The sequence below is a fragment of the Lynx canadensis genome, chromosome A2 (genome assembly GCF_007474595.2).
Source record: "Lynx canadensis isolate LIC74 chromosome A2, mLynCan4.pri.v2, whole genome shotgun sequence".
NCBI lineage: Eukaryota > Metazoa > Chordata > Mammalia > Carnivora > Felidae > Lynx > Lynx canadensis.
The window spans coordinates 85,593,666-86,460,604 of NC_044304.2; the positions used below are offsets into that span (position 1 = coordinate 85,593,666).

The 866,939-nt window shown below is 36.9% G+C and overlaps 1 protein-coding gene and 1 non-coding gene across 2 annotated transcripts; both read right to left on the bottom strand.

Annotated features, from left to right (window-relative positions):
* Positions 1–86,878: 86,878 nt before the first annotated feature.
* On the bottom strand, positions 86,879–581,614 carry CACNA2D1 (calcium voltage-gated channel auxiliary subunit alpha2delta 1). The gene is given in 44 exon segments (XM_030307860.1): positions 86,879–90,990; positions 109,020–109,102; positions 110,129–110,238; positions 112,183–112,312; positions 112,619–112,674; positions 114,194–114,246; positions 114,330–114,486; positions 115,530–115,597; positions 117,519–117,551; positions 117,935–118,002; positions 119,432–119,518; positions 120,375–120,478; positions 121,066–121,128; positions 122,285–122,372; positions 125,394–125,415; positions 125,417–125,492; positions 131,928–131,940; positions 131,943–131,987; positions 133,951–133,989; positions 133,992–134,026; positions 137,914–137,959; positions 140,413–140,500; positions 141,830–141,873; positions 141,876–141,900; positions 145,921–145,977; positions 149,023–149,087; positions 149,090–149,096; positions 149,354–149,428; positions 151,455–151,532; positions 155,412–155,501; positions 156,918–156,967; positions 157,852–157,930; positions 173,967–174,071; positions 179,015–179,173; positions 202,630–202,729; positions 205,774–205,824; positions 207,956–208,025; positions 226,803–226,934; positions 259,508–259,637; positions 279,713–279,754; positions 317,571–317,630; positions 474,354–474,470; positions 490,141–490,222; positions 581,432–581,614. Coding segments are annotated over 44 exon segments (3,294 nt in total). The 5' UTR covers positions 581,527–581,614; the 3' UTR covers positions 86,879–90,873.
* LOC115509455 lies at positions 189,010–189,114 on the bottom strand. The gene has a single exon (XR_003967357.1). It is a non-coding gene; the product is annotated as a U6 spliceosomal RNA (small nuclear RNA).
* Positions 581,615–866,939: the final 285,325 nt, after the last annotated feature.

Consider the following 866,939-nt stretch of genomic DNA (forward strand, 5'->3'; position numbering starts at 1 on the left):
TCTCAGATAAAGAAATTCTTATTTATTTTTAGTTGGAATAATTATATTCCAGTTATGTTTTTGTTCAAAGAGTATTTGTCTTTTATTTATTGAACTCTGCATAGATGAAATAATATATCTTAGATTTGCATAAAAATAGAAGCAACAGATGAAATAAAATTAGACATATTGTTGAAATTAGAACATATATACATGGGTTTTATTTTACTAATTCATTCACTTTTGCATATAATTTGAAAGTATGTAATAAAAATACTAAGAATAATTTAATGAACTAGACTTTCCTGTGCCTTAATTCTTTTTGCTACTCTTTGAAAAGTTTGACTCTCAAGTAGGCAGCTGCCTGGACTGGTCATGGGCAACTGCCCATGACTTCAGAGGCTGCGAAAACATAGAAAGATCACTGAAGGGGTTGGTGGGGGGGGCATCCCACTGACCCAAACATGCAAACAAAAGGGATTTTTATGCAAAAAAAGAATATATTATATATAAATAAATTTTCAATAAATATGAATAAGAACAGTACTTTTTTGTGGCTCAAAGATTTAGTAACCTAGTTAATTTAGAAAATGGTAAAGTTGGTGAGACATATTTACATATTGATTAGCCAGCAAGGAATAAGGCAATTTCAGATAAAGTAATATCAGAGTAATCAAAATATGGCAAGTGGTGGCCAAATGACAAATTTACCACAACTATTAAAAAAGGGAATACTTTTCCAAACTTTTATAAATCTGCCCTTGTGGAAAAACTTTTTAAGTAACAGATATGTCACCCGTTGTTAAGTTATTATTGTGCAAAGGAGAATGTTGAGACTTCCAAGGAATTTTGATAAGGAGGTAACTGATATGTTTTAATTAGACCTGCTCTTACAAATGTCCTAAATGAACCTAAAATTTTGGGTTTTATCTTTTACACATACAGGACTTTCTGACAACCAGATACTGGTAATTAAATATAGATCCTGTGTAAAGATGAGAAGCCATAAATCATAGTATGTTTCTTAAAATAACTTAATTTATTGTGTATGTATTTCAGAAAGCCTGGCACATGTTAACTTGCTCAAAACTAAGCAAACAAATCCTGTGATGTTGCACTCGAGGTTTGTAATTATTATTATTATTATTATTATTATTATTGTCATTAAGTGGTTAAAAGAAGCAACAGAGACAAAGCTGTATTTAAAAATAAAACCCATTTGGGAGCGCTTGGGTGGCTCAGTTAAGCATCTGACTCTTGAGTTTGACTCAGGTCATGATCTCGTGGTTCGTGGGATCAAGCCCCAACTCAGGCTCTGTGCTGACAGCAGGGAGCCTGCTTGGGAATCTCTCTCTCCCTCTTTCTCTGACCCTTCCCCACCCATAGAGACACACACACTCTCTCTCTCTCTCTCAAAATAAATAAGTAAATTTTAAAAGATAAATAAAAATTTTTCAAACCCATTTGTTTAACCTCAGAAGAACTTCTTCTGATATTCTCATCCAAATCTAATCATCAGACTATTGAAAAGAGGTCATCTTCTGTAAAAAAGGGAAAGATTAAATTGGATAATATTATTTTTATAAATAATAGTATTACAGAGCATGTTCTTTAAACTGAATTTATTGATACTCATGGGCAGAATCCATGGCAGTTTTCTACCTAAATGGTTGTTTGCATACACTTTGATTTATATGCAAAGAATACATTGAGAAACCATGGAGGAACATCTTTTGTTGTTAACCTTACTTCCTTAGGTTATGGCAGTATAACATCCATGGGTATTTTCTTCTAATTTTAAGTTAATGCTAATGAGTTATGGTGTACAGGGAAAAAGTGCTTGGAGCTTTATCGTCTGGGGGTACATTTTATTTTTCAACCATCCAAAGTCCCTCTTTAGCCCACATGGAATTATTATAGGATGTTACTCACCATTAGTGATAACCCTTGACTTTTGTCATGCTATCAAGTAGTAGGCTGGAAAAACAAGTTAGCCCTAGGTTGGGATATGCTCACAAACTCTTTTCCGCTGCATTTAGATGGTATTAGTGTTAAGTTACATTGCATTCATCATGATGACATGAATACACACGATGCAGTGTAGGAACAGACACCTGACCCAAACTTCTAAACTCAGAGTCCTTCCCCTTCGCATGGGCACTTCTTGATACACTGAATAACAGAACAGTTCTTTCAGTTGGCTGGACAGGCTAATCAAAGCTGAGCACACTATAAATACGTGAGATGTCTCAAACTACACTCCGGACGTTGTGTATTTTGTTTTTTTGCATCGTATTTCATGTCGTATTTCATTAAGCTGCATGTTATTTTTTCTTTGTGCACAAATCTCCTGATAGAGATTGCCCTTTGGAATAGCTCATGAAATGAAGGCATACCCTTATAATAGAAGGCATAACTGGCAAAGAAATAAATATGTCTTGTGTTTGTCATATGCATACTTTAAAGGGAATGGAATCCAAATGTCTTTATTCTATTAGACATAAATTATCAAATTTTTGGAGGACTAGCCCAAGAAATGTTTGCTTCCCACTTGGAAGAAGAGTGTATTAACACATGTACATCAATCTAAATGTCATACATTCTATTTATGAACTGTAAGAAGGATTTAACAAACAGAACACATTTTCTCACCCGCATTCCTTTGTATCTCTCAAAAATCTCCCTCTCTCCCTCCTTCTCTCTCTCTCTCTCTCTCTCACTCAGTGAAGTATATTTTCTAAATTTTATGCAGCTCTCAACGCAGGAAGAAAATCTGTAGTCTGTTCTTCATTTTTTATTCAGATTTAGGAATAATACTGTAAGGAAATTGTGCAAAGAAATTGAACAGGAGTACTATGAGGACTGCAGGAGCCTATGATAACTAGATTACACGAGCAGATAGAAATTCTGTTTGTTTGTTGTTTTATTATTTTTTTTTTATTGAAGTACAGTTGAAGCAGACAAGAGGATCAAGGTGTGTATTGAGAGAACCAACGGACATTCATGGTGGTTCAAAGATTATTGCACAGTTTTTGCAAAATGGTTCACATAAATATTTAGTTTGGGCTTCTAAATTAGTGTGACAGAGGAATGTATTTAATAGATACTAACCATATGAGATGATTAATGGTTTGGTTACTAATTAGAGGTTTGGGGCATTTTTACATTTTCAATCCCTTTCTCACTATTCCTCCAAGGTATTGATAGTTTTTTGGTCCTGATATCTAAAGGCAATAGGTATATCAAACAATCTTTTTCATAAGATGCAAAAATCCCTCTCCAATCTGAAAATGGGTTTTTGGTAAGCTGCTTCCCCAGAGGATGTTTTATAATCCAACCCCTGGTGGAAAATGACCCTCTAGAATGTTGGAGCTTTGAGTTTTTGTTTGTTTGTTTGCTTTTGGTTTAATTTTTTTAATGTTTATTTATTTTTGAGAAAGAGAGAGACGGAGACAGAGCACAAGTTGGGGAGGGGCAGAGAGACAGAGAGACACAGAATCTGAAGCAGGTTCCAGCCTCCAAGCTGTCAACACAGAGCCTGAAGCGGGGCTCAAACTCGTGAACCATAAGATCATGACCTGAGCCGAAGTCGGGCACTTAACCAACTGAGCCACCCAGGCGCTCCTAGAATGATGAGGTTTTTATTAAGGATCAAAAGATCATGAATAGCTATGAACCAAATTGAAAATAAAGAACCATTTCCTTGCTTTAAACATTTAAAATTGTATTAGGAGGCAATTTTTCCATTTGGTACTTAAGTATTTTTAATAACAAAGTAGTATCCAGCATCATGTAATCCTATTGATAATATTGTAGTAGGTTAAATACTGGCACCTGAGAAGATATGCCTGCATCCTAACCCTGGAACCAATGAATGTGATCTTATTTGGAAAAAAAAAAAAAAAAAAGAGTCTTTGCAAATGTGACTAAACTAAGGATCTCAGAATGAGATGATTGTGGATTATCAAAATGGATCCTAAATCCAGTGACAAATGTCCAAGTGCCCGTATAAGAAATACACAAAGGAAAAACAGGGGGATGAGGAAAAGCCAAGTGAACACAGAGTCAGATACTGGAGTTGTACAGCCATAAGCTAAGGAATGCCAGAAGCATCCAGAAGCTGGAAGAGGCATGGCAAGATTGTCCACTAGAGCCCTTGGAGGGAACTTGGTTCTGCTGATACCTTCATTTCAGACTTCTGGTCTCCAAAACTCTAAGGAAATAAACTCTTTGTTATAAGCCCTCACTTTCTGGTAATTGATTATGGTAGCCCTAGCAAACGAATTTAGTGTTCAATGGAATAAATTGAGGAATCTATACCCTTCCATTGTAATTATAGACCATTAGAAAGGCAAAGGCAGAAGCTCTACTTTGGGTCATCACCAGATGCAGTAGGTGCTCAATAAAAATGTGTGATATGTCATCTATCATTTCTTTTAATACCACAATTCATGTAAAGTGGCAAATGTAAAAGACAGAAAGTAAATATTTCAAATCCTGTGGGTTTTCAAAATTGTTTTTAAATATGTAGGATGAGGGAAGCAAATTTTCTGCATTTCTAATGTTAGTGTGGAATCAACAGAAATCAATGAGACTGAAAAAGAACCACATAACTGTCCTTTGTGAAAATATACTCTGTAATACATGTCTTTTCTGTGAAAGGAAATATTCATTTGAAAAGACTATCAATGTACTATAACTTGCTTTTGCCACAAAACCATGAATTGAACAGCACAAGAGTTATATACTGTTTTCATGTAATATGAGATACACACAAGAGAAAAAAACATAAAATGTCTCATATATGTTATGAAGCACAGTAAAAGAGCATTCACTTAAGAATTAGTACATCAGGAATGAGATTTTAGCTTTGTGTCTCTTACTTGGTTTCATGCCCGTTCCTCTTCCACAACCCCGCCCCACCTGTATTGTTTTTCTTTTGTTGCTGAAAAAAAGTAACAAACTTAATGGCTTAAAGCAACAATCATTCATCACCTCAGAGTCTGAGTTGTGTGCCTCGTGAAAAAAATGAAAGAATCATGGAGCTGTGCTTATTAAATACTCCACTGTATTAACAAAAACTTCTGTGTCCCAAAATGCTCGGGCCCAAAATGCTAGTTCCCAAGTCTGTTTCTAAGGTTTCTGGCCCAGCAGGCCCAGGGTATTTGGGACCACTTGAGAAATAGATACTAGAATAAGATGGAACTCTACATTTTCTCTTTATTTCCAGTACAGCTAGATTAGAAAATGAAGTTTGATTACCACAACAACCTCAGATGTCATACTCCCCCTTCTCCTGCAATCAAATGTACCTCCAGCCAAAAAAAGCAAATAAGAAACAGCAGAGCCTACTAACACAAGTTTATCGTGGGGAAGAGAAAGCAGAGAAGAAAGTACACACCATGTAAAAGGCAATTTATTGATTCACACAGGAGCACAGGCTTTTCACATATTAACTCTCCTAAGCAGTGGACAGGATGTTGCAAGTCTGGGCTCCATCACCCAGCCCGTGCAGACCCTGGTGTCTGTACGAGCTGCTGCCTCACCTCAGCCTCTCCCTCCTTCAACCCAGTTTATTGTAATGTCGCCATCCTTCTGCACCTCATCCACCCAACAGGTCCTATCCCTCAAGAGACCATAGAAAACTTTAGCTAGAACATGGAGATTCTCAGAGTATGGTTGGAGACAGGAAGCCACATTGAAATGTGGGAAAAAATGTAATGGCCACCAATGAAGGGGCACTTTCAAATGTCCTTGCAATGAAGGAAGAAGATACTGAAGCATTTATTAATTTGGCACTTTCTTGACATTTGATTGCTTGTATTTCTTGGTTGATTATTAGCACTTTGTTCAAACAGTCACGTACACATCTATTACTCTGACTAGACTGTATGCATCTCATAACAGGGCATTAATCTTGCATTTCTGTTTACAGTACTCAGTGGTAATTGCTGGCTCTATAGGCACTCGGAAACTTTAAGAAATGAAGATGTGTTATCAGCTACGAAACTTTATAAGTGACTTTAAAGAAGGAAGAAAAATCTTAGCTAGAGTGATTAAGAAAAGATGCTGCCAGTTGTATCAAACCAGCTTGGCAGACTGACCTAGAGGAACTCATTGATCAAGATAGATGGCCAGAAGATCCAGTTCTAAAACCTAAAGGGATGAGATCAACATAGATTTGATTTTGACTGGTGTTTATGTCAAAGGTAGCCTGATCTAGTGCAGGCAAACCTGGCAACTAGAATCATCAGGGAATCGCATTATGTTGGGTGGGAGGCAATGCTATCGAGCAGGACAGTGGTTCGTTTTAAACTAGTACCCCAGTCAGCAAATGAAAGTACAGAGAGTACAGGGTATGGTGTTTATCCCTACAAGACAAGAACTTACATTGGCAGTGCAAGTGTGGGCTCTGAGTGCAGTGTTAAATCTAACAAGGGGATTGTAGTGCTAATTAGGAACTGAAACTTATTGCAAGGAATGACTAAAAGGACTAGCATGTGTAAAAGGATAAGAGAAAACTCTGGCTTAGTGGGTTTTCTAGTCCAGAGCTCAAACATAGAAATATCCATACATAAAAGTGCCAACATCAAATATAACAAGCATTTACGGGGCGCCTGGGTGGCGCAGTCGGTTAAGCGTCCGACTTCAGCTAGGTCATGATCTCACGGTCCGTGGGTTCGAGCCCCGCATCGGGCTCTGGGCTGATGGCCCAGAGCCTGGAGCCTGTTTCCGATTCTGTGTCTCCCTCTCTCTCTGCCCCTCCCCCGTTCATGCTCTGTCTCGCTCTGTCCCAAAAATAAAAAAAAAAAAAAAAATTAAAAAAAAAAAAAAAAACGTTGAAAAAGAAATTAAAAAAAATATATATAACAAGCATTTTAATATGAAGCCAGCTTTGGCCAGGAGATTTTGCTTTCAGCTTAAAAGTAGGTGTGTATGAATTTGAAAGATACTCTAGAAGATGAGAGCTGAATACAATGCTAAAACTTTCAAAGAACAAACAATATCAATAATTTGCAGCAATGTAACAGCACTCTAAAGAAATGGTGATATGAAATTATAGTATCCATGCATTCCTTTATAAACCTATATTGCTAAAAGAGAATTATGGTTTTTTTTTCTTCTGCAATCTGTTTTCTTTCCATAAAACCAGGATTCAAAGTGACATGTATTTGGTGTTTTTGTTTTCAAAACATATACTATCTTAATTTCTTGCATTCCTCTCAATGCACGGATTTAAGGAATTTTACTATATTTGACTGTCTTCATCATACGGAGACTGGAAACATATGACATGGAGCTTTATTAGCATCTCCTGGCGGTCTTCCTCACTTCATCTAGCATGGCACAGCGTGATCACGGATATCTACTTCTCTTCCTGGGCATCCAGGGAAAACTGCATTTCCAAGTTCCCCTCAAATTGAGTTGGGGCCATGTGACTGGCTTCACACTGTTAGAATGCGGCCTCTTCTAGGCCTGCGTGTTCATCCTCCCTCCGTGCTATTTCGACAATGATCTCAGACACTGTATATTCAAGATAACAGGGTCACAAGACAGAGGAGCTCGGGCTCCTAGGTCACCACTTGCCCAACCCATTATCTTTTTTTATGCTGTGAACAAGAAATAAACTTTTATTGTGTGAAGCCATTGAATTCACATGGTGTTATACACTACAAACACCAGCATTAGTTAGTTCGGCTACAACATCTAGCCTGAGTTAAAGGCCTTCCATTTCAGTATTGCAAAACCATGTTTACATGTCTCATAACTTTTATCAAAGTAACCTTTTTTCAGTTTACTTCTATTTGGCTTGCAATATAAACACTAGCTAAACCAGCTAAAAGCATTTTAAAAGCATTTGGTAAATATGTGTATTTTTATTATCATAGCAGAAGTTAAAGGAAATTTGAAGCTTCGTTTCACCCCTGAAATGAAGAGAGAATATAAAAGCAAGTGGGAGATTCACTAGTTCGTGCTCTGGGAAGAGGAATTAGGCCTTAATATAGAATCTGGCATCTAGGGAGCTGAAGTTTTAATAACCAACAGCGAGAGAAAACATGGTATTGGGTCTGAATTCAGGGTAGAGTTGGAAATGAGACTTCTAAATAAAGCTGGGGCTCAGAAGGTTTGACCACTCAAAACAAACAAAGTTTCTAAAAAAAAAAAAAATAGTTCTCTGTGTGCCATTGTAATGATAGGGAAATTTTGCCTATGTCAGGGCTTTGGTGGCAAAGAAAAGTCTTCCATGAGAAGTAAAAATTCCAAGGATTCACACAGCTCTGTACACATGGCACTCCTTGGTGGTGGGGTGGAAGCCGGGTTGGGGAACCTCTCGAATAAAAACCGTAAAACCACAGTTAGAACACATCTGCCATAAGGAAGACCCAGGAAACAAGGGGTCTGTCAAAATGGCCTTGTTAGACCCTCAGGCCAATCTGTCAGAGTGGCTGTGCACGACAACAGTTATTCTACCCCAGCATAAGAAAAATGTTTCTCCTCATTAGTATTGAAAGACATACATCATTAAAAGCCCAAATAAAGATGGAATTCTGGAATTCTTTTTGAGGATATTATATTAGCTTCCTAAGACTGCTGGAACAAATTACCACAAACTGGTGGTATTTTCTCACAGTCCTGGAGGCTAGACATCCAAAATCAACTTATTGGCAGGGCCACCCTCTCTTGAATGGCTCTGGGGGAGAATCCTTGCTTGCCTCTCTTGGTTTCGGTGGCTCCCAGCAATCCCTAACAGTCCTCGGTCTGTGTCAGCCTAGCTCCAATCTCTGCCTCTGTCTTCACAGGATCTTTCTCCCTGTGCCTCCTCTAGCATGTATCCAGCTCTGTATCTCTGTGTGTCTCCAAAGTTCCCTCTCCTTATTAAGACATCCGCCACTGGGTTTAGGGTCCACCTTAATCCAGGATGGCATCAAATTAATTATAACTGCAAAGACCCTATTTCTCAGTAAGGTCACATTCACAGATACGTGAGATTAGGACTTCATCATTTCTTTTTTGGGAGACACAGTTCAACTCATGACAGATACATAAATGCTTGTGATAATTCAAAGACATAGGCATTCTCATAACTTGCTGTCAAGGATTTGGCAACTTTTCTGGAAGAAATTCAGGAATAATTATCAAGAGATGTAAAATGTTTCATTTATAATACAAGAATATTTAAAAATACATACTATCTATACGAAAGCCTTTAAATTACATATCAAATAATTTTAATATATAGTAAAAGACTAATGAATACTTTAAAGTAAAAAAATAATTATGGGGCTCCTGGGTGGCTCAGTCGGTTGAGCGTCTGACTTCCGCTCAGGTCATGATCTCATGGTTCATGGGTTCGAGCCCCGCGTCAGGCTCTGTACTGACAGCTCAGAGCCTGGAGCCTGCTTCCGATTCTGTGTCTCCCTCTCTCTCTGCCCCTAACCCACTTGCTTTCTGTCTCTGTCTCTCTCAAAAATAAATAAACATTAAAAAAAATTTAAAAATATAATTATGAACCACAGTTCTTGAAGTGTGATAGTCGTCTGTTAAAAGATATTTGTGTGTGTGTGTGTGTGTGTGTGCCACAATTCTTTATTTTCCTTTTCATATCTTTGTGTATATTTTTTCAAGTTTCCTCTAATGAGCATACACATGTGTCACTTTTATAAATCAGGAAAAAAAATAAAACAATGTTTAAAAATTCACCTATTCTTGGGGTCATTCCAGCTGCAATGACTTCTCAATCTCCAATTATAACAGACTGTATCTCTTCCTCTGCTTTTCTGTCTTTTGTTTTCCTGAATTGTAATCATGTCTTTTCTCAGGCGCTTTTGATCAATCCTGTTATTGTTTTTCATGTCCTACTGAAATAATAATGTACTGTGTGTGATTACAGACTTTCTGAGGTAAATAGAAAATGATTCTGAAAAACAGCTACTGAAAAAAATCCAGAATGCTACAAATATCTCTCAGCCACACATTTTGTGAGTCACATAACAGTCTAAAAGCATTCTGAGAAATTATGCTATTTTACAAATGTGTCAGAGAACCATCAATGAAAGAGTGGCAAAGTGACCGTAGCAAGAAGGAAAAGAATCAAGGAAGATCATAATAACCCACAAATCAGAAACTGAGGAACTAAGTAGTTAAAATACACCGGACTTTTTGGATCATTTCAGTATAATGGAAGACTTCCAAACTTTTTGTGTTATCCTTGTTTCAATACAACAAGGAGCCTAACAAGCAGACTCACTCTCGAATGTAGAAATGAGCACATGCTGATAATGTTTTAATACCCAACGTGTGTTGTGCACTATGGAGACCTATCCAGGCAATCCACTCTATTGGTCTGCAGTGTAGGAATTTACAATCTTGTTGTGAACAACAGCCTGACATTGGCAACCTGGGGCAGGGTAGGGATGGGGGGAGGGAGGGAGGTTAGTTAGATTAACTTTGAAGGTGAATTACTGGAGTATTAAAGTAACATAGAGTGATGAATTAAAAACAGGGAAGTTAGACTTGAGAGCATAAATTTAACACTGAATGAATATTGGAGTCAAGGAAGGCACCAAGAAAAACTGGGGTGCTGGGAAAGCTTGAAGAGAAGCATGAGCTTTGACCCAATCACTGGCTACAGTATCTCTGTTGTGAACATGTGTTCTGATGACTTCAGAGAGGACACTTGGTTGTTAATGAACCTGACATTCAGTAATAGTAAAATGAAACATCCTGAATTCCATTTGCCATGCAGTCTTCCTATAAACACCTCACAGATGAGAAAAGTCTTCAGATGTGTATATATGATTTTTTAATTAACTGAAGTTGTGTATGGAAGTTACAGAGATATGTAATTGCACGGAGATGCCACTACCAAATCTGTCACATACCCGTTCTGACGTGAGACTGTGTTTAACCACAAGCAATTATCAATAAGAAATGTATCTCAAGCAATGGCAGGCTATTTTTCTTATGCCAAATTGTGAACTTTAACAAAAATGACTTTGCTGATTGTTGGCCAATATAGAGAGAAATAATCATTCTCATGTGATTTTGAAGGTCATGTCAATTGGAACAGAATTTCTTGAGCCAAACTGCTATCTCTGTGGACTAGACCACCTTTATTAGGGAACCTTGCTTCTGGGAGTTCATCCCAAGAAGATATAACACAGTATATGAACAGCAGTATATGAACAAATGTCCATTCTAGTCTTGTTTATAAAATTTCTAAAATAGGAAAATAATATTCATGTAACAATTAAAATATAATTACTTTATAATTATATACCTTATAGGAATTCATAGAAAAAAAATTGGGTCACATATTTACTTAATATGGGGAAGTGTCTCTGCTACATGATTTACCAAATGAAATTTTAAAGATTTTAACTATTTAGATTATTAAGAAATGTGTGGTATGACCCTGTTTTTATGTGGAAGATGTGATATGATAGATGCCAAAAAGTTGTTAGTCATGTGTGAGCAATCAAATGTATGTGTATTTTTTGCTTTTCACTTCCTTATAATTTCTAAGATTATACAGTAGCTGTGTAATAATGGCTAGTATCAAAATAAAATAGAGGAGGCAGTATATTCAATTCTTTCAACCATCTGAACTGCTAATTTGGATTGTCCTATATGGTCATCAGTCTTAAAAATCTTAGGGGCGCCTGGGTGGCTCAGTCGGTTGCGTGGCCGACTTTGGCTCAGGTCATGATCTCATGGTTTGTGGGTTCGAGCCCCGCGTCGGGCTCTGTGCTGACAGCTCAGAGCCTGGAACCTGTTTCTGATTCTGTGTCTCCCTCTCTCTGACCCTCCCCCGTTCATGCTCTGTCTCTCTCTGTCTCAAAAATAAATAAAATGTTAAAAAAAAAATCTTAAAGCTAGCTTTTTTTTTTTTTTTTTTTAATGTTCATTCTTGAGAGAGACAGAGTGTGAGTCCAGGAAGGGCAGAGAGCGAGGGAGACACAGAATCCAAAGCAGGCTCCAGGCTCTGAGTTGTCAGCATAGAACCCGAGGTGGGGTTCGAACTCACCAACCATGAGATCATGACCTGAGCTGAAGGTGGATGCTTAACTGACTTAGCCACCCTGGCACCCCAGTACTAGCTTTCTATTAAGTCTTAAAACACCACAGTTAAAACAATAGACAGAATTGTTATAAATTGTTTTAATTTATTGTGAAAACATTTGCCATTTAATATTAGGCTGTAAAATGGTCATAATTACAGCATAGTGTATATGCAGGATCTTCCTTAAGCCTATGGACAATTTTCAAGCACTTAAACTTGAACAGTTTAAGTTATGCCTACAGTAAGAGTTCCATTCCATAAATATTTATGGAGTACCTAGTATGGACCAGGCACTACTCTAGGTACTGGGAATAGAGCCATGAGCAAAACAGGGAAATTTCTGCTGTATGAAGCTCTCATTCTACTGGAGAAGGCAGATCATATCCTAATAAATAAGTAAACTCTATAGTGAAGATGATATGTGATATGGAAGAAAATAAAGCAGAAACGCCTAAGTGGGCAGTGTCAGGTGAAGGGAGTGTTGCAGTTTTTACAGAGGGATCAGAGAGTCAGAGGAAGGGGCTAGTTATTCCCCATTAGCACATGCAGACCTTTCTCTTCCCTTCTCTGCCCTGTCCTGCAGCCCAGGCAAAGGATCTTTACGTACCGCATCATCCACGCTTTCTTGTTCTCTGGATTCTAGCTGAGTTGGATGATGGAAGTTACTAGCAGGAGATAACAAGCAGGAGAGGTCTGGTGATTTATTTCTCCCAACCACCCTCCATGGGTCATGGTTGGGTTGTGGCTCTGGTCCACTTCTCTAGCCACAGTGATTGTTAGGTGACTTCTACATTATGGACAAAACTCTTGCAATTTCTTTCCCTACCCTTGCCTATCAAGTCTAGGGGTTTTCAGGGCTTCCCATCAGTGATTCTTTTTGGGTGCATTGCCATCCCCTGTTGCTTCTCTTTTCTCTGTTCATACCTGTATAAACAGTTCTTACATTAAACTGTTGAAATACTCCTTAACGTGTGCTGTTTCCTGCCTGTACACTTTATGACACTTTAATTTTTACAAACTTTTCCTCCCCCAAATAGACCTTCTACATTGTATTTGGAACTGTGTGTACGTATTTGAAGAATGCAAACGAGGAATCTCCTTGTTGGAATGGATGGGACCCTGCTAATTTGTGGCTTGCATAGGTATTAGGATTACTCACATTACCACCAGTGGTGACATGGGATGGAATGCTGGCAGAGGGTAAGGAGGTTGCGAATCCTGTGGTAGTGACGCTTTTAGTCACTATGGTGATTATAAAAACTGTGGGATGCATTAGCTTTTTCTAAATAACATAAAAGCATGACAAAAGAGAGGCACGCTTAAATTCCAAACTCAAAACATGAGTGGAAAATCAATGGACTCTCAGGCAGTTATGAAAGATTCATCTTATTTAAGCACAGGAAAGACATACCTGATGATCCAGCCCATGGGCCTGATTGCTGAGGTTACAGAATGTCAATTCCAATTAAGTATGTGATGCCTTCAGCCTCTTCTGAGAGAAAGATACAGGTTTAGCAGGAATAAGACCCTGAGATGGGGCATGGAGACATGTGGACAGACACAGACAAGTAGAAAGCACTCAACGCTCAAATCCTCAACAATCCCTAGGAGAGAAAACTGCATCTTCCTCCACTCCCTGCCCCCAGAGAACAAGCCTCCCCTTCTATAAAAACTTACATAACTTCACCAATAACAAGGAGTTACAGATGTTCCTGGTTGTCATGCACACCAATCCCCTCACCTCCAGGCCCCTGGGGAGATTCAGATATCAGCACAGCCCGGATATAAAAGTGAAAACCCTGCTCAAACATAGGACCTTGCCTATTTGCATAGCCAGGAGTTTAGGCAACATAAATGGAAATTATTTACACAAGTATAAGGCCATAGAAGACAAAATACAAGATTGATTTTAACTGAATTTAGGAAACCCACCTGGGATGGAGTTAATGTCAGCTCAAGGACTTGGGAGTACAGTTAGCAATAGCATGGTTCATTAACCGAATGAAAACTGAACTCAGTGGTGAAATACTGTCAATGAAGTTGAAATGACACTTCTTGACATGCTGAAGGAAGGAGTGTGAAGGAACACGTAGGCGATATTGGAGTGGATCTACTATTTTTTTAAGTTTATGTATTTATTTTGAGAGTGAGAAAGCATGCAGGCAGGAGAGGGGCAGAGAGAGAGGGAGAGATAGAGAATCGCAAGCAGGCTCTGCATGGTCAGCACAGAGCCCCATGCAGGGCTCGAACTCATGAACTGTGAGATCATGACCTGAACTGAAACTAAGAGTTGAACACTTAACTGACCGAGCCACCCAGGCACCCCTGGTCTGGATCTGCTTTGTGTAAGTTGCTCAGCCATCTCCTACTCCTTTCCTGGAAAGGCCAAAAGACACTGTCTTCTCCAAAGATTCAGTGAAAGCTCTGGGATGATTCCCGTCTGTTGGCCAGAGATAATGATGGGGGACGATGGATTGGACAAGGGATCTTTGAATTTAAATTTAATAATGAACTCCTGGTCCTATGTGCCAGAAGCAGGCCTAAGCTATAAGATGTAATGTGGCGGTTATACCATTGATCTTTCTCTACATCTTCCCCAAATGGAAGAAGGTGGTAGTAGAATTCTACACCAGAGATGAAAATACACAGACTTACTGGAAAGTTATTAGACCTCCACAGAGGTTCTTCAAAGAGGTTAATCCTTAGAAATCAAACCACCACTAATATCTAGAGATTAAAGTGGAGATTTACTGAAGTACAATGATACATGCCATCTTGATTTGAGTCTGTGCGGTGGTGGAACCAGTAACCCATCCTGTGATTATTTACTCACCCCAAGAATGCACAGTAATAATGTATATAATTAGTAACTGGCAAAACTACCCTTATTAATTACCTGATTGTGGACTAGGGGCTATTATGATAGAAAAATTTCATCTGTAGTGGAAGCCCCTATAAATGCTATGCTCCATCCAAAATAGAACATTCGAGGCAAAACTGCACCGATAGGAGAATTACAGAGATTACCACTGTCATTAACATCCTGACAAATGCAGGGTTTGCAATTCTTACATCCCTGTTTAACTTGTCTCTTTAGCCATTACCAAACCAAATGAGTCTTGAATAATGAGTGAATTTTCTTAAGGATGATCGGTAGCTAGAGCTAATCCCAGATGCTCTCGGTACATTTGTCACAAGTCCTTGGTATTTGATATACAGCTATTGAATAAGAAATCACTCTCTGTTCAGTTCCCATCAACAAATATAAATAGAAGTAATTGAATGGCTCCTAGAAGGGTAGAAGAATTTTGTTCCCTGGATTGGCACAGAGAAACAAGCAAACACATTATGTACATTGTAATAGTCTAGTGTAATGTTCTTGTAATGGACCAGCAATATATCATAGTTCCTCTGGACTATAACAGAGGGAAGATTTGACACAGTCATGAGATAAGGTAGTAAACATACACTGTTGACTTTTCCTGGTGCAATTCAATTACCTCTACTTATCTTTGTCAAGGAGAATAGATCTTTAAAATGGTCAATTTTGTAGCACGTCAAATATTATCTTGGTAGAGCTGATATTAAAAAAAAAAAAAGTAGATTCTGGGAGGGTGGAAGGGATGGGCAATTGTGATTTTTTTTTTTTCCTACCGAATCTGGTCTCTGACTTTCTCTGCTATCATGCCACACTCTCAGAAGCTTTTCTCCCCAGTGTGCATCTTCCAGACTCCTCGATTCTTTGGCCTCTAGTCAGCTGAAGACCTCAGCAGTCAATCACAAGATGGAAAGAGAGAGAAATATCAGAGTATTTATTCCCTGATGAACAATAGTTTATTGGTATTTGTTTCCCTACCTACAGCCATAAGCTTCTGTAAACAGGTAACTTTCCTCTCAATATCACAGCTCCCATTGCACTCAGGTAACAGTGATTTCACTTGTGATTTCACTCTAGGGATGGTAATGGCTTCCAGCTGTTGCTAATCCTTGGGTGCTTTACCATACCTTTCCAGCCTTTATAAATAGTCCCTAATTATCCTTTACGTTACACATTTGAGCATCCAACTCTTCTCCCAGAACCTCGGTGGACGTGGAAGCTCTGACTGAGATGTGAGAAGGTAAGATTTGCAAAAATATTTTATGAAAGAGCAAAAGATATGGACATACGGGGAAAGCTTGCTCTATTCTGACAAAGGAGCAAATGCTAAGGCTTTGAGGCAAGAGTATAACCAACTACCTTGCTTAAGAAGCAGCAGAGAAATTTTGTTGAAGTGGAAAAAGCAAGGGCAAAAATTGTACACAATGAGGTTGGAAAAAGTAGATGTTAGAAAGACTATGAGATCAAGTAGGAACGGCAACGTTGTTGTGGAGACTTTAAGTTTTATGCTGTAAAATAGGAAACCCACTGGGAAGTTTAAATGGAAAAGTTGTTCAACAGAATCACTCTGGCTGCTGTGCTGTCAATAGAATATAGGGGCAAGCTTGGCAGAGATACTTGGAAATGATCTTGCAGTAATTCAGGCTGGAGACGCTGGTGGCTTGGATCAAAGTGATAGCTGTGGAGGTGATGACAAATAGTCACAGTCTCAATACAGTTTGAAAGTAAAACCAACAATATTTTTTGATTGGATAAGAGTGTGAAAGAAATAAGATACAAGAGTGACTACAACTGTTTTGATTAGAGCAGTGGAAAGACTAGATTCACCACGAATTGAGATGGCCTTTTAATGGTTTTGAAAGAAAACCAAATACTCTTTGTTTATCAATAGTTCTTATGATAGCATTGTCTGAATACTATATGTCACAAGTTACAAGAATATATCACCCATTGTTATATTGTTATGTGGTTTTATGAAGTTGTTCTAAATAACCAGTTGAAATTTTCACAACTTAATTTACTCATTTTAAAAGAACATGGGGTTTTTATATGTAATTTTCATAACAGTGTATGGGACTGTATAAACCAAAGAATTGTTTGATAATGACTCCTCTGTCTTTAGAATCATTCATTTTTTTTTCCATATAAATAATACACTGTATTACTTAAGAAAATAGGCTGGGATTCTGAGGATAATAAAACATAGTGTCAAGGGTACTTTTTGAAAAAAAAATTCAAGAAGAATTTACTACATGTGGTTAGGTCACTGACGTCAAAGCAATGATGTCTCTCAAGAACAGATGTAGGTTTTCAAAAATTTCATAAATTAAACACGCTGTTTTCTTAGAAGTGTTTCAGTTTACAATAATTAGAATCTGATGTCTATTTAAAGGAATCTGAAGTTGTTGCTGTAAATGGTCCTACAACAGACATAAGATAAAAATGAGCTATATTGATGAATTGTTAAGACATTGTTTAAGGCTCTATATTTTCTTTTAAAAAGTTTATTGAAACTTTAAAAGAGAACTTTCTTAAATATTCAGACATAATTTAAATGAAGTGTGATTAAACACTTACTGTCTACACATGGGTTCATCAAGGCAAAATCATGAAGTAAGAAAATGTTGCCTTGAATTCCTTTTAATGCAGGCTTTTTTTGCATCCATTTTCTTCTGGATCTTAATCCTTTAGGAAACTATGTAATGATAGCCAACTGAAAGACTAACTTCATCTCGGAAATCTTTATAATTTCAAACATAAGCCTGACAAGGGCAAAGGACATAGAAAGAAACTATCATATCTGAGTGTCAGAGATGATAATAATAGGAATAAAATTTGTCATTTCACAAATCACAATAATGTAATATTTACTGGGCCTTGAGAATTTCAATGACATTTCATTGAAAATGTATTAAATAATTCTTAAATGACCCCATGAAGGTCCATCTAGTTAATTTGTATATATGGTATACCATGATTCAGATTATTAAAATGTATCCATTAAAATTATCAGTCCTTACACTATTCATTCATGCCTCTCTAGGTAGAAAACCAAATAATAGACCAGTTGTGGATGAATCTCCTAAACAAGTTTATCTCACCTGAACTGAACATCTAATGATATTGTCTGTTGGTCATTAACCAATACTTACTTAAAAATGAAATGTTATATCTATCCAACATGCAGTCCCCAATACTTAAGTAGTATCAGCATATACACTCTCATGAATTATAATAGACTAAAACAAGCAATGAGATCTTGCTAACCCACAAAAATATAGAAGGCAGATGTGAAAGCATAAACAATTTAAATTACCATTTTGAGGTAATTGTATTAATTTTGATCAGCATTTGAAAAGAACATTAAGGAGGTGATTAGGTTTATTAAAATATGTACTTAGTATAGTTTGGCATAAAGGTAGCAATTCAGTTTTTTAAACTTCTCTGCCCCGTTTTGTTAATACTATTAATTTGTATTGAAAAATATTCTTAAGAGCCCACCAAATGTCAATTTAAGTCAGACTACTGAACAAATTTTCAGTGTCTAAATTGTTGGAATCTAATTGCCCGAAACAAGAGTTTTGTCCTTACAAATTCCTCTACATTCCTAACCATCCAGTCCCATTCAATAATAGCATTTAAATATCTCTTCAGTGTATACATTTCTTTCCATCTTTATCATCATTGGTGTTATAACATATATGAGACTCTCTAAGAAGCTGACCTCTAGCCTTCACCCCAGTTTTTTTACATCCAATCTCAAATTGCTCTGATTGTCAATACTGCAATGACAAAGATAGCTCTTTGTAATACAAATCTGATCAATTCATGTGTTTAAAGCCCCTTGGGGCTTTCCATTGTTCCAGTCATCATGCCCCAAATAAAAGCCTTAGATAAGCCTATATGATACTTTCCAAAAAAAAAGGCATTTTTCAGTAATTATAAAAAAAGTAAAGTAAAAAAAAACAAAAAACAAAAAAAAAACATGCTAAAGTTCATTCAAAATCCTTCTTGATAAGTTAGATAATGAGACAATGCTACCTGTTGGTATTCCAAAAGGAGTTTAAGCCTTTGGTTGTAAATCTGTTCCTGGTGGTATCAGAAGTTGCCTTGAGCCCAGATACCATTGATATACCACACCATTTGTCTTATGAGTTCACACTCCCCCAAGGATGGACTGAATGCATTATTGCTGGTAGGAGCTGAGAGTAATGGTGGGTTTTTGAGGACGCGGTACCTTTTCTATCTTGCGCTATTGATCGTTCTTTCCATAGTAATCTCTTTGATGGCATTGCCCAAATGTCAAAGTTGATCTGGCTTCAGCTGTAATGGTTACTTAAGTCTCTCTCACTGACCTACACATACCTTTCCTTCTCATCTTCTCCAGCTTCCCAAACTGGGCATATCTCTGTCCTTTGCCTCAGCTGTGCTGACTTACTTGAACATTTCCTGAATTTTCCGCACGCTCCCTTCCTTCCAGTCTTGGCACATGCTCTTCCCTTCACCAGTTAGCTTAAAAGTTCCATCTTTCTATAAGCTTTGTCTTTTTAAAGACTGGCTTAGGTGTTCCTTCTGTCCTACTGTATCATCCCAGTGTACTAATCACTCTGGATCTCCTCATCTAATTGAAAGTTTCTTAAGAGTTTTATGATTTTATTCCCAACACAGAGAGGTTTTCCCATCTAAAAAATAAAATTGATTTGATGCAATCACATTGAAATTTCTTGCAGAGCACTTATTTTTTTTTTTAACCACCAAATAAAAGTTAAAACAGTGCAGAATAGGCAAAAATTAACGTATTAACCATCACAATTGTTGGAATCCCTTGTCTTCACTCTACAGACCTGCTCTCCCAACACAGTAGACACCTAGTGGCCATAGAGAGGATGTGAAAAAAAAAATCAGATTGTTTCATTTTGGACAGTCTATAAAGCCTTACATGATCCAACCCCATCTCCTACTACTCTCAGGCCTCCTCAAGCCTCTGTGGATAACTTGCAGTTTTCCCTGCATGCTAGATCCTTTCTTCAGGCTCCTTATATATGTAACTGTCTCTGCCCTGAGTTACTTGTATGACTCCTTTCTGGATTTAAATCTTAAACAACAACCAAAGGAATAGCTGCCCAAGGTACCTTGTCTAAAATATCCTTTCCTTGGATGCCACTGCTATCTTGCCCCACTCTAGTTTCTCTGTTCCCTAAGTAGCTCTTTTCAACACCTGATTTGTGTGTTTACGCATTTCTTGACTCCCCTAATTAGAATATAAACTCAGTGATAACAGGGCTTTGGTTTATAAACAGGTATATTTCCAGTATGTTCAGTGAATATTTCTAGAAGGAAGGATGGGTTACAATTTTTTAACTGTTGATTTTTTTTAAGCAGTTTATTTAATGCTTTAAACACACCTGAATAGCTGACTTTGTCATACACTCAATACATTGGGTGTTTAGTCCTTGGTCTTTTAATTTCAAATAACAGATGGATTAAATGGTAGATTGGGTGATTGTGTATGAATAATCCTTTCAGAATTACATTATAATATATTGTGAATAAGGTGAAGATCTATAGATTATAAAACTTCAATAAGTAGATTATAGACACAGAATGTTTACTAAGTTTTGGACTTTTTTCTTCAATGTTTATATTTTCACAGAGTTGTCACCATGGTATTAATTCCATAAATATTTGAGGATGGACCATTGCAAAACACTGTGGGACATAGCAGGGATTCTGGCTGGGTCAATAACGATATTTTATTCGGCTATAATTTTATTTACAGTGGTTCTAGTGACGGCAAGGGAACCAACCTGGTCCTTCTGAAAAGCAAAATCATTTGAAAGGATTTTTTAAGCAGTAGAAGTTATCTCTTTTCCTTTTAGCTTCAGAAGTAAGTTTTTGAGTATGGAGCTGCAGGTGGCTATTTTCCCTGCTTGGAAGAGAAGCCCATCTATAGTTCTATAAAGACCACTCACAGAAATAGAAACCAGTGATACACAAAATCTTACAGGCATTTGTGGTGTGGTTTGAGCTGCTCTGACTTTACAGGTGCCTTCTGATACTTAGGTGTTGAGCTTGGCTTCATTTCTTCGTTGTGGGGAAATAGATTCTACTTACATAAATGGGTTAGAAAAAAGCTTCCGGCAGAAAGCAGGGGCAAAAACACCTGAGGTTAGCTAGCAAAATACTGTAATGGGATCACAAGTAAGTTGTTATATCACCTGCAGGAAATTATGTTCCATCTGGCACCAGTGTACCTTGATCACAAACTCCATTTGTCCCCCAGACTCTTTGCTTCTTACACAAGTCAATGATTACTGTCTCATTGTTTTCTCCACATTCACTTGTATAAGAACTTGTTTTCTTCACATGGGTAATACCTTGTGAGCTCAATAAATACAGAGATGAAACCCCTGTTCAGGGCTCTAGTCTCCTCCAAGACATTAGCCTCTCTCATATTTAATTCTGTGTCAGCTCTCTTGCCGGAGAAGAGAGAACTCCAGACTGACAGTCTGAGACACTCGGTGCTACCACAAAACGTGTCCAATGCAGTGCTTGTTATTGATTAAGCTAGTACAAATTGATTTCTGTCTCTGTAACTAAGACTTCTGGTTAACATAAAGATTATTCATAACAGAAGATTTAAAAAAGAAACATATACATGAACTCCATGAAATTTGATGCTGTTAAAGAACAGGGAGATAAATTAGTACTTGGAATTGGCCTCAGGACACTATCTGCACAAATAAAAAATCACATATATCATGAGATACCATTTGGACTAAGGGCTGTGAGTATTTGAGGGAAAGAGGACATCACATAATTTGTTTACAATAGATATTTATATTTTCATTTAAAAAATGTTGAACTATTTAAAAAAGTAGATGATAAAGAATGTTTACTAATTTAAGGGAATTTACACTAGATGGAGAATACTAAAGCTGTGTCTACACTAGTAAACCACGTATGTATATTTGTTAGCTAAAATATTGTCATTGAACAGTAAAATGACAATTTCATTTTGACCATTTTTCAATTGCTGCAAACCTCTCCCCATAGAAAGGCAACTCCAAAGACCTAAGGTCTATGAGATGGAGTCAGAATCTTTATTGAAGTTGTTTAATAGATTACTATACTGCAGGAATTTAACAGTGTGAAACAAGAGATCTATATAACTAAAAGAAAAAAGATTTCTTCGTGTCAACAATTGAGCAAGGAAGCCCAGAGCTAGAGTTACACACAGATTATGTGTAGAGACAAATTTTGGATCCATATGCTTTAAACTGTATTGTAAGGCAGTGAGTGAGGCTATTAGCCCTGGGGCTCACCTGCTCTGTGGTTTCACAACAACTGACACACAATCGAGTAATGGTTGGCACTTTGGGTCTACAGTCTCACAGAAAGGTGATGTGACTTCCCAGCTGTTGCAATGAATTACCTTCCAATAAAAAATGATATTTGTCACTTACCATATCAAACACCGATGCCACATATGTATTACTTGAACCAACTTCTGATTCCACAATGCCCAGATCTTTTCATTAGGTAAAGATCATAATTCACAGTGGAAAAGAGCAGGATCTTTAAACCCAATCTGGGTTTGAAATCCGATTTTACTACCAAGCTTTGGGATTTAGGGAAAATGATTGTTTTATGCATGTTTCCCTAATATGAGAAATAGGTTGCTAATATGAAATATACAGTTAACAAAAATGGTGTAAGGGTTTGTCACATAGTAGTACCTTAATTACAGCCATTAAGGCAGCCATTAAGGCTGTAATCACAGCCATTGTTAACATTATTCAATATCCAGTTCAGTCACACTGAAAGAGCATTGAATAAAAGCCTCTTAATGAACAGTAACAGAATCTCTTAATATTTTTCTATGGAAAGGTAACGTTCACCAAACATACCCATGTATCTTTGTTGTTATTTTAAGAATATAGTTTGCTTACACTATTAAAATGCTCTGCCAAATCTAGTAGAAATATGATAAAATCATTATGACTACAGTAAAAATGAGTGTAAATACTAAACTCTGAGAGATCAGGTCTGTGGAAGAATTATCTAGAATTGTACATCTAAAAGTGATCCTGCTTTCGGGAATGGATCTGAAATCAACTGCCCAAATTTTGCCTGTAAGAATTTACTAAAAGTTGATATTAATGCATACTTTCCTCAATAGCTATAATTAACCTTTAAGAATTTACATGCCTTCAGTAGTCTTTGGAGAATAAAGCTTTTAAGAATAAGGTGACTTAATTGATTAAACAGCAGTACAATAAAATACTGATTCGGGGAGAATCAGGAAATTGTAACCCAGATCTCTCTCAGGTGTTGGCTATAATGTAATCCTAATTACTTGGGTTATAGGATTTTTCAACAACTTCTGTATTTGCATGAACAACAAGGCTACCAAGTAGGATTTCCTTGTAAGTCCAGATGAGGGTATAGTGTCAGTTTCATGAGTGACAGTTGATACTAGAGGATAACAGAACAGATGACAGGCCAATAATGGGAAAATAACAGGGGGCAAATAGAGCTTTCTGTATTAGAAAGCTGTATTACATTAAGACCACACTTAACTCCTGATCCTTGACACTCCAATATTTCAGTAAAAGTTGTCCACTATTTTTTATGTCTTATTAAGAAAATTAATACTGATCCATAAAACATCTGAAGAGCTTAGGATTCATAAGATTTAAATAGCATTCAATAGTTCAACAAATTTTTATTTACAAACTTCAGCAAATATTTCTCCATTCTGTACTAGGCCTTGGCATCCCTGAACAGATTTTCCAGAAATAAACTTGGCCTTTTGCTTCCTCTAACAAACTGAGAGAACTATTTGTACAAGAGGTTTTTTTAGCTACAAGATAACAGAAAAAAAAAATTGAGACTAATCGCTATTCAGAATCCCAATATTTTATTACTATGATACAATATTTTAATTGTGGGGCATATTTTAAATGAATTGTACTACGTGGTATTTTAGGAAAATACAAGGTTGGGTCTCCTCTCCTAAAAAAATAACAATAACAAAACAGTAACAAAATCTAAATTTGTTGAAGATTTAAATATAAAAGAAATTATGAAAATAAGCTAGAAGGAAATATAATTAACACAACATCATAGAAGTTGACCGCATGAAAACTGTATGTATCAAAAGCTTCAGAAATAACTTTGGATCCTGCAATTTTGCTTCTAGGAATTGTGAGTTATCAATAATATATGTATATGCACTTATGTACAGAAAAGTTTGCTGCAAATAGATTGTTATTAGCAAAATATCAAAATTAAAAAAACAAAACCTAAAACTCAATTCCATGTCTAACAACAGAATGACCTGATTTGTTATAGACCTAAAAAGGATAATACATTTTTAAAGAACTTTAAATAAAATGTTAATGATGATTCTGGAGTGGCAGAATTAGGACGATTAATCTCTTAGAGAGAGAGAGAGAGAGAGAGAGAGAGAGAGAGAGAGAGAGAATCAGAAGCTGGCTCCCCAGCTGTCAGTGCAGAGTCCTACACGGGGCTTGAACCCATGAACCATGAGATGATGACCTGAGCCAAAAACCAAGAGTTGGATGCTTACATAACTGAGCCACCCAGGCACCTCTCTTTGGTACATTCTTTATTTTCAGTTTTTAAAAGGTCACATTAATTTCATGTTTAAGTCAAAATAAACATCAAACTAGAAATGTGGTATATATATAAATGGGACTTTCTCTAGTTTCCCTCTATGTGAGGAAGACACTTTACATAGTTGTTCAGTTCATGTTATCTTTTTTAATCTATCAGAGTTTTCATAGGAAAACTAATAGAAAAACAACTGAGAACTTTCTGTAAATGTTCGTTAAGTGAACAATACTAATCAGATTAGTTGTATTTAGCCATGACAGATTTCATTAAGGGATCTGGAACATACATCACATTTTTTTCTCCCATTTTTTTTCCCCTGAAAACAGAGTTTGATACCCTACATGTTCATGGTAGTGTATATGGGACAGTGTTCAAAAACCTTTAAAAAACTTATCAGAACCTCAGCAGGACAATATTCCTTTTAATGGAAACAACACAGAGGAATTGGAATGCCATCTTCCTCCAGAACATCCAGTTGTTACCATCCTGGCTAAAATGATGTTTGGTGTTCTAGATTGAAGCAAGTTAGCGTAACAGTCAACACCATAAAACCATGAGAACATGGTCCAAAATTTAAAATATCTTCTGTTTAAAATATCTTCCCTTGCTCAGAAACTCCATTTTGTCCAAATGTATTCACACTAACCAGATCTTCAATTCACAATTTGATGACTGATTCCTATGTATTCATTTACAAACACATTGTACTAATAGTATATTTAAACCATATGTAAGGGAACCTCAAAACTAATGTCATCTTCGGGGCGCCTGGGTGGCTCAGTCGGTTAAGCGGCCGACTTCGGCTCAGGTCATGATCTTGTGGTCCGTGAGTTCGAGCCCCGCGTCGGCTCTGTGCTGACAGCTTGGAGCCTGGAGCCTGTTTCGGATTCTGTGTCTCCCTCTCTCTGACCCTCCCCCGTTCATGCTCTGTCTCTCTCTGTCTCAAAAATGAATAAACGTTAAAAAAAAAAAAAAACAAAAACTAATGTCATCTTCAATAGTTGAGTACAGTCTATAACCTGATACAACAGAAATGATAAGTGATAAAAGTTGTAGCAGTTACTGGCCTACTTTAAAAATAAGACAACAGGGGCGCCTGGGTGGCGCAGTCGGTTAAGCGTCCGACTTCAGCCAGGTCACGATCTCGCAGTCCGGGAGTTCGAGCCCCGCGTCAGGCTCTGGGCTGATGGCTCAGAGCCTGGAGCCTGTTTCCGATTCTGTGTCTCCCTCTCTCTCTGACCCTCCCCCGTTCATGCTCTGTCTCTCTCTGTCCCAAAAATAAATAAACGTTGAAAAAAATAAAAAAAATAAAAAAATAAAAATAAGACAACAGGTTATCTCCAGGTGCATGTCTTTACGTATGGTTTCTACTCCCAAAATAAGTGTATGAGTTTCTGACATTAGTATCTAATGTCACTTAATATTCTATGAGCCAATGAAGACAATAACCCCTCTAAATGAGGGTTTTATTATGAAAATAAAGAATGGCTTATTTGAGGGGCTATAATCCTCTAGAAAAGTGAAGATAATTAGGATCAGGGATGGTAATACAATGAAAGAAATCAAAGTGATTGATTCATCAGAGTATAAAGATAATACAACTGACTTTCAGAAACACAAACGGTGTAGTAGAAGCAAAGGCACAACCTTGGTTCCAGTTGCTAAGCTATCCCTGCCTACAAGTGTGGCTGTGGGAAAACTAAGAGCCACTTTTTAGTGAGGAGGTGTGGTAGAGGTAGAGTCCTCCCCAAGGAATGTGGTGGAGGCCTCCTCAGAGCAAAAGAAGGCGACATGGACCAGTCAACTCCTATGCATGTATGCATAGCTCTGACATGACTGTAACTTGGACTGTGTCCAATCAGACTATATGTGTCGTCATGTATGGGAGACAAAGAAGCAGAAGTTGTATAAAAGGCTACACCTTGCTGTACTCAGGGCTCAGTTTTTTTCAGGTACGAGCCTACTGAGCCTGTGTGGGCAGGAATAAAGTTGCTTCCTGCTGTCCTGTTTCTCTGTGCAAAAATCCTGCTATAGAGGTACCTTCACAAATGCCATAATGTGATTTTCCTAATCATCAAAAACAGTTGAAAGAAATTATCAGTGCCTGGCATATACTAGGTACTTAATAAGTATTTATTATTTTTATTACTTTTAAATATTTATGTAGGTTAGAAGAGAAAGACTCATGTGACACATAATGATATCAATTTCACCTGCCAAGTCAAACATGAGCAAATGTGTTTTAAACAAGTGTGTTTACCCTAGACAGTTACATCTTAAATGTTCTCTCCAGCTCTAAAAACTGTCTTTTCTTGTAGCATTTCTTGGCCTTGAGCAGTTGTAGGAACATTATCATGGCCTGTCCTTATCTACTTTCTCCCCAGGTGTACAGGGAATGATCACTCCTCTCCCTCAACCACAGGTATTTCTCTTGCTTGGGTCATTTTATGAATCCTCCATCCTCCCAACTCTCACAACAGCTGTTTTTGACTAGTCCTTGTATCACAGGTTAGAAACAGGAAAATATGATCAAGTACAAATTGACCATAATGACAACTTTCATGATTGAACACCCAAGATTTATTGGAAGTCATCAAAGTTACCAAAGATAGTCACAAAGATGATACTCATACTAGCCACAGCATTGTAAAAGATCTCAGTTTTGCAGATTTTTCTCCTGTATGTCCCCATGGAAGCAGAGAACTCCATATTTTAACTATAACCTTATAGGTAAAATTTGAAGCTACAAATATATAAACCTATGGATTTGAACCAATTTGGAACTACATATCTATAGTTTTATAGGGAGAGAAGTTTCCATTTTTATACCACCATTCTGTTTCACATGGTCAAAGCTGTTGATGGGTGTTAACCCCGTCCCCTGGCTTATCTACCGTCTTCCAAGTTTTGCTCACTTAGACTCCACTTTGCTGGTCTTAGGGAAATACTGTTTTTTCCAGGACAAAATACCTGGTCACCCTGGTCTCTGATAGAGTTGATATGGCTATGCTTTCTCCAGCCTGTTCTTAGGATAATCTCCACAGAGTTGGCTTTTGTGATAACTCACTTTAAATTCCTCATATACACTGTTGACATTCACGTATAGTGATGGTCCTCAGGTTTTTCTTCCATATGCCCTTGGTTCAATATTTATTGGTACACTTGGTCATAGCAAATTTTTCAGTTTCTTCTTTGTGTCTTTTTCACTACCATAGTCCTGGGCTATAAATGCCAGCCTGAAGAAGAGGTCAGCCAATATGCAACAAAGCATCATTGCTTCTGAAGAGTAAATCTAGGACTGTAGACAAAGCTCTGTTTGAATCAATATTTTTTTCAATAAATAATTTATTCCCATTTGGGGAGAAAATTGAGGTACAGAAATGTTAAGAATTGCATCTACATGTACTCAAAAAGCAAGAGTAGCACTCTGATGCACTGCCAGATCTTCCTGTCTTTAAAGGCTCATCTCTGCTCAGTCAGCAGCTACCATCAGCAACCAGACGACATTATTGCTTTCTTATACCTGATACCAAATCTGGGGCAGATGCCAGTTGATCATATTACCCTTGCCAGCTGAATCTGAACTTAACTGTACCATAGTCTTTCTCAAAAGAAATGCGCACATCAGCACTAACAATTGGCAAAAGTTGGCAGGCAAATAGAAAGCTGTTTTCTATCACAAAGTTAGAGTGTTTGCGCTCTCTCTCTCTCTCTCTGAAATTTAGCTCTTTGTTTACATATCTGCAGAATGGGAGAATTTGACTAGGAAAGTCTCTACATCCTTTGGTGAGCTTAAAAAAAATGTAATGTGGAAATCTATATATTCCCAGGAAATACATAATTTAGGGATTCCTAGGTATTCTCCATTACAAAATAAATATTTGAATTCAGTATGTTTACAGTATTAAAAGTAGTGTCACCTATGAACTCACATTCATTCTGCATCCCTTCAAACATTTTTCCTCAGGGTGGAAATTTCTCATGCTTGATCACAGCCCAAAGATAATTTGGTCCTGGAAAATACACACACAATATCTGTATTCATCTAGACGTCTTATCCTGTATATGAAGAAAAAGAAAAAAAAAAATGAAGAGCCACACACAGCTGAAATATTCCATGTGTCTTGTCTTTACTGAGGCATAGTCTCCTGAGAATAGCCATTTGAAATATGTTTTACAAATTGAATTTTTAATGGAATATATGTAGTATGAGGTCAGGAGAAATTCTTTAGTTACTTCTTTGAAGTTTAATGTTTTAAAAATAATGCCAATACAGACTGAGGGATCTTTCGAAATTACATAACTGTGGTTTAGTCTTGCTTTTTAACCTAGAGGTATAATCTTCTTCTCTTTGGAAAGACAGCAGCAAGGCACTGCTCTGAGAAACCTCTCTTTCCCACCCCCCACCCCGCCTTTTGGCCAGAATTATGCTCACATCTGCCAGAGCTGAGGAAGTTCCAGCAACCACGTGCAGTCTCTGTGCTTTCAGCCTGCAGCCTGCACAATTACTACCTGTGGGGTCAGATCCTTAGGGCATAACCCTTACGTACCACCAAAGGAAGGACTCCACAAAAGAGAGGGAATGGGAGAGAAAAGGGAGTGGGGAGAGGGAAAGAAAGAAAGAAACCTCTGCCTATTCCACCTAAATACTCATCATCATTTTGAATTTCGTAGCGAGAGTTACAAAGCAGAGAGTTGGGAATGTGTGTTCCCTTACAAATGGAAACAAAGCAAAATACTAGAATACCCTTAACAATATTTAGGAATACGTTTACAACAAAAATAATATATTTACCAGTTGAAAACTCTGTGCCAGAATTTGTTTACTCATTACCTTAAGTCTGTTTACTATACATTATTACTTCCACATTATAGGTGAAGAAACTGAGGCCAAGAGGTATTTAATAAACCGTCCAAAGTTACGATTGGGCTTAAGCAGTGATGCTGGCATTTAACTCCCGGGCCCCTGATTTACAAATGTAGCCCCTGGATTGTGCTGTCCAATTGCTAGAATGGATTTATGCATAACCTATGCATCTTTCTTAGAGCCTTTATAGCACCACAGAAAATAGTGTGTTATAATTATTTTGTAAATCTTAACATGACACAAGTGTGGAAAAATCTTTTTTTAAGCGTCTATTTATTTTGAGGGGGGGAGGTGCAGAGAGAGAGAGAGAGAGGGACAGACCATCTGAAGTGGGCTCTGTACTGACAGCAGTGAGCCTGATGTGGGGCTCAAATTCATGAACCATGAGATGGTGACCTGAGCCGAAGTCAGATGCCCAACCAACTGAGCCACCCAGGTGCCCCGAAAAATCTGTTTTGAGGGCTCCTCACTTGCACACAGCCTTTGGCCTGTAAGCAGATGCTGTTTTAGGAATTCCCTATGTGACTCTCAGCTTTGCAACACCCCAGGACAACCCCTTCCGTCACCCAGTAGGGCGTCATATCACCATTCTGTCACTCTCTTGCATCTAACCAGATGATTTACTATAGCGTGTGGCAGGACAGTGATCTAGAAACTGACGATTGTCTTTCTTAGGGGCCCTGCAGCACTCTACTATCTGTAGTGTATTGGATGGCCGTGTTCCAGGGTTCTGAGAGCTACAGATGCTGGTTAATCACTCCGTGTCATAATCAGTGTTAGCCCCAGAAAACATCCCCTCCGATTTAGTATTCTGTTGGACATAACAAAAATTCTGAGGAATGTAAAAGCAATCTTGTGTTAATCAGATGGGCATGAATATATAATCAACTTAAAGAGGCAGGATGTGTAAATGTTTTCCCATTTTGTAGCACTTAATAGTTTGAGTTTAAATATCTGAATCATCATCAGTAAACCGTAGCCTCACAGGTATCTAAAAATGAATTTGTCTGTCTCAGTCATCATTGAATTCCTCCTCCTCCTTCCCAACACTGGAAGTGTTCAAGCAGAGGGTGGTGGCCCGTGTCCCAGGGCAGTAATAGAAAGAATACCTATACTGGTAGAAAGTTGGAATGAGATAGTTCCAGAGCCCATCTTGTTATAAGCAGTTGTGACTGTGGGATATTGTGTAGTATTGTTGTATTAGGAATAAAAAGAAGAATATAAATCTTAGGAGCTTTAAACTATTTAGAATACAATTTAAACCTAACCTGATTTCTGTATGAGTGGGGGTAAATTGAATTAGTTTTTTTTTTTTAATCTTTTGGCTACATTCCCTGCAGCTAATCTATATGGTTATGCCATGTGGTTGGGACAGGAAACACCTGTCTCCCTGCTTGCTAGCACTCACTTAACATGATCCCTGGCAAAACAGTTTTTTCAGGCCAGTCGAATTCACCAGAGGTCATTTCAATATGGACTATTTCAACTTGTATTACAAACCATCAGTGTTTAACAATTTTCAAGCACTTTCTGGATATGAATCATTACATAGTCACCAGAGGTTTTTAAACTATTGTCCTGAGGTCCTCTGAAAGAGATCATTTGCAAATTTCAAATTCATTGGGATTTCGATACATAAAATACCTTATTTTTACATTTTTATTGTCAGAGAGAGAATATATCTCACCTTACAAAATGGAATGTGTATTTCTAGTTCTTTGTTTTTAAAAAGCATAATAAATAAATCCATTCTAAGAGTTTCAAATGTCAATGCAATACATTTGCCTTAGGGCTTTTAGTTTTTCTTTTTCTTTTTACAGTGCTTGAAAACAGAATCCTCATATTTAATATCCCACTCAAGTTCTGGTTTTGAATTTTGCAATGCGAAGTTTGACTGTTACCACCAATACAGATGCCTCAGATAGGCTAAAAATTTCAGCTTTGGGAATGAGTATCTAGACTTATTTTATTTTTTTAACATTACCAAGGTTTCATAATTGGCAATCTGCCAAGAGTGACCAAGAAAACAATGAGTTTGGGCAATTGCTTTACTACCCCCACTGGTGTGAGTATACTCCTTTCTACTACCCCAACCCCAACTTGGAAGGGTTAAGAGGCAAATATGGACATAAAAATAGCAAATTACAGAATATTTGTTATAAAAAACAATCCACAATTATTGCATTATTTAGTCATCCTGTAGAACTAATTGGTTGCTTGAGAGAGCTGTTGTTACCCCTGATTGAACTACTCTATTCTACCTATCATCATACAAAATGATTTGCTATCCCAAGTAAACAGCATGTGGCTGTCTCTGACTTACTATGACACTATATACCTTACCCCTTAAATTACAGTCTGCTCTATACCATGTTTTACAACCAGTTTAAAAAGGTCAATTTGACAGACATCAATATAACAGCATGTATCTTTAATGGAAACAAAAATAAATTCTATACATAAATTAAAATTTGGTAACCTACCCGTGAATGGTTTGTAGACCATCAACTTGCCTTTGTACACAGGTAGACAACTAGCAGATTAAGCCTAGATTGAGTTGTCAGGCAACAAACTAAATTATAAAACCAATGTTTAAGTAGATAAAATTAGAAACGTTGGCAGACTTGCCCTCACTTTACAAGACAGCCCAGCCTGATGCCACATCCCTCACCTCCAGGACCTGGAGAAGTTTTTGGATAGTCAACTGTTGGAATAATGAGGTTGACCCATGGTGAGGGAGGAGGTGGTTGGAGGAAACCATCTACAGCGTATCAAAAAAAAAGTTGCCGGGCATGATTTCTTTTGGGATCAATGTGCTTATACATGTAGAAATAGGCAGGCACATGTCACATTTTTCAGAAATAAATCCCAATGAATATGTCTGTCTAGACCCAAGTAGTTCTCTACCAGCTCTCAATTTTTTGCATAGTATTAAAAACTATATTACATTTTGGGAATCCTATCCTTATCAAGAGAATTGTGGACTAAAAATAGCTCAGGAGAACAGGAGCAAGGATTTTTCCTTTCAGCAAGAATTTACCAATCTCTACAAAGAAATATTTCATAATTGAAATGAATTGTTAAATTATCCCAGGTTTTATTTACTAATTTATTTTTTTTAATGTTTATTTATTTTTGAGAGAGAGAGCTTGAGCAGGGGAGGGAGAGAGACAGACACACACACACACACACACACACACACAGAATCTGAAGCAGGCTCCAGGCTCTGAGCTGTCAGCACAGAGCCTGATATGGGGCTTGAACTCACAAACCACGAGATCATGACCTAAGCTGAAGTCCGAGGCTTAACTGACTGAGCCACCCAGGCACCCCTATCCCAAGCTTTATTAATCTAATTGGAGGCTTCAAAAAATAAGGAAAATAATAACTTATTAAATAAAAATGATAATGGAAACAGGGACCTACTGTTGCCTCTGAGCCAATGGCCCACACTCAGCTGAGCAAAGCTCATAAAGACCCATTTACTAAAATACCCTCTTCAACTCTCCTCAAAGTTTGAGCCTTATTTTCTTGTCAGCATGACTCAGCACATTGTAGCCAATCAGCAATAATGCAACTAACCAATGAGAATTACCTTCTATACACTTCCTCTCAAGTGATTCATAAACCTTATTGTAACCTTCCTGAAACCAGCTCTTAGTGCTTTTTGGTTTTAAAGTCCTCTCTTTGAGGGCAGTTTGTTTCATACCCAGTAAAATGTCCCTATCAAGTGAAGTGCTCAGATTATTTTTGACACCCTTTACACATAAAATCTGTATTATTTTATTTTTTTTAAGTTCATTTATTTTGACAGAGAAAGAGCACAAGGTGGGGAGGGGCAGAGAAAGAAGGAGAGAGAAAGAATCCCAAGCAGGCTCCATTCAGTTGTTGCACTGATCCTGACAGGGGGTTGAACTCATGAAACAGTGAGATCATGACCTGAGCTGAAATCAATAGTCAGATGCTCAACCGACTGAGCCACCCAGCCACCCACAAAATTTTAGGAAGGGAAGAAAAGAAGGCAAGAGATTCAATAGTACAATTTAGAGGAAGTAAAATTTAAATTTTGACTTTGATTTGCAACCAGTCATGGCCTGAAAAACTTGGGCTGTATTTCCTGGGCAAAGATGCAGTGAGATTTCCCTGCTCTTGAACGTTGTCCATTGCCAGATGATTATGAAGACACAAATAGCTTGTAACCACTTTCCCTCCCAAAACAGGAAGGTGTTTCAGGGGAGGTATTTTGGGCTACTCTGCTCTCCATACTAAAAAGCAACACAAACAAAAAAAACAAAAAGCCGCAAAAGTAGCTTTGCTAATAAAGATACAATTAGATTTCACTCCCCCACCCACCTGAATCCTCACCTCTTCTCTATGCCTCTGCCATCTCCCACTCTGTGTTCACACAAAATGAAACTCTGAGTAAATCTGTTGATTTTCATTTAAGCGGATGTTTCGTAAGTTTGAGAGTCAATTTAAAAAAAACTAATTTCTTTGCGAGGACAAATGACACCTTGCTTGTGGTGATTTCTCCAACAAAGACTGGCAAGTTCAAATCCTTGTTATTTGTATTGAAGCACCTGATGAAATGTTTTGTGTTGGAATTTGAAACCCAGAACAAAGTCTACTGTAGCAAGAGGTCTGGGGGTTTTGTGGAAAATAGTGCATAGTTTAATTTGTGTTAAGTTTACTAAGTTCTTTAAAAAAGGAGGAGACCCCAAAGACATTTGGTATGAAGGCAGAAATGGAACTTGGTTTAAAGAACAAAATCTCACAGCCAAGTTCTAAAATGACTAATTCCAGGGCACCTGGTGGCTCTTGATTTTGGCTCAGGTTATGATGTCATGGTTCGTGGGATCAAGCCCCACCTAGGGCTCTGCTCTGTGTTGACAGCACAGAGACTGCTTGGGAGTCTCTCTCTCCTCTCTCTGTTCCTCTCCTGCTCATGCATACTGTCTCTCTCAAAATAAATAAACATTAAAAAATATATTAAATTGACTAATTCCAAAATAGAATCCTTCAAACAGTAACCACCAAATGCTCTGCCACATGTTAAAGTTCACAGGGGCAAAGGTACACAATTGGAGATAAAATTGACTTGTAATGAATGAAGAAGAGAAATGGGAATAGCCTGAATCTTCAGGTACCTCTCAATCAACTCCTGTGTACAATTTGCCTCAGAGTAGATAGTAACATTCTCACCCCCTCTCCACAATATAAAGTGGGATTCCCTGAATGCAGCCTAGGGGTAGTGGGCATATTAGATCTGTCTCACATTTGAGTAGGGGGAGTAAAAGCTGAGACTGTGGCTTTAATCTGGGAGCAAGGTCTTTTATCACAGGCGTTAAACGCAATGCTTTCTAAATTACCAAGAGTTAAACTGTGTCAAAATACACCAACACTAGTAAACATAGATATGTGATTTCTTACAGGGTTTTCTAGATGCAATAAGACTCTGAATCACGTTTTCTTTTTTTTTTTTTTTTTTTTTATTTTTTTTTTCAACGTTTATTTATTTTTGGGACAGAGAGAGACAGAGCATGAACGGGCGAGGGGCAGAGAGAGAGGGAGACACAGAATCGGAAACAGGCTCCAGGCTCCGAGCCATCAGCCCAGAGCCCGATGCGGGGCTCGAACTCACGGACCGCGAGATCGTGACCTGGCTGAAGTCGGACGCTTAACCGACTGCGCCACCCAGGCGCCCCAATCACGTTTTCTTTTAATCTTCTATCTATTCTAGAGGCTATTGCAGTATGCTTTCCAGCAGAATGGGGTCGTGCTTTACCCTTCCCCATTAAATTACTTAAAACCTGTTTTCTTCTTTCTCTAAAGAACTCTAATTGTCAAAAAATGGAAATAGCCAATTTTCTGGACAGATAGACATCAGAGTTCACTCACCACGAGTTTTTGGTGGGTATTCTTGCCTTGGCCTTATAGGCAATATTATGAAGCCTTGTGAAACATTTAGAAGTTTATTCATGTAAGCTGCCACTCTAGAGGAAGAGATGGGAGATGAGAAATTGACAACATGTGAACTTTTCCAATGCTAGAAATATTTCTGCAGAATGAAGTCAAGAGTTTATATATCAGCTTCACTACAGGGAAGAATCTGAAGACACCTGGGAACCTTGCAGCCTTCTTTTGAAGATGACTTTTACTCAGACAACCTCAGAATTAGAATGTGGACTTCTTATTTCTTGTCTGACAAAGACAACATCAATAACGTATACCTTGCCAAAGATGATGTCAGCCTTGAAAACAGAAAAGATTTGACACGATTTCAAAGAAACGTCTCAGAGAATTCTGAATTTCCTTGACATAAACTGCCCTTATCTGGAGAAGTGGCTATGAAAATTCACTTTGTTTCTGTTTGCTAATGCTTACTTTTATGAATTAGGAGTTTTTTGTACCCTGCTGTTAAATAGAAAAGAGTCAAAATTAATTGTCTGTTAATAATAGCATGTGTATTACCATGTGAAAGGCCACTCACCAATTCAAATTATTATTCATATCCACAACAGCAGCCTTTATGTTGAAAATTACTTCAAGCAGAATTAAATGAATTTGTACAAGTTGAACTTAGTTCCATTTTTAAGGGAAATGGCATTAAGTTTTGCAGCAAAATTCTTAATGAAAGATGTTTAGTTTTTGAAATAGAATTTTTAAGTTTCATTACATAAAGGAAATAAACTTCTAATAAAATACAATGAATTTTAGGTAAACTTTTTGAAGTTTATATATGTTGATATATTAGAATAAACAGAGTTGGAAAAAGTTTGTAGATTTCTTCTGTCTTAAAAAGGTTTGTGGTAACAGTATGGTGCTGGCACAAAAATACACACATAGATCAATGGAACAGAGTGGAGTACCCGTACATAAACTCATGCTTATATGGTCATTTAATCCACAAAGAAGGAGGCAAGAATATACAATGGGATAAAGACTGTCTCTTCAGTAAATGGTATTGTGGAAACAGGACAGTTACGTGCAAAAGAATGAAACTGGATCACTTACTTAGTCTATATACAGAAATAAACTCAAAATGGATGAAAGACCTAAATGTGAGATCTGAAACCATGAAATCTGTAAAAGAATACATAGGCAGTAATATATTAGACATCTGCTTAGCAACACATTTATAGATATGTCTTTTCAGGCAGAGGAAACAAAAGCAAAAATAAACTATTGGGACTACACCAAATAAAAAATGTTTTGCGGGGCAAAAGGAACCATAAAAAAAAAAAAAAGAAACAAACCTAGTAAATGGGAGAATATACTTGGAATTAATGTAAGGAATTAATATCTAAAATATATAAAGAACTTCTACAACCCCAACCCCCAAAGCAACAATCCGATTGAAAAATGGGCAGAGGACCTGAATTGACAAATTTCCAAAGAAGACCTACAGATGGCCAACAGACAGATGAGGAGATGTTCAATATCACTAATCATCAGGGAAATAATAAAACCACAATGAGCTATAACCTCATGCCTGTCCGAGTGGCTAGTATCAAAAATACAAGAGATAATTGTTGGTGAGGATGTTGGCAAAGAAACCCTCGTATACTGTTGATGGGGTTAATTGGCATAAGCACTGTGGAAAACAGTATAGAGTTTCCTCAAAAAATTAAAAGTATTAAATATATTAAAAATAGAACTACCATAGAATCTAGTAATTCCACTACTGGGTATTTACCCAAAGAAAGTGAAAACACTGATTTGAAAAGATACATGCACCCCTGTCCATTGCAGCATTATTTACAATAGCCAAGATATGGATGCATCCCAAGTGTTCATCAATAGATGCGTGAATAAGGGAGATTTTATATATATGTACATACATACATACATGCATACATACATACTGGAATATTTGCTCAGCCATAAAAAGGAATGAGATATTACCATTTGCAAAACATGGATGGACCTAGAGGCTATAATGTTAAGTGAAATAAGTCAGATGAAGGACAAATACCTTATGATTTCATTGATGTGGAGCCTAAGAAACAAAAAAGAGTCATGAGTAAACTAATGATTGTCAGAGCAGGAGGGGTTTGGGGATGGGTGAAATAGGTGAAGAAGATTAAGAGGTACAAACTTCCAGTTATAAAATAAGTCATGGAGATGAAAATGACAGTACAGAAAATATAGTCAGTAATACATAATAAATCAGTGGTTACAAAAGATTGAGTCATTTTCATAAGGTTTACTTTTTTGTTAGATTTTTCAATAGTTGGCCATATATATATATACCCTGCCTGCATTAATAAAATTTTCTTTTTAATATTTTCTGATGACTAATAACAAATCTTCTGATTTTCATAGTATAAAAATAGTTTTATTTTATGAACTCTTAATAACAGAGCCCCATAGATTTCTCTTCTATTGAATATACTTATTTGTAGACCCTGTTTATTAAGCATTATATTTTTATTTTATTTTTTTTCAACGTTTTTATTTATTTTTGGGACAGAGAGAGACAGAGCATGAACGGGGGAGGGGCAGAGAGAGAGGGAGACACAGAAATGGAAACAGGCTCCAGGCTCTGAGCCATCAGCCCAGAGCCCGACGTGGGGCTCGAACTCCCGGACCGCAAGATCGTGACCTGGCTGAAGTCGGACGCTTAACTGACTGCGCCACCCAGGCGCCCCTAGCATTATATTTTTAAATATCCTTAAATTCTTAGAAAAAATTTTATAGTTAGCCCCCACTTTGATATCATATTTATGAAAAGTATTCTGAAGATTCTGTGTTTAAATGTTTCAATATCCAAGTGTTAGTCCTTTTTCTTTTCCTTTTCTTAGATGTATGTTTCAAGGGATGCCTGGGTGGCTCAGTCGGTTGAGCGTCCGACTTCAGCTCAGGTCATGATCTCACAGTCCGTGGGTTCGAGCTTCGCGTCAGGCTCTGTGCTGACAGCTCAGAGCCTGGAGCCTGCTTCAGATTCTGTGTCTCCCTCTTTCTCTGCCCCTCCCCTGCTCATGCTCTCTCTCTGTCTCAAAAATAAGAAAACATTAAAAAAAATTTTTTTTAAAGATATGTTTCTATATATTGAGAAAGCATGTTAAATTTTTCTAAGCTGTTTTCATATCTGAGAAAAACTTACTGTAGTTTTCAAACAAAAAATCATTCTAGCTGCAAATGAAATTCTTACTTTATAAATTTTAACTTTAAAACTGCAGTGATTATGTGATCTGGTGGTGTAGATCACCGTCTTCTGTTCCAGTCTGATTTTTGTTCAATTCTAAATAATTTTTATCCTGCTCTAAAATTTACATTGTAGAATAATATAAAAATCATATTTTATTGTATTGATTTATATATTTTATTTGTATTTTTAAAATTTTCAATATTTATTGATTGATTGAGATACAGAAAGACAGAGCACAAGTGGGAGGGGCAGAGAGAGAGGGAGATATAGAATCTGAAGCAGGGTCCAGGCTCTGAGCTGTCAGTACAGAGCCCGATTGGGGGGGTGGAGGGAGGGGCTTGAAATCCTGAATGGCTAGATCATGACCTGAACCGAAGTTGGAGGCTTAACCAACTGAGCCACCCAGGTGCCCCTTGATTTATAAATCTTTAAATGTATTTACTAAACTCACTATTTTCTCATGGTATGAGAAAAAAGTATAAGGAAAGGAATAGTTGGGTATATAGAGACTTACGATATGGTTTTTATATTAGTGTATTCTTTATTGCTTTTTTGTAATTTTGATATTTTATCAAGAATTACTAATTTTTAAACATTGATTTCTTTTATCTCTCCATAACATAGATTTTTGTTTTCATAAGTATAACCCACTTATTATTTACACTTCATTCCAGTACTGGGTTGAAATAATTTCGTAGATTTGTTGTCTACTGAATTGATTTGATTTCTAGAGTGTCTATTTTATCTACCACCTTAAATACACATTTTTACTCAGCTACCAATATTTTAGTTAAAATCAGTTTAAAAATCTTATCAGGACATCTGGGTGGCTCAGTCTGTTGAGCATCTGACTTTGGCTTGGTCATCATCTCACAGCTTGTGAGTTTGAGCCCTGCATCAGGCTCACTGCTGTCAATGCAGGGCTGGCTATGGGTCCTCTTTCCCCTTCTTTGTCTGCTCCTCCTCCACTTGTGCTCAGTCTCTCTCTCAAAAACAAATTTAAAAATATTAAAAATAAATACATTAATTAAATAAAAATAAATTAAAAATCTTACCAAAGGGCACACTTGGGTGTCTCAGTCAGTGAAGTGTCCAACTCTTGATTTTGGCTCAGGTCATGATCTCCTAGTTTGTGGGATCGAGTCCTATTGTGAGACTGAAATGGCAATGTGGAGCCTGGTTGGTATTCTCTCTCTTCCTTTCTCTGCTATTTGCCTGTTCTTTCTCTCTCTCTCTCTCTATATATATATCAAAATAAATAAACTTTGAAAAAATACTTAAAAAATCTTCTCAATGAGTTTTACATCTTACAAATATACATACACACACACACACACACCTTTATTACTTTTAATTGCCTTATCACACTGTTTAGAACCTGCAGCCCATTGTTGAATGAAATGGTGAGAAAGGATATTCTTATGATGCTCTAATCTTAAAAGGCAATTATTTAGAATTTTACCAATAAGCATATTAGCTTTAGGTTTTTCAGACATGGCCTTTACTGCACTGTGCAAGTTTCCACCTCATTGCTAGTTTTCTGAGAGGTGCTATTGCAAATTGCTGTTGTATATTGTCTTTTTTTCCCTGTTTTTTGTAACTTTTGAACCACTTTCACCCATTTTGTTAAACCCCTGCCTCTGGAAACTACAAATCTGTTCTCTGTATCGATAAATTTAGTTTTTCGATTTCACATATAAGTGACATGATACATTATTTGTCTTTCTCTAACTTATTTTGCTAAGCACAATTTCCTCAAGGTCAATCCATGTTTCACAAGTGCCAAGAGTTGCTTCTTTTTCATGGTTGAATAACAGGCCACTGTGTGTATCACATTTTCTTTATGCAGTCATCCATTCAGGGATACTTACTCGTTTCCATATCTTAACTATAGTAAATAATGATGCATTGAACATGATGGTGCAATTATCTTTTTGAGAGTGATTTTGTTTTCTTCAGATAAATATCCAGAAGCAGGATTGGTGACTCATGTGGTAGTTGTATTTTTAATTTTTTGAGGAATCTCTGTACTGTTTGTAAAGTGGCTGCACTAGTCTACATTGTCACCAACAGTACAAAAGGGGTCCCTCTTCTCTACATCCTTGCCAACATGTTTTATGTCTTGTCTTTTTGAAAATCTGTTGTGACAAGTAAGGGGACATCTTATTATGGTTTTCATTTGCATTTTCCTGACAATTAGTAATACAGGGCACCTTTTCTTATACTTGTTGGTGTACAAGATGTCTTCTTTGGAAAAATTTCATTTCAGTTTTTCTGTCCATTTATTTTAGATTTTTTTTTCTTTTTTGGCTATTGGGTTGTATAAGTTCTTTACATATTTTGATATTAACCCTTTATCACATAAATTGTTTGAAAATATTCTCATTCCCTAGAATAAATTTTCATTGTTTTAATAGTTTCTTTTGCTATACAGAAGCTTTTTGTATGATGTATTCCCTCTTGTTTATTTTTGCTTTTTCGTTGCCTTTGCTTTTTGTGTCAAATCCAAAAAAGCATTGCCAAGACTGAGGTCAAGGAATGTACTCCCTGTGTTTCATCTAGGAGTTTTGTTGTTTCAGGTATTCCATTCACATCTTTAATTCATTTTGAGTTGATATTTGTGTAAAGGGTAGTAAGATAATGGTCCAGTTTAATTCTCTGGCTTATAGCTATCTGGTTTTCCAGGCACTACTTTTTGAAGAAACTGTCCTTTCCCCAATGCGTGTTCTTGCCTCTTTTGTTGGAAAGTAATTGATAATATACGTGTGAGTTTACTTCTGGACTCTCTATTCTGTTTCATGATCTATGTGTCTGTTTTTGATTGCTATAGCTTTGATTGCTATGTGATACTGTTTTGATTGCTATAACTTTGTGGTATAGTTTGAAATCAGAAAGTGTGATACCTCCAGCTTTGTTCTTCCTCAAAATTGCTTTAACTGTTCATGGTCTTGAGTGTTCAATATAAATTATAAGACTGTTATTTCTATTTCTGGGGAAAATACCTTTGGAATCTTGATAAAGATTGCATTGAATCTGTAAAATTCTTTAGGTAATACAGACATTTTAATAGTTCATCCATGAACATGACATATCTTTCCATTTATTTGTATTTTCTTTGATGTATTATCTTTGATTTCTTTCATCAATTTCTTACACTTTTCAGGATACAGGTCTTTCATTCCCTTGGTTACATTTATTCCTAGGTATTTGTATTTTTCTGTTGCAATTGTATACAAGATTATTTTATTAATTTCCTTTTGTGATTGTTCATTAATAATGTATGGAATTGCAACTAATTTTTACATACTGATTTTGTATACTGTGACATTACTAAATTGGTTTATTCTAACAGTTTTTTTTGGGGGGGGGGAATCTTGAGGGTTTTCTTTTTTTTTTTTTTTTTAATTTTTTAGTGTTTATTTTTTTTGAGAGAGAGACAGGGCATGAGCAGGGGAGGAGGAGAGAGAGAGGGAGACACAGAATCTGAAGCAGGCTCCAGGCTCTGAGCTGTCAGCACACAGCCCGACATGGGGTTCGAACTCACACTGTGAGTTCATGACCTGAGCTGAAGTCGGACACTTAACTAACTGAGCCACCCAGGCGTCCTGAGGTTTTTCTATATATAATGTCATGTCATCTGCAAATAGAGACATTTTTACTTCTTTCACTCTGATTTGGACTTTTATTTCTTTTCCTTTCCTAATTTCCCTAGCTAGGATTTCCATTCGTGTATTGAATAAAAGTGGTGAGAATGGGCATCCTTGTCTGGTTCATGATCTTGGAGGAAAAGATTTCAGGTTTTCACTTATGAATATATTAGCTGTGAGCTTGTCATGTATGTCTTCTATAATGTCTGTATAGTAAATAGTTTTTTATTTTTATCACAAGTGGATGTTAAATTTTGCATTTGTGTTAATCAGGAATATTCTGTCATTTTCTTTCTTTGTAGTGTCTATGTCCGGTTTTGGTATGAGAGTGGTGCTGGCCTTGTAAAATAAGTTTTGAAGTGTTCCCTACTCTTTTATTATTTGGAAGAAATTGAAAAGAATTGGTATTAATTATTCTTTGAATGTTCGGTAGATTCACCATAAAGCTATCTTGTCCTGTACTTTTCTTTATTGGGAGGTTTTTGATTATGATTCAATATCTGCACTATTTGTCCTTATTTTATATTTCTTGATGATTCAGGTTTGGAAGATTATACGTTTCTAGAAAATGTACACTGAAGAAATGTATCCATTTCTTCTGGGTTGCCCAATTAGTTGGTACATGGTTATTCATACAAGTCTCTTATGAGTCTTTGCATATCTGTGATATCAGCTGTAATGTCTTTTTCATTTTTTTGAGTCTTCTCTCTTGGTGATTCACGTCAAAGGTTTGTTATTTCGTTTTACTTTTCACAAAAACCTGCTTAGTTCCATTGATCTCTTCTGTTCTCTTTTAACTTCTATTTATTTCTGCTGTGATTTTTTTTCTTTCTTCTGCTAACTTTGGACTTAGTTTGTTCTTCTTTTGCTAGTTCTTAAAATAGAAAAGTATTTTTATTTGAAATATTTCTTGTTTTTCTTACATAGGCATTTCTCACTATGAACTCTTCTTTCTTAGAAGCACTTTTCCTGCATTCCATTTTCATCTGTCTCAGGAAAAATGTTTGATTTTCCTTTAGATTTTCTTTTTTGAGCCACTGGTTGTTCAGGAGCATGTTGCTTAATCTCCATTTTTGTGTGTGTTAATTTTCCAGTTTTCTTGATTTCTAATTTCATACCATTGTGGCCAGAGAAGAAAGATGTTCAGTAGGATTTCAGTCTTCTTGAATTTCTTGACTCATATTGAGGCCTAACAGTGATCTATCTTAAAGAATGTTGCACGTGTATTTGCAAAGAAGATGTATTCTGCTGCTTTTGCATGGAATGTTCTGTAAATGTCTGTTCAATTCATCTGGTCTAGATTTCTTTTCATTTTGTCAGTTTTTTTCTGGATTTTTATAATGCCTTTGTTACTTTCTCCTCTTGCTCTCTGTGATTTGATGCTTTTGTGCAGTGGTATGCTTAGATTCCTGTCTCTTTATCATTTGTGTATCTACCGTAAATTGGTGCTTTGTGGTTACCCTAAGTCTTAGATAAAGCCCTTTACATTTATGTTGTTGTTGTTGTTGTTGTTTTTAACTCCAACTTAGGTTTAAACTCATGCTAAAGCTCTAAAGTTGTATTCTTACTGCTACATTTTATGTTGGTGTGTCAAAATTTGTATTCTTTTATGGTGTGAATCCATTAACAAATGATTGTAGTTATGGTCATTGTTACTACTTTTGTTCTTCAATCTTTATACTAGTTTTATAAGTGATAAGCCTCCACCATTACAACGTTATATAATTCTGAATTTAACTATATATTTACCTTTACCAATAAGATTTATACTTTTATGTGTTTTCCTGTTACTAATTAGCCCTCTATTGCTTCAGCTTTAGAAAGTCCCTCTAACATTTGTTGTCTCACCAGTTTAGTGATGATGAAATCCTTCCACTTTTGTTTGTTGGAAAACTCTTCATCTCTCCTTCAGTTCTGTAGGACAACTTTACCAGGTAGTGTATTTTGGGTTGACATTTTTTTTGTCTTTCAGCACTTTGGATAAATCTTGCAACACCCTTCTATCTGCAACATTTCTGCTGCAAAATTTGCTGAAAGAGTGGTTCCCTTGCATATAACAAGTTATTTTTCTCTTGTTTGTTTTAAGAGTCTCTCCTTGTCTTTATCTTTTGCCAATTTAATTATAAAGTGTCTTAGTGTGGGTCTCTTGGGATTTCTGTTTCTTGGAACTTTGAGATCTTACTAGATCGGGGTGTCTGTTTTCTTCCCCATTTAGAGAAGTTTTCAGCCATTATTTCTTCAAATAAGCTCTACCCCTTTCTGGCTCTCTTCTCCTTCTGGGACCCCTGTAATGCAAATATTTGTGCACTTAACTCTTTCCCAAAGGCCTGTTAGCTATGTTTACTCTTCTCCATTCCTCATTCCACCCCACTGATAGGAAAAAATTCACTGCGCTTCTTGAAGTTTGAAGATCATCTTTTGTTTCATTTAGTCTGCTATTGAACCCCTGTTGTGAATTTTTCATTTCAGTTACTGTAGTCTTCAGTTCTGTGTTTCGGTATTTTCTTCTATTTTCTCTTTCTATGGAAGTTATCACTTTGTTTATGCATTGTTCTTATGATTTTGATAAACATCTTTATGGCCATTAATCTGAGCAACTTATGAGTGAATCGCTCTTGTCTATTTCATTATGGTCATTTTCAGAGGTTTTGTATTATTCTTTTATATGGAACTTCTTCCTCTATTCTTTCATTTTCTTGAGCCTCAAGGCTGGTTTCTATGTCCTTATTAAATAGCTATCATTCCCAGTCTTGAAGGAATGGTCTTCTATAGGAGATGAAACTTATCACTTAACCCTGACCCAGTTCTTAGTTGTTTCCCCAATTTTTGCCATTGTCCAAGCAGGCTTCTTTGTTCTTAGTAGCTCCCAATAGTCGAGAGAATTTTAATTATCAATTAGATGCATGTTGCTTGGAAGCCAGACCATTGGCAGTAGATTTTAAGGTATCCAAGTATACCTCTTTCAGGGGAAGGGTTGGAGATGGGCATTTCTATCTATCTGTCCCCTTTGCACTTTGAGGGGAAGGTTTGGAGATGGGCATTTCTATCTATCCTCTTTGCCCTGAACCCTTGGGGGATAGCCAGTTAAGAACTCTTTCCTTGTTTGCCATCATACCATTGAACCTGTGAACTGAGGACCCCTGGTCAGCAGAGCCAGGCTCTTAAGGGATGTGTTCTCTGTATGGCCACCACAAAGTTTGGGGTGACAAACTTATGCACAAGCTCCTTTCATGGAGACATCAGTGACCTGGATTGGTGCAGAGGGAAAACCTGGAGATAGTACCCACTGGCCCCCTCCAGTCTCTGGAGAGGACTTGTCTCAACCCCTAGATGGTGTTAAATTAGAAACCTGTGTTCCTGCTACCACTTTTAAGATAATGTAGATAGTCCTCTTTCACAGAAAGACTGGACATTTCAGTCTGCTACCTGGGCCCTGGGCCCTGGGGGGATAGCCCTGCTTTGTTCCTGTGAGTCCCTTAAGAACTACTTGTTAGTGCTCCATGTTCTTGTGGGTCTTGTGGATGCAAGCCCTGTTGGGTTTCAAAACTACATGTTTTGGGGACGTATCTCTGAGGGGAAAGTCTAAAAGTTGGGACACCAGATGTGGTTTCCAAATCATTCACTCTTCAGTGAGAAGACAGGAGTTTTTAGTCCCATCCCAACTGTGTGTCACTGCCAAGCATGGAGTTTATGGCAAGAGTGTATCTGAGTCTCTGCTACCTATTTTGATGTAGTTTTTTCTTTACTCTGGAAAGTCACCCAATATGTAGGAGTAGAAAAGCTAGTTTCTGGATATCTTTGAGAAGTGATATTTCTGAGTATAGCTGTATATTTGGTATGTCCATGGGAAGAAATACATTCAGAAGCATCCTATGTCACACTCTTGAACCAGAACTTCCCTTTGCCCTTTATTAAAATTGCATTGTTTGCTTTTGTCATATGGTTGAGTTTCCTATATATTTTTTATATGAACTCCTTTTCAGATAAATATTTTACAAATATTTCAGCCATCACAGAGGTCATCCTTTTACTTTGCTGATACTTTCTTTGCTGTGCAGAAGCCTTTTCTGATGGGTATAATATCATTAGTCTGTTTGTACTTTTGGTGTCATATCCATAAAATCATTGCCCAGACTAATCTAATGTCCGATAGCTTTTGTCTGTTTTTTTAAAATCTAGTATTCTTTTAATGATTTTGGCCTTATATTTATCTCTATCATTCACTGATGTGATTTTTTATGTAACACATGAGATAAAGGTCCAATGTCATTCTTTTGCAGGTGGATACCCAATTTTCCCAGCATCATTTTTTGGGAGAATACTTTTTCTACATTGTGTGTTGTCAGCATCCTATTCAAAGATCAGTTGTATGGATTTATATCTGAGTTCTCTATTCCGCTCTGCTGGTCTATAAGTCTGTTTTTTTCTGCCAGACCATACTGTTTGACTTCTGTAGTTTTGTAATATATTGTGAAATCAGGAAGTGTGATAGCTACAGCTTTTTTCTTCTTTATTAAGATTGGTGTGGCTATGTGGATTCTTTTGTGATTTGCTATGAATTTTAGGATTGTCTCCTTTTCAAAAATTCTGTAAAGAATGAAATTATGGTTTTGATAGTACATCACTTTGGGTGGCATGGACATTTTTACAATATTGATTCTTCCAAACCATGATCATAAGATGTTTTAACATTAAAAAAATTATTTTTAGTGTTTATTTTTGAGAGTGAGAGACTGATCGTGAGCCAGGGAGAAGGGGCCAAGAGAGAGGGAGACACAGAATTTGAAGCAGGCTCTAGGTTCTGAGTTGTCAGCACAGAGTGGTGGTGCAGGGCCCAAACTCACAAACCATAAGAACATGACCTGAGCTGAAGTTGGATGCCCAACTAGCTGAGCCACCCAGACATCCCTTGATGTTTTAGCATTTATTTGTGTCATTAATTTCCCTCATCAGTGTTTTAAAATTTTTAATGTACATTTTTTTTTACCCCTCTGATTACTTTTTGGATGGTTGGTTGTTTGTGAATGGAAACAAAATTAATTTGTGTACATTGATTTTTGTATCCCGCAACTTTACTGAATTTGTTTATTCTAAATTCTATTGAGTGGGGCGCCTGGGTGGCACAGTCGGTTAAGCGTCCGACTTCAGCCAGGTCACGATCTCGCGGTCCTGGAGTTCGAGCCCCGCGTCAGGCTCTGGGCTGATGGCTCAGAGCCTGGAGCCTGTTTCCGATTCTGTGTCTCCCTCTCTCTCTGCCCCTCCCCCGTTCATGCTCTGTCTCTCTCTGTCCCAAAAATAAATAAACGTTGAAAAAAAAAATTAAAAAAAAAATAAAATAAATTCTATTGAGTGTTTTGAGTTTTCTGTGTACATAACCATCTCAAACAGAGATGATTTCATGTGTCCCTTTCAGTGAGGATGTCTTTTACTTATTTTCTTATCTAATTTCACTGGATAGGGTTTCCAGTACCTTGTTCAATATATGTGACAATGATAGTCATCTTGTCTTGTACCACTTATAGGGAAATATTTCAATTTCCCTTACTGATTCTGATGTTATCTGTGAATTTTTCACATATGGCCTTTATTATGTTGAGGTAAGGTCCTTATTTTGCAATTTGGTTGAGAGTTTTAATCATTAACACTTGTCAAGTGCTTTTTTTCCTGCATCTATTGAGAATATGATTTTTTCCTATAATTTTGTTACTGTGTTGTATCACGTTGATTTTTTTATATGTTGAACCATCCTTGCATCCCTGGGATAAATCCTACTTGATCATAGTGTATGATTATTTTAATGTGTTGTTGAATTCAGTTTGTTAGTATTTTATGAAGTATGTTTGCACCTATATTCATCACAGATACTAGCCTGTAATTACTTTTCTTATAGTATTTTTGCTTGGTTTTGTAGTATCGAGAGTGATGCTGTCCTCCTAAAATAATTTTGGAAGTATTCCCTTTTCTATTTTGTTTTCTTTTGAAAAGTTTAGGACAAATCGGCATTGATTCTTTGAATGTTTGTTAGGATTCACCTTTGAAGCCATTGGGTTCTGCATTTTTCCTTAGGAGATTTTTTATTACCGATTCAGTCTCCTTATTTTTATGGATCTATTCATGCTATCTAATTCTTACAAATACAACTTCTTATACATTGAATAATTCTAGAAATTTATTCCTTTGGTTATCCAATTTGTTGGTATATAATTGCTCATAAATATCTTTTATGTTTTTATTTATGAGGTGTTTATTATAATATCTCCTCTTTCATTTCTGATTTTATTTGTTGAGTCCTCTCTTTTTCATAGTCAATAGAGCTAAGAGGCTATCAATTAACTTTTTCAAAAAAACAACTCTTTGATTTTTTTATCCATTTTTTTGGTTCCATATTTGATTTATACTGCTATAATCTTAATTTCCTTCTTTCTGCTAAATTTGGACTTAATTTGTTTTCATTCTACTTTCTTGAATTGTAATATCAGGTTGCTTATTAGAGATTGTTCTTTTTCAGTAAACACATGTAGTGCTGTAAATTTACCTCTTATCTTTGCATTTTCTTTATCCCATAGATTTTGATGTATTTTGTTTTCATTTTTGTTTGTCTGAAAACATTTCAAAATTTTGTACTAAATTGTTATTCAATAAGGTGTTTTTAGTTTCCATGTATCAGTGAATTTTCCTAGGTTTTTACTATTATTAGTTTCTAGTTTCATTCCATTTTTGTTGGAAAAGATACTTGAAATTATAAGTGATCCTTGAACAATACTTGTTTGAATTTTGCAGGTCCACTTACACACAGGTTTTTTTTCAATAAATACAGTGCAGTACTGTAAATGTACTTTCTCTTCCTTAAGAGGATTTGCTTTTCTCTTGATGCTTTAAAATTTTCCCTTGACTTTGGCAATTTGATTATAATATGTCTTAGTCTAGCCTTCTTTGTGTTGTTCCTGTTTGAGAACCTGTAAGTTTTATGAATCTTAGTGTCCACTTGCCTCCCAAAATAAGGAAGTTTTCATCCATTATTTATTTAAGTACTCTGCCCTTTTTCTCTGTTCTCCTTCTGGAACTTCTATGACATACATATTCTCTTGTTGGTGTCCCATAGATTTCTCCATTATTTTTTCTCTTTCTCTTCTGACTGCATAACTTCAAATGACCCATCTATAAGTTTGTAGATTCCTTTTTTCTGCTTGATCAATCTGTTGGGGCTCCTTAAAGTGCTCTTAAAGTTCTCTATTGCATTTTCATTTCATTCATTGTATTCTTCAGTTCCAGTATTTCTGTGTTGTTGTTTTTTTATAGTTTCTCTTTGTCATGTCTCGTGGCTTCCTCATTTTTCTTAAAAAATATTTTGATTTTTGTTTTGTCAGACAATGTGTAGGTCTCCATTTACTTAAGGTCAATTTCTGGAAAAGTATTGTGGTTTTTTTGGTGATGTCATGGTTCTTTGATTTTGTGTGTGTGTGTGTGTGTGTGTGTGTGTGTGTGTGTGTGTTTCATAACCTTTCATTGATGTCTGTTGACTTGAGCAATCAGTCATCTCTTGCAGACTTTATGGACTATCTTCCCTGGGGAAGGACCTTCATCTATGGGTAGATGTAATGATGCCATACAAGTGGGGTATAGCAGCTCTTATTCCAGCAGGGGTGCAGTGGTAATTATGGGTTAAGGGAGGGCACCATGTTGTATCCACCAGCTGAGGTCAGCCTTGGAAGGGTCCTTGGAAGCCAAGGTTGTGTATTGCCATGGTAACAAGGGCTGGTTGTGTCTTTGCTAGCAAAATCTGTTGGGATTTTTCTTCTTTTCCCCTGTGAGGGAAATTATGGCTAAAGGGGTGTCTGGCACTTGGTCCAGTGCACGGAAACAAATGTGGCAGTAGCAGTGCTGGGATCTGGGGAGTATGTGTACTTATGACAGCAGTGGTAATGGTGTCAGGAGTGAAGAAGTACATTGAATGGCCACAGAACTAGAGTCCAGGGTTCAGGGGTCAGAACAACTATGGCACCTGGCCCAGGGTATAGCCTCACTCACTACAATGCATCAGTGTCTGACATGTAGGTATGTATAGAATGGTCACAGAGGTGGGGTCCAAGGCATGTATGAGGTTGCAAGAGAGGAGTGATGGGGAGGTGTACTATGTAGCCATGGATCTGGCTCTAGGAGGTGGGGGGCATGAAACAGAGATGTTCTAGCCCCAGGGTTTGGGATGAGTGTAGCAATAGCAAGTCCTTTCCCCTAGCCTTGGTTCATGAGTTTGGCCAATAAAAGAATTCAAGAGCCAAACTCTTAAATAAAGGAGGGTTTAATAGCAGTTTAAGGACACTCTTAAGTGGGAGGGGCAGGCCAGGCAGGCCCAGAGGTGGCTGGCAGGTGCACCAGGGTTCAGGGCTTCCTTTTCTTTTTTTTCTTTAATTTGGTTGGATTATGGGTCATGGCCTTGTAGATCCTGAATGGGTTGCAGCCAGTCATCTAAGGGAGTCCTCCTACCATTTGAGAGAGGAGGTTTTTGGCCCTATTTGGTCCTTGTCAGATCAGTCATGGCATCCTTCCTCCACTGAGAGGAGGAGGAGGTTAAAACCACATGAAAATGTATTATAAGGAAGCCATAGGTTACTGTAAGGCAGTGGTCATAGGGGAGAGTGTATTCGATGCCCTACGGTATGTCCCAGCCCTTTGGAACTTGGTTTCTGCCCTTTTATCAGTCAGAAAGCACCTATTCCCTGCTCATAGGTGATTAACTGCCTCCTCTTGCAAGTGTAGGAGCAGAACTCCAGGCAGCTTCATCAGCTGTGTTCTGCATCAGTGAAGCCTTTTGTTAGTTGTTTGTTGCTTATTCCTTGTTTTTGTTTTTTACATTGGGGAGGACAAACACTGGGATCTCCTAGTCTGCTATCTTGTCGACTTCACGTGTTAGCTTTTCCTTCTTTATTAACTGTAATGTCCCTCTCCAATAATAAGAAACTTGGTTCCCACAATCCCATTTATCATATATATGTAATTATAAAATATATATAAATATATAAAATATACAAAATAAATAAAATATATAAGTTCCTCATATATATGTGTATGTGTGTATATATACATATATATGTGTGTGTGTATATATATATATATATATATATATATATACACAATAAGTTCCTTTTTGTCTTTAGCCCTACAATTTCCAGTCAAACATTTTCCTAGGTTAATTAGGTCCTTTTTTTCTCCAACTTCCCCCTTCAGTTGTGGTTATATCATATGTTGGTAATGCAATTAATCTCATTTGTCACAGTCTGCATTCCATTGTGGGCATCACTCAACATCCTGGTTGATCATCTTTTTTCTTTTTTCTAATATTGTAAACTTTAATTCTTTGTGGTGTAAAGTTCTATGAGTTTTAACAATGCAGAGTCATATATGCACCATTGTAATAGAACAGTTCCCCCGCATGTCCCGTTTGTAGTTAACCTCGAACTCTACATGAACAACCATTAACAACTCCCGATCTATTTCCCATCTTGATTGTATTGCCTTCTCCAGAAATTTCTATAAATTAAATCATTTAATAGGTAGTTTTTTTCTCTCTTTTTCTACTCAGCAGATTGCATTTAAAATATATTTGTATAGCAGAAAACAATACTTCATTTTATTTCTAAACCATATTATGTTGTTTCTTCAGTCCCTTCTTGGAAGACAAATTATGTTTCTTCTAGTTTTAACTATTAAGAAAAAAAAACTGTAATAAGGTTTGCGTGTGACCCTACGTTTTCAAATAACCTGGGTGAGTATCTAGAAATGTAATTGCTAGATCATATGGTAAGTCTATAATTTTATTAAAAAATGCCAGAGTGCCTGGGTAGCTCAGTCAGTTAAGCGCCTGACTTTGACTCAGGTCATGACCTCACTGAGTTGGAGCCCTGCGTGGGGCTCTGTGCTGACAGCTCAGAGCCTGGAGTCTGCTTCAGATTCTGTGTCTCCCTCTCTCTCTGTCCTTCCCCCACTTGTACTCTCTCTCTCTCAAAACATGAATAAATATTAAAAAATTTAATAAAAATAATTTAAAAATGCCAAAATGTCTTCCAAAGTACCTGAAACATTTTGAATTCTCTAAGCAATAAATGTCTCACATCCAAGCCTACATTTGGTGTGACAGGTTTTTATTTGTTGTTTTTTTACTTAATACGTGTATGGTGGTATCTCATTGTTTTGATTTATGTTTCCCTAATTAAAAATGAAGTTGAGCCTCATTTCATGTATTTTCCAACTGTTTATCTTTGGTAATGATATGTTCAGATCCTTTGTCCATATATTATTGGGTAGTTTGTTTTATTAATATTGAATTGTGAGAATTTTTTTAATATGTTGTAGATCAAGCCTTTTATCAAATATTTGATTTTCAAATATTTTTCCACAGTCTATGATTTACCTTTTTATTCTTTTAGTGTCCACTGAAGAGCTTTTTTTTTTTTTTTTTTAATAATGTCAAACTGACTGGCAATTTCTTTCATGGGTTTTCCTTTCGGTGCTGTCTCTAAAAATTGATCGCCAAAGCCAAAGTGATACCGATTTTCTTCTACATATTCTTAGACATTTTATAATTGTAGATCTTACATTTTGGTCTATGATCCATTTTTTGTATAGAATGTAAGCTAGATGTAGTGTTCCCTTTGATTCTACTATCTGGAAGCAATCATGTAGCTCTAGTACCTATACTATCTAGTTCCACTGTTAAAAATAGCTGGCATTATTCATTTTTAAATATTGAGTAGAATTCACTATTGAAGTCATTTGGTCTTGGAGTCAGTCAAAACCTATCATTTTAAACTACAATTTAATTTCTTTAATAGACTTTAACCACAGTTTGACAGACATAGAAATATTTGGTTTAACTATCTCTTTTTTGATGTTGTGAATTTGTGTCTTTCAAAATACTGCTCCATTTCACATACATTATTGAGTTTATGGACGTAGATGTTTTGGGTAGTGTTTTCTTATTCTTTTAATCAGCAGTGAGAGCACCACTTGATACTGGTAAATTCTTGATAGTGGTAAATTGTATCTTTGTTTCTTTCTCGTTCGGTTAGCTTGTGTAGAGTATAGACTTCAGCTAGGAAAACAACACAACTTAAAAAAATACAAGGAGAAATGGAAATAGCAGGTTAGAAATAAGGAATTTTAATCTCTAATAAAGCAAGTGGATAATTAATAAGGAATATCGTAGGCCAAAATAATATAGTTAAGAAGGTACATCTAACTGATAAACATCCAAGAAATTATCTTCTTTTCCATGATTTATGGATCAGTCACAAAAATTGACCATATATTTCTTCACAAAGGAAACTTCCTAAAAATACAAACTAGTAGCACTACTATATGCTATATTCTCTGATGACACCATCCAAAAAAAATATTAATAACTAGTACCATAAACAATTATGGTACTAAGCCCTATTGATTTAGGCCTTACTGGTTATTAAGCAGTTAACAGAAGCTGGGAGTTTCTGCCTTGTAAAACAAGGCAAAATGAGAGCAACTCAAACTAATTAGGACATATAATTCGTCTTTGAAAAATTACCAACTCAATCAAAATGTTTGAAAAACCACTGACTCAATCAAAATAGATACTGCATGGAACTAACCAGGTATATATAATTTTTGTTTGTTTAAAAAGTTATTTGTATACCTTCTTTGGTTTGTAGAATAAATACCTAATACCTCATTTAAACTTTTTATAGAATATTTTATCAATCTGCACATTATTTCTGAGAATACTTCTAGTTTATTACATACTTTTTATGATGCTCTGAGGTAATTCCAGAAACATTAAGAAGTAATTTTATGTCCTATTTTCCATAGTTTATCCTAAAATTTTCTATGATTTTATTAGTATTAGAATAGGAGAATTTGTACTTACAGTGTTCTTATCCTTCTAATGACATATTTATGATTTTAGATCATGGAGATCCAAGGAGATCCATACTAATTGGAGATCAAACCACTTCTTTAAAGATGTAATAAGTGTATTTAATTCCTTACATTAGAAAATGTGGACTTCTAAATATTATCAAATATTCCAAGTGTAACAACATTTGGAATCAAAAGCTACTTTCCACACATTAAGCTTTTATTACATAGTAGATAATACTGAAGGAAAAATAAATCTCTGAAGCTTGCCAGAATTTTATGTCCAAACAGAATTGATGATAATACATTTATTTCATGTTTAACATACTTCTAGTGAATTTCCATTTTAATTAAGTGGAGTTTTCTTGTTTTTTTGTTTTTCGTTAGTGGATTATTTGACAAGGCTACAAAGAGTATCAGGAATAGATCTGTAGTCCTACTAAGAATATCTATTTGAAATGGGTGATTTAATGATGTGTAGTTATGACAAATAATCAGACACTTTTGTCATTATGATACTGTTAAGATTGGACAAAATATTTTTATAGCAAAATAGAAAGTTAAAGGATTTATATTAATTTCATACAAAAATTAGTGACAATAGTCACCTTATTTACTTTTCCTCAGACTTCCTTAGAGACCATTTTAATTCTACACATTTGTTCAATTCATATGCAAATTTGTTGAGTGTCAAAATGCTTATTTGTTTCAAGAAATGAAACTTAAACCCTACCTTCCCCTATAACTTGATCTTTCTACAATTATTCACTGAAAAACTCATTGGCTCACTAGCAACGTAACATACTTCTAATGCCTTTATCTCAATTCCTGCTTAAATCATTAAGGGTGGTTTCTGTCCTTAACACTTCATTGCAATCACAGTCATTAAGGTCAGTGATTTGCTGTCTAATACCTACTTTGTTTAATCTCATCAACACCATTAACCTAATGGGTCACTCTTAGTCTCCCTCCCCCTTCTTCCTCTGCCCTCCTCCTCCTCCTCCTCCTCCTCCTCCTCCTCTACCTCTTCCTCTTCCTCTTCCCCCTCCCCCTCACTGCCTGAAAGTCTCTCCTTTTTTGTATCTTCCCAATACTGGGTATGATGTAAATCTTCAGTGAAAAAAGTTAAAATAATTATTCCTTCTGCAGGTAAACTGTGTATGTACACATTGGCAAAAAAAAAAAAAAAAAAAAAAAAAAATTCCAGAGTGTGTAAAAAAAAAAATAAACTTTGTAGAGGACTTGAATGTCATTTCTATATTTTAGTTGAAACAATATGCCTCTCCTAAAATATCATGAAATGAACATTAGTGATAAATTAACCATATTGCTCAAAGGGTGTAAAATGAATGACTTCTCCTGAAAAAAAAATGAATACATACAATACAGTTGCTTTGTTAATTTAAGCATTTTAGAGGTCATTTTTCAAACTGTTTCCGTGGCCTAGAGCCAAATTCCATGCTTCAGGTGAACAAAAATCTATCCTTTCTAAATGAACAGTATGGACTGGCAGTTTACTTAGAGGAGAGAACTGTTTAATGTATTTTCTTTGCTATAACTATCAATAATGATATAAACTATAAAATGTAAAAAGAACCTCTTTGTGTAGTATAAGCACATTGCTTCACCTCTCTGTTAAGATAAATGCAGTTTGTACTCACAGAAACACAAGCATTTAAAATGTAGTACCATATCACATCAGTCTTAAAAGGCTTACTTATGTCTCAACCATATGGATGAACATCAGAAAAAAAAATGTCAACTAGATATATGCTTTTAGCAAAAGAAAAAAAATATTTGTGTTTTCATTTTCTGGCTTAAAATATTGCTGTTCTAAATGTTCTTTTGTTTCCTTCCAAAGCACATGAGTATTCCATTCGTCTAAAATAATACCAGTGAGTTATTAAACTAACCTTTTCAGTGTTTCAATAAATTAATAATGGATATGAAATTATGAGATAAATCTACATAGCATCTAGAACACCATTAACTCTTCACAGACTAATAATTTTTAAAACTCTGTAATCAGATTATTTTCCAATAAATCTCATAATGTATACTTCATGATCTGATCTGAAAAGTAAGCTTTAATAAAAAGTGATGTTATCAAGGTTTATTGACTCAGTATGTAAGGACAGGGACAGGATTATATCTTTATAGCAGCAAATATAAAAATTCTTAGTAGTTTCAGTTGCATTAAATAGAATTGATTCAAACAGCACGATTTGTCTTGGAATCTACCACAAGGAAAAGTATTATTTGAAAAACTGTAATTTGTTTTTCTCTATCTGACCTATTTCACTTAGAATAACACCCTCTAAGGTCCATCCATGTTGTTGCAAATGGCAAGATCTCAGTACTTTTTTTTTATGGCTGAATAATATTCGTGTGTGTGTGTGTGTGTGTGTGTGTGTGTATGTGTGAGAGAGAGAGAGAGAGAGAGAGAGAGAGAGAGAGAGAGAGAGAGAGAGAGAGGGAGACCTTCTTTATTCATCTATCTATGGACACTTGGGTTGTTTCCATATCTTGGCTATGTAGATAATGCTGCAATAAACACAGGGGTGCACATATCTTTTTAAATTGCTGTTTTAATTTTCTTTGGTTAAAGGTCCAGTAATTGAATTACTAGATTCGATGGCAGTTGTATTTTTAGTTTTTTGAGGAAACTCCATACTATTTTCTACAGTGGTTGCACCAGCTACATTCCCACCAACAGTGCACAAAGGTTCCCCTTTCTCCAAGTCCTTGACAACACTTATTTTTTGTCTTTTCAATACTAGCCATTCTGACTGGTGTGAGATGATATTTCATTGTGATTTTGACTTGCATTTCTCTGATGAATACTGTTGTTGACCATCTTTTCATGTGTCTGGTGTTTGTCTGTCTTCTTTGGAAAAATGTCTATTTGGGTTCTTTGTTCATGTTCTAATTGGATTATTTGGAGATTTTGGTGTTGAGTTGTTTAAATTCTTTACACATCCCTTCATCAGATACAACATTTGCAAATATATTCTTCCATTCATTAGATTGCTTTTTTGGTTGTTGTTAATGGTTTTCTTTGCTGTGTGAAAGATTTTATTTTGGTGTAGTTCCAATAGTTTATTTTTACTTTTGTTTCCCTTGTCTGGGGAGACATATTCATAAATACGTTAAGGATAATGATTAGTTGAATGTAAAAGATAAAACTAACAGACTCTTTTTTTTAAATGTTTATTTATTTTTGATGGGGCGTGGGGAGAGAGAAAGAGTGAGCAAGCATGAGCAGGGGAGGGGCAGAGAGAGAGAGGAAGACACAGAATCGGAAGCAGGCTCTGAGCTGTCAGCACAGAGCCCAATGTGGGGCTCAAGCTCACAAACTGCAAGATCATGACCTGAGCTGAAGTCAGACGCTCAACCGACTGAGCCACGCAGGTGGCCCTAAAAAACAGACTGAAATACAGAGAACAAACTGGTGGTTGACAATGCAAAGTGGGCAGGGGAGTGGGCAAAATTGATGAAAGGGATTAAGAAGTACCAACTTCGAGTTAGAAAATAGATAAGTCAAAGAGATGAAATACAGCATAGGAAAATAGTCAATAATATTGTAATAATGTTGTATGGTGGCAGATGATAACTACACGTACCATGATGAGCATCAAGCAGTGTACAGAACTGTCAAATCACTATTGTGTACACTTGAAACTAATAAAATATTGTATGTTGATTATACTTCAATTAAAATAAAAGAAAAATCCTGGATGCAAGAAATGAGGCCAAGGTAAGGGTGAACTTTGGGCAGTGAAAGGAAGGCTTCAGAAAAGACTAAAAAATGGAAAATGTGGGTCAGATCAGAAGAATAGAGCAATTATTCTACTGTATTTTAAGGAAGTATAATATTATATCAGGGTTAGTAAACTGAACGAAACTGGTGAATGACCTAAATCCCCCTCTTTCAGATTATCTTTCCAAGTCAACTTTTTATATGTGGATTTCAAAAAAGGAAGTGGAGAAATCAACAACCAAACTACACTAGCCCAGACTCGTATCTGCCTTAATCTGTGATTGAATCACTAGTAATCAATACCATCAACTAGAAAATAATTCCTGCCTGAATAAAAACGACATATTTTTTATAGTCTCCCCAATTCTTTGATGTGTTCTTTGCTATACAACTAAAATATTATTGTTAAGTTGTTTTGCTTTCCTTATCTTAAAAATACTATTTAATATATTCTTTTTCTCATTCATTTCATTTTTTTATCATAAGTGTGCTCTTTAATCGCCATCCCTTATTTCCTCCATCCCTGCACCCACCTCCCCTCTCATAACCATCAGTTTTGTTCTCTATGGTTAAGAGTCTGTTTCTTGGTTTGTCTCTTTTTTTTTTTCCCTTTGCTCATTTGTTGTTTTGTTCCTTAAACGTCCACTTATGAGTGGGATCATATGATATTCATCTTTCTCTGACTTATTTCACTTAGAATGATACTCTCTAGCTCTATCCATGTTGTTGCAAATGGCAAGATTTCCCTTTTTTTATGGCTGAATAATATTCCTCTGTGTGTGTGTGTGTGTGTGTGTGTGTGTACACATAAATATCACATCTTCCTTATCCATCCATCAGGTTGATGGACACATGGGCTGCTTCCATAGTTTGGCTATTGTGAATAATGCTGCAAATAAACATAAAGGTGCATATATCCTTTGAATTATTGTCTTTATTTATAATTATTTATTTATTATTTTTGGTAAATACTCAGTGCAATTCCTGGATCTTTGCATAGTTCTATTTTTAATTTTTTAAGGAAACCACTTTTTTCCATGGTAGCTGCCCCAATTTGCATTCCCACCGATAGTGCAAAAGCATTTATTTTTTCTCCATATCTTCACCGACACTTGTTTCTTGTGTTTCTGATTTTACCCTTTCTGAGAGGTGTGTGGTGGTAACTCATTGTAGTTTTGATTGCATTTCCCTGATAATGCATGATGTTGAACATCTTTTCTTGTGTCTGTTGGTCACCCAGATGTCTTCTTGGGAGAAATCTCTGTCATGTCTCCTGTCCATTTTCAATTGGATTATTTTGTTTTGGGGAATTGAATTGCATCAAGTCTTTATATATTTTGGATACTAACCTTTTATCAGATAGGTCATTTGCAAATATCTTCCCTATTTGTTAGGTTGCCTTTCAGTTTTATTGATTGTTTCCTTCACTGTGCAGAAACTTTTTATTTTGATGTAGTCCTAATAGTTGATTTTTGCCTTTTGTTTCCCTTGCCTCAGGAGACATATCTAGAATATATTGCTACAAGCTGATGTCTAAGAGATTACTGCCTATACTCACTTCAAGGATTTTAGGGTTTCAGGTCTCACATTTAGGTCTTTAATTCATTTTGAGTTTTATCTTTGTGTATTGGTGTAGGAAAGTGGTCCAGTTTCATTCTTTTGCATGTGGCTCTCCAGTTTTCCCATCCCCATTTGTTTAAGAGACGTTTTTTCCATTGCAACTTCTTCCTTCCTTTGTCAAAGGTGAATTGACCATATAATTGTGGGTTGATTCCTGTTCTATTGAATTATATGTCTATTTTTATGCCAGTATCATACTATTTTAATCACTACTGCTTTGTAATATAACTTGAAATCTGGAATTGAATCATCTCCAGTTTTGTTTTTCTTTTTCATATTGCTTTGGCCATTTGAGGTCCTCTGTGGTTCCATACAAATAGTAGGATTGTTTGTTCTAGTTCTGTGAAAAATTTTTTTTGGTATTTTGATAAGGATTGCATTAAATCTGTAGAGTGTTTGGGTAGTGTAGACATTTTAACAATATTTGTTCTTCCAATCCATGAGCATAGAATGTCTTTCCTTTTCTTTCCATGTCTTCAGTTTCTTTCATCAGTGTTTTCTAGTTTTCAGAGTGCACATCTTTAACCTTTGGTTAAATTTATTCCTAACTACTTTATTGCTTTTGGTGAAATTGTTAATGGGATTGTTTTCTTAATTTAACTTTCTACTGCTTATTTATTAGTGAATAGGAATGCAACAAATCAGTACATTGATTTTTATATCTTGCAAACCTTACTTAAATATGTATCCATTCTAGCAGATTTGTGTGTGTGTGTGTGTGTGTGTGTGTGTGTGTGTGCGCGCAGCGGCGTGTGTGGTGTGTGCGGAGTCTTTAGAGTTTTCTGTGTATATTATCATATCATCCGTAAAGAGTGAAAGTTTTGGTTCTTCCTTGCCAATTTGGATGTCCTTTTAATTCTTTATGTTGTCTAATTGCTATGGGTAGGACTTCCAGTACTATGTTGAATAAAATGGTAAGAGTGGACATCCTTGCCTTGTTCTTGACCTTAAGTGAAAAGCTCTCAGTTTTTCACCATTAAGTATAATGTTGGCTGTGGGTTTTTTCATATAAGGCCTTTATTATGTTGAGGTATGTTCCCTTTAGGCTTATTTTGCAGACAATTTTTATCACGAATGGATGTTGTACATTGTCCTAATGCTTTTTCTGTATGTATGTAAAATGATCATACAGTTTTTGTCCTTTCTCTTATTGATGTAACGTATCACATTGTTGTGCAAACGTTGAATCACCCTTACAACTTGGTAATAAATTCAACTAGACCGTGGTGTATGTTTTTTAAATGTATTGTTGGATTCAGTTTGCTAATATGTTGTTGAGGATTTTTGCATCTATATTCATGAAAGATATTGGCCTGCACTTCTCTTTTGTGCGTGTATCTTTATCTGGTTTTGGTATCAGAGTAATGCTGGCCTTATAGAATGAATCTGGAAGTTTTCTTCATTTCCATTTTTTTGCAATGGCTTGAGGATAGTATTAACTCTTCTTTGCCTGTGAATATGCCTGGGAAGCCATCTGTTCCAGGACATTTGTTTGGGGGGAGTGTTTTGAATACTGATTTAATTTCATTGCTGGCAATTGGTCTGTTCAAATTTGTATTTCTATCTGCTTTAGTTTTGGTAGGGTATATGTTTCTAGGAATTTATCCATTTCCTTTAAGTTGTACATTTGCTGAGATGTAAGTTTTCATAATATTTGTTACAATTGTTTGTATTTCTGTGGTTTTGTTGTCATTTCTCCTCTTAATAATTTTGTTTATTTGGGTCCTCTTTGTCTCCCTCTTTTTTTTTAATGAGTCTTGCTAGAGGTTGTCAATTTATTTTTTATATTTTCAAAGAGCCAGTTAATGGTTTCATTGATCAGTTCGTTTGTGGTGGTTGGTTTCTATATTACTATTTCTGTAATATTTATTTATATATCATTTATCTAATCTTTATTATTTTTTTCTTTTTGCTGGGGTGGCTTTTGTTCTTCTTTTTATAGCTCCTTTAGGTATAAATTTAGTTATTTATTTGACATTTTTCTTCTGAGGTAGGTATTTATTGCTATAAACTTCCTCCTAGAACCACTTCTGCATCACAAAGATTTTGGACTGTTGTGTTTTTATTTTCATTTGTTTCATGTAACTTTAGATTTCTTTTTTTGATTTCTTGGTTTCATTGCTTAATAGGATATTATTTAACCTCCATGTATTTGTGCTTTTTCCAGATTTTTTTCTTGTGGTTGATTTCTAGTTTCACAGTGTTGTGGTCAGAAAAGATGCATGGCATCACTTCGATTTATTTGAATTTGTTGAAGCTTGTTTTATGGCCTAATATATATTTTGGAGAATGTTCTGTGCATTTGAAAGAATGGATATTCTGCTGTTTTGGATGGAATGTTCTCAATATATCTGTTAAATCCATCTGGTCCAGTGTGTCATCCAAAGCCACTGTTTCCTTGTTGAATTTTTGTTTGGATGATCTTTCCATCAATGTAAATGGACTGTTAAAGTCCACTACTCTTATTACATGATTGTGGATTATTTCTTTTGTTTGCTATTAATTGTTTTATGAATTAGAGTGCTATCATATTGGGGCCATAAATAATTACAATTGTTATATCCTCTTGTTGGATTGTCCCCTTTTTATTATATAGTGTCCTCTTTGTCTCTTGTTACAGTCTTTGTTTTAAAGTCTATTTTGTCCAATATAAGTACTGCTACTCCAGCTGTCTTTTGGCATGCCTTTGCATGATAAATGTTTCTCCATCCCTTCATTTTAACTCTGCTGGTGTCTTTATGTCTGAAACAAGTATTTTACAGGCAGCATGTAGATGAATCTTATTTTTTTTTTAAGTTTATTTTATTTTTGGGTTGGGGGAGGGGCAGAGAGGGAGGTAGAGAATCCCAAGCAGGCTCTGTGTTGTCAGCACGGAGCCTGATACAGGGCTCAATCTCATGAACCATGAGATCATGACTTGCACCAAAATCAAGAGTCAGACGCTTAACTGACTGAACCACCCAGGAGCCCCTGGATCTTGTTTTGTTGTTGTTGTTTTAATCCACTCTGTCACCCTATGTCTTTTGATAGGAGTGTTTAGTCCATTTACATTCAAAGTAATTGTTAATAATTATGTATTTATTGCCATTTTGCTACTTGTTTTGTGGTTGTTTCTATGGATTTTCTCTGAAATTTCTCTTGATTTAATGGATTGTAGGATTTCCTTTTGGATTCCTTTCTCTTTATTCTTTGTATACCTATTAGTGGCTTTTTATTTGTGGTTACCATTAGGTTTGCATATAGCATCTTCTGCATATAGCAGTATATATTAAGTTGATGGTCACCTAAGTTGAAGCCCATTCTTTACTCTTCACCCCTCCATGTTTTAGGTATATAGTGTCATATTCACATTTTTAAAAATTTTATGAATTCCTTGACTTCTATAGAATATTATTTTGCTACTTTTGTATTCTTTACTTTTTGTACTCTGACCTACAATCTGCCTTTCCACTCAAAGAGTCCCCTTTAGTATTTATTGTAGTGCTGGTTTAATAGTAATGAATTCCTTTCATTTTTGCTTGTCTGAGATCAAACTTTTAATCTCTCCTTCTCTTCTGAATGATAGCCTTGTTGAATAGAGTATTCTTGACTGCAGGTTATCCCTTGGAGCACTTTAAATATATCATACCACTCCTTTCTCGCTTGCAATGTTTTTATACCGAAAAATCGCTGATAGCCTTATACTGTCTTCTTTTCTCTTGATGCTTTTAAAAGTTTTATTTTTTGCTACCTGTTGCCATTTTAATTACTATGTATCTTGGTGTGAACCTCCTTGAGTTGAATTTGGAGGGGGGGGGGATCTCTGTACCTCCTAGATCTGGATATCTGTTTCCTTCCCTAGATTAGAGAAGTTTTAAGTTATTATTTCTTCAAATAAATTTTCTGCCTTCTTATCACTTTCTTCTTATATCTCTATAATGCAGATAGTTTTACACTTGATGGAGTCACTGAGTTCCCTAAGACTATTCTCAATTTGCATTATTTTCTTTTCTCTCCTTTGCTCAGCTTAGTTGCTTTCTGTTACTCTGTCTTCTAGGTCATTAATTGTTTCTCTGCTTTGTCTAGCCTGCGATTTATTCCATAAATATATTTTTAATCTCATTTATTGTGTTCTTGATCTCCGATTTGCTCTTATTATATCTGTATTAAGGATCTCACTGACGTCTTGTACTTTTTTCTCCAGTCCAATGAATATCTTTGTGATCATTACTTTAAAATCTCTATCAGGTATATTTCTTCTATCTATTTCATTTTGGTTTCTTGCTATGGTTTGGTCCTGTTCTTTCATTTGGGAGATGTTTCACTGTTGCCTCATTCTGTCTGACTCTGTGTGTCTGTTTCTCTGTGTTGGGAAGCAGCTACTTCTCTGACTCTTGAGGATAGAAGACTTAAGAAGAAGAGATCCTGTAGTGCCCTGCATTGTCATATCCCCTGTTTCCCAGGGCCTGATGCTTCAAAGAATGTCTGCATTGTGTGTGCTCTGCCGTTTAGTCTTGCCCATTTTTTCCTTCAGTCCAGTTGTCTGCAGAGCCTCTCTTGCCTTTGTGGGCAGGGTCTGGTCCCCAGCAGAGGGTGGGGCATGTTGAACAAGGGGTGAAGTGTTCTTTCTGAGAAACAAGACCTGCTGCTGATGCTGGGGGATGCACTGGTCAGGAGATGTAGTGTTGGCAAGTTGTTTCTTCTGAGGGGGGTGCCCGGCAGTGCTGAGACTAAGAGGAGCATGTCTGAAGGGCAGATCCACAGAATCCGGAGGGGTTGTGAAGTGGGGCTTCGTGCAAGCAAGTTAGGTCAGAAATACAGGCAGTATTGATTTCCACAGGTGGACATTGTTTGTGTTGGGGCAGGGGAGGGAAATGGCATCAGCCAGCTCCTTCCTTCTGGAGGGGACTCCCCATGATCCCTGTCTGTCCGTGCCATGCTTTGAGATGAGGTAAATTATTTTCCCTCCCATCTGCCCCCGCTGTTTTCAAGCTGCTCATTCTAGGCTGTATCTGCAATGGCTGTTAGTAATGCTGTCTCTTAAGGTTGAAAACCTCCACTTCCTAGGCCTCAGGGCTCTCCCACAGTGGAGCCCATTGTTGTTTTTTATTAAATTTGAGACCTTAAGCCTAACTGGTTTTAAGAACTGACAAAATTTGGAAAATAATATGAAGATTCCTGATACAAAAGTCTTTTTTCCTTCTTTTCTCCATACCAATAGCTCCCTCCCCGCTGTGGACAGCCAACATCCGTTTTACTTCCAGACCATGTTTTTGCCCTTCGTGCCTTTAGTTGTGGAGTTTGTTCTGCCAATCTTTGACTTGTTTTCTGGGTTATTTATGCTGATGAGAATGTTACTTAGGTGTATGTATGGGAGGAGGCATACTTAAAATCCTTCAACTCCATCTTCCTAGCTAACTTTATTTTTTCATGTATTTTTTCCCTTATGAGTTTTAAAGTAAACGTGTTTAGTGTTAAAATAAATTTCAATTATTTTTGCTTTCTGTTAATTTAAAAAGTTAATGTAGTGATAATTGGCATCTGTACTATAGATTTTCTAATTAAGCTCAAAGAATGTTGCTCTATTTTAACTTCTTAGAAGTATTTGTTTTAAATTTATTTTTCCACAATTCCTGTTAGCATTTTTTCAAAATATTCTTTTCCTTACTTCTAATTTCCTGTTTATATGAAAGAAGACTCTTGATATTGTATGTTAATTTTGCACCCAAAACTTTACTATATAACTTAGTGTTTATAATGCACTCTAAGCCTTAGCGAGTACTATTCATTAACAAATAATGATAATTTTACTTTCTTCTTTCCAATTTTCTTAACTCATTTATTTTTTTTCTTTCTCATTACACTGTTTACATGCTACCATTCAACATGACTATTGATCTAAAGTGTCATATACCTTTGTTAGGTCATTGTGCAATTTTTTGTGAAAGAGGTATATTTTACAATGTTTTGCAATACTGATGATCAGAAGGAATGAAAATGTAACTATGAGAAGAATGCCTTCTGAGATGTTCTGAAGTGGAGAAGAGGACTGATGTGGATGGTGATTATTCCGAGAAAGGATTCGTCAACCTCATTTTGCTATGGAAGTAACGAAGCCAGTAGTAGCATGTGCCTTTTGGTATATCCCTTGTTTTATCTAAAATTGTTTCGTTGCTGTCTTTCTCCTAATAGGTTTCTGATGCTTATTGGAGTTCTGAAGCTACTCCTGCTGTCACCTCCACTACTCAGTGGTCTGTCTATAGTACTAAGAGCTAGGCATTGAATGTGTAGATAGCTTTGGGTAGTATTGACATTTTAACAATATTCTTCCAATCCATGAGCACGAAATGTTTTTTCCATTTCTTTGTATCTTCTTCAATTTCCTTCATAAGCTTTCTATCGTTTTCAGCATACAGATCTTTTCCATCTTTGCTTAGTTTATTCCTAGGTATTTTATGATTCTTGGTGCAGTTGTGAATGGGATTAGTTTCTTTATTTGCCTTACTGTTGCTTCATTATTCATGTATAAGAATGCAACTGATTTCTGTACATGATTTTGTATCCTGAGACTTTGCTGAATTCATGTATCAGTTCTAGTAGACTTTTGGATGGAGTCTCTCAGGTTTTCCATGTATAATATCATGTCATCTGCAAAAAAGTGAAAGCTTGACTTCATCTTTGCCAATTTTGAGGCCTTTGATTTCCTTTTGTTATCTGATTACTGATGCTAGCACTTCCAACACTATGTTAAACAACAGTGGTGAGAGTGGACATCCCTGTCGTGTTCCTGATCTCAGGGGGAAAGCTCTCAGTTTTTCCCATTGAGGATGATATGAGCTGTGGGCTTTTCATAAATGGCTTTTATGATGTTTAAGTATGTTCCTCTATCCTGACTTTCTCGAACATTCTTCTCAAAGCTAGAACAGCAATCCTAAAATTGTATGGAACCACAAAAGACCCTGAATAGCCAAAGTAATATGAAAGAAGTCCAAAGCAGGAGGCATCACAATCCCAGACTTTAGCCTCCACTACAAAGCTGTAATCATCAAGACAGCATGGTATTGGCACAAAACAGACACATAGACCAATGGAATAGAATACAGATTCCAGAATTGGACCACAAAAGTATGGCCAACTAATCTTTGACAAAGCAGGAAAGAATATCCAATGGAAAAAAGAGAGTCTCTTTAACAAATGGTGCTGGGAGAACTGGACAGGCCACATGCAGAAGAATGAAACTAGACCACTTTCTTACACCATTCACAAAACAAAATGGATAAAGGACCTGAATGTGAGACAGGAAACCATCAGAACCCTAGAGAAGAAAGCAGGAAAAAACCTCTCTAACCTCAGCCACAGCAATTCTTACTTGACACATCCCCAAGGCAAGGGAATTAAAAGCAAAAATGTACTATTGGGGCCTCATGAAGATAAAAAGGCTTTTGCACTGCAAAGGAAACAGTCAACAAAACTAAAAGGGAATCAACAGAATGAGAAAAGATATTTGCAAATGACATATCGAACAAAGGGCTAGTATCCAAAACCTATAAAGAACTCACCAAATTCACATCTGAAAAACAATAATCCAGTGAAGAAATGGGCAGAAGACATGAATAGATAATTCTCTAAAGAAGACATCCAGATGGCCAACAGGCACATGAAAAGATGCTCAACGTCACTCCTCATCAGGGAAATACAAATCAAAACCACACTCAGATATCACCTCACGCAAGTCAGAGTGGCTAAAATGAACAAATCAGGAGACTATAGATGCTGACGAGGATGTGGAGAAACAGGAACCCTCTTGCACTGTTGGTGGGAATGCAAACTGGTGCAGCCGCTCTGGAAAACAGTGTTGAGTTTCCTCAAAAAAATTAAAATCGACCTACCCTATGACCCAGCAGTAGCACTGCTAGGAATTTACCCAAGGGATACAGGAGTACTGACGCATAGGGACACTTGTACCCCAATGTTATAGCAGCACTTTCAACAATAGCCAAATTATGAAAAGAGCCTAAATGTCCATCAACTGATGAATGGATAAAGAAGTTGTGGTTTATATGTACAGTGGAATACTACTTGGCAATGAGAAAGAATGAAATCTGGCCTTTTGTAGCAACATGGATGGAACTGGAGAGTGTTATGCTAAGTGAAATAAGTCATACAGAGAAAGACAGATACCATATATTTTTCACTCTTATGTGGATCCTAAGAAACTTAATAGAAGACCATGGGGGAGGAGAAGGAAAAAAAAAAGAGAGGGAGCCAAACCATAAGAGACTCTTAAAACTGAGAATAAACTGAAGGTTGATGGGGGGGTGGGAGGGAGGGGAAAGGGGTGATGGGTATTGAGGAGTGCACCTGTTGGGATGATCACTGGGTGTTGTATGGAACCCATTTGACAATAATTTTCATACAATAAATAAATAAATAAATAAATAAATAAATAAATAAATAAGAGCTAAGCATGGTGAGCTTCTCAAACGTGTTACCAGGTACATTTGGGAAATACTTTCCACTTGTTCCACGGTCACTAATGTTAATCCTGGAATGATAGCTTTCTTCACTGTGCCTTATTCCCCGTACCAGAGCTTGACTTCCTTGAGGGGACTGAGCCCAATCCAGTATCTTATGATCTGCCAGTTCAAGGGCAAAACTTTTTAAATGACCATGTAACTCACAAGTTTCCAACCTTGACAACATGTAATAATTATCTGGGGAGGCTATAAAAACTTTATGCATGTCTGTTTAAACCCTGCATGTCTGGGTTTCAATTCTCGATATCTAATTTCATTAGTCTAAGGTGGGCTCCACAACTGTGCAGCCTGTTTGAAAACCACTGATCTTACTTAACTCTAAAATACCATCTGCCCCTCTTCTCTATCTTTCTGGCTGACATTCTATCATTATATGGACACCCATGGCTAACTATGGCCTAGATTAGTCTGGGCTTATCAATGTCCTTTGGCCACACTTTTTGTATTATCCTCTTCTAGATCCTCTATTCTGGTTCACCTATCAGCCTATTGAAATCTGGTAGACGTTCCCTCTCTTTATCTTACCTGAGCTGTAAGGACCATGCTTAATTCACACTTGAGACACTGATATGGGTAGTTCCTGGCAAAGCCAAGGCCTAAAACCAGGTGTGCTGACTTGCAGACATCTGTTCTTTGCATTATGCCTGAATACCTTTACTTTAGTTTATTATTTACTTTGCCATGTTCTAGATTCTCCCTCTTTCCTCTCATTTGGGGCTAGTACACTCAATAAATATAAATTGGTGATTATTTTTTTTATTTTTTACACATTTTCTCCCTTTGTACACATATCTCATTTTAGACAATGCTGAAAAGATTATGATTCATTATTCCACGTAATAACTAACAGCTGGAGTCAATTAAAGTGAGTCTAACTCATATACCACATGTGACAGAAGCTGGATGAAGTTTTTATTGAAGCTAGACATTGGTAATGTAATATGTAACATATACAGACTCCTTATCACATTTCATTCCACATGTCCTTGAACTTAGGTGCTATAAGAAGGGCATGATCAGATGATGAGAAATTATAACATCTTCATTTTTTAAATAACTTTTTCTTCTATCTACATCCCCACAACTATGCTTTAAAATAAATTAGAAATGTAAACTATTTTTCATACTATAAGACTAAGAGGATCTTGAAATAGAAAAATGTGACCTAAAGCATTTGATTACCAGTGTTTCTTATAGGAAGTCATTACATTCATTTGTGTGTGTGTGTGTGTGTGTGTGTGTGTGTGTGTGTGTATACTTACATATACTGTCTATGTGTGTGTATATAATGTGTATGTGTGTATATATATAATGTATATGTATGTATATATGTATGTATGTATGTGTTTCCCTTTACGCCATCAAAGAACAAACAAGAGACCTTTTTGCTTTTTGAATTACCATTGATAGCCAGGATTTTCTATTTTAGGATTAGTCTACTAGAAAGAAAAGTTAATCCAAATATGGGGCTAAAAAATAATTTCTTAAAGATCATATTTCTGTAAATTAAGCTGTCATACCAAACTTGAACATCACACTATCTAGTTTAATACTTTGACCACTAAAATATTAAAGAGATATATATTTGGCCTACAACAAATAATGGCGAATATTGTATTATTCAATGTTATATTATCAAATACAGTTGGACCGAGATTTTTTAAAAGTCATAAAATGTTAAAGTATTTCTCTTAACTGTAGGAACTACACTCCCATTGCATTATATGTGAATTTCAGAGACATTCATAGACTTTAAACCTGAAAACAGAGCCTTACATTACATTCTCCATAGATCAGATCACATTAAGGACTAACTCTCATTCTTCTTCACTAATTAGGGCAGTTGTTTAAGCAGTGAAGAGAAAAGTTCACCTACCACATATAATTGATCAATGAGATAGAGATCTTTGGGAAAGGATGAATCTAAAAGTTTTTCCTCAATAGAATGCTGTAGAGGTAGGTTAGTCTTATTTTATGATTTATCTTTATAAGTGAAACTCAATTTTTTTCTCTCATGTAGTCTAGTAAGTGTGTGATAGAAAACTGATTTCTTCCATCTCTAAATCGAGGTTAGCATCTTCACACTACAGTCACACTACATATTACACACTCTTTAGTATGTATCTTCCATGAAATGCATAGTTACAACTTAGTTAAGAGATCCTTGGCTGTCAACAACATGAAAAAGATCAGGAAATTCCTGAATGTGATGCAAAATGTGGTTGAGACTGTGGAATTGGCATGCCTGCTGAGGATTCACAGTAGAATGAGGCAAAGGGACTCTGTAGATGAGACTAGATAGAAGGATGGCCAAGGTGTATTGGGAGATAGCGGAGTCCAGAGCATCACATACATGCAACAAAAAACTAAGGTGAGACCCAAATTGACAGGAGGAGAAACGCCAAGCTGCACTTCAAAAAAAAAAAAAAAGCTATACATTTCCTATGAAAGTAGGTACCTAAATTATTCCATCTGGGAACATAATTATTGCAATGGGGAGACATCTATCAGGTTAAAAACAAAAAATCTTCTGTAACCCCATAGTTATTAAAAAATTTTAAACACTCTATATTCATGCTCATATTATGTTCCCTCCCTGATAAATATTGAGCTTCTTCAAGATAAGAACAAGTTACCCTGTAATTCCACTGCAACATCAAAGCTTAAAATTTCTAAAAAGGAAAATGGAGGCACTGGCTAACATCATAGACCAGACATGGAAGCTTATCAAGGACAGAGTTCAACATTTGGAGCAGACATTGCACACCTAGGTTCCTCCAGTTCCAACTCATTCCTTCTATCAACCAAAGAAGCGAGGGAAGAGAGGTGTTTCAAAGGCCCAAGTCTTAAAATCCTAAGCAGCTGAGTTGCCTTGACTGGCCAGGTAATTATTTCTCCTACCAAACAGAAATTGGGATTCATGAGCTAAAAACAAATTTCAATTAGGAACCAATATAGACACTATAAATGGACACTGTAATTGTGTTCATTTGTAACTGCAATTATTTAATGTGTATATAAATTCTGAATGCAATGCTCTGTCTTCTCATCTTCAGGATTTATCTTTAGAAGTCTGAAAACTACTATAGCCAACATTTTAACAGCTAATAGGTCTAGGTACTATTCTAAGCACTTTAAGGTCTAAATAACTGTAAAAGATAAACGCTATTATTTTCATTTTATAGTTGAGTTAACTGAAGCACAAGTTAAATAAATTGCTGAAGTCACATGATTAGTAAATTGCATTGCCTGACTCTAGACCTGAGGTGCTTAAATAACTACATCTGGCGCTTTTCATGGCAATCATACTTCCTCATTGTTTTTGAATGACTTAAAAAATGTCTTTGGAGGCTTTAATATCTCCTCCTTTATTCTGAAGTTAAATGAAAATATGTCTAAGTGTGAGCTTTTTTCCTTTTAAAAGTGTTTCTTAGGTCAAATCTGTGTTCGTCTCTCCTTGTCTTTTTTCTTTATTTTGTGGGAACTTTCAAATACTGGAATGATAGGGGTTTAATTGTGGGGTACAAATCTCTACAGTAAAAGTCTTAGTTTTCCCATTGTTTATGCAAAATTGTGGAGTAAGTGCATAGGCAGAATAAGAACAGACTAGATTTTCTAAGATAAGTTGGAAAGGAAAAACTTAGTGACTTCAACAACAGTAAAGACTGTTGTGCCCTATGATTGATGAAAAGAGGGTTCTGGAAGGGTAACAGTGAAAAGATCCTTCCTCAAGAAATGTCACATATTTATCTGATAATTCATAGGTCCTAACTATGTTCCTGTACAACCATCAGTGAATTTCCTTAGGAATAAATATGGATTGCTTGTGATTTGTGTTCAGGATTAGGGAAAGATAAATGGGTATCTAATGACAGTTAAATTCTATACTTATACTTTCACTGAATTTCAGCCCTATTTGCATTTCTACACTTAATATTTCCTGACTGTGAGATGAGAGTTTCTTAGGGTTTCTTAGAAAAAAAAAATTGCTGCCAACATCTTTATGGTGTATTTTAGGTTGGAGCTTCTCTACTATCTTTGACAGAAATGTTTATTTTTCTCATTGGTCAACGATGCTCACTCCCCACTCTGTTCCTGATGTTTACTTTAATTCTTGTTTGTAATTCATTCCGTTTATTCCAGTGGCATTTCACAAAATGGGTGTAAACTATGTGTGTTATCTGACACCTTGAGATCACCTTTCAGATCACCTTTTTTCACAAATAAAAAGGATATTGTAGGTATATTCTTACAAGATTCACAAATAAAGACGATATAAAAATGTTAAGTTTTGATGTCACAGTGGGATTATAGAGTTAACTGGTCTTTGTCTTGCAGTTCAAGATATATTGGGGGTGGGAGGTGGAAGATATATACATATACAGTGTTAATTTAAAAAAAAATTAAATGCATAGAAGTAATATTTGAAAGGACATTCTTCCTTTTCTCTACCATCCTTTATTTCGTTTTCCATATTCTAATTTTCTTGCTCAGTCAGTAAGTCCATCTGTACTCTGTTGTGGTACAACAATTGAATGTGGTACACATTTGATTCCTTCATAGGATTTTGAGAAAAATCCTACTCAATATTTAGGGTTTATTTCAAACATGACCTAAGGCCTCAGACATAATTTTATTATTGAACTTACCTAAGAAGCAGGCATTTTATTTTGTGGTGGAGCCCTTTCTTAAGTAATGTGGTGAAAACCTCAAGACAAGGGAGGGGCTATGTGTACATATGCGACATTCCTCATGACTCTGTAATATAGAGCACTCCATCAGACTGTATGTCTGTATGTTACCAAGTATGGGAGACAAAGAAGTAGAAATCATATGAAAGACTGCACCCTGCTGCACTTGCGGTTCAGTTTTTCAGGTACAAACCCTGAGCCCATGTTGGCACAAAGATGCTTCCTGGAAAGAAAAGCCTCAGTGTCACGACTCTCTGTGTGAAACTCAGTCCTGTTACAATTTGGGCACACTCACCTAAATTAATATCTTTCTCAAAAACATGTTATATCCTTTAAAATCTATATTTATGTATTTATTTTTAAACTTTTTAACTTTAAGTACAGAGAGAGGGGTCGGGGGAGAGAGAGAGAGAAAGAGAATATCCCAAGCAGGCTCTGTGCTGTCAGCACAGAGCCCAATGAGGGGCTTGAACTCCGGAATCATGAGCTCATGACCTGAGCCAAAACCCACAGTCAGAAGCTTAAGTGACTGAGCCACCCAGGTTCCCCTAAAAATTGACATTTATAAGAAATTTAAACAAAATTGGTGTAAAAGAAAGTGTAGGGGCCAAAAGATTCATTAGGTTAAATACCCGCCTCCCCCCCACCAACCAAATCTAAACCTATGACTTCAAGTACTATTATTTGGTTCTAAAATCTGCATAATTCCCTCTGAATTTTCCTGCTGAGAGATAGAGAAATATCCTATAGCTACTTTATACCTTGGCAAGCAAACTCATTGTTATTGTTTGCTTCTTATTTAGTGTCCCGATCCCCAATAAGACAATTTGCTTGCTGAAAGTTAAACACATTTACATAAACAAGCTACTGGGTCAACTCATGATAGCTACTAAGAATCTAAATTTGATACAGGTGTTTGAGGTCCCATGGATCTTCACGTTTATAAGACTGAATAGTGGGGGTACTTGCACTGATTGTAGCCTAGAACACAAGGAACTCCCTCCTGCTCAAGACACAAAAGTGGCAATTTTTCAGGCTACTCCACAAATACTTTAAAACAGCACATCTAAAACTTTAGCCCCCAGTGACCAAAGAGGCTATTCAAGCATGTTCTGTTTTTGTGTTCGGGTAGTACTTTTTTTTAATGTTGGATTTTCTACTCTGACCCATATCAGAACTAAATACTAGTGGGATCTTCCTGAACTATAGATTCTGTGCCTTTTTGTGAAGCATTTTGCCACTATTGTCACACTTATTTCTCTGGTCCTTACATTTTTCTGAACTTCAGATGCAGAGTAGGTCATGACAGCAATTGGATTAAGAGAAGAGAGCATATTTCACTAATTATTTTTCAAGTACTCGGCAGAGTTTCTGTATAAAATATGTAAACATTAACAGCTTGTTGATTGGATACATGAGCAAGAATAAGGCAATGGGAATAAAAATATAGTAGGAGCAATATAAGTATGAACTCTTGAAATGGACATGGCCCGGTTCTATGAAACTTGAACAAATGCTTTCCAATGGGTATATTAAAACAAATTATAACCTTATTTGCTGAACTCATTACCTTACTGCTGTTAAGAGTAACGGAATGATTTAATAAAATGCTCTACTTATCCATGATTTGGGATTTAAAGTTACTGAGTTCTTATCTTAGGGTTCTTGTCAAACTCTGATTCTCATGTAAAATGATATTACCTAATTTATGGTATTAATACCTATTTTATCTAGGAAAATACATGGTGGTAGATCATTAATACATGCCCATGTCTCATAGTTTTGAACACCACATTTGAACCACAATATCAGCGAAATTTGAGAATTATTTTCCCACTGAGTCACCACTAAGAACGGGAAGGGATGGACAAGAAGAAACTAAGAGTCAAGTATGTATTTATGTACATCTGGGAATTTTTAAAGAAATTAAACAGTAAGCAAATTCACAGCAGGGGTAATGCCACAAAATGGAAACAATAAACCCAAAATGTGCTCCTGGAATGTGCTTCTGGGAGCAACTAGACTACTTGTTCTTGAATTACAGACATTTAGATAAATTAATATAACTGATATTAGAAAAAAACATTATTTTATAAAACATTTACTTTACTATTATAAGTACATATTACATACTTAAAAATAACAAATGTCCTAAAATTCTGCTATGTGGAATAATATTGGGCAATTATATGCAGTGGAGATGTATAATGTTTGATAGTGAGGACAAAGACAAACTTTGGAGATGTCCACAGTTAATTCTCTTCATTCACTTGTACGAATTCACTTTTCCTGCCATAAAAAGTGACCTAATTAAATTCAGGATCTTGCTAGTGACTGACACTGTAGTACTTACTATATACCAAGTATTAATTTAACATTCACATTTATTAAGCCATTTAATCACAGCTGTAATGTCAGTACTATTATTATGTTGGTACTATTACTCTTTTCAGTTTGTGGAGGCTTAGAAAGGTTAAGTAAGTTGCTTAGAATCACAGTACAAATAATGGGAATAGTTCAGGGAGAGGTGCTGTTCACACTAGGAGGGGTGGTGAGGAAAACGGAGAAAAGTCGACAGACAATGTGATTTAGAAGTAAAATTGCTCAAAGTAAAATATTGGTGAGAGAAAAGGGCATGGACTTCAATAATTCAAGGTTTTGGCTTGAGAACTCTGAGCATGATACTTCCATTTACTAAGCTGAAAGGGGGTACAGCTGTTCCAAGAGAAGGAGGAAACTCAAGGTGGCAGAAGATATATTACAATCAGAGTTGTTTTCCTGCATGACTCTTAGATGTCTATTTTCCTAGGCTGGGTTCTTTGGGAGACTCTGAAACAGATTCTTGGATATAAGTGGTTTATTGGGAAGTGCTCTTAGGAACAACACCTGGGAGGGAAGGGGGAGGGAGGGAAGGAAGGAGAGAAGGAAGAAGAGAAAGAAGGAAGGTATGGAGGAAGGAAGCAGCATTGTGCAGAGGGCTGTGTCATACCGTTCCAACAGAGATTTCAGTCAATGTTATGGAAAGCTCTGCCACTGGGATGGCCCCTCAGAGATGGACTGAAATGAGGTTGATGCTCCAAGTCCTCATAACCTCCTTATCTGCAGGTTGAGTGTGTGTAACTTGAAGGCAAAAGAGCTTCCTTCACCCGAAGGTAATTTGTGCAAATGGGTTTAGTTTGAGCTACAGTCAACTCTCACGGACCAGGCAAAAAAGAATGTATCAGTCATGAACACAGAATCTGGTGGTTGTACCATATCCTCTCCTACATCTTTACCCAGGAAGAGCAGTCCAATTGGCTGTCAACTATATCAAATTGGATATAAGAATCTATTGGCCCTTATAAGAGATAGAGACAGAAAAGACCCGCACAAGAAAAGGTCATGTAAAGACAGAGAAGAAACGAGAAGCTGCCACAAGCCAAGGAATGCCTGGAACAACCAGAAGCTGGATGAGGCAAGGAAGGATTTCCCTCAGAGCCTTTGGAGGGTGTGCGGTGCTGGCACTGATTGCAGACTTCTGACTTCTAAAACTGAGAGAATAAATATCTGTTGTAATTTTCAAGACCTGAGCAACGAATATGATATGTAATCAGCTCTCTATGCCTAAGAGAGGAAATAATAAGAAATGAATATCCTGTGAGAATAGTAACAAAGATTTAGACACTGCGTAAGGAAAGCACAGTAAGACATTCTGTGGTTATTTGTGAGTTCCTTAGATTAAGTTCAGTAATATTACATATTTTTCTCTAATTAAACATATGAAAGCCAGAGCATTAGTGAGTATTTTTCAACAAGTTATTTTTATATAGCACATGAAAGATACACTAATAAATCTTCATAATGCATATTTGAGAATAACCTGGAAGAGAAACACACAAAATGAATGAGAACTGGACTCTGCTTTTGAAGCAGTGATACTAATTTTTGGTAGGCTAGGAGTTCTAGGAGAAATAGAACAGGCTGCAGAGAGTTGATGGAATTTCTCCAGTGAAGACCACAGTCCCTTACTGCAATCAATGGCAATGTAAGAAGAGATTAAGAGTTGTTCTAAATACTCACCTGAATAGAGACAGTGCTTTAAATACCCCATTGTTACTGAACTGTGACTTCTCTGATCTTAGCACCAGCAGGGCAGTGTTTGTGTTTGAAGGGCTCCAGATTCATAGAGTGAATGATTGTGAATTCATAGAGTGAATGAAAGTACAAACTCAAGTTCTCAATATCCCATGAAACAAGTACAGCAAGGTTGGACGCAACTTAGGTCTACACTCCTTCTAGATTAGGGGGAATTACCCACACATGCTCAAATCAGCAGCAAACCAGCCGATGGGGCCATGTTCTAATTTAATAATTTAGTATCACTTACCACCCTAATGGCATACCTTACAGTGGAGTGGCCCTGAGACATCACTGTGAGAGATTATTAAGACATGAACTAGGTGTTGAGAAACACCCAATGTAGTTTTGATAACACAATTTAAATTTTTTTAGATCAGCTTGAAAAAACAGACTTGCAGGTTTAGCTTAATCATTCTCCTGGGTTTTTTATTGATAATTCCCCTCATTTTCAATTTTTGTTTCACAGCATTTGTAATTATTTTTAATTGACAAAGAATGCAGTAAAAAAATATATGCAGACCCCATGTGCAGCATGATATATTAATAGTCACTGTTAGAACAGTAGTTAAGCTATTCTTTCTATCGCTTGCTTTACATATATGTACATATGTGGCATCTAATGTGTACTTACCTTTAACCAATAATGTAAATTTGCTGATTATTTTGCAATTTTGCTGTTTCCTTAAATTTTATGGCATTTGAATATAATAGCATTTCATCACAAAGAGATTGAAATATCAAGACAGTAAATAATTGATTTTTTTTTTGAAGAAATATTTCCCATTACAATTTCTTCAGATTACAGACTATACTGATTTAGAGACAAGTGAAATAACCATAGGATTTGAGATTTCCTCCCCTTGCCTGTGTTGGTCAAACTAATTCTTCTTCTTCTTATAAAATAATAATAATATATTATTATTATTATTGAAGGGCAGTTGACATATGGTATTGTATTAGTTTCAGGTGTAGATAATTGACTCAATCATTCTACACAGTATCACCATCTGCTTCACCATTACATCTATGTCTACTGTGCTCCAGATGTCTAATCATTTTTTTTAATTTGAAACACATTTCACATATAACATTGTGTAAATTTAAGGTTAATTTAAATTTAAGTGAATTGGATACATTTATATATTGTAATATGATTGACCCTATAGCAGTAATTAGCACCTCTATCACATGACATAATTATCTTTTTAGTGGTTGGAATGAAGTTCTAGTCTCTTAGGAAGTTTCAGGATTATAATAAAATAGTCTATTTTCACTAAGTTGTACATCAATCTTTACGAGTTACTTAGTAGTCATTGTAGGTTCGTACTCTTAAAAAACATCTGCCTTACCTCCCTGCCCTCATCTCCTGTAATCACCATTTTATTCTGTTTTTTTTTTTATGAATTTGACATTTTTAGATTCCACATATAAGTAATATCCTACTTCTCTCTCTGACTTACCTCACTTAGAATAATATACTCAAGGTCATCTATGTTGTCATAAATGGCAGGATGTCCTTTTTTCTCACAGAATAATATTTCATTATACATACATTTGACCCTAACATAACATGGGGGGAGGGGCTACTAAGCTCTCAAGCAGTTGAAAATCTGTGTATAACTTTTGATTCCCCAGAGTAGCCTATTGACCCAAAGCCTTACCAATAACACAGCAGATTAACACATATGTTGTAAGTTATATATATTACATTCTGTATTCTTAGAATAAGTAAACTAAATAAAAAATTATTTATTAAGATAATTAAGGAAGAGAAAAGACATGTATAGTACTATTCTGTATTGATATATTTTAAAAAATTTGCTTTAAAGTGGACCTGTATAGTTCCAACTGATGTTATTTAAGGGTCAACTGTATATAATACTTCTTGACTCATCCATTGATGGAAACAGGTTTTTTTTTTCCATATCTTGGTTATTATGAATAATACTATGGGAAATATGGGAGTGCATATACCTCTTAAATGTCCTGTCTTTATTTCTTTTGGGTATCTACCCAGAAATGGAACTGCTAGATCATACAGAAGATGTTTTTAATATTTTGAGGAACCTCCATATTTTTCAGAGTGGCTGCACCAATTTACATTCCACTAACAGTGCACAAGGGTTCCCTTTTCTCCATTTCCTTGCCAACACTTACCTACTGCTTTTTGATAATAGCCATTCTAAAAGGTGTAAGGTATCTCACTGTGATTTTGATTTGCATTTCCCTAATAATAAGTGATGCCAAGCATCTTTTCATGTACCTGTTGGCCATTTGGATGTTGTCTTTGGAAAAGTGTCTATTTAGTTTCTCTGCCCATTTTAAAATCAGATTTAAAAATTGCACTGATTGATTGCTACTGAGTTGTATGAGTTCTTTATATATTTTGAATATTAACCCCTTATCTGATATACAATTTGCAAAAATTTTCTCCCATTCAGTAGGCTGACTTCATTTATTACTCCCCTGCCATACAAAGTGTTTTAAGTTTGATAGGGTTTCATTTGTTCATCTCTGCTTTTGTTTGTGCTTATATTGTTATATCTAACAAATCATTGTTGAGACCAATAGTGAGGATCGTTCTTCCTAAATTTTATTCAATAAATTTTTGGTACCAGGTGATATGTTTAACTCTTTGATTGGATTCAAGTTAATTTCTGTGGGTAGTGTAAGATAGGTGTCTAATTTCATTATTCTGCTCGTATTTGTCCAGTTTTCCCAATATCATTCTTTGAGAAGAAGATCTTTACCCTATTAGGTGTTCTTGGCTCCCTTGTTGAATATTAGTTGACTGTACATGTGTGGATTTAATTCCAGTTTCTCTATGTTGTTCTATTGGTCTATGTGTCTGTTTTTGCACCAGTACCATACTGTTTTTGTAATTGAGTCTAAAATTAGGAAGTGTGATACATCCTACCCTATTCTTTTCCTCAGGATTGTTTAGCAATGTGAGATCTTTGGTGGTTTCATACAAAATTTAGCATTGTTTATCATTTCTATTTATGTGAAGGATGCTATTGTTATTTTGATGGGGATTGTATTGAATCTATAGAAGGCTTTGGGTACTGTGAACATTTTAACGGCATTCTTTTGATCCTTGAACACAGTATGTCTTTCCATTTTTGGTGTGTCTTTAATTTCTTTAAGCAAAGTCTGGTAGTTTTTGTTGTGCAGAAATTTCACTTCCTTGGTGAAAGTTTTTACTGGGTATTTTATTGGTTTTGATGCTATTATGAATGGAATAGTTTACTTAATTTCACTTTTAGATGTCTCACTATTAGTGTATAGAGATGCAATGAATTCTATACGTTAATTTTATATCCTGCAACTTTACCAAAATCATGGATTAATTGCAACAGTTTTTGTGGAGTCGCTGGGGTTTTCTGTGTACAAAATCATATCATCTGAAAATAGAGATATTTTTACGTCTTCCAATTCTGATAGCATTTTTTCTTTATCTTGCTTAATTGCTCTGGCTAGAATTTCTAGTTCTATACTGAGAGGGGACATCCTGTCCTGTTACTCATCTTAGGAGTAAAACCTTTCCATTTTTCTGCATTGAGTATAATATTAGCTGTGGGTTTGTAATTTATGGCTTGTATAATGTTGAGGTTGTTCCTTCTATACCCATTACTTCAAGGTTTTTATCATGGAATACGTTGCATTTTGTCCATTGCCTTTTCTGCATCTATTGAGATGATTATATGAGCTTTATCTTTCATTTTATTAACATGATGTATTATCTTCATTGACTTGGTATGTTGAAGCATTCTTGCATCTCAGGGATAAATCCCACTCGGTTGTGGTGTATAATCATTTTATTTTTTTCTTTTTTCTTGTTATTTCTTTTTATTTGGTAGAGAGAGAGCACACAAGTGGGTGAGGGGTGGAGAGAGTGGATCCCAAGTGGGCTCCGGGCTGTCAGTGCAGAACACCAGGCAGGGCTCGATCTCACAAACCATGAGATCATGACCTGAGCTGAGATCAAGAGTCAGATGCTTATCTGACTGAGCACCAGGTACACCCCATGTATGCTCCTTTTAATATCTTAAGTTCGGTTTGCTAATACTTTAGGAGCTTTTGCATCTATATTTATCAGGGATATTAGTTTGTCTAATTGTTTCTGAGATTTGGATGAAGACACTGAAGACCGTTTGGATCTTCCATTTAAACCCAGTGCAGTTTCCATTAGGCCCTGCTCTCCCCTTTGCCATGGCTTCTGTATTACCAAGGTCTTGGACTGTGAAGTGTTTTTTAGAGTTAGTAATATGTTTATTTACATGATTTTTTTTTAAATGAATTCTCTCGTGCTCTCCTACAGTTTGTGTTGTGTTTGTATTTCACATCATTGTCCTCACTGTATTCGTAGTACCCAGCACAATAACTAATTTGAAGTTCTGGCAATATTCCTCACACCTTAGGAATCTTCTTAATGCTAATTTTTTTCTTTTTATTTTACTTTCTCCTTTTTTTTAATGTTCCACGTTTTATTTAAATTCTAGTTAGTTAACATGTAATGTAATGTTAGTTTCCAGATTAGAATTTAGTGACTCATCACTTACAAAGCACCCAGTGCTCATCACAGGTGCCCTCCTAAATACCCATCATCCATTTAGCCCTTCCCTCCAGCAACCCTTCATTGATGCCAAGTTTTTCTAAACCTGAAATCATCGGCATCAGAATTACTGTGTTTCTCAGGTAAGATATAGAGGGGTGATCAACTATTAGATAGTAACATAGTAACTGTTAGCATTGTGTTTATATACAAATATTTGAGGAATTGGTAGTTTAAATTGGACTGATAAGGAAGAGAAAGAGATAGGATATTACATGCTCTAACTGGGGAGCTAGGATGTGGACCCAGGCAGTCTGACTACAGCCTGGAATCTCTACAATGTATCTCATGGTGTCTTGCCTCAGTCAGAAATTTTTTTTAAGTTTATTTATTTATTTTGAGAGACAGGGAGAGAGAGAGCATGCATGCACAAGCAGGGGAGGGGTAGGAAGAAGGAGAAACAGAATCCCAAGCAGTCTCCATGCCATCAGTACAGAGCCTGATGCGCAGCTCGAACTCACAAACCGTGACATGATGACCTGAGACAGGATCAAGAGTCAGACGCTTAACTGACTGAGTCACCCAGGCACCCTTGTCAGATTTTTTTTTTTTGAGATTCTGTGGATGAAGATGGATAGGCAGTCTGAAATCAAACAGAAATCCTCATCATTCGAGTTTTTTTTTTAAAGGTTTTATTAGCTTTTTAGTAAGGAACAGCCATTATGTACAGAAACCAGATTTTCAAGTAGTGTAATTTCCTTTTCTGTTTTCTAACTTGCAGTATTATTTGCCAAAAGAATGAACCTGATTGGCAAAGTTCTCTAATACTATTTATAGAAAATCTGTGGTTCAACTCTATGAGACATTTGTTATCATTAATATGACTTAAAAGGAACAGAATCTCCTATAGTAGGAATTGTTATTAGTGGGTCCTGATTATCAATCAGAGTCAATGAGAACTTTCTTGATTGTCAGCTATGTGCAGCTATATAATCCGGATCCAAAGAGAAAAATCAACCACTAAAAAGTAAAGCTTCCAAAGATTGTAATTGAGCTAAGATAGTAGGGTGTGCTTCAAATACATGTTCAAAAAAGGAGGGTTTTTTTTTAATTGGAATGAATGACTTGCATCTAAATAGGGTTTCATAAAGTATAATTCAGAAATTACCCACATCAGAATTGTCACACCTGTAGTCTAACATGCCCCCAGTTACGTAATTCTGGCTGCACAGTGAAAACACCTGAAATTCTGAACTAGCGTCATTTCTGGGTTATCAAAGTGTTTAAACCCAATAAAAACAGGTCAAGACAACCGCCAATAAGAGTTTTTAAGTGATTCAGGGGTGAGAATCATTATCTTGGTGTATATATTGTTGGGTGGCAGAGATGCTATATTCTCTTTGCATTGTCAGCATGTACAGATGCTCCTTTACAATATTTCTTACAATATTAACTTAATTCTTAAGTACAGTCTCTCATTTTTCCTCTGGACTTACCCTGTCTATCTCAAACCTGCCCCTAGTACCCCTCCAATGTTCCCCAAACTTGGGGGATTGTGTAACTTCCCACAATTAAACTTCAGAAACAATTAACTTCCCACAATTAAACTTCAGAAACAAAATTCTAAATTTTGTCCTTTATTTCAGTAAAACAACACATGAATCATTAAGTTCTTTCCTTTTTCCCTTCTAAATATTTCTTTTTTTTTTCCCCTCCATTTTTTTTAATTTAAATTCTAGTTAGTTAACATATAGTGTAATACTGGTTTCAGGAGTAGAATTTAGTGATTCATCACTTATATCCAACACCCAGTGCTCATCATAACAAGTGCCTTCCTGAACACCCATCATTCATCCCGCCCATTCCCCACCCACGTCCCTCCATCAATCTTCATATTGGTCTCTATTGTTAAGACTATCTTATGGTTCGCTTCCTTCTCTCTTTTATTTCCTTCTAAATGTTTCTAAATTCCGTCTACTTGAGCTTCCCATGCTAATCAACAAATTTCTCATCTTGAAAATAGTCCTCGATTGGTCTCCTTTGATAGATGTTCTTCTAAGAAACCACATTTCATCCAGAGTGGTTTTTCCGAAATGCAAATCTGATCATACTGTTCTCTGCTTAAAAGTTGCCAGCAGCTTCCAGTTTTCTAATCCCACCCCCCAGCATATGATCTAGGGAAGATTCTGATCTCTGGCCCTTTATCTCCACAGCCTTATCTTCCACTTCATCTCTGGTTACTCATCGCCCACCCCTTAAGCCATCCTGATCGCATATTCAGCTGGGTCCAGTTCCTTGAGTGCACCTGTCAGCATTCACACACTTTGCTCTGTGGATGAGCTACCTTTGCCTCAGCTCAAATCATTGTAGGCTTCTCTGGCCAGCTCATTCTCGCCGGGTTATCGTACTGTCAGTTCCCATAGTACCACGTATTTCTTATATCATGGCACTTACCTCGTGCTATTGTAAATGCTTACTAAGGTTTCAATATTCCCAGCCAGTAGTTCAAGAGAAGGTCTGTTCTTCTTTTGTTTTTTTCATCTGCATATGGTTCTATTTCTCACACTTCAGTGAATAAAAACCAAGTAACGTTTTAAATGGCAAATCATGAAGATAATTAGGGTCTCAAAAGCTCCAGCACCGAATGATGATTATGGAAATCAGGAAGATGACGGTGATAACAATTCATAATACAATGGATAGCATTGTTGAGTGCTCACTCAATGGTGGCCCTTACACTAAGTGCTTTATGGTAATTATTGTATCATTATATCATATTATATCATGATAGTTATCATGGCAACCCTAAAATGTAGTTACTGTTATTCCAGTTTATAGATGAGGAAACTGAGGTTTGGAAACAGTATGTAATTCCTGCATGGTTCCAAAGCTAGTAAGTGGTAAAGTCAGAATCCAAATTGAAGCAACAGATTGCAGTCAGTAGTTGTCTCTACTGTCTTCAAGATAAGGACTAGGGCAGTAGTTACCAGAAATAGGAATTTTACAGATCAGTATAATTTTGTGTGTTTTAATTTTTAATTTTTTTTTTTTTTGAGAGAAAGAGACAGAGCATGAGCAGGGGGTGGGCAGAGACAGCGGGAGAGACAAAACCTGAAGCAGGCTCCAGGCTCTGAGCTGTCAGCACAGAGCCTGATGTGGGGCTCAAATCCACAAACCATGAGATCATGACCTGAGCCAAGTCAGACACTTAATTGGGCCACCCAGGTACCCAGATCAGTATAATTTTGAAATTAAAAAGGGATTGGGGGGCCACCTCGGTGGCTAAGTTTGTTTAGCAACTGATGGATTAACCAACTCTTGATTTCAGCTCCAGTTATGGTCTCAGTTTGTGAGTTTGAAAGCTGGGACGGGCTCTGCACTGATAATGCCATCTCCTTGGGATTTTCTCTCTCTCTCTCTTCCCCTCCTGCCTCCTCTATGCATGTGCGTATGCACACTCTCTATCTCCCAAAATAATAAACTTAAAAAATTAAAAAAATAATAAAGGGAACGGAGCACAAGAAATGACAAGTGATATTAGTTGGTTAACCATTTTGCTTTTTACAATAGTTATCATCAACTATTCATAATTTCATACAAGTTCCTTTTTTTCTTAAACTAAGCAATTAGAGAGACTACCTGGAAAAAAGGCAGTCCTTCCCAGTATAAGAAATTGGCAATCTTACTCAGTTCTAGGTACATACATTGTTCTTATATCACTGAAAATGTTAGATAAACATTTAAAGATACATTAGGATCCTGAGATACTCAAAATCTATGATAATTATGGTAAAGCATTTTGAAAAAAATCTATGAACCTAAAAAAGTCTCAAACTTAGAAATTTTAAGAGCATGCTTTTGGTAAAAATGTTTTTTAATGTATTAAGTATAATTTATAATCTGCTGTTTGAGTCTAGGTTTACACTTTAAACCTTAGTGGCAGAAATTCAAAAACTGCCTAGTCTATCACTATAATAAATGTGTGGAAGAAGTTCTATGTTAAATCTAGCACATTTGACAGTGGTACGTGCTGAGTGATTTTATGGATTTCTTTTCATTATAATAGATATGAACTTGTGGCCTTAACTACTAATTTTGGCAAATTATAGTAGTTTTCCAGTTATGGCAGTAATAATAAATTTCCTTCTTGAATATATTTATCTGAAAAAGTACAGTCCATTTAAAAAATACATTAAAGAGACAGCACTGTTGATTTATTCTAGTTTATAGAAAATGACATACATGCTCCATGAATAACTGTCCTTTAAGATATAAACACTTTAAGCATTAAGAAATACCCAATACCTTGAATTTGTTGGGACCTCATACTGGTACCTAAATTTTTCCAGTGGTAGCCCCAAACTAAAGGTCAGAGATGAGCCTTTCAGATCTAAAATTCTGAGGCCAGGTTGACGACTGAGGGTCAGTTGAGTTACCTTCCAGAAGAGACTGTCACTATGTGTCTGTGGATGTGCAAAGGGATATTTTAATCCTAGGTTTACAACTCTGGGAAGTAATCGGGGTAAGGGATAACAGTGGATGTTTAATTTTGTGTCTGTTTTAAATAGAGGCGTTCTGAATGTGTTTGCCAGCAGAGAGAAGGAAGCCTGCAGAAAGGGGAGACTGAATATGCTTGAGAAAGGAGAATTGATGAAGCAAGGTCCCAAGGGAAGAGGTGGAGAGGGGTTCGAGATGATTGATAGAGGAAATGAGGGTGTCTCTGGGGAGTAAGAGGATTGATTGAGGAGATAAATTGGTACAAAATAAAGCCAGATGTTCAAAAAACAAATGTTATCCACCTTACACTTTCATGTAGGCTTTTTCCTGTTAAAATGCCTTGATCAGAAACTAGAGGTCAGGTTTTCCAGTAATGACCATCGTTGGTGCTCAACATACGGCATTCCTCCCATGCATACTAAGTTTTCTCTCTTAAGAGACTCCCCAGAAAGAAAAGCAGGCTTACTTTACACTAGATTCCACACAGTTTGGGGCTCATTAATTTATGAGGTGAGCATATAGGGGACGTGGTAAACTGGTATAAATGTGAAAGAAGTGTACGGGTATGTTTGTTTTTTTTTAATTCTTTACACTAGCCTTCACTATTTCAGCTGCTGTTTGCTAGGAGAAATATTTAAAAGTCATATGTATAAAACATAGGCACATTTCAGATATTCTAACTTTGTTTCTTTCAAATGGTTTTCCCCCCCAAGGAAATTTTTTTTTTTTTTTTTTTTTTTTACAATTGAAGCCCAAAGTCTGAACTATTACCTTCCCACAGGCCTTGATGATGGCAAAAGCGATAGGAAAAGGGTCACGGCTAGGTAAAGGACTTGCAAGCACATTGTTTGTGAGTTGAGGTTTGTAATAGGAAAAGCACGTTGCTAATCCAAGTTTTATTTTCATTATCTTGCATGCTCCCCACAGGAAGGCTTGATGAAAATACATTTAGGACAAAGACTTGTGTCTCTTTCAGCTGGACGTATATAATTAATCCAAACTGTGGTGACTTTAATGATAAACTTTTATTCTGAATATACTGTTTTGCACAGATTTAACACAACATTTTCTGGGATTATAAATATTTTTATAACAGTATTATACAAATTTTTACAAAATGTGTTTTATCAGGCTAGTTAATTTCCACAAAAGTGTCAAGAGAACATAATAAAGGGGAGAAAAGATCTTTTGTTCACAGAGCCAATTGGCCTTTCGCATGGATGCACACTGAGCATTTCAATAAAAGTATCCTAAACGCACGATCCAACAATCATACAGCACAACAAAAAAGACAGCTTTGTCAGGCCACGCGGTAAACTCAACCGGCATCTATACAAGACAGTATCCCATTAGTCTCCGTGGAATTTCTTTGAGTTAATTATGTGAACTAGAAGTAAGGTAGATGAAACTATCGGTAAGCGTTATCTGAGTCTTTGAAATTCTGGAATTTATTCAACACTCGATACTTACGTTGTATTGATTTGCTGTTTACAGAAAGGTACACGGAATATTAGCAATATTAACATTCGGCTAATGGGAAAACAACCAAGTTCTAGATAACGATGAGATATTTTCAGCTGTGGGCACGTGAACTCATTCTATTCTACACTTAAAAAAGTCACAATGTCCGTTTTGTTTCACAAGGTCAAGCTGTCTACCTCTAGATTTCTTAGTGTCAGCTAACGATCAATGGAATAGTTTAGAGTTTTAAATTAAGACATAGAATTTAAGCTTTGGTGGAGAGAAAGATTAAAATGAGATGTAAAATAGAAGAGAGCATCAAATAAGCAAGTAACACTTGGGTTGCAAAGGTCACTTAAAAGGGATACTGCCTATTTGAACCCAGTAAGGCCAGTTTTAAAGTTAATAAAAGGAATATTATAGGAAAACTTACAAATGGCAGCAACACTGTTTTTGTTGTTTTTCCAAGTTAAGCAGTAACGCCTCAAGCATTAGAAACATGAAAAAAGATCATACTAAAATCTTATAGGCCCAGGACCTAAAAATCTCTTCAATCAACTTGCTAACTATGTCATGTTAAAAACCTGTTACAAATATGGACCACGATTGGTGTTTGGCAGTAATGCTGGTGTTCAAATGAAGAAAATATAAAGAAACCATTAATGCAAAAATCATTCCTGTTAACACCAACGTAAGACTTATTTTGATTTGTTCTAATGGCAAACTACATGAAACTGGATGAGTAGAGCCAAAATTAAATAAACCTAAGAGTCTAAAAGCTTTTTTTCTTGATCTCTTATATTGTTTAGTCTTTGAAAACCAGTATTTATAACAGGCTATTTAAGTTCTGGTCGACAATTAGAACTCACAGAAAAATCCTAAATTAAATATAACAGTGTGATGGAATGAGTGTTACTGTCTTTGAAAAAATGCTAACGTATGAAGGCCAGTATTAGGCATGAGAACAATTTTTAGTCAGAAAGCACGTTCTTACCCAATTTATCACCATGTATGTGGGTCTCATAATATAGGTTTGTTTTATAACAGAAAAAAAAAAAAGGATCATAGCAAGACTCGTGCACGTAAATATATTTGATGGCAAATGGAATCAATAGGACCCTGCCAAGAGATGCCAAGGTTAACTGTGATGGAGGCAACAATAATGCAGTTGATGAAAACATACTATTTCAGTGACATTAGCCATGAAAACATATTTAATAGATTTGAAGGATAATTTTAAGGTAGTTTGTTGTATGCTGGAAGCAATTCAGTTGTTTTAATGTGCATCATATATACACACGAACTAACATAATTTGATATTTTGATATCCCCTTCCCAACACTTTCATGACCTAAAATAGTCTAGCAAAAGTTAACAAGAAGTTTTAAATATTTAATTAACAAACAACATGATTTAAACATAGTGTTACTAGAGTGAGAAGTTCCGTATTTTTTTAAATCACTTTGGTGTTTTCTAAAATGTCAATACCAGTTACAAATGAGACTACAAAATCACAACAATGAGATAGAAATGGTAACTGATGTCAACTCCTAGAACAATAGCTGGCAAAGTGATTCCATTCCCGCCCCCCCCCCCCCATTTATAAATAAAAATAGTTTAAATAAGGAAATATACACAAATGGTACCCAGGGTATACTGGTGGTGAGAGGGAATGACAAATGTATGCAAAGCTAAAAACAAAACAAATGTCTTTTAAGCTATGCTAAGACGTGGTTATGTCTTTGATATGCAGAGCATATTAAAGCATGCTGGATAATGTTAATAAGATTTTGACTTAAAAATGACATATAAGAAATTTCCAGCATATACACACACCAGAATTTGGCATGTTCAAAATAAGAACAAATGCATCTTGCCATAAAAAATATCTGCACACTTCTAGCCTTCGGCAGAATTGCTTACTTTAACTAGAATTACACATTCATTGTTTTTACCCTTTCTTCAAATACTGTTGACTCTTGAAAATTATTTTGAAAAGCATAAATAATAATCTACCATATTACTCTATAATGAAATATCTGATTTACTATACTAATCATTTTCACCAATGAGGCTGTATAAAAACAATTTTGATTATTCACAATCAAGTATTCATGTGTATACATACAGATTCAAGGTTTCCTATTTGTTCAGATTGTTATAAAACCCTCAGCAAACTGCATGGAAATTTTGGTCAAGTGATCATACCGCTTAAAATGGAGGGACAAAAGAAGCAGCAGCAGAAATGTTTGGATTTTATGTGCTACTATTCAAACGAACAAAGAGGAAACCTAGTATGAATCTTCATTGAGAACATATATGTACTCTTCAAAAAATAAATGTGTCAAATCTGATTTATGTACTTAAAATATCTGTACATAGGTTTTCAGGCAAAAGCACGAGTCTGTATAAAATCCATTAATTCCCATTTCACCATTTCCCTAACCCAATCATTCGGCATTGACATTGCACAGTATATTCAGAGTAATTGAACGACATTTGTAAAGATGACTTAAGTGCATTCCACTGCAAGGTTCAGAGTCTTACATAACAATAATGTCACTCAGTTAACTTTTCAAAGGACTATACTCTACAGTAAGAGAAAAACAAAAACCAAAAGTTAAAGTAGCAGCAGCATCATGCAAATACCCTTGGTAACCAAAGTTCATTTATCACGAGAAAAAACGTTTTCCCCTCCCCCCAACAAGTTTCTCTTAGAGCTTTTTGAAATATCTGGCTAGCACTACATAACTTTACTGTGAACAAAAGAAACATTACATCGAAGCATTTATTAAGGGCTTACATTTATGAGGAAATAGGTAACATATTCAAATTGCACCTTCAAGCACCTTTAGTTTAATAGTTTCTTAGTTACTATTTTCAAACACCAATTCATTCTCTCAGCTAAACTTAATTGGTCATCATTTGTGTTATATTTTTGGCAGAGAAGCCATTCTTCATAAGGCATTTTATTTATGGCGAATTTTTTTTTGTAGAAAATTAGCCATTATTTCTATTTCAACAGATTACACCAATCTCTCTGTTTTGTTTTGTTTTTTTTTTTCCAATAGCCATTACTCAAAGCAGGAAAATAATTTTTAACAGAAGAATACGTGAAGGCAAAAATAACTCCATTTTTTCCTCTAGAGATTTTCTTGGTTAAAGAACGAGAATTGCAGCAGGTCAAAATTCCATGTCAAGGTCAAGACAATTTGTATGATTCATAAACAGTATGGGGAGCCCTTTTACATGTAATCACCAACAATGCAACGACAAACTCTCAAATCTTCCAATAGAGCATGTATAGAATTTTGCTTTGATGTTATACATAGATGATGCAGCATTCACCACAAGTTCAAGGATCTGATACCCTGACATGCAGCCAGTGGGTGTCATATGAGTCTGCGCCTTACATTTATGCCATGGTATGGGCCCAGCTAGTGTTCTGCTGATTCCACAGTTGACCCTATTGTAATGCGACCAAGGGCTCATGTTTTGGCAGGGTCTGGAGTTTAATTATGCAGATTTAGTTTTAGAAGGTCACAACTGGCAGTGTCTGCTGCCAGATAAAAGCCAAAGTAGTACAAACTGGACGCCAATGATGGACCACAGGGAGGGATTCAATCCAGAAACACCACCACAGTCAGTATAATCCTCCTGTTGGAAAGAAAAGGAAAAAGAAAAATCCTGAGGAAATACTCAGTATGAATCTTTTGGAGCACCCACGTATAGTCCACTTCTGAACTCACCTTACAAAAGTGCTTTAGTTTGAATCCAAATAAATTACATTACCCTAAACTTTATAGTTCAACGTTCTGAATAAAGCAATTTCTCTAGTACTGTTTCAAAAATGCCTTACATTTTGAGTTGCAGATTCTGATGATTAAGAAAGAAAACACATCAACAAAAACGCTGTTTAGAGTAATATACTCTAGTTGCAATATAATATATTATTATTATATTAGAGTATAATATACTAGTTGTATATAAGTATATATATATTAGAGTAATATACTAGTTGTATATAAGTATATATATATTAGAGTAATATACTAGTTGCAAAAAAAAGGACAACAAACAAAACAAAACAAAACTTCCATAGTACGGATATTCTTCTTATATATTCATGACCATAAGTAAAAATAAAATTTACTAGCAGATTTTATAATTCCCAAGAATTATGATTTTAGCAATGAGGCTCAATAAGGCAAAGTTTGGGACAGGTCAGATCAATTAAGAAACACACTTCTCTATTTTCCATATCCCTTATATCCAATTTCAAGGTGAACATACCATACTGCACATGTAGCATCGGGACCTTCACCAAAATTAAAAACAATAATGTATTTGACCACACCTGAAAGGACACTCTAAGAACATACTCAAAATAAAGAGCTAAGCTAGCAAGAGATGCTTGTCTAGTTTACAGAACCATGAAATACCAACAATTGACATCTGCATGCCCCATGGTCTAGTGATGGCTCATGAAGTCATTAAGTTCCCTACTATTGGAAAAATTATCCTTTATTTTTTATTCCTAGGTTCTGTATTCTGTAACTTTTTTCTATATCCTTAATTCCATTTAATTATTGAATTCATAAAAGATGATTAGGAGAGGGGTGCCTGGATGGTTCAGTCAGTTAAGCATCTGACTCTTGGTTTCAACTCAGGTCATGATCTCATGGTTGGTGGGATGGAGACCCACCTCCACAGCATGGAGCTTGCTTGGGATTCTCTTTGTCCCATTCTTTCTGCCATCCCCCGCATGCCTGCATTCTTTCTCCTCTCAAAATAAATAAATTAAAAAAAAAGATGTTTAGGAAAGTAATTAGATATGATTTTTTTCTTACAGCCTTCACTATGCCAAGGTGCATCTTCCAATAATCAAAAGAATAGGCTACATGAGTAAAGAACTGAGTAAAATGTTCAGAATAATTTCACAGACTCTGAGCTGGTTTGGCTTGTTTTCCTCACTAGGGTTTAATACAGTACTCGCCACCCAATAAATAAAATTTCTTTGAGTTGCATTTTCAGGCAGAATGCTTTTTCTGTTTGTTAAAGAGATGTCTAAAAGAAACAAAATCTATTATGAAAATTTATTTTTCGTAATCAACTAAATATAAGGCAAAACATAAAATAATGATCAATTCTTGGTCCTCATTGTATTTGACTTGTCAGGAGCATTTGGCAATGTAGAATATTCTCCCCTTGCAATATTTCTCATGTATATTTGCCTAACGCTTTTGGCTTCTTCCAAACTTGTTGGGGGTTCATCTTGCTCTCTTTGGCTCAACATGCCTCTCTTCATGCTCTCTACATGACAGACTTTTCCAGGGGTTCTTTTTATTTACACTTTCTTCCTAGGTAATGTAATCTGGTCCTATAGCTTTAAATTCCACACATCTGTTATAACTTCTACTTTTATCCTTTTTAATAGGAAATGATTTTTGCTTTTTTGTGTTATCATTTTTTCTTTAAAGTCTGAGTTTCAGTTTAAATGGACAAACAAAATTGTAAGATATTTCAAGTGTACATTTAGGTGATCTGATATACTTAGACATTGTGAAAAGATAACCCCTTCCCCCATTAAATAACATTTCCATTATCCACATATTTATCATTTTCCCCCTTTGATGACAATATTTAATTTCACAGTGTTATCAACTGTAAGTCATCACATTTTATTAGATCCTCAGAGTGTATTCATAGTATAGCTGAAAGTTTGTACCCTTTTACCAAACTCTTCCTATCTCCCCTTAGGTACTGGCAATTACTTTTCTACTCTTGTTTCTATGAATTTGATTTAAAAAAATGTTAACATTTATTTATTGTTGAGAGAGCGAGAGAGAGCATGAGCACGGGAGGGGCAGAGAGAGAGACACACAGAATCTGAAGCAGGCTCCAGGCTCCAAGCTGTCAGCCCCGAGCCCGACACGGGGTTTGAACTCATAAACCATGCAATCATGACCTGAGCCGAAGTCAAGACGCTCAACTGACTGAGCCACCCAGGTGCCCCTATGATTTGATTTTTTAAAAATAGAATCCATATATAAGTAATGTCATGCAATATTTGTCTTTATCTAGCTTGTTTCATGTAGCATAATGCCCTCAAGGTCCAACCAGGTTGTCACAAATGGCTGGCTGTCCTATATATCTATCTATATAACACTTCTATATCCATTCATCTGTTGACGGACACTTAGGTTGTTTCTATATCTTGGCTATTGAAAAAATGTCTCAGTCAACATAGGAGGGCTTATGACTTTTTCTGGAAAAAAATTTTTAATGTTTGCTTTGAGAGAGAGTGCAAGTGGGGGAGGGGCAGAGAGTGAGAGAGACACAGATCTGAAGCAGGCTCCAAGCTGTCAGCACAGAGCCCAATGTGGGTCTAAACCCAGGAACTGTGAGATCATGACTTGAGCTGAAGTTGGATGCTTAACCGACTGAGCCACCCAGAGGTCCCTATGTCTTTTCTAATTAGTGTTTTTGTTTTCTTCAAGTGAATACTTAGAATTGTCGATTCATACAGTTATATTTTTAATTTTTTGAGGAACCTCCATACCAGTTTTCATAGTGGTCCCTCACACAGGATTCCCATTTTCCACATCCTTGCCATAATGGTGATCTCTTGTCTTTTTGACAATAGCCATTCTAGCATGTGTGAGGTGATATCTCATTGAAGTTAGATTTGCACGTATCTCCTAAGTGATGCTGAGCCTCTTTCACGTATAGACATAAGATGGATATACTGCAGGTTCAGTTCCAATTGTAGATATCGAATAAAGTGAATATCTCAATAAAGCTACTCAGATGAATTTTTGGTTTCCCAGTGCATATAAAAGTTATGTTTATACTATAGTGTAGTCTCTTAAGTGTACAATAGCCTTGTGTCTAAAAAAGTACATACCTTAATTTAAAAAATACTTTGGTGCTAAAAATGCTAATCATCATCTGAGCTTTCAGGGAGTCATAATCCCCCCCCACCCCGGTCAAGGGTCTTGCCACGATTGATGATGGCTGCTGACTGATGAGGGTGGTAGTTGCTGAATGGCTATTGCAATTTCTTAAAATAAGACAACAAAAGTTTGCTGCATTGATGGATGCTTCTTTCAAGAACAATTTCCTTACATTCTGGGATGCTGTTTGGTAGTATTGTGCCCACAATAGAACTTCTTTCAAAATTAAAGTCAATCCTCTCAAATCCTGTTGATGCATAATCAACTAAGTTTACGTAGCATTCCAGCTCCTCTGTTGTCATTTCAAAAATAGCCACAGAATCTTCACCAGGAGTACAACATTCTATTTCCAGAAACTACTTTGGTTCATCCATAAGAATTAAACCTTCATTCATTCAAGTTTTTAAAAAAATTTCTTTAAATTCAAGTTATTTACCATACAGTGTTGTCGTGGTTTCAGGTATAGAACACAGTGATTCATCACTTCCTTGTAACACACAGTGCTCATCCCAACAAGTGCCCTCTTTAATGCCCATCACCCATTTAGCACATTCCCCCAACCCCCGCCTCTCTCCAGCAACACTCAGTTTCTTCTCTGTATTTGAGAGTCTCTTATGGTTTGTCTCCCTGTCTGTTTTTGTCGTATTTTTCTCCCCTTCCCCTATGTTCATCTATTGTGTTCATCTTCTCCATCCACTCAAGTTTTATCATGAGATTGCAGCAATTCAGTTACATCTTCAGCCTCCACTTGTAATTCTAGTCTTCTTGTTGTTTCTACCCCATCTGCACTTACTTCCTCTACGCATTCTTGAACCACTCAGTCATCTATGAGGGTTCAAATCACTTCTTCTAAACTCATGTTCATGTTGATATTTTGGCTTCTCCCTTGAATGTGAATGTTCTTCATAACATCTAGAATGGTGAATCCTTTCCAGAAAGTTTTCAATAAAGTTTGCCCAGATCCATTAGAGGAGTATCTGTGACAGCTATAGGCTTACAAAATGTGTATTTCCTAAATAACAAGACTTGGACAAATGGAAATTACTCCTTGATCCATGGGCTGCAAAATGATGTGTTAGCAGGCATGAACACACATGTATCTCACTATACATCTCTGTCATAGCTCTTGGGTGACCAGGTGCATTCTCAGTAAGTAGTCACATTTTGAAAGGACTTTTTTCTCCTCAGTAGTAGGTCTCAACAGTGGACTTCAAATATTGAGTAAACCGTGTTGTAAACAGATGTGTTGTCATCCAAGCTTTGTGTCCATGGATAGAGAACACAGGCAGAGTAAATCAAGCCTAATTCTTAAGAACCCTAGGATTTTCAGAAGGGTCAATGAGCAGTGACTTCAACTTCAAGCCACCAGCTCATTAGCCCCTAACAAGAGATACGGTCTATCGTTTGAAGATAGGCGTTGACTTCTCGTCTGTAGCTATGAAGGATTTAGATGGCATCTTGTTTTAATAGAAGGCTATTTCTTCTACATTGAAAATCTCTCACTTACTGTAGCCATTTTCATTAATTACCTACTTAGATCTTCTGGATAGCTTGCTGTTTTACCTTACACTGTTATGGTATGGAGCTGGCTTCTTCACTTCAGTCTCATGAACTAACCTCTGCTAGCTTCAAACTTTTCTTTGGCAGCTTCTTCCTCTCTCCCAGCTTTCACAGAAAGGAAGAAAATTAGGGCCTTGATGTGGATTTGGCTTCAGCTTAGGTAATGTTGTGGTTAGATTGATCTCCTATGCAGACCCCTAAAACTTTGCCTTTTTTTTTTTTAACCATTTGTGTGTCACTGAAATAGCACTTTTACTTCTAATTTCCTTTAAGAACTTTTCCTTTACATCCACAACTTGACCAAATGTTTTGCATAAGAGGCCTAGCATTCAGCACGTGTTGGCCTTTGACATAGCTTCCCTCGCTACCTTTTAAGGTAAGAGACATGTGACTCTTCCTTTCACTTGAACACTTAGTGACCAGTGTAGGGTTACTAAGTGGCCTCATTTCAAGATCATTTTGTCTCAGGAAATAGCAAAGCCCAATGAGAGAAAAGGAGCTGGGGAAATGGCTGGTCGGTAGAGCTTTCTGAACACAAATAACATTTCTTAAGTGTGTTGTCTTAAATGGGTGTGGTTTGTGGTGCCCCCAAACAATTAGAATGGTACTATCAAAGACACTGTGAAAACCGTATGTGACACAAAGACACCAGTGAGCAAATGCTGTTGGAAAAAATGGCACAAATACATTTGCTTGAGGCAGAGTTGCCACAAACCTTCAATTTGTTAAAAAAAAAAATGCAGTATCTGTAAATTTCAATAAAAGCAAAGCGCAGTAAAATAAGGTGTGCTTGGACCTGTTGCCCATTCATAGGAATTTGGGAAAAATTCTACTCAGATTCTCTGTCAGCTCTTTAATCAGATTTCTTTTGATATTATCCGACTTGATTTCTTTATACATTTGGGATACTGGTCGCTTATCAGATACATAATTTGCAAACAGTTCCTCCCATTTTGTGTATTGCCTTTCAAGTTTATTGGTTTCCTTTGCTGTGCAGAAACTTTTAATTTTGATGTAGTCCCATGTTGATTTTTGCTTTTCTTGCCTTTGCTGTTGGGATCAAATTAAAAAAAAAAAAAAAAAAAAGAAAATAGTTGTCAAAACCGATGTCAACAGATTGCTTCCTAGGTTTTCTTCTGGGGTTTTATGGTTTCAGGTCTTACATTCAAGTAGTTAATCCATTTTCAGTTGACTTTTGTTGACAGTGTAAGATAGTGGTCCATTTTTATTCTTTTGTGTGTGGGCTTTCAGTTTTCCCAGTACTTTTTTTTTTTTTTTTTTTTTTTTTAATTTTAGAGAGAGGGAGTGTGAACAGGGGAGAACTGCAGAGGGGGAACGAGAGAGAGTCTAAAGCAGACTTCATGCTTAGTGTGAAGCCCAATGCAGGGCTGGCTCCCATGACCCTGGGATAATGACCTGAGCTGAGATCAGGAGTCAGATGCTCAACCTACTGAGCTACCCCGGTGCCCCATCAGCACTATGTAATGAAGAGACTGTTCTTTCCCATTATACATTCTTGGCTCCTTTGTCATAAGTTAATGGAACATACATACGTGGGTTTACTCCTGGGCTGTTTTGTTACATTGATCTGTGTGTCTGTGTGTGCCAGTACCACACTGTTTTGATTAATGTATTTGTATAATATAGTTTCATATCAAGAAGTGTGATGTCTCCAGCTTTGTTCTTCTTTCTCAAGGTTGCTTTGCCTGTTACGGTTTTGTGGTTTCATACATATGTTAGAATCATTGTTGTATTTCAGTGAAAAATGTCATTGAAATTCTGATAGGAATTTCAATGAATCTGTAGATTGCTTTGTATGGTATGCACATTTTAACAATAATCTTTTTTTAAATTTTTTTAATATTTATTTAATTTTGAGACAGAAACAGAGCATGAGTGGGAGAGGGGCAGAGAGAGGGAGTCACAGAAACTGAAGCAGGCTCCAGGCTCTGAGCTGTCAGCACAGAGCCTGACGTGGGGCTTGAACCCACCAACAGTGAGATCATGACCTGAGCCAAAGTCAGATGCCCAACTGACTGAGCCACCCAGGCAACCGCATTTTAACAATATTCTAATTCATGAGAACTAGTATCTTTCCCTTTATTTTTCAAGTTTCTTTTATGTTATAGTTTTTAGTGTTTACCCCCTTGGTTAAATTTACTAAGTATTTGATTTTTTGGCAGAATTATAAATGAAATTATTTTAACAACTTCTGTTAGTGTATAAAATAGAACTCATTTTTTACATTTTTTTTAATCTTGAAATTTTACTAAATTTATTTGAATAAGTGATTTCTTAGGGTTTTCTATATACAATATCATACCATCTGCAAATAGAGATAATTTTTTCTTTGCAGTTTGGATGCCTATTATTTTTCTTGCGTATTTGCTCTGCCTAGAACTTACAGTACTATGTTAAAGAAAGTGGCAAGAATGGGCATCCTTGTCTTATTCATGGCATTAGAGGAGAAGCTGTTAGTTTCTGGTACTTGGCTGTTAGCTTCTTCTAATTTTACCACTGTGGATGATAGCTGTGAGCCTTTATTTTGTTGAAGTACAGCTCATATATACCAACTTTGTTAAGGGTTTTAATCACAGCGGATGTTAAATTTTGCAAGTGCTTTGTCTGCATTTATTGAGATCATAACGATTTTCTTTTCCCCTTCACTTTATTAATATGGTTCACACTGGTTCATTTGTGAATGTGAAACTGTCCTTGCATCCCAGTTAATCATGGTATATGGTTTTGTGTTGCTGGATTCAGCTTGCTAACATTTTCTTGAGGATTTTGCATCTAGGTTCTTCAAAGATACTAGCCTGTAACTTTCTATTCCTGCAGTGTTCTTGTCTGGTTTTGGTATTATGGTAAGGCTGGCTTTGTTAAATGAGCTTGAAAGTGTTCCCTCTTGCTATATTTTTGGAAGAGTTTGAGAGGGATTGGTATTAATTCTTCTTTGAATGTTTGGTTTAACTCACCAGTGAAGCCATCTGGTCTTTGGCTTCTGATTGTTGAGAGGTTTTTGATAGCTGATTCGATCTGCTTACTAGTAATGGATATGTTCAGATTTTCTGTTTCTTCATGAATCACTCTTGATAGGCTCCATATTTTTAAGAATTTATCAATTTCTTTTAGAGTTCCCAATTTTTGCCATGTATTGTTTATAGTAGTTTCTTATCATCTTCTATATTTTGTGATAACAATTTTAATGTCTTTTTTTCATTCCTAGTTTTATTTTAATCCTCTTTTCCTTGGTAAGTCTAACTAAAGTTTTGTTTTTCTTTAAAAAAAAAACAGTTCTTAATTGCAATGTATTGTATTCTCTTTTTGGTTTCTATTTCACTTATTTCTGCCATGATTTTTGTTATTTCCTACCTCCTAGCATTAGGCTTCATTTGCTATTAATCCTTGAGGTGTAAATTTATTTAAGATGTTTGTCTATTCTTAATATAGGTGTTTATCACTATAAACTTTCCTCTTATTTTTTTTTTTTTTTAAATTTTTTTTTTCAACATTTATTTATTTTTGGGACAGAGAGAGACAGAGCATGAACGGGGGAGGGGCAGAGAGAGAGGGAGACACAGAATCGGAAGCAAGCTCCAGGCTCTGAGCCATCCACCCAGAGCCTGACGCGGGGCTCGAACTCACGGACCGCGAGATCGTGACCTGGCTGAAGTCGGACGCTTAGCCGACTGCGCCACCCAGGCGCCCCTAAACTTTCCTCTTAGAACTGCTTTGCTGTTTGCCAATAGTTTTGGTTCAGTGTATTTCCATTTTCATTTGTCTCATTTGTCTGTGTGTGTGTGTGTGTGTGTGTGTGTAATTTCCCTTAAGATTTCTTCTTTGACCCATGACTGTTGAGTGGCGTATTGTTTAATCTCCACATATTTGTGAATTGTCCAGTTTTCTTATATTGTTGAGATCTAGTTTGATACAACTGTGGCCAGAGAAGATGTTTGCTAGGATTTTAATCTTCTCAAATTTATTAAGGCTTTTTTGGTGACTTATGTTCTATCCTGGAAGATGTTCCATGTTCATTTCAGAACAATGTTCTGTAAGTGTCACTTAAATCCATGTGATCTAATGGGTTATTTAATTCCAGTGTTTGCTTATTCATTTTCTGTCTGGATGATCTATCGATGAAAGTGGGCGACTGAAGTCTCCTGTTTAGTATTATTACTATTACTATATTGCTGCCTACTTCTCCTGTCAGGTCTGTTAATACTTGCCTTACTATCTTTAAGCCCCTTTATATCAGGTGCATAAATATTTCTAAATGTTATATCCACTTTTAACTGAACCCTTTATCAATATATAATGATTATGTTTCTTAGTACAGTTTTTGTCTTGAGGTCTCTTGTGTCCAGGTATAGCTACCCCAGCTTTCTTTTGATTTCCATTTGCATGGAATATATTTGTCTATCCATTTACTTTCACATACTTTAAGGTGTGTGTCCTTAAAGCTGAAGTGTGCAGTTTTGATTTGTTTTCCCTAATGACTAGTAATGTTGAACATCTTTCATGTAGCTGTTGGCCATTTTGATGTCATCTTTGAAAACATGTCTATTTAGTTTTCCTGCCCATTTTTTAATTGTTTTTTTTAAACTTTAATGAGTTCTTCAAATATTCTGGATATTAACTCCTTTTCCTATACATGGCTTGCATTTTTTCCCCCATTCTGTAGGTTGCCTTTCATTTGGTTGTTTCTTTGTGGAGAAGCATTCAAAGTTGCCATAGTCCCATTTGTTGATTTCTGCTTTGGTTTTTTTGTGCTTTGGTATTGTATCCAAAAATCATTGACAGGACCAATGTCAAGGAACTTCTTTACTACTTTGTCTTCTAGGATGTTTTTTATATCAGGTCTTATATTAAAGTCTTTGATCTTCTCTGAGTAATTTTTGTGAGTGGTATAAGATAGGGGTCCAGTTTCATTGCCCTGCATGTGTTCAATTTTCCCAGCACCATTTGTTGGTGACTATCCTTTCCCCATGGGGTGTTCTTGGCTTTTGTGCTGAATATTAGTTGACCATATACATGTAAGGGTTTCCTTCTGGGCTCTCTTCTATTCCACTAGCCTATGTGTCTATTTTTGTGCCAGTACTATACTGTTTTGATTACTATAGGTTTATAGTATAATCTAAAATACAGAAATCTGATACCTGCAGCTTTTTTCTTTTTCCTCAGGACGACTATGGGATTTTGAATCTTTTGTGGGTCCATATGAATTTTAGAATTATTTTTTCTATTGCTGTGAATGCTGTTGGCATTTTGATGGGGGCTACATTGAATCCATAGATGTCTTTGGGTGGTACGGACATTTTACAATATTAATATCTATTTATGCTTGTGTTCTTTCTTTCAGCAAAGTCTTGTAGTTTTCACTGTGCAGCTCTTTCACTTCCTGGAAGTTACTCCTAAATACTTTGGTTTGGATGCTGTTGTGAATGGGATAGTTTATTTCTTTTTCAGATGTTTTATTATTAGTGTATAGAAATGCAACTGATACTTGTATGTTGATTTTGTATCCTGCAACTTTACTGAAATTATGGATTGCTGCCAACAGTCTTTTGAGGGAGTCTTTGGGTTTTTCTGTATACAGAACCATCTTTTCTGTCAATACTGGCAGCTTTAATTCTTCCTTCCCTATTTGGACCCCTGTTATTTCTTTGTCTCACCTAAAATTCGAGCTAGGGCTTCCACACTATGTTGAATGAGAGCAGTGCTCATCTCTGATCTGAGAGTTAAAGCTCCACATTTTCTTCCACTGAGTATAATGTTAAGTGTGTTTGTCATATATGGCCTTTATTAGGTTGAAGTATGTTCCTCCATACCCCATTTGACCAAGGTTTTTATCATGAAATGATGTATTTTGTCAAAGGGTCTTTTTTAAATCTATTTATGTCATTTTTATCTCTTATGTTATTACTGTGATTTATTACATTCAGTTCTTTGACTTTTTTGTACTTTTTAATATTTTCTCTTTATTGAAGTTCTCATTTAGCTTTTGCATTTTCCTCCTGACTTTGGTGAGCATCTTTATGACCATTATTTTGAACTCCTTTAGGGCTGTTGGTGGAGTTTTATCTTGTTGTTTTTAAAAGTTTTCTGTTTTCTGTATCTTCGTTTTCCTGGACTCTGTGTTGGTTTCTGTGCATTTGAAAAAACACACCACGATTCACAGGCTTGAAGTGGCTCCCAATAAGTGGGGGGTATGCCTTTAACTGTCTGTGTCCCATTGGGGATGATCTCATTCAGCACCTGGATGCAGGCTGATTGGAGGCAGAACCCTGAGGCAATAGTTTTTGAGGTATGTAAATAGACCCACCCCTTTTAGGGTATGACTAAGAGAAGAACATTTTAGTTGGCCTTCACTGTGCCGAACCCTGGGGGAATTTACAGTTAAGAACTGTGTATTTGCCACTGTCCCCCAATACCCAAGAAGATCAGCTCTACTGGCCACCATGGTCAGTGATAAAGGGAGGTGTTTTTTGGGCAGCAGTCTTAAAAGCCAAATGCCAAATGGATCCACAAGCTCCTTCGGAGACAGACCAGTGACTTGGAGTATGTCACAGGGTCAAAGTGGAGGCATGGCCCACTGCCTTCCTCTGTCTCTAAGGAGGGCCTGCAGTCAGCCTCTAAATGTGTGCTAAATCAGAGAAAGACTGGGCATAGGGCATTGATGTTTGGTCCATCTTCTCTAAGCCTTGGAAGGAAAGCTACAGTGAGTCCTCGGGAGCCTGTTGACAACTGTTTGTTTGCTATGGTCTTGTCTCCCTATTAGACTTTCAGAGATAATTATTGGGGACACTGTACTTTGCATGGAAGCCTTAAAATTCCACTACTTGGTATTCAGACCAAACCCTTCATTCCTCAAGGAAGAGCTAAGAGTTAAAAATTCCCTCCTGCTTACACGCTGCTATGCCAGAGGTAGGGATTATGGGGATAGTGTGTCTTGGCATTTCCTACCTGTTTCAATGTGGTTGTTTTCTCATTCACCCAATATGTATGGGTCATTCACCTCATTTCTCCATTTTTTTTTTTTTCCCAGAGGAAAGTGCTTTGTTTATAGTTACAGGTTTAGCGGGTCTGTGATATAAAGTGAGTTTGGCACTTCCCATGTCACCGTCTTGGACCAGAACTGCAAAAACTCACACTTTGTGTCTTCAGACCTGAATTCTCCTGTGACCTCTGAAGGTATTGAGCTCTGCCGCCTCTCCTCTCTGATGCCTCAGAAAGGCCCCAAACTTGCCCAAAGACACTATTTTTTCTGAACGATACTTCTGGGAGAAGTGGATCAGGGCAAAGACAAGTCATCTGTGATCCCTCCCTGCCCCTCGTTTTCCAATGTAATCCACCAGCACATCCTCTTAACTTAGCTTCCAAATAGATCTCCAAACTTACCACTTCTCACTATCTCATGTCTTAGTCACCATCACTTCTGGCCTAGACTCCTTCAAAAGCTGCCTCTTGTGTCTCATGGCTTCTACTCTTGCTTTTTTTGCAAATTTTTTAACCCAAAAACAGTCTCCTTAAAAGCATAGGTCAAAAATTTTATCACTCTCAGAACAAAACCCAAATGGCTTAGCATGGCCTACAAAGCCTTATGTAGTCCAGAGCTTGGCGGCCTCTCTGTCTTCTAGTATTCCTCTCCCCACCCCTACAACTCACTCGGCTCCAATAACACTGTCTGTCTCTGCAACAGGTCAAGGTGTCTACTGTCCCAGGGACTTCACACTTGGTCTTCTCTTGGTTCTAATAGTTTTCCCTTTAGGTTGGGTAACCACATAAAGAAACAGGATGCTCACTTACATTTGAACTCCAGATTAAAACAATATTTTTTAGTATAAATATATCTCCAATATCTCACACCCAGAAGAATGGTCTAATACACAGGTTGTATGGTACTACTTGATAAATGAATAGTAGGTAGTCAATAAAGCAGCACAGGTACAGCCTAGTTAGAAACACTGCAAACATAAAATAGTAATGTAAAGCTTGGCTCTTGACCAGCTGCTAATTATGTGTTAATGTGATGGAATGGAAAATCAGTATACAAACAAGACCCATTCATGTAGTAAGGATATGTTTTGTCAAAGAAATTCTGGTTAACATAAAACAAATGTGTTATGAAAAGAAAAAAAAATATCTCTAACTCTGATCCATTGTTTATATGTTTATATTCTAGTGTTTTAAAATTTATTTGTTCAGTTGCGTTTCCTGTATGTGATGATGCCTGTTGCAGTCAGGGAGGGGGTAGGTGAGATAAGTTATTTGGAGTCCCTCAAGTCTGCAAGTGATTTCACACAAACAAATCTGCCTCTTCAGTTTCCTGTCATCTTTTCTCATGTGTTTTGCATGGACAACTACATACACCAAGACTTGAAATTATTCTATGAAATAAGAGATACATTCTAAATCACAAATGCACAGATGTGGGAGAAACATTAGCATTTTCTCCGCCTTAAGATAGACCAAAAATCCCACTACCATTATAAGCAAGTAAATCAGTCTGATTTTTAAAGATGGGTACTTTGTTTCAGTTTAACACACTCAGGTAGAAAAATGATACAGTGCTAATGCTATATGTACTTGTTTTTAAAATATGGTAATTTTTTCAATTTTCTTCTAGAGACTTCTCTCAAAAGACTCCTAATAAACATATTAGCAGAGAATTCCTTTTTCATTACTCATTAAAAGAAACAACACCTAAATTGTACTTATATGCATATGACTTTGCCCCAAGGCTCTCTAAGACCATGCATGCTAGTGGCTAAAATATTTTCAATTTTCTCTTGTGAAACATGTAACTTGCCCTTTCTTTCCCCAACCAGAATCACCACGGTGACTAATTGCACATAGTAAGAGCTCAATATTTTCTGAATTATACTCATTATGTTCAAAAGGCAAGTCGCTGGTGAAGACATGCACCAAATAATGGCTGACTTTTTAGTTTAAACTGCTCTGTAGTTAGGTCACCTACAGCAGCTTCAAAGAAAATGTATTTTTAAAATTATTTAGGTAGATGGAACTACACAGCCTAAGACTTTTAATAGGAATAAGTTCTCTAACAAACAATTTGTTCTCCTACACTGCACCATAACACATTCATTTTTCATGTACCCAGTAATCTGCTTTCATAAATTAGGTTTGCAGTTTGCATAAAATAATGAACTTTATCGATGATACATATTACTGGCTGGCTTGCTTTGATAAACCGTGGCTTTATTTTTCTTTTGTTCTCTACCACTTAAATTGCCCCAAAGCTCTTGTCAAAAGGTCTCACTTGGACCCTTGGGTTTTATTGAAGTCCTAGTGGTCTATAATTGATACTCTTTTTGGATTGCACAGGATACAAGAGTCCTATCTTTACACAGTCATTCTATAAATGCTTAGATACCATCCATCAGAAAATGTCAGAGATGACACCAGCATCCCAGCTTTCCTGTGAGCAGAAACTAACCCACCACACATTCCTGGGTAGCTAGACTAGCATTGAAGCTTAGACTTTGACCTCTATTGGTCTTCAGTGTGAGGAACCACGGCCAATTATCCTCAGTATTTTTTGCTAATATTTGTATTATTTTTTCAACTCTGTATTGTTTCAGAGAAAATGATACTTCTTTTGATATTATCATATCAACACTCACATTGCATAGACGAGATTCACTGTTCAGTACTGATAACTGTGTTTCTAAATACTTAAGTCTTATTAATGTAAAGTATATGCCCTCTACATCATCTTCTCAGGACTATTCATTATATATTCCTCAAGGACACAATAATATTAGGAAATCCCTGGTGTGTTCTTTTCATCTTTCAAAAATTATTTCATTAAGATGTACTGATCCCATCCAGCTGAATCCACAATGCTATTTATTTTCTTGGTAAAGTTATAGTTATGGTGAGAAAGAAAAATATCAAAGAAAAATTCAATCATATTTTTGAGGGGAGAGTCTTAGAAGAAAAAAAGTAAATTCATTCTTACCTATAGATTTTTAAGGTAAAGGTAAAAATCTTTTACCTCCCAAGGGAGCTGACCTATAGTTTTGTAGCCTGTAAATCTTACCTAAAAATTCTATGACTGAGAAGTAAACTTCTGAATCAAAGGTGAAAATAGAGTAAATATTTATACTATTCCTCACCTAGAGAATATAATGTGATAATTTTTTACCCTTATGTTTTACTTTCGTTTCTATTATCACAAATAGAGACAGGTATAAAAAAGACAACATGGAACCTATGATTTCACTACACTTTTCATATGTAAATGGTATAATCACAAAACATTACTTCAGAGAGCTACCTCTCTATCAATTGAAAACACAGGTTCATGCAGAGGGATCATTTCATTTTGGTCTTTTAATTGTCCAGGTGAGCTAGGTTTCTTTCACTTGGAATCCTGTGCCATGAAGACTATTATGTTATTAGCCCAGGAAAAAAACTAGTTTTCTGAGACTCCCTCTGATACTCCACTTTTCTCCCCCTCTGATGAGCACACAGCACTCACAGTAATGGCCATATCTCCATCTAGTGGTTTCCTAATCAACGAATACCTGGAGAGCAGTGAAGAAAGAACACTATAAAAGTTGCTCTAGTAACACTAACCATGAGGATCCCAGAGCATCAGAGAAGAAACTGCAAAGCTGTAAGTGAAACCATGAACACAAGCTTGGGGCCTACAACATCTATGCAGTCATACTAATAATATAATTCAGAAATTGGTCACAGGTTAATAAGTGATAATTTTAGCCTAGATACTGTAAGTCATTCTAAGTAAAATGAACTTAGAAATTGGAAGCACTTGTACTAAAATATTTTAATAGCATCAATATTGTGGTAGTAAAAAATATAAAAAGTTGATTAAGTCATATTTGTTTTAAAAAGAAAGGAAAGCATAGAATTATTGACTTAGAAAATAATGTTTGATAAAATTGAAATGGCTCATTAATTTAATGTCAGCATCTTTTGAAAATTGAGATGACCAGCTCTAATAATCATCCTCAGGGTATTTTTCTTTAGTAAAAACCTAGACATCAAGAAACATATAATTTTTCCCGTACTGATTTAATCTTTATACAAAACCTTATAAGAAAATACTGATTTTTAAATAAACATAGGAAAAGGATATGCTGGGTTTGGGATTAGAAACTTAGGCCATATTTGAATTCAGCTATTTACAAAACAATATTAGTACTGGAATTTTAAAAACCTGCTTTCAGGACATTTATTATAATGAATTTAGGGACATGGATTATTTATTAAAATTTCAAGCCAAACACACACAAAAAGAAAAATTAGAGAAAGTGACTGACCATCCACACCACATGAAAACTTGCAGTAAAATGGAGATAGGAGCTGACATCATGGTACAGGCACGACTCGTTGTGCACATAAGTTGATCCTATTAATAACGGGCAAAGTAGCAAGTACAGGAAAAGGAAAGAAAACACAGAAAAGAAGACATACAAGATGAGATTTCATGCAGTTTGCTGGCAGTTAGCAGTTTATGTGAGCCTCCATCCAGAGCAGGGTCACAGTGACCATTGCAAATAAGCATTACCAAAACATTTCACTGCTAAAGGAACACAAGACATTATTAGCAAGTTAAGCTACTGAGCAAGAGCTGTACTTTCATACACAGTAGGATGTATAATTCACAGGAACTTGAATTACTGAAAATTTGTCTCAGTCCAATCTTTCTCGCGCCTTGATGAAAACATACAGTCTCCTAGGTTGAAAACATTTTGGGTAATAGGGTTTTTATGTGATCTTTGAAGTTGATTTGAGTGAATTTAATCTCAGGCTTTGGTGACCAGTGGTTGATGACTGAAGTTTCCCCTAATGAGCACCACTATCCTTGGGCCCACATTCATTCTTAAGGGAATGATTTGACAGGGTCAAACTCCTGAAAATAGAGTAGATAGAACAACAAAAGTCCTCATATCTGGATTTGTGTTGAAGTCTAACCGCATAAAATGGAGAAAAACAACTAGCTGCCACTTGGAATCACTTTCTCCATCAAAGAGGAATGATCAGTAGTCCTTGCAGAGATAACGGGGGTTTCCTGGCTAATACCTCTTGCTTTTTAAGTCTTATTCCTCATTACTGATTTTACTTATTTTTTGTTCCTCTTCTAATCATAGCTAACTGGATAATATTTATGAAAATTCCCTTTTTTTCTGTGTATTTGAGTAAATAAGTACATACTAGACAAGTCTATTCTAAATAAATTACAACCTCTATAAACGTACATTAATAGGTGATCTGACATTTTTTGGGAATAAACAATTCCTAAGATGATTATGTTCTCAGTTTGTATGCTCATTGGAGTATGCAAGCCACTTAATGCAAAGGCACACCTTGAAGAGGCAGAATTGAGAAATGTTGTATTTAAAATTCATTTTTCACATTAGGCAGAATTGTGGTATGGCCTTTACATTTGAGAATCAAGTTTCTTAATTAAAATGGTTTTAAAAACATAAAGCTGATTACATGCATAGTATGTCAGAAGATTGTTCTTGGAGGAAGACAGCTGACCTATAGGAAAAGCAGCAATCATCTTTACATGACATAAGATGTTTTGCAAAATTTTATGAACTTAGCCCTCTGTAACTGACCTGGTCTAATACACGCAAGGTAAAAATGCAATTAAGAGAAATAATACAAATCTATGACAGAGTCAGGAGCCATGTTAAAAAAAAAAAAAAGGAGAATTACAAAATATCAGGAAACTAGCTATGTCACAAATTTTTAAACATACCAAATAAAGACTAAAGAAACACGTAAAAATAAACTTTGTATCTTAAAGATTGGACTATCAATGAAGGGAGGCAAATCACATCATAAATAACATTTACTGTAATTACTATTGATGAGAAAATGTTTCAAATCATCAGATTGGTGACCTAGGATTGTTAGTAAATTGATGGGAATTGTGTTTGAAAGTACAGTTTCTGTTGGAAGGACAGATAGAAGAAGCAACTGTTGAGCTTACACTAACCATGAACAGTATTGAAATGAAAAATCTATCTACCAGCAAGTACATCATGTTAATGAGAAACACTATGATTAAGACATCATGTTTGAGTTAAAAATGTAATTTGTTTCCTTAAGTTCCTGAAGACAATGACTACTGAGTTAGAATATTTTAATACAATAAACCTTTGGTCTTACCAAGACATTGTTATCAAAGCAGACATCGGGTCCTTTTCGGTATCTGGGTTGTTTAACCATATCACAAGGATCTGGACCATCAGCTAAAGAAACTTGTTAAGGAATACGAAATTACTTGTTCTTTCCACACAATTAAAAAAAAATATTTCCCAAAGCAAGGAAAAGACACCTATGCCATTAGTCTAGTCCCACACGACTAGTTCAAGTACTTAGGGATTTAAGGAAGTAAACTGCCACATAAATTCTTTTGTCACACTAGTGGCTATATGAAGAGATCACTGTGGTTTTTATTTTTACTCTACACGGTGTGGCCCTTGGCAGATGCAATTACTCAACAGTTACCTGTAAAGATAGAAGTGGCTGAAATGAGCAAATAAGATGGAGCGATACATGTGAACCCGCACAAGGGAGCACAAGGGTACTCCTATGTAGCAAGACAGAAATATAAACTCATTGGTAACAATAAACCCCAATTTCAAACACAGCTGGGACTATTCCCGCCACCCCCCCGAAACAACATGAATAAATGAAAAAAGGACAGGCGGTCTGGTCTACAATGCTTTAACAGTCACTGGGCTGTCATTTAGCATATTTATAAGCATAAGCAGTTTGGTGTTAACGGCCACTGCAGATACAGCAAACGACGGGACTTCCTTCTTTTTTAAGGCTGAATAATATTTCAGCGTAGATGTACACCATATTCAACTCCATTTTTTGACTATGGAATGTTGACAGCTCTCCAGCCACACAAGTCCCAGCTAGCAAAAACCCAGCACTACTCCCTAATGGCCATAAATTCCCAAGCCAGCTGCCCCTGCCTGCATGCAAGCCGAAATTTCCAGATCTACCTGCAAACCTGCACTGCCTCCTCCACAAAGCCTCATTGTATGAGCAAGAAACTGTTCGCATTCTCTTGGTGCCTGGGTGGCATCATTAGTCTACACCTACGAACCACATTTTGCATGAGAGGTTCATTCTGCCTGTGTGAGGTAATCACGGCATGCTGTGTGATGTTATTCTCTGGATGAGCATTATCAGTGTGACGAGGTTAAAGCAGCATTACTTTAAGATGGCGTTTGATTCCAAGCATTTCTGATGTCAAAGGATACAAGTCTGCTCTGCTTGTATGAGCAGTCGTGTGTCACAGGGACAAGTCCCTTTGCTCTCAACCATAATGAATATTAAGTTGGTGTTCATAAGTTTTTCTACGTGAAAGATTCTGCAAAAGAAATAGTTATAAAAAATCACAGAAAATGAGCATTTTTTTCTTTTGGGCAAAAATTAAAATCTTTCAAAGGTTCTTACATATAATATGACATGTTGAAACACAAAGCATCGCCCACATAAACAGTAAAACAAAATGAGAATAGGTAGAAGGAAAACATCACCATGTTTTATTTATTAGCATGCACAGTGTATTACCTCTCTCGATACTAGAAAACTGCAACACATGTTTTAGGTGTCACCTTTGTTTTTCAATGCAAAATAAGCACTGCTGAGTTGTTGCAACCCGTAGAATAAAGGTTTTATTTGACATGCTTAAGGAACTGTGGTATTTATTACTGAAAATAAACAAAATTACCTTATTTTACACATTAAAAGCTTTGGAGCCCACACTAAGCATCTTGCCCAAGCCAATGGCAAAGTAAATCTAGACTAGTGCTGTTCACCAAACTACTGTGAAGATGGAAATGTTTTCTGCTTTCTCCAATATGGTAAATAGCCACACTAGGCTATCGAGTATTTGAAACGTGACTAATGTGGCTGAGGCACTAATGTGTATTATTAGTTATAATTGAAACAGCCACCAGTGGTTGGTAAGTACTGAACTGGATAACACAGATACAGACAGAATAAGGGATTGAAATTCCATGCAGTATTTTTGCATGTCTTAAACTGCTTCTGCCACCGTTAGCAACCACGAATAGAAATGTTAATCTGTCACTGAAGATTAATTTCTTTATGATGATGTATTTTAAAAAGAAAATGATTATTTTCTTTTTCTCCATTGAACTTGGGGCACAAGGATAAAGCCAATCAAAAGCAACCATGATTCCACTTAATATCCTGATTACTTTAAATTGTAAAGATTTGTAGTCAATTTTTAAAGCACAGATTGCCATCAATGACATCTATTAATCAAAGGCCAAAGGATTACGAAACTGTTTGCTAAAGTGGATAGACTGTCTTGCTACGACACAGAGGTTTGCTAAAGTAAATCATCAAGTCATACGGACCAGGTCTGTTAAAAATTCACACTAGTTTCATTTAACTCCTTCCAGAAAACAGTTCTCTGTTAGAAAAGTCTGGATCTCTTAGCAACTCTTCAAGCCCTTTCACATGCTCAGATAACCTCACCTCCTCACATTTCCTCTTTCCTAGATGAACATTTCTTCGAGAATAACCTGCCCTCCTTCGCTAAAAACAAAGTGCCTCTCCCCCTCATTCTCAGGGATCCTATGACATGGATTATCACTCTCTCTCATGACTTTGAAAAGGCCCACCTTGGCTTTTTCTTCTATCCCTTCTAGCCAAATTAAATTCTCAATCTCTTCCAAAAATGGCTAAACATGTTTATGTCTGCTAGTGACTCACCTTAGCTTTGATTTTAGGAAATGATATTTCTCCTAGTTCTTTTAGTTTCAACTCAAAAATACATGCAATTCTAAACTTCAGTGAAGAGTAGAAGTAAAACACGTCCCTCCCTAGACTATCTTTGTATACACCTATTTAGTAAGTAAATGTAAAATGAAATCCTGTATTTAGCTTAGACTTACTCAAAATGACGATTAATTCTAATCTTACTACAGTTCATATTGTTCTACAACTTTAGAAAAACTTTGAAAGGGGTTCTCTTTTTAGACAAAAAGACATTAAAATATAACCACATTTCTCTTTGTTCTGCCTAAAAGTAGGAAGAATTTCATTCACCCTATTATTATAGTCAAAAGGATTACCACTTACCAGTTAGGATCAATCCTAAAGAATGTAAATTAAAAAAAACAACATTCAGCAAAACTAAAGATCTATTTCCAACTGTAAATGGTTACTCATGTCTCTCTCACACTCTAATAACAGTCTCTGTTATTTTCTGTAATGATTATAAAAGCGAATACAATTTCTTAGTGAAATCAGACTATCCCTAAAAGGAAGAAACAATTACCTGGAACAGTTTCCACAGTCTAACACACCACTGAATGATTTACTATCATTATCGAAGAAATACTGGGTCTGTTCAGTAATGCAGCTCTGCTTTGACAGAGAGGCTGTAAAGTCATCATCTTCCATCTCAACTGTGGAAAAAAACAAAGATCACCAGGAGGGACGCTACAGTCAGTGCCAGGAGCCTTCATTTCCGTGGAGCAAAGCGCATGTATTAAGGGCGGGCCCCCCTGCTCGGCTTATTTATTGTTGTCTGACGTAGTGGCAGTCCCTCATAGGCGCCCATTAAATGTCAAGAGAAGCAATGAATCCAACAGATAAGAGTTACAAAATAGAGGCCGACATGACATAAAAAAGTTTCCAGATCCTTGGGTCAGGGGAACTCAACACATCCCCAAACAAAATTTTATTAGGACAATAGCTGAGTAACTACATACCTGCCTCAAGAAGTCGTGGAAAGGTCAAACTCAGGAGAAACTGCTGTAGAATAGACCTAAATTGCAAATACAAATTATTATTGACAAAAATCTACATATTTCCTTTACAAATAATGCAGTAACAACCCAAATAATCTTGCAGGTACACACACACATTTCTTCCTCATCTGCTTGGAAAAAGTTGAGACCTTGCCAATAGAAAGTTGAGGAGTATTTTATATAATTATTTCTTAAACTTTACAAAACACCGTACATTTGTTTCTGCAAAAGAAGTTGCGAAGTCAGACATGTTAAGGACCGAGTGAGGGACCACTTAAGTGTGAAGAGGCCTAACAAGAAATGAGATCATGGAAAGTGGTACCTAGGAAAAGTGTCAATATTTCATGCCATAGTTTTCTCATTCAGGGTGCTTATTTTAGTTTTAGAACTCTATGGTGGAACAAAGAAAAAGATCAAACAAAAATGATTTTGTGCCATGGGTTTGCAAACCATTTACTTTACAATATAGACTGTATCTGTGAATACATAATGTGACATTCATGAACTAAAATATATACCTGTTAAATATAGGACACTTGGCACATTTCAGTTTTCCAATAAATGACATTTGAACCAAATCTTAGTATAGAATCATCTGGAATTGAATTCAGGAAAAAAATAAAAAAGGGGGGGGTGAAGGAGGTAAATTCTGGCCAGAAAATAGCATAAAGCCAACCATAAAGTAATGAGGATTACTTGAGATTTAAAAAACCTGAGTGAATTAATATTTAAATATCACTATCACAATAGAAAGTGCCATTTTTCACCAAAAATAGGATTTTTAATCTAAAATCTTTCTTACTTTCATAAACTGGTAGACTGATACAATTTTTGCTGGGAAAGCCTCACTATCAAACAAACGTTAAAGTTTACAAGGCATAAAGCTTGGGCAATGATAAAAAAGAAGGGAAAGAAGGAAGACGAGGGATCCCAGACACAAAAGGAGGTTGAGTTACTTGACTGACCAGAGCCCAACAATGATGCATTTGATCTTACAGACTTTCCACAGTGCCTTAAACAGTTTAAATGTATTGTTTTCATAGGTGGTAGGGTGTAGGTGAGGTGTTGAAGGAGGTAGGGAGGTTAAGTCAGTAAAAAGAGAGAATTAGATCTATTTCAGCAACATGATGCCTCTAAAACTCTGCCAGCCTCTGTTGGAATAGGAAAGAGCTGAAAAGATAAGTCATGATGCTTTGAATTTGATGACGCAGACATCTAATTTGGATACTGAAGGCAATTAACTGAAACCTTTAATAGATTGATACACCTAAAACTTAAGGAATTGGGTATAAAGTCTCAACAGATCTTGAGGAGGCTGAAGTCCGCATGAGCATATTGTTTTCATATGAAAAACCAAGTGGGTGTAACAGTGTTAAATTGATCATTTTGTGAAAACTACCAGTATGTCATTTAGGAAACAAACAGAGTAGTTTCTGTAACAATTATTCACGTGTCACAAAATCTGGACTGTCCTCAAATTCTTTACTATTTCACCGCCCCTTTCTCATTACCAGTAAAAACACAATTGTGACTTACCAGGCAGCTGCAGTGGCCCACCAGCCAATGTGTAATATGTCGGCTATTGATGGCTATAAAAATAATGAAAAAGTCGTTATGTTAATCGACACTGAGTGTTCCTGTGAGAGGCATGGACGAGGTGGAAATTACTGACCACGTATGCCGAGCGATGCCCTGCTCCTTGTTTTGGTGCAGCACCAGGTTCACACACTGACTGATAATCGTAAGATTTGTTGAAAGCATAAACCGATATATTAACCAGGTGTCGCATCAGACTTGGGTCAATCTCTCCAAAAAATCTTCCAATCTGGAACAGAGGACAAAAGAATCAAGTTTCAAATTCACTCCACATGTTAACACCCCGACCACTGCTACGAAAAGAAGTAAGACGAACTAGCAACTAAAACTACTGGAGCTTAAAAACCAAAGCAATGAAGCTGCATGGGATATTCCGAAAGAAGTGAGAAGAGCTTAGTTAGGGGTTCGCATTTGCTCCGTGGCTTGGTGTGATGCATGTGGAAGGAATACACACAGTTAACTAAGCATTAAGATCACAAGTGAATTCCTTGTGGGGAAGAGGAAAGCAGCGTGACGGAGAGAAATGGGTGATATTAGAAAAAGAACAGGAACCTAGGAGCAAACCTGAGGCTCATCAACTGCAGTCCATAAACACGGCCAGTTAAGAAAAAGCTCAGTGTTGACCAATTTTATCTTTTCTGTTCCTAGAAGTTTAGTTATTTACTTTGACAGAGAGAGACAGAATTGCAAGCAGTCTCCATGCTGTTAGCGCAGAGCCCAGTCTCACCAACTATGAGATAATAACCTGAGCCAAAAGCAAGAGTTGGACTCTTAACAGACTGAGCTACCCAGGGGCCCCAAGATCCTTTCTTTTTAAAGAGAAACCAGAAATGTAGATTGGGAAATGAAATTAATTGGCAACGAATTCTAATTTGCTTAAAATCCCACTTGAGCCAAATAGCCTATGTGCTGCCAACTTGCAAATTTGGGAATAGAAACTTCATCAGTTCAAAGCAGCCATGTATTAAGTTAGATATTACTAATTAATAAATATTTAATATGCAAACATTTTCTCAATTTCTGAGAGGTCGACAATAATAACTACATGTTTTAATAGTAACTGTTATGACTAGAAAGGAAATTCAACTAATATCAGGAAACTGTGGTTAGAATGTATTCATTAATGGTTTATATTATATTTAGCATTTAAAAATTTATTTTATGACAGAAATATCACAACTCATTAATTTCTATAATGGTTTGAAGGACTTTTGTAATGCCGATTAGGGAAACACACTTTGGAAACTGTACTTTGTCCCACTGTGGTACCTACCTGTTAGTATAATCATCATGATTTGCCATCAGAAGAAACCCACCATCATCTAGAATCACACAATCCATTACCTACAAAATAAAAATAACAATGAACACAATTTGAGGAAGGTTAGGAGGCTTCATTATCAGTACCTTACGTTAGATAGATGATTTTATATATATATTTAGAAAGAACATACATGTATGCACAAGGGAGGAGCAGAGGGAGAGGGACAGAGAGAATCCCAAGCAGTCTCCCTGCTGTCAGTGTGGAGCCCGACACAGGGCTCGATTCCATGACCCTGGGATCATGACCTGAGCTGAAATCAAGAGTCAGACGCTCAAGGGACTGACCCACCCAGGAGCCCCAGTAGATAGTTACGACAACAAAAATAGGAAAAAAACTTCAACTTAAAGATACATACTCCAGAGATTCTGATGAAATAAATTAAGGACGCACACAGATTCAAATTCTCAGGGTTTCATACTGCACCACTACCCATTTAGTTAAAACTGTCAACTGAGTCTGAACAAATCAGAAGGTCAAATCAGAAATAACCTTTTTGCCATTTGGTCATCTAAATGATCCAGGAAATTGGATAAGCCAAAATAATAATATGTAAAAACACACTTAATATTTTGACAAAAAAGATACCTTTAAAAATGCATTGTAGTCACCATGCTTCAGACTAAATTAAAAAGCATGCAGCATAAGGATATTTATAACTACTTCATATTTTCAATCAAAATTGGTTGAGTAATTTGAAATATAAAAGCAGAAAACGAAACAAAAAAAGATCATGACACAAAAGAAATCAATTCCCACCTGGTTTGTATCATGTTTAAATGCATGGATCAGTTTAGTAATTTTTATTGTATAAAATGACAAAAACATTGTTCTCAGAGTTGGGGACATGTGGTAGCAACTTGCTAAAACCTCGACTCTCAAAACAGTCTTTATAGTCTCTATTTACAAAGTCTATGTAAAATGGAGAGAGTATAAAAAATAACATTGCTGGCTTATAATTTCACATGACTAGAAATAAGATGATGTGAACCCACTGTTTGCCTTGGAAATAAACACATACACATAAGAAGATGGGAAGCAAATAGTGGAATTCATCCTTTGTATTCTGGAAATACTTTATGTAGTATCATTCTTAGAACATACTTAACATTAAAAAAAAATTACTTATTTTTGAGAGGCAGAGAGAGAGGGAGAGACAAAATCCAAAGCAGGTTTCAACATATTTAACATTTAGAAAAAATTTTTATTTATTTTTGAGACAGAGAGAGATGGAGCATGAGTGGGGGAGGGGCAGACAGAGAGGGAGAGACAAAATCTGAAGCAGGTTCCAGGCTCGGGGCTGTCAGCACACAGCTCGACGCGGGGCTTGAACTCACAAGCCATGAGATCGTGCCCTGAGCCAAAGTCAGGCACTTAACCAACTGAGCCACCCAGGCGGCCTGAACATATTTAACGTTTGAACAAAGAAATGTCATAATGAAATAGAAGTAACAGGAGACAATGTAAAATCCAATCCATGTAAGTGGAATTTGATAAAAAAAAAAATAATAATGGCAAAATTGAACTCAAAAAGTTTTCTTGTCACTATGAATACTGTGTGAACAAATTCAGAGAAACTATAAAGGACAGGAAAGATTGCCTTGATAACCAGTAAGGCCACTTTAGTTAGAAACTTCCCACTCAGGAACAGAGCTAAAGATACTTAGAAAACTATCTAACACAATTGACATTGAGTACACTTCATACTGAAACAGGCTTTTTAAAATACTTTCCCTTAATATGTGAATATTTTTAATGGTTAGGAATTAAAGGAATTTATTCAACTTCTTACCTATAAATTAGTTCAAAATTTCATAAAATATTTTTTAGCATTTAATGAAAAATTCCTATATCAAATGACTTTCATCAATGACTTTATGATTAAAGTCTTAACAAGAGTAACAAAAAATTACAGTTAAAATTTACAAAATTTTCTTACATCACTGTTTCTTTGCAGTCACAAACTGGACCAGCACACTGAAAGACAAAAATACAATTAACCCCACACATTTTTAATAGAAAAAAGGATTTCCATGACACATTATTATCATGTTAGGAATCTGAGAATAATTTATCCAGTATCAAAGTAAGATTAAATGACAGTCTATCCCATCATAAAAAAAGCAATAGGTTCATCTTTGTAAAATATTAAGAGCTATCTAAACTAATATTTCAAATTATATCAAAATATTTTTCCTCTTAACTAATTTAAAAAAGTCTTTCCAAAAATATTAATTCATAGTTCTGCTTAATTTAGTAGCACTGAAAATTATACATTGACAAGACTTTACTTTGACTTTTCTTATTTACATTTGACATGGAGTGTAGCATAAACGTTAGGAAATATATATATATCTTACCGGATCCCTGATTGATGTTTTGGTGAAATTCTCTATCCAAGAATTTACATCAATTTTAATCCCAACAACTGAAAAATGATGTAAAGAAGAATTGACACATACATAGAAAAAACGTGGCTGTGATTCTTAGTTATCTACTTTTCCTCTTACATTTGAATATTTCTGAGCAAATTTAAATTTCTTGGAATTAAATTAATGTCAGCTATACGTTGAAAAGTGGACTTCATTGAAAAGGTTGCAGTTTTAATGTCCATATAATATTTGGTATATGATAATTTATGTAGTGTAGAAAGTAGCATTAAATTTTGGGTTGAATGTAATGTTTATTACAGAGATTTTATTTCTTTGGGTTTCATTAAAGAGACTGCTAACCTCTCTTAAACTATTAAATAACTTTCGTTTATATTCACAACATACTTTACCTCGTTGGCAACCACCTCACCAATTAACTCATATATACAATAAGCTAAAGGGGAAAAAAAAGGCGGTAGTGTCAGGCATAGTCTTGTAACGTGAGGTCACTCAGGTGGAATGTTTTAAGAGGCTTCGCTAGCCCCACCAATGCATGCATCATGTGCTTGAGAAATGTATGTCCAATAGACAGATAGGTGGGTGGGAGGGTGAGTGAATAAATGAGCCACTGAGTGAATGAAGGAAGCAGTCAATGAGTTAGTATGGAGGTAATATCTAGTTGAACCACTGAGGGGTAAAACAGCCCTCAGGAACAGGAAGGTGATCTATCTACCTTCTCAATCTGGTCTAATGTACACTCTCTTACACATTCAAATACGGAATCATACAATGAAAAAAAAGAAAAAAACAACGCTTCTACTAGATGGCATCCACTTAATGCAGCCTACTTGCATTTCCCATTGATGTTCAGTTTTATGATTTGTTTTGTTTGCTTACTTGATTTTATTTTGGAAAAAAAATCATTTTTCCATTTTACTGTAATTATATATATATATATATGTATGTGTGTGTGTGTATATATATATATATATATATATATATATATATATATAAAGGTTCTTACCTAATTCATTTTATCAGGCACATGGTATATATATGCTATAACTTATTTATCTTTTCCTTAGAGGATGGAAACTTAACTCTTCATGTTTAACTTACTACAAATATTCACACCCTTGGACACGTATCCTTTTGTGTATTTCAAAGTATCTTCTAGGACAGACTTACCGAGTGGAAATGCTGGATCAATCTGGCATGTAGAATTCTGATTTGACTCCATTAATTTGAGCAGCATTGTATACACATACACATCTAGGAAATCCCTCACCTCTATATAGTATCTGTTCTATTTTTCCCCAATCTCCTACATCATTGTATTTTATTTTCAAAACTTTGGGTATCTGTCTTTGACTTATTTTGCTTAAAGGTTTCTGATGGCCTTCCTGGTAAGTACTGCCAGATTTTAATAGAAATATTTGGTCACATTTAATTTTGGCCATGTCCATATACCATATACACGCTTACCTGCAGGTTTAAGAAGCTTTCCTTGGATATAGATTTCCACAGCTTTGCTTACCATAATGCCTGATTCATAAGCACCAGGTCCGCTTTCTGAAAAAAGGAGAAGGCAACAACAAAAAAGGAACACAGGCCTGTCTAGATAAGTCAAATAGTGAATTTCTCTTAAGAGGGATAGGTGGACGGTGTTTTGCTTAAGTATTCTAGTGTAGATAAGTAATGAGGAGGTGGGTTGTCGTCTTTCATCTTCCTCCACTGACCAGACCCATTGGAGTGTCCGTGGGATGTGAATTATTCAGCTTGGCTGCATCCATGTCCACAACATAATGGACGCAGGCCAAATCGCTGCTTCGTGACATTTGCTAACTGAGTGGAGAGGCTGCTGAGGTGGAAAGATTGATCTTAGAACCCCAAACAGCCTTTGCATTTTAGACTTAAGTCCCTGGACAAGATGCCAAAATTCTCTGAACTTTGGTTTCCCCTTTTGTAAAAATGAGGCTGAATAACACCTACCCCCAGAGAAGCCCAGGGATTAAATTAGAAAGGTTTTGGGAAAGAATCCAATAAGATAGTTTAAAATGTGGCCTATTGATAATTTTCATAAATAATATATTTAACTAAAACTGACTAAACTGATTGATGATGTCTTTAAAACTCATTACATGTTCTTTAATAGATTTGCAGTTTGTGAAATGAGGGATTATATACATACGTTTCTATGCATTATGCATACCTGTTGATATGCTATCTCTACATTACTGGATGACTGTTTCCTGTGTGTGCATTTTACCTCAACTAAATGGAAGCTTCTGTCCTTCCAATGTCACATGTATACTATACACTTAATAAGGGCTGTTCTGAGCAATTATGGTTATTGGGGAAAGCAGGAAGTAGTAATTTATCTAAAAAAAAGGAAATTGAGAATGGCTGAATTCTGAGTAATACTTACTGTTAAAGTAGGGAGCAGTAAAAACATAGTTGTCATTATCGAGACTCCTTTTATAGAAGCTATCCTCGTATGTTTCTGGATTTTCTTGCCAGTTTTCTCCAGCCCTAAAGAGGAAATGGCTCATCATTTTTATTCTTGAATCTGCCTGATAACCTACTTTTCTGTGAACATCACAGAATTTTACAGATATGTCTACATCTAATGATACTCATTAATAAGCAATAAATCACCATAGAATAGATAACAAGGGTCAGAAAAAGCTCTTGGTTTTACTCTGCAGGTGATGACATACAAGTCACTTAATAGGTCAATTAATAGTAATAGGCCTCCCCACCCTAGTTGACAGACTATTTTGGAGACAGAGATAAGATCCATTGAAGAACAGTGAAAACAATGAGGTGCTATGAAAATAGTGCCAATAGGCTATAAACTTTACGTTCAGTGTGTATGAACAGAAAAAAAATCTCTTTTACTGTGTCTTAGATTTTGGAATAAATATCCAAAAGGATCACTGAATAATCATATAATAGCATTTTTAAAGAAGTAGGGTATTTTAATAATGTAAGTAATGTTAAATGACTCCATTTTAATCTAATAATCAGTTTCTCTACAGAATGGCTTCCTTATAATGTGCACATCCTCAGAGTAGTTGTGTAACATACTGATTTCTACAGATGTTATTTGAACTTACTCCTTGGGATAAACTCTGGTAATCCCACCATCAGTCACAACGAACCGTGCTTTCACTCCCTTGCTAAAACAGAAGACAGAAGAAGGCAATTTTTTATTTCACTTGGTCTCCATAAGATAATAATTTAGGTGTTGATGACACAAAGAGAAATAAAATGAGTTCCTAACATAAAGGAAGACAAAGTAAATACATCAATACATGCAAACTATGCTTTAATGTTGCAAATATCTAAGAAATAAAGGGAGGATGCTTAACGAGGTCACTTCATAGTAAAGACCAATACAGCTGCGTTTGGAAGATGGAATTAGCAGAGATGACAGAGACAGCAGGAATATCTTACATGTGCAGCCAAGACTATGTTACAGGAAAGCTAGTGAAGAATGTTAAGTATTTGGTGTTATAAAAACAGAAGGCAAGGTGAGAAGCAACAGATAGTAAAGTTTCAAGGACAAGCTTCTTAAGAAGGGTCAGCTCATGAATAATCTTGAAATCCATGCTGGAGAGCTTCACCTTTATCCTGAAACTGGAGCTGCATTAAAAGGAAGGCTGGCAGGGGTGCGTTCTATGGAGGACAGAATAGGGGGTGTGGGTAGAGGAATCGAAGGCCCTGAGTATAGACTGAATATAAGCAGTGCTGTAATTTCTCAGAAATTGGAAATTATGAATTTGGCTGTGAAGAAGACAGGAAAACATTGCCGGAAGAGCTATTTAGCATTTGGTGACTGACTGGACATGGGGTGGAGAAGAGACCGTAAATGAGAATCACAATCAGATTTCTCAGTTTGTTGACTGGGTGAATAGTAGTGTTATTAAAAGGCCACTTGACTAGCATCCCTATTTTATCACAAACATGGAAATTCAGCCTTTTAAATTTGGTTTGTTCCCACTGCAGTGTGTAAGTGTGGAAAGATAAGTACTGGCAGATGTAGATGTTAGTCCTGACACATACCCAACACTGGAAATACAAGCTGTCAACAATTCTAAGATGAAATTGTTATTAAATTAGTAAAATTTAAATTTATGAGCCCTAGTTTCCAAAAATTTCTCACAGAAAAGCTAAATTGAAATGCAGGATATATATATATATATGTTATATATGCATATATTATATATATATGTTATATATGCATATATATATTATATATATGCATATATATATATGTTATATATGCATATATATATATATATATATATATATATTAATAGGAACAATACTTACATGTTTTTCTGCTTACTCCAGTAATTTTGGACAAGTTCATTTGTAAAGCCTGCATCCAGCAAGACTCTATTAATCAAATCCGTATTACCTAATATAGAAAAAGGATAGCCTCAATTACATCCACATAGTTTTTTCATTAGGATAATAATGAAACAAATATATTCTCTGTTTGTTAAAGCAATTTAGAGTGGATAATATTTCTATGAATTAACAACCATATCCAATATTAATTTTCTGCATGTTTTTGTTGTTCATCTTGCCTCACAGTTTTCAGGCTATGGCCAGAATAGAAAAGCCAATTCGAAAAGAAAATTATTTTGTACATTTTTCAAAAAGATATGTGAAGTATGTCAATCAAGAAACATTAAGGAAATAACCTTCCTCTCTCTCTTCTTTTCTATAGGTTAGTATGGCGATTTGAATCTATCATAATTGATGGACAATTTTATACGTAAATATAAAACTACATAATATAGTTTTTCTTCGTTTGCTTTGGTGAAAGAACTGAATAACTTAGCACAGACCAGCACTATTTCAAGACTGACTTTTGGAATCTGTCATTTCTGGAATAACCAGAGAACAAAATAGCCCAAGTTCAAAGGTAATGAAAGGGCAGATGGCAAGGACCAAGGGTCAATTAATACATATTCTTAAACAAAAAAACTTCACCTTCTTTCCTTTCTCTTGGTCCTGTGTTTTAAGCCCATGACACTGTGAATAACCTACAAATACTGAAACTTCACATTTATGAAAAAATTTTATTTTATCCAGGTAAGGAAATATGTGGTCTTACTTAATATCTATTACTGTAAAAGGTGAGGAGTAGACTGGAAGATATTTTAGTTGATATTTTAAATTTAATATAACTTCCAGTTTTAAAGGATCAATGCAATCCACAGTTTAGACTTCATTTTAGGAACTATTTTCATTATATTATGTCAGAAAATTAATCATTTTCACAAACAGTCCATTTGAAAAGTGAATGATGCAATTTAATTGCTGCAAATCGTTTTAGGTAAAAGAAATGAAACGATTATTCTAATTTGTGGTATAAATCACTCTTGCGAGCAATTTCACAATTTCATTCATATTTTAATTACACCGTAATTTTAAAATGTGTCTTGAAATATGGCCCCTGCTGCATATAATACATAAACAGGTTATCAGTACTGAGCTTTGCCATTTTATACACATATAATCTCATTGTTAGAATAGTTCAAAAAAGCGGGAGCCGGGGAGGAGATACGAACACGCTGAAAGACTCTACAGCGTAAACATTTAGGTAATAAATGAACATAAACAGTGAGAATTTTAATTTTAATGCTGGATTAAGTACTTCCATAAGCACAATCAAAATCGCCCAAACCCCTTTAAAGGAAGCCACTGAGATTTCAATCACTGATACTTTTAGTTTTACATATTATTTGATAACATGACCTAAAATATGATTGAGAAAACTGTAGTATGTAAAACTATCAGAGGAAAATATAAATTTTATAGCTGTTACCTTTTTATAATTAAATCTCACACTTCACATGGTTATCTAAGTACCACAAGCATCCTATTGGATCATAGGGGAGGTGGATAAAAAAACATGAAGTGAAATGAAGACACGGGAGAAGAGACAATATGGATATTAGCACTATGATACTGAAAGTACTTTTGTTTCAACATATTTATACTTGCCTAGGAGCTAGAGGTAACCAATTTATATTTTTATTAATTTTTCAATGCTTACTCATTTATTTTGAGAGAGAAAGAGCGTGAGCAGGGGAGGGGCAGAGAGAGAATCTCAATCTGTACTGATAGTGCAGAGCCCAATGTGGAGCTCGAACTCAGGAACCATGAGATCACGACCTGAGCCAAAATCAAGAGTCAAATGCTTAACAGAGTGAGCCACCCAGGTGCCCATAGAGGCATCCAATTAAAGGAATATTCAGTAATATTACACCAGTTCTTTCTTGGGAATCCTGTTATTTACTGAAAGGAAAAGAACAAGAACCATAACAATGGAAAGGCTCTGACTCAGAGTGAGCTGACAAGGAGTAGAAAGATTTGGAAACACTCCTATTCGGTCAGATCAGTGTAGACCTTCTCTACCCTGGCTGGTTTTCAAAGCAGCTAATTCTTGCTCTGGTAGCTAATGTTGATGATGCTAGGAAGTTACTTCTTTTTAGGAGATAAATTTTAATTTGTGAGACGCTTCAGTTCACTTCCTGTAACTGAGCAAGTGCCTTGTTTAACCCTTTCTGATAGAAAGGAAAAGATTTTAAAGAAGAAAGAGAGGGAAGGGAGAAGGAGGAAAGGACAAAAAACTCAGTTATGGTTCCTTTTTTAAAAAAAATATATATTTACTAAGGTAATTTTTGCCAGGCAGTTAATTTTCCTCTCATTTCCCATTTCCGGTACATCTTTTCCTGGTACTACTTTTTTTACAGGATATTTTAGGAGGACAACACAGTTAAGATTTTAAATGCTAAGAAACCATTAATCTCTAAAAAGTCTTCTACTACGAATGATGTAAATTTCTCTGAAAGAAATGTATTGGTTAAACACTAATTGTTAACATTTTTATTTATTCTAACTTATTTTACTTCATAAAGTGAAAAATGACAGAAGCATTTTTTTTACACTATAAAGTTAATGGTGATCAAAACAGAATGTCAGGATGAAAATAAACCATTGACTGACATATTTATACCTTGTTTTTATTCTCTTCATCTTAAAGCTGTTCATATAAATTGGAGGAAAGAGATAAATCTATAAATGCTGTATGTATTTCTCTATATGGCAAGAAAAATGCAACGAAAAACTTTCAAAATATCATAAAAATTAAGTTTCTTAATTTGAAAGGATCAAGGGTAAAGGTGCCCTATTTACACTGAAACATTTGCAGGTATCTAATACTTGGCTTTGAAAATTTGATTTTACTTCACAGTGAAAGAAACATTCTTTAATACATAAAAGGCCAAACTGTTACATTTTACCACTAAAAATTTACAAAGTAAATAAATAAACCAGCATACCAACACACTGATCTGAACCAAGATTTGACCACTTTGGATATAACAATGGTGAAGCAATTATTATAAATTGGGTGTATACTTACAGGATGGGTTGTTTGGCGTTTTTTCTGTCAATAAACTCATTGAAATTTAAAAGAAATTCGGTGTTATTATCTGATATCTTAAGGTCATTGCAGTAATCTCTGAAAAAAAATATTGTAGGATATTAGCTGTGAAAGTCACAACTTTTTAAAAAGTACACAGCCTTTATAGGAAGTAAAAACACTTTCTTTTACTACTTAAGTGACTCTGCAACCTGTTGAACAATACTTTGACTTAAGTAAAGGATGAGTGGTGTACCTAATATTTATTAAGGACTCGCCCTGTGAACAATAGGTACGCAATAAAGGGTTAGCTTTCATTCTTAATCCACTATTCTTGCTTTATGTTGTATATTTGGAGTTTTCATATGGAAATTGAGAAATTAAAAATATTATTCACTAAATATCAAGAAGAAACCCATTATATGTTAACATTTTTATGAGAAATTGTTGTCTTTAAAAAAATAACCTAGTAAACAAAAGTGGCAAATTTCTATTTGCCTATTTGCAAATCTCTTTAATCCCTGACTTAATAGAATATAACTTCAAATGAATCTGACTTTTGGGGGCCCCTGGGTGGCTCAGTCCGTTAAGTGTCAGACTTCAGCTCAGGTCATGATCTCACCGCTTGTGTGTTTGAGCCCCACGATGGGCTCTGTGCTGACAGCTCAGAGCCTGGAGTCTGCTGGATTCTGTGTCTCGATATCTCTCTGCCCCTCCCCCACTCATACTTTGTCTCCTTCTCAAAAACAAACATTAAAAAAAAACGAATCTGATTTTGTAACATCATAAACTGATTATTGGAAATTGGCTGATCTTCCAAATGATGACACATTTCATTATAAAACTGAAAATTTCCATTCAGTAATATCATCGCTGGTCTCGAACTCCTGGGAAACATTAGTTACAGAATCCCCGAATTCTTAATTTTGTTGCAAAGCACAGATTTTGTCATTAGCAACAGTCCATTGTTGTCTTTAAAGTGAAAGCCTTAGGTGATTGATTGACAAATGTTTATCAAATACCCAAGCCATTCTGTCAAATAAAATATTCATGGAAAAAGAGCAAAGAACACCTATTTAGCTCTAATTTGATCACACAAGTACTTTTCTGTAAGACAGCCAAGCACTCGGGTATGCAGAACTTCCATTTTCATGTCACTGAATATAAAATGACATCTACTCAAGGGTAAAGGTTCAATAAAACTAATAATTTTTACTGCTTCCATCAAGGGTATTTTATAGTGAAACGGGCTTTTCCCTCACATGGGTGACTGGCTATAAAGATTATGATGGCTACCAGCACCCTTGAGTGCCCACTGCCTTGATTTGGCTAAGGTATCAGCTCATCACTGCTTATAGTGTCAGTGAAAATGTCAGCATGAAGAAAATGACAAACATCATTTCACAGTGCTACGAAAACACCTTTGACCTGGTGGGTTCTCTGAAAGGGCCTCTGGAACCCATGGGATTCTGAGAACCATACTTGGAGAACTGCTATCCTGGTTTGGAAATCGAGAACAAATATCAAGCAACATAAATGTGAGGCTGCCATTATTATAACGAGGTTCATACAACAGATGAAAAACAGTAAAATGTCAGAACTTCAAAAACAAACAGAAAAAAAACCCACCAAACTTCTCATTTCATGGAAAATTTTAGTTTAGAGGCTTGGTTTAGAAAGGATGCATGACCTTTACTCATTTCATTATCGACAGAGCTAAAATGGACTTCTTCCCACAATTAGCATTTAATTATAGATATCACATAGTATTCTTTTTCATTCTATTTCATCTTTGAAATGCCTCTCTCATTTCTGATAAAGAGCAAAAATATTTCATGTTTTACACTTTTCATCCCTTTTTTCTTAAATTATTTTTAATGTTTATTTTTGAGAGAGGGTGTGAGTGGGGGAGGGGCAGAGAGAGACAAGTAGACACAGAATCTGAAGCAGGCTCCAGGCTCCGAGCTGTTAGCACTGAGCCTGACCCAGGGCTTGAACCCACAAACCGTGAGATCATGACTTGAGCTGAAGTCGATGCTTAACGGACTGAGCCATACTGGCGCCCCTGGACTTTTCATCCCTTTGACTGCATGTCTTTTAAAGATAGGAGGGGAGCCTGGATGGCTCAGTCGGTTAAGCCTCTGACTTCGGCTCAGGTCATGATCTTGCAGTTCGTGAGTTCAAGCCCCGTGACGGGCTCTGTGCTAACAGCTCGGAGCCTGGAGCCTGCTTCAGATTCTGTGTCTCCTCTTCTCTCTGCCTGTCAATAATAAATAAATGTTAAAAAAATAAATTAAAAAAAAATAAAGGTAGGAATAATGCTCCAAGAATTTATATTTTACTGAGAGGTACTGGATAGTCTTCTGAGATTGATCAGCATTTGATAATCAACACACATGCTCAGATGTTGAAAGAGCAAGGAAATTGCCTAATCTGCAAAATGGGATGATACTACTAATTTATTATAGAGTTCACTGGAGCAGTAAATATAATCATTCACGTAAAAGGCTTACTTAACATGTTAGTTGTGGTGGATATTCACTGGTTTGTCCCACAAACTCTAACATTTCTTCCTTCTCTCATATATACTCCATCCCTAAACACACGGGCACATTCTGCTCTTTCAGCCATCCCACAAGAATGGTAACATATGTTAATCCTTGCTGAAGTGAACAATCATTTTGTACAAATTGGGAACCGGAACTAAAAGATATGTTTATCTTCCCTGTGAGTACAGGGACTTCTACCATATTTTCCACATTATCTAACAGTAAAGCTCAGAAAGTCAGTCTGTGTGGCCTCCTAGTTAATATTTGGGAGAGATGAATGAAGAAGCTTCCTAGAGACAAAACACAGAACTGAGATGGAATGAGAGTCTTATCAATATAGCACATCTAATTTCAAACTTTTCTTATTCTGTTCTTTTATATTCTCCTTTCTAGCTAAAACTGGTTTAGCAGTTTAAGACGCTCAGTTACTTATCTTGACAAGTGGTAAGATTGCAGGTATTATTAATAATGATTTTTTAAATATTCTTTACATATTTATAGATTCTACAGGCACCAAATGTATTTATTCAGCACCTACTCTGTGTCAGGCAATGGATGTGATGTTGGGTACTGAATAGTAGATAAGTCAAATAGATTGAGTTGTGGCTTTTTTGGGGGAAAGTAAATAACATTAAATGGGCCAGTAAAGGAAGTATAGTATTCTATAAAGCAGTCAGCAAAGATGTCTGTCTAATCCAGTGAAAATGGGTAAGGAATTCCTAGATCAAGGAGCTTTGAAGTTGGGGTTTGGGAAGGGGTGGGGTGTGTCTAAGTACAGTCCAAAACAGAAGAGAAAATTAGAGGAGAAGAGGAAAAAAAAAACAGCACATGTAGGAACTGAGAGAAGTTTAGTGTGGTTGGGAATTTAAAGCAGAGGTTGGCCAACTGTTTGCTGAAGGGCCAGATAATAAATGATTCAGACTCTATGGGTTATGAGATCTATACCACAACTAATCATTCTGCCTTTGTAGTGAAAGCAGCCACAGACAATTCATCATCCAACAAGTATGGCTGTGTTCTAATCAAACTTTGTATAAAGCAGGCAGTCTATAGGCTGTAATTTGATGGCCCCCGGATTTAGTAGAGTCTAAGGACCACACTGTTAACTGGGACCTAGTAAGAACAGTTTAAAGCTGTGATATAAAGTACAGATTATCACCAGGACACTACTGAGCTATGGTTCATATTTAGCAGACAAGAAACATAATTTTATTCACATTCTAGAAACTCTCTCTAGTTACAGAAATGAGACCAGACTGGAAGGAAAGGGGGATTTGGAGAAGTCGGGAGATTAAGTAGAAGCAGCTGCACCAGTTTAAGTAAAGAGAAAGCACGGGCCTGATGAGACAAAGGCAGCAGAGTTTGGCAGATATACTTGATACTGTAAAATAAATTCTGTTTGACAAGACTTGGTGACTGATTAAAGTTAGACACAAAGGGAAGGAAGCAAAGACAAATGCCTAGGAGACACTGACTTTGAAACACATTGAAGAGATAGTCCTGTTGTCTTCCATAAACAGGAATGTCTCAAATTGTGTAGGTAGACAATGTTTGATCCTATCTTGTAATGTATGCCAATAAACCACATATTATGTCTGTTTTGTTTCTAGGCATCACGGCCATCTTGTGGATTTCAAAGCATTGCCCCAAACTACAGACATCGGATAGATGGGTGGTATGTCTATAGACACAGAATAAGAGACCTTAAGCTAGCACCTTCATGTAAGTGATCTGCAGAAGAAAAGAAGCTCATTAAGAGACTGAATATGCAGCCGAGGGAGGGAGGAAGAAAATCAGAACAGCAAGAGGAGGCAAAGAGTACTCAAGAATTGTGGGATGGGCAGTATCAAACACTGAAGGAAATGCAAGGAGGAGAATCTCATGAAGCCAAGAACATGCTTTATTAACAGAGATGTACCTTATATGTATTCCCCATTTTCAAGAAGGACCAACAATTCAGGTATCCTTAGGATTACATAAAAATTAGTTTGAGGGGTGCCTGGGTGGCTCAGTTGGTTAAGCGTCTGATTTTGGTTCAGGTCATGATCTCATGTTTGTGAGTTCGAGCCCGACGTCAGGCTCTGTGTTGACAGCTCAAAGTATGGAGCCTGCTTCAGATTGTCTCTCTCCCTTTGCTCCTCCCATGTTCTCACTCTGTCTCTCTCTTTCTCTCAAAAATAAGAAACAGTAAAATAAATCTTTAAAATATTAGTCTGAGTTACTCTTTAATTTTATGAGCTGTCCTGTGGGTTCTTACAGTAATTTCTTTAAGAAGTATAAAATGTAAGAAATTAGTAATACACAATTCTGAATCTATGTTCTTCAATAGTTTAGCTTAGATTAATAGAATTATGTTAATTTGAATATTATTTTATGTGCCTGCTACAGAGTGTGAATCAAGAACTAAGGAAGACGAAAAACAAAGCTGGAGGCATCACAATTCTCAACTTCAAGTCATATTATAAACCTGGTAGTAATCAAAACAGTATGGTACTGGCACACAGACAAATAGATCAATAGAAAAGAACAGAAAACACAGAAATAAACCCACAACTATATGGCCAATTAATCTTCAATAGAGCAGGACAGAACATCAAATGGAAACAGACAGTCTCCTCAGCAAATGGCGTTTGGAAAACTGAACCACTTTCTTACACCATACATAAACTAAATTCAAAATGTATGAAAGACCTAAATGTGAGACATGAAACCATCAAAATCCTAGAAGAGAACACAGGCAGTAACCTCTTTAACATGGCCCTAGCAACTTCTTTCTAGATAGGTCTCCTGAAGCAAGGGAAACAAAAGCAAAATAAACTACTGGGACTTCACCAAAATAAAAAGCCTCTGCACAGTGACAGGAGCAATCAACAAAACTAAAAGTACCTACAGAACGGGAGAAGATACAATTACTGATACAATTCAACAACCTCCCAAAATGAATAATCCAGTTAAAAAATGGGCAGAAGACATGAGTAGACATTTTTTCCAAAGAAGACATTCAGATGCCAATAGACACATGAAAGATATTCAATATTACTCATGATCAGGAATGCAAATCAAAACTACAATGGATATGACCTCACACCTGTCAGAATGGCTAAAATCAACAACAAATAAACAACAGATGTTGGTGAGGATGTGGAGAAAGGGAACCTTCTTACACTGTTGGTGGGAAAACAAATTAGTGCAGACATCTGGAAAAGAGTATGAGGTTCCTCAAAATTTAAAATAGAGCTACCCTACAACCCGCAATTGCATTACTATTTACCAAAAGAATTCAAAATACTCAAAGGGATACACTCACCCCAATTTTTACTGCAGCATTATCTACAATAGTCAAATTATAGAAAACAGTTGAAGTGTCCTTCGGCTGATGAATGGATGAAGAAGACGTGGTACATACAGACAAGAGATTAGTCATAAAAAAGAATGAAATCTCATTTGAAACATGGATGGAGCTGAAGAGTATTATGCTAAGCAAAATAAATTCATTAGAGAAAGACAAATACCGTATGATTCATTCATATGTGGAATTTAAGAAACAAAGGATGAAAAAAGAGAGAGAGAAACCCAACCAAGAGACTCTTAAGTATAGAGAAAAAAACTGATGGTTACTAGAAGGGAGATGGGTGGGGGAATGATTCAACAGATGATGGGGATTACAGAGTAATCTACATCATGTACAGTGTGTTTGTGTGTGTACTCACAAATGCAAATACCCAGCTCTTCATTATTGATGGATACACTGTTATTTCTAATAAGAGCAAAGTCTACATCTGTCTTATTCACTAGTGTATGCCTGAATCACAACACTGCTTAGCCTACAGTAGTTGCTTACTGAGCGAATGAATGAATAGAATACCTGTTGCAGTTTTAAATTATTGCTTCCCTTGCTTCATATTGGCATGGGTCTGACTCAGAACTGTTACCAAAGACTTACCTATCCACACAAGGTATAGCAAATATATGAAACAAAACCAACCTTGGTGCTATGATGTGTAGCCAGATTCTTCAAAATTATCCGGCTTCAGTGTTTCTGAATCTGCAAAGATAACATTACAGGATAGATAAGCAAATCCACAATATGCATCCTGAGTTTCTATGATAATATGAAGATAGTAGAATGATTACCTATTAAGGGGGGGGGGAGAGTGGTGTGAAGTACTTATACCCTAAATTGAAACACATCAATGAATGTAAGGGTTCTCAATACTTCATAATATAATTGCAAAATAACATTTTAATTCCATAACACAAATTACACCAGTTATATCAGAAAAAAATGCTGTCTTAAAAGTTCCCATTTACTCACCCTACAGTAACCAATCTTTTATATCAATGTTGCTTCAGAGTCATTTCATTTAAATGTCAACGTAAATTTTTTATCAATATTATGGTAAAGAAAATGATTTCAATAAACTCATCAATGTCTTTAGTGAATTAGTAACATTTTCATATTAGATGTAAATTAGTAAGAGGAAGCATACAAACACACAAGTATTTACGCCTCAGAAAAAAACCTGAATGTGAAATAGGTTGCATATGAAAACACAAGCATATCTTTCCCCCTTTTTTGCCGCTAAGGTTTGAGCGATCATGGAGGAAAATCTAGCAGATGAGAAGCACAGAGGATAATATCCAATAGGAACGGAAATATCAGTGGATATGTCAAGTGTACTAAACAAAGAAATTGAGCAACAAGAAAATACTTGCCCTTCATTTGCCCTTTTTTGCTGTGAAAATCCATCAGAAAGAGAAAGCAGGGAAACAAAAAAAAAAGAGGGTAAAGCAAAGGGGGTCACAAACAATATTTTATTCAATGACTTTCTTGAATAAAAATTTGTGCATAGATCAAAGGTTTATTTATGTACGGCTGTAGTCTGGGAAAAAAAAAAAAAGACATCTTTTGAAGACTGGAAGGTATATCCTGTCAATTACTACTAAAGCATCCTCTCTGTACTGTGGTTATTTCAAGGGTCTAGTTTGCAAAGTGTTTAGCGCGGGTGCAATACCGGTGATGTTACCCTCTATTCAGAAGCATTTACCAAACATCAAAGACCAACTAGTCATCCCGTCATTTATCAAGTGAAGTACTAGCTCATGCAAAGTTGCTGGTTGTCAAAAGACCATCATATCTATCTATCAAGTGAAAGTGTAATATAAAGGTATAAATTAGCATAACGAGGGCGAGGATTGCAGAAAGCAAAAGAGAACTGACAAGGGAATGAAACAAACAGTAGTTTACTTCAGGTCAGATGTAAAAGGTATATATACACATAATGCTTTTTTACTTATCACAACAGCAAATTTAAGTTAGTAGTAGTAAGTGATGTGCAAAGGATATGATGGTCATTTTACTTTACTAAATGTAGTTACCCCAAACAAAGATTATAAGGACTTTAAATATGCACTAATGTTAATAGTTACTCCACATTCCAAATGATACTTTAAAAAAATAATTCATTTGAGCTACTGAGACATTAATTTAGATTATGAGAAGGAAGTTAATTGCCAGCCAAAGACCAATGCAATTTCATTTATTCAAACAAAGTAGATGTGGAGCACATATTATTCTTAGCCAAATGCAAAAAAAAAAAAAAAAAAAAAAAAAGAAAGAAAAAGAAAAAAGGAATATAAAAAAAGATAAAGCCTTATTAGCACAGTGCCATGAGTAGAGACTATGCGATGCGAAACATTTTGCACCAGCTAGCAGACCCTCCAAATGACAGCGACAGAGGACACAGCACGGCAATGATTCTATGAGCACAAAGCAAGGCAGGGTAGGATGGTGGGGATGCCAGTGAGACTGGGTACCTGCTCATATTCTATCCACGTAGAATATTTCTTGTTCCTTGCATGTTTGGAATGGGTTAGAATCATTGCTGTAGATTTGGTAGTAACACCTACTAAAATGTATAGGCCTTGGGCATTCTAAAATCTAGACAGATTTATACATCTGATACTACGAGATAAATAGACTCTGGGGTCGCTTTCATAGTACTTACATCTGGCCTGAGTTATTGTCTCTTCTATTTTGGCTTTATATAGTAAAAACTGTAGGTTGGTAATACCAAGGCCAAACTGCAATAGAAACAAGAGAAGCATAAACACAAACAAACAACTTAAAAAAAAAAAAAAAAGACACATCCAGTTAATGGAAAATCCAAAGATCTTCCTCATGGGAAAGAAGAGACATATTACTGTGACAGGAAAACGCATTCAGTAAGTAGAGTACTCAATTCGGTCTTGCCATCCAGGGTCATCCAGTTCTCTATCTCGCAGGGAATCAGAAGAGACACCAAGGAAAATAAGCTACTAAATGTGCCCATGAATTCACCGAGAAAGAAATGTGATGTGTACTGTATTTTCAGAAAAGTGTACTGAAATACTTCAAGTGTTGAAAAAGAATATTAAGGTTATGTTTAAGAAAATAAATATTACACTAACTGCATACCCTTTCATGAAATATGCATTATGTTAGAGTGCTCTGTAGCAAACATCCACCGTTTAACAATCATAAATGGTATTATCATTTTTACTACGCAATGCATAAACCCACCTGAAATATACCCCTTTGAGGGGTGAAATACTGACCATTTAAGACTCTAGTCTTTAGGCAAATTCCCCAGTGTCTGCTGACAAGAAAATTCAGATTAATTCCTAGCACTAAGAAAGGCTGCCTGCTCATCCTATTGGTTCTTCCTACAGAATATAAAAGGGGTCAGAATATTGCACAGTATGCAGTTGCAAATAACACAACTGCATATGTGTAATTCTTCCACCCCTGAAATGGCTAATATATTTGTGTAGGACATAACTAATTATTCCACATCCACATTTACAGTTGCGAATAACCTTTGCTATGCTTTAGTACAGAAGGAAACTTAAGAACTAAGGGTGCAAAAAAATGAAGGTACAGGTCCCTGACCTAAGTATTTTCAAAAAGTGATGCGTGATTAATGTGACCAAGTGACTCATTTAGCACTCATTTTTAATACTTAATCTAAAATTTAGCAATGCACAGGAAAAGGTGTGCATTTCTAGGCTTCTGAGTATTTACATGTACTTGCAGATCTTAAATCACTAAAGCCGCATGTTTCCCAAGCTTTTGAGAATGTGCAACTATAATCTCATTATCTGCTTTTTTTTTATGGACAGTACAGAAGAGGACAAAATATAAAATTCCAGGTTTTCCTTCTTATGAAAGTATATGTTAAAAATACAAAGGGGAAAAAAAGCAAGGGTTTATTTCCTACAATTTATTTTTGCAGTCAAGATAGCAAAATGAGTGGATGCTTGTTACCTCCAATTCCCAAATCTTTCTCCTTCATTAAGTAATTCATAGACTATCCTTATGGGAAAGGTCAGAGAAATAAAATGTTATGTAGATTTAATGAAAATCTCCCCATTCATTTTATAGGTAACTTCCTTTAAGTGGAGGGAGAGATTAAAATTAAAATAAGCAGTGAAATTAGTCTGAAAGCAAGATGACCTTTCATGATTCACTTGCCATTTATAAAATGTAGAGTAGAATTACTGAGCATTTGAAGATTGTCTCCTACAAATTCCTCTCAAGGGAAATTAGGACATTTTTATTGCTCCATCAGCATTTATTGCTAAGAGAAACTTCTAATTAAAACCGATAACGTTATATCATGTGGCTGCTGCAGTGTCACTCTCTAAGCTTGGGTTACATCTCATGTACCATAAAAATAGTGTTGAAACTCCTGAGGAACACGGGAGAAGTTTTAAAATTGACATATCAAATATACATTTTATTGGCCTGCATGTCTCAGGTTGTTATTAAGAGCTACACCTCATTTTATAGAAAAATAGTTACACTTAATTTATTTCCATCTCAAGGCAACAGTTATTTCTTCAACCTATAGCCGATAAGATCTTTACCAACATTTTGAGTCAATGATGTTGTCATATGCAGTGTTTGCTGTCTCCCTCCATATAAAATAAACAGACCAAGGCTGCTTTATTTTCTCCTAGGGATTAAACCTAATAAAGCCAGCAGCCACCAGGTGGATGATAGAGCCCACGCAATATTTTTGTGACTCACATAAACATGGTTAACAGAGTTAAATGGAATGTAACGTACTTTTCAAGCTCAATCATTTGTCTCTATGAAACTAAATTCATCATTAAAAAAAAAAGCATTCTATTAGAATCATTACTTACTATATTTCAAACTGTAATACCTAAATTACAACAAAGCTTAAGAAGGCATAAATCACTACATGAAATTTGGTACTTCATTCAGTAAATCAAAACATGCCAATTTCCCCCTCCCCCTCTTTATATAGATGTTATATTTTGTTCTCCATCATTGTTTGTGAATTATTTGTACAGCGATTCAAGGGAAGCACTTATAATGAAAATAGACCGAATCTGGCCCAAAGACGTAGATTTGGGCAGCAAATGTTTGGAAAACATGACAAAGTGGGCAAGCTGGGGCCAGAGAACAGTGACTTGCATGAGGAGGGTGGTGAGAGGCATGACAGGCAGGCTGTCTGGGATAGAAACATGAGGTGAGAATATCTGTTTGGAAGTCCAGATTTAAGTTGGAGTAAAATGGCAACAGAATAAATGTTTGTGAACAAGGAGCAACATACTCAGAACTGGGGTATCAATCTGGCCACGTTTGGTCCCATCATGGTTTGTGGGAGGGTAAGGGTATGCATGTAGGGGGCATTTGTGAGACTGTTACAAACACATTTAAAAAATTATAATGACTAAATACCCTCAAAGTATAATTATGACTGCCATCATTGTTGACTCATTGCCAGGGTTAAAGAGATCAAGTTTTTCTAACTTAAAATTTGTTCGTGTAAGAAAAAAGGAAGAGAGCACACTCCCACACAGTGAAGAGGAGATAAACTGAAGGATCAGGTGCTAAAAAAAATCATCTATCTCAACGCTGTTGGAGTGTGCTCCACAGACCTGGCTCATTTGCAAACTATTCCCAGCTCAGGACCAGTTAAGTAGAGAATTGAGAGTAACATTTAGAAAACTTTTCAGTAATTTGACAGACTAATTTTATGTCTGTAAATCTATTAATAAAAACTTCAAGCTTGAATTTTAAAACCTTCTTAAAAGTTGACTTAGTAAATAATTTTTGTTTTGTTCTACATAAGTGTGGGTATGTCAAAATAGCATCAGAAACAGCGATCTATGTGACTGTACAGTGAGCCAGGAATTGAAATCTTATAGGACTGAGAGGAAGATGATGTAAGATTCAGAGAGAGGGATTTAGGGAAGAGGGAAGAGAGAATGAGTAACAAGGAAATATCCATAACAACCTCAGGATTATGAACCTGTAGGATGTAGGACCACAGGGAAAGCCATGACCTCAGAGAAGAGTTACACCAAGAAAGCGAAGGAAATGCTCAGCGAGTCAAGAATGGAGAATTTTCAAGACACTACAGGGTATTAGTCTGTCCAATTTTCCAACGCTCAGTCCATTGGTGTGATCGGGATATTACAGACTTGTCACTAGGGAAGGTAAATTACCAACTGAGCATTTTATATCAGATCATACTATGAGGTGGTTTATTTTTAGGTTAATTTGCAAAAGGTAAGTAATGTAAACTAACTGAATTTAAATGAGGAAATCAGTGGAAGTGATGACTAAAAATGACTAGGGCATTTTGTCAACATGTATTATTGCTAACAGCAATATAGACAAATAAATCAATAGATTTATATCACATATGTGTTCATTTCCCAATTTTATATCCTAGCTTTTTTCCATCTTTTCCACTTTGAAAAATCAGAAGCTCTAATTTTAATACATTTCTGCATTGGAAAAAATAACTTTTCTGCTTTAATTACAATGAAAATGGTTTATGAAATGCAAGGACTTAATATTCATCTATTATGAAAATTGCTACTAAAAATAGGTGAAAGACACAGAACTGAATACTCTGGTATACGATACATATTTAAATCCAGTTAATTACCTGTAATCTGTGCCATTCACAGGAGTCCATGTATATGTCCTGTTCCCTTGTCAATGTATCTCTAGAAAAAAAGTTTGATATGGTTGTTATCACCTTATAAATTCTATGTGAGTTCATATAAAAAGCAGAACGCTAAAATCTATTTATAAATACTGTGGTCATTCCAAACCTTCCTTCACAAATGTCTGCTCTAGTCTACATTTATTTGTTCTGTTATGGGTGTGTTGTGTGTGTGTGTGGTGTGTGTGTGTGTGTAAAGCAAAATTTTAGCACAAACATAAACATCTGCATCATAACTTTTAAAGTCCTTTTAGTGCAAAATATTAGTAATTCATGCTGAATTATAAACCTCAAAACATTGGAAACATTTTCTAAAATACAATTTTAATAATAAAATAGGACTAGGATATGTTAAAGAAGCCTCAGATATTTCCATACTAGACAGCATTTATAAGAACTGGTAATACAGGACGGCAATGTACTGTTGTACATCCAAATGTATGATTAGGATATTACTGTTCTTATTAAGCCATTATTACAGTATTTAGCATAAGAGACAAATTATTTAGTACCACTGAAGGTTAGAAAAAAAATGAAATCCACCAGGGAAAGGAGTACAGAGCAAAATAACTTGATGGATATAGAATCGTTCATAGGTCACTATGGAATACTAGTAAAGAAATTATCATTCTTTCTTCCATTAGGTATAGTGATGGCTATTATGCATCTTTACATTTGTTTAGTTATCTCCAGCTTTATTATCCTCATCAGAACAGTCATATTCACTGAAATGTTACTTCGTGTTCGGCAATACACTAATCACTTTAAATCTCTGTCGAATTTAACTGACCGCTGGACTAAATACTATTGTTTTCTATAATTTATTGATGAAATAAAAGTATCTAAGTCTTAAAACTTAATTTGGGAGAATAAAGTAAATGTATAATGCCAGAATTCATTTTGTAACAACCATTCATGTTGTCTCCATACATCAATATTCCTATGATTTACTGTATGTGTGTAGAGGACAGAGGCAGGAAGAACAGGAATTATGAGGTTTTTAGACTAGTAAAATTCTTAAAAAAAAATAATGTTCACATATTTCATATTACTCATAAAAAAATATGGCAAAAAATATGGCAAACTAGGAAAATATCAAGGTGACCCAAAACAAACAAATTAATGTATACTTGAGGATAGAATGTGTAGGTCAAAGAGTTCTCGTTGGCAGAACAACACGGAAAAGTTGCACATTGTTGAATGGTTTTACATCTTTCCTCGAGGAGTAAACGCGTGAGAGTATGGCTAAAGTCTAAGTAAAGAGAATTGACGTTTCAACAATGACTGCAATTGATATATTACGTCCTCCTGTCTTCTGGTACTGGGGACTCCTAACTGTATTAAGTGAGAAAAGCCACCTGCTAATGAATGATCCCATTTGGATCCTAGCTCCACCCTAGACAAGATCTGCTGAGGAAATTCAAGAAATGTATACATTTAAAAAGGATAACAATGTGAGGAAAAGGATGTAAGTTATATACATACACTTACATTTCCAGGCTCCAAAGCCTCTGGATTCCATATATTTTTATTTATTTATTTTTTTTTCCAACGTTTTTTGTTTTGTTTTGTTTTGTTTTTTAATTTATTTTGGGACAGAGAGAGACAGAGCATGAACGGGGGAGGGGCAGAGAGAGAGGGAGACACAGAATCGGAAACAGGCTCCAGGCTCCGAGCCATCAGCCCAGAGCCTGACGCGGGGCTCGAACTCACGGACCGCGAGATCGTGACCTGGCTGAAGTTGGACGCTTAACCAACTGCGCCACCCAGGCGCCCCGATATGTTTTTAAATACTCAGATATGTGAATGTCTGTGTATTTACTCCACATGTGACTGATAATGGATAGACACACTGCTCATATACATAGTTCCTCCACATCAGTATCAAACAATATGAGTTTATTACTCATTTGTACCAGTGATTTATGGGTGTAGTTGGGTTATCTCTTGATTTAGTTTCAGATTTAAATGCAAGCCAATCATAAAGTGCATAAATAGTGATGGAAGATACACCAAAAAAAAAAAAGTAAATAATTAAAACACCAAACAAAATAATATATGGAACCCAACAATTAGAAGATCTGCATGTAGAAATCATATAACACAGCTATTACATATTTTCTTCAATTCTGCATGATGAAATGGCTAAGAACATGGCACAACATTAAATTGTGTTCTATTTCCTAAGATGATAAAAAAATGGAGACATGAAATATAATTTTCAAGAATATATTGTTATTAATGTAAAACATCAAGAAACATAAAGCAACATGCTTTAGAAAAATTAAAAAGAGTTAAAAATATTATTAAAAATACTCTTCCAGCAAAGACCTTAAAAAATGTTTACTTGAGACATCTCTGTTTTATAAATACTGCTTTAATACAAAAGACAAACTACCAATATAATTATGTATATATACGTTTTGTTTAAGAATGAGCCTGACTTAATCCTTACCTCATCTTGAGATTTACCAGAGTTCTGAATGTTTTCTTCTCCACTTTCTCCATCGATCATTTTATTTCGAATCTAAGGAAGATAAAAGAATCACTTTATTGCAAGTATTCAAGTGACTACCATAATATGATTATTAAAGTATCGATATTTCAAGGTTTATACCTATTTTACAAGAGACTGAATAAATAGGCTGGTTGTACCAGTAGTTGTAGTTTTCTCTGGGAATATTCTTTTAAAAAGTTACCACATTCTTTTAATTACCACGTTACAGTCAGTTTAACACATTTTAAAAATAATAAAGGTAGTCCTTATTATCTTCAGCCACCCCTTAATTTTTAAAATACAACTAATGAAAGAAGAGTCATTACTTTATGAGACTGATTGTGAGATGTAATAGGTTAAATAATATTATTAAAGTCACTCAGCGGCATCAGAGTCCCAACGACCATGCTCTTTATTATTACATGATCCTGTTCTATCACCTGAAAACACTTATTACAAACATTCATTAATCACCTAAGACATCCCAGCACGATGTCTTGGTCTTGGGTAATATAACGAATAATTACATGCGATTGTTCTACAAGCGAGGGAGTCATGTGTAAAACGCGTAAGCAAGTGCCTATTAAAACACACCACGACAAATTCTCAAAGAAATATGGTGGCCTTTGCATATATGAGAGGAGAAGTTAATCCATATAAAAGAATCTTAAAATCTTTGCTCTGAAGCGCAAAAGCCGGATCCAAATGCTGGTCCTGCTACTTACTGGCTGATTAATGAGACAAGCTGTTTAACCTCTCTGGACCTAAAATCTATCCTCAGTTCAACAAATAAAGATAAGATAATAATAGTATCTATTTCAAAGGCTGTTGAGAATCCATGACTGACACATATTATGTACTTAATAAATATTATTATTAGTTATCCTTATTATTAAGGAAGACCCTCTCAGAGGAAATGGCATGCAGTTTTAGGTTTGAAATAAAATAGAAATGTTTCTGGCTTAAGTATACAAAGACAAACATGGCTGCTTTGCCCTTCACATTGCTCACTGGGTGGCTGGATGGTTAGATTCCCTCCAACTTTCTTTTAGGCTCTGTACAATGTCCTCCATCTCTGCGTGTTTATTGCAATTTGTAAGTTATATTTGTATTGAAATACTTAAAATACCTCTAACTATGGGATAGAAAGAAAGAAACTAATGTCACACCCAACTAAAAATACTCATTCCTTTTCATATGATCATTTGCATAAGAGAACCCCTAGAAATTTTAAAGACAAACAACATTCACCATTGTGTGGACAGGAATCTACGAGAGAAGATAACACAATGACGCTGCTCAACAGATACTGTGGAATGAATGAACCCCAGGATCTGACCTGATCAGGCACACACTCACCTCCACCTTAATGTCATTCTCTAATTCTGCATCAAGGAAATCCAAGTTACTGGCTCCTGAGATTTGGGGTTCTACAGAGAAAATAATAATAATTAAGCATATATGACATTGAAACTGATGTTGTATGTAACAGTTCAATGTATATTCAAACACAAAAATAATTACATACAAGTTACTTACCTAAGGTGTATTAAAACGCTGACAAAACAGTTATACAAAGATATATTGTTTTGCATACATGTATTTTAAGATAATAATAGAGTAGGGGCTTGAGCTTTCAGTGAAGCAGAAAATTTTAATTTGCCACCAACTGAAGACAGTCTCATTTCAAGTGGTATGTTAGATACTACATTTATAATTACAAGTTCCGTGTGAATATGACAATCAAAGACCTACTTGAAACTTTTTTTCTTTAAAATAGGATGGGAAAGGAACAAAATGAAGCCACGTGGATACATACTTGGCAATAAAACAAAGGTAACATCTAAGTGATATACGTTTCTTTACCTGTGTTCTATAAAAAGTAAGAAATGAGGGAAAATGTTTTAAAAACTAACTTTGAATTTGCTAAGTAAAACTAGTCTAAACATACTCTTCTTAAGATGCATAAGATGCAAGTTTGCTTTATATATTTGAATCTTAGAAATTTTACATTTGAATTTAATAAATTAAGTAAATTTTATAAGATAAAATACGTGGTCAAGTCATAGGACTTTAATAAAGATTACCTATTGTAATTAAAATCTAACTAGAATATTAATCCTTGGGTTCACTAGATATGGTTTTCTGCTTTAATGTCTGCTACTGCTGCTTCTTGCTGGTGTGAATAAGTAAAATTAACTGTGGAATAAGGCATACTCTTTATTTCTATAACTATGTCAAATAAAACTGTTAGCTTGGCAAGTTTACCTCATATGACATTTAAAATTTCTCAATCATAAAATGAAGACTTATTTAGCTATTGATAAAAAAATACACTGATTATTTTATAACAATGCTAAGAATGTAACGTGCCATAATAGATTATCAAAGTTTGTTTGAATAATCCAAATCATATAGGTGTCGATAATTTTACAACTAAATGATTTTAGAAACTGGATTTTTAATTTGGACTAAAATAATACCACCAAAATGTGATAATTAATTAGATAGAAGTAATAAACACAAATTATGCTGTATTAGTGCAAGGTCACTGGAATTTTAGTGATTTCAGATTCACAGGCTCTTCCAAAATACATTCAGATTATCACTATTTTATTTATTTTTTATTTTTTTGGACCATCAATTGAACGAGATTATCACTATTTTAATTAAACACTGTTTGGACTGACTACCCAAAATAATAACAATAATTCAAATAAGATTAAATAAACACTAACTTCAATGCTGATGACATTATATATGGCATATATTTATTTTATAATTATGACAAAAATGCTTTCTTTCAAGATATAACTCCAGTTAAATGATGACAGTTTATGATTCCTATGGGTTTTGATGAATGGATGTTCTTAAAGGCAAATTAAAACAATAATCTCAACTGTGTCTCATGCTTTTATTTAAAAAATATTCACTACTCATGAGCTTGATGTCTGGAATCAGAAGATTCTAGAATATTACAAATGACTATTAGACTGCTTAATAGGTGATAATACTGACCATTGTTTGGATAGCAATATATTGGCTCAGAAGCAAATATTCATTTGAAATCTAACATAATTCATAAAGATAAAATAAAAATCAATATTGAAAATAATTTCAATCCTTTGTTTAAAAAAATGAACCAAGAATGTCACTAACAAAAGGATACTCTAAATTGACAATATAATTCAGAATCACTTCTTTAAAGTTCCCTGAAATAAATCCTCTTCACACAAACACCATAACAACATTAAAAATTTAACATACTCACTGCAAAACAAAGTCAACATAATCAAAATGATAAATATAAACATAATAAGAATATTATCTTACATGCAATGATAATGCATAGCATGACCAGACCCAAACAGCATGCATGGCGGAGGCATTATCGGGAAGAATTGGCAATATGAAGATCATGTCCCAATCCAACATATAAAGACACAGAGAAGAAAATGAAATCGTAAAAGCAAAATGTCATGCAAAACTTGTACTTTTTAAATGGCAATCTAGCTGACCATTTTTAAAGACCCATCATAGGCACAATGATTGAAAAATTCAAAAGCAGAAATTTATAATAAAAAAGCACCAAGTGAATTTTGAGAACTGGAATCCAGTCCCTTCATTCCTAATGCGTTTGTTTGATATTTTAAATATATAACACTTTTCATGTGTAAAAATTTTAGTATCAGCTGACATAAAGACAACAACATTTGTAGAAACTAAAAGGCAGAATGCCTTTAAACAGATGTTAAATAGAAATAATTAGTGCTTAGGATGATTAAAATATTACATAGTTCAAAAAATATTCCTAAAATTCTAAAGTCTTGTATGGTTGCTAGTTTGCCATTTGAGGTTTCCTTAGAAAGAAAGTAAAAATAAACAAACCATTTTTCAGGTTGTTTATTTTCAAATTATATTATAACATTTACATGCAACATTTGAAAGTACTGTAAAATGAAAATTTGCTAGGATATACATGAATGCAAAAAGTATAATTTAAGATAATACACAAAAGAAGCATGCAAGGAGAGTAACAGGAGACAATTTAATAAATCAAGAAAAGACACTAATTTCATTTTAACCTCTACAGGAGTCATAAAAGATATGAAGACTGATGCAACAACATGAAGTTCAGATTGCACAGAGTTCTAGAGCTAGAAGAAAATTGAAGCTTCTTTTAATCCAGTGGCTCTGCAACTTTAGAACAACCTGGAAAGCTTGAAATACTATTTATTAACTTGGGTCCCGTCCCTGGTCACATTAGTTCAGAATTTTCAGGAGATGGAGCTGTAGATCAATATATATATTTAATTTCCTAGGGGAATATATCACGTAGGTTAAAAAACAATTATTCAGGGGGCCCTGGGTGGCTCAGTCGGTTGGGCGTCCGACTTTGGCTCAAGTCATGATCTCACAGCTCATGGGATCGAGCCCCGCATAGGGCTCTGTGCTGACAGCTCAGAGCCTGGAACCTGCTTTGGATTCTGTGTCTCCCTTTCTCTCTCTGCCCCTCTCCTGCTAATGCTCGGTCTCTCTCTCTCTCTCTCTCTCTCTCAAAAATAAATAAACATTAAAAAAATTAAAAAAACAACAACAACCATTATCAATCCTCCTACTTTCCAATGAAGAAGTTAAAGTAAAATGAGGTTGAATGGGGTAAAATAGTTTAATAATAGCTTCTCAATATCATACTACCTGTCCATATAATGCCACTAACTTTTTTTAGAGCAATGATAGGATTACATATAAAACATTAAATCATACTGAAATTCCTTCGGAATTCTGAAATTCTATAACTGTAACAATTCTCATACTGTACTGTACTAAACTGTAGGAAGTATCCTCTCTACTGATTATTTTTATGTAATTATAGAAATATGCACACATAAAGTAACATTTAAATTTGTTGACAAAAGCGAAAGATTTTGCAATGAACTTGTCAGGCAATAACAATTTACAATATTTATTTGCAATTCTGGGGCATTTTTAATTAGCTTAAGGGAAGTTTCTCTAACCTCTAATCCTAAAACACACTTTAGAAATTCAAGAAATTTTGGCCTGCAATGTATGGTTTACAGAAACGAGCACACCAGAACTGTCTTTTTATTTCCACTTTGAAGTTAATTTTACAAGCACTTGTTAGGAAAACATGGATTGGACACTAATTTCACAATTTTAATAACAAATTTACTTTAGAAGCCATCTCATTATAGTTGTTCTGATTACGACATTACATAATTTGCTAGCAATCTTAAGTTAGCAAATGCATACCCCCTGCCATCATTAATAATGCTTTGCTCCAGTTTGAGAAATGATGCTCATCTCCACTCATGCTCTGGAAGCTTGATGTCAGGAAAGGCAGCATTAATCAGATGCTTTAGGAAGAGAAGCTTAATCTCAACTCTGATTTAGCGTATTTGAAGCCACTGCTAACTTCATTCAGTTACCTGAACATTGGGTCTCCTTTTTCTTAAATTAATTGTTGGTATACCTACACCAATAGGCTGAAGCAACAGAAAGGTGGTAATTCATCATGCTACATTTCAACACAGGTAAGGCTTCTATCCTACAATCAATTTTGATCAGATATTTCCTTGATCAGCAGCAGGTATCACAGAGTTCATGACATGTCAACAAATAAAATGAATGTTTCAAAATACTGGTGGTGTATAAAAAATGTTATGCTAGTAAAAGTATTCAAAAAATTGTTTAGGAGCATATTTTAGTATCTTCCTTTTTCCTAAAAAAGTACATATTTGGAAAGTGAGAAAAGTATTTTGTCTCAGACAACTTTAATGCTGATTCAAAAAAAAAAATCCTGCAGATTTTAGAATTACATGATTCAAATGTGTTAAAATATAATTATTATAAGATATTGAGAAGTGTCAACATTAAGCCCTTAAAATTTGTGGCTTTGTTTCTGAAGTGTTATCAAATGTTGTATCTGTGGAACTAAAGGAGAATTTAATCCTAACACTGTAGATTTATTTTAAATATTGACTTCTAAAGTGTGGATTATGCACAACTTCCTATACAATAAATATTTATTAGATTGACCAAATAAGTATCTTAGAAGTGTACCCAATCTGGTTATTTTTATGAAACAAAAAGTAAGAAATGTAAAATGCATTTTGGAATAAAGCAGGATGCATAATCCAGTACTTGTCAATGTGGTCATGGTGGAGACATGAGGAGATTAGCAATGATTGCTTAGAAAATTAGATATGTAAAAGGTTTATACCTACTTTATTTCCTGAGATTCTAGCCTTTTTGAAGGATACTCATACTGCCTTCTACAAACTACAAAATTGTACTGAAATAACTTAAGATTATAATTTCAGGAAGAAAACACAAGGCATTCAACAAAGAATACTTGCAATAACACTAGACTTTGACCTTATTTAAAAAAAAGGGGGGGGGGTATTATGGAACAGCATTATCTTCCTTTATTTCTACTGGTAAATTTCTGATGAAAGCACTGAGAATAATTTTGTTAGTATACTAGTGGTTACCGTATCTGTCCTTTGTACTTGTCAATTTGTAAAACAAACAAGATGTCTTACACTCTATCATCCTTTATGCAGTTCTTTGGTCTACCTGCAAAGCATGCACCATCACCCACAAAACACAAATAATGTTTAATCTAATGATGAGAATTCACAGCATATTTAATTCACAAGCATAAATTTCAAAGAACACATCAATTGTTCAAACGTATTTTAATGGTTTTGTAAAATAGTATTTTTCAATATCTTTGTTGCACACTTGCTTCTAATAATTTCCTCTGCAAAAATATGAAAAGTTAACATAGTCCTAAAAAAAAATCACCTGGGCTGTAATAATGCTTTCTATAAAATTTATATTTTTGTTGTAATTATATGAGTGTTAGTAAATTATTCCAAATCTGAGACAAATAGATGTTAACATCAAATAGTAGTAAATTTTTTCTATGTAAATAGTGGTTATCAGAAGAATGTATAAAAGGGGGAAAACCTTTTTCAAATTATTGCCTTTAATGATAGATTTATATACATTGTATGTACATTATTCTCATTATTATTCTTTATTATTTTGTCTGTGATATATTTTACTTCCTTTTGGAGAAGGGGTTAAGACCTACAATCATAAAAATGGGGATCCTTCACACCTTTCAACACGTTACATTGTTACTGCTTTTAAATCACTTCAGTTGTGGGAACATAAATTAAAATATATTGGATATACAAAAACCAAACAATGGCATTGCAAATTTTTAAAAAATCTTAAAAATATTTAAAAAGATACAAATTTTCAACTTGACAAAATCATAGAATATTAGGCTAATCATAAATAACTCTATTAAGAGGAACTTAACAGGACATATTTATAAAGGCCTGTGATAGACTAATGATAATGGGGAGAAATGTCTATACCATTTTTATAATAAAATAACCACTTTAAATATAGTGCAGAATGAGAGGCAGCTACATTTGATTAGCTAATATGTAGATCATGATGGAGTTTATATGGAAATAAATTCCCAAGTGAACTTTTAAAATCATCACATTTCCTACAACCACTTAGTACGTTTTTGCATTCAATATCAATGGTTCTTAATTATCATTGATTTGAAAAGTATTTAAATGACTCAACATTAAATGTATGTGTGTTTATGAATATACTTGTGTATGTCCAAAGATATCACTAACATTAACTATTCGTGACCGAGGGAAAGAAGATAGTATGACTAAATCTGGATGTATTTCCCTCTAGCATGGGTTAAAGTATCTTCAGTGTTATCTCCAAAGTTAAGCAACAACTTGAAGATGCTCATAACTTACAATTATGTAATATGATTTTGCCAGTTTTTATTTCCAGATAAATATATTTCATCCTACCTGTGAAGCACTAATGGAAAGTGAAAGAAGCTGGATAAGACATTTAGGAAAATATTTCATATCTTAGCATAGAGATTAGAATAAAAAGTTCATCTATGTGATTTTGTCACTCTCTGATAACTCCCTGATTAATAAACACCTCCCAGTTCTGAAGCTCATCCCATGGAGTTGTACTTATTGAATTTCATTCCTATTTTTTTAAGCATGCTCAAAAGTAGAAAGAAAAAAGCACTTTGGGAGATGAAAAAGAGAGATAATTACTAGAAAAAAGGGTGATGGAAAATATGATCTGTGCATAGAAGAACATTACTTTTATTTATCAGGTTCACACCCATCTGGGGCAATCTCCTCACTACCTTACAGCCTTAATCAAAATCCCAAGGGGATGTGTGAACTCAGGCATGGGGCGATAATGGCTGTCTTTGAGTTGTGAATATTGGTTAAATATTCCATAGGAATATGGGACAACTAAATTGGTAAGAGAAAATGAATAGTGCTTTCACACTTTCATATATTATAAACTGTGGTCTTGTCATGTATTAACATTACAGACCTAATGTTCCTTTATATTTAGTGCTATATAATGAATTTAAAGATGACAAATCTATTAAGAGCATTAACCATTAATTTTACAGAATTGCATTAATCACTGTAAACAAATTATATACATACCTTTGGCTGAAGATTTGGATGTAATAAAACATAACCATTAGGATCAATTGCAAAATAATAGCCTTGGGGCAGAGCTGGAAAAAAAAAAGATTAAAAATCCCTGGGTCACAGTCAGAAATCACATTCTTTAAAGATAAAAAATTCTTAACACATTTTAAAGCATGAAGAAAGACAGCATAGTATCTTTATATTATTTTAAAGACCTTAACATTTAGTTCATTCGGTAAGTTAACTACATGATTTTTGAGGATTACTTAAATGTTTTATAGACAGCTAAATTAGTACAGAGCTCTAAAATAAAAAGATACCCAAAGAGTAAATTTCATCTTACTGTAAAACGTGGTGTTAGTCGCTTAATATCTTCCAAAGATACATCAACCCCCATCACACCAAGAATTAGCTGGTTCTATAATAAAAGATAGCAAAAAGGTAGTCTATTTTGGATTAAAAAAATGCACATATTTCTATACAATTATTATATATGTTCATCCTTTTGCTTGACAATAGTTATATTCCAATCTAGCTTAAACACTTTTAAGGGTGAAACAGCTTTTGATACCAATTTACAATGATTCCCACCTTTGTTTACCCAGGACTTTATCATTGTAAATGAAATCCTGATGACTGTGGCTAAAATAGAAAATGTAGGGTTTTGTTTTGTTTTTTTTTAAGTAGACATAATGCTCAGCATGGAGCCCAACATGGGGCTCAAACTCACAACCCTTAAACCAAGACCTAAGCTGAAATCAAGAGTTGGACACTTAACCTACTGAGCTACCCAGGTGCCCCAGGAAACTTATCTGATGCCCCTTGTACTCATTATCTCTAATATTTAATTGCTACTGTACAGTCAGTTGTAGCTGTATGTGTGTTTGATAGATACCAAACATGGGCATCCAAGCTTTAGTTGCAAGTCAACAAGGGCTATGTGGCAAACTGCTATCATAATCTTCTCAGGGACATTAAAGACGAAAATGGTGTTAAAATTTAGAATCAGGAATTTCAGTTTTAAATAGAATTATATAAACTAAAAAATAAATTAAAATGTTACAACGAAAATTATAAAATCCATTCAATAGTTATCATGAGAACACCATAAATTTTGCGTAGGTGCACAAACAGTGAGAAAGTTATATCAACTATATTCTTTTGTCATGGACCAATTCTGGTCTCAGCAAACCCTCCAAATTAAAGCAATCCCTTAGTCCATCTGAATAGTTACAGAATTACTCCTTTATGGGTTAAATTATTTAGAACCCAGAGATCTTTTAGAATGACAATGGGTTCCTGGGGCCCCTGGGTGGCTCAGTCAGATAAGCATCCAACTCTTGATTTTGGCCCAGGTCATGATCTCACGATTCATGGGTTTGAGCCCCACATACCGCTCGGTGCTGACCATATGGAGCCTGCTTAGAATTCTCTCTCTGCCCTTCCCCTTCCCCCTCAAAATAAAGAAACTTAAAAAAAAAAAAAAAAAAAAACAAAAACCTAACATTTTTGATGGCCACATTATAAAAGTAAAGAGTTCAACTGAAATTTATAATAACTGAACAATAGTAAGTGCAACAGACTTCATTATGCCATAAACTGGAAATAAATTCCCCTCCAGTCTGGAATGTCAAACAAAGCCTAAAATGAATATATAGTGTTTAAAAAAAAAAATTCTTAACTTGTCCCGCAATCTAAAATTCTTTCTGATGCAATTTAAGAAATAGGAATGCAACCCTACTTTAAAATCAAAAGTACTTTAAAAATGAGTGGAATCTAACAAGTAAAATTTTTCAGAATTTTAAGTTGGTAGCATCTCATTGCATTGACAATATTTCCAGTGCTGCAGAAGTCAACATTTTTATGACACTCATGTAGTATTTTCTTCAATCTTTAAAAAACAGAAAACAAAATAGAGCTCTTCATGTTTTAAAAATATTTTTTGAGAGCTATTCATTTATATCAGATGCTTAAGTTACATGATGATTTAAAAACAAAACAAAACAAAAACTACTGTCTGAATGGGAGCTGGAGGAGGAATGTTTCAATAAAAATACATACATACACCAGAGACAAACATTACCATGGTTTGTTCTTTGGATTTTTCTTTCTGAGCTCCATGGATATCTTAGATACATTTAAAAAATGTGGACACAATAGTATTGCCCATCTGTCATGTAATTACTCCCAGGACTGAACTTGTGTTCTCATCAGTTCATAGTTAAAACAGTTATGTTGAATCCTGACTCTGGGGAATCAGAGAACTTGACCTGCATTTCCTTTTTCCCAGGTGGTTATCACATAGGCAGCTGTTGCCTCTTACTTCTGGTCTCACAAGACAGTTACATTCTATGTATTTCCTTATAGAAATATCTTATCCACACTGAGCTTTGACGTCACAGTTTATCATTTATTATTATTAATTTTATCAATTAACTTTTAACCTTTAAGTTTGTCTTATTTTCAACTTGGCCAGTTATGTTGAAGACCGGAAGAGTTCCAGTAATGACAAGTCCTAGTTCCTAAAAATAGATTCAGAAAGAAAAAGGCAAATTAGACTTACAATTTAAACTTTGTCATTCTGAATTAGTCTTTGGTATTTGACACTGCATTTTATGGTTACATTATAAAGAGACACAAATACCTAGTAAATGATTTTGAAAGCTTTTTCACAATGTTTGTCTTTAAAAAATCAATTAAAACATCTGAGAAATAATGAGAGTCTATTAGGCAGCTATTGAAGCCCACAACCTCTACAATAATAGTCTGAGAGAGCACTGCAAATAACTTAAAATTATAAAAACTCAAATTACACTAAATATTTCAGTAACCCTGCCCCTCCACTCTTTTGTTCACAGGGATTCCATGAACAGAGTGATATGAAAATATTGTTATATAATTTGTTTGCCTTCCTTTGTGTAGTTTCATTCTTAATTTTTTCATGCCCTAAGCCAAAGGTTTCATGTTAAATCATAAATGTATAGCAGAATAAAGAGAAGAAACAAGTTATCAATATCACATCTGCAATCATCTGGTAAATACTATGTTGTTCTAAACAAGCAATAATGCTTCTAAACACCCTCTAAGACAAATAGCATTTTTTGACAAAGTCAAATAATGTAGCTAACTGTAAGCATCAAATGCAATAGTCTGGTCATAAAGCAGTTTAGTCTAACAAAAGTAATGACCTAGTGTCAACCAGCATGTTGATCATTTCAAATATTAAATGAATCCATGGAGATTCGTTGAAATAAGGCGATTTTCAAGTCAGAGGGTTTTTGTTTTTGTTTTTTTTATTACTGCTATCTGCAGCCATTATATATATATATATATATATATATATATATATATATATATATACACACACACACACACACACACACACACATATGTATATATTTACCATTATTACCATATATATATTATATATTATTTACCATTATTTCATGTCAAAACTACATTTAAAAAAATCACACTTTAAAATAATTTAAAAGTTATTATTAAAAATTTCAAATTTGCTGAGAAAATATTAGTAATCGTGTGAATAATGACCCCAAATCCAAATCTCATGACCCTTGTTCTAATTCCAGAAACATCCTGGCTTCACAGAGAAATAGTTTATAATTGTACATGTGAGAAACCCCAAAACAATGGGAACTGAATTTAAAGTGGAAGAACAAACAGAGAGAGAGGCTTTCACCAGAACAAGATACCAAACTGTTTGGGACAAATACAATTAAGGAATCAACCACACATAATTGGTGCATGATGATATACATGTGGGCTCTCTGTTCAGTTCTAAGCACGACTATTCAACAATGGAAACATCCTTCAAAATGCAAATTCATATTCACAATGAAAACTTTCTACCTCAATAAAATCAGATTAGAGATAACTCATAAAACTGGACTCCAAAACACAATTCAGTAAATATTCGTTTTGGAGAGATTTCTATTCGTTATAATGCATAGTTTTAAAAAAGCTAGCATGATACACGATAAAGTGTATATGAGGCAATCATTTTCTGCACATCACTTTGCATTTCTACAGAGTATGGTAATGTGCTTCTAAATATGGTAACATGTGCCCTAAAATGAGACACTAGACTTCTAACATAGGAGATGAAATCATCAATGAACTCATTGGTACCCAATTTCCATTTCCTTCTTCATTGATTAAGCAGACAAAAAATTTGTACAAATTCCTAGGGAACAATTTAGAGAAATAAGACAAGATTTCTGCTCTCCTGGAATTTATCTGGTATTTTTATATTTTCTTGATTCCAACTCTTTTCATCTCTTTTTTTTATCCAAAGAATCTCACTTTATCTCCCAAATAAAATGAACCCTCCACAATATTGTTCCAGTCTGCTCCTGTTCTTAACTCCCATTAGCTCTCAAAGTGAGTGAGGTACCGTTTTTCAACATACCCAGCCCTTGCCTAACTCATACTATACCCTCTTTGTGTGGTTTCACTAGTTCCCACCAATTGTAGAAACTTTACCTTGATTCATATGTTCAGCTAAACTGTCATCATCTTTTAAACTCACCCTACACCACCCCCAAATATATGGCTTCTTTCTTCTGAATTTCCAGAGTTCTTTTCATTTTTTTTTCATTATATTTTGTCTTGGAACGTGTTTACATTTTTTTTCTTAATGTAACCAAGATATACTGACCAGCATATATTGCAAATCTGCCACATGCAGCGATTACAGACAAGTAATTAGAAATACAAGACCATCACTTTTCATTCTCAAGATGGTAAAAGAATGCTCTACGTGTCTCCTGACTAGCCAATTCATGTGCCTCTTTTTTTTTTTTTCTTGCTTTACATTTAGTTTCAGCTTATAGAACAGCATGTTTAGAACCAGAATCTCTTCCTAATGTCATCTGTGCTATCAGTGAGAACCTTACCAACAATGTAGACGTGCCGGTTAATGAACTTCTGGTCATAGGAAATCCTACAGGGCATAATTATTGACTCCTCCTATCATACTCTGTCCTGTGATGGATTCGGAAAAATGAAACATTTTGGCCATAGCTTTAGATGACCATGTGACCTTAAATAAATATGTGATGTCAAGAAGGAACACTGGATGGTAATTTTAGCTAGGATTTGAGGTAAGCAAGCTTCACTTTATCTTTCTTAGCATGCAAAGCTGCTGTTAATAGTGCCTATTTTTCTTCCAACTTCCTGTATATGTTTATTTTACAAGAACCAAATGATAAGTAATTGTAAATGGACTGCGTGTTGCCCTTTGGGGTCACGATTGCATTCAGGGAAGTAGTATCAGCATATAACTGTACTCCAAGGAGGAAAAAGGGTTAGTGAATCAGCATTTACTTTTCAGGGCTTAGGATTTTGGTTCTCTGTGGTATGTTACACATTAGTCAAATCATTAATAAAGTCTTCTCATCAAGATTAAGCATATGTATATATCTTAAGCATGATATTTACTATTTGCAACTTTAATACAAGGAAAGTTGGAGTTACATTAGACAAGTTTTCTCAGTTTCAGCTCTAATGATCTTTTGAATAATTCTTTGTTGTACGTTGCATGCATGTGCATGGGGTGAGGGGACTGTCCTGTGTGGCGTATGACATTTAGGAGCCTCCCTGGCCTCTACCCATGACATGTCAGCAGCAACCCCTGCCCATCCCAGTCACGACAACAGAAAATATCCATAGATATATCCAAATGACCTGTGAGTGGCAAAAACTCCTCCAGTTCAGAACCACTGCCTTGAAATATGATAGGATACTTAGATTAAAATTTGAGTTTCACAATGGACAACTTAACATGTTTCTGTTACATCACACCACATGTGATCATTTTAATGGCTTAGTTCCATAAAAATCTGGGGTTGAATCTCAAACAAGAGATGATATATCAAGAGGCTAAAAGGTTCGTGATTATTTCAGAGTAGGGTCAGATTATCTGCCTATTTGATTGCATGTACTTCTGAGCTTTGTTGGGTCTGGCTTGAGTTGTGGAGGCAATACATGCTTCTGCCAACTGAAGTCTATTATTAAAATATTTCAAAATTTTTGCTTAAAGTCTGCAGTAGCAGGGACTCATTCACTTGACTTTAGGTTTTTTTTTTTTTTACATAAAAATTCAGAAAGTTATTGAAATGCCTGTAAATTCAAGATTTGAGTTGTGAAACTCCACACTCTCAACAGATCACCTAAAAAATAAAGTTAACACTTTACATGTATGGTTAGACAAGACGAGGTTTTTATGTATATTATCTAAATTCTAGCAAAGAAGGGTGTGATAGAAGGACTTTCAGACAGGACTTAATGAATTGGAAAAGATAAATGTCACCTAGAAAGATGCAGAAACGAGCTGTGTGGTTTTGTTAGGACACTCTTTGGTTGAAAAGCCAATCTCTTACCAGTGCATCTAGATACACATTTGTCCACTGGACTTGCTTTGCTTTGTCCCCTGCTAAAACCATTGGTCTTCCCAGAACATCCAAGTACTCCTATATTTTAAAGAAAAAAAAAAAAAAAAAAAAAGGTTAGGGGGTTGAAAATAAGAAATGCCGTAGTAAAAACAAAAACAAAAAACTCCACAGAAGAAAATTATCTAGAGTTAAAAATGAATATGGAATCAAAGTTATTAAGGGAGTAAGTGTATAATCATTTAATTGCTATTTTGGGTATACCATAAATGGTACGTCTACATACTTTGAATCAACAGTACTTAACTCATATTATTTATACAGTAGATCTACCCCCGTTTTTTTTCTAATACCAAAACATTCTTTTTCTAAGGTACAGCCAATGATAGGTGAAATACGTTCCTTGTGAATTGTTTTATGTTAATCTAAACTATTTAAGGCTCTGTGATTTACTGGATGGAAGTGCACAAATTTGAAATCATAAAGCAGCCACATACTTGCTTTCATATCACAGACTGTTTGGCTGAAATTCAAAACTACATTTAAACATATCAAAAAATAAATGCAACACTGTGCCAAATAAGACATCAGACTCTAGTGCAGCTGCTGTTTCATTTCAACATAAAACACAGTCAGTATTCAGTTCCACAAATGCCATGTTATTTGTGCTACATCTTGCCTTAGTCTATTTTGTGGATCTTCAGTTATGTTTAAAATTGAGTAATGGTTTTAAATTGTAACTTATGAATGCTTGAAAATAATATATATTTATATTAACTTAGTTGCTTCAATCTATGAAGTTATTTAACAGGCATATTTTCAGTTGAATGGTTGTAGAAAAATTCTCTCCTCGTTGCAATTTTACTATGTTTGAGAGAGCCAGCAGGCTCCATGCTGGGTGTGAAGCCTGACGTAGGGCTCGATCTCACAACTACGAGACTATGAAACGAGGCAAAAGCCCAGAGTCAGGCACTAAACCAAATGAACCACCCAGGCACCTTGTAGGTTTATTTTACATAGGTAGATACATCTGCAGGGGTTATTTAGGAAGTATTTAAATTCTGATTAGAATCTGGTATAATTTGTTCAGATTAATTATTGCTTCCTTTTCTTTGTGGTATCTGCAACTGGAAGAAACTCACTTAAATGATCTGAAATGGGACCAAGTTCAAATTAAATGAAATGAGATTGCTAGTAAATTTTCATTTTACTTATTTTCTGTGATGTTTTTAACATCTGAAAAGAACACATGTAGTTTTTCACCTGAGTTTTGAATATTTGAAAACACTGGGAACCTTGATGTAATAATAATCAATATACATCACCATGATACTCATCCTTTTATTACAAATATTATGGATCATTTTTTCATTTTCACCTATTTTCTCCAATTGAACATATTTAAAACAGAAAAGAAACATCTTATTCTTTGAGAGAATAATTTCAACAAGTTTTAAATACTTTGTGTTTAAAACTTGTAATAACTTGTAATCATACCTGAGTATTGATTCTTATCGCTCCAATGGAAGGAATTTCATAGTAATAACCTGAAACGTATACATATTTTTATATATAGAGAGAACATCACAATAAATGACCACAAAATTTTTTTTCTGGCTTCAGAGGAGAAAAGGCCATGTTTTTTTTCACTTTGAATTCAACAAATACTAATATACCAATATCATAGATGAATGTGGAAAATGTTTCCTTAACGCATATCCCTAACAAATGCACAGGCTTTGTGACAAACTCCGCTACATAACTTAAATTGTATCAAATAACTGTGATTTTTCTATAAAACAGTAGGGAACCTGGCATCATTTAAAATATTTTTATTATTGGAGAAATTATTAAAGATACATGATAATGGTATCTGACAATTATTGTATTCATATAAAATACTTGCCTACACAGGACTTTCCTAATAAACTGAGGTTCTTTTTATTGTTATATGATCAGTTTGTCAAATAACATCTTGTTTTGTTTTGTTTTCTGTGTATATGGGAAATATGGACTCACTACACAAAATCTGAATTACCTAGGAATGTGTAAGAAGACTTTAAAAAAAAACTTAACCACTTAGAAAAAATGTACAAACATGTCACACTTTCTCATATGTAAGTTTTATATAATTCATATATTCTTTCATTCTTATTTGATAAGTATTTACTTGATAAGTAACATTAAGTATCTAATGAAACACTGAATGATATTAATATACCATATCATATACCATATGATCAAATGTCTGAATTTTTATACACTGTCACATGATGTCAATGTTCTCTACAGAAAATTTGTTCAACATCTTAGGCTTGTCTCTCTTCCGATAAACATTAGCTACAACTTTATATTAAATGATAAGATGTAGAACTAGCATCTATCAATTGTTTTTTAGTAATAAATGTGGTGGAGAAAAGAGATCTGTTACCTTTATTTTCACAGGCCATCCACTGAATAGGTCCTCTGTCATAATTATGTTGGCCAACTGAAAATGTGAATACACGTACCTGGTGAAGTGAAAAAGAGGGATCTGTTAGGCTGCATAAAATGGAACCAAATGGCAACACAAAACAGCTCAACCAAAAAATAAAAGCATGCTTTTCAGGTAATTAATGGGACAAGAAAAATGAAGGCCAGTAAATCTTTCAGGAAGTCACCAGACAGAAACCACATAACCTACACTCAACACAGACTTTAGTTACTAAATTTGAGATGGCACTTGGGTGCCCCACACCATGTCCCAATCCTATGTCAGAATCATGACTAAGGTTTCATTAGCAGAAATGGGATATTTTGGGCCCAACCAGCTACACCTGTCTCACCTGGTTAAAACATATCCACATACCTAGCCACTGCAAAAAATAATAAGTAAAAATAGTAATTCCCATTTCATAAATATGTGGGGTTCAAAAAAATTTTTTTAATGTTTGTTTATTTTTGAGAGAGACAGACAGAGCGTGAGCGGGGGAGGGGCAGAGAGAGAGGCAGACACCGAATCTGAAGCAGGCTCCAGGCTCTGAGCTGTCAGCACAGAGCCCGACACGGGGCTCGAACTCATGGACTGTGAGATCATGACCTGAGCCGAAGTCGCCTGCCCGACTGAGCCACCCAGGTGCCCCTCATAAGTATGTGTTTAAAACAACATACAGAGAAAGGAGGTCATTATAATTTTAGTTGCTTAAGGCAATCATACTTAGTGATAGTTTCAACTACCTCCACACCATGAAAATATTTTGTACATACATATAGGATTGTGATATTGGTTATATTACTAACTTTCTACAAAGATGACTAGCATCTATAAATAAGTATGTTAAGCTTCCAGGATTTTTAAAGAGAATCAAAATATTGGCTGTTTCTAATGTGATGCAATACATGTAAATATTTTAAAACTATTCAATTCAACTGAGGTTGATTTTAAATTATAGGAATTTAAATGTTTACTGGAAGCCATTATATTTAATTATAAAATACTCTAATTTTATAATAATCTAGAATAAATTCAATGTCACAAATGCTTAATAAAATGCCCATTTAGCATATATTGATTTTTACCAACTTAGTAATCTAAGAAAACCAGTATTTTAAGGTAAACATTTTAGCCTTTTCTAAAGATAAACATGCAGAAAATCACTTTTCCATGAATTCATGTTCTGGTTTGAACTATGTTAACAGCTTTTCTCTAATTCATGCCGATTGACTGTTTGAACTGACATTTTCTAATTGCTTTGCCTGTTTCATCTTTGCACATGACTGCAGAGCACAAATCTCAAAAGAGACTTCACATCTGTTTTCTGTTCCTCCACTGGTCGTGGCCACACAGAGATCACTTCATAACAATCCTGCCCCAAAATGTACATGGGAGATGTTGCTGTTTCACTTGTAAAGTTTTATGTGAGTCACCCTTAAGCTGCACAGGTTTGCCTCAGCTAGTTATGTGAGAAGCCATTTGGTGGACACATCTGAATTTTAATCATCTCAAATTCTAAGGGCAAGTGACACATTCTAGGTTGACAGAACTCAGTGACACCTATTTACCTCCACTCCCTCAATTCCTCAAAATGTCATAGCTTCATTTTCTTAAATTTTGCACATTTATTTTCTTGGCTCTCTATATAGTTCATATTTCAATATAGTGTCACTTCTTATGTAGCTGAACTTACTCCTAAATGGAAATATTTTTGTAAACAGGTATGCCACCCGACTGATAATTCAATTTAACTGCTATACCTTAAACAATTGTCACATGAATTCAGGGAAAAAACCCAGATGCTCCAGAAGGCACTTGGGAGATCTCCTTCGTAATGAACACTTGAAAGCATGTCTCAAATTTTCAATTTAAAGCACTGCTTTGTCTTGGTGTCTCTCTTACCACAACAGTGTTCGGGTAAAATATTTTCCACTAAGTATTTTCAGATAAAAAAAAATGAGGCTACATGAATTATTATATTTATATCCCTGGAAGGTAAGTATTTCTACTAACATAGGGGTTATACTTAGACACAGCACATAATTCTGACTGATGCTAATTCATCAAACAGTCCAAATAAACACGACTCAGCCAAAAAAACCTACCAGTAAAAACAAAACAAAAACTTCCCCCAAACAACAAAATACTTGTTGCTTTGTTTTACTCCAAAACTTTTGCCTAAGCCCCAGGTTTGCACATAGAAAGATCTGGGAAGTCATCCAAATTAAGAAATTCAGAATTGGAGCTGGGTGTAGAGGTGTAAAATTTTAAAGCACACTAAACATTTTGTGTGTGTGTGTGTGTGTGCCTCTTTTGTGTTCATTTTCCACATATATCCTCAGCCATTTGACTGAAAGTGGCATTAACGGACTGATTTATTCCCATATTACAGATTTATAATCTGTACCCCTTTCCTTAATTTTTATTTGCCTTACTGTAGACTTTGTTAAAGACACCATTGTTCTGAAATTTCCCTCTCAATGGTCACTAAAATCTTAAGAACTACAAATTCAACCTTCTTTTTGTAATTTCTGCAACTGCCTTACCATTACTATATTTCCAAGATCTTTCTAAAATACCTAAGATGCTTATTTTTCTCTTGGTAGATACACACATTGTGCGCACACACACACGCACTGTATATATTTTAATGATTTTATAGAATGCTTAGAATTTTCTAATTTCATAAATATACACCTAGTTGAGAAAAAATTCAATATAAAGCACCCTAGCTTTTAAACTCTTTATATAACAGTGAAAACAAACCAACATAAAAACTATTTCAATCCCAACTGCCACACTCCTGTTGCATTTGTTTTGCTTTACACATTTTGCCAGGTTATGTGAAAAGAATTTTAACTTCACTGATTTCATACACATGTGCAGTATACATGTTACAGTGCATGTTCACGATAAACTCGTGAAACTTAAAAGACTACGTTTGCACCCTAACTTTCCACTTAGAATTTTAAATGGTTTCGTTCTACCTAGTCTATGCTATATTACTGCCACCCTGTGGAACAGTGAATAAAGTAACTCTAAAATTCCTAATGCCAAATCCACAGACATGATGGCTGTCCCTTTATTCCTCTGACATTTTCCACTTCTTCAAAGGTATTGTTCTTGTTTAGTTATAAATTTGGGGAAATCGAACAAGAGTAGTTTCTTGAAATATGCCCAACGTAAGAATTAAATCACATTCTCAAAGATCTCTATTGTTAGGGTTTTTAATTAGTATATTTGCATGGTCCTATTTAAAAACAAGTAAATGACATAGAAAATCACTCAAAATACTTAACGAGTAGTCGCACAAGCTAACTATTTCATCTAAAGTCTCAAGCAAGTTATTTACTTTAAACCATGCCTACCAAGGCAAAGACAACTTTGGTGGAGGAAAAATTTCTTTACTCATGCCTAGTAGTACATTTGTAATCACACTATGAGATTCGTGTAACAAATGCATACTGGAAACTTTCTAAGCGAAATAGTGCTAGAAAATGTGTTAAATGTTCCCTCACTAATCTGGATGATTTTAGTTAAGCTCAAGTTTCAAAATGTTTGCTTCTTTGAGAGTCATATATGACTCAGTCATAAATGGGCTTAAAATTATTTTTCATAATCCTGGAGATCAGAGAAGTAACATGGGAAGATAGTATTGGATAAATACTTGACTGGGCTGGAACAGTACTGTATATATCGTACCTGTTAAAGTGCCATATATAAAAATGAAAATAAATATTAAATGACAAAAAAAAATGAAGAGCTGCTTGAGTGGTTTCAACTCCTTACCATATGGATCGAAGACAGGCTTTGGTGTTATTCAAATTAAATCTGTTTGTTATAACATGGAGCCTAAACTAGGCTAATAGTCAGCTAGCATACTGAAAATGTGGACAGTTTCATTACACTTATATCATGTTAAATCCCTAATCTTTTTATTTTATGTTATGCAGACTTGTTCAGTGAATGTCAGCAAACTTTTTGAGGCAAAATAAAGTATACTTAATACACGTACCTTTTATGTACTCTATTATTCTTAGGGAATGAAAACTTTCTCCTCAGTTTTGTCTCGTGATTAGTTACATAAGCACATTCAAAAAAGTTAGGTATATAATTTTGCCTTCAGTTCCTTTAAAAACCAATTTTTCTCTTAACAGATCACTGTAATTCCAACAGTCTAATGTTGAATGTCAAGCCTGGCCCAGTTGACCAGAGAAAACTTTTAATTAACAACAAATTTGGAATATATTTAAAATATATTATTTTAGTATTAAGTTTGATATTATTTTAAACAAATAAGACATATTATTAATTTTTTTTTCTTATAATACACCACTGTTTTATAACTTTATCCTACAATTTTGAACTTCTGCTAATCTGTTTTGTTTTGTTTTGTTTGTTGAAGACTAAAATACTTGTCTTCAATTAAGATTTTTCCAAAGCCACAGGGTCAACCTATTTTAAAAAGCCATAGGAATTTCTTGTTTCCCAGCAGAACCCAGTTACTGGAAACTGTCACCTCAACAATTATCAGTTACCCAGAGTTCAAGTTTAATTTACAATAGGCAAATCTCCAAGGAATAATGGAAATGAGACTATGAAGAAAAGAGGCCAATAAAACTAAAATAAAAACTTCAGCTATCGAAACATGTTAGAAAAATGATGTCAGAAATGGGTTTTATTAATTTACTGTGTGTACTAAAATTTTTGGCATTAAGCCTATAAAAACACTAGATTGGACTGAATATTTTAGGAGAAATTTCTACAGCGGTTTCCATAATTCACAAGTGTACCAGAATCTGGAGCCTTCGAATAACCCACATCCCTAGTTTTATAGCATTATGAAATAAATAAAAGTGTCCAAATTCACCTTTCACACTTAATTTATTTTATAAAGCCCAACGATCTGAAAGCTACTTGCAGCCTGCAGAGTTTTGATGGCTTAGTTTAATCCATCTTAACCTCTTAACGCTGTGAAAAGCATGTCCCTTAGTGGTCAAGTCCGACTACACAGAAGGCTCTTGGGTGGGCAAATGATGATTGGCACAGCCACAAGGCGGCCCGGGAGAAAGAGACAGATGACCAGCTATGTGCAGTCCGCGAGACGTTATGAAATTCGGATTACAGATCATTTAAATTCTTAACTCTGCCACTTAGTAGCTGTATGACTTTCAACAAGTTATTTAACTTCTCACATTTTGGTTTTTGGATTTCCAAAATGGGGATGATGGTAATGGCAATAAAAATATTTTTATCCTATGATTATTCCCATTGTAAATGAAAGGATACATATAAAGCTCTTATGGTACATGGAAAATTATAAGATCAATCAATATGAACTATGGTAACGAAGATGATGATGATGAAGAGAACTACAACTTCTAGAGTCAAATTATCAGTATTTCACGGGCAACGTTTTCCATCAGTAACACAACAGCATTCCATGCCTCAAAAAGAACTCAAAATCATTCAAAATGACACCTTTCTAGAGGAGCAACTTTGGCTTGCTTTATTACATTTAGCGATAAATTAAAGACAAGACGCCAATATTGTCTAAATGCCACTGTGTCCATATGAGATATGTGTATAGGAAAGTTCCAGTCATCTGACAAAGGCAAGAATTTAGTCAAGGACTGTTGAATTTGTGCAAGCAAATAACAACAAACCACTTTAAAGAGGAAAACAAAATGCATTCGTCATATAGGTTTTGCAGTCGTGACCTTTTTTTTAAATTTTTTTTAATGTTTATTTTATTTATTTTTGAGAGACAGAGAGAGACAGCATGAGCAGGAGAGGGCAGAGAGAGAGACAGGGAGACCCAGAATATGAAGGAGGCTCCAGGCTCCGAGCTGTCAGCACAGAGCCTGACACACGTGAGGCTTGAACCCACGAGCCGTGAGATCGTGACCTGAGCCGAAGTCGGCCGCTCAAAGAACCAAGCGGATTTATCTCTCCCATGTCCTCCATGTTGCATGCATAATGACATAGATACACGCCTTGGGATTATGTTGGTACTTAAAAATTATTAACAACGATTACAATGAATCACCCTCACGTTATCAGGTAATAAGGAAGTGATTTCTAGTTCTCCTACCCTCTGCATACATTTATAGTTCATGATAAAGGAAGAATAAGTGATGGGTACACTGCATTTCCAAGCAATCTGTAGCTTGGCCAAGACTATCATCAGCTGGGAGGTCGGAAAATAAGTGATAGACTGATTTAGTTTAGACATGCTTGGGTAAGGCCAAATACTTCATTGACACTGATAATGAGAACACTCATGAAAAACTGTGTGTCAGACTTATTAGAGTGTATGGAAAGATGCCATCAATACAATCATATTTTATATAAACTTAAACCTCCCTACTTATAAGATGATACATGCAAGAGTGGAACATCAATTCTGCTCCATGTTTGAATTACATGGAAGTAAATATTGATGAGATGATTATCTTTAATTTTTTTTAATCTTTAAGTTTATTTTACTTATCTTTGAGAGAGGGAGAGAGAGAGAGTGCACGAGCAAGGAAGGGGCAGAGAGAGAGGGGAAGAGAGAGAATCCCAAGCAGTCTCTGCACTAACAGGGCGGTGCCAGATGGCAGGCTGGGTCCCACTAACTGTGAGAACATTACGTGAGCCAAAATCAGGAGTCGGCCTCTTAACTGACTGAGCCACCTAGGTGCCCCTAAATGATTATCTTTTAAAAGAAGAACAAAGTTATTGCGTTGTTCTTACATTTTTTTTTATTTTTGTATAGTTTACCTTAGGAGCAGATTGTGTATTTACAGGTATGTCTGCCATATCAGTAAACATTTAGCAACTACTATGCATCCAGCACTGTGCTACCCTCAAAGGATTCAAAAGTACATTTACAAATCAGCATAACCCCTACTTCATAGAGCTTCAAGCTCACCTCATAATGTGATGTTAAGATGATTTATTGTAATTGTCATCAATAAAGGTAAAATACCAACATAATCCCAAGGCATGTATCTATGTTACGTATCCACATGTAAGATGTGACAGGAATATCTGTTCGGTTCTTTAAGATAATATATATAAAACCTACAGGACTATTGCATTTTGCTTTTCTTTTTTTTTTTTTTTTTAATTTTATTTGAGAGAGAGAGACAGACAGACAGACAGACACAGTGGAGGGAGGGACAGAGGGCACAGAGAGAGAATCTCAATTTGAGAAAGAGAATCTGAGAGAGAATCTGCTCAGTGCAGAGCCTGACAAGGGGCTCAATCCCACAAGCCTCGGATTATGACCTGAGCCAAAACTAAGAGTCAGACGCTCAACAGACTGAGTCACCTGGGCCGCCCCTGTTTTTCTTTTTAAAGTTGTTCTGTGTTATTTTTTAGAACAAGTTCCTTCATCGAGAGAAGTTCAAAATAAGAGAGCAGATAAATAATTAATCAAAAATGGTAACCTGAGAGAACGAAAACAGAGGAAAGATGGTGTTGAACACAGAATGATAATGGGGTATGTGGGAAAAGGAGTGCTCTATGCTCTAGGAAGACTGAGCAGATATCTATGGTAACTGGAATGCTTAATCTGAGAAGAAAGCAGCTTCAGAAAAAGCAGAAGGGCGTGCCTCTTTAGGTCCATCGATTTAACAAAAACAAAAGGCCATCCTGATTCTCGGTGATACAATTCTATCCAGAGATTAATTCAAGTGTATTTTCTTTACATTTTCTGTATGTCTTCTTATATACTGTTTGCTTCATGTAACACTCAACTTCCATTTTTCACTAGATTTTAGATAGTAAGGATTCTGTAAAATGTTTGGTAGTAGTATTACACCTGAAGAGAATGTGTCTGATAATATTTTCCTTAGTTCAGGGAATAAAGTATCAACATTAATTTTATACTAAGAGAAACAAGTGTAAATAAATCTGTGAGAGAGGAAGACAGAAAGACACACACACACACACACACACACACACACACACACACACAACTTTGACATGGATAATCTCTCTGCTGAGGGGCCAATGTTACTGTTGATTCCTGTTATCAACTCTACAGTAACTCCAGCATAAATAACACATTTGGTTTTTTTGAACAAAAGCATATTTTCTATTCTAAAGCTGAAAAGTTCTTAGTAACTGCTGCAAGTGGCAAAATGTCTAAAATGAAGCTTTTTAGAAGCAGTGCATTTGTTACCCGGTATTACAATGTTTTACAAATCTCAGCGCAGCATATATTTAAACACTGCTTTCAAAGGCTTCATTCTTGCCCGATGGAGAAGCCAGGCAAAGACAGTAGAGAAGGCAACAAATCACTTTACTTACCATCTGTTGAAAAATTAATTGACAATTTTCACTGTTACTATATAAAACACATACCCAGATTCCATAATTTGTAACTTGGTTTAGATTTTAGTGGGCTACAGATTATTTATTTCTACTATGGATCTGACAAATAGGAAAGACTTTGCTAATCATTTTTTAAATAACTAAAAAAAGTAACAATGCATCTGTCATGCCGTTATAATTTTGGCGACACTTTATTTTGAAATCCATGCATCATATTTTCCATTTGTTCTTATTCAATTTACTGGTTATTTTGAAATTTTCACGTTACAAATTGTTGATGCTTTTGCATTTTTTGATTAATTCTGAGAAGTAAGCTAGGCATCAGAGGACTATTTTCTAACTGGCTAGACAATCTTAAGTGTGTACTGTTAACCAATCTTTTTGCCATTCTACAGAAAATCAAATATCTTTAATTTTGCTAGGCCTGGGAATTATCTTTCAACTCTGTGTCTGGTTTCACTTTCCTTTATTCATTTGTTTGGATTCTGTGATAGAGTTCATTTTAGTTTTGGCACCATTTTTAAGGAAGTGTCGTACACGCGGGTGAACCCTAAGGAACGGGACTGCTGCAGGTAAAGATCGTAACGTGAATGCATTTTAATATGGAACAGCTGTGTGAAGAGATTAACATAGACTCAGTTTTAAAGCCGTACCTATCTATAATCAGGTAGATTAATTCCCAAGAGTAATACACTTCCAAAGAATCCAAACATTTTGTTCTAATTCTTAAACCTTTTGGCCTCATTAAATTGTGCTGTATATCTGCAGCCTCATTCATCAGCTCTCCGGATGCACCTCATCACACTTACCTGGGTTGCTCTGAATGATTTCTAATGTCATCTGGGTGAAAAATGAATGTAAATGAAGCATTCAGCAGCCACGTTTATGCCAAGCAAGAGGCTTGGGGGGAGGGGGGTAGGCAGAATTCAAAGAGTAGTTTTCAGAGTTTTCTGTTAAACCTCATCCAACTTTATGACTTGGTAATTTTGATATTTTTTGAAAACACAAGGGAACTTTGTTTTAAAGGACGTCTTTTAAAATAAAGTTATAATCAAATAGAGAATTTTTAAGAGTATTGAAAGCATTTTACTACATCTATCAAATTTTATTTTTGCACACTGGCCATTTGACGTTTATTTATTTTTGGGACAGAGAGAGACAGAACATGAACGGGGGAGGGGCAGGGAGAGAGGAAGACACAGAATCGGAAACAGGCTCCAGGATCTGAGCCATCAGCCCAGAGCCCGACGCGGGGCTCGAACCCACGGACCGCGAGATCGTGACCTGGCTGAAGTCGGACGCTCAACCGACTGCGCCACCCAGGCGCCCCTGCACACTGGCCATTCGAAAAATAACATGGCTAGGGAAATTCTGAGTAATAGATTATGCAACAAATATTAATTATGCAGGTATGGGATTGGTAATACAGGGTTCTAGATCCTGTCACCATAAACATCTTTGCTGCAAGCAATTTCACTGCAAACATTTTGCGGCGTAAATATTGGCTTTAAGGCAATTTCACCATAAAAGATAAAATCATGAAATATAAAAGAGGGTCATTCATTTAAAAAGACACAACGAAAGATGGAAAATGAGTAACAAGAGATGTAAAGGAATTTATTTTGCGTAATACAAAATATTTGAATTCGTTCCAAACGTATAATGTGGATTCAGAGCGATACTGCAAAATTCACTGCTCTTATTTTGTGGGTTAACCTAAACACTGGTCTTCAAAGTCATTCATTCATTGTGTTATACTTGTTTTGGTTTTTTTGCTTGTTCATTTGTCTCTTCCCTCGGCATTATACTTTTTTTTCCTCCTTTGTTTGCTAAAATCTCTTCCTTTGTTAAGAGAGGTATCAGTTTCCAAATACTAGGATGCATAATTGTCACTCAGTTTGCATTTTTTGTGTGTGCTGTGAAAGCCTTCTACACTGTTGTTTCTTCTTGGCATACTGGCACATATCCATTGATAGACATTCCAAAGTTCTATAGGAAATGTGGGTTTACAACTCTGTGTCACAGTATATACCACTGTGAGGGCTAACAGTTATGTAATACAGAAATACATAGAATAATCACAATTATACAGAATTATACAGTATAATACAGAAATACACACAATAATGCATTGAAGGAGAAAGAAATCTGACTTTCAACCAGTTTGAAAAAACAGAACTGTCAAACCAAACTACCAATCAATTATTATTTTTTTATCTCTTATGGCAAAATTGCCTTATGGCCATTTAGTTATGAGGTGAAAATAATTGCAAAGAAAATCCTTGTGGCAAAGATGTTTATGGGATTTTTGCTTATGGCAAAAACACTGAACATTCTGGGTCATGTACACCCTTACGTGACAAAGGTAGACAATTAATTATCTTCCATATCAGTATCTGTGGGCTGTGACTCTCTCAGACTGAGTGGGTGGGTGGGTGGGAGGTAGGGAATTCTGAATAAGGAGAAGTTAGAAAGGGGTCCTCAAATTCATTCACAGCCATTTGAAGTCATATATGAAGTGCGTATATATATATATATATATATATATATATATATACATACACACACACACTACTTTTGGTGGGTATATATACATACTCTATGCACACATATGCCCTTAGCAAAAGCAATTAACTATACAAAATGATGTCTTGGCCAAAGAAAAATACACTCAAAGGCCCGACTTAAAAGTGATCTTCTGCTATCATCTATTCACTGTTAATTGATATGGAACATGCGAATACCAACAGATGATTTTTTTTGTTTAATAAAGTTTTCCCACATGAGAAAATGCGGGAAGCCATTACACTTCAAGGTAGAGTTCGTAAGAAGGACAAGACAGCAATTTTGCTATAAATAATTACTACTTGTTCAGTTCAGGAAGCTATGATCTGCATCTATCTGTCCCTCCTCTTTCAAGGATCTCTGTCAATTACTTTTCTGTTTTGTATCTATAAGCTTTCCCTGTATGTCTCTTTATGAACCTGTAACACAGAATAATGAATTAGCTCTTCCATCCTTAAAAACAAAGTATGGAGATACACACACACACACACACACACACACACACACTCATACCTGTGTGTGTATCTAAACTATGACCTTGAGTTGATGGTCTTAATTCCCCTGTGATATTTGCAAATATTTTAGACAAAAATGTTTTATATTCAGATTTCCCTTTTCTCACCCCTCGTTTACTTCTCAACCACCAGCTGGCTTTTATTCATACAATTTTATATTAGAAAGCTCATGCCAAAGTAGCACACATGGTCTCTTGTTACTGGAGATACAATGGACAGAGGGGATGCCCATTTAAAATAGATTAGGGGTGCCTGGGTGGCTCAGTCGGTAGGCATCCAGCTTCAGCTCAGGTCATGATCTCACGGTTTGTGAGTTTAAGCCCCACAAGCTGTACTGACAGCTTGGAGCCTGGAACCTGCTTCAGATTCTGTCTCTCTCTCTCTCTCTCTCTCTCTCTCTCTCTCTCTGAAGTAAATAAACTTTAAAATGTTTTCAAAAATAGATATAGGGGCGCCTGGGTGGCTCAGTGGGTTAAGCGTCTGACTTTGGCTCAGGTCATGATCTCACATTTGGTGGGTTCGGGCCCTGCATCGGGCTCTGTGCTGACAGCTCGGAGCCTGGAGCCTGCTTTGGATTCTGTGTCTCCCCCTCTCTTTACCCCTTCTCCACTCGTGCTCTGTTTCTCTCTGTCTCAAAAATAAATAAAAATTAAAAAAAAAATTAAATATGCATAAATTTGTATGTACGGATATATCTGTGTATGTAGGTAAGTATATATGTATAAGTGTGCTTATCACAAAAACTTTGCTACAGCCACTGAAATTAGAATCACAGAAACAATCAAGTATCTAATTCCAAGAACACCTTAATGTTTATGTTAGGTAAAAATAACAATTAAATATTGCAGAAACTAAGCATTAATTTTCAAAGTTGCTTTGGCATTAATACAAGTGTGTGCCCTTAAGAAAAGTGTGTGTCCATAAAGCACAGGAGTCAGTATGTGAGCAAACAGAGAGACTGTTGCATAAGACTGGGTTCATTAGTTTCACAAAAGTGAATGTGATATGAATCGTTTATCATGTGGTTTACTATGTCACAAAATGCTTTGTTTAATAGTTTAGTTCCTATAAAAGATGAAGGGGATGAGAAGCAGTGTTTCAAGATATTAATATTTAGACTGGACTTTTTTAGGATGCATAGAAGGAAAAATGGCTTTAAACCAGTAAATTCTTCATTTATTCAATTAAACAATTTGTGATAGAGGATAAAAACTATTGCTTTCCTGATTACATAAATCCTCTTGTATTAAAACAAGGAAAAAAAAAAAAAACGTTAATGCTATGCCTTCAAGACATGTTATTGTGTTAATCCTGGATGCAAATACAGTTTTCAAGGAGAAAAAAATTACAAATGTAGATGAAAATTACTTCTCTTTTTATACATTTTTTATTAATTTAAATTTGTTAAAGTATATACTCCTTAAAATCAAGATTTGTCTGTGACAAATTCTGACATAATATGTAAAATTCATTGCCACATTAATTTAAGAATTCTTCCATTTTATTTTATTTTTAAAATTTTTTTTAATGTTTATTTATATTTGAGAGACAGAGAGAGACAGAGCCCAAGGAGGAGAGGGAGACACAGAGTCTGAAGCAGGCTCCAGCTCCGAGCTGTCAGCACAGAGCCAGACACGGGGCTCGAACTCACCAATTGCGAGATCATGACATGAGCTGAAGTCGGTCGCTTAACCGACTGAGCCACCCGGGTGCCCCAAGAATCCTTCCATTTTAAAAGAAGAAAAATATCCAGAAGTAAGTGAGATTCCCGGTGGTAGGTTTGGATGATACATTAATAAAATAAAAGATGATTTATCTAAACTTGTATCCGTTTAAAAACAGTGATCTAAATGGTGGGGCTTGTACTTATATACTTCTATCATAAAATCATATTCTTAAAATTATGACTAAATTTAAGGTGCCAAAAGTTCACTTCCAAATGATGAAAGTAAGATTAACTACTAGAATTTTGAGTTACAGTTGAATATTGATTAAATTTGTTTTATTTGAGTTCTTTAAAATATGGTAATGTTAGAATTATTTAGAACATTTAAATAAGCTGAAAATTCCCTGCCCCAAGTTATTTTCATAATTACATGTTTGTCCTATAATAGAAATCCTGCTTCCAACTTTTGTGAGATAGTCTCAATTCATTTACTGTCATGCATTAAAAACTATCTCCAAATCTGAACTCGCTGCTGGATACCTAGAGTTCAGAGGTAAACAAAACACAGGCCCAGTCTTGTGGGATCTAGTAATCCAGAGAGGGGACCAAGGAGAGCTCCCATGGGGAGAGTACAGTGTAAGGGACATGTAGGATCCCATACAGTGTGCTTTGGGATCAGAGCACAAGCATCCAAACAAGCCTGAAGGGGAGGGGGGTGTCAGGGACATCCTCCAGGGGGTGATGATTGCCCTGAATTTTGAAAAATGAGAAGTTACTAAGTAAGGTAATTAAATGTACATTATATCTTAGATTAATGCACCTGGATCTTCCCATTTCTTTTCATTCTGATACTTTTTTGGAAAGAACTATTTATAACATCAAGTTATCATCTGAAAGTATTCGGTCAATGGTTCAATTTATTAACTTTTTCAAAAGAAATGGTTTCTCTATACAATTAAAATCACTAGGTCCTTAGGAAAAAAAGAGAAAAAACCTCAACCTATGGATGAAACTTATGTCATAACATAATTACAGTATATGTAAGTATTCAAAGAGTTGAGTATTAAAAAGATTTATAGTGAATTTGATGTTTGATGTGTGTGTATGTTTTCAATTCTTCGATCATATTGCAATCACATATAGGCTAAAAAGCACCTAGGAGTATTCAAAGTATTCTAAAACATTTCGTCAATACTGTACCCAATTATTATTCACAATACTGTGTCTGCAAAACTATCTAAATATATTAATTCATCTTTTCCCTCTCTCCTTTTAATTCCTAAAATACATATAAAACAATCTACTAGAGCTCATGATGAACTACACCTCTCCAAATGGTGAAAACAGCAATTAAAACCAAAGCGAATTGGCATTTTCTTCAATAGAGAGTTCTTCTGGATCAATGTGTAATATCTGTTGGAATTCTTGAAACACAAGAAACAGCTTATGATTTATCATTACGTTCTTAATGGATCCTTAGCATTTTAGAAAACCGAATTAAGAATCATTCTCTTATCAAATGTGAAGAGTCAGTCAGAAAGTTGAAATAATTAAAAAAAAAAAAAAAAGAAAGTTGAAATAAACTGATGGTAGGATTGCTAGAAAGATAGTTAGTTACAGTTGATATCCTCTGCAGTATCAGCAGGTTTAGGTACATGGATGAACGTTCGAAATAGGTCTCCCAACGATACTTTTTTCTGCAGTTACATAATCACTGAAACAAATATATTACAACCTCAAAATTCCTGTCTTCACATTCCTCATTCCTTATGGAAACAGCATACTTTAAAAATATTATGCATATTAAAGAATTTGTCTAATACATTCTATTGAGTGTGTAAAACTGAATAAAGGAAACTTCCTCGAAAATGGTGTTGGGAAGCCAGAAGGGGAAGGGGGGAGGTCTCAGGCCCTAACACCCCTCATCAGGTGCAGATCCCAATAAGAAGTATTTTGCATTTGCAACAAAAACAGCCTACTTTCCCACTCCAGCAGGAGAAAGAATTTCTCTTTGCCCAGGAACGAGCTCAGCCAATAACAAAATATCTCAACTCAGCCAAGGAGAAACCATCGCCACCCTGAACGCTGGCTTTCCTCCAGTGGGTTTTGGCTCAAGCAGTGGTTTGCAACTCTCTCTTTTTTTTTCCCTGCAGAGTTCCTCTTCTTTGATAAGGATACTTGCCTACCGCTTGCCGTAGCTTACATGTCCTGAGCTGGAATTCTTCTGCTATTCCTGAATAAACCCATTTTGCTGATAAAATAACTGGCTGTTTGTTTTTTTTTTTTTTAATGTTTATTTATTTTTGACAGAGAAAGAGACAGAGCACGAGTGGGGGAGAGGCAGAGAGAGAGGGAGACACAGAATCGGAAGCAGGATCCAGGCTCTGAGCTGTCTGCACAGAGCCCGACGCGGGGATCGAAGTCACAGACCGTGAGATCATGATCTGAGCTGAAGTTGGACACTCAATCGACTGAGCCACCCAGGCGCCCCTGGCTGTTTTACTTTGAAAGTTGACAAAATAAAAATGATTTTCAAATAAGGGTGCAATTTTTGCTGTTATAAATCGCTTCATTTGGAAATCTACAGAACAATGTCTATGAAGATAATTTTTAGACATATGTAGGAAGTTTTAGTATTACTATAATAATTAAATGATCACAAAGTTTTCCTAGAAAAGCTTAAACTGTTCCTATTTTTCCATTCTCTTCTGGTTACTCTCTTCCTATAACATTTTCTCATACAGAATTTATACGTAAGAAACAGATAGGATTCTATAGGTCCAAATTATTTTATTAATAAATTAGATAGAAGGTAATTAAGGATCACATAAAAAGTATTACGCTGAATAATTCTGTAACTGTGTCAGTGGTTTATAATCCATGATCCGTATGACTTTATAATCAGCATGCTAATTTCCCCTCTTAGTGACCCTCCCTCACAACTCTTTAAAAACCACGTACATTGATACCAAAATGAAAGAAAATACTAGAAAATCACTCACTTTTTTATCTTTGTTGTATTTGGCAAATATCTCCTGGGCTCTCTCTTCTCCTCCATCCGTGAACAACATGATAATCTTATTGCAATTGGCTCTAGAAACATTATACTGTAAATAAAATTTAAAAAATGTGTATCATTCACACACAAAAAGGTAAGGAATATGAAGCAATAAGGAAAGAGCACAAACAGACTGCAAGGAAGGGTGTAGTATCTGTTCAGTAAGTATACTCTAAAGAACCAGTTCTCGGGTCAGGCCAGACCCATCTCTACAAGGGACTCTCCTCACCCCCCAGATATCCATGGGTCTCACTTCCTTTCGGTCTTTGATCAAATGTCACCTATCAGTGAAGAATTTGCTGAAAATGGCTTTAAATTGTACTCTCTCTCCCAGGTGGTATTTTTCTTCATAGCATTTTACATTGTTTTATGTATACAGTATGTATTTTATTTGTTTGCATTTTGTTGGCTTCCCCTGATTGAATGTTAAGTGCTGTAAGGGCATGAAGTTTTGTCTTGTCTGATCCTGAAGAGCCTGGCATGTAATAACCTCTCAGTGGTTGATTAATAAATGGATTTTAAATGAATGGTTATGTCAGTTTTATGCCTCTGTAATTGTACCAGAAACAAATAAGTGGTATTAATGAAAAACGTGCATACCCTTCCACATGTATTTTCAATCCATTGACAAACATTTTTGCTCCCTGTCCTCTTCCTTCACCATATTTTATTCACTTTACCGCCCCAAACTGCAAACTTCTAGTTGATCCCTAACACCCAGCACTCTTTTGTATCTTTGTAAAGGCTGATACCTAATCCCAGAATGTCCTCCTATCCTCTCTCAATCTGCCACACATACTCGAATCCTGAAAGACTCAATTCCAAAGATAAATCCTCCCTTAAACCTTCAGGTCCCCAAAGAGTCAGACAGAGGAAAACAGTGATTAGCACCAAAGGGCCACTAAGATGAAGAACTAATTCAGAAAGCTGGAGTTCTCTGAGGTCTGAAATCATCATCTCAAGCTCCTACTGTTGTGAAATGTGTTTGCACAAGTGTTGAGAATAAAAGATTTCACTACTTTACAAACGCTCAGCTTCTCTGAAAATGTCAAGCCTCCAGCTCAGTACTGCTGAATGGAGGTATAATGCAAGCCAAATTTGTCATTTAAAAATTTTAAAAGCCACACTAAAGAATGTCTGAAAAATATCTGAAATTAATTCTACTAATATATTTTATTTAATCTAGTCACCCCCAAAATATTATCAATTGAACATGGAATCCATATGGAAATTATTGAGCTAATATACATTTTTTTTTCTTTCACACTAACTCTTCAAATTCTGGTGTGTATTTTATGTTTATAATGCATTTCAATTCAAACCAGCCGCATTTCAAGTCTCAACAGCCACATGTGATTTTGAGTAACATAAAGGCCATCACTGCCCTGGCCTTAAAATGATTACTATTTTTGAAAGAAATCATTCATTGTCTTGTAGTATTTAGGTTTCTTAAAAAAAAAAAAAAACATATCTCACTTTTCAAAGAAGATAAATCTCATTTCTTGTTGTAAAAGTTAATCAAGATAATATTATGCTCTACTGATGGAAAGATCCCATTTCATATAATGGCATCCCATTGACTAGGCCATTAGAACACTGGCAGGTAAAGCTTTAAACCAAGTATTATGAAAACTCAAATAGTGACTAATATAATTTGTCACATTCAAGCATAGTTCTTTAAAGAAAGCCATCTGAAAATTGGACTTATCAAAAAGTTTCATATTTTATCATCAAAATGCTTTCGTGAAAGGTGTTGAAAATCCCTTAACTAGAATTAATTTCTTTGATGATTTCATTTTATCTACATATATGAGATGGGCAAAATAACACGTACCTAAAAGACTGTTTCATAAAAGTGATTCAAGGTTCTTCATTAGAACTTGGTTCCAATTTTGGAAGTAATGTTGGTATTGTTATTACTCAACACAAATACGAGGGTAGGTAAGGACATTGGGACATGCTGATCATTTGTGTAATTAGAATAGTAATGTTTCCCAAGAAGGATAGATATTAGGACACACAAAAAAGGTGGAATGAAGAAATGTTTTGCTTTCAACAAGATTTTTCCCCAGGAGGAGCCTCCTGAGTAGACACGTGGTCCAGCAAAGTCAGCAACTAGTCAAAGGAAGTGCAACCATCTAAAGAATCACACAATCATAACAATTATATGTTACCGATTTGTAACAAATTAAGAAAAGGAAAGAACTCGACTATTTCAATAAAATGACAGTACAGTTGGTAACTTATTTTGTTATTTCATAACAAATTATATTACATGTCTTCTTGCTTATCCTTGTATTCTGTGTGGCCAGTATACAGCCCAGAATCTATCATACTTATATTTAATTTTTTTTTTTTTTGAAAAATGCATCTCCGTATATTTGTAATATTTTCTGAAATGCAACTGAGGACTAATTCAAATCTTAATTTAAGGCGTACTGTGGGATAAATGATACATTTAATTCTATTTGATACTTGCTTTAGGGATCTTAATAATAGACCTTGCAATGACAAACAAAAAACAGAGAAAGACATTGTGCAATAAGATGACTAGAAGTATTTGGAAGAGGTAACAAAATACCCTTCAACTTTGAATAAGGCAAGGCATGACACGTGGGAAAATTACTTTAAAATGAAGAACTGTAATACGTAAGGGACACGTGGAAAGCAGACCAGATGAGACTGGCTTCAGGAATAACGGAGAACAGATTAAAAATAATTTACAATTGTAGAGGCAGTACGAGAGGCCAATAGGAGTTAAATCATATTTTATCAGCAACTAGTAATGAATCTGGGAGTTAATGTGGCCTCTCTACTGAGACTGGCTCTGAAATAGTACATTAGGCTTGAGACTCCTTATCATTTCACAACTGAAACCTGAATAGGAGGGAACGAAGTGAGGCAAATTAACAATACCAAGAAGAGCAATTAAGATGCCACCAACTTGGTTGACTCAAAAGAAAAAGAACTTCTTTCAAAAAACTCCACAAACTTGTATTTCTTTACTACAGAAAGAATACATCTTAATCTAATGGTCAATTACATTTGAATTTCAAAGTTCTGGGTTTTCATCCTTCTATGAGCCAACATACATCATTTCAGAAGCGTATGCATCTTACCAAATGTAACTCCCCTGGGAACTACAACACTGAACTACTTGGCTTTTCTGTCTCCTTACTTGCTGATCTAATGCTATCTAATAAATATCACCACCGCAAACTCGGTATGTCTGAAACGGAGCTATTACTACCCTCACATACCTCTACTTAGATTCCTGTGTTACCAGCCACCTAGCATTCTAGTCCAGAGAACTATCTGATTATCACCACATCACCCTCCTTAACATTTTTTTTGCCTTTACTCCAACACCAGGATTTCTATAACAGCTAAACTTAGAACACTCGTTAGACCATGTCATTCTCATATTATAAACTTTTCATTTGCTCCTAAACACCTCATTAACGGATACCCCATGGCCTTTTTATTTCCCTTGCAGCTCCCGCATTGCTATGTCCCAGCCATGCCAAACCACCTGCCATTTTTCCAATGTGCCATGTTGTCTTATATGACTGTGGCTTTGTCCATGTTGTTCTTTTTCTCTGAAGTGATTTTCCCCTCTCTGGTGTACCTACCTAAATTCTACTCATTTTTCAAAATCCTGTTTTCAAGGAAATGCCCCCCTTTCCTGACCTCCTTTGGGTAAGTCGAACTCCGCCTCAGTGATGTTCAAATAAACACACTGTGAATGCCCTATAACAGCACTAACACATTGTACTAGGAATGATGATTTACCATGTCATGCTGGACCTTCTTGAGATCAGACAGCCTTGTTTACTTCTGCTATTCTAGCAATAGTAATGTGACAGGAAATTGTGAGGTACACAATAAATACTGGCCGAATGAACAAATGAATGAGGCAACCAATCAGACATCTTGAAAACTATTTTAGAAGCCTTACTTAGGGAACAACCAAGTCCGACTTGCAGACAAGACTGCATTTAAGGGCCTATTCGGTGACTCAGCAAATATGGTTTGAATGATGAGCTGACTCTGTACCAGGCACGTGCTAGTCATTAACTATAGTAATAATGACCATGATTCCAATACCAAGGCAACAACCCACACTCACATGAGGTTTGCTATGTGTCGGGTTCTGTGGACAATCCTGTCTACGGCCCTCTCTGCTGTACATGCCATGGTGTAAGTGAGGAAACCAAGGTATAGAAAGGTTAGGTTCACACTCTCAACCATGGTGATAATAGTGCCTCATGAGAGATAAAAACCTGAATGACGACTCCTGCTCTAGAAGAGCTCAAAATGACAGACAACATGGCCACTTGAAAACACTAGTCCACAGCGTGAGGTACGTGCTATGGTATGGGGCAGGCAGCAAGCATGCCGGAGTCTGAGAGTCTAACTGGAGACGTGGATGGGTGATCTGGTGAGGGAGAGATCTTCACTGAGGAAGAAATTCCTGCTCTGAGACTTATATCCTATTCCCCTTAATGTCTGCCATTTGGACCTTTGTGGACATTAAGTAACAACTTTAAGAACCAAATAGATGTTTGAAACTAAAACATTTCTACCAACCACTGGATGACTGAAAAACACAAGTTTCCACATAAATACGGCAGCAACTAAAATAAGAAAAAAGAAATGATATTCTAAATATGCCAACTAAGTTTGAAGTGCTTATGCAAAATTAAATAATTATCGTATGAATGTTTCTTTTGGAAAGAGAGTTCAAAGAGATGATGGAAGAGAAGATCTAAAAGGAAAAGAATGTCTACACGGTGTATGCCTTTGAGTTCGGGATTTAAAAATAAAAGTAGTTCAAAGATTTCTACTGCCTGGACACATCTGCTTTTTAAATAAAAGAAAAACAACAGTTATGTAACTGAGAGTTACTGGTAGTAGTAACTACCAGCCTACTGAAATTCATATGCTATGATTCAGTAATAAAAGAGAAAAGGGGATGGTATGGATACTTACATTAAGCAGCTGTTCGAAAGCAAAACTAAAGCCTTTCTTATAGTCTGTGATTCCTTTTGCTGTGATGTTATTCACTGCATCTTTCAGCACTTTCTTATTTCTTACGTTGGCTTGGACAAGGTGCTGAAAACAGCTCACATCCTGGGCATTGCTGTTAAACTGTGAAAGACACAAAAGTAAATACACAAATGAACATGAAAATCAATCACACAATTTTAGTTGCATTTGTGACTTCTACGTCCCAATCCTGTTGTGCTTTTTCTTTCATAAAGGAAAATGAGTAAACTGGTAACTGAAGTGCACTGAGGATCAAATAGCAATTTTCATCTAAGCCTCCCTCCTACTGTAACCCTGAGCCTGTGACTCACCTTCATGAAGCTTAGCTTCTCTGATTATGAATTTGGGACTTTAATTATGTAAGATCCCTTTCAGCTCTCAAATATCCGAGCATTTAGAGGGGGGAAAAAAACCCAACAACAACAAACAATGAAATGTATTCAGAATCCAGAAATGATATGGAGCAGGTTCAAGGAGAAACTAGCCATTTGCTTGCCTCTCATAAGGAAAAGCTAGGCGGGAAAATATTACACTTAACGACAGGAATAGAGGGTTAGTAATTTTTCTACCAGGTTTAATGGAGGAAAGTAATATGAAAGAACTAGGAACAATGGGTGGCCTTTCAGAACCATCACTCCACAGCTTATATACAGAATGTTGTGGAATCATGAAGGCAAGGCTAAGGGCAAGCAGGTCCTGGAAGACAGGTTTTGCTCTAAGTGACGAGTCCCTGAACCACAAGGATGCTACAGGAGGAGAGAATGTAAACTTTGATACCTGTCCAAAAGTGAAAATCTAACAATCATCACCAAAGCAGTATCACCAACCCCACAAAACGTGTTCACATAGTTCACTGGGCATTTCCAAAAGAACATAAGAACAAGAGAAGTAATGCAGTGAGATCCAGGGCACTAGAGGTCAGTGGGATCATCCTACCGTTGATCAACTCTGCTATTTGTATGAGCCACTTGGGCTCTTGGGGCCTAGAGTCACATCTGCAAAATGAAGTTAATAATAAAAACATATTTTCTAGAAGGTAGGGGTCTGGCCAGATGAAATGCTGGAGATATTCTTAAAAACATATAATTAAATAATTTTAACAGGTGGATCACAAACCAAAATATAAACTTTGTAACTGATCACATACTTTTATAAATGTAAAACATCATTCCTTTTTTTTTTCCTCTGGAAATCACTGAAGCTTAATTATAAGGTGCACTGCACATTTCATTAATTCAATAAGCAAATGTTTACTATCAGCCTGTCATAGGTCAAAAATTATGGCAGGTGATGGTTTTATGCCTTCAGACATTTAGTAAATTATGCACAAACATATACATACATGTAAGCACATATATGATGTCTGCCTTCTGCTGCATTTATTCTAGAAATATTAATGTTTTCCTCTTTGCAAATATCCTACAAGATAAGTATTATTACTATTCATGAGGAAACTTAGGCACTGGGAGGTTAAATAACTTGCGCATTGTCACAAAGCAAATAAGAGACAGGATCAGATTAGCACTGTGACACAGAGTCTGGGGGATTTTAACTATTCTTATAGAGCCTCTTACTGTATTACAATATATTATGATTCATTCTGTAAAGCAATATAATATTAGTCCCTAGGAGACAATATCATGAGTGGGTTCTAGTTTGTACTGTGAGCAGTCAGGGGGAAATTCCTGTGAGAAATGACATTTCCTGTGATTCTAGAGAAATGTTTCATTTAAGACTATGGAGGAAGGCAAAGAGAACAACAATGTAAAGGGCTATGATGTTAGGGGCAGGGAGAAGACTTTCAGAGAAATATAAAGGAGGAGAGTTTAGCTCACTCACATATGACTGAGGACAATGACATAAAAGGAGTTCAGAGAGGGAAGCAGGGCTAGATCATTCAGGGACTAACAGAAATGCTGAAGAATTGGGATTCACTTTTCTGTCAAATAGTAAGTCACAGATTTTAAGCCACAAACAAAACAATTTAATGTAAAATTTTAAGAGATCATCTGAGCTGCTGTTTGGTAAACAGATTTAAGGTGAGCAATATTTAAAGGAGGGAAAATTATTTGAAGGCTATCGTAGTAACCTAGCTGAACATAATAAGGGGCTCTTGATTTGGAGACGGTCAGAACAGGAGGGGGTACAGATCTATTTTGGAGGAAGAATCCACAGCATATGATGGTGAAGTGGGTGTATAGCTGAGGAAGGCAATAGTGCCCTAAATGCCATGCAGGTGTCTGACATGGGCATCAGGATGGTGGAGGGTAGCAGGAGTGATAGGTTCAGGGGTACTTGGGGAAAAGACCAGGGAAGTGTAGAGCTCAAGGGAGGGTGAGTTTTCATAGCATTCAAAGTGTGAGACTCAAAAAAAATCTTGGCTAAAGGTTAAAAAAAAAAAAAAAAAAAAAGAAGAAGAAGGCTTCAGCATAGAAAGTTGGTTTAAAACCTTGCATGTAACGATTCCAAACCCAGATAAAGACCCCACTAAAAAGGAGTACTATAGACCAATTTCCCTGATGAACATGGATGCAAAAATCCTCAACAAGATACTAGCCAACCAGATCTAACAATACATTAAAAGAATTATTCACCATGATTAAGTGGGATTTGTACCTGGGATGCAGGGCTGGTTCAAAATCAGCAAAACAATCAATGTGATACATCACATCAATAAAAGAAAGGACAAGAACCACACGATCTTCTCAATAGATGCAAAGAAAGCATTTGACAAAATACAGCATCCTTTATTGATAAAACACTCAAGAAAATAGGGACAGAAGGATTATACCTCAAGATCATAAAAGTCATATATGAAAGACCCCCCTCCCTGCTAATATCATCCTCAAAAAAACGTAGAAAAACTGAGAGCTTTACCCCTAATGTCAGGAATATGACAGGGATGTCCACTCTCGCCATTGTTATTCAACATAGTATTGGAAGTCTTAGCCTCAGCAATCAGACAACACAAAGGAATATAAGGCATCCAAATCAGCCAGGAGGAGGTCAAATTTTCAGTCTTCACAGATGAAATTATACTCTATATGGAAAACCCAGAAGATTCCACCAAAAAACTGCTAGAACTGGTCCATGAATTCAGCAAAGTTGCAGGACATAAAATCAATGCACAGAAATCAGTTGCATTTCTATACACCAATAATGATGCAACAGAAAGAGAAATCAAGGAATCGATCCCATTTACAATTGCACCAAAACCCATAAAATACCTAGGAATAAACCTAACCAAAGAGATGAAAAATCTGTACACTGAAAACTATAGAAAGCTTATGAAAGACATTAAAGAAGACAAAAAAAAAAAAAAATGGAAAGGCATTCCATGCTCATGGATTGGAAGAACAAATATTGTTAAACTACTGATACTACCCAAAGCAATCTACATATTCAATGCAATCCCTATCAAAGTAACACCAGATGAACATAAGGGAAGGGAAACAAAAATAATATAAAAACAGGGAGGGGGACAAAACAGAGAGACTCTCAAATATGGAGAACAAACTGAGGGTTACTGGAGGGGTTGTGGGAGGGGGGAGGGGCTAAATGGGTAAGGGGCACTAAGGAATCTACTCCTGAAATCATTGTTGCACTATACACTAACTAATTTGGATGTAAATTTAAAAAAAAAATAAAAAAGTAAAAAAAAAAAGCAAAAAGAAAGTAACACCAGCATTCTTCACACAGCTAGAACAAACAATTATAAAATTTGTATGGAACCAGAAAAGACCCCAAATAGCCAAAGCAATCCTGGAAAAGAAAACCAAAGCTGGAGGCATCACAATCCCAGACTTCAAGCTGTAATCATCAAGACAGTATGGTACTGGCACAAAAACAGACACTCAGATCAGTGGAACAGAATAGACAACCCAAAAATGGACCCACAAATGTATGGCCAACTAACCCTTAACAAAGCAGGAAAGAATATTCAGTGGAAAAATTCTCTTCAGCAAAGGGTGTTGGGAAAACTGGACAGCAACATGCAGAAAACTAAACCTGGACCATTTTCTTACATGATATACAAAATGAAACTCAAAATGGATGAAAGATCTAAACATAAGACAGGAAGCCATCAAAATCCTAGAGGAGAAAGCAAGCAAAATCCTCTTTGACCTCGGCCGCAGCAACTTCTTACTCAACACGTCTCTGGAGGAAAGGGAAAGAAAAGCAAAAATGAACTACTAAGACCTCATTAATATAAAGAGCTTCTGCACAGTGAAGGAAATAATAGCAAAACTAAAAGGCAACCAACGGAATGGGAAAAGGCATTTGCAAATGACATCTCAGATAAAGGGCTAGTAATCCAAAATCTATAAAAAACATCACATTTAACACCCAAAAAACAAATAATCCAGTGAAGAAATGGGCAAAAGACATCAATAGACACTTTTCCAAAGAAGACATACAGATGGCTAACAGACACAGGAAAAAATGCTCAACACCACTCATCATCAGGGAAATACAAATTAAAGCCACAATGAGATACCACCCCACACTACTTGGAATGGCTACATTAACAACTCAGGCAACAACAGATGATGGCAAGGATGTGGAGACAGAGGAACCCTTTTGGACAGCTGGTGGGAATCCAAACTGGTGCAGCCACTCTGGATAACAGTTTGGAAGTTCCTCAAAAAATTAAAAATAGAATTAACCTAGGGCGTAGCAATTGCACTAATAGGAATTTATCCAAAGGATACAGCTGTGCTGTTTCGAAGGGGCACATGCACCCCAGGGTTTACAGCAGCACTATTGACAATAGCCAAAGTATGGAAAGAGTCCAAATATCCATCGACAGATGAATGGATAAAGAAGATGTGGTGTGTATGTGTGTGTGTGTGTATACACACACACACACACACACACACACACACACACACACAACAGAGTATTACTAGGAAATCAAAAAGAAGGAAATCTTTCCATTTGTAAAAACGTGGATGGAACCAGAGTGTATTATGCTAAGTGAAATTAGTCAAAGAAAGACAAATATCCTATGACTTCACTCATATGCGGAATTTAAGATACAAAACAGATTAACACAAAGCAAGGGAAGCAAAAATAATACAAACACAGGGAGATGGACAAAACATAAGAGACTCTTAAATAGAACAAACTGAGGATCGCTGGGGGCGGGGGGTTGTGGGTGGGGGATGGGCTAAAAGGGTAAGGAGGATTAAGGAAGACACTTTTGGGGATGTGCAGTGAATGTTATATTAGGGGATAAATCACTGGAATCTACTCCTGAAATTATTGCACTACATGCTAACTAACTTGGATGTAAATTAAACAAAAATAAAAATAAAACTTTAAATATAAAAGGGAAGTAGAAAAATGAGTCCCTAAGACAACAGTTGAAATAAGTTCGCATGGAGGCAGGAAAAAAATCAGTAGACTGGGCTATTTGGGGTGACAAGAGGGGAAAAAATAGGTCTCAGGAGGAAAAACACTGCAGTTCAGATACAAAGATGGGGAATTCAAAGTGCCCACTGAACTCATCCACATTATACAATGTCAGTGGAAGGGGCAGAGCCCCCCCCCCCCCCACTGAAGCACAATGGGAAGTGGTAGAACGTGCAGAGGCACGTCTTCCACATCTTCAAAGCACTTCGGCTGGGAAGAAAGAAAATGATTGGGGTACCTCTAAGGGTAAGCCTGAGGTCAAGGAAAGTCTTCCCTCAAATGGAGGGTCACTAGAGCAAGAGAGGTTCATATCGAAGAGCAAAGGAAGAAAAGATGCAGGATAGTACAGAGCGAAATACAAAGTTCTTGTGAAGGTGGGAAGGACACTTGCAGCCTATGTGTGGAGGAATGACCCTTGAATGTGCATCGACTTCAATGTTCCAGGTAAAGAGCACGAGCTGAGTACCGATGCTGGGTGTAAGCATAGATTAGGGGTTGAAAAGGTGACAGTCAACATCTGAACAGCAAAGCAATCAATGTAAAGTAAGGGAGGGGGCACCTGGGTGGCTCAGTTGGTTAAATGTCAGACTTCAGCTTAGGTCACGATCTTACGTTTCTTGAGTTCCAGCCCCGAGTTGGACTCTGCGCTGACAGCTTTGAGCCTGGAGCCTGCTTCCGATTCTGTGTCTCCCTCTCCCTCAGTACCCCCCCTCACCGGTTGATGCTCGCTCTCTCTCTCTGTCTCTCTCTCTCCCCGCCTCTCTCAAAAATAAATGAACATAAAAAAATAAAAAGATAAAGGGAGGAGACGGAAGGTTTGGAGAGAGTACAGATAAAACAAGAAGGAAAATGTCCTGCACAGATAATTAATTTGAGTTCTTTCTCATTTTTATTTGAACACTACTTTCAGGTACATCATATATATGAAGAAAAAGCTCCAATACATATTTTTTGCTTTTTCCATAAAATCAAATGTTGAAAACTTAGTATCTTCAGATCTAAATTCCACTGCCTCTTTCATTCCATTCTTTGATAACTTGACACAATCTTATCTTACACATTCTATTTTGAAAACAAAAGAATGTGAGAATTCCCATGTTAGAACGTTTAAAAAAAAAAAAGTTTGCTAGTACATCAACAGTAAAATATCTGACTTTAGAGAATTATTAGAAATGGTTATAGGAGATGTTATTAACTGATTTAAACGATGAATCATGATAAAATTAGAAGTTATGCAGAAAATGAACACTAAATAATGTATTGCCCTGAGTCTTTTGGTTGGCCTTGAACTGCTTTTAACACATAAGAATGAAGCATCTCGTTAAGTCACTTTAACAAACTGATTAAATGTAAATTCAATTCATTAAATACAAATTCAATGGTGTGTAACAGAAATTCTCTGATTATACTCATAATAAAATTCATAAATAATGCAGAGAAACGAATAGCTTACAAAGTGTAAGTCCCCAGAGCGAATCTTACCCTCCTAGGAAAGGGATGAGAAAGTTTAAAAGTTCTAATTTAGGCAAGTGTATATTTCACAGACACCTTACACTCGTCCGCTTTTGGAGTAGACAAAAAGAACAGGTTTATTTTCACAAGCTGAAACTGCAGTCTTTGGTAACATGTGCCTAGATGTCAATTTGTAAACCACATATTTAATACATGAATCATACATATATTAAAAACCTTAAGGCAAAGTTCACTAATATAGTATTACAAAGCTTCGAAATTGTATCCTGTGAACAAAAATTGATTTAAGGAGGCCAGTTTTTGTCATCTACTAAGAAAATGCTTTTAAAAAAAAAGTATATTTAACTAATCCTACAGAGTCAGAAATCCAAACTAACACACTGATTCCTTTCCTGATCCATGAAAATTCAGCTGAGTAGATCCCTTATTAGAACTGCTGAGAAAATCGCTGCTAGCATGCGGAGAGAGAAAGAAGTGTGGGTCAGAGTGAGCATGTGGGGTATAAATCAAGTGGGACTTTGTATCCCTGCTCCAGCAAATGAACATTCTTTCCTCTCCTCCTTCCCTATCACCTGTTCCTCTGCCTACCTGCAACACTTCTCTTCTCTTCTTCACTTGGTTGTTGTCCTTACCTCAACAGTTGTTCTTTACAAAGGGCTTTCCTGACCTTCCCTGACTAGATCCAACCATCCCACTGTAACCTCTCCTAGGCCTAGATGGATCTCTTCTTTACAGAATACAACACAGTTAAAATTTCCTATTTCTTTGTATGATATCCTGATAGATGTCTCCTTTGGATTAGAAGTCCACACAAAGAAAACAGCCATCCCACCATTGCAACCTTAGCAGTTGGCATATAATAGTATGCTATAAATATCTAATGAGTATATGAATGGAGTTCCATTAGAAGACAGTGTGAAATGTTGACCAAAATCAAGTTATAGGAGTGCCTGGGTGGCTCAGTCAGTTAAGTGGCCAACTTCAGCTCAAGTCATGATCTCGTGGTCTGTGAGTTAGAGCCCCACATCAGACTTTCTGCTGTCAGCGTGGAGCCGACTGTGGGTCCTCTGCCTCCCTCATTCTGCCCCTCCCCCGCTTGCACGCTATCTCAAAAATAAATATTAAAAAAATCCAAGTTATAGATTTCTAAATGTAGAAATTATATTTTAGCTCTACAATATGTTCTTAAACTTGTATATTCCTAAATATAAGTGTTCTGTCCAAATAGACACTATTCAAATACCCAAATGAAGATGTACGTAAAACACTTATCATAGAGCCTGACACAAAGTAGATGTTAAGTCAAGTGCAACTCTATCTTTTAAAAAAATAATTTTACTATAAACATTAGTATGCTCAATTCTCAAAACAGAACAGACCCTAGATTAATGATGAACAATATCAGCTTTAGTGGGTTTTAAATAAAGTTCACTAACAGGACGATACAGGTATCCTTCAAACACTAACTTAATGTCTGAAACAGCCTCTGAGATAACTATCAACAATAAATTTCAATGCTTCCAAAGAACCTTCCTGTTAAATATCACAGTCAAATACACCCATCAAATTAAAAGATACTTTCAGAGCCAAAATAAATCACTAACCTTTCAAGTGAATTTAAACTCCTGGTTTTATAAAGACAGTATTTTTGTTCTCATGTACTCTGCTAAGTAAGAAATCATTTCACAAAATACTTCGGACAGACAGAACTCTGTTCATTGAATTCACCTTGGATAAAGATGATGAAATGTTGGCACTGCCTTGATACACACCATAAGTCGAAGTAGCATCAAGTCCTTGGAAAGCAAATTTGTCTACAAATGGCACCCTCATGGGGTGTTCTAACACATCTTCACAGGGCACCAGGTCTACCTTTGAAATGGTTAGCAGGCTCAAGTAGTTTTCCTCTAGAAATAGTAAAAATTAGGGGTGCCTCGGTGGCTTAGTAGGGTAAGCGTCTAAGTCCTGGTTTCAGCTCAGGTTATGACCTCACAGTCATGGGTTCAAGCCCCGCATCAGGCTCCACAATGACCATGGAGCCTGCTTGGGATTCTCTCTCTCTCTCTCTCTCTCTCTCTCTGCCCTCACCCCACTTGTGCTCATTCTCTCATTCTCTCTCTCAAAATAAATAAGTAGGTAAACAACAACAACAAAAAACACCCACCTCAAATCCAGACCTGCCTGCTTTGAAATATGGGTAATTCTTGAAATTACAAAATACAAGTGAACTTATTTACATAATCTAAGTATAACAAATAATTTATGTAACAAATTATATTATGCAGGATTATTTATTTCGACAAATTATCTAAATTAAATAAACTATAATTTTGTGTGTCAAGTCTTTACAATTATGATATGAGAAGCTATCCACACTTTGGACACCAGATGGCGATACAGGAAAATAAAAGCAAAGTGAACAGATGATATGATCTTTAAAATCTTGGTTAAGTTTTATTCCTATTATAAATATTTTTATTTTCTTATTTTTACAAGAAATTTAAAAATGGGAAATATTATAAGGCAACAAAATGGTTATCCTAAAACTCAGAGAAACAGCTGATAACATTTATCCATACACATATGCACATAATCAGTTAAGAATGATTTTTCAAGTTTTTTAGCTATTGCCAAATTAACTTCCAGAAATTGTGTGCCAATTTATAATATATTTGTAACAGTCTCACTCCACTTTCATGAACACGTAACATTTTTATTTGCTAAATCCTAAGTACAAAGATTATTTCAATCTTTTAATTACTTGATGGCTAATGATGTAAAACTTTTTCTCATATATTAATTTTCATATAATCTTGTGAGTTGTCTTATTTTTATTTATAATAAACAAAGATTTAGAATATATTTCTAGAACATTTTTTATTCCTTTACTATTTCTATTATTTCACCGACTTCTTACTATTAATAATAATAATAAAAATACCAGCTAACATATATTGAGAATCACAACAGTGCCAGGCTAAACACTTTACATGCATTGATTCATTTAATCTTCACCAAGCTTACGGTTTTAGTTTTAGTTTTTAAGATTTAAAAATTCGCAATGCTTCACGAATTTGCGCGTCATGTTTGTGCAGGGTCCATGCTAGTCTTCTCTTTATTGTTCCAATTTTAGTATATGTGCTGCCAAAGTGAACATTGGTTTTACTTTTAATAGTTTCCATTATACAATTGATAAAATGAGTCTGACAGTGTTAAGCAAAGTGCCCCAAATCACACAGCAACCAAGAGTCAGAGCCCTACTTCAAACCCAAACAATCTGACACACTTTTCTCTACGGTGTCTCATCATTTCCAACTGATACCAAAAAAAGTAAGCTGACATATCCTGTCATGCTACTTTTCCCACACTTCTGGTTGAACTTTGGAACCTTTTTTTTTTTTTAAATACAATTAAAATTGCATTTACCAATAAATTCTGGACAAACTGACATCTTCACATGAGTCACCTTTTCATTTCAAGAAGTTATTATTCCACATTCATTTCTGTATATCCATTTCAACTCTTCTACTTACACCTCATATTCTTTTCTCTTTTCTACAATGCAGATCCAACATATATTATTAAAAGTATTTCTAGGTAATTCATGATTTTTGCGAACATCGTGAATAGGATTCTAATTTCTATTATTAATCCCTGTCCAGGGAAAACCAGAAGGGGTGGTCACCCTTGCAAGTTAGAGATGCTATAAATATCTTTGTTAATAGCACTATGGGACTTGAACACTCTAGTCCTCAACATGACATGGTTGTTGCCCAACACTGGCTGCTGGTTTATGGTTTCTTTGGCCTGTTGGATAAAAAAAAATTGATTAAAAAAAGTTCTACTTTTCAATCCAACTTAAGAAAGTCAGGTCTAACCCAAGTCCTGCCTCTAGAAAGTATCAATGTCCACAGACAGCTGTTTCAATTATCTCCTTGGAGCTATAAATTGCTTCTTTTTGGAGGGGGGAGCTTTAGCACATCAACTGGAAAGGCCCCCAATTTCTAAAATCTTACATTTAGATAAGATCGTTTTAACTATTAAAAGAATAAAAGGAGTAATGAATTCTGTAAATGTCAAAAGAAAGTCACATTAATAAAATAGTGAAGATATTGACATTATTGACACAAAATTTATGTTTCCCTATAATTATAAAACATGGGCCATCTAAACTTTTGATAAGCATTTTTACTTTTAAACAAATATTTCAATTAACGTGAATCACGATGTGCTGAAAATTCAGTCTGTTGACTTTTTGTTGAAATATTGAGTGAATTTCTGAATAAGCCCCAGTATCTTTTTTAATATATTCTATTCATATTATCATATAGAAAACTCTTAAACAGCTCTAGTTATATGCATTTGGAGTTTCAAAAAATTGAGAGTATTTGTATTTAGCTCCCTGGCTCATCTCTACTTGATATTAATGTTTTCTTTCTCAACTATCATTTTGTCAACCACTGTGCAATCCTGATTCCACAGCACTTGTCCAGCTAGAAATATGGGCAACTTTCTCATTATCAGTCTTAAGATGTAACAAGCATATCAGTAGTATTTCTATCACAATTTTTTTTCATAGCCCTGTGGAAATTTGAAAGCCAGCTCCCAAGGATGAAACTTTAATGAAATGACAAAATGATCATATCTACTCTGATTTTTTCCTCTTTACCAACATTATGATGCAGAATTGACCAATATGCTAAATGTTTGTATGGTACCTGAAGCTGATTACTTGGAACATCTTTCCTAGTTGAAAAAAAGATCAATTGTGAGTTTGGCTGGATTTGCCTGAAAAACTCAGAGAAGGATATACATATCTAAAGTATTTACAGAGAAGAGATGCTAGAGTCAGATAAAATAAGTAAGGATGACTCTAATCATTTAAGAACACAAACATATTTAATCAGTGATTGAAATTTATTATAAAATTCTGACAACTATGTAAGACTCCCCCCTCCACTGTTATGACTAACCAAGAAATAGACTCAATTGAAAAGCACCACTATGCACCTTGCATTTTTTTCTTTTTCAAAAAAAAATTTTTAATGCTTATTTTTGAGAGAGACAGAGACTGAATGCGAGTGGGTTAAGGGCAGAGAGAGAAGGAGACACAGAATCCGAAGCAGATTCCAGGCTCCAAGCTGTCAGCACAGAGCCCGACACGGGGCTTGAACTCACGAGCTGTGAGATCATGACCTGAGCTGAAATCGGACACTCAACCAACTGAGCCACCCAGGCGCCTCTGCATTTTTCTATATACAGTAACATTTCAGTAAAACAGACAGTGTCTCTATAGTCAAAAAAAAAAAAAAAAAAAAAAAAAAAAAAAGCATCCATTGGTGGGGAGGTGGGAGTGCAGGGGTATAGAAAATAAAGAACAAACATATATATATAAAGTATCAGGTGGAGGGGCGCCTGGGTGGCTCAGTCGGTTGAGTGTCCGACTTGAGCTCAGGTCACGATCTCACGGACCGTGAGTTCGAGCCCCGCGTCGGGCTCTGGGGTGATGGCTCAGAGCCTGGAGCCTGCTTCCAGTTCTGTGTCTCCCTCTCTCTCTGCCCCTCCCCCGTTCATGCTCTGTCTCTCTCTGTCTCAAAAATAAGTAAACGTTAAAAAAAAAAAAATTAAGTATCAGGTGGAGAAAAATGCTACGAAGAAAAAGAAAGTGAAGTTAAGTGACTGACAATGATTAAAGAGATAGTATAACCAAAACTGGAATGACACTGGAGATTTGGTAGTCAAGGAGGTCCACTCTATTATGGAAGCACTTGAATGAAAAGAAGCACGCATCTATCTAGACTCGGAAGCATCAAGACTCAGGGTAAATCAGAAGCAATTTCTAATCTGTGCATACCAATAAGATATGCACTTAACAGAAAGAAGAGATCTATTTTTTTTAAGTAAGGTTAGTAACATCACCACCAAGTTCTTTTAGACAGGAAACAGCATTTGGAACCAACAAATAGTTACCAGCGTGACTTGAAGAAATTATATTCAACCTAACTCTGTTCCACTGAAATCAAACATATAAATATACATATATTTTAAAATATATTTCAATATAACAAATATTTGAAAAACTTGAGCATGATTAGGGTATAAACTAATGAAAAAAATTAAATAAAGAAGATACCTATCAACAGAGCATCAGGTTAAAAAGGAGAGAGAGGGGCGCCTGGGTGGCGCAGTCGGTTAAGCGTCCGACTTCAGCCAGGTCACGATCTCGCGGTCCGTGAGTTCGAGCCCCGTGTCGGGCTCTGGGCTGATGGCTCAGAGCCTGGAGCCTGTTTCCGATTCTGTGTCTCCCTCTCTCTCTGCCCCTCCCCCGTTCATGCTCTGTCTCTCTCTGTCCCAAAAATAAATAAAAAACGTTGAAAAAAAAAATTAAAAAAAGAAGCGGTCTTTTAAAAAAAAAAAAAAAAGGAGAGAGAACATGAGGAATGAAAAAAATTTTGGAATACTACATTTTCAAAGTGTATAATCATTGGACAAAATGTTAGAAAGAGGAATTAATTATGGAAAAAGGCAAATGCTAATATTTGATATTTATAAGAGAATTTAACATGCAAACAGTCACTTTATGCCAAAGTCCTTTTCAATGGAAGAAACAACAAAAAGACTTTCATGTCTATTTCATGTTTTCAAGTTCTACCATAGACATTAAGATTCTCAAAATGTTTTCTAGAACCTTAGCAATGTGCTGAAAGGAGATTCTGCTATTCACAAATTAAGGTTAAAATCGATGCATTCTACAAGTCAGTACTTTAATGTAATATCAATTTATATTTTGATTTCTGCTGAATTTACGCCTACTAAGTAATTAGGAACAAATATGAGACCTTAAATAACTGTGAGCAATTTGGCTAAAGTTACAGCTCAGGTCAGCCCCAGTCACTCTCTTGACCTATTGTCATGATTAAATGAATACTTGGATTCTGAATAATCTTACCAAGTCCTGACATGCCTATGGCGCATGGACTCTTTTCCTAGTCCTTCAAGTCCCAGAAAATAAGTTGTAACTTTTATATTATTAAAAACAATAAATTAGTTCAAAAGAAAAGTTCTCCTTCAGCCTCACCTTAAGTATCACATTGTCATTTCTAAAACTGCAAATGAAACTAATTTCTAAGTACCAAAAACTGCCTTTAGTGCACCATGTAATTAATGGAAAAAATATTTATAATGCTTGTCAACACCTTCTTATAAAATTTCCTTATACATGCAAAGCAATTAATTTATCCTCTGGCAATCTTTTTTTTTTTAAAAACTAAATAACCTTGATTATGTGCCCTGTTATTATAAACTCTAAATCTGTCCTTTATTTGATAGTCTTCTCAAATAGAGTCTTCCATAATTTCTTTATGTATCTTTTAAATAGAGTTAAGTTTATAAAGCACCCATCTTTACCTTAAAAAAAAGCATATAAAAAGAGAGAACTAGGGTTCTTTTAATAAATCTAACTCTACTCATCCTGTCTTAATACTCCCCTCCATAAAGCAAATGGCTACAGTATAAAAATATTCATAAACATCCATACTACTAATAATGCTGTGAATTAACCAAGATCTTAAAATCTAAATCAGCAATAAGCATTATAAGTTACAACAAGCTCCAGACAGATGCCTGTTGGACTTTGCTAAATGTACCTCCCTCCAGTACCTTGACTTCCCGATTTCCTCATGGCCTAGGACTCACTGGACAGGCTTTGCTAAATGAAGATTCTGACCCTGAAGTGTGGTGCCTGAGAGTCTGCATTTCTAACCAGCTGTCAGGGGCTGCTCTGCTTTTCAATCATGGGCCCCTCCTTACGTGGCAAGGGTATAAAGCTACAAAATTCTTGATCACTGACACAAAAGAGAGCTGAATCGACATAAAAATGTCTTGAAATCTAGATGATGACTATTTTATAAGACATGAAATGAAATTTCTGTCCTAGACTTCATGGCTCACAAAAATGCACTGGCACACCAATTATCTGTCACTTTATTTGTGCTCTGGCAAAAAGAGGGCCTGTTTTGTAAGGATGAAAAAACTCACTTTTAAATTTAAGTAGTGCAACAACTTACAAATGTGCTCATTATTACAGGCAGAGTAGCAAAGTTCTAAGCTACGAAAACCATGCCCTTGTCTAGGAACACACGAGGCATATTTTAGAAGGAAAACTCAAACTTAAAACACAGGAGAAAACGAGCAATCCAAGCCATGTCTTTCTTGAAGATACAGTGCAATCTCGTATTTAAACAAACCTCCAGTGTGACATTAGTTGGTGTTAGACTGTCAAGTCAAAAACTGGGAAGTACCTGAAATTTTATCCTATTTGCAAGCTAATGAGTCAGCCTCAAAGGTGGTACATTGTTTCTATACAATTCTACCAGCGCATCTAAGAGGCAGAGTCATCTGTGGAGAGTGGGAAGCAGATCACTTAACCAGAGAGTCTTGCTAATGCCACCAGCATGACACTGTGATCATCCCTGTCCAGCCTCCTGCTATGATGACTGTGGCTCCTTAGTCCTCATTCTGCACTTGCATTTAGACACTGTCATTTCCAGAATCGCTGTTTAGTGCCTACTATCCAGACAAAGTGCAGAGCTTACTTCAACTAATATCGGAGATACTATAAGGAAGCGTATTTTGATTATTTCTTTCTCATGAGTATTAAAGGCTACACTTTTTAATTTTTTAAAAATATTTAATTATTTTTGAAAGAGAGAGTGACAGAGCATGAATGGAGAAGGGGCAGAGAGAGAGAGGCAGACACAGAATCCAAAGCAAACTCCAGGCTCTGAGTTGTCAGCACAGAGCCTGACACGGGGCTTGAACTCATGAACCTGAGCTGAAGTCAGACGCTTAATCTATTGAGCCACACAGGCGCCCCCAAAGACTGCACTTTATAATGACCACATATTAGAAAAACTTCCAAGAAAAAAAGGGACCGAAAAATGCTTAATGTCACCAGAACATTTGCATCTAATTCTTAAGCAACAAGATGTGATCTTATTGAAACGCATGGCCATTTTCTTCTGTTGTTAACTTTTCACACACTGTTCATAATCAGCACACATTTCCTTGTCATCTTCCACTGGCTTGCAGTATTTTACTCTTGAAATGTCAAACTCCCTCAGTTTCATAAACAAACTCCACTCATTGTGTCAACAGTTGAAATGATGTCTGTAAATCAGAACATGCTGTGATTGAATTGTTGCTCCTATCATCTACCACTTTCTTCCATCAAAGCATGTAACCAGATTAGTAGGAAAACAGTCGTGTGATGCTTGCATAAGCTTTGCCCAACAGCAGGCTTCCTTTCTGCAACCAACAATGCCCTGGAGACAACAGAATCGCCCTGGAGATAACAAAGAACCTTCTAGGACATGACATTTGGGATGTAGTTCTGACATCTTACACGTGCATTACATGACTTAAGCATAACAATTACTGTTCTTTACAAAATATTAAGAGACTTAGAAATATAAACCTAAAAATGAGAGGCTGTTTTTCTGTACGGTGGGTCTAAGCAATTTTGTCAAGTGTTCCTATCGATTGCATCCTAACACTCTGGATGACTCACGTGATCTTTGGTATGAGGATGAAGAAAACTGCGTGACGGTTGTGGAAAAATTATTGTCAAAATTTGCTGCACAATCACTACCAGGTTTTCTCAGCACCTTATTATAATGCCTCCCTGAAGTTATAAACACTAAAAGTGACATTGTTTCTTTCCTAGACATTCAGTTTCAGAGAAAAAAAAAGAAAGAAAATACATGCACACCTGTATATGCACATGTGAACACACACACATACACACACACCAGCATATTAGATTTTGAAGAGCTTTTTCCTTAGAATTGCCATATCATTAAATTATTAATTTTTTATTTAATGAGAAAGGCCTGGTTAAGGACAAAACATAACTTTGCTTTTCTCTTACCAAAATGTCGCATCATAATCAATTATCTTTAAATGTATCCATTTCAGGGGCGCCTGGGTGGCTCAGTTGGTTAAGCGTCCAACTTCAGCTCAGGTCATGATCTCGCGGTCCATGAGTTCGAGCCCCGCGTCGGGCTCTGTGCTGACCGCTCAGAGCCTGGAGCCTATTTCGGAATCTGTGTCTCCCTCTCTCTCTGACCCTCCCCCATTCATGATCTGTCTCTCTCTGTCTCAAAAATAAATAAACGTTAAAAAAAAATTAAAAAAAATAAATGTATCCATTTCAGGCATTTTATAGCCCCAATATAGCACGCTAACCAATAAAACTGATGAATTTTTGAAATTATGAAGTTAATGTGGTTGATGTTAAATATTATATAAACATGAATAAGAGCATAGGAGCAAGACACATGATAAAGAAGTTAAATAAATATATAAAAAATTATACTACCTAGGCCAAATGTATAACCCAGACATAGTGTTTAAGTATTCATTTGCAATTATAAGATTAATCTAATTCATATGTGCTTTTTCAAGCCAAAATATGGAAAAATTTACTGAAAGAACTTCTCCACCAAAACATAAATAACAGTCTTCTTTAAAAATACATTCAGGGGCGCCTGGGTGGCGCAGTCGGTTAAGCGTCCGACTTCAGCCAGGTCACGATCTTGCAGTCAATGAGTTCGAGCCCCGCGTCAGGCTCTGGGCTGATGGCTCGGAGCCTGGAGCCTGTTTCCGATTCTGTGTCTCCCTCTCTCTCTGCCCCTCCCCCGTTCATGCTCTGTCTCTCTCTATCCCAAAAATAAATAAAAAACATTGAAAAAAAATTAAAAAAAAAAACATTCAGATTTAAAAGGGTTTTCTTTTTGCTTTTACAATCTAATAATATTTCTATCTTAGAATTTCTAACAATTCCAATATTTTGGAGTTTTATTTAAGTATATCAGATTTTAGGTGTTGAGTTTGCTAAGTCCTTTATAGATTTTGGAAGGGGGGGTGAGGGAGAGGGGAAAATGGGTGATGGGCATTGAGGAGGGCACCTGTTGGGATGAGCACTGGGTGTGGTATGCAAGCGAAGAACCACAAGAATCTACCCCAAAAACCAAGAGCACACTTTACACACTGTGTATTAGCCACTTCGACAATACATTATATTAAAAAATAAAATAAATATATCAGATTTCACAAAAAATTAGTAAATATATTTTATATTCTCCTCAAGACTCATAAATGAAGATGGCTGTGCTCCAATCCTGCCTTCTCCCTTAGAAAAGTTACTAGAACTCTGATTCTTTATAAACTTAAGGATGGTAACAGTATCGACCTCACAAGGCAGTTGTGAAGACTGAATGAGTTATGGAAAACACATAGAACAGTTCCTGCCACATAAGCAGTGTCTAAAAAAACCACCTCATGACTTGTGATTACTTGAAGGTTAATACATAAATAAGATCAACAATGAACACATATCTACCTTAGATCTTGCTCATACTGATTTTCTGAAGGGCACATCTATGGTGGGAATAATAAGCTCACTTAAAAACATTCAGTGACTTTTCAATCATGAAAATGTACTCATGATTTTTCTGAAATAATAAAATTAAGCAAAAGTATATAGTTAGTAAAAAAAAAACTCAGGGGCGCCTGGGTGGCGCAGTCGGTTAAGCGTCCGACTTCAGCCAGGTCACGATCTCGCGGGCCGTGAGTTCGAGCCCCGCGTCAGGCTCTGGGCTGATGGCTCAGAGCCTGGAGCCTGTTTCCGATTCGGTGTCTCCCTCTCTCTCTGCTTCCCCCCCCCCCCGTTCATGCTCTGTCTCTCTCTGTCTCAAAAATAAATAAATGTTAAAAAAATTAAAAAAAAAATTCAGAGTTGACAAAAATATCTCTATGGCAAATGAGGGCCACAAAGAAGGAAAGTAAATTTAACTAACTAATCTACACTAAACAAGCCAATATACAGCAGTTGAGACCAGTAATAATTTTCCCTGGAAGTAGAGTGGGAAATCATGATGGTTTCATCTTTCAAATATCTTCCTGCATTATTTGCCTCACAATTTGCTTCCCAATGTCCTTCTTCTTCCCTATTTGTGAATATGTAACTGAGTATTTTCATCATTTTTAACTTGACATATTGAGATACATTATTTCCAGATCAAACACACTCCCAGTTCTTTCCACAAGCAACATATTCCATTTGCCAATAGGCATTTAGCTTACACAATTCAAGGTACATCAAGTGAGGATGCACAAGTAAGGATTTACCAAGAACTGTCAATGAACCAATAAAGTCTGCTGACCAGGCTCACAGAAACCACAGGGAAATATCTTACAATTATGTTTTTTAAGTAGTTAACAATGTTCTTTAAAGCAATACATGTTTAAGAGCCATAATATTATTACGAAAAGCAATGATCTTTAAGACTTGTCAGGCATGAAGAATCCCAATATCAATCCCATCTAAGTGATTTTATTAAGAAAAATTCAGGGCCGCCTGGGTAGCTCAGTCGGTTAAGCATCCGACTGAGGCTCAGGTCATGATCTCACGGTTCATGGGTTTGAGACCTGCATCGGGCTCTGTGTTGACAGCTTGGAGCCTGCTTCAGATTCTGTGTCTCCCTCTCTCTCTGCCCCTCCCCTGCTCATGCTCTGTCTCTAAATAAACATTAAAATAATTTTTAAAAAGAATCATTACTTGCTAGCTAAATGTTGAACACCAAAAAAATTCATTCAAAGCCATTTCTTCTGTTTAATCAGAAATCCTTTTAAAGCATATTTAATAATAGCATTGTTTAGTTTCTAGCTAAGGCAGATGCTGTTGGTGTCCCATCCGTATTTCCATGCGTGCCAACCAAAATTTAACTGGCTGAGATTTCTACAAGCCCTCTGCCTGCGTACATGTTGGCCTGGGAACATCAGAGTATTAACGTTCTTCGTGAGCAATTGTTAACTATAAATACTCCAGCACATTTTCCCCATAGAAGGGTAACTCTAATTCATGTAATGTGTGCTAATTCTCAGAATTGTACAGAGGATTAAACTGTATCGCTCAGAGTGGTAATGTTTGATAATCCATCATTTGTTAGTTCTCTCTCTCTCTCTCTCTTTGGCTTTTCACATTTCTCTAAGCATTTCCTAGAGTCATTTTCTAAAATAAACCATTTGTCCTTGAATCCTTGTCTCAGAGACTCTTTGTGGGGAAACCCAATCTAAACTGATACTAGCAGTGGTCTTAGGAAGCAGATCCGCAGAATGGGATTGCAGAATTAAGTCACTCACCAGTCGTGTGGCAACAAAGACTCCACTAGTAACTGGCTGTACACCAGTCATAACTAGAGTCAGGAAAACCCTTCAAAGGCTGTAGCATCCACCTTGCTTGTGCTAGAATGCAAACTTGTTCTGTGGCCCTTCCAGGCACTGGGGGTCCAGGCCTATCTCCCCCACCTCACCTTCTAGCCTCTCCCAGGCTCACGTGCTCCAATCGCACCAGCTCCTTTCTACCCCTCAGATGCACAGCCGGGCTCCCCTCTTCAGGCCCTCTGCACTGGCTGTTCCCTCCGGCCAGAATGGTCTTCCCTTAGAGTGCTTCAGACAGCCTCCTCCTCGGGCCTCAGCCCGAAGCTTGCCTCCTCGCAGAGCCCAGTTCTTTCTGCCCCAACAGAAGCAGCACCCGCTCTGCTTGGGGTCCCATCACCCACTTGCAGGGAACTTGCCGTTGTCCGAAATCCACCACATCCCTTTGTTTCTCCCCACTGGAGTGTGGGCTGTGTGGAAGCAGGGGACTTAGGATGAGGACATAATCTACTATGACTGCTGTCCATGTAATAATAAGAGGACACACCTGGGGCTACATCTACAGGGATGACTATCTATATAAACAGCAATACAGCAGCCATCTGGCAGCCAAGGAAGGACGCATCAGGAGACACTGACCCTGCCAGTACCTTGATCTTGGGAGTTCCAGCCTACAGAATCATGAGAAAATACATGTGAGCTCCCCAGGGTGTGGTATTCAGTTACGGCAGCCCTGGGCAACTAAAAGACCAGGTTGTACCTTACTGCACCGGAGACACACATGTGGCCCAGATGAAAAGCAGTCTCAAAAAGAGGTTTTCAGAGTTCTTGCCTAGTGGGAATATATAATCTATGAAATATCTCCAATTACCTGGAGCTCTGGTTAACAAGGGGATTACACCTGCTTCCCTGACTACTTCCCCACCCCCCCCCACCCCCACCAGGGATGCCCGTCCAGTGAAAGGAGCTGCTTTAACTTCTCCCTCCCAAGGAGTTTCAGAGACAGATCTGTTCTTCTGTGTTCAATACAAAATGATCTGACCACAAATCCCTCAATTCCGTCTCTATGAATATACCCACTTCAAATGTGAAATTCTATCCACCAGTAAACAGTCATGAAATTTCTTGCCTAAATTCTATTAATTAAAATGAAACGTGGTAACATTCATTTTGTCCTATTTTATTTGCCTCAGAGTTCAACACTCTCTAGCTATGAGTAGGAAGCTCTAATATGGTTCTTGGGAAGTGACACTTTTAAAAAAGCACATTGGTTCTCATGTTAATAAATAATACTTTGAAAATGTAACACACATAATTGTTAATACATTATTATATAACATATTACCAGTGACATTTTCCACCTAACTGGAACAAAATAACACTAAAGTTTGTATGGAACCACAAAAGACCCCAAATAGCCAGAGCAATCTTGAGCAAGAACTTGAGCCAGAGCAATCTTGAGCAAGAAAGCTAGGAATGCCACAATCCAAGATTTCAAGATGGACTAAACGCTGCAGTAATCACAGCAGTATGGTACTGTCACAAAAACAGACACACAGATCAAAGGAACAAAACAGAGAACCCAAAAATAAACCCACACTCATATGGGCAATTAATCAACGACAATATAGGCAAGAATATACAAGGGGAAAAAGAGTCTTCAACAAATGGTGCTGGAAAAACTGGACAGCTGTGAGCAAAAGAATGAAACTGGACCACTTTCTTAACCATACACAAAAAGAAACTCAAAGTGGATTAAAAACCTTAAAGTGAGATCTGAAATAACACAACTCCTAGAAAAAAATATAGGCAGTCATCTCTTTGATATTGGCTTTAGCAACATTTTTCTAGATAGATCTCCTCAGGCAAAGGAAAGCAAAGATAAACTATTGGAACTACATTAAAGTACAAAGCTTTTGCACAACAAAGGAAACCATCAACAAAACGAAAAAAACAACCTACTGAATGGGAGAATATATTTGCAAATGACATATCCAATAAGGGGTTAATATCCAAAATACAGAACTTGTGCAACTCAAAACTCCCCCCCCAAAAAAAACCCCACAAAATACTAAATAACCCAATTAAATAATGGGGAGAGGACCTGAATATATTTTTCCAAAGACATAGAAATGGCCAATAGACACATGAAAAGTTGCTCAACACTACTAATCATCAGGGAATGCATATCAAACCCACAAAAAGATATTGCCTTAGACCTGTCAAAATGGCTAGCATCAAAAAGACAAGAAATTCCAAGGGGTGGTTAGGATGGGGAGAAAAAGAAACCTTCACACACTATTGGTAGGAATATGAATTGATGCAGCCACTGTGGAAAACAACATGGACGTTCCTCAAAAAAAAAAAAAAAAATTAAAAATAGAAATACTGTATGATCCAGTAATTCTACTACTAGGTAACCCAAAGAAAACAAAACACAATTCAAAAAGATACATGCACCCCTATGTTTACTGCAGTATTAAAATAGCCAAGACATGAATATAACCCAAAAGATAAATGTATAAAGAAAACGTGAGTTAACACACACACACACACACACACACACAATGGAATATGACTCAGTCATAAAAAAAATAATGAAGTCTTGACATTTGTGACGACCTAGAAGGTATCATACTAAAAGAAATGTCAAATGGGAAAGAAGAAATACTGTGTGATTTCACTTATATGTAGAATCTAAAAAACAAAACAAATGAACAAGCAGACAAAAACCATTTATTTGTTCTTAAATACAAAGAACAAACATGACTTGCCAAAAGGGAGGTGGTTGGGGGCAATGGGTAAAATAAAGTGGATTGCAAGGTACAAACTTCCAATTATAAAATAAATAGTTCACAGAGATTGAAAGTAGAGTATAGAGAATATAGGCAACAATATTGGAATAACATTGTGACAGATGGTGATTATACTTATCATGATGAGCACTGAGTAATGTATAGAACTGTTGAATCAATACGTTGTATACCTGAAAATAATATAACATTGCATCTTAATTTTACTTCAATTAAAAAAAGCATAATACATTATGGATGTGTCCAGTGTGAAAAATGAGTATTAAAATGGATAGAAAATTGCCATCTAATTATACTATCAAGTTACTACTTATTAGAGTTACATTGATATCAGTGGATACAGGGGTTCATTTCATGTCACCTGTTTCAGCTCCTGTGAGTGAACGAGAATAACTGTAGTGTTTTTTTCTTCATATTACTTCAATTACTTCACTCACAGGGAAAGCCTTAGACATTTGACTTTGGCATGAAAATACAGGAGAATTAGTAACAAGATAGGACAGCTCATAAGATGGTGCTAAAATATAGATCAGAAATATCTCAGCCTATCAATGATAAAACACTATGAAGTATTTAAAACCAGGGGAAGATAGAAATTGCAGAATTAGTTCAGCAAAAATGCAGTCATCTTATACTTACTGAAGCTACATTCACGAAATCGTCATCTGAGAGGGTTTCCAACATTTCGGAGACAGATGTGCGGATCAATTTAAGTGTCAACCCACTAACACTTCCACTCCTATAAAGAAATGGGTGTGTGCGTGTTAATGACCACATATTTAAGCAACACCAGACATCCCGAGGAAAGGAGACTTTGCACTAACTCTAGGTCACCTATATAATATTTAAATTATTTTGCCTGTAAAAATTCGTACTAATGAAAGTCACCTTTTTGATAGAGTAGAAATAAATTATAAAAAAATTTTGTCTTTCTTTCCCATCAGCATCAGAACATATATGTTTCTAACTACAATGCTAAAAATTGTACGTCCAGGGACAATTTTAGGAAACAAGGGATACTCACAGAACATTTACTTATTCAGGAAAAACATACTACCAGCTCTGTCATCCAAGTTAGAAGGGGTTTCATCTTTTATTTTTCTTGTCAGTACACATTCTATGATTCTAGGTGATCTCATCTAATTGTAAGACTCATCTCTAGGCAACTAACTCTTACTTCTACATGTCTAGAGCCCTGGTTTTCCCCACTTTTAGACCTCCGGCTGTTTATTAAACAACTACAGATTCTATGTTCAAAAAGGCAAATTACACCCAGACATACTTTTTTCCTATTAATGTTCTTGGTACCAACCAGGCTGCATTTCAGTCATCCAATTTCCTCCTGTCTTTCAACCCTCCTTTTTCATTCCACTTCACAGTTGCCATGGAAGTGGCTTCCTCTCCATCTTCTCTCCACTCAGCCTCAAGTGCTTCTTACCAGAAGCCCCTGAGCTTGGATAACAGCCACTCTATCCAGCTTAGTCTCTTCTCCTCCCCATGCAATTCTGGCAATATACCTCTACCTAATACTGTTAATAGCTCATAGTTAACTAGTAACTACTCAACAGTCATGTAGCCCTGTATTCAAAAACTTTCACAATCTTTCTCTCTTTCTTCCATCGGCTCAAAAGAGTTCCCCCAGATGTTCTCACCTAGGCCACTTTGCTCATGTCAATTGTTTTACTAGAAATTCCATTCTCTTTCCTCTCCTCTCCGATGCCTACCTAATGAAATCTTAGCTCTAAACATTCTAATTTTATCTCCACAATGAAGTCTTCCCTGACACTTTAAATCAAAGTGTTCTTTCCTATGGACTTCTAGTGCTGTGTCATACTTTGTATCTATTACTTTCTACAATTATTTTAGTTACTTGGGAATAGGGTTTAGTTTCACTAATACACTTGAAGTATCTTTGAGAGACACCTTCATCATATTTGTCTCTATATTATCACATTATATACAGGAGACCTTCCATACCTGTCTGTTGAAACAGTCCTTAAAAATGGTATTTCAACTTCATATGTATTTTTAATTTTGGGATATGCATGTAGGTTCTAAAGATTTTAATATGAAAAATTATTTCTGAAGATTATCATATATCCAATAAGATTAAAATATATTGAATTAGCATTTAGATTTATACTTAGGAAGAATATCAGGATTACCATATGATATAAACTGCATAATAATTTAATTAAGTTCTGATTTAAATATATCATAAGAAATGAAATGAGAATTGACATGTTAGTTACACTTACTAAATTCATTTCACCTTCTCTTTCTCAGGATAGGTGATAGGGTTTTAACTTGTTTACTTCAGATCATTTTTTTTTTTTTTAATTTATTTTTGGGACAGAGAGAGACAGAGCATGAACGGGGGAGGGGCAGAGAGAGAGGGAGACACAGAATCGGAAACAGGCTCCAGGCTCTGAGCCATCAGCCCAGAGCCCGACGCGGGGCTCGAACCCACGGACCGCGAGATCGTGACCTGGCTGAAGTCAGACGCTTAACCGACTGCGCCACCCAGGCGCCCCTCAGATCATTTTTTAAAATGGTTTTAAAATGTTGATACTAGCTTGTAATATGCATTTAGATGCCTACAAAACCTTGGATTCTTTTTTTTCCAGTGTGGCAAAGAACATAAGAAGATACAACTTTTACTCAAGGAAAAAAAAACATTTTATACCCCATGTTTTTAATTTCTTGGCATTGCCCTTAAAAACTAAATATTTGGGGGGCGCCTGGGTGGCGCAGTCGGTTAAGCGTCCGACTTCAGCCAGGTCACGATCTCGCGTGCCGTGAGTTCGAGCCCCACGTCAGGCTCTGGGCTGATGGCTCGGAGCCTGGAGCCTGTTTCCAATTCTGTGTCTTCCTCTCTCTCTGCCCCTCCCCCGTTCATGCTCTGTCTCTCTCTGTCCCAAAAATAAATAAAAACGTTGAAAAAAAAATTAAAAAAAAAACTAAATATTTGGTGCACCTAAGTGGCTCAGTTGGTTAAGCATCCAACTCTTGGTTTCCGCTCAGGCCACAATTTCACAGTTCATGGGTTCAAGCCCTGTGACAGGCTCCGTGCTGTCAGTGTGGATTCTCTTGGGGTTCTCTCTCTCCCGCTTTCTCTGCTCCCCCCTCTCCACTTCAAAATAAATAAACTTAAAAACAATAAAAATTTTCAACATTCCACAATTTTATCTTAAATCTTATTAGAAGATTACACACACAAAGCCCTTAACTTGAAGCAGTGAAAAAAATAAATAAAATGATCAATATAAATACTCCTGGAATTCTTTCCTGTATATCAGCATTCCCCTTGAAAAAGTCACACTATTGGTGCTTAATACATTTAATATTTATCTATTTTGTGTCCAAGTCCCTACAAGTTATTTGAATTATTAATGACTAAGTGTCAACTAAATGGTTCTATTTTGTGTGTGTGTGTGTGTGTGTGTGTAGCAGGAACTGCTAAGTTTTAGCAACCACATACTTTAAAACTTTTTAAGATACAACGCAAAAAATTGGAAGCAAATGAATAATTTTTCAAAAAGCTCAGGCTTGAGGACTATGCCATAATTTTCAATTCCAATATAGATGCTCCCTATTTTCAATAGGAGAATATTTATTTTGTTACTGTCTTAATGTGGCTTCTTTGTCTGGATATAAAAGTCATCCTAATTGTTCTTCATCATTTTTTTGACCCAACCCATTTCTCAGTACCAACATGCTACTGTTATCTACAGATCCTCCCTATATTTTCAGTATATAAATATAAAATGGTTCACTACTCACACATCAACCAGAATAAGCATGTCTTTAGGTGATGCAGCTCCTTGGATGTACCTGAAACAAATACCATAGGAATATTTTCTTCTCTTGAAAAATATTAAATATTAATATGCTTTGATTTGATATTTACTGATTTCTTAGTTGTGCTGGTTTCCAAGCAAGGCCCTACTTCCATCCTATCTGAGTAGACAATGTGCTTGCATTCACAATTCTACAATGTCGACTTTATAAAAGCTATATTTAACATAACAGAGATGTCAGAAGCATAATATTTAAAGTATGTTTTACAGACAGAACAAAAGATAAAGTGATGCGTTCTAATATCAGAAACAAAATAAATAAACTCTTGGATGTGAAAAACCTCTATCTATCTATGCCTCCTAAATTCCATTTTGTTGGCCATGAGTTTGAAAACTCACTCTAAGGAATAAGGTTACATCTTATTTTCAATGCAAAAAATAAACACAGAAATAGCTAAGTGTTCTAGGAATACAAAAAAAGCAACTATCAACGGAAAATAAATACAAAGTAATTCAAGACAGAGTAACATATAATACCATTACCAAGAATTTCAAGTGGTGGCTCTCAAATTTTACAGTGTCTAAGAATCACCTGGAGAGCTAGTTCAAAATGCTGATTCTCACAATGAACCTGAGCCCTACAAATTCACAAGGTCTGCATATTAAAGCAAGTCTAGGAGAGATCTATTCAAAGAGTTCAGTGACTGCAGAGGAATTAACTTAACTGCAAGCAGATGATGTCCAAAGATTATGCTGTCTGGCCCCAGAATGATGAGGAGGGAGAAGGGGACCTGACTTACCAAATAGTAACAGCTGAACCTGAACTCAACCTTTTAGTTACCTCTAAGGCCTCTATGCCCATGACTAAATGTAACTTCTCAGAAGCCTGCTGAAAAACCTGCCAATTCGTTTTCAGAGAACATCCAATATTCAAGACTATGTGTTCATGAAACAGTTTATAACATGTACTCCAGTCTGTTTCTCTGCAAGAAGGTAAAGGGAGCAGGTCTGCCAGGATATTCCAAAGAAAGGCAAATCTAATTCATGTCTAGCATTTTAAACAGTCCTGGCATGCTTCTCATGGGAAGATGAGAAAACAGGATATTGTCTGCCTTTTCAGGTTGGCACCTTGCTTCTAAGTCTCCCCACAAAACAACAGGTTCCTGAACCCACTCTATGTGATGTCATAGTCTCGGCTTTCCTTCAACAACCCATAGATCCACAGCCACCACACCTGGAGAAATATTAACAGGAATATTATATGGATTAATGATAATATCTGGTACTATTACAAATGGTAGGCCTTCATGTAAATTGCTACTGGGATGTTTAACAGGACATTTTAAAAGTCTTAAATGAATTTCTTTGAATCAACTATTGTGCATCTTGGAATTTGTTTAAATGCTAGAAAGAAGTTAGCAATAATCTAAATAACCAATAATAAAGGATTTTTAACAATGTTAAGCATGTCTCTTGTGTGTAAGCACTTATAGGTATTGATATGAAAGATTACGATGCAATTTATTGTATAAAATGTGAACTCACAAAAAAAGATATGTCCACACATTAAATAACACTTTTAAAAAATAGAAATAAGATGCACAAGTTTAATAGTTGTTTCCCAGGGAATGCAATTATGAGTTATTGGGTATTTTTTGAGATACACGTTAGGAGAATGAGTTGCTTTAGTGAGGAACAAAAAAGGCTTCCTTTTGTGAAAATGAAACCTAAGCTATGTGACCATAACTAGGGGCAGCTTTTACCTTGGGACCAGTTCTCATTAGTTCACTGCCAGAAGCAATCTACCTTCTACTCTATCTAGACACTTCGTTAGAGCTCTACTCCAAGTAAGCTGAGTGCTTTTCAATAGAAAATCCCCACCAGCTAAAAGAGATTTAGAGACAACATTGAATGTAAAACTTAAAACTAGTCCATTTGAAATCATTTAAACACTTTTCATTATTGTTGCTCATTTGAACTCATCTTCATTGAGCTTTCACTGTATTTACTTATTAGAAGAGAAAAAAAAAATACACCAGAGCTCTGTAAAACAATTAGACAATATTCATTCATTTTAAAATGGAAAGATTCAACTTTTTCACATGCAACAAGTGTAACCTTCTTTTGTCTAGGTCATCTTTCCATGACTACCTAAAAATCCTTACCATGGTCTTCTGCGTACATCATAAAGATCAATCTTGTTTGGAGTTCTACTGTTATCAACCCATGGAGAAGCTAAAAGAGAGAAATTAAATTAAAAACAGAAAAATTAAATCAAAATATTAGCTATCATCTAAAAGATATTTTGAAAAGTCGCAAAACACCTTTCACACTGTCCACTCTTAAATGTTATGAGCAATGTTAAAATGAGAGATACAATCCTTATGCCCTTAGTCTTTTTTAAAATGGAAAACAACACAGCAATATTAAAGTTAACATGTCAATTTTCCTTTTTCACATTATTTCATAAATAACTTGTAGACAAAGGGATTTCCTGGATGTAACTTACATGTTTACCATGTGTCCAGAGGTTATACATTTTATTTCTCCTCTACTAACACAAAAATTTACCTTAAAAGAAAAATTATTTGCCACAGATGGAACTGTACTTCCAATTATTTGATCTTTATATTTTCATTCAATGCTATACTATCTTGATCTATAAAAGATAGTTGTTTTTCCTGTATTGTTATTTATATAATAGCATAATTTTTTAAATATATTTTTTGATGTTTATTTTATTTTTGAGAGAGAGAGAGAGAGAGAGTGAGCAAACATGAGCGGGACAGAGGCAGAGATAGGGGGAGACACAAATTCTGAAGGTTCCAGGCTCTGAGCTGTCAGCGCAGAGCCCAACACGGAGTTCGAACTCACAAGATCATGACCTGGATTGAAGTCGGACACTTAACCAACTGAGCCACCCAGGCACCCCAAGAGCATAAATTTTTTTTTTTTCAACGTTTATTTATTTTTGGGACAGAGACAGACAGAGCATGAGCGGGGGAGGGGCAGAGAGAGAGGGAGACACAGAATCGGAAACAGGCTCCAGGCTCTGAGCCATCAGCCCAGAGCCTGACGCGGGGCTCGAACTCACGGACCGTGAGATCGTGACCTGGCTGATGTCGGACGCTTAACCGGCTGCGCCACCCAGGCGCCCCAAGAGCATAAATTTTTAACCTTATTACTCACATATTTGATAATGGCCAGAATGTTTGAGATTATAATTAAAAGGTTAAATGAGAATTAAAATAAATCCATGAAAAACTATTTTCCTTAAATTTATTTGATTGATTCAGGTAAAATTCAAGAATCTTCTGCTAGTTTCGGAGACTTTACCATTTTGCAGCTGTCAGAAGAAAAAGAAACATTGTCTAACTGCATTGATTTTTTACCTATAATTAATTTATACTTACTCTAAGTCTGTACTTTAATTAAACTTAAATGCTTTACACACACACAACTTAGACCTAATGGAGAATAATAAACGCTAATAAATCAGATGACAATTTTATGCTGAAGAGGTCCTCTCCTTGAAGACATGACTCTTATGAAAATTTCTATTGTACATGACTTATGCCCTCGAATCTATTTTGCCCTCATCTTTATTTAAAACTATGGAAATTATGACAAACTTGACTGTGAATCAGGTTTATTAGCCAAACAAGATAATATGGCCAATCAGGATATGTAAAAAAAAACAAAACAAGACAAACAAAAAAACATACTTCTCAGTCTTTCCTTGACTAAGAAATTTCTTTCTCCTGGGCGACTATATTAGAAAATGACTTCTATCAATCAGTTTAAATATAGCACTACTCTAACAACCATTTACGATGTAGTCAATGCAACTGAAATGATAAGTTTACTTTCATTCTTGCAATCTGCACTTGCAAAAACTTGAAGCCACTGAGATCACATTTCACTTTGTTTTTCTTTTTGTGGTAGCACTGGAATAAAGCAATAAGCATGCTGGGAGACATGCCAGTTCATTTTCAAGTATTCCTCTATAATATGTGACTCCCCAAGCTGAGGGTCATCGTGGTAACTACAAATTTAAATGAATGATATCCTTTCAGTACAATGCTGTGCTGGTTATACATTTATTGCCTCTCAGATTTAAATTCACCCATTTATCTTACTCTATAAAACCGGATCTGGGCTCTTTAAATATTTTTCTTTTATCAATGAACTCAATTTTAAGCTTTGTCAGCAGAAGATGAAAGAGAGACACTCAATGAGAAAGGGGATTTTGCTTCCTGCTGCTGATTTGTTTCCTCAAAGGCTCTTGGGACCTATGAAGCTCTCCTGATTTCTGGCTCCTGCATGTTCTCCAGCAAACAAGTGGCCAGCAGCACCCCCTGACGATTTCTGTAATGGAGTGCCTTCGATGACACATTTAGAACCATACAGGGTGAATTATCAGCAAACCATTCCAGTGTGACACTGTAGCAACTTTTCGGTCATTTGGTGGGCGGTGACTATGTCTTCTATAAGAAGATCTGGATCTCGGTCCAGAGGCACTGAGACTGAGGTTGCTTCCTTGGGCTCTCTATCCCAAATCTAGGGGTAGCTGTTCTTACATATTACATTAAGTAATACTATACCTGGTATTCCTGTATTATTCAGAGTAATCTCTACTTCTAGCTAATCCCCTATGACTCCAATCCCTGTTATAAGTAACAATTCTTTAAAAATAAATAAATAAATAAATAAATAAATAAATAAATAACTTAAAAAATAAAAAAAAAAACTAACTTTCCCATTCAAAATACTGTTTTCTCTCTCCTGATTGGATTCTGCCTGTTACAAATGATTGGGTGAGAAAACAGAAGGGAGAAAAAGGCCACAACAACCACCATGAGTTGGAAGTGGTTAAATAATGAATTTGATAAGTGACTTAATGAAACGGTATTTGAAAGTCAGGTATAACTTCGACTTCTGAATTCTTTGCCGATGACATCTAGAATTTCTGCTTTCACTGTAACTGCTAATTGAAATTAACTGTGATATGTAATATGTAGTACAATGCTCCATAAAATTGAGATTTTTCTTTAAAGACAGATAAAAGGTTTGCAATTTACAGTATGAGGCAGCCCATTACATTTTAATATGGTCTATATTTAAAAATATTAATAGTATTCTCTTACAAGTCTTCTGAGATATTTACTATTAGGAAATAACCCTTTATTATACCAAATTAGGATATTTATATTATGGTAAAATTAAACATCGTGCTTTTTTCTGTGATATTACTAATTAATTCATTGTAAAATCCATTGTGGCATTTAAGTGGTACATTATTTATAGAGGCTTAGAATTATGGAAGGTCAAATAGTAAAAAGGATAATAACCATATACTGAAATTCCCGGAAATAATCAGTTTCTTAATGATGCATAATGAAAGCCACCTGTTTTGAGAGGAAATTGGAGCTTCTAAAGTCCCTGTAAAAAGCACAATGGTATTCATTTTACATGTCTCTCTTGCTTTCCACTAAAATTTTGGGAAGACAGGAGAAAGGAGTCGAGTCCAAAAAGGGGACATTTTCCTGAATGTCATCATTAATGTTTTCTCCAATCAAAAATGAACTAGGGGATGTCTTTGACAAATCTACTAGACTACAATTCCATTTCACATGATATTTAGAGTGTGTTATGCTGGTTACTGAATCACTGATTTTAAAAGGTATTTAAGTGTACAATTACTCAGAATACTGAAATAAATCTTAGAGAAATATTCCTGAGAAAGTAGAGCCAGTTTCTAGTTAATACACTCCAAAAATAATATGAGAGTGTGGTTTTTCATTTCAGCTGCTAGGAAATAATATAGCCCATAATGATGAATTGAGGGCTAATTCTCTTGGTAGATACACCATTTCAAATGATAGCTAATTGGATTTCCAATTAACAAGTTCAGATGCATTTTTCCAATTCTAACAGATGTCACATTTTCGATCACATGAAATGAAAAAAGTAAACTTCACATACTCAAAAATACCTTTAAACCCACCCTGGTCCTACTGGCTGGATCTAGTTGGTATTATGTGGATCATTATTTTAAGCTTGCCTTAATCACCTTTTATGGATTACTCTCAACGGCTCTAACTTGTAAACTATGATAACAAATTTGGACTGTTTTTAAGCCAGAATTAATTCAGCAAGAGGGAGCTGTGTAGCTCGCAAAATTTCCAAGAATCTGAATGTTGCTGCCCAAATACTACTGTCTTAGAAGGAATCTCCACATTCCCTAATTCATATCATGGCTCTCACATCAAAATCCAGGATGAGTCTCATTATCAGAGTGAGGGTTACTGACCCACACAGAGATGCCAGAGAATCTAGAAAGGCAAATAGCTGGCCTTTCCAGATTCTGAGTTATGAGACATGCTCTGCTCTCCAGTAAAACTTAAAATCTAGGAAATACCCAAAACATGGAAAAAGGATTCTCTCTCAGTTACGGTAACACAAAATAACTTAATGAACATTTCAAATCTTCTGCTTATCGGCACAGTTTATTTCCACTCACATAACAGTCTAAGTAAAGTATTACTAGCCTCAGAGGCAGAGATTCCACTTCAAGATGTTATTCAATGACCTATAGCTGGGGATGCTTTTGCCTTCTTGAGCACTTGGTTTCCAAGTCACTTAGGAAGCGTGGAGAAGGCATGCTCAAGTCACAATCTCAGGCTGTGACTTGCACTCATGTACTGCTGGTGCCGCATAGATACAGAGGAGGTCTGACAAGTAGACTCTCTGGGTAGGCACCCATTTCCAAAAGCAAAATTTCACAATGCAATGCAGGTACCTAACTCTGGTAGGTGGCTGGCAGCCTTGGCCTTTGGTACAGATGGACGACTAAATCAGGAGTAACATCAAATTTTCTGTTTTCAGCAATGTTTCAAGTAAGCCACCTTTAAAATGAGACACAGGAGGAAGGGCTAAATTCAGAACCCCGTAAATCCTTAAAAGATGTTGGACTTAAGAACAATTTCCAGACTAAACCTTAGAACTGGGATTGCTTGTACAAGAAACTCACCGGAATAAAGTGAGTAGAAAACAATTCCATGTTGTTTTTGAGGTTGTTTTTGTTACCAAGGAAATCACAAGCCCAGTCTGCACAAATGTGGTCATTGTTGTGAAGCTGAAAAGTGATTTTGGGGCTCTAAACCTGCTGCATAAACAAGATAGGAAAGCTGTTTAGCCCCAGGCACATCCTTCTTCAGATGTGGCAGAGATGGTTATAGACAGAAGGGTTCCTCCCACAGAATACTACCAGGAGCAAGCAGCTGAGTTAACCAAAAATTTCTCTTTATCCAAGAGTAAGCAATCTTTGTTTCTTACTTGAGGAACTGTAATACATACATACCACAGAGCTGTGAGTGCTCTGTATTTTCTATCTTTCTTCAAATGGCAATTTTTATTCTGGTCATCCAGGAGACAGTATCATTACATTTAAGAAACGTGGGTAATAATGGCAATAGGGCAGAGAAAGTAACTGGTATTCTGCTGTATGACAGTTAAATTAGGAAAAGTCACATAGTCACATCCACGTGATGGAGAGAAATGCACATTATCAGAGATCGTGGATTTTTATCTGGATTTACTAACTTGTTGGGTGGGACTGGATCATGTTCTACACAAAGATGGTGAGTGCGTGCTATGTGTGGGAAAAAAATGTGTGCACAGATACTCGGATTACCCGAGAAACAGCCTGTGACAGGACGTTACGACACTTTTTTTTTTTTCTCCATCCTAATAACAGTACCCCCTAAGTTTTAGGTGATTACCTACTAGAGACTGTATTTCTCAGTCTCTATTGCCACAATGGGGCCACGTGATGAAATTCAACAGCATGTGAGAAGTGACTGATGTACAACGTTTTGGTCAAGCTGTTTGTCTTCCACTAAATTTTCCCTTTTTCATCTGAACCGTGACTATGGTCCTGTTGGTCCAGTTAGGGTCATACAGATGAGGACAATAACTGAAGGAATGGCACACAGATGGAACCACAGTTGCTGAAGACCTCACGGACCCCTAGGGTTGGTTAGGGTAACTTAACCAACTAATCTACCTATTGGGTAAGAGTTTTACCTGAGACAAATATGTATAATCTCTGTCATGTTAGCCATTGTTTAAGTAACTGAATCAATCATGTGACTGGTTAGAACTTTTCCTGGTTACACAGACCTGAGTCAAGTTTTTGTTTTATTTTTAAGAGTATTTATTGATTTATTTATTTAGAGAGATAGGGAGAGAGAGAGAGGTACTGATTGATTCCCAAGCATCCTCCGTGCTGACAGTGCAGACCGTGAACTGAATGAGCCACCCAGGTGCCCCAGATCTCAGTCAAGTTTTAAAGCCCAGAGAACATATGGGAAGTAAAAGCTTCATAGAGTGTTTGAAACTTGCACTGTTTTTTCTTACATTCCTCTATCTTCTTAGGAGAGCATCATTTTGCCTTTGGGGACACTGCTTATAGCTTTATAATATTTATATTACTAGAATCCAGTTAATTCTAGTAATCAGAGGAAGAGTTCATCCTTTTATCTTCTCTTTACAATAGCCTTGGCTGATTGGAAACAGCCTAATGTAGAACTTCACAAATGAGTTTTGCAGCTAGTCTACCTAGATTTTTCACTGGCTAAAGTACTTAACCTGTTGTCAATAAAATGAGAATAATAATTCCTATTTCCCACTTCCAAGGGTTAGAGTTAAGATTCAATGATATACACACACCAACACTTAGAATTGAGTTGGCATGTAATAAGCAATCCATTGTGGATATCAGAAAAACAGTATCACTGAGTCCCTGGACGTGCTTATTATAGAGGGATTTTTAAAACAGATTATTATAGAGGTGCCTGGGTGGCTCAGTTGGTTGAGTGTTTAACTTGTGATTTCAGTTCAGATCATGATCCCAAGGGTCATGGGATTGAGCTCAGCGTGGAGCCTACTTGAGATTCTCCCTCTCTCTCTCTACCTCTCTCTGCTCTCACTCTCTAATAAAAAAAAAAAAAAAAGAACGGACAATCTCTTTTAAAAAATAAAATAGATTATTTTAAGATGTGCTTAGATTTTAACTGCTTACAAACACATTCCTAGCACTAACCCTAGGACTACAGCTCGAAATGTCATACCATTTCCCCATCCTACTCCCTCCCCAATGATGCAGGCTGCTGTCAATAAAATTGCCTGGGAATCTAAAAACTGACTACCTGAGGTCACCCCAGAAACCCTTTATAGAACACTGGCTTAGGTTAAGAGAGTAGGGTGAGAAAGGTGTACAGGCAGGGGCCTGGATAATTGCAACACTATGCTTCTTGCCACTTTCCATCTGTCTCTTGTCTTTGTTTCATTTTATTTAGAAACTAAAGTCTCTTAAGTTCTATTCTGACACTTGTTTTTCAGTCCTAGTACCTGTCCTCTCAACCTGTTTATCCAGCTTAATTTCACAAATACTATTCATGATACACAAGGCTCTGTGTTAGGTGATGTGGGGAGTATACACCTAGCCACACAGCCATCTCTATTACTGGCACCGCAATACCTTTTAAAACATATGCAAAATAAATTCCGAAGTAAGATAAAATTTAATAGCTGTTATAACATAGACAAAAAACAAGTTCTCTGAGAGAACAAAGTAAAGAAAGAGGGCTTTTGGGAAAGCCTTCATGTGAAAGGTGGTGCTTATATTCTGTTTTAAATGATTGATAAGACGCACATGACCAGAGATGAAGTTCTAGCATCAAAGCCCAAAGAGAATGAAGAGGTAGATTGTAGAAACTAAAATAAAGATTAAACACACAAAAGGAGAAAAAAGGGCAACCTAACAGTGCATGATCAAGACTCAACTGCGTAGTAAGTAAAACTGGAGACGGAGATTGGGTTAGCGTCTTTGAATGATCCAGATAACTTGTTGAAAAATTTATCAGCTATCTCTTTGCAATGCATTTTAATTTAACATGTTTATAACTTTCTCTCTCACCTGTGAGGTCCTCCAGAGCAAAATCCACTGTTGTTAGTATGTGAATTCTTGGGATACCTTGTTTCTTCAGAAACAGGACTCTTGCTTGTTCTCACCACGTTTTCCCCTTCCAACCCATACTTGACTGTATTGACTCATTAATGAAACAGTTTAGGATTTTAATTTAGTTTCTGAGCAATGAGACTTGACATTCAGATGGTATCACTATTTTGGCTCCAGTGTGCCTTTGATGTCACCACGGTAATATGCCCAGGACATTTCTCTCACTTAGAGACAGCCAGCAGTAGCTCACATACAGATACAATGTATTATAGCCAAGGATAAGTCACTGCAGTTCTAAAATAAAAGCACTTATTACAAAGTGATTTTTGCTGGTAATTCTACAGATGCCAGGTAACCTACATAAAACATTTTCATTTAACATAAAGGACTATTTGTCAGCAGGAGCAGCAGAGAGCAAGGATAAATTAAGAGGTGGGAGTGGAATATTCAAGAAAGTAAATGGTACACAAAGACTTAATCATTCAGCTGTCCCAACAGTAGTTATTAGCTATAGCTCAGAAATTCGCTCGAAAACAGTAAGTTCTATCGAGAAAAACATCAGGATTTACTGAAAAATGATTTCAGATATGTACTACATACAGAAAAATGTGAACTTGGATGGAGAAAAAGTTTCCCATTTTGTAAGCTTAACAAATCCAATTGGGTAATATTGATATATTCATAAAATAAAAAAAATAAATCGTGATTCTACAAGAACAAGTTGCCTGTTTATGTAAATCAAAAATCTTAATGTTGGTGATGTATTTTAAGCTTTTTTTTTTTTAATTTGGTACACCTAAGAGAAGTGCTTAAAAAAGTATGTGAATTTTTGACAAATATATTAATTTTTATCAATAAAATAGAGTGAACATAAAATGAACTACGTAGCAAAGATGTTTCTATGTGTATGAAAATGGAAGGCATAAGGTATAGAAATTTAAAAGAAAAAGGAACAGAATGAGAGAGATCTTTTAGAAGTTAAAAAGAACTGAAGCTTTTTAGTAATACTTATTCACACATTTCATATGTAGTGTTGTCCACATCCAATCAGTCTCCATTTTCATATTAGCATCCTATTTAACCACTCTTTCCTGTCAACAATAAAACAAATCACTTAATGAATTTAAGCATGACTGGATCCATAGGTGATTACAAAGCGAAAAAGTATTACAACCCGTATCTGTGAAAAATAAGACAGTTTTAGTTACGAGATGAGGTTGTACAAAAGGCAACAAAAATAAGGCTACTGAATCATCTCTATAAATGAGGGTCATTTGAGAATTTCAAAATAGTATTTTTTTTAAGTTTATTTTTATTCATTTTGAGAGAGAGCAGGGAGCATGAGCAGGGGAGGAGCAGAGAGAGAGAGAGAGAGACAGAGAGAGAGAGAATCCAAAGCAGGCTCTGAGCTGTTAGCTGTCAGCAAGGACACAGGCCTCGATCTCATGAAACTGAGATCATGACCTGAGCTGAAATCAAGAGTTGGACCCTTAAAAGACTAAGCCACCTAGGTGCCCCAAGAATTTCACAATATTAGTGTGTGTGTGTGAGCACCTGTATTTTACTGTTCTAAATCAAACTTACCACTGTACTCCCCAAATAAAAATACTTGTGGTATTTTATTTCAGCACCCTGTGCCAATGTTCTCACCTCCACTCAAACTAAAAATTATAGTCAACTTACACCTTATGTTCACCACTAAACTCATTTATTCTTTTTTATTGACATATAATTCAGAGACAACAGTGTGGTAATTTGATACACTTGTATGATGGTGTTATGCTAAGTGAAAAAATTCATACAAAGAAAGACAAATGCTATATGATCTCATTTATATGTGAAGAAGCCAAGCTCACAGAGAGAACTGCCAGAGGCTTGGGAGGGGGGAGTGGCAGGAAAAATGGGGAGATGTTGGTCAAAGGGTCAAATTTCCAATAAGAAGATGAAGAAATTCTGGGGATCTAATGTACAAAATGATGATTATAGATAATAATATATACTTGGAAGTCACTAAGAAACTGCATCTTCAATGTTCTCACCACAAAAAACTGAGTGTTTCTCCTTCCAATCAGAATAAACACTGCTTTACCTATAGTATTCCACTGCTCACAATGTCTCTGCTATTTTCCCACACATTAAATCCCAGACAAACTATTCTGACATTCAGGGCCACATAATTTGCCATTAATAAACCTTTTGATTTAATATCATTCTTCTTCTGTGACAAACTATTAGATTAACTAGGCTTGCTAGCCTCTGACAACACTTGTTCATTTCCTTGTTTTTCACTTTGTGTCTTTTTTCCTTCTAATTAGCCTTTGCCTTGTCTTCTTCAACTTGATTTTTCAGTCCGTAGTTCATAAACCAAACCTAGTCCATAACTCTAGTCAATAATTACCTTGTCTTTTTCCGAACTCCTACAGGCAATCTATTGTTACAGCTGCTCTAATTTATTTGGCATTTAATCATTTAATGATTTGTACTGTAATCGAAATTTCAAGATGTATAAATTTTGACTTCCTAGTTGAATTAAAACTTCCTACAGATCAGAAACGACTCAGTCTTTTAAAACACACATTTGCAAAGAGTAACCGTATCAGAAATGTTTTTGTCCCCAGTACCTTTTCCTTTCTTACCTTGTACAGCTTCTGCTTTTTAGCTGCCTACATGACCATCTTGAAGGTAAGTGTATCCATGAGACCACTGAATTCTGGCCAACGTCCCACAAGGGGAAAGGTTCTATGTAAAGTCCAGCAAGTACAACTAAAAAGAGGGAGGGGGCACCTGGGTGGCTCAGTTAGTTAAGTGTCCAGCTCTTGATTTTGTCTCAGGTCATGATCACACAGTATGTGAGTTTGAGCCCTGCATGGGACCTCTGTGCTGACAGTGTGGAGCCTGCTTGGGGGATTCTCTGTCTCTCTCTAAAAAAAAAAAAAAAAAAAAAAAAAGGAAAAAAAGAAAGAAAGAAAGAAAGAAAGAAAGAAAGAAAGAAAGAAAGAGAAAAAGGAATAAAAAAAACATTAAACATTGTCCCTTAAAAAAGAGCACAATTAACACTGGTGGGCCTGAGGCTGAGGCTGTATTCCGATGACAGAGAATTAAAACAGGAATTTAACAGGAATTAAAACCCCTTATTTGTGAAGCTTCCCTATCAGCCCCCATCTATACAACTGATTGATACTCCCTGACTTAAGTAAAAAAAAAACTTCCATAGTGTAAAATCAAATTTTTTTTTGTAGTTGGTTATATTCCTCATACACTGGATTTTAATAACTATTAGCATGAAAAAAAAATAGTGTAGTCACTTCCATTTAAAATTTGTTTATACAGAGGTGCCTGGGTAGCTCAGTCGGTTAAGCATCCGACTTAGTTCAGTTCATGTTCTCCTGGTTCATGGGCTCCAGTCCCTCATCAGGCTCTGAGCCATCAGCCTGGAGTCTCCTTCGGATTCTGTGTCTCCCTCTCTCTCTGTCCCGCCCCCCACTTGTGCACATGCGGGTGCGCTCTCTCTGTCAAAAATAAATAAACATAGGGGCGCCTGGGTGGCGCAGTCGGTTAAGCGTCCGACTTCAGCCAGGTCACAATCTCGCGGTCCGTGAGTTCGAGCCCCGCGTCAGGCTCTGGGCTGATGGCTCAGAGCCTGGAGCCTGTTTCCGATTCTGTGTCTCCGTCTCTCTCTGCCCCTCCCCCGTTCATGCTCTGTCTCTCTCTGTCCCAAAAATAAATATAAAAAAAAAAAACGTTGAAAAAAAAATAAATAAATAAATAAACATTTAAAGTTTGTTTATATAGTCATCAGCAAACATAATACATTTAGTTAAACCCTACTTCCATTCACAAATATCAAAGTAAAAAAGTAAAAAAAAAAAAAGGAATTTTGAAAAAGATAATTGCTCATGGAAAGCAGGACTTCTATAAATACTATAAATGTCAAGGCTCCAATGCTATCCCATTTTCCTCAAATTGGCCAGAAACCTATCAAATGCCACCTTCATAATTAACCAAAAAGAAAACAAGTATTCTTTGGACTACACTGTCAGCTGCTATTTGATGCTTAAAATATTTTTGAGCTATTTTTCTCAAAGGAGTAAGCAACGCAGGGACAACTGACCATCCATATACTTCATACACAAGTTCTTTTGCATTGCATTCTGGCAAAAATCTACGCAGATATAACAACAAAGAGTCTTCTCCCAGAGGTATGTTTAACACGCACTGAACCTATAATAGGTCCCATTACTGTAATCCCATGGTTTTGCTGTGAACAAATGATGGAGGGAAGAGAAAGAACATGTGTTTAATAAGACATTAAGAAAATGTCATATGAAAATGAGTAGATTTTTTAAAAAAAATTTTAACATTCATTTATTTCTGAGAGAGAGACAGAGAGAGCATGAGTGGGGGGAGGAGCAGAGAGAGAGGGAGAGACAGAATCTGAAGCAGGTTCCAGGCTCTGAGCTGTCAGCACAGAGCCGGATGTGGGGCTCGAACTTGTGAACTGCAAAATCGTGACCTGAGCCAAAGTCGGATGCCCGACTGACTGAGCCACTCAGGCGCCCCCAAATGAGTAGATTTTTAGTTTATCTCTCTCTCTCCCCGGTTTTTTTTTTTTTTTTTTTGCAAATACAACGAATTATCTAAAAAAAAAAAAAAAAGAGTAAGTATTGCCTCCATTGGCATTTCAGTGAGCCACTAACTCCTAATTACAATCCCACTTACATCAGGAATTAGAACAATTTCAGGAGATACTAACAGGTAAATGAATAATTTGTACCTACGTTTTTATGATGGGTAAAAATTCACAATGTTGATAGCTCTTGAAAGCAGTTTATTAGCTTTAAAGTTAATTTATCCAAATCAATTAAGAACTTTTAAAGGAAAGCACTCATGAATTAAGCTGATTTGCCAGTGAGCACATACTCAGTGAAGATGTCACTAGACATGGGTGGCTTCAGCTATGCCAAGAAGCTAGTTGTACGACTAGGTCAAGTCACTCTTTTTACCCCACAGAACAAAGACTGTGGACTTAGCAAATGCCAAAGGCCTCAACAGATAAGGAGATAATGTTAGTGTCTGCACTGGAAATCACCTTCAACCATCCCAAGTAACTGGTGAAGAAATAGGCTCAGAGACGCAACATGACTTAGCCAAAGTACACAACGAGGCTGATGGCACTTTTCACACAAATTGAGTGAGGGAGTGAGATTCACCTAGTATAGTGCTCCTCATATGATTACACAGCTTATCTACCTTCTAAGTTGGAGATATGAAAGAGGAGGAAGGGAGGGGGTGGAGGAGTGAGAGTAGGAGAAGAAAGAGAAGAAAAAGATACACAGAATCATTCTTACAGTTTATTTCCTTACACATCAACCAAATTAGAAAACAGAATTTATGGATATTCAGTTCAAGGACAGATGTCCGAGTTCAACCCTCCACTAATTACTAACCAAACTACTTTTCAGAACTACAGAGGTGCCTTTATATTATGTCAGCTCTAGAAAGTTCTTTATTTGGAGCCAGTAGTTTTTCCATGTCATTTAAATAACCTGATAAGTAGGACTAATGAGACTAGCTGACCATCACTGACTTTCTCCTATATGTAGGCAATTTGCTAAAAAGCATACTTAATTATTTTCCTCTTTTAACAATTCTACAATTTATACTTTATTGTGCTCCTGCCTTTTTGCTGAAGTCTGTGGGTGTTTTGCAAAGGTGACCACCACATCAAGTGATAGAAGTGTTATCCCCTGGCTATATTGGTAGAATGTACTTGCTTAACCCTCTCACACCAAGTAGCTCTGCTCTAAATTACATCTCAATACTGAACAAGAGAATTTTTTTAGACTATATTGTGAATCAGAGGGTCCTAGTATCTGAATTATTTTCAATAATTGCTTTATTTTCAATTACTATTATAATAACACATTATTTCCAATAATTGTGGCAAAAATTTGTAAAAAAAGATAGTTGACACATTTTTTTACAAATATAAAATTTCTACACTTAGATTAATATAGGAAAGGGTGCCTAGGTGGCTCAGTCAGTTAAGCGTCCGACTTTGGCTCAGGTCATGACCTCACGGCTTGTGAGTTTGGGCCCCGCGTCTGGCTCCTTGCTGAAGGCTCGGAGCCTGGACCCTGCTTGGGATTCTGTGTGTCCCTCTCTCTCTGCCCCTCCCCTGCTCGCAATCGTTCTCTCTCTCTCTCTCTCTCCCCAAGGTAAATAAACATTGAAAAAGAGCTAAATATATACATATGAAATAGATCTTGTTTGATCCTCACAATTCTGCAACATAGCGTGGAAGCTGACTTTTTCATCTTACCAGTGTAGAGACTCGAAGCCCGAGACAGAGGGTTGATGGATTTAGTTAAAAAAAATATAGGACACCCAGTTACATCTGAGTTTCAATAAAGATCAGATACGTTTCTAGTGTAAATACTTCCCAAATATTGCACACCTATACTAAAAAATTCTTTGTTGTTTATATGAAATTCAAAATTAACTGGGCAATTTTTATTTTACCTGGAAACCCTACTGAGAAGTGACTTAACTAAGGTCATAGGCTAAACCTTCATTTTCAGACCAATTCCACCATGTGAGGTTCCTGCGAGATACTTTTGTTTAGTCATTTGTTTACAACGCCTTCCATATTTCTATTTCATCTTCCTTGTCAACTCACTGTAATCTCAATCATGTCCTTCAATTTCTCACATGAAGAGAAAAATGAATTTAGGCAAATTATTCTAACTGATATTCAGTCTCATGAAAATGCCTACTGTTTTGTACTTCCAAAGTACTTTACAGTTTATTATCTCATTGACAACAACCTTCAGGGAATAAAATGAGGAGTCGGTGTTCATATTTTTCAGATTTGATGATAAAGGCTGAGAACATTTAGAAGATCCAATCAGTATCTCACAGCTACTAGGGAGATCTAAGTCTGAGGTACAAGTCTTGTTATATAAAAATCCAATTAAGTAAAAGTAACATATATTCTATTTCCTTTCATAGTAAGATAATGAACAATATAAAAGGCTATTTTGACCTTTACTTTAACAGACACTCATCAGGATGAGCCACTCTACATTACCCAGGCCTGTTTCAAAATGGTAAGAGCTAAAATCAGAGAAAAAAGGATGGTTTAATAAGAAATTTTTTAAATCGCTTCACTTAGAAATAGTCTTTACACTCGGAAAAAAGCGTTAAATGTGTTGAAAACATGTCAGCATCAACCGAAATACGTTAGGTTGCTTTTAAGTTATAATATTATCTTGGGGCACCTGGGTGGCTCAGTGAGTTAAGCTTTTGAGTCTTGATTTTGGCTCACGTCATGATCTCTTGAGTCCCGTATCAGGCTCTGTTGACAGCCTGGATTGTCTTTCTGTCCCCCGCCCCCCCCCCCCCCCCACTCACACAGGCTTGTGGACGTGCGTACGCACATGCTCTCTCTCTCTCTCTCTCTCTCTCTCTCAAAATAAATAAATATTTTTAAAAAATAGTGTCTTAATGTGCTTGATAACAGAGACTTGGTTCTATTATACAATTAATATTTAAAAAACGTCATTCAGGCTTTAAAAAAAGAAAAGGAGGGATTCTGCCAGTTGTGACAACACATATGAACCTGAAGGACATTAAACTAAGTGAAATAAGGCAGACACAGAAAGACCAATACTAGATGATACTCTTACATGAGGAATCGAAAAGAGTTAAGCTGTAGAAGGAGAGCAGAATGGTGGTTGCCAGGGGCTGGGGCAAGTGGCAAACGGGAGGTATTAAAAGTTTCAGTTATTTAAAATGAATAAATCCTAGAGATCTTCTGTACAGCATAACATCTATAGTTAAAAATACTATGTTATACACTTAAAAATTTGCCAACCCTCTTATTACAAAAACCGTAATAATAAATAAGGGGGGGACTTCTGGAGATGATGGATAGGTTTATAATATTGATCACAGTGACGATATCAGAGGTGTATACTTATCTCCAGACTCACCAAGATGTACCCATTGTGTGTGTGTGGCTTTTTGTATGCCAACAGATAATAAAAAAGAAAACAAAAAGAACTTAGGAACAGATTCACAAAAGTTTCAGTTAGGTCAAGTGTATTTCATAGTAGGCAACAAAGCAATTTTAAATAACCTCCTCTAACGGGGCGCCTGGGTGGCTTAGTCAGTTGAGCATCCGGCTTCGGCTCAGGTCACGATCTCATGGTTTGTGAGTTTGAGCCCCACATCGGGCTCTGCGCTGACAGCTCAGAGCCTGGAGCCTGTTTCAGATTCTGTGTCTCCCTTTTTGCTCCTACCCCACTCGTGCTCTGTCTCTCTCCCTCTCTCTCTCAAAAATAAACATTAAAAAATTAAAAAAAAAAATAACCTCCTCTAACAGGTAAATGAATTCAATCCATCAGTCAGTGAGTGAACCAACTTGTCTGGCAAACTTTGCTTGAAACTAAGTGCTGCAAGAGATCTGGGGATTCCTTCCATAACTATTATTATGGGGGGAAATCACAAGGATTCAGCTAAATATTCAAAAATATTTTCCAAGGTAAAGCAAACAGATGTCAACACATTTAAAAATGTTTGAATAGGGGTAAGAAAAAATTAAAGCTATTATCCTGGATTACATTTAAAATGAAAGAATGTAGAGGTGCCTACGTGGCTCAGTGGGTTGAGTGACTGACTTTGCCTCAGGTCATGATCTCCCAGTCTGTGAGTTCAAGCCCCATGTCAGGCTCTGTGCTGACAGCTCAGAGCCTGGAGCCTGCTTCAGATTCTGCGTCTCCCTTTCTCTCTGCCCCTTGCCCGCTCACACTCTGTCTCTCGCTCTCTCAAAAATAAATATTTAAAAAATTTTTTTAAACTTGAAAAAAATAATAAAATGAAAGAACGTAGAAGATAATTAGTAAAGTTAAAGGTTAGCCACTACTACAAAAAGAGCCATCTTTGAAAAGTGCTCATAACAAAATATTTTTCCCTCTTCCTCCTCTGGATCCTAGGTTTTCTCTCTCCTTTCTTATGCATTCTCTCCCCGCCCCCCCCCACCCACCCACCCCTGGCCAGTTCCCTTTCCTATTTCTCTTAGAAACTTTGTCTCTTTTTTCCTTCTCAGTATCATCAATTTTCCTCTGGTACCGGGCTCTTGATTTTCCATTATTACGCTCATTTTCTCTCTTTTCCCACCTTTCTCTCCATTGCTCATATATGGAATTTTGTAATGAGGTAATACATTTTAAAAGCTATACGATAAATGTATTCTTATTTTTATGTATTACTGAATAGGTCATCAGGTGTCTCACTACTGTATTTCAAAATAATACTTAAAATGTTTTGTAAGAACTGTTATAACTTTAAGGTTTATTATACCAGGCTTAGTATGCTTATGAGTAGTGCTGCTTTATTTTTATGATCTTATATACTAAAATTTCCAATCTACCGATGCATGATATTTAATGTATGAGTAATTAACTCAAGAGCATTAGGAAGGGTTGTATTACACTGAACATTTCTACAACAAGACAATTCTACTATTCTAACAACCTGTGGGGTAATACTACTAGATATTAATATCATTTTATTAACTCATGATTTTCTTCAACTTTGAAAAAAGAACAAGGACTCTCCTCGTCCATTGGGTTTCTACAAAAGAAATAACTATCACCGAGCTTACCATCTGCCATTTTCATTCGTGCAGAAGTTCTATGTCTACCACATAATTTGAGCGCTATTCAGTCTGAAGATGCCCACATACTTTTATTCGTTGTTATTGCCACACAAAGCTAGAGGTTAGCTAATTTCTATTTCACACCCTTCTCACTGTGGTAACTTTTATTATGAATAATTCTATTTGTTAAAGATATTTAGAAAACTCAAGTCTCAAGAAGTCCTCTATATACTGCAATTGTTTGAAGCCAAATTATCTAGCATGTATTCCACGACAGGCCATGACGTTGAGATAGACAATGCATTTTGTGCTTCTCAGCTTGTTCTAAACAGCAAAGTTAAAAATACCAACAGACATTTCATTTAAAGTCTTTTCAATAGGTTCCCAAGATCTATACTAGTCATCAACTTTTCCTTTTTGTTAAAGGTTTATTTCTCCTCACTGGCCTTTATAAGAATAAAGGATATTAAAAAAAGTTTATTCATTTTAATGTGTAAACTATATCGATCTTCATTGAATATATGTCATCACTAAGATACCTTCAAAAGTAATCCAACTTGACACTTAGAGTAGTTCTATTTTCTTTGAAATTTCATTTTCTTTCCTGTCATACTCATTTTAACAAATCCATACTCACTTATTATCGCAAAGCATCAACACTTCTCATATAAAAACACAAACTTGAGGGGTGCCTGGGTGGCTCAATGGTTTGAGCGTCCAACTTCAGCTCAGGTCACGATCTCATGGTTTGTGAGTTCGAGCCCCACACTGGGCTTGCTGCTGTCAGCCTGTCAGCACAGAGCCAGCTTTGGATCCTCTGTCTCCCCCTCTCTCTGCCCCTCTCCCTGTTCGTGCTCTCACACCCACACACGCTCTCTCTCTCTAAAAAACAAATGAAACACTAAACAAAAGAAAACAAAACACAGACTTGAAATCTGGAAAGAAATATTTCATTCGTTTCTAAAAATTCTATTCCATCCTCTCATGTAATTCAACACCCTGCCCATGCTGAGGGATGGACCCGAATCCCAGAATTATTACAGGATTCATGATAACCTCTTGTTCCAGGTCCACAGACCCTGATCACGGTGTCACTGCAGCCTGGCCTGAGGCCGGGTACCAACCGCTCCAGCTCTTCCTAAGGTGTTGTGGTTTAGGGTGGTTTGGGTAGATACAGAGCCATGCAAGGAAGAACACTCTTTCCTTATAAAAGTAGGGTGGTATCTTTTTCTTACAATACTGGAAAAGGTAACAGAGTGTTCTCAAGAAATATTAAGTCTGGTGCTTATAATTTTATTTGATGTCTCCTGAGTCATTGAGCACTTACCTGGATAATATCGGGCCAGGCCCGTGGCACTGCCAAACACCTGCCACAACAACGAAGGATCTTCTTCTCGATTTTTTTTGAAAACTTCATCTAAGGCACTTGTCCAGTTGAGTTCATTTAGCACAATTGTTGCTAAGAGAAACAAAAAGAAAAAGTCGTATCTATAATAATTGAGTCTGTCTTCATTTATTTGCAAAATAATGCTACATATTTTCATCACTTTACCTCTAAAAGTACTCTAATCCAGTGGCTACCAACAAGTTTAGACATGGAATGATTGCCTGCAACAAATTTTTGTATGATGGAGGCCATATTGACAATTGGGGCTTGGTAATTCTTTGTTGGAAGAATTCTGTTGGAGCTATTCTGTGCTTTGCCCGTTGTTTAGCAGCACCTATGACCTCTACCCAGTAGATGCCAGTATCACCCAGCCCACACCCCCAGTGGTGATAAGCAACAGGCTTCCAGACACTGTCAGAACAGAATACAAACAAAACTGCTCCCTGTTGAGAACCACTGTGATGTATAAAGCAGGCCAGAGCAGCTCTCCTGGAAGAGAAGGGGTGAGAGGCATTCCTCCCCTCGAAGCAGCTCTCAAGAAATCTACACAACACATAAGGGCACAGTTTGATCGCCACCCTCCCCTCAATTCTTGATGAATCTCCATAATAAACGAACATAATTTGATCTGTTACTAAAATTGGAAAGAAAAGATGTTGGTCATTTAGTATAGTTTATTAACTGTATTTATACCATAGCAACAAATGTATAAATTCTGACAAAGAAAAACATTCATTCAGGGACTTGACAATACATCAGTGTTAGAAATAGGGAGTACCTGATGCTTTACTACTACCTTTATGAACAATAGTTCTTTTTTTTCCTGGTTACTTTAATTAAATATCAGAGGATGTTGCTAATAAGGGCCAGGCCATAGATCTTGATTCGTACTTATAACTACGGACTGATCTTGGATAGGTATTAAAAACATCTGCCATTTGGGGTCCCTGGGTGGCTCAGTCGGTTAAGCATCCGACTTTGGCTCAGGTCATGATCTCATGGTTCATGAGTTCGAGTCCCGCATTGGGCTCTGTGCTGACAGCTCAGAGCCTGGAGCCTGCCTCGGATTCTGTGTCTCACTCTCTCTCTGCTCCTCCCCTGCTCACACGCTATCTCTCTCTCTCTCAAAAGTAAATAAAGATTAAAAAAATTTTTTTTAAACATATGCCACTCATATAATGAAAGATAATTATAATGTGAGATTTAGCATATAATTTATAATTATGGGCCTCCATGATCATAGTATCTCATGTCTAACATATTAAACATGTAATTAGCTTTGAATATTACGTTCCCTTTACAGAAAAAGATGACATACATCATCTCATATCCCCCTCCCCCTCCTTTATGTGTAAAATATGTACCACGACCCTAGCAGATCAGGAGATTGCACCACCGTGCATTTGAGAATCTATGGCCAAGCCTAAACAATGGAAATGAGTTTGGGATAAGGACTGGAGATAATGCTTAACTCTTATTCTTCCCTGTGACCACAGCAAATAAAGGAAGCGAATGCAGTCACGGTTAAATCATGCCTGGTATTTTGTAAAGGTAAAAGAAAAAAAAAAAAAGCTTCTATTTAGAAAGATGCACAGCATCTGTGTTTATATTTTAAAGTTTATCATTTACAAAAAAAAAAAAAAAATGAAAACAAGGGTATTGTGAAATTGTTCTGGGACCAGCATCCTAATGCATTTCTCATTATTGAGAACTAACAAGATTTCCATCTTTATGGATGTGATTACTTGCAGAAAGATCAGTTGTGTGTGTGAATATTCATGAGCTGGGTCTGATCCATAGTGCATGTGAGATACTGGTGAATTCATATTCAAAAGCATGATCCAATGAACATTAAGTGGCCTGTTATATAAAAATTTATATTCACATAGATAACCTGAACTAATACTCACTATTCATGAATATTTATAGTTATATACAAAACAGCACAGAAAAAGAGGAACATGGTACTTTTCTTTAAACATTCATGAGTTTTACAGTAATATTCCACTGAACAAATAATCATGTTTATTTATGATCCAGATACACTTCATTAATTGCCAATCTATTCTAACTTATCTCTTCAATTTCCTTGACTCTTTAATTCCCATTAAGCAAGTGATATCTAATTATTATTTTTAATAAAGTTTTATTTGTTTTTAAGGTTGCTAACTTTTTTCTTAGTTTTATTTCACAACAACTACTAAGTACCAGGCTTTGATATGCTGATTGTGAATTACATTTCTATGCATTTACGGGAAAAGTCAAGCTCTGAAATATTCTTATTATGGTATAGGTCTTAAGATTTGTTGTTTATATACCTGAAAATTCTTTTTCAGGTAAGATATTACTGAGGCAGATTTCTAAATATTTTTCTCAAAACTTGTGCATGTGCAAATAAGCTAAGTACAGCAAAACTCTGTATAATAGGTGTTTGAACTGATTTTAAATTTCATTCATATGACAGAAATGACCTCACATGTGCGAGGTTTTATACCAGTTAAAGATACAGATGCTTCCATTTGCCCTTGTACATTTATAAATATTTTTGAGTGCAATCATTATTCTATTACTCATTAACTTTACTTGAACGACCACAGCAAGAAATCAAAATTCAAAGAATCTGTCATGGGATTGAAAAGTTAGTGCAACCTCTTTAAGAGTTTGGCTATAGCTGTCTATCAAAATTCACTTGGTCTTTAATGCAAAAGTTCTACTTCAAGGGATTTTTATACTATGGAGAGAGTATGGATCTCTAGTCTTTAATCAGAAAACGTTAGAGAGACACTCGTTCAATTATACTGTTCAAATGCCTCAAAACACCAAAATCACAAAGTAAATCAACTGTTGCACTAGGAATTAATTGTTTTAACTATATTGAACACATTAAAATGTAAAAAAAAAAAAATATGTAAACCATCAAAGCAAACAAAAAAGTATGAATGCTATTTTAGATTTTTCTTGGTTATTTGGCTATATTTTTCTGATTCACAGTTATTACATTTGACTAAGAAACATATCTTATTTTGGTTTCCTAGTTATCTGCTTAAACTTGTAAAATTCAACAGCTTCTCCAGAATCACTAAGGTGTCTAACATCTCTCCATTTCTACACTATTGGCGTAATTCAGGATAAACAATACTGAAATAACTGGGTAATCTGCAGATGATAGAATGAAACTAATGCAGGATATTGGCCATGCTAAAACAAGTTTATGTCATCTCCTGAATCTTTTATCTTCTCCCTGCTACCTCCATTATAATTACATACACAATTTTTTTTCTTTCTCTTATTTAAATTTATAAGTAGATGTTATTTAGGAAGATGTTTTTAAATAATTCTTCTGGCTACCACTGGGTAGAAAGCCTAGTGCAATCAACAACTTAAAGTTACTATTCGATTTTTCATTTCACATTATCAAAATCTAAACCTTCCACGATGAAGAAAAAAATGAGTCCAAATTCTTCAGAATATTATTTTCAGCAAGTAATACTGTTTAATAAGAATATGAAAGTGTACTGTTCATTCTCATAAAGACTCAATACTCAAAAAGTAACTGGTCTTCTGACTCACTAAAATTCAACAGACTTTCAGTTTCGGTTTGTGACTATATATTACAAAGACGTTTAAAAGCAATTACTTTTCTGTAGGTCATAATCTTTATTTGAATGTCCAGGGCAAGAAATAAAAATGCAAAGACTTTTATTTTAATTGCAGAAATACAGACATGAATTGGCAGCCAAAAAAAAATGTTTCATATAAGAATTTCATAACAAATTATCTTTTTAAAAGAACTCCAAATATTTCTTAGCCAAACATAACTTCATCCTCCTTCCAAGGAACTTAACTAAGTGTCTTATGGCTGCTTGAAGAGTAAAATCAGTCCTCATTCTAAGTCTGCTTTTCAGAAATAAAGACTTTTATCTTTTAGAATATTAGATGTTGCAAAAAATAAGTCTTTTATAATGTGCAAGGCTAAGCTGTTAGAAGCAGTGAATGCTGGAAAAGCAAACCTTGACTCAGGGGCCTCCACTCTGAAAGGTAAGACAGAATTTCCCTGCTAATTGAATCAGAACGCCGAGAATACACATCTCTGTTCTTCTTATACTTAGTTTTCAAAACATGGCCTTGGGGTTCAGCAATTCTCTCTTGTAGAATATCCTATTGTTCAATCTGGCTTCTCGGCGGAACAAAGAAAACTCTAATTTCTAACAGCACAAAAGAAGTACCTTACATTTCCTGCTAATTCTTCCAAGATACACGAGGTAAATCTACATCTTATTTATGACATGGATTACAGAGTCATTGACAAGTTCTGAATGCCATTTTCCTCTGCCAATTTCAACCCACAAAGTGTTGCACTATTGCTCCCTTTTCAATTTGAGTACATTTTCTTGATTTACTCAGGGTTCAGGGCCTCACTGTGCTTGGAAGGCACTACGTGACTATTGGAAAACCTTAAGGTTATTTACAATGCCCATAAATGTCAACCACATCTTCCAAATGAAGCAGAGGGAAGCTATCAAAATAAAAACATAACAGTTACGATTTATTCCAAATATAAAATAATTTTGATAAGTCTGTAGCAAAAATGTGTTTTATATAACACACAATAGTCCTGACAAGTCTTTGATAAGACCTGTAGATATGAAAGGAGTGAAACAAACTAGATACTAAAATTATTTTTAATAGTGCTTGATATGTTATAGTTAAATAAGTAAAACTAGAGAATTGGACAAAATGTTTAATATACTATTTCCATTTAATAAAACTGATCTATTATAGCCTGGCATTTAGATAAAATTGGCATTTTTATTTAAACTACTGCCAAGTGAGTAATATTTATTAAGCCTTTACTGCATGACAGCAGGTGTGTTAACCATTTTCTATGCACCATGTCATTTAACTTTTAAAATGACACCTTGGGTGAGATACTAATATTATTTTCTTTTTAAATGACAAAAAAAAAAAAAAAAAGAAAAACCCAGAAAAGGTATTCAATTTGACAAAAAAATACAGTGAGAGCTGTAAAGACAGCATTCCATTGTGTTAGATTCTAAAATTTATAGTTTCTGAGCAATTGATTTCTAAGCTTTCATTATATGTGGAGCTCTGATTATCTACAATTTCAAATGCGGAACAAATTAAAAAAACAACTATGCCTCTGTAGCACAGTATTTCTCAATCCAGAGTGATACTCCTCCCCAAGGAATATTCAGCTACGCTTAGAGACATTTTGATTGTTGTGACATGTGGGAGGCTACTAGCAGGCAGTAGGGAGAGGCCAGGGAGGCTGCTAATTTCCTACCACACACAAGATAACCCCACCACAAAGAACTACCCAGCCTGAAATGATACCACCACCCAGGGTTAGAAATCTTGCTCAAGTACAACTATAAACACAACACATTCAATGCACTATGTAAAAAGCAATATTCACGATGAACGGTGTCAACAAAAAGCCAAAACAAAATGTCTTCGAACTTGAGAGGTAAGGTAATTTAAAAATAGTATTTCATGATATCAAGTTAATACTTTGGGCTACATTTCGAGACACTTTGAGTTGGACAAGTTTTCATTTTAGTCTCAGAAATTCTAAGTAACGCATGATTCTCACATCTTAAGAAGTGAGGATTTTAAAGTTACCTTTTAATGCCATTAAATATCATCCTTTCCCACCTCCTGTGTTTATACATTCACAGTCAATTACAGTTTTGCTTTGTTTTTCTCTTAATGATTCAACACTTACTATGTGATTCTAAACTCATTGTATCTCTGTCACATTTGTTCATTTTATCCTGTAGTGCATAAGGTAGTCATTACAAGTTATATTTAATAGATGAGCTGAGCCGGTGTCACTAATTTTATTCATCAACTTCATCTCTAAAAAGAAAAATGTTAATAAGAAACCCACTGATCCAATTAAGCACACACACAAAAAGAATCCACTTTAAGGACTAGACAGGGTGCATAAATATTAAAATGGACGAATCTTTTCAGTGGATTTGGCTAATGGAATCTCATCTAATCCCAGTGTAAATGAAAGATTAATAAGGTACAGGGAGATTGGAAGACCAAATCTCCTCTCTCTAAGAGTGTCTCAGGCACTAGAATCCATCTCCCACTGTGGATGGGTCAACAGAAGGCTCTATGGCACACGTAGACCCTGATGAAGAGATAAGCCTTACTCTGAACACAGTGTGTTTGGTACAAATATTAAAAGGCCCTTGTCCTTGTCAGTTCTCTAACGCCCCTATTACTGAGATTTCTGGCCGTGCTCCCTCTCTTCAGTTTCCCATAGATTGAGCACGTGGCTAATGCCCAGAACACAGCTGGAGTCCTTTAATGAAATCTGCACATTGTGGCGGGCCTAGATGGAGCTCAGAAGAATCCACCTGATCATTAGAGAAAATAAGAATAATGCAAGGAAAATGGAAGACCCTAGGATCTAATGTCATGTTTATTAATTGAAGGATTTTAATGTCACTTTCAATAAAACAGTGATTACTTGTAAGATTTTTCTTGCAAGCACCCAGGGATTCTGCTGAAGGAATATCCTAAGTAGAGGAAACAAGGTAAAAACTTTGTTTCATCATTCAAGCATTTTAATTTTTTTTTTCTAATATTATCAAAACCAAATAAACCATTAGTAACTTTGGTAGCCAAGAACCTGTATCACTGGCACAACATGCTACTTACAACTAATCATTTAGCCCCTTATGCTTCTGTTGTTTTCATCTTAAAAAAAAAAAAAAAACAACAACAACAACAAAAAAAAAAACAACTCACAAATGCAGTAAGGATCCTTAGATAATCTGCAGGATTGATGTGATTGTCAAATAAGTTTATGAGTAAAAGGCAATCAGTCAAAAACGGCTAAGATTACAATCCTCTCCTTAGCTGTTTAAAACCTTCTATGGTGTGGGGCACCTGGGAGGCTCAGTCATTTAAGTGTCTGACTTTGGCTCAGGTCATGACCTCACAGTTTGTGGGATGGAGCCCCGCATTGGGGTCTGTGCTGACAGCCTACTTCAGATTCTGTGTCTCCCTCTCCCTGCCCCTCCCCTGCTTGCGCTCTCTCTCAAAAATAAACAAACACCAACAAAAATAAAAACACACAACTTGTATGGTGCTTATGTCTTTTAGCTGCTTTGCACAGATGAAAGCTTTCTTTTACAGCTCAGCTTATTATTTTAGTCTTATCAGTTATTTTCTTTTATTTGAACAGCAACATTTCTTTTACATACAGCAATTAGACTGTAATTCAGTTGATTCCATAATGAAGCCACCTTCCTTCTAATTTATTAAGAAACTCTCAAATGATGAGATACTCTTCATTTGAATCATTTGGTTGAAATATTTTAATTTTAATTTTGGAAACACTGCATTAATTTGTAAATAGAAACCAGGAACTTCAGAGTAATTACCTGAAGAAGACATTCCAATTGTTTTCATTGATATTACGTCACCAAAGGTATTTTTATCATAAACTATTTGTAATTTAAATTGCAAAAAAAAAAAAGTTAAATATTTGTTTCTATGTATTAGTATTATCTTTCAGGAAGCACAGAGCCTGTTAAATTTTGAACACATGAAAATAACTAAAAACGCTCTAAACATCTTTTATTTCAACTTTTAAAAGTGAAACAAAGTATGGGAGTTTTACAAAAAATAAAAATAAACCGAGGCCATTCAAGTGGAGTTGGAAGCCATGTGAGAATTAAAATGCAATTTAGACCAAATTTACAAGACCTCACACTGAGTCGTTTTTTTTTTTTTTTTTTTTAATGCATATAATAGATTTTGTTCCTGGTGGTACCCTTTCCTGAAACTCCCATTTATGAAATGAGTATACAAATGAAGGTAGTGTAGGCACAGGCTATTCCAGCTGACTGTCTTCCCACTCATAGGCCTGATGTTTTGAGGCCAGAAGAAACTACCTGACCTTGGGAAAGTGTTTCCCCCTCTTGCAAACCTCATCTTCCTCACGTGTACAATGTGGATAATCAGCGCATCTGCCTCATGGAGCTGTGTGGAAGATTACATGCACTTAGAACACTGTTTGTCACCTAGTAACTGCACAATAAATATTACCAGCCCTTATCATTAGTATTATCTTATTTAGCTCTTAATATCCAGCATGCAAAAGACATTTTTTGAAAACTATCTTGATGGAACAATTCTGATGGAGCTGTAAGATGCTAGATGAGGAATTAAAACCTGTTATTTTCCCCTTTCCTAAAGGCACGTTTTCTCTTGCCTCGACCCCAAATGAATGGCCAAAGACACTACTTCACTTTCCTGTTGTAAAGTCTCATGAAGAAACCACTGTGTTAACTTTTCCAAAACCACTGGCATTATTAGAAGAGAATACAAACTGAAAAAAAAAAACAAAAAACACAAATCTAATGATATAATTCAGTGTACCATGTGATTTTGGTGAGGAGGTAATTTTTACAATGGGATATTCCCAGTGGTCCCGAAATCAAACCACATTGGTGAATGCAGCTCTGAATATAGCCCAGACACACTAGAATTCTGGTAGAATAAAATACGAAAGACCTAATATACGCACTGGAGGCAAAAATGCACATGTATGTATGGAGTTATGAATACACAGTTCTGTTAAAGCTGAAAGGAAACTCCGGCTGAGAATTACAGACCAAATGAGACATGGGAATTCCCTGGCCTTTGCTCTGAGACTGTCTAACTGCATACACAATTTAATGTCTACCATGTAAATCTGGACTGCTGAATTCACTAAGAAGGATCAAAAAGTATCGAAGCTGAAATAACAAGATACGGTTGAAGAAGAAGGATAACAAGGTTCCTAGGGAATAAGGTGATACCGTCAATGTGGCACATGCTGCCTGGTACCTCAGGTTTGGGTCAACCAGTTTTAGAACAAAGAGCTGCCTGGTGATTTTAAGGTGGAAAGATCAGATGCACTGAAACATAGTATGCAGTACTGGCTGGCTATAATGGAAAAGAGAAATCCCTTGGTTTAAACACCATGCACTGCTTCACAGTGAAAATAAAACAAAACGAAACATATCTAAGACACTAAGCTAGATTGTTACTTACACAGTTGTGAATGAAATCTAAGATCATTTTTAAGACAAGAGATTAACACCCTTGTGTCTGTGGTTGCTCATGATTAGAGAATTGTGCCTATGCGCATACATGCAGAGCATGTAGTACGTATTTTGTTATTTATACAAACAGACATTTATGAAATACATCAACTGCCAGCTTTCAAGATGTTTACAACGTACTGAGCGTGATTGCTTCAGATTTTAATGTACGTGATATACTTATTGACACATGAAATTCATAGTTATCAGCCCTGGCTGCTGTGTTACTCAGCAAAAAATTTAATAATAAATAATTACTGGGGCACCTGGGTGGCTCAGTCGGTTAAGCGGCTGACTTCAGCTCAGGTCATGATCTCGCAGTCCGTGAGTTCGAGCCCCCCATCGGGCTCTGTGCTGACAGCTCAGAGCCTGGAGCCTGTTTCAGTTTCTGTGTCTCCTCTCTGACCCTCCCCCATTCATGCTCTGTCTCTCTCTGTCTCTCAAAAATAAATAAATAAATAAATAAATAAATAAATAAATAAATAAATAAATATTTTTCTATCTTAATAAGTCATGTGTTTTAAGTTTTCATTTATAGCTTAATATCCCACAAGGGTTTAAATTTATCGAAGTCCAGTTGGGGAAGAACCACAAGTTATTCTGACATAGCTATGAAATATAAACGATTCAACACCTAATCAAAACAAATAATTTGCACATAAACTATTAGAAATGGCTTACAGGTTTGAGCTGGTAAATGGAATTCAAAGATAGTAAATGACCAGGTCTTGTTGGTGCTAGCTCTTAGGTATTTCTTAACTTCTCTGACTCTATGACTATACCCACTTAGGACGTTAGCAATAGCTTTCAAATAGTCTCCCTGCTTCCAATTTTAGCTCACTTTAACCCATTCTTCCTACTGTTGCCACAGGGTTCTACTTGGCAAATGCCCGCCCTAATGAAAAGTCTTCAGCTGTTCTCCATAAAAGCTGGTCTTAGATGGTCTTCTTCCCAGCCGCCCGACTTCCCCTCTGATTGCTTTTCTATGTGCCATAAGCCCAAGCTATAATGAGAGTTGTTCCTTTCTCAGAGGAAACAGTGCCGATGCCTCCCTCCCATGTTACTGCACATACTGTCTTCTCTCTCAGGACTTTATCTACCATGGCCACTCATCAACCTTCTTCCTTTTCTCTTAACACAGAGAGCATCACCTTCTCTTTATTGATTTTCCCACCCCACCTCCTTCTCATTTAGCAGAATGTGTATCTCCCCACTCTCCTATAGCTTTTTCTATAGACCTCTATCACATGCTTCCCACATTTCACTATCTTTGTTTATTTTCATGCCTATTATACTGTCCATTACTAGGGTGGACAGTACGTTATTTATTTTTCCTCCAATACCTAGAATACAGTGGTCCCAGTAGGATGGGACCATTTTGTGTTTAATGCACATTTACAGTTTTGCAGGTAGAGGCTGGAGAAAACCACACCTAGGATATCTAGGGTTGTTAGGAAAATGAAAATGATGCTATGTTTAATGCATAATAGGCATTCAGGGACCAGTAATGACTAACATGTTTACTCAAAAATAGTTAGAAATAAATGAAACAGTAAACAAATATGTGTGATTCTCATATGTTAGGTCACCTTTTTAAGTTAGAGGTAATTTTCAGTGAAGGGTAAAACAATTTCAGTTCATCCTTCATTAGGCTACATTCTGAGCAGGTACAAATGATCCAATGATTCCTTTTTCTCCCTTTAACCCCAAGTGGTAGGTGAATGGTATCATCATCTGAACTGGAGGAGTCCAATCATTCTGGTCCTCTTTTTGGCTTCACTTCAAGTTCTGTAATCGATCAACTGCTTTTAACATAGAGGATTTGAAGAGCCAATACCACACCATAGCCCAGTTTTTAGGAAGCCCTTTAAATCAACCAATATTTCTAAGAAGGTTTCTATTAAGTATCTACCAATTTTTCTGCTTCATTTCTTAATCACCTGATTTTCTATCAAACACGCATCTAACAAACACTTAGCGAAATCCTATTCTGCATCAGGCACTAAGTGAAGCTCTTGGGCAGAAGCTGGCAAATTTTCTTCCTGAAGGACCAGATAGGAAATATTTTTAGGTCTATGACCTACACGGTCTCTGTCACAACTACTCACATTCAAACTGTGGGAAAAAGCAATCAGAGCCAACACGTTAACCAATGGATGTGACTGTGTTCCAATAAAACTTAATTTACATGGTTAAAATTAAAAAAAAAGATAAGAAATAACAAGTTTTGAAGAAGATGTGGAGGAAAGGAAGCATTGTATCCGTTGAGAGGAATGTTAAATTGCTACAGGGACTACAGAAAACAATAGGAGACCCCTCAAAAAATTAAAAATAGAAATCCATATGATCCAATAATTCCACTTTTGGATATTTACCTAAAAAAATTAGTAACACTAATTCAAAAAGATACATGCACGCATGTTTATTGCAGCATTACTTATAGTAGCCAAGATATGGAAAAAACCTAAGTGTCCACCAGTAGACAAATGGATAAGATGTGGTGTACACACACACACACACACACACACACACACACACAATAGAGTATTATACAGTTATAAAAAAAAGGATGCAATCTTGCCACTGGAGACAACATGGATGGACCTAAAGGATATTGTGCTAAATGAATTAATTCAGACTGAGAAGGACAAATACCCTATGATTTCACTCAAAAATAGTAGCTAAAAATAAATCAATAAACAAAAAACGTAATCAGACTTATAAATACAGAGAACAAACCAATGGCTCCCAGAAGGGAGGGAGAGGGGTCTGGGAAAATTGGATGAAGGGCAGAGGGAGATACAAGCTCCCAATTATGGAATGAATAAGTCACGGGAATAAAAAAACCCAGTATGATGAATACAGTCAATGAAATTATAACAGTGAGGTATGGAAGAGATGGACGCTACACTAGAGTGAACCTAACGATGTATAAACTGGTCAAATCATTATGTTGTACACCTGAAACTAATTTAATATTGCGTGTCAACTAGACTCAAATAAAAATAGAAAAATAGATGTAACTTTATTTACAAAAATAAGTAGTAGGGCAGTGGGTTATAGTTAGCCAACTCTTTCTTCAGAGCTACAGGGTCATCCAGTCAGGCCTTCTAACATCCTAGGGGAAGCGACACACAGTAAACCTGAATAAGTAATAACCTATCAGTGTTGTTTAGTGCTATTTAAATATTTAAAATGGGGATGTCATAGAGACGGAGTAGGTGGCTACTTTACATCAGGCTTTGAGTAATATTCGGTCTAAAGAAATATTTTAAGCTGAGACATGAAAGACAAAGAACTCTCCATAAAGCATTCTGTGAAAACAATAGATACTAATGATACTGACAAGTTGGAAATTCAGATGGCAATAGAATGGCTTTATGATCTAGTACGATATTTCAAGGAGAAAAACTCACAGTTTCCTGTAACACTAAAATATCCAAACAATTACATAAGGCACAAAGGAATATATGACAGATTAAAAATGATTTGGGCACTTTTATTGTAATAAATGAAATCCTAGAGAGGGGCAGGTCTAATTCCCGCACTGTATTCAATCATTCAAAAAACATTTATTAATAAACCTTGACTGGGCTCTTGGAATTAAAATAAAAAAAATTGTGAAAATTCTTCTCCAGTTGCTCTAAATCTGATAGAGAAGACAGAGAGATAAATCAAAGCATCTTTGATCAAATTTTGCTTCTGCATCACAGACTCTAGCAACAGCCAACTTGCCTATGAAGCTAAGTATATGTTTAGAGACTCAGAGGAGGGTGTGGTGGTCACTCAAGTGTTCCTGGAGCAGGTGGCACACAGATTTTTTTTTTTTTTCTATTTGTTTTGAGAGAGAGAGACAGAGGACGAGCAGGGCAGGGGCAGATAGAGGGGAAGACACAGAATCTGAAGCAGGATCCAGGCCATGAGCTGTCAGCACAGAGCCCGACACAGGGCTAAAACCTGTGAACCGTGAGATCATGACCTGTTGCTTACACGACTGAGCCACCCAGGCACCCCAAGTGGCACACTAGATTTTAAAGAGGAGTGGAGAGGTGGTAGGAAGGCTGGGTGGCTGATTCAGGGAATACCCTGTGAAGGACACAGAAGTCTTGTCTGTTTTTGTTTTTGTTTTATTTTCTTTTTTAAAAAGGCATTCCAGGCGGTGGATGTTATTCAAAATGTTTCAATGAAAGAGGCATGTGGGACAACAGTGGCAGGAATAGGATTAGGGACACACTGCTAGGATGATCTAGAACACTAACAACAAAATATATTTATTCTGAGAATTATAGAGACCTATAAGCTGAAGTGCAAAATAAACATATTGGCACTTAATACTTCCCTCAGAAGCTATTATAAAGACTGTGCATTGGAAGCAAGACAGATGAAAATGGAGAAGATAAGATAGAAAGCTAGTATCATCAAGCCAGTAACAATAGTCTAAAGCAAAAAATGAAAATAAAAATAAATAAAACCAAAAAGTGGTGGACCTGGGGAATTGTAAGGAGATTTAAAAGATGATTAGGAGAAATAATCTGCAGATCAAAGTGACATGATGGGAAAAGGGTAAAAAGGAGTCCTGGCTTTCTGTCTTGGGCCCAAATATCACTATTTACAAAGATATGAATATTAAGTCAGGGGGGATATTGGGGACAAGCATGATGAATTCAATTTTAAGCATAATGGGGGACAGTGCCTGTGAGATACCATTAAAAAGGGTTATTCAGGAGGAAATTAGAGAAACGAATCTGTACCTTAGCTATGATATCTACATGGAAGAATCAGATTGGGGAGTCAGTTTCAATAACAATGAGACCATCAGTTTGAATGAAGTTAGTTATTGACACCAAGAAGCTCTATAGGTCCTTAAGTATCAAAGAAGCTTTACTTAGCAAAGGGAGACTGCCAAAGGAAACAATGTGGACCTAACTCTGATAAACAAGAACATCTTTCCCCATTAAAATAATCAGTGGGCAGAAGGCTTTATTCTCTCTTGTTTTCATTTAACAAAAAAGCAAAATGTGCCTTTCAAGTATGATTTTCACATCTGCATTAAATAAATGCACCAAATACAAATTCGATGTATCAATGAATGCCTCACAGTCCATCAAGAGATAATGTAAAGATACTGAAACCAATAAAAACCTATTATCTTCTAACACAGTTTTTTTTTAAATGTTGCTTTTAAAAATAGTTATTCACTTAAATCAAGTATGCAGGGATACAATGCCTGCACCTCTTGTATGTATAACACTTCAACTAAGACTCGCTGTGCACTTGGAGAAGAAGCAATTTTCCTTCTGCCTCCCTTAGAATGATGAGGTAATCTATTGTGCCTTTACACTTACTGAGCCTCAGGAGACTGAGGCTCGATGATTACATGGGCTTGTACGACCATCAAGTTCTACCACAGGAGTCGTACATGTATTATAAAGACGCTTCAAATTGCGAACATGCTCTTCTCACCATCACTGTGTGGCTCTCTTCCGCAATTCACTCACAACCTTTGACTTCCAGAAATGATGTAAATCTGCATCAGCTGTGAATGCATGAATGCCAACCACCCTTATTCCTCAGAAGGCAAGAGTGGCGGGATTTAATTACTTAGAAACATATCACATTTTTGTTCCAGAAAAGGAAATTTCAATCAAGCTTTCAGTAAAACATCCTATCAGGAGGTAACAAACGGATCAATACTTTTTAAATTTCCATTTCATAAAACCCAAAATTAGGCTCAGGTTAAAAAGTAATAAACTCCATTTGATCTTAAACACACAGTTACCATTCTGATATAGACACTGATGGCTTACTGAAATGTATTTTACCATTCTTCCCGAAATGTATTTTCTATGATATTAATCTTATTCATGTTTTTTAAAAGAAGCCTGTACTTTCTTGTCACTTTGTGTTCCATATCAAACTGATGGAAGCCAGAATCTTTTATATTATTTGTCAGTTTCTCTGGCCTTCCAAATCAATCTGAAGCAAAGGCTTTTCATTTCTTTGATTCAACTGAAATTCTCTTATATTTATTCCATTAAAGTATCAATCTCCCATTTTCTTCCCCTTTCATCTGCTATTCCTAAATGTGACAATGTCAACAACTTGTGTTTAAAAACAAAAGCTTGTGCATAAAAAAATACACAAAGATTATTGGAACAGAAGAGAGAGCCCAGAAATAAACTCAAGCATATATGGTCAATTAATTTATGGTAAAGGGGGTAAAATTTTACAGTGGGGAGTGAATCGCTCTTAAGCAAATACTGTTGGAAATACTAGACAGCTATATGCAAAAACAATAAAACAACCACTATCTTACACAATACACAAAAACTAACTCAAAATATGAATTAAAGACCTGAATGTAAAATTTCAATTAATGAAACTCCTAAAAGAATACACAGGTGGTGAGCTGCTTGATATTGGTCTCAGCCACAATTTTTTGGATCTGACTCCAAAGGCAAGAGCAACAAAAGCAGAAACAAACAGGACTACATCAAACTAAAAAGCTTCTGAACCGTGAAGGAAATCATCAATTTACTGAATGCAAGAACTTATTTGAAAATCATATTTGAAAATAATATCCAAACACTTAAAGCACTCATACCACCCAATAACATCAGAAAGAAAGAAAGAAAGAAAGAAAGAAAGAAAGAAAGAAAGAAAGAAAGAAAGAAAGAAAGAAAGAATCCAGTTAAAATGCAGAGGACCTAAATAGCCATTTTCCAAACAAGACATGCAGATGGCCAAGAGAGCCATGAAAAGATGCTCAACATCGCTACTCATCAGGGAAATTCAAATCAAAACCACAATAAGGCATCACCTCACACTAATCAGAATGTCAAGTATCAAAAAGACAATAAATAAATGTTAGTGAGAAAAGAGAAACTATTTAACACCCTATGAATAAAATATACCTCAATCCCCAGATATGTATTGTTAATTCTACGCATTCCGTTAGAATTGGCTTATGGTAGCAAAATATTTTGTTTATCATTGTATGTTTAGTAAACTCAACTGAACTTCAAAGATTGAAACCTGCAGAACTCTGGAATATATCATTTATTACATAAAAGGAGACTGCAAATTAAAAGCAATGTTCTTCTGTTAAGTTTCTCAGGATCCACATAAGAGTGAAAACATATGGTATCTGTCTTTCTCTGTATCACTTATTTCACTTAGCATAACACTCTCCAGTTCCATCCACGTTGCTACAAAAGGCCATATTTCATTCTTTCTCATTGCCAAATAGTATTCCATTGTGTAAATAAACCACAAGACCATGGGGTAGGGGAAGGAAAAAAAAAAAAAAAAGAGAGGGAGGGAGCCAAACCATAAGAAACTCTTAAAAACTGAGAATAAACTGAGGGTTGATGGGGGATGGGTGGGAGGGGAAAGTGGGTGATGGGCATTGAGGAGGGCATCTGTTGGGATGAGCACTGGGTGTTGTGTGGAAACCAATGTGACGATAAATTTCCTATTGAAAATAAATAAAACAACATTCTTCACAGAGAGGGAGATAAACCATGAGAGACTCTTCAATACAGAGGAAAAAACTGAGGCTTGCTGGTGGGGTGCTAGGTGTGGGGAAGTGCTGAAGGGGTGAGGGGCATTAAGAAGGACACTGGTTGGGATGAGCACTGGGTGTTACATGTAAGTGATGAATCACTAAATTCTATTCCTGAAAAAATTACATAATTTGAAAAGAAAAAAAACAAAAAAAACAATGTTCTTCAAAGAAAATATACTTTCAAAGTTTCAGCTCACAATCTATTCATTAAAATACTAAAACCTATCTCGAAATTTGTTGAAGTTCATGTTCACAAGCTACTCACAATACTGTAATAACTGACCAAAGAGCTATAAAAAGAAACTAATCGATTAATTCTTAGTTCACTGATATTAGAATACTTCTATAATTGATTGTTTTCTTAAATATTAAAACAGTGATTTAACTCAAAAAATGATTGAAAAAGAGGATGTGTATATGTGCTCAATACCATGTTGAAAACTTCTATTGGTGATGGTATTTCCATTAGATTAAGGTTAATATAATATATACCTGTCTTCCTAGGAAAATGAGGGCTGCTGATATAGCAGGATAGTTTTCTTAAGCTTATTTATTTTGAGAGAGAGTGAAAGAGAGAGAGAGAGGGAGACAGGCACCCTGTGCATGAGTGGGGGAGGGACAGAGAGTTAGGGAGAGAGAATCCCAAACAGGCACCATGCCTGAGCACTTGATCTAACCAACTGTGAGATCATGACTTGAGCCAAAAACAAGAATCAGAAATTTAAGTGATGGAGCCATCCAGGCGCCCCAAGATAGATTTTGTTTTAACAAATCATCTAACAATGATCTACTTATTTTATGTGCTCTCTTTTCATTCTCTTAACAGTCCTTTGAGGTAAGTACTATGATATGCTTTATAATATTCTCACAAATGCCAAGTTTATTATATTTGTGTTTAAAGATGGTTTATTTGAACATTAACTAGACTATTGTCCTTTTCCCTTCATAATTTTAAACATTTCCTACCTCTTAATTTTTTCTTTTTGCTATCATCTTCCGTCTCTGTCAAAGGCCCATACGGTGTCCACCACTAGAGGATTTCTTCCTCAATTTTTCTACTTTGGAAATCTTTCAAAATTTTTCATGAGAATAAATACTAGACAATAAATTTAGACTTATATGATTTTAACAGTAGGACTTGGTTTATAAAACAGACTGTAATAGAGTAAAATACAAGTGAGTATGAGCAGTGACTTCACTACAAATGAAATAAATAGCATTCTGCAATAAGATGATTATATACCTAATACCTGAATGGTCTTTAAAATTATAGAGGGCTGTCATTCAATTTTATCAATCAGATACTTGACAAAAGCTTCTATTTCTCAAACATTTTTAAAGATCCTTATCCTGAATAATATTTTAAATTGATGACAAACATTTTGGCCCTTTCAGGAATTATTTTTCAAACAGCTCTAAATCCTTTAGAAATAAGTGTGATGGAAAAATTTGACTGTTTTTTAATATGGTAATTGTATTTTATTCCCTAGACTAGAAAACTTGAATTCAAGCTAAATACAAAAAGGAATTTGAAGATCAAAATACCAGAAATAACTAATATATATGCAAAATTATTGCATAAAAGTTGTTTACATTTAGAAAGAAAGGAGAAAATGTTTTTATAGAAGAAAGATGTTATTTTAAATTTGAGAATACAAAAACTTCAAATAGTAAATGACAAAAACACAGAGAATAAAAGATTTCTTCCATTAACCTTTCTATTAGAAATGGAAAAAGGTGGCGTACATGTACTAAAAAATTATTTAAACACTAGATTTTCTTGTCATTTGTTTCTTCGCTTTAGGGTGGAGCGGGTAAGAAAAAAAAGTCAAAAAATTAGATGATTCTGGAAAGGGGTTGTTCTTCTATGGGTCAAGTATGCCCTCTGATTTACAAAACATAAAAATTCAATAGACAAGTCATTTCAAGTATTAAAGATACAAAATTAGCTTCTTTCATAATAAAGCCTTCCAATGACTTTGTGTAAATCTGGCAGTGGGGGTTGGGGGAGGTCGTAAGTTCTATATCCCCCCTGACCTAATCACTGCTGTTAATTTCCAAATGATAGGCAGTGATTATAAAGCAAGTAGAGAAACAAATGGTCTTCATAGGCTGAAAGGGTAGTAATGAAATATTTCTTCAGTTGTGTTCCAGACTGGGAGAATATGCGACAAAGGACCCCAAGTTTCCATGGGAGCTAATAAGGAACTTCTCAGTTTCCAGTTACTATGATTCACAAGAAACAAAATAAAAACAACTTGTACACAGGAATAAACCAAATAGCAAGAAATTTGCTACTTCCTTTATAATGCTATATACCTTAAGCAATATTTTTCTAAAAGTTTCATATATTATTCATTAAATTAAAATTGTTTATGACTTGGTTTGCTCTACTGACAGTAAGTATTGACTAAATCCAATCTCAATATTTGTGTTGCTCATAGCCCCTTAACTTTTAAAATATCATCTTTGTATCTGGAGACAAAAGAGTCTTGGAATCTTTAATCCATTCAAAATCTTTCTTTTTTAATAGGATTTTAGAAAGATCTTTTAAATGCCTTTTTATATCTAGGGAGAAATCTGCTAAGATTTTATACATGAAGCAAAATGCCAGATGATTAAAAAATTCTCATCTCAAATTCCAGACCTCCATTTTCTCTCCAATTGTCAATCCCTTTTTCATTTGCCGTGAACACTACTGTCAGTCTGTTTGGAAAGCTTTTCTAATTTAAGATTTCATTATCTCTCTTCTTCAACCTTTGAATGGCCTGTCACTGGTTATACCCATCATAAAAAGCTAGCCAAGTACTTCTGATTTCCAGCTATCAAATTTACAGAGGAACTGAATTGTATCCACATCTTTTCATGCCTTCCCTCTATGTTGCTTCTCAAATTTCTTTTTAGAAACAAAGAGACAGTGAATTTTTATTTGCGGTTCCCACTAAACAGTAAGCAAAAGGGGAGCAATAATTGTACACTTTACAATAACTCACAAACTCCTGGATATTCTGTTCATTAATAAACAAAAAATTCACATTATTTTAACAGAGATCACAATAAAATGTGAAAAAACAAATACAAATTAAGGACATTTAACAAATATGTTGTATAATATCTCTCCCTTAAAAAGGGACACTGAGAAATAAACACCAGCTCTGAAAATAAGTTATGGGAAAATCTAGGATATTCCTTAGTGAGGTACATGCATGCTAGACTGAGTGCTGGGATTTACGTGATCTAAACATGGGTGCCAGCCTTATTGGATGGGATACATTAATTCAGTATCAAAATTAACCATGTTTGTTGACAAAAAAAAAATTTTAAACAATTTTCTAAGTACTCAGAGAGAACTTAGAGAACATTATTCATATAGCTCCTAAGAACCACAGGATTTCCATTTGGCCAAATATATACCAACGGGAGAAAAAATTTGTAATGAAATACAGTATAAGAGACATGCGCTACAACATTATGAACTATCCAACACTGTATGCCCAAACTGTGGCTGACTTGGTAACATCTGCTAAGACTGGCATGCATGAAGTATGTAGGATTCTCCTACAGTACCTTAGGTGATTCTGGGGAGGCAAATCTAAAATGCTTCTCAGGGTTATGGAAGCAACTAGCTCTAAGTTTTCTCATTGTATAAAGAGGTGTGTCTACAGAGTCAAAGGAACCCAGGAAGAAATGTCTCAATAACCCATAAAATGTCTTCCCAAAACAGAGTCAGTATAAATTATCTACAAGACCCATTATCTATCCAGCCCTGTCCTAAGCCACCCAGGCCAGAAACAAGCATCTTCCTCTTTCCCTTCCCTTCCTTGTTTGTACCTAGTGGATGTAAAATTCAGAGAGCTGCTAGGAAATGCCCTACCCTCTCAACCCCTTTTCTAGGGTAGGCTTTCATTAGCTGTAATCTAGGGTAAGGAAGAAGAGTTAGTAAATGCTAGGTCAAATTCAGAATTTCGACTATTAGGGCAGAAAACACATTTACATTTCTGAATTGAAAGTTTTAAACCTATTTATGACTTAAAGGGACCAAGGCCACTTTATTATTATAAAGTCACCAAGAAAGCCACCTTTATCCACAGTCATTCACTGAAAAAGGGTAGAAGGCTAACAAAATAAAGTTAGATTTTCACAATAAACTACATGTTACACTTGTACAACAAAATTATTCATACAGAACAAAGTGAGTTATACATCTTATCTGAAGTATTATGCCCACTTGTCATTCATACAAAATTTTCTGGATAAAGAGATTAAGTAAATTAAATGAAATATACACTCGTGAGACACTGATATTATATAGTCATATAAAATGGAAACTAGTGGGTAAAACTACTTAAGTTTTGTTTAGAACATGCCAGAAAAATTCTGCTGGAAATAATGAGTAGTTGTCAATAACACGGTAGGTGATATGGACACAACCACCATTATATAGGTTTATATTAAAGAAGTGAGTGAACCTTGCAATAGAAGCTATCTCGAGAGCGAATTTACAACTTTATTTTTAATGAGATCTAGGAACTTTAAAATTCCAAATATCATTATGGGTTAAAATATCCCTCAAGTTCAATAAAGGGGCTGAGATGCTTTGCAAATTGAACCAAGAACGGAGTGTTCAAAATTTAATCCATTTGTAGTGTGCACAGAATATTATCTTCACAGACTGATAAAAACAAAAACAAAAACAAAGCAATTTGTCAGCAACATCTTGGACACTGGGGACCATGATCAAATGACTAGACAATCAGGTTGTTACAATATTCTCTTTTAAATGTGACAAAACAAAAAGCAAGCAAAACCACACTTCAGTAACCATAAATTTCAACCTTTATATCTACAAAGCCTGCATATCCACTAAATAACTTAGGGAATTCGCCATGATCAATCTAATTGTTGCTAGAGATGCTTAGAATTGCAAATTCATTGTCTTTCCAATCAAGCCTATTTTTCTATGGAGTTCGGTGAACATTAATTGGTTTCCAGAGCATAAGTGTTTCAAGGGGAAGTACAGAAATCACGATTCTGAATTAATATGAAAAAAGGGGGGCCCTGTAAATCCAAATATAGCAGCCAAATATTTCTAAATCATTATATTTCAGTACAAAGTGTGAAGTATCCAACTTAACTTTTTCAAGGCATGTCTTTTATTCTTTTAAGCCCTGAGTAGCTTGTTTTATTTATTCTTTTAAATGCTGAGTTTCAGACAATCACAGTTTTTTCTTGGCAAATAAATTTGTGTTCAAGTCAGCCCTGATGGCCATAACAAAATACCATCCGCTGGGTGGCTTAAATGAGAAATTTATTGTCTCACAGTTTTGGAGGCTGGGAAATCCAAGATCAAGGTGATAGACTTTTTGATTTCTTGTGACAGGATTGTTTCCAAGCTTGTAAACAGCTACCTTCTCTTATGTCCTCACATGACCTTTTCCCTGTGTGTGCATGTAAGAACCTCTTCTTCTAAGGCTACCAATCCTCTAAGATTAGAGCCCCACCCTCTAGAAAAGGCTCATCTTACCTTCATTACCTCCTACCAGCCCCTATCTGATATACAGTCATGTTGGGGGTTAGGATATAAACGTATGAATTTTGGGGTAACACAATTTAGTCCATAGCAATTTAAAAAATCTGTAACTGTTATTACTAATTGTTTTGTTACTCCACAGTCTTAAATGAGTGACAGGATTAGTATTTGTACGATCAGAATACTATAGGCTTGGCCTTTGGGTTTACCTGTGATTTACATTTTGCCAACAGAAAACTGAATACTATATCACTATCTATGAAAGACATGTATTTCAGAAACGCCATGAGAAAAAGGCAATAGAGTACAAACTCTACCTGAAAGGAACTAAGTCTCCTTATGACATACTTATTAAATATGATCAAATTACCCTACCCTGAAATCTACATTTTGTACTTCAGGCATGTCCTCAAAAAGTCTTTTTTTAGGAGTACTTACGATTTCAAAGCTCTACTCCTAATGAAAACCAAGGCTAATTATCTAATCTTTTTTTTTTCTTTTTTACAATGGGTGTTTTCTTTGTTACAAAATGAAATATAGTTTTTAGGGGTATCCTTATCAGATTTCTGATTCCATGACTGAGAAAGAACATTTTAGAAGAAGGAACAAAAGCTACTTATTAATATTATGACCATAGTAACATTTTACTGACCGCTCTTTCAAAACATTTACTTTTGTAGTCTTTCAACACACAACTCTGGAGTATGGAATGATGCAACCTCCAGAATTGCAGGAAAAAATACATTTTACATTAATATACACATTATTATATATATTTATGAATTAGCTAAAACAAAACATAAAATAAACCACATACTACTGCTAAAAACATTCTGTATTATTTTATCTTTACACAAATTTAAATTTGTGATAAATACCACCTCTGAAACAGTAACTCTGAAAAAAACCCCAACAGATTAGAAGTGATGGTAATTTCTCTACAGTCCTTAATCACCGGAGCACTAGGGTGCATTGAGAAATTTCATCTTGGTGGGGACAGTCAAAATGGATGCTCTCAAGTCAGGTCATGGTAGACTAACCAGAAATTTTAACAAGAATGAGTTACCATCCTACAAAATTTAGACTAATTAATTGAAAGCTTGTTTTGATCTCTAATATGTGATTATTGATTCTAACAGTTAAAATATTAACTTAAAATTATTTTTAATCATAAAAACTTAAATCTGATATAGTTTAGAGTAATAACATATGTTAATAATTTGAATCCCTAAAAAAATGATACCTTTTATTCAGCTTTGTATTACTTTGCTCTTTTGGGATATTAAACATAGGAATAAGGAAGCATTTCCTATTTGACAGACTCCTAACATTATTTACCACATATAATTCCCACGATAGCCAAGTGAAGTATATTATTTTGTTTTGAGATGAAGAATTTGAGTAAGTAATTCAATGGTAGGCATCCACTTCTTTTAGTCTCTATTCTTGTCCATGAATCACAACTGAAGCTCAGTGAAATGAATGCTTACTTTACACTTAGCCATGATTACACATAGTGTTTAGAATTCTGGTATTTGAAGATTCAGACCATTTTTTAATGATTTTAATGTTTGTTTGTTTGTTTGTTTGTTTGTTTATTTATTTATTTATTTATTTATTTTGAGAAAGAGAGCGAGAACGAGCGCGCATAAATAGGTGAGGGGCAAACAGGAGACACAGAATCTGTAGCAGGCTCCAGGCTCTGAGCTGTCAGCACAGAGCCTGATTCAGGGCTCAAACTCATGAACCCTAAGATAATGATCTGAGCCAAAATCGGATACTTAACTGAGCCACCCAGGCACCCCCAAACTATTTTTTCTACTAATATAAAATAATTAGATTAAATGAGGATAATCATCAAAATCAGCAATCGTATAAAATCTGAGTCAATTACAATAATCACTAAAAAAATTATGAGCTTGGAAAAAATAATGGGATGTTATAGAAAGTACATTCTTTTTGGAAAGAATATGCTGAAAAATATTCTCACGTTCATTGTCTAGATTTCAGATATAATCTAAAATTTTTAATGGTCTTATATGGAGTATGATAGAGTTCTCATAATATTTTCTTATTATTGCTAATAATCAAGAAATGACTTACTATTATCTATATTATAAATAGCCTTCTTACTAAAATAAGACTTCATTTCCTCACAAGCTTTTAAGTTTCTTCCCTTAAAATTCTTACACAATTCTGAGTGTATACTTCCAGTATTTATAGCTTATCTCCAATTGTTGTCTTATTGAGGTGAGTGCACTCTCCAATGTCATGTTGTATAGCAGCCAAGATGACAGGCATCCATCCCTACTTTATTCTTAACTTAAAAGAGACTAATAATATACTGACGTCTGCTATGACCTTCTAGTTGATAGGTTTCAGAAAATTATGAAAATAACTTCCATGCCTAGTATGGGGAGAATTTTTGGTGCTGGCAGTGGTATTTTGATTACATTTTAATAAAAATAGGCCTAAGGGGCACCTGGGTGGCTCAGGTGGTTGAGCATCCAACTTTGGCTCAGGTTGTCATCTCACCATTTGTGAGTGTGAGCCCCAAGTTGGGCTCACTGCTGTCAGCACAGCGCTTTGGATCTTCTGTCCCCTCATTATCTCTCCCCCATTCGCACTCTTTCAAAATTGTAAACAAATAAATAGATAGATAGATAAACAATTAAGGCCTAAGACTTTATGGAATGCTTAATATGCATCAATTGATATATAACACTATCAGACATCTAAGCCATGTATTTTGTCATCATGGATTATTCTTCATCACTACTTGGTAAATGTTTTCTTTTGAATGTAACATTATTCATGAGACTGTACTATTATCTTTTTTTTTTACTTCTTTTTTGTGCAATTTTTATTTTGTATAAGCAGTCACATGGATTAATACTTTTTTCAGGGGCGCCTGGGTGGCGCAGTCGGTTAAGCGTCCGACTTCAGCCAGGTCACGATCTCGCGGCCTGTGAGTTCGAGCCCCGCGTCGGGCTCTGGGCTGATGGCTCAGAGCCTGGAGCCTGTTTCCGATTCTGTGTCTCCCTCTCTCTCTGCCCCTCCCCAATTCATGCTCTGTCTCTCTCTGTCCCAAAAATAAATAAAAAACGTTGAAAAAAAATTTGTTTAAAAATACTTTTTTCATATATTAATGCATTCTAGTAACCTTTTTTAAACTTCCAAGCATTTATTCCTCAAAAGTTTTATAGAAATGATACAGCCTGAAGTATTATCTTTGGCCAGAAACTTGAATAGGTTTCCAATTTATTCTATAATTAGCCTACCACTGACTCCATGTGGATCACCACCATCCATTTTCTTACACTTTATAATACTTTGTTATAGGGGTGCCTGGATGGCTCATTCATTTAAGTGTCTGACTCAATATTGGCTGAGGTCATGATCTTGCAGTTAGTGAGTTCAAGCCCCACATCAGGCTCTGCACTGATAGTGTGGAGCCTGCTTATAATTCTCTCTCTCCCCCTCTCTCTCTGCCCCTCCCCAGCTCACTCTCTCCCTCTCTTTCAAAACAAATAAGTCAACTTTATTATAAAGTAAAAACTTGGATTGAGAGTAACTTGTTCTATGAGTATTCTGCAAGATGAACAAACATGTATAATAAATTTTAACTTGATGAAAGAGTGATGTCTTGCAATGTATCAATGCAATACGGCAATGTCTTGCCAAACGTTATATGATCACAACTGATTCTCTGTCTCTCTTTCTCTCTCTCTCTCGCTGCAGGATTGTGGGTGATCATCTCTCATGTTCAGGCTGTGGGGGTGTGGCAGAAATCAGTGATGTTTTACAACATTAGAAGGTGCCCACAACTGACCCTAATGTATTTTTTGTCACTTCAAAGCACCTATAGACAGCACTTGGCATTTCCATACCAGAATAAGCTTATGAATGTTTCGCTTCATTCTAGGTCAGGCTGCCTACAGCTAAGAGACCTTTTCCTCTGCTGCCTTATTGCTAGTTACATTGAATACAGTATATGACAAGAGTTCATTAATACCCTACTGTAATCACCATCCATGTGAGCATATACAATGGCCCCCATGCAGAAAAAGATTCCATTGAGCCAAAATATAGCAGTGATTCCATTATAGTGTAAGTCATCCTACAACTTTCCAACAAGCCTCCTCTCTTTTGTTTCCCTCACACCAGCCACGAAGGTTTTCAAAGTAAGTGCAGGTTAATTTATTTTTCTTTTTGTGTTGTATTTTCTTTCTTATTTTATATTATATTACAGTATTATATTCATTTTTCTATGAATATTTTTGGGTTGTGGGATGCATCATCTTTACAACCCTCAGAGCTGTGAAGTCAGACAGCCTTATTTATTCCAAAGATGCCAATCTATTAAAATATTAACTTTCTAAATCTATAAAAGAGTTTAAAACAATGTAAACTATTCAATGTAAACTATTAATCAGCATTCTATAATTACATAATCTCCATATTTGGCAGAGATTAGTTGTCAAGATTTATAAGAGATTGTGAAAAGCTAGCTCTACAATTATCAGCAAAGGGAGGATACCTTTTTCCTCCAATGTTTATATTGGCATCATTTGAGATACTGCAACTATATTTTGAAAGATAAAAGAAATCAACATCAAGATAAATTGCAGGGGAGCGTGTGTCACTCAGTCAGTTAAGTGTCCAACTCTTGATTACGGCACAGGTCATGATCTAACAGTTCATGAGTTCGAGCCCTGCATCTGGCTCTGCACTGATAGTGGGGAGCCTGCTTGAGATTCTCTCTCTCTCTGCCCTTCCCCAACACACACACACACACACACACACACACACACACACACACACACTCACTCTCTCTCTGTCAATATTTAAGAAAAGATACATTATAATGCCAGTATTAGTCATTATAAGCAGTTGAATTTAAAGGAAGTGTAATTAGTAAAGCAGAAGAGACTTTAAAAGGCAACACAATTCCTTAAAATTGTGTCTTCTTTTATCAAAATGGATACTCCTTAGTGATAAAACTTTATTTTTCAATTCCTAAAATGGAAGTAATTTCTTTGCTTACATGACAACGTAAGATTAGGACAAAAGTATGTAGTGCCTGAAAATGTTATGCATCTTGGCGGTTACTATGTTGCCTGTTATTGGATAGTCTCTTAGAACCATAATAATTTTATAAATAAATATGAATTTCTATTGATAAATGACTATCCAGCATCCTACGAAGACATTCCCTATACTTGCATCTAAAATGATTTAAAAAGGGGCGCCTGGGTGGCGCAGTCGGTTAAGCGTCCGACTTCAGCCAGGTCACGATCTCGCGGTCTGTGAGTTCGAGCCCCGCGTCAGGCTCTGGGCTGATGGCTCAGAGCCTGGAGCCTGTTTCCGATTCTGTGTCTCCTTCTCTCTCTGCCCCTCCCCCGTTCATGCTCTGTCTCTCTCTGTCCCAAAAATAAATAAACGTTGAAAAAAAAAAATTTAAAATGATTTAAAAAAATTAATAAATTTTTGTGATTAAAACCACATTGACTAAATGTCTAAAGTCCTTCTTTTCCTAGTTTCTATGTTTGTGTTTTTACCAGCCCAACAGATAAATTAGATCTGAAAATCAAGTATGGTTTCAATGCCCTCTAAAATCTAAGTACTAACCAGTGAAATTCTCAAAAGTGAACACTTTCAGATATGGTTCTAATTAAATGTACCACTCTAAAACTTTAAATATATCAATGAGCAAAGATAATCACATTTCAATTCCTGGGACTTTAAAAAGTAATTGCCTTTGAGAAATTAGAACAGAAGATTCCTTATGAGAATATAGTCACACAACTGTCTTAGTGGAAGAAGAGGCTGTTTCCTTCAGCTAAGCCTTCAATTAAAGTAAGCTTTCACATTTATTAAATTCAGAAACCTAGAACAATCCTGTGAATCTGATAGGTTCTGATGAGCTGCATGAGGAGTCCCAGTAATTATTAAATTTTCAAGATCTTGTTGACATTTCTGATTTTACTCCTGTGTCATTTACTCACACAGTTCATAACATGGGATATGAATTTTAAAAGACTACAGGCCAGGCAAGGTCAGCGTCTTCCTGATGAGATTTCAGCAAAGGAGGAGAAGCCAATATTAAGATAAATGAGACTAACCAAATAATGCAAGACAGAGCTTCTTTTTTTTTTTTTTTAATTATGACATATTCCAAAATAGGTCTTAGGATTTCTGAAAACACCTATTTAAATATTTTATCTTCTTTTCAAAATCAAAGTATGGTTTATTCCCTGAGACTAATTAAAATAATCTTCTACAGATGTGTACAAATAGTTCATTCTAAATGGGAAAGGAAAACATGAATAAAATTAAAACCTCTTTTGTAGAATACTAAAAACAAAACAAAAAAAACGGTGTACCATGTCACGATATTCTTAAAAAAAATTATGGTTAACCTTTGTGTCATTTTTCGTGTCTGTTCCAGCATATAAGAGATGAAGACTTAAACTACGTGACTTCAACTAAAACAAAACAAAACAAAATTTCAAATAGAAGAGTAAGAAAATAAAGATTCTCATGCAAAGCGTATTATCTTAACTCCAATGGACAATTCTGTCTGCCAATTCTTACTCCCAAAGTAACAAAGTTAAAATTAACTCAAAAGTAAAATATCAGGAATTTCAGTTATCATAGTAGTTAAAAATATAAAGATTGGAATTAGACTTTATTTGAAGTCTGATCCCATTCTTAATAATACGACCTTTCATTCAAGAGTGCTTCAGGGTCCCCTTCTTCAAAATTAACAAAGTTATAGTAAATAAATTAGAGAATACATTTTAAAAGGGAAGCATGGAGTCAACCAACTACTAAACTCAAACAAACAAACAAACAAAAAATAGGTTGTTAGTATTTAACCAGGCCAACGCAACTGCGGAGTCCTTGGACCCCTGTTCACAAAATGCATGCATAAGGTAATTTACTAGACAGGTGAATTAAGTGCTAATTATCTATGGAAACATGATAACAATATTTTTCACGTATTTCTTAAAGATCACCTCATTGAAAAACTAAGCAAAGTCACTTTGTTTTTATTTTTCTGGGTAATCTCCTGAAGAGAATGCTTTCTCTTATCTTCAGCCTTCTAATAGTTGAACAAGAGTCTCTAAGTTGAAGAAAAAGCAAGTTGAAAAGAAATGTGGAAAATCTCATTTGGATGATTTGTTTCTTCATTTCAAGGTATTCAATAGGACTATGGCCCCAAACTGTTAATTATGATTGGCCACAAGAGTTGCGAGTGCTGGTGTCTTCCATTTTGTATGTTAAATAAGTATGCTTTATTAAAATTTGCCACCATGGCATACGATCTTTAGAGGGGGGAAAAAAACTGTTTTAAAAATGTATAAAGTACCAATATCCTTGAGTATTTAATGAACAATTTGAGGATTTCTCGATAATCCCTATTAGACCATCTGAACTGCAAGGAAGTTTTCTCCAGAGTGGAAAAAAATGGACTGCTTCATAGGAATATAAGTGGGAGAAAGTATGAAGAGCCTCATTTTATATATATGAAGGGATGACAAATGGGATGAGAAAGCCACTGAGTACTCAGTGGAGTACAGTGAGTCTATGCCATACTGGATCTGAAATGGTATCTCATGCGTCATCCAGAGCAGGAAGTAAGTTCCAGGCCATATAGAGGCATCTCCTGTGCCATGCACATCAGTAAGTATGCTCAAGCCCTCCTCTTCCCAGGTTATACTAGCTCAGGGTGCCCATGTACTGCAAAGAGCTGTGCAACAGACCAGTGGCTCTGGCTACCATACCAAACGTGAGGGGAAGTGGATAGAATCAGCAGTGAGGCAAAGTTCCCCAAAACACGCATCCCACTTCCCCAAACTGCTAGATCCACATGAGATTAAAACCACAATGCTGTTAAGCTTGTTATTTTTCTTTCCTTTGGGAACGGCAGCAATCTATGAACTTGCTCAGAGAAGCCCTCTTGACTACTGAAACTGGACAAAAAGAAGACTTTCCCTTCAAGACCAAAAGGGATTAAGTAGGCAGGGTTCTATTCATGTCATATTTGTTTCAGTCATAGTAGTTTTTGATTTAATTTCTTTCACATGCAAGTTTTTCATTTAATATATATTTTAAAGTGTTACAAAGATTATTAAAAACAAAATCACTGACTTTGAGTATCTTCTTGGTATGGATAATGATTTTCAGGAATAAGGAAGGCAATCCCCAAATAGGAGACAACAAAATAGAAACACAATCAGGAAAGCTTTCTACCAAACTGAAAACACTCAAGTTGGCCTCAAGTTTCTTCAACACAGTAATACAGGTCAAAAAAACCAGTGCCATGATATCCACAGACAACTGACAGAAAAATATTGTGACTCAAAAGTTCTATATCCAGCCAGTGTGTTCTTCTAATGTGAATTCAATAGAAAGATATAATCTTAAAGTAAGATTATTTTGTTGGCATACCCAACAAACAATAGGTGATGAAAAATTTGAAATAAGGTAGATGAAGTAATTTTTTAAAAATGGGAAACACAATCATATAGCTAAGTACTGTCTAATTAGTTGTAGTAGTTACAAAATACAGTCATGGGGCACCTGGGTGGCTCAGTCGGTTAAGTGTCCGACTTTGACTCGGACCAAGATCTCAGGGGTTGTGAGTTCGAGCCCCACATTGGGCTCTGTGCTGACAGCTCAGAGCCTGGAGTCTGCCTTGCATTCTGTGTCTCTCTCTCTCTGCTCTTCCCCACTTCTCAAAAATACAGTAAAACATAAAAAAAATAAAAAATAAAAAAATACAATTGCAAAGATCAAGATATTTCTTTAAAAAGCACACAGTTAGAAAACTATTTTTACAAAGTGCATAATGGTTGAAGTTAAAAAAAAAATATGTGAACCTAAATCCCAGGTAATTCCTAAAAGGACTTGGAATTAATAGTAGTGCTGGATTGTAAGAGAGTCTAATTATGTTTAATTCTCATGTAACAACAGAAACTACCTAGACAAACAATTCTGTTTCTATGATCAATAGAGACAAGTCATACATTTAATATCTTCAAAGAACTGATAGGAACAATATGTACTTTAAAAATTAAAAACCAACAGAGTGAATAATCTGATCAAGTTGGAATTTATGTTACAAAAAGAACCTTACATGCATTTAAAATGCCCTTTTAAACAATAATCTCACAGGAAATCCAAAGTATAAATTATAACTTATATTATTAATCCCTGTACTTAGTTCGCTCTGCTTAAATAAACTTGAATTGTAATAAACAGTAACAAGAAACATTTACATACCACTTACTATATTACTAGGTTGGCACTATTATGAAAACAAGTGTATGAACTTACTTTATCTTCAAATCAGTTTAGTCATTTTACCCTATTTTACAGGTGAGAAAATGCCCTGAAATTTAAAGGATTTACAAAGGAAAAAAAAAAAAAAACAACTGCAAAAATTTAGCTTTGAACTAGGCCATCTGGCCAGAACCCAGAGAGTTCTGGATACCCAATTCAGTCTATAGCCTCTGTAATAAAGGGTAACAGAAGAAACATAGCTTTAAAAATCTCAAATGGTCCTTTCTTCTTACTACTTACTTATGTGGGAAGGCAGAATACAAACTGGTTAGAGAATGGTGAACATGGAGGAACAGAACTAGGAGTGAACAAAGGCCCCGCTTTCTGGGTCATGGGTGGTCCTCAGAGATACAGATTGTACCTGGCAGGATTTGTAGTCAGCATTCTCACTCAGGCTCTGCCCTTGTTAATACATGGTACAAGCGTCCTACCCTGCGTTTCCCTAAGCAACTTACTGCCCTGCCTTTCTCTCAGGGAAGCCTTCTCAAGCAAGTCTTCCATTTCCCGGTTCTCTATTTCATTAGTCTTTCCCTAGCATTTCTTTTCATCTTGAGCCCACCATGCACTGAGAGGGAGATATTTTTTACCTATATCCTAGGGTAAGGGAGACACACACATACACACACACACACACACACACACACACACACACACACACACAGGATGTGATGAGAAGTGCCAGGTCTAAAATGTATCACTATCTCCCTTTACAGTTTGCCTAGGTATATTTGTATTTGTGCACACTTGTGCTATACAGTTTGCATTTTTAAGAAAATAGATTTATTAGTTTTCAGTTTTCATGGCCCCTGGGAAGGCACAATGACCTAGTCAACCAAAGCAGAAGGACACGCCCACTGGATGCATACTCTCCTACAAATATTCACATAGTGCAGCTCTCTGAACGTAAACTGCTAATGGACACCCCATTTCTTCTTTCACACAGAGTTTACCACGGACTCTTCAAAGACATCTCAACAAAATTTGTTCCTTTTCTCCCCCAAACAGGAGATACAAAGGACAGACAAGAGCATGGTATTCCAAGAGTAGTTCAAGTTCTTTTACTTACAGCCCTCATAGATGTCAGTGGGGATATGGACCGCTGCATGTTGATAGGATATCTGTCGTCCAAAATTAGCATCGTCAATAAAAACAGGTTTTATCCTTTGGCTGCCTGGCTCACTCTCATTTTTTTCAGGCTATACCAGAAAAGATAGACAATAAAAAGAATATTAAACTTAAGATAACAAATATTCTCACATTCAGGTCTTCATTTGCCAAAAGTATCATCTTCCAAAAAAAGACATCTACAGGAATATTTCAAAATAGAGTACCATGATGAAATCTAACTCACAGACTTAAATGTTGTACTCATTTTGCAATACATACAAATACAAATAATTGTGTTGTACACCTGAAACTGATACGTTATATGTCAAATACATCACAATAAAAAGAATCCAGCTGGAAAAAAAGGTTGCAAAAGTAAGTAAAACATAGTACCATGCTGACATGAGATACACAAATTATATTCAGGTATTAACATTAGCATTATCTTTATATTATTCACATTAAAATATAAATTCTCTCACTTCCTCAATGTTGGAGTCACTCAGGATTATCCTGAGGGGACGAGGGCTTTTTCACATGCAGTACGTATTAAAATGTGCATTTACAGAACAGAATAAATTCCTTTAAATATAACTGAATTAAAATTACCCATTGATATATAGTTCACGGTCTATGCTACTAAATTTATATCATGCAGTTGAGGATAATTCTTGGTTTGACAACTTATGGTAAACACCTGCAAAAAAGGTAGCAATGAAGGATTCTTTTATATCACGTTTCCTTTATTTTTGCAGGTTTTCCAGTTCAATCAATTTTTGTTTTAAAAATAAAGTATACTAGGAAAGATCTGTTATAACTAAGCACAATTAAATCCTAACTACAACCATTCTGTCTCCTGAGGTAGGAGGTAAAGTCCAATCGATAATGATGCAAGAAAAACCCACAGAAATTTAAGTTTGAAGATTAATTTTCTCTCTACTCAAACTAGGCTTTTGATACTGAATTACCTTATTGCCCTCCCCTGGCAGGAAACTGAGAATTTCACTCATTTATCCAAAATATATCTCTCTAACATTTTTTGTTGCTGTTTTTGTTAATTGTGTTAGATTTTTTTTTCCAGGTCAAATATAGTTGTTTTAGACTCTTCCCCGTTTTTAAATTAAGTTCAGACTTCTATTTTCGACTCAGTAGTAGAGTCTGTATTCCATATTCCAAAGGTAATCTCCTCAAAATGAAAACAAATCACATTTGATTCTTTTTGGCCGCACACTGCAGTGATGCAAAGAATCAACAAAAGACTTAATTGGATGACCAGAAAATTCCCTAAGAAGCCTGGTAGAAAGTACCAACAACATCAAGTCAGCAGGTTTGGAAAGAACTAACTGTATCAAACTTTCCATCCAGGTCTGAACATGTACATGACCAAATAACACATTAGTATGAGATACTTTAACAAACACACATGTAATTTTTTTTCTAAACACTGGAAATATTTAGACATACATATGAACAATATGGTCTTTAAAAAAATTGGGGCCCAAAGCTCCCAGTCCAATCTATCATTAGGTAATGAAATCAATTTCACAAGTACTATAAACCAAAATATTTTTTAAATGAACGTTCAAGTTGGTTAGGACCAACTTTACAACAAAGTGCACATGTGAATACTGTGATGGAGTATTCTGATGGATTTTACAGAAATCTGTCATTGACAAAAATCTGTCATTGACAAAAATATTTGAGAACTCATCACTGTTTTTTATTTACACAAAAGCCATGATTAATAACTACCCCATAAGCAAACGGAATATAAAAAATAAGAGAAGTGCTTCAAGTCTAAAAATTGGCAAAATACTTTCACACAGGAATCACTAATCATACCCTTTTCTACAAGAAGGATAGGTATGTGTAGAATGATGAAAGGAGAGAGAAGAAACATAAGGAAAATAGAAACCACAGAGCAAAGCGAATTCTGAACCTAACATACCAGCCTTCATTGCAATGGTTATAAAGAATGAAAAGGATAACTGGGATTGGGCCTTGGATTCAACCATGGATTTTAACACATTTGAAAATTCACACTCCATTGTCGGCTCCTGAGAGCTACTGACTTGTGAAAGGGGGCACATTAAAACAAATGATTCTCAGTAAGAAGATGAAGGTAAAGAGGACACCAGCGAACAAATGACATGGCTATTTTTCTCCCCTGAAAATATTCTGAGAAATATCAACATTTATTTTAAAGCAATGGTTTCTCAGAATATGGTCCTTGGAGAAGTAGCGGCAATAGCCGCTGAAATTTTTCAAACTGTGTGCTCTCGGGCCCCACCCCAGATGTAATGAGCTGGGAAGGGGCTGAGCAATCTTCAGGGTAACAAACCCTCCAGGTGATTCTGTTACTTGCTAAAATTGGGGCTCCACTGCTTAAAATATCAACAGTTGCAATTAGACATTTTTATTTGGAACCTACTCATGAAAAACTTAGGGTTGATTAGTAACAAGCATATTGACAAACACCTATTTTTTTACCCTCCATGTAGAACACAGTTTCATGAGAGGAATGGAAATGGTAGTATGGGGAGTAATACTTGTCAGAAGACATTTCGAAAGACACCAATCCCTCAAGATACTCTAGGGGTCAGTGCCATGAGGACTTAAGTTAGGGAAATGTTGTTCCATTAAGAGAGTACTAACCTCACTGGCACATCATCAAAGACTCTTGAGAGAGGCCTCACTCCAGAGCTTAACCCAGCGTTCCCAAATGTATGCAACCCTGAGATTTTTTTCCATATAATACCACTTGCAAAGAACATACTTACAAAATGCCATCGAAAAGCCTATTGGGAACCATGGTGGCCTAGAGATTCGGTTCTATTCCGCTTGCATTAACAACCTCTCGGACTTGAGCCACTCACCATGCCTTGGCCTTCAGTTTTCTGACTTCTAAAGAAGTGATGTTGGGCTACAGATGTTGTGCTAATTTCATTGGGCACATCAGAATCACCTCGGGGAAATTCAGGCCCCACCAATAAAGATGTTGATTACATTGAGGAGGATGTCCGTTGAAAGAATCTCTCAGCTGATTCTAATATTCTCTATCTTAAATTCAGATCCCTCAAGCTAAAGAAACTACAGTTATTTTCAGACCTGAAAAAATTATAGTCCCATTTCTATAGTTTTTGAAAATAACACATGATGTTTCATAAGCCTATCTTTCCCAGAAATTTCATTTACATCTATTTCTAGCGAGTTTTACTAGAAATATATGAAGAGTAGAAGGACCAGATGATAGATAATAGATGGATAATGAACTACCTGTGTGAATTAGGGCTGGGAATATATGTGTGCAAGTATTTCATTCAGTCACTTGAGACATATCTGTTGGCAGACTGGAGGAGAGGATTTATTGATATTAGTGTTCATAGAAATGTCATTTAGTATCTAAACTACAAATAAGTTCAATGATCAACAATAGCAAAATGTCATAATAACTGTCACAGATACAATTTTATATTGTTAAGTAATATAAGAGAGTAATTACATTGGGAATACACATATAAAGTGTTCGTTTAAAGATGATTTTACGCTTAAAAAGTAAATGTTAAGAAAAAAGAAGGGAGAAAAGGTCTATTATTTTGAGAGAAAGAGAGGTAGAGGGAGAGATGAATGGATGAGTACATAGTAAATGTTAAAAGCACTTCAGTGGTTTTGTAGTTATGCAATATGACTATATCCATGTTTCTTTTCTCTTGTTTTCTAATAATACAATGAACATGCACTGCATTTGTAATAAAAGAGAACATTAATTTTTGTGTTAAGTCCTTTGTAGAATGCTACTAAGCATTATATGATTATCTTACTGAAGTAAAAGTTGCTTATATTTCTTCTGAATCCTCTCACACTTAAAAATAATAAATTTTAAATACACTTTATGGAGATCCTCGCATGTTAAAATCACCATACACAGAGCTTTTTGGGATAATTTTAAAACAATATGTAGTTCTCAAAAAAAAAAATCATGTACTTTTCAACTTGTATAATCATGCACCTGGATGAGTTTTAATGCACAGTTGCTAAGTACATCAAGAAAAAAAATAATATGGCTGCTCTTCATGGTTCTCCCCTTTATGGTTTCCATAAACTCAAATAATTTCATAAGAATATTAATTTCTAAACGCAACTCATTTATTTCCCTAAAGTTATGATATTACTGTAACTTATGATGATCCCATCATAAGCTATGTTTTTGCCTATCTTGATATATAATGGCATTATATGGTATAATGGAAAATACAGCAAATTTTAGACACAAAAAAAGTGACTGAGGAAAGCAATCTGGAAAAAAGCTACTTAACATGTATTGTTTAATGTGTTAATGAAAAATTTCAAACAAATTTCCCCCCCCCCCAGAATTAAGATTTCCTTGTTTACCAAAACACACAAGAGAAAAAAATAAGAATTTCTCTTTCCAGTATTTTTCCTCCCAAATTCTCCAGACCACCCCATACAAATGTGTACAAGAAACTAACCAGGTCTATTCTAAAGGAATTCGAATGCATTTATTAGAACACATAAGTGAAACATGAGAAGTATGTTTATCATACTAGTCATCTCAATACGATTTCAGTTATTGAATAATAGATTAGATCACTCAGAGACAAAAGTACAGGCAAATGTTGGAGGGGTAGGCCATTCAATTTTACAAGCAGTACATATCGACAAAGTTAATTTAGAAAGTCAAAATGGTAAGTCTAAGAGGCCCTTGAATATTTAGCATATCTCAAATGTACTCATATACTAAAATATCTGTTTTTAATGTTTTGTTAGTAACTGAAAACTTTAAAAATTCTACTGATAGCAAAATGCTCAGAAATTAAAAGTGTATACAGTTTACCTAAACTGCAGTAGAAACTACATGAATCACTTTGTCACAATTCAACTGAACATTCTCAACCAGAAACTTCGTTCACAGTCATAGTGTGGCCAGGTTTAATTCCCCCTGCTCTCAGTTATGTTTTGTGTTCAACAACACTGTGACAAAGTTAGTTGATAGTAAGAATGGTTTACGAGACTGTAGACTTTCTACAGAAGTACCCCGATTGGTATTTCTATCTCACTAATGAAAAGAAACAGTTAAATGAATGGTGTTTGGTGTAATGATACAAACTTTTTTTTATTTTTTTTTAACGTTTATCTATTTTTGAGACAGAGAGAGACAGAGCATGAACGGGGGAGGGGCAGAGAGAGAGGGAGACACAGAATCTGAAACAGGCTCCAGGCTCTGATCGGTCAGCACCGAGCCCGACGCGGGGCTCAAACTCACGGACTGCGAGATCATGACCTGAGCCAAAGTCGGATGCTTAACCGACTGAGCCACCCAGGCGCCCCAACAAATTTTTAATAACTAGAGACTACAGCCTGGTGTATAGTTCTCCAGTATGTATTTTAAAATTTCTGCCTCTAAACACATCCTCTTCTTTTTCACAACTATTTCATAGATATTATTTACACCAGGGTTCTGCAACTTTGACAATGTAGCCGTTACGGATTTCAGATTTTTTTTTTTTTTTTTTTTAAGTTTCACTGGTAATCCCACTCTGATAAAATCTTGGATATACGCCTTTAGGCATGGCATCATCATTCAACATAAATAATGACCATGCATATATTATATTTAAAATAGACTCTCTTGGCCACTACATCTGAAAAGTCTATGTGACCACTAGCTCACCCCTGGAATCTAAGCCTTCTGGGGTGCTGCATTAGTTAAGGCTGGTTACCTGTTCTGACCCTTCAGAGGAAAGCCTCCTTTTTAGTCAATCATTTGCAGCAATTAGAACTGGAGATTCGGCAGAGCAGCTGCCAGCTGAGCATGCCCAATTAATGAATAATGAATAGAGAGAAAAGGTGCCGAGCCTCATCCAGACTTAATTGCTGTGGTCAGGTTGTAAGGTCAGGCTGAATATTAAATAATGAATCCAGTTACAGTGGCTGTAAGAACACTGTTGCGTCTCCTAAGTTAATTGGTTTACATTGTTATTTTTTCCTTGAAGATGATATGATTCAGGGAAGTACTGAGGGGATGCCTAGTATTAGAAAGGAAGTGGGAGTTGGAGGACAGACGCTGAATTACACAGTAGAGACTTCAATTTAATACTGTAACTTTGTTTTACTGAATCCTAACAACAAAAAGAATAAAAATTTTAAATTATGAATTGAATAAACGGCCATATTGTCCTTGCAGAAACAGATGACTTTAGCTTTTCATACTACGTTTGATGAAGAAATGAGAGATTTTTTTAAAGGAATTCAAAAGATTTCTCCAGGTAGTTAAAAAGTCACAGTTCCTTCGCTCTACCGTGCAGAAAGACGATAGCATTAATTCTTCAGGGGTAATTTATTCAATACATTAATAAAGAATGTTATGAAGTTAAAATCAAAAGCAAATTGGTAACATTAGTTGTCAAGAGAACACTAAAGAAACAATTCTAGTTCTTTCTTTTTTTTTTAAGTTTATTTATTTTGCGACAAAGAGAAAACACAAGTCGGGGAGGGACAGAGAGAGGAAGACGGAGAGAATCCTAAGCTGACTTCACACCATCAGTGCAGAGCCCAGTGTGGGACTATCTAGGTATATGCATTTTGTAACTAGGACAGCGAGTCAAAAGCAAGTATGAATGAGAAATGAAACACATAAAAGTGAACTGAATTAACTCAAAAAGGGTTATCGATCACTGCAACAACTTGCTTATTATATGACATTTTAGAAGTTTATTTTATTTGAGGGGGGCGGGTGGAGAGAGAACGCTCCAGTGTGCTGGCAGCATGGAGCCAGATGCAGGGCCGGAACTCATGCATGAACCATGAAATGATCTGAGCCAAAGTCTGATGCTTAATTTACTAAGCCACACAGGTGCCCTCAAATTACACTTTAAACACATTTTTTTAAAGTTTTTATTTATTTCGAGAGAGACAGAGAGAGAGAGAGAGTGAAGGAAGGGCAAAGAGGGAGAGAGAGAGAATCCCAAGCGGGCTCTGCACCACCAGCACAGAGCCCGGTGCGGGGCTCAAACTCACGAACTGTGACATCATGACTCAAGTGGAAACTAGGAGTAGGATGCTCGACAGACTGATCCACCCAGGTGCCCCCCACCACCGCAATTACATTTTAAATGCAAAACTAGGCATTCCTTAGATAAAATGCATTGAGGTTGCTTGCTGATGAAAATTACCGTAACATTCAAAAAAATTTCAAATATAAATCTGAAAACATCCTCAAAACAAGACTGATGCATTTTTAGTTTGCATGAAGGATGAATGCATGTAAACCACCTGTCCCAGGACCTGGCACAAGGAAGAATGAGAGCCATTAGAATCCCAATACAGGTAAGTGTGATCACAAGAAGTGTTGGGGCTGCTTTAAATGCCATGTGTAATATGAAATTTTCAAATCACCAGAATTAGAAAGGCATATAATAAATACTACTGTATATGTATGTATGTATATATTTATATAAAGCGTTTTATCTTAAAAAATATATATTTATATATAAAAATAACAAATTGGGGAAAAGGCTGATAGGGTATTTTTCTCTTCTAAGAGATTATGAAATGGTATCTTACATATGAAGATCACTATGTTTTATGCTGGGTAACTATAAAACGCCCACATCATGCCAGTGAATTTTCCAAACTCAATGAATATCATTGAGTTCTAAACAAATGCACCATGCAATGCTTCTGAAAAGAAAGGACTGGATATGGAATCTGAAAGAGTTATACATGCCACTGCTCCATGAAAACTGAGAAGCGATGTTTAAACTATCCTTGCAAAAGGAGCATATGCCCACCAGCACAAAGCATTAGAAAACTGTCAAAAGAGGGGCGCCTGGGTGGCGCAGTCGGTTAAGCGTCCGACTTCAGCCAGGTTACGATCTCGCGGTCCGTGAGTTCGAGCCCCGCGTCGGGCTCTGGGCTGTTGGCTCAGAGCCTGGAGCCTGTTTCCGATTCTGTGTCTCCCTCTCTCTCTGCCCCTCCCCCGTTCATGCTCTGTCTCTCTCTGTCCCAAAAAATAAATAAACGTTGAAAAAAAAATTTAAAAAAAAAAAAAGAAAACTGTCAAAAGAGATGCAAAAAAATTTTTGAAAGCTTCAAAAACCAAAAGGCAGAATCCTTACAAGAAATGGAACCTAATCTAATCTACATTTTTACCAGATTCACGTTTTTTTCCCCAATGAATCTTAATGTGGCTATATTTCACTCAGTGGTGCATGCATACTTTTAAGGTATCCGAGATAAATATCACTGGGGATCATGGATCAGATCAGTAAAGATTTAGGATGCGAAGTCTACCTATCTTTTCAATCATAGAGGCTTTATTTTACCTACTGCAAATCACCAGAGTTTAACAACTGTCAATGATGAAGCTGGTTGGATAAAATATAAGCTGAATAATTAAATATAGACAAAATAATGAACAGCCACAATAAATTAAAATTTTAAATCAAAACTCTCAAAAAATTTTAGCCTTAAGTCTTGACTTTTAACAGCTGCATCACAGGACTTCTATCCCTTCCAGGTGCCCAGGGTACAGGCAGGATGACACAGCACAGTGACTCACGGGTCTTGCTATGGATCATACCAACAGCGTGACTTTCAATTCTGCGCACGATCAGATACCATGTGTTTGACACAGGGCAAGGGTCTAAAGCTCATTAAACTGTATTTGTCTTAACTGAAAATCATTACAATAATAGTATGTGCCACCATGGACTAATGTGAACTTTAAATGATACATTGTATATAAAGCATTTAGTGCCTAGTATAGAATAAGCATATAGAATAAGCCACTGGGTGGCTCAGAGGGTTGAGCGCCAACTTGGGCTCAGGTCATGATCTCATGGTTCATGAGTTCAAGCCCCGTATCAGGCTCTGTGCTGAGAGCTCAGAGCCTGTGCTGAGTTTGGATCCTGTGTCTCCCCCTCTCTCTGCCCCTCCCCTGCTCATGCTCTGTCGCTCTCTCTCAAAAATAAAATAAACATTAAAAAGTTAAAAAAAAAAAAGAATATGTATATATGAGTATTTTTATAATCCAACATATAGCATCCAAAATATTTAAACCATTTATTTTAGATTCACACACAGAAATGGCAATTCTGATCAAACCAATAACTATACAGAGGCAATTAATATTCTATTTCTATGCCATCACCTATTTGAGGATTCGATGTCATTCATTAACAGAGCCCCATATAAAGGCTGCATATTACATGATAGTGTAAAAAAAGTTAGAAAAGAAACCTAGACTTAGATTCTTTCTTTAATAATCAGAATAGATTTCCTTGCTGTTTAATGCATACCTCTACTAGCTCATTCTAGAATCACATTTATCTGTCTACAATAAAATAAAATCATGCAAGACTGGACTTTTAAAATGACATTTAGATAGGACATTCTGTTGGAATTAATTTTAATGTAGACAAGATTCTAAGAAAATAAATAGCAACATAAATATGCAAGGGAACTCAGGAGACTAGACAAATGTCGCAGACAGGTCAGATTTTTAACATGATCAATACAATGAAATGTAGCAAATAAATCAACTCAATTTGTCGACTTGGGAATTTTGGGTTGAACTTACTTCATTTGGATTTTAGTCAGAAACATAGATCTTGGAATTAGGTTAATAAGGGTTTGTAATGATCTGCCTTCTTTTTACTTGCTCTGGGAATTAAGAAAATTGCAGCTTGCTGGTACAACTCAAGCCTTCCGGAGAATCTGCTGCACTAACCTTCAGGGAATTTAAGAATTTGTTGGGACAGATGTCTCTAAAACCTAAACTAAGAACCTCAATAAATTTCAAATGTAAGGAGAAGATGAATGTGAAATTTCCTAAAAAATTGTTGCATTTGTAGCCTTGTAAAAATATTTTTGACATTTAATTTTCCTTTCAAATCTGGGTGTAACAAACCTACAATGAGATGAAGACAAATTTCTGCACTGTGTTCACATTTTTTAAAGGTTTTTTGAGGGGCACCTGGGTGACCCAGTCAGTTAAGCTTCTGACTCTTGACTTCAGCTCAGGTCATGATGTCAGCTTTGTGAGATCAAACCCCTCACGGGGCTCTCTGGTGAGCATGGAGTGTGCATAAGATTCTTTCCTCCCTCTCCCTCTGCCCCTCCCCCACTTGCATGCAGAAGCATGCTCTCTCTCTCTCTCTCTCGTTCTCTCTCTCTCTCTCTCCAAAAAAATAAAATAAATAAATAAATAAATGTTTTTTGTAAGATTCTATTCTGAATTTTATTTTCTTGTGCACTGTCTTACATATTTTACACAAATACTAGTGAACAAATACATACAGACAAACAGGCTCCACTTAGAGCTACAATCATTTCAAATAAACCTTGACTTTATTATAATCATATTAATAATTATTAGTTTTTAAAAATCCTACTCATTAGCATTCCTGGATTGCCTACTCTAAGACGGGAAAATGCTACATGCTTTGTATGTGTTAACTAACTTTCACAGTAACTGGGTGAAATAGATATTCTATTCCCTTTATTTTACAGGCCAAGAGAGTGAAACACAGAGAGATGATATGACCGCCAATACCACCCAGGTAGAAACTGGCAGAGCTGGGATTCAAATCCAAGAAGTGGCACTCCAGGATCCAACCTCTTACCTACCACACTCTACTATCTCCTCTGTGCATCAGTGTGTACAGTGATTCTACATGTGTCCTTTGTCATCATGAAAAGGGGAGAAAGCAGTTGTAAATGAAGTATCTTGGAGTGAAATGTCATATCTCTAATTTACCATAAAATAGTTAAGCAAATAATAGATGACAATGATTATGGAGGTATTATACTATTCTGTCTTCTATGTATTTATTTTTTTGTTCCTGGTAAAAAGTTGAAAAACAATCCTACATTGAAAAAATACCCACTTTAATGCTATCACCTCTTTGGAAATGAAATTCAAAAACTATTATTTCTCCTAATTATATGCAGAATCAGACAGAACTTTAGTCTGAGAGAGTAAATACAGTAAGCCTGGTTTCACGTTTCACGGAGATTCACAGTCACTTAGCATATCAGATCTGCCCAGACGTGGAACCAAAAATCATGATTCTTATGGCACTTGTAGTAACTGCAAACAAATACTCTAACTCCGCTATTTATTCCCAATGCGAATCAGTTTTCCACATGGGGGAAACTACATTGTGCTGACATTACTCTTAGTCCTCATGACTGTTTCAGGGACCAAGAGAGGAAGGGGCGGATGAGAGAGGATGAGAAAACAATGTCCACAGTCAAGGCCAGCTTTGCCATTCCCCTCTTGTTTCCACCAACCTTGACACAAAACAAACATTTTCACTTCTGCCATGCTTGCGGGAGATTTCTTAACTACTATGCAAATAGAGCACCACTTTAAAAAGTAAACATGTCCTTACAAATGCTATGCAAGTAATAGGAGTATCGAAACACATAAACACCTACCCAAACAAGCATTATCTCAACAATTACTCCAAATTATTACTATTACTAGAGAGAAACTGAATAAGATCCTTACCTCAAGTTACTAAAAGTGTAATTAGAAAAATACTGTCCCTGTATACAAATGCTATAGGGTAAGGTATAAAACCAGATTATGAGTAACAACTTGTTTAGAGCATACACAGGAAGGAAATACCATTTGCTTCCTAGAAAAAGCAAGGAAGTCTTCAAGAGAAAGTAGTACTTGAGTTGGCTTTTAAAGAATAATAAGTATCTGATTAGAAAAATTGTAGGATATCGTCATCAGGTAGATAGAGGAGAGGATATGTTAACATTAGGTAGCACACTGGATACAGGAATGACTGTCTTAAATTTCAAGGAAGGCTATGTGCCTCACATTCTTCCATGGAACTGTGGCTTACCAAATAATTTAGCCCAGTTACACCAGCAATTTTAAGTTTCAATTGGAAAATTTGTTTAAACAACTATAGTCATAATTTTTTATCATACTACACAATCTGAAGGGACGTTAATTTTCCCCTTTACTTCAGCTACTGCTTTAGCTAAATCTGGCTGACACTAAGTATTTATTTTTAAGCCCACCAATGAATATAAATACCACTGATCAAAGTAAAGGAGTATAGAAAGTATAAAATGCCTCTGAGGAATTGTTTCATATCACAGTACTTGAAAAGCTTGGGGCGCCTGAGTGGCTCATTTGGTTAAGTGTCCGACTTCGGCTCAGGTCACGATCTCACATTTCGTGAGTTCGAGCCCCGCGTCGGGCTCTGTGCTGACAGCTCAGAGCCTGGAGACTGCTTCAGATTCTGTGTCTCCCTCTCTCTCTCATCCTCCCCTGCTCACACTCTGTCTCTCTCTCAAAATTAAATAAACATTTTTTAAAAAAAAAGAAAAGAAAAGCTTATAACACAATAGCTCCCCACAAACTGACCAATTCAGATGTAGCCACTTGAAAGGTTGTATTCCAAAGGAATACTTGATCACCTTTGAATGCTTATTTTCCCTTTAACTGAGGCCATGTATCATCATTATAATAAACAAAATCAATAGACTACACTTGAATATATCATTCTATGTATTCAAATCCTAAGTGGTGATAGACCAGAATAATAAATATGGAAGAATAACAGGAAACAGGAGATTTCCAATTTAATCTTGAATCCCAATATACTCAATTGATGGCCTTCTTTGTGTGTTTTATGTATCTTTTGAAAGCTACTCCTTCATTTCCAGCTACTCATACTCTATACTCTCAAACGCTGCCTGCACCTTCCCTTATATGTTGGTACGCTAAGGATTCTACCCTGTACATTTTTATTTTATTTTTTATGTTGTGTACATAGGTAAAACAGGCTGGGATTTAAACAACAGGGGGAAGTGGGACTGTGGCAAACTGGAGAATGTATCACACCCCAAAATATTCAGACTCTCTTTGATTTTAACATTGTGCCAGCATACCGAAACATTCCTGTAGGTGAATCTGGCTTTGTGACACCTGTAGCTTCACACTTGGCTGGGGAAATTTTGGACACTTGTTTTCAAAGTCTACTCATAAGCTAAGCATAAAAGTATTCCAGGCCAACTAAATACTTCGATGCCTACTAGAAATCTTCTCTTGAATATCCCTGTGCCAGTTTTCGGTATAAAAGTTCTTGACTTCTGAAAATCTTGCCTAAATCCTTTAAAAATCTTTGCTAAAAAATATTCCTGGGTCCAGTGTCCTAGCTAATGTTAATATATTCTCTCCTCTAAGGAAAGAAACACTGTAGCCTTTCAAGTCTACAATTACATACAGATCTCTTTGCATACCTGAATACTTACTTCCATTAAACCTTTTTTTATTGTCTCTAATGCATATGCTTTGACTTGATCTATTGGAACACATGACTTAGGATTTACATCTCTGCATACTGTCTTCCATGTGTTATTTTTCCTTCCATAATTTTCTAACCTTTTTGACATTCTGGGAGTGTTGCCTGCTTCCTCTGTGAATCATTGTTGGATAACTTGCATTGTCAAATCTGTTCTTTCTTCCAATGGAATTTTTATTTTAGCAGTTTTGATTCTGATAATTTTATGTCAGTCTATTGGTCACAGTTCACTGGTTCTTTCTTTGGAGACATTAAGCATACATTTAATGTTTTTCTTCCGTGAAGTATCTGAAATATCTCAGAGGAAAAATGTCCTCTGGCTCTCTAACCCTACAGTATTTCTACTGTACTGTTCTTGATCTTTTCCTATTATTCCTCCACTGCCTGGTTTCTATTTTAAATGAAGAAAGACCTTTCTCGTCTCAGGATTAGGAAACAGTAAAATGGTACAGATTTCTTTCCAAGCATTTGCTCTGGCTTCTGTCACAGTTGTAACTTAAAAACAAATAATGACATAGAACGTATGCTATGGTTTCTGGTCAACAGTATGCATTTGTGAAGGGCAAGTGTTTTCTTCAGAGACTTTCAATTCCAGTCCTTCGCATCACAGAGACTCACACAGGTCTTGGCTGAAACCTGGGGTGGTGGTGAAAGGGCATCCTTAAAAATGACATGAAGTATGGAGCACAGAAATAGGAGATGCAGTAAAACCTTGGACTGCAAGTGACCTGTTGTGCGAGTGATCTGCAAGGCGATCAAACATTTATAGTAAATTTTAACTTGAGATACTAGTGATGTCTTGCCATACGAGTACTATGTGACGCAGAACGTTACATGATTGTAACTGAGCCAATGGTTCTTGAAATCCGCTTTGATATACAAGTGCTTTGGGTTACAGGTATGTTTCCAGAAGGAATTATGCTCACAAACCAAGGTTTTACTGTATATAATTATGACTCTGGTATTCTTCATCCAGTTCGTATTTGTGTCAAGTGAAGATTCTGCTAGAACTTTGATTCACCGACTTGTTCAGAAAAATCCCTCACTGAGTGATTACTATGTGCTGGTTACTGTAAGAGCTCTGTCACCTGCTGTGAGTACAAGAGCTGCCCTCCAGGAAGTTACACTCTATGGAGAGACACCAAGGGAATAATTTATAAAAACTGGTTGTGCCTCCAAGAGGAAAGTGCCCACAATTCTTCACAAAATTCATAACGACTTAGGAAAGAACTAGTAAAGCTTCATCTGTGTTGGGGTGCCTGGGTGGCTCGGTTGGTTAAGTGTCAGACTCTTGATGTTAGCTCAGATCATAATCTCATGGTTTGTGGGACTGAGCCCTGTTTTGGGTTCAGTGCTGACAATGCAGAGTCTGCTAAGGATTCTCTCTCCCTCTTTCTGGCCTCTCCCCCACACATGCTCTCTCTCAAAATAAATAAACATTAAAAAAAAAAGTTTCATGAATGTCTTAAATACCAAACAAAGGCAATAATAACTGATGTGAATATCTTGACAATGAGCAGAGAATTAGGGATACAATATTTTAGAAATATTTATATATTAATAATGTGTAATATTATTAAAGGGATATGGATAATTTAGAAGCATAATATAAAATGTAAAACCATTTTTTTTAAATTTTTTTTAAACGTTTATTTATTTTTGGGACAGAGAGAGACAGAGCATGAATGGGGGAGGGGCAGAGAGAGAGGGAGACACAGAATCGGAAACAGGCTCCAGGCTCTGAGCCATCAGCCCAGAGCCTGATGCGGGGCTCGAACTCACGGACCGTGAGATCGTGACCTGGCCGAAGTCGGACGCTTAACTGACTGCGCCACCCAGGCGTCCCTGTAAAACCATTTTAATAGCTCTTAAATGTTTGAGAAAAATGTCTAAAATCATATCATCGTCATGGGCATGGAAACGAAATGATGGATGTGAGTGAAATGATGGTATAAAATGGAGAAAATGACCACCATCCCACTAGGCACGGTGACAGAAAAATAAATCCTCTCCCACTAACGCAGAACCGGAGGAAAAGTTAAAAATAATAACCACAGGCTCAGAATTTAGAATCCTTTAGTCTCCTTCAGGAGGCAGAACATTTAAAAGAGAAACTCTATTTAGCTTTCAAACATTTGTGTTATCATTCAAATAAATGAGGACAAATTTATTTAATGGATAACGTCTCAATATTTACTATTCTAATTAGTTCCTTTGTTCATTAGATATTAGCTGCTGATGTGTGTGATGATAAAACTCACATTCTACAATTTCCAATCACCAGATTTTAATAATGAATGTGGCTTTCTGAGTTTGAGCAATAAAAATACTACACACAATTAAATCAGTACATAAAAAAAAAAAACAGGACAAAGAACAGGGATGGTGAGCCAATTCGAATCAAAACAATGAGATGGCATCATGATTTGTGAACATTTGATATATAAAATATCAAGCACTGTTTGTATAAAGTTGTGAGTATCAGAGTCAATTAAATCCACCTACATTGCAAAACTTTTGGTAAGGTTTGTAAATTATACCATCCAATTTCCACAGATCAGCAAAAATCTTCAAAAAAATGTGTAACTACTAAAAAGCATAAGTGGAATATCAAAGTGCAACATTTGCTTACATTTCTTAACTTCTTTCACTGTAAGATAATAAGTATTTCCCTTACAGAAAACAATTTGATTGTGGTGATCAAAACGCATGCATGCGGGAGGACTAAAAAATAGTACAGCATATCACTTTATATTCATTTTAACTGTAAAAAGAATTTTCTCCTCAGTTCCAAGTTGGAGACTTTGACTATCTTTAAGTGATAGAAGTCACTCAGATAAGTGAGTGGAATTTTGGAATTAACTTCAATTCGTCAAGATGAGCAAACTGAAGGTATGTTCATAAGCTGCTAATTATTTCCCAATTAGTGTTCTCTCTACTCTCTCTTTAGTAATAGAACCCCATATTTTGTTTGGGTGCATGCCTATGTTGGGGGAGGATTCTATTCTACATCCTGATTCAACTCGGCCAGGCTAGTCCCTAAGCTGTGGACATCAGATACAAATAAAAGCGATGTGTACAATTTCCAAACATACCCTTAAAGGCAAAGGGCATGTCCTCTATCGACACTTGCCTCCTTTCTGTTATCTAGAAGGCGAAAATCACTGTATATATATTGAAGCAGCAGCCTTGGATCACAACATGGAAAAGCTACACTGAACTGAAGAGAGAAGAAAACTTGAGAAAAGGACCTGGGGGCCTGGAAGACTGAGACCTGACACATTAGGCCTTACCTCCAGATGTTCACATGAGAGAAGAATGAACTTTTGTCTTCCTGTAGCCACTTTTACTTTAGGTCTCTCTAGAACAGCCAAACCAATACACTAATCATTAAATGTGGTTCATTTTATTCAGTGTCTAAGGGTTTCCAAGAGTAATAATATTCTCATATCTAAAGCACTTTGAAATTCCCCAATAAAAAGTTTTAGTGAAGTATAAAATGAAATTATCCTACAGTTCTTAATAAATTTTCAAACAATTCACATGAAATAGTACAATTCTAGCAAACTTGACCCTGTGGCCAGTATTCCAGGAATACTCTGAACCGTAATGAAATTTGTGGACCACATAATCACCTGTAGCATGTCTTACCCAAGAGGCAAATAGTTGAAGTTTTAATATATTTTAAAGCTGTATGGGTGAGTACAATTTTAGGGGTGGAATGGAGTGTGAATCAAACCCTCTGATTCCTGTTTCAGCCCTCTTTCTACTATACAATTTTCTTTGCAAATTATTCTGGCACTGTCATTATTTATATATAAAGAAGTGAAAATAGTTTCTCGAAATTCTGAGCATCATTTTAATTTTTTTCTGAGCATCATTTTTTTTTTAAGTTTTAAATTTGCAAGTTGATATTTTGCTGTTTAGAGAGTCTTGATTTAACTTGCTAAAGCTCATATCTTGGTTGAAGAAAGAGAATGCATCTTTTTTATAGATACATTTATAACCTATGGTAACAGTATAGACTCTTTGGGATGGGAGAATGCAAAAAACATGATAAGTTTGGGGCGCCTGGGTGGCGCAGTCGGTTAAGCGTCCGACTTCAACCAGGTCACGATTTCGCGGTCCGTGAGTTCGAGCCCCGCGTCGGGCTCTGGGCTGATGGCTCAGAGCCTGGAGCCTGTTTCCGATTCTGTGTCTCCCTCTCTCTCTGCCCCTCCCCCATTCATGCTCTGTCTCTCTCTGTCCCAAAAATAAATAAACGTTGAAAAAAAAAATTTTTTTAAATAAAAATAAAAAAAAAAATAAAAAAAAAAGCATGATAAGTTCAATAGGTTCACTTGTATTAATCCTTGTCTCTCTTACATGGAGTTTTATTTTAATATATGAATAAACATCTCTGTAGGCAAATTATGTAAACCTAAGCACAGAGCACAGCTCAAGTATTACAAGTACACAACCCATGTACTCTGTTCCACTTATCATGGACACATTGCTAACTTAGTAGCATAGTGAAAGCAGACTATGAATTATACTATTGTACTATTCAGTGGGGCAACTTAATATTAACTGGGATGGTACTTACTAAAAAGTTGTATCTACATTTGTTTTTTTTTTTTTTCTAAAATCCTTTTTATTTATTTTTGAGAGATACAGAGTGCAAGAGGGGGAGGAACAGAGAAAGAGAGAGAGAGAGGGAGACACAGAATCCAAAGCAGGCTCCAGGCTCCAAGCTGTCAGCACAGAGCCCAACGCAAGGCACAAACTCATGAACCACAAGATCATGACCTGCGCCAAAGTCGGATGCTTAACTGACTGAGCCACCCAGGAGCCCCAGTTGTATCTACATTTGTGCACATGATTGTTAAAATCTTGAACAAAGAAAACTCACTTTTACTATACAAAATAAAAATATAACTTTCGGGGCGCCTGGGTGGCTCAGTCAGTTAAGCGTCCGACTTCAGCTCAGGTCACGATCTTGCGGTCCATGAGTTCAAGCCCCGCGTCGGGCTCTGGGCTGATGGCTCAGAGCCTAGAGCCTGCTACCGATTCTGTGTCTCCCTCTCTCTCTGCCCCTCCCCCATTCATGCTCTGTCTCTCTCTGTCTCAAAAATAAATAAACGTTAAAAAAAAAAAAACTTTAAATAAAAAAATATAACTTTCTAAATAATAAGAAAACCTGACTTAAATAAAACTATTTTACCTGACATCAAAAATATGACTTAGTTAATTGGTTTAGAGGAAAGAAAAACATATTTGCAGTATCAGTATCATCTTTAGGTAACATTCAGCTTATGCTCATCAGTAACAGTATCATCTTTGTTGACCGGCAGGTTGGATCCAGCATGTGAATCCATTGGCTTTACTTTTTATGAAATCTTTGTTACACTTTTACAAACTAAATGTTTTAAAAAACTGTAACTAGTGCTGTAGTAGCTCTAACTTCCTACCAGGAAAGATAAGGATTTTGCATATATATTTTAATGACTGTACAATTTTTAAATATCAAATACTAATCCCAACAGTGAGACAAAATGTACAAAAATAATGCCCACTTGGATACCAAACAATTAACTATTAAAATGTTTTGTATGAGCCATCAGTTTGTCCTTAATATACCTCCTACATAACTAAAATGACATCATACACATATATAAATATATATATTTCATGTATATATATATACACATGTGAAATCATAATTATATATATTTACCGTAAGAGGATAGTTAGCACTGGCAAAGCACCTATGTCTAGTAAAAAGAAAACACTTTTTAAAACACTCCAAGTTCTTCATTTATTAAATGGAGAAAACAGTCCACTTTCTTCAGTGTTCGATAAACCATGGTGTTGAGTAGTTCAGTTGGTCCTACAACCTGAAAAGGTGGGTGGCATCTCAAACAAACCATATCTATTGTGTGTTTGTTTTTAAATTATTTTCTGGAAGACAATTCTAAATAAAAGCATACAAATGCATTTTTTTGAGTCAGATAAAAAGAGTGTGAAGAACAAATAACAATTATTTGACATTTGTTTGACTTGTTCACTGATACATATCCTAAGCTCTCATAAGAATACTGAAAATATAAGAAGCCCTCAACGCACATTGTTGGATAAATATGTTAAGAGTATAGAGATATTTCTCAAATATATGAGAATTTAAGTGAGTTTAAGGGTCGAATTGTTGGCTATTTTGCAAATGCTTCCACCATAATCATAAGTCAGAAGTAACTTATTTGTGCTAAAATAGTCCATGTTTGAAAATCATTGGACTATGTACATTATAGTCATTTATTTAAAAGGGCTTCCTGAACACCTACTATGCTTCAAAGATTGTCCAGGTAAGGCCAGTTGTTGTACAGCTTCCAGGATGTCAATCACATTGTACGTGAAATAAGTGGCCCCTCTGGTAAGAGCAGTTCAGGTCAGAGGAGACCTGCCTAGTAACCCTGGTAATAAGCGCCAGGCTTACAGAGATGGATGGGATCCAACCTCTGTCTTCCATACCGCTAAGGGATGTAGAATATCACAGTCAGTGCTGTGGGCTGAGGTCTGGACAGGGTGCAATGAGAGCTCAGATCCTGAGAAACACATAGCTTTTCTACCTAGGAAGATGCCAATGATAATTTGTTAGAGATGACTTAAGCACTACAACTCATCATTACCTCATTGGGTCACACCAGTAGTTCTGTTTATGCTATAGATCATTTTCTGAAAAACTCAACGTGCTAGGTCAGCTTGTACTGTAAAGCCAGTCATCCAAGCATAATTCAGTTTACCTTGGAATATAACGTAAAACTTCCAATACTCACATCAAGATCATCCTTTGCATTGTAGTAGACAACTTCATTGCTCTATAAAAAAAAAAGAAAAGAAAAGAAGAGTGCTTTACTGATTTCAGTAAAAATGTAAAAATATACTGGATCAAGTTCTGAATACATTTTGTGCATATTTTAAATAATAAACCCCTCATGGAATTCTTTTCACAATACACTCCACAAAGATGCATAAAGATTAGCCAATATTTTGAAAAACATATTAAAATACTATATCAGTGATATTTAATAGTACATCTTGCATTGAGGATGAAGTATCTCAATAGAGGTGTCAGAACCATTTGTCAAGAAAAAATGAAGAATTCATAAAGCAAAAAAGTTATATATACACCCACACACACCCATAAATCATGAAACTGTAGAGAATAATTCAAAAAAAAAAAATGTAAGAATATGGCTTAATATTTTGCTGACACCATGACTTTTAAAAAATACATATATCACATGTTGAAATGATCAAAGAAAAGCACATCTGCACAATATTGGCAGAAATTTCTTCATGAGGTTCAGAAAAGGGATCAAGAATAATTGAATTCAGATAGCAAAAGCAGGGGCGCCTGGGTGGCTCAGTCAGTTAAGCGTGGAGCTTTGGCTCAGGTCATGATCTCGTGGTTTGCAAGTTTGAGCCCCACATCAGGCTCTGGGCTTGACAGCTCAGAGCCTGGAGCCTGCTTCCAATTCTGTGTCTCCTTCTCTTTCTGCCCCTCCTCCCTCCCTCCCTCCCTTCCACCCTCCTTCCCTCCCTCCCTCTCTCTCTCTCTCTCTCAAAAATAAATAATTAAAAAAAAATACTTAGACAGGCAAAGCATGAGATTGTCTAACAAACTAACACTTTGCTATTGTACCAAAGTGGTGGGTCAGCACTGACTCTTGAAGAATAAATGTATACACCCATTTCTGCCAGCCGTCAATAATGCTGAAATATGCCATAACTATAAATTATGGACATAAATTGCATCAGAGTGAAAATGGAAAGGATAAAAAATGAACAAAATGATTGTCAAGGAATTTAAAAGTTTCATTCCTTGAGGCTTCAAGACTAGTTCTATACAATGTCAGAATACTCCATTTATACTGATTTCCTTTTCCTTTCTTCTCCTGAACTGATTGAAGATAAAAATCCATCTTCCATATGTCTTCAGTAGTAACCTGAGCACTATGTAAAAACACATTTTTCTGTGTCTCTTTAACATTTAAAACATGGATACTCTAAAATTTTATTACAAGAAAACACAATAAGGGGTGCTTGGGTGATTCAGTCAAACATCCCAGTCTTGATTTCAGCTCAGGTCATGATCTCATGGTTTTGTGAGTTCAAGCCCCACATTGGGCTGACAGCAAAGAGCCTGCTTCGGATTCTCTGTCTCCCTCTCTCTCTCTGTCCCTCCCCCACTCACAGTGTCTCTGTCACCCTCAAAATAAACTTTAGGAAAAAAAAAAAAGAAAGAAAAACAATGCACATTTAAAAACAAAGGAAGTTAGTCAAAAATTCAATAAATTAGTGCTTCTTAAAATATATACCCCTTCACCCCACCCCATCTCCAAAATGTTCTATGGTCCTATGACGTTAGAATAAATAATAAAGTTAATTAAAGTCATCTCTTTTTGACTTCAGAGTCTCTGTATATGAATGCACGTTCTAAATCTCCAAGAGTAAAACACATCTTGTTTTGTTTCTCAAATTTATTTAGAGCAAAATCTGCCTCCTTTTTTTGGTTTGAGAAATATATCAAGAGTGCCTTAGTTCTATAAAAGACATCTCTCTGGGACACCTGGGTGACTCAGTCAGTTAAGCACCTGATCCTTGGTTTCAGCTCAGGTCACGATCTCAAAGTTCATGAGTCTGAGCCCTGAGTTGGGCTCTGCGTTGGCAGTGCAGAGCCTTTTTGAGATTCTGTCTCTCTCCACCTCTCTTACCCCCAAAAAAGATTGAATACAGTTAAAAAAAAAAAAATAAGATCTCTCTGAAGATGAAACAAACCAAAGACTATATTAATAAATGATAGAACATATAATTCATAATAGTGAATGAAGCCATGAGTTTGAATTTATTTCATTTACAATTAACAGAACTTTAAAAATTACCCTTTAATTCTTCTAGAAAGATTTAAGTAGCTAAAGAATCTTAACATGCATAAAAGTTCTAATTTCTGAAGCATTTCTTACAGCATAAATTCTGTAACAAAGTTAAAATACAAAATCAGAATTCATCACATACACAACATAAGAGAATCTTTTGAATCCACCCGAGTCCCAGATCTAATTACGAGTTTATTGATCCTTCTTGCAAACTCTATAATTTATACTTCAGAGACAATTTTCAACCTGAAATGTGGATTCCATCCAAAGATAAAATATTGAGTAAGTTTATCTTCATTTTAGACTTTATTTCTGCCAACTCCTTACTTATATTTACAAAATTGAAATCTAGAAAACAAGGTGAAGTTACATTAAATTTCAAGTGAAGAAAATCTAAGTTTATTTGAGAATTTCCAAATGTTTTTCCTTCTGTTATGATACTGTATCTTATATAAAATCTTATTACTTTTCTTTTAGAAACTCTATATTGCTTCTAAAACTTATTGAAAATGTGTATTGCAAAGCTTTTTTTAAAATTTTATGTATCTGCACAAGGCTTTCTAGACTCGGAAGATATGAGATCCCCAAAAATGATTTCTTGTATTCAGTAAACTGAAAAGAAAAACCTTAGTCATAAAATAATACTGTACATACAACAACCATTCTCATTGTAACTGGGTATTTTCTAACCCTACTTTTAAAAAGGTCTTTTATACAATGTTCATTTCTTACAGGGTCAAGATATAAATGCAAAGGAGGAGCACCTGGGTGGCTCAGTTGGTTAAGCATCTGACTCTTGGTTTCAGCTGAGGTCATGAACTCAGCATTCTTGGGTTCTAGCTCTGGGTCGAGCTCTGGGCTGACAGTGCAGAGCCTGCTTGGGATTGTCTCTCTCTCTCCCTCTCTTTCTGCCCCTCCCAATCTCTCTCTCTCTTTCCAAATAAATAAATAAACTTTAAAAAATAAATACATGAAAAGGAAACCAAAGTGTGACTTTTTAATAGAAAAACAACAGAACTTTAAGTACTTAATCAAATGTGTTCTTAGACATTTGTTGTGATTTAGTAAGAGAACAAGACCTTAATGGAATGTGCACCTGATTACACCCCCTGCCTTACAACAAAATTTCTTCTTCACTAACATATGTGATACAGCTTTTGTCTTAGGTGCATTTCTTTTTATAAATACACTTTCCCAAATCCTAAGCTTTGAATTGATAGCAAGCATATTCCATTATTCCCTTATTTTACCTAACAGAAAAGTTCAACTGATCCACTTTAGTAAGCATAAATCTGTGTAGGGTATCAGGATTTGGGGAAACTGTAACTGCATTTAATTTTTCAACCAGCACAACTTATGTGGCACTATGATACTAAAATAAGCGGCAAACATTCACAGAACATTTAATTTGTATAACCATACATAAATATTTTTTTCCACTCTCAGTTCTTCATGCCTTCTTAGAGAAAATTACAGTGATCTGCTTTACCGTGGCTTTTGTTTAGAGTTTCAGAATGGCTCAGGAATCGTTTTCAATATAAGCTAGAGGAAAATCCTAAGCTGGTGGAGTCATAATTCTTTTTCCTATCAGATTCATTTATAGCTATCTCTTCTGCTACGTGAAAATATATAAGATGTGTGTAGCTATGTTACACTAAATCAGGCTGAAATCAGATCAATCTTAAAGGGACTGGGATAAAAGACAATTCTTAGGAATAAAGGACAAGACACGCTAAACCAGCCCACATTTTGTGTTCCGGTGTTCTTTGATAGGAATAAATTTTGGTTAAGGTTAACTCGGTACTAAAAGAAAATTAGGAGGCGTAATTGTATAAAAACAGTTAAATGTTTTTATAATGAGGGGGTCAGAATTAATAAAAAGGAAGTATCAGCTGGATTCCTTCTTCCTTTAGCTGATCAATCAGCTGTCCCCTGCCTCAATCCTACTTCGACTTTGTACAGCAGATTTTTGGGGTCTCCCAACCAACAGAGGGAGCCACACCTCACTCGTTCAACAGTACTTTGGCAACCTTAACTCTGTACCGTGTTGGAGAAATGAAAGTGAAGACTGTCCATATCCTGGCCGTAGGAAGCAAATTCTGGCCCTCCTGACTCCTATGTGGCAAGAGACTGAGGCGCTGAGACACTTCCTCTCGTCTGCTCTAGATGAGGAATATCTCTTAGTATCATTGAATGCCATGACCATCCAAACCAAAACTTTCGCAGGTTTCAAAATAGGAGAGTTAAGAACTTCAGGTAGTTAAAACATTCCTCCTCTGTTTACAATCAGTTCAAGCATGTATGTGTGGGTGTGTGGGTGTGTTTCTGACTCATTCACCTATCCTGTCACTCAAAATTCCCTCAGTCCCTCCTCCAAAAAATATATAGTTGTACCAGTATCTTTTAATATTGTAAAAGTATGGCATACCAGCTAATTATCACAGGCACAGAATGCAAAATTGGGTCATCTGGTTTCTCCATTATCCTTCTGGCTAGATGTTTTCATGCACACTATTAACATCATCTTGGAAGGTATTTGCATTCAAATACAAAGATTCTTAGTGGATTTTAGGGTATTACATGCAGTGTGATAAGATAAAGCCAGCAACAGCCTCAAACTAGATTCACAGATTAGCTAAACCTTTAGAGAGCTATTTTCCATCATTTAAGCACCACCAGATGACAAGCACAAATTGTTTTGTTTCTGATTTTTAACCAAGTAGTTTAGTTATTTATTATCTCCTTGAAACAAATTTACCCAAATGTTCCATGCTAATATACTGCTGCTGCTTACTGAAATTGAAAACATCCCCTAGCAAGTTGAGAGATAAATTACTTCAGTATCCCTTTGTCTACTGGGAGTCAAAATTAAATCTGGACAAAATAGACCATTCCATCTTCAACGTGTATATTGCAAGTGACAGTCCCTTGCATGCCACTTTCCTATAAAAGTTGGCCTCTGATGAATAGAATGAATTTATGTTAAAAATCGGAAGCATAAATACAAAGCTTCCACGTGGAAGATGGTGCCAGCGAAAAGATTTAAATATTGGAACTGAAAATTGAGATTTTATAGCCAACATCTGAAATATATGACACATTGAAAATTCAAATAGAGATTAACTTCGTGTCCTATTTACCAATTCTCTTTTCTTGGCTGTACACTTGACTCTGCACTTGATCCACAGCCTGACATATTCTGAGCAACCATACTGTCTGCTAAAGTTGCTTCTCAAGAAAATCGCAGTCTTAGTATTTATCACTCTTCAGTTCCAAAACTGAAGTCAATCAGATGACTATTAAGGATACTCTTGTTATAAATGAATTGTGTTAATGGTTCCTGCCCACCAAGATCCATACTGTTTAGCCCAAATCAGTTATAATTTATGTTTCTGATCAATATATCTTTATCACAATCTGACCTGGTAAACACACATGCCACTGCCGTTGACTGTGCTCAAGTCAACCATGGTACGTGGGATGTGATAATCTGCACTGTGGCACTGTGTGAATAAAAGAACTTAGGAACCTATGTGTGTATGTGTGATGGCGTGTGCATGCATGTGTGCGTGTGTTGGCGGTGAATGTGAGCAAATATTTCCAACAAGAGTTCAAAGTGGTTAAAGCCGTATATTAAAGACAGTGGTTTTTGTGAAAAAAAAAAAAAAAGTATTTGTGTGTCATTATATTTGTTTGAGGTTTGAACATGTAAGCATGCTGTTGATGAAAATAAAAAGGAAAAATAAAGATGGAGATCAGAGTTGCATCAGGAGATTGGTGGTACCAGCTTACTGGACTGAAGACATGTGATATACCCACATTCACATCATATGACAAGAGATAATAAAAAGGACCTTACGCCTTCATCCTCACACACTCCTGACTGGAGAAACGTCAACTTTAAATTAAACCAAAAGTTTATGCATCTATCCTAACAGCCACACTGTGGCATCTTGCTGGAGAAAATTACATGAACAGCCCTCACATAGAGTAAGTCAGTGGTTCTCATGTTTTAACAACTAGTAAACATGAGGATCTGCTTTGTTTCTTTGTTTGTTTCCGACTCAGAAACCCTACTGTCTTTGGAAAACTGTTTCTTCCAACCACGTGATTCAGTTGGCTAGCAAATTACACTACACTACTCTGACCACAGAAACTAACAGGTGCCTAAATCTATCCAATGATATTATCTCATTTCCCTACTCCCTTCTTAGGAAGATTTCAGGAGTAGCTATGGTTGCAAAAACTGAAAGGTTTAATGAATCGTGGTGTGGCAGAGGCTACTTCTACTAGCTCTCAATTACGGAATTTATTATTTTTTTTCTTATGCTAGTTAGAATGTGTTTCTAAATCTTACAACTGATAGTACTGACACAAACATCACACTCCCTACAGTGTTTTTTTTTTCCTTTTTTCATCCTAATTTCCTGTCACTAACAGTCAATACTATTTGCCAGAACGTCAATTTCTTTTGGTGGCATTATGGGAACATAACTGTTCTAGGCCTAATTCCACTCTCTGTGTCCCAGATGCCAACTCCTCCTGCATCCGTGAAGACCCATTCCTTCCTCATCCCTTTCCCTTTCTGTGTGTCCATTTTCTCTTTATTCACATTCAGGTGGTTTGCAAAAAAGATGTGTGGTATAAAAACTCAGATGTATTCTGGCATAAAGCTTCTTCTCTTTTCTAAAATTTAAAATTCTAGCATATCTAGCAGAAGAAAAAAATCAAAGAGGCCAAAAAAATCACAATTTTCTTAGCTCACATATAAAAAAAATTTGTATTTTTCTAATAGTTCTGATACACTAAAGGTAAAAAAAAATCTGTTATTGCCAACTTAATATTTTATTATTATATTAGCAAGTAGCTAAACTTTTTAAGATGATTTCTATCAATTTCTTTACATCAGCTTCTCATCAGCCTTTAGAAATCAGTTGCATTAGTGGCTCAGTCGGTTAAGTGTCTGACTCCTAATGTCGGATGTATCTCACGTTTCACGAGCCTGTGCCAGGCTCCATGATGTCAGCCCCACATCAGGCTCCGCGCTGATAGCTGGATTCTCTCTCTCAGTCTCTCTTTGCCCCTACCCTGCTCACGAGTGCGCTCTCTCGCTCTCTCTCTCAAACCAAATAAACTTTAAAAAATTAGTGGCATAATAAAAAATGAAATAACTATACAAATATTTATTATATGTTTGAATATAACACCTTCTATTAAAGAAGATTGATATTGCTAAGATGGTTTCAAAGATTATCATAGAAAACTACCAATCATCTATTCTTTCTCTGACTCTCAGCATTCATTCATAAGAAGAAATACATACTGAGATTTATACGCATGCCTAGCCTAAGGCTAGAAATCTAAATACATGTGCTTTTTTGAGACTGGTTGTGAAAAATAAACTAGTACAGGGACGCCTGGTTGGCCCAGTTGGTTAAATGCTGACTCTTGGTTTCAGTTCAGGTTATGATTTCATGGTTCAGAGGTTGGAGCCCCGCATCAGGCTTTGTGCCATCAACCTTGGGATTCTCTCTCTTCTTCTCTTTTCGCCTCTCCCCAGCTCACATTTTCTATCTCAAAATAAATAAATAAACTTAAAAAAAATAAAGTAGTAAGGTATTATCTATCTCAATTTGCGTATTTGAAAGCTAAGAGGAACAGCAGTTGAATTGAATCTAAAACAGGTGTTCTTAATGCCCAGTCAAGTATTAACCCCTCTCATGCACTGTTATCATGAATATATAATAATCAACTTTTTAGAGACATCGAATTCCATAGATACCCTATGAAGTTCATCTAATAATAAAAAGAGTATCCAATAATCTTTGAGACACATTCATTTGTCTTGTCTCTTCTTTTAATGTTGCCTTACAATCTGTTTTAAAATATGAATTTAATTTTTTTTAAGTTTATTTATTTGGGGGGGGCACGAATGGGGCAGGAGCAGAGAAAGAGGGAGAGAGAGAATCTCAAGCAGGCTTCATACTGTCAGCACAGAGCCCAATGCTGGGCTCGAACCCATGAACTGTGAGATCATGACCTGAGCTCAAGGCAAGAGTCAGACATTTAACCAACTGAGCCACACAGGTGCCCCTAAAATGTGAATTTAATTTAATAGTAATTTCTTTAACCTAATTGAAGAAGAAAGACCTGGAAAATAACTTTGGCTTTTTAAAACTTGCTGCTACTTTTCACAAACACATTTTACATGTATTCATTGGGTAATTGCTATTATGTATTTGTAATATTATAGTTGTGGGGTTTTTTTTAAGTTGCCATTATGTTGCTAGCAAACTGAAGTATTCCTTAATAACTGCCCCAGCACATTAACCAATCAATGAGTCAAAGTCATCTAAGACGAGTCTTTACAACAAAAGACACTAGACTCAGGTGTCCTCACTATGTTTAATTACCTAACTACAAAGATGCTCAAATACTCCAACCCCAAGCCACACTATGAGGCTGGTGACAAAATTGGAAATATCATCCTACATGAGAAAAAAATATATGTAATATTCACCAAAGGAAATGTTCACCAGTTCTACATAAAAGAAATCAAAAACTAAGTTGAAAAAAAGGAGGGATAAAATTGTTTTGATTGAGTAGAAACAGCATTCTATTATGTGCCTACTCAGTGGTTATACAAGGACTGCAATGTTGTATGAACTACTATTGAATGGGCAGATAAATGAATAAATGAGTAACATAAGCCTAGAAGGAACTCCTAGAAATTCTAGACTAAAAATAACAGCAAAATACACACAAACATACACGTGTGCACCCATACATCGCATCAGGGTAGAGAAAAAGTACATAGCTCTAAAAAAGTTTGAAGTAAACTATAGACCACTTTCACTCTATAGGAAATCAAAGAGGAATTCCAATTGGACTGTGATTTTAGAGTTTCTTGGTTGTTGAACTTCAAAGATCAATTCCTATTAAACAGTGAGAGCTGTAGCAGTATATTTCTTCATTTGATAAACTTTACTAAGAATCTGCCTGTAAGGTGTTTTTAGTGCTCCAAATGATATTGATAAATATATTATTTAAACTGTAGAAGAAAAGCAAAAGTAGAATATCTGAAGATAAATATATTATTTTCTTTAGCTACCAAATCTCCCAGGAAATTCAGCCTAGAATTGTACAACCACATCCATGATGCTGAGGAACTTTTTTTAATCTCCTTTAATCTATAACTCTAATGTAGCTTTGGGTATAATCATCTAAAACATTAAAATTTAATCCACTAACATATTTTATTTTCTATGTTTCTTCCTATTGACTTTGACAGCCCACAGATTTTCTTGACTCATGATCAAAGTTAACAGTTCTTCGTCAAAACAGTATATGATGTCCTAGTAACAGAGTCGTGTTAATTTTATCCAATTGTAATACTAGCACTGCCTTTTCAAATTAATCATTATAAACTTCAGAAAATTATCATACTAACAACAAAACATAAAGACTCACACTAGGGCCAATGAATTAGTGAGTATAAAATAATCTGGCAAAAATCAGAGCTTCAAAGACTATTAAGCTGGTAAATTAAATCAATTTATCTTTCATTGGACTTAAGGGGCTATAATAGTATCAGAAAGAAGAAGGAGAAGAGATTTTTATATGTGTCCATTATGTGAATGGCATTTACGTGTATTACATCATTAAATGCTAGAAAATTCTCTGAATATATGATAGATATGATCTTCTCGAAAATAATAAATTGATAAAAAACTTAATCAACCTTATATCATGGTAGTTTGCTTGTTGATTTCCTTTCCCTTCCTCCTCTCCATCCCAACCCCCTCTATTGAGACAATTGGTTTCCATCATGAGGTGACAATTTGGGCTAATACATCATTGTTCAGCCTGGATATTTTATTAGGTTTAAGTTCTATCTGGCAATAGTCTTAAAAGCCCACCTTATTAAAGCAGAGAGGAGATTTCTACATTTAAAAAAAAAAAACAGATAACTCTATATACAACAACAAAACTAGAAATTCTAAACAATAAGCTAGAGTTACAACTTAGCATATGGAATAAGGGATGTTCCTTCCCATGAGGAAAGAGTTGCTGAGATTTTCTTGAGTGCGGGTGGAAGAGCAAAGGGAGAGCTAAGAGTAAACTACGTGTGATCTGGCTCCTCTTACAGGTAGAAAACACAGCAAGAAAGAAAAGGTGTTTGGGAGAAATTCTAGAGCAGAGGGGGAAATGCCACCTTTCCTATTCAGGATTTTGGAATAAAGCCTTTTCATGCCTCGTGGATGCTCATGAACCTTTTCATGTTGTGGAAAACTTTTCTAATGTTCCCACTTCAAATCAAAGTTTAGGTACCTCTCATAGGACCTGATTTTTTCCTCCTCTATATATCAGAGAGAAAAACACTAGGTAAGTACCTCACTGGTTTGTTGTGTGGAATTAATGATGCAAAGATCAGCTAAACCCCCTTCCTCAATCCTTGTACTTAACACACTATATTGTGTTCACTCGTCTGAGCCCTGTAAGGCGAGAGACAGTATCTTGATCATCTTTGTCCTCAATGTCTCGTTGGAGGTCCATCAAAAGTTACGTTACAGGGACTACTGAACAAACCTGCCTTCCTCACAGAGCTGTTGAGTTACCAGCTTAATTGTCTTTATCCTCTACAGACAAGGTCTTTGAGAACAAGTTTCTACCACTACCTTTAGTTTGATTCCCCAGAAGCAGACACTTGCTTAAGATTTAAGCACAGATCATCCATGTGAGAGGTGATCCCAGGACACACTAATGGGAGAGTGGAGAAAGGAGACATGGAAACAAATGAATTCAATAGGAGGTGTGTTAAAGACCAGGTGGGCAAGTGCGGCTCACTTCTTCTCAGAACTGCTGTTTCTCAAGGGTAGTATTCACCCACACCAATGGTCACTGCTTGAAGGCGTTCATTTCTGCAAATTTCTGTTCCCACTGAGGGGGTGGGGGGGCAAGCAAAGATTTGCAGATGCTTGAGTAGAAAACTATAGGAGTGTGTATGTGGGCTGAGGAGATGTGGGCAGGGAATGAACATCTATCATAGGCACATGAAGAGTATTGTTGAATTATTTACTGAGCCCTTGGCTAAATCAAAACATGGCTTTAAGCACTGACTAGTTAGCAGTGTGACTTCTTGGGCTTTGGTTCCTCAACTACAAAATGATGAGTCAGTTGATAAATATGGTCTCTATAATCATTCCACCTATACATTTTGATATTTCCTCTAAGTGTTTTGCTTTAGATCACCCAAGAAGACACAGTAGCCGCGTTCATCTATTTCTTTCGGAGAGTCTTTGATTACTTTCTCTCTCATGTGAACACTCAACAGATCTAAAGAGATATCTTTCAATTCTGAAAAACAAAGGCAAAGCTTATTCTTTTTTATTCACTTGCCATTCCTCTGACATATTTCTGTAAAAACATGTACAAGGGTAAGAAGAAGTTCTACATCACCATTTTTCTTTATATCTTGAAAGATCAGGTCAAAGTACATTCATGTATCCCTGAAAAATAGAAACTGTTTTTCTGAGGATGGACATGTTGAAATGGAACTATCCACTAAATGGCTTAAATGAAAGCCATTATAAGACGTAATATGAAAAAAAATCAGCCCCATTAATCCTACCAGATAACAATCTGGCAATCTCTTCATTATTGTATGAATTAGCTGTCCTAATCATGTAGGACAATCAGGTGGATCAACCGCTGCTACCTTTCATTCATGTAACGACATACCATTCATTTGTATTTAACCAAAGGAGAAATCAGTTTTTCTAGGGGACAGATTACCGTTTCATGCTGTACTACGGCTCTGTGAAAATAGTTTTGCTAACACTACAATGGAAAGAAGGCTGATGCAGAAGACATAAATAGAATAATTTCTGGCATTTTAGAAGCCCTCCATTCCATCTGAATAATACATAATTGCTTTGGAAACAAATTCCTAGTAGCCTATACTTCATTAGCCTAGTTTTAGTAACTGTATTTAATTAAGTTGTATTTCAAAGAGCTTTTTTAAATTCTAACTGTTCACTCAGATATAACTTGCCTCTAATTAAAACATGCATAATTGTTAAGTGTTAATGTATGAAAGCCAGAATCCAAAAGATTCTCAAGTAATCCATAAGACTCTCAAAACACTCCTTGTAACGTTGTATACTGCATTTCATCTGCTGTCCCGAATTTTTAAAAAAGAGAAACAGAGTAAGAAAATTCTGTGGACCATGCTTTAGTCCTAAGGCATACTTTTAAACATTATTTGTTTTAATTTTTATAATGTGTAAGTTTTAAATAAAATATAACCTTTGTTCTTAAGAGTATTAAAGATTTTTTTCAATATATTATAGACAGAGTTGTACCAAGCAGCGGCAACATGATGTAATACAAATGACAATTAAAAAAAAAATCTGAATTCTATTCCTTGGTTCAATTATTAGTTTCTTGTGGCAAACAAATTAATCTATCCAAAGTTGTTTGTGTTCTAATTTATCAACTGGGCAAAAAACTTCAAACGGTTGCAGTGATAACTTAATGTTATAATTTAACTGAAAGAATTTTGCAAATTTTGAATACAGATATATAAAATTAATATTATTTTCTAGTATTCAAATTACATTTAGATGGTTTTATACAATTGTAACCAAGGCCATGATTTAAGTATCCAGAAAATATTTGTTTCGGTGATACAATTTTACAAAAAGAACAGAATAAGAGAAAGTTGAAATATCAAATGAAATTTTCCAAAAATTAAAATAAAAGCCATTTACCTTGCCTAAGTGTAAGTAATGACATACACATAGTTTTAAGCAGGAATTTGAGGACAAAGGAAGATTGATCAGCTAAAGAACTTGCCTAAATGAAGTTATTTCAATCACCAGAGGCTGGTGTCACTTCAGTGGAAAGCAAAAATCCTGCAGAGAAGTCAAACCAATTATAGAGTTGTCTACATTTTAAACTACGCTTCCAGATGTGTTACTGAACAAAGGAACACATCAACATACTCCTCTTTTGATCATGTTGACTTATTTCCTAGTGCATAAGAAAATCAGTATGAAAATATTCTACATTTAAAGAATCAAGAAATTTCAAAGTCAATATCCAGGTGAGAAGTGGGAAGAGAGGGTATTAGCAGCCAATTAACCTTCACAGACACAATTTCCTCTCTACAAAATTGGAAGGCTGTGTTTTTTCCTCCCATCTGTGGTATACTTTGGCCACTAACATGGGTTATTTGTTGAGTAAAAATTAAGCGGCTCTAGACACACCCAAGAAAAATGAGTAAATTAAAAGGAGAGCTAGTGAAATTGTCATTTTTATTTTACGTGTTAAAGGTAAAATTTTCAAACTATATGCAACACTGTACATGAGAAACCTAAAAATGATCAAAGCTAATAAATGGTAATATACATAACGTCCTTTCCATTCAGCAAGTTATCACAATAATGCAAAATCACAATAATGCAACTGACCTAGTATTGTTTGCAAACCACTTAAGATTGCTCAGAAAAAGAAATCATATCTTAATAAATATAGAAAGTTGAGGAAAGTTTGAGCTAAGAATTTTTATTATGAACTTTAGAAAATGTTAGTATTTATAGCGCCACAACATAAAATAGAGGACACCAAATTAAATATGAATTTTGAATAGTGAATTTTTCTCAGTAAAAAGTATGTTTCCAATGTATACAAAAGACATATTTGTTGTTTATCTGAAACTCAAATGTAATTGAGTACATTATGTCCTAAATCTAGTAACCCTAATTTGTAAGATACTATCATATCAATGAAATATATTTTATATTATTTCCACTGTATTGTATTTCCAACAATTTAAAAATTCACTAGTGTTGCAGGTATAATTTGGAAGGGAGGAAGATACTGTACCATTGAACACTAGCTTTGAAATTAATCTGAAACAATGATCTCAAAGGACTGACATAAAAATTACAAACTGCTCTAGCCTTTAGGCCTCCTAGAAAGGCAATGGAGTATTTGTTTTGCAAAGTTGGAATAAATCTTTAGTCAAATGCATTGTATGCTTCAATGGTATTTCTAATTTTGCATATAGAATTATCTTGCATTGTTCATTTAATTATCATTTTGAAATATGCGAGGGTATCATCAAAATGATTGCATCTATAATCTAGCAGTGTGTTATTTACCGATTGTTTGAGGAAAGTCACAAAAGAGAAAACTGGCTGTCGTACCTCCCATCCGGCAGATCACCTACGTTGATAGCCATGACCTGAACAGTCAGGTAGTTACTTCAATTCAAACCTTACGTTATGTGATTCTTCTAACTCCACAACTAGGTTAAAAGGTACAACCTTCCCAGACAGAGGTCATTCCTCATGTCAAAGGCACACAAAATGCTGACACCTTGCTAAAACCCACAAATTAAGAATTTTAAGTGACACTTAAGTAAGGTTGTTCCTGTTGCCACCAGTTGTTTTGTTGAGATGATTAAAAGTCTAGCTTCCTCAGGAAATCATGAAAAGGACGCAAGACTATCTGCAATAAAAACTATAGACACTTACAATTTCTAAACTAAAGGCAAACCGGTCATGTATAAAAAAAACAAAGTAGACTGAAAAAATCAGTGATAAATTACATATAATTAAAAAATATGTATTTTCAAGATTTTATTTCCCTAAAAGTTAGTTTAGTCATTGTAGACTTAATCTCCAATTTCCCTAAGTATAAAATAATAGCTCAATCACAGAATTGAAGTTTGATCATTTCACTATTTTTCTCCAAACTTAATTTAAGTGACTCTTGGATCCATAGTAGCATCTAAAAATGGCAAATTATGCAAAAGGACATAATAGACCATCAGCTCTCTACATATATAATACAAATTTATTTGTGATAAAATACCACTTTCACAAATTTGGATGCCTTAAAAATTGTAACAACAGTTTTATTGATGTCTGTATGACCACTTATTGATATTTAATTGACTAGTCATTGACTCATACCTGGATTGGGTGTACGGATATCAAGAAAGTTATATATGAATTGCTCTGATGGAGATTTTTCTGAATTCTTCTCTCCAGCCACCAATGTCCTTTAAGCATTATTGTTTTAAGGTATATGATTCCATTCTTAGAGCAAGCTACAAAACACCTATTCAACAGGCTAGTTAAAATAAATATTGCAGCAACAATAGTTTTCTAAAATTCAGAAGGAGGAGGGGCGCCAAATAGTCTCCCCACCACCTCTGTCTCCATACACCTGTATACAAAGTATTATACGCTTATATACAAAGACAATAGAAAACAATCTAATATCGTTCTTTAAGTTGTTTTTAATCCTTACCCGCACAAAACTTCAAGTGAAACATTTTCAGTAACGTATGAGCTTTGTACATGCACACAGGAAAAAGAGGGCCTAAGATTACCAGCACTCCTTTTTCTTCCCAGAGAGAATACAGCACATGAAACATATATGCATGCTCTCATGAATACTGAAAAAGGCTTGCACTGAACTTGATGAGGTACAGAATAGGATTCAAAAAATAAATGCTGGCTGACCTTTGTAGAGCTGTATTTGTAAAACAAGGTATAAACAACAATAATGATAACACTGTCCATTTATTAATAATTTAGCATACAAAACTATACTATCTCATGTAATACTCTCAATTATCAAGATGTATATTATTATAATCTACAGGTAAGGAAACAGAAGTTCAGGAAGAAAAGCCAATTTCTCAAAAGTTTCTGAGTAGCAAAATACAATCTGAATCTAGATCTATCTAACTTGAAAGCTCGTATAATTTCCTTTAGAGCAACGAATGTCCTCTTCTCATTTAATAATATCAGACTAGTATTCTATGTATTTGTAAATATATTAAATTTAACGATGAACAACACAAGCATCCTTAGCATCGGAATACTAAGTCTTAAATCTCAATTTCTAAATAACAATATTCCCTCCTGGTTGGCTTCTAAAATGCTATTTTCTGCCATTAGTGAAAGAAAATCAGCTCATTGAAGCTAAAACTTTCTCTGAATTGATCTCTGTGCTTCTTTAAATCTCCCTGTTTATTGCCAGCAAGCCCAAGTGTAATGGAATTGACATAAAAGGAACGATGACAATCACAGGGTGTAAGGGTACATAAGGAAGACAAGGTTTCATCTGCTGAGAAAAGGGTGTCAGAAAATACTGTTTCACTACGGTATATTTCCCTAGAGGGCAGCCAAAATAGCTCAAGGATGAGGGAAACACAGTCAAGTGTGTTGGCAAAATACTATCATCTTTGGATAGGAATATATTGAGCATGGCATATTTCCTTAGATAATGTCAAAATTCATGTATTAGTAATAGTTTATTTACCATCTCATCTAATTCTTTGAACATTCAACTTACCAAAAAAACAAAAACAAAACAAAAAACAAAAAAAGTAAACAAAAACGTTTGTAATGTGAATAAAACAGGCACAGAGGCTTTACAAAAAACCAGGTTTAGAACTACAAATGAATTTTTATATCTTTAAAGACTTGGTGTTAATATGTAGGATTTAATATATAAGGGGCAACTGGGTGGCTCAATAGATTCAGCATCTGTCTTCGGCTCAGGTCATGATCTCTCGGTTCACAAGTTCGAGCCCTGCATCAGACTCTGTGCTGACAGCTCGGAGCCTAGAGCCTGCTTCAGATCCTCTGTCTCCCTGTCTCTCTGTCCCTTCCCCACTTATGCTCTCTGTCTCTCAAAACTGAATAAACGTTTAAAAATTTTTAAAATAATAAAATAAAATACTAAACACACACCAAAATGTAATTGCAAAATATGTAATGGAGTGACTTAAAAAAAATAAATTTACACAAAAAATGTTGCCGCACTATGCAGTCAACTTAACTGTCCACACTTCTGCTATAACTCAATAAACCTTGCTTTAAATGTGGTGACAGCACAGATAATGCCTGTTTAATTACCTGTTTTGTGGACTTCTTTTGCTTTCTATGTACTTTTGGTATCAGGTATCCCAGCAGGAAACCCTTTGTAACCAAACTGCTCTGCACAAACAAACCTGCAGGAAGCTTGGGAGCAGTTAAAGTTAAACTCCTGACACACATCAGTTTCTTCAAAGGGAGAAGCTGGAAAATCCATCCGCAAGCAACTCAGAAATCAGCTCTGATTTTTCTATGTAATCGACCTACACTCTATAATCCCACATAATATATTGCTACCCTACTTTTAAAAGAATTATATCTCTCCTCTTACATTAACTGCACCTCTTTAAAAGTATATAAATAATTGAGAAAGAACTATAATTTTAGTATAATAGCAAATAAACTCTCATTTTCTCCCCAAAAAGGAGCTGCTCATATGCACAATCTCAAGTAACAAGTTCATATATAAAATCTCCATAAGCAAAATTATTAATCACTATTAATCATTTACATCTACTTTTTTTTTTTTTGAAGTGGGCTAGAAGGGGAATAGAAATGGTAAGCCAAGTAGATTTCTCTTTTTCACAAAAATATGCTTGGACTTTCTTCCTCAAAGGTTTTTGTAAAATTCTATAACCTATCATGAAAATTTCTTAAATTTTATAGTTTCCACAATACCAAGTTGACTAGCATTAATGTGATTATATCGACTACCTTTCAAACCATGCAACAGATGTTTGATACCCTTTGAAATCAAAGTGTTTTGATGAATTTAATTTGCTCAACAGTAACCTTGAATTTTACATCACCTGAAGAACTTTAAAGCGGTTGGAAGATAGAGCTTTCTTGGCACTCTCAGGCAGAGCTATGAATTATGGTACAACCGCCCGTCTTCGTTCTAAATTCACAAAGCTTTCAACATAGCCAAGCAGGGCTTTTATAGTTAGACCTTGGGTTTTCTTGTCATTGATGTTTCTTTCTGAGAGTCACAAAGCATGAATCAAGACAGTTTATAATCTTCAATGAAATACCCTTGACATTTGAGAGTACTGAGAAAAGGAACAATAGCAAGTAGGTCAAACAAAGCCCCCATGCCAGAGAACCGGATGTTCTAAAGTTCCACAACATTCTGTTGGTGTTTGTTCCACATACATTCAGATAAGAAAATAGAGAGCCTGATAAAAACGGCATTCAATGTGAACATCCATTTTTGGACTAAAATTATTCATGTTTTCTTCCATTGTCACTTGCAGCCACAAACTAATAACTAATTATGCATCAGAATATAGAATTAAAAGCTTGCAAGAAAAAAAGAAAACTCTGATATGAAAATCTAAGTTATCAGATCAAAAAGATGATTTCAAAGGGGCACCTGGGTGGTTCAGTCGGTTAAGGATCCGACAATTGATTTTGGCTCAAGTCATGATCTCACTGTTCATGGGATGGAGCCCCAAACGTCAGGCTCTGCAATGACAGCATGGAGCCTGCTTGTGATTCTCTCTCTCTGTCCCTCCCCGCTTATCTACCTCTCTCTCTCTCTCTCAAAATAAATAAGTAAACATTAAAAACAAAAGATAATTTCATGAACCAGAATTTCAGGGGAAGTTAATGTATAAGACAAACGTGCCAGTTCTCACCACTCCTATTTAACATAGTACCAGAACTCCTAACTAGGGCCATCAGGTGAGAAAAAGAAATGAAAGGTATCACAATTAGAAAGGAAAAAGTAAAACTCTCTATTTGTAGACAACATGATTTTATATATAGAAAATTCTAACCACTCGACCAAAACATTGCTAGATCTAGTCAACGAATTCAATAAAATTGCAGGATGAAAATTAACATACAAGAATCATTAGCTTTTTTATGCACCAAAAACAAAATTTCTGAAAAAGAAATACATTGACTCCACTTACAACAATATCAAAACAATAAAACATTTAGGAATAAACTGAATTACGGAGGTGAAAGATCTCTATGCTGAAAACTACAAGACATTGATGAAAAATCAAAGACATACGTAATGGTAAGGTATCTTGTGTTCATGGATTGCAAAGTTAATATTGTTAAAACAGCAATACTACTGAAAGCCATTTACAGATTCAATGTAATCCATCAAGATTCCAACTGCATTTTTTACAGAAGTTGAAAAAACATTCCTAAAATTTACATGGAACCACAAAAGACCCCAGATAACCAACAAAATTCTGAGAAGGAAGAAGGCAGATGGCATCACAATTTCTGATTTCAAGCTACCCAACAGTAAAGCTAGACCCATCAAAACAGCATGGTACTGGCATAAAAAAAAAAAAAAAAAAAACACAGACCAAGAGAACAAAATGAGAAATAAAAATTCAGAAATAAACCCAAGCATATATGGTCAACTCATATGTGACCAGGGAGCCAAGATACCCGATGGAGAAAAGACAGTCTCTTCAATAAATGCTGCTGAGATAATTGGATAGTCACATGTAAAAGAATGAAACTGGACCTTTATCTTACACCATTTACAAAAAGTAACTTGAAATAGACTAAAAACTTAACGTAAGACCCAAAATCATGAAACTCCTTGAAGAATACATAGGAACAAACTTCCTTGGCATGGGTCAACTGGTACTACAGCCAACTAAAAATTTCTTGCATGGTGAAAGAAAACAAAACCAAAACAAACAAAATGACCAACAAAGTGAAAAGACAACCTAAGGAATGAGAACAAAAATATTTGCAAATCATCTATCTGATAAGGGGTTAATATCCAAAATATATAAAGAATTCATGGAAGTCAATAGCAAAACAACAATGAAACATACACACACACACACACACACACACACACACAGAACCAAATTTAAAAATGGGCAAAGGATCTGATCTCCAAATATGATATATGAAAGGTCAACAGGAAAATGAAAAGATACTCAACATCACTAATCATTAGGAAAATGCAAATTAAAACCACAGCAAGGTATCACCTCATGTCTGTTGGAATAGCCATCACTAAAAAGACCAAACAAACAAACAAACACTGATATGGTGATAGAGAAAAGGGAACTTTTGTGCACCATTGGTAGGATTAAAAGTTGGTACAGCCAGTGTGAAGAACATTATGAAGGATCCTCAAAAAATTAAAAATAGAGCTATTGCACAATCCAGCAATTACACTTCTGGAAATATATCCAAAGGAAATGAAAACACTAATTCAAAAAGGTATCTGTACCCCCATGTTCACAGCAGCATTATGTACAGTACCCAACACATGGATACAACATCAGTGTTTGTCCATGGATAAATGGATAAAGAAGCTGTGGCAAACATGTTCAATGGAATACTATTCGGCCATAAAAATGAGGAAATTCTACCATTTGTGACAACATGGATGGACCCTGAAGGCATAATGCCAAGTGAAGTAAGTCAGAGAAAGACAAATACTGTATGATCTCACTTATATGTGGAAACTTCTAAAAACAGAAACAAAAAACTAATGGAAAAGGAGATCAGACTTGCCTTGTTACTACAGACAGGGGGTGAGGGAAAGGGGAATTGGAGGAAGATGGTCAATAGCTACCTACTTTCAGTTATAAGACAAATAAGCAGAAGGAACGTAATGTACAACATGAGGACGATAGCTAACACAGCTGTAAGGTACAGAAGAAAACTGTTAGGAATGAACCCTAATGCTTGTCATCACTCGGAATTTTTTTTCCTTTATTATTATATCTTTCTTTTACTGTAATTACATGAGAAGACAGATGTCAGCTGAACCTACTATAGCAATCATTTCACAATGTATGTAAATTACCATGCTGTATGTGTTAAACTTATACAATGATGCATGTCAATTATTTGTCAATGAAAATGGGAGAACAAAAATTTCAAAGAAAACCCTATAAAAGCTAGAGAAATATCTGGGGAGCCTAAGGATTAACATCTATGCTATTAAAATAACAGAGACATTGATATTTTCTGTCAGATGGTTTCATTTCCCTTTTAGCCAAAGAAATAGGCTATAGTCATCTTGAATATATCATTTGGTCATTTTTACTCAGCATAAGGATTATGAAAAAAGAATTTAGTAGTTGAACCATCAAACACACATTTTAGATTTATTATAACTTGGATTCTATAATTTGTTCTCTCTCGAGTGTAACTAATACTCTTTATTTATAAAACCAGAAACGCTCAGAACATGAAAACATAAAATACTTAAGATTTTCAAATAAAAGTCTGAAAATGTAAAATTGATTAGATTTTACCGTTTGTGAGCTGTAAGACAATGGGATTCCAACACTGATACAAATACAAACAGCACAGAAATGCTTTCAGGACATTTTAATGGTTTAAAATAGCTATGCTAAAATATACATGTGTGGGTTTCTACTCAAAGCAAGAATATAATTTATCAAAATCAGTATTTTGATTCTGTACTATGCTTGTATTTTTTAACATTTCACAGTTGTGTTTTTTTTTTTTTTTTTGGAAATCTTTAAAAATATGTTTCAAAGGGGAAACAGCACATCTGTAAGCAAAATCAATCTCAATGAATGTAATGATTATATATATGTTTTTGCTGATGGCAGGTTGTTGTATACTTTGCAGATTCTACCTGGAAGCAAGCAGGAGGAACATAAGAAGCGGGGGGGGGGGGGGGGGGGGGGGGGGATGGACTAAATTTGATTGCTAATAAAATTTCAGTTATACTTGTTTAGGCAACATTGAATGTCATCAATTTCTTAATAATCTTAATAATTTCTTAATCATTTATACTTTTTATTTAAAAAAAGTTTTTTGAGAGAGATAGAGAAAGAGAGAGAATGTGAGCGCATATGCATTAGTGGGGAAGGGGCAGAAAGAGAGGGAGAGAGAACATCCCAAGCAGGCTCTTCAATGACAGTGCAGAGCCCAATGCAGGGCTTGATCCCATGAACCAAGAGATCAGGACCTGAGCCAAAATCCAGGGCCAGACACAACAGACTAAGCCACCCAGGTGCCCCTATATTTCCTTTATTGAAGCTTGATTCCACTTCACAAAGACCTGTGTGAAGGCTTCCATGCATTATTTCAATTAAGTATCAAAACAACCATGTGCTATTGGTACCAATATTATTCCCATTTTGTTGATGAAGAAACTGCAGTTTAAGGATTAAATAAATAGCCAAAAATCACACTATATGAAATAATGAAACTCTTTTTGGCGTCTTGGTTGGCAATCCTATTTATCAGAGTATGTCCCTTTTAACTGTAATAATTTTTGACTTAATGGTCCAGAAATAATTTTAGACTTAATATTAAAGTAGATAACCAAATATTCTGTTGAATGAATTGGAATCCGAAGCACACCCTGAATCAATACTTTTCATGTGCAAATGGTACCCCCTTTAGGGGGCTGTTTAAATATCAAATGATTTATTTTCTGCTTTACAGAAAGCACTGGTTTACATTTTATTTTATTTCCTTCACCATGTTCTAATAATTTGTTTAAAAGTAGAACTTATAATATCAAGCTGATATCTAGGCAATAATCAGATATATTTTTGCAGGAACACTTGTGTTGGACATTCCCTATTTTGGCTTTGAAAATGCAATTAATTTTAATACTACCTAATGTTTTCTATTTTTTACCTAATAAATGCTAGCTGTAGAATGTGAAAGGAAATAAATCCTTGTAGGAAAGAGAAATGGCAATCAACATATCACCATAAGAAAAGCCATGACTTACTTGTTTTTAATCGTAAGTCTCATAGACTTCCTGAAGCTTAAAAACAGTTTGGAAATATGCAAAGTATAGAACCTATTTTGGAAGGCCAATGAGACTATTCACCTTAGTGGAAGCCCTAAACTACCTTGGGATTCTCTCTTTTTAATTTTCCCACATCATCTTCCATCAAATCAAGATTCAGGAATCCATGCACAGCCATTTCTTTGGAAAGGTGAAGAAAGAGAGGAAAACTAATAAAAGATAGCGAAACTAAAACAAAATGAAGAATTAAAACCATGGTTCCTCACAGTCTCAGAGAAATTACAGACCTATTCTTTAAAATAAGGGATAGAGAGGGAGAGTGTCAGGAAAATAATGAAAGAAAATAAAAGATAAAAGAGTTTTTAAAGATGAGATTATTTATAAACTGGCAAAGGAGCTGCAGAACAGACAGAAAAGGGGGAGATGCAAAACAGATTATTTAGAGAAGACAGCTACATGAAAACAAGGAAGGCACAGATGCATATGAAAAGACCATCATTCCAGACAGGCTTCAGGAAATCATGCCAAATGGAAGAAAAAAAAAAAAAAAAAAAAAAAAAAAAAGGATGCTTTAAAAAGATTATATCAGGGGCGCCTGGGTGGCGCAGTCGGTTAAGCGTCCGACTTCAGCCAGGTCACGATCTCGCGGTCCGTGAGTTCGAGCCCCGCGTCGGGCTCTGGGCTGATGGCTCAGAGCCTGGAGCCTGTTTCCGATTCTGTGTCTCCCTCTCTCTCTGCCCCTCCCCTGTTCATGCTCTGTCTCTCTCTGTCCCGAAAATAAATAAATGTTGAAAAAAAAAAATTTTTAAAAAGATTATATCAAATACCAATTATGGAAAACAGAAAAGGTGGTCCCATTTATATTAAGTGATATTCCTGATGAAAAGAGCATTAAAAAAAAAACTATACAAAAATATTCAAAAAGATGTTGAAAGTTCACATTTCTGAAACAAAATTAAAACTGGAATACAAAGACACCAAACAACGAACAGTAAGATGTATTATTCCTAGTTCAACCTCAATATTGAAGAACGTATTAGGGAAACAGCAAAAAAAAAAGCCAGTCAATTCAGGATGGGTCCAGGCCCTAGAATCAGACTGGCTTGAGACTTCTTTAGAGCCACTTGTATCAATGACAGAACAATGAAAATTGTTTCAAATTTTGAGGGGGCTGGGGGGAGCATATATAGCCAAAGTTGCTTTCAAATCCAAAATGAAATCTCAGGAATTTGCAATCATGCAACAACTCAGGGATTAGAGCATCCTATGGCTTTTCTTTGTTGAACTACTTGATCAAAAAAATGCATTGAATCAAACTATGAATTAAAAACACAAATAAATAAGTCTGTATAGAGGAGCTATGGTAGAAGTTCTGATGACACCATTTAAGCCATCAAAATATAGAATGAGGATTAAACACTGTGGGAATCATGATTTTAGAGCATAAGTCTTAGATAAAAATAATAATCTTATAAGTTTGGGATGTATGAAGAAGGTGAGAGAAATATTAACATGTTGATATATTCATGGTAGAATGCACTCTCCTATCACAAATTCGTACATTCTGTTCAAATCAGAGAACTGTGATTTTTTTTTTCCGGGTTATGTCATGAAAAAATATGTGAAAAAAAAGAGATAAACAGATAAATTGAATATCATCATGCCCACTAGATGTAAACAAATAATATATCTAGTATTTAAGAGAGATTTTAATTTTTCTTTTGTAGTGACCTATATATCACTTGGATTTTTAAAGTCATGATACTGAAATATTCTTGTAAAAACAATTAAGGTATTACTCTTTCAGAAGGAGAGTGACTGAACAAGCCTGATTATTGTCACTATTGCTGTTTAGGTAATAACTAAACCCAACTAGATTGTTTTGAGCATCCAATTTCTTATTATAATTTTCTTTCTGATATTCAAATCTATTTACCGCTCAATCCCTTGTTTCTAAGCTTTAGAACTGCATTCAGACTGTTTTTATTGTGATAATTAGTAAGTCCTCCAGAAAGTGGTTGCCAAGCTTTCTTCAGTCTTAATACACATGATAGATAGGTTACACCCCATCAGTTACACTGCTCTCTAGAGATGGATTCTGTGTCTTAGCTTCACCCCCATACGAAGTCACTGAGAACTCTCTGGGGAGGACATTAGGGAAGACTTTGAAAAACGACTTCCAGGTGGTTCTTAAAAGATCCCCAGGAGAATTTCCCCCACAGTGGTGAAGCACTATCACAAAGTAAAGCAATTCTTGCAATGCAGCAATTTTATAGTTTTTGGAATCTAATAATTTAATTAACATGTAATATACCCCATAACACACAATACTACAATTCCATGATAACTAATTTCCTATAACATTCAGCAATTACAAGCTCTATTACTTAGATCACAGTATGTCTTCTGATGAAGCAGAAAAAGGCATTTGTAACTGTTATTTTAAACCTGAATTCATATAAAACTTCACATTTTTTTTGTGCCATTAATCGTAACGTAATTTAACAGTAACATTTTGGACTTTTTTTTTTTTTTTTTAAAACTTGTTTTCACTTGTGCTGCCTTGATTTTAATACTGCTGCTACCATATAGGCATATCTTTCATGGGCAGTTTGAGAAAAGCAACACATTGCTTTCTAAATTCAGGTTTGTGTCACCTACACTACTGTGTTCTCATATTTGGTTGTCTTATTGGTTTAAAGATTTTAAACTCCTTCATCTTACTTGATTCGCAAAACATTTGTGCCAGAAGGATATACAAAGCTGTGTCTTCCACTTGCTTATAAAACTGTTGATTAAAGCCTCATGATTATTCTCTGCTGTTTAATTGACAATATAAAATCTTATTTAACTATGTATATAAACCAAATTTGTGGATGCTACAGGGCAGTAGGTACACTCTTTGATTCATAATTTGATTAACAATTTCAAGATTATCTGTCTACAGGCTGGGGTGGGAGATTGGACACAGATGGTGGTAATGGAGATGAAGAGAAATAAATAGGTGCATGATGTATTTGAAATTGACAGAATTTACATATGGATTATATAAGGGGTTATGGCAGAGAAAGAAATTAAGGATTACTCTTTCATTTTGACTAAATTAACTTGGGAGAAGTTGACATTATTTGAGATGGGAAAATCAATAGATGATCAGAATACTAGGGGAGAAAGTAATGGAAACAGCAGTTCATCTGAGCATGTTTGTGACAAGCAGGCAAGATAACTATTAATGGAAACAAGTGGTCAGTTAGATAAATGAGCCTAGAACTCAGAAAAGAGACCTGTGTGGAATTATATTTAAATACAATGAAATGGATGGGGTGTCCTGGGACAAAGCATGGGCAGTAAAGACAAGAGGGCTATGACAGCCCTAAATTTAGACAAGATTAGAGCCACTATAAAGAAACAAGTACTAAAAAGGAAACTGATAAGGAACGGATAGTGAGAAAACAGGAAAATCGGCTAAGTGGGGTTTCCTGAAAACTAATAAAGTGTTTGAAGAAAGGGGTACTTGGAGGTGGTCCATTAAAATGATATCAACAGACCAATTATAAAGATCCACAGAATATGCCCATTAGATTCGATGACATGGAGGTAAATGCGAACTACAAAACAGTTGTGACACAGATGCAGTGTGCACTCAGACTGGACTGGGCTGGCCAGCGGGCAAAGGTGAAAATGGAGACAGTGTGCGGGTGTACATTTCCTTTGAATTTAGCAGTATAAGATAGCAAAGAAGTATGGTGAAGCTAAAAGAGGCAAGATAGATAGACTGATTTAATGACAGAAGATACCAAAACAAGTTTGTATACTGATGAGAAAGTAAAAGGAAAAAAGAAAGTCTTGATTAATTAGAGAGAGGATAGCATGAGGAATAAATCTGTTGACAGGCTGTTTTGGAAAGTTAGAAGATAACAAAAGGCATAAGCTTCCAAGAAACTGGCCATTTTGCACGGATGGGGCAAGTTGGTCATTCCCCTAAAGTCCCATAGTATTTTTCTTATATGTATTCAAATCCAGGGCTAAAGTCTAGCTACATAATTGTTGAAACTTGTAGATGAATATTTTCTAGGTTTCTTTCCATTTTTTTTTAAACTGTCAGCTTTAAATCAGGGATATCGCAAAACTTTCTTCTATCTACTTACAGACTCTTTTTTTTTTTTTAAACTAAAATACACACTCTCAACATTAGCCAAAACCCTGTTTCAGCAGCTTTCTTATATTCTGGACACATAATATCCCTCCAGCTAAACCAGTTCACTAAACCCGAAGTCCTCATGGGCAGCTATCCCAGGCAGCCCCCCAAATCCAAATGTATCCTATTAGTGACAGAACTCCATGACCTACATAAATTGCCTGTTCCTCAAATTTAGGTTCTTTATTTTAAAGTTCCAAGTTTCACCACGGTGGTAACCCGTTAGAAAGAATGCTCTCTAGGCCGATTCTTCAATTCCTGAAGCATTCTCTTTGCCATAGTAATGTGAGCAAAGTAATTAACATAACTCTAACCCCACTAAATTGAAATTATTCCAGCATCTGATGTTATTCTTAAGATAAAAATTATCCCTGGGAAGGGAGTTGTTGCCCCAGGGCCCCAGTCCACAAGGATCTACAGTAAATAAATACAGGTATTAGTGTCTATATCCCCTAACGTTCCCTTCAGATACATTTTTTTTTTTAAATATAGAAAGGTGCACCAGAGCTGTTTTAGGTAGCAAGCACACCAGAACTTCATACACAGATAAAGACAAACATCAAAAATAATTAAAGACTTAATTTGATACCTTCATGCCCTCTGGTCACTTTCAAATGTAGTCATTCTATGCGAATGCAGTCTTACTCCATAAATGAAATGTAAGTTAAGTAGAATTTAAGTCAGTTCAGTCAGTATTCATCTGCCGCCTCTTGTAGACAATGCACATTTTCCTTCTCAAGTTGTAACTAGCTGCACTTAACCACTAAAAAGGAATAGGCCAACTTTTTGGAAGAAATGCATCTAGAAGGAGGTAGTGCCTGCTCTATTAAAATGATCATTTTTGAAGACCTTCCAAAGTGCTACACATATTTACATAAACTATCTCATTTAATTTCAAACAGGTTTTTGGAGATATGAATGTATATAGCAGTGGGGTCCTCCATGCTGAACTTGAACTATGACAATATAGATAGAGAGTTGAAAAAAGGTTTAGGAATCTGTTTTCACACATTCATTTGCTGGAGGTCAACAGGTTGTTTCCTAAAGGAAAAATACATGGACGAGAGTTCAAAGGGACACTGAGGAAGAGGAGGATATGATAAGAAAAAAGTCTCCTCAAAGACTCCTAAAGAAAGGTGTTTATGCCCCCATTGAGAGAAGTATTAAATAAACCATGAATGAACTCTTTACTTCAGGAACTTTATGATACAGGGACTATGAGAACCAGCTTCAGAGCCCTGGTGATTAAAAACCTGTAGGGATGCTATTTTTGTTGTTGGCTTGTATGAGCTCCATATGTGTTTTCAAGATTAACCCCTTACCAGATACATGGTTTGCAAATATTTTCTCTGCAGGTTACCTTTCACTGTACTCATTGTTCCCTTTGTTATTCAGCTTTTTTTCCTTTTGTGAAGTCCCACTTTGTTTTTGTTGCCTGGGCTTTTGGTGTCTTATCCATGAAATCACTGCCAAAAACAATGTCATGAAGCTTTTAGTCTAGGAGTCTTACAGTGTCAGATCTTATGTTTGAGTCTGTAGCTATTAGACAACAATATTGTCGAAGATGGAGAAACTGGAATCCTTGCACACTCTTGGTGGGAATGCAAAATGGTGCAGCCACTAAACAAAACACTATCAAGATCACTCAAAAAAAAAAATAAAATTAGAACTACATATGATCCAGCAGTCCCACTTGTGAGTATATATCCAATAGAATTAAAATCAGGATCTCAGAGATACTAACAGTCCCATGATAGCTAAGATAAGGAAACAATCCAAAAGGCCATCAAGAGATGAACACATCTACAAAGAGAAGGTAGTGAAAATAGCACACATAATATAATTTAGCCCTTAAAACGTAGGAAATTCTGCTACATGGAAACATGGATGAACCTTGAGAACATTATGCCGAGTGAAATAAGCCGGGCACACAAAGACAAGTACTGTATGATTCCACTTACATGAGGTATCTAAAATAGGCAAATTAATAAAATCGAAGACTGAAATGGTGGTTGCCATGGGTTGAAGGGAGGGAGAATTGGCAAGTTATTAATCAACAGGCATATAGTTTCAGTTAAGCAAGGTATATAAGAGCTAAAGATCTGCCAGACAACATTGTACCTACTAAGCAACACTGTATTGTACACATAAACTTTGTGAAGAGGGTAGATATCATGTTCTATTCTTATTGCAATAAACTTTAAGAATTTGATATTTGATTTAATGGAGTTTTGCATTAGCTTCTACTTTTTTCAAATGGTGCATTCAAATATTATTTACCTAGGTTTTAGAAACCCCTCTATGCCCACAATCATGTGAACAACTCATCTTCAACAAGCAGGAAAGAACATCCAATGGAAAAAAGTCTCTTCAACAAATGGTGTTGGAAAACTGGACAGCAACGTGCAGAAAGATGAAACTGGACCACTTTCTTACACCTAACACAAAAGTAAACAAACTCAAAATGGATGACACACCTATATGTGAGACAGGAAACCATCAAAATCCTAGAGGAGAACACAGGCAGCAATGTCTTTGACCTCAGTCGAAGCAACTTCTTACTAGACATGTTGCTGAAGGCAAGGGAAACGAAAGCAAACATGAACTATTGGGACTTCATCAAGATAAAAAGCTTCTGCACAGCAAAGGAAAAAATCAACAACACTAAAAGGCAGTCTACGGATTGAAAGAAGGTATTTACAAATGACATATCGGATAAAGGGTTAGTATCTAAAATCTATAAAGAACTGGGCACCTGGATGGCTCAGTCAGTTAAGCGTCTGACTTGTGCTCAGGTCATGATCTCACAGTTAGTGGGTTCGAGCCCCCACATCAGGGTTCTGTGCTGACAGCTCAGAGCCTGGAGTCCGCTTTGGATTCAGTGTCTCTCTCTCTCTCTCTGCCTCTTTCCCACTTGTACTCTGTCTCTCCCTCTATCTCAAAAATAAATAATAAACATTAAAAAAATTATATAAAAAAATAAAGAACTAATCAAACTCAACACCCAAAAACAAATAATCCAGTGAATAAATGTCCAGAAGACGTGAATAGACACTTTTTCCAAAGAAGACATCCAGATGGCTAACAGACACATGAAAAGATGCTCAAAATCACTCATCATCAGGGAAATACAAATCAAAACCGTAATGAGACACCACTTCACACCTGTCAGAATAGCTAAAATGAAGAATACAAGAAACAACAGATGCCTGCGATGATGCAGAGAAAGAGGAACGCTTTTGCACTGCTGGTAAGAATGCAAACTGGTGCAGCCACTCTGGAAAACAGTGTGGAGGTTCGTCAAAAAATTAAAAATAGAACTACCGTATGATCCAGCAATTATACTGTTAGGTATTTACCCAAAGGATACAAAAATACAGGTTCAAAGGGTCCCATGCACCCTAATGTTTATAGCAGCATTATCAACAACAAACTGTGGAAAGAGCCCAAGTGTCCACCGACTGATGAATGGATAAAGAAGATATGGTATACATATATACGCACAATAGAATATTACTCAGCCGTCAAACAGAATGAAATCTTGCCATTTGCAACAACATGGATGGAGCTAGAATGTATTATGCTAAGCGAAATAAGTTAATCAGACAAAGACAAATACATGATTTCATTCATATGTGGAATTTAAGAAACAAAACACACGAACATATGGGAAGGGGTGTGGAAAGAAAAGAGATACAAACCACAAGAGATTCCTAATGATAGATAACAAACTGGGGGTTGATGGAGGTTAGGTGATCGGGGTGATGGGCTAGATGGATGGTGGGTATAAAGGAGGGCACTTGTAATGAGCACTGGGTGTTATATGTAAGTGATGAATCACTGAAGTCTACTTCTGAAACCAATATTGCACTGTATATTAACTAACTAAAATATTTTTAAAAACCTCTATGGTTGGGAATAGAGCCATTCACTCTGTGTCTACATAGGACACACTCTGACAGCCTGGGATGCACCAGGTGACAGCAAGCTGAGCAGAACTATATTCTTCCATGGGGGCAATGATGGCAAGCAGAAAACAGCAGCAATGGGAGTTAGGAGATGCTCTCTGGCCTACGTGAATAGCCATCCAGGGACTTTTGTCAACCTACTTGGTGAACACATGCACAAGTCATGAGGTTTCTAGAAAACATTTTCCTTGGTGGAGAGAGAGGGTTCATAGGAGCATAGAGAGACTATTATTGAGCAACTAACAGAAATAATTATGCTGGTAGAGACTACAGAAGCAAGCATTTTTACATAAACTGATATTCAAAAGGCTGTTATTTTCAGAAAATTGTATTGCCAGTTAGTGGCAAAGACAAAATTCGAAACAGACTTGCATAATTTCAAGCCCAGTGTTCTAGAACCATGCCACGGCTCTGGACAAATATACTCAGACATAAAAACTGCTGTTCAAATAAATTTTTCACTATATCTCCAGTACAACTGACCATAACGTTTATAGTAAAAATAGATATCTCAAAACTACAACTAGGTAACTTTTAATTTAAAAAATTACATATAGGCTACTGTGGGTTATGCATTGTATACCAGACTACAATTTTCTTAGCAACACATCAGCCATAGTTCTTATCTCCAGAAAGTTTGCATTTCAGTGCTGAAAGAGAGTAGAAAAAGGAAAATTATGCAACGAGTACATATTTGAATAGGAATATATACTGGGTATAAGAGGCCTACAGAAAACAGACAACAAATCCAAGATTAGGGGATCAAAACCGAGAGGAAATTGGAAAGAGCAGATTCCTAGGCAGACATCATCAAAAAGTCTGAAGATGGGGGCTCCTGGGTGGCTCCCTCAGTAAAGTGTCCGGCTCTTGATTTTGGCTCAGGTCGTGATCTCACAGTTTGGTCCATGAGTTCAAGCCCTGAGCAAGACTCTGCACTGAAAGCATGGAGCATGCTTAGGATCCTCTGTCTTTCTCTCTCTGCCCCTTCCTCATGCGCTTGCTCTCTCTCTCAAAATAAATAAATAAAACATTTTTTAAATGTTGGAATGGAGGGCTTCTAAAATGTCAGAAATTATTCTGTTTGTATCTTCGGCATCAACCTTCTTTCCTTTGTACTGTTAGCAAAACTATCTTCACAGGGAGGCAGCATGGCAGTTTTTAAGAAGTCTGAAGATGAAGTAAAGAACATCGCCTTACAGAAACGTCAAGTTTCACTCTGTTTCCGTTTTAGAATTTCAGGATGGTAACAGCTGCTGCAGAGATGGTGCAATAGAAAATTTAGGAAAAGTAAGAGGGTAGCAGACCATGAAGGGCCTGGTCTGCCATTTATGCTAAACGGAGAGTCACTGAAACTTTTTAAATAAGGGGAAAAAAATGGACAGAAGGTTACAGGCCAAACCTTTGCAGACTATGCATTGTGTATAAGTTGCAGTGATCTGTAAGGCTTATACATTTTTCTTCATCTTTTTATTTCTTTTATATAGTAAAAGAAATACATTTTATAAAAATTAATACAGTAAACCCCACCTTAATGCAATTAACTGGTGTCCAAAATTTTTAATAAAATGCAACCTAACTTATAGAGAGGTTAACGAAATAGCTAAGTTTAAGACAGCTCTCTTTTGACAGCTACAAGTGGGCACCAGTAATCAACTCTAGCTTAAATGGCAACGAGGATGATTCTGGGTGCTGTGGATGGCTAGAATCTTTAGAACACGGGCACTATTCCAGGAATCTCCCAATAATTTAGCAACGTTTCCATCAGTTCAAGGTTAGGATACTAAGGCAGCAGACTGGTCTTGAAAATACAGAGATCCACCATCCATCTCCTCATTTCCTAAGTCAGTGATAGCTGTCCTTTGTAACTTCTCCCTCCCTTCCAGAGAGGGGGACAGAAATGAACGAGAAGCATTTACACAGTCCTATTTAGATCTAAGTTTACAATGTCCCAAACATATTATCATGATGTCTTACTTTAGAGGGTTCAATTGTACTGCCATGTACTGTCATATGAGCCTTGCTTTAACAGAAATAATTAGAAAGTGAAGTTAGGAAAATTATTAGTAACAATTTAAAATTATTAAATATGAAACCAATGTTATTATATAGGTAATTGATATATAAATATTTAGCTTCTATTTTTCAGTGTAAAAACAACAGCTAAGGAGTATCACCCGGAATAACTAACAATTTAAAGCCCATGGTTATTATTTTCAACTTTGCTTACTATAATGCTCTAACTATGGACATTCGTATGTATGCAGAAACAAAAAGAGTAAGCACCATAAATATACCTCTTTGCTAGAAATTGGTTGCCTGGAATTTTGGGAGAAATCAGTTTTGTACTGTGGCTCCTTTTGATCTATCTGCATAAAGAGAAGAGATGGACAACACTCTTAAAAGAAAACAGTAGTAAAAAATTGAAAGACATGTAGCAAAAACATTAAAATAGGCAACCTCTTGCTCCCAAAAGGGCAATTCAAGCAAAGGTAGAAACTCAAAAAAGACTAAATCCAGTCAGAGTCTAAAATCATTTTGATAATCTACTAAACTCCTTCATTTATTCATTAATATAGAATGCCACTCCCCCAATTTTTATCCCTAAAAAGTCAGTTCTTTCGTATCTAGAACCTATACCACTGTATAACTTAGAATAGTGTTTATCTTTATACAAGGTAACCAAAATAAATATAGTATGCTTTCACAGTTCACAAACTGATAATTGTTTGTGCCTCAGTCAACAGAACTGATGGATTTCCATGAAATGAATAAGATAGATGAAATAATTAAATACATAAGGCCAGTGCCTATTAATTTAACTCCTATAAACACAAAACTTTAAAAGCAACATTTCAAATTACAATTTGAGCAAAGTGATTTTTTTAAAAAATATATAAAAATAACTCTAAATTAGGAGAACCAAGTTAGCGTGATTGACACTCAATAACGTTCAACTTCACTAGAAAAAAAATTTCACCTTCTAATTTAGCTTCTCTGTAAAGCTGAAGCTAAAAAAAGGCTCCTCAAATGTTTTATTTACTGGCCAATTTCGAGCCGTCTGTACTCAGTCTGCGCAGTAACACGCTGATGCTAATAAGCCATACATAAAGATCCTACTTATTAAAATACAAATTAGGCACCCCTTATGTTTATACATGTGTAAGTACAATTAATATTGCAGGCTTAGTTGGAAACAAAATTGCTTAAGTTAACCAACCATTGCAATGTAATCAAATGAGACTTCAAATGGAATTGGAAAAGATCTGTTTGGTAGAAATAACAGCAATTATTTCATGCAGAACAATTCCTTGTCTAAGCTCTCTTTTTGCTTCTCCCACCTGCCCTTAATAATCTGTCCATCATAAGTGACATGAAATATCACCTTTAACACCCGTAAGTTGCATGGAGACCCGAAAGGCAGCTGGTAGATACAGCTTATTTACAAATATTGGTTTGAACTTGTAAATGCATGACCGCATAAATCTTCATCCATTTAGAGTGTATGCCCTTTGTTACCGCAATTGTACATTCAATTGGGAACTGAGTGGCGCCAAGGGAGAGTGTGAATTACACGAGCCTTTCCTTGTTGCCAGCATTTCAGTGCTTTGCCTTTTGTTCTTGTTGTTCCTGAGATTTCTCTATATTAAAGAGTAGGAAGTGTTAATCAACATTTTGCCTAAGTAATATTAATGAAATTTGCCTACTAATACTTGAGGGAAGAATCAGAATATTGTATCTTTTTGAAATGTTAATGTACCTTTTATGAAATCATTTCTGCCTTCTAAATCATCCCAGTGTTAAATTATTAAAGGGTGGCATTAAAGAACTATCGCGCCGATGCAAATAGTTTTCTATCTTAAGAGATGAAAGGATTATAAAATTTAAAAAGAGGACATTTTGGAATACAGTAGCATTTAGCTCCAAATTAAACATTTTTAAATGTTTGGTTAAAGTACTTATAAAACTTGCAATTATTTTGTGTGCTCTCCTAAAATAAGGGGAAATTTAATGTTGATGGTTAAATCTGATTTGTCTATGGCTTGGAATGATTTGTCTAACCGTGGTACATATAGGAATTGAAGTATCATCTGATTTTCCAGAAAAAAAAAAAAAGAAAAAAAGTGTGTCTCATTTTTGCAATATTTGAATCTGAAGATTAGGCCATCTGAATTCACATTCTATTCTTCAAACATAAAATAACTTACGGCGTTTCAAAGGGCTCTTGAAATAGGAAGGACTACTGTAAAGACCGGGTATGGCTGGCCTGGTAAGATATGGAAAATATCCATTCTCAGGGTACAAACTATGACCAACACATATTCTGTGAACATTGTTGACGGTCCTTCAAGAAGGGTACTCAGGAAATGAGTTGACAGAGCTCTAAAGTGGACTAACCTGTTTTCCTTTTAACAATCTCTTTTTCTGTCAATCAATATGTTCATAGGGTCTAAATAAATTGTGAGGTAATCTAGGGGGAAATTAAGAACAGAATTTGTTCAAGAATTCTCTTACACGGTGGTCACTATTTGCCAAGAACTCCTAACACTCACTGAGAAAACCACTTATTTTCTATTTAACTGTGTACAATTTAGTAATGGCTTCTGTGTCATTATGGGACCGATTCGTCCTCTTGCATGACTTGCGCTAGCAGTGCCACTGTTTGGGGACAGGCACTGAGAAAGGAGACGACAGCGATGACATTTCAAGGTAAATTTTTTCACATTTTAACATCTGACAGATAAGAACACATCTTAACATTGCTTACGCATCATAATTTAATTGGCTTCTTTTTTTCCTTTCCTTAGCAATATATAAATGATTGGGTGCCTTACAAGGGATGATGGCTAGGATTCAGAAAAATATGACAACGGTTAACACACATCGAGAGTTTCTTGGTTCCTCTACAATGTCTGCCCATTACTTCTGCAAGGAGAATTACAGCATTGCCCAAATGTTGAATTAGTGTTAATGATTTTATGATATCAAGGAGTTTGCAATATATCTGGGCAAGAATCTCTTACAACCCGAAAGCGAGAACATAAGAGTTAAATAAAACACCACCAATGATATAAAGGCATTACTACATCCCTGCTTGCCAGTTTATTCTTTACCACATCATTTCTCCCTCGGAAGCTAAAAAAGACATGTAACTAATAGATGACTGAGAAAGATTGCCAAATTCCTTTCATGCAAAGAAAAGTTTACGAACAGCAAGGGAATATATTACAAAAGCTGATCCGCGTGAACTCAATGTTTTTTTGAGTTCTCAGAATTAAAACTAACTCAGAATTTAAACCAAGACAACACCAGTTGTACCATACCAACTCTAAGCAGAATACATGGTCTTGCTCTATACCTGTTATGCCTTTGCATTTCTTTTCCTATACCACCGCTGAGTTGGGAGGAAAAGAGCAATTTCCATTTAATATTAACTAACCAAACAGATGTCTTTGGGGGCAAATTAGTGTGGCTGCTTTTTGTCTATTTGAGAAACAACAACAAAAAATTCAACCTTGTTGTCCTTTCATCTGAAAGAAACTAACAACGTTGTAAAGCCCTTCATTGGATAAGCTTAAAATCTGCCCTCAATACTCAAACTTACGTTTCTAACTTAATCACCATTTTTTTTTCTTTATATATTATGGATGATGAATTGATCTTTGTTAACTTAGCTATGACAAATGATTATGGACTAAGCCTGTATCTACATGACACGAACCTCAATTTTGTGTTCTCTGAAGCACAACTTTCTTCCCTTCAAATTTGAGACTTTTGTTTACAACATTCAAAACCAATTTAATAGTACAATAAAGCTGTCACCCATGCCCTATTTTAAACATGCCCAAAATTAGTTACATGGAATTTTTCTGTGATCAGAAACTATAGAGATTTTCACTATAAATGAAATAATTCAAATATGTAAGATAAATATTTTAACTATTAAGGGCAAACTTTTTCACTGTACCCCTGGCTATAACAAGATAGATAGATCAATAGATAAGATGAGGTCAGTTGAAATACTGAATCCATTCATAGATGTATTAATAGATATACGGATAGATACACAGATATAGAGATAGAAAAAAAGATGATGAAAGGATGGATGAACACATGAAGAGAAGGAAATACAGATGAAAGATAAATAAGCAGACAAAACTGATTACAAGGAAAATTTCTATCTGTATAATTAGCAAAAGTTTATCAAAAACATATATAGAAACACTAATATCAACTGGAATTTCTGAAAGTAGACCACAGTAAAAGAAAGATTGCATCTAGCCAAAGTGGAACCAATTAAATTTTAGAAAGTTTAATTCATTCATTCTCACTTCAATCACACTGCCCACCACCAAGGTGACTGTAATATGCATATCATTCTCACACACTCAAAGTTGTTAAAATGCATCTTGTTTGCCAACTAGTATATTCATATCTGTAAATATGATTCAGACATTATAATTAATTCTCTTTTAATATCATTAATTTTATAAATAACTTTGATTATAGGAGAACATTTCCAAAGACTTGTTTTAATATGGAACATAAGCAAGAACATCATGACTAACTTAATGGCCCTGATTACGCAAAAACAATTTTTTTTAATTTTTTTTTAACATTTATTTATTTTTGAGACAGAGAGAGAGCATGAACAGGGGAGGGTCAGAGAAAGACGGAGACACAGAATCTGAAACAGGCTCCAGGCTCTGAGCTGTCAGCACAGAGCCCGACACGGGGCTCGAACCCATGGACCGCGAGATCATGACCTGAGCCGAAGTCGGGCTTAACCGACTGAGCCACCCAGGCGCCCCAAAAGCAAATTTTTTAAAGAAATAAAATGTGGTTGTGTTTTGGTCTCATATCATCTTAAGATTCTATCACTCAAAAATCTTGATGTAATCATAACAATCAAACACAAAAAGTTACTACTTAAGTGGTTAAAAAGGATCCTTACCGCAAAATCCTCTCTCCACTGGTGGGCTGCTTGAACCTTCTCTGCTTCCAAAGCCAAGCGCTGAAAAGGAAACATTGTATCTTAGAATTTGAATGATCACATGAATACCCACTTGTGAATACACACAGTGCTGAGGTTTTCAAATCAATTATAAGGACGCAAAAAGCAAGAGAAACTCCTTATTTACGATGCATAACTCCTCAATCAGTAATCCAATCTACTAAAGTTGGTATGTGTATATTAACTCTTAAGTAATATAAATAACCTACTATTCTTGAATACCGTTGCTTATTAGCTCTGCAGCAGCAGAGGATACGGGCACCCTGAGTGCTTTCTTTCAATGACTAACATTTCAGTTTTAGAAAAAGCTTTAATGAGTAGAGTATATTCATCTTGGTAGCGCCCTGTCTTTAGAAATACCTTGATAGCATGTATTTCTCTATAAATAGAAAGGAAATGACATTGAGAGATCAATAAATATGTACTAACTACTATAACTAGGCACGTTCTTAATAGCATATTAAGGTTTTTCTGTTTTTGTTTTGTTTTTACAAAAAGCCATAAAAATATAATAGTTTCCTTCTGGAGGAAATGCATTCTTCTTCTCTCAGAGATAACCTGTGAGTACCAAACTATCAGAATCTGCACATCATCTGAAAATGGCCTGATTTCACATTCGCTCTTGTATGTTAGCATAGTTAGAGAATTCTAGCCTGACTTTTACTTTAGCACTTTTAAAATGTTACTCTGTTAAAAGTTCAGCTGGAGATAACATGTCTGTTGTCATTCTGCTAATGACATTTTATAGATAAATTCTATTTTTTTCTTTCTCTAATAGTTTTCAGATTTTTCTCTTTGTATTTCTCAGTCTTACTATTATGCTTTCCATGTGATAAGATTTTACAAGAGACAGTGACATTTAGTGATGAAGAACACAGATCTGAAAGCTGACTGCCGAGGCTTAAACACCAACCTTGCTGCATTCTAGCTGGGCAAACCTGGGAAACGTTAAATCTCTTCCGGTTTCTCGGGTGAAAAATGCCAAAGCTGGCCTCATGGACTGTTGAAAGGATTAAATGAGTTACTACATGTAAAGTGCTTCGAAAGGTGCCTGCCAGGCAGAAAGCAATGTAAATGTTAGCTATCTAGCTTTGAGGGTTAATTATGATTTCATTTTTATGCTGTCTCTTTGAAAAGATAACTTAACGTTGAGTTCACCTGTGGCCTGCCTCCAACAGCTAGAAGACAGTGGCAGAAATAGGAAGAGATTACCAGTAAATACAATAAATATAAATATTAAACTCATTTTTAAGGACAGGAATAATCAGGTTTTAGAAAAGTATAAGTCTCGTAGTGGATTAGTGGTTCAAGATCAGTGGTTTCTGATCTTTCATTATGAACTATGCTTCAATGAGTACTCTTCCAAAGGAAGTTCAGACTGCACTATATAACGGAAACATACGTTTATGTCAGTTTTTATATTACTACTGACTTCAATTCTCAGTTATTCAAAACCATAATCTGTTCACTTTCTGAACTTTTAAGGAGGGATTACTGAGAGCTATAAAATACTGCCTGACAGGAGATCTTATAAACTAAGAATTCCTAAACCGAATTTAAAAGAAAACTCTCCAGTGTGCTTAAAAGGACAATGGTTTCAGTCTATCAGCCACTAGGAAAACATGGATTAGAAGAAGAGCTAGTAAATGTTAGAAATTAGACGAGGAAGAGTAACTGAAGGTTTTCTATCCATTCACAAAAAGAAAAAGCTCAACAAAGCAAAAATCAAGGAAAAAGTGTATACATTTCAGTCATATTGCATTGCAATACTGCTGAAAAGTCAAATTCCGTGTGAAAGTGTAGCAAAAAGTGAATAAAATGGCAAAGTAAATAGAGATGGGAGCAACTTCTTTGTAGGGAAACTTTAGGATGGGAAGATAAAAGACAAAATGAGAAAATAAACAAGAAGCATATTCTTAACAGAATTCAGAATACAAGTCTTCCTTTATTTTTAACAGGCAGTACAAGAACAACTAAATGTTCCTATGTATACGACAAATGATAAACTTAAGCATTTTGTTTTTAAATTTTTTTAATGTTTATTTATTTTTGAAAGACAGAGACAGACAGAGAACAAACACGAGTGGGGAAGGGGCAGAGAGAGAGGGAGACACAGAATCTAAAGCAGGATCCGGGCCCCAAGCTGTAAGCAGAGAGTCTGACACGGGTCTCGAACTCAAGAACCACGAGATTATGATCTGAGCCAAAGTCAGACGCTTAACCGACTGAGCCACCCAGGCACCCCAAGCATTTTGTGAATTTAAACAAAAATATTGGATAAAACATAAATAAGTTAAATAATTTTTTCAATGAAGAAATATTAGAACTTTTCAATGTCTTTATGTCTTGGAGAAGGATGTTAAAATTTTTCCTTGCACAACACACACGAGGAAGATGTCCCACAAAGAACACACTCGGGGACATTCACCCTCAGGGCCAGACATGCTCTTCAAAGCTCCACTCTAACTACCATGCTGTTATCAACCCTGGAAAGCATAACGAAGTACAACTTAACTGATCTGATCCAGAATCACATGGCTTATAATATAAACATAATCCATGTTTAACAAGCCATAATGACATTAATCATCACAGCTAGTTATTTTTAAAAAAAAGTGAAAGAGAGATGAATAAGGGCAACAAACTTCTAAAAGACAATTCTCCCAGGAGGAGAGTTCAAATCACCTTTATTTCTGATTATTATATATATTATATATATACAATATATACATAATAAAAATTATACGTGTAATTTTTAAACACTAATTTTATGAAGTAATGCCATTTACTGCAAGACTTTGAAATGGCTGTAGAAACCTAAAGATAGATAGTTATGTACAAGAAAAAAAATGTGTATTTTAGAGGTTGGTTTGAAGCTTGAAAGTTGCTAAGTTTTATATGCCCAGCTCAGAAATCTATAAATGCATCACCATGAAAGGCACGTCTGTTAACTTCTTTGTTCATTAAAACTTAATGAAATCTGTTTTATCTAGTAAAATTTGTGATAAAACATTCGACTGAACTTTACACTTAAGAAGTCTGTATTAGGAACTAATAGAAACAGCTGCTGATGATGCTCTTTCCTGTGGCAAAAGACCAGCTAGCCACGACTTCTAGAAAACTGACATGTCTTTTGGACACTTCAAGTCCTTAATTAACTTCCATTCTGGTGACATTTTTACTTTTCAAGCCAATTATCTGTTAAATGCCATAAGGCAAATTGCGTTAAGACTGATAAAATTCCTACCTAATAAAATGTGAATATTTGCTCAGTGTATAACTATAGTTATGGCTACAGTAATCATAATTGGCTATATAAGTATATCCTGTAATAATAACTTAATTCAGAATAAAAAACGTGAATTTTTTCTCATTTAATTTATAGTACAGTTTAAGATAGTATCAAACATTAAAATCGAACCAAGTACAGATACAAAAGACCCAACTCGGCACAAGTTCCTCTGAGAGAAAACTGGAACTGAATTCTGCCCTTATTAAGATAAGCCAGACAAATTCATTAAATGGCTTTATTATAAATGAAACAGCAGGGGCGCCTGGGTGGCTCAATAGGTGAAACTCTGACTTTGGCTCAGGTCATGACCTCGGGGTTGGTGAGTTCAAGCCCTGCATCCGGCTGTGTTGACAGCTTAGAGCCTGGAGCCCTGCTTCACATTCTTTGTCTCCCTCTCTCTCTGCCCCTACCCTGGTCACACTCTTCCCTCCCTGTCGCTCAAAAACAAATAAACATTAAAAACAAAACAAAAACAAAAACAAAAAAACTAAAACAGCCTATGTGTATATGAAAATTCACATGTGTATATGAGAATAAGTATATACACAACGTCATAGATGTATTAATAATATACACATCCCTACCTACCTATTGATTTGAGCATTTAAAACAGAAAATCATTTCAAGACTATTTTGAGCACTCACAAGCTTAACAAAATGGACATGGACCTAAGCTTTCTGACTCGGAAGCTTACGCTCATATCACAAAACCAATTTTTAGTCTCCATTAAACTCATCAAAAATGTTAACATCTTCAGTCTTTTAGAAAACATATGAAGACATGGCAGTACCAAAACCAGAAACACTGGTAGAAAAATATTTCAGGCTAATGGAAAATTTCCCAGCAAACGTTTAGAAATTGCTAAAGACGAAAAACACAAACAGCACCATCATATATCAGCTGGGAGGCTATCTTTACATAGGTCTTGCCCTCAGATCCTGAGAGAATAGTCTTTGTCAGAGAAAAAGACTTTGATATGCACTGATCTGTAAGGAGAAAAAACAAAAAAAAGGAGGAGGAAGGAAGGAAGGAAGGAAGGAAGGAAGGAAGGAAGGAAGGAAGGAAGGAAGGAAAAGAAAGAAAGAAAGAAAAAGAAAGAAACAAATAGAGAATGGGAGAGGTTTATCAGATTAAAGAAAGATCAGCTCCCTTGAAGGCCTCTACATTCTCAACCTTCACTTCTTTGTCATAACCTTATCTCTTCCACTAGCATTGAATTCTATCAGGTGATATGAAAGTCTAATAAGAGCAATATAATTATACAGTATACCCTGAAATAATTCTATCATTTTCCTTAACAATACCTGAATACATTTTCTCTTGGAAACTATTTTCCAAACCTGTATATAATATGCTTCCTAGACTGTATGTTAATTGCAGAGGAAAAAATATAAGTTTTCTGAAATATTTGATTGCAAAGAATTTTCTTTAATAGCTTTGAAAGGAAACCTTCAGGGATCATGACAGTTCAGTTAGACCCCAATAATGTTGATACTCATGTTAATATAAAGAATTGACTTAGAAACATCATTCAAGAAACATCTCTAAATCAAAACAATGTCTTTGGCTAGAGAATGTCAACATTTTTCTTTCTAATAAAGAGGTAATAGATATACACAATGGACGAATTCAAGTAAAATATGCATGTTATGTAATTAATGTACAAATAGTTAACACCCAATAAGGATTAGCCATTTATTGTGTTATGCCTATGTTGACAACTTTTTATTACTCTAATGAGTTTTGCCTATCTTCATCAAATGTTCTTAACATATCAAAAGAATCAGGGTAATCATTTGAATGGTCTAACAATACCTTCTGAAAATAGCTGACTTAGGTGACTGAACAGACTTTTATGTTTTGAAGAAAAGTGTACAGGTACAAACAATTACTTTGGAGGTATAATATTATGATGGACACACACTTTTCAATCAAACAGATCGGATTTCAAATTCTGGTGCTATTTGCTAACTACGGGATTTTAGGAAATTCAGTTAACATTTTATAGTATCGAAGATAAATACCTACCTTTATATTTTCTACTTATTTGTATGCTAATAAACTCAGTGGGGTTTGCTATTTGAATCTTACAAATGTGACTTCATAGACTAGGCTATTTTACAACTATAATCACTGATGACCACTTCAACATGTACATACATGACTGAAATCAATGTAAGCACCTTAACGATTCATAATTTGCACTGTATTTTGCCCTACATAAAATCTCTTGCCACCACATGGTGGTCCAAAAGCAATTCAGGGAATATAGTGATTTAATACAGTAAGTAATAAAATGAGCTCAGTTTTATTTTATTTTATTTTTACCATAAAAAGAATGAGAAAAGAGAGCAGATTATTAGTGTTCTGTTTTCTCACCTTATTTTGTGAAATACTGAAAAAAGATAGTGAGGTGTGACATTTCCTTAGCATTTCTTATGCTGACAGGAAGTAGGGAAGACCTCAGGTAGACAACACCTTACTTCCAAATCTAATACTGTTTCATGTAAAAGGTAAAAATATTCTTCTCTTTCCAAAACTATAAGCAAATAATGGCAAATAATGCACAGTGGTTTTTTCTAGCACACATAAAACAATGCATAAGCAATTTTTATTTAAATTCATATAAATATAGAAGCACCTGGATGGCTCACTCAGGTAAGCATCTAACTCTTTGATTTTGGCTCATGTCATGATCTCACTTTTCCTGAGATTGAGCCTGGCATCAGGTTCCATGCTGACAGGGCGGAGCCTGCATGGGATTCCCTCTCTCCCTCTCTCTCTGCCCCTCCCCTGCTCTTTCTCTCTTTCTCTCTCTCAAAATAAATAAACTTTAAAAAATTCATATAAATATATATGCCCAGCAGAATTCTATCAAAGTCTTTGAGCAACTTACTATATCCTGGTGAACAAAGATATTACTATGAAAATCTTAATGTATAGAGAAATTGCTTTATATGTTTTTAAAATCACATCTGTTATACTTACATATTATTTAAAACATTTCTATAAAGAAACAATGGTAGTATGGAAAAGATCTGTTGACTGAAGAAGGCAGGCTGGAAACTGGGATTTGAGATTAAAAAGTTACAAAATTCCAACATGTCAACCAGGATGAGATAAATTTGGCATTTTTCAACACTTGATAACTGTGATCTCTAGGTAAATACACATCCAGACTGGGAGGGAAAAAATCTAGGATAACACATATAGAGACTTTACTTTTACTCAATAAATACTTACTAAATACTTGCTATATAAAAGTGTTGAGTGAATAAAAATATAGGACACAATCCCTGCTTCTAAAGGGTATTTATATACATCGATGTACCATATAAAACTAGCACACACATATACAGACAATACACACAAACACATCATGTGATCAGTGATTGACAGATGATTTTCTAATGGTTACAATATACATGTTTTGCTAATTTTACTTTATTTCAGTGAAATTGTGCCACACAGAGAACAAAATTTTAAAAGTACTGCTTTTATCAAAAATGGAAATATCTCAAAATTAAAGAAGATGAAAGAATCTTTTCTTAAATTTTTTTTAATGTTTATTTTTGAGAGACAGGGTGTGAGCGAGAGAGGGGCAGAGAGAGAGGGAGACATAGAATCTGAGGCAGGGTCCAGGAGCACAGAGCCTATGTGGGGCTAGAACTCAAGCACCAAGAGATCATGACCTGAGCCAAAGTCGGACACTTAACAGAGTGAGGCACCCAGGTGCTCCAAGAAAAGAAAAGATTCTAAAGAGAGTACTGCTAGCCACTGACACTTTTTAGCCACAAGTCTTTTTATTTTTGTGATCTGGGCGGGAGATTAAAAATACTGAAAAGCATAGAAAAAATAGTCTGAAATCCATTACTCAGAATTCACCTTTATCCTTTTTTATGTTTGCTTTAAAACCTTTAATATACAAAATAAAATATTACGAGTAACCTTGAAATTCTCCTTCTTCACCTCCCTTGATCAATTTCCCTACTCAGAGCAATCCCTGTAATGAATTGGTCTGTATCCTTTGGTATGGTTTGGAGTGTATTTTGTTTAACAATGTGAATGTTATCTGATGTTGACCCTGTTGATTCTTCTTTCTAACTGATAGGTTGCATACAGGATGAATGCCAAAGAGAAACTCCACCTGCTTCAAGGGGGGTAGCGATGATATGTCTAAGGAGAAACCACCATCCTTGCAAGTGATGGTTTACACTGAAAATGAGAATCTGGGGTGTCTGGGTGCCTCAGCTGGTTAAGCATCAGACTCCTGGTTTCAGCTTTGGTCCTGATCTCAAGGTTCGTGGTTTGAGCCCCACATCAATCTCCACACTGACAATGCAGAACCTGCTTGGGATTCTCCCTCTCCCCCTTTCTGTCTCCCCTCCGCCACTTGTTCTGTCTTGCAAAGTAAATAAAGTTCAAAAAAAACGAAAGAAAAGAAAATGAGAATTTAATGTCAATGAGTTTTGAGAAATGTTTTGCTGAAGGTTTTGGAAAGTAAAGATAATGTCTAGAAAAGAACTCTCAGGTAGACAAAGCTGGACCTATTTCTAAGGCCACTTTTTAGCACCACATCTCTTTGCATTTAATGTATCTTCATCATTAGAACACACTTATTTCTTCTCTCCATCAAGAGATCATCATTCGTTCTGTGCAGGCATTTTTCATGCAGTTTGAAAGAAGCTAAATCAATACTTAAGCAAAACAACATATCCAAATACATGTCGATTCCCTCTCACTATAGAACTATGGGTTACTAAGACCATGCTTACAAAGATAACTAAATGCTGTTTTTATGTTTTACTTATGCTTGCTTAAAATACGCTTCTGAAGACTTTCTGCTTTTATTTAATGACATGAAACATGAGCACATAATTATAATCATTATCTTTTTTTCAAACTCACTTTTGTTTTTCTAGCAGAGCAATCCCAAATTGACTCCAAGACACAAAAGATATATTTTTAATAAAATCCTATTTTAATGTAGAAAAATATATTCTAGTGATTTGAAAAATTCCAACAGACTCTGATAAAATAACTTAGCACAAGTTCATCTATTTGAGTTTACTGAGGAGAAAAAAAGGAGTTTGCCATCTTGACTATTGTTTATTGAGAGAAACAGAACAGGCGACATAATATATAACATATTTTAATTAAAACTTCATAAATAAACTGACCAAGTGGAATAAAGTATGGAGTCTCATTATTTATATCTGTTCAAATATTTTAACACTCCTGTAAATAGTGAAATCATGACATAAACGAAGATTAAAATTAATAGTAAAACATTAATCTGTGATTATATTAAGCCAAATCACATATAAATCTTATACCATATAAGATGCAAGTAAGGCTACATGTTAATTCTTTTTCATAGCCTATCATTTTATTACAATTGATTTGATTCCAAGCTATGTGAAATAAAAATCTGATAATACAAACTATTTTTCTTTCTAGTGAGAGCTTTGGGGAGTATAATATATGCAAAAACATATAAATAAAAGCTGTTGAAATCAAGCTAGTCTGGAATAAAGAATCAGCATTTATTCTTCTGTTAATGGTCCAGTTAAAAAAATCTTTTGGAACATGGCTTCTGGATCATGTTGTATAGATTTCAGCCTGGATCTGCCATATTCAAGAAATGCTTTTGAAATTAACTACAAAGCTTCAAGTCTAATCTTCAGAGATACAATTAGCTCCAAACAAATTGGCAGACCCTTGGAATACAGAAGCCAAGGTAAAGGAGATATCATCCTATAAGAACAGCAAAACTCCTTTTAGTAGTAATGAAAATAAATAATACACAACTGGTGATTATATTACCTTTTTTATGAGGGGGGGGGTGCTCTACAAGCACCAAACAATAAAAGATTTAAGAAAACATTTTTTTAAGTAGGTTCCATGCCCATTGTGGGGCTTGGCCTCATAACTCTGAGGTCAAGAGTCACATGCTCCAGCAACTGAGTCAGCTAAGAACCCCTTAAAATAAAAGACTGTTCGACTGAATTAATTTCTATATCAACTATACACCTTGACACCTGCAAAGAATCACCAGAAAACCTTGTTCAACATATCTCATACAAACCCACATAACCCAGCACCGTCCAAACATTCTGATTTCTTTTTTCTTTATTTTCCTTTAATGTTTATATATTTTTGAGAAACAGAGAGAGACAGAGTATGAGTGGGAAGGGACAGAGAGAGAGGGAAACACAGAATCCGAAGCAGGCTCCAGGTTCCGAGTTGTCAGCACAGAGCCTGACACAGGTTCGAACCCATAAATTGTGAGATCATGACCTGAGCCGAAGTCAGACGTGCAGTCGACTGAGCCACAGAGACTTCCCAAAAGATTCTGATTTACAGACATGGTGTCATTCCTAGAAATCTACATGTTTAATACAATACACCTTTCCTGGGACTAAATCTTGCAAATCCTTTTCTAGAGGGTAACACTTAAGCTATATTAGACATAGGAATTTAATTACTCTTGGAGAAATGGTATTCTAAATAGAGGCATAATTTAATGGAAATCAATAAAAGTAACCCACTGCCTTTAATTAGTGCCACACAAAACTATACTCACTTCTCTCTTCCCTCTCTCTCTGTCTCCCTTTCTCTTTCTCTCAACAAACCACTAAATGTGAGTTCATTAGGTAGAGGAGGCAGTTATTTCACATCTATACATCTCCAATATCCCACACAATGTGTAGCAAGGGCAGGCGCTCAATTAAATGTGTGTTGAAAATGTGGGAAAAATCATTTCCAAGTATTTTCAAGGTTTTATCCCAGTTGCATCAATATTTATAACAAGATTCGCTAAATTATCATCATTCATTATCATGATACTTTGAGAGGCCACAAAAGCTGTCTTCCTACATGACAAGCATCTTACTAGACTAATACAATCATTATGTAATTCTCAAAACTTCCTGAATTAATTCACTGTCACCTAATCCTTAAAAATACTAGAAAATTTGGCTATGGATGTACCAAGGATCCAGAGTAATCGATGTGATTCCACTCTGGAATTCTAGAATTAATCTATAATCCGTTGCTTTAGTCTCTAAATGTTGAGCACCAGTGCAGACTCAGAAACCCAAGAAAGAATTAGTGTGGAGAAGGAAGAGAATTTGATCAGTGCTCGAGAGGAAAGACAAACAGCAACAAGACAGTTTCTAAAACTAGGGTAGGCCTATTTCTGCTGATAGCCTGCTCCAGAGTCCTACATAGTTAAGCTACAACATCAAACTTTTACATAAGGAAATCATATACTTAGATAATACAAACATATCCTCAGTTGAGAACTGAATTCTTTCGAATACATCATACTAATTCCCAAGGCTTTCAACCACTTTGCCTCCCAACAAATTGCCCACAAATATATCAAATACCAAATCTAAGGCATCCTAACTTGGTCATTTCATATCCTTACATGACCCCACAATTGCACATGTAGCAAATATTCTTCAGTACTTACAACAATAAAAGAGAACAATATAGTGAAAATAGTTCTACCATTTGGTAGGCATGTGACTAATAGTAAGTCAAATAACACCTTTTCACCTCATTTTTTTAAACAATAAAAGGACTTTAGTAGTGCATACATACATCATGTTGTATTATAAGGATCATTGTAAAGTCATCAACAAATCGAAGCTACGATGTATTAAAAACTGAGGTACTAAGAAGTGACTGAAATTATAATGTTAATAAGCTGAAAATGTTGAAGTTGTTATCACCAAGAAATATTACATTACTACATTACTACTACTATTAAATACTGCCTCCAGGGGGAAAATCCAGAATAAAGAAAAGTCATCAACAGGGCATAATTTTATGGAGACTAGAAACATCAGAACTGCTATGACTGTTCCTCTGAACTTGTCCTTCTTCCAATCACTATGTTGAAGACAATTCTCCATAGGTCTTTCGTGTCACGTGAACAGAGGAAAGGCGAGCCTCTGCTTTAGAGTATCTTTTCTAGAATGTATAGCAAACAGCCTTGGAAGACAGAGGGAATAATTCCCTGCAGGGTAGAAAACAGAGATATTTTTTTCACAGTAAAATAAAAATAATCCTGTAGGGCAAAAGTTAGGGAGGTTTTCTGGTAGGGTCCCTTTTAAACAATTGGGGTTTCCTAAGTCAGGGTTCCTCAGGTGTGACAAATCATAGCATATGCAGTGCCCACTTGGGCTACTCAGCATGGCCTCCATTGGACTTGAGTGCCAGGAGTAACTCATATGAACATGGAGCCCATGCTGTCTGTTGTGCTGGGTATCATCAAGGCCATTGTGTCTGACTCAAGGAGTCTTCTGAATCTCTGAAATTGCGGTCAGATAGCTTGTTAGCTTACAAAAAGGTTAAAAATCTCATTTCTTGACCCACCACATCAGGATGAGTAGGCTTCCATAAAAATGTTCATTGACCCATCTCCATTCCTTCAAACTCTCACCACCATTTAACTGATGTCCTATTTATTCTATCCTCAGTTGTTTTGTTTTTTTTTTTTTAATGTTTCTCCTGGTGATTCTAATGTACACTAAAGTTTGAGAAGCACTGCTCTAGAATGAAAATTCATAGTATTGTTCAAACAGAAGTTTGTATTACCTTAACAGCAAGGTCTTACAGCTGTGGGAAATAAAACAACAAACTATTTGTTCTAAAGCCCCTTTTTTGACCAAATAAACCTGGTGAGTCAGACATACTGGAGATGAGTATGTGAGGGTGAAGTCCCTACCTGGATAGATACCAACTCAGAAGTTAATCATGATTTAGAGTTTTACTGCTACTGACTATCATAGCTTCTTAACTTGGAGACAATTAATGTTAATTTCAAAACAGCTAAAATAATAACAGGAAAGATATTTGCCTTTTTTTTTTTCAACGTTTATTTATTTTTGGGACAGAGAGAGACAGAGCATGAACGGGGGAGGGGCAGAGAGAGAGGGAGACACAGAATCGGAAACAGGCTCCAGGCTCCGAGCCGTCAGCCCAGAGCCTGACGCGGGGCTCGAACTCGCGGACCGCGACATCGTGACCTGGCTGAAGTCGGACGCTTAACCGACTGTGCCACCCAGGCGCCCCAGATATTTGTCTTTTTGACAAAATTTGTAAAAAGAATGCATACTATGTTGCAAATGCAATATTAAATGCATACAGAAACTCTAAAACTGTTACTGAATCCTCAAGAAAATGTCCAAAAAATAATGAATTGGCATTAATAAAATTGGACTTTACAACTCACAAAATTTTATCTTCTCTTTTTATATTTCTTCTCTGAAAAGTATCATTGAAACACACTACTTTGTATTTATAGTCTTTATAATTCCTTTCTTCCTCCCACCACCCCGTTCTGGGATACAGGATACTATGTGGGCTCAAACCTTCTTAGTTCTTGGGAGCCCACTACTTAAATTTACAGAACCTTGTGTAGGTTACAGGGTTTTATTTTGTTTTTAATATGGTGATTGCCAAATAAAGCCTAAAGCACAGAAGTTTATACAAGGTAGAAAGAGGAAAATTACTATATCTATAAGAAAATACTCAAATCTTTGTAGGAGTCAGATAATATGAAAGAACTGATAAAGTACACAACCACTTTAAAAAGAAGGAAAAGGCGGGCACCAGGCCAGTTCAGTTGGTGGAGCATGCAACTTTTGATCTCGTGGCTGAGAGTTTGAGCCCCATGTTGGGTGGAGAGATTACTTAAAAATAAATAAATAAATGAAAGAAAAAGATATGGAAAAGCCGCTTTTCACTGTCGGGTACTTCGTGTGAGGCTCTGCCTGCCTTTAAATCTAAAAATGTATCAAAGTTCACATGGATTACATCAGTTTATGAAAATGGCAAAAACACAATTTAGTTGAATATGATGCAAATTGATGTAATAAAAAATGTGTAACAGATGAAAAGTACCTTTGAAATTTATTTTTTGGTACTTTATTTCTACTTTTTTTGTTTTTTTCTTTTTAAGAAAGAACAGAAGGGGAACATAAAGATTCAGCTCTTCAAAGGCCGTAACAAGAGACAAGAGTATATATAAATACATACAACAAAAAAAACCACGTACATTTATAATTTGCCATTAGTTTCATATACACATACATAGAAGTTCATATATGTAACAACAAAGTGAGAAAAAAAAAAGATTAGTAGAAAGGGCAGATAAAGAAGTTTACCAAATTTATTTTGCTATCCTATAGTGGAAACTAATTTAAAAGGTTTATCCTCTTAGTAAAGTATCATTTCCTTTGGCATATATCATTTACGTTTCAACATTTGATAATCCCTAATGTGTTTACCACTGTATTTTCCTTGCCATAATTTAAGAGTTTTGAAACAGATGGATTTATGAACTTTTCAAGTCAACTCAAAGACAGACATCCACTACGCCGCACTGCCCCTGCACTACTCTTTAAACAGATAATTAATGAAGGCCGTGCGTATACTACGCATACATTTCAATGACCTGTAAATGAGATAACATCTTAATGTTACATGATAACTCAAAATATTACATAAAGTGCTCCCTCAGCTATTCTGAATATAATTCTGAAGTCAGTTTTCATTTTTAGTTAAAATCGTGTGCGAGGCTTGTTTAAAAAGAATTCAGGAAGCCATAAAACATGTATTGATGTTTTAAAGTGAGGCACAAATTATTTAATTTCTCTGCTCTTCTGTCCTTCATCTGTAAAACAAGAGATAATAATACCCATCTCACAGAATTGCTTAAGGATTTCATGATTTTGCCAAGCAAACACAGCAGTGACATCTTAGTCAACATTGGCTATTTTTTTTAATGTTTAGAGAGAGAGAGAGAGAGAGAGAGAGAGAGAGATGAGCAGGAGAGGGAGAGAGAGAATCCCGACCAGTCTCCACACTGTCAGTGTAGAGCCCAACACGGGGCTCGATCCCATGAACCATGAGAGCATGACATGAGCCGAAACCAAGAGCCAGATGCTTAAAGGACTGAGCCATCCAGGTGCCCCTCAACATTAGCTATTCTGAATCAAGAAGGGAATAAGGAGTTCCTTTATGATACTGAAGGTTATAATCAAACAGGTGTAAATCACTATGGTCCACATACACGGCAGTGACCCAAGATCCTGTCAGATTATATCGGCTTCAGCTACCTTCCATCCTTTTAATTTTACCACAGTGGTGTGCCCTCTCCAGATCTCTTCCTCCCACTAACCCTCCCTTTGAATCTTCTTATATCAAAGGAGATGCGTTGCCTTTACCTCTGGCGACACTTTGGTTGTAAATAATTGATCATTCTTGCCATGTTATCTTAATTTATTTTCTTTTTTAAATAATTTACCTTTGAGCTTAATTAATTCTCACAGGCTTTCAATTTGGTGAGTGGGTGGGGTTAAAAAATGTGATCTTAGTAGGCAAATTTTCTGTTTTGCTAATGTTGCTATGGAAACACTCTTTCCCCGCCCCCCATTTTTGTTAATACATTGGGAGTGAATGTAGCACACTCTGTGGTGAATAAAGTGTGTGTGCTGTGTGTTCCCTCCTGACTTGTATAATTTTTCCTCCTAAGACTTGGAAAATCACTATGATGTGTAAATCAGTCAATCAAATTGGTAAAATATAAAATTTATTAGCTTATTAAATATCAAACATTACCCACTGCAAATTTGAAAACAATAATGCCATTCCTGATTCCTCCTTTTCTAGAGAATGTGCTTTTTGATTTGCTGTAAAATATCCAATAGTTCCTTAGCTTTCGCTTTAACTTGAGGAATACTGTTATTACTTCTCCATATTCCCGAGTTTTTGTTTGTTTTCTTTTGGATTTTTTTTTGGGGGGGGGGGAGTTGAGAGAGAGACAGCAAGAGTGAGTGTGAGAGGGACAGAGAGAGCAGGAGAGAGAGAATCCCAAGCAGTCTCTGCACTGTCAGTGCAGAGCCTGATGCTGGGCTTGAACCCCTGAAACGTGAGATTGTGACCTGAGCTGAAACCAAGAGTCAGTCACTTAAGTGACTGAACCACCCAGGCACCCCTCTCAAATGGGTCTTTAATGATCTCAGTAAAAAGCTTCCAGTAACTGACATTATCAAAATCCTCTTAATAATTCGCACACTATTATTTCATGACTTTCTGCTCATACTTCATAGATAGGAACTTCCAAGAAGTGACAAAATTTTAAACCCTTGGCTCTCAAGTGGAAAGTTCAAAAGTCTTCTTTTTTTTTTCCTAACAAAAGTTAAAATTGTATAATCATTACACAATGCCCATGATATGCTATTAAGAATAATGATGATTATGGGGCGCCTGGGTGGCGCAGTCGGTTAAGCGTCCGACTTCAGCCAGGTCATGATCTCGCGGTCCACGAGTTCGAGCCCCGCGTCAGGCTCTGGGCTGATGGCTCAGAGCCTGGAGCCTGTTTCCGATTCTGTGTCTCCCTCTCTCTCTGCCCCTCCCCCGTTCATGCTCTGTCTCTCTCTGTCCCAAAAATAAATAAATGTTGAAAAAAAAAATTTTAAAAAGAATAATGATGATTAAAATGTATGTCACTTTTTACAATTTATAAACTTTCTTTTACAGGTGACATTTCAGTTGACCATTATAATGAGATCTAAATAACAGTAAGGGATGACATCTTTTCAATACTTACTCTTTGCCAAGGAACTTAGAGAAATTATCCCATCTCTTTCCTACAAACTGGGTAAACGCTCGTCTTATCGAAGAGTAAACAGACTTCAGAGAGCCAGAAATGTAGGTCTAACTCTCTAAAGTCTGTCCACTCATCTGTAAATGAAGCTAGTGATAGTAGTAAGTTTGTAAGAAAGATAGATGGGATAATTCCTATAAAGGGCATGGCAAAGTGGTGAGGAGCAGGCATTTGAATAGACCTTTTCCAGAGTCCTTGCCCTTATCCCACCGGATGAAAGAAGTTTTACAACTTGCTCTCAACATAGTTTGTCTTCACAGAAGATATACTATAAACAATGAGTAATTATTTTCTTCTGAATCCCTATACAGTGGAGAGAACAGATATGTATTCTTTTAAAAGGTTATTTTTGAGAGAGAGCATGAGTGACGGGGAGAGGCCAAGAGAGGGGGAGAGGGAGGATCCCAAACAGGCTGCATGAAGACAGCAGACAACCAGCCAGAAGCAGGGCTTGAACTCACTAACCCAGAGATCATGACCTGAGCTGAAGTCGGTTGCTTAAGCCAGTGAGCCATCCAAGCGCCCCTAAATCAGATTATGTATTAAACAAACAATTAAGCACTTGATTTTTTTTTGTTCATTTTCTAAATTAGTAGCATCCTTTTACATCTGATTTTATTTTTCTCCCCCCATTCCCTGCACTCCACTGCCTTGCTGTAGCATTCACAGGCTAGGAAAACAGGCCAAATGAGATAAAGCTGTGTAGCTAAAAGTTAGAAACCATTATCCACCCTGAGAACTCAAAAGTGGCTGTCAGTAAAAATGACTATCAACAGTGGAACAAAGAATCAGATCAAAACAAATAAAAAATACTCTGGAGGTAGGACTTTCTCCTCTGAAACTCTACTGGCTCTTAATCCTTCCAGAAAGGTCTATGATACCTATGACTAAGAAGGTAAGGGAAAGGGAAGGACTGTATTTAGTTTGGATACATAAACTGTATGCACCCTGGCAACATTCGTATGGGCAGATGTGATGTTTCTGCAGAATTTATTACCCAAAGTACTTCGGAGTTTTCAGGAATACAATTTATCCTAAAGAAAGGGAAAATAGACAAAAACACATTTGCTGTAAGAAGGGAAGGCTTTATTTGGGAAAGGAGGAAAAGGTTAATACTGAATGAAGCCTCTAACCGATTTTATCACAGACCCCCAGGACTCTGGAAAACAAATACTAAAAATCATTTCACCAAAATCTCTGTAAGAGACTAAAAGCACAAAGCAGTGTAACTTTGATGTACATTAAGAGCAAAGCAAAATGAAGGGTGCAGGGTACTTCCTGTCACTGGTAATACTGAGGTGTCTGCAACCCACAGTAGGTTCAGAAGTTTATTATCAGAGATAGGTTATTATCACACCCATGGGGCGCCTGGGCTCAATAGGTAGAGCATGTAACTACAGACCTCAGGGTCATGAGTTCAAGCCCTACACTGTGTACAGAGATTACTTAAAAATTAAATCTCAGAAAAGATTTCATGAAACCAGCAATACGTATAGATGAGAATCATTTCATGAGAGAAGGTCATCAGAAACCTTCATCAGAGAAGGTCAAAAATAACCTATACATATATAGGTAAACATAATAAGAAAAAAAATGGCAACAGTCAAGATGTCTGAGGAAATAGCTTAGAGCCATCAACAAATTAAAATCGAATTAGTCAACCAAACATAGCAAAGGATTTGCTATGATCACATACTTTCCATGAGTAAAACTTGATTTGAGGAGCTTTGTAGAATGCTGTGATACCTGTAAACTAAATTGCATGCCCAGATCATCGAATATTATCATCTAACAGGAGCAAATGCTAAAAGGCAAAAAGTATAAAACAGAAGAGAAGTATACTCAGAGAATATTAGTTTTGATTAGATGGACTTGTAAAGAAAGAAGGAAGCAAAATAGGAATTTAGCAGAGAGGAAGAAAATGTTATCTGGTGGGTAAAACAGAGAAAACGAAATATGGTGTTCATATTTAAGGCATATTGTTTGGTTTATCGAATGCCAAATAAATTGATACAGCACAAATTTGTCTCAGAAAATAAGATAATATGCTGTTGAAAAGTATCACTGGTAGGAATGTGTTATAGGATCTACTTTCTTAATAACAGTAAAGAAAATTAGGTTTTTAGGAATCCACTGATTTCACCACTATCAAAGAAATATCGGGCCTACAGTGGTCTGGTCTTTTATTTAATATATAAGCCAACTATTAATGAGATTATTTAACGGTTAAGCAGAGTAATAGAGACTCTTGAATGGAACTCCAGAAAGATACGGCAGGCTGTATTTGTGCCTAAATTCTCCCCTGCTGGGCCAAGAGAGCACAAAATTTTCTCCATCCAAGACCCACTAGGTTGGCCCAGACATACACTACCCATTCCAAAAGTGCTTTTAAGTTGAAATATCCTTGGGAAGAATCACCACGAGTTTCCTCGGCATGGAATTAGTACAAATTAATTTATACTAGTTTTAGATAGAAGGATGGATACCAGAAAACAGGAAATGTCACAAAGATTTAAAAGCAAAGGAGAACCAAAGGATTATTTTTGAATAAGAGGTGTCATCGGATTACGGCCTATGTGCTTAAAGGTTCCAAGCAGCGGATCCTGGAGAGTAATGGAAGAATACAGAACCTAACTTGATTCTTACAGAAAAGCATACAAGAGGGAGAACTCAGGCAAAAGAGCCTTCTGTAGCCAAACTTAACTTTCATTCATGGAGTTTTATCGAGCTTCTCTCAGGTTAGCTGCTGGAAATACATACACGAATAAAGAGTAGTAGCTGCATTAGGGCTACCCCGAGGGAGAGACATACGTTTTGCTTTAGGGAGAATTTAAACAATTTTTAAAATCGTGGGTGAATTAAAAGTCTACACTAAATAAGTGGAACAATAGTAGTCACAGACTTTATTACAGATATACTTCAAAGATAAGCAACTTAGAATGAATTTATCATTTGAAATAATTAGCTAACCGTACCTTGCCTAGGGGAAAAAAAAAAAAAAAAATCCCCTCTTGAGTTTGCGATCCAACAGTATAGTGTCCGATCATGGGATATTGCCATTCTGGGGACTCTTTAGGGAATGCTTTTGTACAGTCAGAGAAACAAAATTTTACAACTGAAAGTAACCATGTTAGAAGCCGAGATATTGTTATTCACATCCACAGAATCATCTCCACAGCAAGATTGTACTGCTGTTGTTCTATGCATGAAGAACTTAGTTTACCAATTAGTTTTTCTTTATCCTGAATGTAAGTCAGTGTTTAATTGCTTCATATCCATAATTGCATTAACTGTGAATAAATTGTGTTAAATAAAAAAAATTGTTGTATGGCACAAAGGAGATGAATTACGAAAAGACAGTAGCAATCCTCTGCTCTCAATCAAACATGCAGGAAAGCATGGCCACCTAATGAGGATTCAGCTTCATTAACTTCCCTCCAATCTCATTTGTAATATACAAGACCACCAGATAATCAGTTTTCAGAAAGATAAATTTAATCACCCCAATAGTGTGTGGATTTGTTTACCCCACCGACACTCTCTCTACCTTCCTAAGTGCAATCTCAGGGTCTCCTCAAACCCTAATACCGTCCTTTTAGAACAGTCTCTGATAGGGCTATGGACTGTTTTTTTTTTTTTTAATATTTTCCTTTTTCTTTTTAATTTTTCTAATGTTTATTTATTTTGTGAAAGAGACAGAGAGAGAAAGAGAGAGAGAGAGAGAGTGTGTGTGTGGGGGGGGGGGGGGGGGAAGGGGCAGAGAGACAGGGAGATACAGAATCTGAAGCAGGTTCCAGGCTCTGAGCTATCAGCACAGAGCCCAAAATGGGGCTTGAACCCACAAACTGTGAGATCATGACCTGAGCCGAAGTCGGACACTTAATCAACTGAGCCACCCAAGTGCCGCATGTTTTCAATTGAAAATAAAGGAATTTTCCCAATCACCTTAAATCCACCACCATTTTCTCCAGGCATTATGAAAAAAAAAATATCAAGTCATAAAATTATATGCTGTTAAAAATTAGAGAAGGGACCTTTGAGGTCACAGAGTCTCACTTTGCATAATGACAAAATAGATAATATAAAGGACCAGTCTTTTGGGGCAGTGAAAAGTCAGCAAGGGCAACCCCAAAATATTTTTGTTAGGAAGGAAGGCGTGCTATGGAGTGATACTACGAAATGACAAAATGTATCCCATTGCATTTACATCACATTGCATAAATAATTCACATTTAGTAAGTTCAATGCTAATGAGGGCAAGAATAAACACTATGCTCATTAAGAAGATGAAGGCTTTATGTACAGCCTCAACAAATCTATGATCTATAATGATCTTTTCTTTCTTCTTCCTGATCTCTATACGATCCCATTAATATACAATTATTAAGAATTTGTAAAGGTAAATCTCAGATCTAAGGGGTCATAAAATTATTAATTTGTCTCAATCATTATTAGAAAATATGTACTAGCACCCTTATAGACAGTATATTTTATACTTTTAAGACATATTTTTGCATCTATTCAATGGAGGATTCTCCCATGTATATTTATTTATTTTTATAATTTATTTTCAGTCTGGGAAATAATTTTCCAAAAGCTATTAGTGTAAAAGACTTTCAATATTAGCTTTCTGATAAAAGCTTTGAGAGGTTCTAAAGCAATCTGGATTTATCGAGCTGCTCTTCAGCAAAAAGGTGTTTAATTAGGTTGTCTCACACTTCTCTAAATCTGAAAACCTAATCACCACCTACAAACTCAAAGAACACAGGCAAGTTGCTTTGAATATATAAAACCTTTGGTTTTTCCTTCCACTCAATTCCACCTTCTATCTGGCAAAACTTTGAATATAAAAAGTATTTTGTATTTTTTTAATCAAAGAAAAAGTTATATATAAAAAAGTCAAAGTCACAACATGAAAACACCCAAATAATTTTTTCTTCTCTTATTAAGGAGACATCTGTGTGTGTGTGCCTATGTGCGTGTATGTGTGTGCGTGCGTGTATGTATAATAAACTTCAAGCACAAATGGGTATTTGAAAGCAGCAAATCAAAAGACAGGAACAAAGAAAAGTAAAGAAAATGGAAAAACTGAATTACAGTATTAATGGATATATTTCAAAGGAACAAGCTGTAATATACCAGCTTAGAAATGCTTTTCTCTCAATTAGGACTCACATTCATCTTAAAAATTCAAAGAAAGATCATCACAACGTACTGAGAGTTTAAGCCCCAGGCCCCTAAACAAAAATCTCACCACATACTATGGGTACTATGAGTAACTTCTTTTTTTAAAACATGTTTTTAGGTGCTAGCTTTTAATTGATATATAACATGCAATGCAACATTAGTTTCAGATATACAACATAATGATTCAACGATTCAATATATGACTTAGAGCTCAACACGGCAAGTGTAGTCACCATCACCAAATGTCACTATAATCTCATTGGCTGTATACACTTATTACTTTAGGTAACTTCTTAAAGTCATACTTTCTGAAATGTATGCATTTGAAAAAATATTTGACTCATTTTTTAAAGCTTATTTATTTTAAAAGAGAGAAAAAGAGTGTGAGTATGGGAAGGCCAGAGAGAGAAGAAGAGAGAGAATCCCAAACAGGCTCTGCGCTGTCAGTGTGGAGCTCAAGGTGGGGCTCGATCCCAGCAACCTTGTGATCATGGCCAGAGCCATCATGAGCCGAAATCAAAAGTCATGGATGCCTAACCGATTGAGCCACCCAGGAAACCCAGAAAAAAAGGTTTCACTCTTGACTGTATCTCTCCACTAACCTCTTTAAGCACCAAGATACAGCTCCTGCCCTGAAGAATTTTACAACTTAATGTAGAGAAACAGAGAAGAAAATTTAAAAAAGAGGATGACTAATGCAGTGTCCTAAAGTCACTGAATATTCAAGGGGATTCCAAAGAAGAAAATAAGGGAAATACGCCATTTAACCATGAAGTACTGAGTGCCAAGCATCGTGCTAGGTAATTTCACAATAACCCTATCAACAGGAATTATTATCACTGTATTCAAGGTATAGAAACCCTTTTTATTTTATTTATTTTAATTTTTTTTTAATGTTTATTTCTGAGACAGAGAGGGACAGAGCATGAGTGGGGGAGGGGCAGAGAAAGAGAAGGAGACACAGAATCGGAAGCAGGCTCCAGGCTCTGAGCTGTCAGCACAGAGCCCGACGCGGGGCTTGACCTTACGAACCGTGAGATCATGACCTGAGCCGAAGTCAGTCGCTCAACCGACTGAGCCACCCAGATGCCCCTAGAAACCCTTTTTAGAACTCACCCAAGGTCACCTAGCTAATTAAAACAAGAACTAAATAGGGGCGCCTGGGTGGCTGAGTCGGTTGAGCGTCCGACTTCGGCTCAGGTCATGATCTCACATTCTGTGAGTTCAAGCCCCGCGTTGGGCTCTGTGCTGACAGCTCACAGCCTGGAGACTGTTTCCGATTCTGTGTCTCCCTCTCTCTCTCTGACCCTACCCCGTTCATGCTCTGTCTCTCTCTCTGTCTCAAAAATAAATAAACGTTTAAAAAAAATTAAAGAAAAAAAACAAGACCTAAATAAAGTGAAAAATAAATAAAGTGAATCTCTAAAGATGGAGAAACAATTCAGAATTGAAGGTCTGGGTGGTGTGTGGCCCACAGAAAAGAGAGACTGATAAAGACGTGATTTCAATTTCTCAGTCTAAATGGAATGTGGGGACTGCATAGGGACAAAGCAGAGAAAAGAGAGCTGGCATTGCAGAAAATTATTCCTGCAAATAACGAACTCCTTCTAAGGAGACTAAATCGTGTGAAATAGACGTCCACTGTATTCAGCTGTGCTTCTAGCTGGGTTTACGTTTACCAGCTTGGGAATCAAACTTAGGCACATGGAATCACTCTGCATTAAGGGAAAATGTGATTACCAAAGAGGCAATTCTACAGGGTGTGAGGAAGGGAAGAAAAAAAGGCACTTCAAGGTGTGCTGTGTAACGGAGAATAGACGGAATGAGAACAGTGACAATTACGTAATTTGGGATAGTCAAAAAGACTTTTTAAATAACTGGGAAGCTTAATTCTCAGTTTAGTGTTATTTTTGTAACAGATTTAAATCCCTTTTCTAACTTTTCCCTGAAATCTTTAGTATGACGCTCATGATCACTTTGGGAAATCGAAGAAATGTGTTTAGTTTATTTGAGGCCATCAGGCATGTAAGGAAGAGACTACATTTGTGGAAGCAGAGCACAGTTCAATACAAAAATGACATTGCTATTTTGTAAAAGCACAAAAATACTGAGACCGGGCTTTTTGAGGGAAACATTAAATGTTCAGCTTTGGATTTTGAGGTGCATATAGCAGCTGGGAATCTGGGTAGAGATTTCAATGTTAGCGGATGGGGAACTGGAGCTCAAAAACACCTAAGTTATTGACTTGATAGTCATCTTCTTACGTGTGGAAATTTTAAATGTGATCGTTGAAAGAGAATATAAAGAGAATGGCAAGGAGAATCAAGGCCAATCCTTGAGAAACATATTTGTTAGGCAGAAGGATCAATAAAACCAGTACAGGAAAACAAGAGCAAACATTTAAAATACTTTGGAGTCGGTTCCATAATGCACATGCAATTACATTTTGGATAATAATAGTAGTAATAATAATAATAATAATAATAATAGAGGTAAAAATTACAAAAAATTACAAAATAATAAAAATAATGCAGTTAAGTATTAAATCCATTCCCTTTGGCTGAGAGTCAACGATCTAGTAGATTTTCCTATGCTCTCTATTCAATACTCTCCATTGTTTCTATATTTTCTACGGAGATTTTCAAATGTTAATAACTGGAGCAGTAATCCATTTTTTTTTAATTTATTATAACATCTGCCTTAAATACTATGCACGCACAACACACACCATATATCTGTCTCTATACTTTAGAAATTGGTTCCAGGAAGTATTACTTTCTTATACAGTCGCAACTACCCTGGCCTACACAGAAAACATTAATATTTCAGTCATAATTTCCTTAAAACAACAAAAAGTTGTTTTATCAAGGTCACCTTCAAATCATCAGTTAAACTCTAAGCAGCTTCCATCTGTTCTAATTCCTAATTCCCTTTATCTGATGCTTTTTTCTGCCAAACTATACTGGTGAGCAACATGCTGATCTCAAAGGATGTACAAATACATAATCTAGGGCTTTACAGCTAGATATGTGTAGAAAAATATGTTTTACATGGCCTCGAACCCTTCACAATCCAGAATGGTAAACAAGGTCAAACATTCAAAAGAAATGCTTACAGACTATTAACATTAGACACAGCTGGAAATATTTCTGAAGTAACTTCAAACAGTACACATTAACACATTATCTGGGGTCTTTTTGGATGACTAGCGGCCATATGACAATAGAAAATTAACCTCTTCTACCATGTGTGTCCAAAATGATCCTGGGCAAACTGACAAATATCTGGGATATTTTAGCGGTCTTTGGAATTAACAATAATTGCTTTCGTTGTAGTTTGCCAAATCTTCTGAGATGTGTGTTTGTGGGGGTATTTTTAAGTCTAAAAAGATTTATCGTGCACAAGATAAATGTCTCATTTATGTAGTGTATTAAAAAATCAATCTAAGCAAAACCTGCATGTCTGAGCATGTCTCAATCTTTAGAAGTTCATGCAACATTGAAGTAAGTATAGCAAAGTTAATGCACTGAATTTCATAGAGTTTTCTAAATTGTGGCAATGTTTTGGAAACCTCAAATGCTTGAGGTTTTAATCCTTCCCTGAATTCCACCCAAAATTGAAGGCAGTGTATTATTAAAAGCAAATGTATTTGACAAGCTAGTTAGGAGGCACCTGGGTGGCTTAGTCAGTTAAGTGTCTGACTTCGGCTCAGATCATAATCTCACGGTTCTCAAGTTTGAGCTCCGCTGTGGGCTCTCTGCTGTCAGCACAGAGCCTGCTTTGGATTCTCTGCCTCCCTCCCTCCCCCCGCCACCTAAATAAATAAATAAACCTAAAAAGATTATATATATATATATATATTTTTTTTTTTTTTAAAGGCAAAGTAGCTAGATACGACACTGGATATGTTTTAACTGTATCTTTGATTAGCTGCTCTAAAACCTGAAAATCCATTCGGTGGTCCCAAATGAAATCTAATAACATTTATAAATGCTTTCAAAATATTCCCTTTATCTATTAGGGATATTTTATTTACTTTACAGTGTTTTAAAAAAATATTGTATCTGTATACGGCTTGCGGAGTAGACTGTAATCTGACTAAAACAATTTTGGCATCAAAATCAGAAGATTACATTGTTTTGTCGCAAATCCCCTTAAATGAGGAAGTTTCTGTTAAATTTCTCAAACGTATCAACCTATTAAGATTTCAAGTAGCTGCTAAAAGCCCTCCATATCTCCACATGAGTTGGCACCACACACTGGAACAATCCAGACTGTTCTCTCGGGAGCTGCCCAGTAAAGCTGGGCATTGGTTCCTGTGAACGACCTCCAGCTGAGACAGCCTGCCAGAAGTGGTTCTGGTAGTCATGTCATGGCAAGAGAGCTCCTGTGATTGTCTCAACTCAGTCCTTGAGGATGACCAACTTCATTATGTTCTGCGCCCAAATCACTAATAACAGTAAGCCCCTGTAAGTTCATTCAGGGTTAGGAAAAATAGGTTCCTAGGCGGGAACAGCAGAAACCGAACATTTTCTTCCCTCAATGATTTGTATGGATGGGTATGTATGCATATGAAAGTACCATACAAGGGCTGAGGTATTTACACGGTGGCTCTCACACTCATTTTTCCCTAAATCTTTTTTATGTTCTTTTTGTTTTAATCAATTATAGCCAGTAAGCTAAAGTCAAAGCAGACACATTAGAAATCTTAATGAGAAAAGAGAGCAAACAAAACCACATCGCATTTTTATTTGTATTTATTATGTCTTAATGAAGTATTATTTCTGAGAACATTTGCAGACGTGGGGAAATAGCATCAGTAACAACATTTGGCGAGGATCAGATCTGGGAGAAGAGAGAGTAGAAAGACAGTAAAATTATCTGTAAGGAAGGAAAGCAACATCTCTAATGAAAAGGAACTCTCAAGTGTATTCTATAATGAGATAAGAGAGTGAAAATACTTGGTGGACTAAGGGTGAGCAGTATGGTACTTTTACATCTCTGCAGCACAAGGATACAGTGAGAGAGAGACAGAGACAGCACCTGCTCAAGAGACAGCTTCCAAGTAGTCAAAGGAAGGTAATCAAAATAGACACAGGCAACAATTTGAATTCCACCTTTTGCATAAAGTATTTTATCTGCAATTTTTTAAAGATTTCCCACTAGTAAACTACCCTCAAAGTAGTTTTTTTCACATCTGTATATCTCAGTTTAATGATAACATGCATTATCAATTAATTTTCATTTATAAAATTATTTGAGTCTATTAAAGAAACTGCAACCCGGGTCAGGGATGCAGCTACAAATGGGATTCACATACTCTTGTAAGAAAGATAAATAAGGGCACCAGGTTGATAGGTGATTGGATGGAAGTGAATGGGGTGCCGTAAGAACATATAAGGGAACACGTAATGGAAAATGGGGTGGGGTATGACATTATGGGAAGCTCCATTGGGAACATGATTCCTGAACTGCGTCTTAAGATCAAATAGAAGTCAGTCTAGTCAGGAAGGTGACGAAGGCTGTTCAAAGGATTTTGATAAGGCATAGAGCTTAGGATTGGAGGGCTGGTGATTAAAGATGAAGCTAGATAAATAGAGAAGAAATTTTTAAAGATCTTGCTTGTTACCAGAAATGGATTTTCTTTTTTTAATAAGTCTGTAGGACACTGTAGGTGCCAGTAGCTGCCTTTCTTCCTTGCAATGTCCCATCTCCTTTCCCTGACCCAGGAATGTTATCTCTTCCACATTTTATAATTTTCTCCTCACTTTCTGGAAGGAAGGAAGGAAGGAAGGAAGGAAGGAAGGAAGGAAGGAAGGAAAGAGAAAGAAACAGGGAAGGAGAGGGAGGGAGAAAGAGAAAGAGAAAGAGAAAGAGAAAGAGAAAGAGAAAGAGAAAGAGAAAGAGAAAGAGAAAGAGAAAGAGAAAGAGAAAGAGAAAGAAAAAGAGAAAAGAAAAAAGAAAAAAAGAAAACAAACCTCTGGCCTAATGAAATCTCTGTCAATCGAACTTTTCAATCCTTTTTCTTGTGGATTGTCTTGACTCAGGCATGGAAACTTGCAGAATAACTCACACTGTTTTTTACCAGGCTTTATACCTTCCCTGTCCAACCTGCTACAACCTTTATTAGTTGGCACAGGGGAAGGAGAGATAATGGCACAAAGGATCTTCCTTGGTTGCAAAGGTTACAATCCACTGTCAGTGGGTGTGAAGGAATCCTGTGCTAACTCTACTTCCTGTGAAGCCTTAGCAGTTCCACGGAAATTCTCTCACTGGAGATTTCTAAGTGCAGTCACCTAGAAATGGTGACTCCTTCCCCAGCTAGCCAGTGAACCTATCCATCCAATAGCCTAGCACTTTCAGTTGGGACATCTTGACTCCTACTGGGATCCTCTTTGCTTTTTATTAACTAGCCTCAAGGTGTGAGATTAGCAAAAGTTAAAACTACATTGGGGGGTTATTCTGCAAATCGTACACACACAGTCTAATATCTCTCTTTAGAATAGGGATACTTGGCACTCACAATCCTCTGCTTGGGGCCTAGCCAAAACTTCCAGACAGGAACAGTCTCTTGTTAACAAGAAGTTTAATATGCTATGAAGTTTGGGTTTTATCATAAAGGCCCCTGAAACATTCTATGGTGGATGCTGGAAAGATAGAACAGACATAAGGATTCCTGTTGGATAGTTACAGCACTAATACAAAAAGAATACAATTGTGAGATCCCCCATTCCACCAGGGACATTAGGAATGCTGATGAGAAACAGATTCAAGAAGCAGAAAGGAATTAAATTGTACACCTGAAACGAATATTACACTGTATGGTAACTGGAATTAAGAAAGAAAGAAAGAAAGAAAGGAAGGAAGGAAGGAAGGAAGGAAGGAAGGAAGGAAGGAAGGAAGGAAGGAAGGAAGGAAGGAAAAAGAGAAAGGAAGTAGAATTGAGAATTGGGCCTATATGACCTAATGATAGTGTGTGTGTGTGTGTGTGTGTGTGTGTGTGTGTGCGCGCGCGCCTCATTAGTTGGTCTATTTGTAGATTTGTTTGCCTTCAAGAAAGAGCAAGAGAAAACAGGAGTAGCTGATGGAGGGGAGCAAAGTCACTGAAGAGTGGGGAAAGACATCCAAATAACGAGAAGATTGTTGGACTTGAACAAAGTAGTGTCCAATTTACCTGAGTCAGAAACAAAGGAGATGGATGAAGACGGTTGCTGATGAGAACAGGATGGACAGAGAAATTGAGGAGGTTCCCACCTGACATCCTCTATTGGATCTCTGAATGAGCAGAGGTCAGTTGTTTTCAAGTAAAGAAGGACAGGCAGAGTGGGAAGAAATTAGTACAGTTTTGAAATAATACTTTCTTTGGAGAAGTTAGTGAGGGCATCATATAGGGATAAGTAACATAGATTGTATATTCTTTGATAATTTTTCGAAGAAAAAATCCTTTTCTTATGTGAGTTGAAGAAAAGCAAAGTATTGCATAAAAACAAATCAATGAAAACTGGTGGCTACTTTAAGTATTTAGCTACCATATACATGATTTGGTTATTACAGCACAGAAAAAAAGTTGCTTCGTTAGAGATTAAAATTTACATAAAGATTAATCTTTATTAAAGATTATTTAGTGAAAAACATGGTGTGGCAGGGTACAATAATTGGGGATGCTCAAATAGAATATCTAAAATGTAAAGGTAATCCATTAGATGAATAGAAATGGGATACTTAAATTTTTACCTTATCCATGGTTTCCTAATATATCTGATATTTTAGGGGCTTCAGAATACATTATAAAATAAGCTGATTTTTATAATTCAAGGATATTAGAATGTTTAAAATCATGTATGTGCTACAACTCTGTAAACCATAAATCACAATATAAATGTAGGGCATTCTGCAAAGATTTGACTTTAAAGGCATATAATTTACGAATATATGAGGCAGAATAATGATCTAAAAGTGTTCCTTTTATTGTGTGGTAAAATCACTTTTGATGCACTGTGGTATGTTCCAAGCACTTAAGAAACCTAATGGCTTTGTCAGGCCTGGTCATTCTTCACAAATCCTGTTGTTAACATGGATGTGACATCGACATGAGACAGACAAGTTAGAAACCATTTTTCAGAAGAACGAAACATTCAATTTTAATTACTTTTAACATAATATGCACAAAACTAAGATTTAAGAAGAAAATGAAGTTACCTCTTTTATCCTTCTGATAGTTCTTTAAAAATCTATCTACCTGCTACCGTGTGATTCCAGCTACATTGTAACTTAGCTTGTTATCTTAATGTCACTAAGATCTATGGGGAATTTTATATATAGTATGTAATAAATTGTATAGATATATATGTAAATATGTAATAAGATATAAAAATAAATATATAAATACATATATTTGTAATAAAGGGAAAGCCCTTTTCTCTCACATATTGAAAAAAACTTTGGTTACACATCAGAGTCTACTGAAAGCCACGTACAGAGGGAGGAATCCCAGTCACTGTCCTTAGTGAGCTCACTGCCCTTTGGGCATCTCATTCATTTCCCTGCCCCCCGGTACAAAGCATCAACAAGTGGATATTACATGCTGTATATCAAGCACCATGCTAAGCACTTCAGAGGCCTGACCTTTTGGGACCAGCACAACCACTCCACCAGTAGGTACCAGTAAGACCCCCATTTTACAAATGAGAAAACCAAAACCCAGAGAGGTTAATTACCTAGAGAAGCAGGAAGAGGGGTATGTCAGTGGGGTACAAGAATACTACAGCTAACCTTGGCTCTGCCACAAATACTCTGTGTGAACCTGGTCAAGTCCTTTCCTCCCCCTGGGCATCAGCATTTCCACCCACAAAACAAACACATGTAGCACTACTAGCTAGAAGGCCCTAAGACAGTGGCTCCCAAGTGCCGCTGCTCATTAGAAATACCTGGGAGCTTCCAAATGTCTTCATACCATAGGTAGATCCCAGCCCAGTGAAATGAGAAAGTCTAGAGAGTGGGAACCAGGCAGTGGTGTTATGTAGAACTTTGAACAATTCTGTGTTATGATCTAGCTTGGTATGAGACTGGGAAAAGGAGCTGGTTCCTTCTATTTGCATTCAATTCAATCAAAAAGACATTTGATACTGAAAATATATTAAAAAAAAAAAAAGGCACATTCCCTTGCTCTCTGGATTGCCATCCAGGAAAGAAAATGGATTTTAGAAAGGAAACCTAACAAAAGTTTAATCCTCTGCTGCCCCAGAGAAACAGTTTTTGATCTTCCCTTTTATTCAAAACTAATGACACACAATTTTCATAGGCTTTGCGAGGAGGTTTACTTAATGCCTTGAATTGGGATCAAGATCATTTCTTCTCATTTCTTCATACTCACAAGGAAGAGCTTGGATTTCCCTTGCCTCGGTCTTAATAGAAGTACCAAAATGCAGGGATGCTTGGGTGGTTCAGTCACTTAAGCATCCAACTTTCGCTTAGTCATGATCTCATGGTTTGTTTGTGAGACCTACCAGAAGGGAGGTAGTGAGGGGATGGGCTAATTAGGTAATGGGGATTAAGGAGTGCACTTGTTATCAGAACACTGGATGTTGTATGGAAGTGAGGAATCACTAAATTGTAAACTGAGACTAATAAAAAAAAAAGACAATAAAGCAAAATAAGGTATAAAAATTACTAATGTTTGTATAAACTTCTTTTCCTATAAACCCAACTAGAATTTATATTATGTGTTATTTAACAAAAAGAAAGGTGTAAATATTTTAACCTACCAGATATATCAATATATAAACATTCATATAGATATTCATAAAATATTCATATATTGATGAATCAACAACATTAATAAGAATATACCTTTGGATGTTAAAATAATTACATCTTTCTATTTTTATCCCAAAACCTTCCATATTGTCCTACTTTTCTTTAAATAGATGGCATATGCTTTTATTTAAAAAGAATATTTATATTTTGAAAAAGAATAAACACAACGGTTGAGTTTAGCCTTATTTCTATCTTCTCCGTGATGAACGAAGAACATGATTTTTGTCCATTATTTGCATGGCTTTGAATTCACACCATATAATTTTCTGTGTGTTTCTTGATGAATGTTTCTTTAACGCCTTGACATTGATCCTTCAACATTTTACCTATTGTGTCATAAAATGCTGCTTATTCGTGAATACACCCTAACGATACTATTCCATACTTTTTAATATAATGATCTTGAAAACAGTGTGAATACTGAATATCCAAAAGGCCATTATTGGATGAATGATTTGTATAAAACTAGTGAGTATTTAGGAATGTGAAGCTGTTTAGCTTATGTAACTGAAGCCAAATATCCAATAAAATAGACAATGAGTTATGTAGGTTTTAAGACCAGAAAACCTGCTACAGGGGAATGATGGTGCCTGTCTGTGTACTCGTGCATGTAAGCTAAGCATGGAAACAGATTTATGCACTTTACAAAGGTTTCTTAGCAAAACATAGTTTAATAAGAATCTCAAAGGGTATATGTTTATTAATTATTTATCTCTAAAAATAGGTGGCTCCATTCACATATAGTGTCCCCTGTTCATTCACTCAGCAAATGCATATGAGGGATGAGTAAACACGAGACACTGAAAGAGGTGCTTGTGACCGAGTACAAACATGACAGGGCTTACCTCCACTGTGTAAGAGTGCTATCGACCATGTCCACCTGTGTGTTGAGAATGACAGAGGACAAGGTGAGGGTGTGAGAAAAGGCTAAATGATATGAAGAAAGAGGTGTGTCCGTTAATGACGCTAAAATCTCAGAGAGAATTTCAGTGAACTTGTGCTGTATATATTTCGCTTTTTGGGGGTTAATTCTAATCACATCTTTTCGTCACTACAGAACGTGTATCACAAAGATACTTCAAACAATACGTGTCTGATGATTTGACCAGTATTATAGACTCAGAAAGATTACTTAGCAAATACTGCCAGATTACCAAACATGACATTGATTGATCGGACAATGATGGTGCTTTATCCACCTCCCTTCTGTGGACTTTAGGTGGCCAGGTGCACCCATCCCTCAGCTACAGCGAGTTTTAGCTGCAAACAGTTTAGCTGTTCCAACTGAGTGATCTCTTTGCCTGTGTGGGGGAAATACTGTTGCAATAAAACTCTTCATAATTTACTGTAGCAGGTATGCAATAGTGGATCAAAACCAACTTGTATAGACTAATAAATCTTTTCTACAGCATGCACGTTTTTTAACCTCTTGCTATTATTGCACATTGTTCATTTTTTTCACTCATATGTTAATTTACATCAATCTCTGCTATTGTAGGCCCCCGACTAAGTAATTTATCCTTTAAGGCTGGTCACGATAAAATCCCTTTGTGAGATTCTGATATTAATTTCTGGGAAGTATATTCTCTATATACAATCGCAGCAATAACTAGGACACAATAATTTCAGGCTTCAACAGTAACTACGAGAGCGTACTAGGACTTTCCACTGTTGGGAGATGACAGGGATAAAATAAGGGAGTAACTGTATGGAAAGACTTGGTAAGAAATATCCACTAATTTTTCAGGTAAAAAATGACTACAACCAATGATAATTAGTTACTAGAAGAACATAGATAGTCACGACTATTTATACATTATATGTCACTTCAAATAATAGACTTCCCTATGAAAAGTGTTTTTAAAAACAGATCTACACAAATATAAACTCAACCCATATCATTTGTCATGGTTGGTACTTTGAAGCATTAAAAAGCTTAATGAAAGAAACCTTAGAGCTATGGCACACTCAAATAGTTCCCGTGAAAAGACTCAATCAAGTTCCATTGATTCCCTCCAGCAATTTCAATCTTACTATATATGGAGTTTCTAATTTTTTTTTATGTTGATAGATAGGCAACTTTAATTCTTTATAAAAAAAATCAGCTAAATAAAAGTTAAAGAAAAAATATAAGCACATAGAATGGAGGTTTCGCATTAATGTCTAAAGGATAATTTGTTTCTGAGGTATATGGTACTTCTATTAATTGTAACTTTAAAATATGTAGTTAATAAAATATAATGTGAAGTTCTTTTTTCAACTTACGATTCAATCTTTATTATTTTTGGAAGCATATTTACAAACCCTGTGGGAATCAATTAATTTCACATAGGCCATAAATCTTCTTGTTATTTATGGCAGCTAAGTATATATCTACATATATATACATATACTTTATTCAAAGATTATGCTTTTACGCAGGAAAAAAACTGTTATAAATTTACCTATTTCCTTATCTTCTTTCATGAATGAGAAAGTACAAGAGCTAAGTCTCCAATAACCATGAAATCAAACATTTATTTAATTGTAATCATTCTCGTAAGTAGCAAAATGTATATGTTATTTTTATTCCTTGTCAATGGCAACACTACCACTACTCTTAACATTCCATGAGCCAAATTGGGTACTTAGGAAACAAAAGAGTTAGCAGCTTTCAATTCAAGTATTAAATATATGCAAAAAGATGCAAATTTAATTGCAAAAAAAGAATGTTTGCTGCTGTTTCTTCTGGCAAAGCCTGAGGTCTCTTACCTTTCCCCTTGGTCTCAGAATATCAGGAGTTAACCGTGCGTTTGATGATTTGGTATGACAGCAAGGTACCAAATTTAAAAGAGGGTTAAAAATGATTGCTCCAATAGTGACATTACTAACATGGAATATAACAGCTGAACAAAGTACACTAAGTATATGGAAAACATAGGTATGTTTTTACGTGCCTATGTTATAGCTGAAAGCCAAAACGGGATTGAGGAGTTATAATTATTCATTATTTTACTGGTTCTCCTCACTCTTTAGAGGATAAGCATTTTTTAACCTTATAATCTTATAATTTTGATAAAAATGAAAAGAGGAACCAATGTACTAAGTGGAATTTAAACATGTGTATAAAATGGTAAGAACCCCCTTTCCTGGTATGCATAGGGATTGTGAATGCTTCTCCAAGACAAATTACAGGATTTGGGAGCAGAAAATTCCTGCTGTAAACTATCCCTAGCTGGCCTGTTAACAAGCAAAATACCCTTACACAATTTAAAAATTCTCTTGGTGGGAAAGGGGGTAAGGGATGGTGACCAGAGGGGTGTTATATCAGTTCCTGGTTGAGAACATGATCAAAAGGCTCTAAAGGAGCAGATGGAACTGGGTAAACCTGATCTTATCCTAGTAGCTGTGTGATCTTAGGCAAATTACTGCTCTCTCTGTGCTTCAGTTTCTTTTTCTGTGATGGGAGTTTAATAACAGTTGCCCTCAAGCCTCACAAAACCATCATATGGATCAAATGAGACAGTGGCAATAAAAAAGCCTTGTACAAACGTCTCCCCAAATTATAACACTTTGCTCCATTTAACAGTTATCCTGTGTTGTACTTTTCATGGTTAATTAGGGACAATTTGAGATTTTTTTTTTAATTATGTAGTACTGTCTAATTTGAACACAAGTGTACTAATTTTAAAGTCTCTGATTTCTTTCAGATATCCAAGCCAGAAGCAATTCTAATCCTTGACCCTGTGTTACAGCCTTAATGAGGCTCCAGCCACCTGCTGGTAGCTCCAGTGTCAAAGGAAAAGAAGCTGGTACTTAGCAGGAATTTAATAACCTCTTTAGGGGTTGTTCTGAAAAATCTAGTCTTTTTTAACTGAGAACAACAATATCCTGGTTTTAATTGACTACTATGGATTTAGGAAACTACAGACTTTTCCAGTCCGTGGTTTTTTTTTCCCCTAGTGTTTTTCCAAATATATACAAAAAACACACATAGTGGATTGCCACGGAAACAAGTGTATACATAAATAGAAACCTTCTCTTTTCTTCATTACTGAAGAAAACTTTTGGGCTCATAAAAAGCTTATAAAGCTGTCAAATTGTTAATGGCAAATAGCAACATGTCACATCGACTTGCAGTGAACTTGTACCATATACCTTTAGGGTGAGAAAAGGTAGCTGTCACTTTACAGAAGGAAAAGTGCTTCTATAATAGAGGGACAGAACTCAGTCTAAATGTTATAATGCGAGAATTGCTAAAAAGAAGAGTCAATTTTGGATTTGTTCCCTAAAATTGCTTCTTACTTTTTAAATGTTCAATAAGATATATATGTATATATATGAAGGATAGTACGTAGATTCTATTCTTTTTTCTTTAAGTTTATTTATTTTGAAACAGACAGAGAAACACAAGCCGGGCAGGGGTAGAGAGAGAAGGCCAAGCAGGTTCCCTCCTGTTAGAGCAGAGCCTGATATGGGGCTCGAACTCGGGAAACAGGAGATCATGACCTGAGCCGAAATCAAGAGTCAATTAATGGACTGAGCCACCCAGGTGCCCGTAGATTCTATTATTTGACATAAGCATTCATTTCAGAACATTAATGGCTTAATATCATAAATAATTTATCAAAAACCAACAAAATTTACAGTAGAAATATTATGGGTAATTATTCAAGCTATCACGCTTACTTTTTGCTAGTTTTGTATTATACAAGTTCTATGCAAAGAGCTGAGCCTCAGATATATAATTATAATTAGGTTAACACAGGTAATTTCTCATATTTTTTCCAGTCAAAAATACTTTTTTTGAAGAAAAAAAACAATCTCTTAAAATGAGTGACCCAGTCTTATCCTCCAGCTTTTAAAGCTATTAGTCATTCACTCATCTCAAGTTGCTTTCTTCAAATGTGATTTTCAAAAGATGACTAAAAACGATTTTGAAATCATTGTCAAGCACTTAATCAGGATTTTCACAACCCATTATGATTATCCAATTGTATCAGCTTACATGCATCAAGAAAAAGCCCAACTTAAAAATGATTTTCACGAATTGCTTTACAAAGTCTTATGAACGAGGTCACTGCAAATTCAAACACACATACGTATGTGCACACACACGGGGCTTTAAAGAAAATCCTGTAGAGCACATTTCAACCAAATATATCTGGGGAAAATTAAACTGGGAAATAGAGACCATTCACAGATTCTCAGGACGCCAGCAAACTCTCCCTAGCGCTACTTTTCATTCGTGAAAGCTGTCATAAATCTACGTCCACGGATCCACTTGCATTTGGCACAAGGGTTGGTAGATTATTTATTGAAGGGATTTCTGTCATACTGGGATTAAGATGTCCTAAAAATTCCCAAGTGGGCAATTCATCACAACACAATTTAGAGTGCCACAATAGACCTTGGTAACAAAGTGGAAGTGAGTGATAGGTGAACCAAAACCCCGGGCTGGATCTAAAGAAAGCAGACAACATATACCAATGGTGTCAATCAAACTGCCTCTGGAGCGGCTTCATGAATATGAAATAGGGAACAAACAGATTGGTTTTTCTTTCCTTGTTCCCAACAGTTATAAGAAGATATTCCAACACTAATGAGCTCGTTTCTGTATACGTGCCAGGTAAGGTTCTATCTCTTTCTTACAGCCAAAGAAACAAAAACAGGCATTGTTTCTGAAATAATGGAGACTGTGAAATGTTCTACTGTTGCCAAATTGCTCTCTATATAGCCCGTGCCACATTTTTGCACCGTGAACCAAAAAAAAAAACAGCTCGCCTCTTTGTTTCTAAAAATTAACAAACTAAAGTATATTTTTGGTACTTTCAGACCAACATTTACAACACAGTCTAAAAACATCCTCCATGTAAGTGTGAATGTTAAATCATGTTAATGTTTGCATTTAAAAAAAATTAAAAAGAGCTTCCAACTATAAAGCAAATGGCCTTATGTACCAGAATTCTTCTGAGACCAACAGTCATTAACTTAGTCAAAATCTCTCAACTTAAATATAAAATCAATTTTTTCACAGGTGCTAATATAAATAAAATTATGATCAACAAGAACCCTGCCTAGAAAATAGCATACACTGTACAAATATTGTCATATAAATGAATCAAGAAGATAATTAGTAATGGGGTTATTGTTTTGTTAACGTAAGTTAAAAACAGTTCTCTTTAAAATTATACCAGATTTTCAGTAGTTTGAAGCTTTACCTCTAATTTTATTTGAAGTATTCCTCATCTACTCTATCTACTGCCTTGGACAGATACATTTTTTGCTCATGTTAACATCTATATAATTTGCATGGGGCTTACGATGGATGACAGTCATAGTCTATAGACATTTTTTTAATGCAATATTATCCTATGTCCTACATTCGATGGAATCTCAGCTTTAAAGAACATTAGTGAAATTAATATTTCCCTGACATTACTCTGATCTCCAAGCATGTTAATTGTCTCTAGCATTCACTGTAATACTAACCACTAATTTCCTTGCATTATGGCTTTGCCTGTATGCTTTGTCTTCTCAATGGGACTGTGAGCTTCTCAGAGCAGAGACTAATTCTTCTATTCCTTCATGACCCCTTAATGCCTTACACAATGCTAGCACATACAATGTTCTGTATATGATAAACCAAATAGTGAATGAGACTAGTGTTCAGCATGGAAATTTCCCTTGCCTTTCTTCCCCAGCTTTCTGAGAATTTCTCAGTCTTGGATCACTATATATATATTTATAAATAAATAAATAAATATATATATATATATATATATATATATATATATATATATTGCCTGAATGTTTGTGTCTCCCCAAAATTCATTTTAAAATCCTAATCCTCAATACAATGGTATTTGACTTGGGGCCTTTGGGAGGTAATTAGTTCATGAAGGTGGAACCATCATGAATGGGATTACTGCTCTTACAAACCCCCCTGAGAACTCTCTTGCTTATTTTCCACTTTGTTAAGGAAAACAGAAGTCTGCTGTCAGCAACCTGGAAAAGAGCTCTTACAAGAACCCTACCATGCGGGCATCCCAATCTCAGACTTCCAGGCTTCAGAACTGTGAAAAATAAATTTCTGTTGTTTATTAGCTATGCAGTAGCTGTCCCAACTACAATGATACATTCTCATAGTCAACCGAATTCACATTATTGTTTGCCTCTTAATTCATCAACGTTTGCTACAACTCCACCCCTTCCTCCATCTTAGAGGAAACTTTTCCTCAATTTGGAAGACTCATCTCTCTTCACCTGTGCTCAGAAGCCTCCCTTTGATTATTTTTGTTTGTCTTCTCTTAGTCTACCGACATCTACAGACATTTTCTCCTTAGAATACCGACATCCCCAAGGCTTCCCTAACCTAAAAAAAGAAAATGTGGTGTGCTTTTCCATTGGTAGCAATGGTCATCACCATGCACACAAGAGTTAAATGAGCTAATATTTGGCATATGCTAATAAGTACAATGTCAATCACATCCAAAGCACAGAAGAAATGGACATTATTCCCTTATCCCCAGTTTTAGGTACTAATAATGCACCTTCTCAATATATAATGTGAGGCACTTGGTCAAACAGGACATATTTAATCTTTCATAGAATTATAATGAAAGAAATGGCATACAGTCAAAATAATGACTGTGCCGCACATAGGTTTCCTTTTCTACATAAATGAAGAGTTATTTTGCCACAATATTGGATTTAAAAAGCCTAAATATCAGAGTATGATGGAATTAATTTTCTAAATAATGTATGTATGTATGCATATATGTATCTGTTTATTGTTAATTTTCAAAGAAGTGGACTAATTTCCACTTGTGTGAGTATTTAAGTATTATAGATTGGGGAAAAGATATTGGTAGGACTGAGAGGATTTGTTGATTAAAAGAATATTAGGTTAAGCCAATAACTGTTGTCTAAACTTCAGATATTTACCAACCTACTTCAAAAAGATAAATTTAAATTCCTTTTTAAAGAGAAAAGAGAGGTGCAAAGCACTTCAGGAGATCTTCTTGGCTGGCCTCCTGCATGCACTCAGAATAGACAATCAAGGTATAAATATGCCTCCCTAATGTGGTTCCAGTCAGATCCTCCTTAAGGGTCTTTTTACTTCCAGTTTGATCTTTAACAGACAAAGCTAAACATCAGTACAACGATTCTTCCTTGAGGCTTCTATAAAAATAAATAAATAAATTAAATGACTGCAATCTTAAGTCAATTTTATCTTTGCTTTTCTGAACAAAAGGAACACTGGAGAAAATGATGAGGAGAATAATTCTTTAAACTACATTCTTCATGGAAAGCAAATCAATTTGGTCAGTTGGAATGATTAGAGAGTCTTTTATTGTTCCTCCTCAAACAGTGATTTGAGCACCTTTACAATGCTGGTTTTTCTCTAATATTAGGTTTAGTTTGATAAGGCTTTCCTGAGTAAGATCTTTTATCTACTATTCATTTTATCTACTGTGCGGATTGTCTAGGAGGACTGGTTGACATCAGAAGATTATAGACATACTGGTCGAAATCATCATAAAAGGAATAAATAGCTCTGGAAAAATAGTAATGACATCGAATTTTCAGGTCTCTTGAACAATCTGGAAGATGAGATCTCCTTTGTGTTAGGGTGGAAGTTGAGAATGTCTCTCCTGGTCTATAGAACTAGAGAAGCAATAATTTTTAACCTTCACCTCTGACTTCGGTAGTAAGGGATCAGAGGGACTAGGCATTGGAGAGAGTTTAGATTCTTGGATGGGTCTGTGCAGAGGTTACAGGGAATATGGCTGAGACCCTGGATAGAAGAAAGACAGCCAGCCTCTGTGGTTACAAACATGGATTTCTGCAGAACTATCACTAATAGCCAGCCCAGTATAAATTATCTGGGGACTTAAAATGTCCATTCCCTTGGAGCTAGTAATTTCTCCTGTTCCTAGGAAAAATTCCATTTAGGGAAATAGAAAAGCCTAATGCACGAAAATGTTTAACAGAATTACCTCATCATTCTCCTATTGTTCCCTTTATTCCTATTAAGATCTGAAGACATGAAAATTGAGAAATAACACAGAATTACTAAAATACCTGTTCACTTAATGAACGCTCCGAGCCATTACTTATGTGATAGAATTAGTAGAACAGTAACAGTATGTAGAGTAGAAAACATTTACTGAGCGTTCTATGTGCCAGGCATTGTGCAAAGAGCTTTCAAAGCTTATCCATATGATGCAATATTCACAGAAGTTCTAGTAGATACCATTTTTATACAACATTTTTGTCTATATGCTTCTGTTTTCTCCCGGCACAGCATCTCTTCTTTGATAACAGCACCTCAACATTTGTTGTGGGGCTACTTCTCCCCCTTTCTCAATCCATTTGCTTTGTTTGGGGGAGGGGGGAGGGGGTCAGCTAATAAGGGTTGTAACCAGGCCAAATGGACACTCCACCATTCTGACCAAAGTGATGGGTTCAGGAAAAGACAAGGTCCCCAAGAAGGGTCGCTATCACTAGCAAATAAAAATGCAGGGTAACCGGTTCAACATGAATTTCAGATATACAAATCACTTCTTAGAGTAACTAGTTCCATGCAATGTTTAGGTCACATTTTTTTTTTTTTTTAATGATTCGCTGCTTATTTGAAATTCAAATATATTTGAATTTTATCTGAAAATCCTACAAGGAGAGATGGTAAGACTCAGTCCAGCACTTATAGTGTACTATTAGATGAGAGGCACTTCGTACTTTTTTCAGAATTGCTAAATTTGGAGAACATATGCCTAGAGTTGCTGGGTGCCATCTTTTGTCCAACATGGGGGAAGTCTGCCCAGGAACGAAGCCTTCACAGATTAAAGCAGAGCCAAGGTTCTGATGACATCACTGGAACTCTTGGATCCATTAGGGCCTCTGGATTTGGGATTGGCACAATTCAAAGTTATCGTGCCAATATATTCCATTCTTTTATCTTTCTTTCCTCCTTCCTTCCTTTTTTTGAAACATGAGTTTGGTTTATGTCACATGGAACTGAAACATTCTGACCTGACATGTCCCATGAATAAAACACGGCTATTCTTTTGGTAGATTTAAGGTCTCAGAACAAGTATGTGGCAGAGCTGGGACTTAAAACATGTAAGTCTGGGTGGAAGTGTATTTCTTTCTTTCTTTCTTCCTTTTTTTAAAGTAAGCTCCAGGAAGGCCTGGGTGGCGCAGTCGGTTGGGCGTCGGACTTCAGCCAGGTCACAATCTCGCGGTCCGTGAGTTCGAGCCCTGCGTCAGGTTCTGGGCTGATGGCTCGGAGCCTGGAGCCTGTTTCCGATTCTGTGTCTCCCTCTCTCTCTGCCCCTCCCCCGTTCATGCTCTGTCTCTCTCTGTCCCAAAAATAAAAATGAAAAAAAAGTTGAAAAAAAAAATATATAAAAAAAAATAAAGTAAGCTCCATGACCAATGTGAAGCTTGAACTCGTGACCCCAAGACCCAAATGTGCATGCTCTACTGACTGAGCCAGTCAGCCGACTATCCTAGTTCTTATCTAGACCATTACTAAAAGACAAATAGTGCCTTAGAAAACTGCAAATAGGTTTTTAAAAAATATATATTTACACACACAAACTCAAAGAAAGCCACTCTTAAGGAGCCAGTCCCTTTAAGACTGACAGACTGTTGGGGCGCCTGGGTGGCTCAGTCGATTAAGCGGCCGACTTCGGCTCAGGTCATGATCTCACGGTCCGTGAGTTCGAGCCCTGTGTCGGGCTATGTGCTGACAGCTCAGAGCCTGGAGCCTGTTTCAGATTCTGTGTCTCCCTCTCTCTGACCCTCCCCCGTTCATGCTCTGTCTCTCTCTGTCTCAAAAATAAACGTTAAAAAAAAAAAAAAAAAAAAGACTGACAGACTGTTGAATCCCTTAGGTTTATGCATATGGCTCACATACCTAGGGGCAAATTTATACCTCCAAATAATACAGAAGAAATATCTCTCCGTCCTCAGCTTGTTGTACTTCTGTAAAACTACACTCCTTCACTTCAAACCACTTGGTAGATATGAAATCCAAACTCATTAAAAACCAAAACCAAAGACAAAACCTGTTCACAATTAAAATTATAGAAGAATATACACCCAAAACTTACCCATCTAAAATTTAATCATGTCACTTTCCTGCTTATAGGCCAAGTACACTTTCGCTATGTTGACAAATAAGATTTTTAATTATCTCGCCATGGCCTACTGTTCTCTCCTTATCTTTTGTCATTCTCTAATTGTACCTGCTGATTCATCATGCTGAATTTCTGGCAGTTCTGTACATGACCCATGTTTTTGATTTTTTTTTTTTTTTTAACTTCCAAATGGCCTATGCTGTTCTGTATACCTGGCATAGTCTGCTGGTTTCTTCTTCTCTTCCTTACATTTGAAAGGGAAACTACTGTATCTTCTCTGAGAAAGCCTTTCTTGATCTGTTACCACCAGATCAGTGGTGAGATAATGTTCTCAAGGTTCAACGGATAGGATGCCTCTTTGATGCTGTATTTACCCCCCTCATTACCCAGTTATACAGATTTTTTCCTGGGAGATGATTAGACTTGGGCAAGGTGGCTTTCATGGGCTGTGTGCCATCAACTGTCAATTCTCTTGGCAGCCTGGAGAATAAGAACTTCAGTCCCCAAAGGAGGGCTGTAAGTGGGGGTTAAATGGGGCAAGAGAGCACATAGGGCCCAATCTGAAAGTTAAGGAAGACTGGAATGAAACTATATCATCAGAAGTCAGGCAAAATATTCCATAATTTATAAAAACGAGGGACACCTGACTGGCTCTGTCAGAAGAGCATGTGACTATTGATCTCACTCAGGGTCATGAGTTTGAGGCCTACGTTGGAGATAGAGATTACTTGAAAAAAATCTCAGTATAATAACGGGCATAGGTGACATCCATTTAAAATGAAAAGCAGCACAGGAGCATTTGGGTGGCTCAGTCTGGTTCAGGTCATGATCTCGTGGTTCGTGGGTTCAAGCTCCACATTGAGCTCACTCCTTTCAGCACAGAGCCCTCTTTGAATCCTCTGTCCCCCCCTCTGACCCTCCCCTCCTTGTGGTGTCTCAAAAATAAATAAACATCAAAAAAAAAATAAAATGAAAAACAGCATAAAGGATTGCAGCAAATCCCTTGTATATACAGTGGTTTCTGTTCACAATACATCAGAATTATTCTTCATAGCAAATTAAATATAAAGAAAGTCAATTAACTCTTTAATGTGTTAACAATAACCTAGTAAGCTAGGGGCACCTGGCTGGCTCAGTTGGTAGAGCGTGTGACTCTTGATCTCAGAGTTGTGGGTTCGAGGCTCACACTGAGTGTAGAGATTACTTAAAAATATTAAAGGGGCAACTGGATGGCTCAGTCAGATAAGCGTGGACTCTTGGTTTCAGATCAGGTCATGATCTCATGGCTTGTGGATTCAAGCCCTGCATCAGGGTCTGCACTGGCGGCTCGGAGCCTGTGTATGCTTCTCTCCCTACCCCCCTCAAAATATAAATCAACTTTGAACAACAAAAATAATAATAATAATAATAATAATAATAATAATAATAATAATTGCCCAGTAAGCTAAAAAGCATCTATAACCTTCCAAAGGGTTTAACTGTTATAAAGCAATTTAAACAACAGTAAAAGGAATCTATTATTGAAAGCACCATGCTCACCAGCCAAGCTTACAAACAAAACTCACAAGTGTCCGTACTTGGCCCTAACTCTGTCTTTCTAGGTGATAGTACCCCTCATTCTCAGAAAATAGACGGCAACTACAAAACATATTTTTCTCTAGCCTGACCACAATTCACATCCCAGATGAGCCGCAGACAGAGCCCCTTGAGAAAGCTGCCGTCTCCTGCTGTACCTGGCCAGGAGCCGACCCCCTCCCCACATCCCCCATGGTGGAGCTACAAGCCGCTCACATCCTTACCAACAAACCGTAAAAGGCCCTACTGAACAGAAGCTGGGAGTCGACATCTCTGTTGATGTCTGGCCCCTCTCCTCCCTTGGAGAGTCAATAATCTCTGTCCTGCTTGTCGCGGTACTCTTCCCGAAATTCTTTGCCAACCACATCACCTCACCGGCCACCCTAACAAACAGAATACACAATTCCCGCTTCATCAACATTCTCTTCCTTTCAGGGAAACAACAGAAAAAATTATCACTTAAGTCAGCATTCCAAAGAACAATTACTTTAAAAGAAGCTTGTATAAAAAAGTTAACTGTATATTAGAATCATAGTAGCAAGCAGGGGATCATCTAATTTTGTTCCAAATACATCAAGAATCTGAGGCTTAGCACTTAACATTTCACATTCCGTGAAAAGAAATACTAGTTTCTCAGAATGTTTTAGCAATAAATGATATTATACAATATAAAATATATTTAATGCCTGCTGTAATTCATGAATGATATTTTATAACTATTTTAAAAATTACTGTTAAGTCTTTTCATTTATTCAGTATGTCCTATATAGGAAGCATTTAAAATAATTTTAATTGATTAATACTCCTTTAAAATCCAATGCCATCGTCTTTTAATTACATTATATTACTTCTTTTACTCATTACTCTGCCATGAGTTCTTCTTTTATGTCAAAATCTCTTGGACAGTAATTATTTTCTTAAAGCACTGATATTAAAAATTTCCTTCACCTTAAAATGTTTTTTTGATTAACACTATTGAAATTTTAGCATCTTTCCCTTATAGTCACTTAGGATCCTCTCTCTTTCTCCTTCTCTCTCTGCCCCTGCACCCACGCCCCAAAATAAATAAACTTTAAAAAAACTAGTCAAAAGCCATTTTGCCTCAAATTGAGATTCTTCTGCCTAATAATTAAGACTACTTTTTCACTTTTCACTTTATCACAGGTTTCTTGGCCCTAATTACAAAACTATGGTTCTTGATTCTTTAGTATATAGTGTCCTCAACATGAAGAGCATTACATTGTGGACTTCAAAAGTAGAACTTTCTATGCTACAGAGTTATATAGCCTCAAATATATTTAACCATACCACATAGAGAGACTTGGAAATAGCCACGTACATTTTTAAAAGCATCTCAAATGAGTGCTGTGTAATTTTTCACAAACGGTATGGCAGCCCAGGATCAATTTGAGGAGATGTTCCCAGGTCTAGAATAATCCAATTGAAAGGTCAGAAGGAAACCGCAGTAAAAGTCCACCAAATCAGAGATCAGCAGACCATTTCTTGTCTTCGACACACGCAAGTCTTTGCAAAGCACTGCTGTATTCAATTTGTTCTACTAGAATATTTTGAAAGTAATAGATAGCTTCTCTTTCGTCCCTGTATTCTCCTGACATCCTCACCTCTTTTGTTTCCACATATTCCTTACATTAATTTTCTCAGCACACAAAGCAAATTTTTTAGGCAGACTAATAACAGTAGACTATGAAGCACTTTATCAAAATCAATTGTGTTTGCCACATATTCATGAGATATTTCATTGTAAATATTCGGAACTTTCCTTTCCAAAAATTAAACTACTGATTTATTCATCCTTCTATGAAACATTCTGGAACTTAAAGCCTCACAATAAGACAATTTATTCCTAAGAACGATTTTAACTTTTGTCAAATATTTCAGCTATGCAAAGACCAGACTTCTGGCAAAATCAAGTAAGGAGAGTACAATGAATCCAAAAGTAAACAAAAGGAGGTGATGTCCCAAATAGCTAAAAACATCCTTAAGTAGGCAACTAAAAAACTAGTAAATACATCTAGTGAACAAAAACCAAAACAAAACCAAATAGCTATGGACTCAAAACACTTCCTCTTCAAACTGGCTATAAACCTAAATGACTATCCCTAAACGTATAGATAGTTGAAACACTTGAGGGAGGAAGGAAGGAAGAAGGGGTGAGAAGGAAAAGGGGATGGGGGAGAGAGAGAAGGGCGAAAGAAAGGGGAGGGAAGAAAGGAGAGAGGGAAGAAAGAGAGATAAAGAGAATTCTGAGGAATTCAACAACTATTGTACTTTCTACAAAGATAGTATTGAAGACATTTTAAGTTGCATTGCATGATATCCTTTTTTATGCCACACAAGAAGAGAATTAGCTTATAGCCACTTCCTGTACAAAATGCAATTTCCTTTCTCTTCATGTCTGACATTCTCTATTAACGATAGAAACTCACATTCGTTCATTCCTATCACCCATCTGACTGGCCTAGCTTGTGAGTGATTTTTAATTTATTCCTCTCAACCACCTCCTTTCTGACTCCTTTAAACAATATACTTTGAATTACTAGCACATAACACACATAAGGTGACAGCATTCTGAAGCTGTAAGATCTAAAGTAGGTGGCTAACCACAAGTAGAAATCAAGATTTGTACTTCATGTTACATTTATGTCTCTTATATCTTGATTTCTTGTTTTGTTTTTTAAAGATCAGGGAAAAGACTATGTCTTTGACATAAAGAACTTTCATGGCCAGGTTCAAATAAATTAGATACATTTCGAAATTCAAGTAACAAAATATTTAGAAAAATTAAACAGTCAGGAAATTCCATTTCAGGTATAGATGCAATTTGCAATAGTTTTATAGCAGCTATTATATTACTGCTGCAAGCAAGATCTGGAGAGTTACGGTGAGGTTTTACACACAGACACACACAAAAACAGTACTTTTATCATGAGACCATATGTCCATCTCATTAATTTCAAACAGAAGAAAAGAAAAAAGTAAGTTTTAAAGCTATTAAAATTCAGAATAGTTTCGGGAGCAAAAATATCACTAATCTTTCCCACTCAAAACTTACCCAGTTCTTTCTTTGTCACTGCTGCTGTCATCATCACCAACGTCAACAGAGACAACACGTATTAATTTCATTTTCTCTGTAGCAGCTGGGTAACAGTCATAACACACGTCCAGCTTGGTCTCATACGTACAATGCCTTCTGGTAGAGAGGGATCTATTTTTCTCAAGAAATTTCGAGCAGTTGAAGTGGTTTACGTTATGCCATGATCTGATTAAAATCGCAACAGTACATATTTTTGGCTGGTTTTTTTTTCATGTTTTTATTTATTTTTTTGAGAGAGAGACAGACAGACAGAGTGCGAGTGGGTAAGAGGCAGACAGAGAGGGAGACACAGAACCTGAAGCAGCGTCCAGGCTCTGAGCTGCCAGCACAGAAGCCGCCTCAGGGATCAAACTCACAGACCATGAGATCATGACCTGAGCTGAAGTCAAACACTTAACTGACCAAGCCATCCAGGTACTCCTGACTGCTTTAAAAATAATAATAATAATAATAATAATAATAATAATAATAATAATTTCTATATGACCAACATAAAGAAATCAGCCTATGGATATGAGAAAGGAGCATGGGGAGCTAAGTTTTGCCTCAACGGTTTTCACGGAATTCCTCCATTTCAGGACAGCTTCTTTCTGTGACACGAATCATTAATTGTTAATTGTAAGCATTCATCAAAGAGGTGTTTTTAAAATGTGTTCATTTATAAAAGGACAACGGTATAACCTAAGCAACTTACAACTGTCTGAGGTAGTTGCCTAACAAATATATAAAACGGACAAGTGCTTCAGGAGGGCAGTCTTATAAGACTGAGACCTGTACAGTCTATAATCCTATGGATGAAGGTATTATAGGTCAAATGTTTCCAATTTAGCAATTGATAGCTTTTTTTTTGTTGACAATCATATTACAATATAGCATACTTCACCAAACTATTTTATAGATCTTTTTTAACTTGGAAAATAGCAAAACTGACTGAATATTTGTTAAAAACTACACACAGTTCTAGGTATTTGTTGTCTGATCGCTACAAGGAAGAGTCTGAAAGGAAAATACTTTTGAGAACTTAGTATTACAGGACTGATAGAAATCAATAGAATGACACTAATTACCTTTAAAACTCAAGAAGATACAGATTTTGTATTCAAATATCAACATAATTCTACTATAAAAAATTAGCTGCCTGTTTTAAATGCATCTGATTTTGTATTGTTGAAGTCAATGCACATCTTTATGTCATAGACAACAATTGTTTATACCAGTTACTTTTCAAATGATTTGGTCTCATGACCTCTCTAGATTCTTAAAAAATTATCAAGAACTCAAAAAGGTTTTGTGTATACGGGTTATAGCTATTAACATTTACCATAATTGAACTTAAACTGAGAAATTTTAAATCATTATCGATTCATTCAATAAAAACAATTTCACCACATAATTTAATGGTATACTTGTAATGAAAAATAACTAGTTTTTAAAAGAAAACAATGAGAACGGCAAAGGTATGTAATCTGAAAACAAAGGAATATTTGAATAGCCTTTATTGATAATGGCGGATAATCTTTTGTGATAACTACGCTAAAACTGAACAAGTAGACATTTCTTAGTTTCTTAACGATCAGTGCATTTTGGAATCTGAAACCCTACCAATGAACTTTTCATTTTGTCTTTTACATTAAATCCTTTTGGTCAGTGTTGCACGTGGAATGTATCCTTTACCTGTGCATGATTTATGCCTTGCAGACCCTCTCAAAGGGTTTTGGAGACTTCTAGGTATCTCTGGACCATGCTTTGAGAACCAATGAATTTCAGCATCTTAATATAAACAACTTCTAAAACAGCAACACACTTTACACATATCAAATAAATATTATGCTTTAGGATTGAATATTCAAGGATCCAATCAGAGCTAACATACTGCCTTTGATTGCCAACCTCTGACCGAAGCGCTTAACTGTTGTTAAATCAGTTCCCTGTTACAAAAATATTAGTTTACCACAAATTCCAGTGGTATATCAAAATGGCTTCAAGACAAGTCATAGGATATTTTATATAATGCACTTTTAAAGTAAATAGCCATGATTTTGATATACAGAAAAATTCTGTAGTCTCAAAGCTGAGAAGTTTTAGCTGATGAACAACCTGCCAGAAGCAATAAAAATGAAAATTAGAGGCTCCTTTTAATCTACGTATAATGTCAAGGGTTTTTACCAGTATGTGAGGAATCCCAACCTCCACTCAAAAGTTAAGACCCATTTCTTTAGGTGTTACAAGAGTGATTAAAAAGTCAGCAAAATGAGGACTCTGAAGGAGGATGAGGGAAGAAGACCAATTGCCTGCAAAATCGAAAGCAGCAACTCAAAGATGCAGTTCAAATAAAAGACAACAGAGAGTGGAAGGGCCCATGAGAGTTACCGCCACATGGCAGGGATTCAGACAACAGTCAGGAGTGGGACTTCTCAGAAGGGATATCTAAGAGAATAATGACCAGAAACTAATATGGTCCAGGGCAGGTTGCAAAATGGGTGGCCAGAGAGAGCTATCCAAGACTACAGATAGGTCACATATATACCTGTAACAGCAGTCAGATGTATTTGTGACTGCATTTATATGGATTTCAGTACTGAAGAATGAAGACTTTTACTCCATGGTCAACTGAACTTTTCGACCGTCTCCAACTGTAATAGAAGCAATGATCTATCACAAATGAGTTCTCCTCTCTGAAGACTTCACTGTCATCCTCAAGACACATAACCACTTACTTACCACTTTCTAACTTACAAAAGAACACTTAATCTTTTCCTTTAATATGGGCTATTATCATTTATTATACAGGTAAACTCTTGAGGGCAGGTATCACGTCTTATTTATTGCTTATCCCAAGTGTCTAATATAGTACCTGCCACACACTACATAATTATAATGATTATTTATACAATAAACAAACACCCAATTAAAAGATAAAAGTTATTTAGGACTGTTTTTTTAACTTTTTGGTTTACTATTTGCTTCTAGTGCTTTATCTTAAAATGCTAATTTACCATTCAGCTTGCTCTAAAATAAGTTTTATATTTTCATTTCATTGGATCTCAAAACATTAAAAACTCCAAAACCTCAGCAGAGGGACAAAATGAAGTATAGAAGGGGAGGGAGGGAAAAAAAAGAACAAACAAACCTCTCCGAAACCTGCTTACAACCTCTTGTAGATTGCCCTCAATCTATTACCCTTACAACTTTTTCCCTCGGGGTACCTACGGGGGTTAAATTTATAGAATGTGTGCAAAAAAGATAGCTTAAACTTACCAGATAGTGATTGATGTGCTGTACTTGTAATTTTTCTTTTTCTCTTTCACTTTCAGCTATAGAAAGAGGATCGTGCTATATTTCCACTTCAGTGGCATGACCTTGGGCAAATCATACCTCTAAATGGCAATAATATTTCCAGGATGCCTGGGTGGCTCAGTTGGTTTAGTGTCTGACTTTGGTTCAGGTCATGCTCTCATGGTTTGTGAGTTTAAGCCCCGAATCAGCCGCTGTAAGCACAGTGCTGAGCCTGCTTCAGATGCTCAATCTCCCTCTCTGTCTGCCCCTCCCCTACTTGCAAGCGAGCACGCACTCACATGCTCGCGCTGTCTCTCTCTCTCTCTCTCTCTCTCTCAAAAATTAAAAAAAATAAATAAATAAATGGCAATATATTTCCCTTTTAGGGCATTAGATTAGACAGGCATTAGATTAGATTAGGCAGTGGATTAGACAATATATATGTAGGGCACCTGGCTCATGGTAGGTATTTAATATATAATCAGGTCTTTTTTTACACCCTCACTCGCTATCAGACTAGCCCAAAACACCATCATTTCTAACTTAAACCACTGCAATAGAGCCTGATTCCATGCATGCCCCACATTCTCCACACAGTAACCACAGTGAGGCTTCCTACAATATAAATCAGGCACGTCACTCTGCGGCTCCTTCCAATGGTTTCCCTTCCCTCCGCCTGGTAAGGCAGACACAACAGGCACCACCCCATCCACTGATCTCATCTCTCAATCTGATATTCCTACCTCTGGCCTCCTAGTGGCTCCTTGAACATGCCAAGCACACTCTGGTTTTGAAGCCTTGCTATAGCTGAAAATCTACTGCCTGGAGTGCTCATCTGTTCATTTCTCATACTTCACTTCAATTGTCCGCTCAAACATTCCTTTATCAGTCCACATTAGCATTCTCTCTCGGCCCCGCCCATCGCCTTTTCCTTCCTTGTGATTTGCCCAGGACCTGGAGCAGTGCCTGGTATATAGTGAACCTTCAAAAACATTTGCTGCATAAAATGCATATTGTAATAATTTCTAAAATTCCTAGGTAGCATGCAGAAGTGTAAAATCATGGAAAAACATTTTTCATTACTTTAAATTTGAAAATAAGAACATCTTTTATTAACTGAGTGCTTATTTACTATACACAGGCACCAAGTTAACTAATTTGGTCCTCATGCAAAACGTAAAATACAGGTATAATCATTGTCCCCGTTTGGTGGTTGAAAAAGCTGAGGTGAATTCAGACAGTTATGTAAGTTACCCAAAGGAACGTAGTAAATAACAGAGTCTGGTTTTGGATTCCAGAATTCCGGTTCCAGAGACTTATCTGAATCACACACTAATTTCCAAAAGGAACTTCACAGCAAAAACACTCTGGTCTCCTCACAACATTCATTTTCTGGTAGGGTTCGTAAAATCATTTTGAGCTACTGTTACTATGTGTCGAATGATTTGTTACAATTCGAAGAGCATTTTTTCCTGTCATGTTAGGAAGGCTAAGAAATAAGACGGGACTGATTTCTCAGTCAGCCCACACTTGATAGTTCATATAGGTCTGAGGAAACGTAGCTCCTTGTCTTAACAGAAACTGTGTGAACTGCCCCTGTTCATCAATCACATAGTGGCTGTTTACTTGTCCCCAGGCCACATTTCTCTCCACAAGCCATCGGGGTCTTCCCCTTAGCAAAGCTAAAATGTGCAATGACAGATGAAATTTACGCTTCTATTTGGATATGAAATGCAAAACTGAGCTGGAATATCCCACTGTTGGAAAACAAACTTGGATCACTAATGAGACACAAAATTTATGCTTGATAAAACTGTCCAGTGTAAGACTACATCAACTACTAAGAATCATGATAAAAATTCATACTTAGAATTACACCACAATTGTTCCCGTTCTTAGCTTTTTTTTCCTCTCTCTTTTCTCATTTATACATTATTCTTTGTCTCAGTGGCCTTGTCACTTTGTTGAGAAAATGGGTTAAACGTGGAAAATAAATTGACAGAAATAATGCAAGGAGCAGTAAGAATTACTAGCAGAAGAAGGATGTATGTAACATATAACCCATGCTACAGTCTCTGCTGATTATGGAATTAAGTCACTATGGACCCAGCTAGGAAATAAGGGAAGAAAATACCAAGGAATTAAGATTTTTTTTTTTAACTCCCTGAAAAAAGTAACCAAGTGGCTTATCTACACTGAACTTCAGTAAACTCACTGAAAATTAAACGAATTGCTTAGATCTCCCTTAACTCAAGTTCACTGAAGAACAATGCTGCCTGAGAATCATAAGACACCTATCAGAATTAGATTCAGGGGTTCCATCAATTTCTAAAAATGATTTTGAGAAATTTTGCATATGGACTTACGTATCAACTTTTCTGTGAAAATTTTCATATCTCATGCCAATTTTTCAAGGGAATCCATGACTTAATAGGGGTTTAAATATTATTAAATTAAATACTATTCCATATAATTGTGACAAAATACTTGGTATTTGATATTTGTGTATCTTATATGGACACATATACATATATACATATGGAAGAGCATTATAAGACATGCAATCAAACCTTTCCTTGGGGGAAAAAGCCATCCTACATAAAAGAATGTCAACCCCTCCTCTATCAAGAGGACAGCTTTAAACTGCTGGCTTTATTAATGTGTTTAGTAAACAGACGTGTTCCTTCTGATCTTTATTTTCTTTTAACATGAAGGCATTTCTAAAACGGCTATTTATGACCATTTGGCTATTTTATTATTTCTTTTCACATAAGGGCATTTCAGAATGGCTGTTTAATTGAGCACCTATGCATACTAATTAAGGCTTTCTATGCAAATGCAGACTTTGGGTAGGACTAAAGTCTGTAAAGAAACTGAACGCTATAAAAATTATTATTTATTCATCAATCAAAATAAAACCAATTCTAAAATGTCAAATACATGTTAGGACACCCAACATAATTCTACTTTAATGTTGTTTTAATACCAAATATGAAATTGTTATTTCTTTAATGTGTCCTAGGAGTTAATTTAGTTAGCTTACTAGGCAGTCAGTTCTTTACAGTCTTTTGCAAAGCACAGGTGAATAATCTCATTTATGGCCAAGTAACTTTCTTAAACCGAAGATACATTGATTCTCATTGACTCACAGAGATGCTAATAGCTCAAAACACTATCACCAACATGACCACAGTTGCGTCATTTATTGAGGGCTGACTCACACTCTGCTAGGCATTTCATTTTCTCATTTGTCCTCACAGCAGCCCTTCAAGAGAGACTGAACTGCATTTTAGATGAGGTAAGCAAGTATTACCTAGATTTCCTTTCTGAGATGTAGGCTATTCCTACTGCCCATTCTTTTTGTTGAAAGGGAAGAACTGATTTAACTTCTCAGGCAGGTATGCAGGCTCTGAGACGCTCTGTCACCCGGCTAGCATATTGGCTCTTGAGAGGATCGATTAAAAAGCAATTGAGCTACAGGACCAACAGAGTAGGCTTCCCGAGTACAGATGAGGAAGGAGCTCATTCAATCATCCATTATATTAGAAATTAGAACAGACCCATAGACTAAAAAAAGCAATTGATATCCTAAAGGAAGAAGAAATACAGGACGCAGCAGCTTAATTCCCTGGAAAGTATCTCAGCTGGTTATTCTGTACTCCTCAGTTAAACTCCAAATAGCGTGTTTTTATACAACTCTTTTTTTTTTTTTTTGAGCAAGTAAAAATGTGACAAGTTAGTAAAATGCTGTTCAACTTTGTCTTTTCAGCCTAAAAGAACATGGCGCAGGATGGGAGGAATTGAAAATTAGTCTGCTGAAACTCTTGCCATGGTCTTAGATGACTCACAGAAAACAGCAAAACGCCTTTAAGAGCGGAGATATACAAGTGCAACTGATCTTCTGAAAGGAAAAGAAAATACACTGTATAAATGACAAAGTTGATAGTTTGCTATTGATTCTGGACAAGGCTCCAGGAAGGGTTTGGAGCCCTAAGAAGATGAAGTAAAGTATCAGGTTAGTGAATGGTTTAGCAAGCTACTAAAATCTCTTCCAAGCCTGAAAACAGATGCATCCATGATAGACTAGTTTGAGTTCTTCTGATAAACATGGTCTCAGAACGAAGAAGAAAAATTCACTCAATTAGAACAGCTTCACAAAACTATCACAAGAAAGCAGTGCAGCCTGGTGGTTAAGAGTGAGTCCTCTGGATTTCATTTGACTTACTTCTGTTCTGCTACTTATTCCAGGTCCATAAACCTTCATCTAAAATCTTGAGGCCAGATAGTTTAGAATTTCCTCTTTCTTTCAAATGTTTATTTATTTTTTGAGACAGAGAGAGCCAGCGCAAGAGCAGGGGAGAGGCAGAGACACAGATGGGGACAGAGGATCCGAAGTGGGTTCTGTGCTGACAGGAGAAAGCCGGACCCAGGGCTTGAACTCACAAACTGTGAGATCATGACCTGAGCCGAAGTCGACATTTAACTAAGCCACCCAGGTGCACCCCCCTGCTCTTTTTTAAACTTTAGTAAGGAACCACAATGAATATTCTGTATATTATGTGAATATTTCCAGCACCTGGTAATCAAACACAGTGAACTGCTTAAATATTCATACTAAATGGTTTTTTTAAAAAAGGCTACATATAGCCTGACTTCACTTTAACTCGGTTTCGGTCTCTGTAAATAAGGATTCATGTACCTGTACTTGTGTAACTTTAGGCAAATTATTAAATTGCTCTAAGCAGGTTATTTAATTCCTCTGAGCTTCAGTTTCCTCATCCTTAAAAGCAAGATGGTAATAGCAATTACCTTTCAGGATGCTGTCAATAATTTAATAAGATAGTGTTATGTAAAATACTTCATATAACACCGGGAACAATCACACTGTTAAACTTTATAAATACATTCATTTTACAACTTTTGTCCTAAACCAGTGGATTTCAACATTAACCATATATTGAAATCACAAGGGATCTTTAAAAAAAAAAAAAAAAAAGGAGTGCCTGGGCTCCCCACCCTATCTATTACAATGGATTCTATCTCTGCTGGTAGGGACAGTGCCATGTAGAATGTTCAGTCCGATTAAGAACCACTACTGCAAATATATGGTCACAGAGACTCAAGGTTTTTGTATGTTTGTTTGTTATTTTAATAGCATTTAATGGCTATTTCTGAACAAATTCACCATCAAGAGAGGGAATGTCCAGCTGTTGAACAAGATATGCCTGCCACTTCATATAAATAAATTGTCTTTCCATTATAAATCTCTTAGATCCGTTTAGGAGGTATGGGCTTAGATTAAGTTAGTAGGTATTTTCTCATAGCCTATTACTTTCGGGAAAACTGACAGATCACAAGTCTAGCCCCCAAAATAACAAGCCATCAAGGCTTAGGTCCAACGTATACCAAATATGAGGCTCTGACAGAGCACAGCACTTTCCTTACGCCCTACTGACTCCACGTCCAATGGTGCTTTCTGTGAGGACACCGAATATCCAAACAGACAATGCTCAGACTGTATGAAAACAGAACTCTGACCCACAACTTCAGAAGCAACCAACGTGGAAACCCAAACCATAAATGTGCAGCAACTTGCCCAGAACTAACAGAATCTGGTCAAAGACTGCTAACCCCGCCCCACTTATTTTTTTGGGGGGTGGGGGGGGGTGGGGGGAGCTGGCTTCTAACTCAGAACAAACCAAAGAAAGCCAACTCTGCTCCCCAAACCAATCACATAAGATGCCCCGCTGCTGGCCAGCCCACCTCCAGCTTCCCATGCCAACACCCTCCAATCACAGCACAACTGAAGCCTTCCATGTGTCTCCCTCTATTGCTTTCCCGCTCCCCTCCTCACCTTTGAGCCCTGCCAAATTCAAGGGCTGGTGGCTGCTATAGAAAGCTCTGAATCAACAGCCTCTGTTTGTTTTTGTTGTTGTTGTTGATATGATCTTCATCTATTTCCACAAACAGTATAATAGATGAGGAACATGAATGTTAGGAATACAGCTCCATTTTCTGTTACCTTTCTCCAACTAGCCCCTTACTTTGTTAATTTTCAAACTGTGTGTTGAAGTATAACTTAAAGAAAAGTACGGAAGTGTCAAAATGAGTGAAGTTTCACAAACTACACGTACCTGTGTAATCAGCACCCAAGTGAAGAACCTTCTGTATCTAGCAGCGACCCCCCCCCCCACCAACACTCTCTTTTGCTCTCTTCCAGCACTACAGTCTCCCCCAAAAAGAGCAACCTCTATGCTGTTAATACCATAAAGTAGTTTGGCCTGCTTTGTGCTTTACTGATATGGAATCAGAGAACAGTGTCTATATTTGGCGTCTATCTTCCTTCTATGTCGTGTTTCAGTTTTCCTTAGTACTGCCTGTTCTCACTGCCACGTGATATTGCCTTACAATGCATGTACCATATTCCAGTGTAATAAATGTACCACAATTTATGTTTCCATTTTGCTACCAATGGACAATGGGTCATTTTCATTTTGGAGCTATTAAAAACAATGCTGCTAGAAGGAACATTCTAATGCATGTCTTTTGGCAATTTACCTATTTCTGCCAGGAATGCATCCAGTAGTGGAACTGCTGGATTATACTGTATGCACATGCGCCACTTTTATAGATACAGAAATTACTCTGTAATAATAATAAAACAAAATATCATGGGAGTCACGCACTGGTGCTCCACTAAAGGAAAGAATTTATGTCCAAATAGGCACAGCTCCAACCTTGCATTTTCTAGCATGCTGTTGTTACTTTTAAGAGTCACATTTCTGGGGAGCGCCTGGGTGGCTCAGTCAACGTCAGACCCTTGATTTCAGCTCAGGTCATGATCTCACGGTTCCTGATCTCAAGTCCCACATCAGGCTCCATGCTGGCATTGCAGAGCCTGCTTGGAATTCTCTCTCCCCCTTGCTCTCTGCCCCTCCCCAACTCATGCTTGCTCGCTCTCGCTCTTTGTCTCTCAAAATAAATGAATAAACTCAAAAATTAAAGTCCTATTTTTTTTTTTTTTTACTAAGGGGAAAAAATGCCACAGATATTATGCCAGTTTTACTTCTAGAAATAATAGGCTATGTGAAATGTGATTTACATCTACTGGAAATATATATACATCTGAGAATACCAGTGTAATAAAAGCATCCTTGGCTTCCTTTTTATGTAGTGTAAAAAGAGAAAGAAGCTGCTCGCATTTTAGGGAAGTTAAAATTAAGCAGGACAGACTTCTCACTTATATAAACGGCTTGAGGCAGGGAGCAGGTCAGATTCATCTTCATATCCCCTGTATCTGTACCTCAGGTACATAGGAGGCTCTGGCTGAATGTGGAATAAATGAATCCTCAAAAAGCCATGTCAGCTAATGTTCCCCTTGAAATGTTTTTTTAATGAGCTGGTAGGTTACTTGATAAAATTCATTACATCTGCCTTCCAAGCTCTTCCTTAGTTGTGTGAGTTTCTGGCCCCAGAGCACAGCGCTAAGAACCTGCAGACAAGCCGTGCCCCTCCGTGGGAGGCTGGAAAGAGCCTGAACTAAAAAAGGAAGGAAAGTAAATGTTTACATTTTACTCACTCTTCTTACACAGAGCGCTCACCTATGTATTCACAGAGGTGCCCTCCAACCCTCAGGCCAGATGAAGAGAGATTCTACTCTAATGTGCTTATACCCAGAGTTGAGCACAACAAGGGATGAAAGCAAGACACAGATTAGCCTCCAAACCAGAGAGTTTCCGGAGATCACAGCATATTCATAGTAGCAGCTCCATGACCTGCTCTGGTAAAATAATTTGCATCTACCTTTACATTTCCTAAGACAAGTTTAGGTAAAAGTTCAGTGATCCGCTTTGGAGAGAACAAAACAGAGACAGAACTCCATGGTAAACAACTCAATTTTTTAAGATTTTAATATACTGCCACACACACACAAATCACATTGTACAATAAATAGAAATCAGCATGTCAGGAAAAATGTTCTTGGTCTAATTAAAAAGCAACTGCTCTCATTTTTATTCTGTACTCTCTCTCCACCTCACCTTATTCCAAACGTAAGAAAAAAATTATAACTCTAAAGGAACATTATTGCCCTAAATTCCACCATTGTAGTTCAGAAATATGAACTAATTTTCCTAATTCTTATAAAGTCATTGTTCAATTATATAATTTTCATAAATAATGTAATCAAGATATGCACGATCTTTTTAAGTTTTTACCCCATGGAACAACACTATATACACTGAAATAAACATTTCAAAATATCTGGTTTTGTATAATTTATTTATATATATATATAAATTTATATAATTTATATATTATATAATACTCTACCCAATGGATACATTTGACTTCTAACTATCCCGCCACTGCGTGACCTCTGGACCACAATCTTTTCCTATTGCATGTTTGTGACCTTGCAGACTTTTTTCTACTTTATAAATTATTTCTTGAGGATACATGCCCAGCAACGGGAGTATGAGGCCAAATGGAATGAACACATTTACTGTCTCCAAAATAATTTGGACAGTTTTACAAATTTAATAGTGACAGAATTAAAATGTAAAACTAAGTAGCAGACGAAATTAGGATACCATTGTCAGTTAGCCCATACTCACATCACATTGATAAATGACATCCTCAACATAAAGCTTTTTCATCTGGCTAATGCTCTCATAAAATGGTGCATATTTCAAAGTAACAAATGTTCACTTCTTTGTGTTGCCAACAAGACTGAAAATCCATCCATTTCCAACAGCAGACTGAGGTAAGATCTCCATGGAGGAAAAAGGAAAAAAAAAAAAAAAACCCTAACTTTTACTAAAAACACATCATGTGCCATACCTTATGCTACAGACTTTCTCATGTGTCATCTAATTTAAGGCTGAAAAGTATATAGTAACTACTTCTATTTTTACAAAATTCAGGGTAATGCATAGACCACGTTGTTTCTACTACAACAGCCCAAATACACAAGAAAAGAATTAATAAACCAATTACAAAGATGCTTCAGGACTTCTTTTTAAGCAGAAGTGTTGAAACATGAAAAATCAGTGAGCTAACGTCTATGGCATACGAGCATTTAAGTGATCGTATAGAAGTCAACTTTCTCTTTCCTGACTTTGAGCTAATTATAGGGGAAAAAACACTTTGTAAAATTTATTTTAGGTGAAATAATTAACTCTAAGGCATCTTAGAGTGAATTATGTGTATGAGTATGTTTCAAAGAACATCTTAACACTGGCATATCAGTATTTTCATAACATGACCAATTCCATAATTTTATACAGGTGTTCACAACTTTTCTCCTAGTTTAACTTACTGTTGAAAATAGTATCCATACAGAAAAGTGTATAAATCATGATTTTAACAAGGTACAAGTACTCATATGATGCACTTAGATCTAAAAACCAGAAATTACTAGCATTCCACAAATGTCCCTGTGCTCCAACCTTTAACACCAGAGATTAGTTTTGCCTTCACAGATGTTTTTTTAAATCTAGCAAAGATTTGATAAATTTGTTGTGACCTTTATTGAAGCATTCACTTAATTTCTGCTACCTCTTCTATTTCTTCACTGAAGAGACAAGTTTATCCCATGAGATCAAGTAAAGTGAACCTGATGAAAATAGTAATATCAAATGGGCACTGATAGAGACAGATTTTGAATGTCTATCACTGGCACATACTACACATTATAAGACCCTTTTTTCCTCTCCACTCATACAACCATATCAAAACCAAAAAGAATGTTTCACTAAAACAACTCAGAGAGAGTAGTTATATTTGCATAACATGATTTATTTCTGCTTAGTTCACTACCATCTGTTTTCATATTTTAAGTAGAAAGGTTTATACATCAAACAATCTTATATAACTTTTGCATGCTATTTTAAAGAGAAATTGGCCCAAATCTGGATTATTTTTTTCTATGTATATAAAATTGTTTCTAAAAAGTAGGACGTAAACTCTCCACATCAGTATTTTTTTTTCAGTAGAAATAAATTTAAGGCCTTATCACAACTGTGATGACAACAATTGCTTGTTCCACTTACAATACATTGAAATATGCACAAAGATACATACTTCCTGACATCAACTGTTTTAATCTCTAGGTAAAACATCAAACATATACTGAACATAGGAGAAAAAAAAAAACCTTCAAAAATTTACTTTCATTAATGTTTATTTTCTCTGAAATGGCTCAAGATGTTTTTCCTAATGAAGAGTAAAATAGGATAATGAGAAACTAGATAATTACTTTAATAAAAATGTTAGGATTTAATTACCAAAAGCATATATGTCATATACGCTAGTTCAAATCTTATACTATCTTAATAGGTTTTATACATTAAATGATATTTAGTTAACAAATTCAGCATCATATAAGACATACTTTTTTTAACTGCCTATTAACACATCTAAACTGTCATAGAGGTGGGAGTAGGGAATGTGATGATTTCAAATGTTTTATTTACATAAGCCTGATCATTTATCTACTTACATAAAAAATTAGATATTTGACCGTACATTATCTTCAACCAGCTGATGTCTTTGTTACATATTAGACTATTTTGAGATTTTTGAAATCATAGGCTTAGAATTTCCAACAATATCATTTTAGAAAAAGATAATTTTTCTTCAGTCTTGGGAATTTTGCATTGTTTGACCACCAGGGGGCCATAACTATCTTTGAATATTTTAGACAACCCACCTAGCAGAGAAAACTGAAAATGGAATCAATCACTTCATGAAAATTAACTAGTGAACATAAGAAAACATCTATTAACATAAAAATATGATTTTTGAAAGTGAAGGGAGTATGAATTACCTTGATTTGTCCCATATATGCTATGCACTTGAAGACAGAAAATTTTTCCTACTTCTCATTCCAAAACTGGCATTTACCTATACCTTCTGGACTCAGATCTTCACTTTAAACAGAATGAGTATTAGCTATGATGGTTTATAAGAGTTACTAATAAAGCTGTAATGGCTCAAGTGCCAGAAGTCACAACTTGGCAAATAATCTCTACTCAGTATCTAACTCAGTGACTGGAGGTGAAATGAAAACGAGTAAAATTACCAGGGCACGGTCACCAGGCTAAAGAAGCAAACTGAAAGATTACTTACAAGGGTATGTTTTAATTCTGTTCCTTTATCTTTTAATTAAATGACTCACAAACCAGGTAGAATGGCAAACTATACAAAGCAACTAAACCTTTTGCTCAAATATTCCCTATGGTACAACCAGCAAAATCAACTATTCCCTCTGCAGATAAAAACGTTATAATAATGCTGATCCCCTTAAAGAAACATTCTGAACCAGTGCTAGTGTAAAGTGGGAGTAAACCAATTATTCTGTAATCTTTTAGTCAGTGCCTGAGAAAATGTCATCTGGCACACCAAGGGCAAATGGACTTTCATTGGAGAGGAGGAAGCTTCTCCTGCAGCACTGGCTACATTACGAATTTGCTATATCAAATGATTCTTTAAAGGCCAGTAACCCATTCTATTATCATACTTTAAATTTTGTTATACCAGGTAAGTGAGGTGTTGATGGTGGTGATGACGATGACAACAATGACAACAACAGCTGGAATAACTAAAAATTAGTCATCTTAAGAATATTGATAGAAGATCCAGGTGCCTGGGTGACTCAGCCGGTTAAGCATCCCACTCTTGGTTTCGGCTCAGGTCATGATCTCATGGTTCATGAGATGGAGCCCTGTGTTGGGCTCTGGGCTGGCAGCATGGAGACTGCTTGGGATTTTCTCTCCCTTTCTGCCCCTTCCCCCTCCCTCTCTCAAAATAAATAAACATTAAATTTTTTTTTCTTAAAAAAAGAATATTGATAGACGATCTATTGATGACTGTTCTAACTGTAAACTTTTATCTTCATTCTCATGATTTCACATTGTCTGAATTTAATTTTTCTAGGTTCTTCCTAAAATGTCAAGGAATACTGCCAAACCCCTCTGGTGGGTGGATATTTGAGTCTGGAGCAGGAGAGTTATAACAAGTCAATGGGCCACAGATAGGGGACAAGATTGGCCTGGGGGTATTCCTAAAATGTCACTATTGAGAAGGCCCAATGATGTCTCTGTACCAATTACCGATATTTCCATGCCTCACACTTCTCATCTATGTCATGGAAATATACTCTCCACGTATCCTACTAATGACTGAGAGTATATCGCGAGCTGAGTAAGAGCCTTACAGGGATTAACACTATTAACCGTCCCAAAACCTAAATGAAAGGTTTAGAAGTGAACAGAAAGGAGAGGGCTAACAACATTTGGCAACATTCTCATTCGTGTGGCACCATGCTAACAAAAGATAACTGTTTGTTAAGGGGAACCAGTATTTAAGAAGAAACACACACACACACACACACACACACACACACACACACACACACACGAGAGGAAAACCTTCTTTAGAAACTCCTAACAAGTTCCCAGGTAAATCTCGAATTATGGAAAGTGAAAACCAAGTTTCCAGGCAAGAATGTTATTTTCTACACAGAACTTAAGAGACTTTGTATCCATTCTGTAGCACAGGCTCATTATCCTCAAATGGAAAACAGAAACAATGTGATTCCAAGAGCCAACCTGCATTAAAAACAGTACTAATCAATAGTGTACTCAGCATCTGTATTCCAAACTAGTAGGTGCTCTAGGCATGCATAACTAATGCACAGTCTTTCCTACTTGTTTTTCAAAAGACCTTCAACAAGTTGCACTTGACATTCACAAAAGAGCACATTCTCTATGATGCTATTTCTCTCTTTAGTTTTAAATTAAATGTGACATTCATAATTTACTCTACACTAACCAATTGTGTATCAGAAAAAAATTGACTTAGAGTAAGCATTTTCTTCACTGATTTAAATTAGAATGAGGAAATCAAACAATGCTATTAGAAGTTTTGTCCCTTGCTTTTTAGTAGTGTTTCTTACATTAGGCTTTTTTCTAAAAGTATCTAACTTGATGATCCAACACAAATAGAAGAAAACCCTTACTATTTATGAGTTCTATTTGACTGATATGTTCTTAACAATATTTCCTCACTTACGGCAGTTTCATGCCATAAAACTAATTTACCATCTACTGAAGGTGACTTTTATTCTAAAATTTAAATTTTTACATTGAAGAGGGAAATAAATTAATGAATAATTCCATTAGCAACAACTTGCTAAAGGAAATCTGTTTCCTCAGCAATGGTTGTACCCACTTACATTTCTCCCTGGGTATGCTAGTACAAGTATAAATAAAAATGTTCTTTATTTTAATGGTCCAAGTATATCATATACTAACCACAGTAGAAATAAAAATTATCGCACTAATTCTATGACACTGTGCTTACAGTGAACATATTTTAAAGTGACAATTTCTAATAGCTGGTTACTTACTTATCCAACACTTACATAAATTACACAAAAAACTCAGAAACAGAAAAAAGAATATGTTCTAAGCCCTAAAAACAACTTTTCAAGTTATCGATCTTTTGTTAGTTTTTTTCTACTGTAATTATCTGGTATAAATAGGTTGTCTCAAAGCTTACTCATGTAACTCTTTGTTATTTTACGAGCAAATCATGACCAATCATTAAACTCACATGAACATTTTGATCTCCTAATGGGATTATTTTCTGAATGCAAGGCAACTGGTTCAACTGGTGGGTTACCCAGAAACTAAAGATGTTAGCAACAAAATGAGATACAAAGCACACTTAGCCTCAATGACTTGAAACTGGCCTGAAAATGGACTTGAAAGTGCCTAAGAGTCTGAAATCTCCAAAACTTACATGTACTACAGGCCAGGAACTAGCTAACACCATAGGAGTCTATGAACATATAACTAACAGCCAGGTATGAACACATTAGTGCCTCTTCTGGGTGATTTACACAATCTTTGCTAACTTTTTTTGATCATCTAAATATTTTGGAGTCTGCCCCATTGTACAGCTCTAGATAACTGTGTATTAGGAGAATAAATAACAAAACCTGCTATAAAATCAATAATTCCTTGAAATGATTTTCTTTTTCATTTGTCAGAAAATAACATAGACTCATTTGAAACATGGTGGCACATGTAGGGATGCGTCGTCCATTCTGTCTGTAGCTATCCTATGATGTACACGAGGCACCTCCAATGGTTCAAGGCTTCTAGGCTTTCGCACATATTTCATTTTTTCCCATAGCCTCTCTTCTATAATCTGTTGAAAACTAAGATTACGACACATAATTTTGAGACATCCATTAGATATAAACTAATGGAGCTCTGTATTAAGTTTGATTTAATTGAAAAAAAAATATATATATAGAAACAAATTGAGGAAGTGTCTTCAGTAAGTCCAATATAGCTAAAGATCTTCTCTAACAACCACAGTGAGGGTGACTATAAATTATTTTTACACTTGCCTAACAGGAAATGCCCATGGGAGGGATCCATTTTATGGTCTCCTTATATTCTAAGATCCCAGAAAATTACAGGTAAAGAATTTTGTGGAACAAACAACCTGCCAACTGTCAACAAACAGCCAGTGGCCATGGATCCTTAATACTGGAAGTTCTTGTTAATAAGAAGTGATCTGGCCTCTGGACTTAGCCTCCCCAGTTTATACTCCCAGATCTATAATTTTAAAAATCAGTGTGATCCACTGAATTCTCTCTGTTGCTGCCTGCCATTTTGGGGACAATCCCAAATTCTTTAATGTGGCATTCTTGTTGCTACCAAAAAGACACAGGAAAGAATAATTCTTTCTTCTATAGAGTTTCCCTATTTCTACCAAATTATGTTTTGTTTCCAAACATGTTTTTCATTCATCATTCCCTAGGTCAGGCAGTAACAGTTCTATTCTTACTGCTGGCCCAGGACAAGTAATCACTCCTGTGCTTGTCAGAACCATCCACACAATTCTAACAGCCATAGCCAATATTAACCACAGACTCACATGTCTGTTTGCCAGAAGAGTCTATGGGTTCTTTGACAAGAGGAATCTTGACATAGATACTTTTGTATTTTCAGTGCCATCACTATGTCTGCTATACCACAGACATTCCTTAAATGCTTGTTGAACTGAAACATTAAATAATATCAAACATGTAGTGGGCTCTGACGGATCTTTGCTGATACACTAGATGCCGCTTGAAGTCAAACATGGCAATTGAATTCATTCATCTTATTCTCAAAACTCATTATAATAATATTTGACACATGATAGATGGGCAAACAACATCTCTGTCGAATGATGTATTAGGAAATGGACATTTTGAGATAAATAAAATATTACTAAGTAATAGATTCTTAGGAAGTTCCTTATAATATGTTGGAAGTCAATATATTTAACTGATAGAAAGGAAAGAGCAATCCAAGAGACGCTCTAATAATAACTATTTTTAGTTTATAATAGTATTTCAGTTACACCCATCACTTTTTCCCCTTTTCTCTGAACTAATTTAAGAGAAACACAATGTGAATTTAAAAATACTATTGTGTCAGGAAAACAAAAAAACATTAAAGAGGATGCTGCTAGTAGAAAGGTAGATCTTTTTGCCTCTAAATGAAAATAACAGTCAAAAAAAAAGCTATATGTGGGCCTAATGTGACAAAATTAGAATATGTCCTTTTAAGAGATCAAGCCCACATGAAGGCACCATATGAGAAATAAAATTTTAGCTCCACTCAATCATGATTCAATGAACCAATAATGTGAAATATTCAGCAGACCTTGTTCCTTGCTCCAAAAACTCCACTGCTACAGTTATGCCTCCCTGTTTCTTCCAAGTTTCTTTTCATTAATAATGATACCAGTAGCAGCTAAAAATAACTGTGTTATCTGATATTTCATTTCTTCTAGTAAATATATTGTTCTCTTTGGTGTGCATTTATGTAGTACAAAGCTTTTTCCTTAAAAAAAAGGGGGGGATGGTAAATGTGATGGGCTCTGCATTGAGAGTAGAGGCTGCTTGAGATGCTTTCTTTCTTTCTCCTCTTCCTCTGCCCCTCTCCCCTGCTCATGCTCTCTTTCTCTGTCTAAAATATAAATAAACAAACAGACACACAAACAAATAAATAAAAGATGGTTTTGAGGTGGAGGTGTCTAAATATATAAATAAACAAACAGACACACAAACAAATAAATAAAAGATGGTTTTGAGGTGGAGGTGTTGAAATGCCTCAAGAATAGAGCTGAATTAAGAGTACGCAAACTGAAGGATCCAAATCAGTCCTTAAAACAGCTTTACTTTGGTCTCAGGATAATAATTCCACAAGATGTATGGTAGGACTAGGACTGACAGAACTCACACATATACTGAAATGAACATTTCAGATTTTCTCAGTAGTTATTAATCTGATTATGAAGCAGACATCTTTATAAGCTTTATTAATGGTTTAGACTAACAGATTCTTACTTATAAAAGATAAAACTATGTCTTTGTATTTCAACATTCTGACCTAATTACTCTTCTCTTTTCTGTGTGTTGCTCTGCCCACTGTGAAGAAGTGCTGACCGGGACTACATTTTGCACCAATTCAGGGACTTCAGGAGCTCCAGGGAGCTGCTTAAGGTCAGACCCGCTTAAGGTCAGGCAGCTAAAGAAAAGCCAGTGCCCCACAAAGCAATTTCAAACATCCTGGGAATACTTCCTTTGTTGGATCCATTTGGGGATTCATGACAAAAGGAGTCCCAGGAGACCTACTTGTACCATCACCATCTCATCTTTCATATCTGAATCTCTTAATCATTCTAGAATACTAAAGAGAGACTGAGAGGAAGAATGAACGTGTGTGTCTGTGTGCCTGTGCATGCACTGGTGCTAACAATAGAAGGAAGGGAAGGGAGGGGGAGACAAGCTCAGAAGGGTTAAGGCTGGGCCCAAGCACACATATGTGGAATTAATTTCTAGGTTTGGTGCAAATATGGTTACATCAACAGTATGAATTTAAATATAACAGCAAGTTATCAGCATAAATAAATGCTATTCTCTTTAATTCCTCTAGGAGGAAAAGTGCCTCACTATCCATAGTATTGTTGTATTGAAAACCCTGGTACAGAAGAAAATATAATTTCCTGGGCTGTAAGAGCAGAATTATGAGGACACCTCCTCAAGTGCTTTTAGGCATCAAAATAATATTGTTTCTAAAATAATTCTCCAAAAACCCTCAATTCCTGTATCTTCATAAAGAAGATAAAGCTGTCATCAAAAGGTTACTATGAGGCTTGAATAAGGGGGAAAAAAGGTGAAAACGTCTAGTATAGTGCACGACCTAGATTAGGGATTAACTGACATTATGTGAATTTGAATAACCTTAAAGCAAGGTTAAATGAAAATTTCATTGCCAAGAATGAATAATAATGGATTAATAGTATAGAATAGCATGTAATACACTATACACCCAAATAGTAATGCAAAATGTTTTAATCAATTATCTAACCTGAGACATTATTATCTTCAGCAGACAATATTCTAAGATGTAAAACTTAAGAAATTTAAAACACAGTTAACAGTGGCCATGATACTACAAGCAATTCTCATAATGTTAACTAAACATCTTATTTGTTTCATATTCAACTTCACTGCAACTACTTCATTTTACTGTTAGACAACGAATTCTATTTGTGGGTTTTAAGTAATTTACACTCATTTATCCTAGGAAGATTTTTTGTGTTGTATCTTTTTAAATAAAGACTTTTTTTGCTCATATATTAGCTAGTACTAAGTCATGTATAGCAGTAATCACTGAAAGAACATGCCTCTTTCAAATGCAAAAGATCCTATTCAATAAATCAAATAACACATGAGGGATTTTCATTATATAAAACAAAAAATTTTCCTTCTTCAAATGGACTCACTGTGTTGATTTTTTTTTTCTTGATTTATTTTGTATTATATACATCCACATGTTCCAAATCAGTGTTGAGTCAGGCTCATATTGACTTTATTGCAAAAGAAAAAAAATACTTTGCAAAAGTAATGAAACTGTATTTCATTCACATTTTATTAAAATTAAGAGCGTGCCTTAAAATCATGTAGTATCAAAGTTAGGAAACAGTTTCTTGTACTATAAAAGTCAATCTTGTTTTAAAACCACAAGTTAAATTTTCAAGGAAATCTTTAAATTTTTTAAAAGTTGGATATTCAACTCCGGAAAGTTATGATACTAAAATATTTTGGTATATGTTAAATAGATAAGTGTGATCTCAATATCTATTTAAATTGTGTACCAAAATATTTTAAACTGTGCTGTTCTGGTCATTTTTTTTTTTTTTTTTTTTAATAATAAAACCAAGCCTTTAGGGGCACCTGGGTGCCTCAGTCAGTTAAGTGTCTGACTCTTGTTTTGGCTCAGGTCATGATCTCACCATTGGTGAGTTCAAGCCCCACATCAGGCTCTGTGCTGTCAGCTTGGGATTTCTCTCTCTGCCCCTCCCCAGCTTGCTCTCTATCTCACTCTCAAAAAATAAATAAAAAATTAAAAGAAAAAAAAAAAAAAAAAAAAAAACAAGCCTTTAAATGTGGCATGGGAAACTGAACTGGTTCCCTCCATTTTGTTTCAATATACCCTCCACCATCCCACCTTCCACAAGCACCACTAAAGAAAAAGTTTTATTTATAATACACCTTTCCAAAAGAGAGAAGAAAGAAGAATCCTGGCTGGTTTTCATTATAAAATCATTTAAAAGTCAATTCTGCAGTATACTTCATACCTTGTCAATATTTTTCAGAAGTTTTCAAATATACATATTAGACATACCGTTGGTTCAAATCTTTTGCTGCAATGAGGAAACATTTCCAACTGGAACATATCAGCGACCCAAACATTTTCATTTTATTACCAGGAATTATTATCAATTTATAATTGAAATAGCCCTTACTGAATAACAACCAGTTGCCAAGCAATACGGTGTTTCATACACCGTATGTATCTCTTTGTATGTCTCTTTTAATCCTCACAATAAACCCATGAGCAAGGTGTCATGCTCTGCATCAGAGGTCAGAGGCTGAGGCACTCGAGGCCACGTGACCCACACACCCTCACACAGCACCACCTGGTGCAGCCCAGAAGCGAACACACAGAGTTAGACACCAAATCGCAGACCTTTAACCTTTATTCTATACAACCCCGATGCCAAATCATAGAATTATTTACATTAAGCTCCAGCTTGTGAATTTTTTAAAGTATGGTTCCTAGTTCTTGCATTTAAATGTCAAAATTTCCATTTTCAAAGGTGACCAGAAATCCCATACGGGCTACATAAAGGGAATAAAGACCAAAGACTTTCAAGAATTTTCTAGGCTGAGCTCACTATTTTTTCCACAGACTAATTTAGAGGTATAAAGCCTTTCATATTTCACCTTGATTTGTATCTTAAAATGAGAGGGAATAGAGTTTTTATTCATTAATTAATATGCACATTAATGAGATAATTTGTGGGTTTTATTATTTTTCAAAGGCATTGAGCTTCTCCAGGGAAAATATCTCACAAAGTTCATTCTTGTTATTAAAAATGCCATTTTTATCTCAATGGATAAATATTTCCTGTGTATATTCATTTATTAGGATTTTAATCAGCTTTAAATTCAAATCCTTCATGACACTAAGGGATGAGGTATCCAAACCTTACATACAAATCCTTTTATTTATCAAAGAGGTTTCTCTAATCCCCTAAGACAAAAGGGAGAACGTGAGCTTGAGAAACAAAGAAATCTACTGTAACTGTTAACCATAACTGCATTTCCAAATGGTCTTCACAGACATTTTATGTGCATATTCCATGTGTACAGTTTTACTTTTCCACAGTAGACCAACAGCCCTAACTTAGGTTAAACTAAATCAGAGAAGAACTTCTAAGAGATGTGCTTCCAGCCCACGTGCAAGTAAAATAATAGCATGGCCAAATGTCTTCACATCAGGTGAAATGAAAGGAAAATGAAATTAAACAAGGAACAAAGCCAGAAATAAAACACAGAATGCTCATGATTAAAGAAAGGTAATAGCAACAGAAAAACAAGGTCACATGAAAGAAAATTATTGCCAACACAAAGTTCTTCAATACTTTGGATTTTTTTTTAATTTTTTAAAATTTATTTATTTTGAGAAAGACAGAGAGAGTGAGTGGGGGAGGGGCAGAGAGAGGGAGAGAGAGAATCCCAAGCAGGCTATGTGCTGTCAGCGCGGAGCCCAATGTGGGGCTTGAACTCGCGAACCATAAGATCATGACCTGAGCCACTCTTAACTGAGCCACCCAGGTGCTCCAGGAATTCTGGATGTAGTGCCGACTCTTGCAGATTTCCTCTATGTGTAGTATATTTAAATTTTTACAAGTAACACATGTTATCTTATTTGACTTCATAAGTACATTGTGAGTAGCTTTCATTATATTTCCCCATGCCATTCATGAGTAATTTACTACACAACGTCACATGTGCACATGGGTGGCAGGAGCAGGGCATGTCACCAGTCGTCTTACTAATTTAATGTTTTTGTAGTACACTGAGTTTAAAAATGTGTGTGTGTGTGTGTGTGTGTGTGTGTGTGTGTGTGTGTGTTAAAACTGAAGCCTGATTCTTACCAAGTTACACCTATTCCTTTATATAAGACCTCTCTGGTTTTTTCTCTTCAAAGTTTATTTAGACATCAGCTTATTTCAAATGGGTCTTAAAAATTTATTGAAAAATTTCTGGAGAATCTGGGGGCAAACACATAAAGCTAAACTGAAGCACCAGAGTAATATAAAGAAATCTCAGAAATAAATAAAGAAAATGCAATGCGAGGCAATAGAAAATATTAATGCACAAACACGATTTTATCTGGAGATAGATAACATATATTTCTTACATTAGATGAAGTGCTAAACGAGAGGAGGCGAAGCAGTATTTCAGGAGTCACCCTTAAAAGTTGTGAAGGGTGTAGCTGCATGGTCATAAATGCAGACCACAAGTGTCCCACAAATTCATCGTCAGTAAGGTGCATAAATTGATGGCTTGATAAAGTATACCCTAGAGGTCTGTGTTGAAGAGTAGCTCAAAGATCAAAACACCAAAGCCTCTGAAAAATCTATTTCCGAAATCTTTCCTTAACAGTCCCAGCTTTCCAACTGTAACGCACATAAACACAATTACCAGGATTATTTTAATTGTACAATTTTCACCATGTTCTACAACAGACAATTACAATGTGCTTTCCATCAAAATCATATGAATTATACATGTGAAAAAAATCTTTGATCATTACTGCCTCTCACACTTGGGAAAAGTGTAATAAAATTGAAAATATAGCAACGGCTCAAAGCTGATTTTCTTTTTTTTTTTTTTTTTTTTTCAACGTTTATTTATTTTTGGGACAGAGAGAGACAGAGCATGAACGGGGGAGGGGCAGAGAGAGAGGGAGACACAGAATCGGAAACAGGCTCCAGGCTCTGAGCCATCAGCCCAGAGCCCGACGCGGGGCTCGAACTCACGGGCCACGAGATCGTGACCTGGCTGAAGTCGGACGCTTAACCGACTGCGCCACCCAGGCGCCCCTCAAAGCTGATTTTCTAAGAAAGCATGAAGCATCCTCCAGCATGTCCACTCAAATGTAGGGAGCGGCGCGGAATGCAAGCAAGAGATGAAATGTGTTGCCCGGGCAGCAATTCCATGGCAAACCTCATGTGGGCCATGGAACATGAATGTTTCATAGTATCAATGATTATGGTCTTACTCAAATCACAGTAGTCAGAGTTGAGGCAAAATTCTCTGAATCTCTTTGGGCTTACAGCTTGCTCAGCCCTGCAATGATGCATGATTGTTTTTATCTCAAATAAATCTCTGGATAATTCTCTATTCATGCAAAAGTCTCCACTGTGCAACTGAAATTCACCTCTAAAGGCTTTCAAGGAGAGCAGAACTTTGTGGTTTGGTGTTTCTTTGGTTTGGAGGAAAAGCCCAGTAATAGAATAAATGTATGTAGTAAAATTGGGTGAAGATACTTGTTTTATAAATAATAATGGAACCCCAAATCTTGCTAAAGGGTAAGCATTCTTAAATATTCAGTAATTTGACATGTTGCAAATTCTTTATCAGCTAACCCCCCCCCACACACACATACACGAGTTTAGAAAACCCTTGTTAGTTATGTAAAATTCATTTAAACAAAAGGTGATCAAATCGCCTTTTTCACTTATGAGAAATTAGCAACATTAGAGAATGAAACACATGCTCATGGTTTCTTATAAAAGTCCTGATAACTTCACTCTTTAGCATAGCAGAAACTATATGTTAATATTTGAATATATTTTCTTTGATAGTTTATAAGCATTTTATTTAATGTTACAGATGTGTTCTACACACCTGTATATAAACTTGTGGCCTCACCTTATTAAAAGGTCAGGTGTTTATACTGTCTGTGTATATTGAACCCATTGCATTCAGGGCAAACCTATTTCAGGTTATCCTAGTAATAATAGCCCTTCAGAGCACTAAGCTTCTGTATCTGGGAACCCTCATCAATCACTATGTTTTAAAAAACAAAACAAAACAAAACAAAACACCTTAATGTATTCGTGTATTTTATAAGTGTTTCATGTTCATTATAGAAAAAAACTAGTGGGGTGCATGGGTAGCTCAGTAAGTTAAGGATCCAACTTTGGCTCGGGTCATGATCTCAGGGTTTGTGAGTTCGAGCCCCGCATCAGGCTCTGTTCGGACAGCTCAGAGCCTGCAGCCTGCTTCGGATTCTGTGTCTGCCTCTCTCTCCGCCCCTCCCCTGGCTCGCACTCTGTTTCTCTCAACAATAAATAAACATTTAAAAAAAGAAAAAGAAAAAAACTAGTAACTACTAATAAGCAAAATGAGCAAATACTCTACAGACCACTCATTATCTTAAAGTATGCATTATACATATATATACTTTCACATTTTATGCATATACAGAGCTATTAATTTATACACTTAATTTACAAATATTTTGTCACTTTAAAAACATACCGTGTAACTCTTCTGCTCACATTGTGGCAGCATGTGAATGTATTTTCAGGTCATAAAGAGTGGTACCAGGGCGCCTGACTGGCTCAGTCAGTTAAACATCTGACTTTTGCTCAGATCATGATCTCAGTTTGTGGGTTCGAGCCCCACGTCCAGTTCTGTGCTGACAGCTCAGAGCCTGGAGCCTGCTTCGGAGTCTGTGTCTCCCTCTCTCTCTGCCCCTTCCCTGCTCGCACTGTCTCTCTCTCTCTCTCTCTCTCAAAAATAAATAAACATTAAAAAAAAAAAGAATGGTACCATAAACATACACGATTTTTAATGAACCAAAACACTCTTATTTATACCAAAACATCTAAGAAACATCACAGAATATTTTTTAGCACTGCATGAGAAGAATTTTATTTTAGAAATTATAAGCGTAGGATAAAGTTCCTTCTTTAAGCCTTGTGTGTGTGTGTGTGTGCGCGCACGCGCGCGCGCGCGCGCGCGTGTGTGTGTGTGTGTGTGTGTGTGTAGAATGTTGGATGGGGGCAGGAGGGCTGAAAGAAGAGATTTTTAGCTGACAGAACAGTTGAAATTACCTGTACAAGCTTCTCCAGCTGGATGCTTTCTATAAAAGTATTTAAACTTATTTTGGGGAATATTCAGACAGCTCTGATCTTTATGAAAAGGGCAAACCACCTTTGGCTGGTGATAGAGACACACATACCTATGGGACAGTGAGATAGAATTCCGGTGCCCTTTTGGCTCAATGCTATCAGTTTTGTTTATCAGCAAACTTCACTTGCCCTCCCTTCCCCATAACTGAAGAGAAGACTCCCACACTAGGGTCTTCTTCCAGTTGCCTTGGACCACTGTTTGTCCAGAATTACCAGCTTTGAAAAGACAGGAAGCCACAACGTACTGGACAGAGTACAAGCTGGAGTTTAGGTCTGCTGACCACGTTAGCTTACCTTCTCTTATTGTAGATCTCTTGGAGATTTTTAAAATGGGGATTTGGAGCAATCCCCAAATGAAATAACATTTCAGCAACTAACTAATTTGGAATTAAACTACACTAATCATTTTCAAGCCAGTTTGAGTGTATAACTCTTCAAGTAAAAGTGGAGGGACGAACTGCTCCCCACAGAGCCCCCTGAGCTCGGCCATGCAACATATTCACTCCTGTGTCAGTTGTGTTGGTGCTCGGTCATGGAAATAGGCTCACTTGATTTGATGGCATCAGATAGAAAAAATATATATTTTTTAATTATTAACTGTAAGTAGAGAACCTCCATGACTGTTTTCATCTAATTTGTTAGATTTCCCTGGGACAAATTTAATTAATGTTTTAACATTCTACATTCATTATTCAGTAATCCTGAACTTTGAAAAGGGAATGTACAAAGAACAAATCTGAACTCTATGAAATACATACACACACACACACACGCACACATACATACATACATTCAACTATACAGACAGTAGGAGACAGAGAGAGATGAGACCTAAGCTCTTCAAACAATAAACTTCCTATTTTACAGGAAATGAAAGTAGAAAGTAACACAAATGTGTAAAAAGACCCTGGTATACACAATGGACACCACAGCTTATAATGCACCCAAGCTAACGCTTTAAAATGCTGAGCAGGCCAAGCAAAGAATGTCTGTAGATGTCACACAGGCTCTCTTGTAGATTCTAAGACGCCACAGGTCATGACATGTGTATTAATAATAATAACCACACTGAAATAAGTGATGAAGTACTTCGTGCAGTAGGTTAGTGACGTCCACTTAGGAGTCAGGCATTCACTTTGGCTGCTTTTCCTAAGTTGTTGGCAGATTTCCAAGGATCCATACACACTGCCCATGAGAGTTCTCTTTTCTAATGGCCTTCCTTTCGGAAGACCGATAACCAGGGAAAAGGGCACTTCTGATGACCTGAGAAAACAAGGAAGCTCTCTGGCTCACACAGGAACTAAACCCAGCTAAGACCAGATTTGACTGGTGCTACTTGTTTTCCCAAATACTTTGTTCTCACAATCATTTAAAAGAGGATTTTCATAACTGTGAAAATATAAGAGGGAAGATAAGAATCTATGTTTTGCTATTTATAGGCTAACACTTCAAATAACCAAGTGATTCATTTTCTAAAAATCAAAGGTGACACGGTGAACCCAAGGTAGTAATATTTTTCTTGCACTTGATGCCATTTGAAACATGATTATTTGGATCAGTTTCATAAAATGAGCACAATATTGGGGCGCCTGGGTGGCGCAGTTGGTTAAGCGTCCGACTTCAGCCAGGTCACGATCTCGCGGTCCGGGAGTTCGAGCCCCGCATCGGGCTCTGGGCTGATGGCTCAGAGCCTGGAGCCTGTTTCCAATTCTGTGTCTCCCTCTCTCTCTGCCCCTTCCCCGTTCATGCTCTGTCTCTCTCTGTCCCAAAAATAAATAAACGTTGAAAAAAAAAATTAAAAAAAAAAATAAAATGAGCACAATATCAAAATGTTGCCCAACTCAGTTATGAAAAATAGTATTGGTACAGTCTACCAAAACTCTGCTATAGTGGGGTGCCTGGGTGCCTCAGCCGGTTAAATGACCAGCTATTGGTTTCGGCCCAGTTTGTGATCTTACAGCTTGTGAGCTCAAGCCCCACATCAGGCTCTGTGCTGACAGTGTGGAGCCTGCTTGGGATTCTCTCTCTCCCCCTCTGTCTCTCTGCCCATCCTCACTCGCACTCTCTCTCTCAAAATAAATAAATAAAACTTAAAAAAAAATCTGCTATAGTACTAGCAAGGAGAAAAGGTGGTTCCTTGAACACAATAATGAAAAAACATTTATACTAAGGTTGCTCTTGTGAGAGAGAGGCCAAAAATCCTCACTTAAAATTAAATATAGAGGCTTTCCACTTTCTAAGGTGTCACAGAAGCACAGAGGAGGAACGCCGTAATCAGTAGATGCCAAAGCGGTAAAAGATAGAAGAAATACTTCAAAGAGACAGTGTCTTAGTCCATTCTGGTTGCTATAACAAAAATACCATAAACTGGGTGCCTTATAAAAAACAAACCTTGGGGCGCCTGGGTGGCTCAGTCAGTTGAGCGTCCGACTTCAGCTCAGGTCATGATCTCACGGTTCGTGAGTTCAAGCCCCGTGTCGGGCTCTGTCCTGACACCTCAGAGCCTGGAGCCTGCCTCCAATTCTGTGCCTCCCTCTCTCTGCCCCTTCCCTGCTCACGCTGTGTCTCTCTCTGTCTCTCAAAGATGAATAAACGTTAAAATTTTTTTTTTTTAAAAAACAAACCTTTAAGGACGCCTGGATGGCTCAGTTGGTTGAGAGTCCAACTTCAGCTCAAGTCATGATCTCATGGTTCGTGGGTTGGAGTCCAACATCGTGCCCTGTGCTGACAGCTGAGAACCTGGAGCCTACTTGGGATTCTGTCTCCCTCTCTCTCTGCCCCTCCCCAACTCGCGCACGCTCTCTCTCTCTCTCTGTCTCTCTCTCAAACATAAACAAACATTAAAAAAAAAAAAAACCTTATCTCTTATGGTTATAGAGGCTGAGACATCGAAGACTGTGGTGCCTGGCAAACTGTTTCTTGTGAGGTTGTCTAGGGATGTCTTTTCACTGTAACTTTATATGCAGAAGAAACAAGAGAGCTCTCTTGGGCCTCTTTTATAAGAACACTGATCAAGGGCTACATCTTCATGACGTCATCACCACCCCATCTCACCTTCTGATACCATCATGAGTCATTAGATTTAAGTTTCAACATGGGGCGCCTGGGTGGCTCAGTCAGTTGGGCGTCCGACTTCAGCTCAGGGCATGATCTCACAGTCCGTGAGTTCGGGCCCCACATCGGGCTCTGTGCTGACAGCTCAGAGCCTGGAGCCTGCTTTGGATTCTGTGTCTCCCTCCGTCTCTGCCCCTCCCCTGCTCATGCTCTGTCACTCTCTATCTCAAAAATAAATAAAAACATTAAAAAAAATTTTTTTTTAAGTTTCAACATATAAAATTTGGGAGCTCACGAACATTTAAACGATAGCAGACAGTTACCCTAGGCTTGAGTCATAAATAATATATGGTAGTCAGGCACTCAAGCAGCATGATTAAAGGATTCTAGATAAGGACTTACAGGAGAAAAAAGAATTTGGGAGAAATTAGAGCATGGAACAATCTGGGAATTCTTCACAGGAACACACAGCTGGGTTAAGAGTACAGCAGGGAATTGGGGCGCCTGGGTGGCGCAGTCGGTTAAGCGTCCGACTTCAGCCAGGTCACGATCTCGCGGTCCGTGAGTTCGAGCCCCGCGTCAGGCTCTGGGCTGATGGCTCAGAGCCTGGAGCCTGTTTCTGATTCTGTGTCTCCCTCTCTCTCTGCCCCTCCCCCGTTCATGCTCTGTCTCTCTCTGTCCCCAAAAAAATACATAAATGTTGAAAAAAAAAAATTAAAAAAAAAAAATAAAAAAAAGAGTACAGCAGGGAATAGATTGGAGATGAGGCTGAAAAGGTGTGCAAGAGCCAGATCATGAAAGATCGATTTTGCCATGTTAAAGAAAGAAAAGACATGTCCTTGGCTCTGACCAACTTCATGTGCTGATGTTATATTTAGCACATCATCTTCAGCTTTGCCAACTTCATGGTTGCACAATGGCTAGAAAGAGAGCTGAAATCATCCTTGCTTTTAGCCTGTGGAAGAGTAAGGGTAACATGCTCATAATTATCAAACAATATTCCTGAACTTAACTCTATCATCAAGCAGGAATCCTGTGCTGATTGGTTTTGGCAGATTTTATCTCCAATCCTGAAGTAAGTTGGTTCCAAACCATCAGAACCCACTCATGCAGCTGGACCTAGCATCAATCCAACCGAAATTTTATGATTAGTATGGTAGGGGAGCTTTGAGAAGGGGGTAAGTATGGAATAAGTAGTGAGTAGGCAACCAGCAAAACAATCTCTACACTTTTCCTGTAATAATGAAGCTTGAAAATATGTGCAGAGGTGCCTGGGTGGCCCAGCCAGTTGAGTACCTGACTCTTGGTTTCAACTCAGGTCATGATCTCACAGTTTATGGGTTCAAGCCCCACACTGGGCTCTGTGTTGACAGTGTGAATCCTGCTTAGGATTTTCTCTCTCTGCCTCTCTCTCTCTCTCAAAATAAATAAATAATCTTTAGGGAAAATATTACATGAGGAGAGAAAAAGAGAAGTCAGAGCTGGGCCTATACAAATGAACGCTCATAAGGGGCAGGTGATTTGTTTCTTAAATACCATATAAATAAGACTTACCATTGCCTACTGATATATCCTAAAGATTATTCTCTTCTTTACCTTATCATGTAACTTAGGACAAAGTAATTGTTAGGGCCCCACAGTTAAGAGGGTGATCACTATTACAGAATGAGTCTAAACTTTAACTGTTCTTGCTTAAACAATGACTTAATATGTCACAGATCTCACATTTGCATAAATATCAATTTCTAACAGTACAATAAGACATTTTAACTTAATTTCATATTCAGCATTCTGTTTTCAGTACACAGCATTCTTCTAGGAAATTAAGTATTGGCTTTTTTTGTATATTCTTGTCTTCTTAAAAAGATCTATGGTTCACTGATAATTTCCAATACCTATCATTTGAAATTTTGTTTTCCAGCACTATCATTTTTTTTCCCAAGACTATCATGACAATCAAAAGTCACTTCCCACTTTACCACAAGAATATCTCAGGACTCGATTTGTATCATTTTTAACCATCATTTTCCCAGATATTTTTAAATGTTAAGAAAGTCTGCTACACATATTTATCTACGTCTTGAGACAGGATCAATAAGGAGAAGTCCTAAGAAACATAACAAGTCAGTTATCTCCCTTTGAATTCAAAAATCTTCGGCGCTCACCTTGGCAGCACATACACGGAATTCAAAAATTTTCATTAAGGCATGGGATGTAATAAAGAATGTTGATCTCTCATATTCTTCCATATCTCCCATCTCTCAATGCCATGAGGCAATAAGAAGTTCCCGAACAATATTAAACATAGCCAGAAACACCACCGGCTTGTGCCATCTACAGAATTTCCACATCTTTAAAGGGCTTATATAATAATGGTCAGTGTACTAGCACCTAAAATAGTTGCTGTTGTGATATCAGAAAACAATGAGATTTTAAATCTTTCACTAAGGATAATCAGGAGAGAGGGCACATAGGATTGGCATGCTGGAAAACTGTCTATATCCTCGCACGAGTCTGGGTTACACTGCTGTAAACATCTGTCAAAACTCATTCAGTTTTACATGAAATTTATCTATTTCATTGTACACGAATTATACCTCAAATTAAATACATATGGACATATATGAAATAATCTTAAAAAGTACAATATATCATCACTGTGACATTGCAATTAGATCCCTATAAAGCACTCGATTGAGCCGGAATTCATTCTTCCATTTCCTTCCTAGGCTATGTAAGTGATTTGGTGCTGCTCTGCCCTCTTTTTATTTTCAGAATCATACATTAAAAACACTTTTTCAGCTTTTTATAGGCCACATGTTAGGTTTATTAAAATAACTCCCAGGTTAATTAGGAAATATCCACAGGCCCATTAGTGGTTATACAACTTGGAAGGTGTGGGAGACGGAATGCAAACCTGGACCTGCCTGCTGCTAAACGCCTAGTTTCCTAAGCACAAACATTTTTCTTGTTAATGAACATTGACATTTTTTTGTCGATGAACAGTTATCAGTTGTAGAACTACGAAGTACACGTGAGAGTAAAAAGTCTAGCAAAATCACTTTATGTCTCTGATACATGTACTTTTCACTACCTGAATTTGTGTGCCTTTCAAAATACAAGACTATCAAGTTCTTTATGTCACTTACTATATTTTACTTATTAGATACTACAATAATGACTGTTTTCCAAATATGTTTTACTCTGCTCTTACTTGTAATTGAAAATGAGTACGTGAATATGCTTCAGGAGAGACCGAATAAAGATACTACATACTGTGATTTTAATCAGCTTCCCTCCCTCCTTTGCAATAATAATGTGATACCATTCCTCTGAGCACTGGGGTGCTGGGTGGCTCAGGTGGTTAAGCGTCTGACTTCGGCTCAGGCCGTGATCTCACGGTTTGTGAGTTCCAGCCCCACATCGGGCTCTGTGCTAATAACACAGAGGATTCTCTGACCCCCTCTCTCTCTGCCCCTCCTTGGCAGTCTACCTCTCTGTTAATAAATAAACATTAAGACACACACACACACACACACACACACACAAGCACGCACACAAAACATTCCTCTGAATGCTAATGATATGCAAAGCATTTTGCTGTTTTATGTAGTTCTTACAGCCATGGTCCGAGGTCGTTATTCTTGGAACAGTCATTTTTTCAATCAGGAAAGTAAAGCACAGACAGGTTAAGTAACTCACCTATTAGTAACAGCTGATAATTAAGGGAGCCAGGACTTGAGAACTGGCAGGGCTACCTGGCCTTCTCACAACTACACTTGCCACACTTCCTCTCTTAATTAAGCATGTATTTGATCATTCATTAAATATATATGTACTGAGTGCCCACTGTACAAATCAACGGACACACGGGGTTCCTGGACCCAAGCAGTCACCATCTAGGGGACATCACAGCGCTAAAAATGTCACTGCAATGTGGTAAGAACTAAGCTGTTTCAGCAAAAGAAGCGGCACTTAACCCAGATGCATACTGTGGTAGGTGGAGAGGGTGAGCTGGGAGGGAGAGAAGGGAGACTCAAATCTAGGAAGGTTTTGTGGAGAAAGCCCACTCCTCAGCGTGAGAAATTAAACAGGTGAAGAACAAAACGCATGGTGTTGCAAGGTCAGAACACAGCGTGTGGGCATTCAGAGAATGGCCAGGTGAGTGGCTTCAGAGACAGGAGGAAATGGCCAGGGAAATGGGGCGCATGCCAGAATGCAGGCTCTGTTCCGCTTTCAAAATCATCTGAGTTACATCCAGAAAGGAATGAGAAAAGAGTAAGGAATCTGGGGTAGCGAAATGAATAAGTTTTCAATGTAAAAAAGATGGCTGGCGGTAGTGTGGAAAATCAATCAAATCAAAGGGCAGTCAGAATCTAAAGCAAGGGGACAGTTGCAAAAACAGGTCAGAAATGTTAAGAGCGTGGACTGAGGTAGCGGTGATGGCAGAGCCAAGTGGCACTTCTTAAATTTCCTTCAAAGGGGAATCCACAAAGAGAGTAAGGAACCGTGTAAGCACAGTATTGCTATATTTTATGTATAGTATAAAATCCAAGAACATTAGTTAAGGACATAACAATAACAATTATTGGCTATGGAAAATGATTTCATTCTACAAAGAAAACTGAAAGATACTGGTAAATATCTTAGGACAACCAAGAAGAATCTGGTAAGATGTATGATACGGGGATACAAAATAAATGTACATAAATGTCATATATTAAATCCTTCTGTTATTTTTTATTTGATAAATCTCAGGGTCCTGTACAATGTATTTTTAGCATATGATTTTTACATTACAAATAAAATACACTTAAGGTTTATTATCCAGAAATTTGCAAGGTTTTTATTTTTCATTTTATTTATTTATTTATTTATTTATTTATTTATTTATTTATTTATTTAAAGATAGGGCAGGCAGAGGAGAGGCAGAGAGAGGGAGGGAGAGAGAATGAATCCCAAACAGGTTCTGAGCTAACCAGCACAGATCCCAACGCAGGGCTCGAACTCACAAACCATCAGATCAGGACCTGAGCCAAAATCAAGAGTCACACACTAAATCTACTGAGCCACCCAGATGCCCCAGAAATTTGCAAGGTTTTTGTAAAAGATTCCTTGTAGCTACTAAATCATGAATTTAGTATATTCCCATATGGCTAAGAAACATAGGGTCAAAATACTTTTTAAGTGGCAGGGTTTTTTTTTGGGGGGGGGGGAACCTCTTTTCTTCCTTGACAACTCAGTTTAATGAATACCTTCACCTCCCCCCTGACTCTGTGCTTGGGGAGTGTATCTATTCTGACTTAAAAAAAAAAAAACTAATATCAGGGCACCTGGGTGGCCCAGTTGGTTAAGTGCCTGACTTCAGCTCAGGTCATGATCTCAAGGTTCAAGAGTTCAAGCCCCATGTTGGGCTCTGTGCTGACAGCCCAGAGCCTGGAGCCTGCTTTGGATTCTGTGTCTCCCTCTCTCTGCCATTCACTCGCTCACTCTCTCTCTCTCTCAAAAATAAATACACATTAAAAAAATTAAAAAAAAACTAATATCAAAAGCTGATACCACCAACAGATTATTCATCTAATCTTTATTTTACCTTTAATAAGGAAAATACAAATTATATTTTTGCTCTGCCACATACTGAATAGGGGGGTACTAAAAAGTGGATTACGTATCCTGAAGGGCTTAAAAACATCACATTTCTCTCTTCTCACCTTTTTCCATTTCTGCAATTTAATTTGGTTAATTATTATTCTATCCTTCCAAAATGAGTATCAAACAAACAAAACAAATTAACATCCAGCATAAGTTCTTTAGACATTTTGTATTTTCATAAGAAATGCTTAATAGGAAAAAATTTTAGTATCTCATACACACACACACACACACACACACACACACACATATATATATATAATAGTGGAAAAAGAAAGTCATAACAGTTGCTTCTTTTCAGATATCTTTCACTGGTTCACTTTTCTTCAAATTTTCATTTGTGTAGCCCCATTTCTCCTAGTCTTAATTCTTCATGTGCTTTTTGGTAGACTCCTAGTGGTGGGAGGAAAGAATGTGTTTCTGACCTATAGGAAAATAGCATCATTTCCCATTAGGCTTTGAGTGGTCTCTCTCTGCCCAAATAAGCATAACATTCTGAGTCATATGGGGTCAGACATATGTTTTGAAACAATAATTACCAGAAATATGACATTTTTATGTAACAGTGTTGATCCTGTATAAATGTTATGCTATCCTTCATGTCTTTGCTAGCATATACAGAAGAAATGTACAGGCTCAGGGTGAGAAAAACTGGTCTCTCAGAAGACCTCATCGGGTACAGTTCATTACCGTATTTAAATTTACCACATTCCAGAGTCAAATTCTCAGCTTTAGAGATTTAGAATCCTGGTTTCATTAGTGCCCTTGAAGTAGATCTATCTCTTAAGTATGGATATAAAACTTACCTACTTACTGCATTTAGAAAAAATCCAAACTCAATGATTTATAAAGTTCTACTTAATCTGGCCTCTCCCTACCTCTCCAGCCTCATTGTATCCTATTAGCCTTCTTTATACACTAAAGCTCTAATCTGGTCAGAATATTTGATTTTCTCTGCTTGGAAAACCATTCTCCTTCACTTGCTAAACATATGTTTAGCCTTTTGTTCTGAGTTCAAATATCACCTACTGATTGACTCCATACCTCAAAGTAGTTCTTTCCCTCTCGCTGTTTATTCTGTGTAATATCACATGGTCATGTCTTTTACTGTACTTTTCTCAGTGTCAGTGTATCTTGTTTGTATCACCACTCCAGAATATAAGCTTTCTGAGAACAAGCAATTGGCCTATTTGTTCACAGATTTATCCGAGGGCACATAACAAAGCTGATCCCATTAGTGGGCTCTTGATAAATATTTCAATAATGAAATATTGACCAGTTCATAACTAACTCAGTTCATGAGATATAAGAAATACCACTTTCTGGATTACTATAGTTGGAATAACCTACACATTTTCTCCCTGCAGGCAAAACTTCTCAAAAATCCAAATGATAGCTTTTGAGCATGTGATCAGAATAAGATTCCTTAAAAGAATTACATAGTTAATAGGAATGAGTAGAAGGGAATGGTGATGCATCTCAAGGACAGTCTCTCCAATGGTTCCTAACGATCAAAGATCAACAGCTAAATGTCTCCCTCTAGAGGTAATATTTAATCACTGCCAAAGGTTTTCTCTATGATCTCCCTTGTTCACTTAAACTAAGTAACCAACTGCCCTTCAGCTTAGTACTTTCATCCTTTAAGTAAGTGAATCCATTTAGTCAAATTACTGAAGCATTCATTCTAGATTACTAAAACTCATACTCCAGCGTTCCAATGTGTATATGTGCCCGTGCATATCAATTCAAATTTGATCATCACAGGGGTGTCTGGGTGGCTTAGTCAGTTAAGAATCTGACTCTTGGTTGGGGCGCCTGGGTGGCTCAGTCGGTTAAGCGTCCGACTTCGGCTCAGGTCATGATCTCGCAGTTCGTGGGTTCGAGCCCCGCATCAGGCTCTGTGCTGACAGCTCAGAGCCTGGAGCCTGTTTCATATTCTGTGTCTCCCTCTCTCTCTCTGACCCACCCCTGTTCATGCTCTGTCTCTCTCTGTCTCAAAAATCAATAAACATTAAAAAAAAAACAATTAAAAAAACTCTTGGTTTCGGCTCAGGTCATGATCTCACAGTTCGTGAATCTGAGCCCCGCATTAGGCTCTAGGCTGACAACACAGAGCCTGCTTGGGATTCTCTCTCCCTCTCTCTCTGGCCCTCCCCTGCTCTCTCTCACTCTTTCTAGCTCTCTCTTTCTTTCTCTCTCAATATACATAAATAAGCTTTTTTTTTTTTAATTTGACCATCAGAGTTTGATTTTCTTTCCAAGTTGCTGTGGGATGTTTCAACTCTAGGCTTCCAACTTATGAAAATAATTTATAAAAGTATAAATTTATCCTTTCCTTGTACAACTCACTGTGCTTTCTAATACATTTTGCTAACAATCACATTAAGTTGGACCACGGGAGTAATTCTATGAGTAACTCATAGAGTAATATGTAGAACATGTTATCATTGTATGTATTTATGGGTACAGGAAAATATAGACACACTGGTATTTTACACATATAGCATAGATGTCAAGGAGACAATAAAGATTAGTGATGTAGAATTATAAGCACTGCTTTTAAAGTATATTTGAATTTTCAAAATGAATTTCCTGTCCTATTTAGAAAATGAGTCTTTTATAACCTAACTTACAACTTAATCATAGATGAAAACCTTAATTAAGTCATTCATCAGAAGATACTACGATAGTATTATTTTGAGAAAATAATAGAACTGAAATAACCTGAAACTTTAAGTTATTTAAAATTTGAAGAGCTTTTTAAATAAGATACATTTCATAAGAAAAGGCTTGATTCAGTACTTACTCGGATTACCTTAGCCTCACCGGAAATAATGTACACATCACAACTTTCAAAACTTTAAATTCCTTACCTACAATATGTGCTAAGAATTCATTAGAAATAATGTCAACAATGAAGGTAGTAGTAACAAATCTAACCTAAATGATTATAATTTCGAAGTATTCTGTTTTGCTCCCCAAACTAACCAGAGTATAGTATATTGTCTTTGTTATTTGAATTTGTATCAAATTTTATACTTTTCATTTGGAAGGAAGCAAGGAAGGAAAGGAGGGAGGGAGGGAGGGAGGAAGGAACAAAGGGAGGGAGCGAGGGAGGAAGGAAGAAATAAAGAGATGGTGGGAGAAAGGAAGGAAGGAAAGAAGGGAGGGAGGGAGAGAAGAAGGGAGGGAGGGAGGAAGGGAGCTTCTGTGAGTTTCACTCAAGAAAACAGTTTATCTTTCCCTCCTTCTATGATACTCAGTATGGCATCTTACATAAGGCATTTCAGTTGAGCAAATCAGCTCTAGTCAGCTCCGCTCCTCGAAGGGACTGGCACAGAATACAAGACAGGATTCTGGCCCCAAGCCTACAGCAGTCTATATTTTACCACCAATCATATACATTACCCCTGGCTTGACACTAAAAACACACACTCGGTGCCAGTCATCTATTTTCAGGGAAAATGCATATGCATCTTGGGATAATTTCCATTTACAACTGGCAACTCAATCCACTGAATTAAATCACACTCCCTATTTTGATTTAAAGCCAATGTGGTGATGCCTAAAATATGAATACAGGCGCTGAGTTACAACAACGAGATCACAATAAAGACATGAAGGGATTAATGAGAGTAAGAATGCTACACTCTAGGACTAATAAACCCCAAAACAGGTAGTCAAAACAGAATAACCATAAATATGTCTTTTTTCTCTGTATAATGTGTAATAACCTTCCTTTTAAGAAGTTATTAGGTTTGTTACACTATTAGACTATTTAGACTAGTTGGAACATTAAGAAAAATATACTAGTCCATGAAATGTGAAAATGTGGGGAGCTCTGGTAAAAGTTTGGCCATAAAGTAGAGAAGACACACGTGAGCTAGAGAAAACATAAGCTTTCGACTATTTGTCGAAACGACTATTTGTGTTTGTAGCTTTATCTCAGAAAGATGGGAGAGATGAACACATGCATGAACTTACAAGCTTTGAGGCAGGAGCTGGCAAAATAGAAGAGAGAGATAATAAAATAAGGAAGAGAGATTGTTGGTGAAGGGAGACCCCAATATTGAAAGAGATGGAAGGTAAATGTTTTTGCAAACAGGTAACGCCATTAGCTTCTAGCAGAGGGAAAGACATTTTCTCTGGGACTAAAGAGAAAGACGTTCAAGTGGACACAGATAAAGTTTGATGATATAGACCTGAAAAGGGAAGGAATCCTGGCTCTCACTCTTATAGATAAAGTAAATAGAACATTCTCCATTCCAAAACATATATAATCAGAGTGCCTTTTTATTCCCCATTTCCTTAATCAGTTATAGTCCTCCTGCAGTGCTGTTCTTGCTTACTCCTTCTCGCTATAGAAAAAGGGGGAAATAACACTTCTGTGAGTTTTAGCCAAGGACAGAGTTCTTTGGTTAATCTAAAAACATAGAAGAATATCCAGCTATCCAGCTCAATGGAAAACAATGGTGCACGGTGCTGGCCTTAATAAATTATTACTTTTTTTTTTTTTTTTTTTTTTTTGAGAGAGAGAGAGACAGACAGAGAGAGAGAATTTTAAGTAGGTTCCACACTCGGCGCAGAGCCCGATGCATGGCTTGATCCCACCACCCTGGGATCATGACCTGAGCCCAAATCAAGAATTGGTCGCTCAACCAACTGAGCCACCCAGGCGGCCCAAGAAATTTCTACTTTTGAACATTTCTGACAAGTATACCATTTGAGCCCTCCAGTCTTAGATAAACTTTTCTGAGTCATCAGCATTTACAGAACTAAGGCCCATAATTCATAATCACTAGTGTTCTGAAAAAACATGAATTTCTAGTTTAAAACCTGGAGTGTCACTTGAAACAGTTTAGGATGACAAGATGAAATATATCACCAAGAAAGCTCCTCTGAAGGTATTTAAATATTAATCACACCCCTGTGTGATTTCACTCAATAACCACTCATGTGACTTAACAGAGGAATACATAAGCCAATACTTTTAAAAGTGTGGTTTCTGCTTATTTGAAGAAAACTGTAATTATTTAAGAAAATAAAACCCAATATTTATTCCTAAATAAATACTGGGGTAGAAATGGATAATCAGTAGATGATAATGATGGATGGATGGATGGATAGATAGATAGAAACACAGACAGAAAGATACCCTCAGAGTATTATAAGCTCTTTTGGAATTAAGCGTCACCTTCTATCCATGAAAGGACCATTGTGTAAGGTCTCAATCCAAATCATTTAGGTGGTGGTAAGGTTAAAATGCAAAATGTATTTTTTAATTTCATTTAAAATTATAGATATTCCAGTGTACTTCTGTATGTCTAATATTCACATCATATTTAGTGTTTAGACTATTTGTAAGCAATCTAAAGCCATGATATGAACCTCTCTGTGATATTTCTATGATACATATTTGAGTTATTATGACCACAAACCTGAAATTAAATGTGAACTTAAAGGCCCCTTCTGCCACTTAGTACCATAGGCTCCAAATCTTCTGAGGTGGGCATTAAGGTCCCTCCTTTATCAATGGGAACAATCAGGGACAGAAATGGCAAATGCTTTTTACAAATCTGGAGATTTCAAAAAGCTCTCTGTATATACATGGTTTGATTGTCAAACGGCTAATGAATAGCACTTGAATAAATATTTTAGAGTATTTTTTAAGTTAATTATTTATTTTGAGAGAGACAGTGTAAGTTGGGCAAGGGCAGAGAGAGAGAGGGAGAGGGAGAATCCCAAGTAGGATCCACACTGCCAGTGCACAGCCCAATGTGGGGCTCAAACTCACAAACCAAACCTAGAGATCGACCTCAGCTGAAATCAAGAGTCGAATGCTTAACTGGCTGAGCCACCCAGACACCCTTTATATTTTAGAGTATTTTAGAAAAATTTCACAACGTAAGAGATAAAATTAGTCTTTCTTGGGGCACCTGGGTGGCTCAGTTAGTTAGGCGTCCAACTTCAGCTCAGGTCACGATTTGTGGGTTCGAACCCTGCGTTGGGCTCTGTGCTAACAGCTCAGAGCATGGAGCCTGCTTTGGATTCTGTGTCTCCCTCTCTCTCTGCTCCTCCCCCACTCACACTCTGTCTCTCTCTCTCTCTCAAAAATAAACATTAAAAAAAATTTTTTTTAATTAGTCTTTCTCAATTAAGTACATACTACTTTCAGTCCTAAATGCTAAACAGGTTATAAAGTTGACAGAAAACCTTAATTAATCATAACCATTCAGGAACACTGATATTAGAATGCTAAAGAACTGAGAAATTAGGTTTGCCTGCCGTCATATGCTCACCTAGGTGGAAAGGAGAAATAAGGCCGTTCATGAGGGCCCTTCTTTGTATGTGCAGTGGTTAAAGAGCCCAGACTCTGGAATCCTGTTGCTTGAGTCTGACTAGTAACTCAACCACTTAGTAGCTGTGTAACCTGGAGCTAATTTCTTAACCTCTCTCTGTTCCATTTGTTGCCATTGTTGTTATTGTTGTTGTTGCCGTTGTTTTGGGTGGGATGGTCTATAAAACTGAGATGATTACAGTAGGTATGTTATGGGTTGGTGTAAGGATTAAATGAATTAATAATAAACAAATAATAAATAAAGTACCTAGAATAGTACCTGACACTCATCAAGTGACATTTGTGGTCAGTATTAATGATGTTGTCATTAACATATAGTATGGGGGGCGCCTGGGTGGCTCAGTCGGTTAAGCGTCCGACTTCGGCTCAAGTCACGATCTCGCAGTATGTGGGTTCGAGCCCCGCGTCAGGCCCTGTGCTGACTGCTCAGAGCCTGGAGCCTGTTTCAGATTCTGTGTCTCCTCTCTCTCTGACCCTCCCCCGTTCATGCTCTGTCTCTCTCTGTCTCAAAAATAAATAAACGTTAAAAAAAAAAAATTTAAACATACATTATGGATGTTATGGGTTGGTGTAAGGGTTAAATGAGTTAATATATATAAAGTACTTAGAATGGTACCTGACACTCAGCAAATGTCATTTATGGTCACTATTAATGATACTGTCATCAACATCAACATATTACAATCCCACCACGATCACATGGAATACAAGTACTTTTTCCACAAGAAGTGAAAATAATGTCAAGAAGGCAAAAACAACAAATATTTGCTACAGGAAACGAAAGGCTTCCTTGAGGAGTAATGCTGTGCCCATGAAACAATATGCAAATAATTCAATCAAGACCCAATTACAAAAGCTTAATCCTAAGCAAATATTTGAAATAGGCAAAACAGGGCTTTAAAGATATAATTATCTCAACTTTTTTATTATCAAATGACTATATGATGGAACTTCTCTAAGAGTTCTGAATATATTATGGCTTTCTATCCTCAATACAGTCACGTGAGGAGAAATTATTTGTACCAGTTGACAGGTGAAGAACTGGGCTTCAGAAAGGTTTTCTCAAAGTTGCTTGGTTTGATAGAAGTAGATTTTGTTCTAGGCTTTTTTTTAAATGTTTATTATTTATTTTTGAGAGAGAGATCATGAGCAGGGAAGGGGCAGAGACAGTGAGGGGGTCAGAGGATCTGAAGCAGACTCCATGCTGTTTTTAACAGGTTCTCTACACCTACCCCAGTAGCTTTCAAATTGTACGAAAGTGTGTCTGAGGATACACACACACACACACACACACACACACATACACACACACACATATGTACACAATCTATCTTATGCATGCATACACATACATAATATTCAAATAGTACTATAATGATGTGTTATACATACATATATATTATTATTAGAATATACATAAAACATTAGTCTAAAGAAACTTAGACTTCCTAAATAAAAACCTTACCATGTCTTTTAAATATTCAAGAGTTAGTGAGATCTATGAGGAGAGAGATAGATTATAAAGTATACCCAAAATGTATTGGATCGTGGCCCACTTTTTCGGGAATGTCTCTCATACCTTGGGTGAAGGGGTACACACTTTGGTAAGTCCTACGTTGTGCCACAACCTTTGTTTTCTTAGCAGCATGTATAGGTAGCGCTCAAAGAAACTTATTATCTCCAGATTTCTCTGACCACTCTTTCCGTTTTTTTTCTCACAAGGTCAAGAGTGACTGAAGCCAATCTACTATGTATCCCTTTTATGTATTTGCATTTTAATAAGCCTCCCTTAGGCTGATGAAATGTCATGGCAGGTCTCCATCAATGAAGTGTCATATCACTTATCCCCATCAATGACGGGATATGAATTGGACAGAAAGAACACTAAGTACTCCAAATTATCATGAAGGTAGTAGCTCCACCTCTATGTAAGGACAGTACTCTACTTCATCATTTCCAATCAAATATAAGCCACTGTATGGCAGAGGTTATAAGCATTAAATGGAGAAAAGGGAATGTTAGAAATAGAGATAATATTTTCATTCTAAGTAGAAAAAATGGGGTAAATGCTTTTTGGTGTTGCTAAAGCCCAGGGTCTTACTGGTATTTTTCTTTCTTTCTTTCTTTCTTTCTTTCTTTCTTTCTTTCTTTCTTTCTTTCTTTCTTTCTTTCTATTTTTCTAAATATGGATTTATTTTTGAGAGAGAGACAGAGAAACGGAGGTAGGGAAAGAGAGACAGGGCACGAGTGGGGGAGGGGCAGAGAAAGAAGGAGACACAGAATCTGCAGCAGGTTTCAGGCTCTGAGCTGTCAACGCAGAGCCCAACGCAGAGCCCAGCGCAGAGCTGGAACCCAGGAACCACCAGAACATCACCTGAGCTGAAGTCGGATGCTTAGCCAACTGAGCAACTCAGGCGCCCTAGTACTTTTCTTTCAATGACCTTGGCATTCAAATGTTAGAATGGATTAATCTTTCCCTGTGAATGACTTATTTGGCGATGAATGCCAATTTCAAATGCTAATGAGGAAGCTGACCAATCTGTGCTTTTTTTTTTTTTCTGGAAAAGACAAAGCATGTGATGTTCCCATGCTAACAAGTAACAAGAAGCATTAAGTTTATTATATTTATCATTATTTTTCCTATTGTTATTATTTTATCATGCAACATCCACAGACCTACATGTAAAACTGCTGGAGGAGATTCAGTCACGCATGAGAGAGAAGACAAGAAGAAAGAGAGATATGTTACTGTTTAATAGATAGAGATATAGATAGATATACAGGTACAGGTACAGGTACAGATACAGATACAGATATAGATATAGATATAGATATAGATATAGATATAGATATATCAACATGCTGGGGGAAAAACATCATGCTTCAGTCATTTGGGTCCAGACAAACCGAGGAAACTTTAACCCGAACTGTGCTGACAGCTCAGAGCCTGGAGACTGTTTAGGATTCTGTGTCTCCCTCTTCTCTCTCTCTGCCCCTTCCCTGCTCATTCTCTCTCTCTCTCTCTCTCTCTCTCTCTCTCTCTCTCTCTCTTTCTTTCAACAATGAATAAACATGAAAAACAAATTAAAAAATAAAAAATAACAAACACTGCTACTCCTTCAAAAACAAACATAACAAACAAAAACCACTTTTCTCATTAAAAACAAGAGCAACAACAAAAACCTCATAAGACTGACCCTATATCCAGAGAACGAATTCTGAAATTAGAAATGAATGTAACTGAATAAATATTACACAAAAGTGATTATTTCAATGGAACATTAATATATATACTAGTTAGGGACATCTTAAAAGAAATATATTAAAAATGAAAATAAAGGTATGGATAGATTTAATATTTTTTCAATTGTAATGGGATTAGAATTGTTATCCATCATTGTGGGCCATTTTTTCATGGAGTGGAAGAAAAAAGCTAGGAAAGCAAAGGTATGTTTGATTTTCCTCTAAATGGTATGAACACAGTCACTGGTACGGTAAGCAAAATAAAGAGGTTTGCCTCAATCACTATGCAAAATGAAACGCATCACAATATGCTTCCCCCCACCCCCAAGAATAGGATGAGGCTGTAAAGAAACACATCATACGTTTTATGGGGTTTTTTTCCTCTCTGTTAATTTGGAGAATATTCTAGTTTAACATTATTAGGTAGGCTCTCACTGTTTTCAAAAATTGCATTAGGCTCATAAACTCATTCCAACTGGCAGATTTAAAAAAAATGATGTTTATGTTTACAGATCCTAATGCTTTTGAGAAAACAGACACCCATTTCCATTTCTTTGCTTCTCAACACGTCACGCTGGTGACAGATGTTTCTGAACTGTTTCAATGTCCCTGTCCAAATATAAAATGCGCACTTAATGATACCCTTGTGTGTATATTTATAGTCCTAGTCATATCTTTATATATCTACAAAAAAACTGTTCCCCTTGGTAATTATATTTCTATTCAATATTAATGAATTATTGGCAGAGAAAGATCTTTTATGTATATACGCACACACAAAGACCCGTTTTTGCACATGATAATGATTATGGATACACACTGTGTTTGCTTCAGTTTAAATGGTCACAATGTTTTATATATTTTTCTTGTAAAAGCTTCAATGTCATATGCTTATTTTCAAGGCATGTCGTCAAGGTATCATTTATTGTGATAGAGTAAAAGAAATGCAGCTTAGTGTCAGCTCTGCTGTCTTTGACTAATCTGCAAGCCACCCACTTTAATGGCTCTTCATAAATAATTCAAATTTTAATTATGCTGCCAGCCTCTGACCTGAAGAGAAATGAAGAAAGAAAAGGAAAAGAATGGACAAGGGAAAGCATATCAGTTGAATCAAATTTTGCCTCCAGTAAATGACAGCGTCTCTAAGCTCCACTTTCTTACTCAAGGTGCACCTGCTTCCTCATCTATGATTGTTAAAAATAAAATGTCATCCAAGATACACCATTGATGTTGGAACCATTTACTTCAAAAAGAAGAATTCTGGTCCTTATTTTAAAAAGCTGTATCTCTCTTTATCACATATATATACTCACAAATCAAAATATATACCTATATTAAAGCAGATTCTCCCAACTAGATGTGTCCTGTTTCCAATTTCAGTCTCTATCTTCTTTCCTGAAAAGTCAGTGTGATTCATCCCATTATCAAGCATGTTCATATCACTGCACTGACACATCTGATCTCTGCTATATTAAAAAAGAGACACGCAAGTCTTCTTCCAAACCCAGGTCTTATAAGTTATTGTTGAAGAGACCATGGCCAAATTTGTGGCTGACTGAATAGACTTAGGAAAAACTAATTGCATCTGTCACAAGGAAAGCTGGCCAAGGCAGAGCTGACAGGCGATACATGGCTGAATGATCTCCTCCCACCTAAAAACATCTTTTAATTGCATCAGGTCTCTCAATACACAGTTGAGCATCTGCTCATTAGAACCAAAGCGCTATTCTCAAATTGAAATGCTAAATTTCACTGTATACTTTTTTTCTAAATATTGCCTTACAATTTCCTAAAGCAATGCAAACCTGATCATATTTTTTTTTAAATTTTTTTTTTTTCAACGTTTATTTATTTTTGGGACAGAGAGAGACAGAGCATGAACGGGCGAGGGGCAGAGAGAGAGGGAGACACAGAATCGGAAACAGGCTCCAGGCTCTGAGCCATCAGCCCAGAGCCCGACGCGGGGCTCGAACTCACGGACCGCGAGATCGTGACCTGGCTGAAGTCGGACGCTTAACCGACTGCGCCACCCAGGCGCCCCAAACCTGATCATATTTTGATCTAAGATCTCCAGGGCCACATCTAACTCATGCATATTAATAGGTTTTTTTTTCCTTTCTTTTCTTTTCTTTCTTATTTTGGTGTCTATATAGTTTTGTTCCTCTATTTAACAAAAAAACCCAATGCATTTGGATTTCATTCAAGAAATCCCCAAATCCCATTTGCAATAGGTCCTTTTGGCTTATTTTGGGGACTCACGGTCATATATTCAGAAGTTTATTTAATCTGCTCTGAGTTCCTTTTCTGAATATCTGCCTTTTACTGCAAACCCTTATGAAAGTTTTAGTAAGTCTATTGTGTTTTATGTAAACGTATAATGTTGCTATCTCAAGGATAAATTTATCTTAAAATTATACCTTATTCTTCAACCACCTGCCATTATTTGCAGCCCATTTTCCATTTCCTTATACACTAAACTTTTGATTTTTCAATCATTCTCTTCTTTATTTTCTTTCTCCCTTATCCAGGATTTGATTCTGAGAAGTGAGAGGCAATACAGAATCTTATAACTATATTTTTTGGTTAGCTATTTTTAGTGATTCTAACTCCATCTACAGGACGATAAAACAGTGAAAATATATGTAATTTATTTGGATGGAATATAGACGGAAATATATTTTACCTCCTTAAATCATCTATTTGATCTACAAGATGATTTATTTCTTTGTGTGCATCTAATGCATTATTTTTTATAACATAGAGAGACAGTCTTACAGGAGCCATTCAATTACCTTGAAAAAACCACAAAAGCATTTCTATTCAATAAGCCAATTTGAAAAATGAAAGAAAAATTGCCTGGTCTTTAGATAATAATAAGGTACATCTCCTTTGTCTATTTGAAATCCAGGTTTTGATTTAAGATTTATAAGTGCAGGAGCTACTGGTTATCCCTGGACAGAGCCCTTCATAGGTCTCAGACTGTTGGAATACGCTTGGGCTTCTACGGAATTCAATAAGTATATGCTTCTCCAAATACTCTTAAGTGAGTTCAGAAGAGCATTTGTGAAGATGGTTATACATTTACTATCACTTACTTGTAAAATAAATTGTAACAGCTGTAGAAATCAACTCATAAATAGTATCTTACGGAACCCCAAATAAGGCAGGTAATGCTTAAAAGCCTTCTATCACTGTCTACTGGTGGAAAAGCTCTCTAATTCTTAACAAAATGTGTGTGACCTTTTTTGTTGTCCAGATAAACCATAAGAAGAACTATATTACTCTAAAAAAAAAAGGCTGAATCCAGGAAGTATTTGATTTGTTCTCTATCTACATTTCCATCCCAGTACAAACTACCACTGAAATACATTTTCATCTACCAAATTCAGCACCTGGAATATCCCAAGGAATGGACACAGAATCTAGCCTCCATAAATTGACAAATTAATTTAGATTCAAATAGCTTCAAGGCAAATATCAAAAGCCTCCCCCCAAATCCTTTATAAACAACAAAATTTGTTTTTCAGTGTATATATATTTGCTAAAAAAGGCTACACCGATGTTTCTATCTACATTTCTCTAGGAAGAGGATAAGCATTTTCATATGTTTATTGGTGTGTGTGTGTGTGTGTGTGTGTGTGTGTGTGTATGTGTGTGTGTTTTCCTATACTTTGCTAGCTTTTCATTGGATTGCTAATTTTTGCTTATTGATTTGTTTCAAGTCTGACTTTAATATCGATATTCATGATAGTCCTTAAGTGTCACAACTGTTTACATCACAGCATCAAGTGATATTGAATCCAAACAGGAAAACAGTTCAGAATAATTTGCTTAGTAACTACTCATCTCAAGACATGTGATTACAGCACCTAAACTTATAATATAGTATTAAGGTAGAATGTTATCGGATACTTGTCTGTTTCTCCCATTAGCCCTACATTCCTTGACTACAGGTACAAAAATAGAGTTTTTTGTGTAACCAACATGTCGCACTTATATATACAATATAATACATGATATACAATATACATATACAAATACATACAATATCAATAAATGATTACCTTGCTGAATTGAAGAAATGAAAGGTTTTAAAGCCAACCTCTATAAATCTATAGATTCTATAAGCAGTCTTATTTGGACAACAAAAATCGACAATTCGTTAAGAATTATTTTACTGTTGGGGCGCCTGGGTGGCTCATTCGGTTAAGCATCCGACTTCGGCTCAGGTCATGATCTCGTGGTTCGTGGGTTCGAGCCCCACATGGAGCTCTGTGCTGACGGCTCAGAGCTTGGAGCCTGCTCCAGATTCTGTGTCTCCCTCTCTCTCTCTCTCTGCCCCTCTTCCACTCATGGTCTGTCTCTCTCACTCAAAAATAAATAGACATTAAAAAAATTAAATAGAAAAGAATGACTTTACTATTTTTGGTGAAATCAGTCACTTAAATATTTTTTATAGGCAGAGGAAAAATCTATTTTTGGTGTAAAGTTTTGTTTTTAATATGTTTTTTTTAAAGTTAGTGATATATACAGAGTATGGAAAGATTAAAACTCACCAAAGGAAATACAGTGGTATTATAACTGCACCGAAATTAAAATTTGTCTTTTAAAAAAATTCCATAATAGTGGCTAAGATTTAATGTTTCAGATATTTTTATCTCTATAAATAGTATTTCAATTGAAAATGTTCATATAATATCATAAATATGAAATTAACTTCTAAAGGTTCTTTTACAAAAACAGATGAAACAAACAGTGACCTTGATATAAAACAAATTGGAGGGGCACCTGGGTGGCTCATTAGGTTAAGCATCCGACTTCGGCTCAGGTCATGATCTCACAGTTCGTGGGTTCAAGCCCCACGCCAGGCCCTGTGCTGACAGCTTGGAGCCTGGAGCCTGCTTCAGATTCTGTGTCTCCCTCTTTCTCTGCCCCTCCCCCACTCTCATTCTGTCTCTATCTCTCAAAAATGAATAAACATTAAAAAAAATTTTAAAACAAAATGGGGACACACTGTTTGGGATTTATTTATTTAATACAAAAATATGTTGGTGCAACCCAGTTATTCACTCTCCCTCCAATCACACACTATCTATTCTTATTTCTCTTCCCTTCCTTTTATTCAACACACACCAGACACCCCCAAAAAGAAGAGAGTTAATTACTAGAGTCATAAGGATCATGGCTGGCCAAGGGCTGAGAAAGTAGTTTGGCCACACGAGACAAGGTGCCTGGCGTAATGATTAAACAGATGAAAAGCAAAGATGAGCTTTAGAGAAAATGGGAATAGAAAGAGAAATGGAGAGATACCTGCAACAGAAAATAAGACAATAAAATTAAGGATGGTGAATAGAACACGATGACAAGAAATCCTTACTAAGACAGGAAATCTGAGGAGCCTTTTGAATACCTTAAGAGAGGGAAAAGACAAAAAAGCGTGTCCAGGCGGCTTTAATCCAGAGTCCCGATCTATGAGAGAGGATAGCAAGAGGACACCGAGAGGACAGTGGTTCCTTTGGCGGGCAACGGAGCACAAGCTTACATGGCATGGACAATTGCCAAGAAGCGTAAGCCGTTCACAACAGAAGCCTGATGCTCCCCTTGCACACTGGTCCTTAGTGAAAAAGGCCAGAGGCCATCTGATTATCCAAACCAGAAACCTAAATACCTTCATGTCACTCAATGTTCACATGCAGTGGCTCAGTATGCCCTGTAAGCTCTCCTGTTTCATCTGTCACCTTCTCCCGCATATGCCCTTCAGACTGTCTTCATTTTCCAGGATTTCTGCAGCAGTCTTCACACTGGCCTTCCAATCCGATTGTGCAGTCCTCTAGCCCAGTCCCCGCTAAAGCTGCCAGTGTGAATTTACAATAAATCCACTTCTTATCCTCCTTCTTTAATACCTCTAAGAGCCTCACGGCCATGACAGAGCTACCCTCACTAAAATAACAACCAGCGGGGCTTTACGTTTTTAATTCTCACAACCCTGCAAAGTGAACAGACACCATTTTCCCCATTTTACAGACAAGTCATAAAATTCAAACCCAAATGTGTCCACTCTCAAGAGTGCAGGCTTCTCAGGGCACATGTTATACGAGTCCCTTTATTACCTGGCCTCTACTTCCCTCCCTAGTCTTGTATGTCCCCATTTTCCTTATGAGTCATAACTGCATTGTGCACTACCTGAAATCCCCCCAGGCTTTCTATTCACCTCAGGAGTCAGGAACTCTTCCATAGGCTTCCATGGTAATTGTACATCTCTTAAAACTCTTTGTCTATCTGACAATCCTCACTGCCTGACTATAAGTTATTTAAGGTAAAGACATCATCTTTCAAATGCAGCGTATCCTTCACCCCTATCTCAATGTCTGCAACATAAGAGATACTCAGTAAAAATTTTCTGAGCTAATGACTGAGCACACAGATACTAGGAAGAAAGTGGCAAGAAAGGATCAAGCTCTTCATTTATATTCTCCCCTCCTCCCCATGTCAAGTCTTTCTTTTTTTTTTTTTTTTAAGTTCATTTATTTATTTTGATAGGGAGCAGGGAGAGAAAGAATCCCAAGCAGGCTCTGCACTGTCAGACCAGAGCCCAACGCAGGGCTCGAACCCATAAACCGTAAGATCATGACCTGAGCCGAAATCAAGAGTTGGACGGTTCACTGACTGAGCCACCCAGGTATCCCCCATGTCAAGTCTTTTTTTTTTTTTTTTCATATTTATTTTTGAGAAACAGAGCGAGACAGAGTACAAGCGGGGGAGGGACACAGAGAGGAGGGACATAGAATCTGAAGCGCGTTCCAGGCTCTGAGCTGTCAGGACAGAGCCCAATGTGGGGCTCCAACTCTTGGACCGTAAGATCATGACCTGAGCCGAAGTTGGACACTTAACCGACTGAGCCACCCAGGTGTCCCCCATGTCAAGTCTTGAACTGTGACTTCAAAGAATAAAAACACAGACAAGAGAGACTCTTACACTGATACATAGTTCTACCTTGTTGTTCTTCCTCTCTGGTTTCCATATCTTGAATTACAGATCCATCATTGGCTTTAGGTGATTAAGTCCATAGCTCTTCTTTCCTCAGCTATTTCGGACTTGTCCTGTTATTTATTGATTTTGCTGTTTTAGACTTTATTCCTGCGTCTTCATTCTCATTTGAGTGAGTAGCTACCTCCCTCCTCAGCAACCCACACTCGGGATAACCGCTATTCCGACTTCTGTTAGCACATGTTAGTTTTGCCTGTTCTAGAACTTCATGTATATTGACTTATATAGTAAGTACGCTTTTCTGTCTGACTTCTTTGGCTCTTCACTCCGTGAAATTTATAACTATTGTTGCATGTAGCAGTATTTTGGGGTTTTCTTTTGTTTTTTGTTTTGTTTTTTTTGCTGTGCAATATTCCAGTCTACGAATGTGACACAGTTTATTTATCCAGTCTTTTGTCAAAGTACATTTGAGTTGTTTACAGCTATAAGCCACTGTGAATAATTCTACATGATTTTTGGTAGACAACTGCACTCATTTCTCTTAGGTATATTCTAAGAACCACTGGATCATAGGGTTAGATACTACCAAAGAATTTTCCAAAGTGGTAGCTGTAAAAATGGGCATCCCAATGTCCAATGTCCAATTTAAGTTCTGGATGTTCTACACAATGGCTAACAATGAGCATTGTGAGTCTTTTTAAAAAACTTGGCCACTCTGGTTAATTTGAACTACAAACTCTCTTAATGTTACCATAAATAAACTCCCTGTAACTACTTCTTTAGCTCTCACTCACTGTTTGACTTATTTCATTATGGCCTCTCACTGCTCTAATAATACTCATGACTTCAAACTCCATTGTATTTTCTCCATAAGCATCTTTCTTGAACCGTATCCCCATCTGACCAACTACAAAGTCCTTCCCTTGCTGCAGTGGATGTCATGTTGACGTCATCAGTCCCATGAGACTCTGGCTCCATTCTCCACTTGCATCCTCTGCTCTTGCTTTTTTATGTCAACTGTCACCTCTATAAAACTACATATCTGCTACCCCTCCTCCAACTTCACTTGCCGTTAGGCAGCTACCAGAGAGCCAACCATCAGTTCAGATTCATCATGTAGGAAAGCAAAGCCACCGATTTCTCTAGAACATAGCTGTCCTCTAGAGTTTCCCCTTATTGCTCAAAATACCACAATTCATACATTCAATCTCAAAAGCTGGAGCCATTTATTTTTACTTGTTTCTCCCCTATAGGCAGTAACTGAATAAATGATCTTGATTGTTTCTCACTACATATCCATTCTTTACACCATAAAATATATTTCTTCTATTACAATGGAAATTAGTAATTATAAATTGATATACCTTTTACCATCCATAAGTGAACCTGTTCCAGTGGGCCAAACTTCACACAAGCTTGCTAATTTTCAAATTGCTGATTTTTGTCCTCAGATTATCACGACTACCACCACCACTAACAAAGCAGTAACTAACATGTCATAGCTTTGAATACATAACATTCTTTCCCTTAAGCACCACAACTACCTGTGGATAAGTTTCTTTTATTATCCCTGTTTGGAAGTTGAAATAAACTGAACTTTTAGAAAGACAGTTGGTAATGAGAGCCAAAAAGATAAAAGGATTCAAGTGTAATGGCTGGAACCAAGGAAAACACTAACTAAAATGTAATACTCTAATCAGTGTTTTCTTCTATCCTGAATCTACCTCATTTGAAATAAATAGTATTTACAATCCTAGACAGTAAATGGTAAACAATACAAATGGTCCATACACACAAAAAAATTGCAGATTTATAGAAGTCAAAGCTCATTTAAGCAGAAATCCACAATTACCAATTTATGAAACAGAATCTATGACAACTTTTTCCCTCAATATAAACTTCTAAAAAACAGGTTATCCTATAAAACATGATTATAAGCAAAGCTGGAGCATTCCAAAATTTAAAAAACAACAATTTTGGAAGCAAGGTAGTTGGATCAGATGACAAACATGTAAACAAGCCCCGACTGAGTAACTTTTGTACTCTCGATAGTGAGGTGGTACAGGAGTTGTCCAATAGCAAGAAGAGCTGTACCAACATGCTCAGTGCCCTATTAATATGCCAGGAAGACACTGGTAAAAACTATTCTATGGCTTTCAACTATGTCTACAAATTCTCTGATCTTCCTTGCTTCAAGTGCAAGGCCTGACTTAGTGATTCATTGCTAACAAACTGCATAGGGTAGAAGACACAGTGTGCAATTGAAGAAATGAGTTCATAAAAGATACTGTGAATTCGTCCTCATGCTCTCTTGGATTGTTCACAGTGGGGCTAGACAGCTATGAGAGTCAAGCAGGATATAGAGAAACCTGTGTGATAAGGCAATGATACCTCCTGCAGTAGCCAGGGAATCAACACACCTTGAAAGCAGACCCTCCACCTCTAGTCAAGATATCAGATGACCTTACCCATGTAAAGACATCATCTTTACCCACATAAGCAACTCCTAAATTCTGGACTCCTGGAAACTATGACAAATGTTCGTTGTTTTAAGCCACTATGTTTTGGGTCATGTACTATGCAGATACAGGTAGCTAAAACAGTGACATTATAGTATAGAAAGCTGACTTTGTGTCCTAAACAAAACCACAAAGAAAGATAAAATGAGATGCCGTCTGTCATCTACCAACTCAGATATTTAAGAAATAATAATAACCAGTGTGACAAAGTAAGTAAAGATGAAGACACTCTTATACACTGCTTACAATTTCAGGTGGAAATTTTGGCAAGCTGTATCCACATAATAATGGCTTCTGATATGGCTCCACCTTAGCAATCTCTGTGAAGGAAATCAAAGGTTTTTACATAAAAATGTTTATGGAATTCATATTTGTGATACTAAAAAATTGGAGCTTTTAGAAATGAGCCACAGATCTCCGTATATCCGTATAACTGTTAAAATTATATTTTATATATTATTTATTGTTACACGATATTGTAATATTTTATGTATTATGGAAGACCGTTTTATGTATCATTACATTTGATGACCTTGACAAACACTGATTTCAAAACCAGCCTGGGTGGCTGAGTCAGTTATGCACCTGACTTCAGTGCCATGATCTCATGGTTAATGGGTTGGAGCCCTGTGTCGGGCTCTATGCTGAGAGCTCGGAGTCTGGAGCCTGCTTCAGATTCTGTGTCTCCCTCTTTTTCTGTCCCTCCACCGCTTGCACTCTGCCTCTCCCTCTCTCTCTCAGAAATAAACATTTAAAAAAAATATATATAGAGTATAACTTCAATTTAATAAAAAGTTGCATGTGTACCTGCATGTGTTTGTGCCTCCATGCATGTGCATGTAAGTGGATATGGGCAGAAAGAGAAATAAAAGCACCTCAATGTTATTTATACCCGAGTGAAGAATTAAGAGTATACAGCTTAAACAATATGGGTTTGAACAGTGTGGGTCCACTTATGCATGGATTGTTTACAGTACATTACTGTAAGTGTATTTTTTCTTCTTTATGATTTTTTAATAACATTTTCTTTTCCAGAGCTTACTTTAAGATTATGTTACCTAATACAGGTAATACCTAATACATATAATACACAAAATATGTGTCAATCAACTGTTTATGTTACCAATAAGGCCTCCTACCAGTTAACAGTAAGCTATTAATACTTAAATTTTTAGGGAGTCACAAGGTACATGAGGAATTTGGACTATGTGTTTAGGGGGGCCAGCACCCTTAAACCCCTGTGTTGATCAAAGTCAACCGTATTTTCCTTACTTCTTCTACTTATCTTCTTAATATTGAGAAACCAATTTTTCTAGTGAGGAAAATAAACAGTCATTGCCACACACATTGTGGACGCTCTTCTAGAAGACCATATGTCATCTGAACCTGGTTCCCTCTCTGAACTCTTCTCAGACACTCCCGCACGTGCTCATTAAGCTCTAGTCATATGGGCCCTTCTGATCCTGGGACACAAAAACCTCCCTGGGCTTTAGGGCCTTTGTGCCAACCACTCCCTCTGCCTGGCATGGCACCTCCCCACCTGCACATGGCTGCTTCCTCCGCCACGTTTTCCTCTTCAGTTTAGAGAATCTTTATTAACCATCACATTCAAAGCAGCCTGCCCAGGCAACAGATTAAGAATTATGATCCTCCAGTTACCAATCCTTGGAGCATGCTTTACAAAATCTCGTTTTAAATATTCTTTTAGTTTATTGTGTATCTCCCTTAACTTATACAACAGGAATTACATTTACAACAGGAAATTTATCTGTCTGGGTAACTGCTACATGTCTCATCCCTGGAAAAATGTCTACCAAATAGCAAATATTCAAGAAATGTTTCCTGAAACAATGAGTGCTGGAATAAATGCCTCATCTAATGTTAACTATCACCTATTCTTCCTCCCACCCCACCCCTTCTCGGCTCATAGGTATTGCCCTCCAATTTTTTCTTCTTCATTTCTAATGAGTTCTGCTTCCTCATGCACTGATGTGTCACTGCTGGGTTATCCTTACTAACCCATGACATAGGGTCAAGCAAAGTGGAGAACACTTCACCAACACTGTCTACAATGTGCAGGGGCTCAGATGAATGCAATAACTTCCATGCTGGGGCGCCTGGGTAGCTCAGTCGGTTAAGCGTCCGACTTCGGCTCAGGTCATGACCTCACAGTTCATGGGTTCAAGCCCCGCGTTGGGCTCTGTGCTGACAGCTCAGAGCCTGGAACCTGCTGCTGTGTCTTCCTCTCTCTCTGTGCCTCCCCTCCTCGTGCTCTGTCTCTTCTGCTTCTCAAAAATAATAAATGTTAAAAATTTTAAATAAAATTTATTATTAATTTCAATTAAAAAATTAAATAAATAAATATATACTTCCATGCTCACAGAGTCCTAGAATACAAGCTCGTGGTGGGAGGTGATTATTTCTTGTTTGTTGGTTCTAATCCCTAAATCAATGTCTGATATATATTAGGCACTCGATTAATAAATGTCAAATGAATGTACTTCTGAATGGCTGAATGAGGAACAGCCAATACATTTTGTTCCATGCATCTATAAAGATGATTTAATGTAAGGGAACAGTAAAAAACAGGCCAAATAAAATTGTACACAAGGACAATTAATCTAAAAGCATGTGACAATAAAAATATACTGAATGAAAACCCTTGCTCATGAACCCATCTCAGATGCAAGCATTGAGTGTGATATGAAATGTACACATTGCTGCACAATGCACAGCTTTTTTCCATCAAGCACTATTCTCTGAACTGCCAATGAAATCACAGTGTAAATTTATTACTACAATTAGACATCAACATTTACTCAGGATCTGCAGCAAGATCCTTGGCTCGGCCATGTAGTTCCCTGAAAAGAATCGGAATCAATACCACCTCCGAACTGTTCTCCCAAGTAATCAAAATTTCAATACCACTCCCACTTTTATAACACTTCTTTACATTTAAATGCATCTCAGAGCACGTATCCAGCAGCGTTTGCCCATTATTTAATATTTTCTTTTTAACTTCTCTGATCTTCTTGAATAGACAGCACGGCAATTCACCCAAGGTGAAGGCAGCACCCCCATCAGGTTGTTCTCTGATTCTATCAGTCCGGAAAGCAGCTCTGTCATTATCTCTGGAAGGGGTCTCTTGACAGAGAGCCCATAGTTGGTGTATGTGTTTCATATACTCTTCAGCGTGACAACAACCATCTAGCTGGCTCTACACTGTCATTTCCCCTGAAAACCTGTAATTACTTTCCACAGGCAACACTTCATCCTGCCAACCTGATTAAAGGCGATGTGCACCAGAAGCCAAAGAGCAGCAGGACTCTGACATCAAAGTGTGTACCTTGTAAACAGCAGTGCAGTCGCATGCACACAGTAAGCACTAAATAATTGTTTGTAGAAGACGTTATATTTGCCCTTTGACAGACAGTGTAACTAATGATTTTCTGTTGAAGCATAATAGATTTTTAAAGAGCAAACTGAGCAGACCATAAGAGGCTTTGAACTGTCCTTTATTACAATTATCCCACTGTAGAAGATCTGCCATCCCAAGGTCTCCACTCACATCATCTCATTTACATCTACACCAATTAACTGTTTAACTCTTCCCATTTCTTCACAGATGTAACAATCAGACAAGCAGTTCTACTTTATCACAGTCTCAACCTGAACTGAGTCGGCTGATTAGAGTAATCAGGTAATCCTGAAGTGTCAAGTTATTTTAAGAGAGGAGTGTTTAGAGATACCATCCTCAAGAGGGACTGATAGCACGATTAACTCAACTTTATAGTGGACATTTGTCTCAGTTTTTACTTATCTGTTGCTGGTTATTGTAACATCTCTTTGGTGACTTTTTCAAGATATAAAGTCTGTCGAGAAGTAGTGGCCACATCCAGATTTGATGTTAGAAATCAAAAGCTTGTTATGCTTGCCTTGTTTGCCTCTGGAACATGGCCGACCACTTGGACTCAGCCAATAAGAGGGACCTGTCCTGGATTTTGAATGAGAAGTTCCTGACCCAGAGAAGGAGGGACAGTGACAGACCCATCCTGACTGTAGCAGCAACATCCAGTTTTGGGGGTATCAACAGCAGCTCCAGGTGACCAGTGCTAATGGGAGCTGTATAAGCCACGATGCCAATGCGCAGGGCTCATGGCAAGTGGGTCCTCTCTAGTCTGGCTCTGTATGCAATTTTTTCACTTCTGTGAATTACCCAAGATACTCTTCCAATAAATATGTCTGCTGTTTAAATCGGCATGTCTTTGTTATTTGGAACTGTAAAAAATCTTAACTAGGACAACTTCTGAGTAAAGGATACTTTGATAGGTTACACATTGACACCCTTTTATTTTTTAATTAATTAAGCTCTATGCCCAAGGTGGGGCTTGACCTCATAACCCCAAAATCAAGAGGCACATCTTCTGCCAGATGAGACAGCCAGGCACCCTCCCTTCTTTATTTTTAACATCAACTCCTGTTTGACCATTTAGAGCTGATTCAACTCACTACTCCCTAACAGCCAATGGTTTTATTGGACAGAGTTTTCACATTTATCCGTATAGCAGCAGTGTCAGTATAATTCTGTATTGGAACATTTAATTGCATTTTGTCCTTTTCAGTCTTACATAACCTCTGTAAATTAGAAAAGTAAAATTACTGATACTAAGGATGTAAGCATAAGTATGTTTACGTTAAGAGGTGGGACAATGATAGAAATGTGATCCTCAAAACCAGCCAATCTCTAACCTCAACTGGTTATACATACATCTCCGTGAAATGGTTTGTGTGTGTTTACACAGAGACATACACACATATATATTGAAAAACAATTAAGATCGTGTCATAATAAAGAATAACTAGAAGTTTTTATAAGTTTTAGCTCTCTGATACAGTTCCTTTCCCCCTTAATGTGTACATTAACTTTCATACATACAACTTTTAATAATGTATCACATACAAACCAGATGACCTACACACGCCAACCCATTATCATGTTAATATGATTTTTATGACAGAAGGAAGTTTATATTTTAAACAGCAATACAGTGGCATCAACAAACAAAATTAGACATCTTCCTGACAAAAGAAATTACCATCTTTGGATGATTCAAAAATTTCAAAAATCTTCAAAGCAAGATTCAAAAATGGAACTTTGGTAAAAATTTGTCATGCTGTTTCATGAATACTCTTATTTCTTTGGTGTAAACAAGTCAGATAAAAATTAATGAGGAGCACCTGGGTGGCTCAGTCAGTTGAGCATCTGATTCTTGATTGCCTCTCAGGTCATGATCTCAGGGTCGTGGGGTTGAGCCCTGCTTTGGGCTCCATGGGCAGCATAGAGCCTACTTAGGATTCTCTCTCCCTCTCTCTGTCCCTCCCCCACCTCTCTCTCTCTCTCTCTCACTCTGTAAAAAATAAACAAATATTTTTAAAAAATTAATGATAAACTACAAGATTGCCATTTAATCCACACATTTAAAGTTTTATTAGTTTCATGTATATAGGGCTTCCAAAATTTAAATTAACACTTAATGGCACTGGAGGGGGTAAAGGGCATTAGGACTTAAGAGGCAACCTTAAGCACTCTACCCGGCCACCACAGACACCCCTGTGTAAGGATCAGTAGAAGATATACATTGGTTCTTCATGGATTCAAAGGTTTCCAGGAATCTAGGCAAAACAAACTGACTTACTTTCTAGCTCTTCGTACTCCTACCCTTAGCCATCTAGCCCAACATTTCTAGTCAGAGAAGCTCTGCAGAAAACTCAGCTCCAAATTTTTCTTCTTTCGCCTAAAAATTTCATTGTGTTTTTTGTCAGCCAATGAAAAAAACAGAGTCCACCTTGTTAAGGTGATTCTCTTGTGACTGAGCGGTTTATCTGTTCCAGGGAGTACTTGCATTTTCAAAGAGCAATAATAAACAGAACCGAGTATGTTCTAGAGAAATACGTGAGCACAGGAACCTTTCTGCTCCTCTTTTCCATTCCAGGAAGCAATTTACCCATTTTCTAGCAAGAGACTGCCAATGGAGCAGCCACTGCAGAAAAGGTGTCAATACAAGCTTTAAGAAAATGCGTATTTTGTAAAGTAAGAGGCCATATACAGAATTTGGTTATCCACCAAAGAGTCTTTACTTCTTAGAAGCCAAAATAACTGGCCAATAATGGTCCCTCTGAGATGTTTCCTCATCATTGAATATTAAGGCCTCTAAATCTTGGAAATCACACAGAGATGAAGACCTCTTCTCCAAGTTTATTCCTACCTGAATGCAAGTAAGTGTGTATGAGATGGAACCTAAACTAATTCCTTAACTAACATTCAATCTCCTCTTCTTGCCCAACGTGACATAGCGGCTATCACCCTGGACTGTGGGGTTCTCATCATTAAGTGTTGTCTCTGAAACACTGACCTGTTGTTAAGACCTGGGAATAAATTAAGTTTTCCCAAATAGTTCTTATATAAAATGCTTATTAGTGGTAGCTTGCAGCTTTATAGTTATATATAAAAAGAAAAAAAAAAACCTAAAAAGTTATAAGATTGTATCTTCTGACAAGTCTAAATTTAGTTCCGGTAATTTTCATGCAATCTTGTCTCTGCTCACAGTTTCAATGATCAAAGGTAAATCATACTTGCGTGTCCTTAAAAACAAACAAACAAAAATTATAATAGCCATGACACTTTTCATGTCTTCACTTTTTTTTAACGTTTATTTTTTAAGAGAGAGAGAGAGACAGACAGGGTGCGAGTGGGGGAGGGACAGAGAGAGGTAGACACAGAATCCGAAACAGGCTCCAGGCTCTGAGCTGTCAGCACAGAGCCCGACATAGGGCTCGAACTCACAGACCGCGAGATCATGACCCGAGCCAAAGTCCGACGCTTAACCGACGGAGCCCCTTCATGCTTTCATTTTTAAGCAATATGAAAAAAAAGTCATAGTGATTTAAAAAACAGAAAATCTGGCATTCATTTATTAAAGTAAATCCTGTGAATCGAAAAGAGCAATTAAAAAAATACTGGTTTATGGACACCTGGGTGGCTCAGTAAGTTAAGCGTCCAACTCTGGATTTCAGCTCAGTCATGAATTCACAGTTAGTGAGATCAAGCCCCAAGTCAGGCTCTGTGCTAACAGCTCCCAGATGACAGCTTGGGATTCTCTCTCCTTCTCTCTGCCCCTCCTCTGCTCATGTGCACATAGGCACACTCCCTCTCTCTTAAAATAAATATATAAACTTAAGTGTATATATATATATTTTTTAAATATAAACAATGTAATTTATCATGAACCATAAATGAAAACAAATACTACTTCTAATAATATTTTTGATTGTTAGGTTTTGGCAAGTTTCTATATCAAGGCATTACTGAGAATGTAAAAACTGTGTATTGTGTATTGTGTATGTGTGTGCAACAGAGAAATTATAATTTTCAGAATCTCAGAAATAAAAGACCTCAGAGAAACAAAACTAAAGGCTCACATAGTTAATAAGGAAATTCCGTGGCATTATTTGCTCATGGTAACGTCTACCCAGATGAAACTTTGATGTGCATCACCTTAATGTATGCCAAAGACTGCACAAACCTGTCATCCGACTCTCAAGGTCTGTATTTTGCCACAAGTTCCTGGAGGATGAGTCTAGCTCTGGAACAAGTTAATGATCTTCCTTAAACAAAATACACATATTGGTTTTTGTTTACCCCTGCTTTTAATTTGGAACCCAATTTAGGATCACAAGATTCTATAGTTTTAGACCTACAAGGAGCATTTTATGTCACCTCATTCTACTCCTCTCTAAATAAAAGTAACTTCTTTGTCTCAGGTCAAACTGCAAGTAAATGGAAGAGCTAAGACAAGAATTTAGGTTCCCAATTTGGAATCCAGGTCAGAACTGTATCCACAGCACTGAGTATATAAATCAGGTTTCTTTCATCTGCAAATAACTGGAAACTCAACTCAAACTGACAAGATCAGTAAAGGGTTTATTTGATGATGGAACAGGGAAGTATAGAGGTAAGGTGTAATTCAGTGTTTGCTGACTGGGCACCTCAGCATCATCATCAAGAAATCAAGCGTCCTATGATCCAAAGGCCTTGGTCTTAGGAGAGCCAAGTTCCAGATAAGTGGGTAAAGAGGTTTCCCTTCCTCATACAACTACTTAAGAAGAAATCACCTAAATCGGTCCTTCTAGAGAATGGAAGGTCATGTGTTAATTAACTGAGCCCTAGGGTATTACAAGAACCAATCACCATTTCAAGAGACAGTACGTGTGACCAACTGGTCAGTATCATCCAAATAAAATGGAAGTTACATGAGATGGGTGGACCAGATGTTGAAGAGACAGTCACAGTATCTACCATGTAAGAGAATGTGGAGACATAACTTTTTTCACATGAACAATTATCTACTAGTTGTCATTCCTTAGTGAACATTCTCAATTATATAGAGTTAAACTTCACATAGATAACCAAGCAACACGACACCCAAAATCTTTAAACTTTGTGATGTGCCTTTCGTTTTGTTTATATAAATATTATTACAAAGAAAGCAGGGATAATTAAAAGACTATAAGTATACAGTGAGTATTTTATAATGAGATATGCTATTTTTATTTAGATTTTATATCAATATGACAAATACAATATCAATATACATTAAATGTACATATATGGCAAAATGTTTACTTACAATCTCATAATTCCATTTTAAAATAGCATTACCTCCTATGAATGTAAAGTCATAACTACTGAAACAACTTATAGTGATTTTCTTTTTCTGAGAGTAATCTATAAGATCTTTCATAATATTGTAAATATCAAGAAAACTAAGCAAGCAAATGCCATATACCAAAGCTCAATCTAATCTGTTGTCACAATTATGTTTAGATTTACTGACTGATCTAGGGAAGGTGGAGAATGTCTGAACCAAGAAAGAATACCAAGACTCATGTAGAAAATCTGTGTAGGAACTGAAACTGATGCATCCTGGGTAACCCTTGTAAAACAGGTAAGAGTCGAAGGCAGAAAGGTTAGTGGGACTTACGAGGAAGGCAGGACCTAGCAGGAGGGTATATCTGCTTCTTTCAATAGAGATAGCCCAGCTGATTATCCCATTTTCTGACACTTACAACTAATTCCCATACTGCCAACAAAAAAAAATCATAATTCCATTTTTTAAAAATTTGTCTTAATATTTATTCATTTTTGAGAGACAGAGTGCAAGCGAGGGAGGAGCAGATAGAGAGGGAGACACAGAATCCGAAACAGGCTCCAGGATCCGAGCTGTCAGCACAGAGCCTGACGTGGGGCTCGAACTCACAAACAGCGAGATCATGACCTGAGCTGAAGTCAGCCGCTTAACCGACTGAACCACCCAGGCGCCCCCATAATTCCATTTTATTAAAGAAGGTACAGCATAAATAAAATTGTAAGATGGGAGAAAACTCACAGAGGGTATTCTATAAGGATATCCAACTCAATAAAATGGATTTCAAAGAGGGGCGCCTGGGTGGCTCAGTCAGTTAAGCCTCTGATGTCAGCTCAGGTCATGATCTCACAGTTCGTGGGTTCAAGCCCTGTGTTGGGCTCCATGTTGATAGCTCAGAGCTTAGAGTCTGCTTCAGATTCTGTGTCTCCCTCTCTCTCTGCCCCTCCCCAGCTCACTCACGTTCTCCCTCTCTCTCTCAAAAATTAATAAACATTATCCAAAAAAAAAAAATTAAAAAATGGATTTTGAAGTGAAAACACATTTCTTACACTACTTCTGATACGCTCTCTTTGGATGCAATCTATTCTACATGTGTATCGTAGGGGAGGTGGAGCAACACAGGTACACCATGGAACTTTCTGTAAAATATCATAAATGTAAACACTGCAGGGCGGCTGGGCAGCTCAGCCAGTTAAGTGTCAGACTTCGACTCAGGTCACGATCTCACAGTTTGTGGGTTTGAGGTCCACGTCCAGCTCTGCACTGACAGCTGGGAGCCTGAAGCCTGCTTCAGATCCTGTCTCCCTCTCTCTGCCCCTCCCCTACTTGCTCTCTCCCTCCCTCTCAAAAATAAATAACCATTGAAAAAAATGGAAACATTGCAATTCCTCCAGTGAAAGGCCCTAAGAAACTAAGTGCCATGGCAATGGTGACTGTACTTTCAGAATTTTTCAAGTATCTTTAACTTTATAAGAGAACCTTAAACATCTGAAACAAGACATAGATTTTTGTATCTCACACTTCTTACCAAGTATTACAGAAATCTTTTTCCTACAATTGTGTTTCGACCATATCAGACCTGCCCTGAAGAGTACCAGTCCATCTGCTGCTAGAAAAGAATTGAAGTTAAAAAATATCATTTCAAAAACTAAATAGTATATCAATATTTTCCAGTCTGTACTCCAGAATTCAGCCTGACCTCCCTCAAACTGTTTAATGTTTCATGATACATTTTCAAAGCTACCTGCCCCCAAAGGTCCCTCCTGATGATAGAAGAGGAACATGTAAGGTTTACTCTATACAAGGAGAGGGCAAGGTGAATAAAAAAGATAAGCCAGGAAGGAGCCAGCATCGAAAGAGCCTATGATTTTGGAAAAGGTTAAAATTTACAAAGAGAGAATAGTTATTTATTCAAGTATTATAATATACAATAAAATGTCATTGACACTGGTAGACTGGCTAACAAGCAATTGGATTTAGGGATGAAGACATTAGAGAATTTTAAGAACAATATCTGTGAATATGGGAAGCAAGATTCTATAGAATCAGGGATTAAAGTTATATATTTTTGAGGGATAGGATAATGGAAAGATGCCGATAAAACTATACCCACAATCACTATGAAGAATATTCATTTTTAAGAAATAAACAAGGTTGGGGCGCCTGGGTGGCGCAGTCGGTTAAGCGTCCGACTTCAGCCAGGTCACGATCTCACGGTCCGTGAGTTCAAGCCCCGCGTCCGGCTCTGGGCTGATGGCTCAGAGCCTGGAGCCTGTTTCCGATTCTGTGTCTCCCTCTCTCTCTGCCCCTCCCCCGTTCATGCTCTGTCTCTCTCTGTCCCAAAAATAAATAAACGTTGAAAAAAAAAATTTAAAAAAAAATTTAAAAAAAGAAATAAACAAGGTTATTTTGACTCTCAGATATTAAATTGCATAATACAGGGGGGGAAAAACATCACTGCATGTTACTAGTACAGTAATATAAAAACAGATTAATGGAATTGAACTGAAAATCTAGAAACAGAGGTGTCATTTCAATTGCAGTTTTATGATAAATTCTTTAATAAGTGGAGACATGATGTTGGAATCATTAGTTAACTATTGGGCTAGAAAGAAAAAAAAAAAAAAAAAGGTAAGGTGCTCACTTCACTGCATGTGCCAAAATCCTTTCAAATGGATTAAGAGGTTAAATGCATAGAGAAAAAGGAGGGGGCGGGGCAGTTTACAAAAACAATAAAATAATAAATTAAAGAAAAGGAATAATGTGGGACTTTTTCCTAAACAAAACAGTGAAGACAGAAACTATAAAGAAAAAGATGGATAACTACGCAAATTAAAAAAGGAAAGGCAGAGGCAAGTTGTAGTCAACGTGAACATCATGACTGGGTGTGCACAGCTGTCCAAGCACGGAGCCCTTTCAAGCTACGGCAGACACAGTCCTCCGTGCTCATCAGATCCGACACTCAGCTAACGAGTTTTAAAGGAATGATAAAGCAGCGTGAAATCCTAATATGTAAAAGCTCATACAAATAAGTTACAAAAAATAAACCCATGAAATAAAATTTGGCAAAAGACAGAAATAGGAAATTTACTGAAAAAACGAAAAGCCAACTAACAACAAGAACAACAAAATACAAAATTATTCAGTCACACTGGTCACCAAAACAGGACACAGTAAAGTATCATTTTTTATTTTTTTAACTGAAAATCAGAAAAAAATTTTCAAAAGAAATGTAGATAGTAGGAGTTAAGGGTTGGGAAAGTAGGAACATGGTAGTGAATCTAAGCAAAGCATATCGGAGGCCAGTTTAGCAACATGCATCAAAGACTTGCTTTCATACAGAATGTATGCATTTAAAACACTCTAGAAGAATATCAAGTATTCACAACATAACTACTATAATTCTAGGAAACAGATAAACCTTTATCTTCAAACATATTTATTACAGTGGTTTTTAGAATAAAGTATGAAAAGAACATCAAAATGTAATAAATACCTCCTATTACATCAATCTGGCATGAGGGGGATCTTAAATATTCCAGAAAAAATATGAAATCCTTACAGTATAGTTCTAAGGGAGAAAGAAAACTGCCAAATAGTAACTACAGTATTACATAAAATACTCAAGTGTGTGTATTCTGTCTCCCTTAACTTACATTCACCTGTAGTAGCTCCTACCTCGAACTCTCTCCTTGTCTTTATTTTTCTTAATCTTTAACTCTCCTACATATCTTATTCTCTTTCTCCCCTCTCCTGGGGCAATATCCATGGTGATGAGAAGGAATGTAGCAAAACGTTAACAGTGGTCATCTTCAGGTAAGAAATTAGAAATTACTTGCTTCTATCTTGGAATTTCCCAAAATTGTAATAGAAAAAAAGTGAATGAAAAATGCAGAATATTTTTGAGTTAAGTAAGGATGACGATGCCTGGAAGTCAAAGGAAAAAGGAAAGTGAGACAGAAGCTTGCATTACTTGACAGTTGAGGCAGAGTGCCTGTAGCTGAGTACATTGTCCAATTACAGGTAGGGGTGAATGTGAGAGGGAGGAGAGGCACATGTGAGGAAGTTTGCAGGAAGGGCAATGGCACTCACGGAGGGTTTGTTTGTTTGTTTTAATTAATTTATTTTGAGAGAGAGAATGGGAACATGCAAGTGGGGGAGGGGCAAGATTGAGAGAGAGAGGATCCCAAGCAGGCTCTGCTCTGTCAGTGCAGAGCCCAATATGAGGGGCTTATACTCATGAATCGTGAGATTGTGACCTAAGCTGAAATCAAGAGTCAGATGCTTAATCGACTGAGCCACCCGGGCGCCGCACGGCAGGTTATTTTACAAGGGTGAAACACTGGACTCATGCAAAGGACTATTATTACTACAGTTAGCAGTAGGCTACCGGTCTTGGCCAGACCTAAGCACCCAGCCACTAGCAGGTGCCTGGGGCTGTGCTATAGAGAAGACCCAAGGTACTTAATTAATGTGGATCCTTGGACAAACTCTGAATAAACCTAGCTTTCTAAAAAAGAACCAAAGTTTTCCTTGTCTTGTGGGCTCTGGCTCATAAATGTTGATACAGAGTTTATAATTTTAGACTCTATTCTAGCCTCCACGTCCTTGAAAACAGTCAAGGAGAGCATCCTTTATTAAGAACGGAGAAAAGTTAATATTTGCCATATTATCTATACCATCATATTCATCTTGGCGACAGACCTCTGAGAGAATCCTATGATGTTATAAACCTATTAAGCTTGCTCAGAAGCTGAGTACAGTGTAAGAATAAATATTAATGAAATCGGCATCATAAACGACTACAAATTAACGTGATCCCGTTGTGCGCCATGCTGCAGTGGAAACGTCCGCCTGGACACAGTTCAGAGTTGTGCGAGGAAAGAGGACGAGACTATGATTACACGATGGCAAGGAGTCGGAGACACAGCGGGGGTGGCCTCACTGCTCTATGTTTGGAAAACTGTCATAAAGCCTTAACTGATGAATAAAAAACCACTGGTTTGTCCGGGTATTTGCTACTTTCCCTCTCACTGTGAGGGTAATATAGCATACAAGTTGAATTGACTTTGTTTGGTTGTTTTTTAGGTTTATTTATTTATTTTGAGAAAGAAAGCACAAGTGAAGGAGGGCCAGAGAAAGAGGGAGAGAGAATCCCAAGCAGACTCTGCACTTTGAGCACAGAGCCCGAGGTGGGGCTTGAATCCATAAAATTGTAAAGTGGGACACTTAACCAATTGAGCCACCCAGGCGCCCTTGGGACCCAGAATGGTCCTGTCCTTCATTCACTGGGGTCTGAGAAGATGCAAGGATCAGCTTGTTACATAAAGAAGCCAAGGATGACCCTGGTAATGGGCTCCTAGGCTATTTCTTCTCAGCAGGCTGAGTCCTAGTCGCTCAAAAGCCCACCAGCACCAATCTCAAATTTTACAAACCAACTGTCCTAAAAATAGCCCAAAGGGATGTTTAACCACTGAGCAGCTGCCTCCTTCACATACTCCTGCACACCCCACACGTATGAGTCACAGAAAGCCCTGGGCCATGGAGCCCCCAAGATACTGCTACCATTCACAGCTCTCTGACCCAGGATGCCCTGCAGCACTTAAGCAACACCACCCAGAAAGGGAAGCCCCAGCCTGCTGGCCCTCTCCACCAGGCACTACCACACCCTCCTCCCCTTCAGGATGGTGGCCTCTGTGCCATAAGCTTGTGCATAGTCACCTGTTGTGAGGGAATTGCCCTCTCACTCAACCCTGTCCACACGCTGCCCAATTAAGCTTGTTGCATGTGACTGCCTCTCACGGTCATGTCTTTTCCCTCAATCACTCCCCAGATTCCTACACAGCCCAACCTTGAATACTCTTGCGGGTGCAGCCAGGTATACTTGAAGATTGCAAAGGGTCACAGTATACAGTAGCTACTCTTGAAGTAGTTATTTCCTGATTTACTTGTAACACATAAGGGACTTTAAAGGTTTGTAAACTCTACCTCTTAAATGAACCAAATAACTGTTATAAGAAACCTTAGCTACTGGGTAGGAGTGATAAAAGGTCTCAGAGACAGGACTAACGAGACATATTAGGACAACTGTGGCTTGGAACACATTGGCTGGATCCACTTTGATAAACGGACCGTCTAACATTTTCTCAAAATGGAAGCATTTGCAGAGTAAAAGGGGGTGCTAAATATATAAATACATGGGACAACAGACAAAATTAGAACTTTCCTGGGCAAAAGGAAACATAAAGGTCCTCTAATCATTTTGGCTATAACACATTGAAGAATTAGAGACTAGAGCTCACAGGACTCTCAATGAAGAATATAGGTTATGAAGTGTCTCTCCCACTTGGTGATGGATTGCATTAAATACGGTAGATAGGCACAGTCGACCAAACACAGTTAGGAGTATATATCTGAATGAATAATTAGGTCTGATGTTTGTAGATCGACGATGACAAAGGCACAGACAGAGTCCATGAACTTCTTGAAATATGAGAGTGCTGTCACAGATTATCCAATCGCCGTGTTTCTCCTTCTCCTTTGTCTTTTCTGTCTCCTTCCGTCTCTGCCCACCAGGCCACAGACACTTCCAACTTTTTCCCTTTCTCCTTCTCTCCCTTATCTACCTACATAGCAATTTTGTGCCTATCAATAGCTTCCATGAACATCCATCTGTCATCCAGATAGCATTGTGAAGCTTGTTGCGGGAGATAGACCCCGATGACGGGGAAGCACTCCTTTGTGGGACACGGTGGATGGCATCTCTCAGAAATCTCTGCCCTTTCTATCATCCCGTCTGTGCTGTTGCCCTGCTTCTTTACTCTGCCACTCCCTCTATCCCTTCTCTTGTTAGACTTTTTTTTCATTCAATTTTTTTAAGTAGGCTCCACACACAACGTGAGGCTTGAACTCACGACCCTGAGAGTGAGTTGCATGCTCTACCAACTGAGCCGGCCGAGCGCCCCATCTTCTCCTTACACTTCTGAAGAAGCAATGGATTAACTACTCACAGGAAATTTTTATCCTCAAGTATTTGAACATATACCCACACATAAGTTGTCTATCCAGAAAAAAACAAAAAGCCCTCACTGAAATGAACAGTGGAGGTTTATGTTCAGTAGAGGTTTATGTTCAGTAAGGTTCAGTAGAGCTTTATGAACAGAGAGAGAGAGAGAGAGATAAGAATTCTATAGCTTTTTAAAATCTAAGACATTAAAATGCAACATTACAGATTGATTTCTTCAAAGTCTTTAATTTTCTAGTTTTGCTCTCTTCCCCAAGTTTCCCTACTCTCATATTCTGAGTCACTGACTCTGATTATTGATGTAGCACAGGCTGGTCGGGGGAAGGCAGATTAGATCATGTCTCAGTACCTCATCTGGCCTTAAAAAGCTTTAGTTTATTCTGATAAGAAAGAAGGAAGCAAAAATAAAAATGTTTTATTAAAAAAAAAACTTCCCCTGATGGGTTTTTACTTCCTTAGCCCAAGTTACTTTGTCTTGTTGCCTTTTAAGTGTGTGTGGGTTCTTATTTTTTTCCTTATTTTTACCCCCATTTATAAAGATGAAATGGTCTCCATGAGCTGCTAGGAACATACCTGACTTATCTATAGGTTTCAAAAGCACAGCAGGTCCAGGGCATAGAAAAGACAGGCAGGGGCTCTCTGCCTCCTGTATCATTTAACAAGCACCTATAGATTAAAAGAGCGATTTCTTTTTTAATCATCAGATGATCTAATTTACAGTTCATTTACAATTTATTATCACTCTCCTTTGAACGCTCTTATTTTAATAAAATAGGCCTTCAGCCCAGGGCAGTGACAATTAGCACCAGTGTATTTTCTTTTCTTTTTCAAGGATTTCCAGAAAGTGACTTCAACACCAACTGTCTGCTTACTGACATACAAATCAATTAACACACGGGAGAGCTAGCCTAGACATTTTCCTTCTCCTTTTCCTCAGTGTGTCCCTTGTTTATTTTTATAAAATATTTCCTACTAATTTAAGTCATATTTAGCCAGGCAGTTTAGCAGTAAGGCAGCCTCAAGAATGGATGCTATACTTGGTTGGAATGTTCTGGAGAAAAAGCCATATTGAATTCTATGACATCTCCACCCAATCGCATCCCACTGCATAGTTTTGTTTGTTTTCAGTTTTCCTTCTCATACACAACATCTGTCCTACATGCTTCACTGCACCACCTTTTCAATGAAAAGAAAAAAATGCAGCTGAGAGAGGAAATGAATATCAAATGCAGAACTCCCAGGAGAGCTGACCCAAATTCTCAAAAGATAGCATTAAAATGCACTTTCTACTTTCAGATCTGGGATATCATAATATGATTCCTTAACGATTCAAATGTCATGTATTTGGCAAGCTATATTTGACAAGCCTTTAAAAAATGATGTGGATATTTAAAAAATACCAAGAAAACAAACTATGGCTTTCTCATGCCATAAATATAAAGGGATACAGCTCTGAGAGTCACGAGGACTAATAATAGAACTTTTTTATATTCTTACTCTTACCTTGGTTACAGCCTTTCACACTGTTATGCTTTTCTCTGCTCTTATGTGGAGCAGAGCAGTGGATGCTGGGTGCTTGCTAACGCTGTCTGTCTGCTGTATGGAATATCAGGAATGCTTGAGGTACAATCTTCCCAAGTATTTTATATATAGGTCTTCAAGGGCCACAGAGTAAACATTCTCACAGTTGTCTTCCTGACATTCATTCCAAGATTAGAACTTGTTTTTGTTATTCAATATTTCTATTAAAGATGTTATTTTTTCCTGGCTCCCTCCGGTCCCATCTCTGTCCTCCAAAAGTTATCCTATCAACGATTGAAAGGAAATTGAGGGGAGGCAGGACTGCTTTGGGGTTAAGGATCCTAGGCGAAAGACAGAAGGAGCGCTCATGTCAAAAGCTGGCTTCTTTGGATTCCCTACCTAATAAATAAATACACACACACACACACACAAATACTTAGCCTCTTTATTAAGAATCACTGAATTGATATATTTTGTTAAGTAGTCTAGGCAGATTAAAAATTATTCCTACTTAAATATTTGTATCTCACAAATGCACACTTGTCTCGTTCAGACACTAGTTTAATATTCCATATCTGTAAGGAATCTGATGCTAATTGAGCAGGTTTTCTTCTGGTATTAATTTTAATTATTTAGAGCAGCATGTAGCTCTTCATAATTTCCCACCTGACAACTGGGACCCAAAAGAACAGCTGCCTATGGTTTTATGCTCCTATGAACACACTGGATATCAGAGAGTCAATAAGCTTAGGCATGAATTCTCTGTGTGTTCCATTGAGGTTATGAAAATGAATCCTTTTGGAGGAGTTCAGAGGGATCGCAACTGAGAATGATGTCCAAGCCACTGTGCAAAGTGAGATGACAGTCAGAGATCTCAAAGGAGCTGCAGGAAGAAGGGCTCCCTGCTGAAGTGAACACAGCCCATAGTTAAATAATAAATCACAGTCATGCAGCCAGCCCGTAACAGCCACTACCTATCAGAAAGGCACTATGACCACATAGTGCAAATATTTAGTTCCACACAGTTGTATATCTTGATGGGATACAAGTGAAGTAGTTATCTATTTGTCCTTTCTCAAGAAGATGAACACTATTTGTTGAGAGATGAAATGATATTTGAATTTATCCACTGAAAAAGGTATAATAAAACCTAGTTACATATAGCCCTACATTTAAATATACCCCCTAGCATGACTGTAAGAATCAAATGCCCAACATATACATAATTTAGCACAAACATCTTCTGACACCTCACATATTTTTTTCTTCTCTTGCAAAAGAACAAAAGGCTTCCTGCATGAACACAAGGTAGCATATTTACTCTCAGATATGCCAATTCATTATACAATGAACCATATGAATTATTCATTTTGAAGTTGCAATTGTTTGTGGACAGGAGTGTGCAGAGGCCCAGAATCAAAAGGTAAGTAACAAGAGGAAGAGAAATGGACACAGGGAAAAGGGGCTCAGCATTCCAAAGAATGTAAACCAGCTCTATAATTAATCTCTAACTTCAAAATATGACAAAGAAAAGTCTCTGTTTAAAAACAAACACTAAACATTTTAAGAAATAGTAAATATTATTCTCAGTGAGTAAAGATTTAGAGGGGAAAGAACCACACAGTGTAACCTACCGTGGTCGCAATATAGTTCACTGATCCTGACAGTCTTTTGACAGATACTTGGCCAGCTATTGGCCCAAGCCAACTGAAATTCCAGTCTTCTCTATGAAAACACTAACACTGACAGCATTTCAACGAATGTGACTTAAAAGGGAAGTGGTTGTCTTTTTTTTCTTTTTAAATTTTTTTTTTCAACGTTTATTTATTTTTGGGACAGAGAGAGACAGAGCGTGAACGGGGGAGGGGCAGAGAGAGAGGGAGACACAGAATCGGAAACAGGCTCCAGGCTCTGAGCCATCAGCCCAGAGCCCGACGCGGGGCTCGAACTCACGGACCGCGAGATCGTGACGCCCCACTTTTTTTTCTTTTTAGATAGAAATAGAGTGTGAGAGGGGCGCCTGGGTGGCGCAGTCGGTTAAGCGTCCGACTTCAGCCAGGTCACGATCTCGCGGTCCGTGAGTTCGAGCCCCGCGTCGGGCTCTGGGCTGATGGCTCAGAGCCTGGAGCCTGTTTCCGATTCTGTGTCTCCCTCTCTCTCTGCCCCTCCCCTGTTCACGCTCTGTCTCTCTCTGTCCCAAAAATAAATAAAACGTTGAAAAAAAAAATTAAAAAAAAAGAAATAGAGTGTGAGCAGGAAAGAGGGGCAGAGGGAGGGGGGGAGAGGAGGGGGGGGAGAGGAGGGGGGGGAGAGGGGGGAGGAGGTGAGAGAGAGAGAGAGAGAGAGGGAGAGAGAGGGGGAGAGAGGGGGAGAGGGAGAGAGAGAGAGGGAGAGAGAGAGAGAGAGAGAGAGAGAAATATCTTAAGCAGGCTCCACATCAAGTGCAGAATCTAATGCAGGGTTCGATCCCCGACTCTGGAAACATGACCTGAGCCAAAATCAAGAGCCAGACACTCAACCAGCTGAGCTACCCAGGTGCCCCAGGCATTATCTTTCTAATATCTAGAACTCCAGTAGCTAGTAGAGTGGCTGATATAGACCAGTGATGAGTAAACACTATTGAGTGAATCCACCTTATCACTGTCACCAGGATACTGACGTAATATGCTTTCCTCAAGACAATTATTATCCACTGAAAAGACTTTGCCACATCTGTCCTTCAACTCTTTTTCATTCCCTGAAAGAAGAACTTGCATCACTGCTGTAACTTCTGAAGTTTAACCTGGAAGCACTGTAGAACAAATTGAAGACCAAAGAAACTAGTAGTTGAAATATCATTTCAAAAGTTGTCACTATATTCCAGATGAGAGTACTCTTCTGGACTGAAGTAGTGTCTGTGAAAGAAAGACTAAGGAGAGAGGCCAGCATAACACAGGAAGGATCAAAAGGATGCCTCAAACAGTGACATGCGCGAGGCATAGAAGGACGATCTGTTGCTATTTCAGTCTTATTCAATGCAAAAATAGAGATATCAAGAAGAAAACAGATATACCTTTCAGCAATATTATACTGAATAAAAATAGGCACATAGAAAAGAAGCAAGAGTCCAAACTAAGTCGAGTTAATACATAATTTTATATAAGCAATATAAATGTAGTATATTTCCAAACAGAAACTGCATACAGTATGTTATTGTTAATTAATTTTTACTTTTCCTAAATAGCACAGATAGATGCTTAATTTAAAAGTAAATCAGGATTTCAAGTCATGTAAGAAAAAAAGAAAGCATTATATTTAAAAATTCTGCCACACCCTTTTCCGCTCCCAGCAGATTCCCAGAGCCAATCATTTTTGAAATTAAATTCAGTCATATTCATTCAATCACACCCTCTTTTGTTCATTCAAACCCTCTTTTGTTATATAACTTTATTTTTAAATATAACATGCTAAAACTGCTATATTTTTAAAATTTAGATAATATCCATAGAATGTCTTCAGTGAAAACTATTTAGTTTTCTTATGTTACTCCCCCTTCCCCACTACACACACACATAAACACTTTTTCCCTCCTTCAATTCTTCCATCATAGAGAGTCACAACTTTTAGATAATTCAGTATTCAGAGTGGATATACTAAGATGGCAATGTAAATATTAGTCATAGCTAAGCCATTCAGTGTACCATGGTAACATTTTCTTTCTTTTACAACCTTTTGATTTCCCTGGAGTTATACATTGCCAGGTTCTTAAAAGAAATGGCCAATCCCATTGGTCAACACAATGAACAATCTATCTGCTTTGTGCTTTCCTGGGAGGTATCACTCCAGACCCATCCATCATTCTGCACCTGTTTGGACTAATTGATTCCTGTCCTGCCACTCTGTTGATGTCTAGTAATTTCCTTATCTTTTCAATTTTCAATGCTGTGTTTTTGTTTTGTTTTGTTGAATTCATATACAGTACTGTATTCCTTTTTATTACTTCCCTCCTCATTTTGCTGGAGTCCTCCTACCAGTAGTTTCCTGAGAAAGAGTGCATGGGAGAACAATTTGCTGAGAATTTACTTGCCCTACCTCATGCTTAATTGATAGTTTGACTTGGATATATAATCTAGTTTAGAAATTACCATTCCTCAGAATTTTGAAAGCATCTCCCACTGTTTTTAACTTCCAGCATTATTCTTTACAAGTATATTGCCTTTGATTTTTATTCCAGTGTACTGTCCTTTATTTCTCTCCCCAGAGCTGTAATATCTTCTAACATTCTTAAACCTCTTGTCAATGTCTTTTCTTTCTCAGATTTCAAACTTAGTGATTCCTATCAATCTGGGTTTCATGTCATTTAATTACAGGAAATTATACATTGTATATATAATTGATATATATGTAAATACTTATATGAATACATGAATATGAATTCATGATATATATTAAAATATATAATAGAAAGCACATACATCCATACTTTGTCTTTCACTCATTTGTGTTTCTTTCCCTAGGAAAGTGCTCTCAACTTTATATTCCTTCCCTCTACTTAGTGTTTTTATTTCCCTTATCAATTGTTATATGTTCTCTGAATTATATATAGCACTCTAATCTTATTTTACAAATATAAAATCTCTTAACTAAAGATTTCTTTATAGTTTTTAAAAACTTTTCCTGTTTCCTGAACTGTCTCTGTTGCCTCTGTTCTGTCCTTGTCTTCTTTTTATCCAGTTTGTCATTGTGAGTTTCTCATTATGTTCAAAACTTTCTTCAAATACCCGTAATCTTTGTCTTTCCTTATTTAAGAGTAAGGCATTGAAATGCTGATTAGAAGTTCTTTATTCACAGACTTCCTTTCTGATATGTGGGCTTTATCAAAGGGTGATCAGCTGGTGACCTGGCCATTTTGTTAGTGAATCCCAAAATGTAAGTCTCTGTAAGACTCACCTCTTGGGCCATTATCTACAGAAATTAAAAATCTCCAAACATCTCTCTAATTATGGTAAAGACTTCATTTAACTCTTTGGGTTTTCCTCTTCAGGTTGATGATACCTCTTTTGGAATGATTACACATTTCTCATCTCTTGGTTTCTTTGAGTCCAGAGCTCCCTGAGTTCAAACAAAGGCTGAGATCAGTGAAGATGAGATTGGGAATGGAACTTCTTCCAAACACTCTCAACCAGTCTTTGTCTTCAGTCCTACAATGAACTCAACCTTTCAAAGTCACCTTGTGGCTCTAATTTCTAAACTCTTGCAGAGCTCTGATGCACAAATGGGATTCTTTCTCAATGTAGTATGTATTGATCATATATTATCCCAATGCAAGCACTTAGCTTTTTGTTCTTCTAAGTCAACGATCACTGCTCTCAACTTTTGTTAGCATCCCTTATCTAGCAATATCTTCTCTCTTCTATAATCTTTATCTTCATGGATTTAAGCCTCAATTCTTAATATTACTTTAATGGAGTTTGGGGAGTAACTAAATAAACACTCTTGTTTAGACCATCATGCTTAATCATAACTCTAGTGAACTTTCAAATCATTTTGTTTAACAGTAATGTGAGCTGCGGTAGCTATATTTTGATATGGTTAAATATACTAGGAAATTTACTTCTTACTATTAGAAAGTACTTAAAATTGATAATAAAATACTTTGCGTTTATTATAGAAAATTCAAAGACCTTTATCCCAGGTCTTTTTCTCTTGAATCGAGGAATTCAGAGTTATTCACACTTGGTGTTTCTATACGGTGGCATGACTCATCATTTATTTTTACTGTAACTAGATTTTCTACTGCAACAAAAATATGACTTTTTGTACTTTGAGATGAGGCTATTTTATCCTTAGGAAAAAGAAATGTTTAAACATGAAAAGACTGACTAAAGGTTAATAATAAGTTGTATCATTAACTATCTCCTGACATTAAAAACCTATTTCAGAAGGAGGGAATCTAGCATGCTTAAATAATTACAGTAGAATCCCTTGTAACAAAACAGATGATCACCCAGATGCAGAATAGCTATATCCCTGGAGACCAGCCATGCACAACAAAATTTAATCTAACAGTCTAGAAAGTATCCATTCTATCTTTCTGAAACTTCATCAGGGGGTTACACTAATAAATTTAGAGATGATTTTTTAAATTTACATTTTTGCCTACTTTTTACATTGCTAAAATGATTTTATTTTGTTTTTACAAGATGATATATTCACTTTATAAAAATCTAATTAGCAAAAGCACAAAGAAAAAAATGAAATCAGTCCAAAACATGTCAACTGAAGATAACAAGTTTACAGAGACCTATGGTTATCAATATCTTTACATGCTAAAGTAAACAGGTAACAGGCAGAAGACATGCCATCTAATTATCAGTTGCACAAAATCCTTCCAGGAAGAAAGTAAAATACAAGACATCATTATTTGGGAAGAAAACATGTATTTCTAATATCCCATTTGCCCATTTCCTCAAATATTCTAGAAAGGAAAACAAAAAAAAAACCCTTGTAAGTCAATGTAAAATGGTCCTTCTTACAGTAAGTAGCAAACATCAGAGGAGAAAAGATTCAACCATTCAATCTCAGTAACTAGAGTACCTGCCCCGCCTACTCCTATGCGCATCCAGGAAAAAAAAAAAAAAAAGTTATGTCTCCACTATGCTCTGACTCAGACACTGTACTTGGAGGGGTGGTTTCAAAATTTAGCAGGACAAACTGTTTAGTGTATGAACGTAAATGAGTCACTCTTGCTATAACAGAGGACAACTTTATGACAGCAGAAAGGACTAAAGAATAGGGGAAAATGGGAGATTACTATGTTAACATGTAGATACTGAATAGGAAAAGCTGTTTCAATAAGTGACCCTTTTAAAATGGGGTTAACATCTCAGAGGATTTGTGACATCTGAATCAGTCTGCTCAATGTGTCCAGTGAAATGTTTGCAGCCTTAAGAGCCACAACTGTTACAGGAGATGATGCTTTGAACTACAATTAATTAGGAGGACACATAATTAGGGGCACGTGGGCAGCTGAGTCAGTTAGGCCTCTGACTTCCACTCAGGTTCCTGGGTTAGAGCTCCACCCCCACCTTGAGGCCCTGTGCTGACAGTTCAAGCCCGGAGCCTGCTTCAGATTCTTTTTTCCCTCTCTCTCTGCCCCTAACCTGTCACTCTCTCTTCCTCTCAAAAATAAATATTAAAAAATAAATTAAAAGAACAAAAAAGGAAGACACATAATTAGAAACCTTGTCGGAGTAGCAGGGAAGATTCTGATGAATTTAGAAGAATTTAGGCCTAGGGGCGCCTGGGTGGCGCAGTCGGTTAAGCGTCCGACTTCAGCCAGGTCACGATCTCGCGGTCCGTGAGTTCGAGCCCCGCGTCGGGCTCTGGGCTGATGGCTCAGAGCCTGGAGCCTGTTTCCGATTCTGTGTCTCCCTCTCTCTCTGCCCCTCTCCCTTTCATGCTCTGTCTCTCTCTGTCCCAAAAATAAATAAACGTTGAAAAAAAAAATTTAAAGAAAAAAAAGAATTTAGGCCTAAGAGACTTAACTGCATATTTTTACAAGCATGTCTGTTTTTAAGGCTGCCAAACTCCTGTTCACTTCAGAAGGAATGACTTAAAATGTAGCTATAGCATTCCCTGACCCCATCCCAACCCCAACAAGGTAAATTATTGTCTCCTATGTGTTATCATTGTACCCTGTATGCTCTTCATGGTTTCACGTGTTGTACAGCATCCTGATTAATTATACATAAATATGAATTTAAGTTCTTGTATCTCCATTATCTATGTACCTGGCTAATAGTCTAATAAATAAATAAATAAATAAATAAATAAATAAATTTCTAACCAATAAATAAAATTCTAACACTTGACAGCAAAAGGATTTCTTCATGTAGTTGAAAAATGCCTATTATATGCAAAGATCATTTTATATTTCAGGATCTAGGATACTATGTTTATTCACTTAAAAATATCGTATTGCATGCATCACTCCTTTCAATAGTATGACAACAACCTTGACAATCAACATGACATAAAAGTCTCTGGACAGCTAATACTGAATAAACATACTATGCCCTCCTACCTTAATTTGGGGGGAAGTGTGTTTGAAGGACAATCTACCACTTGCTTTTGACAGGTAACTTTATCTGATTAAAAGTGTATTTCCTCTAATCTTATTGAAAAAAGCTGTAGAATAGAAAGAACATACAGAATTTGGTAGACTGGCAAACCTCAAGCACAGTCAACTTTCATTTTCAAAGAAATTAAAAAATAGAGAAGTTTTAGTGTATTACAGAATAAGAAGCGGCCTTATTAAAAAATATATATAGATTGCTAAGATGGAGTGGCTACATTTATTCCCAAGGTTACCTTTAGCCTTTTTAATCTAGCTGTGGTCTTCACTAATATCTGTGACTTATGGTTTTGTTCAGCTCATTCTATATAGCACCGCCTCTTAGGAATGTATTACATTTAAAGTGCTGGAGGCCAGTAATAAAGAATGTTGCTATATAACACAACGGGTAAAAAGTAATCTTAAAAATTATTATATATTCATTCACCATATACAATCTTATTACCAAATGAGACCCAATCATAATTTTTTCCAATTACTCTTTTGTAAGGATATATCAGAAACAGAATTTAGTGCCAAAGAGTAGTTTTAATTAGACTCAAAAAGAGTATAACTGAGGTTTTAATAAACAAAACAAAAACAACTTTTCCTCTTAAATGCATTTAAAAAATTATGAAACGCATGAGTAATTAGAAAATGTTATTCAAAAACCTTTTGATTCAATACAAAGAAATATTTGCAGCTATTGTAGAACATAAATGTTAATTATAATTACTAAATAACATTTAGTATGAATTATTTAAATGCTGTAATATGTAGTAGCTCTAAAGATCTACATTACATAAATATCTTTTATAAACTGGGAATCCAAGGACAATGTAGACATCCCCATAGAGATACTCCCATGTTTACAGTCCTGTATTTACCAATATATACTAAAGAAAAGGACTGTAAGTACAATTGCCACTAAAAGATAATAATACAGAGTCACATTACAAAGTCCTCTGAGATTCCACTGGTTTCCCCTCTTACTTATCTATTTCAGGTGTTGCCAAAATTCAAGTTTTCCATTCATTTCTATAATACTCTTAATTTCTAAATGACAGTATCTTTGGTCCTTATCTAAGCTTGGAAACTAGAACTTATGAATTGGTTTCCTTTATTTATTTTATTTTATTAATTTTACTTATTTTTTTAAACCTTTATTCATTTTGAGAGACAGAAAGAGACAGTGCATGAGCGGGGAAGGGGCAGAGAGAGGGAGACACAGAATCTGAAACAGGCTCCAGGCTCTGAGCTATCAGCACAGAGCCCGACGCAGGGCTCGAACTCACAAACTACGAGATCCTGACCCAAGCCAAAGTTGGATGCTCAACCAACTGAGCCACCCAGGTGACCCTCCTTTATTTATTTTAAATTTCATATTTATAGTTCAATCACATTAAGGAATTTATTTAACAGGAAGGGTCCCACAAACAGTTTTTATAATGGTGTGAATTAAAGTAGGCACAATTTGATTAATAAGTAAAAATAATAGTAAATGCCAAATCATTTTTGTCCAACTTGGTGAATTAGGAAAATATAATTTCTCTCTAACATATAGACATGGTATTAACACTAAAGGAAAAATATAAAAGTTCATCTTATACCAAAGTATTATCAGTAGTCTTAGTTGTTTTTTGTTTTGTTGTTGTTGTTGTTGTTGTTGTTGTTGTTGTTGAAGGGGTATGTTAAAGTCGGTTCATTTACTTTGTCACTTTTTGGTCTTTTTTGTGTTCTCAGAAACAAGAGCCAAGATTGTTTCATGTAAAACATGAGAATACATGTATATGATTTCAAAGTGTCCTCAGTATTTTTCCAAACTTTCAGTTTTGTTATTATATGAGTAGCAATCAAATAAACATGTTTCAAATTCATTTCTAAAGCCCTAAACGAATTGGATTACAAAAAAAAAAAAAAAAAAAAAAAAGAACTGTTAGACCACTTAAGGAAACAGAAGTATATTTTAATCAGTAAGCAACTTCTCATTCAGTAAACATTTATTAAAAAAATCACAGTGCATCAGGCACTATGTGAGGCACTGCAGACATAAATGAAGAACAAAAACTGAAATGGGCCTTTATGGACATTGATTAGGGAGACAACGAAATAAACAGAAGCTTTAATAATTGTCAATTTGTTGTAATTGCTCTAAAGGTAATATAGGAGCTGTAACTCAGAAAAACAATTGTGGATGGGATGTCTGATTTAAACAATACAGTCAAACATGGCTATTTTCATCAATGGACCTTCACACTGAGATCTAAAGAATGGAGACAAAGAAAGAACTGAGGTGGGAGAGGAAACAATATGCGAATACTCTTACATGAGAATGAGGATAAGAAGGCCCAAGAACTGAAGTATTTTGAGAGGTCAAGAAGAATGAAATGAAGTCAGACAGGAAAAGATAAAATGGATCAGACAAGAGCTGATAGGCCTTGAGAGAAATACAGATTTTATTCTAAATGGATAATATTTTATATAGAAGTAAATGGGAATTCCAAAAGCTCTTCAGTGATTTCACGTACAGATGTCCACATAAAACAAAATTGAAAACACTAATTCATATAAAACTAGAGTTTTATCCAGAATGTGTATTTACAAAAAAGCATCAGTGTTTTGCTTTATTTTGCTATCTTAGGTGTGCAGGAAAGGCAATTTTTTTGCGCTAATTACTTCCATCTCCTTAAGTATGATCACTATCGACTTTTTTTTTCTACAGAGGGCAATTATGATAGTCAACCAAAGGAAGGCTTCTGAAGTCAAAGTACTTAGAAGACTAAAATGAGAGCATTCAGGATAGTGATAATTCATATCTAATCTCTATATATGCCTTCATCAATTAAAATTAAAATATTTAAAACGTTATGATATGAACATATACTTTCTAAACTTAAAATATCCATTATATTCATATAATCTCTCTTTCAAAAAAGAACAAAAATATTTCATAAGGAACTACTATCTGGATTACTGACATTAATGATTATAAAAAAGAGCACATAGATGGCAACTTCCAAACTTAAATTTTACCAACAAAAGTATAAGTTGATAAATAACATCCAAATTTAACTAATTTAACATTGCAATTTATATTTACACACTACAATGTCATTATTATTGCACAGAAGTTGCAAGGGTAGGAAAGTGAATAGCTAAAGGAAGTTATGTTATCCTAATGGAGTGACCTTATGTGATTACTTTGGTGAATATTTTCTAAGTTTAATTAATCTAAATATGCAAATATTTTATATGCACTACAAAGCATTACTTGATGTCCCAGGCATACATAATGAAAAAACAGAGATGCTAAGAACAGCCTAATAGGGCTTCTTTTTATATCCACTGGAAAAAAAAAAAACTGTTATCTAATTTTCATAATTTCATATCCTAATTCTTTTTTTAATAAGTTTTTAAATAAATAAGGAATCTTTGCATTAAACTGTACATTATGTTTGATAAATTATATACTTCTATATAAAATACTTCTGTATTCTACAATAAGAATATATTTAAAATTTCTTTCCAGAAAAAGAATGTTCCATGAACATATAAACTCTATAGAAAACCAAAATCTTCACATAATTGTGCCATTAAAAACTCTAGATTTTCAAAGTTTTGGTAACTCATGCCACATTATAAAGGATATTTTAATTAGGGGCACCTCGGTGGCTCAGTGGGTTGAGCATCTGACTACAGCTCAGGTCACCATCTCAAGGTTCCTGATTTCAAGCCCCACATCAGGCTCGCTGCTGTCAGCACTGAGCGTGCTTCAGATCCTCTGTCCCCCTCTCTCTACCCCTCCCCTGCTTGCACTTGCTCAAAGATAAAATAAACATTAAAAAAAAAATCTTAAGTAATGATAAAATTTTCATTTATGTAGCTGACATAGATTTTCAAATGATAATCTGGAATGCTGGTAAAGTGTGAATAGGTACCCTCAAATAATGGTACAAACTTTGAGAGATCAACTTGAGGATACGTAGTCAAAAGACCTAAAATATGCACACTCCCAGCTCTATGATATCTAATTTGTACAATTTACTCACAGGAGTCATCCAGAATTTGGAAAATACTATGTACAAGAAGATGTAACCCAGCATTACTTACTCATAGAGAAACAGAAGTCAAACCTAATTTTCTACTGAAAGCAGACTGTTAAGTAAATTGTGTTATGTCCAAAAGATAGTTTAGATAACCATAAAAAACATGTTATAAAGGGATACTCAGTAACAGAGCAAACTCTGCAAACTATAGTGATATGTTAGGGAAATGATACAACATAATTTTTAAGATCCAAAGCACCAGCTGTTACCAGTTTCAAATGGTCCCAAGTCTACCGTTAATTTATCTTGTGATTTTGGTATACATATTTATCTGAGTTTCAGATAGCTTCTCTCTAAAATGATAATTACGAAGATTAACTGAGATAATAAATTTGAAATATTTATAGGAGTCTGATCCATGCATGTACATGCACTCAAAATATGTTGGTATACCCTAACTTTTAAAGTAAATATAGTAGAATGATATACATGAAAAATATAAATCATGGCTACCTCCAGATAATAAGATTTTAAGTTTTTCTTATTCTCATTATTTCTTACATCAAACATGTATATTTTATAAATCAAATAAATACATATTACTGTAAAATAAATAAGTACTATATTTAAAAACAAACTATTATATATGGTACCAAAGATTTCTACCAATTGTTTATTTTTTTTCAATATATGAAATTTATTGTCAAATTGGTTTCCATACAACACCCAGTGCTCATCCCAAAAGGTGCCCTCCTCAATACCCATCACCCACCCTCCCCTCCCTCCCACCCCCCATCAACCCTCAGTTTGTTCTCAGTTTTTAACAGTCTCTTATGCTTTAGCTCTCTCCACTCTAACCTCTTTATTTTTTCCTTCCCCTCTCCCATGGGTTTCTGTTAAGTTTCTCAGGATCCACATAAGAGTGAACGCATATGGTATCTGTCTTTCTCTGTATGGCTTATTTCACTTAGCACAACACTCTCCAGTTCCATCCACGTTGCTACAAAAGGCCATATTTCATTCTTTCTCATTGCCACGTAGTACTCCATTGTGTATATAAACCACAATTTCTTTATCCATTCATCAGTTGATGGACATTTAGGCTCTTTCCATAATTTGGCTATTGTTGAGAGTGCTGCTATAAACATTGGGGTACAAGTGCCCCTATTCATCAGTACTCCTGTATCCCTTCTCTACGAATTGTTTAAATATACTGGTTTTTTTTTTACATTGATTTTTTTTTGAAAGAGTGAGACAGAGTGCGAGTGGAAGAGGGGCAGAGAGAGAAGGAGACACAGAATCTGAAGCAAGTTTCCAGGCTCTGAGCAAGTGTTCAGCACAGAGCCCAATGTGGGGCTCAAAGCCATGAACCGTGAGATCATGACAGGAGTCGAAGTCGGACACTTAACCGACTAAGCCACCCAGGCACCCCTAAATATACTTCTAAGAAATATATGTTCTTCTCACCTATTTTTATTTATACCCATGCTTTTATGAAACAATCATGCCATTCTAAAAGAATCAGATGAACAAATAACATTTTAGCCATTACATTTTCAATCTTAATGTTTGATTTCCTTTCTAACTGACTCTCAAAGAGGATCAAAGGTTGCCAGTACAGACAGGTAAATACTTTTGGTGTGCTTGATTACATTTTTCTTCTATTTGTTATATTTGCCATCTTAGCCTAATTAAAAATTAAAGAAAAAAATCAAGTTATATTTGCCTTCATTAATCTTTTAAGGACACAAAAGGAATTATTCTTGTGTTCAAAATGCTGAAAGCATTTACTCTCCCAGTCAGCTGTATGTGTTGGGTCATTAGAGAATGTGAGAAAGCCAGAGAATATTGTTTTCATCCAACTCTTCTGAATACCAAGATAATGAGACCTCTGGCAAAAACAGTCTTCTTAGTTGTTCCCGTAGTCAGCATACCAAATGAATGTACAGACTATCAATGATATGTAGGCAGTATTGCAAGGAAATTTCACATGAGGGAGGTGTGCTAACTTTTGGCAATCTTCCACCTCCAGAGACAAATATTTGGTTCAAACTTCTGCATGCCACGGTCTCATTTAAAAAAATATTAAAACCTTATTTAATTCACTTGATTCAGCTTTGGTTAAGAAATAATCATCTATTTTATGCAGTAATCTTAAACAGCAGGCCTTCTCTCCTGACTCAAATGTCCAATCGCCCTAGCAGCAGTAATAATGGTATTTTAATATGGTAAAGAAATGCAAGAGATAAACTTATCCATCATTACACCCATTATAATATGGAGACTCAAAGCAAATATAAGTGATAACAATGGCTTCAGTGCCCTGCATTCCACCACTCTATCTCATGTAACACTCAGTGGGGGAAAAAAATGACAAATAGCTTTTTCTCTCTCTTGGTCTGGATTTTTAAGTGTATCACCTTCTGATATAAAAGTCAGCTATCTCTGGGTAAGTGGATCTATTAAGATTTGCTTTAATTTGCTAGGGCTGCTATAACAAAGTACCACAGACCATGGGCTTAAACAACAGAAATTTATGTGTTCACTTTCTAGATGCTAGGAGACTGAGTTCAAATCGTCAGCTGGGTTGGTTTCTTCAGAGGCCTCTCTCCTCGACTTATAGATTGCCATATTCCCTTGTAGCTTCAGATGATCCTCCCTTGGGCTCATCTGTGTCTTAACCTCCTCTTCTTATAAGGACACCAGTCATATTGGATGAGGGCCCACCCCAATGATCACCTTTTAACTTAATTACATCTTTAAAGATCCTATCGCCAGATACAGTCACATTCCAACTGGGTCTCTAACAAGTGAGTTCCAGGAAGGACACAAAACAGCCTATAACAAGATCCAAGAGGAAAACAAAATGGTACACAGTGTCTTTTCCCCTGTGGGATAAAACACTTACTGGAAGCTGTACAGACACCTCACATGAAAACAGAAAAGTAGAAGATTTAGGAAAAGATAAAATTTAGCATCTATGTTGCCATCACACTTATCCCAAGTGTGGATGCAGTCCCCTGTGACATTCTTTGACCTCAAAAAGCCAAGATGGATCATTTGTGCAACTTGGGGTGTGTGTGTGTGTGTGTGTGTGTGTGTGTGTGTGTGTGTGTGAGCACCTTAAGGAAATATGGGTGAATATGACACAAGTGCATTTTTTTCCTGATCTTGCAATTTTTGTATAGGTTTGCAATTATTTTAAAGTTATTCTTAAAATAGAAACAACCTGAAAAGAAATACAACAAAGAAATAAGTTGAGTGAAGTTTTCCTTGCTCTAGAGGCTGAGAATGTGCTGGCAGAGTCTAGATAAGAGAACTGACGAACAGCTCTATTACAACATGGGCCCAAAGAACCCTTTGCCCTTCAACTCCTGTGGGATTCTTGCATTAGGTATATTTCAATCGCCAGACCATAAACTCAGGAGAGATAAAAATTATAAGTCCAGAGAGAAGATTATTTAAAATGACCAGGGGTGCCTCGGTGGCTCAGTCGGGTAAGTGTCCCACTTCGGCTCAGGTCATGATCTCATGGTTCGTGGGTTCCAGCTCCACATCAGGCTCTGTGCTAAATGCTTGCTTGGAGCCTGGAGCCTGGAGCCTGGAGCCTGCTTCAGATTCTGTGTCTCCTCTCTCTGCCCCTCTTCCGCTTATGCTCTATCTCATTCTGTATCTCTCAAAAATAAATAAATGTAAATAAAAATTTTTTTAAGTGATGAGAATATACTTTAGTGAAACAGAACATATGAAGGAGAAAGATGAACTCATGAAAAAAAATTAAGCACAGGGAGTAAAATAAAAAAAAAAATTATGAGTTTCCATGAACAAAAAATTAAGCTGATGACTTAAAAGAGGTGGTAATCCTTCTGGAAATCTGAACCAGTAGCCTGAAAGTTCAAGTGCAGGAAGTTCCAAGCAAAGAAAAAAGAGAGAAATGGAAATAAAGGAAAAGCTGACCATCTGTGGAGAAGAGATCTAGGCAACATACTTACAAAAATATTTTTTTTAAAAACATAAACACTATAACTAAACATATACTATAAAGAAGTGCACTTGAGATGGAAAACGACCTGAGTCACCATATCAGAATGGCTCACTGAATTGTAAGATGGCTGGATCAGAAATGACCTTCAGAATTATACCCAGGTAAAATTCTTAAACTTCTCTAAGAAAAACTCTTATAAGTTTTGAGACAGAGTGAACATGCTGCACTCAAAGGAAAAAAACAGACTGGCCTTAGCCATCTCATCTGAAGCATGGAGAACAGAAGACAGTGAGATTAAATCCACAATGTACTGAGAAACAAGGCTGGAGCCCAAGAGAGAAAGATGCACTATGTGGGAATGTAAAATTTAAATGCTTAAAAAATACCCTTGAAAGGGAAACTGAAGAGATACACACACTATCAGGGAAATCCCAATAAGAAAAAATCTGTCTTTTATAGTTGCACCAATAAGACAGAGGAGGATAGCCAAAGTAGGGAAAAAACAGCATCAGTGTGAAGAAACAGCACACCTTATTTGGGTCACTGAAAAAACAAGGGAAGGGAAAGGAGCCATGCATGGATTCAAAAAGCATAACAGAACCTCCGAATCAAATACCAATGGGGAAAACAGAAAGAAAAACGCTTTAAGCAAAGTGGGGGTGGGGACAAGAAAAGAGTAAGAGGCAGCAACCTTCAAAAACAATAAACAGTAACATGCAAGGAATAAAATTGTGTTGTTTAGTCAATAAGCTACATATGAAACAACTGGATTCTCTGAATTAAAAAAAGGTACATTAAATTAAAAAATTAGGAACTCAATATATATTAAAAGGAACACCACTAAAAAAGGTTGAAAATGTTGCAGAGGGGAAGATAAAGATACGCAAAATAAACAAATAAAATAAAGTGAGACAATTATACAAGGACAAGTGAATTTTTAAGAATTCACCAGTTTAATTAAAAAAAATGTCATTCTCTCTTGAAGACATGAAGAAGGTGAGGAAATTAACACTCTAGAAACGAAATCCTGAACAAGACATAACACAATCACCGCATTTCACAACATAGCTAATTTCATATATAAATCCACCAGTGTCCACAAATATCAATTAATTAAAATGTAACTTATTCTCTCATCCTTTTTCTCAATAAGTTGTTTTCTTTCTTGTTTTAAGTAAGCACTATATTCGATGTGGGTCTTGAATTCATGACCCCGAGATCAAGAGTCACATGTTCTACCAACTGAGACAGCCAGGCTCCCCTTACTAAGTTGCAGTTAATCAGTGATGATGCTTTGCAAATATTGGATAATATTAATTTAAAAAAATTTATATCAATGCCACCAGGTGGGAAGCAGTTTTAAAAACACATTGTTTGCTTTGTGGTATAGGAATTACAGGTACAGGAAAACTAAAAGATACTTGCAAAAATCAAAGAGCTAATGTGTATCTTACTTGACACATGACAATATCAGAATCACTAAGCATTACTAAGGAAATAGATATCAAAGTAGGTAGTCTTAATTATTTTATATAATAATTTAACTTCACCATGTAAAATAACTGCTTTAAGCATATATAACGTACTATTCTAATCATTGATAAGGCAGAAAGTTTCATGTTTTGTCTCTCACAGAGTACTGTTTATTTGTGTTTGAGGATAGGTCCTCGGTAACTCCAATTATTTCTTCTCATTCCTGTCTTTATAAACATGAGTTAAACGATTTAGTCTCTGATCAAAACTGGGAAAAAAATAATATCCAAAATCTTCAGCATTGCTGGTTCGTCCTATAATTCTTCTCTCACCACCCCAATTTATCATAGAGAGAAAAATCCATCTCCTTACAAGGAGATATGTCCTTAAGGTTTTTTTTTTCCCCCTCACTGATGAGGAAAACTAAATATACTGGAATAGTTTTGTTATCTGAATATTAAGAAAGGACAAAAGCGACTGATTTGGCAATACTCGAACAGGTAACACCACAAAGCGAATCAGAAAAGCACACACCAGTGTCACTGAGGGTACACGGGGCAAACCCCACCCTTCACTGGTTAGTGTTAGCTAAACATTATCAATTCTTGTTTGAGAGAGAGAGAGAGTGAGAGAAACAGAGGGAGACAGAGGATCTGAAGTAGGCTCTGTGCTGACAGCAGAGAGCTTGATGTGGGGCTCAAACTCACAAACCACCAGACTGTGACCTGAGCCCAAGTTGGACACTTAACCGACTGAGTCAACCAGGCGCCCTAATATTATCCAACTTTTAAACATTAGCTGTACAGTACATATGATCTGGCATTTATATAAGCTATCAAGAATCTTCTGGAGTTCACTGCTTCTCTAAAATGTACACATTATTTTCCTTTTTAAACACTGTCACTAAATAGAGAAGCAGGAAATTACTATTGTCACACAAACACAACCAATACATACCCTGCCGGCTCCCTCTGTAATGGACGCCTACTTATGTGGCAATAAAACACTGGCAGATCATAGGGATAATTCCCATGTGTGTGCGGCTGAGAGGAAAAGTATGGCCTGCCTTGACAGGAACTGCCTTTAAGTCTTTAAGCTGTCCTCCTTCCACTATTTATTCAGTGCACCTTCTATGCAGCTGAGAAATGCTGTGTGCAATCACTGAGCATGTCTGAAATATTTCAGGGAGAGCAGCTGAGGATCTTTGCGGTAACTAAAACATGGTAACTTTTTCCAGGGCAGGCATTAGATGCCAATTGCTGCCTCTGAATATGCTGATTTAGCTTCCAACAGCGATGGGGCAATGGGTGTGAAATGTCAGCTAAGGACTAGAGACTACCATTTGGTGAAGGGAAATTTGATCATGGAAGTGCAGCAACATTAAGCAGCCCTGATTTTCCTGGCCAGAAGACTCGCAGACATTTGACATCATCGAAATTAAAGAGAGAGCTATTCCCCCCTCCAAATTCCCAAAAGATAACATCACTCTCAATATAAAGCTCCAGTAAACAATATGAGGGCAAAAGAGTAACAGTGAATACATTAGACATCTATAACTTATATGAAGCACAAAAATTCTAAGAGAATTGTTGCAAGTTCTTTGTATTCTACTAAAGAAACTCAGCTGGTCTCCAGGTTTGACCTTTCCCACCCACATCATGCCTCTTTCTCTCTTTAACAGAGTAAGAGGTCTTGTCTTTTTTTCTTTTTAATGTTTATTTATTTATTTATTTTGAGAGAGACAGTGCACTCATAGTGCATGCACAAGCAGGGGAGGGGAAGGGGAAGGGGAAGAGAGAGAGAGAGAGAGAGAGAGAGAGAATATCCCAAGCAGGCTCCATGCTCAGTACAGAGATGGATGCGGGGCTCGAACCCACTAACCATGAGATCATGACATGAGCTGAAATCAAGACTTGGATGCTTAACCAACTGAGCTACCCAGGTGCCCCCAAGAGGTCTTGTCTTTTAGTTACATACCATGCCTTGCTTTTCTCCCTCTCTCTCTCTCTCCCTCTTTCTCTCTCTCTCTCACTACTTACTTTAAAGGCAGACTGCCATATGCAATGCCTCTTTTGGATGAGTCTCTGAAGCTCGGGTACCCCAACTACTCAGGTACCCCTGACTGAAGATCGACCCTCCTCTTTCTTGGAAGGTCATCCCCTTTGGCCAAACATGCAACTTCAGGAATGGTGAGGGAGGAAGGGCACACCACCTAACCAACCAGATCAGCCATACCAACCCTGGTGATCAGTGGGGTGACAAACGTGAGGGCCACATCTCCCTCACATCCAGTTTCTCACTACCTGTAAGTAAAAGTTGGTGACTTTAAGGAGACCTTATGTTTAGAACTGCAAGTGATCCACTGAGCTCTGCATCTCTGCTTATGACCAACCAATGCTTTAGGAGCTAGAAAAATTTACTTATTATCTATCTATCTACCTATCAATATTAAAGTTGGTTTCACTGGTTACAGTGACAATAATTATGTGCATGATATTTAAGCACAAGTTTAGAAACAAAAACAATTCTGATTATGTTTTATCTTTTACCATAACGGTATATGGTGTAATATCTAGACCAGAGTTTCCCTAAACCACTTCTGGAATATATTCATTCATGGGCGTAGAAGTCCCAGGACAGTATGTGGCTTGCAGAATGGCTCATTTTCACATATATGCGCAAATAATTACACTGAGCTTAATAAAATGATTTAGGATTCTGTGATCTCTCTCTGCATCAGCAGACACCCACACATTTTTATGAAATGCCTTTCTAAATCCTTTACTAAATGCCTTACAGGAATGGTAAAGCTAGATCCGCTCTTGTTCCCTCCATTCCTTCTTTCTTCTCTTTCAGTCCTTCTCTCCTACACACAGTCATTAAAATTAAAATAAGCAAGCATTACCACTTCTTTTGTATAGCACATCTTATATAAAAGAAAACATAATAATCTTATTTGGAAAGAAAAATACGAAAGTAGAACCACACAACCTCTGAAGATACTTCAAAGTTTCCAGTTCTATACTTCCTCAGCTCAACATATTCTACAAGGAGGAGGAGGAGGAGGAGGAGGAGATAAGGAGTAGGAAAACAAGAGTAGTGAAAGGGGGAGGAGAATGGAAGAGAAAGAGAAGAAATTATTAAATGGAATAATACATGTAAAGTACTCAGCAGAGGATATGACACATAGTAAATCAAGACAGAATGAAGAGAAAAGCTGCTATAAAGCTTGGGAATTAAATGGATCTGGATTGAAATACTTAGGCAAAATATGTCCATAAAATAGAGATATTAATACCAATTGTACAAGTATGTTATAAGGATAAAATAAGCAAATGCAAATAAAGTTTTTAGCCCAGGTCCTAGTATACAGTAGGCACTTAATAAATTATTGTTATTACTGTTATCCTATTTAAGGTATTACATATGTATTTGTTATTTTTAAAACATTGTAATATTTGAACTTACAAAAGTCATCATTCTCTACTGAGAAATGGCAGGGATTAATTTCTTCTCAATGGATATATTTAGTGAATCAAAATATAGTTACTAAATAAAGGCATGAGAAATTATTTACTCTATTAATGTATTTTGATCTCCTAAGTTTAAAAAAAGCCCATTCAAAAGGGGAAAGTTGATGTGTGCAAAGTCATTTAATGAAAACTCAAGAGTCAAACTCATTATGATTAACTACAAGCAAAACTGGCTATTGAACATCCACATAACAAAGAAGTATTCTGAGCACATATCATACTAGATGATTTATTTAATTCTCTTCCTTTTTAAGAGGTTACATTATGTCGTCGTACAGAAGAAACAAATGGCAAAGGCAGTAATACACAGGGCAATAAATTCTCTGTAAACTCTCTTATAGAAAATGAGTCATTATTATTTCTTATTAGACTTTTGAGTCAGCTGACCTAGACTTTCTGAGAAAAGACAGTACAAACAATCAGAAGCGATTGGAATGTCAGGCAACAACAGACCAACATTTATAGGAACAGCTGCAATTGGGAAATAATGAATCCTGGGACTAAGTGAATGAATTAGTCACAGAAGGAGTAGACAGTCTTTTGTAACTAATGCCTCGGCCTCAAGACACAACTTGGTTTTTGCTCTTAACGGAGCCTCGGTGGTGTCCGATGCCCTAGAATACAAGGTCTGCCGGCAGCAGGATCGCTCATACATGGTGTGGCATGTCGGCACGCTGCCTGTGGCTCAGAACGTGCTCACAAGATAGAGCATGTGAGCTAGTATGTATCATCAGTAACTGAAACTCTTATACTGAATATTTTTTTGAATAAATCTAGAAGACAGATGTTTGCTCCAGCTACCCTGTTAATTTTGTACTGATTATGTTGCCAACAACAAAGGCACTAATCTGTAGAGAACAGTATGAGTTTTTGACATGATTATAATAATTAAGCCTATATCTATCATTTAAAATTAAGCCCTGCTTACAGAACCATATTTAACTTACAACAATGGCCAAAGGCAACCTGGTGACTCCCACCTGACTCTATCGGAAGCCCTGCTGTTTAAAAACAAATGTAAAAAAAGAGAAGAAGAAATTAATGGAAATGTTAAAGATTTCTATTTCCTTAATACAAAATGTAAATGCCCCATGTTTTTGACTCAACCATCCCAATTATATGACTTAATTCTAATAAAATAAAAATAAAATAATATCCATATGTAAAGATGTGCTGTGAATAGTATTGCCTATATCAAAATTATAAAAACAGTGTTTCTCAGTAGGAGACAGGAGACTGTTTCAATACATAAAACAATGTATTAATATAATAAAATACTACAAAGCTATTAAAAATGATCATATGCATTATTAGTCTCCAGTGACATAAACATCTCGATGAAATACTGGTAAATAACACACATGAACATGCATGCTCATACACACACGCGCACACGCGCGCGCACACACACACACACACACACACACAGAGCCTTCACGGATAATTACCAAACTGTAAAAAGAAAAAAGTAGTTTTCTCTAGAGGACTCGTAAGAGAATTTTTGTTTTCATCTTACTCTCTATTTTTATATTGACTAAATTATTTACAGCAAGGATGTACTTATAGTTATCAACGTAAGTTTAAAACACATCAGAATCATCTAACATATATATCACTAATGTACAACCCACAGAGAATAAAGAGCAGCTCTTACTGTAACTGGATCACATGCAAATGAAAAATGGTTAACTTGCAGTTATACTGTGATTTTTCAGAGTATTCCCTTACAAATTAGCATATTTAATCCTGGCCTCTGTGTTTTAAGGAAGTTGGAGAATAAATTTAAAAAAAAAATAATTTTAGCGCTCATTTACTTTTGAGAGACAGAAAGAGACAGAGCACAAGTGGGGGAGGGGAAGAGGGAGAGGGAGACACAGAATCTGAAGAGGCTCCAGACTCTGAGCTGTCAGCACACAGCCCGATGCGGGCTCCCACGAAGTGTGAGATCATGACCTGATCCAAAGTCAGATGCCTGACCGACTGAGTCACTCAGATGCCCAAGAATAAATATTTGATAATTTCCAGAATACAGGACAGAATGAAAAAGTAATAGAAAACACATCTATATATATAGGGAAGGAAAAGAATTCAGGGGTCTTTAGGCCACAGAGCTTAGCATATTAGAAACTATAGGCTTTGGGGTACCTGGGTGGTTCAATCAGTTGAGCGTCCGACTCTTGATTTCAGTTCAGGTCATGATCCCAAGGTCATGGGATCAAACTCCATGTCAGGCTGTGCTTTTGGGCATGGAGCCTATTTAAGATTCTCTCTCTCTCTCTGTCTCTGTCTCTGTCTCTCTCTCTCTCTCCCCCTCCCTCCCTCCCCCCAATCTCTCCCTCTGCCCCTTCCCCACTTGTGCTCTCCCTTTTTCTAAAAGTTTAAAAAAAAAAAAAAGCATAGGTCTTAAAGAGTCAGAGATACCTGGGTTTAAAACCACTTCCATTTGATACTCTGAGTTAGATGATTTGGGTTTTGTTTTGGTAATACCTCTAATCTTCAGGCACAATAATGTATCTGCCACATAAGGTTGTTCTGCAGCTTAAATTTGTTGACATATAACAAACTGAACACAATGCCTGGCAATAAGGACTCCTCAGCAAGTGAGAATCATTGTTAGTTGCTAAGAACACTAAGCTATGATGAGTTGATGGTTCTTACCACCCTCAACCCCTGCAACACACACACACAAACACAAAATGAGACATTCTTGTCAGGAGAATGCCACTGAAATTTAATGCACACAGAGAACAGAAAACAAAATAGTTTTAGATTAGACAAAGATGTGGATGTGAGAAATGATTTCTTGAAAATCAAGCTAAGTGGCAATAACCGAGTATTACAATTGTGGCAGTTTCATCACTAAAAATATTTGAGGAAAAAAACAATACCCTCCCTTCACTTTGGTGGTTTAGACATTAACCTGCCTGAAAGGAAAAGGCCAGAAAAATGAATTCCCAAAATTCCTTCAAGATTTATGATTCCATGACACTTTACTTAAATTAACAGGGCTGTCCATCATTCTAATGGTAAATTGTGTCAGGGAATTTTAAGGAAGACACAGCTCATCGTTGCAAATGTAGTTCTTGATTTTATCAACTCTAAAAAGATTATGGAGAACAGATTAAAAAAAAAAAAAAAAAAAAAAAAAACTCCTGTGTATCAAAAAACAAAAAGCTGGGATAGCCCTCTTATAATGGGCTTCTACCTGCAAGTTAGTAAAAGCTAGAAAATGAATTCACCAAAGAAGGTTTTAGAGTTTATATAATTTGTGGTAGGATACTAAGGGGTTAATGGGTAAAAACATGAAGTAAACATCACTGGATTAAGAAAAAACAAAGCTAAAGAGTTTTAGGAATCGAACCACCCCCTGGAAGTTCAACCCCATACATGGCTAAAACAGTGCTTACCCTAAACACTACTTGATCAGATTCTCTCCCAAAGGATGGCATGCTACAAGTTCCAGCTACAGATTTTATGAATCAAAGAGGGCGGCCTTACATTAGCCTGTTTTCTATTGATTTTTACACAAAACACCATACTAACACATTTAAACCAGAGGTTTCTATCTTGCTGCTGGGATGCGTTTGCAATTTTGTAAAACAAAAGTAGAAAGAAAAATGTTTTTCTTTTCTTTTCTTTCTTTTTTTTTTTTTTTTTTGCCTCACTTTGAGATTATCTTTTAACAATCGTCAGAGGTTTCATCAACTCCCAAGTCACCAGGAAAAGATCGAGGACTATCATCATGGGAACAGCACAGGACGAATCCCACGTCCCGATTCAGTTCCGCCACTAATGAATGGATTACCTGTGTGCAAGGGCTGGCCAGCCTCAGAAGTGTGCCACCTGTGCAGTCAGATAGGCCCCACAACTGGTTTATCGCTCCGCTGCTGCCATCTTAAAATTCTTAATCACTTTCAAAGCAGGGCCTCACATGTTCATTTTGCACTGGGCCCACAAATATTGCAGTCTTTTCTACCTATATGAGCTTTGCAGGTCACTTCTTGCATCATATTCCCATTTCTTAAATGTAGTCAACATATCCAACACTCCCTTTCACACTGATTTTTTTCACATGCTATGTTATTAGAGCACATATTTACTTTGGTCAAATTGTCAGTAGAGTAAGGTTCTTACTGATACCTTATTTTTTTTTTAAGTTTTTATTTTTGAGGGGGGTGGAGGGAGAAGGAGAGGGGAAGAGCAGAGGATCTGAAGCGGGCTCTGCACTGACAGCAGAGAGCCCGACGCAGAGCTCGAACTCCCGAACTATGAGATCACGCCCTGAGCCGAAGTCGGACACTTAGCCAACTGAGCCACCCAGGCACCCCTCTTACTGATACTTTAAGTGTTAATTTCAGATCCTATGGAATTAAGTCAATGAAGACTCTGAAAATCACATTTTCAAAGACATTCTTTTACTGCAAAGAGACTATCTGTTGTCCAAAACCTTCCTTGTTTGAACACCTTTCACTAAAACATTAGGTCCACTGTATGTCATTAGTGTTGCTCTGTATCTTAAAGGTGTATTCGGCAACTATCTCTTTTTCAAAAGTGTCTCTTTTTAGATAGTCACTTAGTGCAGACACTACTTCATTGAAAGAGGGAGGGAGAGAATACTCTCTAGCACTGAGCACTTAACGACAGAAGGTACTGCCTCAAAACACTTCACTGCTACCCTTTAAATAATATATTAATGAGAGCAGCGTACAATAAAAATTAAAACACTGAGTGTGGTACAGAATACCAGCACAGTTACAGGTATATGGATCTGTTTCCCTCTTAGTGTAATTTAAGAGGTCCGAAACACAGCACTTAGTGTTTCCCAGCCCAACTGTTTAGCCCCAAATTCCTATCATTGTAATTATATTAGATTTAAAAATCCATAAGGATGCTTCTAAAGAGTGTAATCTGAGAGACGAACTGTGGCGGCATAGCTAGGCATTTCCATTTGGCACGTTATAAAATGGCATCAAGAAATACAGACATCACCCATTGAAGCCAGGAATCTACTTCAGAAAAATCTGTTATTTGGAGTGAAAATTCTGATGGTCTGTCATTTATTACACTAAATGAAAAAACAATACATAACGTATTTGTATCAATCCACGCCCCCAATCAACTTTTTAAAACTTAAGTAAAACAGTACAAATGCACTTATCAAATGCCAAAATGCACTGAAAAATATAAGAAACTCTTAGAGTGTGAGGTGCTGGAAACACCGCTTCCTGATGAAAAGATAAATAAGACTGTTAACAGACAATCAGCCCTACTTGGCCAGTCAATGCCAACAGAAAACACGCACCTCTCCTTGGTTGGCGCCTGGCCTTCTCTTCAAAACATCTACACAAGATTCTGATGTGCTACTAACTGCATTTGGAATGCAAATCAAGACTCTTCCCAGATATCACATTATTTTAAAAATATTGAGTTTGGAGGCTGTAAATATAAACAGTTGCCTTATAGGCATCAGCAAAAAAGAAACCAAGTAACAAAAATATCTTACTGAGAAATCTATCCACTCTGTGAAAATTGGATTTCAAAATTCAAGAGTCATTCTATTGAAAATACATTAACTGGAAAGACATTCTGCAGGTTATGTATGTCTGTATTTTATTTAGTAGATAAATTATACTTTAGGTATGTGTTAGACGCTATAGGGCAAAAAATATATATATACATATGAAGATGCTAACTTTACTGTAGTGAAATCTGAAGGTATCGTGAGTCCCATTAAAGGTAAAATGTCACTTTTAAAGAGAGATCTAAGTTGACTGGAAAAATGACAAATATACTTTGGCTAAGATTACTGAGATGTCACATAGGTGAAAAATATGGTGCATAGAGCTAAAAGCTATATAACCTAAAAACAAGAGGTCAAGCCCATCTCATTCTATTTAAGACTTGGTCAAGACACATATTTATTTATTTACTTACTTACTTATTATTTTTTAAGTAGACTTCACACCTAGCATGGAGCCCAATGCAGGGCTTGAACTCACAACCCTCAGATTAAGACCTGAGCTGAAATCAAGAGTTCAGATACTTAACTGAGCCAGTCAGGTACCCCCAAACCACTAATTTTTCTGAGTTTCAGCTGATGCACTATGAAGGTTAAATGAGTTACTGTATTAGTTCTTAAAATAAGGGGCCCTCAGGAAGCACCAAGCATTTTGTAAATATACTTAAGTGGGTTTGAATTATTTGCCAGCTGTGTAATATTGAACAAATTTTTTTAACTTTATTTATTTTTGAGAAAGAATGAGAGAGCATGCGCACACAACCAGAGTAGGGGCAGAGAGAGAGGGAGACAAAGAACCCAAAGCAGGTTCCAGGATCCAAGCGGTCAGCAAAGAACCTGACACGTGGCTCAAACTCACTAACCTTGAGATCATGACCTGAGCTGAAGTCGGCTGCTTAACCAACTGGGCCATCCAGGCACCCCTAAAACAAAAATTTTAAATTCTCTAAACTTTCACTTTCTCATCTATAAAATGAAGACAATTCTACCAATTCTGCAAAATATAAACTATGCTGGAAATCTATGGGAAGTGCCTACCAAAGTGTTGGGAATGGACCAGAGCAGACATTCAGTAAGTGCTAATTATCAATGTGCTCATCACTATTAAAACTCTAAAAACCTTCACACTTTTCCATCTAAGTACCCTGCTCACTCACACATGCCTCTCAACCTTGTTATCACTACAATTCTCAACTTCTCCAATTGCCACCATTTACCACAATTTCTCATTTCTCTGATGTTCCCTATAAACTTACACTTTATCCACATGAAAATGTCTACTCTCTTGAAGCCATAATTCTTGACCATTACAAGACCCTATGTATTGTAGTTCATGACCTCAAATATTGCAACTACTGTTGACTACTTTTTAAGTAACCTTGATGTTTACAGAATATCTTCTGCCAATCCTCAACCCAAGATGGATTTGACATTTGTTTCATCTACTACCACTCATATTGTGCCAAGCCTTGCTAGAGAAAGCTGATTTGACTGTGCATGTCATCATTATATTGAAGGAGTAGGACTCTACATAAATACATACAAACATACATACATAAATGAAAGCTGTGTTTTGTTCTCTTTTCTCTTCTTCTTTAAAATGAATTTTCTTGGGACATCTGGCTCCATCAGTTGAGCATCCAACTCTTGATTTTGGTTCAGGTCATGATCCCAGGATTATGGGATGGAGCCCCGCATCAGGCTCCACACTGAGTGTACAGCCTGCTTAAGATTCTCTCTCTCTCTCTCTCTCTCTCTCTCTCTCTCCCTCTGCCACTGTCCCTAGCTCATGCGCTCTCTCTCGTTAAAATAAAATGGAAAAAATAAAAAATAATATTAATGTTCTCTAGACATTTTTCCCTAAAACACACACTGAATCTTGAAAAGGTCTTGATGTAGATCCCAGCTGGCTGTATACACATTTTCATTAAGGGTACATGTCTTATTCCCTCTTGCAACCAGGGATTACCAAATGAGATGGACACAGAAATAACAGAATGGGACTTCTGGAATCTCTTGAGCTACCTACATACCGATTTCTTTTTACATGAAAGAAAATAAACCTTCAATCTGTTTAAATCTCCCATTAGTTGGCTTGTCTATTAATCATGTTTGAACATAATTTTAAGCCTTACAGATTCCATAACTTTTCCATTCAGCATTGTATATACAACTTTGATACCTAAAAACAATCTCAGCTATTCAAGTAACATATCTAATCTAGGTTAATAATTAAAAGTCTAAGCTTAAGTTAAAATGTATTTGTGTGTCTATGTATGTGTGTGTATATATGCACACACACACATATATGTGTGTATATATACATACATATATGTGTATATATACGTATACATATAGTGGTATGCTACTCAGGGATCAAAAACAATGAAATCTTGCCATTGGCAACAACATGACTGGAACGAGAGTGAATTATTACGCGAAGTGAAATAAGTCAGTCAGAGAAAGACAAATATCATATGGTTTCACTCATATGGAATTTAAGAAACACAACAGATGAACATAAGGGAAGGGAAGAAAAAATAAGATAAAAACAGAGAGGGAGGCAAACAATAAGAGCCTCTTAAAGACAGAGAACTGAGGGTTGCTGGAGGGGAGGTGGCTGGGGGGATGGGCCAAAGGAGTGATGGCCAATAAGGAGGGATTTGTTGAGGGGCACCTGGGTGGCTCAGTTGGTTAAGCATCCCACTCTTGGTTTCAGCTCAAGTCATGATCTTGTGGTTCATGAGTTCAAGAACCATCAGACCATGTACTGATAGTGTGGATCTCTCTCTCTCTACCACTCCCCTGCTCACTCTGTCTCTACCGAAATAAGCAAATAAACTCATTTTTTTTTAAAGGAGGGTACTTGTTGGGATGAGCACTAGGAGTTATACGGAAGTGATGAATCACTGGGTTCTACTCCTGAAACCAACAATACACTGTATGTTAACTAACTTGAATTTAAATAAATAAAATTTAAGAATAAAAGGGACCATTTATAAATAAAGTCATTAATTATGAAATGAAATGAATTTGTAATCCCGTTACCAGCTTGGTACTAGTTCAGGATGAAAAAACTTTCAGGTTAAGGAGTGTGGGAGATTTCTATTTCCACTCTCTGAGCTATTCCTCCTGATTCCATCTGGACTCCTCCCCCACCCTGCTTACCAGCTCACAGGTGCTAATTTTAGCAACAGCACTAGGAGAAGCTAACAATGGAAGGCCCTTTCTTGACTATAATTATCTGTCCATCCTCTCTGGGAGTTGTAAATGTTCAACACAGACTTGTTCCCCCCTTAGGGTGCTTTCTGCATTGTTTGCAGCAAAGCAGTTCATACAACTGCAATGCCACGCTTCTGTCTGCCATTTACACCCCTATCCCTCAACCTACATTGACCATTTTCCTGTTAAACTGGCTTTGGCCTTGGCAGGAAGCCCTATTGGATCGAGTCACAGACCAGCTCTGTCGTATAACGCCCACCTCTGCTTTAACGTGTGTGTGTAAGCTTGTGCCTAATGAAGACACCTTTCATTGCTTAGCCACCAAGCTGGTGTGCTGAGCTTCAGCGCTTCATTATTAGCATCCAGAAGTATGTATCAAATCCAAATAAATACAAGTCATCTCAACTGTGCAAGACAAATAGTAGACTCCCAGGTCCCTTTACCACTCAGATTCAAAGGGATGTATATAAGCAATCTGAGTAATCCTCTCAAAGACATTTATACTAACACTAAAGAGAAGAGTAAGCACACTTTTCTGCTGGGAACACAGAAACAGCACATTGTGTATGTTTCCAAAGTTAGTTCTCTCGTTCTCCTCAATCTGGATAAATTTATAACCTTAAGATAGATTTTGAACTAATGGTCAACACACACACACACACACACACACACACACACACACACACACACACACACTTTCAGAGAGCTCTTTCAAATTCATATGTAGCTTAGGACCTCATTTTTAGAATACAAAGGTATTTTATACCTTCTGTTCTTTCTCAATGTTAGGAAAGCCCTTGGTTTTATTTATCAGCCATTTAACTTACCCACAGCAGAATCCTTTCACTTTTCCTTACTCTGATGCCCCAAATCTTTAGTATGGTCCTCAAGATTTCCACAGCCCCTTCATTCTTTGCATAAAACATTAACTTCTACTTTACCAACAGACGTAGTCATCCAGTATGACTTTCAGATTTTCTCTATTTGCAAAGTCTCTATTCATATTTAATATCGCTTTGGTCTCAAGTGAAAAATACCAGTATGTTTTCAAAGATAAATTGCATGACTCTGATCTTCTCTGTGCCTGTTTTTCTGGAATCAACCTTCAACATTCACATTTTTTTCCTATTTTGAAATGTCATAGATTCCTTCCCTTCTGTCTATAAACATGTTTTTATGTCCTCCATTCTCAAAAACAAACAGAAAAGAAACACAAAGTCTTTAGTAGTACTCCACGTTTCTCTTTCATTGTCCTACCAAACTTCATGAAAATGCAAATTTCTTGTCAATTTCTCACTTCATAATCTCTTTTTAAAATTGTTGTCTTTGGGGCGCCTGGGTGGCGCAGTCGGTTAAGCGTCCGACTTCAGCCAGGTCACGATCTCGCGGTCCGTGAGTTCGAGCCCCGCGTCGGGCTCTGGGCTGATGGCTCAGAGCCTGGAGCCTGTTTCCGATTCTGTGTCTCCCTCTCTCTCTGCCCCTCCCCTGTTCATGCTCTGTCTCTCTCTGTCCCAAAAATAAATAAACGTTGAAAAAAAAAATTAAAAAAAAAAAAATAATAAAAAAAAAATAAAATTGTTGTCTTTATTCTGTTCCAATACATTCTAATGAATCTGTCATGACAAAAACAAACTAATAAATCCTAATACCCAAATACAACACACTTTTTATTCTTCAAGTCTCTGAAAAATTTCACATGTCTTCCTGAATCTCTTTACCATCAATTTGGACCAATTTTTTTCTGATATTTCTTCCTGTATTTCCAAGTTAAACTCTCTTAAGGTAAAGGCCAGGAATCAGCATTTTCAGCAAACCCTAGAGGCATTGCTGAGAAACATGAAAGAGACAGAAGTATGAGTTCAAAGAAATGAAAACAATTTGATCAAACAACTAGGATCTCATCCTTCCAGAAAAAAAGACCCTACTTTAATAGTCATTGAAAACATTTGCCATTTTGTTCTTTTCATTATCTAATCTCAAAGTCAGTATCAAGGTTGAAAGAAGAGCTGGGCATATTACAGTATTCAAAGTTTTATAATAAATTGGAAGTAGCTTTAATTAAAGTTACCAGGACACCAGAGGGAGACAAGATACGCCCTAATTGGAAAAGTGTCACTACAGAAATTCAATTATCATAACCTTAATCCTATTTGCTTTGAGCAAAATGTCTGGAAACCTTCATTGGTTCAGCAGATGTCCTTGGCCTGGGCAGGATGGTGAACCATGAAACCACTGACTTCATTCACCTCTATGTTTCAGAAGGCACCACTGGAGGTTGGATCATTTTGCTGAAGAGCTTTCTCCCATGGGCTATTCATGTACAGTTGCAGTTTTCAGCCTAGATTAGGCCAAAATAAATGTTGATAACAATGTTAAATGATTCATTGTGGTTTGGTTTGGGTTTTTTTTTTTTTTTTTTGCGGGGGGGGGGGGGGAGTGGAGAGGGGTGGGCGTTACTTGTAAACATTCTTTGACTGGAGACTGTTTAAGAATAATCCAATAATGTTAGCAGGATAATCATCACACAGCCATTTTCTGAGACAGAGATGTAACAAATGTCAGAAAACCAGTCATGTAGTAGATAATCTTAGGAATAAGATGGTTTAAATAACCAGTGTGGGTTTAGAGAGGGGGAAAAAAACCCAACTGTAGTCAGATATCCTCATACTGAATTCCACCACCACCTCATTTTATCTATACAAGCCTTGAACAAGAACGCTGGTCGTGTCTGAGTTTCCTCATTTATAAAATACTTATTGTAGATGTTGAACATGCCTACTTCATAGGATTTCTATAAGAGCCTCATGAACATCAATCATCAGATGCATGTTTCTCTATAGTCACAAAGACAAAACCAAACCAAAACCAACAACTCTTTAAGTGGAAAAGTCTGTTTTGCTATAAGAAAGATAGTTTCAGGGCCAAAGCAACTAAAAATTTTTATATTGGTTTCTCTTTCAGCTCTAAGGTTGGTTGATAGAACAGAGAAAATGACCACAGCTTAAAATGAGTGTGACTAAAAAGTCAAAATCGATGCTGAAACTGAGAAAAAGAAAATACTAGTAGAAGTAGTACAGAGTTTTACATAAACAAATGTGAGAAAAACAAAAAGGAATAAAATATGTTGTAATTCAGTTTTAAATCAACAGTTTGTAACAGAATTTAGAAACTAAGTTAAAAAAACATAAAATCTGTGTACATGTATGCACAGTAAACTTTATCACGGATACTAAAAATTAATCGTTTCACTTAAATAAATAAATAGAGGAAGGAAGGAAGGAAGGAAGGAAGGAAGGAAGGAAGGAAGGAAGGAAGGAAGGGAGGAAAGGAGGGAGGGAGGGAAGGAGGGAGGAAAGATGGACTCCAGCTGCCATTTCCTTTAAAATAAATGCCAAATTATCAACTATAAGCTGTTAGGAAACTTCTTTAGTAGATATGTGAGAAAAAAAAAAACATTTCAATTTACTTCTTTTTCATAGATTTTACATTTATAACATAATCTCAAAGACACCTTATGTTGCTAATCTTGATATGGAAGAAGAATAAAGGTTTAAAATTTTTTTCACATTCAAATAAAAAAGAATTTTTTTTCTTTTTTTAAAAAAAAATTTTTTTTAACATTTATTGATTTTTGAGACAGAGAGAGAAAGAGCATGAGCAGGGGAGGATCAGAGAGAGAGGAAGACACAGAATCTGAAACAGGCTCCAGGCTCTGAGCTGTCAGCCCAGAGCCTGATGCGGGGCTCGAACTCACGGACCGCGAGATCATAACCTGAGCCGAAGTCGGACGCCCAACCGACTGAGCCACCCAGGCGCCCCAAGAAATTTTTTTTTTTCAATACGGTATTATTTTACTTCATTGAGTCAATTTCTGGAGGTGGCTAATTGATCTAGAAGTCACTAAAAAAAAATTCATAGCCTTCCAGAATATTCTACCAACTAAATATCCAATTCCTAGTCAATCTGAATGAACAGTAATTTATAGCATACTCCCTAGCCTTCATTTCTTCCGCTTTATGATTATACACATTTTCCAGGACAAAGGATATACTTATGTGTTAGGTAAGAATGCAGATCTTGAAGTCAGACACACAAGAATTTGAATGCTCTCACATTCTAGCTAACTCAAAGAATAGTTCTTGTACCAGAAACATTAGCACCACCTATGAGCTCATTAGAAATTTAGCATCTCCAGCCAGGTCTCCTGAATAAACAGGTACATTTTAACAAGAGTCACAGGTGAAGTAAATGCTCATTAAAATTTAAGAGGCACTGGCATACATTAGTTATTAGATAAACTTCCTTGAGCAAATTAGAGGATTTCTCAAAGACCCTGTTTTCTCATTGAAAAAATGAGACTAATAATGATGTCTAGAGCTAAGTATTATTATGAGAAATAATTAAATAATGCCACCAGTAAGCACTCATAAGGTCTAACTGGTATTAAATTTTATCATCTCCTTCCAATTTGTATATTCATTATTTTTCCAGTGTATTTACATGTGGAATTATATTGGCAACCCACCCAGATAAATTAAAGAAAGCTCTTTTAGTCAAAAAGTCTGACTATAAGCCTACCATAAAAATAGAAGTTAATTAATAATGCCATCTTGCATTCACTTCCAGTACAATGTAGCACCTGTTTTTCAGTTGGTCGCAAAACATTTCCCTTTGATATAATGTGTTTTCTGTTTTTGTGGAATCAAAACAGTTAAATAAAGAATTTAGTTTGAAAACAAACATGACTCTTTCTCCCTGGCATAAAATCGAACTAATTCCACATTTAATTAGCCATTGTGATTTCTAGATTCTGCCATTCACGCACTTGGGATAGTCACTGATCCCCACAGGACTCAAATAATGTACCAGGTGTCTAGAACTTCAATTCTCAATGACAAAAAGAAAGTCACAATAGGCTCCATTTTAATCCAATTAAGGCAAGATACATCCTATTTCATTCTCTGACCTTTTTTCATAAGACTTTGATATCCAGATTATCTGCTTCTTACATTTGGAGGAAAAATGTAAGCTGATAAAAATCAAGATAATTAGAATCATTTTCAGCTGTCAGAGAGTAAATATTAATCACAAGTGAAAAGTACCTATCTTATTTTTATTAAATAAACTTTTATTGAAAACACCTTTACATGTATAAATGATGCTTAAAAATGGTATCCACATACCCCAAATGGAAGATAATAACACTTTTAATCTTCCAGTAATGAAAGCTTATTTTACCATGGATAACTCACTGATTTATTTCTTAAAAAATTAAATGTTTCAACTTCGGATAATATGGCATTTCAAATATTCCAAAGAGCTCTCCTGTTACATTACAACAGTATCTTGGGTATTTTAAGAAACAAAGATTTATAAGTGCCAAGAAAACAGGCAAAATTTCTGAGTGCCAACATATATATAAAATAAACTAAAGATCTTGATTTTTAGTGATAAGTCAACAGGAAATTCAGAATTGTCCTGGGACAAATACTTGTAACACTGCTGTGATTTATAGTCTACGAGAAACTAAACATAAGCTCGAGCATTATATCTAACAGAAGACGTATAGGAACTTCACAAAGAAATTGTAAAACTCTATTGAACGGAATAAGAACATGCTCAATGGAAACAATAGCATATTTATAAATAAAAAGACAAAATATCATAATGATATCGATCTTCCCAATTTGGTCTGAGTCAATGCAATCAAAATCCCACTAAAGATTTTCTTGGATAATAACATGATGAATCTAAAACTTCGATTAAATGGGAAGCTTCCAGAATACTCCAGATCCTAATGAAGAAGAAAGAATATGGTGAGGGACTGGCTTACCAGGTATCTAGCTTGATGACTGGAGCTCATTAGGGTTATGCAAACTAATAAATGGCCTTGAGAAAATTGGTTAGAAAAAACAGTTAATTTCAAGGGCAAGTGAACATTATATACTGACATTAGTTGGTAGGTGGAATAAATAAATCTGAAAGAACTTTTTAGAATGGGATATAGAACAAATGTTTATAATCTCAGCATAGGGAAAGATTTCTTAAAATATATGCCCTAAAATACGAATAACTTGTTAAAAAGATGACTTTGACTACACTAAAATTAAGAACTTATTTTATCAAGATCTACCATAAGGACAATGAAAAGACAAGTCCCAAGCAAGTCAGAGAAAGGTATTTCGGAAGCCTGAGTGGCTCAGTCGGTTAAGTGTTTCCGACTTCGGTTCAGGTCATGATCTCACAGCTCATGACTTTGAATCCCATGTTGGGCTCTGTGCTGTGCTGACAGCTCAGAAACTGGAGCCTACTTTGGATTCTGTGCCCCTCTCTATCTCTCTGCTCTTCCCCAACTCACACTCTGTCTCAATCTCTCTCTCAAAAATAAACAAATATTAAAAAAATTCCTTAAAAAAAAGATATTTGCATTATATATAACTTAAATGAGTCACTATAAAGAATACATAACCTACAAATTAATTTAAAGAATTAAAATACACAAAAGATCTGAACAGATATTTCACTGAAGAAACAAAACTGGTGAATGAATATAAAACAAAATGTCTGCCTCATTAATAAGAACCAGAGGGGCGCCTGGGTGGCTCAGTCGGTTGAGCAGCCGACTTCAGCTCAGGTCATGATCTCGCGGTCCGTGAGTTCAAGTCCCGCGTCGGGCTCTGTGCTGACAGCTCAGAGCCTGGAGCCTGCTTCAGATTCTGTGTCTCCCTCTCTCTGGCCCTCCCCCTGTTCATGCTCTGTCTCTCTCTGTCTCAAAAATAAACATTAAAAAAAAAAAAAAATTAAAAAAAAAATAAGAACCAGAGGTACCTTTTACACCCATTTGATTGTCTATAATTAAGCAATCTGGGGCACCTGCATGGCTCAGTTGGTTGAGCATCCGACTTTTGGTTTCAGTCAGTTAACGATCTCAGGGTTTTACGAGTTCAAGCCCAACATCAGACTCTATGCTGAAGGCGTGGAGCTTGTTTTGGATTCCCTTTCTCACCCTCTCTCTCTGCTGCTCCCTCATTTTCTCTCTCTCTCTCAAAATAAATAAATAAAACTCAAAAAAAAAGGTTTTTTTGATAAAAAGAGGTATGACATCACCATTTAAAAAGTTGTTTTTTTTTTTTTTAATAAAAAGACATGTGATATCACCTTTTATTGTCCAGAATATGGATCAAAGGAGATTTGTATATAGCTAGTGGATGTCTAAATTGATACAACTATTTCGGAAAACAATTTTCATACTTTTGTAAAAGTGACTTTATGAGTACTCTACACTCTACTAATTTTACTATCATGTATATAACACTCTACAGATATCCCTGCATGTATGAACCAGGAGACTTGTTCAAGAAAATTGAGTAGCACTATTCATAGTAGCACTCATCTGGAGATGATTCAAATAATAATTTACCGACAGAGAGTAAATGAACAAACTGAGATATATACTCATAAAATATGCTCATACTATTTAAATGTGAATAAGAGTGAATGAAAGCTACATGCACACACCCAGATAAATCATACAAACATAACGTTGAGGGAAGACAGCAAGTTGGTAATGACAACACACAGCACAACGTGGTTTTAATAAAGCTGGAAAACAAGCAAACCAATAATCATCCTGTTTCCCAACACATCTATGTGAGGCACATCTATTTTTAAAAAGAAAAGAAATGAGTCATCAGATATTTGTATACTGGCCACCTCTGGCAAGGAGGGAGGGTGATCAGAAAGGAGAATACTACAAAGGCGGTTTTATGAGCGTTGGCAATATTTGTGGCTTTTATGTTGTCTAATAGATTTAAACATTATTATTATGCATCACAACTTACATATGTATAAAGAGATGTCTGGACCAATTAAATATACTGTTCTTATGTAACAGAATCCTCTAAAAAACAAACCAATAATTAGAAATAAGGTTCACAATGAAACCATGATATCTCACCTTTTAGGAACATATTACACGGACACAGTATCCAAGGTAAAGAAAGCATACTGAAGAAAATAAAGTATGAAACATAAACATGTAATGGAAAATAATAAAATGAGCAGGGCCCATTTCAACTCACCACCAGGGCTTTGGATCTGTTGCTGAGAAGTTTCTCAATATCCCTGGCTGCAATTTCCACCAGCTGCCGTGCATTATTTGGTTCCACAGTATACAAATCTTGATACTTCTCATAAATCTGCCGGAAGGGAAAAGATAATTAATAACTGCATATGTGGTTCTTAAATTCACAGAATGTATTGTAAACCATAAACAACCGATTAGAAAGACCCACTCTTTCTTCATTTTGATCTCTTTGGAGTTTGGATGTGTCAAAAGTATCTATGTAAATAAAAATCTGCTGCCAGACCACGCGTTTGCCAAAACAGCAGGTCATGTTAACAGCTGGTAGGAGATCTTGTACCCCAATGATTCGTGTATGAAATTTTGTGACTTGAAATTGTACCTCCCCTAATTCAAAACCTGGTATTAACTGCCAACAGGATGACGATGATGATGATCATCATCATTATTTTAAATCTTGCTGCAAAACACTGGAAGGGAAGCCCAGGAGGTCAAACTTGGAGGATGTGTACAGTGCGCAAAGGTAAGAGGAAGGGGAAAGAAAGAAGTTTTCTAAGGAGACTTCCCACTATTACCGCTGCTCAACGGCTACAACCGTTGAGGTCAAATTGTATGCTGCTGAAGCTCATGCAAAGAGAGAGTCAGAGAGGGAGAGGGAGGAAGAGGAAGACTGAGAGACAGAGCATGAAGCTCATGCTAAGTCTCATCCAGGTAATACACACAGCTTTATTACACAGAAGAGGTGAAGATCACTGAGGCCTACGTTAAAGTTTGGTTAGAACTGTACTAGTGCAAATAATTTTTATTAGCAAACTCAATCCCTGCAGTTTTGTTTAGATCACTGAACCACGCTATGCTAAAAGTAAGCTTAGGCAGGAGCAGCAGACTATAATTTTGCCTCCCATCAGTGTCTGTGCAAGGATTTCCCTAGAGTGGCATAAGAAGCACCTGGTTTGCAGAGCCTGTGCACTCCTGGCAGAGAGAAAGAATTCAAGAAAGGTGGGGGAAGGGAGAAACAGCGGCCATGCTTGAGGCTGCTGGGCTTAGCCGAGGAGGAAATCCCTTATGTGCCCAACAGATGGGCTGCACATGCATGACTAAACCATCTTTGAAAGCCAGGGCCTGGCAGGTTTTTACGGTCTTAGGAGACGTGAATCCAGGCACATGCAGGAACCAGTTCAACCCTGCTTTTGCTGGCAGAACTCCAGCTTTCTGCAATACTACCAACAGGTTCTATAGCCCGGTCCAAGCTGACCACGGATGCCACTGATAGATACTGGTTTCAAATATACACGGATGCATATGCTAACATTTATTACAGAACACATTAGTTTTACATGAAGCCTTCATTTTTTTAAATGATTCAAAATTAATAGTTTTAAAATATTTAAGTGAAACCTTAACTCCTGAACTTTTTTACTTAAACTCTGAGGTTTTTCTAATACTTGAAGTTTTTTTGTTTTTGTTTTTTTTTTAAGTTTATTTATTCTGAGAGAGAGAGAGAGGGAGAAAGACAGAATCCTAAACAGGCCTCACACTGTCAGCATGGAGCCCGATGCAGGGCTTGAATTCACAAAACCGTGAGATCATGACCTGAGCTGAAATCAAGAGTCAGATGCTCAACAGACCAAGCCACCCAGGAACCCCTAATACTCATTTGAACTTTGACCTTGTAGGTTTTTCGTCCCAACTATTCAAGGCACAGTAGTCTACGCATATAAATTCCCCATATTTAGTTTTGTTTGAAATTCCTGCATATTACTGGATTGCTTACACTTTCTTGCTAAGGGGCATATTATTGAGTCTTATTCTACAGACCAGGCTGTCCACAAACAACTCCATCCAACCTAAGCCTCTCTCTTTCATTTTAGCCTAAGATGACATCCAGGAACACGAACTCCTTAATAGATTAATTGATTTGGGAAACAAACAGGTAAGCCTCAACATCGCTGTAATTGATCCAGGACATTTAGTTCTTTGCGGTAAAACCAATAAAGCTAATTGGCGTGAGAGGCAGTTGTGCTTTGTACCATTAATATTGTGTTCGCTTCTGTATGAAGTCTGACCTTCTTCCTATGGTACAGGGACTGCAACAGAAGTCAGAGTTGGGAGAGATTAGTCCCAAATACACAATCTGTACTTCACAGTATGCACCACACACAATGTCACTTAAGTCACTACCTACATCATATGCCAGATATCTTATAGGTTCTTTGAAGGATGAATGGATTATGAATCAGAAGTAAAAATTCAATTCAAGTATACACAAATCCTCTCAAATATATACACAATATTCTCTCAGATGGATTCTATAGTAATTTTTAAATGCTGAAGGGGAAAAAAACAGTATCTAACTTACAAATAAACTTTAAATAAATGAGGTCAAGGAAGCTGAAGTCTACAGCCCCAATATAAATATCCTGTTGTACTTTTTAATGTATAAAACCACATTTGAAATGTTTTCTTGGTGATCAAAATGAATTAAGACCATATAACTGCCCCACCAAAAGAAGTAGTTCTTGTTTCTGGTCTTAAAGAATGTAATATTCTTTGTTGTTTTTGTTAGAGGTACTGCGAAGGCTCTCAAAAACTCTCCTGGTATATGTTTAGCAAACGGTTTTCAGAGGAGAAGAGTTCAGTGGATTTTTAAGATTATATGATATATTGCTATAAAGTACCTACATCTATAATTCTTCCCACCACTAAATAAAACCCTATTTCTACAATATTTAGTATGTTAACAGAGTTGGGTTTTTTTTTGCTTTTGTTTTCTTTTTTAAACAGAACCTTGGGGAACCTGGGTGGCTTAGTTGGTTAAGCATCCGACTTCGGCTCAGGTCATGATCTCATGGTTCAAGAGTTCGAGCCCTGTGTCGGGCTCTGTGCTGACAGCTCAGAGCCTGGAGCCTGCTTCGGATTCTGTGGCTCCTTCTCTCTCTGCTCCTCTCCTGCTCACATTCTGTCTGTCTCTCAAAAATAAATAAACGTTAAAAAAATATATTAAGAAAAAAAAAAAACAGAACCTTAAGTATCTTTTCTTTTTCTCTTCCTGTTCTTTTTATCTTTTTTAAAAAATAATTGTCTGTTTCACCATTTTATCCAAGCTCTTTCCAGGAAATAAATAAATAAATAACTAAATAAATAAAACAAAAGAGCGTAGTATAAATAATTTGGGTTTTGCCACCCAACAGAGGTCCATTAAAATCACATGTCAATTCCTCATATGCTGTATGACACTGGCTTCCATTCCTTCTACTAGAAAGAATATATCACAATAAAGAGAATCCTAGACAGGATGTTTTCCCTCCTGATACACTAAAATACGCTTTAATTTTTCTATAGTTCAAATTCTCTCACTTCCATCCTTGCCACAGATTTTAACAGAAAAATGTACCACCTATACATTCTTGCTTTCTTACAATCTTAATTAACTGGGTTTAAGGAGCATTCACTATTACATTTGGAGACAACAGAGAATATGGTTTCCCTTCCTTTTTTTCACTGGAAACCTCTAAGTGTCTTTGCTCCAAATCCATAGTTTCCACATAATCTCTAGAAGGAGAGTACCTTTAAAAATAACCTCTTGGCACCTGGGTGGCTCAATAGGTTAAGCACTTGATTTCAGCTCAGGTCATGATCTCACAGTTCGTGGGTTCAAGTCCACTTTTGGCTCCCAGGGTTGGAGCCTGCTTGGGATTCTCTCTCTCCCTGTCTCTCTGCCCTTGCCCTGCTTGTGTGCGCTCTCTCAAAAATGAACAAGAAAATAATAATAAAAATAAAAATAACCTCTAATATCTAAAAAGTGACACCACTCAATGATATAATTGCTCACTGAACATACAGAAATGTTTCAGAAATCGTAAGACTTACTACACAGATATCCCAGAGATGCTTACTGAAAGTGAGGTACGTTTCCAGGTTTGCGATGACCTAGAATATTATATTAGCAATCAATTTTAGGCATCTACTCTATAGCACTCTGAGGTGTTTCACATACATTATCATTTACTAACTTTAAGAAACTTAAAAAGTACATTGAATTAACTACCGTGTTAGAATACTGAAATTCAGGCTTTGGAGTTATCAGAGTGGAGACAGCTTGGGTCCCCAATTTCACATCGTGAAGGAGCAAACCGCTGCCCAGAGTAGTAGAAAGGAAAATGGTAACATGGTAGGTTTAGGCAAAGTGAGTCTGCAGTGCCACTCTATACCGGAGATGTCCCTTGGTTTCAGCAGGATGTGGAGAAATAGGAAAGATTGTTGGAATGAATACGAAAGGGAGCTAAGAATTAATCCCTCTGCTAGAAGATGGCCTCAGGGCAGGATCAAGGGAACCCCAATGCAGAAATTGAGGGACAGACAGTGGGAAGCAGAATCCCAGCTGAAGAATGATGGTGCGACGCACCCAGACTCAAGGGCCCTATGCAGGCTAAGGAGCCTGGCCAAGTTCTTAGTAGCACCCATATTCAGTATTTATAACAAGAGAACAGAAAACAGCACATACACTGCACATCTTGTCACAGGTTTCCCCTTGTGCCCAGGTGCCAAGGAGTAAAGTCAAGAACATTAGAGATCATGGGAAGGCAGTTTAAACAAAAGCTTCAAAATGGCAGGACTAAATCTTTTTCCTTTGGGAGAGAGAATGGCAGATCATGAAAAAGTTCTCTAAAAGAAAACAGAAATTCTTGAGTATTAAATCTTAAGTATGTATAATTTTGACCACCCCTTCCCTCAGTACTTGTACATTAACTTTCCTCCCATGGAACTTGTCCGGAATAAGCAACCCAGATTTCTGCCATGCCCATAGCCATCCTTCTGAGAAAAGCTTTCCTTGTGACAGTCCCTAATGAAAGAAGAGTCGTAGGTATTTCCTGACAAATGGGTAACAATATTCTAATGTGTGACCTTGCCTTTGGCCCCTGGCCAATCGCATCAGAACATATCAGATCTAGAAGCTGCTAACTTCTGACTCAATAGCCTGCGAGGAAACAGGTACAAAAGATTTGTACAAGCAGTGACAACATACTGAACCAATCAGATTCTCTCACCACAGGACAACAGTTAGGTCAATCAAAGGCACAAACAGCAGAAGTGAAAAGACTAGTGGAAGGAAAGCAACAGGCACATACCACAGAGTGACACAAGTGATGGCTATGGTAGGTGGAACACTAGCCCCCCCCCCCAAAGGTATCCGCACATATATGTGAATATGTGCTGTTACATGGCAAAGGGGAATGATGTTTGCAGATGGTAATGGCTCAATCGGTTGAGTGTCTGACTCTTGATTTTGGCTTAAGTCACAATCCCAGGGTGGTGGGATCAAGCCCCACATCAGTCTCTACACTGAATGTAGAGCCCACTTGGGACTCTTTCGGATTCTCTCTCCTTCTGCCCCTCTCCCCCATTCACACTCTCTCTCTAAAATAAAAGATAAATATTAGAAAATAAATTAATGCATTAAATTAAATGGAAAAGAAAGAGGTTATCCTGGTTTGTTCTGGAGGGTCCAATATAATCACAAGGGTCCTTGAAAATGGAAGAGAAAGATGGGACTTTACACAGGAAACCAGAGAGATCGCAGCATGAGAAGAAATCATTCCAATGTCGCCAGATTTGAAGACGTTGGAGAGGGGCCATGAGCCAAGGGAAGGACTTCTGACCTACAGGTTGTAAAATAATAAATTTGTGCTTTAAGTCAATAAGTTTTGGGGAATGTGTCACACTAATAATAGAAAACTAAAACAATGAATTAGTTGTGAAGAGCTCCAGCTGAGAGGTAACAATAATAATCAGCCTCTGGATAGTGATTCTATGATAAACTCCCAAGCGAATCATTCTGTCAAAAAATAAAAATGCTAAGACAGACCCCATGCTTTGAAGGTTGTGATTAACATTATTAATTACTACTTTGCACCTTCATTTCACTACTCATTAGATTCATGCCATTCATTTCAATCATTCTGTTGAGAAATGGGTAATATCTGTTCAACTTTACAAAATAATGAAATTATCTCAGGACTCCAACAATGACCTTCACAATAACATGGGATTCTGAGAAGAAATTCTAGAGAGAAAAGCTAAAAATATCAAACTAGATGTGCACACATTGTCCAAAAATATATATGAATTGGATGAATAAATATGATCCTACCTCATAATAATGAGAGGGATGAAAACAAACTGTGACATGACTCCCACGAACATTCTAATTTCACTGCATTTTCTGGCTAAGGGGAGTAAATTCAAACATCTTCAAGGCAAATGCAGGTAGGAAAAGAGATGCCTTGTCACTTCAACTGCTTTAGATACTCACAAAATCAATTTCACTTGCTTTTACTTGAATTTTGCAATGTGGGATGGTTTGGTTATATGGGTTTTTTTCTTCTTTATTAAGTGTTCTGCGGGCTTTTGAACTACTTGTTCCCTAGCAACTAAGAATGTCTTGTTTCTAAAAGATGTATTAGCACAAAAAGAATGATATAATGTTCTTTCGTGGTCACTTTCAAAGATCAAAGTTCCCTTACCTTAAGAAATTGTGCAGTGATTCACAAGTATAACAAAGTCTTTCTTTTTATTTATCATAAGTTACATCATCACAGAAGCGGGCCAATAGAAAGGGATGTTCAGATATGTCAAGAGTCCTTCATGTCAGGTAAAGAGTAGTGACACTAGGTCTGAATTTGTCTTAGAATATATTTTACCAACAACAAAGAAAAATTTTAGAAACCCTACCTTCCTCTGTTAAAAATTAGCTGTTAAAAAAATGAATGTTGCCATAAAAAAAGATGCAATATTTACTAATTAGCTCCTGATCTCTTCAAACACTCCCTACCTACTCTTTAATTAAAACAGTAAATGATGCAATCTCGTAAATAAATGTCAAGTTTTTTTTAAATGTCTCACTCTTTAATACTCTTTAGTACACTGTCAGTTGTGTTTAACACAATTAATAAAAATCGCTTTAAATTATAGCATTTTGTTTCCTTTTCCCTGTAACCTATCTTTCTGAGATAGGCTACCACCTTTGAACTTTTTTATGGCTGGGGATTTTTATTTGACTACTTTTTTTTTTTTCCAAATTGTTATTTAAATTCTAGTCAGTTAAACTACAGTGCAATGTTGGATTCAGGGGTACAATTCAGCGATTCATCATTTACATACAACACCCAGTGTCCATTTTGGCTACTTTCAAGTAATTGCAAACATCATCTAACATTCATAATTTATTAAGCATCACATTTGTTATATATTTCATATTTCCTTTAACCAGAATGTAAATTTCAAGAGGACAGAGATTTTGCTCATTGGTACACCCCAGCACATAAAACATGGTCTGCACATGGCCAGTACTCGTATCTACTGATGGCAGGCAGACAACACCTAAATGGTCATCACATCCTAAAAACAGACTAAATACACAAAAGCAAGGTAATGATCAATGTGAAGATTATTAGTGTTCCACTTAAGAGGGAGAGAAAATTGTGCTGTCAGAATTCAGAGTAAAATAAAATCACATGGATTATAGTAGACAAAAAGATGCAATGACAGCCACACTTTGAGGGAAATATATATTAATATGGGGGGAAAGAAATCAGAATCTGTGTGATACAAGGAATTATTAGAAAATACAGACTGAAAGGCAAAATGAGACACACTATCAAGGAAAGCTATAAAACTCAGGGTACTGGTTTATACCATGGAATATGGTCAACTCCAAGCTCTCTTGCTCAGAACTTCTAGTAAAGTTAATTAGCACACAGCAAGAATTCAAAATATAACATAGGGCTGTTTACTATGAACCTCAACACACACACACACACACACACACACACACACACACACACACACACATATGCTCATGTAATTATATACATATACGCACATATACATATATAATTGATCATGTTTGGGGGCTCCTGGGTGGCTCAGTTGGTTAAGCATCTTGACTTCAGCTCAGGTCATGATCTCTCCATTCATGAGTTCAAGCCCCGCATCAGGCCCTGCGTTGACAGCTCTGACAGAGCCTGGAGCCTGCTTCGGATTCTGTGTCTCCCTCTCTCTCTTCCCCTCCACCACGCTCACTCTCTCTCTCTCAAAAATGAATAAACATTAAAAAAATAAAACAATTGATCATGTTCTTGAATTTATGGTGCATATTTTTCTGATGATAACTATACCAAACCAGCATTCAAATAACAAACACAAGAGTTCAAAATACTTTCCCTACTCCTTCCATATGATACAACTTTTCAGCTGGGACACTATCACATTTAAGATGAGACATTACCTTTAAGAAGCATATTTAGGAAGAATGAAATCAGAATTGGAGAATGTTCCACAGTATATCCTGCTACTTGCCCTAGTTCCTATTAATGAGAATTTAATGGTGACACTTCACAGCTTGCATTAGATTGCAGAAGGACCAGAACAAGTAACAAGCACAAATATGCCTGGGCTTTCTCCAAACTACACATCAGAACAGGAGATAATATTTAACTAGAAGGTTAAATACAAGGGCTCATTCCTGGAACACAGAAACTAACCTATAACAAAGACTAAATTGAGCGAAAGAAAGAGAAAGAGAGAAAGAGAAAAAGAGAGAAAGAAAGAGAAAGAGAGAGAGAGAGAGAGAGGAAGGAAGGAGAAGGAAGGAAGGAAGGAAGGAAGGAAGGAAGGAAGGAAGGAAGGAAGGAAGGAAGGAAGGAAGGAAAGAAAAGAAAAAGAAAACAAGAATTCTTCAGATTTTAGGAGACATTTCATACATAAGGTAAAGAGTAAGTTTATCTTTAAGAAGGCTCAGAATTAGCGGTGCCTAGGTGGCTCAGTCAGTTACGCATCTGACTCCTGATTTTGGCTCAGGTCATGATCTCACCGTTCATGAGATTGAACCCTGCATCAGACTCTGTGCTGACAGCTCAGTACCTGCTTGGGATTTCTCCGTGCCGCTCTCTGCCCCTCCCCCACTTGTGCATGCACGCTCGGGCTCTCTCTCTCTCTCTCTCTCAAAAAGAAATAAACATTAAAAAAAAAGAATATTCAGAATTTTTTTAAAAAAAGAGTATTCAGAATTAAAACAAGAAAAGTGTTAAGATACATATAATAAGAAGCCACCTACTTGGGTTTTTTGTTTGCTAATTCCAGAGATAACATTAACCTAGCCTCTTTCACTTTGCATATCTGGAGCCACATATGAACTGTGTGTGCGTTTTGAGTAACAAATTCATAAGCAATTAAAAGTACAAGAGATCATACTAGATTCTATTAAAACTAAATTAAAAAATAATTAACCATAGGCTGAGTGAGCTGCTTGCTTAATGCCCCTAACCCCAAATGACCCAAATTCGTTTTACTGCCAACAAAATAATTTTTAAAAGCAGCACAGTTTAATTTGCTCTTAACCATTATATTTAACAAATGGCTTTTCTAAAGCAAAACTGCTACCTATCAATGCTGATAGACAACTTTACAAATTTATATTAACACAAAGAATTCCATATGTTGATTCTTGCCTCAAATTTTTCAGTCCTCCTAGAGCTGTTTTCCAACCCGAGAGCTCCTGACAATTTTACCAGATGACTCTTTGTTGTGAGATGGTGTCCTGTGCATTGTGGGATGTATAGCAGCATCCTTGGCCTCTTGACTCTAGATGCCAGGAGCTCCCCACTCCTCCGGTTGTGACCATCACAAATGTTTCCAAGCACTGACAAATGTCTCCTGCCCCTGGCTGAGAACCACGGCTCTAGACATAAAGGCATGAAATGTCTTCAGGAAAAGTAAATAATGAGGAGCTGTATGCTGTACCCTGAGAGTGTGCAGTGACGGTCTTTTTTGCCATTCATCTTCGTGCTAGAGAAGCTGCCGCGTGGCTACATCACATAGGGGTTCTTAGCCTCCATCTTCATTGTGCTGCTCACGGACAAGAAGAGAGCACAGGAGGCATTCTATCATTCCCTCTGTAATCAGTATTACCCAACCATTAGGTTGCTCTTTGGAAAAACAACAAATAATCATATATCCCTTAAATACTAGTACAACGTAAGCAGGTGTTAAGTACTGATTGATAATGGAACGGATTAGTAAAAGAAAAAAAAAACAAACCCTTTTATGAGTCTTTTACTATTCATGTTTGTGAACCCATAGTACTTCATTTAAAAACCAGTTAATAAAATCTTGAAAGTCACCATCACATTAGAAATGCCCTGGAGTTTATTCCATACCTTTAAAAACGAATGTAATTAACCACTGCTCAAAAAAATTAGCGTCTTAATTTAAAACCTCCAGTGGATGGGTGCAGGGAACCCATACTCTCTACTGATAGTACTCTCTGCAGTCAAAATAGACTTCTGGCTACTTAGAGAGAGAAAAAAAAAAGTGGGTTTTTCCCCTAAAATAACTGCAATCTCAAGTTGCCTACGTAATTATGGTAATTGATTTAGTTACAACATTTCCTCATTGAGAGAATAAGGCAAAGCTAAATAAAACCAGTAATTCTGGGTTTGCTTGTTTTTTTATCTCTTTCAAAATATAGTCTTCACAATTGCTTCTTAATATCAATATCCAATAAAGTTATATTTGAAAATTAATTGTATTACTCTTATAAAACAGTAATTATGCTACATTTGTAAAGTAAAATGAAGATAAGGCGACATTTTAAAACATAAAGCTACATTTTAACATGACATAAGCATTTAACATTTTCGTAGCATCTGTGATGACTTTCCCGTTTCATTTCCTATTTCCTTCTTCCCCTATAACATTTCTGCAAGGAAGAGAGAGTGTTAAGATCTATCTCGCTTGACAAGCAGGTAACAGGAAATCTAGTACCACCCAGCTACTTAGCAGCTCTCCCCAGAGTAGAAAAGAAAACCCCAGCCCTTGCTGTTGCCTCAGCATCTTGCTGATTCCTCGTCAGAATCACCCATGATTAATTATGTTCTTCTCTAGAGTATCTTCTTTTGTAAATAAATTAAAATATGAAGCTCTCCACCACCTAGAAAATGAATATTCTATTTACGTAAGTGACGTGACCACAATGTCAAAGTAAAAGCATCAGTCTATTAATACCATGAGTTACTAATGAAATTATTCACTTAAAACATTTATGTAAATACTAACTTAATTAAGAGTACTGAATGCTCAATATTTAGACACATTTCATAGTCACATCTTTGAAAGCATATTGAAATATGTACGCATTGATTTTAATACAATCTTAACTTATGAAATCACAATAGTGAATCAAAAGCCAGAAAATTCTATGATGATACCAATGCAGAATGATTTTACCTCCAAAATTACAATTCCGGGGGAGGGGGGGATTCACCAATTTTCTTAAAAACATTTGCATATTCTAACCTAACATGTTAGAAATGCAGACAGAATCTGCATGTAAGAAGAAAGCCTTAAAGCAAGGTGACACACATTGTGTCAACTCTCTTACAAAGCTAAAGGGATAGAATAATGTCTGTTAACAAAAAGACTGGATTCCCAGAGCATCCTGCATTGTCAGAAAATACAACACAACATTAGAACTGAAACAGAAGGTAAGTGTCAGATATTGCGGGTGAAGATTTCAAAATGTGTACGTTGTTAACACTGTAGGAATCACCCCTGCACCGGAGATAAATACAAGAGGAGTCTGGGAAGCTTACAAATCATCCAAAAAAGCCATAAGAAAGGCTTCATATTATATGTAGGATGGGAAAGGCACAGAAAAGGAAATGTAGCAGAGGCCTCTTGCGATGTCCAGAAAGCTACAAATGTCTCTGCCTCTGGCCACGGGGATACAGAGGGAGTTGGGCCTTTACTGTCCCTGGGCGCCAGGGTTGAGGCACTTAAGTTCCCTCAGGCACAGAATTCCAGGAGTTACTCACTCACTCTGCGGATGGTGCAAGTTTCCAACTCTCCAGAGTGCCTCCTTCAATTCTGCACCCCCTGAAGATCACACGCCTCGCCTCAGTCTAAGTTCAGCTGGTGCCCCGGCCCCATCCGACCCTCACCAGGAAAAGAGACCTATTTGGAATGACCTATTTGAAAAAACTCCACCTCTCTCAAAACATCGTCTTCACACCAGCTTCCTAATATCAAATATGTTCTGCTTAGAAGCGAAGGAGTTACTACAGACTTAAACAAACGTAAATGAGAACCATCAGTCCAATTTTTTTAATGAACAGGAGGCCCCAAGGAAGTCTTGGATTCCTAAAGGAAAAGGGGGAGGTGGAAAAAAAAATCGTCCAAAAGGACAACAAAACTCGCAGATGGTTGTGATTTGCTTACATTATTGTGATTTGCTTTCCACACAGCAGGGTCGGTCAGGGGACCAACTGAGGATCTCAGACCTATTTGCAGAGTTCTGTTTTCTTTTTTTCTTTTTTTCACTTTTTTAAAGAGCTAGGGAGGGGCAGAGAGAGGGAGCAAGAGAGAAAATCCCACAAAAGCTCCACACTGCCAGTGCAGAGCCCCATGCGGGACTCAAACCCACGAACCACAAGATCATGACCTGAGCTGAAATCCTGAGTCAGACACGTTACCAACTGTGTTCTTTTAAAACAACTTTTTGCAGACTTAAAAGTGTCTTTCATTGAAAAACAAACAGTAGTTTGTTTTTATCGATTCATCTTTAAAAAACTTCCTCACAAAGCAAATTATCATTCTTACAGAACCCATTAATTCAGAATATCTGATAATTTAGGTACTGGTTGAAATTTAAGTATATTTGTACATGAAGTATTTTATCAACATATTAAGTGAGAAAATAGTTGCTCAAGAATGTTTTACAAACTTAAAAACTTTGTTTCCAAGAATACTAAGACCACCTTAATTTTTTTAATGTTATCTATTAGTTAATATATGATCATCAGCCTCTCTCTACTTGTCAGCTACAGGAATTCATAGGTCTATGTGTGTATGTTTAAAAGTCATAAAATGGGACTGCTCAAAGATTTCAAAGAAGACACAAACAAATAAAAACAAACAAAACATCCTTTGTTCATGGATCGGAAGAATTAATATACTTCAAACAGCTATACTACCCAAAGTCATAATCCCCATCAAAATACAAATGGCATTTTTCAAAACATAGAAGAAGAAATCCTAAAATCTGCATATGGCTTGTTAAAAACAGAAGATAATATTGTATTATAGGTGTATGTAAGGTGATAAATAACATTACAATGGTACTGCAATATATAAATGTATCAAAGTAACACAATGTACATCTTCCATTAACACAATGTATTAATCATTATCAATCTTCCTGGGCTAGTATTTAATGATGCCATAAAGCAATTTTTATAAAATTAGAAAGTTGCCTTCTTTTAGCTATGTTGCCTCGTCGTAACTGCTTCTGAACCTTCAGGTAACAAGCTAGTTCTGTCCTGTGATGCCAGGAAAAACAGATCCATTAAATAATTAGGGAAGAATCACCATTTCCACAATATTAAATATCACCTAGGAAGCTCCTAAATTCCTCTATTCAACTTTTGATCCTCATCGTGCATCCAATACCCCCAAACTCAGCATAAAGTTCACTCTCGGGGCACCTGGGTGGCTCAGCAGGTTAAGCGTCTGACTTTGGCACAGGTCATGATCTCACGGTATGTGACTTTGAGCCCCGCGTTGGGCTCTGTGCTGGCAACTCAGAGCCTGGAGCCTGCTTTGGAATCTGTATCTCCCTCTCGCTCTCTGTCCCTCCCTTGCGCGCGCACTCTCACTCTCAAAAATAAATATACGTTGAAAAAAGAATAATAAAGTTCACTCTCAAGTCTGGTGTCCTTCAACTCCTCTGAGCTTTAAGTTCCCATGGCCAAAAAGAAATGCAACCCTTTAGCCCCCATTAAGGACCTTTTCTTTCTAGGCAAAAGGATAGGGGCATATGGAATCATTTATCTATGCAAAATAACACTCTTTATGAGCCCCAATACTTAATTTTTTTCCAATAATAGATTCTGCATTCTCTCTCTCTCCCATCCCTTGTTATAATATATAATTATTTGTAATTTTTTTCTGTCACATAGTTAGGTATATGTCTCATAAGCAAAACACTGTGGGGATTTTCTTTCCTCCTGTCCGTTCTATTTTTTTATCCAAATTCAGACTAGGCCATTTATTCATTCATCAATATTTGCAGTATTCTTAGTAACCTGTGCTTGATAAAGCATAATGGAAATCAGGTAAGTTGTTTTTGGTTTTTGTTTTTTTTTTTTTTTTAATGATTCATTGCAAAAGGCAGATTCAGCAAAAGGGTTTACATCTTAACACCAAAAGTAAAAGTGAGGTCAGCCAAGAAAGTGGTTTCTGAGGCTAGAGAAACCCTGGAGTGAAGGACAGCTCCTGAGAGCAGTCTATTCTTAATCTCAAACTGCCAATAAAGAGAGTCATAGAACTTCTAACCAGAATCTGTCAAGTCTCATTTCTTTTTTCTCATTCCACAAACTGTCACTTTCATAGAGGCTCGCCTTATTATCCGACACAATTTCATTTTTTTAACACATCGTCCAATAAGGAATCATTGCAGACCCCAAGCATCACCTTCCAGTAAGTAGCTTTCTGGAACCTTTGCGCCCACAAAATGGAAATTTCTGAGTAGTACAGTGTCAGTCCTCTGAAGAGAGGAACTGCATTTCTGTCAATCATTGGCACCTGAACGGTGCCTGGGACGTACTATGTGCGTAACAAGTGTTGATGAGAATTAAATTTAATCATTGTTATTCACAAGGAAACACTTTTCATTTCCAAATGTATTCCCTATCTCCTCTCACAGATATTTGTTTCTTAAGATACTTTTGCATGTTGAAACTTCCAACTGGTTTATAAAGAGATTCTAGAATAACTTTTTAAAGTATTTGTTAGTAGGTTTCTTTATGAAATTCAAACAATATATAAGGTAACCATATATTCTAGTTTCTGCCTGGGAGGAATATTCACATATAAATATTCTTATCACAAATATTCATATATCATACATATATTTGCTTTTATATCTCACCCCACCAACTCCTCACATTTTTGGAAAACAAAAGGTCTCACTGTAACACTAAGAACACAAGATAAAAGTACTTTCAAATTATTACATTACTTACACTAGTATCAAAGTAGTGAGACTGTAAAGAAATGACATTTAATTTTTTTTAATCTCATGGAAATTACATGTAAATGCTCTTTTCCAAGGAAAATAATCTATATAAGATGCTATACAAATATTTATACGCTGCTATCATTTCCAAGAATCATTTTAGAGTGACTTTCATAGCCATTTCATAAATCAGAAGAAGAAAACATATTTTATAGTGTCTCCTTCTCTTACACAAAAATCTTTATTACCCATCTCAATGACTCACTCTAGTCTCCAGACATGGCTATAAACACTTTCCAGCCATTTTTAAAAATACTATCTACCCTCAAAAAAAGAACATGTGTTCCCACTGAGGATATTCAAAAGAATCCATCAAGGACTTAAAGTCACCACGATGTGAGAGATTCTAAAATATACCCTGAAGAACAGGCATATGAAACCCCACTATGAGTTTTAGGGGAGTCTGCACATCACATGAACTCATCTAAGGTAAGGCTGTGTGTAAAGTGTAAAGCATGGTGAGAACGCGACATTAATTGCCGGGAATGACATTCTTTGCTCACAATAACTAGCAGGTACCAAGGGTCCTTCTCAGAATCTCACTACCCGATGCACATGAAAAATCACATCCTATTCATAATATAGAAACGCAGTTTCCTAGAAGATAAGAGCTGCATTCAAAGATTCACAAATGTCTTGCAGTTGTACTCACATCAACAAGCTGATTGACTCCACTTGCTGTTTTTGCCAGTGTGACAAGGTCTTCTTGCATCTTATCCACCCATGACTTGATACTGCAGAAACCAGAAGAGAATGTTCCATCAGAACTCTGGGAAAGCCAAGTCACACGCATTCGATATTCGTGCTGTACATAATTCATTAAAGCGCCTCGAAATCTCTCCCTCCCCCCAAGTTCCTACTATGTCCACCCTCCCAACCCATTCTCAAATTACAAAACCAATGAACCTTTAGGGTCCACTTCTTAGGATGGTGATACCCCACAAAACATAAAAGAGCAAATGACACAGATGTCTTGTTCAACATAAGGGTATTTCCTTAATTTTTATGAAAATTATATTAATAGTTACTAAATAGATTATTCTAAACACGGAGCACTTGGGTGGCTCAGCAGGTTAAGCACCCAAATCTTGACTTTGGCTCAGGTCATGATCTCATAGTCATGAGATCAAGCCCCATGTAGCTTGGGATTTATTTACTTATTTATTTTCTTTCTTTTCTTTTCTCTTTTTTCTTTTCTTTTCTTTTCTTTCTGTCTTTTTCTTTCTTTCTCTCTTTCTCTCTTGGGTTTTCTTTCTTTCTTTCTTTCTTTCTTTCTTTCTTTCTTTCTCTTTTTCTCTTTCTCTGTCTCTTTCTCTCTCTCTCTCTTTCTTTATCTCTCTCTCTCTCCCCCACCATTCCCACTCTCCCCCTTTCAATATAAATAAATGCACATTAAAAAAAAAAATTAACTAGGGGTGCCTCGGTGGCTCAGTCAATTAAGACTCTGACTTCAGCTCAGGTCATGATCTCACTCACAACTTGTGAGTTCGAGCCCCACGTCAGGTTCTGTGCTAACAGCTCAGAGCTTGGAGCCTGCTTCAGATTCTGAGTCTCCCTCTCTCTGCTCCTCCCCTGTTCGTGCTCTCTTGCCCCTTCAAAAATAAATAAACATTAAAAAATATTTCTTTTTACTTTAACTAAACTTCATCCTTTAGCTTGTAAGTCTTCTTAATATAATACTAAGGAGGTGTTACAGGTAGAATATTTGAAAAAAAAGTAAGAAAATATAAATTCTTTTAAATTTTTCATAATTCTATTAGACAGTGGATAACCACTGTTAATATTTTGATATACTCTCTTCTCGTCTTTTAAAATTCTTTCACATAGTTGAAAGCCTATTATGTAAAATTTGTATCTCTTGGTTTGCTTAGGTCATACAACAAATACTCCCTCATGCCATTATAAATATTTTATAAACATTGTATGTTAATGGCCACTTAATATTCCATTATCTCTACCTGCCATAATATATTTGACCATCCTTTTTGGTTAAAATATAGAGTATCATCAGTTTTAACCACTGTAAATTACACAGCAGCAAATACCTTACTGAGTAAAGTTTAAAACTATTTCATTTCCTAAGCCAGACTTTTAAATTTGGAATTCCTGGATCAAGCCTTAAGTTTTAAAGAAACATGTTGAGCATTAAAATTATGACGGGAAGATTTCAGTTCAAATGCTTTTCATGTATATACTTCAGATTAATGAAATGGAGACCTTAAAATACAAGTTATGGACATCAGGACATTTTAGAAAAGCTTAAATAAATGGTCTTATTTCTTCCTGGCATTAGAGACATTACCAAATAGCACACAATGTTCCCCCTTCAAATCGATATAATTTAATCTGTAATCCCTTCATATATTTTATTTATTCATCCTTATTTATAAAAAGACATAAAATGTGTATTCTTTTCTGCCCATGCAAATATAAGAAAACACTAGTAAGAATGATAAGAAATGATATATTTGAATTTGAACTTCTGTCTACATATATATGACATCTGTATTTATCTTTTCCTTACATATCCTACTTCTTCAAATTTGATTGGTATCTTTAAGAGAGCATATCCAAGAGTGGTTTAGAAAAGTGCTGTTTTGAAAATTAACTATGTGGGCGCCTGGGTGGCTCAGTAAGTTAAGCGTCTGACTCTTGAGTTCATTCAGCTTAAGTCAAGATCTCACGGTTTGTGAGTTCAAGCTCCATGTCAGGCTGTGCTGACAGCAGGAGCCTTCTTGGGATTCTCTCTCTCTGCTCCTCCCGGGCTCATGCTCGCTCACGTTCTATCTCTCTCAAAATAAATAAAAAAGCATTAAAAAAAATTAACCGTGTATTTCATAAGTGTTCAATTATGAGATTTAACCACGTTTGTCTTTCTTTTCCTTGAATAGATAAGAATTCTAATAGAACTACAATGTTACCAACTTTTTGTCAGATAAATTTAAATATAACAGAATAAAAAATTAAATGTGGGGGAAGAAAGCATAATGCAATAAAGGGATCTAAATGAGGTATAGAAGAACATATAAAAAAAAAAAAAAGCTGATAGGGCCGCCTTGAAGGCTCAGTTGAGCATCCAACTCTCAATTGGTCAACCTGAAAGGTCAGGTCGTGATCCCACGGTCGTGGGATCAAGCCCCGTACTGGGGCTCTGCACTGAGTGTGGAACTTGAGTTTTGCTCTCTCTCCCTCTCTCTCTCTCCCCAGCTAGAGTGGGCTCTCTTTCTCTCTCAAAAAGTACATACACACACACATACATACATACATAAGCTGATAAGCTAAAGGGGAAGAAGGAAAACAGAAAGTCACCAAAAAAAGGAAGAAATGCCTTAAAGAAAAACACAGAGAATTGACTTACATGTGAGGCAAACTAATTAATACATAAAAGCTGAGGGTACTTGCACACAAATGAAAATAAGGAAGAATATCTACTGAACCATGCTATACAAATATGATTTTCAAAGGTAAATAAATATCAAGAAACAAAAAATAAATACCTGGGAGGAGGTTATAGAAAGAAAGCTATAGAATCGTTAAAATGAAAGCTACAAACCACATTATTCTAATGCTATGCTTTCTGCTGTTTATAAACTGGTGCATATTGTAGGGGCCAAAGGCAGGCCACCATGATGGACCCAAGAAGCGCCACTTTAGTATGAAAATTATTTTAAATTAAAAGCAATCAAATTCCAGTAGATTTAGGAAAAGCTCTTTAGCCCCTCAACTGTCTGCTTGTATATGGAAGACAGCTATGTATAGAGATTCTTCCTTACCTAAGAAACATATCTACATAATAGGGAACCTCTGTTTTTGAATAATCTCCTTTTACCTTCTTGCTAATGGTCTTTCTCCTCTTTGTAACCTCAGACTCCATTCCTCCCCTTAGCTTCATACAAGCGTCATGTTGCTTCAATGTCTTTGAAATTTCCGTGTCTGTGTGGATTCCCCACAGGTATGCTATTAAATTTGATTTTCTTCTATTAATGTGTCTCATGTCAAGGTGATTCTTAATTCAGCCAGAAAGAGCTTCAATGGCAGAGTGAATTCTTCCTCCCCAATAATACATTTGAAAAACACTATAAATATTCGTACTTATTACTATTATTAGATAAATAACTGTATTAGATACTGTTTATTAGATATGTACCATTATTAGATAAATAAATTGTGCTCCATTTCTACACTAAGAATAATAAATTACAGTAGGGAATGGGCAGGCGCAAAGACCACTGACACCATTTTCTAATTCACATCATACTATTTCAATTCTCCAAACAGTTACTCAACAAGTCCTAAAACCCCAAGTAAATAAGTCACCTCTTCCCAAGGCACCTGGGTGGCCCAGTCGGTCGAGCGATCGACTTCGGCTCAGGTCATGATCTCACAGTTTATGAGTTCGAGCCCTGTGTTGGGCTCTGTGCTGGCAGCTCAGAGCCTAGAACCTGCCTCAAATTGTTAGTCTCTCTCTCTGTCTACCCCTCCCTGCTCACGTTATGTCTCTATCGCTCAAATATAAAATAAACATTATAAATCAATCAATCAATCATCTTTTCCCAAATGTAATTCTCAACATTGACAAATAGAAGTATTATATATCCCCGGGGCTACTGGGTGGCCCAGTCGGTCGAGCGACCGACTTCAGCTCAGGTCATGATCTCACAGTTTATGAGTTCAAGCCCCACGTCGGGCTCTGTGCTGACAGCTCAGAGCCTGGAACCTGCTTCTGATTCTGTGTCTCCCTCTCTCTCTGCCCCTCCCCCACTCATGCTCTGTCTCTGTCTCAGAAATAAACATTAAAAAAAAAAAAGAATTGTTATATATCCATTTCGCTAGGGAACTGAGAGACAAAGACGATATATGTGAAAAAACAAAAACAGAAACAAAAAACCCACAACTCACGCCTGAATTCTGATTTATGCTAAAGTGATCCAAAACGTGCATTCTAACTTGACACTTGAGTGTACTGTCACTGCCAGTGTTCATTGAGATTAACCTGTTTTGGCTGAAAGTAATCGAGGACCTATCCACTCTTCTCACCCCCAATGACAAGCTGTCAAGAACACTTTATAGGAGCAAGGATTATTTTTCATAGATATGAGGTGCTACCTGGTTTTTCTAAAATTCATGAGTACTATGCCTTTCCAACCTGGAATTAGAAGACTATAATGACCAAGAAATAAGCAAAGATCCCATTCATCAAAAAAGGGAAAAATTACACAAGGCAAAACTCATAGCTGCAGATTCTTTCTTGGACTTTCTCTTTCTCAGTAAATTGTCAAGCACATACGTACAATCATTAAGCTCTATTTTACTACCGCCAGAAGGTACCATGGAATTTGAGATTTAGAGAGGATATATCCTTTTCATGTAATAAGAAATGAATACAGCAGTCCACAAGGAAGAATTCATTGTTTGCTCTTTGTTAATCCATTCAACAAGAACTCAAGTCTGCTGGAGATATCAAAAACTGCAGATGCAGAAATGACAAATATATGCCTTATAATCCAAGCTCAATCCTATGACCTGTGCCAAAATCAAGAGTTGGATGCTCAACTGACTAAGCAGCCCAGGCACCCCTACCCTTCTAAGTTGTTAACTTAGATAAAACTTAGACAATAGAAGGCATGTTAACAAAAGACAGGTTTAGAAGGGGAAAGCACACATATTTATTTAATACACGTCTTACATGACACAGGAACCTTCATAAGGAAATGAAGACTCAAAGAAAGGGTTAAACCTGAGTGTGCTTCTGCTAAGTCTGATAAAAACTAGAAAGTCATGGAAAGATATAATAGAGCAAAGAGTATGAACAAAGTGTAGTAAACTAGGGGGAACTTAACAAAGACGATGCATTCACATTCTTTTCTCTGTCCCTTGTCTTCAGAAATAAAGGATGCTCCTTTCCTCTGGGGTTAGGGAAGGCAATTTTCATAGGAAGGGAAGGTCAGGAAGTCCTTGCATGTGACATTTCTCAAACTCCTTCAGCTTAAAATATTCCGTATCATATTTGGGGGTAGTGTGTCCTGAATTCTAGCAGCGGGATACATTTCAGGACCAAGAGATAATCACTTAAAGTTTATCAAGTAGTAATGCCGGGAGATGGATGGAGAAGACTTTCTGGAGTAACAGCTACTTGAAGTGAGATTTGAAAGATGAGTGGAATTTGACAAAATTGAGAAAGCACGTAAATAAGAATGAAGGCAGAAGGAATATAAAAGATGGCCTAAGTCGTCTGAATAGCTGGCTGGTTCGACAAATGACACAGAATGGGAGCAGGCATGGCAGGGACAAAATTGAGGCAGATAGATGGTTCAGACCAAGTGTCTTAAATAACATTCTGAAGCATTCAGAATGACTTCCCCAAATAATGGAGAGATGATGGAAAATGTGAAGTTAGAGAGTAACAAGAGCAATTAAGTATCTATAAACATCATGAAGTAATTTTTCAGACAGCTAAGTGGACAGTGGCTCTGAGGGAAAATGAAAAATGAGAAGGGAGGGTCTAGATAAGAAATGATGGGGATTCAAACCAGCCCAGTAGCAGTAAGAGGAGACAGAAAAATGGAGGAGAGGTCAAGTACGAGAAATTTTCTCAACAAAAATTCTGAAGTATGGACAACAGAATTTCATGTTCTACTGGATATAGACAGAGAATGGAGAAAGGATTTTAGAATGATTCATGGAGTTCTTCAATTAAACAATAATAGGACATTTTGATAGAGAAAGCACAGAAGGAACAATTTAGAGAGGCACTGATGAGTTTTTATTGGTTCAATTAGATATGTTTTGGGGAGATCCATGTGGAGATACTCAGTAGGCAACTGAATGTACTAGGTTTGGAGTTGTCTGAAGTTTAATACAAATATAAAGATTTGATGTTTACGATGTATGTAAAGGACATTAGGTAAATCAACGTATGACTCTCAAAGGACAGTGTATGGAAGGAGGAAGGAAATACACAGTATTAGAACTCTGTAAAATAATGTTTAAAGAACTGGCAGAGGATGTGAGTAGTAGCAAAAGAGAAGAAAATCCAAGAACAACACTATCACAAAGCCCACAGACAGGAAAAGTCTCCAGAGAGGATGTAGGTATAGAGTCATCAAATAAGATGGGAGAAGTCTACTCACCTTATGTGTAAGGAGAATGAGAGAAACACAAATTGAAGCCTAGTAAAGAATGAAGTACAAAGAGTTAGTACTTATCTTTGTTTTTTAACATGAGAGATTGAAGCATGCTTCCATGTGTAAGAACACAGCAAGTAGAGAAGGAAACACTGAAGATTCAAGAGTGAACATGTAATTTGTTGACAGAGCAAGGTCCTTCAGAAGACTCTAGATCAGGCTTCTTCTTGTTCACCCCTTGTACTCCAAATATGAGAGTGGAGATTAAATGAATAAATAAGCATAACACAGGAGACACCCAATCCATGGCTAAAAGGGAGGATACCTCTTCCATGGAGATAGAAAGGAAAATGTAAAAGCTTTTAGGTAAATGGAAACAACCAGAACAACTTGATCAAAAAGTTGAGACATTTCCACTTACTGGTCTCTATTTCCTTTGTAATAAAAGAGACAGAGTCATCTGTTCAGAGATGAGCAGTGGCTATTAAGGTAGGCTTGCAAAGAAAGCTTGGAGGTTTAAAAAACAGCATTAGCTGGAGGGTATTTAAAGATATGCCCTATACTGAAGGTCATCATTTTTTTTCTGGTAGTAATCAGCATAACTGTGTGACTTTCTTCACTATCTCTTGACTGAAGAGGGAAAGAGGAGAGAAAAAAGGCATTCAGATAAATATGGGGCAGGTATCAGCAGGCAGGAAAGGATAAGGAAAAGTGAATTGCAGGACCTAAACATTTCAGGATCACTACTCATTCTAAATAATGAAGACACCAAAAATCCCATTAAAGTGTTATAGTATTATATTCATAAAGAAGGTCTCTTTTCCAAATCTTTTTTCTATGAAATAAAAAATCCTATTAAACTATTTCTTGGGAGATGTGGAAATACTGCCACTGCCGAACTTCAAACCTTTCTCATTTTTTGTTAGCTTTTAGCCTAACAATCTTCTAAAAGAACATGCTTGGAGATGAAACAAAGGAAGTGGCCCGAATACGCATACCCCACTTGACATCACTTAAAACAATATATGCATTTTTACAGGACAAATTCCTAAAGTCACCATAAAATAAAAGGGATTGCTCACAGAAAGTTTAATAGTTTGAACGTTTTCTCTTCGGAATATATATATATATATATATATATATACACACACACACACGCTACAATCTCTGACCAATGCATATTTGATCATACAGATACAACAGAAATTAAGTAACAGGTATACTATTTCCATGAGAAAACACAATGGATTTCAAACAGGAACACACTTACTCTGCTTGGCTCGTTGGAAATGAAACTCCCTGGCTTCGAGACTCAAGTGGTAACAGAGGCTTCACTATTATGATAGCTTTTGAGCGGGATAGGTAGTCAGGAGAGTAACAATGGATGGTGTTTGCAGCAGGAAATCATAGGAAGCTCTCAAGAACTGAAATGTAGTCAATGTACGCATGCAACAGAACATTTCCTACCCCTTCGCTACCCCATTTCCCATTTTTACACTGTCCTCTTGACCCATGGTTCCTTTAACTCCCGGGACCCTATCTCCTACTCTTCCTTCTGGGGGGGTGCACCTGGGTGGCTCAGTTGGTTGAGTGTCCACTTCAGCTCAGGTCACGATCTCATGGTTCATGAGTTCGAGCCCCACACCGGCCTCACTGCTGTCAGCACAGAGCCTGCTGCAGATCCTGTCCCCGCCCCCCCCCCCGTCTGCCCCTCACCCACTCATATGTGTTCTCTCTCTCTCTCTCTCTCTCTCAAAAAAATAAATAAACCTTTTTTTTTTAAGTGTATTTATTTTGAGAGAGAGAGCAAGCACGAGATTGTCAGAGAGATAGCAAGGGAGAGGCATTCCCAAGCAGGCTCCACACCACCAGCACAGAGCCTGCCCCCCAAACTCAGGAACCATAAGACCATGACTTGAGCCAAAATCAAGAGTCAGATGGTTAACCAACTGAGTCACCCAGGCGCCCCTATCTATATTATAGTCTGACTCCTTTTCATCCTCTTAAGATCAAATATTGTTGGTTTCTCAACATCTGTATTTGATCCTTTCCTCCTTTCTCTGTTTTCTTGATTTATACTGCTTCAAACTCTTATGACTTCGAAGTACCTGGGTGGCTCAGTCACTCAAGCAACTAACTCTTAATTGTGGCTCAGTTCATGATCCCGGGTGATAGGAATGAGCCTGTGTCTAGATCCACACTAAGTGTGGAGCCAGCTTGATATTCTTTCCTTCTCTCTCTCTCCCTCCCTCGTTCTATTGCTCTCCCTCCCTCCCTCCTTCCCCCCTCTTCTACCCCCCCGCCCCTGCTCACTCTCTCTCTCCAAAATATATATGTGTTAAAAAAAAAAAAAAAAACACCTCATGACTTCAACTATCACCTCACCTATATAAGCCCAACATCTGAGCTCCAGTTCTATCTTAATGACCATTTGCTAGATCATTCCAACTTGATTTCCACCATCCTTTCTCAAAATACCTTCTAAAACTGAACTGAGTATCTCTCCTCCCCGTGGTACAAACCCTCGTGTATTCCTTCTCCTTGTGGGAGTGTTAATAACAATAATCTTCTTGACCCATGCCACCAATTTTTTCATCATATCCCTACTCCAATCCTTTGTTAAATAACAGCCTTTCAGCATTTCTTCCCAGCACATAGTTGATAGCTAAATGCATTAAAAGCTTATTTTAATACCAAACTCCATGCCAAAGTGATGAACAGTCGCTCTCTCACTCAGTTATCATAAAAACTAGTTGTTTTCCAAAGATGAGAAAAGTTATAGTTGAGAAAAGTTACACAAACCAGCCTTCCAGCATCTTACTTTCTAAGACCTTTCACTTCAACCAGCCTCACGCATTTCCATGCGTGTGGTGGTCCGTTTCTGTGTTCTGCTTTGCTCTATAACCTCTCCCTGAAATTAATCCTCCACCACCACTATGATGGGATAAATTCCACAAATACTCTAGTATCACCTTTCACAACCCTCCAAACTAAAAATTTTCTCCTCTGTCCACTCAGCTCCAAAAGCATTTTAATTGTACTTGGTGCTTATTCCCCTGTACACGTTCAAGATCAGATGGATGCATTTTTATTCTCATTTAATCCTCAATATGTTTATTATAGTACCCTACATACAGGAGGCACACAGGCATTTATAGAACCCATAGAAAAATATGTTGAAATGAAATGTCATTGATTATGCTTTTAAAAAGCACAGTTATGGGGCGCCTGGGTGGCGCAGTCGGTTAAGCGTCCGACTTAGCCAGGTCACGATCTCGCGGTCCGTGAGTTCGAGCCCCGCGTCAGGCTCTGGGCTGATGGCTCAGAGCCTGGAGCCTGCTTCCGATTCTGTGTCTCCCTCTCTCTCTGCCCCTCCCCCGTTCATGCTCTGTCTCTCTCTGTCCCAAAAATAAATAAAACGTTGAAAAAAATTAAAAAAAAAATAATAAAAAAATAAAAAGCACAGTTATATTTATTTTTTTGTTTTGTTTTTCAATATATGAAATTTATTGTCAAATTGGTTTCCATACAACACCCAGAGCTCATCCCAAAAGGTGCCCTCCTCAATACCCATCACCCACCCTCCCCTCCCTCCCACCCCCCATCAACCCTCAGTTTGTTCTCAGTTTTTAACAGTCTCTTATGCTTTGGCTCTCTCCCACTCTAACCTCTTTTTTTTTTTTTCCTTCCCCTCCCCCATGGGTTTCTGTAAGTTTCTCAGGATCCACATAAGAGTGAAAACATATGGTATCTGTCTTTCTCTGTATGGTTTATTTCACTTAGCATCACACTCTCCAGTTCCATCCACGTTGCTACAAAGGGCCATATTTTGTTCTTTCTCATTGCCATGTAGTACTCCATTGTGCATATAAACCACAATTTCTTTATCCATTCATCAGTTGATGGACATTTAGGCTCTTTCCATAATTTGGCTATTGTTGAGAGTGCTGCTATAAACATTGGGGTACAAGTGCCCCTATGCATCAGTACTCCTGTATCCCTTGGGTAAATTCCTAGCAGTGCTATTGCTGGGTCATAGGGTAGGTCTATTTTTAATTTTTTGAGGAACCTCCACACTGCTTTCCAGAGTGGCTGCACCAGTTTGCATTCCCACCAACAGTGAAAGAGGGTTCTCGTTTCTCCACATCCTCTCCAGCATCTATAGTCTCCTGATTTGTTCATTTTGGCCACTCTGACTGGCGTGAGGTGATACCTGAGTGTGGTTTTGATTTGTATTTCCCTGATGAGGAGTGACGTTGAGCATCTTTTCATGTGCCTGTTGGCCATCCGGATGTCTTCTTTAGAGAGGTGTCTATTCATGTTTTCTGCCCATTTCTTCACTGGGTTATTTGTTTTTTGGGTGTGGAATTTGGTGAGCTCTTTATAGATTTTGGATGCTACCCCTTGGTCCGATATGTCATTTGCAAATATCTTTTCCCATTCCGTTGGTTGCCTTTTAGTTTTGTTGGTTGTTTCCTTTGCTGTGCAGAAGCTTTTTATCTTCATAAGGTCCCAGTAATTCATTTTTGCTTTTAATTCCCTTGCCTTTGGGGATGTGTCGAGTAAGAGATTGCTACGGCTGAGGTCAGAGAGGTCTTTTCCTGCTTTCTCCTCTAGGGTTTTGACGGTTTCCTGTCTCACATTCAGGTCCTTTATCCATTTTGAGTTTATTTTTGTGAATGGTGTCAGAAAGTGGTCTAGTTTCAACCTTCTGCATGTTGCTGTCCAGTTCTCCCAGCACCATTTGTTAAAGAGACTGTCTTTTTTCCATTGGATGTTCTTTCCTGCTTTGTCAAAGATGAGTTGGCCATACGTTTGTGGGTCTAGTTCTGGGGTTTCTATTCTATTCCATTGGTCTATGTGTCTGTTTTTAGCACGGTTATATTTATTAAAGTGCTTTGTTTACTAATTTCTTCTTCTTCTCTCCATAATCCACATCAGAAAAAAATGAACTGCAGGACCCATGCATCTAGAAAAATCACACAATTTAAAAAAGTGGCAAATTTTCAAAATATGATTGAATATTATAAGGAGATTATTAAATCTCTAGAGTGAACATTTTATCATTCCAAATCTTTCAAGTGTATAATGAATGCCACAGACGAGAGAAAAAAAATCTTGTAATCCTTCTCCGCCCCTATAGTAACTCAGAGTCAAATAGCAGTCTATGTTTCCAACTGTTTAACGACGTCTGCAGACTCGGGCTAATTTGGAGCATTCACTGTGAAATCTCTCAATTATTTTATGGAATAATTAAGCTAATCTTTTATATCGTGTGCTTCACTTTATTGTACAGAAACAGCCAACATTTTAAAGCAAAGATACAAAAAATTCCGGTTTTCACTAAAAAAGATACTTGCCATACAATAAACACTGTTCCCTTTGAGGTCAGGTTTGCCCATTAAACAGCTTTCAAAAGAGTAACGCACAGCTCGGGAAACTCTTTTTTCAAAAAAAATATATATATAGTAATCCATTTCATTTTGCATGCACTTGAGGAACATCAAATTCAGAACAGCACAAATTACACCCTGTTTAATCTATTGTAAAGTGTAATTCTTGAGTACAAAGAGTCAAGTCTGCATAGTTATCTATTTAATTGTTTTAAATGCTACAGAGAGAATGTACCTCTTTACTAGTTGGAACAATGGAGCTAAAGTGATAGCTGAGAAATGTTATAATGGGTCCTACCAAGACTAACTGTCCTTCCTTGCTGTATTTGATGTGGTAAGTCCTCTAGAAAAGAGAGAGAGGTGCACGAAGCCCCTGCTATCAGTAAGGACAGGGTAGTAAAATAGACATCTTTCTTTCCACACCCTCCTTGAATTACCCCACTAGCAATTAGCATAGAGACTAAAGCAGAAGAGGAACAGGAGACACACAGAGGAAGGTAGGGGGCTGTGAAAGTAAGTCTGCACCCTTTTTATTTATTTATTTTTTAACGTTTATTTATTTTTGAGACAGAGAGAGACAGAGCATGAACGGGGGAGGGGCAGAGAGAGAGGGAGACACAGAATCCGAAGCAGGCTCCAGGCTCTGAGCCATCAGCCCGGAGCCCGACACGGGGCTCGAACTCACAGAACATGAGATCGTGACTTGAGCCGAAGTCGGACGCTTAACCGACTGAGCCACCCAGGTGCCCCAACCCTTTAAAGCTTTTGTCCTAAGCATTCTCTGCCTATACCACTATTCTTAAGAATTAATTTTAGGGGCACCTGGGTGGCTCAGTCGGTTAAGCATCTGACTTCAGCTCAGGTCATGATCTTGCGGTTCAGGGGTTTGAATCCACGTCGGGGTCTGCACTAACAGCTCCGAGCCCGGAGCCTGCTTCAGAGTCTGTGCGTCTCTCTCTCTGCCCCTGCCCCGCTTGCGTGCGCAAGCTCCCTCACTCTCTCTCTCTTTTCAAAAATAAATTTTAAAAATTAAAAAAAATTTTTTTTCAATATATACGTATTTATTTTGGGGAAAGCGCAAGCAGGGAGGGGCAGAGACAGAAGGACAGAGGATCTGAGGTTGGCTCTGCACTGACAGACTGACACAGCAAGCTGGATGTGGGGACTGAACTCACGAACCTGCAAGATCACGACCTTAGCTGAAGTCAGACGCTCAACCAACCTAGCCACTCAGGTGCCCCATAAATAATTTTATTTTTAACCCAAGGAAATAGGAGACATAGTTATATCCTGTGGACCTGGGGAAAAATTTAAATATCACAAGATCTAACAATCCGACCATTTCAGTTATGTTGATATATATATAAAGAGCTTATTCATAAATTTGAAGTAATAAGATCATATATTTCAAAAGTGTTCTACTTGCTATAAATATCCCACCAATGCCACACTGCTTTTTGTTATGTAATAAACCACCCAGAGTGTTCCTGCAGTTGGATAAATATAACATAAGTAAGCCAAAGATGTAGATAGCTTAGACATACTATTTTGCTAAACAGGCATTTCTGATAACATAGATAACTATAGAATTAAATTTTCTTTTGGTGTAAAAAAGAGTGCTTGGTAACTACATTAAATCTAGGATTGTCTGTGAGATGGGTGTTATGCTAGGAATGTGAGTTCCTGAAATTATTCTCAATTGAAACCATTTTCAATAACACTGCTGCTCTGTTTTTAGAAAGCTGTTTAGATCTGTGAAGTGCTTAAGTATTCCGTTTTTATCTAGAGTCAATCCTGTAAGAAATGCAGGGAAGGATGCGAACATGCTAATCAGAGTGAAAAGGTAAAATACTGCAGAGTAAAAAACCAACCAAACAAACAAACAAACAAACAAAAAACAGGCTTTATCACTAAAATCAAATTTTAGGCTGTTCATGTTCCTCTGCCTTCACTTTCTGTGGGTCTTCGGCTGCTCCTGTGTGTGTGTGTGTGTGTGTGTGTGTGTGTGTGTGTGTGTAATCTGTGTTACACACACACATACTCCTAATTCTCAAAAACCAAAGATTCACCATACCTCCTTTACGCACCATCTTGGATTGATCTTTGTTTTATCCAAGCATTTTTTCATTGCCTCTTTAGCTCATATATGTTTTTGCCTCAGCTCCAGCAATTTGCTTCCAGCTTCCAAGAGAACAAATGGGCAATACACTTTAGAGCGGCCATGAATGTAGTTCCATGGATTAGCTGGAAGGGGGAGGGTTCTTGTGTGAGGGTTTGCTCCCTTGAGGCCCCGGGAGCTTTGTTTGCTATCCTTCCCCATCACGGCCAGTTACAACCCGCAGTATCATCCCCTCTAGCCTGCTGCCAGTGGAGGTGCCCCACATGGCCACACAATCTGCTGCTGGGGTTTTTATAAAACAAATGAAATGAATTTCTATGTGCTCGTGACAAAACCTCCTTTCATCTTACTGAAGATCTTCCCTTTCAGTGTTTATCTGTATTTTTTTAGCCATAGTAGATTGTTCCCCAAATTTATTTTGGCCTAATTCAAGCACGTGAATATTATTGAATGCCCTGATAAAAATCTCATTTCCTTTCTTCTATGAATTATTAACTGCGTGTTCATAGCATCTTTGATATTATAAAATACTGAAATGCTTATTATATTTGGATTCTGATCTAAATGGCCAATCCACTTCCCTATACAGATCAATACCTGCAGACAAGCCAATTTCGCTGCTTCACAGTTTTGTCATGTTATTCAGTCATGTTTCCTGGAGTTACCGAAGTCCCTGCAGCTCCGCAAAATCATCTTTCAAGTCTATGCTTCGGATCCTACTTCTGGGCAATCTGAGTCTTCAAACCCTCAGAAATTTTTCTTTCTGAGTTTTTAAGATATATATAGCCTGTCCTACAAAATGTCATACATTTTGGTATATGTATTATGTGACTATTATTTTTCTCCAGCAATACTCAAGTTCAGTGAATGGAGAGTCCACAGCTGATAATTCTGCATTTGGAGACTATCTGGCAGAGTTCTAAGCATACAGTAGACACTCAACAGATAGCAGATAATATCTATTGAGCGCCTACGTGTGAGGAGCTGTTCTAAATACATCCTGTAAGGGCGCCTGGGTGGCTCAGGCAGTTAAGCATCTGACTCTTGATTTTGGCCCATGTCATAATCTCACGGTTCGTGAGTTCAAGCCCCATGTCAGGCTCTGTGCTGACAGCACAAAGCCTGCTTGGGATTCTCTCTCTCTCCCTCTCTCTCTCACCCCCCACCTCTGTCCCTCCCCTGTTTTCTCTCTCTCTCTCTCTCTCAAAATAAATAAATGAATTTAAATAAAAGTAAATAAATAAACATGTCATGTAAACATACTCTAATTCTTACAAAAATCTATCGAGGCAGGTATTATGTTGAGTCTTTCTTTACAGATAAGGAAACTGAGCCATAGAGAGGTTAACTTATTTGCCCAAGATCACAGAGTTAGTAAAATTAAGCAATGTGCCCTAAGAAGCCAACAGAGTAAACTGTCTAATAAATGCTAATCGACAGGGTGGCCTGAAATTCAGCTTAGTTCCCATCATGAAACCACCCACTACGAGTCCTCAACTCTTCTCTCATCAGAATTTACAAATGTCTCATGTCTTCTATTTTACAGACTGTCAGAGTCCTGGGTTCTAAGTCTGCTTCACTGATGTAAGGAGAGAAAATGGCAAAGACAGAAGTCTTTTGTTTACATTGAAGAAAAGTTATAGTTAGGAAATGAGGTTTCGAATAATTGAGAAAACCCAGATTATTTTCTTCCTTAAAAGATCTTTGTGGAAACATGCACAGGATTACTGAAATGCTACAATTTTTCCTCACATTAAGTTTTTAAGTTCTCATTCAGATTATCAAATAAACAAGCACTATTTGTTTTATGGGGGAAAAAACAAAATTCACTGCTTTCGTTAACACAGCATGGTGGTGTCAGTGTTAAGTACAAGGCCAATGACTCTCCTATTATTCACAACATGCACACAGATTTGACATCAAGTAGCAGGTTAGATGTAGAGCCAGCCCTGATGTGTTTCTAAATATAAAATATTCCAAAAGCAACATTAAATCCTTCAAATATGAATGGAAAATATGACTTTCAGCTGGCCTTCATTGTCCTCACAATGCAGGTTCAGATACACAAACAAATGCAAGAATATAAAAGCCTGGGCCCAGACTGACTCATGGGGCACTCCTTTTAAAGATAGCCCGTAGTGTAATTTGTCTGACAGCTGTTCCAGGACAGAGTTTATTTAACAATCAAAAAGCTGTCAATGCAAATGTATTAACTTGCAAATGAGAAAAACAATTAACTCTCTTTCTGAAGACCCTGAGAAAGGAACACGGTAAGGGTAGCCTATCACCAGCATTTTTATTTCTTTAGCATTAAGCACGGGATTCTAGAAAATGGGAATGAAACCATCAAATTGGAAATAGTAAATATCTTTTCAGCTCAGGAACCATATTGCGATTTAATTGCTTTCAACCTTTTTGTCCCCACAGACACGTGGTTCTCTTTGACCCTCTTTGCCTGATCAACACATGCACTGCCCTCGTGCTCCCGTCTGACGATCTGAGCACACAAAGCGTGCCAGGCACAAGATTGCTTCTTGGGGAGGAATTAGAGCCAGCCCTCCTTCCTGACCCGCTCAATATAAACATAGAACTAAACTGGTTGTTTGAGGGGCGCCTGGGTGGCGCAGTCGGTTAAGCGTCCGACTTCAGCCAGGTCACGATCTCGCGGTCCGTGAGTTCGAGCCCCGCGTCGGGCTCTGGGCTGATGGCTCAGAGCCTGGAGCCTGTTTCCGATTCTGTGTCTCCCTCTCTCTCTGCCCCTCCCTTTCTTGCACTCTGTCTCTCTCTCTCTCAAAAATAAATAAACATTAAAAAAACACATTAAAAAATAAATAAATAAATAAACTGGTTGTTTGAACCAAATTGTTGCTCTCCATTAATGCAGTGAAATGAACAATGAGAATTGTATTTAGAAATGAATTTATGCTTATCAAATGGCAAAAAAGTTAACAATTTTTGCACTAGGAAATAACTCCTAGCAAAGAATAGGAAAATTAAGTAAAAGGTCTACATAAGTATCAGAGTAATAGAGGAAAAGAAATGATTTCTGGTTTCTTGGTCGCAATTCGAAACATTTTTATTTGAATGAAGTTTTTCAAATTATGTAATAGTTGGTGATGTTTAAATACCAATAGTATAAAATTACGACCTTTTATGTATTGTACATGAAAAAATAAGTCTTGGGAACTAATTAGAAAAAATTATCAAGGAGAAAAAGCACCTTATGGAGCTAAAACCAATTGAAACTTTTAGGTCACTGTCAGTAAATTTTAAAAAATGCTATGAAGCATGATTCAGTTATGTACAACTACTTAGAAGACCTTTTTAAATCCCCTAAAGATATTATTTTTCTACTTGAAATGAATCCTTAATATCAGATGATTTGCTATTGGCGACAAAAAAGAGGCAATAAAACGATGAGTCTTCGGTATATTTCACTTTTCAGGAACAAATAACATGATGATTTCTGGTATTTAAATTATTTATATAAACTATGAAGTAAACACTTCAAAACACAATGGTTGATGTCCTTATAGAAAGTGTGGTTGTGTATATCTTCCACATTTGAAATAATTCTTGTGCAATTAGAAGGAAAGGCTTAAAAATGGATCTCATTCAGTCATTCAAGAAACAGTGGGAAGCATGTCACAAGCCCTAGTGAAAGGACGGTGCTTTGGTAGGATGGCACGTCCATGCAACCCGTCTTTAGGAAAGACGCAAGAATCACAAAGCAGCCAGTAACATGAATTAAACATCAACATTCAGAATGAATTGTTGCAGAATGCTCATTGTTTTGTTGTTGTTAACAGCCATCCTGTCACTGTTACTGGTGCTCCATTTAGAGTACATCCCAATGTGGATTTCAACAAGCATTTTTTAAATGGACCACCCCTGTATTGTAACGTGAAAAGTCTGAAGATTCCTAAAGCCAGATGTATGAATCATACGTGACTCAGCAGCCTTCCACAGGCTCGACAGCCCATACAGTCTCTCTCCAAATGTTCCCTTCTGTATAAGAGAGGCTGAATGGACTCCTCTTATTGCTGGTCAGAAAATACAAAAGGATTTGAATGTAGGCAACCCGTTAGAATTCACACTATCTGTTTAGGTCACCTGTAGTAATAAAAGGGGGGGGGAAGCCCACTGGAGCATCTCTTGCTATCTGGCAAGCTGTCTTTCCGGCTCTCCACAGTGGATGTCCCCAAGCTCCGGATTATCTCTCCTATCTGTTGATCACATCAGGTAAATGGGAGCCTCATGGGAATTTACATCACCTTTGAACACCTTGCAACTAAATCTCTAACTGAAGTTATGTGTCCAATTAATGCAGGTCATAAACATTATTTTCTGTTCTAGAAAGCGCAGAAGAAGAAAACACCTTGGCCTTGCTATCCAGTTTCCTATTTAATGGAAGCTGCTGGTATACATTACCCATGAAAAATGATCATGCTGATGCTCCTAAATACTTCCTAAGATAGGCATTCATCACCTTACTAACAACCTTGTTGTCTGGGAGCAAAACTGTTAGAAAGTTCTTCTGGATACAAAGGAAATTATGTCATATCTATCTTACAAACTATTAGGCAAGCATCTAAATAAGATATAGTTTTGGGGCACCTAGGTGGCTCAGTCAGTTGGGCGTCCAACTTTGACTCAGGTCATGATCTCGTGGTCTGTGGGTTCAAGCCCCGCATCTGGCTCTGTGCTGACAGCTCGGAACCTGGAGCCTGCTTCAGATTGTGTTTCCCTCTCTCTCTTGCTCCTCCACTTGCATATCCTCTCTCTCTCTCTCTCTCTCTCTCTCTCTCTCTCTCTCTCTCTCTCAAAAATAAACATTAAAAAAATTAAATAAGATCTTGTTTTATATATATTCTATATGGTTTTTAATGGTGATTATTGATTTGTAATTTACAACTAAAATTATTAAAACTTCAGGAAAAAAATTAAAAGTATCTTCAGACATCTAATTCCTAATGCCTAGCCAAAAAAAAAAAAAAAAAAAAAAATGGATACAACTGACTTGATTGTGGCCATATAACTGTTATTTTTATTTGCCTTTATACTTAGATGTAAACAGAATGAAAAGGGGTGAATAAAAATATATGTATATAATGAGCAAAATGAGAATCTGTATCTTCTCCCTGCTATTAAAAGAAAAGCAACAAGCAGCAACTAAGGGCAAAAGAGGTAATAATGATTAATAAACATGCATGTAAGTTTAAGAGAAACATTTTTCTGACCAAGGGCTAAGTTCTAGGACCTGAGTTTGGGGTTTAGGAGTGAACTGCGTCAACCCTCCATCCAGGTTCTTTCAACTCCCTATCTACGGAGGATCCAACAGCTAATGTCCAAAAGCAAATCCGGAGCCAAGAATCAAAGAAGCAGCCCACAGGAACAATGGCTCGAAGGGGCTGGGCTAAAAGAGTGCAGAGCTCTGGGAAGAGAACAGGACTGGAGCAAGGATACAGCAAATTCCAACAAGAGAGTAAGTAACTTCAGAATTACGGATCAAAAAAGCATCCCAAGAATTTCATAAAGTGATTGAGGACCTTTATCAAAAGGACTCTTTATCAAAAGAGTCTCTGCTTTCTTGTCTACCTCTGGTTACAAAGAGAGCGTCTAAAAGCCCAAACAGGTGCAGAGAAGTAGCTATGAAGTGGTGTGTAAAGACCTCTACTCTAGGAGCATCTGGGATGCTCACTCGCTTGAGAACCCAACTTTTGATTCTGGTTGAGATTATGATCCCAGGATCATGGGATTGAGCCCCATGTCAGGTTCCATTCAGAACCCTGAGCATGAAGATTGCTTGCTTGAGATGCTCTGCCTCTCCCTCTGCCCCTCTCCCCGCTTGTGCCAGCTCAATCTCTCTCTCTCTCTCCATCTCTCTAAAAATTAAAAAAAAAAAGTTTAAAGACCTCTACTCTCTATATAATTCCTTCCTCTGAAATTCCAAAGCATGTCATGCAAAATACTACTACAATGTGAAATTAATTTGGTTTTCTTATTTCTTTAAGACAACTGAAGTTAAAGAAGTAATTTCTTAAAGTTAATGCCAGGGCTCAAATTAGAACATTATGAAAACAAGCAAATTTTCCATGGATGAATGGATGGATAAAGAAGTTGTGGTGTATATATAAAACGGAATAGTATCCAGCCATAAAAAATGAAAAAGTTCTGCTATTTGCAAAACATGGATGGATCATGAAGACATTATGCTATGTAAAATAAGCTGGACAGAGAAAGACAGATAGTGTATGTTCTCACTTATATGCAGACATTAAAAACAAGAAAAATGACAACAACAACAAAAAAAAAACCAAACTCACAGAAAAAGAGGTCAGGCTTGTGGGAATGAGAGGAAAAGGCTGAGGGGGAGGGGGAATTGGAGAAAGGTGGCCAAAAGGTACAAAATTCCAGTAATAAGATGACTAAGTACAAGGGATATAACATACACCATGATTAAAGTTAACACTGCTGTATGGCATCTAGATAAATTTTTAGAACAATAGATACTAAGAGTTCTCATCATAGAGAAAATTTTTCCCTCCTTTTCTTTCTTCTCTCTTTCTCGTATCTATAGGACAGGATACATATTAGCTAAACCTATTGTAGTAATCATTTCTCAATATATATAAATCAAACCATCACACAGCATGCCTTAAATATTTACGGTGATACAGGTCAATTATCTCTCAACAAAGTAAGGGGGGAAATTAGAACCGTGTTCCTGAATCTCTCAATCAGTTTGCTCCTGCCAGATTTTTCAGAAAGTCCATGGAAATCACTTTGGATAAATTCAAGTACAGGGTATATACTCTCCACCTGAAGAAAACACCTCTGTCAGGTAAAGGTATTCTAATTTCCATCCAAGGGGGGTTGTGTTCTCTAGGTTTACTCTTCTCATTTAACCAAAGGGGCAGTTTGTGAAATGAATGGGCAGACAAGAGAATTAAAGGAAGAGACTCCATGGTGCCCATCACAATATCTTTCCTTTTCATTAGAGAAATCCAGAGGAGTGAACAGAGCTGGGAAGCCCAGGGGAAATAACGTGTTCCTGATTAACCAACTAACTCTCCCTGAATTTGTAACGCAGCTACCTGGTAGCAGAGAAGATTAAATGAAAGAAAATGAAACTGAAGAAATTGAAAGAGATTCAACGGACCCAAAGGAAAAGAAAGAAATCAAGAGATGGAATGAGGAAGAGGGACACATAGAAGCTGGGAGGAGTAGGGAGGAGAATAGAAAAATAAAAGAGATCAGAAATAAATGCACATTGTAAAAACTGAATGTGAAATTTCTTTTAAAAAGATGAAAATTCCACTTCACATTTCATCACCAAAAACTTTAGACAATGCACTATATATTATTGTTCAAATATTCACTGCAACTTTTAGGATATGCAGTTAACAGTCCTATAGACTAAAATGATATAGCCTTTAATCCAACCATGATGAAACATATGGTTGCTTTGGTCTATTTCACACAGAACTCAGAAGGCAAATCTCTTACAACACTTTTTAATTTGGAAGAATACTTTTTGTTTATGTTTAATTTATTGTTAGGAAAAATAACGTTCATTGATCTTTACAGTTCAAGTACACATCTTTTCAGTGTGGACAAGGAAGTTGAATAACACTGGGTTTCACTATGCAGATCAATAACATATCAATAAATGAATGGTGGTTTGTTTATCACACTCATTAGGGCGGCTCCCTGCAATGGAGTTCATATTTGTGCATCTCTACATTTTAGCCACTCTTATATTTAAACATTTCCATAAAAGACACAATTTCAATTATTTCACTCCACTAAATACTGAATAGCTATAGCATATGCTATTGCTAAACCTTGGGCAGCCATCTTTCACATTCTCTTTAGGAGTTCTATTCAGCTAATAAGGAGGGCTTTAAAGAAGGACTGGTGGTGTATTATTTGATTTGCATGACCCTACAAGTTATTTTCTGTCGAACGTGGTGCATGACAAGAATTGGGTAATCAAGCTACTACAGGGAGAAGTGCTTGGTTGTTCTCTATAATCTTAACTGGGGGTTTCTTGACTCCTTAATACATCAGCTAATGAGCTGGAGAAACTTCAGCACTCAGCCTCAATGGAGGGAAAATAAACCAAATAAGAAATAATTCCTGACCCAACCATTCTCACAGATCACTCATTGTCACGTGCATTCTAACATACAGCCCCATGCACTCACTAACATTTTGGGTAAGAAGAGATTAGGATCTGGATCTTGCCACTCTCTGCAGAATTTGACACCATCAGTAAATAGCATGTTCTTGCTTGCTCTTTCCTCTGTCTACCATGTTTTCCCTCCATGTCTTCTCATTTCTTCTCATCCCTTTAAGCCCCAGGACAATTGACACCACACTCCTAACCACACTAGCTCCACCCATCATTTGGTCCTGCCTCATGTCCTTCACATTGGGCCTTTATGGATTCTTCAGGATACTCACAACCGTGCAATTATTATCATTTACTTGTATTAAGTCTCTTTCCTCTAATACACTGTAAAGAGTACAAGAGAGGGTCTTTCTTAACTGAAACCAGAAGCACTTAACCTTGCCCTGGGATAAAATAGTTGCCCAATAAAATATTAATTAAATAAATAAAAGAACAACTCTTTGGGGGGAAAGCACAGAGAACAGTCAAATGAGATACCTGCATTTATGCATAAGGCATGGTAAACAAGGCTTCCATTGAAGAAGCATGGTCTTATTTCCAATAACTTGTTTGCTTTCTCGAATGGAATGGAAAAGAATGGGCAAAATATTCTTGACTGACATAGAGACCACTACATTTCTGTTAAAGCTGCATGCAAAAAAAGTTACATTTCAAATTATGAGGGGCGCCTGGGTGGCGCAGTCGGTTAAGCGTCCGACTTCAGCCAGGTCACGATCTCGCGGTCCGTGAGTTCGAGCCCCGCGACGGGCTCTGGGCTGATGGCTCAGAGCCTGGAGCCTGTTTCCGGTTCTGTGTCTCCCTCTCTCTCTGCCCCTCCCCCGTTCATGCTCTGTCTCTCTCTGTCCAAAAATAAATAAACGTTGAAAAAAAAATTTGAAAAAAAAAAAACAAATTATGAGTTTTCATACAAAACATCCATTAAATTATCTCAGGTCGTTCTGGAATAAGAAAAACAACAACATTGTTTACCTATAGCAAAAAGAAAATTCAAGAGAGAGGAAGCCAATGCACCACTAACTGCAATAAATCAGAGAGTAACAATTTCTGGGCACCGTCCACCACTACCAGCTTTGATCCAGGGTTACATACCACTAGCAATTCGCTCAGCTACCTAGACCTCAACTGCCAGCATGTGCTTTGATGATGGGAACGCACCCCATCACTTGCAGAAACTCAACCCAAGGGGTTGTACAGGTAGTTCCCTAGAAGCTGAAGTATCAGCACACTAAGGTAAATATTGACATTCTTCAGAGAAAAACAGCTACACAAATTCTGGGGAAATACACAGAGGTTACTCCTTAACCCTGTGTGGCTTTGCCAATTGTTAAAATTACTTTTTAAATCTCATTAAGTTCTGGGAAGCAGGAAAAAAAAAAATGATACCATGGCTGATTTCCCATTCAAAGTCTAAAGGAGATTCTGAAATTACAGTGCAAATACAATATCTCTCTTTCTGCATTTTTAGATTTTAAGCAATTCATTGTACCATTTTACTTTAAATTGTTAGAGACTATTAATTCCAAGAAATGTGTTATTTTACTTCTTTTACATATGATTTAATCTAGCCTCAGTTTTCTAGATAGTTTCTAAGGGCCTCACACTCCCTCTATTAATAAACAATAACAAGAACAAAAACTAAAGCCCTAGGAATATGTTACTCATAATAACTAGAGCCTATCATTTTACTCCCTGTTCAGAAATTTCCAGGTATATCACGTAAGTTACATTTCACCGTTTTATGAGAAGCTTCCAAGAACTAGCATCTCCTGTATTTTCAATCTCATCTCCTATTGAGATTTTCTTTTGCTGGAAATAACAATGATCCTGCATGAATCTTACTCCAGAATTACATGAGTCCATCTTAGGATCATTTTGTATAAAAAGCCAGAAATTTGAAATAATTTGAGTACGGGGTGTCTCTAACAACATCACATACTGGTTTTTTTGTTCCCCCCCCCCCCCCCCATGGTACAAGCTCTCTACTCTGTATTCTCTCTGCTGGAAATATCTCTTACTTGAAATCTTCCACCTAAAAAATGTCCATTCATCCTCTAAAGCTAATTTAAAATATTTTCTTCTCAGTATATCTCTCCAGGATATGGCACAATTTACTTATAATATCAAAAGGGTATTGTATTTCATAGTAACTATGTGTTTGTCAAGGTCTCCATTAAACTTTTAGCATCATGGTGACAATGAGAATGATCAATGTTTGACACACAGGAAGAATTCACTAACTGTTGAATAAATAACATGTCCTCTGCCTCCAGTACTTTCTGCAATTAGTGTTTCAGAGCAAATATAAACACAAGATCTTTTGAAATAACATTAAAGTTTCTTCTGAGCATAAATTAATATGTATACATTAATTACATTTTGAGAAATACAAAAAGTTATCCTATCACCAAAACAAGCCCCCCCCCCCAAAAGACTCTAAACTAATCTCATCTATGGACATAAGCAAAAAATCTATATAAAATACTAACCAAATCAAGACAAAAATTTTTTTAAATGCACCATGACCAAGGAACTTTTATTCTGAGAGAAACAGATATTGCAATATTAGGATATGCCAATACGTGGACATTATTAACTGTGATCGAAAGAATCTAAATAACCTTTCTGTGTCCATTTCTTCATCTTACAAGGTTGGAAAATAAAATTATTTAAGGCAAAAAATTCTACTAGGAACAATCCCTAGAAGATACTGAAGAAACAATTAATGGTTGCTATCTGATTATTTTCAATTTATTTTCAACCTGTAATATAATCCAGCAAATTAAGTGATTAAAAATGAAAATAGACTGATTATTTCAATAAATACCCCCAACATGTCTTTATGAATATTTAATTTTTATTATTGCTAAAAAATAAGTTAGAAAGACAAAGAAACTTTCTTAACTTTATAAATATTATTTACCAGATACATGAAAAAATACTTAAAAGTGAAATACTTAAAACATTCTACTTAAATCAAGAACAAAAGGAAGAAATGTCCATTCTCATTAGTACAAAAATGCTCTAACAGAACTCATAGTGAATTTACTAGGACACGAACAGAAACAGGAGGCATAAATATTGGAAGGGAAGGTGGGGGGGGGGCAGGGGAGAACCTTTATTATGTGCAGACAATATAACTGCCCACAGAACAATCTAAGACAATGAACTGAAAAACTACTAAACTAACACACAGTTTAATTTCCAGTGTGAAATTTTACAAATTATTAATGAAAAGTTGTAAACCATGAAATAGAGTAACACGCAGAGGACTAGAAAATATCAGTAAAAAAAAAAAAAAAAAGATTAAAACTATTAAAAACAGACCCGACCTCATCGATAACCAATTAAACAAGACACACCAAAATATTTTATTACACATGAGAGCAACGAAAATTTTAAAAGATTGACAAACACTGGGAGACATATAGCTAAATTTACTAGATAGATAGAGAGATAGAGACAGAGATAGACATAGAGATATATACTCTCGAGAAGGCAAATAAGGATATCTTTATGAATGTGAAAAATATCCATTCCCTATTCTTCTCTAGTCATCTATCACAAGGAAATACTCCAAGATAGCCACAAAGTGATATATACAAGGATGCTCACTGGGACACTATTAGTAACAGGAAATAAAAGCAACCTAAACATAAAAGGACCCCTTAAGTAATTGAAGATACATCAATACCATGGAGTACGCAACAGTTCAATGACTGAGTGGAAAATGAAGGAAAAACAAAATAATTAATGCAAAGATCTCAAGATCTTCAGTGGAAAAGCAAGTCTTAATGAGGCATACAGTAGAAAGTTGTCCATATGTACTTATAGATAAATAAATATTTTACTCTATAAGCAGGCACACAAGAAGTTACATGAACAGTGAGCCTTATTGGAAAGACACAAATCACACTGGTGACAGTGGAACAGGTAGTTAAAGCAGAGAGAGGAGTCATAAGAAGTGGCCTCTATAGTTTATTTTGTACATATTATCTGTTTAAATCTCTTGCAACATGATATATTATAAGGTAATAATAAGAGAACTCTTAAAGGCTAATTCACAATTCTCCTTAGACAGATACAGTCTATCAATAATGAACAAGAGTTGGAGTATTTCCTTCCTAGTCAGCAGTATGACAGTAACTGTGTTAAGTTCATGGGCTCTTGGTCAGACTTTCCTGGGTTTTAATATGAGTTTGGCTGTTTACTAGATGAGGAAGGATAGTTGCTCTATCATTTTAAAAATGAGACTGGTAATGGTATATAACTCACAGGGTTCTTGTAAGGATTTAAAAAGATCTTACCTACAGAGTGCTGAGAGCAATGCCTGCAGTGTATTAAATCTTCACCACATTGTTTTGGTTGGTCTAAAAAATCTATAACATTAGGAACAGAAACTTAAGGTTGATAAATAAATGTATACCTAATCTATATCCTTTGATTTTCCAAGAAAGGACAGTTATTTACATTGGAATAACTGTGCCTTTTACATAAAACTATACTGAAAAATCACTTATTCCAGATAAGACTTTTTTTTTGAGAGAGAGAGAGAGAACGAACAGCAGGGGAAGGGCAAAGAGAGAGGGAGACAGAGGATCCAAAACGGGGTCTGTGTTGATAACAGAGAGTCCGACATGGGGCTCAAACTCACGAACTGTGAAATCATGACTTGAGCCGAAGTCGTACACTAAACCAACTAGTTGAGCCACCCAGCTGCCCCCAGATAAGACTTGAAAATTAACTTTCAATATAATGAAATTCTCTAAGATGCCTAATGTGCTATTTCACTGCAAGACTACAGGCCTTAATTGTTGTACAACTGTTTGTCATTTTCATGCTTTTATTAAATTTCCCTCTGTATCTTTTCCATATTTAATAAACATTCTATTATTAGAAAAATAAAATCAACTGATCTTTAATTTTATATATTAAATTAAGAAGCTCTAAAACTACAGTTATTTGGCTTATATATCATATTTAATATAAATTCATAAGACAAAAAGTGTGCTCACAGTATTAACATATAACTTCTAACATAATAATGTCCAAAATAAAAATATAGCAAATACTAAGATGAAATAAGCTACAAACTTCAAGATATTGTGTGACATCATTGTAGTACTGTAGTTCCAAAATTATTGGCTAATTGTGGCATAATCGTTATTCAAAAAAATTTGTCAATCCTCTGGAAATTAGTATGAGACTTCTCACTGCATCTAAGATATGCATGAATTAGTTCTCTAAGAAATAGCTTCCAGAACTGGTTAGTACAACAAATAGAAATAAATTTAATAGGGCAAAGTCTTATTCTGTATTAAATTATAGCAGTATGTGTTAAAAAACAGATTTTTATTTTTCTGATCTTACCGAAACCATAAAAGAGAATAATTTGATTTAAATTTAGAATTTAGTTTGCAGAGAAGAATCTTAGTAAGTATTTATAAAATCTTAGATATTGATAAAATTAGGAAGGGCAAGTCCTGCAAAGAATCTACAACAATGGATAACTGAGTACCACTGTGTCAAAAATAAAGAGAATGGCTTACAGCTTTTTTTTGGTATTTTTATATTTTACTATCTTCAGGTATAGCCAGAGACAAAAGACAGATAACTAACACGAACAAGAACAATACCAAACTGAGAAATGAATAGACTTTAGAATTGCCAGATTGCGACAATACTGCCATAAGCCACGTAAGCCCTTTTCTTTTGGAAAGAGGTTTCTAATTCAAGTCACTACGATCAACAGCTCTTTATTGCTTTTTTGAATATAACATTAATGTCCTTTTCCTTTGTTAAGGAAAACCACACAGTCCACAAAAACACTCCAAACGCTTATAGACAAGGTGATTAAACAAGATCAGTCTTCTACTTAAGCAAGCCTCAACCATTATGATTCATTTTTAAGAACTTAATTTTCTGTGCTGTCAATTCCCCCTTTTTAATTGTTACAGGATCTCATACATAATGCATAATTTTATTAAAACACATCGTACTGCCTTGTGACATAGCATGAGTTGTCAAGTAAAACGTAATAATCTTTGGCCTCAACCCACCCATTGACATCAATAAAAATGAAAATTACGCATATGAGCTGGCTAAAAAGGCTTGTATACTGTGGCATTCATAACTCCCTAGCTAATGTAAAGAATACTTAGCTCCTCAGACACTCTCCTCTCTATTACAAATCTTTTCCTGTTCTGTTTTCAAGCGTTGGATTTATAAATACTGCTGGTTCTTTACTGAATGAGTCTATGCATTATTCTATAATTTGCAAACAGGTTCAGTGTGATCATATCACTTAAAAAAATATACAAATGGTGTTTCATTTGCTTATATCTAGATACATCTAGGAAAAAAGCAAGTTATAGTTTTAAACAATATAGCTTTAATTTCATTCAAAGCCATATTTTCTAAAGAAAACCCTCCCAAGAAAAGGCTACTTAACAAAAATTGTATTACCCATGGGAAGCCCTCCTTCTGTTGCCAGCTAAAGGTTGACAAGGGTCACTCCACACGAAACTGGACATGAGTGACATTCAAGGGAAACCAGTTCAATATACCTCACCTCCCAGGGAACATTACACTTCTCCAAGACAGGGTAAATGTTTTAAGGTCAGAAGAACACAATGCCTGTCAAAGTGTTCTGTGTATGTTAAAAAGACAGGTAATTTAGGAAGAGTCTCTGACATTTAAAAGAGAATCATGCTTTCACAGTCTCCCCCTCCTACAACTTGACACGTAATTAACCATCAATACAAAACAATATAATTGAACAGATGTACTAGTCATTAACAGGAATTACCCATTCTCCTATCAAATCAGAATGTACAGAGAGGGCTCTACTTGCAATTGGTTGACTTAATTGCCTGAAAATTCCCCAGAGAAATGTACAAATGGATCAAGACATCTCACACACACACGCACTCACACACGCGCGCACACACCCCACAGCAAACACAGGTGCTCCTTCTAAGCTTTGATCCATGTTTTTGTCATTGTTACATCTATCTTTGCAAATGAGAATTTATGGTGGCTGCAATCAGTGCTAGAAGATCAAATAAATAGATGGTAAAATAAATAAAACTAAATGAAGGGTAACAGAATTCAGATTTAGGAACAGCTTCATAAGAATTTCCTAGATGGCAATGCTTGTCATAAAACAGTTGTTTTAAAAAGAATTTCTTTTAGTAAAAACACGGTACAATAAAAAAAAAAAATTTTCCAAAACAAAAACAAAAATAAACACAACACAAAAACCACACACGCATAGAACAGGGAATTGTATCCTCTGGCAATTTACCGTGCAACATTTGTTTCGTCACAAGGACCTGATTCACAATTACTGCAGCTCTACGGTTTGTTGATTAAATCAGCCTATAGCCATCATTAGGGGAAGCTCAGAAATCCTGAAATGTGCCAAGCAATTCTCCTCACTTCATTACACAAGGCAGAGAATCCAGAAAGTTAACCCAATTACGCTCTTCTGTCCTTTGATTAATGGCCCTCCAGGGTATGTATATAGTATCAGCCAACTGATGACTCAGTTTACCTTCATGAAAATCCCCTTCAACAAAAGCATTTGAAAAGTAGGAAACAAGGAATCTCCATAAAGGGTTAAGGATGTAGGTAAATTGTACAATTTACAATTTAGAAGTCACATTTCAGTTTTCTAATCCTTAACAGACTAAAGTAAGGGCATGAAATTGACACAATATAGGAGATTAATTCCAAAGAATATTATATTGGATCTGAATTTCTGCAAATAACTCATCAAATTCCCTACTGAGGTCAGAGATATATAAAGAAAAAAATGAGGAGCAGAACATATATAAGAACACAACTTTCAAACGGAATGCCTCTAATACACACACACAAAGCTGCACGTGCACGCACACACACGCGCGCGCGCACACACACACACACACACACACACACACACACCAGACATTTAGGTTTGCCACTATTCTATCTGTCCTATCTCATCATGCATAGGGCCTACAGAAATACATAAAAGCCCCTGCCTGATACCCTATCACCCTAAGTCATATTTTAGGCCACTAGAGAATACAAACACACTGGTGGCTGCTTGCCTTTCAGAAGCTAGAAATGATAATGTCAGGCATTGTCCCTGGGCATTTTCAGTGACAAAGATTTCCTACCAAATCATAAAATCTCTCCTATTGAAACTGCACATACCTAAATGCAATTCCAGCCATCTCTATCACAAGAGCACAGACGGACGGAAGGGTGGGAGTGTGTGCCCTGCTCAAGCCTCTTCCTGTGCAAATGTTCCCACTTGCCCTGGTTCCATGGCCTCCCCTCCCCCTCTTCAGACTACATATTATCTACACTGCTTAATCACGTAGTGCTTCCGACACTGCTTACAATTCTGTATTTGTTATTTCGTGTCATAGTGGTTAACAAGCTCCCCATGTGTACTTTCTCCTCCATAAAGATGCAGGGTTTTGTAGCAGGACACACACATATGTGTATTTAGCACAGTGGTTAGCAAATATACACTGTGTCCCCCAAATATTATTGATTTCCTTGTAGACTCTCTTAATTGCCTGCAGCCCCAAACAGTGTGTCTATGAGGTCTCTGGGGTGAAAATCAGTTACTGGCGATTGCCTCAGGCTCTTGTGGCTCCAAAAGCAATCTTAATGACTGCAAACACATTCAGTGGTTGCCCGTTGGTGCAACAGACCACATGTCACTGCGATTCCGTCAGCTAGAGCTGGGGGTACTGAAATTAGGTGTCACAAAAAGGATCTTCAGGGCACTGGGCACTCGACCTCTTACGAAATACAAGAAATCTGTGGGGTTTACCCTCAAAAAAAAAAAAAAAAGTCTGGCTGGTTTTGTGCAATTCACCAGCTTAGGAGGTTGGTTAAAAAAAAAAAAAAAAATTGGTTGGATCCCAAACATCAACAAATTTGGTTTTAAATTCTTAAAATGTATTTTCAAATGACTAGGAGCTTTTAATGGATATTTCCCATCTTGCAAGATGGCTTAAGCAGCTCAATAAATACCTGTCATTCACATGCTAGAAATGAAACAAGCTTTAAGGCACACAGCACCACTCTTTGGGTTCACCCTATTGTTATCATACATATAAAACAGCTGGGAACACGACAATGCCAGCATAACACTCATGATTCTCAGTAGATATTTTCCTTGGTTTACTTCCCTATCACAAGGCTAATGTTCTGTTCAAAGAAAAACGGCCTAGATAGAAAATATAACCTTTGAATATGAACTGTATATTCTTTTCACAGTGAGTACAGGATATTCCAAAGCAGCAGGTATCTTATTAATTCAATACTGTCAGCAATGGTTAAACTTTTCTCATCTGAAAAGAACAGTTCCACACTTCTTTTCCAAATATATACCTCTATATCTAATTTAGAAGAGTTCATGTGATTACACTCTCAATTCTATATATGCATGGAATTTCCATATAGTACCCAGCCCAATTAATTTTTTCCTCACGACTAGCCTTCTCAGATGCTGACAAGTAAAATATTTGGCTTTCAACAGCATTTCAGCTCACTGTTCATGAAAGTAGGTTGTACTGAGCAATGTCAAGTTTATAGTTATAAGAAAATCTCTTAGGCAATGGAGGAAAACAGGAAACCAACCAAGTTTAGAATAAAATGCTGAACAATGAAATAGAGGGTTATTAATTCTCTTGCCACTTGAAGTTTGTTTTCCATCCTTTGGCACGCTGAGATAATTATATACACATGACACTATTATACGTGCTGTTTGCCTACTTCAAAACTGTTCTCCAATGCAAGTATTATTGATTGAAGCTTCTGTGCATTATGTTAAAGTCACAAGAAATTAGCTAATTTCCACTGGAGCTAATCCATTACTCAAATTTTGTCAAGGAAATCCTGGATGTATTGTGCAAAACTGCCAGGTTCCGTTCTTAATAAAAATTGATTGTTTTTTAGCTGGGTCATATAGTCAACTTTAAAAATCTAACACCTCTTCTTTTGCCAAAATCTAACATTCCAGTTATTGATTAAAGCTTCAAAGTTGCTCTGGAAGGTATTAGATTCTCTTTTCTATTTAGGACAGGATTGTTATATTAGATCAATACAATTGTGACCATGTGTTGGATTCAGCTCTTCTCATCAGCTTGTCGCAGCCTATATTTTGTCTACCAAGTTGGTATGACCAGTATGGCTATTATGAAATTTGAGAAAACTGTCAAGAATGAAGGCTGAAAAATCCAATAAAGATTGTAACAGAGGAAACGGTTTTGCTTTCTGCCCATGACTTAAAACACCTGTCTCCTTCCTCCCAAATGGAAGCGCACCTTGTTACCCTCCCCTACCTAAAGGAAGGAATTTATAACCTCATTGGTCTGTACCTGAAATATTCATTGGCCCGTGAATACTCATAAACAGGAGTCACTGTGGCACAAAGGGCAAGAATACTATAAGGGAAAAGATTTCTCTTTCCCTCTCTCTTTCTCTCTTTCTCTCTCGTGCACTTTCTGTTTTTGCCACAGGATTATCACACCTCAGCCTGTATTATTCACGTTTTCTTTTTTAAATTTTTTTTTTCAACGTTTATTTTTATTTTTGGGACAGAGAGAGACAGAGCATGAACGGGCGAGGGGCAGAGAGAGAGGGAAACACAGAATCGGAAACAGGCTCCAGGCTCTGAGCCATCAGCCCAGAGCCTGACGCGGGGCTCGAACTCACGGACCGCGAGATCGTGACCTGGCTGAAGTCAGACGCTTAACCGACTGCGCCACCCAGGCGCCCCATTCACGTTTTCAAACTCCATCCAGTTTTAAGAGTTTGCATGGAGAAGAAAGGACAAATTCCCTTCGTGCACCTAGCTTCCTCTTTCTCTTTTTGTCTTGCTTTAGCTCTTGTTGTTTCCACAAATACAGGAGCATTCTGGCCCCAAATTTTTAGATTCACAAGACATTATTTACAGCTAAGCCATTAGCTCCAAAACACTGCATTAGGCTATCAATCACTTCTGAAGCATCTACAATAGTATTTTATACCCTGAATTATGTACCAGTATATACAATTCCTCTGAAAATCCAAAAACAAGAGCAGCGTTTGGCTGGAATTCCTGAAGTTTAAATTTTTCTTTGTTATAGAGTCAAATTACACCAAAGCATTTTTTTTAATCCCTAGAAAGATCAGCTGTGATTTCTACCTGATGGGAAATACAATTGGCCTTCCTACTCTATACCATTACAACCACGACTGCTAGAAAGTCATGTCAAGTTGGATCCACAGAAGATTAAAGAAAATCATTAAGACCTGTGGTTGACATTAAACACAAAACATAAAAAGCCCCTCGGCGCATCTCACCTGGGAGATGAAGCTATTTAGCAGTACCTTTCTCTTTCAGATATTGTGAAAATAAAATAAATAAAATAAAATAACAGATTAAAAGGATTTAAGAGTATTCAGCACGTAAGTGCTCAATGAATAGCAATGGTTATAGCTATATGGAACACTATGAGTCATGACAAGCTGTCTTCAGAGTTCCATTTTATTTTCATATTTTTAATTGAAAGAAGAAACAGCTTTAAGTCGAGCCATCCTTCCCCATGATTTTCACTCATAGCCCTAAATTTCTGATACTTCCATGTCTACTTCTGTCAAGAATTCTCTGGGCTTTATAAAAATATCAAATTATTACTCTTCCTAGAATAGGATTCCTTGCTACTTTAGCAACCTAGTCTCCTTGAAAGTAATCTAATTTGTCAATAAACTTAACTACGTAAAATTTTGACGCTGAGACCTGAATCCAACATTCAAGTTGTCATCTGACCAGGGTTAAGTTCTGGGTCTCAGTAGGGATGGCAAGTTTTGCTTACAGTCAACTTATAGTGCTGCCGTTGCTCCTGAGTGGGAGTCTGTGTGTGTGTGTGTGTGTGTGTGTGTGTGTGTGTGTGTGTCATTCCCAGGAGCTGCATCCAAACCAGTTTGCAACTCTTATTAAGGAATGTAAACTGAAACTTAAAGGATTTATATTTGTTCCTGTTAACCTGTATTTTTCTTAAAATGAGGATGCGGGGGGGGGGGGGGAGGGGAACGGACTGGAAAGGAAGTACTACTCTTTCTTTTGTGACCTGTACCAGTTACTTTTTTATCCAAAGTTTCTCAATGTGTTTCCCCAACCACATGCGTTAAATAAACTAAATGCTTTTAAAATTACACATTTGCTGGTCCAGCCCCTGGTCTGCTGAATAATGAATTTCAGAGCATGGGTCAAAAGAATTCATGGAAACATAATTCATAAGACTTTTCTTTTTCTCATGAAGCTATTAAAGATTTACTTCTCCCCAGAAAAACATTTCAAAGACAACCTTCATAAATAATAGAAGCACCTACATTTTTAACAATTTAAATTTTGTAAAGCACTTTAACAAATATAAACATTCTTTCATGATTACCCTTATAATAATTACATGCACTTATAAAAATTATCATGTATATCTAATTTATTTACATTTATTTGAACATCTCCAAGAACAGCATTTAGGGAAATGTGTGTATGTAAATATTTGTACTGTCCTCAGACATATTCAAGTATTACTGACTACTCAGAAAATTACCTAAAATTTCAAACTTACTATACTTAATATGTTCACTACCTGTTTAAAAATATAAAAGTAATCCATGGTGTGGAAAGTTCTAAAAAGAAAAGTAAAATTTCCTGTCATATCATGCCCAGTTCTATTCCATGAAGGTATAACCAATTTTTCCAGTTTCTCTTTACATTTCCTGTCTGGCCATGTTCATTCTGGAAATAATTTGTTTTCACCTCCATTTCTTGATTCTGCAGCTATAAAAAGGGCCTACTCACCCCTGTGAAATGTATGGAAAGTAACTCACATGTACCACCTTCCTATCTTCCCCCTATATATCCATCTGTCTTTCTCTCCTCCTTCTTCCAACTTTTCCCAGTTATAATTTTATTTTTAATTTTCTATTATTTTCATCTTAAGAATGAAATCGTACCTTAAGAATCTACTGGACCATCCATAGGCTTTAGGCAATATTTCTCATTCTTAAGTATGAAAAGTAAAAAAAAAAAAAAAAAAAAAAAGGGCCTTGCCCCCCCCCCATCCCTTCATCACTTTCTCTCCCCCATAACCCACCTTTGTCCCATTACACCATTACATTGAAATTGTCAACATTCATACATTTACATTCTATTCGAACTGTAATGGATTTCTGCATTATCCAAGAAGCAGAAAGTTTCTATTTGGCATTAAAGCATGGTTCATTTCAAATCTCACATTTTCTCACCTCCAAAGAAGTTGAAAAAATTTAAATAGAACAATTAGTGTTGTGACTGATTGTAAAGGTATAAAAAAGTCAAATAAGTCTACAACTCCAGTTTATGGCTTTAAGATAATATCAACTTTGCATCAAAACTTCATTTATATCAAAGTCCGTATAGAGAGAAAATATCTCAAGATTATTGGTTGTTTCAAGGATAAATTTGGAGAATTGATCATTTGATTTTTTGTGTATTGGAGTAATCTGGAAGTATTACATAAATAAAATCCCACTGTAACCCTAGATAGTCTCTTAGAACACATTTTCATAGAGAGTTAGGTGGCAGGTAGGAGGGAAAAGTATCTGTTGAATAAGCATTTTGATGAGATATACTGAATTTTCACCAAACTTTCTAACCTACCAACTACTCTTTCACTGTTATTTTATGTAAATATGTCTTTAAGAAGCAAAAAAGACAATCGAGATCCCAGGGACCTAAAAGAATATATTCTCAAGTTATTTGTGACTGCTTTTATCATTAGCCTAAGGAAGAAAAACAATAATAATTGAAGACTGTTGAAAAACATTCCTCTGGAGTCGATTTTATTCGTGGATCAAAGCTATGTTATTCTTGGACCACATGATCTTAAAACCCCACAAAATTATTTTGCCTGAGTTTCGCCTTGCTGTTAAACACTCAACTACAATGGAAAGAAGTTTACAAAATCCAGTCTTCTAGTTATTAATCCTTCAACAACTCATATATTGAAAACCCATAGAAAAATTTTTTTCAGATCTAAGAAAACTAAGTAAAGGATTTGAGCTGCCCTCTAAAATGAGTACATACTTCTACATACAAATTTTATAACAGATTTATTTCCCTTCTTACTTTATCCTCTAGGAAACTCAAGAATGAAATCTACACCCAATTTTTTTTAACAATGCAATATCCTGTGGTTTACATATTTGGGTTTAACCTACTCTAGTCTTGTACTTCCATTTGCCATTTCCTGTCTTTAGCTCATATTATTTTTATATTCTACCTATTATGTTCTTATAAGTGTAAAATATAAGTGTATAATATGATATCAAAAGAGGTACAGTTTTTCCTAATAGACTTACTTGCCCGTATTACATACGAGACTATTTTAAAAACCATACATCAAGGAAATAAATACAGCATCCTAACCTGAAGAATGCATCCTCAATAAAGACAGTTTGAAGCCCAAAGTAATAGAAATGAAGTTCAGGTTGAAGCTGGGTTATATGCATACAGAGTTCTACTAAGAAAACAGACATATGTGTAAATAACTGTATATAGCAATTCTTTTACATTTATGGAAATTTCCTGATTTTCTGGGAGCCAGAGTTTGGTCCTTCACCATGAAAATTCAGTAGAATTAAAGCAAAAGGAGCACAGAAGCAAATAGCCCTTACCCTGGCTTCTGATCCTGGAGCCCTCCTCTGTCAAGTGGGTGATTTAGACCCTAAAGTATTCTTTTGTCTTCTTTGTCTGAAGTCATTCCAAGATTAGTTTGTGACTTGCTTGAACATGTTTCACAGCAGTGATCCTGGGCTATCCCATTCACTTCTGACCCGCACCTGCTCTTTTCAAGTGTTGCACCAAGAGTGGCTGAGGCCTCAACAGAGGCGTGCTGGCCCATTCACTGAGACTATTCAGAGAACTGTCAGGGGAGGGGCAGTGGGCGGGATGGAGGCCCTCCAGAAAAGAAAGCAAAGTGACCCCTTAAATCAGAAAATGACCTTCTATTTGTCGTTGGTTGTCTAAGTAAGTGTAAGAGGACCACCTCCTCCATAATACGCTTTGTGATACCATAAATGTTACACGACCTAAAATGGTGCTTCTGAAAAGATTGGATGAATTATTGGCATTTAACACTAATCAAGTGACATGTTTAGATATACAGAAAGAGTATAAAATCTATTATATGACTGGCATTCATACATATTTATTATTGTTCTAAAAACAAAGCATAAATATATTTAGAGACAATTCTGCAGGAAAACATAAAATGGTAGCATGGGAAGTGCAGATGATGTAATTCTCTCCCTGTCTACAGTTTGGGATTCAGAAGTTCAATTGCTTCTACTGAAACAGTACTGTGATTCTTTTAAACCTTCAGTTCCACAGTAGTAGAAAGAGGACTCACTCTGATACTATATCTAGTAACCTAAAAGTCAACAGAAGATGTAAAATTAATCGCTAGGGATATTTACACATTTGCCATTTAGAATACAGCCTTGATTAGAAAATAGATCATAATTCACATTGGGTACTTTTCTCTACTAGACGAATTTACAGAACTTGTGTTTCAACTTCTTTTACCAAGATTTTTGGGCCACTGATCTATTCCAAAAGAGAAAAATTGGCCCTAAACTACACTTTTCCATCCCAAGGATGTTAGTAGACAAGATTGCCAGCTGTACCACTGCCACTTTGAACTGAAAACTATTTGCCGTTCAATTATTCACATCCAGCCCTTGTTTGGAAGAGAATGCACTAAGGAGAAATAGAGCAGCAAATGCAAAGACTGAAAAGAAAGAGGATTTTTAATAGTTACGATGGAAAGAAGCATCACGGAAGAATGACAATATTTGAACAAAGGACAGAGACAATGTACTCAGGAATTATAATAAAAATGGACAGCATGCTCGGTATTCATATACACAAAATAAATCAGTAGCAAATATGTATGAAAAGTTGGATGAAATGCAGAATGAGCTGAAGCTTTCAGAGTAGGACCAAGCACTGTGTTTATTTCTATTGTTTTACTTCTATCCCTAAGCTCTGCTCTCCCTGGACCCATCTCCAAGGGGACTTTCATCCCTTTGGCCTAAATCCATCTAATTTGAACGAGGTTTATTTGATCTTAATGCTTATTTACTAATATACACATGCTACATTCCTATCTTATTCAAAGTTCTTTTTACCCAAATTAAAATTTCTGACACTGCACTTAATAAATATTTATAGAGTACCTCTTTACACTAAGGCATGTAGGTGACCAAAATTTTACATATTTGAAAAGCCAAATGATTTTTTATTAAACTAAACAAGCCAAAAGCAGCTTCTGGAAAAATCTGCAAGTATTTATGAAGCGTATATGAGCTAAGCATAGCCAAGTGAGTGCTGAAAATATGAAATGGTGGAATAATACAGAAAAACCAGTTCCTTTTCAGCTATATAATTAAATCCTTCACTTACCAAGTTTCACATGACATAAATACTAGATAATTAATGCAACAATTGAAAAAGCTCCAGGGTTTTTGTTTGTTTGTTTTTTATTTAATTTCAATGCTTTGGATTGAATTCTGCGCCCTCCCCCCCAAATCATTTGTTGAAGCCCTTATCCCTAATGTGACTTAGCAGGAAATAGGACCTATAAGGAGATAACTAAAGTCAGATGAGATTATGAGGGTAGGGCCTCCATGATGGAATTAGTGGCTTTATAAAAAGAAAAGATGTTCTTTCTCTGCCCAGTGAGGACACAGTAAAAACGTGGCAGGCAACCTGGGGAAGAGGATTCTCACCAGGAACCAAATCGCCTAGCACCTTAATCTTGAACTCCTCAACCTCTACCACAATGAAAAATAAATGTCTATTATTTAAGCCACACAGTCGATTATCATATTTTGTTATAGCAGCCCAAGCAGACTAATACAATTCATTATAAAATATTTTGAAATTAAAATAATAGATCCTTGCTAGTAAAATGAGGAGAAAAAAAGAAAAAAAATACCCTAGAATTTAGGTTTCACAATACGAAATGAACATAGCATTAAGAGGCTAAAGATAAAAGAATGTAAAGCTTATTTGTTTGCCTTGTACATAATGACAAAAGTAACTGGTTGAGGAAGAGATATTTTTCATATAATTTGAAATCAGTGGAAGTGAGGGCAGAAACCAACCGAAAGTGAATTCCACTGCTGAAAATAGCAAAGATGAAGTTGTTTTTAACTGAATGTTGATGCAAGACACAAGGGAAAATGGGGCATGATGTAAGAATCAATTAATGCACATAGATGGAGCATAAATCACATTAATGTACTGAAATGCTCCCATACTGTTAGCCCCTCCTAAAATCCTGGGCCCAGTGCAAATCTTTCTTCCCTGCCAATAGTTCCCTCCTCCTCGTTGCAACATCTCCTAAGAAACTTCACCACTTCACAAGACAGTGAGTCGAAGGATTCTCTGCCTTCCTTCTGGATGGCAAGCTCCCTCAGGAGTAAGATAACATTTTGCTCAGCTTGTGCTGCGCTTGTCCTTCTCCTTCCAGCCCTGCTACTGGCTACCCAAAGAGGCTGGAGAGCCTCCACTTCCAGCGCTGAAATAAGAAAGATACCTCAGAATTTCAAATTGGAATGGATTGTAACTTACTACAGAAGGAATTAGAGTATCTTTAGAGAAAGGGACTTCTTTATAAATATTTCTTCTGCCCCCACACCTCTATCCTCCACCCCTCATGTCTACAAACGTCTCTCACTGATACCCATAATGAATAAAGGAGCGTGAAAGCCTGGATCTTCAAAATAGAGTTGAAGTTGTTCTATTTTAATGTATCTGGTACATGTGGGCTAAATGGGATTTACAAACAGACCTGGGAACATGTTGTTTGTTAGGATAAAATATACTATTTGTTTTCCAAAGAATTCACTTACAAATACACTTTCAGAACACTACAGAGAAGTATCCCCTATGCTGGATATACTTTTTGATATCGTATTTGTTTGCTTTTTCACTACATAGCATTAATTACATTCTAGCATTAATAGTTAGAGTTGTAAATGCATCTGGAAACAACTGAGCCAGAATTTTTTCAGGTAATTTCCAAATATTTTGGGTTCATGGAATCACTGTGCCTTCTTGGAAGCTTTTGCAAAGTCCCTAGAGACCATCAGCTATCATTAAGTAAGTGGCAGCTTTTGCTTGTACAAACAGCAATAACCACCACCATAAGCACACTCGGCAAGGGAAAAAAAAAAAAAGGAAAACTGTAGTATTGAATACCCTTCCACTTTAATCAACCAGATTCCCAATTCTTATTTTGTACTGCATTCTTCTGGGAAACTTTTATATCAAATGCAATTGCACATCATTACAAAGTGCAAAATATACAGTACGTTAGAGATACATATGCACATGAGATTGAGGGAAGAAATTAGTTCTTGTTTCAAATTACATTTTAACAGAGTCATAACCTTTTGAAGCCAAGGGAGAAATAGCAGAAATATACAATGCCAAGTATGAAGACAGTCCCACACCCACTGAAAGACTCCATATGCCAAAGTACCTGATCTGTTGTTAATCACTTCATTACACAAATATACTATGATAATTTGGCTTTTAACAATCTATTAAAAATTGTTATATCTATCTCAGGCAATTACATTAGCACCCTCCACATACACACACACACACACACACACACACACACACACAGTTAACATATACAGTATAAAGTAGTAGCAATTTAAATATATATCATGTGGTTAAAGAATAGTGGTGATATTTAATTATTAATTATTGCACTTAAGATAGTTGTCTGAAGAAAAAAAAAACATCTCCAATGGCCATATGTCCTTTATAAATCATTAAATGCCGTTACTGTGACAGCTAGTCAAGTAATCCATATTGGTAGTCCTTCCCGGGTTCAATTTTTTTATAAACAACTATGATAGGGAAAGATAGCATAAAATAGAGAGGGAAAGGTTAGGACCTGAGGTCCCTGGGTGGGGAAAACATGTGTTTTGGAACAATGCTGGGAGGTCTCATCACAGCAAACCCTTCGGATGTAAGGTTCCTCTTAAGAACGTACCAGAGGGGCGCCTGGGTGGCGCAGTCGGTTAAGCGTCCGACTTCAGCCAGGTCATGATCTCGCGGTCTGTGAGTTCGAGCCCCGCGTCGGGCTCTGGGCTGATGGCTCAGAGCCTGGAGCCTGTTTCCGATTCTGTGTCTCCCTCTCTCTCTGCCCCTCCCCCGTTCATGTTCTGTCTCTCTCTGTCCCAAAAATAAATAAAAAAAAAAAAAAAAAAAAAAAAAAAAAAGAACGTACCAGATACAACCTACCCTGCCTCAGGTTCCCCTCAGGAATGTATCTAAAAACCTGAGTATGGCCATAGACCACTCCTCATGCAATGGAAACAAGCCAATCAGGAATGGACAGCCCAGTACCTAGAGTTATTAAGCCAATAAGGGTAGGACCTGAGAAGGAATAAGGGGAAAGGGAGTGGGGCGCTGACCCAAACCTTACAAAACAAGGGTCCTTGCCTAGAGTCCACAGGCATTACTTTTGAATGTCCCCTTTCTGTCAAGAGAGCTTTCATACTATTATTCCTTTCTAATCTTCTACTCCAATAAACTTTTGCCTGCTGCTCATTTCGTGTCCACCCCTTCATTCTTTGAAGTGGCGAGACAATGAACCCTGGGGATTAAGGTAAAGAATCCTGCAACACAACCATTAGAAATAATACTAATGAAAACATAAATATTTGCGAAAGAGCTTAGAAATAACTGTAGCATTTGTACACTGCAACATTTAAAGCATTCTTTGCTATTGCAGTCCCCCCCACCACCACTTTAAAAAGGGCACTTTGTTTAATATTATTCTCCACGTGAAACTGAAGATCACTGCTGGATCAGTGAAGTTCAGATCTGAGTCAAAAGCATACGCTTTTAAGCAATATCGTTAGCTTGTTTTGTACTGCCAAAGTTAATGCTTCTTCAAATTCACAAATGTTTTATCATGCTTGGAAGTGCCAAGGGTGGCAAATTTTATTTATGAAGTTATGTTATATCGATATGATGATCCAACAATGAACGTTACCATGAAAATACCAGGTTTCGCTATCCTGAATTGCCTCTTCATTCTCTGAGGAGGCACTCAGATGGCCAGGAGGGATAACTAATAAAAACCTATCTTTCCTACAAGAGTTCAGACATCTTCCATTTCAAAATACCTGAGACCACAGCAGTAAGAATTTTGTTACTTCTTCAGCTAGATGCAAATGCGACGTAGCAAAGAAAACTAAATACATTAGAATCACATAAATTGTTCATGTATACAGTGAAGGTTGCTCAGTTCAAATTTAAATCAGAGTTAATCTCCTCATCTGACTTTCCACTGGCAGAGAAAGAAATACATGAAAACAGGGAAGAAGTACTGACTTTCTCCTTATAAATTCACTTTTCTTCCATGAATTAGAAAATATTCTACAAATTTCACTATATTTGACAATCAAAGGTGGTGGCTACGGTATTGTTTTGGTTTGGCTTCCTTTACCAGGGGTGACATGGAGGTATGACTGGCTAGAGAACAGGTTAGAAAATAAATTCCAGATGTTCTAACCACCGGTACACTGTTCTGAGAGCAAAATGCACAAAACCGCAAGAATCTGTGCAAGTTGGCTGTTCATGTTTTAGAATATTTTCCATCTCACATACGATCCGCGAAGGCCAGAGCATCGATGCTCTGGGCAGCTCTAGGGTAGTCAAGAGAACAGCAGTAGGACGTAGGCGAGGAGGCAAAGAACAGTCAGCAAAATTTAGGGGCGTCAAAGATCACCAAACTTGAGGCTCACTTGCTTCCCCAGGGTGGCATTTTCATCTCAGGAACATAAAAAGCAAAGAAAGACTGGCTTGAAATTAATATGAGGCTCTGTACAGTGTTCACCTTTTGCAGACAAGATGAGAATACATAAATTCACTCTAAAGGTAGTCTGTTCATAATCTTGCCTTAAGAATTGATAATCTAAACTTTGTTCTCCAGAAAAGAATTGTAAGAAATTATGCAATAGAAAACAAAATTTAAGGTAAATCAGACAACAAGAATGGAAGATTTTTTTTCATGTTTATTTGTTTACTTTGAGAGAGTGGGGGAAAGGCAGAGAGAGAGAGAATCCCAAGTAGGCTCTGCGCTGCCAGCATGAAGTCCGACGCGGGCCTCGATTTCACAAACCGTGAGATCATGACCTGTGTGGAATCAAGAATGCAATGCTTAACTGACAGAGCCACCCAGGTGCCCCAAAAGATTATTTTTAAATCCATAGACTATTTGCTTTTATAGACAGCTATCACTTTGGCTGTCATTTGTACCCCAAACATTTTAATGCACACTAGAGATCTGAATCCTCACAATAGGTGTATCGGACAAAAAAATGTATTCCAAATATCACTTATTTATTACATAATACTCTGATTTTTTTATAAAGATTTCCTGATTCTTTACTTCATCTCCATCTTTAAATATTTGTTGCATGATCGGGGCGCCTGGGTGGCACAGTCGGTTAAGCGTCCGACTTCAGCCAGGTCACGATCTCGCGGTCCGTGAGTTCAAGCCCCGCGTCGGGCTCTGGGCTGATGGCTCAGAGCCTGGAGCCTGTTTCCGATTCTGTGTCTCCCTCTCTCTCTGCCCCTCCCCCGTTCATGCTCTGTCTCTCTCTGTCCCAAAAATAAATAAACGTTGAAAAAAAAAATTTTTTAAATAAATAAATAAATAAATAAATAAATAAATAAATATTTGTTGCATGAATAAAGCTGCATTTACGTGCACAGTAATATAAGGTATTGTCTCTACTAGAACAATCTCCCAGTCTCCCTCCCCCACAACCTTCTCATTACGCAGTTGGCCCACTTTGCTGAGAGTTGGGTTTAATGCCTCATTCTCACCTGATGTGGGACCATACAAACTCTAGTTCTTGGTTCCCAGATTTAAAATACAGGTAGCAATACCTAAATTACTGGGTTGTTAGAGGAATTACAGAAACTAGTATATGTAAAACTAGTATATGTAAAACTAGTATATGTAAAAACTAGTATATGTAAAACAGAAACTAGTATATAGTATATAGTATAAGCAAGCAGATAAGTTAAATATATCTCACACGCTATTCTGTATTGTTATTTAAGTTTTCAAAGATGGACATCAGGATCTCAGAGAAGATAGGGGTAGCAGGAATTTCTCTAGGATCTTAAGGGGTTAGGATAGGACAAGCAAAATCAAGATGAACTAACGCTGCAGAAATCTGCCAAGGTTTACAGAGAGAGCTAGGTGGGTGTGACTCATCTGAATGACAATCAGCAGAACATTTTCCTTTTAAATTTCTTTTAATGCTTATTTCTATTTGAGAGAAACAAAGAGCGCGAGCAGGGGAGGGGCAGAGAGAGAAGGAGAATCTGAAGCAGGCTCCAGGCTCTGAGCTGTCAGCACAGAGCTGGAGGCAGGCCTCAAACTCAAGAAAATCCCAAGAGCCAAAGTGGGAGGCTTAACCAACTGAGCCACCTAGGAGCCCCTCAGTAAGACATTTTAATGTCCTCAAAGTCAGTGAAAGAAGCTGCAGAAGAAAGACTGGAGAGACCAATTCTTCTCTTAGGTCTCAACCTGCATTTAACAAGAAGTTAGGTTACTGGTCCTTACCTATGTGCTAACCTTCATATTCTCTTGGAGTACAAGAAAACCCTGTTGGGAAAGATGAATATTCATTCTCCCTGCTTTCAAGCAAGTGTACAAACCTAGAGTTGAAGTAGAGTGGAGAACTGAGAGACTCTTTAGGATTCCTTAAAACAGGTCTTAAGAACTACATCATCGACAAGCAAAAGCCAATTAGCAAAGAACTGAATAGCAAAGAAGCAAAATACTACTTCTAAAAAAAAAAAAAAAAAAGTATTTAGTCATCAGTTACCGTGAACGGGTACAGTTCCAGAGATCTCGGGAAGCCTGACCCCCACCTCCCCTGCACAAACGACTTGAAAGACATCCTTTTTCCCTTGAGGTGCTTTCCGTCCGTTATTGGATGGCACCTCCCCCACACTCATAAGTATAAAAGTATGTACCCAATGTTAATCAATGAATAGAATAACAGTTATAACACTAAAATAAATTTTGTAATGTTAATCATAGCAATTGCTTTCAAAGAAGTATTCTTTTACATGGTGCAGTACCTCTGTATGCGAAGGCTGATTTTATTTAAGGTTGATGCTGTCAGGACATTCACTCTTTTTTCCCACTACAAAAACATAAAAGGACCTTCTTCCAAGGTACACTGTGTAGAAAAGTTGGGGGGGGGGGCCGGAACTGCCAAAAAGCTGTACTTCTAAGCAAGACAACTGGCCCATTAACAAATGTCTCCGTCAGTATTTTACCATCTGCTGTTTGCTCTGTACTTGTCAATATTGAGCATCACTCACAGTTCATATGACCGTATAAACTCTCAGAAAGCAGATTACCAAGGTAAAAAAAAAAAGCAAATTCAAAGATGGTTTTAGAATGTGACAACACATTCACCACGCAAGTGTATAATTAAATGATTAGGAAGTCTACAAGCTTCATGTGTCAGGAGGAAATTCCTCATAATTTCTAACGGTGGATTAAATAGGACTGGCAAGTTATGCAATCCTGTCTCTACTTCTCCCCCTGACTCACCTGACTTTTTACCCACTCATCCAATTCAGAAGCCTCAGCTTACCCACATTAACCTGCTCAAATTCAAAACACAGGGAAATTTTAATTATTGACATCAAAAAGGGAAATCAATATTATGGAAAGCCAGGAGAATGTACAGCACAAAAAATATTATATTTGGCCTTTAAAGACCTTAACTGTTTTCACACAACAGACTTTTTCCCCTTATGTTTTGCTTCTTTGCATAGATTCAAACCAAACAGAAAGCAGGGTTTGTTTGCAGAGATAAAGTTGGTGGTCCTACATGGCAGGATTTAATTTTTTTTAATATTTATTTATTTCTGAGAGAGAGAGAGAGAGAGAGAGAGAGAGAGCAGGGAAGGGGCAGAGAGAGAGGGAGACACAGAAGCCAAAGCAGGCTCCAGGGTCTGAGCTGTCAGCAAAAAGGCTGATGAGGGGCTAAAACTCACAACCATGAGATCATGACCAGAGCCAAAGTAGAACACTTAACCAACTGAGCCACCCAGGTGCCCCCCTATATGATGGGATTTAAAGGGAGCTGGAAAAATCAACTTCCTTCCCACCTGCAATTAGTCATTCCTTGTTTTATACAACTTTTTCTTTCCTGAAATATTGTTTTATTTTAAAATGCCCCTGTGAGGGTTGACAGGTTAAATCACTATCAGTTTAAAATGAATGAATTTATTATGATTGAGAAGATAAAACAATACATGAACAATAACCGACTCGGGAAAACAGGAGAATTATTGCATCCTGTCTCATGTCAATGCACAAATTCTATTTACAGATGTTTCTCCTTGGATTTAAATATTCAAGTGCCTCTGTAAGTCATTAGAAAACAGCAAAGGTAAGAAACAAATATATTAGCCTTTTACCTTGAAAGATAATACTCCCCCTTTCTTAGTAATATTCTGGAAATGGTATCAATTTGATCTTATTATCAATACCATGAGTTTTACAAATGTGAGGTTATAAGTAATCTGTCTTCCAGCTCATTCCTGTAAGATCTGAATATGATAAAATCTCATACCTACACAAAGAAAAAAAGAAAGAGAGAGAAAGAAAGAAAGAAAGGAAAGGAAGGCAGGCAGGCAATATCACTTGAATTACCTTGAAACAGCGTCTGCATGTAAAATTTTTACCTATATACAGACATGTACTATTTTAATGAAGTAATGGAAATGAAGGTCATCTTGCAAACACAACGAACAAATGCTAAGTATGTTCTGAATATAAAGGAAGCAGAATCTGTGCTAAAGGCTACAGAGACACGTTCAAATCAGACAAGGGCTCAAATAATAGTAATGAATCCATATAAAAAAAATACAGACAAATAAAAACACCTAATAAAATATACGTTTAAATTTGTAAGATTAAAAATAATATTTAATCCCTTGGGTATTTTATTCCAATGTAGTAGCAAACAAAAATGTATTTTCTACACATTCTTAAATTATTTTAATGTAATCAAAACTAAGACTTGAAAAAAATTATCCAGCAAGTAAAATCCATTTAGAAGAATATTTGCCAATGACAGCACCCTCTTGGGCATAACTACTAAATGCTGCATTGTATGTAAACTAGAGCTTTCATTTGTGTTTTCATGACATAAAGAATCAGACTTAAAAAAAACTGTGAAAAGAAATATTTATTCTTGATATTCAGAAATGTAAAATCAAATAAACCTGCAAAATAACTAGCCACTTGAGTTGCTGATATATGTACATATATATAATTTATATACAATTTCTTATTTATAGGCAGACATCTTACAGATTCCTAATGAAATATGAATGAGAAAAGAGCAGAAACAACCCTTTATTGAAATAAGAATTGGGGAGCAGTTGAAAGTTTAAGTGAAAAGGACTGAAAAAAAAATGCCAAAGGTCAAAAGTGAAAAACACTTATTGAACCTTTGGTAGGAGGCAAATATACACTGCAAGGAATACTGAGAAAAGATGTTCAATTCCTATTCTCAAATAATAGATAAGAAAAATTTAATAAAATAAAGTACATTAAGCACATCACTAGAGACAAGTACAAGGTCGAATGGGACCCAGAGGAATGTTTGATTAACTCTGGAGCAAAGGGGGAATTGGAGGGGGTCAAGGAGGGCTGCAGGTGGACAGAGTTCTGGACAGTCTATCTGATTTTCAAATCAGAATTCAGAAATTATTTTCATAGTCCTTTGCTCCTCTTTATAAATTTTAAATAGCTTACAAGAAAAGTGACCCAGGAAAAAGAAAAAGAGAAAGAGAGAGGGAAGGAACAAAGAAAGAAGGAAAAAAGAGAGAAGAAGGAAAGGAGAACAGAAGGAGAAGATAGGAAGGGAAGAAGAGAAGAAAGAAATGGGGAAAATACTGAAATTATCATATTAAAATTTATCATAGATAAAATCTGTCATACAAAGATGACAAGTAGGTGGGTGGGTGGGTGGATGGATAGATAGATAAAGTAGGTAGGTAGGTAAGTAGGTACTTAGCAGGTCAGGAAAGAGACAAAAAGAGATTATCAACCTCCAAGATCATTTGCCAATTAGTCTAATGCACAAACATTTTTTGAGAGCAATGTATCTTGCATATAGAACAAAGAATAAGGACCATTCCCAAAGGAGCAACATGTACAAGTTTATTTGGGGGAGATTTTAGGGGCTTGTTTGGTTTTGGTGTCTGGTTTGTTTTCCTAGGATCCTTTCTATTTAAAAAAAAAAAAAAAGATTTCTCAAAAAAAATAACAAACATGTCTGGCTACTATTAACATTGACTATATTATAAAGTTCCTAAGCCCTGATCATATTGGAAGCTCTGAGCTTCCAAATTAGTTTTATGTACTTGGGGTAGATAAATTACACATTAGCCATTACATTTAATTACCTATAGTTATTGCATATAAAACATGAAGAGGTAGAGAAGTAATAAGGAAGAGAAAAACCAAGCCATAGCACCAATGGCTTCAAGTTACTAGCTTCAAATTCAGAATAAACCCAAATATCAGAAGTAAACGAATCAAAGGCCATTTTCCTGTGAAAGGAGGGGAAAAAAAACAAAACAGTAAGTATAACAGGAAAAGAATCAAAGAGGTTTAAAGCCACTTCAAACCTTTATTAGTGAGGAGAACATAAACCTATTACTCCCCTCTCTGTTTTACTAAATAGAACCACCAGATTCTAACACACTTTATCAGAATGGAGTCATTCTGCAAAACAACATCTCTCTTACTTGAAAGAGTTTACATTTTCTTGTCCTTTAAACCTCTCTCACCCTCAACCACAAAAATAGAAACTAACAATGAGAATCAGAATAAGTGACAGTAAAAACTAGCATTTCCCATTTCTCAGAAATTATGGGAAGTGGTCTACCTTTAAAGCACCTGATAGGCAGATAATGCAGGCATTCACTTTGCAGACGTATTTATTGAATGCCTATTACATATGTAGGATATTATTGTAGACATTAGGAATACTATATTGGACGAAAAAGACAAAAATTGCAACTCTGACAGACTCTACCATCTACAGGAGTAAAATGAGCTACAGAGAACTTAAAAGATAACTTGCTTAACATTGCATACTTACTGAGTGATTGACAAGGGCAATGTCAAGCGGTCTAATCCCAGTGCTCTTTCCTTTAACCATGCGCTTTGTTGCTATGGAAGTAAAATCATACTTGCCAGGGCTCGCACACGGCATTCTGCTTTTCAGACTGCAGATTTTTCCACTTAATATTATATTAGTAATTCAGTGTAATACAGTTATAGTTAAAAAAAAATAAACCTCTAAGCACAAAACTCACATTAAGTATGAAAAGCGAAAGCGTTTATTCTAAAAGTGTTTAAGGAAATAAACTGAGTATTATGTTGTTCACTGATATGAACTGTTGGTTACAATAAGTAATTTATTTGAGTACAATTAATAGTCTAAAGGAAGTTAGAATAGCATGCTTGTCTACCTGTACTTACAATACTATAGTTCAAACTTTGCTCAATGTTTAGTAGTAAGTGTATTTTCCTCGGCCTATAAAAATATCTTGTAGCAGAAGAACGTGATAAAGTCAGGCCAACAACTCATTTCAATAGTTTTCAGTCTCCTCCAATGTATGTAAAAAAATAAAGTGAGCAGGGGCGCCTGGGTGGCGCAGTCGGTTAAGCGTCCGACTTCAGCCAGGTCACGATCTCGCGGTCCGTGGGTTCGAGCCCCGCGTCGGGCTCTGGGCTGATGGCTCAGAGCCTGGAGCCTGTTTCCGATTCTGTGTCTCCCTCTCTCTCTGCCCCTCCCCCGTTCATGCTCTGTCTCTCTCTGTCCCAAAAATAAATAAACGTGGAAAAAAAAATTTTTAAAAAATAAAATAAAATAAAGTGAGCATAGGACACATTCCTTTTATTTTATTATTATTATTATTTATTTTTTTTTTTTTTAGAGAGAAGAGATGCCCTCTCTCTATCAAAATATATAAGTAAACTTTAAAAAAGCCTGGGGCACCTGGGTGGCTCAGTCGGTTAAGCATCCAACTCTTGATTTTGGCTCAGGTCATGATGTTGCCGTTCTTGAGTTCTAGTCCCGTGTTGGGCTCTGTGCCAACAGCATGGAGGCTGTTTGGGGTTGTCTCTCTCTCCCTTTCTCTCCCCCTTCATGTGTGCATGAATTCATTCATTCATTCATTCATTCTCTCTCTCTCTCCCTCTCTCCCACCCCCACCTCAAAAGTAAATAAATAAACTTGAAAAAAACAGACGCCCAACCGAGACACCTAGGTGCCCCCCCTTTGGAATTCTTTAGATCCTCTATTTCCTCCTTTCTGAATAGTTATGCACTTTCTGTATTTGTATTTACAACATTTTTAGATTGTGATTATCCTTAACAACATTCATTTTGCCTAAAATTGAGCATTTGAAAAATGCAAACGTCTGTGCTGATACAGCCCACAAACGAGTAGAAAACCTGAAGGTCTATCAGTGATTACAATTTAGTCAGTGTGTTAATGAAGTATTTACACAAAGGAAGAGCAATATTAGCAAAGATGGTGGCATTTCACGGTTTCTGACTACCAAAGTTTTTGAGAATATAGTCATAATAACGAACGTGCTAAGCACATATGACCTCAGTTAATCATCCTTGCCCTGTTTTGTGACAGGCAATGTTATACAAACGAGACACACAGAGGTTAAGCAACTTGCCAAAGTAACACAGTAGTGGAGTCAAGATTCCTATTGCTGACTAAATAAGACTTTCAACTGGGTCTTGAAAGATGAAACAGTTCTTAGTAGATGATAAAAGGGGCAAAAGACAAGCCAGGTGGTGGGAATTATACGACCAACAGCAGAGTGTCATGAGCAGGGGAAGGGACCGGTGAGACCAACCAGTAGGACAGGATTACAAGGTGGACAGAATGGCCAAGGCAAAGCCTTGGAGAGAGTCTGTGTCCAACTGCTCTTTCCCCTAAATATCTAGAGATGAAGTCAGTCCTTACACATCAGGACCGTAGGAGGCTGAGATCAGAGAACAGCCACTTCAGCACAAGAAAGGACTCAAAGACCTTAGAGCCCCTATCCTAACAGGGAGGAGACTCACAGAGGAGGAAACAGCACTTTGCAAGAGAAGGATCATGATTGCTTCAGGATTCTTATTGCAGCGAATCAGCTAACTTACTCTTCCCATATTAAAAACAAATACTCTGTTCAGAGAAGCTTATTTTCAACAATATCATTTTCAAGTCACAAGTTTATGGGTTTTTAAAAATTCTTTATTATTCACTATGTGTTGAATGACATATTTATTACATAAATACCATGTGTACACATGCATGTATATACACACTAATATATCCAGAGAAGTTAAATGCTGCTGTTGGACACATGACAAATAAAATAAACGTCATTTCAGAACCGCTTTCCTCATGTCTGAGTGAAATCTCACTACAAAATCACTGTAATTTTTCCTTCCTTCTTTGCTCCCATTCTCCCTCCCTTCATCTTTCCTTCTTCACCTCTTTCCTTCCTACCTTTTTTTTCCCTTCTCATTCTTTCTTTTAATTATAAATTGAGAGTTCTTTTGATATTGGAACAGAGACCTTTCTACATTGCAGTAATTCAAATCTAACCAAAACAATCACCAATATCGGGCCAGATTCTGATTATTATGAAATCAGGTTTCCAGCTTCAGCAAAGTCACAATCAGCACTGAAATCACTCGTGCTTCCACTCATTTCTTTTTATCTCTGTTGCGATTTAACAAAAACTGTGTGGGTTAACTAGCTATGTAGGAATTGAATTATGCTTACAAGATAGAAAAAGAATTTAGAAAAAATACTGTTCTTGGGTGTCTGGGTGGCTCAGTCGTTGAAGCATGTGACTTCGGCTCAGGTCATGATCTCAGGGTTGTTGCATCCGAGCCCCACACTGGGTGAGCTTGAGGCTTGCTTCAGGTGAGCCCCGCTTCTCTCTCTCTCTTTCCCTCACTCTCTTTCTTTCTGCCTCTCATACGATTGTCTCTCTCCCTCACTCCGCTCATTTTCATGCTCTCTCTCTCTCAAAAAAAAAAAAAAAAAAAAAGTAAAAGAAAAAGTCAAAGGAAAAAAATGTTAACAAGTTTCAGTTTATATTTCCCTTCTATAAACAGAGGGGGAAATTGGTGACAATCCCATGTTACAGGTTCAAATCCCTCTCTGTGTAAATGAGCAAAAAACTAAAAGGCTCCATCTCCCTTCTCACCTTCTTTTCTTTCCATTTTATAACCTCCATTTAAAAAAACATTTAAGCTCCAAAGTGGGGGTGCTTAGGAGAATCACTACAACTCACCTCTATCTTCTCTAGGTTAAACACACCTACAACTAATAGTGAGCATTCTACATTTAAGTCACCAACACACATTCTTCCAATTTTCCGGATTTATAGCACAATTCATTCATTTATTCAGCTATGTTTCTCTGACACCCACCACATGCCAGCTATTGTGTTAGGCATTAGAAATAAAAGATAAGTGGCGCCTAGGTAGCTCAATCAGTTGAGCGCCCGAATTTGGCTCAGGTCATGATCTCAATGTTTATGAGTTCAAGTCCCGCGTCAGTTTAAGAACTGCCAATAAATGTATCTTTGTATTAGTAGGAGTGTTTTTGTTAGCGAGAGACAGAAAACCCAAATTGTTAACTCATTTAATAGAAATTATTTTTGTGAAAGAATCACAGAGGGAAAGAATCAGCTGTAAAAGAGAAGAAGACATGAACAAAAGAGCTGGGCAGGACAGGCAAAGGAACGGTATATGCAAACTCACAGAGCCAGTAGTTCGGCGGTAGCTTCTATTTTTCAGTGTACAACAGCAATCACCATTTAATCCAGAGCCTTCCATGTCCCAGACACCCGCACCTTATTACCCTCACAATATATTTATGGCTATATTAAAGTTGTTCCATTTTTTAAAATGATGAAGTGAGACCAGAATGAAATCTTTCAATCTTAACAAACAGGTCAAGGCCAACGAGTTGAACTTGATCCTGTAAGCAATGCAATCCACTGAAATTCTTCAAATAGAGAAGGAGCATGGTCACATGTTTGTCTTTGCTTGCTTGTTTTTTAAGATACTGGACAGCAATGTGGAGGACAGAATGTGGGATTTGGTGACAATGTTAACATATTATTTTTAATAACAAAATGCCCTAAGAGGTGGAAAAGGCTTCCTCTAAGCCAGGATCACTGGGGACAGAAAATGGGGTAAGGAAAAGATGTGGTAGCCCATTTGGGTACGAGGGGTACAGAAGAGCATAAAAAAGGGAAGTCCTGGTGAGCCTAGGTTTCCTAGCTTAGAACACTGCAAGGGTGATGCCGACAGCCAAGAGAAAAGGAAGACTGGATAAGAAAGGATGGGGTGGAGAGTGCTCTAGTTTTGAACTCGTTAAGTACATTCTTGGTGATACTCAAGGCAAGATAGCCAGATGATAACCAGACCCTGATTGAAGGTCCTAAAGGTAACACGTTTAAGAACTGCCAATAAATGTATCTTTGTATTAGTAGGAGTGTTTTTGTTAGCGAGAGACAGAAAACCCAAATTGCTAACTCATTTAATAGAATTATTTTTAGCTTACTTGTTAAAAATCTCTAAAGATAACAAGGACTTCAAGTGTGCTTTAATTAGGACTCAGTTCTTTCTCTGCAGTTATTTCCACACTGCCTTCTTCCCTGTATCATGTCATGACGTTTTCCATTAGGGTAGCAAGATCATATAACAATCCCCAACTTTACACGTATCCTACAAATTTCAGAAGATAAATTTTCTTTTCTCTACCTATTGAAAAACAACCCTAGACATCCTTCTAAACCAACTTGCATGTAATTCCCACCATTGTCGAGACGGATGGGATTGCACTGATTAGCTTGGAATTGGAACTATATAGATACCATAGTGGGGGGAATGCAGAATAAACGCTGGGGAAGCAATCCCAGTGTCCCCCTCGATTCCAAGGCTGACAGTGGTTTATCATTCCATTACCTTTAGTGAAAAACTTTTTAAATCACAGCTGAGAAAAAAAAAAAAAAAAAAAAAACAAGTATTGTGCTAAGATTTCTTGACTTCTTAAAATTGCCTGAACTTCAAATATCACCCAAGTCCAACCAAACACCTTGCCAGATGTAGTGACAATGGAAATATGGAAGTTATATGACAAAATATATTAGCAATGTAAGCGCTGAATAGTTTTCATGTGAAGGGATAACATCTAGTGCTGTTAACTGAGAATTCACTTTCTTCTCCCTTTCTCTGCTACTCACCCTCTAATCCCTGTACTGAGTCAGTAGTCAAAGGAGGATACCAGAGTACACAAACCAAAGAGGCAAATTCTTGGATGGGAGTTCTCAATAATTTCTTGACACATGGAAGTGGCTGCCAGACACCAGTGACCTGAAGGAACCTCATGGTTGCAATGAGAAGGACACAGAGTGACATGCGCAGGAACATGCATATCTAAGGATCTGCAGTGGGGACAAGGGTCAAACCAGATTAGCTCCCTTTCACAGGATAGTAGATGAACGCTTCATTTCCAAAGTTTAGAAGCTTAATCGCCACCCCTTGTTCAAATGGATTAGGGGAGAATCCTTATAATTGAGTGAGGTTAGTTGTAAGTGTAAATGTAAGCTTCCATTCTCTATGGTCATTCATAAGGCTCATATTTAAAATTTAATTGCAGAGGAATAAATATAGTTAGATGTCTTACATACTTACTTTTATATGCATTACAGAAAAATTACTGAAAGCCACATTCTTTAATTCCACATTTGGCACGATGAGATAACTTTAACAACTAACTCACTTTTCACACCCTCAGTGAATACGAACTTTACTCTGCAGAAAAGAAAACCATGAGACTGTGCTGTATGTATCACGTAGTTCCCCTCCGTGGTCAACAGAAAAAGATATTTGCTGGATCAGTGAAGTCCAGCGAGAGCAGTGATTTGCCAAATATGACCCATCAGGGCACTGGGAATTTCGGATTCGATTTCAGCATTTGTTACTGTCACTCAAGTACTAAATCTATATTTACTTGGGGCAGTGAGTGGAGATTTAAATAGAAGAATCCAAATCATCCAAGAATCTTTCCTTTCCTGAGTTAGCTGATTTTGAGAATTATTCTCATTGAGCTCGAGTGTTTCAAAACTGGTCACATAAAATTCTATTGATACTACAATAATTTTTTTAAGGTAAAATGGGAGGGTTAGCAAAAAATATTGATATTTTCTTTAACGTTTTTTAAATTATCCGATTAATCATTTCAGTCACTGTTCTTAGGGGTTCCTAAATATAAAATATGTCCAAAGGCATAAGTTTCAATATATTGAAAGGCAAGAAGTGCTCTAAATTTGGGACGCCTGGGTGGCTCAGTCAGTTAAGTGTCCGACTCTAGCTCAGGTCACGATCTCACAGTTTGTGAGCTTGAGCCCCACGTCAGGCTCTGTGCTGACAGCTCAGAGCCTGGAGACTGCTTCGGATTCTGGCCTCCCTCTCTCTCTCTCTCTGCCCCTCCCCGGCTCACGCTCTGTCCCTCTTTCTCTCTCTCCCTCTAGAAAATAAACATTAAAAAAAAAGGTTGTTAAAAAAGAAGTGCTCTAAATTTAAAAGTGAAAATGGAGACTCCAGGGTGGCTCAGTTGGTTAAGCAGTTCAAGTCTGAATCTTGATTTTGGCTCAGGTCATGATCTCACAGTCGGTGAGAGCAAGCCCCACATTGGGCTCCATGCTGGGCAAGGAGCCTGCTTTAGATTCTCTCTCTCCCTCTGATCTTCTCCCATTCATGCTCTCTATCTCTCTCTATCTCTCAAAAAATATAAATAAATAAATAAATAAATAAATAAATAAATAAATAAATATTTAACTTAAAAACAAAAAAAGTAAAGATGCATGACTTAAGACAATCACAACATGAAAATAATAGAACATTAACACATTTGTAAATGTGTTTACTAAATGTGCTAGAATTTAGCAGAATCATTTTTAAAAAGACATAAAATTAAGATTTAAAATCAATATGCCAATTAGGATACACAAATAAGTCCAACTGATGCAAACAGAATTCTATTTCCAAAGCCAGGGAAACTACTTCATTTCTAAGTAAAGGCAGGGTAACATTCCTGGGCAAAAACAGAAACAAAAACAATCTAAAACAACTGACTAAAACTACAGGAGCTGATCAACAGGAAAAGGAAGGACAAAGTCTGGGAATTCATACTGGGGCTGAGGGGCCAGGAGCAATGTTGTTGGTGGAATTCAGAAAGGGATCCCAAAGGCTATGGCTCAGTATGTACTTCTGTATTTATATAATGCAAATGATCACGTGTATAACTGGAACTACTTTTCAAATATGGGGATTACGGTTTGAATGCTGTTTGTTGGAAGACATTCCCCAACCTACCATCAAAGAGCATCATAGTCTCAACTCTCTTCACATTTGGGTTCACAGTTTGTATTCTTGTGCTATAATTAAAAGGAAAAAGATGTCACTAATGGGGGAGTTGGTACATGTGTCCAGGCACAGGGTTTATGGGAAATCTTGGTACCACCTTCCTCTCGATTCTGCTGTGAACCTAAAACTACTCTAAAAAATAAAGTCTTCAATTTCTTTTTTCTCACTTTGGAGAAGACTTGGCTCGGAAATCATAGTTTTGATGTTCAATGCACTGCTTTTTTTCTGTAAATCCTTCCTCATCTATTTGAATCTTGGAAGCTTTTTGTTTATTTGTTTTTTGACTCGCTCCTTTGTTATTTTTAAACTTTTTATTTTCTTTTCAGCTTTATCCAGGTAATTAGTATTTTTTAATTCAGTAATTACAATGAATGAACAGTTATACTTAAGTCATTTCAAATGATAGGCCCACATATATAAAAACTAGTCTCCGTAATCAAATGTGCTATTTACTACCCCTCTAAAAATATTATAAAGAGGTCAATCAGGCACATCTGTTAATGGTAAATGTCTTCTGTCCAACTGAAGAATGTGACTGGCACAGACACAGAACTCCAGCCCAGCTCAACCTAACAGCTGCTTGACAGTTGTCTTCAACTCTGTGTTCAAAGGTTTTCTGAGGGATCTGCCTGCCACCTACGTAGTGTGAGCTCACGTTGCCAGAGCTATGAAAATATATTTGAAATTCAAAGAAGCAATAGGTATGACGTCCATATTAGATGACCTGCATGTGGGATAGAGGTTTTCATATCACTAGATAGGTAAAATAATTGTGCACAAAAGTCTCAAATTTTCTGCACCTCTATAAAATGTATACTCCTTGTATCCCCCAACTATTGAAAGAAAGATCACTAATGTTCTAATACACTTATCAACCGCAGTTTACTAATTATCTGCACACTGGCCACAAAAATGATGAAAAGCAAAGCTTGCTAAATTATTTTTAATTGAGATATAACTGACTTCACTACAACACTATGTTAGTTTCAGGTATACAACGTAATGGTTCCACATCGGCATGCACTGTGAAATGATCACAATAAATCTAGTCATCATCCATTACCATAAAAAGTACCAAAAAGGATTTTTTTTTCCCTTGTCATGAGAATTTTCAAGATCCACTCTCCTAGAAAACTGCAAATATATACTACAATTCCACCGACTACAGTGACTAAAATGCAGCACACCATACCCCCGTGACTTATTCATTTCACAACTCGAAGTCTGTATGTCCTGACTCCTACATGCATTTCACCCCCACATACACAACTCTCCCCCCTGGCAACTGCCCCTCTGTTCTCCATACCCACGAGCTTTGTTTCGTTTGTCTGTCTGCTTTGTTTTGTAAATCCAACACACAGGTGAGATCATATGGTATTTGTTGTTCTCTGCCTGACATTTCACTTATCATAATATCCTCCGAGTCCATCCATGTTGTCACAGATGGCTAAATTTTTTTTTTGACGATTCCTTTTAACAAAAAATAAATGAAGTGCATATGTCCAAATATAATTTATTAATAATAATAGCACTGAAATAGAATTAAGAAACAGCAATAATTATCATGAATGAGAGATTCCACGTCTAAGACTTAACATTTGGTGCCCATAAGGCTTTGAAGATTCCTTGAAAACAACTTGATGGCCCTATCCTCTGCTCCATCAAAGCTTGAGGACACACAGACTGGGTCAGAACACGGCAATAAGAAAGCCCAGGAAGAGGTTCTAATGCTTGATGAGGTCAATTATACTCTGTGCCGTAATACTGCACTTAACGGTAGGTAGTTTTTCTTTAAACAGTGTCAGCCATCAAGAAAGTTCAAAAAACATGTTGGTCGAATTTAGTGAATCATTAGACCTTTGCCATAAAGAAGAATAATAACATTGTAATACATAATTTGTTTTTCTCTTGCTTGATATATTCCCTCTTTTATAACCTCTCAAAATGTGAAATCTCTTTACAGCTATAAAGAAACATGCCAACAGTGGTATCTTTCACAGGCTTACATATCAAACATTTCATAAAAAGAATGATGTGTACAATGAGATGAACTGATTTCCACACTTTAAGTAAAAATTAACATTTGAAACACTAGGATGTCACAGCATGCAACATACTAACTCGTGACAGAACTATTTTTAAAAAGTTTATGCGAGGTAAAACATAAAGGTTCAAAGAACACAGACAAAAAGTAGACAGCAGAAAAATATTTTAAATGCTCCCTCCTTTTCCATGTTGGCAGCTTTATGTGAGTGGATGGGGAATTTTAAAATGTCATTCAGACCAACACTTCTGATACTATCTCTGACTGTTCTTTTCTCATATTTTTCATGTAACTAAATTCTGCCCAATCTTCCTATTATTTCTCCTTTCCATCTTCCACTTCCATTTCTTCATCCCCTTAAGTTGAGATCATCAAGGACACTGCAAAAACCTCAGTGATCCCTGGGCAGCCTTCTTCCCCTAGAATCCATCATTGTCTCAGCTGGGCATGCAAAAACACCATTAGGGACCCAACTGAGACAGAGCAGAGACTGGACCTGGGTCCCCTCAACAATGACTGCAAAATCCAGCACTCTTTGGCTGCCTCCATAAGAAAAAAAAAAAAAAGCTAAAACTCTATGCCTCTGGAAGAGCATATCTTGCAGGAATGGAGGAGGACGCTTACTACAAAGACTGGCGAGGACCAGACCAAACCAATCTGTGCCAACGTCGAGTCCGGTGCTGAACTTTCACCAACCTTTCCCCTCATTATGCTAAAAATCACACCCAGACGTGGAGATTAAACATGTAAATGAAACATACGATGTATGAAGAAGCATGTTCTGTCCACTGTACCAGCGCACCCAATTTCCTGTATTTCCCCACTACTACATGTTTAAACATCACCCCTTACCTGCCTCAGCCCCTTTAAAACAGTCTCTGGCCATTGTTCTAAGAGCCAGTCTGATGCTCCAGCCATGACTGGGTATCCCTTCCACCCAATTACAAGCGCTCATTAACACAACTCTAGTCCCAGGGACTAGCTACTGTGTAGAATACGATGTGTCTTCAATAAATAGTTTTTTAATGAATAAGCATTTTTACAAAACTGATATAATCTATACATCTCTGCCATATTAATGTTCCAAAACACCTCAAATACACTCTCCCTTCAAAAATCCTTAATGGCTCCCCACTTCCATCAGAATGAAATCCAAACTTTGGACCCAGCTTTTTTTAATATACTTCCCTTTTGTCTCTTCCCATTATTCCTTTACACCAGGCAGCACAGCAGAGTGTAGAGAACCTTGCTTTTGATACCCCAAGGCTTACGGACTGTGTTGGAATTTTGACTTGATGACTTACTAAAGCATAATATTGTAAACACTTTGGATCTCATTTTTTACTAAATAAAAGTAATACCTGACAGCAGCTGTAAACATGAAATAATAGCAAAAATACACTCAGCAGACAGGGCACACAGAAGACGAATTGTATGAATTCTATCAATGCTGCAATAACCTTCCTTTTTTAATCAGGTATACTCTTTACCTTTGTTTAATACGTTCCTCCTGCTAACCTGAAGTGGGAAAATTCAAAGTACTATAACTGCACCTACATTCTGCTCATTCCGTTAAGGCCATCTCAAAAGCTACCCTGTTTTAAGACAAACACATCATATTCAAGTACCAAGCAGGTACACAAGAAGTAATCAGCTAATAAAGGATGGTCCCAAGACAACGTGATTCCATGAAGAAAATTTATCTACGGGGAAAACCTAAACAAGTCAGAGTTAGAGATGTAACCTCAGCACTTGTAATAAACTACCAACAAAACTTTAAGGAGACTGAAATTTCAAGAGAAATGCCGTGATGGGGAGGATTTCAAACCGACAATCTAGTTAACTTTACAAGCAAAACACCTGCTGTAAAGTCTCCATCACCGCATGTGCCCAGGGACGTCACTTTCTGTGTATGCTCTAGCACTGCTGTATATTGCTGAGAAGCACAAACAGCTTTGGAATATTAATTATTTCTTAAACTCTATTAGTTCCTCCTGACCATACATAAATTCCTTGGGAATAAAGTGGCAAATCCCTTAGTCTCTCCATCAGTCTCCTACATGGTAGATATTAAACAAATATTTGATTGACTCTTACCTGTTCCTTATTTGGTAACGAAAGCCTTGTGGCTTTTTAAATTAATACTAGTATACCTTAAAATGTTACTTTCTGCAAGTGATGCAAACCAAATATAATTGGATGCATATACTTCTGAATGTACCTTACATAGCTCTCCAGTGTTTAAAAGATGTCAGTGTTTCTAATAGCTTTTAATACAAGAAAATGACATATGAAGAAGTGGACTGTGGAACCCAGATAAGGTATATAGTGGCAAAAGCAGAACTAAGCGCTGTAAGTTCTCTAACTCAGTGGTTTGCAGCCATGGCTACACAATAAAACCGCCTGGGGAGATTTTTTTTTTTTTTAAATATCAATGCCAAGACAATTATCATAGCCTCTAGGGTAGGACCTAGCTGCTGCTAATTTCTGAAGACTTCCCAAGTGATTCACATGTGTACCCATGCTATAAAACCACCTTACCTCTCCTAATTCCAATGAACAACATGACTGCTGACAATTCCTGAAAAAGTTATTGTCTAAGATCTCTTCTACTCACTATTGTTTTCTGGGTTTTAAATTTTTAAGTAGTTGAAACTGTGGCTCTGAACAATACCTTTTAAAGTGCTACTTTTACTTTTGTCTTGAGTCAATAGCATACTCTGGATAAATCTCTAAATAAGAGTTCCTATGATTATACCCATACACAATTTTAATAAGAAATAATGTGCTCTGCTTTTATCGTATACACACACACACACACACACACACACACACACACACACTCACACGAATGGTATGTTTTGTGTGGCACGGGACACTTATGATAGCCTAGGTTATATAAGGGAGAACCCGAAATATTCTTTTTCACCCTCTCCTAATGAATCAATCCATCATAGCAGTTTAATCCATTCTTTAACTATTTTGTAATCACTCCTGCACCACCACCTACACAATACCTTTTCATTCTGATTGCCTTCACCTTAAGAAATAATACACGTTAACCAGCAGCAGAAAAATTACCTCTCTTATGAGCTCAGGGGGCTGATGAAGCACACTACATCAGGGGTGGCTGACCCAGGTGACTGGCTTGTGACAATCAGGAAGTCCCTCACACCTGTCCAGGGAGGCAAAGACTGCAAGAGAAAGGGCGACTGTGACAGAACAGCCACATCAGGGCAAACAATGCCCCAGACTGCCGTTAGCAGAGCTCTAAAAATAAAGCTACAAAAGCATTGGGAAGGCAGAATGAATTCTTAACACTTGTTCTCTGCTATTTTAGTCTGTTATGAAGCAGGTGACCTCAGTACCAAGCGATGAGTCTTTTAACTTTCTGTATCCCTCACTTTCAGAAATGATCCCCAGTTATGCTGATCATGACTGAATTCATTCCAGCTGCTTCAAATTCATAATCGTGAAGAGAATCTTTTCTAATCTTTCAAGACCACTCTCATAGGATTACATTCTAAAAGAAGCTTCTTTGATATTCATTTGCCTATTTTACTTTGAAGATTTCTTTCATATGTATTATTCTGTAAAAATGTTTATTCCATTAATACTTTATGTATTCTTTTGGGGACTCACATCCAAGAAGCAAGTTAAGAGAGTCATTAATTTATCCAGAGAAACAGCAGTTTAAATGTCCTCCATTTAAAAATCTCTGCTTTAGAGAAAGAAAACCTAGAGACTTCCTAATAATATTATTATATATTAATTATATATTAATATTAATTATATATTAATATTAATTATATATTAATATTATAATAGCTGTATATCAACATAACTAATAATTGTATCATAGTTGTTAAAATATAGTATGTTAAGATATTAATAAATAGAAATATTTAATGACCCAAATAAGGTCATCCTTACTTTAAATTCTATTTTAAATGCTTAGTGCCTGAGCTGTTCTGCCTGGGAGGCAATATAACGTTGTCACTGAGAGCAAGAATAGAATCAGACAGATCACAGGCATATCCCTGTCCCACTATTACTATCTATGTAGCCCAGAAGAGGACATTTAATTGCGCAAGACCTCAGTTTCTTCTTCTTCACTTATAGAAGAACATAATGTCTATCCCCACTTTAGAAGGTGGAGGTCAGAATTAAGTAAAGTAATGTAAGTAAAACATTAGCATATTGCCTGGCACCTAGCACTTAATAAATGCTACCAATTATGGTTAGTGCTAATAAATTATTTCTCACTGAGCAGCTGAAAATCAAAACATCAAGAAGCAATGTTATTTAAAATGTTATTGATGTTCTTAAATAGGCACATAACATTTATATCCAAGAATCCAAAATTTCAAAAAAATTTTTTTTTCCTCATATAGGTATGTGGACACCTTGCCTTTACCCATTTTTCTGGCATATAGTTCACAGGAGCTAATACAGGTAGAAATTATCCTGGGGATTTTTTTTTTTTTTTCTGAATAGTAAACTTCACTGGAGGAACATTTGTATTTTGGTACGATTCGCACAATGGGCATACACAAGAGAGGTCTAAACTTGACAAGGTGAAAACTTTCAAAGGAATTCAGGATACCTCAGGATGTTAAACTCCTCACCTCAGGCCAAAACATTCTATTATTATATCCTCCCACTGTCTGTCTCTCCACCCCTCTCCATTTCTCTCTCTCTCTCTCTCTCTCTCTCTCTCTCTCTCTCTCTCTCTCACGCATGCACGCACTCACACACAGACACACAATCTATATTTGAAAATCTCACAGAAATCCTGGGTCACGGTTAATCATGATCTCTTTACCTAAATCTCAAACAACGTAATTGAGTTACCACCCACCTAAGTTTCACTGAACACATGAGAAGTAATTTTAAAAACTAAACTTTGATAGTGGGGGGGGGGGCTAAATGGGTAAGGGGCACTAAGGAATCTACTCCTGAAATCATTGTTGCACTACAAACTAACTAATCTGGATGTAAATTAAAAAAAATAAATAAAATTTAATTAAAAAAAAAAGTAAACTTTGATCAAAAAACTGGCCGCATTTCATAGGCATTGCCTCTGGACCCTTGATCAGTCTCCCCAGAAACTGTTGGGGAGTTCAATGACATGTCTGTATCTGTGTTTGAAGCTATCTGTGCAGGTAACTGTTTAAACCATTTCCTCTGCTTTGCTTCTCAAAGAAGCAAGCAATCAGTTGTTAGTCTCCTGGTAAGTATTGGTTTTATTTTTGAGATATATACTAAACTGCTTCTCACCTTACTCTTTAGGCCAGAAGTCATCAATTCTCGGTATAAATGTGGAAAATTATGCAGAAGCCTCTGTAAAAAGAATACTTGATATTCAAAAGGTCTATTTAGAGTAAACATTATACATCTCTCTTGAGATTTTCAAAACACTCTTAAATTCAGAATTAACTGCAACACTTCACAAGTTGTTTCAAAGATGCAAAATGATGAGAGAAAAAGCTCTAAGATGCATATAAACCACTTAAATATTAACAGTTTGCTAGAAGTGAGGTATTTAGTTCACTAAATTATTTTAACCATCATCATTGTATCTTAAAAATTAACGAGATATTATTTGAATTAGTCCACATATCTATTTGTAGCTGTTACACAAACTAAACAGATATCCAAAGACTACATTAGTGTTTCTTGGGTAACTTTTCTCAGCAATTCATAATTGGGCATTTCTTAAGTCAATCACTTTTTATCTTTTATAATTTGACTGAGAAACCACTTTTCTATCTGTGCAAAAGGAGCTTTGTATTGACTTAATTTTCCCTGTGCAACATCTAACATTTACCCTAAGAAAAATGGGTCATCAGCAAGTTTATTTCTATTCATGCCCTGATTTCTCAGCCAGAGAAGTGATGTGTCTGCATTTCCAGGCCTGGGCAGAGAAATGGCTCTTGAGAGGTCTTCGTATCTCTGCATGGCTACACAGGTGTCATGCTTATGATGAACATCTTTCTAGGGGGCTCCAGGACAATGGCTGACATTGGTTTGGCCCCAACGCCTCATTATTTCTTAGGAAAAGAAACGGAGCCTATTCTATCATGCATACTTTATGGAAAAACTTTTGGAATATTTTCTTAATTACAATCAGAACACTTGTAAACCTAAAATAGTTTAGGGAAAAAATTTAATAAAAATAAAGCTTTAAGATAATAGATGTAAATGCTTAATACATATTTAATATTGTTAAACCTGTCTGAGAAATTATCTAAGGTATGATCTTGTTCTATTGGCTTTGTTTCTTCAGGGACAATGTTTATTAAGTTATCTCATTAATTTTTTTTTAGGTTTATTTTTATTTTTGAGAGAGAGAGAGAGAGAGAGAGAGAGAGAGCAAGTGAGCACTAGCGGGGAGGGGCAGGGAGACACAAGGAGAGGGAGACACAGAATCTGAAGCAGGCTCCAGGCTGTGAGCTGTCAGCACAGAGACCGACGTGGGGCTCGAACTCAGGAGTCGTGAGATCATGACTGGACCTGAAGCTGGACCCTCAACCAACTGAGCCATCCAGGTGCCCCTTCATTAATTTTACTAAGGAGTATATATGTTACATATACATAGCATATAAATATGTATTATACGGATACACAGAGAATAATACACATCAAATTATTTTATTAATAGTATATATTATCACGAATATTAAAATTTACCTTCCCCTAATCCACCTGCCAGAATTTCAGCCGCTAAAAAATACTAGAATGACAAAGCAAGATATGACTGTAACACAGTCACAGTTTCAGCATCATAGCATATAAACCCTGCCGTCTAAACTCCCTTTCAAACATAAGATGAGCTCACAAAAAGATAGATACTTAAATAGAGCCCAACCACCAACCTTCATGGTGAATGTAAAATTCCACAAATCCAACATCGTCACTCTGTGAGGAAAATGAACAGCCCAACATCACTTGTCACTATTGTGCTCCACAGTTGTCAAAGTGTTCACATACACATTCCCTCACCTGACTGTCACAACACCACAGTGAACCCACTAACAGATCTGAATGTTTACCGCAGAATGAGACAGTACACAGTTATCACGGACCCGTGCCTCACACAAGAGCCAAACTGACAAGAGATCCAACACAGTGGAGAAAGGAAGCATGAAACGAAGCAAGAAAAATAATTAAGTAGTGAGAAGACCTATTACCCATAATTCCAGACGAAGAAATGTTGAGTATTAATGTGTGGCAAGCGGAGCCAGGAGTGTTAAACACACACCAAGCATTTCATCCCGGGAGGCCAGGGCGAAAACACTGTCAAGTCCTGAAAGAATACACACGGTATCGATTCAGCCTACAAGTGATTTTTATCCATTCTAGGGAGGTGTAGGTGTCCAGAATGTTCACTGTAAAAACTTTTTTCTTCAAGAAGGTGAACACAGTCCCAGCAGTAATACCTCAAAGTGAGCCTGACCTCTGATTCTCTAAGGCTGTCCATCCTGGGAGCATATGCCTCTGTGAAACTCTGTACATAATACACAGGTCAGAGCTACCCATTTGTATTTATAATCACATCATTAGCATTCCGAAAACGTACACATTAACAAATTCATACTATTCTAACTTAAAATGTCCCCAAGTAGAAGGAACTATTATCACATTACCTTCTTTTAGAAGAAGAAAAAAAACTTTAGAAATTGGCCTCCTTTTTTTTTTTTTTTCCATTAAACAAATCTTTAAAAGCCCAAGGGTTTTCTTTATTTCTTGAAAAGTCTATCTGGCAAGAATCATCCTATTTACCCATCACACGTTTTTCCAAACCTGGAGCCGATCCATTGGTGTTACGCCAGAGAGGAGTACAGGACAAAAACATCAGATATAAGTCTCTCTTTGTAAGAGAGTACTAGAAGAACTCCCTAGACATGTAGTGTGGGACCTGCATGAAATTACCTGGAATGTTTGCCTTTAAGGCCTAAAACACAAGCTACATTGCACATATCTTCATTCTAGTCAGGTAGGTTATGTATGAGTCTTCCCCAACACATAGATTCTGTAGGACTATGCTTCATATGACTGGGATGTTTTGTTGGTTTTTTTGTTTGTTTTTAGCTTAAATATACTGTACCTTATCTTTGGGGATATCAGGTTTCTAAATCTAGATTTTTTTATCAGAGGAAAACTATCCAGAAGAAAAGCAAAACGGATGGGTGAGTATATGCAGGGTCTGGGTACACGTACCCAGTAAAAGATCATTTGTCTGGAAGCATAAATATAGAAAACATTTATAACTAAATGTTCTAAAGGAATTATTTTGAATCACGCTCTGTTTGAAATGAAACGCTTGCGGCAATTGCGGCATAGGATCACAAGTATACACCAGGCCTTAAATAACTGAATGCAATGTCAGGAACATCCCTACAGAGAAGCTCAGTGTGATGGTGTCTGCATGAGTATATGCCAGCTACCACAACAAAGTGTCACAAACTGGGTGGCCTAGAACAACAGAAATGTACTGTATCACAGTCTGGGCACTAGATCTACAAGATCAAGGAGTAAGCAGGGCCATATTCTCTTTGAAGGTGGTAGGCCTCTCTTCTAGCTTCTGGTAGTTCCTTGGCCTGTAGTAGCACCACGTCAATCTTCAAGGGGCTCTCTCCCTCTCTGTGTACTGGGGTGTACATTTTCCCCTTTTACAAGGATATCTGTCATACTGGATTAGGCCACCCTCCCAGTATGACATAATCCTAACTAATGACATCTGCAAAGATCCTGTATCTAAGTGAGGTCTCATTCTGAGATTATGGGAGGTCAAACTTCAACACATGAATTTGGGGCAAATATAAGTCAACCAATGATAGCATCCCATGAAGGAATTTAAAAGCAGTCTCACAGGTAATGCATAAATTAGGATTATTCCTTACATTAATGATTTGCAAAGCTTGTCAATTCATAGCTGTTTAAAAACTTTAAACTTCTACTAATGAATAAATAGTAAATATCTCATTTCTTAATGTTTTTAAAGGAAAAAATGCATCTAGGATATGAAGAAGCTAGACCAAGTGCTTCTTGATCAGTGTGTATTTTAGACCATATCTACAATCCAGACATATGTTTAGAAGTTTATATATACTCAAATATCTCTGCTATATATCACATTTTTACAATATTAATATATATTTTAGATTTCCTAATGATGACACCATAAATCGGATCACACACTAAGGCCTACTGGTGAAATAGCCTGAGCACAGGGTATCCACATAATTTGCTATCTAAAACTGGACACTTCTGAGAGTGAACGGGCATTATTAACAATTAGGCTGGACAATATGCATAAACCAAAACAGTCCAAATCAAATCCAACACGAGGGTAAACAAAAGGAATAGCTGAGCCGAAGCAAAATGCTGGAAGGTATAGAACAGGTTTCACCATATTTGTCTGCAGTACAGAAAAGGAAAGGTGTGATTATTTTGCTCATGTATGAATAATGAGTACTCCCAAAAAAGGGAGAAAAATATGTGGAAATGTAGTAGGTTTTCCATATAGTGGGAGTACAATATATTTTTATTTTTGTTAATAAAATGATATGTACAAGAGAGGTATCTTAGACAATATGAAAAGGAGATATTCATCACAAAAAAACGTGTCTTTCTAGCCTCTGCTAAGTCAACCAGTAGAATGGATCTGGAGTACTGTAAGAGCCCCACATAAGCCAATCACATTAAAGAGGTAAAATACTGTATTATTTCTTTGAAGTCAGAAGAAAAAGAAGCAAAGAAATTACTTTTTGACCAAATCAAGGGAAAAGATTATCTTGGACCATTCTGGGTTTCCATTTTCCCTCATGTAATAGCGTTCCCTCCTCACCAATGTAGACGCGCTCACTGGGATTACTGTTTCAATGCTATACCACTTTGTGTTGTCATTCTTGCAAGTGCACTGGCCTTAAAGAGAAAAACCCTACATGTAGCTGTTCTCCACTTACAGCAGTAGATGAGCAGAAACACCTGGTATTCTTTTCATACTCATCAGGTTATTTTTGGTATGTGATCAGGCCAGCCCTATACAATTTCAAAGCCATGTACAAGAGAGAACACTATACGATACACCTACAATGAAGTTGAGTAGTACTGTGAGTTTGTCCCAATAGTGTTCTTATTGTTTTTGGGTCTCTGTTAATTGTTCCCCTCTGAAAAAAAATGGAGCACTTTCAGCCAAGAAAACCTTCATTAGTTTTCTAAGCATCTTTCCCAGGTGAAACAAATACCCCTAACAAGAGTGTGTGTGTCCATGTTAATTACAGTTTGCCCACAGGCCACCCTGGCAACTGTCCAGAATTTCTGGTATCTACAAAGCATTTTATGCAGTGTGCACAAGGGCAGGATGGATTGTCTCATTTCCGCTCCAAACCCAGCAGGAAAGAGCAGACACCAGCACGATTCTGGTAAAGACATGTTTCATTGCAACATTTTCCTTCAGGAAATTCACAGATCTCCAGGAACAGGGGAATTATACCCCTGTACATTTGACTATATGTTAAATAATTACACTTCCTGCTTCACCAAAAACTAAATTTAACAGCTTAATTCAGAAAATATTTTGAACTAGCCAATTTACCTCTTTTAATAGCATACTTATTATCAGGGATTAATGAATAAAACTCACTGATGTGACAAACGTTAGCAAAATGCAAACACCACATAAGCATTGTGAAACTGAGCCAGAAATAGACAGCATTGGCAACAGGAATACATTTCATGGGCCAATTTATTGTGCAGATTTCACTTTGATCAGTGGTTCTCAACCAGGGGTGATCCTGCACCTCAGGAGACATTTCAGAATGTCTGGAGACATTTTTTATTGTCATGACTTGGGGACAGGTTGCTACTGGCTTCTAAGAGATAGAGACCAAAGATGCTGCTAAATATCCTACAATGCACAGGACAAGCCCTCATTATAAAGAATGGTCTGGTCCAAAATGTCAATAATGCCAAGCTGGAGAAATGGATCCTTAAATTGTGTGGAAAAATTAGTGGTTTGGTTATAAATTCCACATCGTAATGCTATCTTCCCTAAGTGCCCATTAATAGACATTAATAGTCATTTTCAGTCAGATTTCTCTAATTTGATTTTTCTAACATGTCAATATTATATATTACCAAAGAGTAAAAATTATGAAGTATAAACAAATATTATAACATTAAAATAAAACAATATAGCCTTTATCATGCTGTAGCTGAATTTAGGAGCAACCAAAGATTGGTAAGAAATATACATGATTTAAAGCTGTATTGCCTGTAATAGTAAGAATTCCAAAAATCCCCTTCCAGTTTTCATCCCATGATCAACTTGTGATTTCGTTTTCTTTTCAAGATAAAACATTGCTTTTAACCTACCACATCTTGGAGGCCAGAAACAGAATCGCTCTCACTGTCAGATAAAAGCATGAGAAAAGTATTCAGAAATGTACCTAAGTGGATATAAAGAGAAACTCCAGTTCTGTCTCTTAAAAAATGCTGGACTATCTTCTTTGTAAAACATTACAAAGAATACCCTGCTTTAAGTGTTTTGAGGTCCTTGTTTCCTTATTTTAAACAACAACAATTTTGCAGAGTATTTGCCTTTGATAAGTTTGTATTATGTTTTATGTGGAGCCACTTTTCAAACTTCAATTCAGAATGACAAAAAATAGAAATATCAGAGCAAAAAAGAAATCAAACCAAACTCTCCTCTAATGTTAGTTGTATCAATAGTTGTTTAAGTTTATAACTCAACTATTTTTTACAATTCTTTAAGTGCATGTCCTTGAAAACATCTTTGTCCTTCTCATCCTAATGGTCTGCCCTTCTTAACCTACTACACTGGTATTCTACTACCTGTAATTTGATAAAATTGCACTCTTAATTGTTATAAAATATCACATATATCCACAGTTCTTTACTGGTCATGCTCAGTTTATTTCCACTGCACATATGCCACTAATAGCTATCAAAAGTGATGATTTTTTATAGTAATATCTGATATTTAAGAGAAGAAATGTGAAGTGAGGCAGAAAACCCTAAAAACCCATTCTTTCAAAACTTGTTCCTTGACTCTATGCCAGGACATTGGTAAGCACACTTCAGAAGCAGAGAGTCTAGACATTCCTCTTCTGACATAATGTTTGGCAGTTTCATTACAAGGTGGAAGAGAACTACAGGAAAATCCTCTCTTTAAACATATGGTCTGCACTGGGGTGCCTGGGGACCTCAGTTGGTTGAGAGTCTAACTCTTGATTTTGACTCATGTCATGATCCCAGGGGCATGGAATAGAGCCCCAAGTTGGGCTCCATGCTGAGCAAGGAGCCTGCTTAAGATTAAGATTCTCTCGCTCTCTCTCTCTATCCCTCTCCCCAGCTCCTGAATGCTCTCTCTCTCTGTCCAAATATATATATATATATATATATATATATATATATACACACACACACACACATATGTTTTCTATATATATGTATACGTATATATATACATGTTTTCCAAATATATATATATGTATACACACACACACACACACATATATATATATATATATTTGTCCAAGTATACATACATACACACACACACACACACACACACACACACACATATATAGTCTGGATTTATATGGCCGATACATTAGAGATTTATCTGTGTTAATGAACTCTTTTCAAATGATATCTCCAGAAAGACTCTGTTTATTCAATGGTTTGGGAAAGAAAAGTTCCTTTGAGGTTTTGTTTTGTTTTTAAGAGAGTGGGAGGTTTCAAATCATGGATGGAACATAAAAGCAAGAATTTGATCAACCAAGGAAAAGCTTATGGACACTTGATCCATCAAGAAAAGAATGAATATTGTGACACAAGTATAGAGAAAGTAAGGCAGGTAGACCTAAAACCACATTTAACAGTTAGTGACTGCCTCCTACACTACTAAATATAATGCCCTCACTTCTATAGTGCTCACAGGCAAGTAGGACTGTTCAGAATTAATCAGATCAGGTAAGTATAAATGTGCCTTAATTCACAATCTAATTTAAAATGAAGATGGTCAAGAAAGAGAAAGAATAACCCAAAGACTTTCATTTCAGAACCATCTAAGATTAATGGAATAATCTCATAATTTTGAAATAATACATTGGCTTCATAAAAATTACATGATGCAGCAAAGGTTTTTGGTGCCTTATCCATACATAAGCTTTAAACGTACTTTCCCTTCCTACTGTTTCATGTAGTTCTAAGAAAAAGGCCTCACCAATCCCTAACCAAAGATGTTCACAAAGAAAATAATACTTTTAGATGTGACACTTATAAGACATATGGTTCTAAATTCTCACCCACATTTTCAGCCAAATTACAAATGCATTAAATGAAAACATTCATGTATGAGGGTCATCTTGTCCAGATGTTTTAAATGATGTGCACATAAGACATAATAATAGTTAATATTTCTGTAATAATTAAATGTAATGGTGCCCAAGTGTTGGACAATTTCCATTGGTAAGAGTTCTGCATGTTTCTTACAATCATGGTCTTTGTAATGTTAAATTACCCATTCTCTTTCTTGAAGGGACTTTTCACACTACATAGAAACAGCCACAAATTTTAGTGTAAGATCCATGAAGTTATGTTATAAGGGAATTTACCAATAAGGTATTTGTGTGTGTGTGTGTGTGTGTGTGTGTGTGTGTGTGTGTGTGTGAGAGAGAGAGAGAGAGAGAGAGAGAGAGAGAGAGAGAGCGCTTATCCTGAAAATCACTTAGAAGGGATAGCTACTCTGGGAGTTACAGCAAGAGTTTGTCTAGCACTGTCAATATTGGCACTGTTATTGGCTTGCTATCCTACCTACTAGTTGGGAGATGCAGCATCTTTATAAAAAGAGCTGTTGAATTCAATTAGTTTTAAGTGACCCACAAAAGGATTGAATGAGGACCCCTCGAGAGATTCTTAAAATATATAATTCTGTTTTTTAGGAAACAACTTTATCTCAATGGTCGGGAAAACTATAAAAGTGCTTGAGACAACTGTTGAGAATTAAGTGCATAGTGCTAGATTTTACTCAGAAGAGATTGCATAGAGGGGAGCCTGGTGGCTCAGTCGGTTAAGTGACCAACTTCAGCTCAGGTCATGGGTTCGTGGTTTGAGCCCCACGTCAGGCTCTGTGCTGACAGCTCAGAGCCTGGAGCCTGCTTCAGATTCTGGGCCATCCTTTCTCTCGTCTCCTCTCCTGCTCACACTCTATCTCTCTCTCAAAATAAATAACATTTAAAAAATTGTTTTTAATAATTTAATGTGAAAATCTATATTTTAATGCCATTTTTAAACTGAAAACAGCAATTTGGTTACCTTAAGTAGCTAAACGAATTAAACCAGTGTTCCTCAGATTGTGCTCTGCAGATCAGCTCAAGGAAAAGTATAAAAAGAGTGTTTAGACACTTTTGCAACAGTTTAAAAAAGTAATGTTATGACTATTGAACCTAATGATTTAAAAACAAAATTCATATCTTTTTAAATTCCATTTTTCCATTCACTGATTTTCATTGTGTTCTACAAAATACATATTTTCAATGGACATGAAATTTAGGAAAAAAAAAAAACCTCTATTCCTTTTGCATAGGTAGTGCAAAAAGCACCCCATTAGACAATTACTCTGGCCAGAATCCCCTGGTGTCAGCAAATTAATTAGTGCTACAGGTATAACAAGGGAAGTCCTGAACCAATCAGGCAATCAGCAGCACTGCCAAACTGAAATGACCAGGTATAGGGAGGGCAGAGCAAGAGAGCACCAGTTTGCAGAATAGAGGAGCCCCTTTTTAAAGTTAAATTTACCAAGTATCCAGTAGTTATTGTGAAGAAGCATCTTATGATCATCTTCTCTTTAAAAAGAGAAGACATAGCTATTCACCTAAATCAGTTCACGGAAGAGGAGAAATTTTATATGGATGCTTTCCGTTACAAATGTACACTTCTGCACTAATACTTGATAACTGGGGCATTAGTTAGAAATGCTACTCTTCCATATCAAGATGTATTTAAAAAAAAAATGCTGGGGCGCCTGGGTTCCTAAGTCAGGTAAGTGTCCAACCCTTGATTTCAGTTCAGGTCATGACCTCACGGTTTGTGAGTTCGAACCCCACATCTCGATTGGGATTCTGTCTCGCTCTCTCTCTGTCCCTTCCCTGCTTGCTATCTCTCTCTCTCGAAATAAATAAAAATAAAAACCTAAAAAAAATGCTCATTAGGATTTTAAAAAATCACCTAGTTTATACAGGCCAGGAAATGCAAGTAATTTTAGGAGATTTAAGATATCATGAAGTAGAGGGGCGCCTGGGTGGTGCAGTCGGTTAAGCGTCCGACATCAGCCAGGTCACGATCTCGCGGTCCGTGAGTTCGAGCCCCACGTCGGGCTCTGGGCTGATGGCTCGGAGCCTGGAGCCTGTTTCCGATTCTGTGTCTCCCTCTCTCTCTGCCCCTCCCCCGTTCATGCTCTGTCTCTCTCTGTCCCAAAAATAAATAAAAAAAGTTGAAAAAAAAATTAAAAAAAAAAAAAAGATATCATGAAGTAGAAACCTTAACTTGGAAATAACTTAAGCCTTTATATTTCAAAAGAATTGTCTTATAACTTTTCCACACATTTGTTGACAATTTTGTGTAAATCGGCTTAAACCACAGCAGAGAGAAATCTTTTCTTTGTAGAGGGTGAAAAGTTCAGCTAACACCAGTAATGAGTTGTTAGTGAGCTATTGGAATTTAGTCTCCTTACAGGATGGATCAGAACAGAGGTGGCAAAGCACAGGGTGCCTGGCAGCAAAAGGACGATAGGTCATCTGACTCAGCATTTCCACTGTTGGTGAACATCTACAGCTGGAGAAGAACGAGTATCCTATTTTCTGGTTGTTGGTGTGATAGTAGAACTTGTGGAAGAAAGGATTCTCTGTCGGCTCCCACAGATCATCTGTGCTCCTGCAGTGGGGGTTGGGCATGCGATCAAGAAGGGATGTCACTCCCATGACTACTAGGTTGTCCCATGGCAAAGGCAAAGGGGTTCTGTAGATGCAGGTAAGCTCCCAAACCACTTGATTCTGAGTTAATCAAAAGAGCAATGAGCATGGGTGTTGTATTCAATCAGGTGAAAGTCCTTCAGAGAGACTGGGCTCCTTTCTGAATAGATTTTCCCTCTGGCCTTGAAAAAGTAAACCACCCTATTCAGGACCTGCGGGGTCCTCATGGAAGTGATGTGCACGTGGCCTCTGGGAGCTGAGAACAAATGGAAGGAGGGAGGAGGTATTCCTAGAACCACAAAGAAGTGTGGACAACTACATAAGTTTAAAAGAGTAAGAGAAAGTAGCCCAAGAAGGGAAAGCAGACCAGTCAACACCTACTGAAGACTTGTGGTGCCCCGAGCCACAGCTAGACTCCTCACCATGGAAACTATGAGAAAAAAATACACTGTTTTAAACCACTGGGTTTGTGGTAATAGATTATGCAGTATTAGAAATACCAAACTAGGGGTGCCTGGGTGGCTCAGTCAGTTGAGCGTCCGCCTTCAGCTCAGGTCACGATCTCGCGGTCCGTGGGTTCGAGCCCCGCATCGGGCTCTGGGCTGACGGCTCAGAGCCTGGAGCCTGCTTCCAATTCTGTGTCTCCCTCTCTGCCCCTCCCCCGTTCATGCTCTGTCTCTCTCTGTCTCAAAAATAAATCTTAAAAAAAATTAAAAAAAAAAGAAATACCAAACTAAAGTCAATAAATGAATCTAGACTAGTAAATTCTAAACAAGGGGCTCATGTTATCTACCATCTTCAAATAAAATGCCTTTGTGAAGATTGCTTTCATTCACTGTACTTTAAATCGGTAGACAGTACTCAATCTTTTTTATATCATGTGATTCGAATCTTCTTTGCATAAATGCCGAGAATTTAAGAATATCCTGATTTCTCCCATTTAATCACACAATTACATTAGGAGGAAAGCAAGCCAACTGGGCACAAGGGAAAGCCACATCGTATGTGATTCTGCACATACATCTCTAAACTTTAAGATGTGTGATAAGCTCTAATAAAATTCTTCTCGAAAAATTAGAATGGAGGGGAGCCTGGATGGCTCAGTTGGTTAAGCGTCTGACTTTTGGTTTCAGCTCAGGTCATGATCTCTCAGTTCATGAGTTCGAGCCCCACGGAGGGCTCTGTGCTAACACCGCAGGGCTTGCTTGGGATTCTCTGTCTCCCTCTCTCTCTCTCTGCCCCTCCCCCACTCTCTCTGTCTCTCTCAAAATGAATAAACTTTTAAAAAGAAGAAAAATTAGAATTGATATTTTAAGCAGTATAATTGATTTACACTGTTTTTTAAAAACACTGGATAGTATTAATTTATCCCTCACGGTAAGATATGATGTATTTATTGCTAGTCTTAAAAAAAGGGGTGGAGGGGACATGGGTGCCTGAATGGCTCATTTCGTTAAGTGTCAGACTCATTTCAGCTCAGGTCAAGATCTCACGGTTCATGAGCTCCAGACCCACGTAGGGCTCTGCACTGACAGCACAGAACTTGCATGGGATATTCTCTCTCTCTCTCTCTCTCTCTCTCTGCCCCTCCCCTGATCACACTCACTCTCTCACTCTCTCAAAACAAATAAACATTTTTTTTAAAGGTGGGTCACCATTCTATGCTATACATAGTATCACAATTATTGGGGATACAGTTTTAGAGTTGCCAGCTGCAGATAACTTTCAACAATTACAAGCAACATATTATCCACAGAGAACATCTAGTATTTATTCCACAAAGCAAAAGCATCAAGTGACAATGAGACATTATTCTTCTGTACATAAGAATGCTACGTCCCTGACTTCATTATACATTTCTTAAGTGCAATTCAAGGGTAGCACAGAGTACTAAAAAGGGCAGAAAACATCAAACTTGACCATTTTTGATTTCAGAAAGATTAACAGAAATGAAACTGAAATAGAAGGGGTAGGAGGTGGGACTTTTTCCAAAGCATACCCACAGGCACTGGAGTACTCAAGTCCCAGGAAAGATCTAGTTTATGTTCAACAGACACACTAATACCACGTCGTTAGGTAACAGTTGGGTGCTGAGCAACTGGATGTTAGAAGGTGCGAAAGCCACGTATTCTTCAGGTCCCATATCGTTTGTGATGGAAACAAACAGGAACCCAAGTCACCTGATCCACAAAATTCTCCTGCTTCTAATCATGTATTTATTTAGTACTTTCTATGTGCCACTGCTTTACATGAATTAACATTCTTTTAAGTTTATTTATTTTGAGAAAGACAGCGTGAGTGGGGGAAGGGCAGAGAGAGAGGGAGACGGTCAGCGTGGGGAGCCTGATGCAGGGCTTGAACTCATAAAACCGTGAGATCATGACCTGAGATCAAACCAAGAGTTGGATGCTTAACCAACTGAGCCACCCAGGCACCCTGAATTAACATTCTTAACTCTCACAACCTTATGAGGTTTTACCAACCATTCAAGTTACCCCAGCAATAACTGGAGAGCTGAGCTTAGAGCCCACAATTTTAACCAACCAGGCAAGTTCCATGAGAGAATTAAGCCTAATGTTCAAAAGCATCCATTCTTTAAAAAGTAACTTCTCTAGGGGCGCCTGGGTGGCTCAGTCGGTTAAGCGTCCAACTTCGGCTCAGGTCACAATCTCACGGTCTGTGAGTTCGAGCCCCGCGTAGGGCTCTGTGCTGACAGCTCAGAGCCTGGAGCCCATTTCAGATTCTGTGTCTCCCTCTCTCTCTGCCCCTCCCCTGCTCATGCTCTGTCTCTGTCTCAAAAATAAATAAAAACATTAAAAAAAAAAAAAAGTAACTTCTCTATGCTTCTAGAATGGTACTAGTTACAGACCACTTTTAAGAGAACTGAAAAATAGTCTCCCAGATCGTTATCTGTGTTCTGTGGTTCAGATGAAGAAGACTGGTTAGAAAGGCTGCAACCACACCCCAGATGAGCACTTTTTACAGCTTTGAGTACTTGGTAGTGGCATACAAGAATGTGTACTTGATGATACTTAGCATGAATCCAACACCCAAATCCATTTAAAAGACAGGAGACCTGAGTGTCTTAGTAGGAATCTGTTCTAATTTGGTCGAGAGGGTATGGTCCCAGGTGGCAGCTGATGTAGCTGAGCATCTCTTCCAGTGATGTAAACCCAACTTCAGACAATAACCATGACATACAGCATAAAAAAAAACCTTAAACCCAAGCTCAGAACACTGAACAAGGTCTGGTGTGTTACATTTTTTACTTAGTCCTCTCCTTTGATTGCCTGTTCCAGAGAAGACTTTCTCTCAATGTTCTAATCTGTTTAACATGCGCACAGTAAGAGACTATTTAGAAAAATTAAGTAATTCCTAATACAGTCCAAAGACAGCCCCAGGAGTGGATTAAAACTGGGAGAAAGACCTCAGCATCTACTGGTTTCATGGTAAATAGAATGAGAGAAGCTAATAGTCTCCACCCTTTGTTCAACAAATTCAGTGGGACATACACATACCAGGACTTGATGGCCTCTCATTTAAGCCTCATAATCTCCCCTACAAGGTATGGAATGCGACTGCTCTTCTATAGAGGGCAAAACTACAACTCAGGGAGATTAACTTCCCACGGTTACATGGGCTGTATCAGAGGCAGGGTTTAACCTTCACATTACCTGACTCAAAACGCTGATTCTTTCAACCATACCCAAAGACCTACCTTGAGTCCTAGAAACTTCCAGAAGACACTAGTCTGGTTCTGGCTTTTCTTGAATGGCTACCAAATGCTTCCTAGCAACTTTTGGAGGCCAGTCCTGCAATATGGAATCACTGGGGGTGATTTGATGGGAGAGTTGGAAGATGAAAAAAAGTGTGATCACAGGACTCAAAGCCAACAAAAAATTAAAATTATAGTCAGCAAGTATACATCCCATCCCATCCATTTTGATGTTCCAATTATTCCTAACGAAATTTGCAATCCTTCATATGTATGATAGCACTGCTGGACACTACAAAGCATTTTCAGGTTTTATAATGTCTTCTAAATATATATTCTACATGCATGTAACACATCTGAATCCCGATGTGTATTCTACTGTTTTATTATTTCCACTTCATATAAGTCATTATATGTTTCTATTGTATACAATGTTCACATATATTAATGTTACATACTTATGTTTATGTTTACATAGAATGCATAAAATATGTAATATTACATATTATCTTATGTTCACACTGTTACATACATAATAAATATAAACATCATATATAATGTTATATGCATATTTATATATGCCATATAAATATGATTCCCTGCAATTAGGGTGGGGATGCAGAAGAAAACAGGGAAAAAAGAAAAAAAGAAAAAAAAAAAGATTTTGAGTGGCATGTTGGTCTCAGGTTTTAGATCCCTCTGCATATTATAAAAACGGAATCCCAGGGGCTACTCTGCTTCACTTATAGAAAAACCCAGAAGGGGTAGGACCAAATCCAAGGCTTGCAACCCTCAAAGCACCCCTCTGTCATGGTCATTTACACCCAGGGACTCAGCTGGCTTTTAGACACCACACAGACAGATTGTGTCACATCTGATCATTTAAGGAGATGAATGACCTCATCTAATTACCATACATGGTTTGCTCTGTGATGAGTTACCATTCCCCTAAGCTTATTTATTACCATAGAGTATTAATATAAATTTTAAACAATTATTCACCAGCAGACCTAACACCATGTATCAATCCCCTGGGCCCCGAGCTACACAGGCACAATACAGTTTTACCTCATGAAAATTAATTCTGATTTCTACATTTATATCAACAGGACAATCAGGTGTTTTGAGAGACAACCAAGCCTTCTACATGTTTAATTTAGAGCAATCTGCACACCCTCCATTGTGCCCATCCTCCTGAGGCTTCCATGGCCCATTTGTCTGTCCCCTAACATTTTCGCAGATGCATATTTAGTCAATTCTAATATAATGTCAAGGCAATGAAGGGTTTGGTATTTTTAAAGTGACAAACATCATAAGAATTTTACACATTCCTTTCTGTGGCAAATGTCAAGATGACTGCCATGACGAGGCAGGTTCCTGGTGCTTGAAAGCACGCTGCTTCAATGGTATCACCAAGTTGTACTCATGAGTCATGTTATTAACGCCTAGCTTCATCTAAAACATCCCTTTCCTCCAGGAATCGATTAAACATGGGCAGGAGTAATTTTATTTAGGTGTTCAATATCTCACCACACAAGATAAGAGTTTGTGATACGCTGACCTCCCTTTATACTGCAAAGGGAAGGGGTGGCGTTAAATGAGTCCAACTAATCATCAGTTGGATGAGTCAAATGAAAATTGGCCTTTTCCAGGATGCTCTTGGCAGATTTGGACTGACTTCTGTGTTGGTTGCTAAAAATGCAACTGGTCTCGATTTTACTATTCTGTGCTCACCCAATTTGTAGGGATGTCTGGAATCATTTCTATAAACATTAAGGACACACGGCTTTATTAACTTTCCAATATTCTGTCTTGAAGCTGAAAACTCACATCTTTGTTTGAAAATGAGAGGTTATCAGCAAAGGGATGACTTTTAAAAATAGATTCAACCTCCTGTGGCATGCTTCTCATACAACAGGTGCTGGCCGAAATGTCAAGATAAAACACATCAAATCCTCTATGGTTCTGCTGTCTTCACGGTCCCTTTTAGGACACAGGTTGTGTCCTTGACCCAGAGACAGAACACTTCATTCCCTCTACTCCTTTCATCTCCTGTTTATGATTAAAGGCTACACAAGTTTTAAGAAGAGACATTTCTAAGGCCTGCTAAGCAATTCCTCTTCCCATTCATTTCAGGCTTTTCTAATGGCCCGAGTGATATATTAGCACAATAATCTAGCTCGCTAAACCTTAGTCATCAATTCATGATCTCTTGAAGGCAGAAAAATCACATGTGGTACAAATAATAAAGCCTGCCCATTAAACAGTCCTTCAGAGATCCCCAAGCATCCTCTCCTTTGATCCTCATAATATAACACTGTGATTCAGTATTAAGTTAATATTATCCTTGTTCTGTAGATGGAGAAACTGAAACTGAGAGTTAGTTTTGCTCTGCTTTACAATGGCTCCTCTTTCCACTGGACCTCACTGCTGGAATGTGCAGCCATCCACAAGTGGACCAGGGCGGATGCTAACATATCAAAGCTCCTGCCGTAAAATGGCAGCAAACTACAGCAGGTAAGTGTAAGACGCTGTATCAAGCCAGGTGGGATCTAATTTTAGCTCCTAAGAAAATTCAGAAACATTCTTCATACTCTAAGTTTCACTTTCCTCATCTGCAAAACAGGGAAGATACTAATACTTATCTTAAGGGACTGGCTTGAAAGGTGGATCGCTTAAAAAACATGCAGTGTTACTTTACAGTGTTTGGCATATGGAAGAAGCTCACAATGATCAGGAAGCAATATTACAATGGCTGGAAGATAGTTGTCAGTAATTAGTGTCCAGACATTCTGCAGGAAGAGACATCAAAATTAGCTTAAATACAGTGTGAATACCTATGGGAGAGAAAAAAGGGCAAAGTCACAAAAGGGAAATAAACAGCCCATTCTTCTCATCTGATTCTTCTCATCTCTTGTTACAAACCACAAGAGTGGTTTTTCCACACCGGGCTGGGACCAATGAGATCAAGACTGATTCTTAGATCCAGTGGCACCTGCGATCCTCTCCATTCACTCAGTCATATTGGAAACTCAGGGAACCACTATGATGGCAGCTGCCCCAGTGATTTCCAGACCTTCAGGAGACATGACATGCCTCTGTAAGGGGTGACCAGGGACAGGCTTTGCAGGAATATCCTGTCAGTGCTTTGTTATCCTATCACATTCATTATTTTGTTTTCTCAAAAACGATCTGCCGCAATTCAAATTTCTGCCCCATGCTTAAGACTAGACACTGACAGTAAACGCACCCCAATATACCAAGTAACAAGTATATAATGCTAAATTGGCAAAAGAACTATTTGCTTTTTTTCCCTTTTCACTGATACCTGTCATCTTTCTACCATAAACAAATGCACATATTAAAACCGCAAAACCACAGAGACCTTCAACATAATCTCTCCAAAACAAGGTAGAAGAAAAAGACAAAAGGGAGCCAAAAGTTGCTGTGTCCCAAGGGACTCTAGTGGGGAACTGGAGTTTTGTCACTATCAAATAAAGAAAAACACTAGCTGGTGCATCTCAAAATTTGGACATTACTGATGTGTATGTATTACATTTCTGAATCATGTCATTCCTTCTTGAGAATGGAATCTATAATTTGGAACACTTCTCTAAAAACATCTCCAGCAAATTAAAAGTGTGTCTATCCAATATTCCAACCATCTGCTCTAATTCTCAAGGCTGTTTCATATTTCAGAAGTTACTTTGTAAGACATTGTTTTTCCTCTTGATCCCTTCCTCACCTGCCTCTGTCAGAACACTCACGCATCAATCATGGCCTCTCTCATCTCTCATCTGCGCCATTTGGCCTTCTCCCTCTGATAAACCCAACCCTCCTGTCTGGTAGCACTTATTTGGTTGTGTCTACAACCTTCCCCACCCTCCAGGAGCCTTTTTCTAAAAACTGTCTCTTTTCTGTCAATGACGACTTAAAGAAAACCAGAGACTGGAATGAGAGGTGATCCTGACGGCAGCCCCACCCCTTTTGGCAGTTGTTGATACATCCTTGACCTTAACTCCCATGATTAATCATCCAGCCACTACCATTGAAAAACATTTCCTCTTTTGATCTAACATAGTCCTATGGGTTTCTGCTATGTACAGTCCCAAATGACCTAATAAAACTCCTAATACTGTAAAGAAAAGAATGCCAACTCCCTTAAACTTTATTTTCTAAACTGCCTATATCTCTCTTTTGTCACAATGCCATTCCTTGAAAGAATAATCTGCACTTGCTGTTATATTCTCACCTGCTACCAACTCCTCAAGGCACTGAAATCATGCTTCTGTCTGCAATATCTACTAGAACTGTTCTTATTTTATCCAAAGCCCCTACAGATACATATTTCTAATCACTTAATAGTCTACAGAGACACGGATGTCCAACAGTGAAACGATTACCTTCATTCACCCCCATCATTCGTCCCGTGTTCTCTAGTCTACAAAGTTCACTGTAGCATGATCTACCCAATAGAGATCTTAGAATGATCTCTGACTTAGCTCTTCCTGATTCCCCAAATCCCACAGCACCTGAAAGTTTACTTCTCGATCAGGTTTCATGTCTGCTCTGCTGTCCCCTTGCCACTAATCTTTTGTGGACCCTGGGCATCTCTCACTCTGGGAATGCTGCAATGGTTTACTAAGGGCTCTCGACATCTCTGCTTTAGCTATCAGCCCTCTTGAAATAGTCATCTACAAACTGGGATTCAATTTTTTTCTTTTAATCTTTATTTATTTTTGAAAGAGAGAGAGAGAGAGAGAGAGAGAGAGAGAGACAGAGTGCAAGCAGGGGAGGGACACAGAGAGAGGGAGGCACAGAATACAAAGCAAGCTCCAGGCTCCAAGCTGTCAGCACAGAGCCCAACACGGGGCTTGAACTCACAAGCGGTGAGATCATGACCTGGGCTGAAGTCGGATGCCCAACCTATCGAGCCATCCAGATGGCCCTACAAACTGTGATTCAAAACATATTACTTTTATTTGTAATGCGAACAAATCTCAGCAGGAAGACCAACTTTGTTTGTGAATGTAGCGCTGGGATCCCATAAACTTCCACGTTGCTGTGAACGCTGCCCATCCCCTACCTCGGGTGAGGTAGAAATAGAGCCCTGATGCAAACATCATATAACCTGGACTCAAACCAATGGCCCCATCCCAACAACATCTCTTCCCACCCAGAAGCCCTATGCCTAATACAAAGCAGACTTTCTTCAACATGCTAGGTGCTTCTCCTTGCTCATGCTCTGACAGATCCCACAGCTTTACAGTGGGCATTGAAATGTAAATGCCTTCAATGGGGACTCCCTTCCTCAGTTTGGATACTCAGTATATAGTTCAGTGCACTACATAATTGGCACTTAATAACTACATTAACCATTAAATTACATTTGATGTTAATATCTGAAGAAAGAGATGTTTAAGAAAGAGAGTAACTTAGAAATATTTTTAAAACATGTACTATGTACTTAGAGGTCAGAGGTCTTCAACGTACTAACTAGAAGCCTACCTACCTGCAAAGTAATTTCACTTCTTATAATCGAATTGAAGAAATTGACTCCTAGAATTTCCTTTTTTTTTTTTTTTGATGATCAGTAAGCTTTCACTAAAGTGTTATACTTTAATGTTTCTTATCCAATTAACCATTTTCCCATGGGTTTCCTAAAAAGATAATGTTTAATTGCTTCTATCTTTTGAGATCTAGACAATTACATTGTCTTTTGTATCTAAGGTGCGTGTCCATAGTATAAATATTTAGGCCTCTATAAATGAATATTACGTGTGGTCAACGTAATTTCTAGGATAACCACACTCACTTGGGAAATGGGCAAAAAAATGAAAATTAAAAAATAACCAATCGCCCCCTTTAGCATCCTTAATGTAAATTTGCACCATGTAAATCAGAAAGCTCCTTTGTCTGCCTCACAGACACATGCGTCATTTCTCATGGCATTTTCACCACAACACCTTTTGATGGCTTTTCTAAGACAGATTTTCTAAGTGTGCCTAAGCCCATTTATTTTACTGAGCCATTCTTCCCTTAACCCTCAAAATAAGACATCATTAATGCCTAACCATCCCTTTATATAGCCTGACAGTAGGCACCTTAGAACAATTTTATTAGCTCTTTCTCCTCTCTCCCCTAATTATCCCCCACAGTATGTGGGCAAATGTCAGAGGAAACAATTGTCTAGACTGTTTGACAAGTGTTGATCATGTATAACAGATTTATGAGTGCATCAGAATCCCTCAACAATTTTCCAATAGAGAGAAATATTTGAGAGTAAGAGAAAGTCCTCGGAAATAGTCAAAGAAGATTCACAGAAGTAGGCCCTGAGGTTTAATCACGGGTAACTTGGGAGAGAACAAACCAAAAACTCTCCATTTGATCTGGTGTTATATGCAAATAATAATAAATTATGATTAACAGTAAATGTGTAGGTGTATGAAAGAGACAGAGAAGCAGCAATTAATTATCTGAATAAAAGAATACAGGAGTTTTTTTTTTTTTCTTTTTTTTCAGTTTGCCAGGAGACAACTATAATAAATTTTTAATTACCCAGGAAAAAAGAATTTCAAATTGACAGTAAGATTATCCCCAAATCAGAAGCATTTAAATGGACAACACCATTATTATCCATTGCCATCATTTCTAGTTTAAGTTGTTCTTCCATTTATGATATAGAATTTAAAATGTATTCTATTTTTTTAATCCAGCAGAAGCATATGGTTAAAAAAAATCAGCAGAAGCAAATGTTAAAATAACATTTAGCCAGAAATATACCGCATTCATATTCAAAGAGAACTTTAAATATTGCTTCATATGTAACAACCTGATTCTGCATTATTGAAATTAACTGTAAAAGTGTGCCAGTTTGTTAAGGCCACAGTGTCAACCTCTTCCTTGTTTATTATCTCTTTAAAATCTGTATAAATGGCAATTTTAAGGGAGCAATAATATTGAATGACTACAAATTACACAAATCTAAAAGTTTATATTTGCAAATAACATTTTTAAAACTGTTCACACTTATCCTTTGTTCCTAAAGCATGTCACACCAAAGGTTTAATTCGTACACATTTCTAAGTATCCCACATCTAAATGGCAAAAATAAAAATGGCTCAGTATGCAACGGCCTTTTAATAGGTGCCCAACATTTCAAGTGCAATACCTTCTTTCCCACAGTTATTTTGTTAAAAAGACGACAACAGCTTCTTGAGAATCATACTTCATTTGTTAGTCATCAATTATGTTAATAACTTGTCTCTACAGGAACTGAGCATTACAACCTGGTTTTTGTATACAATATCTCATTTGATTCTTGACAAATTATTTTGAAATGCTAGTGTTATAAAAATATTCTGAAAGACATTCAGTCCCTAAAAACAGTTGTGGGTTGGTAGAAACTTGTTAATAAAATTGCCCTAGTGAGGCTTTTCTACCCCAGCAAACCACTTGACGAAGGTTAAAAAAATACATATGTGTGCGCACACACATTTGTATGTATGTAATATGTGCACACACACAGAAATATTCCCTAATAAACAAAATGCTATAATATAAAGTAGACAAATTATCTTGATTATGCTATGTTGATATTTTGAACCCTCACGGGAAAGGTAAAAATCGTAGTTTTCACAAAGTACTACACCATTTTTAGTTCAGTTGACATTAAAGTCAATTGCCTTTTTTTTTCAAATCTGTAAATATGACACAACCAGTTTCATGATTTTGTGCCCCCCCCCCCACACACACACACACAAATAAATCACGGGTAAGCTACACGGTCAACCATCTCCATACAGTTCCAAGTTTACTGGAAAGCAACCATATGAAAGGCTTGGGAACATCTGTGGTACTAAACATAGTCCATGAAAAGACAAAGTGGCTGACACTGTGGGACACAGCGTCTGATGCACACTCCAAGCCAAGTCCGCAAATGCGGACTGGAGGTAACAGAACAGAGTTCCTACCCCACCATAAGCAGCTTAAATGCTTTTTTGAAATACAACAACAAACAGCTCTTTTATTACAAATGATGGAAGGCTGACACATCAGTAACAACCAGATGTTACTTTTTAGAAATAATGAAACAAATTCTGATTTTTTTTCAAACTTCTGAGTATGATTTACGTTAGAACTCTGATTATGTCTATGCCTGCAAGATAATGAAGGAAATAAACAAATCAGGTGATTTCCCTAAGGTATTTTATTTTAACCATTTAAGTCTCCATTTTAAGGTTATAAGTAGTTTGAAGACAGACCCTAGAAAACAAGATGTGAATTGAGAAGAACAGATTGCTTTCTTGGAAATCTGTATCTCTATTAACAAATACGAAAAAGAAATTTCTGTGTATGTGTTCTATATAACTGTACTCCAGAAAACACATCAATTTAATAATAGTTTGTTATGGGTACAATATTTTAAGTTATTTTAAAAGTTCCTAAATGCATTGCTATTTCTTATATATACTTCTAAAAGTAAATAGTAAATTTGAATACACAATTTGCATGTCTTTTTTATATTTTTGCAAAACCTTACCAGGTGTAAATCCAAAAATGAAGAGTATTTCATTAGGTTATTTTTTATCAATGTTGGACAAAAAATAGAAAAGTATCTGTGTAGTCAGGTTTCTTTGAAGAAAAAGAGTGGTAAAGTTTCTATTTTCACAATGAACAACGTGCTATAGATTCTAATTTTATATACATTTATTAAGTTAAAATCAAATAGTGAAAGCTATACAAAATAATAAAGGTACATTTTATCTCCTTTTTTGTAAGTCATAATAACCTTAGATTCATGTACCTTTCAAAAAAATTCTTTAGACTATATACATTACATTCTGCCTAATGCTCATTCAAATGCCAATCCAAATAGCTACACATATACCCAAATATAAACATTAAGAAACTTAACATCATGCTACTACTTACCTGAAAAATATATGTATTGTTGCATATTTTAAACGTACACCTGTGGAATAATAAATGTTATCTTACGATTAAGCTTATGAGAACAAATTAAAAATCTGAGAAAGGGATTTATTAATGTTCAATGTTTTTAGGTTTTAATTTACACTTAATATTTTATCTCATATCTCATCTTAGGGCACATTTCCTTGTGCATGTAGTACGTGAACAGAAACTGTTAAGCTCACATGAAAATAATTATGTCACTTCTAACACATGAAAAAGATATGCATTCCACTGTTATGACACAAATAAAAAATTTATTTTCCATAGTCTTTAAATATATATTTGTCAAATAACAAAAAATATTTACATCTCAAGTATTTAAACCCCAAAGTACTATTCTCTCATGAGATATATTTTTTCCTGTAGATAGCTATAATTCTTTTTAATATATTTATTTTATTACACACTTTATATATATTATATAATTATATATTATTTTAATATATTTATTCTATTACACAGTTTATATTAAAAGTTTATATTAGTTTATATTAAAATCCCCATATACCAATGGGCTCTCAGCCAATTATTCTTGGCTGATTGGCATTTTGATATGACTGAGATAAAAGTTTAACATTAACAGTAGTTACACTACAGTGTTTTTCTTTAAATATGGATTTGTAAATAGATTCTAAAATAAAAAGCAACAGATTTAAATTAGCATTACAATACTGGCCAAATACATATTATCCAGAGTTTTAAAATAGAAGTGTTTTCGATTATGTGCCAAGAAATTATTTCTAGAACAAGCAAGAACTCCCTCTTTGAAAACTGTATCTTAAACTACCAATACAACATGTGCGTACTATAACATAAAAATGATGTGTTTTCCATTTATATATAAACCAATATACATTAGATGGTTGCTACCATATGGCATATTTATGATTCCCACTTTACTGAGACAATCATTTCCAGAAGAAAAACCTAACAGCAAAAAAAAAAAATTGCATCAAAATTCCTTTCTTGGTAGGGTTAAAAAAAAAAACAAAAACAACACTTCATTATTTCAGGGTTAGGTGTTAGAACTATAACTTTAATCACATTTACTGTACTTTAATCAAGAAGAATATGCTGCATAACAATATATGCTAAAGCATAAAAAATAAAGAAGTATTTAGAATGATACACTATTTCTTTTTTTATTATAATAAAACTTAAGCCTTTAATATTATTGTAAACACTAGCTAAAAAAATTAAAAGTTTGTATTAGCAATTCTAACTCAAGTCCCACCCACTGAGAGCACAATTAATTTTATACTGTCTCGATGGCATGTTTCTCCTCTTAAACTACTCAAAAACTATTTATACCACTTTTTCTGGGAAAAGTAAAATTGTCAAAAAACAAAAGAATTTATTAATGATTTCTAGACAAATTTAGAAATAGGACTGTAATAATTTGCCTTTAGTGATACTCTAATCTTTGTACTGAGTTTTTATAAACTTGAATTTTTTCCCAACTATTTGAGATTTATCATGGTAAACACTCCGTATGAATTGTTTTCTTGCAAGAAAAGCAAATGGCACACCTTGGTGAAATTAATACTGTACCTTTTTAAATTTCATGAAGTTTATTCAGAAATCTACCATGAAGGACAAATGTCAACTATCATTTCTCCTGTCCTTAGAAGATGGTATTTTAACTTTTCAAATGAATTACTGAAGATGCAGAAGCCTTACAAAAATAGTGTTAATATTATACCTACAGGAGACTGACTTAGCTCTACACGGTCTTTTATTAAGCGCTTATTCCATGAAATAATTAACGTTTCACTATTTGAAAATGTCTTCAATTTCCTTTGTTAAAAAATAAATTTCAAATCCTTTCAAAGAAAAGAAATTGTGGTTTCCTAATTCCTTTTTTCACCAATTATTTTCTTTCTGGTCTCCAGTGAATTTCTGACAGTAAACATTGAATTATTTTAATTTTAGGAAAACATTTTTTGTAGATATCCTTCTCAAAAATAAGGATTTGTTCATTAATATTTTACAATGGGATGTTCAGGAATAGAATGTTGTATTTTGTTGCACTTTAAAAAGCCATCGTTTTCCCCAATGGGGTGATGGTGTATTCCCTCCGAATGAAACAAATATTGAGAAATTGTCAGTTAAAAAAACAACATGTTAAAAGCATGTAAACTGAACACAATGATTCCTTTTTAAAGAGCCACTTCTTCATTTGACACAAACGCAAGGGAGTCACTTGAGTTCTAGCTTTATAGGCCAAGCTACAAAAAGAAGAAAAAAGTAAATCACTAAAAGTGTAATTGCCTACTAAGAGTGAATTATTCTGAAGCATCTTTAAAGTAATTCTTACTCTATATATTTCAAAATATCCGCTTGGAACTTCCTGCCAATTAAACTAAGACCTACAGATGGTATTTTCCCTTTCGCTTCATAACAAAAAGGATCTGCAATCATTTTTATGGAAGATTATCTAAAAAGGGACATGACTGTAAATCAGTGACGAAAAATATTAGACACTCCCCTTCTCCGGGTTAGAATGGGCATCCTTCAGATTCTTGCACCGGCACCTAATGTAATAAATACTTTAAAAGCTGCATCTTAAATAAGAGCTGCAGGGTTTCGACTGGTAAAGATTCACTGTTAGCATCCACCAAAAACTCCAGGATTCAGCACTCAGCTAACAAAGGACAGCAAATAATTCCCAACAGCATAAATACCGGGAAGGCTACCTTGGGCTTTGTTTTTGTTATGTAAAATGCATTAAAGTGACTCATCCATTTAAGATCACCTACTCTTAGAAGCTTTAAAGTACCTTTAAGAAGCAAAATAAATGCTTTCCCAACCTGCCCCATAGGCTATTCAGCACATTTTAAAACGTGTATATATTTTTATGAGCTACTGACTTTCCTTCTTTTTTCAAACCCAAGAGAAGAGAATTATTTTTCATTCCCTTCCTGCCGTGTGACTATACAGTTACCTTTAAGCGCTCTATTTCCAGAGCAGCAGCGAATTTTTTAAGTTATTTTAGAAATGTTAAAAATAAGAGAAAATTGCAGGAGACTCTGGAGACGATCATCCCTCCCTCAAAGAATAGGTTCTATTCATTTTAAGAACAGGAAAAGCTTGTCTACCGGCACTTAGATGCTTCAAATGCAGGATGAGGGGGCTGGATGGTGTGGTCCCAGGACCTTCGAGACCCCCAGGTGGACAGCACTCTCAGCTGCGTTGGGTGAGCACTCTTCGGAGGAGAATGACTGTCAAGTGCGCCCAGTAATTTGGGACCTAAACGAGTTTGGGTACCAGAGCAGCGGGAGAGCATCCCCCAGGGCCAAGTGAGGGAAGAGTCCACGCTGCCCTAGCAAGCCAGAAATTACCTATTTGTAAAACACCCACCCAAACGCAACTTGTTACCGGACTGAGTCTGATGACAGCGGGTATCTGGCTGGAAACTTTTTTCGCCCCAGCACAGCTAAACTCTTTCAGTGTAGGGATCCTTGCAGAGCTGGGCGGAGGCGCCGCGAGTCGTCGGCGGCGGACGGTTCCCGGGACAGCCCGGCCCCACCGAGGCGCCCGAGACGCCGGTTCGGCGCGCATTCCGGCGGCGAGCCGCGCGCACCTCCCACCCCGGCCTCTCCAGATCCGAGCCCGGCTCGCTCCCCACCCCCACGGGCTGAAAAGCCCCGCTGGTCGGGAACGGTCCCCGCGCCCAGCTCCCGCCGCACCCCTCGGCCCGCACTCCCGGCCCGGCGACTTACGTGACGGCCGAAGGGAACGGCTCCTCCGACGAAGGGCCGATCAGCCAAGATTGGAAAAGTGTCAGAGTCAAGGCCAGCAGGCAGCCAGCAGCCATCTTCGCGATCGAAGATCAATCCCGCCTCCCTCCCCGGCCGGGGGAAGGAGCGGTGCTGGAAACCGCGGGCGGAGGACCAGGAGCACAGTCCGCCCGGACCGCGGGCGTCCGGAAGGCTGGCGCGCCTGGGGCCGGGGCGCGGACAGGCGCGGGGGGCGGCAGGGGCGAACCCCGCGCGGGGGAAGGGGCGGCGGCGGGCGGACCCACTAGCGCGCGTCTGCTGCTCCGCGCCGCGGCTGCCGCGCCTCCGCCGCCATCAAGGGCGACTTTGGAAACAGACCTGGGCGAGTCCGCCGGCGCTCGCGCGCTCTCGCTATCTCTCTCGCTCTCGGTTTCCTGCCTGATTTATTCTCCTGATTGCTGGGGAGAAGGCGGAGGCGGAGGCGGGGGCGGAGGAGGGGTGACGGCGCTGGGGAGGGGGTGGGGGTGGATGCAGGAATGGGGGAATGGCAGGCGGAGAGACTTGTGGCAGCGAGAGGCTCCGTCTGGCTTCTCCGGGCAAGTCAGAGGGAGGTGGCTGGGGGTGGGAAGCAGGAGGGCTGGGCGTCAGAGCAGTCGGGCGGAGACGGGCCCGGAGCAGCCCTCCATACAAGGCAGAAAGGAACTCCCAAAGTCGGCGTCGGCTTGCTCCCGCCGCCCGGCGTGAGGCGGGGGAGCGGACCCAGCCCCGCGGGGCTCCCGGGGGACAGCCAGCCGCCCAGCGGGCATCCACAGGCTGCAGAGCTCCTGCCGAGTACCGGGCTCGCGTCTTCGGGGGTTATTTTTGCACCAGCAGGCAGCGTCCCCCCAGCCCTTCTCCCGGGCGCAGAATCCACCGCCTGCCTAGGAATCGTGGAGAAGTGATGTGACAACAAATGTAGGAGGGGTTTGTATTTGCATTTTAAAGCACCAGTTTCGACTCTACCAGGTGGCACTATTTATTTGCCCTGGAGTGCCAGAGGCGAGAACCTCTGGCGTGGCTTAAATGACAGTTGTGCCAGCGGCCCCCTTGTCCAAGTAGGGCTCACCTGACGAGGACGGAGCCTCAGGGCCGGGCTGAGGACTGTCAGAGAAAGACCTGAAGCTGTAAAATCTTTCCAGACCTGCCGTTAGTAGGACACAGGGGTGAAGGGACGAATTCTCCTTCCCAGAAGAACAGTGCTGGGGAGAAGGGCTTTGTAACATCCTAGTGACACCACCTCCAGAAGGTTCAAAACGCCCTGCTTTAGCCACTGGGCTGCCTTGCCTTGACAGGGAGGGATGCTGCAGGCTGAGTGCACTTCCTCAGTGTGAAAACACGAACCGGGGATACAGCGGGAACAGGTGGCAACTTGCGAAACGGACTCGAATGCGGAGGGGGAATGAAGGGAGGGGTGGGAGCAGCAATGGCGGACCCGTTTCACCTCCACCCCCGGGAGAAGCATTGGCAGGGCCAGCTCAGGCCTTCTAGAAAGAGCAGAAGGGTCTGGGATTAGGCCTTTCCCCAGGGCACAGGCCTCCTTCAGGAAGGAAGTGGTGTGCCAGGGGTGGAAAGGTTTCCTTGAATATCTTAAATTCTTAAACTCCCTATCGTGCTGTACTGGGGCACTTTTGGCAGGAAGTGAAAAGAATGCCATTTCTGATGCAAAAAGTATGACCATCCTGCATATGCGTAAAAGCTGTAATTATGGGGTGGCTGTAAGATTTTTCATTAGCCCTTTTTTTGAGTTTCAGGAGGAGCTTGTGAAAGGAGAATTTATTAATTCGAAATTGATTTTCCGGCTTCTCCCCAGAGAAGACCAATAATACTTAGTAGCAAACATTTTTAAATGTATGTGATTTTATGATTCTTGACCTGGTGATGTTTTCTTCTTCCTTATTCCTTTTGTGTGTGCCTTGTTTGTTTTCTTTATATTCTCTGCATCTCTAGCTTGCTCTTTCTTTCTTTCTTCCTATTCTGAGTGGCCTCACAAAAGGCACCCCACCGTGACTTAACTTAGTTTGTTTTTTCCTAAGCATGTAGTGTGGCAGCAGGAGCCAGCAAATGAGAAATGCAGTGGGATGTAATGGGACTGAGAACTAGAGCTTGGGAAGGATATTTCAGGTAACTGAAGATAGCCTTCCACTCCAAATTTAGATAACCAAATAGTCAACTCCTTCATTTTTTGTTTCAATTTTTAATGATTCAGAAGGTTTTCCTTCCCAGCATGGGGATTACGAATGGCAGAATTAGATGCCCATTACTGTCTATGTGATATGTTGGTATCATAATAGCCTCCCTACATAAAAATACTGTATCATATTCTGTCAATTATTTCAATGATGACTTCAGAGTTCCTACGAAGGAAGTGCATCCTATCCCATTGACAGCTAAGAGAAAGAGCTTAAAGAACAAAAGGAATGTAATAAACTTCTAGAGAAGGTAAGTCAGCCTTCACAGTTAGCTTTTGGCCTTTGAGACAGATCTCAATTTCTTCAGATCCCTCTGACGAAGCACTGTGTTCTCTAATATCTGAAGCTGTTGAAGAAACATATTGCTTCTATAATTCTTTCTTGAAGGTGTTGGTTATCAACTGTAAGCCTAAATCACTGCTTAATGCTTTGTTGTGAGGTTTGCTCTTAAAGGCTTTATCGGTCTAAACCTTTCTAATGAGGATATTCAAAATGTGGCTTTTATTTCTAAAGTATGATAACTAAAAGAGGATCAATTTCACAACCTAGCATTATGTGCCTGTTGGATTAGCCATAGCCTCCTACAGTGCATTGTTTCAGCTCAGTTATTTTGCAAAATTCCATGGAAGCCAGATCATATCCCACTAATTTTAATAAAATTTTGCTTATTCACCAAAACTATTGTTATTCCGGGTAAAATATTTATAAATCATAAGGATTGATGATGAAACTTGTCTTATGGGCTATCCGTAAGCAAGAAGTCAGAAATCAATATCTACTATGCATTTAAGAGGAAATAATCTAATAAGGAAGATTAATGAAGATTTGATGTGTGTATTAATCATTTCTAGAAAAAAGTTTAATCCAAAATATTTAGTTCATGGAAAGCATTGACTTTTATGATCAACTTATTATTTCTAACTTTTGGCTAACTCTGAATTGTTACTACAAGTAAATGTTTATGTACATTTTATTTTTATTAAAAATGAACAAAGAACAATATGACCTAATAGCCATGAAATTTTCCATCTCCTTTTTTGTTTTAGCTTATACTATGCATATTGGTAGCATAAAATTCAATTTTTGTGAGCATATTTTTGTATGTATAAGTGTTTTTGTATAATTTTTTTTCAATAAATGAAATCTGATTTCTTCAACATTTTTGCTTTAAAAATAAGACAATGTAACTAAAATGTCTTATATTTTCTCTTACGTGCAAACACACAAAGAGACTCTAGAAAGAAAACTAATTCTCCTTGGCCAAAAAAAATTTAAAGGCAATGACGAATTTTCTAGAGTTTTTGGTATACATTAAGAAACTAAGAAAACTGTGACAACAGGCCTTATTTATTTACATGCAAATAGCAGAATAGGACCTGTCTCTGAGGTAAAGATAGCGTGAGAGCCAGAATCAGAAACACTTGCAATGTGAGACGGTATGCCCCTTTGCACACACACGAGTGCCAGACAAAGCCAGAGTTAAAAACAAATCGACAGAAAGCTTCAACTATCTCAGTCCTTGGGGAATGTTTTCAGGAGATAGGAATAAGAAAAGAAAGCAACTCAGAACTATCAATTCCCAGGAGAATAGTTAAGGGCATGTGTAATGGTTTTTACGTCAGTGTTCACATTCAGTATTTTTAAACTAAAGCAGCACAGAGGCCATTACAGAAAGCATCATGGAAAAGACACTACCTGAGATGAAGAAATATGGTCAAATATCTCCTACAAACAAGAGAAATATTTAGAGGACATTTTTGAGGGGCCCAAGTAATATAGTTATTGACAAGGCATTAAACTTTTAAGGAAAGAATGCACACAAAGTAACATTAAACAAGTACTAATGGATAATGCTAAATGGATACGAAGTAGCATTGAATAATGCTCATTGGAAGTTTATTGTTTGCCCATCGGAATCCTATATTGACAAACTTCTGATTTAAATATGTAGAAATATTATCCGTTATATTAATTACCATCAAAGTTTGGGCTCAGTCGGTTAAGCCTCTGACTTCGGATCAAGCCATGATCTCGTGGTTCATGGGTTCCAGCCCCCGCGTTGTGTTCTGTGCTGACCTGACTGCTCACAGTCTGGAGCCTACTTCAGATTCTATCTCCCTCTCTCTCTCCCCCTCCCCCCCCCTTTCTCTCTCTCTCTCTCTCTCTCTCTCTCTCTCTCAGGGAAAAAAAAAAAAAAAAAACATTAAAAGAAAAATTGTATCAGGTCTTCAACCAAGCAATAGCTTTTATGCTACTCTATTTTTAAATTTCTGTTAATAGATTTCTTCATTCATCCCTTTTTCTGTTTTTCTCCTCCTGCTCTTCTCCCTTCCCCATTAAACACAAGCCCATCTCAGAAGAAGAAATCAGTACCTACAGCATGACTTCTCATTAAAAACAAAAGCAAAAACAAAAGTTATGAAGCTTGAAAATCTAGATTTCATTGTAAGATCTTTTTTCACCCTAGAGAGTTGGAGTTGTTGGTTACTTCTTGTTTTGTTTTTGTGTTTGTTTTTAAACTGTAGGGTATAGCACAAAATATGTGGAATCCATTTCCTTATGCCTACACAGAGGGAAGAATTCAATTATCTCTCAGTATTCGTGAGCAGCAAAGATACAACCAAACAGTAAGAGATAGAGGGTAACATCTGAAATGACCCAAACTAACAAATGTGTCATTCCTTCCAGTTTGGGGGTTTTATTTTAATTGTATGGATGTAGGCTCTCATGGGAGAGAAAAAAGGAGGATGGTTGACTGATATTTTTCTGATGCTATGTTTTTAATATACTTTAAATACAATAAACCACCACTGTAACCTAGCATATTTCTGTAAGATTGTAGGTGTGTTTGGACCAAATTCACTGCTTATACAGTTAATACAGAATTAATCTATTAAGTGTCCACAGAAGCACCACAATAGGGTATGGCCAGGAATTTCACCCTCTGCAGTAATGAGTAATGGTGAGAAAAACAAGAGAGCAATCATTTTATTTTGATAAGCACAGATTTTAGATTTTGTGTGATTAATATTCCTGCTATTCTTACAAAGAAAACATGACTACCTGGACATATCAGTAAACTTAGAGTTACAATCCTAATTCCATTGATAGATGTCAATAATATCACCTACTTTACTCACCTGTCACGGATGGGAGATACAAACTTCTAAGTTTGGTATGTGCAAACATTTGAAAATCAAGACAGTACAAATATTTTTATATAGTAATAGCAGATTCATCTTAAAAGGTGGTGGGGTTCTAAGGGTTTCTTACAATTTGGGGAAAAGAGATACTATGATGCCTAATTATCTAAAGGATATTGTTGTATGCTGTATAATTTCCTGTTGTTTTTTATAATTAATAATATTTAAATATTTTATACCTTTAAAACCAAGAATAAGGATTCTAAAAATAGCTTGCATGGCCTACAAATGGAATTTATACACATTGGTTTTCTTTTTCTTATTCACAATTCCTTAAATTTTACTCTAAGATGACCCACACTTTAAAAATACGATTCTCTCAGAATGTCCACAGCTAGCTACAAGAGTTGATTTCATAAAAATTGGCCAACTTGGGTGAAGACACGCCAATGTAAAACAGCAAAGTGAGCCCTGTGTTTCAAGCTAAGTATATTTACTACCTGCAAATGTTACTGCAAATCTTTGTGTTACACAGAGATCCATCTATTTTTGCCAAGATGTCATTCATTGTGGACAGAATTTATAGGGGTAGGATACCTGCAGACTAAATTTTAGTACATTTAAACCAAAAGCATAACTCTAAAATATCAGGTGGATAACTTCAAAATGAAAGCCTTTATTTTTGTAAATTCTAATAGTATTCACTAATCCAGCTCCCGTTAATAATGATTTTAACTTTAATTATGTCATTCACATGGTGAGTAGTAATTATCTGTAATAAGACTGTGCATGAAAACATTATGGTTAGGAGTGCTGTGTAGACGAAGTCATCTGTCTCTATTAGTACCTTCAGTCCCTTGTATTCAAGACTTGTTTTCAATATTATTTTGGGATTTCTTATATATTGGATTGATTATACAATTCATTCCTATTTCTCAAACTATGTCAAATTTCTCCATTTGAACAATTACACAATACTTCTCAAAGATGAACTCTCATCATAAACTTAATGCCTACACCATGACAGCACTTCAATTCCAGCCGTAACAAATGGCCATGATTCATCAGTGGTCAGGGACAGAACCCAGTTCTGCTGTGTTTTCCCCTTTTCTTCCCCAAGTTAACTAACCAGCCCCACTCCGCCCCTTCTCCACCCCTTCTTTTGATTTTTTTCTTCCCCAACAGACAATGGTTGAGTGTCTTTAACACATGACCAAAAGAGGGTTGTTGTTGGTTTGTTTTTTTTTTTTTTTTTTGTAAGTAGTAAGGAGAAAAGGAAGTGGAAAAATTTTGAAATGCAAAAAGAAATTATCCAAAGAAAAATGGAAATATAAAGGAAGAAATGGGGGGGGGGGATCAGTTTGTTCATACAACACAGATAAACACGATGCAAACAAAAGAGAAGTAACATAGAGACAGCAAGAAGTGTGAAGGCCAAAAGTGCCTACATAAGAAACCAGTGCCATAAAGGAGGCAAAAGAGTAGGACAAGTTTGCTTTAATATTCCATCAACCTAAAATTTTTACTGATCCATAAAATATCTAATATTTAGTATCTCCCTACTTGTAGGAAATATTAACCTTTTAAGATTCTCTGAAAGGAGAACACATTTTATAACATTAATATTTAACCACTTTTTTAAAATTAAAAAAATGATATTTAAGTGTTATATAAGGTACAACTACTATAACAAGTTCGCAAATTCGCTTTGTATTTGATATGCTCATAGGCAGCAATCTGATCATTTGACATGCAGGATTTGTCTATCAACTCTAATGAAAAACATCACAAGCCATTTCATATAAAATAGTGATTTGTATGAAACAAACACTTTCATAGTAAATCACTCATCAAATTTAGAACCCACTTTCTTTCCATGTTCAACCTTCGGAACCACTACTCTCTCCCGATACCTTTTTTCAGGAAAAATTCATCAACAATCAGAAGGTGTAAATGGGATTAGGAGGCGAGGGCAAAAGTGCTTTAGATGCTTCCATGACTTTCTTCTCACCTCAAAAAGTCTTCACATTCAGAAAAGTTCAAGAGTCCTGAACTACATTAAATGGCATATGCCCCAGCCTCTGTCCATGTCTTACATTAACTTGTTCTTAATGAGAAAATTTGAACTCATTCATCCCCAAGACCTCCATCAAACACATTCTTGATTCCAGATACTCTGCCGAGTCTTGAAATGACTAGAAATTCGCAGCTATAGAGAAGTATGGTCACATGCAGTGGTGTGCTAGAAATGGCACAGCTATACCTAACCACAAAACTTCGCTGTCATTGAGTAGTTCAGGAATGGAGGCCAAGTTCCTCGGCCTTCCTGAGAGTTAGTTTTAAATTTTTAAAGTTGGGAACAATCCTGTGAGGATTAAATGATACAGCATGCATTCATTCATGCATTCATTCATTCATTCAGCTTTTTCATTGATTCGTAACCACACCCCAGGTGAGGGCTGGAGAAGGACAACAGACAAAGCATTTAGTCATGCGATGTGAAAAATGTCTCCCTCTCTAATTACTTCAGACTTGAAATCTATAAGACATTATTTTAAAGAGAACAATAGCCTCTAAGAACAACGAACTAGTACATAGTAGACATTTAATGAACTCTGTGGTATACACACACCCTAAGGAAGTACCATTATTTTTCTCATTCTTAATTTATATATATGCTTTAAAATGTACATATTATGTTAGTACACTAATGATCAATAAAGGTAGATTCTACTGATTTAGTGTGTAACAACAACAACAAAAAAAGAAAATAAACCATTTTCAAGGCACAATTTATGTAGGAAAATTTAACTGGAAAAATAGTTATTGGAAATATATGATTTTTTCCCAGTTTGTTTTTTAACAGCTTTATTATATATAATACATATATCATTCAGTTCACCCATTTAAAGGATGTGTTCTAATGGCTTTTAGTATTATAGAAGATTGCCAGTATCCGTTTTATTTAAAAAGATCAATCATTACATATTTAAACTGGGACAGTATTTGGTGAGGTCCACAAGTATTAGCTATGTAGACACATAACAAACATTCATTCAACTTAACATTAATGTTAGACAAATTTTGATGACCTTGATAAATGATCAGACTTGATACTTAAATACTACAAATTCCTGATGACTAGTGTTTTTTTTCCCCAAATATGAAACTTTAGCCTATATCCTCCACATAGTTCCTTTAAGCACTTAAGCACTATAAAAAGTTTGTATTGAAACTGACATGAAAAAAAAATCATATGAGCACACCATGATAGATTCATATAAATTCAACAGAATTATACTTCATATTGGCATATGCACCTGCTTCTTTATTTGTATCACTTACATATGTGTTATAGTTTATTTTGTGTTGTCATCTTTGCACTTGTACAATGAGAAGAGTGTTTATGATACTGAAGTATGTGAGACCATAAATGACATCTACATTTATCGGATACATCAACTCTGCTTCTGCATTTAATCACTGGCTAGAGCTATTTACTGTTTTGTGTGCTGTTCTTCCATAAACAGCAATACCTCAGTGGGACATCTTCAGAGTACTGATTCCTCTTCCTTTCAGTGGAGACGAGGAAGACACATTTTACAGAAATAAAACATCCTCACCTTGATCAAGGAAGAAGCTTTGAAAATGGAATATGAAACCAGGAAAATTAGATAAATAAAATCTATAAATGCATTTCATTTTGATAACTTCTGTTATATCTTCAAATAAAGGATTTGTCATTTTAATTCTCAATGAAGTATTAAGACAATGGACTGAATTCAGTGCTTTCTCACTGAAGTATTTTTTGAAAATTAAGTAAAAATATCTATTAAATACTGTAATACTAACAGTGATCCAAAAATACAGGCCATCCTCAACTTACAAACATGTGTCCCAAATAGTTATTTTTATATGACTGTTTTGAACCACAGGCTTGCATTTTCTCATAGAAAGAACATGGGGATTTTCGTCCGCAACCTAAGCATGGCTTCAAATTTCTGTTACCTTCAACTTCTAGGGATGTGATCACGAGTTCTAGTCATAAAGTCTAACAGACTTCTAATAACTTTTAAATTAATAACCTTAGAAATATCAAATGATTAACATAGATTGATGGTCATCACTTAATCTATTAACATAGATTGATTATATTTCATTAAGGGGGAAAAAACAAAATTTGCCTTTGACACATGAAGTTTACTCACATGGGTGAGTACATCATGGAAATCTAAAGAACCCACCACATAGCTTGAGTCACACTAGAAATGTAGATGTGTCTTCATTTGTTTATCTGTAAAATTACCATCTCAGTCGGTCATCTTTTCATTTATTATTAAGAGCTTCCCAAGAGCCTAATATTCCGAGAAGAATTGCATACTTCATAAATTTCTATAGTTCTATTTGCCACCCCAAAATTGGATGAAATGTGTGTTTGTCTGTTACATATAAATGTTTCTATGAGATGTCTACTTCTTTTCTAGTCTTAGGATGCATCATGCCCTTTGGTATTTAAAAAAAAAAAAAAAAATTGTGTAACTTGCACCTTGAATCCAGAATTCCAGGTCAAAAACTCTTGAAAACTACATGACAGGTAGAATGTAAAATTGGTCAGGTGCTTTGGAAAACTTTAGGAAAGGTTAAAGATGCAATGATCATGTGACCCACCAATTCCACTCCTAGGTATTCACTCAAGAGAGATGAAAAAATATGTCTGCACAAAAACTTATCCATGAAATGTCCACAGAAGGAATCTTCGTGATAGCCAAAAAGTAAAAAGCCAAATGTCCATCAATTTATAAGTATACAAATACAATGCAGTAAAACCATTCAATGAAATATTACCTGGCAATAAACACATGCTACAACATGCATGAACCTTGAAACCATGCTGAGTAAAAGAAGTGAGTCACAAAAGACGATCTATTATTTAATGTATTTTATGGTATGTCTGGAAGAGGCAAATCCATAAAGACAGAAAGTACCTTAGTGTTTGCCTTAGGATGAGGGTGATTTGGGGGATGGGGAGTGACTGCTAATAAGTGTAGGGTTTCCTTTTGGGTGACGAACTATTCCAGGATTACCTGTGATGGTTCCACAACTTTGTCAATATACTAAAAACCAGTGAATCATACACTTTACAGGACATATCAGCTACATCTAAATTACATCTGTGCTACATAATGTCTAGTGCAATTTACTCGACTACAAATTTTATATACAATACCGCTTTTAATCAAGTACCTGGGCTAGTAGTAGGCACTCTATAAATATATTATGAAGGAAATAAGACAGGTAAATAAGCCAAAAGCATTACATGCAGAAAAATTAAACAAAATTTGCTGTTGTGTTCATTTCAGGTAAACCCAGTGTAACTGAAATCTGTTCTAATTATCCTCCTAAGAGCCAAGAGAAATTCATGGGACAGGTCAATCTGTAGACATGAGGGTTTGTCCTCCCCTGCCCCCTGCCCCAAGCAGATTTAAAGGGGATATTCAGCACCAATGCATTGAGAGAAAGGCTGGACTGAGGTGCTACTGGTAGAAAATCTTAATGACAGGAGAAAGCTATAGCTCTAATTTTAAGCTAGAGTATCATACATCAATGGTTCTGAAATTTGTGCATGCCTCAGAAGCACTCAGTAATCTGCTGAAACACAGATTACTGGCCCCAGCCCTGAGTTTCCGATCCAGGAGATCTGGGTGGGACTTAAGAATTTGCAAATGACATGGATTCTACTGGTCAGGGGAATTCTGCTGATTATTTGTAAAGTGAATATTTAGAAGTTGGCCATGCTGTGAGGTGGGCCAAGGAAAAGTAAGTCATTAAAAGACATTAAGAGACATTAAGAGACAGTAAAAGAATGACACACTGAATACAAATTGTATAAATCAATAACTTGGAGCAAACCTTCCAACACTGGTGCACTATCTCAGGACATGGTGAGAATGGTGATTCAGGGAGGTGAGTTTTATTATCAGGTGTTACTGTTAACACCAATTCCTGACTTAAATTGCCTGTCAGATCCGCTGCTGCCTTTTCTGTATCAAATTCGCTGATCCTGGCATGCCCCAAAACAGCTCCAACAACATGCGAGGCCAAGTTGGAAGGCTGCTCTTCAGCAGGAGAGGACTGTCAAAGACTTCCTCTTCCCAAGGGTGAAGATGCCTCAAGGCCATCTGCCTCTCCTACTTGGTTGAAAGCCTCATTATCTAATTTATGCATTAGGTTAGTTAAGAAGTGCATTCAAATGCATAAACCATCACCATGGACGCACCTCTTTCACTGACACCAAAATTTCCATCTGTCATTATCAAAAATCGGTTAATCAGATCAACTAGATACACCTTGAAAGGAGATTTCCAGGCACTAGGAGAAGTTATTTGGGTTTTGGTAAAAACGAACAAACAATAAATAGCCACAAATTATTATTAACAAAGAGCACTTCAAATGTAGTCTTAGATGTTTCTTGAATGTACTTTGTGTGACACTTTTTTTTTTTTTTTTTTTTTGGGACAGAGAGAGACAGAGCATGAACGGGGGAGGGGCAGAGAGAGAGGGAGACACAGAATCGGAAACAGGCTCCAGGCTCCGAGCCATCAGCCCAGAGCCTGACGCGGGGCTCGAACTCACGGACCGCGAGATCGTGACCTGGCTGAAGTCGGACGCTTAACCAACTGCGCCACCCAGGCGCCCCTGTGTGACACTTTTATGTATTTTGTATGTATGTATGTATATGAAGGACACTTATGTATTTTTACTCTTTGTTATAAGACTAATCCCCATAAAGGTCACAGATTCCTTTTAGAGAACAAAAGCAAAAAATAAACAAGGCTTTTTATAGGTTAAAAAGTAGAAGATGGTCTTACTGCCTTGGGCAGGAAAGTAATCTAGGTACTACAAAGACAGTATGGTTACGAAAAAAAAAATTCAATCAAGTATAGAATTGTAATCAGCCTTCCTCTTCTCCCAATTACCTGAGTCTTCCAAGGAAATCTGTATCATCCGGAGACAGATATTTTCTTCTGTATTTCTATTACGTCAATATGAATAAACAGCACTAGCACAGAGATTAGCTCTGGTGGGGACACGGTTTAGGTTACCATAAGGTTTAGGAGTTTAAATTATAATTTTGTAAGCATAATGACTCTTGAAAAACATTTCCAAAGCTAGGCACTGTTTTAACTTATAAGAAATACTGTGTTGTAATTGTAACTATTTGATAATTTGCTATGCCACTCAGTATCAGTTTATGTGATGGAGAAGGCTAATTCCTGAGTTTGAATTAAAACATAAGAAACATTACTAAACTACCTTGATACCGTGAAGGGAGTCAAAGTCCTGAAATGTTATGGCTAAGTTAACAATTTACAGAACTAAATAGGTTAGTTCCTGTCATGATATGCTCAACCTTGGCAAGTGTTATTACCTATAAAATTTGGCTCTATTTGTACCCTTTTTGTATAAAACAGCAACTGTAGTTAATAGTCATATATACATTTTTTTCTCAACACAAAAATTATTCCATATATATAAGGCATATATATTCACATATACCCCAACATAACCAGGACCCTTAAAAATAAAAATTGAGGATTATGCTAAATTATATCAAACAATGTGCTTTATCTTGTCCTTACTTTGAAAGGAATATTCAACAGGACTTTTTTTTGTTGTTGTTATTTTCAGCATTTTTGTACCTAAATAGTCACAGATTTCAGCATTGATTAAAACAGTCACAGAACTAATTATTTATGTACTCATGCTATGCCTTTTATAAGTTTTGGTGAACTTTGGAAATGATGAACCTATCCTAAAGTTAATTTTTTTGTTTTATAAAATTAAGGGCTTTTTTAACCCCTGACTGCTTAGTCAGGGAACTACTATATTAGGGAAACAGTGATTTATGTGACAAATAATACCTTATATTTTAAAGATTTAACATAGAAGAAATGTATTTCTTTGCTCATTGAGTACTCCAATGCAGGCTGGATTGTCACCAAGCAGATTTCTCTTAGTGGTGATTCAAGGAGCCTGGTTCTTTCCTTCTCATGGCTCCTCTGTCTCCAAGGCCGTGGAGTCTTGAAATCAGAAAAGGAGAAAGGACACCTAACAAGAAATCTCCACTTCTTAACTTGAACGATATCACTTCTACTCTCATTCCTTGGTAGTTAACTAGCCAAATGGCCCTACCTGGATGCAAGTGGAGGTTGACAAATGAGGTCCCTGTCTGGGTAGTAACTTCCCATAAACACTACAGAAGCTAGAGCACAAATTCTGGTAGCAAGTTAGTGGTCTTGGCCGCAGCCTATACATCCCCTGACCATCAAATGTCTGTGCTTCCTTCTTTCCACATACAGAACCTTCTGTCTTGTAAGCTAAATTCCTGTCCTTTGCCGTAATCCAGCCCCATGTCAAGGAACTCTACATAGTTCACAATTCTCTCTAATTCATTCAAATTTGGTTCCCATGACACAACAACCCCAAAAGAACAAGTTCCTGGCTACCCCCATTACCACACACCAACAGTATAGAGGTTACTGTTACAAAAAATTCTCATTTGCAAAAGCAAGAATAATATACACACGACAGTCACTGTTTCTCAGCAAAGACAAAATCCTGCTGAGTAGACATGGTGAAGCATATGTATGATTAAAGATGTTTCATGACAAGGCGCTGATTTCTGACTCTGAAATGTACTTCCTTATCTGTTATTTTCAATGGCTGCTGCATCTAACCCGGTGCATTATCCTTCATGACTATTTCTGAAATCAACAGTAGGGAGTATACCCACCACTCCATATGGTTAGATAAGAACCATATCCCCCCGCAAAAGGTTTACATTTTGATCCCTAAAACCCACGCATATGTTATATTACAAGGGAAGGGAGAATTAAGGTTGCAGATAGAATTAAGGTTGCTACCTAAACTTAAAATGGGGAGATTATCCTGGGATTATCTGGGTGGGCCCAGTACAATCAGAAGATTGTGAAGAAGGGAGGCAGGAGAGTCAATGTCAGAATAACACAGGAAGACAGACTTATCTAGCCATTGCTGGCTTTGAAGACAGAAGGAGGACATGATCTAGGGAACACAATGGTCTCTAGATACTAGGAAAGGTGAAAAAAAAATCCTCTCATAGAGTAAGAATCACGGCTCCGTTGACATGGTTATTTAAGTCCAGTGAGACACATTTTAAATCTCTGACCTCCAGAACTAAAAGCTCATAAATTTGTGTTGTCTGAAGCCACTGTGTCTGTGGTAATTTGTAACAGCAGCAATAGATTTTGGATCACAATTCCTGTTATTATAAATTTGAGGGGACAGAGACCTTTCTTTGAACAGCTGTAGGCTTTTTCTTTTAGGACAGAGTCATGTTTTGTTTGGATTTGGTTTTTAACAACTGAATTCTCTAAAATTTAGAGGCTTCTGATCTAATTACTTCCATCAGTACCAAGTTATAATAACCACACTCAAAACTTATTTGACTTCATACTCAAATCTGCTTTAGTTCTTTTTCTCCCTTCCTCCCTGTGTCTGTTTCTAAGATCAGTTTCCTTAGTGCCATATGAAATCATAAACTTCTTTGGAATAAGACACTCTTAAACCAATCTTTGCCATAGGGCTGAACTTTTCATCCTGGTTTTACATGATCCCTTTTCTTTCTTGTAAAATTCCATGAAGTCATGCAGGAAACATCCAACGTGCACTAGCTTCATTATGGTGTTTTTTCCTATTTGTTTTTGTTGTTGTTGTTGTTTTCATCATTTTAGATAGAGCTATAGTTTTGGAGGTATGCAGTAGCTTTTTTTTTTTTTTTTTTTAATGTTCATTTTTGAGAGAGACAGAGAGACAGAATACAAGTGGGAGAGGGGCAGAGAAAGAGGAAGACAGAATTTCAAACAGGCTCCAGGCTCTGAGCTGTCAACACACAGCCCAGTGTGGGGCTGAAACTCACAGATTAGGAGATCATGACCTGAGACAAAGTCGGACTCTTAACTGACTGAGCCACCTAGCTGCCCCGGCAGTATCCTTATAAAGTTCTGACAATAACAATTTGATGAAATGTTCTTACACTGCAGAACATGAGTCTCTATGTTCCTAGCATATTATATCAACTTCTTTGATGATCACCTCCTGACAATTAACCAAAGTCACATATTTTAGGTTTTTGTTCTGGTACCACCCAGTTTACGGAATCACTTTCTGTATTAGTTTAGGAATGTTAACAGTTGTTACAAATACACCCATATGTTTCAGTAGCTCAACAAAATGGGCAATCACTTTTTAATCTATTAACAGTACAACATGGAGGCTTCACCCAATGTTATTAGCAACACAGTCTCCATTAGTCTCATGGCCTCAGGCTCCCTAAAACTCTGTCACCTGAAAAAGGATGCAGTGAGGAGAATGCAGTTTATTTATTTCGAGAGAGGGAGAGGAAGAGACAGCGAGAGGGAGAGGGAACAAGCGGAGGGAGGGGCAAAGAGAGAGGGAGACAGAGAATCTCAAGCAGGCTCCACACTGTGAGTGCAGAACCCAACACGGGGATCAGTCTCAGGAACCATGAGATCATGACCTAAGCTGAAATCAAGAGCTACAGACATTTAAGTGAGCCAACCAGGAGCCCCTGTAGCCTTTCCTTTTAAAAGATTTGATATATGGGGCGCCTGGGTGGCGCAGTCGGTTAAGCGTCCGACTTCAGCCAGGTCACGATCTCGCGGTCCGGGAGTTCGAGCCCCACGTCGGGCTCTGGGCTGATGGCTCAGAGCCTGGAGCCTGTTTCCGATTCTGTGTCTCCCTCTCTCTCTGCCCCTCCCCCGTTCATGCTCTGTCTCTCTCTGTCCCAAAAATAAAATAAAAACGTTGAAAAAAGAAAAAAAAATTTTTTTAAAAGATTTGATATAAAAGCAACTTACAGAATTTCTGCTCATATTTCAGTGGGGAGAACTAATTACATGGCCCTGTCTAGGAGCAAAGGGGTGGGGAAATACAGTCTTTTTTCCAAGCATGGACTTGCCAAAGTCAATTTTATACTATGGGAGGAGGGCTACATATTTTGTTAGACAGTTAGCTGTCTTTGCTACTAATACATATTCATCATATTCAAAACAGTACTTAAAAATTTTTCTTATAAAGGTTTTGCTAACTAGGACTATGTCCTCAGCCAAGATGGAAAACCACTGCTTTAGAAGTATGATGCCACATCCTAGGAGAAGGAATATAGCAAGCACAAAAATGCTGAGTAGTTGGAGAACTAAGTAAGTGAATAGCTGACAGAGATAAAGGTCAGGGACACACAAAAACTGCAAAACACTGCATAGGGGAGGAGGAGAAGGAGGAGAAAGTACAATGGTCCCTACAATTTTGGACCTTAAAATGTCTTTCGGGAAAGGCAGTAAGCAAATAATATAAAATCACAAAAAGTGAAAGTGTGATTATAAATGAAAAGCATAATATACTATAAGAAAGTTCAGGGGCATTTGGTGGCTCAGTCGGTGAAGCATCCAACTCTTGATTTCAGCTCAGGTCATGATGTCACTGTTTGTGATATTGAGCCCTGAGCCCTCCCTCAGGCTCTAGGCTGACAGCATGGGCCTGCTTGGGATTCTATCACTCCCTCTGACCAGCATTTCATCAGGTATTTTAGAGATGCTAAAAGACTGAACCACAGGATCAAACATTTAGAAAACTGAAGAAAATAAAAATAGACCTACAGGGATCCAAATAGTGGGAACAGCAGACGAGGACAATCAAATAATTATGTTTAAAGTGTTCAAGAAAAGAGAAAACTATTGAGAAATAAATGAAAGGGTAGAAAATGTTGTCAGAGAATTGAAAGCTATATAAAAAAAGAATACAATGGAAATTTTAGAACTGAAAAATAGTTGTGTTTAACAGCATATTGGACATGCAGAAAACAAGATTAGGGAATTGGAATACAGATTTATGCAAACTATCCAGACTAATGACAGAGAAGAGAAAAAGAAAAATACAGAAAAGGGTGTACAGACATGTGACACAGAGGGTAAAGATCTAACACACATGTAATTGGAGTCTCACAAGGAAAGGAGAGAGAACAGAGCAGAACCAGAGAGAATGGTTGAGCATTTCTAAAAACTGATTAAAAATGTCAGATCAGGAACTTAGGAAGCACTGTGCAATTCAATCAGTAATACAAAAAGAAACTCACAGTTAAGCATGTAATAGTCACACAGCTAAAAATCGGAAACAATGAGGAAATTTTGAAAACAACCTGATGAAACAATAGGGCCAGAGGCAGGAACGAGTTTGTCACATTCAAGGAAGAAATCTTAAACACCAGCCAAGACTGTTCAACTTTAGTTAAACAAACAAACGCAAACAAAAAAGAGGACTAATTTCATATGAGGTTACAAAAGGAAGAAATAGCCAGAATTATATAGAATCCTCAAGATGCTAATGAGGTTAGATTTTATCTTAGGGCTATGAAGAGTCACTGAAGGATTTAACTGAGGGATGACAGAATTAGATATAACACAATTAAAAGTTTATGTTTGCAACTCTGAGGAGAATAGATTGAGGGCAGAGGGGTGACAAACAGGGGAGACCAGAAATCTGGTTATCTAGGAACGAAAGGTATTTACAGTAAGACAAGGCACATTTGCAACAATTGAGGCACAAGGTCAGAGAACAACTACCAGCAAGAATTACTTGATCATTGGTCTCTATGCGTTGAGTGAGATCTTGTAAAAATGCCTCCAGCCAGGGATACTGGGAAGGCTGAAATTGCTGGGCGGAGTCCAATGATCAATTATCAATGATCAAAGCTAGGGGAATGGAAGGCTGCCAGATGAGCACCAGGGGAACTTGATATGGCTCATTCCCCGAAAAGATATTGTGTCCATTATTTTGGTTTCATCCATATGATTTAAGAACTTTTGAGGCTACATATAGTCATCATGGGTTTAAAAATCTACTTGAGGGGCGCCTGGGTGGCGCAGTCGGTTGAGCGTCCGACTTCAGCCAGGTCACGATCTCGCGGTCCGGGAGTTCGAGCCCCGCGTCGGGCTCTGGGCTGATGGCTCAGAGCCTGGAGCCTGTTTCCGATTCTGTGTCTCCCTCTCTCTCTGCCCCTCCCCCGTTCATGCTCTGTCTCTCTCTGTCCCAAAAATAAATAAACGTTGAAAAAAAAAATTTAAAAATCTACTTGGGTTAATGGATTAATGGAAGTTAAGTAAACTAAAAATTGTTAAGCACTAGCATCAGACACTGGTGCACATTTTATATATATCAGCTCACTGAACTTTCACAAATACCACGTGAAGGAGGTCTAACGCCCCTTATACAAATTGAAGCTAAATTTAAATGATTTGTTGAGATTGAAAACAAGATTATGAAACTTTTTTAGGAAGGCACAATGCCAGGCTTCACTGACTTCGAAGCCTGTGGTGTTCTCACTGTATCTTGATCTGGAAACTCTTTAGATTTTCTTCACATCCTCATCATACTTACAGTATAGACTAAGGTGGGGGGTGGATTTGGGTTCCATAGCAAGTTGGGCTGGAAAGGATGTAATCACTGTTGTGTCAGGTTGTGGAACCACAGGGTAGGGGAATAAAGGGAAGGTGACTCCCTTTTGATGATTATTCTGAGCTTTATTTTTCCATCTTGATGAGTCACATATAATTTTATGATGACTTCTACTAACTACAGTGATAAAATATTAATAAGCCTATGTCATTCCACGGAATCAAGTCATCACAATGATGGAAGAAATTAAGAGATGGTTATAATATTTACTAACATTTCTGAAAAACATATAGAATCTTACCATCTTTCCCTGTTTGTAACCATTTGTGATGGTGTCCGTGTATAAAACTCTACACCTGGCAATGTCCTCGGTGGGTTTCAACGAAGACTAGGCAGAAAATATGGAATGTATTAGCCAATTTTGTTCTTTAATTAAAAAAAGATGGATGTTTATTTATTATTGAGAGACAGAGAAAGACAGAGCATGAGCAGGAGAGGGGTAGAGAGAGAGGGAGACACAGAATCTGAAGCAGGTTCCAGGCTCTGAGCTGTCAGCACAGAGCCCCATACGGGGCTCGAAATCACAAATCACGAAATCCTGACCTGAGCCAAAGTCAGACGCTCAACCAACTGAGCCGCCCAGGCGCCTCTCCAATTTTGTTCTTTAATCAAAGATTATGTACCACAAAAAAATCCTATGCATTATATAAGACTTACTATTTCTCTAGGAAGAAAACGAAGGATTGAAATAGAGGAAGATACAGTAATGCATGAAAATGCATTTAATAAAAATGACCTAATGTCTCTGCTACAGATTCCAAACTCCATATCTCATGAAGGATGACCAGTCTTGAGAAGAGGCAGGAAATTGTAGAATTTCTTGAAAGGTAAAGATAGAAGCTCAGATTTTAATCTTCTAGCTCCTGAAACAGTTTGCCTGATTTCCATGAGAATCAGCAAAATTCCCATAAATGACCTAGATGTATCTTAGAAAAGACAGGGAAGTTCATGGAGACTTTGCCAGATAGGCTTCAAGCCTAACACTTACTCATTATCTGGGCACCATGATTCTTGGAGCATTAAGAAATCAGCCTGTCTGTAATGGGATTAACATCCCCACTCTGCCACTTACCAAACTTGTGACTTTTTCAAGTTTACTGGGATTGTATTTACTTCAGTTTAATAATGTGAAAAATGAAAATAGTAGTAGAGCCTCTACCTTGAAGTTACTATAATTGTCAGATCAGTTAATGTATCAACTGAGAATATTGTCTGGAAAATCACTACTGCATAAACATTAGATACTACATTATCATCACAGTTATTTCAATGTTATTGTTAATATATCATCATAACCAACATTTCTTTGTTTATTAGGACTTTCCCTTTGGGATTTCTGTTTTGCTCACACAGACTGGTTAACTATTTTATTCTCTCTTTCTTAGATGTTATTTTCTCCCTTTACTTTTCCATTTTTTTTTCCCTCCCTCCCTGCTTTCCTTTATAACTCTATGCTTCAAATTATTTTACATTTAATATTTGACATACACAAAATATTCATAACTGTAAGTTTTAATGAAATGTACTAACTTCTACTTGTATGAAATACAATTAATAAACACTCCAATACCTACCACTTGAGTTGGAAAATAAAACATTCCCAAGATACCCTGGAAGCCCTTGCTTACCGTGCCCTGGTTCTACCACTCTCCATTCCGTTCACTATAAATTCACTAGTATCTTGAACTTTCTGTTTGTTGCGACCTTATGTATAAACATGTTTATCTCAATGTAATTTAATCAATGTATTGTTTAATGTTGCAGGAATCAAGACTATATACAAATGGGATTTTACTGTATGTAGTCCTTCATGTTTTATTTTTCTTCTCAACTTCATGACTTTAAGATACACTCATGCTCATTTTAGCTACAGATCATTTTTATTGCCGGTGAGCATTCCATGGTATAAATTTACTACAATTATCTGAACCATTTCATTGTCCAGAGGGCTTTGTGTAGTTCCTAATTCTCTGCTGTCATCGACCGTGTTCCTGTGAACATTCTTGTACCTATTTCTGGGTTCATATGTTTGAGAATTTCTTTAGGACGTGACCCTAATAATGAGCTCTTGGATACTGAGGTATGCACATTTTTACTACATAATGCCAAATTGTTTTCATAGGAACCACCATCCCGACTAACAATGCATAAGAATATGGGTTACTCCAGAGCCTCGCTTACACTTGACGGTATCTCTTTCTCTCTCTCTCTTTTTTTTCTTCCTGCTACAGCAAAAACTTAAAAGGAGAATGACCTGGAATTCAGAATATAAGGGTTTATAACATTCTGTGGGGCCAAAAGGCAAGCATCATTTTTATCATAGTCAATTGACAGTTTTACCTTTGAAACTTCCAATATTTTTACAAATTTGGTAGATGAGAATATTGGAAAGAGTAGTTTGCAAAAAGTTAAATTTTTCACTACCATAATTGGCTACCCCATGATCAAGCACATAAAAGATAAAAAATATAATTCTTTTGGCTAGAGGGTGGGGAACATATCACTGCTATATGAACACGTTGACAAGCTGGAGGGTGTTCTCTACAGAAAGGTTGGGGATCAAGGATACAGAGATAAAATTCTTCCACCTTGTGTTTTTGGAAATGGCATTGAGTCATGCCAGCAAAGCTCAGTGTGGAGGCTGACTTATCTTAGGAAGTTTTCATTCTACAGCTCTGTAAATCCAACGACAAAAGCTTAAAAAAAAATCAGATAAAACGATTTTTCATTATTGAATACTCTGTTAATAACTACACAGTATGCATGTTTCTAATGATTAAATGGATAATGGAAAACAAATTTATTGATCTATATTTAAAGTCCTTTTTAAGAAAAATTCCTGTGGTTTCCAATATTACAAGTATAGACTTTGGTCCCATAAGCACAATTTTGAGAAGGACTCTTTTGGTCTTTCCTAACTACAAAATAAAAGACTTCCAATGGAGAAAGTTAAGATGAGTGTGTGTGTGTATGTGTCTGTGTACATATATATATGGTGGGGGACTTGGAGGGTAGACAACGACTGCTTGGGAAGCAAGAAGTCTTGCAAAAATTATCAGGCCCACAAAAATTCCATTTGGGCTGCCAAATTTGCATTAGTCCCGCCCACAGTTTGAAATGTCACCCCACCCTCTCCTTGCCATCTGCACTACCACCTACTGATTCCTATGTCTCTAGTCTTAGAGAACAGAAGCATCTGCCTATGACAGGCACATTCGGAATTGCCCCCCAAACACAGATTCAAATGAAAAAATTTTTAAAGTATATATGAAAGTCAGGATGTACATTTTAGAGTCAGAACTTTACCATCAGAAGGTTTTCAAGCTGGTTCCTTTTTCTCTGATTTTTTCTATACTATAATAATACCATAAAGAGCATTTTTATGATGGATCTAAAATCAGGTAAGTTAGGAACATACAACCTGGGTAAACTTCTTTGCTTGCTGCTACTTAAGTGACACTGCTATTTTTCTAATGATTATTTTCCATTCATTAGTTATTCATTCAATACAGTTTTGAGCCATACAAGGATATGAAGAAAAAAATCAGTAAAATATGTTTTCTCTATGTTTGAAGACCATGATCTAGCGCTATCTAGAAGATATATAATATATAGCACATACAAAAAAAACCTTAGTTGTTTCGTGGCAAGGTTAGAGGGAGTAAAAAACAAAAAAGTGAATTTTAATAATTTTTCTCTCAATATATCCAAGATATTATCATTTCAACATGTAATCCGTATACAAAGTTTTATTGTGATACTGTGTATAATTTTGGGGGAATATTATTTATTTTAAAATCTGGTGCAATATTTTACAATTATAGCACAACTCAATGTGGACTAGCCAACCACATTTTAAGGGTTCATGAGTCACATGTGGTTGGTGGCCTCTGCATCATCACTGCATGTGGACAGTATAGTTTTAGCAGAGAGAAGACATTTATTCATCATTCTAGAGTAAAGAAAATAGGAAATAAATACAATACCATCAAGGGAAAATGGGAGTGAGAAGGGGTATTTACAGCTCAGTTAAAAAGACTGGGAATGCTTTCCAAGAAGAATTTTAGGCCAGGGACTGATAATAAACAGGAATTACACTTGCAAAACAGAGAAGCACAAGAAGACAAGGAGAATTTTCCAGGCCAAGTGAGTAACTCTGAATTAAGTCCACTACAGGGAAACATACGCAATAGCTATGGCGACTGATTTTATATAATAAATTTTCAAGACATAATGGGAGTATGTAGAACAGAATAATTCTGGGATCAGGAAAGAAGGCAAGATTGTAGCCAAGACTTGAAGAATGGATAATTGTCTTAAAAATGGATGTGAAGTGTTGGGGAAGAAAGAGGGCTTCCCAGGCAGAGAGTTAAGCTTAAAGCTGTGAAAATGGCATGATAATATATGAAATTTGATACAGTTCCTTTAGGCCAAAAATTAAGGTGTTAGTGTTAGTGGCAGGAAATGAATCAAAAGTGTAACATGGGAGCCAGATCATGAAAGGCTTTGCTTGCCAGGATAGGTAGGAACTTTATTCTGTAGATGATCGCCATTACTGAAGAGCAAGCCAATGCCATGATCCGTGATCAGGCTGGCACAGTAGAGCCATCCATCTGCAATGGAGAGGCACATTCAGAAGGAAGGAAGACGTCAGGAAGAAATGCCATTTAGGTGGTCCACAGTCTCTCAAACTGCCTTGTCTCTATTATCTGGGAAATTTCAAAAGTATTAACGCTCAAATTCTTATTTGACTCTTGCCCGGTCATTTCATTTACAATCATGAAATTGTAGACTTCTGCTTATTTTAGTGTGTTAGTCACTTTAGGCTGCTGTGAGAAAATACCATAGACTGGGTGGCTTAAACAATAGAAATTTACTTTGTTATAGTTCTGAAGGCTAGAAAAATCTGGGAACAGGGAGCCAACGTATGAGGGTTCTGATGAGAACTCTACCCCAAGCTTGTGGAGAGCCAAATTCTTCCTAGGTCTTTACAAGGAGGAGAGGGAGCTGGTGTCTCTCCATATCGAGATAGCAGCCCTACTAGATTAGGGTCCCACCCCCACAAATTTATTTAACCTTATTCACTTCCTTAAAGATTCTATTTCTAATAGAGCCACAGGGCTAGTTCAGGCTTCAACATAAGACTTTTGGGAGGACATAATTCGTTCCATAGCACAGCCTAACCAGACCAAGACACTTAGTCCCTATCTCTAGGTCCAGACCACTTTGGGTCCTGGAAACCAACCTGCTCCCTGGTAGGGATAATGTTGGAAAAGTCTAGAAACTGAGCAAGGCAGCCTAAAAACAGCTTCAAATCTGTTCTTTTTCTGTGTAAACCGATAAACTTGGTTGTTACATTTTCTTACATACGAACCTATCACATTCTAGGCACCGGAGTCCTATAAACCAAGAAAAGGCTTGCTTCTAGATACCCATGTTCTCACCTTGGTAACTCAGAATTTTTGCTTTGTCACTTTGCCATTCCTTATTTTGTGACTGCAGTATAAACCTGTCCTTTGATAAGAGAATCCAGTATCCTACAAGCTGGACACATAGTAACTTCTCATCATGTCTGGAATCGATAGCTCGAATCTAATTAGCTTTCAGGTACTGACTGTGTCTTAAGAATCCATATATATTCTTTAAGATCTATCTTAAATACCACCTAGTGAATAAGTTGTTTTTTTTTTTTTTTTTCTGATTTCATCCATTGGAAATGACTTCTCTTTCATTTGAACTCTATTTTGATTTCTATATTGTATATACAAATATTGTATATTGTATATTTTGATTTGTATATTTGTATATTTTGATTGGTATATTTTAAAGAATGTGCTTTCACTATCCAAATTTTCTCTTACCCTTTTTTTTAAATAGGATTTGCAACTTGTAATCAACATACTACAATGTGATTTCACTACAGTGAAAAAAAACTGTAAAAAAAAAAAGTGATTTCGCTTTAGGACAGGAAAGGTATATGTTCATCCTCCTTTGAGAGAGGTCATCAAGTTTGCTGATGTACGAACATTTGATTGAAGACATAATAATGAAGGCAAGGAGCAAGCTACAGGAACATCAGGGGGAAAAAGTTTCCATGGGCCTGATGCACATGCTCCTTGTCTTGGCAGAGGACTAATCATCAGGCCAAAGAGACTATAGAAGAGTCAGCAGTAGCTAGTGAATACATGAGACAGGTACCTACCTAGGGACCACGTGAACTGGAGCCTTCTAGGCCACAGTGAGAGGTCTGGATGTTATTGTTATTGCAGGGTAAAACCATTTGTAGGATTTAAGCAGCAGACAGACATAATCGGACTTTTATAAGTATCATACTGACATGTGTGTGCGTGCACGCAAAACAGATTTGAAGTTGGTAAAACTAGAATAAGGGAGACCGGTTAAGAAACTATCACAAATGCCCATCCAAGAAATGACACTGGCTTAGGGTAATGTGGTGCTAGCAGAAATGGATGGAAAGTAACCAGATTTTAATTGTATTTTGAACTCACAGACGGTCAAACCTGTTGATGGATTTGAAACTGAGTATTAGTTTCCGAGTGATGTCAAGGCTGAGGTTCAAGATTTTAAACTCAGCAACTGGGGAGAGTGAACATTTATTGAGATGGAAAAATCAGAAAGACGAGCATACTTGGGGTAAGAAACCTAAGATTTCTGTTTTCGGTATGCAAATTTGGGGAGAGTATGCTAATTTTAAGAGTTTAATTTGTCACGCAAGTGGAAATGCTGAGCAGACAAGGGGGTCAAGCTTGTTAGAATTCAAAGGTGAGGTTTGGACTAGAGATACACATTTGAGACAAAGAGGTAACCTACATCTATTCAGAGGTACACACTGTCTCCTAGATCCTTACTGGCTTCCACTGTGTTGTGTTTGCTCTCATGATTTCCCTACCGAAATGGGCTCTGACTCTTTGAAGCATCCTAATGACATTCCCTGACGCTTTTCATTCCAGGCATTTGTACTTCCAGGTAAAAGACTTCCCGGTCTCTACTGGTCACACCACTCTTCCATTGCCCCGGTGCTCTTTCATCTAGACATCTCTTTCCTTTGGGGCTTGGCAAGGATCACAACGAATTCTCCAATCATCTTTCAGCTTCTTCCATGGTCAATCCAGGCAAGTGATCTATTAACCTCAAGTATTTTTAGTCTCCTCTGATAGAAGCTCAATACTTCCACAATGTTCTTCAAATTCACACATCTCATGGGGAAGGGAAAGGTATGTTTCCCTTTCCTTACAATTTCTCTCTTCTCTCTAGTCTGAAAACTTCTCTAGCCTTCTTCCACAAAGTGCCAAGACTCATTTTCTCGGTGTTTCTCAGACCTCACTGCAGATCTGAGCACTCCAGCTGGGAGGGCTGACATCTTAGTAGGCTAACGGAAGTTTACAGAATTTAGAAAATCCTTTTCTTTTCTGCATCACCTGGAATTTAGACAATTGCTTTGCAAGACATCCCCCAAATCCTACTTTTCTTCTTCAAAACCGAAGAGCTATTTCTTTTTCTTTAACAGCTTTAATTCTACCCCAACACGCACACACACGCATACAATAGCTGATTGGTAGAAGATTACATAGCATAGAAAGATAAAAGAGCATAGCAAACTAACATGTTTCAAGGGTATTATAACTATTACATGTGTTAAGGGGTATGACAATTTCTTTATTCTCTTCAATACTTTATGAACTCCACCAGACACTGGTTTTGTTTCATTAATTTAGTCACTAATTTAAAAATATTTACTGAATCCCTACTATGGTCAAGGCACTATCCTGGTGCTAAATATATAGGGGTGAACAAGACAGATGTGGTCCCTGGCCTCACTAGGGAAAGTGCGAGGAAGAAAAAAAATATAAGATAATGGGATATCTAATGTAGCAGTGAGGATGCTTCCTGTCTAAAATTATAAGGAAAAAATAAATTTTTGGTAAGGACATTGAATATCTCACATAGCGAAGGCAGAGCTAGAAAAGTGCCTGGATGATTAATTCAGGAGCTCAGCTACCTCATCATTTACAGAAATTCTTCATTATTCGCCATTTTTATGTGCATTGGCGAGTCCTTTTTGCCTGGATATCTTCAGGAATTCTGTAACAGCTGAGGGTGTCTCAGGTGTCAGATACCCTGGGGTAGTAAAGGGAGCATTCCTTTTAAGAGATACAGTTTTCTAGGGGCGCCTGGGTGGCGCAGTCGGTTAAGCGTCCGACTTCAGCCAGGTCACGATCTCGCGGTCTGTGAGTTCGAGCCCCGCGTCAGGCTCTGGGCTGATGGCTCGGAGCCTGGAGCCTGTTTCCGATTCTGTGTCTCCCTCTCTCTCTGCCCCTCCCCCGTTCATGCTCTGTCTCTCTCTGTCCCAAAAATAAATAAACGTTGAAAAAAAAAATTAAAAAAAAAAATAAAAATAAAAAAAGAGATACAGTTTTCTAGAACTGCCAAGGCTTACCGCCTACCCAAGGCATCCTCTGAATTGTATGACAGATTTATGCCTAAACGGGTCAATTGGCAATAGTCCAGGATGACCATTATTGCCTTAAAATAACCAAGACTCATTCCTTGGAGGTAGGAAGGACCAGTTTCCCTTGAAAACTCTGTTCTTCTAGGTGATATGAATCAAATCAAGGTTCTGTCATCAAAGAAAAATGGCTGTATAATAAGCAGCTGGAAGTGTCTGCTATGTGAGTGACTGGTTTCGAAGGAGTGGGAGCTCCAAGAAATCTTGTTGAGATAAAATTGAGCTAAGATGTGACTGATGACAAAGACACAACCATGCAGAAATCTGGGGGAAGGCTATGCAAGGCAAAGTGAATAGCGAGTGAAATACACCCAAGATGGGGAAAAGTGTGATGTGCTTCAGGTGCATGAGAAAGACCATCTGACCGAAGTTGAGAGACTCGTTGGGACAGTGGCAAGAAGAGAGGGCCAAGAAATGAGCACTAAAGCTGAGGTGCTCAGAGGCCCCTGTAAGGGGTGGTTTCACTTCTATTCGAAAGTGGAAGTCATTGCAAGAGGTTAAACCTGGGAAAATTTTAAGTCATCTTAAAATGGTCATTCTAGTTGCCATATAAGAATAAACTACACTGAAGGGTAAAAACATTTAAGAAGGTAATCTAGTACAACAGGCAAGAAATGGCAACAGCTAGGACAAGAGGTGATGAGAAAGAGAAAACCTACATAAATGCCAGGTTTATGTAGGAGTAATGCTGACACGACCCGTTAATGAAGTGCTTGTCAAGAATTAGGAAAAGAGAATATCAAACATAACGTCTAAGTTTGAGGCCCAAGCAAATGAGCTGATATGTGTGGGGAATTCTCAAGAAGAAACTGATCTTGTGGGGCTGGGGGAGATCCAGAGTTCTTTTTTTGCATATGTTGAGTTACATAGGCCAGTTCCATGGTAGAAATAGGAATACAGAGTTGGCTATATGAGCCTGGATATCTGGACAGAGTTTTCAGCTAGAAACATAATTTGGGTAATTAGAATATGGATTTGATTTGCAGTTAGGGACCTGGATGAGATCACCCAGAAAAAAGGCTGATGGAGAAGAGGGCTAAAACTTTAACCAAGGGCATACTGAAATGTACAGTTTTATCACATGAGTAAAGTTTAGCAAAGTAGCCTAGAGAGGAGCTAAGAATTTGGAAGAAGAAAAACCAAAACACTGCGGCATCTAGAAATCATAGACAGAAGTGCTTCAAGGCTGAGAAGTAGTCAACGTGTCAACGCTGCAGAGTGGTGAAGAGAAGGCTTTAGGATTGACTAATGACTTCAGCAAAATGGAGAATTGTGACGACCTTGAAAACAGCCTTTAACATAGTATATTTTCTATAAAGAATTGATGGGTAATATACAAAATCAATGTACAGAAATCTGTTGCATTCTTATACGCTAATAATTAAGCAGCAGAAGTGGAATTAAGAAAGCAGTCTATTTACAATTGCACCAAAAACAAGAAAATACCTAGGAATAAACTTAACCAAAAAAATGAAAGACTAGTACTGTGAAAACTATAAAGTACTGTGAAAACTGATGAAAGAAATTCAAGACAACACAAAGTAAAGACATTTCATGCTCATGGGTTGCAAGAGCAAATGTTGTTAACGTGTATATACTATCCAAAGCAATCTACAGATTTAATGCAATCCCTACCAAAATACCAATTTTTTTTTCCCACATAACCAGAGCAATCCTAAAATTTGTATGGAACCCAAATAGTCAAAGCAATCTTGAAAGAGAAACAAAATTGGAGGTGTCACAATTCCAGATTTCAATTTATATTACAAAGTGGTAGTAATTAAAACAGTATGGCATTGGCATAAAAGAGACACATAGATCGATAGAATAGAAAAGCAAGTCCAGAAATCAACCACAATTATATGACAGGTAATCTTCAACAGTGGAAGAATGAATACACAATGGGAAAAGATAGTCTCTTCAATAAATGGTGTTGGGAAAACTGGACAGCTACCAGCAAAAGAATGAAACTGATCCCTTTCATTAGCCATATACAAAAATAAAATGGATTAAAAGACCTAAATTCGAGACTTGAAATGATAAAAATGCTTTGAGATATCACAGGAAGTAATTTTGTGGACTTTGGCTGGACCCACACTTTCTGTCTCCCGAGGCAAAGAAAATCAAAGCAAAAATAAACTGTGGGGACTACATCAAAATGAAAAGTTCCTACACAGCAAAGGGAACTAATCCACAAAACTAAAAGGCAACCTACTGAATGGGAGAAGATATTTGCAAATGACATATCTGATAAAGGATTAGTATCCAAAATATCTCAGGAACTGGTACAACTCAGCACCCTCAAAAAACCAAATAATACAATTAAAAAGTGGGGAGAAGACATGAACAGACATTTTTCCAAAGAATACATCCAGGTGACCAACAGACACATGAAAAGATGCTCAACATCACTCATCATCAAGGAAATGCACATCAAAACTACAGTGAGAGATCACCTCATACCTGTCAGAATGACTGAAATAAAAACCACAAAAAACAACATGTGTTGTTGAGCACGTGGAAAGAAAGGAACCCTCCTGCACTGTTAGTGAGAATGCAAACTGGCATAGCCACTATGGAAAATGGTATGGAGGTTCCAACAATCCAGTAATTACACTACCGGGTATTGACCCCCCCAATACAAAAACACTAAGTCATAGGGAGACATGCACCCCTCTCTTTACTGCCTCATTATTTACAATAGCCAAGACATGGAAGCAGCCCACATGTCCACTAAAAGATGAATAAAGAAGAAGGGGTGTATATATATACAATGAAATATTACTCAGCCATAAAAAGAATGAAATCTTGCCATTTGCAAAGACACAGAGCTAGAGGATAATACTAAGTCGAAATAAGTCAGAGAAAAACAGAATCATATAATCTCACTTATATGTGGAATTTAAGAAACAAAAGAAAAAAGGAAAAAAGGGGGGGGCGAGCTGAGAAACAGACTCTTATGTATAGAGAACTGGTGATTACCAGAGGGGAGGTGAGTGGGGGATGAGTGAAATAGGTGATGGTGATTAAAGAGGACACTTATGATGAAAAATAAAAATAAATTAAAAAAAAGAATTATTGGGTTGAAATGATACTCTGGTTTGCCTTATTTTTTTTTAATTTTAAAATTTAATGTTTATTTATTTTTGAGAGAGAGAGAGAGATACACAGAGCCAGAGCGTGAGCGGGGGTGGCAGAGAGAACGGGAGCCACAGAATCTGAAGCAGGCTCCAGACTCCGAGCTGTCAGCACAGAGTCCAACATGGGGCTCAAACTCATCAAACTACAAGATCATGACTTGAGCTGAAGTCGGATGCTTAACTGACTGAGCCACCCAGGTGCCCTTGGTTTGTTTTATTTTCTATCTCACTGTTGTCCCAAATTCAAGTTGTGATTGAAGTCTAAAATGTAAACAGTTTTATTACAATATAATAAATCGTTTTTACTTTAATGTTAGCTTAATGATTACGCATTCTTAAACAGCATGATTTAACATATTGTTGGGAGTAATTCTCCATAGGTCTCTTGAATTTTTGTACAATTTACTAGTAGAGGACCTGAACAATTTTTGTTCTGGACTATTTTCTGGAGGACGTTTGTATAGGGAACAATTTTATACGATGAAAATAGTGTCTCCCTCTGGAACAAAAAGCTGGTTGTGTATAAGTAAATGTCTTCTTCTGGGGTAAAGGCCCATCAGACTTCCTGTCCATTATAAACGATTTATCCCTAAACTCAGCATTCTTCTCCAATAATGTAACCCACACCGGCTGTGAGTAACATTTGTCCCTCTTCAAATCTTTCTGTATAGATTGGGGTGTAAGCTTAAACACAGATACTTTGGCATCAGCTGATACCATGAAAATAAGTTGTTTTTCTTTGACCAGAAGACTTCTGTCTTTTGTCAGCCAGCAACTATGAAATTGTGGCAGGCCAACTTGTTAGCTCACAAGTATGACAAAATTTCCAACCCTTTGCAGTACTTGATACATATATATCTATACTTCAGCGATCTAAGCTAACTGAAAACAACAATTTATTCCCAGAGTTTAATATTTAGCTCACAGTAAGTCTCCTGGGACATAAAGTGTTTGATCTATGACAACGATGCACTTCACGGCTTAACAAAACGATTTTGACTGCTATTTCTACCAGGAAAAGAGCCATTACTTGCAAACATTTAGTTAAATGAGGCATCTTGAATGGAGAGCATATATTAGAATAGGATTTGTTAAGCTTTCCACAGAGTCTACCAAATTTTGGGGTTGATATCCTACTTTTTTTCCTCAACTGGACATAGAAATTATGTCCTGAAAAGCATACATTAATTCCTATGAAGAAGCAAAAACAAAAGTATTGTCATTCTGTTGTAACAAATATTGCTTCAGTAATACATGATGATTTATTTCTACCTTTCTCACAGACTCAGAATAATAAATCACAGAGCTAAAAGAGCATGAGTTCTAACTCCAACCTTTGTAGATAAAGAAACAAAAATTCAGGCATGCTAAGGAAGTTGCTTTCGTTCGTTCCAATACCTGGATTGAATCTGGACTTTGGATTGTCAGGTAATTTTTTCTTCAACAAGGCTTTATATTGTTGCCTGTCTTCTGTTCCCTGTTAATCTCTTACTGCCAAGGAGGAGGAAAGTTTTGAAAAATAATGTATACTGAAGAGGAGAATAATGTGTCAGGCAAAGGAAAGAGAAAAGATGAACTTTAGAGCTGAGGCTCTCCAGTCTTCTACAGCATGCTAGAATTCTACCGAAAAACAAATGACCCATAGTGGAATTTCATAGTTTTGCTCACTCAAAAAAAAAAAAAAAATCCTATTGTCTAGGAATACAGAAAAATCGTTATGAGCAAATCATCCACAAACAGGTGATGCTGGATAATGTGACCACCATCCCCACATCCATTTATTCCTTTCATTCGTTTCCTGGACTGGTCAATTAAGTGACTAAATCAAATTTGTGATTATTTAGCATAAAAGCTTGGAGCTTGATATAAACCCACACACTCCCTGAATGTTTTTCCTATACAACAGGTTTTTAGGCACAAAGAGATAGTAAGTGACAGTCCTTGTGCAACTAGAGGCACCACAAGACTTTTTACTAGACTGTGAATCAATTCAGATTGCGTCATGTGTCTATATTTAATTGTTCCTTCAGAGAAGGTACAAATTTAAATTTTATATTTATTCTTAAGCCCAAGAGCAATCTTCTGTTTATCTGAAGTTCCAAAGTTGATGGTTAATTCTTCTTGTGGAGCCACTAAAAAGTGCACGAGGAAACTTTCCCTATCATTGTTTCCTGTTACATGTACTCTTGCTATGACTCTGTGGAGTCAGCTTGACCATAAGAATGATTGATTTCTATCTCTAAATAACCATGAGAATTTTGTTTTAAATCAACTCCAATAAGCTTCTGATTCTACTCTTACTTTAGGGCTGTAAAGCTAAGCTATCCTATTAGCAACAGAAATAATATGATCCGTCAAGCTCTTGATATTTGGCTAGCAACTAGGAAGTTCATCCATTGCCAGCTAACCAGTGAGAACTATTTTTACTGACATCAGTCATTTCTATGTTTAAATGAGAAGCAACAGTGTGGAGAGTCTGAGCACAGCAGTTAACAGCTGTTATGACAGAGCCATTTTTCCTTTAAATTAGCATCAGCATTATGTCCTATTGCTCGTTAAGATCTCTTCTGAGGTCTTTCTAAGTCTTTTAAATGTACTGGAATTTTACAGTTAAGAAACCAGTGGCAAACAGAAAAAAATATCACTTAAACCAACATCTACATGAACTCATCCTGATCTGTATGAACAGCTGATCTTTTTAAAAAAAAATATGCAGAATTGTCATGTGTCATCTAACAGGAGTGAGTATATTAACATGCTCATTCCTAAATTTGCCGATAGATGCCACTTATTATTTAATAAGTGGGATTCGGTTTCACAGCACAGCTAAATTTAGAGGCAGTTTCATTACTCATGAAGAGACAAACCAAAATGAGTTTCCCATGAAGAATTAGCTAATTTAAAGTGACTCTCTATATGATCTCCATACATTATCCTTGCAACTTAAAAGCTGTGACAAAAAGCAGTGTTCTGTCTTGTGATCATCGTGTACTTGATTCAAAGACTTGCCCCTTCTGTCTTGTTGACCTTGTGACATCTTTGCTTTCATCATTGCATTCTGATGCCTCACTCTTGCCATTCTATCATTTCCTTATTAACAAATATAAGTGAGAATACCTTAATATTGTTCTTCTATTTTTTCTAGGAAAATCTTGGCCAACTGCTTCCATTTTTATACCCTTACTCCTCTCACAGCTGCTGAGATTCGCTTATTGGTTTTATGTCACGATAATACCAGTAAACAAAACTGTCTACGGCGTTACCACTAAGTGACGGTTGTACATACTCCTATTCATATTTTAAACTCTCTTGATGTTATAGGCTTCTGTTAGAGTGAAGTAAAAATGAGTTTATCGCTACTGCATTGTTAAGTTACAGCTAATTATATTTCTAAACTATCGATAAATGGATAATCTATTGCACTTAGCCAAAACATTATTCACTTATGGAAATTTATGTAAGTGCTCTTTTCAAAATTAAATCATCAAAGGAATTCACTAAAATGGTAGCGAGGAAGTTATATTAGTAAACCTATTTACAACTTAATAGGATCTTTGAAGAGATCATGTAACTGCTTTAGACAGTTCAATTTTAAAATTAGCTTAAATTATTTGCAATAAGCGCAAATAGAGACACAATTCACCTGTTTTGTTTACATTTACCCACGAGCATTTTTTTTCAATAATTCGAAGCAAATTATTAAAAACTGTGTTGTATACTTTGCAAATACTTGCAGGTCTTCTTAATCTATTACCTACTCTGCTATACTAGGCTTTCTTCTCAATTCTTACCTAACAGTCGGCCCCAAATGCTGCTGCTGTAAAATTAATTTTCTTAAATTATGCATCCTGCATCATTATTTTGTTGGGAAACATTCAGTGAGTCCAATTTTCTCTTCGACCAAGGACAAATGATTTAGACATGAAAACCATCCATAATTTGAATCTAACCTCTTTTTCAAACCTTATTCCATTTTGCGTTCTTTCACAGAATCCAACAGTCTACAGAACTAAACTGTAAGCTGTTGAGTTATTTTTTGGTCAAAAACACATGCAGGTATTTTAATTAGAGTTTACCTTACTGAGATAGTAACTTTTAAACTCTTTGATTATGCTATACACTTATGATAAGCTGTCACATGCTCTTTTTTCATCTGATATATACTAGTACTACTACTAATATTTATTTATTTATTTCTGGCCGAGGTAACACTAACCATAGCAATGCTAGTGGATATACCACGACATGTTTTCCAATCTGCAGAACGTCATCTAGCAGTCACTCGTTCTTTTCTGAAAACCGTGATGAGGCTACCACACTTGGAATTATCTTCAGTTTTCAAGTAAAGAAAGTTGTCATTTGCTTGATGTAACCTAAGTGGCAGTGGCAGAAATAGAATCTACATCTTTGGTATTAATCCAATGGGTGTTGTTTTTTTTTTTTTCATAGTAGCAAACTGCCTCAGGATCATGTTATCAGATGAACGTTGTTCAGTATCATCAACATTATTATTACATAAAAAAGGAAGACAGGTCAGGAATCAAAGTAGGATAATTGTTCTTAAGTAAATACTAAATATGGTTAAATCAATATCATTAATTATATAATTAAATACATACTAATATAGCTCTTACAGCCTACCAAAGCAAATATGAAAAGTGAGATTAAAAATGTCATTCAGTTCTTGTGACACCTGCAGCAGCATTATATACACTATTCAAACGTGACATGAAACTGAAAACCGGATTTTTAGGTCATAGCGTTCAAATTTAAGATCACAGGAGCTTAAAATATAGAAACAAATAATAAACAACCAAATATGGGTGTAAACTTCAAGACTGCATGGTAATGGATGAGCACTTGACAACTTTTAACAATATGCTGTTCCCAAGAAGTGGAACATAATTACTTCCAAATAATTGAAGTAAAAAGCCCCCACTCCTTACTGGCATGACATATGGAGCAAGTTAATAAACCTCTGTCCGTTTTTTGTTTTTTTGTTTTGTTTGTTTACTTATTGAGAGAGACAAAGAGAGAGAGGGAGAGAACACACAATAGTGGCAGAGGGCAGACAGAAGGACAGAAAGAGAATCCCAAGGAGGCTTCGCACCATTGGTGTGGAGCCCAATGTGGGGCTCAAACTCATGAACCTGAGCCCAAGTCAGATGCTTAACTGACTGAGCCACCCAGGCGCCCCCTGTTTCTCAGTTTCTTTATCTACAGAATCAGATAATGAGAGCACCTACCTCATAAAGCTTGTTTTGAGGATTGGATGAGGTAATTCATCTTATACAATCAAAATAGTGTTTTGTGATTAAACAAGATCATTGTGGACTCTGAACAGTGCCTGGTTCAGTAATGTCAGCCTTCAACACCATTATGTTCATAATTGAAAACAGTAATAAGGAGCATGTAAAATTAATACTTGTAAATTTGAAGAGGAAACATATACCCAAAGATTATACACTTTCCCACAGCAGTTTCAGGTTAAAAAATAAAAGAACTAAATGTCTACCTGGAAATGCATAACCAAGTTGATTTCAATAAATCTAAAACATGGCTGAAATGGAGACACTCTGAAGAAGTGAGCTGTTGTGATTATTAAAAAGTGAATTTGGAATTTATCAAGAATTATAATCAATCTAAACATTCTTCTTAAATGCATTACCAGATTTGTTCTATCATAGTGTGTGGTTATGCCTGAATAATGCACTTCATATTTTTAAAGTGTTGGTTTATTTTTGTACATTGACTCTATTGGATTTATCTAAGTGATAAAAAATCATAACTGAAACATAAAATGAAACATGAAAGTAATTAGTCTTAGCTTTTAGTTTGTTTTGAAATAAATCACTTTAAAAATAAATGGCAAAATGTCACAGGATAGACACAGGAGGGCTCAATTTCTAGTCAGGTGGCTGAAATCATCGTGTTTATAAATCATCTCAAAGTGTAAGTACGACTTCTTATAATGCACTCTATGAAGACAAATAATACCTTTAAATATATATTGCCACATATTGATTAAATGAAGTGTTGTTTCGCAGAAATCCTTTCGATATTTGGAACTGTGATTGTGTTTTTCAATTCACCCTCTAGTGGCCTTAAGCCAATACTGCATTATCTCTTTCAGGTCACCAGACCCTGTCCTCTCTCTGGTTAACAGCTGTTTTACAGAACAAGGTTAAAAGATTTAGTCATACCTCCAAATTCATGTAGAACAGTTTTTTGGCCAGGGAAAGAAAATGGATTTACTTCCTTGCCTTAATGATGTTAACAGATTAAGGACTGAAGTCATGAGTTGTGCTACCCATTTATTCTTTTCTAATTAAGCATTTTTGTTGAGGATGTCATACCTTCAAAATGCACTCTCAAGATCCTTGTGGAGGGAAAAAGTAATCTATAGTCTTCTGAATGTTCATCTTTAAATCTGTTTTATTTTTACATTTTTTGCCTTTGAATCAATTTTATTAAAAATTTTTTTTAATGTTTATTTTTGGGAGGGAGGGGGAGGGAGAGAGAGAGAGAGAGCGAGTGAGCGAGCATGAGTGGGAGAGGGGCAGAGAGAAAGGGAGACACAGAATCCAAAGCAGGCTTTAGGCTCTGAGCTGTCAGCACAGAGATTGGGGCTCAAACCCAGAAGCTGTGAGATCATGACCTGAGCTGAAGTCAGACGCTTAACCCACTGAGCCACCTAGGCACCCCAATTTTAAGTCAATTTTAAAATAAGAAAGTGGTAAAAGATTATAAACTTGGCAAAAGAAGGATAAATTTACACATTTTACTAATTTTATATGGAAGTCTGAGATAGATTTCAGTTTTCCACACAGTGGCTAACGGATGACAAAACATCCAACTTTTTTAAGTTCAGTCATTTATGTTAATATTATACTGGCTTGGATTTTGTTTTTGCCATAATGTGAGTCAAGCAAATGTGAAATAGTCTTATTACTAGAATTACATAGATTCCCAACAACGGCAGAGAGTACACATACAAAGTGATTACTTGCAAACAACCATCCAAATAACTTGTCATTAAGACCCATTAAGGAGAAAACCAGGCTGCAGAGATTTTTTATTTTGCAAATGACTTTTTTTTTCAATAATTTTACGAGGGAGTTCAGAATTCAAATATTTATCACCTAGCAGAATCACTGATGACTATTTTTCAGACGAGCCGAAATGCAAACCAGAGCTTGTTATCCGGAGTTTTTTACACAAGACACATTAAAAGAAAGGGCAAGACGTATGCCCGGATTTGCCTTACATCTGTTGTCACAGATTCATTTTAACACTGCCCATTTTAACTCTCAGATGTGCCCCCATTGAAGATAATGATTTATATTGTCCCCTTAGCTATAAGACACTAGCAGCTCCCAAGTATAACCCATCAATAACAGCATGTCACCACTAAAACCTCCTACCCATTATTAGAAGTAGCCAGTACCAGTCAGCAGTATCAACAGCAAACTATAAAAACTCTCTGAGGAAAACATATGGGGGGAAAAAGGAATTTCTTGGAGGATATGAAGAGACAACTGAAGAGCCTGTGAACCAGTACACAGGGAGTAGCCCAACTCCTGAAGGCTAAGTCACAGAAATTAACTTAGGGTGCCACAAAATGGCATTATGTGCCTCAGTTTCATGGTTTGTAGCAATTCTGCCGAGATTTCAGGTCCAAGATCAGGGACTGTGATCCATCTTTGGTCCTAGGTCCCTCCCAAAGCTGGAGCAGCTCAGGGCACTTTCACTGGCCGTTCCGCCAAATCAGCTACAACTGGGAAAGCAGAACTGGAGGGACCCGGCAGGCAAACCACAAATGTCCACCATGCAATGCTGTCGGGTCTTAGGAAGACATCAGCTCAGAGGATGGTTCAACAGTGAGAAATCCTCTTTTAGAATTTGAATTCATACTTAAGACTCATAAAGGTATTTATATCATTCTTTTTTATTTTTTAGCAACTGTTTTAAGTTGCTTTTTTAAAAGTTTATTTTGAGAGAGAGCGCACGCGAGCCCATGCGCATGGGGTAGGGGCAGAGAGAAAGGCAGAGAGAGAATCCGAAGCAGGCTCTGCACTGTCAGCGCGGAGCCTGAAGCAGAGCTCAAACTCACAAACCGTGAGATCATGACCTGACCCCAAGTCAGACGCTTAACCCACTGAGCCACCCAGATGCCTTGTTTTAAATTTCTCCATCAGTTTGCTTTTGCAAATTCTGTCAGGTCAAAGCAAAGAGGCCTGTAATGAACAACTGCTATTTTCAGGTAGGCACGTTCATTACTTTTTAATTGATCCAGATCTTAAATTTACATCTTTATTTACAGGTGCAGTGACTCAGGGACCAAATGAAAATATTAATATAATGTTTGGGATCCATACTTCTTAATTTGGTGTTCAATATCTTTCACAACCAAACCCAATCCTATTTTCACCTCTCCATCACACACATTCAACATCCTGGGAAATAAATCTCTTTATCACTTTTTTAAAAAATTGTTTTTCAACATTTCTTATTGCGAGACAGAGCATGAGCACGGGAGGGTTGGGATGGGGCTGGAGTGGACACAGAATCTGAAGCAGGCTCCAGACTCTGAGCTGTCAGCACAGAGCCTGACATGGGGCTCAAACTCACAAACCGCAAGATCATGATCTGAGCCGAAGTGGATGCCTAAATGACTGAGCCACCCAGGCATCCCTCTCTTTACCACTTCTAAACATGTAAGGCATTTGGTTGATCCTTTGCCTTTGTGGATCTCCTTATCATATTCAGCTGTGATGTACCCTTCAAGGACCAGCTCAACTTCTACTTATGTGAACAATTTTAACTTACTATCTCAGGTCAGAGATGGCTATCTCATAACTGCCGGGCAACTGCAGTGCCTTGTATAAATTACATTTCATGTGAATTACATTTGCACAATAGCATACAGTTCTTAAGGGCCAGAGATTACTTCTCATTTTGTATATCCACGGCAGTGTTCCATGACACTTGTTGATTAAATACCAGTCCTGGATTCAGGTAGCAATAATCAACATCTACAGATAAACCAACATAATTGTTACGGTCTCTGCTTTTTAACTATATATATCACAATTACTTTCCTACCATGCCTACTAAGTTTATTTGAGAAAGTCTCCATATCTTTTAAATAACATTGGGATCTTAGCCAGTTAGGCCAATGAGCTCATATCTGTTTAGAGATTCAGAATGAGGGCACTACTCTCGCTTGACTCTAGTTGATGTAATTCAGTGTCCTTTTATGACCCGAAAACCGGAGTGATGATCATTTTAAAAATGACTCGTCCTGTAATTCCATGCCTTTGAATCATTCAATCAATTTCAATGTTTGCATCAAACATAACGCAAAAGAGCACTTTCCTTTAGTTTCTTTATATCAGATAAGCTCTGTATACTGCTCCTAAATTTCCTGCAACATAGAGTTGCTGACAAATCATCAAACATTTGGCTGGTTTTATATAAATCTTTGAAAGAGCTTGGAAAAAATCCAAAAGCAACATACAATTCTCTTATTAAAAACATCTATTGCTGCCTAAAGTTTACTCACATAACTACGGTCTTGGTATCTTCAAATGCTAGGATTTTTTACTAAAAATATGTACTATAGATGGTAATTGCAGATTCCTTTGTATCACCTGTACTGGAGTTGTCTGGTGCACAAAAAAACTATTTTATTCTACATATACACACATATAGTTCAATGATTTAATTAACCTCATTTTTAAGATAGACAGACAAATGACAGATAGATGTCACAAATTGTCCTCTGCTCTTAATTGCTGATTCTAAACTTCTACAGAAATAACTTTAAAATGACACTGAAAATCTATTAATTTGTTTTTATCACTAGCTATTAATGTTTGTTCATCCAGCGATGTTCCCCTCTTTGCAAGAACTGTCCAGTTCAAGTTTTGACGACTATAGTTTTTCTCTATAAATTAAGATCTACAGATTCTTTGAAGGTGTATATGCTTATCCGAACATCCAGTCTAACCAATCACTTCATATAAGGATAGTTCTTTGTGACTTGACACATACACAGCAAATGGTTTAAAGCTGTGGCATTGTCAGGTCAGAAGTGCATCCAATTCTCTAAATTTAAGTGACACAGTACAGTTATTGGAAAGCATAGTGTTCATTTAATCTTCTATCAAAGCAAACGTATATGCTTTAAAAGTCTGAGGCACTATAATGTGCAGAACTGTGGCCAAGATCACGCTGTAATTACCCCAGTATTTATTAAGTATAAATATCAATATGCCATATTGTAGAAAGTTGCTACATTCACCTAAGTGTTATAAACTCTATGTTTATTTTATCTTTTTGATCAACAACTTGTCAAATATCATGTCCTGCTACTAAAAGAAAATGCATAATGTCAAAAATAAATATGATTCTTCCAACATGATGGCATCCTTAGTAACCCACCCAAAGGGTGCCCAAGGGCATTCCCTCCCCTTTCATACAATCTCTCTACACACATCTCTATGTCCAAGCTTTGGTGTCCAGCTTTTTTTTTTTTTTAACGTTTATTTATTTTTGAGACAGAGAGGGACAGAGCATGAACGGGGGAGGGTCAGAGAGAGAGGGAGACACAGAATCTGAAACAGGCTCTGGGCTCTGAGCTGTCAGTACAGGGCCCGACGCGGGGCTCGAACTCACAGACTGTGAGATCATGACCCAAGCTGAAGTCGGACGCTCAACTGACTGAGCCACCCAGGCGCCCCTGGTGTCCAGCTTTTTTATGGGGGTTTCATTATAAACACGACTGACTGAATCATTGCCCACGTGAATGAACTCAGTCTTCAGAGCTCTCTCTTCCTTAGGGGTCAGGCTAATACGGGGCTCAGAGCCCCAACCCTCTAATCACATGGTTGGTTTTTCAGGCCTGTAGAAACATCATTCTGAGTCACCTTCTCACCTTAAACTATGCAGGGGTCTACCACGAGTCACCTGGTTGGCATAAATTATTGGAGTCCACCATGAAAACAAAACATTTCTGTCACTCAGGAAATTCCAAGGATTTGAGGCTACCTATCAGAAACGAGGGGCGAGAGCCAATAAAATTCTCACTATACACCACCCTAGCCCAAATCACTATTGTCTTTTGCCTGGACTAATGCAAGAGCTTCCTAACTGGTATACCTCCTACCCTTTTATTTTCTTACAACCCATTCTCCACACATCAGGTAAAGTGTTCCTTTTAAAACTTTGGTTAAATCGTGTCATTCCTCGGCTCAACACCTTGCAGTGGCTGCTCAATTCACTTAAGTACAATCTAAGGTTTTACCAAGGCAAATAAGGTCCTACATGGCCTGGCCCACAGCCACCTCCCTGAACTCATCTCCCATCAATCTCCTCCTCCTTCATTCTTTTGTAGCCATGACAGTTTTTTAGCTTCTCACATTTAGTGAACATAAAAAAGAACTCCGCAGTTATTCTCACGAGCTTCTCCCTTACTTCAACTTTGGCGTATTTCTCACCTATGGCACAACTCCACTTATTTGCATGTCGTTCGAAAAATTCCACTGAGTAATCAACAGTCTGAATACAGCAGTCATCAGCCGAGATTATTAAGTATAAGCAATTGAACACATTTAAAACTTTAGACTCACTGGGGTGCCTGGGTGGCTCAGTCAGTTAAGCATCTGACTTCGGCTCGGGTCATGATCTCATGGGTTGTGAGTTCAAGCCCCACGTCGGGCTTTGTGCTGACACCTCAGAGCCTGGAGCCTGCTTCGGATTCTGCATCTCCCTCTCCCTCCGTCTCTTCCCCACTTGAGCTCCGTCTCTCTCTTTCCCTCAAAAAGAAATAAAATGTGAAAAAAAAAAAAAACCCGTCAAGAAATCTAAAAAAATAAATAAAACTTTAGATTCACCATATTTTAAGAGGAAATTCTGATTTTAAAAGTGAGACATCGATTATTTTTTAATTGACGATATTATATGTGTCAAATTAACAAAAAGCAATCTAAAACTATTTTACACCAATTAGTGAATGTTTAAATGACTAAGCACTCATTTACTGACTAAAATAATAAAGTATTATGGTTGGTCATTTGTCTTTGAAATAAGAGCACTAGATTAATATACTAGCGTATGAGACGTTAAAGTGAAACAGGAATTGACAAACTATTTCTTCAAAGGCATAGATGGTTATTTTCAGTGTTGTACATGGTCAAGTTTCTGTCACTACTACTCAACTCTCCCATTGTACTGCGAAGGAGTCATACACAACATGTTAATAAATAGATGTGACTGTGATCCAAACAACCTTGTTTATCAAAACATGCAGTGGGTGAGACGGCCTGTGAGTCAAAGGTGAACTAGAAAGGGTATTATAATAACTGATTCTTTGTGCCAAGCATAATTTTCTTAATGCAGAGCTAAAAATAAGACAAAACAAACAAAAAAAACCACCCCCAAACTACCCAAATCAACTGGATGCTGAAGGTCATAGGGGACTTCAATCAAATAGCCTGACCGTCCTCGTGATAAAATTTACCATAAATAAAATCTATCAGTTTGAAAAATGTAAATTTATTTTCAGACTTCCACCTCCAGGAAGATGGAGTATATGTGTGTTTTTTAATTTTTTTTCATATTCCTCCCACTAATGACAACGAAAATTCCTAGACATTATACATAAAACAAAAATAAAAAACTCAAACACAGGGAGAATGCAGGCCAGCTTGAGATCTTCAGACCAGAAAATAAAGTATGATGTTAAAGAGTGGGTTTTCTTTTTTGCCTCATACATCCCAGACTGGATGCTGGAAAAGTGGCAACCTGGAAATACAAATGGGGCAGACAAAAATAACTCCAACAAAAGCCTGTTCTCTCTAGCTAAATGACTAGGAAATGGGCAGCTTAGCCAGAGAGAAACATTTTAAGCAATAAATAACTGCTCTTTGCCAGCCAAACACCAAAGGAAAAAAACTGTGGCTCCAGCTCTCTCCTGCATCAGCCAAGGAGGCAGAAAGTTTGTCTCTAGGTTGGAACAAGGTTCCCCAACCCACCTTCCTAGCGGTGCCAGAGAAGGCCAGGCTGGGAGCGAGGACTTTGATCTCCACTGGGCAGCAAGAGAGCGGACCCTTTCCACATTGTTCGTGGAGACCACATGGGAAGCCCGATCTTCCACTACCAGCTGCAGGGAAGGAACACCCCTTCCCTTCCCCAATAGGATGATCTGAGACAAGGACTAGTGAGGAATCAGGACTTTCTCAACATCCTTGTGATAATGAGGTCACTCTTTCTGCCCGGAGGTCCCTGGGGGCCAGGACTCCTATCCCCCTCTCCCCAGTAGAAAGGAAGCACACACCTAAACCTCCAAGCCAGGGTGGTATCTATCAGCAGAGGCCAAGAGTGGAACTAGAATTCTATCCTACCCTGCAAAAGAAAGACCCTCCCATGTCTCAATGGAGGCTGAATGGGATGTTGGATTTCTAACCCTTCCTGGTAGTAATAAAGTGTCTGTCACTTCCTTTCCCTGATGCAGCAGTATCAGGCAAAGCCAACTAAAAAAGTCTTCTATGAAATCCAGAGTCTCATAATTTAATGCCTGAAATATTATATCATAAAGAGAAATATGAAGACCATAGTTTGATTTTAAAAAGACAGCAATATAAACATTGAGACAGAGAATTGTCTGACAAAAAGTTTAAAGCAGGGGTTTTTAAAAAGGATTCAACAAACATTACAAACATGCTTGAAACAAAAGCAAAAGGCAAGTTTCAGAAAAGAAACGGTCTCAGCAAAGAAACAGAAGGAAAAAGAAGAACTGGAAACTGTAGAAAGGAAGTATGTGATTTCTGTAATTAAAAAGCCAGTGGACAGATTTAACAGTAGAATAAAGAGGATTTAGGAAAGAATCAGGGAATTCTAAAATAGAACAACAGAAATCACCCATTGGAACAAAAGATGGAAAATAGACTTAAAAAAATTAACAGAGCCTTGGGGACTGACGGGACAGTGACACAGGATCTCCACTCCTGTCATTCTAGAAGTCCTGAAAGGAAAATGGAGAGAGGGCAGGACTGAAAAAGTACTAAGGCATAATGACTCAAAAGTAGACTCTAGAACAATGAGGAACTCTCAAAACTCAACATTAAGAAACTAAACAATCAGAAAATGAACAAAAGGCATGAAAGCTACATTAAGGTGAATTTCAGGAAGTTTAACGCCCTGATCCTGTTGGGAGTCAGAGTGAACATTAACCAAAAAGAGCAACTTTTTCTTTTATTCAGCGCAATGTGGATTATTTTTTAACTCTAATAAAAGTGTACTCAGTCAAATGCACCTGCAGAGAGCAACTAATGATGAAAAGCGTACGTGTGACTTACAGGGCCGTCTTTCTGCATATCAGTTATTTTGTTAATACCACCTTTAAAGGGTGTGTTTTACCCTGAGAACTGTTTCCTTTCAGACGATTGCTGTTACTGAATATAAAAGGCTGATGATGCTAGAATTGCTGTTACTGAATATAAAAGGCTGATGATGCTAGCAATAATAACAGTGATTCCCACCATAGCATTTTGCTATGACTTAATAGAAAAAAATTACTAAGAAATATTTATTTTATACATGAAGGTCCAAGACTGCAAGGCATACTTCTGGTTTTATACCATTCACCTATCGGTGTGAATACACAGCATTGCTAAAGACTACATGGCCAGGTAATCCTTGGGGATTGCCTTGGGAATTTGGGGGAGCAGCTATTAGTAATATATTATTCAACACTGACTTCTTTGGTTAAGGTTAGTCATTAATTTATTTCTACTGACAACTCATTGTAGAGCAGCCTTGCTAAGGGTCTGTGGGAGATATTTGAATTTTACAATATCCATGTCTATATCTATACTAAGTTAAATAATTCTACAAAGCTTCCCTGATAATATTCTCAACATTAAGTTATTATATATGAGTAGTCAGAATTCTGCTTTAAACAAAGATTTGGTCAGTAAATATGCTGACAGTTTTTCCGTATTTACAATAAATGGTCTAAGCTGAAAATATCTATCACGTAATGACCAAAGGGTAAGTTTTTTTTTTTATGTTTATTTTTGAGAGAGGGAGAGAGAGAGAATAGGGAAAGGGGCAGAGAGAGGGAGACAGAGGATCCAAAGCAGGCTCCGTGGGAGAGCCCAATGTGGGGCTTGAACTTGTGAGCTGTGAGATCATGACCTGAGCTGAAGTCGGACACTTAACCGACTGAGGCACCCAGGTGCCCCACAATTTTGCTACATTTGATTACACACACACACACACACACACACACACACACACACACACACGTTTATATACACCCACATACATATATAAGTTGCAGACTTAATCTTAAATAACTAAACGTGCTTCTCCTAAAAGTAATTTCCTAAATAACCACAATACCAATGACTTAGCCAGAATGACAATCCATCTCCCAACCTCTCCCACCTCACAAAATAATGCGATCCAGAGAACCTATAAAGAGTTATCATTGCTGATGTGATTAAATTAAGAACTCTGCGATGGAGAAAATATCCTGGAGGATGTGAGTGGGGCCAATGTAGTTACCTGGATCCCTGAAGGTAGAAAACCTTACCCTGCTGGGGTCAGAGGGAGATGTGAGAGGGAAGAGAGGTGAGAGAGATGGAATGTTGCTGACTTACATGATGGAGAAAGGGAGCCAGAGAGCCATGAATGCTGGGGGCCACTAAAGGCCGGAAGAGGCCAGGAAATGAAATCTCCCTTAGGGCCTCCAGAAAGGAATGCAACTGTGTCAATACTTTGATTTTAGCTCCATTAGACCAGTGTGGGACTTCTAGCCAACCGATCTTTAATAAATCTGTTGTTTTAAACCAAGTTTGGGGCAATGCGTTGCCGCAGCAATAAAAAAAAAAAAAAAAGGTAACTATTTTCATCTGTAAGAAATGAAAATCATTTCATGTAATCAATATGTAGTCCACGTTACATTTTTCTCTAATTGTCTCCAAAATATCTTTTTTTTTTTTTAATTTTTTTTTCAACGTTTATTTTTATTTTTGGGACAGAGAGAGACAGAGCATGAACGGGGGAGGGGCAGAGAGAGAGGGAGACACAGAATCGGAAACAGGCTCCAGGCTCCGAGCCATCAGCCCAGAGCCCGACGCGGGGCTCGAACTCACGGACAGCGAGATCGTGACCTGGCTGAAGTCGGACGCTTAACTCACTGCGCCACCCAGGCGCCCCTCCAAAATATCTTTTATAGTTATTTTTTTTCCAGATCCAACATCCAGCGAAGATTTACATATTACGTTGGTTGTTTTGTCTCTTTAGTCTCTTTTAATTTAGAACACTATACTTGCCTTTGTTTTTCATGACACTGACTGATTTACTGAAGAGTCCAGGTCAGTTGTCTTGTAGAATGTCCCTTACTCTAAATTTGTCTCAGTGACTTCCACATAATTAGATTCAAGTCAGATAAATTCTTGGCAAAGACACTTCATAGGCAATGATGTATACTTTTTCATTCCTTCAAAACTTGAAGAGCATAATGTCAGATTAAAAAACTTGGCGACACTAAGTTTGATCACTTGTTTGAGATGGACACTAATTTCCTCATTGTAATAAGCTATGTATGTGCATGAAATTGACAGGTTGTCGATAGACCAGCATTTTGAGAGTTGCAAATGTCCTCTTCCCCAACAACTTTTCACCCAGTGGCTTCACCACTGATGGGATCAACTGACTGAAGATGGTTATTTTCTCATGTTATGATTCCTTCTACATTCATTAAAATAGAAACATTTTTTGGTAAATATAAGCTTTTCTATTTCCCCCTCTCCCCCCACTCTCGCTCTCCCTGACTCTCTCTCTCTCAACAATAAGGTTACTTAAGGAACTCTTAATTCAGTGCATTAGAATCCATAAGCCTCTTCAAATCAAATACTGTGTTCTTTAGAATCCCACTCATCTCAGAGAATTTCCTTCCTTGCAGGGATAATAGGATACCCCAGGTTACCTCGTACGTTTTCTGTTACTAAACTGTAATCAAGCACTTCTGCATGAAGAGGAATCTCCAGTTGCTTTTAAAGAGGAATAAAATATAGAAACCAAGACCCGAGGGCTATGTGCCCTCAAAGCTCCATGAAATGGATGCTAGGTTATTGATTTTTCAGCTTTTTTCTTCTCTATACATTTCTAAGTATAGCTTTAGCTTCATCCCATATGTTTTAATATGAAGTATTTTATTGTCATTTAAAATTTTCTATATTTTCTAATTATTGTGATTAAATCATCCAGAAGATTACGGTTTAATTTTTAAACCTTTAAGGATTTTGGTGGGAGGTGTTGTTTTTGATTTCTAGTTCTGTTGGTCTGTGACTGGAGAAAATACTTTGTATTATTTCAGTACTTTGAAGAATGTGGAGATTTGCTTAGATGAGCATATAATCAAGTGTGAACTTAAATATGAATTTTATTTAGCATAGATGTAGTACCTATTACTATTTTAATTAGGTGAACTTTCATAGTCCTGTTGTTCAAATCTTCTATATTCTTAATGAATTTTATCTATTCTATTAGTTTTAAAGGGATTGGTGTTAAAATCTCCAACTACAAACGTGGATTTCTTAGTTTAATATATTTTTGTTTTATATATCTTGAGGCAATGTTATCAGGTATCTACAAATCTAGGATTGCTATATCTTCCTAGTGAATTGAACCTTTAATTATGAAATACTGCTTTTCTGATGGTAATGACTCTTGCCATATATGAGTAGACCTTTATCAGCTTTTTAAAGTGTTTGCATGTTTAAAACAATTCTTTTATGGAGAATTGTCTTTACGTGGCAGAGAAGTAGGGGAAACTGGAGCTCCCTCCTCCCTCACACACAGCAGTATTGAGGCGAGACTTGGAATTCCAGGAATCTGGGCTGCAGAGCGACAGAAACTTCTTCAAGGGCCCACGGGGACAACTTGGCGGCCCATAGGTGTGTGACTGCGAATTGGAAGAGATAAAATGGGCTGCATAAGCAGGTAGGGGAGGGATCCCCTTCTGTGGAGGGACAAAAGGAAGAGAAAGAGAGACTGTGCAAGTGTAGGATTGTATGTGGACAGAGAAAAGGCATGGACCAGGAAATGGGAAAAAACGGAGAATGAACCAATTTCTAACTGATTCTAGGGTTGTGGGGCTTTCTCTAGACTGGGGACTGCCACCCTGCACATGTGCCTCCGGGAGGAGGAGAGCCAGTCCCGGGCACAGTAGTGAGCTCAGAGGTGCAGCTGGAGAGAGCAGTCCCCTCCCTTATGTGCTGTGGAAAGAAGATACAAAGCTGCTCCAAAGTGCCTGCCAGACAGAGGCCCTTAGTGGACTGGCTGGTGGAGTGGTTCTGCCCAGAACCGGGGAGCACGGAGTGGGAACCTTTAAGACATTGGGATTTGAATCCCAGCCGTGCACCTGGAAGGCTTGGAGGCTGTGGAGCGAGACAAACTGGCCCACTCGTGCCAGCATGGCGCTGTGAAGCCCTTTGTCGCCTGTCTGAGTGGAAAGGCACTACCCCAGAACAGTGCACGGAGAGTGAGATTCTTTAAAACATCGAGGTTTGCATCCCAGTTGAGTGCCGGGAGGCAAAGAAGGCTGTGGAGTAAAGCAAACCAGTCTGCTTATGCCCGTGTGGCACCATGAGGACGGCCTGAACAGAGTGGTCTGTGACACCTGGTTTGGGAAGGAGAGACTGGAGTGTCACTATTTTCCCCCCATAACCAACAAGGTGGGGCTTCAGGGAACAGACAATGGGCCCACAGTGAAGGCAGGACCCACTTACACCAAACCATGCCCCTCCATGCCTGGTAGCAGCATATCTACTGCAGCAAGACTGACACTGACCAAACCAGATGGCCCCTCCAGACCAGCACAGTCACCCTTTCCAAGGCAACATCAGATACTGGTCCAGCAGTTTTGATTTTCTGATGTGATTCTTGGTTAATTCTTATTATCTATGTGTGTGTGTGTGTGTGTGTGTGTGTGTGTGTGTGTGTGTGTATTATTATTATTATGTTTTTCCTTCCTTTTCTTCCCTTCTCTATTCTGGTTATTCTGGCTGTTGGTTTGTTTAAGCCAACATTTTTAATCTATTATTTTTGCACCTCTTCTATATCTCCTTTATTTTCCTCTCTCTCTCGATAAAGCTGTTTAAGTTCTCTGATTCTCTACTTGATCATTTTTTTTTCTTTTTCCCTACCCCTGTCACTTCTCTCTTTGTACGGGATATGGTTTCTTACACACACACACACACACACACACACACACACACCCTTTTATACATATCTTCCAGGGTTACTTCAACAAACAAATCAAAGCACACCTGGTGGAAGCTGTAAACCACCACTACGAGTAGGGAGAGAAAGCCACCAGAGTCACAACAAGAGAGCATGCAACACACTCCAAAAACACCTCCTGAAGGTCCAGGCCCTGGAAGTTTATGACCCCTTTTTAATATAGTATGCTTGCAGGTGCAGGACACATAACAAGCTATTAAAACACATAAGTGACAGTAAAGTAGCCCAAATGACAAAACGGAAGAATTATCTCAAAACAAATTCCAGGAAGAAATGACAGCTACAGAATTGCTCAAAACAAATATAAACAATTTATCTGATCAAGAATTTAGAATGAGTCACAAGATTAATAGCTGGACTTGAGAAAAGCATAACAGACAGCAGAGAATCTATGGCTGCAGAGATCAAGGAGCTAAGAAATAGCCATGACGAATTAAGAAATGTTGTAATGAGGTGCAAAATAAACTAGATACAGTGACAGCAAGGATGGAGGAACCAGAGGCAAGAATAAGTGAGGGAAGAAAACATTATGGAAAATGATGCAGCTGAGAAAAAGAGAGATGAGAAAATACTAGACAATGGGGGAGAATCAGAGAACAGAGTGATTCAATGAAATGTAATAATATCCCTATCATAGGAGTTCCAGAAGAAGAAGAAGAAGAGAGAAAGGGGCAGAAGGTTTACTTCAATAAATTATAGCTGAGAACCTCCCTAATCTGGGGGAGGAAGTAGATATCCAAATCCAGGAGGCATAGAGAACTCCCTCCAGATTTAACAAGAATAGGTCTTCTCCATGGCATATTATAGTGAAACTGGCAAAATACAAAGATAAAGAGAGAATTCTGAAAGCAGCTAGGGGCAAATGGACCCTAACCTACAAGGGTAGACACATAAGGGTACTATCAGACCTGTCCAATGAAACTTGGCAGGCCAGAAGGGAGTGGCAGGAAATATTCAATATATTGAATAGGAAAAATATGCAGCCAAGAATCCTTTATCCAGGAAGACTATCATTCAGAATAGGAGGAGAGATAAAGGCTTTCCCAGACAAACAAAAACTGAAGGAGTTCATGACCACTAAACCAGATCTGCAAGAGATCCTAAGGGGGACTCTGTGAGTGGAATGCTGCAGAGACTAAAAAGAACCAGAGACATCACTACAAGCACAAAACCTACTGATAACACAATGACACTAAATCCATATCTTTCAGTAACAACTCTGAATGTAAATGGACTAAATGCTCCAATCAAAAGACATAGGGTATCAGAAAGGATAAAAAAATAAGAACCATCTATATGCTGTCTAAAACAGACTCATTTTAGTTCTGAGGACATCTTCAGATTGAAAGTGAGGAGATGGAGAACCATCTATCATGCTACTGGAAGTCAAAAGAAAGCTGGAGTAGCCATACTTATGTCAGACAAACTAGATTTTAAACTAAAGCCTGTAGCAAGAGATGAAGAAGGACATTATATCACAATTATGGGGTCTATCCATTAAGAAGAGCTAACAATTATAAACGTTATGCCCTCAATTTGAAAGCCCCAAATGTATCAATTAATCACAAACATAAGCAATCTTATTGATAAGAATACAGTAATTTCAGAGGACTTGAATAATCCACTGACAGTAATGGACAGGTCATCTAGGCAGAAAATCAATAAAGAAACAAGGACCTTGAATGATACACTGGAGCAGATGGACTTGACAGATATATTCAGAACTTTTCCTCCAAAAGCAGAGTGCATATTCTTCTTGAGTGCACATGGAACATTCTCCAAGACAGATCACATACTAGGTCACAAAACAGTCCTCAATAAATATAAAAGAATTGAGATCATACCATGCATATTTTCAGATCACAATGCTATGAAACTTGAAATCGACCACAAGGAAAAATTTGGAAAGCCTCCAAATGCATGGAGGTTTAAGAACGTCCTCCTAAAGAATGAATGGGTCAACCAGGCAATTAAAGAAGAAATTAAAAAATTTATGGAAGGAAATGAAAATGAAAACACAAGTCCAAACCCTTTGCAATGCAGCAAAGACAGTCATGAGAGGAAAAGACATTGCAATCCAGATCTATCTCAAGAAACAAGAAAAATTCCAAATATAAAACCTAATCACACACCTTAGAAGCAGTACAGCAAAGAAACCCCAAAGCCAGCAGAAGAAGAGAAATAATAAAGATCAGAGCAGAAATAAACAATATAGAATCTAAAAAACAGTAGAAGAGATCAATGAATCTAAAAGCTGGTGTTTAGGAAACACAGACAGACACACACACACACACACACACACACACACACACACACACACACCTTGATAAACCCCTAGCCAGACTTCTCAAAAAGAAAGAGAATCCAAATAGATAAAATCATGAATTAAAGAGAGATCACAATCAACACCACAGAAATACAATTATTAGAGAATACTATCAAAAATTATAAGCCAACAAACTGGACAACCTGGAAGAAATGGACAAATTCCTAGATACCCACATACTACCAAACTCAAACGGGAAGAAATGGAAAATTTGAACAATCTATAACCAGTGAAGAAATTGAACCAGTTATCAAAAATCTCCCAACAAATAAGAGTCCTGGGCCAGACGGCTTCCAAGGGGAATTCTACCAGACATTTAAAGCAGAGTTAATATCTATCCTTCTCAAGCTGTTCCAATAAACAGAAATCAAAGGAAGGCTTCTGGATTCATTCTATGAGGCCAGCATAAACTTGATTCCCAAACCAGAGACCCCACAAAAAAAGGAGAATTACAGGCCAATATTCCTGACGAACATGGAAGCAAAAATTCTCAACAAGATACTAGCAAATCAAATTCAACAGCATATTAAAAGAATTATTCACCATGACCAGGTGGGATTCATTCCTAGGCTGCAGGGCTGGTTCAATATTCCCAACTCAATCAATGTGATAATCATGTGAACAGAACAAAGGATAAGAATAATCCTCCAACACGTGCAGAAAAAGCATTTGACAAAATACAGCATCCTTTCTTAAAGAAAGTTGGGATAGAAGGAACATACCTTAACATCAAAAAGTCATATATAAAAAGCCCATAGCTAATATCATCCTCAATGGGGAAAAACTGAGAGCTTTCTCCTTGAGATCAGGAACACGACAGGGATGTCCACTCTCACCACTGTTCTTTAGCATAATGTTGTAGTCCTATTCTCAGCAGTAAGACAACAAAATGAAATAAAAGGCATCCAAATTGGCAAAGAAGTAGTCAAATTTTTACTTTTTGCAGATGGCGTGATATTCTACATGGAAAACCCGAAAGGCTCCACCAAAAAGCTGCTAGAATGGATACATGAATTCAGCAAAGTCACAGGATACAAAATCAATGTACAGAAATCGGTTGCATTTCTATACACCAATACTGAAGCAACAGAAAGAGAAATAAAGAAATCGATCCCATTTACAAGTGCATGAAGAACCATAAAATACCTAGGAGTAAACCTAACCAAAAAAGGTAAAATACCTGTATGCTGAAAACTACAGAAAACTTATGAAGGAAACTGAAGAAGACACAAAGAAATGGAAAAACATTCCATGCTCGTGGATTAGAAGAACAAATATTGTTAAAATGTCAATACTAACCAAAGCAAGCTACAGATTCAATGCATTTTCAATCAAAATTGCACTGGCATTCTTCTCAAAGCTACAACAAACAATACTAAAATTTGTATAGAACCACCAAAGACCCCGAATAGCCAAAGTAATGTTGAAAAAGAGAACCAAAGGCATCACAACCCTGGACTTTAGCCTCTACTACAAAGCTGTAATCGTCAAGGCAGTATGGTATTGGCACAAAAACAGTCACATAGAACAATGGAATAGAATAGAGAACCCAGAATTGGACACAAAGCTGTATGGCCAACTAATCTTTGACCAAGCAGGAAAGGGTATCCAATGGAAAAAAGACAGTCTCTTTAACAAATTGTGCTGGGAGAACTGGACACCAGCACACAGAAGAATGAAACTGGACCACTATCTTACATCACAACAAAGAAAAACTCAAAATGTATGAAAGACCTAAATATGAGACAAGAAATCATCAAATCCCTAGAGGAGATAACAGGCAACAACCTCTTTGACCTCAGCCACAACAATTTCTTGCTTGACATGCCTCTAAAGGCAAAGGAAATAAAGGCAAAAATGAAGTATTGGGAATTCATCAAGATAAAATCTTCTCTGCTGTAAAGGAATCAATCAACAAAACTAAAAGGCAACCAACAGAATGGACGAAGATGTTGGCAAAGAACGTATCAGATAAAAGGTTAGCATCCAAAATCTATAAAGACCTTACCAAACTCAAAACCCGAAAAACAAATAATCCAGTGAAGAAATGGGCAGAAGACATAAATAGACACTTTTCCAAAGAGGACATCCAGATGGCCCACAGACACATGAAAAATGCTCCACATCATTCATTATCAGGGAAATATAAATCAAAACCACATTGAGATACCACCTCACACTGGTCAGAATGGCTAAAATTAACAACTTGGGAATCAACTGATGTTGGCAAGGAGATGGAGAAATGGAAACCCTCTTGCTTTGCTGGTGGGAATGCAAACTGGTGCAGCTGCTCTGGAAAACAGCATGGGGGTTCCTCAAAAAATCAAAAATAGAACTACCCTATAACCCAGCAATAGCACTGCTAGGAATTTACCCAAACGATACAGGAGTGCTGATTCATAGGGGCACTCATACCCCAATGTTTATAGCTGCGCTTTCAACAATAGCCAAATTATGGGAAGAGCCCAAATGTCTACCAGCTGATGAATGGATAAAGAATTGGTTTATATACACAATGGGATACTACTTGGCAATGAGAAAGAATGGTATCTTGCCATTTGCAACAATGTGGATGGGACTGGAGGGTATAATGCTTAGTGAAATAAGTCATTCAGATAAAGAAGGATATCATATGTTTTCACTCATATGTGGAACTTGAGAAACTTATCAGAAGACTATGGCAGAAGGGAAGGGGAAAAATAGTTTCAAACAGAGAGGGAGGCAAACCCATAGGAGACTTAAATACAGGGAACAAACTGAGGGTTGATGGGGAGGGGAGGGGAAAACTGGTAGTGGGCATTAAGGAGAGCACTGGAGTGTTGGGATGAGCACTGGGTGCTGTATGTAAGCGATGAATCACAGGAATCTACTTCCCAAATCAAGAGCACACTGTATACACTGTACGTTAGCTAACTTAACAATAAATTATATTTAAAAAATTTAAAAATAAAATTCTTTTACTTCTGATCTTTATATCTGTTTCAAAAATGTCTTCTGTAAACAGCATAGGTGGTTTTTCTCATTTTTAAAAAGTTCAGTCTGACAAATACTTGCCTATTCATTTGGGGCGTTTAACCTACCAACATTTACTCTAACTACCACTATATTAGAATTCAAATCTACTACCTTGTTCTTTATACTCTATGTGTGCCTTTTGTGTGTCTTTTTCCTCATTCCCTAATGTATTTTTTTCTTACTATATTGTCTGCTTTGTTAGACTGTTAAGTACATATTCTTTTAGTGTTTACTCTTGTGATTACATTGCTGACTTATTAAAGTCTAATAGAAACTAATACCCAGCATTTCCTAGACAATGTAAAGACAGTGGAATGTTTTAACTGAGTTTATGCCATTCTTGCTTTATGAATTGTTATTAAAAGCATTTTAAGCTCTGTAAGACGTTGTTTTTATTGTTTTATCGAGTCAATGTTTTTTTCAGATTCACCTGTATTATTTAGGCTTCTCATTGTTCTTTATTTCTCTTGTATCTCCAAGCTTCCTTATTGAACCATTTTTGTATAAGCAGAGTCTTAAAGCATATCTTAGAGGTAATTACTGAGACAACAACTGTGTAAGCAAATGATTATGAGATATAGTAGGGATATGGAAAACAAGAGATGGAAAGCAGGAAGTTTAAAGAACGGGTAAGATAGCCACAGAAAGGTCTATTTGTAAAAGGGCTTCTGATGCTTTGTAGCTGACTGCTGGCTTGCAGGTTTAAGACACTTAAATCATCCAAGACTAGGAGTCAACTTTAAAACATAGATGAAGCACTCAATTGGGACAAAACTGACTTTGAACCATGAGAGAACTTGGTCCAAGGCTAGTTGGACTGACATGTTGTGAATAGTATTATTTCACGTAGATTGTCTTCTACTCTTTAGAACTTACCGATAAGCCCAAAGAAGGAAATGGCTAGGAAAAAAAAAAAAAAAAAGGCAAAAGAAGAGATAGTATATTTACTTTAAATCCATTTAGCATGTGGATTCTGAGACAGACAGTCCTTAATATTTTTATCCTTCCTACCTTTTTGATCGTAACCAATTGTCTCAGTTTCTGATCTGTTCATTTCCTCAACTAGATAATGATGTAATGAAATTGATTACCTTCCCGGGTTCTGAGGAATAAATGAGATTATTCATGTAAAGTGATAATAGGTGGCTTGTGCCCAATAGGAGCTCAATAATGTCTGCCTACCACATTCACACATATAAAAATGGTTATGTGTGTATGTGTCACCCAAATATAGAAGTCTTTTGCTTTTATGACTCATGAGTGGTCTAAAGGAATGGAGGGCAATATGAATGGGAGGACCCTGATACACAAAGAATAACTCAAATATGTACTGGATGGTATTGGTAACTCTCTCAGATCCCCATCTCACATGGTATTGGTAACTGACCAGCACGCCCATTCACCCGCTGCTGTGTGTGTTAGTGGGTATCAACTCACATCTGCCCCCTGCAACCTAAGAAGTGATGAACTGTAGTCATCTTGCCTCAAAGGCTGCCCCTCACCCAGGCCTGGGAAGACCGGCACGGGAACATACAATGGCTGCTCCCCTTGCTCAACATGGAAATAACTTGTTGGTCTATTCCCTGCTCAGAGCCTCCTCTGGGTCTCAGACTAAAACTAGTCTATAACTAAGACCACATTCCTGCTCTATCCTTCCATCATTTCCCTTTGCCTAAAACATCATTTGAACAAGAATCCTCTATCTCAGGATCGACTTCCAAAGGAAAAAACTTAAGACAAAAGGAGATACAAAAACAAATCTCAGTAGCCTTGAGGGTAAGTGAACATTACTGGAGAATTTTTTTCCCAGGATCCAGATTAAGTGGTCTAAGACATTAAGCACATAGAAACATCCTAAGAAATATTTAATGGACATTATTTCCACTCTTCAAATAACCATAGTCTTGCATGTTACGAAAAACCTTTGCTTTTTCTTATTGAAAGTATTATTCTTATTAAATTACACTTTAACTCACTCCAGGGTCATGCTGTGCCCTCTCCCTTTGGAAGTGGCAGTGTTGATGTCTCTACTGGCTTGTCTAATGGTAACAATAGGGACAAAACATGCTGACATTTCTTGAGTACTTGTACTTCCCAATAGCTGTTGGAAGTTGTTACATGGATTAATTCATTTAGTCCTCATAATTGCCTTATGAGTTAGGGACCATTATTTTCCCAGTTTCAAGGAAAAGAAAATAAGGCACACAATTATTAGAGGCAAATTTTCATGCAGTAAGTCAATAAATGTTGGGGCGCCTGGGTGGCTCAGTCGGTTAAGCGTCCAACTTTGGCTCAGGTCATGATCTCACAGTTTGTGGGTTTGAGCCCTGCGTTGGGCTCTGTGGTGACAGCTCAGAGCCTGGAGCCTACTTCTGATTCTGTGTCCCCCCTCTCTTCCCCTCCCCCACTTGTACTCTGTCTGTCTCAAAAACAAACATTAAATTTTTTTTAAATGCTAATTAAGCCAGCTCTTCCTATTCCTAGCCTTTTTTTTTTTTTTTTAAATTCATTCTCAAGTTAGCTACCATATACAGTGTATACAGTGTGCTTTTGGTTTTGGAGGAAGATTCTTGTGATTTATTGCTTACATACATAGAGCCAACTTCTCAATGTCAGAGTTCATAGAAGCATTAGGATTCAAACTCAGCCTTTCTGAACCAGAGCTCATGTTTTTAACCACTGCCCTCTTACATCCCATATACTTGGAGAGAGTAGCAGTGATACAATGGCTCCTCTAGGTGCTGGGAAAGTCAAGACAACAGATTCCCTCTGGAACTTAGGAAAAAGGAACATAGTCCTGCCCACACATTGATTTCAGTCAATGAGACCCATTAGACTTCTAACCTACAGAAAGGCAGGTAAGAAATTTGTGCTATTTTAAGCTGGCAAATTTGTGGTCATTTGTTAGAGTAGGAATAAGAAGCTAATACAGAGGTTCACTGAGATGATATGTACCAGGAACTGATCCAGGTACACAGCCGGAACACAGACCTAATCTCTAAGTACTAAGTATCATTATTATTGGCGTTACCGTTATTATTTATCATTAATGATATCGTTCTGAATGTCTGAGAAGGCCTCAAAGACCAGTTGAACCATGGATTGGTCTTGAAATACTGACAAGCAGTAAACAAGGGCAAGTGCCAGATAGAAGGAAAAATGTTGGCAAAAATATAACAACGGAGCAACACGAGATTGACTGATTACCGGGTGTTGGAGGCCTTCAGTGACAAACTCCATTCTGTTGGAGACTTTTACAGCTGGTGATACATTGGAAACTGTTTTCAAGCGTTTAATCTGGTACATAATTAACTGACAACAGGAAAAGTTCAGGAAAAGGATACGGACTCCGGTATTGAGGTAGGAATGTGAACTAAGGAAGTGCAGTGGAAGGAGAAAGAATGGCATGGATAGGAGTTTCCTGAGGACTGGCATTGTGTCTGACTTTATTGGGCACAATAAAGAGGGTGTAGCAGTAATGGTCACTGCATATACACTATACATTAAGCAAAGGAATCACTTATTAACAAGACTCAAAACATGGCTTATGTCTCTAATGTAAATGTTAATCCTCCAGGTTCTGGGTTAACATCTGACATATTTCTTTTATTCTAAACGCACAGGTCAGTGTTTCCACGTAGACTCAAAAATATTTATTTTTGATGGATTTCATGATACTCTTCCAACTTAAGAATGAACTAGAGCTCTGTGGAGAAGCCAGAATGGAAGATTATTTGAATACCTAGCAAAAGGTCACAACTGAATCCTCAAGTGTGGGTCAACAAAATCTTACCATGTAGTCTATACAATGAAAAGCTGTGAATGGTTGACCCGGTGATTTCTAAGGTTGCCCAGAATCCGAACTTCAATCTTCCCATTTCGTGACCAGTGCCCTTAGAAATATTAAACTAATAATTGTTAATGATTAGTTACCACAAAATAGATCTATCTCCGACCTTGCGGTGATTTTTAATTACCAAGTGTAAATCTTAAGGAGGCAGACACTGAAGGAATGAGAGTATTTGGAATAATGGTTTAGAAAAAATTAAGATGTTATTTCTGTATTAGCAAGGATTCAAATGCTCTTACATGTTCTTAACCAAAGAATCATCATCTCTTCCCACTCATAAAATCAGTTGCTTGCATACTTGGTCTTTTAACACTTAAAAAGTCATGCAGTTGCAAGATGATGTTTGTTTGTGTGCATGTGTGTATTTTGGAAAAGGTGTGTTTGCTGATAAATTTAAGACAGCATGGCTACATTTTATATGGCACATAACCTCAGCACTGTGAAATACTGTCATGGTTACCTGCAAAGTAGCAGGATGTATGCGGGTGAAAGACAAGGTTCAAACAGTGTAAGAATAGGCTCTTTAACAGAAACCAAAGATTATGGACAAAGAGAGGAAGGTGGAGGAAGGTAGGAGGAAGTGTGGGCCAACCAATGTTCAGCTGGTTTTAAAATAAGACATTGGCTAAAGAACTATTTTCTGTAGTCATGATCGGATAATTATTACTTTCAAATGGCTGTGTCTCAGAAATAGGTTTCTGTATGGAAGAGGCCACCCAGGAAATTTAAAGAAAGTAAGAGTAAAAATATAAGTGATGCAAATAAGAGACTTGATTAAGAAAATACTGAGTGTGTTCATGAGGACATAGTGTGGTCTGCTGAGTTCAGACATTTTAAGATTACTGAAAAACTCAATAACCTAGTTGGCAAACATAAACTCATGTACCTAGAATACTTCACCGTTTTGTTTTTAAAGTACTTTGCAAAGATGATTTGGTGTTTATAAACCTTCTTTGAAAGAATACAATTTCCTTTTATAGATATTAAAAGTCTTCATTATTGGGGCACCTGGGTAGCTCAGTCAGTTAAGTGTCCGATGCTTGATTTCAGCTTGTGTCATGATCCCAGGGTTGTGGGATTGAGCCCCAGGTCAGGCTCTGCACTTAGTGTGGAGCCTGCTTAAGATTCTCTCTCTCTCCCCCCCTTCTGCCCCTCTCCCATGCTTGTGTGATCTCTCTAAAAGAAAAAAAAAAGTCTTAATTATCGCTCAGAGTAGTCAAAAATCTGGTTTGATTTATTTGTAACAATTTCCTCACTGTTTCATTTTGTTTCTCTTCATCAGCTTGGTCAAAGAGCACTATTAACTTTTTATTTTTAGAGTGTTCTATAAATTTAAAGGAAAGAGAAATGGATGAAAAAGAATGAGTTTATTTAAAAAAATATAGATCAGTCAATAGTAAATTCAACAGCAAGCACCAATGTAAGTGTTGGAATAATAAAAACTATTAAGATACGGTCTCTGTTATTGGGAATCTTACAAGAGGGAGAAAAATGCCACATGCACAAAACAGGTAAGCAGACAAATGTAATGAGACCACCGTCAGGCTGAGGAGCAAAGGGATTTGGGGACTAGAGAACAAAGAACAATTAAAAGGAAGCTGAATTTGTCAACAAAAATTATTCAAAGCAGAACTATGACACGTGCTTGTTTACTATACCTAAAATGGAGAGGAGAATTAATACTTAACACAATTTTCTTAATGTCTCAATTAAGAAAACCAGAAACTTTCTCATTCAAGACAGCAACAAATCCTTCATGAAAAATATAGATTTCTTCAATCCTGTGATTCCAGTTTAACTTGACCGGTTCTGTAAAAATCTCAGATTGTTTTATAATTGGAAATAATGTTATTTGTCTTCCAATTGACTTAAAATTGCCTTTAAAATATACCTATAACAGGGGTCCCTGGGTGGCTCAGTCAGTTAAGCATCCAACTCTGGATTTTGACTCAGGTCATAATCTCACGGTTCCTGGGATTGAGCCCCATGTTGGTTCCTCACTGACAGCATGGAACATGCTTGGGATTTTCTCTTTTCCTCTCCAGCTCCCGCATACTCTTTCTCTAAATACATAAACTTAAATAAAAATAATAAAATATACATAATCTAAACCCAGGTTGAAATGCTCAAAACAATGGAATAAAGTTTGCCAAAAAATAAACAACCTCATGACATAGGATCAGATTTATGAAGGCACTCCTTCTACGAAGTTAACTTTTCCCCCTAATAAATATTTTAGTGCTATCAACTCTGCAGTTTAAATTGATGCTCAAGATGCACAGGAATGAAACTAGTAAGAAAGGAGCTATGGTTTTCCTGTCCTCAGGAGAAAAACCCTCAAGCTGCAGAAGGACAGTTTTTCTCCAGGGCCCAATTATAACACAGCCAATTATGTTTTGTGATGCGTTGACAATTCTCCTATATGCCCATAGAATAAAACTTTCCACTTGTATGTGCTCGGATTTGCCAACGCATATTCCAAACATGGCTCCATTCATCAACCTCCCTTTCTCTCCAAAGGGGAAATGGGAGCTAAGACGTGTTCCATGAGCTTTCCCAATGATGTCAAATATACAGATACATTAAAGAGAAGGCTGCTGAGATTAAGCCAGGGTCCTCAAAGCTAAGAACCAATGGAGATAAACAGTTTCAAGGGATGGCATGCCTTTTTTTTTTTCCTGAAAAAGTACTGCAACGACTCTTCTGCATCCCTCTATCTCTCTAGTACTAAACAAAATCTTTTGAGAATAGGGATCTAAGATCTCATCTGCAGCCCAGTGACCCTCAATCCCTAACATGGCTGTGACCATGCTGTGAAGAAAAGCAAGCATATCGCTACACACTAGAAGCTCTCTGGTTGTCCTAATTAGAAAAAAGATTCAGAGCGCGATATGAACACTTGCACAGGACAGAATCTTTTCCCACGAGCTTCTGATGTGGCTTCCCTTTAAAGTGAATTGAGCTGTCATTCTTTTTTCCTATAAATAAAAACTTACTGTTTTAATCCCAGCTGGTTTCCCCCACTCAGAATTTATAATAAAAAGAGGATTTTTTTTTTAAAGAGTGAGGTTCTTTTTTACCCTGCTTAATAACAGTATGTCTTCTAATGCCTTATTTTGGTTTTCTAAAATATATAGTCAGATGGGTGGATGTCTCAGTAGGTTATGTGTCTGACGTTTGATTTCAGCTCAGGTCATGATCTCATGGTTTATTAGTTCAAGCCCCTGCTTGGGACTCTCTCTCTGCCTCCCCCAAGGGGAGCCAGCCCTGGGTGCAGTGGTAGGTGAGAGGCTCAGTCCACAGCTGGAGAAAGTGGTTCCCTCCCTGGAGAGCTGAGTGAGAGTTCAGAACCTGCCATCCCTGGGCGCAGTGGCTGGGCGGAGGGCGCAGTCTGCAGGAGGAAAAAGTCCCCGTTTCCCTGGAGTGCTGTGGGAAAAGACAAAGGCTGCCTGTGTCCGCCACCCCGGGGGGCTTGCGGTGAGGGCAGCGGCTCTCATCCCACAGTAGAAGGCGGTCCTCCCCGAAGTGCGCTGGCACAGACAAAGGCAGCCGGGACCACATATCGCTGCACTGAGAAGCACTTCCCCAGTGCCAGAGCACACTGAGTGAGACCTTGAATCCTAGCCAAGCACAGGGTCAGGGGAGTTGGCAGAGCGAGAAGGCCCACCCTTTCTGCGACCACCGCACAGTGAGAACAACTCAAACAAGTCCACCAGTCCGGCTGCGTGGAGAAGAGACTGGGAGATCACCATTCCCCCGCCCCCGCCCACTACGACCACAACCACCACCAAGGTGGGGCCTCAGGGATCACCCCCCCAGGCCCATAGTGGGGTGGGTCCAGAAAACGCCAAACCATGCCGCTTTGCACTGGGTAACTGGTCTCCACCAGAGCAGCACAGACCCTGCAGACAGCTACTACCTACGAGGGATGAAGCATTCCCTGGATTCACTCTAGGTCAATTCTGGATATATAGATATCCACCCCCCACCCCCACCCCATTCCTCCTCCTTATCTCTTCCCTCTCCTAGGCTGCTTACTCTGGTTATTGGTCTGTCTAAAGAGACATATTGAATCCACTGTCTTGATACATGTTCTACACCTCCTTCTTTACATTCCTTTCTCTCTCTCTGGAATAATCAAGCCATACAGTTTCTCTGTTTGGGTAATTTTGTCTTTGTTTCATTTTCCCCACCTCCTTCTTTATTTGCCTTTCTCTCTCTCTGGATTAAGCCCTATAGTCTCTCTGCCTAATCACCGCTTATTTTTTCTCCCCCTCACCCCCGCCCCTGTCATTTCTCTCTTTGTATGTGCTCTTCCATCAGCACCGCCTCCACCCTCTTCTTTACTTGTAGTCGGTGTTTGGGGTTTTTTTTGTTTTTAGTCTTTAGATTTTTGGTTTTGTTTATTTGTTTGTGTGTTTGCATGTTTTTGTCTCCTGTTTGTTTTTCTTTACAGGCTGCTCCAAGGGACAAATCAAAGCACACCTGGTGGAGGGTACAAAATATTACTGCGAGTAGGGTAATAAAATAACCAAAGTCACATCAACAGAGAGCAAGTAACAATCCCCGAAAAAACACCTCCTGAAGGGCCAGGCCCTGGACAGTGTGTGATCCTCCTTTAATAGAGCAGTGCCCACAGGTGCAGAACACACAAGCTTTTAAAACACATAAGGGACAGAAAACTAGCCAAAATGACGAAATGGAAGAATTCTCTTCAAAAGAAATTCCAGGAAGTAGTGACAGCTAACGAATTGATCAAAACCAATTTAAGCAACATAATGGAACAAGAATTTAGAGTAACAGTCATAAAATTATTGCTGGGCTTGAAAAAAGTATAGAGGACAACAGAGAATCTATTGCTACAGAGATCAAGGGACTAAAAAATAGTCATGATGAATTAAAAGTGCTATGAATGAGGTGCAAAATAAAATGGAGGTGGCCACAGCTCAGATTGAAGAGGCAGAGGAGAGAATAGGTGAATTAGAAGATAAAATTGTGGCAAAAGAAGAAGCTGAGAAAAAGAGATAAAAAAAAATCCACGAATATGAAGGGAGAATTAGAGAACTAAGTGATGCAATCAAATGGAACAATATCCATATCATAGGAATTCCAGAAGAAGAAGAGAGAGAGAAAGGAGCTGAAGCTATACTGGAACACATCATAGATGAGAACTTCCCGAATATGGGGAAGGAAACAGGCGTTGAAATCCAAGAGGCACAGAGAACTCCCTTCAGACGTAACTTGAATCGATCTTCTGCATGACATATCACAGTGAAACTGGCAAAATACAAGGATAAACAGAAAATTCTGAAAGCAGTTAGGGATAAACACGCTCTAACATATAAAGGGAGACCCATAAGACTAGTGGTAGACCTATCTACTGAAACTTGGCAGGCCAGAAAGGAATGGCAGGAAATCCTCAATGTGATGAACAGAAAAAAATATGCAGCCAAGAATCCTTTATCCAGCAAGTCTGTCATTCAGAATAGAAGGAGAGATAAAGGTTTTCCCAAACAAACAAAAACTGAAGGAATTTGTCACCACTAAACCAGCCCTACGAGAGATCCTAAGGGGGATCTTGTGAGACAAGCTACCGGATACATCACTACAAGCATGAAATCTACAGACATCACAATGACTCTAAACTCATATCTTTCTATAATAACACTGAATGTAAATGGAATAAATGCTCCAAGCAAAAGACATAGGGTATTAGAATGGATAAAAAGAAAAAACAAAAAAACCAAGACCCATCTATTTGCTGCCTACAGGAGGCTCATTTTAGACCTGAGGTCATCTTCAGATTGAAAGTGAGGGGATGGAGAACTATCTATCATGCTCCTGGAAGTCAAAAGAGAGCTGGAGTAGCCATACTTATATCAGACAAACTAGACTTTAAATCAAAGGCTGTAACAAGAGATGCAGAAGGACATTATATAATAATCACAAGGTCTATCCATCAGCAAGAGCTAACAATTATAAATGTCTATGTGCTGAATATGGGAGCCCCAAAATATATAAAACAATTAATCGCTAACGTAAGCAACCTTATTGATAAGAATGTGATAATTGCAAGGGACTTTAATACTCCACTTATAACATTGGATAGATCATCTAGACACAGGATCAATAAAGAAACGAGGGCCCTAATGATACATTGGATCAGATGGACTTGACAGATATATTTAGAACCTTGCATTCCAAAGCAACAGAATATACTTTTTTCTCGAGTGCACACGGAACATTCTCTAAGATAGATCACATACTGGGTCACAAAACAGCCCTTCATAAGCATAAAAGAAGTGAGATCATACCATACATACTTTCAGACCGCAGTGCTATGAAACTTGAAATCAACCACAGGAAAAGGTCTGGAAAACCTCCAAAACATGGAGGTTAAAGAACACCCTACTAAAGAATGAATGGGTCAACCAGGCAATTAGAGAAGAAATTAAAAAATATATGGAAAAAAATGAAAATGAAAATACAACACTCTGAATGCTTTGGGATGCAGTGAAGGCAGTCCTGAGAGGAAAATACACTGCAATCGAGGCCTATCTCAAGAAACAAGAAAAATCCCAAATACAAAATCTAAAAGCAACCTAAAGGAAATAGAAGCAGAACAGCAAAGACAGCCTAAACCCAGCAGAAGAAGAGAAATAATAAAGATCAGAGCAGAAATAAACAATATAGAATCTAAAAAAACTGTAGAGCAGATCAATGAAACCAAGAGTTGGTTCTTTGAAAAGATAAACAAAATTGATAAACCTCTAGCCAGGCTTCTCAAAAAGAAAAGGGAGAGGACCCCAATAGATAAAATCACGAATGAAAATGGAATTATTACAACCAATCCCTCAGAAATATAATCAATTATCAGGGAATACTATGCAAAATTATATGCCAACAAACTGGACTACCTGGAAGAAATGGACAAATTCCTAAGCACCCACACACTTCCAAAAATCTCTGCCTCCCCCAGCTTGTGCTCTCTCTCAAAATAAATAAACTTACTTACTATATATATATGTGTGTGTGTATATATATATATACATACATACATACATATATATGTATATACACATGTATATATAGTCATGTATATATATATCATACATATATATCATATATATATATATGATCAGATATATATATATATATATATGATCAGAAAACCTATGATAATAAGAGTATCTTTACACTTATTAATAAATATTTTTACAACACACTTAGAATCATAATTTTAGAGATGACATAGGTAGAGCAATCTTTCCATCTGAGCTGATCAATTTTACAGGATTGAGCTTGAGGTCCACAGAAGGTCACTGGCCAAGGTCTCCTATGAGAGTCATATATGGTACTAGGCCTAAGATCTTCTGATGGACTTTTATTTTTCCTTAGAGGGTGAAAAACATTTGAATCAAATATTTTATTAAATCAATCAAAAAAAAAAAAAAGAAGAAGAGGCAGCAACAATACATTAACGATTCTGTGTCAACAGGGTAGACTGAAAATGTAAGCTTATGTTCTTTCTTTCCCCAAATCACATTACAATAACAATGACAAAAAATTTTAAATTGTTTCCTACTACAGCAACAGAGAAGACAGGAAGGTAGGGTATCAACAGACAAGGGGTTTTACCAAATATCTGGAAAACAGCAAGTGGAATGAACAATGCCAGTACATAGGGCAGGCTGTGGGAATCTATTACACAATTCTGACAGAGGAAATGAAGAGGAGGGAGACCAGATTTGAACATGGAAATATGTATTACTGAGCACTAGGTATCTGACACCCTATCCCCAAACCTCCACAAAGAGAACAGCTTGCTGCTGGCATGTACCCAGTAAAACCTCCACCAGAGTATAGTTTTTGAAACAACTCAATGGAATTCTGGTATGAGGGAAAAGAGTGAGAATGGGTGTTGGCATCTCAGCATAAATTTTGGAATTTAAGTAAAACTCAGCATAAAAGTCAGGTCCTTGATTCATCTTCAAGAGAGTCAGTAAGCATAATCTATGCATTAGATAAATAGCCCTCTTTCCCATTGCTTATGAACCAATAATCAAGATGTTACTCATATTATCATTATGAACTGATAATCAAGATATATGAAAGTATGAGACAAAAATAAAAAATAAAAACTTTTAAGAGGAATCTAAGGTAATTTGAAGTAGATAAAATAAGAAAAAAAATCATTGTTTTCCTGTAATGCATTCACTAACAAAGTATACGCATGGAAAGTAGTTATTGGTTAAAGCAGAAGTAGCAATGGAAAAAAAAAAAAGAAACCAAAACAACTACTGGAGAGAAAATGCACAATTGAGAAACACAGATACACAGTAACTTTAAAAATAAAGAAGATCTCTAAGAACATAGACCAAAAGAAAGTAGAACAAGCAAATGTAGAAGTGGAGTACGTAGGTGCCTCGGTAGGTTGAGTGTCTGACTCAATTTCAGTTCAGGCCATGGTTTTGTGGGACTGAGCCCCACACCAGACTCTGTGCTAACAGCAAGCAGCCTGCTTGGGATTCCCTCCCTCCCTCTCTCTCTGCCCCTCTCCTGCTCATGCGTGCACCCTCTCAAAATATATCAACATTTATGATTTAAGAAAAAAAGAAATGTAGAAGAAAAATCTAAGAGAGAAGTGATTCATTTAAAGGTCCCAATATCTGACTAAATGGAGTTCAGATAGAGACTAAAGGAAGGAGTAGGAATAGCAGGAATTGTCAAAGAAAAAAAAACAACATACCACTGGGACAAACGCACATTCACATCGAACACTCCCATGGAGGGATGATGTGGAGGAATCAACAAAAGCCGAAGGATAAAGGTAACATATTTGAAATTGAGAGGGTGAGCGCACATTCATGAGGGGTGAGAGCAAGAGTGAGAGACATTTGAGGATGTACTTTGGCAAAATAATGGCCTAAGAATGACTACGTCACTGAATGCAGAAAAGAATGAATTTAACCCATAAAAGAAATAAAGGCAAGTCCCCTGGTAACAGCCATATAGCAGCAATCTGTCCCATGTGAGAAGGATGAAATGATGGCTCCTGGAAGTGACCTTCAGAGGAGAGAAAAATTTCAATACTGAGACAATATGCCTACAGATTTAGAATAAATTAGAGATATAAAAAGGTAATAGCAGTAATCAAGGTAAGAGATAAGGGTGGTAGTGGAACAAGTGAGAAAATATTGCATTTGGTTTCATTTTTTTTTAAATGTTTATTTTTAGAGAGAGTGGGAAAGCTTGAACAGGGGAGAGGCAGAGAGAGAGGGAGGCACAGAATCCCAAGCAGGCTCCAGGCTCCAACTCCAAGCTGTCAGCCCAGAGCCTGATGTGGGGCTCAATCTCACAAACCGTGAGATCATGACCTGAGCCAAAGTCGGATGGTTAACCGACTGAGCCACCCAGGCACCCCATTTGGTTTCATTTTGAAGGTAGGGCTTATAGTATTTGATGGAAGATTGCATGTTCAATGTGTAAGAAAGAGGAGGGTCAAGTCCATGCTCAGAATTCTCATTCCCCCCAAGGGAATAAAAATTGGTCCTTCAAAACTCAAGGGTCAATTATCTGTACAAGAACGTGTGGTATAAATATAGAGACATAAATCCAATTTAGAGCCAAAAATCTGTGGACTTCAAGAAAAGCAAATGTTGCTTTTCAAAAAAAAAAAAATGCCAGAGAATCCAAGAAAAATAAAACTGTTCAAAATATTCATGATCCAAATATAAAAGTAACCAGAATGTGGCATTAGACTGAGTCATTCATTTATCCCTTCCTTTATTCATTCAGTTATTTAACAATGAGCTCTTATGTGTCAAGCACTGTTAGATATATGGAAGAAACCACAGTGAACAAAACAGATGTATCTTTTCTAAGCCTTCATTAAGCAGAGGAGACAGATGATAAACAATTCAAAGATAATATAACATAGTTAAAGTTACCTTGCAGAAAACTAAAACACTGTCAGAAAACAGAAAGTGATGAAGAATATACTTTTAAAAATGATGGTCAAGAAAGACTTCCTTGAGGAAGTAAGATTTAAGCAGAGACTGGAATTAGGCAGGCAAAGAGTCACCTAGAATCTATAGGGGAAAAGTTGTTACAGAAAGTGTAAAGATCCTGACGCAGGACCATGCATTAGTATCAAGGACACAAGTGTGGCTCAAGTCCATTGAATAAGATAAAGGGCAAAAAGACAAAAGGTTGTAGAAAAAGTTGGGTGCCAGATCATGTAAAGAGTTGGTATTCTCTTCTAAGTGGGATAAGAAGTCCATGGAGAGTTCCAGATACTGGATCTTATTTACATCTTAAAAGGGTTGGTCTGGGTATTACGGGAGATGATCAGAGTGGAGGCAGGAGTAAGAGTATGAAGTAATTTAGGAGATGAGAGCAGTAATTCAAGGGAGAGATAGGCATGGTTGTGGAGGTATTGAGAAAATGCTACATTTAGGTTATATTTTGAAAGTAAGGCTGACGGGATGTGCTTCAAGATTGGATGGTTCAATGTGAAAGGAAAAGCAAGGTCAAGTGTGGCTCCAAGATTTCCATTTAAAAAATTTAGTAAATAGTGCTGGAATTCACTGAGACAAAGAAGAATGGGGTGTGGCTATTGCAAGTTAACACCTTTGCCATTAAGATGATTTCCTCTACCATGAGTTTCAACGGCTATTTGGAAAAGCATAAAAATGATTCTGGCTCTTAAGTCTAAATGTGTCCATCTTTTTCGCCTATGGCAATGCACATAGGAACCTACCGAAGCATTATGGAGGAAAGAAATGGAAACAGTCATACTTTGAGCAAAGTAACCTCTGTTACTAGATCCATGTGTGATCAATGTAATACATATGTATAATAGATAGAAACACATGTATAAACATAGATCCCATGTACACATTCCTGTTAAAGCATCTATGAAGAACTTTTTAAAAATCGTTCATAAAATGGTATCCTAGGTTTGGGAACCGCAGAAGCAGAGCATGACACAGAAATCTGGACGCCTGTGACTTAGCAAGGGCATGCTTTTCAGGAGTAAAAAATCCCAACCAAGGAAGGGAGAAGAGCAGGACAAGAATGGGGAAGGAGCTGAGCAAGAATCTGGTCTCTGTAAATTCGAGACTTCAGCATGATAGAGGAAGGAACCTCCAGAGCATAACTGCATGTGTAATTCCTTTCACTGTGGGATAAGGGGCTGGACTTGGTACCTCTCTCTGGATCATTGAGTGACTATGTGCTACCCTGGAGGGGAGGGATCTAACTCCTGGATGAGGTGGCCCCTGTTGGCTGAGGACAATTCTCTTAAGAAAAAAACAACTGGGGCTCTTAATTGCCAAAATTTACAGCAACTGGGATGTGGGTGCACTGGCCTAATAGAGGTGATATGGATGCAGAATGAGTGGGAGCAAACACAATTCTGAACAGATTAACAAACAACAAACATATGAGATTATAGGTTAAGATTATCTATCCAAAAAATGCAATACAATTTAGTGTTACTAAAAGTTCCACCCTCTAAATTATTAAATAACTTTTCTAAATAGCTACAAGGTCAAGGCAAAATTCAAAACTAAGATTACAGACTAGCTGATCAAAGCTATACTTATAAGCAAATTTATTTTATGAAGTATTGTCACGACTTATTAGGTGAGATTAAGAAGTGTAGGAAGCACTCACCTCAAGAAGTCTGAAATAACAAAAATAAGGAAAAACAGCAAATGAGTTATAATACAAAATTTTAAAAATGAGTCTACTATCTCTAGAGTGTTTTCTTCCACTTTCACAGTTTTATTAAAGGTATAATTTACATACTATAAATTGCACATATTTTTTAAATTGTTTTTTAATTTATTTTTTATGCTTTGATTTTTATTTTTGAGAGACAGAGTGTGAGCGGGGAAGAGGCAGAGAAAGGGAGACAGAGGATCCGAGGTGGGCTCTGTGCTGACAGCACAGAACCCAATGTAGGGCTTGAACCCACCAAATGTGAGATCATGATCCGAGCCAAAGTCAGAGGCTTATCCGACTGAGCCACTCAGGCACCCCAAATTGCACATATTTAAATGTACAAATTGATCTTGTGACATTTGTGTATATGCATGAAACCATCACCATAATCTAGGTAATAAATATTTGCCACCCCCAGAGTTCTCTTCATGGTATTTTGGAATTTATCTCTGGTATCAACCCAAACAACTACAGATCTGTTTTCTGATACTATAGATTTTCAATTTCTAGAATATTACACAGCACGACTTTTTTTTTAAATGTTTATTTTTTTTTTATTTTTTATTTTTTTTAAATTTTAATTTTTTTTTTTCAACGTTTATTTATTTTTGGGACAGAGAGAGACAGAGCATGAACGGGGGAGGGACAGAAAGAGAGGGAGACACAGAATCGGAAACAGGCTCCAGGCTCTGAGCCATCAGCCCAGAGCCTGATGCGGGGCTCGAACTCACGGACCGCGAGATCGTGACCTGGCTGAAGTCGGACACTTAACCGACTGCGCCACCCAGGCGCCCCTAAATGTTTATTTTTGAGACAGAGAGTCAGAGCGTGAGCGGCAGAGGAGCAGAGAGAGAGAGGGAGACATAGAACCTGAAGCAGGCTCCAGGCTCTGAGCCATCAGCACAGAGGCCAACGCGGAGCTCGAACTCACAAACCATGAGATCATGACCTGAGCCAAATTAAGATGCTCAACTGACTGAGCCACCCAGGTGCCCCCACAGAATGAGCTATTTTATGTCTACTTTCACTTAGCATAATCAGTTCAATTTTTTTCTTTTTGTGTCTATTGATTTGATCCTTTTTATTGTCGGCTGTTACTCTATTTTACGTCTATACTATAATTTGTTCATCTATATATCTGTGGTTGAACATTTGGGTTGTTTCCAGTTTTGAGCTACCACAAGTAAGACTCCTGTGATCAAGAACAAGGCAAAGGTGTTTGCACTCACTGCTTCTAACTAACATTGGATAGAACATTCCTCAAGGCAGGGAAATGACCACATTTTCTCTGTTGCCTTCCCTGCACTTCACCCTAGCAACACTCTTCAGGCCATCAGCTGGGGTAACTGTAGGGTTCACCTTGTTTGTCTTCCCTCTTGAGAGACAATTTTCATGGCATCTTGATGTGTTTTGTGGCAGCTTTTGTCCTGGAATAGCTTTTCAAAAATGTTTGCGCAGCAAACAGCATTAGAAAACAGAGATAGTTCTCCCTCTAGAGCAGAGGGGAGATTTCTGACCAGGGTAAGAAATGTAATGTCTTCCTCCAGAACAAAGGTTGGCCAGGCTTTCTAGATTTTCCTAGTAAGATTGGGGGTTCTTCTAAGTTCAGGGTATTTCTCCTGTAAGATACTCCCAGTGTATATAGAGTTAACTTTTGATCCTCATAATGGGACTTGAGATTGGGAAAATCCACTCCACATTGTTACTGTCTCTGCTACAAGTACTCAACTGTCCAAATCCATTCAGGCAGTCTCCTTGCTGACCTAATCTATGAAATTGTGGCAAATCAACCTCGCAGGTGCCCCCATGCTGCTCCTTAGCGACTACCCGACTACATGACAACTCCTCTTTAGGGTAGCACCTTCCTGTGTGGCCTGGTCATAAGTCTGAAAATCATGAATATATTTTGCATTGATTTTTAATTGTTTCAAGTGAGAGAGTAAATCCCGTTCCTGTTTCTTTATCATAGGTAGAATAAATCCCGTAGACTGACTTTTTTTTTCCAAACAAAAGTTAAAAATAATGAAAACAGATAGCAGTTCTATTCAAGATCAATCAGAGGAAACAAATTCACAAAATGAGAAATAAGAAGCCATGTAACATATCCAAAAAAGACTAAGTATTATAAGATGATACTTGTGGCAGATACCACTTATGACTGACCTCCAACTTTTGCCCTTAGGCACTAGGGCAGTCCATGTGGACATAAATATGGACAAGGAATGGTAGGTAAGTGGAATCCAGTGACTAGGGCTCCCAGGAAAAATATTTTTCCTGGAAAAATTAATGGTGTTATCCATTGCTTTTTTTTTTTTCCTGTTTCATTCATTTTCCTGCCTGGTAAATGGACATAACGCCTGTATTATAAGAAGAAAACATGCTTGATAAAGATGACCATTCATACAAGCAGCGTCTGGGTCCATGATGGCATGCATTAGCAACTGTACCATTAATGGACCACTTACCTCAAGATGTCTTTCCTTCTTTTCTGCCTTCCCTCCCTTAGTCCTTCCCTTTCTTTCTTTTAAAAGAAAAAATCGGGGGGTGCCTGGGTGGTTCGGTCAGTTGAGCATCTGATTTAGGCTTATGTCATGATCTCGCTGTTCATGAGTTTGCGAGCCTCACATGGGGCTCGCCCATGTCAGCCTTTCAGCTCAGAGCCTGCTTCGGATCCTCTGTCCTTCCCTCTCTCAGCCCCTCCTCTGCTTGCATGCTCTCTCAAAAAAATAAATAAAACATTTAAAAATAAATAAATAAATAAGTAAGTAAGTAAGTAAATAAATAAATAAATCTCTATTCAAGCCAGTGGCATTTGGATTTTCTGTTATTTGCAACCAAATACATTTCTGGTAATAACTGTAAACCCTGTGATATTTTGCCCTCCTTGCAAGCTAACAAATTATCCTGCCACAGTGTCTTGTGTGCTGGCAGAAGTCACAAGACTCCCGAGGTCGAGGCATAGGATGTGTCATGACTCAAGACAACCTCAGAAACTAGAGTAACATCATTTTATTGTGCCAGTTCTTCACGTTCCAACTCCCACAAGGTATTAGGATAAGAGTCCTACCACACAGTGGGTTGTGTTGCACAAGAGAAGATTCCAGTCTTTTATACTAGGCTATAAGCAAACCTTCGGGAACTTTGCTGCAGGGGGAGACATCTTTATTATGGTAGGTAGCAAAATAATCTGTCCTCTGCACTGTTATGAGACAAAGTTTGTATCTTCCAGGGCTGCTTGCTATTTAAATATTCTTGAAAAGATAATCCAGGGAAAAAATCTCAAAATGCATTCAGAAATATCTTGAAGGATTGCCAGTTAATGCCTCTCTCACAGGATGTGCAGAACTGTGAAACTGATGGATTATACGATTAAAAACTTTGTCCTTTTTATTCTGTGCTTTAAATTTTTTCCAAATGACTAAATCTAGATGCAAAAACATACATTTAAATAAGCTCAAAAATTAAAACATTGGATAAAAGACTAATAGCAGAGGAAACAGAAAGCAGTTACAAAAAAAAAAAAAGAAAGAAAGAAAAAGAAAAACTATCCACTCTTTTCCTTTCTTTTTCATTCCCTTCTCTTCCCAAATAATTTTGCTCCTAAGGCATTAGGTGGGGAGTAGAAAAGTAGGTGTCCACCGTGGGGTGGGAAGGGAGTTGCCCAAAGTAGGACGTCAACCCAAGTAGTTATAGGAGTGGTCCATTGTGGGAAGTCAGAATGGAAACAGAAGGATAGTCCTTCATGGGACTTTGGTCTGAAATGGAGCATTAGCACCTGGGCAAAATGAAGACAGCATCCACATCGGGATGGTGGCCTAATATAAGATAGCATGTCAGAGATCAAAGTGCGGGAGGAAGGGAATTATATACTGGGCTCAAATGGGTTGAGAGGGGCATTCATTCTAGTGAAAAGAAGGCCACTGTGGAGAGTTAGATACGAGAAGGGACCAGAATGCATCAATGTGAAAAAGGACTGACAGTGAAAATTTGAGAATGATTATAAACAAGGTGTGGATCAAGTAAGTTAATACATTAAGCCTTGTGGGAACCAGATTCCTCAGTATTATAAAAGGAAACTGGTAATAGGGAAGGGAGAAAACTACAAATGAACTCTGTGGTGTTGAATTGGAACTGGATGTATTTGTGTGAACTCAGAGTTGGTGGTGTATAAATAGATAAAGCAGTAAGTACAATGTGTTTGTATGTGTGTGTCCACACATGTGCATATATACACACATATATTCTCAAGCTCTGTTCACTGTCTGCCATCAATGACACCTCAGTAACCTAAGTCAACATATAGCCCAGATCTTGGCTTCTCAAAACCATTTCTACTAAAAGCAAGCAGGGCTCTTAGAAGAAATGGTAACATCATACTTGCAGCAAGGAAATTTTAAGATGAATCTGGAACACTTTGTGCCAGAGAAAAGGCAATGCTCATACAATGATGGGACATGAGAAAGGGCTCCCATTGGTCACATGAGAAACAATGTAAAAAAGCCAATAATGAGAGTGATGGATTATAGCCCACTGAATAAAAGGAGAAATCATGAATCTATACCAATTTAAACAAATACAATTAATAAATTGAAAATATGATGAAGAAGAATATTAAATGGTGTCACTATCTCCACACAAAGTAGATACTAATTTCAAAAAGAAAATAGGAACCTTACAGTAGGCAATCCCAGGAGACACCATCTTAACCAAGCGAACCACCAAGAGCGAAGGGAAAAGATGAAATCGTGTGTCACCTGAGGATGCAAAGAGGACAATGCAGCCACTTCCGTCACATTCCTTCCAAAGACAAACTCTGAATCTCATCATGAAGGAAAACCAGAAAAATCCAAATGGAGAAGCATTCTACAAAATAATTATAAACAATAGCAATGTCAAGATCACCAAAATCAAGCACAGAGGAACTCTTCCAGACTGAGAAGACTAAAGACATATGAAAGCGAAGAACAGCCAGTAATTATAAACTGAATCATTTTGCAGAAAAGACATTTTTTTTGAACAAGTAGTAAAATTGTACTGGGATCTGACAATTAGATGGAAAAATGTATCAGTATTAATTCCCTGACCTTTATAACTATATTATTGTTATACAGAGGGGAAAGTCCCTGTTTATGGGAATTACATAATATGTTATTTGAGAGTGGTAGGCTATCAGTTTGGGAAACTAAGTTTCAAATCATTCATTTAAAAATCTTACTGTTCTGTAAATTTGTGATTATTCCAAAACAAAAACAAATTAAAAACAAAAATGTCTTGACTCAAAAATATTCTCAAAATTATTCTGAAACCAGGTAATGTGATTCCACACTTTCAAAATGTATTATTTCATATTTTATGGGAATATATGATCTTCACACTATTAACTAGTGCAGAATCTAGACCGAGGAATAACATTTCAATTTGGTTTATGAAGCTATCATCATTCTGACACCCAAATGCCAAAATACGGTATATATGAGATAGAGAGCAATCATTTCTGTGAATGTAATACAAAATCCTAAATCAAATACGACCATTCTAAATTCCATAGTAAATCATGAGCATTAGGGTTAAGAGTAGGAATAGAAGTTCAATATAAAATATAATGATTAAATGAATGGGCACTCAGGGAAAATAATGTGGCCTTGAATCCTTGGGTGAACTTGGACGGGTTACCTAACCTCTTTAAGCCTCAGTGTTTTCCTTAATAATCTACTCCACACTGTTGCAAGAAATAATTGACATATACATACTATATACTATATATATTTGATATTATATACTATATATATATATACACTACACACTATATATATCTTAGCTAATTATTAAAAGTAGAAGACACATCTGTATTTATCAGTATTTATCTAAAATAGTGAGTAGCTTCCTTTGATGCTAAAAGAACACTTATTAAAGTATAATACTTAATAAACCTAATTCAGGACAAAATATACACATAAACACACAACTAGCACTAAGGTGATTTTTTAACAAAATAGGGAATATAAGCCTCTATCAGTCATGTATTCGTGCATAACAAACACCTCAAAATTTAGCGGCTTATGGAGACAATCAGCTCATCCCTCTCTCCATTTCTGTGACTCAGGAATTCAGAAAGGCCTAGACAGTTCTGTCTCAGAGTCTCTCATGATACTGTAGTCAAGTTGTTGGTGGAAGCTGCATTCATGTGAAGGCTTCTAAAGGGCAAAACGTTTTGTTTCCAGTGTTGCTAAACCTCACGGCTAACAAGATGAGGTTGCCAGTAGGACAAAGGCCTCAGTTTTTCTCCAGCTCCAAAGCCTGTCTTTGGGGCTGCTTCAGTGTCCTCCTGACATGGTTCCTGGCTTCCCCTACTGTGAGCAATCCAAGAGAGCAGGACTGGAGCTCCGATGTCTTCTATTCCCTAGATTTAGATGTTATTCCACCACCTACCCGCTACTTACATGGAGCAGAGAAGTGTCAATACCAGGGATGAGGGATCACTGGAAACCACGATGGAGCCTATCACAGTATCTTAAGCCAATAGCCAACACCTCCTCTCTGATGTAACTTGGGGTAGACAATTTGTAGTGGACTACACAGCCCTCTCCCAAACCTCGTTTTCTAGTGACATCCACAAACCACAAGTTAAATGGTGATCCTTCTTAGTGGAACTGACTCAAGGTCATGGCTACTATTATTTGGTCATAGGACTCAGACCAAGTCAGGCAGTAGCCCTTTCCTACAAATTTGCCTTGGGACAAGCAGCTTCCAATGTAAGCCTGGCTATCCTCTTAAAAGTATGCTATCCTCAGAAATGGTAGTGAGTGGTCACTTTGCAATGTAAGAAAAAAAAATGAGGCAATATACAAAAAGAAATTTATGAGAAGTGGAGAGAAAATATACACTGCAGTGGTTACTGGTTTGTCCACTATGGAGCATCTCTTTTCACTTTTTAAATTCTCAGCACATCTGTGTTCCCTGTAGGTAGTATCAGATATGCTCATATCACTCCTGACTTATGGAGCAAACCATATAACCAAGGCAGGGCTGATCATCACATTCCATCTTCTGGAGGTAACAATGGCCTGGGGCCTTGTAAGCGTAGTGAGCATTTGTTCTCAGTGAATTTCAGATTTTTAAAGACACTTGCTCTTTCCTGAAGGAATGAGAATGCAGACAGCCTTTGGATACACTGGGTGTCATGCTGGAATCAATTTTAGGATAAAGATGGCACTGAGAAAGAGAGAAGCAACAGTAAAAAACTTATCCCTGTTAATACATTTGAAAAATTATGCTCAGCGTCCTATGAAGCCTCACCCACCTCTAGACTTCTCATTTATATAAGCCAATAAAGAATTTTTTTTTAAACCTAGAGGCATCTTTATTTTGCAATTATCAGAATGTAGAAACACTCCTTTTTTTCTCCCTCAAAGATTTGCCGGGAGGTAACAATAATTCCCAGATCTCTGGAAGTTACCTAATGTGAGAATATTTTTAGAGCTGGCCATATTTTCACATTTCTTTTATTTACAGGGCTTTTCTCTCTTCTTGTACTTTAGCGATAAGTTAGGCCTCTAATTATGCAGGCTGTAGGCACAATGGGGATACTTTTCTCCTCATGTAATCGTCAACCTAACAAAAAGCCTTATTAGTTCTTTCTTCTGGCCTTCATAATACAATTTGAATTCATATCCATATTCCACACAAGATAGTTTTTCTGTATTTCTGTTTTTTCTCAAAATTTTAATTTAAACATTTCAAGTTCAGAGAAATATTGAAAAAAATTTACAGAGAACACCCATAAATATTTTACCCACATTATTGACCGATTTTTAATAGTTTTCTCATTTTCTCTCTCTTCTTCCCGTGTGTGTGTGTGTGTGTGTGTGTGTGTGTGTGTGTGTGTGTAGACACACATACATCCACAGATACAGATTGTTTTACTTATCTTTTGCTACGATTTGTGCACCCCAAAGCTTAGTAGCTTAAAAGACAATTGATTATCTTTCATGGTTCTATAGGTTGACTGGGGTCCACGGAGTAGTAGTTTTGCTTGGGGTCTTACCTATGATGTATACTACACTGTGGCACAAGTCAGCTGAAGGTTTCAGTGAACTGAACATTCTCTAGGACCCACTCATGTGGCTATCATCCTTTGGCCAGTGACCCCTGTGGTTAACTGCATTTTAAAATTTTCTGTGTTTCTGGCATGTGAGCCCTCATAGACTAGGGAGTAACTGCCATCCCCAGAGCTAGCCAATTCTTAGAGATAACAAATGGCTTGTCAGGGAAGCATGCTTTTGTGCATGTAAACTAACCAATCAAAAGTTCATATTCTTTTACTACCTCCTCTCTCTGGCTTTTACACTCTAGTCAGCAATATTCCTCTGGCCAAATCATCACAGCGCCAGGTACCAGATCAGTAAAGACAGATCCTAGGTCCCAGAGCTTGCTGAAATTATTCAAACTAGGCAGTCCCAAAACTGCTTACTTGGCCTTGCCTTTTCTATGGAGACCACAATAAAGACTGCTTCTCTGTACTGTCCCCTCAGTCCTTCTGCTTCCTGAACCACTCAGGGGGTTCTCTGAGCAGGCTTGTGTGGTGTGGTGCGTCCCCTTCTCTTGGGAATTATGAATAGCAAACTGTCTTTACAATGAAAGTTGTTTTCTGATCTGTTGGCCTCACCGCAGCTCAACAATAAAAACTACATTTGACAACACCTCTCTATGGAGCTTAGGCTTTGTATAGCATAATGAGTATCCATAGGAAGTAGACTCTTCCAGTCTCTTAATGCTTGAACACAGATGTTAGCACAGCACCACTTCTGCCATAGTCTATTGGCCAGAGCAGTAATAAGTCTGCTCAGATTCAGGGGTGGGGTACGTGAACCACACATTTTACTGAAATGAACACCAAAAACATTTGTGGCCATGCTTAGTCTGACAGAGTCCATCTTCTATCCATCCCTCTCATATACAAAATATATAGTCTCTTCCCCCTTCGCAAGAACTCAGTCTCCTATTACAGCATCATTCTAGAACCTTATCATCTAAATCCAGATACAGGTGAAGCTACTGGGGTGATGTTCGTTGCATATGGTGGCTTTCAACCTGAAGGCCTATTAACAGTCAAGTTATGCGATGTCCACAGGCCCAGCATAAAAGAGTGAAGCCAAAATACAATAATCCCAATAGACATTCCCATTGAAAGAGAGACAAGAATGGGAAACAAATCACAGTAGTAACTGTTCCAAGCAATTCTGAAATGTAGCTGAGCACTTGCCTTAACTGATGAGGGTCTCGTTCACTTCCCTGGTAATGATTCTTTGAAATTCCTGAATCTAGCCATGGGTTCAACTGGCTGAGTTATCCTGCCATGTTGGTAAAACCAAAACCAAAACCAAAACCAACAAAAATACCAGCCTGTCTGGACACCTCGGTGGCTACGCTGGTTGAGTGTACAACTTTTGATTTCGGCTCAGGTCATGATCTCAGGGCTGTGAGATGGAGCCTTGTGTCATGCTCCACACAGGCTGTGGATCCTGCTTAAGATTCTCTCTCTCCCCCTTCCCATCTCCCCCCACTCACACTCTTTCTCTCTAAAATAAAACAAATACAATAAACAAAAACAGTCTGTATTTGCAGCTGAAGGGATTTCTGGGGTCTATACCTGCCTTTGGAAGATTCAGGGACCACAGACCCCTTTTCACTTTCTACTGTCTTTGTTTCCTGTGAATCATTATGGGGTTCACTCCATTCTCTAAAAGTCACACCCGCTATCTCTTCAGACAGGCCTTTCTCTATTTGTACCTCGTGTGAAGCTTTTATGAGACAGTGCCCCTGAGGCTCCTAGCAGTCTTGGAAAGGGACCACAAGGTAACTTCTTCAGATCCTTAGAAAGTTATTTGCTGAACTGAAATGCTCAATTAGATCCTTCTCACTGCAGAAACAAAAACTCCTACAGGCACATGCAGGATTGGTCTTTGCCCTGAAGTTATTACTTATTTTGTATTTTGGGGGGGGAGGGGGGAGGGCTGGTAATATGAAACCATTTTATTTTTAAATCTACAAAGTCCTAGCTCCTTTATTTTATAATTTATCAAGAATACACAACCCAGGCCCTCTCTATATATGTATTTATCATATATAATAATATATATATTATACATAATATATTCTAGTTTGCTAGAACTGCCATAGCAAATTGCTACCAACTGGATGACTTAAAACAACAGAAATTTATTCCCTCACATTTCTGGAGGCTACAGGTTCAAAATCAAATGTTGGTAGGGCTCTGCTCTTTCTGATTATTCCAGGGTATATTGTGTTCCATTCTTTTCTCTTTGCTACTGGAGTTCCCAGAAATTCCTGGTGTTCCTTGGTCTGTAGACACATCACTCCAATCTTTGCCTCGATTGTAACGTGGCACTTTCTTGGGTGTCTGAGTGTTTACGTCTTTTCTCCTTCCAAGGACACCAATCACATGGATTAGGATCCAACCTAATAACCTCATCTCAACACATTTGCAAACACTACTTGCAAGTAACAGAGAGTGGGAGTTAGTGTTTTAAAATATCTTTTTGGGGACACACTATTCAATCTAGAACAAGAAGATAAAAGAAACCAGTTGGTACTTTCTATCTTCTTCCTAGAAATCTTCCTAGCCAGAAGACAAACTCATTGGGTATGTTTTTTATTTGTTTTTTTATTGCAGTGGCCAGTGTTACCAAACTTTGCTTTCCAACAAGGATCTTTCCTCTCCATCTTGAGCTAGTATTTTCAAACCCTTATTAAGTCTCCTTGAGGTTCTTTCAATGTCTACCACTCAATCCTAAGTCAATGCCACATGTTTGCTGTTTTTTTAATACACAGTCTCTCTCTCTCACACATAGTTATATAGTGAAAATAATGCTCAGAAATCATGACAATACAGATCATGTCTTGGTACTTGGCAAATGTCTGATAAGAATTGTGGTGTTCCCTTTTATTACCACAGTTGTGATTACTTGATTCAAGAAATTCAATCTCGATATAATTTGTTTACTTCATATTATCTAATTTTTTCCAGTTTACTAATTAGGTTTTTTTTTTAAAAAATCCAGAATCAAATGAAAGATTTCACATTTCAATGACTTGTTATATCACTTTTGTTCACTCTAATCAATAATAATTTTCCAACTCTTTTTTGTCTTTCATAACCTAAACATTTTGGATGAGTTTGGGTGAGCTGTTTTGAAGGATATCTCACATACAAAAAACTAGTTTGAATCATACAGATGCTGATATTTGGTTACTTTTAACCTACAAAAATGAAATTGCATATGATTCAACAAAATAAATTGGTGATATTGTCTTTAGACATATAATATCAGTTTCATTACTGGTTTTATTAAGTTTATTTTTATTTATTTAAATCCAAGTTAATAAAAATGTAGTGTAGCACTGGTTTGAGGAGTAGAATTTAGTGATTTATTACTTACATGTAACACTCAGTGCTCACCCCAACAACTGCCCACCCTCCTTCATGCCCATCACACATTTAACCCAGCCACTAGCCTACCTCCCCTCCAGCAACCCATAGTTTGTTCTCTGTATTTAAAACGGTTTGCCTCCCTGTTTTTATCTTATTTTTCCTTCCCTTCCTCTATGTTCATCTGTTTTGTTTCTTAAATTCCTCATATGAGTGAAGTCATATATTTGTCTTTCTCTGACTTATTTCGCTTAGCATAATATCTTCTAGTTCCATTCATGTAGTTGCCAATTTTGATATTTCATTCTTTTTGATCACCAAATAATATTCCGTTACATACACATGGCACATCTTCATTATTCATTCATTAGTCGATGGACATTTGGTCTCTCTCCATACTTTATTGTTAACAGTGCCTCTGTAGCATTGGGGTACATGTACCCCTTTGAAACAGCATTTTTGTATCCTTTGGATAAATACCTAGTAGTGCAATTGCTGGGTCATAGGGTAGTTCTATTTTTTAAGTTTTTGAGGAACCTCCACAGTGTTTTCCAGAGTGGCCACACCAGTTTGCATTCCCACCAACAGTGTAAGAGGGCTCCCTTTTCTCTGCATCCTTGCCACCATCTGTTGTTTCCTGAGTTGTTCATTTTACCCATTTTGACAGGGGTGAGGTGGTATCTGATCATGGTTTTGATTTGGTTTCCCTGATGATGAGTGATGTTGAGCATCTTTTCATGTGTCTGTTAGCCATCTGGATGCCTTCTTTGGCAAAGTGTCTGTTCATGTTTTCTGCTCATTTATCCACTGGAGTAATGTTTTTTGGGTGTTGAGTTGGATACGTTATTACATTTCAGATATTAACTCTTGATCCAATATGACATTTGCAAGTATCTTCTCCCGTTCCATCAGTTGCCTTTTAGTTTTGTTTCCTTCACTGTGCAGAAGATTTTATCTTAATTTTTACTTTTATTTCTCTTGCCTCCATTGATTTGTCTAGTAAGAAGTTGCTGCAACCAAGGTCAAAGAGGTTGCTACCTGTTTTCTCCTGTAGGATTTTGATAGTTTCACGTCTTACATTCAGGTCTTTCATGCATTTTGTATTTACCTTTGTGTATGGTGTAAGAAAGTGGTCTGGTTTCATTCTTCTTAATGTTGCTATCCAGTTTTCCCAACATCATTTCCTGAAGAGGCTTTTTTCCCCCCATCGGACATTGTTTCCTGCCTTGTCGAAGATTAGTTGGCCATACGTTTGTGGGTCCATTTATGGGTTCTCTATTCTGTTCCGTTGATCTATGTGTTTGTTTTTATGCCTGTACCGTACTGTGTTGATGATTACAGTTTTATAACACAACTTGAAGTCTGGAATTGTGATGCCTCCAGCTTTGGCTTTCCTTTTCAACATTACTTTGGCTCTTCAGGGTCTTTTCTGGTTCCATACAAATTTTAGGGTTGTTTGTTCTTGCTCTGTGAAGAATGCTGGTATTATTTTGATAGGGATTGCACTGAATGTGTAGATGACTTTGGGTAGCATCGACATTGTAACATTATTTGTTCTTCCAATCCAGGAGCATGGGATGTTTTTACATTGCTTTGTGTCTCCTTCCATTTCTTTCATAAGCTTTCTATAGTTTTCAACTTACAGATCTTTTACCTCATCCATTGGGTTTATTCCTGGGGATCTCATGGTTTTTGGTGCAATTGTAAATAGGATCAATTCCTTTATTTCTCTTTCTGCTGCTTTATTATTGGTATATAGAAATGCAACCAATTTCTGTATGTTGATTTTATATCCTGCAACTTTGCTGAAATCATGTATCTGTTCTAGCAGTTTTTTGGTGGAGTATTTTGGGTTTTCTACATAGACTATCATGTCTTCAACGAAGAGTGAAAGTTGGACTTCTTCTTTGCCAATTTGTATGCCTTTTATTTTTGTGGTTTGATTGCTGAGGCTAGAAATTCCAGTACTATATTGAACAACAGTGGTGACAGTGGACATCCCTGTCATGTAACTGACCTTAAAGGGAAAGTTCTCAGTTTCCCCCCACTGAGGGTATTACCTGTGAGTCTTCTGTATATGACCTTTATGATGTTGAGGTATGTTCCTTCAATGCCACTTTCTTGAAGGCTTTTATCAAGAAAGGATGCTGTAATTTGTCAAATGTTTTTTCTGTATCTTTTGAAAGGATCATATGCTTCTTATCCTTTCTTTCGTTAATGTAATGTATCATGTTGATTAATTTGAGAATAATGAACCAGCCCTGCATCCCAGGAATGAACCCCACTTGGTAGTGATGAATAATTATTTTAATGTATTGTTGGACCTGGTTTGCTAGTATCTTGAGAATTTTTGCATCCATGTTGATCAGGTAAATTGGCCTGTAGTTCCCCTTTTTAGTGGGATCTCTGTCCAGTTTTGGAATCAAGGTAATGCTGGCCTCATAGAACGAGTTTAGAAGGAGCCAGAATTACCCAGGTGAGAGCCCTGAAAAGAGGGCCTCTCCAAAGTGAGAGATTCTCCTTTCATACAATATGAAGTAAGTGTCGTGTTGTAGAAAAGTATCTGGCGGGATGCCTCGGTGGCTCAGTGGGTTAAGAGTCTGAGCCTTGATTTTGGCTCAGGCCATGATCTCACAGCCATGAGACTGAGCCCCGCGTTGGGCTCCACACACTGAGTGTGAAGCCTGCTTGGGATTCTCTCTCTCCCCTTTCCCTGCTCTCTCTCTCTCAAGATAAACATTTTTTTTAAAAGTACATGGCAAACAAAAGTAAAAGATAAGAAAAGCACAACGAACTGCAGGTGGCCTGAAGGACGGAAAAGCAGTCTTAGCTGACAGACAGTGAAAGAGTTTCCAGCTCCACAGAAATGCATTTTTCCCGGATTGTGACTTGGGAAGAATATTCTGTGGCCTCCGGATGTAGCCCATGTGACATACTACAGTCCTGTAAGACGCTGAGCAGAACACCTAATTACACTGTACTTTGACTCCTGATGCATGGAAACCATGAGATAATAAATGCATGCATTTTAAATTGCTAATATTGTGGTAATTTGTAACAGAGCAATTTAAAACTGATATACCTGATAAAACACAATTAAACAGTAAGTAAAAGAAATCAGTTAAGAAACATGGAGGAGTAAGAGAGCCTTAACTTGCCTTGTTTCTCAGATACACCGGAACAATAGTTACATCTATAAACTGACTGGAAATGACCTGAGGTCTAGCAGAATAGATCATCCACAGCTAGTCAGAGAACAAAGGTCACGTCAACAAGGGTAGGGAGGGTGGAAATGTGGTCAGAAACCCCATCTCCGGCATGACTGATCACACAAAGGAGGGACGTCACCAACACAGAGAAGCAAGGGGACCAGAGAATAGCTCAGGCACCCCCAGGGAAGAAGACCCACACTAGGATGACAAAGCGCCCATATCTGGCTTTGCAAACCAATAAGACTCATTTCTGGGAGAGCCGGAGGGTGATAGGAAGCTAAGTCCCTGCCCATAAAAAGCTAGCAAGCTAAATAACTCAGACCGAGACACAGCACAGAAACAGCAACTTGAAAAGCACCTTGGGTATACATGAATGAGATTTACTGACTAATCTTAGAATGTGTGCTGGAGGGGCAGGGATCTTCAGATTTCTCAGGAAATGAAAGTGCCGGCAAGCACCATGTTTCTAGCCCTCCCCCAGCCTAGATGGCCAGACTTGAGACGCAGGGCTAATATTCTCATTTCCTTGCTGTGTGCTCTTCCCCAGCATTCTCCTGCAGAACTATCCCATCCAACTTACTTGCACTGACAGGCAATCCTATAAACCACCTCACACCTGCCACACGACAGGCAGCCCTAGCTTACTGGCTCCACTCCAAAGCGACTCCTGCCCTGGGGAGTGGGAGGAGGCAACCTGCACCCCAGCAAGCTCACAGTACCTGCAGCTCAGCGTCTTAGCTGGCTGCACAGGGAGCCAGCCCTGCCCTTAGGTGTGCCCGCAGCTGTGCCAAAGAGAATGACTGCAGAGAGCCAGGCTGAATGCTGACCCCGCTCACCAATGAGCTTACGGGGGCTAGAGCGAGGTTCTTCAACAGTGCAGGAGCACACCTTGCCTAGTGCACTCACAGTAGGCAAACAAGTCACTGCAACCGGGTGGGCTGAAGGCAAATGTGGCTCAGCCACGAAAGGAAGGTGCAAGCAGTCCACATACGGGACACGCCTAGAGCACCTGGTTTGGGTGACCAGGGTGGGGCTACACTACTGGGCACAGAAGGACATTTTCTACCTAAGGTCACTACTTTCAAGACCAGGAGACACAGATGACCTACCCAATCAATACATAGGAAGAAACAAAAAGAATTAGACAAAATGAGAAGACAAAGGATTATGTCCCAAAGGAAAGAACAGGACAAAATCACAGTAAAAGAGCTAAATGCAGTGGAGAGAAGCTATACGCCTGATACAGAGTTCAAAGTAATGGTCATTCAAGGTATTCACTGGACTCAAGAGCAGATGGACTCAGGGAGAACTTCAACAAACAGAGAATGAACAACAAAACAAAAAGGAACGAAAGTAGAAAATAGCTGAAATGAAAAACAGACTAGAGGAAATTAACAGATTAGGGGAGACAGAAAAATGGATCAGCAAGCTGGAAGAGAGAGTAATGGAAAGCAATCACGATGAAAAATAAAACAAAGAAAAAATGAGAATAGGTTAAGGAAACTCTGTAACATCATTATGTGTAGTAACATTTGTATTACAGGGATTCCAGAAGGAGAAGAGAGAAAGAGGTTGAGAGAAAACTTATTTGAAGAAACACAAGCTGAAAACTTCCCTGCTTGGGGGAAGGAAGCACACATCCAGGTTCAACGAGCACAGAGAGCCTCTAACAAGATGAACCCAAGGAGGTCCACACCAAGACACAAAGTAATTGAAAAGACAAAAAGAAGTGATGAATAAAGAATATTAAAAGAAATGAGAGAAAAGTTATATACAAGGGAAACTCAATAAGGCTATCAGCTGACTTTCCACCAAAACCTTTTCAGGCCAGAAGGGGGTGGCAGGATATATTCAAAGTAGTGAAAAGAAAATACCCATAACCAAGAATACTCTACCTGGCAAGATTATCATGTAGAATTGTAAGAGGGATCAAGAGTTGACTCGGAAACCAAAAAATTAAAGGAGTTTATTGGGGAACCTCGGTGGCTCAGTTGGTTAAGCAGCTGACTTCAGCTCGGGTTGTGATCTCACGGTTCATGAGTTCGAGCCCCACATCAGGCTGTGTGCTGACAGCTCAGAGCCTGGAGCCTGCTTTGGATTCTATGTCTCCCTCTCTCTCTGCCCCTCCCCCACCTGTGCTCTGTCTCTATCTCTCAAAGGTGAATAAATGTTAAAAAATAAATAAATAAAAAATAAAGGAGTTTATCACTAACAAAACAGCCTTACAAGAAAGGTTAAATGGAATTCTTTAAATGGAAAGAAAAAGCCATAACCAGAAGAAGATTATGAAAGGAGAAAAATTTCACAGGCAAAAGCAAACATATAGTAAAGGTAATAGATTTATTACGTAAAAAGCCAATATGAAGATTAAACACAAAAAGTATTAAAATCAATTATATTTATAAAATTTGCTAAGAAATATACAAAATAAAAAAAATACATGACACTGTATACATAACATGTGCAGGGGGAAATTAAATATTTTTATCATATGTCCAAACTTGAGCAATCATCAACTTAATACAGAATGCTATTTACATACGATGTTATATATGAACCTAATGGTAACCACAAATCAAAAACCTGTAATAGATACACAAAAAATAAAGAGAAAAGAATTCAGGCATTACATGAAAGAAATACATCAAACCACCAAGGAAGAGAACGGAAACAAAAGAACAAAGAAGAACTTCAACAACACCAGAAAGTAACGAACAAAATGGAAATAAATGTATACCTATCAATAATTAGTTTAAGGATAAATGGACTAAATGCTCCAGTCAAAACAATAAGGTGACTGAATGGGTTAGAAAAAAAAAAAAAAAAAAGAGCAAAAACAAAAAATACAACACCCCATTAAAAAAACAAATAAGACTCATCTATATGATGCCTGCAAAAGACTTACTTCGTACCTAAAGACACATACAGCCTGAAAGTGAAGGGACAGAAGAAGATACTCCATGCAAGTGGAGTCAAAAAGAAAAAAAAGAACAAAAAGCAGGGGTAACAAGACTTACATCTAAAAAATAAACCATGAAACAAAGACTATAGCAAGAGACAAAGAAGGACATTAGATAATGATAAAGATAGACATCAATCCAACAACAGTATGTAACACTTGTAAATATCTGTGCTACCAGAACAGGAGCACCTAAGAACCTATAGAGCAAATAAGACATAAAGGTAAATATTGACAGTAATACAATAATAAGAGGGGACTATACCATTTCATTTACATCAATGGATAGATCATCCAGAAAAAAAAAAAAAAAAACAAGGAAACAATGGCTTTGCATAATACATTACACCAGATGGAACTAATGGATATACATAGAACATTCCATCAAAAACAGTAGAATACATATTCTTGTCAAGGGCCCATGGATATTCGTTCTTCAGGATAACATGTTTGGCTACAAAACAAGTTAATTCAAGTAAAACAAGTAAATTCAAGACTGAAATCATATCATGCATCTTTTCTGACCACAACAGAAACTAGAAAACAATTACAAGAAAAAAAACCTGAAAAAACACCAACACATGAGGGCTAAACAACATGCTACTAAACAACCAATGGGGTAACAAAGAAATCAAAGGAAAAATAAAAATTTGAGGAGACATATTAAAAAAAAACACAGTGGGGGTGCCTGGGTGGCTCAGGTGGTTAAATGTCGAATGCTTGATTTTGGCTCAGGTTGTGATAGCACAGTTCATGGGATTGAGCCCTGCCTCAGGCTCTGGGCTGACAGTTCAGAGCCTGCTTGGGATTCTCTTTTTGTCTGCTCCTCCCCCACTCTCCCGCACAGGTGCACTCTCAAAAGTAAATAAATAAATAAAAATAAATAAATAAACAAATAAAACTATTGGGATGCAGCAAAAATAGTTTTAAGATAGAAGCTTAAGATAGAACGTAGGAATATAGGCCTACCTCAAGAAACAAGAGAAATCTCAATCTAACTATATACCTAAAGAAACTAGACGAACAAACAAAGCCCAAAGTTACTAGAAGGGAGGAAATATTAAAGGGCAGAAAGAGATAAAATGTAGATTAAAAAAATAAAATGAAAAGATGAATGAAACCAAGAACAGTGTTTTTGAAATGAGAAACAAAATTGACAAATATTTGGCCAGACTCATTGAGAAAAGGAGAGAGAGGGCTCAAATAAATAAAATCACAAATCAAGGAGGAGAGAGATCACTTGACACCACAGAAATATAAGGAATTACAAGACAATACCATAAACAAGTATATGGCAACAAATTGGACAACCTAGAAAAAAATAGATAAATTCCTAGAAACAGTCTTCTGATATTAAATCAGTAAGAAATACAAAATCTGAACAGACATTATTGGTAACAAAATTTAATCAGTCATCAAAAAACTACTCACCCCAGAAAATCTAGGACCAAATGGTTTCACCAGTGAATTCTGCCAAACTTTAAAGAAGAGTTAATGCCTATTCTTCCCAAGCTATTCCAAAAAGTAAAAGAGGAAGGAAAATATCCAAATGCATTCTATTAGGCCAACCTTCCCTTCATACCAAAGCTAAACAAAGACAGTGAAGAACAAAAAAAAAAAAAAAAAAAAGAAAAGAAATGAAAAGAAGAGAAAAGAAAAAGAAAAGAGAGAACTACAAGCCAGTATCTCTGATGTACGCAGATGCAAAATTCCTCAACAAAATGTTAGCAAATCACATTTAAGAATACATTAAAAGGATTATTCAGCATGATCCAGTAGAATTTATTACAGTGATGCAAGAGTGATTCACTATTCACAAATCAATTAACGTGACACATGACATTAACAAAAAGGATAAAAATCATATGATTATCTCAATAGATGTGAAAAAAGCATTTGAGAAAATACGTCAATTCATGATACACACTCTTAATAAAGGGGGTTTAAAGGCAACATACTTCAACATAATAAAGGTCTTATATACAAACCTCATATGCAACCTTGAAAAACTGAAAGCTTTTCCTCTAAGATCAGGAAATAAACAAGGATGACAACTCTCACCACTTTTATTCAACACAGTACGGCAAGTCCTAACTGCAAAAATCAGACAACAAATTGGTAAGTAAGAAGTAAAACTGTCATTCTTTGCAGGTGACATAATATATATAGAAACCCTAAAAACTTCACCAAAAAATGATTAGAATAAATTCAGTAAAGTGGCATGAAACAAAATTTATATACAGAAATTTGTTGCATTTCTATATACTAATAAGTAGCATAAAGAGAAATTAACCAACAATCCCATGTACAATTGAACCAAAAAGGATAAAATATCTAGAAATAAATTTAATCACAGAGGTGAAAGACCAGTACTCTGAAAAACATTAAGACACAGATAAAAGAAATTGAAGATGACATAACTAAATGGAAAGGTATATCATAATCAAGGACTGGAAGAATATTTTTAAAATATCCATATTACCCAAAGCAATCTATAGATTCAATGCAATCCTTATCAAAACACCTACAGTATTTTTTTTACAAAACTAAAATTTACAAAACTAAAATAATCCTAAAATTTACATGAAACATAAAATACCTCAAATAGCCAGAGAAACCTTGAGAAAGAAGAAGGAAGTTGGAGGTATCACAATCCCAGATTTCAAAATACACTACAAAGCTGTAGTGATCAAAACACTATGGTACTGGCACAAAAAGAGACATGGAGATCAATGGAACAGGATAGCCAGCCCAGAAATAAACCCTTATTATATGGTCAACTCATCTATGATAAAGAAGAGAAGAATACACAATAGAGAAAAGGCAGTTTCTTCAATGGTGCTGGGAAATCTGGACAGCTACATGCAAAAAAAAAAAAAAAAAAAAAAAAAAAAAAAAAAAAAAAAAAAAAAAAAAAAAAAGAAAGAAAGAAACTGGATCACTTTCTTACATCATGCATAAAGATAAACATAAAATGGAGTAAAGACCTAAACGTGAGACCCGAAACCATAAAACTCCTAGAAGAAAAAATAGGCAATCATCTCTGAGACACTGACTTTAACAATGTATTTGTGGATATGTCTCCTCAGGCAAGGGAAACAAAAGCAAAAATAAACTATTGGGACTATAACAAAATAAAAAGTTTTTAAAAGTTTATTTATTTATTTTCAGAGAGAGCATGTGCAAATGGGGGAGGGCCAGAGAAAGAGACAGGGAAGAGAAAATCCCAAGCAGGCTCCACACTACCAGTGCAGAGCCCAATGCAGGGCTTGATCTCACAAAATTTGAGATCATGACCTGAGCCACAGTCAAGAGTCAGACTCTTAACTGACTGAGTCACCCAGGTGCCCAAAGCATTTGAAGAGCAAAGGGAATCATCAACAAAATTAAAAGACAACCTATTAAGTGGGAGAAGATATCTGAAAATCATATGTATCTAATAAGGGGTACCAAAGTATATAAAGAACTTATACAACTCAAAACGCACAAAAACAATCTGATTTAAAAATGGGTAGAGGATCTGAATAGGTATTTTTCCAAGGAAGACATATTGTCAACAGACACAAGAAAGATACTCTACATCATTAATCATAGAAATGCAAATCCAAACCATAATGAGTTATCACCTTACACCTGTGAAAATGGCTAGTATCAAAAAGATAAGATATAACAAGTGTTGGCAAAGATGGGGAGAAAAGGATCCCTGGTGCACTGTTACAAGAATGTAAACTGGTACACTGTGAAAAACAATATGGAATTTCCTCAAAAAATTAAAAATAAAAACACCAACACCATATGATACAGTGATTCCGCTACTGGGTATTTATTCAAGGAAAACGAAAACACAAAGTTGAAAAGATATATGCACCCCTATATTTCTTGCAGTATAATTTACAATAGCCAAGATATGGCAGCAACCCAAGTGTCCACTGATAGGTGAATGGATGAAAAAGATGTGATGCCTGCACACACATGCATGAGTGCACATGCACACACCCCACCCCACCAGATGTGGAATATTACTCAGCCATAAAAAAGAATGAGATCTTGCCATTTTCAACAACATGGATGGACCTAGAAGATGTTGTCCTAAGTGAAGTATGTCATCCAGAGAATGATGAATACCTTATGATTTCACTTATATGTGGTATCTAAAAAAACAAACTGACAAATAACTGATAAAAAAAAAAAAAAAAAAAAAAAAAAGAACCCTACCCAGACTCTTAAATACAAAGAACTGATAGCCAGAGGAGAGCCAGGTGGAGTGAAGTGATGAACTAGGTAAAAGAAATTAAGAGGTACAGACTTTCAGTTATAAAATTAATGGGTCATGGAGCTGAAAAATATAGTAAGGGCAATAGAGTAATATTGTAACAGCATCCTACAGTGACAGATGGTGACTACACTTATCTTTGCTGAGGATTAAGTAACGTACAGAACTGTGCGATCATGGTGTTGTACACATGAAATACAAATTGTATGTCACTGTTATTTAATAAAAAAATGAGTAAGAACAAAAATTAAATCAGCTATACAACTTTGTATCTAATATAATCTTATTCAGAAGGTGTATATCTGCTTACATGATAAAAAGGTTGGAAGAAATACAACAAACCATTAAGATTATCTCAGGAGGATGGGATCACAGGTGATTTTTCATAGTCCTTTTAATTCTTCCATGGATTTTACACACTTACACATTCAGTAAGATAAACTTAAAAAGAAATACTTTTTTTAAAAAAAAATCAGAAGTAGATAATTGATAGAAACACAAAAAGTGGTGATTTTCACTGAGCAGGTAACATGGTCTGTGTCCCAGACTTCACTCTATCTTTAAATAGCTACTAAGCCTACAATATTTTTTGTCTGAGTGGCAACAGTTAATTCCTAACCTCCTCTTAACATCTCATATTTCAGTCGTTTTATTCCCTTTACCAGATAAAAATTTCTTTGCCATATTCACTGAAATTTAGTGACTCTTTTGTAATATCTGCAGATTTTCTTTTGAATTTAAAGTAGAATTACATGAAACATCATTAGGATCAGTCTCCTAATATTAATACATAACATGAATGCTTTACATTACTATTTATTTACATTACTATTACATTACTACAAAAATCTTAAATACATCCTTAAGTCTTACTTCAATATTGTCCCCATCTTCAGTTAATCATCTTCGGCATATCATGTAAGACAAAATGTGTATTAAGATATTTTTGTTTTTAGAGAGAGTATGCCAGTGGAGGAGAGGGGCAAAGAGAGAAGGGGAGAGGGAGAGAGGGCGGGAGGAAGAGGGGGAGAGAGGGGGAGAGAATCTCAAACAGGCTCCATGCCAGTGCGGAGCCTGATGTGGGGCTTGATCCCACAATCCTGGTATCATGACCTGAGTGGAAATCAAGAGTTGGGTAGTCAACCTACTGAACCACCCAGGTCCCCAAGATACTTTTAATTATTTCAGAAACCAATCTTTTGAACAGGACTCAAAATAGATTCTGACTTTAAAGCTATAGCACATTGTAAGATAATTTGAGAAAGCGTTACCATAAATTACATAACAATGAGAAAAAAAATTTGTTATTGCTCAGAAAAATGTCCTATTTGTAGCTTCCTTGAAAGACAGTGGGAGTAGCTAAATTAACACTAAATACAAATTAAGTGGAAATTAAGCCAGACTAGAAGTAAACATGTACTTTTTTTTCTGAATGTTTGGCCAACACTGGTCAATATTGCAAGATTAAATATATGGATTTGCATTAATTGTTAAAAGGACTAAGTTACTAAATTGATAAGACTGCATATATAACTCTATTCTACATTTACTCTATTTTATTCAGTCACTTCTTATATGCCATTTTTGTTGCTATGGTTATGATAAAAGCCAATGTGTTCTAAAATACTATCACATAATCCAATCTAAGAGAAAATAGCAAAAAGATGAAGAAATAGATGGTTAGTTGATTTCCAAATTTTGATAGATTACAAAATTTGTTTACAAAATTAAGTATTTTTAATAGGAACAGAGCCCTAAAGTGATTGCTTTTATGGAAGGATCCAGCTTATGTGAGAATTTCTAAATGCAAAGAATGTACCATAGGAGATCTTGAAGTATTTGGGTCTTTTTGCACACTTTTTGGTATATGATACAATGATTTTGTAAACTAAAATTATGAAAGGAGGAAGAGTATCTTACATCAGGATACAAATGAGAGCCACCTTGTCTCTCAAAGATGTGAATCAACTTGGTTTGGCTTCAGGGGCTTTCTAATTCATCTAACTTCAAAAGCGTAAGGGATTACCTATGGTTTATTACATCATTTCATTAAAAATGATAAATAAGGGGCGCCTGGGTGGCGCAGTCGGTTAAGCGTCCGACTTCAGCCAGGTCACGATCTCGCGGTCCGTGAGTTCGAGCCCCGCGTCGGGCTCTGGGCTGATGGCTCAGAGCCTGGAGCCTGTTTCCGATTCTGTGTCTCCCTCTCTCTCTGCCCCTCCCCCGTTCATGCTCTGTCTCTCTCTGTCCCAAAAATAAATAAACGTTGAAAAAAAAATGATAAATAAAATGCCATCTCTTATCTTCAATTTGCTTTTTAGTATTTATTTGGCATGTCAAGATTCCAACTTTCCATGTAGTAACTATGAAATGAGACTATTAGTCTATATGCCGGTTTATACACTGCAGATTGTTCCTGAAAGGGACATTAGCAAAATTCTTATCCAATATTGCAGGTTTTTTTCAGATTATTTTCCTGCAAGGAGTGATGAAAGTAACATTAAATTGTATATGCACATTCTATTTAAGAAATATGATATATAGAATTTTATAAAACTTTAATCATTTTTTTTTTTTTTAATTTGAACTGTATGCCATATCAGGGCACCTGAGTGGCTCAGTTGGTTAAACGTCTGACTTAGGCTCAGGTCATGATCTCGGGGTCTGTGAGTTCGAGCTTTGCATTGAGCTCTGTGCTAACAGCTCAGAGCCTGGAACCTGCTTTGGACCTGTGTCTCCCTCTCTCTCTGTTCCTCCCCCACTCATGCATGAGCGCGCGCACTTTCTAATACAAAAAAAAAAAATGTAAAAAATATTAAATGCCATGTTAAGAAAATTTTCTCAAAGAAAACTAAATGTATCCAGATGAAGAAGGTAAATGTTGCGGTACCTCAAAGATAAGTATTTATCCTTTATTTCTTCACATTTTATTGAGTTCACAGACACAAAAAAAGTTGCTGTTTCACTGAAATTCACAGTAAAATCAGTAAAATCAAGTAACTCTTATTTTTTTAAATTTCAAATTAAAAATACCATAATAAACTACTACATTTTGACATGGCTAAGGCATTTTTCATTTTCTCCTGAAAATTACTTTTTATATCAGTTATTATGCAGGAAGCATTCCATGTAGAAACAAATATATATATTTCTATATATTTTTACTGAAATTTTTATGAGTATTTCAGGCATGCTGAATTTATTTAATGGCTTTGATGCAGAAAAATCATTTTAGATTATATTATCAAAGCCTTTTTTTTTTTTTTTTAAGCATCTAGGGCCTGAGATAATATATTAAATAGCAGAATGGACAAAAGCATTATCTGGGAATATATGACACACAAAAAGTAAATTAAAATGGAACTTGTAACATCCATATAGAAAAGTATTGTTGGACAATATCTAATCATTAGTTTGCCGGGTCTTAAACTAAGCAGGAGTAATATTGAAGGTTATTAATCATTCAATTTTCACAGCAGTGCACCAGCATGATTTTATTTAGCACAGCCACTCGCATTATTTTGACACATTAGAAAAAAAAAAATTCTAATTGGCTTTCACATTCTCACTTCCACCAGGATGTCGTGTTAATCCATTATTATTTCACATGGTACGTGCTATGTGGCATGTCACAAGTTCTGCCTCGCTTCAGATCTGCTAACAAAGTTTCATTGTGCCATCCATGCATTCCCTTTTATCACCCTCCTCTCCTTCTGTTGTGGTGATCATAGAAGCATACATCTTCAAAAAAAGTAAAGAAAGACATCAAATCTACAGTAGTATTCTCTATTTAAACCCATGTGGAACCGCACTGTTCTGAAGAGCTGAGAGCTTTGTGGATTGAAGGGAGAGGCAGAAGAGCCCCTTGGATGAATGCCCCCCAAACCTTTGTTTCTTCATTTCATTATCCTCAAGCAGCTTCATCAAAGTCTATCACTGAGAATTGTTCACTACCCCGATTCCACCAAAAGATAAAATGACTGCAACAGAAAAAATCACCTGAGAAACATGGTATCGATCCTTTTATGACTGCATCCCAACCTTTGCTCGTTTATAAACAAATCTTTTACTGAAATGTGCTAGAAGAATGATCTGCCTGAAAAATACTTTCTGGGTTTCAAGGACTATTTCGTATCTCTCTTTTCTTTGCTAACGGTTATTAGTCCCTCACTGCTTCCTTCACCTCACTTATTATCTCGCCTTAAATCGGATCCGTGAAATGAGAAGTAGTCATTTAGAAACTGTGAATTCCTCCCACTGAGTTAAACTATGCACATCTGCTCAGAGGCGCCCTACCTTCTCTGTTGGACACTCTCCCTGCTTTTATCAAAGGTGAACTTGAACTTCCCTGTTTCAGTTCTAGGTCCCATCCGCTCTCACCTCAGCAACCTTGTGCCTGTAATTTCTCTCTTCCTAACATCATCAATTTCTTCCTATCCGCTAGATTACTCTCATCAGCGTGCAAACATGGTTTAGTGCCACTTAAACAAAACCCTCTGTCCCACTTCCTCTCCAACTGTCACCATTACTCCTCTTCACAACGAAACACTCTGAAAGAGATGCCTGCAATTACGCTCCACATTATTCACCAACATTTATTACCCGAATTTTGCCACTCTTGCTTTTTTCTCACTCTTCTAACTTTGCTCACGTATTTGAATATAAACCTCAGACATCTGATCTCTTTGTTCATCAATACATCAACATAGACCTCTCAGATAAAGTCATTTAGAAACAAGCACAGGGGTGCCTGCTTGGCTCAGTTGGTTGAACGTCGGACTTTGGCTCAGGTCATGATCTCGCAGTTCGTGAGTTCAAGCCCCGCGTAGAGCTCTGTGCTGACAGCTCAGAGCCTGGAGCCTGTTTCAGATTCTGTGTCTCCCTCTCTCTGCTCCTTCCCCGCTCATGCTCTGTCTCTATCAAAGATGAATAAACGTCAAAAAAAAAAAAAAAAAAAGGCAAGCAAGCACAATGCAGGGGCGCCTGGGGGTCTCAGTTACTTAAGTGCCTGACTCTTCATTTCTGCTTAGGTCATGATCTCACAGTTTGTGGGTTTGAGGCCCACATGGAACTCTGGGCTGATACTGTGGAGCCTGCTTGGGATTCTCGCACTCTGTCTCTGCCCTTCCCCCGCTTGCGCTCCTGCGTGCTCGCTCTCTCTCAAGAAAGTTAAGTACGACAGTAACCATACTTAACAAAAGAACAGTAATCCTGAATAATTTAATATCCATTAAATCTGTTAATTTCAAAATTTGTAAGTGCTTGCAGTCAGATTCCGAAATAAACACACTGCCAAGGATTCCCACCTGAATAAAATAAAGTCACCTTTCTTCCCTATTTCTCCCCTTTTTTATAAAGTTAATTTTTTAAGCTTTTACTAATGCCAGCCCACCCCATCTCCTACTTCATGCTCAACAGATAACTTCTCTCCTACTTCAGAAGGAAAACTGTTAGGAAGAAAATCCACCAACATCCTCCTACCGAATTAGTAAAAGTACCCACAAAAACACTTGAGTTTGTTTCGTTAAAACTGGAAGTCATGTCTTTCCTACCTGAGACTTCCTCAACCCTTAGAGAACATGCTCCAGTGATTATTCTAGTTCAACCTATTTTTTTCTGCTTATTCCATTAGCTTTTTAACATGCTTACATTTCAGAAATAATGAAAGAACTCTCTTTCAGTCCCCCAACCCTCTCCAGCTTCTTTTTCATCCTGATTCATAACAAAACGCTTTGAAGGATTTTTTTTTTTTTTTTTTTTTTTTACACTCGTCATGAATTCTTTCTTACCTCCCACTCACTTCTCAACCCATGGCAATCTGGCTTCTTCCTACCAACGGTTCCCCTGAAATTGCAGTTGCCAAGGAAATTAGCAATGTATACCTCACTAAATCAAATGAGCATCTTTCAGTCTTACCTTTAGTGTCTAGAACTATGTTGTCAGTCTGGGTGACTCCTCCTCTCTTGAAAACTTTTTCTGCATTGTTAAAACATAACATGATTTTGGCATACCTCAAACAAAACAAAACAAGACAAAAAAAACCCAGCACGCTCAGCTACTAGGAGCCACCCCCAAAAGAATGATTTTTAGTCAACCACTACTTCTGTTAGAGTGAAATTACCAGAGAAGGATCTTTAACTTGACACCCTCTTGGGGAGCCAGGGTGGCTCAATACATTAAGGGTCCGACTTTGGCTCAGGTCATGATCTTACAATTCCTGAGTTTGAGCCTCACAGTGGGCTCTGTGCTGACAGCTCAGAGCCTGGAGCCTGCTGTGGATTCTTTGTCTCCCTCTCTCCCCCTCAAAAATAAACAAACATTAAATAAATACAATAAAAAAAAATAGACACCCTCTGGAATGCAGTATGATCATAGTTCCAGGATTCGCTCTGCTTCTATTTTTTATAAATTCAATCTTTGCTGCATGGAACTCTCATTAATTCCTATTACCCATTTCCTTCATTTAGAGAGTTTTAATCAAAGAGTTAAATACTTAGGAGAAAAGTCACTCTTAAAAGTGTATTCCTTTTTATTTGATTTTACTCAAGGCAAACAAGATTTTCTTTCTTTAGAAACCAGCTAATTAGAGGGGCGCCTGGGTGGCGCGGTCGGTTAAGTGTCCGACTTCGGCTCAGGTCATGATCTCGCGGTCCGTGAGTTCGAGCCCCGTGTCGGGCTCTGTGCTGACCGCTCAGAGCCTGGAGCCTGTTTTGGATTCTGTGTCTCCCTCTCTCTCTGCCCCTCCCCTGTTCATTCTCTGTCTCTCTCTGTCTCAAAAATAAATAAACGTTAAAAAAAAAATTAAAAAAAAAAAACCCAGCTAATTAGAATGGGTGAATGGAATCTGGAAACAGAATTCCTGATCACTATATCTAAGAAATGTTTATGTAGCTGATAAGGCAGTATTTTTTTTTTAATTCTAGAGCCCCAAGGATTTAATTAAAAGTGGATTCAAATAATGAGTAGAAGACCTCGATAGGTCTCATTGGACAAGCCATTTTTATAATAATTAGCTACAATTCTCAAAATTCTATTATATATATTGGAACATCCTCACATTAGATGCTCTAATATATACATGTGACTCTTATTGCTCATTTATGAGTACAATATTTCCTAGCCAAATAAAATAATTATGGATTAAAATAATCTTACTAAATGTATTTTGTAAAGATACTTTAATAGGTTTTAAAAAATATATTTAAAAAAAATTTTTTATTAGCATTACTACATAAATAGTAATGCTATTAAGAAGAGACAAAGACATTCACAACTGGGTATGTGACACTGACTTACCATCCTTGTTGTCTGCTCGATAACCACTTTTGTCTTAGCTCTGATGCAGTACAGAGAATTCTAGTTCTATTATTAAAGGAAATACTGTCCAGACTCTTTGTCATGTATTTTCTGACATCATATACAATAATGCATTGATATTGGAAAAAAGCTAATTACTTAGCTCATATTACCTGGTAGTTATCACAGAAAACTTGATTAAAGTCAAAGTAAGCATAACATTAATTCTGTCTTATTTGTGCATAAATTACTTGATTGTGATCTGGCTGTACTTTCTACTGAATTTTTATTTAATTAGTTCAAAATTAATATAAGTATTTTGGAGTACTTATTCCATAACTGGGAAAAGCATTATCATTATCATTACATAGTGAATTATGTAGCTGAATATGCTATTAACTTCTATTTACTGAAATAAATACAGATGTAAGTATACCATTATGTAAAACCAAGAAAGATGTAGTGATTACAGATGGCATATATATGGCCAGTAAACTCAGACCAAGGATTCAGGAAGTCTAAGGATCCTGAAGATTTTAAAATGTAAAATGTAAAATGTAAAACTAGTTGTGTTAATGTAGAGATTATAATTTGTTTATTTTAATATGAGTAATACCCAATTTTCACAAGACTGTCAAGGTGTGAAGTTAGTTTACTTCACATATACGGATACACATTCTATCAATTTTTTATCTATGTCCATGAATATATCAGAAACTTATAGTAGTGTATGAGTAGATAAAATGTAGTGTTTCAAAACACTAGAAAATATTAGAAATATTTATTGAAATTAATGAAGGTAAAAGATTCATTTATGCAAAAGAATGCATCAACATTCAGGACAGACTCCCAATTATAGAGAAACTTATGAAAATATTGTACAATTAGCAAAGATTATTCATTCTAATAAACTAAAAATAACACAGGTTCTAATAATAATATATTTTTAGGTTACTGGGGTTCTATTGCCAATAGTATATTGAGGTTGACATACAATAGAATGTGACTATGTTGCACCTAGGTTTACACTTGAGATCCTAGCTACCACCAATTAGAAGTAGGCAGCTCCATGGTTTACTAGAAGGAATATCATCCTCAGTGTTCATCTCGGATTTTCCCATGAAAGACAATGAGCATTTATTTGAGTGTAATTCAATTACACTAGTAGTTATTTATTCAAAAGCAATTATGCTAGTAGATATTTATTGAAGAGAAATTCTAGGGAAATGAATTACCCTAGTAGATGTTTATTCACGGGAAATTTAAGTAGATATTTATATCCACACAACACTTGTACATGAATGTGTACCACACATTTACTTATAAAAGTCCAAACTAAAAAGAATGCAAATATCCATTAAGAAGTGAAAGAATATGGGGCGCCTGGGTGGCGCAGTCGGTTAAGCGTCCGACTTCAGCCAGGTCACGATCTCGGGGTCCGTGAGTTCGAGCCCCGCGTCAGGCTCTGGGCTGATGGCTCGGAGCCTGGAGCCTGTTTCCGATTCTGTGTCTCCCTCTCTCTCTGCCCCTCCCCCGTTCATGCTCTGTCTCTCTCTGTCCCAAAATAAATAAAAAACGTTGAAAAAAAAATTTTTTTAAAAAAGAAGTGAAAGGATAACCTATGGAACATCCACAGAATGAAATACTACTTGGTATTCAAAAGGCGTGAACGGCTGCTGTCCACAAAATAAATATATCTGAGTACCTTTATACTAATGGAAAAAATAAGACACAAAAGATTATATACCATGGGAATCCATTATACTCTGGAAAAGACAAAACAAATCTATAGGTCAGAGGCATTACATGAGCCAAATGGAGCCAGGTATAAAAGTATTAGCTCTCAAAGTATGCAAGGAGAATTGTATGGGTAACCAAAGTACTAGGTATACTTTTATTTAATATTTTTTTAATGTTTTATTTTATATTTGAGAAAGAGAGAGAGAGAGAGGGAAAGACAAAGGGTGAGCGGGGGAGGAACAGAGAGATGGAGACAGAATCTGAAGCAGGCTCTAAGCTCCGAGCTGTCAGCACAGAGCCCGACGCGGGGCTTGAGCTCAGGGTCAGTGAGATCGTGACCTGAACCAAAGTCGGACACTTAAACAACTGACTCACCCAAGAACCCCAAATGTACTCTGCATACTTTATCTTTCAAGGTAGACGTCACTTCCTTTGGAAAGTCATTTCTGGTTCATGTATTTTTGTTGTCCACTTCCTATAATTTTCTTTATTATCCTCTGTTACAATTACCGACTGATTCCTGCTTCAAAAAATATACCTTTTTTGGGGACAATTATTTTGATTTGCTTTTCATGGGATTCTATTATTTAAGTCCATACTAACCAATGGAAATTTCTTTGATGATATAAAATATCTGTACGTGAATAGTCCATATAATAAATACCAATGATATGTAGCTGAACAAATAAATTACGCTTGTCATACATTTTTAAAAATTTTTCAGGGTGCCTGGGTGGCTCAGTCAGTTGGGCATGTGACTTCAGCTCGGGTCATGATCTCACAGTCCGTGAGTTCAAGCCCCACGTTGGTCTCTGTACTCACAGCTCAGAGCCTGCTTCAGACTCTGTCTCCCTCTCTCTCTGCCCCTCCCCTGCTCACACTCTGTGTCTCTCTCAAAAATAAAATAAAAACATAAAAAAATTAAAAATTAAAAAAAACAAAATTTTTCTTGCAGAATTGAGAAGTTTTTTTGACATATGATTGACTTGTCAGCGAATGTGGACTCTCTTATCGCGCACTTTGTAAAGAGGTAAAATGAATGCCAATTTCTTTCTTTGATGGTATTTTACTCTCTCAAATATGGGTAGTGGCCTCTGGCAGCTTCTGCTTCCTGTAATTCAGCACCCCTGTCCTCCAGAGATCTCCTTTGTTATAATAAAAGTCTTGAGATTTATTTTGATTTGACTGTTTAGGTCAGATCCCACTACAATTAATCCCAAGGACCAGCAAAAAGTGATATTTAGGATAGAAGACTAGAGTTTACTCCTTTGAAAAACATTTGGACTGAGAGTTGAGAGGCAAGGTGTTTTCCAGAGAAAAATCTGGATATGTGTGCTAAAAATGGGGAACATGTAAAAAGTGGCTGAAAAACCCTTAATGTTCATTCAGAGTTGTTCTAAATAATTTGAGCTCTTTGCTTCTTTTGAAAAGAAAGGAGTTAGAAATCTTTTAGTAAGGAAAATGTGTTATGCCTTTTAGTGTCAGAGTAATCAAAATGAAACTACCATAATGTGTCCCCCAAGAAAATTCTATCTACTGTTTAGCTTATTCCATTAAGTCTAAAGTGGGTAACCTTGACTTATTACTTATTACCTTGTCTTTATTACTAATACTTTCAACAAATATTGATACTTTTGTTGATTTTTCAATCGTAAGTGGGGTTCATTTTGTTGGTTTTTCAATGGTTACTTATAAATAAAATCATGGCGGCCAAAAAGCCTTAGTTCTGAGATAGATTTCAAAGTATTTAACTGATGAATTTTCTAGCTATAGAAAATGCATCCTACATATTCTCATTGGTTGTTCAATGTCATTCAGCGAGCAAATTGAGAATAAAACTCATTTCTCTCCTATATTAGTGTATTTAGAGATCTCTCAACAGTCGACAATTCTCATATATTTCTGGTATAAAAAAAGATTGCTTTTGTTAAATGTAGTTATGATAATTAATAGTATTCATGTATTCTGAGGTGAGGGATACAAAAGGTTTAAATACAATAAAAACAAAAACAATAGGACATAGAAGGGAAGAGAGGCCCTCGCATAAATTTAACAAAGGTCCAGTGTTTGGAATTTTAAAGTGAAGTACATGTCACATGAGCAAGAGGGTCGCATATTCAAATGACAGAGGCTAGTGTACTACTTCTGATGGTAAAAGAAATGACATCTAAGTAAGTGAAACTCCGGGTCATGTGTTGCTCTGAACTTTAAAAACAGCTGCAGTAGTCTATAACATGAAGGCTATAAAATTGCATGTGTTCTTTTTTATTGATTTTTATGTAAGGCACACAATAACATATGGTAAATGGGGTGGGGAAGGTTACATTACCATTTTCTTGTTTACTTACCCTGAGGTCTCTTTACACATTTTCTTTACAAATACATGTCATCTGAATCGTTTGTGTAAATACATTCTACAACATTGTAAAAAAACATTCTTTTCAGGTTTCTCTCTGAGGCTTGTTTTCTTTGAGGTATCTGTTGCTTTAAAATATCAGGGGAAATACTCAAAATCAATTCTATTCCATTGTAGGACATAAAAGGACAGAAGATATTTTAGTATGATTTAAGAACACAGTGATTTTCTTTAGCAAGGCATAAGTCCACTCTTGATCTGGTCATGTAGAAATTCAGGTTGATATCCATCACTCATTTCTAGAAATTCTGAGGTCCAATCATAATAAACTACTATTAAGTTATTTATTAACTGGTACTTTGCTAATCACTGCTAGGTACTATGATAAGCACTTTATGTACATAATATGAAACTTCACAACTCTGTGACAGAGGTGTTATTATATAATCCTCATTTTACTGCAAAAGCAGCAGAAACTTAGATAACGATAGTCAGGGTTGCAGGGTCACTGTCGGTAGTAGATGGAAGGATCCCAATCTCCACAGGATCCTAAGCCTGTGCTCTTATGCTTAGTGTCATATCAACTGCCTCATACTTATTTCTCATAAACCATCATGTTACTTGAGACCCTCATGTTTTTATGTATTCAATTTTCATTGTCAAAATTGTCCTTATTCCTGTCCATCAGAAAAATCTCTGTAAATCCTTCCTCCAAAATCTCAGATTAAACTTCATCCTGTCTTGTCCCTCCACTCTACACCATGATACTTATCATAGGGCACAGTAATTGCTTGTTGGCTGATAAGATTTTTCCTCAGGCTGTGAGTTCCTTGAAAGTAGAGATCATGTATTACGTATCTTTGACCCTGTAATCTATTGTGTCTTAGCTCTACAAAAGGGATACATGAAGGGGTCTTTCTGTAAAAATAAAAATAAATGAAACACATTTAATTAAAAAGGGATACATGAGAAACATGAACATACTGCATCATTACATATATCTCTGATACTTTACCCTATTGTGTAAAGAATGGTTGGTACAACCCATAAGTAAGATATCTTACTGTTACCTCATCAAGCACATAATAAAATCTAGAAAAATGTTACATCCATTCTTTTTCTTTGTCTTTCCTTTTTTTAACTTTAGGTGCGAACAACGTAATTCAACCCTCACTGAATCTACAATGTGATGGAGATGTGAGAGCTCTCCTAAGATATTAAACTGGTCTCTGCTGGCCAGACTGTCTGCAAAGGGCAGAGAGCTCCATGCTCAACTGCTTTCTCTCTCCTTTGTCCTCTCTCCAATTCTTTGCCCTATAAATCTCCTAAGACACTGCCTTCAGCTTGGGTTAACAATAAAACACTACTTGATCCTGTTTTGCCTGGGGAAAAGTGACAGGAGAATGGTGCCCATGGGGCTTCAGGTGGGGCCTGAATGATCAGAAACCTCCCCAGTGGTCAGAGCTCCAGATAACATAGCAAAAATAAAATTTTATGGGGAGGGCTGAAAATGGCAGCAGAGGAAGATCCTGAGCTCACAGTCTCCCATGGAAACAATAAAATTGATAAGTACATATCTAATGATTCCCTCCAAAGGGGATCCAGAAATTGAATCAACAGAGTATCCACAGCAAAGGACAGCATGGAGATGGGGAGAAGAGACAGAGGTACAGTTCTGCTCAGTAAAAACCACATTCCAGGCATAGAGCTTCCTAGTCAGCAGGGATCTCAAAGGTATGGAAATTTTCTCAGAGGAGAAAGAAATTTGAACTCCACATCAGGCACCCTTAGATCCCACACAGGAGAGAGAAGCCTATAAAACCCCTCGCGTTGAAAACCACAGGTAATATATTCAGGAAAACTAACTGTAGGGAAAGAAAAACCTTCTTTTTAAGGGCTTGCATGTGGATTCACTCAGTGTGGAAACTAGTACAAAAATACCAGATCAAGAGTGCATACATCATATGCAAAGTAGAAATGCTTACTAATCATTTTTAAAAATTTTTTATAGTTTATTTATTTTGAGAGAGCAAGCGAGCATGAGTGGGTGAGGGGCAAAGAGAGAGAGAGAGAGAGAGAGAGAGAGAGAGAGAGAGAGAGAGAGAAAATCCCAAGCAGCCTGATGTGGGGCTCAAACTCACGAACCATGAGATCATGACCTGAGCTGAAGTCACACAGTTAACTGACTGAGCCACCCAAGTGCCCCAAAATGCTTACTAATCTTAAAGAAAATGCCAGAGAGCCAGACAGCAGCTGGGCCTCTTCCTGGAGATTAAGACACTGGTGGCAGCCATTTGTTCTATCTTATTTTAACATGCTAATCCCAATGCCACTTAGGAATTCTCCCTTATTCCTGCTAATGCCAAGGGATGCACCCCACTGAGAGCCCCATATAATCCTGCACCTTGGCTGGGCCTCACAGGCCCAGTCATCAGTTATCACAGGACAATAACTCTGCCCATTAGCACACCCCCAGCAGTCACGGCCCTGCCAACACAGGACAGCAAGTGTAGCCCACATAAGAAATACCCCTGATGCACCTGATTCAGTGGCCAGAGGTGATTGGGCTTCTGGGTTTCACAGGACTATTGGGTGAAGGCTACTCCTTCAAGATTAGGAGACATAGCTGAATTACCTAATAGACAGAAACAAACACAGAGACTTAGGCAAAAAGGAGAGACAGAAGAGTATGTTCCAAATGGAAGAACAAGACCAAACTTCAGAAGAACTAAATGGAATGGACATAAGCAATTTACTCAATAGAGTTCAAAGTAATGGTCATTAAGTGCTTACTAAAGTCAGAGGAATAGATGAACAAAGTGAGAGCTTCGACAAACAGAAAACCTAAGAAAATATCAATAAGAGCTGAATGATACACTCAAGAGAATAAACAGATTAGAGGATATAGAAAAATGCCATCAACAAGCTGAAAGACAGGTTAATAGAAATCACCCAAACTGAAGAGCAAAAAGAAACGTAAAAAAATGACGATAGTTTAGGAGACCTCTGAGACAACATTGGGCATACTAACATTCACATACTAGGGTTTCCAGAAAAAGAAAAGGGAAGGAAAGGGGGAGAATTATTTGAAGAAATAATAGTTGAAAGCTTTCCTAACCTGGGGAAGAAAACAGATATTCAGTTCAAGAAAGAACAGAGGGCCTCAAACAAGATATACACAAAAATATCTACACCAAGGTGCCGTATAATTAAAATGTTAAAAATTAAGATAAAGAGAATATCTTGAAAATAGCAGAGATTATCAATTAGCTATGTATAAGGCAACCCCCTTAAGACCAGCCCTGATTTTTTAGGAGAAACTTTGTTGGCCAGAAGGAGTACCATGATATATTCATCATGCTAAAAGGAAAAACAAACTAACCAAGAGTACTCTACTTGCAAGATTATCATTCAGAAGTGAAGGAGAAATAAAGAGTATCCCAGACAAACAAGAGCTAAAGTAGTTCATCACTACTAAGCCAGCTTTATAAGAAATGTCAAAGGGACTTCTTTAAGCAGAAATGAAAAGGCCATGACTAAACATAAGAAAATATATAACAGAGAAATTTCACTGGTAAAGGCAAACATTTGGTAAAGATAGATCAACCACTTATAAAGCTAGTATAAAGGTTAAAAGATGAAATGAAGAAAATCAACTATATCTAGAATAATTAGTTAAGGGGTAAACAAAATAAAAAGATGTACAATGTCAAAGACATCAGATGTACAGGAGGGGAATAGAATGTAGTGGCTGTGCAATGCATTCAAAGTTAAGAAATGACCAACTGAAATAGAAGGCTATAAAATAGGATGAGATATATATATATATATATATATATATATATATATATATATATATATATATATGAACTTCATGGTAATCACAACCAAAAAGCTAAAAACGATCCAGAAAAAAATTTAAAAAATGTAACCCAAACATAACACTAGAGAAAACCATGAAACCACTAAGAGGAGACCAAGAGAGTAAGAAATGAACAGAGAAAAAAGGCAAAAAACAATTGGAAACTGTTAACAAAATGGAAAAAATACATACTTATCAATAATTATTTTAAATGTGAATAGAATAAATGTTCCAATCAAAAGACAAAGTGGGGGGGGGGGTGAGTGGCTGCCTGTAAGAGACTCACCTCAGACCTAAAGACACATACAGAATGAAAGTGAAGGGATGGGAAAAAAAATATTCCATGTAAATGGAAACAGAAACAAAGTAAGGGTAGAAATACTTCTATCACAGAATAGAGTTTAAAAACAAAAACTTAACAAGATACAAAGAAGGGCATTACATAATAGCAATAGGATCAATACAGCAAAAGGATATAACAATTGTAAATATCTATTCACCCAACAATGAAGCTCTCAAATACATATACAGCGAATATCAACAAACATAAAGGGATATATTGGTGATAATACAATAATAGTAGGGGATTTCAACACCCCATTTACAACAATGGACAGATCATCCAGGCTGAAAATCAGTAAGGCAACAATGTCTTTAGACCAGATGGACATAACAAATATATACAGAACACTGCATCAAAAAAACAACAGAGTATACCTTTTTTCAAGTGTGCATGGAACATTGTCTAGTATGGTTAGGTCACATGTTAGGTCACAAAACAAACCTCAATGAATTTAAGAGAATTGTATCTTTTCTGATTGCAATGTATAAAGCCAGACATCCATTACCAGAAAAAAAAAAGGACACACACAGGGACGCTAAACAACATGATACTAAACCACCAATGGGTAAATGAAGCAATGAAAGAAAAAATAAAACACATAGAGACAAATGGAAATGAAAATATAATGATCCAAAATATTTGGGATGAAGCAAAAACAGTTCTAAGAATGACATATATAGCAATATAGGCCTACATCAGCAAAAAAGAAAAAGTTCCAAAAAACAATTAAAACTTACAACGAAGGGGCACCTGGGTGGCTCAGTTGATTAAGCGTTCAGCTTTGGCTTAGGTCATGATCTCACAGCTCGTGGTTAGAGGCCCACGTTGGGCTCTGTGCTGACAGCTCAGAGCCTGGAGCCTGCTTTGGATTCTGTGTCTCCCTCCCTCTCTGCCCCTCCCCTGCTCATGCTCTGCCTCTCAAAAATCAATAAAAATGTTAAAAAAATTTTCTTTATAAAAACAAAAATAAAAAATAAACTTACACTTCAATAGACTAGAATAAAGCCCAAGATGAATAGAAGGAAGGAAATATACAGATTAGAGCAGAAATAAATGACAGACTAAAAGGTCAATAGGAAAAAAAACAAAACAAAAGAAAACAATGAAACCAAGAAGCAGTTCTTTGTAAAGAGAAACAAATTGATAAACCCTTAGCTAGACCCATCAATAAAAAAAAGAGAAAGCACCAAATAAAATCAGAAACAAAAAAGGAGAAATAACAACTGACAAAACAAAAATACAAAGGATTATAAAAGAATACTGTGAATATTATATACCAACATATTGGACAACCTAGAAGAAAGGGATGATTTCCTGGAAATGTACCATCTTCCAAAAGTGAGTCAGGAAGGGATAGAACATCTGAACAGATCAATTTTTTTAAACATTTATTTATTTTGAGAGACAGAGACAGAGCATGAATGGGTGAGGAGCAGAGAGACAGAATCCGAATCAGGCTCCAGGCTCTGAGCTGTCAGCACAGAACCTGACATGGGGCTCAAACCCATGAACCATGAGATCATGAGCCAACCTGAAGTCAGACGTTTACCCAACTAAGCCATCCAGGTGCCCTTGAACAGATCAATTCTTAGTAACAAAATTGAATTGTTAACAACCACCACCACCACCACCACAAAGTACTACCAAAAAATAAAAGTTCAGGGCTTCTACAGAAGATGGCAGAGTAGGCGAATCCTAAACTCACCTCATCACATGGATACAACCAGACAACACTCACATCAGGGTAAATAACCCAGTCAACAACCTGAAGACTGGCTACCATAACTAAATGCACATCAAGGAGGGTAGCAAGGGAGAAAATAGAATCTGGAGCTGTAGCTAAACAGATCTGTGGGAGGGAGGGATGCCACAGGTGTGGAGAGGGGAAAGAAGCATCCCTGCACATCAGGTGCCCCAGGCAGGGGGAATCCACATGGGAAAGATGAAACTCCATACTATCGGGCTTTGTAAATCAGAGGGGCATAATTTTTGAGTTCTTTCAATCAGTAGGGCTTAACACCTAGAACTTTAAAAATCAGATGGCTTTGAGAGAGCTGGAGGGTGGAGTCCCAGCTCTTAAAGAGACAGCAAAACAAAGCTGCACAGAGAGACAGTACAGATCCAGCAGTTTAAAAAATGCCTGGGGTGTACCGGAGGGAGCTTCGTTATTAATCTCTGAGTGTGTTCTGGAGGGGAAGGAATCTTTGGGAGACTTCTCCAGGAACAAAGGAGCTGGTGAGAACCATTTCCCTCCTCCACTCCCTAGCCTAAATACTTGGATACCTGCAGGAACCAACACAGAGCTAGCACTCTCCATCTAGCTTCCTGACAGCACCCCCTACCCCTATGGTACCCTGCAAAACACCCCCTGCAACTAGGCCTTTGTGCCTGGTCTCCTCCCACAGCAAATAGCTGGACAGTTACATGCAAAAGAATGAAACTAGACCATTTTTTTACACCCTATGCAAAAATAAACTCAAAATGGATTAAGGACCTAAAAATGAGACCTGAAACCGTAAAATTTCTCAAAGAATAATTAGAGGCAGTAATTTCTCTGACATCACCCATAGCAACATTTTTCTAGATATGCCTCCTGAGGCAAGGGAAACAAAGCAAAAATAAACTATTAAGACAACATCAATATAAGAAACTTCTACACAGCAAAGGAAACATCAATAAAATAAAAGACAACCTGCTGAATGGGGGAAAATAATTGCAAACGACATATCTGATGAAGGATTTATATCCAAAATCTATCAAGAACTTATCTAACTCAATACTAAAACTAAATAACTCCATTAAAAAACGTATGGAAGACATGAACAGATGTTTTTCCAAAGAAGACATACAAATGGTCAAAATACATGAAAAGATGCTCAACATCACTATTCATCAAGGGAATGCAAATCAAAACCACAATGAGGTATCACCTCATAGTTGTCAGGATAGGATTATCAAAAAGACAAAGAAATAGGAAGTGTTGAAGGGGATGTGGAGAAAAGGAAAGACTTGTGGACTATTGGTAGGAATACAAATTGGTGCAGCCACTGTAGAAAATAGTATGGACATTCCTCAAAAAAAAAAAATACTATAAAATCCAATAATTCTACTACTGGTTAGTTACCCAAAGAAGACACAAACACTAATTCATACGGGGTGTATGTGCGTGTGTGCATGTGTGTGTGCATGCGTGTGTAATGGAATATCAGGCAGCCATCAATATGGATTAGTTCATGCCATTTGGGACAACATGGATGGACCTAGAGGGTATTAAAGTGAAATAAGTCACACAAAGAAAGATAAATACCATAGGATTTCAATCAGATGTACAATCTAAAAAACAAAAGAATAAACAAAAAGCATGGCAAGAGCTATAAATACAGAGAACAAACTGAAGGTTGTCAGAGTCAAGAAGGGTAGGAGTATGGAGAAAAGAGGTGAAGGGGAGTCAATGATACAGGCTTCCAATTAGGGAATTTATAAGTCACAGGAATAAAAGGTACAGCAAAGGGAATATCGTTGATGATATTGTAATAGTGTTCTATGATCCAGATGGTAGCTATACTTCTGCTGAGTATGGCATAATGTAGAGAGAAAATGAATCACTATGTTGTACACCTGAAATTAATGTAACATTGAATCTCAACTATACTCAAATAATTTTTTTTTAAATCATATACTATGATCGAATGTAATTTATGGACGCAAGGATGGTTTGATATCCACAAATCAATCAACATGATACAACACTTTCACACAATGAAAAATGAAAATTATAGATGATCACCTCAAAAGATGCAGAAAAATCACTGGACAAGAGTCAACATACATTTTTGATAAAACAGGTATACAGGAAATGTATCTTAACATAATAGAGGCAATCTATGACAAATCCACAGCTAACATCATGCCTTATAGTGAATTTTCCAAGATAAAGAACAGGACAAAGATGCCTACCATATCCACTTTTATTTACCATAATATTGGAATTCCTTGTTGGAGCAATTAGGCAAGAAGAAGAAATAAACGACCTCCAAATCAGAAAGGAATAAATAAAACTGTCACTATTTGCACATGACAAAATACCGTATGTAGAAAATCCTAAAGCCTCATGATAAATTGACATGACTGCAACCATTTATTTTTTTTAAAGTTGTATTTATTTATTTTTTGAGAGACAGACACTGCGACTAGGGGAGGGGCGGAGAGACAGGGAAGAAGAGAGAATCCCAAGCAGTCTCTGCACTGGCAGTGCAGAGCCAGACGTGGGGCTCGGACCCACCAAACCATGAGATCACGGCCTGAGATGAAATCAAAGAGTCAGACATGTAACCAACTGAGCCACCCAGGTGCCCTGACTGCAGCCATTTTAAAAGAGAACAGGAATAACCACTGATGAGAAACTGCCTTAACATCTTTGAACCTGGTCAAAACCTTCGGAATGAGCAAAACTGCAATTGTTTAAACAACTGCCTGAGAAGTCAGTGGGAGAATGGACACCCTGATCATGAGACCAATGGTCATGGATTTTCTGAAGATAGAATAAAGACTTAATCAATATGTAACTGAGTAGTTGTTAACACCCATAGAAAACTTTTTCTTCTTTTCTTCAACTGAGGTAATTGCCCCCGCTTCCTTTCCCTCATAAAAACCTATTACTTTCCCCCTACAAATGGGGCAGTATTTGGGTTTTTACTGAATCTGTGCTTCCCGAATTGCAATTATTTTATCCCAAATAAATGTACGTCTGTCTTTCATTGTGGCTCTTTATTTTCAGGTTAACATATCTGGTGTTGGAAGTGATCTCACCTTCATGGACTGGGGTCTTCTGGAAATGGGTGTGGCATTTACAGCGAGCCCCTTGTGCTCAGCTTCTACAAAAAACTGATTCCTCCTACTGTGAATTTTCTCAGGCTACCAACTTTCCTTTTGGTAGCCTTTTTTTTTTCTTGATTCTAGAAACAATAACCCAATGTGGGTGTTATCACCCAAGGACACAATGGTCTCTGCTGGTTCATCAGCAATGCTATTTGGGAGGCTTTCCCTATGTGGTAAATATCTAGGTTAATCTGGAAGAGCTCTCCTTGGTAGAGTTTCCCCATTCATTGCCCACTTTTCCTTAAGATGAGTTTCAGTTTCTAAAAATTCCTCAGAAATTCCTCCCTTGTAAGCTCCAGCTGAGTTTATATTCAGAAATTATGGCTCCTCTTCCTGTAATTTTTTATCTGAAAGGACTGTAATTAGTGATGATTTAAAACCACTGTGGCCACTCTGGAGCTCCTTTGAATTTCCATAACTTGTCTTTTTGTACAGTTGACTTAAAACACTATAGATTTCTAATGAGATCTTTAATTCTAAAAAGTTAGGAGTGCCATTTTTCAACACACTTGCTTAAAGAACTATGGTATCAGAAAGCCGTAATTTTCTACAAAATGACAGTCTCCTTATGTCATTTTGTGTCCTGAGATTTTCATTTAATAACTTAGGACCCTCTGATTGGACAGAAATGTGGGTAACACCCCTTTGTGGCTAGATATGGCTGAACAAAAATGTGGGCTACATTTATATTTTTTTAATATTTATTTATTTTTGAGAGACAGAGAGAGAGAGAGCCAGCATGAGCAGAGGACGATCAGAGAGAGAGGGAGACACAGAATCCATGCTGTCAGCACAGAGCCTGACTCCAGGCTCAAACTCAGTAACTGTGAGATCACGACCTGAGCTGAAGTCAGAAGCTTGACTGACTGAGCCACCCAAGTGCCCCAAATGTGGGCTCAACTTAATTTACAGCTAGGGTCCTACCAAACGGCTGCCAGTCATCAGGAGAATTACAACCCAGAATAACTATGACCATTATGAAGAACAACGGTTTAGATAAAATAAAATAGGTAGTATGTTTAAAAGCACAGTCCTCAAAATTCCAGAATAGCTTTATTAAAAGTTTTGCTGCAAAAAGCTAACGGGAAATTAAAGATATAAGATGTATCTACAGGAAAAGACATCAAGCTCAACTCTTATTTTGACTCAGGTCATGATCTCCTGCTTGTGAGATGGAGCCCAACATTGGGCTCAGTGCTAGGTGTGGAGCCTGCTTGAGATTCTCTCTCTCTCTCTCTCTCTCTCTCTCTCTCTCTCTCTCTCCCCCCCCCCCACCTTTGCTCCTCCTCCACTCTTTCCCCACTCTGTCTCAAAAAAAAAAAAAAAAAAGAGTGACATCACTTATAAACAAAAACTGCTAAATTAATGACCCTACAGATATTCCCATGTCTATCCTCAAAGGAGAGCCCCCACACGGACGCCTCCTAGAGTTGAGATTCTGAAAGATTTCCTCATCAATTGCTATTCCCTAAAATGAAGCAGGGGAAATTAAAAGTTAAAATTAATGGGATTATTTAATACTGCCAGATATATTTGCTGTTTGTTCTGGCTGAAACCTGACAAGATACATTTTTGGGAATTTTAATAACTCTATGATCAAAAATTTGGCCCAAATGAAAGCTGACTTTTAGAGCCTCCTCTAAGCATACATCAGAGGCTTATCTCTGTAAGACAAAAATGTTAAAAAAAAAAAATATATCGGGACAGGTGTTAAGTACAAACATCAGGGAAATAATTCTTACCAAATGGAGAACACAAGAGGAGAAAAGGTCATTTGAAATTTAGGGGGGAAAAACCCTCTAAAATGTCTTCCTAAAATTTTCATCTAGTTTATACATTCATGTGTGTCTCAGATGCATGAATATTAAAATTTATTTGGTTAAAGACCAAATAAAGGCATTTCTAAGGATTGAGCATACTAAATTCTAAGGACAAGAAACAAAAACTAACCCAAATGTTCTTCTTTTAAGTTTATTTTTGAGACAGAGACAGCATGAGTCGGAGAGGGGCAGAGAGAGGGAGAGAGAGAATCCCAAGCACTAACCGTGCAGAGCCTGAAGCAGGGCTCAAACTCTTTGGAACCGTGAGATCATGACCTGAGCTGAAACCAAGAGTCGGATGCATAACCAAATGAGCCACCCAGGCGCCCCTAACCCAAATGTTCTTTACATTCATGTGATCTGGAAAAATATTCAGTATTAAAGCTAATGTAAGTATATCAGTTTAATTGACAGACTTATCTTTAAACTTATCAGCATTAAATATAAAACATTTATTCTACCTCATTAACTAAAAATAAGCTCATGTTATCTCTGTTACAACATTTGTCAACAATAACTTGGTGTGATGAAACTTTTACTTAAAACTAGCTCCCCAAATCCTTCTGGTGACTTAAAACTTTAGAGATTTGCTAAGTTAAATAATAGCAATTTAAATGGCTAGATCATTTCCAAACAAGACCAAATATTAAATATTACTAAACATAGGTTTGTCTACTTTTGGCTTCTTTGATACAAGAAAACTCAAGATAAATTTGGGTTGGTTAAACATATTTTATATTTTATTGAAAGACTACACTATGAAAAAGAACATGTTCATGGAAATTATGAAATTTATTCACAAATTTGCCAACCTAAAGAATGGTGGTATAACACACAGTTCATAATTACTTCTTAGTTTTTTGCTAGAAACTAAGGCTTCTCAAAGTTAAGAATTCTAATAGACATAATTAAAACTACTAGAAATATTAAGGGAAACATCTCTGTATACAAAAAGAATAGGATGTGTGCTTTTGGTAACAGAAGATATGCAAAAACAGAAATGTATTTTTGAAGAAAAAGAAGGTAATTTTGTCCTAAACTAAGGCTGGTTATTTAAAGAGAGAAAACTTAGGAAAAAATGTGAATGTAAAAGAAAGTTGCAGAAGGTCTGTGGAAGAAGAACCTTTCAAAAGGAAATTTTATGTTTGGATAAATTGGCTAGGATTAAAATTTATTTAAGAACGAATTTTAGGGGCACCTGGGTGGCTGAGTCAGTTAAGCGGCCAACTTTGGCTCAGGTCATGATCTTGCAGTCCGTGAGTTCGAGTCCCGTGTCGGGCTCTGTGCGGACAGCTCAGAGCCTGGAGCCTGTTTCCGATTCTGTGTCTCCCTCTCTCTCTCTGACCCTCCCCCATTCATGCTCTGTCTCTGTCTCAAAAATAAATAAACGTTAAAAAAAAATATTAAAAAAAAAAAGAACGAATTTTAATATCAACAGTACACTTGGGGTGAAGCTATAATTTGGTCTGTACTCTCTGAAAAGGACAGTTTCTTGTGCCCTTGGTCTGCTCTTGATAAAAAACTAAAAGGTATTTCCTTAAAAAGGGCTTTACGGTTCTTTTGTTTAAACTGAGTGTTAACTAGTCAACCTTCTGTATTTGACTGAAGTCTTTATCACCATGGTTGAAGGAGTAACTGAGTTATGTTTCATTGTATCATTACGGCTTATGACCCTCTTTGATCAAATGTTTTATAACCTTTTAATATTTTAACAAGCTTCCCCCAATTTATCATTTGTAATTCCAGTTATCGTAAAATACTGGGTTACAAAAAGGACTAAATTTTTTTTTCATTTCTATTTCAATGAATTCTCATAGATCTTTAATGATGGACAATAAAATCTATAAAGATTGTGGCACACGTGGGCAAAATCCATTCTACTTCCCGCCCCCCCCAAAAAAAATGGTCCCTTATTATCAGACTTTTTCTATCCTGCTGTCCCTGTAACATGGCAACAGTCTGTCCCTGCACTAGAGAAATTAAGATGAATTAAGAATGGTTACAAATTAAATGAAGAGTTGGGGCTATTGGAAACCCCAGACAAACACTTGGCTCTTCTTGGCTCCCCGGCAATCCCCATTTTTAGTTTTTGCATTCCTTCAGCCATCTTAGTGCATTTAAGAAAATCTATTTTGGTCCTGAGGTCTCAGTGGTCCCTCCTTCCACTAGACTTGTCACTGGGATTCTTTCAACTGCCCTTGCTGTGGGTTATTGTGAAATCTGTTTCCCATTTGGGGCACAGCTTCCACAATCTCCAATAATTACCACACCTACTTCGCTGGACAAATTATACAAGACTTAAAGAAAATCTTACAAATTTCTTCAACTGTCACTGTCAATCATCATGCAAGATCACTGAAAAATAAAGGAAAAAGTGGACCCAGGCAGAATAAATGTTATTTACAAAGGCCCAAATGAACTAATACGATTTTTTAATGAGTTTTTGTCTGAAGTATCACTGATTTTGAATCTTTTGTTTTTCCAGATTTGAGAAAAAAATATTTTTTAAAGTTTACTTATTTTGAGACAGAGACAGTGTGATTAGGGGAGGGGCGGAGAGAGACAGAGAGGGAGAGAATCCCAAGCAGACTTCACACCATCAGCACACAGCCTGATGTGGGGCTCGAACTCATAAAACTGTGAGATCATGACCTAAGCTGAAACCAAGAGTTGGAGGCCTAACCTACTGAGCCACCCAAGCGCCCAAAGGGAAAAAAAAATGTTAAAGCTGTCAACAATTTGGCAAAATATACTTTTGTAAACAAAAATGAAACATTTATCTTTTTTCTCCCTACTTGATCTCTTCAGAAAATATTATTAGTTATTCACATAAATACAATTAAGTCCTATTCTTATTACAGGATAAAATCTTTAAAATTGGCTACTTCCCAAGGCTTTGACTAAAATGTCACGTTTGATGGATATATACAGAGACTTAGGACAGAGAGCTTTAAGAAACTGCTTGAAAAAATCAGCCTGAAACCTTACTTAGAAAGTTCCAACAAAATAGTCTTTTCCTTAACTGGCTTTGCATTTCTGTTCATTTTTATTTATCTTTTATTTTAATCCCGGTAGACATAACATATAGTCTTGTATTAATTTCAGGTGTACAATAGAGTGATTCAATGATTCTATGTGCTACTCAGTGCTCATCATGGTAAGTGTACTCTTAATTCCCTTCACAGGTTTTAGCCATCCCTTCAACCACCTTCCCTCTGGTAACCATCACTTTGTCCTCTACAGTTAAGAGTCTACTTCTTGGTTTGTCCTTTTTCCTTTGTTTCTTAAATTCTACATCCAAGTGAAAGCAGACAGAATTTGTCTCTGACTTATTTTGCTTCTCGTTATACTCTTAAGATCTGCCCATGTTGTTGCAAATGGCAAGATTTCATTCTTTTTTATGGCTGAATAATATTCCATTATATATATAGACCACCTCTTTTTTATCCATTCATTTATTGATGAACACCTGGGCTGCTTCCATAATTTGGTTGTTGTAAATAATGTTACAGGAAGCATAGGGATGCATGTATCTTTCTGAATTAGCATTTTTATATTCTTTGGGTAAATACCTAGTAATGTGATTACTGAATCACATGGTAATTCTATTTTTATTTTATTTTTTTTTTAGGAACTCTACACTGTTTTCCACAGTAGCTACGTTACTTTGCATTCCCACAAACAGTGTGCAAGGGTTGTCTTTTCTCCACATCCTCCCCAACACTTATTTGTTTTTTGATAATAGCTATTCTGACAGGTGTAAGGTAATTATCTCATTGTAGTTTTGATTTGTAGCTCCCTGATTAACAATGTTGAGCTTATTTTCATGCATCTTTTGGCCTTTTGTATGTCTTATTTGGAAAAATGCTTATGTCTTTTGTCAATTTTTAATTGAATTATTTGTGTTTTTGGTGTTGAGTTGTAGAAGTTCTTTACATGTTTTGAATATTAACCCTTTATCCAATATACCATTTGCAAATATCTACTCCCATTCAGCAAGTTGTCTTTTTAGCTTTGTTGATTGTTTTCTATGCTGTGTAGAGGCTTATTTTGATTTAGTCCCAATAGTTTTTTTTTGTTTGTTTGTTTCCCTAGCCTCAGAAGACAGATCTTGAAAAATGTTGCTATGGCTGATGTCAGAGAAATTACTGCCTATCATTACCTTCTAGAAGTTTTTATGGTTGCACCTTTATGTCCTTAATCAGTTTGCTTTTGTGTATGGGGTAAGAAAGTGGTCTAATTTCATTCTTTTGCATGTAGCTGTCAAGTTTTCCCAGCACCATTTGTTGAAGAGACAGTCTTTCTCCCATTGTATAATCTTTCTTCGTCAAAGATTAATTGACCGTGTATTTATGGGTTTATTTCTGGGCACTATATTGTATTCTATTGATCTATATGTCTGTTTTTATGCCAGTGCAATACTGACTTGAGTTTTACAGTTTTATAGTACATTTTGAAATCTAGAATTGCAATGCCTCTAGTTTTGTTCTCCTTTTTCAAGATCACTTTGGCTATTCAGGGTCTTTTGCAGTTCCATGCAAATTTTAGGATTTTTTAGTCTAATTCTTTGAAAAGCACTGTTGGTATTTTGACAGGGATTGCATTAAATGTGTAGATTGCTTTGAGTAATATGGACATTTTAAAAATATTTGATCTTTCAATCCATGAGCATATTTCCATTTGTTTATGTTGCTTTCTATTTCTATGTCGATGTTTAATAGTTTTCAGAGTACAGGTCTTGTGTCTCTCTGGTTAAGTTTATTCCTGTGTCTTTTAGCATTTTTGGTACAGTGGTAAATGGGATTTTCTTAATTTCTTTTTGTGCTTCCTCGTTATTAGATTATAGAAATGTACCAGATTTCTTTGTACTGATTTTGTATTCTGTGACCTTACTGAGTTCATTTGTCAATTCTAGTAGTTCTTTGGGGGACTCTCTAAGGTTTTCTATTTATAGTATGTCATCTTCAAATAGTCAAATTTTTACTTCCTCCTTGCCAGTTTGGGTGTCTTTTATTTCTTTTTCTTGTCTGATTGCTGATTACAGTATTATGTTGAATAAAATTGGTAAGAAGAGATGTCATTGTCTTGTTCTGATCTTAAAAGATCTGTTTTTCACCATTGAGTATGATATTAGCTGTGGTTATTTCATATACAGCCTTTATTATGTTGAGGTGTGTTCCCTCTAAACCCACTTTGTTGAGGGTTTTTCTCCTAAATTGATGTTGTACTTTGTTAAATACTTTTTATACATCTATTGAAACAATCATATGGTTTATCTTGTTGATGGATTTGCAAATACTGAACCATTTTGCATCTCAGAAATAAATCCCACCTAATCGTGCAAGATTTTTTTTTAATGTATGGTTGGATTCCGTTTACATCCATGGTCATCAGAGATATTGGCCTGTAGTTCGTTCTTTCTCTCTCTCTCTTTCTGTAATGTCTTTGGTTTGGGTATCAAGGTAATACTGGCCTCAGAGAATACGTTTGGAAACATTCCTTCCTCTTCTATTTTTTAGAATAGTTTGAGAAAAATACCTATTAACTCTTCTTTAAGTGTTTGGTAGAGTTCACCTATGAAGTGGTCTGGCCCCAGACTTTTGTTTGTTCGGAGTTTTTTGATTACTGATTCAATTTCATTGCTGGTATGCAGTCTGTTCAATTTCTTTTTATTTCTTCCTGATTCAGTTTTGGGAGGTTCTATGTTTCCAGGCATTTATTCATTTCTTCTAGGTTGTCCCATTTGTTGGCATTATACTTTTTCATAATATTCTCTTATAATCATTTGGATGCCTGTAGTACTAGTTATTTTTCTTCTTTAATTTCTAATTTTGTTTATTTGAATCCTTTTTATGAGTCTGGCTAAAAGTTTACAAATTTTGTTGATTTTTTCCAAAACCAGCTCCTGGATTCATTGATCGATTATTTCAGTTTCTCTTTTATTTCTGCTCTAATCTTCATTATTTCCTCCCTTCTACTGGTTTTAGGTTTCATTTGTTCTGTTTCTAGCTCCATTAGGTGTAAGTTTGGTTGTTTTAGATTTTTCTTGCTTCTTAGATATGCCTGTATTGCTATAAACTTCCCTCTTAGAACATATTTGCTACATCCTAAAGATTTGGACTGTTGTATTTTCATTTCTCTCCATGTATTTTTAAATTTTCTCTTTGATTACTTGATTGATCCATTCATTGTTTAGTAGCATGTGATTTAACCTCCATGTATTTGTGTTTTTTTCAATATTTTCTCTTATAACTGATTTCTAGTTTCATAGTGCTGTGGTTGGTAAAGATGCATAGCATAACTTCAATCTTTTTTAATTTGTTGAGACTAGTTTTGTGGCCTAATGTGTGATCTATTCTGGAGAAGAATGTGTATTCTGCTGTTTTAGGATGAAATGTTTTAAATACATCTGTTAAATCCATCTGGTCCAATGTGTCATTCAAAGCCACTCATTCCTTATTCATTTTCTGTTTGGATGATCTAGCATTTGATGTAAGTGGGGAGTTAAAGTCCCCTACTATTATTGTATTACTATTGGTTACTTCCTTTATGTTATTAGCTGTTTTATGTATTTGGGTGCTCCCATGTCAGTTGCAAAAAATATTTGATTTTATCTTTGTTCTTTGAACAATATTTGATTGTTCTCTTGATGATTATATAGTGTCTTTCTTTGTCTTTTGTCCATTAAAGTTTATTTTTCCAATATAAGTATTACTATTCTGGCTTTCTTTTCACTTCCAATTGCATGATAAATGCTCTTCCATCCTTTCACTTTCAATATCCATGTGTCTTTAGCTCTGAACAGAATCTCTTTTAGGCAGCATATAGATAGGTTTGTTTTTTTAGCCATTCCATCAACATACGTCTTTTGATTGGAATGTTTAGTCTATTTACATTCAAATTATTGCTAGGTCTGTCCTTATTGCCATTTTGTTACTTTTTTTTGTTTGTTTTTGAGAAAGAGAGACAGGAGGAGGGAGGGAGAAAAAGAGAAAACATGTAAGTAATGTAAGTAGGGGAGGGACACAGGAAGAGGAAGAGAATATCCAAAGCAGACTCCACATGCAGCATGGAGTGTGATCACTATAGTGAGATCACAATAAGCCAAAATTGAGTCGGATGCTCAGCTGACTGAGCCACCCAGGTGTCCCTTGTTACTTCTTTTCTGGTTATTTCTGAAGTTCTTCTCTGCTACTTTCTTTTCTTGCTGTCTTCTGTCTTGGTTTTCTGGCTTTCTTTGGTAATACACTTGGATTCCTTGTTTGTTTGTTTGTTTGTTTTGTTTCCTACCTATTACTGGTTTTTGGTTTGTGATTTCCAGGAGGTTTGTACAGAATGTCTTCAGCCTAATGCAGTTTATAATAAGTTGATGGTCACTTAAGTTTGAACAGTCTTTTCTCCTGCCCCTCCCCCCACATTTTAGGTATATGGTGTCATACTTCCCATCATTTTATTTTGTGATATACTTATTTTTACTGCTTTTGTGTTTCCTTCTCTCCTTTCTCCTACTTACAGTCTTTTGTTTCCAACGAAAGAGTCCCTTTAATGTTTCTTGTACAGCTGGTCTAGTGGTGATGAATTCCTTTTAACTTTTTGTTTGTCTGGAAAAATCTTTATCTCCCTTTCTATTCTGCATGATAGACTTGCTGGATGGTGTAGTCTTGGTTGCAGGGTTGTTTGTTTGTTTCCTGCACTTTGAACACATCATGGCACTCCCTTCTGGCCAGCAAAGTTTCTGCTGAAAAATCAAAATAGCCTTATGGGGTTTCCCTTGTATTTAACTGTTATTTTTTTTTTTAAATTTTTTTTTTTCAACGTTTATTTATTTTTGGGACAGAGAGAGACAGAGCATGAACGGGGGAGGGGCAGAGAGAGAGGGAGACACAGAATCGGAAGCAGGCTCCAGGCTCTGAGCCATCAGCCCAGAGCCCGATGCGGGGCTCGAACTCACGGACCGCGAGATCGTGACCTGGCTGAAGTCGGACGCTTAACCGACTGCGCCACCCAGGCGCCCCTGTTATTTTTTTTTTAATATTTATTTTTTGCTGCTTTTAAAATTATCTCCTTATCGCTACTTTTTGCGATTTTAATTACTATATAACTTGGTGTGGACCTCCTTGGATTAATTTTGTTGGGGGGTCTCTGCCTCCTGGATGAGGATTTCTGTTTCCTTTCCCAGATTTGGGAAGTTATCACCTACTATTTCTTCAAATACGTTTTCTGCCTTGTTTTCTCTCTCTTCTCTGAGAAGCCTATAATATGCAAGTTACTACGTGTGATGGTGTTTCTTAGGTCCTTAAGTCTATTTTCATTCCCCCCCACCTCCTGTTCAGCTTAATTGCATTCCATTACTCTATCCTCCAGATCACTGATTCATTCCTCTGTTTATTCTCATCTATTTATCCCCTCTAGCGTATTTTAAAGTTTAGTTATTGAGTTCTTCTTCTCTGTTTGGGTCTGTCTTATGTTTTCTATCTCTTTGCTGAGGATATAAGTGAGGTCATCCAATCTTGGATTGGAGATCCAATCCAAGAAATATTAAAAATTATTTAATATTCCATCAGGGAGTATCTCTATGACTACTACTTTAATTTCTCTATCAGGCATATTACTTATGTCCTTGTTGTTTAGGTTACTTGTTGTGATTTCGTCTTTTTCTTTTTCTTTCATTCGAGACATTTCTCTGTCTCCTGATTTTGCCCAACTCTCTAGGTCTGTTTCCATGTGTTAGGAAAGTCAGCTGCATTTCCTGCTCTTGAAAGTAGTGGCCTTATGAAGAAGAGGTCCTTAAGGCCCTGCAGTTCAATGTCCCCTGCTCACCAGAATGTGGCACTTCAGGGGCATCTCCTCTGTCTGTTGTGTACACGCTGCTTTTGTGGCTGAGATACTTTTTCCTTCATACCAGTGTTCTATAATGGCTCTCTGTGCCTATCGTGGACAGGGTTGGGCCCTGTGTTATTGGTGGCCATTCTGGGGCCACCTTGGGCTTGAGTTGAGTCAGAACAGGCATTTTCCAGAGATGCAGTAGCACTGAACTGCAGAGTGCTTTCCCTGTGTTGTCCCTTGAGAAGCTTTTGTTTGTTGGTGAGGCCTGCAGTCAGACCAGCTCTCTCCCCCTTGCCCACTTTCAGGGGCCACAGCGTGACTGGTGTGTGTAGTCATCTTTCCCTTTGCTTGGGGCAGGAGTTGCTTTGGAGGGGTATTGGCCTCTGTTGGGGTTGTTTTGCACACCACCATGCTTGTGATATCACTTTTTACAGGCTCTGGCCAAGCATATATTGGAAAGGGAAAATCCACAGAACACAAGGCAGGGCACATAGTGCCAGCAGGGTCTGTGTCCATCCACTGTGGGGAAGGGTCCTGCTGCTGCTGGGGACTGAAGTACACTGGGTTTGAGGAGACCTATCTTGAGAAGGATGCTGGGTGGAGGTAGTTGCTTGTTTGCAAGTTAGGTAGTGAGTACATGCTGCACTGGTTCCCACAGGTATGTGTGTGTCTAGGTTGGGGGATGGCACCTGCCAACTCCTTTGTTCCTGGAGAAGTCCAATGATCCCTGCCGCTCAAGCACATGCTCTGAGATTAGTAGACAAACCTCCCTCCCCTATACCAAGGCCATTTTCAAAATGCTGCTTTTATGTTGTATCTCTGTGGGGCCGTTTATTATGCTTTCTCTTTAAGGATAGGGACTCAGTTTCCTATCTCCCTAGGTGTTAAGTGCTAATAACTTCAAAAACTTGTGAAATTTAGCCCCTCTGGTTTTCAAAGCCTTCTCCATGCAGATTCCCTGACTCTGGAGTGCCTGGTATGAGGGTTTGTTTTTTTTCTCTTCTCTGAGCCTGCAGAGTACCTCTCCTGCAGACAGTCCCATGGGCTCCAACCATGTCTCCATTCTTCCTACCCTTTTCAATGTGGCCTCTCCTCTGCATTTGGCGGTGGAATATCTGTTCTGCCAGGCTTTGGGTTATTTTCTAGGTTATTTACACTAATGTAGTGTTATACAGTTGTATCCATGGAATGAGGTGAGCTTAGGATTCTCCTCCCCTGCCGTCTTCCCCAGAAGTCAATAAAGTAATCTTAAAAAAAAAAGATTATATAGTCTGTCACTAGTCTTGCTGCATTTTTATAAATAGGCCAAGCTTAAATTATTTTTATGATTTAAAAAGGCGAGTAATTATAGAAAAATTATATTTATATTTTTCCTATTAGATTGTAGTCCTTTAGACTGCCTTTGATGTTTGTTATGCTCCTATAAACTGGACTGATCTTAAATTTTTCTAGTTTCCTCAAATGTCAGGCTATGACTCTACAAAATAATGTTTCCATTTTTCTTCCACCCTTCTGATTTGTAATCAGTAAGAACAAAGACTACCCTTAAATCTCCTTGGAGAGAATATACCAGGTCTTCCTGACTATCCAGATGGCAGCCAAATATCAAGGAGTTGAGCCTTGAGTACGTATCTCACAGCTAAAGAAGACTCCACATGACATGTGGCCCTATACAAACAATGCACATCTCCAAATCAAATTAACTAAGAAAATGAAACGGACAACATCTGATATGGACAGCTAGCCCACCAGACTTTGCACCAGGCCTGAATAGTCATGTGTGTTGTTCTGGTTCTGCCATTACTTTTTCTCACATTAGATCTACTTTACAATATTGAACTTCTTAAATTGGTAACTCCACACTTCTCTGGCTTGCCCCAGAATATTGATCCTCTCTTGAACAATAAAATGAAGTCAAACATTTGCTATAATAATTATTGTTCCTGGGATACCTGGGTGGCTCAGTTGGTTAAGCATTCGTCTTGGGCTCAGGTCATGATCTCACAGTTCGTGGGTTTGGGTTCAAGCCCCATGTTGGACTCTATGCTGACAGCTCAGAGCCTGGAACTTGCTTCAGATTCTGTGTTTCCCTCTCTCTCTGCCCCTCTCCTGCCCATGCTGCTCTCTCTCTCAAAAATGAACAAACATTTTAAAAAATAGTTAAAAAATCATTGTTCCCCTTTCACCTTACTATCTTTGCCTAGAACGATGATTCCATTTTCTGCATATTGCATACCCTTGCATATGGAGTAAACTTCAACTATTGGATTGCTCATAAGAGGCCCGACTCTGTACATGAATCCGGAGATCCTCTAGTACATTTAATTACCAATCTTTGTGCCATCCCCACTCTAACTTCCTGTGTTAATTGTACTGTTGAACTTCATATAGAGTGAGGCTTAGTTGGACTCTTCTTAGGACACCTTGCCCGACCACTCGAACCAAGGACTTGAAGGATGATACTTGTAATAAAGAAAATGTAAAGGCTACCTGATTTCTGCCAGGTTCATCATACTCTATCTACAGAGAACCTTCTCAATTTTTCATACTCTTCTTTTTCATGCTAACGACAACATAATTTGTGCCTCATTAGGGTATATTTTCACTTGTATTTGGCAAAAAGAACTATGGGGAACACAATGTTTGAATCTCTATGAAAATGAAAGTTACTGTGCGGTTGTATTATTAGTTATGACTATTTCACTGTATAATCAACCAGATAATCAGCATTAGGCATCACTTTTGAATTACTTGACAGACTAAAGCGTGACAGTGGTTGCAAAAGACTGCTCAATGTCTAGTGGTGTCTATCCCAGTGAAGGTGCCAGGTTTGGAAGATTAATTACTTTTTGCGTGGGTAGACAGTGCCATAAATAAATACATGATCAGAAATCTATCTGAAAGCCTGGGGAATTATGCTAACTCTGTTGCTCAAGCAATAGCTGCCCAAGAAAGATTTCTGGATTTCCTTGCAGGAGTAGTATTAGCTAATGGAATTGTTTTTGATTACCTCCTAGTTGAACAGTTTAAATACAGTTCCCACTGACATTCCATGGTTCTTTGATCTTTTTTTGTTGGCTGCCCTCAGGTATTGCTTCCTGGTTCAAGTTAATCTTCCAATTTGGACTCAGCATTTTGTTTATTATTATTCAAATTTTTTCACTGTAAAATTTGGCCTCCCTTGTATAGCTCAGTGTTATAAAGAAATCGCCCAAATAATGGTCACTCAGCATTTTGAAATGATTTCTAAGCCTTATGAGACATCACATAAACAAGCTCCAGAAATTGCAGAAGACACTTAGCCTTAATGGAACTTGACATGAAGCCTTTCTCTGCTCTGCACTGTAGTTGCTCATATGTGGCCAATGGCTCCAAAAGAAATCACTTTCCTTCCTCCTTGGGACATGACACACCAGGAATGGGCCTTCTTAGCAACCATGAATCGATAATGTTTGATTGCTGACCAGCATGACTTTCTAATAGCCTAACAGCAATGCTTTCCAATGACTGATCAATGGTGCCTTCTAATGGCTGATCAGTGATATTTTTAGAGATTGCGATCAAAAGGGGTAAATGTAAAAGGGACACCACTGGAGCCATTTTCAAATAGAGCCAGAGTAGGCACTGCAGAGAAAGTGCCTTTGAATAGTGCCCAAACCTTTCAACTGGGCAACATGGCAATTGTTTTAAGTAAATGCTTGAGAGGTTGGCAGGAGAACAGATGTCCTGATTAGAAGGCTGATGGTTGTGGATTTTCTGAAAAGAGCATCAGTAGTCAGTCAATGTGTAACTCAGAATAGTTTAGCTAGTTAACACCCACAGAAAACCTTTTTTTTCCTTCCTTTTCTTCAACTCCTGTAATTACCCTTCTTTCTTTTCCACGTAAAAAATCCCTTACTTTCATTATAGAACTAGAACATTATTTGGGTTTTTACTTGAATCTATACTCCCCAAAGTGCAATTCATTGATCCCAAATAAACATTTGCTTGCCTCTCATGGCTATTTTTTATTTTCAAGTTAACAGTATCTGCCAAAAACTATTAGAATAAATGAATTCAGTAAAGTTGCACAACATAAAATCAACCTCTTGTGTTTTAATACACTAATAACCAACTATCAGAAAAAGAAATTAAGAAAACACACTCATTTACAATTGCATCAAAAGAAAAAAATACCAAGGCGCCCGGGTGACTCAGTCGATTAGGCTTCTGACTTTGACTCAGGTCATGATCTTGCAGTTTGTGAGTTTGAGCCCTGCGTCAGGCTCTGTGCTGGCAGCTCAGAACCTACAGCCTGCTTCAGATTCTGTGTCTCCATCTGTCTCTGCCTCTCCCCTGCTCACACTTCGTGTCTCTCTCTCTCTCTCTCAAAAATAAATAAATATTTTAAAAAATTAACAAAGAAAAGTAATAAAATACCTGGGAATAAATTTAACCAGGTAGGTAAAAGACCTGTACTCTGAAAACTGTAAGACACTGATAAAAGAAATTGAAGATGACACAAATAAATGGAAAGACATACTATGCTCATAGATGAGAAGAATACTGTTAAACTGTCCATACTACCTAAAACAATCTACCAATTCAGTGTAATCAGTATCTTAATACCAATGGCATTTTTCACAGGACTAGAACAAATATTCCTAAAATTTATACGGAATCACAAAAGTCCCTGAATAGCCAAAGCAATCTTGAGGAAAAACAAAGCTAGAGATATCATAATCCCAGATTTCAAACTATACTACAAAACGATAATAACCAAAACAGTACAGTACTGGTACAGAAGCAGACACAAAGATCAAAAGAGCAAAATAAGAGCCCACAATAGAAATAAACTCATGTTTATATAGTCATTTAATCTCTGACAAAGGAGAGGAGAATATCCGAAGGGGAAAAGACAGTCTCTTCAATAAATAGTGCTGGAAAACTGGGCAGCTACATGAAAATAAATGAAAGTAGACCAATAACACCATATACAAAAAGGAACTCAAAATGGATTAAAGACTTAAATATAAGACCTGAAACCATAAAATTCATAGGAGAAACCCTTGGCAATAAGCTCTAGGACATCAGTCTTCGTGATTCTTTTGGATGTATCTTCTCAGGGGAGGACAAAAAAGCAAAAAAACCTACTGGGATTATGTCAAAATAAAATGTTTTTTTCATAGCAATAGAAATTATCAACTAAACAAAAAGGCAATGTACTGAACATGAGAAGACATTTGCAAATAATATATTTGATACGGGGCTAGCATCCAAAATTCATAAATAATTCACAGAACTCAATATAAAAAAATCTGATTAAAAATGGGCAGAGGACCCAAAGAGACTTGCTTCCAAAGATGATATGTAGGTGGCCAACAAGCACATGAAAACAAACTCAACATCACTAATCATCAGGGAAATGCAAATCAAAACCACAATAAGATATCACCTCACATCTGTCACAATAGCTATCACCAAAAAGACAAAGGCGTGCTTCGGTGGCTCAGTCAGTTAAGTGGCCAGCTCTTGGTTTCAGCTCAGGTCATGATATCGTGTTTTGTGAGATCGAGCCCTGCATCAGTCTTCGTGCTGACAGTGTGGAGACTACTAGGGATTCTCTCTCTCTCCTCTCTCTCCACCCCTCCCCATGCTCAAAAATAAATAAATAAATATTACAAAAGAGAAGAAGAGTAAGAAGCATTGGGGAGGACGTGGAGAAAAGGGAACACTTGTGAACTGCTAGTAGAATTGTAAATTAGTGCAGACACTGTGGTAAATAGTATGGAGGTTCCTCAAAAAATTAAAAACATGTTAATATGATCCAGCAATTCTATTTATAGAATTATAGGTATTTACCAAGGAAAACAAAACCACGAATTTGAGAAGACATATGCATCTCTGCTAATCACAGTATTATTTGTAATAGCCAAGATACAGAAGCAACCTAAATGCCCACTGATAGACAAATGGATAAAAAAGATTAAATACACACACACACACACACACACACACAGAGGAATATTACTCAGTCACACACACACAAAATGAAATCTTGCCATTTCCAACAAATAGATGGATCTAGAGAGTATTATACTAAGGGAAGTCAGCCAGAGAAAGACAAATATCATAAAATTTCATTTACATGTAGAATCTAAAAAACAAATGAAGGAAACAAATAGACTCATAGCGATAACAAATTGATGGGTGCCAGAGGGTAGGGGTGGTGGTGGGATGGTCAAAGTGGATGAAGAAGAGTACAAGGCACAAAATTTCAATTATAAAATAAGTAAGACATAGGATAATAATGTATAGCACAGGAAATACAGTCAATAATATTCTGACAACTTTGTATGGTGATAAAGGGTAACTAGGCTTATGTGGTGATCAGTAATATATTATTAGATGATGTAATGTATATAAATGTTGAATCCCTGTTTTTCACCTGAAACTAATATAATATTGTATGTCAATTATTCTTCAGTAAAAAAAAAAAAAATTCCCACTGGAAACATTACTCTCTTGTTAACATAGGTTTTATAAATTCTATTAAAAGGAATTTCCATATTTAGCTCAAGTCTTACACTGGCTGCCTTTTGTATTCATGTGTATGTATGCCAGGCTTCATAATGTAGGAGCTAAGAAAGCAAATCTCAGGGGCACTTGGGTGGCTCAGTTGGTTGAGCATCTCACTCTTGATTTTGGCTCAGGTCATGATCTCACAGTGATGAGATCAAGCCCCACATGCTTTGCATGGAGCCTGTTTAAGATACTGTCTCTCTCACTCTGCCCCTCTTTCTTACTTACAATTTTTCTCTCTCTTAAACAAGAAAAAAAAGAATGTAAATCTCTATATGCTTACAAACTATTAATCCTTATTCTATTAGTCTTTTCCTTCAAAGATGTCCAAATCTGGCTGATTGTTACAATCACCAGGGAAACTTCCTTAATTCTAAACCAACAGGTATGGCACAAAAACAGACACATAGACCAATGGAATAGAATAGAAACCCCAGAACTAGACCCACAAACGTATGGCCAACTCATCTTTGACAAAGCAGGAAAGAACATCCAATGGAAAAAAGACAGCCTCTTTAACAAATGGTGCTGGGAGAACTGGACAGCAACATGCAGAAGGTTGAAACTAGACCACTTTCTTACACCATTCACAAAAATAAACTCAAAATGGATAAAGGACCTGAATGTGAGACAAGAAACCATCAAAACCTTAGAGGAGAAAGCAGGAAAAGACCTCTCTGACCTCAGCCGTAGCAATCTCTTACTCGACACATCCCCAAAGGCAAGGGAATTAAAAGCAAAAGTGAATTACTGGCATCTTATGAAGATAAAAAGCTTCTGCACAGCAAAGGAAACAACCAACAAAACTAAAAGGCAACCAACGGAATGGGAAAAGATATTTGCAAATGACATATCGGACAAAGGGCTAGTATCCAAAATCGATAAAGAGCTCACCAAACTCCACACCCAAAAAACAAATAACCCAGTGAAGAAGTGGGCAGAAAACATGAATAGACACTTCTCTAAAGAAGACATCCAGATGGCCAACAGGCACATGAAAAGATGTTCAGCGTCGCTCCTTATCAGGGAAATACAAATCAAAACCACACTCAGGTATCACCTCACGCCAGTCAGAGTGGCCAAAATGAACAAATCAGGAGACTATAGATGCTGGAGAGGATGTGGAGAAACGGGAACCCTCTTGCACTGTTGGTGGGAATGCAAATTGGTGCAGCCACTCTGGAAAGCAGTGTGGAGGTTCCTCAGAAAATTAAAAATAGACCTACCCTATGACCCAGCAATAGCACTGCTAGGAATTTATCCAAGGGATACAGGAGTGCTGAGGCATAGGGGCACTTGTACCCCAATGTTCATAGCAGCACTCTCAACAATAGCCAAATTATGGAAAGAGCCTAAATGTCCATCAACTGATGAATGGATAAAGAAATTGTGGTTTATATACACAATGGAATACTACGTGGCAATGAGAAAGAATGAAATATGGCCTTTTGTAGCAATGTGGATGGAACTGGAGAGTGTGATGCTAAGTGAAATAAGCCATACAGAGAAAGACAGATACCATATGGTTTCACTCTTAAGTGGATCCTGAGAAACTTAACGGGAACCCATGGGGGAGGGGAAGGAAAAAAAAAAAAAAAAGAGGTTAGAGTGGGAGAAAGCCAAAGCATAAGAGACTGTTAAAAACTGAGAACAAACTGAGGGTTGATGGGGGGTGGGAGGGAGGAGAGGGTGGGTGATGGGTATTGAGGAGGGCACGTTTTGGGATGAGCACTGGGTGTTGTATGGAAACCAATTTGACAATAAATTTCATATATTAAAAAATAAATAAATAAATAAACCAACAGGTAAGCATTGGAGCTATGGAACCTTTATTTTATTTATTTATATTTTATTTATTTTTGAGACAGAGACAGAGCATGAATGAGGGAGGAGCAGAGAGGGAGGGAGATACAGAATTTGTCAGCACAGAGCCGGATGCGGGGCTCAAACCCACAAACTGCAAGATCATGACCTGAGCTGAAGTTGGACGCTTAACCGACTGAGCCACCCAGGCACCCCTGGAAGCTTTATTTTTAAAATATCTTTTAATTTTGTGGGTTTTGGAAGTACTGTCTTAGACCCTAAGAGTAATCAAAACATTCTTATCAATAAACACTGTTTACCACTTCTACCCTCCATATCACAACATACTTTTTCCATTATTTATTATAAGGCTTCATGTCTCTGGAACTACCTTAGTTGTGAGGATGCAGTTTGAGGTGAGATGCCTGAAAAGAAAAACGTGAAGACGATGAAGCTGCCACTATCTTGGTTTGGTAACGATATTATATTCAGTTAACAAGTATTTAAAGTGCGCCCTTAAGACTAATCCAGTTTGGCAAGTGCCAGGACTGGAGTATAAATGGGGCCTGAAGGACACACAAAGGAGGGAATGCTAAATTATATTGAGGGAAATGAAGTCAAACTTCACAAAAGAAGTATTTCTAAGTTACACATTTAAAATGAAGACCAGTTTTTGGGGTGCCTGGGTGGCTTAGTTGGTTGAGCAGCAGACTCTTGCTTTTGGGTCAGGTCATGATCCCAGGGTTGTGGGGATCAAGCCCCATGTGGCACTCAGCACTAACAGCACTGACCCTCTTTGGGATTCTCTCCCTCTGCCCTTCTTCCCTGCTTGTGCTCTAAAATAAAAAAAAAAAAAAAAATTTAGACAAGAATAAAAAAACAAAATGAAGACCAGTTCTTGGAAGACACATGTTTGCTGCGGTAAGGATTTTAGACTTAATATGCAGTCAGTAAGGAACCAGTGGAAGTCTAAACAGACAAAGTAACTTGACCAGAGGTGAAAGATCTGTCTATTCAACAACACACAGTCCATAGTCAGAGTTAAGAATGGACACGGGGAGGAGATTATAATGATTTGGTAGGGATAAAGATGGACAGCAGATGTTAATGAGGGGCTATATATTTTTTCCATAAATATTTTCTGTGGGGGAACAAAGTGGTAAGAAAGACTTCCAGATTTTCTGCAATCAGCATCTAGGATAGGTAATATTTTCACTGAGCACAGGAGTGAGTTTAGAGAGAGATTTAGTGTTCAGGTTTGGGGATTTTGAGTTTGATGCATTTTGGTATCATCCAGAAGCATTTCTTTCGTAGAGATACAGATTTTGGAAATACTGTCATTAGCACAGGACAACTTCCAGACACCAAAATATTATTTCCATACCGTTTTTCTTGTGATCTCAGCTCTCTGTTCCCTGAATTAGTAAACAAGTGCTGTTATAGTTTTGACATCTCTGATGTTACAAAGAAATTTACCTTTTTATTTTCAGCACAATCCCTGGCTTGTAACTGGTTGAATATACACTATAATTTTCAATCAATAGCTCAAGGACTCAAGACATATAGACATAAATGTTAAATATTGGATAGAGGGAGAAAATCACAATACACTAGAAAAGACATGACTTGACAAAGGAGAGGATACCTAGTCAGGCTTTGAAGAATGAGTAGGTTCTGAATGAGCATACAGAAGCAAGAAAACACACTGAACTTTATCAGTGTTTTAAGAAACAACAATTTTACATATATGTACTGCCTTAAACTCCGTTACGGTCCTATAATGGTCTGTTCAGGTTTAAAAAAAAAATCTAAATACTGTTTCTTTACACTGTTAAGAGTCACCAACCTGTATTAAAAGAAATTTTAACAGATTTAAGATGACTTTGGTCCTTCAAATTACATCTAATAGAAGTTTCAGTGTATGTGTTATTTCATTAGAAGGAAAAGAAGAGAACCAAAGCACAAATTACTATAAGTAGGCAAAGTGTGGAAAATTGTGTATAATTGGTTGATGTTATCACCCACAGAAGTAGGCACATGATTAATGCAACTCTGTAGCAATAAAATGAAGATTAAACCAGGTAAATTTATAGACCTAATCCTCTGACATTTGCATTCAAAGTAGGTATTGTGAAATTTCAGTGCTTTATGGATATAAGATACTTAGTAAAATTTAGCATTGTCTATGCAATCACTAAACATAATTTGTGTCAACAACGGCATAAATGTAGCATGGGCAAGCTGTAGATAGTGATAATAGAAGCCCGTGACTTGTGTAACTAAATAAAGTTAAAAAATGCATTGGACCAGGATGAACACTAATATGATGGCAGAATATTTTATCCCTTTATCCCAATTTTAACTTTAAAAAATTCTCAGTTTAATCAACAATATTAAAAAACAATACTTTCTTATATTCTTTCAATGTCAGCTCTGATTAACACTGAATTATTATTATTTGTATGTTATTCAGTACTTTCCTTTGTAGAGGTAAGGTTCCTTTGTACAGGTAATTGATACATCACTCAAAGAGAATTCTAAACTTTTTAATATTAATTCATGCTGCTCTGGGTGATATAACAAACACTGAATTCATAATAAAGATCTTTCTTGACTTTAATAGAGGCTACAAAAATTAGAAATACCGCAGTTATTGGAGTCCACTTTAAAGTCTTCACCTCCTCAATATTAAAAATAAATTTGTCGGGGCGCCTGGGTGGCGCAGTCGGTTGGGCGTCCGACTTCAGCCAGGTCACGATCTCGCGGTCCGTGGGTTCGGGCCCCGCGTCAGGCTCTGGGCTGATGGCTCGGAGCCTGGAGCCTGTTTCCGATTCTGTGTCTCCCTCTCTCTCTGCCCCTCCCCCGTTCATGCTGTGTCTCTCTCTGTCCCAAAAATAAATAAACGTTGAAAAAAAAAAAAAACAATTCTTAAAATCCACAGAAGTTTGTTCATATGGACCAGGCATCCTGTTATGGCCTTTAAAAAAATAAAAAATAAAAAATAAAAAAAAAATAAATTTGTCATGCAATCACAACCAAGAGCTTTAATTTTTTCTTCCCTTGAAGTCCTTACTAGGTCTTGTTGTGTTTAGGAGGGAAAGGAGCTGCAATGAGCTTCTAAGGAGAAAGCACAGTTGACATGTGTAGAAATATTGCTAAGACTCCCCCTGGTTTTTAAAAGACATTTCAGCAGCTGGTCTTAATTCCTGACAGTTTTATTTCTAATATCATCTGGTTGACATAAAAGTGCCCCTGTCGGTTTTGAAAATGAGGAGAATGGGAGTGGGCAACCAGTGTAAGAGCGAACTCTAATGCATCTGAAGTGGTAATTTTTTTTTTAAGTGAAAGGAGAAAGGAAAGCAGTTTGGTCTAGGAAAACACCGATTTTCCCAATTCCCAACTAATAGTAAATACTTTAAATCCTTTTTGTCCTGTTGCACATAAAAATGCAGTATGGTCTTGTTAGCAGCTTTCTTGTTGATGAAGCATTTTATTTTTGGCACGTTTCATTACGTGAAGTGATGTGCCTGACAAATTGGCTTCCGCTTCTCTGTCATGCAAATAGAATCCATCCATACTTTTCTCTTAAGCACTTTTTGCAAAGTCATTAAGAGTAAGTGGGGGTGGTCAGAGGCACCTTTGGTTTGCACCGAATAAGTCAATGAAACAATAAGGGTAGGTCATTTAATATAGTTGTAATCGATTGCTGCTGTTGCCTTTCCGGCCAAGCTGTTGTGCAGGAACAGATTTTTAATTAAATAAATAGCTGGGTCGACAGGCAGGTGCGCCTGGGCAAGCAACCTGCCCCGGGATTTGGTTTGCAGCAGTTGCTTGGCAACACAACACGGCCGGTCTCTGAACAACAGCTGCACCCTCTGTTAGCAGCTAGCAGATGTTCACACCTCGGAAAACGGCATCAGAAATAATGATTTGCGAATAATAGTTTGTGCAGCTCTCTAATAAACAAGAAAAAAAAAATAGCTCGCATGACAGAGGTCAAAGATATTCCAGACTGTCATAGTGAATGTGAGTTGGGATCCAGTGAAATTATTAGCAGACAATGAAGATAAACTATTACTGGGTACACTGGAGCTAAAAAAGGAAGAGAAACTTATATATGATGCTAAGTGAGAGATGTTTCCATATACATTTCATTTCATCTCCTCATGAACTTCTACGGCGGTATTAACTGTATTTCAGCAGATGAGACAGTACATTACAGCGAATTTAAGTCACTTATCAAGTTTTCGCTATTATTTTAGTGTGCTCATTTTAAACTGGGTGGAGGGCAGAAACCAACAACACACTGTTTAACATGATACAAGAGAAAATATATGTAATGTAATAATGGTTACTACTAGCAACTGGTAGCCATGTCAATTATAACTACTTTCCTTTTACTGTGTCTATAGGATAATGCTTAAATTTAAAAAAAAATAATGAATATTTAATACACAGTAACTTGATTTTCCGTTAATTAAAAATTATTATAAAATGTGGGAAGGAAATTCTTAATCTCTCTGTTCATAAGAACATATAATTAAATTCTGATAAACCAGAACCTCCTACTACTTTAATCTTATCTGATTATCCCATGCAGTGAACATATGGCCCCAATTTTAATGTTCCTTTTGGTACAAATGCAGTTGAATGAAAAAGAGTATTGTGTATTTGCATTTGGGTAATATCTAGAAAACTGCTTCAAAATTTATTTGAAAATTTTTCTTGTTTGTATTTTACAAGAGGTTTAACAATGTCTCAGGGCAGTTTGTGAGCAATTTTTCCTCACGCCCATCATCCTAAGCATGCATGGGGTATGAGATCCATAGTACCATATAGGCTACATAATCACACAGAAAAATCTGTCTTCTCTTCAACCTCACACACATGCACAACATGCCCTTTTCTTTAATTTATAATAAATGGAGACTGAGTAATAAGGAAGTGACGCCAATATAAAAATATATTAAGAATTTTTCATTTTGCTTTTTTCAGTAAACAAAGTATATTTTCTTTCAGAGTCGTGCTTAAATAAAAAACACAGCTTCACAAATACTGTTTGTTCGTCGTAATCATTTTCTGCGACTCTTTGGATGAAAAATGTTTATTCATTTTCCTCTTTAAAACCTTAAAACCTGAAGTTACCTCAACAGCATTTACCAGTTCTCACATTCTGTGATCGTATAGTTACAGCTTCTTTAGAAGAAGAAAAAATCTCAACCCAACGATTGAATATATAATTTTGTGATAGAGCATTTAGAGTAATGTAATGTGTAGTTAATATACTAAGTTAATCCTTGCTGGGTCAACAAATAGGAAGTTGCAGATAATAGGTTTCTTTCCTTGTCTTTTCTAAGATATAACAAATCTAATCAATCAGGCATTATATGTCTATATATAGATATATAGATATCGAGTTGGATACCTTAAAAAGCAGGACTTTTAAGAGTAAATCTCTAAGGGAAGAATAGTTTTTTTTTTTGAGGAGGACAGTATTTACTGCTTAGGTATATTATTGAATTCTAGGGGGGAAAAAAAAAACAACGCTGTCATTTCCCCTGAAGACAGATTAAATGTTAAATACATTGTCGACTAATACTCAAAAAAACGCTTCATTGACTCATCAGTGGCACATAGGTATTGAGGGCTAGATGTAGAAAGTGCCCTTTTCAACTGCTTGTTCAGGCTGAATTTTTAGATAAACTAGATCATGTAAAGAATTTTTCAACATAAGGGCTGACCACTCTAATTTATGCAAGTAAATTTAATTTGCCAATGAATCAACTGTCCTCATAGTCAACCTTCTCATAGGACACAGTAGAAATCTTTGATTTACAAAATTGAAAGGAGTATGATATTATAAAGGACTTTTATTACATCAAGTTTAAAATATCTAACATGTGGGTAGGACTATCACTGCAAAATAGGAAAAAGAACATTTGTCTTTGTAGTATCATTTAAGGAATTCTGTGACTATGTCCTAATATAAAGTAATGAGCATTCTACATCACTTCTATGATATTATTGCTAAAAATACATGACCCAGGGGCACCTGGGTGGCTCAGTCAGTTAAGTGCCCAACTCAGTTTCAGCTCAGATCTTTATCTCAGGGTTGAGTTCAAGCCCTGCATTTGGCTCTGCGCTGGGCATGAAATCTACTTTAAAACACACACACACACACACACACACACACACACACACACACACACACACAAATACATGACCCAATGTAATCATGAGAAAAAGATCATATAAATTGAAATTGATGGATAGTCTATGGCATGATTTGCCAATATTCTTCAAAAGTGGGAAGGGCCTTGAAGGGCCTTTATCAAAAGACAGGGAAGAGTGAAAAGCTATTCCAGAGTTAAGGGAGAGCATGGAGAAATTGTAACTACACGTATTGTGTGACTTTTTTTTATTGGATCCTAGACTAGAAAAAGAACATCAGTAGGGCAGTTGATAAAATCTGAATAAGGTCTATGATTAGAAAACTGTATTATATCAATTTTTTGGCTTCTGTCATTTTGCTGTGTTTCTATAAAACGTTAACATTTGAGGGATCTAGTTAAAGGATCAACAAGAATATTTTAGACTGTTTTTTAAAAATGTATGTATGAACAATTTCAAAATGAAAAATAAATTTTTAAAAACTCATTAAGCCAATGGTGGATACAAGTCAGTACCTATGAAGAAGGAATCCTATATTAAGTCTTTTTTAACATCAACGTCATTTTCTTTGTGATGGTGACTGACATCATTAAAGATAAAAGGAAATGCATACATATACACACAGATCAAACCGGATTCCTGGAGAGTAAAGTCCAGAGTTATAAATACTGTTACAACAGAAGTAAAAAGGGACAGTTTGGAGCAGACCAGGGTGTATGGTCGCCCTATTTAGAGACTCTACTTACAGAAAAACTTTCTGGGTTTACAAAGGAACAGGCTGTAATGACAATGACTCATCCATCTTCGTATGCAAACCACTTGGTACAGTGCCCTACAAACTCAATACACGTTTATTGAAACACAGAGGAGCTGGCAAAGAAGTTAGCTTCTTTTAAGGATATAGTGGTATATTTCATCTGTTTCACAGTTTAATCTGGGACTGGCTACTCCACTCAGTAAAGGATGTTTGGGAAGATACATTTCTCACCTTGTTATAGTTTCATAATTATGAACATCCTTTATATTTATTACCACATATACGATACAAATTCAAGACCCAATTGGTCCTGTAAACTCAGGAAAGGGACTCGCAGAAAGAAATGAATGGGCTACTGAGATGGTCAATAGAAATACTAGGAAGGTCTGTGGTTAAAAAAAAAAAATGAGTACTTTTACCTCTTTAGAGGAAGCACACGAAATGAGTCATTATTGACTAGAGAAAGAACTTGGTGGTGGGCAATCTAATTGTTGAATGTGCTCCCCTGGTGGTGTAAATCAGAAAATCATTGAACAGTACTAGTTCCCAAATTCTCTCTCATCACACATAACAACAAAAGCCCAGACAATCAATCAAGCAATTCATTCAGAATCTGGTGCTGTGTCAAAGAGGTTGCCAAATGCTACTTGTTATATACTGCAATATCCTTCAGTAGGTAAGAATATAGTTTTTTTGTTTCTTTGTAATAAAAAGTAAATCTTAATATATCCTTGCTGTCTCCCACAAGTCAAACATATCCACAAAGCCTTGGATGGCTTTAGACCATCTGAAGACAGCCCAGTTCATTCCCCCTGATGGGTTATAAGTCTCAGCTAGTAATTCCATATTTATATATAGATGGCTAATTTAAAGGAGTAAATGTTACCTTAACCCTCCTTGATTAGTTTTCTCTAATTAGGGAATAACTAATAAAGCTTGTATATATTTGCTAACTTTCAACAAGGAGAACATGGAAAGATTTTTTCTATATTCACCAATTTAATAAGTAATTCAATGTTTTCTGGGCACCTGGATCGCTCAGTCGGTTAAGTGTCTGACTTCAGCTCAGGTCATGATCTCATGGCTTCAAGTTCAAGCCCCAAGTTAGGCTCTTCACTCACAGCTCAAGCCTGGAGCCGACTTCAGATTCTGTGTCTCCCTCTCTCTGCCCCTGCCCAGCTTGTGTATGTGTGCTTTTTCTCTCCCTCCCTCCCTCAGAAATCAATAAACATTAAAAAAATAATTCAATGTTTTCTAAGTGTTGAAATGTATTTATTTAAAAGGCAAACTGATTTATGGAAAGCGTGAGGAATGGATGAGGATTGTAGAACATCATTAAAGTGTGGTGAACTCAGCAAAAATCTGCAAGAATTTGTTGGTTCTATTTAGGGGAAAAAATCATTTAAAAACACACACAGAAAGAAACTAAAACATTTAGACACTAGGATTATATTTATATGACAGATGAATATAGTTGCTGATCTTATGTAAATACCTATTATTTAAAAAGGCTTAAATGATATTTTTATATTTTATGAAAACAACTTCTCATTTCCCCCCCACAAGAAAGAGAAGTTAGAAATCAAGCAGGCCTAAGTACTTATTATCTACCTTACATTGAACTGGAATGAGAACATTTAAAGGAATCAGAAGGGGGGAATGGAGGGAGAACCAGAAAATATTAGATATGCTACATAAATAGTCGAAACTATGTAGGACATGAATTCACGAGAAACAATGCAACTGGAGATGTTAAAAGCAAAATGTTTTCTCCATTATTTTTAAGATGTCTTCACTTTACTCCCAGGTTTTACCCATATGTATCTCTGAAAGCTTAATGGATCTGTGACCCTTTAAAACTAGACAAAAATTCAGAGACTGAGGATGGTAATGGAGTAGGAAATAGAAAATAAAATTACATGTTATTTATTTCCTCATCTTATAGTAGAAACATAAAGGAGAGGACCAAGTTTGACATGGTCTACATTCCTTGGAAACAGAAGATATGTAAATGAGTAGTATTTTACTGTTATCAAATTTATATGGGCAGGTACAAATCATGCATGGGAAAAATTCCCATTTTACTCTTAGTTTAGCATGAATAAGAAGAAGCTGAGTTACTTGTAATTATTTAAAAGTAAATACCTAGGCTTTATCTGGCATCCATACTACACATGAGGTATATTCATAGTTTCATGAACCACAGTCCAACCTCTAATCTCAGCAAATATCGTCTATAACTTCAATGTATTATATATCACAATGGACTGCCTTAATAAATCTTTAAGAGTATCGTTTCCTAGTGAGCGTAATATAGAAGCCAGTGAGGCTTTGGAGTGAGCTCTTTCTTGGATACTCAGAGCCTGGGACAAGGTAATTGTTTATCTTTTATGTAAATAGGCGGTTTGATAACAAGTGCATATTAGAACCACCTATAGAGTTTTCAAAAATGTTGATGTCCAGGTCCCAAATCCAGACCAATTAAAGCAGAATCTCTGTGCTGAGATCAGGGAAATGAGATTTTTTTTTTTTTTTTTTAAACTCACTAGAGGCTCAAGGGGAGGTAGGGTTGATGAACATTGATTGAAGTGCTTTAAAAGGGATCAGGCCCTGGGGCACCTGTGTGGCTCAGGCGGTTAAGCCTCTGCCTTTCCCTGAGATCATGATCTCATGGTTGGTGACTTTGAGCCTCACATCTAAGTTCTCTGCTGTCAGCACAGAGCCTGCTTCAGATATTCTATCCACCTCTTTCTCTGCCCCTCCCCCTCTGTCCCCCTTGCTCTCTGTCCCTCCCCCACTCATGGTCTGTTTGTCTCTCAAAAATAAACAAACATTAAATAATTTTTTTTAACTAAAAAAAAAGGGATCAGGCCCTGCCAGTGGTAGAATCCTTGCTCCCAACATGCTTCTGACCCCCAGCTTTGTGAACTTGGCCAAACGTCCTCATCTTCACTACTAGGATGAAAATAGAAAACTGTCTCATGAGATTGTTAAACAAATTAAGAGTTAATATTTATAAAGCAGTGAGGACAATAATAACTGTATACATGTCTGTTAAATAAACATTAAAAATAAATCAGACATGGGGGTGCCTGTGTGGCTCAATCAGTTGAGTGTCCCACTCTTAATTTCAGCTCAGGTCATGATCCCAGGGTCACGGGATGGAGTCCCGTGTCAGGCACCGCACTGAGCGTGGAGCCTGGTTAAGATGCTCTTTCTCACTCTGTCCCTCTCCCCAATTCATTCTCTCTAAAAATTCAATCAATCAATCAGTCATCACTCAGGCTTTGGGGGTGAAGGGGGAGAAGTTTTAGGATAGTAAGGGAGTCAGTGTAGCCATTTGGTGTCCTTAGAGCTGGAGTCCTTATTGCAACTGGAACATCATTCAAGGTTTAGCTGGGACTTCATCAAGAAGTCCAGTTAAATAGACATAAATTGGGATATCTTGGCACTTTATTTAGTTGTGAATGACACAAATAAAGCTGGCTAAAAAAAAGTATTCATGCACATAAGTGAAAAGCCCAGCAGCTCAAACAGGATGGTAAAGACTCTTTCCCCTCTTTCTTGCCTCCACTTTCCTTTCCAGGCTTTATCTTGGGACATGCTGTTCCTCGTTATAGCAAGTAATTCGTTCTATCACATGTGCCACTCAGTAAGTCAGGTAAATAGAGATCTTCCTTCCCTCTCTAATCTCAGGCTAAACCCCGAGTTTCAGGGTCTCTGCTTTGCTCTACCCAGGATGATGTCAATGTGCCTTGGCTTTCCTGGCTCTCCTTGTTTGCCTAATGATTAATTAATTGCCAAGTCCAGGGGAATTTGATGCTCAAATTAATTAGACTGGAATCATATGCTTTTGTGGGGAGTCAGGGTTGGAGCTAGCTTTACAGAAAACAGAGAGTGAGGGATCAACAATCCTTTAAAGAAACAACAGGTGATGTTACCAAGAAAAGGAAAGGGTTCAGGGCAGGTTATTAACAGGTGTCACCATCGTTCAAGAATAATAATTCCATGCTTCTTGGAGGCTCCTCTAACTAGTGGGTTCCTAAATCCAGCTAAATTCAGAATCTATGGGGTGGCACCTTTAGAAATGCTGGCAAGTATCATCTTCTCTCATTGTACAAAGATTTCCTACTTGTTAATTCCTGAAATTCTCTCAAGAGAGGATGAAGCATTTATGCTCAGACCTAAAATGCAATGTAACCCTGGGCTAAAGAATTCACTTATCTAAACTCAAATTAAAATATAAACTGTCGTGAGATCTCTCTGGGAGAGAGAGAGAAAAAAAAAAGGTTTTGACAGGAGGCAAGAAGAGAGAAGCCAAGGAAGAAATAAATGACCACAGAAGGGTGAAGCCTTGGGCACTCTGGGCAAGCAGCCGGTTTCATGTGGCTGCCAAGGCTGGCCGTGTCCCCCATAAGAGCTCTCAAAACTAGATTCTCAGCACATTACATCCTGGCAGCTAAGAGCATGAAATGCAGTTCACGATTTCACAATGTGCCTAAAGTACCTTTGATTCGAAATCAATCCTTTGGGTGGTTGTAGATGCGATGGACTGTGGATGCCAAAACATTCCCTCAATTCAGAGAAGGATTTGATTGTTTGACATTATGTGAATTAAATACTGTGGTTATTGACTAATTTCTTTCACATTTAAAGATATTGTGGAGACATCATGTAGACAAGCCAGTTTCAGCACAACCAACTGCCAGAAATGACCCTGTAATCTTAAGACTTCAAAACTTTTACCTTGGAAATGTGACCCTTAGAACACTGACAAGGTCTGCTTTTCTTTCTCAGTACTCTCATTAGTGTTGTGTCGGCTTCCCTTCTAGTCTGGCTTGCCGCCCTCATCATCTTCATTTCCCCTGGTTAACAAGTGTCTACTAAGGGACTCCCTGCTAGATTGCAGCCCACACAGTGCTCCATGCAGGATAATAAAGGTTTTAAAAAATCAACTTCTTTGTGACCTCTAAGGTCAACATGTTCAATCTCTACCTTTAAATTTGTTTTCATTTTTTTTCTATGAATCTGCAATGATTTCCCTCTCCCCTTTCTCTAACTTCTGCTTCATTTTGCTGTCCCCAAAAGAGAACCATGGGTCCTTATTTCCATAATTTGAGAGGCCTCAGGTTTTCCCTAATTCCTTTCTGGTGGATCCTTCACCATCTTCCTCACACTCTACATGTAAGTGTTCTTTTAACCAAATTCCCTTATTTTCTAAGCTGGGTTTACTGTCCTTTCTATGTGTTCCCGTAAGGGTCTATTAAAGAAGCAATCGTATTGCACTGTAATCAGTTGTTTGCATGTTGATACCCCTACATGAACTCAAACCTGAGAAAAGAAACTGCTATCAATACCTGTTTTTACTCTACTAAGCAGCTCACTGCCTACAACTGCAAATAAACTCTTTTCCCCTCAAAAAATATATCTGAGATACTTTGCCTGAAGGAATTGTGTGACAGACAGGATCAGGCCACTGCAGGTGGAAGTTACAGTGGAATTAGAGATAATACTTTATGGCAGCTGTTCCCTAAACTAGAAAATTAGAGTACGCTTCCAACTCTAGACTTTCAAAATCTTGGTCAATCACCAGACAGTTGTGATAATTTGCAAACCAAAGTTCTATACTTGTAGATATATATATATACTTATGTGTAGCTCAGAAATAGGACAGTGCCTTTTGCCACATTTAAAACCATGTTAAATCTCTATATAGATGGATTCTTTTTTAAAATTTTTTTAATGTTTATATTTGAGAGGGACAGACAGAGTGCGAGAGGGGTAGGGGCAGAGAGAGAGAGAGGGGGACACAGAATCCGAAGCAGGCTCCAGGCTCTGAGCTGTCAGCACAGAGCCCGATGTGAGGCTTGAACCCACGGACCAAGAGACCAGGACCTGAGCCGAAGTTGAACGCTTAACCAACTGAGCCACCAAGGTGCCCCTTTACAGATGGATTCTGATACTAAAAGAGTAACTGAATATCCAAGATTTTGTGAACGTACACAGTGATAATTTCATTACAAAGAAATCATTCTGTGCATCCTGTAAGATGCACATATCCACCTGACCAATCAAATCATTTCTAGACATTTGTATGCTGATGAGAACAGTAAAATATGAAGAGAACAATAATGGTGGAAGCAAGTTGACAAGAGGGAACAGACTCTTGATCAAGTAGACAGGTTGGCCACAGTTAGGAGAGAGGCTACTCTCTGGGCCAAGACACAGATGGGATCGCCTCAATCTTCTTCTGTTTGTTTCTCTTTTCACATTCAAGTACGTAGAGGTTCATTTGCTCAGTATGAAGCGGTGATTGAAAGATGAATTTTCAACAGACTGGGAGGGCAGTAAATGACTTCCACGTGGCTGAATCCATTGGCCCATTCTCAGTTGGGCCATTTGAATGATAGACAGCCTTAACATCGTCTGGCACTCCCTCCTTAAAATACTTCAATCGCATGTTTTCTCAATTTTCTCCCAACTTCTTGACCACTCCCCTCTCAGCCTCATTGGCTTGTTCTGCATCATGTCTCCAAACTCTCAATTTGGAGCGCCCCACAGCTCAGACCTTGAACTCTTTTCCTGTCTGCACTCCCTAGGTGACCTTTTCCATTTTTCTAACTTAAAACCCATCTGTGTGTTATGGTTCCCAAGCTTCTATCTCCAGCCTATATTTCCCCAGTGAATTCTAGGTTAGCATATGCAATTACATACTCCGTGCCTCCACTTAGAATCGCGCTGTACCTTTCAAGCTTAACATGTTCAGAACGGAGCCCCTGATATCTCCTCAACCACAAACCTCCTTCCTCTATGTTCTTTCCACACTTAGTAGTAGTGGTAGCTCCAGTCTTCTGATTATCCACACACAACCCTGGGAGTCACAATTGGCTTCTCTCTTTCATCACACTTCACTTAGAATTCACCAATATAACTTTTTGTCTGTATTTTCAAATTCTATCTGGATATCAATCTCCAAACAGATCACACTTTCCCTAATTCCACTGCTACCACTCTGATCCAAGCTACCATCACCCTCAGCCATCTAATTAGCTACCCTTTTTTGGCTTACATTTTCTTTTCATCCATCTACTCCAGCTACATTACACACCTCACTGTTCCTAGAACAGGCTAGGCACGTTCCCAATTTAGGGCTTTTGCACTTACTATTTTCTCTGTCTTGAATACTGTTCTCTTTGTTAGCCATATGGCCTACTCCTTAACTCTCTTCAAATCTTTATCGATGTATGGAAAAAAATATGAAAGGATGTATATCAAAGTGTTAACTTTAAAGTTTATAGAACACACACACACACACACACACGCGCGCTCAACTAGTTCTCTCCAGATGGTGGAATTTAAGGTAACTTTACGTTTCTATTTGAATATATAAATATTTTCTTAGTGTATTCCAGTGAAGATATAATAATGAAACTCTAATATATTTTCAAAACGTTTTTAATGTGGTTAGTCTTATGAATTATGAACCATTAATGTAAATTAAATTTAAAGAGTCCCAATTCACAACGATTACACTAATACATTCTTCCCTCATGGACATAGCTATTTGTACTAAGTGTTTTTGGTGTTTTTTTTTTTTTTTGCTATATTCCCATTACTACAATCTTCTCTCATCCATTACTCAGTTTCATTGGGTACACACTGGTGAGGATATAGACACCCAACAGTTGAGGTTTACAATTGCATTTTAAAATTTTGTATTCACCTTCTACAGTTTTGATAATGTAGTATGAGCCCATTTGGAATTGCTTACACTACAATGAGCACTGCGGGAATGACTGGGATCCCTGTGATGAGACTCACAGTAACTAACACTGTTGAGAAGTCCCTGTGCCTCCTGATACATTATAAACACACTCTCTGATCCAACCTCAAACTGGCTCCAAAGAGCTACTACTGCTGTCCCCTTTTAAATGTAAACAAACTAAGATGCAGAGAGATTAAGAGATTTGCCTAAAACAGAATAAACCAAGGGGCCTAAATTCAAAATGAGGTTTGACTTCAGTGGCATTGGTCTTGACCAATATACTTTGCTGTAACACAAAGGCCAGTTCTCCGATAATAACCTCCAAAAGATGGGGAAAATATTAAATCTAGAAACAGGAAATGGGGAAACCTAGCAAAGGGAGTTTTTCTCCTGGCCCCAAATAACTGCCAAATCTCCCTCAAATCTGATAAAATAAGCTGTGAAATTATTGGTTAAGACAAAGGGTATAAGGAAATATGAAGAAACATTAACTTCTACCCGTTTCCCTATTACAAATTGGCTATAATTGTCAACAAGTTCTATCTATACCACAGATTTCTTATGTACAAAATCAGTGTTTTCGATTCATCTTTCTGTAATAACACTTTAAATCTGAGCATTACAAAAAGTTTGCTTTTATTAATACTTGACTCAAATGTTGAAATATATATACGGCAATTCACTATGCCTGTTGGAATCTCAGGAGCCAACTTTACACTACATTATTAAAAACATGAGTTGGGGCACCTGGGTGGCTCAGTGGGTTAAGCGTTCAACTTTGACTCAGGTCACGGTCTTGCAGTTCATGGATTCGAGACCCACATTGGGCTCTGTGCGGACAGTTCAGAGCCTGAAGCCTGCGTCAGATTCTGTGTCTCCCTATCTCTCTGCCCCTCCCCTGTTCACACTGACTGGCTCTTGCTCTTGCTCCCAATCACTCAAAAATAACATTAAAAAAAAAAAAGTGAGGTTTGATGAATACATTTTGGATCCCTATCATGTCAATAGAGTGGTGATAGAAACCATCACAGAAAATGAAGTCCAAAGACATGATGTTACATATTTTCCACAGGTGTGTCAACAGCAGGCCACCAGAATTTTTCCTACTCTTTCCATGAAGATGAAGCTAGAAGAAACAGGTTTGTGCCTTTGTAAATGTCTATCTAATGTGAACAAAGTCTCAAGAAGCTGATCCTTAATAGCTATAAAGTAAAGGTTGAATGTTCCCAGCTTCTTGTAATGTTAATTCATGGCTGGCATCCTTTGAAGAACTTTAAACACAACGAACACTGGGGACGTAGTATTGCCTGGCTAATCAGCATGAAGTTGAATGTGGAAAGAGACTGGCACCGTTACATGAATATGCTCTGAGCTGATCCATGATGAGCCTTTGGGAATGAATCACAACTGTCCTCAATGCTTTTATTATGAAAAAAACAAAAACAAAAACAAAAACAAAAAACAGAAAAGTGAAGGGAATGGAAACTCAATCCAGTCTCAATAAAGGTATCTGAACATGCAGTGGGAAAAAAAAAAAAAAAAAGACTTGAACTCTGGAAGCTTCAAGTGAACAGTCAGGAAACTTCATCAGACCACTCAATGTAAAGGTATCTAGTTTGTGACAAGGGAGTAAAATGTTGAGAAGCAGTGAGGAAGAAGCATTCGTCCTAAGTAAAACTCGCCTGTCCCCCAAAAAGTTTGCCTTAAAAACACAATTGCATAAAATAAAAGGTTGCGTTATTGCAAGGTTAGTAAGCACCCTGTGATCTGTTCCAGCCTCCCCCTATTTCCGATGGGTTGGCTGCTGGAGGGAAATCCGTCCCTGCTATGGTTTGGCGCCATCTGGTGGAAGTTAGGATCCGGCTTTAGAAGCAAGGAGCGGATTCTGAGTCATGCGGCTGGACACACAGGACTTCCAGATCGGGACAGCGATTTCTGGAACCTCCCTGTGAGTTGATACCAGTTTTTTCTCATCAAGAGCAGCATCGAGAGAATACGACCCATGAGAATATCGTAAATGAGGCAATCCACTCTCCTTCTTGCTCCCAATATGAAGGTTGGGAGGCGTACAGCTACCAACCCCCGGTCACATTATATCCAAATTGATGTCACCAGAGCATTTTACTGACTTTAGGCCTATCCATAAACTCCCATTCAATCTTAATTCTGGCAGCTAATGCTGAAATCACTTATTCTTACAGAAATGTTTATATTGTTTCTTCATTTCTTAGTTGACCATCCTTCCAGTTTCCAAACTCTCCAACTTGGGGTTATTCTAAGATCTCTCCTGGGTATCTCACTCCTTCTATAGTACTTTTCACCTGTGAAGGTTTCAAGCTCCTCAGCTTAGTTTTGCCTCATTATCCACTGCCCTGTTGCTTCATAATATTCAAAAACTCTGCCATTCTTGGTTGTTGGTGGGAGTGATCACTTGGATTTAGCTTTGCTTTTATTTATATCATTTTGTATTTTATAATCTTCTACTGATAAATTCAAATTTTTAGTTTTGAGTTTCTCTGACCTTTTCAAAGAGATTCAGAGAAAGAGAAGGAAACGTGTTTGCTAGGTAGTCACCTTGATAGGGAATGTGTGCTCCTTTTCAACAGGTGAATTTATTAACCTCCAATCTGATAGCCAATCACTGTTCCCCACTCTGTTATAGAGAGCGGTTGTGTTGCTTCCAAATTCTTACGCTGAAGCTCTAATGCCAATCTGATGGTATTTGGAGATGGGGCAGTTGAGAAATAATTAGATTTAGATGATGTCCTGAGGGTAGGGCCTTGATCACAGGGTTAGGGCCCTTAAAAGAACACACACCAGAGAGCCCCTTCCTCCACCCTGACATGGAAGACGTCATGAAGGCAGCTGTCTCCAAGTCAGGAAGAGGGTTCTTACCATAACTCCCCAGCCATGGTAGCACCTCGATCTTATACTTCCCATCTGCTAGAACTGTGGCAAATAGGTCTATGGTTTAAGTCTCCCGTTCTGTAGTATTTGGTTACCGGGTCCAGGCTGACCGATACACATTTCATCCTTTCTCGGATATTCAAGTGTTGGTCTATGCCAGAGGTTTGTTAAGCCTCATTTTTTCCTTTTCATTTTGAAGATATTTTTTTTTAATTTTTTTTTTAACGTTTATTTATTTTTGAGACAGAGAGAGACAGAGCATGAAGGGGGGAGGGGCAGAGAGAGAGGGAGACACAGAATCGGAAGCAGGCTCCAGGCTCTGAGCCATCAGCCCAGAGCCTGACGTGGGGCTCGAACTCCCGGACCGCGAGATCGTGACCTGGCTGAAGTCGGACGCTTAACTGACTGCGCCACCCAGGTGCCCCTGAAGATATTATTTTTAAGTAATCTCTGTACCCAGCATGGGGCTCTAACACACAACGCTGATATCAAGAGTCACATGCTCCACCGACGGGGCCAGTCAGGTGCCCCCTTTCGTTTCTTCTTCAAATAATGTTTTTTCAGTATGTGAAAGTGCTTTCTGACCCACACCAGTCCTTTAATGATAAGTGGTCCTCATGATCCTCTTAACCCTATTTAAACACCACAATTCTTATGCAAATATGGACTTCTTTGCACAGAATGGTAGTACTTATAACCACTGCTTATACTTGGTTTGTCAGAAGAGTTTACATTAGGCACAAGTACAGAAAGCAAGTATTACCTTTTTTAAAAAAAAATGTATGTTTATTTGAGAGAGAGGGAGAGAGGGAGAGAGAATGTGTGAGCAGGGGAGAGGGGTAGAAGGAGAGAGAAACCCAAGCAGGCTCCACACTCGGTGCAGAGCCCAGCATGGGGCTTGATCCCATGACCCTGGGATCACGACCTGAACTGCAATCAACACATCAAGTTATAGAAGTTCAAGCAGCCAAGCCACCCAGGTGCCCCAAAGTTTGCCATTTTAAATCTTGTATATATAAGAAGACAAGGTATTGGAATACACAGATTATAAACAATGAGGATTTCTATCTTTTTTCAGATTTCTTTTAGTCCACGTTTATTGGGAATCTTGGTCTCACTTCACTCCTCTATGCCTCTGTGTTCTTTTAGGTAAAATTAGAATGATGGATTCAATACTCTGTGTTATGTCTCAGGACGAAAACTATTAACTTATTGATATCATCCTACTTGTGTAACACTGTCATAGCCACAAGGTGCTTCCATATGCTATCAGTTAAATTGCCAGCAGCCTCGAAGGCCAAGTATTCTAATTTACCATTTTACCAAGAAGAGCAATCAGGGGGCACCTGGGTGGCGCAGTCGGTTAAGCGTCCGACTTCAGCCAGGTCACGATCTCGCGGTCCGTGAGTTCGAGCCCCGCGTTGGGCTCTGGGCTGATGGCTCGGAGCCTGGAGCCTGTTTCCGATTCTGTGTCTCCCTCTCTCTCTGCCCCTCCCCCGTTCATGCTTTGTCTCTCTCTGTCCCAAAAATAAATAAAAAAAAACGTTGAAAAAAAAAAAAAAAAAAAGAAGAGCAATCAGGCTTTAAATCATTGATCCAAGTGAGAAAAAAAATGGTAAGCAATGGAGTCAAGATGCAAGCCGGAATCTGATTCCAAATTTCAGGTTCTACCATCCCACACTATTTCCTCATCTGGGAGATCAGTGATGTACTTATTTTTTTCCCCCCATTAGTCTCCCATTTAATGGCTTCTTGAATGTGAGATTAGGTTTATTCTAGGGTGATACAAAATGTACTGTACACAACTGTTTCTCTCAAGCCATTTCCACAAGGCAGTTCTACTTTCAAAAGGACCCTCAACAGACATGCAGCAAATCCCAGATTGCTCTGCTTCCCACAGTCCCTTGCCTTTCAAAGTGGGATGTCTATGAATTATGGAAAAGGGGCCAAGATTACTACTGGGGAGAGATGATGGCAGATATTTTAAGAAAGTGAAACCAGGTTAGCAACCTAGTATGATTTCTAGATTAGCTTGTTACCTCCATGGAAGTCCAAACAACTCTAGATATTGAGGAGAGAGACCAAAAGAGCCAGTTGGGGGTTAAAACAAGTTCAGGCTTTGATGCACTGGGTTCAGGTCTTGCCCTCCTCTGACAACTTGAGTAACCTTGCTCGATTCTGATGGATTAGACTATGTTTCATCTGCAAAGTACCTACAACATGGGGCACTGGGGAGGCTACAATGCTACAAATGTATAAAAAGCACCCAATACAGTATCAAGAGCATTGATGGCATCCTAAAATATTATGTCTGATTATATGAGACAGTTCAATGAAACTAATTAAATCTCTGCACCCATTTACAATTTTATCATCTAAAAAATATTCTAGACTATTTTTAAAAGATGTTTTAGGTGTGCCTGGATGGCTCATTCAGTGGAGCACACAACTCTTCATCTCAGTGTTGTGAGTTCAAGACCCACGTTGGATGGAGAGATTACTTAAAAATAAAATCTTAAAAAAGGATATTTTAATACTACTGGCACAGTAGTATAAATAATGTCAAACTATACGCTTTGACTTGAGAAATCCATGCTTGCATTTAACAAATTAATCCAATTAGTAACTACTGCTAGAACATTTACCAGTGCTCTGTGTTGGGGAACAAGATGAGTATTTTCTTTGTCCTCATAGAGTTTGCATCTTCCACTTAATGGTGTACATACGTGTGGTTGCATTTTTTAAAAAATCTTGTCATTGATAAGTCAAAATTTACTTTTAACTTTGGTATAAACTTGCCTTGACAACTCTAACTCCCACAAGTAAAACAAGGCAAGAGATATGTTTGGCAGAGCAACTATTTATGTCCTATCTTCTGTGTTGCCAGGGTGATGGTAGCAATATTGAAAACATTGGAGGTGGTTGTTTTATTGGCAAGGATCCTGACTTTCAATTCCAAATGCAAGGACTGTAAAAAGCAAAATGTAGGCTGGGGTGTAGGCAGTGGACTGGCCATGGCTATACGTCAGCTAGATGAATGGATTATTGGTGATTAACCAAATGTGGATGCTGTTCTTGGAAGTGTAACACTCATAGGCAATATTTTTGTAATAATATTTTAAAACTAATGAAAGTTTAGTGATTACCTCAAATTTTTTTTCCAAAATCTAAAGCCTGATGTTTGTTTGCTTTCAAATGTTAGTTTTTGTGCCTAGATTTCTCTTCCTCTCCTTTCAGTGGGAAACAACTCAAAAGATGTACTAAACTTTTGATCCCTCCTTTAAGAATCAAAATATTGTCACAGTACAAGTTCAGCTTAAGAATTTTTTAAACATGTTGATTATGTACATTAAAGGGAATAAATTCATATACCAATGCTGAAAAGACAAAGTCATCTGTTAGGTCAGCTGGAAGTTCTGTCTTATATGAAAGCACCACATTTGTGTATAGACATAGACGGGAGTAACCAGCTTGGGACTTCTTTCCTCCCTCACCAACTTCATCAAATCAATCTCTTAGCTTCAAGCCAAGCTAAGGCTTGAGGTATTGGGGGTTGACCCTATCAAACTTCAGGTCTTCCACCTGGCAGTATCGTGAGACATAGTATGGTATGGAAAGAAAAAGAAGGATGGTGATAAACCATGACTATAGTTCTTAGATTTTTTCTTTTTTTTTTTTTTTTTTTAAGGATTCAAATACATTTTATTTCTTCGGTTACACCATCATGAGTAGAAAGAGTGCTTAGATGAGAAGGTCGTTTTGAGACAATTCTGCATTAGAGCAACTATCATGGTTGCTGATCTATTCACTTCTTTGTGATTTTACCAACAGAAGACAGGTTCTGTTTTGTTTTTGTTTTTTTTTTTTTAATGTGTATTTTTGAACTAGAGAGAGTGAGCAGGGAAGGGACACACAGAGAGAAAGAGAGAGACAGAAGATCCAAAGCAGGCTCTGCACTGACAACAGAGAGCCTGATGTGGGGCTCAAACTCAGGAACCTCAAGGTCATGACCCGAACCAAAGTCAGATGCTTAACTGACTGAGCCACCCAGGTGCTCCCAGAGAACAGTTTCCATTCTATTTCAGTCTGTGCTATTCTAAATATCCCTACAATAACATAAAAAGTAGTTCTGCTGGCTAGCACAGCATTACAATACTTGTGAAAATCCAGTGAATATTTTATGTGCCTCTGTCTTGCCATAATTTGCTGAATGTTTCTATTCTGGAGATACTTAGTATATTTCTGGCCAAGGGAAACATCATGAAGGTGTGAGAGGATTGCATTGGATTGCAGCTGCTGGCATATTTCATTGCAAGACGCCCTGGTAGGAACTCAAATGCTCTTCTCAGAAACTTCTAGATTCTGCTTTTATGAAGAGTTTATTATATTATAAAGAGACACACGGTATAAGGTAAGGGGGTGGAGAGAGCATCCATGCCCTGAGTACATCCCATCCTCTAGTACATCAATGGGTTCACCAACCCGGAAGCTGCACTGTTGGGTTTCTTGATCCATGTTAGGTTTTGCCAATTATTTGCAATGATGTGATATTTGAAAAGCAGGAATAATACGGAGACATTTTATATGTTTGACCTGTTTTGTTTCTGTTGGTGATCAGATCAGTCATATTGATATGAAGTGTGTGTGTATTTTTTTTTTCCACCAGTTTTAAAACTTTTCTGCAGAGTTTTAGTGTCTATTTTCTAGCTTCTTGGGTTTTGAGAAAGATTTTACAGCCAGCTCTGGAGGCCCAAAATGGAGCTCACTTCTCCAACTCTTGCAGTAATTTAAAAATTACCTAATCCTCTGTTAAGTTACTTTTTGCTCAGAATACCTCAACTAGTTTTGATTTTCTATACGAAGCCTTGTCTGATATACAGCACATGTTCTTCTCTGTTTAAAAAATTCAATACCTAACTAGTTTTTATGGGAAATTATCCAAATAATTACCATCATATTGAAGAGGATGTACTATGACAAATTCCTCACAATTATAGATGTAGCTTTGATTTTTCAGCACAATCTGCTTCTTTCCCAAATTCATTTATTCACAATCCAGTACATTTAGCACATCTACGTTTTCTTAGATTTTTCTCCCCTCCAACTTGTTTATTGCCATCTACCTTTCTACAAATTATTATTATTTTTTTTTTTTGAGAGAGAGAGAGAGACAGAGAGAGAGAGCATGCGCACATCTCAAGCAGGCTCCGTGCTCAGTGCAGAGGCTGACACAGGGCTCGATCTCAAGACCCTGGGATCACAACATGAGCCAAAATCAAGAGTTGGACCCTCAACAGATTCAGCCACACAGGTAGGACTCTACAAATTCTCATTTTAATCCTACACTTGCATGATAAACTTCCTATGATCATTTAACCAGAATTAATCTTTTTTCTTTTATATCTAAACTAATCTAGCACTGTGTTGCCTTTGATCATAGAAAACTCTGTAACACCTGAACACTGATTATTCTATCCCCCAATTTGCATCATTTACAAAAATTTACCAAATACTTAACTATGAGCTAGTTATTGAGCTAGGCACTGGAGATATGAAAATACAGTGTCTTAATGAGCCTGTATCTTAGTAAGATATATCATCATTAAACAAATAGACCCAAAATAAATAGTCAAGTGTCAACTCTCAGAAGTTCCATAAAGGAAAGTATTGTGTGCCTATACAAGAGAGCTTATCTGGTTTGAAAGTTAAGGCAAGCTGCAGGATCACTGGAGGTGGTCCCTAAAGAATCATCAGACACTTAACAGAGTGGGGAAGAATACTGGAAATATGGCAGTAGAGCGAGACTTTGGCTCAAACGAGCATTCTATAAGGAAATGAAGTCCCTGCCCCTTCTACAGGGAGCCTTAATCTGAGTGATTCTAAAGGAGCCTGTCTCACTTTACTTTGCAGGGGGAGGAACAATTCTGTCCTGGATAGAATAACTCTCATCAAAGAACATACTTTCCTTTCCACAAGGCTCACCACACCCATGCCTTCAACTGTGTCCCTTCTACTTCCCAATTTTTTTTACACATACACATGGTGGTGGTGGTGGTTGGGGGGATGTTTGTACCAACTATGGACAAAATAACACCCTTATTGACTACTTACCAGGATCCAGGTACTTTTACATTTATTTACATCTATGTTGGCACTTGATCTTCATAATAGCCCTATGAAATCGTTATTTCAAAAGGAGGACACTGAAGCACAGAAAATATTAAGGACTTACTAGATGCTGGATCTAAGCACCACTGAGTGTTTACCATGTGCTAAGTATAACTGAATAAATTCTATTTTCACAGTTACTATTATTCCCATCTTACTGAGGGACTGAGAGGCCGGGAGATGGACTTGCTCACAGTTATAGAATTGTGTGGCGAGGTGTGGATTTCAAGCAAATCCAGTCTGTGCCGTACTGTGCCACTGAGGACTGTACAGTTTGCCAGGGTTCATTCTGATCCCTTAGTACAGTTGCAGGCACGACTCTCATGTCCATTTGGAGCCTATCTCTGGACAAAGTGGGAGCTTAGTACTTCTATGTTCTCAGCTTTGGGATCTAGTCACCAATTCTGGGGCAACCAGAAAGTTCCCACCCACCATCCGGTTATATATGCGAAATGTCTTCTATCTTTCAATAAACTTTTGTCTCTTCTAGGGTAATATATACTGAGAAATGCGCACAATTTAATATTAAAAGTAAAGAGAATAGGGGCGCCTGGGTGGCTCAGCTGGTTAACTGTCTGACTTCAGCTCAGGTCATCCTCTCACGGTTGGTGGGTTTGAATCCCGCATCAGGCTCTGTGCTAATAGCTCATAGCCTGGAGCCTGCCTCGGATTCTGTGTCTCCCTCTCTCTCTGCCCCTCCCCTGCTCATGCTCTCTCTCTCCCTCTCTCTCAAAAATGAACAAACACTAAAAAAATTTTTTAAAAATTTAAAGTAATGAAAATACAACTGAGGTTTAAATTGCCTCAAATAAACGTCAGGTAAGCTAAGCCTACTTGCTTGTGAAAAATGCCTAATTTTGGATGATCCACAGCATCACTTACTTCTGCTAGTTTGGATCAGTGAGAACTAAACTAGAGTAAAAAGATATCGTTAATATACATTCACCAAGAAAAAAATGTGAAAATAGCCAAGATCATTTTGGTAGCAGGGAGACCAGCACAATCAGCAGATTATCTGTTACACATATGACATGCAAAAAAAAAAAAAAAAAAAAAAAAGATCTGGCCACACTCAGATTTCTCTGCCATTACCTGAAAATGTAGAAGAAGCAGGTTTTTCAACAGGTCCTAACTTGAACTCTAAGGATGCCTCTGGAAGAATATTGGGGTGTCAGTAAACAGAAAATTCTATGCAAAATTTGAGTCATATATTTTTTCTGGGGAACGAGTCCATAGCTTTTAGCCAGTTTCTAGAATGGTTCCCTAAGAAAGGTTAAGAAACACTGATGGGGGAGCACATGGCTGGTTCTGTCAGTGGAGCATGCGACTCTTGATCTTGGGGTTGTGAATTTAAGCCCTACGTTGGGTGTAGAGGTTACTTTAAAATCACACCAAAAAAAAAAACACTGATGCAGGCATAGTGATAAAATTATCAGTGCTAAGTAGGTCTAAGAGAATATATTCTGTTTATAATGACAAAAAAGCATTCATTCATCCTTCCCAGTTAAATAAGAAAACCATGGTTTTAAAGACAGACTAAATAAACCCCTAAAATAAGCATTGAGTATATACCTCTGCCCTGAAGTAAAAATGAGTCCCAGGCACATCAATCACCTGGAACTGATTTCCCAGCAGCAAATTTTTCCTGGTATCAGCAGCCCATTTTACCCTTATTTTTGATCTTTATTTTTATTTGAGGTGATTACAAGTGAGATAAAATTAAGATATGTAATATTTTTCCAAATTGAAATGTCTGATAAATAAAGTCATATAAACGAACTCTTATACCATATACCATATGGTTACTCATATACCACGTAACTTCCAGAAGCACAAGGATTCAGGTCTCATTGGTCATAGACATATTACAGTAGAATAATCCAATGGATAGCCATCTTCATTGCACAAAATTGCTACTTCTGCCTTAGGTAATGTTAGAAGGTCACCTTATAATTATACTGTGAGTTTAAGAAGTTATTTTGTTATCTACTAATTTGTTTAAGCATAGAAAAATAAATTTTTATGATTTAGAACCCAAAGCAAAAAAGGAAACGTAATATATATGTGCATATATATACATGCCTAAGAAATAATTTTTCAACAATTTTATACATACTTAATGTCTGATTTGGCAGATGGAACACCTATTTCAAGAAATATTTAACAAAATCTCCCATATAAAGACCAACTTGGATGATTCACTGGATCATATACACTTGCATTTTTCCTATCTCTGAATAATCCCCCTGCGTGTGTATTGTATGATGCTAAAAATGTCTTCAAAACAAAACCCAGCCTCACAGATGCAGAGAAAAGATTGGTGGTCGCCAGATAGGTGGGGATAAGGGCAAAATGGGCGAAGGAGATTAACAAGTACCAACTTCCCCCTCTAAAGTAAGTTATGGGGATGTAACGTATAGCCTAGGGTGTATACTCAGTGAGATTGTGTTAACTTTGTAAGGTAACAGGTAAGTAGATGTATTGTGGTGACTATTTTGCATTGTATACATATGTTGAATCACTACGCTAGACACCTGAAACAAATATTGTATGCCAATTATACCTCAATAATAAAAAAAAGTCTTCAAATTGTATAGTCACCGCACCTCGAAGTAAAACATCCTCTGAAGACCTAATGTTAGAAGATTTTCCAAAAGACTGAGAGAGTACCCAGAAGGAACAGATCTGCAAGCAAAATTGCCCCTAAAAACAAAACAAACAAAAAATCATCCCAAAAGGGAATGGAAAGGAGAAATGGAAAAGAAGGGTGTGTCCTTTGTGACAGTCTGCTGGAGGCCTTCACACTCTGTTCCTTCTTCTTCTTGATGTGTGACTGGGTTATCCTTGCCCTGGTCCTTGCAGTTGGGTGTCATCCTGTGATTGGTTTATCTAAAATGGAATGACTGGAAGTACTCTGTGTCAACTTTCAGGCCTAACTTTTCAGAACCTCAGCTTCTTTTCCTACTTGTATTCAGAATGACCAGGAATGAAGATGATGTAAATGTCCTAGAGAAGCAGATTTTCATTCTTGACCCAAGAGTTATCAGTGGATGGAATTCAACTTATCTGTGAAGCTTAGTGAATAATTGTATCTTCATTTTTATTAATTTATGACTCTCTTCTGTTGAAAATTTAAACAGTAAACCACAGTAGAATTAATAGTACTTACTTGTGGCTTTAGAAAATACAGAAATCACAAATATTCTCAAATCCTCTTTCAACCACTGCAAGTATCTTAAAATCCTGCTCACGTTCACAATTGCTTCAAAATTATGGTATTTATGGCTATAATGTACACTTTCAAAATAGAAGAATTTAGAGTGTCAAAGAAGCACACATTTGTATGTTTTAATCATGGTATTTCAATGTTATTTGTTTCCTTTTTAACCTGAAGCATTTTATTCATGTATCTAGTAAACATTACACAAAAAGACAAAAAACGTTTAAGAGCTGTGCTTGCCCTGGATGATGGGAGAAGAACAAACTTGGAAACAACTGTATTCCCTGAATGCCAACACAGAGCTTCGTGACAGCCTTGAAGATGCAGCTCCCCTATTTCCATGGGAAAAGGAACATTTTTGTTATTTAAGTCAATCTATTTGTGGGCCCTTTTTATGGCCACATCTGATGCATGTCCCAATATATCCTTGTATCATCAACTTTTGTTTATTACAGAAAGGAACATTTACAATTTTTTTTCCAGAATTAACAGAATAATGGTCAGTATCACCAATTAACAGGGAAAAGAAAATCAAAACCACAATGGGATACCACTTTATACCTGTCAAAATTGCTAGTACCAAAAAACCAAGAGATACATGCTGGGGAGGATTTAGAAAAAAGGGAACCCTCACGTATCACTGGTCGAACAGTATATAGATTCCTCAACAAATTACAAATAGATATACCCTGAAATCTGTTAATTCCACTACTGGGTAGTTACCAAAAGGAAACAAAAACACTAATTCGAAAAGACACATGAACCCCTATGTTTATTGCATTATTTACAGTATCCAAGATATGGAAGCAATCCAAGGGTCTATCAATAGATGAATGGATAAAGAAGATGCGATATACACCGCCCCCTGACACACACAGGCGAGTAATATTCAGCTATAAAAAATAATATTATCTTTTCACTGGTGACCAATAGATGGACGTAGAGCATATTAGGCTAAGTGAAGTCAGACAGAAAAAGACAAATATCGTATGATTTCACTTTTATGTGTAACCTAAAAAATACAAATGAACCAAAAAACCAGAGTAAGACTCAAACACCAAGAAAAAACTGGTAGCTGCCAGAGGAGTAGGGGGTGGGGGTGGGGGCAAAATGGGTCAAGGGACATGGGAGGTATGGACTTCCAGTCATGGAATGACTAAGTCATGGAGATCAAAGGCACAGCATAGGGAATGTAGTCAAAGGTACTGGAATAACATTGTTCGGTGGTAAGTGCTAGCTACATTTTTAGTGAGCAGAGTGTAACATATAGAATTGTTGAATTACTATGTTTTACATCTGAAAGTAATATAACATTGTGTGTCAACTATGCTGCAATTAAAAAAGAATTAAAAAATCTTTTTAAGAATCAAGGTAAGAATTTTTGTATTAAAATTAGAGTATTCAGTGCTTTAATACAATAAAACCTAGGTAAATATTAAACTCTTAGCAATAAAAACTAAAAGTAATAGTAACTTTTCAGTATATTATTCTCAGAAGTCCATACAACAATGGAGTCACTGAATCTAATGATCTAAAAGTTCCATTCAAGGCAAAGATCAACAAATGTGTACATCCCTTAGGAGCGATCAACAGTCCCTGTAAACTCTCATCATTTCCATTGCAAGCATCTGCTCTCTGATCAAACCATCCTTCAAACCCATATAAACAATCTGTTAATTCCATACAAATTTTACTTTTTCAGGTTTCTCTCAGGTACCCACGTCCCTCATCAGTTTACACCCCACAGCCAAACTTTAATTGTTATCTTGCGTATACCCCAAATCTCTTCCGTATCTTGTATTCTCTACCTCTGCCCAAGCATCAGTTTGACTAGAAGAAAAACATGTTGCCATAATTAGCATTCTCATCTAAACCTCAAGACCACGAACTTTAAGTGGGCTATTGGAGCAATCTATTATCACACAATCCTAGTCTATTTGGTTTTCTACTTTCTCAGTATCTGAGATTCTTGGTCATGGAGATTTTGAAGAGAATCGATCTTTTCCTAGCTCCCCTTACCTAATTTACAGAAGTACCACTGTGAGCATCCTGTACTTAACCTTCACTCCTATAACCTGCATGGGCTGTGCTCCTTTGCAAAATCCCTTTCTCCACTTGTACATCAAATTCCATTTCTTCTCTCTGTTCAGGGACAGGGCTCACACAATCACCCTCTGTACTTGATCATTCTCATTGGCATATAGAATACGCTGTGATTTCTCCCACTGTTACAAAAATTTTGTCTGGACCCCACATTCCTCTGCAGCAACTGCCTTATTTCTTTTTTTGTTTTTATAATGAAACTCTTGGTTGTCCATCTTTTCTATTTCCAATTCCTTTTTTTTCCCTTCAACTATTCAAAACAGCTTTTGTTCAAACTCCAGTCCACCAAGAGAGTTTTCAAAGTTACTAGTGACTTAACTTCAGTACTGGTAAATTCAACAATCCGTTCTTGGTCCACATCTTACCTTGTCTATAAGCAGTATGTGCCACAGTTGGTGACCCTTTCCTTGTTTGACATATATCCTACATTTCCAGGACAAAATTCACTCTTGGTCCTTACCCCAATCCCCAATAACAACCACACTTCCTTACGCTTTTGCTGTTTTTGTGTTTATTTTTTGTTTTTTTCTTCCAGACCTCATAATAATGAAAAACTCCAGGGCTCAGGCACTGTCCCCTTAGGTATTTTTTATATTCTCACACTCCCTTAATGACCGCAAATACCATATATTTAACTGACATTTATGTCTTCAGCCCACACTTCTCTGAACCCCAGGCTCACATATAAATCTCAAACTGAAAAAAGCGAACTCATGATCTTTCTCTCTAAACATACTCCACCTGTAGTCTTCCCATCATAGAAAAATAGCAAGTTTATTTTTCAGTTTTTCAGAACAAAAATATTCAAGTCACCCTTGACTCTTCTGCTGTAACGTTCCACATGAATTAAGTTTTGTCTAAGCTTAAAAAGACAAAAACCTCACCATCTTCTTAACAAAACATAGTCCAAGGCACCAACATCACTTACCTGGATTATTGTGATAACCTCCTGACTTGTCCCTCTGCTTGTGCGCCTTCCCCAACTGCAGTGAATTCTCCTTGCTTTCCACATGATCCTGTTACAATTTAAGTCCATAGAATAGAATTAGAAAACAAATTGTCAGTTTCATTTAAAATAAAATCGAGGGGCGCTTGGGTGGCTTAGCTGGTTAAATGTCGCACTTTGGCTCAGGTCATGATCTGGAAGTTTGTGAGTTCAAGTCCCTTGTCTGGCTCTGTTGCTGACAGCTCGGGGTCTGGAGCCTGCTTCGGATTCTGTGTTTCCGCCCCCCTCCGCCTCTCTCTCTGCCCCTCCCCTCTTCTTGCCTGTGTGCAAGCTTTCTGTCTCAAAAATAAACATTAAAAAATTTAAAGAATGAAATCCAGATCTCTTCTCACGTCTAAGTCCTAAAGATCTACCCCCTGCTATGATGTTGTTTCCTACTCTGCTGTCCCTGATAACCCACTGGGTCCATCCATTATGTTGACCCTGCGTTTCTCATCTACACCAGGCGTGCTCCAGCCTCCGAGCCTACAGAAGTTTCTTTTTCCTGGATGCTCTTCCCCAAGGATTCTTTTTAACAGTCCCAGTCACTAGCTTTAAGTCACTGCAGGAGCTCATCTTCTCAGGGAAGTCTTTCCTCATCATCCTTCTCTGCTTCAGTTTTCTCCATAACTTTCATTGCCTTCCAACATTCTATGCTTATATCCTTTTGTTTATTGGTTTTCTCCTCCCATGACAATGTGAGCTTCATGAGAGTATTTTGTCTATGTTCTCTCACTTAAAAAAGGTACTGACACATAGCATGTATTTGTCAAGTGTTAAATCCCAGTATAGGTTTTGTTATGACTGACTTAAGTATTGTTAATACATTCTGGCCTATTATGTGGAGGAGAGAGAAATCAGTTTTAAAATTCAAATTTATCAGAAAACTAATGGAAACGTTTGATAGCATTAATAACCCTTATTTTTTAAAGGTACCCCTAATTTCTCCTGGGAATGTTAAATCTGCTCCATTAAATTAAAAAGTCCAAGTTAACTTTAATTGCCAGTTAAGAATTTAAACTTTGCAAACAAAATATTAAATGGGGCTTTATAGATCTATAAAATGGAATATGTAAGATGACCATAGGCCATAAATTAGGTGAACATGTATCCAATTCTTTAAAATTTTATATTATGAAATATATTTAGAAAATAATTTACACATTCAGTACAAAAACAGATAACTGCCCCACTCACATGAAGCTTAATAAAATATTTAATGTTTTAAGTCCCTATGTGCCACTCTCCAATTACTACCCTTCCCCACCTCTAAAAAGTAAACCCAAGAAGTTGTGTTAATCAATCTTGGCTATTAGTTTTGCCATATATGTATATTTCCATAACTAGATTTCTTTTGCCTAATTTTGGAATCTATATTAATGTGATAAATACTATAGGCTTTCATCTGTAACTTTGTGTGCCCGTTGTCATGCTTCTGAGATGTAGCTATATAGATTGGCTTCTCTTATTCATTTAAAGTGATGATCTTTTGAACATTCTTGCTTATGGCTTGAGGACCATATATTCAAAAATTTTATTAGGCATCATGATTTTGTTTTCAAAGAAGTTATACTACTCCCAACTCCTGTGAGCACAGTATAATGGTAACCATTTTTTCACATCCTTGCTGTTACTAAAAGTTGTCAGTTTCTATTTTTGCCTAATGAACGTGGAATGATATTGTGAATTTAAGTCACCTTTTCTTGATTACTAATAAAGTGGTCACATAGTGAAATTAAAAAGTTGTCAAGTACAGTTTCATTTTTTATCCCCCTTAAGAACTTCTTGTAATTTTTAACCTTATTTTATTCATACCACAATTTCATAAAAGATATTCCCATATATTGCCACCTTAAATAATTTGTCTTTTATATTTAACTCCTTAACCTGTTTGAAGTTATTTGAGTATAGATGAAGTAGAGTTTTACTCTAGGACCATTAACCAAATGATCTATTTTTCCCTACTTACATACTTTCTATATATCTTTGGGTATATTTATGGGTTCTCCCTTTCCGTTCCTTTGTGAACTCATCACTAATACAATACTACATTATTAGTGAAACTTTAAAATGGTCTTAGTATCTGATAGAGCTCATCTCTCTAATGTATATAGTTTTCCATTACCAATTAGTCATTTTGACCCACTTCATTTTCCATATATATTTTATAGTAAGTAAGCTGATTTTAAAGAAAATTCCATTTAAAAGTGTAACCTGCCACATTTCTCTCCCCACTTCGGGTCGTTTAGTTGCCCCTCTTTTTAGTTCATAGTCAAATGTGACCTTCTAACATAGTAAGTGGTTTATGTATTCATATGCCTATTGTTATTTTACTTCCCTCTCACCTGTCTGCTACCCAGATGGACTATAAACTCAAAATTGCCCAAGTTATTTTTGGATGTGTTTATGTGTACATTTCAAGCACCTAAAACAGGAGAGGCTCGGGCAAGGACAGGTACTCAGTAAATAGTTGCTGAGTAAACAAATTCAACTTCGATTCATGACTCAATCACGGAAAACTGCCATCTTTCTAACATTACATTTTTCTAATCCATGAACATGGTATCTTCCCATCTATCTACATCATCTCTAAACTATTTCAATACAGACTTCTCAGCGTCCTAAGTTTTTATGTGTCTTTGTAGATTTTTGTGTAACTTATACCTTTGTTTTCATTGACACTGGTTATGAACTTGATAGTATTTTTGCCAATTTTTTCTATTAAAAATAATTGTATTTTTTTGAATTTATTAAAATGTAGAAGTAATTGTATCTTTTAAAAATGTATTTTTAACAAAGCTGGGTACGACATCTGGGTTTAATATTTTGTTACATTTACTGAATTATACTTTTCACACTGTAAAATTCAACCCTTTTAAGTGCCTAGTGCAATGACTTGTGATAAATATGGACAATACTATCACTACGCTCAAGATATTGAAAATTTACCATTGTTCCAAATATTTCCTTTGAACCTCATTGTAGTCAATTCCATTCCCCCACACCCAGTCTTTGGCTAACTCTGATCCATTTTCTGTCCTTAATATTTTACCTTTTCTGGAATGTCATATAAGTAGAAGCATACAGTATATGGTCTTTTGTGTCTAGCTTTTTTCTTCAGTGTAATGCATATGAAATTCATCCATACTTTCGCATGAAATGAGGAACTATCCTTTTAATTGCTGATGGCATCACATTGTATGGGTGTAATGCAATCTGTTAATCCCCTCACCTCTTGAGGGATATTTGAATTTTTTTCTAAATTGTAGTAGTAGAAGTTCTCCTTCCTCCTGGGTAAATTTCTAGTAGAATTCCTGGAGCACATGAGAAATTTTCTGAGTAAGAAATTCCTAACTTTCCCAAAGCGTGCCACTTTTTTTCATTCCCACCATCCGAGTAACATAATCCTGGTTGCACTATGTTTTCATCAGCACTTGGTATTAAGATGCTTATTTTTATCCATTCTAGAGGATAACCAGTGTCATCTCAGTATGATTTTAGTTTATATTTGCCTAGTGACTACTCATGTTGACTTTCTTTTCATGTTCTAATTTGTCGTTTATAACTCTTCTCTCAAAGTCTCTTAAATTTCTTGCCAATTTTTAAATCAAATTTTTGGCTTATTGAAATGTGAAGATTATTTATGTGTTTTGGATGTAAGTCCTATTCTCCCCACCTCTAAAGTAGCCTTGAAAATCATCAGCCTCCCAACCACAGGAGCTATGAAAAGCAGCAGCCTTACAGCCACTGGAGGGGATAGAAGGAGTGTGTGGCTTCTCAGAAAGCCCCATCCTCAGAGCATTATCGTTAAACTGTCTTGTATCTCCCTGAAAATGTCTATTTACAGAGTACTGTCATTATTTAACCTGACACAGAGCTTGCTTGCTGGATTTATCTGATATAAAACTTATATCCGGAATGAATAAAAAATTTACAATAGGAAGACAAACAATCTAATTAAATTTGCATCAAATATCTGAATGAACATCTTTTCAAAGATGGTGTACAAATGGCCAGGAAGCCTATGAAAAGATGCTTGACTTTAGTCATGAGGGAAATAGAATCAAAGCCTCAGTGAAATAATCACTCCACACCTAATAGGATGACTATAACCAATAACACACATAATAAGTGTTGACAAGGTTGTGGAGAAATGGAATCCTAATATATCGCTGGCAGGAATGTAAAATGGTGCAGCTACTTGGGAAACAGCTTAACAGTTCCTCAAAATGTTAAATAAACATAATGTTACCGTATAACCCAGCAGTTCCACTCTCAGGTATGTACCTAAGATAGATAAAACCATGTGTCCCATAAAACCTTGTATACGAATGTTCATAGCAGTGTTATTCTTAATAGCCAAAATGTGGAAACACAAATGTCCATTAACTGAGAATGGATAAGCAAATGTGGTATATCCATACAACGAAATTTGATTTAGTAATATAAAGAATCAGTAGATTCATGTGAACACTGAATGACCCCTGAAAACAGTATGTTAAGTGAAAAAGTCTACCATACATCACCACATATTGTATGATTACATTTATAGGAAATAGTCCGAGGAGACAAATCAGTATAGACAAAAATACATTAGTGATTGCCTGGAACTGTGGCCAAGGGTGAGGTGTGGAATAACTCCTAATGGGTTCTTTCTGGGGTGATAAAAAGGTCCCTAAATTAAGTTGTGTTGACAGTTACCTAGCTCTGTGAATATACTAACAGAACTGTATGCTTAAACACATAGACATAGAAGAAGAATACACCATTTTGACATGATTAGAAAAATTAGAAAGTGTGGGAATGCTGCCAAGGTTGGACGATAAAGAGCAATGAGAACTCCTCATTCACTTCTGACAGAAAGACACATTAAGGTTGTCACTTTGAAAAAATGGTTTGAGGTCATCTGGGTGGCTCAGTCGGTCAAGCATCTGACTTCATCTCAGGTCATGATCTCACAGTTCCTGAGTTCGAGTCCCGTGTTGGGCTTAGCGCTGATACCACGGAGCCTGCTTCAGATTCTCTGTCTCCCTCTCTCTCTGCCCCTTCCCCACTCACTTGTTCTCCCTCAAAAACAAACAAACATTAAAAAAAAAAAACTCCACAGTTTTATGAGGCACATGGTGGCTCAGTTGGTTGAGCATCTGGCTCTTTGTTTCACCTCAGGACATGATCTCATGGTTCGTGGGATCGAACTCTCCATCAGGCTGTGCATTGACAGTGCAGAGACTGCTTGGGATTCTCTCTCCCCTTCCCTCTCTGTGCCCCCCCTCACTCTCTCTTCAAAATAAACTTAAGATCTTTTTGAAAAAGACTTTAGTGTTTAGCCAGCCATTGCATGCCTGGATATATACAATAGAGAAATGATTGCACACATGCACTAGCTATCTTCAGGAGCCCTGTTTTTAAGAGATAAATATGAAAAACAGAATATCCACAAAAAGTGAATAAAAATGATGCAACATTCCCATAAATACATTTCCCCTGTGAAAGTGACAGAACTATCCCTCACATATTTAATATCTAACTAAATAAAAAATTAAGTTACAGGACTGATTAAATACTTATGTATAGCTCAGTAAGAGAAAAATAAAGAACTTTCTTGGGGAGAGATACGTGATAAAGGTATAGAGAAAAAAGTGAAAGATGAATATAAAATTCTGGTTAGTGTTTATCGCTCTGGGTAGGAAGAAGCACACAGGACACTTCCCAGGTTGTGATAGCTCGGTGGGTGTCATTCCTAATTAAATCCCCTGCAACACACCTCGTTGTACATTGAATATGTAGCCATGAAGTGGAAACGAATAGGTGATATGGGAGCAAGGCATCTATTTTTTGAAAAATAATAGATGGTTAAAAATTACCCCTGAAAAGTCTACTTCCCAAACTCTAAGGTTGTCTAAATATACAGATATATGTTTAATATAAAGTTACACAATTTTATGTAAGAATGTATTAATACATATCATTTATATACCTATTTGAATATATAATGTGTATGTACATATATGAATATGTGTATGTAACACACACATATTTGAAAAGAAGTCTCAGATGTATTTTTTAAGCAAAATTTGCTTATATTAAGAGCACTTTTTTTATTAAAAGCATTTGAATTAGCATCATTTAAATATTTTACTGAGAAAAAAATATTTCAAACGTATGTGTGGCAAGCAATGAGATTATGTTATTATGTAATTTTCTATTAGACTTTTGAAGTATTTTTATTCCTTTGATGGTCTTTTAGTAGTTAAATATTTTCTTGATCACTATTGATTTTGACTTATCTTGCGGCAGGCAATTTTTATTGTTCTATGTGGACTTTTGTGTTTTCACATTAAAATCACACTCGGTGAGATTTTATTTCTCTCAAATAAAGCACAAAAGGGGAAAGATCAGTCTATAATAGAACAATGTAGTGAAACCATAGCTGAAAAAGATCTGGCAGAAGCACAACTCCTCTCTAAGGGCTAAAGGTTACCATTTGTTACCATGCTATCTATTCTCCACCACTAATGAAATTGAAAAAGAACTTTTTAGAAGTACTTTCTATCTTCCCTATTTCAAATTATTTATACTGGCATTAATAGACACACTTAATATACATATCAAGTATTATTCGTTAATTCCTTGCTATTGGTGTATTGACTTAATGTGTAAGTTAAAGGTGCACAGTAAGGTATTACATAGCTTTGTCCCCTTGTTCACAACTTATTTTATTGTGGCTTTACAATGGAACCTTGAAGGCTTCCTCATTTCCATTCGTGCATCCATGCATTTAAAAATTAATTCAATAGGGGAGCCTGGGTGGCTCAGTTGGTTGGGCGACCAACTTTGGCTCAGGTCATAATCTCGCAGTTTGTGAGTTCGAGCCCCACATCAGGCTCTGTGCTGACAGCTCGGAGCCTGAAGCCTGCTTCAAATTCTGTGTCTCCCCCTCTCTCTGCCCCTCCCCTGCTCACGCTCTGGGTCTCTCTCTCAATAATAAATAAACGTTAAAAAAATAATAAAAAATAAAAAATCGATAACATATTTTAGTACATTTCCTTCCTTCTTTTCACAAATATTTACTGTTAACCTCCTGCCAGGCACTACGGTTGTTTCTAGAGATAAAATAAGGGTAAGCAGATAAAGGATCTGTCTTCTTGCAACTCAGAATCTGTATGTGGAGACAGCAAACTGTGATTATCACTTAAAACATTGTGACCAAAGCTGCATTGTGACTAGTGGTACCAACAGAGGTGTGGGGTGGTTGGGTTGAGGAATTCGAGGTGGAATTGACAGAAGGAGGGTTTAATAAAGAGAAAAGCATGGGAAGAGCTGAATGATGGAAGGAATGAAGGCCAGAAAGCAGAGAGGGCAAGAAGAAATGGGAGATATAGTGAAGATACAAACCTTAGGGGGGTCTCAAGTCACACAGGATGTTATTAGCTATGTAGGTTTTTGGTTTTGTTTGTCTTAGAAAACACTGGAAAGACAATGAAGCAACCAGTAAGGTGGAGACACCGCGCAAGTCAAATTTTGAGAACACGTGGCTCCAGTTTTCAGCAAGAGTTCCTTTGTTACTCCCAGCCGCCACTACTCCCTGGTCTGCTCTCCTGGTGAGTTGCGTTTCTCACCATAACCATGTGTTAGTGCTGCAGTTCTCCAAAAAAATCCAACTCCTACAGTGGCTTGCCTTCTTGCAGGAATCTCAGTTTGTCAACTCTGCCCAGGATTTAAATTCTTCTAAGATTCATTAGATATTTAGTTCTCGTCAAGTCTAATGGGCCATAAATAACTTTAAAGGTACCCTTACCATATGATGTGGTAAGATGTAGAGACACACACAAAGTGCAAAGGGTAACAGTCGGGGGAGTAAGGTACTCTGCCTGGAAAAACAGGGAAAGCATGAGAATAGGTCTATTTTATGGGGTCCTGAAAGGTGTCCGAAAGGTTTTTTGTTGTTGGGTGTGTGTGTGTGTGTGTGTGTGTGTGTGTGTGTGTGTGTGTTTAAAGAGAAAGATGGAAACAACCTTCTGAGAAAAGGGAATTTTATGCAATCATAGCTGTTTCCTGGGAGATAATTAGAAATTTGATGTATGGGAAAGGATAGAGGGAGTTTGGGAAAGGAGCTCCAGATGAATTCTGACAAATTTTATGACAGGACAAAACAGATTCCATCTTTGAGGCACTAGCGAGCCATAGGAGGAAAGAACAAAATCAAGCTGGGGGATGCCTCTCTGGTGGTTCAGCTTAGAACTGTTGTACCTGCTGGTACGTTTAGAATTCATCTCCCTGAATGTCCATTTACTGTACGTAGCTGCCCACCCTTACTTTGTATCGTGCGTGAAGACCGACCTGCTCGTATGTTTTACTTCAGCAACCAGTGATTTGGCTTACTGTATCTCCCCTTTATTCTTAGCAACAGAGGGGGCATATGGAAAAGAATTTATGCTTACCCAGAGGCCATGCAGCCATCTAAACTAATAGGCTTTCGTCTTTAGTTTGACTTTCAAGTCAAAAAAAGTTTTGGCCTTCTCTAGAGACCCAGTAGTTTCCACTTCCCCAACACCTTACCCAAGGAAATACAACAAACATTTCTGTGAGATAATGAATATTCCCTCCCTTGATTAATGAATTAAAGTTATAACTTAAAATATTTGGCTCATCAACATGTATTGTCTGTTTTATTAAGACAAACTGATTATAACTTGCGAAAATAAGATGTAGACATTGAAAGAATGGGAAAATCAACGTTTGAACACAAGGGCAAATGCCAGTTTTTGAATTATATACAGTGATGATTCATGGGCACAGCCATAAATCTTACCTAACAAAGCCCATCTATCTTGGGGGATTGTCAGGAGCATATGGAACCTTCAGGTACTGTAGTGACTAATGACTATTTGTAGACAAGAGCGAAATTCCAGCTTAATGCCTATGACTGCATAAGTACATGATAAAAACTGTAATGCTATTGGAGCTTTTTTTCACACATCTCTTGTGGACGCCAGAAGAGAACATTATTACTGAGTAAGACATCAAATGATCTATTTAAAAGATTTTTGCAATAATAGAATAGTCATACTCAAAATTACAGCCTGTGTTTATATATATATATTTGTGTTTAGACATACAATCTATAAACTGGAAAATCTCTCATGCCCTCATGGAACATTTGAAACATTTGGAAGTGCTAAGGAATTGTGAGGTTAAGACCTAATTCACATCTATCTATTCCTCCACTGATCTTATGGCTAGGACAGAAAGCCCTGATTTAAAAGCTGATGTGTTATTTTTAGGGAAGTGGGGAGACAGGGGACAATGTTGCTCAACAACACTAAACAACAGTGCTCAAATCAGAGTGACAGGAAAAATCTCCCCTTCAGCATCTTGACAGCACTGACAATATGTGATGATCTCTGCTATGCTTTTTCTGTTCTCTGTAAAATTGAGCTTAAGGGCACATTGGTGGCTCAGTTAGAGCATCCCACTCCTGATTTTGGCTCAGGTCATGATCTCACGGTTGGTGGGTTCCAGCCCCTGTGTCAGGCTCTGTGCTGGCAGCGTGGAGCCTGCTTGATCTTCTCTCTCCCCATCTCTCTCTCTCTCTGCCCCACCCCCAGTCTATGCTGTTCTCTCTAAAAATAAAACATTTAAGTTGAGCTTCGAGTAAGCTGCCTAATGTTTGTTTCATTTACTCCACCAGATCCCATTTACAGAAAGCTTTCAATAACTACACAGCACTGAGAGACTCTAACTTCCTTCAGGATCATTCTTTATGGTAAACCAGCAGGTTGTTTCTGTGTCTTGAGAGCCAGGGGACCAGATGATGAGCAAAAAGCAATGGAAGGATTAGACTGGGGGAAATTTTCAAATTCAGCCACCAAAAACCAAATAAGCAGAATCAATTATATGTACCCTCTCCCAAATTTAAATATTTCGCTTACAAATAGAATAAGTTTATCAGAGTTTTTGTTTTTGTTTTTGTTTTTTTTTTAAGTTTATCTGTGTTGAGAAAGAGGGAGAGCACAAGCAGGGAAAGGGTAGAGAAAGAGGGAGAGAATCCCAAGCAGACTCTGCACTGCCAGTACACAGCCCAATTTGGGGCTCAAACTCATGAAATGTGAGATCATGACATGAGCTGCAATCAAGAGTCAGACACTTAACTGACTGAACCACCCAGGCGCCCATCAGAGTAGTTTTATATGTGGACTAAGACAAATTCAGAAACCATTAACAAAAAAATTCAAGGTGTCATGGTGGGTTTTAAACCTCGTATCTATAAGGCTTCATTCTATCCCCTCGGAGGGAGTCAGACAATTGTGACAGAACAAACATAGATTATCTTTGGCCTTAGACCATTTTTTCTACATGTCTACAATTGGATTTTTGTTGATTTCTCTCTGGAATTAATTATAGGCCAGGTCAATTTTCCATACCCAGTGAATTCTGTAGAAATCTTTGTACAATAAAACTTTTGATTTGTAAGTTATTTGGTACATAGTCTACTTTCCTTGCAATTTTAGGGCTGATTATATCCATGAGATTTGTCATTAATAACTCAATTAGCTTTCATAGTACAATCTCTGATACTTTCCTTGTTATGCTCTTTTATCACTGCAACAATACCCCAGGAAACTTTTATTATATAGCTTGAATAGTTCGTGATTTATTGATTTGAGGATCATTCAGCAACCACTTAGCATCTATGATATATTAGATAAAAAAATATGTAGCTGTTTTGTGCTCTTATGGAATTCTCAATCTGTGTTTGATGAAAACATTTTAAGAACTTCTGTACCAGAAAACAGCATGTAAATTAATGATTATACAAATAATGGAATCAAAGGATTAGAAATACGAGGTGAAAAACCCATGAAATCCATTTATGATTAATTTTTGCTCTAAAATATGAATGATTCTACAAGTTTCCTCAGTAATCTTAAATATTTATTTGTACATTAAGAATAGTTTTATTCACAACTAGCATATTTCATACATTAAAAAAAACAGTCTCCTTGGAGTGCCCAGGTGGCTCATTCAGTCAAGCATCTGACTCCATTTTGGCTCAGGTCATGATCTCACGGTTCTTGAGTTTGAGCCCCATGTCAGGCTCTGGGCTGACAGTGTGGAGCCTACCTGGGGTTCTCTCCCTCTTGCTCCACTTCTCCCCTGCTTGTGCTCAGTCTCTCCCCCAAGGTAAACTTGAAGAAGAAAAAGAGAAGAAAAAGAAAGAAAGCAAGCAAGCAAGCAAGCAGTTTACTTAAAAAAAAAATAGCCTCCTTCCTCAGACATGTTAGCAAGTATTTCATGTTCAGTCTCACTTTCCAAAATTTTCTCATTCTGACCTTTGTAAACCCTTTTACAGCTTCACATTCTTCCTTAAATGAATGGTATCAGGTCCAGTGTGGGTTCAAATGATTCTGAAACTGAAACATTCTGTCATTCTTTGCATCCCAAACGCTTCCCCACAGCTTAATTCCCTTCAAGACTAAAAAATACAATATTGCTGACTTGGATTCAGTAAGCTTATGAAAATACATAGAGACAGCTATTATTTATCATTTGCTTTTTTTCCCCTGAGTTTTAAAATTTATTTATATTGATGACCATCATGATACTGGATAAAACGTCATATCAACTTGCAGTAGTGTGACTTCTCATTTTTCCTACACTAACAGGGACAGATTTACTGTCCCTGTGATCCAGATTTTATTTGTTCTTCCCCCTCCACCACCATTATCTCCTTTGTCTTTTCATGTTTTTACTTAAGATACCCTTGCTTTTCCTCAAGTATCCTCCATCAACTTTCTCCCTTAATAATCGGCCTCAAGTAGCCACTTCCATCTCTGGAATGTCCTAGCAATGATTTGGTGTGCAAATTAATTTGACCACACTTTCATTCAACAGTATGACTTGTCAAGCAAAGCCAAATAAAACAGGCACAAAGCCGTGTCTTAAGAAAGCTTACACTCCAGTGGGTGAGACGGACCAAAAACAAAATAAATGCACGATCACTTAACAGATTAAATGGTGAAAGGAGGAAAAAATCAAGCAAAGGTGATAGGGAGCAGGTAGGTTCTACTTGTATTTTGCATTTTTTTCCCCCTCTCAGTTTTTCTGTCAAGTTCTGTCAAGTTCCACTTTTTCAAAAGCATGATTCTGGAATGTCAGATTGCATATAAAAAAAACTGGAGAAAGAATTTGAGGCTCTAATTTTAATCCCTGTGAAGGCTGCTCGGTTTTCATGCTACTCTTATTGAAGTACTAGGTGGCCTTTTAGGTTGTGAACAAAAGCCTCAGCAAGGCTTCAACTACTATTTTAACTCCTCTGCCCTGTGAGTCAGCCCGTTCTGCTCAGCTTCTCAGCTGTTCCTTGCGGAGTCGTCTTGCGTAGTGCACCATTGGTGGAGAGGAAATGGGCTGTCAAAGGAGCTGATAATTTCAATTAGTCAGAGATGGCATCTGCGCTGAGCATGCTGTAATGACACAGCTTGTTAGCTTTTGAGCAAGGACACAATCTGCAGGATCCTGACAAAGAGCTGAGGTTTCCTTGAACTGATGCTTCTTCAGCAAGATGCTCATGTTTGAGAGGCTGAAGATCTCCTATCTGCAGTATGAACTCCACAGTCTGTTCAGGCCTCATGGACAGAGGTCATCGGCAGAAACTTCTCAGTCAGGAAGTCCCGAAGTGCCAACATTATCTACGACACCTAAGTGACCATTTCTCAAATCTTTCTCTACTACACTTCACCTCGAGTCAAATTAATGTCTACAAGTATCTTTTTCTAGAGACCCAACAATGTCGTAAAATCCTCTTGCTCTGTGTTTCTCTCACCTTATCCAGTGGCCTACCCCCAGTTGGAATCTAGACAATAGGGGATTAAAACCTATCTCCAACTTTCTCCTCTACTCTGGTCATCTTTGTTTCTTCCTTGTTTTCCAACATTCCAGGACCAGAAAGAATAGATGTTCATCTTCTTGCCAAGTATCTTTCCAGTCACCAGCTAGACTCCAGGACCTGATCTTTTTTTACTGCCCACCTGCTTGTATGCATGGATTTTTTTCCTTCAGCTCTTTGTTCATCTCTTAACACAGTCAGAAGACCTAGTGGGTATCACATCCCATGATGTAAACCACCACTACCGTTCAAGCAATAGTGACTGCCCTGAAGAGTTCTGACCAGCCCAGACCACCCAGACCAGTTTGAACTCAACCTCCCACTCATGCCTACGCAGACGGACCACACAGTGACCCATGAAGTGACCAACAGTTACCTTTACTGCATTCTAATACTAAAATCCTTAAATATCCTCCCACTGAGGAGCCCAAGTCTCATGTACATAACACACAATGCATGATTAGGCATGTTTCCTTAAGGCATATATACTACCTTATGCCCACCTCCACATACATTAACAGTGTCCTCCCATCGAAATATTCACCCTAACCCTAAATAAAAGGAACCCATTCACCCATGCTCAGGAAATCTCAGCTTTGGGAGCTATTCCCCTAATCTCCTTATTTACTGCAAGCAAGGTTTCCTTTGAGGGACAACCCTAAGGTAGTGTGGTTTCTGTGACTCAGCCAAGAGCAAAACTCATGTGAGTCTGATTACACTTCTATCACCAGTTTTGGGTCTAAGGTGTTGGGTAAACACTGTCGAAGAATCCCCTGTGCTGGATCTTGAAATTTTATTTAGCAAACTACCTTACCATGAAACAAAGTCTTGATCCTATTATCTTACAAAAGGACACAATTTCACCCCATCTGCCCTACCTCCTCACTCTGGGATGCTAATTCTCAAGATCTGGGTTGGCATATTGAAGAGCACAAAAGGATCCTTATTTAAGGAGAGAAATTGAAATACTTCAGTTTAATCTTCATAAAACTTTAGCTCTGATAAACTAGGTAAACTCTTACTAAATAATACCCTCATCAATGTATCTTCTTAAACTTGATCTGATGGGGCGCCTGGGTGGCTCAGTCGGCTAAGCGTCTGACTTCAGCTCAGATCATGATCTCGCAGTTTGTGGGTTCGAGCCCCGCGTCAGGCTCTGTGCTGACAGCTCAGAGCCTGGAGCCTGTTTCAGATTCTGTGTCTCCCTCTCTCTCTGACCCACCCCATTCATGCTCTATCTCTGTCTCAAAAATAAATAAATGTTAAACAAAATTTAAACTTGATCTGATTGTGCCATGGCAACTCAAGAATTTGTGTTAGCTATCAAATCCCAGTAACATATGAGAGAATCTAGCATTTGTTCAGACTTTTACTCATCATCAAAGTCAACCGGAAAGTAGTTGAATGTAAGTCATTATGTACTAAGTATTCTAAAAAGGTTTCACTAAACACGCAGTTTTTCACAGGTGATTTAAAAGACTTCCTGAAACCCCAAAGACTGTAACTTGGTAAAAAGGAAACAGGTGCCTTTTACTGTTTGGTTTTATTACCCAAATTTGCACAACCTCTAGTCCTATGTGATTAGTGACTGGCAGAGAGTTGGTGTTGAAAGTCAACTGCTAACCTTAAAAAATACAACTGACAGTATTTTACCAGCAAAAGATGGATTTATTTAGGAATAAGAGAGAATTGTAATAAGGGATGAGCAAACTATGGCAAAACCATAGTCAAGTCTACCAAAGGAGAGGAACAGACTCTTCTACAGAGTGAAGCAGAAAGATGGGAAGGCTGTTATAAATAAAACGTCCAATGGACTAAACTGGGAGCTCATAGTGGCCTTTCATTGGCTGAACTATGACTGTCTCTCATTGGCTGAGCTGTTGCTGAGGGAGGAGGAAGAGTTCCTTCCTCCTGCTGCTATAGTAAGTAGTACCTATTGGCTAAGTCTCTATCTTCCTGTTGGGTCTGCAAGGGATATTGAGTTGGAGGGTGTGAGAGCTCCCCTGGTGAACCTCCCCCTGTCCATTTTAGTGAGGCTTCCCTTTATTATTTTTCACAAGATTCACTACTCATGTTCTCTAGATTTTAATTACAATAATGTTTTCCACTCTAGTGCAACATTAAGCCCTATTTCCATCATTAAGAATTTATTGAGTTTAAACTCGTTATGTGCCTCCAAGTAAGGAGAAAATAAAGCACATACAGGCTTCAGCATGGAATAGACTACAAATCAAGAAGTATTTGGGAACTGGACAATGACACTTGGGGACCCTTAATTCTGATCAAAAGAAACAGAAGTCAATGACTTCTGCAATAGGGGCACTCTTTTCTTGTTATTTTAAGAGCACGGACCCTGGAGACAGACTGCCTGGGTTCAAACGCTATCTCTGGTATTTATTAGCTATGTGACTTTGGGCAAGTCTCAAAATATTCGCTGTTATATTAGAGACAGTCTTAGCAGATAATGTGCTTGTAAATACACTTCCTTCAGATTGGTCTGATCATGCCATTTCTACTTAGGAGACTTTCAGCAATTAAATTCTAGTAACTTGTGTGAGAATCTAGCTTCAATACAGGCTTTTATTTTCTTTTTATCTCTGTATACCAGTTCTCACTTGTAAAATGGAGATAATGATGATACATGTCATACTGTGTTGGAAAGAGTAAATCAATTATTGTTTATAAAGCACTTAGAAGAGCCTGGAACATACTACATACTAAATAAATGAAAAATCAACAGACGTCCAAAAGCCATTTTCCTACTAAAAACTCAGTATTATATGAAACACTAATTCCAGACTGGACAAGGCAGAAGAGTTTATAAGGCTAAAAATTACATAAAGAATATATAATTTCCTTGATAACAAACAACTGTAGGAAGCCTCTCTCAGGGCCCATTTTGAAGGACTTGAACTTTCTTAATTTTAGGAATGCCTAGACTTTTGCATAAAGATGGAACAGACAAGTTCTGTAAATAAAGTCTAAACTGCAAATAGTTGTGTGTGACAACTGTTAGAAAATGCCATGGCAGTAAGACAGATTATATATATATATATATATATACACACACACACATACATATATACACACACATATATATACACAAGTGTGTGTGTGTACGTGTGTGTATATACATGTGTATATATATGTATATATATAGTTTGTGTATATGTATATATATATATACAGATATATATACATATATATGTGTGTGTGTGTGTATATACATATATATATATATACACACCTATACATTTATCTGCTTAAATAACTGAGTGGTTTTCATTTCATAAAGCCCTCCAGGCACTTTTAGTAAATATTTTTGAATAACCAACAATTAAGGGTCATTTCTTCTCAATACTTATACAGATGGGTGTCTAAATTAGGAGAACTCTAAAAATAGGCAGTACAGGTACATTTGATAACATGATGCCCTATTGGTAGGAAAATACTGTGTGTCATCATAAGGTTACATACATTCATAGGAACTTTTTTTTCAGTTTTATTTCAAAGTAATTGAGCCTCTAAAAATACACAAATATACGAACTTTTATTTATAATAGTTCATGTAAGTGGTATTCACGGTTTTTTCAAGCCTTTATACATCATATTTCCAGATACTAATTGAGCTTTTGAACTTCTATCTTTATTATTGATTCTCTAAAAAAAGGTGTTTTTCCAAACCAAGCAATCCACTCTTAACCATAGAGAAAAATCTGATGGTTACTAGAGGGTACTGCGGTGGGGGCGGGGGGGGGGGCAGAATGGGTGAAGTGATTAAGGAGTGCACTGGTGATGAGCACCAGGCAGAATATGGAATTATTGGGTCACTATATTGTACACCTGAAACTGATATGTCATTAGTCAGGCTGACCTTCCTTTCAATAGCTCAATTTTAGTTGTTTCATCAATGTTGTTTTTAAGCACATGCTTTCTCATGTTTTATGATTCTCAGCTTGGGGTCCTCATCACAAAATGACTTTTTACAAGTCTTACTTGGCAACTTAATGAAATGTAATTATGATGCCTTAAATTCTTTTAATTCATAGGAGCATCTGTGGACTTTCTGAATAGTTCAACTCACAGGGTCCCTGTGAAATGTTTGATCATGTTAAGATTAAGCACACTGGTCCTGAAGCCTACCTACCCCAAGTTAAATAAGAGTTCTGAACCCTGTTAGTTGTATGATCATGAGCATATTACAGAATCTCGGTGTCAGACGCCATCTGTGAAACAGGGATAATAATAATATTGAACTCATAGAGCTATTAGAAGGGTTAAATGAGTTAGCACATATATATAAAGTACTAGAACATAGTAAAGGCTATTATTACTATGAACTATTATTAGTAATGAACAGTTCCCTTCTATCCGTCATCACTTTGTTCACTCTCTTGGCATGTGGTTATTTTTTTTTCGACCACTGGTGTGATTAGTCCTTCATGTTCTCGTAGAATCCACTTTGCTTGCACTATTTGGCTTACTCCTTATTCTTCATGCTTCTTCCATGAAACAGAAACATCATTATTTATACTTCTGCAACAGACATATAAATATAGGTCTAAAAAGGAACAGATCACCTTACTACCTGCTAACATGCATTCAACTATCTTACTAAATGACCCTAATTTTATTTGATCTTTACCTTTCCACACTATCCTTTCTCTTGAGTGTTGTTTTTCCTCTTCCTTTTATAGATTTAGTGTTTCAGCTGTCATCTTTAGCACCATTGTGATCACCTGAATGCTCCAATTATCAAATTTGACCATTAGGAGCTAGTTTAAGTTGGATATTGACTCTTCTTAGCATTGCCCCTGTAACTGAACAGTGTTTAAGAAGATCATCATCACCACCCTTACTTCTGTCCTGGCACATCACATCCGTCATCCCCTAAAAAGTACTGATTTCTTACAGGCAAGAGAACAGGACAGAGCTTGAAGCTGATACCAGAAGTGCACTGGAGAATTTGGGTCAGGAGGAGGATCTCTGGGAGAGAGACTTGGTTCTTGGCCTGCTTCTAGCTGGAGCCCAATTGGGTCATAAGCTCCATAAGCTCACAATTGATCTCAATGTTTAGGAATTCATCAAGCTCATTCCATTTTTTCCCCAATTTAATATGTTGCAATGCTGCTTCATACTTTTAGTATCTAATTGCATCTGCCACTTAAACTTCCTTTGACTCTGATAACAAGGTAAATTTTTGTGCTTAAATATCAAGTCCCCTCGGATATTTCCAGCCAAATAAGCCTAAGTTTCATGTTTGCCCAATAGCTTACTAGTGATAAGAATTTTTCTTTGATCTGTTTCAGCCCTAGCAGTTAAAGGAGCATGAAGCATGGAAAATTTCCTTTCTAACCAAAGAATGTCTCCTAAATACAAAAAAAATATTAATTTATGTCCTATTGTATTAAACCTTTCTTTCCCCTCCCCCTTTCTTTTCCACAAACTCAAAATCTCCATGTTCTGATTTCATACCTCTATTTTGTCTTAACGCAATCAATAAATCAATGATGAACAGATAAAACTTTGTGTACTGGTGTGTACATACGGTAATACTTTCAGTCCCATTGACTTTTATCATAAAACAATCACAATCCAGTGATGTGACAAGCCCTTGGAAAAGAGAATCCCCAGTTGAAACACATTTTCAACCCTTATCTTCTCAGCCTTCTAAGCCCTTAGAAATATACCAGCATAATTCACAGATTTTGATTAACTGTACGTTGAGAAATGATAGCTATAGGTCAGGTCCTGTAACAAGTACTCCACTTCAACTCTGTACCTAACCCTTTTCTGGTTCAGTAAATGACATGAATTATGAGTAAATCTAACTTTTAGGTTTGGTATCAAAAGACACCATGTTGTGTTTCCTCTGCAGAGATGTACTTCTGTATAATCTCTGAAGAAAAATTGATTTGGTAAGATTACCACAATAAAGACAGGAGAAAAATTATTCTCAGTACATCGGTTTGCCAACAGTTAATGTGCTAATAACATAGCAAAAGTACTTTGAAAAAAAGATTTTAATCACATTTCTGGCTGTAGCACCTACTAGCTCTAAGACTCAGGGAAAGTGCATCTAATTGCTTTAAGCTTTTGTTTTTTTTTTTACATTTAAAGTAAGATTATTATCTGCCTCTTAGAGTTATTTTGAAAATTCAAGGAGTTGAGATTTAGAAGGACAGTGAACATTACTAGCAATCTGTGGAAGTTACTATGAAATGGGTTTTCTTTATGGATTCCATGATCCATAAGGCCCTTCTTCCCTACTCAGTGTAACAGTATTATATGTAGATTTTTCCTGAAACATAGTGAACTGTGACAATCTTCAAGACCTAGTATTTTTAAAATGCATTGAGCAGAACTTTAGGCAGTAGTATAAGAGATAAGAGATCTGCATAGATCTCAGGCTGTAGCCCCTCTAAAAAATCCCTTGATGTTAATTTGAACCCAACCTTTCAACCAGAGAGGTATTCGGCAGTATGGAAAAGATACATGGGACTCCTCGACCTAATACATACTCCCTTTGACCCAGGTTAAGCTTGAACCCTGAACATTTCATTAGTATCTCATTTAGGTCTTTTAAAATTTAGAATAACAATTTGTGGTTTAAGACTTACAAAGTTGTTGCTGTGAATTAATTTATGTAAAGCTCTTGACTGATATTAAAGATAAGATTTAGGTCTTTCATGCCGTTCAGTTGGAGCGTCTAGGACTGTAGTCACGCATCTTTGGGAGAAATATTTATGAAACAACGATGGCCACCATGTATTGCCACAATGAAGAGGACTTACCTTGGGGTAAGTCCAATACTTGAGGTTTGATACCTGAGGTTTGATAATTACATTCTTCATATCTAGAAATGTGATGTCATAAACACGGTCCTGGAGCCCCTTCATATACAAATGGATTATTACAGTTACAGTAATATTCCCGTTTGTCCTCAGTACTATTTGGGACTAAAACTCCCAAGATTGTGAGCAAAGAGGCTCATAAGGGTGCCTGACTGGCTCAGTTGATAGAGCATGTGACTCTGGATCTTGAGGTTTTAAGTTCAAGCCCCAAACTGGGAGTATAAATTACTTCAAAAAATACTATCTTTAGAAAAACAAAAAGATGCTAATACAAGAACCCCAAAATATGTATGTTAATAATCTATTAGCCACCCCCTTTGTAACTTATTTCACAATCCTTTGCTATTTATTATCAAACAGCTCTTATTCAATGACCCTGATACTGAATTCAGAGATTCTTGATGCCCTAATTTGTTTATCAATGTACCATGTAGCTACAATAGGATAAAACAGAATCCTTAGCATTCATATCTGGTCTAGACTGCACATGGTATACAGGTAAGGCCATTATTTTAAGGTATGCTCCTTATTCAACAAATATTTATTTTCAAGAGACAGAGCATGAGCAAGGGAGGAGCAGAGAGACAGGGAGACACAAAATGTGAAGCAGACTCTATCTCTCAACTGTTAGCACTGAGCCCTACACGGGGCTCCAACTCACAAACTCTGAGATCATGACCTTAGTGGTAATTGGAAGCTTAACCGACTGAGCCACCCAGTCACCCCAGTATGTTTCCTTATTCAAACGACATTGTCCTAATAAAGGTGGTAAATGTCTGTTGTGTGTGTGTGTGTGTGTGTGTGTGTGTGTGTGTGTGTGTGTGTTTAGGACAATCAGTTCTTGATGAACTATAATCCATGAATAAACTGGATTAAGGTAACATAAAAGCTCGTCATTTTTGCTCAAGTATTTTTCCGTTAGTATCTTTTTGGAAATTGACATAGCCAAGTAAATTTTTTAACAGTTTTTATTCACTTCAAATTCAATATTAAGTTCTTGGAATTCTCATTTTTTCAACGCTTTCATTATGCTATTTGGTGTTTTTATTAAAGCTGTCCACCAAGTATTTTTAGTTCTCCTCTGACCACTCAGAATTGGACTTCTCTGATCCCATGACTTAGGCAGTGGCTATGTAACCTACTTTTATCCAATGCCATGTGGATGGAATTTTATGTTTTACTTTGGGAGGTGGAATTTAAAAATCAACTATTTGCCCCTCTCTTTCTTCATTCCTGTCCCTCTGATCCCAAGCTTGCCATGTTGAACTCAATACTCCAGATGGAGGCTGTTTAGTGTCACAAAAGTTAACAATGCACTGGAGAGACTACAGAAGAAATACAATGAAAATGGAGCTTGAATGATAAACTTTTGCCTTTTTAGACTGCAGAGAGGTGGAGATTATTCCTGACTGCGGCATGAGATAGCTTAGCATGACAGATACACTACTCCTTTTAGATCTATCTTAAGACTTCCTCCTTTGTTAAAATTACTCTGAATTACCAATAGCTTTTGTATTCTTTAAAATGTGATCCATTGGGGAAAGAACATAGTGTAGAAATAAATGTTTAATGACCAAAATTTCTCCACATTTTGTCAAAGACATTAATTTGCAGAGGTAACAAATCTCAAGCTTTAACCATCATCTGCAGGCTAAAGATAAATGGTCGAGTTTGCAAGATTTGTGAAGAAAGAAGTAAAAAAGCCTAAGGAAAAAAAATATATATACAGGTGATTTAAACAAAACTTGATTGCATAGAGTAACAAAATAATGCCCAATGTGTTAGAGAGTATAAAACTGAATTGTAGTAGAACAGTAACATGTAAGTTTGGGAGTAGATGTGTTTTAAGCACTCTATGGGAAAGAGAAAAAGGTATTGATTACCATCAAATGTTAAGTTTCACATGTAGGTAAGTACTGAAGTTATAGATATAAGGTATAAACATTCCTAAGAGGAAAGGGAATAAACAGGACCATAGGAAATAATCAACCCAGAATTCTATAGCCAAAATATTATTTTTTTTTTATTTTGGTAATATAATTTTAACCCAACACATACAAAATGAGAATGAATTGGTGATAGATACATACAAAACTAAGCCAATAAAAAAATTGGTAGTAATTCACATCACACACGGGCAAAAAACTATACAACAAAGGCAACAAGCATAGCACATCACAAGGTTTATCTATAAATAAGATTTTCATAGTTCCAGTAATAACAGGGGTAATTTTTCTAATGAAAATGGACTTAACCATTTGAAATACAGCCAAGAAAAATGTAAATGAGGATGACCCTAAGCATGCAAAATTGTAAGTCAATATAGAGTACCTCAAACTGGAGAGGGAGAAATGGTTTTAGAACATGTTATTTAGAAATTGAGGCAAGTAAGAGGAAAAAGAGCTGGGATTGGAAGAGTTTGTGCCTGGGAGTGAAATCAAGGGAATAGGTAGAACTGAGGCAGGACACTAGTGTTTTTGCATTAAAGTAATTTTAAAAATGACTTTTAAAACTAAAAATATCTTAATATTAAAAAAAAATATTTTTTATCTTTATTTTTGACAGAGAGAAGGAGAGAGACAGAGTGTGAGTGGGAGAGTAACAGAGAGAGTGGGAAACAGAATCTGAAATCTGGGGCTCGAACTTGGCAACAGGGAGTTCATAATCTCAGCCAAAGTTGGACGCTTAACCCACGGAGACACCCAGGTGCCCCTGACAGGTTTTTAAAGGTAAATAAAGACATTCAAAAGTTGCATTTCCACTTTAAGACTTCTATGCTAGTAATTGCCCAATTAGAATTCCAGTCCAAATATCAATCCGGACTCATCTGTCTTAGCTTTCTCAGTAACCCCACTATCGGTTTCATTTGTAATTCTAAGTGAGCCCCTGATTTCCCAAGCATGCTACCTATTCCTCCCCCCTCTCCCCTGCTTCCCTCCCTTGTGTTTTTCCCCAGCAGAGGATAGCACCATTATTCAGCCAATCACCCATGTCAGAAAATTAAAGGTCATGCCTCTCTGATTTACTCCCAGCACATCATCACTGAACCCTCTAAGTTCTGTCTTTAAAATATCTGAATTGGTATTCTTTTTTCCATTACTGTCGATGCTCATTTAGCTCTGATACTACTGAACTTAGTTATTCATAGATATGTCACGTACTCTCTTACCTTTAGCTCTCATCATCGAATGGTCCTTCTGCTTGGACCCATTTTCTGTGTTTCTCTTTTAGGGATGAGCCTAAGTACTGGTTCTTCCAACAAGTTCTCCCTAACATAATCATTCCATTACTATGGTTTTAGCCTAGTTATCACAATGATACCTATCATAATAACTGACAGCCAGGAGATAATTCTATTTCAAGTATGAATGGATCAAATGAATTACAATATATAAATTTGAAGAGAATGGTTCTTATTCTTCTTTCATTAAGTAGCAGTCATTTTTAGGTTACTGAGGGATAGGTAAAAACTATTGCGTGTTAGTTTTACCTAAGTTCTATGCTGCCCAGATTACGTGTTTTAATGGGACATCCAAATGTTTTGGCTATCATCTGCAAATTCACACATCACGGCTCTTAAACAGAACACAGGAAACTACCTGTCAGTGTAGGTGTTTTCCTTAACACATAGAGTGGCAGAAAGGTCTTTCTACCTAAGGAAGGGTCTTCTGCTTGGTAGGTTAAACTCAATGTTAGAACACTGTCTGCTTAACAGACATTGACATGAGATTTAGTTATGCCTCCCCACCCTACCCCACCCTCTTTCATCTCTTAGTTGAACAACTGTCAGTTTGCCAAAAAAGACCTCAACCCTTACTCTGCTAGGCTGTCAGAGAGATGCATATTCATTTGGGACTGCTAGGGACAGGGTCAACTTGGGTGGCTATATTTATTTTTAGATGAAATTTATTTTATGTTAAAAATTTCTTCCTCACATTAGGATGTAATTTTGACAGCTCAGGGGGTAAATAGTCACAAGAGGTTGCCAAGTGGAAAAATTCCAGTAGCACTCACTTTAGGAAGAATTTAAAATCAAAGGACTGTTGTTTATGCAACATAATTACCTTTGTCATTTCATTCAACTTTTCAACATTGCAACTTTCCAGTAGCTAAACACATAACTAGAATGAATCTATTTTCAGATTTTCTCATACACATTAAGTAGGAGGTGGCAAAATACAAATATATTGCCATGTACTTACCCCATTTTGTTATTCTGTGAATGTGATTTGGTAGGTAAAAGTGCACTGGGAAAAGAATTCATATGTTCTCTTCTGATTCATTCCTTATATTGTGACCTTGCACACATTACTTTCTACAAAATGGTGCTGTTATGTCTTGCCATTTGGCAAGAATATAAAAATATTTTTAAAAATATTTGTTTTTAAAGTTTATTTATTTTGAAAAAGAGAGAGAGAGCATGAGTGCAAGCAGGTAAGGGGCAGAGAGAGGGACACAGAGAATCCCAAGCAGTAACCACGCTTTCAGGGCTGAGCCCAATGTGGGGCTCAATCCCATGACCCTGTGATCATGACCTGAACCGAAATCAAGAGTCAGATGCTCAACGAATTGAGCCATTCAGGTGTCCCTATAGAATATTTATGTAGAAGAATATATTAACTCTATAATGCTTCAGAAATGCAAAATATTCTTATGTTTTAACATTTTAATAAACACTGTAATTGTATATTACAATACTTATATGATTCTGTGTAATATATTTATAACTGACATATACTATAGCTCTATAATTATATATTAAAATTGTACCGTTAAATCTCCAAGTAAAATAGATTTGTTGTTTACATCGTTTGTCCATAGGCTAAGTTTAGTGAATGGTTTTGTCAAAGCAGGAACAATCCTCTAGAGTAGAGGAGGACTGAGCTGTGAAGGGACTTGATACGATTAGGCATTCAGAGATGATTTGTTGTCAAAATGGAATAGGATAGTTGTCATTCGTGCTTTTATTCATTCATATCTACTAGTCCTCCAATATATTCGAACTGCTGTTAAGTAGCTTTCTGTTAGGTGTTAAAAACAGCAAGATGACTATCATTCTGCCAGTTATCTGTGCACAGTCTAGTAGGGATATAGCAAGCTGAAATTTGTAAGATATTCTACAAATGCTACAGAGTGCTGTGAATTCACCAAGCAAGAGGCATTAGCTTTGAATGAAGGACAGGTCCAGAAATGTTGCAGAAAGAATCATCTAGAAGGTGAAGGATGAGTAAGGGGAGAAGGAATGAGAAGAGAGAAATTTAAGTGGTGAAGGAGGAAAGCATAAAGTAACATACCCAGTTAGGGAACGTAGAGCAAGCTGGTGCCTTAGGATTAGAGCACATGGTCAGGAAAAAGTGAGGATTAGAGAAGGGAGACAGATGATGAAGAGCTTCTTATCAGGCTAAGAGATTTGAACTGTATTTTAAAGATATTGGGCTATCTTAAAAAGATTTAAGCAGAAAAGTGTCCTTGCCAGATTGTGTTTATTCTTCAAGTAGTGTGAAGTATTTACTCCAGTATCAAGAGGTCTGAGTATAGGGGATTATTTTAACAGTTTTAAAATGTTGAAGCTGTGAAAGACAGTGATTTTCATGGAGATAAAGATTTGGGAGGTGTGGTGGTGTACTTTAGAAGTTTATGTGATAGAATGATGATGAAATGTGGGGGACGGGGAGGGGGCAACATCCAAAGTAGGGTTCTTGTATGGGTATTAGCAGTGGAAAAATTAGATTCACGTAAAAATGTAGTTGAGGGTATGTTAGGTTTTACTTTTAGAGCATTCAAAAGGAAATCTTTCCTAAGAAGTCATGTACACAAACTTGATCTCTGAAGAGAATTGACAGGTATGAGAAATATTATCTACACATTTCCATCTTAAGTAAGTTTACTTACGTGGAATGGACATGGAATCACTTTTTAAAGAAGAAAAAAGGGGCATAGTCTATCATTTGATTTATGTTTTAAAAACTTCTAGCTCAGGGGTGCCTAGGTGGCTCTGATGGTTGCCTCTGACTCTTGATTTTGGCTCTAGTCATGTACGATCTCACTGTGAGCAAGATGGAGCCCTTTCCTGACAGCGATGAGCTTGCTTGGCTCTCCCTCCCTCTCTGCCCCTCCTCTGCACATATGTGGGTAGGCGCGTGCGCACGCATGGTTTCTCTCAAACATTTAAAAAATTAAAAATCTAAAAAAAATAGTAGCTCAAAGATGGGCTTGTGGTTTTGAGTTAGTCTTGCTTTCTGAGGAAACAAGGGTAATGTCGGTATATATTCCAATTGCTCAAGTACCATTAGCTGATGGGCTTTCAAGAATATGATTACATTTCTTTCAGTAAATGTATCTTCATGTCACTTATGTTTTTAGAAGTGAAATATACATTGTCTAAGACAAGAAGCATTATTTTTTGCTTTTTGGCAAGATAACTCCGTAATTTTCATCTATTGCTCATTAACATTCTGTGTGACTATTTTGTCACTAAAACTTCTATGTGCCTATTAGTGAGTCATTAAAAAAATGAAAAATTATGCATCCTGTCTTGACCGAAGCTTTTCCTTTCTACAGTTCATTGTTATTTCTTCTATCTTTGAAAATATTCATGTTCTTTTTCAAGATTTACTTCCATTATTCTAATGTAAAACATTTGATCTTCTCACCCTTCCTAATCCTTAAGCATTAATATCCTATTTAATAATTTTGTATTATTTGAAATACCTACAGATATATTTAGTACTATATTCAGAACATTGAAGGTTTTCTTAGGGTAATTTTCAACTCTGAGACGAAATTCTTTGATCAAGGTGGATGTGCTTCCAATAATTTATGCAGTAGGGCACAATCCACCAAATTTAAATATACTACAGATTGACTTTCTTGCTCACATATGGAAACAATTATTAACCAAATGTGCCATTTGTACCATATACTGTCTTAAAGATTTAAAATAAATAAAAATTATCTTAGTTTTAAGTATATAATGCACACAAGGTCAATTTTGATGATTTGTAACAAGGGTCAACAATTTTTTCTGTAAGCGTACATAATAGGTAATTTTGGCTTTGTAGATAAGATGTAAAGTTGAGGAAATTATGTAGTTTTTCATTTTGCAGAAACAATTTTCCACAATTTTTATTGACAAATAATTGAGTATAATTTTTATGTAATAGTAATAAGTCTAGTAATAAGAATAAAATTATTGGGAAAAATAAAAAAATTAACTGATAGGATTTAGTGTAATCCTATCACATCAATTGAAAATGTTTGCAAGAAACATTCTTAGGTTGAAGTTCATACCAAATGAAACGATAGGCCAGATGTGGCCTGTGGAGTGCAGGTTTTCACTCCAAGTTAAAGGATGCTTTATCAAAGTTTGAGTGTTTTAAAAAGTTTTAAGGTTGCAAAAATATTAATTGTAGCTACATGATTTAATGTACAGTAACAGAAATGAAACCCACTAATATGAGCTATCGAGAGGTCTGGAAAATCATGATCCATATATTGTGGCTTTTTATCCCCTTCGTGTTTGATTATCTCTATCCTAAGTCAAAGAGTGATTGTTGGGAAATCAAAGAGGGCTCTGTGAAGAGGAACTACCATGCTGTAAATGCTACATAGTTTTTACCCTCCTATGGGAGCTGTGCTAGGGATTCTTTCGAGGACTTAAAAGCGTCCATTAGTTTTACATCTCGCAGACAAACATTACATGTATACGGTTCACCTAGTTTTCCAAAGAATTAGGACAGTAACTACAAGACGCTTCCCATGAAAAGGGTTCGACCACTCCATGCCATTTGTCCATGTAGTATGACACCAAAAACCATGACACCAATTCTCCCCTGCATAGCTAGGGACCTGACCCCTATGTACAGATATAGCGCTGGCCTCACTGATGAGAATTAAGGGTTTCCTAATCTGATTTTAAGCCCACTACTTATAAACTGAGACAACTCACGGTTAAGCTTCTCTTTTGCTCCTGCTCTTATACCACTACCATTAGCAAGGCTGCATAGTTATCATGGACTTTCCATCCTTGTCCCTGAGACTTGATCTCACCATGTTGTCTTTGAAATCAGAGACTGACTTCAGTCATCGGGCCAGCTCCAATTGTCCCCAAGGCCAGGGTTCTTCCCTCAGATTTGGAGACTGTTTTGAACCCCAGCCTTGAAATCAAGGCACTGCTACCTGCTTTGGACCTCTGGACACTACACTGTGGTCTGTCTGCATGTTAACAGTCTGGCCAATATCAGAATCTTTACTGCAGAGCCGTGCTACTTCTCAGGAACGAGGTTTCCCAAATGCCTATGCATCATCTGGGCCATTAAATGATCAGGTTGTCTGAAAAAAAAAATTTTTCGTGGAAAATTGCTTAATATATTTTGGTTTCTGGTTTAGGTCTTTCCCAAACTCGAAGTGCGTATGTCCTTCAATCTGAGGAACAGTACTCGCTTTAAGTGTTTGATATTTGTCTTCAAATGAAAAACTGATTAATCATCATGTTTGTCTAAAAGTTTTAGAGTTTTAGTAGATCAAAAATCCCCTAAGTGTGGCTGGAGGGTGGTTGCAGTTTACTCCTCTGTAGTTTTCCCAGACAGTGATGGCCTCTCCACTACCTCTCATAGCCAATTAATCTGCTAATTGGCAAGATTTCACTTTGTCCTGTGACATGAAGATCTGTCCCCAAGGATGAGTGTTTGGCAAGGGATTATTTACGTATTTTACGAATCTACACATTAATGACTACAGGGCTCAAGTGTCTGGCCTCAAGTGACAGTACTACATGGTCGATCAATGCCGAAGTGGGGGCTAAAATGAATGCTAGCAATTCACCAAGTGACTACAAATCAGAGTGACTGAATCTATTCATCACATCCAAATCTGTTACAGGAAATAGGCTTGATGAAACACAATAACTTCATCCATACAGAAACAACTGGCCCTATTCATCAAGAAATGAAGACAACACCTTCATATTTTTTCCTTCAAAACAAGTCAAGTTTTCATGCAAACTTTCTATATTCGTCTGAACATCTTTGTGTTTTACCTGCCTGTAAGCTTATGATTGCTGTCATTTTGTCACCTGAGAGAATATATTAGGGTTGCATTCACCAAGCATCAACAAGGTGTGTATGTGAACATACGTTTATGTTCATTTTTGTATTGTGCTCGTCAGGAATTTTTATTAATTGTCAGCTTGCTAAATTTACTATTTAACCTTGAAACTATTGTAATCTACACAACTAAAAACGATTTTAACTGGCTGTATTTTGGAATAATCCTTCTGCTACATTTTCCCACTTATGCAAATGCATTATGTAACAAGAATCATCTTAGATGTATATTATGCAACCGGGTCACTACTGAAGAACTGAAAATACCACAGAGATGGAAATAAATTTTGGAGTAAAAAAATGTTTTAAAACATGCCAACACCTCCAATTCCCCAAGAGCCTCAGCTTAATCATGATCAGCTCTGTGGTGGGAGACCGAAGGACAATCACAGGAGTGTTGTTTATCTACTTGGAGAAAATTCATTACCTCCAACATTATTTGACATGAAAACAGATATACCTCTGTCACTGCTTTGACCTCTCTAATAAGATGAACAACTAGGCTGAAACATTTATTGATCCAAGCAAAACCCATTCCACCGGAAATAGACAATAGATGCACAACAGTGTAAATGAGGATTTAACATCAGTTCCAAGTAGATTGGCTATTAATCTGGAACCTAAAACAACGCAACTAGCTGTTTGGCAGTCCCACCTTTGATTGGAGATAAACAAGAAAAAGGACTTCTTGTATTACTCAGTAGGCAATATTTCATGAATATGGGTTATTCTGTATGAAACTTGTAAATCAAGGACACCACCCTCAGTCTGCATTCCATGTGTGTTGAATATTCAAAGTGTTCATCATTTTGAAATTAACTTGCCTTGCTCTTCTTTCTAAAGGTAACAAGATATATTTATGAATGTGTGTCAGGGCTTATTGAACAATTGATTCAGGTGCTCTTTCACCATTGATATTTATAATATTTCTATTACTGCCTTACAGAAAATGACAAACAATAGGTTAAAATAAGGCTTATATGTGATAAGGTACAAACAAAATTTTAAATGAGTGTTTTAAACATTTAAATTTGTTTAAGTTAGCTAGAAGCAATTTTATAAACTTTACCAGTACCAGTTTTTTTTTTCAAGTCCTTGTATGGGTTCTATTTTTCATGGTTTTAAGCACTTAAAAAATTTAAAAATATTTAATGTAAGTTTTCTATTTATGAGTAGCTAAGGACCAGGAATCATTCACTAATTTTTTTTGATTAGACTGAATTAAGCTATTCATGTGTCTTGGGAAAGGGAAAGTTGGGAAAGAAGAACAGGATGATGGAATCTGAGTATTCCCATTTCTCTTGAGATACCCTTTCCTGTCATTAAATAAAAAACAACTTTATTTAAACTTCATATTGGATTAATATATATCTGCCTGATTAGACTTTGTGCCCATTTAGTCAAACTTATAAAGAAGAAGAATGATGTGTGTTTACTGGAGCAAATAATTTGTAGCAGAGATACATGAATCATTCAACATATTATCATATGATCTCAAAAGAACTCTTGTGCCAACTCATATGCTATAAATATTAGATATGCCATACTGAAATTGCTTTTCTTGCCATAGGGATTTACTCACAAACTCTTACCCCTCAACATTCTAAATATGGACTTAATGCAATGATAAATGTCATTAACCATTCCTCTGTCTCTTGGTTCACTTTTTTGGGGGGTCTGGGGTGGGGGAGGCCTATGGAACTATGTTGTTTTGCTAGAGGTCATGAAGAGTTGTCCAGAGTCTGTCTTCAACAGAGACAATTATTTTTCATGCAACAGAATTACGTGTTTTTTTTTTTTTTTTTTTTTTTTTTTTTTTTTTTTTTTTTTTTACAATTCCTATTTAATGAAATTCACTATAAATTTTTGAATGAAAACAATTATGAAGACCTTGCTCAATTATAAAGTCTATTCCTCAAATTTGGACCGATTTTAAATTTTTTAAAATGTTTATTAAGTTTTGAGAGAGACAAAGAGAGAGAGACAGAGAGAATGAGAATGAATGAGCAGGGAAGGGGCAGAGAGAGAGGGAGACACAGAAACTGAAGCAGGATCCAGGCTCAGAGCTGTCAGCAGAGAGCCACATGTGGGGCCTGAACTCACGGACCGCGAGATCATGACCTGAGCTGAAGTTGGATGCTTAACCTGAGCCACCCAGACGCCTCTAGACAAACTTTTTAATAATAATTTGTGGTAACTTCTCCATCAGTATCCAATTATTGTCCTTTCTTTAGTCATCTGAGAATTTCTAAGTATATAGTTGATAACATCATCAGGAAACAGTTATGAAAATGGACTACCTTGAGATTTCATCCTCACATAGGTCAAACTTGCTTGTAGGTCAACCAATTTATTCATGTTAATTTTCTTTTTTTTTTTTTTTTAATTTTTTTTTCAACGTTTATTTATTTTTGGGACAGAGAGAGACAGAGCATAAACGGGGGAGGAGCAGAGAGAGAGGGAGACACAGAATCGGAAACAGGCTCCAGGCTCTGAGCCATCAGCCCAGAGCCTGACGCGGGGCTCGAACTCCCGGACCGTGAGATCGTGACCTGGCTGAAGTCGGACGCTTAACCGACTGCGCCACCCAGGCGCCCCTCATGTTAATTTTCTTAACTGTTCAACTGCTTAGTGCAATTGCTTTAACTACATTATTCACTAAGAATTTTAGATGTCGTACAAGTAAAGGAGTAAACAGAATGACGAAATAATTGTGGTCCTTTCTTTGAGACAAAGGCATTTTGGTCCTGAGATATAGTATTAGAGTATCCTGAGATATAGTTATCAGCATTACTATTACTTGTACTGTTTTGTATATACACAACACTTTAATGTAGAAGAGTGTTCTCATTTACATTTGTCATTTGACTTCTAAGCTTATCTTAACAAGCCACTTACACAGGTAGGTAGGTAAATAGATCTATCATTGATAAGCTGGTAGGGAAACAAACCATTTCTGAGACTTGTCCAAGGTCCTATTTTGAGCAGCCATAGAGCATAGATTCCACTCCTGACCTTTTGCCTTTTGGTTTGCAGGGGTTTTAAGGGTTGCTCTTTCTTCTACTAGACCCTCATTTCAGTAATAGGTACTCACTTTTCAATACAGGAAGCACGTGACCTAATCGTTAATACTTTTGATTATAGTTAGTAGAGAAAGGTGAAGTAGAGAGAAAAATTCTAGGATCGAATACAGTATTACAAGGCTGGATTGTGTGGCAGAAAAATTACTACTAAGTTGAGGTACTTGAATTTTATATATTTTCATAATTTTATACAAATACCTAAATTGTCCCTTTCAAAGTTTCTCTTCTTTCCCTTTCCACATCACTTTTTGGAAAAACCAGCTGTTTACAAAATTCCCTGGACTTCTTCACCTTCACACATGAGCTTCAATCCTTTTATTTCACTACCTTCCTCACAGCAGCCTATTAGTGATGAAATGAACTTTCTGGAAAGGCTAGCAGGGCTGCAGATAAAAGCTAAAATTCAGGGATGACTATCTCCATAGATGGCATCTTATTAGTAGCTAGAGTCACTAACATAGTCAATTTTATATTCTCAGTGTCTAACAGTCTAGCATATAGTAAATACTCAGTATTATTTCATCATTGAGTTCATACATTCTGAGAGTCACGGAAGGGGAACTGCCAAGAAAGAGTCAGTAACATAACCACCACAAACCTTTACAAGATTTTAATGAAAAATTACCCAGAGTAATAACATAAATTAAATTTGAATTTAGATCAGTTTCTTTCATCTTTTTTTCCTTCTATGCATATAAGGTACATGTGCTTTAATAGAATGCATGTATGGATTTTTATACCAATAATTCTGCTTAAAACTTTAAAAAGATATTTATACAATTATAATATTGCTACACCTATTTTGTTTAAATGTTTATTTATTTTTGTGAGAGAGAGAGCACAAGCAGGGGAGGAGGAGAGAGAGAGGGAGACACAGAATCTGAAGCAGGCTCCAGGCTCTGAGCTGTCAGCATAAAGCCTGATGCGGGGCTCAAACCCACGAACTGTGAGATCATGACCTGAGCCAAAGTCAGACGCTTAATCAAATGAGCCACCCAGGCACCCCACTACACCTATTTTTAAATGGCTAAAAATAGTCAACTACATGGCTATAGAAATTGACCTCAACATTTCTCCATTAGAGGCCTTCTAGTTTGCCTCGATTGCTTCGGATGTTTTTTTAATGATTATCTGTTTGTACATATAGTTGTTAAACACATTTGGATTATTTCCTCAGAATAAATTTCCAACCAAAAAATTTAGAGTAGGATATAGTTTTTAAGGAAGAAATGTTTTCTCATTATCTGGCTCAATTTAATTTTCCTAAGCAGTTTTGAATATACCACTTGTTGTGTGACTCTGTCTTATCTTTATTCTATTAAATGTGATGGAAGAAAACGTAAACCTAAGAAAAGCTAGTAAAAACAAGACACAAGGAGCCAGCCAGGTATCTTAGGCTGGATACTCCCCTTGCATACTTTTAGGTTCTGTCATCTTGGTTGCCTCCTGTGTCTACCAACTGCCCAGAGAGCACCACTGGCTAAGTGCCCCCCCTTTTTCTTTAGTCTCTCAACCCCCTACCACCCCAGCCATAAAAGGAAGCCGATGCCAATGTTTGGGGCTCAGTCTTTGGAGAGGACTCCAATGGGCCAGCACCAGTGTGCAATCAACAGTCTTTTCCTGATTCCCTGAGCTTGTGTGGCTTGTCTCTTCCTGGGCACCGAGTATTTATTGTAACAAACCCACCCAGCTAATTATTTTTTTTTTTCTTTTGTACTCTGGAGTTAAAATTTTTGTTTGCTAATCAATGACAGATATTGTCTCATTTGTAATAGAATTTCATTCTCGAATTTATTCATTCATCCCACCGTATTTACTCCATGCTTATTCTTTGTCAAACACTGGTTAACGCTAAGAATTTAAAGTTGAGAATAAAATTCTTACTTTCACATAGTTTACAAGTCTATCGTGTACAGAAAAGCCAGGGAAGCAAGAAGTAATTGCTGGTGTTCATCTTTTTCCTTTTATAGATTGTTATTAAGTAGTTCACATTATCTGACAAAATATAATCCGAGAACTTTTTTCTTGAGGCACAGATTAAAAAAGCAGATAAAGCACATATTGGTAATATGAGCTGAAATGATAAACTGAGCACACAGGGGCTGAGGTATAAAGCATAGGAATTGATTTGAAAATGTCAAGTGAGCCTTTTAGTAAGATATGAAATGCAAACTTCCTGTAAACAACTTAAAATGCTAATGATTAATAAGCTCTTCCCTTTTATTAAACTGCCTAATTCTCTTGTGACATTAAAATGTCCTCCCTCCACCCCAAATTCTTTCCAAAATGCTTCACTACTATCACATCTATTTATAAAAGAACTACAATTAGCATTCTGTTCATTTTATTCAATGATCACCTTTAGGACATTGTAATTTGAAAAGCTAGAATGATTATATCACCTATTTAAGTCTATGGATCTATCTTGGAACCTAGTGGAGCTAATATTTAACATTTCTATCAGTGTTTTGTAATTTAGAAAACACCTTGCAATCTGCTTCAAGAGCAAGGGAGAGATAGTGAGTCAGCCTTCTTTCAGGAGCATGGCGTGGAAAGCCATGAAATGTCTAGCAAGGCACAATCCGCCAAGGACACTTACTGTAAACTCTCTTTCCATCTATCCTCAGGATTTTCTCTTTCAATATCTTTGTGTCTCACTAAGGCTGTTCCCTGTTCAATTACCAACTTTTTCCAACTGAAGAATTAAAAAATTTCTACCAGTACTCAAGGTCCCTATCTAATTTTGCCGGTCTCTGTGTTCGTTAATGTGCTGGACAAGTTGATTTCCTATTTGTTCCCATGGCATTTTGTAACTTCCATTATGCCATCCACATCCAGCAATACTGCTGTTTTCTGTTCATTTCCCTCCCTTTCCAAGAATTCAGCACCTAGGACTATTCCTGACTTGTGCTAGGTGCTTAGGGAACATCTAGTGACTGGTGGCAGAGTGTGAGTAGTTTAATTGCTGGGATGTTTGGAGTACTGAAAGTTAGGGTAGAGGTGCAGCCCATTTGGACATACCTGTATTCCTGAGTGTGGAGATGCTGGGGAAGGCAAGGAAAGAAAGTAGAGTAGAATCAACAGTAAATCTATTTAAGATTCCACCTATAAGCATTTGTAACAATAAAATCCTTAGTACTTTTGCAATGAATAAAGCCTTTCATTTCACCTGAAAATTCTATGGTTTTAACCTGAGCTCCAAAGTTTTTTCTAATTGAATTATTTTATAGGTAGATCATTTTAGTATTTTAATTCCCTACTGATGAAAATTTAGCTTTTTCACCAGTTTTTATTTTTGATGAAGTAGTAATTACTTATAATGTAGACTTTTTCTAACAGAGTATTTAAAAAGAAGTGGATGAATAAAGAATTATATTATTCCAGGGTTTTATACCTTACCTTAGAGTATACCAACAGTAACAAACTAAATCTATCATAGATACTTATTCTAGAGGGAAAAATTCTAACAAAAGGACAGGTCTTCAAAGCCTTATGACAAATTCCTAAAGCAAGATGTATTCCTGATTTAACATGGCTTAGATTTCTGAAAGGTAGAAGGTTGATGATACTCAATATTACCTAACTCCCCAGAGGGTTTGGAGCTGCACCTCAATTATCTCCTACGTTACTATTTCCACAGTCAATCATTTGCATAGTATTTATTTGTATTACTTATTTTGAATAAACATCTTTCCCCTTTTTCTCCTGATCAATGTTTACAGCTTGATGAATTACAAACAAACTTTCAGTTTTCATAACTTTTGAACTTCACTGCCATGTATAGGGGATGGTAAACTTTAATGGTTTTTGAGGTTGCAATACATGCTGTTTATGCCAAACTATACACAGCAGTCCATAATTCATGAGTTCACAGATATCAAATTTACTATGAAAAAATTTCTAACTAGGCACTACATTAATCATATCCTCATCTCCCAAATATTTAACTTGAATGAGTAACTTTTGCTTGTGTAACTAGTTCCTTTTCTCAAGCTCCTGGAACACTCACATATATTGACCCTATATTGGCCATAATATGTAAGATATAAGACTGAAGCCGGGGGCTGGGGGCCGGGGGGGGGCAAAATTTTTCTGATCACATTTTATGTTAAACTAGGTACTACAAAAATAAACCCCTAAAAACTATAAAATTCCTACTCTCATAACAGTAAAACCACAAAAAAAAATATCTTGGTAAAAATTCTTGTGTCAAAGAGGAAACAAAACCTAAAATAAAATTTCTTAGGAAAAAAGTGATAAATGATTTATCAAACTGTCAGATTTAATGAAAACAGTAAAATCTGAGCTTGGGAGCAAGGAGAACAAAAGTCAACTAATTTGGGAAGAAAGTATTAGATAAGTGAATTAAATCTTCAAATCAAGAAACAAAATAAAGATGAACATAAAACTTCAAATAGGCAAAGGATGTCATCAGGAAAGATCAATTACATAATCAAACTAAGTATTATATTGTTCAAGATGTTTTTTAAAATGGCTATGTAAAAAATTCATTTGCAGACCTTTTAAAAATAGAATAAAAATATACAACACAAGCATTAGAATGGAGACAAAAGGTACAGTGGGAATTCAACTATAAATGTGTACTTTTTCAAGTTTTATTAATGTATTGGAAAAGAACGATTTGTAGCAAAATATTAATAAAATTGACTATGGGAGAGATATAAATTGAGACCTATTTTTGTGCAAGGAAATGAGAACATAGTCAAAGAACCACAATTTCTCTTCACGTGCCAGACATGGTGAATTCTATAAAATACTTAAGGAAAAAGCTTCTTAGATTGTTTAAACCATCCTAAAGCAGGGGCACTTGGGTAGCTCAGTAGATTAAGTGTTCCACCTCTGCTAAGGTCGTGATCTTACAGTTCATGAGTTCGAGCCCCGCGTTGGGCTCCATGCTGACAGCTCAGAGCCTGGAGCCTGCTTCAGGTTATGTGTCTTCCTCCATCTCTGCCCCCACCTCTCTCTCAAAAATAAACATTAGAAAAAATTTAAACCATCTTAAAGCATAGAAAGGAAAACTTGAATTCCTTTAATAAAGCAGATAGATCTTTCACATAAAAACATTACACAAATAAAAGAAAACTACAGAATTCCACTCATGTCTATTAGTTACAAAAATCTTATTACTAGGGGGAAGAAAATCATTCAACATACCCAAGTCAGGTTCAATTTACAAATGCCTATGTGTTTCAATGTCTTTAATCCAAGTTATAAATAGACCCAAAGATACAAATCATAGAATCTTTTCCATTGAGACAAAAACATATTTGCTAATATTCAACTCATCAATATTTAATATGCATTCTTAACATAAATGTTTCACTAGCTTAATATAGCATGACAGATTTAATAATGGAAAAAGTTTCCTTAAATTTAGTACTAAGAAAGTCTAGTATCGCTTCGTTCAATATTTTGAAACTGTACTTTCTAAGCTCAATTAGAAAAGATGGAACAAAACTAGAGATTTCCACTTCCAACCAAGAACAAGTAATAAAGACAAAAGTGGGCCTGTGGTCTTAGGTAAGACACACCCTAAAAGTCCTCCCAGTGAGTTGTATCCATTGTAGGCTGGCCCTGTCATCTGTGACTAGCCCACAGAATCCAGCAAAGGTGAAGGGATTTTACAAACAGAGACCCAACCAGTTGATTTTGAGTTTTCACTAAGTAAGTTGTTGCTCCTGGGCCTGGCTTTAAAAAGCTGGCCTGGCAATAGTTAGCTGCCATGTCCTGAGAGTGTAGGTCTGTAGGAGCCGAGAGCAGCCCCGGATGAGAGCCAGCAAGCAGACAGGACACCTACAACTCCAAGGAGCAGAAACGTTATTGTTCTGCCAAAACCACACGAGCGTAGACAAGAATTCCAAGGTCCAGAACTACCGGTCCTTGCAAACACCTTGATTTCTGGCTTGTGAGACCCTGACCAGAGGATCCAATTATGCCATGTCGGGACTCCTGATGCATGACAACTAACCCACGTGTTGTTTCGAGCTGCTAGGTTTGTGGTGGTTTGTTACACAGCTATAGAAATAGACACTCCAAGTAACAGACAATAAATGAAACCATAGTTTTTAGACTATTAGGTAACAAGCAGCACAGGGGAATAGGATAACCACAATCTGGGAAATACAGAGTTGGATGATCTGACCAGCTTCCTGCTTGAAGTCAATGTCAGGCTGCAATGTCAGTCAACGCCAGGATGAAGAATCTAAAGATGCCTGTCGTCTCATTGGGTTAGGGAGGCTGAGATCAGAGTTCAGGAAGACCCAACAGCTAGACTTTATGGGGTACTGTCCTAGAAGAAAAGTACTGAATGGGAAAAGAGAGGGGCCTAGGCACTTGCAGAAAAGGTGTTTTTCTTTTTTTTTTTTTAAGCTAGACTTTATTAACTGTCTGCCACAACAAAACCTACAATGATTTTAAGAAATCCAACACAGCCAGCCATTAACAAAGTACAGAACACATTATCTGGTATCCATTAAAAAAGTTACCAGGCAGGCAAGGAAGAAAACATATTCCTTAATTAGGAGAAAATTTAATAGGAACCAATCCTGAAGTAACCAAGTCGTTAGACCTGGAACACAAGCAGGAACTAAAACTGTAACTGTACATATGCTCTATATGTTCAAGACAGCAGAGGAAAACAGGAACATGATGAGAAATGGAAGATATCTGAAAAGACACAAAAGGAATTTCTAAAGATAAAAGCACTATCTTAAAAAATACACTTAGACACTGCAGGAAAAAAATAAATCCATAAACTTCAATAGAAATCCTCCAAAATGAAGCACATTAAGAATCTGGCTCCTGGTTAAAAACCTGCATGTGATTTGGTAAGCCTAGCATAAGCCATGAAGAGTCTCTGACAGGCCAAGTGGTGGTGGGGGGCAGGGGGTGGAGCAGAGGGGAAGGGCTGGCAGAAACTGCCTTCCCCGAGAAGACTTGGTACACAGCCAGTGCTTTCCAGTCTCTGAAGAGAGTGATGGTCAAGGACTCAAGCCCATCTGGCTGGACATGCCCTTACCAGATCTGCATTCCTAGCCCACGCAGCTTCATTTCCATTTATCTGTCTTCAACTATCTCTCCTGAGGTCTGCTTTTGTAGTGTAGTTGACTACAAAGAAGCTAGAAGATGGTTTCCAAGATATATTTTAAACTTTCAAAAGGGTCAGAAGAGGGTGTACACTAGGTTTAAAACTATGGAGAATGTGTTTGTAACACATCCACAGTAATGCATAAACTCGTCTATGCCTAGACTATGTCTGGGGAGTTATTATTGCATCCAGGTCAATCAAGTAGAAGCCTAGAAATAGGACAAATTTATCACTATATACCTTAAACTTTGAAAAAACTCATTTAAAGTTCTTGGTCAATTAAGAAATTTGGGGTCATCAAAACTATTCAACATTAGCTAACTCAAGGCATTTTTCCTTCAATTTTTATATTCTCATACAGTCTAGGAGTTATTCTTGTAAAGTAGTCGATTTTCAAAGTACTGAACTTTGGTTTTCAAAAATTAGCTGTAGTTTTAAAGGAGTGATCTGGAGGCCCAGTGTGTATGGGATTTACAGCTTTGCTTCTATTTTACTTTCCTTCAATTGACTTCCTACACAAGCCTCGTCATCTGCACACTATTTACAATTTTTATTTTGACGTGTTGATCTCTAATTTATCTGGTAAATCCTAATAATGTGATAACGGTAATCACATTAAAATCACATATAAAAGTTGTAAGAAATACGGTATGTGTATATGCAGACTATTGCCAGTGATAGAAAATTAAAAACAAGAAACTGAGAAGCTGCAAGTGAGCAATTTGATTTGCAAAAATCAAGGAGTTTTTGCAGACTTCCTCCCTAAACAAAGTGTACTAAACCTCTTGAGGGAAACAAAGATAGGGTATGTAGAAGGGCAGAGTTACCCACTCATTTTTCTGTGAGTGGATATAAAATCTTGTTTAGGAACTTATTCTATTCCTTGTGCTATTCATGTTCTTGTATAGTCCTCAATTTGAAGGATTTACAAAGATCTCTAATATATACTTCGAATTGTTCATTTTTTTGTCCTTCATGCATCAGGCCATGTTTTATTTCTTACTTCACCACAGTTATTCAAATGAAATTCTTATGTGCCTTTGTCCAGCTGCCCGTAGAGTGCATGTGAGGGAAGCATCATGCTTTTCATTACAGTCTGGGGAGTATCTGGTGGAGGCAAGAGTATCTTCCTGGAATAAATTGTCTACAGGTTCAGATATTTGATGCTATGACACGTTGCAGTAAGATCACTAAACAGCATATAGGGAATCAAAGACTTGCTGCCTTAGGACACGACTTCATATATACCAATTTAGCAAGAAAAATTTTTAAAAGATAATCTCCCCAAACTGCCACAATTGCATATAGCACAGTATGTAACAAGCACCATGACTCTGGTAGGACTTCAGCCTTCCCATTTATAGAATGTACTTGTGCAGATTACATTTTATTGCTTTATGAAGATAACATGACTGATTACTTACGTATTGAGTAAAAATAACAGGTATATGAATAAAGGTGCCCATTACATCATTCCTGTATTTTTTTTAAAAAAAGTTGGAAATAATATCGAGATGATTCCATAATCATCTTACCTCAATATAATGCAACATTATACAAACATCTAAACATGAAGGTATCATGCAATATTTAAAAAGCAAAACCACAGGGGCGCCTGGGTGGCGCAGTCGGTTGAGCGTCCGACTTCAACCAGGTCACGATCTCGCGGTCCGGGAGTTCGAGCCCCGCGTCAGGCTCTGGGCTGATGGCTCAGAGCCTGGAGCCTGTTTCCGATTCTGTGTCTCCCTCTCTCTCTGCCCCTCCCCCGTTCATGCTCTGTCTCTCTCTGTCCCAAAAATAAATGAACGTTAAAAAAAAAAAAAATTAAAAAAAAAAAAAAAAAAGCAAAACCACATGCAATGGTGTTGATCCTAACTTATTAAAAAAAATTAGGCATTTCTGGGGCTCAAACTTGTGTCTTGCTTTACTTTAGGAGATCACCTCCTTCAACATGCATGGCTTCTCCAAGAAGTGGCGTATTAATCAAAAGTTTACTATGAAGAAAAATGTCTTATGAAATGGACACAGATCAGACAACATATTTTGTCTTCAGTGCCCTGCTATAATTTAGTGCTTTGAAAAGGCAATGCTGAAGGTCTGCTCTGAGAATGAAATACACTCCATTTATTTTCCCCGGAGTGAACAGCTGTAAACCTAGATGGCTATGCCTACTGGTGAGGACCTAAGAATATCAAGTTACCCTAATACCAGTTTAAATGGGCCCAATGTCAAGAATAGTTTACAGGTATCTCTTGAATCTTATTACTGAACATGACAATCTAAATTGATATTCAGATAAATTTGGGTTGAAGTATATAGTTTAACAAGTGCTTTTTCACAAGCAATCTCCAGAGGTATTCCCTAAAAAGCCATTTCTACTGCATTTATTATTAATTCCTTGGAAAATTTTACTTTAAATTATCTCTTAAACTGAACCAAAGATTCAGGTTCAACAAAGTTGCATAGATGGAGATAGACCTGTGCCAGGAAGCAGTTTTTCAATTAATCCAATTCATTCAATTGGTCCTTCTGTTCAAGCTCGGCAAGTTTATTAATAGTTTCTCTGTGATACTCTTTGTTCTTAGAAAGAAATGAGGACAAGAATACTTTTATTCTTCAACAGGTATTCTCACTGCTGAATTTGTGATGTACATTTCAGTCTTCATTCTGACTTCTCTCAAGTATTACTTACTCCCTAGAACAGAGGTTCTTCCTGTTCCTGCTGGGCCAGTAGCTCATAAAAACCTCTATTAGGAGAAACGTGCCCACAACCCAACAGTCTCGCCTTAGATCAATTTCCACAACTTCAATCAGTTTCTCTTTTGACCTCCAGAGCAGGGCTGCACAGCCTGCCATAGACTCACAGGCATGACATGGCAGCAGAATCCAGATCGGACTTTTCAGCAGAAAAATATGGGACTTAGCCTCTTAGCTGCTTATTACAGAGGCACAGATGCCTCTCTGAAAGCTTAGCAGAAGGTGGGAAACTTTATTTTAAAGCTTCATCTGTGCACAAAGAAAAAAAAGTGAAAGCATATCCCTTCAGTTTATTAAATTTGTTTATTAAACTCAAGAGAGTGGCCGAGCACAGAGTTAAAAGTCATTTTTTTTTAATGTTTGCTTATTTTTCAGAGAGACCGAGAATGAGTGGGGGAGGGGAAGAGACAGCAGGACAGAGGATGCAAGGTGGGTTTTGCCCTGACAGCAGAGAGCCTGAGGTGGGGCTTGACCCAAGAACCTTGAGAACCTGAGTCAAAGGCAGAGGCTTAATGGACTGCGCCAACTTTTAATAGGAGTTTGCCTTTTATTTACTGATTACTTGCAAGTAATTCATTAAAGATCAGAGATTTAGGAAGATGGTCTCCACTTACCAGGTCTAAATTATTTACAGGGTTTATTTTTATTACTTATGTTCTAGTTGAATAAATTCAATTTTTCTTGTCATTTAACTATACCTACACAGTAATTCCACTGTCATCAAAAGGCACGTATGTTTAAACACATTTTCTCCATGTTCATTTGAAAATGAATTAAATGTTTCCTAAAATACAAAGTATTTGCTTTTTTGATGGAAAACGGTATGCAGTTTATATCCAATGAACGACTATTAATTTTTAGTGTAAGCATTTTTCTTTTTAAATGTTTTATTTTTGAGAGAGCACCAGCAGAGGAGGGCACAGAGAAATAGGGACAGAGGATCTGAAGCAGGCTCTGTGCTGATAGGAGTGAGCCTGAAGCGGGGCTTCAACTCAATAACTATGAGATCATGACCTGAGCTGAAGTCAGACGCTCAACTGAGTCACCCAGGTACCCATTTTTTACTGCAAACATTTGTAATACTCTATCCATATCAACTTTTCTGTTGGGTTTGAAGTTTCAAGAATGATATATGTAGAATGAGTAACTAGGGGAGAAGGAGGACATCTGCCTAGCCAGATGGATCAGGTAAACTAATTCTAGCTATAAATCAATGAAATAAAAGATGTCCCAAGTGAGTCCTCTCACCTTTTAAGCAGATATGCGATCTCTACAGTAACAGCTTACTGTCTGGGGTATTTATTCCATATATTTTATTGAACATCTATGGCAGACTAAGGTATCAAGATTTAATAATACTACATTTCTTTCCCTATGAAGCTTGTAGTCTAATGGGCCTAGGAATTAATCTACCAATTAATCATGAAAATATAGTATTACTTGCACTGCAATAGAAGTAGGTACTGTGTCATAGGATTTAAGTAAATGGTCACTAATTGCTTCAGGTAGGTTATGCAATACCCCCATCTCCATTCTCCATGACATTTGTTCTTACAGTAAAAAATGGACAGATTTCCATGTGAACTGAGGAGATGAGCCTTTCATCCATAGGACACAGTTTATGCCAAAGCACAAAGACCAGAAGGGTCCACAGGTGTTGCGGGGGCCAAATTCTCATAGTGGCCAGTGTGTGGAGTTTGTGCGTGTAAGTTTGGCAAGAAGTGAGGCTCTTCCCACAGTGCTTAGGGCTTAAATGGTCTTCTAAACCATGCAAAGTAAATTCAGTTCATGTTGTAGGAGAATTTGCAAGTTTGGAGAATGACATGATCAGCTCTTCTCCTTCAAAGACTGGAAAAAGAGGATTCTAACAAATATGACACTCTAGCACTGGCAAAAGAGTGTGTGCATAGTTTGGGCAATTACAAAGGTTAGAGAATGAACCAGTTACTAAAAGCAAAAGGAGGAGGGGAATGAAAGGTTTTAAGAACTTGGACCAACACAGTCATGCAAAGTGGGTGACTTTAGGAGGAGCAGTGACCTTCTGTTTTAACACAGCCATCCTCCAAGACCTCACAGGGAAGGAACCAGGGACTCAAAAGACTGAACTCACTTTCTTCTCATTGCCATCACTTGCTGTGGCTTTCCACTGCCACACCCTGAAGCCAGGGGGCATGGAGCCAGGAGGAGGTAGCTAGTGAGTGAATCTTGAAGGACAAACCAAAAGTGTCTAGTATTTTAGTGATCCTAATTTAACAAGAGTTGGGAATGGAGAGAAGGGTGGCATTTAAAATTATATATATATATATATATATATATATATATATATAAAGCATAACCACTAGAATGTGGTCGAACTGTACCAGTGAGTCAAAAATCATAGTCAAATACAACTCCATGATTTCTAGCTTGGGTACAAGAGGAGAATCAAACGGTGTTGCTGATATGACACTGTGATTCTTGCTCCTTCTACACATCTTAACAATTTCACTACCAATTCTAGAGTGAATTATTCTCTCATCCTCATGTGTAGGATCATCCTCTTTTGGAGTTCTTAGTAACTAAATCATAGCCCTTCTTATTTTGCCATTAACAACACAACCCCATCATTTCTGTCCATCACTGAGAATTCTAGCCTGCAATTCTCATCTTTGCCCAATTCTAGGTGACCGCAAAATTCATATGCAGTAGACTTGTCAGCAACTGGATGTAGTTTCAGGTGTTCTGTCTCTGGATGACACCTTCATCTTGACATCTCCCAGCACCTCTACACTTTAATAATAACTTCTTTCTTATACATTCTCAGTTGTATTTAAGAAATATTGCCTATCAGCACTAACTCTGACAAGCTAATGTTCTTCCAGCCTTCTCTTTTTATATGTGTTGTGTATATTGTGTAAGCTCATTAGAAAGTAGAGAGAATCCTAATCAGGATGTATAGCCTGGAGGCTGACGCGGGGCTTGATCCTGTGCAAAGATACACAGATAACTCAGAGGAAAGGCCATTTATTCTGCCTATCAAAGTTAGGCTTCACAAAAAATGTAAATGCAATACCTAACTTGAATACTGGAAGATTACAAGTTTCTCAGTTCCACAAAAGGCAGAAGGGAATTCTCTCAAGAGAAGATTATGCTCAACCATATGAAGGTGTAAAATACTACACATTAGAATTTCCAAGTAGTTCCTTGCTACATAGAATGATAAGGGATGGCAGAATCCCAACGGAAAAATAGTGAGAGCAATTTGTATGAACTATTACTTTCATTTTAAGGGCTAGTATAATGATAGACCAAAAAAACAATTTTTACTATCAGTGAATCAATTCAGTAAGAGATCTAGTAAGATTAGAATATCCACACATTAATGGATAGACTGGAATATAAAATAGGCCTATATATGAGCACGACCTACCTATTCTATGAGGCAACCATACTTGCTTTAACAAAATACCATCAGAGGCTGGATTGTTCAAAAACAAATTTATTGGGGGTACCACTGTGGCTCAGTCGGTTAAGTGTGGGACTCTTAGTTTTGGCTCAGGTAATCATCTCAGGGTTCTGTGGGTAGGATCAGCCCAAGGTCAGCTCATAGCACAGAGACTGTTTAGGATTCTCTCTCCCTCTCTCTGTGTCCCTCCCACATTCATCCTCAACCTAGCCCTCTCCTTCTCTCTCAAATAAACATGTAACAAATTATATAAGTACAAATTTATTTATTTATTTATTTTTTAACAGTTTGAAGTTGAAGAAACCAAGAACACACATGCAGACACAGGCCAGCTTTCTGGTGTCTCCCCTTACATGGACACTTATGGGATCAGGGCCCCACCCTGTGACTCCATTTAAACTTAAGGATTTAGTTTTTATACATTTTTTTAATGCTTTTAAATTTATTTTTGAGAGAGACAGAGTGCAAGCAGGGGAGAGGCAGAGAATCTGAAGCAGGTTTCAGGCTGTAAGCACTTAGCACAGAGTCCAACATGGGACTCAAACTGATGAATTGAGAGATCATGACCTCAAGTTGGATGCTCAACCGACTGAGACACCCAGGTGCCCCAAACCTCAATTATTCCTTTAAGCCACAGTGGAGGTTAGGGCTTCTACATGGGAACTTTGGAGGGACCTATTCATTCCACCCTGACCCCAAAATTCATCCTTCCTGCATTCATGTACTGTACCTTTATTACATCCCAGTAGCCTCAAATGTCTTAACTTCTAGCATCAACTCTCAAGTCTAAGGGCCCAAGTCTCCTATATGTATCACTAAATCAGATATGGGTAAGATTCCAGGTAGGATTATTCAACCTGAGGCAAAAGTCCTCTTCAGCGGTGAACCTGTGAAATCCTACAAGTTACGTGCTTTCAAAAGACAATGGTGCAATATGCCTACGATAGGTGTTCCTATGCCAAAAGGGAAAAGGTGGAAGGAAAAGGGGTGATAAATCCCAACCAAGTCAAAAAGCTAGTGAGGCAAATTCTAGATCTTAAGTTTGATGTCCTGTCTTCCAGGCCACATCACCCCTATGGCTCTGTGGGGCGGCACCACCCTGACAACAGTGGGCCACGGGCTTGCCTCTAATGCATAAGGGAATGTCATCATGGCTCCCAAAAGAGGCCCCACTCTTTGAAATGAAGGGGGAACCATGCTTGCCCCCAGACGTGCAGTCAGAGGGGGAACCCTGAACCACCTTTGGGGACATTATTTTTTTTTTTTAATGTTTTACTTATTTTTAGAGAGAGACAGAGCATGAATGGGTGAGGGTCTGAGCTAGAGGGACACAGAATCCGAAGAAGGCTCCAGGCTCTGAGCTGTCAGCACAGAGCTTGACATGGGGCTCGAACTCACAAGCTGTGAGATCATGACCTGAGCTGAAGTCAGATGCTTAACCGACTGAGCCACCCGGGAACCCCAGGGACATTATTTTTCTTGAATGGTTAAAACAGGTTTTAAACTGAATAGCTCTATGGTCCCATCCTGTAGAATCGAAAAACCCCAAAGGCTTTCCTTCATTTCATCCTGTGTCTGGCTCCTTAAGTTCAAACCTGGCTTCATTTCTCCTGACAGAATTCCATCTCTATCCATGGCTTCTGTTGAGAAAGATGATCCAATTAGTGGTTTGCATCCATATTAGACTCTTTATCAAGCTGTTTGCTCAGCCACACCCACCCATAGGGTTCTTTTCTCAAGAAGCTTTCTCAGTTTCTATCATATGGACAGGCTGGGGATTTTCCCAATCTTCAGGTTCTGGTTCCTTTGGTTAACAATTCCTTCAAATTCTCTCCTCTTGAATTTTACTGTAAGGAAAAACCAAGCTGCTTCCTAATTTGCTTAGAAACTTTCTCAGTGAAATACCCAAGTTTATTGCTTACAAGTTCCAGCTTCCAGAAAACACTAAAACACAACTCAGCCAAGTTCTAGGCCACTTTACACCAAGCATTGTCCTTCCTTTAGTTTCCAATAAGTTGCTCATCTCCATCTGTGGCCTCAATACAAGGACCTTTAATGTCCTTACTCCTTCCAGCGTCCTCTGCATAATGATGCATGTACGCTGTAAGACAAAAGCTTTCTCTCTGGCTCTCTTTTCTTTCTGAACCCTAACCAGAATCATTCTTCATGTCCTTATTTCTATCAACAGCCTCTTACCAGTAATTTCAGCTTTTCCTTACAAGTTCCTCACAGCTCATCCCACCTCTTATTACCCAAATCTTTTTTTCCTTTTTAAACATTTTTTTTTAAATGTTTATTCATTTCAGAGGGACAGACAGAATGCATGATCAGGGGAGGGATAGATAGGGAGACCCAGAAGGGCCAAAGGAGGCTCCGAGCTGTCAGCACAGAGTCCAACACAGGGCTCTAACTCATGAACTCTGAGATCATGATGTAATCTGAAGTCGACACTTAGCCAACTGAGCCACCCAGGTATCCCATCTCATTACCCAGTTCTAGAGCTGCTTGTAATAGTTAGGAATTCGTTATAGCAGTACTCCACTTCTCAGTACCAAGATCTATAGGTTGAATGGTTTAAAAACAGACATTTACTCAGAGTTCAGCAGGCTGGAAAGTCTAGCTAAGATCTAGCTTCTGGCAGGATTTGGTTCAAGGTCACAACTCTCTTCCTGGCTTCTACATTGCCACTTTGTCCTCACATGGCTTTCCTCCGAAAATGTACAGGGAGACAGTGAGCTATCTGGTGTCTCTTCTTATACACACACTAATCCGATGGGATCAGGGTCTCACCCCATTGACTCCATGTATCTTTCTCTCCTTACTCTAAATACAGCCACACTGGAGGTTAGGGCTTTAACAATAGTGTTATGGTTACAAGAAACATTCAGTCCATAACATGTAGCTACACCTCAGCTATTGAAATCATGAAGCCCATTATTCTACACAAATGATCAGCCACTCAGTTGGATACATTGGCCAATTCTGTCAAAGGCTAAGCCTTACCCTTTTAAGGTTCAATTCTCAATAGAACGTGTACTTATGATCTAAGTATATAGACTTTATTTTCAAAATTATTGACATCCCTCTTTCCACAATTAAGTTCTGACTGCCTTTTTTTTTTTTTACACTCAAAAATTTCCCTTAGCACATGTCTGTAACAGATTGTGTAAAATGAGACCACTGATAGGTGGCTATTCAACACAGGACTGCAGCTCCTCCTCAAATATTTGCCAGACCAGACCAGCAGCTGACCAAGTTCATTAACAAGTGCAAACATCTCAAGTGCTACACAGATCTAATAGCCTTAGAACATGTAACACATGGCCTCACCAAGTTCCCTAAAACGCCAGAATAGTTGTCCTTCTGTCTCCGTACCACAATCTTCATTTAACACCACCTCAGACTAATAGCATCACCACTGCCTTCTTTGGTTCATGTCATGAATTTAACTGGGAATGCTGTGTGCCATTCGTCTCACGTTTATTTTTCATTAGAAATTCACAAAACTTCCTTGCAATGAATCAAGGATTCTGTGCTGTCTGTTGTAGTCTGCTCATTCTGACTTACAAGTCAAACCTAGCATTTTAATGTCAAATGTAGACCTGTGAGTGGGGCTCGGTGCAGCTTCACAGCTCTCTAGTCTGTACAGATGGATCTGCTTTCACCCCATGTGTCATTTTTGTATCAAATGAACAGCTTCACCATTAAGTGCCAAAGGAAAATGAACTTGTTTTTATTCCTTGGTGAATGAATTCAGGCTCTCATTCAAGCATTTAAAAAGTCTCAAGAGAAGAACTTCGGAGGTTTCAGGATCAAGATACCCACATTTGGAGAAGAGTTTTTATATTATTGAAGCATGTTTAATTCTCTTTTTTTCCTTTTTGTCTATCTCCTGCAAAATAACGTCCATGACCACCCCTAATGCTGCTTGGCAAAAGGAGGGTGCAGATCCTGGAATTCAGAAGTATGGGTTGGTCATTAATGATCATATAGGAAGTACTTCTAAATGCTGCTAATGAGCCCTTCATCCACCTTGCTGAGGACCTTAATCACAACCCTATCATTTTGACCTTACACTTGATTCCTCTGTTAAATAAAGCTCCTCAGGGCAGGAATGGGTCTTATATAGCTTTACGTTCCTAGGACATTGATTAGCACATAGAAAATAGCACAAGCATTTATTTTCAAGTAGTATTTGGGAGCATCAGAGCAGATGCTCTTGGAGCATCTTCCAAGTTTAACAGATGGGGATCTTTAATCTGAGGCATGGCTCTAACACTGGAAATCCGGTCACCCTAGGCACATGTAATCAACACCTATTATTTTCATTCCTACCATTGTTCCCCTTCCCCTCTTTGTGTTAAAGAACCCTGAGGTTTTTTTTCACCTTCTCAGCTAAGAGGATGTGGATTGGGTGGTAGGACCTGATCTGCAGTTGGAAAGACGGTCAAGGGATAAAGGCCAAGTAATCTAGCTGGAAGACAGATACATCACCCAAGTCAGGCCTTTGTGGGTAAGCCCAGAGACTGAGATTCCTCAAAAAATCCAAAATAGAAATACCATATAATCCAATAATTCCATTTCTGGATTTGTCCAAAGAAAATAAAAACACTCCTTTAAAAAGATGTATAGGGGTGCCTGGGTGGCTCAGTTGGTTAAGCATCCGACTCCGGCTCAGGTCATGATCTCACGGTCTGTGAGTTCGAGCCCCACGTCGGGCTCTGTGCTGACAGCTCAGCCTGGAGCCTGTTTCAGATTCTGTCTCCCTCTCTCTGACCCTCCCCCATTCATGCTGTCTCTCCCGGTCTCAAAAATAAATATTTAAAAAAAATTTAAAAAAAAATGTATGTAGCACCCCTATATTTATTCCAACAGTAATAACCAAGATATGGACACAACTCAAGTGCCCACTGTTGTATCAATGGCTAAACTAGACACAGTGGGTGTGTCAAATGAACTATTGCTAAACTAGCCATAAAAAAAAAAAAACTTGACATTCATGACAATATGGAGTTAGAAACTATTAAAGTTAAAGACAAACTCTATATGATTTCACTTTCGCCCACAATCTAAAAACTGAAATAAATCAACACAACAAAACAGTAGAGAACTACTGGCTGCCAGAGGCAAGGTGGGTAGAGAGATGGGCAAAATAGGTGAAGGGGATTAAAAGCTACAAGCTTCCAGTTATAAAACACCAGTATGAAAAGTAGAGCAGAAGGAATGTAGTCAATACTGTACCAAATTCTGTGTTCTAGGAGATGTTTGTTACACTTGTAATATTGTATAAGGTCTCGAATTATTACATCACTGTACTGTGTACCTGAAACTACAGTCACATTGTCTGTCAATTATACTTCCCTAAAAACAACCTGGGAGAGCCTCTTGTCATATAAACCGTAAAACAATGTAGTTCTAAGTTTGAGGTCCTTTATTCCAGGGAAACAATCCAGGGATAGGGGATCAAACGGGGCGGGGGGGGGGGGGTATGTAGTGCCTCACCAGTGGTGTTACAAGAGGCTATGCACCAATAGGGCATGACTGGGTAGGAGGTCCGGGATTTCCTTAGAAGGCTAACAGGTTCTATTTTCTAAGGTTAGGCAAGCTAGCTAAACTTGAGATGGAGGATTGTGATTGTTATGTCTTAGGATTCCTTAACAGGTGTTTCCCTTAAGTGCAGGCTGACAGGTTTTGATTTGTGCCCAAGGCGTGGCTGCTAGGGCAGCCGCCATTTTGTGGGTCCCCGTATAGGAATTAACTATCATTCACTTTATTAGGAGTTAGCAGAAGAGATAGAACGCAGGTCCTGATGGAATCATGTGAACACCAATACAGACCTTGCACCTTGATTCTTTTCTCAAATTTTTAGCAATGCCGATCAATAAATCCTCTTTATTCAAAGCATTTTGATTAGTTCTTTGATATTAATGATTGAAAGTTTCCTCATTCCTTAAGTTACTTAAACTAATACACACGGTCTACATGTAAAAAAAAAATAAAAAACTTATAACTGGATTAAGAGGTTTTAATGTAAACTCATACATTATATATGAAGATCGAAATAACAGCCAGTTCTTTTAGAGCTTGGTGTTGCAGGTACTGTTCTAAATGCTTTACGTGTATTAACTCCTTCATCCCTGTAAGTAGTCTTTGAATTAGGTATTTTGTAGATCAAGAGGTTAAGGCACAGAAGATTCAAGGAACTTGTTTACAGCTATGGAGCTCTTCTGTGGTACAGTGAAGACTGAAGCCGGCTCAGTCGGGCTCTAGAGTTGGTGTTCCTCGTCCCTGTGCCACTCTGTCCCTCAGCAGTGCTTCTCAAGGCCTCCCTGTTTTCTCTAGAGACTCAAAACTTACCACAAAGTAGGGGCTCTGCAGGCTTATTCTCTTAGCTCCTAGTATTTGTAGGTGTTCAGTATTTAAATAATTGGCTTCTACAGCAACTGTGGCACCCTTCCTACAGGTGATGTTACTTTAAAGCAATTGTCAGGTTGGAGTCGGCTTCCAAAGCACCTGCAGGTGTTTAAGCGCCCACTGCTGGACCCACCCCCAGAGCATTAGCATTTCCAAGGAGTTTCAGGTGAGGCTGAAGCAACTGACCCCCACCTCCCCTCTTGGAAAAACACTTACAAAGTTAATGTCAACAAAGTGTGGCCACTCCCTTTCATTAAGCATTAGCTTTCCTGCCCCTCCCCCTGCCAAAGTTGGCAAATGAAGGGACTCAAAAAGTTTAAATATATGGAATGGAAGCAAATTCACCCCCTCCTGTTATGCAGTTTCTTTTTCTTTTTTTTTAAAATATATGAAATTTATCGTCAAATTGGTTTCCATACAATACCCAGTGCTCATCCCAACAGGTGCCCTCCTCAATACCCATTACCCAGCCTCCCCTCCCTCCCACCCCCCCATGAGCCCTCAGTTTGTTCTCCGTTCTTAAGAGTCTCTTATGCGTTGGCTCTTTCTTGATAGTGCCCCATCAGCTCTGACTTCCCTGTGTCCTCTAGAGATTCAATACTTTGAAATGGCTTCTTGTATGGACATCCCAAAGCCCTTGAGAAAGGTACCATCCTGTCCACGAACAGTTGATGGAGTGTGGAGAATGATATTTTGTTTTTCCAATTACGTGTAAAGTAGGATTTTTTAATTATTAGGAAGAGGTGGGGGAAGAAACATAAATTGGCTTCCTCACTAACCCCAGACATATTCCTTCAGTGGAAACTTAGGCTTTTGTTTCTAAATTATGGGTATTACTAATGGCACAATAGCTTAAATTCATACAAAGATATAAATGACTAAACCTGTTAAGACCAGACTTTACAATGCTGTGACAGAAAAAGTCTACTCATATAAATTACCCCCAAATTGCTGTTTTAGCTCCCACCTACAGGCTAGGACGCTCCTTGCCAAATTTTGGAAGGATTTGTAGGACTTCCCAAAATAGAAAGCATCATAAATGCTACAACATTGCACTTTCTGTGAACTTTCACGTCTCAGACCTCGCTTTCCCCCAACTCCCAATTCTCCTGATCAAAACACATGCGGAAAATACAAAGAGTCCATGCTGAAGAAGAGAAGTTTGCCTCCCATAGAGGCAACTAGGTGCCTCAGTCAGTTGAGCATCTGACTTTGGCTCAGGTCATGATCTTGGGGTCCAAGAATTTGAGCCCCACATGGGGCTTGCTGCTATCAGTCCAGAACCTGCTTTGAATCCTCTGTCCCCCTCTCTGCCACTCCCCTGCTCCCTCTGTTCCAAAAATAAACATTAAAAAAATCAAGTTTTCCTATTAAACACTAGGTCAATTTCTATCACCTGAGCACCAAACGAACAAAAAAAAACAAAACCCAAACAAAGAGCAATTCTGGTCTCAAAAGGTTTCTTATAAAAATAATACCTTTATCTTCTGTTCTAACAGCTCTTTAACACAGGGATTCTTAGTCCAAATAGAGGAAAATGAAGACTCATCAGTCCAAGGAGCTTGTTTAAACTTATACAAGTTGTGCAAACCCTCTCCTTATGTACAGAAATACTATTGACAGAGTGGTTTCTGTTGAGAGTGTTATAGCCTTCAGGAGTACATGGGTGGAAAACACACACACACACACACACGGAAACTCCTTTTCCAGGACAATTCTTCTGAAAGCAAGAAAAGCAGACTACAGAGTAAATTCACCTGAAGAGCTTTCAAAAAACATCGACGCCCCAAGAACAAGACAAAACCATTACAACTTCTGGAAGTGGGAATGTGTGTAAGATTTTGTTGTTTGGCTTCTTATATACCTTTTACCTCCTCTATTACTCATGTCTGGCTGCCATAAAAAATGACATAAACTAGATATTTTATACAAAATATATATGTGTGTGTGTGTGTGTTTCTTACCGTCAGGAAGTCAGGCAAGGGAGGCACTTGTTTTGAGGCCTCTTCTCCCGGCTTCTAGGTGGTTGCCATCTTGCTTTGTACTCACGTGACCGAATCACGTGCCCAAGCCCTAGGGGAGAGAAAGCCTCAGGGCTCTGTTGTCTCTTTATATAAGGGCATCAATCCCATTAAGAGGGCCCTGACATCATGACCTCATATAACCCTAATTACCTCCCCAAAGCCCTAGCTCCAAAAGCCATCACTTTGGGAGGTAAAGCTTCAACAAGCTAGTTTTGGAGGAAACGTTGAGGTTGCCTCATCTTCCCAGGTGATTCCAACATGCGGGCCTGAATAACATGATTCTTCTACGGACTGCAAACCAACTCCTAAATTGTTTTGTGTTTTTAACTTTTCCTTGGTCCCTTAAACTATGCAATACAAAGATTTGGCTGAGGAAGTTACTCCATAAATATTTGTTGAATAAATAAGTTGTGCCATATAAGGCAGAGGGCTTACACTAATATTCTTGGCATGCCATTATAACATTATGAGAAGCCCTGCTTTAGAATTGAACGTTTTTCTCTACATTTGCTACTTAATTTCCAAAAGGAAAATTTTCCATTATTATGTCCATGAACAGAAATATCAAACAAAATCTTCACCCTTGAAGAAGGCAAATTTAATTCGTGTTTGCAAAAATTGTAACAGGTACCTACGAATCAACAGTTACCTGATTTTTAGATTAAAATAAACTTTAAAACTATGCTTTCATTTTCGAGTGGTCCAAGAAATATCACACAAATAACATACAGACCACAGTTGTTATATCAAGAGATGGGTAAAGACAGTATCCACTCAATTGTTTCTCAAATGAGGATTTTTCTTCTAGGTATACCGAGTTGGCTTTTAGTATATCAGAGACTTTCTTGAACTCTCTCTCAATGTCACATATTGAGTGATGCTGGATTTGAAATCACGTCCACTAAGCAACTAGGGATGGGTTAGCATGCCTCTCAGTATTATATGGAAGTCCACAGATGCTTGTTATCCTTTCCTGATTCCACTAATGTTATCATGAATAAGAGACACAAAGAATGCGGGGCTTTATGTACCCAATGTTTTGGTTCCTGGATTCAAGCATTTTCGGCAAAATATTACTTTCTTCTAATTAGAAAAAAGTAACAGTAGGAAACTATTAAAAACAGCAGATATGAACTTAAGTATTATTTTTAGCTTCCTAAAAATTAATATATTGTTTTAATAAACTCTTCACTACTGAATGTCACTATAAAGAATCATCTGCCAGTGTTCACACGTTCAAGAGAATGTATTAACATTTATTACAGCAAATGTCCTCATTAATATTTTATAGAATGGCTGGCACAGAAAGTGGCATTAAATCTCTGAGAGGCTGCTGTCTTGTTTATTTTATGCCTTTTTTTGAATTTTGTAGTAGCAGAAGAGAACCAAAATTTGTAGGTGATTCCACTGAAATTTTAGAAAAATTTAGAGCACAGTCACTATTTTTATCTTACTCATTATTTGCTCCTTCCCATTCTAAATATAGAATGTTAATCAGTAAGGAGATAATATATTTGGCTTACAACAAAAATAGATAAGTAACTATTAACCTTTTATTTTTTTATTTTATTTTTAAAAATTTTTTTACATTTATTTATTTTTGCGAGACAGAGACAGACAGAGCACAAGTGGCAAAGAGGCAGAGAGAGAAAGAGACCCAGAATCCGAAGCAGGCTCCAGGCTCTGAGCTGTCAGCACAGAGCCTGATTCGGGGCTTGAACTCACAGACCTGAGAGATCATGACCTGAGCTGAAGTCAGACGCTTAACCGACTGAGCCACCCAGGTGTCCCTAGTAACTATTAACCTTTTAAAAGAACCCTTGAACATGGCTCTTCCCTATGTTAGACACTGCGAGGCATCATGGAAGTTTGTTGGAATTTCTTCCCTCTTGCATGCCTTTCCTATAGAGCGGTACTTTTTTTTTTTAAAAATTGTATTTATTTATTTTTAAGGGAGAGGAAGGGAGAGAGCATGAGAAGGGGAGGGGCAGAGAGAGAGGGAGAAAGAGAGAATCCCAAGCAGATTCCACCCTATAGGAACAGAGACGAATGCAGGGCTCAAACATACGATCATGTGAGATCATGACCTGACCTGAAACCAAGAGTTGGACACTTAACCAACTGAACCACCCAGGCACCCCTAGAGAAGTATTTTTTAACAGAATATTCTATGATGATAGAAATGTTCCATGTAGTACATCACGTAGTACAGCAGCCATAAGCACATGTTCCTTCCAGCATTTGACATATGCCTACCAAGGACCAGGAACTAAACTTTAAGTTGTATTTAAATTTACATTTAAATAGTCACATGTGGCTCATAGCCACTGGACAGAGTGGCCATAGAAGTTATAGAGGTTGTAAAGCTTAAATCTCATTTTCCTGGTATTATTCTGCAGTTGAATGTGGCCATGTATCACAGTTATGATTGATGAGACTGTATCACAGAGTGGTCATGATAGCAGGGCCACTTGATATATAATAATAATATGATGGTTATCATGGTGATGATGAGAAGGAGGATGGTGATGATGGTGATAATGGCTACACAATTACTGGAAAGGCTGAGTGTCCTAATTTACCAGTTAAGAATGTTTTCTGTAGCGAGAAACAGCTTTCAGGAAATCCATGAACGATGCCATTATTATCAGTAGAATAAATAGATCTATCCAGACCCACTGAAAAAAAGGATAATTCCTTATTAATCCCAAATACAATTAAAATAAAGAAGAAATGAGTCTACCATTTCCAGAATCCTTTTCAATGACAATCTTCCATTCCTTTTTTTGCCTTGCTCACTATTGTGCTGTTGTTGTTGCTGTTGTTGTTGTTGTTGTTATTATTTCTCTTTGTTATCGTCTTTCTCCCAGAAACACCACCTTAACACACAGTCACTGGCAACATTTCAACAAGAAGTAATCAGCTAATGCTATTAAGTAAGGAGTAATTCCATAGGTTACTCTACTTTTAGGATTATACCTCTCAAAGCAATAAATTCAATATTAGAAAAGTTGAATGTTCACTCAGCAGGAAAACATCCATTCTTTGAGTCTGCCCTGAGAAATAAGACATTTATATCCTTCAAATAATGTTACAAGGCCATTAAAATCTTCTGAACAAGCAGTAAGTATGGCCAGTCAATGAGAGAGTGAATAATACAGGATTTATTATTCTCCTGATTAGAGATGTCCAATGGTTTCCTTTTGTCTGAAAAGATAAATCCCAAATTTCAGAACATAGTCATCGCTATTTCCCTAAACTATCTATGACATACACCTCGTCTTCTCATACATTGCATGTTCTATCCCCTTCTAACGCTTCACCATTAAAGGAAAATGCTCCTCCTCCCCATGCTTCCTGGCCTTGCACTTCCTTTAGCCTGATTCTTCTTCCGCCCTCTGTACAGCAAACTACTTGACCTTAAGTTTCAACTTGAAGAGGTGCTTCCCTTTCCCCTAACAAAGAAAGCCTCCATCACACTCAGTTCAGTTATTTTTTTTTTCCTTTTCTATCTGTAGAATCTATATTCTAAGACAGCATGGGAGGATTTGCTGATCTCTGTATCCATAATATAATGTCTGCTATGTGATAAGCGTTCAAGAAATATTTGATAAATTAGTTTATCAGTTAGTTCAGTCCAAGTTAGGCTGCACTACACACACACACACACACACACGCACACGTACACACACAGAGATACACACACATGCACACCTGAGTATATATTCATTCTGGACAACCAAAGGCAATTTCTAGCTCAAGTTATATGTCTGCCACAGGTTGGATGTGGTTCTGTTCTATGTTGTCTTCAATCCACATGTCAGTCTGAAGGAACAGGCCCTGAGACATTGCTGGTCTCTCGACAGAGCCAGGGGAGATGCAGAAGAACCGTGCAATGGTTCTTAAAGCTTCTTCTCGAAAGTGGTCACTTTCACTCACAGTTTATTGGCTAAAACAAATCATACAAGATATATATGGCATGGAAATATAAAATCTTTCCATGAGGAAGGGAAAAAATCATAATACAATTTAAAACAATCATCCATAAAATCCCAAAACTTACTAATGACTTGTTAAATAACAGGCTTGGTGCTAAGTACTTAACATAAATGATTCCCAGGACAGAAAATTTGAGGCTCCTAGAGGTCAAGTCATTTATCGAATGATACAGCTAGTAAATGTCAGCTTAGTGATGAAGGTAGTTTAATGTGAAGATGAAGCATATGAGTCTCCCCACAAAGAATTAATAAATAAATATAATTTTCAAGAAACAGAGTGGATCTAAAAGCAGGCTGCCTGTCAAAAACCATGGTTTTGGTTATTAACTAGATGAGAAAGTACACATGTTCTCACACAGCCTGTCACACATCTCTGTCTAGGGTCGTGGTTCTTAACCAGGGCCAATTTTGTCCTGGAAGGGGCTTATGACAAGGTCTGGAGACACATTTTTTTGTGTGTCAATACTGGGAAGAGGGAAAGGGCAGGTGCTATTGCCATCCAGTATGTATTGGCCAAGGGTGCCGGAAAACATCCTGTGATGCACAGGACATCCCCATAACCTACTCAGTCTCGGACGCCAGCGGTGCCAAGGTTAGGTCTAGACCACGGATAAAATATTTAGGTCTCCTTTAAATAGGAAAGACTAAGTTTTCTGAAAGTAAATAATTATAGGAAGTCATTTTCTAACTTGATTAAAAGCGTATCCTTGATCTTTACTCCGCATTATCTTAAAACAACACATAGGTTTTGGTGTTCACATTTTCTACAAACTATCCACGATTGATTAGGAAACAACTCAAACTCTGCACGCAAGAAGGAGGATGCCGTTCAGCAGGAAGGTGACATTTTGAAGAGAGGCTTTGAGCACCACAGGATGTGGTCTCCAGTCAAGGAGGTGCAGAGACTGAAGCTGCTATGAGCTCAGTCAGCTCTTGGAACCACAGCACTTTTGATGCAGTCTAGCAACATTTCTCCTCTCCTATGTCTCACAAATGCACTTTATACGAATTAGCTAATGACTCAAGGTTTTTTTTTTTTTTTTAACGTTTATTTATTTTTGAGACAGAGAGAGAGCACGAACAGGGGAGGGGCAGAGAGAGAGGGGGACACAGAATCTGAAACAGGCTCCAGGCTCTGAGCTGTCAGCATAGAGCCCGATATGGGGCTTGAACTCACGGACCGTGAGATCATGACCTGACCCGAAGTCGGACGCTTAACCGACTGAGCCACCCAGGCGCCCCGACTCAAGGGTTTTAATAACGAAGATTCAAGTAAATAATCAGTAGCATTAATGTCCATTTGGCCTCCTCTTGTTGAACAAGGGTAACATAATTTGCACGGTATAGGCGGTATTTATTAGATACTTGGTTTTTGATTCATGATATATCTTGGATTATTTCTAAAATTTTTCATATTACTGCAAAGTTTACAAGTGTTTTTCAGGGTATTTTATGACATACCGAGGCCTTACAAACAACTTCACTGATCAATTTATGTTTCAACAGATTTTTTATTTACTTTCCTGAATGCGTCAAATGATTTCAGTTGTGTCGTTATATAAAAACAGAATGAAGCAAATACAGGTTTTAGTATTAAGATACCTCAAGCAATTTTAGATGGGGATATGCGTTGAAGAACAAAATAGTCACTGTTGAAAATCCTTTTGCTGACATTTTATTCATATAAACAAAATTGATCTGTTTATGCAGGTCAGCTATGGTGAGATTTTGAGAAAATATCCTAGTACGAGAGTTGCCGAGCTTTTTCTACAGAGGACAGATTTTTAGGTTTTTCAGGCCTTATGCAACTACTCAACTCTGCATGGTGGCACCAAAGCAGCCACAGGCAATACATAAGCAAATGGGGGTGGCTGTGTTTCCATAAACATTACTCACAACAACAAAAATGGCTGGTCCAAATTGCCGGGTAGGAAATACTGTGCTGACCCTTGCCCTAGTCAAATGAAAAGAGCACTCACCATTGCATAGAAGGAAAAATTTTCCTTCTAATGAGTTCATAAATACAACATAACCTCTCTAGCCAGGTAATCAACGCTCTCTACCATCCAACCCAAACTGCATTCTGAGATTTTTTTTCCTCCTTACGTTCCTTTACACACCCTATACACCAACCTAAATATTCTCTGCTGTCTAGGAGATTGAGGAATCCCATGCGCATTGCTCCTACTTCCCTTATAATACTCAGCATTCTATGTCAAATTTCAGCTCTCTATGTGATGCTAATGCTGCAGAATGACCCTGTCACTGTGTGCCCTTGACCCTGCATCTAACATGAGATGTGGAAACTGTAGGGTTGTGGAAAGAGCAAAGGTCTTAGGCTGAGACACATATAGGTTTGAATCTTAGCTTTGCCACTTGTTAGTTATGTGACTTTGCACTAGATACTTGACCTCTTTGAAACCGCTTTTTTTTTTTTCATCTGTGATATTCGATAATTAGTACCTGCGCAGAAGAATTCTGATTAGGAATTAATTATACAATTCAGTGAGGTGACATAGACAGGTGTTCAGGGAAAGTCAGGTATTTTCCACTGCTACTCACCTCTAGGGAGTCACAAGCAAAAAATCAATTGAATAAATAAAGTGCTTCAAAGCAAAGTCACCAGGTAAAACTTTTGTATTCTTATTGAAAATACCTAAGGCAGTATAGTCCAGGGGGAAAAGAGTCATGACAATGAAACAGATTTTATGTATAGAGAGAGACCCAAGCACCTAGGGGCATTAGATTGATGATAATTGTGGCATATCAAATTTTCAAGTACAAAAAATTATTATTCAATAAATGCTATAGAAAGTACTGCTAATTGGAACAAACAGCAATATATATATATGTTTCCAATGCTCAAAGGATTAAAACATAAAGAAAAAGTGAGGTTATTAAAAAAATTGAGGAACGTATGAGTGAATCTATCCAGAGAATTAGAATATGGAAAGTCTTTTGGAATAGCCATTAATTAAAAGACTGAAAATTCTGAGGGGCACCTGAATGGGTGGTTCAGTCAGTTGAGCATCCTCCTGGTTTTTTTTTTTTTAATGTTTATTTTTTGAGTGAGAGAGAGAGAATGAACAAGCACATGTGTGAGCACAAGCGGGGGAGAGGTAGAGACAGAATGGGGCAGAGGATCTGAAGCGGACTCTGTGCTGACAATAGAGAGCCCGATAAGGGACTCAAGCTCATAAACTTGACCTCGTGATCATGACCTGAACCAAAATCTAACCGACTAAGCCACCCAGGTGCCCCAAGCGTCCAACTCTTGATTTCGGCTCAGGTCATGATCTCACGGTTCATGAGTTTGAGGCCCACATAGGGCTTTGCGCTGATACTGTGGAGCCTGCTTGGGATTCTCTCTCTCTCTCTCTCTCTCTCTCTCTCTCTCTCTGCCCCTCCCCTCCTCGCACGCTCTCTCTCTCAAAATATATAAACATCAAAAAAAGATTTAAAAATTTGACTTTACAGAATCAACAACAAAAAAGCTTCTAGATGACAATAGATTCCAAAAACAAAATAGAAAAATAACAAGTTGAAAATAAAAGTATGCATATAACAAAATGGTAATTTTCTTAATTTACAAAAAGCTTATTATGCAAATCAATAAGAAAATACGAGCAAGCCAGTTTCTTTTTTTATTCAGGTTTATTTAAAATTCTAGTATTGCTAACATACAGTATTATATTAGTTTTAAGCAAACAATACGGTGATTCAACAATTTCACACATCACCTGGTGCTCATTTCAACAAGAGTCCTCCTTAATCCCTGTCACCTATTTGTTACACCCCCCGGCCCCCACCTCCCCCCCCAGCAACTCTCAATTTGTTCTCTCTACAGTTAAGAATCCTTTCTTGGTTGTCCCTATCTCTTTTTCCTTTGCTGGAGCAAACCAGTTTCTTAAAACAAAAGGAAGGCATCCTCCAAAAAAATACGAATGATAGTAAATCATATGCAAATAATGTTCAATCTCGATAACAATGGGAGAACTGCAAATTATGAAAACAATGTATTTTTATTCTATTAAATTTACAAGAGTTAAAATACTTGATTTTTTCAGTGCTGGCCAGGGTGTGGATAAGTGGGCTGTTTCATGCATTGTTGTTGGGAATATAAATTACTCCATCCTTTCTGGTAGACATTTCACAATGTCTGCCAAAATTTAAGATACTTACACCTTTAGCCCACTGCTAGAAATTTTATCTATCAATTTGTCCAAATTTATGTACAAAAATATTCAGGGCAGAAATTTTTATAAGAGCAAATGCTGAAAACAACCAAAATGTTGTTCATCAAAGAGGACAGAGTAATACATTACAATATATGAATATAATGTTATACTCGACCATAATAATAAATAATGAAATGTTGATATATGTACTACTAGGAAAATATCTGTAAGATCTATTTTAATGAAAAAAAGAAAGATGCAGAATTATCTGTTAAGATCCCTTTTGTGAAAGTAAACTTAAAACTGGCTGTGACTACCCTATGACCCAGCAATAGCACTGCTAGGAATTTACCCGAGGGATACAGGAGTGCTGAGGCATAGGGGCACTTGTACTCCAATGTTTATAGCAGCATTTTCAACAATAGCCAAATTATGGAAAGAGCCTAAATGTCCATCAACTGATGAATGGATAAAGAAATTGTGGTTTATATACTCAATGGAGTACTACGTGGCAATGAGAAAGAATGAAATATGGCCCTTTGTAGCAACGTGGATGGAACTGGAGAGTGTGATGCTAAGTGAAATAAGTCATACAGAGAAAGACAGATATCATATGTTTTCACTCTTATGTGGATCCTGAGAAACTTGACAGAAGACCATGGGGGAGGGGAAGGGAAAAAAAAAAGTTAGGGAGAGAGCCAAACCATAAGAGACTCTTAAAAACTGAGAATAAACTGAGGGTTGATGGGAGGTGGGAGGGAGGGAAGGGTGGGTGATGGGTATTGAGGAGGGTACCTGTTGGAATGAGCACTGGGTGTTGTATGGAAACAAATTTGACAATAAATTTCATATTAAAAAAAAACTGGCTGCAAGTATATGAATAAATGAATATTTTGGGAAGGGGAAGGAATCACAATAAAGTTAACAGTGGGTGTTTTGAGGAGAGGGACAGGTGGTAAGCATTTTGTAATTTCCTGGAAAATAAAAATTTTCTACCATTATGTAATACTTTACATTTTTGGTCATATGTCTTTGTCACAGCAGTCAAGAGGGTTATAAGGATGCAATGCTACATACTCCAAAATTACTTAGAGTAGATCTTTAGTATTGTCACCAAACACACACTCACACACACACACACACATACACACACACGCAATGTGAAGTGATGGATGCATTAACCATCTTGGTCTTGGTAATCATTCCACATTGTCTATCTATATCAACTCATCACCTTGTCTACTTCAAATATATATAATTTTATTTGTCCATTATTCCCAATTATTCCTCAATGACTAGAAAAAGGGTGTTAAAGATAGAGGCTATTTTATAGTTTCTACTGTACGTTAGGAAAAAAATGAATCAATATTGTAAATATGAATATAGAACACACACATACATATATGTTTTTAAAGATTAAACTATTCTCAAGAAACTGTTTCCAGTGAGAATATGTGTTTTTTTACTAGAGTGTGTTAAACATAAGGTAGATATGGAGAGAACAAGATGCTAAAAACCAAGGAAATGATCATTTAACAGCTTGTGGATAAATATATCTTGGTTTCTGTCAATTTTTCTGCTCTCAGCTACTATTTCTTAAAATATTTATGATCTCCTAAACACATGTTGTTGAGTATTACCAGCTCCACATTCTTTTTTCATTTATGTTTGATTTTGTAGGACTCTGTCTTTTGTTCTTTTCCTTTATTTATATCGATTCCATTTTTGTTTCCAGAGAATGTTAATGGCAAGATTTGAATGTTTACATGGCCAACACCATAATTCTAAGAGTATAAGTAGCTTGTGCATTGATGTGTACATTATATTTTTAACCAATAAATGGACTGGCTAATTTGAAACAAACATTGGGTTGGTATTTTGAATAGAGATAGTCTCAAAAATAATTTTTCATAGGATGTGGAAAATCTAACTACATTTAATACATGTAATCAACACTGCTTTCAAAATATTTTTGAAGGGCAGTTGTATAGTTTGTAGTGATATTGTAAGATGCTAGAGAAAACTGTAGAACAGAGGCACCCCTGCTCATGCCTCTCCTTACTGCTATTCCACAACTACTGTGTCTGTCTTGAGTCACCTTTTTTCCCACTTGCTACATCAGCTTTCCAAAGTGGCCATTATACTTCTCACAACCTGTATATTAACACTGTTTCCTTTTTTTTTTTTTTTTTTTTTTTTTTTTTTTTGCAGAAAATAAACAAGTGTCCATCAAGGGAAGTTAAAATAAGGGTGAATGGGGATAGGTAAGATGAAGACTGTATAAAGTTCCATCTGGGGGTGTGACATTGAATATCTCAAATATGCTTCACCGTATACCCTAATAACATCCTGTGTTCCATTTATCTGTCTCTCTCTCTCTCTCTTTTTTTTTAAGAGAGAGAAAGTGTGTATGCGTGCCATGAACACACAAGCTGGGGAGGGGCAGAGCAGAGGAGAGAGAGACAGCATCCTAGGCAGGCTCCACGCTCAGTGCTGAGCCCGTCAGACTCAGGGCTCAATCACACAACCGGGAGATCATGAACTGAGCCAAAATCAACAGTCAGATGCTTAACCAACTGAACTACCCAGGTGCCCCATCTCTCTATAATTTTTATTGTCTTATTTCCTATTAGAGCATAAATTTGGGATTTTTTTTTTAACTTGGCATGTTTGCTATATAGGCTTTATGCAAGTTAATGTTGGCTTATTATCCTTCCTTGGATATTAAATTTAATGAAGCACAATTATGGTTTCTAACAATAGTACTAGTACCAGAGTTCTGAAGAAGATTAATTTAAATGGGTCTTTTCGAAAGTGTGCCTCAACATAAGAAGGGTTCAAAGAGTAAGTTAAAATAATCACCTGAATTCCTTAAATCAAACACAAAGAGTTTATTTCTATAGACACTGTTGACCTTGCCCCAGAAATCTTACCTTAGATGCTGGTTCTTACAGAGATGGAAGAAAAGGTTAATGAAATAGTGAAAGATCTTTCAAAATGTAGAGGGACTTGGACCAGTTACACCTTTTTCTGAAACTGACCTCCTATGCTTGGGGCAGTGTGGTGAGACACGTTCTGTCTGCCAGATGGCAGACACACATCTCAAGGAAGAGACCAAGATTGTACAGGCCAGCACAGTCTTCGCCATGTTCTTCAGTGATTGGAGGTCACAGCCACTTAAGGATCGTCAGTATCATACTTGTCAAAGATTTGAGGCTTTCAAGTGTGACTTCATCCTTCTTCCCCCTACAACTAAATACCTATGTCTGACACTTCCTTTTGCTTTTTCCTATAATCTTATGGGGAACAATTATTCCTTCCAAGGCTCATCATCTGAAGAGGCTTGTTTTTATCAAGCATTCCGTGTTTCTTCTCTTTCTTCGACTTTTAGATCTTTCTCTGTGAGCTTTCTTTTCTGCATATAAATATACTCATTTCTCTTCATGTTTAATAACTAAAAAGAAAGAGAAGTAAAGTTTTGTCTTAATCTTTTTTTCTGGCTATCAGAAGATCTTAAGTCTTACCTTAATGGATAGGCATTTTAGAAGAGTGTATTTTTTCCTTCCTGACTTTGGTTCATTACCTACCATTCCTCAACCCACTGCAATCTACTTTCTGCCTTTGTTACTCCCAAGGCAGCATTCAGGTCAAAGCTGTTGAGGTTTGCCGACACTGGAAACAATCGACAACCTTCATGTTTTACTTGACCTCTCAGTAGCATTCAGAGGTTGACCCTCTCTAGTATTTCTAATTTAAAAAAAAATACTTTTTTTTAAATCTATTTTCTCTTAAGTCTCCTGCTGCATTCTAGAACTTACTTCGTAACCGCCTTCACTGGATTTTGCCTTTAATACCTGTTCTGTAAATGTGGCTCTTTCCAGAATTCCTCTCTTTCCTCTTCCTTTAACCAGACTGAACTAGGTCCACAACTTGTACCACCACCTTGAACTTCACAGTTTCCAGACTTACATCTTGAACTCTTACTTCCCTCAGACATATATTCAATGGCTTCCATGACATCTCTGTTGGGTGCCTCATAGGCTCCTCAAACTCCACACAATCAAAACTGAATTGCCTCTCCTTATCCGCTCCAAAACTGCACGTTCTCTCTCCACATCTGCTAATAATAGAAGATTTCTTCTTAAAATCTATTTCTCCTCCATATTCTTTACCCAACGCATCCAAATGCATATGTAGTTTGGTCAAGTGTCACTGTTAGAAATATCCTTCCGTCACTCTCCATCCTGGCTCTACTAGCAAGTGGGGGCACTGTCTTGATTCAACAGGTAAGGCAATTGCTTCATTGGCAGCCTGCTTTTGTGGTGGAGCTCTAGGAATTCTTTCTATATGCTCAGGTTTCCGAATTATCCTATTTGTCCATAATAAATCTCTTGCTGCTTGTTTTAGGGAGAACATATTCGGTTCACTAAAACTGGATCTTAACCAATATAAACTACCAAAGCAATTTTCCCATACAAACATTTGTTACTCTCAATCACATTTTTTTGTTGATGTATCCATTTCCTCTACTTGACTGTGAACTACTTGAAGACCTTATCACTGTAATAATGTACACAACAGACATTCAGTATTCAGAAATTGAACGAATTCATAAACAAATGATATTTCTAAAAAAAATGTCATAGTAACTGCTCTGTGTATTAGGGACTATTGACAAAATAACATTACATTCAAAATATTAATCAAAATATGACTTCCGCTTAATATGCTAACAATATCTTTCTGTAAAAAAATTATTCCCTGAGACTTCACAGTTTTTCTCTAACAGTCATATCTCATCTCCAAATTTTCTTTGGTCAAGAAAATCCCTTTTGTTGTTCTAGAAGTTTTCATGCATGATTTCATTTCCTTTGTTGCACTTGAAAATAGAAATTGAAGTTATAAAGTTATAACTTTAAGATACATTGATGCTGTCAAACTGAAGGCCATGTAATTTATTCCTTGTGTTCCTCCCTGGTTCTTAGCATGTCAAGGATTACTAGTCACTTTCATTAAACACTATGACCCGGGAATGAAAATCCAAAGATATTGCAGGGCTTGTCAAAACAGCGTAGCTCTTTTTGTATCTCCTATGCCATTTATTTTAAAGTTTAAGAAGCAGAAGACAAAGAGGGTTATTGAATAATGACATAATTACAGTTAATAATCATGGATGATAATAAGTTATAAATGCCAGTTAGTAGTGCTTATATTCAATAAAGTCAGCTTGGAATAAGGGTTACACAATTAAATGTCTTCAGGAATGGGGCAGGTTATATCACCAAGTGAATTGGGTGGGGATTGAACTTAATGAGGGGGGAAGGACAGAGGGAAATGGGATCATTCTAATGGTCTTAAGGGGTTACCACTGCTCAGGAGGTGTGAATTGCTGTGATGAAGGAAGGCGTGGCCCACTCTGATTTTTGAAAAAGAAAGCAGGGACCTAGAGTTTGTATGAATTCTCCTGAATTTTAAATGTTGCCAAATATATCAAATTTACATAAAAACAAAACTAAACCAAAACTGTGCCGAGTCAGTTTTAGCTCGTTTAGCTCCTGGGTGCCAAGTTTAGATTAGAATCTATTAAGAGGAGGAGAGTTCATCAACACACGATGGTTCCATATAATACATCTGCATTATGTTTCTAGGAATAAATATGTATTTTTAATTGCATATGTAACAAAAGCAAATGGACTTTGGCCAATGATTTCTGAAGTGCTGCTTTTTGGATTTTTTTTTTTTTAATTTAACATTTAGATCACTGCTTAGGAACCTAATCATTGCTTTAGTCAGACATTAAACAAATGAAAAACTGAGTGAATTAATAGCATATGGGAGAAGAAAGTGAATGCAGAGAAAGGCCTAATCATTATTATTTTTTAAAGCATGGATCTTGACGTCAGGGACTTCACAAAGCCATTTTTAAAAAGTGAGTATCTAAACACAAAATTTAATTTAATATAGAAACCAATCAATCATTGCGACTTAGTAAAATACAATTAGCCGTTACACTTAGGCCAGGCAGGTGTTTATTAGTGTATCAAAGCAAATCCATTCATACAGGAATTAATGCTCAGGATAAATAGAAAATATAAGAGAGGAAATTATTCACTATGTTTGCATATGTATATACTTGTGATTTTATATAGATATATGCTATACAGCCATGAATGACTTTTGTATTTATCACCAAAAGAATATCAGGTTAATTACTCAAGTTTTGTAGTCAGACTTCCTGGCCTCAAAGGTCAGCTTTAGTGCTTACTAGCTGTGTACTCAAGTATATTACTTGGCCCAACCCTCAGTTTCCCCACATCATAGCGTTGTTAGGAAGATGGAAAAAGAAAAGCACGTGAGGCAGGGAATGTCACTTCATAAGCACCTAATATTTTTAGCTCTTATTATTTGTTATCAAGCATGTCCCTCAAAGACGTTTGATTGGTTAATGGACTACTTCATGTCATGATTCTCCAAATTTTTCATCTACTGAACAAGTATTGTAAGTACTAGATATTAGAGCAAGAATGAAAGAAAGATACAGCTTCTATCCTGGAAGCACTCAGTTATAGTAGAGGAATATATAAATGACAAATATATACATGACAAAAACTGCCAAACAATGTGACTTATGCTAATAGGGATTTTTTTTATAAAATGTTAAAAAATGTACAGGGACCAGAAAGGGTCAAAGAAGTTTAATATAGAAGTGGAATTTTGAGCTGAGCAAATCTTGCAGGATGTGCAGAAGTTTTCGACATGGAGGAAAGGAAGGAATCCAGAGTGAAGAAGCAAACAGAGCATCGATTATGTGACAGGAACATTGTTATTGCTCAAAAGCATACTCAGCCTAAGTAGGAAATGAGGAATAGTTTTGACTCACTGAATTGCAGGAAGTTGAGAGATCTGGGTCATCTTGGAAAGCATCATCATAGATCAAGTTACAAAAGGAAAGACGAAAGAAAGAAAGAAAGAAAGAAAGAAAGAAAGAAAGAAAGCAAGCCTTCATATAGAGTTTCTCATGCACTGATCTCTAAGTTTACTTACATAACCTTTTAATTCTCAGAACTCTATGAAGCTAGTACCTTTATCATCATCCCATTTTTACAGATAAGAATAATAAACACAATTATGTCACACAAACAGTAAATAGTAGGATTGGATTCTGAGTACAATGGTTCCCAGAAAGCCTTACTTTGTCTTTAGGCAGTTTTCTCAATGTAAGCTCGATGGGCTGCTTAGCAATGTTTGTATGTTTAAAGATAGTCACTTTACATGTAATGATATAGGAAAAAAGGAATAGTGGTCCTTAAAACATTGATTTTATGGTGATCATTTTGGCAAAAAGAGTTATTTTCTAGAATTATTTATAATTCTGTATAGTTATGTTTTTATGATCAACTTGTTTGTGAATTTTAATGAATATCTCCATAACTCATGAAGAAGATATGGGATTTCAGAGGCTGTACCCCAAATTAATTATACTGATGACCTTATGAATAACATTAATAATATATCTCATCACAAAATACATAATAAAATAGGTTTCACAGTGCATGAAATACCAACACCAGTGTTAAAAATAGGAAAATATTAGCAAGTGATACAAATATGTACCCTTTTCTTAAAGCGAAGGACTTTACCCCGCAAGCAAAACCAAAAACCAGAAACACTGAGGTCAATTAAGCTTCACACTCTAGGCCCCACTTGTTTCTCTTCCAGAGAAAAAAACAAAAAACTGTATGGTGGATCACATCAGCCCTTTTCTTCTTAATCACTTCAGCCATTTTTTTTGCACAGCAAATTCCTAAAAAAATTGCAGTCTTGGTGATATTGTGCTTTTCTTGCTGTTCTGTCCATACTTCAGATTACTAGAGTTTAATAGAAACTATTAGAAAACTACACAAGTGGAGTCCCTAAAACCTTGTGGACCACAGCCTGGCCCGGAGCCTGTAACCAACACTGCCTGGTAAATGGAGATTTTCCTTGGTTGTTAAAGCCATTGCTTATCAAGGCTATTTTCTTCCCTTATTTCTTCAGGTCCCACTACCTCTCTTTTCAGCATTAAAATTCTTGAACAAGAGAGGCACCAGGGTGGCTCAGTGGGTTAAGCCACTGACTTCAGCTCTCCTGGTTTGTGGGTTCGAGCCCTGAGAGCCCCTCATTGGGCCCTGTGCTGACAGCTCAGAGCCCGGAGCCTACTTGGGATTCTGTGTATCTTTCTTTCTCTGCCCCTCCCCTACTCATGCTCTGTCTGTCCCGTTCTCTCAAAACTAAATAAAAACATTAAAAAAATGAAAAAAAAATTCTTGACCAAGAAAGTGAGATCATTCAGCAAGAGGTCTCTTAATTCCCAATTACCTACCTAGAGATTCTTATGTGTCCACAGCCTTTAATTGCTCGCTGCCTCAGATATCCAGGGTCCACTTTCTCTGATGTGAGCACATCCTCTCCATAACTCTCTCCTCTCTGGTCTGCCCTCTGCTGTGTCTTCAGTCTCCACCTGCTACAGGTGAGCACATTTCCCTTGGCAGTCTACTCTTCTCCACAAGAATCATCAAAGAAGTGGATGGGAGACAGATTTCCATCCTCTTTCTCCCCTGTGCATTTAGAACCTTTCTCATCAGCACATAAAGCTGAATATGAGGATAAGCTATTCTTAAAGGAAAGATGAGACTAATGAGAGAGAACTATAACCTAAGAAATTGTGTCAAATGTGACTGTTTCCACCATAATTTAAGGGAAAAGCATTTAAGAAGTAAAAATTTCCTGAAGATCTTAATTCAAATAGAGTAAGATTCTTCCAGAAATTTAGAATTTAGAGTTGTGATGTATTAAAGTGCAGAATCGAGTCACTTAAATGTCAGCTCTGTAAGAAAATGATCTATTTGTATATTTATACTAAAAGATACCTGGAGAGATACTCTGGATTCTTCTTTGCCCAAACTCAATTGTACAACTTCTCTTTCATTTCTTTGGTATCCTTTGAATAAAGTGGTTTTTTGGTCAAAACAATCCAGTGGGTTTAATTTGCTTGCATCTGAAGGTAGCCTATCTACTAACACATGATATATACATGAAGGAAAAAATCTGAGGACCAAAGGGAAGGCCAACAAGAAGCATAAGAGATGCTCAGAATCATCAGTCATCAGGGAAATAAATGTAAAGTAAAACTACAAAGAGATATAACTACAGATTCACCAGAATGTCAAAACTTAGAACATGAAACAATACCAAGTGTGGCTGAGGATGTGGAATCATTGGAAACGTCATATACTGCTTGTGGGAGTGCAAAAATTGCACAGCCACTCTGGACAATAGTTCTGCAGTCTCTTGGAAAGCGAAACGTATACTAAACATGTAACTGAGTAATTCAATTATCTTCTGTTTACCCAAGAAGGAAAATAAAAGCATACGTCTAAGGTAACAAGCCCATCTCTCGCTCTGCATTTGAGAAGACTAATTTTGAGGATTCTACAGATAGAAAGGGCATCTCAGAAAGTTACATGAATTGCATTTATCTCTACCTGTTATGTTTATATTTTATTAATGAGAATTCTCCTTATCAAACATAAGATAAAGGGGAATATGTCTAGGTTTTTCTATGAAGCCCCAAATACCGCTACCAGAAAGTAATCAACTAGCAATTCTCTCAAAGGCAGTCTGAATGAGATGAGAAGATAATGTTTTTTGATTTGCACGTTTGCCAAGGAAACTTAAAAAGTTCTCTGTGATCTCCATGCATATTCCTTTAGAGATGATTCTTGCTTTTTTTCTTGGATGAAAATCTACTTTTTTCTGAAACTAACGTTGCTGAGTACAACCTGCAATATAAGGCTTTATAAATATTCTATTCAGATTTCTCAAAAGATTTAGTTGAAATTTTACCTATGATGACAGATGGGATAAGGAAGACAGGGCAACATTCTTTACTCTGCCTATATTTTGGACAGGCAGGATTTATGTTCTTGTTTTTCACAAAGGACAAAAGATGCCAGGCTCCTCTCATAAATCTATTTACAGTTGCTGTGGAATAAATATCACAGCCAAATGTTTCAGTGGATTAATTTCGGGTTTCAAAGAGTCATTCTGTTTCAAAACAGGGAAAACATGAAATGATGGAAGAATGGTATCGGGCTGGGCTAATAAGTGTTCAAAAGCCAGTTTTCTGGGAAAAAAAGAAAGAAAAGAAAAGAAAAAAGAAAAAAAACCCGGCCCCGATTTGTGGCATTTATTGTAAATATTCCCACCGTTTTCGATTTCAAGTCACCAGTGTCCTGTTAACTGGCTTACAAATTCCTAGAACTTCAACACTGGTTTTTGCAATAGCCATTATAAGCTGGCTGCAGCAGCCACTGAATGGAATGAGATTTATTTTTAGCGAGCAGTTACGAGCTCATTAATAGACATGATCAAAAGAAGAATTACAGTTCATCTTTGAAGTAAAAGTGGACAATAAACTTTAGCCCTTATTACACCAAACTGGAAATGTTACTGCATTAACGCTTTAATGTAGAAGAAAAAAATATATAAATGATCCTTGGAAAAATGACACAAAATGTCTTTTTCATACTGTGGATTGCTTTGGGTGTGGTCCTCCTGCAAATACCTGTTTACTTTGAGATCTACACTTGGAAAAATAAACCATGGAAATTAGGAAGTGAATGGAAAACAGTCTTCCTCCAGTTAAGGTCATTCCACTGGTGCATAACAATTTCTTGGATTGGCCTCACAAGAGCATGGCAAGTGACCAGGATAATTCTTACCTATAGACAAGGCCAGGAGTAAAATAAAATTTATGTACAAATATATCTCTCAAAATAAATCCAATGCATATAAAAATGAAATATTCATAATAAAATTTAATATTCTTAGAAATCAAAGGAAAAATCCAAAGAAGAGAAGGTCTAGTCAAATAAATGGGAAATTCTCATGAGATATGCCCCACTGTCATTTTACACATAAGGTAACCACAGTTCAGAGAGATTAAGTGATCTGCCTAAGGTCGCACGGCTGGTAGGCGGCAGAGCCAGGACTCAATCCAAACTCTATGCTTTTAACCATTAATTTACATTTGATGCCACTGTCTGCTAATATCCCTTTAATATTATAGTTTAGGATTATCTATATGCTGGCTGTTAGCAGGAGAGGCTTGCTCAGATTTCCTCAAGTAATGTGTGACTATTAAAAACAGAAATTGTATTGGGCCGCCTGGGTGCCTCAGTTGGCTAAGCGTCGGACTTCAGCTCAGGCCGCGATCTGTTTGTGAATTTGAGCGACACGTTGGGCTCCCTGCTGTCTGTGCAGAACCTCCTTTGGGTCCTCCGTGTTCCTCTCTCTCTGTCCCTCCCCTGCTTGCCCTCTCTCAAAAATAAACAAACATTTTAAAAAAGACTTAAAAAACCCCAGGAATTGTATTTTGTGGCCAAGTCCACTGGGACTGAGAAACACACACACACACACCCACACACACATTAAACTTTCAGGGAAGAGATAATAATTGCTGTAGCCGTAATTCATAGGATGTTGCAGTAACATTCAGAATTCAATGCAACGCTGGCTTTTTTGTGATCTTGTGGCCCCTCTGCAGCCAGAGTTCAGTGATCTCTACTATCGAGCTCTGGGATTGATTTGCCTCCACTACTTTTTGTACTCTAATTTCCTGGCTCAAGCTGTAGTAAAAGAAATTCTGATTTCTCGGCCAATTAGCATTGTCCTCATGTAAGGAGAGCTTTGTGCCAGGCATGTTCGTAAATGACACCGGGTTATTAAGGAGAACAAAGGAATACGATGAATAGGGACTTCAGGCTCCAACAACTAGATGGATGTCAGTGTCTTACACCGCCATAGAAAAGACAGGAGAATGAGGGGATAATAATTTCAATGTTGGTTGACTTGAGTTATGGTACCTACAAAAAACATGGGAGGGGCTACTCATTAGCAAGAAAACTTTAGGGGTCTATAGGTGAGGGACAGCCCCCTGCCCAGTGACCCGTCAGTGCGCTTGTCACGGTTAAATCAGAGTGTCACGCAATAGCTTAGTTTCATATTCCTTCTTTCATATCTTCATTTTAAAGTTGTGTTTCAATTAGATATTTAAATTAAATCCCAATGCATTTTGGGTGTGAAATTTTAATTAAAAGTTGGTACACTATGGTTTTCTCATGTAAATTTGTTGCTTGAAGGCTGCCTGGCAAATAAAGAAAGGATAAAACAGAAAATGTCTTTGAGGTAAACTCAGCAAAATCATAGATGCAGTTCTTCTGAGCACTGCTGAATTGAAAATCCCTTCAGAGACGCGGGACGGAAAATATTTCTGTCTGCAGCACTGCGCATTCCCCAAACTATCCTCTTTTGAAGCAGTCATTAACATCTGCATCCTCGGTGCATCGTGTTTTATGGCCTCACTGTAAGTGACAACATTAAACATCATTAAAAAGGATAATTAGAATAAAAATGGAAAGTTCCACATATCCTTTGAAATACATCAGATGTAGACTGTCCTTGAAACAAAAAAAAAAAGGGCACAATAATAAAGTTATCTTTTCTGCCTTCTAAAATACATGGACAGAATAAGAAGGAAGTCTCCGGATTGCTTTAAAAGACACAGTTAATAACTCTAAAACAAAACGCTAAAAACAGCAAATTTCACTGCTTTATAAGAACCTTAAGTAAGTGAAATAATGTTTTTTAAGGTAATTCAGTAGAAGAATAGAGAAAAGCAAGGCACGCATAAATGTCTCCTTGAAGGAACCACAGAGTCAGACAGAAAAAATTTATTTGTAGGATTAGTGGAAAATTAGAAACAAATTATAAATATCCAACCTGAATATAAAACACCCATGTAATGGCACGTTATATGCACGTTATCAGATATGTCTTCGAAGTGTAGCTAATAATAAAAAAAAATCCTTACACTACAGCTGTAAGTAAAATAACTCTATTAAGAATATGATTTAAAATCATAAAATCAGATATGTTGTAACAATTGTCTGTGTAGTCTCCTCCAAAATCATTCCTTGGAACACAAATAGACTAACAATTTAAAAAATAAGGTCGTTTTTTAGATAGTTTCCAGTAAATCTTTCTATCAAGTAAACTAAATACCAGCCTAAGAGTTCCACAGAGATTCTGGGAATGGAATGCAAATTTGGGGGAAACGGTTATCACCTGCGACGCTGCTGACTCTAGCGTGAGCCCTCTGCTCCAGCATGGGGAGATTGAGGTTTAATTAAAAAGATCATTCTTGTTTTGTTTAGGAAAAACGTATGCTTCAGCTTTGGGTTAAGGGAGAACTGAACTGGTGCGTGTATTTTTTGTTTATTATGCTTCACTCTTTATTGCAACCGCAGCCTCTAAACAGCTTTCTGAAAATTAGTATACAGTCAAATGAATGCATTCTTCATAAACTGTTTTAATAAAACACATACAAATATATTATAAAAAACAGAAAATGAAATTAAAAACATCAAAAATTCCAGGAGAAAAAATAAACATGTGTTTCTGATGAACAGATTGGTCATTGTGAGAAATACTTCCTAAATTGGTATAAATTTTGACATGCTAGAGCTGTTTTATGAATTCGCCAAGGCACTATGAGAGTGAGAGCCATGATTTCCATTAGGAATGAATTTACATTCTGCTTTAGGGGAACAAGATTTCTTTCACTTCTTCACCATTCCGTGATAAATACTTAGTTAGTCACAATACTAGCCTCAAGCCTATAGGGGGATTAGCAAGTAGGCACTGGAAAAGATTGACAACACTAAATGAAAAGATTGACAAAGTCCTGACTCAATAAACAGGGACTGGTAAATGGGACTATATATTTTTTTATATAAAAGCCACTGTAAGAGTTAAAGGATCCAAAATAAATTTAAATTTTAATACACATATGGAGGAAAACCTTAAAAATGCTCATGTAATGAATGCTAGGACTAGGCATCTTAGTGTCACTGAGGACAATTTGTTAAGATCTCTACAAAGGCTTCCTTTTATAAATCCAGATGGAGCTTAAACATCTAGCTGATGCTCAGGGACCTAAAGGTCATGGTATTACTTCCTGTCACTGCTGAACATCACTGACTTTAGGATGTGCCTTGCAGACATTCCATGGAACCTTGGTGACTCACGGAATGGACCAAGGTCCAACAGTTTGAGCATCACTTGGAAGCTAATTAAAATGCAAAATCCCAGGTACTACTCAAGACTCAGTGGATACGAATCTGTATTTTGCCAAGATTTCCAGGTGATTTATATGCACGTTATCCTGAGAAACACTACTTTAAACTCCCCCAGATGGGATCCTCACCTTCCTTAAAGATACACCCTAATCTCACAGTCTTTTAAATCACAACTATTTCTTGAGTACGATTTCACTCGCCCATTAAAATTACTGAGTTCCAGACTCCTGTATTTTCCAGTTCTCCCTCTAAGTTGCACTGGTTGAAGTTTCTTCTGCTGGGGAGTGAGAGTTTTTGATATTAAGGTACCTCAGAAAGGAGAGCAATGAACCTAGGTTTCTCAGATTCTCCACTTACCATTAACTTTTCTCTCAAGTACTTATAATAGTAGACATATCTTAGATTTTGAGATTTTCCTACTGAAGCCCTCAGTTGCTCTACATGAGATACAAGATTCCCATTCTGCTTACGACTCAGACCCTATTTTCCTGAAGGAGACTTCTCCTTAGTCCTGGAGAAGGTCTCCAGGTAGACCTGGTCCTACCCCCAAAAGATGTATGCCTTAGAAGAAGTGATTACTTACATAACAGGTTTCTCCAAATGTCACCTTTTCTTAAAGGAGGTCAAGTTTCTTCCAGTTTCATCAGAATGAAGTTTTGGAAAAGCCCTCTCAAATAAAGTAAGCTGATTTTATATAAACAAACAGAGTCTTAATGACTCACTGCCTCAAGGAAGAACATATCACACTGACAAGTCCAAAATGGCAATTCATTAGGGGAAGTAAGAGCAAATTTTTTATTGCTTATGCATTGAGCTCTGAAATTCTTAGGGCAGGATATCAGAAGCAGGGCAAGTCTTTGGATTGGCTGATTTCATAAGTTATGAGAATCATCAGACATTAGGGTGGTGCAATCACAAAATTGAGAATGGCATTCTGTTTTTCGGGAAGGTGAACGAGAAAGGCAATGACACTAAATCTTACATTTTCAGAAGTTAAAATCTCTATTTTGCAATTATTCACTGTATGAGTCATACTTCAACAAGACTTCAAATGCACAAATAAAATATGGAATGAAATGCCATCTTGCCCTCGCCAACTAAAAGCTAGGTAAATTCTATCCCTATACTCTGTGTTTAGGTTAAACACTTGGTTTTATAAAACAAAAATATTTCAGAATAGGAAAATAATTATCCAAATCCTTCACTTAGCGGATGTGAAAACTGAGGTATAAAGTTTCTGTTAACTACTCTGAATCCATTTGCTCATTCTTTCCCTTGTATGATAAGGCTGCTAGTTAGCACTTAGAAAGCCTGTCTCTGAGATTATGATGTGCGCAACAAAAAAAGACTTGGCCCATGTTTTCCTGTAACATAATTTAATGGGTGAGATACACATATGTCAGAGAGTTACACTAATGAATGCATGAAATTTATTGGAGCCCCATGATACTGAAAACCAGCCTCAGTTAAAGAAATCTCCTTACCCTTTGTATCTAGGAGATGGCTTACTGCAGATAACTGTGATGCCCTGTATGATTTACAGAAGACAGACCCTCCATATTCTTATTTTTTGCCTTACAAATGAGGAGTTGAACGTCTTGCCCCCATTGATGAATGGGAACAAAATGAGTGCTAATTAAACTTTGTTTAAACTTCTCTCCTTCCTGGCGCCTGAATTTTGACCCACTTCCAGCCCGAGCTTCATATGTTATATGCATACAGTCTCTCTGCAGTATACATTGGTTTTAGTATAAAACATTCTTTGCTCTGTCCAATCGTTAGGTAGCAGCTAGATAGGAGCAGTGGAAGGAAGGAATCCCTCTGGGCAGAGCCCCACGTCCTTGAGGGGGAACCATAGAGACATGAATTGGAGGTAAGGATAGTGATACATAGGTGACACGTTAGAAGGGATGGTGGGCTCAATCCTGACCTTGCAGCCTCCGAGACCATGAGGCTAACAGCCCAGCAGCCCCAAGTGCAGAGCCTGCACTCACTTCTTCCAACCTCATAGGGTCAAAAACTCTCCTCCCAACCTGTGGGAGGGGTGTCCCGCCTGACCAAAGCACCCTCCATTAGTGACCACCCCACCCAGCCCAGAGAGACCCAAAAATGTCCAATCCCAGAAGAACCTAGGGGCCCTTCCACCATGGAGAACCTGCTGGCTCTCCCACCTTGAGAGTGCACTTTCACTTTAGTAAAACTGCTTTGTGCTTGCTACCTGCCTTCCGCTGTCTTTATTGCCACACGGATCCTCACATAAATGTTCTCATGGGGAAACCAAGCACTGAGACCTTTGTTTTGTACTTGACAAGTTAGATCATGAAATAAAAGCTGCTCCTGAGACCTGTCTGAAGGCCTACAGAAGGCTTCCTTGAAGAAGGGACACTTGAGTTGAAGAGGGAAGTGAAGGTGTGAGGAGCTTCATGGACAGAAGCCTGGTGAGTGTCTAAAATCTACTGGAGACACTGAGGGATGAGTTCTCAGGGCAGAGCCAAGCACAGCCCGGAGAGAGAGAAAGGGAAAGGGGTAGACAGGTGAACTGCCACTGGGCAGGGCGGGCAAACTTATTCATTCATTCATTTAATTTTTTTTTTTTTGCTTTAGTGTATATTACAATATATACATGTATTAAATCCACTTGTTGTATACCCTAAATTTTACATAATGTTACATGTCAAATGTATTTCAAAAGAAAAAGGAAAGAAAAAGAAAGGAAAAAATAAGACCGTGTCTTGGGATCTTGCTTTTATACGGCTTCCTCTGTTTTATCATCATTGTCAAAATAAATTTCAGGCAACTATAATATCAACTTTATACTTTATTTTTTTAAAGTCTTTGAATGTTTGTTTATTTTGAGAGAGAGCAAGCAGGGGAGGTGCAGAGAGAGACGAGAGAGAGAATCCCAAGCACACTCTGTGTTGTCAGCACAGAGCCTGAAGTGGGGCTTGATCTCACAGACTGTGAGACCATAACCTGAGCTGAAACGAGGAGTCTGATGCTTAACCCAGGTGCCTGTCAAAGTGATATTCTAAAAGTCTATCATGTTACCACTGAAGATTCACTTGATTTTAGCTAGATTTTCACGTTCATTTTGATATTTCTTGAAAAGAAAAGAGCTGGCAGAAGGAAAGCCACACAGCATTTATATTCTGAGTTTAATTTTACAACTTAAGTTTTCCATATTTATACATTTGCATTCTTTGTCCTCATTTTAACTTCTTTGAATTATTAGATTCAAATTCTCACTCCATCCATATTTGTCTAATGTGAAAATCTTCAAAAGAAAAATTGAAAGAAGTGTGAATTAAGCACCCAAATACTTACCAACTGGATTCTATAAGTAATATTTCATTATATTTACTTTTTAGCATAATATACCCATTCATATCATTAGCTAGAACTCAATACTTGCTTACAGTTTCTTTTTCTGGTAAATTTACATACAATGAAATACAGAATCTTAAGTGTAAGGCCACTAAAGTTCTCTGAAAGTCTCTTATGTCTCTTTCCAGTCATTCCCTACCCCTCTCGCTTCCAGGGTTAAACGACATTCTAATTTTTCCCCCAAAGCTTAGTTTTGCTTGACCCAGAACTTCACATAAATGGAATCATTCACATGTTCTTCATATATATAGAATTATGTATGTGCTCTTTGTGTAAGGCCTTAAAAAAGTTACTGAGCATAACGCTTTGAGATTCATTCATGTTGTGTATTAGTCATTCATTGTTGAGGGCTCCATCTTCTATAGTCTGGGTATGGCACAGTTTATGGTTCTCCTAATGATAGACACCAGGACTGCGCCTAGTTTTTTGTTGATATGAATAAAGCTACTATGAACATTCTTATAAAAGACTTTTTGTTATATGCTTTCGTTTCTTGGTCATAAATTAAGTCTAGGTTAATTTTATAAGAAATAGCTAGGTAATTTTTAAAGTAGTGATGCTATTTAACACTCCCACCAACAACGTTTGAGAGTTTGTGTTGTTTCCAACCCTGCTAACAATTATCGCTCTCACTTTTTAAAATATAAGCCCCTCTAATAGGTCCGCCCATATTTAACTTAAAGAAAAAATTATATAAATGTACTTTTTCCTTTATTATGTAATTTCCCCATTGAGTACACCCAACTATTCTATTTCTTTTCAACCCTTCCTGAAGTGGTTGGAGATACCACTCAGTGTATTAATATCTGGGCAAAATGTGCCTTTGTTATTTGCATAACAATGAGAGACCTTGTAAATTAGGGAAACTAACCCTTTTGTATAGATACAATGAAATCTTTGACTAATCGCCTTGAAAAAGACGCTAGGATTCTTTTTCGTTTTTCTTTTCTTTTTTTTTTTTAAGAAGCTGGAAGTCTTTCTCATAACCAGAATCCTTTCTCAGGCAACATTGACAAATGGCCATCTATGTTCTGCTTGATGTCACCGATAACAGAATTATCTACTTTGCATGGCATCTTGTTCCATGTTTAGATGCTCATGTTTAGCTGGTGTAGAATAACTCCAATATGATTTTTAGTTTTTATGAAATACATCTGAATATGACAATGTGGTATATCATTCGTTTATTCATGAATGTTTGTACTTTTACAACAAAGGTAACCACATACTCCAGACAGTTTCTAGGCCAGGTATACAGGACTCAGTAGTGAATAAAAATCTCCTTATCATCATGAATCTTCTAATTTAGAAATAAACCATTCACTTACAATGCTAATTACTTGGTTTGGGCTGGTCTCTTTTTCACAATACTAATTAGCGCTTGTAGGTGAATTCTACCTGCTCTACAGATGTATTTATAGCAATACCAGGAAGGGATTTTTTTAGTCCAGGTTGATGAAAACAATTTATGAAAATAATAAGATATTGAACGTATAGAATTACATGATTACCACAAATTTAATTATATACAACAAAATCTAGGTTTCTGATGTCAATTTCCAATTCTTTCTCGCTGAGGAATTCGTAAGACCCTTTGACCAGGTTTGTGTCAGAGCACTGCTTTGGTTATGGTTTCATTTGAATTTCTCTTCTGGAGCCATCATATTCTGCTAGTCCTTTTCTGAACACTTCTATCGTTTTTTTTTTTTTTTTTTCTCTTGCTGTTTTGAGGGCCCTTGTCCTGTACAGTTTCTTTCTCCAATAACCCAAAGGACTATATTTCCAAAAACCCTCATTATTTGAGAATGACCCCATTGACAATTTAAGATGTCCAAAATGAAACACTTTTTAAAATATTTACTAGAGGGGCGCCTGGGTGGCTCAGTCAGTTGGGCGGCCGACTTCGGCTCAGGTCACGATCTCGTGGTCCGTGAGTTCGAGCCCCGCGTCGGGCTGTGGGCTGATGGCTCAGAGCCTGGAGCCTGCTTCCAATTCTGTGTCTCCCTCTCTCTCTGCCCCTCCCTCGTTCATGCTCTGTCTCTCTCTGTCTCAAAAATAAATAAAATGTAAAAAAAAAAATTAAAAAAAATTAAAAAAAATATTTACTAGAATACAATACCCATTAAATAATAAAACAAATAATTTAATTAATTGAAACAAGAATATTGTTTTCTTTTTTTTTTTAGTTTATTTATTTTGAGAGAGAGAGGGAGAGAGAGTGAGCATGAGTGGGGGAGGTGTGGAGGGAGAAAGAGAGAGAGAGGATCCCAAGCAGGCTCAGCGCTGTCAGCGCAGACCCTGAGGCAGGGCTCAAGCTCATGAACTTTGAGGTTGTAACCTTAGTCAAAATCAAGAGTCAGATGCTTAACTGACTGAGCCATCCTGGTGCCCCAAGAACATTGTTTTCTTACACTCTTGCCCATTTATCATATCTAGCATGTTAAATATTTTTAGATCAAAAATTCCCTAAAAGCCAATGCTTTTCTAAGTTAATATTGTACTTTCTATAGATAAGAAGTATATTGAAAGGCATTTTCTAAGACTTTTCCTGTGTTCTGTGAACATACTTATAATGGCTGATTTAAAGTCTTCCTCTAGAAAGCTCAACATCTGGGCTTCATCAGGGGCAGTTGCTAATGGCTGCTTTTATCTTGTGTATGGGCCATACTTCTTTGATTCTTTACATGTCTCTTAATGTTATTATTTTTTAAAGTTTATTTTGGAGAGAGAGAGAGTGAGAGAGAGAGAGAGAGAGAGAGAGAGAGAGAGAGAGAAAGCATGAACAGGGAAGGGGCAGACAGAGAAAGGGACAGATGATCCTAAGCAGATTCTGATGTGGATCCTGAGAAACTTAACAGAAGACCATGGGGGAGGGGAAGGGGGAAAAAAGTTACAAAGAGGGAAGGAGGGAAACCCTAAGAGACTCTTAAAAACTAAGAATAAACTGAGGGTTGATCGGGGGTGGGAGGGAAGGGAGGGTGGGTGATGGGCATTGAGGAGGGCACCTGTTGGGATGAGCACTGGGTGTTGTATGGAAACCAATTTGACAATAAATTTGATATTAAAGAAAAAAAAAGCAGATTCTGTACTAACAGCAGAGAGCCCAATGCAGGGCTAGAACTCACGAACTGTGAGATCATGATCTGAACCAAAGTCATACACTTAACTGACTGAGCCACCCAAGTGTTCCTGTTAATATTATTTTTTGTTAAAACTGGAATATTTAAATAACATAATGAGCTAATTCTGGAAATTAGATCCCCCATCCCCACTCAGGTTTGTTATTTTGCTGTTGTTGTTATTTCTACTTAGTGAATTTCCTGAACTAATACTTCTAAGTCTATATTTTTTGTTGTGTGTGGTAACTGAAATCTCTGCTTTGTTACCTTAGTGTTCAGGTAATGATTGAATAGAGATTCCTTTAAATTCTTTGAATGAATAAGTCCCCCAGCTTTTGCCAAAGAGCTGCGGTGTGTGTGTGTGTGTGTGTGTGTGTGTGTGTAGGTGTGTTTCCAAAGCTCCAGCAGGCAGGTTATAACTCTTCCTTAGCTGTCACTTCCATCTTGTGCAGAGCCTCAAGGTCAGCCAGAAGTGAGAGATAATAGCCTTCTCAGGTCTTTTGTGTTCGTAAACACAGCCCTAAATATGCATGTGGACTTCAAAATTCATAAGAACATATCAAAGTTTTTCACAGCCCACTATGGACCGCCAAGATATCTGCTTTTCCTTTAAGTTTTTGGTCAGTATGTTATTAGCTCCAACTGGCAATGCTATTTCAGGCAGTTCAATGTTAAACAATTGCTGTTGGTTGTTGTTTTACTCATGCCCTGGTGTTACTAGTGTTCAGCAGAAGGATCTCTGAGTTGAATCACATAAAACTAGCCCTAAGGCTTTTTAGCAAGCTGCCAGTTAGGTCAAAGAGAGACAGTTCTTTTGGGGATAGGGCTTTTAGAACATTGCAAACTGGTCTGATTTTCCAGGGCCTGCCAGGCTGTTTTTCACAGTTATTGGGGTTGCGAGGCTTGGGTTTTCAAGGCTGCTACAGAGCAGGGGAGAAAGGGTGAGATTAGGGCACTTGAAATGCTACAAAGCTCTGTTTGTACTAAGAATCCAACTCTATTTCTTGAATAAATGCTCCCCAGCTTGTTGCATAACTTTAGTTAATTTCCAGCATACTGAAAATGTTTACTTTGCCAATGTTCTCATTGTTTTTTATGGAAGAGTAGATTTTTGGAAGTCCTTTCTTTGCCATCCCATGAGTTAGCTTTCTAACTTGCAAATCCTATTATTACAAGTGGAAAAATGCTACCATCTCATGACACTAGCAAATTAATTTATATTTTCTAAATGCTTTTCTAGCCCTCATTGATATGAATGCATTCATACACTAAATCAAGATTTGCAGTCTGATTTCTTTTTTCTTGATACAAAGTCATAAACATTTTCTGTTTCTATACCTCTAATTTTGTGTTCTATACTATCAACATCTTGTAATTTAATGCTTCTTTAATTCTTAGATCGTTGGTCTTCAACTGATACTTTCCCTAAAAAAATCGGTGGTGTCTACTTTCATACATACGACATGTTTCTTTCTTCCTTTGGATCTTTTTATTTTGAAAATTTTCCAGGTAGCAGAATTAGCAGATCAAGAGGTTCTTACTTAATTTTTTAAAAGTACAACACACCGGGGTGCCTGGGTGGCTTAGCTGGTTAAGCATCTGACTCTTGGTTTCGGCTCAGGTCACGATCTCATGGTTTTGTGGGTGTCAGCCCACGATTCTGCTTGGGATTCTGTCTCCCTATCTCTCTGTCCTTGCCCCACTCATGCTGTCTCTGTGTCTCTCAAAATAAATAAATAAACTTGAAAAGAAAAAAAAAAGTACAACATACTTTTCAAGGCAGGACTGTGTTAATAGTTATTTATCATTTGTTTCCTCTCTTTGCTTTTGGCAGGTGTCTGCAGTGTAAACATCTCCCAAATCTCTTTATTTTATGAGGTTACAAGACCTGACAATCACAATTTCTTTGGTATACATTTCAAAAGACTTATACATCTTGTCTATTTGTACTTTTTATAACATTTCATGAAATAACTATTAGGATTAAGCTTATTGGAACATATTTGCTATTTAAACCAAAATGATCTTTATTAATGTAGCATTTATGTTAAAAGCTTCACTGGGTTGGGGGTGCCTGGGTGGCTCAATTGGTTGGGCATCCGACTCTTCATTTCATCTTGGGTCATGATCCCAAGGTCATGGGGATTGAGTCACATGTGGGCTCTGTGCTGAGTGTGGAGCCTGCTTAAGATTCTCCCCCCGCCTCCCTTCCTCCCTCCCTCTCCCCCTCTGCCCCTCTCTTCAGCTTGTATGCTCTCTAAGATTAAAAATAAAATAAAATAAAATAAAATAAAATAAAATAAAATAAAATAAAAGCTTCACTGGGTAATTTTAAATTTCCTTAACCCACTGCTTCTAAAAGTTTATTTTGGCTATTATTCAACTGGGAACTCTTGTTCAAGTACAGATTCTGAATCAGCAAGTCTAGAGTGGAGCCCAAGAGACTGTATTTCTAAATTCGATCAGCAATGGACCACACTGTGAATAACAAGACCTTAAGACACTCTTGTGCACTTATATTGTTGACCAGACCTGTAAGAGGATGAATTTAGTCAAGTTAGTTTTCTTAGTCCTCGTCAGATCTTATCTTTAAATCTTCCCCTTCCTGTGTTTGTGTGTTTATATTTAAAGTAATCTCTACATCCAAGGTGGAGCTTGAACTCATGACCTCAAGATCAAGGGTTGTATCCTGTACTGACTGAGGCAGTCAGGTACCCCAAAATCTTCACCTTCTTTGTGAAAACACAACAGGATCAGGTTCCAAATGGGGGACAGATTTAACACTAATTCCTGGTGCATCTCAAGGATCTGACAACCTCCTCCTTGTTAGCTTCTCACTCCTCTAAAGGCATCATCCTATCCTTTCTCCCATTTATCTACTCACCAGGAGCCTCCTTTAGAAACCATCCCTTAAAGTTGAGGGCTAGATAAAAACACCCTGACACTGTTCACTGTTTGTTAAATTATGTCAAGGATATATATTGTTCCGAAGAAAAATATATTTTTGTATTGCTACTTACTTTTTTCCCTGATTTTTAAATGTATAATTGAAACTAGGATTATAGCATATTCCCACGAGGTATAAGCTTCAGAACAGTAGGCAATGTTTCCAGTTGCCAAGACCTTATGCTATCCCTATCATCTTCCATTCTTTTTTTTAATTTTAATAAAAATGCAGACAGATGGCTATTTAGATTTAGTAAACGGATTAAAAACATACAGGACATTTATAAGGATGTGATTGTCAGTAGGATTTAGGATAATAGTTGATTTATTGTTTCATTTTTTAAGTATTGCATTAGAATTCTCTTTTTTAATGGAACTGAATCTTATTTGACTTAGATGAAAATAATTTCATGTTCAGTTAAAAAATTAACTGCTTTGTATAGCTTAGCAATATAAGCAGGCTTTGTAATATTAAGTAGGTCACTTATGTCCATATTTAAGCAAACCAGAAGGCTCTCATGACAACCATACTGGATAGTGCAGGTCTGAGAAGAGAAAGTCTTAAAAATATGGTACCCCAAAGATATAGTGGATGAGGTGTGGAATAGATAACACAAAATAAGTCTGTTAAAATATCCTGGGATGTATAGAAAATCTGTGGACTTTATCTTAGTGTAAGATGGCTTTAAACCGATCATCACCTGACATAACATAGCGGAAGCAAATAAGGCAAGTATCTTATTTACTACATTAAGGCTTCAGATTATTGCTCTAAATGATTAAGTACAATAACAAACAAATCCAAAGATAATTAGGTGAAAAATGTAAATAGATCTCAGCAGTGAGAAACAGCAAAAACAGTAATAGCAGCAACAGCAGAAACTACCCTTCAAAGACTTAACATTGGAATGATCACATTCAAACTGTAAAACTATTATGTCAAGTATATTTAAGGAAGAAACACACAGGCTCAGAGATAGTAGCTGAAAACAGGAAAGCAATCAAAATGATGAAATTATTAAAATGAATCAAAAACTTATAAGAATAAAAATAAATGGCAACAATAAAAAATTAAAAAAAAACTAAATCAGTTTAAAAAAATTTTTTTAACGTTTATTTATTTTTGAGACAGAGAGAGACAGAGCCTGAACAGGGGAGGGGCACAGAGAGAGTGAGACACAGAATCTGAAACAGGCTCCAGGCTCTGAGCTGTTAGCACAGAGCCCGACGCGGGACTCGAACTCACGGACCGTGAGATCATGACCTGAGCTGAAGTCGGACGCTTAACCAACCAAGCCGCCCAGGTGCCCCTACATCAGTTTAATAGTAGATTAGACATAGCTAAAGAGAAAACTAGTGAACTAGAATTTATGTCAAAATAAAATACTCAGAGTGTAGTTACGGAGAGACAAACAGCAAAGAAAAAAGAAAATACAGAAGAGCAGAGAATTGAAATGGAGGAAAAGGTGAGAAAAAATAACAGGTTTAATCACAATCCCAGAAGGAGAGAAAAGAGAATTAAAAGGGCAATATTTAAAATAATAGTTGTTGAGTTTTCTAGAACTGATGATAGACTTTAATTAAATTCAAGCAGCCAAAAAAACGTGAATCTAGATAAAGGAATTCTAGATGTGGATACATAATAAAGAAGCTGAAAGAAATAGAAAATCCTTAAAGCATTCAGACTGAAAATGACAGATAACTTTTAAAGGAGTATTAGACTAAGAGAGAAAGGGAAAATATATGCATGCAAAAAGAAGTGAGATCCTGAAGGTATAGAAAGCAATTGGTCTTCAAATGGAGGAATATGTACTCTGTTGTAACTAGAAGGAAAAACATGGTTTTGGTTGAAAACATGTCTACAGACTCATGGATGAGATGAGAGAATTCCCACCACTCACATATGAGCCAGAGTAGAAGACAATACTAGGATTTTAAGCCATAATGAGTGATATTAAAGAACAATTATAGCAATGTGCTACATTAGACCGTAGCTCTAGCTTGAGAAAAGCAGATCTGTGGACAGAAGATCTGCGAGATTCTTGCAGCAGAGTGGACCAGATGACTGAAGGCAGGAGGCTGGCTGAACTGGCAAATGACAAGCAGCACGCGTTTCAGAATATAGTCCATTTTTTCAGCGATTTCCACAAATCCGTAGGGGGGGGGGCGGAGCCTGGTAAAATATGCTACGTGCAATCAAAAGTTCTGAGGTTCCCAGCTAAACATTAAGTTCCTATATGATTTCAAAGCCTGGCGGAATCTGAGTTCTCTAGTTTACATATACAAGGAAATATCTACACAAGAACACAGGTGGTATTCTCTGCCACACTCACTCACTGATCTCAGACTCCTCTCTATGTGGACAGAGAGCTGCTCTATCACATTGTCTTGCCCGTGTCTGCAGGGAGGCAGAAAGTCCTACCATGTTTCTTTCCAGGTTCATCTTGAATATAAAGTTGTAGAGAAGCTCAAAGTACGTGGAAAAGCTCAAAGCCCATTCCCTGGGCATTATTTTATCGACTCTCATTTGTGAAATGGCAATAGTTAAGCACATTGGAATATTTGAATTAGTCTATTGATACAATCACTAGTTTAGTTTGAGAAAGAGAGTAAGTAATTTATGAGCCCGTGTTCCGGTTACAGTGTATAATGTATTTGAACAACTGGGCAAACATTTCTTAAATGAATAAAAAAGAGGTAAAGGGCAATTAATCACTGGAATGATGGTACATAAATGGCTCTAACAAAAGCAATCGTGGGGATTATTACATCCTAAGGGAACTGCCAAGTACTCACTCCTCTTAACTAGCCTCCAGCTGCTGAGGAAGTATCTTTGTGATGTATAAGGTAGCTCAAATCAGGACTAAATTGAGTGATTACAAATTCAACATCCCTCGAGGTAAAAATTATTTAAAAGAACAGTAACCAATTTTAACCAACAATAACAGGTTTTTTAGAAAAAATATTGTGATATTTAGATTTACAGAGCATTCGACTTAGACACATTTAGAATTGGTGTCTTCTTACAAGTTATAAAGTGGTAAGTTTGCTACTCTGCACAGAGTAGCACCTCAATAAGTGAACGCCAATTTCAGGGCTGAGTGGAGTTATTATTTCAGTGTTTTGCTTACTATTGTATTCCTAGCACTTAGGTCATGCCAGTCCACTTAGATATACCATAAATGTTTCTTGAATTAAATTGTTGCACTTAATTATAATAGTAATAGTCATATTACAATGTTCAAGGTCAAAGTTTAGAGCACAAAGTAAGGTTTTTCAAAGATCTTTACCTAAAATTGGAGTAAAGATGAATGCTGTACTCTACATTATTATGTGTGTCTATGTTATATTATTCTCGAATATACTCTATATATTACATAATTAAGTATACAGTATATAATTGAGTATATCAGAGAAGTATGGTTTGTCACTAAGTCTTTGTCTGGTCTTCCGTTTGCATAGACTTCTAAAACTTAAATTCTGCCAAGTGGTTAGATATGGAGGTTGACGTGTGTGTGTGTGTGTGTGTGTGTGTGTATTTAATGTATTGTTTACAATAAAAAGTATAACTGTTAGGTGGAACATTGTAACCTTTGAAAGGGGAATAAAATTATTTTCACATTGACTTTGGTGAGTATTGGATCTAAACTAGGACTTCGTTTTGATATTTTAACGGATAATTGTATCCAACCAAAGTATTTTGCCTCATCACTTCCCCTTAAAGGGTTGGTAATGACAAAACTTACATTTTGGGACTCCTCCTAGAACAGTTAGCAGGAGCACCGTATGTGATATCTTTTTTTAATTTTAAATACAGACCAAACCATTCACCTCTTCTTTTCTTGACCTGACTTTTTCTTTAACAAATTAATTTCATTGTTCAACTGTAGATAAGCTAATAATAGGACTAGAATGAAGTTCCATCCAGATTTCTTGTTTGAAATGTTGATGCTCCCAGAACTTCACAGACACTCATTTGATCTTCATGTAATGCTCTTTGTTCTATATATACTTTCCTTCCCATTAGGTACTTTTGACAAGATAAGGCATAATTACCCAAGCAGTCAAGGCAAGCTTTAAGTCTGGACTCATCATTTAATAGTTTTTGCTTCTAATTCAAGTTGCTCAATAAATGAAATGGATAGAGAGGTTGGTGAAATCAGGTTAGTAGCAATACCTTATATTCACACTACATGCTATATTTTATAAAGCGCGATTATAAATATTACCTCAATTTATTTATCATCCCAAATCTTCCTGATTTGGATTAGCCCAGTTTTGTATGTGCGTCAACAAGGCTTAGAGAGGTTAGGTCCTAGCTAGCAAATAAAAAATGTGGAGAAGCCCAGGGCTATGGGTGACAATTCTCTGCATATTATGATGAATGCTGGTTGGATAGTAATCAAGTTGAAAGAGAAGGTCTGTCACATGGAAATAGAATGCACCAATAAGTAGGTACTTAGAGGATTGCCAGAAGTTAGCAGCTCAGACAGTAAGTGAAAATGATATAACATAATATTGTGATAGGAATGTAATAGAGATAGAAACCAAGTGAGTCACTTTTGTAAAGATGGCTATTTTTGAAGCCACACAAAATGAAATTTAAAGTATTAAAGTAAGCTTAAGGATATAAGTTCTCAAAAACAATGCCATATATATTTGTTCTTTGACCCTTGGAATGTTCTTTATTTATTCAACTAAACTTAAATATTCTTTGATACTATAGCTGAAATAATACGCATTCAAATTTTGCCACCCTCTTGGTCAATTTTCTTGCTCATATTCTAAACATAATTTTCTTTTGACCTTTCGTTTATGAAATAAATATCTAGCATGAACTTTGGAATATGAGTTTGAGTTCAATACATATTCATCAAATATATGATACTTTTATTGACACTGTTATTTTTTGTTTGTTTGTTTTGCCATTCTCACAGGGCACACATCATAGAGTTTGTGAGCAAACATTATCATAGAATATTATTCAAGACATTGACAGGAAGATAAAAATATTTTAAGAATATTCAAGAGCATCTCATAGCTAAATATCATTGTTATAATTCAAATCTAACTTGTCCCAAATTCTCCATGAAAAAAGTAATCTTTACCTAATGTGTTAAAGGTAATAATAATCTCCCAAATAGGACATTAATATGTATGGTAGTTTTATGAATCTTTCATGATGTAAGATTTTCCTTTAAAATAATAATTCCTAATTTGAGTAAAAGTTTCATGTTTCTGTGAAACCTCTGGGGTAGAAATCCAATAAAAGAAAATGCATGCATCAGAGAGTTGCTGGATATTCTCTATTTCCCTTGATTCCAACTTTTACTCCTAGCATAAATACTATGAATAACTCAAAGGGTTAGTTTTTAATAGCATTTTTTTATATCTCAGAATATAATTGATCTAATACTAATAATTTTTTGGTTACCAGAGTCTATCAAGTATTGTTTTAATTTCACACCCTAAGTGATAGCAAAATGACCATTATAAAATGAATTTTAACAGAGGTAATTTGGCCAGGGACTCTTGTGGTTTGAATCCTGGTTCCACTGCATCATTACTTATTAGTGAACATAACCCTGGAAAAAATTCAGCTCCCCATCACAAAAATTCTATCTATATCTGTGTATGTGTATAGATACAGATTTAATTATATAGATGTATAGAGATATGAATGTATAAATACATGCATGTATATGTGTGTGCATGTATATATGTTTTGTGTATAGTGTAAAAAAAATGCCTGTTTTTCATAAGTTTGTTGTGAATAGTGAATGAGGTAACATATCTAATGCACCCACAACATTCTAAGCAATTAATAATTAGTTTTAAAAAAGCCATGATAATATCTAACCTTTATTGAATGCTTAATATGTGCTACACTGTGGAGATAGATTAATGAATAAGACAGCTAAAATAGATAAACTCAAGAAGTTTATAACCAGTAAGAAGTGAAGAAACAATAACCAGGTAAAATAGTAAATAAAGATGATTTAAATAAATCGTCCAAGGATGCTGTGGAAGATATCTAGTGGGAGAAGTGCTTTAGAGAATGGAAAGCTTTTCTAAAGAGAAACCATTTGACCAGAGGCCAAATGAAAGAAAAGTCAACTATATAAAGAGCTTGCGTGAAGATCATAATGTATTTAGCTAGCTTGAGGAAGAAAAAGCAGGCCCATTTAACCAGGTATTATAAGGAGAAATTGTTTATAGGATTAGATCTGAGGGGAAGGCAGGAGCCAAGGCACACACATTGTTGTAAATCATAATAAGGAAGTTTGGCTTTATTCTAGAATGTTCAAAAGCAACTGTTCTAGGTAGGAGAGGGGTCATGATCAGAATTTAAGGGTTTACTCTGGGTGCTGTGTGGAGAATGAACTGTAAGGATGTGGGAGTGGAAGCAGATTGGCCTGGAATTATTGTAAATTGGTCTGATAAATATATGATGGTTGTTTATATTAGGACAGTGCCAATTAAGATGAAATCCATCAAATGGATTCCAGGTATATTTTTAGCTCTTGAATCAACATGAATTGGTGATGAATTAGCTATGGGAGAGGAAGATTGAGAAAAAGACACAAAATAAGAATGGCTTCCATATTTGCAGCTTGAACCACTCATTAACTGATGGCCTCATTTCTTAAGATAAAAAAATAAGCAGAAGGCATTTAAAAAAATCAAGTTTATTAGCACTTACTGGATTTGAGATGTCAATTAAGCACTCTGAGATGTCAAGTAAATGTATGGAATTGAGGGAATGAGTCTGGACTAAATATTTAAGTTTGTGACTCATTAACATATAGATGATATTGAAAGTCACAGGACTAGATGGATTTATCTAGAGAGAATTTAAAAATGGATTTTCATTAATGATACAATACAATGTGCTATGGTTTCATAAAATATTTTACTCGTTTAATCTCATCTGCCTCCAGAATTTTGCTCACAGGATAGGGGGTGTTAGGGGAAAAAAAAATGTGTGAAATTTAGAAATGGTGCTGTTGCTGGTGGAACAAACACAAAGAATTGATTTGTCAAACAAGATTTATCAAAATTATAGATCTTACTATTAAACTTCATATAAATAATCAAGAAGCATAGGAAAAGATCCAGAGTATGGCTCATCAGCATCTTCCTCTGTGCATTGGACCTGCCTTCTGGCCCAGAGTAATAGATAAAGTCTCTGAGCCAGCTGTGCTGGTTATCTAACACAAAGGGGAGAATTTCAAGTTATGAAATAGATCCATTTTGTAACTGCAGAGTTATATAGCTCACATGGCATTCTCTAGGAGGCTTTCCTGGATAAACTCATAGATTTAGGCTTGTCCTGATAAAAGTCTTCCAACAGACAAGGGTTTTCCTCCTAGAATGTACCAGTGCTTTGATCCCTGGAGAGTCAATTAGCATATTTACATTGAGATTAGACAAAAATCATCTGGGATCTTTCTTTGCTGATAACATTTCCTCCCTAAGTCCAGTAAAGGGAGAGAAATGGACCACAGGCTAGCTGCTTAACTCCTTTCTTCCGGCTGGTATCATCAGAAAAAAGGCATGACCATGGGAAAAGAGCATACAGGTGAGATGGAAGGAAATGTTTTGGAGAGAGAGGACAAATAAGTAAAGGAATGAAGAGGGTGGAGTACTGGTTTTGTCATTCTTGTGAGAGCTGAGGTCTTGGAAAATTAGGACAGAAGCAGGATTAAAATGAAAAACAACCTCTTAGGAGCCTTTTATTAATGAGGGAGAATGACTAGCATGTTGGAAGACGGCAAAATTAAGAAGGCATAATGATGATGCACTTGAATGATATCAGCTTCAGAGGAGGAGAGATTTTTGATGGGGGAAAGAAGAAAATTTTGTTCGAAAGTGGTTGCGTCAGAATAAAGCATATGCATACTCCCATCTCCTGTCTTCTTGATGATTGGATGTCAGAGAAACAGGCGAACAATTAAGTCTTCTTTTAAGAGGGCTAGAGGAAAAGTGGTATCCTTGGGGATTTAATCTAAGGGGAAGAAGATTAAGAGGAACTTCATAAAAAAGGAAGAGATAAAGAAAAATTTGGGAGGACAGAGTATAGGGTCAGATTAGTGAACCAGAATCATGGGTTGAAATTCTTGGCTGTTCTCAATTGCCATGAGGGTACATGATACCACTGCATTTGGATGGGATTAGTCTGGGGACCCTCTTAAAACGTCAGTGATCCAATTCACCTTTTTCCCAAGTAGGGTCTCCAGGCAACTTTACTTCTATTTCTGCAGATTCACTACACAAAAGGTGAGTGAGGAGGTTAAAATGAAAGGAAATAGCTATTTAACATTTTATATGTTTCTTAAATGTATTTTTATAATGTTTACTTTAGTGTAAAATTGTATTTAAGGTTGATGAACCTGATGGAGAATATAGAGTTTTTAAGAATATTTCTTAAATGGAATTAGTGAATTAAAATTAACGCAAAATGGCGAACTAAATAAAAGATACCTGAAATTTGCATAAACCATCTTAGAAACTGGACTGTTCTGCAGCCTTAGGTTCCTCCTCCTCCTCCTCCTCCCATTTCTTCTTTATCTATATATGAACTAAACATTATATAATATTTTAAGAATACCTTGTTTAGAATATACTTTAGCTTGAAATGAAATTCTTTTTATTAAAAAAAATCTCCTATGAAAACATCAGAAGCTTAAAGCCATTCAAAGACAAATCTGGTTAATAAAATGCGAAATCAAGGTGAATAATATTGTTTTTAAGGGAAATATAATATGATCATAATATTTAAACTTTAAAAATACATGTTGAAGATAATTCCAAAAGTGGTAACTCCAAAGATATTTTAGGAGGTTATAATATTAAAACAAATGTTTGGCAAGTTAAGGATAATGTGTATTTAAATAGAACACCTCTGGAGCTTGTTAAAACAAATATAGACTATTAATTTACATTCATGGAATATAAATTATGTCTCCCAAGGGGCAGCTGGGTGGCTCAATCTGTTAAGTGCCTGGCTCTTGGTTTTGGCTCAGGTCATGATCTCATGGTTTCATGGGTTTGAGCCCCACGTCAGGCTCCGCACTGACAGGATGAGGCCTGCTTAGGATCCTCTGTATCCCTCACTCTGCCCTTCCCTTATTCACACTGTCTCTGTCTTTTTAAAAAAAATAAAATAAAATGAAAAAAATTATGCGCCCCCCATCATATTTTCTTACAATCCCAAATTGTAATCTGTTAAACTGCCAAACTATTCCCATAGAGCAGAGAATGGTCAGTTTGTTGCACTTCCATATATTTTGTTGGTAAGGATAAAAAAAGGCCAGATAGCTTTAGATTGTTTATTACTTGAGGCACAGAAGACAGCATATACTTCAAGTCCCATAGTGGTACCGTGAAGGTGGGTCAAGATAGCTACTTGCACATGGCAGATCTGTGTCACAGCTGAATAACCTTGAGACTAAGGAGATCTTGGTCTTGGTTAAGAGTTGATGGAAGATCTACCCCTCCTGCTTTCTACAAAGAGACATTATCTTTCATACTATGAAATGTTTCCAGGGGTGGAGACTTTAGATTTATTATCCTGTGATGTAAAGCAGTCTCGTCCCTGTTTTGGAGCAGTTTTGCACACATCCTTGAACAAAACTGTCAATGCCTTTTGTTCAGAAGAGCTGCAGAAATACCAGAATTCACTCCCAATACATGTATGATGAAAAAAAAATTAAGTGTTTATTTTATTTTTCAGAGAGAGACGAAGCATGAGCAGGGGAGGTGCAGAGAGGGGGGGGGGGACAGAGGATGTGAAGTAGTCTCTGAGCTGACAGCAGAGAGCTCGACGTGGGGCTCAAACTCACAAGCCTCGAGATCATGACCTGAGCTTAAGTTGGATGCTCAACTGACTGAGCCACCCAGGCACCACTGTATGATGAAAATGTTAAAGGAAGGTATAGTTGAAGCCTAAAAGAGTCTAGTATAGACTATCTCAAATTACTTCAAGTTTAAAAGCTCTTGTTTTCTAAAAACTATTTTCCAGTCCCCAATGAAAACAACAAATAAAATAGATGTCAAATATAAACACCAGAATTAATAAGAAGAATGCTATTGTTTTATATTATCATTGGGTATACAATAATTTTATTTTTCTAACATTGTCAGGAAATGACCCATATAAAAGAGTTTTCCAAATCATTAAAAATTAATGTTTCAAGAATACAATATTGCCAAACATTTCTTAAAATTTGTATGATTTTGGTTTGCTGATCTCTTACATTTAGGAAAGCTGGGGCTTGAAGTTCTCCCACAGTTTTAGGCCAGTTTACAAGCCCATGAACTTCTAAGTTATGAAAGTGAATGATAGACTATTTTAGTTTTAAGGGTAAGGCCTTTATACTTTCAATTTAGATTCTCAGAGAATTTTTCCTGTTATCCCCAGATTTGCCAGTGATTTTCAGAGGACTGAGTTGCCAATTCTATTACTCCTGGATAGTTTTTGACAGAAATCCTACTCCCTTATCATTTTGACATTAAGACTCATTAAGACTTCACTTAAAAGCTATAAGAAAACCAATGTACAACTCCTAGTGAATGTCTAGAAAGCATCCCAGAATGCAGCCAGTGAGCACTTGGGAGCTCAGAGATTAGTACAGAATTGCTAATTTGGGAAGGTAAGGTCTGCTGCAGGCCAATCTAAGCACTGCCACATTCCTAACAGATGTTTTCACCTAGCCTTTACTATGGTACACAATAGAAAATGGCACTCGAGAGACCCATGGCCACTTTTCAAAATAGCCTCTATCATCTTTTCTCCATTAAAGATATGTTGTAACAGATTTGGACATAAAAAGTGTAAGCAAGGAAATGAAAATCATCTATAATCTTATTACCTACACAGCACCACTGTTCACATTTCAGCTTCTTTTCCATGATGGCTTTCCCTCTTCCCTCTCCCCTCTGTATAAATATGTGTGGGTCTAACACTGGCGACATGAAACTCATCGTTTTGCATTCTGTCTCTTTTTTCATTTATATCACAACCCTTTTCTCATGTCAACATTTTCTAGTCATTTTCAATTCTTGAGTTTACCCTCCACTTCTGTGCTTGTAAATCCTTCCTTTTACTCATCATCCCTCTAACTCAAGTTGAATTGACTGCTTTCTTGTGTGCCCAGGGACTCCTGCCAACAGCTCCATCAGAACTGTATGCTTCCGTTTACTATTTTTTGTCTCTGCCATTGGATTGTATGCTTCTTGAAACCAAGAGCAATGTCTTTCACCTCCACATTTTACCTGAAGGACATAGAAACTCATTGAAAGTTTGTGGAGTTAATTGATAAACACAGTTTCAGGGTCAGTTCACATATTGCCTTTTTTGTGGTAATTATATCCATGGGAAAGTATTATCCCCCTTTTTGAGGCCTTTATATCACTTTGTTTTTCTTAGTTTTTTTCTTTATATATATATATTTTTTCCTCAGGAAAATGCAATCTTCTTGAAGGCAGAAGCAATGCTATGTCTAATGTCACCTCCCTCCAAGGGCCCTGTAAAGAACTTACAGAGGAAACTGTCATATATTTAAGTTGAATCAGAAAGATATATCTGATTATTATTTATATTATTATTGATTATATTTAATTTTGATATGTTTAATTTTAAATATCCTTATGAGAGGAGATTTTAAGAAGATTACTTGGTATGACATTTATATGTATTTACACAAAGTATTATTCCCTTGTATCTCATTTTGCAGTAGACAAGTCTATAAAATTTTTTGTGATTATGATGGCATGTACATTTATTTAAGACATTCTAAATGATTTCAATCAAAAGTCACTTTCCTAAAACTCTTTCATGGACAGCTGTTTGGTTTCTCTCTCTCTCGCTCTCTCTCTCTCTCCCTGTTCCTCTCTTGTCTGATTTTTCATAAAACGAGGGCATTTTTTTGGCCAGATTTTTAGAATTTATCTTCTGAAAGAGTGTAAGTTTATGCTAGGTTGTGTGATGTTCTCTCTTGTTCTACAAATGCACATTTTTGAAACTGTAATATAAATATTATGATTCATAAAAAGTGAAAAAAATATGGCACTATTATGACCTGCTGTGTTCATTTTTCTAAAAATAACTCATATTTATTACATTTTCTTATTGAAATTTTAATATGTGAGTAGTATAGTAATAAAACTGTTCCCTAAGTATGTAATGGGTGATATTATGTTGTTAACTATCTACTTTACATTATCGTTATACATAATTTTGACATTCATAAAGGTGATTGAATATTATAATAAAGTTTAAAGCAGCTATACCATTCTTCAGTTTTATTTCAGGTAACAGAATATTTTGTTCCAAGTATGTGGTAACCATAGTATTTGAATATCTAAGTCCTATATATGGTGTTCAAGCTGTCATGTTCCATTAGAAATATCCTTGGACTAAAAATTTAAAAAAAACTGAGGTTTTCAATCCAATTTCACTACTACACCAGAAATCACATGAATTTAAACAAGTTCTCATCACAAGTCCAGTTTCTTTTTCTGCAATATTCACTTCAAACACTCAATAAATATTTCCTGAGCACCTGCTCTATTCCAAACACTGAATGTCGGGTTGAAAGGCAGAAACTCTGAGACTAGTGGTGTCAAAGTAGAATTTTCAAGAAGTTAAATACATAACTTGCATATAAACATAAATTGAATAGATATCAAATCTTTAATTCACGAATTAATGATAGAACCAACAAGGATGATTCAAAGAGAGTTGGAAAGAATGAATACTGGAACAAGATGCCTAATTACATAGAAACGTAGTTAATGTCCTACAGGGCAATAAAACTGTTTTACTATAGTACAAGCATCATTTTGGTCTACCTAGCAATCAGATATTCTCTGGCTGGACCTGACAATGCTCCATGAAAAAAGAGAAAGAAAATAGACCAAACCCTCCATTTACAAGTTTTACATACTTAGCAGAGGGAAAGGGAGATCAGGAATTCAGTGAATAAACATGGTAAGTACTTTGACATAGGCAGGAGCAAGTTACTGTCAAATTACAGCAGAACAGCACCTATTGCAGACTGTGGGATGGGAGCAGAGACGTTTTCAAGGGAGATGCTAGGATGCTAAGAATATTTTTCCTGAGACGTGAAAAACAAAAAAAAAATCAGGCAGTGAAGATTCTTTCAGGAAGAGAAACAGGAAACAGAATAATAAGTGAGGACTGTTCTTTCAATTTTTGAATGACTATTGTGTGTAGCATATAAGACAAAGAACAGTAGGAAAGAATTAATCTGATAAATGAGCATATGCAGGGGTGGGAAGCTGATTTTTTTTTTGATAGAAAGATATATCTGACTCAGAAACTCTAGAGAAAATCAAATAGTCAAAAAACAAAGACACAACCTTAGTATCTGCAGGAATGATTCAAATACTTTGGGAAAGACAATCAATTGGGAACAATTTTTGACATCTTGACCATGAATTACCTGCCATTTTCAGAAAGTACTAGTCCTGGTACTATTTATTATTACCTTCTGTTGTCATAGTTTCCCTACAGCAACAGCTACTGCAGTTTGATGTTATGACTGTAGGTTCCAGAGGGATACTTATTCAATTATATCATTGTTCTCAGTGACAGACCCACACAATTTTATCATTTGATTTGCCTGTACATGGAAGGGAGGTGCTTAAGCCCACTTTGCAATTTCTTCTTCAGCCACAAACCTTGGAATCACCATTGCAACCATTAAATTTTTTTTTGATTATATTTGAATCACCACACTCTATTATTTTAAAATTCATAATGCTTTTTACGTCCTTTTTCTAAGATAGGAAAAAAAAAAGCATTGTTGAAATTCTTGCTATGCCAATTTTGGGCAGCTGAAACCTGACAATTAACAATGTACAGTTATTTTGCTTCAAATATTTCTCATTATCTTCTAACCTAGGTCTTTAGAAAACCAAAGAAAAAATAATTTTAAAAGGCGTATATTCACATTATTGAATAAAACTATATTCGTTTGTAATGGCAGCTTATATAAAACTGTGCATAATAATCTGTACATTTTATACAACAGAATTCTAAGGGGCCATTTTCTTTCTTTTTTTTTTAAAGTTTATTTATTTATTTTGAGAGAGAGAAAGAGACCACGCACGGGAGCATGAGCAGGGGAGGGCCAGAGAGAGACAGAGAGGGGGACAAATCCCAAGCAGGCTCCATACTGTCAGCACAGACCCCGACATGGGGCTCCATCTCACAAACCATGAGATCGTGACCTGAGCTGAAATCAAGAGTTGGATGCTTAACCAACTGAGCCACCCAGCATCCCCCTAAGAGACCATTTTCAAATCCATTTTGAGTGAAGATGTGATTTGAATCATTAATCTTGCTTACCTAGAAAACGATCTATTACATATCCTAGTTTATTTCTTACAAGGAAGAGAGAAGCAGCCCCTGATAGCTAGGAACTGCTCTCAAACCATCAGTTAAACCTTGGTCTTGGTAGCTCCTGACCTGGTGTCTTGGCACTCTCCTGTTGACCATAAATAATTTTATAGGACACCAATATCAGACAATACAACAGATGCCACCAACATATGTGACTATGATGGATGCAGACCAAAATAAGACCACTCCATATTAAAGTCTAAACAGATAAAAATGCAAATATTATCCAAAGCAGAAAAATGACCAAAATCCTCCTATGCTGGCTAACTTGAGTAAGCACTGCCTCTTTACTAATCATAGCTTTAGCCATTCTTCCCTTGTCCTAGATAAGATTCCTTAAGATGCCTGTAACAGACCAACTCTAAGATGGCCCAGTTGTCACACCTTCGTGTAATCCCTGTCCCTTGAATGTAAGCAGAGTCCCTGATTTGGTTTTAACTCGTAGAATATGGCTAAGATGATAAGATCTTAATTCAATGATTATATTACATAAGATTATAATTCTCATCTTGCCAGTGGACTTTATTGACTAGCTGTCCCTTGCTGACTTCAATGAAGTAAGGTGCCATATGGAGAAGCCCATGTAATGAGGAACTGAAGGTGGCCTCCAGCTGACAGCCAGCAAGGAGCCAAGGGTCTCAGTATGACGACTCATAAAACAACTGAATTCTGTCAACATGCACAGGAACATGGAAATGAATCCTTCCCCTAGTGAGCCTTGAGATGAGACCACAGCCCCGGGTAACACCTTGATTGCAGCCCTGTGAGAAGATCAAAAGAAGAGAATTCATCTCACCTATGTCTAGAGTCCTGACCCAAAGATCTGTGAAATAAATGTGTACTGTTTTAAGCTTCTAAGTCTGAAGTAATTTTTCATGCAGCAATAGATAGCTAAAGAAGTAGCCAATTCTAGAATTGCCCCCAATTCCTGACAACATCCAATCCACAAACAGTCCAAAGCTTCCTTCCAGCTGTCCCCAAATCACCTAATAAAAGCCCAAATTTAATGATGCATTTGTAACACTCTCTTTCTGAATCATATCCATGAATCCCCACGATGTGCATTGTTTGTTCCAGTGATTACTGCACCCCATCCCCCAATTTCATTCAACCTTAATTTGTTTGTAGTGGTTTTAGGCCACTGGACATTGACACTCGTTCCCTGTCTTTTAACACTGAGGTTAGTTCTGTTGAACTGTTGTATCTGTTGTTCTGTAGTATGTGTTGAACACTGTCCTCCAAAAAGACCAACAGAGGCCCTGATTGATCAAGCAAAATTAAGTGTATCACCCCTATTGCAGAACTTCACTTGGCAGTCTTAGTTGTATCTTAAAATGAAGAATTTAGGGGAGGATATTTGTAAGGTTTTAAGGCCTTGGCTAGATGATTTTAAAGTGGGCCCTGCAAGGTGAAGAACCGGTTGGGACTGAGGTGAGTTAACGGTAAAATTATTATGGATTGATTAGTTGATACAACAAAATAATGATCTTGAAATGAGCCTTGATGAACAAATATTTTGATGATTCAGCTATTTTAATTTATTCACTGTTATTTTTAGAAGCAAATATTTCCTGGATCAAATAGCTAAGTCATGTTTCCTTACTCTTGCTTATTTTTTTAACACAGGCATGTGAATATATGGGTTTGTCTCAATATTGCTTAGCACGGGGGCAGGGAAATGGACAGGTTTCAATTTTCATATCATTATATCATGGTCTTTGTTGCTACTTTTAGGTAGTGGACTGCTTAATAGCATAGTTTAGTTCAAATTTCACTTTCTGTTCTGTTGCCAAGAAGGATGGGCCTAAACCTAGTTATCCCATATTCAATTCTATTTACTTCATTTCCAGCTTCTCTCATTCTTTTTGCATCATAGGGAATCTATAAAAATGTAGCAGGACAATAAACAAAGGAAAACTTCTTAACATGTTCTTTTTTGGCAGGATCTTCGTCTCAGGCATGAGTTAGGAGTATACTCCAAACTGGGCATAGCATGCATGTTCTAGCTTGTTTGAGTAATGCTATTAAAAATCAGTCCTAGGGGCAGCATTTTAGAATTTTCCTGTTTAACAGACTCTCATGCTCTGTCCTAGGATTATACTTAAATTTTTCCAATAATGGGAATAATAACTTATTTGATAATGTGGGACCTTTCGTACTAATTAAAATCTCCTATTACATAATCCTAGGTAAGAATAAAAAATCTTTGGAAAGGCATTACCTTGTGGTAATATGTAAGATTTACATCTTTTTAATAGCAAATCCGTATGGTCTTAATTCAAGACAGGGGCTTTTTTTTTTTTTTTTTTTTTTATTCTTGCAGCTTTCAGTTTCACCAAGTTCCTAACTGCATCTCCTATGAATTTTTTCTATTCCATTTTCCGGCTAAGTAAAGAAAGGCAGTTTCTTCCCTTAGTCTTGCCAAGAAAGAAGTGCAAGTATATAAAGTATGAACTACATATGTATGTTACAGGTATAATACAAACTATCATAATGACTGGAGATGTAGATTGACCACTGATTTAAGGCACATCAAGTGTCAGGAACAGATATACAAGTCATGAATTTGAAGTAATTCATTCTTCTTTAATTCATGGAAGAAAATAACTTCCTATTTTTTTCCCTTCTGAATAAGGGCTAGGTACATTATAATAGGTACACAATAGTTGTTGATTGAATTTGAGTCTAATTAATTCAACAGATATGATACAGTTCCTTTTACATGCCAATTACTTTTCTAGGTGCTGGTAATCTATCAGTGAGAAAAAAAGATCTCGGTCTTGTGAAGCTCTCACACTCTAAAAGATGCAGCCAGACAGTAAATAATACATATAGCAGTTAAATTATTTGGTTTCATAGAAGGTGATAAGTACTATTATCAAAGAAAACCAGAGCCTAGGAGAAGTTAAAGTGGTTAAGAAAAAAAAAATTTTATTCAGAAACTATTGCAATAGGGGGAGAAAAAAAGAGGCCAGTACAGAGTTGTGTTCAATACTGAATACAACAAGGAAGGTGGGAATTTATAGCCAAGCTGTGGGGTAGAGGGGTCAGTGGATGGAAAATTACTAAGAGGAAACATAGGAGTAAAAGGGGATTTCTGGTTAAACCAAATTGATAGGATTCTTGATGAAGCCAGGCTAGGGCAATCAGATACCTAACCTGGGGGATGGTATGGGATGAAGAATTTGATCATACATGGAGGGTGATCAGTTATTGAGGGTAGAAGATTCTTGAGACACTGTCTTAGAAAGATTCTTGCTAAAAGTAGGCTCCTAAGGATAAGACCCAAGGAGATAGGGCCTAATTGAAAAGGAGCTCACTGGACCTTGTCTAGAGGTTGGTGAAGAAGGGAATCCTAGTTACTATGTTAAAAGCAAAAAGTAGAGAAAGGTGAGAGAAATGAAGAACGGTGGCAAAGGTGTTGCTGTATTAGAATTGTCAGGCTTCGGTGAGAAGGTAGAAGGTGCCAAACCACTTCTCAGAGGAGAACTTTTCTATAGGAAGAAATAGCCAGAACAAAGGTTCCAGAAGAGTGTTCTTAGCATGTTAGAGAACGACAAAGCCAGTGTGGTCAGAGAAGACCAGATGGAGTCAGAAAAGAGATTTCTGGGGTGGCTGGGTAGCTCAGTTGGCTAAGTGTCTGACTCTTGATTTCAGCTCAGGTCATGATCCCAGGATCATGAGATCGAGCCCCATGTCAGGCTGTATCCTAAGTGTGAAACTTTCTTAAAATTCCTCTCTCCCTCTCTGCTCCTCCCCTGCTCATACTCAGTCTAGAAAGAGAGAGAGAGAGAGAGAGAGAAAGAAAGAAAGAAAGAAAGAAAGAAAGAAAGAAAGAAGAAAAGCAATTTCTTTACTTGTTTCATTCCAGAGTTAACTAAGACTTATTAGATCAAATTTCTCTTTTTCAAAAATCACTTCCATGAATACCAATAGCGAAAGAAATATGGGAAATATTTTGATTGTTTATTACTCCCCATAATAATGTTAGTGGTAAATGGCATTTAATATTACGTGTATTATTTCATGATAAACGGATCTCATTCAGATAAAAGACAAATGGACAAGACCCAACTATATATAGTTTACAAGAGACTTAGTTCAGCTTGAAGGACACATGCAGACAAAGTGAAGAATAGAAAAGGTATTCATGCAAATGGAAACCAAAAGAAATCTGAGGTAGTATACTTATGTAAGACAAAAAAGACTTAAGACAAAGACTCTAGTAAGAAACAAAGAAGGTCGCTATACGATGATAAAGGGGTCAGTACAATAAGAGGATATAGCATTTATAAATATTTGTAACCCAACTCAGGAGAATCTAAATATATAAAACAAGTATTAACAAAATGAAAAAGAGTAAATATACAGCAAAACAATATTAGTAAAGGACCCCATGTTCATCAATTGATGGATCATACACACAGAAAATAAGAAATTTTTGCACTTAAATGAAATGTCAGACCAGAGTTATTTAACATATTTACAGAGCACTGCATCTAAAAGCAACAAAATATTTATCTCATGTACACATGGAACATTCTCCAGGAGAAATCATATGTTAGACCACAAAGAAAAGTCTTAAAAAATTAAAAAAGATTGAAGTGATATGAAGCATCTTTTTCAACCACAATGGTATAAAACTAGAAGTCAATTACAGGAAAAACACGGAAAATTCATAAATATGTGGGAATTAAACAACATGCTACTGAACAACCAATGGGTCAGTGAATAAAAAAGAGAAATAAAAAACATCTCAACACAAATAAAAAAAGAAATACAAAATACCAAAATTTATTGGAAGCAACAAAGCAGTTCTGAGGGGAGAGTTCAGAACACTAAATATCTACATTAAGAAAAAAGAAAATCTAAAATAAACAACTTAATACTACACTTCAAGGAACAACAACAAAAAAGAAGTCCATGTTACACAAAACTAGAATGAATAACCCTAAAATTTGAGTGTAACCACAAAAGACCCTGAATAACCAAAGCAACCCTGAGAAATAAGAACAAAGCAGGAGGTATCACAATCCCAGATTTTAAGGTATACCACAAAGCTATAGGAATCAAAACAGTATGGTACCAGCACAAAAATAGACACATGTATCAGTGGAACATAATAGAGAGCCCAGAAATAAACCCATGCCCTTATAACCAATTAATCTACCACAAAGGAGGCAAGAATATACAATGGGGAAAAGACAGTCTTTGTAATAAATGGTGCTGGGAAACTTTTACACATAAAAGAATAAAACTGGGCCACTTTCTAGCACCATACACAAAAATAAACTCAATTTGGATTAAATACGTACATGTGAGACCTGAAACCATAAAAATCCTAGAAAAGAACATAGGCAGTAGTTGCTCTGACGTTGATGTAGCATCATTTTTCTAGTTCTATCTCTTCAGGCAAGGAAAAGCAAAGCAAAAATAAACTATTGGGACTACACCAAAATAAAAACCTTTTACACAATGAAGGAAACCAGCAACAAAACAAAAAGAAAAGCTAGTAAATGGGAGAAGATATTTGCAAATGATATATTTGATAAGGGAATCATATCCAAAATATGTAAAGAACTTATACAAGTCAACACCAAAAACAAAGCAAAACAAAACAGTATGATTAAAACATGGCTGGAGCGCCTGAATAGACATTTTCCACAGAAGACATATAGGTAGCCAACATACACATGAAAAGATACTCAGCATCACTAATCATCAGGGAAATTCAAATTAAAACCACAACTTGGAATCACCTTACATCGTTTTGCATGGCTAAATTCAAAAAGACAAGAAAAAACAAGAGTTGGCAAGGATGTAGAGAAAAGGGAATTTTTGTGCACGGTGGATGGAAATGTAAACTGGTACAGTAACTGTAGGAAAGAGCATGGACAGTCCTCAAAAAATTAAAAAGAGAAATACTATATTATCCAATAATTCCATCATAGAGTGTTTGCCCAAAGAAAACAAAAACACTAATTTGAAAAGATATGTGCACCCCTATGTCTATTACAGTATTATTTACAATAGCCAAGATATGGGAGCAACCTAAGTGCCTATCAATAAACAAATGGCACACCATGGAACAGAAAAAGCATATGTAGAAACAAACAAAAAACAGAATCACATCTATAATTAGAACAAACTGATGATTACAGAGGAGAAGAAAGTGGGGGGCTGGGAAAAATGGGTGAAAAGGGGAGAGATAAAGGCGTCCAATTATGGAATGAGTCAGTCACAAGAAGAAAGGCACAGCATAGGGAATACGGTCAATGATATTGTAATAGTGATGGAACCGGACAGGTGGTAGCTACATTTGTGGTGAACATAGAGTAATGTACAAATTTGTCAAATCACTAAGCTGTACATCTGAAACCGTTGTAATATTGTGTGTTAATTATACTCAAATTTAAAAAAAATGAAAAAATGAAAAAAAGAAACAAAAAAGAAACAACCTACCATCAGTAGAGGCAGGAAATAACAAAGTCAGAGTGGAAATAAATGAAGTACAGACTAAAAAGAAAATGGAAAAGATAAATGAAACTAAGAGCTCGTTATCTGAAAAGATAAATGAAATAGACAAATCTTTAGTCAGTCTCACCCTGGAAAGAAGAGAGAAGATTCAAATAAAACAAAAAATGAAAGCAATGTTACAACTGGTACCACAGAATTACAAAGGATCACGGGACCACAATGAACAATCATACACCAACAAATTGGACAATCTAAAAAAAAAAAAAAATGAATTGCTAGATACATGCAACCTACCAGGACTGAATCATGAATTAAAAAGAAAATCTGAATAGACCACTTACTAGTAAGAAAATTGGATCAGTAATAAAAAATCTCCTAACAAACATAAGTCTATAACCAAATGGCTTTCCTGGTGAATTCTATTAAACATTTAAAGAATTAACACCAATCCTTCTCAAAATCTCGCAAAAAATAGAAGCGGGTGGAATACTTCCAAATTCAACCTACAAGGCCAGCATTACCCTGGTACCAAAACCAGCCAAGGAATCTACAGAAGAAAATCACAGGCCAATATCCCTGATGAACATAGATGCAAAAATTCTCAACAAAATATCAGCCAACTCATACATAAAAAGGATCATACACCACAATCAAGTGGGACTCTTTCCAGGGATGTAAGTATGGTTTGATGTCCACAAATCCGTCAATGTGACATACCACATTAATAAAATCAAGGTTAAAATTATATCATCATCTCAATACAGAAAACACATTTAACAAAATTTAACATCCATTCATAAAAACCCTCAACAAAATGAGTATAGAGGTAACATACCTCAACATAATAAAGGTCATTTAGGACAAGCCCACAGCTAATAGTACACCCAGCAGTGAAACCTAAAGCTTCTTCTTTAAGATCTGAAACAAGACAAGGGTGCCTACACTTGCCACTTTTATTCACCATAGTGCTGGAAGTTTTAACCAGAGCAGTTAGGCAAGAAGACGAAATAAAAGACATCCAAATCAGAAAGGAAGAAGTCAAATGGCCTCTATGTGAAGATGACATGACATTATGTATAGAAAACCCTAGAGTCCTTTAAAAAACTGTTATATCTAATAAATTAATTCATTAAAGTTTCAGGATACAAAATCAATACACAAAAATCAGTTGAAATTCAATATACTAATAGCAAACTATCCAACAGAGAAATTAAGAAAATCCCTTTTGTAACTGCATCAAAAAGAATAAAATACTAAGGAACAAATTTAACCAATAGGTGAAACACAAGTGCACTGAGGGCTTCTCTGTCTCCCTCTTTCTCTGCCCTGCCCTTCCTCTCACTGTCTCTGTCTCTCTCAGGATAAGTAAACTTTAAAAAAAACTAAAAAAAAAACAAAACCAAAAAACCTGATTTAAAAATGGGCGGAGAATCTCAATAGACATTTTTCAAAGAAGACATAAAGATGGTCAACAGGTACATGAAAAAGAGCTCAACAGCATTAATCATCAGGGAAATACAAATCAAAGCAACAATGAGATATCATCTCACACTTTTTAGAATGGCTATTATAGAAAGATAAAAGAAATAAAAAGTGTTCATGAGAATATAGAAAGAAAAAAACAAATATGTGCACCACTGGTGGAACTGGTGGGGTACTAGAGAAAACAGTATAGAAATTCCTCAAAAAATGAAAAATACAACTACCATAGATCCAGCAATTCCATTTCTGGGTATTTACTGGAAGGAAACAAAGCCCTATCTCAAAAAGATATCTGCACCTCCATGTTCACTGCAGCATTATTTACAATAGCTAAGACATGGAAACAACCTAAATGCCCATCAATAGATGAATAGATAAAGAAAATGTAGTATATATACAACAGTGGAATATTATTCATCCATAAACGAAAGAAATCCTGCCATGTGGGAGGGTTTGGGGGGCATTATACTGAGTGAAATAAGTCAGACAGAGCAAGACAGTACTATGTGATGTCACTTATATGTGGAATCTTAAAAAAAGAAGGCATAGATACAGAGAACACATTGGTGGTTAGTAGAGGCAGAGGTTGGGTGTGTGCAAAATAAACAAAAATGGTCAAAAGGTACAAATGTCCGGTTATAAAATAAGTCCTAGGGAAATAATGCACAATGTGGTGACTATAGTTAATACTATATTGTACACTTAAAAGTTTCTAGGAGAGTAGACCTTAAAAGTTCTTATCTCAGGGGAAAAAAAAACTACTATGTGTTGTAATGGGTGGACGTTAACTAAATTCATTATGTGATCTTATTTACTTATGTTTGTATTTATTCATATAAAATCATTGTGCTGTACACCTAAAATTAATGCAATGATGCATGTCATTTTTGTCTCAATGTAAAAAAATTAGTGTTCCACATAGGTCCAAAATGGCCAGATCTTTATATTCCTACCTTGCTCAGTCAATAGAAGTGGGTTGCTCTCACCTCCATATGGGTGGTTCTCTGCAGCCGAGGCAGAAGGAGCTGATAGCTGGACACTGTCTGTGCATCAGATCTGGAAAGTACACCCACATGTCTACCACAGGAACTAATACAAATGTTTCAGGTTAGGGCAATTATGAATAAAGTTGCTACCAGTAGAGTAAAAAATAAATAAATGGAAACATTAATTTTTAAAAATCAAATTTTGGAATATAAATAGACAAACTTCCAAGTTCTAAAAGTAAAGTCAAGGCAATGAAAAATACAAAGACCTCCTATCCTACGATTGCTCAGATTATAGAATTTCTATTTCTTTGGCTACGAACAGATTTAGGTTAAGTTTCTCTAGTGATTAGTGACATCTAGTGGCACTTCTTGGTATAGCAAGCAATAATTTTAAAACCTGTTTTCTCCGTTTTATCAAGAAATACCAGTTGTTAAATTTGTTTGAAAAGAACAGATATTATAGGTGCACTAGAAATACTGAAATACTAAATAAACCATTTAAAATATGTTAAAATAGTGACATAGGAAACAACCAAATGTAATGAGTGAGGCGCTACCTAACAGTCTCCACATTAATAGCTCAGATGTTCGAAACTAGACATTAGATGCAGATTTTGAGAATTAAGTCCTTGTCTTTTTATCAGAGATTATCAGACTCAAAGAATCAAAGGCACTTCTCAAACCACAAAGAAATTACAAGCGCCAATCATTCCAGTGTGGGACCAGATGATATTACTGCTCGCTTGAAGGTAGAAATGAGTTTTTTGTTTTTGTTTTTGTTTTTGTTTTGTTTTGTTTTCATTTTTATGTTAGCTAACATACAGTGGATAGAGTATGCTTTTGGTTTTGGGGGTAGATTCCTGTGATTCATGGCTTACATACAACACCTGGTGCCATCCCAACAAGTGCCCTCCTCAGTGCCCATAATGCATCCCCCCCTCCTCTGCCTCCCATCAACCCTCAGTTTGTTCTCCGTATTCAAGAGCCTTTTTTGGTTTGCTCTCTCTCTGTTTGAAACCGTTTTTCCCCACTTCCCTTCCCCTGTGGTCCTCTAAGTTTCTCAAGTTTCACCTATGAGCGAAAACATAAGATATCTATCTTTCTCCGACTGACTTACTTCACTTAGCATATTACCCTCCAGTTCTATCTACATTGTTGCAAATGGCAGGATTTCATTCTTTCAAAATGAGAATGTTGTAAGAACATTTAGTCCAATCACGTAAAATAACCAATTCACTCATAGCCTGCTTTACAACTCTTAAGCTCTAAATCTTGATGGTTGGTTCACTTCACTGGCCCCTCAAACTTGTTGACCCAATTTTTGGTGTCATTGTTCTATTGAAAGTTCACTTTTTAATTTAATCTGTTACCTTGAGGCTGAGGTTTATTTCCAAATGTATTTACTTGTTGATTGATTGATTGACTCAATAATCTATGCTTTGGAAACAGCGCTGCCAGGCCCCCGGAAAGGTTCCGGAGAAGAACTAATCTGGGAATCATGAGCCCTGCTCTGTCACTGTCCCTATGAATACAGGTCACACTTAAGTGCAGGTTTCAATTGTCTTATCATAAAATGAGGCAAATAGAGGTGCCTGGGTGGGTGGCTTAGTCGGTTAAGCCCCTGACTTTCCGTTTCAGCTCAGGTCATGATCTCACAGTCTTAAGAGTTTAAGCCCCCCCTGGAGCTCTGCCCTGACAGTACGGAGCCTGCTTGGGATTCTCTTTCTCTCTCTCTCCTCTCTCTGCCCCTCCCCTACTCATGCTGTCTCTGTATCTCTCAAAATAAATAAATAAACTTAAAAAAAATGAGGCAAGAAATTTATTGGTCCTTATAATTATGCTGTTACTATACCATGGCCTTATAATAAGTACATTATTACTACAATGCTGTATCATATTATTAATATTATTTCCTACTCAATCACATACTTCAATCTTGGAAATTACAAAGGTAATATGGCATTTTTCTCTGGGAACTTTAATCCAGTTAGAAGCCTTAAGGATTATCACAGAGATAGGAAACCTAAGATAGAAAGGAATTTTTAACTGTTCTACAAAATTGACAAAAATGAAAATACTGATATATGTTATTTAAGAGAAGTCTAAATACATACAGCACTATCAACATTTTAGACCTATGGAACAATATTCTGCTCGCTGTTGTCACTGGATTTTTAACACTTTGTTTTTTGTTCAGTTTTCAACTTCACGAGTGTAAAATTAGGGAAGTAAATTATGATACTCATTTTAAAGAGATGGGATTGGTTGTTTTAGAAGAAGTTTTACTAACTCACTATTGCTATACAATATTTGAATTGCTAATAGTTTACATGCATCACTCAAATACAAATTAGATACGTGAAATCAGTAAAACACTTTATATTTGTTTTTATTACATGGTGTAGCATAAATTTCACTGGGATATTTTTGTGAGACAGCACAAAACACCTTTTCTACGTATCATTTTCTACAGTGAAAATGCCAAAGCATCACACTTTTTTTCAATGTACTGCTCACCTACATCTTCAAAATTAGGGGGTAGATGTATTACTGAAGAGCCAGAATAAATATTATTTGATTTTATAATCTTGATTTTTAAATATCAAGGTAAAAGATAGAGTTTCAAAATAGGTGATTTCAAACATCATTGTAGGTAGAGCAGTTCAACTTAAAGACATCAACCAATAGTTTTTTAACTTCTTTGGTGATAAGAATCATAAGGGACATTTGCTCAAAATACAGTTTGATATGTCCCCTTCCCTGATCTGCTGAATTGAAATCTTCAGATATAATCATACTTAAGTAATGATAGGGCAGTGAGCATTGAATCACTTCATGTGAAATGTCTGGCACAGTGTAGGGCATAATATAACCCCTAAAAAGTATTAGCTGTGGTTATTGCTTACCATCATTATCATTATTACAATTATTTTAATCTTATAATTGATATCATCATTTAGGAAAAATATATTCACACTAGAAAATTTGTGTAGCTTTTAAAGCCCTAGAAAAATTCAACTGGGAAACAAAAATAAGTCGTACTCATGTTTTCATATTTATTTTTTATAAATCTTGAAATAAAAATATTTTGGAAGTTTGTTTTTTGTTTTGTTTTGTTTTTTTTGGGGGGGGGAGTTTTTTGGTTTTTACTTCAAAGAGTTATACCACCATCTTGTGGCAAAATGACTACAGAGCAAAGACCATAAATTACCAGCTTGTTCCACAGTTATGAAATATTTAAAAATTATGTAAATGAGAGCAAACAAATGAAGTTCTGCAAATATTGGTCAATAGGTGTGAATGAATGAATGGAAAAATAAACAATTAGATTCCTAAGGAGAGAAATAAAATTTAGAAATCTAATTCTACGTTGAGAATTGAAATCTTTCAGAGGCAAGAAGTTGGCAGGTTCCTGTCTTGACAAGTGCACAAGCCACTCCAGGGCCTGTAAAGAGCCCAGTGACCAGCTGCCTTGTGAGCTTTGAAAAGTCTGTCCTGTCTGGGCATCAAGGGTCCCGGTGAGAGAGAACGCAGCTAAGGTAGGACCCTGGACAAATGTGTAAGCCAATGGACGCTCACCGTAACAAATCTGTACATGTAGACATCACATACAGAAAATGCACATTCCTGAAATTATTTTGTGAGTGTCTTTTTCAAATCCCCTTAGAAAAATACTTAAGATGAAGTTTACATCAAATCTCAGCTTTCTACTTCCCCTCTCAGAACATCTTGATATTCAAAATGGTGGGATAATTGGCTTCGAATGTCGGCACAACTTTCTTGAAAGTTTTATATTATTTCAATTTCATTCAAAATGAATAGCCAAAAATGAAACATTTATCTAATTTACCACCTTATGTGAAATACTTTGATTTTCATTATTCTTGTGATAGCTTTCATTGACTCAAATATAGGTTTTACAATTTACCGACATCTTTCCAACCAGATGAAAACTAATTTTTAAAGCAATTTGGCACAAAATAATTAAGGGCTTGTAAGCTCCTTAGTGTTTTCCTATTTTTCTTTTAATGAAACTTCTTTGAAGCCACCTTGACATTTCCTATTTAATTCTCACTCACCAGTGTCCAATTATCACTCTATTAACGTATACACCAATAGCGGCTTTCTTAATTTACTTTACCACACCAAAAATTAGCAGGAGATTACTCATGAATGTGGGGGGGGGGGGAGGCGAACATTTCCTATTATAGAGTTCCCTGAATTTAGAGAACCATGAAAATCCACAAACTAACATAATTTGAAAAAAATGTCCCCTCCCCCCTTTTTTAAGCATCCTTAAAAATGGGAAGAGACAAAGATGAAAACTGAAAAGACCATCAAAGACTCCTGGCTATCGTGTGTGGTAATGTAATGATCCAAGTCTTCAACAGAGTGTATTTATTACTCAGTGGTTATTAAAAACTTTCTAGATGCAATGCACGAGGCATCCGTGTATACCGATTAAGCTAGACCTGAGAAATGTGGTTGTCAAAGAGCTTCTTGGATAAGGACAAGACAAAAACACCATGGGAACAATTCAAGGCATAATAGCAGCAGCTAGCAGATTTCAAAGATGGGAGAGCTTAGTTCTGAGTGCACCACCCCAGGGCTACTCATGCTTTCTCTCCTGGCCAGTTACTACTTAACACAGTAGGACTATTCTCACCTTCTAGAAACTTGCCCTCTGTTGGCTGCTGCTGACGACCAGTTGCTGATGCAGGAAGACAACTTTTTCTTCTACCCATCTACGTTTTTGGCCAAGGCCCCTGTAACAAAAGACAGGTTAACCAGAAAAAAAAAAAAAAAAAAGCTTACACGTTTTTATTATGAGTTTCACGTGACACAGGAGGCTTATAAGGAAGTGAAGATCCACACAAGTGTTGAAACCTGAGTGTTTTTATGCTAAGCTTGATGAAGAGTGGAAAGTTGTGGGACACAAATGGGTATGAGCTTAGTGAGGTAAATTGGGAGAATAAGCAAGGCTTGTTCTTCCCCATTCCTTTCAGAGTCATGGAGAAAGGGATGTGCCTTTCCTCCAGGTACAGGGAGGGCACCCGTCTCATGAGGGTTTTATGCCCTGAGTCCCGGGAAAGTCATAGAGTCCTTTGTGCATATGCTGTATCTCAAATTTCTTCAGAATAAATATTCAGTATGCTAACAGTGTCATCTTTTGGAGTAGTGTGTCCTGAACAGTGTCAATGTTTAAGACCCGTAGCCTCTATTTTAGGGGACCACAATTAGATTCATCATAAAACAGTACTCACTTGGTGGCTTCGGATTCCAAGAGTAAATTGTTCTGCAGACTTCTTCGGAGACACGGAAAGCGTGATATTTGAAATGAGATAAAAAGGGTGATTATTAGATGGGCAAAAAGAAAAGCCCACACACATGGCCCTGGGACAACAGGGAAATAAAGGTGTTTTGAGAAACCGTGAAGTCAGCATGGCTGCAGCAGAGAAAAAGAAGAGTAAACCAAGAGGCCGAGCAGGGGCTGAATCACACCGCCTTTGTTGATTCTGTCCTAAAAGCAATGGAAAACCGTTGAAACTTAAAGCTGGTGATGAATTGATGAGGTTTCTCTTCCAAATGAAAGTTTCCTTCAGACAGTTCCTCACTGCCAAGTGCCATGACTTGTAACTCATGTCCAGGACATCTGCTTCCAGAGTCCATTTATCAGGTGTGGGCACATGACTAACGTCAGCAGACCCACAAGTGGCAGGTGACTAATGAACTCGGGCCAGTCTGATTTGCTAGGCCAAACTGATCCCTTTCTCAGGAATTTCAGCTAATACAGATAAAATTCCAGTTATTAGAAGCTATCATATAGCTGAGAATCTGTCCAGAGAAGCCATGATTAGTTGGTAACATTCCTAAAAGTAGGATTGATTTTGACTTGGAAGTAAAATCAGGTACCTCTGTAATTATTGAGTCATTTGTAAGGGGCCTCTTATATATACCAACACATGTGCTACCTTTTTATTCAATATCTGAAACCAAGATTTTTGTCTGTTTCTAAAAAGGCAAAAATGTATAATATGAATTTATTTATTTCTACTTAATGAAGTTTTCACTCTTATTTTTTCTTCCCCCAACCCACAAGCTTCCTGCTGTATTAGATAAAAATGAATTTCATGACACAGTGAAGGATTTATGTGTGTGTGTGTGTGTGTGTGTGTATGTGTGTGTGTGTGTTGTCTATATACATATGCATCTCACTGTCACTTTCCAGGAAAACTTTTTTTTTTTTTTAAGGAGAGAAAACTGGGAGAAGATCTAATTGCTTAAATATAATAAGAGGTTTGTTAAATAAAGAAAGGAGATTTTGGGGTTGAATTAGTGATGAGTATATCTAAATTAGTTAAATGTAATAGATAAATAATAGCTCAAAGTGAAATAAAATGTTGTCCAAGAAATAAAAAGTAATCATAATATACTAGATTTATTCCGAAAAACCAAAACCAAAATTTCACTCTTACTAAGTTGAAAGGATGTGTGTGTATGTGTGTATGTGTGTAATGGGAATGGAGAGGGGATAGGAAAAAGATATAAATCCTCATCTTCCAAAAAGGGAAGTCAACAGATAATTTCAAAGAGAAAATACACAAAGTATAAACACTTATAAATGTGTTATATGCAGATACAAAGGTAGATACCAAAATATCAAATTGAAAAATTCAAAGGGGTTGCCCTTGGAAGCAAGAAGTAGAATGGCAGAGAGTAAAGTGCCTAATAGAGCCATTTGATAGTTTAAGCATTGTGTCAGAATTTCCATAATTAAATGAACACCAATGATGAGAGGAAAGAAAAAAAGGAATGAAAAATAAAAGAATCTAGAAGCATATCACAAAAAGAGAAGACATGTCTTTCCATATGGTTTGAATTTGTAACAACTAAGGTATATCATAATTATAATAAAAGACTTATTTTAAAAACTAGATATCTACAAAAATTAAAAATTCACTAACACACTGGTCCAGCCAGCCCATTCTATAGTGAAGATTTTAGTATTAACAGCAGCTTTTGGATGGATTTAAGGAAAGAGACAAACCTTTTTGTTCCTTTAGTTTTATCACTATGGGGTTATATTTACATTCCTTTTAAATATTTTAAATGTATAGACACTTTACCCCACCAATGTAAATATTATTTTTCTCTCTTCCCTGTTCTGGTGACAGTAATATGTTCTTCAACTATTACAGAGACTTGAATATTTCAAGAAGTATTTTTACTTAATTACCTGATTCTGCTCATGAGGCTTCTTTTAAAAATCATATTAGTATTTTAAAATCTAAAAAAAGTAGGTGTAGAGGGAACATACTTCAACATAATGAAGGCCATGTATTACAAACCCACAGCTAGCATCATACCTGGTGAAAAATGGAGAGCTTTTCCTCTAAGATCAGGAATAAGACAAGGATGTCCACTCTCATCACTTTATTCAGCATAGTACTGGAAGTCCTGTCCACAGCAATTACACAAGAAAAAGAAGTAAAAGGCAACCAAATTGGTAAGGAAGAAGCAAAGCTTTCACTATTTGCAGATGGCATTTTACTTTCAATAAAAAACCATAAAGATTCCACCAAAAAACATGAAAACCAAAAACCAAAAACCAGAACCGATAAAATGAATTGAATAAAGTTGCAGGGTACAAAATTAATACACAGACATATGTTGCATTTCTATACACTAATATGAATAAGCAGAAAGAGAAATTAAGAAAATAACTCCATATACAATTGCTCCAAAAATAATACAATACCTAGGAATAAACTTATCCAAAAAGTGAAAGACCTATATTCCAAAAACTATAAAACACTGATCAAATAAATTGACAATGACATAAACAAATGGAAAGGTATTTCATGCTCATGGATTAGTATTGGTAAAATGTTCATACTGCCCATAGCAATCTATAGATTTAAAGCAATCCCTATTAAAATATCAACAACATTTTTCATACAACTAGAACAAATAATCCTGAAATTTGTATGGAACTACGAAAGACCCTGAATAGCCAAAGCAACCTTGAGAAACAAGAACAAAGCTGTAGGTATCACAATCCTACTTTTCAAGATATACCACAAAGCTGTAGGAATCAAAACAGTAGGTACAGGCACAAAAATAGACACATATATCAGTGGAACACAACTGAGAGCCCAGGAATAAACCCATGCTCTTCTAGCCGATTAATCTACAACAAAAGTAGGCAAGAATGCACAATGGGAAAGGATAGTCTCTTCAACAAATGCTGGTTGGAAAACTGGACAGCTACATGCACAAGAATGAAACTGGACCATGTTCTTAGACCATCTGTAAAAATAAACTCAACATGGATTAAAGACCTAAATGTGAGGCCTAAAATCCTAAAACTCCCAAAAGAAAACATAGGCAGTAATTTTTTTGACATCTGCCACAAAAACATTTTTCTACATATATCTCCTCAGACAAGGGAAACAACAACAAAAATAAACTATTGGGGCCATACCAAAATAAAAAGCTTTTGCTCAGTGAAGGAAACAATCAACAAAATTAAAAGGCAACCCACTTAATGGGAGAAGATATTTGCAAATAATACATCCATTAAGGGGTATTATCCAAAACATATAAAAAATTTATATAACTTAACACCAAAACAAACAAACAAACAAACAACAATCCCATTATAAAATGGGCAGTGGACCTAAATAGACATTTTTCCAAAGAAAACGTAAAGAGGGCCAACAAACACATGAAAAGATGCTCAACATCATTCACCATCAGGGAAATTCAAATCAAAACCAGAATGAGATATCCACTCACACCTGTCAGAGTGACTAAAACAAAAAACCCAAGAAACAACAAACATTGGCAGGATATGGAGAAAAAGGAACCCTTGTGCACTGTTCTTGGGAATGCAAACTGGTGCAGCTACTCTGGAAAACAGTATGGAGTTTCCTCAAAAAATTAAAAATAGAACTATGCTATGACTCAGTAATTGCACTACTAGGTATTTATCCAAAGAAAATAACAATGCTAATTCAAAAAGATGTATGCACCCCTCTGTTCATTGCAGCATTATTTACCATAGCCAAGTCGTGGAAGCAATCCAAATGTCCATTGATAGATGAATAGCCTAAGAATGGTAGATATATATATATATATATATATATATATATATATATATAATGGAATATTAGTCATAAAAAGAATGAGATCTTGCAACAACATGGATGGATCTAGAGGGTGTAATGCTAAGGAAATAAGTCAATCAGAGAAAAACAATTATCATTTAATTTCACTCATGTTTGGAACTTAAGAAACAAATGAACAGACATAGAATAAAAGAGACAAACAAATAAACAAAAGAACCAGACTGTTGAATATGGAGAACAAACTGATGGTTGCCAGAGGGGCGATGGGTGGGGGGGATGGATGAAATAGATAAAGGGGGTTAAGAATACACTTATCTTAGTGAGCACTGAGCAATGAATAGTATTGTTGAATTATTATTTTGTACATCAAAAAGTAATATAACATAGTATGTTAATTATATTCCTTTTTTTAAAAAAGTTTATTTATTTATTTTGAGAGAGAGACAGAGTGGGGAGGGGTAGAGAGAGAGGGAGAGAGAATCCCAAGCAGGCTCCATGCTGTCAGTGCAGGGCTAGATGAGGGGCTTGAACTCACAAACTGTGAAATCATGACCTGAGCTGAAACCAAGAGTTGGATGCTTAACCGACTGAGCCACCCAGGGGCCCCATTAATATTTCAATTAAAAGAATCATATTAGTATTCTGACATGGGGAATTTTTCACATTCTCCAACTTTACTAAGTACACTAAGTATCAGACAGTTCTGGTCTATTTTAATATAAACGTAGACTTTGGAATATGACTAGACAGGCTTCATTATGAGCTCTATCACTCAAAAGCTGTGTAGCTCTCATCACATTATGTTCTCTTTCTGAGTTTCAATTTTCTCATTTAAAAAATGGGAATTATAATATATACATTATAAGTGTGTAATAAAGATTATAATTTATATAACGTACTAGGTACTCATTGAATGATTATCACTGCTATTAATTTTGGATAGTTGGGAAAGAAAAGGAAACACATTGGAATTACATTCAAATTTCCTAAAACATAATGTCTCTTAAAATAATAGAGCTTGTGCTTTTCTTTGACATAAAATACAGGGAATAGTCTTGGGGCATTCCTAAAAGGCAGTCTATTTTCTGTTTGCTACAGGAATTGCTTTGGGAATCCTTTTAGGACAACTTGGGAAGGATATCAGCAGTGTTGAAAGATGTAAAGACTGAATTGGGTTTATAGTAAACACAATTTTCTTGAAATAAGGGACTCCTCCCATACCTCCTAACTATACTCTTTGCAAAAATAGGCCTTATGTGGAAGACAAAGGTATCCACAAAGTATTGGGAGGTGGAAATAGGGAAATGTACATTTGTATGGCGTGTGTACATCTTCTCCCTATGTATCTCTATATAGATGAATAAAAAACTAAAACACTTTTTTTTTAATTAGAGAGAGAGAGAGAGAGCACATGAAGGGAGAGAGAGAGAATCTTAATCAGGCTCCACGCTCAGTGCAGAGCCAGACAAGCGGCTTGATCCCATGACCCTGGGATCATGACCTGAGCTGAAAAATCAAGAGTCAGATGTTCAGCCGACCAAGCCACCCAGAAGCCTCCACAACACTCTAAATAGAGATTTTCCTATTATGGACAGGAAATGATAAAAGCAGAAGGCTGAGGACCCAAAGCTGTCAGAAAAACCTAAGTCTCATTAGTCATTTAAGAAATAAATCATAAATTGATCACAGTAGAAAGACATTTGTCTCCAAGGGACTGCTCAGTACATATTTTGTGTATCTTTCCATTAGTGGGATCATCACTGATCAAAGAGTTCTTGTTAGTGCACTAGGTATAATCATGCAGTGTATTTTTCATGGCCTTAAGCTGAACTTGGCTCCACCAGAGGGCATTATTCACAAATGCTGCAGCAGGGGAAGCGCGCGCCCTCTCTCTTTCTCTCTCTTTCTCTCTCTCTACGCAAACACACACACATATGCACACCCACACATACTGTAAAATATATACTGTATATACTGTAAAAGCAGTCTGTAAAAATACTATAAATACATATATACTGTAAACATACATATGTACTATATATATACACACTATAAACACATACTGTATACACTGTTAAAATATACTTTAAAATACATATAATCTGTAAATATACATATATATTACATACGCTATATGTATATATATATAGAGAGAGAGAGAGAGAGAGAGAGAGAGAGAGTGAGAGAGATTTGAATCTGGAATTTCCAGCCTGTTTCAGTCTCAGATCTTTTTTCCTTTTGCAGGAGGCTAGATTCAGGTAGTTACAACATAATTCAAGCTAATATAACAGAATTCATAACATATTTCCCCTAAAAAGGGGGCAATAAGAAACACCAAATTTGATTTTCTAGAGAGAGGTTAATGACTAAGTAGAATATTTTAAAATAGTTACTACAAAAAGATTTTTTAATTACATTTTTAAGAATGGTTGGATAAGTTACTTCCTTTATGGATCTGAGCTGCTTTATTTAGTCCAGACTTGGGAAGAAAGAAAAAAAACACATTTTTTATGCCAACTTAATAGCATATCTCAGGCGGGGGGAGAAGTGATTGTGTGAGAAGTCACCCACAGCTGGAAAAGGGTGCTTAATAATGAATTCCACACAGCATTAGAACAAAACAAAACACTGAATAATAATTAACTTTGCCTCTTAGGCGAGTATCTTAAAATATTTATGCTATACTTAAAAACAATATTCCTGATGTCAAACTTATTCAGGGGATATGGGGAAACTGACAGAGGAGCCCAACTCAGGATTGCTCATCTCCCTAGGGTCTCCTGATCTCAGAGCACCGTGCGAACAAATATTCAACAGGGAGTGGGGGCAGGGCTCTCCACGGCCAAGTCAGGCTCAACTTCACCATGATTGGAAGAAAAAACTTCGAATCTCTCTCTCATCTTCCAACTCAAGATTTCAATAGTTAGTTTTAATGTTTCTGAGGACTATGGGTTTGAGGGTTTTTTTTGCTTTAACACATGTGTATGTGGCCCTCAGTCCTGAATCTGTCCCATTGCACAAGGGGACCACAAAGATTAGCTCACACTGGGGGCGCCTGGGTGGCTCGGTCGGTTAAGCGTCCGACTTCAGCTCAGGTCATGATCTCACGGTCTGTGGGTTCGAGCCCCGCGTTGGGCTCTGGGCTGATGGCTCAGAGCCTGGAGCCTGCTTCTGATTCTGTGTCTCCCTCTCTCTCTGCCCCTCCCCCGTTCATGCTCTGTCTCTCTCTGTCTCAAAAATAATAATAAAACATTAAAAAAAAAAGATTAGCTCACACTGGGTAAGATTTAACACATTGAGGGCAAGGTGATACTTTCCACAGTGACTTTTTTTCCTTTTTTTTTTTTAAATGTTGTTATTTATTTATTTTTGAAAGAGAGAGAATGAACACGAGTGAGGGAGGAACAGAGAGAGGGGGACAGAGGATCTGAAGCAGGCTCTGTGCTGACAGCAGACAGCCAGATGTGGGGCTCCAACTCACAAACCATGAGGTCGTGACCTGAACCGAAGACAAGACACTTAATTGACTGAGACACCCGGGCGCCCCCCACCCCAACCCCACAGTGACTTTTGATAATGTTGATGTTAGTGAGGAAGATGAAGAACAACACTATGCAAATAGAAAAAAAAGACAAGAGAGAAAACAGAAAACAATTATTCACAGTTAGGGCAATAGGGCCACATATGTTGCATCTGAGGCCTTAGATCTCAATGGAAAAATAATTTCCGTCTCAGTGACATATCTGAGTGCATCTAGGTGCTGGGATTTTTTTCTTCCTTGGGAACAGACAAACTTTCACATTCTGCTTACAAGAGCTGTGAACAACTGCAGGGACAGCAGCTCTGAGCGTTCCTTTGAAGTATGTCAAAGGAAGCACTTCAGGCTCTACTAAAAGGGTGCTGCACCGTCATTAAAAGCCAATTAAAATTCAGGAACCAAAAGCATGTTTACACCAGGCTAGAACATTCTTTTTCATACATTAAAAGACCATCAAGCTATCTAAAATGATTTAGATAAATCATTTGACTAAAATTGTTTAGCCAAAAAGTTCCCCCCTTGTTTACTCATCAATGAATAAATCGTGGGGCCAACGCTATTCTTTTCATCTTAGCATTTTTAGTGTTTTTTAAAATTAAAATTAAAGTTAATTTAAATAAAAAAATTTTTTTAGATGTTTATTTTTGAGAGAGAGAGAAGCAGAGTATAAGTAGGGGAGGGGCAGAGAGAGAGGGAGACACAGAATTTGAAGCAGGCTCCAGGCTCTGAGCTGTCAGCACAGAGCCCGACATGGGGCTCGAACTCATGAGGTACGAGATCATGACCTGAGCCGAAGTCAGACACCCAAACAACTGAACCACCCAGGTGCCCCTTTCCCATTTTTTTTAAAGGGAAAACTTTGCCTCTCCAATATCATATTTGGTGTAAGAAATGGACTGTTTAAGGGAACTATATTCATTTGGATTAAACATCTAACATATACTTAAAATAAAAACTTGTATTCGGCAGTCACCAACATTCAATGGACGCTGTTCTTATTCTAAACTTCACCCCCATTTTCCCAGAGTCTATGGTTTTAATTGCCACTGACCTTCTCTAGCTTATGTTTCTGTACTTTTCAGTGGATTCTTGCAAATGACTTGTGGCGGCTGTGGCGATGCCCACTCCATGGAAACCTGCTGGCAGGGGAGCACAGCAGACCGACACCTTTACCTGCCATTCCCATGATCACAGGGGCCACCATGCCAAGGCTGCTCCCGGCCAATGGCTGAGCAGGGCAGGGGGACTAGAGCCAACCTGTGCCTGCCTCATGTGACACTCCTCTGACAAACAAATTTTCCCTAGAGCCTCTCCTCGGCTTGTCCAAGATTTTCTCAGAACTCTCCGGTGGTCTAAGGCTCCTTTTTTCCTCAGTCCTTATCTTGTCATTCTTGACACTTCTCATCCTTCTGTCTCTGTCCGAAGGCTCTGCCTGCCTGCTTCTCCTGCCCACTGCTTTATCTTTCACGGGCAATATCCCAAATCCCTTGCACATCCAGTCCTGCCCAGGTGTTTACTTCTGGAAGGATCCAAACTGACATGAATGAAGAAATGTGAGGGCTTCCTGGTCCTCCCACAAAAGTGGCAGCCCACCAATTGCTGATGATCTCCTGAGTGGTGACTTTGGAAAAAGTCCCCAAGGAGAGGAATAGTCTCGATAGTGTAATGACTTAGAGCATTG